At 44.1% G+C, this 1,153,433-nt stretch overlaps 7 protein-coding genes across 10 annotated transcripts; 2 read left to right on the top strand and 5 right to left on the bottom strand.

Moving 5' to 3' along the window:
- The first annotated feature begins 12,195 nt into the window (after positions 1–12,195).
- On the top strand, positions 12,196–18,500 carry RPAIN (RPA interacting protein). The gene is made up of 7 exons (XM_077296499.1): positions 12,196–12,361; positions 12,429–12,605; positions 14,306–14,360; positions 15,851–15,959; positions 16,034–16,097; positions 16,930–17,070; positions 18,384–18,500. The coding sequence occupies exons 1-7, from the start codon at positions 12,236–12,238 to the stop codon at positions 18,411–18,413; spliced, it is 702 nt and encodes a 233-aa protein (XP_077152614.1). The 5' UTR covers positions 12,196–12,235; the 3' UTR covers positions 18,414–18,500.
- Positions 18,501–72,925: 54,425 nt separating this feature from the next.
- C1QBP (complement C1q binding protein) lies at positions 72,926–85,233 on the bottom strand. The gene is made up of 5 exons (XM_077296498.1): positions 84,980–85,233; positions 83,678–83,765; positions 82,317–82,412; positions 81,701–81,826; positions 72,926–73,869 (listed from the first exon to the last, which is right to left on the bottom strand). Exons 1-5 carry the CDS (start codon positions 85,216–85,218, stop codon positions 73,723–73,725), a joined length of 696 nt encoding a protein of 231 aa, XP_077152613.1. The 5' UTR covers positions 85,219–85,233; the 3' UTR covers positions 72,926–73,722.
- A 9,225-nt stretch (positions 85,234–94,458) lies between these two features.
- DHX33 (DEAH-box helicase 33) lies at positions 94,459–130,500 on the bottom strand. 2 transcript variants are annotated; one of them, XR_013223907.1, is made up of 13 exons: positions 130,121–130,500; positions 119,094–119,254; positions 118,744–118,971; positions 116,566–116,736; positions 115,722–115,907; positions 115,342–115,453; positions 108,196–108,355; positions 107,216–107,304; positions 104,092–104,219; positions 103,622–103,825; positions 100,806–100,892; positions 97,873–98,462; positions 94,459–97,805 (listed from the first exon to the last, which is right to left on the bottom strand). XR_013223907.1 is itself a non-coding variant. In XM_077296500.1 (12 exons), the coding sequence occupies exons 1-12, from the start codon at positions 130,323–130,325 to the stop codon at positions 98,154–98,156; spliced, it is 2,040 nt and encodes a 679-aa protein (XP_077152615.1). In that variant the 5' UTR covers positions 130,326–130,500; the 3' UTR covers positions 94,459–98,153. The 2 variants fall into 2 exon arrangements, 1 of the variants encoding a protein (XP_077152615.1); XM_077296500.1 differs by having other exon boundaries at positions 94,459–98,462.
- Positions 130,501–138,033: 7,533 nt separating this feature from the next.
- Positions 138,034–160,424, bottom strand: DERL2 (derlin 2). The gene is made up of 7 exons (XM_077296502.1): positions 160,252–160,424; positions 145,862–145,927; positions 144,315–144,388; positions 141,883–141,976; positions 140,333–140,528; positions 139,871–139,961; positions 138,034–138,844 (listed from the first exon to the last, which is right to left on the bottom strand). The coding sequence occupies exons 1-7, from the start codon at positions 160,342–160,344 to the stop codon at positions 138,739–138,741; spliced, it is 720 nt and encodes a 239-aa protein (XP_077152617.1). The 5' UTR covers positions 160,345–160,424; the 3' UTR covers positions 138,034–138,738.
- Positions 160,425–160,574: 150 nt separating this feature from the next.
- On the top strand, positions 160,575–176,452 carry MIS12 (MIS12 kinetochore complex component). Of its 2 annotated transcripts, none has more exons than XM_077296504.1 (2): positions 160,575–160,880; positions 174,437–176,452. In XM_077296504.1, exon 2 carries the CDS (start codon positions 174,453–174,455, stop codon positions 175,080–175,082), a length of 630 nt encoding a protein of 209 aa, XP_077152619.1. In that variant the 5' UTR covers positions 160,575–160,880; positions 174,437–174,452; the 3' UTR covers positions 175,083–176,452. The 2 variants fall into 2 exon arrangements, with proteins under 2 accessions (XP_077152619.1, XP_077152618.1); XM_077296503.1 differs by having other exon boundaries at positions 160,580–160,942.
- A 125,834-nt stretch (positions 176,453–302,286) lies between these two features.
- Positions 302,287–861,211, bottom strand: CAMKK1 (calcium/calmodulin dependent protein kinase kinase 1). 2 transcript variants are annotated; one of them, XM_077296496.1, is made up of 17 exons: positions 861,046–861,211; positions 677,990–678,491; positions 651,434–651,481; positions 601,130–601,183; positions 507,650–507,701; positions 485,730–485,863; positions 479,470–479,506; positions 461,183–461,204; positions 454,760–454,848; positions 372,408–372,607; positions 360,858–360,911; positions 360,638–360,711; positions 360,155–360,242; positions 356,158–356,286; positions 321,620–321,720; positions 308,273–308,314; positions 302,287–303,807 (listed from the first exon to the last, which is right to left on the bottom strand). In XM_077296496.1, the coding sequence occupies exons 2-17, from the start codon at positions 678,383–678,385 to the stop codon at positions 303,735–303,737; spliced, it is 1,593 nt and encodes a 530-aa protein (XP_077152611.1). In that variant the 5' UTR covers positions 678,386–678,491; positions 861,046–861,211; the 3' UTR covers positions 302,287–303,734. The 2 variants fall into 2 exon arrangements, with proteins under 2 accessions (XP_077152611.1, XP_077152612.1); XM_077296497.1 differs by lacking the exon at positions 308,273–308,314.
- A 77,438-nt stretch (positions 861,212–938,649) lies between these two features.
- Positions 938,650–1,146,082, bottom strand: LOC143816293 (P2X purinoceptor 1-like). Its single transcript, XM_077296495.1, has 14 exons — positions 1,145,768–1,146,082; positions 1,103,570–1,103,717; positions 1,099,737–1,099,808; positions 1,092,052–1,092,118; positions 1,053,911–1,053,943; positions 1,038,135–1,038,231; positions 1,033,214–1,033,294; positions 1,030,414–1,030,555; positions 1,028,985–1,029,112; positions 1,022,423–1,022,513; positions 1,010,542–1,010,607; positions 954,954–955,046; positions 951,278–951,410; positions 938,650–939,175 (listed from the first exon to the last, which is right to left on the bottom strand). Exons 1-13 carry the CDS (start codon positions 1,145,902–1,145,904, stop codon positions 951,312–951,314), a joined length of 1,254 nt encoding a protein of 417 aa, XP_077152610.1. The 5' UTR covers positions 1,145,905–1,146,082; the 3' UTR covers positions 938,650–939,175; positions 951,278–951,311.
- Positions 1,146,083–1,153,433: the final 7,351 nt, after the last annotated feature.

The raw sequence follows: 1,153,433 nt of genomic DNA, 5'->3' as shown, positions 1-1,153,433 counted from the left end.
GCGATACGACCTGGCCGTGATCGTTGGAAAGTCGTTGTGTGGTCGCTGGGGAGCTGTCACACAGACCGCTCTCCAGCGACCAACGATGCCAAGGTCCCGGGTAACCAGGGTAAACATCGGGTTACTAAGCGCAGGGCCGCGCTTAGTAACCCGATGTTTACCGTGGTTACCAGCGTAAAAGTAAAAAAAAAATCCGTACATACTCACATTTCGGTGTCCTTCAGGTCCCTTGCCGTCCGCTTCCCGCTCTGAGTGCCGCCGTACAGTGAGAGCAGAGCGCAGCAGTGACGTCACTGCTGTGCTGTGCTCTCACTTTCCGGCCGGCAGACAGTCAGAGCGGGAAGCAGACGGCAAGGGACCTGAAGGACACCGAAATGTGAGTATGTACGGATTTTTTTTTTACTTTTACGCTGGTAACCACGGTAAACATCGGGTTCCTAAGCGCGGCCCTGTGCTTAGTAACCCAATGTTTACCCTGGTTACAAGCGAACACATCGCTGGATCGCTGTCACAACGATCCAGCGATGACAGCGGGAGATCCAGCGACGAAAGAAAGTTCCAAACGATCTGCTACGACGTACGATTCTCAGCAGGGTCCCTGATCGCTGCTGCGTGTCAGACACAGCGATATCGTATGGATATCGCTGGAACGTCACGGATCGTATCGTCGTAGCGATCAAAGTGCCACTGTGAGACGGTACCCTAACTCTAATTCCAACCCTAACCCTAAGGCTATGTGCCCACTTTGCGGATTCGTGTGAGATTTTTCCGCACCATTTTTGAAAAATCCGCAGGTAAAAGGCACTGCGTTTTACCTGCGGATTTACAGCGGATTTCCAGTGTTTTTTTGTGCGGATTTCACCTGCGGATTCCTATTGAGGAACAGGTGTAAAACGCTGCGGAATCCGCACAAAATTGACATGCTGCGGAAAATACAACACAGCGTTTCCGCACGGTATTTTCCGCACCATGGGCACAGCGGATTTGGTTTTCCATAGGTGTACATGGTACTGTAAACCTGATGGAAAACTGCTACGAATTCGCAGCGGCCAATCCGCTGCGGATCCGCGGCCAATCCGCTGCGGATCCGCGGCCAATCCGCTGCGGATCCGCGGCCAATCCGCTACGGATCCGCGGCAATCCGCTGCGGATTCGCAGCCAAATCCGCACTGTGTGCACATGCCCTAACCCTACCCCTAACCCTACCCCTAATTCTAACCCTAATTCTAACCCTAGTTCTGACCCTAACCCTAGTAGAAAAAAATATATATATATTTTATTTATTTTTATTATTGTCACCGACTTTCATGACGCAGCGTATGCGTCAAAGGTCGGGAAGGGGTTAAGTCTTCAGTAAACCAGGTAAAGAGACTGCAAACCTATGTTCTCCGTCCATCACTGCACCACTCACCATCCTCATCTATACTGTACACCGGGAGCCATGGGGACATACTTCACCTGTGGGAAGTTGTACCCCACGGCCCTGGCGGGCGACTCATTTACTGTTTAGGTACATCAGTGGCTCTGCAACTGCAATGTGATGCCTGTAGACCATTTCATCAAAGTTTGCATTCCAAAATGCCACTTCTTCCCTTCCGAGCCCCGACGTGTGCCCAAACAGTAGTTTTCTCCCATATATGGGCTATCAGCTCAGGACAAATTGCACAACAACTATTGGGGTCCAATTTCTCCAGATACCCTTGGGAAAATACAAAATTGGGGCTAAAAGATAATTTTTGTGGAAAAAATGATTTTTTAATTTTCACGGCTCTACATTATAGACTTTAGTGAAACAATTTGGGGTTCAGAGTGCACACCACACATCTAAATAATTTCCTTAGGTGGTCTAGTTTCCAAAATGGGGTCACTTGTGGGGGGTTTTCACTGTTTAGGCACATCAGGGGCTTTCCAAACGCGACATGGCGTCTGATCTCAATTCCAGTCAATTCTGCATTGAAAAAGTCAAACGGTGCTCCTTACCTTCCGAACTCTGCCATGCGCTCAAACAGTGGTTTACCCCCACATATGGGGTATCAGCGTACTCAGGACAAATTGCACAAACAACTTTTGGGGTCCAATTTCTCCTGTTACTCTTGGGAAAATAAAAAATTGGTGGCAAAAATATAATTTGTGAGAAAAAAAAATAGGATTTTTTTATTTTTATGGCTCTACATTATAAACTTCTGTGAAGCACGTGGGGGTTGAAAGTGCTCACCACACATCTAGATAAGTTCCTTAGGGGGGTCTACTTTTCAAAATGGTGACACTTGTGGGGGGTTTCCACTGTTTAGGCACATGAGGGGCTCTCCAAACGCGACATTGCGTCCTATCTCAATTCCAGCCAATTTTGCATTGAAAAGTCAAATAGCGCTCCTTCCCTTCCAAGCTCTGCCACGCACCCAAACAGTGGTTAACCCCCACATATGTGTTATCGGCGTACTCAGGACAAATTGTACAACAACTTCTGGGGTCCAAATACTCCTGTTACCCTTAATAAAATAAAAGAAATTGGATCTGAAATAATTTTTTTGTGAAAAAAGTTAAATGTTCATTTTTTTTAAACATTCCAAAAATTCCTGTGAAGCACCTGAAGTGTTAATAAACTTCTTAAATGTGGTTTTGAGCTAATTGAGGGGTGCAGTTTTTAGAATGGTGTCACTTTTTGGTATTTTCTATCATATAGACCCCTCAAAGTGACTGCAAATGTGATGTGGTCCCTAAAAAAAATGGTGTTGTAAAAATGAGAAATCGCTGGTCAAGTTTTAACCCTTATAACTCCCTAACAAAAAAAATGTTGGTTCCAAAATTGTGCTGATGTAAAGTAGACATGTGGGAAATGTTACTTATTAAGTATTTTGTGTAACATATGTCTGTGATTTAAGGGCATGAAAATTCAAAGTTAGAAAAATGCAACATTTTCAAAATTTTCGCCAAATTTTCATTTTTTTTTACAAATAAACGAAAGTAATATCAAAGAAATTTTACCACTATCATGAAGTACAATATGTCACGAGAAAACATTGTCAGAATTATCGGGATCCGTTGAAGCGTTCCAGAGTTATAACCTCATAAATGGACAGTGGTTAGAATTGTAAAAATTTGCCCGGTCATTAATGTGCAAACCACACTTGGGGGTAAAGGGGTTAATAAATGTATCCCCCTTGGGGAAATGTTGGTCAGCCTATACACTTATTGTATGGGCATTACAATTGTAGTAGAAACGCTCCTTTAAATTGGGCCTAGGTTTTAATGAGGCCTTCCTCCACCTCTCATAATTTTCCACCACTAGATCACCAGGGTTCATGTGTTTTGCGCTGCTGCAGACAGTCAAATTTTTGGCAAGGGTGTCTATGATGCCCATAGTATGTTTTTAATAAATGTATCCCCCTTGGGGAAATGTTTGTCAGCCCATAGGCACTTATTGTATGGGCATTACAAGTGTAGGAGACACAATCCTTTACATTGGGCCTAGGTTTTCATGAGGCCTTCAGCAATGTCTCATCATTCTGCACCACTAGATCACCAGGGTTCACGTGTTCCGTGATGCTACAGACAGTCAATTTTTTGGAAAGGGTGTCTAGTATGCCCATAGTACGTTTTTAATAAATGTATCCCCCTTGAGGAAATGTTTGTCTGCCTATACACTTAGTGTATGGGCATTACAAGTATAGGAGACACAATCCTTTATATTGGGCCTAGGTTTTAATGAATCCTTCCTCCAACTCTCATCATTTTCCATCACTAGATCACCGGGGTTCATGTGTTCCGCGCTGCTACAGACAGTCAAATTTTTGGCAAGGGTGTCTATGATGCCCATAGTGTTTTTTTTTTTTTAACTCAAATAGATTTTTATTAAGTATAAAATAACAATAAATATTTTACAACAATGCAGGGATTTTGAAAAGATCCCCCCCCCCTTTACAATATATCCCAACATTACCAACCCCCCCCCCACACTTTCTCCCATTTAGACAGCTCACTCTCTTCCCTTAGCATATCTTATACCGGCATATACTTTAGTATTATGTGATGACTCCTACTGTCTCCTTATAAACAAACATCCCAACAGGAAAAAACTTCCCAGAGCGTTCTTCCCTCATCCCTCCCCTACCCCAATTCCAGCCAAGGGGTCCACAGTTTATCATAAAACTCCACTTTCCGTCTTTTCTGGTAAACTCCCTTTTCTAGAGTAATAACATGTTTCCCATATTTAAGGTATTCTCCTCTCGAAGGTGGATCCTCTTTTATCCAGTTTCTTGCTATGACCTTCCGAGCCATATACAATAGTCTAGCAATTGCTATCTTCAAATTGTTATCTACTCTTATCTCCTCTACATATCCCAACAAACACACCACCGGTTTCCTTGGGGCCACCTTGGGTACCGACGCATACTGTGAAAAAAATGCCCGACGTGGGCAGCGGAAGCAGTCTTAAGATGCTTCCACTGCCCCATTGCAAGGTCCGGGGAGGAGGGGGCAGAGTTTCGGCTGCGCATGTGTGGTCGAAAATGGCGGTCTCGACGCACAAAAAAAGTTACATGTAACTTTTTTTGTGGCGGCGGTGCGCCAAAACACGACGCAACGTCGCACGACGGTTGCGACGTGTGGCAATATGTCGCAATGCGTCGGTAATGTTAGTCTATGGGGAAAAAACGCATCCTGCAGACAACTTTGCAGGATGCGTTTTTTTTCTCCTAAACGACGCATTGCGACGTGCAGCCAAAAACGCTACTGTGAAAGTAGCCTAAGCCCCCTCTATTCGGCTGATAATCACCAACCAGAAAGCAGCCAACCTTGGACACGCCCAGATCATGTGAAGCATTCCAGCATTGTCATTCTTACACCTAGGGCACTCCGAATCAGATCGCAGTCCGGCCTTATACAAAACATCTGGAGATCTATACACTCTATGTAGGATATAAAGCTGAGACAGTCTGTACGGTTCATTCAGTGACAGTTTTGGTATCCATTCTAACACAGATTCCCACGTTTCATCCTCTAAATGGCCCAATTCTCTTTCCCATGTAGTCCTAGCACCAATTGGGAAACCCAGTAAATGAGTATGTAGTAGGTCTCTGTACAAGGTGGAAGTAACCCCTCTCATTGCCCCTCTCCACACACATACTCCAACACTCAACACTAAATCGCCTTGAATTTTAAAACAGTCCCCCTCTTCTGGGCACTAAACGCATGTCTCACCTGTGCATATTGATATCCCCCAGAAGCCCTAATACCAAACTCCGATTGTAGCTAGGAAAAGAATTTCAGCTCTCGCCGCTCTAGAACCTGATAGATATATTGTATCCCCCTAGCCTGCCATTCTGGTAAACATCCCATTGCCATAAACTCCGGTAATTTGTTATTAAACCACAGCGGGGAGAACCTGGTAAGACAAGTGACTCCACGAATTTGTCTAACTCTTCCCCATAATTTATATATCAGGAATAGAATAGGATAGATTTTCCCAAGTGCCCCCAGAGACCCATCTTCCAAGCACTGTACCGCAGGACATCTTTTCGTCACCCTCTTTATCAGCTGTTGTACCACGCTAAAAGGCGCCTCACGCTCCCAGCCCTTTAAGTGCTGGCACTGAGCCACCAGGAAGCTTATTTCAGGGTTAGGCAAAGCCAAACCTCCTTCATCCTTAGGTCTCTGAAGCGTCTCCAACCTAATACGGGGATGCTGCTTCCCCCACACCAAACTCCTAAATAAGGAGTTAATCAGCTTAAATTTCCCACGTGGTATCCAAATAGGTGAGTTATGGAGAACATACATTATCTTAGGCATGAGAATCATTTTAATAAAACAGAGTTGATTTATTCCAATTTATCCTCAACCCCAACAATGCTCCAAATCTTTCAATAAGCCGAATAGCATTTCCCAATGAGACATGTGAATCGCTCAAGAACAGCAGTATATCATCCGCGTATAATGCTATCTTTTTTTCAATTGACCCATACCTAAAACCAGATACTTCAGCAGACTGCCTAATCTTGGTGACCAACAGCTCCACAGCCAAAGCAAACAGAAGAGGGGAGTGGACACCCCTGTCTCTTCCCTCTATGTAACTTAATCGTACGAGAAAACTCTCCATTCACCCTAACTCTAGCCAATGGTTGCGCATACAGCAGTTTGACCCAAGACACAAATTGTGGACCAAAACCCAAACAGTGTAACACCTGCCACAAATACCCCCATTCTACACTGTCGAAAGCCTTATGGGTGTCTAAGGATGCAATAACTCTCTGGCCACAGTTATCAGCACCCAGCTGTACATTCATAAAAAGCCTTCTCAAGGTAATTGCCATAGACCTGTCGGGCATAAAGCCGGACTGATCCAGATGTATCAACTTAGAGATAACACCTGACAATCTGGTTGCCAACACCCCGGCCAGAAGCTTGACATCCGTTGTAAGCAAAGAAATTGGGCGGTATGACTCAGGGTATCGTAAGTCTTTATCCTCCTTCGGGATTACCACTATTATGGCTTCTCTGATGGAGGCTGGCAGGATTCCCCCACTCTTAGGCTCCTCCAAGACCACTCTTAATCTGGGCATCAACACTTCCTCCATATCTTTGTAAATTTCGGCTGGTAGTCCATCTGCTCCTGGCGCCTTACATCTTGCCATTGACCTTAATATACAAGGTCTTACTCCATGCAGGGAGATAGGGAAAATGTGAGGTAAAATGCAGGCAAAATAGGGAAACCGTGAGGTAAAATGTAGGCAGAATAGGGAATACAGGGGTTTAGTTGGGGAAAAATCAACGCAGGTAAAACAAAGAAAGTTGTTCTTAATAAAGTCACTTATCCATCAGGCGTCTTCCTGACAAGAATGGTTCCGGAGTCGATAATGGCGCCAACAGCCGTCAACGCAACGTGGATCCAGTGTTGTCCTGAAGAAGGCGATGATCCGTTCCCGGCTGGCAACTTTAAGTCTTTGATATGTCCCGTGGAGTCCGCAGTGAAGAGACTCTGGTGGCCAGTAAGGTATATGCCACAATCCTGTCAGACAGAGGCGTAGCTAGGGTTTTGGTTCAGGGGGCGCAAAACTTCTGAGAGGGCCCCTAACCATGTAACCTTGATTACAACTGGGTGACGCACCCTAATAGTGGAGGAAAACCTCAGCAGATGACCGCACTGTTACTGAAGATAATCTACTATATAATCGTCTAATTCTGTCTGTTTGTCTGTAATGGAAATCCCGCGTCGCTGATAGGTCGCGCTAGCCGCCCGCGACCAACCAGCGACAGGCTCAGTCCGGCCGTAGTTCAGTCACGTTTATTGAACAAGTTCTGTCAGTCACAGTGTGACGTAGTTCACTCACATTTACTGAACAAGTTCTGTCAATCACAGTGCCACGTAGTTCAGTCACGTTTACTCAACACGTTCTGTCAGTCGGAATATTCTAGAATACCCGATGCGTTAGAATCGGGCCACCATCTAGTCTCTATATAAAGACCAACATAGATATTACCGCCATGTGGTCAGTGGTAAACACCAGCCCTACAGGACATATAAGAGATCACTGCACAGTTACAGATAATGACTTACCGTTGACATCCTTTCTGAAGGAATCGTTCACTTTTCCCGTCTTTTCCATCTGGCCCAGACCGACATGACAACTTCTTCCAGCAACGACTCGCCTGCAGACAAGACAACAAAGACACGTTTCACTTCTCACACTCCAGCTCCATCACCACCTATTCCCAACCTGCACAAACTCCTCATCCTGCTGATACCCCAAATACTGAGCCGCTGCTGCCGTATGTGTGCCTATTACTGCCCCTGATACACCACTGAGCCGCTGCTGCCGTATGTGTCCCTATTACTGCACCTGATACCCCAATACTGAGCCGCTGCTGCCGTATGTGTCCCTATTACTGCCCCTGATACCCCAATACTGAGCTGCTGCTATATGTCCCTATTACTGCACCTGATACCCCAATTCTGAGCGGCTGCTGCCGTATGTGTCCCTATTACTCCACCTGATACCCCAATACTGAGCCGCTGCTGCCGTATGTGTCCCTATTACTGCACCTGATACCCCAATACTGAGCCGCTGCTGCCGTATGTGTCCCTATTACTGCACCTGCTGTGTGATTCTCTGTGCCCTCTAAATTCTAAAGCACCCCTCTATAATATAGTAATGCCAGGTGCAAGTGCCCTAGAAAACAGAGCCCACATTTTGCCCCCTAGAAACTAATATTGCCCTGTGTGCCCCTTTAATAGTCACAGTAACCTGAGTTCCCTATAACAATAACAATGCCCACTTCACATTTAATGTCCCGAGTCTCCCCCCCTGTACAGCTCCCCTATACACAGTATGATGCTCTCTTATACACAGTATAATGCCCCCTCACTGTATAGTACCACCCACACAGTATACTGACCCCTTAGTAGCCTACCAACTGTTTGATGGCTCCAGCACTGTATGATGGCCCCTTCACTGTAATCCCCACACTGTTCGATGGCCCCCTCACTGTAATCCCCACACTGTACGATGGCCTCCATATAGTATAATGCACCAGATAGTCCTCAATATAGTATAATGCACTCCCCATATGCAGACTCTATAGCACAAGGCAGCACCTATAGGCAGACTCTGTAGTATAAGAGCACCCCCATAGGCAGACCCTGTAGTATAAGACAGCACCCCCATAGGCAGACCTTGTAGTATAAGACAGCACCCCATAGGCAGACCCTGTATAAGGCAGCACCGCATAGGCAGACCCTGTAATATAAGGCAGGACCTCATAGGCAGACCCTGTAGTAAAAGGCAGCACCCCATAGGCAGACCCTGTAGTCTAAGGCAGCACCCCATAGGCAGACCCTGTAGTATAAGGCAGCACCCCATAGGCAGACCCTGTAGTATAAGGCAGCACCTCCATTGGCAGATCCTGTAGTATAAGGCAGCATCCCCATAAGCAGATCCTGTAGTATAAGGCAGCACCACATAGGCAGACTCTGTAGAAGACAGTACCTCTATAGGCAGACTTTGTAAGTATAAGACAGTACCTCCATAGGCAGACCCTATAGTATAAGAGTACCCCCATAGGCAGACCCTGTAGTATAAGACAGTACCACTATAGGCAGACCCTGTAAGTATAAGACATTACCCCCATAGGCAGACCCTGTAGCATAAGACAGTACCCCTATAGGCAGACCCTGTAGTATAAGACAGTAGCCCTATAGGAAGACCCTGTAAGTATAAGACAGTACCCCCATAGGCAGTCCCTATAAGTATAAGACAGTACCCCATAGGCAGACCCTGTAGCATAAGACAGTACCCCTATAGGCAGACCCTGTAAGTATAGGACAGTACCCCCATAGGCAGACCCTGGAGTGTAAGACAGTACCCCTATAGACAGACCCAGTAAGTATAAGACAGTACCCCCATAGGCAGATCCTGTAGTATAAGACAGTACCCCTATAGGCAGACCCTGTAAGCATAAGACAGTACCCCCATAGGCAGACCCTGTAGGTATAAGACAGTACCCCCATAGGCAGACCCTGTAGTATAAGACAGTACCCCTATGGGCAGACCCTGTAGGTATAAGACAGTACCCCCATAGGCAGACCCTGTAAGTATAAGACAGTACCCCCATAGGCAGACCCCGTTGTATAAGGCAGCCCCCATAAAAAAAAATACTCACCTCTTCCTCCTTGTTCCAGCGGTGCTCCGAGCTCCCGCTCATCTTCTGACAGCGGGCGCCGGGTGGTGACGTCATTGCACCCATTCTCAGTGTCGGTGACGTCAGACGCTGACAGGGAGGTGATGGGAGAAGGAGAGCTGCGTGCTCCTTCCCTCATCAATGCGGTCAGCTGTATCGCCTAAATGCCGATACAGCTGACCTTGCGGTGACGGGCGGGGGGCCCACTGGTGGCACCGGGGCCCCCCCGCCTGCTCAGGGGCCCCATAGCAGCCGGGCGGCAGAGCAGGGAGACCGATTCTCCCTGCTCTGCCGCAAAATGTAACTATCGGCGCGCTACGCACGCCGATAGAGTTACAGTAGCGTAGCTCCGGGTGGGCCCCCTCTGAGCTCTAGGCCCGGGGCGCCCGCACCCTCTGCCCCCCGTTAGCTACGCTACTGCTGTCAGAATTAGGCGAGGCTCAACGAATATGAATCGGTGATTCAGGAAACAGCAGTACCTGGTCACAGTCTCTGTCACGCGGCACACACACAGCACTGACTGTTAAAGAGCGATTGGCACCTCGATGCCGGGGTGCCGACCTGCACACAACGGGCATCTCGTCAGAGTCTCTGCGGACCGTCTCTCTCACGGCCGGGCGTGCGCCTCAGGTGCTAACTGCCCAGAAGCTGGAGCTCTCACCCTCCTCAGCCGCGCGCTGCAGCACCCTGCTTGGCTCTGCTCTGCAGGGGATGGGGGCTCCTTCTATACGGCCCGTTGCCACTCTCTGATGAGGAGCTCACCGTTCTGCGCACTGCTCTGAGTTGGCACCTGATTTGCTTCACACGCTTTTTCTTTTTATGTCTCTGTCGTTGCGCGCCCCTTTCTGGCTCCGCCCACCCTCCTGGGTTCAAGGGTTGGTCCGGGTCCCTAAGGGTATGTGCACACGTTGCAGATTCCATTGCGGATTGTGCAAAATCCGCAGGTAAAACATCCTGCGTTTTACCTGCGGATTCAGTGCAGTTTTTGTGCAGATTTCACCTGTGTTTTTTACACCTGCGGATTCCAATTATGGAACAGGTGTAAAACACTGCGGAATCTGCACAAAGAATTGACATGCTGCAGAAAATAAACCGCAGCAATTCTGTGTGGAATTTTCCGCAGCATGTGCACAGTGGATTTGGTTTTCCATAGCTTTACATGGTGCTGTACAACGCATGGAAAACAGCTGCAGATCGGCAGCCAAATCTGCAACGTGTGCTCATACCCTAAGGCTTCCCCCTGGCAATCGGGGAAGGTCCGGCTTTCTTAAGCCTTCCCCCGGAAACAGAGGATGCAGCCCCTTCAGTTCCGGACCCGGCACGCAGGTACCCGCTGCCTCGTCGACCCCCTTAGTGTTGACACTTTTAGGTTTGTGTTTACACACAGCATTTTGTTTTGATTTTTTTTAAAGAAAAGAAAGCTGTGTTTTACGGTACCAGCAAGAGCAATGAGATTTCAGCGATCTGAGACAGCAGCATTTTTTAACCCCTTAGTAACCACCAATACGACTTAAATGAGCTGCGTCCAAAACGCTCCACTTCCTGATCGTGGGCACGTAAATCTGCAGCATGACAAATCTTTCAGCAGCGTTTTTTCACCCATAGAAAGCAATACAACCTGTTTTTTTTTCCAGCGGTTTTGTTGAGAAAAACTACGTTTATTAAATATGTACCATAGACAAATGACATGCAATCCGCAGGCCAAAAATCTCAGCAAATAGCTGCACGTTCTACCTTTGTACCTGCCTAGAGGAAAGCTTTTTCCTGCAGAAAAATATCGCTTTGTGTGAATAGAATCTTACAGGGTATTCCTGTATGAATCGCAGCACTTTTTAAGAACAGAAACCGCACCATATTACCATTAAAATTGCATCAACAGCACATAAAAATAGCCAAAATAAAATCAGCGTGTTCTTACAAAACCGGGCCGAAAACCACAACAAGCAGCTTTCACATTTGGGTTTTTAAGCCAGAAAAAAAAATCCATTTCTCATCGGTTTCTGCAGTTTCTGGAGTAATTTCCTTTTTTTAGTGGCTTTAGTAGTTGTGCCTTCCTGGCAATGATCATACACAGATTTTTTTTTTTTTTGCTGTGTGTTACAGTACCAGAAGAGATGTTTTATTTCCTGACTTGTTTTGAGAACTGCAGCTTTTTTGTAAAATCTGCAGCGTGTCAATTCTTTCAGCGTTTTTTTCACCCATAGAAAGAATTGAGACAGTGGGAAAAAAAATGCCGAAAAAAACCATAATGACATTTTTTAAGCATTTTGATTAAAAATAAAAAAAGCTAACTGTATTAAACATGTACTGTAGACAAAGCACAAGTACAAAACATAATTTTCCTCCTAAAGTTCTATGAATGCCTTAGAGCAGAACATATGCAAAGATGAAAGGGAGCACAAGCGAACGCTTTGGTAGAAGGCGCTCACATTACGGATCTACGCAGGAGAGGTGACAAGATGTATGCACACAGGCCTTCAATATAAGGGGAGTACTGAAACTACAAGTACCGGCATGCAGTGCGGCTCGAGCGCTGCTGTCATCACGCGGGGCGGGTATTTAAATGTCACTCATTGGAGCGTTACAGCAGCCGCTGCCCGGACGGGGAAGTGCAGTGATGGAGGCAGCAGTGAAGCATCGCGCCCTGTACAAGGCAACGACCCCGCCATGGAAGGAGACGTACAGGAAGGTAAGGGCGCTGCAGCCGGCGGGGCGCTGCCTCTGTGCTCCGCTCACCACGTGACCTGTCCTCCTAGAGATGTGTGGAGAGGCTGAAGAGTAACCGCTCCCGGCTGCTGGACCGGCTTCGCCAGGTTGGAGATCGGGTCAGTGCGGGTGTCGGAGGCTCCTTCCTGGTGCAGGAGGTGATGGAGGAGGAATGGCAGGCCATGCACCGGCTACCAGCTCTGTGGCGGCAGGATTCCCTTCCCCAGGTAAGCTGCCCATTACTATATGCATGGCCTATTCCTTGTACAGGACACACTGGTGCCAGTCCTGTCTGCACGCCTCTGTCACATCATGCTGGAAGTATCCAAGTGCTCCAGTCATCAGTCCCATAGACAATGAATGGAGCAGAAGCTGAGCATGTGACCCACTCTATTCGGGACTGGCGTGCTGAGCCCTGTCTTTGGGGATCTACATCCCTGAGCTTGGAATCCCTAGCACGCCGATGGTTGGCCAATCCACAAGTTATCCGCATGTACACCAGACACGTCACTTGTGGATTGGCCAACCATCAGCGTGCTAGGGATTCCAAGCTCAGGGATGTAGATCCCCAAAGACAGGGAATAGAACAGAGTGGGTCACATGCTCAGCTTCTGCTCCATTCATTGTCTATGGCACTGCTGACTAGAGCACTCGGATACTTCCTGTAGTCCCTAAGGCAATGAGCAGCACAGAGGTTATGAACGCACACCTCTACGTTCATAACAAGGCCGCGTACTTGGGTTTTTCAGGGGTTACACACTTCTATGGAGTACTGAGAATAATCAGGCAAGTCAACTAACTTGATAGAATTTTTTTTTTTTTTTATATATATATTTTTTTGTGGCAAGACCTACCGCAGATGGGTAGGTCAAATGTCTGAGCTGGGAATACCTTTGTGTAACTTGCACTGTGGGTCAGTCTCTGGTCTTAGCCCCTTAAAGGGAACCTGTTCCCCCAAAATGGAAGGTGAGCTAAGCCCACCGGTATCAGGGGCTTATCTACAGCATTCTGTAATGCTGTAGATAAGCCCCGATGTATCCTGAAATATAAGAAAAAGAGGTTAGGTTATACTCACCCAGGGGCGGTCCCGCTGTTGTCCGGTCCAGGGCCTCCTATCTTCTTACAATCCCATCCTCTTTTTGTCTTCACGCTCCGGTGCAGGCGTACTTTGTCTGCCCTGTGTGTTGAGGGCAGAGTACTGCAGTGCGCAGGCGCCGGGAAAGGTCAGAGAGGCCCAGTGCCTGTGCACTGCAGTACTTTGCTCTGACCTCAACAGGAGAGACAAAGTACGCCTGCGCAGGAGCCGCAGCGTGAAGAAAAGAAGACGACGACATCGTATGAAGATAGGAGGCCCCGGACCGCGACGCCGATCGGACCGCAGCAGGACCGCCCCTGGGTGAGTATAATCTAACCTCTTTTTCTCCTCTTTCAGGTTACATTGGGGGCTTATCTACAGCATTACAGAATGCTGTAGATAAGCCCGTGATGCCGGTGGGCTTGGCTCACCTTCCATTTTGGGGGTGACAGGTTCCCTTTTAAAGGGAACCTATCTGCAGAGTAACTTGTATGTGTCCATAGGCCAGCAGATGCCACTCTGCTGTGTAACACTACAGCCTGTGACTGCTGCTACCAATCACTGGGTGCCGCGGCTCAGACATGTTAACTACGTGAGCTGAAATCCAGTTGTCTACCAGTACAGGATCTCTCTGCAATACTTGGCGCACACTGCAGCGTTCTTCTGACGTTCCATCTTGTGGCCTTCGTGTGTCTGCTCTGACTAGTCATAGGTTTGGTATATTCTCTTTAAGCTCTTACTGACAGCATGATCCAGATACAATGGCCGTGCTGCGTAGAAGTTGTTTCTTCAGCTCTCACTGTCTGTACTGCTATTCCCTGATCTGCTAACTCCTGCTGTGACCCATTACAGGACCCCGAAGAGCTGGTTACTCTAGAAGAAATCAAACAAGAGCTCCTCTTAGAAGGTAAATCTGAAAATGTGCTTTCTGCTGATTAGTGTATTGCCCAATCCCCTCTAGTGCCTGCCGGGGTCTAGCAGTCTCCATACCTGGATCAATTGGGCGCTCCTGACAGGCAGGGTGCAGTGACCAAGTGTCTGCTGTACTACAGGGAGCAGCAAGTCTGGTGGTGAGAAGGCAACACTTGTAACTAATCACTGCGGGGAATGGCCTCTTGGCTCCTTAGTACATGACTTGCACAGATGACTTATGGAGCGGGCTCCAAAGCTGAGCCTGCTCCGCACATCGCTCTGCTACATGGCAAGCATTTATCAGCTGTTAACTGTTTAATTGCTTGTTAATCTCTGATGGCAGTGAATAAATGGAACACTCATCAGCTCCCCGCTATGGGAGCCATTGTGGCAGTGGCCTGCTGAAGGCTTCCTGTAGCTGCCATCTTGGTACTCTTGTGAAGCTGAGCATCATGTGGTTTTTCACTGTATCAGCCCTTATCCTTGATATTGGTGAAAAGGACATGGTCTGTGGGGGGAAACCAACCCTGGGCATGTGAACAGCACCATAGATTATAATGGGTCTGAGTGGGGAAAAACATGTAGTATGGCCGTCTGAATGAGGCACAAGGGGTGGGTACCTTCCAGAAAATCTTGGCCTCTAGGTGCAGTTTTTTTTTTTTTTTTGCCTATGTAGCAGTCTTTGGCGCTGCTTCCAGTGTCTGTATTGACTACGGCATGGCAGGCACTCCGTGACAGAACAGGAGGGATGTCCAGTCTTCACGTGTAATGCCATGGAGATCACTCGCTGGTAATGTGTTGTGGGCTGATATTATTATTATTTTTAAAATCTTTATGGGATGTATAGAACAGGAATGTCTAGATCTGATATTGCTAGATACGGTATATAAATAAGTTCCAGTAATAGAAAACCGATGTTTAAACTCCATGTGCAGAAAATACTTTGACATGGCAGTCTCCAAGGCCCAGACTAATTGATTTGTTGCCTATTTACAAGATCTTCTGAAATGAATATGACTTTTAGTCAGGATGAATAAACTCTTCACATTAGTGCACCCCGAGAACAAAAGTTGCCTCTCCTGGAATGGTAATGTGACGTTGGATCTACACTTTTCACCGCACTTGGATTTTTTTTTTTTTTTCTTCGGTACAATGTATGGTAGCATGAATGGCGTCATTCAAAACTACAACATGTCCTGCAAAAAACCCATGACAATGTGGCTGTTGCCAGGAAAATAAACATTATAACCTTTTTAAGACTGAAGGGAAGTTTAAAAAAAAAAAAAATAAAAAAAAATCTCCAGGTCTTTAGGTGGTGGAAGGGTTTGTTAACCTTAGAGACCATGTTACTTGAATGCAAAAAGCCTTCTCCAATGACTGTATTCTACACTGGCCAGTTTTGCATTTGTCCTGAGTGATATGTTTCACCCTATAATTTCTGCATCTTATTCTTAAATACAATTTAAAGGTCCTCCTTCCTTACAGAGCAAGCGATGGTTGAAGAAATTGAAAGCATTGTTCAGTTTGAAAGCGACTGTCTGGATTCTGTAGTTGGCTTAAGTAGAAATGAAGTGGTGTGCCCTGTCTGTAATAGGTAGGCATCTAGTCCTGAAGGGAAGCCACAGATCTGACATCTATGATTTGTTCATAATCTACTTGTCTTTTCAGGAATTATCTAACGATCACAAGCTGCTTTGTCATGTGTCAGTGTGGAGTGTACATCAATTGTAAAGTAAGTTTAGTGTGTGCGTGTTTAAAAAAAGTGTGTGTGTGTGTGTGTGTGTGTGTGTGTGTGTCTAAAAAGACCCTTTAACTTTAGGTCATTGTCTTGTCTCCAACAAGCCAGTATAATCCTGGAGATGAGATGCTATGGTGTCAGTTGTAGCTGGGATAACATGGCAGCTTTAGTTGTGCTAGTATTGACACCTAACAGGATTATACACTTCATTAATTCCAGGGTGATGGCACCAATGTTTCCATTAATGACACGTTACATGGACAATCTCCATACGTGACTTGTATTAGGGTGGACCAGACTGTAAATAGCATGAATCATTCAGGTCCCTTCACTCTATGCACTCTGCTCCATTTCTCAAACATCTATGCTATAGACCTTCCAGATAGACCTGTCACTTAAGGCGCAGGATGGCGAGAAACCTGTTGCACTTGAGTAACATCACTAACTGTCCAGTAAACCTGCTGCCATATGGTGTTTTTCCTTCCCCATATAACCCCACCACTGACTGGCAGCTTGCTGACTACTTGGCAGTTGTCTGTGTACAGGACGATCAGTGATGTGGGATTATAGAGATCAGGAATCGGATAACCATTAGATCTGCAGTACAATAAATTGGGGGTTTAATCAAAACCGCAGCATATACAGCACAGTAAGTGAAAAATCAGAATCTGCACCTCTACCCCTTCATCATGCTGATCTCAGATGGCGTAGCAATAACCTGGTCGCACATTCCCTTTAAGACCATAACAGAGTTTGGCTTGTAGATAATAATGGAAAATGTGACAGTGGCATTGGCTAACCTATTAACTTGTAGCTCTGATTTCAGTCTCAGGGTATGAACACTGAGAAATTACAAGCATTACTGGAGGCCAACGTGTTGGCACATGCGAGCTGCTGCAGTGCACAACCAGTGTTTTCCGCTGGTTTTGGAGCGGAAGGCTTGCCCAGCATGTTCATGAGCTGTTCTGTGAGTAACTTCTGGCTGCCTATACAAACTGATACTGATTTTGAAAGGTTGTATGGTTTATTTATTTTTTTTGGGTAGGTGGAATCTAATGTGTTTTCCACAAAGTACACTTTACTAGATTTTGGAACAATATTACTTTAAGTGTGTATAATATATACTGTGTAATGGCTGTGTCTGCATGTAGGGGATCAATAGTGCATGTTTATTCTTAAAAATGCATAACTTTATTAGGGAAAATATTTATTCACCAACATGGATTAACTTTTAAATACCATTAAAGAAATGGCAAAGGTGTGCATCTGATCCAGTAAGGCATATTCTAATGACATAGTGTTTACCCTGGTTAAGCCATATCTTATAAAGACCTGAAGCATATACATACAAATGCTAAAAGAAAATACTAAAAACTAATCCTAGTAAAGGTTAGCTGAATAAGAAGCGAGATAAAACAAACTTTGTGCTCAATAAATCTCCATGAAGTCAGATATTGCCGGGGGACCACACTGTGCCTGATGCTGTGAATCCCCATGTGTGTTGCTACTCCATGGTAGCTTCATCAGGGGTACATGTATTAATACAACATGTATTGTAGGTGTAACCTGACTGCACATACCACAGCTCCTGGTCAGGGGAGGACATGAGTACAGACCGAACCGTGGGATCGCAGCTGATCCTTCCTGTAAGGCTGTGGTCACATTGGCATCCGATGCGAGATCATAGACTGTGCTATGCTATTGACACTCCGCTCACAATTACAGTAGCATTTGTGTCAGTGCACTGTGCTCCGAACTTCTGAGAGCATCGATGCGGAGGAGACTGAAAAAGTAACTTCTCATCCATTGCAGGGATTCACTGTAATGGCACTGACATTCGAGTGCAGTCCGATGTTTCATGTGCATCCGTACACAGGTATTGGTGAGTGCAATCCCAGCATGCTGCAATTGTGTCCTAATGCCAATTTGACATGAGAAAATGGCACATCTGATCTGCCCCATAGAATCACACTGGTCTGAGTGCTAGGTCATGTTTTATCACATACTATAACACGGCTGAGTACTATCTTGTGAGCGTAACTGTAGGTAAAACCTTTCCCTGCCTGTATAATCCCATGTACATCATCCCATGTACATCCTCCCCTGCCCAGGAGCAGTGGTTTGTTTAGACCATGTCCCTGCACGGTCAGACACGGCCATTACACAGTACACAGCAGGGGCACATTTATAAGATTATTTCACAACAAACTTTTTTTTTTTTTTTAATTTTCTGTTTCCCTCTCTAACACAATTCATTAACTTTTTTTTGTCTTTACCTAGGTGTGTGATGCTGTAGCAATAATAATTTGAAAGAATTTTCTTCAGTGCTGTGGTTGGAAGAGCTTTTTATTTTTTGTAAAAATTTTATATTAATAAAGATGTAATTTATTATTTTTACTCCCTTGCATATATAAATCCAAATACCTTTCACTCACACAATCAAAGGCTGTGTGTGTCTTTGTCGTCTTTCTTGGTTTGCAAGGTCATCTACTATTCTAATTTCTAACTTTGCGCTCTCAGTGGCCCCTCATGTCTCACAAAGCGGAGAAGGCCACCCATGTAAAGGTAAAAAGACAACATCCTAATCAATTATTAGACGAAACCTCTGCTCTGAGGAAGCTAGTTAGTCACCCACACCTAAAACAGATCTTGGTGCCTTCTAAAAGTGTTTTGGGGGGGAATATAAAATTTCCATTTCCTAGCCTGCCAAACATTAGCTGGCACGGCTTTTGGATTTTTAGGTCCAAAAGTGTTTCCTTCAGTCTGGAGATGGGGACCAAGTAGTCAAACGCTTGCTTCATTACGGAAGTCTCTAGATCCTGTCTTCTAGTTATTGGTCCTGAACAATGCTTGGTTACTGCAGGTACGATGATATTTCTGACAGCTGCTTCGACATGTGTAGCTAAATGCTGGATGTTTCACACTAACATGTCTTTCCAAACAAAAATTCTATCTCTTAACAAAAGTGTGCCCATGCATAAGGGAACTAGTAGGCCCAAGCATAACCAATGTGTTCCTCCAACTTAGTTTAAATGCACCTCCTATGGTTATTACATAAAATGGTGGCGAGTTGGCTCACTAGATTCGAGTCATGGGCTACATGGTGCACAGTAAAATAAGGCAAGTAGGACAATGAATTCCTGCAACTGTAGCCATTCCTCAGTCCCAAGTGAGTGGACTCGGCTACAAAAAGGTGAGGATCTGGATGCTGGAATTCAATTTGCCTAATACTATTGTGGTTATTTAACATTAGTTAGAAACTGGACACATAGCAGCATAAGTTACATCAAACTTCATTATATCCTTTTATAACTATTCAAATTCCCCATAAAGATAATGGAAAAAAAATAGAGGCAAAAACCAAAATTAACGTATCATTAAAATAATAATTTATTTCACATACAAGCATTAAAAATACCAAGGGAGTATCACAAAAACGCTTGAGGGTAGTACAAAGACCAGGAGTTAAATACAAATGAGCATGTATAGTAATGCTCAATATCACAACACCTAACTCACTTCACGTATCATACCAACAACACTTAATAGAAACAGCTCTATGTCAGAATCCTAGTTGTATTGAATAAAGTGGTCACAGTGCCTCGTGCAAAATATTTGCATATATAGGCTTGCGCCCATTTGTATGTTTACAACATGCTACTTACATGAAGTCTTTCACCTGGTATGTACGCCCTCAAGTACCCCGACAGCCATAATAGCTTCCTCAACAGGGGGCATGTGTGTTGTCAGTAGCGCTGCAATCTATATATACCTTCATACACAGCTGGTTGCAATGTCCGCATCACCGGTGATGTGCTGCGCATGCGCCGGTCCCTGGACTTCCTCCCTTGTAAAGAAAAACTTTCTGCTCATTGCATCTGGAACGCAAGCGTGGAACGCTTTGCGTAACCATCGTGAGTGAGGCAGGAAGTCATGGGGAAGTACCTGACCTGCGCATGCGCCAACCGGGCACCGAGAAATGCATAATAGAGCTGTGAGAAGGAAATCAAAGCCCATTCAAAGTGCGGTGTGCTTACAGAGAGAAAAAAGGAGGATTTCTAATGAATGCGGGCTAAATCTAATATATAAAGCTGAATGTGTGTGTGTGTGTATGTATGTATGTATGTATGTATGTCCGGGATTGGCATCTGAACCGTAGCAGCTACAGCCACAAAATTTTGCACAGTCACACGTCTGGACCCCGAGAGCGTCATAGGCTATGTTGTGAGGTGAAATTTTAACCCCGCGCTTTCCAATTCACCAAACAATTTTGCCCCTATCTACATAATGGGGGAAAAGTGAAAGGAAAAGTGTTGGAGGCGTCGCAGCTACAGGCACAAAATTTTGCACAGTCACACGTCTGGACCCTGAGAGCGTCAAAGCTATATTGTGAGGTGAAATTTTAACCCCGCGCTTTCCAAGTCACCAAACAATTTTGCCCCTATCTACATAATGGGGAAAAAATGAAAGGAAAAGTGTTGGAGGCAAATTAACAGCTGCCAGATGTGAACAAGGGGGACTTAAAGAATGACAGCGATGGCACCAAAGAGTATATACTGTACAGTTGCTAAGGTGGGGCCCCAACATGGGATAATCACACCACCACGGGGATATGAACACACACACAAAATGCGCCACACACTACCACGTGCTCGAACACATATACCACCCTCAGTGCACATTTCACCACACATACACCAACCTCGCCACATAAAAGTAGAAACACAAAAGTCGCCGCTCAAAACTCGCCACGCGCAAAACTCTCCACATGCAAAACTCGCCACACGTGCAAAACTCGCCACACGCAAAACTTGCACACGCAGAAAAATTGCCACACGCAGAAAAATTGCCACATGCACAAAAGTTGCAACACATGCAAAAGTTGCCTCACACAAAACTTGCACATACTCAAAAGGCACCACACATAAAACTCGCCACGCGCAAAACTCGCCATGCGCAAAACTTGCTGCACACAACTTGCTACACTAACCTGTCACATGCAACTCGACACACAAAAAGTTGCTACACGCATGTCGCCACACAAAACTCATCTCACAAAAGTCCCTACATGCATGTCGCCACACGCAACTCAACACACACAACTTGACACACGAAACTCGCCCTAAAACACACACAAGTCTGGTATCCTTCAAAAATAAAAATCTGATTAATAAGCAGACAAACTACAAGAGCAACAAATGTACCATATAGGAATCCGGCAGCTGTCAGTCACATGACCAGTCTATTATGTGTATGTGTGAGCTAATATATACTGCCAGGGGGTGGGCTTACTGTTGGCTGGGGATTTATCAGGCTGCCATTTTAGCTTACAAATACTGAGGTAAAAATACTGACCAAATAACGTGTGAACGAGGGCTAATACAGGAGGAGATGGCATACAGCTATATACTATATACAGGAGATGACACACAGGTATATACTATTTACAGGGGAGATGACACACAGGTATATACTATATACAGGAGGAGATGACACACAGATATATACTATATACAGGAGAGATGACACACAGGTATATACTATATAGAGGAGGAGATGACATACAGGTACATACTACATACAGGAGGAGATGACATACAGGTATATACTATATACAGGAGGAGATGACACACAGGTATATACTATATACAGGAGCAGATTACCTACAGGTATATAGTATATACAGGAGGAGATGACACAGGTATATGCTATGTATAGGAGGAGATGACATACAGGTATATACTATATACAGGAGATGACACACAGATATATACTATATATAGGTGAGATGACACACAGGTATATACTATATACAGGAGATTACATACAGGTATATCTAATATATAAAGCTGAATGTGTGTATGTATGTATGTGTGTATGTCCGGGATTGGCATCTGTACCGTCGCAGCTACAGCCACAAAATTTTGCACAGTCACACGTCTGGACCCCGAGAGCGTCATAGGCTATGTTGTGAGGTGAAATTTTAACCCCGCGCGTTCCAATTCACCAAACAATTTTGCTCCTATCTACATAATGGGGAAAAAGTGAAGGGAAAAGTGTTGGAGGAAAATTGACAGCTGCCAGATGTGAACAATGAGGACTTAAAGAATGAGAGCGATGGCGACAAAGAGTATATACCGTACAGTTGCTAAGGTGGGGCCCCGACATGGGATACTCACCACACACGGGGATATGAACACAAACACAAAATGCGCCACACACTACCACGTGCTTGAACACATATACCACCCTCAGCACACATTTCACCACACACACACACCAACCTCGCCACATAAAAGTCGAAACACAAAAGTCACCACTCAAAACTCGCTACATGCAAAACTCGCCATATGCAAAACTAGGCTCACGCAAAACTCGCCACACGTGCAAAACTCACCTCATGGAAAACTCACCTCATGCAAAACTTGCACACACATAAAAATTGCCACATGTACAAAAGTTGCACCACATGCAAAAGTTGCCTCACACAAAACTTGCACATACTCAAAATGCACCACACATAAAACTCGCCACGCGCAAAACTCGCCATGCACAAATCTTGCTGCACACAACTTGCTACACTAACCTGTCACATGCAACTCAACACACAAAATGTTGCTACACGCATGTCGCCACACAAAACTCATCTCACAAAAGTCGCTACATGCATGTCGCCACACGCAACTCAACACACACAACTTGACACATAAAACTCGCCCTAAAACACACACAAGTCTGGTATTGTCCTTCAAAAATAAAAATCTGATTAATAAGCAAACTACAAGAGCAACAAATGTACCATATAGGAAATACGGCAGCTGTCAGTCACATGACCTGTCTATTATGTGTATGTGTGAGCTAATATATACTGCCAGGGGGGAGGGCTTCCTGTTGGCTGGGGATTTATCAGGCTGCCAATAGCAACCAATCACAGCTCAGCTTCTATTTTGCTACAGTTAATTAACCTGAGCTCTGATTGGTTAATATAGGCAACAAAGACATTCTCAGTATAACAAAGCTAATATATGTTGTGAAATGCTTCTATTTGCTTAGTTTTTGCCTTTTAATAATTACATTTCTATCTATTTGTTTTGTGGTTTTTGTGTGCAGAATAAATTTTTGTTAACACATTCTATTTTGCTAACAGCAGTCATTAACCCGGGCGAAGCCGGGTAGTACAGCTAGTTATGTATATATGTAAACAGACTAAGACTGATAATGTGCATAATTCCTAGTCTAATGATGCATACCGCAATATATAAAATGTCAATGTGTATAATAATTAAATTATATATATCCGTTCATATTACAATTCATAATAATACATAATGAATAATATAAAAATAGCTATACATTCAATTAATCAAAAAATTACAATAAATACCCCAACAAAATAATTAATAGTAAATAGAACTAGATAAAGTGCCATTCCAATTATAAAAGTAGAATAGACATAATAAGCCAAGCTCACGTTACATTTACTCTATCGCCTCATTGGGGGACACAGGACCATGGGTGTTGTGCTGCTGTCCACTAGGAGGTGACACTATGCATAATCTGAAAAACATTAAATATGGCTCCTCCTCTGCAGTATACACCCCTGGACGGCATCAGCCTTCTCCAGTTTTTGCTTAGTGTCGCATAGGAGGCACACCTAGATTTTTTTTCTTTTATTCCGGTTTTTTCCGACGGATTACAGATGAAGAAAAGAGGGTCTCCTGTGAGACTCTCGGCATGGCTCCTTCCTCAACCCCCTATCACTGGGTGCCCGGTTGAAGTAGAGATGGCTATTCCCCATGTTGCTCCTTCCCCAATCCCTCGGGTGCTGGTTCGAAGTCGAGACCCCCCCCCCCTCATTCCCCAATTCCTTTTGGTTTCGGGGTTGAGGTCGAGGCAAGGATAAAAGCCCCTGAAGGTGACAGCAGCACCACTCCCTAATCCCCCTCTGGGGGCATTAGGTTGAGACACCTCAGGTAGGGCCTGTACAGGCAGCATTCTACAGCTCCCAGCAATGGGCCAGCACACTGCGCCTGCATCCAGGGACCCCAGCCCAGCTGCGGGCTCCTGTTGGGGCCGGGGGGAGTGCAGGCAGGCATGGCACAGACAGACACATGGCTCCCTGCACCCCTGTCTCTGCGGCAGCACCAGCTCTATACTGCCTCAGGGGGACCCCTCACCGGGCCCCCCTTCGGATTACAGCCCCACCACTGTCCTGCCTTTAAATCCGGAGGGGTCCGGTTCAGATCCGACCCCCTCCCGGACTTTTGCGCCGGCCTGGAGCCCTTCTGGGCATCAGGCATCTAATTTAGGCCCTGGCTTTGGCCTAGCTGAAGCCGCCGCCTTCTCTCCGCCCCCCGGATGACAAATATGACACTCTACAGTGTCAAAAAGGGGGTGGATCGAGACAGAAAGGGCGCGTTTTTACACAGCTTTGCCGCCTTTTTCTCAGCTCTCCGCCCCCTTCTCCCCCTGCCCTCGGCGCTGGACCTAGGGGCAAAACTGGTGGGGTAAGATCAGCTGGGTTGTTTTACTCGGCTGTGAATCCATATTCCCTATAAGGCTCCCCTATAGGGTTCTCTGCAGTAACGTCCTCTGCATAGCAGCCCTTCTGCACTCTGTGCACTATGCCGGGCTCAAGGTCCAAGAGAACCAGGCAGGACTGCTATTATGCATTCTGCACAGCCTGCAGGACCGCTCTCCCCAGTGGCAGTATCTACCCACACTGCCAGGACTGCACTCAGACTACTGTGTCAGAGCCCCAAGAGGCCCCTGCCAATGCTTCGGTGTCTAATGCCACGCCGGAAATGGGTCTCTCAGATGTCGCAATCTATGACGCAGTCTATAGATAACCTAACCTCCACATTGCTTCAGGCTCTGCAGAGTCATGCCTCGGCTATGACCGTTACCCAGCAAAGGGAGAGCTTGGCTCAGGGACAGGATGACCCTTGCACATCCACGTCTAAGTCAGGACGCAAGCGGACCCACAGTCCATCTACATCATCCCATAGCACTCGGTCATCCCCTTCTAGGGAGAGACACCGTAGTTCCAGGTCAGCTAGACCGTCCCCTTCCAGGGACAGACAATGCAGATCTCCGCAATCCCCGACCAGAGAAGGCCTCCTCCCCAGCTCACCCAGCAGGGGATGCCTCAGTGATGCACAGGATTCGGAAGACATCTGTGACTCAGACAAGGGAACGGAGGGGTCCCTGATCCCAATCCCCTCCCCCTAGCAATACTGCGCTAGTTGAGGACTTAATCTCTTCCATCCATCGGGTGCTGGACATTTCTGATCCGCCACCAGAGGCCCCAGAACACAAGATTTCCTTTGAAGGACCTCTGAAGCCGCCTAAGGTTTTCTCTAACCACCCAGAGTTTAAGGCGATCCTTAAAAAGCAGTTCTCACAGCCTGAGAAAAAATTTGCTAATCGCAAATATCTTGAGGCGAGGTACCCCTTCCCGCAGAAGGATACCAAGGAGTGGACAGACCCACCCGAAGTGGACCCCCAGTCTCTAGACTAGCAGCACAGACCCTCCTTTCACTGCTAGATAGCTCAACCCTCAGGGACGCAGCAGACCGGCAGGTAGAACGCATGGCTCGTTCAATTTTCGAGGCCGCAGGGGCATCCCTGGCTCCCGCGTTCGCTTCAGTTTGGGCTGCCAAGGCCATTCTGGCCTGGGCCAAAAATTTACAAGCTCTCCAAGCATCCGCTCCTGAGCTGTCGGACCAAGCGGTTCAAATAGCAGTCGTAGCAGATTACATGCTTCATGCTGCTCTGGATTCAGCAAGGGGTGTAGCGGGGATAGCATCAAACGCCATCACAATTCAGCGTATCCTCTGGCTGCGGGAATGGAAAGCCGACGCAGCCTCAAAGAAGTCCCTCACGCACCTCCCCTACCTCAGTGGGCGTCTTTTTGGTGAACAGTTGAACACAATGATATCCAACGCCACCGGGGGTAAGAGTACCTCTCTTCCCCAACTAAAACCTAAACACACTTACAAGAAGCGTAACCAAACTCGATTCCGATCCTTTCTGAATTCTTCGGGCTGGTCCGTCTCGCGTCCAGCACAAAATCGTAACCGTTCCCCACGCAGGAACAACTCACGATCAACGCAAAGTCAAAAGCAGCCCAGTCTAAACCTAGAGGAGGAAAATCTCAGACTTTCTCCTCATCATGACTCATGGACCCCGGAAGACACCACACCTGTAGGCGGCCGACTTTTGCTATTTCATCAAGTCTGGCTGCCTATTACAGAAGACAGGTGGGTCAGGGAACTAGTGTCTTCCGGATACAAGATAGAGTTCACCTCCAACCCACCGGACCGATTCTTCCTCTCTGTCCCCCCAAAACCACCAGTCAAGGCTCGTGCCTTCCGGAGAGCGGTCTCCTCGCTTTTTCAAGCAGGAGTCATAGTACCGGTCCCCATGGCTGAGCGCTTCCAAGGGTTCTACTCCAATCTATTCGTAGTTCCCAAGAAAGGGGGCAGTGTTCTGCCCATACTGGACCTAAAACAACTCAACAAATACGTACGGGTCCGTCACTTCCGCATGGAGTCCCTTCAGTCCATCATTGCGTCCATGGAAAAGGGAGAATATCTTGCCTCCATAGACATACAAGACACATACCTGCATATACCGATTGCACCTGCTCATCAAAGATTTCTCAGGTTCGCAATCGACCAGGACCACTACCAGTTCATGGCTCTCCTGTTTGGACTCGCCACGGCTCCCAGAGTGTTTACCAAAGTCATGGCAGCCACCATGGACGTCCTGCACTCCATAGGCATAGTAGTCGTTCCATACTTGGACGATCTACTCATCAAGGCTCCCACCTTCAAGGACTGCGAGCTCAGCGTCTCAATCACAATCGACACTGAGTCACATGGGCTGGTTAGTCAACCTACAAAAGTCATCACCAACCCCGAGTCAGTCTCTGACCTTCCTGGGAATGCTATTCAACACCTCCAGGGGTCTAGTGCTACTTCCCAAGGCACTGGCTCTCCGTCTAGGAGTTCGCACCCTCCTCTGCAAACCCCCTCGATCCCTCCGGTTTGCATGAGAGTCCTCGGCAGGATGGGGCAGCAATAGAAGCCGTGCCATTTTCCCAGTTTCATCTCAGGCCTCTCCAACTAGCCATCCTCAAGTCCTGGGACAAGAACCCTTTCTCTCGACAGGGAGTTCCGGCTAATGTTGTCAACCAAGAGGTCCCTGCACTGGTGGCTCAAGCCAACCTCGCTAGCAAAGGGGAAATCCTTTCTCACAGGTCCTTGGAAAATTCTGACCACCGATGCGAGCCTGACGGGTTGGGGTGCAGTGCACCTACACCACAGGGCACAGGGCAAGTGGTCCCCAGTGGAAGCGACCATGCCCATCAACATCCTGGAAATTCGTGCCATCCTCTTGGCATTGAGGGCTTTCCATCACTTACTTGCAGCCTCTCACATCAGAATACAGTCGGACAATGCCACGGCTGTGACATATGTGAATCACCAAGGGGGGACCCGCAGTACCCAGGCAATGCGAGAAGTGTCACATATCCTCCACTGGGCGGAGGACACAGGGTCGGTTCTCTCGGCGGTCCACATTCCAGGTGTGGACAACTGGGAAGCAGACTTCCTCAGCCGACAAGAAATAGACTCGGGAGAGTGGTCTCTCCATCACGAAATTTTTCGCCAGATCTGCCATCGCTGGGGGACCCCGGATGTGGACCTAATGGCATCCCACTTCAGTGCCAAGGTCTCCAACTTCATGGCCAGAACACACGATCCGCGGTCGCTCAGAGCAGACGCTCTGGTTCAGGACTGGACCCAGTTCCAGCTTCTGTACATTTTTCCACCTCTCCCCCTGATATCCAGAGTGGTGAGGAAGATCAAACAAGAGGGAGTTCCAACCATCCTAATTGCACCGGACTGGCCCAGACGTACATGGTACGCCGACATCGTACAACTTACAGCAGACGCCCCCTGGCGTCTCCCCGACCGCCACGATCTTCTATCACAAGGCCTGTTCTGCCACCAGAACTCAGGGGCTCTCAATTTGATGGCGTGGCCCTTGAGACCTGGGTTCTAACCCAGGCAGGGCTCTCGCCGGACGTCATTGGAACCATGATCAGGGCAGCCAGCCTCTGCCAAGATTTATTACCGTACCTGGAAAGCTTTCTTTACCTGGTGCGAATCTCGTGGCCAGACCCCACTCCCTTATTCCCTACCCAAAGTACTTGGTTTTCTCCAATCGGGTCTGGAGGCCAGGCTGTCATTAGGCTCGCTTAAGAGCCAGGTGTCAGCCCTCTCAGTGCTTTTTCAAGGGCGCATTGCTACCAGGCTGCAAGTAAGGACTTTTCTTCAGGGGGTTCCCCGATTGGTTCCCCCCTACAGACGACCACTAGAAACGTGGGACCTCAACCTGGTCCTGACAGCATTGCGGTAACCACCCTTCGAACCCCTTAAGGAGATCCCGCTCCGCCTTCTCTCCCAGAAGGTGGTTTTCCTGGTGGCAATCACCTCACTACGCAGGGTGTCTGAACTGACAGCACTCTCCTGCAGACGGCCCTTCATGGCCTTTCACCAGGACAAGGTAGTTCTTCGTACGTTCCCATCCTTCCTTCCGAAGGTTGTGTCCAACTTCCACTTCAATGAGGAAATTTCACTACCATCCCTTTGTCCGGTCCCAGTTCATAGAGTGGAGAAGGCTCTGCATACTCTTGACCTCGTCAGGGCATTGCGTATATACGTGTCTAGGACTGCGTCCTTCCGGAGGTCTGATTCTCTTTTCCTCCTTCCGGAAGGTGGCCACAAGGGTCTGCCAGCTTCCAAAGCTACCCTTGCCAGGTGGATCAAATCCACCATACAAGAGGCCTACCGCCTTAAGAATTCTCCTCTTGCAGCCGGTATTACGGCACACTCTACACGGGCGGTAGGGGTCTCCTGGGCCATTCGGCACCAGGCTTTGGCACAACAAGTGTGTAAGGCGGCCACTTGGACTAGCCTACACACGTTTACTAAATACTAGGGTTGAGCGAAACGGGTCGATCATTTTCAAAAGTCGCCGACTTTTGGCTAAGTCGGCGTCTCATGAAACCCGATCCGACCCCTGTGCTTGTCGGCCATGCGGTACGCGACTTTCGCGCCAAAGTCGCGTTTCAATGACGCGAAAAGCGCCATTTCTCAGCCAATGAAGGTGAACGCAGAGTGTGGGCAGCGTGATGACATAGATCCTGGTCCCCACCATCTTAGAGAAGGGCATTGCAGTGATTGGCTTGCTGTCTGCGGCGTCACAGGGGCTATAAAGGGGCGTTCCCGCCGACCGCCATCTTACTGCTGCTGATCTGAGCTTAGGGACAGGTTGCTGCCGCTTCGTCAGAAGCAGGGAGAGCGTTAGGCAGGGTCCACTAACCACCAAACCGCTTGTGCTGCAGCGATTTGCACTGTCCAACACCACCTTCGGTGTGCAGGGACTGTGGAAGCTATTTTTTTTTTTTTTCCCCTCAGCGCTGTAGCTCATTGGGCTGCCCTAGAAGGCTCCGTGATAGCTGTATTGCTGTGTGTACGCCACTGTGCAAACCAACTGCTTTTTTCAAAGCACATATCCTCTTGTTCCTTCCTTTCTGCACAGCTATCTTTTTTGTTTGTCCACACTTTTTATTTAATTTGTGCATCAGTCCACTCCTATTGCTGCCTGCCATACCTGGCTTAGATTACTGCAGGGAGATAGTAATTGTAGGACAGTCCCTGTTTTTTTTTTGTTTTTTTTGTGGGAGATTAAGATTGGCATTTCTGCTACAGTGCCATCCCTGTGTGTGCCATCTCTCACTGAGTGGGCCATAGAAAGCCTATTTATTTTTTCCGTGATTTGTGTTCTAAATTCTACCTCAACACAAAAACACTACATCAATCAGTGGGAGAAAAATATTGGCCTCAGTCAGGGCTTGTGTGTCACTGCTGTGTGTGCTATCTCTCATTCAGTGGGCTATAGCAAGCCTATTTATTTATTTTTTTTTTTTTAATATTATTTGGTTTCTAAAGTCTCCCTGAAAAAAAAAAAAAAACCTAAAAAAACAGTGGGAGAGTAATATTGCCCTTTCAGCTTGTGTGCCAGTCTTGACTCCTGGGTGTGCCACCTCTCTCTCTCATTCAGTGGGCCATAGAAAGGCTATTTTTTTTTTTGGTTTTTTTAATATTATTTGGTTTCTAAAGTCTCCCTGAAAAAAAAAAAAAAAACATAAAAAAACAGTGGGAGAGTAATATTGCCCTTTCAGCTTGTGTGCCAGTCTTGACTCCTGGGTGTGCCACCTCTCTCCCTCTCATTCAGTGGGCCATAGAAAGCCTATTTATTTTTTTTTTTAAATATTATTGGGTTTCTAAAGTCTCCCTTAAAAAACAAAAAATACATAAAAAAACAGTGGGAGAGTAATATTGCCCTTTCAGCTTGTGTGCCAGTCTTGACTCCTGGGTGTGCCACCTCTCTCTCATTCAGTGGGCCATAGAAAGCATTTTTTTTTTTTTTTCCTTGATTTGTGTTCTAAAATCTACCTCAACACAAAAACACTACATCAATCAGTGGGAGAAAAATATTGGCCTCAGTCAGGGCTTGTGTGCCACTGCTGTGTGTGCTATCTCTCATTCAGTGGGCTATAGAAAGCCTATTTATTTATTTATTTTTTTTCTTATTATTTGGTTTCTAAAGTCTCCCTGAAAAAAAAAAAAATACATAAAAAAACAGTGGGAGAGTAATATTGCCCTTTCAGCTTGTGTGCCAGTCTTGACTCCTGGGTGTGCCACCTCTCTCCCTCTCATTCAGTGGGCCATAGAAAGCCTTTTTTTTTTTTTTTTTTTAAATATTATTGGGTTTCTAAAGTCTCCCTTAAAAAACAAAAAATACATAAAAAAACAGTGGGAGAGTAATATTGCCCTTTCAGCTTGTGTGCCAGTCTTGACTCCTGGGTGTGCCACCTCTCTCCCTCTCATTCAGTGGGCCATAGAAAGCCTATTTATTTTTTTAAAAAAATATTATTGGGTTTCTAAAGTCTCCCTTAAAAAACAAAAAATACATAAAAAAACAGTGGGAGAGTAATATTGCCCTTTCAGCTTGTGTGCCAGTCTTGACTCCTGGGTGTGCCACCTCTCTCTCATTCAGTGGGCCATAGAAAGCATTTTTTTTTTTTTTCCTTGATTTGTGTTCTAAAATCTACCTCAACACAAAAACACTACATCAATCAGTGGGAGAAAAATATTGGCCTCAGTCAGGGCTTGTGTGCCACTGCTGTGTGTGCTATCTCTCATTCAGTGGGCTATAGAAAGCCTATTTATTTATTTTTTTTTTTTCTTATTATTTGGTTTCTAAAGTCTCCCTGAAAAAAAAAAAAATACATAAAAAAACAGTGGGAGAGTAATATTGCCCTTTCAGCTTGTGTGCCAGTCTTGACTCCTGGGTGTGCCACCTCTCTCCCTCTCATTCAGTGGGCCATAGAAAGCCTTTTTTTTTTTTTTTTTTTTAAATATTATTGGGTTTCTAAAGTCTCCCTTAAAAAACAAAAAATACATAAAAAAACAGTGGGAGAGTAATATTGCCCTTTCAGCTTGTGTGCCAGTCTTGACTCCTGGGTGTGCCACCTCTCTCCCTCTCATTCAGTGGGCCATAGAAAGCCTATTTATTTTTTTTTTTAAATATTATTGGGTTTCTAAAGTCTCCCTTAAAAAACAAAAAATACATAAAAAAACAGTGGGAGAGTAATATTGCCCTTTCAGCTTGTGTGCCAGTCTTGACTCCTGGGTGTGCCACCTCTCTCTCTCATTCAGTGGGCCATAGAAAGGCTATTTTTTTTTTTTGTTTTTTTAATATTATTTGGTTTCTAAAGTCTCCCTGAAAAAAAAAAAAAAAAAACATAAAAAAACAGTGGGAGAGTAATATTGCCCTTTCAGCTTGTGTGCCAGTCTTGACTCCTGGGTGTGCCACCTCTCTCTCTCATTCAGTGGGCCATAGAAAGGCTATTTTTTTTTTTGGTTTTTTTAATATTATTTGGTTTCTAAAGTCTCCCTGAAAAAAACAAAAAAAACATAAAAAAACAGTGGGAGAGTAATATTGCCCTTTCAGCTTGTGCGCCAGTCTTGACTCCTGGGTGTGCCACCTCTCTCTCTCTAATTGTGGGCCATAGAAAGCCTTTTTTTTTTTTTTTTTTTTAATATTATTTGGTTTCTAAAGTCTCCCTGAGAAAAAAAAATAAATAAATTAGGTGGGAGATTAATATTGACATTAGTGCTTGAGTGACAGTCCTGCGTGTGTGTCATCTCTGTGATTTTGTGCCACAGAAAACAGAGTGTGTAACATTGTGCCTGATTTTCCTTGTGGTCTCACCAACCTGTTAAGGGATATTGAAATCATACTGAAGTTATAGCTCACCGTGTAAGTTGTTTGACAGCAACAAATAAAGTTACTTTGGTTAAGATTTTAAAACAATGAGGAAGTCTGGTGCAAGAGGTCGTCGTGGGCGTTCATTGTCAGCTGGTAATGATGGTAGTGGTAGTGGAGCATCAGGTGGTCGTGGGGATAAAAATATTCCACCTAAGTCTGGAGCTGTGGAGCCAGTTTCGTCGTCAGGCTACACAAGGCCTCGAACGCTCTCTTTTCTGGGAGTAGGAAAACCGCTTTTAAAGGCGGAGCAGCAACAGCAAGTTTTGGCTTACATTGCAGACTCAGCCTCTAGCTCTTTTGCCTCCTCTTCCGAAACTGGTAAATGTAAAAGCAGCGCGTCGCTTGTGGATGTTCACGGTCAGGGACAAGTCGCTTCCTTGTCCTCCTCAGCAAAAACTACAACAAGAGAGAAGGATGCAGCAGGCGACACAACGGGTCACTCCATGGAGCTCTTTACACATACCGTCCCTGGCTTAGAAAGTGAAACATTTAACAGGCCATGCCCATTACAAGTATATTCTGACATGGAGTGCACTGATGCACAGCCACAGCCAGAGTACTATGCTGCTCCTTTGACTCAGACCACCACATTGCCCTCTCAGGGTACAGATCCACAATCAGACCCTGATGAGACTATGTTGCCCCGCCACGAACGCTATACCACCGACCGACACAGTGACACAGACGAAGTTGCACACGAGCTCGAAGAGGAGGTAATAGATGACCCAGTTATTGACCCCGATTGGCAGCCATTAGGGGAACAGGGTGCAGGCGGCAGTAGTTCAGAAGCGGAGGTGGAGGAGGGGCCGCAGCAGGCATCAACATCGCAACAGGTTCCATCTGCCGGGCCCGTATCTGGCCCAAAACGCGTGTCAAAGCCAAAACCTGTTGGAGCACAGCGTTGCCATCCGGTTAAAGCTCAGTCTGCAATCCCTGAAAAGGGATCCGAGTCTAGGAAGAGTGCAGTCTGGCATTTTTTTAAACAACATCCAACTGATCAGCGCAAAGTCATCTGTCAAAAATGTTCAACTAGCTTAAGCAGAGGTCAGAATCTGAAAAGTCTAAATACTAGTTGCATGCATAGACACTTAACCACCATGCATTTTCAAGCCTGGACTAACTACCAAACGTCCCTCAAGGTTGTAGCACCCTCGGCCAATGAAGCTAGTCAGCAACGCAACATCCCTTCCGTCACTGTAAGGCCACCATTTTCTGCACCACCGGCAGTATCTGTGCAGGTTTCTTTGCCAGCCAAAAGCAGTCAGGGTCAGGGAACCACCAGTTTTGTAGGAGGAAATATTGCATCTAGGGCACCGGCGGAAACAATACCGTCTCCAACCGTCTCTCAGTCTGCCATGTACACCGGCACACCCGAAAGTTCCACGATCTCCAGCTCTCCAGTCCAGCTCACCCTACATGAGACTCTGGTTAGAAAAAGGAAGTACTTATCCTCGCATCCGCGTACACAGGGTTTTAACGCCCACATAGCTAGACTAATCTCGTTAGAGATGATGCCCTACCGGTTAATTGAAAGCGAAGCTTTCAAAGCCCTGATGGAGTACGCTGAACCACGATACGAGCTACCCAGTCGACACTTTTTTTCCAGAAAAGCCATCCCAGCCCTGCACCAGCATGTTAAACAGCGCATCGTCCATGCACTCAGGCAATCTGTGAGTACAAAGGTGCACCTGACTACAGATGCATGGACCAGTAGGCATGGCCAGGGACGTTATGTGTCCATCACGGCACACTGGGTGAATGTGGTGGATGCAGGGTCCACAGGCGACATCAATTTAGGGACAGTTGTGCCTAGCCCACGGTCTAGGAAACAGTTGGCTGTAGGCGTTCGCACCCCCTCCTCCTCCTCCTCCTCGTCCTCCTGCAGAAGCTACAGCTCTTCCACAGAACGCAGTCTGCCAACCACTCCATCGGCAGATGACACTGTTGCACACCAGTTGTCCCATTATGGGCCAGCTACTGCCAAGCGTCAGCAGGCTGTATTGGCTATGAAGTGTTTGGGCGACAACAGACACACCGCGGAAGTTCTGTCCGAGTTCTTGCAACAAGAAACGCAGTCGTGGCTGGGCACAGTAGATCTTGAGGCAGGCAAGGTAGTGAGTGATAACGGAAGGAATTTCGTGGCTGCCATCTCCCTTTCCCAACTGAAACACATTCCTTGCCTGGCTCACACCTTAAACCTGGTGGTGCAGTGCTTATTGAAAACTTATCCTGGGTTCTCCGACCTGCTCCTCAAAGTGCGTGCACTTTGCTCACATATCCGACGTTCGCCTGTACACGCCAGCCGTATGCAGACCTATCAGCGGTCTTTGAACCTTCCCCAGCATCGCCTCATCATAGACGTTGCAACAAGGTGGAACTCAACACTGCACATGCTTCAGAGACTGTGCGAACAGAGGCGTGCTGTTATTTATTTGTGGGAGGATACACGGGCAGGCAGTAGGATGGCAGACATGGAGTTGTCAGGTGTGCAGTGGTCTAAGATACAAGACATGTGTCAAGTCCTTCAGTGTTTTGAGGAATGCACACGGCTGGTTAGTGCAGACAACGCCGTAATAAGCATGAGCATCCCCCTAATGCGTCTGCTGATGCAAAGTTTGACGCACATAAAGGAGCAGGCGTCTGCACCAGAGGAAGAGGAAAGCCTTGATGACAGTCAGCCATTGTCTGGTCAGGGCAGTGTACAGGACGAGGTAGCGGGCGAAGAGGAGGTGGAGGACGAGGAGGATGATGGGGATGAGTATATTTTTAATGCCGAACCTTTCCCGGGGGCACAGGAAATTGGTTGCGTGTCACGGCCGGGTTCTGTTTTTTTGAGGGACACAAGTGACGTAGATTTGCCTGCAACTGCCCCTCAACCAATCACAACCGGAGATTTGACAACTGGAACTTTGGCCCACATGGCGGATTATGCCTTACGTATCCTAAAAAGGGACACACGCATTACGAAAATGATGAACGATGACGATTACTGGTTGGCCTGCCTCCTTGATCCACGCTATAAAGGCAAATTGCAAAATATTATGCCACATGAGAACTTGGAACTAATATTAGCAACCAAACAATCAACTCTTGTTGACCGTTTGCTTCAGGCATTCCCAGCACACAGCGCACGTGATCGTTCTCACACGAGCTCCAGGGGGCAGCAGACTAGGAGTGTTAGGGGTGCACACATCAGAAGTGGCGTTGGACAGAGGAGTTTTCTGACCAGGTTGTGGAGTGATTTTGCTATGACCGCAGACAGGACAGGTACTGCTGCATCAATTGAAAGTGACAGGAGACAACATTTGTCCAGTATGGTTACTAACTATTTTTCATCCCTTATCGATGTTCTCCCTCAACCGTCATTCCCATTTGATTACTGGGCCTCCAAATTAGACACCTGGCCAGAATTGGCAGAATATGCATTGCAGGAGCTTGCTTGCCCGGCAGCAAGTGTCCTATCAGAAAGAGTATTCAGTGCTGCAGGTTCAATATTAACCGAAAAAAGGACTCGTCTGGCTACCCAAAATGTTGACGATCTAACATTCATTAAAATGAACCACAACTGGATTTCGAAATCTTTTGCCCCACCTTGCCCGGCCGACACCTAGCTTTCCTATGAAAGGCTCTTGCCTGTGAATTACTTTTCTAATGTCTAATTTGCTGCAGCTGATTGTACAGCATACGACATGTTTACACCTCCCTAAATGGCCAAACTCCCCACACGGGGCCGTGGTATCGCGACTTGGCGCAAGCACCCGTGAGACTGCTGTTTGTCTGAAGAGGTGGGTGTGCTCGCTTTTGGTTGACGGCATTGCTACTGGGTCCCTCATAGTACAATGTAGTGTCTCTGGCGGTGGTGGTGCGCACCCAACGTCAGACACACCGTTGTAACATGAGGGGCCCTGGGGCGGTCCCGCCGGCCTCTAGAGAGTTCCCCCCTACCCCAGCTCAAAATGTGCTCTACCACATGCAAAATTATGTCGCACAGCTCCACCAATCTTTAGTCTATTCGCTGACATCATTCAATGTCTGGCACTGACAATACAAATTTGTAGACATCTATGATGCAACTTAAAGTAGTCTGTGTCTGTGTCCTATATTGGCACCATTAAATAGTTACTGCCAAATTACTATGTCAGAAACTCAGCAGATGAGCCCACCCCTGTACCTAAGTATGCCACCTTTTTTTTTGTTTTGGTTGTTTTGCGAGACATTAACATCTATTTATATTTTGGGAGTACTGGGACAGACACTCCTTGCACTACTCCTCCACTCACCACCAAGCTGCCCGTGTATCCATGTAACCGCTGTAAAACTGCCATGAGCCTATTGTTTGTTATTTTAGGCCTTTGAAGCCTGTCTGCGGTCCCTCCTTCCACTAGTCCTCCACTGACCAGACCACTGCTGCCCGTGTACCCCTGGAACCAATTATAAAGTGCCTACAGCCAGCCCATTTTTTTATGTTAGGCCTTTGAAGCCTGTCTGCGGTCCCTCCTTCCACTAGTCCTCCACTGGCCAGACCACTGCTGCCCGTGTACCCCTGGAACCAATTATAAAGTGCCTACAGCCAGCCCATTTTTTTATGTTAGGCCTTTGAAGCCTGTCTGCGGTCCCTCCTTCCACTAGTCCTCCACTGGCCAGACCACTGCTGCCCGTGTACCCCTGGAACCAATTATAAAGTGCCTACAGCCAGCCCATTTTTTTATGTTAGGCCTTTGAAGCCTGTCTGCGGTCCCTCCTTCCACTAGTCCTCCACTGGCCAGACCACTGCTGCCCGTGTACCCCTGGAACCAATTAGAAAGTGCCTACAGCCAGCCCATTTTTTTATGTTAGGCCTTTGAAGCCTGTCTGCGGTCCCTCCTTCCACTAGTCCTCCACTGACCAGACCACTGCTGCCCGTGTACCCCTGGAACCAATTATAAAGTGCCTACAGCCAGCCCATTTTTTTATGTTAGGCCTTTGAAGCCTGTCTGCGGTCCCTCCTTCCACTAGTCCTCCACTGGCCAGACCACTGCTGCCCGTGTACCCCTGGAACCAATTATAAAGTGCCTACAGCCAGCCCATTTTTTTATGTTAGGCCTTTGAAGCCTGTCTGCGGTCCCTCCTTCCACTAGTCCTCCACTGACCAGACCACTGCTGCCCGTGTACCCCTGGAACCAATTATAAAGTGCCTACAGCCAGCCCATTTTTTTATGTTAGGCCTTTGAAGCCTGTCTGCGGTCCCTCCTTCCACTAGTCCTCCACTGACCAGACCACTGCTGCCCGTGTACCCCTGGAACCAATTATAAAGTGCCTACAGCCAGCCCATTTTTTTATGTTAGGCCTTTGAAGCCTGTCTGCGGTCCCTCCTTCCACTAGTCCTCCACTGGCCAGACCACTGCTGCCCGTGTACCCCTGGAACCAATTATAAAGTGCCTACAGCCAGCCCATTTTTTTATGTTAGGCCTTTGAAGCCTGTCTGCGGTCCCTCCTTCCACTAGTCCTCCACTGGCCAGACCACTGCTGCCCGTGTACCCCTGGAACCAATTATAAAGTGCCTACAGCCAGCCCATTTTTTTATGTTAGGCCTTTGAAGCCTGTCTGCGGTCCCTCCTTCCACTAGTCCTCCACTGGCCAGACCACTGCTGCCCGTGTACCCCTGGAACCAATTATAAAGTGCCTACAGCCAGCCCATTTTTTTATGTTAGGCCTTTGAAGCCTGTCTGCGGTCCCTCCTTCCACTAGTCCTCCACTGGCCAGACCACTGCTGCCCGTGTACCCCTGGAACCAATTATAAAGTGCCTACAGCCAGCCCATTTTTTTATGTTAGGCCTTTGAAGCCTGTCTGCGGTCCCTCCTTCCACTAGTCCTCCACTGGCCAGACCACTGCTGCCCGTGTACCCCTGGAACCAATTATAAAGTGCCTACAGCCAGCCCATTTTTTTATGTTAGGCCTTTGAAGCCTGTCTGCGGTCCCTCCTTCCACTAGTCCTCCACTGACCAGACCACTGCTGCCCGTGTACCCCTGGAACCAATTATAAAGTGCCTACAGCCAGCCCATTTTTTTATGTTAGGCCTTTGAAGCCTGTCTGCGGTCCCTCCTTCCACTAGTCCTCCACTGGCCAGACCACTGCTGCCCGTGTACCCCTGGAACCAATTATAAAGTGCCTACAGCCAGCCCATTTTCTTATGTTAGGCCTTTGAAGCCTGTCTGCGGTCCCTACTTTAAATACTCCTCCACTCACCACCAAGCTGCCTGCCCGTCTATCCATGTAACCGCTGTAAAACTGCAATGAGCCTATTGTTTGTTATTTTAGGCCTTTGATAGCCTGTCTGCGGCCCCTACTTGCAATACTCCTCCACTGACCACAATGCTGCCTGGAGTGCCTGCCTGTGTATCCATGTAACCGATGTAAAACTGCCATGACTGCCTACTGTTTGTTATTTTAGGCCTTTGATAGCCTGTCTGCGGCCCCTACTTGCAATACTCCTCCACTGACCACAATGCTGCCTGGAGTGCCTGCCTGTGTATCCATGTAACCGATGTAAAACTGCCATGACTGCCTACTGTTTGTTATTTTAGGCCTTTGATAGCCTGTCTGCGGCCCCTACTTGCAATACTCCTCCACTGACCACAATGCTGCCTGGATTGCCTGCCTGTGTATCCATGTAACCGATGTAAAACTGCCATGACTGCCTACTGTTTGTTATTTTAGGCCTTTGATAGCCTGTCTGCGGCCCCTACTTGCAATACTCCTCCACTGACCACAATGCTGCCTGGAGTGCCTGCCTGTGTATCCATGTAACCGATGTAAAACTGCCATGAGTGCCTACTGTTTGGTATTTTAGGCCTTTGATAGCCTGTCTGCAGCCCCTACTTGCAATACCCCTCCACTGACCACACCAATGCTGCCCGTGTACCCCTGGAACCTATTTAAAAGTTCATAGAGCCTAGTTATATATTTTATTTACTATTAATAAGGCCATGATGGACTACGCTGTACCACGCTACAAGCTAACCAGTCGACACTTCTTTTGCGAGAAAAGCCATCCCAACCCTCCACCAGCATGTAGAAGACCGCATTGTCCATGCACTCTGGCAATCTGTGAGTACAAAGGTGCACCTGACAACAGACGCATGGACCTGTAGGCATGGCCACGGAAGATTACGTGTCCATTACGGCGCAATGGGTTAATGTGTTGGATGCATGGTCCACAGGGGACAGCCTACTAAGTCTGTCTGCAGTCCCTAATTCAAATTGTCCTCCACTGTCTAAATCGGAGCTTCCACCTTCTGGCTTTCGGCCTATAGTATCAGAAATTAAACTGCATTTGGCCTTCAACTTTGGTTAGGGCCTACTAACGGCTTCTGCCCCTCCCTGGTGTTGCCCTCAACTAAATAAAGCTGAGCTTCAACCTTCTGCTCCAAATTACCATTTTAAAAAATGCAATAGGCTTTTCCGGCCTACTAAAGGTGTCTGTCTGTGTGCCCCTGCCTGGTGTTGTCCTCAACTAAATAAAGCTGAGCTTCAACCTTCTGCTCCAAATTACCATTTTAAAAAATGCAATAGGCTTTTCCGGCCTACTAAAGGTGTCTGTCTGTGTGCCCCTGCCTGGTGTTGTCCTCAACTAAATAAAGCTGAGCTTCAACCTTCTGCTCCAAATTACCATTTTAAAAAATGCAATAGGCTTTTCCGGCCTACTAAAGGTGTCTGTCTGTGTGCCCCTGCCTGGTGTTGTCCTCAACTGAATAAAGCTGAGCTTCAACCTTCCGGCTCTCAATAAGTGGTTTTTAAAAAACAAAATGGTGGTTAGGGCCTACTAACGGCTTCTGCCCCTCCCTGGTGTTGCCCTCAACTAAATAAAGCTGAGCTTCAACCTTCTGCTCCAAATTACCATTTTAAAAAATGCAATAGGCTTTTCCGGCCTACTAAAGGTGTCTGTCTGTGTGCCCCTGCCTGGTGTTGTCCTCAACTGAATAAAGCTGAGCTTCAACCTTCCGGCTCTCATTAAGTGGTTTTTAAAAAACAAAATGGTGGTTAGGGCCTACTAACGGCTTCTGCCCCTCCCTGGTGTTGCCCTCAACTAAATAAAGCTGAGCTTCAACCTTCTGCTCCAAATTACCATTTTAAAAAATGCAATAGGCTTTTCCGGCCTACTAAAGGTGTCTGTCTGTGTGCCCCTGCCTGGTGTTGTCCTCAACTAAATAAAGCTGAGCTTCAACCTTCTGCTCCAAATTACCATTTTAAAAAATGCAATAGGCTTTTCCGGCCTACTAAAGGTGTCTGTCTGTGTGCCCCTGCCTGGTGTTGTCCTCAACTGAATAAAGCTGAGCTTCAACCTTCCGGCTCTCATTAAGTGGTTTTTAAAAAACAAAATGTTGGTTAGGGCCTACTAACGGCTTCTGCCCCTCCCTGGTGTTGCCCTCAACTAAATAAAGCTGAGCTGCAACCTTCTGCTCCAAATTACCATTTTAAAAAATGCAATAGGCTTTTCCGGCCTACTAAAGGTGTCTGTCTGTGTGCCCCTGCCTGGTGTTGTCCTCAACTAAATAAAGCTGAGCTTCAACCTTCTGCTCCAAATTACCATTTTAAAAAATGCAATAGGCTTTTCCGGCCTACTAAAGGTGTCTGTCTGTGTGCCCCTGCCTGGTGTTGTCCTCAACTAAATAAAGCTGAGCTTCAACCTTCTGCTCCAAATTACCATTTTAAAAAATGCAATAGGCTTTTCCGGCCTACTAAAGGTGTCTGTCTGTGTGCCCCTGCCTGGTGTTGTCCTCAACTAAATAAAGCTGAGCTTCAACCTTCTGCTCCAAATTACCATTTTAAAAAATGCAATAGGCTTTTCCGGCCTACTAAAGGTGTCTGTCTGTGTGCCCCTGCCTGGTGTTGTCCTCAACTGAATAAAGCTGAGCTTCAACCTTCTGCTCCAAATTACCATTTTAAAAAATGCAATAGGCTTTTCCGGCCTACTAAAGGTGTCTGTCTGTGTGCCCCTGCCTGGTGTTGTCCTCAACTAAATAAAGCTGAGCTTCAACCTTCTGCTCCAAATTACCATTTTAAAAAATGCAATAGGCTTTTCCGGCCTACTAAAGGTGTCTGTCTGTGTGCCCCTGCCTGGTGTTGTCCTCAACTGAATAAAGCTGAGCTTCAACCTTCCGGCTCTCATTAAGTGGTTTTTAAAAAACAAAATGGTGGTTAGGGCCTACTAACGGCTTCTGCCCCTCCCTGGTGTTGCCCTCAACTAAATAAAGCTGAGCTTCAACCTTCTGCTCCAAATTACCATTTTAAAAAATGCAATAGGCTTTTCCGGCCTACTAAAGGTGTCTGTCTGTGTGCCCCTGCCTGGTGTTGTCCTCAACTGAACAAAGCTGAGCTTCAACCTTCCGGCTCTCATTAAGTGGTTTTTAAAAAACAAAATGGTGGTTAGGGCCTACTAACGGCTTCTGCCCCTCCCTGGTGTTGCCCTCAACTAAATAAAGCTGAGCTGCAACCTTCTGCTCCAAATTACCATTTTAAAAAATGCAATAGGCTTTTCCGGCCTACTAAAGGTGTCTGTCTGTGTGCCCCTGCCTGGTGTTGTCCTCAACTGAATAAAGCTGAGCTTCAACCTTCCGGCTCTCATTAAGTGGTTTTTAAAAAACAAAATGTTGGTTAGGGCCTACTAACGGCTTCTGCCCCTCCCTGGTGTTGCCCTCAACTAAATAAAGCTGAGCTGCAACCTTCTGCTCCAAATTACCATTTTTAAAAATGCAATAGGCTTTTCCGGCCTACTAAAGGTGTCTGTCTGTGTGCCCCTGCCTGGTGTTGTCCTCAACTAAATAAAGCTGAGCTTCAACCTTCTGCTCCAAATTACCATTTTAAAAAATGCAATAGGCTTTTCCGGCCTACTAAAGGTGTCTGTCTGTGTGCCCCTGCCTGGTGTTGTCCTCAACTAAATAAAGCTGAGCTTCAACCTTCTGCTCCAAATTACCATTTTAAAAAATGCAATAGGCTTTTCCGGCCTACTAAAGGTGTCTGTCTGTGTGCCCCTGCCTGGTGTTGTCCTCAACTGAATAAAGCTGAGCTTCAACCTTCCGGCTCTCATTAAGTGGTTTTTAAAAAACAAAATGGTGGTTAGGGCCTACTAACGGCTTCTGCCCCTCCCTGGTGTTGCCCTCAACTAAATAAAGCTGAGCTTCAACCTTCTGCTCCAAATTACCATTTTAAAAAATGCAATAGGCTTTTCCGGCCTACTAAAGGTGTCTGTCTGTGTGCCCCTGCCTGGTGTTGTCCTCAACTGAATAAAGCTGAGCTTCAACCTTCCGGCTCTCATTAAGTGGTTTTTAAAAAACAAAATGGTGGTTAGGGCCTACTAACGGCTTCTGCCCCTCCCTGGTGTTGCCCTCAACTAAATAAAGCTGAGCTGCAACCTTCTGCTCCAAATTACCATTTTAAAAAATGCAATAGGCTTTTCCGGCCTACTAAAGGTGTCTGTCTGTGTGCCCCTGCCTGGTGTTGTCCTCAACTAAATAAAGCTGAGCTTCAACCTTCTGCTCCAAATTGCCATTTTAAAAAATGCAATAGGCTTTTCCGGCCTACTAAAGGTGTCTGCCCCTCCCTGGTGTTGTCCTCAACTGAACAAAGCTGAGCTTCCACATTCTGGCTTTCGCCCTATACTATCAGATATTAAACTGCATTTGGCCTACTAGTGTGGTTAGGCCCTTGAAACAGTGTCTGCTGCTCTTGGGTTTGCTACTCCACTGAACAAAGCAATGCCGCCTGTTTAGTCCTGTTACCAATTTTGAACTGCATTTAGCCTACTTTATTCTTTGGCCCTATATCTGTTTCCTCCTCATCCTGCCCATTGCCCAGCCACTGCTAAATGAGTCTGCTGGTACATTGACCTAGACCACTACATTCCCCTTGTACTCTACACAGCCAGAATCTGACCCTGCTGAAAGTAAGGTTCCCCTTCCCGCATGTTATACCACCTTACACAGGGACAAAGAGGAAGGTGCAGATGAAAGTGCAGGTTCCTTCATCAGGTGGGGGGGGCATACTCGTTGGCGACGTCACTGGCACAGGGCCCCTCAGAGTACGCAAAAGTGTCGCTGCTGGTGGGAGGCGCCCCCGCCATGCAAACACACCGCCGTACTTTGAGGGGCCCTGTGCCAGTGCCAATGCGAACGAGTGGGCCCCCCCCTGCTTGCTCAGGATCACAGCACTTGCAACGTTTAAATACTTACCTTTCCCTGCAACACCGCCGTGACGTAGTCCGCATTTCCTGGGCCCACGAAAAACTTGAGCCAGCCCTACTCCCCCCACAACTTTCCCCCAATTCCCTATGCCCAACTATTATTATACAGTTAATTAAGATTGGCAAGCTTCAGAAACAAGAATGGATGTTTTTGGCATTAAAATGGGCACTGTAGGTGTTTTCCTGGCCTCCACTCACTGCAGACTATGCTTCCCCATTGACTTGCATTGGGTTTCGTGTTTCGGTCGATCCCCGACTTTTAGCGATAATCGGCCGACTGCACTCGACTCGACTCTGGACAAAATCGGGTTTCCCAAAACCCTACTCGATCTTAAAAAAATGAAAGTCGCTCAACCCTACTAAATACTACAGGGTTCATACCCAGTCCTCAGCGGACGCGAGCCTGGGTAGATGTGTTCTGCAGGCGGCGGTGCCCTATGTATAGGGGCCTGTCTGCACAATATTCGTCCATTGCTTCCCACCCAGGGACTGCTTTAGGACGTCCCATGGTCATGTGCCCCCCAATGAGGCGACAGAGTAAAGGAGATTTTTGTGTACTCACCGTAAAATCTCTTTCTCTTAGCCTCTAATTGGGGGACACAGCTCCCACCCTGTTGCCCTTTCCGGGCTGTTGTAACTGTTGAGTTCTCATATTGTTTTCTTGAGCTCGTACATAGTTGCCTTCTTACAGGCATAATTATGTTATTCATGTTACATAGTTGCCTTCTTACAGGCATAATTATGTTATTCATGTTACGTTCCTTCTACTACTTTTGCACAAAACTGGAGAAGGCTGATGCCGTCCAGGGGTGTATACTGCAGAGGAGGAGCCACAGTTAATCTTTTTCAGATTATGCATAGTGTCGCCTCCTAGTGGACAGCAGCATAACACCCATGGTCCTGTGTCCCCCAATTAGAGGCTAAGAGAAAGAGATGTTACGGTGAGTACACAAAAATCTCCTTTTTTCATATAATCCCCCGATCCTTATTTTAATTATGTGTGTTGGTTTTTGTGTTTTTAACATTCCCTTTTTTTGTCTTATTAACTAAAGTTGAATCATCAAATTATCCCACTCCTCATTGTCCTCGCATGGATATGAATGGGTCCGGTTATACAGATATACTCGTCATGGACCAGTTTATTAATGTTTTTGTTTGTTATATGTATTGTATATGTAGATTTATGGGGGTGGGGGGGTTCTAATATGTTTATTGCTGCTTATGCAATATTCATTATGCAGGGTGGTTCGGGGGATTATATGAAAAAATGTAATGTGAGCTTGGCTTATTATGTCTATTCTACTTTTATAATTGGTATGGCACTTTATCTAGTTCTATTTATTATTTTTATTTACTATTAATTATTTTGTTGGGGTATTTATTGTAATTTTTTGATTAATTGTATGTATAGCTATTTTTATATTATTCATTATGTATTATTATGAATTGTAATATGCACTGATCTATATATATAATTGTCTAAGGGTTTTTCCATCTGTCTGTCTGTCTGTCCTGGAAATCCCACGTCTCTGATTGGTCAAGGCCGCCAGGCCTCGACCAATCAGCGACGGGCACAGCATGGCGACGATGATGTCGTAATGGTTGCCTCGACCAATCAGCGACGGGCACAGTCTGCCGCGAATTCGCCTCGACCAATCAGCGACGGGCACAGTATCGACGTATATGTCATAATGGTTGCCATGGCGACGATGATGTCATAAAGGTTGCCTCGACCAATCAGCGACGGGCACAGTCTGCCGCGAATTCTGGAATCATCATTGTCCATATCCTACGGGGACATGCATATTCTAGAATACCCGATGCGTTAGAATCGGGCCACAATCTAGTATATATATATATACTAGCTGTACTACCCGGCTTCGCCCGGGGTAATAACTGCTGTTAGCAAAATAGAATGTGTTAACAAAAATTTATTCTGCACAAAAAAAACACAAAACAAATAGATAGAAATGTAATTATTAAAAGGCAAAAACTAAGCTAATAGAAGCATTTTACAACATATATTTCAACACCAGAGATATTCCACACAGATGTAACTAAATTGGCCAAGTAATGTGAAGTAATCTTCTACTACTTATTCGAGAGCCTTTTGATAAACGACATTCTTAGTTTTTCCTTCAGGTGCAAAGACAAACAGATTTTTGGCTGTTCCAACTCTTGAACAGGCCACATAAAGTTGACCATGAGAAAAGCATGGAGATTGTAAATCTAAGCTAGCTGAAGAGCCCGGCGTTGCCTGGGCATAGTAAATATCTGTGGTTAGTTATAGCACCTCACTTCTCTTATTTTCCCATCATGCCTCTCATTTTCCCCATCACATCTTTCATTTTCCCCCTCACATCTCTCATTTTCTCCCTCACACCTCTCATTTTCCCCCTCACTCCTCTTATTTTCCCCCTCACTCCTCTCATTCCCCCCTAACACTTGTCATTTCGACCTCACATCTGTCATTTTCCGATCACTCCACTATTTTCCCTCACTCCTCTCATTTTGCACTCACACCTTTTCATTTTCACCTCACACCTCTCATTTTCACCTCAGTATATACATGTTTGTCATCTCCCTTATATATAGTATACACCTGTATGTCAGTTTTGCATGTGGAGAGTTTTGCGCGTGGCGAGTTTTGAGCGGCGACGTTTGTGTTTCAACTTTTATGTGGCGAGGTTGGTGTATGTGTGGTGAAATGTGCGCTGAGGGTGGTATATGTGTTTGAGCACGTGGTAGTGTGTGGCGCATTTTGTGTGTGTGTTCATATCCCCGTGGTGGTGTGGTGATTATCCCATGTCGGGGCCCCACCTTAGCAACTGTACAGTATATACTCTTTGGCGCCATCACTCTCATTCTTTAAGTCCCCCTTGTTCACATCTGGCAGCTGTTAATTTGCCTCCAACACTTTTTTCCTTTCATTTTTTCCCCATTATATAGATAGGGGCAAAATTGTTTGGTGAATTGGAAAGCGCGGGGTTAAAATTTCACCTCACAACATAGCTTTGACGCTCTCAGGGTCCAGACGTGTGACTGTGCAAAATTTTGTGCCTGTAGCTGCGACGCCTCCAACACTTTTCCTTTCACGTTTTCCCCATTATGTAGATAGGGGCAAAATTGTTTGGTGAATTGGAAAGCGCGGGGTTAAAATTTCACCTCACAACATAGCCTATGACGCTCTCGGGGTCCAGTTGTGTGACTGTGCAAAATTTTGTGGCTGTAGCTGCGACGGTTCAGATGCCAATCCCGGACATACATACACACATACATACACACATTCAGCTTTATATATTAGAATATATATAAATTTCTTATTTATTATACACATTGACACTTTATATTTTATATATTGCGGTATGCATCATTAGTCTAGGAATTATGCACATTATCAGTCTTAGTCTGTTTACATATATACATAATTTAGCCCGCATTCATTAGAAATCCTCCTGTTTTCTCTCTGTAAGCACACCGCACTTTGAATGGGCTTTGATTTCCTTCTCACAGCTCTATTATGTATTTCTCGGCGCATGCGCAGGTCAGGTACTTCCCCATGACTTCCTGCCTCGCTCACGGTGGTTACGCAAAGTGTTTCACGCTTGCGTTCCAGATGCAATGAGCAGAAAGTCTTTCTTTACAAGGGAGGAAGTCCAGGGACCGGCGCATGCGCAGCACATCACCGGTGATGCGGACATTGCAACCAGCTGTGTATGAAGGTATATATAGATTGCAGCGCTACTGACAACACACATGCCCCCTGTTGAGGAAGCTATTATGGCTGTCGGGGTACTTGAGGGCGTACATACCAGGTGAAAGACTTCATGTAAGTAGCATGTTGTAAACATACAAATGGGCGCAAGCCTATATATGCAAATATTTTGCACGAGGCACTGTGACCACTTTATTCAATACAACTAGGATTCTGACATAGAGCTGTTTCTATTAAGTGTTGTTGGTATGATACGTGAAGTGAGTTAGGTGTTGTGATATTGAGCATTACTATACATGCTCATTTGTATTTAATATATATATATTGTCTAAGGGGTACTTCAGTATTTCTGTTCTCAACTTCTATAACGGAAATCCCGCGTCGCTGATTGGTCTCGCCAGCTGCCTGTCATGGCTGCCGCGACCAATCAGCGACGGGCATAGTCCGATTAGTCCCTCCCTACTCCCCTGCAGTCAGTGCCCGGCGCCCGCATACTCCCCTCCAGTCACTGCTCACACAGGGTTAATGCCAGCAGTAACGGACCGCGTTATGCCGCGGGTAACGCACTCTGTTACCGCTGCTATTAACCCTGTGTGTCCCCCAACTTTTTACTATTGATGCTGCTTATGCAGCATCATTAGTAAAAGATGTAATGTTAAAAATAATAAAAAAATTAAAAAAACTGCTATTCTCACCTTTCGTCGAGGCGCGCACGGGTGCCGCCATCTTCCGTTCCCAGGATGCATTACGAAATTACCCAGATGACTTAGCGGTCTCGCCTTGCTGGATCCCAGCTGGTGAGTATATAATTATTTTTTATTTTAATAATTTTTTTAACAGGGATATGGTGCCCACACTGCTATATACTATGTGGGCTGTGTTATATACCGCGTGGCAGCTATAAACTACATGGCCAGTGTTAGATACTATGTGGGCTGTGTTTTGTATTGCGTGGGCTGTACTATATATTACGTGGGCAGTGTTATATACTGCGTGGCCAGTGTTATATACTGCGTGGGCTGTGTTATATAGTACGTGGGCTGTGTTATATACTGTTTGGGCTGTGTTATATCTGCGTGGCCACTGTTATATACTGCGTGGCCTGTATTAACACATCATATGTATGTATGTATGTATATAGCAGCCACATAGTATATAGCACAGGCCACGTACTGTTTGTCTGCTATATACTACATGGCTCCTATATACTATGTGGCTGCTATATACATACATACATACATACATACATATTCTAGAATACCCGATGCGTTAGAATCGGGCCACCATCTAGTATTCTATAATTGCATACATCTTAGTGCTTACTGAGGATGCTGCTGAATTCTTTTAATTGTATATTGTGCAGCCATAGCAGCTTGCATTTGTTCACACTTGCTTTATTCTGTTCAGTTTTTTTTTTTAAATATATATATCTATATAGTAGATTGTGGCCCGATTCTAATGCATCGCATATTCTAGAATATGCATGTCCCCGTAGTATATGGACAATGATGATTCCAGAATTCGCGGCAGACTGTGCCCGTCGCTGATTGGTCGAGGCAACCTTTATGACATCATCGTCGCCATGGCAACCGTTATGACATCTACGTCGATACTGTGCCCGTCGCTGATTGGTCAAGGCCTGGCGGCCTCGACCAATCAGAGACGCGGGATTTCCATTATGACATCTACGTCGATACTGTGCCCGTCGCTGATTGGTCGAGGCCCAGGCGGCCTCGACCAATTAGCGACGCGGGATTTCCAGGACAGACAGACAGACAGAAAAACCCTTAGACAATTATATCTATCTATATATATATATAATTGTCTAAGGGTTTTTCCGTCTGTCTGTCCTGGAAATCCCGCGTCTGATTGGTCGAGGCCACCAGGCCTCGACCAATCAGCGACGGGCACAGTATCGACGTAGATGTCATAATGGTTGCCATGTCGACGATGATGTCATAAAGGTTGCCTCGACCAATCAGCGACGGGCACAGTCTGCCGCGAATTCTGGAATCATCATTGTCCATATACTACGGGGACATGCATATTCTAGAATACCCGATGCGTTAGAATCGGGCCACAATCTATTATATGTATAATTGTCTAAGGGTTTTTCTGTCTGTCTGTCTGTCCTGGAAATCCCGCGTCTCGGATTGTTCGAGGCCGCCAGGCCTCGACCAATCAGCGACGGGCACAGCATGGCGACGATGATGTCATAAAGGTTGCCTCGACCAATCAGCGACGGGCACAGTATCGACGTAGATGTCATAATGGTTGCCATGTCGACGATGATGTCATAAAGGTTGCCTCGACCAATCAGCGACGGGCACAGTCTGCCGCGAATTCTGGAATCATCATTGTCCATATACTACGGGGACATGCATATTCTAGAATACCCGATGCGTTAGAATCGGGCCACAATCTAGTATATAGATAATTGTTTAGGGGTTTAATTGTCTGTCTGTCCTGGAAATCCCGCGACTCTGATTGGTCGAGGCCGCTAGGCCTCGACCAATCAGCGACGGGCACAGTCTCTGATTGGTCGAGGCCAGCCGGCCTCGACCAATCAGCGACGGGCATTGTCCTCCACTGCTGTCAAGTGCCGCCATTGTGTTGTCTAAGGGTCTAATTATCTGTCTGTCTCGGAAATCCCGCCTTGCTGATTGGTCGAGGCCAGCCGGCCTCGACCAATCAGCGAAGGGCACAGTCTGCCGCGAATTCTGAAATCATCATTGTCCTCCACTGCTGTCAAGTGCCGCCATTGTGTAGGGTGTGTGCCTGCGTCTCCCTGTATGGGCGGCATCTCCCTGTGTTTCTATCTTAGAATGGGTCGTAAACGAAAATACACCAATGAGGATGACAGAAAAGCAGCAGCAGCAGCAAGAAAACGACAACATCGGGAACAGGAGACACCACAACAAACTGCCGCCAGACAAGCCCAGGATGTGGAATCTCACAGACAACGTCGCCAACAGGAGACACCACAACAAACTGCTGCTAGACAAGCCCAGGATGCGGAATCTCACAGACACCGTCGCCAACCGTAGACACCACAACAAACTGTTGTACGACAGGAACAACATGATCGCCAAATTCATAAAAAATGAATGCTCTACCAACTAAGGCACGACCAGGACAATATTCAACAACTTGCACATTACGTAACAGACAATGAAAGTACAATTCATGAACACTACTGTGGGAATATGAATGCAGTTTGCTCTAAATGCGACTCTCTGAATTTCATTGATGAAAAACCATCTGACAATCAGTTTACTCAATGCTGCCAAAAAGGAAAAGTTATGCTACCGAGACATCACTACTCAGATCTGTTTGAGCAGTTAATGAAAGGAATGCATCAACACAGTAGAAATTTCATGGAAAATATCAGAAGCATCAACAGTTCTCATGCGTTTGCTTCATTCGGTGCCAACATTGCACCGCCCCCTGGATTCGGACCGTATTGTTTTAAAATTCACGGCCAGATCTACCACCGCACTGGAACACTTCACCCAGAAATAGGACAACCACAAAAATTTGCACAATTATACATCATTGATACAAATGAGGCTACAGAACAAAGGATGAACCTAAAAGAAAAGTGTGATGCTGAACTGATGAAGTAAATTGCTGTACATTTACAAAAAATAAGCCCATTTGCTCCCGCATATCGCATGCTAAAAGACGTTCAAGCTGAGGAGGAACAGAGGGCTATACAAAATGGTACTGAAATGCCTTCTATTGTCATGGCCATTAAACAAGAACGTAAACAGAATCCTCGACTTTACAACAAACCACGTGTAAGTTAGGTCGCAGTTGTTTTTCAAAACGATGATGGAGAACCTCCTTTTCAAAGGGATATATTAGTCCATCTTAAGCCAGACCAAAACAACCCTTTGGTTCCTGACACAACGAATTAGCATTTTGCACAGCAACCTTGATGCTCTTCTGTATCCGCTATTCTTTCCAAGAGGTGAACAAGGGTGGCATGAAAACCTAAACCAACAAGGAACTTCAAGAAGAATTACACAGCTGCAATACTACAGTTTTCGTCTGTCTGTCCGAAATTACTTCAATCCTATTTTAAACGGTGGGAAACTGACACAACAGTACTTAGTTGACGCATATGTTAAAATTGAAATTAATCGTCTAAATTTCATAAGAATGAACCAAAAACAACTTAAAGCTGAAGACTACTGCGTTCTTCAAGAACATTTGCAAAAACAATCAATTGAAAAGGGAATTCCAATTGGAAGAACAGTAATCCTCCCGTCGTCGTTTGAAGGTAGCCCCCGCAACATGCAACAGCGTTATCAAGATGCAATGGCAATAGTTACAAAGTTTGGAAGACCTGACATTTTTGTGACAATGACCTGTAATCCTAAATGGCTGGAAATTACCGAAAATCTAGAACCCTGGCAAAAAGTTGAACACAGGCCGGACTTAGTCGCACGCGTATTTCAACTGAAACTCATCAGCCTTTTGAAAGACATCAAAAATGGGCTTTTTGGAACAGTCGTAGCAATGGTACACGTCATAGAGTTTCAGAAACAAGGTCTCCCACATGCGCATATACTAATTATCTTAGACACGGATTCCAAGATTCGTACGGAGGAAGAAATCGACAATATAGTGTGGGCTGAAATTCCTATCCAAGAAAAGTATCCTGAACTGTATAATATTGTAGTCTCTCATATGGTTCATGGCCCATGCGGTGTAGCAAATCCAAAAAGTCCATGCATGGAAAACGGAAAGTGTACAAAAGGGTTTCCAAAGGAGTTGAAACAGCACACTGTTAAAGACTTGGATGGCTACCCATCCTACCGGCGACAACACATTGATAACATTGCTTGCAACTAAAAAATTATAAATAACTCATGGATAGTCCCATACAACCCGTACTTATCAAAATGCTACAACTGTCACATCAACGTAGAAATCTGTGCTTCAATAAAAAGTGTAAAATATCTCTTCAAGTACATCTACAAGGGGCATGACAAAGCTAACATCGAAACACAACAGAAAACAGTCAATCACGATGAACCATCAACTTTTGTTGACTCAAGATATGTCAGTGCTCCAGAAGCTGCTTGGAGGATATTTGCGTTTCCAATGCATTCACAGTCCCATGCCATTATAGGTTTAGCTATTCATTTCCCAAATCAACAGCAGCTTTATTTCTTTGAAGATGCTGAAGTCAAAGATGTCTCAAAAACTTTAAGCACGACATCAACATTAATGGAATGGTTTTTGCTGAACCAACGTGACGAAAACGCAAGGCACTATTTGTACCGAGTGATTCCAGAGCATTACATTTGGAATAAAACTTGGAATCCAAGACGAGGAGTTAGCAGAATAATTGGACGCATGTATACTGTTAGTGTCAAGGATCAAGAAAGATATTGCCTTCGGCTGTTACTACTACATATCAAAGGAGCTAAAACTTATGATGATTTGAAAACAGTTAACGGAGTATTGCACGATACATTTAAAGCTTTAGGACTTCTATTGGATGATACTGTGTGGAAACTTACTTTAGAAGACGCAGTTACCCTACATATGCCTAAGCAACTTCGTGAATTGTTTGCCTACATCTGTGTATTTGGACCGCCTACAAATCCCGCTCAACTTTGGACAAATTTTAAAGAACATCTAATAGAGGACTACTGCTTACATCTTCACAACAGAAGTGGAATTTGTCAAAATTGCGAATCTTATGCCATGCAAGATGTCCAAAATATCTTACGACTACATGGAAAAACGTTTTCAGACTTTAATTTGCCCCAGCCTGCCATTCAAGTTCCAGAGTATGACGAAGCTTCAGAATTATTGTTGGCAACAGAGAAGACAAACTCCTTAAATGAACAACAACGGATTGCATATGACACTATTGTGAGCGCTATAGAAAACCAAGCAGATGCAAGGCCAAAATGTTTCTTTATTGATGGTCCAGGAGGGAGCGGTAAAACATACCTCTATAAAGTTATAATGCATCACGTTAGAGGGTTGGGAAAAGTCGTATTGCCGTCGGCTACAACAGGGATTGCAGCAAACCTTTTACGAGGAGGTCGCACTATCCATTCACTCTTTGGGATACCAGTTCCAGTCAATGAAATCTCTATTTCCAGAATAAAACAAGACACATTTGCAGGAAGACTGTTAAAAAATGCACATGTTTTCATACTTGACGAGTGCACCATGGCACCCAAATATGCTTTGAGCTTAATTGACAGACTTCTGCGTGAAGTAATGACTACAAATGTTGCTGAAAAAAAATAAAATTCCGTTTGGAGGTAAAGTTTTTGTCATTGGCGGAGATTTTAGGCAATGCCTTCCAGTCATACCAAATGGAACAAGAACAGATGTTATCGAGTCCAGCTTAAAAATGCCTGACCTTTGGAAACAGTTCAATAAACTCCAACTAATTAACAATATGCGATCTTCGGACTCAGAGTATAGCAACTGGCTTCTTAAACTTGGCAACGGTGAACTTAGCAACGAATACAACCTTGGCGAAGATATTATTGAAATACCAGAAGACATGTTGTGCACTGACTGCATCGTAACTGATGTTTTTGGACAATGCATTGAAATTGATGTGAACGACCAAAGCAGTGTTGAGAGGGCTTCTTCTCATGCAATTCTCTGTCCCAAGAATGATGACGTGGCTCTGCTAAATTCCCAGGTGATGGATAGAATGCCTGGTGAGTATAAGTTGTATAAAAGTGATGATTCAGTGGATGTAGACAATGAAGATGAACAAGAGCATTATCCAGTTGAATTTTTAAATAGTCTTACGCCATCAGGAATGCCATCCCACAGACTTCAACTGAAAGTTGGAATAATCATAATGTTGCTGCGGAATCTAAATACGAAAAATGGTCTATGTAATGGAACTCGCCTTATTGTTACTGGACTCCTTTCTCACGTCATTCAAGCAAGAGTGATCACTGGATCAGCAAAAGGAGATGAAGTGTTCATTCCACGTATTGATTTCTGTCCTTCAGACACGGGTCTTCCATTTAGGCTTCGGCGTCGAGTTTCCAATAAAACTAGCTTTTGCCATGACAATAAATAAGTCACAAGGTCAAACTCTACACCGTGTTGGCATATATCTACCGCAGCCCGTTTTTGGTCATGGACAACTCTACGTTGCATTTTCAAGAGTTAAAATGAGATCCAACGTCAAGGTGCAAGTTCTTCCTACCCCTTTACAAGGAAAGTTGCTTATAGGTAGTCAAAAGGTAGTCACAAGAAATGTGGTGTACAAAAATATTTTGGCTTGATATTGTTAATAAATATATTATAGTGTCAATGTCCTTCTTTTGTCTGATGATTTATTTAAATACAGTTACAGTTCATGTAATGTGGTTTATATATTTTGATGATCTGTTTCATAATTTCATTCAATTGTATTAAGTTCTATGACTAATAAAATTTAATGATAATAAATATATTTTACCCATTATTGCATTATTCTTCAATCTTCATAAATAAACTACATACATATTCTAGAATACTACGCTATATACTACGTGGCCGGCCGCGAACATTCAGCAACAGGGATATGGTGCCCACACTGCTAAATACCATACCTCCCAACCGTCCCGATTTCAGCGGGACAGTCCCGCTTTGGCACCGGGGTCCCGCTGTCCCGCTTCGGGCATTTAAAATCCCGAATTTGCGGCCGCCGGTGAAGCCCCGCCCACTTCCGGGACGTAGAGACGATTAGGACTAGTCCCGCACTCCGGGCGGGGTCAGTGACGTAAGCGGCCGGCATGATCACACTCTGCAGCCTTTGTTTAGTAAATCTGGGCCAGGAGATCGGGGAAGGAGGGACCAGCTGCGTGCGCGGCGCCGACTCCAGCCTGGTGTCTCCCCCACCACGCACCGCAACGCGCATGCGCGGGAATCTGTGGTACCCGATGCTGAGGCGCAGAGTCTGGTCCTTGTGTCACTCGGAGGCGGCAGCGGCGTGTGAGGGGGAGGGAGGCGGTCATCATTACCGGCACACACCGGCATGCATTGTGTATGGCGGATAAGGGGCGGCAGGGAGAAGCCTGCAAACCAGATAGTGCAGTGTGTCCATGCACCTCTCCATCCACAGGTAGCACTGTAACACCTCTAACAGTGCCAGCCAGCACCCTCCTAGTGCCAACCTGGCTGTGGGTGTGTGTGTGTGTGTGATGGCTGGGTGTGTGTGTGATGGCTGGGTGTGTGTGTGATGGCTGGGTGTGTGTGTGTGTGATGGCTGGGTGTGTGTGTGTGATGGCTGGGTGTGTGTGTGTGATGGCTGCGTGTGTGTGATGGCTGGGTGTGTGTGTGTGATGGCTGCGTGTGTGTGTGTGTGATGGCTGCGTGTGTGTGTGTGTGTGATGGCTGCGTGTGTGTGTGTGATGACTGCGTGTGTGTGTGTGATGACTGCGTGTGTGTGTGATGGGTGTGTGTGTGAAGGCTGCGTATGTGATGCATTTGTGTCAAAGCTGCATGTGTTTGTGAGCTGCGTTTGTGATGCTGCGTGTGTATGTGTGATACTGTGTGTGTGATGCTGCATGTGTGTGAGCTGCGTGCGTGTGTGAGCTGTGTGTGTGCTGCGTGTGTGTGGGCCGTGTGTGTGAGCTGTGTGCGTGTGCATGTGTGTGAGCGTGTGTGTGTGAGCTGCGTGCCTGTATGTCATTATACAGTATGGAGAACTGTGGCCATTATACAGTATGGAGCATCATGTGCGGTCATTATACAGTATGCAGCATCATGTGCGGTCATTATACAGTATGGAGCATCATGTGTGGTCATTATACAGTATGAAGCATCATGTGCACCCAGCATACAGTATGGAGCATCATGTGTGGTCATCATACAGTATGGAGCATCATGTGCGGTCATTATACAGTATGGAGCGTCATGTGCGGCCATTATACGGTATGGAGCATCATGTGGGGCCATTATACGGTATGCATGCCGTCATTATACAGTATGGAGCGTCATGTGTGTTCATTATACAGTATGGAGCGTCATGTGTGGCAATTATACAGTATGGGGCATCATGTGCGGTCATTATACAGTATGGAGCGTCATGTGTGGCAATTATACAGTATGGGGCATCATGTGCGGTCATTATACAGTATGGAGCATCATGTGCGGTCATTATACAGTATGGAGCATCATATGCGGCCATTATACAGTATGGAGCATCATGTGCAGTCATTATACAATATGGAGCATCATGTGCAGCCAGTATACAGTATGCAGCATCATGTGCGGTCAATATACAATACGGAGCATCATGTGCGGTCATTATACAGTATGGAGCATCATGTGCGGCCATTATACAGTATGGAGCATCATGTGCGGTCATTATACAGTATGGAGCATCATGTGCGGCCATTATACAGTATGGAGCATCATGTGCGGTCATTATACAGTATGGAGCGTCATGTGCGGCCATTATACGGTATGGAGCATCATGTGGGGCCATTATACGGTATGCATGCCGTCATTATACAGTATGGAGCGTCATGTGTGTTCATTATACAGTATGGAGCGTCATGTGTGGCAATTATACAGTATGGGGCATCATGTGCGGTCATTATACAGTATGGAGCGTCATGTGTGGCAATTATACAGTATGGGGCATCATGTGCGGTCATTATACAGTATGGAGCATCATGTGCGGTCATTATACAGTATGGAGCATCATGTGCGGCCATTATACAGTATGGAGCATCATGTGCGGTCATTATACAGTATGGAGCGTCATGTGTGGCCATTATACAGTATGGGGCATCATGTGCAGTCATTATACAATATGGAGCATCATGTGCAGCCAGTATACAGTATGCAGCATCATGTGCGGTCAATATACAATACGGAGCATCATGTGCGGTCATTATACAGTATGGAGCATCATGTGTGGCCATTATACAGTATGGAGCGTCATGTGTGGCCATTATACAGTATGGGGCATCATGTGTGGTCATTATACGGTCTGGAGCATCATGTGCAGTCATTATACAGTATGGAGCATCATGTGCGGCCATTATACGGTATGGGGCATCATGTGCGGTCATTATACAGTATGGAGCATCATGTGCGGTCATTATACAGTATGGAGCATCATGTGCGGTCATTATACAGTATGGAGCATCATGTGCGGTCATTATACAGTATGGAGCGTCATGTGCGGCCATTATACAGTATGGAGCGTCATGTGTGGCCATTATACAGTATGGAGCGTCATGTGTAGCCATTATACAGTATGGAGCGTCATGTGCGGTCATTATACAGTATGGAGCACTGTGTGGCCATATTTTTTTGTTTATAACTATTGTATATGAAACAGTGTGATCAGCAGTGCTAAATGGGTGTAGTTGGGACGTGGATATGGGTGTGACTAATTATGAATGGGTGTGGTCAGAGGCGTGGCCTAAAATTTGCCGCGGCGCGCTTCGCGCGCCGCTAACTTTGTCCCTCTTTCCCATCTTCAAAAGTTGGGAGGTATGTAAATACTGCGTGGGCTGTGTGAAATACTGCAGAGGCTGCTATATACTACGTGGCCAGTGTTATATACTACGTGGGCTGTGTGACATACTGCGGGGGCTGTGCTATATACTACATGGGCAGTGTTATATACTACGTGGGCTGTGTGATATACTGCAGGGGCTGTGCTATACTACATGGGCAGTGTTATATACTACGTGAGGCAGGGCCGGACTGGCCATAGGGCACTTCTGGCAAATGCCAGAAGGGCCGGTGCCAGTGGTGGGCCGCTCAATCCGCCGCCCCCGCCGTCGCATTCAACTATACCGGCGTATAGACGCCGGTACAGTTGAATGCAATGATGGAGGAGAGAGCGTCTACAGACGCTCCTCTCCCATCATTCCCCGCTCTGCCTCTGACACTGCGGGTGCGCGATGACGTCATATCATCGCGCACCTGCTGTGTCCCGGGCAGACTGCAGCTGCTGAGACAGGAGCAGAAACCAGGAAGCAACGCTGGGCACGAGGAGAGGTGAGGAGAGTTTTTTTTTTTTCTGGACTGTGGGGCCATTCTCGGAGGAGGTGAGGGGAGGAAGAGAAGAGATGTGGGCTGTATATAGCTCTCTGTGGGCTGTGCTCTGTGCTGTATACTACTGTGGGCTGTATATAGCTCTCTGTGGGCTGTGCTCTGTGCTGTATACTACTGTGTGCTCTGTGCTATATATAGTACTCTGTGGGCTGTGCTCTGTGCTGTATACTACTGTGGGCTGTATATAGTACTCTGTGGGCTGTGCTCTGTGCTGTATACTACTGTGGGCTGTATATAGTACTCTGTGGGCTGTGCTCTGTGCTGTATACTACTGTGGGCTGTATATAGTTATCTGTGGGCTGTGCTCTGTGCTGTATGCTACTGTGGGCTGTATATAGCTCTCTGTGGGCTGTGCTCTGTGCTGTATACTACTGTGTGCTCTGTGCTATATATAGTACTCTGTGGGCTGTGCTCTGTGCTGTATACTACTGTGTGCTATATATAGTTCTCTGGGCTGTGCTCTGTGCTGTATACTACTGTGGGCTGTATATAGTACTCTGTGGGCTGTGCTCTGTGCTGTATACTACTGTGGGCTGTATATAGTACTCTGTGGGCTGTGCTCTGTGCTGTATACTACTGTGGGCTGTATATAGTTATCTGTGGGCTGTGCTCTGTGCTGTATGCTACTGTGGGCTGTATATAGTTCTCTGTGGGCTGTGCTCTGTGCTGTATATAGTTCTCTGTGGGCTGTGCTCTGTGCTGTATACTACTGTGGGCTGTATATAGTTCTCTGTGGGCTGTGCTCTGTGCTGTATACTACTGTGGGCTGTATATAGTTCTCTGTGGGCTGTGCTCTGTGCTGTATACTACTGTGTGCTGTATATAGTTCTCTGTGGGCTGTGCTGTATATAGTACTCTGTGGGCTGTGCTGTATATAGTACTCTGTGGGCTGTGCTGTATATAGTACTCTGTGGGCTGTGCTGTATATAGTACTCTGTGGGCTGTGCTGTATATAGTACTCTGTGGGCTGTGCTGTATATAGTACTCTGTGGGCTGTGCTGTGTATAGTACTCTGTGGGCTGTGCTGTATATAGTACTCTGTGGGCTGTGCTGTATATAGTACTCTCTGGGCTGTGCTGTATATAGTACTCTCTGGGCTGTGCTGTATATAGTACTCTCTGGGCTGTGCTTTATATAGTACTCTGGGCTGTGCTGTATATAGTACTCTGGGCTGTGCTTTATATAGTTCTCTGTGGGCTGTGCTTTATATAGTTCTCTGTGGGCTGTGCTGTATATAGTTCTCTGTGGGCTGTGCTGTATATAGTTCTCTGTGGGCTGTGCTGTATATATTACTTTGTGGGCTGTGCTGTATATATTACTTTGTGGGCTGTGCTGTATATATTACTCTGTGGGCTGTGCTGTATACTACTGTGTGGACTGTGCTGTATACTTCTACGTGGGCTGTGCTGTATACTACTGTGTGGTCTGTGCTGTATACTACTGTGTGGTCTGTGCTGAATACTGCTGTGTGGGCTGTGTTATCTACTACGCGAGCTGTGCTATAGTATGCAGGCTGTGCTGTATACTATGCGGTTTGTGCTATATAATATGCGGGCTTTGCTATATACTATGGGGAGTATATTATATTCTATGGGGGAGGCCATGTTATGTACTATGTGGCTGTGTTATATACTATTGTGGGGGTATATTATATTCTATGGGGGAGGCTGCGTTATATACTATGGGGGGCTGCATTATATTCTATGGGGGGCTACATTATATATTATGGGGAGGTGGGCTGTATTATATTCTATGGGGGTTACATACTCTGGGGTGGCTGCATTATACTCTGTGGGGTGGCTGCATTATACTCTGGGGTGGCTGCATTATACTCTGGGGTGGCTGCATTATACTCTGGGGTGGCTGCATTATACTATATGTGGGCTGCATTATACTGTATCGAGGACTATGGGGAATACGTTATACTATATGAAGAACTATGGGGTGCATTATACTATGGGAAGTGAATTGTACTACATGGATGACTGTGGCGGTGCATTATACTATATGGAGCACTATGAGGATTGTATTATGCTATATGGAGGACTATGAGGATTGTATTATGCTATATGGAGGACTATGAGGAGTGTATTATACTATGTGGAGGACTGAGCAGTGTATTTTAATATATGGAGGACTATAGGGAGTGTATTATACTATATGGAGGACTATGGAGCACATTATAATATATGGAGGACTATGGGGTGTATTTTACTAAACAAGTAAAATGCTGCATATTCGGATTGTTTTTGCTGGAACAAAAAGCCTTGTTGTCAGCAGCACATTGCCAGTGTAAACTGTAGATGTGCTGCTGAAAACATGATACTGTATGGTGATCTGTTAGTGATCTATTAGTGATCGTTCTGTCTCATCATTATTCCTCAGCTGGTGGAAAGAGGCCGGGAAACAAGCGTTGAACAACTTCAGTATTGTCGATCAAACTCGTTTAGCGGCCTGAACTCAGCGCACGTAAATACAACAGAAAGGCTTCTGTGTGATGTGCAATATGTTAGCATTTGGGGACCCATTTTAAACTTTGCCTAGGGCCCCACTTTGCCTAAAACCGGCCCTGCCTACAAGTGTACAAAGATATTATACAGTCACCATGTGACAAGTGGGCCTGTGTAACTTCAAATGCCAGGGCTGAATTTTAGTCCCAGTCCGGCCCTGACGTGAGGTGTGTGATATACTGCAGGGCTGTGCTATATACTACATGGGCAGTGTTATATACTACGTGGGCTGTGTGATATACTGCAGGGGCTGTGCTATACTACATGGGCAGTGTTATATACTACGTGAGGTGTGTGATATACTGCAGGGCTGTGCTATATACTACGTGGCCAGTGTTATATACTTAGTATATAGGAGGCATGTAGTATATAGCAGACAAATAGTACGTGGCCTGTGCTATATACTATGTGGCTGCTATATACATACATACATATTCTAGAATACCAAATGCGTTAATACAGGCCACGCACTATATATAACACAGCCCACTTACTATATAACAGCCCACGCAGTATATAGCAGCCACGCAGTATATAACACAGGGCACATAGTATATAGCACAGCCCACGCAGTATATAACTGCGCCGCCCTCTGCCTGAACAGTCAGTGCAGAGAGACGGGACGCTGAGGAGCAGCGACGAGAGGTGAGTATATGATATTTTGTTTTTATTGCCTCAGCAGCAGCATTACATGTGGCACAATGCTGTATGGAACGTCTATGGGGCCATAAAGAACTGCATGGAGCATTATATGGGCCATCTATGGGGCCATAACTGCATGAAGCATATGGGCCATCTATGGGGCCATATCTGCATGGAGCATTATATGGGCCGTCTATGGGGCCATAACTGCATGGAGCATTATATAGAGCATCTATGGGGCCATAACTGCATGGAGCAGTATATGGGGCATTATATGGGGCATCTATGGGACCGTAAAGAACTGCATGGAGCATTATATGGGGCATCTATGGGGCCATAACTGCATGGAGCATTATATGGGGCATCTATGGGGCCATAACTGCATGAAGCATTATACTACGTGACTGGGCAAAATACTGCGTGACTGGGCAATATACTACGTGGACATGCAATGTACTGCGTGGGCTGCGCAATGTACTGCGTGGGCTGCGCAATGTACTGCGTGGCTGCGCAATGTACTACGTGGGCTGCACAATGTACTGCGTGGCTGTGCAATATACTGCGTGGGCTGTGCAATATACTACGCATACATATTCTAGAATACCCGATGCGTTAGAATCGGGCCACCATCTAGTATATATATAATTATGTAGTGCAGTGCTCACTGAATGTGTTTGGGGACACGCTTGGCAGCGGGATTAAGGCACACAGGAATGATTTTCCACTCAAAACCAATCCATGTGGTTTATTATGTAATCATAAACCACTGTAGGTCATGTTCTACATCACAGACCTAACATACAGTCCACTCTCAATTACGGTTATGTCCGCACAGTTCATTAACCCTCGTCAGTGCGCACAGTCGCCCATGCTCTGTTACCTGCTTGGCAGCGTTGCAGGCTTCACAGACTGGCATCACATGGGTCCTGACTTCCAGGGAAGCTGCCTTACTGGGATCATCGACCCGTACTATGACTTGCTTGACAAGCTCACATCCGTCAAGTTCCAGACCCACAGGACGGTAGCTTGCCCCAACGCAGATAGCCATCACTAAAGTCCTGACTTCTAGGGAAGCTGCCTTACTGGGATTACCGACCTGCACTATGACTTGCTTTACAAGCTCAAACTCCGTCAGTCCCAGACCCTCAGAAGGACGGTAGCTTTCCCCAACACAGATAGCTGTCACGGATCCTGCAGGCACATTCCTCCACCCTCTGCCTTCCAGGAAACCTGTACTCATGCAGGACCTTCCAACACAGAGACCATGTGACCAAACCAGTCTCATTATAACATGAGACACACCCATTGATTGGAGGTGTGTGGTTAGCCCCAGCGGTTGCTACTGGCAACGACACTTCACCTTCCTTCCCAATCTCTTCAGTGTCTGGAAGAGAACTCACATGGGAAGTAGAAGCACATGACCTTCTATTATCAGCAAGTCACTTGGACAACTTCTTTGTGGCCCTTGCTCCTCCGTTGACGGGAGGATTTCCTGTCCTTGTTGGGACCTGCCTTACTGTGCTCCCTTTCTTTCTTAGAGTCACACCCCACAACATGGTGAACCCTCAAATTGCTAACTGGGAGTCATCTCCACACTTTTTAGCTGCCACATCACTATCAGTCATCCTGTGGTACACATCAGGGCTGTAAGTTGAGCGGACGCATCCATCCCTCTGGTCACCCCTACGTTGGACTAGTCAGTTTTGGGAGGTGTTACTTCCTTAATGTACGCAACCCCATCAGGAGAGAGGCCTCCATCCTCCTGCTGTAGAGGAGCTCCCTTCTCCCACAAGTCTGAGACCAACCTAGACTCCCGACCTATTATCATCGCACAAGTTAAGTTTGGGACTATAGCGACATTCTGTCCTGCGATGTCGCTATCCGTCTCAAGGATCACAATGACCACTGGATAGGCCTTAGTGCCCTCATGGATACAGATGACCCTGATCTTCCTTTTGGGTATTACATTTCCTTTGGACGCAACCCTCACTAGGGTCACCGAGCTCCCAGAATCGACCATATCCTCTTCGTTCATCAGCAGGACACACCCACGTAGGCTGGGTAATTCATATAGCAGACTGGACACACTTGGTACATGCAATTGCCCCTGGCAAGAGTCCATCTGCGCCACCCCTTTAACTTTGGGATGCTCTGCCTTCTTTTGGGTAACTACCACTTCCTGGATCTCCACCCCCTTTAGGTCCACCACCCCCTTTTGGACAACCATCCCTCTTGGGTCACCGCCCCCTTTTGGCACTCCACCCTCTCTCTGGGGTACACCCCGTGGACTCCTCCACGGCACTTTCAGACACCAGTTCGCACAGTACCCTGAAATCTCTCTCTCTGGGCTTGCACTGACCCTTTAAGTGTTTGCACAACCTGGTCCACCAATGTCCTTTTACGACATCCCACCAGCTCCTGTTGCGGCCATCGGCACCTCCAGCTGCTGATCACAAGCCGCTGCTGCTCTGTACATTTCGTGGACTCGCTGATCTACAGCAAAACTACTTTCATTTTCGTGGACCCGCCGATCCACAGCAATCACCTCCACACGCGCTTCCTGGATTGTTGCCCGCAGTCTAGCACCAGAGGTAGTGCAGTGCTCACTGAATGTGTTGAGAGGGACACTCACTTGGCAGCAGGCTTAAGGCACACAGGAATGATTTTCCACTTAAACCAGTCCAAGTGGTTTATAATGCAATCATAAATCACTGTACATCATGTTATACATCACAGACCTAACATACAGTCCACTCTCAATTGCAGTTATGTCCGCACAGTTCATTAACTGACCCTCGTCAGTGCACACAGTCTCCCATGCTCTGTGTTACCTGCTTGGCAGCGTTGCAGGCTTCACAGGCTGGCATCACATGGGTCCTTCCAGGGAAGCTGCCTTAGGCCGGGATCACACATGCGAGAAACACGGCCGAGTCTCACATGTTAATACCCGGCACTGTCGCCGGCTCTCAGGAGCGGCGCGTGTGGCCGCATAGCAATACACGCAACCGTACGCTCTGCTGCCGGGTGCAGTGCCAGGTATTAACATGCGAGACTCGGCCGTGTTTCCCGCATGTGTGATACCGGCCTTAGGCTACTTTCACACTTCCGTCTTATGGCGTACGTCGCAATGCGTCGTTTTGGAGAAAAATGCAATGTTGCCCGCAGGATGTTTTTTCTCCATAGACTTGCATTAGCGACGCATTGCGGCGTATGGCCATACGTCGCATCCGTCGTGCGACGGATGAGTCATGTTTTGGCGGCCTCAACGCACAAAAAAAGTTCAATGTAATGTTTTTTTGTCCGTCGGTTCCGCTTTTTCCGACCACGCATGCCCTCTCCTCCCCGCTCATCACACTGGGCAGCGGATGCGTCGTAAGACTGCATCCGCTGCCCAAGTTGTGCTAAATTTAGCACAACGTCCGTCGGTACGTTGGGCCGACGGTTTGCGACGGCCCCGTACCGACGGAAGTGTGAAAAGGAGATTTTTGTTTACTTACCGTAAAATCTTTTTCTCCGAGCCACTCATTGGGGGACACAGGACCATGGGGTGTTATGCTGCTGCCACTAGGAGGACACTAAGTAGACAGAAAGATTAACTCCTCCTCTGCAGTATACACCCCTTCACTGGATACAATTTCAACCAGTTCGGTAGTAAAGCAGTAGGAGCATGAACAAAGACAACTATGTCAAAACCAAAGAAGTAACAACAAGCCAAAACAGGCTAACAGGGTGGGTGCTGTGTCCCCCAATGAGTGGCTCGGAGAAAAAGATTTTACGGTAAGTACCGTATTTTCCGGCGTATAAGACGACTGGGCGTATAAGACGACCCCCCAACTTTACCAGTTAAAAAATAAAATCTTCTTAAAAGTCGGGGGTCTTTTTATACACCCTATGTCGTCTTATAGGGCCGGTGAATATGTGCCTTTTGGGAGGGGGGGGGGGGAGTGATCCTGATGACGACGAGGGGGCGTCTCACAGGAGAGTGAGTATCCCCCATTACCTTATCATAGCGCTGCAGCGTGGGGTCTCTGTGCTGGGAGCGGCGGCTGCTGTGCTGTGGTGCGGCGGCTCCTCTTCTGCAGTGTGGGGCCTCTGTGCTGTGGGGTGGCGGCGGCGTATCTTTATGCAGTCGGGGCTCCTCCGGCATCTCATTAAAGCCTGGAGGCCCCGCCGGCAACTCCATCGGTACAATGCGGTGGCCTCCGGGAAAATGGCCGCTGCTCAGATTCAGATCTCGGGAGACGAGATCTGAATCTGAGCAGCGGCCATTTTCCCGGAGGCAGCTCAATAGGTGCGATGCGGTGGCCTCCGGGAAAATGGCCGCTGGGGGCTGCGCATGCTCAGATTCAGATCTCGTCCCGAAATCTCGGGACACGAGATCTGAATCTAAGCAGCGGCCATTTTCCCGGAGGCCACCGCATTGTACCGATGGAGTTGCCGGCGGGGCTTCCAGGCTTTGAGATGCCGGAGGAGCCCCGACTGCATAAAGATACGCCGCCGCCACCGCCCCACAGCACCAGAGGCCCCACACTGCAGAAGAGGAGCCGCCGCACCACAGCACAGCAGCCGCCGCTCCCAGCACAGAAACCCCACGCTGCAGCGCTATGATAAGGTAATGGGGGATACTCACTTTCCTGTGAGACGCCCCCTCGTCGTCATCAGGACCACTCCCCCCCCCCACCCACCATATACACCCGGCGTACAAGGCGATTCCCGGCGTACAAGGCGACCCCCGACTTTTAAGAAGATTTTCAGGGGTTAAAAAGTCGTCTTGTACGCCGGAAAATACAGTAAACAAAAATCTCCTTTTCTCCTACGCCTCATTGGGGGACACAGGACCATGGGACGTACAAAAGCAGTCTCTGGGTGGGGAACAATATGCTAATACCCCATGTACCACTGGCTTACGGCTTAAGGAACTGCCGCTTGCAGAATGCGCCTGCCAAGGGCGGCGTCTGCAGAAGAGATAGAATGAATGTGGTAATGCTTGGTAAAAGTGTGCAAACTGGACCACGTCGCAGCCTTGCAGACCTGCTGTGCTGACGCCTGGTGCCGAATGGCCCACGAGGCGCCTACCGACCGAGTAGAATGAGCCTTGATCCCAGCTGGGATAGGAACACCTTTGACACGATAGGATTCTTGAATGGCTGATCGAATCCATTTTGCCAGAGTGGCTTTAGAAGCAGGAGAACCCTTCCTGGGCCCCTCTGGAAGTACGAACAGGACGTCTGACGTGCGGAAGGGAGCCGTCCTTGAGACGTACCGACGAAGAGCCCTCACCACATCAAGGGTGTGTAGAGCCTTTTCGATGCGATGGACCGGTGCCGGACAGAACGAAGGCAGAACAATTTCCTCATTGAGGTGGAAAGAGGAGACGACCTTGGGCAAAAAGGTGGGAGAGGTCCTCAATACCGCCTTGTCCGGATGAAAAATTAGAAAGGGAGGGCGGCAGGAGAGCGCAGCCAACTCCGAGACCCTTCTGATGGACGTGACGGCTACTAGGAAGACTACCTTCCAAGAAAGGAAGGTCAAGGCAACGTCCTGTAGCGGTTCGAAGGGAGTCTCCTGAAGAGCTCCGAGAACTAAGTTGAGATCCCACGGATCCAAGGGTGACCTGTAGGGAGGCGCCACACGGGAAACTCCCTGGAAGAAAGTTTTCACCGGCAACCTATTGGCAATCTTCCGCTGGAAAAGGACTGACAATGCCGAAACCTGACCCTTTAGGGAGCTAAGGGCAAGTCCCGACTCTAGTCCGGACTGAAGAAACTCCAGTATGGAAGGAATAGAAAATACTAGAGGAGATCGTCCCTGTGCATCGCACCATGAGAAAAAAATTCGCCAGGTACGGTGGTAACTACGCATGGAAATAGGTTTCCTAGCTCTGATCATGGTGGAGGACACCCTGGGAGAGAAACCCGCTTGGCCTAGAATCCAGGACTCAACGGCCAGGCCGTCAAAGACAGGTTCCTTGAGTTCTGGTGGTAAATCGGGCCCTGTGAAAGAAGATCAGCGCGATCTGGAAGACGCCAGGGGACGTCGGCTACCAGCTGAACCAGTTCGGCGTACCATGCCCGACGCGGCCAATCTGGCGCGACGAGAATCACTGGTACCCCCTCTGCCCTGATCTTTTTGATGACCCTCGGTAGTAGGGGAAGAGGAGGAAAAATGTACGGGAGGCGGAATTGGCGCCAAGGCAGGACCAGGGCGTCTACTCCGAGGGCCCGTGGGTCGAGGGACCGAGCAAGGAACTGAGGAACCTTGTTGTTCATCCTGGAAGCCATGAGATCCACATCCGGGGTCCCCCAGCGATGGCAAATCTGCTGGAAGACCTCCGGGTGGAGGGACCATTCTCCGGAGGCGATGCCCTGGTGGCTGAGGAAGTCCGCCGCCCAATTTTCCACACCTGGAATGTGGATCGCCGAGATGGGCGAATGATTCGACTCCGCCCAATGGAGGATGTGAGACACCTCGAGCATGGCCGTCCTGCTGCGAGTTCCGCCCTGACGGTTGATGTATGCCACGGCCGTGGCGTTGTCGGACTGGATTCTGACTGGATGACCTGCCAGAAGTCGGTGGAAGTGGAACAATGCTAGCCTGATAGCTCGAATCTCGAGGATATTAATGGCAAGGCGAGACTCTTGAATGGACCACCGCCCCTGGGCTGTGTGATGGTTGAAGACCGCTCCCCAGCCTATGAGACTGGCATCGGTGGTCACCACCAGCCACCGTACTGGGAGAAAAGACCTTCCCTGGGTTAGGGAGGACTTCAGCGTCCACCACCTGAGGGTCTTCCTGACCCGAGGGGACAGGATGAATCGGCGGTCGAGGGAGGACGGGTTGCCGTCCCAAGCCGACAGTAGCGCATGCTGCAGGGGACGGAGGTGAAACTGCGCAAATGGGACCGCTTCCATGGCCGCTACCATCTGCCCGAGAACTCGCATGCTGGCGCGAATGGAGTGGGATACTGGACGAGAAAGATGCTGGGCTCCCTGCTGCAAGGCCAAAGCCTTGTCTTGAGGAAGTATGACCAGACCGCGGGAAGTGTCCAGTATCATCCCCAGGAAGGAGATTTGTTGAGACGGAATTGGAAAAGATTTTTCGAAGTTTATCTTCCATCCCAGGCGAGAAAGAGTATCCACCGTGAGAACGACGGACTCTTCGCACGCTGGGTAGGAAGGACCCTTTATCAGCAGGTCGTCCAAGTACGGAATTACCACCACTCCCCTGGAATGAAGCCGCCATGACCTTCGTGAAAACTCTGGGAGCGGTGGCGAGACCGAAGGGCAAGGCCACAAATTGGAAGTGTTCCCCGCAAAAGGGAAGGAACTGCTGATGCGGAGGGAAGATAGGTATGTGCAGGTAGGCATCCTTGATGTCTATGGATGCCAGGAATTCTCCCTTTTCCATAGACGCGACCACAGAACGGAGGGATTCCATCCTGAAGTGTCGGATTTTTATTAATCTGTTTAGTAGCTTCAGGTCTAGGATCGGACGTAGTGATCCATCCTTCTTTGGGACCACGAACAGATTCGAATAGAAACCCTTGAATCTTTGTTCTAGGGGGACCGGAATGATGACTCCGTCCTTTTGTAGTGCCCGTATTGCCTGGAGAAACGCTGTGGCCTTTGACCTTTGAGGGCAAGACTGGAAGAAGCGTGTAGGGGGGGGGGGGGAGGAAAATTCTATTTTGTATCCGATGGACACCAGTTCTCTGACCCACTCGTCGGAAACGACTGAGAGCCAGGCTGGACGGAACAAGAGTAGACGTCCGCCTACTTTGTTGGAGTCCACCGGATGATGCAAGGAGTCATTGGGCGGAGGATCCATGGGATGCGGATCCCTTAGACCCGGGAGGTTTAGGCCTGGGTCTCCAGTTACGATTAGGTTTGTAAGAGACCTGGGCGCCTCGGCCACCGCGCGAACCTCGTCCTGATGCGGGGGTAGAGGATGTAGAAGACCAGTTGGTATTGGACCGAAAAGGCCGAAATGGAGGTTGCTGCTGGTACCGAAAGGACCGGGTAGGCTTTTGCTGGGGGAGAAATTTACTTTTCCCTCCGGTAGCATCCGAGATCATTTGGTCCAATTTTTCTCCAAATAACCGACCGGCCTGGTAAGGCAGGGCTGTTAGAGAACGTTTAGAAGCAGAGTCTGCTCGCCAATCCCTGAGCCACAGGGCTCTCCTGATGGAAATTGCATTGGCGGCTGCCTGTGCAGCGCAATTGGCTGCGTCCATAGAGTCGTTGACTATGAAGTCTCCGGCCTGCGCTATCTGGTTAACCAGTATGCTGGCTTCTGGAGGTAAATCAGTGGTGTTAGAAAAAAGAGTCTCGGTCCAAGAGACCATAGCCTTAGCCACCCAAGAGGCGGCGAAGGATGGGAAGAGAAACGCGCCTGTGGCCTCGAAGGCGGAACGAGCCAGATAATCAATCTGGCAATCGGAGGGATTCTTAACGGAGGAACCGTCCGAAAGAGACAGGATGGTCTTGGACGCGAGGTGTGACACAGGAGGGTCCACCGAGGGAGACTGCAGCCAGTCTTTGACTAATTCCCGAGAAAAAGGGTATTTGGCCTCGATGGACTTTTGTCCTATGAAGCGTTTATCTGGGCGATCCCTATGTTTTTGTACAATCTCCTTAAAGTGAGGGTGAATGACAAAAACCTTTTTGACACGTTTAGATTTCTTGAAAGACACCACATGTTCAGGTTCCGATGCGGAGTCCTCAGTCACCTTCAGGGTCTGGTTTACCGCCTCAATGAGAGAGTCGAGAGACTCTTGGGAGGAGGGGGGGTCCTGAACGTAGGAAATGTCGGACTCATATTCAGAGTCATCCGAGTTTGGGGAAGGGGACCTGGAAGCAGAGCTTGCAGGTACTGAAGGGACCGCTAGCTCATGGTCAGGGGATGAAACGTGAACACGTTTTCTGGAGCCCCGGGTAGAAAGTGACCGGGTACGCCCCCTGCTGGTAGAAGAATCCATACCGTCGTCTGAATCCTCCACGGTCCGACCTGGAGGGGGGCCCCGGAGGGAGTTAATTGCCCTGGTTAGGGAAGCCACAGATCGTGACAGAGAGGTTGCCCACTCAGGGGGGCTAGGCTCTACCAGGTCGACGGCTGCGGCATCGGCGACGGTACCGGCGTCGGCAAGGGGCGGCTGCACAGAGGGCGAGACGCAATCTGCACACAAGGGGCTAGTGTGGGCTCGGGGCAGGGCCGCATTGCAAGTGGCACATACAGTGAAAAACACTGTGTGCTTCTTGTTACCCTTTTTTGTCTCCTTGGATTGAGACATAGTGCCTTAGGGACAGAGCGGGCAGTATACGCAGGGAAAGGGTTAAGCTTTCTTGAAACAGCTTACCCACGGTCCTGTCTGTGTCCCCAGAGAGAGATATGGCGGTTCTTTGTCCAGGAGTTCTCCTTGGAGCGCTGAGAAGCGTGGACTCCGTGCAGGGAGAGAGGAAATATGGCCCCCGAGATTTGGAGGGCGCCTCTCGTCCCAGACGAGAAGCGCCGATGTAGGGGGCGGAGCTACGGCCGAGGGAGGAGATGTTTCCCACTGCGGCCTACTCCGGCTGAAGAAGCCGGGGACTAAATTTTTTGGGGCCTGCCGACGATGTGCGGCGACGGCGCGCCGCCGAGCACCACCGACCCCCGGTCGGCGGTGCCTCTCCCTGGGGACCCGGACCGCATCGCTGCCGCTAAGGTGGAGCAGGGGAGAGTCCCCTGAAGGTACTTACAGCCGCCATTGTCCCGGTTTTCACAGGTCTGCAGGCGCTTCTGTGAGAATGCGAACTCAATCCATGTACCCTGGATGGGAATGGAGAGGCCCCTGATGCATCACGCTGCTGTAGCAGAGGGGGGCTGCGGCACAACATCCCCTCCGGACTGCATTCTTCTCCAGATTACATTGCTGTAATGCAGGGTCCTGGAGGGGGTTGGGGGAAATCGGGACCAAAATAGGAACCGTTGCGCTGGCGCAAACTTTTCGTGCGCCATACGTCGCAGGAGAGGGACGGGGAGGTATACTCGCCGTGCTCGCCTGTTGTTGGTTCGGGGGAGAGCGGACCCTATGAAAAAAAGGACCCGTCGCCCCCTTCACTCCGTTAAATAAAAAATTAAAAATTTACATAAAATTAAAAAATCAAAAATTAAAATAAAGTTGGGGTCTGGGAAAAAAGACCCAAGTGCCTCCTAAGACACTAAGCAAGAACTGGTTGAAATTGTATCCAGTGAAGGGGTGTATACTGCAGAGGAGGAGTTAATCTTTCTGTCTACTTAGTGTCCTCCTAGTGGCAGCAGCATAACACCCATGGTCCTGTGCCCCCCAATGAGGCGTAGGAGAAAGTAGCCTTACTGGGATCATCGACCCGTACTATGACTTGCTTTAGAAGCTCAAACTACTCCGTTCCAGACCCTCAGAAGAAGGACGGTAGCTTCCCCCCAACACAGATAGCCGTAACGGACTCTGCAGGTACATGCCTCCACCATATGCCTTCCAGGAAACCTGTACTCTTGCAGAACCTTCCAACACAGACCATGTGACCAAACCACAATCTCATAACGTATGAGACACACCCATTGATGGGAGGTGTGTGGTTAGCCAGACTCGCCCAGCTCTCCGACTAACCCTGCAAGCCCAGCCCCTTATTCACTAAGCAAGGTTTGTGGAACTACATGTCCCAGAGAAACATTCCAGGCTTACAGCACAGAGGACTTAAAGGATTTGTAAGTTTTGGCTTATTGATATGGTTCACCAAATAGCATCTCAAAAGCGTTTGGGCCTGTTACAAGGAAATGAAAGTAGTGGCTCACAAATCTACAAAATTAGGAAAAAAAGAAACGAGAAAAAAAAAAAAAAACACACACAACTTGATAGACTAACAGGTATTTCCTATGACCATAACACAGAAAATTCAACTGCAAATTTGAGATCTTCAGTGTACCGGTCACGAAAATGCCTGAAAACGCTGCATGTCTACCCAAACAGACAATTGTGGACTAAAGATTCCGTAAAATACTATGCCATCTATTTAATACAAAACATATATTTGTATAATTTAGAATATTAATTTATACCCATTATGTGCAAAGATACAGGACTGGATAGTTCTGACAGCCATTTAATGTGCTTTCCGTTCTTCACCTACATTTAATATTAACACACTGACTGGTATTAGCAAGTGGGAAATGGTATCCATTTTACCGAATGCAGAGTGCCCATGAGCAGTCCTTTTCTAAATGAAGATAGAAAATATCAGACAGCACAATATGGTAATGTATTTTTAATGGCATTTGTAGAAAACAAGAAGCTGAAAGGAGGCTGCACCGACAATCCTTAGTGTGAACTCCACGTTCTCTAGTAAATGTCTTTAATATGTTCAGTTTAGGAGATATGGGGAGTAATGGTCGTGATCTTATCTTCTCGGATTCAGGAATTTAAAGTGTTCACGTCCCAGCTCAATTGTTCACATGTATATAGGTCTATAGTCCGGAGCTCATTTCCAAAATTAAATAACTAACAAATAAAGAAGTCTAAAGAGCACCCGCTTCTCTCAGATGAATGGACATGTAGCCATAGTTAAAGGTAACCCGTCACGTACAAGCAGTCCAATCTGTAGACAGCATGGAATAGAGAATCTGAGCAGAATGATCTAAAGGATTGTTAGAAAAGATTCAGTGTAACTTGTGTTTTATTCATTGAAATCTGTAGTGTTTGTATACATAGGAGTCCAGTGGGCGGTCCTACTGGGTGAGTGACAAGCAGTCATACAGGGAAGACAATCACCGACTAAGACCGCCCACTGGACTCATGCATAAAAACAGAGGATTTGAATGAATAGAATGTAAGATATACTGACAATATCAATGCGATCAGCAACTCCTGCTCTATAACATCCTGACTGCAGGCCAGATACCAGATATTGAACATGACAGATTCCCATTAAGAAGCAAAGTCCCTGATCACATCCACATAAACACAAAGTGCCATTATTATGTGGATGGCACAGAAGTTATAGAATATGCAGGTTGTAATAAAAAGGGAGATAAGCCTATCCTACTATATTTAACATTTAACAAAGCCATTGAGATTTTCCAGGAAGCGGATATATTCCTGATGTTCCAAAGCGGTGCTGAGTTCTATCAGCTCATCAGCAAACGTGTTGTCTATCCCACGATCAGACAAGAAATCCATCAGATGATCATACAAAGCCTGGAAAGAAATATAGAAAAAGATATTAACGATAGATTCATTTTCAGCACAACACCAAATGTATAGTTCTATACTTTTTATTTATTAACCCATTCACAATTTGGGGGTTAATTATTTCTACATTTTGATAGATCAGGCATTTCTGAACGCAGAGATACCAAACGTGTATTTAGAATTTTTGGGGGATTTTTTTTTTTTTTTTTATTTTGAATGGGGCAAAAGGGGGGTGATTTGAACTTATAATTTAAAAACTTTTTCTACTTTTTACTATCTTCAATAGTCTCTATAGGAGACTGGAAGCTACAATACTCAGAATGCCTGTGCTACACATAGCAGAGCTTCAGCCCATGTTAATAGCCACGGGTGGTTCGTGATTCCACCTGCGGATGTTAGGGGTACATGACAGCTGATAAATATGCGGGCTCCGGCGACCTATGACGCATACATGACCTATGGTGCAGCGGTGAAGTAGGGGGTCACAGGAGGGGGGCGATGTGAGACTGCGGGCTCTGGGATCTTATAAAATGTCAGCACCAGTGAGCGCAGTCCCCATTCCCATTGATTTCCCTGCGGTGGGCTCTGGGGAAAATGGCCGCCGGAGGCGGCACATGCACAAATTGAGATCTTGGGAGACAAGATATACACATAGCTCAGCAACTGAACCAATGCCATACATGAAGGGGGGCAACTGCGTTATACAGCCATCACATTGAAGTGCTGGCCCTGACTGCAGCAGTTCTGCCATTTTTTTTTAACCTTCAGTAAGCTTTGCGTATAGAATGTGCATAAAGGGAGCATCACTCCCAAAACTGAAATTGAACTATTTAGACTTTCATTTAGGGGACTTAGCCCCATTAAAAGTAATATTGCAACTGTTCACTTTAGTAAATGTATTGTGTAGAAAACGTTTTTTGTTTTTTTATACATATGTAAATGAAGGTTCTTTGGTGCACCTTTGGCATGGTCAAGTGCTTGGTGCACTTCTCCGCCCCATCAATTACCATCTTCTGCCCCTCCTCCTTGAATAATTGAGAGTGCGTGTTTTAGACTAGATCTAAATCCCCAACCATATATACTGACATGTATGAGCCGAACGCATGCAGCGAGTGCAGGGGCACACTTCTCATCCCCCTCTCCTGTGTTTAGAAAACAGCTGCTGCCCACAGGAGAGGGAGGCGAGAGAGTGCAAACACATCGACACTGTTTGTGGGTGCGTGTCTTCAACCCTCGTGTCCTATGTGTAGTGGCTGCTCACTACACAGGACCAAACTCTGACATTGTGCATGTTCAGGGCACTATCAATCATAAACAGGGGAAACGCAGAGGATGTAAACTGAAGACTCGGAAAAGTGCACAGAGCACTCAGCCACACCAAGGGTGCACCAAAGACCCCTCATTTACATATGTAATAAAACAAATTGTATACGAGAAATTTACTAAAATGTACAGTGCTGGTATGATTTCTCCTACGTATCATTGGGGGACACAGGACGAATGGGTGTTATGCTGCTGCCACTAGGAGGACACTAAGTTAAACACACACAAAAGATTAACTCCTCCCCTGCAGTATACACCCACGGGCTGGACAATCCAGAGCCAGTTCTTACTTAGTGTCTCAGGAGGCACTTGGGTCCTCTGGACCCCACCAATTTTTGGATTTAACGGAGAGAAGGGAGCGACAGGCAAATTTTCAGCTCTGATCTCTCCCGCACCAACAACGGGCAAGTACATGGAGCGTTCCTCCTGTATCCTTTCCCGCGACGATGGATGCCAGCCCTGGCTCACGTTTCAGTGTGGCGACGGTTCCTTAGCGTTCCGATCTCCCTCCCTCCCTCTCAGGCGACCACGGGGACTAATCATCCACCTAAGTTTCCTGGAGCCAGGGCACAGCCGGACAGATTGACATGGCGTCCGTGCAGCCGCCCACTGCATCACCACTGAATATAGCGGATGACGCACGGCGGCAGAAGCTCTCCACCCTCTCCCTACCAAGGTGAAGGTGGATGGAGCATCGGTTCCATCGCACAGGGTAAGTGCGGGGACCGACGAGCTGACAGGAGGGGGCCCCTTACTCTCTTACTAATGCGGCTCTGCAGCCGCGGGGCAGCGTTGTACTTCTGAGGGGGCACGGCGGGCAATCCGGCGCTCCGTTGGCGCATTGGCAACCCGGCCCGGGCCGGACTCTAGCGCCCGCCTACATGCACGCCAATGCCCGCCCATGACACGCCCCCTCCCTGGGCGCTTCTCGTTCCCGAGAAGCGCCCTTCTCACATCTCGGCGGCCATCTTGGACCGGGAAGTACGCTGGTGGCTCTGCAGCTCCGCAGCGCACAGGACTTCAGGATCTACCTGCCAGGCCACCGCAGGACTTTGGTGAGACGCACTCAGTAGGATTGTCTCCCCCCCTGCCAGTACGCTCTCTTAATCACAAATATGTCACAGTCTAAGCAAAAACGGACTGGAAAGACCCACTCCGTTATTTTTGCTGTGTGCACCTCCTGCAAGGTATCTCTGCCCCGAGGTCACACTGCTCCGCTGTGCACCGCCTGCGAAATGTCTGCGGCACAGGATACTCCGGCCTCTGTCCCGGAATGTAGCGAGCCTAGTACCCCCGCATGGGCGTCCTCCCTTGCTCGATCTGTGGCATCCTTGGAAAGGACGATACAGTCCCTCCGTGAGCCGTCCCTTACCCAGGGCTCTTCCACGGATGATGTAACGCGGTCTAAGAACCCCTCTCGGCCTAGAGGTCGTACCGCTTCCAGAAGCCCTCACTCATCTAAAAAGAGGTCCAGGGTAATATCTCCGGTCCGTGATCAGCCCTCCGGCTCAGAGAGCGATGTCTCTCGCCACTCATCCCCGACTCATAGCAGGGAATCCTTCCTGGACGACGCATCCAACGCGTCCTGTTCCCCAGAGTATCATCACGATCAAGAGACCCTAGATTCTCTCATAGACTCTGCAAGTCAGACGCTACAGTTAGAGGAGGAAACCCCGTCCAAGGCGGCTCATCCCGTGTCATTCGGGCGAACCACAAAGGCTCATAAATTTTTTCCTACGCACCCTCAATTCAAGGACATTGTCGATCTCCATAGAGTCCGTCCGGATAAACGTTTCTCAGGTCAGAAGGCTATGCAATTGAAGTATCCGTTTGCTCAGGACCTAGCTAAGGAGTGGTCTCAGTCACCCTCCGTGGACCCGCCAGTGTCTCGGCTAGCCACCAAGGCGGTTCTATCTTCCTCCGAGGGTGCGTCCATCAAGCATCCCACTGATAGACAAATTGAACAGATGGCTCGTTCGGCTTTTGAAGCCTCCTCGGCTTCTCTCTTTCCTTCTTTTGCCGTCACGTGGGTTGCAAAGGCCATGACCCATTGGGCCGAGTCTTTAACCTCTACAGCACTACGTGCCGACTTACCCCCCGAAATTTCACACCTGACCACTCAGATTGCCAGAGCGGGGGACTTCGTAGTTTCCGCATCCTTAGACGCGGCCAACTGTGCCTCACAGGCAGCGGCCAATGCTGTCACGATCCGCAGATCCCTTTGGCTCAGGGACTGGAAGGCGGACTCGGGCTCCAAAAAATCCCTCACGTCTCTTCCATACCAGGGCGAACGCCTTTTTGGGGACAAACTAGACAAAATAATCGCAGACTCCACAGGAGGAAAGAGCAAATTCCTTCCCCAGCAACGAACTTTTCGGCCCTTTCGCAACCAACAGGGCCGAGGCCGATATTTCCGTTTTAGCTCCAATTGGTCCAATCCCTCCTCCGCGCCACCCGGCGTCGGGAGAGGTCAGCGCAAGGACAGAGCCTCCCAGCCGTCTTACAAACCTTCTCCCTCCTGGAGAGGCAGACCCAGACAACAGGGATCCCGAGGGCCCAAACCTAACAGGTCTCCACCTCAATGACTTTTGGCAAATGCCGAAGGACACCGACAGAGTTGGCGGCCGCCTACTCTTTTTTTCGGGACGCGTGGCTCTCGGTAGTTCCCGACCGATGGGTCCGCGACCTAGTGTCCTTCGGTTACAAGATAGAGTTTGTCTCTCGTCCCCCATCTCGTTTCTTCCAGTCCCCTCCTCCCAGAGCAAGGGTCCGTCAGTATTTCCAGGCCATAAAGTCGCTATGGGAAGACGGGGTCATCATCCCGGTACCTCAGAACGAGAGGTACCAAGGTTTCTATTCCAATCTTTTCATCGTACCAAAGAAGGACGGATCAGTACGCCCAATATTAGACCTCAAGCTTCTCAACAAGTACGTTCGCGTACGTCAATTCCGCATGGAGTCCCTCCGCTCGGTAATTGCCTCTCTGGAAGAGGGCGAGTTCCTTGCATCTCTAGATGTTCAAGACGCTTACCTGCACATTCCCATCCTACCGTCTCATCAGCGCTTCCTCCGCTTCGCGGTCCAGGGGCACCATTTTCAGTTTGTCGCCCTACCCTTCGGGCTGGCCACCGCTCCTCGGGTGTTTACCAAGGTCATGGCAGCTGCCGTGGCCATTCTCCATGCTCGAGGCATAGTGGTGTTGCCCTACTTGGACGACATTCTCATAAAGGGCTCCTCTTTTCGATCCTGCTCAGAAGCAGTAGACGTCACCATAAATACCTTTTTGCGCCTGGGTTGGAAAATCAACTTCAAAAAATCTTCCCTGGTCCCGGCTCAAACCATATCCTACCTGGGAATGATCCTAGACTCCTCTCAGGGTCTAGTACTCCTACCTCCGGAAAAGGTTTCCACTCTACAGAGAGAAGTCCGAAAGCTTATCCAACCTCGCCCTCACTCCCTACGCTTCTCCATGAGGGTACTCGGCAGGATGGTGGCGGCGATGGAGGCAGTGCCTTTTGCTGTTTTTCACCTCCGTCCCCTACAGCACGCCCTTCTAGCAGTATGGGACAGGAATCCCGCCTCGCTCGACCGCCGTCTCCTGCTCTCTCGCCCAATCAGGCAGTCTCTCAGGTGGTGGACCAAGAGGTCCTCCCTGACTCGGGGGAAGTCTTTCCTTCCGGTGCACTGGCTGGTTGTCACGACGGACGCCAGTCTCTTCGGATGGGGTGCAGTGTTCCAACGCCACTCGACTCAGGGTCGCTGGTCCCTGCAGGAATCCCAGCTGCCCATCAACATCTTAGAGATTCGGGCAATCAGACTGGCTCTCCGCCAGTTTCATCCGTTCCTTTCCGGCCGCGCGGTCAGAGTCCAGTCCGACAACGCCACTGCGGTAGCCTATATCAACCGCCAAGGGGGCACTCGCAGCAAAGCGGCCATGGCCGAGGTAACGCTCATTCTCCGCTGGGCCGAGACCAACCACTCCATACTCTCAGCAGTTTACATCCCAGGCGTGGAAAACTGGGAAGCGGACTTTCTCAGTCGCCACAGTCTCGATCCCGGAGAGTGGTCTCTCCATCCCGCAGTCTTTCACCAGATATGTTCTCGATGGGGGACTCCGGACGTGGATCTAATGGCATCTCGCCTCAATTGCCAGGTTCCCGTTTTCGTGGCCAGGTCTCACGACCCCTCAGCCCTTGGAGCCGACGCTCTCGTCCTCTCATGGCAGGGTTTCAGACTCCCATACATCTTTCCTCCAATTCCCCTTCTGGCGAAGGTGATCAGGAAGATCAAGGCAGAACGGATTCCAGTAATTCTCATCGCTCCGGACTGGCCACGCAGGACATGGTACGCCGAGATGGTACAATTGGTCTCAGACGTACCTTGGAGGCTGCCGAGCCGCGCAGACCTCCTGTCTCAAGGGCCCATTTACCACCCGAACTCAGAGGCCCTGTGTTTAACGGCGTTGCCGTTGAGTCCTGGGTACTGAGGCAGAAGGGGCTGCCCCAGACGGTTATATCTACCATGCTCCGCGCACGCAAGCCTTCTTCCATGCGCATCTACCACCGCGCCTGGAAGGCATACTTCGCCTGGTGCAGGGATCGGAGACGTTCTCCCCTCCGTTTTTCTATTCCTCACATTTTGGAATTCCTTCAATCAGGCGTAGACTTGGGCCTTGCCCTTAGCTCTCTTAAGGGCCAAATTTCTGCTCTCTCGGTTCTTTTCCAGAGAAGGATTGCAAACAGACTGCAAGTCAAAACCTTCATCCAGGGAGTTTCTCATATGGTTCCGCCTTACAAAATGCCCTTGGAACCATGGGACCTGAATCTGGTCCTCTGTGCTCTTCAAGAGCCCCCCTTTGAGCCCTTGCATGAGGTGTCCTTGCTGTTCTTGTCGTGGAAGGTCGCCTTCCTCGTGGCTGTCACGTCTATTAGACGTGTCTCTGAGCTGGCAGCTCTGTCGTGCCAACCGCCTTTCCTCGTTTTCCACCAGGACAAGGTAGTTCTGCGGACATGTCCGACTTTTCTTCCGAAGGTCGTTTCCTCTTTCCATCTTAATGAAGAAATTGTCCTTCCCTCACTGTGCCCTGCTCCTTCCCACCGCACGGAAAGGGCTCTCCACACTTTGGACTTAGTGAGGGGTCTCAAACGTTACGTCTCCAGAACGGCGTCTCTCCGTAGGTCAGACGCCTTGTTCGTTCTTCCGGAGGGGCCACGGAAGGGTCTGCCCGCTTCCAAGGCCTCCATTGCCAAGTGGATTCGTTCCGCCATCCAAGAGTCCTACCGTGTCAAGGGTCACGCCGCACCTCCGGGGATCAAGGCTCATTCTACCCGGTCAGTCGGCGCGTCCTGGGCCATCCGGCACCAGGCATCGGCTGCACAGGTCTGCAAGGCTGCTACATGGTCCAGCTTGCATACATTCACGAAGCACTACCATGTGCACTCTCAGGCTTCGGCAGACGCGTCCGTCGGTAGGCGAATCCTACAAGCGGCAGTGTCTCATCTGTAGCTCGTAGGCACGCACAGCATTTATAACTTCTTGTTACCCTCCCAGGGACTGCTTTGGGACGTCCCATTCGTCCTGTGTCCCCCAATGATACGTAGGAGAAAAGGAGATTTTTGTGTACTCACCGTAAAATCTTTTTCTCCGAGTCAATCATTGGGGGACACAGCACCCTCCCTGTTAGCCTAGTTGGCTCGGTTATTCTCTTCAGTCCGTGTTTTGACTATAACATGTTTACTGTTTTTAACTGGTTTACTCCTACTGCTTTGTTACCGAACTGGCTCTGGATTGTCCAGCCCGTGGGTGTATACTGCAGGGGAGGAGTTAATCTTTTGTGTGTGTTTAACTTAGTGTCCTCCTAGTGGCAGCAGCATAACACCCATTCGTCCTGTGTCCCCCAATGATTGACTCGGAGAAAAAGATTTTACGGTGAGTACACAAAAATCTCCTTTTTTATTGCGCCCAAGTCTCCTAAATCAAGGTCTAAATGGTGCAATTTCACTTTTGGGGTGGTGTGGAGGACTCCCAATAAAGGGTATTTCTGCATACACAAATTATCACCTTTCCACTGGATAGGTGATAACTATTTACACACGTGGGTCCCACCAGTGGCGCCCCCATACTTTGCCAGCATAAAGAATATTTATAATTCTACCCTGGCTTCAAGAGAGTGTTCAGGAGTAGTCAAATGGTGAGGCGAGTCACTTAGGTGTTGTAGAGCTCCATTTTAGTCTATGAATCTGGTGAAGATAATTGAGCACCTTTGTTCCTTATTATCAGAACATTCAATGGTAATTTAACAGAAAATTGACAGTTTTGTCGTAGAGTGACTCTATGCAACGTTGGTACCAAACAGCCCCAACTGCAGCACTGTAGTGTCTAAAGGAGTAATACATGTAATAAATGGTATTATTTTGCATGAAGTGCAATTATGTAAATTTGGACACTTGCGCATACTTTTGTGATTCAAGTTATATATAAAAAAATTATTCTTTTAAAATAATGCAGTACCAACCCAGTCTAGAGAATCAGTGGTCAGTGTATAGCTGTTCTCTTTCCAGTCTGTATCTCCAGTGGGCTGGAAACTAACTTCTCGGATAGTGAAGATGTCACTTTCTTCCTCTTCCTCACCATGTCCAACCTTTATAAAGGCATGTCAAGAAAAGAAATAACGTAAATTTAAAGAGCCAAAAACAAAAATTTGCCCTAGCAATACATTAAAAGGCGAATTTGAATAGTCCAAAAACAGTGAACCTCAAGAAATATTACATTCAGTTATTATTAATAGCTGCTTTCTCGGCAAATGTTTCAACCCTTGAACTTTTCTTTTACCTGATTATAGCATCAAATTGTGATTGTATTACTTGTTTATCTCTCCAATTACAAATTGGGAAGAGATTTTTTTTCTGCGATCTAATTACATTTCAAGTTTGACATAATAAAATAGAACACCCTGAGCATATTAATTCATCATGTATTAACCCTATACAGCTGCAGGTAGACCGATTCTCCACTGTCAATTCTATAGAGCAGAGGTTGTGAATCAGGCATATCTATTTGGTAAGCTGATACTCGGGCCTAACAGATCCCCATCAAGAAGCAACCTTAAATATTAAGAAACACAACACTACCTCATCTGTAGGATAGTGACAGTCCAACACCAGGGTCTGGTTGCTTTCTAGTTTTGTGACTTCTACAACAAAGTTAGGAGTGGAAACAAGATCAGGCTGTAGGAGGGAAAAAAAAGGGTTACATTAATAAACAGGTAAAATATATAAATCTATCTCTCGCTCTATCATCTTCCTATTCCGAAGACCTCAATATGTAAAAACAGGATTCATGTCATGGCTATTTTCCGCTTTCGTTATTTTAACATTCTTTCTTACAAGCGCCATAACTTTTTTTTTTTTTATACCTTCAACATAGTCATATGAGAGCTGGTTTTTAGGCTGCACTTTGAATGACTCCATTCATTGTATCATGATTTACTGGAAAGCGGGAAAAAAAAAAAAAAAATATATATATATATATATATATATATATATATATATATATATATATATATATATATATATATCTATCTATCTATCTATCTATCTTGTGTCGCTATTTTCCCAGGACATATGATGCTTAATTACTTCTCTTAATTCATGTTTCTGCAGTGTTTGGGGCAGACAAAAAACACAAAATCTAAACTCCAGAATTAGTTTCTCATTTACCAATTTACCAAGAGGGTTAATTAATTTTAGAATTTGATCAGTTTTACAGTCCAATACAACATGTATTTTTTTATTTCTTTATTTTATAAAATGAGAAAAAGTGGGGTGAATTAAACTTTTATATCTTTTTCCCACTGTATCTATTAGTCCCTTTAGGAGACTTGAAACTGATCACTTGTACTGTACACAGAAATATGGTATTGCAGCATACAACAAAAATCCACATCAGAATCTGACACTAAGATGAGCATTTTAATATCAGCAGGAAAATAAAAAAAATGTAAATAAGATTATACAAGTGTTCTGACTTTGGATTTTTGGAGTTAGTACACCAGCCTCATTAGGACTAAGATTTATTTATCAATGTATCCAGGTTGCATTATCAAACCTGGTGACAGATCTGCCATAGGGTTAACTCACAAATTTTGCGACTCCCCCATTCATCTGAGCCAAACCCAAGCACATGAAGAGAAACCTTTCAAATGCACACATTTCTGCAACAAGATTTGCAGTGTCAGAATTAACCTTTAAATATCATTTCAGCTCACATCTCCAGACGGTAGTTTTTGTAGGACTTCATTGTCATGTTTAGGACAATGTGCCCCTGCTACTATTACTTACAGGAGAGTCCAAGTCTGCAGCCAGAAGACAAACACTGGTGCTAAAGGCTCTATAATTACTGCTAATTAACCCTAGGTCTGTGAGCGGATAATCCCAGGTGTTTGATCTCTATATAAGCCAGACAGTATCGCCAAGAGGCCTGCATATTGTACCTCTTCATCGCCTCCCTTCTGTCCTTCTTGTGGTTCCTCATCATAAGACGGTGGAATGCTGTTATTTGTGTTGAATGTGACCGTGACCCTTGGAAACAAAAAGGGAATTTCTATTAATACCTCAAATTAATTACGGTCCCCCCCCCCCCCCCCCAAAAAAAAAAAAAGACCCTATTCAGCCTAAAATGTATTCTAAAATAAACCCATGGTCAAATATCAGAAGCAGCTACACTTTGAACAATCATATCATGGCACCTGATCATCTGCCAGTAAGAGTTAATTATACGTATCTTTAAGTGGCCTGAACCACAATTCAGTCACCATTACTGAAGTTTCTTTAAAGAAGTCACTCCTGGGGCACAATATACAGTGCTGAGTACTTGCTCTTTCATAAGCATAAAAAAGTGCTGATGTAGTGTTGATGTAATGACAAAACCAAGATTATTGGGACAATATCTACAAGGAGTTTGTATGTTCTCCCTTGGTTTGCGTGGTTTTCCTCCGGGTTCTCGGGTTTCCTCCATACTGATAGGGAATCTAGATTGTGAGCTCCATCAGGGACAGCGATGATAAAGCGCTGTGGAATATGATGGTGCTATATAAGAATGCCTAATAAATAAGGGTGGAGAGTCACAGCTCTGCCCCTAGTGTTAGCATCACTAATAGCACTCTTGCATCATGACCTTCACCCAAGGTCAGTCACCCCACACTAAAGTTCAGTTTGGTGGGTCCAAGTGATGAAGCCATATAATACATCCTAAAATTCCGCTATATTACTGTGTTTAACATTGATCTCTATAAATGGGACCATTCACTGAAGCCCCTATAATAAGTCCGTATTCATTACTCTGCAGCAAGCACTACTGAATATCCTATCACCGCTGTGAGATCGCGGCCCTAGTACAGACGTTACACCACTATCAGGAGAAGCGACTATGCCCAATTCTCCAGCTTTTCTGAATGCCACAGCTACCTAGTTATGTGCCAACACTGGGGACGCATGCCTAGGAAAATATGGCTGCAAGGAATCCAGGTGACAACCCTATGGCAACTGAACTGGTGGCCAATAGCTTGCAAATTTGGGAAAAAAGTTGGATACACAAAATATCTTTTTGATCAAATTAAAGAACAGCAAAGATAAGAGGCATCCAACACCGCCAATGTGAAGGAAACATGCATTTTAGGGACAGTCACGTTACCCTCACACATGTGCTTCTCTGTGGTACAACCTGAAAAATATCAGACTCTCTAAACCAATAACATTACTGTACCATGAAGAAACGACGCAGATCGCTCACTCACTTCTCTCCAGAGACTTTCTTGGTCAGTTTCGCTTCTGTGCCGTTCACTTCTAATTCCCACCCGCCAGACATCTTGGGAAGATTTTTGTGTTTCTGGATTTTCTTCTCTTCTTTGATTTCATCATTCAGAAACTCGGAAAATGCTTTGTCCCCTGTAAGGAAAGTGTACAGTGACCCCATGTGCTCAGACACAATGATGAAGAGTGCGATTACCCGGTAGCCCTCCTTCCCACACATCATATATCCAGCCCATCGTTTTATAATGCGTAGTACGTATCCACGCCTGCGCCCGCCGGCACCATCCGAACACACACACGCCTGCGCCCGCCGGCACCATCCGAACACACACACGCCTGCGCCCGCCGGCACCATCCGAACACACACGCGCCTGCGCCCGCCGGCACCATCCGAACACACACGCGCCTGCGCCCGCCGGCACCATCCGAACACACACAAGCCTGCGCCCGCCGACACCATCCGAACACACACAAGCCTGCGCCCGCCGACACCATCCGAACACACACAAGCCTGCGCCCGCCGACACCATCCGAACACACACACGCCTGCGCCCGCCGGCACCATCCGAACACACGCGCGCACACACACACACACACGCCTGCGCCCGCCGGCACCATCCAAACACACACACACGCCTGCGCCCGCCGGCACCATCCAAACACACACAGTTTCGCTTCTGTGCCGTTCACTTCTAATTCCCACCCGCCAGACATCTTGGGAAGATTTTTGTGTTTCTGGATTTTCTTCTCTTCTTTGATTTCATCATTCAGAAACTCGGAAAATGCTTTGTCCCCTGTAAGGAAAGTGTACAGTGACCCCATGTGCTCAGACACAATGATGAAGAGTGCGATTACCCGGTAGCCCTCCTTCCCACACATCATATATCCAGCCCATCGTTTTATAATGCGTAGTACGTATCCACGCCTGCGCCCGCCGGCACCATCCAAACACACACACACGCCTGCGCCCGCCGGCAACATCCAAACACACACACGCCTGCGCCCGCCGGCACCATCCACACACACACACGCCTGCGCCCGCCGGCACCATCCACACACACACACGCCTGCGCCCACCGGCACCATCCACACACACACGCCTGCTCCCACCGGCACCATCCGAACACACACACGCCTGCGCCCACCGGCACCATCCACACACACGCCTGCGCCCACCGGCACCATCCACACACACGCCTGCGCCCACCGGCACCATCCACACACACGCCTGCGCCCACCGGCACCATCCACACACACGCCTGCGCCCACCGGCACCATCCGAACACACACGCCTGCGCCCACCGGCACCATCCGAACACACACACACGCCTGCGCCCGCCGGCACCATCCGATCACACACACGCCTGCGCCCGCCGGCACCATCCGAACACACGCACACACACACGCCTGCGCCCGCCGGCACCATCCGAACACACGCACACACACGCCTGCGCCCGCCGGCACCATCCGAACACACACACGCCTGCGCCCGCCGGCACCATCCGAACACACACACGCCTGCGCCCGCCGGCACCATCCGAACACACACACGCACACACACACACACACACGCCTGCGCCCGCCGACACCATCCGAACACACACACGCCTGCGCCCGCCGGCACCATCCGAACACACACACGCCTGCGCCCGCCGGCACCATCCGAACACACACACGCCTGCCGGCACCATCCGATCACACACACGCCTGCGCCCGCCGGCACCATCCGAACACACACACGCCTGCCGGCACCATCCGAACACACACACGCCTGCCGGCACCATCCGAACACACACACGCCTGCCGGCACCATCCGAACACACACACGCCTGCGCCCGCCGGCACCATCCGAACACACACACGCCTGCGCCCGCCGGCACCATCCACACACACACACACGCCTGCACCATACACACACACGCCTGCACCATCCACACACACACACGCCTGCACCCGCCGGCACCATCCACACACACGCCTGCGCCCAGCGGCACCATCCACACACACGCCTGCGCCCACCGGCACCATCCGAACACACACGCCTGCGCCCGCCGGCACCATCCAAACACACACACGCCTGCGCCCGCCGGCACCATCCAAACACACACACGCCTGCGCCCGCCGGCACCATCCACACACACACGCCTGCACCATCCACACACACACGCCTGCACCCGCCGGCACCATCCACACACACGCCTGCGCCCACCGGCACCATCCACACACACGCCTGCGCCCACCGGCACCATCCACACACACGCCTGCGCCCACCGGCACCATCCACACACACGCCTGCGCCCACCGGCACCATCCACACACACGCCTGCGCCCACCGGCACCATCCACACACACGCCTGCGCCCACCGGCACCATCCACACACACGCCTGCGCCCACCGGCACCATCCACACACACGCCTGCGCCCACCGGCACCATCCACACACACGCCTGCGCCCACCGGCACCATCCACACACACGCCTGCGCCCACCGGCACCATCCACACACACGCCTGCGCCCACCGGCACCATCCACACACACGCCTGCGCCCACCGGCACCATCCACACACACGCCTGCGCCCACCGGCACCCTTCATCCATAACCCAGTTGGTGTCCACCAGGAGAAGGGCGGGTGATCCCTGCATGGACTCACCGTCAGTGTGAAGGCCGCCGCACCCGCACGACACAGCAGGGAAGCCCCGGTACGGGTTCAGGAAGGTTGGCCGGAGAGTACTGCTGGCCCCGCCGTGAAGCCATAACGATCGTGTGAGGGCTCGGGCAGGACCCTGACTGCTGAGCAGTGGCAGCGGCCGAGCGACCACCACTCTGGCGGCGGCTGTGATCAGGGAGCGGGACAGAGAGGAGAACATGACTACGACCCACGTGTGTGAGAGGAGGACACAGTGACACCCTGACCTTTCACCTCCGCAGGAGGAAGCTTGTCACCGGAAACGACAAAGAGCGCCTTAGCCAATGGGAAAGAGTGAGGCCCAGCTGCAATCATGTGACTAGCGGGGAGTGGGCGGGGCCAGTGGGTCAGGGATGAGGAGTAGCAGCAGAGAAGGCGGGGTCAGCTCCCAGCATGTGCTCTGGCAGGAGGACTGATCGTTCTGCCATGCCGAGATTCTGTCACCGGCCGGAGAGGGCGCTGCAGGGATATACCACTGACACTAGTACAGAAGGAACCGCTGTCATTTATAGGAGAAATCTCATCTTCCTCCATTTCATTAAGAGACACTTAAACTTTTGCGCGTTTTACTGGCACCACCCTTACTACCTGGCCCCATGTCCAGCTACTGATTCAGGTGGTGCAGGAACTCTCTACCTCTGCAGAGCATCGTGTGCCATAGCTCCAGTCCCTGCAACACAATGCCGACTGAGCGCTGCTGGAATCAGGATGCAGGGTCTGAGTAAGCTCTGCCACTGGGGAGCAGCTCTCTTCCCAGGATAGCTCACATTGGCATGTCCCTTCTCTCTATGCCTAGACCCAGGAAGCCTCACTCTCATCCTCCTATTGTTTTCCATTCCACTTGCTCCACCTGTAAAAAGAAGGTTCCCTCTGGTTAGACCTCGTCCCTCTGTCCAAACTGCACCCCATCTAATATACCACTCCAGGAGCCCACCACTGCTCGTGACGAGAGTGCACCTCTGAGTGGGCTGCATCTCTTACCCAGTCAGTAGCCGACGATACCAAGGTATCCCAGTCCTTGGTTTCAGTCTTAGAATGACTGCCCAGCCCTGCCTCTGCTATGAGACCCCCAATCGCTCTCCTCAGTGTTGTGAACCCTACAGCCCCCCAATCCCAAAAGGTTACACCTCTTCTCTGATGGTTCAGCTCCGCTGGAGTCAGAACCTCAGCCTAAAGCCGGGATCACACATACGCGAGATACGGCCGAGTCTCGCAGGTGAAAACCCAACTCTGGTGCCGGCACTCCGGAGCGGAACGTGCAGCTCCATGTGCGGCTGCACGCTCCGGAGTGCTGGCGCCAGAGCTGTTTTTCCACCTGTGAGACTCGGACGTTTCTCGCGTATGTGTGATCCCGGCCTTAGGCAGGTTCTTATAAAGGCTCCAAACAGATCTCTAAACTATGGGACATGGTAAATAGTCTAATTGTAGCTGTCAATCAGATCCTTAACATAGAGGTTCCAAAAACATCTTCCTCTGAGCAGACTGTATCATTCAGAAAGACAAAGTGTCCTCCCAGAACCTTCGCCAACCACAAACTTGCACACCCTCGCAGAAATCTTAAACACCTTGATCTACACTCACTCTCTGAATCCCTTCTCCCTCTTACAGAAATAAGTTCCCTACACAATGCGGATTCCGCCGCTGCTCTATATAACACCACAATAGCTGCAGCTTTGAAATCTGTTGCCCCTCTCACACATACCAAAGCTCACAAAATCAACTGACAGTCCTGGCACACCAGCCTCACCAAAGAACTGAGGCGAGCTTCCAGGGCTGCTGAGCGGAGATGGAAAAGATCCCACTCCAACGAGCACTTCATCACATTCAAACAGTCCCTCACTACTTTCAAGGCCTCACTCACTACAGCTAAACAAACCTACTTCTCATCTCTCATATCTTCCCTGTCTCACAACCCTAAACAGTTATTCAACAACTTCAATTCTCTCCTCCGTCCCCCAGCACCTCCTCCCTTCCCACTCATCTCAGCTGAAGACTTTGCCTCATTATTCAAGCAGAAGATTGATAACATCAGAGACAGTTTTGGTTGACAACCCCCAGAGCCCTTCCTCCCAAATTCCCAGCCCTCCACCTCCAAAACCAACTTCTCCACCATTACTGAAGATCGACTCTCCACTCTACTCTCAAGATCGCATCTCACCACCTGTGCACTTGATCTGATCCCATCCCACTTCATCCCAAACCTCGCCAGTCTTCATCTCCACCCTAACCCATCTCTTCAACCTATCACTAACAATTGGTATTTTCTCCTCAAGCTTTAAACATGCCTCAATCACACCTATCCTCAAAAAGCCCTCTCTTGACCCAAGCGACACTACTCTGTCCTCCTCCTCCTGAACCTGTCCTCTGCCTTTGACAAGTGGACCATTCCCTATTACTACAGACCCTCTCATCCCTTGGCATCACAGACTTGGCCCTATCCTGGATCTCATCACACCTAACAGACCAGACATTCAGCGTCTCCCACTCACACACCACCTCCTCACCTCGCCCCCTATCTGTCGGAGTCCCGCAAGGTTCAGTCCTAGGGCCCCTGCTCTTCTCCATATACACCTTTGGCCTGGGACAGCTCATAGAAACTCACGGCTTTCAGTATCACCTCTATGCTGTTGACACACAGATCTACATCTTTGGACCAGATATCATCACCCTACTAACCAGAATGCCTCAATGTCTGTCCGCTATTTCATCCTTCTTCTCCGCTAGATTTCTAAAACTTAACATGGACAAAACATAATTCATCATCTTTCCCCCATCTCACGCGACCCCCCAACGAACCTGTCCATTACAGTAAACGGCTGCCCACTCTCCCCAGTCCCACAAGCTTGCTGCCTCTTGGTAATTCTTGACACTGATCTCTCCTTCAAACCACATATCCAAGCCCTTTCCACTTCCTGCCGCCTTCAACTAAAAAATATTTCACGGATCCGTACATTCCTAAACCAAGAATCTGCAAAAACCCTAGTCCATGCCCTCATCATCTCCCACCTTGACTACTGCAACCTCCTGCTTTGTGACCTCCCCTCGAACACTCTCGCACCCCTCCAATCTATTCTAAACTCTGCTGCTTGACTAATCCACCTGTCCCCCCGCTATTCCCTGGCCTCTCCCCTTTGTCAATCCCTTCACTGGCTCCCCATTGCCCAGAGACTCCACTACAAAATCCTAACCATGACATACAAAGCCATCCACAACCTATCTCGTCCATACATCTGTGACCTCGTCTCCCGGTACTTATCTGCACGCAACCTCCGATCCTCACAAGATCTCCTTCTCTGCTCCTCTCTTATCTCCTCTTCTCACAGTTGCATACAAGATTTCTCTCGCGCATCACCCCTGCTCTGGAACTCTCTACCACAACATATCAGACTCTCGCCTACCATCGAAACCTTCAAAAAGAACCTGAAGACCCACCTCTTCCGACAAGCCTACAACCTGCAGTAACCACCGATCGACCAAACCGCTGCACGACCAGCTCTACCCTCGCCTATTGTATTCTCACCCATCCCTTGTAGATTGTGAGCCCTCGCGGGCAGGGTCCTTTCTCCTACTGTACCAGTCGTGACTTGTATTGTTTAAGATTATTGTACTTGTTTTTATTATGTATACCCCTCCTCACATGTAAAGCGCCATGGAATAAATGGCGCTATAATAATAAATAATAATAATAGAGGATCCAGAAACATCTTCCTCTGAGAAGACTGTATCATTCAGAAAGACAAAGCGTCCTCCCAGAACCTTCGCCAACCAAAAGGAATTCACCGGAATCTTCACTAAAGAACACCCAGACAAGCATTTCCAGAGAAGAAATTAGGATGGAACTCTTGTATCCTTTTACATCTGATCTGCTTCAGAAATGGGCAGTGTCTCCCTTAGTGGACCTCCCCGTTTCCTGGCTCTCCACTAACACTATTCTTCCTCTCTCTGATGCAGCCTCTTTAAAAGAGCACTCTGACAGACACCGAAGCCCTCACCAAATCAGCTTTCGAGGCCGCGGGCTCAGCCCTCTTCCCGTCCTTTGTAGTGACATGGGTAGCCAAGGCAGTCTCGGCCTGGATAAAAAAAAAAAAAAACACTTCCCCCCCAGGGTATCCTGTCAAACGCCCCACCTTCCGAGCTGGCAGATCTAATTGGTCATGCAGGGAAGTTTCTCCTCACAGGTTCCCTTGATGCAGCCACTTGCTCTGCTCTGACATCATCACCATTCGCAGGGTCTTATGGTTAAAGGCATGGCATACAGACACCGGCCTTCCGCTCCCGTCTTTTCGTAGAGGAACTGAATTAGGTAATTTCCAATGCCACAAGGGGTAAGCGTACTTCCCTCCCTCAACAGAGACCTAAGCACCCACCTCTCAAGGGTCATACAGTGCAGTTTTGTTTCTTTCGGAGATTCCGAGTTCAGACCAGTAACCGACAAAACCACAAATCTCCAGCCTATCAGGAGAGGAAGAGGCCTTCCTTCAAGCCAGCCTCCTCCTGGCACCCTGAATTCCCACCAGTAGCGGTCTTCCATACTCGGATCCAACAGATTTTCCTCGGCATGTTGGGCCGCTCCCACCTGTGAAGCCTGGGTGGGCAGATATCTCCAATCTCTGGAACGAGTGGCTCTCAGTGACGGACGATGCCTGGGTCCAAGACGTTGTCTCACAGGGTTATATGATAGTTTTCTATGTTACCTCATTTTCACTTTTGCAAGAACTGCCCACCAAATGACCCTTCCCTAATTCCCAGGTTTTTCAAGGTTATCAGCCTAACTCTCCAAGGCAAGGGTCATCATCCCTGTTCCTTTACCATATCACTTTTCAGGTTTCTATTCAAACCTGTTCATGGTTCCAAAGAAGGATGGCTCAGTTCGTCCAATTTTGGATCTCAAGTTATTGAACAAACATGTTCGATTACGCCATTTCAAAATGGAGTCCCTTCGCACGGTAATAGCCTCCATGGAACCCGAGGAATTCTTTTGCTGCGTGGACATTCAAGATGCCTATCTACACATTCCCATATTTCCTCCTCACCAAAGATTTGATCAGTTCACTGTACAGTAATCCCACTTTCAATACACGCCGCTGCCATTCGGCCTAGCCACAGCACCCAGAGTCACGAAGATAATGGCGATGGTTATAGCTAGTGATGAGCGAGTGTACTCGCTGCTCGGGTTTTCCCGAGCACACTCGTGTGGTCTCCGAGTATTTGTAACTGCTCAGAGATTTAGTTTTTGTTGACGCAGCTGCATGATTTACGGCTGCTAGCCAGCCTGAGTACATGTGGGGGTTGCCTGGTTGCTAGGGAACCCCCACATGTATTCAAGTTGTCTATCAGCTGTAACTCATGCAGCTGAGGCAATGAAAACTCCATTTACAAATACTCGGAGAACACCCGAGCAATGAGTACACTCGCTCATCACTAATTATGGCCATTCTTCGGAGCAGAGGCATCCTCATCACATTCTCATCAAGGCTGCATCTTTCTCAGCATTGTCACAAGAGTCTACAGATCACTCTGGATACACTCTCCCATCTAGGCAGGCTTATTAAACTTCCAAAGTAGTCTCTGATCCTGGACCAACGTATTGTTTATCTGGAAATGGTGTTCGCCACTACGCGATCAAGAGTTTTTCTGCACAAGAGAAACACACTGTTCTATCACACGGGATTCGCTCCCTCAGAGGCACATTTCATTCGATGCGGCCCTGTATGAGCGCACTAGGCAGGATTGTCGCGTTAATGACAGCAGTTCCGTTCACGTTTCATACGCGTCTCCTTCAACTTTTTTTGCTGTCAAGATGGGACAGGTCGACTCACTCCCTGGATCAGCTAATCACGCTCCCTTCTCGAATAAAGATGTCCCTGGAATGTTGGACTCAATCTCCCCTAGTCCATTGTGGGAGATCTTTTCAGCAACCTTGTTGGAAGATCGTTACAACAGATGCCAGTCTTCTCGGTTGGGGAGCAGTTTTGCAGAACTTAACAGTCCAGGGCCGTTGGACTGCCCAGGAATCGTCTCTTCCCATGAACATTCTGGAACTCAGTGCAATCTTCCTTGCTCTACTTCAGGCAGGATCTTCTCCTTAACCATCTGATCCTGACAATGCTGTGGCGGTGGCATACATAACCCAAAGTCGAGCAGTATTGTCAGAAGTTACACAGATTCTGTTATAGGCCGAGTAGAATGTACAGATGATCTCGGCAGTACACATCCCAAGAGTGGAGAACTGGGCTGCCGATTTTCTCAACCTTACTAATGTAAGGTCCCTGCACTTAGTCTCATATTTACCAGCCACCATCTCCATCTTTTATCCAGCAGTTTGTGCCCTGCTGGATTGCTCCAGTGTTTGCTGTTGCAAGCCAGAGGTCACTTTTCAACAGACATCTACAAAAGCCTCGTTCTGGCGCTCAGACTTACATTGAGAGCTTTTGACCGTTACCTCTGACTCCCGGTCCATCACAAATTGTCACAATATGGCCGCACAGGACCAGAGGGGCACCAGGAAGACCAGAAGATGGCCAGTGGTTAGTATCTTCATATTATGATTCTTATGACTTTTCTCTATGTCTTTACCACATCATCTGATTGTACACGGGTACTTACTACTCTGTTACTATTATTATGTTCAGTGAGGAAAGCCTGTAAGTACAGTGCAGTCACCAAAGCCAATGAAGGAGAACATCACATCATGCCGAAAATAGAGAAAAGCATACAGCAGCAGCATGGCAAACTGTATTTTATTATTAGACTACAGAAGTATGCAGTTTTACATATTTTTCTTATTACAGTATATTGGGATCAAGGAATATACAATTTTTTGAGCAGAAAATTGGATTCAGGTTTTTATTCCTTCAGATTATGCCATACAACCTTCTAAACAGTCCATAATAGGATCCCTATTGACCTATCAATCTACAAAAAATACATCCATACATACTACAAAATCAGCAGTGCCCAACTGAAAGTTTGGCATAATCCTTATTTTTAACCATTAACAGACCACATTGTATTAAAGGGGTTTTTCCTTTTAGTGGAATGCTTTTAGGGAAGAATATCTCAAGCTCCATCCACACTGCTACACTAATAAAGTGTCCACCTTTTTAATTTTACCTGGGAGTGTCTGGATATTTATCCATAATCTAAAGAGTATTTGGGTTGTGCATAAAGGCAAAGATTAAACGTCTACACATCAATGGATTAAACTCACAGTAGACCCTGTAGCAGGGCCTAAAGCAAACTCTTCTACAAGATGTGGACTAAATTCCCCCAAAGTGACCCAAGGGCAAATGTTTGAAATGCCATTTTTTTTAGAAACATACTCTAGTTTCCGAATAGAGTACATTTCTTCCGATGGGCACAGTAGCTAAATATGGGGCACATGCCAATGATTTTGGCACATCTTACGCCAGCATTCTCTTGATCAAAACTGGCAAAATGCCTGTCTTAATGAATAGAAGCCCTAAGTGTTCAGTGATGGAAAACAATTGAATATCAAAAAAAATATGTGGTTGAGGGTTTATTTATTTATTTTTTATTTATGGGAAATACTCCCTAATTTTAACACAAAACTTTGCACTGATACAAATGTTTTCTTCCCCCAAAACCCGTTACAATGAAATTAATCCAAAATATTGTGCTTTTATAGTCTTGTAGTAATGATGATAGAACATATGGACAGGACTGATATGTTTGGTACATAATATCTAGTAAGTTACAGGGTTTCTGAATAAGTGTCAACCCGAACCTATAGGTGACACCTTTGAGAAATGTCATATATATTATATATTTCTGCAGCCTTTGGTTTTAAATAAATAGGGCATAAAATCTGCAGTTAGTCCTTTTAGATATATTTTAGTTAGAACATAGTTAAACAGAAACAATCCTTACCCACCCCGACCCCCCTTGTAGAATCAATCTACAAAAAATACATCCATACATACTACAAAATCAGCAGTGCCCAACTGAAAGTTTGGCATAATCCTTATTTTTAACCATTAACAGACCACATTGTATTAAAGGGGTTTTTCCTTTACTCATGTCAGTGAGTCCAGCAGATAAGGTTGAGAACCTACTCCTCTATTGACATTAATCGAAATCTACAAATGAGACCCCCATGTTCATTAAACCCCCCCCTCCACCCCAGAGAGGTTTGTGGTACACATCCCTGAGCATCCTTTGATAAAATGATCGGCTTAGTCATTAAAAGGCACACATTCTCACTTTACAAACACTTCTTAAAAATAGTCTATTGTTTCCCCCCTTCCACCCGTAGTAAAAGTATGCTCAGACTGAAATGGGTGGCAGTATAACTGCTCCGCAGTGTGGGCTTGGAGGCAGGTCTTTAATCCTGGTGTACACTGACAAATGTGTAACAGAAATTGTATTATCTCTATGTATGATTTTTAAATACATGCAATGCAGTATTGCCTAATGATATCTTTAATACATTTTCTACCGCAGCATGCCATGCAGAACTGACTACACAAGAATTTGTAGTTTGTATAGGCTATTGGCATAAAGTAAGAGTTATGCCTGCTAATATACCAGCTTATCTAGCAGCATCATGGATAAATAGCATGATAATGATGAAAGCCTATAGTAAAAATATGTTGAAGGGAAACTTTACACAAAGTGTTCTCATTCTGTCTTCATTGGGGCCCTTTGGAAAATAGTACTTTTGTTATGTCTTTTGCTGTGCATGACGTTTAGATTGAAAGATCACTAAGGTGGTCATCTCCAGGCCTGCGTTCAGTATAATATAGTACTGGTTACCCCATGCACTAGGGCTCATTACAATTCAGTTCTTCTTGTACAAGTGCAATTGGTTTTTCACAGATAGCACTTGTACCTGTGATAGTCTATGGGGTAGTTCACCCATCAGTTTTCTTCCTCAGACGGAGTGGTCCACACACAAACACGGGGACTTGTCTGATATTGATCCAAGTGTCAGATCAACCTCGCCCTTGTAAGTCTATGGATCAGAGTTTTCTCAGATTGTCAGCATAGTGCTCTGATTCTGATGTTTTCCACACACCCATAGACTTGAATGAGTCTTCCAATTTCAGAGTGAAAGTGCAGCATGATGCGATTTTTGTTAACAAACAGTCAGTGAAAAAAATTGGTCATCAGCACTGCCCCATTGAATAACATTGGTCTGAGTACTATCATATTCAGATAGCACTAATCTGATTTTTACACTCGGGTGCCTGACAGAAATAACAGCTGATCCTTTTGGTGTAAGAAGGACAATTTAAGGAACATGAAGAATATTAGACTGAACAATGTTAGCAGTAATGTTAATCTATTGAAAGTGTCATTTCTACCGGTGTGTTAGTTATTGCCACCATACGGCACATGTCATGGTAAGAGGAATAAATAAAGGCTACATATAACTTTCTTGAGGTAATCTTAACATATGTCTGGCCAGAAGTAGCACAGAGCATTTCTAGTGCTGGTGACAAGTAGTCACATCTCCGACAGAGCGTTGGTGGTGTACCCCAGCAATAAGCCACCAATGAGCCAACCTCTAAGTACAGCTTGACTGAGAAACTATTCTACACTGTTCATTTCAATATAATGATGAGTAAATTATCTGCTTTACATATGGCCTTCTAGTTACATTATGTTCCATGTAGAATTCTCATCTAGACCTGCCTTCACAATCCCACTGGCTTTTCAAGCTTTCACCTCATTTCCAGCAGCTGTAACCTGTTCAAAAAGGTTGAGCTCAGGAATATAGCTTGGAAACACAGTAGTTACTCAATGCATCAGGGTTGTGGAGTCGGAATTGGTATAAAATGGACCGACTCCGACAATATATAATAAATTGGGTTCAGTAGTACAATGCAGCATGTGCTGTAAATGTTTTCATAAGAATTTGGGAAAGTTATGAAATGTCCTATAAATGTCTGTTCTGTTCCTGATCTCAGGATCTCCGCTTTTAGTGGAGATGAATCTGTGCTGCACTTTATGTACATGCTCAGTAGTGACCAGTGCTGGGGAGTCGGAGGTTTAGGTGAGATAAATCTGTGCTGCACTTTATGTACATGCTCAGTAGTGACCAGTGCTGGGGAGTCGGAGGTTTAGGTGAGATGAATCTGTGCTGCACTTTATGTACATGCTCAGTAGTGACAGTGCTGGGGAGTCGGAGGTTTAGGCGAGATGAATCTGTGCTGCACTTTATGTACATGCTCAGTAGCGACAGTGCTGGGGAGTCGGAGTCGGTAGTTTGGCTTACCAACTCCACAGCCCTGCAATGTATGGAAAGTTTGTCCTGCAAGCATATTTGTAACACCAACATAATTCAATGTTAACCCTTTAAAATTTAAATATAAAATATATTTTTACAACACACTTGTCCACATAAAGGTGTTCAGTTCCTATAGGAACAGGTACAGCTTAGAGCAGTGATATACCACTGTAGCAAAAATCCTATGTAGCATACTATAAAACGCTTCCGAGTTGCATCTCAGTTCTTGGAAGATTTTAATTTCCTTCTAAAATATTCAGGTGCTGCCTCGAACAGCCAGTCAGCATCCACAACACACAAGTCTCTCATGTAGCACTTAGAAGTATGGAGAAGTTCATTGTAGATCACACAGGCTGGCTTGCAGTGGAAAAGGATGGACGAGGGGTGTATAGAGACAGGTTGGTGCGTCTCAACAGTGGTGTATGTCCCATCTGGTTGCAGCTCTGCAGCATTCATAAAAAGGCCGTGGGCTAAGCACTGTCTGATATTGCGCGTATCTGTTCTTGATGACTCTATCGGCATTGACATCTGTTATAGAAATAGAAACATATTCAAGTTAGAAGGAAACCGCAACAAGGCAGATTGTCCACATGATCAGACAGAACAAGAAGGGCATAAGAGATAAACCAATAAACAGCTATAAGAACTGCCAGAGTAGGGTATTCTCTATACTGTGTGTGGCATCCACCTTAAAAAAATATCTGAGCAGAGTATTGTGAGCTACTGTCAAATTGCTTCTCTTAGCTAATCAGCATCACTGTTTCATTTTTTTTCAATAAGGATAATTGGCTGAGAGCATCTGAAAAAGAGGGCTTCCTTGGCAATGCATCTTCTATATGTCCTTTTAAGCAGGATACCAGGCAACTCTGGTACTGGAAGCTGCGTAAAGCAAGACCTTAGCAACCCCTAGTTTTACCATTTAGGAGTTGCACTTGTTTACAGTATTTCTGACTCATAACAGGGGTGCATTAATTTGCTGGTTCGAAACAAACAGGATTAAATCAACAACTGCCTATTTAATGTAATAATCTAACAGATTTTCTAATATGCTTTAATTGAAAAGTCCTAAGCGCTCCCTTTCTACCCTCTCTAAATGCCACATTTAACTTTTTTTTTAACCTACTTCCAGTTTGATGACATTTTGTTTGAGAATCCCCAGTACATGCCTGGATACTCAAACAGGGCGTCATCAGGGGGCCGAGGCCCGCAGCCTCTGCCACCAACCTTAGGCCACGTTCAGTATTTGACATCATTATTTGTAAGCTAGAACCAGGAGTGGGTGATAAATGCAGAAGTGGTGCACGTGTTTCTATTAGAAAAAAAGGTAGAGAAACATGTGCACCACTTCTGCATTTTTATCCTCTCCTTGTTATAGCTTACAAATAATGATGTTAAATACTGACCAAATACTGAATGTGTGAACATGGCCTTAAGTGAAGTGTCATCAGTGACATCCGTTTCAGGGGCTGTGTTAGTCCCAGCTCTACTGAGCATGCATTAGTTGCCAATTCCAATGTATGCGGAATACGAGCTCCCTTGTCACTGTGCAATATTTTTTCAGTGCAGTGATAGTGTGCTCCTTCACCGACTAATGAGATAAGCCGGCACAAGTGCACACTGTCAGTGTGCGCATAATAAGAAGAGAACATTACGAGGGAAATTAGTGGATAACACCCCCACTGCTGAACAAATGAAAATCCGGACGTACTGATACAAAGGAATTGTGGCTTCATTCAATAATAAAGCCACAATTCATTTGCATCAATACATCCGGATTTTCATTTGCTCACAGCGTGGATGGTATCCACCAATTTCCCTCGTTTGGTTCCTGATATAGTCAATGCCTGACCCGTGGATCTGCAGCAGCTGACGTTTATATGCCCTTTCAAAGGGGCACCAGGTGAGCAGTTTTCTGAATAACAGATTCTGAAATTGTCGGATAAGACCCTATTGTGCGCTTCTTCTCTCCTATAGTTTCTTTGTAAGAGAACATTGCGAGCAAACACCAGCTCTGCCTGAAAGTATCATCACTTTCGCGGGGTGGAGGGAGGCATTGTTTGGCTCACCTTAAGGGGGTTCTCCAGTCCAAATCTACGAGTCTGCAGTCACTATGTGTGACTGCAGACTTATGAATCTCCCCAGATTCGCCGGTTTCTGAGCCCAGACTGGATGGTATGTATGCGTTATACATACTCCCGGCCAAAGCCCAACTACTGGGTGCGGCCTCGCTCCATACACTTGTATAGTTCGAGGCCACAACCACTAGTTGGGCTTTGGCTGGGAGTATGTATAACGCATATATACCATTCAGTCCCGGCTCAGAAATTGGCGAATCCTGCAGCGCACTGTGCGTGCGCTGGGAGGATTCTAAGTTTGCAATCACACAGAGTGACTGCAGACTTATCAATTTGGACTAGACAACCCCTTTAAGATGCTCTTTGCTGATATGCAACTTCCCATTAGCCCTGTGTAATGAAAGTAATATCACAATATCACAGTGACATGGGAGCTCGTACTGAGCATACGTCAGAATTAAAAAAATGCATGCTCAGCAGAGCAGGGACTAGCCCAGCACCTGAAAAACAGAACTGATGATGCTTTACTTCAGGGTGGTGACAGAGCCTGCAGCCCCCTTATGACATCTCATTTGCATATCCCAGGCATGCACTGGGGATTCTCAAAACAAAAAAAAAATAAATAAATAAAGCAGTTAGAGATTAGAGAGGGAACAGTAAATACTTTTTAATTAAGGTATATTAGAAAAGCTATTAGATTATTAAATTACACACACATTTAGAATTAAAATCAAAGTTCGTTTTCGGCCATCTATTTAGGAGAACTTCTCAAATATATTAGAAAGTAGATGGATACCTTTATACAAATGTCTCTGAGTTGAGCACGAACCTCTGACACCAGCATCATATTTCGGCCATTAACAAAATTCTCTCTGCACCACTCCTGCAAAAGAACAAAACAATTTTAGATACAGTGTTAATATCCATCACTGCAGGTGCCAGTCAAGTGTACCTATCATTATATACCTATCACTAGCAAGGGGAGGTCACCATCTACTAGAAGGAGTAATTACAATCTATTACTATCTGCGATTATATTCCTGCACACATAAGGTGGGCATGATCGGCCAGTGTGTATAGGATGCTCCCCCTTGCAGCAGATGTTTGGGCGAAGAAGGACTTGGCATTTTGAATTCCTATTGGGAACACATTTGTCCTCAGCTAAGAACAACAGATGTTGTCAGAATGATGCATTTTGTCTGCCTGCCTTTAAGGCTTCTTTCACACTAGCGTCGGGCTCGGTCCGTCGCAGTGCGTCGGGCCGAGGTCCCCGACGCTAGCGTTGTCTCCGCCGCACAACGGGTGCAGCGGATGCATTTTTCCAGCGCATCCGCTGCCCCATTGTGAGGTGCGGGGAAGTGCAGGGAGGTGGGGGCGGAAAAAGCGGACCGTCGGGAGCAAAAAACGTTACATGTAGCGTTTTTTGCTCCCGACGGTCCGCCACTGCACGACGCATCCGTCGCACGACGGGTGCGACGTGTGGCAATCCGACACAATGCGTCGCTTAATGTTAATCAATGGTGAAAAAACGCATCCTGCAAACACTTTTGCAGGATGCGTTTTTTCGGCAAAACGACGCATTGTGGCGGAATGCAGTTAACGCTAGTGTGAAAGTAGCCTTAGGCTTCTTTCACACTTCCTTTTTTACAATCTGCACAGGATCCGTCAAAATGTTGAAATGACAGATCCTGTGCAGATTGTAAAAAAACGGGTGCACTGGGCTATGTGCACCTGTTGTGTATGAGCCTTTGCAGCGGTTTTTCGCTGCGAAAACGCATACACAAAACAACCCAGGTTAAACATAATTAAAAAATCACAATATTCTTACCTTCCGGCGTCCCGCACAGCGTTACCGATGCTCTTGGCAGCTGGCGTTCCCAGTAATGCCTTGCATTCAATGACCTCTGATGACGTAGCTGTCTCGCAAGACTGCGACGTCATCGGGACATTTCGCAATGCATTACTGGGAACGCTAGCTGCCAAGAGCATCGGTAACGCTGCGTGGGACGCCGGAAGGTAAGAATATTGCGATTTTTTATTTTTAACGTTATATCTTACTATTGATGCTGAATAGGCTGGATTCCTGCTTTTAACAGTCAGCGACGGATCCAGCGTCCATAGGCTTCCATTATAGCCAACAATGGGCAGCGCAGGATCCGTCGCTGAGCGATTTTCTAACGTACAGAAAAAACGTTCCTCTGAACGTTTTCTCCGCCTGACAGACAGCAATTTTCCGACGGATCCAGTGCACGACGGATGAAACGGATGACCATCCGTCACAATCCGTCGCTAATACAAGTCTATGGGAAAAAACAGGATCCAGCAGAAAAATTTGCTGGATCCTGTTTTTTAAAAAAAAATCGACGGATTTCGACAGGAGCTCAAAGACGGAAGTGTGAAAGAGGCCTAAGAAGGTGATCAATCAACCGCTCCTTCACGAGTCCTGAGAAATGTCAGCCTACCAGCCGATCTCTTCCATTGTCACAGACAGAGCAGCAGCATAGGTTTTTCACTGACATACATAAAGCTAAGCAGTCACTTAGGCACTGAGATAATATAACACAATATTATAGTGTGTTTATTCAGCAGGCCAAGTAATGTTTTGGCAGGCTCTACTAACAGTTTGACTACTATATGTTATATACAGGGCGGGCTGCGGAGTCGTGGAGTCTGTGTTCATTTGGTGGAGTTGGTATAAAATGGACTGAGACTCCTTAACGATATAATAAATTGGGTACAGTAGTAAAATGCAGGATATACTGTACATGTTTTTATAAGAATCTGGGAAAGTTATGAAATGACCTATAAATGTCTGTTCTGTTCCTGATCTCAGCTTTTAGTTGAGATGAATCTGTGCTGCACTTTATGTACATGCTCAGTAGTGAGGCAGCGCTGTGGAGTTGGAGATTTGGCTTACCAACTACACCACCCTGGTTAAATAAATCCTTAGCAAGAAGCTCCAACGACTTTATAGTTATGGTTTTCCCCATATAAAGTACAGCCAGAATGTTTAAGCCATTTTTTACAGCATTCTAGTATGCTGTATTTAAGTCCCCGATGGCCGTCTCTGGTCTTGATCCGGCGCCTTCTGTCTTCTTACGATTGCCGGCCTCCTGCCCTGCTTCATGTGAATGACGTGTCCTACGTCATCCACATAGTGTCTCCCAATCGTGCTCCTAGTGTACTTCTCTTTGCCCTGCTGAGAGCAGAGCAAAGGTCTAGCGCACATGCGCTGGCTTTACTTCTGGGTCTTTGGCACTATTTGGCCTTTCCTGCCTCATGCACGCTACAGTACTTTGCAATGTCCTCAGCAGGGCAGAGAAAAAATAAGTCTGCGCAGGAGGGCGATAGGGGACAGTGTGTGGATGATGTAGTACGTGTCATCCACACGAAGCAGGACAGGAGGACAGTGATCGTAAGTACAGAAGAGGCGCCGGATCGAGACTACAGACCCCTGCATCTATTAAGCTATATATCATATATAGTGAATAAACCATAATGGTTGAAACTGGAAATAGCCATTTAATTAGTAAAAGCAAACTTACAAAAAACTCATAACTAGAAAAAGTATATGAGGCCATGTTCCAAATGTAATACCAGCAGAACACTTGCCTTATTTTTGCCCAAGTTTTTGAATGCCCGGTAGATGTTGAGTAAAGTGATATGATCGCCCTCACTAGAAATGAACTTCTTGCGTACTGCTTGCACTTCATCTCGTTTGGCAGGAGGATTATGAAGAACACTGTCCACCGACAGCAATGCCACAATAGTCAGGACCTCCTCTGTGCAGTGAAATTTTGAGGAAATGAGAATAGTCTACAAGGAAAGGAAAAATGTAGTCAAATTGACCAGTTCTTAGTAACTAGTAGAAGAACCAGTGATACAGTATGTAAAGTGATTTTTACTGTCTACTAGTGATATGTAGAAGTATACAGACAGCTAACATGAACCATGGCTAGTCCAAGCTGTTACTCAGGGTTCATAAAAGACATCAACCTCAGGCATTTTGTAGATGTCCTGACATTTTATATATGTATTATACAAATACAGTAAAAATCTCTATTTGTAAAGCAAATAGTTACCTTTGAAAATTTAGGCTCCAAAGGAAAAGAAGCCATTTTCTTCCCTAACGGTGTAAGAATTATCTGATCCTCTTTTCTTTCCACTGCACCAAGCAGATCCAACTGCTCTATGGCAGACCGTATGGAATCTGGAAAAAAAAATTAAACTGCCTCAAAAGTAATTTTTTTAAATATTTTAATAACTAGCTCATTGAATTGTATACACAGTTTCACCAAGGAAATGCTCTACCGAGATCCAATAGAAAAAAAAAAAAAAAAATCAGTAATGGCCCCTGCAGCGCTATGTTTGCACAGATTCTGATCATTTGTGAGAATACCGGGAATCTAGACCTTCAATACTAAAGTCCTGTAAAACTGCCTTATTCCACATTCAGTATTTGGTCAGTATTTTACCTCAGTATGTGTAAGCCAAAACCAGGAGTGGGTGATAAATACAGAAAGTGGTGCATATGTTTCTATTATACTTTTCCTCTGATTGTTCCTCTCCTAGTTTTAGCTTACAAATACAGTACTGAGGTAAAATACTGACCAAATACTGAATGTGTGAAGGTGGCATAAAACCATTCTCTGTTAAACAATCCAATAACTGATTGTGTTTTTGTATCCTAGAGTTCTAAAAACACTTCTATTTTTAACCACCACGTATGGATTTTGCACAAAACATGCATGAAATTACACAAGCGAGCTGACCAAGAAAACGCTTTATCGTAGCCAAAAATGTATTCAATATTATGTTTAACCCCTTCATGCCGCGGCCCTTTTTCGTTTTTGTGTTTTCGTTTTTCGCTCCCCTCCTTCCCAGAGCCATAACTTTTTTATTTTTCCGTCAATATGGCCATGGGAGGGCTTGTTTTTTGCGGGACGAGTTGTACTTTTGAAAGTCTTAATTGGTTTTACCATGTCTTGTACTAGAAAATGGGAAACAAATTCCAAGTGTGGTGAAATTGCAAAAAAAGTGCAATCCCACACTTGTTTTTTGTTTGGCTTTTTTGCTAGTTTCACTAAATGCTAAAACCGACCTGATATTATGATTCTCCAGGTCATTACGAGTTCATAGACACCAAACATGTCTAGGTTATTTTTTATCTAAGTGGTGAAAAAAAAAATCCAAACTTTGCTAAAAAAAATAAATAAATAAAAATGCGCCATTTTCTGATACCCGTAGCGTCTCCATTTTTCGTGATCTGGGGTCAAGTGAGGGCTTATTTTTTGCGTGCCGAGCTGACGTTTTTAATGATACCACATTTGTGCAGATACATTCTTTTGATCGCCCGTTATTGCATTTTAATGCAATATCGCGGCGACCCAAAAAACGTAATTCTGGCGTTTTGAATTTTTTTCTCGTTACGCTGTTTAGCGATCAGGTTAATGCTTTTTTTTATTGATAGATCGGGCGATTCTGAACGCGGCGATACCAAATATGTGTAGATTTGATTTTTTTTTTTATCGTTTTATTTTGGATGGGGCAAAAGGGGGGTGATTTAAACTTTCATATTTTTTTTTATTTTTTTTCATATTTTTAAAAACATTTTTTTTTACTTTTGCCATGCTTCAATAGCCTCCATTGGAGGCTAGAAGCTGGCACCACTCGATCGGCTCTGCTATGTAGCAGAAATGCAGGTGTGCTGTGAGTGCCGACAACAGGGGGGCGCTCACAGCAGGCCGGCATTAGTAACCATTGAGGTCTCAAGGACCTCTATGGTTACCATCCTGATGCATCGCTGACCCCCGATCATGTGACGGGGGTCGGCGATGAGGTCATTTCCGGCCGCCCGGCCGGAAGCGCAGGTTAAATGCCGCTGTCTGCGTTTGACAGCGGCATTTAACAGGTTAATAGCGGCGGGTGAATCGCGATTTCACCCGCCGCTATTGCGCGCACATGTCAGCTGTACAAAACAGCTGACGTGTCGCGACTTTGATGTGGGCTCACCGCTGGAGCCCACATCAAAGGGGGAGACACGACATGCGCAGTAATAGTACAGCGCATGTCGTGAAGGGGTTAAAAATTGATTGAACTTTCATTCTGCAACATTATTTCCTATTCTCTTCACAGCTTCCCTCGATACCTTTTCTCCTATAGGAGGCCTGCGGACCTACTCTGTGAAGTCCCTGACTAAATCATTTATTTCGAGCTGTGAAAAAAGCTGCGACCAGCGTGAAAGCCATCGGCAGAATCATGCTCTTCATGTTCTGAATCTTCAAGTTTCTCTGGAGGTGAAGGGACAAGTATTCCTGAACCGTGAGGCACAAGGCAAATCACTGATGGGAAGTCCGTGTATATAACTTCATCCTATTTCTAAGGTTGAATCCCTCCACGCAATGCGTGCAAAAATAGCAGTCATCAGTATGATTTGGCGGTTCCCCCCAGATCATAGGCACGCCAAAACTAAACTCTTCCCTTTAGACCACTGTTGTAGTTCTCCTACACGAACAGAACACACTACATGTGGACCCCACGACTTGTCCTGATCTCTAGTTTTTGTACCAAAGTATGCATAATACACTTTTGTAACGAAGTCGGTAATGATCCTTCGCAGTTTCTTCACTACAAAACAGCAGGAAATGTAGCAAACTTTGTCCGGTGAATTACGACACCCCCTTGTAGCCATTTCGATCACTTTGTTAGAAACAAGCTTAATCCATCACAACCACTAAATACTGAAAGGAATCGTGGTAAGCACACTACCACGCTCTTATGAACTCTGTCTAAATGAAAATCTACCTTTGCTCTCCATAGCAACAATCACAGTGCAGCTTTCATTTCTTATACTGCTGAGGTAAAGTGAAAGCTGGGCTCTGATTGGAAGCTATGGATACCACCATACTCTGGAAGCTGGGTTAAGAAAATCTACTCTGCCCACAGCAGCTAATTGCAGCACAGCAGCCCTTCATTTTTAATCAGTGTAATGACACCAAAACAATCCACCAAAGGGGTCAAAGTATGGTGTAAGAAAAAGCCTATGGAGTCAGTGTTTGTGAAAAACTGTACGTGAGGTAATTTTTTGATATTTTTACGGAGTTCAGAGATTGAAAGTATCTACAAATCACCTCTTATCAAACAATATTACCCTTGCAGACCTGTGTAATCTCTCCTAGACTACAACCTCTTAGTATATGCCCATACCTGGTGAGGGTTTCGAGACAAAATCAAAAGTGAGGATGTTAGGAACTCTCAAGACAAGAAGCTGCAGCACCACACTGGCCAGATTACATCTGCAGAAAAACATGAAAAAAATATATTATCATTAGGTTAATAGTACATGGAAAAAAAACCCCCCTTTTTTTTAAATAACGCATTTTTCGGATTATAAAACACTTTTTTCCCAAAATTTTTTGGGGGAAAATGGGGGTGCATCTTATAATGGGGATATACCTTAACGGCCACGGTGAAGGGGGGTCCCAGAGTCGCTGCTAGAGGAGGCAAGAGTGGAGCATTGCTGCAGGCCGCAGGCTGGGATGAGGGGGTGTTCAGATGTGCGGCGCACCGCTGCGGGTGTTTGGTGCTGTGGGGGCTCTGCCGACATTTTGTGAAAGCCCAGAACCCCCGCAGTTACATGGTTTCCTATGCGGTGGACTGCGGGAAAATGGCTGTCGGGAAAATGGCACATGCGCAGATGGAGATATCGGCACCAAGATCTTGGGAGATGAGATCTCAGTGCTGAGATCTCATCTCCTGAGATCTCCATCTGCGCATGCGCTGCCCCCCCGACAGCCATTTTCCCGCAGTCCACCGCATAGGAAACCATGTAACTGCGGGGGTTCTGGGCTTTCACAAAATGTATATTTTGTAAAATATAATATAAAGTTACAGGAATTGTATGTGTATTACAATTAAAATTAAAAATCAGTGGAGATCCAACTGATAACAATCACACTAACTCCTCCTCTTCCCCCCACAAAAATACAGATCTCAGGCCCCTTTAGTACAACTGTTTTCCGGGATAATTATTGGCCTTGATTAGTGGGATGCATAGTTTTTAGTATGTCTATTTAACATGTTACTATGCCAAGAAGAAACATTATTATAATCAGCTTTCGTTTAGAACTAAGGTACACTTTAATTCAATCTTTTTACAAGCCATCTTGAAGACCTCTACAACTTACCTCTGTATCTCTGGGACTGTCATTTTCTCAAGTTTCTCAAACTCATCCTCTGTGTAGAGTCTATAGCATATGCCACTATCTTCTCTACCTGCTCTTCCAGTTCTTTGCCAGGCCTGGGCCTTTGATACCCGCTGCACTGCTAGAACCTCAAGGCCACTTTCTATGGTGACAAATGTAACGCATCGATATCAGAAAATCCCCAGATCCAGACAAAGTGTGTTATTTGCATGAATCACTTTTAAATATTACATAAATTGTATATAAAAAAAAGGAAATAGGAGCAGGGAGAGCGCAAGAAAGAGCGAGAGGGAGTGCGCAAGAAAGAGCGAGAGGGAGAGCGCAAGAAAGAGCGAGAGCGCAAGAAAGAGCGAGAGGGAGAGCGCAAGAAAGAGCGAGAGGGAGAGCGCAAGAAAGAGCGAGAGGGAGAGCGCAAGAAAGAGCGAGAGGGAGAGCGCAAGAAAGAGCGAGAGGGAGAGCGCAAGAAAGAGCGAGAGGGAGAGCGCAAGAAAGAGCGAGAGGGAGAGTATGAAAGAGCAAGAAAGAGAGGGAGAGCGCGCAAGAGAGAAAGCACGAGAGCGCCAGAAAGAGTAAGCATGAGAGCGCCAGATAGAGAGCGAGAGAGCCAGAAAGAGAGTGAGTGAGCGCCAGACAAAAAGCGAGTGAGCGCCAGACAAAGAGCGAGTGAGCGCCAGACAAAGAGCGAGTGAGCGCCAGACAAAGAGCGAGTGAGCGCCAGACAAAGAGCGAGTGAGCGCCAGACAAAGAGCGAGTGAGCGCCAGACAAAAAGCGAGTGAACGCCAGACAAAAAGCGAGTGAACGCCAGACAAAAAGCGAGTGAGCGCCAGACAAAAAGCGAGTGAGCGCCAGACAAAAAGCGAGTGAGCGTCAGACAAAGAGCGAGTGAGCGTCAGACAAAGAGCGAGTGAGCGCCAGACAAAGAGCGAGTGAGCGCCAGACAAAGAGCGAGTGAGCGCCAGACAAAGAGCGAGTAGGCGCCAGACAAAGAGTGAGGAGGCGCCAGACAGAGAGAGTGGGCGCGAAAGAGTTCCAGAGAAGATCGAGAGAGTGCCAGAGAAAGGAGCGAGAGAGCACCTGAGAAAGATCGAGAGAGCTCCAGAGAAAGAAAAAGAAGGAAAGAGCAAAATAGAAAAAGAGTGCAACAGAGATAAAAATGCACAGTAAGAGATGGAGATCATAGATTGCTTTGAGTACATATATAGATAATATATGGCTACGATCATACACTGCACCTATTAAAAGTACAGTTTGTGCAAAATGAGAGTGCTCCTCTAAACAAGGCCTACATAAGCCGAAAGTTACATTTTTATTGCATAGCCTGGTACTTGTTGACATGGAAGCAGCAGTGACATTATAACTACAGCCCGTGACCCCTTCAGCCAATCGCTCAAGGATCTCGTGCCATCTACACTGTAACAGTCACATGCTGTAGTCGTGAAGACACTGTTACTGCCATGCTAACAAAGACTTTGGCAGAAGTTCTGGAATGGCAGGGGTTACTTTTAACACAGGGATGCCTATATAATTAAGACAGAGGGATTTTTGGTTCTTACCGTAAAATCTCTTTCTTGGAGCCTTCATTGGGGGACACAGGTATCCATGGGTGTATGCTGCTGTCACTAGGAGGCTGACACTATGCAAATAAAGAAGTAGCTCCTCCCCGGCAGTATACACCCTCCGACAGGCACCAGGCAACTCAGTTGGTGCAAAAGCAGTAGTAGGAACAGGTAATACAAAACTCAACCTATGTACCAACCCACAACAACGGCACATTAGCCAACACGGTACAACTTCAAGGGAGAGTACTGTGTCCCCCAATGAAGGCTCCAAGAAAGAGATTTTACGGTAAGAACCAAAAATCCCTCTTTCTTTCTCGCTTCATTGGGTGACACAGGTAACCATGGGACGTCCAAAAGCAGTCCCTAGGGCGGGTATTCTGCAGAAAAAAAAGGAGTTAGGTCGGCCGGTGAGAAACCGCCGCCTGCAGTATCCTCCTACCCAGGTTCGCGTCCGCAGAAGCCTGAGTATGCACCTTGTAGAATTTGACAAAGGTGTGAATGGATGACCACGTTGCGGCCTTGCAAACCTGCGAGGCCGAATCTTGGTGACGAACTGCCCAGGAAGCTCCCACAGCCCGGGTAGAGGGAGCTTTCACCCCCGAAGGGAGCTGTTTGTCTTAGACACGGTATGCCTCCAGAACCGCCGAACGGATCCAACGAGCAATTGTGGACTTGGAGGCGGGAAGTCCCCTTCGACGCCCATCCGAGACGACGAACAGAGGATCGGCCTGAGGAAAACAGGCAGTTCTGGCAAAGTAAATCCGAATAGCCCTGACCACATCCAACTTGTGAAGAGATTTCTCCAAGGGATGAACCGGAGAAGGGCAAAAGGAAGGGAGGACAATGTCCTCATTGATGTGAAAGGACGAGACTACCTTCGGTAAGAAGGAAGGAACCGGACGAAGAACCACTTTGTCTTGATGCAGGACTAGAAAGGGAGAACGACAGGATAATGCCGCCAGCTCTGACACCCTTCTAATGGAGGTGATGGCGACCAAAAATGCTACTTTCCAGGATGGAAGTGAGAAGGAAACGTCCTGAAGCGGTTCAAAGGGTGCACGCTGGAGGGCGTCTAAGACGAGGTTGAGATCCCAAGGCTCGACAGGAGAACGGTAAGGGGGAGCTATATGAGCGACCCCCTAGATGAAGGTCCTCACCTGAGGCAGGGAGGCCAGGTCTCTTTGAAAAAGAACGGATAGAGCGGAGATCTGACCCTTCAAGGTGCTAAGAGAAAGACCCGAATCTAGACCCGTTTGAAGGAAGCTGAGAAGACAAGGAAGGGAAAAGGTCATAGGAAACAGATTGTTATCCTGACACCACCGGAAAAAGGCCTTCCAACATCTGTGGTAAATACGCGAGGAAGCCGGTTTTCTCGCTCTTATCATAGTCTGGATGACGCTATGCGAAAAACCCGCATTCTTCAGGACCGCGGCCTCACCGGCCATACTGTTAAATTTAGAGACCGAGAATTCGGGTGGAAGAGGGGCCCCTGCGAAAGAAGGTCTGGAAAATCCGGAAGCATCCACGGAACGTCCGATAGCATGTTCACCAGTTCCGCATACCAGGCCCTGCGAGGCCAATCTGGAGCTACCAAGAGTACGGGGACCCCTTCTGACTTGATCTTCTTTACGACCCTTGGGATCAAAGGGAGAGGTGGGAACAGATAGGGCATCTGGAACTGGGCCCACGAGATCACGAGGGCGTCGACTCGAACGGCCATCGGATCCCGAGATCTGGAGACGTACTGGGGAACCTTGTTGTTTGCCCGGGAGGCCATCAAGTCGACGTCTGGAACGCCCCACCGCTGGCAAATCTGGCTGAAGATTGCAGGAGACCACTCGCCCGCCACGATATCCTGGCGACTTAGAAAGTCAGCTTCCCAATTGTCCACCCCTGGGATGTGGACGGCTGACAGAGAGGAAACGTGACCCTCCGCCCAACGGAGAATTCTTGCCACTTCCGTCATGACTTGACTGCTGTGAGTCCCTCCCTGGTGGTTTATGTATGCCACGGCTGTGGCGTTGTCCGACTGAATGCAGACCGGCTTTCCCGAGAGGAGAGACTCCCAGCGGATGAGGGCTAGGAAGACGGCTCTGATTTCCAAGAGGTTGATAGGGAGGCACGCCTCCTGAGCAGTCCAGCGGCCCTGGGCTGTGAGATGGAGAAAGACCACTCCCCAACCCTGGAGACTGGCGTCGGTGGTGATCACCTGCCAGCGGGGAGGGAGAAATGACCTCCCGCGCAGAATGGAGGACAGCGTCCACCAAGATAGAGACTGCTTCACCTTGGAAGAGAGGCGAAACGGACGGTCCAGGGAAAGGGGGTTCCTGTCCCAGGCAGACAGAAGGGCCAGCTGGAGGGGACGAGAGTGGAACTGAGCATAGGGAACCGCTTCCATAGAAGCGACCATCTTCCCCAGAACCCTCATGGCGAGAGGGAGGGACAGAGGGTTCGGACCCTTTAAGGCTCTGATACCCCGACGAAGAGAAAGAAACTTCTCCATGGGGAGGAAGACCTGAGCCCGAAAGGTGTCCAATTCCATACCTAGGAACTCCAGACGCTGGACTGGAATCAAGGAAGACTTCTGGTAGTTGATTATCCAGCCGAGGCGAACCAGGGTGTCCAGAGTAAGCTGGAGGCTCTGGCTGCAATCCCGACGGGATGAGCCCTTGATCAAGAGGTCGTCGAGGTATGGGATTACCAAAATCCCTTTTGAGCGCAGAATGGCCATGACAGCTGCCATGACCTTCGTAAAGACCCTGGGAGCCGACGCCAGCCCGAAAGGGAGGGCCGTGAACTGGTAATGATGCTCTTGGATCGCGAACCGGAGGAACCTCTGATGCTGTACGCAAATTGGAACGTGAAGTTACGCATCCCGAATGTCCACGGAGCACAGAAACTCTCCCAGTTCCATGGACGCGATCACCGAGCGCAGAGATTCCATTCTGAAGTGCCGAATCCGTAGATGGCGGATCAATCGCTTGAGATCCAAAGTCGGACGGAGAGAGCCGTCCTTTTTTGGAACCACGAACAGGTTTGAGTAAAAACCCGAAAACCGCTTGCGAAAAGGCACCAGCACTACGACTCCCGAGGCGAGGAGCGAATCGACGACCTGGAGAAGCCCTGAGAGATGAGAGGGCTGTTTGGGAGGACGAGAGAGGAGGAATCGACTTCCAGGGGGCGAAGAAAATTCTATTTTGTAGCCTGACGTGACGATCTCCCTGACCCAGGCGTCGTCGACTACTGAAAGCCAAACTTCTGAGAACAGAAGCAGGCGGCCTCCCACCCTGGAAGGATTTCCAGGTGGGGGGCGACCCGTCATTTATTAGCAAACCTGTGGCTCCGAGATCAAGATGGTTTTGCGGGGTGACTCTTAGCTCTCCAGCGCGGCGGGGGCCTGAAAGAAGGCTTTCTTCGGTCCCCTTGTGAGGAGGAACGGTCCTGGTTGGGGTTTCCTGAGGAGGTAAAGGCCCGAAAGGACTGGGGGCCCCTTCTGTTGAAGGGACGTTTCGGCTTGGACTGGGTTAAGGAGGTACTCTTACCACCCGTAGCGTCCGAGATCATTTGATCCAGCTGTGTGCCGAAGAGTCTGGAACCCTGGAAGAGCAGACCAGTGAGAGATTTCTTACAGGAGGGGTCAGCGTTCCACGCCTTTAGCCAGAGAATGTGGCGAATGGCCACAATGTTGCCGTTAGCCCTGGTGGAACAGGTCGCCGCATCAAGGGAGGCATTCATGAGGTATTTTCCTGCCAGAGAAATCTGATCCGCCAAATCAGACAGTTCCTCAGCAGGAGCAGAGGCCAAAATGCCCCTGCGCAGGGTCTTGGCCCAGGCTGAAACAGGCTTGGCTACCCATGACGAGGCGAAACTAGGGCAAAGGGAGGCTCCGGAGGCCTCAAATGCCGATTTTGCTAGCGTCTCGATCTGTCTGTCCGTAGGGTCCTTACGGGAAGCCGCGTCCGGGATAGACAGAACAGTCTGTGAAGATAGCCTGGACACGGGCGGGTCGACTTTAGGAGACTCGGACCATTTGGAGACCAGGTCGGAGTGATAAGGGTATAACACGTCTAGCCGTTTCCTGCCCGGGAAACGCTTACCAGGGTTTTCCCAGTGTGTAGAGGTAGTGTTGTCAAACTCCTTGTGATTAGGAAAAACCCTAGAGGGACGTTTAATCCGTTTAAACGCAACGGAGACGTCCTGAGAGCTTGCCTCATCCTCCTTAAGATCAAGCGTCTGAATGATAGCCTTATTTCAGCTATCGACCATGTCCTGTGTTCCGGAAGTCTGATCTGCATCCGAGTCAGATTCCGACTGAGAGGTTACGTCAGACCCGAGGTCCGCCTGCGATGAAGGGGAATCCCGATGTGGCCCGGGGAACTGGAGGAGGATCTAGATAAGGTCCTTTTTCTGTCTCTTTTGTCCGGTCTGCCTCTGTGAGGGTCTAGGACAGGTGCAAGCGAATCGCCGTGTGAGGCGTTCGTGGCACTGGTGGCAGTAGAGAGAAGCGGGATACGTTCAAGTGCCTGGACCAGGGACTGAGACACCTTAGTCAGGTCAGACACTGATTGAGACATTGCAACAGCCCACTCCAGGAGAGGGGGGGTGCACTCATCCCGGGACCTAGGAGCTTCTAGGGGAGCTGACATGGTGGGAGGAACGCAGGATGGGCAGAAAAGGGAAGGCTGACCTGAGGCCCACTTTTTCTTGCAGAGAGCGCAGGCGTAATGGATGGCCGTAGAGGCAAAGGCCGGAGCGGGGTCGGACATAGGTGGATATTACCTTGTCCAGGAGAGGAGAAATCCTGCCGGGGGTAGTAGCGGTGAGCCTGCTGAGGGACAGCGACAGCGGAAGCCGCAGGAGCCTGTGTTCCCCCGAGGATTCTGTGTCCCACGCGGTGAGCTGACGCTGGCAGGAAGCGGCAGAGAGAGCGCAGAGACAGCCCGACGCTGTGGGCGTGCACAAACGCTGAAACTGGACTCTCGGCCGCAATAATGCCGGCCGCCACAAGAGGGAGCGTGAGCGCCGAATGAATGAAAGAAAAGCCGGGAGAAGGAGGAAAAAAAATGGCGGGCGCGCACGCCCGCAGATTTGAGTACAAGGGAGGGAAATGCCAGCGAGACCCGCGGCAATTGTGTATCCCATTCCCCGAAATTGCAGCCCCCATCTTTAGAACGCCCCCTGCAGGAGACCCTTGAAAAGGGTATAAAACTTGCAGCCCGTAAGATAAGGGAAATAGCTTGCCACCTCCTACAGACACTAAGCAAAAACTGAGTTGCCTGGTGCCTGTCGGAGGGTGTATACTGCCGGGGAGGAGCTACTTCTTCTTTATTTGCATAGTGTCAGCCTCCTAGCGACAGCAGCATACACCCATGGTTACCTGTGTCCCCCAATGAAGCGAGAAAGAAATATATTTACCTGGCATACACATTAAAGAGCCTAGGCCTTAGATCCCCAAATCATGTGAATGCACATAATCTTTTTATTAAAATCAATTGCAGATATTTGCTGTCAGGATCACAGAAACACGTAAAAGGCTAGATCACACATTGGCACGCTACGAACACCTACCAGGGTTATACTTCTTTGCTTTCACCATGCCGGTATCTACTACATATTTGATTCCTGTTATGGTAATGGAAGTCTCAGCAATATTGGTGGAAAGAATAACCTTACGATGATCCTGAAAAACACACAAATGACGCTATTTCGGGTATTCTTCGGAACAGTGATGATAAAGTTAGTTACTCTGTATACGCTCGCACTTTGTATCTGATCTTCTGTAACGATTTGGTCACCTAAACACATTTTAAGAGTGGAGGAGGAGGAGGAATACTTGTGCAGTTACCGTGAACTCTTTGTACATGCACGTGCTGAATGTAAGCAAGTATTGCATCAGTCCGAGCACTGAGGACACTGGTGCAAGAAAGTCTCCTCTGTCACACACTTACCTTTGGGGCATTTTGGAATACACGGAGCTGTAGGGAATGTGGCAGAGAGGCATAAAGTGGCATTACAGTCATCTGAGGACAGCCATCTGGGAGGTGCTTCGCTATGTCTCTGCATGTTTTCGTCATTGCTTCAATCTCTTCCTGACCGGTCAGAAACACTAGTATGTCATGAGATGCTGGTGCTTCCTAAGGGAAAAAAAGGTATGCATTATAATTTAACCTGTACTAGGTCTCAGAGTTTAACTTCAATGCTGTTTTTTTACGAATGGCTGAGTTACGTGACACTAAGGACCTAATGTAATACTATTACAAATAAAATAAAAAAAATGTTCAAATTGCCTGTTTTTAGCCAACTCTTACCAATCAAGTTGTATGTGCACCAAAACCATACCAATGAAAATTGCAGCTCACCCCACAAAAAGCATTGCATCAATTTGGTATTGCCAGAAATATACTGACCCACAGCATATTAACATGCCATTTTTACTGCACAGTGAGTGCCACAACACAAAAAAGATTTATTTTTTTTTTCAGTACTTTATATTATAAATTAAATAGTGACAAAACTGCAACTCATTCTGCAAAATACAAACCCACATGCAGCTATTTCAGTGCAAGAATAAAGAAAATTATGGCGAAAGCATAAAAACTAAGAATTGCTAAGAATACAGCATATTCATTAGTATGTTTGGTAACCCTGAGAATTCAGCATTATTGGCATTGTACTGCATCGCTCGCCATTCTAGACACCATACTAACATACGGCCCAATTCCTATACACTAGTAATTCCTCCCATTCTGACATGATGATCATTTTCCCAATTGGAGAATTTTTTAATGTTACCTGATGGATTTGAAAAACTGTAACCAGCGCAGCTTGAAGATAATCACTTTGAGATTGCTTGGTATAGAAAACCTGGATGGGATGCTGTCGGCCTTCCAAATAAAGAACTGGGGCTCCATTGAAATAGTGAGAGAAGAGATCCACATCCATTGTAGCTGACATGATGATGACCTGTCAGAAGATAAGCAAATCAGTGTTTGGATACGTTAATCACAGCATGCTGAAATTGGAATTTTTAACAGTCCCTCTGAATAACGAAATGTTTTTCATTGGCCTCAACACCTCTGAGCAGTACCTAAGGCTACCAAGAATCCAACTATCTCTGATTTCTGGACTGCATTAAGCACCAAATAAAGCTGTCATATTAATTACTAAAACATCACCATTTGATTAATATCCAGGACTTTTATTTTATACTGGAATAAAGTTCAATATATCTTCTGGTTACACTGGTTTATCTGCAGAAAGTATAATCTTCACTTATGTCCATGTGGCCATACTGTTTATGGAAGAGCCAAAGCTACTTCATCTATGGCTGGCTTACATTTTAACAAATAAGTATAGAGATGGCTACTTTTAGTTTGCAGTTTTCTCTTTGGAAGTAGCAGTCAGTCTTTTGTAATTTTTTTTATCCAATAGGACCCTAGTATCTGAAGCATATTTTATACTGGTAAGTAGAGATTGGTGGACCCCTGGGTGTTTGGGTCCAGCAGGTTTGGATGAACAGTTAAAAAAAAAAAAAAAAAAGTTTGGTATCAGGTACCAAAACAGTACCCGAACCCAATTCACTTGAATGGGGGCCCGAACATCCAGTTTGTCACACTGTCATGTGCATGACAGAGCGGCAAACACTGACTGTAATGCTTTTACCGCCGGTCAGACAGCCGCAGTTACCACACCGTAAAAAAAAAAAGAAAGCGTGGGTTCTCCTGTATTTTTGATAACCAGCCAGGCAAAATGAACAGCTGAGGGCTGCAACCCTCAGCTGTCAGCTTTAGCAAGGCTAGTTATCAAGAATAGAGGGGTCCCCACGCCGGGTTTTTAAATAAGTTAAATAAACAATCATTTCAAAAAAGCGGCATGGGCCCCCCTCCCATTTTTGACGATCAGCCAAGCTAATGCAGACAGCTGGGGGCTCATGGGGGGTTCATATTTGTGGGGTTGATGTCACCTTTGTATTGTAAGGGGACATCAAGCCCACAGCTTAGTAATGGAGAAGTGTCTATAAGACGCCTCTCCATTACTAATCCTATAGTTATATTGTAGATAAACACACAGCAAGAATAAAGTCCTAAGGGACTTACTTTACAATACAAAGGTGACATCAACCCCACTTGCCAGCGCCACAGGGCAAGTGGAAAAACCGGGCAAAGCGCCAAACTTGTAGATGCACCTTTTCTGGGCGGCTGCGGGCTGCTATTTTTAGGATGTGGGGGCCCAATATCCATGGCCCCTTACCAGCCTGACAATACAAGTCCCTGGCCGTCTACTTTAGCTTGGCTGGTTGTCAAAAATTGGGAGGGGGGGGCGCACCACCGTTTTTTGTAAATTATTTATTTAAATAATTACAAAAAAAATGGTGTGGGTACCCTTCTATTCTTGATAACCAACCTTGTTAACGCTGAGGGTTGCACTCCGTAACTGTCAGGTTTTCTGGCTGGCTATCAAGAATAGAGGGGAAACCACAATGTTTTTTTTTAATGTATTATTTATTTATTTATTTATTTATTTATTTAGAGTGCAGGTTGATGAATACTGCCGTCAGCCGCACCTGCTCTTGCTGTTATTAGCAGCAGTAGTCCAATCAGCCAATGCCAATGAACGGAGGTAAACTTTTTAACTCTGATCACAGCTGTGGGCTCATGCTGTCATTTGACAGTGTGTGAACCATGGCTGTCTGATCCATGAGTAATGATTTTCCCGCTGATCAGAGTCATTGTTTGCCGCCCTGTCAACGCATGACAGCGCGAGAAACACCAGATGTTCAGGGTGCCGAACACAAACAGTAACACAGACTTCCTGGTGAAGTCCGTGTACGGGGTACAGTAGGTGTTCGGTATGGACCCCATTCTTTACTGTTTCGAGTTGGTCTATCTCTACTGGTAAGTAATAAAAAATATATAATGAAATATCTTACAATATTATACAGTTTAGAGAGCAACAAGTCTGTAGGATTACCTTCAATGGTAACTTTCCAAGCTCTTTTCTCTTTTTTTGTGCGGTTTTGACAACTCCAAACAGGACATCAGTGTGAACTGTCCTTTCATGAGCCTCATCCAGGATGACCACGCTGTACCTGCGCAGAAGTGGATCTCCGATCGCCTCACGGAGCAGCATGCCATCAGTGAGGAACTTTATTTTTGTCTCTTCTGATGTCACATCTTCGAAACGTACAGTGTACCCCACCTGTCATTACAGACACTCAAGCTTAATAAGACTAGCAACCAAGAATGCAATGCAAGATGAGAAAGGAAGACTTCCGCTTCTGATAATATCCTGTCATACTTAGTGGAATTGAGGTTACCTACCAGTTTACTGAGCTCAGTCTTTCGCTCTTCCGACACTCTTGTTGCCAGAGATATAGCTGCGACCCTGCGAGGCTGGGTCACGCCAATGATGCCCTGGCGCCCTATGCTCGCTTCATACAGGTACTGTGGTATTTGAGTTGTCTTGCCAGAACCAGTTTCACCTGTAAATATAAAAAAAAATTCCTAGACATTATGGAGGTACATAGCAGAAGTAATATGCATATGGACATGGTCATTAAAACATTATATATATATATATATATATATATATATATATATATATATATATATATATATATATATATATATATATATATATATATATATATATATATATATATATGTGTCCAGCTGTAATAAATCAAAGTATGGCCCAAACACAGCAACCAATGTGACCAAGCTGGCACAAGAATGTCTACACTCACTTTAAAAGGTCTGCTAGCATTTCTCTCATGGAATTTGGGCACGTTTGGCACGATATACAATCATCACATGAAGAGCTTAATGATTTTTCATCAACATTGAATTATTAGCAATTTGCAGAAAAGGGGATAACTTTCTTAAGGCCGGAGTCGCACTAGAGCGTAATACGGATGAGTGCTATGCGATTAAAGAAAAAAAAAAAAGCATAGCACTCGGATCAATGTTAATCTATGGTGCAGCTCCCATCATCCGTTGTTTTCTCGGCAGTATTATACGTGCGAGAGAAATCACAGCATGCTGCAATCTGCACCATATTACGGCCGAGATTCACCAATGAAAGTCCATGGGTGCGGAAAAAATTCGCACACCACACGGACCATCAGTGTGACTTGCGAGAAATACGCACCAATGTCCTTTAGAAAAGCCGGCAATTCAGCACGGTGTAATGTAAAATCACACTGACAGGTAAAAATAGGATAAAATAAATGTCTAATATATACATACACACATAATTTTTTTGACACACACACTGTGTGTGTGTGTGTGTGTGTGCGTGCGTGCGTGCATATACACACACACACTGCGTGTAGAATTATTAGGCAAGTTGTTTTTTTGATCACATGATACTTTTTTATACATGTTGTCCTACTCCAAGCTGTTCAGGCTTGAGAGCCAACTACCAATTAAGTAAATCAGGTGATGTGCATCTCTGTAATGAGGAGGGGTGTTGTCTAATGACATCAAAACCCTATATAAGGTGTGCTTAATTATTAGGCAACTCTCTTTCCTTTGGCAAAATGGGTCAGAAGAGAGATTTGACGGGCTCTGAAAAGTCCAAAATTGTGAGATGTCTTGCAGAGAGATGCAGCAGACTTGAAATTGCCAAACTTTTGGAGCGTGATCACCAAACAATCAAGCATTTCATGGCAAATAGCCAACAGGGTCACAAGAAGCGTGTTGGTCAAAAAAGGCGCAATATAACTGCCCATGAATTGAGGAAACTCAACCGTGAAGCTGCCAAGATGCCATTTGCCACCAGTTTTGCCATATTTCAGAGCTGCAACTGGAGTAACAAAAAGCACAAGGTGTGCGATACTCAAGGACATGGCCAAGGTTAGGAAGGCTGAAAAACGACCACCGTTGAACAAGAAACATAAGAAAAAACATCAAGACTGGGCCAAGAAATATCTTAAGACTGACTTTACAAAGGTTTTATGGACTGATGAAATGAGAGTGACTCTTGATGGGCCAGAGGCTGGATCAGTAAAGGGCAGAGAGCTCCACTCTGACTCAGATGCTAGCAAGGTGGAGGTGGGGTACTGGTATGGGCTGGTATCAAAGATGATCTTGTGGGACCTTTTCGGGTTGAGGGTGGAGTGAAGCTCAACTCCCAGACCTACTGCCAGTTTCTGGAAGACAACTTCTTCAAGCAGTGGTACAGGAAGAAGTCGGTATCATTCAAGAAAAACATGATTTTCATGTAGGATAAAGCTCCATCACATGCCTCCAACTACTCCACAGCGTGGCTGGCCAGTAAAGGTCTCAAAGAAGTAAAAATAATGACATGGCCCCCTTGTTCACCTGATCTGAACCCCATAGAGCAGAGGTGTCAAACTGCATTCCTCGAGGGCCGCCAACAGGTCATGTTTTCAGGATTTCCTTGTATTGCACAGGTGATAATTTAATCACCTGCACAGAATGATTCCAGCACCTGGTGGAATGCTAAGGAAATCCTGAAAACATGACCTGTTGGCGGCCCTCGAGGAATGCAGTTTGACACCTCTGCCATAGAGAACCTGTGGTCCTTCATAAAATCTGAGATCTACAGGGAGGGAAAACAGTACACCTCTCGGAACAGTGTCTGGGAGGCTGTGGTGGCTGCTGCACGCAATGTTGATCTTAAACAGATCAAGCAACTGACAGAATCTATGGATGGAAGGCTGTTAGTGTCATCATAAAGAAAGGTGGCTATATTGGTCACTAATTTTTTTGTGTTTTGTTTTTGCATGTCAGAAATGTTTATTTCTAAATTTTGTGCAGTTATATTGGTTTACCTGGTGAAAATAAACAAGTGAGATGGGATTATATTTGGTTTTTATTAAGTTGCCTAATAATTCTGCACAGTAATAGTTACCTGCACAAACAGATATCCTCCTAAGGTAGCCAAATCTAAAAAAAAAACACTCCAACTTCCAAAAATATTAAGCTTTGATATTTATTAGTCTTTTGGGTTGATTGAGAACATAGTTGTTGATCAATAACAAAAATAATCCTCTAAAATACAACTTACCTAATAATTCTGCATGCAGTGTATACACACAGTACAGACCAAAAGTTTGGACATACCTTCTCATTTGAAGATTTTTCTGTATTTTCATGACTATGAAAATTGTACATTCACACTGAAGGCATCAAAACTATGAATTAACACATGTGGAATTATATACTTAAAAAAAAGTGTGAAACAACTGAAATTATGTCTTATATTCTAGGTTCTTCAAAGTAGCCACCTTTTGCTTTGATGACTGCTTTGCACACTCTTGGCATTCTCTTGATGAGCTTCAAAAGGTAGTCGCCAGAAATGGTTTTCATTTCACAGGTGTGCCCTGTCAGGTTTAATAAGTGGGATTTCTTGCCTTATAAATGGTGTTGGGACCATCATTTGTGTTGAGCAGAAGTCTGGTGGATACACAGCTGATAGTCCTACTGAATAGACTGTTGGAATTTGTATTGTGGCAAGAAAAAAGCAGCTAAGTAAAGAAAAACGAGTGGCCATCATTACTTTAGGAAATGAAGGTCAGTCCGAAAAATTGGGAAAACTTTGAAAGTGTTCCCAAGTGCAGTGGCAAAAACCATCAAGCGCTACAAAGAAACTGGCTCACATGAGGATCGCCCCAGAAAAGGAAGACCAAGAGTCACCTCTGCTTCTGAGGATAAGTTTATCAGTCACCAGCCTCAGAAATCGCAGGTTAACAGCAGCTCAGATTAGAGACCAGGTCAATGCCACACAGAGTTCTAGCAGCAGACACATCTCTACAACAACTGTTAAGAGGAGACTTTGTGCAGCAGGCCTTCATGGTAAAATAGCTGCTAGGAAACCACTGATAAGGAAAGGCAACAAGCAGAAGAGACTTGTTTGGGCTAAAGAACACAAGGAATGGACATTAGACTAGTGGAAATCTGTGCTTTGGTCTGATGAGTCCAAATTTGAGATCTTTAGTTCCAACCACCGTGTCTTTGTGCGACGCTGAAAAGGTGAACGGATGGACTCTACATGCCTGGTTCCCACCATGAAGCATGGAGGAGGAGGTGTGATGGTGTGGGGGTGCTTTGCTGGTGACACTGTTGGGGATTTATTCAAAATTGAAGGCATACTGAACCAGCATGGCTACCACCGCATCTTGCAGCGGCATGCTATTCCATCCGGTTTGCGTTTAGTTGGACCATCATTTATTTTTCAACAGGACTGTGATGGTGTGATATGCTATGTGGGTATGATTTTTGTGTCTATTTCTATTTTACTTATTTTCATGGTGTTCTCTTGTAGAAGGAGTTATTTGCAAATTGATGAATGGCTGTTGCTGCCATCTGATAGCAGCCCCCACAGTACTGTATTGTACACTAATGACATGTTGACCTAGCGTATTGAAACAATGAGCCCCTGAGACCTTCCCCCTCCTGACCTGTGAATGAGGAGGAAGACTTGTAAATATCATGGAGGTGAGACACAGATCAGTCTTGTGTGGCATGATGAAGACAGCACGTCAGAGAGAAGGGGAAGCATATGGACCATTTTTTATCCTCTGTCTGCTGGATTATTGGACTCACATCTCCTTGGACATTTATCCGGTTACTGAACTGCATTCGGCTTCTGGACTATCTTACCCTTTGTGTGGTGGATCGTATATGGACCTTTCGTGTTTTTGCCTAAATAAAGCTTTTGGAATTGTTCACTATTCTCTTGCTCTGTTGATTGCGTGGTAACAGACAAGGACAATGACCCCAAACACACCTCAAGGCTGTGTAAGGGCTATTTGACCAAGAAGGAGAGTGATGGGGTGCTACACCAGATGACCTGGCCTCCACAGTCACCAGACGTGAACCCAATCGAGATGGTTTGGGGTGAGCTGGACCGCAGAGTGAAGGCAGAAGGGCCAACAAGTGCTAAGCATCTCTGGGAACTCCTTCAAGATTGTTGGAAGACCATTCCCGGTGACTACCTCTTGAAGCTAATCAAGAGAATGCCAAGAGTGTGCAAAGCAGTTGAAGAACCTAGAATATAAGACATAAGTTCAGTTGTTTCACACTTTTTTGCTAAGTATATAATTCCACATGTGTTAATTCATAGTTTTGATGCCTTCAGTGTGAATGTACAATTTTCATAGTCATGAAAATACAGAAAAATCTTTAAATGAGAAGGTGTCCAAACTTTTGGTCTGTACTGTATATGTATATTTATATTTCATAGAGAGTTAGGTAGCAGAATAGCCAATAATTCAATTGCCGGGTTCTGTAAAATCATTGCAGAAGGATTAATTCACGGAAAAAACTGGCGTGGGCTCTGGCGCAATTTTCTCCGCCAGAGAGGGAAAGCCAGTGACTGAGGGCAGATATTATTAGCTAGAGAGGGACCATGGTTATTGCCCTCCCTCGGCTAAAAACATCTGCCCCCAGCCACCCCAGAAAAGGCGCATCTGTAAGATGTGCTTATTCCGGGACTTTGTCTCAATAAGACACCTATCCATTATTAATCCAATAGTATGAATGGGTTAAAACATACACACACATTAAGAATAAAATCTTTTAATGAAACAAACACACAGATTTACCATCTTTATTACACTTTCAATCAAAGCAAAGACCTCGTTCTTCTGTTAAAAAAAATTCAAAATAAAAAAAGCAACAATATCCCATACCTGTCCGCTGTACAATCAAGTCCCACGCTGCAATCCATCTCAAGGGGTTAAACAGTTTACAACAGGGAGCAGTGTTAATGCTACCGGTCGGGCTGTAAACCATGGAGGAATGCATGAAAAGCTGCCTGCGCAGCCTCCCTGCCTGACCGTACATGAACTCATTAGCGTGGGAAAGTTTCTGAACATTTTCCCACACTGTCAAGTTCACCTCAGGTCAGGCTGCGAGTCTGCGCGTGCTCAGTGACATCAGCGGTTATCGGCCCAGCCTGACCTGAGGTAAACTTGACAGCGTGGGAAAATGTTCAGAAACTTTCCCACGTATGGGATGGGATATTGTTGCTTTTTTTATTTTGGATTTTTTACAGAAGAACGAGGGCTTCGCTTGGATTGAGAGTGTAATAAAGATGGTAAATGTGTGTTTAATTATTTCATTAAGAGACTTTATTCTTAATATGTGTATTTTTTTAACCCATTCATACTATTGGATTAATAATGGATAGGTGTCCTATTGACACCTCTCCATTATTAACCAGGCTTAATGTCACCTTACAATAGCAAGGTGACAGTAACCCCTTATTACCCAGTATGCCACTGCTACAGGGCAATGGGAAGAGAGAGACTTTTCTGGGGTGGGGGGGGGGGAGAGAATAATAACCATGGTCCCTCTCTAGGCTATTAATATCTGCCCTCAGTCACTGGTTTTCCTCTCTGGCGGAGAAAATTGCGCGGGAGCCCACGCCAGTATTTTCTGTGACTTAATCCTTTAATTTAACACCTACGGCTCCAAAATTTTACACACACACACACACACTACTAACATTATTAGTGAGAGACATCTAAAAATGTAACGGATATGAAATGGTTTACTGTATGTAAACTATGTCTCATATCTTGTCGGGTTCTATAATGATTTTACAGAACCTGACAATTGAATTATCGGCTATTCTGCCATCTAGCTCTGTATGAAATATAAAGAGATACATATACGGTATATATCTATCTAATATATATATATATATATATATATATATATATATATATATATATATATATATATATATATATTTCCACGAATATTTGAGGCTGTGGATCCATTATATGTCCATTATGCAAGACGGCGAGAAAATCTCGCTGTACGGATGTTACACGGATACTTTAATGAGAGAAAAAAAAATTGCATCCTCGCATTGCATATGGATGACTGGTCGGGAACATTTCTGCGAATCTCGGCGGTGAAAAACAGACCAAATTTTTATACGTTATGTGTGAGTCCAGCCTAACAGTAAGGGTTGGACTGATGGGATCCTACCAGTCCAGAGAACAAGCTCTGAGATGCCCACTTGGAATGGAGTACAAGACTTGGCTTTCTTAAGCTGTCCCATAGAGAATGAATGGAGCAGAGGTGCACATTCCTGGCCAATGCTAAATTCTGGGGCTTTTCAGAGCCCCATTCTCGAGATGATTCCAGTACTTACATGCCCACTGATCAGAGAGGTAACACTTTTCTGTGGATAGGTAGGATTTTCTGTGCTTTTTGGAGATACATTCCTGTGTATCACCTATATATTTTCTTGCAGTATTTCAAACCAACAAACTGATGCACTTTACCTATGTGGCTTATATACAGTATATTTAAAGGGAACCTGTCAGCAGTTTTTTGACCGATATGAGATACAGCCACTGCCTTTCAGGACCTGTAAGAGAAGAAAAATAAGTTTTATTATACCCACCCAAGGAGCGGTCCGGTCCGATGGGTGTCGCAGGTCCGGCGCCTCCCATATTCTTGCGATTATTATTATTATACATTTTTATAGCGCCATTTATTCCACGGCGCTTTACATGTGAAATACGGGACAAATATAGACCAATACATTAAACATGAGCAAAAAAACAAGGCATACGGGTACATAACGAGGGAGGACCCTGCCCGCGAGGGCTCACAGCGATGTCGCCCTCCTGCTTGCTTCATCGCTCCCCGGCATCGCGCTCCTGCGCAGGTGTACTTATCTGCCTTGTTGAGGGCAGAGCAAAGTACTGCAGTGCGCAGGTGTCGGGAAAGGTCAGAGAGGCCCAGCACCTGCGCACTGCAGTACTTTACTCTGCCCTCAACAAGGCAGATAAGTACACCTGCGCAGGAGCGCGATGCCGGGGAGCGATGAAGCAACAGGAGGGCGGCGATCATAAGAAGATGGGAGGCGCCGGACCTGTACCAGTGACACCCATCGGACCGGACTGCCCCCGAGTGAGTATAATAAAAGAACAGACAACCCCTTTAAAGCATTGCCAACATAGAATGTCATAGTACTTCCTAAGTCATGTCTCTATATGAGGCTACTTTTACACTTTCGTCGTGTGACGTACGTAGCAATGCATCGTTTTGGAGAAAAAACGCATCCTGCAAAGTTGCCCGCAGGATGCGTTTTTTCTCCATAGACTTGCATTAGCGACGCATTGTGACGGATTGCCACACATTGCATCCGTCGTGTGACGGATGTGTCGTATTTTGGCGGACCGTCGGCACAATAAAACGTTACATGTAACTTTTTTTGTGCATCGTGTCCGCCATTTTCAACCGCGCATGCGTAGCCGAAACTCCACCCCCTCCTCCCTCCTCCTCCAGAATGGGAAGCGGATGCGTTGTAAAACTGCATCCACTGCCCACGTCTTGCAGTTATTTCACAGCGTCCGTCGGTACGTCGGCCCGACGCATTGCGACGGGCCTGTACCGACGAATCAGTGTGAAAGTATCCTGACAGGCAGACTCAAGATTTGAGCCTGCACCAAACTAGGCAGAGGCAGGATATGTCAATCACTGATGTCAATTTGCCTTGGTATACTGCAGTATGCAAAATAAGTGATCAACAGATCACAGGGTCATGTCCTTTACAACTAATAAAAAAAATCTAATATGAATCATTCCACCTTTTCCCTGTGTAAGGCCACATTCGCACGTTCGGTATTTGATCAGTATTTTACCTCAGTATCTGTAAGCCAAAACCAGGAGTGGGTGATAAATACAGAAGTTGTGCATATGTTTCCATTATACTTTTCCTCTAATTGTTCCACTCCTGGTTTTGGCTACAAATACGGAGGTAAAAGACTGACCAAATACTGAACATATGAACGTGGCATAAAAGAAAAAAAATAAAGAAGCATATTTTGTATTGCTATGCAGGTAAACTCCTGAACTAAATATAAAATTAAACCATACAGTAAAAAAAATTGAAATTCCAGAATTGCGGTTTTCTGCTCGCTGCACCTCCATAAAAAAATTAAAACAACAAAAAGTCATGTTACATGAGCCCCAAGATTATATTAAATGCTTACAGGTCTAAGAAAAAAAAGAGACAAACCACTTTTTTTTCAAAACTTAAAAAAAAAATGTATATGTGCGGTGGCAAGGGGTTAAAGAGTAAAGAGTATGTGGCCACCTTCAGTGGGGAGTTTTGGCTAGGCAGCCCCTCATCCTATAACTGCAAAGACATTAGCCCAGCATCTCAACAAAGTAACAGTCAGTACATATATTAAAAGACAGGCAGTACAGGGAACACACATTACACAGATATAGTACAAGTCAGTACACATATTACAAGCAGTACACACCGCATCCGCACTACAGGAAGGCAGTATACATATTACAGGCAGACAGTACACAGCAGCACACACATTACAGGTAGTACGCACACATTACAGGCAGTACACATTACAGGCAAGCAGTATGTGCACATTACAGGCAGGCAGTATGCACACATTACAGGCAGGCAGTACACAGAAGCACACACATTACAGGCAGGCAGTACACATTACAGGCAGGCAGTACACATTACAGGCAGTGCACAGCAGCACACACAATGCAGGCAGTACACACAATGCAGGCAGTACACACAATGCAGGCAGTACATAGCAGCACACACATTACAGGCAGTACACACATTACAGGCATTTCAAAAAACTGACCGTCACATCCAAACATAGACTAAGTGTGAACAGGTGCTGAACCTTAGAGTCACCAACTCGTATATAGTCAAGTAAATAAGGCAGCACACTGCAGCGCTGAAACATGCAAACATGAAACACGAAAATTGAACTGCATTACTGCACTAGAAATATGAAAAATGAGAGTGTTTAGCGCATAAAAATGGCCAATTTTATGTGTACCTGGTAGCCACTTTACGGCATCTCTCTTATACCAGGTCCTACGCTTTCCTTTCCTCGCTGAGAATAAACGTCTCCATCTGAATGGGTACCTATGAAAACCTCTTCTTAGACTAACATTCTCTCTCTCTGTGGAGGGGTCAAAAATTGGCCATTTTTATGTGCTAAACGCTCTAATTTTTTATATTTCTAGTGCAGTAATGCAGTTCAGTTTTCATGTTTCATGTTTGCATGTTTCATGTTTGCATGTTTCAGCGCTGCAGTGTGCTGCCTTATTTACTTGACACATTACAGGCAGGCAGGACACACATTACAGGCAGTACACAGCGGCACACACATTACAGGCACACAGTACACAGCAGCACACACACATTACAGGCAGTACACACAAACAAACATTACAGGCAGGCAGTACACACACATTACAGGCAGTACACACACATTACAGGCAGTACACACACACACACACATTACAGGCAGTACACAGCAGCACACGCATTATAGGCAGTACACAGCAGCACACACATTACAGGCAGGCAGTACACACAAATTGCAGGCAGTACACACACACACACACACACACACACACATTACAGGCAGCACACACACACACACATTACAGGCAGGCAGTACACACACACACACACACATTACAGGCAGTATACACACACACACACACACACTACAGGCAGTACACACACACACACACACACACACATTACAGGCAGTACACGCACATACAGTACAGGCAGTACACACACACTACAGGCAGTACACACACACTACAGGCAGTACACACACACTACAGGCAGTACACACACACATTACAGGCAGTACATGCACACATTACAGGCAGTACACAGCAGCACACACATTACAGGCAGTACACAGCAGCAGACACATTACAGGCAGTACACACACATTACAGGCAGGCAGTATACACACACATTACAGGCAGTACACACACACACACACACACACATTACAGGCAGTACACACACACACACACACACACACACACACACACATTACAGGCAGTACACAGCAGCACACACATTACAGGCAGTACACACACATTACAGGCAGTACACACACACACACACACACACACACATTACAGGCAGTACACACACACACACACACACACACACACACACATTACAGGCAGTACACAGCAGCACACACATTACAGGCAGTACACACACATTACAGGCAGTACACACACACACACACACACACACACACACATTACAGGCAGTACACACACACACACACACACATTACAGGCAGTACACAGCAGCACACACATTACAGGCAGTACACACACATTACCGGCAGGCAGTATACACACATATTACAGGCAGTACACGCACACATTACAGGCAGTACACGCACATTACAGGCAGTACACAGCAGCACACACATTACAGGCAGCACACACACATTACCGGCAGGCAGTATACACACACATTACAGGCAGTATACACACATTACACAAGCCCCTGCCCACTATTGTCGCTACAAGCCACTCACCGATGACGATGGCGCTGTCCAGTTGTCGGAGCTGCCCTATGAGCTGCGCCCGGGCCTGGTAGATGGGCAGACTACGCCGCTGCTGCTCTATTGGCACCGGCTGCTTCCTGGGCCCGGGTTGCATGGCTCCTTTCCAATTGTGAGTGGTGTGCAGGAAGCCCGGCTTGAACTTCTTGGCCGGCGGGTGATAGGAGCCCTGAGACATAGTATCATATACGGGTACAGCCGCTGCTCAATCGGTGCGACACCAGGCGTGCCCCCGGAAGATGCAGCGGCAACCCGGGGAGATCATTCCGAGCCTCCGCTCACAAACACACGTGCTTCCGCTGCCTGGCCATGCACTACTAGAGGAGGCCGCCAGAGGGCGCGCAGCTCACTGTACTACAGTGGAGTGGAGGCCAAGGAAACTGTGAGGCAGGAAGCCAGGAGAGGGGCCACACTGGTACATTGTAAGCCTGAGAATGCCATGGTGGCTGTGATTGGGACTTGTCAGCAAGAAAGCTGCAGAAATATGGAGTACTGGTGCATAGTAATCACTGTTACAAAAATATATGTATGGAAAGTAATCTAAATGTGAACTAGCTGTGTGTGGACGGATGCCTTCTCATCAGGGCTGTATACAAGTCACTCTACAGCAAGCAGCCATAGTGGCCTCATATAGGCCTGTGCATAATGCGACTGTGTAGATAACAAACACTCCTTACTGTGCGGCCTCCCTACTAGTGATGAGCGAATATACTCGTTACGCAGGTTTTCTCGAGCATGCTCGGGTGTCCTCCGAGTATTTTTAGTGCTCGGAGATTTAGTTATCGCCTCAGCTGAATGATTTACATCTGTTAGCCAGGCTTAGTACATGTGGGGGTTGCCTGGTTGCTAGGGAATCCCCACATGTACTTATGCTGGCTATCAGATGTAAATCCTTCAGCTGAGGCGATAACTAAATCTCCGAGCACTAAAAAATACTCGGAGGACCCCCGAGCATGCTCGAGAAATCTCAAGTAATGAGTATATTCGCTCATCACTACTCCCTACGCCATTCACTTATACAGCATAGGCTGGCACAGAGGCGTAGCTAGGGGTTTGGGTGAAACTTCTGAGTGGGCCACTAACCAGGTAACTGTGACTACAACTATGGTGGCGCATATAATACAAAATCAGTAAGACAGAAAACATAGTATATAGAGCAGTCCTAAGCTATGTGGCACATCCTAATACTGGAGGAGAACCTCAGCAGATGAACGGGCTGTTACAGAAAATAATCTCTATACGAAGACCAACACTGATATTACCGTGATATGGTGACCACGTAGTGGTAGATACCAGACCTGCAGAACATACACATGATTACAGTACAGGTACAGATAGTGACTTACAAGTTACGTTCTTTCTGCTGGAATCGTTCACTTTCCTCTTCTTTTCCATCTGGCCCAGACCAACACGACAACTTCTCCAGCCAGGACTCAGCTGCAGAGATTACAACAAAGACACATTTGTTCTCATTTCCTGCACAGTCTCCATCTATTCCCAACCTCCACAAACTCCTAACTCTGCTGATACCCCAATACTGAGCCGCTGCTGCCATATGTGTCCCTATTACTGCCCCTGATACCCCAATACTGAGCCGCTGCTGCCATATGTGTCCCTATTACTGCCCCTGATACCCCATTACTGAGCCGCTGCTGCCGTATGTGTCCCTCTTACTGCCCCTGATACCCCAATACTGAGCCGCTGCTGCCATGTGTCCATATTACTGCCCCTGATACCCCATTACTGAGCCGCTGCTGCCGTATGTGACCCTATTACTGCACCTGATACCCCAATACTGAGCAACTGCTGCCGTATGTGACCCTATTACTGCCCCTGATACCCCAATACTGAGCAACTGCTGCCGTATGTGACCCTATTACTGCCCCTGATACCCCATTACTGAGCCGCTGCTGCCGTATGTGACCCTATTACTGCACCTGATACCCCAATACTGAGCCGCTGCTGCCGTATGTGTCCCTATTACTGCACCTGATACCCCAATGCTGAGCCACTGCTGCCGTATGTGTCCCTATTAATGCAGCTGATACCCCAATACTGAGCCGCTGCTGCTGTATGTGTCCCTATTACTGCACCTGATACTCCAATACTGAGCCGCTGCTGCCGTATGTGACCCTATTAATGCACCTGATACCCCAATACTGAGCCGCTGCTGCCATATATGTCCCTATTACTGCACCTACTGTGTGGTACTCTATGCCCTCTAAATTGTAAAACAACCCTCATGAATATAGTGATGTCACGTGCAACTGCCGTAGAAAACAGTGCCCACATTGTGCCCCATAGAAAGTAATAATGCCCTCTATGTGCCCCTTTGACAGTTATATTATCCAGAGTAGTCCTCACACTGTATCATGGCCCCCTCAGTAACACCCTCTCTGTATCATGGCCCAATTAGTAGCACCTCTCTGTATGATAGTCCTTAGTAGTCCGCATTCTGTTTCATTGCCCCCTTAGTAGCCCTCCCACTCTATGATAACCCCCTAAGTAGCCCTACGGTGTATAATGGCCACCTTAGTAGCCCTATTTACAGAGGACCCGATTAGTAGCACCTACACATTATGGCCATAACAAATTTAAAAGAAAAAAATAAACATCATATACTCACCTTACCCCAGCAAGTGCAGAGGCAGACACATCAGCAGGTCCTGGGCAGATGAATACGGTCACGTCATCGCATCGGGACTCACGTCCTGTGCCTGTCGTGGGGCAATGACTTCATCGCTTCACTCTGCTCTGGATCTGCCATTCTGGAGGCCACAGGACTGAAGTGACCTACAGCCTACAGAACAGAGAGCTGCACATAGAAATCATGGAGCCCTATAGCAGAAGTTCTAATTCCCTCCCCACCTAAAGAAAAAAAAAAATTCAATGGGGTCACAGAAGAGCACATAGATCATATCTCACAACACTTCAGCTTTTACAAAGTAACTTTCCTCCTACCGGAACCCTAGATTCACCATTCATTGCACTCAAAGTATGAGGACAACCCCTATGATGAACCAACTGTACCTCGTCCCTGAACTGCCCCAGAAAATTATGATCCCACAACTGTGACTCTCACACAGCCTTCCATGCAGTATAATGGCCCCACACTGTGTAATAGGCCCCACACAAATCTTCACATTATATAATTGCTTGCATACATTATAAAGGCTCCCACATAGCCCTCCAAATATAATAGCCCCCACATAGTATAATGCACCCTATAGTCCTTCATATAGTAAAATACACTCCCTATAGTCCTTCATATAGTATAATACACTCCCTATAGTCCTCCATATAGTATAATGCACTCCCCATAGTCCTCCACATAGTATAATACACACCACGTAGTCGGAGTCTGAAGAATGATGGGGAGTAGGCATTAGCTGGTGCTCTCTCTTTCAACATTGCTTTCAATTGTATCGGCATCCAGAATGCCGATACAGTTGAACTTATGATGTCCGGTGGGCTCCCCCTTGCTCACGGGCTCCATAGCGGCTGTGTATCAAATACTTATTTCCCCACTGTGTGTGGGCTTATATCCACAATTTTCTTATATGTAAATGAGCTGTTCAGATGTATGGGCTGGACACAGATCTCCCTGAGACTCTGTCTCCAGAGTTTATTGTAAATGAAAGGAGGCGTTACCAGTGTGAGACATGTAATGACGGACAGTCTGTTCTCCAAATCTATATGTCTCACATCGGTAATGCCTCCTTTCACTTACAATAAGCTCTGGAGGCAGATTCTCACAGATTTGTGTCCAGCCCATGGATCTTAACACCTCATTAACATATAAGAAAAACATGGATTTCTTTGGAATAAAACATCGGATCACATATATCAAATAACAGTATAGTGCTTTGTTCCAAAGCACTATAACTATCATTTTATCCAGCTTCCTATGACTTACATGCCCATATAGACGACTAAGGAGGCTTGATCCTTCTGACAGATTTCCTTTTAATATAATAGGTTCAATCAGGTCAGTTGAATCAATTAGTGTATGCAAATTAATAATTAGATCGTATGGAAGAGCTCTATGTTGGGGATGCACTGTAGTGGCAGAACAGTGTGTGTGAAGGGGATCATCGTGGGGCATCATAGTGAGTGTGGGAGGAAGGGCAGTGTGCGGCATCATACTGTATGTAAAGGAATGGTGGGGCATCTGTGTGAGCGGGGATGCCCAACATACTGTGTAAGGGCTCATACTCACTTGCATGAAATACGGCTGAGTCTCGCATGTTAAAACCCGGCTCTGCCGCTGGCACTCCAGAGCGGAGCGTGCGGCCGCATAGCAATACATGGAGCTGCACGCTCCGCTCCCAAGTGCCGGCGCAGAGCCGGGTGTTACCATGCGAGACTCGGCCGTATTTCACTCGAGTATGAGCCCTAAGGGAGATCATTTGTCGGAGGGCATCACACTGTGTGAAGGGCATCATGGTGGTGCTGCTCTGCGTGGGAAAGCATCACACTGTAAAGGAAAGGCAAAGAGACTTTATTAGGGGCTCTATGTCTGTGTGGGAATACAAAAATAACTGGGTGGGTTTAGCATAAAGAAACTTAGGACTGCGCAGTCATTACTTGTCCCACTTTCCTAGCTCTCAAAATTATGACATATGCGATTGTCACCCATAAAACTAACAATAATGCATGCTGCTATTTCACGTATGTGTAGCACATTGGCCTGCGTGCTGTGCAGGGGTGGTCTGTTTTGCACAAAGACAGCAATGACTGACAATACACCCATCTAAATGGGTAAATTTTTATTTTGTCACTGTTGTGGGCTTTTTGAAGACTCCCTTCAAGCTTCCTTCTCCCACAAGACTTTCTTCACGCTACTACAGTCTTTAGAGTCATCTACGTTCAGTTTAGTTGAAATGCAGATGGCAGGTGTAGGAACATGTACAATGTCATTTCTAGAAGCTGAGATCTCTGGGACTAGAGCTATATGGATGCAGTTTATTCTATATGTGCAGACTCTCCCAGGCCCATTCTTGTGACCTTCATTGAAAAGTTGTCACCTCTCCCTTAGGCATTCAGAAAAACCCTCCTAAAGAAAGTGCTCCCCAAATGCTGCACTACCAGACTCTGCTCCAGCGTCCAGAACTCATTATCCTTCTGCCCACAATTGTGACCATCAGACATGGGCGGCCCTTGGTAATGCATGAAATGTCTTATGGTTTCTACACTTAAATACAGGGCAAACACTCTGATGTGTGACACTAGGCCAAGCCTCATACAAGCAGGACAGATATCATCTGTGATAAGTCCTAGGTGTCTGGAAGATGTCAAGAACATTCTTGGCTATACCATGTTTGACATGCTCTCATCCAAGTTATCAGTGGCACTACACTACTCAGAGAACCTTTAACAATTTGTACTATATACTTACCCCTCTACTAGATTTTCCCCTGATCAGGCCTATTAAAAAAGGCCGAAACGCATAGGTAATGGTTGGAGTTCACTACTACAGTGTCATACTTGGGTACTGCCCTTGTTAGGGCAGGAGTCCTGCATTAGGGGCACAACAGGGGATATTAGGGCCTAACAGTCTCACTGATCCCCGTCCTCCTATGCTGCCTTCTGAGGGTGATCTCTAGAGAAACAAGTGAGAACCCACAATTTTTATTAAAGGGAGCCTGTCAAGCAGGATTGTGCACAGTAACCTACACAGTGTCAGGATGGCGCCGTTATATTGATTAAAATGATACCGTGGTTGATGAAATCCATCTTGTGGTTGTTGTGTATTCTTTATTTGTAGTTTTCAGTTAATGATATGCTCGTGCTCTGGGACAGCCTTTGGGGGGGGATTTGGGGGAGGTCATGTGGTGATCTGCTTATTTATTCATGTGTATGGCTTCTGACAGGTCACTGATCCCTCACTGAACTGCCCCGTAGTTTACATAATGAATAAATAGGATGGTGCCGGCCGCGCCTGTGCAGTAGCATCTATCGGTGATCTGATAGATGCTACTGTGCCACTCCCCCGGAAGAAGGCACGCACGCCGAAACGCGCGTAGGGGTGGTGGCGCCGCAGGTCCGAGGTAACTATGCTTCATTGTAACTTTATATGTTCCTGTTGTCTGCAATAGGTGGTATCGCTGGATGTTTTGTGCACCAGCTTAGTAAGATTGTTCCTATGTGTTGGACTGACTAAATACACCAATCTATGTCAATGTGGACAAAGGCATTATACCCAGCATTGGTTTAAACCTCTGATCTGCGGCTCCTTTGTAGTATTCACCTTCTAAAGCACCTTGATTCTTGTTTATCTACAATTTTTTTAATTAATAAATTTATATATTTATGTATCCTGGTTTTCTTGCAGTATCTTTTGTAGGATTTTTACATCTTGGAAGGAGTAATTTCTTTTTGTTCTCTAGCAAGATGGCACCACCGGCAGCTATCGGATCGCTGATGGTGCCGGCTGCGCCTGTGCAGGAGCAGTTATCGGGTCGCCAATAGCTGCTACTGCACTGGCACAGCCGGCTCCATTTAAAAAAAATTTTTTTTTTTTTTAATACCATCTAAAACAATAATTAATTGCACATTATGGATGCGATCATGGTACCGCCGGCACCTGCCTGCAGAAGGGGATTTTTAAAAAATATTTATAATATTCATTATGTAAACTAGGGTGCAGGTCAGTGAGGGATCAGTGACCTGTCAGCAGTCTGCATTATGAATACCTAAGCAGAGCACCCCATGAAGACCCCCACAGCCCCGCCCCGGAGCACGAGCATAGCAACACAAAACTGAAAATAAAGATTAATCAACAACAAGACGGATTTCATCAACCAATGTATCATTTTAATCAGTATAACGGTGCCGACCTGACACTGTCTGTAGGTTACTTCAGCACAATCCTGCTGACAGGTTCCCTTTAACTGCACTAGTCTCATCGTGAGCACCTTTTTTGAATGTCTATGTCATGTCAGATGCTGCAAGCAGAGCAGCTTTGCCTCTACAGCATTGAAAGAGTATGGAAAGGTAATGATGCCAGACAATTTCAGGCACAAAGAACTTGCATGCAAATGCTACTTGTCTAGGAGACAGGCTACCTTCGACAGGACTGCAGCGGTGGCCGGTAACCTAGGCAATGAGCGTAAACTCTAGAAATAAAATCTCTGTTTCCAAAGAGAGGATTCTCAATACGGGTATGTGCACAGGGCATCTTTTTCAGGCTGGATTTCACCTGTACCCCACTTAAAAAACAAAACCCACACACCATCAGCAAGGCCGCCAAAGTAGACTAGTCAGGAAAACTATCCGTGGTGACTTCCTGAAACTTATTCTGAGTCTAAACTCAGTCGGTGTGCCACAGCACATGCCTTTACGGCAAAGTTGCCGGTTTTACAAGCACTTTGTAATTTCACCCATGTAGGTTGATGAGAAATCCCTGTTACTAGTAGCATATAAGCGTGCAGGTTAGAAAGTCAAGGGGCTTAGGCCGGGTTCACACTTGCGTGTGGCTGTCTGTGTATGGCTGTGTAGTTCCTCCCTTAAGCTCCGCCTACTTCCGCATGCATCCTGTGTACCTATCTTTAACATTGGGTACGCATGGACATGCGTTGTATGCGGATGCATCGGCATGCGGCGTTGACTTGCCCGCCGACCGCACGGGAACGCAAAAAGTTGCGTTCCCGTGTGGTCGGTGGGCATGTCAAAATGCCGCATGCGGAGGCATCCGCATACAACGCATGTCCATGCGTACCCAATGTTAAAGATAGGTACACAGGATGCATGCGGAAGTAGGCGGAGCTTAAGGGAGGAACTACACAGCCATACACAGACAGCCACACGCAAGTGTGAACTTAGCCTTAACGAAGTTGTTAATTCCCCATTATGTTATACATGGAAAATGCCAGGAATTTGGAACCTTGTTTAAAAGCACAACTTCTGTGGATTTATTGTGCATATAAAATATTGTATAATACACCAACTTTTATTTTTCTTGGATTCCTTGTATTTCCATAGCTCAAATGAAATGCGGTAATAAACCAATTATCTGATAATCAAACCCTAAAAAAACGAAACAAAAAAATCAGCCAGCGCAGCAAAGTTTTGTGTCACTGCATAAAAGAGTGTAGTCTCGGGTCGTAACCTGTATAAAATAAGCATCTTGCATTGTCGCAGAGAAGAGGAGTGGCGGCTGTTGTATGACCCCGATTTTGTGCAGTTTATTGGCATTTGCACAATCTTCTCTACACATACTATAGTTTATGTTCTGCCAAAACCTGGACAATCCACGTGTCCTTAAAGATTTTTTCTTTTTGTATCAAAAATAAAGAAAGAACACACGATTGTTAAAAAGCAATAAAGAAGTCTGCACAGTCTGGTTAAATAGTATCAGTTTCCATGTTTCCAGTTTAGGGTCCAAGAGCTTCAAGTACCATTGCAAACAAGTCCTCTATAGGGAGGCACTGGTGGGAAAGTATAAAGGTCTCCTTGTGTCAGTCAATGGAATATAAAGTGCGTCCTGTTCGGGAGAACGGTAGGTTATCGCCACAACAGGGCAATGTGCAATCAAGACGACATTACACGAGTTCAGCTCCTGGGGGACACTTTCTCTTGTCGGATTTTCTTTAACCTCCAAGTCTTTGTCCTTCTCCCCAAGCAAATCCCCCAGGACGATCTTCTGGGAGTGGATTGTAGTTTGGGTCTTCATCTTGTGTATCAAATATTGCTTTCCTGCAAATTAAGTCAAGTGACATAAAGGTTTTATATAAGAGAAATAACTTGTGACTGCACAATTCACATTTGTTACTTCCCATGCTCACTAAAACTGAATCTGTCAGCAGGTTTTTACCATGTAATCTGAGAGCTGCATGAAGTAGGGGTAGAGACCTTGATTCCAGGGATGTATCACTTACTGGACAGCTTGGTGCAGTTTTGATAGAATCCCTGTTTTCTCTGCTGCAGATGTAGCAGTGGTCACAATGCGGAGCTGTGTATAAACTCCACCCACACCCCAAATTGGCAGCTTCCTGGCAAGCTGCCAATCAGTGGTGAGGGTGGGGTTACACAGATTAGCTGGAATGGCCCACAGACACCTAGTCATGCAGTGATAATCTCCTGCTGATAAAACACTGATTGTATTGAAACTATAGCAAGCTGCTCTGCAAGTAATAGTCGCTAAATTCAGGCTGCATGCACCTACATTATACTGATCTCGGATTAAGTAGCAAAAACCTGCCACATTTATATAAATAAAAATGCTAAAATGTTATTGGCTTTGGGAATGAGCTACCGAAAACTGACCAGAGCCTAGCTATAGACACCTTAATAAGATTTTCCAAGATTGAAAGTTATCCATGGGATAGCAGAGGACTTAGTGATTGCTGGGGGTATGAACTCTGGGATCCCACTGATCCAGATATAGGGATTTGCCCCATCTGAATAATGTGGAAGTCAAGAGCATGTGAACTTCCATTGATGGTCAATGGGACTGCTGGAAGTAGCTGACATTCCCTATGCTATGGATGAGGAATAACTTTCAGTCTAGGTAAATCTCGTTTAAGTATAACTGGATCAAATGTCACAAGAAGCTTTGAATTCTTCAAGACAGCGATGTAGGCGGAACACCTCTGACAGACATGCACAAAGAAGTACATTTGGCGATATGTATCCTGATGTTTACACTCATTTTTCTTACTAGATCCATATAAGCATGCAGAGGCGAGAGAGAAGATGTCCCTGAGCCAGCACTTTACTTACAGAATGTATGGAGTCTTCAAAATTCTTCCTCCTCCAGGCTGGTTAGGAAACACATCCTCTAAAAAGAAATAGATGTGTCCAACAGCAATACCTGAAAGAACAAAACAAACAAAAAGGTCACAAAGTGCAACATATGAAGAGAACTTAAGTACAAACACAAACTTTCCCATGTGGTATCTATAACAATATTACCAGTTTTCTAATGCCTAGAGTAAACATGTCCTCGAGAAAATAAATGAGCCAGACAGATAACTACAAGCATTGCCAAGTTATAAAGGATTGCGTTAACACAGCGAAGCACCAGTCTTGGGCAACTTTTACACTGCTAAGTACGAGTTTTTGAATATTTCAAAAGAGAAAAAGGTGGTTTACAGTGTGAATATTAACATTTCCTTGTGTGAAACATGGACAATACAAAACATTTACCCCAACAAGTTTCATACCATGTAGTATAGATCTTACCCAAGAGATCCACAATAATTGAATTCCCCAGCAGCAGTGAAAAGCCCATGAGGACCCATGGAAGGAATGGAGCCTGAAAATTCAAAAGCCCAAAGAAGTTCATTCGAACATATGGATTTCTCCTGCTCCATACATACACAAGCATTATTGTAAAAGCTTGGCCAAGGAAAACTAAATTGACAAAAAGTCCAAAAATCTAGAGAATATTAAGGAAAAACACAAATCTATGGCTGTTAAAGGGAATGTCACCACCCAAACTCATTTTAAACTAAACTATAAAAGTCATGCCTATAGCGTAGTTTTTTAGTGCAAAAAATTACCAACTCAATTACCATCACCGTCCCCTCTGTAGATTGGCAGTAGTATATCACTTCTCCATTGCAAAAACATTAGTGTGTCTTATCAGAATTTTCACTGGTGGAGTGTACTTTCCCCTGTATGATGCAGGACCAATCAGAGCAAGAGCCAACACAGGAGAAAAGGAACATGCTCCAAAATAGCTCTGCTCTCACTGCAGATCCATTGGAAGTTAATGTGAGCACAGACGTAAAAGTGTGGTTACTGACCCCTCTAATCTCCAGAGAGGCAATGTGGGGGAAGGGGCAGTAAAGTTGAGGTGAGAGTCTTGAGTTTGTAATGTAATACAACTAAACTCAGCTGTGCTGCCCTGTCCCCAATTCCCCCCCTTCCCCACGGCCGATTGTGACCTTATCAGAAAGGTATTAGTCACATGTGCTCTACTCCCAGCACTTTCTAATAAGGCAGAATATTAGACCCAGATATCGGGGCTGTGTCGTTATATCTAACACAATGAGAAACATGCACTAAACTATTGTGGGGAGAGTTCTTTTTCTCCTGCTGTGTTGCTGCCTGCTTATGATTGGGCAACTGTCATATAGAATGAAGAAGTACACACCTCAAAAATCACTCTGATAATGTCCACTTGGACTTAAAAAAAAAAAAAATGACCTCATTAGTTGTCAAATGCTCTGATTGCTAATTAGTGATGAGCGAACATGCTTGGATAAGGTGTTATCCGAGCATGCTCGTGTGGTAACAGAGTGGCTTTGGTGTGCTCAAATAATATGTTAGGAAATCCCTGCATGTGCTGCGGCTATTGACCAACAAAGAGGCAATCCCTGAATATGTTACGGCTGTCGAACAGCTGCGAGACATACAGGAGTACAGATTATTTGAGCACACTGAAGACACTCAGCACCAGAGCATGCTCAGATAACACCGTATCCAAGCATGTTCGCTCATCAATATTGCTAATATCTCTGCAACAGCGACACGGGAAAAAAAAATACTCTGCCCTGTAGCCAATATTACATCATGTGCAGTTCAACATGAACATTTTGGGGAAAAGTCGTCTTTAAAGACATGGTGCACTACATTAGTCCTTAGCAGTGGAAAGGTTTAACAATGCATTACTTTTCTTTAGAATACTCTTAGCATTTTTTTACTCATGGGTACAAGTTAAACTATTAATATACCACTGAAATGAAGGCCTAGTAAAAAAAATAAATATTCAATACTTATAAGGATACAGTCATTAAAAGGCCACCAAAGAGGAACATAAATACAAAGTCTGCGGTACGACCACGAAACGATCCTTCTTCAAGCATCCGGCAGTATCTGTATCTGGATTTCATTGTTTGTTAAGGGACAGTTTTGATTATTATTAAAGAAACCAAATGTCTCTAAATTAACACTTGACCCTGCATAAAACTAAATGTGTAGTCAGTGAGCACGTTCTAAGCTACAGAAGTATTGACGATAACCCATATGTTTAAAGTGAACCTGACAGATGATATATGTTGTCCGATCCACGGGCAGCAAGCACCAGATGCTGGCTGCATGATCTCAGGCAGGTATGTTTGACTATGTCCAAAAACCGGCTTTAAAAGCGCTACTGACTATCAAGTGGCACAGGAGACCAGTCAGAATAGTTGGTCCCCTGGATCCGGTCAGCAAAAAACGGATTCCTTTACAAATTAAAAGAAATAAGTCAGTAGGAATACGGCACTCCTGGATAAGCAGTTGCTCGGATAGGGTCCCAACCCAAATCCATAAATAGAAAAAAATCCGGCACTCAAATTAGGGTAATAATGAAATCAAATGAAAAATGTATTATGTGGCCCAAACTGTATGTGCAATACGTAACGTTTCAGTCTAACAGAGACCTTTCTCAAACATACATACAGAGCGCCTGCACCACAAGCAACGGAGGTTGCACTACCTAATTGTGCTGCCTTGCTCACACCTTGGTGGTCGGTCCTTGGAGAATCACGCACGCTAGCTGAAGAATGCCATACAATTTACCCTGAACAGGAGCACCGGTGTGTATGTTTGGAAAAGGTCCGTGTTAGACCGAAACATCACGTACTGCACAGTGTGGACCACATACGGTAATACATTCTTCATCTGATTTCACTATGACCCCCATTTGAGCACCAGATTCTCTCTTTCTATTTAGAAAATGAAAGAAAAATGGATTGCTAACTAACGGAACCACAGATCCATTTTCCATAGACTTATTTGTTAAATAAAGAACCAGCAGAGATCAGTTATTTAAAAATGGACCAAAAAGTTGTGCGCACAACTTTTTTGGTAACGGATTGCAGCTGGATCCATTCTAGCTGATCTCACCAGACATGTGAACATTGCCTTAGAACGTTTTTCTCTGTGACGCCGCAGCATTGCAGAGTCAAACACACCTGGCTGAGATCATGCAGCCAGTGCCCGATACAGGATGCCAATGAATCGGGCAGCATATATTGGCTATCCGCTTCCCTGCAAGGATTTCCAAGTCACTTCAGAGGGGCACAGGAGGGCATCTCTCTAGGCAGCTAGATCTGCTCTGTTTGCACTGCAGAAAAAATTATTGTAGAAAATGGAAGATTGACATAACATGCAGGAGAAAACCAATGGACATACAAAAGTACTGGGTGGCTGAACGTATCGGAAAAGGAATGTAACCTCCAAAATCCTCCTCACAAACATTGAAAAAAAACTCTACCTACCGTAAACTCTAACTATTCCTTTTCATTTCTATGGTTCATCCATTTTGCTGTTCATGAGGGTTTTGATCCTGAAAAGGTTTTGAAAAACGCATAGTGAAATAAAGCGCATGTCAATTCTTTGAAATGGATCCCGATGGCATAAACTCCAATCAAAAGGTTGAAAAAAAAAAAAAAAAAACCTGTTCACAATAAAAACCTCTTCCACAGGTAAATAATAACACCACCATTTTTTTATTTTTAACCACAAGAATTTGTCAGCACGGTTTCACCCCCTGAAACTATTTATATGCACATGTAGCTTTTTCACACGCAAGCACAGCAATACCCTTACATTGCCAGTCTCTTCCTCGGTTTGAATCTATATGCAAATGGCTACGATAGATCTGAAGCTTCTGTCATTCCAGCTCTGTTCCCCACCCTTCAACACCCGCCACTCCTCCATGACCAATAGCCTCTATGCTGTGTGACTTCTGGTAATGGAGCCATCAGTAGTCAAGAAGGAAGAGGCGTCGCAGGGCGGGGAATAGAGCTGGAGTGACAGAGGCATGTAAAGGTATTGCTGAGGTGGTCTCTGAAAGCACTACGTACTCATGTGAAAAACTTGGGGTTTGAACTCCCACTGACAGATTCCCTTAAATATGATGGACTTGGTGCTTATGTGGACACAGCCACGCAGAGGATATCCCTATGTAAAAACATAAGCGTTGTTTTCCATTCACTCACTTATACAGTCAGGCACTAAATACCACACTTTGCCTCCATTCTGCTGTCGCATCTATTTTTCAGCATTTTTACCAAAAGCAATCAGGCGGTGCCATTTTTTTTTATTATTATTACCATGTTGAGTTTCTTAACAGAAGTAAGATTTTTTCAAGACCTGTAAATCTAATCTTAATGATGTAAATAGTCATCTCATACTAGGAATCATGTCTGAAAATCCACTTTATAAAGGATACAGAAAAATCATATTAAATAAAAAATTGAATCCAACTGGTCCAAAAAATAGGAAGTTTGTGACTAGTCTCCATACCTAAAGAAGAGAGAGAAAAAAAAAAACATAATAGAAGCATATTTCTTTTTAAACCATGTAACGTGAGAACAGAGTTGCCAAAGTGTGGTGGAGAAACTGTACAATTGAAGCGCAAATAGATCGCAAACTGGTCAAGGTACAATTATGTGACAAGTTGAGGAACCTTGGCTTGGGACAAAAGCCTGCAGGCACTATGCTACGGCAGACTGCCCAATTGTGGCAGCATGCGATTCCCTGGTGTCGCCACTGCCAGCCGGAGGTCACATGTCAGAATGGATACAATCAGCACGCTCGTGGTCATGTGAAAACTAGACTTATTCCTCTTCTCTCAATAGCTGGGAATTGAAGGAAGCTAGTTGAATCTAGTCGGCACGTGACCACGAGTAGGCAAATTGCATACATTCTGCATATGACCGCCGGCTCGCACTGGGGATACCCAATCGTAACAATATGAGTAGTCTGTGACTACGGACCCCCCCCCCTTCCTCCCAAATCACCCCATTAATCATGGAGACTTGCTCAGTGGAGAAAGATTCAACTGAAAGGGGTTGTCCATTACTTGGACGATCCCTTCTCAACCAGGAGGTTTCCTCCCAGTAAAATAAGACTTATGCTCCCCTCTGATGCTGGCACCGTTCCAGTGGTGTCGCATTCACATCACATTGTTATGTCACGTGATCTCTGTGCCCAATCAGCGCTGGCTTCACTCTCCCCGCCATCGGGCAAATCAGACATGAAGAGAAGTCAGACCTGTGGCGGCCGCTCACTTCCTCTTGATGTCTGGCTAGTCTCAAGGCGAAGAGAGTGAAGCCATCACTGAACGGTCACAGGGATCGCGTGACATAATGTGATGCAAGTCCCTGGAGAGCCAGTGCCAACACGGCACCGGAGGAGAGTAGAAGTGGTTTTATTTTACTGGGAGCAAACACGCTGATGGAAAAGGGGTGTCCGAGTAGTGAACAACCCCTCTAACCTTGCTCCTTAGAACAGCTAATGCTCCTGTAGAATGTAAGTCCGCAAGGGCAGGGTCCTCGCCCATCTGTACCAGTCTGTCATTGCTAGTCTGTTTACTGTAATTTGTATGTAACCCCTTCTCATGTACAGCACCATGGAATCAATGGCGCTATAGAAATAATAATAATAATAATAATAAATAATAATGCCCAATTGGTAATCCGGCACTGCCCAATCCTATTTTTCTCTATATCATAAAGAACATTTCGAAAACCAGAGTAGAGTCTTTGTACCAAATGCAAACCTACAAAATATCTGCTAACAGCTGTCTTTTGGGGCAGAGATGCACTCAGAAACCATGTAATATGATACTTCCAACAGTATTGAAAAAAAAAAAAAAAAGTTGTTGCATGTAACTTCCTGCAGTACGTACTGAGCGCTCCTACAACATTCTGCCACATCACAGAGCACTGCAGAAATGGAAACATTACACACAGGTCCAAACCCCAGAAGACTCACCTGGTAATGTCGAAATATCAGCTCAGGGTTGAAATATAGTTGAAATGGTGTGATAATTTCTAGTTGCTGGAAGAGAGAAGACAGGAGGTAAAGTGAATTCTGTATAAAATCCCGGAGCCATTTCCTGCACTAGTACATAGATATACTATATACACAGTAATAGGAATCCGCATTGGCAGCGTCCATATCAGGCTTGCTGGGGCTCCTAGTACTCCAAGTAGCTGCAATCCTGGTGCTGACCTGTTCCAGCTCAATGCCCTTACTGGTGAAGCAGCCAACAAAGCAAGCAAGGTTTACATATTGCTCGGCTTTCTTATAATCATCTTCACATAGACGTTTTAATACTTGGGGGGGGGATACACCACTCAACAGTCTAGTGACAATTTTTTAACTAATTATTGGTGAATGTAATATTTTGTATATGCATTTAGTCTAGGATAAAAACATCATCCTGTCACCAGATTTGCCCCATATAAAGTTCAGCCAGTACCTGTACGCCGTCATATATTCTAGAATGCTGTATATACAGTATGTCCCCAATCTGCTCTGCAAGGCAAAATGAACAGGTTGCAATTGCCATTCATATGGATGACATCCTCCATGGCGCCTGCTGAGGGCAGAGCAAAGTACCACTCTGTGCATGTGTGGGGAACGGCCCAAGAGCGCAGGCACATGCACACTGCAATACTTTGCCCTCGGCACGGCAGAAAGAAGTACATCTGACAGGAGCGCGATGGAGGACACTGCGTGGATGACGTAGGACGCATCATCCACGCAAAGAAGGAAGAAGAGAGGAGGCACCGGATCAAGACCAGAGACGCCCATCAGACCGGGCCGCGCCACAGGAGAGTTTAATATAAGCATTCTAGAATGGTAAAGGGAAAAATTGGGTGATAGGTTCCTTTTAAAGAAGAAAAAATACAACTAAAACCACGGCCAGGACATTAGATTTAGACTTATTTTACAATTTATAGCAAATAAAAACTGTCAGCAGAGTTTTATCAATAAAAAGAGAGAAAAAAAAAAACACTAATGAACCTAATGAAAATGATCCCTGGGCTGGAAAAACAATAAATACGTTTTTTTAAAGGATGCTCATTATTTTCCTATTGATGACCTATTCTTAAAGCAAACCTGTCACCTGATTCATGCTACGCAAACTGTAGAAAAGTATAGCTGTTAGGTTATAACGGAGAAGGAGTTGTTCAAGTAGTGGACACCCCCTTTAAGTCCAGGGTCACAACGACTCATCCCCAGCAAATTGAGAAATTTCTTTATAAACACGTAATCCCCTTGGGACACGTCCACATTCCGCATAAGATTTTAACGACTTAATAGTCCAATAAAGTCTAATTTCCCTCTCAGCCAGAGAGTGTATTTTAATTTCAAGTGTTTTCGTGCTTATTAACGATAATTCATCTTTATGGTTGCAATCCATAAAGAACTCCTCCGCACCTTCTCTACCAGCCAGTAAACCATCCTCCAAAGAAGTGCCCAGGTCCGAATCCATAAGGTCTTCATGACTAGTCTCCATTGTAAGTGACTGTCTCTTTACTTATATGAACCTTATTGTGTCTGCCTGTGCTCAATTCCCAAAAAAGTCCAAAGGTTCATGTAGCACAAGAAAAGTTTAGAGTAAGAACGGCACTAGGCAGCTTTAAAACAACTGGTTCAATGGTGAACATAGGATCCTATTTAGGACACATATAGCACATATGTGGCAGCAACTTGTGGGCGGTGCTCAACGCCAGTTATTGTGCAAGTCTAAACAAAAAGGAAATACAAGTGGCACTCACCCCGATGTTGCTGTGAATCAATGTCCTTTATTCATATTACGAAGGAACATAACGCATTTAAGTTCATTGATAAGTGGTTCCTGCAATGTACAGGAACCGCGATGGGTACGCCCGTCGCATGCGTATTTGCTAACTTATTCTTAGCGGTATTCGAGGAGAAATATATAACATCTACCACTAATCCGTTTTTACAACATATACGGGCGTATCATAGGTTCGCTGATGACATCTTCATTGTGTGGGATGGCTCGAAGAATGATTTTGATAATTTTGTTACTCATCTCAATAACATTAATGAGGATAACATGCAATTTACAGCCTGTTTTGGGGGTAATTCGCTTGATTTTCTGGACGTTAACATTGAAATAGCGGAGGGTAAAATAAATACATGTGTACACAAAAAACCCACCGCAACAAATAACTTATTACATTTCAATAGCGCTCATCCTTTTCACACAAAGAACAGCATACCCTATAGCCAGATGGTTAGGTACAGAAAAATTAATAACAATGAAATAACTTTTAAAAAGCAAATAACAGAACTCAAAACTAATTTTCTAAATAGAAATTATCCTCCTAAAATTCTGTCAGCGGCTGAAAATAGAGTTAGGAAACTAGCACAGCAAGATTTATTAAAAAATCGTAAGAAATCTATATACCCCCCTAAAGAGAAAAAAGAGAATAATAATAAATTTGTTTTCACATTTACACATAGCCCAATGGATAAAGAAATTTATGCTGCCATAAATAAAAACTGGCATGTGTTGCAGAATGATAAGGAATTATCATCTCTGACAGTGAATCATCCAACTTTCGCTTATAAACGTACAAAGAATCTAGGTGACCTGTTGGTTAAAAATCGCCTTGCAGCAACAGAAAATACTAATTGGCTAAAAAAACTACAGCCTATAGGTAACCATAAATGTGGAAACTGTAGTTTTTGTCACCTTAGACCCCTAGACAACCCCATCCGCGTTGGTTCCGTTTGTCATACAGTCCGTCAATTGGTTACATGTAAAACCCAGTATGTAGTCTACCTGATCACCTGCCCCTGCCACTTTTTTTATATCGGCAAGACGATACGTCCGATGGTTCATAGGTTTAGAGAACATTATAATTCAATTTCATCCGGTAAAGGACGTCCCCGTTTTATTAAACATATGCGGGACATACATAATGCGAACCCAAATGTCTTGCGGTTCGCTGGTTTGGAAGTAATAAAAAATCCACTTAATGGAGGCGACCGTAAGAAATTATTATTACAACGTGAAGCCAGGTGGATTATGGAGACTAACGCACAGGGACCCATCGGACTAAATGACAAACTGGATGTGTCTATTTTTCTATGAAAATTGTATTTAAAACGAGTGATATCTAATTGAATATGTTTAATGTGCTCATTAACGTTATTTGGTGCTTATAATGCAATTTGTTTTTAATGTACTCACCTGTTCACATTAAGCCGTCTAGCTCCCTATATAGGATATGACGTTTTTAATTCTTGCACCTGGACCCGTGGAAGCGCACAAGCGCGAAACGGCCGTCGTCCCTTTCCTCCTCCCGCACCGCTATTCTCACCAGCCGCCTCTCCATATTATGTCTGTTCCTTCGTAATATGAATAAAGGACATTGATTCACAGCAACATCGGGGTGAGTGCCACTTCTATTTCCTTTTTGTTTAGACTTGCACAATAACTGGCGTTGAGCACCGCCCACAAGTTGCTGCCACATATGTGCTATATGTGTCCTAAATAGGATCCTATGTTCACCATTGAACCAGTTGTTTTAAAGCTGCCTAGTGCCGTTCTTACTCTAAACTTTTCCTGGCAGTATTTAGGTTTTTCACAAAAAAGCATCAAAAAGGGGTAGATCATGAGTGCTGCCAGGATGGTGGCCAAAAAGCATCCATAATAAGAGACTAAAGGTACCGTCACATTAAGCGACGCTGCAGCGATATCGATAACGATGCCGATCGCTGCAGCGTCGCTGTGTGGTCGCTGGAAAGCTGTCACACAGACAGCTCTCCAGCGACCAACGATGCCGAAGTCCCCGGGTAACCAGGGTAAACATCGGGTTACTAAGCGCAGGGCCGCGCTTAGTAACCCGATGTTTACCCTGGTTACCAGTGTAAATGTAAAAAAAAAAAAGAAAAACACTACATACTTACATTGCCGTGTCTGTCGCGTCCCTCGCCTTCAGCTTCCCTGCACTGTGTAAGTGCCGGCCCTAAGCACAGCGGTGACGTCACCGCTGTGCTTTGCTTTACGGCCGGCACTGACACAGTCAGTGCAGGAAGCTCTGAGCAGCAGCGCGGACGCCGGGGGACGTGACAGACATCAGAGGGTGAGTATGTAGTGTTTTTTTTTTTTAACTTTTACAATGGTAACCAGGGTAAATATCGGGTTACTAAGCGCGGCCCTGCACTTAGTAACCCGATATTTACCCTTGTTACCATTGTAAAACATTGCTGGCATCGTTGCTTTTGCTGTCAAACACGACGATACACGCCAATCTGACGACCAAATAAAGTTCTGGACTTTCAGCAACGACCAGCGATATCACAGCGGGATCCAGATCGCTGCTGCGTGTCAAACAACGATATCGCTATCCAGGACGCTTCAACGTCACGGATCGCTGTCGTTCTCGTTGCAAAGTCGTTTAGTGTGAAGGTACCTTAAGGAGAAAGTAGCACAAATAAGGTCTTATCTAACAAACATAAGTATTTTTATAAGATTGTGGTAACCTTATTTGTAGGATTAAGCATTTTAGGTTGATGGTCAGCTGCGGATCCACGGGTGGTCAAAGCCAATTAATCAAGATGTCAATGATACAATTTTTATTTTATTACCTTGCAGTTTTTATCCGATAAATCAATTAATATAATCCACAAGATAATCAATTTTTTCAATTGACGTCTTCAATAATCGGTAGTGCAGAAGATATCTACAAATTCTCCACTCTGATGAAAAAAGCATCAGTAGTGACCCTCATCTCCTTTGAGGCGAATAGCTCCGTCTGAGTCTGACAGCAGACAGAACAGTATATATACACTGCTCAAAAAAATAAAGGGAACACTTAAACAACAGAATCTAAGTAAATCAAACTTCTGTGAAATCAAACTGTCCACTTAGGAAGCAACACTGTTTGACAATGAATTTCACATGCTGCTGTGCAAATGGAATAGACAACTGATGTATCCAAATCCTGGTCCTCCTCACCATATTCCCACAGTCATTTCTACCTCCCACCCACGCTCCATCACAAACTTCCGTAACCTCTCTAACCTTATACCCATTCACCCAGCCCCCGCTTCCCCAGTCCCACTAACAGGAGCTCTGTGGAACGCTCGCTCTGTCTGTAACAAGCTTCCCTACATCCATGATCTTTTTGTTACTACCAAACTTTCCTTCCTCGCCATCACCGAAACCTGGCTCACCCCTTCTGACACAGCCTCTCCTGCTGCACTTTCCTATGGTGGCTTCCACCTTTCTCACACACCCCGCCCCAGCAGCAAGCATGGCGGAGGAGTTGGTTTTCTCCTGTCAGATAACTGCTCCTTCACCCCAATCCCACTGCCACCCTCTGTTACCCTCCCTTCCTTTGAGGTGCACTCTGTGCGCATCTACTCCCCCTCCAACCTCCAACTGGCTGTCATTTACCGCCCCCCAGGGCCAGCCACCATCTTCTTTGACCACTTCACCACCTGGCTACTTCATTTCCTTTCTGCAGAAATCCCCACTATCATCATGGGCGATTTCAACATCCCCATTGACACTTCCCTCTCAGCTGCCACTAAACTTCTATCTCTCACTTCCTCCTTCGGCCTCACTCAATGGTCTTCTGCAGCCACTCACAAAGATGGTCACACACTGGACCTCATCTTCACCCACCTCTGCTCCCTATCTAACCTCTCTAACTCACCTCTTCCTCTCTCTGACCACAACCTTCTCACATTCTCATCTCTCTCCACTCCATGTCTACAATCCCCACCCCACAAACTTTCACACCCTCGCAGAAATCTTAAACATCTTGACCTACATTCATTCTCTGAATCCCTTCTCCCTCTCACAGACATAAGTTCCATACACAATGCGGATGACGCTGCCACTCTATATAACACCACAATAGCTGTAGCTTTGGAATCTGCTGCCCCACTTACACATACCAAAGCTCGCAAAATCAACAGACAGCCCTGGCACACCAGCCTGACCAAAGAACTGAGGCGAGCTTCCAGGGCTGCTGAGCGCAGATGGAAAAGATCCCACTCCAACGACCACTTCATCGCATTCAAACAGTCCCTCACTACTTTCAAGACCACACTCACCACAACTAAAGAAAACCTACTTCTCATCTCTCATATCCTCCCTGTCTCACAACCCTAAACAGTTATTCAACACCTTCAATTCTCTCCTCCATCCCCCAGCACCTCCTCCCTCCCCACTTATCTCCGCTGAAGACTTTGCCTCATTCTTCAAGCAGAAGATTGATAACATCAGAGAGTTTTGGTCAACAAGCCCCAGAGCCCTTCCTCCCAACTTCCCTACCCTCCACCTCCAAAACCAACTTCTCCACCATTACAGAAGATCAACTCGCCACTCTACTCTCAAGATCGCATCTCACCACCTGTGCACTTGACCCGCTCCCATCCCACCTCATCCCAAACCTCACCACAATCTTCATCCCAACCCTAACCCATCTATTCAACCTATCACTAACAACTGGTGATTTCCCCTCAAGCTTTAAACATGCCTCCATCACACCTATCCTCAAAAAGCCCTCTCTTGACCCATCCTCTGTATCTAGCTATCGCCCTATATCACTTCTCCCCTATGCCTCAAAACTACTGGAACAACACGTCTACCTTGAACTGTCCTCCCATCTCTCTTCTTGCTCCCTCTTTGACTGCTTACAATCTGGCTTCCGGTCACACCATTCCACTGAAACTGCCCTAACTAAGGTCACCAATGACCTCTTAACCGCCAAGAGCAAGCGACACTACTCCGTTCTCCTCCTCCTCGACCTGTCGGCTGCCTTTGACACAGTGGACCATTCCCTATTATTACAGACGCTCTCATCCCTTGGCATCACAGACTTGGCCCTATCCTGGATCTCCTCATACCTAACAGACCGGACATTCAGCGTCTCCCACTCACACACCACCTCCTCACCTCGCCCCCTCTGTCGGAGTCCCACAAGGTTCAGTCCTTGGGCCCCTGATCTTCTCCATTTACACCTTTGGCCTGGGACAGCTCATAGAATCTCATGGCTTTCAGTATCACCTCTATGCTGATGACACACAGATCTACATCTTTGGACCAGATATCACCTCCCTACTAACCAGAATCCCTCAATGTCTGTCCACTATTTCATCCTTCTTCTCCGCTAGATTTCTCAAACTTAACATGGACAAAACAGAATTCATCATCTTTCCCCCATCTCACGCGACCCCAACGAACCTATCCATTACAGTAAATGGTTGCCCACTCTCCCCAGTCCCACAAGCTCGCTGCCTCAGGGTAATCCTTGACGCTGATCTCTCCTTCAAACCACATATCAAAGCCCTTTCCACTTCCTGCCGACTTCAACTCAAAAATATTTCACGAATCCGTTCATTCCTCAACCAAGAATCTGCAAAAACCCTAGTCCATGCCGTCATCTCTCGCCTCGACTACTGCAACCTCCTGCTCTGTGGCCTCCCCTCGAACACTCTCGCACCCCTCCAATCTATTCTAAACTCTGCTGCCTGACTAATCCACCTGTCCCCCCGCTATTCTCCGGCCTCTCCCCTCTGTCAATCCCTTCACTGGCTCCCCATTGCCCAGAGACTCCAGTACAAAACCCTAACGATGACATACAAAGCCATCCACAACCTGTCTCCTCCATACATCTGTGACCTCGTCTCCCGGTACTTACCTACACGCAACCTCCGATCCTCACAAGATCTCCTTCTCTACTCCCCTCTTATCTCCTCTTCCCACAATCGTATACAAGATTTCTCTCGCGTATCACCCCTACTCTGGAACCTTCTACCACAACACATCAGACTCTCGCCTACCATCAGAATCTTCAAAAAGAATCTGAAGACCCACCTCTTCCGACAAGCCTACAACCTGCAGTAACCACCGATCAACCAACCGCTGCACGATCAGCTCTATCCTCACCTACTGTATTCTCACCCATCCCTTGTAGATTGTGAGCCTTCGCGGGCAGGGTCCTCACTCCTCCTGTACCAGTTATGACTTGTATTGTTTAAGATTATTGTACTTGTTTTTATTATGTATACCCCTCCTCACTTGTAAAGCGCCATGGAATAAATGGCGCTATAACAATAAATATTATTATTATTATTATTATTATTAATAATAATAAACAGCAAGAGAAAAATGGACTTTATTGCCTAATGGCGTGGCGACGTTTCAGATGTGATATCCTTTCTCAAACGTCGCCACGCCATTGGGCAATAAAGTCTAATTTTTTGTGTGTTTTTTCTTTTTTTAAGGAATCATTGGCCTGTTGGTTGGAAAAGCTTTCCTCACTGAGGTATTTGATGATGTGGTCCCAAAAATAAATATAAATAAATTATATATATATATATATATATATATAAAGCTGAATGTGTGTATGTCCGGGATTGGCATCTGAACCGTCGCAGCTACAGCCACAAAATTTTGCACAGTCACACGTCTGGACCCCGAGAGCGTCGTAGGCTATGTTGTGAGCCGAAATTTTAACCCCGCGCTTTCCAATTCACCAAACAATTTTGCCCCTATCTACATAATGGGGATAAAATGAAAGGAAAAGTGTTGGAGGCAAATTAACAGCTGCCAGATGTGAACAAGGGGGACTTAAAGAATGAGAGCGATGGCGCCAAAGAGTATATACTGTACAGTTGCTAAGGTGGGGCCCCGACATGGGATAATCACCACACCACCACGGGGATATGAACACACACACAAAATGCGCCACACACTACCACGTGCTCGAACACATATACCACCCTCAGCACACATTTCACCACGCATACACCAACCTCGCCACATAAAAGTCGAAACACAAAAGTCGCCGCTCAAAACTCGCCACGCGCAAAACTCTCCACACGTGCAAGACTCACCTCATGGAAAACTCGCCACACGCAAAACTTGCACACGTGGAAAAATTGCCACATGCACAAAAGTTGCAACACATGCAAAAGTTGCCTCACACAAAACTTGCACATACTCAAAAGGCACCACACATAAAACTCGCCACGCGCAAAACTCGCCATGCACAAAACTTGCTGCACACAACTTGCTACACTAACCTGTCACATGCAACTCGACACACAAAAAGTTGCTACACGCATGTCGCCACACAAAACTCATCTCACAAAAGTCGCTACATGCATGTCACCACACGCAACTCAACACACACAACTTGACACACGAAACTCGCCCTAAAACACACACAAGTCTGGTATTATCCTTCAAAAATAAAAATCTGATTAATAAGCAGACAAACTACAAGAGCAACAAATGTACCATATAGGAATCTGGCAGCTGTCAGTCACATGACCAGTCTATTATGTGTATGTGTGAGCTAATATATACTGCCAGGGCGTGGGCTTACTGTTGGCTGGGGATTTATCAGGCTGCCAATTTAGCTTACAAATACTGAGGTAAAAATACTGACCAAATAACGTGTGAACGAGGTCTAATACAGGAGGACATGACATACAGATATATACTATTTACAGGGGAGATGACACACAGGTATATACTATATACAGCGGGAGATGACACACAGGTATATACTAAATACAGGAGGAGATGACATACAGGTATATACAATATACAGGAGGAGATGACACAGGTATATGCTATGTATAGGAGGAGATGACATACAGGTATATACTATATACAGGAGGAGATGACACAGATATATACTATATATAGGTGAGATGACACACAGGTATATACTATATACAGGAGGAGATGACATACAGGTATATACTATATACAGCGGGAGATGACACAGGTATATACTATATACAGGAGAGATGACACACAGGTACATACTAAATACAGGAGGAGATGACATACAGGTATATACAATATACAGGAGGAGATGACACAGGTATATGCTATGTATAGGAGGAGATGACATACAGGTATATACTATATACAGGAGGAGATGACACAGATATATACTATATATAGGTGAGATGACACACAGGTATATACTATATACAGGAGGAGATGACATACAGGTATATACTATATACAGGGGAGATGACACAGCAGGTATATACTATATACAGGGGAGATGACACAGCAGGTATATACTATATACAGGGGAGATGACAGCAGGTACATACTATATACAGGAGATTATATACAGGTGTATACTATATATAAGGGAGATGACAAACATGTATATACTGAGGTGAAAATGAGAGGTGTGAGGGGGAAAATGAGAGGTGTGAGGGGGAAAATGAGAGGTGTGAGGGGGAAAATGAGAGGTGTGAGGGGGAAAATGAGAGGTGTGAGGGGGAAAATGAGAGGTGTGAGGTGCTATAACTAACCATAGATATTTACTATGCCCAGGCAACGCCGGGCTCTTCTGCTAGTATATATATATATATCATATATATATATATATATATATATATATATATATATATATATATATATATATATATATATATATATATATATATATATATATATATATATATATATATATATATATATATATCTATATATCTATCTATCTATATATATATATATCTATATATATCTATATATCTATATATATATATATATATATCTATATATATCTATATATATATATATCTATATATATATATATATCTATATATATATCTATATATATCTATATATATATCTATATATATATCTATATATATATATATATATATATATATATATATATATATATATATATATATATATGATATATATAATATATATATATATAGAGATATATATATATATATATATATATATATATATATATATATATATATATATATATATATATATATATATATATATATATATATACATATACACACACACACAGTATATACACAGTAGTAGTGTCACCATGTGACAGCACAAGGTGTAGCTGTGTGCAGTATATAATGTATTAGAAAAAGAATGGGCCGCAAGGACCCGAAAAAACGACCACAAAGTCCGTATATCAAAATATATATCAACCTTTATTAATCATAAGAACAAGATATTAGACATTTAGACAAAAAATAGAACAAATGAAGTGGAATACCACATGGTGTATACATACACCTCACCGATGCGTGATCTACCACAGGCGCACGGAGCCAGGGAGAGAAAACACCCGCATCTATACAGAAAAATAGTATACCGTAATAATACTGCGGATTACCACAACCAAATGTCAAGAGGCATATAACCAATAAGGGTCCGTGCGCCCACCCCAACGCGCGTTTCGGTCGCACACCTTCCTCAGGGGGCTAGGTGTGCGACCGAAACGCGCGTTGGGGTGGGCGCACGGACCCGGGGGAAGTCAACACCTGCTTGTTATCTAGAGGTAAGATCCACTCCAAAATCTCTATTGGTCTATGGGGTACGTAGCTTAATTGCCATACTATATGCAGGGCTTTGGGGTAATTGTACCTATGCACTATGCTCTTTGTTCCTCTGTTAAAAACTGGCATTGCTACCCTTATTGGTTATATGCCTCTTGACATTTGGTTGTGGTAATCCGCAGTATTATTATGGTATACTATTTTTCTGTATAGATGCGGGTGTTTTCTCTCCCTGGCTCCGTGCGCCTGAGGTAGATCACGCATCGGTGAGGTGTATGTATACACCATGTGGTATTCCACTTCATTTGTTCTATTTTTTTGTCTAAATGTCTAATATCTTGTTCTTATGATTAATAAAGGTTGATATATATTTTGATATACGGACTTTGTGGTCGTTTTTTCGGGTCCTTGCGGCCCATTCTTTTTCTCATGTTTATTAGCGACCAGTCCTTTTTGTACTGTCCTCCTCTGTAGGTTTAGCCGTGACCTACCTATGTAGTTCTAGTAACATCTTAATATACAATATATCTTGCTAAATTATGCTGAGGTTTGTTGTGCTTTTGGTTAAGTATATAATATATGTATACATACACACATATAGGTACAGTATATACACACAGTATATACACAGTAGTAGTACACGTAGTTGTGCCGCCATGTGACAGCACAAGGTGTAGCTGTGTGCAGTATATATGTATACATACACACATATAGGTACAGTATATACACAGTAGTAGTACACGTAGTAGTGTCGCCATGTGACAGCACAAGGTGTAGCTGTGTGCAGTATATAATATATGTATACATACACACATATACAGTCATGGCCAAAAGTATTCACACCCCTGCAATTCTGTCAGATAATACTCAGTTTCTTCCTGAAAATGATTGCAAACACAAATTCGTTGGTATTATTATCTTCATTTAATTTGTCTTAAATGAAAAAACACAAAAGAGAATGAAGCAAAAAGCAAAACATTGATCATTTCACACAAAACTCCAAAAATGGGCCAGACAAAAGTATTGGCACCCTCAGCCTAATACTTGGCTGCACAACCTTTAGCCAAAATAACTGCGACCAACCACTTCCGGCAACCATCAATGAGTTTCTTACAATGCTCTGCTGGAATTTTAGACCATTCTTCTTTGGCAAACTGCTCCAGGTCCCTGATATTTGAAGGGTGCCTTCTCCAGACTGCCATTTTTAGATCTCTCCACAGGTGTTCTATGGGATTCAGGTCTGGACTCATTGCTGGCCACCTTAGAAGTCTCCAGTGCTTTCTCTCAAACCATTTTCTAGTGCTTTTTGAAGTGTGTTTTGGGCCATTGTCCTGCTGGAAGACCCAGGACCTCTGAGGGAGACCCAGCTTTCTCACACTGGGCCCTACATTATGCTGCAAAATTTGTTGGTAGTCTTCAGACTTCATAATGCCATGCACACGGTCAAGCAGTCCAGTGCCAGAGGCAGCAAAGCAACCCCAAAACATCAGGGAACCTCCGCCATGTTTGACTGTAGGGACCGTGTTCTTTTCTTTGAATGCCTCTTTTTTTCTCCTGTAAACTCTATGTTGATGCCTTTGCCCAAAAAGCTCTACTTTTGTCTCATCTGACCAGAGAACATTCTTCCAAAACGTTTTAGGCTTTTTCAGGTAAGTTTTGGCAAACTCCAGCCTGGCTTTTTTATGTCTCGGGGTAAGAAGTGGGGTCTTCCTGGGTCTCCTACCATACAATCCCTTTTCATTCAAATGCCGACGGATAGTACGGGTTGACACTGTTGTACCCTCGGACTGCAGGCAGCTTGAACTTGTTTGGATGTTAGTCGAGGTTCTTTATCCAACATCCACACAATCTTGTGTTGAAATCTCTTGTCAATTTTTATTTTCCATCCACATCTAGGGAGGTTAGCCACAGTGCCATGGGCTTTAAACTTCTTGATGACACTGCGCACGGTAGACACAGGAACATTCAGGTCTTTGGAGATGGACTTGAAGCCTTGAGATTGCTCATGCTTCCTCACAATTTGGTTTCTCAAGTCCTCAGACAGTTCTTTGGTCTTCTTTCTTTTCTCCATGCTCAATGTGGTACACACAAGGACACAGGACAGAGGTTGAGTCAACTTTAATCCATGTCAACTGGCTGCAAGTGTGATTTAGTTATTGCCAACACCTGTTAGGTGCCACGGGTAAGTTACAGGTACTGTTAATTACACAAATTAGAGAAGCATCACATGATTTTTCCAACAGTGCCAATACTTTTGTCCACCCCCTTTTTTATGTTTGGTGTGGAATTATATCCAATTTGGCTTTAGGACAATTCTTTTTGTGTTTTTTCATTTAAGACAAATTAAATGAAGATAATAATACCAAAGAATTTGTGTTTGCAATCATTTTCAGGAAGAAACTGAGTATTATCTGACAGAATTGCAGGGGTGTTAATACTTTTGGCCATGACTGTAGGTACAGTATATACACAGTAGTAGTACACGTAGTAGTGTCGCCATGTGACAGCACAAGGTGTAGCGGTGTGCAGTATATAATATATATATACATACACACATATAGGTACAGTATATACACAGTAGTAGTACACGTAGTAGTGTCGCCATGTGACAGCACAAGGTGCAGCTGTGTGCAGTATATAATATATGCATACATACACACATATAGGTACAGTATATACACAGTAGTAGTACACGTAGTAGTGTCGCCATGTGACAGCACAAGGTGCAGCGGTGTGCAGTATATATGTATACACACATATAGGTACAGTATATACACAGTAGTAGTGTCGCCATGTGACAGCACAAGGTGCAGCTGTGTGTTGTCTACTAATATATATTTATATCACACACACACGGCTTCTCTCTAGGAGACGCACCCTGAGGTCCCTGCGGTCTGTGTCAGTCTGTCCCAGGACATAGATCTCCCACCATTGCACTGGTGGCGGTCGGCAGGACACCATGGTCCCATCATCAGTGTGGGGCAGACACCGCCACATTAGGGCGCCCCCCTCTGTCCGGCACTTACCACTACAGCTGTGGTGAGCACACAGGCCGTGGTGTACGCTCTGGTCACAGGCGGTATCTGCATATACTCCTGCCGGAAGGTCTGGTACGCCATCTTGCTGCCTCCCACCGCTCCTCCGCTCTCATCTCCGCCTCATCTAGACCTAGTACATCATACAGAGACATTCAAATGCCTGAACATCTGCTAACCAATGGCCGCTAGTCTACCATCGTATCCTCCTCCTGATTGGCTACTTGTTCTGTCGCTTCCGCCCACAGTGCGTAGTAATGTCACGTCTGCACGCCATTGGTCCGCGTTGTACATGTTTGTAAAACCTGATTGGTGGAGAAGACTGGCCGGCTCAATGAGATCAGCCTCCGACGGCGTTACAAGGACTGTGGGGATTGTGCAGACTGCAGCTGTCTGTCACTGCGTAATGTGGGAAATCGCCAGCAGCAATGAGGCGCCGGTGCCAGGATCAAAGATGGCCGCGCTCGTCTCTGATGTTGGCTGTTGACGTGGACCAGAATGGACGGGATTGGTCGCCTACCCTGACGCCAACGGTTTGGCTTTGAACTGAAGCTGTTGTTTCTCGGCGGGAAGTAGAGACGTGACCGGAGAGCGCTGTGTGCGGCGGAGTATGAGGCCAGGTGCTACAGAGTAGGGTGCTCCTACTTCTCCATTCCTCAGCCACGCCTGAGGCTGCAGCCCGGTGAGTGCTGGTCGGCACCCGGTGTGGGCCTTACACGACAGCTGACAGGAGATGACTCCCGGGACAGTGAGCGGCCGGCATGTCTGTAGGCCCAGCCCGTCAGGTGCTGCCTTGTCCCAGGGTGTAGGTGGTAATGGAGACACCCAGCCAGGGTGTGTGGGACTGGCCGGGCACAGCGCTCACCAGCCGCCATACACTCTGTCAGATGGAGTGCTATTTTATTGGAGTGCCCCTTTCTAAAGGGGCGTGGTCCACAGGATAATGGTGCAGAGCAGCCCCCCAAAACAATAAAAACCCTATGAGCCACTCCCCCTTGTAAAGACCATTACAAAGCTGCACTGCATGGAAAGGCCCAGATCTAGAACCATAGAAGTGAATCCTCAGGAATCCAGTAGGAGGAAGTGACGGCTCCCCTGCTCCAGTAACTCCAGAGAACCTGTCGGCAGGATTGTGCCCAGTACCCTCCAGACAGTGTCAGGTCGGCGCCGCCGTTATACTGATTACACTGACACCTGGGCTGATGAAATCCGTCTTGTGGTTGTTGGTTAATCGTTAGTTGTAGTTTTCAGTTAACCCCTTTACCCCCAAGGGTGGTTTGCACATTATGGACCGGGCCAATGTTTACAATTCTGACCACTGTCCCTTTATGAGGTTATACAGTAACTCTGGAACGCTTCAACGGATCCTGGTCATTCTGACATTGTTTTCTTGTGACATATTGTACTTTATGATAGTGGTAACATTTCTTTGATATGACCTGCGTTTATTTGTGGAAAAAAAACAACAGAAATTTGGCGAAAATTTTGCTATTTTCCGACTTTGACTTTTTATGCCCTTAAATCACAGTGATATGTCACACAATACTTAATAAGTAACATTTCCCACATGTCTACTTTACATCAGCACAATTTTGGAACCAACATTTTTTTTGTTTGTTAGGGAGTTATAAGGGTTAAAAGTTGACCAGCAATTTCTCATTTTTACAACACCATTTTTTTGGGGACCACATCACATTTGAAGTCACTTTGAGGGGTCTATATGATAGAAAATAACCAAGTGTGACACCATTCTAAAAACTGCACCCCTCAATGTGCTCAAAACCACATTCAAGAAGTTTATTAACCCTTCGGGTGTTTCACAGGAATTTTTGGAATGTTTAAATAAAAATGGGTAAGGTTTCTCCTTATGGAGAGTGACATACCATCTCTGGCTTGTCAAGGTAAGGAGGCTTATTCGCCATGCAATGCTCCTCTGGGAGTTTAAATATGCAAATTGCCTCTTCTGAGAAAAAGAGGACTTAACTCTATAGCGCCACCTGTTGGAAGTAGCGATCCTACAAGTCACAATCAACCCTTTAACCCCTTCCCGACCTTTGACGCCACATAGGCGTCATGAAAGTCGGTGCCAATCCGACCCATGACGCCTATGTGGCGTCATGGAATGATCGCGTCCCTGCAGATCGGGTGAAAGGGTTAACTCCTATTTCACCCGATCTGCAGGGAGAGGGGGAGTTGTACTTCAGCCCAGGGGGGGTGGCTTTGCCCCCACGTGGCTACGATCGCTCTGATTGGCTGTTGCACTTTCAACAGCCAATCAGCAATTTGCAATATTTCACCTATGAAAATGGTGAAATATTGCAATCCAGCCATGGTCGATGCTGCAATAGCATCTGCCATGGCTGGAAATCATGTTCTGCCCCCCCCCACCACCCCCGATCTCCTCCCCAGTCCTCCATTCTGTCCGGTACCCCCCTTCGTCCCCCTGTCCGCTCCCCCGTGCTCCTGTCCGCTCCCCCCGTCCTCCTATCCCCCCATCCTGTGCTCCGATCCACCACCCCCTCATACTTACCGAGCCTCCTGAAGTCGGTCCGTCTTCTCCCTGGGCGCCGCCATCATCCAAAATGGCGGGCGCATGCGCAGTGCTCCCGCCGAATCGGCCGGCCGGCAGATGCGTTCCATGTACATTTTGATCACTGTGGTAAACTTATCACAGTGATCAAAATAAAAAAATAGTAAATGACCCCCCCCCCCCCTTTATCACCCCCATAGGTAGGGACAATAATAAAATAAAGAAAATATTTTTTTTTCCACTAGGGTTAGAACTAGGGGTAGGGTTAGAACTAGGGTTAGCGTTAGAATTAGGCTATGTGCACACGGTGCGGATTTGGCTGCGGATCCGCAGCGGATTGGCCGCTGCGAATTCATAGCAGTGTTCCATCAGGTTTACAGTACCATGTAAACCTATGGAAAACCAAATCCGCTGTGCCCATGGTGCGGAAAATACCGCGCGGAAATGCTGCGCTGTATTTTCCGCAGCATGTCAATTCTTTGTGCGGATTTCGCAGCGTTTTACAGCTGTTCCTCAATAGGAATCCGCAGGTGAAATCCACATAAAAAACACTGGAAATCCGCGGTAAATCCGCAGGTAAAACGCAGTGCCTTTTACCTGCACCATTTTTGAAAAATCCGCGGAAAAATCTCACACGAATCCGCAACGTGGGCACATAGCCTTAGGGTTAGGGTTGGAATTAGGGCTAGGGTTGGAAATAGGATTAAGAATAGGGTTAGGGGTGTGTTAGGGTTAAAGTTGTGGTTAGGGTTGGGATTAGGGTTAGGGTTGTGATTAGGGGTGTGTTGGGGTTGGGTTGTGATTAGGGTTATGGCTAGAGTTGGGATTAGGGTTAGGGGTGTGTTGGGGTTAGGGTTGGGATTAGGGTTAGGGGTGTGTTGGGGTTAGTGTTGGAGTTAGAATTGAGGGGTTTCCACTGCTTAGGCACATCAGGGGTCTCCAAACGCAACGTGGCGCCACCATTGATTCCAGCCAATCTTGCGTTCAAAAAGTCAAATGGTGCTCCCTCCCTTCCGAGCCCCGACGTGTGCCCAAACAGTGGTTTACCCCCACATATGGGGTACCAGCATACTCAGGACAAACTGGGCAACAATTATTGGGGTCCAATTTTTCCTGTTACCCTTGCGAAAATAAAACATTGCTTGCTAAAACATAATTTTAGAGGAATGAAAAATGATTTTTTTATTTTCACGGCTCTGCGTTATAAACTTCTGTGAAGCACTTGGGGGTTCAAAGTGCTCACTATACATCTAGATAAGTTCCTTGGGGGGGTCTAGTTTCCAAAATGGGGTCACTTGTGGGGGTTTCTACTGTTTAGGCACATCAGGGGCTCTGGAAATGGAATGTGACGCACGCAGACCACTCCATCAAAGCCTGCATTTCAAAACGTCACTACCTCCCTTCCGAGCCCCGACTTGTGCCCAAACAGTGGTTTACCCCCACATATGGGGTATCAGTGTACTCAGGACAAACTGGGCAACAACTATTGGGGTCCAATTTCTCCTGTTACCCTTGTGAAAATAAAAAATTGCTTGCTAAAACATCATTTTTAAGGAAAGAAAAATGATTTTTTATTTTCACGGCTCTGCGTTGTAAACTTCTGTGAAGCACTTGGGGGTTCAAAGTGCTCACCACACATCTAGATTAGTTCCTTGGGAGGTCTAGTTTCCAAAATGGGGTCACTTGTGCGGGAGCTCCAATGTTTAGGCACACAGGGGCTCTCCAAACGCGACATGGTGTCCGCTAACGATTGGAGCTAATTTTCCATTCAAAAAGTCAAATGGCGCTCCTTCCCTTCCGAGCCTTGCCATGTGCCCAAACAGTGGTTTACCCCCACATGTGAGGTATCGGTGTACTCAGGAGAAATTGCGCAACAAATTTTAGGATCCATTTTATCCTGTTGCCCATGTGAAAATGAAAAAATTGAGGCTAAAATAATTTTTTGTGAAAAAAAAGTACTTTTTCATTTTTACAGATCAATTTGTGAAGCACCTGGGGGTTTAAAGTGCTCACTATGCTTCTAGATAAGTTCCTTGGGGGGGTCTAGTTTCCAAAATGGGGTCACTTGTGGGGGAGCTCCAATGTTTAGGCACACGGGGGCTCTCCAAACGCGACATGGTGTCCGCTAAAGATTGGAGCCAATTTTTCATTCAAAAAGTCAAATGGCGCTCCTTCCCTTCTGAGCCCTGCCGTGCGCCCAAATAGTGGTTTACCCCCACATATGAGGTATCAGCGTACTCAGGACAAATTGGACAACAACGTCCGTGGTCCAGTTTCTCCTTTTCCCCTTGGGAAAATAAAAAAATTGTTGCTAAAAGATCATTTTTGTGACTAAAAAGTTAAATGTTCATTTTTTACTTCCATGTTGCTTCTGCTGCTGTGAAAGACCTGAAGGGTTAATAAACTTCTTGAATGTGGTTTTGAGCACCTTGAGGGGTGCAGTTTTTAGAATGGTGTCACTTTTGGGTATTTTCAGCCATATAGAACCCTCAAAATGACTTCAAATGTGAGGTGGTCCCTAAAAAAAAAAAATGGTTTTGTAAATTTTGTTGTAAAAATGAGAAATCACTGGTCAAATTTTAACTCTTATAACTTCCTAGCAAAAAAAAAATTTGTTTCCAAAATTGTGCTGATGTAAAGTAGACATGTGGGAAACGTTATTTATTAACTATTTTGTGTCACATAACTCTCTGGTTTAACAGAATAAAAATTCAAAATGTGAAAATTGCAAAATTTTCGCCAAATTTCCATTTTTTTCACAAATAAACTCAGAAATTATCGACCTAAATTTACTACTAACATGAAGCCCAATATGTCACGAAAAAAACAGTCTCAGAACCGCTAGGATCCGTTGAAGCGTTCCTGAGTTATTACCTCATAAAGGGACACTGGTCAGAATTGCAAAAAACGGCAAGGTCATTAAGGCCAAAATAGGCTGGGTCATGAAGGGGTTAACGAGTCGTGCAATATGACTTAGGATAACAGCCAAATCAGTATCTCAATTCGCAGACATGGTGTTTCGGGCTGTTGGCCCTCATCAGTGCGAAGCATGAGAACTGATTTGGCTAGGTGAGAGGCTCTGGACTGGGGTCTAAGGGGTAAGGTGTCTGCATACTGATTTGGCTTTTATCCTAAGTCATATTGCACGACTCGTTAAAGGGTTGATTGTGACTTGTAGGATCGCTACTTCCAACAGGTGGCGCTATAGAGTTAAGTCCTCTTTTTCTCAGAAGAGGCAATTTGCATATTTAAATAAAAATGAACATTTAACTTTTTTTCACAAAAAATTTACTTCAGCTCCAATTTTTTGGATGCCAAAAATTGTTGTGCAATTTGTCCTGAGTACGCTGATACCCCATATGTGGGGGGGAACCACCGTTTGGGCGCAAGGCAGAGCTCGGAAGGGAAGGAGCACTGTTTTACTTTTTCAACACAGAATTGGCTGGAATTGAGATCGGACGCCATGTCGCGTTTGGAGAGCTCCTGATGTGCCTAAACAGTGGAAACCCCCCAATTCTAACTGAAAACCCTAATCCCAACCCTACCTAACCATAACCCTAACCACACCCCTAACCTGTACACACCCCTAACCCTAATCCCAACCTTAAAGGGAACCTGTCACCCCCAAAATCAAAGATGAGCTAAGCCCACCAGCATCAGGGGCTTATCTACAGCATTCTGCAATGCTGTAGATAAGCCCCCGTTGTATCCTGAAAGATGAGAAAAAGAGGTTAGATTACACTCACCCGGTCGCGGTCTGGGGCCTCCCATCTTCTTACGATGACATCCTCTTCTTGTCTTCACGCTGTGGCTCCGGCGCAGGCGTACTTTGTCTGCCCTGTTGAGGGCAGAGCAAAGTATTACAGTGCGCAGGCGCTGGGAAAGGTCAAAGAGACCCTGTGCACTGCAGTACTTTGCCCTCAACAGGGCAGACAAAGTACCCCTGTGCCGGAGCCACAGCGTGAAGACAAGAAGAGGATGTCATCGTAAGAAGATGGGAGGCCCCGGACGACGACATCCATTGGACCGGACCACAGCTGGACCGCCCGCCCAGGTGAGTATAATCTATCCTCTTTCTCCCATCTTTCACGTTACATCGGGGGCTTATCTACAGCATTTCAGAATGCTGTATATAAACTCCTGATGCCGGTGAGCTTAGCTCATCTTCGATTTTGGGGGTGACAGGTTCCCTTTTAAATGTAATCCAAACCCTAACTTTAGCCCTAACCCTAATGGGAAAATTTGAAATAAATACATTTTTTTTTTTTAATTTTATTATTTTAATTTTATTATTTTTCCCTATCTAAGGCGGTGATAGAGGGGTTTGATTTACTATTTATAGCGGGTTTTTATGTTTGGCAGCTGTCACACACTAAAAGACACTTTTTATTGCAAAAAATATTTTTTGCGTCTCCACATTTCGAGAGCTATAATTTTTCCATATTTTGGTCCACAGAGTCATGTGAGGTCTTGTTTTTTGCGGGACGAGTTGACATTTTTATTGGTACCATTTTCGGGCACGTGACATTTTTTGATCACTTTTTATTCCGATTTTTGTGAGGCAGAATGACCAAAAAGCAGCTATTCATGAATTTCTTTTGGGAGGGTGTTTATACCGTTCCACGTTTGGTAAAATGATAAAGCAGTTTTATTCTTCGGGTCAGTATGTTATTCTGAAGACTATAACTTTTTTTTTTTTTTATGACGATGCTATATGGCGGTTCGTTTTTTGCCGGACAAAATGACGTTTTCAGCGGTACCATGGTTATTTATATCCGTATTTTTGATTGCGTGCTATTCCACTTTTTGTTAGGCGGTATGATAATAAAGCTTTGTTTTTTGCGTTTTTTTTTTTTGTTTGTTTGTTTTTATATACAGTGTTCACTGAAGAAGTTAACTAGTGGGACAGTTTCATAGGTCGGGTCGTGATGGACGCAGCGATAAAATAAATAAAAGTACACATTTATTTTTTTACATAAAGAAATGTATTGGAACAATATATTCTTTATTTAGGATTTTTTTTTTTTTTCTTTACGCATGTAAATTATTATTATTATTTTTTTTTTTTACTTTTGCAGTGCACTGTGTCAGATCAGCGATCTGACAGGCAGTGCTCCAGGCTTGCCGGCGCCTGTTCTCAGCAGGTGCTTTCAAGCCATCTCCCTGCAGGACCCGGAAGGCCCCCTCGCGGCCATCTTGGATCCGGGGCCTGCAAGGAGGAGACGCTCGGGACAACGCGATCACATTGCGTTGTTCCGAGGGTCTCAGGGAAGCCCGCAGGGAGCCCCCTCCCTGCACGATGCTTCCCTCTGCCGCCGGAACGCTGCGATCATGTTTGATCGCAGTGTTCTGGGGGTTAATGTGTCGGGGGCGGTCCGTGACTGCTCCTGGCACATAGTGCCGGATGGCATCTGTAATAATCAGCTGACACTCGGCCGTGCTCCCCCCGTGAGTGCGGCTGATCGCCCATGACGTACTATTCCGTCCTTGGGAATTAAGTCCCTGGTCACCTCGACAGGATAGTACGTCATATGGCAGAAAGGGGTTAATGATATGCCCGTGCTCATTATCTAGTGGAGAATTTTTTTTTTTTTTCCTCTAGCAAAATGGCGGCGTCTGCGCAATCACATCTATCAGATCGTCAATAGATGCTACTGAGCAGGTGCAACCGGCGCTGTTTTGAGAGAGAATTTTTTTTTTTTTTTCCAGAATAAATGTATATAACTAAATAAAATAATTAAATGCATATTATGCATGTGATCATGCTGCAGTGTAGGCGCCACACTGAATGTGAGGTTTTTTTTTGTTTGTTTGTTTTTTTTTTTTCAATACATATATTCATTATGTAATCTAGGGGGCAGGTCAGTGAGGAATAACCGACCTCTCAGAAGCCTTACTGGTGAATACCTAAGCAGAGCACCACATAACAGGCACGCTGTGCACAATCCTGCTGACAGGTTGTTGCAGATGGAAATGTCATTCTCCAGCAGGTCTTGGCACCTGTCCACACTGCCAAATTACCAATACCTGGTTTACAAACAACAGTATTACTGTGCTTGAATGGCCAGCAAACTCGCCTGACCTTAACCCCATAGAGAATCTATCGGGTATTGTCAAGAGGAAGATGAGACACCAGACCTAACAATGCAGATGAGCTGAAGGCTGCTATCAAAGCAACCTGGGCTTCCATAACACCTCAGCAGCACCACAGACTGATCGCCTCCATGCCACGCCGCATTGATGCAGTAATTGATGCAAAAGGAGCCCCGACCAAGGACTGAGTGCATTTACTGAACAGACATTTCAGTAGGCCAACATTTCATATTTTAACCCCTTCATGACCTTGCCGTTTTTTGCAATTCTGACCAGTGTCCCTTTATGAGGTAATAACTCAGGAACGCTTCAATGGATCCTAGCGATTCTGAGATTGTTTTTTCGTGACATATTGGGCTTCATGTTAGTGGTAAATTTAGGTCGATAATTTCTGAGTTTATTTGTGAAAAAAATGGAAATTTGGCAAATTTTGAAAATTTCACATTTTGAATTTTTATTCTGTTAAACTAGAGTTATGTGACACAAAATAGTTAATAAATAACATTTCCCACATGTCTACTTTACATCAGCACAATTTTGGAAACAAATTTTTTTTTTTTGCTAGGAAGTTATAAGGGTTAAAATTTGACCAGTGATTTCTCATTTTTACAACAAAATTTACAAAACCATTTTTTTTTAGGGACCACCTCACATTTGAAGTCAGTTTGAGGGTTCTATATGGCTGAAAATACCCCAAAGTGACACCATTCTAAAAACTGCACCCCTCAAGGTGCTCAAAACCACATTCAAGAAGTTTATTAACCCTTCAGGTGTTTCACAGCAGCAGAAGCAACATGGAAGTAAAAAATGAACATTTAACTTTTTAGTCACAAAAATGATCTTTTAGCGAAATTTTTTTTATTTTCCCAAGGGTAAAAGGAGAAACTGGACCACGAACGTTGTTGTCCAATTTGTTCTGAGTATGCTGATACCTCATATGTGGGGGTAAACCACTGTTTGGGCGCACGGCAGGGCTCGGAAGGGAAGGAGCGCCATTTGACTTTTTCAATGAAAAATTATCTCCATCGCTAGCAGACACCATGTCACGTTTGGAGAGCCCCTGTGTGCCTAAACATTGGAGCTCCCCCACAAGTGACCCCATTTTGGAAACTAGACCCCCCAAGGAACTTATCTAGAAGCATAGTGAGCACTTTAAACTCTCAGGTGCTTCACAAATTGATCCGTAAAAATTAAAAAGTACTTTTTTTTTCACACAAAATTTCTTTTAGCCTCAATTTTTTCATTTTCACATGGGCAACAGGATAAAATGGATCCTAAAATTTGTTGCGCAATTTCTCCTGAGTACACCGATACCTCATATGTGGGGGTAAACCACTGTTTGGGTGCACGGCAAGGCTCGGAAGGGGAGGCGTGCCATTTGACTTTTTGAATGGAAAATTAGCTCCAATCATTAGCGGACACCATGTCGCGTTTGGAGAGCCCCTGTATGCCTAAACATTGGAGCTCCCCTACAAGTGACCCCATTTTGGAAACTAGACCCCCCAAGGAACTTATCTAGATGCATAGTGAGCACTTATAACCCCCAGGTGCTTTACAGAAGTTTATAACGCAGAGCCGTGAAAATAAAAAATAATTTTTCTTTCCTCAAAAATGATTTTTAGCCCAGAATTTTTTATTTTCCCAAGGGTAATAGGAGAAATTGGACCCGAAATGTTGTTGTCCAGTTTGTCCTGAGTACGATGATACCCCATATGTGGGGGTAAACCACTGTTTTGGCACACGTCGGGGTTTGGAAGGGAAGTAGTGACGTTTTAAAATGCAGACTTTGATGGAATGCTCTGCGGGCGTCAGGTTGCGTTTGCAGAGCCCCTGATGTGCTTAAACAGTAGGAACTCCCCACAAGTGACTCCATTTTGGAAACTAGACCCCCAAGGGAACTTATCTAGATGTGTGGTGAGCACTTTGAACCCCCAAGTGCTTCACAGAAGTTTATAACGCAGAGCCGTGAAATTAATAAATGTGGTTCCTTTCCTCAAAAATATTTTTTTAGCCCAGAATTTTTTCTTTTTGCAAGGGTAACAGGAGAAATTGGACCCCAAAAGTTGTTGTCCAGTTTCTCCTGAGTACGCTGATACCCCATATGTGGGGGTAAACCACTTTTTGGGCACATGCCGGGGCTCGGAAGGGAAGTAGTGACGTTTTGAAATGCAGACTTTGATGGAATGGTCTGCGGGCATCATGTTACGTTTGCAGAGCCCCTGATATGCCTAAACAGTAGAAACCCCCCACAAGTGACCCCATTTTGGAAACTAGACCCCCCCCAAGGAACTTATCTAGATGTGTGGTGAGCACGTTCAACCCCCAAGTGCTTCACAGACGTTTACAATGCAGAGCCGTGAAAATAAAAAATCATTTTTCTTTCCTCAGAAAAGATGTTTTAGCAAGCAATTTTTTATTTTCACAAGGGTAACAGGAGAAATTGGACCCCAATATTTGTTGCCCAGTTTGTTGTGAGTACGCTGATACCCCATATGTGGGGGTAAACCACTGTTTGGGCACACGACAGGGCTCGGAAGGGAAGTAGTGACATTTGAAATGCAGACTTTGATGGAATGGTCTGCGGGCATCACATTGCATTTGCAGAGCCCCTGATGTGCCTAACAGTAGAAACACCCCACAAGTGACCCCATTTTGGAAACTAGACCCCCCAAGGAACTTATCTAGATGTGTGGTGAGCACGTTCAACCCCCAAGTGCTTCAAAGAAGTTTATAACGCAGAGCCGTGAAAATAAAAAATAATTGTTCTTTCCTCAAAAATTATGTTTTAGCAAGTAATTTTTTATTTTTGCAAGGGTATCAGGAGAAATTGGACCCCAAAAGTTGTTGCCCAGTTTGTCCTCAGTACGCTGGTACCCCAAATGTGGGGGTAAACCACTGTTTGGGCGCACGTCGGGGCTTGGAAGGGAGGGAGCACCATTTGACTTTTTGAACGCAAGATTGGCTGGAATCAATGGTGGCGCCATGTTGCGTTTGGAGACCCCTGATGTGCCTAAACAGTGGAAACCCCTCAATTCTTACTCCAACACACCCCTAATCCTAATCCCAACTGTAGCCATAACCCTAATCACAACCCTAACCCCAACACACCCCTAACCCCAACACACCCGTAACCCTAATTCCAATCCTAACCCTAATCCCAACCCTAACCCTAATCCCAACCCTAACCACAACTGTAACCCCAACACACCCCTAACCCTATCCGTAACCCTAACCACAAGCCTAATCTTAACCCTATTTCTAACCCTAGCCCTAATTCCAACCCTAACCCTAAGGCTATGTGCCCACGTTGCGGATTCGTGTGAGATTTTTCCGCACGATTTTTGAAAAATCTGCAGGTAAAAGGCACTGCGTTTTACCTGCAGATTTCCAGTGTTTTTTTTTGTGCGGATTTCACCTGCGGATTCCTATTGAGGAACAGGTGTAAAACGCTGCGGAATCTGCACAAAGAATTGACATGCTGCGGAAAATACAACACAGCGTTTCTGCACGGAATTTTCCGCACCATGGGCACAGCGGATTTGGTTTTCCATAGGTGTACATGGTACTGTAAACCTGATGTAAAACTGCTACGAATTCGCAGCGGCCAATCCGCTGCGGATCCGCGGCCAATCCGCTGCGGATCCGCAGCCAAATCCGCACTGTGTGCACATGCCATAACCCTACCCCTACCCCTAACCCTACCCCTAACCCTACCCCTAGTTCTAACCCTAGTTCTAACCCTAACCCTAGTGGAAAAATAAAAATATTTTCTTTATTTTATTATTGTCCCTACCTATGGTGGTGATAAAGGGGGGGTATTTATTATTTTTTTTATTTTGATCGCTGTGATAGAACCTACCACAGCGATCAAAATGTACTTGTAACGAATCTGCCAGCCGGCAGATTCGGCGGGCGCACTGAGCATGCGCCCGCCATCTTGGAAGATGGCGGCGCCCAGGGAGAAGACGGACCGACTTCGGGAGGCTCGGTAAGTATGAGGGGGTGGTGGGGGGGTGGATCGGAGGACGGGGGGAGCGGACAGGAGCACGGGGGAGCGGACAGGGGGACGGAGGGGGGTACCGGACAGAACGGTGGACTGGGGAGGAGATCGGGGGCGGTGGGGGGGCCAGAACATGATTTCCAGCCATGGCAGATGCTATTGCAGCATCGGCCATGGCTGGATTGCAATATTTCACCATTTTCATAGGTGAAATATTGCAAATTGCTCTGATTGGCTGTTGCACTTTCAACAGCCAATCAGAGCAATCGTAGCCACGTGGGGGCAAAGCCACCCCCCCTAGGCTGAAGTACAACTCCCCCTCTCCCTGCAGATCGGGTAAAATAGGAGTTAACCCTTTCACCCGATCTGCAGGGATGCGATCATTCCATGACGCCACATAGGCGTCATGGGTCGGGAAGGGGTTAAAATAATTTTTCAAGCTGGTGTTATAAAGTATTCTAATTTACTGAGATAATGTCTTTTGGGTTTTCATTGGCTGTAAGCCATAATCATCAACATTAACAGAAATAAACACTTGAAATAGATCACTCTGGTTGTAATGACTCTATAATGAGTTTTACTTTTTTGTATTGAAAAGCTGAAATAAATTAACTTTTTGATGATATTCTAATTTTGTGAGAAGCAGCTGTACCTGCCTTTGGGTGTTTAGGCACATTTTTCTTCTTTTCACAAAGTCCCGGATATCTCCTTCAAGGGGAAAAAAAAAAAGTTGAAGCCATGAAAGTGTGGACACAGAATAACTATTTTATTCCATGGTTCCATGGTATGACACTAGGTGGCAGTACAGGACAGTAGACTACCTTGCTTGTTACTACAATTTTGTGTTCTACAAAATTCTTTGTATTTTTCTGTTCACTCTTGGCCTTCATTCTCTTCCCCCATGCACTTTCTATTAGGAGCTGCCATCTCAGTCTGTCAAAGTTGTAAGCATATAATGGCGGTGGAAACCCAACAGACCCTCTTGGATCCCATTGACTGTATCGGGGGCAACGTTTGTGTCCAACATTTGACAGATTTATAAAGCTATAAATTAAAGAGGTTGTCCACTAATTTATCATTGATGGTCTAGCTGAAGGACAGGTCATCATTGTCTGATGGGTTGGGTTCCTACACCTGGCACCTGATTTGAATAGAACGCTGATGTACATTACCTGGCTTAGACCAATATAAGAAGATGGAGGAGCTCTGCAATTGAGTATTTCCGGCTGATGGTGGCTGAGAACACCTGATTGGCGGGAGTGCCAGGTGTCGTACCATGACCAATCAGACCTTGTGATCAATCCTAGAGAGAGTCCATCAATGATAAAGTAGTGGACAACCTCTTTAAAAAATTTTGGTCCTGTGATTGAACTGAAAAATTATAATTCATAATGCTGGTGTGAATATAGCCTTAAGATACTTGATATATTTTTAACAACATTGGGAAAAACAAAATGGCCAAATGTGTATTTTGATAAAATTATTGTATACTTGATGTCCTAAATATTATGTATGTAAGCCTGATAATCTCCTGATCTGTTCTTCTTTGACAGGTCTTCCGTTGCAAAAATGTCTATTGCTCCAATGTGCTATGAAGCCCAGTTTTTTGGGTTTACACCTCAAACTTGCATTCTCAGACTGTACGTTTCAATTCAAGACTACTTATTTGATATGTTGCTGGTTGTGGAAAGCGTGATCCTGAAGAAAATAGAGAAATTTCCTGCCTGTAGGATAACCCCACTGGATGTTCGGGAAGGCACTAAAAAATACTGGACTTTTCTAAAGGAACGCTTCGAACAGTTGTTTCAGAGGATGGAGAACTGCTTATTAAAAATGGTACTGAATGTCCCCAGAAACGTTCTGCTGCAGGAGGACAAAGTCCACGCCGAATACTCGTACAGCAAAGAAAAGTTTGAAACTCTGCAAAATGAAGACAAGTCACTACATGCTCAATATAAAGCCGAATTGTTTGCTACACAGGCTCTTTTAGCTGAACTGGAGGAACAGAAGGTGGTACAAGCAGAACTGGGAAAGATACTGACTTGGTTCGATGGTCTGGACAAAATCTGCAGAGAACATGGAAACATTGACCTGTTGGAGAGTTTTGCTTTTATGGTCCAGACATCAAAGAACCTGCAGGGCACAATGAGGGAAATAGATGAAAAGCATAAGAAGCTGAACGTTGATGTAACTCACTAGAAAGCTATTTGGTTCTTTAGTGTAAAATATGTTTTTACTTTGCATCTTTTTAAATATTGCCAAATCCTTCACTAACTCTTCTAATATGCTGTAAGTCAAAGATAAAGAGTTGTTATACTATTAAATCGGTGCAGAAGTCAGTATATAATCTATATCTCGGGGTCCTCAACTAGTGGCTCGTAAGCCCATGGTATATGTCTCGCACTTGTCTTCCAGCTTTGTGCATTACTATCTGGTGTCGAGCAGGTGGCAGATGGTGACTTTTGTAAGTAGCCTGGCAGAACTGAGATGATCTAGATGCACATAGACTTGGCATGGCAGAACGGGGTAATATTTTAAGCTGGATAAATTATTATTCTGCCAGTTTTAAAGGGTTACATAAAGCTAGATGTGATGGTATTCTCACGTTAATCACTCCCTTGACAAGGTGGGAAACCCTAGATGTAAGAATACTGCCTATAAAGTTCGAGAGCACATGGTCTGTGTGATTTCTGTAGGAAAGCTTTGACTGTCATTGTACTAGTAATGCGGCCACTGGGTGTTACTACTGTGGGAGAATGGGCCAGGAGGTAACTACATAGGAGACTTCAGACCATCTCTCATAGCTGAATGAAACACCGCTCTATATTATAAAAATATCGGCACTGCTGTCTAAAGATGCATACTAATTCTAGAGCAATTGGGGTAAGTTCACACAGTGAGTTTCGATGCATATTCTGCTTCTCATTAATGTCAGTGGGAATATTTTTCAGAGAAACTCTACTGCAAATTTTAAATCCACATCATGAATAGAAATTGTTACATGTCACTTATTGACACAGATTCCATATTGGGTGTGGATTGGCTAGATAGAACACTGCTGCTCCACACCGTGGGGGTCTAAGGGTCAGCGTACCCTAAGGGTATTTGCAGCAGATACTTCTGCACCAAAACACTGCAGTTTTACAATACCAGAAAAGTGAATGAGATTCCTGAAATCTCATGCACATGTTTATTTTATTTTTTTTCTTGCAGATTTCAAGCAGTTTCAACTCTATAGCATGCCAATTCTTTCATCATGTTTTACCCATTAAAATAATTAGGGAAAAAAACACATGTATTTTTCTCAGCGCTTTTCCTGCCAAGAGATTTGTTTTTGGTGCAGAAATTTTGAGAGAACTGGGGAATGTTGTAACTGTACAGTGTGTGTATATGGGTTTTTATCACATAGTTGATATTTTGTTTCATTTCTTTATATCACACAAACTAGGATGTGAAAATTGGTTTATATGCCTATTTAAAAGTTAATAAAAGCTTAAAGGAGTTATACTTGTAAAAACAAGCATCTTCGCACTTTACCTTTTATTAAAAATACTCTCCATTCTCAAGAACAGAGTAATTCTATTATTTACTGATTGTAGCCTAAGTTGCTGGCCACCTTTACAGTCCTATAGTGGTGTCTGGGCTGGGTAAGGAGTGCGTGTCTAAAAGCACTTTAGTTCAGCATTTGCACGGACTACTCTGAAGATGGCTTGATTTAGCCAACTACACTGTGTTCCAAATTATTATGCACAAAGAGTTTTAGGAGTGATAAGGTTAGAATTTTTTTGTTTGTCATTTTAAACTCATTGATGGTGTTGTGTGTCAGGGCTCTTTATATCACTGAAAGCAATTGCAGATACCTGTGCACATTAGTTTGGCAGGTGTGTCCAAATAAAGGCAAGACTACTTAAGAAGGCTGTTCCACATTATTAAGCAGCCTACATTTTTGGCCAAAATGAGAAAGAAAAAGGATGTGTCGGTTGCTGAGAAGCAACAAATTGTGGAGTATTTAGGTCAAGGCATGACTACAATCAACATTGCCAAGACACTTCATCGTGATCATCGCACAATCAAAAAGTATATAGCTGATAAGGAAAAATTGAGGACCCTTTCCAACAGGCAATTGTGCAAGGTTAAAAGAGCAGCTGCAAAAATGCCTTGTCATAGCAGCAGACAAGTTTTTGAAGCTGCTGGTGCCTCCAACGTCCCCAGAACAACAAGATGCAGGGTCCCTCAGAGGTTTGCAGCTGTGCGTAAGCCATCCTGTCGACCACCTCTATCCACTGCACACAAGCAGAAACAGCTCCAGTGGGCCAAACGATACTTGAAGACTGACTTCCAAACTGTTTTGTTCACCGATGAGGGCCGTGCAACGCTCGATGGTCCAGATGGATGGAGTGGAGGATGGCTGGTTGATGGACACCCCATGAAAACACGGCTAAGGCGCCAACAAGGAGGAGGTGGAGTAATGTTTTGGGCTGGAATCATGGGGAGAGAGATTGTCGGCCCCTTTATGATCCCTGAAGCGGTAAAGATGAACTCCATAATCTATGTGAAGTTTCTAAAAACACTTCCTGCCATGGTTCAAGAGGAAGAACCGTGCTTTCCGCAGCAAGATCATTTTCATGCATGATAATGCACCGTCTCATGCTGCAAAAACACATCTGCATCTCTGGCTGCTATGGGCATAAAGGAGGACAAACTTATGGTGTGGCCACCATCTTCCCCTGACCTCAACCCCATTGAGAACCTCTGGAGCATCATCAAAAGGAGTGTCTATGATGGCGGGAGGCAGTTCACATCTAAGCAACAGCTCTGGGAGGGTATTCTGTCCACATGCAAAACAATTGAAGCAGAAACCATCCAAAAACTGACAAATTCAATGGACGAGAGAGTTCAGAAGCTTCTTTCAAACAAGGGGTCCTATGTGCAAATGTAACATCACCTAGAATAAAGTTTTCACTTGAAAACTGTTTGATTTCATTTTGTAATAAGCTGATAATGCTTATAACTTCACAATTGACCATTTTTTTGTTCAAAATAAAATCAAAAAGGTTGAAAACTCTGCTGTGCATAATAATTTGGAACATGCATTTTGAGTGTTTATTTTTTTTAAAAGATACTGTTTTCATAGGCAGTTTGTTCCAAAACATTGCAATTATACTAGAATAGTAGATGACTGGAAAATAACAATGACTGCAATTCAGATAGGTAATTTAGAGAAAATATGAGGAAATATTATTTGCATAATAATTTGGAACACAGTGTATAGTGCCCCTGTGCTATTCCAATGCTGCAGAGGCAAAGCTCACCCATATAGCAGCAAAGGCGAGTACACAGTTCGGATCCAGTATTCAAACATCAATCTTCAGGAGTATAAGGCAAGCAGGAAGCCAGGAGGATGGTATGTTTCTGAGCAAAGAACTTGAGAGATCCCCTTTAATGATCATTAGATTGTAGCACAGAAGATGGAGATGTTACATATCAGCAGTGGGATTAATTCGACGATGGAAACCTCTACATAGAATTAGGATGTTGGTTTCTTATCTGTGAAAAGTCCTCAAGAATGCGGCATCATGTTTCCCAACATCAATCGACCTATGTTCGGGTGCACTACATGGTATGTGACGTCACTCTACTAATGCACAATTTTGAAAAAATAAAAACATTTCTGCTCACTAGGCTCGGTGACTTGGGCGAGGTTATACACAGCTCAACAATTGAGATCTGCAGCAGAGAAAACTGACTATCATAAATGCTGGTCTAAGTAAACTGAGTGATTCATCCTTGGAATCAGGGTCTCTTTCCCTACCTCATGCTGTTAGAGTACATAGAAAAGCCTGCTGACAAGTTCCCTTTAATGAGAAATTAAGGCTATGTTATTCAGAGTAGAATTGTAATATTTGCATATAACAGAGGATGATGGTTTAACACCTTTCTGCCATCAGATGTACTATACCGTCCATGTGACCTAGGACTTAATTCCCATGGACTGGACAGTATGTCATATGCGATCAGCTGCGCTCACGGGTGGTGCGCGGCCAGGTATCAGCTGATTATCACAGCTGACACCCAGCACGTTAACTCCTGGAACACTGCAATCAAAGAAGATCGCAGCGTTCTGATGGCATAGGTAAGCATCGCGCAGGGAGGGGGCTCCCTGCGTGCTTCCCTGAGCCCCTCAGAACAACACAATGTGATCGGGTAGTTCCGAGGGTCTCCTCCGTTCTCCCTGCAGGTCCCCGGATCCAAGATGGCCGCAGGGTCCTTCTGGTTCCTGCAGGGAGGTGCCTTGTCAGTTCCTGCTAAGAGTGCTCTGCAAAGTGTCAGATCAACGATCTGACACTATATAGTGATGTCCCACCCTGGGACAAAGTAAAAAAGTTAACGTATAAAAATATTTTCCCAGGACGTCCATCCTGACAGCACCACCAGGAGGTTGTCCTTCATATCCTTGATAGGGACAGGAAACACAGAAGAGGTTAAATAGCCCCTCCTCACCTCCACCCTTTAGTGTTTTTCCTGTCTCTATCCAGGACAGACGCAGGAAGAAGAGCACATGCGTGCGAAGATTCAGTTTACCTGGGCTCCAGCTCCTGCAGCTTGGTTGGGGCAGAGGGCGAGATGGTATGCCCTCAATACCGCTGATACCGCGAGAGGTCCCTCTGTGGTCGGTAGAGCTGCTTCGCGGCGCCCTATGGGCGGGGGTCCGCGATGCTTGTTCCGGCCATGCGGCGCCACTGCAGGTGACTGAAGTTGCCGGTCGGCGTCTCCCTCCAGTGCGGCACCATGACACGGTAGTCGCATGGTGACGACTTCCGGGGACGGCACTGAATGGGCCGGCATGCGCTCCATGAGGGGGCGCGGCTGCTAAGCAAAGATTCAATATCCAGGGTGCGTTCCACGGGGCGCATGTGCTGTCAGAAGCGACAGCAGGATCCAAACAAGCAACAGCTGTGATCGGAAGGAGGATGGTTCAGATGTCTTGAATTAGGGTAAGACAGAGCTATTTAAGACCGACAGCTGACAGCACACACAAAATGGAGAGTGCTAGCCGTCCTGAAGTCCAGTCCGAATCTCGGACCACGATAAGGAAACGACTAAGCGCCACACAACAGTGGTCAAGAGAAGATCTAGTAAGTGCCCAGTATGTGCCACGAGACTTCCAGATGCATACGAAAAAAAGCTGTGTGAGTCATGCATCGCCAAGCTGCTCAAACAAGAGCAATCATCCTTATTGGATAATATACGCACCATGATCAGAGAAGAGGTTCAGGCCACTATAGCTACTACTGAACCGCCCCAGGTTCCCTCGCCTAAGAGACCCAGGTGGAACATGGATCCAAGCTCCGAGGAAGGAGAAGTAACGGGCTACTCTGATCTAGACTCAGTGGAAGGGCTCTTTTCCACTTGCGAGAAAAACGGACGAGTGCAATCCGATAAAAAATCGGAATGCACTCGGATCAATGTTTTTCAATAGGTGACATCTCATTTGCGTTTTTTTTTCTCAGCCGAAATCGGACTGAGAAAAAAATCGCAGCATGCTGCGATTTGCTGCGAGTCTCGAACGAGACTCGCCAATGCAAGTCAATTGGTGCAAGGAAAAAAAACACATTGGAATACGGACTATCAGTTTTCCATCCGTTTGTTACTGATACCTTACCATTCTGTGGCATAAACACTGTAAATAGTCCTGTAAATTACTGTATAAAAATAGTTGCAGAGAAAAACAACGGAGTGCATACGGATGTCATACGGATGTAAAACGGATGGTGCGATTAAAAAATCGTATTGAACTCGCATGACAATCGCATACATTTCATCCCTTTTTTTTCGGTCCAGATTACGGACCGTTTTTTTTCTCGCAAGTGGAAAAGAGCCCGAAGGTGAATCTTCCTCTGTACTTCTTTACGGTGATCGGAAGAGATATTTATTTTCTTCCGAAGACACGGACACCCTTTTACAGGCAGTCCGAAACACCATGAAAGTGGAAGAAGCCACAGAGCCAATGACAGTCTAGGACCAAATGTTCGGAGGACTAAGGGCTCGAAGAGATAGGGTCTTCCCCATGAATAATCACATATCAGCCATTATATTAGAGGAATGGGAAGTTGTGGGGAAAAAAATTATAGTCCCAAAAGACTTTAAATTCCGACTTCCCTTTAATCCTGAGGAGGATGCTAAGAGGTGGGAAACGGTTCCGAAAATTGACATACCAGTAGCCAAAGTGTCAAAGAAGACAGCCATCCCATTCGAAGATTCCTCAGGCCTTAAGGACCCGATGGACAGAAGAGCGGAGGATCTCCTTAAAAAATCATGGGAAGCTTCAGCAGCAATTATGAAGGCTAATGTAGCGGCGACCTCAGTAGCAAGGTCAATGTGTATGTGGGTTGAAGAGTTGGAAACCCAAATAAAAAATAAAACTCCTCAAAAGGAAATTTTAAGATCCTTACCACTGCTGAAGATGGCAACTGATTTCATGGCAGTTGCCTCGGCGCAGTCAGTCCGCTTTGCATGCAGGGGCAATGCATTGTCTAATGCCACAAGGCATGCGGTATGGTTAAGGTCATGGTCAGGAGACACTCAATCCACAAATAAACTTTGCTCAATCCCATTTTCTGGTCTCCATGTATTTGGCCCAGTATTGGATGATTTACTGGACAAAGCATCTGATAAGAAAGGCTTCCCAGAACAGAAATAAAACAAAAAGCCAGTGTTCTGGAGGCCCCGATTCAATCCATGGCAGGATTATAGTGGCAAGGGTAAAACCGGAATGTGGAGCTACCCTAAAGGAGGCAGGGGTAGAGGCTCCTTTCGTGACCAAAGTACCGGGTCAGGTTAACAATGACGGCAGGCGCATTGGAGGAAGACTTCAACGGTTCATGGAAGGTTGGCAGGGTATTACCCAAAACCGTTGGATACTCCAAACAGTCTCTCAAGGGTACAAAATAAAATTTACTCAAATACCCCCCAGAAGATATTGTCTGACCCGCAGCCAATCTCCAGAGGTCCATCAAATACTTTTAGAAGACATACAATAACTCATACAAATAGGAGCCATAGTTCCAGTACCCCTGTCGGAACAACTCCATGGCCACTATTCCAGTCTCTTTTCTATAAAAAAAAAAAGCCAGGAGGCGAGTACCGGACCATAATAAACTTAAAACCACTGAATCAGTGGGTCCTTTACAAACGCTTTAAAATGCAGACCATCAGATCCGTCATACCATTAATAAAGAAAGATTCAGTAATGTGTACATCCCCTACACCAGAAATACCTCAGGTTCGCTATAAAAGACCGAGGGAAAATTCTTCATTTCCATTTTCAGTGTCTGCCATTCGGACTCTCATCAGCTCCGAGAATCTTTACAAAACTCATGGCAGAAGCAATGGCCTTCCTACGGACAAAAAATATCCTTATAGTGCCGTACTTGGACGACCTGTTGTTGGTGGCAGACTCACGACAGCAGATGGAAGAGTGTCTCAAAGACACTATGTCGCTTCTGGAAACCCTGGGATGGGTAATCTAAAAAAGTCGAGTCTAGAAGCAGAAAAGAGGAAAACCTTCTTGGGGGTCCTTCTGGACTCCGAGAAAGAGTATTTATTTCTTCCAGCTCACAAACAGCTAGCCATCTCACGAGAAGCTCAAATGTTGGGAAAAAGACAGTACACCACTATCAGGAAGGCCATGAGACTACTGGGCCTGATGACCTCATGCATTCTGTGCGTCCAGTGGAGTCAGTTCCACTCAAGGGGATTACAGCGTTTCAAGGATAAATTCAAAAACAAGATGCTTTTCACTAAATCCAGAAGACAACCCGACAGCAGTGGACGCCTTAGCCCAGGATTGGGATATGGAACTGGCTTATGCCTTCCTTCCACTGCCCTTAATTCCGAGAGTTCTACGGAAGATTCAGGAGAGTCTGACGACGGTTAGTCTAATAGCGCCGTACTGGCCCAGGGGAAGCTGGTTTCCAGTACTAAAGCAGATGGCGGTGGAAGATCCAATCCTTCTACCACTACAACGAAATCTCCTGACACAGGGCTTTCTTGTTCATCACAATCTAGAATTCCTACAGCTTTCAGCCTGGATCCTGACAAGGAAATGCTAAAATTGAGAGGCCTCTCTGAATCAGTCATATCTACCTTACAAAAGAGTAGGAAGCCAGTCACTTCAGCTATATATCTTAAAGTCTGGAAAAAATTCTGCTCATATTGTACAGGCCCAATTTCCCTTAAACAGGATCCTGATGTTCCTCAAATCTTAGATTTTCTTCAGGCTGGCTTTGACAAGGGTCTAAAGCCCGGCACCCTAAAAGTACAAATCTTGGCTCTGAGCTCCTTCTTTGATTACCCGCTGGCAGAACACCCTTGGGTGGTAAGGTTTATGAGAGCCACTCAACGTATTAGACCTACAATACGTAGCTCCGTCCCTCCTTGGGACCTAAATTTAGTCTTGAATAATTTACGGGAAAATCCTTACGAACCCCTAGGTCAAGCAGATCTCAGATCGGTAACACTTAAAACAGTGTTTCTGGTGGCAATAACCTCAGCCAGACGTATAGGGGAAATTCAAGCCCTTTCCATAAAAGATCCATATCTAAGGATACAGGATGACTATCATTTTTAAGCTAGATCCGGTCTTCCTTCCAAAGGTAGTAACTGACTTTCATAGGAGCCAGGAAATAATACTGCCCACCTTCTGTCAGGACTATAAGAACGAGAAAGAACGTGCACTCCATTCTCTGGATGTTAAAAGAACAGTCCTACAATACCTGAAATTCACAGAAGGCTGGAGACTAGATTCAAATCTTTTCGTCCAGATGGCAGGGAAAAATAGAGGAAAGAAGGCATCAAAAGCCACCTTAGCTAGGTGGATAAAACTAGCCATTTCCACAGCATACTCCTCGGCAGGAAAAATTCCGCCTTAAGGCCCACTCGCAGAGAGCAATCTCGGCTTCTTGGGCAGAGCGTGCAGGGACTTCCATGGATCAAATTTGCAGGGCCGCGACTTGGTCCAAAATAGATACTTTTGTAGACATTACAAACTGGAGGTTCTGTCAAACCCCGCCCTAATAGGAGTTATTTGGTACTTCTCCTTGTAGTGCTGTCAGGAGGGACGTCCTGGGAAAGTAGGAATTAGTCCTACCGGTAAAGTAATTTCGAGGAGTCCATCCTGACAGCACCCCTTATATTCCCTCTCTTATATTTCCTATCTGATGTGTAAAACATTTGTAATGGAAATTTAATAAAATGGCGTTGCATCCATCCTGGTGTGGTACTTAGAAAAACACTGAAGGGTGGAGGTGGGGAGGGGCTATTTAACCTCTTCTGTGTTTCCTGTCCCTATCATGGATATGAAGGACAACCTCCTGGTGGTGCAGTCAGGATGGACTCCTGGAAATTACATTACTGGTAGGACTAATTCCTACTTTTTTTTAAATTCCTAAATAAAGAAAAAAAATAAAATTTGTTCCAATAAATACATTTTTGTGGAAAAAAACAAACAAACAAAAGTACACATTTAGTATCACCGTGTCCATAACGACCCAACCTATAGAACTGTCCCAATAGTTAACCCCTTCAGTGAACACCATAAAAAATGAGGCAAAGAACAATGCTTTATCATACCGCCAAACAAAAATTGGAATAACGCGATCAAAAAGATGGATATAACTAAACATGGTACCTTTGAAAACGTCATCTTGTCCCGCAAAAAAACGAACTGCCATACAGCGTCATCAGCAAAAAAAATAAAAGTTATAGCCCTCAGAATAAAGTGATGGAAAATAAATATTTTTTATATAAAATAGTTTTTATTGTATAAAAGCGCCAAAACATAAATTATATAAATGGGATATCGCTGTAATCGTACTGATCTGAATAATAATCTTTATCAATTTTACCAAACGCAGAACAGTATAAACGCCCCACCCAAAAGAAATTCATGATTTTCTGGTGTTTGTTCATTTTGCCACCCAAAAATCGTAATAAAAAGCGAAACAAAAAATGTTATGTGCCTGATAATGTTACCAATAAAAACGTCAACTCGTCCTGCAAAAAACAAGACTTCACATGACTCTAGTGGACCAAAATAGGGAAAAATTATAGCTCTGAAAACGTGGTGATGCAAAAACTATTTTTTGCAATAAAAAGCGTCTTTTAGTGTGTGACAGCTGCCAAACTTGGGTGTAAGGGTCAGGGGCGGATTATCAGAGCGTCAATATGGGCGGTAGCCCAGGGCCCAGTGGCTTGGGGGGGCCCTGGGCCACCGCAGATTGACCCTCTGATAATCCGCCGGAGTGTGACTGAATGCCCGGCCCGCCGGCATTTATGTGCCCCGCCCCCCCGGACCCGGTGGGCAGAGAGAGGGGGTCCGCATTGGGCCCCTTCTCATCTGCTCACTGGGCCCCTTCCGGCGCTGCGGCGCTTTCCTATTGACGTGCGTGCGTGCGCGCCCGCACCTCAATAGTTAACAACAGCCGCCAGCCAGCCAATTGGAGGCTGGCAGCTGAAGTCGGCCGCAGCTCACACGTCGCCGGCGTCTGACGTCATTGTCAGTCGCCGGCGAGTGTGCGCTGCTGGAGGGAGCTCGCCGCGTGGAGCGCTGGTAAGGTGAGGAGACTGGTTGTTTGGGGGTTTTTTCGGGGTTTTTTTATAAGCTAACGGTGGACTGTGGACACATTGGGGGCAATGCTGTAGACACTGGGGCAATGCTGGAGACACTGGGGCAGATTGCTGGAGACACTAGGGCAATGCTGGAGACACTGGGGCAGATTGCTGGAGACACTGGGGCAGATTGCTGGAGACACTGGGGCAGATTGCTGGAGACACTGGGGCAATGCTGGAGACACTGGGGCAGATTGCTGGAGACACTGGGGCAGATTGCTGGAGACACTGGGGCAGATTGCTGGAGACACTAGGGCAGATTGCTGGAGACACTGGGGCAATGCTGGAGACACTGGGGCAATGCTGGAGACACTGGGGCAGATTGCTGGACACACTGGGGGCAATGCTGGAGACACTGGGGCAGATTGCTGTAGACACTGGGGCAATGCTGGAGACACTGGGGCAATGCTGTAGACACTGGGGCAGATTGCTGTAGACACTGGGGCAGATTGCTGTAGACACTGGGGCAATGCTGTAGACACTGGGGCAGATTGCTGTAGACACTGGAGCAGATTGCTGTAGACACTGGGGCAGATTGCTGTAAACACTGGGGCAGATTGCTGGACACACTGGGGGCAATGCTGGAGACACTGGGGCAGATTGCTGGAGACACTGGGGCAGATTGCTGGAGACACTGGGGCAGATTGCTGGAGACACTGGGGGCAATGCTGGAGACACTGGGGCAGATTGCTGTAGACACTGGGGCAGATTGCTGTAGACACTGGGGCAGATTGCTGTAGACACTGGGGCAGATTGCTGTAGACACTGGGGCAATGCTGGAGACACTGGGGCAATGCTGGAGACACTGGGGCAGATTGCTGGACACACTGGGGCAATGCTCGAGGACACACTGGGGCAGATTGCTGGACACACTGGGGCAATGCTGGAGGACACACTGGGGCAGATTGCTGGAGACACTGGGGCAATGCTGGAGGACACACTGGGGCAGATTGCTGGAGACACTGGGGCAATGCTAGAGACACTGGGGCAGATTGCTGGACATACTGGGGCAGATTGCTGGACACACTGGGGGTAATATGCTGGAGACAATGGGGCAGATTGCTGGACACACTGGGGGCAATGCTGGACAATTGGACATACTGGGGCAGATTGCAGGACACACTGGTGGTAATATGCTGGACACACTGGGGCAATATGCTGGACATACTGGGGCAGATTGTTGAACACACTGTCTGGGGGCAATATGCTGGAGTCAGACACTGGGGCAGATTGCTGGAGACACTGGGGGCAATGCTGGACACACTGGGGCAGATTGCTGGTTACTGGGGCAATATGCTGGACATACTGGGGCAGATTTCTGGACACACTGGGGGTAATATGCTGGAAACACTGGGGCAGATTGCTGGACACACTGGGGGCAGGACTGGAGGCATGGGCAGAATGTAGACACGGGGCAGAATGAAAGACATGGGGCAGGATTGGATCATGGGGCAGGAGAATACGATGGAGACAGATGGGGCAGGATGGGAAGATCACATGGGGTAGAATGGATACTCATGAGTGCAGGATGGGAGAACATATGGCAGGAGCCAGGAATGAGACACACGGGGCCAGGGTGGGGAATATTATTACCATACGGGCTAATTAAGGGATATTATTACTGCAGTGATGTATTTATTTTATTTTTTGAGTATACTGTTTTAAATGGGGGGCGGTCCTGTTACTGTGCAGAGTGACTCTATATCGCCTTTTTTTCTCCATGTGTAATGTAGAAGTTGTGAAAAATTAAGTAATGTGTTCTGCAAGCAGAGCTCGAGATAACTGTGTTATTTCCTGCAGAAACGAGTCCTGGCTGGAAGAAATGATGGCGGTCTGTGCTGGATGAAAGATGAAGGACTTCACCTAGAGACGTCATTGGTGAGTCAGTGTTACCTATACATTGACACTATACACTATACTATATACAGAGGTCCTGTGTACAATGTCACCAGTGATCACTGTATTACCTATACACTATATACAGAGCTCCTGTGTATAATGTCACCAGTTATCTCTGTATTACCTCTACACAGACACTGCATACTAAGTATAGATCTCCTGTGAATACTGGCACTTATGGTGATAGTATTGTGGGGTTTTTTTTTATTATTACTGATCAGTATTGTAGTATTCAGTCACTATGTGGTGGTAATATGTGGTCTGGAAATGGTGTTGTGGTATTTGTCCCTTGAATGTGCTATTTGGTCACCAAGTGGTGGTAATATGTGGTCTTGACATGGTGCGGTGGTATTTGTTCCTTGTATGTGATATTAGTCGATCACCGTGTTTGTAATTTGTGGTCTGGTCATGGCACGGTGGTATTTGTTCCTTGTATGTGATATTATTGGTCAAAATATACCTAAATTATATTGCAGATTTTAACAAATATTTAATAGGTTACAGTAGAGTAGGGCCCGGCCATTTTTCTGGAATAATCTGGTTCGGGTATAATATGACTCCCCCCCCCCGTCACATGACCACCCCCCCGTCACATGACCCCCCCCTGTCACATGACCCCCCCTGTCACATGACCCCCCGTCACATGACCCCCCGTCACATGACCGGGGGGGCCCACAGTGTCTGAACAGCCCGGGGCCCTGGCTACCCTTAATCCACCCCTGGTAAGGGTCAGGGGCAAAACACCTTAGTGATCAGTGACGGTTGCTACCAAGGCAAATAAAATAATGGGTTGCATTAAAAGAGGCATAGTAGTTTGTGACCAGAGCATAATTTTGCCTCTATACAAGTCACTAGTGTGGCCATACTAGGTTTAGATCTTTTTAACACCTTGGGATTTGACAAGGACATCCTCTACATCTGGAGGAAAGAAGATTTAATCCTAATCACAGACAGTGATTCTTTACTGTAAGAGCAGTGAGACTATGGAACTCTATTCCACATGATCTTGTAAAAGTTGATTCACTGCAAAAGTACAAGGAGGACCTGCATGCTTTTCTTGAATAATATAATATTACCGGTTATAGGTACAAGTTTCCGTGATAGACGTTGATCCAGGAAATTGGTCGGATTGCCGAATGTGGAGACATGAAGGGTTTTTTCCCCCCTAATATGGGGCTTAGCTTTTGCCCCATGGGGGTTTTGCCTTTTTTTTTTTTTTTTTATAAACATGTTAGATTTTAGGTTGAAATCGATGGACTTAAGTCTACCTTTTAACCTTAAAACTATGAAACTAATTGGAAGAGGAAAGTAGACGGTCTTTGTGTCTGCAGTGGTGATTTCTCTATAATATGTGACCACTCCAGGCAATCAATAAAGTGTGTCTTGGATAGAATTCTGATAATTTAGGTATATGAATTTCTTAGAATAACTTATGGAGTGGGTTAATAAATAAAATTCCTTACGTGGTCCTTATGAAGTTGTATCGCACGCATGATCCCATTGTTTGTAGCGCACCCTTCCCGTACGTTTGATGGAAGCCCATTAAACTGTTAATACTTGTAGCCCTGGATGAGTCACCATGCTTGAATCAAAGTAAGAGTTTGGTGCTGTGAATGGGATCTGCCTTCCATAACATTGACATCCCTTGTCACTATGGAAACGCAGGTTCAACTTGTAGACGGTATTAAAAGAGAAGGAATAACTCTCTTCTGCGCTTTCTCTGAGTAGGGTGCTCAGTGTTCATGATGACCTTGTGAAGGTTAGAAATTGTATAAGGAGAGAATAGGGAGAGTTTCAGTTGTGATTTTCTTTCTTCTTTATATTATGTCTTTAGAAACATTTTATCTTTGTTATCAATATTGCTGCTTGCTGAGCACTCAGTGCTCTTCTGCTTCCATCCTTGGAAGTGCACGTCTAGTTCTGCTGTCAGCAAGTCTCCATTTGATGTATCAATATTTTATATTGTTTCCTCTGATATTCTTTGCTTACTTTACCTGTGACTTTGAAAGTTAGTGAAGATCCAGCACTTTATTTCCAGTGTGAAAAGAAACCAAAAATGTTATTGAAAGATCCAAATGAAAATAGTAGAAACATAAAAAATAAAAAAAAGATATCTTAGAGAGAGCAGCAAAAACCAACACATATCAAACTGGTATTTGGGTGCGATTCTTCTTCATGGCATTATTACTTTACCTGTGCAGGTGTGAGTGGTGGTTGTGCACTTCCTATCAGGGTGGAACTGAAAACCTGCAGTGGGCCAAGCATCTTCTACAGATGGCCGTGTGAATCTGTTTCAGAAAATGATGGACACTTATTTTGCCAGAATGGATTGGGTCAGCAACTTATTTTTACTTGTTTCTCCTGCTGGGTGCAAAAGTCATGGAAAATGACCAAAACATAGTTTATAGTTATTTATTATTACTGAATCAGGGCTCTCATAGGGCATAGGCTAGAGTCACACAACCGTTCAATGGCCGCACATACTGGCTAGACCGCTATCCTCCTGACCTAAACTAACTGCCCTATAAGGCTGTGTGCACATGTGTCGGAGCGCGACTCCCATCGGACCCGAAACGAACCGGAACCGCCCCTGTGTGAGTATAATATAACCTGTTTTTCTTACTTTTCAGGTTACATCGGGGGCTTACCTACAGAATTACAGAATGCTGTAGATAAGCCCCTGATAGCGGTGGCCTTAGCTCATATACAATTTTTGGGATGACAGATTCCCTTTAATTTGTACTGTTACTCTTATTGGTTGCTAAACAAAAACTGCACCAAACTGTTCTAAGCACCATTCACACCTTGAATTCTGATGCTTGCTTTACTTGCATTTTTATTAACTTGGTCTTCAGAATGTGTTATTCTCAGCCATTTATAATAAACACTTGGCGGTCAGATATGTTATTCAGGCACACCATTGGCTCAGCATTTGGCATAGAACTGCTGTTCATGGTCCTCTAGTCCATACTTTTCTACCATGTGGCCTTCTAATACCTTTTTTACTGCCATACTGTAGAAGGTATGTCACATTATTTGCTATACCTTTGCTATACCTTTGCTACATGTAAAAAAAACATTTTGTACTCGCCCCACTTTGGACTGTATCGGGGGTAATCTAAATCCATATTTTTCCCCTGATATTGGCACAGTTCAAAATCAATTTTTTTAACTTGTTATACAATGGGTCTAAGGCTACTTTCACACTTGCGTCGGTACGGGCCTGTCACAATGCGTGGGCAGACGTACCGACGGAACCTGTGAAATTTACTGCAAGACGTGGGCTGCGGATACAGTTTTACAACGCATCTGCTGCCAATTCTGCAGTCCGGAGAGGAGGGGGCGGAGTTTCGGCCGCGCATGCGCGGTCAAAAATGGCAGACACGACGCGCAAAAAAAACGCACAAAAAAACGATGCATTGCGAAGTGCGTCACAAGACGCAAGTGTGAAAGTAGCCTAATGTGCTTTACTGACAATAAGGCTACTTTCACACTTCCGTCTTTCAGCTTCCGTCACAATCCGTCGATTTTTGAGAATGCAGGATCCTGCAAAAAAATTTGCAGGATCCTGCTTTTTCCCATAGACTTGTATTAGCGACGGATCCCGACGGATTGCCACACGTCGCATCCGTCGTACGACGGATCCGTCGTGTTTTGGCGGACCGTCGTCTGGAAAAAGCGTTGAATGTAACTTTTTTTTGTCTGCGTCGGGAAAACGTGTAGCGACGGATCCTGCATCATACGTCGTTGACTAGAATGGAAGCCTATGGACGCAGGATCCGTCACACACTGGAATCCAGCGACAGATCCAGTTCTTCCCCTCTGAGCATGCCCGGAAGGATTTTCAAGTCCGGGAAAAAGCTCGCTCGCGCTCTCTCTCTCGCTCTCTCTCGAATTTGTGGACGACGCATCCGTCATTACACTGGATGTGTCGCGCACGTTTTTCACTATTTTCATGACGTCCGTCGATCCGTCATTTTGCTGCACTATGACGGACACAAAAAACGGAAGTGTGAAAGTACCCTAAGAGAATTGATTGTCTAAACTTTACAAGGTGTGCTGGTACACAACACTGTAGGAGAGCTATGTGGAGAATATTGGTCTGGGCAGTCATGGTAGCAAAGGGCAATATTTAGGCCTTGATTATACACTGCACGTGTTGTAATATAATTTAGGTATGACCATGCCAAGACTACTTCCATTGATCTAGTGTGGACACGTTTGTTAGAGGTGCCCATAAAGTGAGCAACCTAAAGTGTTTTTACCAATAAATTATACAGGAAGTTGATGGCTGCTGGAGAGGAAAGTTTAGTACTGTAATCTTAAAGGAAACTTAAAAGGGATTGCCCAGGATTAGAAAACAAAATCCAAACCTTTATTCAAGAAACAGCACCACTCCTGACCATGAGACAGGTCTGGTATTGCAACTCTGCTCCATTAACCCCTTTCTGCCAGCTGACGGAATAGTACGTCAGCTGGCAGATCCCCTGCTTTGAGGTGGGCTCCGGCGGTGAGCCCACTTCAAAGCCGCGACATGTCAGCTGTTTTGTACAGCTGACATGTGCGCGCAATGAGCGCGAGCGGAATCGCGATCCGCCAACGCCCATTAACTAGTTAAATGCCGCCGTCAAACGCTGACAGTGGCATTTAACTAGCACTCCCGGCCGCGCGGCCGGAAGTGCTTGCACCACTGACCCCCGTCACATGATCGGCGGTCATCGGTGCATTGCCATAACAACCAGAGGTCTCCTTGAGACCTCTATGGTTGTTGATGGCCGATTGCTTTGAGCGCCACCCTGTGGTCGGCGTTCAAAGCACAGCTGCATTTCTGCTACATAGAGGTGATCTGTGCTTCACCTCTATGTAGCAGAGCCGATCGTTTAGTGCATGCTTCTATGGAGGCTATTGAAGCATGCCAAAAAAAAGTGTTTAAAAATATAAAAAAAATATATAAAAGTTCAAATCACCCCCCTTTCGCCCCAATCAAAATAAAACAATAAAAAAAAAAAATCAAACCTACACATATTTGGTATTGCTGCGTTCAGAATCACCCGATCTATCAATAAAAAAAAAGGATTAACCTGATCGCTAAATGGCGTAGCGAGAAAAAAAATCAAAACGCCAAAATTACGTTTTTTTGGTCGCCACGACATTGCATTAAAATGCAATAACGGGCGATCAAAAGAATGTATCTACACCAAAATGGTATTATTAAAAACGTCAGCTCGGCACGCAAAAAATATGCTCTCACCTGACCCAAGATCACGAAAAATGGAAACGCTACCGGTATCGGACAATTGCGCTTTTTTTTTTTTTTTTTTTTTTAGCAAAGTTTGGAATTTTTTTTATTACCACTTAGATAAAAGAGAACCTGTTGTGGACTCTGTTTTCGGGCTCCCTCTTGTGGTCACAGGTGGTATTGTGTGACTTTTGTTTTGGGCTCCCCCTGGTGGCTTTGTTTGTTATCCTGCGGGTCTGTGGCTGATCAGCTGCCTCGTTATTCACTTGGGAGTTTCCTATTTAGCTCTGTTTCACTTCCACTTGTTGCCGGCTGTCAATGTATTCAGTGCTATTCTGATTACTCCTGATTATCTTCGGTTTCAGTCTCTTCAGGAGAAGCTAAGTTCTGTTTGATTGTTTTTTGCTCATCAGTCTGCAATATGATTTCTGTGTATGATGAGTTTGGTCCAGCTTGCTAGTGTGTGATTTCTTGCTGCTGGTTTGCTCTGGGGTACAGAGTTGCTTCCCCCGCACCGTTAGTTGGTGTGGGGGCTCGAGCAATCTCTGCGTGGATATTTTGAATAGGGTTTTTAATTGACCACACAGTTCCCTTTCTATTTTCTGCTTTCTAGTGTTAGCGGGCCTCATTTGCTAAATCTAATTTCATCTCTGCGTTTGTGCTTTCCCCTTAACTCACCGTTAATATTTGTGGGGGGCTATTCTATATCTTTGGGGTCATTTCACTGAGGCAAGTGAGGACTTTCGTTCCCTCTAGGAATAGTCAGTTTCTCAGGCCGTGAAGAGACGTCTAGGATTTTCAGGTAACGTTCCACGGCTACCTATAGTTGTTTGCGGATAGGATCAGGTTGTGGTCAATTCAGTTACCACTTCCCCAGAGTTTGTAGTCTGTTTAGTTACTTAGCTAGTCCTACTTGCGATCCTTGCCACTAGGATCATAACAAGAACCTATACATGTTTGGTGTAATGACCTGGAGAATCATAATGGCAGGTCAGTTTCAGCATTTAGTGAACCTAGCAAAAAAGCCAAACAAAAAACAAGTGTGAGATTGCACTTTTTTTGCAATTTCATCGCACTTGGAATTTTTTTCCGGTATTCTGCTACACGGCATGGTAAAACCAATGGTATCGTTCAAAAGTACATCTCGTCCCGCAAAAAATAAGCCCTCACATGGCCATATTGATGGAAAAATAAAAAAGTTATGGCTCTGGGAAGGAGGGGAGCGAAAAACGAAAAAGCTCCGGGGATGAAGGGGTTAAAGTGAACAGAGATGAACTGTACAACTAATAGTCAGGGCTGGAACGGTTTAGAAAAACATGGCTGCTTACTTTCACAATCTTGGACCACCTCTTTAATGAGGTTCAATATCCATAGCACAACAAGCAGTACAAAATACGTAAAAATACATAACAGGTCCCAAGAGCAAAGTAGTAGAGCTGAAGTATAACTTACAGAAGTAAGACAACACAGAGCATCACAGAGTCTAAAACACTACAAAATGTGATGAACGGGTGCAAGAGAAGGACACTCGGAAGGTTTCTGAGTGCCAGGATTTGGTGAAGGTTAAACCGCTGGCTGAGTCTGAGACCACCATTCTCTTATCGGCGGTGATGCTTTCATTTGATATACACTTATTCTATTAAGCTGTGCATTTTGTCATAAACTAGGACAAGGCTAAAAGCAGCAGCTCCAGTATATCCCAAGTACAAGAAACTTGACACCTAGATCTTCAGTAGTGTTCCACCTTGTGGCCCTCTACCACTGTAGTTTGTCAGAAAATCTTATAAAGAGCAACTTTAGCGGCATTAAAAGTGGCTCCGTTCCCTATTTACTTTGATTTTGTAAATCACAGTAATATAGATATAAGTTAAGTGCTGTAATAAAAAAAATCTGTATGAAGCAATGGCAGACAACTAATTATCGGCCAAATCAGTTATTGGCTCTAAAATAATATAAAAACCGCCTTTCAAATTTTCCTATCGCGAAGCTATTTTTCAGTCCTTTGTAAAGTAAAGGTTTAGTTCTTTTCCGAGATGCAGAAAATCCTTCTTATTGCCTGCTGCTAACCAGCAAACTTTTCTTTACGGTCATGTACTGAATACACTCAATATCCTGGGGCACTTAGCTCTTTTCATCACGTCCTTTCATTTCATACCCCACAGTGCAGATCTATAGAGCAATGAGCAATGTGAGTCCTTTATAGTGGTCCAAAACCATTAGAAAGGTATATTATCTACTTTGTTCTCCTCCACCAGATCATTCTTTTCACCTTCCCTGTAATTCCACCATCATTGTGTCATTAAATAAAAAGTTCATTCCTCTCATAATGGATCTGACCGCTCCTGCTAAGATTCAACCTCAAAAACCACAATTCAATTCAATGCATCCCTGGTTGGATGTCGGAGATATTTATGGAATTGTAAAGCACTATGTACTATTTATTATGTATATTGTGCAATGGATAGGTACAGTAAGATGTTATTAGAAGTGTATGCCTAGGAAAGCCACACACTGTTTTATGGGATTAACTGTTTCAGGTGTGTAAATACAGTTATTAAACCACAAAAGGGATGGATTAGCTAGTCAGTGTTCTGTAATGTACTTTTCTGGATGCAAAGCACAGAGAGCACAAGGCAGAAACAGTCAGGGATAGTTGTAATTTGATTTATATACATTGATTTAAATTAACTAAACAATTAGTGTCCTTAACCAGGCAGATTAACATTTGAGCAAAGATAATAATAAATTTGGAAAAAACAAAGTCTTTCTCTATATCTGACCTGACCCTATAATGTCATCCCAGATACTAGTGAATAAATTGCATAATATCAATGAGTGCAGGGAAATAGGTCCCAACTATGCAGTATAGCTATCCAGCATCTGGAATGACATACGCATACACAGTTTTACAACCACACAGCCGAGGAAAGGGATTACACTGGTATCTGGGAAGACATTATGTATGTCCCACTATGCTAGGCTCTGACCAGAATTGCTGCCATTGATATAGGGGCAGGTTGTACATGGTGGGCCATGTATATGGATACACCTAAATAAAATGGGAATGGTTGGTGATATCAACTTCCTGTTTGTGGCACATTAGTATATGGGAGGGGAAAACTTTTCAAGATGGGTGGTGACCATGGTGGCCATTTTGAAGTCGGCCATTTTGGATCCAACTTTATTTTTTCCAATGGGAGGAGGGTCATGTGACACAACTTATTGAACATTTCACAAGAAAAACAATGGTGTGCTTGGTTTTAAAGTAACTTTATTCTTTCATGAGTTATTTACAAGTTACCTTTTGTTTACAGCCATTGACATGTCACAGAGGTTAACACGTGAGGAGCGGATAGAAATTGTGTTGATGTCTGGTGAACACAGTACCCTGGTCATTGCAGCAGATTTCAATATAAGACACTCTACGCAAGAAAACTGTCACCATTCCCATGTTATTTAGGTGTATCCATATAAATGGCCCACCCAAAAAAGTTTGCCTCATCACTGAACATAATGTTTTGTGTAAACTGACAGTCCTGTTCTAATTTTTGTTTTGCCCATTCTGCAAATTCAGCGTGCTGATCTGGGTCATCCTGGTTGAGATGCTGCAGCAGCTGGATTTTGTAAGGGTGCCATTTGTGAGTAGCTAATATCCACCGAAGGGATGTTCGACTGATGCCAGATCGGCGCTCTGAATTTGACAGTTGAATTTAGTTTTCCCCCTCCCATATACTAATGTACCACAAACAGGAAGTTGACATCACCAGCCATTCCCATTTTATTTAGGTGTATCCATATACATGGCCCACCCTGTATACTTGGTTTTATAAGTTTTGATGGTTGTTTAATAACATTTTCTATTTTTACTCATATTGTTGGTTGTATTGAGGTGTGCGCATCATTAGCGTATCTCTTCTATTTTCACAAGCAACAATCATCCCCCTACCACCCTATGACCCTAATCCCAGCCGATCCCAGTACCGTAGAGGATAGCTGGAATTAACGGCCCTGCTCACACGTACTGTCTCACCATAGGTGTGTCCTGCCTGTTGTAGTCTCCTCACGGATCTCCTTGGCTTGACCGTCGACGGATGCCTTTTAGATTGGAAAGGGGTGGACTAGTCCTCGGCACTTGACAGGTGATGTCTGGTCTCTCGAGCTTTACTGGTGTAGGACACAAATCCTGGTCCCGACTAGCGCAGGCGGAACTCATGAGTTCCCCTGAGCAGAATCTGGGCCTTGTCAGGGGATGACCAACACCTTGATGGCATAGGCTTTCCGTGGAGGCCTGTTACCCTGACCTCAGCAGCCTCCCTGGAACATGTCTGCTTCACTCTCTTCTCTGGTGCCAAATATGCCTGTGCTTTGGTGTGCAAAGCTTCTATATCGAGGAAGTCCTTCCTGTGGGTCACCTGGTCAGGCCCAGCACACAAAGTCGCTCCCCCTTCAAAGCTTCCAGCGCAATTTGGTTCTGCTTGATTTCACCTGGCCAGCAGATGGCAGTCTTTCCTCATTAATGGTACATTGTGCATGGGCTCTTCAGGGATATCACTGTTTCTTATTACAATATCACTGCTTCTTATTACAGTTCCAGCAGCTGAAACCTCTGAAAAATGTAATACCTGCCTCTGACAAGTTCACTAAAGGCTATTTCCCTTCAAGGAAATATGTTAATAGGATCAACCCTCTTAAGCCATCTATATGTGCATGTAGATCATAGGAAGCTGAATAAAATGATACCATGATATCTGCAATCTGATGTCTTATTCCAGATAAATCCATATTTCCCTTAATATAAAAATGAGCTGTTAAGATCTAAAGGAGATGTGACGACACAGCTTTTCTTCTTAATGATGCCAGACATAAATTCAGTAGGCAGAGAATATAATCTTTATGTTGACTTTTCAGTTGATGTTTATTGTAACTAAGGGTACCGTCACACAGTGCAATTTCCATCGCTACGACGTTACGATTCGTGACGTTCTAGCGATATCGTTACGATATCACTGTGTCTGACACGCTACTGCGATCAGACACCCTGCTGAGAATCGTACGTCGTAGCAGATCGTTTGGAACTTTCTTTCGTCGCTTGATCACCCGCTGACATCGCTGGATCGTTGTGTGTGACAGCGATCCAGCGATGTCTTCGCTTGTAACCAGGGTAAACATCGGGTAACTAAGCGCAGGGCCGCGCTTAGTAACCCGCTGTTTACCCTGGTTACCAGCGTAAACGTAAAAAAAACAAACAGTACATACTCACCCGTCGGTGTCCTTCAGGTCCTTTGCCGTCTGCTTCCTGCTCTGTCTGCCGGCCGGAAAGTGAGAGCAGATCACAGCAGTGCTGCGCTCTGCTGTCACTGTACGGCGGCACTCAGAGCAGGAAGCAGACGGCAAAGGACCTGAAGGACACCGACGGGTGAGTATGTACTGTTTGTTTTTTTTACGTTTACGCTGGTAACCAGGGTAAACATCGCGTAACTAAGCGCGGCCCTGCGCTTAGTTACCCGATGTTTACCCTGGTTACCCGGGGACTTCGGCATCGCTCCAGCGCCGTGATTGCAACGTGTGACCGCAGTCTACGACGCTGGAGCGTTAATCATACGATCGCTGCGACGTCACGGATCGTGCCGTCATAGCGATCAAAATTTCACAGTGTGACAGTACCCTTATTGTCTGCTATCTTTGTAAGGCAGGGACGCAGGGTCATTGAACAATGGATGTTTGCTTAATATGTTGATTGACCATTGTGTGGGTCCTGTGGCTTGTTTACCTGCGATGAACTATAGAACCGAAAAAACTGTGAGTCAAAGACCCAAAGGAAACGACCAAAAAAATCCAAATGATGCTGAAGTAAAAAATATATATAACCTTTATTGTACATAAATATTATAATAGAACCATCACAATTAAGAAACAGGTGAGGCAAAATGCCACAGGGTGTGCACAGACACCACTAGAGAAACATACACAGGACGCACGGAGCCGGGATCCCAACCCCCACCCATAAGTGTGCATAGTGGACCAGAGAAAGATCCATACTATAATGCTCCAAGCTGGATAACGCATGCAGGCATATAAATAAAGAAGGAAGAAACACCAATATCAAATATCAAAATATGCACATTACCTAAATGGAGACGAATAAGTGGGGTGGATCCAGGGTCCGTGCGCCCTCCCCGACGCACGTTTCGGTAGTAAAACCTTCCCCTGAGGAAGGTTTTACTACCGAAACGTGCGTCGGGGAGGGCGCACGGACCCTGGATCCACCCCACTTATTCGTCTCCATTTAGGTAATGTGCATATTTTGATATTTGATATTGGTGTTTCTTCCTTCTTTATTTATATGCCTGCATGCGTTATCCAGCTTGGAGCATTATAGTATGGATCTTTCTCTGGTCCACTATGCACACTTATGGGTGGGGGTTGGGATCCCGGCTCCGTGCGTCCTGTGTATGTTTCTCTAGTGGTGTCTGTGCACACCCTGTGGCATTTTGCCTCACCTGTTTCTTAATTGTGATGGTTCTATTATAATATTTATGTACAATAAAGGTTATATATATTTTTTACTTCAGCATCATTTGGATTTTTTTGGTCGTTTCCTTTGGGTCTTTGACTCACAGTTTTTTCGGTTCTATGTTACAGCGACTTATCCTTATGTAATGGTCCGTTTTATGTTGTAGTTTGTTATGTATCTAATCACCTGCGATGAACTATGCAGATTGATTAATTTCCCAAACAATGTGAGATAATCTTGACCTCTGGATGGTGACTTGCAGGAGCACAGTTGTGAACTATATAAAGGAGAATCCAGAGCCTTTACAAAAACACAGCCAGGAACATTCTACAGGACGTTAGTTTAGGGGACAACGGCAACTGATGGAAGAACACAGATCCACACTATTGACCATCCCTGAACCCTCAGAGACGTCTTGAAGAATCCAGGTTGGGACAATCAGGTCACCTAGCCATGTACCTCACTGCACTCGGTCAGCTTTCTAAGCTTGTCTTTACCTCCTCTCTGTGCTTGCCACAGGTGGGGTTAGTCGACCCTGGAAGCTCAGAAGTCGAAGCTGCTGTAATCCCGGCGAGTCAGCAGAAGGGTGAGACTGTAATTTTGCACCATCTTGGGTATTTTGTTGGGACTGTTCTATGTGTTATTGTCTGTTTTTTTATTCAGTAAAATATTGCCACACTGTTTTACCCTCACTCTGTGCTACCCTGAAATGGGGTATTACCTGCGTTAGAAATGTAATAGGTAACAGTTTGATCTACATGTCTCACACTGGTAATACCCGCTTTAATTTAAAATAAGCGCTGGAGGCAGATTTTCAAGAAAATCTATGTCCGACCCATAGATCTTAACGTCTCATTTACATAATAAGAAAAACATAGATTCTGTGGAATAAAACATCAAATCGCAGATAGGTATCATTTTATTCAATTTTCTATGACTTGTATGCCCATATAGACGGCTTAGGAGGGTTGATCCGACTGACAAATTCCCTTTAAAGAGTACCTGTCACCAGAAAAAATGCTTTTAACTTGCAAATATAGGGTTAATCTGCATGGTAATAGCGTTAGTAACCTGCCCGGCATCTGCATTTAAGCAATTGCTGCAGGTAGAAAATGAACTTTATTCCTTCCAGCATCGTTTGGGTTTCAGTGATGGGCGGTGCCGGCACTGGTTTAGTCTCAGTATAGAGAGAGCAGCAGCTGTAACTGAACCCCAGGCACTGACTGACAGTCATCCCTAATGCTGAGGCAGTGTCAGTCAGGGGCGCGGTTACAGCCACTGCTCTCTGTGTACTCGGAGTGATGACTGAACCAGTACCGCCACCGCACCCCCCATGACTGAAACCAAAAGGCTGCAGGGGGGAAGAAAGTTCACTTTCTCCCCACAGCATTCACCTAAGTGCAGGCGCCGGGCAGGTAAGTAACGTTACTAACCTGCAGATTAGCCCCATATCTGAAGGTTAATAGTGTTTCTTATGGTGACAGGTTCCCTTTAAAGCCATTTTGTGTCAATTAAATTGTACAACTCCTATCCTGGCCACTTAACCCTTTAAAAGTTATCTTCACTCTGCGTAGTAGAAGCTTCTGCTGTAGGATATGGGTGACACACGCTGCTGCTAGCATAGGCCTAAATGCTGAACCCATGCAGCTCCACACATTACAGTGCTGTGCGGGAACTGCATCCACCAGTGCTGTAAATGTGTGTAGCAATGTGCGCAGGGATTAAGCCAGCTATACACTTGAAATAGCCAGCTGCCAAATGTATATTCACCTGACATTTATTGTTTCTCACCCCACCCCATAAACATGCATGTATGTTTTTCATGGAAAAAAGTGACTAGATTGCCCTGTTGGCGTCTTGTCCTCCTGCAGATGCAAATGTCCCAGCATGTTGAAATTCTTCTTTCCTTGACATCTACAACTGCAGAAACTCCATACACATTAGATAATCTAGCAATCTTGCCAAAACCATCACGTTACTTCTTAATAGACTAATCCCTTTAAAACTCATAGGATATGTTCAAAATATAACTGTGACTATATCAACATTTTTATACATGGCAGGCACTGCACATTGCTGCAAATCGGTGGTGGTTCAGGTTGTGAGACCCCCACTGGTTAAATAAGTCCTTAGTGACCACCAATACATCTTTTTACTGACCTGAGATATTAGGGAATAGCATAGATGAAATGCTGCAGATGTCAGCTGTGTTATACAGCCGACACATGCCTGGAAGTGCTAGTTCTGACTGCTACGGGTCTATTGAAACACCGCTCTGGAGTCCGCAGCAAAGAAATAAACAATTGTGATCATTCTACTTGGATTGGACCAATTCGAGAATTGCACAAACCAATAGAACAAGATGGTTATACTAATATATACTGGTTATATACTGGTAAACTGCAGACCATTATAAACCCCTTTTCTATACAAAATTAAATTGCTCGTTGTAAAACAAACCTGTTTTGTAGTAATGTTCTTTCTGAATGGCTTCGTAGCATTGTTCTTGTCTTCCCTGCAAGGCTGGCTATGAACGGTAGGGGCTCACACTCCCCTAGCTTTCCTCTTTCTTCCTTAATGTTTATTACATGTGTTATGGGAGCAGTTAGCTGCAAAGAATAGGCAAGGGCAGAAATATAGATTGTTTTATAGAATAATTAACAGTGGTAAAATACTACAAGGAAATCCATCCACTGAATGGATATTTACCATTTCATTAGGCAACAAATAAAAGATAGAAAATTTTTTATCTGCAGACATACCATAATTGGGAGAGAAATTAATGAGAGTTCACATCGGTTGTTTCTATAACTATACAATATTGGGACAAATTGGTAGGAGAACAGACTCGAAAAACTGTTAAACACTGAAGGATGAGGCTCATTTTGTCCTTGTTGATTATTTTTTTATTTTATTTTCCAAACCCCCCTCCCTTTTGATGCAGAAATAGCTATTCATCGCTGGCATCTCAAAAGACAACTTTTTCTTGAGGTGGTGGTCACTTACACAAGACAGCTTTCCATTCTGACTGATAGAGTACAGTCCTGATTGGAGATTCCCTTCTAAGATATCTATATTCTTAAAGGAGTGTTCTGGAGAGTACAAAAGCAAAACTCCCCTCACTGACACCTCGCTGCTGCTGTTCAATTGCAGGTGTGTCTACTTACTACTCTAATGATGACATCACAGGGACATGTGACCACTGCAGCCATTCACTGGTCCTGAGAAGTGATCTACTACAACCAGTGATTGCCTGCAGTGGTCATGCGTCCTTCTGACTGTTACGTTATTTTTGCAACAATAAGTAGAGACCAGAAATCAGTGAGGCGAATACTGTTGTTTCTAATCTATTTAAATCTGTCAATTTGTCAGAAAAGGTTACTCCCCAGACAACCCCTTCACCACCCCAAAGCCTGTTTTCACCTTCATGAAAAGGTCACATTTTACAATTCTGACTGTCACCTTATGTGGTAATAACTCTGGAAAGCTTCAACGGATTCCAGTGATTCTGTGATTGTTTTTTCATGACATATTGTACTTCATGATGGTGGCAAAATTCTTGATATAATTTGCGTTTATTTTTGAAAGAATCAGAAACTTGGTGAGCATTTAACAATTTTCAAACTTGTAAATTTTATGCCTTTAAACCAATGGGACACAAAATTGTTAATGAATAACATTTCTCACATGTCTATTTTACATCAGCATACTTTTTGAAACATATATGACAGAAAATACCCAAAGTTGACACAATTCTAAAAACTGAACCCCTCCAGGTGCTCAAAACCACATTCAAGAAGTTTAACCCTTCAGATGCTTCACAGGAACTGAAGTAATATGTAAGGAAAACTTGAACATTTCCCTTTTTTTTCACAAAAATGTTCTTTTAGCCCCATTTTTTTTTTTTTACAATAGTAACGGGAAAATAGATCCCAAAATGTGTTGTGCAATTTCTCCTGAGCACGGCGATATGTGGGGAAAAACTACTGTTTGGGCACACAGCAGGTCTCAGCAGGGAAGGAGCACCACTTGACTTTTTGAACACAGAATTGGCTGGAATCGAGACTGCATACCATATCACATTTGGAGAGCCCCTGAAGTGCCTAAACAGTGGAAACGCCCCATAAGTGACCCCATTTTGGAAACTAGAACCCTCAAGGAACTTATCTAGATGTGTGGTGAGCACCTTGAACCCCCAGGTGCTTCACAGAAATTTATAACGTTGAGCCGTGAAAATAAAAAATCTAATTTTTTCCACAAAAATGTATTTTAGCCCCATTTTTTTTATTTTCACAAGGGTAACAGGAGAAAATGGATTCCAAACATTGTTGTGCAATTTCTCCTGAGTACACCAATATGCCATATGTGGGGGGAAATTACTGTTTGGGCTCATGGCAGGGATCGGAAGGGAAGGAGCACTGTATGACTTTTTGAATTCTAAATTTGCTGGAATCATTAGTGGACACCATGTTGCGTTTGGAGAGCCCCTGATGTGTCTAAACAGTGGAAACCCCCCACAAATGACGCCATTTTGGAAACTAGACCCCTCAAGGAATGTATCTAGATATGTGGTGAGCACCTTGAACCCCCTGTTGCTTCACAGAGGTTTATATAAATGGCTGAGGAGAAAAAATAGCGCAAAACAGGGTCTTGTCAGATAGTAATTACTAAAAATGGTATCAATATATGCTGACCTGATCCCAGGTTGTATGGCTGCTGCAGATCCACGAGTGATTTCACCAGAGAAATATGTAGCAAATGGAAAGTTTGTGGTCTGTATCCGTACTGCCAGGTGATGAAAAAACATTAAATGCCAGAGATGATAAAAAAAAGTTTTTTTTATTTTTCTACGCTTTTCAAAGTGTAGTCCACTTCTTCAGGAAACATACATATACTGTACAGGGTTCACAAAGGTTTTATATAAACCTTTGTGAACCCTGTACAGTATATGTATGTTTCCTGAAGAAGTGGACTACACTTTGAAAAGCGAAGAAAAATAAAAAAACTTTTTTTATATAGAGGGACCTCTTGAAAAAAAAAAAGCTCCAAGTACGACACATTACAGTGTGATGTGTCAGAGTTCATAGGGTAGACACATGATGCGGTTCAAGTGAGGGAAAAAAAAAAGTAACAATAAATGAGTGATCGGCTAAACATATAGAAATGGAGGTAATTATAAACATAGCTTATCATAAAATATGTCACTACACAAAAACTTCATTTAATGAGTTATTTCATAGCCATATCTTTCTTTTCTTGTAATTCATTACTCATTACGGAAAAAAAAATATTTTCTATTTTTTACTGAATACTGAAACTCATGTGAAGTAACATGGAGGGGTAGATTATTTGTGAACCTTGTATATGCATATGTTTTTAGTTTCCTGAAGAAGTGGGCTACACTTAGAAATGCGTAGAAAAATAAAAAATAGTTTTTTTTAATTATCTCTGGCATTTAATGTTTCTTCATCACCTGGCACTGCAGATAGAGACCACAAACTTTCCATTTGTCACAGAAGTTTATAACATTGAGCTGTGAAAATAAAAAAATACATATATATATTTTTCCCAGAAAAATGTTCTTTTTTGCTCAAATTTTACATTTTCACAAGGGTAACAGGAGAAATTGCACAATACAATTTGTTGTGCAATTTCTTCTGAGTACAACAATACCCCATATGTGGGAGAAAACTACTGTTTGGGCACACAGCAGGGCTTGGAAGAGAAAGAGGCCCATTTGACTTTTAAGTGATGTACTTTTACAAACTACACCTCTCAATTAATTCATATAGGGGTGCAGTTGGGCATGTTGACACCACATATGCCTCATAGAAATGTATACCATTGGGCAGTGAAGAAAGAATAATTACATTTTTGCCCCTAAAGAGTTGTTTTAGCCACAAACATATAATTTTTCAAGGGATAATAGAAAAAAATTGACCTCTCAGTTTTTTGGGCACTTTCTCCTGAGTACGCCAATATCTTATATTTTTTCGGGAACTACTTTGGAGGCACAGTGCAAAACTCAGAAGCTGAGAGACATAATTTGGAGCAGATTGTCACGATTCCACCCCTCAGTGTGTCTGAGATGCAGTTACTGTTGGCTCAGCCATCCTATCTGGTACAGGTAGTGAGGTAAATTTACCACACTTGTATTGAATGCAATTCCTTTTTATTTCAAAATTCAAGTGCAGTTAAACAAAAGCTCAGATTAGGCATACAAAGCAAATTGTGAATGCGACCAAACGTTTCGACCTGGTCCCAGGTCTTGCTCACAAAATTGCTCTTGGTGTGTTGAGCTGGTCCAAAAGTGCTGTTAGTCCCTGTAGGGATAAAGTAGAGAGGTTTCTCCTTGGTTATGGTGTCATGGGGTGCGCACCTGCACCTCTGGTATCGCATTCACAATTTCCTTTGTACGCCTAATCTGAGCTTTTGTTTACCTGCACTTGAATTTTGAGATAAAAAGGAATTGCATTAGACACAATAGTGTGCGGTGAATGTACCTCACTGATGTCGCACGGGCTCACTACCCCCTTCCACCTGCACCTCACCTCTACCACTGTGTGCATTCCAATCTTCCTCTTACTATCTAGTACAGGGCGTGCTAAAGCTGTCAGTACTTTGACAGCTCAGTGTCCATTCTAGTGCTTGCTGACCTGTCAGTATTTTAATTGATAGCTCGGCCATTCAATCTTGGATTGGGAGGTGCTGCCAGATGTATATTCAGTTACGTGTGGTTTGCTCTCTGTCGCTTGTGTTCTGTTGATGATCTTTTGTGTCTGACCTTGGACCTCGTTCTGACCTTCCGTCTGTTTAACCTGATTTGTTCTATCTTCCTGGTATTTTGCTCTAGGACCGTTACCTGACTACGTCTTTGTCTCTTCCCTCTGTGTTATGACGTACCCTCCTGGTTTTTGACTTCTGACTCCTTGAGTATCCCAACTCACAACTTGTCCATGCGAAGTGACTCAGCATAATAACCAACGAAGAAAGATACATGCATCATACAAATGGGATCACCACACCAATAATTTTAGTACAATATAACAAAGTTTTTATTAGACAACACCACACAATAACTGTATTTTTTAAAAACAATTAAAACCCCCCCACAAACAGAAATGGGAGATAAGGGTCCATACAATATATGAGTAAAATACTCAAAAAGACAATGCACAGTCTATATCACCTTTATAAGTGCAATACTCAGAGTGTGATCTAATATATCATAATGTGGGCCAGATAGTATATGCATGCTGTGTCTCCTAAAAAATACACTCAGGTAAACCTAATATCACAATGTTATATTCAATGTGCAAACAGATTGCAAAATTACACAGCAATACCCACATATGTTAATAAGGGTCCCTGAATATCCAGATGAGATTGATTCCTATCCAACAGGAAAGTGTATATACCAATCTACAGAGGACCGCACCTAAAGACCCGGTATCTTACCCCCACACAATCAGACAGGTAATCTCAATCACCTTGTGGACCTTGAGGAAGACCTTAGGCGTCGATACGCGTGGGTCTGACTTTGTCACTGTCTCCTTTACTATTGATTGAGATTACCTGTCTGATATACAGAGCCCTTAAGTACTAGAAGAGCAGAATACCCCGTCAAGTGACCCAATTTTGAAAATTACGTCCCTTTGGAAATTTACCTACAAGTGTAGTGATGATTTTGACTCCATGGGTGTTTTCTAGAACCCAAGCAGCAGTGGATGTTGCTGAGTAAAAATTGTAAATCTGCTATTTTACTGCCCGTACATTGTAGTGCCCAGTACGTTGTAGTGCCGATTATGTTATGCCCAGCTCATGCTTCTGGAGACATGCAACTAATCACTACAGAAATGACAAACATGTCGACACTAAATTTGGTTTAGGCACACCGTGGGAATCAGAAGGGAGGGGGTATTTGCATTTGGGAGTGCAGAATTTTCTGGATTTATTTTGGGGGACGATTAGCCATAGAGCTTTCCCAGAGCCTTTGTACTATCAGTAACGTGGAAGCAGGGTCGGTGTCAGCACCGGGGCAAGTGCCGAGGCCCTGAGTATATGGGGGGGACAACGGTGCGCTATGGGGACCTGGCGCTTGTGCCAGTGCCTGTGAGTGGGCCCCCTCACCACTTGCTCAGGGCCCCGATACTTACCTCTCCCTTTTCCACCACTGCGGCATCTTCTGACTGACATTTCAGGTCAGAGGGCACAAGGACGAAACTAGTGTGTGCCCTCTGCCTGAACAGGCACAGTGCAGAGCCGAAAGACGCCAATGCTGAGGAGCCCATCATATACTGGAGCATCATATAAGGTCCATTATATACTTCAGCATCATAAGGGGCCCATTATATCTAGAGCATTATATGGGGCCCATCATATACTGGAGCATCATATTGGGCCCATTATATATGGAGCATTATATGGGGCCCATCTTCTACTGGAGCATCATATAGGGACCATTATATATGGATCATCTTATGGACCCATTATATATGGAGTATTATATGGGGCCCATCATATACTGTATGGAGCATTATATGGGGCTTGTTACACTGGTCAACACAAAAAAAATCATCAAAGGTAATATGTCTGTTTTATGGAGTTTGATGTGTTGATTCCAAAATATGCTTAGTTTTGCTCTATCACATAAAGTTTCTGAGATAGAAGCATTTTTGTTATTATGTTATTTCTGCATTTTCAATGTTTGTGTTTTTTCCTGTTATTCCATTTCTTTGCTCGTCTTACTTAATTGTGAATTTTCTTACTGGGACAACATCAGTAAAGGTTTTAGTGAGTTTTATGGGAAGGAGTATTGACAGTGCAGCCAACCAATGACTACTTCTCAGAAAGTCACATGTTATGGGGAGGAGCTAACTGTTATGAGGCGGTAAGATTTGAGTCAGTCAGAAAAGGATGGTGATGGCAGCAAGGACCGGTATGTGAGACTCTGACAGGAGACAGGCCTCTACAGGGATCTGAGCCCAGCCATAGGGAGATAGAAGGGAAAGCAGTGGACAGCCGCCATTGTGAGAGGATTTTCACTGCATTTCTGGGAGGGCAAGGTGTCTCAGAGGGAAGAAAACAGCTCAGTCACTGAGGTGTAACTGAGTGAGGGTCTCCACAGAGATAGAACTTGAAAGCAGCCAATATCACACTGAGAAACTGCCTTTCTGCAAATGTTCATCTGTAAGGAATAGGCTGACCTGTTTACCTCACAACTGTATATAGTTATGTACCAGATTACCGCCAGTAAAATCAGTTCTAAATACAAGCTGCCTCTGTCATCTCTGGGGAAATCTATATATATAAGAGGCATCGTGATTACTCGCTAATCCCACCCCCTGCACAGTAACTCCGCCCCCCACCACATCACCACACATAATCCTGACCCCACCCCATTACCACACACAATCCCACCCCCCACAAATCCCGCCACTCCACCACACATAATCCCGCCCCCCACCACATCACCACACATAATCTTGCCCCCCCACCACATTACTACAAATCCAGCCCCCCACCACATCACCACACATAATCCAGACCCCCCACCACATTCCCACACATAATCCCGCCCCCCACCACATTTCCAAACATAATCCCGCCCCCCACACCACATTACCACACATAATCCCACCCCCCACCACATTACTACAGATAATCCCACCCCCCCACCACATTACCACACATAATCCCACCCCCACCACATTACTACAGATAATCCCGCCCCCCACCACATTACCACAGATAATCCCGCCCCCCACCACATTACCACACATAATCCCGCCCCCCACCACATTACCACACATAATCCTGCCCCCCACCACATTACCACACATAATCCCCCACCACATTACCACACATAATCCCGCCCCCCCACCACATCACCACACATAATCCCGCTACCCCACCACATTACCACACATAATCCTGCCCCCCACCACATTACCACACATAATCCTGCCCCCCCACCACATTACTACAAGTCCAGCCCCCCACCACATCGCCACACATAATCCAGCCCCCCACCACATTACCACACATAATCCCACCCCCCACCACATCACCACACATAATCCAGGCCCCCACCTCATTACCACACATAATCCCACCCCCACCACATTACCACACATAATCCAGCCCCCCACCACATTACACAGATAATCCCACCCCCCACCACATTACCACACATAATCCTGCCCCCCACCACATTACCACACATAATCACGCCCCCCCACCACATTACTACACATAATCCCGCACCCCAACACATCACCACACATAATCCCGCCCCCCAACACATCACCACACATAATCCCGCCCCCCCAACACATCACCACACATAATCCCGCCCCCACCCCATCACCACACATAATCCCACCCCCCACCCCATCACCACACATAATCCCACCCCCCACCCCATCACCACACATAATCCCACCCCCCACCCCATCACCACACATAATCCCGCCCCCCACCACATTACTACACATAATCCCGCCCTCACCACATTACCACACATAATCCCGCCCCCCCACCACATTACCACACATAATCCCGCCCCCCCACCACATCACCACACATAATCCCGCCCCCCCACTACATCACCACACATAATCCCGCCCCTCCACCACATCACCACACATAATCCTGCCCCCCCACCCCATTACCACACATAATTTCGCCCCCCACCCCATTACCACACATAATCCTGCCCCCCCACCACATCACCACACATAATTTCGCCCCCAACACATCACCACACTATTGTTATTAACTTCATTTTAAGTTAGTTTACCACCTGCGTAAGCGCTATTGAATGTTGTCATTATTTACTTTAGTTTAATCACCAGCAACGTTAATTAGATAGCAATGAGCGTGCCGAGCGTTAGCTGGCTGGAAACATCTAGTATCTACATATAGTCAGAAAACACCGAATAATATCCCTAACAGGGTCATGAAGGGTAAGATATAACAAAACCGAAAGAAAGAACCTTCACTCAAAGACCAAAAATAATTGAAAAATATATATTAATGTTTATTAAAGACAAACATACACATAAATAAAAACATAGTAGAGACCACCAGTGCAGAAACGGTGGGTCACACACGGGTCTAACCTCAGTGCAAGTATAACTTCAATAGAATACAGACATAATATACAGCCTCAGGTAGTATACATATATCATATAGGAGCTACATGTAAGACGTGTAGTTAAATACAATAAAGTGCTGGTGTGCAATAGTGCAATAAGTACCGCTATATTGTGCCAATGTGCACTGGTACAGTGAATATCACATAAGCCACTCTAGGGCATAACAACCTAGGCTGAGATAAATAACAGGAAAAGAGTCATATAGTAAATGTATACTTGGCACAAAAAGATATAATGCAATGTCTGGGTATAGTTACCAAGAGGATGAACCCGGGGACCCACCACACCCGACGTGCGTTTCGCACGGAAATGCTTCGTCCAGGGGTGGTTGGGTCCTGGCCAGATAGGGGTTTTATTTCGGTCATAACCAATGGTAGCATGGGGGTGATCAAAAGTAAAAAACCAGCACCTGGAATAGGAACGGTGCGCCGTGTGTAGAAAGCGAAGCAAGAGACAGGAACCGGAAATGGATACCCAGGTATGATGAGAGGAGCGCGCAGGCGCACAAATAGGGAAGCAACGGTTGCTAATACACTAAACTTAGGACCAAAAATGCAAACAAAAAAACAAGAAGGCATTTGCACACTATATTGCCATGGCAATCCAATAAGCCCATATCGCGATTGTTAAACACAAATGTGTACGAAACTGAGATGTCAGATTGCGTACTGAAAAAATGCAAAGCGCGCATGCGCACGCATACATCGGATAAAAGGTAAAGTGCTACACTACCAGCGCATGCCCACTGAAAAACGTACACGTAATCGTGTACTGTGCCCGTCGCGCATGCGCACATTAACAAAGATCCTCCCTATTGCAGTCGCAGAAGTAATAAGCGAATGTATAAGGGGGCAGCAGATATATAGAAGGTAACAGAACACTAGCGCACTATATTGGCATGGCAGTACATTATGCACACGTCGCAACTATTAAACAAAAATGTCCAAAAAGAACCTAAGTAGAAATTACGTACTAAAAAGGTATATGTAGGGCGCGCATGCACGCGCGTGATTAAAGGGCAGAGGTGGAGTTCTGTACTAGTAGCGAATAGCCGCTAGGAGGCATGGACCTAACCATGTGCCATAACAATCGCGCATGCGCAGATTAACCGAGCCCATTGTAACTGGCACGGAGATGTAGGTAAGTACAGAGAATCAGAATATAGTGCGGCAAGATATTTATAGGCTACCGGTACCTGTAAGAAAAACGGGAGGGCAGTGTATATACATAACAAATGTTAGTAATATACGAGGTCAATATAGATTACATGAAAGGCAAATACTATATAAGCACATATATGGACAAAGTGGGATATAGAACAGACATTAAGAGCAATGAAGACTCCTAACTAAAAATAAACACAAACAGTGCGTGGCCATCAATGACGGTGTCCGGACAACAGGATCAGGGGGTCCTCTGTCCAATGGTAGTTCGACTGTATGCTACTTCTAGTGGCCATCAAATATTCCTTTTTCCCTTTATTTATTGTTCACTTCATGTCAAGCCTGCAGGATTTGGCTTGTCACTTAATGGATGTGTCTTCACATTATGCTTTCAGAGTACTGCTATTAGGTTCCAAACTGGCATTTACAGTGTTATTGTTATAGTGGTATTATACTTCACCACACTATATACTCCGCACATTTGTTTAATTGTGTTTTATCAATTATTGAATTAAATGATGATTATTCTTGTTACACTTCACCATATCATTATTTTTGGTACTGTTATTTTTTTCACTTTATTACTTTTCACGCTATTGATTTACTATTTTCTTATTATATCCGTGGCAATTTATACTGCGGTAGATGGGGCACATTTATTTCTAATATATTTGGTATTTCCTATTCTTCCTACACCGTCATTGATGGCCACGCACTGTTTGTGTTTATTTTTAGTTAGGAGTCTTCATTGCTCTTAATGTCTATTCTATATCCCACTTTGTCCATATATGTGCTTATATAGTATTTGCCTTTCATGTAATCTATATTGACCTCGTATATTACTAACATTTGTTATGTATATACACTGCCCTCCCGTTTTTCTTACAGGTACCGGTAGCCTATAAATATCTTGCCGCACTATATTCTGATTCTCTGTACTTACCTACATCTCCGTGCCAGTTACAATGGGCTCGGTTAATCTGCGCATGCGCGATTGTTATGGCACACGGTTAGGTCCATGCCTCCTAGCGGCTATTCGCTACTAGTACAGAACTCCACCTCTGCCCTTTAATCACGCGCGCGCATGCACGCCCTACATATACCTTTTTAGTACGTAATTTCTACTTAGGTTCTTTTTGGACATTTTTGTTTAATAGTTGCGACGTGTGCATAATGTACTGCCATGCCAATATAGTGCGTTAGTGTTCTGTTACCTTCTATATATCTGCTGCCCCCTTATACATTTCGCTTATTACTTCTGCGACTGCAATAGGGGGGATCTTTGTTAATGTGCGCATGCGCGATGGGCACAGTACACGATTACGTGTACGTTTTTCAGTGGGCATGCGCTGGTAGTGTAGCACTTTACCTTTTATCCGATGTATGCGTGCGCATGCGCGCTTTGCATTTTTTCAGTACGCAATCTGACATCTCAGTTTCGTACACATTTGTGTTTAACAATCGCAATATGGGGTTATTGGATTGCCATGGCAATATAGTGTGCAAATGCCTTCTTGTTTTTTTGTTTGCATTTTTGGTCCTAAGTTTAGTGTATTAGCAACCGTTGCTTCCCTATTTGTGCGCCTGCGCGCTCCTCTCATCATACCTGGGTATCCATTTCCGGTTCCTGTCTCTTGCTTCGCTTTCTACACACGGCGCACCGTTCCTATTCCAGGTGCTGGTTTTTTACTTTTGATCACCCCCTTGCTACCATTGGTCATGACCGAAATAAAACCCCTATCTGGCCAGGACCCAACCACCCCTGGACGAAGCATTTCCGTGCGAAACGCGCGTCGGGTGTGGTGGGTCCACGGGTTCATCCTCTTGGTAACTATACCCAGACATTGCATTATATCTTTTTGTGCCAAGTATACATTTACTATATGACTCTTTTCCTGTTATTTATCTCAGCCTAGGTTGTTATGCCCTAGAGTGGCTTATGTGATATTCACTGTACCAGTGCACATTGGCACAATATAGCGGTACTTATTGCACTATTGCACACCAGCACTTTATTGTATTTAACTGCACGTCTTACATGTAGCTCCTATATGATATATGTATACTACCTGAGGCTGTATATTATGTCTGTATTCTATTGAAGTTATACTTGCACTGAGGTTAGACCCGTGTGTGACCCACCGTTTCTGCACTGGTGGTCTCTACTATGTTTTTATTTATGTGTATGTTTGTCTTTAATAAACATTAACATATATTTTTCAATTATTTTTGGTCTTTGAGTGAAGGTTCTTTCTTTCGGTTTTGTTCTACATATAGTCAGTCAACTCATCGCATTTTTTTTTTTAGTTTGTCACCACGATTGAACTGAAATTACTCTACTGTTTGATCTGATTTAAAGGAGAAATCGTCCGAACAGATTCTGCTATTTGTGTGGTTCTTTTACACCAAAAGGCCAAGTACGTTCAATCACTCATGATATTAAAAAGATGTACTTTAAGTGTCCACTTGGTGATCAAGACAAAAGCTGGGCCTCTCATGTGATATGCTCAAGTTGTTCAAATGGTCTTTGTGACTGGTTGAATATGAGGAATAGTGGCTATTTCATTTGCTGTTCCCATGATTTGGAGAGAACCCAAAAATCCTAGTGATGACTGCTACTTTTGTTTTGTCAAACTGAAGGGCTTTTCTACAAAGAACAAACATAAGATTAATTACCCTTAACTTGAATCAGCGATTAGGCCAGTTCCTGTACCACCGTTGTCTGGATTGGATGAAAATGAAGTAGAATATGAAGACTATGAAGCTGAAGCTACTGGCGAAGACATGGAAACCTCAAGTCAAGATGAGTATGTACCTGATGGAGCAGCCGAGCAGCAAGAACACTTTACTCAACATGAATTAAATGATCTCTTTAGAGACCTGTCATTGTCAAAAGAGAAAGCTGAACTTCTTGCATCTAGGTAGAAACAGAAGAATCTTCTTCATGATGATGTCAAAGTGTGTTATTACCGAAACAGAAGTAACACTTTTTTTCACAGTTGATGGACCAATGGTGTACTGTAACAATGTGAATGGCATTTTTGAAGAACTGAATCAAGAGAATTTTGTTGCAGATTGGCGATTCTTTATTGACTCATCCCAGATAAGTTTGAAAGCAGTGTTGCTTCACAATGGAAATATGAAACAATCCCTATTGCTCACTCATGTCATCTAAAGGAAAGTTATGAAAATCTGTCAGATATTTTGGATGCTATTACAATATAAGCATCATCAATGGAATATCTGTGGAGATTTGAAAGTGATTGTTCTGCTAATGGGAATGCAAGGAGGTTTCACAAAATATTGTTGCTTCTTGCATACCTCCCAACCGTCCCGATTTCAGCGTGACAGTCCCGCTTTGGCACCGGGGTCCCGCTGTCCCGCTTCGGGCATTTAAAATCCCGAATTTGCGGCCGCCGGTGAAGCCCCGCCCACTTCCGGGACGTAGAGAGAGCCCGATTAGGACTCCCGCACTCCGGGCGGGGTCAGGAAGGAGTGACGTAAGCGGCCGGCATGATCTATTGCAGTGATGGCGAACCTATGACACGCGTGTCAGTGCTGACACGCGTAGTCATTCAGTGACACGCCGGCCGCCGGCCGCGGCCCCATAGAAATTGCTTCTTTCCCAGGGTCTGAAGGAGAGGAAACTCTCCTTCAGGCCCTGGGAACCATATTAATATGTAAAATAAAGAATTAAAATAAAAAATATTGCTATACTCACCTGTCCGACGCAGCCTGGACGTCCGCGAGGGAACCGGCAGCATTGTTTGCTTAAAAATCGCGGTTTTCCTTCCTTACTTGAAGTCCCGGCTTGTGATTGGTTGCGTGCCGCCCATGTGACCGAGACGCGACCAATCACAGCAAGCCGTGACGTAATTTTAGGTCCTTCAGGATTTTAAAATTACGTTCCGGCGTTGTGATTGGTTGCGTCGCCCATGTGACCGCACGCAACCAATCACAACGCCGGAACGTAATTTTAAAATCCTGAAGGACCTAAAATTACGTCACGGCTTGCTGTGATTGGTCGCGTCTCGGTCACATGGGCGGCACGCAACCAATCACAAGCCGGGAATTCAAGTAAGGAAGGAAAACCGCGATTTTTAAGCAAACAACGCTGCCGGTTCCCTCGCGGACGTCCAGGCTGCGTCGGACAGGTGAGTATAGCAATATTTTTTATTTTAATTCTTTATTTTACACACATTAATGTTGTTTCGATACCGATACCCGATACCACAAAAGTATCGGATCTCGGTATCGGAATTCCGATACAGCAAATATCGGCCGATACCCGATACTTGCGGTATCGGAATACTAAACAATGGCATCCGATCCGATTTTTTATCGGATCGGATGCCATGCAGGAGGTCTGTGGGTCCAAACAACAGAGCTCCGGTGGAGAGCGTCTAGGCCTGGGACTTCCGGTAGGCTAGGCGCAGCTCCCGGAAGTCCCAGGCCTCTGCGTCGGATCTGTGTTGTTTGGGCGACATTGCGCTGCTCCCTGCTGCGCCGACCAGAAGTCCCAGGCTGCACTTCTGAGGCCTGAGGAGATTGCTGTCTGGACTCAGGCCCTGTGATTGCTGTCTGGACTCAGGCCCTGTGATAGCTGTCTGGACTCAGGCCCTGTGATAGCTGTCTGGACTCAGGCCCTGTGATAGCTGTCTGGACTCAGGCCCTGTGATAGCTGTCTGGACTCAGGCCCTGTGATAGCTGTCTGGACTCAGGCCCTGTGATAGCTGTCTGGACTCAGGCCCTGTGATAGCTGTCTGGACTCAGGCCCTGTGATAGCTGTCTGGACTCAGGCCCTGTGATAGCTGTCTGGACTCAGGCCCTGTGATAGCTGTCTGGACTCAGGCCCTGTGATTGCTGTCTGGACTCAGGCCCTGTGATTGCTGTCTGGACTCAGGCCCTGTGATAGCTGTCTGGACTCAGGCCCTGTGATAGCTGTCTGGACTCAGGCCCTGTGATTGCTGTCTGGACTCAGGCCCTGTGATTGCTGTCTGGACTCAGGCCCTGTGATTGCTGTCTGGACTCAGGCCCTGTGATAGCTGTCTGGACTCAGGCCCTGTGATTGCTGTCTGGACTCAGGCCCTGTGATTGCTGTCTGGACTCAGGCCCTGTGATTGCTGTCTGGACTCAGGCCCTGTGATTGCTGTCTGGACTCAGGCCCTGTGATAGCTGTCTGGACTCAGGCCCTGTGACTACTACAGCAACCATCATCCAGTGAACTGTGGGGTGTCATTGGCCATTACTGAGATAAGTGAGAGGGAGGCATCAGTGATGGCGAACCTGTGGCAGTCCAGCTGTTGCAAAACTACAATTCCCATCATGGCTGGCCATTCAAAGCAAAGGCTTTGGCTGTAAAGACATGATGGGAATTGTAGTTTTGCAACAGCTGGAGTGCCACAGGTTCGCCATCACTGGAAGAATTCCCCCTCCCCCTCACTTATCTTAGTTCACGGCACCCCACACAAGTTAAATAATAGCAAGACCAACAAAAGAAACCAACTGACAGATGAACAAAGAAGTCACTAAGCAGGTAAGTTAATTCTAATTATACATATTTGTTATTTAAACTATACATGTCGCAAAATTGTTTTTTTATCAAGGTGACACACCACCCAAGTTATGCTCGGTTTTTTGGCGAATTTTGACACACCGAGCTCAAAAGGTTGCCCATCACTGATCTATTGTCTGGTCATGCTGCTGCATCACTCCTGATCGTTTCCGGAGGTCTTGGTGGCGGGCAGCCCGTGCAGTAAGCAAAGTGCGGTGGAAGATTCTGGAGGCGGCGGAGAGGTGAGTAATGGGGAGGGGGGTCGGCAGCATACTTATTACCGCATCATGATTGCTTTGCGGTAAGCATTGCTGCCGTATTTAGCGTTTTGGGGTGGCAATAGTAATACCTTACCCCTCTAAGCATCACCTCCAGCAGAACCCGCCGCTGTGCCCCATTGCCTCTACTAGTACTGCTACTGCCCCCCCCCCACTGTGACCTCCAGCATGCCCTCATCGCCTCCAGTTGTTCACATTAATTGAAGTAGGTGGAGTGTGGGATGGGTGTGGCCAGGGGTGGGGTTATGAGGGTGGGCGGGGCTTGGTTGTCCCTCTTTCCGTTCCTGTAAAGTTGGGAGGTATGTTCTTGTGTTTATGGGACAGTAGAAATACAGTAGATCATTATGTTCGTCGTGATTGGGGACATAGAAACATCTATGCTCCAGGTAGAGACAATGTTCAGCATAATCCTTTAGTTGCGCCAACAAAAATCTTTCTTCCTCCACTTCATATAAAGTTGGGATTGATTAAAAACTTTGTGAAAGCCATGGCAAAGACAAATTCACAAGGGTTCTAGTATATTTCACAGAAATTCTCCAGCAGTTCACCAGTAAAACTGAAGGAAGGGGTATTTGTTGCTCCTCAGATCAGAGAGCTTATGAGAGATGATGTGTTTGAAGGAACTCTAAATGATAAGGAATTGAGATCTTGGAAAAGCTTCAAGTAAATCTGTGAAAACCTCTTAGGAAAAAACAAAATCTCCAGAATATGTTGCAGGTGTTGAGGAATTGCTAAATGCATAACAGTGTCTTGGATGTCGCATGTCTCTGAAACTGCACTTTTTGCACTCAGATTTAAAGTTCTTCCCTCAAAATCTTGCGGATGTAAGCGATGAACAAGGTGAGCGGTTTCACCAGGACATTAAAGTAATGGAAAACCTCTACCAGGGTTTTTGGAATGACTCAATGATGACCGTTTACTGTTGGATGTAACATAGAGACAACCCTGAAAAATCGCATAAACGATAGTATAATGTCAAGCACTTTTAATTTATGCTAGTGTGATGCCCCAGGGTCCTGGTTGTCACAGTGGCATTGTTTTCCTAACGGGGAGAGTGATGTCACTCTTGGAAGTGATGAAAGACCTCTTATCAGGTAATCATATACACACAACATGTTCCTACTCCAGGTCAGAAGGGGGAGCTCTGAACCCGGATTAAGTGGAACTTCCCTAATATATTCTGGCTGGAGGGGAAGTTAGAAGGCAGTCGGACAGTGAGTGTCAGAAAGACTGAAGGGCCGTGTAGCCAGCGCCGCTACAGCTCCTGGAGAAAGAGATACAGAAGGGAAGGACAATTTGTGGAAAGTGTGCAGGAGAGCAGAGCACAGGACTGACGCTATTTTTTCGTGACATATTGTACATCATGTTAGCGGTAAAATTTCTTCGATATAACTTGTGTTTATGAAAAAATGGAAATTTAGAAAACTTTTGAAAATTTTGCAATTTTTAACCCCTTAATGACCGCCAATACGTCTTTTAACTGACCTGTGATATTAGAGAATAGCCTCCCCATACAGGTAACAATCCCGCAGCTGTTGACTGTACACTATAGCTGACAACTTGCTGTATCAGCCACGATCAGTATTTGCACCTTCCAAATCTGTTTAACCCCTTAGATGCTGCTGTCAATAGTGACTACATCAGTATAAATAGATAACAGAGTGTGGGGGCTTCCTCTTTATCCAAACTGGTGCCCTCAGATCATGATTTTGTGGCCCTGATGTTTGCCATGGCAATTCATGGCCAAAAGCGGCCTTACAGTCTGACAGCTCTAGTAATCTGTTCAGAAGTTAGAGGCATTTAGGTGGTAACAATACACATTTTCATTTCTGTCATACCACTTTGCATTAATTCCTGTAAAGCACCTGAAGGGTTAATAAACTACCTGACTGCAGTTTTCAATACGTCAGGGGGTGCTGTTTTTAAAATGGTATCACGTTTGGGGGTTTCCCAATATCTGGGACCCCTAAAGTCACTTCAAACATGGATGATTCCCTAAAAAAATACATTTTGTAAATTTCCTTGAAAAAAATGAAAAATTGCTGCTACATTTTTAAACCTCCTAAAATGCTAACAAAATAAAATAACATTTTACAAATGGTGCTGATGTAAAGCAGACATGTGGGAAATGTTATTTATTAATGGTTTACTGTGGTATGACCATCTGGATTAAAGGGATAATCATTCAAATTTAGAAAATTGCTAATTTTTAACATTTTTCTCAAATTTTTGATATTTTTTTTAATAAATAAACACAAAACATATTGACCTAAATTTACCATTATCATAAAGTATAATGTGTCATGAAAAAACAATCTCAAAATCACTGGGATTTGTTGAAGCATTGCAGAGTTATTACCACATAAAATGATACTGATCAGATTTAAAAAAATTGGCTCTGTCACTAAGGGGTTAAACTTAAAATTTTGGTGCTCATAAATCAGATAGTCATATCGCCAAAATAGTTAATAAATAACATTTCCCACATATCTACTTTACATCAGCTTAATTTTGGAAACATATATATTTTTTGTTAAGAGGTTATAAGGGTTAAAAGTTGACCTGCGATTTCTCATTTTTCCAACCAAATTTACAAAACCATTTTTTAACCCCTTCACCCCCAAGGGTGGTTTGCACGTTAATGACCGGGCCAATTTTTACAATTCTGACCACTGTCACTTTATGAGGTTATAACTCTGGAACGCTTCAACGGATCTTGGCGATTCTGACAGTGTTTTCTCGTGACATATTGTACTTCATGATAGTGGTAAAATTTCTTCGATATAACTTGCGTTTACTTGTGAAAAAAACGAATATTTGGCGAAAATTTTGAAAATTTCGCAATTTTCCAAATTTGAATTTTTATGCCCTTAAATCACAGACATATGTCACGCAAAATACTTAATAAGTAACATTTCCCACATGTCTACTTTACATCAGCACAATTTTGGAACCAAAATTTTTTTTTGTGACGGAGTTATAAGGGTTAAAAGTTGACCAGCAATTTCTCATTTTTACAACACCATTTATTTTTAGGGACCACATCTCATTTGAAGTCATTTTGAGGGGTCTATATGATAGAAAATACCCAAGTGTGACACCATTCTAAAAACTGCACCCCTCAAGGTGCTCAAAACCACATTCAAGAAGTTTATTAACCCTTCAGGAGTTTCACAGGAATTTTTGGAATGTTTAAATAAAAATGAACATTTAACTTTTTTTCACACAAAATTTATTTCAGCTCCAATTTGTTTTATTTTACCAAGGGTAACAGGAGAAAATAGACCCCAATAGTTGTTGTACAATTTGTCCTGAGTACGCTGATACCCGATATGTGGAGGTAAACCACTATTTGGGCGCATATCAGAGCTCGGAAGGGAAGGAGCGCCATTTGACTTTTCAATGCAAAATTGACTGGAATTGAGATGGGACGCCATGTTGCATTTGGAGAGCCCCTGATGTGCCTAAACATTGAAACCCCCCTACAAGTGACACCATTTTGGAAAGGAGACCCCCTAAGGAACTTATCTAGATGTGTGGTGAGCACTTTGACCCAACAAGTGCTTCACAGAAGTTTATAATGCAGAGCCGTAAAAATAAAAAATCATATTTTTTCACAAAAATGATCTTTTCGCCCCCAATTTTTTATTTTCCCAAGGGTAAGAGAAGAAATTGGACCCCAAAAATTGTTGTGCAATTTGTCCAGAGTACGCTGATACCCCATATGTGGGTGTAAATCATTGTTTGGGCGCAGGGCAGAGCTCGGAAGGGAAGGAGCGCCATTTGACTTTTCAATGCAAAATTGACTGGAATTGAGATGGGACGCCATGTTGCGTTTGGAGAGCCCCTGATGTGCCTAAACATTGAAACCCCCACAAGTGACACCATTTTGGAAAGTAGACCCCTTAAGGAACTTATCTAGATGTGTGTTGAGCACTTTGACCCAACAAGTGCTTCACAGAAGTTTATAATGCAGAGCCGTAAAAATAAAAAATCATATTTTTTCACAAAAATGATCTTTTCACCCCCATTTTTTTATTTCCCCAAGGGTAAGAGAAGAAATTAGACCACAAAAGTTGTTGTGCAATTTGTCCTGAGTACGACGATACCCCATATGTGGGGGTAAACCACTGTTTGGGCGCATAGCAGAGCTCGGAAGGGAAGGAGCACTATTTTACTTTTCAATGCAAAATTCACTGGAATTAAGATGGGATGCCATGTTGCGTTTGGAGAGCCCCTGATGTGCCTAAACATTAAAAACCCCCACAAGTGACACCATTTTGGAAAGTAGACCCCCTAAGGAACTTATCTAGATGTGTTTTGAGAGCTTTGAACCCCCAAGTGTTTCACTACAGTTTATAACGCAGAGCCGTGAAAATAAAAATTCTTTTTTTTTTTCACAAAAATGATTTTTTAGCCCCCAGTTTTGTATTTTCACAATGGTATCAGGATAAATTGGACCCCAAAAGTTGTTGTCCAATTTGTCCTGAGTACGCTGATACCCCATATGTGGGGGGGGAACCACTGTTTGGGCGCATGACAGAGCTCGGAAGGGAAGGAGCGCCATTTGGAATGCAGACTTAAATGGATTGGTCTGCAGGCGTCGCGTTGCATTTGCAGAGCCCCTGATGTACCCAAACAGTACAAACCCCCACAAGTGACCCCATACTGGAAACTAGACCCCCCAAGGAACTTATCTAGATGTGTTGTGAGAACTTTTAACCCCCAAGTGTTTCACTACAGTTTACAACGCAGAGCCGTGAAAATAAAAAATCCTTTTTTTCCCACAAAACTTATTTTTTGGCCCCCAGTTTTGTATTTTCCCAAGGGTAGCAGGAGAAATTGGACCCCAAAAGATGATGTCCAATTTGTCCTGAGTACGCCGATACCCCATATGTTGGGGTAAACCCCTGTTTGGGCACACGGGAGAGCTCTGAAGGGAAGGAGCACTGTTTTCCTTTTTCAACGCAGAATTGGCTGGAATTGAGATCGGATGCCATGTCCCGTTTGGAGAGCCTCTGATGTGCCTAAACAGTGGAAACCCCCCAATTATAACTGATACCCTAATCCAAACACACCCCTTACCCTAATCCCAACAGTAACCCTAACCACACCTCTAACCCAGACACACCCAACCCTATTCCCAACCGTAAATGTAATCCAAACCCTAACCCTATCTTTAGCCCCAACCCTAACTGTAGCCCCAACCCTAGCCCCAACCCTAGCTCTAACCCTAGCAATAACCCTAGCAATAACCCTAGCCCTAACACTAGCCCTAACACTAGCCGTAACACTAGCCCTAGCCCTAACCCTAGCCCCAAACCTAGCCCTAACCCTAACCCCAACCCTAACCCTAGCCCTAACCCTAGCCCTAACCCTAATGGGAAAATGGAAATAAATACATTTTTTTTATTTTTTTATTTTTCCCCAACTAAGGGGGTGATGAAGGGGGGTTTGATTTACTTTTATAGCGGGTTTTTTAGCGGATTTTTATGATTGGCTGCCGTCACACACTGAAAGACGCTTTTTATTGCAAAAAATATTTTTTGCGTTAACACATTTTGAGAGCTATAATTTTTCCATATTTGAGTCCACAGAGTCATGTGAGATCTTGTTTTTTGCGGGACGAGTTGACGTTTTTATTGGTAACATTTTCGGACACGTGACTTTTTTGATCGCTAATTAAAATTCCGATCTTTGTGAGGCAGAATGATCAAAAACCAGCTATTCATGAATTTCTTTTGGGGCGTTTATACCGTTCCGTGTTTGGTAAAATGGATAAAGCAGTTTTATTCGTCGGGTCAGTATGATTACAGCGATATCTCATTTATATCATTTTTTAATGTTTTGGCGCTTTTATACGATAAAAACTATTTTATAGAAAAAATAATTTTTATTCTCAGGACTATAACTTTTTTATTTTTTTGCTGATGATGCTGTATGGCGGCTCTTTTTTTGCGGGACAAGATGACATTTTCAGCGGTACCATGGTTATTTATATCAGTCTTTTTGATCGCGTGTTATTCCACTTTTTGTTCGGCGGTATGATAATAAAGCGTTGTTTTTTGCCTCGTTTTTTTTTTTTTCCTTACGGTGTTTACTGAAGGCGTTAACTAGTGGGGCAGTTTTATAGGTTGGGTCGTTACGGACGCGGCGATACTAAATATGTTTACTTTTATTTATTTATTTTTTTTATTTAGCTAATGAAATGTATTTATGGGAATAATAAATATATTTTTTTTTCTTTATTTAGGTTTTTTTTTTTTTTTTTTTGCACACATGTGGATAATTTTTTTTTTACTTTTTTACTTTGTCCCAGGGGGGGACATTACAGATCGTTGATCTGACAGTGTGCCACCGGTAAGCCACCTCCCTCCCTGCAGGACCCGGATGCCGCGGCCATCTTGGATCTGGGACCTGCAGCGAGGAAGGAGCTAGGAGACCATCGCGTTGCTCTGGGGGTCTCAGGGAAGCCCGCAGGGAGCCCCCTCCCTGCGCGATGCTTCCCTATACCGCCGGCGCACCGCGATCATGTTTGATCGCGGTGTGCCGGGGGTTAATGTGCCGGGGGCGGTCCGTGACCGCTCCTGGCACATAGCGCCTGATGTCAGCTGCGATATGCAGCTGACACCCGGCCGCGATCAGCCGCGCTCCCCCCGTGAGCGCGGCCGATCGCGTATGACGTACTATCCCGTCGGTGGTCATACGGGCCCACCCCACCTCGACGGGATAGTACGTCTAATGTCAGAAAGGGGTTAAGGACCACCTCACATTTGAAGTGAGTTTTGGGGTGTCAATATGACAGAAAATACCCCGAAATTACACCATTCTAAAAACTTCACCCCTCAAGGTGCTCAAAACCACATTCAAGAAGTTTATTAACCCTTCAGGTGTTTGACGAGAGCTAAAGCAATGAGGAAGAAGCCACTGTTTGAGTGCATGGCAAGGCTCAGAAGGGAGGGAGAACCGTTTGACTTTTTGAACCCAAAATTGGCTGGAATCGAAGGCGGGCGCCATGTCTCGTTTGGAGACCCCTGATGTACCTAAACAGTTAAAGTGCCCCAATTCTAACTCCAACCCTAACAGAGCCCTACCCCTGATTCTAATCCCAACCCTAACTCCAACTCCAACACCACCCTAACCCCAACACCACAATAGTAACCCCAACACAACCCTAACCCTAGCCCCAACCCTAACCCTACCCTAACATTAACTGCAAAGAATAAAAAAATACATTTTTTTTATTTTATTATTTTAACCTAACTAAGGAGAGGATAAAGGGGGTTTGATTTACTATTTTTTTATTTTTATTACTGGGATAGTGTCTATCACAGTGATCAAAATGAACCAATAGGAAAAAATCTATTGTTACCTGGTGCCGGCCGGCAGATCTCGGCTGGTGTCCTGCGCATGTGTCTGCTATTTTCTTCCAGGAAGAAGACGCAGATGGTTGGGGGACAGAGACTGACGGTCCAGAGACAACGGAGGTACCGGGTGGGGCTCTGGTATGCTAGATCATATCGCAGGAGAGATAAATGAATGGGAAATCGGACTTTTTTTGTGATCACCGTTATTCGGTGAATAACGGTGATCGCAAGATTGGCACGGTAAAAACCGACCTGAATCATGTTCCGGTAGCTGAGACCCTTAAGATTTTCTGATGCTGGGGGGCGCTATAACCTTATTTCTCAGCGCCATTGAAAAGCTGCGCTGAGGAAGAAGTACCCTTAACTGCCACCATTAAAAGGCATATCGGCGGTTGTTAAGGGGTTAAAATGGAGAAAAAGAAAGGAGAATAAGAAGGAGAAAAAAGAAGAGGTTGAAGGGGAATGAATGTGGAGAAGCAGTTGCTGATCAGTTCAAGTGGAAAAGGGCCCATCTGTTATGACCTGGTGGTTACGGAGCAGCACTGATATGACCTGGTGGGTAAAATAAATCATGGACAAGCTCTGAGGAGGTGGTAGCTTTACTGACCGCAGTTCCTACTCCTAACACCAACACTAGAAATAGCCGTGGAGTGTTCCTGACTCTCCCTAGACACCTCGTCACAGCCTAAGAACTAAATACCCCTAAAGATGGAAACAGAAAACTATCTTGCCTCAGAGAAATTCCCAAAAGCAAAGATAGCCCCCCACAAATATTGACTGTGAGTGGAGAGGGAAATGACACACACATAAATGAAAACAGATTTTAGCAAAGGAGGCCAATTTCTAATCTAGATAGACAGAGATAGAAAAGGAAACTGTGCGGTCAGTACTAAAAACTAAAAATCCACGCAGAGTTTACAAAAATAGTCTCCACACCGACTCACGGTGTGGAGGGGCAAATCTGCTTCCCCAGAGCTTCCAGCTAGCCTGAATATTTCATAATGACAAGCTGGACAAAAAGATACATAACTTAAACTGAGCAGTAAATCCAAAGCAAAGGAACAACCCAAGAACTAGCAAGAACTTATCTTATGCTGAAATGGACAGGCCATCAGGGAAATCCAAGGAAAGGTCTGACTCTAACCCAGAAAACATTGACAGCTGGCATGAATTACAGACCAGAGCCAAGTTAAATAGCAAGGCCAGGGGAGCCGATTAGTGAAAGCAGCTGCTAAGGCTAAACTCAAGGAGCAGCAGTTCCACTCGAAACCACCAGAGGGAGCCCAAGGGCAGAACTCACAAAAGTACCATTCATGACCACAGGAGGGAGCCCAAGAACGGAATTCACAACAGTACCCCCACTTGAGGAGGGGTCACCGAACCCTCACCAGAGCCCCCAGGTCGATCAGGACGAGCCAAATGAAAAGCATGAACCAAATCGGCAGAATGGACATCGGAGGCAACAACCCAAGAATTATCCTCCTGGCCATAACCCTTCCACTTGACCAGATACTGAAGCTTCCGCCTCGAAAGACAGGAATCCAAAATCTTCTCCACCACATATTCCAACTCCCCCTCAACCAACACCAGAGCAGAAGGGTCAACGGAGGGGACCATGGGCACCACATATCTCCGCAACAAAGATCTATGGAACACATTATGAATGGAAAAAGAAGCCGGAAGGGCCAAACGAAAAGACACCGGATTGATAATTTCAGAAATCTTATAAGGACCAATAAAGCGAGGCTTGAACTTAGGGGAAGAAACCTTCATAGGAACATGACGAGAAGACAACCAGACCAAGTCCCCAACGTGAAGCCGGGGACCAACGCACCGACGGCGGTTAGCAAAACGTTGAGCCTTTTCCTGAGACAACGTTAAATTGTCCACCACATGAGTCCAAATCCGCTGCAACCTGTCCACCACAGAATCCACACCAGGAAAGTCCGAAGGCTCAACCTGCCCCAAAGAAAAACGAGGATGAAAACCGAAGTTACAAAAAAAAGGCGAAACCAAGGTAGCCGAACTAGCCCGATTATTAAGGGCAAACTCGGCCAACGGCAAGAAGGTCACCCAATCATCCTGATCAGCAGACACAAAGCATCTCAAATAGGTCTCCAAGGTCTGATTGGTTCGCTCCGTTTGGCCATTTGTCTGAGGATGAAACGCTGAAGAAAAAGACAAATCAATGCCCACTCTAGCACAAAAGGACCGCCAAAACCTAGAAACAAACTGGGAACCTCTGTCAGACACAATATTCTCCGGAATGCCATGCAAACGAACCACATGCTGAAAAAATAATGGAACCAAATCAGAGGAGGAAGGCAACTTAGGCAAAGGTACCAAATGGACCATCTTAGAAAACCGGTCACAAACCACCCAGATGACAGACATCTTCTGAGAAACAGGAAGATCAGAAATAAAATCCATGGAAATATGCGTCCAGGGCTTCCCAGGGACCGGCAAAGGCAAAAGCAACCCACTAGCACGGGAACAGCAGGGCTTGGCCCGGGTACAGGTCCCACAGGACTGCACGAAAGAACGCACATCCCGCGACAAGGAAGGCCACCAAAAGGACCTGGCAACCAAATCTCTGGTACCAAAAATCCCAGGATGACCAGCCAATACAGAACAATGAATCTCAGAAATTACCTTACTAGTCCATCTATCAGGAACAAACAGTTTCCCCACTGGACAGCGGTCAGGTCTATCAGCCTGAAACTCCTGAAGCACCCGCTGCAAATCAGGGGAGATGGCAGAAAGAATCACCCCCTCCTTGAGAATACCAGCCGGCTCAAGGACTCCCAGAGAATCAGGCAAAAAACTCCTAGAAAGGGCATCAGCCTTCACATTCTTAGATCCCGGAAGATACGAGACCACAAAATCAAAACGGGAGAAAAACAGAGACCATCGAGCCTGTCTAGGATTCAACCGCTTGGCAGACTCGAGGTAAATCAGATTCTTATGATCGGTCAAGACCACAACACGATGCTTAGCTCCCTCAAGCCAATGTCGCCACTCCTCAAATGCCCACTTCATAGCCAACAACTCCCGATTGCCGACATCATAATTAAGCTCAGCAGGCAAAAACTTTCTGGAGAAGAAAGCACACGGTTTCATCAAAGAGCCATCAGAACTTCTCTGAGACAAAACGGCTCCAGCCCCAATCTCAGAAGCGTCAACCTCAACCTGAAAAGGGAGAGAGACATCTGGCTGACGCAACACAGGGGCAGAAGTAAAACGACGTTTAAGCTCCTAAAAGGCCTCCACAGCCGCAGAGGACCAATTCACCACATCAGCACCTTTCTTTGTCAAATCGGTCAGAGGTTTAACCACAGTAGAAAAATTAGCAATGAAGCGGCGATAAAAATTAGCAAAGCCCAAAAATTTCTGAAGTCTCTTCACAGATGTGGGTTGAGTCCAATCATGAATGGCCTGGACCTTAACAGGGTCCATTTCAATAGCCGAGGGAGAAAAAATGAAACCCAAAAAAGAAACCTTCTGAACTCCAAAAAGGCACTTAGACCCCTTCACAAACAATGCATTAGCACGAAGGAACTGAAATACCATCCTGACCTGCTTCACATGAGACTCCCAGTCGTCGGAAAAAAACAAAATATCATCCAAATATACAATCATGAATTTATCCAGATACTCCCGGAAAAAAATCATGCATAAAGGACTGAAACACAGATGGAGCATTAGAGAGCCCGAAAGGCATCACAAGATATTCAAAATGGCCTTCGGGCGTATTAAATGCTGTTTTCCGTTCATCACCCTGTTTAATACGAACAAGATTATACGCCCCTCGAAGGTCGATCTTGGTAAACCAGCTAGCCCCTTTAATCCGAGCAAACAAATCAGAAAGCAAAGGCAAAGGGTACTGGAATTTGACCGTGATCTTATTGAGAAGGCGATAATCTATACAGGGCCTCAAGGAGCCATCCTTCTTGGCAACAAAAAAGAACCCCGCTCCCAACGGGGATGAAGACGGGTGAATATGCCCCTTCTCTAAGGACTCCTTTACATAACTCCGCATAGCGGCATGCTCTGGCACAGACAGATTGAAAAGTCGACCCTTAGGGAACTTACAGCCAGGAATCAAGTTAATAGCACAATCACAGTCACTATGAGGAGGTAGGGAACTGGACTTGGGCTCATCAAATATATCCTGGAAATCCAACAAAAACTCAGGAACTTCAGAAGAGGAGGGAGAGGAAATTGACATCAAAGGAATATCATAATGCATCCCTTGGCAACCCCAACTAGTCACAGACATAGTTTTCCAATCCAGCACCGGATTATGTACCTGTAACCATGGAAAGCCCAGCACAACAACATCATGCAAATTACACAGGCCAACAAAAAACAACTTTTTTTATGTTTCTTTGATGAAAATAGGCAAATATTACTAATTTTGGGTCGAGAAACTCAAATATACCCACAGAATTGTTTAATTAGCTCTCGTTTTTTAGATACACGCCATGGAAGTATGTGCTGTAGGTAGCGAGAAGAATTCATTACAAGAGTATAAATTGCACAGTACAGTACACATATTTAGTATCGCCGCGTCCGTAACGACCCAACCTATAAAACTGTCCCACTAGTTAACCCCTTCAGTAAACACCGTAAGAAAAAAAAAAAAAAAACGAGGCAAAAAACAACGCTTTATTACCATACCGCCGAACAAAAAGTGGAATAACACGCGATCAAAAAGATGGATATAAATAACCATGGTACCGCTGAAAACGTCATCTTGTCCCGCAAAAAACAAGCCGCCATACAGCATCATCAGCAAAAAAATAAAAAAGTTATAGTCCTCAGAATAAAGCGATGCCAAAATAATTATTTTTTCTATAAAATAGTTTTTATCGTATAAAAGCGCCAAAACATTAAAAAATGATATAAATGAGGTATCGCTGTAATCGTACTGACCCGACGAATAAAACTGCTTTATCAATTTTACCAAACGCAGAACGGTATAAAGAAATTCATGAATAGCTGGTTTTTGGTTATTCTGCCTCACAAAAAACGGAATAAAAAGTGATAAAAAATGGTCACGTGTCCGAAAATGTTACCAATAAAAACGTCAACTCGTCCCGCAAAAAACAAGACCTCACATGACTCTGTGGACCAAAATGTGGAAAAATTATAGGTCTCAAAATGCCACGTATATAAGTGCCACGTATTTAAGTGCCACGTATAAGTGCCACGTATTTAAGTGCCACGTATAAGCAAAGTAATGATGGTAAGCAGTCTTCACAAGTGGAGTAATTGGTCTTCTTTGGTTGGCAAATGTCACATAACCACACACGTAACAAAAATTGTTAACAATATTTGCACATTTACGAGGCATTTTCAAAGTGTAAATTCTCTCCACAAAATTACTGCAACAAGAGAAAGAGACTTCAATTAGTACAAACTATGCAGACACAATTTATAAAATGGCTGACATTGGTTCAACAGGTCTGTAATCAGGTTTACCAATACACATTTGTTGAAAATTCAAAATTTCCCTATTTTCCTGCATAATAATCTTAAATGACCTGTATCTCAGCAACAAGAGCTAATAATGATTTTTAAGTAACATATTCGTTTTTAGGATGCTAAAATTATTACAAACCAGCTATTTTCATTTCAGAAACATTTTCACTGTTGGCCAGTGTTATGCAAGACCAAAAAGCGAATATTTTCCTGATGTGCTGGAGCCATGTACATGGTCAACTGTGTCCAGTACTGAGGTTTATTCTTGGCCAATGACGTAGCATCAATCCCCCTCAAGGGAATAGGGCTCTGCAAAGGCTCCAAGGAAAAACCACAGCGTTTGGCAAATTCTAAGTCCATTAAGTTCAGGGCAGCGCCAGAATCCACAAATGCCATTACAGAAAAGGACGACAATGAGCAAATCAGGGTAACAGACCAGAGAAATTTAGGCTGTACAGTACTAATGGTAACAGACCTAGCGACCCTCTTAGTACGCTTCGGGCAATCAGAAATAGCATGAGTAGAGTGACCACAGTAAAAACACAGCCCATTCTGACGTCTGAATTCCTGCCGTTCTGCTCTAGTCAAAATCCTATCACATTGCATAGGCTCAGGATTCAGCCCAGAGGACACCGCCATACGGTGCACCACCTTACGCTCGCGCAGGCGCCGATCAATCTGAATGGCCAGAGACATTGATTCGTTCAAACCAGCAGGGGTGGGGAACCCCACCATAACATCTTTAAGGGCTTCAGAAAGACCCTTTCTGAAAATAGCCGCCAGGGCATCCTCATTCCATTTTGTAAGCACAGAACACTTTCTAAACTTCTGGCAGTATACTTCTGCTGCTTCCTGTCCCTGACACAGAGCCAACAAGATTTTTTCTGCCTGATCCACAGAATTAGGTTCGTCATACAGCAGTCCTTGAAAAAATGCGTCTACATTGAGCAATGCAGGATTCCCTGGCTCAAGGGAGAATGCCCAGTCCTGCGGGTCTCCACGTAGCAGAGAAATGACAATCTTCACCTGCTGAAATGGGTCACCAGATGAACGGGGTTTCAGAGCAAAAAACAATCTGCAATTATTTTTAAAGTTCAAAAACTTAGATCTATCCCCAGAAAACAAATCAGGAATAGGAATTCTAGGCTCAGAAACAGGAGTCTGAACAACATAATCTTGGATACTCTGTACCCTTGCAGCGAGATGATCGACACGCGAGGACAGACCCTGAACCTCCATATCAGCACCAGAATCCTGAACCACCCAAAGATTAAGGGGAAAAAAAAGACAAAACAAGCTACAAAGAAAAAAAAATTGACTCAGAACTTTCTTTTCCCTCTTTTGAGATGCATTTAACACATTGTGGCCAGCTGTACTGTTATGACCTGGTGGTTACGGAGCAGCACTGATATGACCTGGTGGGTAAAATAAATCATGGACAAGCTCTGAGGAGGTGGTAGCTTTACTGACCGCAGTTCCTACTCCTAACACCAACAATAGAAATAGCCGTGGAGTGTTCCTGACTCTCCCTAGACACCTCGTCACAGCCTAAGAACTAACTACCCCTAAAGATGGAAATAGAAAACTATCTTGCCTCAGAGAAATTCCCAAAAGGAAAGATAGCCCCCACAAATATTGACTGTGAGTGGAGAGGGAAATGACACACACAGAAATGAAAACAGATTTTAGCAAAGGAGGCCAATTTCTAATCTAGATAGACAGAGATAGAAAAGGACACTGTGCGGTCAGTACTAAAAACTAAAAATCCACGCAGAGTTTACAAAAATAGTCTCCACACCGACTCACGGTGTGGAGGGGCAAATCTGCTTCCCCAGAGCTTCCAGCTAGCCTGAATATTTCATAATGACAAGCTGGACAAAAAGATACATAACTTAAACTGAGCAGTAAATCCAAAGCAAAGGAACAACCCAAGAACTAGCAAGAACTTATCTTATGCTGAAATGGACAGGCCATGAGGGAAATCCAAGGAAAGGTCTGACTTTAACCCAGAAAACATTGACAGCTGGCATGAATTACAGACCAGAGCCAAGTTAAATAGCAAGGCCAGGGGAGCCGATTAGTGAAAGCAGCTGCTAAGGCTAAACTCAAGGAGCAGCAGTTCCACTCGAAACCATCAGAGGGAGCCCAAGGGCAGAACTCACAAAAGTACCATTCATGACCACAGGAGGGAGCCCAAGAACGGAATTCACAACACCCATCCAAGTTACCGGAATAAAGAGTCATAGTTGGTTGCTGCTGGATGGCAATAGCCAGAAAAATATCTAAAATGATCCAATATAGAGATGCGTGAAAAGTGTTTGCCACCTTCCCGATTTCCTATTCTTTTGCATGTTTGTCACGCTAAAATGTTTCAGATTACCAAACAAATTTAAATATTAGACATAGATAACACAAGTAATCACAAAATGCAATATTTAAATGAAGCTCTTTATTATTAAGAGAAAATGAAATCCAAACCTACAGGGCCCCGTATGCAAAAAAATTTTTACTTAGGGTACTGTCACACAGTGCAATTTTGATCGCTATGACGGCACGATTCGTGACGTTCTAGCGATATCGTTACAATCTCGCAGTGTCTGACACGCTACTGCGATCAGGGACCCTGCTGAGAATCGTACGTCGTAGCAGATCGTTTGAAACTTTCTTTCGTCGCTGGATCTCCCGCTGTCATCGCTGGATCGTTGTGTGTGACAGCGATCCAGCGATGCGTTCGCTGGTAACCAGGGTAAACATCGGGTTACTAAGCGCAGGGCCGCGCTTAGTAACCCGATGTTTACTGTGGTTACCAGCGTAAAAGTAAAAAAAAAAAAAACGTACATACTCACCATCTGATGTCCCTCAGGTCCCTTGCCGTCCGCTTCCCGCTCTGACTGTCTGCCGGCCGGAAAGTGAGAGCAGATCACAGCGGTGACGTCACTGCTGCGCTCTGCTCTCACTGTACGGCGGCTCAGTCACAGCAGGAAGCAGACGGCAAGGGACCTGACGGACATCAGATGGTGAGTATGTACGGTTTTTTTTTTTTTACTTTTACGCTGGTAACCACGGTAAACATCGGGTTACTAAGCGCGGCCCTGCGCTTAGTAACCCGATGTTTACCCTGGTTACCCGGGGACTTCGGCATCGCTCCAGCGCCGTGATTGCAAAGTGTGACCGCAGTCTACGACGCTGGAGCGATAATCATACGACGCTGCGACGTCACGAATTGTGCCGTCGTAGCGATCAAAATTGCACTGTGTGACAGTACCCTTAGCAGATAAAATGGCCAATGTATATGAGCACAACTGATACCGTCAAGGCATACCTTATAGTCAGGTCCCTGTATTGATTGATAAGACACCTCTCTTGGACTAAAAAGCCTTCAATTTATGAGTCAGGAAGGAACCAGCTAGTTAACACCACCTGAGGCCAATGGGAGTGCACATGTCACAGGAGTTTGCTGCAAACAGAAAAACTGATCAGCACAGTCAAACTGGTTAGAAGGTACACCTTGATGTTGGCAGTTGGGCTCATATACAGCTCTGGCAAAAATTAAGAGACCAACACATTAAAACCTTGTCATGGGCAGCCCAATCTCCAGACCTGAACCCCATTGAAAACCTCTGGAATGAATCAAGAGGATGATGAATAGTCACAAGCCATCAAACAAAGAAGAACTGCTTACATTTTTGCGCCAGAAGAAGTGTGAAAAACTGGTGGAAAGCATGCCAAGAGGCATGAACGCTGTGATTAAAAATCATGGTTATTCCACAAAATATTGATTTCTGAACTCTTTCTGAGTTAAAACATTAGGATTGTTGTTTCTAAATGATTATGAACTTGTTTTCTTTGCATTATTTGAGGTCTGAAAGCACTGTTTGTTTGTTTTTATTTTGACAATTTTTCTTTGTCAGAAAAAAACAAAACTAAGTTTATTGCTTGGAAATTCGGAGTTGTTGTCAGAAGTTTATAGAATAAAAGAACAATTTACATTTTACTCAAAAATATACCTATAAAGAGAAAAATGAGACAAACTGAACATTTTGCAATGGTCTTATTTTTTGCCAGAGCTGCACATTGGCCATTTTATACCTTCATTTTACTATAAATTTACCTATATCAATATTGCAGTTCCTATTTTCCGAAATTCCATATGTACACAATGTAGCACTTTCCTATTTTCTATGGCAGTAATGGAGTTCCAATTTTCTAGATTTACTATTCTTAACATTCCAGAGTGCAGTTTTTTTTTCTATAAATTAACTTTGGTTTATCACATCATTGGGAAGCTGCGTTTCAATTCCCTCATGCAGGCCTGAATATCCCACACCTCAATCAAAAAATCACTTAAATAGGAACTTTCTGACAGAGTGAAGTAGACAAATAGACCCTGAAAATCTACCTGTATCTACCAGCTACCTGTGATCGCTGATAGCTGCTACTGCACAGTCATCGGAGGTGCCATCTTCGAGGAGGAAAAAAAAATTCTCTACAAAGATGGCACCTGCGCAGAAACAAAAACAAATGAATTATACACATTACATATGCGATCAGGCTACCTGCAGAATATTTTTTTTTTCAAGAAACTGTATATATATATATATATATATATAATATTCATTATGTAAACTAGGGGGCAGGTTACTGAGGGATCAGTCACCTATCATAAGCCATGCAAATGAATACCTAAGCAGAGCACCATATGAAGACCCCCCCACAGGCCACCCGGAAGCAAGAGGATATCATTAACTCAAAACAAACAATAAAGGTTAAACAGAAACCACAGGATGGATTTTGTCAATCAACTGTGATAAATTAGGTACATTTCAAGTCTGTCTAGTCTATATTTACCTAGTTTAAGAATTAGACCGAATTGATAAATGTGCCCTAGTGACTGCCTTAATTCTGATACCCATATATGTGAGGTTGGGGAGGATCATGTTTCACCACTCTGGTAAACTCCTATTATGTATTACATTGTTGTGTGTTTTATTGTCATCCTCCTGTTAGGCTGCAATCCCTCCTAATCAGGTGTGACAAGGGTTAACTGTAGAGCCAGCCCATGGTTGTGGAGTAGCAATGGGGATCTATGGGTTAGCTTCAGTTTCTGTAATGAGTTAGTGAGAGAGAAAGGAAGAAGATAGGACACCCTCAGCGAAAGGTGATCATCACCGGGTGTGAAGAGATCAGGAAGGGGGAGTCAGAACAAGAGAATTCCAGTGGTTGCAGAGTACTCAATTAAGCAAGCAAGTCAGGGCACCCACAGCAAGAAACCTCTAGGAAGGTGACTAGGAGACTTTTGGGAACATTTTAGTCTCAGCCAGACCTTTGAAACTGGGTTCCGAGAGACCGTCAGCAAGGTTAATACATATTTAGTAAGGTGACAGCTGGAGGGGTGGCCTTACGTGATTCGCAAGAAATGTAGCTGAAGTATAGTGGTCACAGCGAAGAGCACTGCCTTAGGTAGTGCTCTACTGGGAAAGAATGGAGGTCCTCAACTGTGTCATGCTTCTGGGTTTGAACCTCTGAACCTGTCTTTTGTGGTCGGCTTCTCTGTCCGCGGAGCCACAGCAGACACACTTTTCATCTGGTGTTTAGGTTCAGTTATTCTGGCTGCAGTCTGTTTAGCATAACACAGGTGTTTTTATCTGCCCTATCACCTTTTGGGTACTGCTTTATAGTGATGAGCGAATATACTCGTTACTCGAGATTTCTCGAGCATGCTCGGGTGTCCGCCGAGTATTTTTTAATGCTCGGAAATTTAGTTTTTCTTGCCGCAGCTGAATGATTTACATCTGTTAGCCAGTATAAGTACATGTGGGAATTCCCTAGCAACCAGGCAACCCCCACATGTACTTATGCTGGCTAACAGATGTAAATCATTCAGCTGCGGCAAGAAAAACGAAATCTCCGAGCACTAAAAAATACTCGGAGGACCCCCAAGCGTGCTCGAGAAATCTCGAGTAACGAGTATATTCGCTCATCACTACTGCTTTATATTCTTCTCCCCCTGCTGGCATTTCCTGCTAGTGATAGTTTCATGTGGATGTTCAGCCATTCTGCTGTAGTTTAAAACCAGTCAATAAAATTCCAGCTAGGGTTTATGTATTTGCTGTTTCTGTTCTTTACTCTGCACTTACCTTCTGTTTCTTTTTAGGAAGTAGGCAGCATATTATCTAACAGTATGTACTTTATTTTGTATTTCATAATGTATATTACTCACTCTGGGATCTTTTCCTTTTCAGCACACTTTCCCTTTTTGTAGGTAATTTACACTCTGCTTTGCCCACCGGTTCTTTAGGAAGAACATGAATGGCAATGACCTTTTGCCATTGTTCTAGACTGTGGTTAGGGTTATATCAGCTCACAAAGGATCTACTAGGGACTGTGGGGCCAGGATATCAAGTCTGTACAGGAAGTGACAGGGGGAGTTTCAGGTTTTTTTTAACTATACCTATTTCCCCAAGTCAGTTGCAACACTAGCATAACAACCTGTAACTCTTTAGTAATTTCTATTTCACCAACGCTGTGATGCTGTCAATAACCAAAGGGAATGTGCCTCTGTATTGTACAGGAGAACATAGCGAGCTCATCTCCTGCTATTCACTGTATACAAGTTTGGCTGTTAGTAAAAAAAAAGGACTTTGTTTCTATGAGCTGGTAGGGTTTCCTTATCTTGGGGTCAAAGGGGACCAGCGCCACGCAAAGTGTGGCAGAGCTGCACTGGGAGATGTCCACAAGGGAAACATGACTGCGCACACACACCGAGTCAGGGCCCCATTTTTCTGTAGCGGGCCAGGGCGTGTAATACGAGTGCCTCACCTGTGGCTACCACCCCGAGCACCCTTACATAGACATCCCCAAATATCCAGTTTCCTCCATTAAGATGCTTTGCCAGGTAGTACAGTGTACAGCTTGTTGCCTAGATTACTACTGGCCATGCTGCAGTCCCACCCTGCCATTTTACTAGACAATGAGCGCACCAAGCAAGCAGGCTCTATGCTATACAGCCTGCTTTTGCTGCTAAGAAGTTTGCCCGATTGATGGATACGACCAGCCTCAGTCCCCGAATGAGACAGCAAACCTTAGCTGACCATAAAGGTTAAATTCTGATAATTCTATTACTGCCCAAATGTTTTATTTTTTTAAATAAATCTTAGTGACTGGTTTCCCAATTGCTAGTTGCTACTGTCAATCTAAGCAGGATACTGACAATGCTCCTGGCCCAGAGTCCTCTTCTTTCATCTTCTCAGAATTAACAAAGCTTACACAGTAAATCTTGAGTCTGTAGAACTGTTCTAGGTCATTATATTTAATCCATTCATACCTTCTGTATCAGTAAAGATTGCCTCATTTTGCTGAGTTCTATTTTCAATGTATTTTTCAGGCATATTGATTTATTGTTAAATTCAACCTGTTATGCTTTTCTGCCAGAATGAAAAAGTCTTCATATTGGAAGCAGTAAACCTAAAGTGAATTATTATCTGCACAGTAAATAGAGTATCAGAAAGTTCAAGGAGGAAAAAGTAAAACATCGGGCAAAGGACTGGATTTACGGTCTGAACACATCAATGCTATTTTGAGTGTTAAAGGATTTATCCTCGGCTGCACTTTAATAACAAATTCACTTTGCTGTTGTCAAGATGAAACATATCTAGAAATGTCTTTTTGGTTTTATCTGTGATTTTACTGTCAATTTGGATTACCGAATGCTCCAAATGTGCAGCATGTTTCTATGAACATGTAAGGTTGGATTTACACGGACATGCAATGTTAAGAATTTGTAGTGCCCTGCTGTCGGCAATCACGGTAGTCGTACATATCATTGGTTTTTCAACCCGTGACTCAAGCTATTCTAAAATAACAATGCTTAGCATATCAAGACAGACACAGGTCCAAAATTCAGCAAACTGTTTCACGTAAAAGTCACGGTGTAGCGCAAAAATGTGATTTTTGGCATTTTTTTCCTCCTCTTCCCACAATCGCATACAAGCTTTCTCTCGCGCATCCCCCTACTCTGGAACAATCTACCCCAAAATATCAGACTCTCGCCTACCATGGAAACCTTCAAAAGGAACCTGAAGACCTACTTCTTCCGACAAGCCTACAACCTGCAGTTACCACAAAACTGCTGCACGACCAGCTCTGCCCTCACCTACTATATACTCGCCCATCCCTTGTAGACTGAGCCCTCACGGCCAGGGTCCTCTCTCTTCCTGTACCAGTTGGTGACTAGTTTTGATCAAGATTATTGTATTTGTTTTTATTATGTATACCCCTTTTCCCATGTAAAGCGCGATGGAATAAATGGTGCTATAATAACAAATAATAATAATAATTTTCATGCTAGTTTCGAGAAGCTCTGTCAAAATGAGAAGAGCTGGGGAGCAGCCAAAGTAGGACAGGGTAAGGCTATGACTGTCCATCAAATTCATCAATAGTTGCAGCGTTTCTTATGTCAGAATTGTTACTCCAGTCCCTGACTAAAGTAACATTTCTGGCGATCCACATACCATTGATAAAATGCACAAAATTCATTAAGTTGCATGCACCTTTTATTATTTTATCGAATTTTGTTCCTTCACGAGTCGACCCTCATTAAGACTGGTATATGAAATACCACTATTAATGAATAGGGGACATTGTCTAAGTCATGTTGGAAGTTACCAGAAATTGCAGAACAGTTCTTTAAACATAAACTATTTAAATTGTTTGATAAAAGTTCACACTATGAACCGAAACATTGCCTAATGGGACAATAAAGTCCACTGATTTTGCACTTTGTCTCCATTTATGTGTTTTGTTTGGTAGGCTTGGCATTTGGGAGGCTTGGACATTGGACATTCTTTGTACAGCTGGTGCTGCTTGTAATATTTTCTTATATATTTAAATTGTGGCTACAAATTAATACATTCAGCAGTATACTTTAAGGGTACCGTCACACTCTGCAACTTTCCAACGATCACGACCAGCGATACGACCTGGCCGTGATCGTTGGAAAGTCGTTGTGTGGTCGCTGGAGAGCTGTCACACAGACAGCGCTCCAGCGACCAACGATGCCGAAGTCCCCGGGTAACCAGGGTAAACATCGGGTTACTAAGCGCAGGGCCGCGCTTAGTAACCCGATGTTTACCGTGGCTCCCTGCTATGATCGATGGGAACCGGCACCCCAGTGAGAGCCACTAAAATCCCTGAATGGCTCTCACTGGGCGTAAAATCCCGGGCTTCAGGAGACGTAACTCCGCCCACTCTTCAATTTAATTGGCTCTCTAAGAAGTGGGCGGAGTTTCTGCGGTAGGTGGGCGGAGTTTCGGACACCTGAACAGGTACTCAATAGGGATCTAATACGATCCAAAAAGAGCCGGTTCACGAGCCGAAAGAGCCGGCTCTTTTTGGTGAGCGGAGCCATGAGAGCCGGATCACCAAAAAGAGCCGGACTGCCCATCACTAGCTCTGACTGAGTGCCGCCATAAAGTGAAAGCAGATCACAGCGGTGCAGCGGTGACGTCACCGCTGTGCTCTGCTCCGGCCGGCAGACAGTCAGAGCGGGAAGCAGATGGCAAGGGACCTGAAGAACACCGAAATGTGAGTGAGTATGTACGTTTTTTGTTTTTTTTTTACTTTTACGCTGGTAACCACGGTAAACATCGGGTTACTAAACGCGGCCCTGCGCTTAGTAACCCGATGTTTACCCTGGTTACAAGCGAACGCATCGCTGGATCGCTGTCACACACAACGATCCAGCGATGACAGCGGGAGATCCAGCGACGAAAGAAAGTTCCAAACGATCTGCTACGATGTACGATTCTCAGCAGGGTCCCTGATCGCTGCTGCGTGTCAGACACAGCGATATCGTATGGATATCGCTGGAACGTCACAGATCGTACCGTCGTAGCGACAAAAGTGCCACTGTGAGACGGTACCCTAAGTGCTGAAATCAACTCAGTTGATAAGTCAGGAGCCAAAAGCCCCTGTGTTACATAAGAAATCAAGAGCACTGTGACCTTCACACAATGGTCTGGGGTCCTGATAATTTTCATCAAGCCTCAGATGTTATAAGACTAAAAAGGTTTTTTGTGAGCATTAGAGTGAAGGCTTCTTCTAGGAAAGCCTATCAATGTATGATAAATGGGGGGTTCTTGCCTAAAATCCAAATTAGTTTGGCTGCATGTTGAACTGCAGAAACAACAGTGAACATACTTGCCAACAGTCTACATTTTGCGTGGACAATCTCCGCATATCCAACTACAAAAGGGGAGTGGTTTAGAAAAACTGGCCATTCAGTGGCCCAAAACTGTGCATGAAAGTGCCATTCTTGGGGCTTCTATGTCCTATATTTTACTTATTAAATGTTGGAAAGTAGGAGTGAATGGGAATAAGCATGGTAGAGCCACAGTAGCTGGCACAACCACACTCTTATGCTCACAGTGATACCCTGCAACACTCCTTCGCGCTCTAAGTAAATGTTCACAGTCAGTACATTCTCGGCAAAAGTTGATCTATCCTTGCTACATTACGAAGTCTGCTGATATTATTGTGCTGCCCATAGAGGGTGTTTCCACAATAAGCACTAAACATTCTTTCACATTTACGGTGTATGACGAGATACACATGAACAGCAGACATGGTAGTGAGATCTTTTATGTGGCATTTTATTTTTTATTTAGTTGTACAGTACAAAAGCATGCAAAAAATCTCTATGAATGGTACATATTTACAAGAATCAGATACAAACTGTTATTTCATGGAGTCATATATCATGCTTTTTGTTCTAGTCCAATGACACACGGTGCTTGTAGCTCAAGGCCAAGATGTAACGTAGCACATATACATATATAAGGATACAAAGAGGGTGTAGTTGTACATCTGTAATAATGATGACATTTTATTGTTGAGTTTAGGTACTGAAGATTAGATTATTCTCTTTGTAATGACTCTATATAATACATGAGTTTCACTTTTTGTATTGAAGAACTGAAATAAATTAACTTTTTGATGATATTCTAATTTTGTGAGAAGCACCTGTATATACAATACTTTAAGATAAATATATTACAATCTATCAAAGCCACATTACATTATTTCTACACTTGAAACAACTACACAGTATACACTCACCATGCAGAGATAAGTAATTGAGACTGTAAATAGGTCAGCTTTTATTTGCCAATTATAGACTCAGATGCCATTAATTCTGTTTAAACAGCTTAAATTTAAATGAACAAAGTTATTACTGATATTAAATTAGTTGGTGCATTGGACCTGATCTCTAGATGTTTCCTCTCACATGCAGATAACACAACAATGGCAGTCAGAACTTGCAGGGCATACATTGAAGGAAATAATTATTTGATCCTTTGATTTTGTAAGTTTGCTCACTGACAATGACATGAACAGTTTATCATTTTAAGGGTAGGTTAATTTTAACATTGAGAGATAGAATAGCAAACATAAAATCCAGAAAATCACATTGTATAAATTATATATAAATTTATTTGCATTTTGCAGTGAAAAATAAGTATTTGATCCCTCTGGCAAACTAGACTTAATACTAGGACACACAAATCCACAAAAAATAAAAACAATTAAAAACATGTAAACATCATGGCAGTCCACCCGTGCCTCTCCAAGTTAAAGAGTGATGATCAGATTTTATAACCGTGTGTTGAACCAACAGTGGACAAATAACAGTTAGTAGTAAGCTATTGCAGTATCACAGAATAGCATATAGCAATCACTCATGAGGATAATAACAAAAAATACATAGCAACTACAATCAAATGTCAAGCTGACCTGTTCATGTAGACAATGTGTGAGTCGCCTGCAAGGGCAGTGGAGTACTCGGTACCGGGTCCAGTACTTAAAGGGGGATGGACCGCCACGGACCAGGTGGCGGCGACCTGGTCCGTGGCCCTGGGCGCCCAAATAAAAGGGAAAGGTCTTTTAATGGATTGTAATAAAGTTTGTGTTCGTGACGCCACCTGTGGCATTCGGTCAGTGGGGACTGACGCTGCTTAAAGGGGTCCGCTGGGGTGATGTTATGGCAGCTAAGATGGTATAACTTCCCACAGGTGAAGTAGATCCCCAGGTCTCCCGGTATGTAGGTGAAGATGGTGAGTGGTGCAGTAAAGAATGGAGGACACGGGTTTTCAGTCTCTTTATCTGGTTTACTGAAGACTAGTGTTGAGCGATACCGTCCGATACTTGAAAGTATCGGTATCGGAAAGTATCGGCCGATACCGGCAAAGTATCGGATCCAATCCAATACCGATACCCGATACCAATACAAGTCAATGGGACTCAAGTATCGGACGGTATTCCTGATGGTTCCCAGGGTCTGAAGGAGAGGAAACTCTCCTTCAGGCCCTGGGAACCATATTAATGTGTAAAAGAAAGAATTAAAATAAAAAATATTGCTATACTCACCTCTCCGAGGGAACCGGCAGCGTTGTTTGCTTAAAATTCGCGCTTTTCTTTCCTTACGTGAAGTCCCGGCTTTGTGATTGGTTGCGTCGCAGTCACATGGGCGACGCAACCAATCACAGCAAGCCGTGACGTAATTTCAGGTCCTTAAGGATTTTAAAATTACGTCCCGGCTTTGTGATTGGTTGCGTCGCAGTCACATGGGCGACGCAACCAATCACAGCAAGCCGTGACGTAATTTCAGGCCCTTAAGGATTTTAAAATTACGTCCCGGCTTTGTGATTGGTTGCGTCGCAGTCACATGGGCGACGCAACCAATCACAAGCCGGGACGTCACGGGAGGCTGGACAAGCGCGCATTTTAAAATGCGCGTGTGTCCAGCCTCCCGGCTTGTGATTGGTTGACCGCGACGCAACCAATCACAAGCCGGGACGTCACGGGAGGCTGGACAAGCGCGCATTTTAAAATGCGCACGTGTCCAGCCTCCCGGCTTGTGATTGGTTGACCGCGACGCAACCAATCACAAGCCGGGACGTCACGGGAGGCTGGACAAGCGCGCATTTTAAAATGCGCGCGTGTCCAGCCTCCCGTGACGTCACGGCTTGTGATTGGTTGCGTCGCCCATGTGACTGCGACGCAACCAATCACAAAGCCGGGACCTAACTTTAAAATCCTTAAGGGCCTGAAATTACGTCACGGCTTGCTGTGATTGGTTGCGTCGCCCATGTGACTGCGACGCAACCAATCACAAAGCCGGGACGTAATTTTAAAATCCTTAAGGACCTGAAATTACGTCACGGCTTGCTGTGATTGGTTGCGTCGCCCATGTGACTGCGACGCAACCAATCACAAGCCGGGACTTCACGTAAAGGAAAGAAAAGCGCGAATTTTAAACAAAGAACGCTGCCGCTTCCCTCGGTAAGGTGCAGGCTGCGTCGGAGAGGTGAGTATAGCAATATTTTTTATTTTAATTCTCTCTTTTACACATTTTTACATTAATGTTGTTTCGATACCGATACCCGATACCACAAAAGTATCGGATCTCGGTATCGGAATTCCGATACCCGCAAGTATCGGCCGATACCCGATACTTGCGGTATCGGAATGCTCAACACTACTGAAGACTTCAGGCAGCCACAGTCCTGGGCACCATATCACAGGTACAAGCAGGGTCCGGCCGGCTTGGAAGCGAGTTCAGAGTCCCCTTTACCAGGTGGAGTTAAAAGCCTTCCTACTAGTGCGGTGATGTAGTCCCTTGCTGCCTATGGCTTCTGACAAGGTCCTCACAGTTCACTCATCCTCCTTAAAGGTTAGTACACAAACCCATATGATAGGTGGCTCGAGCTTTTTATAGGATCTCTATCATGACCCGGGCTCTATGTGCCACTGTGCCTCCTGGGTATTAGGGTGGACAGGTTACTTGTAGTCTAGCTGTCCTGCCGGTTTCTGCTGTGCCTCCTAGAGTCTGACACAATCTCGGTCTTCCGGCTACCGGAATCTGCGTTCGGCCAGGGAGGTAGCCCAAATGCTGCTGTGCTCCCTGTTATGATCTGGTGGTAGGATCTCAAGACTGACCAGACACATATAACCAGAGTAGTAGGACGAGTCCTGGGAATGTGGAAGCTATACTGACCGCAATCCTGATCCTATCCACACACACTAAAGGTAGCCATGGAGCGTTACCTGAAAACCTAGACGCCTCTTCACAGCCTGAGAAACTGACTACCCCTAGAGAGAAAGCAAAGACCTCACTTGCCTCAGAGAAATAACCCCAAAGTTTTAGATAGCCCCCACAAATAATAACGGTGAGTTAAGGGGAAAATACAAACATAGAAATGAAAACAGGTTTAGCAAATGAGGCCCGCTAATACTAGATAGACAGGAAATAGATAGGAGTCTGTGCGGTCAGTACAAAAACTATCAAAAATAAACCACGCAGAGAATACAAGAACCCCCACACCGACTCACGATGTGAGGGGCGCACTCTGCACCCCAGAACTAACCAGCAAGCGAAAAATCACATAAAAGCAAGCTGGACTGAACTCATAATAAACTGAGAAACGTTTTCAAGGAAATCATGAGCAAAATGAACAAGCAAACTTAGCTTCTCCTAGCAGGAGACTGGTCACAAGGAATTCAGGAGAGCACTGAATCAGGACTGAATACACCGACAGCAGGCAACAAGTGAAGGTCCAGCTGAATTAAATAGGCCCCGCTTAGCAGAAAAATGAAACAGCTGAACCCAGCCAAGACCAGCCATATCACTAAAGGCCACCAGAGGGAGCCCAAGAACCAATTCACAACAGTACCCCCCCTTAAGGAGGGGTCACCGAACCCTCACCAGGGCTCCCAGGCCGATCAGGACGAGCCAAATGAAAGGCACGAACCAAATCGGCCGCATGGACATCGGAGGCGACAACCCAGGAATTATCCTCCTGACCATAGCCCTTCCACTTAACCAAGTACTGAAGCTTCCGTCTCGAAATACGAGAATCCAAGATCTTCTCCACCACATACTCCAACTCCCCCTCGACCAAGACCGGAGCAGGAGGATCAACAGAAGGGACCACAGGCACCACATATCTCCGCAACAATGACCTATGGAACACATTATGAATGGCAAACGATGTAGGGAGGTCCAAACGAAATGACACAGGGTTGAGGATTTCCAAAATCTTATAAGGACCGATGAAACGAGGCTTGAACTTAGGAGAGGAAACCTTCATCGGGACATAACGAGAAGACAACCATACCAAATCCCCCACACGAAGTCGGGGACCCACACAGCGACGGCGGTTAGCAAAGCGCTGAGCCTTCTCTTGGGACAAGGTCAAATTGTCCACCACATGGTTCCAAATGTGCTGCAACCTATCCACCACAGAATCCACCCCAGGACAGTCAGAAGGCTCAACCTGACCCGAGGAAAAATGAGGATGAAAACCAGAATTGCAAAAGAAAGGTGAAACCAAAGTAGCAGAGCTAGCCCGATTATTGAGGGCGAACTCAGCCAATGGCAAAAAAGTCACCCAATCATCCTGATCAGCAGAAACAAAACATCTCAAATAAGTTTCCAAGGTCTGATTAGTTCGTTCGGTTTGACCATTCGTCTGAGGATGGAAGGCCGACGAAAAAGACAATTCAATGCCCATCTTAGCACAAAAGGACCGCCAAAATCTGGACACAAACTGGGATCCTCTGTCAGACACAATGTTCTCCGGAATACCATGTAAACGAACCACATTCTGAAAAAACAGTGGCACCAAATCGGAGGAGGAAGGCAGCTTAGGCAAGGGTACCAAATGGACAATTTTAGAAAAACGATCACAAACCACCCAGATGACAGACATCTTCCGAGAGACAGGAAGATCCGAAATAAAATCCATGCAAATATGCGTCCAAGGCCTGATGTACTGTTATGATCCGGTGGTAGGATCTCAAGACTGACCTGACACATATAACCAGAGTAGTAGGACGAGTCCTGGGAATGTGGAAGCTATACTGACCGCAATCCTGATCCTATCCACACACACTAAAGGTAGCCGTGGAGCGTTACCTGAAAACCTAGACGCCTCTTCACAGCCTGAGAAACTTACTACCCCTAGAGAGAAAGCAAAGACCTCACTTGCCTCAGAGAAATAACCCCAAAGTTTTAGATAGCCCCCCACAAATAATAACGGTGAGTTAAAGGGAAAATACAAACATAGAAATGAAAACAGGTTTAGCAAATGAGGCCCGCTAATACTAGATAGACAGGAAATAGATAGGAGTCTGTGCGGTCAGTACAAAACTATCAAAAATAAACCACGCAGAGAATACAAGAACCCCCACACCGACTCACGATGTGAGGGGCGCACTCTGCACCCCAGAACTAACCAGCAAGCGAAAAATCACATAAAAGCAAGCTGGACTGAACTCATAATAAACTGAGAAACGTTTTCAAGGAAATCATGAGCAAAATGAACAAGCAAACTTAGCTTCTCCTAGCAGGAGACTGGTCACAAGGAATATTCAGGAGAGCACTGAATCAGGACTGAATACACTGACAGCAGGCAACAAGTGAAGGTCCAGCTGAATTAAATAGGCCCCGCTTAGCAGAAAAATGAAACAGCTGAACCCAGCCAAGACCAGCCATATCGCTAAAGGCCACCAGAGGGAGCCCAAGAACCAATTCACAACAGCTCCCCTGATGTCACTCTCCTGCCCTTTGCTCTCCTGCACACTCACTAAACACTGTTCTGTCTTCAGTATATCACTTTCCAGGAGCTGCAGCACCTCTGGCTGCACAGCCCCTCACACTGCTCTCTGCCTCAGACTGTTCCAGTCTGCTGTCTGGCACCAACTGTCTTCTCTCTCCAACTCCCTTTCCCTCCAGACCAGAATGTATTTATAGGGGAGCCACCCATAAACAGGATCAGAGCTTCCCCTTCTGGCCTGGAGTGTGAACATGTTGTGTGCTTTGTGATTACCTGATAAAAGGAATCCTTCTTCGCTTCCAAGCATGACATCACTCTCCCCATGAGGAAATCAATGCCACTGTGACAACCACGACCCTGGAGTGTCACACTCTCCCCCGTTGAATCCAGTACTCCCGGACTGGGAAAAGAAAACAACAGTACAGTTTATTAGAAGACATGAAAAAATATTTTTAAATGCTGGAAACAGGTAAAACAGGTTAATTAATGTAAACTTTGGCTTCCCTTTATGGGAGGAATTAATACTTGAACATTGCTTAAGATTTTCTTCATTTAAAGTGCAAAACAAAACATCAGCTTTACTTTTATTTTCCTACTTTCACTATAATCCTCAACACTATCTGCATATTTATTATACTAGCTCACTTCTTCTAACAACATTAATCACTTTCCTAAAGTGCAACAAATCAGCATTTTCCTGTTCAAAAGTGCAAAAACAAGCATTATCTTTACTTTCATTGACTAACCCTTACTATACTTTCTTCTGCATACTTTACTCATCAAACATATAAATTGAGGTAGTGCGTTAAATTGTGCAATTTAACATTGAATTCAATTACTCATCAACATTTCAAACAGCAGCAACAATATGGGGGACCTGTTTCGTTAACCCTCAACGTAGGTTTGGGCGGGCTGCAAGGCATGGCATCCAGACCCTGTCTTCGGCCACGCCAAATGGGTTTTCTTCAGGTCTCTGTAAAACAAATCAACTTTCACAGCAACATTAGAAACAGTTTCTTTAAAGCTTCTTTGTAAAACCAGTAGGAAGAACCTAAGTAGGTGACAACTATATATAAGAATGTTTGTGGACCATTCACCATCCATGATCCTGATGTCCTTTTAAACAAATAACTGAACTTTATTTAAATGGAAACCTGATCAGGTTAAGCAACTTTTAAACTTAAACAATTAGAACTTTCAGCAATCATTGTCTATTTCCTGTGCCAGGGTTACTCCATATGGCTGTTACTTCCTGACCGGGAAAATTCAGGGTCATAGCATTCCACTGGGACGGCACACCAGGGCCTGTTAGCTGGTTCCACCACTGGTGTCTGGGTGGATTAGTTGCATTTAATAATTGGCCTGGCCTGCTGCAGGGACTGAGATTGGTACACATCTCTTGTAGTCCAGAGCGTACCACCCCTTTTCGCCTATATGGCGGGTATAAGTTATTGAAGACTTCAGGCAGCCACAGTCCAGGGCACCAGATCACAGGTACAGGCAGGGTCTGGCCGGCTTGGAAGCGAGTTCAGAGTCCCCTTTACCAGGTGGAGTTAAAAGCCTTCCTACTAGCGTGGTGATGTAGTCCCTTGCTGCCTATGGCTTCTGACAAGGTCCTCACAGTTCACTCATCCTCCTTAAAGGTTAGGACACAAACCCGTATGACAGGTGGCTCGAGCCTTTTTATGGGGTCTCTATCATGACCCGGGCTCTATGTGCCACTGTGCCTCCTGGGTATTAGGGCAGACAGGTTACTTGTAGCCTAGCTGTCCTGCCGGTTTCTGCTGTGCCTCCTAGAGTCCGACACAACCTTGGTATTCCGGCTACCGGGATCTGCGCTCAGCCAGGGAGGTAGCCCAAATGCTGCTGTGCTCCCCTGGTGTCACTCTCCTGCACTTTGCTCTCTTTACACTCACTAAACACTGTTCTTCCTTCGGTATATCACTATCCAGGAGCTGCAGCACCTCTGGCTGCACGGCCCTTCACACTGCTCTCAGCCTCAGACTGTTCCAGTCTGCTGTCTGGCACCATCTCCTCTCTCCAACTCCCTTGCCCTCCAGACCAGAATGTATTTAAAGGGGAGCCACCCATAAACAGGATCAGAGCTCCCCCTTCTGGCCCGGAGTGTGAACATGTTGTGTGCTTTGTGATTACCTAATAAAAGGAATCCTTCATCGATTCCATGCGTGACATCACTCTCCCCGTGAGAAAATCAATGCCACTGTGACAACCAGGACCCCAGGGTGTCACATGTGTCCCAGTCAAACCCTATAGCAATGAATTAAACATGAATCAACTATATTTAGGATTGCATGGTATGGAGGTCACACACACAAAAACACAAAATCAAAACACATCAAAAAGACCAAAACAAGCATAATGCTATTCAATGCTAGTAGGGGAGAAGGCTGGAGACCTCAATAGAAATAAGCCAAAGACTGCCATAATCAGCAGTGCATAAGGAAAGAGGGGTGGGTGGTCTTTTTGATGTGCAAATTTTGTAGTTTTTTTTTGTGACCTCCATACCATGCATACCATACCTCTCTCACCAAGGCTCTTATCCCACGATTGCTCAGTTTGGCTGGATTGCCAGGTCTTGGGAGACTTCTGGTGGTCCCAAACTTCTTCCATTTAAGGATTATGGAGGTCACTGTGCTCTTAGGAACCTTGAGTACTGCTGACATTTTTTTTTAACCTTGGCCAGATGTGTGCCTTGCCACAATTCTGTCTCTGAGCTTCTTGGCCAGTTCCTTTGATCTCATGATTCTCATTTGGTCTGACATGCACTGTGAGCTGTGAGGTCTTAAGGTACCTTCACATGGAGCGACGCTGCAGCGATAGCGACAACGATGCCGATCGCTGCAGCGTCGCTGTTTGGTCGCTGGAGAGCTGTCACACAGACCGCTCTCCAGCGACCAACGATGCCGAGGTCCCCGGGTAATCAGGGTAAACATCGGGTTACTAAGCGCAGGGCCGCGCTTAGTAACCCAATGTTTACCCTGGTTACCATCGTAAAAGTAAAAAAAAAAAAACAGTACATACTCACCATCTGATGTCCGTCAGGTCCCTTGCCGTCTGCTTCCTGCTCTGACTGAGTGCTGCCGTACAGTGAGAGTAGAGCACAGCGGTGACGTCACCGCTGTGCTGTACTTTCACTTTCACTTTGCGGCGCTCAGTCAGTGTGGGAAGCAGACGGCAAGGGACCTGACGGACATCAGATGGTGAGTATGTACTGTTTGTTTTTTTTTACGTTTACGCTGGTAACCAGGGTAAACATCGGGTTACTAAGCGCGGCCCTGCGCTTAGTAACCCGATGTTTACCCTGGTTACCAGTGTAAAATATCGCTGGTATCGTTGCTTTTGCTGTCAAACACAACGATACACGGCGATCGGACGACCAAATAAAGTTCTGAACTTTATTCAGCGACCAGCGACATCACAGCAGGATCCTGATCGCTGCTGCGTGTCAAACTAAACGATATCGCTAGCCAGGACGCTGCAACGTCACGGATCGCTAGCGATATCGTTACAAAGTCGTTTTGTGTGAAGGTACCTTTATAGACAGGTGTGTGCCTTTCCAAATCAAGTCCTATCTGTTTAAGTAAACACAGCTGGACTCCAAGGAGTAGAATCATGTCAAGGAGGATCACATGGAAATGGACAGCATGTGACTTAAATATGAGTGTCTGAGCAAAGGGTCTGAATACTTATGACCATGTGATATTTCAGTTTTTCTCTTTTAATAAATTTGCAAAAATTTCTACATTTCTGTTTTTTCAGTCAAGATGAGGTGCAGAATGTACATTAATAAGAAAAAAATGAACTTTTTTGAATTTACCAAATGACTGCAATGAAGCAAAGAGTGAAAAATTTAAAGGGATCTCAATGCGTACCCACTGTATATACAGCCACACACATGTATATATATTACATAGTCTCCTTTATTATGTATATTACCATCTCTTATTACACAGTGCCCTCTCTTGTTATGTACAGCACTGTCTCTTACATATCGGATTATATAGAGCCCTGTCTTTATTACATACCATCCTCTCCTGTTAGATATACTGTATAATGCAATGACAGCTGATGGAGCATGGGAAAGCTTCTTTTCTAATGCAGGAGCTGATGGACTTGTCGTCTAGTCACCAACTGCTCCATCAGCAATCATTTTATATCTATCAAGAGAGGACTATGTAATAAAAGAGGGCACAGGTGAATAACAAAAATAACAAGAATACAGTATGTAAGCGATGGTGCTATATATAACAAGACATAATACTATGTAATAATGGGGCAGCACTGTACATAACAGTAAAGGAAGCTATATAATAAGAGACAGCACCATATATAACTAGAGAAGATGATACGTAATAAGGGGCGGTGTTATAAATAATAAAATGGGAAACTATGTAAGTAAATACAGCACTATACATAATAAGTTATTACACTATATACTAAGGAACTGTGCTCTACATAATAAGTGAGTACACTATAAACTAAGGAACTGTTCTATACATAATAAGTGAGTACACTATATACTAAGAGAATGTGCTATACATAATAAGTGAGTAAAGTATTTACTACAAGACTGCTATACATAATAAGTGAGTACACTATATACTAAGGGATTGTGCTATACATATATAAGGCTAAATTCCTATCCATGTGCAGTGTCGGTGTGCTGCCCGCTTTTACAGACGCCTTGAGCATGTCCTATTCTGATCCTCAAAATCGAATTAGTACAGGCCATTCTCTGACCCTCACGGATCTCATTCTCAGATCCGTGATTTTCATGGATGTGTGAATGGATCTATAAAACTCAATAAGTCAGTGTGCCGTCTGATGAAAAAATCTGGCAGCACACGGACATTTCACACAAATGTGATAATGTGGCATAAGGGATTTTACAGATAACATTATCACTCCATGTCACACAATGCAGATACAGACTAATATTTACACCCAGCCACTTACCACTGATGTCTCGTTTGATTAGAGTTTTCTGCTGTTTCTTCTGCATCTGGTCAGACCTTCATGTCGACATCTCCCAGCCTCGACTCATCTTGTGACGATGATCATAGCAGCTCTGAAAATAAAAAGGTCACTTATATTGTATACATACATGTGTCTCCCCCCTGAATATAGATATGTACCCCTCCATTAAAAATAGAAAGTAACAAGCAGCATTGTGTCCCCCATTAACTCTCATCTCTGCCACCCAATAATATAAATTATTCAGTCTGGGACTCTCCCCAATTACCTGTAAGGCTATGTATGTGCACACGGAAGATATGCAAGGTTTTACAGTACAAGAAAAGTGAATGAGATTCCTGAAGTCTCATGCACACGCTGCTTATTTTTTCTTTGCAGATTTGCAGCAGATTAAAATCTGCATAATTTCAATTCTTGCAGTGTATTGCACCCGTACTAATGAGTGGGGGATAATACACAAAGGTGTGCACATAGCCTTAGTCCCTGTCCTGTGCTCCCCTATTCATTATAAGTCCTTGATTGCATCATAATGAATTTACGGGTGGGAGAAGAAGCTATCAGGTACTGAGCATCCTACGCCACCTCCCAATTCATTACTAGTCCCTGACAGCATCTTCTCCCACCTTTCAATTCATTATAAAGGATCCTATGCACCTTATCCCCTCCTCTCCCCAATAAATTTTAAGTCCCCGATAGCATCATAATGAATTGTGAGATGGGGGAGGACGCTATCAGGGGCTTAGCACCCCCCTCTACCACCCAATTCATTTTACATCCATAACTAATGTCATCCTCCCCCTCCCCGTTCATAAGTCCATTATAAGTCTTCTCCTCCATCATTGCATTCTCCCCCACCTTTATCATTGTCCAATCCACCACTCACATCATTGTTTCCCCCACCTCCATCATTGCTCTCCCCACCCCCATCATTGCCTTCTCCCCCACCTCCATCATTGTCGTCTCCACCATCCACATCGTTATTCTCATCTCCCCCCCGCCCCCTGATTGTTCTGGACCTCTCCCCGGTGCATTGTTTTAAAAAAAAAAAAAAAAAAACCTCACCTCTCCTTCCGTTCCCTGCAGTATTGTCATTATGGGCAACTTTCTCTGGCACGCGCTGCTGTTTGCTGACGTCATCCAGCTGAATGCCTGTGGCAGACAGAAAGCGCTGGGCAGGAAGCAGAGGGCAGATCCTGCAGCTTCGCTGCCATTTTCTCCTGTAAACAGTGGAGCTGCAGGGATTTCTGCCCGCAGCACATGAGCGCAATCTGGCCACGGGTCCCACGGAGCCTCGGGCCCTGAGAAATAGGTGAGATTGCGCTCAATATTAGCTGCCCTGCAAGGACCCACCTGCACCTGTGGGCCCTGGTGCAGCTGCATCGGCGGTATGTCAGCCCCTGAACTGTGTCTTATACTTAAAGAGTGACAAAACTTATATTTATTTTTCAGTAATTTTGTCCAGCATGGAGCGTTAATATATTTTGCACCAGCATCTCATTAATTAGACAAGGGACATTATTTGCTTTTCCCAAAGCAACCTGGTATGCTGATGGATTGTCATGGCAGCTGGCAGCCTACCAAAGATATGCCATCTTTGTGGTTTGATGTTGGTAAACTTACAATAAATTGCAATACAAACATTTGCAGTGTTGATTATAAGTGATCAAGTGACCACATGTGCAAGACCTTTAGAACTTACAATACATATACAGTACATACCAAAAGTTTGGACACATCTCATTTAACCCCTTCACCCCCAAGGGTGGTTTGCACGTTAATGACCGGGCCAATTTTTACAATTCTGACCACTGTCCCTTTATGAGGCTATAACTCTGGAACGCTTTGACGGATCTTGGCGATTCTGACATTGTTTTCTCGTGACATATTGTACTTCATGTTAGTGGTAAAATTTATTCGATATAACTTGCATTTATTTGTGAAAAAAACGAATATTTGGCGAAAATTTTGAAAATTTCGCAATTTTCCAACTTTGAATTTTTATGCCCTTAAATCACAGACATATGTCACGCAAAATACTTAATAAGTAACATTTCCCACATGTCTACTTTACATCAGTACAATTTTGGAACCAAAATTTTTTTTTGTGACGGAGTTATAAGGGTTAAAAGTTAACCAGCAATTTCTCATTTTTACAACACCATTTTTTTTTAGGGACCACATCTCATTTGAAGTCATTTTGAGGGGTCTATATGATAGAAAATACTCAAGTGTGACACCATTCTAAAAACTGCACCCCTCAAGGTGCTCAAAACCACATTCAAGAAGTTTATTAACCCTTCAGGTGTTTCACAGGAATTTTTTGAATGTTTAAATAAAAATGAGCATTTAACTTTTTTTCACACACAATTTATTTCAGCTCCAATTTGTTTTATTTTACCAAGGGTAACAGGAGAAAATGGACCCCCAAAGTTGTTGTACAATTTGTCCTGAGTACGCTGATACCCCATATGTGAGGGTAAACCACTGTTTGGGCGTATGGCAGAGCTCGGAAGGAAAGGAGCGCCATTTGACTTTTCAATGCAAAATTGACTGGAATTGAGATGGGACGCCATGTTGCGTTTGGAGAGCCCCTGATGTGCCTAAACACTGAAACCCCCTACAAGTGACACCATTTTGGAAAGTAGACCCCCTAAGGAACTTATCTTGATGTGTGGTGAGCACTTTGACCCACCAAGTGCTTCACAGAAGTTTATAATGCAGAGCCGTAAAAATAAAAAATCATATTTTTTCACAAAAATGATCTTTTTGCCCCCAATTTTTTATTTTCCCAAGGGTAAGAGAAGAAATTGGACCCCAAAAAATGTTGTGCAATTTGTCCTGAGTACGATGATACCCCATATGTGGGTGTAAACCATTGTTTGGGCGCATGGCAGAGCTTGGAAGGGAAGGAGCGCCATTTGACTTTTCAATGCAAAATTGACTGGAATTGAGATGGGACGCCATGTTGCGTTTGGAGAGCCCCTGATGTGCCTAAACATTGAAACTCCCTACAAGTGACACCATTTTGGAAAGTAGACCCCCTAAGGAACTTATCTAGATGTGTGGTGAGCACTTTGACCCACCAAGTGCTTCACAGAAGTTTATAATGCAGAGCCGTAAAAATAAAAAATCATATTTTTTCACAAAAATGATCTTTTTGCCCCCAATTTTTTATTTTCCCAAGGGTAAGAGAAGAAATTGGACCCCAAAAAATGTTGTGCAATTTGTCCTGAGTACGCTGATACCCCATATGTGGGTGTAAACCATTGTTTGGGCGCATGGCAGAGCTTGGAAGGGAAGGAGCGCCATTTGACTTTTCAATGCAAAATTGACTGGAATTGAGATGGGACGCCATGTTGCGTTTGGAGAGCCCCTGATGTGCCTAAACACTGAAACCCCCTACAAGTGACACCATTTTGGAAAGTAGACCCCCTAAGGAACTTATCTTGATGTGTGGTGAGCACTTTGACCCACCAAGTGCTTCACAGAAGTTTATAATGCAGAGCCGTAAAAATAAAAAATCATATTTTTTCACAAAAATGATCTTTTTGCCCCCAATTTTTTATTTTCCCAAGGGTAAGAGAAGAAATTGGACCCCAAAAAATGTTGTGCAATTTGTCCTGAGTACGATGATACCCCATATGTGGGTGTAAACCATTGTTTGGGCGCATGGCAGAGCTTGGAAGGGAAGGAGCGCCATTTGACTTTTCAATGCAAAATTGACTGGAATTGAGATGGGACGCCATGTTGCGTTTGGAGAGCCCCTGATGTGCCTAAACATTGAAACTCCCTACAAGTGACACCATTTTGGAAAGTAGACCCCCTAAGGAACTTATCTAGATGTGTGGTGAGCACTTTGACCCACCAAGTGCTTCACAGAAGTTTATAATGCAGAGCCGTAAAAATAAAAAATCATATTTTTTCACAAAAATGATCTTTTTGCCCCCAATTTTTTATTTTCCCAAGGGTAAGAGAAGAAATTGGACCCCAAAAAATGTTGTGCAATTTGTCCTGAGTACGCTGATACCCCATATGTGGGTGTAAACCATTGTTTGGGCGCATGGCAGAGCTTGGAAGGGAAGGAGCGCCATTTGACTTTTCAATGCAAAATTGACTGGAATTGAGATGGGACGCCATGTTGCGTTTGGAGAGCCCCTGATGTGCCTAAACACTGAAACCCCCTACAAGTGACACCATTTTGGAAAGTAGACCCCCTAAGGAACTTATCTTGATGTGTGGTGAGCACTTTGACCCACCAAGTGCTTCACAGAAGTTTATAATGCAGAGCCGTAAAAATAAAAAATCATATTTTTTCACAAAAATGATCTTTTCGCCCCCAATTTTTTATTTTCCCAAGGGTAAGAGAAGAAATTGGACCCCAAAAAATGTTGTGCAATTTGTCCTGAGTACGCTGATACCCCATATGTGGGTGTAAACCATTGTTTGGGCGCATGGCAGAGCTTGGAAGGGAAGGAGCGCCATTTGACTTTTCAATGCAAAATTGACTGGAATTGAGATGGGACGCCATGTTGCGTTTGGAGAGCCCCTGATGTGCCTAAACATTGAAACTCCCTACAAGTGACACCATTTTGGAAAGTAGACCCCCTAAGGAACTTATCTAGATGTGTTTTGAGAGCTTTGAACCCCCAAGTGTTTCACTACAGATTATAACGCAGAGCCGTGAAAATAATTTTTATTTTTTTTCTCAAAAATGATTTTTTAGCACCCAGCTTTGTATTTTTACAAGGGTAACAGAATAAATTGGACCCCAAAATTTGTTTTCCAATTTGTCCTGAGTACGCTGATACCCCATATGTGGGGGGGAACCACTGTTTGGGCGCATGACAGAGCTCGGAAGGGAAGGAGCGCCATTTGGAATGCAGACTTAAATGGATTGGTCAGCAGCCGTCACGTTGCATTTGCAGAGCCCCTGATGTACCCAAACAGTACAAACCCCCCACAAGTGACCCCATATTGGAAACTAGACCTCCCAAAGAACTTATCTAGATGTGTTTTGAGAACTTTGAACCCCCAAGTGTTTCACTAAAGTTTATAGCGCAAAGCCGTGAAAATAAAAATTCTTTTTTTTTTTCACAAAAATGATTTTTTAGCCCCCAGTTTTGTATTTTCACAAGGGTAACAGGATAAATTAGACCCCAAAAGTTGTTGTCCAATTTGTCCTGAGTACGCTGATACCCCATATGTGGGGGGGAACCACTGTTTGGGTGCATGATAGAGCTCGGAAGGGAAGGAGCGCCATTTGGAATGCAGCCTTAAATGGATTGGTCTGCAGGCGTCACGTTGCATTTGCAGAGCCCCTGATGTACCCAAACAGTACAAACCCCCCACAAGTGACCCCATATTGGAAACTAGACCTCCCAAGGAACTTATCTAGATGTGTTGTGAGAACTTTGAACCCCCAAGTGTTTCACTACAGTTTATAACGCAGAGCCGTGAAAATAAAACATCTTTTTTTTCCCACAAAAATGATTTTTAGCCCCCCAAATTTTTATTTTCCTAAGGATAACAAGAGAACTTGGACCCCAGAAGTTGTTGTTCAATTTGTCCCGAGTACGCTGATAACACATATGTTGGGGTAAACCCCTTTTTGGGCGCACGGGAGAGCTCGGAAGGGAAGGAGCACTGTTTTACTTTTTCAACGCAGAATTGGCTGGAATTGAGATTGGACGCCATGTCGCGCTTGTAGAGCCCCTGATGTGCCTGGACAGTGGAAACTCCCCAATTCTACCTGAAACCCTAACCCAAACACACCCCTAACCCTAATCCCAACGGTAACCCTAACCACACCCCTAGCCCTGACACACCCATAATTCTAATCCCAACCCTAATCCAAACGTAAATGTAATCCAAACCCTAACCCTAACTTTAGCCCCAACCCTAACTTTAGCCCCAACCCTAACTTTACCTCCAACCCTAGCCCTAACCCTAACCCTACCCCTAACCCTAACCCTAAACGTGACTGAAATACGTGGCACTGAAATACGTGGCACTGAAATACGTGGCACTGAAATACGTGGCACTGAAATACGTGGCACTGAAATACGTGATACGTGGCACTTAAATACGTGGCACTGAAACACGTGGCACTGAAATACGTGATACGTGGCACTGAAATACGTGGCACTGAAATACGTGGCACTGAAATACGTGGCACTGAAATACGTGATACGTGGCACTGAAATACGTGGCACTGAAATACGTGGCACTGAAATACGTGGCACTGAAATACGTGGCACTGAAATACGTGGCACTGAAATACGTGGCACTGAAATACGTGGTACTAAAATATGTGGCACTGAAATACGTGATACGTGGCACTGAAATATGTGATACGTGGCACTGAAATATGTGATACGTGGCACTGAAATACGTGGCACTGAAACACGTGGCACTGAAATACGTGGCACTGAAATACGTGGCACTGAAATACGTGGCACTATGACTGTCAGAAAATGTTCATTAAACGGTTAGGGGTGAGGTTAGGGGTAGAGTTAGGGTTAGGGTTTGGATCCCTTTATCACCTTGATGGTGGTGGGTGGCTTTTCAGTGTGTTTAAATGCATGCGTTTTTAAAGCAAACAAACGCATGTGCTTAAAAACGCAAGAAAATACTGCAGGTTGTATTTCTGAAAATGAACGCATGCAGAAAAAAAACGCATGCGTTTGAAAACGCGACCAAACGCGTACAAAAAAACCGCATGCGTTTTCAATGTTAAATATAGGGAAAAAACGCATGCGTTTTTTTGTGCAAAAAACGCTGCAGACAAAAACGCAAGTGTGAAACCAGCGACGCTTTTTATAGCAAAAAAGTTTTTGCGTCTCCACATTTTGAGACCTATAATTTTTCCACATTTTGCTCCACAGAGTCATGTGAGGTCTTGTTTTTTGCGGGACGAGTTGACGTTTTTATTGGTAACATTTTCGGACACGTGACCGTTTTTGATCGCTTTTTATTCCGATTTTTGTGAGGCAGAATGACCAAAAACCAGCTATTCATGAATTTCTTTTGGGGGAGGCGTTTATACCGTTCCGCGTTTGGTTAAATTGATAAAGCAGTTTTATTCGTCGGGTCAGTACGATTACAGCGATATCTCATTTATATCATTTTTTTATGTTTTGGCGCTTTTATACGATAAAAACTAAAATATAGAAAAAATAATTATTTTCGTATCGCTTTATTCTCAGGACTATAACTTTTTTATTTTTTTGCTGATAATGTTGTATGGCGGCTTGTTTTTTGCGGGACAAGATGACGTTTTCAGCGGTACCATGGATATTTATATCAGTCTTTTTGATCGCGTGTTATTCCACTTTTTGTTCGGCGGTATGGTAATAAAGCGTTGTTTTTTGCCTCGTTTTTTTTTTTTTTTTCTTACGGTGTTTACTGAAGGGGTTAACTAGTGGGCAGTTTTATAGGTTGGGTCGTTACGGACGCGGCGATACTAAATATGTGTACTTTTATAGTTTTGTTTTTTTTATTTAGATAAAGAAATGTATTTATGGGAATAATATATTTTTTTTTATTATTATTTATTTAGGATTTTTTTTTTTTTTTTTTTACACATGTGGAAAAATTTTTTTTTAACTTTTTTACTTTGTCCCAGGGGGGGACATCACAGATCATTGATCTGGCAGTGTGCACAGCACTCTGCCAGATCGACGATCTGCTGTGCAGGGCTGCAGGCTTACCAAGTGTCTGCTCTGAGCAGACACTCGGTAAGCCACCTCCTTCCCTGCAGGACCCGGATGCCGCGGCCATCTTGGATCCGGGACCTGCAGCCAGGAAGGAGGTAGGAGACCCTCGCAGCAACGCGATCACATCGCGTTGCTCCGGGGGTCTCAGGGAAGCCCGCAGGGAGCCCCCTCCCTGCGCGATGCTTCCCTATACCGCCGGTACACTGCGATCATGTTTGATCGCGGTGTGCCGGGGGTTAATGTGCCGGGGGCGGTCCGTGACCGCTCCTGGCACATAGTGCCGGATGTCAGCTGCGATATGCAGCTGACACCCGGCCGCGATCGGCCGCGCTCCCCCCGTGAGCGCCGCTGATCGGTGATGACGTACTATCCCGTCGGCGGTCATACGGGCCCACCCCACCTCGACGGGATAGTACGTCAAATGTCGGGAAGGGGTTAAAGATTTTTCTGTATTTTCATGACTATGAAAATTGTACATTCACACTGAAGGCATCAAAACTATGAAATAACACATGTGGAATTATAAACTTAACAAAAAAGTGTGAAACAACTGAAAATATGTCTTATATTCTAGGTTCTTCAAAGTAGCCACCTTTTGATTTGATGACTGCTTTGCACACTGTTGGCATTCTTCTGATGAGCTTCAAGTGGTAGTCACGGGGAATGGTCTTCCAACAATCTTGAAGGAGTTCCCAGAGATTCTTAGCACTTGTTGGCCCTTTTGCCTTCACTCTGCGGTCCAGCTCACCCCAAACCATCTCAACTGGGTTCAGGTCTGGTGACTGTGGAGGCCTGGTCATCTGGCATAGCACCCCATCACTCTCCTTCTTGGTCAAATAGCCCTTACACAGCCTGGAGGTGTGTTTGGGGTCATTGTCCTGTTGAAAAATAAATGATGGTCCAACTAAACACAAACCGGATGGAATAGCATGCCACTGCAAGATGCTATGGTAGCTATGCTGGTTCAGTATGCCTTCAATTTTGAATAAATCCCCAATAGTGTCACCAACAAAGCACCCCCACACCATCACACCTCCTCCTCCATGCTTCACGGTGGGAACCAGGCATGTAGAGTCCATCCGTTCATCTTTTCTGCGTCGCACAAAGACACGGTGGTTGGAACCAAGAATCTCAAATTTGGACTCATCAGACCAAAGCACAGATTTCCACTGGTCTAATGTCCATTCCTTGTGTTCTTTAGCCCAAACAAGTCTCTTCTGCTTGTTACCTGTCCTTAGCAGTGGTTTCCTAGCAGCTATTTTACCATGAAGGCCTGCTACACAAAGTCTCCTTTTAACAGTTGTTGTAGAGATGTGTCTGCTGCTAGAACTCTGTGTGGCATTGACCTGGTCTCTAATCTGAGCTGCTGTTAACCTGCGATTTGAAACATATCCTCAGAAGCAGAGGTGATCCTTGGTCATCCTTTCCTGGGGCGGTCCTCATGTTAGCCAGTTTCTTTGTAGCACTTGATGGTTTTTGCAACTGCACTTGGGGACACTTTCAAAGTTTTCCCAATTTTTCGGACTGATCTTCATTTCTTAAAGTAATGATGGCCACTCGTTTTTATTTACTTAGAATTTGTATTATGGCAAGAAAAAAGCAGCTAACAGTCTATTCAGTAGGACTATCAGCTGTGTATCCACAAGACTTCTGCACAACACAACTGATGGTCCCAACCCCATTTATAAGGCAAGAAATCCCACTAATTAAACCTGACAGGGCACACCTGTGAAGTGAAAACCATTCCCAGTGACTAATAATAATAATAATAATTTTATTTATATAGCGCCAACATATTCCGCAGCGCTTTACAAATTATAGAGGGGACTTGTACAGACAATAGACAGTACAGCATAACAGAAATCACAGTTCAAAATAGATACCAAGAGGAGTGAGGGCCCTGCTCGCAAGCTTACAAACTATGAGGAAAAGGGGAGACACGAGAGGTGGATGGTAACATTTGCTTTATTTTATTTTTAAATTTTTTTGTTGTTTTTTTTTTTTGAATGGGCCACACAGGGATAGTTAGGTTAATGCATTGAGGCGGTAGGCCAATCTGAACAAATGAGTTTTTAGGGCACGCTTAAAACTGTGGGGATTGGGGATTAATCGTATTAACCTGGGTAGTGCATTCCAAAGAATCGGCGCAGCACGTGTAAAGTCTTGGAGACGGGAGTGGGAGGTTCTGATTATTGAGGATGCTAACCTGAGGTCATTAGCGGAGCGGAGGGCACGGGTAGGGTGGTAGACTGAGACCAGAGAGGAGATGTAGGGTGGTGCTGAGCCATGGAGTGCTTTGTGGATGAGGGTAGTAGTTTTGTACTGGATTCTGGAGTGGATGGGTAGCCAGTGTAATGACTGGCACAAGGTAGAGGCATCGGTGTAACGGTTAGTGAGGAATATGATCCTGGCTGCAGCATTCAGTACAGATTGGAGAGGGGAGAGTTTGGTAAGAGGGAGGCCAATTAGTAGTGAGTTACAATAGTCCAGACGAGAATGAATAAGTGAAACAGTAAGAGGTTTTGCAGAGTCGAAAGTAAGAAAAGGGCGCATTCTAGAAATGTTTTTGAGATGCAGATAAGAAGAGCGAGCCAGTGATCGGATGCGGGGGGTGAATGAAAGCTCGGAATCAAGTATGACCCCAAGGCAGCGGGCATGTTGCTTTGGAGTAATGGTGGAACCGCACACGGAGATGGCAATGTCAGGCAAAGGTAGGTTAGTAGAGGGAGAGAACACGAGGAGTTCAGTTTTTGACAGGTTCAGTTTCAGATAGAGGGAGGACATGATGTTAGAAACAGCGGTAAGACAATCACTGGTGTTTTCTAAAAAGGTCGGCGTGATAACAGGAGAAGTGTATAATTGGGTGTCGTCAGCATAGAGATGGTACTGGAAACCAAATCTACTGATTGTTTGTCCAATAGGGGCAATATACAAAGAGAAGAGAAGGGGGCCTAGGACTGATCCTTGAGGAACCCCAACAGTAAGGGGAAGGTGAGAGGAGGAGGAACCAGCAAAAGATACAGTGAAGCAGCGGTCAGAGAGATAGGAGAACCAGGAAAGAATGGTGTCCTTGAGGCCGATGGAGCGGAGCATAGTGAGGAGGAGCTGATGATCCACAGTGTCGAATGCTGCGGAGAGATCCAAGAGAATTAGCATGGAGTAGTGACCATTAGATTTAGCTGTTAGTAGGTCATTAGAGACTTTAGTGAGGGCAGTTTCAGTAGAGTGTAAAGAGCGGAAACCAGATTGAAGAGGGTCTAGAAGAGAGTTATCTGAGAGATAGTGGGTAAGACGGGAGTGGACCAGGCGTTCGAGGAGTTTGGAGATGAAGGGAAGGTTAGAGACAGGTCTATAATTAGCGGCACAGTTTTGATCGAGGGATGTTTTTTTTAAGTAATGGATGTATGATGGCATGCTTAAAAGAGGATGGAAAAATACCGGAAGTGAGAGAAAGGTTGAATATTTTTGTTAGGTGAGAGGTGACAGCCGGGGAAAGGGACTGGAGGAGATGTGACGGAATGGGGTCACTGGTGCAAGTGGTTGGGCGAGAAGATGCAAGGAGCCTGATTACTTCTTCTCTAACTGGCTCAAAGTCAGAGAGTGAACTAAATGCAGTGGGGGAGGGAGGACAGTACATGGTATGAAGAGATTTGGAGATGATTTCCTGTAGAATGTGGTCAATTTTTTCTTTGAAGTAATTGGCCAGATCGTCAGCACGGAGATCCGTAGTTGGGGCCTGCACTCTTGGGTTGAGTAAGGACTGGAAAGTGTCAAAGAGACGTTTAGGGTTATTGGACAGCGAGGTGATGAGGGTGTTGAAATAGGTTTGTTTGGAGAGGTGAAGGGCAGAGTTGTATGTTTTAAGCATGAACTTATAATGGATAAAATCTTCGGGTAGATTAGATTTTTTCCACAGACGTTCGGCGCACCTGGAGCACCGCTGCAGGAAACGTGTTTGCAGCGTGTGCCACGGTTGTCACCGTCTGTGCCGAGTTGTTCTATGTATAGGAGGTGCAGCTTTATCCAGGGCACTTTGCAGGGTTTCATTGTAATGCTTCAGAGCAGAATCAGGACATGAGATGGAGAAGATTGGGGCCAATGAGCACTGCAAGTTCTTCATAAGTTTCTGGGTGTTAATGGCCTGTATGTTTCTATAAGTGTGGAAAGTGGGGGTGACCTGAACGGGATGGCAGTTCTTGATAGAGAATGAAAGAAGGTTGTGGTCAGAGAGTGGACTAGCTCTTGACGCTCATCAAGAGAATGCCAAGAGTGTGCAAAGCAGTCATCAAAGCAAAAGGTGGCTACTTTGAAGAACCTAGAATATAAGACATAATTTCAGTTCTTTCACACTTTTTTGTTAAGTACATAATTCCTGATGTGTTAATTCATAGTTTTGATGCCTTCAGTGTGAATGTACAATTTTCATAGTCATGAAAATACAGAAAAATCTTTAAATGAGGTGTCCAAACTTTTGGTCTGTTTTATATATATATACATATATATATATATATATATATATATATATATATATATATATATATATATATATATATATATATATATAAAACTAAGATTTTAAACTAAAGTTTTTCTTCCATTCATTAGATAAAAAAAAATCTAGCAACAAAGGCGAAATGTTTTATCTTTTGCTCTATTCCATTCCATACCTAGCTTTTATACAAAAAGTGTTACATTTAGGGTATGTTTGCACCAAGTCTTCTTACCTTGGAATGTCAGGCTTGACATGTTACCCCTTGGATCCCGGTCAGACGTCTCTCAAACAGGCAAACCAGATCTCACACTTTGCACTGATGAGGAGTAGTACCCTGAAACACAGTCTCTGCAAATTGGGATTTCGGTTCTGGCTTTTATCCTAAGTCATGTGACAAGGCTCGTTAGAGAGTCGATATTGATTGTTAGGATTGCTACTTCCTACAGGTGGCACTAGAGTTCTACTACTCTTCCTCTCTGAAGAGACAATTTACACCAGTGGCTCGGTTCAGTTTATAAGCTACATCTGAATCTAGTGTGTGGTGGATGGGAATGGAAAGCAAAGGAAACTACTGACTTACAATCGGGTACCTGCACTTTTGACAGCAACATTAGCACTATTTTCCCATTAATTAACGCAATACCTGAAATCGATGTTAAATATCTCAAAGATTATGCTGTTATTTATGTTTTTGTTTTTCCTTTTTTACTATATTATGGCAAATGTAAATCTGATTTCAGTACATGATATACCTGTGCACACCGATACAGTCACATCCTTGGTTTCTAGGAAATGCATCTGTGACTCCGGGAGGCCCAGTGTGGCCGTTGTTGTGGACACTGCGGGGAATCACTGATGCCAAATCTGTTGCACATTCTCGTTTGTTACAGCTCACGGGGAGACCTCTCTCCTTAGAGGGCTCATTAGAGTGCAGTCACATGAGGTTCATAAAGGCAGGCAAGCAGTGACTGCCGGGAAAGAGCAGGTTATTGAGAAGAGAATAATGTCTGTTCTCATACAGTAATAGTACTTCCAGAGACTGAGAAAAAAAAAGAGTTGAGCCAAACGTGTGCATAATTCCGACACAATTTGAGATGCTGCAGCAGCTCAGCCGCTGTGAACTATTCATCATCTTTTCAAATAACTTCTTTGAATGAAAGTGATGTGATACTGCGACAACCGGTCTGAGATATATGCATGACGCCAGGGAAGAAATATTCACAACAGAGGAGGAATTACCCACTTTCCATGGTGCCTCTGCTTTACAACTTTCCCGCTAGTTTTCATTATCCAGCCAACAGACTTTAATTATAATCGCTATGTGTATATGATGAGCATATAAAACAAATCCTCCATAGGGCATAACTGGCATTCTGTGCCAAGATGAGAAAAGTGATTCATGTTGCCATCTTAGCATTTATACATCTGCATACATTTATAATGGATAAATGCGGTGAACATTCTGCATCCAATATTAATGGATATAGGAATTTTGGTGAGATTGAAGTATTACCAATAATCATATAAAACTAGAACATTGGATTTCAGTTGCACTGTTATTAGCGGCATATGTAAAAGCCAGGGGTAGTCCTGTAGCAAACATCAAAATGGACCGTCATTATGGTACCAATTTTGAGACCCAGGACAGAGGTGTCTGATATCTATATACCTTCACACCCTTTGCACGATCCTTGAGCCAATACCTTACCCTCGTGTTTGCTAACAAATTCTCTGGAGAGGGGTTCTCACTATGCAGTTGCAAGGGTCCCGTCTCCTCAAAAGACCCATGGCAGACATCTTATACCCGCTTGATTATTATAACATGTTTGCAATAATCCTTTTCATTTTCGGTGCCTTAAACACTTAGTAAAGTCCCTCCTGCCAGTCCCTCTCACTAACCCACTGACACCAGCCCTAATAATTAAATACCCAGAAATCCATCATTTAGCTCTGGGTCCTGGACACCAACTCCTTTTACGTGCCATGTTGCAGGATTATATGAATATGTGAGTGACAATGCCGGGACCTGGAGAACCAGCGCTGTCACTCACAGGCTCCAACCTTGGTTAAGAAGCAGCAGCCAGGACACACTGCTGACTCTGCCTAGCAGACAGTGCAGGCGAGAAATGTAAGAGCATTTGCCGTTAGTTAAACCAAACCATTATTGAAAGGAAGCTATAATCAGAAAATTACAGATTGTTTAAATCAGGCTCCTGTGTTACATGTATTTTAAAAATATTTTTGTCAATGTTTTGATGTTGCAGATTTTCTGTACCATTACTGCACCTATTAAGTAAATTAGGCTATTTGCATTTCTTTTCATTGCATTTTTTAGCGCGTTTTATTTTTACATGCATTTTTTTAATCTCTTGTTGGAATGTCATGTTATAAAAAAGCTGTTTTGTTTTTGATACTTCCTGGTATTTGGCTTTGACAAAATTTTATTGATATATTCATGTGAGGATTCCATGCGTTTTTGATGCATTTCTGCTGCAGAGACGCACTAAAAATGCATTTGCTAATTTTCTGTAAGTCTATGGGGAAAATCTGAACATAAAACTCAGTGTACCCGCAAGATAAATTGACATGTGGCAGATTGGAAACATGCACTGCAGCTCATTTTACACACAGAGGGCATAAGATTTCTTTAAATCCCATCTACTTTGATGGAACTGTAAAATACTGCGTTTTTGACGCCTCGAAATACACATCAAAAACTCACCAAAAATTCACCATGGGCACACAGTCTAAGGGGACGCTCTTTGAGCTACAAATCAGTTGGAATCGTGCATTATAATGAGCTATTGGATTGCAAAGGCCCATATATTGTTCTTGCACAGGGGCCCTCTTCAGTCTGTGTCCGCTCCTGCTCCATACTACAAGTGCTTCTCACTAAATTAGAATATCATCAATAAGTTAATTTATTTCAGTTCTTCAATACAAAAAGTGAAACTCATATTATATAGAGTCAATGCAAACAGAGTGATCTATTCCAAGTGTTTATTTCTGTTAATGTTGATGATTATGGCTTACAGCCAATGAAAACCCAAAAGTCATTATCTCAGTAAATTAGAATACTTTATAACACCAGCTTGAAAAATGATTTTAAAATCCGAAATGTTGGCCTACTGAAACGTATGTTCAGCAAATGCACTCAATACTTGGTCAGGGCTCCTTTTGCATCAATAACTGCATCAATGCGGCGTGGCATGGAGGTGATCAGCCTGTGGTGCTGCTGAGGTGTTATGGAAGCCCAGGTTGCTTTGATAGCAGCCTTCAGCTCGTCTGGTGTCTCTCATCTTCCTCTTGGCAATACCCCATAGATTCTCTATGGGGTTAAGGTCAGGTGAGTTTGCTGGTCAATCAAGCACAGTGATACTGTTGTTTTTAAACCAGGTACTGGTACTTTTAGCAGTGTGGACAGGTGCCAAGTCCTGCTGGAGAATGGAGTTTCCATCTCCAAAAAGCTTGTCAACAGATGGAAGCATGGAGTGGTCTAAAATTTCCTGGTAGACGGCTGCGCTGACTTTGGTCTTGATAAAACAGTGGACCTACACCAGATGACATGGCTCCCCAAATCATCATTGATTGTGGACACTTCACACTAGAACTCAAGCAGCTTGGATTGTGGCCTCTCCACTCTTCCTCCAGACTCTGGGACCTTGATTTCTAAATGAAATGCAAAATTTACTTTCATCTGAAAACAACACCTTGGACCACTGAGCAACAGTCCAGTTCTTTTTCTCCTTGGCCCAGGTAAGATGCTTCTGGCGTTGTATATTGGTCATGAGTGGCTTGACACAAGGAATGTGAAACTTGTAGCCCATGTCCTGGATACATCTGTGTGTGGTGGCTCTTGAAGTAATCACTCCAGCAGCAGTCCACTCCTTGTGAATCTCCCCCAAATTTTTGAATAGCCTTTTCTTAGCAATCCTTTCAAGGCTGTGGTTATACCGGTTGCTTTTGCACCTTTTTGTACCACACTTTTTCCTTCCACTCAAATGTCCATTAATATGCTTGGATACAGAACCCTGTGAACAGCCAGTTTCTTTAGCAATGACCTTTTGTGGCTTACCCTCCTTGTGGAGTGTGTTAATGACTGCCTTCTGGACATCTCTCAAGTCAGCAGTCTTCCCCATGATTGTGGAACCTACTGAAAGTGCTGTATTTTGTTAATTATTCCAATTTACTGAGATAGTGACTTTTGGTTTTTTATTGGCTGTAAACCATAATCATCAACATTAAAGGGAACCTATCACCCCCCCAAATCGAAGGTGAGCTAAGCCAACTGGCATCAGGGGCTTATCTGCAGCATTCTGGAATGCTGTAGATAAGCCCCCGATGTATCCTGAAAGATGAGAAAGAGGTTAGATTGTACTCATCCAGGGGCGGTCCCGGTTCTGTTCTGGTCTGATGGGCGTCGCGGCCTCCCATCCTCTCACGATGACGTCCTCTTCTTGTCTTCAGGCTGCGGCTCCGGTGCAGGCGTACTTTGTCTGCCCTGTTGAGAGCAGAGCAAAGTACTGCAGTGCGCAGGAGCCGGGAAAGGTCAGAGAGGCCCAGCACCTGCGCACTGCAGTACTTTGCTCTGCCCTCAACAGGGCAGACAAAGTACGCCGGAAGCTGCAGCCTGAAGACAAGAAGAAGACGTCATCGTAAGAAGATGGGAGGCCCCGGACCGCAACGCCCATCGGACCAGAACAGAACCGGGACCGCCCCTGGGTGAGTATAATCTAACCTTCTTCTCATCTTTCAGGGTACATCGGGGGCTTATCTACAGCATTACAGAATGCTGTAGATAAGCCCCTGATGCCAGTGGGCTTAGCTCACCTTCGATTTTGGGGGTGACAGGTTCCCTTTAAGAAAAATAAACAATTGAAATAGATCACTCTGTAATGACTCTATATAATATATGAGTTTTTGTATTGAAGAACTGAAATAAATTAACTTTTTGATGATATTCTGTATGGGAGGCAGTGTTATAATGAGAGATAACACATTTATACACAGCTGATAACAAAGGATTCACGATTCACAATAGGTGATCTCACAGCTGACCCTGCTCCCCAACACTTCACTATGACCTTTGCATGGTCTCTTTGGACATTTTATTGTTGGGATGCAACCATTTTGGCTATGTACACATGTTATTTCCTGAAACAACAGTAAGTTAGTCTAAAAAATCCCTAGTGGCCAGTGTGGAAATTGCAAGAATTCTATTATTGTTTCAATACAGATTGCAATATGAAAAAAATAATAATTTAAAGGGGTATTCCTATCTCAAAGTGTAATAATAATAATATTAGCAAATACATCAAATTAGAAATGTAGTATAGTAAAACGAATTTAAAAAAAATAAATGTAGTATAGTTCTTTTGATATGCTATGTTGCTTACTTTATGTGCAGGGAATTGCAGTAGCTTAGGTACGACCACTAACAAATGTCACTATATAAGTGGTCGTAACCATGGATACTTAACCTACTGCAATGCCCTGCAACATAAAAAACTATACTACATTTCTAATTGGAGGTATTGCTAATACTATTATTATTACACCTACTACATATTGGGATAGGATTTTGTAGATGGGAGTACACCTTTAATACAAATTTAAACAATAAGTCACTTTCTGATGATAGCTTCACTTTGAGTGCTTACAGATTGTAAGCTTGCGAGCAGGCCCCTTACTCCTATATAACTGTTGTCTTTAATGTCTGTATATGACCCCGCTTAACTGTAAAGTGCTGCGGAATATCTTAGTGCTATATAAATAAAATTATTATTATTAGTAGTAGTAGCAGTAAGTTAAATGCAAGAATACATTTTCCTTAAAATATTGTATGAACAAGTACTTTTGGAATATAATATTTTATGAGCGTAGCCTTTCCTATCACGTATGTATTTAAGACTGCCATCACAAACACTGGCACACACTGGTACTTAAACTGTCAAACTGCTTGATAGGGAATTACAGGCATATGACAGCTGCTGAACGCCTCTCAATTCCTATCTGGAATTTGTAGCAGTTCTGAAGATCAAAAAATGACACAAGAGTTGACACGCTCTCAAATGAAAGTAAGACGTGAAAGGCGACCTGGTAATTTGCTCATTTCGAAACTTACTGGAAAACAAAATAAAATAGATTGTAATTGTGACCAATACACAGAATATTGCCTTATTTCAACTAAACTGAAACTATGAAGTGACAAGTAGGATCTAAATTGTGATTCATCAGCCCTTTTGCTATAATGAAACAAATATTTTATTTATTTCATATTTATTGTTGTTTTGTATATTATTATAATGACAATGGGGAAAATAAGTATTTAAGTTTTCCCACCTACATAGAATGGAGAGGTCTGTGATTTTTGTCATAGGTACATTTCAACTGTGAGAGACAGAATCTTAAAAAAAAAAATAAAGAAAATCACATTGTATGATTTTTACATAATTAATTTGCATTTTATTGCATGAAAAATTATTGTATCAATAATCTAATAAGGTCAAAGAATCAAGTGAGCTAACAAATTACCCTTAAGCCATCAGATAAAATATAACTCTTAATAAACTCTTCTAATAAATATAACCATCAATTACCATACAAGCAACAGACAGTGCTAGCTGTGTTCACCCTGCACCAGTTTGCCTGAATCCAATGCCTACCTAACAGCGAAGGTTGGCACCCTAAAATAAACGCGTGATGGCGCCCCCGCTCCTCGGCGGCTATCCCTAAATCTCCTAGACAACCCTATGCTGGTGAGTCATGCAACCACTTATTGTGCATATATAGGGAAAGGAGTAAAGAGGGATGCCGTGCAAGGAAATAATAATAAAGGTAGACAGAAATAAAAAAGGATGTGCAAAAACGGTGAACAAAATCACACTAATAAAGTGACATGTGCAAAAGATTTAACAAGTACCTCGCTATACTGTTCCCTGCTGGTTAAACTCCTGCCTAGCAGCGTAGGTAGGCACCCTACTTGTCAGCGGATATGACGCTCCCGCTCGACGGCGGCTGTCCCTTGGAATCCTTATTGATACTCCAGCTCAGGACAGTTTTATAATAGATAACATAGGCAGGTAACATATAATATTAGAACAGAACAGATAAAGGTTCAAAGGCACATAACATGGAGATATCATCATGATAGCAGTAAGCATTAGAGGTACTTATGGCTTTGGATGCTTATCAGAAACCTCTACACGTTTCACCACAGCGGATCTTCAGGAGGTTGGATGTAAAATACAATAGAAAAATAAAACTTAATATTTGGTACAGAAACCTTTTGTTTGCAGTTACAGAGACAGAATATGTAGTTCTTGACCAAGTTTGCACAAACTCCAGGTGATATTTAGGCCCACTTCTCCATACAGATCTTCTCCAGATCTTTCAGATTTCGGGGCTGTCGCTGGGCAACATTGAGTTTCTGCTCCTTCCTAAGATTTTCTATTGGTTCAGGTCTGGAGACTGGATAGGCCACTGCAGGACCTTGAAATACTTCTTACTGAGCCACTCCTTAGTTGCCCTGGCTGAGTGTTTTGAATCATTGTCATGCTGGAAGACCCAGCCATGACCCATCTTCAATGCTCTTATTGAAAAAAGGAGATTGTTGGCCAAAATCTTGCGATACATGACCCCATCCATCCTCCCTTCAATATGGTGCAATAATTCTTGCTGGTTGGTAGCTGATCAAATACTTATTTCATGCAATAAAATGCAATTTAGTTATTCAAAAATCATACAATGTGATTTCCTGTTTTTAATTTTTAAATTCTGTCTGTTAGAGTTGAAGTGTACCTACAATAAAAATTACACACTTCTTCATTCTTTTGTAGGTGGGAACTCTTGCAAAACCGGCAGTGTATGAAATACTTATTTTCCCCACTGTATTTATCATATATAGGTGAAGCTCCCAAGGCAATAAGGACAATATCAAAGAACCAACTAGAGCCTATGAGCCCCAAAAAGGTACAAGACTTACTTCTTGTTTAAAGTGTGAATTTTATTAAACATGCTTTAAAAATTGTTACATAAAAATAATGTTGAAAAACAGTAACCAGTAACAGAGAATGGTAACGACACAAATATGTAATAGTCATGGCCGGCGTTAGCGGCAGGCAGACCAGGCAGCTGCCTAGGGCCCCAGCTTCCCCGGGGGCCCCCAGCCAGTGGTGTGCCGCTAATAGTGGCACATCACGTAGCCGCTATGGGGTCCGTGAGTCAGGGGGGCCCGCCTGTCGCCAGCGCCGACTCCCTCCCGCCGGCGCCACATTCAGCGCGATGGAGAAAGCGTCAGATGATGCTCCCTCTCCCATCATTCCCCTTTGCCTCTGCCACTGCGGGTGCACGATGATGTCACTTCTTCGCGCACCCACTGTTTGCCGCCGCTGAGACCGGAGCTGAGCCTGGATCAGCACGGAGCATGAGGAGAGGTGAGGATTGTTTTTTTTAAAAAATATATCAGTGAATGAGTACTGGACTGTGGGGCCATTCTCGTAGGGGGGGGCTGTATTCTATGTGGGGTACATTATATTCTATGGTGGGCTGTATTATTTTTAATGAGGGATTACAGTATATTCTATGGGTGGGCTGTATTATATTCTATGGGGGTTACAGTATATTCTATGGGGGGTTACAGTATATTCTATAAGGAGCTGTATTATATTCTATGGGGGTTACAGTATATTCTATGGGGGGCCGTATTATATTCTATAAGGGAGGATTGTGTCATACTCTTTAATGGGGCTACGTTTTATTTTATGGGGAGGTGGGCTGTATTATATTCTGTGGGGGTTACATTATAATCTGTGGGGCTGCATTATATTCTGTGGGGGTAACAGTATATTCTATGGGGGGCTGTATTATATTCTATAAGGGGGTCGTATTATATTCTATGAGGGAGGATTACGTCATACTCTTTGATGGGGCTACAATATATTCTATGGGGAGGTGGGCTGTATTATTTTCTATGGGGGGGCTGTATTATATTCTATGGGGGGTTACAGTATATTTTATGGGGGTTGTAGTATATTTTATGGGGGCTACAGTATATGCTATGGGGGGCTGTATTATATTATATGAGGGATGATTGCGTCATACTCTTTGATGGGGCTACATTATATTCTATGGCGGGGTGGGGAATTCTTGAGCAGGGAGGTGTACTTTGATTACAGCCAGCTCATTAATTTATTCTTGCTCTGTTAGCACACACACAGTGTTCACTACTGAACACTGAAGGGCATGCAATGAAAGATTATGTCCTGAAACCAGTGCCAGAGTCAAGATGTACTATGTGGGTGGAGTTTGTACGGCCCCTGAAGGATGGTATAAATATCCAAATGGCCCTTGGCAGAAAAGATTCCCCACTTCTGTTCTATGGGGAGGTGGGCTGTATTATATTCTATGGGGGTTACATTATATTCTATGGGGGGGGCTGTATTATATTCTATGGGGGGCTGTATTATATTCTATGAGGGAGGATTGCATCATACTCTTTGATGGGGCTACATTATATTCTATGGGGAGGTGGGCTGTATAATATTCTTTGGGGGCTACATTATATTCTATGTGGGTCTGTATTATATTCTATGAGGGAGGATTGAATTATACTCTTTGATGGGGCTACATTATATTCTATGGGGAGGTGGGCTGTATTATATTCTATGGGGGGCTACATTATATTCTATGGGGAACTGTATTATATTCTGAGGAAGGATTGCATCATATTCTATGAGGAGGCTACATTATACTATATGAGGGGACTACATTGTATTCTATGGGGGGCTGCATTATATTCTATGGGGGCTAGATTATTTTGTATGGGGGCTTCATTACACTCTGAGGGGGCTACATTATATTCTATGGGGGGCTGCATTATACTATATGAGGGCTACATTGTATTCTATGGAGGGGCTACATTATACTATATGAGGGGAGCTGTATTACATTCTGTGGGGGTTACATTACATCTGTGGGGGCTGCATTATATTCTATGGGGGTGTCATGTCCTCAGCCGCAGGTTCGGTCTCTGCTGCGCAGGGAGAGCTGCGCCTATTACTTGCCTTACTCACCCTGTCCGTGGCTCCAAATGATCAGCGGCTCCTTTCTCTGCTAAGAACCTGCATCCTCTTGGCAGGTCTCCTGGAAATGCTCTTAGGAGCCGCGCCCCCGCTTCCTGCACATACTTGAAACAGCAGGGCACCTGTTTGCTATTAGCGCTGTCTGTGCTATGATGCTCTGTGCATAAAAAGCATCCTCCCCTTAATGGAGGTGCCTGGGCAACGTGTTCATTCTCTGGATTGTTGCCTCTGCTTCAGGCCACGCTCTGCTGTGCTCTGCACTTTACTTTCATGTCTATTTTCACAGAGTCCTCTTCTGGCGTTTTCCATCCTGGACTCCTCTGGTCTCTTCAGTTCCCACTCCAAGTTGTCTTGCCTCTTCTCACGGAACCCTCCAGACCCTGCTACCGGTGGGATTAACCTTTCTGGATTTCATGGAGGTTCTGGGATTCTCTCCACCAGCAAGTCCAAGTATTCTACAGTATTGCTAGTTTATCAATACTGGTCGTCATCTGGTCCTGGCTTCGCGGCATTCAGGCCACCTGGTGTTGTGACGGGAGAATCCCTGTATAGGGGTACACCTTGCCCGCTGCTCCACCACTTGGTACAGTGTCGTGATCCAGAGGTTCTTCCCTCTGACACCTTTTCCCTTTTTGTTTTACCTTGTTAATAAATATCTTTTGGTTTATGAGATCCACTCTCCTGTCTTTTGAGTATTGGGTATACAGCCGCCACTGCACCATCAGTGGTCTAGTGAGTCCACTATTCCTTGTCACACCCTGTGAGCGTTACAGGGGGTTACAGTATATTCTATGGGGGGCTGTATTATATTCTATAGGGGGTCGTATTATATTCTATGAGGGAGGATTGCGTCATACTCTTTGATGGGGCTACATTATATTCTATGGCAGGGTGGAAAACCACAGACCCCAGGGCAATTTACAGCCCTCGATGAAATTTCATCAGGCCCCCGAGCAGATTCTCAGGGACCGCATTCTTGAGCAGGGAGGTGTATTTTGATTACAGTCAGCTCATTAATTTCTTCTTGCTTTGTTAGCACACACATGCAGTGTTCACTACTGAGCACTGAAGGGCATGCAATAAAAGATTATGTCCTGAAACCAGTGCCAGAGTCAGGATGTACTATGTGGGTAAAGTTTGTACGGCCCCTGAAGGATGGTACAAATATCCAAATGGCTCTTGGCAGAAAAAAAGATTCCCCACTTCTATTCTATGGGGAGGTGGGCTGTATTATATTCTATGGGGGGTTACATTATATTCTATGGCGGGGCTGTATTATATTTTATGGTGGGTTACTGTATATTCTATGGGGGTCTGTATTATATTCAGTGGGGGTTGCAGCATATTCTATGGGGAGCTGTATTATATTCTATGAGGGAGGATTGCATCATACTCTTTGATGGGGCTACATTATATTCTATGGGGAGGTGGGCTGTATTATATTCTACGGGGGGCTGTATTATATTCTATGACGGAGGATTGCATCATACTCTTTGATGGGGCTACTGTACATTATATTCTATGGGGAGGTGGGCTGTATTATATTCTATGGGGGGTTAAATTATATTCTATGTGGGGCTGTATTATATTCTATGGTGGGTTACAGCATATTCTATGGGGGGCTGTATTATATTCAATGGGGGTTGCAGCATATTCTATGGGGGGTTGTATTATATTCTATGAGGGAGGATTGCATCAGTCTTTGATGGGGCTACATTATATTCTATGGGGAGGTGGGCTGTATTATATTCTATGGGGGCTACATTATATTCTACGGGGGCTGTATTATATTCTATGAGGGAGGATTGCATCATACTCTTTGATGGGGCTACATTATATTCTATGGGGAGGTGGGCTGTATTATATTCTATGGGGGCTACATTATATTCTATGGGGGGCTGTATTATATTCTATGAGGCAGGATTCCATCATACTCTATGAGGAGGCTACATTTTACTATATGAGGGGACTACATTGTATTCTATGGGGGCTGCATTATATTCTATGGGGGGCTAGATTATATTGTATGGGGGCTTCATTATACTCTGAGGGGGCTACATTATATTCTATGGGAGCTGCATTATACTATATGAGGAGGGCTACATTGTATTCTATGGAGGGGCTACATTATACTATATGAGGGGAGCTGTATTATATTCTATGTGGGGGTTACATTATATTGTATGGTGGGACTGTATTATACTCTTGAGGGGGCTACATTATATTCTGTAGGGTGGCTGCATTATACTCTGTGGGGTGGCTGCATTATGCTAAATCAAGGACTATGGAGAATACATTATACTATATGAAGAGCTATGGGGTGCATTACACTATGGGAAATGAATTGTACTACAAAGATGACTATGGCTGTGCATTATACTATGTAGAGCACTATGAGGAGTGTATTATACTATATGGAGAACTGAGCAGTGTATTTTAATATATGGAGGACTATGAGGTGTGTATTATACTATATGGAGGACTGAGGAGTGTATTATACTATATGGAGGACTATGGGGAGTGTATAATATATGGAGCACTATGAGGAGTGTATTATACTACATGGAGGACTGAGCAGTGTATTTTAATATATGGAGGACTATGAGGAGTGTATTATACTATATGGAGGACTGAGGAATGTATTTTAATATATGGAGGACTATGAGGAGTGTATTATACTATATGGAGGACGACTATAAGAAGTGTATAATACCATATGGAGCACTGAGGAGTGTATTTTAATATATGGAGTACTATAGGGAGTGTATTATACTATATGGAGGACTATGGGGAGTATATTATACTATATAGAGGACTATGGGGAGTGTATTATACTATATGGAGGACTATGGGGCACATTATATTATATGGAGGACTATGGGGTGTGCATTTTACAAAATGGAAGACTGTGGTGCACATTATAATATATGGAGGACTATGGGGTGTATTATACTAAACAAGCAAAATGCTGCATATTCATTGAGTGATTTGATTGTTTATGCCAGAACAGAAATCATTGTTCTCAGCAGCACATCGCCGGTGTAAAACATAGATATGCTGATGATAACATGATACTGTTTGGGGACAGATTGATCGATTAGTGATTGTTCTGTTCCCATCATTCTCTCTCAGTTGGTGTAACGAGGCCGTGAAACAAGTGTCGAATGACTTCAATATTGTCAATCACACTCATAGTTATTAAGGTTGAAGGAAGACTTTAAGTCCATCTAGTTCAACCCATAGCCTAACCTAACATGCCCTAACATGTTGATCCAGAGGAAGGCAAAAAAAACCCATGTGGCAAAGAGTAAGCTCCACATTGGGGAAAAAAATTCCTTCCCGACTCCACATACAGCAGTCAGACTAGTTCCCTGGATCAACGCCCTATCAAGGAATCTAGTGTATATACCCTGTAACATTATACTTTTCAAGAAAGGTATCCAGTCCCCTGTTAAATTTAAGTAATGAATCACTCATTACAACATCATACGGCAGAGAGTTCCATAGTCTCACTGCTCTTACAGTAAAGAATCCGCGTCTGTTATTATGCTTAAACCTTCTTTCCTCCAGATGTAGAGGATGCCCCCTTGTCCCTGTCTCAGGTCTATGATTAAAAAGATCATCGGAAAGGTCTTTGTACTGTCCCCTCATATATTTATACATTAAAATAAGATCACCCCTTAGTCTTCGTTTTTCAAAACTAAACAGCCCCAAGTGTAATAACCTATCTTGGTATTGCAGACCCCCCAGTCCTCTAATAACCTTGGTCGCTCTTCTCTGCACCCGCTCTAGTTCAGCTATGTCTTTCTTATACAGCGGAGACCAGAACTGTGTACAGTATTCTAAGTGTGGTCGAACTAGTGACTTGTATAGAGGTAAAATTATGTTCTCCTCATGAGCATCTATGCCTCTTTTAATACATACCATTATTTTATTTGCCTTTGTAGCAGCTGCCTGACATTGGCCACTGAATATGAGTTTGTCATCCACCCATACACCCAGGTCTTTTTCATTGACGGTTTTGCCCAGAGTTTTCTCTGGTATTCTCTCTCAGTTGGTGTACGAGGCCGTGAAACAAGTGTCGAATGACTTCAATATTGTCAATCACACTCGTTTAGCGGCCTGAACATAGCACATGTAAATACAACAGAAATGCTTTTGTGTGATGTGCAATGTGTGAGCATTTGGGGCCCCATTTTAAACTTTTGCCTAGGGCCCCACTTTGTCTAAAACCGGCCCTGGTAACAGTACACACAGGCAGTTAGCACTGAATGATAGTAGAGAATGCATGTATAGCCACAACAGTTCAATACAAATCACCGTGGAATGCAGAATACTAATTGCCAGGGAGGGAGCTGACATAAAAATGTAAATTCTTCATATGTGAGATCCAGGGCATCTATATGTATAGTTAATAGTGACAATCTGTTATACATTAGTACCTAATGCAATGTAAGATGCAAAAGATTTCACATACTGTGATGAAAATCATTAGATAACACAGCACCATAACCTAGGCAAATGCTGCTATGGAACAGCCAGTAGCAATACAATAAAGTGTATTGTTGCTCACCCATAAAGTGCCGAAAATGCCTGTGTGCGCCAAGCCCCAACACACGTTTCACATCTGCTTCTTCAGGGGGCCTATGTGTTCTATATGTGCGGTAATATATATATATACTAGACGGTGGCCTGATTCTAACACATCGGGTATTCTAGAATATGCATGTCCACATAGTATATTGCCCAGCCACGTAGTATATTGCCCAGCCACGTAGTATATTGCCCAGCCACGTAGTATATTGCCAGTAACGTAGTATATTGCCCAGTGACGTAGTATATTGCCCAGCCACGTAGTATATTGCCCAGTCACGTAGTATATTGCCCAGTAATGTAGTATATTGCCCAGCCATGTAGTATATTGCCCAGCCATGTAGTATATTGCCCAGCCACGTAGTATATTGCCCAGCCACGTAGTATACAGCACAGAGCCACGTAGTATACAGATTTAAAATAAAAAATAAACATATACTCACCTTCCGAAGGCCCTTTGAAGTCCTGGCCCTGTGTGCGGTGCACGCTGCAGCTTCCGGTCCCAGGGTTGGTATGAGCGCAGGACCTGTGATGATGACGCGGTCACATGACCGTGATGTCATGGCAGGTCCTTCTCGCAGGACCTGTGATGACGTCGCGGTCACATGACCATGAAGTCATGGCAGGTCCTTCTCGTATACCCATATCCTTGGCACCGGAACCTGCCGCTTGCATGGAGCGGTCACCGGAGCGTCGCGAGGAGCGGGAAAGGCGGCAGAAGGTGAGTATATAATGATCTTTTATTTTTTTTATTATTTTTAACATTAGATTAGGGTTGAGCGACTTTTATTTTTATAGGATCGGGTCGGGTTTCACGAAACCCGACTTTCTCAAAAGTCGGGTCGAGTGAAATCGGCCGATCCTATAAAAAAGTCGGGGTCGGGGTCGGCCGTAACGCGAAACCCAATGCAGTGCAATGGGATACTATGGTTCCCAGGGTCTGAAGGAGAGGAAACTCTCCTTCAGGCCCTGGGATCCATATTTAAGTGTAAAATAAAGAATTAAAATAAAAAATATTGATATACTCACCCTCTGACGAGCCCTGGTAGTAATTGGCATCTTCCGTTCCTAAGAATGAGCGCGTTCAGGGCCTTAGATGACGTCACGGCTTTGTGATTGGTCGCGGCAGCCCACGTGACCGCTCAGCGACCAATCACAAGCTGTGACGTAATTCTCTCAGGTCCTAAATTCCTCATTCTAGGAATTTAGGCCATGAGAATTACGTCACGGCTTGTGATTGGTCGCTGAGCGGTCACGTGGGCCGCCGCGACCAATCACAAAGCCGTGACGTCATCTAAGGCCCTGAACACGCTCATTCTTAAGAAGGAAGGCTGCCGGAAAGAAGCAGGGCACGTACGAGGGTGAGTATATACCTAATAGGAATATACTCACCCTCGGCTTCTTTCCGGCAGCCTTCCTTCTTAAGAATGAGCGTGTTCAGGGCCTTAGATGACGTCACGGCTTTGTGATTGGTCGCGGCGGCCCACGTGACCGCTCAGCGACCAATCACAAGCCGTGACGTAATTCTCATGGCCTAAATTCCTAGAATGAGGAATTTAGGACCTGAGAGAATTACGTCACGGCTTGTGATTGGTCGCTGAGCGGTCACGTGAGCCGCCGCGACCAATCACAAAACCGTGACGTCTTCTAAGGCCCTGAACGCGCTCATTCTTAGGAACGGAAGATGCCGGTTACCAGCGGCGATGTCCAGGCTGCGTCGGAGAGGTGAGTATATCAATATTTTTTATTTTAATTCTTTATTTTACACTTAAATGTGGATTCCGATACCGATTTCCGATATCGCAAACATATCGGAACTCGGTATCGGAATTCCGATACCAGATTCAGAAGATCGCCGACCTCATGGCCGACCCCACACAGGGGTCGGGTCGGGTTTCATGAAACCCGACTTTGCCAAAAGTCGGCGACTTCTGAAAATGGTCGACCCGTTTCGCTCAACCCTAAATTACATCTTTTTACTATTGATGCTGCATAGGCAGCATCAATAGTAAAAACTTGATCACACAGGGTTAATAGCGGCGGTAACGGAGTGAGTTACCCGCGGCATAACGCAGTACCTTACCGCTGGCATTAACCCTGTGTGAGCGGTGACTGGAGGGGAGTATGGAGTGGGCACTGACTGCGGTGAGTATGGAGCGGCCACCGGGCACTGACTGCACGGGAGTAGGGAGGGACTAATCGGACTGTGGCCGTCGCTGATTGGTCGCGGCAGCCATGACAGGCAGCTGGCGAGACCAATCAGCAACTTGGATTCCATGACAGACAGAGGCCGTGACCAATGAATATCCGTGACAGACAGACAGACAGAAAGACAGACAGAAGTGACCCTTAGGCAATTATATAGTAGATATATGTACCCAAAAAATGGTGCACGTGCCGCTTCCCAGGTGCCATGCTGGTACTGTTACATTGATGACCTGTTCATCATTTGGCAGGGATATGCCAGTGATCTGCAGGAATTCATGGGTCAGCGCAATCATAATCGATTCAATATTAAATTCACTTATAAATTCCACAATAGGTAAATGGATTTCCTTGACAATCTAGTGAGAGTTCATCAGATAGGATCCACACAGAAGTCTTCCGGAGAGAGAATGTCATGATCCATTTTTGGATTTGTGTCAGCTCTGGTTCCACTCCGTTTAAATGTAGCTTTTTTTTCAGTCCATCGGGGTTAATGTCAGTTTTTCCTCCCGCTGGCAATCTGGTGTAACTGCAGTGCTGCTGGGTCAGCTGATGTGGTGGTGACCTCTCCCACCATCCTTTAAATGGTCACCTGATGCATCAGCTGACTGTTGGTGATAGTTTATCTTTGGAGACCAGCCTAGCAGGAGCAGCTCTCTGGTGTCAGCTACTTCTGGTGTTTGGAGTCCTGTTGCTGGGCTATCTGCGGTGTGGAGCTTGGCAGCGGTGTCTGGAAGCTAAGTGCTGTATTTTCCCCTTGTCCCTTTGGTGTTTGTCACTGTCCCCTGTGTGGTATTATTCTACAGTGGTGAGGCTAGTGCCCCTTGCTAGCCAGCGCACTAGCCAGCGTAGTATTAGGTGACAGCGAGGTACTTAGGTTCGTGACGGGGAGGACCCACTTAGGGTGTTAGGGGAGTGCAGGGACAGACTCAGGTTTGCGCTCAGGTGGTGACCATTCCCTATTTCCCTATCTGTAGGGCCTTCCTCTCCCCAATACCATCCAATTGTGTGTGTTGCGCCATCCGCTAACCTTCCACCCGTTGGGTCGTAATACGCATCGTGACATTATCACCATCACATTTTTCAGGTGAACCATGGCTCAATTGCAGGCCTTCACCCAACTGATCCAGACCCTTACTGATGAGCTTAAGGAGTTGCGGTCTCCAGTGGTGCAGCAACTTCAGCAGTTGTCGGGGTTCTGGGTCTTGACTCATGTGCAGGCTCAACCGGAACCCAAGATACCTCTCCCTGACAGGCTCACTGGAGGGAGAGATAAATTTGTGGTTTTTCAGGTAGTGAGGAACAGCATGTGGGGATAATATTCTCCCTTCTCAAGGGTGATCCCAATCCTGGGCCTTCTCCCTGCTGACCGATTCGTCGGTGTACGAGTTTTTTGCGGCATTGCTGCTGGTGTATGGGGATCTTGATGGTGTCTCCCTGGCTGAGTCTTGACTCCGCAAAATCAAGCAGGGGGGCCGGCCAGCTGTTGAGTACTGCTCAGAGTTCAGGAGGTGGGCCACTGACACGCAGATTGACCCTGCCCTTAGGAGTCATTATTGTCAGGGTCTGTCACCTAGGCTACACGATACTCTGGTGCAGTATGCTACTCCTGGGTCATTGGAAGCCACCATTGCCCTTGCTATCCGGGTGGATAGATGCCTCAGGGAGAGACATACACCAAGTCTGCCCCCTGTTGTCCTTTCTAGGGAGGACACATCGGTGCAGATGGATGAACCTATGCAGGTGGGAGGAGTCTCATCTCAAACAGGGTTGCCTGCGGTTCGCTGTGGTATGAGGGCAAGTTTCTTATGTGGGCAGACTGGTCATTTCATCAATGTCTGCAAAGCTCATACCAGAGTACCTTCACATCTCAAAATCCGTGTTCCCCGGTCGTGTGGAGGGAGGTGACCAGGGTGTGTATATTTCCTCCATCTTTTCATCTCAGTGTACTATTCCTGCTGAAGTGCTGGTTGGCGGGGTAACTGAGACTATACCGCTGCTTGTGTACAGTGGAGCTGGAGTCAATTTGGTGGATTCTCGCTTTGTCCAGACCCATGGTCTGAGGGGTAGGATGCTGGCGAGACTCACCCCAAAGTATATTCATCATCTCAAAAGTCGCTTCCCCTCTGGTCATGTGGAGGGAGGTGACCATAGTGCGTATATATCCTTCATCTTTACGTCTCAGTGTACTATTCCTGTTGAAGTGGTGGTTGGCAGTAATACTGAGACAGTTTCGGTGCTTGTAGATAGTACAGTGGGAGTCAATTTGGTGGATTCTCGCTTTGTCCAGACCCATGGTCTAATGGGTATGATTCTGACAAGACCCCTAAGCGTTCAGGCAATTGACTCTGTCCCATTCAGCCAGGGGAGGGTGACCTAAGTCGTAGATAATATAAATCTGCATATAGGGACTCGTCACAAAGAGTCCCTGTCATGCTACGTCTTGGAGGATATGCCAACTCCCATCGTCTTAGGCCTCCCTTGGTTGAAGAAACACAACCTGGTCATAGATTGGCAGTCCAGGGAAGTAGTTAGCTGGGACCAGTCATGTAAAGACTGCTGCCTGGGAGCTACGATCCCTGCTGTCCTTCAACCAACCCCTTCTTCTCCGGTGGGGTAGTGGAGGTGCCTGCAGGGAGTAGGGGCAAGACTCAAACCTCACCCCAAGTAAACCCTGTGTCTAGGAGTCCTCTTAGGAGGGGGGTCAGGGGAGGGTGGTGGTTCCCTCTATGGGTAGTGGGGATATGAGTTTGGTGACAGAGGGGGATGCCTCTTTTGTCGGTTCCTCAAAGAGTTCATCATCTTGTTACAAACACATGCGTGGAAATAAACGTTCAGGTCAGGACCTGTTTGTGAAGGAGTACGTGTGGGTGTCCACCAAAAACATCAGGTGGAAGTGTGCTACTGGGACCTGGAGTTCTAGGGTGATAGGGCCGTCGGGACTTTCCAGCTGGAGTTACCCCCAGTAATGCACGTACGCAACACATTCCACAGGTTGGCACTCTAGAGATTTGTGGCGCCTCCGGAGCCTACGTTATTGTCATCTCCATCGGGCTGCATTGGCCGTAAACCTGAGGATCAGGTGATTGCAGAGGTGAACTCTCGTAGATCGAGGCGTCCTCACCGTACGTCGTTTTCTGGTGAGGTCCAGTGTTTAGGGTCCAGAGGCCCCTCATTGAAAGGGGGGTACTGTCACGATCCATTTTTGGATTTGTGGCAGCTCTGGTTCCACTTTGTTTAAATGTAGCTTTTCTCCTTTCAGTTCATCAGGGGTTAATGTCAGTTTTTTCCCCCCCGCTGTCAATCTGGTTTAACTGCAGTGTTGCTGGGTCAACTGATGTGGTGGTGACCACTCCCACCATCCTTTAAATGGTCACCTGATGCATCAGCTGACTGTTGGTGATAGAGTTTATCTTTTGAGACCAGCCTAGCAGGAGCAGCTCTCTGGTGTCAGCCAATTCTGGTGTTAGGAGTCCTGTTGCTGTGCTATCTGCGGTGTGGAGCTTGGCAGCGGTGTCTGGAAGCTAAGTTCTGTATTTTCACCTTGTCCCTTTGATGTTTGTCACTGTCCCCTGTGTGGTATTATTCTGCAGTGGTGAGGCTAGTTCCCCTTGCCGGCTAGTGCACTAGCCAGGGCAGTATTAGGTGACACCGAAGTACTTAGGTTCGTGACTGCGGCGGAGAATGACCCACTTAAGGCATTAGGGGAGTGCAGGGACAGGTTCAGGTTTGCGCTCAGGTGGTGACCATTCCCCATTTCCCTATCTGTAGTGCCTTCCTCTCCCCAATTACATCCCGTTGTGTGTGTATTGCGCCGTCCACTGACCGACCACCCGTTGAGTCACAATACGTATCATAACAGAGACGTCAGTGAATGTGCTGGTTACTGTTGGACAACTGAAAAGATTTTTCAGCAAGTGGGAGAATAAGAATCGGGAATGTTTCACAAAATTAAATTGTTAGAACAACACTTATTCAAATAATGACTCTCTCTTAAGGAAGACTTATTATGAAGTAAGAAAGCAAATAGCAAATGGAAAAAAGCTGTCTCAAGTGCCATTAAGATCTCTACCCTAGAAGAAAATAGAATTACTATATATTAGCATTGATATTTGAACTAATAGCTGCAAAAACTGTTGCTGCATCAAGACAGTACTTTTGCTTATATGCAATGTACCATATAATTATTATTATTTGAACTATAAGTTACTTAAACATACTCTTCATTTTAATCACTTTTTACTTTGCAATCATTTTTTTTATTTATCATCAACAACAAAAATTTCCTTTTGTAATGTCATGCGGCAAGTTTCTATCCTTAATGAAAAGAAGAGACAATTAATTAGCAATAAATGTAATTTACAATCTTTCATTAGGACTCTATAATCATCACACTACAGCTGACACTAGAGATATTGTTTTCTTCTGCTATTTAGTGCTATTTAGTGAGAATTAGACATGCCATCCCTGCCTGTGCTCCGTAGTGATATTGCCTTTTGGCTGTTAATTCACTTTATAAATGGTATTGACATAAAAAGGTATTTCTATTATTATGCCCATAGGACTGTTTTCATGTCGGCAGTAGGTACTGTTTTACTTGGAAATATGATTGCTCAGCCTAATATTTTGATGTTACCAAGTGGATCAATCCAAAACCTTGTGAAGTTGAGTCCTGGACACAATCCAGTAACTAGATTCTACCACTTTATTATATGTTTATTTTCATACACAACATCCAGTTAAAATTCCAACTCATTTAGAAAATCTAGTTCTTATTCATGGCTTGCATACCTGCAATGAACTAATGTGTCCTATATCTTTTATAAACTTGTTCTGCGGAGGTGTTCCTTCTGGCATGACTCTCAGTGTGCAGCTGCCTTCATCATGCGATAATACTGAGGCTCAAGACAGTTGCTCGTCAGCTTGCCAAGTCATTCCTCAGCACAGCTTGTTCAGGGCACATCCACCGAAATGCAGGAGTGTCGAGAAAGAATTCACATTTTAAATCTGATACAGGAAAGATATATATCTGGGTACCGTGTTAGCCAGTAGATAAATATTTAGAATTGAGAGTCCTCAGTGGTTGATACCTTTTAATGGCTAACTGAAAAGATGGTAACAAATTGCAAGCTTTCGAGACTACACAGGTCTCTTCATCAGGCAAAGACTAAAAGAAATTCTGAAGAATCACATATTTATGCACAACATAGCACAGAAAAAAAAAAAGGAAAAACCATGGATAAGACAGGTGACATGAAGCAGAATTACCATGAGTGATAAACAGTTATGTCCATAAATATTGGGCCAGTTCTTAGATAAGGATTGTTTTATTGTCCTCTGATTGGGGTTTGGTTCTGTTGTGATGACAACATCACATCACAACAGAACCAAACCACAATCCAACAATAGGCTGGAACACAAAAATATTATTTAAACAATAAGTCACTTTCTGATAATAGCTTCACTTTGAGTGCTCATAGATTGTGTGCTTGTGAGCAGGGCCCTTACTCCTCCTGTAACTGTTGAACTGTGTTACTTTGTATTGTCTTTATTGTCTGTATATGTCCCCACTTAATTGTAAAGCGCTGCGGAATATGTTGGCGCTATTATAATAAAATGATATCACTGTTAACTGCTATAACCTTACTGATGTCACCGCTTGTCACATCAGCCTGGTTCACACGCTACTCTGAGTGCCATGGTGAATGGTAATGTTATTGATGTCACCACTCATCCCATTCTTCGAATGTGACAGAGTGAGGGGATTGTTGTGGGATGTCCATATTATGGATTTGCGACCAACCCCTGTGGATTATTTTATTTTAGGTAATAAATAGGTAAAAGAGGGTAATTGTCAGAGAGTGCTTTTTACAACTAAAGGCATTTTCTGTGCGTGTGCCCATATGGGCTATTAAATAGCTCTTTAATTTTTTCATCAATATATTGTGTGCTGCCTCTATTTTTTGGGGGCTGTATTGGAGGACTGGTATGTACATGGGAGTCTTTGCACCCTGCATTTGCTCGTGCTGCTTTTGTCACCTTCTTTCTCTATCTATCTATCCTGACTGTTCTGGCTCTGAATTTACTGTACTTGGCTGATGTAATGTGGGGTTTCCTTTGAGATGTGTGCGGCACACACATAGTCCGTATGCCATGCAATTTTTTTCTCGCACCCACTGACTTGCATCGGCCAGTCTCATCCAATATATGAGTCGACTCGTAGCATACTACTATTTTTATCACATCCAGCTGATAAAAAAAATCGCAGATTAACACTGCCTCATTGAATAACAATGGTACAATACAAGTGCAATCTGATATTTTATCAGATTTCATTCGTACGATTTATACGCAGATGAGAACGAGCCATCCTGCTTGGGAAGTGCCTTCTGACTTTGGATGTAGTGAGTAAGTCCAAGTGATTTTGCAGCTCGAGCGCCACCGGGTGTTCAGCTAATATCATAGCTGACACTTGGCACTCGCTGCCAGGAAGGGTGCCAGCACCACTCCAGGCAGTTTAACTTCCTAAATTCTGTGCGAAATAACTCTCTGGTTTAAGGGCATAAAAATTAAAAGTTTGAAAATATCCACATTTCTGATTTTTTTTCACAAATAAACGCAAGTATTATTGAACAAATGATACCACTATCATGAATTACAATATGTCCCAAGAAAACAATCTCAGAATCACTAGGATCAGTTGAAACATTCCAGAATTATTACCATTGTAAAATTTAGCCTGGTCAATAATAAAATTTGGACAAATCAATAATACATGTGAATATAAAAAAACTAATATAAAGTATTCTATCCCTGCCTCCTGAACTTGTCTTGAGCAAGATGGATTTGAGCTGGGCTTTTTTCAGTGTGTATGACAAGATGGACCGTCAGCACAATTAGGTAAACACAGTCTATTATACTCTGTGTAGAGGGGAGAAGGCATAAGAAGTAAATGAAAAAGCAAGCAGAGTAGACAAAAATGTCATGCTGAACTTCATAACAACCCTTTTCTCTCATCCCATAGCTGGATTCACATCTAAACTGCTCAGTGCTGCTGTATAATTTTCTCTGTATAGAATATTATGCAGGATGTGAATGTTTTAAAAATTCCTGAAATGTGTCCTTGTGATAAGCGTTAAATTTCCCCATGGGTGGCAGTACTAACGGTCACAAGATATCACTGTCTAGAATGTAGGTGAAAGGTGAAGCAGGCATAGAGACTGTGTGAGGGTTAAGAGCTGGCCCAGTTTTGGGAGGGGAACTGAGTTATTGCCAAGTTCAGGAAGTGACAGTTAGTTGGAAGATGTAGTGAGAAGTGACAGCAACAGTCGCAGGCAAAAGGCTGCTGGGGACTAATACTAGGAGCAGTGGATTGCCAAAGAACCCCTCCCGTGTGAATCCATCTGCTGGCCTGGGAACCTTGAGATGGATGTTGGGGCACTTGGGAGCACTGAGCCTGTGAAGCTACAAGAAAGATAGACAGGCACAGAGGTGATGCAATCTGGGTGCACTGCTAGTTGTGGAGAAGAATTCCTAGTGCTAGAGAAGTTAGCAAGAGGGATGCTCTACCTATACAGAGAACTAAGGCTGAAGTTGTGCCCAGTACCTGTGGGAAAGACAACAATCCATTGGGTCTTATCCTTTATGCCTGTTGGTAAAGACTGCCAGGTAAGTAAAAGTTTAATTGTTTTTACAAAACTTGTGTTCCCTGGTCTGATTGCTGCCAAGGTTTCAGAAGAGGAAATCCTGGAGCCAAAGGAAGCCTGCGCCAGAAGTAAACGTAATGCACCCCACACACAGCAGCACTCCGGGACGGAGACATGTGTTGTCTGTAGAGTGCCAGAACGAGTTGGAACAGCACGTCTCCCACGATTACCTCGCTTGGTCACTTTAGAATTGCATATTAAGAGATAGCATTTGCACAATGGAAAACTGGTGAAAATGCAGAACACAAGTCACATGATAGCCAAAGATATTGTTGAACACACACAGGACAGCTTATTCTGAAAAGTTACTCTTTAAAGTAAAAGTAAAGCAGAAGTCGATTTCCTCATGCCTGCACAAGAAAATGTTCTTCTCAAACACCAAATCTGATTTATGACACTTATTCCTTAGGTAGGGGCCAGGGCCAGCGTCAGCACCCGGCACACCCGGGCAAGTGCCGGGGCCCTGGCGAGATGGGGGGCCCATTTACAGTAGTAATCGTACATTACACACACACACTGATATGCTCCTGGGGGGCCCCCGCAGCCAGACTACATTCCTGTGCTGTGTCTGTGTGTGACAGTCAACTCCCAGCCAGCCAGGACTCGGAGGCGTCGAGGCGGAGCACATCCGTCATCCCCGCCTGGCAGCAAAGTGAACTGAAGCAGTGACTGAGGGTGTCTTCCACTTGGGATGTGTTATACTACATGGCTGTTATATACTACTTGGGCTGCCTGTGTTATATATGTCACGCTCACGCCCTGACTGGTGGGCGTGAGCTCGGGGGGTTTGTGGCCCCACTGTGCCACAAACCAGACTACCCTGGAAGGGGCGTGACTATGACAGCTGCCTGGGTTTTCACTGGAGCCTCTGATGGTGAGGTCAGGCTTGTGCAGCAGGCAGCTGTCAGGTGCTTCTCCAGGGTGATGTCTGGCTGTGGCTGCTGATCCTACTTGGGAGACAGGAACACCAGGATTGGTGCGGGCATCAGGCAGGACTGGCAGAAGAGCACGGCTGAAACTCAGATGAGTAGGCTGGCACGGCTGAGACACAGGGCTGGCAGAGACACGGCAGAGAACACAGGGCTGGCAGAGACACGGCAGAGAACACAGGACTGGAAGGCACGGCAGGAACGGCAGGACTGGCAGGAACACTGGATTGGAAAGCACGGCAGAGAACACAGGACTGGTTGATGTGGTTTATGAAGGAACAGGTAGGGACCTGTTCACACTGGAGGTGCAGGTACGGATATGTAGTGTGGAGAAACAGGTAGGGACCTGTTCACACAGGAGGTGCAGGAACGGATATGAAATATGAAGGAACAGGTAGGGACCTGTTCACACAGGAGGTGCAGGAAAGGAAACAAGCAGAAAGGAATGAGGTATGAAGGAACAGGTTGGGACCTTTTCTCACAGGAGATGTAAGTACAGAAACAAGCCAGAAGGAAAGGAGAATGAAGGAATAGGTTGGAACCTGTTCACACAGGAAGAGAACCGCAAGGCTGCGGATAGGAATGGTAGAGCAGCAAGAGAGTGTAGCAACAAAAGCTAAGCAGAGCAGAACAGCAAGGAATACGGAGAGGAGCTGCAGCGAGAGGTTTCTGCAGCGAGAGGTTTCTGCAGCAAAGCAGAGCGGAGCCACAAGGAATGTGGAGAGGAGCTGCAGCAAGGGATAACTGCAGCAGCAGAAGATAAGCAGAGTAGAAAGGAGCCCCCCCTATACACACAGCCATGAAGCATGCAGAGAGCAGAGACACAGAACATGGAGCTGGCATGAAACAGAAACCACATCATGACCTGGAGCAGTGGGTAAGATAGTGTGAGAGATGCGAGGCCATGCCGTGATGCCAGCAGAGTTGTTACAATATACTATGTGGCTGTGCAGTGTTAGGGTACGTTCACATTTGCGTTGTTGGGCGCAGCGTCGGCGACGCAACGCAAAACGCATGCACAACGCAGTGTTTTGTGACACATGCGTCCAACATTACAAAAATTGACACTTCACTTTTTTTTTCAAAAGACGCATGCGTCGAACAATGCAGGACGACGCAGGCACTTGCGCCCTATGCGTTTTCTATAGACACTAATGTTTTTTTTTGGCGCATTAACGACGCAAGTGCGACGCATGCTTTTTTTTAAAAAATTAGGACGCAGGAAAACTGCAACATGTAGCGTCCCCTGCGCCCTGTCTTGTGTGTCTATATGACGCATGCGTCGTAAAACGCTAGAAAACGCATACCGACGCATGTCCATGCGCCCCCCATGTTAAAGATAGGGGCGCATGACGCATGCGTCGGTATGCGTCGACGATGCTGCGCCCAACAACGCAAATGTGAACGTAGCCTTATATACTACGTGGGCTGTGTGTTATATACTACGTGGGCTGTGTTATATACTACATGGGCTGTGTGTTATATACTACATGGGCTGTGTTATATACTACTTGGGCTGTGTTATATACTGCGTGGCTGTGCTATATACAACGTGGCTGTGTGTTATACTGCGTGGCTATGTGATATACTACCTGGCTGTGTGTTATATACTAAGTGGGCTTTGCTATATACTATGTGGCTGTGTGTTATATACTACTTGGGCTGTGTTATATACTGCGTGGCTGTGCTATATACAACGTGGCTGTGCGATATACTATGTGGCTGTGTGATATACTACATGGCTGTGATATACTACGTGGGCTGTGTGATATACTACATGGGCTGTGTTATATACTACGTGGCTGTGTTATATATTACGTGGGCTGTGTTATATACTAGGTGGGCTGTGTTATATACTACGTGGGCTGTGTTAGATGCTACGTGGCTGTGCTATATACTACGTGGGCTGTGTTATATACTACGTGGGCTGTGTTATATGCTACGTGGCTGTGCTATATTTCTCTGCTGTATCTGTGCATCATGAATCGTGGTATGTGTTAAAGGGAGGGGCCCACTGAGACTCTTTCGCACGGGGCCCTCAAAAACCTGGAGCCGGCCCTGGTAGGGGCTATACTACCTGACTTTTTTTTTTAGCATAGTTCAGTATATCATAGACTTCTGGGTTCATTTTACCAAAGCTATACTGTATAAGTCATTAAAATGCTAGAAGACAGCTTTCAACTAAAATTATTGGACAACCTTATTTCTTGAAGATGGTGGAAGTTTTTATTCTCAAAGGATCATAAAAATAAGTGCCTATCCTTTTTTTTTTTTCAAACCAGGCAACAAACAGAGGCTAGTAATAGACTTGACCTTTATAAACAAACATTTAGTGAAGGAAAAGTTCAAGATGGACATAACAAGGTTTGTTAATTTTACAATTTGCTTGTTAATTTGGCCAGCATAAATATAACAGATGCATAAGTACATATTCCCATACTTCATGTCCACAAAAATTCTCATAATTGCCTTAATTCAGCTTACATTCACTAGGAAAGTAAAGAGATTTGTCATGCTACTCAGCCTCAACGATTGACTCATCAAACCTCAATTTCCAGATTGCCCCTCAATAGTTTTCTTCATCATGTGTTCAATTTCAGCCTAGAGAATTCATATCCACAACCCCATTAAAGTTTCAGTATTTGAATTTTATTTTAAATTCTTATTGATAAAATTGTTAAGCAATCAAACTTAAATTTGGCTACTAAGAAGATTTTCTGATCTATCTTCCTTCATCTTTGGTAAAAACATAAATGAAGGAAACTTTAAACATCAGAACCGATTAGCTAAGCTGCAACTCCATTCTTCTCAGATAAAAAAAAAAAAAGATTGTTCTCCCTCAGCTGGTTGTTTATTTTACCAAGAAAAATGCCAGACTACGTTAAGCTTATTTAATCATCAGGATCGACTAAAGCCCTGAAATGGTCTGTTATGTCGGTCCATGAAAGAAGGTAAATGTCACTCTTCTCTACTGGCCTTGTCAGGGCTGGTTCTCTATTACATTACCGTTTTTGAAAAACACAGAGAATATTCTTTCACAGAATGGGATCTGTCACCCAAATTCAGGCAGGCTTTACCTGATGTCTGGAGCACAAATTAAAAAAAAGCTTCTTGAATATGCAGTTTTCAGAAGATACAGTAAAAAACCCTATTTCCATTCTCAAGGTCTGTCACTAGGAAAACTTATGCCAGTATATTGGCAATTTTTCAAAATTGGTGCTTTGACAACCATATTTATGTCTTCAGTTCTACGATTTTTACAGCAAGGCCTAAATAAACATTTTAAAATCCAGTTCTGAACGTTCTGAAAATCCAGTTTTTAGCCATCAATGTAAATTTAGAAATGGATTTTCTCAAAATTTGCAAGTAAAAAGTTTTGTCAAAGTAATATAATATATTAGAGATACTGTCCATCATCCATTTTCTTCCTGATATTACCTCATGGTGCTCCTGGTGGCAATGTCCTCTATCAGAAAAAAGCAAGTACTTTCCTGCAAAGAACTTTACTTGAGAGACTAAGAAGCCAGTCTATTTCAATGAACTATGTTGAGATTTCTTGGTTCTTTGCTATTATTGCTTTTCAATCTACTCGATGCTGTAGAACATTTGGAAGAAACACAAGATGACTTCAATCTTCCTCGGTTTGGGGCTCCATACAGGATCTCGCCTCATGGGATAAGGATGTTTCTGAGAAAGGTCAGGAATCAGCCCAGAACTACACAGGAGTACTTGGACAATAACCTGAAGAGAGCTGGGACCACAGTCTCAAACATTAATGTTAGTAACACACTATGCCATCATGGATTGAAATCCTGCAGGACAAGCAAGGTTACCCTGCTCGCACATGCCGACGCTCGTTTGCAATTCGCCACTAACCATCTGTATGATCCGGAGGAGGCATGGGAGAAGGTCATGTGGTCAGATGAGACTAAAATAGAACTTTTTGGTATCAACTCCAGTTTGGAGGAAGAAGAAGGATGAGTACAACCCCAAGAACATTGTTCCAACAGTGAAGCATGGTGGGGTGAACAAAGTACCTGGAGGGTGCTTTTCTGCAAATGGGGCAGGACGACTGCACCGTATTGAAGGGAGGATGGTTGGGTCATGTATCACGAGATTTTGGCCAACACCCTTCCTCCCTCAATAACAGCACTGAAGATGGGTTGTGGCTGGGTCTTTCAGCATGACAATGACCTGAAATACTCAGCCAGGGCAACTAAGGAATGGCTCCATAGCCAGTCTTCAGACCTGAATCCAATAGAAAATCTTTGGAGGGAGCTGTAACTCAATGTTGCCCGGTGACAGCTCCAAAGCCTGAAAGATCTGGAGAAGATCAGCATGGAGGAGTGGGCCAAAGTCCATGCTGCAGTGTGTGCAAACTTGGTCAAGAACTACAGAAAACGTCTGACCTCTGTGATTGCAAACAAAAGTTTCTGTACCAAATATTAAGTTCTGTTTCTCTATTGTATCAAATACTTATTTCATGCAATAAAATGCAAATTAATTATGTACAAACCAAACACTGTGATTTTCTGGATTTTTTTTTTAGATTCTGTCTCTCACAGTGAAAGAGTATGTATGATAAAAATTAAAGACCTCTCCATTCATTGTAGGTGAGAAAACTTGCAAAATCGGCAGTATTTCAAATACTTATTGTCCTCACAGCACATGCTTTCAGATGCCCACTAGATGTGCACAGCCTCACTCAATGCAAGTGTATTGAGGGAGGCCGGATACGTCTAGTCGGAAAGTGGAAGAAAAAATATGCAAATAGCACCAGAGAATCTGCGCTCTGTGAGGATTCTTAATTCTAATAGATTCTAATTGCTGTAGACTTGTACACTAAGGGTACTGTCACACTCTGCAACTTTCCAACGATCACGACCAGCGATACGACCTGGCCGTGATCGTTGGTAAGTCGTTGTGTGGTCGCTGGAGAGCTGTCACACAGACCGCTCTCCAGCGACCAACGATGCCGAAGGCCCCGGGTAACCAGGGTAAACATCGGGTTACTAAGCGCAGGGCCGCGCTTAGAAACCCAATGTTTACCCTGGTTACCATCGTAAAAGTAAAAAAAAAAAAACAGTACATACTCACATTCCGGTGTCCGTCAGGTCCCTTGCAGTCTGCTTCCTGCTCTGACTGACTCCCGGCCGTAAAGTGAAAGCAGATCACAGCGGTGACAAAAGTGCCACTGTGAGACAGTACCCTAAGGCTGGACAACCCCTTGTTTCTAAACCCAATATATCCTGAGATGTATGGCATGAGGTGTTAGACAAACATGAAAAACAAGTATATATCCAGCAATCACTCCAAAATTAAAAAATATACATTTTTACTTGATGGCACAAGATCATATTGAATTGGTATCAAGACAAACTGTATACCAATAAATAGTCTATAAGGAACTGTAAGCTTAGCCTTTGCTATATCTACAGTGCTGTGCAAATTAATTGGGACAAAGCAAAAAAAACACATTTTCGAATATTTAATAATAAAATGTTATAATTAGTGTTGAGCATTCCGATACCGCAAGTATCGGGTATCGGCCGATATTTGCTGTATCGGAATTCCGATACCGAGTTCCGATATTTTTGTGATATCGGAAATCGGAATCGGAAGTTCCCAGTGTATGGTTCCCAGGTCTGGAGGAGAGGAGACTCTCCTTCAGGCCCTGGGATCCATATTCATGTAAAAAATAAAGAATTAAAATAAAAAATATGGATATACTCACCCCTCCGGCGGCCCCTGGACCTTACCGATGTAACCGGCAGCCTCCGTTCCTAAGAATGAGGAGTCCTTATTCTTAGGAACGGTGGCTGCCGGTTACATCGGTAAGGTCCAGGGGCCGCCGGAGGGGTGAGTATATCCATATTTTTTATTTTAATTCTTTATTTTTTACATGAATATGGATCCCAGGGCCTGAAGGAGAGTTTCCTCTCCTTCAGACCCTGGGAACCATCCAGGATAGCTTCCGATACTTGTGTCCCATTGACTTGCATTGGTATCGGGTATCGGTATCGGCGATATCCGATATTTTTTGGATATCGGCCGATCCCATCCGATACCGATACCTTTGAGTATCGGAAGGTATCGCTCAACACTAGTTATAATGCACTGTTACATACTAATTCTGAAAATTACCTTTTTCCACTGGCTAGGTGACCAAGATTTATTATATATTAAAACTGGTTTGAATCACTGATTGGTAACCAACTTACGATTTTACTTAAAAATGCTTTGTCCCAATTAATTTACACAGCACTGTATATATATATATATATATATATATATATATATATACATACACATACTGTATATATATATATATATATACCGGTATATATATATATATATATATATATATATATATATATATATATATACACTCACTGGCCACTTTATTAGGTACACCTGTCCAACTTCTTGTTAACACTTAATTTCTAATCAACCAATCACATGGCGGCAACTCAGTGCATTTAGGCATGTAGACATGGTCAAGTGTTGTGAAATTGGATTTTGGGCTCCCCCGGTGGCCACTGGTGGAATTGAACTTGTGTGCATCATCCCCTCTGTTCACCTGTTCCCATCAGGATGTGGGAGTCGCTATTTAACCTTGCTCCTCTGTCACTTCCATGCCGGTCAACATTGTAATCAGAAGCCTTTCTGTGCATGTTCCTGCTACCAGACAACTTCCAGCTAAGTCGGACTTTTGTCCTTGTTTGTTTTTTGCATTTTGTTCCAGTTCACAGCTGCAGTTTCGTTTCTGTGTCTGGAAAGCTCTTGTGATCTGAAATTGCCACTCTGATGTTATGAGTTAATACTAGAGTCTTAAAGTAATTTCAGGATGGTGTATTGATAGGGTTTTCAGCTGACCATGAAAGTACCCTTTCTGTCTTCCTGCTATCTAGTAAGCGGACCTCGATTTTGCTAAACCTATTTTCATACTACGTTTGTCATTTTCATCTTAAATCACCGCCAATATATGTGGGGGCCTCTGTCTGCCTTTCGGGGAAATTTCTCTAGAGGTGAGCCAGGACTATATTTTCCTCTGCCAGGATTAGTTAGTCCTCCGGCCGGCGCTGGGCGTCTAGGGATAAAACGCAGGCTACGCTACCCGGCTACTGTTAGTTGTGCGGCAGGTTTAGTTCATGGTCAGTTTAAGTTTCCATCCTTCCAAGAGCTAGTTCCTATGTATGCTGGGCTATGTTCTCTTGCCATTGAGAACCATAACAGTCAAGACAATCTCCTGCAGTTCAAACCGAGCATCAGTATGGGGAAGAAAGGTGATTTGAGTGCCTTTGAACGTGGCATGGTTGTTGGTGCCAGAAGGGCTGGTCTGAGTATTTCAGAAACTGCTGATCTACTGGGATTTTCACGCACAACCATCTCTAGGGTTTACAGAGAATGGTCCGAAAAAGAAAAAAAATCCAGTGAGCGGCAGTTCTGTGGGCGGAAATGCCTTGTTGATGCCAGAGGTCAGAGGAGAATGGGCAGACTGGTTCGAGCTGATAGAAAGGCAACAGTGACTCAAATCGCCACCCGTTACAACCAAGGTAGGCCTAAGAGCATCTCTGAACGCACAGTGCGTCGAACTTTGAGGCAGATGGGCTACAGCAGCAGAAGACCACACCGGGTACCACTCCTTTCAGCTAAGAACAGGAAACTGAGGCTACAATTTGTACAAGCTCATCGAAATTGGACAGTAGAAGATTGGAAAAACGTTGCTTGGTCTGATGAGTCTCGATTTCTGCTGCGACATTCGGATGGTAGGGTCAGAATTTGGCGTAAACAACATGAAAGCATGGATCCATCCTGCCTTGTATGGAGCATCTTTGGGATGTGCAGCCGACAAATCTGCGGCAACTGTGTGATGCCATCATGTCAATATGGACCAAAATCTCTGAGGAATGCTTCCAGCACCTTGTTGAATCTATGCCACGAAGAATTGAGGCAGTTCTGAAGGCAAAAGGGGGTCCAACCCGTTACTAGCATGGTGTACCTAATAAAGTGGCCGGTGAGTGTATATAATATATAGTTGTGCTCAAAAGTTTACATGTCCCGGCAGGATAATACCACCAAAACTTTTTCTACACTTATGGTTAGTGGGTGGGTGAGGCGAATTATACTCAAACTACTGTGTTTTCCCTTTTTAAATCATAATGACGACCCAAAACATCCAAATGACCCTGATCAAAAGTTCACATACCCCATTTCATAATACCATGCATTGCCCCCTCTAACATCAATGACAGCTTGAAGTCTTTTGTGGTAGTTGTGGATGAGGTTCTTTATTTTCTCAGATGGCAAAGCTGCCCACTCTTCTTGGCAACAAGCCTCCAGATCTCCCCAGAGTGGCACAATGATATTAAGGTCAGGAGACTGAGATGGCCACTCCAGAACTTTCACTTTGCTCTGCCAATAACAGGTCAACTTGGCCTTGTGTTTTGGATCGTTGTCATGTTGGAACGTCCTAGTATGACCCCTGCGCAGCTTCAGGGCTGATGAGTGCAATTTTGCCTTCAGTATTTGCTGATAACATGCTGCATTCATCTTTCCTTCAACTTTGACCAAGTTTCCTGTGCTTTGTGGCTCACACATACCCAAAACATCAGCGATCCACCGCCATGGTTTACAGTAGGAATGGTGTTCCTTTCATCAAAGGCCTTGTTTACCTCTCTCCAAATGTAACATTTATGGTTGTGGCCAAAAAGTTAAATTTTGGTCTCATCACTCCAAATTACCTTGTTCCAAAAGTTTGAGGCTTGTCTTTGTGCTGTTTTGCATATTGTAGGCGAGATACTTTGTGGCATTTGTGCACTAATGGCTTTCTTCTGGCGACTCGAACATGCAACCCATTTTTCTTCAAGTGCCTCCTTATTGTGCATCTTGAAGCAGCCACACCACTAGTTTTCTGAGAGTCCTGTATTTCAGCTGATGTCATTTGTGGGTTTTTCTTTGCACCCCAAACATTTTTCCTGGCAGTTGTGGACAACATTTTTGTTGGTCTACCTGACCGTGGTTTTGTTTGTACAGAGCCACTGATTTTCCATTTGTTAATCACAGTTTGAACGCTGCGTACTGGCATTATCAATTCCTTGGATATATTTTTGTATCCTTTTCCTGTTTTATACAATTCATCTACCTTTTCCCATGGATCTGTTGACAATTCTTTTGCTTCCCCCATGACTCACAATCCAGAAACATCAGTGGCTGGATGAAAGATGCAAGAGTCTGTCTGGATCCCAGAAACTCACTCAGCTTTTATGCACACACACTGATTACAAGCAAACAGGTCACAGGTGACAGGTACTGATGAGCGAATATTCTTGTTACTCGAGATTTCCCGAGTACGCTCGGGTGTCCTCCGAGTATTTTTTAGTGCTCGGAGATTTCGTTTTTATTGCCACAGCTGGATGATTTACATCTGTTAGACAGCATAAGTACATGTGGGGATTCCCTAACAACCAGGCAACCTCCACATGTACTTATGCTGGCGAACAGATGTAAATCATTCAGCTGCAGCAAGAAAAACTAAATCTCCGAGCACTAAAAAATACTCGGAGGACACCCGAGTATGCCACAAGAAATCTCGAGTAACGAGTATATTCGCTCATCACTAGTGACAGGCCATTCAAACCCATTTGTGTCAACTTCTGTGCATGTTATCAGGCCAAAATCACCAGGGTATATAAACTTTTGATCAGGGTCATTTGGATGTTTTGGGTTGTCATTATGATTTAAAAAGAGAAAACACAGTAGTTTGACAATAAATGGCTTCACCCAACCACTAACCATGAGTGGAGAAAAAGTTTTGGTGTTACCATTCATATTCTCTGAAAAAAAGGCCAAGAAAGCAAAATTTCTGTCGGGTATGTAAACTTTTGAGCACAACTGTACAGTGGGTACAGAAAGTTTTCAGACCCCTGTAAATTTTTCACTCTTTGTTTAATTGCAGCCACTTGGTAAATTCAAAAAAGTTCATTTTTTTTCTCATTAAAGTGCATTCTGCCCCCCTTCTTGACTGAAAAAACAAACAAAAAAAAAGTAGAAATTTTTGAAAATATAAAAAAAGAAAAACTGAAATATCACATGGTCATAAGTATTCAGACCCTTTGCTCAGACACGCATATTTAAGTCACATGCTGTCCATTTCCTTGTGATCCTCCTTGAGATGGTTCTATACTTTCATTGGAGTCCAGCTGTGTTTAATTAAATTGATAGGACTTGATTTGGAAAGGCACACACCTGTCTATATAAGACCTCACAGCTCACAGTGCATGTCAGACCAAATGAGAATCATGAGGTCAAAGGAACTGGCCAAGGAGCTCAGAGACAGAATTGTGGCAAGGCACAGATCTGGCCAAGGTTACAAAAGAATTTCTGTAGTACTCAAAGTTCCTAAGAGCACAATGACCTCCATAATCATTAAATGGAAGAAGTATGAGACCACCAGAAGTCTCCCCAGACCTGGCCGTCCAGCCAAACTGAGCAATTGTGGGAGAAGAGCCTTGGAGAGAGAGGTAAAGAAGAACCCCAAGATCACTGTGGCTGAGCTCCAGAGATGCAGTAGGGAGATGGGAGAAAGTTCCACAAAGTCAACTATCCCTGCAGCCCTCCACCAGTCGGGCCTTTATGGCAGAGTGGTCTGACAGAAGCCTCTCCTCAGTACAAGAGATATGAAAGCCTGCATAGAGTTTGCTAAAAAAACACATGAAGGACTCCTAGACTATGAGAAATAAGATTATCTGGTCTCATGAAATAAAGATAGACCTTTTTGGTGATAATTCTAAGTGGTATGTGTTTAGAAAACCAGGCACTGCTCATCACCTGCCCAATACAGTCCCAACAATGAAACATGGTGGTGGAAGCATCATGCTATGGGGGTGTTTTTCAGCTGAAGGAACAGGACAACTGGTTGCCATTGAAGGAAACATGAATGCGACGAAGTACAGAGATATCCTGGATGAAAACCTCTTCCAGAGTGCTCTGGACCTCAGACTTGGCTGAAGGTTCACATTCCAACAAGACAATGACCCTAAGCACACAGCTAAAATAACAAAAGAGTGGCTTCAGAACAACTCTGCGACCATTCTTGACTGGTTCAGCCAGAGACCTGACCTAAACCCAATTGAGCATCTCTGGAGAGACCTGAAAATGGCTGTCCACCAACGTTCACCATCCATCCTGACAGAACTGGAGGGGATCTGCAAGGAAGAATGGCAGAGGATCCCCAAATCCAGGTGTGAAAAACTTGTTGCATCATTCCCAAGAAGACTCATGGCTCTAATAGCTCAAAAGGGTGCTTCTACTCAATACTGAGCAAAGGGTCTGAATACTTATGACCATGTGATATTTTAGCTTTTCTTTTTTAATAAATTGGCAAAAATTTCTACATTTCTGTTTTTTTTCAGTCAAGCTCAGGTGCAGAGTAAATGAACTTTTTTGAATTTACCGAATGGCTGCAATGAAACAAAGAGTTAAAAATGTAAAGGGGTCTGAATACTTTCTGTACCATATATATATCTGGCAAAAAATTAAGAGGCCACTGCAAAATGTTTGTCTGATTTTTCTCTTTATAGATATATTTTTTAATAAAATGTAAAATTGTTCTTTTAGTCTATAAACTTCTGACAACATGTCTCTGAATTTCCAAACAACAAATTTTGTATTTTTTATGACAAAGAAAAATGGTCATAATGAAAAAAAACAGTGTTCTCAGACCTCAAATAATGCAAAGAAAACAAGTTCATAATCATTTAGAAACAACAATACTAATGTTTTAACTCAGGAAGAGTTCAGAAATCAATATTTTGTGGAATAACCATGATTTTTAATCACAGCTTTCATGCGTCTTGGCATGCTTTCCACCAGTCTTTCACACTGCTTCTAGCGCATAAATTTAAGCAGTTCTTCTTTGTTTGATGGCTTGTGACTATCCATCATCCTCTTGATTACATTCCAGAGGTTTTCAATGGGGTTCAGGTCTGGAGATTGGGCTGCCCATGACAGGGTTTTGATGTGGTAGTCTCTTAATTTTTGCCAGAGCTGTATATAGTGCAAATTTAAAAAAGTTTTAAAGCTTACAATAGAAAAATAATGCCCTTTTTGACAAGAGACAATATGATTTCTGTTTAGAAGTCAGACAGCTTTAGGCTTAGGACTAAAAGACAAACAATAAAAAAAATAGTGACATATGAAAAAAAAACAAATAACGTAGAACTTATTATTGAAAGAGAATCCCTAATGAAATTTCTAAACAGACTATAAAATCATACTATTAACAGTGGTTGCCCTATGTATAAGGTACTATCTTCATCATCATTTTTGAGAAAAAAAAAAATATGGCTTATTTTGGATAATGCTCAGTTGCAATTTATTTCATTTGCAGTGATAAATGCCTGCAACTTAGCTACACTGATTTTTGGACAGTTTGCTGAGAATAATCACCCTTCTGCATCATTAGTATTCATGGCGGTCTCCTATACGCTATACACTGCAGTTATACTTATTCGCATCACCTGCTCCGAAAAAGCATAGATTCACCATAGGCCAACTTTGAAATGCATAGAAACATAATTTCCTTTGCAGTAAAGGTAGAGTAGATAAATATCTATAATCTTACTGCTGTACATAACGAGGCAGAAGCGTAAACTGCTTTAATGGCCTACCTTAGGTACCATGCACAAGTTTTTGGTTTTTTTTTCATTATCATTTCTTAAAACAATGTAATAAAATTACTTTGAATCATTTTAAATGTATTTTTATTAAGATCCATAAAAAGCACCAATTCCTATTACAATGTTCAATTTGCATAATACATATATCCGCTAAACCATCTGCAGAGTCATGTAGTCATGGACTTCTTTAACACCCATAATGTCAATCCTGAATAATGTTTCCAATTTTCAAAACAAGCTAAAAATATGACAATAGTTCAAATATGAAAATATTAAAAACATATTAACAATTTATCATCTCAAGATATACTGTAAATAATATCTATGTGTAAATTATAAAAAGGCGAACACCTTGGAAATGAGGTCCACCTACAGAAGAACATTTGACTTACAGAACATTTTGGCTTTCCATTGTTTTTTGTAGCTCACCCGTTAGTAATTCTTAGCAGTACGTTAGACTTGACAATTCTTAAAGTATAAAATTCCTAAATATCTATCACATGCTCTAATTAGTAGCTGTAGCAGATCCACTGTACAATACGTTGCAATCAACAGACGGCAAACTTTAAAGATTCCAGATCTGCTCTGAATCTTTGCGTTCTGGAACATGCTTTACCGGTCACCGATAGGAATCATGACAACTCGCTGACCAGTGTGACGTATGAAATGTGGGGCGCTATGAATGAATGTATCGCAGGTGCAAAGACGAAATAGCCCTTCCTGTAGCAAATGTAAACATTTCTATACAACCCAAAACATATCTGCCTGCACTGGGGCAAGTAATGTATAAGATCTAACTAGCCAAAATAATAGAGAAAAATCATCGATCTCAGCAGCAATCATGGTTTTTTCACAATAATCCCTGTACAGTTCCCTTTATATAAATATACATCGAAATTAAATATAGATCTATGCATATAATTCTGAAGCATTGGAGAGGCCAGGAGTGAGGCTAAAACAAAGGGAAAGAAAAAAAGCTTTTGGTTTTCTAATCATAAATAAAACATTCATAGGTCAAGCAATTTTCAAGCTACACAGACTGTATCCTGCAAAAGCAAAGATGGAGATGAGGCACATTGTTCTTTGTCTCTTCGGTATATACACACACACGTACGGTATTAACCACATACATGCAGACAGACACATTTAACACATAGAAAGTGTACCTATTTTCTACAGACATTGGACATTCCCCCAATATCGGTTCATTGAGTGTTGATGATGCTATGGACGCACGAGGCACAGTGTCCCGTGCTTCAGGATGTCTCTTATTTTCTAGCATGCGAATGAAAATTGGCTCCACAGTGTACAGGCGACAGGTTCAGTTCATTGTAGACAGTCGCTATTGATAATTCTCATTCCTATATTGTAAACATTTTACAAAGAGCTGTTTGCGTTGGTTACTGACCATAAGCTTTGGTTCATGATGGTCATGTCATGGTAGTACAAGTTTGTGCAACATAGAAAAAGCCAGGGGTATAGCAGCAGGCAAAGTTTATCCAGGCATGCAAGTCCTCAAGATGTTCCATCATCCTCCTCCACGTCTGCCAGTTCGGTGTCTTTCAGTGCCTCGCCACTTGTTTGCTTTCTAAATAAATGAAATTATGATATTATAGATCAGTTGCTTGCATTATAAAACATCATTGGAAACAAATACACATCTATTATTGCAAATGAAGAGAAAATGGCTATTAGGTACTATTATAGACCTAAGCCAAGCAATAACGTCCTTGTGATGGGAGTAAGTAAGCCCTCTATTCGATATCGTACCAACAACAAAAAGGATAGATTAATAGTATGCTACAAATATATACATACCTGCCGTGTAGCACTCTGAAGACCCTGTCTCTTCTCTTATTAACCCTCTCCCTCTCACTAATTCACTCCCCTGAAGAGTCCTCGTTGGTGGGGACAAAACAAGTCAGGAGGTACTACAGAGGTATTTCTAGGAGACCACACCTGGGACAGAAGTCTTCACACGTGGCATGACTGCGGAATACTGTATCGACTCTCCTTCCTTGTCTCCTCCTGTCCCTATTGGATGGTTTTCCTTCAGTGACCGGATGGGGCGAGAACTATTTATCATACTGCACAGGTCTTTTGGGGCACTATTTTAATGGGAATACCTATATACCATTGTACTCAGTACAGTGTTATTTGTATTTGTCATATGTTTTATTAGGCTTAGTGCTTTTAATATTTATTAATAAAAGTTATGTTTTACTCCTATTCATCTATTCTTCTCTCTCTGCTGTTCATACAATCATAGATCTAAAAAGACCCCAATCTTTCAAATTAAGGCATATTTGGGACAAACTTCTTTTCAATTTAAAACAAATTGGGACAGATCCAGATGCAGAGAAAGAAAATTCCTTCATTGCTGTAAGTTTTTTTTTTTTTTTTAAACTGTAAATTTTTATTGAAGTTTTGACAAATTTTAACAAATAAGAATGATTCAAGACAAACTTTTACAATGCAGAGAATGAGAAACAAAAAGTGCTTGTCAAGAAAGAATTGATAGACCTTGCGATGAGCCGACTTGTTGACTCCAATATTTTACCTGGACATCCACCTCTGTCAACTGTCATGGCACTCACAGTAACAATGCAGTGACATAACAAGAATCTGCATAACTAATCATATACTAGATAGTCGCAAGTCAAATTTATGTATGAGATCGCCAAGATGATTGTCTATAAAATGATGATAGTCTCCTGTTTGAATCAGTAGCGGATGTGAGATGTGGAGCATAAAAGTCAAAAGGTCAAAACATTGTTATCCTTTAGGTTGTCAGTGTATTTCTCATTGAGACCTATTTTATACACTTACCTTCTGTTGTATTATATTGATTCTTGATATTAAATGACAAAGAGAATGTTGACTTGGGGACAAGTCAGGAGACTCATGTAAACCTTCTTGCCGAGCTTTAGAAGACAGTCTTACATTTTACTAGTAAAGCACTTGGTTATGTTGAGGTATTTGTGTTTGCCAATTGTGTCTGCTTATGAATGGTGGTAACACAGATAAAATACATGTAAGGCACTCCAGTTTTTCATTTTTTATCACATAAAAGCTCATATCATAAGGAAAACCAGGCTTTGTAACAATATCTTCTCAGTAGTCACAGCTGGCATTCTTTCTTCTTGGCATGATGTAGACACACATGAATACTCCAGAACACCACACTGCCAAAAGTTTTGCTTTTGTAGAGATAAGCTCAGGGTCGTACCGCGGTGGACAGAATTTGACCACTTGGCCAGCCATACATGTAGTCTCATTGTACCTATTATTGTGTGCTTGATTAGTAACATCTGTCTACCACATATTCCCATAGTTTACGCATTGTGACCTTTCGGCAGAAATGGTCCACCAGTGAAGTGACCATATCAGTGCGGCTTCCAAATTGAAAGCTGATAAAAGTTCTTTCCAGTGTTAATAGCTGTAGAGTTATGTAGCAAAACTGCTGTTTATTTCTCATCCATTAAATAGAACCTCTAAACAGATTCATGCTGCCTGAACGAAGACAGCATAAATCACAGACCGGCTCCTGGATTACAAATTTATGTGTTGTACTCTGAAAAATATAGCTGAAAGCATGGCCTGGGGGTAACTAGTTAAAGATGAATGCCCGCACTGGCTTCTCGCAGCTGCTTAGTTAGACTGATAGGTCTCTACTATACACACATAGGGACAGACTTGTCTAGAGAAGCTGAGACCTGTCTCTTGGACTAGTAACCTTTTTACTGGCTTCAATTTCACTGATACAACTTTGTGTTTCGGAGCACAACTTACAAATTTGTAAAGCAGGAGACTGTCTCTGATTCATGCCGCCCTAGGCTTGAACAGCATCAAATACCTGACAAGTTTCCTTTGTTAATATGGATAAGGTTCACACGTGGCGTTTTTGGTTAATTTTTCCATGCAGAAAAAAGCCATGCTTTACAGTAGATTTCTGAAATATCATGCACACGCTGCTTATTTTTTCCTTGCAGATTTGGACTAAAGTGTTTTTTCAAATCTGCAACATGTCAAATCTTCAACTGCAGTGTAAAGTTTTTCACCCATTCAAATGAATGTGAAAAAAAGTGTATATTTTCATACAGTAAAAAAGCTCAAAAACACCTCTAAGCTTGCTATTTCCCACTCAGTGTGTCAATATGTGCTTATTTGTTGGCGATTAATGACTACTTCTTGAAATATATTGTGGAGCGCCCCCGCTGTCGCAGGGCCGAGGGGTACCCGGTACCGGGCCTCTCTGTCTCAGTTCTGGGATTGACACGGTGGCTAGACCCGGTCCGTGACCCTACTACGGGGCGTCCAATGAAAGTTGTGATGGTGCAGGTCGCAATGAATAACGAGGACACAGGGTTGCAGTCTCTTTACCCCTTTACTGAAGGTTTCGAGATACTCAATCCAGAGCACTGCTAACAGGGCTGGCTGAGACCGGCCGGTCCAAAGGCACATCCGGAGTTCCCTTAGTAGGTGGGAATCAGTGTCTACCTTCTAGCGCCTGTGTGTTGTAGTGCTTCCCTGCTGAGCACCCTGGGATAGTCCTCACAACTGTTGTGTCAGTCTCTGATGTTCGTTCTCTCCGTCCCCCAGATGATATGGCTAGGACGCACCCGTATGACGGGGTAGGCCTGGAGTTCTTCCAGGACCCTAGAGTCGCCCCTCTCCCACAGCTGCCTCCGCTGTCTGCTTAGGTGTTTAAGTGAGACAGTCAACCTATAATTGGCTGTCCTGCCGTGGTTTGAAGTAATGCTTAGAGTCTCTTACTTTCTCGGCGTTCCGGCCACCGACTTTGCGCCTCAGAAGGATGTTGCCTCGATCTTACAGCACGACTCCTTCTGGTCCTATCACCTCTTTGCTGTATTCCCGTTTCTCACTCCTTCACAATACCCCTCGCTTCTTCTCCTTTCTTAGGAGACTGCCGCTGTAAGCACAGGCACGGCTCCGTAACGTTCTTTCTTGTTCACGAGGGCTCTGCCAGGATCCCACCCCTGACAGGTCCTCTCTCGAGCTCTTCCCAGCTCCTTTCTCTCTGACTTTCTGTCCAACCCCCAGTTTTACCCAAGTGTGAGGAGTGGTCTAATAGATAGAACCACCCCCCCTGGTGGCCGGAGTGTGAAGTGCATTGTGGGTGTGTGTTACCTGGTCAGGTGAACTCCTTTAGTGCAATCAGACGTACCATCACTCCCCTTGGTGGCAGAGCAACAGTACTGCAATGACCAGGACTCTGGGGCACTGCATATTGTGCTTCTTGTTATCATTTGAGCTTGGTTGTTTTGTTTTTTGGTTATTTGTTGTTTTTTTTTAATTTGTAATACTAAAGTATGTATAAATCTACACTGTCAATAAGGATTGCTATGTCTTTACCAATATTTTAAGTGTCTCCTTGAGGAAAACTACAGCATTTACTATCACTGCACACAGGCTAGAACATCTCAGACCCAGCAAGATAAGGTAATTGTATAAAGCCTCATCATAAATATGGACATTTGGGTTGTTTCACATAATCCGGATAGCAGAGACAAAAAATGTAAACTGAACAAAACAAGACAAGACATAAGGCAGAGATTACATAGAGTTAGAACACAAGATATGCTCAGCATTCCCTAGATATCAAGGAGAGAAAGGAAACCTGAGATGTCAGCTTGAGTGACGAACTGTATGGAGAAAATAGAACTGATTAGCTCGGAAATCACAGGCAGAATGCAGATGCTAGCCGCAGGTCGGCCAGGTTACAAAGCCAGCGGAGTAGTAGCCTGCCATTGTGTAACTTGCACAATGCTGGTTAATATTAGGTCACACATACTGTGATTGCGCTCTGTTTTATTTATAACACCCCATGAAATAAATAAGGAAACAAAAGCAAAAACTTGTCAGCATTGGTAACATAGACACATTTAGGGAGAATCAGCACTTTTTGGCAAGGACAGGGCAAGTAAAAGATTGGTTAATTTGGATGTTAGGTATTTACTATATGCACAGTGGTGAGGACTGAGGACACAACACGTCAGTGTAACTAGAGGGGGCATAACACATAAAATTACCTTAAGTAGGGATGCAATTTTAAAGATGACTTAAACTGGCTCCTGTTCCAAGACAATACAATAATACGACACAAAAAGAAAAGAAACAACAATAAAATTGTTTTGCAAATAAAATGTGCAAAGCGTTTTAACGACGGCTTATGGAATTTGATATGATATAAATACTTGGAAGTAAATTTAGGACTGCAAGGTGTATTATTCATCTGCACTCCGATTAGGGGAACATCTTATTGAAATATTAAATTCAGTACATTGGATGAGGAATGAAACCCAATGCAGCCAACAGCTTAAAAAATTTACTAAAATCAGGATGCGTGTGTGTGCGCATGTAACACATTATAATACATTACTATTCTAAAGTTTTAGACAGATGTGAAGAAAAATGCTGCAAAGTAAAAATGTTTTAAAAAATAAAAATTTTAATAATTAGTTAATTGCTAAAAATAAAATTCAAAGTGAATGAACACAAGAGAAATCTAAATCAAATCAATATTTGGAGTGACCATCCTTTGTCTTCAAAACAGCATCAGTTCTTCCGGGTACACTTACACAAAGTCAGGTCTTTTGTAGAATCATAGTCAGGTCTCTGAGTGACCAATTATACCAAACAGTTAATAATGAATATTATTTTCATATGTAGGATGGAGCCGTCCTTGACTGAAACAAAAACAGTTGTGTAGGAGGTGACAGAGTGAGGTAGAGTGAAACTCTGCTACAAAGTTGAGGTTGTGGAAGGTAGTTTCATGTCACAGGTCATACAACATGGCAAACCTAAGCATAGGAACAAGGCACAAGGCTGCACGAGCAAGGTCTCTCCCAGATAAAAATTTCACAGCAGACTAAGGTATCAAGATATGCTGTTCAAGCTCTTTTGAAGAAGTACCAATAAATGAGCAAAGTTAAGAACCGTAAACACAGTGGTCAGCCAAAGAAACTTAATGCAGCAGATGAAAGACACATCATGGCTATTTCTCTTCAAAATTGGAAGATGTCCAACAGTGCCATCAACTCAGAAGTGACAGCAATCAGCTACTCCCATATGGCCAGGAATTGTCTTCCTGAAAGAATTGTTTTATAAAACCGAAACCGTCGAAATGGAAACAAGAGCAAGCGTCTCAGCAGTGAGCAAAAACATAGAAACTGGGGTGCAGAAAAATTGTGGTACATGCTGTCTTTTGTTCATTCACTTTGCATTTGGTTAACCCATTATCTACCAATGTCCTTTTTTTGGCACGCCTAATCTTTAGCTTCTAGCAACTAAGATTTTATAATTTTTATAATTAGGTCAAATTGTTTGTGTTGTGTTTGTAAAATGAATGTTTTCAAAATAGGAAGTCATGTCATTGTCATTTTTAATTGAATATTGGGATGCCCTTTTCTGAAAAATCCGTACTTGAAATAATTTTGCAAATTATGTTTCTGATTCATTAGGTCCCAAATCATTAAAATCTGTCATTAAAAAAAAAGAAAAATAAAAGAAAATTGCTAATTTGGCAAGTAATGGGTTAATTGATTAAAATAAACACTTTTATTAACTATTTATTATTACTATTAACACTTCTATTTTTTAAAGCATTCTTATACTGTAGTATTTTTCCACAACAACCTAAAACTTTTGACTAGTACTCCATATACAGTATATATATATATATACAGTCATGGCCAAAAGTATTCACACCTCTGCAATTCTGTCAGATAATACTCAGTTTCTTCCTGAAAATGATTGCAAACACAAATTCTTTGGTATTATTATCTTCATTTAATTTGTCTTAAATGAAGAAACACAAAAAGAATTGTTCTAAAGCCAAATTGGATATAATTCCACACCAAACATAAAAAAGGGGGTGGACAAAAGTATTGGCACTGTTCGAAAAATCATGTGATGCTTCTCTAATTTGTGTAATTAACAGCACCTGTAACTTACCTGTGGCACCTAACAGGTGTTGGCAATAACTAAATCACACTTGCAGCCAGTTGACATGGATTAAAGTTGACTCAACCTCTGTCCTGTGTCCTTGTGTGTACCACATTGAGCATGGAGAAAAGAAAGAAGACCAAAGAACTGTCTGAGGACTTGAGAAACCAAATTGTGAGGAAGCATGAGCAATCTCAAGGCTACAAGTCCATCTCCAAAGACCTGAATGTTCCTGTGTCTACCGTGCGCAGTGTCATCAAGAAGTTTAAAGCCCATGGCACTGTGGCTAACCTCCCTAGATGTGGACGGAAAAGAAAAATTGACAAGAGATTTCAACACAAGATTGTGCGGATGTTGGATAAAGAACCTCGACTAACATCCAAACAAGTTCAAGCTGCCCTGCAGTCCGAGGGTACAACAGTGTCAACCCGTACTATCCGTCGGCGTCTGAATGAAAAGGGACTGTATGGTAGGAGACCCAGGAAGACCCCACTTCTTACCCCGAGACATAAAAAAGCCAGGCTGGAGTTTGCCAAAATTTACCTGAAAAAGTCCAAAACATTTTGGAAGAATGTTCTCTGGTCAGATGAGACAAAAGTAGAGCTTTTTGGGCAAAGGCATCAACATAGAGTTTACAGGAGAAAAAAAGAGGCATTCAAAGAAAAGAACACGGTCCCTACAGTGAAACATGGGGGAGGTTCCCTGATGTTTTGGGGTGGCTTTGCTGCCTCTGGCACTGGACTGCTTGACCGTGTGCATGGCATTATGAAGTCTGAAGACTGCCAACAAATTTTGCAGCATAATGTAGGGCCCAGTGTGAGAAAGCTGGGTCTCCCTCAGAGGTCATGGGTCTTCCAGCAGGACAATGACCCCAAACACACTTCAAAAAGCACTAGAAAATGGTTTGAGAGAAAGCACTGGAGACTTCTAAGGTGGCCAGCAATGAGTCCAGACCTGAATCCCATAGAACGCCTGTGGAGAGATCTAAAAATGACAGTTTGGAGAAGGCACCCTTCATATATCAGGGACCTGGAGCAGTTTGCCAAAGAAGAATGGTCTAAAATTCCAGCAGAGCATTGTAAGAAACTAATTGATGGTTACCGGAAGCGGTTGGTCGCAGTTATTTTGGCTAAAGGTTGTGCAACCAAGTATTAGGCTGAGGGTGCCAATACTTTTGTCTGGCCCATTTTTGGAGTTTTGTGTGAAATGAACAATGTTTTGCTTTTTGCTTCATTCTCTTTTGTGTTTTTTCATTTAAGACAAATTAAATGATGATAATAATAACAAAGAATTTGTGTTTGCAATCATTTTCAGGAAGAAACTGAGTATTATCTGACAGAATTGCAGGGGTGTGAATACTTTTGGCCATGACTGTATATATATATATATATATATATATATATATATATATATATATATATATATATATATATATATATATATATACAAACATATGCAAACACATATGTATAATTTACATAAATCATTGTGTTGCAAATGTCATAACATTACAACATTGTGCATGTTTTAAGAGGCATAGAGTATTTTATACACTTCTGAGCACTATAGATACTAAGATCGCAATCCAGCTTTGTTGCCATGGAAACGACTATTATTACAAAGCACCCCATCGATTATTATATATAAGGAAAATCAGACGTCATTTGAAAAATTTGCGATGCATCTATAAATTATAGTGCAACAAGCTATCTACCAACAACTGGGCAAGAAGAGGAGAAATCTAAGTAACATGTATATGGTTCTATTTATTTTTATTAATAGAAAGTGCACATAGAGTGCTCTGCAATAACCAGGTGCAAATATTCCACCTTTTAACTTCCATGCTATTCTGTGATATAAAACTTAGCTATGTTGTTAATATTACTTTAAAGAGATCTAAGAGGTAACATTTCTTCTTGTGAAGAGTGACATACCAGCTCTGGAATGCCAAGGTAAGGAGACTTATTCGCCATGCAATGCTCCTCTAGGAAATTTAATATGCCTCTTTGAAAAGGCAATTTGCATATTACATTTCCCAGAGGAGCATTGGACTGCGAATAAGTCTCCTTACCTTGGCATGCCAGAGCTGGTATGACTCTCCACAACGTTACCCCTTAGACCTCAGTCCAGAGTCTCTCACCTAGCCAGATCAGTTCTCATATTTTGCACTGACGAGGGCCAAAAGCCTGAAACTCCCTGTCTGCAAATCCTGAGTTTGCTTTTATCCCAAGTCATATTGCAAGACTCATTAAAGGGTCGATAGTGACTCTTCTAACAGATGGCGCTATTGAGTTCAAATCCCCTTCCTCTCTGAAGAGGCAAATTACACTGAGATGAAGAGTGTAGAAAATCTAACACTATACAATGGCACTATGATTGAAGGTATGTAGAACATTCATCACAGCATTCAGCAGATTTGTACATGTCATATAAGAAATAAACCTACTGGAGTGGACTTAGCATATGGCAGTGTAAGAAAATATATTGTCATGACAAAAAAGTAATGCGTCTTTTTAACTGGGACTATAAGAAATTTATCAATAGAGTAAATGTTCTAGTAGCTAGTGAAAATTGCACAATATACCGTATTTTTTCGGATTATAAGATGCACCGGACCATAAGACGCATCTAGGTTTTAGAGAAGGAAATTAGGAAAAAAAATTGAAGCAAAAAAATGGTCAATTCTGTACTGTAATATCCCCTATCCTGGTATATATGGTCCCCTCATCCCCATTCTGATACAGATGGCCCCCTCATCCCTATCCTGGTATGCATAGCCCCCTCATCCCTATCCTGGTGTGCATGGCCCCATCCTTATCCTGGTATGATTGGCACCATCCTGGTCCTGGTATCCACAACCACATCCCAGTCCTGGTATGATTGGCCCCATCACGGTCCTGGTATGATTGGTCCCATCCTTTTTCTTTTGTAATTGGCCCCATTCCGTTCCTGGTATGATTGGCCTCATCCTGTTCCTGGTATGATTGGCCTCATCCTGTTCCTGGTATGATTGGCCCCATCCTGTTCCTGGAGTGATTGGCCCCATCCTGTTCCTGGTATGATTGGCCCCATCCTTTTTCATTTATAATTGGCCCCATCCCGTTCCTGGTATCAATAGCCCCATCAGGAAAGATTAAAAAAACAAAAAACATTACTCTCACCTACACGGAGCTCCCTCGCAGCATCCTGCTTTGGTGCCAGCAGCTGCTTAATGCTTGTAAGCAGCGCATGGCAGGGATGTCAAGCGCTGATCACAAACAGTGCACAGCTGCCGGAATACTCACCAGGACCGTTCATTGCATCCATTCCTCTTCAGTAGCGTGCACTGTCAGCCAAAGACTTCCTGCTGCGGCCGGCGGTCACGTGTGCCGATACTTAAGAGAAATTAATATTCTGAATATTCATTTCTCTTAAGTATTGGCACACGTGACCACTGGCTCCAGCAGGAAGCTGAAGGTAGTCAGTTGGGCATCACCTAAATGCAGCACTTAAATGTACAGCAATAAATTAGACCAGAATTTAACATTATGTATACAGACTGCAGCTAGTTATTTGCCACCATCACACTCTAATCAGCATGTCTATTTATCTATTCTTCCTGCAGGTTTGTCACCCAGATTTTCCCAGTCTGTGATCATTCTTACCTCTCCTGCATGTATTTACTTGGTATATTTTAAACTGACCACTGCACTACCCCCTTCACAACTTTTCTTTATTACCTGCTTGTTTACTCTGCTAAAAATTAGCACAGGCCTCTCCCCTTTGCTTCACACCTGAATGTACTTGTTATCAAATATATTGTGAGCAGTAAGTCTGCATGACACAGTCTGCTGTGCATCACCTAAGTGCAGCACTTAAGTGTACTGCAATGAATTAGATCAGAAGGGAACTGAAAGTAACTGAGTACAGTCACAATAAACAATGTTTCTGTTTGTTTTCACTCTCACCCCTATAGTCCTGCACTTCCTACTAACCACCCTAATTCCTACACCCAGTAATCAACTGGTCAGCTCTCCTTCCATCCCCTCCAACCATCTCACATCCTCCTCAGAACTGTTCCTCAACATAAAATCCTATGTCTCCAAACATAGACAGCCACCTCATGCCCTCTCCTGCTCCCACTTAACACTTTCTCTGCTTCTCCTCACTACCGGAGATATCTTTCCAAATCCTGGAACTCCTCACCACATCCACACAGTTACTTCTACCTCTCATCAACGAACTATCACACATTTCCGCTACCTTTCTAACCTTATACCTATTCACACAGCTACTGCTTCCCCAGTCCCTCTAACAGGAGCTCTATGGAACGCTCGCTCTGTCTGGAACACAGCGAAATACTTCCAGGACATAGTGCGCCAGCGCATGCGCACTAAGACTTTTCAGCTTTGCCCGCAGTTGGGCAAAGCATACTGAACGTGCGCAAGGCAAGATTGCCTTGTGCAGGCGTGTTCTACGGAGGACAGCGAATCAACTTCAAGCCAATATTGCGGCCAGCGTGCAGCCAGCAGGAAAGGAAGGGGTGAATAAAACACCCTCAAAACACCGCCCATTGGACCGAAAAAAGGTCCCGCCAAATTCAGGTGACAGGTTCCCTTTAAGACTACCTCATTCTTCAAGCCGAAGATTGGTAACATCAGACAAAGGTTTGGCCAACAGTAACTACAGCCCCTCCTCATAAATACTCAGCACACCTTTGGCCTGGGACAGCTCATAGAGTCTCACGACTTTCGGTATCACCTATTTTGATGACACACAGATCTACCTCTTTGGAACCGATATCACTTCCTTACTAACTACAATCCCACAATATTTGGCAGCTATTTCACCTTCTCTGCTAGATTTCTAACACTTAACATGGATAAAACAGAATTCATCATCTTTCCCCTATTTCACTCAACCCCATCAACAGACCTTTTCTTCAAAGTCAATGGCTGCTTACTATCACTAGTCCTGCAAGCTCACTGCCTCAGGGTAACCCTTGAATCTGATCTCTCCTTCAAACCACATATCCTAGATCTTTCCACTTCCTGCTGATGCCAATTCAAAAATATTTCCCAAGATCTGCACATTCCTTAACCAAGAATAAGCAAAAACACTAGTGCAAGCCCTCATTATCTCCCGCCTCGCCTACTGCAACCTCCTGCTTTGTGACCTCCCCTCTAACACTCTTGCACTCCTCCAATCCATCCCAAACTCTACTGCCTGACTAATCCACCTGCCCCCTCCACTATTCCCTGGCCTCTCCTCTCTGTCAATCTCTTCAGAGGCTCCTCATTGCCCAGAGACTCCAGTTCAAAACCCAAACCATTACAAAGCCAACGTGTCGTCTCCATATATCTGTGACCTAGTCTCCCAGTACTTACCTGCACGCAACCTCCGATCCTCACAAGATCTCCTCTACTCCCCTCTTATCTTTTCCTCCCACAATCGCGTACAAGATTTGTTCCATGCATCCCCCCTTCTCTGGAACGCTATACCCCAACATATCAGACTCTCATCTACCGTGGAAACCTTCAAAAGGTTTCCACAGTTGGAAACCACGAAGTTAAGAAGATGGCTTCCAGTCATGCTCAGTGAGCCTCTGAAGGGGCGTACACTTGGCTTCTGAGAAGCATTGATGCTGCCGAAATGAGAGGCGCACATGCACTAGATTTGCATGAGCTGGCGACGAGGCCGGCTCATGCAAATTATGTTATCAGGTCTAGAGGGGCTTGACAACATGGAAAGCGTGCTGACTAGTCTGGGGCAGCTAGCGTCCCATCGACTAGTCAAAGTCTTCATTAGCATAGGAAACCGGGACATTTTAAGTGCTTTTTTAAAGCATTTATTTAACTGAATAATGTTATACAGGGCTGGTTAGGCAGGGAGCTAATCATGCATAGGGGAATGCTGCTGGGTTGGAGGGCATGGAGAAGCTGACAGGTTCCTTTTATAGCTAAGTAGTGAAAGATGGCATCTAAATCCTGGGTGAAAAAGCAAAAAAATGTATTCTGTCATAAAAAGTAACCACGTTTCGACCTATCAAAAGGGTCTTTATCAAATACTTGATGATGATCTTTTTGACAGATAGAACGTGGTTACCTTTTATATGGCAGAATAAACTTTGTTTTACTTCTAACCAGGGACTTGGACGCTGTCTTTCACTACTTACTGGTTTATCTTCAAGTGTTTTTTTTTACTTTGCGTCCATTGATATGAGTGCTGCTGGTTGCTTTCTTCATTCCTGTGACTTTTTGAAAGCCGTCTTTTAAATCTTGAATGGGCAAAGTGTGGCACATGAGTTTGCTGCTGCCACATATTTATTAATGTCTAAAGACACACAGTCGCCTTACAAAGGTAAAGCACATATAGGGTTAGAGCAAGATCAGAGCTTGTCTCTATTTTAGAACAGTAATTAGCATCAAAGATATTTATTATGAACTGGGCACCATTGGCCGATATCACAAAAAATACTAGCAGTTTTCCCCTGTGACATTATTAATTTATCTGCCCAAATACCTTGAATGCAGACATGATAATTCTCTAAAGGAACTTATCAGCAGGATTTACCCCTGTAGTCCACCACCAATGTTAGTATCACCCTCCTATAAAGGCTTCCTATAATCCCCAGCGCCACCAGGCTTCCATAATGGGACCAGAAAATTTAAGAATTTGTTGTCCTCTGGTGTTATCGCTTTCAATTTCAAACTATCAGTAGAAAGAAAGTCACACAAATTCATAGATTTGGAGAGTAGAAGCACACAAGCCTAAGATTACTATGTCTAATGCTAAAAGTGGACTGAAATGGCATTGGATATTGACGTGAACCCCGTCTTCTCACTTTTACTATGAATTGTACTGTAGATTGTGAGCCCAGCTGGTCACATCATTTTTTTGGGGGGGCAAAAATCAAGTTTCTCTAAAATTTCAGGAGCTGTCAGTGATTGGATAATTCTTTGAAATCAAATGGGTTTTTTTTGCAGTCATCACTAGGGGAAGCTGACTGCATATCATGTGCACGCCCCTAGTGACACCAGCAGGCAAATGCAATCAGGTTCAATACTGGATGTAAGTTTTGTTTTTGATTTCTTGAATACGAACTTTTGGTGCTGACTGCAGATCTGGCAATGATGCTGCAATATTTATGCAAATTTATTTCTATGTCTCAAGGGTATATTATATTCCATTAATAGGCGAGCGTTTGGAAATAGGTACACCCTTGACTATGTTTACAGAAAATTAATTTGAGTTGGTAGATGCTCTGGATTTATACACTGGACATCATTATTGACTCCACACAGCTGTGAGCCCTGTCTTGACACCTAAATTCTAATGAAAAATGAATTGACATTTAATGAACAAACCGCCTACGCCGCTGGTGTTGGGAAATTAATATATTCTGCCGAGTCACTGACTGCAGTGTATAACTGTGGACTAATTACTGCAGGTGGAAGGCACATGCAAAACAGATTAATACAGAAAAAGAATGAGAAGAAAATGGAAGCTGCACAGGGTTTTTATCCAGTAAGGCAATGTTTCAGTGCTCGTCAAAAAATAAATAAAAAAATAAGAATATGAAATTACTTCACCTTCAGAAACCAAAGGATCAAGTAAATACTGGCTAGCGGCTGCTGGAAGCAGCAGATTGTGAAACATTTGGGTCGTGGTGGTGTGACATTCCTACTGTGATAACAGATGGTAACTGAAGGTAGATATTAACATGGTTAAGCCTAATGTGGCTGGTCTCCAAATATTCCTTTAATGGTTCAACTTTTTTCGAAATATAACATTTTAAGAATATATTTCATGAAAAAGGAGAATAATTCATGGACAAGCTGCTGTTTTTCTGGAGGTAAGAACCATTTAATGGCAAATATATTCCAAGTGGTGTATTTTTGCAGCAAAAAAATTAATTGCGACAATTACAAGATATATTCCTATATAGGTGAAAAGTAAATCTGCGACATGTACATTGTTTGGATTTCCACACAAATTTCTTTGTCAGCAGAAATACTTTCTGATGAGCTTTCAAGTGGTTTGTAATTTAATCATAAACTAAAAACCACAACACAAATCCAAGTCCAGTAATTGCACTTGAGTTTTTCGATGCACAATTATCTAAATTTGTGGAGTATTTTTTCATCAAATGTGAATCCACCCCAAAAATCTTCCTTTCTATGCAGCTGACAGCTCCGGTCCCAAGTGCCGGCGGAAGTGCTGGGTATTGATGCGAGAGACTCACATGAGTTTCTTGCATTACACTCGCTAGTGTGACCCCGGCCTTACACTGATTAAGGCCACGTTTACATGTTCAGTATTTGGTCAGTTTTTTACCTCAGTATGTGTAAGCCAAAACCAGGAGTGGGTGATAAATACAGAAGAGGTGACATATTTCTATTATACTTTTCCTCTGATTGTTCCTCTAGTGATTTTGGCTTACAAATACTGAGGTAAAAAACTGACCAAATACTGACCGTGTGAATGAGGCCTATCTGGTATTATAGGGAAGGAAGACAGAGGAGATGAAAGCTGAAAACTGCTGGTCTTTGGAAAAATACACTTTTCACACTTCACACATCTATAACACTTTTGGATTCTGGAGCAATATGACAATTATTTTTTAATTAACAGTATACTTTAAAGACCCAGGCAAGGTACAATTCCACATACATATAAGGCCGGGATCACACACAGCGAGATACGGCCGAGTCTCGCAGGTTAAAACCAAGCTCTGGCACCGGCACTCCAGAGCGGAGGGTGCGGCCGCATAGCAATACATGGAGCCGCACGCTCCGCTCCGGAATGCCGGTGCCAGAGCTTGTTTTTAACCTGCGAGACTCGGCCGTATCTCGCTGTAGTGTGACTCCAGCCAAATAATAGTTATACTTTGTAAAACATTAAGCAGATGTCCATGAATTACATACATATTCTACCTGTGCTCTTCATGGATAGAAAAAGTACCCATTAAAGTTTATGTGGCTGTTCACATGTCTGTATTTTTTTTGCAGACTGAGTTGTCTGCAAAAAAAATAAAATAAAAATGGATACGTCCATTTTTTATCTGAGTCACAGATCAAGCTCGCTAATGCATTTCTATGGATCTGTGAAAAATCCCTTACAGGACAAGTTACCATCGGTGTGTTGTCCAGGATTACCGTAACATTGCAAAGTATAGGAGAAGCTTTGCAATTTGTTTAATTTTTTTTTTCATAAGAGAAAGTTAATGATGAATTACTAATGGAAAAACTGACACCCCGACCAAACACTGATGAAAATCGGACCATTTTTTGTTTATCAGAAAAATTTGTAGCATTTTGAACAATACTATACATTCTCGTTTCCGTAAAACCGAAAGTCAAATATTATAAGGCAAGTACTTTCACTACATTTTTTAAATAATTTGATTAGAATGTGTTTTAACTTTAAAAAATATATATATTATATTTAGCCAAAGTATTAGCTTACGTGTAGAAGGAGTTTTTAGAGCGAGATTGCAAAAATAAAAAACACGTCTGAAAAATTGCTCAAAAACCACTTGACTCTTCTTAGGGTACGTTTTTTTAAAAACGTTTTGGAGCAGCAATTAGCCGAACCCTCCTCAAAACCTCAAATCTACTCAAAAACTTGGAGTTTCTGTTTTACAACTCAATAGAAGACTCCGTGTTCACATAGCCTCAGATAGAATCTGCTCCACACTAGGCACTGATCAATCAGAAGGCTGACAAAAACGCTTCAGGAAAAATACTTTGGCAAAACACTTCAAAAACTCTTCAAAACTGCTTTAGGAAACATAAATCTTCCAAAAGAAGGAGAGGCTCCTGAAATGGACGTCACTCGAAAACTCAGTTTTTGCCTAAAAAACCTCTGTGTGCATATACCATTAGGCAATGTGCACACTGCGTCTTTTCAATCAGATTACTCCCTGAATTATTTAAAAGAAGTGACAAGATTATTCTTCAGGCGGCGTCACAGTATAGAGTATTCTATATATTCACAGTTTAAAGTAAAAGATGCCAGCGATAGAGTCCTCACAAGAACGATGTCAATGCCGCCAGTGAATGAAGCTGCCTTAGGAAAGTGACCGCCAGACCTTTCTTGAAGTGGCTTTGTCGTCGTTTAAAAGACTCTGGGTGAACATAACGTTAAGGTTACCTAAGTCTAAAAACTATATTGATATATGTTCTTTTCTGTTACTGCGGCAAAAGGGTGACTCTACATGTGGAAACTCAAAGGCTTTGAGTGGAAAAGAGTGTCAATGACAGCTTTTAAAAAAAGGGGTTGTCTTGTTTGAAAACCATTTAGAATGTTAAAATCTAACAGAATCATTTTTCCGATTCCCTGCCGATCCTGTTCCGATACTTCCCAGTCCCCAACCAGTGTCTGTATTTCTGGTTGCAGTAATGACTTTCCATTGTGTTATTGCTGGAGCCGGAAGTACAGAGAACAGTTGGAAACAGAGAAGTGTAAGACCCAGAATGTACGGGGATCAGAAAGGCAAGAATGATGACTTTCGTTTTGCTTTATAACATTATAAGCGATTTAAAAAAATATATATTTTAATGGCTAAACAACCAGTTTAATATTAGCTGACCAGCAAATACTAACCGTCATGATGAATTGTGGGAGTACAATTAGGTAAGAAAATACTTCTCTAGTAGAATTTTTACTGTAATACCTACTCTTGCCAATCGACAACAATAACCAATTACTCCAAATAATAATGAGTAATAATTCATATTTTAAAGGGAACCTGTCACCCCCAAAATCGAAGATGAGCTAAGCCCACCGGCTACAGCATTCTGTAATGCTGTAGATAAGCCCCGATGTTTCCTGAAAGATGAGAAAAAGAGGTTAGATTATACTCACCCAGGGGCGATGCCACTGCGGTCCGGTCCGATGGCCGTCACGGTCTGGTCCGGGGCCTCCCATCTTCTTACGATGACGTCCTCTTCTTGTCTTCCTACCGCGGCTCGGCGCAGGCATACTTTGTCTGCCCTGTTGAGGGCAGAGCAAAGTACTGCAATGCGCAGGCGCTGGGAAAGGTCAGATAGGCCCAGCGCACTGCAGTACTTTGCTCTGCCCTCAACAGGGTAGACAAAGTACGCCTGCGCCAGAGCGTGAAGACAAGAAGAGGACATCATCCTATGAAGATAGGAGGCCCCGGACCTGACCGTGACACCCATCAGATCGGACCGCCCCCCCAGTTAGTATAATCTAACCTCTTTTTCTCATCTTTCAGGATACATCGGAGGCTTATTTACAGCATTACAGAATGTTGTAGATAAGTCCCTGGTGCTGGTGGGCTTAGCTAATTTCGATTTTGGGGGTGACAGGTTCCCTTTGATGGCTAATAAGTCAAACTAATAATCATATTTACCTTCCCATTTGGTGTTAATTAAATATGAGAACTGTCACATCTACAGCACATTGGCACCCCATCGTTCACTTACATTAAAAGGTTTCCTGGGGCGGACATGGACCTTTCTTCTCTTCTGGCACATTCAAATGGGTTTCCAAATGAGCGCTTCCGCAGCATTGCTTTCACCAAAATCTTAATTAAGAAAAAAAGTGCTGTGTCAACCAACAAATATATATGTTAAGGAATGAGACACAAATAATACAGATACTATCGCACAACTCTATAAACACAATGGTAAATAAGTGTAAGGCAAAAATGCCAAATATGTTACATGCCAATAACACTGCTTAATGAATTTTGTCATAAATGATCAGATTGGGGAAATATGATGACCTGAAACTTTGGTGACAAAGTTTCATTATTGGTTTTTGCCTAAAGAAATTGATCTGGCATCCTCGCGCTGCCCATGGATGGCCAATTTAGTTGCCTAGCCATATAATGCTTTTCCCTGATAACTATTTTAATAATAAAAACACATTTATCTATTTATCTCCTTTTAACAATGTTTTGTTTCATGAACTACAAATCAGCAAAGTGTTAAGTTATGTAGGTATTTGCAACAGCCATAAATTATATATTTTTTCACCAATGTGCCCATATGAGGGATGGTGTCTTATTAGAAAGAGTTGTATTTTTTAATGGCATCATATTGGGACACGTCCATTGTGGTTTTTTTTGGAGGGGGGGTTGCTATAGGAAAGTATATGTAAAAATAAACGCATTCCTGCCTTTATTGGGATCTATTTTTACAGCATTTACACACTGAGATAATTATTTTTTATGGCATTCTTTTTTTTCTTTAATGTTGACATACATTTGTGTGGGATTAATCACTGCGTGAAGAGATATAGTTTTCATTAATACCATTTTGATACATGGAGTTTATTCCTTAAGATTTTTTTTTTTTACATTTATTGTGCAGATTAATTATTGTGTTGGCTTTATAGTTTATATTATTGCAGTTGCAGCACTATCAATTATGTTCGGTATGTTTCCAACATATTTTCCAGAATAATGAAAACGTGTTGTTTTTTTTACTTTGGACTTTTTTTCTACAATACACTTTACAATTTTTTTTATCACTATGAGTATATATATATGAATATATTAAATTTTGATTGCTAACATAATGCAATACTTCTGTATTTTATAGTAATATGCCAGTGGTACAGTACAAATTGTGCACAATCTGGGATGGTCCTTGCAGAGGGATAATTGTGCCTTAATATTTAGCTGTGGACAAAATCTGTGGCACTCTATATAATTTTATTATCCTTGAAGCAATACATTGATATTACTGTGCTTCCGATGCTTCACAGTCCTTATGCCTAACTATAATGGATCTATTTGGTTTCTTTTAGAATAGCTGCTATTTTAGCTAGATAAGATTTACAATGCGGCTAATACTTCTGGAACTGACAAGAGGAGAAAGTCAGAAGCAAGAGTCAGGTATTTGAGTTTTAAATCTAGATAACATATTCAGATCTCAGAGTCAGATCTCAGAGTCAGTTGTGTAAAGTGAGAAATTTGGCTTAAACTTTCAATAATCTGATGTTTGGCATCTAAATATGTCCTAACATGAACACTGGAGATGAATATTCAATAAGCTTCTCAGGACCTTGGTCTAGTAACCAGATTGGTGGTCCTTGGCCACCAACCAGGGGTTTCAAAACCTCCTTCTACCTATCTCAAGAGACTCTTCTGATTAGCAGGGCCAATACAATGTACACATGACATTGTGCTGGGCCTGCTAATCAAAAGAGGTGCTAGGGATATCGAGATGTGATTCTCAGGTCAGTGGCCATGGACAACGATGTGGATGCTGGACTAGAGTCCTACAAAACTTTTTGATCATATCTAATGGACAATATACCTGGCTGTTGTACACACTTTTGTAGTGGACATGAGGTCAGCAATAGTCTGCAGCTACCCAATCCCTTATGAAACAAGCTGTGATGCACCAAGTGCACAACTGTATCCTACCTCCTGCAGTGGTGTCTTTCCAGCGATGTTGGAGCCACTGTTCCTGGACGTGATACAAGTCATGTCATTCTCCAGGAACTCTGATGGTGACATTGCTTAAAGAAGTTGTCCACTACTATAACTTTTTTTTTTTTTTTCCATAAATCTTGCTATTATGGGCCACTGAAAACATCTACTGTGTTTATTTTAGCAATATTACCTTTTATCATGCTGTAGCAGCACATCTTCAGTGCTGGATTCAGCTCTCATAGGGTTAATCGACAACTTCCTTTCTCCTGAGTTACTGTGCTCTAATACTACAAGTTCCATGATGCATTGCACTGCTACTAAGCACGAACCTACCACACCCACTCCAAACCACACCCCAACCCCTCCCTCCTCTCCCCCCTCTATCTTCAGAAAGATTTGTGATGTCATTTCTGTCCAACCTCCTCTTTACATTTGTCCAACCCACACTCCATTACAGATAGATAGATAGATATGGGATAGACAGACAGATAGATAGATAGATAGATAGATAGATAGATAGATACAGATATATCTATATATCTATGTCTATTTCCATAGGTATGTCCATATCCATGTTTCTAAACCCCTTCACCCCTGGAGCTTTTTTGTTTTCGTTTATCGCTCCCCTTCTTTCCAGAGCCATAATTTTTCCATCAATATGGCCATGTGATCTTTTGCGTGACAAGTTCTACTTTTGAACGACACCATTGGTTTTACCATGTCGTGTAGCAGAAAATGTGAAAAAAATTCAAAGTGCAATGAAATGGCAAAAAAGTGCAATCCCACACTTGTTTTTAGCTTGGCTTTTTGGCTATGTTCACTAAATGCTAAGGCTGTGTGCACCCGTTGCGGATCTGATTGCAGATCCGCAGCGTTTTTTGCTGCACTGAATTGCATCAAATCCACAGTGTAGTGCACAACCAATGTAAGTCTATGGGAGCCGCAGACTTGTTGTGCACATGCTGCGGAAAAAGCCGCACCAAAACCACACCAAGAACTGCATCAAAACTGCACCAAAAACTGTATCAAAACCGCACCAAAACTGCACCAGGTTTTGATGCAGTTTTTGGTGCAGTTTTGATGCAGTTTTTGGTGCAGTTTTGATGCAGTTTTTGGTGCGGTTTATGCGCGGTTTTAATGCCGTTTTTGGAAATAAGTAAATAAACGGAAAATGTGCATGATTTGAATGGAAACATGCATGAAAAAACGGATTCCAAGGCCGGATTCATCATTTCACAGCTCAGTTTCATACGTTTTTTTGCCGGATCCGTCGCTGTGCGTTTTTTCGCCGGACAGAAAAAACGTTCCTCTGTATGTGTTTTCCATCCGGCGGAAACAGCTTTTTTGACGGATCCAGCAAAAAACGGATGAAACTCTATGAGAAAAAAACGGATCCGACGGAAAAAAATGGATCTGTTTTTTTCAAAACTCGCCAGATTGTGCCTCACGGCAAAAACCTGATGTGTGAAAGCACCCAAATATATGGATAGATACATCTATGTATCTATAGATATATCTATAGATAAATATATCTATAGATAGATATATCCATAGATATACAGTTAGGTCCATATATATTTGGACAGAGACAACATTTTTCTAATTTTGGTTATAGACATTACCACAATGAATTTTAAACAAAACAATTCAGATGCAGTTGAAGTTCAGACTTTCAGCTTTCATTTGAGGGTATCCACATTAAAATCGGATGAAGGGTTTAAGAGTTTCAGCTCCTTAACATGTGCGACCCTGTTTTTAAAGGGACCAAAAGTAATTGGACAATTGACTCCAAGGCTATTTCATGAACAGGTGTGGGCAATCCCTTCGTTATGTCATTCTCAATTAAGCAGATAAAAGGCCTGGAGTTGATTTGAGATGTGGTGCTTGCATTTGGAAGGTTTTGCTGTGAAGTAAACATGCGGTCAAAGGAGCTCTCCATGCAAGTGAAACAAGCCATCCTTAAGCTGCGAAAACAGAAAAAAACAAGCCGAGAAATTGCTACAATATTAGGAGTGGCAAAATCTACAGTTTGGTACATCCTGAGAAGGAAAGAAAGCACTGGTGAACTCATCAATGCAAAAAGACCTGGGTGCCCACGGAAGACAACAGTGGTGGAGGATAGAAGAATAATCTCCATGGTGAAGAGAAACCCCTTCACAACAGCCAACCAAGTGAACAACACTCTCCAGGAGGTCGGTGTATCAATATCCAAATCTACCATAAAGAGAAGACTGCATGAAAGTAAATACAGAGGGTCCACTGCACGGTGCAAGCCACTCATAAGCATCAAGAATAAAAAGGCTAGACTGGACTTTGCTATAAAACATCTAAAAAAGCCAGCACAGTTCTGGAAGAACATTCTTTGGACAGATGAAACCATGATCAACCTCTACCAGAATGATGGAAAGAGAAATGTATGGCGAAGGAGTGGTACAGCTCATGATCCAAAGCATACCACATCATCTGTAAAACACGGCGGAGGCAGTGTGATGGCTTGGGCATGCATGGCTGCCAGTGGCACTGGGTCACTAGTGTTTATTGATGATGTGACACAGGACAGAAGCAGCCGAATGAATTCTGAGGTATTCAGAGCCACACTGTGTGCTCAGATCCAGCCAAATGCAGCCAAACTGATTGGTCGTCGTTTCATACTACAGATGGACAATGACCAAAAACATAAAGCCAAAGCAACCCAGGAGTTTATTAAAGCAAAGAAGTGGAATATTCTTGAATGGCCAAGTCAGTCACCTGATCTCAACCAAATTGAGCATGCATTTCACTTGTTAAAGACTAAACTTCAGACAGAAAGGCCCACAAACAAACAGCAACTGAAAACCACCGCAGTGAAGGCCTGACAGAGCATCAAAAAGGAGGAAACACAGCATCTGGTGATGTCCATGAGTTCAAGACTTCAGGCAGTCATTGCCAGCCAAGGGTTTTCAACCAAGTACTAAAAATGAACATTTTATTTAAAATTATTGAATCTGTCCAATTACTTTTGGTCCTTTTAAAAACAGGGTGGCACATGTTAAGGAGCTGAAACTCTTAAACCCTTAATCCGATTTTAATGTGGATGCCCTCAAATGAAAGCTGAAAGTCTGAACTTCAACTGCATCTGAATTGTTTTGTTTAATATTCATTGTGGTATTGTCTATAACCAAAACTAGAAAAATGTTGTCTCTGTCCAAATATATATGGACCTAACTGTATAATAGAAAGGCCGATATTTCTATAAGGCTACTTTCACACTTGCGTTTTCCGCAATCCGTCTTTTTGGGAAAAAAACGGATCCTGCAAATGTGCTCGCAGGATGCGTTTTTTACCCATAGACGTGTATTAGTGAAGGATCGCGACTGATGGCCACACGTCGCGTCCATCGTGCAATGGATGCGTCGTGTTTTGGCGGACCGTTGGCACGTCCGTCGCGTCTGCCATTTTCTACCGCGCATGCGCGGCCAAAACTCCGCCCCCTCATCCCCAAACTTCAGAATGGGCAGCGGATGCGTTGAAAAACTGCATCCGCTGCCCACGACGTGCACAAATTTCACAACGTGCGTCGGTACGTCGGCCCAACGCATAGCGATGGACCCGTGCCGACGCAAGAGTGAAACAGGCCTTAACCCCTTCACCCCGAAGCCTGTTTTCACCTAACTGACACGGCCAATTTTTACAATTCTGACCACTGTCACTTTATGAGGTCATAACTCTGAAACGCTTCAACGGATCCTGCTGATTCTGACATTGTTTTCTCGTGACATATTGTACTTCATGATAGTGGCAAAATTTCTTTGATATTACTTGCGTTTATTTGTGAAAAAAACAGAAATTTGGTGAAAATTTTGAAAATTTTGAAATTTTCAAACTTTGAATTTTTATACCCTTGCATTAGAGACTCATATCGCACAAATTAGGTAATAAATAACATTTCCCACATGTCTACTTTACATCAGCAAAATTTTGGAACCAATTTTTTTTTGTTAGGGAGTTATAAGGGTTAAAAGTTAAACAGCGATTTCTCATTTTTGCAACAACCTTTACAAAACCATTTTTTTTAGGGACCACATCACATTTGAAGTCACTTTGAGGGGTTTATAGGATTTAAAATACCCAAAAGTGACACCATTCTGAAAACTACACCCCTTGAGGTACTCAAAACCACATTCAAGAATTTTATTAACCCTTCAGGTGCTTCACAGGAATTAACGGAATGTGGAAGGAAAAAATTAACAGTTAACTTTTTTTTCCACATAATTATCTTTTAGCAACAATTTTTTCATCTTCACAAGTATAAAAGGAGAAAATGGACCACTAAAGTTGTTGTGCAATTTCTCCTGAATACACCGATACCCCATATGTGGGGGAAAACCACTGTTTGGGCGCACGGCAGGGCTCGGAAGGGAAGGAGCGCCATTTGACTTTTTCAAACCAAAATTGGCTGGAATTGAGATCGGACACCATGTCGCGTTTGGAGAGCCCCTGATGTACCTAAACAGTGGAAAACCGCCACAAGTGACCCCATTTTGGAAACTAGACCCTTCAAGGAACTTATCTGGCTATGTTGTGAGCACTTTGAACCCCCAGGTGCTTCACAGAAGTTTAGAACATAGAGGCGTGAAAATAAAAAATCACATTTTTTCCCCAAAAATGATCTTTCAGCAACAATTTCTTTATCTTCACAAGTGTAAAAGGAGAAAATGGACCACTAAAGTTGTTGTGCAATTTATCCTGAATACACTGATACCCCATATGTGGGGGAAAACCACTGTTTGGGCGCACGGCAGGGCTTGGAAGGGAAGGAGCGCCATTTGACTTTTTCAAACCAAAATTGGCTGGAATTGAGATCGGACACCATGTCGCGTTTGGAGAGCCCCTGATGTACCTAAACAGTGGAAAACCGCCACAAGTGACCCCATTTTGGAAACTAGACCCTTCAAGGAACTTATCTGGCTATGTTGTGAGCACTTTGAACCCCCAGGTGCTTCACAGAAGTTCAGAACATAGAGGCGTGAAAATAAAAAATCACATTTTTTCCCCAAAAATGATTTTTTAGCAACAATTTCTTTATCTTCACAAGTGTAAAAGGAGAAAATGGACCACTAAAGTTGTTGTGCAATTTCTCCTGAATACACTGATACCCCATATGTGGGGGAAAACCACTGTTTGGGCGCACGGCAGGGCTCGGAAGGGAAGGAGCGCCATTTGACTTTTTCAAACCAAAATTGGCTGGAATTGAGATCGGACACCATGTCGTGTTTGGAGAGCCCCTGATGTACCTAAACAGTGGAAAACCGCCACAAGTGACCCCATTTTGGAAACTAGACCCTTCAAGGAACTTATCTGGCTATGTTGTGAGCACTTTGAACCCCCAGGTGCTTCACAGAAGTTTAGAACATAGAGGCGTGAAAATAAAAAAATCACATTTTTTCCCCAAAAATGATCTTTTAGCAACAATTTCTTTATCTTCACAAGTGTAAAAGGAGAAAATGGACCACTAAAGTTGTTGTGCAATTTATCCTGAATACACTGATACCCCATATGTGGGGGAAAACCACTGTTTGGGCACACGGCAGGGCTCGGAAGGGAAGGAGCGCCATTTGACTTTTTCAAACCAAAATTGGCTGGAATTGAGATCGGACACCATGTCGCGTTTGGAGAGCCCCTGATGTACCTAAACAGTGGAAAACCGCCACAAGTGACCCCATTTTGGAAACTAGACTCTTCAAGGAACTTATCTAGCTATGTTGTGAGCACTTTGAACCCCCAGGTGCTTCACAGAAGTTTAGAACATAGAGGCGTGAAAATAAAAAATCAAATTTTTTCCCCAAAAATGATTTTTTAGCAAGAATTTCTTTATCTTCACAAGTGTAAAAGGAGAAAATGGACCACTAAAGTTGTTGTGCAATTTATCCTGAATACACTGATACCCCATATGTGGGGGAAAACCACTGTTTGGGCGCACGGCAGGGCTCGGAAGGGAAGGAGCGCCATTTGACTTTTTCAAACCAAAATTGGCTGGAATTGAGATCGGACACCATGTCGCGTTTGGAGAGCCCCTGATGTACCTAAACAGTGGAAAACTGCCACAAGTGACCCCATTTTGGAAACTAGACCCTTCAAGGAACTTATCTAGCTATGTTGTGAGCACTTTGAACCCCAAGGTGCTTCACAGAAGTTTAGAACATAGAGGCGTGAAAATAAAAAATCACATTTTTTCCCCAAAAATGATTTTTTAGCAACAATTTCTTTATCTTCACAAGTGTAAAAGGAGAAAATGGACCACTAAAGTTGTTGTGCAATTTATCCTGAATACACTGATACCCCATATGTGGGGGAAAACCACTGTTTGGGTGCACGGCAGGCCATTTGACTTTTTCAAACCAAAATTGGCTGGAATTGAGATCGGACACCATGTCGCGTTTGGAGAGCCCCTGATGTACCTAAACAGTGGAAAACCGCCACAAGTGACCCCATTTTGGAAACTAGACCCTTCAAGGAACTTATCTAGCTATGTGATGAGCACCGTGAACCTCCAAGTGCCTCACCAAAAATTATAACGTTAAGTCGTAAAAAAAAATTAAACACATTTTTTCCACAAAAATGATCTTTTAACTACGATTTTTTTTATTTTCCCAAAGGTTATAGGACAAAATAGACAGAAAAAGATGTTGTGCAATTTTTCATGAGTACGCCGATACCCCATATGTGGGGAAAAACCACTGTTTGGGCACACGTCGGGGCTCGGAATGGAATAAGTGACGTTTTGGATTGCAGACTTTGATGGAATGGTCTGCGGGCGTCATGCTGTGTTTGCAGAGCCCCTAATGTGCCTCAACAGTGGAAATCTCCCACAAGTGACCCCATTTTGAAAACTGGACCTCCCAAGGAATTTATTTAGATATGTGGTGAGCACCGTAAACCTCCAAGTGCCTCACCAAAAATTATAACAATGAGCCTCACCAAAAATTATAACAATGAGTCGTGAAAAAAAAAAAACACAATTTTTCCACAAAAATGATCTTTTAGCTATGATTTTTTTATTTTCCCAAAGGTTATAGGACAAAATAGACAGAAAAAGATGTTGTGCAATTTTTCATGAGTACGCCGATACCCCATATGTGGGGAAAAACCACTGTTTGGGCACACGTCGGGGCTCGGAATGGAATAAGTGACGTTTTGGATTGCAGACTTTGATGGAATGGTCTGCGGGCGTCATGTTGTGTTTGCAGAGCCCCTAATGTGCCTCAACAGTGGAAATCTCCCACAAGTGACCCCATTTTGAAAACTGGACCTCCCAAGGAATTTATTTAGATATGTGGTGAGCACCGTAAACCTCCAAGTGCCTCACCAGTGACCCCGTTTTGGAAACTACACCCCTGAAGGAATATATCTAGAGGCATAGTTTTATAGTATTGATTTTAATTCTTTTGGTTTTACTGGTGTATGAATTTATAATGTGGTGTTATGTGTAAGATGTGCTCGGTACATCAGATAATAAAAGTGTGTTGTGTCAACAGGGTATAAACTAATTTTATTAATTTGTGGACGTGTGGTATGCTTTGAAGCAATCCTTAATGCAAAGGCCAGGTTTCTCAGGGCAGGTTTCACAGTGGTAGGTTGTGTCCTTTCGGATTCCCCTCTTGGAACATACTCTGCACCGTTTTTGTGATCGTCCTGTCCTCGCTGTTTGGGGAACCTGTCCTGGGAAATGTTGACCTGGGACAATACGGGCACTATCAGATTCAGAAGTACGGGGACCCTCACCTCCCTGTGTGCCAAACATTAGGGCCTTGATGACTACCTCCTGAAACTGAAGGAAGGTCCCCCCCCGTATTGCCTGTAGATCGGAACAGCACAAATGCATTGTACATTGCCATCTGTACAATGTGCACGGCCAATTTTTTGTACCATACGTAAGATTTTCGCATGGCACTGTATGGTTGGAGGACCTGATCTGAGAGATCCACACCCCCCATGTACCGATTGTAATCCAGGATACAATCTGGCTTTGTGACTTGTGTTGTGGTCCCACGAACAGTGACAAGGGTGCTGTTGTCACGGTGTATGGTGGTCAGGATAAGGACATCCCTTTTGTCCTTATACTTGACCACCAGCATGTTGTCGCTGCATTTGGCTCTGCTTTCCCCTTTTCTCAGCATTTGTCCAATTAGAGGCTTAGGGAGGCCTCGCTGATTTTTTCGCACGGTGCCACATGCAGCTGTACCTCTGGCAGAGAGGGCCTTAAAGAGTGGGATGCTGGTGTAAAAGTTATCAATGTAGAGGTGATAACCCTTATCCAGCAGTGGGTGCAGCAATTCCCACACAATTTTCCCACTCACCCCCAGGATCGGGGGGCATTCAGGAGGGTTAATCTGGGTGTCCTTACCCTCGTAGACCCTAAATCTGTGGGTGTACCCTGAGGTACTCTCGCACAGTTTGTACAGCTTTATTCCGTACCTGGACCTCTTACTAGGCAGGTACTGTCGGAATTTTAGCCTCCCTTTGAAATGAACCAGAGATTCATCAATAGCGATGTCCCTCTGGGGTGTGTACGCCTCAGCAAATTTTCTGCTGAAGTGTTCAATCACTGGCTGAATTTTATATAGACGATCAAAGTTTGGATCGTCTCGGGGAGGACACTGCGCATTATCACTGAAATGCAAAAATTTTTGGATCCCTTCAAATCGTGTCCTTTTCATGGCCATGCGGAATACCGGTGTACTGTAGAGAATTTCAGTACTCCAGTATTGCCGAAGCTCTGGCTTTTTGATTATGCCCATATGCAGCACAATTCCCCAAAATGTCATCATCTCTGCTGCATTTACGGGGGTCCATCTGGCGTGTGATGACGTGGGATTTTGGGTGAAAAATTGATGGGCATAAAGGTTCGTCTGGGCCACCATAAGATTTATTATTTCATCACTGAAAAAGAATTTGAAGAAGTCAATTTCAGTGAGGCCAGTCGTGTCAAACTGGATTCCTGAGCTGCTGCTGAAATCCGGAATGACGGGCTGAAAATTTTCAGGGGGTGCAATCCATACGGGATCGATTGCTGCAGGAGTTGCCTGGGTCCTTCGGCGCCTTGTTGGGGGTCCTTCCTCACCAGATGAGGAGGATGATGATGATGATGATGATGATGATGATGATGATGATGATGATGATGATGATGAGGAGGAGGAGGAGGAGGAATAGAGGAATGTGGGATCTTCCTCACTGGCTGTATCCGTGTCGGACGCAAGGATGGCGTAAGCCTCCTCTGGTGAATAGCGCCTTGTTGACGAATGGGCCATTTATTTTCCCAAACCCTGGGGATGTGTGTGTAAGTGGTGCTTTTACACGTGTAATGTGTGGGGCTTTTGTATAGGGTAGTCTTTATTATAACCAATCAGAGAGAAAAAACAAGTAGTGAGAAAAAATGTAGAAGAAACAAGAAAAAAAGATGAAAAGAAAAATCAGATGTAAAAAAATAAGTTTGTATAAAAAAAGTATAAATTTACCGTACGCAACTAAATCTTTTTTTTGCAAAAGAAAAAACGAACGCCACTAACAATGTGACGTACGCTCCCCTAATGAACGCGCTAAAAATTAGACGACGCAACTAATTATTCTTTTTACAAAAGAAGAGCGAACGCCACTAACAGTGTGACGTACGCTCCCCTAATGAACGCGCTAAAAATTAGACGACACAACTAATTATTCTTTTTACAAAAGAAGAGCGAACGCCACTAACAGTGTGACGTACGCTCCCCTAATGAACGCGCTAAAAATTAGACGACGCAACTAATTATTCTTTTTACAAAAGAAGAGCGAACGCCACTAACAGTGTGACGTACGCTTCCCTAATGAATGCGCTAAAAATTAGACGACGCAACTAATTATTCTTTTTACAAAAGAAGAGCGAACGCCACTAACAGTGTGACGTACGCTCCCCTAATGAACGCGCTAAAAATTAGACGACGCAACTAATTATTCTTTTTACAAAAAAAAGCGAACGCCACTAACAGTGTGACGTACGCTCCCCTAATGCACTAGAGATTATCCGGCGATAGCAGATTTTTTTTATGCAAAAAAGACGCTACCTCCCTACCTATAAAACTACTCTGTACGATTTTTTTTTCTACAAGATGATCGGTCGTCACTAACGCTGTGACGCCGGCTACACTAACACGCTACCACTAAACTACTCTGTACAATTTTTTTTTTCTCTCAAAAAAAAAAGACCGGTCGTCACTAACTCTGTGACACCAGCTAATCTACGTCTAAAACTACACTGTACTAACTACTATTATTATATTTTTGTAAAAAAAATCGGACGTCGCTTAGACTGCAATGTCCGCTACGCTAACTAGCTAAAAAAAAAAAAAAAAGTCCTGTAGCGCAGTCTCTGATCAGCAGCGATACTGATCAAAGAGCTGCGGACACAGGAAGAGCACAAAATGCTCTGCGCGGGACGCCACGCACAGGAAAAAAAGCGCAAAAAAGTGCGCTAAAAATTGAATTGGAGGGGGGAGGGGGGTACTGGAACAGGGATGGGGGGACGTCACCAAACAGTGATGCCGGCTACGCTACCTTGTTACGTCTAAAACTACACTGTACTATTTTTTTTCTAAAAAAAAAAAACGGACGTCGCTTAGACTGCAACGTCCGCTACGCTAACTAGCTAAAAAAAAGTCCTGTGGCGCAGACTCTGATCAGCAGTGATACTGATCAGAGCGCTGCGGACACAGGAAGAGCACGAATGCTCTGCGCGGGACGCCGCGCACAGGAAAAAAAGCGCAAAAAAGTGCGCAAAAAATTTCAATTGGAGGGTGGGGGAGGGGGAGGGAGGGGGTACTGGAACAGGGATGGGGGGATGGGAAAGGGGTGGGGGAGGTGCTGCTGCTGCTGCTGTGATCACAGGCCTCACACAGCAGCAGGTGGCAGCAGAGAGCACACAGCACAGGAGCACAGAGCTGGAGCAGGAGCACAAGCTGAGGCAGGAGATCGCCGGGACGATCGCACTGGCCACCAATGGAATCTTTGACTCAGGTCAGACAGAGGGGCTTAGACCACCGCTCTGCACGCCAAATCTGAGAGAAAGATGGCGTGCAGGGCAGTGATCGGTATTTTAAATTAACCCCTTTGGCGCTGATTGGCTAGAAGCTATTGTTCAGCCAATCAGCGCCATAGGGGTTAATCAGGTGAGGTGACATGGCGATCACCCCACCTACTGTGACGGCTGTGATTGGTGCGACGTCACACAGCATCAATCACAGCCTGTCACATGTTTTTTTTTTCTTAACTTTATTGTAATTTCGCTGTGATTGGCTGGTCAGAATTGACCAGCCAATCACAGCGATCGCTGATGCGGGGGGGGCGGTGCAACCCCCCGGAGCTACGTGCAGGGATGGCTGCTGTCAGGGACAGCAGCCATCGGGTCCCGATCACCGCGCGATGCGACGCGGTGACCGGAAAATGGCGGCGCCGTACTAGTACTGCGGCTGTCAGTAATGCAGTGCCGGCAGCGCAGTACTAGTACAGCGCATGTCGGGAAGGGGTTAATGAGCGTTTAATTTAATAAAAAACTGAAAAAAACGGCGTGGGCTCCCGCGCAATTTTCTGCGCAAGAGGGGGAAAGCCGACGGCCGGGGGCCAATATTTGTAGCCTGCTATGAATATCAACCCGCAGCTGTCTGCGTAGCCTTTAATGGCTATTAAAATAGGGGGACCCCCCCAAAAAAATGATGTGGGGTCCCCCTATATTTTATAGCCAGAAAGGCTACGCAGACAGCTGCGGGCTGATATTCATAGCCTAGAGAGGGGCCATGGATATTGGTCCCCCCCCCCTGCTACAAATACCAGTCCGCAGCCACCCCAGAAATGGCGCATCTGTAAGATGCGCCAATTCCGGCACTGAGGCTGGTTTCACACTTGCGTTTTTGGACGCTGCGTTTTAGCGCTTTAAAAAATGCATGCGTTTTTTTTCCTATACTTAACATTAAATACGCATGTGTTTTTTCGCATGCGTTTTGACGCGTTTTCGGCAACGCATGCGTTTTTGTACGCGCGCGTTCATTTGCAGAAATGCAACCTGTAGTAATTTTTAGCGGCGTTTTTTTGCCGCAAAAAAACGCATGCGTTTATTTGCGGCAAAAAATGCATTGCTGTCTATGTAAACGCATGCGTTTTTATAGAAAAAAAACAGAAAAAAACACTGAAACACCACCCACCACCATCAGGGTGATAAAGGGATCCAAACCCTAACCCTACCCCTAACCTCAGCCCTAACCGTTTAATGAACATTTTCTGACAGTCATAGTGCCACGATATTTCAGTGCCACGTATATAAGTGCCACGTATATAAGTGCCACGTATATAAGTGCCACGTATGTAAGTGCCACGTGCCACGTATTTAAGTGCCACGTATGTAAGTGCCACGTATTTAAGTACCACGTGACACGTATTTCAGTGCCACGGATTTAAGTGCCATGTATGTAAGTGCCACGTATTTCAATGCCACGTATTTAAGTGCCACGTATTGCAGTGCCACGGATTTAAGTGCCACGTATGTAAGTGCCACGTATTTCAGTGTCACGTATTAAAGTGCCACGTATTTCTGTCACGTTTACGGTTAGGGTTGATGTCACCGCTCTATAGGACCCTCAGTGACACACTGACAGGAGGCAATGGCTCCTGCAGTGTATCACTGAGGTTACTAAAGTTCACTGGTCTCACTTTATGGCAAAAAGCTGCATGGGAACTTTCTCATACAGCATGCCATAAAGTGAGACTAGGGACTATTTTCTCACAGGGGCGTAGGAATACATTGTGGGGAATACATTGTGGAAGGATACCTTCCTCCCCTCATTGTGTTCCTGGTGCCCCTGGTGAGTGGTTGCTTCAGCTGATGCTCCTGCTTTCCACGGGAGATCGTCGTGGGACACTCGTTTTAATTGGATTTCTGCGGATCAGGGAGTATAGTGTTTGTTTATTATTTTAATATTTTTTACAGATGACAATGGCTTCGGGGATCAAAGTGACAAGTGATGGTGAGTATGTACTCTATGTTTTATGTACTGTATGTCTATATGTATGTACTGTATGTAATGTATGTACTGTATGTCTGTATGTATGTATGTACTGTATGCGCATTTTGTCGCATGCCGCATGTCGTCGCATGTCGTCGCATGCAGCATGTCGTCGCATGGCGCATGTCGTCGCATGCAGCATGTCGTCGCATGTCGCATGTCCTGTATGTGTTCTATGTATGTATGTACTGTATATGTGTTTTTTTTTTCTTTTTTTTTTCTTTTTTACATTCAACACATTAGCCGGATGATGGGACTACTACTGTCCCATCATTGGCTAATGTGTCACTCACTGTCACTGTAGCAGGCAGAGCCCGATGAGACTTGTAGTCCCATCGGACATGCCTGCACACAGAGACAACGCCGCCGCCACCACCACCGCACAGCCACCTTCAGTACCGGCCGCAGCCGCAGCCACCGCCACTGCACCGGCCGCCGCGGCGGGGCCGGCCGTCGACGCACCAGCGGCCGCCGCCAGGGCACCGGCCGCCGACGCACCAGCCGCCGCGGGACCGGCCGCAGCCACGGGATCACCGCCGCCGCAGCACATCTCAGCAAGCAGATCTCAGCAAGCAGATCCCAGCACCAGACACCTGCAGTGCACAGCCCCGCCCGCCCCCAGCACAGCACAGCCCCGCCCACAGCCCAGTCACTCTTGAGTGACTGCTGACTGTGCGGCTGGGACACGCCTGTTACTGACGTCACGTCAATTTCCAGAGTCTGGAAATTGACGTGACGTCGGCGGAAATTAGCGGTGGCTGCAGCCTGGCGGTCACGTGACCCGGACTCAGCCACCAGCATAGCGCCGCTCACAGGGGATAAAGGCAACGCAAGGTATTTACACAATTCATCAGGGGCCCCGGGGGGATACATTGGGGGGATAATTGAAAGTAGTGGACAACCCCTTTGAGCATCCATGACCTGATTGCTGGTTAGCCAAAGGTACCTTGCTCGGACCATTTTTCATAGGTACTATTGGATGCATTCTGAATGCATTCTTACAAGAACTGCCATTTTTGGAAATGCTCTGATCCAGTCATCTAACCAAAACAATTTGGTCTTTGTCTAAGTTACTTTGTTTAAGTCTCCCAGAATGTCACTGTATAACTATACCCAAAATTTAATACAAGTATTTTCTTTAACATAATCTCACAAATCTTCTAATTTCTATAAATGTCTGATAGATTTGCTATATTACAGTAGAGTACATCTAACTGATCAGAGAAAAATGATATGTCAGAGCAATGGAGGAAACAACTAATTAAATATAGGTCATCAATCCTATCTACAGAAAAGAATTGGCTTAATTAAATTTGCATACTTAATAATGCCGATGCTGGCTATAACCTGTGGGGAAAATCTTCAACATGATTAAAATATATCACTTTTGTAAAGCTTGACTGCCTACTGCATTTTAAGATTACTCTTCAGATGGGAATAAAATAGACAAAATTTTGCATATTCCCATGGAAACTAAACACTCTATTAACCATATATGACAAGTGAACATCCTCATCCTTGGATTAGTACTGACTGGAAATTAGCAAATCTTTTAAAAATCAAATTAGCAAGCTTAGCCGAATTTTCCTCCAAAATTTGATTTGGTGCAAACCTAAACACTGCACAGCCTCTAATTGCCAAGAAAAAAAACATGTACAGTGGGTACAGAAAGTATTCAGACCCCTTTACATTTTTCACTCTTTGTTTCATTGTAGCCATTTGGTAAATTCAAAAAAGTTATTTTTTTTTCTCATTAATGTACACTCTGCACCCCATCTTGACGAAAAAAAAAAATAAATGTAGAAATTTGTGCAAATTTATTAAAAAATAAAAACTGAAATATCACATGGTCATAAGTATTCAGACCCTTTGCTCTGTATTGAGTAGAAGCACCCTTTTGAGCTAGTACAGCCATCAGTCTTCTTGGCAATTATGATGCAACAAGTTTTTCATACCTGCATTTAGGGATCCTTTGCCATTCTTCCTTGCAGATCCTGTCTAGTTCCATCGGGTTGGCTGGTGAATGTTGGTGGACAGCCATTTTTAGGCCTCTCCAGAGATGTTCAATTGGGTTTAGGTCAGGGCTCTAGCTGGGCCAGTCAAGAATGTTCACAGAGTTGTTCTGAAGCCACTCCTTTGTTATTTTAGCTGTGTTATTAGGGTCAATGTCTTGGCGGAAGGTGAACCTTCGGCAAAGTCTAAGGTCCAGAGCACTCTGGAAGAGGTTTTCATCCAGGATATCTCTGTACTTGGCTGCATTCATGTTTCCTTCAATGGCAACCATTCGTCCTGTCCTTGCAGCTGAAAATCACCCCCATAGCATGATGCTGCCACCACCATGTTTCACTGTTGGGATTGTATTGGGCAGGTGATGAGCAGTGCCTGGTTTTCACCACACATACCTCTTAGAATTATCACCAAAAAGGTCTATCTTCATCTCATCAGACCAGAGAATCTTATTTCTCATAGTCTGGGAGTCCTTCATGTGTTTTTTAGCAAACTCTATGCAGGCTTTCATATGTCTTGCACTGAGGAAAGGCCACTGGTGGAGAGCTACAGTGATAGTTGACTTTGTGGAACTTTCTCCCATCTCCCTACTGCATCTCTGTAACTCAGCCACAGTGATCTTGGGGTTCTTCTTTACCTCTCTCACCAAGGCTCTTCTACGGCCAGGTCTAGGAAGACTTCTGGTGGTCCCAAACTTCTTCCACTTAAGGATTATGGAGGCCACTGTGCTCTTAGGAACCTTGAGTACGGCTGAAATTCTTTTGTAACCTTGGCCAGATCTGTGCATTGCCACAATTCTCTCTCTGAAGTCCTTGGCCAGTTCATTTGACCTCATCATTCTCATTTGGTCTGACATGCACTGTGAGCTGTGAGGTCTTATATAGACAGGTGTGTGCCTTTCCAAATTAAGTCCTATCAGTTTAATTAAACACAGCTGGACTCCAATGAAGGAGTAGAACCATCTCAAGGAGGATCACAAGAAAATGGATAGGATGTGACTTAAATATGAGCGTCTGAGCAAAAGGGTCTGAATACTTATGACCATGTGATATTTCAGTTTTCTTTTTTAATAAATATGCAAACATTTCTACATTTCTGTTTTTTTTCAGTCAAGATGGGGTGCAGAGCGTACATTATCGAGAAAAAAATGAACCTTTTTGAATTTACCAAATGGCTGCAATGAAACAAAGAGTACAAAATTTAAAGGGGTCTGAATACTTTCCGTACCTACTATATAACACTCTGAGGTCTCCTATGACTGTATTGAGATGCTTTTGAGTATTCTTAGGGTGATTTCACATTGCGTTTGGCACCCGTTCGTTGGTCCCATCGGGGCTTATGTCTGAACCCCACTAAAACTGGATTTGAGCATATGCGCTGACAGGGCCATAGACTATTATGATGCCGACAGAGTAAATGTGTGGTCTGTTGTGCATAATTTTTGGGCATGTACGCCTACTGGAGACACACACATAGATGCAATCTACTACATCTGAGTGTCCACCTCTAGTAGGCCTGCACACCCAAAAACGATGCACAACAGAGCACACATTCGCTCTGTCATCACCATTATAGTCTATGGCCTTATCGTTGGCACATATGCCCGAATCCCGTTTTGGTTGGGGTTCGGACATAAGTCCTGACAGAACCAACATACAAGTGTCAGAACACAGTGTTAAAGCACCCTAACACATGCATAAAATTAGGACAGAGGGTTATTAAACTTCCCTCCTTGTTTGCAGAGCGTCATGCAAAAAAATGCTGCAATTTAGGTGCTACTACTGCAGTATATCACAGATCAATCAATTCACAGTCAAACTGACTATGCAGGTACAACACCTCCCTATCACTTGATACTTTCTATTATTATTCACAGATTCAGACTATCGCCCCCATAGTTGCCGTATTTTTTGGATTATAAGATACACTTTTCTCCCCCAAATTTCCAAATTTGGGGGGAAAATGGGGGTGCATCTTATAAATTGAATATACCTTATCGGCTGCGGTGGAGCAGGTTGCCAGGGTCGCTGCTGGAGGAGGCAAGAATGGAGAGTTGCTGCAGGTTGCTGCAGTTGCGGTGGACACTGGGAAAATGGCTGCCAGGGGCAGCGCATGCACAGATGGAGATCTTGGCACCAAGATCTCGGGAGATGAGATCTCAGCGCCAAGATCTCCATCTGCCCATTTTCCCGGAGTCTACCGCAAAGTAAACGATAGAAGTGCGGGGGCGCCGGGCTTTCACAGAATGTTGGCAGAGCCCCCGCACCACCGAACATCCAAACACTCCCTTCTCCCAGTCTGGGGTCCGCAGCATTGCCCCACTCCTGCCTCCACCAGCAGCGACCCTGGGACCCCACGTCACCGCAGCCACCACCCCTGGTAAGCAATAAGACGCATGGATTGTAAGAAGCACCACCATTTTATTAAAAAAAATGTTTTTTTTCCAATTTTTCTCCTTAAAATTTCGGGTGCATCTTATAAACCGCAAAATACGGTAATTTTTCTCATTCCTGTACTAGTATACCACAATCAGGGTTAGATCTTCCTCTGTCTGTAATGATGAGCTGTGTGCTCTGATCTCCTGTACCTAGGCTGTAAAATTTTGTAAAATCTTGAAATGGCTGCTTCTTTCCCTGCCTTCATCTTTTATAGTCCCTGTGATAATTCCCTCTGAAAGGCATTATGGTGAGATCATGAGCCCACTTACTGGCTGATGCAATTTTCAGCAATGTGTGAAATGTCATTAGACACCTTTTTTGGGGGGGAATTCTCGAGAATCAAATTGCACAATGTTTGACTTAGCCGGGGCCTCTGAATTTCAGGGAATCTGATATGAAGTTGATTAATTTAGGATCAATCTGCTCATCTACTACTGACTATATTGCATTTTTATATAAGTAAATTTTACAGTACATACGTGTTAATATCTCACATTGGACACATTTAAGATGATAGGGTTTAATGTTTTGGCATGCTTATGGTCTCATTCAGATGTCAATGATTTTTCATATACGGAAAAAATGATCTTTGTGTTACTAGTGTTTTTCATCCGCATTTCATCAGTGTCTGATCAGTGTGCCAGTTTTTACAATGATACAATGAGTGTTTCATCAGTGATTTTCTCGTATGGAAAAATAAATTACAAAGCTTCTCCTATCCATTACAATGTTTATCACAGACAGCACACAAATGGCACAATGATGACATCCATGTGACGTGCATGATTTTCAAAGAGCCATACACTAGTATTGGTAATTTTGATTCATGATTTTTTTGCAGACTCTATAGATTATAATGAATACGTGTTCTATCCGGGAAAACCAAAGATGGAGGGTGTACGTGAAAAACAGATCTGAATGAGGCCTTAAATGCCAAAATGAATAGCAACCACTAGAGTTACGAACACACTCATGAGAAATTTATGTGTATTCATCAACAAGAAACAGTACAGCTTGAACTTCTAGTTATTTACTGCTTCAAAAAAGAAAACTAAAGGTATATGGAGCGCCCCCACTGCCGCAGGGCCGAGGGGCACCCGGTACCGGGCTGCTACGTCTCGGTTCTGGGGTTGTCACGGTGGCTGGGCCCGGTCCGTGACCCTGCTGAGGGGCGTCCAGTGAAAGTTGAGAATGTGATAAGGTTGTGGTGCGGTGCAGGTCGCGGTAAATAACGAGGACACCAGGTTGCAGTCTCTTTACCTCTTTACTGAAGGCTTCAGGATCCTCAGTCCGGAATACGGTTAACCGGGCTGCGGGAGTCCGGCCGGTCCGATGGCACCTCCAGAGTTCCCTTTGCAGGTGGAAATCTGTGCCTACCTTCTAGCGCTTGTGTGTTGTGGTCCTCCCCTGCTGTGCTTACGGGATAGTCCCCACAACTGTTGTGTCTGTTTCTGAAGTTCCCTCACAACTCGATTTTGATGTTCTTCTTCGTCCCCCCAGATGATATGGCTAAGACGCACCCGTATGACGGGTAGGCTCGGAGCTCTTCCGGGACCCTAGTGTCGCCCCTCTCCAACTGTTGCCCCCTATGTCTTCTTAGGTGATTTGAGTGAGGCAGCCCGCCTAGAACTGACTGTCCTGCCGTAGGTTTGAAGTAAGGCCTGGAGCTCAATACTTCCTTGGCGTTTCCGGCCACTGGCTACGCGCCTCAGTAGGATGTTGCCTCGTCTGGTGTACTGGTGTTTCTCCTTGTTGCGTTGATCTCGTTTCTCACTCAGCACAATAAACCTCGCTTCTTGTCCTTTCTTGGGGTACCGCCGCGATGAAGTGCAGGCGCAGTCCCGTAACGTTCTTTCCTGTTCGCTAGGCCTCTGTCAGGATCCCACCCCTGACAGGGACCCCCCTGAATCTTCCCCTGCAACACCCTCTGCCACAGGATGTTGCCTGGTTCCGACCCAGTCAGCTTCTGACTAACTTCCTATCTAACCCCCAGTTTTACCAGATTGTGAGGAGTGGCCTAATACATAGCACCCTTAGCTCCCCCTAGAGGCCAGACTGTGAAGTGTATTGGTGTCTGTGATACCTGGTCAGGTGAACTCCTTCAGTGCCATCAGATGTACCATAGCCCCCCTTAGCGGGGGAGCATCAGTACTGCAACGACCAGGACTCTGGGGCGCTGTACTCCCCCCCCCGGTTAAACCCAGTACTCCTGGACTGGGAAGAAAACAACAATACATGTCAGCAAAAAGACATATAATTTTGAAATGCAATAACAAGTAAACTTGAACAGAGCTTCCCTTTATGGGAGGTGAGGACACTTGAATGTTACAAACATGGTTAAATATTTTAAATAACACACTCTAAATAACTTCTCTTACCCAACCGGGTATTCTACTTAGTGCAATTTCTGAACAATAATTTAACATTGCCTTTAAGGACGTACACACTGAATCCACTAAAGACCTTCTTATAAAACACTATAAGGCTAATCAACTTTTCTTCATTTTCCACCTTTACATCTGCAGGACCGCCTATCTATCTGCCCCAGGCCTACTGCCTCTCGTTCTGTTGCAGGACCGCCCCTTTCCGCCCGGGCCTACTGCCTTTCTGCTACTATACACAGTATAGAACTTATCAACCTTCTCTCAGTTCAAGATCACTGAGCCATCTCTGTATGGCTCCTAGGAGGACTCACCGACTAACCCCGTACGGGTTCACTTCCTGTCCTCATGTTCTAACACATTATTAAACATTTCTTACAATTAACTAGCTAACTACATATAACTTTTACATGTAAGCGTTATTCGACTTTAAGTGCTACCGTTGAACGTCCCCTTTAAGAAGGGACCAAGTCTCTCGGAGGTAGTGCAACTTCTCAAGCTGCAAGTTCGTGTACAGCAAGGACTCCAGTGCTGTTTCCAAGAACAGTTTCTTCGCAAAGAGTCCTTTCTTTTGTAAAACCAGTACACTGTGTTCCAAATTATTATGCAAATTGGATTTAAGTGTCATAAAGATTTAATTGTTTTGTTTTTCAAATAAACTCGTGGATGGTATTGTGTCTCAGGGCTCAATGGATCACTGAAATCAATCTTAAACACATGTGATAATTGGTTTTCCAGGTGATTCTATTTAAAGGAAAACTACTTAAAAATGATGTTCCACATTATTAAGCAGGTCACAGTTTTCAAGTAACATGGGAAAGAAAAAGGATCTCTCTGCTGCTGAAAAGCATCAAATAGTGCAATGCCTTGGTGAAGGGATGAAAACATTAGAAATTTTCCAAAAACATAAGCGTGATCATCGTACTGTTAAGAGATTTGTGGCTGTATCTGAGCACAAATGTGTTTGTGCTGATAAAGGCATAATGAGGAAGATTTCTGCCAGGCAAGTTCATCGGATTAAGAGAGCAGATGCTAAAAAGCCATTACAAAGCAGCAAATAGATATTTGAAGCTGCTGGTGCCTCTGGAGTCCCTCGAACCTCAAGGTGTAGGCTCCTTCAAAGGCTTGCTGTGGTGCATAAACCTACTATTCGGCCACCCTTAAACAGTGTTCACAAGCAGAAATGGTTGTATTGGGCCCACACATACATGAAGACTAATTTTCAAACAGTCTTGTTAACTGATGAGTGTTGAGCAACCCTGGATGGTCCAGATGGATGGAGTAGTGGATGGTTGGTGGATGGCCACCATGTCCCAACAAGGCTGCAACGTCAGCGAGGAGGTGGAGGAGTCATGTTTTGGGCCAGAATCATGGGAAACAGCTGGTAAGGCCCTTTAAGGTTCCTGAAGGTGTGAAAATGACATCTGCAAAGTATATAGAGTTTCTGACTGACAACTTTCTTCTATGGTCTAAAAAGCAGAAACATGCCTTCAGGAGCAAAATCATCTTCATGCTGACAATGCCCCATCTCATGCTGCAAAGAATACCTCTGAGTCATTGGCTGATATGGGCAGATAAACTCATGGTGTGGCCACCATTTTCCCCTGACCTCAACCCTATAGAGAACCTTTAGAGGATCAGCAAGCAAAAGATCTATGAGGGTGGGAGGCAGTTCACATCCAAACAGCTCTGGGAGGCTATTCCAACTTCATGCAAAGAAATACAGGCAGAAACTCTCCAAAAACTCACAAGTTCAATGGATGCAAGAATTGTGAAGGTGACATCAAAGAAGGGTCCTATGTTAACATGTAACTTGGCCTGTTGGGATGTTTTGGCGTTAAATAGCTTTTTTGTTCAGTGAATGTGACCTCCTAATGCTGCAAATTCCACAAATGAGCATTTTCAGTTCTTTAAAACATATCAAATGTTTAGAAATTCTACTGTGCATAATAATTTGGAACAGTGCATTTTGAGTTTTTATTCATTTTGGAGATTATACTGTTATCATTGGGAGGTTTCTTCAATAAAATTTGATGTATAATCTAACGGGTGATGACTTTTATTAGACTGACTGTCATTTGCACCGACCATTTAGGAAAATCTGATAAAAATGTAATTTGCATAATAATTTGGAACATAGTGTAGAGGGCACCTTTAATAAGGTGCGAACTATTTACAAAACAGTTTGTGAATCATTCACCGTCCATGATTCGGTAGTCTTTGTAACATTGTGGAACAAAAGCAGAAATGAAAATAAAAGCAAAAATAAAAAGCAATAGGGATCCCGGGTAAACGAAGGGATCCCTTTAAGAATAACCCTAGTCTGGTATTAGCAGCAAAACAGCAGGAAACAGACAGTTAACTATTTACAATCTTCGGTTCTCTGAGGTTTAGTTGGACGGCTTCCAGGGCTGCACCTGGCACTTAACCCTTCTTGGCCTGGGAAAAGGGAGGTCCAGGGTTACACCCAGTGCTGGACAAACGCTGTTAATCCATCTTTCATGTACGGTTAAATCATGCGCAGCGATGGAGGTCCGCGCAGCTTGAGTATGGGCATTTGCTGCAGCAGAGGTAGCGGCTGCTGCAAGATCAGTCACTGGAACGGGGTCAGCAGCTGTGGCACTAGCAGTCACTGGAGTGGTGTCGGTCGTCAGGGCAGGGTCGTCCTTCATACCTGCTTCAGACGTGGTCCCTCCGGTGCCGGTCTGCTCCGTCTCCGCTGGGGTCTGGAACGCTGGTTGCGGGGCCTTGTGCTGCGACGTTGTCATCTCTGCTTGCAGCATCCCGCTTTCCGGCAGGGCCTCGCTTTCCAGCTTCGGAGCGCTGGACCTTCTTTCCTGCCCCGGACCAAACGAGGCTGCCGACAGGCGTCTGGCGAGGCTCCCGATGAAGATCTTCTTCCACCCGGCCTCAGTGCTCAACGGCGTCCGCAGGAGTTGGTCGCTGAGCTCGTCGACTCCGGCCTGCGGGAAGTCAGAGCCAACAGGTGATGCCTGACCGCGGTATCTCTCTGGGTAGCTGGGGGAGTCCTCTGCTCCGACCCCACGCTCTGATCCTGGGCGGCTGGCCATGGCGTCTCCCACGTGGCTCACTTCTTCTTCCTTGTCCTTTTCCCGCTCTCTCCTTCGTGGGCGGTTTCGTTTTCTTTGTCTCTGCCCACCATTGAGGATCAGGAGGCGGATCTCGGCTGCTGACGGACACGTCCTCAAGGGGCCAAAATATTTAGACTGGGCAGCCATTGTCTTTCGCGCTCTTCAGCTTGTTCACGCCCACTTCCACGCCCTTCTTCTTCTCCTGCGCTCCTCTTAGCGCTGTAATGGCGACGGTTCTGGCGGGAACTTTTGGCGGCAAGTGGCAATCCACAGTCTTTGCAGTTCAAGCACAATTCAGACACAGTTCCAAGGCACACATGACCTGATTCTTCAGGCTTAAGTAGATCCTGTTCGTGACGCCAAGTTGGAGCGCCCCCACTGCCGCAGGGCCGAGGGGCACCCAGTACCGGGCCGCTACGTCTCGGTTCTGGGGTTGTCACGGTGGCTGGGCCCGGTCCGTGACCCTGCTGAGGGGCGTCCAGTGAAAGTTGAGAATGTGATAAGGTTGTGGTGCGGTGCAGGTCGCGGTAAATAACGAGGACACCAGGTTGCAGTCTCTTTACCTCTTTACTGAAGGCTTCAGGATCCTCAGTCCGGAATACGGTTAACCGGGCTGCGGGAGTCCGGCCGGTCCGATGGCACCTCCAGAGTTCCCTTTGCAGGTGGAAATCTGTGCCTACCTTCTAGCGCTTGTGTGTTGTGGTCCTCCCCTGCTGTGCTTACGGGATAGTCCCCACAACTGTTGTGTCTGTTTCTGAAGTTCCCTCACAACTCGATTTTGATGTTCTTCTTCGTCCCCCCAGATGATATGGCTAGGACGCACCCGTATGACGGGTAGGCTCGGAGCTCTTCCGGGACCCTAGTTGTTATGACCCCAATGGCGAGGGTCTCAGAGGAACAAGTAAGTCTGCGAAGTACAAAAATCCAGCTCATAGGGCAGTGGTAACTGGGTTGACCATATAACTACTCCTAACGCCAACACTAGAAGTAGCCGGGGAACATGCCTACGTTGGTCGCTAGATGTCTCGCGCCAGCCGGAGGACTAACTACCCCTAGAAGAGGAAAACAAAGACCTCTCTTGCCTCCAGAGAATAGACCCCAAAAGTCGGATACAAGCCCCCCACAAATAATAACGGTGAGGTAAGAGGAAATGACAAACACAGAGATGAACTAGGTTTAGCAAAGAGAGGCCCACTTACTAATAGCAGAATGTAGTAAGATAACTTATATGGTCAACAAAAACCCTAACAAAATTCCACACTGGAGATACAAGAACCCCCGAACCGTCTAACGGCCCGGGGGGAGAACTCCAGCCTCCCTAGAGCTTCCAGCAAGGTAAGGATACAGATTATGTACAAGCTGGACAAAAATGCAAACAAAAACAAATAGCAAAAAGCAAGAAAGCAGACTTAGCTTAATTTAGCAGGAACCAGGATCAGTAGACAAGAGTACAACAGATTAGCTCTGATTACAACGTTGCCAGGCATAGAACTGAAGGTCCAGGGAGCTTATATAGCAACACCCCTGACCTAACGACCCAGGTGAGCATACAAGGGATGAATGACATACCCAGAGTCAAATCACTAGTAACCACTAGAGGGAGCCAAAAGGTAAATTCACAACAGTACCCCCCCCTTAGTGAGGGGTCACCGAACCCTCACCAAGACCACCAGGGCGATCAGGATGAGCGGCGTGAAAGGCACGAACTAAATTGGCCGCATGCACATCAGAGGCGACCACCCAGGAATTATCCTCCTGACCATAGCCCTTCCACTTGACCAGGTACTGAAGCCTCCGCCTGGAGAGACGAGAATCTAAGATCTTCTCCACCACGTACTCCAACTCGCCCTCAACCAACACCGGAGCAGGAGGCTCAGCAGAAGGAACCACAGGCACAACGTACCGCCGCAACAAGGACCTATGAAATACGTTGTGAATGGCAAACGACACCGGAAGATCCAGGCGAAAGGATACAGGATTAATGATTTCCAATATCTTGTAAGGACCAATGAAGCGAGGCTTAAATTTGGGAGAGGAGACCTTCATAGGAACAAATCGAGAAGACAGCCATACCAAATCCCCAACGCGAAGTCGGGGACCCACACCGCGGCGGCGGTTGGCAAAACGCTGAGCCTTCTCCTGTGACAACTTCAAGTTGTCCACCACATGACTCCAGATCCGCTGCAACCTATCCACCACGGAATCCACCCCAGGACAGTCAGAAGGCTCCACATGTCCCGAGGAAAAACGAGGATGGAAACCAGAGTTGCAGAAAAATGGCGAAACCAAGGTGGCGGAACTAGCCCGATTATTAAGGGCAAATTCAGCCAACGGCAAGAAGGTCACCCAATCATCCTGATCAGAAGAGACAAAACACCTCAAATAAGCCTCCAGAGTCTGATTAGTTCGCTCCGTTTGTCCGTTAGTCTGGGGATGGAAAGCGGACGAAAACGACAAATCAATGCCCATCCTACCACAAAAGGATCGCCAGAACCTGGAAACAAACTGGGATCCTCTGTCCGACACAATATTCTCAGGAATGCCGTGCAAACGAACCACGTTCTGGAAGAACACAGGAACCAGATCAGAAGAGGAAGGCAGCTTAGGCAAAGGAACCAGATGGACCATCTTGGAGAAACGATCACATATCACCCAGATGACAGACATGCCCTGAGACACCGGAAGATCCGAAATGAAATCCATAGAGATGTGTGTCCAAGGTCTCTTCGGGACAGGCAAGGGCAAGAGCAACCCGCTGGCACGAGAGCAACAAGGCTTAGCTCGGGCACAAGTACCACAGGACTGCACAAATGACCGCACATCCCTTGACAAGGAAGGCCACCAAAAGGACCTGGCCACCAGATCTCTGGTGCCAAAAATTCCCGGGTGCCCTGCCAACACCGAGGAATGAACCTCGGAAATGACTCTGCTGGTCCATCTAGCAGGCACAAACAATCTGTCAGGTGGACAAGAGTCAGGCCTACCAGCCTGAAATCTCTGCAACACACGTCGCAGATCTGGAGAAATAGCAGACACGATAACTCCTTCCTTAAGAATACCCACAGGTTCAGCGACTCCAGGAGCATCAAGCACAAAGCTCCTAGACAGAGCATCGGCCTTCACATTCTTAGAACCTGGTAAATACGAGACCACAAAGTCAAAACGGGAGAAAAACAATGACCAGCGGGCCTGTCTAGGATTCAGGCGTTTAGCAGACTCGAGATACATCAGATTTTTGTGATCAGTCAAGACCACCACACGATGCTTAGCACCCTCGAGCCAATGACGCCACTCCTCAAATGCCCACTTCATGGCCAACAACTCCCGATTGCCCACATCATAATTTCGCTCTGCCGGCGAAAACTTCCTAGAGAAAAAGGCACAAGGCCTCATAGTAGAGCAACCAGGGCCTCTCTGCGACAAAACGGCCCCTGCCCCAATCTCCGAAGCATCCACCTCAACCTGAAAGGGAAGTGAGACGTCAGGCTGGCACAAAACAGGCGCCGAAGTAAATCGGCGTTTCAACTCCTGGAAAGCCTCCACGGCAGCAGGAGCCCAGTTAGCTACATCAGAACCTTTCTTGGTCATATCCGTCAGCGGTTTAACAACGCTAGAGAAATTAGCGATAAAACGACGGTAGAAGTTAGCAAAACCCAAGAACTTCTGAAGACTCTTAACTGACGAGGGTTGAGTCCAATCATGAATAGCTCGGACCTTGACTGGATCCATCTCCACAGCAGAAGGGGAAAAAATGAACCCCAAAAAGGGAACCTTCTGTACACCAAAGAGACACTTTGAGCCTTTTACAAACAAAGAATTTTCACGCAGAATCTCAAAAACCATCCTGACCTGCTCCACATGCGAGTCCCAATCATCAGAAAAAAACAGAATATCATCCAGATAAACAATCAAAAATTTATCCAGATACTTCCGGAAGATGTCATGCATGAAGGACTGAAAAACTGAAGGGGCATTAGAGAGCCCAAATGGCATCACCAAGTACTCAAAATGACCTTCGGGCGTATTGAATGCGGTTTTCCATTCATCGCCCTGCCTAATGCGCACAAGGTTGTACGCACCACGAAGGTCTATCTTGGTGAACCACTTGGCACCTTTAATCCGGGCAAACAAATCTGACAACAGCGGCAAAGGATACTGAAATTTGACAGTGATCTTATTTAAAAGCCGATAGTCAATACAAGGCCTCAAAGATCCGTCCTTTTTGGCCACAAAAAAGAATCCCGCACCAAGAGGGGAAGAAGAAGGACGGATATGCCCCTTCTCAAGAGACTCCTTGATATATGAACGCATCGCGGTATGTTCAGGTACCGACAGATTAAACAGTCTCCCCTTAGGAAACTTACTGCCAGGAATCAAATCTATTGCACAGTCACATTCCCTATGAGGAGGCAGTGCACTGGACTTAGACTCGCTGAAGACATCCTGATAATCAGACAAATACGCCGGAACTTCCGAAGGCGTAGAAGAAGCAATAGACAAGGGCAGGGAATCTCCATGAATTCCATGGCAGCCCCAACTTGACACTGACATAGCCTTCCAGTCCAAGACTGGATTATGGGTCTGTAACCATGGCAAACCCAAAACAACCAAATCATGCATTTTATGCAGAACAAGAAAACGTATTACCTCCCGATGTTCGGGAGTCATGCACATGGTAACCTGTGTCCAAAACTGCGGTTTATTTTTTGCCAATGGCGTAGAATCAATACCCCTAAGAGGGATAGGATTTTCCAATGGCTCAAGAACAAATCCGCAACGCTTGGCAAATGACAGATCCATAAGGCTCAGGGCAGCACCTGAGTCCACAAACGCCATGACAGGATACGATGACAGTGAGCAAATCAAAGTTACAGATAGAATAAACTTAGGTTGCAAATTACCAATGGCGACCGGACTAACAACCTTAGTAAGACGTTTAGAGCATGCTGAGATAACATGTGTAGAATCACCACAGTAGTAACACAAGCCATTCTGGTGTCTATGAATTTTCCGCTCATTTCTAGTCAGGATTCTATCACATTGCATTAAATCAGGTGCCTGTTCAGACAACACCATGAGGGAATTTGCGGTCTTGCGCTCCCGCAACCGCCGGTCGATTTGAATAGCCAGGGCCATAGAATCATTCAGACCTGTGGGAATGGGAAAACCCACCATCACATTCTTAATGGCTTCAGAAAGGCCATTTCTAAAATTTGCAGCCAATGCACACTCGTTCCACTGGGTCAGCACGGACCATTTCCGAAATTTTTGGCAATACACTTCAGCCTCGTCCTGGCCCTGAGACATCGCCAGCAAGGCTTTTTCTGCCTGAATCTCAAGATTGGGTTCCTCATAAAGCAAACCAAGCGCCAGAAAAAACGCATCAATGTCAGCCAATGCCGGATCTCCTGGCGCCAGCGAGAAAGCCCAATCCTGAGGGTCGCCCCGTAAAAAAGAAATAACAATTTTTACTTGCTGATCGGAGTCTCCAGATGAACAGGGTTTCAGGGACAAAAACAATTTACAATTATTCCTGAAATTTCTAAATTTAAATCGGTCTCCGGAAAACGGTTCAGGAATCGGTATCTTAGGTTCTGACACAGGATTTCTGATAACATACTCTTGTATGCCCTGCACACGAGCAGCAAGCTGGTCCACACTTGTAATCAAGGTCTGGACATTCATGTCTGCAGCAAACACAAGCCACTCAGAGGTAAAGGGGAAAAGAAAAAAAAATGAGAGAGAGAAAAAAAACCTCAGAACTTTCTTTCTTATAATCCCGCTTCTGCAATGCATTTAACATTTAATACTGGCCTGGCAAACTGTTATGACCCCAATGGCGAGGGTCTCAGAGGAACAAGTAAGTCTGCGAAGTACAAAAATCCAGCTCATAGGGCAGTGGTAACTGGGTTGACCATATAACTACTCCTAACGCCAACACTAGAAGTAGCCGGGGAACATGCCTACGTTGGTCGCTAGATGTCTCGCGCCAGCCGGAGGACTAACTACCCCTAGAAGAGGAAAACAAAGACCTCTCTTGCCTCCAGAGAATAGACCCCAAAAGTCGGATACAAGCCCCCCACAAATAATAATGGTGAGGTAAGAGGAAATGACAAACACAGAGATGAACTAGGTTTAGCAAAGAGAGGCCCACTTACTAATAGCAGAATGTAGTAAGATAACTTATATGGTCAACAAAAACCCTAACAAAATTCCACACTGGAGATACAAGAACCCCCGAACCGTCTAACGGCCCGGGGGGAGAACTCCAGCCTCCCTAGAGCTTCCAGCAAGGTAAGGATACAGATTATGTACAAGCTGGACAAAAATGCAAACAAAAACAAATAGCAAAAAGCAAGAAAGCAGACTTAGCTTAATTTAGCAGGAACCAGGATCAGTAGACAAGAGTACAACAGATTAGCTCTGATTACAACGTTGCCAGGCATAGAACTGAAGGTCCAGGGAGCTTATATAGCAACACCCCTGACCTAACGACCCAGGTGAGCATACAAGGGATGAATGACATACCCAGAGTCAAATCACTAGTAACCACTAGAGGGAGCCAAAAGGTAAATTCACAACACCTAGTGTCGCCCCTCTCCAACTGTTGCCCCCTATGTCTTCTTAGGTGATTTGAGTGAGACAGCCCGCCTAGAACTGACTGTCCTGCCGTAGGTTTGAAGTAAGGCCTGGAGCTCAATACTTCCTCGGCGTTTCCGGCCACCGGCTACGCGCCTCAGTAGGATGTTGCCTCGTCTTACAGCACGACTCCTACTGGTGTTTCTCCTTGTTGCGTTGATCTCATTTCTCACTCAGCACAATAAACCTCGCTTCTTGTCCTTTCTTGGCGTACCGCCGCGATGAAGTGCAGGCGCGGTCCCGTAACGTTCTTTCCTGTTCGCTAGGCCTCTGTCAGGATCCCACCCCTGACAGGGGCCCCCCTGAATCTTCCCCTGCAACACCCTCTGCCACAGGATGTTGCCTGGTTCCGACCCAGTCAGCTTCTGACTAACTTCCTATCTAACCCCCAGTTTTACAGTTTTACCAGATTGTGAGGAGTGGCCTAATACATAGCACCCTTAGCTCCCCCTAGAGGCCAGACTGTGAAGTGTATTGGTGTCTGTGATACCTGGTCAGGTGAACTCCTTCAGTGCCATCAGACGTACCATAGCCCCCCTTAGCGGCGGAGCATCAGTACTGCAACGACCAGGACTCTGGGGCGCTGCATATAATCACACTACAAAAACTTGTCTGTCACCATGAAGATGCTAAAGCCCAGCTCCCATACACATTAGACGAATGTCGGCTGCGCCCGTTGACATTAACGAGATCGGCCAAGACTCCAATGACAACTGATTGTTGGAAAAGTTGTGGATCAGAGAATGTTCAATTTTGGACTGCTGATTGCTTTCTCCTCCTGGAGATACCAAATTTTTCGGATTATAAGACACTTTTTCTCCCCCATATTTGGGATGAAAAATGGGGGTGCATCTTATAATCTGAATGCAGCTTACCAGGGATGGGGTGGCTGCAGTGCAGCGGGGTCCCAGGAGGCCGGGTCGCTGATGATCGCAGGAGTGGGACGATGCTGCGGGCCTCAGGCTCGGAGAAGGGAGTGTTCCACGGTGCAAGGCTGTGTTGGGCCCCAGGCTTTGAGAAAATGTTGATGGAGCCCACATTCTATTGTTTTCAGTGCAGTGGACTTTGGGAAATTAGCTGCCTAGGGCGGTGTATGCGTAGATTGAGAACTCGGCGACTATAAAACGCACCATCATTATATAAAAAGTCTTCCTATTTTCTCCAAAAAAATTTGTAGGAAGAGAAATCTGTGAAACTTTCTCATAGAGAACACAGGAGTGCTCAGCCAAATGTTTGCTCCTGTGTATGGGAGAAATGGCCAAGATGGCTATTGGCAAAATGATCAGAAGAAGAACCAATCAGCCAACAGTCATCTAATGTGTATGGTAGCCTATATACCTGCATAGATGCTAAAATCAAAACGATGGGAAATTATTTCTGATGATCTGGAAATAAGGTTCATTTGTAATATAAAAATATCTATAATATAAGCAGAGATGTTTCCTCCTGTCTGAAGCTTCTGGCGTCTGCGCAGTGTTGTGCAGAAGTCAGCGCATGTCACACTACGGCGTCATTATCTCCAGGACATCGGCTGTAGCAGCTTCTTCACCAGCGATGAGAGAGAGAGACATCCATTTTCATCAAGTATTCAAATACACAATCAACAGTGTGGCATACAATGGTTGAGGTGCAAACATTTACTTTATTCTCCCAGCCAGCAATTGGTTTTAGTCACCAGCTGGTGCTGGTTCAGTTCAGTTCTGAGTTCAGTTCTGAGTATAAAGAGTGGCGGCTTTAATGGCCCCTGGCCCTGACTGACAGCCAACCCTAATGCTGAGCCAGTGTCAGTCACTGCTCTGAGTATACAGAGCGGCGGCTGTAACCTCACCCCCGACCCTGACTGACAGCCGGCCTTAATGCTCAGCCAGTATCAGTCACTGCTCTGAGTATACAGAGTGGTGGCTGTAACCGCGTCCCTGGCCCTGACTGACAGCCGGCCTTAATGCTCAGCCAGTATCAGTCACTGCTCTGAGTATACAGAGTGGTGGCTGTAACCGTCCCTGGCCCTGACTGACAGCCAACCCTAATGCTGAGCCAGTGTCAGTCACTGCTCTGAGTATACAGAGCGGCGGCTGTAACCTCACCCCCGGCCCTGACTGACAGCCGGCCCTAATGCTGAGCCAGTGTCAGTCACCGCTCTGAGTATACAGAGTGGTGGCTGTAACCGCGTCCCTGGCCCTGACTGACAGCCGGCCTTAATGCTCAGCCAGTATCAGTCACTACTCTGAGTATACAGAGTGGTGGCTGTAACCGCGTCCCTGGCCCTGACTGACAGCCGGCCTTAATGCTCAGCCAGTATCAGTCACTGCTCTGAGTATACAGAGCGGCGGCTGTAACCGCACCCCCGGCCCTGACTGACAGCCAGCCCTAATGCTGAGCAAGTGTCACTGCTCTGATAATAAGACAGCGGCAGCTGGAACCATGCCACTGACCCTGACTGACACTGACTCAGCATTGGGGCCGGCTGTCAGTCAGGGCCGACGGTTACAGCTATTGCTCTCAGAGTGGTGACTGAACCAGCGCCATTGACATTGACATTGACTGTACATTGAAGCCGACTGTCAGTCAGGATTGAGGATGCAGTTACAGCTGCGCTCTGTATACTCATAGCGGTGACTGAACCGGCGCCACCCCCGCCCCCATGACTGAAACCGAATGCTAGTGGGGACAAAAAAGTTATTTTTCTCCCTGCTGCGTTCAGGCACTAGACAGCATCATAATGCTGTTAACCTGCAGACGCAAAAATGTACAAATAAAAATGCTGGCCACCCGGTTGTAGAACGGGTTCAATGGCTAGTAGCACATGCTTGCATTGGTAAAATACACTGTTGGGGGATCTTTCCAACAATACAGACATTTCCTATCCCTATTATGTGTCTGAAATATTCATAAAATGATTACTAATGAAAAGTAACATTGGAATCGAATAGTGAACACAGTACACAAAATGTCATACCACAGTTGTCAAACTTGGGATAAGCTTGACTGAATTCTTCACTTCCTCCTCAGTGACCTCCACAATCGTACAATGCTCTTCTTCAAGAGGCAATGGGTTCTCTCCATTTTTAGATATCCAGGGATGAACCTGAAATTATAATGACAATGGTGTATAGACAGAATGGAGACATTTCATATGCAGCACAGCTAATTCATATGGAAAACTAATTTTATTTTATTTGGGGTCAAGGATATAATTATTACTAATTGCATAAATGGCTTTATCTTGATTGGAAAAGAAAAATTATAAAGAAAGATAAGGGATCCTCTGTTATTTATGCATAATTATGCCATTTAAATAAGATTCATGTGCTGCAAAGTAAATGTATAATATCAAAGGATCTTCATACAACCGAATAGGACAGCAAATCCTACTTCACAAAAAGGTACACGTTTGATGTGTCTGTTGCTATGGAATTTATTGTAAAAAGTTAACACTGAAGAAATTCTAAGTGTCTTAAAAAGTAGGACAAGCATTAATTCTAAGATTTCTTTTCAAGATTTGAAACCAGTGTCTGCAAAGATAGTTTGAACTTTGAACAATATTAGTGAATTATTCGTATACTTGTCATTTATTACTTGGGATTTAAAGTGAAATGCTGGCTTGTGGCCACTTCATCACTGTGGCCTGCAGAAAATTAGATATCACAAGTATTTACTTACAAATGTCACCAGCATAATCAGTCTCAATTAGCTGTTAATGCCGTAGAACACACCAAGGCAGCTTCTGATATATATATGTATATACAGAGCCGGCGTCAGCATCTGGCGCACCCGGGCAAGTGCCGTGGCCCTGAGCAGGCAGGGGGCCCACTCGCCATCGGGGACACTGGTGCGCTATAGTGCCGGCCCCCGAGAGTGGACCCCCGCCTGCTCCTGGCCCCGGCACTTATTAATTATATATGGAGCAATAGATGGGGCCCATCAGATACTGTATGGAGAATTATATGTGGCTCACTATACTGTATGGAGCGTTATATGGGGTCAATTCCCTATGGAGCAATATATGCGGCTCATTCTTTATGGGGCACTCAGTGGTACCCATTATACTGTATGGAGCATTATATAAGGCTCATTATTCTGTACGGAGCATAATATTGGGCTCATTATTCTGTATGGAGCAATATATGGGGCTCATTATTCTGTATAGAGGACTATGTGGTGCCAATTATACTGTATGGAGCACTTTATGGGGCCATTATACTGTATGGGGCAATATATGGGGCTCATTATTCTGTATAGAGGACTATACTGTCCGGTTTCTGAGCTAATGTAGAATGCACAATAGATATCACTCATGTAATGTAAGAAGTATGTGAAATCTTCGGCATTGTACTATACCTATATTTCTCTGCCGTATCCGTGCATTCTGAATTGTGGTATGTGTTAAAGGGGCCCAACGGGACTCTTTTGCCCAGGGCCCATGAAAACCTGGAGCCGGCCCTGTATATATATATATAGATATATATATATATATATATGTGTGTATATATATATATATACACTCACCGGCCACTTTATTAGGTACACCATGCTAGTAACGGGTTGGACCCCCTTTTGCCTTCAGAACTGCCTCAATTCTTCGTGGCATAGATTCAACAAGGTGCTGGAAGCATTCCTCAGAGATTTTGGTCCATATTGACATGATGGCATCACACAGTTGCCGCAGATTTGTCGGCTGCACATCCCAAAGATGCTCCATACAAGGCAGGATGGATCCATGCTTTCATGTTGTTTACGCCAAATTCTGACCCTACCATCCGAATGTCGCAGCAGAAATCGAGACTCATCAGACCAAGCAACGTTTTTCCAATCTTCTACTGTCCAATTTCGATGAGCTTGTACAAATTGTAGCCTCAGTTTCCTGTTCTTAGCTGAAAGGAGTGGTACCCGGTGTGGTCTTCTGCTGCTGTAGCCCATCTGCCTCAAAGTTTGACGCACTGTGCGTTCAGAGATGCTCTTAGGCCTACCTTGGTTGTAACGGGTGGCGATTTGAGTCACTGTTGCCTTTCTATCAGCTCGAACCAGTCTGCCCATTCTCCTCTGACCTCTGGCATCAACAAGGCATTTCCGCCCACAGAACTGCCGCACACTGGATTTTTTTTCTTTTTCGGACCATTCTCTGTAAACCCTAGAGATGGTTGTGCGTGAAAATCCCAGTAGATCAGCAGTTTCTGAAATACTCAGACCAGCCCTTCTGGCACCAACAACCATGCCACGTTCAAAGGCACCCAAATCACCTTTCTTCCCCATACTGATGCTCGGTTTGAACTGCAGGAGATTGTCTTGACCATGTCTACATGCCTAAATGCACTGAGTTGCCGCCATGTGATTGGCTGATTAGAAATTAAGTGTTAACAAGAAGTTGGACAGGTGTACCTAATAAAGTGGCCGGTGAGTGTATATATATATAGCTCTGGCAAAAATTAAGAGACCACCACATCAAAACCCTGTCATGGGCAGCCCAATCTCCAGGCCTGAACCCCATTGAAACCCTGTAGAATGTAATCAAGAGGATGATGGATAGTCACAAGCCATCAAACAAAGAAGAACTGCTTACATTTTTGCGCCAGAAGCAGTGTGAAAGACTGGTGGAAAGCATGCCAAGACGCATGAAAGCTGTGATTAAAAATCATGGTTATTCCACAAAATATTGATTTCTGAACTCTTCCTGAGTTAAAATATTAGTATTGTTGTTTCTAAATGATTATGAACTTGAAATTCTGAACTGTTTTTCTTTTTATTTTGACCATTTCTCCTTTTCATTTAAAAAAAAAATGTATTGCTTGGAAATTTGGAGACATGTTGTCAGTAGTTTATAGAATAAAAGAAAAATCTACATTTTACTCAAAAATATACCTATGAAGAGAAAAATCAGACAAACTGAACATTTTGCAGTGGTCTCTTAATTTTTGCTAGAGATCTATATACACAGTATATTACATAAGTGAGTACACTCCTCACATTTTTGTGAATATTTTATTATATCTTTTCGTGGGACAACACTGGAGTTATAACACTTTGATAGAATGTTAGCCCCCCCGCCTAAAACATACAAAGAGATATGGCGGGGGTCTCATGGCCTCATAGACCCTAGAAATACTTTTTCCTTTGGCCGCTTCACACAGAAGGGTCAGAGAAAGGTCAGGCTATTTTTATGATTTTTCAAGAACTGTTTATAACCAGTTGTTTCTGGCTTGTTTGACGCCTCTTAACGGTTTTCATTGGTTAATAGTGTGTTTGGCGCTCTTTTTTGAAATATATAAACTCCTGCTTACAGGGTTTTTTCCCATTCCGTCGGCGTAAGAAGAAAAGAAGAGCCCGACCTCCCTCCCGTTATTTAATTTAATTTTACGGTCGTGTAGTTTACTTGTGGGTAAAATCACCCATTTATGGGTGGATTGGTGTTATTGGAGATTTTGGAATTTTGGATTGTGATATGAGTAATTAATTTATTTAATTGACATTTTAATGAAATTTTATGTAACCCAAAATAAACTGCACGGCCATTTTTATCCAACAATAAAATATGTCTCGTTATTTGTGTGAATTGGTTTTATGAGGCCATGTACAGTAATCAGTGTTCAGCTTGTATGAAGTGCTTGTGGCACACTGCACATTCACACAGTTCATTTTCTCCTGGATCAGTAGGCTTCTCAGGAGCTGGAGCTCCAGGGATCATTTATCTTTTATCCTGTGACCAGATCCCAGATGTTGACTGGGAAAATCCTGTTAAGTTTACATCTACACACACATCATGGCACAACATGAAACCAACTGGATATTTCCTGTAATATCTCATGATTCTGCTCAAGATGCTGTTTGGCATTGGGGTTTCGTAAAATGTCGGAGTCTTTTATCAATAAGCCTTAAAATACTAACATTCTACATACAAAAACACAATCTCCAAATCAAGGTTACAATATCACATATAGCAATCCTATATGTTATTAGACCTTTATTTCTGGAACGGTCATTCTGTCTTCTGGCTTCTTATCCAGCATTCTCACAATCAAGTCCTTAAGTTCATCACTAATGGCTGGCCTTTAACAGGAAAGCAATAAAAGAGACAATAAGTATTCAACTACACAACTCAACAAGGTAGGACACAATCCACGCTAACATATTGTTCCAAAGTTACATTATTTAGTGCTATGTCAGTGAGTTATGAAATCACAACCTGACAGATTGTAAAGAAAGGGTAAGGAATTAATGTAATTGAGTAAAAACAAAGACTTAGAGCCTGATTCATCAAAGTGTTTTGACAGAAATCTGGAGTAAAACACTAGAAAATTTAGGTTGCATAAACATTTTGTGCCTTTTGGTGTTTTCACACCACTTTCGGACAACTTCGTCAAAATAGGTAGAGATGAGATGGGATGGAGATAATTCAAACCGATATACAATAAAACCATTGTTAGGCATAACTCATTACATACTGTTCTGGGAACTCCACTGGTTTATGCTTTATTATGTTGTGTAGAACCAAGATGTATTCATCCATAAAGGGGCACTGAAAAAACAAATCACCAAAAAGGTTACAAATAGAGATAGATAGACAGACAGACAGACAGACAGATAGAGTTAATTGCTTTAAAGAGTTTGTGCTACACATAGATAAAATACAGTATATAACTTGAGTCTATATTGGACGCTTACCTTTCCAAAAACAAAACAATAAAGTGTGACTCCCATTGCCCAGACATCTAGTGCCTAATAACAGAGACAGACAAGAAAAGTTAGATTCTGATATCTTACGACCATGTAATAACACATACAGGATATGGAAGTGGAAATATAATTTTTCCATTACAAAGCAAATGAGACCTACGAGTTATCTGCACTTCTTCAGTTACCCGTGTGTACTGTCTACTAATCCAGAGAGTTCTCACAAGTCCATGAAACAGCACATACTATTGTGCTCGTAGCATAACTTAATAAAGGGGTTGTCTCATGAACAAAGTTCATTTTAATCAATAGATCTTGGAATAATAATAACTATCACAATTGGATGTGTGTAAATAAAATGTTCCTGTGCTGAGATAATCTTATAAATGTGCCCCTGCTGTGTACTGTGTAATGGCTGTGTCTGACCGTGCAGGAACATGGTCTGATCAAACCACAGCTCCGGGGCAGGAGAGGAAGCAAAAGGCTATACAGACATTACAGCAGTGGATCGCAAATAATTCTTTATTAGAGGTAAAACATTTTTTAAAAACAGACAGGGAAATGTTTTATCTCGCAAAAAGAATCAGCTGTGATCCCTGCTGTAATGTCTCTATACTCTCTTTTTCTTCCTCTCCTGCCCAGGAGATGTGGTATGATCAGACCATGGTCCTGTACGGTCAGACACAGCCATTACACAGTACACAGCAGGGGCACATTTATAAGATTATCTCAGCACAGGAACATTTTTTAAAATCTATCCCATTGTGGAAATTATTATTTAAAGATGTATTGATTAAAATCAACTTTAAAATGAACTTTGTTTGTGGAAACACCTTTAATAATAACACTGTGACGCTACGTTCACATTTGCGTTGTTGGGCGCAGCGTCGTCGACGCATACCGACGCATGCGTCATGCGCCCCTATCTTTAACATGGGGGGCGCATGGACATGCACCGGTATGCGTTGTACTTCGTTTTATGACGCATGCGTCATATAGACGCACAAGACAGGGCGCAGGGGATGCTACTTGTAGCGTTTTCCCTGCCCCGAAAGTCCCGATCTGTAGGATCTTATGACAACGCATGCATCGCAAAACGCTGCGTTGTGTACATGCGTTGTTGGTTGCATCGCTGCGCCCAACAACGCAAATGTGAACGTGGCGTGACATGAGTGTGTGTTGACATATGGTATTATTTTTCTAATAATCAATTTCCATTCACAAACTATCCGGCTTGATGACAGCCGAATTGCCTCTAAGTTCCTGCAATACCATCTTATCACCTATTCATCCCCTCTTCTGTCTTCAACACTTCTCTACTGCCACTTATCCTAACCTAATTTCAGCTACATCTCCATACTACAAAATGTCTGGGTCTCAAATAATAATTATTTCTGTCCTAAGGCATAATTCTTCTTTTAAACCAGATTTCATAGTTTGATATTAAATGCGGTAATATTTATTTTTACAATGTCATTTCATGCGGTTGTCCGATAAACATTTATGACCACGATAGGTAATAAATATGTAATTGCCGAGTTGCTGCTAGGGCCTCACCGATCCCAAAGTATAGGGCTAACGGAGATAGTCATTCCATCAGTACCAAGGACATGAATCGAGTCTTGATCTCGAATGTGCACTACCACTGTATTCACACAGGGGACTTTAGGAGGCTTCAAGCTTTGCTTCACGGACTCAAATAAAATAAGTTTTTGCATCACTTGAACCAAAGAGTGTGCGGTTTAAGGCTATGTGCACACGTTGCGGATTTTGTTGCGGATCCGCAGCGTTTTTCAAGCTCGGATTTGCACCAAATCCGCAATGAGTGGTCAGGCAATGTTAATCAATGGGAATCCAGAATTGGTGTGCACACGCTGCGGAAAATTCTGCACTGATTCTCAGCGTTTTATTTTCCACAGCATGTCAATTCTTTTTGCGGATTTGTAACGTTTCTGCACCAATTGACTTACATTGAGTCTGTCAAATCCGCAGCTAAACCTCAGGTGTAAAAGTTCTGCGGATTAGCTGCGGATTTGCTTGCCAAAAATGCTGCAGAAAGGAAGGAGGAAGAGTGTGTGGGTGGAGAATATGTGTGAGCGGAGAATATGTGCTGGTCTGTCCGCAGGTGTCTGTGTGTATCTGTGTGTGTGTCTCAGATGTGTGTGTGTGTCTCGGGTGTGTGTGTGTGTCTGCAGGTGTGAGTGTCTGCGGGTGTCTCAGTGTGTAACCAGGCATCGTCTGATGGGACTATTGCTCCCATCCGGCTATGTCTGCTGTCACATATAACAGTGACAGCATGAGCCGATGATGGGACAGTAGTCCCATCATCCGGTGACTGTGTTCAAGTGTTAAAAAAACAAAACACATTTACATATTCACACATTCATACTCACCAAACACCTAATTCCTCGACGCCCTCAATCTCCTGCAATAAAAATAAAATAATAAACCACCACATATTTACCTTTCCGCCATAGTCAATTTAATATTGAGTGTCCCACGGCGATCTCACGTGTAGAACAGTCACATCGGGAGATATGACCGCTCTACATGGTTCCGGAGATACACCGACAGGAGGTATCCTCCCGCAGTGTATGACTACGCCTCTGTGAGAGAGTTCACCGGAGTTTGTGCTGTCATTTGCAGCACCGCTGCATGAGAAAATTCTCACACAGAGGCGTCGTAAGTGAGAGCACGAACTCCGGTGAACTCTCAGTGTATCGCCGGAGGCTGTGTAGAGCCTCCCGATGTGACTGTTCTACATGGGAGATCGTCATGGGACACTTGCTATTTAGGACTAAGGCTATGTTCACATTTGCGTTGTGCGCCGCAGCGTCGTCGCCGCAACGCACAACGCAAACAAAAACGCAGTTGCGTTTTGAACAAAAAACGCAGCGTTTTGCGCCGCATGCGTTTTTTTTGCATTGAGTCATTCTTCATCCCCCCCCCCCCCAAAGTCTAGACAATGTTTTGCATTTTTTATTGGAAAACGCATGCGTCGTACAACGCACCACGACGCAACTACTTGCGTCGTCTGCGTTGTCAATACAAGTCAATGGGAAAAAAGGCGCATCGACGACGCAAACACGACGCAAACACGACGCATGCGTTTTTTAAAAAGTCTGCGCCGCCCAAAAAATGCAACATGTTGCGTTTGCCGCGCCCTGACAGGTGCGCCCTAACGCCACATGCGGCGTACAACGCACCAAAACGCATGACAACGCATGTACATGCGGCGCCATGCGGCCCCAATGTTAAAGATAGGGCCGCACGACGCATGCGTTTTGTTGCAGCGACGACGCTGCGGCGCACAATGCAAATGTGAACGTAGCCTTATAGACTCCTCTCCATTACTAACCTGTGGGCTTGATGTCACCGGACAATACAAAGGTGACATCAACCCCACAAATATTACCCCACTTGCCACTGCTACAGGGCAAGTAGGAAGAGCGAGATTGCCAGAATTGGCGCATCTATAAGATGCGCCATTTCTGGGGCGGCTGAGAGCTCATGTTTATAGCCTGGGGAGTGCCAATATCCATGGACCATTCCAAGGCTATTAATATCAGCCAGCAGCTGTCTGCCTAGCCTTTGTTGGTTTGATTTTATAAGTGGACCCCATGTCCATTTTTTTCTGGGGTTCCCCTGTAAACTAGCCAGTAAAGGCTAAGCAAACATCTGGGAGCTGATATTAATAGCCTGGGAACCTTTATGGCTATTGGCTCCTTCCCAGAATATTAACATCAGCCCTCAGACGTCAGCTTTCCCTATGCCGATTAATAAAATTACGTGGGAGCCAACGCAACTTTTTTTAGGATATGTTCCCACGGTCAGGAACCGGCAGCGGTTTGGACGCAGCACATGTCCGCTTCGTCCAAAGCGCTGCCGGCTTTTGAATGCAGGCGATTCCGCAAGTTTTCATTGAACCGTACGGAATCACAGCACTCAATACTTTGTACGGGGGCGTTTATCTTGTGGATACTGAGCATCTCCGCAAGATAAATAGACATACTGTGGTCTGGAAAGACGCGCCGCATGTCCGTCTTTGCATGGAAGCTGCGGGCACCGCTGCACGCATACTGGAGATGGTATTTCTTCAAATCCCATCCACTATGCTGTAACATCTTGCTGCTGTGGGTTGGACGCTGCGGATGTACACAGCATCCTTCCAGCAGAATTTACTGACCGTAGGAACATACCCTTATAAAGTTTTTGAAAATTAAACAGATATTGCGTTTCATGCAGATTGTGTGTGTTTGTGTCTTTTATTTAGCTCTTTATTTACCATTTTATTAGTGAGGGTATCTGGCTGACACCTGTTCGTTACTAAACCTCAGGCTTGGAATTATATATATATATATATATATATATATATATATATATATATATATATATATATATATATATATTTATATGTGTTTTGTGTGTAAATATGTATTTGAACATGGTATGTAATGCTATTATGGTCTTCAATGGAGAATGTAAAAGAAGGGGTTGGACTAGGAAATGACATCACAATTTTTGTTAAATAATATATCTTTATTTAGCTTGCAAATCCGCAGACAAATCCGCATCAAATCCACATAAAAAACACGCGGATTTTCAACTGCGTTTTCTGCCAAGAGAGGAAGGACCTGCTCAGATTTTTACAAGAGCAAATCCGCAACGTGTGCACATACCCTACTTTGACTACTTTGTATGCAGCAGCTGTTCAAGCATATTCATTGTCACAATTGTAACCAAACAAAATGAACTTACACCCCTGGTGTATTCACCCTTTGTATCACAGGTATCACCCTATTTGCACTATTGCTCCCTAGTTTTTTTGCTATTATTGTGATTATGTGTTTATTTTCTAAGATTTATTTATTTTAAGTTTATTCTAAGATCTATTAATAAAAATGGGCTTTTTGTTCATGGGTCAACCTCTTTAAGATTGATTCCATATGAAAAGGTTCATCGTTATATTTGAAAGCCACTGAATTTGGTGATAATAGGGCAAATGCAAAGGACATATACAATATATACATAACAACGGTCAAAATGCAGGACATGTCACAGAAACCAGTAGTCAGCAGTGTAAAGACTGCGGTCGCAGTGGTCACCGCTGTGGTCGGGCTTGACAGTTCAGGGTCCACTGACATCAGCAGAAACTTCAACTGGATGCGCATCCTCGGAAGCCCATTGAGGTGAAGTACATTGTGGCGGGCGCACAGACACATTGGGTACGCATGCCACAATACACGCTGCTGGCCAGCAGAGACCAGCAGCTGACATCCGTGTGCATGCGATGGGGCACATGACAGTGACATCACACGCTCCTGTCGCATGCCGAAGTCAGCTGCTGGCTTCACAAGAGGAAGCACGCGGTCAGGGAGTGAAGGAATAGGTGAGGTTTTAATTTTTTTAAATTAGTGGCCATATTAGCACATGAATGACTTTAGGGTGCATTATACTTTATGGATGACTATGGTGGTGCATTATACTTTATGGATGGCTATAGAGGTGTAATATAAAGTTATGGATGACTATGGGGTACATTATACTTTATGGATGACTTTGGGGTGCATTATACTTTATGAATGACTCTGGAATGCATTATACTTTATGGATCACTATAGGGTACATTATACTGTATGGATGACTATCGAGGTGCAATATACTGTATGGATGACTATGGAGGTGCATTATACTTTATGGATGACTATGGAGTTGCATTATACTTTATGTATGACTATGGAATGCATTATACTGCATTATACTTTATGGATGACTATAGGGTGCATTATACTGTATGGATAACTATGGAGGTGCATTATACTGTATGGATGACTATGGAGGTGCATTATACTGTATGGATGACTATGGAGGTGCATTATACTGTATGGATGACTTTGGAGGTGCATTATAATTTATGGATGACTATAGGGTGCATTATACTGTATGGATTACTATGGGGTGCATTATATTTTATGAATGACTATGGGATGCATTATACTTTATGGATGTCTATAGGGTGAATTATACTTTATGGATGACTATGGGAGTGCATTATACTTTATCGATGACTATGGGATGCATTATACTTTATGGATGACTATAGGCTGTGCAGTATATTATATGGATGACTATGGAATGCATTATACTATATGGAGGTCTATGGGGGGGGTGCATTACAACTTCTGCTATGGGGTCCCATGACTTCTATGTATGCCCCTGGTGAGTATAATGGTTTATTTCCTTCTATACATTAAAGAGCAGCGGTATAACAGGGGACATATACCAAGATGGGGGATATACCAGGATGGGGCCTAGGATAAGGGACATACCAGAATGTGCAATATACAGCTCTGGCAAAAATTAAGAGACCATCACATCAAAACCCTATCTTGGGCAGCCCAATCTCCAGACCTGAACCCCATTGAAAACCTCCGGAATGTAATCAAGAGGATGATGGATAGTCACAAGCCGTCAAACAAAGAAGAACTGCTTACATTTTTGTGCCAGAAGCAGTGTGAAAAGACTGGGGGAAAGCATGCCAAGACACATGAAAGCTGTGATTAAAAATGGTTATTCCACAAAATATTTATTTCTGAACTCTTCCTCAGTTAAAACATTAGTATTGTTGTTTCTAAATGATTAAGAACTTTAAGAACTTTTCTTTGCATTATTTGAGGTGTGAAAGCACTGTTTTGTTTTTTTTTATTTTGACCATTTTTCTTTGTGAGAAAAAAACCCACAAAATGTATTGCTTGGAAATTCGGAGACGTTGTCAGAAGTTTATAGAATAAAAGAAAAATTTACATTTTACTCAAAAATATACCAATATGAGGGATATATATATATATATATATATATATATATATATATACACATACACACACACAAAATTTCTTCAGGATGAAGGGGAGGCTCGGCTCAAATCCTGCACTGGGGCCCATAAGACTCTAGTTACGCCACTGCCAATAGTAAAGAGTCTCTATATATTGGACCACAAGTAGAAACATATATAAACACTGTGGAGCCACATACAACCTAAGTCCATACTCTGAGATGCAGTTAGAATAAGAGAAAGCATAGCCCACAAATCAAGTGAAAGAACTTCACAAGTATTGCTGCATGTCACAGCTTCATCAGGGGAAGTGTACAGTTTTACCTGGACGCAAATCCTGAAAACCATCTTTGACCAGGTTCCATTGCCTTCCAAGAAGCTATACTGCCCCTTAAACATACCTCCCAACTTTTGAGGAGCAGAATAAGGGACAGATCAAGTGGCACATTTTGGTCAAGAACTGGTCACACCCCCAACCCACACCCATTTACCATTTCTTTCTCCACTGGCAGGAGGAGATGTGAGAGGGGCAATGGTAGTGTTAGAAATTCAGCCCGAGATGGCAGGGTGTGGACCCAAATCCAGGACTGTCCATTGTATCCGGGTCAGTTGGGACTACAGTTGAGCATATGGATTCATGGGTCTCTGGTTCAGCGTTAATGTCAGTGGTACCTGGCAGCTGAATGGGAAGCCATAAATCTCTAACCTCCCAGTATTCCCAGCACAGCTTTAGATTAGCCAGTGCTGGTGTGACGTCATCTGTGCATCCTGCTCATCTCTAGTTGAGACCTGTGGATTTATTTTATGTTCATTCACAGTTGGAGCCGCTAGAACATTCTCATCTTTATGTAGCTTCACTATACGACATCTGGCTTTTTTGTGTCTGTAAGGCTGTGTTCATACGTTCAGAAATACTGTGTTTTTGTTTTTTTTCTGCAGAATCTGCGCCAAACTACAGAATAAAAATCGTCTTCCCCTTACCCAAACCAGAATCTCAATTTGCAGACACTGTGTTTCGGGGTACTGCCCCTCGTCAGTGCAAAGTGGAGATCTGGTTTGGCTGTGTGAGAGGCATCCGACCGATATCCAAGAAGTATTGTTTCTCCTTGCGGAGATTGACATGCTAAGCATGCCGAGATGAGGAGACTTAAAGCCGCAATGCAACTAATATTACAGGCACGAGCTGCGATAAACCACTCGCTCGTACCTGTAATCCCCGGGTGCTGAAAGGAAAGCAGGATCTGTACTTACATTGAGTCGCGGTGAGGCGCCCTCTGGTGGATGTTCTCATGAACTGCAGCCTGGGAACTTTTTCCCACGCTCCAGGTCATATGAGGACATCCACCAGGGGGCGCATCACCGCGACTGAAGGAAATGTAGGTCAATGACCTATATTTCATTCATTCGCCGGGGAATTACAAGCACGAGCACCGCTGCATTTAGCAGGGCTCCTGCCTGTAATATTAGTTAACCCCTTCAGATGGATTACTTCGTGGGACGAGACGGTTCACCAGAAGGTATGTATCTTGTGCGTTTATTATTTTTCCAAGCGAGGGTGTTCCTGATGGATTGAGAGAACAATAAATTATTACAACAACCGCTGTGTTTATTTCATTAAACTACTTTTAAATCATGTGTGTGTGTGTGTTTTTTAACCCTTTCCAACAATTGGATTAATAATGGATAGGTGTCATAATTGACGCCTCTCCATTATTAATCTGGCTTAATGTCACCTTCCAATAGCAAGGTGGCATTAACCCTTCATTACCCCATATCCCACCACTACAGGGAGTGGGAAGAGAGTGGCCAAGTGCCAGAATAGGCGCATCTTCCAGATGTGCCTTTTCTGGGGTGGCTGGGGGCAGATGTTTTTAGCCACGGGGGGGCCAATAACCATGGACCCTCTCCTGGCTATTAATATCTGCCCTCAGTCACTGGCTTTACCATTCTGGCGGAGAAAATTGCGCGGGAGCCCACACCAATTTTTTCCGCGATTTAACCCTTTATTTTAGCAGCTACAGCGGCCAAATTTTGCACATACACACTACTAACATTAGTAGTGTGGAATATGCAAAAAAAAGGGGGATATGAGATGGTTTACTGTATGTAAACCATGTCTCATATCCTGTCGGGTTTGTGAAGGAGAAATGCAAAGCCGGCAATTGAATTACCGGCTTTTCACAGATATCGCGCTGAATGAAATATAAATACAGAATATATATATATGTGTCTCAATGACATATATATATATACTGTATATATGTTTTCCCGAACATTTGAGCACATAAATCCATTAGATGTCGGTTTTGCAAGCTTGCGAGAAAATCTCGGCATACGGATGCCATATGGATGTCACACGGATCATTTGATGCGAGGAAATCGCATCCTCGCACTGCACACGGATCACTGTTTTTGAAACATTTGTGCGATTCTCGGCCGTGAAAAACGGACCGTTTTTTTATACGTTAAGTGTGTCCCCGGCCTTAAAAAGAGAAAACGCAGTAGTTTGATAATAAATGGCTTCATCCAACCACTAACCATGAGTGGAGAAAAAGTTTTGGTGTTATTCATATTCTCTGAAAAATGGCCAAGAAAGCCTGGGTATGTAAACTTTTGAGCACAACTGTATAGAAAAATACTAACTATTAAATAATGTAAAATACTGTTTGTTGAATTCTAATAGTGGGTGCATTTTTCATGAAATTATATCCACTTTGCTTGGACAGGTAAACGCAGCAGAATTTTTATGCAAAAAAAGCAGCAGAAAATACACAGCATTTACGCTGCATTTGAACAAGGTCGAAATTTCAAAGCATAATGGATATGATTCTATGAAATGTCCCCCTTCTATTGTTTGATGACGCTGCTGAACTCTGTGGTTTTAGTGCATGTTTTCTCCACAGGCTTCAAAAAACGTAAGAAAAAAACGCCGTTGCACTTTTAAGTGCAGAATCCAAACCTTTTCTGTACTATTAAAAAAAGCGTTAAAAACGCAACTTCATATCTGCCCCAAAATCTTATGAAATAAGGGGGAAAATGCATAAAAGAAAAGCAGCAAACACACAATAATCAGAGAACATTGTTACTGCGTCTGCTGCGGACACCTGCAGAAAAAAAGCAACAGAAATAACGCAGCATTTATGCTACATGAGAACACTGCCTCAGCATTACAGTTTTATTACATTTTTTATGGGTTTAATAGAGAAAAAATATCAATCACGCCATTTTTTTAACGTCATTTACCAATTCCTATAAATAATCTGATCGCTGTGTTGTGCGGGTCGTTACGATTACAGGAACTCCAAATATGTCCATGTTATTTGTAGATTAGTGATGCTTATTATTAAAAAAACACATTAAAAATTACATTCTTTTTTTATTATCAACTGTTTTTTATTATTATTTTTTAGCAATTTTATAGGATGAAAAAAGTCTCTTCTTCCCCCTCTAGAATCCAGAAGCATCCATTACATACAGCAGTGCATTCCTGTCAGTATAATCTGTCTGTAGTGAGGTCCAGGAATATAGATCAAGGGAGGGCACAAAACTCTGCTATTGACATCATTACAGCTAACGGCTCAGCAGCCTAAAGCACCTGTCTGTAAAATGTTAAGGTTGAGGGTTTAACCTTGGAGACTCACAGAAACATTTTTCATTTGTAATTGCTTATCATTTTTTATACTTTTATAGGAACACTAAACATTTTTTCTTCACCTCAGTATACAGGCACCACAAATATACACTGTTACATACAGAATGTATTTCTATGGATATGTATACTCTGTTTCTGGGTTCATTGTCTGGAATATAGAGGTCAAGATAATCAATCTCTCCTATCTCCAGTGTTGTGAGCTGTGGTTCACTGGTAAAGCAACAGCCTGTGGACACTGAGTTGTGAGATTGTATTCCTGGGGAGACTAATCATAGGAGGGAGAAGAGGCGAACATATAATTATATTTATATGATCGGCAGAGAGAAGCGGCCACACCCCCGAGGAGCTACGGGAGTGATGAAAATGTCGGCGAGGTGAGTATGGAAGCAGGAAGAACAGCTGAGATGTGACGTGATTCGGGGCTGAGCCCTCAAATTGGGGGAGGCCCGCCGAATCCGAGAAGGTTGGGAGCTATGCCTGAAGTGTGTAGTCTAATGTCTGTGTCTTCTGTGAATCTCTTTCACATTACACAGGCATCAATAAAAACTAGAGAAAAGGCACTCAGACACTCAGGAGTGTGCTATAATTCTGCAGGAATAAGATTACTAAAGGATTAAATGAAGCCATGTCAATAGTCTAAAATAATTTTTATATATGTGCCATTTTTTAAAAATATTAAATAAAAAATTATAAAAATGGACTTTAGCACAATGATCAATAGACTACCATGGAGAAATAATAATTTTCCTATCTTTTACCATGCACTGAAAGGGAGTCTGTTAAAAAAACATCATCTTTTGTGGAACTCAAGGCAAACATATATGCAGGCAAAGCAAAACATCAAATTGCATTGGTGACCATAATTATTATCAGCCCTTCTTTATTATACTGCTATTTCACTGCCATAAATGTTTGATTTCTATTTAGTGAACATTTGCACTATGTCAGTTACCAGAGAAATAACTAGTCAACTTCCATTTACATCCCTGATAATAAACTGAAATGTTTCTTTTGATAGTGTCCTGTGATATGATCTGTAAAACACATCAGACTCTACCTTTCCACTGAAGCCCCGGCCAGAATCCGAGAGAGTCTCAGGTGCCATGAACGCTGGAGTGCCAGCAGTACTTGACAGGAGAGCATCGCTGCCTTCAAACTGATTGCTTACTCCAAAATCAGCTATTTTAATATGACCATCATCTCCAAGAAGTAAATTTGACGGTTTTATATCTCGGTGAATAATCTTCTGGTAATGCACTACAAATAACACAGAAAAAATGAATTAGTTAAATATAGAGCTATACAGGGCACTAAGTATTATGTCAGTTTGTCACCCAAAATGATACTTGACAATATGTATAGAAAAAAAAAAAACAAATAAGGATTTATTGTTCCAAATTATATATATATATATATATATATATATATATATATATATATATATATATACATGTATGTGTATATATATGTATATATATATATATATATATATATATACACTCACCGGCCACTTTATTAGGTACACCATGCTAGTAACGGGTTGGACCCCCTTTTGCCTTCAGAACTGCCTCAATTCTTCGTGGCATAGATTCAACAAGGTGCTGGAAGCATTCCTCAGAGATTTTGGTCCATATTGACATGATGGCATCACACAGTTGCCGCAGATTTGTCGGCTGCACATCCCAAAGATGCTCCATACAAGGCAGGATGGATCCATGCTTTCATGTTGTTTACGCCAAATTCTGACCCTACCATCCGAATGTCGCAGCAGAAATCGAGACTCATCAGACCAAGCAACGTTTTTCCAATCTTCTACTGTCCAATTTCAATGAGCTTGTACATATTGTAGCCTCAGTTTCCTGTTCTTAGCTGAAAGGAGTGGTACCCGGTGTGGTCTTCTGCTGCTGTAGCCCATCTGCCTCAAAGTTCGACGCACTGTGCGTTCAGAGATGCTCTTAGGCCTACCTTGGTTGTAACGGGTGGCAATTTGAGTCACTGTTGCCTTTCTATCAGCTCGAACCAGTCTGCCCATTCTCCTCTGACCTCTGGCATCAACAAGGCATTTCCGCCCACAGAACTGCCGCTCACTGGATTTTTTTTCTTTTTCGGACCATTCTCTGTAAACCCTAGAGATGGTTGTGCGTGAAAATCCCAGTAGATCAGCAGTTTCTGAAATACTCAGACCAGCCCTTCTGGCACCAACAACCATGCCACGTTCAAAGGCACTCAAATCAACTTTCTTCCCCATACTGATGCTCGGTTTGAACTGCAGGAGATTGTCTTGACCATGTCTACATGCCTAAATGCACTGAGTTGCCGCCATGTGATTGGCTGATTAGAAATTAAGTGTTAACAAGAAGTTGGACAGGTGTACCTAATAAAGTGGCCGGTGAGTGTATATATATATATATATACACATACACACATACTGTATAAATACTTACACACACAGGTGCATCGCACTAAATTAGAATATCATCAAAAATATTTCAGTTCTTCAATACAAAAAGTAAAACTCATTTACTAGGTAGTCATTACAAACAGAGTGATCTATTTCAAGTGCTTATTTCTGTTAATGTTGATGATTATGGCTTACAGCCAATGAAAACCCAAAAGTCATTATCTCAGTAAATTAGAACAGTTTATAACACCAGCTTGACAAAATGATTTTAAAATCCGAAATGTTGGCCTACTGAAATGTACACACGTGGTCACATTTTAATGACATAAAACCCACAATGGTCACGTAAATAACTTGAATCTGACAAAAGTAATAATAAATAAAAGATCTATGAAAATGAACAAATGAAAGTCAGACATTGCTTTTCAACCATGGTTCCACGGAATTTTAAAAAAAAAAATCAAACTCATGAAATAGGCCTGGACAAAATGATGGTACCCATGAAAATAATGTGACAAAAGGGACACGGTAAATCAAGATGTGTCCACTAACTAGCATCACATGTGTCTATAATCTTGGAATCAGTGAGTGGGCCTGTATATAAGGCTACAGATACTCACTGTGCTGTTTGGTAACATGGTGTACATCACACTCAACATGGACCAGAGAAAGTGAAGGAAAGAGGAGATTAGAAAGAAAATGATAGACAAACATGTTAAAGGTAACATTTATAAGACCATCTCCAAGCAGCTTGATGTTCCTGTGACTACAGTTGCACATATTATTCAGACATTTAAGATCCATGGGACTGTAGCCAACCTCCCTAGAAGTGGCTGCAGGAGGAAAACTGATGACAAATCAAAGAGACGGATAATACGAATGGTAACAAAAGAGCCCAGAAAATTTTCTAAACAGATTAATTATGAACTTCAAGCTCAAGGAACATCAGTGTCAGATCGCACTATCCGTCGTTGTATGAGCCAAAGTGGACTTCATGGGAGATGACCAAGGAGGACATCATTGTTGAAAAAAAACCCATAAAAAAACCACTACAAGTTGACAAGCTACAAAGCTCCTGGGAGAATGTCCTATGGACAGTTGAGACAAAAATGGAACTTTTTGGCAAGGCACATCAGCTCTATGTTCACAGATGGAAAAATGAAGCATATCAAGAAAAGAACACTGTCCCTACTGTGAAACATGGAGGAAGCTCTCTTATGTTCTGGGGATGCTTTGCTGCATCTGGTACAAGGTGTCTAGAATCTGTGCAGTGTACAATTAAATCTTAAGACTATCAAGGGATTCTAGAGAGAAATGTGCTGCCCAGTGTCAGAAAGCTTGGTCTCAGTTGCAGGCCATGGGTCTTGCAACAGGATAATGACCCAAAACACACAGCTAAACACACCCAAAAATGGCTTAGAGGAAAACATTGGACTATTTTGAAGTGGCCTTCTATGAGCCCTGACCTAAATCCTATTGAGCATCTTTGGAAAGAGCTGAAACATGCCTTCTGGAAAAGGCAACCTTCAAACACAAGACAACTGGAGCAGTTTGCTCTTGAGGAGTGGGCCAACATACCTGTCAAGAGGTGCAGAAGTCTCATTGACAGTTACAGGAATAATTTGATTGCAGTGATTGCCTCAAACGGTTGTGCAACAAAATATTAAGTTAAGAGTAGATTTTTTATTTATTATTACTTTTGTCAGATTCAAGTTATTTCTGTGACCATTGTGGGTTTTTCTTTCATTAAACGAGGGGTACCAACAATTTTGACCACATGTGTATATTCAGTAAATAATAATAATAATCTTTATTTTTTATATAGTGCTAACATATTCCGCAGCGCTTTACAGTTTGCACACATTATCAATATAAAATAAATATAAATAAATATATAAATTGCCTCAATACTTGGTCGGGCTCCTTTGGCATCAATTACTGCATCAATGCGGCATGGCTTGGACGCGATCAGCCTGTGGCACTGCTGAGGTGTTATGGAAGCCCAGGTTGCTTTGATAGCAGCCTTCAGCTTGTCTGCATTGTTGGGTCTGGTGTCTCTCATCTTTCTCTTAACAATACCCTAAAGATTCTCTATGGGGTTATAGACAGGCGAGTTTGCGGGCCAATCAAGCACAGTGATACTGTTTTTAAAACTAGGAATTGGTACTTTTGGCAGTGTGGACAGGTGCCAAGTCCTGCTGGAGAATAAAATTTCCATCTCCAAGAAGCTTGTCGGCAGAGGGAAGCATGAAGTGCTCTAAAATTTCCTGGTAGACGGCTGCGCTGACTTTGGTCTTGATAAAACACAGTGTACCTGTTACGGTCCATTTTTGGATTCTTGGGAGCTCTGGTTCTGCTCTGATTTAAATTAAGCTTTTTTCCTTTCAGGACCAGCGAGGGTTGATGTAAGTTTTTCCCCACTGGCAATCTGCTTTAACTGCAGAGTTGCTGAGTCAGCTAATGTGGGTGGTGACCAATCCCACCATCCTTTAAATGGTCACCTTTAAGTTGTCCCTTTCGTGTTTGTCACTGTCCCCTGTGTGGTACTATCTGCAGTAGTGAGGCTAGTGTAACACCCCAGGGTCCTGGTTGTTACATTGGCATTGCTTTCCTCATGGGGGAGTGATGACACGCTTGGAGGCAAGGGAAGAGCTTTTCTATCAGGTAAACACACAAACATGCAACAGTTCACACTCCAGGCCAGAAGGGGGAGCTCTGATCCTGCTTATGGGTGGCTCCCCTATATATAAATTCTGGTCTGGAGGGAAAGTTAGACAGTTAGTGCCAGACAGTAGACTGGAGCAGTCTGAGGCAGGAAGACGTGTGAGGGGCCGTGCAGCCAGAGGTGCTGCAGCTCCTGGATAGTGACATACAGAAGGAAAGAACAGTTTGTAGAGAGCGTGCAGGAGAGCAAAGCACAGGAGAGTGACATCTGGGGAGGACAGATGCGACTGGGCTACTTCCCTGGCAGAGCGCAGACATCGGTAGCCGGAAGACCGAGGTTGTGTCGGACTAAGAGGCACAGCAGAAACTGGCAGGACAGCTGGATTAGATATCACCTGCCTGCCCTAACACCCAGGAGGCACAGTGGCACATAGAGCCCGGGTCGTGATAGAGACCCTATAAAAAGGCTCGAGTCACCTGTCATACGGGTTTGTGTCCCACCTTTATGGAGGACAGAGAGGAACTGTGAGGACCTTGCTAGAAGCCATAGGCAGTAAGGGACTACATTACCACCGCGTTATGAGGAAGGCTTTCATCTCCACCTGGTAGAGGGACTCTGAACTTGCTTACAAGCCGGCTGAACCCGGCCTATACCTGTGATCTGGTGCCCTAGACTCTGCGGATACCTGAAGTCTCCAGTAAACCAGGTAAAGAGAATTCAAACCTGTGTCCTCGTTCTTTACTGCAGTATTCACCATCTTCACCTATACACTGGGAGCCTTGGGGACCTACTTCACCTGTGGGAAGTTATACCATCTTAGCTGCCATAACATCACCCCAGAGGACCCCTCTAAGCAGCATTGGTCCCCACTGACTGAACACCACAGGTGGCGTCACGAACACAAATTTTATTCAAAACCCCTTTAAGAACATTCCCTTTAACATGGACACCCAGGGCCATGGACCAGGTCGCCGCCACTGTGATATCCCCTTGTGAGTACCGGACCCGGTATCGAGTACCCCACGGCCCTGGCGGGCAACTCGCTAGTGCCCCTTGCCTGCCAGTGCACTAGCCAGGGCAGTGCTAGGTGACAGCGAGGGTGAGGTTCTTGATGGCAGTGGGGGAAGGACCCACTTAAGGCATTAGAGGAGTGCAGGGACAGGTTTGGCTTTGAGCTCAGGTGGTGACCATCCCCCATTCCCCTATCAGTAGGGTCTTCCTCTCCCCATTTCCGTCCCGTTGTGTGTTGCGCCATCCACTGACCGACCCCCAGTTGGGTCGTGTCACATCATGACATTATCACCAACCCATATTTTTTCCCATGAACCTATGGCTCAAGCCCAGGCTTTTGCCCAGCTGATCCAGACCCTAACTGATGAGGTTAAGGAGCTGCTGTAACAGGTTGTGCAGTAGCTTCAGCAGTTGTTAGGTTTCTGGGTCTCGGCTTATGTGCAGGCTCATTTGGAACCCAATATATCTCTCCCAGACAGGTTCTCTGGAGGGAGAGATACATTTTTTGTTTTTCAGGAGGCCTGTAAGTTATATCTCGGGCTCTGCCCTCATTCTTCAGGGAGTGAGGAACAGCGTGTGGGGATTATAGTCTCCCTTCTCAAGGGTGATCCCCAATCCTGGGCCTTCTCCCTGCCGACCGATTCACCATCTCTGCGGTCAGTGGATGAGTTTTTTGCGGCATTGGCGCTGGTGTATGGAGTCCTGATGGCGTCTCCCTGACTGAGTCTAGACTCCGTAAGATTAAGCAAGGGGGCCAGCCGGTTGAGGAGTACTGCTCAGAGTTTAGGAGGTGGGCCACTGACATGCAGTGTAACAACCTTGCTCTTAGGAGTCATTTCTGTCAGGGTCTGTCAGCTAGGCCACAGGATACGCTTGGGCAGTACGCTACTCCTGGTCATTGGAGGTGGCCATGGCCCTTCCTGTCCAGGTGGATAGATGCCTCAGGGAGAGACATACACCGAATCTGCCCACTGTTGTTCTTTCTAGGGAAGAGGACACACTGTGCAGTTGGACAAACTTATGCAGGTAGGAGGAGTCTCTTCTCAAATGGGGTTGCCGGGGGCACATTTCTACTGTGGACTTACGGGTCATTATATCAATGTCCGCCCATCTCACGCCAAAGTATGTTCATCATCTCAAAAGTCACGTCCCCCCTGGTCGTGTGGAGAGAGGCGACCATAGTGTGTATATATCCTCCATCTTTACATCTCAGTGTACCATTTCTGCTGAAGTGGTGGTTGGCGGGATTACTGAGACAGTTTCGGTGCTTGTGGATACTGCAGCGGGAGTCAATTTGGTGGATTCTCTCTTTGTCTAGACCCATGGTCTAATGGGTAGGATGCTGGCAAGACCCCTTAGCGTTCAGGCAATTGACTCTGTCCCATTCAGCTAGGGGAGGGTGACCCAAGTCATAGATAATATGAACCTGCGTATAGGGACTCATCATGAGTATAGGGACTCATCATGAGTATAGGGACTCCCATCATCTTAGGCCTGCCTTGGTTGAAGAAACACAATCCGGTCATAAATTGGCGGTCCAGGGAAGACCAGTCGTGCTGATCAGCTGGGACTAGTCGTGTAAGGACTGCTGCCCAGGAGCTACTGTCTCTGCCGTCTTTCTCAAACCTACCCCTTCTTCTTTGGTGGGGGCAGCGAAGTTGCTGTCAGAGAGTAAGGGCAAGTCTCAACCCTTACAAGTAAACCCTGAGTCTCAGAGTCCTCCTAGAAGGAGGGGTCAGGGGAGGGTGATGGTTCCCTCTGTATGTAGTGAGGGTAAGAGTTTGGCAACAGAGGGATGCCTCTGCTGTCGGTTCCTCAAGGAGTTCACCATCCTGTGGCAAACGCATGCATGGAAATAAACGTTCAGGGCCAAACGTGTGTGTGATTGAATACTTGTGGAAAAACATCAGGTGGAAGTATGCTTCTGGGACCTAGAGTTCTAGGGTGATCGAACCGTATTGGGTGTCGGCCATTCTCAGTCTGGGAACTTTCCAGCTGGAGTTACCCCCAGTAATGCAGGTACACAAAGTATTCCACAGGTCAGCGCTCTGTAGATTTGTGTCGCCTCCGGAGCCTATGTTATTGCCATCTCCTTTGGGCTGCATTTGCCATAAACCTGAGGATCAGGTGACTGCAGAGCTGAACTCTAGTGGATGGAGGCTGTTGTGAACTATATTTCTTGGCTCCCTCTTGTGGTCACTAGCGGTATTACTCTTGGATCATCTTTCTCCAGGTTGGTACCCACCTGGTTCGTTAGGCCTTGGGTGTCATGATCTCTGCAGGCAGAGATCATAGCAAGCCTATAGAGGGACAAGCTCTCGGAAGATGGAACTATACTGACCATGAACTAAGCCTGCCGCGCAACTAGAAATAGCCAGGTAGCATTTCCTATTTATCGCTAGATGCCCAGCTCTGGCCTAAGACCTAAATAGCTAGCAGAGGGAAATATAAGACCTGGCTCACCTCTAGAGAAATATTCCAAAGAAGACAGTAGCCCCCCACATATAATGACGGTGAGTTCAGATGAAACAACAAACGCAGCAGGAAAATAGTCTTAGCAAATTTGAGGTCCGCTTACTAGATAGCAGAAGACAGATAGTATACTTTCATGGTCAGCAGAAAAACACTAACAAAACACCATCCAGAGATTACCTTAAACTCTGGCATTAACTCATAACGCCAGAGTAGCAATCCCTGATCAACGAGAGCTTTCCAGACACAGTAACAAAACTTCAGCTGTGAACTGGAACAAATAGGCAAAACGAAACATGGACAAAAGTCCAACTTATCTAGTAGTTGTCTAGAAGCAGGAACAAGCACTGAGAGGCATCAGATAACATTGTTGACCGGCAAGAAACCACCAGAGAAATGAGCTTAAATAGCGACACCCACTACTGATGGAACCAGGTGAAACAGGAAAGAGGATGACAAGTCCAATTCCACAAGCGGCCACCGGGGGAGCCCAGAATCCAAATTCACAACAGTACCCCCCCCTCAAGGAGGGGGCACCGAACCCTCACCAGATCCACCAGGGCGACCAGGATGAGCCCTATGGAAGGCACGAACAAGATCAGAAGCATGAACATCAGATGCATTGACCCAAGAATTATCCTCCTGGCCGTAACCCTTCCAGTTGACCAGATACTGGAGTCTCCGTCTGGAAACACGAGAGTCCAAAATTTTCTCCACAACGTACTCCAACTCACCCTCAACCAACACCGGAGCAGGAGGCTCAACTGAAGGCACAACAGGTACCTCATACCTGCGCAATAACGACCGATGAAAAACGTTATGAATGGAAAAGGACGCAGGGAGGTCCAAACGGAAAGAAACAGGATTAAGAATCTCCAATATTCTATAAGGGCCGATGAACCGAGGTTTAAACTTAGGAGAAGAGACCCTCATAGGGACAAAACGAGAAGACAACCACACCAAATCTCCAACACAAAGCCGAGAACCAACACGACGATGACGGTTGGCAAAACGCTGAGTCTTCTCCTGGGACAACTTCAAATTGTCCATAACCTGCCCCCAGATGTGATGCAATCTCTCCACCACCGCATCCACTCCAGGACAATCCGAGGATTCCACCTGACCGGAGGAAAATCGAGGGTGAAACCCCGAATTACAGAAAAACGGGGACACCAAGGTGGAAGAGCTGGCCCGATTATTGAGGGCGAACTCTGCCAATGGCAAAAAAGCAACCCAATCATCCTGGTCAGCAGAGACAAAACACCTCAGATATGTCTCCAGGGTCTGATTAGTCCGCTCGGTCTGGCCATTAGTCTGAGGGTGAAAAGCAGATGAAAAAGACAAATCTATGCCCATCCTAGCACAGAATGCCCGCCAAAATCTAGACACAAATTGGGTACCTCTGTCAGAAACAATATTCTCAGGAATACCGTGCAATCGGACAACATTCTGAAAAAACAGAGGAACCAACTCAGAAGAAGAAGGCAACTTGGGCAGAGGAACCAAATGGACCATTTTAGAGAAACGGTCACAGACCACCCAGATGACAGACATCTTCTGGGAAACAGGCAGATCTGAAATAAAATCCATCGAGATGTGTGTCCAAGGCCTCTTAGGAATAGGCAAGGGCAACAGCAGTCCGCTAGCCCGAGAACTACAAGACTTGGCCCGAGCACAAACGTCACATGACTGCACAAAGACTCGCACATCTCGTGACAGGGAAGGCCACCAGAAGGATCTTGCCACCAAATCCCTGGTACCAAAAATTCCGGGATGACCTGCCAATGCAGAAGAATGTACCTCAGAGATGACTCTGCTGGTCCAATCATCCGGAACAAACAGTCTATCAGGCGGACAACGATCCGGTCTATCCGCCTGAAACTCTTGCAAGGACCGCCGCAGATCAGGAGAAACGGCCGACAAAATTACTCCCTCCCTAAGGATACCTGTGGGTTCAGAATTACCAGGAGAGTCCGGGTCAAAACTCCTAGAAAGGGCATCTGCCTTAACATTCTTAGAACCCGGTAGGTATGACACCACAAAATTAAAGCGAGAAAAAAATAAAGACCAGCGCGCCTGTCTAGGATTCAGGCGTCTGGCAGTCTCAAGATAAACCAAATTTTTGTGGTCAGTCAATACCACCACCTGATGCCTAGCCCCCTCGAGCCAATGGCGCCACTCCTCAAACGCCCACTTCATGGCCAAAAGCTCCCGATTCCCAACATCATAATTCCGCTCTGCGGGCGAAAATTTGCGAGAAAAGAAGGCACAAGGCCTAATGACGGAGCAGTCGGAACCTTTCTGCGACAACACTGCCCCAGCTCCGATCTCCGAAGCGTCAACCTCAACCTGAAAAGGCAGATTCACATCAGGCTGACGCAACACAGGGGCAGAGGCAAAACGGCGCTTAAGCTCCTGAAAGGCCTCTACAGCATGAGGGGACCAATTAGCAACATCAGCGCCTTGTCTGGTCAAATCAGTCAGTGGTTTAACGACATCCGAAAAACCAGCAATAAATCGGCGGTAAAAGTTGGCAAAGCCCAAAAATCTCTGAAGACCCTTAAGAGAGGAGGGCTGAGTCCAGTCACAAATAGCTTGCACCTTGACGGGATCCATCTCAATGGAAGAGGGAGAAAAAATATACCCCAAAAAGGAAATTTTCTGGACCCCAAAAACGCACTTAGACCCCTTCACACATAAAGAATTAGACCGCAGAACTTGAAAAACTCTCCTGACCTGCTGGACATGAGAGTCCCAGTCATCAGAAAAAATCAGAATATCATCCAGATATATTATCATAAATTTATCCAGAAAATCGCGGAAAATATCATGCATAAAAGACTGGAAAACTGAAGGGGCATTAGAAAGACCAAAAGGCATGACCAAATACTCAAAGTGGCCCTCGGGCGTATTAAATGCGGTCTTCCACTCATCCCCCTGCCTGATCCGCACCAAATTATACGCCCCACGAAGATCAATTTTAGAGAACCACTTAGCACCCTCTATACGAGCAAACAAATCAGTAAGCAATGGCAATGGGTATTGATACTTAACAGTGATCTTATTCAGAAGCCGATAATCAATACATGGTCTCAAAGAGCCGTCTTTTTTTGAGACAAAGAAAAACCCAGCTCCCAAGGGAGAAGAAGATGGACGAATATGTCCCTTTTCCAAAGACTCCTTTATATATTCCCGCATAGCAGCATGTTCCGGCACAGACAGATTAAACAAACGACCCTTTGGATATTTACAACCCGGTATCAAATCTATGGCACAATCGCACTCACGGTGCGGAGGTAACGACCCAAGCTTGGGTTCGTCAAAGACGTCTTGATAATCAGAGAGGAACTCAGGGACTTCAGAGGGAATGGACGACGAAATAGAAACCAAAGGTAAGTCCCCATGAATACCCTTACATCCCCAGCTCAACACAGACATTGCTCTCCAGTCCAAGACTGGGTTGTGAGACTGCAACCATGGCAATCCCAGTACCAAATCGTCATGTAAATTATACAGCACCAGGAAACGAATAATCTCCTGGTGATCCGGATTGATACGCATGGTTACTTGTGTCCAGTATTGTGGTTTATTATTAGCCAATGGGGTGGAGTCAATCCCCTTCAGAGGAATAAGAATCTCCAAAGGCTCTAAATCAAAACCACAACGATTGGCAAAGGACCAATCCATAAGACTCAGAGCGGCGCCAGAGTCAACATAGGCGTCCGTGGCAATGGATGACAAAGAGCAAATCAGGGTTACAGACAAAATAAACTTAGACTGAATGGTGCCAATGGAAACAGACTTATCAAGCTTCTTTGTACGCCTAGAGCATGCTGAAATAACATGAGTAGAATCTCCACAATAGAAACACAATCCATTCTTCCGTCTAAAATTCTGTCGCTCGCTCCTGGACAGAATTCTATCACACTGCATACTTTCTGGCGTCTTTTCCATAGACACCGCCAGATGGTGCACCGGTTTGCGCTCCCGCAGACGCCTATCAATCTGAATAGCCATTGTCATGGACTCATTCAGACCTGCAGGCACAGGGAACCCCACCATAACATCCTTAACGGCATCAGAGAGACCTTCTCTGAAAGTTGCCGCCAAGGCGCACTCATTCCACTGAGTAAGCACAGACCATTTACGGAATTTTTGGCAGAAAACCTCAGCTTCGTCTTGCCCCTGAGACAGTGCCATCAAAGTTTTTTCTGCCTGAAGTTCCAAATGAGGTTCCTCATAAAGCAAGCCCAAGGCCAGAAAAAACGCATCCACATCGCGTAACGCAGGATCCCCTGCTGGCAATGAGAAGGCCCAATCTTGAGGGTCACCCCTGAGCAAGGAAATCACGATCCTAACCTGCTGAGCAGGGTCTCCAGCTGAACGAGACTTCAGGGACAAATAAAGCTTACAATTATTTCGGAAATTCTGGAAGCTAGCTCTATTCCCTGTGAAGAACTCCGGCAAAGGAATTCTCGGGTCAGATACCGGAGCATGTACCACAAAATCTTGTAAATTTTGTACTTTCGTGATGAGATTATTCAAACCCGCAGTTACACTCTGGAGATCCATTATTGTCAGGTGCACACAGAGCCATACAGAGATTAGGAGGAGAGAGAGAAAAAAGACTGCAGCAAGGCAGACTGGAGGGAAAAAAAAAAAAAAAAAATTTCCAGCAGACTTCTTATAACTCTCCTTTCTCAACCTGGGTCTTTAACACTTTACTGGCCGGTCAAACTGTCATGATCTCTGCAGGCAGAGATCATAGCAAGCCTATAGAGGGACAAGCTCTCGGAAGATGGAACTATACTGACCATGAACTAAGCCTGCCGCGCAACTAGAAATAGCCAGGTAGCATTTCCTATTTATCGCTAGATGCCCAGCTCTGGCCTAAGACCTAAATAGCTAGCAGAGGGAAATATAAGACCTGGCTCACCTCTAGAGAAATATTCCAAAGAAGACAGTAGCCCCCCACATATAATGACGGTGAGTTCAGATGAAACAACAAACGCAGCAGGAAAATAGTCTTAGCAAATTTGAGGTCCGCTTACTAGATAGCAGAAGACAGATAGTATACTTTCATGGTCAGCAGAAAAACACTAACAAAACACCATCCAGAGATTACCTTAAACTCTGGCATTAACTCATAACGCCAGAGTAGCAATCCCTGATCAACGAGAGCTTTCCAGACACAGTAACAAAACTTCAGCTGTGAACTGGAACAAATAGGCAAAACGAAACATGGACAAAAGTCCAACTTATCTAGTAGTTGTCTAGAAGCAGGAACAAGCACTGAGAGGCATCAGATAACATTGTTGACCGGCAAGAAACCACCAGAGAAATGAGCTTAAATAGCGACACCCACTACTGATGGAACCAGGTGAAACAGGAAAGAGGATGACAAGTCCAATTCCACAAGCGGCCACCGGGGGAGCCCAGAATCCAAATTCACAACACTTGGGTATTCCTATTTAGACTTCCTGGAAACTCAGTCTAGTGCCTGGAATCGATGTAGTCAGTCTATGTCTGTTTGCTCCTGACTCCTGGTCTCCTGTTCTTTGCAAGATAAGCTAAGTCCTGCTTTCTTATTTTTGTTTATTCGCTTTGCTTCTATTTTGTTCCAGCTTGTTCATAATGTGATTCCTGATTTTTGCTGGAAGCTCTAGGGGGCTGATATTCTCCCCCCACACCGTTAGTCGGTGCGGGGGTTCTTGGATATTCAGCGTGGATATTTTTGTAGGGTTTTTGCTGACCGTATAAGTCCGCTTCCTATTTTCTGCTATTAATTAGTGGGCCTCTCTTTGCTAAATCTAGTTCATTCTTACGTTTGTCTTTTCTTCTTACCTCACCGTTATTATTTGTTGGGGGCTTGTATTATAACTTTGGGGTCCTTTCTCTTGAGGCAAGTGAGGTCTTATTTTCTCTGAAAGGGTTAGTTAGTTCTCCGGCTGGTGCGAGACGTCTAGAATCAACGTAGGTACGTTCCCCGGCTACTTCTAGTTGTTGTGCTAGGATTAGATATACGGTCAGCCAAGTTACCACCTCCCTATGAGCTGGTTTTTGTGTTTGCGGACTTGGCTGGAACTTCTGAGATCCTCTACCACTAGGATCATAACAGTATTCCAGGCCCAAAAAGTGAATATTTATTGCATTGCAGAAGCGGGATTAAAAGAAAAGAAGTTCTGAGTTTTGTTTTTTTTTCTTCTTCCCCTTTTTCCTCTGAGTGGCTTGAAGCTCTGCTGCAGACATGAATGTTCAGACTCTGATTACTAGTGTGGATCAGCTTGCTGCACGAGTGCAGGGCATTCAGGATTTTGTTATTAGTAGTCCTATGTCAGAGCCTAAGATACCTATTCCTGAGCTTTTCTCTGGTGATCGATTTAAATTTGGGAATTTTAGGAATAATTGTAAATTGTTTCTATCTTTGAGACCGCGTTCGTCTGGAGACTCAGCTCAGCAAGTTAAAATTGTTATCTCTTTCTTGCGTGGCGACCCTCAGGATTGGGCTTTTTCATTGGCGCCAGGAGATCCGGCATTGGCAAATATTGATGCGTTTTTTCTGGCGCTCGGATTGCTTTATGAGGAGCCCAATCTTGAAATTCAGGCAGAAAAAGCGTTGCTGGCTATCTCTCAGGGCCAGGATGAGGCTGAAGTGTATTGCCAAAAATTTCGGAAATGGTCCGTGCTTACTCAATGGAATGAGTGTGCTCTGGCCGCAAATTTCAGAAATGGCCTTTCTGAAGCCATTAAGAATGTGATGGTGGGTTTTCCCATTCCTACAAGTCTGAGTGATTCTATGGCTCTGGCCATTCAGATAGATCGGCGCTTGCGGGAGCGTAAATCTGCTAATCCTCTGGCAGTGTTGTCTGAACGGACACCTGACTCAATGCTATGTGACAGAATTCAGACTAGAACTGAACGACAAAATCATAGACGTCAGAATGGGTTGTGTTTTTACTGTGGTGATTCTACACATGTTATCTCAGCATGCTCTAAACGCCTAACAAAGATGGTTAGTCCTGTCACCATTGGTAATTTGCATCCTAAGTTTATTTTGTCTGTAACTCTAATTTGCTCATTGTCCTCCTACCCTGTTATGGCATTTGTGGATTCAGGTGCTGCCCTGAGTCTTATGGACTTGTTGTTTGCCAAGCGCTGTGGTTTTGTCCTGGAGCCTTTAAAAAATCCTATTCCTCTTAGAGGAATTGATGCTACGCCATTGGCGGAGAATAAACCGCAGTATTTGACACAAGTGACCATGTGCATGACTCCTGAACATCGGGAGGTGATTCGTTTTCTTGTTCTGCATAAAATGCATGATTTGGTCGTTTTAGGTCTGCCATGGTTACAGACCCATAATCCAGTTTTGGATTGGAAGGCAATGTCTGTGTCAAGTTGGGGTTGTCAGGGAAATCATTGCGATTCCCCGTCGGTGTCTATTGCTTCTTCTACTCCTTCTGAAGTTCCGGAGTATTTGTTGGACTATCAGGATGTATTCAGTGAGTCCAGGTCCAGTGCCCTTCCTCCTCATAGGGACTGTGACTGTGCTATAGATTTGATTCCTGGTAGTAAATTTCCTAAGGGACGATTATTTAATCTATCTGTACCTGAGCATGCCGCAATGCGTTCTTATATAAAGGAGTCTTTGGAGAAGGGACATATTCGTCCATCCTCTTCCCCTCTTGGTGCGGGATTCTTTTTTGTAGCCAAGAAAGACGGGTCTTTGAGACCTTGTATAGACTATCGGCTTCTGAATAAAATCACGGTCAAATTTCAGTATCCTTTGCCACTATTGTCGGACGTGATTGCTCGGATTAAGGGTGCCAAGTGGTTCACCAAGATAGATCTTCGTGGTGCGTACAACCTTGTGCGCATTAAGCAGGGAGATGAATGGAAAACTGCGTTTAATACGCCCGAAGGTCATTTTGAGTACTTGGTGATGCCTTTTGGGCTCTCTAATGCTCCTTCAGTGTTTCAGTCCTTTATGCATGACATCTTCCGGAAGTATCTAGATAAGTTTATGATTGTTTATCTGGATGATATTCTGTTTTTTTCTGATGATTGGGATTCTCATGTAAAGCAGGTCAGGATGGTGTTTCAGGTTTTGCGTGATAATGCTTTGTTTGTGAAGGGCTCAAAGTGTCTCTTTGGAGTGCAGAAGGTTTCCTTTCTGGGTTTCATTTTCTCCCCTTCTACAGTGGAGATGGACCCAGTTAAGGTCCGAGCTATTCATGATTGGACTCAACCCACGTCTGTTAAGAGTCTTCAGAAGTTCTTGGGTTTTGCTAATTTCTACCGTCGTTTTATTGCTAATTTCTCTAGCGTTGTTAAACCTTTGACGGATATGACCAAGAAAGGTTCTGATGTGGCTAATTGGGCTCCGGCAGCCGTGGAGGCTTTCCGGGAGCTGAAGCGCCGGTTTACTTCGGCGCCTGTTTTGTGCCAGCCTGATGTCTCACTTCCCTTTCAGGTTGAAGTGGACGCTTCTGAGATCGGTGCAGGGGCTGTTTTGTCGCAGAAAGGCTCTGGTTGCTCTGTGATGAGACCTTGTGCTTTTTTTTTCTAGGAAATTTTCGCCTGCGGAGCGGAACTATGATGTTGGTAATCGGGAGTTGTTGGCCATGAAGTGGGCATTTGAGGAGTGGCATCATTGGCTCGAGGGAGCTAAGCATCGTGTGGTGGTCTTGACTGATCACAAAAATTTGATGTATCTCGAGTCTGCTAAGCGCCTGAATCCTAGACAGGCTCGTTGGTCGTTGTTTTTCTCCCGTTTTGACTTTGTGGTCTCATACCTGCCTGGTTTGAAGAATGTGAAGGCTGATGCTCTTTCTAGGAGCTTTGTGCCTGACTCTCCGGGAGTCTCAGAGCCAGCTAGTATTCTTAAAGAGGGAGTAATCTTGTCGGCCATTTCTCCTGATTTGCGACGTGTGTTGCAGAGATTTCAGGCTGGTAGACCTGACCATTGCCCACCTGATAGACTGTTTGTTCCTGATAAATGGACCAGCAGAGTTATCTCCGAGGTTCATTCCTCAGTGTTGGCAGGGCATCCTGGGATTTTTGGTACCAGAGATTTGGTAGCTAGGTCTTTTTGGTGGCCTTCCTTGTCGCGGGATGTGAGTTCTTTTGTGCAGTCCTGTGGGATTTGTGCTCGGGCTAAGCCTTGCTGTTCTCGTGCCAGCGGGTTGCTTTTGCCCTTGCCCGTCCCGAAGAGGCCCTGGACACACATTTCCATGGATTTCATTTCAGATCTTCCGGTGTCTCAAGGAATGTCTGTCATCTGGGTGGTGTGTGATCGCTTTTCCAAGATGGTCCATTTGGTGCCCTTGCCTAAGTTGCCTTCCTCTTCCGATCTGGTTCCTTTGTTCTTTCAGAATGTGGTTCATTTGCATGGCATTCCTGAGAATATCGTGTCTGACAGAGGATCCCAGTTTGTGTCCAGGTTCTGGCGATCTTTTTGTGCTAAGATGGGCATTGATTTGTCGTTTTCATCTGCCTTTCATCCTCAGACTAATGGCCAAACGGAGCGAACTAATCAGACGCTGGAAGCTTATTTGAGATGTTTTGTTTCTGCGGATCAGGATGATTGGGTGACCTTCTTGCCATTGGCTGAGTTTGCCCTCAATAATCGGGCTAGTTCCGCTACTTTGGTTTCGCCATTTTTCTGCAACTCTGGTTTTCATCCTCGTTTTTCCTCGGGTCATGTTGAATCTTCTGACTGTCCTGGGGTGGATTCTGTGGTGGATAGGTTGCAGCGGATTTGGAATCATGTGGTGGACAACTTGAAGTTGTCACAGGAGAAGGCTCAGCGTTTTGCCAACCGCCGCCGCGGTGTGGGTCCCCGACTCCGTGTTGGGGATTTGGTTTGGTTGTCTTCTCGGTATGTCCCTCTGAAGGTTTCCTCTCCTAAGTTTAAGCCTCGCTTTATTGGTCCTTATAAAATTTTGGAAGTCCTTAATCCGGTGTCTTTTTGTTTGGATCTTCCGGTGTCGTTTGCCATTCACAATGTGTTCCATAGGTCTTTGTTGCGGCGGTACATTGTGCCTGTGGTTCCTGCTGTTGACCCTCCTGCTCCGGTCTTGGTTGAGGGCGAGTTGGAGTACGTGGTGGAGAAGATCTTGGACTCTCGTCTCTCTAGACGGAGGCTTCAGTATCTGGTCAAATGGAAGGGCTATGGTCAGGAGGATAATTCCTGGATGGTCGCCTCTGATGTTCATGCGGCCGATTTGGTTCGTGCCTTTCACGCTGCTCATCCTGATCGCCCTGGTGGTCTTGGTGAGGGTTCGGTGACCCCTCCTTAAAGGGGGGGTACTGTTGTGAACTATATTTCTTGGCTCCCTCTTTTGGTCACTAGCGGTATTACTCTTGGATCATCTTTCTTCAGGTTGGTACCCACCTGGTTCGTTAGGCCTTGGGTGTTCCTATTTAGACTTCCTGGAAACTCAGTCTAGTGCCTGGAATCGATGTAGTCAGTCTATGTCTGTTTGCTCCTGACTCCTGGTCTCCTGTTCTTTGCAAGATAAGCTAAGTCCTGCTTTCTTATTTTTGTTTATTCGCTTTGCTTCTATTTTGTTCCAGCTTGTTCATAATGTGATTCCTGATTTTTGCTGGAAGCTCTAGGGGGCTGATATTCTCCCCCCACACCGTTAGTCGGTGCGGGGGTTCTTGGATATTCAGCGTGGATATTTTTGTAGGGTTTTTGCTGACCGTATAAGTCCGCTTCCTATTTTCTGCTATTAATTAGTGGGCCTCTCTTTGCTAAATCTAGTTCATTCTTACGTTTGTCTTTTCTTCTTACCTCACCGTTATTATTTGTTGGGGGCTTGTATTATAACTTTGGGGTCCTTTCTCTTGAGGCAAGTGAGGTCTTATTTTCTCTGAAAGGGTTAGTTAGTTCTCTGGCTGGTGCGAGACGTCTAGAATCAACGTAGGTACGTTCCCCGGCTACTTCTAGTTGTTGTGCTAGGATTAGATATACGGTCAGCCAAGTTACCACCTCCCTATGAGCTGGTTTTTGTGTTTGCGGACTTAGCTGGAACTTCTGAGATCCTCTACCACTAGGATCATAACAGGAGGCGTCCTCACCATATGTTGTTTCCGGTGACTTCTGGTGCTGCGGATCCAGAGGCCCCTCATTGAAAGGAGGGTACTGTCACGAATCATTTTTGGATTCGTAGCAGCTCTGGTTCCAAATGGCTCTGTTTTAAATGAAGCTTTTTTCCCTTCAGGACCAGCGAGGGTTAATGTCAGTTTTTCCCTGCTGGCAATCTACTGTAACTGCAGAGTTGCTGAGTCAGCTAATGTGGGTAGTGACCACTCCCACCATCCTTCTAAATGGTCACTTGATGAATCAGATGACTGTTGGTGATAAGAGTTTCTTTATGGAGACCAGCCGTGCAGTTGCAGCTCTCTGGTGTCAGCGACTTCTGGTGATTGGAGTCCTGTTTCTGTGTCATCTGCGGTGTGGAGCTTGGCAGTGGTGTCTGGAAGCTAAGTGTTGTGTTTATTCCTTGTCCCTTTCGTGTTTGACACTGTCCACTGTGTGGTTCTATCTGAAGTGGTGAGGCTAGCACCCCTTGCCGGCCAGTGCACTAGCTAGGGCAGTGCTAGGTGACAGCGAGGGACGAGGTTCCTGATGGCGGCGGGGGGGGGGGAAGGACCCACTTAGGGCATTAGGGAAGTGCAGGGACAGGCTCAGGTTTGAGATTTAGGTGGTGATAATCCCCCTATCAGTAGGGCCTTCATCTCCCCATTTCCATCCTGTTGAGTGTGTGTTGTGCCATCAGATGACAGACCCCCCGTTGGGTCGTGTCACATCATGACAGTACCTACAACAGCAGATGACATGGCTCCCCAAACCATCACTGATTGTGGAAACTTCACACTAGACCTCAAGCAGCTTGGATTGTCTGTCTCTCTACTCTTCATCCAGACTCTGGGACCTTGATTTCCAAGGTCTAGTGTGAAGTATCCACAATCAATAATGGTTTGGGGAGCCATGTCATCTGCTCGTGCAGGTCCACTGTTTTATCAAGACCAAAGTCAGCGCAGCCGTCTAACAGGAAATTTTAGAGCACTTCATGCTTCCCTCTGCCGACAAGCTTGTTGGAGATGGAAAGTTCATTCTCCAGCAAGACTTGGCACCTGTCCACACTGCCAAAAGTAGCAATTCTTGGTTTAAAAACAAAAGTATCACTGTGCTTGAATGGCGAGCAAACTCGTCTGACCTTAACCCCATAGAGAGACACGACACCCAACAATGCAGATGAGCTGAAAGCTGCTATCAAAGCAACCTTGGCTTATATAACACCTCAGCTTTGCCACAGGTTGATCGCCTCCATGCCACGCCGCATTGATGCAGTAACTTATGCCAAAGGAGCCCTGACCAAGTATTGAGTGCATTTACTGAACATACATTTCAGTAGGCCAACATTTTGTATTTTAAAATCATTTTTTCAAGCTTTTGTTATAAAGTATTCTAATTTACTGAGATAATTACTTTTGGGTTTTCATTTCATATTTTCAGTTGTTTCACACTTTTTTGTTAAGTATATAATTCCACATGTGTTAATTCATAGTTTTGATGCCTTCAGTGTGAATGTACAATTTTCATAGTCATGAAAATACAGAAAAATCTTTAAATGAGAAGGTGTGTCCAAACTTTTGGTCTGTACTATATATATATATATATATATATATATATATATATATATATATATATATATAAAACTTAATTTATATATCTATGTTTGTAACAAGACACACATTATGTATGCATATACAGCGAGTGAAGTGAGTATTGAACACGTCACCAATTTTCTAACTAAATATATTTCTAAAGGTGCTATTGACATGAAATTCTCACCAGATGTCGGTAACAACCCATCCAATCCACACAGGTAAAGAAATCAAGCTATAAATATCCATAAATGAAGTTAAGTTATGTGTAATAATGAGAAATGACACAGGTAAAGAAAGGTGCAAAAAGCCATGGAAAGCCATGACATCAGCTGAAATCTATCAGTAATTAGAAAGCAATCCTGACACTTAGTGAAAAATAATATTAATGGTTTAACTGATGGCCACTGAAAAAGGTGTCTCATTAACAAGGTGCAGCACAAGAAACATTTCATGATGGATAAAACCAGTGAGCTGTCTCAAGACCTTCGCAACCTTATTGTTTCAAAACATTGGTTATAGAATTTCTAAACTACTGAAGGTTCCAGTGAGCACTGTTGGGGCCATAATCCAGAAGTGGGAAGAACATAATTTCACCATAAACCGGCCACAACCAGGTGCTCCCTGCAAGCTTTCAGGCAAATAAGTGAAAAAAAATATCAGAAGAGTTGCCCAAGAGCCAAGAGCCACCTGTGGATAGCTTAAAAAAGATTTGAATCAGCAGGTGCAATTGTTTTTTTAAAAAAAGTAAAATATTCAACGTCTATCGTCTGTAAGCACGCTCACCATGCAAGACTCTATTGCTAAACAAAAAGCACGTTCATGCGTTTAAAGTTTGTTCTACAACATTTAGACAAGCCTGAGAAATACTGAGAGAATACAATCTGGTTAGATGAGGCCAAAACTCTTTGGATGCCATAATATACAAAAAATGCACTGCATATCACCCCAAAGCACCATAACAACAGTGAAGTTTGGAGGTGGGAGCATCATGTTTCGGGGCTGTTTTTCAGGACACAACACTGGCAAACTTCATATTATTGAAGGAAGGATGAATGGACAAAGGTACCAAGACATTCTTGATAAAAATTTGTTGCCATCTACCAGTATGATGAAGATGAAGGGGTGGACATTTTAGCAATACAATGATCCCAAACATATAGTCAAGGAAACTCTCAATTGTTATATATATATTCATATACTCTCAATAGATATATACACTCCTGAACATTGAAATTGCAACACCTAGTAGAACAAACCATACGGTTTTGCAAACTGAGAAAGTAGCAGGTGTCACTAAGATCTATAAATGATCGATTTTCCAAGCACCTTGCTGCAGTTTGTGGCATGTGGGAGGGATATTCAAGCCAGATTGAAAGCAATTTCTTTTTTATCCACATGAAACCTCAAAAATTGGATAAAGTATGGTGGGATGCTTTTTGTTCATTGGTATGCCAGTTATTGCCATTTTTTCGCAAACAGAGGGACAGTATCCTAGAATGACAAACTGGAATGACAGCAGAAAGTGCACAAAGGCAAAGCTGTTCATGGACGGGTCATCAGACTAGAAGAGTGGCACGTAGTGAACCATTACGTTCTGAAAATGAAATTAGTCATCACATACCAAGCCTAAGGCATCACATAATGTATATATTATACAGAATGTATATAGTACAGAAGGCATTTGCACGACACTGGGCTGCGAGTCAGATGTCCACCTACAGGTGTTTCATTAATCTCATGCCATTACTTTCAAAACGCAATCATGATGCAGTGCAAAACATCAATGGTGGCTGGAATGGAGGTCTGTCCTATTCAGTGATGACTTGTACCATAAATAGGCCTTCAAGTCCTACTCTCAGGATTAGTGTGGGGTAGCCGGACCCCTCTAATCTTCATTCTAGGTACAGTAACAACTTGGTTTTACATCGATTTGGTCATAGAACCAGTGGTACAGAAATTTCTTCAAAACTGCCCAATACAACATCAGCCTGCATATCGCTTGTGCTACTGTGTGCGGCCTATGTAGCCTACAGTATATGTGCTACCACAGTAAGCAGCATCTCCAATCGCGTACATCTAGGTCATCATTGGGTGGCAAATGCAAAAGGAGCTACCAGCAGCACATCGCAATGATTTGTGTGCCCAATTAGCGTGGTAGAAAAATCCCCAGACAACCATTTTTATTCTTAGGTCTGGGTCACACTAGCGTAGAATACGGACGAGTGCTATGTGAGAAAACATCGCATAGCACTCGGACCAGTGTTAATCTATGGGGCAGCTCACATCACCGTATTTTTTCTCAGGCATATTTGACATGCGTGTAAAATCGCAGCATGCTGCCATTGTACGCGTATACCATGTACCAATGGAAGCCTATGGGTGCAAGAAAAAAATCGGACACCACACGGACCATCCGTGTGACTTGCGAGAAATACGCACAGATTTTCCTCATTTCAGGCCACTGAACCAATAAATTCTATGGGGAATATCAGTGAGAAATGTAAAGCCCTACGTATGTCATATGGATGTCATACCGATACATAGGTGGGAGAAAATCGCATCCTCGCATTGCAAACGCATTACACATGGATGACCATACGGAGAACACTTGTGCGACTCTCGGCAGGGAGAATCGGACCCATTTTCCATACGTTTAGTGTGACCCCGACCTTACTGATAGCATGGCAAAGTATAGAAGTACGTATATTTCTGCTCGTGGTGCTCCTACTCGATGCTGGATAAATCGAGACATGTTGAAAATGAGGTTTCCATTTTTTCGTAATTATATTGATCATTAACATACCTAACATCCTGTGATTTCCATAATTACACAACTCTTCATTCTTGGGGTTGCAATCTCAGTTTAGAATATCCATATACATGCGCACACAATATAGAACTACCTTACAAATAATGTTTACCATATAATTTGCAGAAAGTGTTTCAGGGCCATTATAAAACAACCCACATGTGCACAAATCTATCATGCTTCATTAACAGGGTGGCTCAGTGGTCAGCACTATGTTTTCAAACTAAGGACAATATTTTCATGGAAAACGAGTGAATGATCTATAAGTGGCAGGAAAAAGAGGTGTTATAGGGTCAACGTCCTTGTTATTTTGTGTGTAACAAATAATTTTATTATTTACATCAATGAGGTTTTCATTTAATACAATAAACTCAATCTTCTGCTTTCAGTGTTCAGCATCCTTTCCTAATTCAGCAGCAGAACGATGATACTTTACAATGATGCACGGAAAATAAGTGTTCCAAGCTCATGCTATGCTCACAGAAGTAAACAGCAGGTCTGTCATTTCCATGTGCATGTCTATCTACTCCGTGGAAAGCGCCATTATTGTTAAACAGCTGTCACACATCCCCTGTCACAGACATCACCGCACAATGATAATATTAGATCATAAAATGCAGTATGGGTGAAATAAGAAAACTGCTGCAGAAATGATGCACACACATCATAATTAGCAGAAATTAGCTTTTTAAGGATAACATCTGTCAAAATGCAAGATTTGCCAGCAGCGCTTCTGTAATGACTGAGGAAACACAAAACTGGCTGCTTGACGTTCCTCCAGGAATAGTCAATCTGAACTGCACACAACACTTCATAGGTCTCAATGCACAACAGCCAAAAATCCAAGTGTACGTCTTTGTAAGAGAACATTTGTAGCCACAATCACTGTCCTCATATAACATCAAAACAACATGATGGATCTCTATCCTTGTCTAGGTAGTGGTAGGAAAAGTATTATATAGTGACATCAGATGTGACATTCCCATGTCGATCCATCAAGTCAATACATGTGAAAGAGAAGATTAGTCGATGAGCTCAGTCATACCTTCCTATATTACATCATTATCAGATCTAGTACAGAAGGTGATATATTCTATGGATAAAGACGATATAAAATGATGTAGTCCGTCAGTATATTTACATTGGGACCCTTAAGCATTATGTGCCACTGCCAAGGTTATATAATCATCCAGCACTAAACATTCACATATGCCCAGATAAGGATTGCTTACAATTATGACCTATATCGAGGGATATATCAAGGCTTTTGTGTCAGTTATCTGTCATAAAAATGTTATTGCATGTTATTTCTGCATAAAATTTGTGATTTTATGCCATTCTCGACACATTTAAAATGTGGGTGGGAAATTCAGTTTGGTTAGCTATGCAAATAGGTCTAAACTCTGAATTATGAATAGTGAATTTTTAGAAAGCTGCAAAGAGGGTCAGAAATCTCATTCCAGCAGGGAGGTGGAGTAAAGATTGCATAAAAGGTTTTAGACAGCAGCATCAGGCTATGTGCACACGATGCGGATTTTGCTGCGGATCCGCAGCAGTTTCCCATGAGTTTACAGTACAATGTAAACCTATGAGAAACCGAAAACGCTGCGCCCATGCTGCGGAAAAAACCACGCTGAAATGCAGCGGTTTACATTCCGCAGCATGTCAATTCTTTGTGCGGAATCCGCAGCGGTTTTACACCTGCTCCATAATAGAAAACTACAGGTGTAAAACCGCAGTGGAATCCGCACAAAAACCACGGTAAATCCGCAGGAAAAACGCTGTGTTTTTGCCCTGCGGATTTATCAAATCCACAGAGGACCATTCTACGTGTGCATATACCCTTATACCAAAAGATTTGCCAAATTTATCAAACGTTGTGTAACATACTTTGCAAAAACAATGAGGCGATTCATCAGTTTTTTTTGACAGATTTTTCGGGGAAAAAAAAGAGTTGAAATGTCACTATTTTTTGTGCAAAAAATTCAACTTTTGGCGTCTTCACGTCATTTTCGCCCCAGCTTCCATAAAATGAACGGAGCTTGGCCGGGACAGTGGGGCTTTTCAGGAATTCAGCAGGGGCTGAAGTAAGATTTGTGGTGAAGGACAAAGAGCGTCTCACGCCACTACACGCCTGAAGGGGTTAATTAGTGGGACAGTTTTATAGAGTGGGTTGTTCTGGATGTGGATTGGATTAATATTTTTCCTTTCTATTGCTATTTGGGGATTTATTTATTTTTTTATGACTTTTTTTCTTTTACATTGTCCCAGTATGGGACATCATCCTCATACTGGCAGATACTCTGTAATGCCTGGTTCTGACAGGCGGGATAGGAGGCATGTCAGCTCCTGCTCTGAGCAGGCACTCACAGGCCACCTTCCCTGAAGGACCTCACAGCCATCTTATGGCCAGGGGTCACTATGGAGACCATCAGTACAACGCGATTGCATTGAGTTGTGCTGATGCAAGCACTGAGGGATCTCCCTTCCTCTGTGATGCTTCTTGATTTCGTTGTCCCTATTGACAACGGCATCAGACGGGTTTAACATCCGCGATCTGTGCTAACACCGATGGTGGGCGTTGCTGCAGGGTGTCAGCTCTCATATAGAGCTGACTAGTGATGAGCGAATATACTCGTTACTCGAGATTTCCCGAGCATGCTCAGGGGTCCTCCGAGTATTTTTTAGTGCTCGGAGATTTAGTTTTTCTTGCCGCAGCTGAATGATTTACATCTGTTAGCCCGGATAAGTACATGTGGGGATTACCTAGTAACCAGGCAACCCCCACATGTACTTATGCTGGCTATCAGATGTAAATCATTCAGCTGCGGAAATAAAAACTAAATCTCTGAGCACTAAAAAATTCTCGGAGGACCCCCGAGCGTGCTCGGGAAATCTCGAGTAACGAGTATATTAGCTCATCACTAGAGCTGACACCTGCACCCGTTCATGCCCACAAGGGGTTAAAGTATAACCATTGTGCTAATTTTTATTACATAAATCAATAGTACGCGTGAAAATGAAAAAACTTTGTAATATACTTTATTATACAAATCTAATAGATGCGCCTTTTCTGGGTGGCTGCAGGCTGCTATTTTTAGGCTGGGGGGGCAATATCCATATCCCCTTACCAGTTTGAGAATACCAGTCAGATGCTGTCTGCTATAGCTTGGCTGGTTATCAAAAATACAGGGGAACCCACACCATTTTTTTTATTACTTATTTAGAACGCCGGCACCGGCTGGTGTATGCTCCCATTAGCTGCCGCCTGCTCTTGCTATTATTAGCGGCAGCAGGCGTAGGCTGATGACAGAAGTCCCACCAGTCGATGCCAATGACCAGAGGTAAACTAGCTGGGGCTCACGCTGTCATTTGACAGCGTGGGTACTGCGGCTGTCTGACCGGCGGTTATGATTTTACCGCCGATCAGAGGCAGTGTTTGTTGAGCTGTCATGCACATCAGGTGTTCGGGGGCCAAACCCGAACAGTAACATGGACTTCCTGGTGAAGTCTGTGTTCATTGTCCATGCCTGAACACTATGTGTTCGGTACATATGCCGAACTGTCCAGGTTCGCCCATCTCTATTCCCGATTAAAATTTGTATTCAGTGAAGATATACTGTTACATAACTAAGATAGGAGATGGCAGCTGATGCTAAGATTCTAGGTAGATGAGAGAGGAAATGTGGTGGGAAGAGTTCTGCCTGTAGCTCCTCCCTCTCTTCCCCTCAATCTCCCTCCTCTACACAGAATCTTATCAGTAGCAGCTGCCATCTCCTGTCTCAGTGATGTAACAATCTTCAGTAAATACAGATTTTTCCTGGGAAGTGAGAATTTTACAAATTAATTATTAGTCCTGGCAGAGTAAGAAGCAGATTTCTTCCATACTATAAATATATATGACAAAGTTTCTCATTTTTATGTGTATTATTGATTTTAGAAATACAATTAAAATGACAGTTACTCTTTAACCTCTTTCCAAAATAGGGCGTAATAGTATGCCGATGTCGGACTCCCCCTGTTTGATGCGGGCTCCGGCGCTGAGCCCGCACCCTTCCGGGCACATGTCAGCTGATCTGTACAGCTGACATGTGCCTGTAACAGCCGCAGGCATTTCCGCTACACACAGGTGATCAGATCATCTCCTGCGTGTAGCAGAGGAGATCAAAGTAGTGCAGCTTCTAGTCTCCTATGGATACTATTGAAGTATACATAAAATAAAAAAAAGTTTTTAAAAATATTTAAAAAAAAACAAACAGTTCAAATCACTCCCCTTTCACCCCATTCAAAATAAAACAATAAAAAAATCAAATATACACATATCTGGTATTGCAGAGTTCAGAATCACCCGATATTTCAATATAAAAAACAAATTAATCCAATCGGTAAACGGCATAACAAGAAAAAAATCAAAAAAATTCAAAAAATCAGAATTACATTTTTTTGGTCGCCACTACATTGCAATAAAATGCAATAACGGGAGATCAAAAGATTGTATCTACAACAAAATGGTATCAGTAAAAGAGTCAGCTCGACAAGCAAAAAATAAGCCCTCACCCAGCCTCAGATCAAGAAAAATAGAGACGCTACATGTCTTGGAAAATGGCACAATTTTTTTTTTTTATCAAACTTTGGATTTTTTTTACACCACTTAACTAAAAATGATCCTAGACATGTTTGGTGTCTATGAACTCGTAATGACCCGGAGAATCATAATGGCAGGTCAGTTTCAGCATTTAGGGAATATGGTTAAAAAAAACATCAACTGTGGAATTGCACTTTTTGAAAATGCAGTTTTCTAGTACACGATATGTTAAAACCAATGGTGTCGTTCAAAAGTGCAACTTGTCTTGCAAAAAACAAGCCCTCAAATGCCCATATTGACCAAAACAATAAAAACGTTATGGCTCCGGGAAGACAGGGAGCAAAAAACGAAAACGTAAAAACTAAAATACCTCTGGTCGTGAAGGGGTTCAGGCAGGAATATTCATACAAAACATAATGGCAAAACATAAAATTGAATTAAGTTGTCAGTCAAGCTGACTGCAGATCTGGAATGATTCATGTTGGATGGTGTAATAGTTTAATCACATAGGATTGTACATTAACCCTTAATGATTGCAGCAATTACAGCTGTGAATCAATTTCTATGGCAACTGATCATTTCACAATGTAAAAACTACTATGCTGTGAGAAGCTTTGTGTGCAATACTTCAGGTGTTCAATACTAAGGCAAATGTTTTAGCAAAGCACAATATAGAAGCTTGGGCTCTCCAATATATAAAACAATATATAATTTACTGCTAGCTGAGCCGTTTTTTTTCTTTGTGCTTCATTATTTATTTAGTTTTTTATTTATTGTCTTCATTTTTATTGTTTATTTGATAGACAGGTCCGAGGTATCACTTGTACCATATAGAAATAGCAAAATACCCCATTAGGCCGGTTTCACATGTCAGTGGCTCCGGTACGTGTGGTGACAGTTTTCTCACGTACCGGAGACACTGACACACATAGACACATTAAAATCAATGTGTCTCTGCACATGTCATTGATTTTTTGTGGACCATGTGTCCGTGTGCAAAACACGTAGACATGTCAGTGTTCGTGGGAGCGCACGGATCACATGGACCCATTAAAGTCAATGGGTCCGTGTAAAACACGTACCGCACACGGATGCTGTCCGTGTGCAGTGCAGGAGACAGCGCTACAGTAAGCGCTGTCCCCCCAGCGTGGAGCTGAAGCTGCCATTAATTTCTTCTCTCCAGCAGCATTCGCTGGAGAGAAGATATGAAAAATCTTTTTTTTGTGTGTGTGTGTTTAAAATAAAGATCCCTGTCACCACCCCCCTCCCACCACCTGTGCGCCCGCCCGCTGGAAATAAAATACTCACCCGGCTCCCTCGCTGCTTCCTCTCAGCGCCGCAGCTTCTACCTGTATGAGCGGTCACGTGGTGCCGCTTATTACAGTGATGAATATGCGGCTCCACCTCCCATAGGGGTGGAGCCGCATATTCATCACTGTAATGAGCGGTACCACGTGACCACTCATACAGGAAGAAGCTGCGGCGCTGAGAGGAAGCAGTGAGGGAGCCGGGTGAGTATTTTATTTCCAGCGGGCGGGCGCACAGGGGGTGGGAGGGGGGTGGTGACAGGGATCTTTATTTTAAACCCCCCCAAAAAATAAAAAATGATTTTTCATATCTTCTCTCCAGCGAATGCTGCTGGAGAGAAGAAATGAATGGCGGCTTCAGCACCAGATGCAGGGTACAGCGCTTATCTCTAGCGCTGTCTCCTGCACGGTCCGTGTGGTACCCAGTCGGCACACGGGCGGCACACGGCTGCCGCACGTGTGCCACACTGATGTGCCACATGAGCACACGGACACACGGACACGGATAACTCCGGTACCGATTTTTCCGGTACCGGAATTATCTGGACGTGTGGGACAGGCCTTAAAGGGGGTCACAAATTGGCTTCAATGGTCAAATGTTCATCAGTATTAGTTTTTGTTCAGACTGGCAAGTAGCCAGCGTATTTACTCGGAGGAGTGCTATCCGATGTTTCATCAGAAAGGACACAGATCAATGTGATAGTATGGAGCAGCGCCAACTAGCGTTTATTTTCTCATGCTGATTGGCAGCGTTTATCGGACGGCGTGCATCCATACAAGTCTATGGGTAGTAAGAAAACTTGGAATTTGAATGGTTAAAAGAGCATATTTTATTTCTTAGTGATAGAATAATTAATTACATGGTACAAAAAAGACAGACATATATGAGGTATTGTATATACTCAAGTATAAGCTAACCTGAGTGTAAGCTGAGACCTCTAATTTTGCCACAAAAAACTGTGAAAACTTAATGACTCAAGTATAAGCCTAGGGTAGCAAATGCAGCAGCTACCGGTAAATTTCAAAAATAAAAATAGATACCAATAAAAGTAAAATTATTTGAGACATCAGTAGGTTAAGTGTTTTTGAATATCCATATTGAATCAGGTGCCCCATATAATGCTCCATACAAAATACACCCCCTATAATGCTCCATAAAGTTTATGATGGGCCCCATAAGATGCTCCATAGAAACATTTGCCCCATATAATGTTGTACAAAAGTTGATTATGGCCCCATAAGATGCTCCATAGAAACATTTGCCCCATATAATGCTGCACAAAGGTTAATTATGGCCCCATAAGATGCTCCATAGAAACATTTGCTCCATACAATGCTGCATGAAGGTTGATTATGGCCCCATAAGATGCTCAATAGAAAATGTGCCCCATATAATGCTGCATAAAGGTTGATTATGGCCCCATAAGATGCTCCATAGAAACATTTGCCCCATATAATGCTGCATAAAGGTTGATTATGGTCCCATAAGATGCTCCATAGAAACATTTGCCCCATATAATGCTTCATAAAGGTTGATTATGGTCCCATAAGATGCTCCATAGAAACATTTGCTCCATACAATGCTTCATAAAGGTTGATTATGGCCCCATAAGATGCTCCATAGAAAATGTGCCCCATATAATTCTGCATAAAGGTTGATTATGGGCCCATAAGATGCTCCATAGAAACATTTGCCCCATATAATGCTGCACAAAGGTTGATTATGGTCCCATAAGATGCTCCATAGAAACATTTGCCCCATACAATGCTGCATAAAGGTTGATTGTGGCCCCATAAGATGCTCCATAGAATAATATGCCCCATATGCTGCTGCTGCTGCGATTAAAAAAAATGACATACTCACCTCTTGTCCTGAGCAGGCGGGGACACCGACACTTGCGATATTCACCTGTCCCCGTTCCACTTCCACGCGCCGCTGTGTCTTCCGGGTCTCTGCAGTGACTGTTCACTAAACACGTCATCGCGCCCTCTGACCTGAACGTCACAGCCAGAGGACGCTGAAGACACAGCGTGGGGGTGGAACGGGGATAGGTGAATATCACATGGCTCACCCTCCCCCGTTATACTCACCCTCCTGGTGTGGTCTGCACGTCCTTGCTTCTCTGATGGTCTCTCCGGCGTCGGCAGCTTGTTCCTGTGTTCAGCGGTCACTGGTACCGCTAATTAAAGTAACGAATATGCGCTCCACCCCTATGGGAGTTGAGTCGCGTCCATATTCATTACTTTAATAAGCGGTACCACGTGACCACTGAACACAGGAAGAGCTGCCGGTGCCCGGAGACCATCGGAAAAGCAGGGACGTGCAGAGACTGTGCCGGGAGCAGGTGAGTATGATGTGACAGCCGCCACTCCTGCCGCTCCCCCTCCCCTGCCAACCCCCTGGGACAATGACTCGAGTATAAGCCGAGAGGGACACTTTCAGCCTAAAAAAATGGGCTGAAAATCTTGACTCGAGTATATACGGTAGTTAGCATAGTATACCAACTATGCAAGCATGGAATCTCCCAAAGTCTTGACACAATGGTCAGAAATACCCACAATTTTAACACACAAGTACCATTTATAATTGATAATTTAAGGAGAGACCGGCACTTTACCCATTAGTTGGGTCAGCCTGACTTATTGCCAAAAAGAAATTGGGAAGGCCATCTCCCCTTGAGAACGCAGCGAGATGCGCGTTTGGCACTCAAATTTTTCTTTGGTAACAAGTCAGGCTGTTCCAACTAATGGGTAAGGTGGTCTCTCCTTAAATTATAAGGCAAGAAAAGACCTTTTATTATACTCACCTAAGAGGCGGTCCGGTCCAATGTATATCACTGGTCTGGTACCTCTTCTTGCGATGCCATGCTCCTTTTGTGCTTCGCTGAATTATGCGTCTTATGCCTAGCAGTGGTGGCTTGAACAAAGTTTGTCCGTGACTGCGCTTTTGCTGGTCCAATACGAGTTGCTACAGAGAAGCTATTCCTGCGCATAACATTCAGCTACCTGCCAAGTTCCAACTCTTGCATTCACCTTCAGCTGCAAGAAATGACAGACTATATTGACTTTGCTCACCCCATTCACTGAGCCAAGCTATACATCTGTCCTGCTGTGGTCTTCAGCTTGCCAAGTCCTTGCTCCCCATTTGCCTTCCTACCTGCTGCCCTAACACCTAATGTCCGTGTGCCCACAAGATTTGAGACCTTGTGAATCCACCTCACCATCCAGAAATGCTGCCATCTTCTCAGGGCCAAAGCTCACTTAAAGGGAATCTGTCACCCCAAAATTCACCTATAAGCTAAGGCCACCGGCATCAGGGGCTTATCTACAGCATTCCGTAATGCTGTAGATAAGCCCCCGATGTAACCTGAAAGATAAGAAAAACAAGTTAGATTATACTCACCCAGGGGCGGTCTCAGTGCGGTCCGGTCCGATGGGTGTCATGGTCCGGGTCCAGTGCCTCCCATCTTCATACGATGTCATCCTCTTCTTTGCTTTCAGCTGCGGCTCCTGCGCAGGCATACTTTGTCTGCCCTGTTGAGGGCAGAGCAAAGTACTGCAGTGCGCAGGCGCCGGGCCTCTCTGACCTTTCCCGGCGCTTGCGCACTGCAGTACTTTGCTCTGCCCTCAACAGGGCAGACAAAGTACGCATGCGCAGGAGCCTCGGCAGGAAGCAAAGAAGAAGACGACATCGTATGAATATTCATCACCTTAATGAGCAGTACCACGTGACCGCTCACACAGGACGAGCTGCCGGCGCTGAGAGCAGGCATCACGGGAGTTGGGTGATTATTTATCTTCAAGCGGGCGGGCGCATGGTGGGTGGGGTGTTTGGCAGGAGGTGACTCCAAACTTTAATTTAAACAAAAAAAACTTGATCTTTCATCCCTTCTCTCCTGCTAGCGCTGCTTTCAGCTGAGCAGGAGAGAAGGGATGAATGCCGGCTTCAGCACCACACGCAGGGGACAGCGCTTACTGTAGCTCTGTCTCTCTTGCGGAGGTCCGTGTGGTCCTCAGGCAGCACACAGCACGGCTGCCGCACGTGTGCCACACTGATGTGCCACGTGAGCACACGGACACACATATTTCCGGTACTGATTTTTCCGGTACCGGAAATATCTGGACGTGTGAGACTGGCCTAAAACACATACTTAATCCATGACAACAGCATGGATTCACAGAAGAAGAGTTCAGGTGATGTACCGGCCGCCTGAATGCCAGACCTTTTACCAATAGAAAACATTTAGTGTATTATGAAATGAAAAATCCTGTGAAGACCCAGGACTGTTGTGCAGCTAGAATCCTACATCAGACAATAATGGAGAACATTCCTCTCCCAAAACACCAGTAATTGGTTTCCTCACTTCTCTGATATTTACACAGTGTTCTAAAAAGATGCGGGGATGCTACACAATGGTAGATACTGTCCTGTCCCATCATTTCTGAGACATGTTGCTACCATCAATTTCTAAATTAGCTCTGTTTTTCAAGTGAAATGGAAAACGGTAAGAGTTAACTTCTGATCTGTGTTCTATTGTAAACAAAATATGGGTATAAGAGGTTTCCAGATCATTGCACTCTTGTTTTCTTTACATTTTATATAGTGTCCCAAATTTATGGAATTAGAGTCGTATTTCCAGTATTGTCTTTCGTGTACCCTAGAGACGAAACCTCAGCCCGATATTCTCATCCTCTGTTAAACATACTAAAATGGTTAGCTTTGGAAATCATTGAAGCAAATGAGAAAGTAATGTTTGTTGCTATTAATAATAAGATATGTGGGCTGGAATCTCACACTTTCCAAACACAGGAGAGTTTGTGGATGCGGACTCTATTAAAACTAGATAATGTCTTCACATCAGCGATTCTATACAGATTGTATCTAGAATGAAACAGACACAGATTTAGATACAGATTTTCTGTTTGTACTATAGTGGTTTTGTCACCTTATCATTACTGTGACTTAAGGTACTGTCACACAGTGGCACTTTGGTCGCTACGAAGGTACGAACCGTGATGTTCCAGCGATATAGTTACGATATCGCTGTGTCTGACATGCTACTGCGATCAGGGACCCCGCTGAGAATCGTACGTCGTAGCAGATCGTTTGAAACTTTATTTCGTCGTCAAGTGTCCCGCTGTGGCGGCATGATCGCAGCGTGTAACAAAGGTGTGCACGATATTCCCAATGTCCCGTATGACTTCTACATCGCAATTACGTCATGAAATTATCGCTCCAGCGCCGTGCGATAATCAAGCGACGCTGCAACGTCACGGATCGTGCCGTCGTAGCGACCAAAGTGCCACTGTGAGACAGTACCCTTATAAAACCAGCTACTAATTAGGGACATAAGCCCCGACCGAGACACTAAACAGGTGCCTGAACGCAGTGTGAAAGCCCCCTTAGATACTGAAAGTTAACAACGTTGCTCAGTGGGAAAATACATATCAGAGATCAGACATAAGACATCTTTGAGTTTAGATAAAATGGTCCAGAGATATAGAAAAAAATTGAAAAAAAAAACAGAACAGACACTGAGGGAATGTGGGCTCATTAAGTATTTGCAGTAGATTTTTGCTGCAAAAAACAGTATTGGTAGGAAAAACACTGTGTAAAATGCACATGTCTTTTAGGCCTGTCCCACACGTCCAGATAATTCCGGTACCGGAAAAATCGGTACCGGAGTTATCCGTGTCCGTGTGTCCGTGAGCTCACGTGGCACATCAGTGTGGCACACGTGCGGCAGCCGTGTGCCACCCGTGTGCCGACTGGGTACCACACGGACCGTGCAGGAGACAGCGCTACAGTAAGCGCTGTTCCCTGCTTTGGGTGCTGAAGCCGCCATTCATTTCTTCTCTCCAGCAGCGTTCGCTGGAGAGAAGAAATTAAAAATCATTGTATTTTGTTTTTTTTTGCGGTAGAAATAAAGATCTTTGTTCCCCCCCTCCCACCCCCTGTGCGCCCGACCGCTGGAAAGAAAATACTCAACCGGCTCCCACGAAGCATCCTCTCCACGCCGCAACTTCTCCTGTATGAGCGGTCACGTGGTGCCACCCATTACAGTCATAGGGGTGGAGCCGCATATTCATGAGTGTAATGGGCGGCACCACGTGACCGCTCATAAAGGAGAAGCTGCGGCGCGGAGAGGACGCTTCGAGGGAGCCGGGTGAGTATTTTCTTTCCAGCGGTCGGGCGCACAGGGGGTGGGAGGGGGGGGGGGAACAAAGATCTTTATTTCTACCACAAAAAAAAACAAAATACAATGATTTTTCATTTCTTCTCTCCAGCGAACGCTGCTGGAGAGAAGAAATTAATGGCAGCTTCAGCACCACGCTGGGGGGACAGCGCTTACTGTAGCGCTGTCTCCTGCACGGCACACGGACTGCACACGGACGGCATCATTGACTTTAATGGGTCCGTGCGCTCACACGAACACTGACATGTCTCCGTGTTTTGCACACGGACACACGGTCCGCTGACATGTGACGTGTGAAACCGGCCTTATGTGTTTTTACTTGCAGTTTTTTTCCCATTCATTGGAGGGTGTGAAAAATGCTGCAAAAATGTAGAAAGAAATGACATGCTGCAAATATGAAAAAATTATTTGAAGGGTCAGATCTGCAAGGAAAAATAAGCAGCATAGGCATAAGATTTCAGAAATCTCATTCACTTTGTGGTACTGTAAAACACTGCATTTTTTTCCGTAGCAAAAAACAACACATGAACATGCCCTTAGAGGGGGAATTGTTTCAACAGTTTATGACAGAAAACCAGCTTTTAGGCTACGTTTCCACGATGAGCTTTTGATGTTGCAGATTTTCTGTACCATTTCTGCACCCATTAGGTAAAAAAGGTTACTTACAAAAAAGAAATAATAATATAATATAATAGAAACACCTCACCATTTCTGTATTTATCACCCACTCCTGGTTTTGGCTTACAAATACTGATGTAAAATACTGACCAAATACTGAACATGTGCATGTGGACTAAGAGTGGCACAAGCTTCTATAGCTGTGCAAGAATTTTGCAACTTTTTATATTTTTTATGCCAGCTCTTCCATTTATAGGGTATGGGCACACGTAGAATGGTCCACTACGGATTTTTCCGCAGCAGATTTGATAAATCCGCAGGGCAAAAACACTGCGTTTTTTCTGTGGATTTCTCGTGGATTTACTGCGGATTTACCGTGGATTCACCGCGGTTTTTGTGCGGATTCCACTGCGGTTTTACACCTGTGGTTTTCTATTATGGAGCAGGTGTAAAACCGCTGCGGATTCCGCACAAAGAATTGACATGCTGCGGAATGTAAACCGCTACATTTCCGCGCATTTTTTTCCGCAGCATGTGCACAGCGTTTTCGGTTTCCCATACGTTTACATTGTACTGTAAACTCATGGGAAACTGCTGCGGATCCACATCGTGTGCACAGAGCCTTAATGTTTTTGAAAAGTAAGAGGAGCTTGCAAAGAGGTGATGTGGCCTAGGCATAGTCCCACAGATTTGATGTCCTGTAATTTATGCTAGAAAGTGGTATAAATTATGCAATCTTTACAGTATAACTGTTCATTTTTTTTTACCCATGATTTTACAAAAACATAGTAAGATTTGAAAATTTTAACCACATTTATGGCAGAAATGTACTTTTTTTCTTTTTTACTTTGGTGCACAAGAGGCAGAAAAAATGCACGAAATTAAGAAATTTGGGGCTCGTTCACACGGCGTATAATACGGTCGAGTACAATCCAATCTTTTATCACACAGGTCCATGGGTGCGTGTGAAACATCAGACTGCACTCGATTGTCATCTGAGTGTAGTGTGATTACCGCAGACGCCAGCAATGGGGGAGACGGAGAAATTATTTTCTCTGTTTCCCTTGCACCTGAGGTGCGATTCTCTCATGTGCGAGAATTGGAGCATTTTGTACTGACAATCGGCTCACGCTCGCAGCAGAGTTTGAGCCTAGTGTCATTTGCATAATGGGCCCAATTCTTTCACATGAGAAAATTGATGAGTCGTGTGAACCCGGTTTCAGAACGTTCTCCTGTTCGCGGTGCCGTCTGACAGGTCCTGGGAGTTCACAGCCAGTGAACTCACTTCACCTTTCGGATGTCAGTGCGAGCGCAGTGGGAAAATTTCCCACAGTACTTGCACCGACGTCACATAGATGAAGTGAGTTCATTGGCCGTGAACTTGCAGGACCTGTCAGACGGCACCGCGAACAGGAGAACTTTCTCACAATCGCAGTGCCGTCAGATAGGTAATAGGAGTTCACATAGAGACCAGTGTCAACTGGATGACAGGCTGTATGGATGCATAATACATCAATGCAGCCTGCCATCTAGATGTAACAGAGCTGGACCCGTCGTGGGACAAATGGATTAAAAGCATCTCTGCGGAAAGGTGAGAAATACTGTTATTTGTTTTTTTTATCTCATTTGCAGATGACGAGGTCATCGGGGGAATGGGCGAGGTCGTAAGTATGGTTTAATTAATAATACTAAAGGAGTTTGTGTAATTCTCTCAATTAAAGGACTATTTTCTGGGTGTCTGTTTTCTTACAATGTGACTATGGGGGTAGTAATGGGGGCGTATTATTAACGCCTCTCCATTAGGCCGGTTTCACACGTCAGTGGCTCCGGTACGTGAGGTGACAGTTTCCTCACGTACCGGAGACACTGACTCACGTAGACCCATAAAAATCAATGCATCTGTGCAGATGTCATTGATTTTTTGCGGACCGTGTCTCCGTGTGCCAAACACGGAGACATGTCAGTGTTCGTGGGAGCGCACGTATTACACGGACCCAATAGAGTCAATGGGTCCGTGTAAAACACGCACCTCACACGGACATTCTCCGTCTGGGGTCCGTGTGCGTGCAGGAGATAGCGCTACAGTAAGCGCTGTCCCCCCCACATGGTGCTGAAGCCGCCATTCATATGTTCCCTGTAGCAGCGTTTGCTGCAGAGAAAATATGAATAATAGTGTTTAAAATAAAGATCTATGTGTCCGCAGGCCCCCCGCCCCCTGTGCGCCCCCCGCTGTCCTGAAAATACTCACCCGCTCCCACGTCGGCTGTCACTCCTTCCTCTCTGCCCCGCGCCTCCTACTGTATGCGGTCACGTGGGGCCGATCATTTACAATCATGAATAGTCGGCTCCGCCCCTATGGGAGGTGGAGCCACATATTCATGACTGTAAATGATCGGCCCACTACACTAGAAGCCGCGGCCAGACCAGGAAGCAGCGAGGGAGGCGGGTAAGTATTTTCTGAACAGCGGGGGGGCGCACAGGGGGTGGGGGGCCTGCGGACAGATAGATCTTTATTTTAAACACTATTCTTCATATTTTCTCTGCAGCAAACGCTGCTGCAGGGAAGATATGGATGGCGGCTTCAGCGCGATGCAGGGTACCACACGCGTGGGTACCACACGCTCCGTGTGGTACCCACTCGCCATACGGGCGGCACACGTGTGCCGCACGTATGGCCTCCGTGAGTTCCCAGGCACACGGACACGGATAACTCCGGTACCGATTTATTCCGGTACCGGAATTATCTGGACGTGTGGGACAGCCCTTACTAACCTCTGGGCTTCATGTCACCTGACAATACAAAGGTAACATCAACTCCCCCCAACTATCACCCCACTTGCCGCCGCTACAGGGCAAGTGGGAAGAGCAAGGCTAAGGCCGTCGTAACACTAGCGTATTGCATCCGATGCGATATGCTAATGACACTCGGCTCCTGCTCGCAGCAGAGCAGGAGCCGAGTGTCATGCGTCTGTGCTCCGATTCTCTTGCACAGGGAGGATCGGAGCACAGCTGCGGAGGAGGTGGAGAAATGAATTTCTCCATCTCTTCCATTGTTGGGGTCCGCTTTTAACGCATGTCACTCGGATGATGTCCGAGTGGTGTGCGCTGTCTCACTCGCACCCATAGGCTTATATGGGTGCGAGTGAGCCCAGAGTTTTCCTCGGTCCGAGACAATCGCAGCATGCTGCGACTGTCTCGGACCGAAGAAAACGGCCGACAAAAAGTCGGCTGCTGGGAGTTGCCCCATAGCTGAACATTGGTCCGAGTGCAATGCGATTTTTTATCGCATTGCACTCGGCCGTAGAAAACGCCATTGTGACGCCGGCCTAAGTGACAGAATTGGCCCATCTTAGAGATGTGCCTTTTCTGGGACGACTGAGAGCTGATGTTTTTAGCCTGGATGGGGCAGTATCCATGACCCTTCCTAGGCTATTAATATCAGACCGCAGATGTCTGCATAGCCTTTGCTGGTTATTAATTATAGGGGACCCTACGTCATTTTTTTATAGGGTCCCACATTTTAATAGCCAGTAAAGGCTAATTATACAGCTGTGAGCTGATATTAATATTCTGGGAAGCTCCGTGGGTATTACCCCCAGGCTATAAACATCTGCCCACAGTCTTTGGCTTTCTCTCTGCTGGTTACGAAAATTGCACGGGAGCCCACGCCATTTTTTTCCAAAAAATAATGTTTTATTAATTAAATACATGTCCAGTAATTTGCACACACACTGTATTAATTGTATTTGTCACTGACATCTGTATATATCTACCTATTCCATTTGTATTTACTGTATGTAATCCATCTCTTCTATCCTGTCGGCTCCTGCAGTGATTTTACAGAAGACAGCAGATGAATTGCCTACTTTTCTTCTATCTATGTATCTATGTAATATAAATACATATACTGTATATATGTGTGTGTCACTGACATCTATATATCTATGTATTCTATGTGTATATATCTATTCTATCTATTCTATTCTATAAGTGTGATTTTACTGTATGCGGCACATGAATTGCCGGTTTTTCAAAGGACACTGGCAGGGGCGTAACTACCGCGGTCGCAGCGGTCGCCATTGCGACTGGGCCCAGCAGGTCAGGGGGCCGGCAGGTCAGAGCAGGGCTGGACTGGCCATCGGGCACTTCTGGCAAATGCCAGAAGAGCCGGTGCCAGTAGTGGGCCGCTGCACTGTTCCTCCCCCTCCCCCCGCCAGTGCCGCCGCCGCCGCATTTAACTATACCGGCGTCTGTGACGCCGGTATAGTTCAATGCAATGGGAGGAGAGAGTGTCACCTGACGCTCCCTCTCCCATCATTCCCCGCTCTGCTTCTGACAGTACACTGCAGGTGCGCGATGACGTCATATCATCGCGCACCTGCTGTGTCCTGGGCAGACTGCAGCCGCCGAGACAGGAGCAGAGGAGCAGGGGAGCAGCGCAGCAGCGCGGGCAAAAGGAAAGGTGAGGAGAGTGTTTTTTTTTTTAACTGGACTGTGGGGCCATTATCGGGGGGGGGGGAGAGATGAGATGAGGACTGTGCTCTATATATCCCTGTGTGGGCTGTGCTGTATATATCCCTGTGTGGGCTGTGCTCTATATATCCCTGTGTGGGCTGTGCTGTATATACCCCTGTGTGGGCTGTGCTGTATATACCCCTGTGTGGGCTGTGCTCTATATACCCCTGTGTGGGCTGTGCTGTATGTACCCCTGTGTGGGCTGTGCTGTATGTACCACTGTGTGGGCTGTGCTGTATGTACCACTGTGTGGGCTGTGCTGTATGTACCCCTGTGTGGGCTGTGCTGTATGTACCCCTGTGTGGGCTGTGCTGTATGTACCACTGTGTGGGCTGTGCTGTATGTACCACTGTGTGGGCTGTGCTGTATGTACCCTTGTGTGGGCTGTGCTGTATGTACCCCTGTGTGGGCTGTGCTGTATGTACCACTGTGTGGGCTGTGCTGTATGTACCACTGTGTGGGCTGTGCTGTATATACCACTGTGTGGGCTGTGCTGTATATACCCCTGTGTGGGCTGTGCTGTCTTCCTTGCCCCCTTGTGCCCTCTCCCCTGCCCCCTCGTCACCATTTGCTTGTGTCTTTCTCACTGCCCCTGTATGGAGGGGCTGCATTATACTATGAGGGGGGCTGCATTGTATTCTATGGGGGTTACATTGAATTGTATGGCGGGCGGGCGGGGGGGGGGGGGGCCCATTTGGAAGTTCGCACCGAGGCCCATAACTTTGTAGTTACGCCACTGGTGTATAAAAATCGGACAGCAATCGCATGGTCTGAGTGCTGTTCGATTTTTTTGGCACTCATAGGCTTGCAATGGCGAGCCGAGTCTCGGTGACAATCGCAGCATGCTGCGATTTTACATGTACGCTGAATACGCCTGAGAAAATAAACGGTGATGTGAGTGGCCCCATAGATTAACTCTTGTCCGAGTGCTATGCAATGTTTTCTCACATAGCACTCGTCCAAATTCTTCGGTAGTGTGACGTCAGCCTAATAGCTGTTTCTCAGCAGAGAACAGGGGACCATTTTGGGCAGGCTGTTACTCACAGCTGGGAGCTTCACACTGTTGTGTGATATAATGTTCCAGACGGGAGGGGGGAGCAGTGAGGAGCAGCTTCTGTCACACTGAATTACAAGTGTTATAAAGATAATAGAACTGGGCATCTCATCTTTATAGTTTATGAGGGCAGGGACAGTACAAACATTTTTTTATCTCCCCAAAGTACCCTTTTAAAGGGGTTGTCCCCTTTAAAAAAAATATGTGCCTGAGGAACTGTGCTGCTCACTTCCTTGCAAAAATACAAACTGCACTTTACTTACCCTCCCCTAGGTCTAGCGCTGTGTTTCCTGCCATCTACATTGACAGAGATGCTGAGCTCAGTGATCGGCTGCAGCGCTGTCGACTGATGTCACCACTGCAGCCTATACATAATCACCAAAGCAGTGTCAGACACACATTGCTGGATCGGGAAGGAGAATTTAAAGTCAGTTTTGTATTTACAGAGCAAACTAAGCTGGAAGGCAAATGTTTTCTGAAAAGAGACAAGCCATTTAAATATGGAAAAAAAAACAACATATGAAATACAAGAATGTATTCGAGATATAAATGTATACAAAGACATGAACTGTACTTATCTACATACTGCAGATTTTTCTGTATTGAATTAGAAAATATTGTGCAGAACAGATACAGGTCTGAGATGTGTAACGTTAAATACATAATGATTAGAAAGACACATGAATAAATGAGTTCAAATTAAGTGTGCTACCATTAAGCAAAACAGCTTTAGGTAAAAAAAAATAGAAAAAAAAATATGTATTTACATGGCAAAGTTTTTCTATAGCTTTATAAATATGTTAGCACGTATTTAGCCGGCTGAACTGTAGAGCGCCTGCAGACATTTGAGATGCCCGCACATGAAATTGTTTACAACAGCCAGAGCTGTAATATGCTCGAATAGAAGAGAAGCCCATTAGTGTTCAAGGGCAAACACAATCCATATGGCTCCACTGTTGTCTCTGTTTAGTATTACCCTCACATCATTCGGTAAGAAGAAATGATTTAACACTATCAAGAAAGCTGTGTCAGCATCTGCAGCCACTTCAGTGTCAGTGCGCTTTCACGTCTAGGAGCTCACGGACAATAACAAATCATAAATGTGATATATAAGTGTTTAAACTATCAATGCTTCTAATAAACAGACCTAAGTCATGGAAAATAGGTGGCTATACTGACATCAGCAGCCTAGCTGCTCGTCATTTAGGCTAAAGAAGAAGTACTTACAGAAACCCTCAAATACGAATAACCAGACCTTAAAGGGAAACTGTCAGCAGGATCAGCTCATATGAGTTACGGCCAATCTATAATGCTGGCCTGTACGAGCAGAAAAAGAAGTTTTATTATACTCACCTGCGGGGGAGGCGGTCCGGTCCGATGGGTGTTGCTGGTCTTGGTCCGGCGCCTCCTATCTTCTTGCGATGCCGTCCTCCTTCTTGGTTCATGTGGATGACGCGTCACCACGTCATCCACAGAAGTCTCCTCGGCATCGTGTTCCTGCGCAGGCGTACTCATCTGCCCTGTTGAGGGCAGAGCAAAGTACTGCAGTGTGCAGGTGTCGGGAAAGGCCAGAGACACCAGCGCCTGTGCACTGCAAGACACCTGCACAGTAGAAGAGCAACACCCCTCGTACCGGACTGCCCAGCAGGTTAGTATAATAAAAGTTATTTTTATTCTCTTACAGGTCGGGTTGGGGGAAGATATACAACATCATAGAATGCGGTATATCAACCCTGAAAGGTCGCCACCATAACTCATATTGGCCAAACCTGGTGACAGGTTCACTTTAATTCACATAATTCTGCATGGTGCATATCAGTGCTACTGGTTTAATTCAAATAAAATCTAACACTTTCATCCACTAATATTGAGCTTGATTGGAAAAATCTACTATATAATTGTCTAAGGGTCACTTCCGTCTTTCTGTCTGTCCTTCTGTCTGTCTGTCACGGAAATCCCAAGTCGCTGATTGGTCGCGGCAAAACAGCCACGACCAATCAGCCAGTGCGACCAATCAGCGACATTGCCGCGGGATTTAAATCCCGATTCGCTGATTGCTGGCGCCCAGCCGGCATGTCCAATCAGCAACATTGGCGCAGGATTTAAATCCCGTAGCAACGGCCAATCAGCGACGGGTACAGTCCGGCGGCAAAATGGCCGCTCCTTACTCCCCTCCAGTCAGCGCTCACACAGGGTTAATGGCAGCGTTAACGGACCGTGTTGTGCCGCAGTCCGTTAACGTTGCTATTAACCCTGTGTGACCAACTTTTTACTATTGATGCTGCCTATGCAGCATCAATAGTAAAAAGATCTAATGTTAAAAATAATAAAAAAATAAAAAATCATTATATACTCACCTTCCGTGAGCCCCCGGATCCAGCCGAGGTCTTTCCCGCTCCACGTGACATTCCGGTGACCGGTCCATGCATTGCGGTCTCGCGAGATGATGATGTGCGGTCTCGCGAGCCCGCTATGTCATCATCTCGCGAGACCGCAATGCACTGTTGGGACCGGAGCATCGCGAGGAGCATCGGTAAACGCCTCGGCTGGATCCTGGCGGGCCGACGAAGGGTGAGTATATAACTTTTTAATTTTAATTCTTTTTTTAACAGGGATATGGTGCCCACATTGCTATATACTACGTGGGCTGTGTTATATACTACGTGAGCTGTGCTATATACTGCATGGACTGTGTTACATACTACATCTCTGTGCTATATACTATGTGGGCTGTGGTATATATTACATGGCTGGGCAATATACTACATCGCTGTGCTATATTCTATGTGGCCTGTGTTATATACTACGTGTCTGTGCTATATACTACGTGTCTGTGCTATATACTACGTGGCTGGGCAATATACTACGTGGCTGAGCAATATACTACGTGGCTGGGCAATATACTACGTGGCTGGAAATATACTACGTGGCTTGGCAATATACTACATGTCTGTGTTATATACTACATGGCTGAGCAATATAATACGTGGCTGAGCAATATACTACGTGGCCGGGCAATATACTACGTGGCTGGGCAATATACTACGTGGCTGGGCAATATACTACGTGTCTATGCTATTTACTATGTGGGCTGTGCTATATACTATGTGGCTGAGCAATATACTACGTGGCTGTGCTGCATACTATGTGGCTGGGCAATATACTACGTGGCTGTGCTATATGCTACGTGGGCTGTGTTATATGCTACACGGGCTGTGTTATATGCTACGTGGGCTGTGTTATATACTACGTGGGCTGTGTTATATGCTATGTGGGCTGTGTTATATGCTATGTGGGCTGTGTTATACGCTACTTGGCTGTGGTATATTTCTCTCTTGTATCTGTGCATCATGAATCGTGGTATGTGTTAAAGAGGGGGGCCCACTGAGACTCTTTTGCACGGGGCCCTCAAAAATCTGGAGCCGGCCCTGACTTCACTGATTGGTCCCGCCTGGCTGCGAACAATCAGCGACAGTCGAAGTCCGCCAGCGAATTGGCGCGGGATTTGAACCACACTTCGCTAATTGGTCGCGGCCGGCCGAATCCAGTGTATAAATTGCATTATTCTGAAAACTTCATAAATAAACTACATACATATTCTAGAATACCTGATGCGTTAGAATCGGGCCACCATCTAGTACTTCTATAAACATATAGGTACAGAGGGTACTGAAAGTATTCAGACCCCTTTACATTTTTCACTCTTTGTTTCATTGCAGCCATTTTGTAAATTCAAAAAAGTTCCTTTTTTTTTGTCATTAATGTACACTCTGCATCCCAACTTGACTGGAAAATAAAAACAGAAATGTAGAAATTTTTGCAAATTTATTAAAAAAGAAAAACTGAAATATCACATGGTCATAAGTATTCAGACCCTTTGCTCAGTATTGAGTAGAAGCACCTTTTGAGCTAGTACAGCCATTAGTCTTCTTGGGAATGATGCAACAAGTTTTTCACACCTGGATTTCGTGCCATTCTTCCTTGCAGATCCTCTCCAGTTTCATCAGGTTAGATGGTGAACGTTGGTGGACAGCCATTTTCAAGTCTCTCCAGAGATGCTCAATTGGGTTTAGGTCAGGGTTCTGGCTGGGCCAGTCAAGAATGGTCACAGAGTTGTTCTGAAGCCACTCCTTTGTTATTTTAGCTGTGTGCTTAAGGTCATTGTTTTGTTGGAGCCAAGTCTGAGGTCCAGAACTCTCTGGAAGAAGTTTTTATCCAGGATATCTCTGTACTTGGCCGCATTCATGTTTCCTTCAATAGCAAACAGTCATCCTGTCCCTGCAGCTGAAAAACACCCCCATAGCATGATGCTGCCACCACGTTTCACTGTTGGGATTATATTGGGCAGGTGATGAGCAGTGCAGGGCTTTTTCCACACATACCGCTTAGAATTATCACCAAAAAGGTCTATCTTTGTCTTATCAGACCAGAGAATCTTATTTCTCATAGTCTGGGAGTCCTTCATGTGTTTTTATTAAACTCTATGGGGGCTTTCATATGTCTTGCATTGAGGAGAGGGTTCTGTCGGGGCCACTCTGCCATAAAGGCCTGACTGGTGGAGTGCTGAAGTGGTAGTTGACTTTGTGGAACTTTCTCCCATCTCCCTACTGCATCTCTGGAGCTCAGCCACAATGATCTTGGGGTTCTTCTTTACCTCTCTCACCAAGGCTCTTCTCCCACGATTGCTCAGTTTGGCTGGACGGCCAGGTCAAGGAAGACTTCTGGTAGTCCCAACCTTCTTCCATTTATGGAGGCCACTGTGCTCTTAGAAACCTTGAGAACTGCATAAATTATTATGTAACCTTAGCCAGATCTGCGCCTTGCCACAATTCTGTCTCTGGGCTCCTTGGCCAGTTCCTTTGACATCATGATTCTCATTTGGTCTGACATGCACTGTGAGCTGTGAGGTCTTATATAGACAGGTGTGTACCTTTCCAAATCAAGTCCTATTCGTTTAATTAAAGACAGCTGGACTCCAATGAAGGAGTAGAACCATCTCAAGGAGGATCACAAAGAAATGGACAGCATGTGACTTAAACATTAGTGTCTGAGCAAAGGGACTGAATACTTATGACCATGTGATATTTCAGTTTTTCTTTTTTAATAAATATGCAAAAAAATTCTACATTTCTGTTTATTTTTAGCCAAGATGGGGTGCAGAGTGTACATTAATCTGAAAAAAATGAACTTTTTTGAATTTACCAAATGGCTACAATGAAACAAAGACTGAAAAATTTAAAGGGGTCTGAATACTTTCCATACCCACTGTACATACATACATACATACATACACACACATACACATCGTCCAGTTCACCAAAAGTATGGTGAAAGGTCCTCTTTAAAGGGGTTACCCACTACTAGGACAACCCCTTCTTGATCGAAATGTTTGGCCTCCATAACATAATAGAGCCTATACTCACCTCCCGTGACAGTGCCATTCCTGCGATGTTGGCTCTCGCTCTTCCTGGGGCTCTTGTACGATATTGTGACACGTGACGCCGGCACCCAATAAGCCCTGGCATGACTGTCTCCACCTTTGCATGTTTTGAACATGAAGAGGAAGTCCGGGCTGCAGCTGATCCTCAGTTTCCTCTTCCTGCACAAAAGGTTCAAAGGCAGCGACAGTGATGTCAACGCTGTTTGGGCACCTGCGCCATGTGTCACAAGACTGCACGAGAGCCCCGGGAAGAGTGAGTGCTGACATTGCGTGAAAGGCGCCGACACGGGAGGTTAGTATAGGCTATATTTTACTATTAGGGCCAAACGAGGGGTATGAGAAAAAGTTGTCCAAGTAGTGAACAACTTGATTTATTGCTACATTATTATATGAGCGATGTCGATATTGTGTATGAATGTTATAAAGAGAACTCTAACTGTTCTTTTTTCGTTTTATAAGCACAGAATTCCTTTAAGGAAATAAATGATAGGACTGAAAACAAAACTTAATGTAAAAAAAGCAATTAAATCAGTGAATTCAAGCGAAGGCAGAGCTTAAATGTTTATTCTACTGAACATGCATTACATATTCAGCAGTATACCGTACACTACCGTTTTTTACAAGCTGTAATTTCATGAAAACAGCACGGAAACTGTGTATACATAATTTATATCTTTTGAGAGGATTTATCTAAGCCAAGGCTATGGATTCCAATTTACAAGAGAACCTCACCTTGAAAAATAAAACGAGGTGCTGGCTTTCACATAAATTGATATATACAATTGTATATACTGTATATTAGGCTTAGTGAAATGCATTTATTTACGATGTTCTTTTATAATAAAATGTTAACAGAATATAACTTACACAATATTTGAAACACAGGCAGCAGCCGTATATAGTGCAGCAAACCTGACAATGTCACAGTCAAGATTGATATCCCCAAAAAAGAGAGCTAAACTACAAACTAGATTATAAGGCTTCAAAATGTACAATAGCAATAATTGTAAAAAATGTCATTTAAAAATCCGGCTCACAACTGTTAAAACCCCATATTGTATATATACATGTCATTAAGAAATAGCTTATACAATAAAAGGGGAGACGGGACATTGCTATTAACCGCTTCGCGACCTTGCAATTTTTCATTTTTAAGTTTTCGCTTTTTGCTCCCCTTCTTCTCAGTGCCATAACTGTTTTTATTTTTCTGTCAATATGGCCATGTGAGGGCTTGTTTTTTATGCTCGTCGAACTGCATCATTGATTGTACCACGCAATGTACTGGAAAATTTGAAAAAAATTCCAAGTACTGTGTAATTGCAAAAAGAGTGCAAATCCACAGTTGTTTTTTTTTTACCATGTTCACTAAATGTTAAAACTGCCATTATGATTCTCCAGGTTATTAGGAGTTTGCAGATACCAAACATGTCTAGGTTCTTTTTTATTTAAGTGGTGAAAAAAAAAATCCAAAGTAAAAAAAAAAATGGAGCCATTTTCCGAGACCGGTAATGTCTCCATTTTTTGTGATCAGGGGCTGTGTGAGGGATTATTTTTTGTGCATCGAGCTACCGCTTTTATTGATACCAATTTGGGGTAGATACAATGTTTTTATAGCCTGTTATTGCATTTTATTGCAATGCTGCGTTTGTCAAAAAAACTGTAACTATTTTAGTAGATAGGGCATATCTGAACACAGAGATATCAAATGTGTGTTTTTGTTTTGAACGGGGCAAAAGTGGGGAAAATGGAACTTTTTTTAACCCCAACATTTTTTTAACTCAACATCTAGAGGAAAGATGGTTCAATCAAATTCAAAAGTGAGATTACAAGAACAAGGAGGGCCTGGATGCCTTCCTTGAAAAATATATGATTTATACAGGTTATTGATACTAGATTCTGTGATGAGACATTGATCCAGGAAACTAGTCTGATTGCCGTATGCAGAGTCGGGAAGGAATTTTTACCCTAATATGGGGCTTTTAGCATCTGCCCCCATAGGGATTTTGCCTTCCTTCTGGCTCAACATGTCAGATTATAGGTTAAACTCGGTGGATTTCTGTCTACCTTCAACCTTTAAAACTGAGAAGCTATGAAACCCAATTGTAAAAGAGTGTCATTCTCTCTTGACATTAATAAATCATGCTTTATAATTGGTTTTTAAGCAGGAACACTGAAATCACTCCTCAATAACAAATACACGAAAGAAATGTAATTACCCTCTGATGCTTGGTAGCTTCAGGATACAGTATGTGAGCACAAAGGCCAACAAAAAGTAATCATAAATGAAACTTCACATTTCTGAGAGATAGAACCTGGGGTAATAATCTATAATGCAGTGTAGACTCATTTAAAGTATGCATTTAATATTTAAAGACATATCTCAGTGATAATCATACTGGATCATTGTGTTTTATTATTAATATTACACTCCTTTCAACAGCTCAAACAAGACGTGTAGCAATAATATGGAGCTTTCCAGACAAGAAATACTAATAGCAATAACAAAACACAGCTACAGTAATGTTCTGTCAGTCATTACTACCACAAATCAGAATGATCTCTACACTCACAGCCTAAAATGCAAATTCCATAGTATGTCAGACTCATTAGACTATTTTGTTCAGTTGTTTTTGTTCACCTTTATTTTGAATGTATTCCTTTCATTAATTAATCACACTTTAGGACTTTATTCTGCAGTGTAGTTCCTTTTGTTATTAAGTATATTCATGGTAAGGATTTAACCCCTTCATGACAGGAGCTTTTTTCGGCTTGACGTTTTCATTTTTCGCCCCCTTCCTTCCCAAAGCCATAACTTTTTCATTTTTCCGTCAATATGGCCATGTGAGGGCTTATTTTTTGCGGGATGAGTTGTACTTTTGATCACCACCATTGGTTTTACCATGTCATGTATTCGAAAACGGGAAAAAAATTCCAAGTGCGGTGAAATTGCAAAAAAAGTGTAATCCCATATTTGTTTTTGTTTGGCTTTTTTGCTACGTTCACTAAATGCTAAAACTGACCTGCCATTATGATTCTCCAGGTCATTACGAGTTCATAGACACCAAACATCTCTAGGTTCTTTTTTATCTAAGTGGTGAAACAAAATTCCAAAATTTACTAACAAAAAAATGAAAAAATTGTGCAATTTTCCAAGATCCGTAGCGTCTCCATTTTTCGTGATCTGGGGTTGGGTGAGAGCTTACTTTTTGCGTGCCGAGCTGACATTTTTAATGATTCCACTTTGTGCAGATACGTTCTTCTGATTTCCTGTCATTGCATTTTAATGCGATGTTGCGGAGACCAAAAAACTGTAATTCTGGCGTTTCGATTTTTTCTCGCTGCGCCGTTTAGAGATAGGGTTAATCCTTTTTTTTATTGATAGCTTGGGCGATTTTGAACGCGGCTATACGAAATCTGTGTATATTTGATTTTATTTTTATTGTTTTATTTTGAATGGGGCGAAAGGGGGGTGATTTGAACTTTTATGTTTTTTTATTTTTTTCATATTTTTAAACACTTTTTTTTTTTACTTTTGACATGGTTCAATAGCCTCCATGGGAGGCTAGAAGCTGCCACAACTCGATTGGCTCTGCTACATAGAGGCGATGCTCAGATCGCCCCTATGTAGTAGAATTACAGCATGGCGCTCCTAGCAATCTGGCATCAACAACCATAGAGGTCTCAAGGAGACCTCTGGTTGTCATGCCGAGGCACCGATGACCCCCGATCATGTGATGGGGTCACCGATGCGCGCATCTCCGGCCAGATGGTCGGAAGCGCTTGTTAAATGCCGCTGTCAGAGTTTCACAGCGGCATTTAACTAGTTAATAGGCGCAGGCGGATCACGATTCCGCCCACGCCTATTGCGGACACATGTCAGCTGTTGAAAACAGCTGACATGTCACGGCTTTGAGGTGGGCTCACCGCCGGAGTCCAAAGCGGGGCTTCTGACACCGCACGTACTATCTCGTCCGACATCAGAAAGGGGTTAAAGGGAATCAGTTAGCAGGTTTCTGCAATGTAATCTGAGAGCAGCACAATGTAGGAGCAGAGACCCTGATTCCAGTGATGTGTCACTTCTTGGGGCTGTGGTTTCAATAAAAATCAGTGTTTTATCAGCAGGAGATTACCACTAGAAGACTAATTATCTCATGCTATTTAGTCCTACTCTGTGTAACTCCATCAGGACTGCCACCAGGAATTTTAGGGCCCTCTTGAGACTCTGCCCAAGCTCCTCCTCTTGAACTTCCCATAGTCCCACCGCCCACTCTTGGAAAAACTCCACTTCTGTACCACATACTCAATAATCACACAGTAACAGAGCCCATCAAACACCATATTACATATATAGCGATCAACTTTTGTTTGGGCCAAAATAATTTTTTAAGCCTGCCACAACGACAAGGTAGACTCTTTTGGCAGGGCCCTAATCTACTCTATTCAAATTTTCTGAATGGGGACCCCACAAATCACATTGCCCTCAGAATTGAGTGAAGCAGCTGATTAGGTATGCTTGCAGCTGCTCAATTGTAAGGGCCAGCTCACACAGCACATTTTCAAGCAGAATTTTGGTGCGGATAGGTCCTTTCTTGGCATGGCTGTGGCTAAAACTCGACGTTTCACAATCCTCATCACTATCTCCCATAGAGATGAATGGGAATCATGAAAAAATATGAACTGACCCTATAATTATCCCATATGTTGTGTATAGGGAATAAGTATTAAGTTACTGCAATATCCTCTTTAAGACAGGCAACTGTGCCTTATTGCAGGCAGACAGGCAGTAGGCAGTAGGGTGGAACTTAGTAGTTCGCAGGCAGGCAGCAGACAGATGGCCTCCAACTTCACACTGCACTGGCAGGGAAAGGGGCACAAGATAAGAGGGTGAGCAAATGTAAGGTTGGATCGGGGAATGGGAGAGTGGGCATGTGCACCTCATCACTTTTGGGTCAGCAGTGTCTGAAGTCACTAATGCCAGATGCGGCCAGCCCCCTCTGCTGCCACCATACAATGAAAGTAGGTGCGGCTGTGATTTACTGGGGCCCCGAGGATTAATAAAGCAAAGTAATTATCCCGGCCCCAGCATGCCATGTAGTCTGCCAGGCCCTTATACAGTAGCTCTGCTGTGCTGCCTCAGCGCAGGCTGCACAACATGTCACACTCAGGCCCCCCCCATTTTACTTATGCTCACCGGGCCCCATACATCCTTAATGGCAGTAATGCCAATCAGTGATGTGGGCGGGGTTATACAGAACTGAGCACTCAGAGAGCCGCTAGATCTGCACTGGAAAAAAACAGTGATTATATCAAAATGACAGAAGACTACTAAGTGACCCATTGCTGGAATAAGGGTCTCTGTCACTACATCATGCTGCTCTCACATTTCACAGCCTGCAAAAGCCTGGTAACAGATTACCTTTAAAAAACCCTGTGTATTATGGTAGAATGATACTCCTTTTCTTCAGTACCCTATGCTTTTGTAACATACACACAGAAGGTAAAAAGGAAGTATGGTACAAATGTAGGAGTGTAGGATTGTAGTACCAAACTACACAAGGTTTATTTGTAGTCTGTTACTATGAATATACAGGGTGGGCCATTTATATGGATACATCTGGGTGGGCCTTTTATAAAGTTGGATCCAAAATGGCCAACTTCAAAATGGCTGCCATGGTCACCACCCATCTTGAACATTTTTCCCTCTCCCATATACTAATGTGCCACAAACAGGAAGTTGATATCCCCATCCATTCCCATTTTATATAGGTGTATCCATATACATGGCCTACCAAGGTGTATCCATATAAATGGCCCACCCTGTACATAGGTCTACAGTATACATTAGCTGTAGACACAAAATATCCTATCGGTGTGTCTGGATGCAGTGATTGACAGTTCCGCTGTCCAATCTAGGGCAGGGGCATGCTTCAAAGTAGGTGATAAGGTTTGGTTATCTTTCAAAAATATTAAACTGAAAGAACCATCAGCGAAGTTGGGTCCTAAATGTATTTTCCCGTATGAGATTCTTCAGGTAGTTAATCAGGTGGCCTTCAGATTAAAACTTCCTGCGACTCTTCACAGCCCAAATATGTTACACAGATCCCTATTGAAGAGTTTTTCCTATCGGTGTTTTCTTCCTCATCTCCATCTCCTACTGTTTCTGTCGCTGGAGGTTTCGAGTAGGAGGTGCAGAGGATTGTGGAATCTCGAATGGTCAGAAATTCTCTAATTTTTCATTCTTTGGAGAGGATAAGAACCTGTTGAGATCCTGGGTTCCGGCTCGTTCTGTGAAGGCTGAACGACTGGTCAGGGCCTTCCATTGTAGGTTTCCTGGGAAACCTGGGGTCCTGTGATCAACCTAAAAGAGGGAGTACTGTCATGAATACTCCTACTGGTGTGTCTGGGCACAGTGAGTGACAGTTCAGCAGTCCAATCTATGGTAGGGATGTGCTAATCTGTCATTATGGTGATGGAAAGCTGAGAGACTGGGGCATGCTGAACTGTCAGTGTGATTGATTGACATCCCAGCTGCCCAATCAGGGCCAGGATGGAGTTTTCTCCATGTGTCTCCTGTTCAGAGTGATTACCTGAATATTTAGCTGTCTCTCTGTCTCCAGTTAGTGCCAGTTGTAGCTTTAAGCTTGGTGGTGTCTGCGTGCCTTGTATTTCTGTGCTCAGTCTCAGTTATATTATTACCAGACCTTTGACCTTGCTTCTGACCATCCTTTTGTCTAGTCCCTTTTTCTTGATCTGCTACCTTCCTGGAATGTTGACCACAGACTGTGGCCTGACAACGCCTTATTCTTACCCCTTTGTTTATGACAAGCTCTCTTGTTCTTTGACCCTGAACATCTTGACTATCTAGCCTCACAGCTTGTCCGTAAGTAGTGACTAGCATTGCAACTAGATCCTTGCAAAGTTGCTTACATTTTTATTTTGGTTTTATTGTAACAATGTCTAAAAAAAAAATCTGATTTTGGTAATTTAAAGGGCTTTCCCATGAACAAAGTACATTTTAATCATTAGAGCTGTCACAATCCATCTTTGGATGCATGGTAGCTCTGGTTCCACTATGATTTAAATGTAGCTTTTTTCCTTTCAGGCCAGCAGGCATTAATGTTAGTTTCCCTTGCTGGCAGAGTTGCAATTACAGAGTTGCTAGGTCAGCTGATGTGGGTGGTGACCACTCCCACGATCCTTTAGATAGTCACCTAATGCATCAGCTGACTGTCAGTGATAGAGCAATCTATGTTGACCAAGCCTGGAGTAAGGAGCTATCTGGTGGCAGTGGTGAATCTGCTGGTCTCGTGGAGTTCGGGGTTTGGGTGCCTTTCTTCTGCTGTGCTTTGCTTTGCAGGATAAAAGGCTATTAAGCTAAGTTTGGTGTTTTCTTCTTGAATGTCTCGTGTATGTAACTGTCCCCTGTGTTGTACCATTTGCAGTGGTGAGGCTAGCGCCCTTGCCGGCCAGTGCACTAGCCAGAGCAGTGCTAGGTGACAGCGAGGGACAAGGTTCATGACGGTGGTGGGGGAAGGACTCACTTAGGGCATTAGGGGAGTGCAGGGACAGGCTCAGGTTTGAGCAGGAGGTTACCATCTCTCATTCCCTATCCTCTCCCCATTTCCATCCCGTTGTGTGTGTGAGTCACGCCGTCTGCTGACCGACCCCCTGTTGGGTCATTACATCCTGTGACAAGAGCTTGGAATAAAAATCAGTTTCACAATTCATGTGTTACAAAATGCTCCTGTGCTGAGATAATCTTATAAGTGTGCCGCTTCTGTGTACTGTTTAATGGCTGTGCTTGACTGCAGGAACATGGTCTGAACAAACCACAGCTACTGGCCAGGAAGAAAGCAAAAGAGAGTATACAGACAGGACAACATGGGATTGCAGCTGATTCTTTCTGTGAGGTAAAACATTTTCTGCTTGATTTAAACAGGAAGATAAATGTATTACCTAACAAACTGATTCTTTATAATGTGCAAAAGTATGTTAAAGAAACATTATTTATACCCCAAAATGTTGCCACTAAAAATATAACTGGTTTGGAAAACAAATAAGCTTGCATACAGTGATGTTAATGGAAATATAAGAAATATCATGGCTCTTAAAATATGACAATGGAAAAACATTTAGTATTTTAAGTCTCATCTATGTAAAACACATTTACTATCGACCTGCCATGTCCAGAATTACTGCAGTTCATTTCACCATCAGCACCTGCATCTAGTGGTGTCATGACAGGTCAGGTATATGGTATAAGTAATTAATCCCTCTGGAAAATAGATCCACAGCATTTTGTTTATACGGTGAACCTGTAAATGCTGTGATTACATCTGTGGTCACACAATTATTATAGGGATCTGTTAATCATGTGCTTGGCACAATGTTCATTATAAATGTACGGTACTGCACTATCTTTCTATGCATATACATGTAAATGTACTTGTACACAAACACTGCAAACAGACACATCAGAGCATCTGCTGTTATATAATATGTGACAAAATTACAGTTTAATAACAGCATAACATTTAAAAAAAAACAGGTTGTTAAAATCAAGAGTATTGATTTAGTTTTGTAAATACACTAGAAAATGTCACCACTGACCTTGCATGTAAGCTAGACAGCCACAATGTGCTAGAAAGGTCAATCCGATGGATAACACTGTGAGTAAATACTTAATAAAAAAAAAGAATGAAATCCTGCCTTTTCAGCCAGCGAGGAGATAGTTTATTATATAAAAATATTGCATGCTGCATCGCATGAAAAAAATGGTGTATGACAACCAATGCATATAAGGCTAAAGTCAATGACCGTGTTTTCTCTCATCCGAGAAAATCTGTCCGATTATACTAATCTCACTGATTAGAGATTGATCAGCGTGTGATCATAGTGTGATATCATTTTCTCAGACTCCACTCTGTCTGTCCATGAAAAACGGATGTCATCTAAGTCCGGTACAATTTTTTCCACAGACTTACATGGCTGAGTGTGATCTGAATCGGATCAAAATCAGGCATGCAGGGAAAAAATCGAACATGTGCATGGCCCCATAGTATAACATTAGTAGGAGTGAGATCCGATGTTTTGTCGGATTGCACTCCGACTGAAAATACAGTAGTCTGCAGGAGACCTAAGAGACATAAGGGGCAGAAGTGGAGCGGTTACACCTGGGACTTAGTCAGACTCTTATTTGCTACTAGGCACCGGAGGTCCGATGCCTAGGACGGAGCGTTGCAGGGGGGTGGTGCCTGGGTTGAGATAAAAAAAACATACAGTATATATATATATTTTAAAAAATATCTCTCCCTCCTTCAGACTATTAAAAAAAACGGTGTCTTTCTGGAGGAGGGAGGGAGTGTGCCGCATTCATTTGTATTCGCATCTTTAAGACACAAATACAAATGATCCTTGGTGCGCTCCAGCACTTCTGGAGTCAGTGGAGCTCCAATCAGCTCCCTAACCCCACATGCGGCGGCATGCACACTCTGCTGATGTTACGGTAACGCGATGAGGAGACTTCATCACGCTGCCAACATCAATGCAGAGTGAAACGGAGGAGGAGAAGCCAGATTGTGGAGCTGGTAAGCACTCACAGAGTTGAAGATACAGCCTGGGGGCAGGGGGACGCTTCAGTATGGAGAAGATGAGGAAGGGCAAAGCACAGTATGGAGAACATGATGGGGGAAGCACAGTTTGTAGAACATGGAGGGGGAAAAACGGTAAGGAGGACATGAGTTGGGGAAGCACAGTATGGAGAACATGAGGTGGGAGGCACAGTATGGAGAACATTGAGTGTGGGAAGCAAGGTATAGAGAACATGAGGGAACAGGAAGCATGGTATGGAGAACATGAGGGGGGGAAGCACGGTATGGAGAACCTGAGGGGGGAAGCATGGTATGGAGAACATGAGGGGGGGGAGAACGGTATGGGGAACATGAGGGGGAAGCACGATATGGAGAACATGGGTGAGAACTGTATGAAGAACATGAGACTAGAAGCACAGTATAGAAAACATGGATGGGGAAGAACAGTATAGAGAACATGAGGGGGGAGGGAAGCACGGTATGGAGAATATGGGGGGAAGCACAGTATGGAAAACATGAAGGGGAAAAACACGGTATAGAGAAAATTATGGGGGAAGCATGAAATGGGGAACATGAGGGGGAAGCATGGTGTGGAGATCATGAGGGGGACTCAGTACGGAGAACATGAGGGGGGCTTGGCATAGAGAACAAGAGGGGGGAACTTGGTATGGAGAACATGAGAGGGACTTGGTTAGGAGAACATGAGGAGTAGGGGGCCTCGGTATGGAGAACATAAGGGGGAGCTTGGTATTAGAGTGATGACAACATGATGGAGGCAGTAAAGAGGGGGCTGCATGGAGTGGGGACTATGTGGAGATCATAGTTCACAAGTAAAGAAGGTGTGGTGGGTATAATTCATTATGGAGAGGACAATGTGTTAGTTTTCGTTTGAGGGGGGAGGTGTGGTTGTCATATTTTACTAGGGCAGTGTGGCGGGAATATTTTATAGGAGTGAATAGTGTGGAGACTGTACCATAAGTGAGGCAGTGTGGGGTCATTTTTTGTGCAGGTAGCACAATGAGGGGCAATGATTTATTTAGGGGTACAACATAGGGCTTATTTATTTATTATCACTGTATATTTGGTTGTTTTTGTTCAGAAACATAATCACGCTGTTGTTTTTAAGGGCACTGTGTAGGGATGTGCTGTAGAAAACTGGAGAAGATGGAAGCCTGCAGAGACGAGCTGTGGATGTGAAAAGTCATCATGGAGTCAGGTACTTAGATCTAAGGTGCATTTACATTGGTCAGTTGCAGCCTTTAAACGATCACTGACCTGCTATATGAAGCCGATCAGCAGTCGCTTAATAAGCTGTTTAGACACAACCTCACTTTCATTAACATGATTGTCCTGTGCACATAGAAAAGCATTGTCCGCAGCAGCACAGTGTACACAGGACAATCTGTTGCTGAGAATGACGATATCTACTATACAGGAAAGAAATATATCTTGGTACCGTGTTAGCCAGTAGATAGAAAAATATTTAGAACTGAGGACTCTCGATATCTACTATATAATTGTCTAAGGGTCACTTCCCTCTTTCTGTCTGTCCTTCTGTATGTCTGTCTTTCTGTCTGTCACGGATATTCATTGGTCGCGGCCTCTATCTGTCATGGAATCCAAGTCGCTGATTGGTCTCGCCAGCTGCCTGTCATGGCTGCCGCGGCCAATCAGCGACTGCCACAGTTCGATTAGTCCCTCCCTACTCCCCTGCAGTCAGTGCCCGGCGCCCGCTCCATACTCCCCGCAGACTCTGTTCACACAGGGTTAATGCCAGCGGTAACGGACCACGTTATGCCGTGAGTAACTCACTCCGTTACCGCCGCTATTAACCCTGCGTGACCAAGTTTTTACTATTGATGCTGCCTATGCAGCATCAATAGTAAAAACATCTAATGTTAAAAAAATGTAAAAAATCATTATATACTCACCTTCCGCCGCCGTTCCCACTCCTCGCGATGCTGCGGTGACCGCTCCATGCAAGCGGCAGGTTCCGGTGCTAAGGATGGTATGCGACAAGGACCTGCCATGACGTCATGGTCATGTGACCGCGACGTCATCACAGGTCCTGCGCGCCTGCACGAGAAGGACCTGCCATGACGTCACGGTCATGTGACCGCGACGTAATCACACCCTGGGACCGGAAGCTGCCGCCTGCACCGCACACAGGCGACAGAACTATAAGGGGCCCTCGGAAGGTGAGTATATGTTTATTTTTTATTTTTTAACCTGTGACATACGTGGCTGGGCAATATACTATGTAGCTGGGCAATATACTACGTGACTGGCCAATATACTACATGACTGGCCAATATACTACGTGGCTCTGTGCTGTATACTACGTCGCTGTGCAATATACTATGTGGCTCTGTGCTGTATACTAAGTCACTGGGCAATATACTACGTGGCTGGGCAATATACTACGTCACTGGGAAATATACTACGTAACTGGGCAATATACTACGTCACTGGGAAATATACTACGTGGCTGGGCAATATACTACGTGGACATGCATATTCTAGAATACCCGATGCGTTAGAATCGAGCCACCATCTAGTACTGTATAAAAGGAGTCTTTCTCCCCCAAAATGCCAATGATTCTGCATACATATTTATATAGGGGATATAGCCCAGGCATATACTGTTTAAACTTAGCTTAATATTTTATTTTGTATATGCAAATGAGGATGCGTCTGTTAGCGCTGCCTATGCCTTGGTGCATACTACAGTACTTTGCTCTGTCCTTGGCATGGCAGAGAGAAGTGCACCTGTGCAGGAGTGAGATTGGGGGACACCGTTATGATGATGTAGGATGCGTCTTCTTTAGGAAGAAGGGTAGGAAGACGATTGTAAGAGAGGAGACACCAGAGATGTCCATCGGACGGGACCACTCCGTCTGTGTCTTGCATAGGGGACTGGGTACATATCTACATATCTGTACTTTGCATGGGGAAAACCTGGTTCCCTTTCATTTTCATAGGTTACTAGTTGTGGTAAATTGGTAGACAACAATATGTTTAGTATGTAGTATCATCAATGAAAATAATATACACAGCATTAAAGAATCACTAAAATGGCTAGAACAACTACTCCTCAAAGAAACAAGAGATCAATTACTGGCAAGTAAAAATGAGATTGCTAGATTATTTAAAGAGATTGACCCGTATATAGACCACCCAGAGATCAGAAGCCTTTCAAATAGTATAAAAAAATTGTATAAACACTAAAGAAAAAGAAATAATTGAAAAAAAGAAAAAGAAATTTGGCCATGACGTAGTTTCTGTTTTCGAATCCAGACAACAGTGTAATGAATTAGAACTTGAAACAATTGACCAAATAGATGGTAGTCATTCATCTACGAACTTATCAGAAAACGATTTTTCTGTACATATCGTTCCAGAGCATAATGATGCACAGACCCCAATAAATCTCCAGGGGGAAATAGGTTCCATTGCCGCTTCCCAAACAGGGTCTATCAATACCTCTCAAATGATTCCCCTGTCTGCAACTCCTATTCTAACACAAAATCGCATTGAAATTTTGAATCCAATAGTGGAATCGCCACACACAAATGATGAAACACTAGAGCCACAAACAAGCACAACCGCAAAGATACAAACTAGAATTAGTGTAACACAACAACAATCCCAAGGTGGCCGTAAAACAATAAATCCGCTTTTTCTATTAAACTAAAGAAAAAACGTTACAGGGGCTGTGGGGGTAGGAAACTCTCCCAAAAAAAGAAAAAACGTAAAGAAGTAAATAGCGAAACGCAAAGGATTTATAATCTAAGCTAATACCCACTCAAGGACAATGAGATTTCCCTACTACAAAAAGGGTTGAAATTCGCCCTGGCGACCAAGTTTAATAAATTTCAGGCCTTCATAGGCATCAAGCAATTCATGCGCAAGTTAGCCATAAAAAAACATTTTCTCAAAAGATCTCCTACTGACACAAGTTCACCCACCCAGCACAATGATACACAGCAAGGTACATTTACTAATCTATGGTACAAGTCGAAATTCAATCCCCTGAATGAATATTCAGAAGCATTTGAAGCGTTCCAGAAAAACGTCATCAATGACATAAAAAAAAACCCAGTGAAAAAAAGTGTTCTCAGATCAGATTTAATCTTTCAAAACAAGAAAGAGGGGTTATATGGGATTTACGATAAAGGGGGGGTATTGTTGTTATGGACGAGTCCCATTATGATAGAGAATCACAACGCCTCCTGAATGATACTAGGACGTATAAGAAATTGGAGGGTGATCCCTCAACACAGTTTATAAATGACCTAAAAAAACTTTTAACCAAAGGTCTAGATGATGGGCTAATTAACAGACAAGAGTTTGAATATATCTACACACCCCATCCTAGAATGGCCATATTTTATCATCTCCCTAAAATCCACAAGGATTTGATGAAGCCCCCAGGCCATCCCATCATCTCGGGGATTGGGAGTCTCACCTCGAATCTCTCCCATTATGTGGATTGCTTCCTGCAAAGGATAGTCCCAACACTGCCAGCTTATCTAAAGGACAGCAAACACATTCTACAGATCCTAGATGAATTACAATGGAAAGAGAATTATATATTGGGGACATTGGATGTCACCTCATTGTACACAGTAATACAACACGACAAAGGGACAGAAGCAATGAGCTACTTCTTGAATGCAACACATTTATTTTCCCCAAGCAAAGCTAATTTTACTAAGGACTGTGCACTTTTTATTTTGACACATCATTTTTTTTAATATAAGGGGGACTACTATGCCCAGCAGTGGGGCACAGCCATGGGGACCAGATTTGCGCCCAGTTATGCAAATCTCTACGTAGGTAGGTGGGAGGATCTCCACATCTACCAGGGAGGTTCACTGCGCCCAGGTCTGGCCCTATGGCTGCGTTTTATTGATGATATCCTTTTTATATGGGAAGGTGATGAAAATTCACTTAATCAGTTTTTAATAGACATTAATAAAAATTACTTTTATCTTCAATTTTCAGCCACTACCAATAAAGAACACATACACTTTTTAGATATAAACATGTCTATCAATAACGGTAAAATCCAGACATGTACGCATACTAAAGCTACAGATTCAAATAGCTTTATTTCTATGGGCAGTTGCCATCTACCAAGATGGCTACTCAATGTTCCACGCAGCCAATTCATGCTACTAAACCGGAACTGCTCTAACAATCTAGATTATGATAGAGAAGCTGGGACCCTTATTAAAACATTTTTAAATAAAGGCTATGATTATAAGCATCTAACAGAAACAAGGGACAATGTGAGAGATATCCCTAGGGAACAACTCCTTTGTGACCATAAGAAGCATGACAAGTATCCGGCTAAGAATAAGGATGAGGTGTCTATTCCAATCATCACTCAATATAATTCAAATACCCAATTACTCAGAAAAATTGTCAAAAAACACTGGACACTCTTGAAAGATGACAAAGTGATTGGTGATAAACTACCTAACCATCCGAGCTTTGTATTTAGGAAAGCACGCAATCTGGGCACCATCATTGCCCCCACTGTACAGAATCCAGTTCTATCGGACAACTACGTGGGACCCTTTAAACAATTAATAAAAGGTTTCTTCCCATGTCACAAATGTAAAATATGTAAACTACTACATCTGACAAAACAAAAATCCGTGATAACCCAAAAAGGCACACAACTACAAATCACAGATTTTATTACATGCACTACACAGGGATTAATTTATGTTATTGAATGCCCCTGTAGGAAGATGTATGTAGGGCGAACCAAACGCCCCCTATGTAGCAGAATTAACAAACACCTACGCAATATAAGAAAAAAATATCACAAACATCCCTTATCCAAGCATTTTTCAACTCACCATGGGGGGTCCCTACAGGGAGTAAAGATAACTGAAATTAGGTGGTTCAAAGAGATTGGCGCAATGGCGATTACACTAAACAGATGTCCAGGGAGGAAACCCCCTATATTTTTGAGCTGGACATTCTTAAACCTAAAGGATTAAATAATGAAGTCGAACTGTTTGCATTTGACTGATATCCACATGTGGAGCCATGGGTATATAAAGCCTTTCAAAACAGGGGGAGCCAACCCTGATGAAAGAATCCGTTGTTATTCTGAAATGCGTTGGTTGTATTTTGGCTCCTACAGTGTTCCGTACTACTTACAGGGGCACCACGTGACCCATGAGTCACATGAACCGAACGCTACGCAGGTCCTGCCAGCTGCATGGAAACTAAGCATCGCGCACCATTCTCCTCACTTCCTACCGCTCGAGTGCCTGTCACCGGCCGGGACAGTGCGCTCAGGATGCATACACCAGTCTTCTACCCAGGAAGTGAAGATAAGTATATGAAAGCCTTCTTTTCATTTCCAGCAAGGTTGTTTTTACATTTTTTGGATCGAGCTACACTTGTGCCTGGACACAGGTACTGAACTTTTACATTTTAGTCTGCATTTCTAGCCACCAGTTTGCTCCATTGCACGTGTCTATTTATATATATATTTTTTAAATAGGGGAAAACGTCCTTTAGTTCTCAGCATTTACCTGTCCCCCACAGCATCTGCTTTCTCCCTTTTTGATATGTCCATCTATATACAGCAGTATACCTTCTAGTAAGTTGTCATTTATCCGAAATTTGAAATCCTCTTTTTCTAATTTTTTAGACTCCAGTTCAGATCGACATATTTCTATCCGCATTTATTTAGCGCCAAAATCCCATAAAGCTGACTCCTATTTCACAGGTAATCACATTACATTGGTGTTTAAACTATGCATTTTATATAGTGCAAGTACAGTATTTTTTTGTTAATTATTCTAATTTACTGAGATAATGACTTTTGGGTTTTCTTTGGCTCTAAGCAGTGTCGGACTGGGGTGATAAGGGTCCACCAATAACATTGACTTTGGGGGGGGCCCACTTTTGCATGCAAATATTATACTACCTTCGTTCACAAATTTACCTATATCTCTATATAATAATAAACTGGGTAGCGTGGTTAATGAATGATGAGATGCTGCTTTTTTCTGTACAGAGTGAATCAAGTGAATTTTGCCAAGTACTGCCCATACAGTGGGGTTGGGGGCCCAGATCTGCACAGGGCCCCCCCCCCCGATCCCGTTACCCTGTAGGCCAGTCCGAGCCTGTTTGTTACACGTGGAGGAAAGACAATTATGGCAGCTAAAGAGGAAAGGGTTCTTTACAGTAAGAGCAATCAGTCTGCAATACCGACAACAAGAGCTAGTAATGGCAGTTACTATAGCATCATTTAAAAAAGGTCTGGATGCTTTTTTTAACAAAACATGACATTGTGAGTTATAAATAAGCTAGCAATATAAAATATCTAACTTTGAAGATAGGTTGAACTTGATGGTCCTAGGTCTTTTTTCAACCTATGTAATTATGTGAACTGTACATTAGGAAAAGCTTTACATTTAATTCCCTATTATATTATTTTACAAGTAATTTCCCCTTATTTTTTCTGCCTAAAGTGCTAGCTATAAATCCAATATCTGGATTTAAAAAGTGCAAAACACTCCTGAAACACTTGCACGTTTAATCTGTATTTCTTATGGTGCTTAACCCCTTTCTGACCTCGGACGGGATAGTACGTCCGAGGTCAGAAGCCCCGCAAAGCCGGGACATGTCAGATGTTTTGAACTAGTTAAATGCCGCTGTCAAACGCAGACAGCGGCATTTAACTACCGCTTCCGGCCGGGTGGCCGGAAATGATCGCATCGCCGACCCCCGTCACATGATCGGAGGTCGGTGATGCTTCAGCATTGTAACCATAGAGGTCCTTGAGACCTCTATGGTTACTGATCCACGGTAGCTGTGAGCGCCACCCTGTGGTCGGCGCTCACAGCACACCTGCATTTCTGCTACATAGCAGCGAATATCAGATTGCTGCTATGTAGCAGAGCCGATCGAGTGGTGCCAGCTTCTAGCCTCCTATGGAGGCTATAGAAGCATGACAAAAGTAAAAAAAAATAGTAAAAAAAAATGTGAAAAAAATAAAAAAAAATAAAAGTTTAAATCACCCCCCTTTCGCCCCAATCAAAATAAATCAATTAAAAAAAAAATCAAACCTACACATATTTGGTATCGCCGCGTTCAGAATCGCCCGATCTATCAATAAAAAAAAGCATTAACCTGATCGCTAAACAGCATAGCAAGAAAAAAATTCTAAGTGCCAGAATTACGTTTTTTTGGTCGCCGCGACATTGCATTAAAATGCAATAACGGGCGATCAAAAGAACGTATCTGCACCAAAATGGTATCATTAAAAACGCCAGCTCGGCACGCAAAAAATAAGCCCTCAAGCGACCCCAGATCATGAAAAATGGAGACGCTACGAGTATCGGAAAATGGCGCAATTTATTTATTTATTTTTTTAGCAAAGTTTGGAATTTTTTTTCACCACTTAGATAAAAAATAACCTAGTTATGTTAGGTGTCTATGAACTCGTACTGACCTGGAGAATCATAATGGCAGGTCAGTTTTAGCATTTAGTGAACCTAGCAAAAAAGCCAAACAAAAAACAAGTGTGGGACTGCACTTTTTTTGCAAATTCACTGCACTTGGAATTTTTTCCCGTTTTCTAGTACACGACATGGTAAAACCAATGATGTCGTTCAAAAGTACAACTCGTCCCGCAAAAAAACAAGCCCTCACATGGCCAATTTGATGGAAAAATAAAAAAGTTATGGCTCTGGGAAGGAGGGGAGTGAAAAACGAACACGGAAAAACGGAAAATCCCAAGGTCATGAAGGGGTTAATTGCACGCCGAGGGACACAGACCGGGTCACTGCTGCTGTGATCACCCCTTTAAGAACTGTTCGACCCAGTTCTAAGTGCCCCATGGCCCTAGCGGGTGTTGCCCTCTCATGACAGAAGTGGCCCTGGTCTCATGCGTTGTAATACACATGTGACTTTTCTAAAAGCATAAATCAGCCTGCTCAGATGTCAGTGATGCTTTTACAGGTGTTATTGTGACCTTTCACTTCCTGAACACTTGACAGCCTTCTCTCTCAAATACTCCCTACACTGGGGTACTTGGCTTGACTGATCGCTCTGGTGTTCTTTATGAGAGTGTCACTGAAAAAGTCGAAAATCATGACAGGTCAGATTCTTCTCTACATTGACAACATCTGTCGGAGGAGATTCGATTGCATCTGACGTTAATCTAATATGTACGGGGGTCTTTAGAGCTGACTTAGATAAATATATCACATTCGAAATTTCACTAATTGTCGTAGCAAAAATCACAACAAATAGGGAATGGTGACGTTTTAAAAAATTGCAGCAAGCGCTAAAAAATATACATGATTTTCAAACTAAAAAGGTGAATAACAGTTTTACAAATCTGTTTCTGATGTATATAACATCTAGATTCTGCAGTTTTAATGGTCAAGGTCAAGAAAACAGTTTTGCTTCCCTGCAGATGATGGCCACATTATGGAACACAACCATAGAAACAGAAGTCAGAACATGTCAGAGAGTTATGACAAAAAGTCATCAAGCCTTTTGAAGAACCTGACAATTACACATGAGTAGATCCCCAAAATTTTAGTTTATCCTTGTTTATGACATAAATACCAAGGCCCCAATTAATTAAGAAGTTTTCGATAAAACTCTGGAATAAAACTAGTTGAATGGCTTTTACAATTTTTTTTTTGATTATAAAAATATCAACTAAATGCTCTCTATATTTTTTTTACATGTGCTACTATTTATTTGCTTACTACAGTGTGCCTACGCACTATTTTCATTGTAGGTTATACATGAGCATGTGCATGTCACATTTATACTAATGTATGCTGGCCCTTGTTTTGGGGTTTGCTTAAAATGTTGCACACTTTTTGTGGAAGTCGAAGTTGCATAAATATTTTGTGACATTTAAATGCCAGTCCCGGCCAACTCTGACAACTTTTTGAAAATTGGCATAAATTACCACAGAAGTGTATGCCAGATTTTGACTGGCGTATACACCACTGTATATCTGGAAGTGGTGTTTAGCAGTTGAAAGATGTGTCAAATATACTGAAAGACACACACGTCTAAATGAATTTGGCACATCTCACACAAGCACCTTCTTCATTAAGGCTGGCATACAAATGCTAGTCTTAACGAATCGAAGTCCTACTGGTATTTAACACACGAGGAGGTAAACATGTCATGCAGCATATTATGTGCATATACAGTCTAAGTGGAGTGTAAGCCCACACTTGGTCATATTACTTACTATCATGGTTTCTCAACAACTTTAATATGCTTATATAACATTCTGAGTATTTTATTGAAGCATTTTACTTTACACATTTAGTGCTAAGTGACCAGAGTTGACAGAAGTTCATCTCTTTGACTTTTCAAGTCAGAACTGAACTCTACTGTAAGAAAACTACAGAAATCAGAAACTGCCAAATCTAAACTCTGCGGCTCTTCTCCAAACAATCCTCTGAGCCAGTTTGCTGAACCATGTATGCTCACATTTAGGCCTTGGGTGCTTTAATGTAAGGGAATTTGACAGTAAGTTCTGGAAGGCACTGAAGTGCATATCTTAGACTAATGTGAGCACAAGTAAGCATTTACCGAGCATCTGAATGGTACCAATTACGTTCTGTAGTAATCCTGCAAATGCAGGCCATTGGTTTATTGATGTAAAGAAAATGTGACAAGCTAGGAGTCCAAATTGTTATATACTAATATGTTTAATTTAACAAGAGATGATTACACATATACAGTGTACATAAAAAATAATACATTTATATACATTAGACATGACATGATGTTTTAAAATTTTAGTTCATTAAGTTTCTCGAATTTGTACCAAAAATGTGATTAGCTGCAAATCAATTCGGCACAAATTGCAAATACCACAAAGCCTCTAAATGCCTGGACAAGACATGTAACACACTTTTAGAACTGTATTGAACCCATTTTAAACTCTTTTACACAAACAACCATAGAAATGTTAAAGATCTCAACACATGTGCTAAAGGTATAATGTTGATAACTGGTAATAACCAACAGACTGATTAATAACACTGCATTGACAGACTTTTACAAATTTAAAAGTGGTTAAAAAATTATCCTTTTGGGAGTAGCTGATGAATACTATGTCGGTGTTTATAGACAGGTGGTGTACATGAAAGAAGCTGTGGCATTTTGACAAACAATAGTCAAAAAATTATTTTTGTTTGGTGAGTGGCGACAATTTGTTTGGTGCTGTGTTTCACAATGAAGAAACTATAGCTTTTTAACAAGCTTCCAAAAAAATTATCCATTTTTGGGAGCAGCAATACCTTTGCTGTTTGGAAACAAAAGAATCAATTACTTTTTTTTAATAAGAGATCCAAAAATTATCCACATTTTGAGATCACTAACAGTTTTACTGTTTGAAAAATGAATGGCTCCTGAGAAAGCTGTGCAAAAACATATTCTGTTTAAGGTTAATTTGCACTGTACAGAGTAGGGTTCCCTTCAGATGACCATTATAACTCTTGAACAAAATTGCACAAGCAGAAGATATCTGCTGTCTATTGATAGTAACAATAGTCACCCAGCATAGAATATGATGGGACAAGGCAAGGAAGTGTCAAGCTGTGTAATACCAGCACTCCTGAAATGCAATTTCTGTATTCTGAGCCTTCAAGATTTCGAATGCGCTTGTTTTTTTGTCTTATTAAACTTTTTAATTATTTTCCATAATGGTTTCTTAATATTACTGGACAGTGTATTGCCATAGGGTATACGTTTTCTACAGGAATCTAGTAGTATATCCTTAAACATGCACCATTTATTTTCAGTAGCCCCAGTTACCATGACTTAGTCCTAATCTACCTGATTAAGCTCTTCCCTTAATTTCTTGAAGTCAGCTTTCCTAAAGTTCCAGGTTTTTGCATTTCCCCTTTTGAATGTCTGACTGAAAATTACACTGAAACTTACAATATTATGGTCACTGCATCCTAAATGCTCCCTAACCTGTAGATCTGAAATTGTATCTGGTCTATTTGACAGAACCAGATACAACAGATTATCTCCCCTGGTTAGTTCATCTACCAACTGTTGCTGAAATATGAACTCTGTCATACTCTCACAATCCAGAATCACCCTAACTTAGCTGCTGCATTCCTTACTTCGGCTTTCATACATGCTATGATAGTCCTTCCTGATTGGCTGCACAATACCCTATGATATGACAACTGTAAGGCATAATGGTGATGCTCTCATAGCCGCAGAAGAGATCAGTTCAGACTTCTTTGGTTGATGCATTCTTCTGCTCTATGTAAAATGGCAGGGGCCATCTTTGTGTCGATTTCCTTGAGCTGCATGGCAAATTGTTCAAATTCACAAGGCCCAGTGAACGATATATATTTTGACATGAATTAAAATCAATTTGCACATCTCCAATACATATATCCAAGTATATATTATCAAATGTCATATTAATGTACAATAAAAAAATATTGTGGTACTGTGTTAGGCTACGTTCACATTTGCGTTGTGCGCCGCAGCGTCGGCGACGCAACGCACAACGCAAACAAAAACGCAGCAAAACGCATGCACAACGCTGCGTTTTGCGCCGCATGCGTCCTTTTTTTGGTTGATTTTGGACGCAGCAAAAATGCAACTTGCTGCGTCCTCTGCGCCCGGACGAGTGCGCCGCAGTGACGCATGCGTCGCAAAACGCAAGTGCAATGCATGTCCATGCGCCCCCATGTTAAATATAGGGGCGCATGACGCATGCGGCGACGCTGCGGCGCCGACCGCAAATGTGAACGTAGACTTAGCCAGAAAGATTTAATTCATTTGTAAACCTGCCTGAAGAAGGAGCCTCTGTGCTCTGAAAACTTGCAAATATATTTTTTCTGGTTATCCAATAAATGTATCACTCCGAGGATACTTTTGTCATTTTTGGGCATAAATGTACATACGCAAATGTCATACTGAAGCACACGTTAAAAGTAAAATGTACTTCTATACAGGTAAAGAAAGTGAGCTTTCTTTATTTAAGCCTCCCTAATGATCAACTGCTCTGCCTCGCTATTAGCTATGGAACATCCTACATATGTTTGATCCACCATGACATTAAAGGTAATCTGTCAGCAGTCTTTTCTGATGTAAGCTGAAGACCGCAGTAGACAGACTGAAACACAGAATTCAGGGAGGTGTTACTTGTCAAAGTGAGTGCTGTCATTTACTAATTGTGAAGAATTTATCACTAAGAAGTTAACATTGATGAACTAGTCCAGCAATCCCCTCCTGTGATGAGCAGCTCACTGACTATGGAATTGTACATAGAGAGCCTGGTGTGGGCGGGGTTAGCTTCCTCAGCTCTGCTTTATTCTAAATCTAAAAGCTCTGATTATATCAGAACGGCTGCACCCAGGAAACTAAGTGATACATCGTTGGATTCTGCTCCTCTTTCCCTACATCATACTGCTCTCAGGTGTGGTAACAAAACCCTGCTGACAGATTTCCTTTAACAGAATATGTGGCCCATAATCAGATATTCACTAGATTGGGGTGGTCTTTCAAGGAACAGTAGCCTATTTTATTGTTATAGACTACGGGAAATCATACATTTATGAACATTACACCATCTAAAATAAAGCTAAAGCTTTTTTTTTAATCATAAATACTTGTGAATAAAAATATTGCTCTGTTTTGTGTAAAATGGCGATGGGGAATAAGAATAGTGCTACCCAGAGGCGACAATTCCCATGGATGTCAGCTGTACATGAAAGCTGACAACCTGCAGGATTGGCCCTGGCCAGTTTTGCGTCCAATCGGGCCGATTAACCTCTTAAATACTGTTGTCAATCGCGACAGCGGTATTTAAGTTGTTACAAGGGGGTCACAAGATGAGAATCGTGGGTCCCGATGGTTACAATGTGATAACCCCAGGGTACGGTGGCCTATGAGATCCAGCTATAAGTCTCACGGGCACAGTCAGTGAAACATTGACTGCTCTCATGCACTGCTATACATGAGTACAGAAGTATTAGACAAGAGATCAAAATAAAAACTTTACATGCCCCACAGTAAAAAGTGTAAGAAAGTGAAAAAAGTTACATAAAATATGTAAAAAAGAAAAAAAAAAAAAAAAGTGCACCCAAATCACGAAAATCTGTTTTGAAATTCAAAATGCAGTGTTTCTGATAAAACAAAAAAGTACACATAATCGTTATCGCTGTGTCCGGAATGACCCGCTCTATAAAACTGGCATGTTATTTATTCAAATTGGTCGAACGCCATATGAAAAAAAAACACAACAAAAATGTCCCTTTTCATCATAGTGACTCACAAAAAAGTGAATAAAAGCGATCAAAAAGACGATGTAAAAATAATGGTATAAATTAAAATGCCTAAGTGATTCGCAAAAAACAAGCCCTAACATGGCTCATTCAGCAAAAAAAAAAAAGTTACAGCTCTCAGAATAAGATGATGCAAAAACAAATTTATTTTGCTAAAATATTGTTTTTAGTGTGTAAAAATAGCAAAGCATAACAACAAATATAAATCTGGTATCGCTGTAATTGTACCGACCCGACACACAAATTGGTCTTATCACTTTTACAGCATGGCCAAAGGCGCAAAAAACATAAAATAAAAACAATAACCACGTTACTGGTATAACAAAGACTCTGGAAAGGTGACATGGCTCCCTCTCAAATAAAATCCAGTGAATTCTGCGCTCCAAAATCCAAATGCCCCCCCCCCCTCTGAGCCCCACTGTGCCCCACTGTGCCCCACTGTGCCTAAAGCACAGCAAGCGGCCACATATTTGGCATTATTGTAGTGGCGAGAGAACACTTAACAATTTGCAGGGAGCGTGTCGCCAGAAGCACAAACTGGGCACAATGTATGAAGGCGATACAGTACATGGAGGCTTTACACTGTATGGGGACACAATGCACAGATTTTCAATTCTCCACCAGAAAAAAGCATGGCATGGATGTTACAAAATAGTTACTGCAGCCGTAGATGAATTCATTGAGAAGTACAGTTTCTACAATGGGGTCAGTTTTGTTTTTTCTTGCTGTTCTGGCACCTTCGGGGTTCCGATTTTTTCACAATTAAACACAAGTGATATTGAACAAGTTTTACCACTATCATGAATTACAATATGTCATGGAAAACATTCTTAGAATCAGTGGGATCTGTTGAAGTGTTCCAGAGTTATTACCACATAAAGTCTAAGGGGTAAGGTTTCACCTTGTGGAGAGTGACATACCAGTTCTGGCTTGTCAAGGTAAGGAGGCTTATTCGCCGTGCAATGCTCCAAATCAGTTCTCATACTTCGCACTAATGAACTCCAAAAGCCCAAAACACCGTGTCTGCGAACTGAGATACTGATTTGGCTTTTATCCTAAGTCATATTGCATGGCTCGTTAAAGGGTTGATTGTGACTTGTAGGATCGCTACTTCCAACAGGTGGTGCTATAGAGTTCAAGTCCTCTTTTTCTCTGAAGAGGCAATTTGCATACCGCATAAAGTGACACTGGTCAGAATTGCAAAATTTGGCCTAGTCATCAAGGTGAAAACAGGCTTGGGGGATGAAGGGGTTAATATTTATTTTACTCACTTATATAGCGCTTTACAGTCATGGTTGCTCACTGTCGCCATTGGGACTCACAATCTAAATTCCGTATAAATGTCTTTGAGGTGTGGGAGGAAACTGGAGAACACAAAGGAAACCCAAGCAAACACAGGGAGGACATACAAACTCCTTACAGATGTTGTCCTTGGGTGGATTTCAACCTAGGACCCCAGCACTTCAATGCAACAGTGGTAATCACATATTTACACAAATTAAACATATTCTAAAATATAAGATAATGTCCAATAAGGCTCTCGTCCACCAATGCACTACCATAAACTAGTCATCTATCTGTGAAATCTTAAAATAGGCCCAATCTATATCTTTTTAATTCTGTACAGGCCATATTGGGTGGGTGAGAGGCTTGTTAAGATCTTGTTAATATGTAAAGACATTTACATGTATACAAGGAAATATAATATATTGGTACTGGAGAAGGATGTTATCAACACCATGGATGGTAAGAAAAACAAAGAAATCAATTTTGGAAGAAATCAACCCAGACATGTCACTCGAAACAAGGATCACCAAGCTATGACTTGCCTACTTTGGACACATCATACGAAGAGAGTAATTCCTGGAGAAGTATAGAAGTATAGAAGGAACAAGGCGACGAAGAAAACCAGCAACCAGACAACTTGATACTATCAAGATAACGGCGGTGAAGACCCTGGAATACCCATCTAGGATTGCACAAGATCTTCCTACAGAGTGACATCCATCAAGTCACCATGGCTTGAGGTCAAGCCGAAGGCCGTTAAAGGAAAAAGAATACATACACATTACTGACATGTCTGCAGCTTTAGATTAGTCTCAGACTCCTCTTGACTTTGACCACTTGGTTTATGACAAGAGCCTTGTTGTCCAGAGAAGCCCAAAGAAAATGTTTTTCTTTTACATCACAAACTGCTTAATTCAATGGGATGAAAATTGCTGATTTTTACTAGTGTAAGAGGATTTCAGGTAGGAAGAAAAGCCTCAGGGTCTGGCAGCCATTCTAATCAGGTGAAATGTTTCCTTTTGTGAGTGGAACGAATATCCCATGTAATTCCTGGCTATCATTCTGCTATTCCATTTCCTAATTTACAGTAGTGCTCTGATTTTTCCTGTCTGCAATGTGATTTATTCGCTGCAGCCAGGAAATATAATCCAAAGTGATGGAAGCAGGGGAAATTGTTTCTTTCGAATGTTTCCGTAATCCCAACCTGGAACAGTTCCAACATTTACATCCAGCTGCTTGTCTAAGAATAGAGAAGAGCAAAAGCCATGACATTTGTAGAGAAAGGAATAAATGAAAATAGAAATGACAGCACTTGATTACTGATATGAATTTGGTGATCTAGAAGGGAGAAAATCTTTACAGTACAAGATTACATTTCCCAGAAATATTCAGAGTTGTGCTCTAGGCTTGAGTGTCAGCCGTCTATTACAATTCTAGCAGTAAGTGAACACCTCGCGCATAGATTATTAGAGTAGTGATTTCAATTTCAATTTGCAGCACAGCTCATGGGTGCCCAAAGGATTTTACCTGTCATTATTCAAGTAAATGTAAGAAAATGACAGTAGATGAGTAATTAGTATGGCTACAGTCTCACTTTATTTCCAGTTACTTGTTTGATAAATGATTAACTCCTATCAGTGTTTGATATCACGTCTGCCTTCTGTTCTTAAACAAACCTGTGTTTTTGATTATTTTTAGATCTAATTGTATGGCATCATGGTAGATCCTTATATAAAAAGGGAACACAGAGGAACTTTCCCACAATATCGTTCTGTTATTTAAATTTTAGGACCAGAAAGAAAATTGTGTGACCTGATCTTTACCCTATTGTGCTCTATGTGTCATACCCATACCTAGATTATTGCAAGGAACTTGCAGTGCCACAGGATACAACTGAGAGCAAGGAAAGGAATTCCAGCATAAAAATCTTAAGTAAAAACACTTTTTATTAAAAAAATATTTAAAAAGTGGCAAATCTAGTACCGACGTTCACAAGCAAACACATTTAAGACTGCAATGATTGTAATGACTAAATACAGCAGTCTGAAACACATGTGCTAGTATGTGCCGGCACTGGATTTGCAACTTTTTAAATATTTCTTCAATAGTGTTTTTACTGAATATTTGGATGCTGGAATCCCCTTCCTTCCTCCAATGCCTAGATTAATGTTACACTTTTTTTTCCCATGTATACTGGTTATATTCCACCTCTGTGTCACTTTACAGCCTTATTTATGAAGTCCTTGTTGCAGATCTTCTTTTACAAAATGTACTACAAAAATTGTTTTCTCAAACTGAAGTACAAAAAAGGTCCTTCTGACAGGGTAAGCAGACCAAAGGCCCCGTCTCACTTAGCGACGCTAAAGCGATCCCGACAATGATACGACCTGTCAGGGATCGTTGCTGCGTCGCTATGTGGTCGCTGGTGAGATGTCAAACAGTGAGATCTTCCAACGATCGCTGCTGCGATCTCACTGTTTGACATCTCACCAGCGACCTGTAGCGACCTGTACAACGATGTCACATGGGAGCTATTATGACGATTCAGTGTCTGAGTCGTCAACGAGGTCGTTGGTAAGGTGTCAAACACAGCGATGTGTGCTACCCAGCGGGACCTCAACGATCAAAAAAAGGTCCAGGCCATTCCGACATGACCAGCGATCTCACAGCAGGGGCCTGGTCGCTGCTACGTGTCACACATAGCGAGATCACTACTGAGGTCGCTGTTGCGTCACAAAACTTGTGACTCAGCAGCGATCTCGCTAGCGATCTCGCTTAGTGAGACGGGGGCTTTATTGTCTCAGTGTAGTCTCGTGCTGGAAATGTAGTTTGATGAAGTCCTAAGGAAATGTAATATGATTAAGTCCTAAGGAAATGTAGTTTGATGAAGTCCTAAAGCGGAGAAGTAGGCTAAGGGTCCGTTTACACGTACTGACTGGCCGCATGATACGACCACTGGTTGGTAAACTATCTTTCAGTGTAAATGCAGCTCAACATACACTGAAATAATGACACAATGACCTGCCCACAGCTCGAACTTCCCACTACTGCCATAGTAAAACCATCGGTCAAGAAGCACCTTAGAAAATGTCACATGCTAAACATTTATCTTTGTGTAGTGTGCTAATAATTATTATTTTAACAAGATAATCCAAAATCCCCTAAATTTATAGGGTTAAAATATAATTATTAAATTGTGGGGACAGTACGTGAATCCTGACATCTCTTTAAAGGGCTTCCATGGACAGTCTTCACACTGGCCACTCCACTTAGCAGGTTCCAGGCAACACTTGATTATTTTAGACTTAAATTGGACTGCATCTGTGGAGTAACTGCTGACAGATTGAACTTTTTGGATAAGCAGGGTTAAAATGAGATAGTATCAAAATTATAAAACATGGACGAGGTCAGGAAGATAGCTGGGACAAAATCAGCATGCTATTGTGGGGTTCAGTCAGTCAAGGATCAAGTCCAAATATCAATTTGACGGGTCAGGCAGCAGTGTAGTCGATTAGGTGTCAGAATTAACAATCTGGAACATGGCACCAGGCAAGGACTCAATATCATCAGGAATTTTAAATATTGTGCCATGCAGTGTAATTAGCTGCTGAACCCATTTTGCCATTGGTTTGCTAACTGGCCCCTATGACTGGCAGTATTGAGAAACCTAATGGACATGTAAAAATGTTAACAAGGAAGGACAGGTAGCGATTCTGGTGCCCAGCTGAAGGAGTGTGTGGGTGTTTAGCTGCAAGCATGCCGCCCAGCAATGACGTCAGTGCCATATTCTCAACTGTCAGCACCACGAATGAATATGGAGCAGGTAAAGGGGCAGGTAATTATGTAACGGGTGTAAGTCATGCCTATACTTTCAGTGAAATCTGATTAATGTCTGATGCATTTCCTTACAAGAAACTTTAATATACCGTACTCAAATATTCTTTTACTCGTAGTCTGAAAATGTTTTACGTTTTAGTTTTTATAACTGTTTATTATGTTTTATAGCATTTGTACCTGATACACAGTTTGTAACAAAGCAATTTATATGAGCTGTCGTGATTATTATTCTATGTTTGAAATGCTGTACAGAGGAAATGTTCCACGTGTTGCTTGCAGTGAGATGTTTTGTCATAGTAGAGACCAATCACTGTTGTACTATGCATACATTTATAGATACAATAATCAATGTGGATTTTGAAGTGTCTAACATTGTGATTCTCCGTTGTCTGATGCTGGGATTTACCAATCCCAACATCAAAGGATCTCAGGTGCCAGCCTTTGGATAAGAGCTGACCACCTATACATAACGTTTCACAGTAATACTCAGGAGATACCAAACTGCTGAGCATGTGGTTAGGACTGGTACAACTCCTCTTGCTCAAACTCCACAAAACGTAGTATTAAGCCACAAGCCATTAAAGATGCCATTAAGTATTACAAGAAAAACTTTTTTGCAGTGAACTCCATAACTAAAATTTACTAGAAACTTTAATCCATTGACTGGAAATTAAACCAAAACTGGTTTGGACTATAGTTAGCTGTGTCCAGTGCATATTCAGATAGGATAATAGACAATAAGCCGATTGCATCAATAAAAATAAATTGTCTTCCTGAATACTGCCACAACCCATGTACCGTACCTAAAAGCCCATACTATAAGTGGGACAGATTTGTATCTGCTGGGTGTTAACAATATGAATGTTTGTAAAGAAAGACAGCAAGCGGGAAAAATTATAGGACCTTTCATTTCTAAAACCATAACACCTCCATAGGGGGAATCTGTCAGTTGAACCAACCCTCGTAAGCCGTCTATATGGGCATGTAGATCATAGGAAATGAAATAAAATGATACATTTATATCTACAATCTAATGTCTTATTAAAGAAAAATCCATATTTTTAAATATGTAAATGAGCTGTTAAGATCTATGGGTCAGACTTAGATCTCCCCGAGAATCTGCTCCGGAGCTCATTTTAAAGAAAAGTGGGTGTTTGAGACAGACAGTATGTACGGTAATGAGTGCATGTAAGGGGGTGTGTATAATGACTGACAGTCTGCTTTTCTGAGCTACATGTCTCACACTAGAAATGCCCCTTTTCACATAAAATAAGCCCTGGAGGCAGATTCTCAGGGAGATCTGTGTCCATCCCACAGATCTTACAGCTCATTTACTTATTAAAGGGAACCTATCACCAGGAATAATGATGTCAGCCTGTAGATATGCGGTTAATCTGCAGGTTAACAGCATTATGATGCTGCCCAGCGCCTGACAAATGCAGCGGGGGAGGGGGTAATGATCTTTATTCTCCCTGCCAGCATTCAGTATGTAGTCATGAAGGTGGGGGCGCCGCTTCCGTCACTGCTCTGCGTATACAGAGCAGCCGCTGTAACCGCACCCCCAGGGCCGAGGGCACGGTAACAGTGGCAGCTCTGTATTCTCAGAGCGGTGACTGAACCGGCATCGCTCCCATGACTGAAACCGAATGCTGTCGGGGAGAATAAAGATCATTTTCTCCCTGCTGCATCCGGCTATGTGCCAGCGCCGGGCAGCATCATAACACTGTTAACCTGGATATTAACCACGTTATTTCTGGTGACAGGTTCCCTTTAAGAACGTGGATTTCATTTATTCCACGATCAATAACCTGCATGCCCATATAGAGGAGAGTTGACCCTATTGACATATTATCTTTAACTCTTTCAGTGCAGGATACAGTTTTCCACAATGCCTGTTTTTTCATTTTTATCAATTTAAAGTTGAAGGTTTGTGTGGCCTACTTTCCCATACATGCCAACCACTTTCTTCCTTTCTGGTTCTACACTGTACGTGTAAGCTGTGGATTAATTGATATCCGGTTTGCTATTCATTTGATATGCTGGTTTATCTGTTATTATAAAAAAAAATATTCTGGAGAAGTGATAGACCAAGCCGGCATTTGCTTATATCTCACCACAAACATCTGGAAGCAGATAACATATCTTACATGCCTGGAGCTACATCTTGTACCTCCACAGGCTACTTTACTCCATACAGTAGTGAAATCAGATTTGAAACTAAAAAATGAATCTGAACCCTACAAAGTATAGGTGGGAGATAGAAACCTTATAGCGCATTTAAACATGCAGATTTTGGCCCGTTAATGCACAATTGATGATGAAGTTGTTCAGCACTCATGTACTACAGGTTTACATAGGCTGAGGAACAAAGAATAGGACAGAACAATTACTAACTCACGTTATTTGCAACACATACCCTGTTTACACAAGTCAATGAATACTGATAGAAACAGAACAATTGTGAATATGATCGTTCCGTTCCCATACAATATCGATGTGCTGATATGATACAATCTGATTACCTGACAAACGAGCGTTTTGTTCATTTATCAAATGATTACATTCATATTTACAATCATACAAATGTGTCTTTGTCAACTCTCTACTGGTGTAAATTCACCAGTAAAGCAACAAATGTTATGATATAAGCTTTTGGAATATGTTTTTTGACATATTTTTTTAAAAAGTTTTGCTGGATAGGGAAAAGAAAATGTGCAAAGGCAGACACAAGCAGAACTGGAATAGTAAGATGGGCACTGTAGGGTTTCAGCTCTCTAGTAGCCGTTGGATACACATTGGCACAGGGTTTTTATTTAAAAATAGCATAAAGTTTATTGTCCTTCTAAAACTTTACAGCTCCAAAACGAAAAGAACGGTTCTCCAGTACAAATGAATAACATAAACAGTTGTATTCTTCAGCAGTTTAAACACGTTCACCAAACACACCTCTGTTAAGTTTCAGCACAATTCTAACTCTGCTGAGCTTACCCAGCTGCTGTTATTAGGTCTGTAAATGTCGGGTTGAATTATGACCTTTCCCACCCAGACTCTTTTGGCTGCTCCTGAATCCCGGATCCAAAATCCAGTCGAATTAAAACCCTCTCTCAGTAAGGTTACTGGTACAGACTTAACCTTGCTGAGACCAACAAATTAGGTGACACATATCTGCCATCCAGGACCTTACTTCCTGCTTATTTCTTACAACACATGGAAATAGGACATGCAGCTATCATTAGCTAGTAATGCTGAATCTGTAGCTGCAATCTATTATGATTGCTCAAAAATATTTACATTTAAAGTAGGTTGGCAGAGAAATCACCCGCACAACAATGTCTGTAGGTTTGAGCCTGTCTATACTTTTCAAATGTGTGGGTTTAAGTTACTTTTAAAGGTATTGTCCAACACCTAAAATGTCCTTTCCAAGTATCAATTTTTAAACCCTAGCACTTTTGTAATTATTAAATAGTTCACACAGAGACACTGATTATAGGACAAATAAAAAGCAATGTAGTCAACATAATCCACAATAAAGTCTTAATCAAGTGAGGATAAAGTATAGAAGAAACTCCTGAAGGATAAAAATGAGGAAAATTGGAGTGCTGACTTCATAAAATAAACATGATTTTATTAGTACAATTATACATAACGTGACATATTAAATAAAGATGTAGAGGTAAGTGAAGGTAGGATCCACAATAAGTGTCCCTGGAATGAGAGATTAGGGTAAGAGACGATTTCACATTGTACATAGATATATGGTATTAGAAAACAATGAATACATATACTCTCACTGTGCAAATATTAAAGTTTAGCCATTCTGGTATGCAAAATCATATCTACAGTAGATATAAAGAGCTTAGGCTGAGAGATATCAGTGGGTGCTGCTGCAGTTACTTACTATAGTTTCCTTCATCATGGCTGAAGATATCCTTGATCCATGGGCTGATAGAAACTGTGGGAGAAGTGATCGCAGCACCGGACCTCTGCTTCAGTCTTTGCAGCTGCAGCTTCTAACGGTGAAACAAGATGTTGTCAAGGGGCGTAGATTGAAGCAGGGTGAGTGATACCAGAACTGCCCCACAGCTTTTATCACCACCCTCAAACAAATCCTTATCAGTGGGTGGCAATGGTGTCACTCACCGTCCTTCTATCTCTGCACCCTGCTTGTGATACATTTAAGGGTGGTGATAGAAGCTGTGAGGCAGTGCTGCTGTCATTCACCTTGCCTCTATCACTGCCCCCTGATGACATCTCATTTCATAGAAAGAAGCTGCGATGGGGGGAAAGAAGCAGAGTGTCAGTGTTGCAGTCACCATGGATCCAGGACATCTTCAGAGGGTGGATATAAAATAAACTGTAGTAAGTGATTGCTGCACCGCCCCCTGATGATGTCTTATTCCAGGAGGGTTGATAGATACTACAGGGAAGTGAGTGCAGCCCCAGTCTCCTGATAATGCAGTTAAATTCTATAATCTGGAAACAAATAGTCTGGAAATCCTGATAATTTGCCACATTAGCAGGAAAGAGCATGTTAGGCACTGAAGGTGAGTTCAGAGTCCATTCATTGCGCAACAGATACAGCATGGCAGAAGTTACAGGTCAATATTGCAATACCATAGGATCAGATGAGTGTTAACGGCTAAAGGGGCCAAGGTTAAGAATTTATCATTTAAAATGCTAAACAGTTTTGTGTTTCCAGCACACAAGTACTTGTATGCTGGTTTATTAGAATCTAATTGTTCCTACACAAACATGTATATATTAACAGACATAGCTACATACATCAAGGCAGGCTACAGCAGGGAATTGACAAAATGTAAAAATCAGGCTTAGCCCTACATTGAAAAACTGAAGAAAAATCTTGGCTATACCATAGTAAAATAGCAAAATATTACCATTTGCTACTCTAATGGTAAAATATACAGTAAATGTTTTGATCGCAAAACCTTACAATGAGTCACTCAAAAATAGTGTGAGTCAAAATGTCCATCAGGACCCAGTGATTACAAAAAGACAATCATTCAATTTCACAATGATCCAGTGCTGGTCTTGTTGCTACAAGGTTTGAGGAAGACAAAATATTCTAAAACATTTGCCCATCTATGGATGACTCTGTGGTCGCAGCAGTATCAGTATGTATGTATGTGTATATATATATATATATATATATATATATATATATATATATATATATATATATATATATATATATACACACATATATACATACACACACACACACACACACACACACACACACATACATACAGCTCTGGCAAAAATTAAGAGACCACCACTTCAAAACCCTGTCATGGGCAGCCCAATCTTCAGACCTGAACCCCATTGAAAACCTCTGGAATGTAATCAAGAGGATGATGGATAGTCACAAGCCATCAAACAAAGAAGAACTGCTTAAATTTATGCGCTAGAAGCAGTGTGAAAGACTGGTGGAAAGCATGCCAAGACGCATGAAAGCTGTGATTAACAATCATGGTTATTCCACAAAATATTGATTTCTGAACTCTTCCTGAGTTAAAACATTAGTATTGTAGTTTCTAAATGATTATGAACTTGTTTTCTTTGCATTATTTGAGGTCTGAAAGCACTGGTTTGTTTTTAATTTTGACCATTTCTTCTTTTGAGAAAAAAAAACACAAAATTTATTGCTTGTAAATTCTGAGACATGTTGTCAAAAGTTTATAGAATAAAAGAACAATTTACATTTTCCTCAAAAATATACCTACGAAGAGAAAAATCAGACTAACTGAACATTTTGAGGTGGTCTCTTAATTTTTGCCAGAGCTGTATACATACACACACATAAAATCGATCAATAGTTTGGGCACACCATCCACTTTTTGGAACGTGTACATTGCAGATTCAGCCTGAAGGCAGCAAAAGCACAAAGGAACAAAAATGGAAACAACAAGAAGAAAAGAAACACGTGAAACTAAAATGTGTTTTCAACTTTAGATTCCTCAAAATACCCCGGTCTTAGAGCTGGCTCACATGAGCGTATACAATGAACAAGTGCTATCCGATGTTTTATTGGATAGCAGTTGGACTAATGTTATACCACGTAGATCTGCACTTTCTTTCTCATGCTTTTAGTGGCTCCGCAAATCGGTTCACGCTCACCCTTCAAGCCTATAGATGCATGTAAAACATCAGACTGTGGATGTCACTAGAGAAAACGGAGAAATTAAGTTTTCTTCCGTCTTCTCTGCACCTGTGATACGATTCTCTCATCCGAAAGCATCGGATCACAGTAAACTGACACTTGGCTTAAACTCTGATCACTTTTTTTTGCCATATTCTGGCTTTCAACAGTTGTGAAATAGGCCTCTGCACTGTATGGTACCGTGTACCAACCATGCCTCTGCCCAACACAGCTCATGTTCACAAACACTTTATGAAGGAAAATGATTCCACAAATGAACCATTCCAGGTGACTACCTGATGTAGCAAGTGACAAATAAGCAACTTTAAAACACCAAAAGCTCGAAGCATGAATAATTAATAAGTAGCTAGTGAAAATGTCCCCTGCTTACTAAAGTGCTAAAACCAAAGTGCAGGAAAATGCCATTTATTTGAAAACATCAGTACTCACAGTATTCAATGCCCAGCACAATGTCTCTGAAGTAAACCCAAGCTTGCTCTTCTGAGAACGGATGGTCACTTGGCACCTCCATGACTGGCCTAAGAGAATAAAACTTTTTAGTAAAATCTACATGAAGTTTGTGGGCTGAATAAATATTTGCGGCCCTAAAACAGTGAAGGAGATAATAATGTCAGGGAAGGTTACATCTAATTTCAAAAGAAGCCAGTTGGACAGTTTACAAATGTTCAATATTATTACAACTGTAGAGAACATAATGAGTCCACAAATGGCATTACAGTGGTCTCTCAAGTTTCCAAGGCTTTGGGTTATATTTTTTCCCGATATAACATGTTGAATGGGCAACTGAAACCAAAAACCACATTCAACATATGTTACTGACTCTGCCAGGCTGCAGCATGAGAGATTGGCGGAATCTTCTAGATCTGGATCCAAATAGACATGTCACTTGTAAATCACCTGGAGTACTGAAGTGCCTGCAGAGATTGGCAGTCTAATAGTGCCTCTTCACAGTACAGACTGCCTCCACACCAGGTGAGAGTGACGTCTTGGCACTGTAGTGCCTGCAGAGATTGGCAGTGTAGTGGTGCCTCTTCACAGTACAGACTGCCTTCTACACCAGGTGAGAGTGACTTCTTGGCACTGTAGTGCCTGCAGAGATTGGCAATGTAGTGGTGCCTCTTCACAGTGCAGACTGCCTTCTACACCAGGTGAGAGTGACTTCTTGGTACTGAAGTGACTGCAGAGATTGGCAATGTAGTGGTGCCTCTTCACAGTGCAGACTGCCTTCTACACCAGGTGAGAGCGACTTCTTGGTACTGAAGTGACTGCAGAGATTGGGAGTGTAGTGGTGCCTCTTCACAGTACAGACTGCCTTCTACACCAGGTGAGAGTGACTTCTTGGCACTGTAGTGCCTGCAGAGATTGGCAATGTAGTGGTGCCTCTTCACAGTGCAGACTGCCTTCTACACCAGGTGAGAGTGACTTCTTGGTACTGAAGTGACTGCAGAGATTGGCAATGTAGTGGTGCCTCTTCACAGTGCAGACTGCCTTCTACACCAGGTGAGAGTGACTTCTTGGTACTGAAGTGACTGCAGAGATTGGCAATGTAGTGGTGCCTCTTCACAGTGCAGACTGCCTTCTACACCAGGTGAGAGTGACTTCTTGGTACTGAAGTGACTGCAGAGATTGGCAATGTAGTGGTGCCTCTTCACAGTGCAGACTGCCTTCTACACCAGGTGAGAGTGACTTCTTGGCACTGTAGTGCCTGCAGAGATTGGCAATGTAGTGGTGCCTCTTCACAGTGCAGACTGCCTTCTACACCAGGTGAGAGTGACTTCTTGGTACTGAAGTGACTGCAGAGATTGGCAATGTAGTGGTGCCTCTTCACAGTGCAGACTGCCTTCCACATCAGGTGAGAGTGACTTCTTGGTACTGAAGTGACTGCAGAGATTGGCAGTTTAGTGGTGCCTCTTCACAGTGCAGACTGCCTTCTACACCAGGTGAGAGTGACTTCTTGGTACTGAAGTGACTGCAGAGATTGGCAATGTAGTGGTGCCTCTTCACAGTGCAGACTGCCTTCTACACCAGGTGAGAGTGACTTCTTGGTACTGAAGTGACTGCAGAGATTGGCAATGTAGTGGTGCCTCTTCACAGTGCAGACTGCCTTCTACACCAGGTGAGAGTGACTTCTTGGCACTGTAGTGCCTGCAGAGATTGGCAATGTAGTGGTGCCTCTTCACAGTGCAGACTGCCTTCTACACCAGGTGAGAGTGACTTCTTGGTACTGAAGTGACTGCAGAGATTGGCAATGTAGTGGTGCCTCTTCACAGTGCAGACTGCCTTCCACATCAGGTGAGAGTGACTTCTTGGTACTGAAGTGACTGCAGAGATTGGCAGTTTAGTGGTGCCTCTTCACAGTACAGACTGCCTTCTACACCAGGTGAGAGTGACTTCTTGGTACTGAAGTGACTGCAGAGATTGGCAGTTTAGTGGTGCCTCTTCACAGTGCAGACTGCCTTCTACACCAGGTGAGAGTGACTTCTTGGTACTGAAGTGACTGCAGAGATTGGCAATGTAGTGGTGCCTCTTCACAGTGCAGACTGCCTTCTACACCAGGTGAGAGTGACTTCTTGGTACTGAAGTGACTGCAGAGATTGGCAATGTAGTGGTGCCTCTTCACAGTGCAGACTGCCTTCTACACCAGGTGAGAGTGACTTCTTGGCACTGTAGTGCCTGCAGAGATTGGCAGTGTAGTGGTGCCTCTTCACAGTACAGACTGCCTTCTACACCAGGTGAGAGTGACTTCTTGGCACTGTAGTGCCTGCAGAGATTGGCAATGTAGTGGTGCCTCTTCACAGTGCAGACTGCCTTCTACACCAGGTGAGAGTGACTTCTTGGTACTGAAGTGACTGCAGAGATTGGCAATGTAGTGGTGCCTCTTCACAGTGCAGACTGCCTTCCACATCAGGTGAGAGTGACTTCTTGGTACTGAAGTGACTGCAGAGATTGGCAGTTTAGTGGTGCCTCTTCACAGTGCAGACTGCCTTCTACACCAGGTGAGAGTGACTTCTTGGTACTGAAGTGACTGCAGAGATTGGCAATGTAGTGGTGCCTCTTCACAGTGCAGACTGCCTTCTACACCAGGTGAGAGTGACTTCTTGGCACTGTAGTGCCTGCAGAGATTGGCAGTGTAGTGGTGCCTCTTCACAGTGCAGACTGCCTTCTACACCAGGTGAGAGTGACTTCTTGGTACTGAAGTGACTGCAGAGATTGGCAATGTAGTGGTGCCTCTTCACAGTACAGACTGCCTTCCACATCAGGTGAGAGTGACTTCTTGGCACTGAAGTGACTGCAGAGATTGGCAATGTAGTGGTGCCTCTTCACAGTACAGACTGCCTTCCACATCAGGTGAGAGTGACTTCTTGGCTTTATATATAAAGACTTGTTGTATATGTTATATGCTTATTTTTCCTTAATCATATTTTGTGTTGCTTTTTTTGGAGCTTTACAATGAATCAATAGTTTTCTAAAGCGTCATTGCAATTTTAATTGACAAAAGTTGTCTTGGAACATATTAGTATTGTAAATTTAGGGACCTATGAAAATTTGGTCGATATGCAGCTGGATATCGTATGACACTATGTTGACACCATTCACACATATGAACCTGTCTTCATTGGAAATGAATGTTTAAGCAGCTATAGCATTTAGAAGTGGTTTTAGCTAGTTCCAAGAAGAAACAGAATTCTAGCAGAATCCATATTAATATATGAATTTTTTAAATAATTTTTTGTTCGGTTTTGAGAAAAAAAAGGTGCTGGTAATAAGAGAAATCTGTTATACCTATTGGAACAACAAAGCTGATTTTTGTCTATAATTAAAGCTCAACTATATTCATATCAATGGGGATATTAGACATAATAGGCACCGTTTTTTTTTTTTCATTTTAAGATAACATTAAAATACATTTTAACAGAAAATTTATTTTCTGCTAGTATTTACTGATATTGTATGCTTACATCATATGCATTAAGCGACATGATACAGGAACATTTAAAACAGAGTATAAAAAGAAAACTACATGAAAGATAGAATGAGTGAAATAATATTTCATTTCTTTGAGGTTGCAATTTTAATGGAAAAAATCTCTGTTGTGTGATGATATTAACCAGTTAGAACCAGGGTGGAACTTTATTGCATTTATTATCTTCTCTGATTGATATTATTAATAATTATGTCATTATAGCAACAAGATATTACATTGTTAAATACTGGAAATACCAGTCTTTCTCCTATTTTTTAGATTATTACGCTAGTTTTTTTTATACCTCTCCAATCTGCTTTATTTGTTAGGTCAGGAATCCATACACAGATAAAAGCAAAAATATTCAAAGTAAAAGTCAGAAGAATTTTACATTAATTTTAAATGTGAATGAAAAAGAATGAAAGGAGTAGGAGTAGTAGCAATTAACAACTAATGACCTCATGATCATTAGATCGGTGGGGGTCTGACATCTGACACTCCCACTGATCAGCAGAAAACGGCTTTTTCATTTGCGGCTCGGAATGAATGGGGATAATGTGCAGAACTTAGCAGCAAAGTACAAAGAGTCTGTGTTCTGTCTCGTATATAGTTTACATTCGGCCACTGATGGATCAGATATCGGCTGATCGGTTGGGATGCCAGATATCAGATCCCCACCAATCGCATGTTGGTGACCTATCCCATACACAGATCATCAGTTATTAAGTCCTTTAAATCTGAACTTACTGAGGCTCAAATAAACATATATTAACCTATGGGGAATAATGTTTTAGCCTAAGGATGTGCAGTTTTTCTGTTTCACTGTAAGGATAAGTAACATGTTCATTTTACTGTTTGGGGTTTTTTTTTTTTTTTTTTTTTCATTTTTTTTACAAAAATAGGGTGTTTTTACTTTTAAAAAACTTTTTAGAAAAACTATATTAAGCTTTGGAATTAAACTGTGGAACCAATAGAATGCTTTTACAATACATTGCAATACTTTTCTAGACTGACAGGCATCCTATTAGGTTTAAAGGAAACCTGACAGGAGGAGATTCAAGCTGCCCAAGCCAGAGGCAGAATATATCAGCGCCTGGCGGCATAATAGAAGCCATGTGTGTTCTATTCTGAAATGCTGCAGCATATCAGAGAAGACGTACTTTGAAAATCTGGCAAGGGACTATGTGTATTGGCTATCTAGTCCGAGGCAGGACTATATGACTGACAGATATCTCCCCATACACACATAAAAGGAGAGATCTTTTTGATGAGCTGAGCAGCTTGAAGCCAGCAACGAATTAGTCACCTAAAACACATACCGTATTTCCCGGCAAAGTTTTTAAAGTACATTTTTCTTAAACACTACAGCATTTATATTAAAGCATACATGGCTGCAAAAAAATAGCCAGTGTAGGATTCATGCTGTCCATGGTTTGGGCAGTATAAATCAGATGGCAGGTTCTCTGTAAGAGGAATTCACAGATAGCAGTCCTGGGGTCCTGTGTAAGGCCTCTACCTGCAACAGAAAGCCATCAACATCTCACTATCATGTTGTAAAGCCCTAATGGGGTGACAGAGGGAGCTTTCCTCCTTCTGTCTAATCATTAGATGCTATGGTTACTGTTAATCATGGCACTTAAGGTGTTAAACAGGATCAGAGCCAGTTCCAATCCTGGCCATTGCAGTAAGGTGTAGCTGATGTTTGTAGCCTGGGAGGGGGCCAAGATCCATGGCCCCTGCCTAGCCTATTAATATCAGCCCGCAGCTGTCTGACTAGCCTTTGCTGGTTTTAATTATAGTGGGACCCTATGTCTTTTTTTGGGGGGTCCCCCCATTTTAATAACTATTAAAGGCTTAGTATACAGCTGTGAGCTGATATTAATTGCCTGGGAAGTTCCATGTGTATTACCCCCTTCCAAGGCTATAAACACCAGCTCCTAGCTGTCCGTTTTCCCGCTGCTGGTTAATAAAATTTCGGGGATCCCACAGCATTTTTTCAGAAATATATTTATTAATTAAATACATGTACAGTAAGCTACAGACACACTGTAATAATTATATATGTGATATATATCCATCTATTCGATGTACATACATCTATTCTATCTATTCTAACTTGTCATGCTGTGATTTTACTGTATGAGGATGATTAAATGTTGGGTTTTCAAAGATGTGTAAAATCCGAGTGCCGTGCGATTTTGTTTCTCGCAACCATTGACTTCTATTGGCGATTGCGACGTGAAATTTGCATCCACTCGCAGCATGCTGTGATTTTTTTTATCAGCCCAATCGCAATCTAGTCTGATAAAAAAAATTTCCGATAAGCCCTGAATCACATTGGTGTGAATACAATCTGATTTTTTAATCAGATTGCGTTCGTTCGAGTTCATCACAAGTGGGAGCGAGCCCTAAGGCCCCCTATTCAAATTCATGCCAAAAGGTAGGAGAGGTTTGCATAGCATAATCTCTAAATGAAGAGAATGTCTCACTTCTAGAGTCAAAACTCAAATTCTACATTTTGGTATCAGCAAAAGTGGCCTCTTTGTGCAGAAAATGTAGTAATCATACCAAGAACTAATGAACTGATAGCTAATTTACTTTGTGATTTATTTTATATTACACAGAATTCAGTAGACAAATCTTTAAAATGAGACATCATTTTAAAAACATTTACAAGTATTAACCATTTCACTTATGCTCAGGCATAAATATATTTTAGGTGGTAAGACCCCAGTAACACATATACAGTAATATAGGGTCAACTGTTAAACAATGGTTTAATACAAGAATCAGTCTGTCTTGCATCTGCAACTCTGAACACATATAGTAAACATAAACCCGTGGATTATCAAATATGTGAATGTCGAAACATTGAACAGTTTACATACCCTTTGCGTAGAAGGTCAAATACTGTAAAAAAAATAAAAAAATAAAAATAAAGTTAAACAAATTATATTCTGTTAAATTTGATAATCTAAACAATTTATTTTTCTATAATGAAATTATAGTTAATACAAAAAGGTATATTAAAAATGGTCTGAATTTTCTCTATGGAAAAAAATAACTTTTAATAAAACTGGAAAATTGTTTTTAAAGTAAATACTGAATTAGTGTAAGAGCACATGTTGCGTTTTTTATTTGTTTTTGCTTTGTCTGCATGTTTTTGCTGTGGAAAAACCAAAGTATTCAGTAACAACAAAGGGAATGAGATTACTGAAATCTCATGCACACGTTGCTTATTTTTTCCTTGTAGATTTGATTTCAAATTTGAAGCCTGTACATTCTGTCAGTGTTTTTCCAGTGTTTTTCACCCATTCAAATAAAGTGGGAAAAAACACATACAAAAGGCTTGCGAAAAAAGCACCCAAAACATGCATGTTACGTAGCATTTTTCTGGGTTTATCTACAATTTGTTTTTGTTTTTACTATGGGCCTAAAAACTAACAGGAAGGTAGTTTTTTAACTACCAGCCTGTTCTAACTGGCATCGGTCACTGACTGCTCCTGCCGGCAATTCAGAGGCTTAAAGTCAACAGAGCAGCTGCTCCTCTGTGTGTGACTGCCGATGTCATGCTGATTGACAGCCGTCTCTCCGAAGTTAGACAGTGGGATGCCAGCTGTCAATTAGCATGACGTTATCAGTCATGCCGTGTCACCAGAGCAGCCCGGAAGAGAAGCCGCTGACCTGTCGACATGACATCAGCAGAAGCCGCTGAATCGCCGGCAGGAGCAGTCTGTGACGGCAGAGATTGGTGATGGGCAGAAGAGGCAGGTAGGTAGCAATTACCTGCCTCTTAGTTCTTAGGCCCATAGTAAAAAAAAAATAGCCCTGGATAAACTCTTTAACCTGTACACATACTCTTAAATATTGACTGTTGAAAAGCAATATTCAATAAATCAGTTTGCATTACAAACATACACTTACAATAATCTCTTTATTATGTACCCTATAAATAGTGGCATACGATGAGAGAACCAAAACAAGACTGACGAAGCCACCAGAGGGTGGCGATACGCGTTGGGTATCCGCATGGCCCGCACTTGACTTTGTGAGGTTCTTGTTTCTCTTATGGCATCCTGTGTATTTGGTGTTTGAGGGGTTATGTTTTGAGGCTGGCATGTTGCCAGTCCCACCTCTCCAGTTCTCAGGTTCATTTGGATCTGTGGCTGATTTACTATCTAGTGGCATTAACAGTCCTGTTGCTTTATAATATGCTATACCTGGGTGGCCCAGTGTATGGAGCTGTATGGAACTATTGATATACCTCTCTAAATATATGGCTATTACATCCTCAGGCTACCACAATGTTATCATATCTATAGGTATATGAGCTGTTTATATCTATAATATCCAAATGATGGCCATGCTGTCTATATAGGTACTAGCTATTGAACCCGTTCTACGCCCGGGTGGCGAGCATTTATATTGGTATATGGCCTCCATGCTGGTATGTGCTGCTCCCATCTTGCTCTCCCATCCTGTCATGTGCTGCTCCATCCTGTGCCCCCATCCTGTCATGTGCTGCTCCATCCTGCATCCCCATCCTGTCATGTGCTCCCATCCTGCGTCCCCATCCTGTCATGTGCTCCCATCCTGCGCCCCCATCCTGTCATGTGGTGCTCCATCCTGTGTCCCCATCCTGTCATGTGCTGTTCCATCCGTCTCCCCCATCCTATCATGTGCTGCTCCCATCCTGCGCACAGAGTGCGGGCGGCTGTGCAGAGTGCGGGCGGCTGTGCAGAGTGCGGGCGGCTGTGCAGAGTGCAGGCGGCTGCGCGTGGCTGTGCTGAGTGCGGGCGGCTGCGCGTGGCTGTGCTGAGTGCGGGCTGCTGCACGTGGCGGTGCTGAGTGCGGGCGGCTGTGCTGAGTGCGGGCGGCTGTGCTGAGAGCGGGCGGCTGTGCTGAGTGCGGGCGGCTGCGCGTGGCGGAGGTGAGTGCGGGCGGCTGCGCGTGGCGGTGGTGAGTGCGGGCAGCTGCGCGTGGCGGTGGTGAGTGCGGGCGGCTGCGCGTGGCGGTGGTGAGTGCGGGCGGCTGCGCGTGGCGGTGCTGAGTGCGGGCTGCTGCGCGTGGCGGTGCTGAGTGCGGGCGGCTGCGCGTGGCGGAGGTGAGTGTGGGCGGCTGCGCGTGGCGGTGGTGAGTGCGGGCGGCTGCCCGTGGCGGTGGTGAGTGCGGGCAGCTGCGAGTGGCGGTGGTGAGTGCGGGCGGCTGCGCGTGGTGGTGCTGAGTGCGGACGGCTGCGCGTGGCGGTGCTGAGTGCGGGCGGCTGCGCGTGGCGGTGCTGAGTGCGGGCGGCTGCGCGTGGCGGTGGTGAGTGCGGGCGGCTGCGCGTGGCGGTGCTGAGTGCGGGCGGCTGTGGTGAGTGCGGGCGGCTGTGTGTGGCGGTGGTGAGTGCGGGCTGCTGCGCGTGGCGATGCTGAGTGCGGGCGGCTGCGCGTGGCGGTGCTGAGTGCGGGCGGCTGAGTTGGCTGTGGTGAGTGCGGGCGGCTGAGCGTGGCTGTGGTGAGTGCGGGCGGCTGTGCGTGGCTCTGGTGAGTGCGGGCGGCTGTGCGTGGCTCTGGTGAGTGTGGGCGGCTGTGCGTGGCTCTGATGAGTGTGGGCGGCTGTGCGTGGCTCTTGGTGAGTGTGGGCGGCTGTGCGTGGCTCTGGTGAGTGTGGGCGGCTGTGCGTGGCTCTGGTGAGTGTGGGCGCCTGTGCGTGGCTCTGGTGAGTGTGGGCGGCTGTGCGTGGCTCTGGTGAGTGTGGGCGGCTGTGCGTGGCTCTGGTGAGTGTGGGCGGCTGTGCGTGGCTGTGCTGGGCGTCGAGTGCTGGCGGCGTGAGCGGGCGGGGACACCGGCGCGCTGGGGGGGTCAGGTGCCGGAGTCGCCGCTCGCTCAGGCCCCCGGCACTTGCTATATTTACCTGTCCAACGTTCCACTGCTACGCGCCGCTCCATCTTCCGGGTCCTCTGCCTGTTCAGTCAGAGGGCGGCGCGCATTAAGCGCGTCATCGCGCCCTCTGAACCGTTCAGTTCAGAGGGCGCGATGACGCGTTAATGCGCGCCGCCCTCTGACTGAACAGTCGCAGGCGGAGGATGGAGCAGCGCGTATCACTGGAACGGGGAGAGGTAAATATCACATACTCACCCTCCTGGCTCGTCCCTGCTTCTCCGTTGGAGATCGCGGTGTGCGTTCACTGCTTACGCATACCGCGATCTCCTCCTGGGAGCGTCACTCTGTGGGGTCCAGACTGCGCCGGCGCTTGCGCAGTCTATAAAGGCTTCGGACAGAGTGACGCTCCCAGCGTTATATTATAGATCTTACTGTCAGACTTGTTTACACTATACCTCTGAGTCACGTGCGGGCTTTAGCCTTATTAAGGGCTGTTTGTTTAGGGTTCAAATGTATTCCCTTTTTTAAATGGTTTTAAATGTTTATGTCTTGCCTCATGTTTGTAGATTCTTACGTTAATAAAGCTATGTTGAAAGTATTTGCTATATCCAAATGTCTGGTGACCCCCGTTTCTTAGACCTATTCTGTTTCTTTGTGTTATAATAAGCTTTATGTATAACTAGCTGAAGAGCCCGGCGTTGCCCTGGCATAGTAACTACTGCGGTTAGTTATAACAAATTATAATGATTATCCTCTATCCCATAGTCCCGTGCCCATATACCCTTCATACACATTGTCCATCCCATAGTCCAGTGCCCATATACCCATCATACACAGCCTCCATTCCATAGTCCCGTACCCATATACCCATCATACACATCCTCCATCCCATAGTCCCTTGCCCATATACCCATCATACACATCCTCCATTCCATAGTCCCGTGCCCATATACACATCATACACAACCTCCATCCCATAGTCCCATGCCCATATACCATCATACATATCCTCCATCCCTTAGCCCTGTGCCCATATATCCATTACACATCATCTATCCCATAGTCCCGTGCCCATATACCCATCATACATCCTCCATCCCATAGTCCCGTGCCCATATACCCATCAGACATCATCCATCCCATAGTCCCATGCTCATATACCCATCATACATATCCTCCATCCCATAGTCCCATGCCCATATACCCATCACACATCCTCCATCCCATAGTTCCGTGCCCATATACCCATTAAGAAATCATCTTCACCATGGCAACCATTCTGACATCATCATCGCCATGGCAACTTATGACATCGTCACCATGGCAACCATTATGACACAACCGTCACCATTACAACCTATTATAACATCATCATCACCATAGCAACCATTATGACATCATCGTTGATACACACATACACTCGTTTTTATATATATACAAGCTTTGTTATACTGAGAATGTCCTTTGTTGCCTATATTAACCAATCAGAGCTCAGATTAATTAACTGTAGCAAAATAGAAGCTGAGCTGTGATTGGTTGCTATTGGCAGCCTGATAAATCCCCAGCCAACAGTAAGCCCACCCCCTGGCAGTATATATTAGCTCACACATACACATAATAGACAGATCATGAGACTGACAGCTGCCGTATTTCCTATATGGTACATTTGTTGCTCTTGTATTTTGTCTGCTTATTAATCAGATTTTCATTTTTGAAGGATAATACCAGACTTGTGTGTGTTTTAGGGCGAGTTTCATGTGTCAAGTTATGTGTGTTGAGTTGCGTGTGGCGACATGCATGTAGCGACTTTTGTGAGATGAGTTTTGTGTGGCGACATGCGTGTAGCAACTTTTTGTGTGTCGAGTTGCATGTGACAGGTTAGTGTAGCAAGTTGTGTGCAGCAAGTTTTGAGCATGGCGAGTTTTATGTGTGGTGCCTTTTGAGTATGTGCAAGTTTTGTGTGAGGCAACTTTTGCATGTGTTGCAACTTTTGTGCATGTGGCAATTTTTCCGCGTGTGCAAGTTTTGCGTGTGGCGAGTTTCCTATGAGGTGAGTTTTGCACATGTGGCGAGTTTTGCGTGAGCCTAGTTTTGCATGTGGCGAATTTTGCGCGTGGCGAGTTTTGAGTGGTGACTTTTGTGTTTCGACTTTTATGTGGCGAGGTTGGTGTATGTGTGGTGAAATGTGTGCTGAGGGTGATATATGTGTTCAAGCACGTGGTAGTGTGTGGCGCATTTTGTGTGTGTGTTCATATCCCCGTGTGTGGTGATTATCCCATGTCGGGGCCCCACCTTAGCAACTGTACAGTATATACTCTTTGGCGCCATCGCTCTCATTCTTTAAGTCCCCCTTGTTCACTTCTGGCAGCTGTCAATTCGCCTCCAACACTTTTCCTTTCACTTTTTCCCCATTATGTAGATAGGGGCAAAATTGTTTGGTTAATTGGAACCCGTGGGGTTAAAATTTCGCCTCACAACATAGCCTACGATGCTCTCGGGGTCCAGACATGTGACCGTGCAAAATTTTGTGGCTGTAGCTGCGACGGTGCAGATGCCAATCCCGGACATACACATACATACATATATACACACACATTCAGCTTTATATATTAGATGGACAGTAATGCACTATAAATTAGTGTGATTCAGCCACGCATACTGATGACACATATTAAAAAGCCCCTATCTAAAAGAACACTACAATTTACCTTAAGTGTGACATTTTCAAGCTCAGGCAATTACTTTTCTTTCCTAAAGAATCCCTTTCACTGTCTGTTTTTCCCAGATGCCATTTTAAACTCACAATTAGTGGTTTAATCCTGTGTGCCCTATCAGCAGTAGGGACATTATGAGAAAAATGACATATTTCGTAAGTGTGTATTTTATTCAGAATTATCATACAATATTAAATTCACTTTAAAATGTAAGAATAGTCAGTGTTCCGTTACGCCAAATCCTGTTATTCTATCTCGTCAGATGTTGTACAAAACAAAAGAGTTTTCTGCAGATAATCACTCTACATATTAAATGAATTTTGCCTTTTTTTATCATTAACCATTAGTATTGTGCCAGAAATTCAGACATATACTAAGTTTTCTGGGACAAATATCATATTTTTCGGCGTATAAGATGACTGGGCGTATAAGACGACCCCCAACTTTTCGCTGGTCATCTTATACATCGGGTGTCGCCTTATACGACAGGCCCTGGGAACCATATTCGTGTAAAAAAAAAAGAATAAATGGATATACTTACCATCTGACAGCCCGCGGAGTTCTCCCGGTTCTCAGCGGTGCATGACGCGATGTCACAAAGGTCCTTTGCAGCGTGCAATGCATCCCTGGGAAGGAAGCCGCCGCATGCACCGCTGAGAACCGGGAGAACTCCGGGGGCCATCGGAAGGTAAGTATATCCATATTTCTTATTTTCTTTTTTTTTTTTTTTTTTACACAAATACGGATCCCAGGGCCTGAAGGAGAGTCTCCTCTCCTCCAGACCCTGGTGTCATGTCGGACGCTGTTCAGACCAGGTCGTCCGACAGACAGCGGTAATTCCGCTTTTGTCCACTATGCGCTCATTGGCGTCGGCTAGATTTTATCTAGCTGGTCCGGGGTTAATTTACCTGGTGCTCGGATTGGAAGCTGGGCCATGCCCACTGCCTTTAAATAGTTCTCCTGAACATTCGGCGTTGACGATTATAGCTTCTGTCTTGTGCGTGGTTATCTCGGTCTGGAGTGGTGAGCTAAGTAGTTGGAGTATCGTTGCTGGTGGTGTATTTCCCTTTGTCTTATTTTCTCCTTCCCATATTTGTATTTGTTTTGCCCTTTGCATTTATAGTGTATTCCTGAGTGACTGCGGCGTGGTGCTTATTTTTCCGTTATCCTTGTCTGTGCTAACTGTGGGTATTGGAGTGTGGTCTCTTCACTGGTGGGGGGGTGGTGGTTTCAGCCTAGGGTTGAAACAGGAGATAGGGCGAGGGTGGAGGCCAGACATGCACACCATCAGTGTAAACTCTGGGAGAGGGTCAGTCAGGGTTTCCCTAGTCTGAGGGAAATCGCAGGGGCCCCGGGTTATTAGCTCTTTCCTACCTAGGTCTCCCGTGACACCTGGGAACCATCCGGGACCGCTCCCTGCACCATATGCGGCAACCTCAGAGCTCCGCACATGCCGTACCCGGCGTATAAGACGACCCCCGACTTTTTAGAAGATTTTCAGGGGTTAAAAAGTCGTCTTAAAAGCGGGAAAATATGGTACATTAAAAAAAAGTTTATTTTAGCCTTGTGAAATAAAAAAAAGACTAACTGGTGTGTAACACAATGGGCTTCATTCATTGAGACTGGTGTTTTGCATGCGATTTTTAAAGCACTACTCGAGAGTTTTTCTCTTTCACCACCGGAGTGGTAATCACTAATCCATATTCCCTACTTCTAGCCTTATACTTACCTGCCACCATCTTCAGGTGTCCCCAGTGCTGTTCCGGTGCTGAGCCGTCATCTTGTGACTGCAACTTCTGACTGCCCGGAAGTCAGAGGTACTGTAACTATCACAAGCTCTCAATGTAAGTGTATGAGAGTCTCGTTCTGGCTCTCACGGTGGTATTCAAAAGTCCTGCATAGGCTTGAAGAAAACTATATCTTTTATACGTCTGTATCTACCCAGGGAAACTGGTGGTACATGCTTGTTTTTGTAATTCCTCATTGTGTGCCATACTAATTTTTGAATGTACCAAGTGTATAAATTGTTATGGTATGTATATTTTCAATGTTTTTTTACAGCATAACCTCACCTACACCAGTAAAGTATGTATAACGGTGAACAGGCTTGTAAGTTCATTAATTTCTGGTGCAAGTTCACACATAGTTACATGTTATTTTTAAGATTTATTATTTTTTTAACTTAATTCAGGGCCCTGAAAAGTCTTTCAAGTCCATCTTTGGCTTTTAAAACTTGCTTGGCCTTTGCTTTTGAGGCCTGAGCTGGCCAGTCAATAGTAGCCACCTTGTTATTTTTTAGACTGTGAAAAGGAGCATTATTATTCTAGAAGATGTAATCCCCTGAAAACAGGTGCTGAACAGAAGGCAGCATGTTCTTATGAAGGAGGTCTATGTTTTTTTGCAATAACCGTACCCTCCATAACCAGGGCTCTTGTGAACTATACTTCTTGGCTCCCTCTTGTGGTCACTATTGATTTGGCACTTGGATTGTCTTTTACCAGGTTGGTACTCACCTGCTTCGTTAGGCCTGGGGTGTTGCTATTTAAACTTCCTGGATTCTCAGTCCAGTGCCTGGCATCGTTGTAATCAGTTCATTTCTGTTTGCTCATGTCTTCAGGTCCTGGTTCTTTGCAAGATAAGCTAAGTCCTGCTTTCTTATTTTTTGTTATTTTGCTTGTTCATATTTTTGTCCAGCTTGTACAAAATGTGATTCCTGATATTGCTGGAAGCTCTAGGGGGCTGATATTCTTCCCCCTCACCGTTAGTCGGTTTGGGGGTTCTTGGATATTCAGCGTGGATATTTTGCAGGGTTTTTTGCTGACCATATAAGTCATCTTACTATTTTCTGCTATTAGTCAGTGGGCCTCTCTTTGCTAAAATCTAGTTCATTCTTACGTTTGTCTTTTCTTCTTACCTCACCGTTATTATTTGTTGGGGGCTTGTATTACTTTGGGGTCTTTTCTCTGGAGGCAAGAGAGGTCTTATTTTCCCTGATAGGGTTAGTTAGTTCTCCGGCTGGCGCGAGACGTCTAGGATTAACGTAGGCACGTTCCCCGGCTACTGTTAGTGTTTGTGCTAGGATCAGGTATATGGTCAGCCTAGTTACCACGTCCCTATGAGCTGGTATTTATGTTTGCAGACTTTGCTGTAATCTCTGAGATCCTTGCCATTGGGATCATAACAGTATGCCAGGCCATGAATAGTTAATGCATTGCAGAAGTGGGATTAAAAGAAAAGGAGTTCTGAGTTTTTTTTTCTCCTCTTTCTTCCTTCCCCTTTTTCTCAGAGTGGCTGTAAGCTTTGCTGCAGACATGAATGTTCAGACCTTGATTACTAGTGTGGATCAGCTTGCTGCACGAGTGCAGAGCATTCAGGATTTTGTTGTTAGCAGTCCTATGTCTGAGCCTAAGATACCTATTCCTGAGCTGTTCTCTGGAGATCGATTTAAATTTAGGAATTTTAGGAATAATTGTAAATTGTTTCTATCTTTGAAACCTCGTTTGTCTGGAGATGCAGCTCAGCAAGTTAAAATTGTTATCTCCTTTTTGCGTGGCGACCCTCAGGATTGGGCTTTCTCGTTAGCGCCAGGAGATCCGGCATTGGCGGATGTTGATGCGTTTTTTCTGGCGCTCGGATTGCTTTATGAGGAGCCTAATCTTGAAATTCAGGCAGAAAAAGCTCTACTGGCTATCTCTCAGGGCCAGGATGAAGCCGAAGTGTATTGCCAAAAATTTCGGAAATGGTCCGTGCTTACTCAATGAAATGAATGTGCTCTGGCCGCAAATTTCAGAAATGGCCTTTCTGAAGCCATTAAGAATGTGATGGTGGGTTTCACAATTCCTACAAGTCTGAATGATTCTATGGCGCTGGCTATTCAGATTGATCGGCGTTTGCGGGAGCGCAAATCCGCTAATCCTCTGGCGGTGTTGTCTGAACAGACACCTGTTTCAATGCAATGTGATAGAAACCTCGATCCAGCAATGCAATGTGATAGAATCCTGACTAGAACCGAACGACAAAATCATAGACGACAGAATGGGCTGTGTTTTTACTGTGGTGATTCTACACATGTTATATCAGCATGCTCTAAACGCCTAACCAAGGTTGTTAGTCCTGTCTCCATTGGTAATTTGCAGCCTAAATTTATTTTGTCTGTGACTTTAATTTGTTCATTGTCTTCCTACCCTGTTATGGCGTTTGTGGATTCAGGTGCTGCCCTGAGTCTTATGGACTTGTCGTTTGCCAAGCGCTGCGGTTTTGTCCTGGAGCCTTTAAAAATTCCTATTCCTCTCAGAGGAATTGATGCTACGCCACTGGCGGAAAATAAACCGCAGTTTTGGACACAAGTGACCATGTGCATGACTCCTGAACATCGGGAGGTGATTCGTTTTCTTGTTCTGCATAAAATGAATGATTTGGTCGTGTTAGGTCTGCCATGGTTACAGACCCATAATCCTGTTTTGGATTGGAAGGCTATGTCTGTGTCGAGTTGGGGTTGTCAGGGAATTCATTGCGATTCTCCGCCGGTGTCTATTGCTACTTCTACTCCTTCAGAGGTTCCTGAGTATTTGTGTGACTATCAGGATGTATTCAGTGAGTCCAGGTCCTGTGATCTTCCTCCTCATAGGGACTGTGACTGCGCTATAGATTTGATTCCTGGCAGTAAATTTCCTAAGGGAAGATTATTTAATTTGTCTGTACCCGAGCATGCCGCGATGCGTTCTTATGTCAAGGAGTCTTTGGAGAAGGGGCATATTCGTCCATCCTCTTCCCCTCTTGGTGCGGGATTCTTTTTTGTGGCCAAGAAGGACGGGTCTTTGAGACCTTGTATAGACTATCGGCTTCTGAATAAAATCACTGTTAAGTTTCAGTATCCTTTGCCACTATTGTCAGACTTGTTTGCTCGGATTAAGGGTGCCAAGTGGTTCACCAAGATAGATCTTCGTGGTGCGTACAACCTTGTGCGCATTAGGCAGGGAGATGAATGGAAAACTGCATTCAATACGCCCGAAGGTCATTTTGAATACTTGGTGATGCCCTTTGGGCTCTCTAATGCTCCTTCAGTGTTTCAGTCCTTTATGCATGATATCTTCCGGAAGTATCTGGATAAATTTATGATTGTTTATCTGGATGATATTCTGGTTTTCTCGGATGATTGGGATTCTCATGTAAAGCAGGTCAGGATGGTGTTTCAGGTTTTGCGTGATAATGCTTTGTTTGTGAAGGGCTCAAAGTGTCTCTTTGGAGTGCAGAAGGTTTCCTTTTTGGGTTTTATTTTCTCCCCTTCTGCTGTGGAGATGGACCCAGTCAAGGTCTGAGCTATTCATGATTGGACTCAGCCCACGTCTGTTAAGAGTCTTCAGAAGTTCTTGGGGTTTGCTAATTTCTACCGTCGCTTTATCGCTAATTTTTCTAGCGTTGTTAAACCTTTGACGGATATGACCAAGAAAGGTTCTGATGTGGCTAATTGGGCCCCTGCAGCCGTGGAGGCCTTCCAGGAGCTGAAGCGCCGAATTACTTCGGCGCCTGTTTTGTGCCAGCCTGATGTCTCACTTCCCTTTCAGGTTGAAGTGGATGCTTCTGAGATCGGTGCTGGGGCTGTTTTGTCGCAGAGAGGCTCTGGTTGCTCTGTGATGAGACCATGTGCCTTTTTCTCTAGGAAGTTTTTGCCTGCTGAGCGGAACTATGATGTTGGTAATCGGGAGTTGTTGGCCATGAAGTGGGCATTTGAGGAGTGGCGTCATTGGCTCGAGGGTGCTAAGCATCGTGTGGTGGTCTTGACTGATCACAAAAATCTGATGTATCTCGAGTCTGCTAAGCGCCTGAATCCTAGACAGGCTCGTTGGTCATTATTTTTCTCTCGTTTTGACTTTGTGGTCTCGTACCTGCCTGGCTCGAAGAATGTTAAGGCTGATGCTCTTTCTAGGAGCTTTGTGCCTGACTCTCCTGGAGTCTCGGAGCCAGCTGGTATTCTTAAAGAGGGAGTAATCGTGTCGGCCATATCTCCTGATTTGCGACGTGTGTTGCAGAGATTTCAGGCTGGTAGACCTGACTCTTGTCCACCCGACAGACTGTTTGTTCCTGATAAATGGACCAGCAGAGTCATTTCCGAGGTTCATTCCTCGGTGTTGGCGGGGCATCCGGGAATTTTTGGTACCCGAGATTTGGTGGCTAGGTCCTTTTGGTGGCCTTCCTTGTCACGGGATGTGCGGTCATTTGTGCAGTCCTGTGGGACTTGTGCTCGGGCTAAGCCTTGTTGTTCTCGTGCTAGCGGGTTGCTTCTGCCCTTGCCCGTCCCGAAGAGGCCTTGGAAACACATTTCCATGGATTTCATTTCTGATCTTCCGGTGTCTCAAGGAATGTCTGTCATCTGGGTGGTGTGTGATCGTTTTTCCAAGATGGTCCATTTGGTACCCTTGCCTAAGTTGCCTTCCTCTTCCGATCTGTTTCCTTTGTTTTTTCAGAATGTGGTTCGTTTACACGGCATTCCGGAGAATATCGTGTCCGACAGAGGATCCCAGTTTGTGTCCAGATTCTGGCGATCTTTTTGTGCTAAAATGAGCATTGATTTGTCGTTTTCATCTGCCTTCCATCCTCAGACTAATGGTCAAACGGAGCGAACTAATCAGACACTGGAGGCTTATTTGAGATGTTTTGTTTCTGCGGACCAGGATGATTGGGTGACCTTCTTGCCATTGGCGGAGTTTGCCCTTAATAATCGGGCTAGTTCCGCTACTTTGGTTTCGCCATTCTTCTGCAACTCTGGTTTTCATCCTCGTTTCTCCTCGGGTCATGTTGAGTCGTCTGACTGTCCTGGGGTGGATTCCGTGGTGGATAGGTTGCAGCGGATTTGGAATCATGTGGTGGACAACTTGAAGTTGTCACAGGAGAAGGCTCAGCGTTTTGCCAACCGCCGCCGCGGTGTGGGCCCCCGACTTCGTGTTGGGGATTTGGTTTGGTTGTCTTCTCGGTATGTCCCTCTGAAGGTTTCCTCTCCTAAGTTTAAGCCTCGCTTTATTGGTCCTTATAAAATTTTGGAAGTTCTTAACCCGGTTTCTTTTCGTTTGGATCTTCCGGTGTCGTTTGCCATTCACAATGTGTTCCATAGGTCTTTGTTGCGGCGGTACGTTGTGCCTGTGGTTCCTGCTGTTGAGCCTCCTGCTCCGGTGTTGGTTGAGGGCGAGTTGGAGTACGTGGTAGAGAAGATCTTGGATTCTCGTCTCTCTAGACGGAGGCTTCAGTATTTGGTCAAATGGAAGGGCTATGGTCAGGAGGATAATTCCTGGGTGGCCGCCTCTGATGTTCATGCGGCCGATTTGGTTCGTGCCTTCCACGCTGCTCATCCTGGTCGCCATGGTGGTCTTGGTGAGGGTTCGGTGACCCCTCCTTACTGTTGTGAACTATACTTCTTGGCTCCCTCTTGTGGTCACTAGTGATTTGGCACTTGGATTGTCTTTTACCAGGTTGGTACTCACCTGCTTCGTTAGGCCTGGGGTGTTGCTATTTAAACTTCCTGGATTCTCAGTCCAGTGCCTGGCATCGTTGTAATCAGTTCATTTCTGTTTACTCCTGTCTTCAGGTCCTGGTTCTTTGCAAGATAAGCTAAGTCCTGCTTTCTTATTTTTTGTTATTTTGCTTGTTCATATTTTTGTCCAGCTTGTACAAAATGTGATTCCTGATATTGCTGGAAGCTCTAGGGGGCTGATATTCTTCCCCCTCACCGTTAGTCGGTTTGGGGGTTCTTGGATATTCAGCGTGGATATTTTGCAGGGTTTTTTGCTGACCATATAAGTCATCTTACTATTTTCTGCTATTAGTCAGTGGGCCTCTCTTTGCTAAAATCTAGTTCATTCTTACGTTTGTCTTTTCTTCTTACCTCACCGTTATTATTTGTTGGGGGCTTGTATTACTTTGGGGTCTTTTCTCTGGAGGCAAGAGAGGTCTTATTTTCCCTGATAGGGTTAGTTAGTTCTCCGGCTGGCGCGAGACGTCTAGGATTAACGTAGGCACGTTCCCCGGCTACTGTTAGTGTTTGTGCTAGGATCAGGTATATGGTCAGCCTAGTTACCACGTCCCTATGAGCTGGTATTTATGTTTGCAGACTTTGCTGTAATCTCTGAGATCCTTGCCATTGGGATCATAACACAGGGCCACCATCAGGGCATAACTACCCTGACTGGCATATGGGGCCCGGTGGGCAGAGGGGGCCCGCTTCAGACCCCATCTAATCTGTTCACCGGGCCCCTACCCTACCGCCGCGGTGTCAGTTTAACGTTATTGACGTGCGGGTGCAGGCTCGCGCCTGCAAGTCAATAGTTAACAGCCGCCAGCCAATCGGAGGCTGGCAGCTGACGTGAGCCGTAGCACGCATTTCGCCGGCATCTGACGCCATTGTCAGCCGCCGGCGAGTGCGTGCTTCACCTGCGTGGAAGGAGGGAGCTTCGCCGCCCGCCGCAGGAGCGCAGCCAGGTAAGAACTCGTGTTTTTTTTTTTTTTCATAAAACACCGATCCAGGGGGCCCCGGGGCAGAAATGCTGGACACGCTGGGGGCAGAATTCTGGACACACTGGGGCCAGAAATGCTGGACACACTGGGGCCAGAAATGCTGGACACGCTGGGGCCAGAAATGCTGGACACGCTGGGGGCAGAATGCTGGACACGCTGGGGGCAGAATGCTGGATACGCTGGGGGCAGAATTCTGCACACGCTGGGGGCAGAATGCTGGACACGCTGGGGGCAGAATGCTGGACACGCTGGGGACAGAATGCTGGACACGCTGGGGACAGAATGCTGGACACGCTGGGGGCAGAATGCTGGACACGCTGGGGGCAGAATGCTGGACACGCTGGGGGCAGAATGCAGGACACGCTGGGGGCAGAATGTTGGACACACTGGGGGCAGAATGTTGGACACACTGAGGGCAGAATGCTGGACACACTGGGGGCAGAATGCTGGACACACTGGGGGCAGAATGCTGGACACATTGGGGGCAGAATGCTGGACACGCTGGGGTCAGTAGACACTGGGGGCAGGACTGGAGACATAGGGTGCAGAATGGAGATACGGGGCAGAATGGAGATACGGGGCATGATTGGAGACACGGGGCAGAATGAAAGACATGGGGGCATGATTAGAGACACTGGGGGAAGGATTGGAGACGGGATCGTGCAGGATGGATACGATGGAGACAGATGGGGCAGGATGGGGAGATCATATGGAGCAGGATGGGGAGATCATATGGGGCAGAATGGATACTCATGAGGGCAGGATGGGAGAACATATGGCTGGAGCCAGGAATGAGACACACGGGGGCTAGGATGGGGAATATTATTACCATAGGGGCTAATTAAGGGATATTATTACTGCAGTGATGTATTTATTTTATTTTTTGAGTATACTGTCTTAAAATGGGGGGCGGTCCTGTTACTGTGTAGAGTGATACTATGTTGCTTTTTTACTTCATGTGGTGTAATGTAGAAGTTGGGAAAAATTAAGTAATGTGTTCTGCAAGGGGAGCTCGAGATAACTGTATTATTTCCTGCAGAAACAAGTCCTGGCTGGAAGAAGTGGCGGCAGTCTGTGCTGGATGAAGGTTGAAAGATGAACTATTTCACCTAGAGACATCACTGGTGAGTCAGTGTGTTACCTATACACTAACACTATACACTGTATACCAGAGGTGTCAAACTGCATTCCTCGAGGGCCGCCAACAGGTCATGTTTTCAGGATTTCCTTAGCATTCCACAAGGTGCTGGAATCATTCTGTGCAGGTGATTAAATTATCACCTGTGCAATACAAGGAAATCCTGAAAACATGACCTGTTGGCAGCCCTCGAGGAATGCAGTTTGACACCTCTGCTGTATACTATATACAGAGGTATATGTTTATAATGTCACCAGTGATCACTGTATAACCTATACATTATATACAGAGCTCCTGTGTATAATATCACCAGTGATCACTGTATTACCTGTACACAGACACTGCATACTAAGTACAGATCTCCTGTGTATAATGGCACTTATGGTGATAGTATTTTTTTTTTTTATTACTGATCAGTATTGTAGTATTCAGTCACTATGTGGTGGTAATATGTGGTCTGGACATGGTGTGGTGGTATTTGTCCCTTGTATGTGCTATTTGGTCACTATGTGGTAGTAATAGGTGGTCTGGTCATGGTGTGGTGGTATTTGTTCCTTGTATGTGATATTATTCGGTCACTGGTGGTAATATGTGGTCTGGACATGGTGCGGTGGTATTTGTCCCTTGTATGTGCTATTTGGTCACTGTGTGGTTACTAATATGGTGTCTGGTCATGGTGTTGTGGTATTTGTTCCTTGTATTTGATATTATTTGGTAACTGGTGGTAATATGTGGTCTGGACATGGTGTGGCAGAATTAGTTCCTTGTATGTGGTATTACAGGTCACTTTGTGGTGGTAATATGTGGTCTGGACATGGTGTTGTGGTATTTGTTCCTTGTATGTGATATTATTGGTCTTTTTAAAAATTGAAAAATAAATAAAAATATACCTAAATTATATTGCATATTTTAACAAATATTTAATAGGTTACAGCAGAGTATGGCCCGGCCAAAAGTGTCTACCGTGTTATGTTGGCGGCTTAAAAAAATCTTTTGGCCAAAACAAAAGCTGCCGGCTATATGTGTGATCTAGTGATGGGAACTGTTAATGTGTGATAGGTGAGAAGTGGAGTTTTTCCAAGAGAGAGCAGTGGGACTGTGGACAGTTTGAGGGGTGGAGCGTGGAGGCGGGGCTGGGGTGGAGCCTGGGCGGAGTCTCAAGGGGCCCCGAAAAATTTGCCAGTATGGGGCCCCTGAAATTTCTAGTGGCAGCCCTGTTCATAACGCAAAGCCTTCCAACACCATCAGCTATCATATATCCCCAAACCATTACTTTTATCAGATGTTTCACAGGTAAGTTCAAACACTGTGGATTGTACTCTTCATGTGGGAACCTTCTCCCTTAAGACTTGCCATAATTTCCCAAAATGCAAAAAGTGCTTTTATCACTAAATAGCACATTCTCCGACTCCTCCTTTCTCCATTTTGAATATTTAAATTCCCACAATTTTCACCTTTGTATTTATATGGCTGTCATCAATGGCTTCTTTTGGGCCTTACACCCTCTCAAACCTGCTTCCAAAACATCTATTTCTAACAGTTGATGTTGCTACCTTAACATTTCACTTTTTTTGCCATTCTCGCAGAAGCTGAGAAGAGGTGAACTTTTGATTGGCAAGGGATGTTCTTAATAGTACTCTGTCGTCCCTGACTTTCTGGGCCGACCAGATCTGGGCCTATCCTGAGATATTGCATGCTGCTTATGTTTCTGCAATATTCCTACAACTGTTCTCAGATTACAGCCAAGCTTCACTGCAATTTGTGGGCCAGAACAACCCTCTTAATGCAGTACCATAACTCAAAAACAATCCTCCTCTGACAAAAATCTGAAGGCTCGCAGCATAATCAGTTGACTTCTCTTAACTCACCGACAAATAAAACAAAGATTAAAACAGCAGATGTGATGCAATGTGATTGGCTACCACATCGGCCTTATGATTAGTCACGTGCATTATTTGTGATTGGTTAATTTTGGATCTGAATTTGTATAATATTTAATTGTGCTTTTAATTCCCATATTGAAGCAAAACTGCTTCAAAAGCTAAAAATATTACAGGGAGAAAATGTAAAATTGAATTCTGAACAAAACTATATACAGTATAATACTGTATGTCATATTAGTGTCGAAGATATTTGACAGAAACGTTTTAAACTAGTGCTCGGATTAAGTGTTATCCGAGCATGCTAGTGTGCTGAGTGTCTTCGTTGTGCTCAAAAATATGTTCGAGTCGCAACACATGCAGGAATTGCCTGTTTATTAGGCAATCCCTGCATGCGTTGCATCTGTCGAACAGCCGCGAGACATACAGCTGCGGGGACTTGAGCATCTAATTCGAGCACGCTGAAGTCGCGTGGTTGGCACCCGAGCATGCTCGGACAGCATCTTATCCAAGCACGATTGTTCATCACTAAACACCACTTGTATATTGGGGAGTAACCTCCATCTCGCTCAGCGAATACTGGAGCAATCTGGCAGGTGACAGACTGCAGAAGATGACCAGAAAACTGAAGATGATGGCTGGTAAGTATATTACTAGAGGCAGAGAATTTACATTAGTGACATCACTGCAGGGGTAAAATAAAACAAAACGCTGGAGTGGTACTTTAATGAAGGCACTGTTGGCACAAGATGCAAATAAATTCATTAAATGGCGCCTTTTTTCCCGTAGCAACAAGGACTGAGCCATACATTATGTTTTTGTTTTCCCGTTAGGCCAGGAAGGCCGAGTTTGTTTTTGCTAATGTTGTACTGTTTATGCAGTACTTTTAATAAACCAGTGGAAGATTTAAAGAAACTGTTCCTGTGCAGCCAAGTGAGCCGATCTACCACCTCACAATAACAGTAATTTTGACCAAGGGTGCACAAACTTTTACATGCCACTATATATGCACACACAAATATAGAGGTGAAACAGTTTTGTGAGGAAAAAAAGAGATGAGCAACAACTTACCCATATAAAGATTATCTTCAGCCGGATCATCCAGCACCTGTGAAGTAAATAAACTGTAGATGAATTACACCTTGAAAAAGACCATACAGGTTGAAATGTTGCATCTTCTGCACTTATATTGTTTCATAGTTTTAACCCCTTAGTGACAGAGCCAATTTGGTACTTAATGACCGAGCCAATTTTTACAATTCTGACCACTGTCACTTTATGAGGTTATAACTCTGGAACGCTTTATCGGATCCCGCTGATTCTGAAACTGTTTTTTCGTGACATATTGTACTTCAAGTTAGTGGCAACATTTCTTCGATATTACTTGCGATTATTTATAAAAAAAAAAGGAAATATGGCGAAAATTTTTAAAATTTTGCAATTTTCAAACTTTGTATTTTTATGCCCTTAAATCAGAGAGATATGTCACGAAAAATAGTTAATAAATAACATTTCCCACATGTCCACTTTACATCAGCACAATTTTGGAAACAACATTTTTTTTTGTTAGGGAGTTATAAGGGTTAAAAGTTGACCAGCAATTTCTCATTTTTACAACACCATGTTTTTTTTTTAGGGACCACATCACCTTTGAAGTCATTTTGAGGGGTCTATATGATAGAAAATAACCAAGTGTGACACCATTCTAAAAACTGCACCCCTCAAGCTGCTCAAAACCACATTCAAGAAGTTTATTAACCCTTTACGTACTTCACAGGAACTGAAACAATGTGGAAGAAAAAAATTAACATTTAACTTTTTTTTGCAAACATTTTACTTCAGAACCATTTTTTTTAATTTTCACAAGTGTAAAAACAGAAATTTAACCACAAATTTTGTTGTGCAATTTCTCCTGAGTACGCCGATGCCCCATATGTGGAGGTAAACCACTGTTTGGGTGCACCGCAGAGCTTGGAAGTGAAGGAGCGCCATTTGACTGTTTCAATGCAGAATTGGCTGGAATTGAGATCGGACGCCATGTCGCGTTTGGAGAGTCCCTGATGTGCCTAAACAGTGGAAAACCCCCACAAGTGACACCATTTTGGAAACTAGACCCCTTAAGGAACTTATCTAGATGTGTGGTGAGCACTTTGAACCCCCAAGTGCTTCACAGAAGTTTATAACGTAGAGCCGTGAAAATAAAAAATCGCATTTGTTTTCACAAAAATGATTTTTTCCCTAACAAATTCTTATTTTCACAAGGGTAACAGGAGAAATTAGACCACAAAAGTTGTGGTGCAATTTCTCCTGAGTACGTCGATACCCCATATGTGGTGGTAAACCACTGTTTGGGCGCACCGCAGAGCTTGGAAGTGAAGGAGCACCGTTTGACTTTTTCAATGCAGAATTGGCTGGAATTGAGATCGGATGCCATGTCGCGTTTGGAGAGCCCCTGATGTGCCTAAACAGTGGAAACCCCCCACAAGTGATACCATTTTGGAAACTAGACTGCTTAAGGAACTTATCTAGATGTGTGGTGAGCACATTGAACCCCCAAGTGCTTCACAGAAGTTTATAACGTAGAGCCGTGAAAATAAAAAAATCGCATTTTTTCTACAAAAATGATCTTTTTGCCTCCAAATTTTTATTTTCACAAGGGTAACAGGAGAAATTAGACCACAAAAGTTGTTGTGCAATTTCTCCTGAGTACGTCGATACCCCATATGTGGCGGTAAACCACTGTTTGGGCGCACCGCAGAGCTTGGAAGAGAAGGAGTGTCGTTTTACTTTTTCAATGTAGAATTGGCTGGAATTCAGATCGGACGCCATGTCACGTTTGGAGAGCCCCTGATGTGCCTAAACAGTGGAAACACCCCACAAATGACACCATTTTGGAAACTAGACCCCTTAAGGAACTTATCTAGATGTGTGGTGAGCACTTTAAACCCCCAGGTGCTTCACAGAAGTTTATAACGTAGAGCCGTGAAAATAAAAAAATCGCATTTTTTCTACAAAAATCTTTTTGCCTCCAAATTTTTATTTTACCAAGGGTAACAGGAGAAAATGGACCCCAGAAGTTGTTGTACAATTTGTCCTGAGTACGCCGACACCCCATATATGGGGGTAAACCACTATTTGGGCGCATGGCTGAGCTCGGAAGCAAAGGAGCGCCATTTGACTTTTCAATGCAAAATTGACTGGAATTGAGATCGGACGCCATGTCGCGTTTGGAGAGCCCCTGATGTGCCTAAACAGTAGAAACCCCCCAAAAGTGACCCCATTTTGGAAACTAGACCCCCCATGGAACTTATCTAGATGTGTAGTGAGAACTTTGAATGCCCAAGTGCTTCACAGAAGTTTATAATGCAGAGTAGTGAAAATAAAAAATATATTTTTTTCCCACAAAAAAAGACTTTTTAGCCCCCAAATTTTTTTTTTCACAAGGGTAACAAGAGAAATTGGACCCCAAAAATTGTTGTCCAATTTGTCCTGAGTATGGTGGTACCCCATATGTGGGGGTAAACCACTGTTTGGGCGCATGGCTGAGCTCGGAAGGGAAGGAGCGCCATTTTGGAATGCAGGCTTTGATAGAATGGTCTGCGGGTGTTATGTTGCGTTTGCAGAGCCACTGATGTACCTAAACAGTAGAAACCCCCCAACAAGTGACCCCATTTTGGAAACTAGACCCCCTAAGGAACTTATCTAGATATGTGGTGAGAACTTTGAATGCCCAAGTGCTTCACAGAAGTTTATAATGCAGAGTAGTGAAAATAAAAAAATATTTTTTTTCCCACAAAAAAGAATTTTAGCCCCCAAGTTTTTATTTTCACAAGGGTAACAGGAGAAATTGGACCCCAAAAGTTGTTGTCAATTTATCCCGAGTACGCTGATGCCCCATATGTGGGGGTAAACCACTGTTTGGGCACACGGCAGAGCTCAGAAGGGAGGGAGCACCATTTGACTTTTTTAGCGCAAAATTTCTGTCGTGTTTGGAGACCCCCTGATGTACCTAAACAGTGGAAACCCCCCAATTCTAACTCCAACCCTAACTCCAACACACCCCTAACCCTAATCTCAACCCGATCCATAATCCTAATCACAACCCTAACGATAATCACAACCCTAACCCCAAAACAGCCCTAATCTCAACTCTAACCATAACCCTAATCAAAACCCTAAATCCAACACACCCCTAACCCTAATCTCAACCTTAACCTCAAACCTAACCCTAATCCCAATACACCCCTAACCCTAATCCCAACCCTAACCTTAACCCTAATCCCAACCCTAACCCTAATCCCAACCCTAATCCCAAACGTAACCCTAATCCCAACCGTAACCCTACTACCAACCCTAATCCAAACCCTAACCCTAATCCCAACTCTATCCCTAACTTTAGCCCCAACCCTAACCCTAATTTTAGCCCCAACCCTAGCCCTAACCCTAACTTTAGCCCCAATCCTAACCCTAAATTTAACCCTAACCCTAGCCCTAACTTTAGCCCCAACCCTAACCCTAAGGCTACTTTCACACTTGCGTCGTGTGGCATCCGTCACAATCCGTCGTTTTGGACAAAAAACGGATCCTGCAAATGTGCCCACAGGATGCCTTTTTTGCCCATAGACTTGTATTACCGACGGATGGCCACACGTCGCGTCCATCGTGCACTGGATCCGTTGTGTTTTGGCGGACCGTCGTCACAAAAAAAGTTCAATGTAACCTTTTTTTTGTATGTCGCGTCCGCCATTTCCGCGCATGCGTGGCCGTAACTCTGCCCCCTCCTCCCCAAGACAGACTGGGCAGCGGATGCGTTGAAAAACTGCATCCACTGCCCACGTTGTGCACAATTTTCACAACGTGCGTCGGTACGTCGGGCTGACGCATTGCGACCGCCCCGTACCGACGCAAGTGTGAAAGAAGCCTAAGGCTACTTTCACACTAGCGTCGTACTCGGCCCATCGCAGTGTGTCGGGCCGACGTACCGACGCTAGTGTTGTAAGTGCCGCACAATGGGTGCAGAGGATGCTGTTTTTTCAACGCATCCGCTGCCCCATTGTGAGGTGCGGGGAGGTGGGGGCGGAGTTCCGGACAAGTCGCACAAAAAAAGTTACATGTAGTGTTTTTTTGTGCCGACGGTCCGCCAAAGCACTACGCATCCGTCGCACGACGGATGCGACGTGTGGCAATCCGTCGCAATGTGTCGCTAATGCAAGTCAATGGAGAAAAAAACGCACTTTTGCAGGATGCGTTTTTTCTCCAACGACGCATTGCGACGGAAGCCAAAAAACGCTAGTGTGAAAGTAGCCTAACCCTAACCCTAGCCCTAACCCTAAATTTAGCCCCAACCCTAGCCCTAACTTTAGCCCTAACCCTAGCCCTAACCCTAACCCTAGCCCTAACCCTAACCCTAGCCCTAACCCTAATTTTAGGGGACACCGGGTGAGTATGATAGGGTCCCCGAATCCCCCTATTTCTCTGTCCTCTGATGTGCGATCACATCAGAGGACAGAGAATTACAGATCGCTTTTTTTTTTTTGCGGTCGCCGGTAAACATTTAATTACCGGCGATCGCAAAACAGGGGTCGGTAAAAACCGAACCCGATCATGTTCTTTGGGGTCTCAGCTACCCCCGGCAGCCGAGACCCCAAAGATCTTCCGGGTGCCGGGCGGCGGGCGCACTGCGCATGCGCCCGCCATTTTTTCCCGGAAAAAAGATGGCGGCGCCCATCGGGAGCCACGAGGAGCACCGGGGGAGATAGGTGAGTATTGGAGGGCTATTGGTGGCCATCGGGGACACTATTTCTCTGTCCTCCGATGTGCCATCACATCGGAGGACAGAGAAATTAAATGGCAAATCGCGTTTTTTTTTTTTTGTTGCGACCGCCGGTAAACGGTTAATTACCGGCGATCGCAACTCAGGGGTCGGTAAAAACCCCCAGAATCATGTTCTCTGGGGTCTCGGCTACCCTTGGCAACCGAGACCCCAGAGAAAATCCGACTCTGGGGGGCGCTATTCACTTTTTCCACAGCGCCGTTAATTAACGGCGCTGTGGTTTAAGTACCCTTAGCGGCCGCCGTTAAAAGGCATATCGGCGGTCGTTAAGGGGTTAAGGTTGAAGGTAGACTTAAGTCCATAGAGTTTAACTTATAGCCCAACATGTTCATCTAGACTCTAGAGGAAGGTAAAAACCTCATCGGTCAGACAGAGCAATACCTACATGTAGGGGGAAAATTAATTCTCGACTCCATTCAGATCAACTTCCATCACAGGATCTAGTGCCCATAAACTGTAATATTATATTTATCAAGAAAGACGTCCAGGCCCTTCTTGAATTTTAGCACTGAATCACTGAGTTCCATAGTCTCACTGCTCATACAGTAAAGAATCTGTCTCCCTGATTATGGTTACACCTTCTTTCCTACAGATATAGAGGAAACCCCCTTGTCCTCGTCACGTGCCTAAGTGTAAAATGATCATTAGAAAGATCTCTGCACTGTTCGCTCATATATTTGTAAATTGTAATCACATCATTCCTAAGCCTTCGTTTTTCCAAACTGAATAAATGAGTTTGATAACCTGTCTGGGTATTGCAGTTCAGTCATTCCATGAATAACCTTGGTCGCTCTTCTCGAACTCATTCTAGTTCACCCAAGTCTTTTTCAGTGACCGTTTCACCTAGTGTTTTACAATTTAGTACATAACCTTACATTTATCCACATTAAACTCTAATTGCCATTTCTCAGCCCAAGCCTCCAAATAGTTTTGCAATATTAGAGAGTGTTTAGACATACTCTGTGACCTGTGCAGAGGTTGTAGGCAGGCTTGGACTGGCCTACAGGAGAATCCTCTAGTGAGCTCCTGTACAAGAGTGGGCCACCACCCTGTTATACTGTATAAGCAGTACATGGCACAATATAATTGAATCACTATGTACAGACAATGGCAGCGTCCTATTCATTTAACAATCTACCCAGTTCATTGTTATATAAATTTGTGATAGAGGATAATGTCACACTTGCATGTAGTTGAAAAGTTGAGCCCTGAAGTTGGTTACTGGTGGGTCCTTGAAACCCCAGTCCGACACGGTTTATAGGTGATCCTTTGCGTTGCAATTTTGTGATAATAATGAGATGACTAATGAAATAATTACCTTTAATATTTTTCTAAGATAAAAAGAAAGCATTGGGTCACTACAAAGAGATTTTTCAAAATAACCTTTGAATCACATTTTGATTTTCTATATTGCATCAAGTCAAAAAGTTCTACCTTTAAAACTAAAAATCCTACGCATATTACATAATATTCAGATGATTTAACTGTTTACACCTACCTCAATCAATCTGACAATATTAATATGGTCTAACTTTTTCAAAATTGCTATCTCTTGATAAACTCTGTCCAATGGAGCCATTGGCTTTGCTTGATCACCAGATGCAGTTTTTGATCCTCTGGGGGGTGGTCGACCTACCAAAATAAGAAGGGATACAAAAATAAACATTTTGAGAGAAGACAAGGACTGATATAAAATATGAATGAACAAATGTAAGGACTTTTTTTTACAATTGACATTTGTATCTCATTCCGTGTTACCACAAGTTTCCATCAACCTCTATGACAGTGGGAAGTTATGTACTTCTACAAGATGCTAGTTATACATATCATTTACTGTAGTTTCATCTACAGCTCTGGCAAAAATTAAGAGACCACTGCAAAATCTTCAGTTTGTCTGATTTTTCTCTTTATAGGTATATTTTTGAGTAAAATGTAAATTGTTCTGTTATTCTATAAACTTCTGACAACATGTCTCCGAATTTCCAAGCAATACATTTTGTATTTTTTTTCTGAAAAGGAGAAATGGTCAAAATTTAAAAAAAAAATGCTTTCAGACCTCAAATAATGCAAAGAAAACAAGTCCATAATCATTTAGAAACAACAATACTAATGCTTTAACTCAGGAAGAGTTCAGAAATCAATATTTTGTGGAATAACCATGATTTTTAATCACAGCTTTCATGCGTCTTGGCATGCTTTCCACCAGTCTTTCACTCTGCTTCTGGCGCAAAAATGTAAACAGTTCTTCTTTGTTTGATGGCTTGTGACTATCCATCATCCTCTTGATTACATTCCAGAGGTTTTCAATGGGGTTCAGGTCTGGAGATTAGACTTGCCATGACAGGGTATGGATGTGGTGGTCTCTTAATTTTTGCCAGAGCTGTATTTGTTGTAATAATGTAATAAATCATGCATGGACTTAATATCATGTGACCTTCAATCACATATCGGAAGTGCACAGAAATCTATTTCACGTCAGAGAAATAACCCTACACCGAGCATTGTTTTACTAGTTAGAAGGAACAACATAATGACTGTAACAGTAGTAAGTAAATTATTTTTTCAGAAATCCAATATTTTACAAATTCTGAATATGCAGGCTCTAAAACAAAAGCAAAAGTGTCAATTTATTTAGTTAGGATGGCATTTTGTTGCAGTGTACCCCAACAAGAAACTTGTGAAATGCCAGCTATGTCTTTACTTAGACAACTACGGTAACTTAAAATGAATACATTTTCCATCTTTGTACTATGGGTTTAACATGAAGAGTTTTCATCTCTCTGCTGATTTTTACACTTTTGAGAGATTGAATGAATATAATTTAAGTTGTTTTTTTCTACAAATATTGACATCCCGCCAACGGCAGTACAGGTACGGCGCATCGATCGCGCAACCTCACGCTGAGCGCTATGGTGATCGGGTGCGGATGTCAGCTCTGTGTGACACCCCGCAGCATCGCCCACGATCGGTGCTAGCACCGATCGCGGGCATTTTACCCCTCTGATGCCCCTGTCGGCAGTGATAACGGCATAGAGGAGCATTGCAAAGGAAATTAGTTCCGATGCAATCGTGTTGTCCTGGTGGTCTCCATGGAGACCCCTAGCCCCAAGATGGCCTTGGGGTCCTTCCGGGTCCTGCAGGAAAAGTGGCTTGCGAGTGCCTGCTGAGAGAAGGCGCTGACATGCCTCCTTCCCTGCCTGTCAGATGCTGATGTGATGCTCTGCAGTGCAGAGTATAAGATCAGTATCTGACACCATACAGTAAAAAAATAAATATTAAAAGTGTATTATTCCAATAAATACATTTATTTATGTAAAAATAAATAAAACGTACACATTTGGTATTGCCACGTCCAAAACAACCTGGTCTATAAAACTATCCCACTAGTTAACACCATAAATAAATAAAAAACGAGGCAAAAAACAATACTTCATCATACCCCAGAACAAAAAGTGCATTAAAACGCGATCAAAAAGACAAATGTAAATAAAAATGGTTCCATTGAAAACGTTATTTTGTTCTGCAAAAAAACAGGCCATCATACAGATCCATCAGCAGAAAAATTTAAAAAATTTATAGCGATGCAAAAATAATTATTTTTTCTATAAAATAGTTTTTATTGTGAAAAAGCACCAAAACATAAAAAAATATATAAATTCAGTATCGCTGTAATCGTACTGACCTGAAGAATAAAGCTGCCTTACCAATTATACCACACGCAGAAGGGTATAAAAAAAATGCAATTCCTAAATTGCTGGTTTTTGTTCATTGTGTCTCCCAAAAATCGGAATAGAAAGAGATGAAAAAATAGTCACATGTCCAAAAATGGTACCAATAAAAAGTCAGCTCGTCCCGCAAAAAACAAGTTATAATATGACTCTGATGGTAGAAATATGGAAAAATTATAGCTCATAAACATAAAAAACCCAATATAAATCTGGTATCGCTGTAATTACACTGACCTGAAGAATAAAGTCGCCTAATCACTTATACCGCACGAGGAATGTCATAAAAAATACATATAATCAATCAATTCTTCACATGCTGTTGATTTTTCCTTCTGCTTCCCAAAGATCACAGTAAGGCTCGGCACACATTTATCCTGCGCTCTGCGCTGAGTGCTTACACCGGGGTTTCCGTGTAAATCTCTGAAATATGTGGTTCAGATGGATCCTCTGGCAGAAGATTCCCTATAATGAGGCAGATGGAGACACTGTGGACGCCATAGGACCTGTGATCTGGCGGTGTCCGTCTTCTAGGACTGCATGAAAATGCCGTCAGCCACAGTTTTGTGCACTCCTGAAAAGAAGGACACCGCTAAAAAAAGGCCAGATGGAGTACAGAGTAGCTCTGATGCCTTATCATAGTGAATTAATCCATTGGGGGCAGGGCCGGACTGGCCATCGAGCAGTTCTGGCAAATGCCAGAAGGGCCAGTGGCAGTAGTGGGCCGCTCGAGTGTGCCGCTGTCGGCACACTCCCACTGCTGTCGGCACACTCCCACTGCTGTCGGCACACACCTCCCGCTGTCGGCACACTCCCCCTGCTGTCGGCGCACTCCCCCCGCTGTCGGCGCAGTCCCCCCGCTGTCGGCACAGTCCCCACCCCGCATTCAACTATACCGGCGTCATAGACAGTTGAATGCAATGATGGAGGAGAGAGCGCCTGCTGACGCTCCCTCTCCCATCATTCCCCGCTCTGCCTAGTGCTGATACTGCGTGTGCGCGATGACGTCATATCATCGCGCACCTGCCGTGTGTCGGGCGGGCAGACTGCAGCTGCTGAGACCGGAGCCAGGAGCAGTGCGGGGCAAGAGGAGAGGTGAGTAGAGTTTTTTTTAAATTATATATATATATATATATATATATATATATATATATATATATATATATATATATATCAATGAGTGATAACTGGATTGTGGGGCTATTTTTTTGGGGGGGCTGCATTACATTCTATGGGGCTCTGTTGCATTACATTCTATGGGGGCTGTGCTGCATTACATTCTATGGGGCTGTGCTGTATTACATTCTATGGGGGCTGTGCTGCATTACATTCTATGGGGGCTGTGCTGCATTACATTCTATGGGGCTGGGCTGTATTACATTCTATGGGAACTGTGCTGTATTACATTCTATGGGGCTCTGCTGCATTACATTCTATGGGGGCTGTGCTGTATTACATTCTATGGGGGGCTGTGCTGTATTACATTCTATGGGGCTGTGCTGTATTACATTCGATGGGGGCTGTGCTGTATTACATTCTATGGGGGCTGTGCTGCATTACATTCTATGGGGGCTGTGCTGTATTACATTCTATGGGGGCTGTGCTGTATTACATTCTATAGGGGCTGGCTGTATTACATTCTATGGGGGCTGTGCTGCATTACATTCTATGGGGCTGTGCTGTATTACATTCTATGGGGGCTGTGCTGCATTACATTCTATGGGGGCTGTGCTGCATTACATTCTATGGGGCTGGGCTGTATTACATTCTATGGGAACTGTGCTGTATTACATTCTATGGGGCTCTGCTGCATTACATTCTATGGGGGCTGTGCTGTATTACATTTTATGGGGGGCTGTGCTGTATTACATTCTATGGGGCTGTGCTGTATTACATTCGATGGGGGCTGTGCTGTATTACATTCTATGGGGGCTGTGCTGCATTACATTCTATGGGGGCTGTGCTGTATTACATTCTATGGGGGCTGTGCTGTATTACATTCTATGGGGCTGGGCTGTATTACATTCTATGGGGGCTGTGCTGTATTACATTCTATGGGGGCTGTGCTGTATTACATTCTATGGGGCTGTGCTGTATTACATTCTATGGGGGCTGTGCTGTATTACATTCTATGGGGGCTGTGCTGCATTACATTCTATGGGGTCTGTGCTGCATTACATTCTATGGGGGCTGTATTACATTCTATGGGGGCTGTGCTGTATTACATTCTATGGGGACTGGGCTGTATTACATTCTATGGGGGCTGGCTGCATTACATTCTATGGGGGCTGTACTGTAATGCTGGATACAGCTGTGATTATATGTTATATAGTCGTGTTACACTCCCCTCGCTTCTTGTAACCTACAAGTGTACAAAGATATTATACAGTCACCAGGCGACAAGTGGGCCTGTGTAACTTCAAATGCCAGGGCTGAATTTTAGTCCCAGTCCGGCCCTGATTGGGGGTTTCATCTGTCACGTCACTTGGAGATTTAGATGGAAACCCCAATGTAAGTGCTCAACGTAGAGCGCCGGATAAATGTGATCATAAATGTTATGTAAAATGTTCCCAACAATAGCTTCAACTCAATCCACAAAAAAAGCTAGCCCTCACTCAGGTTTGTCATCTGTTAACGGAAAAATAGGGGGCTTCCATGTTACTGGTAGCATAAAGGCTCTAGAAAGGCGAAATGGCTCCTCGCCCCCAAAATAAATTCAGCAAATTATCCGATCTCAAATCCAAATGTCCATCCTCCCTTCTGAGCCCCAGTGTGCCTAAACCACATTTAGTACCCACAGGTTTGGCATTTCTGTAGTGATGAGAGCTCGCCTAATTTACAGGTGCATGTCTCCAGAAGCATGAGCTGGGCATAATGTACTGGTCACTATAACGGTAATTTGCAATTTTCACTCAGCAAATCCACTGCTGCTTGTTTCTGGAAAACAACCATTGAGTCAAAATCATCACTACAGCTGTAGATAAATTCCCAAAGGGGTACAATTTCCAAAATGGGGTCACTTGAGGGAGGGATTCTGCTTTTTTAGCACTTAGGGGCTCTTTATATGGAATCCGCAAACTCTTCTGGGAAAATCTGCAATCCAGGAGGCAAATAGAATATGGTGTGCACACCCAACAAGATGATAACTATAAATACAGTAGTAACCTTTATTGGACACTTTAACTATAACAAACATTAAACAGCATAGAGAATAAATTTAAAATATAACCTTTAATTATATCTATTAAAACTACCTTATAGAAAATAGTGACCAAGTGTAAAAAAAAAAAAATATATAAAAACTCACTTATCCACTATATGTCCAATCGGACCAAGCAATATAGGTATATCAATGTCTCCTATAATAGACACCCTATATCGTATAATAGTGACCAATTCCAATCAACATTTAGATTGGATAACAAATCACATACATTTATGGACCGTGAGGCTAAATCAAAGGATCCTAATGACATATGCGATACTTGATCCATAGAGCACTTATCACGATCTCCATGTGGACTTGCTTGCTTAGGTGCATATATCAATTTCCACAGTGTTTAACAAAAAATAATTAGGAAAGATCTCACCCATCAGCAGTTCAGGTACCGACCATTACTTCCTCATTTTCCAGGCAGCCGGTCTCCATGCACAGGAGTGGGGCACTCTCAACCTGTTATGCCCTGTAAAGGCTAATACGGCCCTGTCCCCATTAACTCCCGCCCTTACAAGGGCAGTCCACAGCTGACCCTTACAACATCAGCCCTACTTGTCCCTGTGTGTCCCAACACGTTTCATCAATTCTTAGACTCATCAGGGGAAATTCACACTCTGTTAGGGTACATAGCTATTTACAGAAAAAACGGGGGTTCTCTCTCTTTGACTCTCGGGCTCTCAATGGTCATGAAATGCATTGGGACACACAGGGACAAGTAGGGCTGATGTTGTAAGGGTCAGCTGTGGACTGCCCTTGTAAGGGCGGGAGTTAATGGGGACAGGGCCGTATTAGCCTTTACAGGGCGTAACAGGTTGAGAGTGCCCCACTCCTGTGCATGGAGACCGGCTGCCTGGAAAATGAGGAAGTAATGGTCGGTACCTGAACTGCTGATGGGTGAGATCTTTCCTAATTATTTTTTGTTAAACACTGTGGAAATTGATATATGCACCTAAGCAAGCAAGTCCACATGGAGATCGTGATAAGTGCTCTATGGATCAAGTATCGCATATGTCATTAGGATCCTTTGATTTAGCCTCACGGTCCATAAATGTATGTGATTTGTTATCCAATCTAAATGTTGATCGGAATTGGAATTGGTCACTATTATACGATATAGGGTGTCTATTATAAGAGACATTGATATACCTATATTGCTTGGTCCGATTGGACATATAGTGGATAAGTGCGTTTTTATAATTTTTTTTTTTTTTTACACTTGGTCACTATTTTCTATAAGGTAGTTTTAATAGATATAATTAAAGGTTATATTTTAAATTTATTCTCTATGCTGTTTGATATTTGAAGGAGAGAGAATCTTGGGCTTTGACTCTATATCACGTTGTTGGTTATCTATAACAAACATTAAAATCAATTAAAAACATGTACAAGAACATGGTGGATAAACAACACCCCCGACAGATAGAACCATATGGGACAATTATTAGAGCTCCACAATAGAAAAATAATAATTAAGTAAATACCCGTATATACTCGAGTATAAGCCGACCCAAGTATAAGCCGAGACCCTTAATTTTTCCACAAAAAACTGGGAAAACATAATGACTCGAGAATAAGCCTAGGATGGGAAATGCAGCAGCTACTGGTAAGTTTCAAAAATAAAAATACCGTAGATACCATTAACAGTACAATTAATTGAGACATCAGTAGGTTAAGTGTTTTTGAATATCCATATTGAATCAGGAGCCCCATATAAAGCTCCATAAAGTTCATGATGAGCCCCATAAGATGCTCCATAATAAAATATGCCCCATAAAGTTTATGATGGGCCCCATAAGATGGTTCATACAAAAATATGCCCCATATAATGCTGCAGAAAGGTTGATTATGGCCCATAAGATGCTCCATAGAAATATTTGCCCCATACAATCCTGCATAAAAGTTGATTATGGCCCCATAAGATGCTCCATAGAAAATGTGCCCCATATAATGCTGCATAAAAGTTGATTATGGCCCTATAAAATGCTCCATAGAAAACATTTGCCCCATATAATGCTACATAAAGGTTGATTATGGCCCCATAAGATGCTTCATAGAAACATTTGCCCCATATAATGCTGAACAAAGGTTGATTATGGCCCCATAAGATGCTCCATAGAAACATTTGCCCCATATAATGCTGTATAAAGGTTAATAATGGCCCAATAAGATGCTCCATAGAAACATTTGCCCCATGCAATGCTCTATAAAAGTTGATTATGGCCCCATAAGATGCTCCATAGAAAAATTTGCCCCATATGCTGCTGCTGCGATTAAAAAAAAATGACATACTCACCTTTTGCCCTGAGCAGGCGGAGACACCGGCACTTGCGATATTCACCTGTCCCCGTTCCACCGCCATGCGCCGCTCTGTCTTCCATCTCTCTGCAGTGACTGTTCAGGCAGAGGGCGGCGCGCACACTAACCACGTCATTGCGCCCTCTGACCTAAACGTCACAGCCAGAGGACGTGGAAGACGGAGTGGCGCACAGTGGTGGAACGGGGACAGGTGAATATCGTAATGCTCACCCTCCCCCGTTATACTCACCCTTCCGGAGCGGTCCCTGCGATAGTCTCCGACCTTGTTCCTGTGTTCAGCTGTCACTTGTACTGCTCATTAAAGTAATGAATATGCGCTCCACCCCTATGGGAGTGGCGTCCATATTCATTACTTTAATGAGCGGTACCACGTGACCACTGAACACAGGAAGATCTGCGGGCGCCGGGGAAGCAGGGACATGCAGAAAAGCACCAGGAGCAGGTGAGTATGATTTGATAGCTGCCGCTCCCCCCCCCAATCCCCTGGGACAATGACTCAAGTATAAGCCGAGATGGGCACTTTCCGCCTAAAAAAAATGGGCTGAAAATCTCAGCTTATACTGAAGTATAAGATATATTGATACACCGCACACTCTATTGGTAATTGTATGCAAAAAATAGTAAAGTTTAATTCACATAATGTTAGGGTTGGCGGAACGCACAGAGTATATATATATACACTCACCGGCCACTTTATTAGGTACACCTGTCCAACTTCTTGTTAACACTTAATTTCTAATCAGCCAATCACATGGCGGCAACTCAGTGCATTTAGGCATGTAGACATGGTCAAGACAATCTCCTGCAGTTCAAACCGAGCATCAGTATGGGGAAGAAAGGTGATTTGAGTGCCTTTGAACGTGGCATGGTTGTTGGTGCCAGAAGGGCTGGTCTGAGTATTTCAGAAACTGCTGATCTACTGGGATTTTCACGCACAACCATCTCTAGGGTTTACAGAGAATGGTCCGAAAAAGAAAAAAAATCCAGTGAGCGGCAGTTCTGTGGGCGGAAATGCCTTGTTGATGCCAGAGGTCAGAGGAGAATGGGCAGACTGGTTCGAGCTGATAGAAAGGCAACAGTGACTCAAATCGCCACCCGTTACAACCAAGGTAGGCCTAAGAGCATCTCTGAACGCACATTGCGTCGAACTTTGAGGCAGATGGGCTACAGCAGCAGAAGACCACACCGGGTACCACTCCTTTCAGCTAAGAACAGGAAACTGAGGCTACAATTTGTACAAGCTCATCGAAATTGGACAGTAGAAGATTGGAAAAACGTTGCTTGGTCTGATGAGTCTCGATTTCTGCTGCGACATTCGGATGGTAGGGTCAGAATTTGGCGTAAACAACATGAAAGCATGGATCCATCCTGCCTTGTATGGAGCATCTTTGGGATGTGCAGCCGACAAATCTGCGGCAACTGTGTGATGCCATCATGTCAATATGGACCAAAATCTCTGAGGAATGCTTCCAGCACCTTGTTGAATCTATGCCACGAAGAATTGAGGCAGTTCTGAAGGCAAAAGGGGGTCCAACCCGTTACTAGCATGGTGTACCTAATAAAGTGGCCGGTGAGTGTATATATGTATTATTAGGTGCGTTCACAACCCGGGGTCCACCGTGCAGGAGAGGAACCTGCTGCTGGCAAATGGTGGTGCTATATGGCGGTATAAGCGAACTCTGTTAACTCCACAGAGTCGCTAGGAACAAGATGCTTTGCCCTGTTAACCTCACAGAGGTACACAGCTACCAACCAGAGCAAACTGTGGTCATGCAGTCAGAGAAAACAGACAAACAACTCCTCACCGGAGGTGCCGGTATTTTAGCGGCTTATTTCAGGCAAACCCTAACCGCATCCAAACATGACCACACTGGCGCTGAGCTCATAGACATTGGTTTGATACTAGCGCATGGCCGTGCGGCCATGCAAACCTTTTATAGCTGCAGAAACTTCAGGACCTTCCTAGAGGACCAATGAGAGCTGCTACAGTACCTGAGCAACTTCAGGACCTTCCTAGAGGACCAATGGGAGCTGCTGCAGAATCTGAGCATGTGAGTCCCGACCTCCAATGAGAGGTCTTACCCTGGGCATGTTCAGAAGGGGAAAAGCAGGACTTAGTCTCAGAGACATCTGCTCGTTGCTGACCAGTACTGGCTACAAAGGCAGAGCCTGGAAGAACAGTAGAAACCAGTCGCCCAGTATCAGCCTGAGTCAGACGCTGGGACCGACGTCTGCAGAGGCGGGAACTCGACACCTAACACATAACATCAATATGGGAGCAAAATATGTACAATGAGCGACCAAATAAATTTTTGACGTTTCGACCCTCCCGAGTCTTACTCATAAGTCGCTTCAATAGTAGAATGTAGGTTTATTGTGAAACCCTAAATGGGTATAAGAGTTGCTGCTGGTATGCAGTAGTAGTGTGGATACAGAAGGACAATGTCCAATAAGTAGGGGACCTGATCTGTGCTGATGCTGAGCAGCGCTCCCGCGCCTTGCTGCTGGTGGCGTGCTATATGTACAGTATATATGGTAACTAGACCAGGCAAGTAATAAAGGCACATGTGGACGTGAAAGTACAAAGCCACCACAATGCAACATGCATGGAGTACGCATTTACAAAATACAATTACCACTAGGAACAAGATGGTATTATATTTCAGTATGATTAGCCATGCATTGGAAGAGATGCACATACACAACACATTAGTTACAAAAATCAATTATAACATACAGATGTTTATAACATTTTTTACAAATTTCTTTTTTTTTTCACAAATAAACGCAAGTCATATCAAAGAAATTTTACCACTATCATGAAGTACAATATGTCACAAGAAAACATATTTGGAATCAGAGGGATCCATTGAAATGTTCCAGAGCTATAACTTCATAAACTGTCAGTGGTCAGAACTGTAAAAACTGGCCTGGACAGTAAGGTGAAAACAGGATTCGGGGTGAAGGGGTTAATGCATCCACGACTAAAGCTTGAGAATACAGTGAAAATAAGATGCTCTAAATGATCTCATAACTTATCGCTGACATACAGTATTTCAGTATTATAATGTAGTTCAATGTGAAGAATGATTACACTTTCATCCCCTAATCCATTACAGTGTGAAGAATAAAACCTGCAGTATTATCCAAAAAGCTAAAACTCATTTGTACAAATCTCATTTAGGCTGGGCGTAAAGGTACCTTCACACGAAGCGACGCTGCAGCGATAGCGACAACTATGTAGATCGCTGCAGCGTCGCTGTTTGGTCGCTGGAGAGCTGTCACACAGACCGCTCTCCAGCGATCAACTATGCCGAGGTCCCCTGGTAACCAGGGTAAACATCGGGTAACTAAGCGCAGGGCCGCGCTTAGTAACCCGATGTTTACCCTGGTTACCAGCGTAAAATCTAAAAAAAAAAAACAGCACATACTTACATTCACGTCCCCCTGCGTCCACTTCCTGACTGACTGAGCGCCGTACAGTGAGAGCAGAGCGGTGACGTCACCGCTGTGCTGCTTTCACTTTCACTTTGCGGCGCTGAGTCAGAGGAGGAAGCAGACTGCAGGGGACGCAATGTGAGTATGTGCTGTTTGTTTTTTTTACATTTTACGCTAGTAACCAGGGTAAACATCGGGTAACTAAGCGCGGCCCTGCGCTTAGTAACCCGATGTTTACCCTGGTTACCAGTGTAAAATATCGCTGGTATCGTTGCTTTTGCTTTCAAACACAACGATACACAGCGATCGGACGACCAAATAAAGTTCTGGACTTTATTCAGCGACCAGCGACATCACAGCAGGATCCTGATCGCTGCTGCGTGTCAAACGAAACGATATCGCTAGCGAGGACGCTGCAACGTCACGGATTGCTAGCGATATCGTTATAATGTCGTTTCGTGTGAAGGTACCTTAAGCTGAGAGGTCTAACTAAACCTCCTGTAAACCCACTTAGTAAATAGGAAGTTATTCATTTGAATAGAGCAAGTTGGGTATTTGTTCTGTAGATATTGCAATTCAAAAATAACACTTATTCAGTACTAGTCAAATATTGGATGGTAAAACAATGGTCATCTTCTGAATTGAAGATCTGAATTTTGTCTGGTGAAATTGAAGCGAATTCTTCTATTTTATAGACAGTCATGGTCGAAAGTGCTAGCACTCTTAACATTTTTACTGAAAATGAAGCATTTCTCTCAGAAAATTATTGCAATTACACATGTTTTGTTATAAACACTTTATTTCCTTTCTGTGTATTGGAACAACACAAAAAAGAGGAAAAAAGGGAAATTGGACATAACTTCACACAAAAATCCCAAGATGGGCTGGACAAAATTGTTGCCACCTTTCCAAAATTTGGGTAAACAACTTTGTTCCGAGCATGTGATGCTCGTTTAAACTCGCCTGTGGCAAGTAAGAGGTGTGGGCAATATGAAAATCACACCTGAAACCAGATAAAAAGTGAAGAAGTCGACTTACCGTAATCTTTGCATTGTGTGTCTGTGTGCCACACTAAGTATGGAGAACAGAAAGAGAAGAGAACTGTCTGAAGATTTGAGAACCAAAATTGTTGAAAAATATCAACAATCTCAAGGTTATAAGTACATCTCCAGAGATCTTGATGGTCCTTTGCGTGCAACATGATTTAGAAGATTACAACCCATGGCACTGTAGCTAATCTCCCTGGACTTAGACGGCAGAGAAAAATTGGTGAATAGTTCAATCGCAGTATAGTGAGTATGGTAGATAAACAGCCCCAATCAAGTTCCAAAGAAATTCAAGCTATCCTGCAGGCATCATGTGTTCCAATACACACAAGGAAATTAACTTGTGTAAAACAAAACATGTGTAATGGCATCAATTTAATACTTAAATTTCTGGAATAATTTCAAGGGTGCCAACACTTTTGGTCGTGACTGCAGTGGCGTAGGAAGAGGGGGCGGGGGGGGGGGGCGGGCGGCCCCGGGCGGCACAATGCGGGGGGTGGCCGGGTCACCCGCACGTCAATAGTTAACAACAGCCGCCAGCCAATTGGAGGCTGGCAGCTGAAGTCGGCCGCAGCGCACACGTCGCCGGCATCTGACGTCATTGTCAGTCACCGGCGAGTGTGCGCTGCTGGAGGGAGCTCGCCGCCTGGAGCGCTGGTCAGGTGAGGAGACTCTGTTTGTTTTTGTTTTTTTTTTTGTTTTTTTTTGATAAGCTAACGGTGGACACACTGGGGGCAATGCTGGAGGACACACTGGGGCAATGCTGGAGACACTGGGGCAATGCTGGAGACACTGGGGCAGATTGCAGGACACACTGACTGGGGCAATGCTGGAGACACTGGGGCAGATTTCTGGAGACACTGGGGCAATGCTGGAGACACTGGGGCAGATTACTGGACACACTGACTGGGGGCAATGCTGGAGACACTGGGGCAGATTGCTGGAGACACTGGGGCAATGCTGGAGACACTGGGGCAATGCTGGAGACACTGGGGCAGATTGCTGGACACACTGGGGCAATGCTGGAGGACACACTGGGGCAATGCTGGAGACACTGGGGCAATGCTGGAGACACTGGGGCAGATTGCTGGACACACTGACTGGGGCAATGCTGGAGACACTGGGGCAATGCTGGAGACACTGGGGCAATGCTGGAGACACTGGGGCAATGCTGGATACACTGGGGCAGATTTCTGGACACACTGACTGGGGGCAATGCTGGAGACACTGGGGCAGATTTCTGGAGACACTGGGGCAATCCTGGAGACACTGGGGCAGATTACTGGACACACTGACTGGGGGCAATGCTGGAGACACTGGGGCAGATTGCTGGAGACACTGGGGCAATGCTGGAGACACTGGGGCAATGATGGAGACACTGGGGCAGATTGCTGGACACACTGACTGGGGGCAATGCTGGAGACACTGGGGCAGATTGCTGGAGACACTGGGGCAATGCTGGACACACTAGGGCAATGCTGGAGACACTGGGGCAGATTGCTGGAGACACTGGGGCAATGCTGGAGACACTGGGGCAGATTGCTGGACACACTGGGGCAATGCTGGAGACACTGGGGCAGATTGCTAGACACACTGGGGGCAATGCTGGAGACACTGGGGCAGATTGCTGGACACACTGGGGGCAATGCTGGAGGACACACTGGGGCAGATGATTGCTGGAGACACTGGGGCAATGCTGGAGACACTGGGGCAGATTGCTGGACACACTGGGGCAATGCTGGAGGACACACTGGGGCAGATGATTGCTGGAGACACTGGGGCAATGCTGGAGACACTGGGGCAGATTGCTGGACACACTGGGGCAATGCTGGATACACTGGGGCAATGCTGGAGACACTGGGGCAATGCTGGAGACACTGGGGCAAATTGCTGGACACACTGGGGGCAATGCTGGAGGACACACTGGGGCAGATGATTGCTGGAGACACTCGGGCAATGCTGGAGACACTGGGGCAGATTGCTGGACACACTGGGGGCAATGCTGGAGGACACACTGGGGCAGATGATTGCTGGAGACACTGGGGCAATGCTGGAGACACTGGGGCAGATTGCTGGACACACTGGGGGCAATGCTGGAGGACACACTGGGGCAGATGATTGCTGGAGACACTGGGGCAATGCTGGAGACACTGGGGCAGATTGCTGGACACACTGGGGGCAATGCTGGAGGACACACTGGGGCAGATGATTGCTGGAGACACTGGGGCAATTCTGGAGACACTGGAGCAATGCTGGAGACACTGGGGCAATGCTGGACACACTGTGGGCAATGCTGGACAATTGGACATACTGGGGCAGATTGCTGGACACACTGGTGGTAATATACTGGACACACTGGGGCAGATTGCCGGACACACTGGGGCAGATTGCTGGACACACTGTCTGGGGGCAATGCTGGACACACTGGGGGCAATATGCTGGAGTCAGACACTGGGGCAGATTGCTGGAGACACTGTCTGGGGCAATGCTGGACACTGGGGCAATATGCTGGACATACTGGGGCAGATTGCTGGACACACTGGGGGTAATATGCTGGACACACTGTGGGTAATATGCTGGACACACTGGGGGCAGGACTGGAGGCATGGGCAGAATGTAGACACGGGGCATGATTGGAGACACGGTGCAGAATGAAAGACATGGGGCAGGATTGGATCATGGGGCAGGATGGATACGATGGAGACAGATGGGGCAGGATGGGGAGATCATATGGTGTAGAATGGATATTCATGAGTGCAGGATGGGAGAACATATGGCTGGAGCCAGGAATGAAACACACGGGGCCAGGGTGGGGAATATTATTACCATAGGGGCTAATTAAGGGATATTATTACTGCGGTGATGTATTTATTTTTTGAGTATACTGTTTTAAATGGGGGGGCGGTCCTGTTACTGTGCAGAGTAACACTATATCGCCTTTTTTTCTTCATGTGGTGTAATGTAGAAGTTGTGAAATGGATGAAAGATGAAGGACTTCACCTAGAGACGTCACTGGTGAGTCAGTGTTACCTATACACTGACACTATACACTGTATACTATATACAGAGGTCCTGTGTACAATGTCACCAGTGATCACTGTATTACCTATACATTATATACAGAGCTCCTGTGTATAATGTCACCAGTGATCTCTGTATTACCTCTACACAGACACTGCATACTAAGTACAGATCTCCTGTGAATACTGGCACTTATGGTGATAATATTGTTTTTTTTTTTTTTTAAATACTGATCAGTATTGTAGTATTCAGTCACTATGTGGTGGTAATATGTGGTCTGGAAATGGTGTTGCGGTATTTGTCCTGTTGTGAAATTGGATTCTGGGCTCCCCCGGTGGCCACTTGTGGAATTGTACTTGTGTGCATCATCCCCTCTGTTCACCTGCTCCTATCTGGATGTGGGAGTCGCTATATAACCTTGCTCCTCTGTCAGTTTCATGCCGGTCAACAATGTAATCAGAAGCCTTTCTGTGCATGTTCCTGCTACTAGACAACTCCCAGCTAAGTTGGACTTTTGTCCTTGTGTGTTTTTGCATTTTGTTCCTGTTCACAGCTGCTGTTTCGTTACTGTGTCTGGAAAGCTCTTGTGAGCGGAAATTGCCACTCTGGTGTTATGAGTTAATGCTAGAGTCTTTAAGTAATTTCTGGATGGTGTTTTGATAGGGTTTTCTGCTGACCATGAAAGTGCCCTTTCTGTCTTCTTGCTATCTAGTAAGCGGACCTCGATTTTTGCTAAACCTATTTTCATACTACGTTTGTCATTTCATCTAAAATCACCGCCAATATATGTGGGGGCCTCTGTCTGCCTTTTGGGAAAATTTCTCTAGAGGTGAGCCAGGACTGTCTTTTCCTCTGCTAGGATTAGGTAGTTCTCCGGCTGGCGCTGGGCATCTAGGGATAAAAAAACGTAGGCATGCTACCCGGCCACTTCTAGTTGTGCGGCAGGTTTAGTTCATGGTCAGTATAGTTTCCATCTTCCAAGAGCTAGTTCTCATATATGCTGGGCTATGTTCTCTCGCCATTGAGAATCATGACAGTTTGACCGGCCCAAAAAAAAGGGTTAAATTACTGGCTGAGAAAGGAGAGAAAAAAGAAGTCTGCTACAATTTTTTTTTTTTTTTCCTCTAGTTCTGAGTGTGCTCTTAATTGAATCACTTGCTAGTCTGCCTATACTGCAGCCTTCCTCTCTTTCTCTCCTTCTTATCCTTGAATGGCTCTGTGTTCACCTGTTTCAAATGGATCTTCAGAGTGTAGCTACAGGTTTGAATAATCTCGCCACAAAGGTACAAAATTTGCAAGATTTTGTTGTTCATGCACCTATGTCTGAGCCTAGAATTCCTTTGCCTGAATTCTTCTCGGGGATAGAATTCTGTCCAGAAGCGAGCGGCAGAATTTTAGACGAAAAAATGGGTTGTGCTTCTATTGTGGTGATTCAACTCATGTTATATCAGCATGCTTTAAGCGTACTAAGAAGCCTGACAAGTCTGTTTCAATTAGCACTTTACAGTCTAAGTTTATTCTATCTGTGACCCTGATTTGTTCTTTGTCATCTATTACCGCGGACGCCTATGTCGACTCTGGCGCTGCTTTGAGTCTTATGGATTGGTCCTTTGCCAAACGCTGTGGGTATGATTTGGAGCCATTGGAGGCTCCGATACCTCTGAAAGGGATTGACTCCACCCCATTGGCTAGTAATAAACCACAATACTGGACACAAGTGACTATGCGTGTTAATCCGGATCACCAGGAGGTTATTCGCTTTCTGGTGCTGTATAATCTACATGATGTTTTGGTGCTGGGATTGCCATGGCTGCAATCTCATAACCCAGTCCTCGACTGGAGAGCTATGTCTGTGTTAAGCTGGGGATGTAAAGGAACTCATGGGGACGTACCTTTGGTTTCCATTTCATCATCTATTCCCTCTGAGATTCCTGAATTCTTGTCTGACTTTCGTGACGTTTTTGAAGAACCCAAGGTTGGTTCACTACCTCCGCACCGGGAGTGCGATTGTGCCATAGACTTGATCCCGGGTAGTAAATACCCTAAGGGTCGTTTATTTAATCTGTCTGTGCCTGAACACGCGGCTATGCGAGAATATATAAAGGAGTCCTTGGAAAAGGGACATATTCGTCCTTCGTCATCTCCCTTAGGAGCCGGTTTTTTCTTTGTGTCTAAGAAAGACGGCTCTTTGAGGCCGTGTATTGATTATCGACTTTTGAATAAAATCACGGTTAAATATCAATATCCGTTACCACTGCTTACTGATTTGTTTGCTCGTATAAAGGGGGCCAAGTGGTTCTCTAAGATTGATCTCCGTGGGGCGTATCATTTGGTGCGAATCAAGCAGGGGGATGAGTGGAAAACCGCATTTAATACGCCCGAGGGCCATTTTGAGTATTTGGTGATGCCTTTTGGTCTTTCAAATGCCCCTTCAGTCTTCCAGTCCTTTATGCATGACATTTTCCGCGATTATTTGGACAAATTTATGATTGTGTATCTGGATGATATTCTGATTTTTTCGGATGACTGGGACTCTCATGTCCAGCAGGTCAGGAGGGTTTTTCAGGTTTTGCGGTCTAATTCCTTGTGTGTGAAGGGTTCTAAGTGTGTTTTTGGGGTTCAAAAGATTTCCTTCTTGGGATACATTTTTTCCCCCTCTTCCATCGAGATGGATCCTGTCAAGGTTCAGGCTATTGGTGATTGGACGCAACCCTCTTCTCTTAAGAGTCTTCAGAAATTTTTGGGCTTTGCTAACTTTTATCGTCGATTTATTGCTGGTTTTTCTGATGTTGTAAAACCATTGACTGATTTGACTAAGAAGGGTGCTGATGTTGCTGATTGGTCCCCTGATGCTGTGGAGGCCTTTCGGGAGCTCAAGCGCCGCTTTTCTTCCGCCCCAGTGTTGCGTCAGCCTGATGTTGCTCTTCCTTTTCAGGTTGAGGTCGACGCTTCTGAAATCGGAGCTGGGGCGGTGTTGTCGCAGAGAAGTTCCGACTGCTCCGTGATGAGACCTTGTGCTTTTTTTTCCCGTAAATTTTCGCCCGCCGAGCGGAATTATGATATTGGGAATCGGGAGCTTTTGGCCATGAAGTTGGCTTTTGAGGAGTGGCGTCACTGGCTTGAGGGGGCCAGACATCATGTGGTGGTATTGACTGACCACAAAAATTTAATTTACCTTGAGTCTGCCAGGCGCCTGAATCCTAGACAGGCGCGCTGGTCGTTGTTTTTCTCTCGGTTTAATTTTGTGGTGTCTTACCTACCGGGTTCTAAGAATGTTAAGGCGGATGCCCTTTCTAGGAGTTTTGAGCCTGACTCCCCTGGTAATTCTGAGCCCACAGGTATCCTTAAAGATGGAGTGATATTGTCTGCCGTTTCTCCAGACCTGCGGCGGGCCTTGCAGGAGTTTCAGGCGGATAGACCTGATCGTTGCCCACCTGGTAGACTGTTTGTTCCTGATGATTGGACCAGTAGAGTCATCTCTGAGGTTCATTCTTCTGCGTTGGCAGGTCATCCTGGAATCTTTGGTACCAGGGATTTGGTGGCAAGGTCCTTCTGGTGGCCTTCCCTGTCACGAGATGTGCGAGGCTTTGTGCAGTCTTGTGACGTTTGTGCTCGGGCCAAGCCTTGTTGTTCTCGGGCTAGTGGATTGTTGTTACCCTTGCCTATCCCGAAGAGGCCTTGGACGCACATCTCGATGGATTTTATTTCGGATCTGCCTGTTTCTCATAAGATGTCTGTCATCTGGGTGGTGTGTGACCGTTTCTCTAAGATGGTCCATCTGGTTCCCTTGCCTAAGTTGCCTTCTTCTTCCGAGTTGGTTCCTCTGTTTTTTCAAAATGTTGTTCGTTTGCATGGTATTCCGGAGAATATCGTTTCTGACAGAGGGACCCAATTCGTGTCTAGATTTTGGCGGGCATTCTGTGCTAGGATGGGCATAGATTTGTCTTTTTCGTCTGCTTTCCATCCTCAGACTAATGGCCAGACCGAGCGGACTAATCAGACCTCGGAGACATATTTGAGGTGTTTTGTGTCTGCGGATCAGGATGATTGGGTTGCTTTTTTGCCTTTGGCGGAGTTCGCCCTCAATAATCGGGCCAGCTCTGCCACCTTGGTGTCCCCGTTTTTCTGTAATTCGGGGTTTCATCCTCGATTTTCCTCCGGTCAAGTGGAATCTTCGGATTGTCCTGGAGTGGATGCTGTGGTGGAGAGGTTGCATCAGATTTGGGGGCAGGTGGTGGACAATTTGAAGTTGTCCCAGGAGAAGACTCAGCTTTTTGCCAACCGCCGTCGTCGTGTTGGTCCTCGGCTTTGTGTTGGGGACTTGGTGTGGTTGTCTTCTCGTTTTGTCCCTATGAGGGTTTCTTCTCCTAAGTTTAAGCCTCGGTTCATCGGCCCGTACAAGATATTGGAGATTCTTAACCCTGTGTCCTTCCGTTTGGACCTCCCTGCATCCTTTTCGATTCATAATGTTTTTCATCGATCATTGTTGCGCAGGTATGAGGTACCGGCTGTGCCTTCCGTTGAGCCTCCTGCTCCGGTGTTGGTTGAGGGTGAGTTGGAGTACGTTGTGGAAAAGATCTTGGACTCTCGTGTTTCCAGACGGAAACTCCAGTATCTGGTCAAATGGAAGGGATACGGTCAGGAGGATAATTCTTGGGTCACTGCCTCTGATGTTCATGCCTCCGATCTTGTCCGTGCCTTTCATAGGGCTCATCCTGATCGCCCTGGTGGTTCTGGTGAGGGTTCGGTGCCCCCTCCTTGAGGGGGGGGTACTGTTGTGAAATTGGATTCTGGGCTCCCCCGGTGGCCACTTGTGGAATTGTACTTGTGTGCATCATCCCCTCTGTTCACCTGCTCCTATCTGGATGTGGGAGTCGCTATATAACCTTGCTCCTCTGTCAGTTTCATGCCGGTCAACAATGTAATCAGAAGCCTTTCTGTGCATGTTCCTGCTACTAGACAACTCCCAGCTAAGTTGGACTTTTGTCCTTGTGTGTTTTTGCATTTTGTTCCTGTTCACAGCTGCTGTTTCGTTACTGTGTCTGGAAAGCTCTTGTGAGCGGAAATTGCCACTCTGGTGTTATGAGTTAATGCTAGAGTCTTAAAGTAATTTCTGGATGGTGTTTTGATAGGGTTTTCTGCTGACCATGAAAGTGCCCTTTCTGTCTTCTTGCTATCTAGTAAGCGGACCTCGATTTTTGCTAAACCTATTTTCATACTACGTTTGTCATTTCATCTAAAATCACCGCCAATATATGTGGGGGCCTCTGTCTGCCTTTTGGGAAAATTTCTCTAGAGGTGAGCCAGGACTGTCTTTTCCTCTGCTAGGATTAGGTAGTTCTCCGGCTGGCGCTGGGCATCTAGGGATAAAAAAACGTAGGCATGCTACCCGGCCACTTCTAGTTGTGCGGCAGGTTTAGTTCATGGTCAGTATAGTTTCCATCTTCCAAGAGCTAGTTCTCATATATGCTGGGCTATGTTCTCTCGCCATTGAGAATCATGACATTGTCCTTTGTATGTGCTATTTGGTCACCAAGTGGTGGTAATATGTGGTCTTGACATGGTGCGGTGGTATTTGTTCCTTGTATGTGATATTATTCGATCACTGTGGTTGTAATTTGTGGTCTGGTCATGGCGCGGTGGTATTTGTTCCTTGTATGTGATATTATTCGATCACTGTGGTTGTAATTTGTGGTCTGGTCATGGCGCGGTGGTATTTGTTCCTTGTATGTGATATTATTGGTCAAAATATACCTAAATTGTATTGCAGATTTTAACAAATATTTAATAGGTTACAGTAGAGTAGGGCCTGGCCATTTTTCTGGAATAATCTGGTTCGGGTATAACATGACCCCCGTCACATGACCCCCGTCACATGACCGGGGGGGGGGGGCCCACAGTGTCTGAACAGCCCGGGGCCCTGGCTACCCTTAATCCACCCCTGGTCCCAGCGTGCATGTCGCCGGCGTCTGATGTCATTGTCAGTCGCCGGCGAGTGCACGCTTCAGCTGCGTGGAGAGAGCAGGAGCGCGGTCAGGTAAGCAGAACTTGTTTTTTTTTGCAGTCCCGATCATGCGTGTTGTCCTGACTATTTTTGGTAACCTTTGTGTGTATTGAGCCGACGGGGGGGGGGAACGCCAAACTCGGGAACAGCCCTGGGCGGCAAAAGCTCTAGCTACGCCCCTGCGTGACTGTAACTATTCCATAGCCCTGTTTTGTAGACATGTATTCACAGTTTTCCATGGCCAAGCATGACGTATTTTCCAGGTGGCTATTCAACAGACATTAGGGGAGCAAAGAATGGGTACCCACTTTCATGACTTATCTTATTCACAATTCAGAGTATCAAAGGAGGGCGGCACAGGACACTTCCTTAACGAACGCCTGAGCAGCCCTTGATATTAGAGCTATAATGAAGACACAAGCATTAGCGCCTTAGCCTTTCGACATGCGGGGCTTTCAGATAAAAAAAAAAATCTAACAGATAAGGTCTTTATACATGGAATAGACTTCCACAGGGATCACTAGCTAGACGCCATGCTTCCATTTATATTTGTTTGGCTGAACTAAAATAATAAAACTAATTATTTTATCTATATCCAGAGATTCCTTTAATGTTATTTATGATAATGTAAGAGATTGATTAAATACGTACGTGGGAAACCATATTGCTTCAATAATCTCTTCTTTGAAAGTACTTTCATAGCCTAAGAAAAATAACATATGGGTAAGTTATAAAATGCAAGCAGAACCCATTACACAATTCTTCAGGTACTAATTCAGTGCATATAATCGGTGAGGCTGATAAAATATATTTGTTACTGTATTTTTAAAACATCATGGTACCAATTAATTAACACTGGGATTTTGTACGCGAGTGGCTGGCATGACTAAGTTGTGCAGAATGTTTGGCACAATTTATCAGTAATGTGTGCCTCCTCATGATTCACTAGAAATATTACTCCAGTCATGGACTGGAGCAACATTTCTGGGGTAAAAACTCTGCCACCATTGATTAAAGAGTATATGGTGGGCATAGCCACTCCTACCCCAGCTTCATTTTGGTGGTTCTGCCCTAAACACCAAAAGTCTCAAAATTTATGCACATCTACATGTTGCTTTTTAAAGCATTTTCCACCAGTTTTATGGTATAAACACTTTAATGAATCGGGGACCAGGTGTTTTACCTGTAGTGTAATGTAGTATAAAAGCTGTTCATTTGCACCCCAACAACCCCCTTCAGCTCTCTATATTGTTCAAGGAATTAGGTTTGATAAGTCGTTGTATCCAAAACTTGTTCTTATATATTCTTGTGTTGGTAAACATCCTAATTGTGACCATCATAAAAAGTCACAAAGCTAAAATCAGAGATATATATGCATACATTTTATACAGTGGCATTTAAAAGTTTGGACATCCTCACTTGACTGCAAAAGACTTTCAGAAAGATTTATCAGATTCTGGTGTTGTGGTACAATGCTCTACTCTTTATACAGGAAAGAAATATATCTTGGTACCGTGTTAGCCAGTAGATAGAAAATGTATGTAGTCTCGAAAGCTTGCAATTTGTTACCATCTTTTCAGTTAGCCATTAGAAGGTATCAACCACTGAGGACTCTCAATTCTAAATATTTTTCTACTCTTTATAAACAACTGCACAAATATGGCCTTCATGGAAGAGTTATCAGAAGAAAACCTCTGCTGCGTCCTCACCATAAAATTCAGTGTCAGAAATATGAAAAAGAACATCTAAACAAGCCTGATGCATTTTGGAAACAAGTCCTGTGGACCAATGAGGTTACAATAGAACTCTCTGGCCACATTGATCAAAGGTATTTGTGGAGAAAAAAGGGCACAGAATTTCAGGAAAAGAACATCCATGACAATCATTAAGTATAGGGTGCATCAATCATGGTTTGGGGTTGTGTTGCAGTCAATGGTACAGAGAACATTTCATGGGTAGAGCAAAGAATGGATTCAATGAAACTTTAAATAATTCTTGATGCAAACTTAACACAATCTGTAAAAAAACGCTGAAGTTGAAAAGATGAAAAGAGGATGGCTTCTACAAATGGATAATGATCCTAAACAGATGTCAAAATCCACAATCGACTACCTCAAAAGGCTCAAGCTGAAGGTTTTACAATGACACTCACAGTCCTCTGATCTGAACATCATTGAAAATGAGGGTTGGCCTCAAAATAGCAGTGCATGCAAGATGATCAGGAATCTCACAGAACTGAAAGAATGGATGAAAATCCCTCAAACAAGAATTGAAAGACACTTGCCTGGCTACAAAAAGTGTTTACAAGCAGTGACACTTTCAAAATGAGGTTCTACTAACCATGCAGGATGCCCAAACTTTTGCATCAGCTCATTTTCCTTTTTGCAATTTTTAAAATGTAAATGAATATATATGTCGCCTAAAAAAAAAAGCGAATGTGTCATCTTTGACTTTAGCCCTTTTAGAGATCATTTCATCTTCAGCTTAACTGTTCATAATAACAGCAATTTCGACCAGGGGTGTCCAAACCTTTACATGCCACTGAACATGTAAAGCACTTAGATTGTTAGATATCAAACAATGCAATTTTATCGCATGCTATGGATTACAACTGCAATTTTCTTTTTCCAACTTGATTTGAAAATAAAAAACGAAAATAGGACAATACTGAAAATGAGGAAGAGCAGACCCATCAATTGTTTTTTTTTTAATCACAATAGGTTTTATATAGATGATTGCATTTTCATTATTCAAGCAGTTTTAAAGCACAACTTCAGAGCTTTTTTATTGCAGAGCTGGAGTGGTGCTACTAATCTAAGTTACCTGCACTCAGTCTCATACTTACCAGCCACCATTTTCATCTTTTATCCACGCTGGTTGGTCTCCTAGTCTGTGACCTGCTGGATCGCTACAGTGTTTGCTGGGCAATCTGGAATTCCTAGCTAAATGTATGTTTATGTGAACAGAACAAGACCAGAACTATGCTCTCGTGGGCTTTCAATGAGACCTTGTGAGTGTGACCGTTACCTCTGACTTCTGTTGAGGCAGAGGTTGTGGTCACAAGATGGCAGCGCAGGAACAGAGCGGTGCTGGGAAGAGGTAATGACAGCGGCTGGTAAGTATAAAACTAGGGTTGGGGAACTTACATTAGGTGCAGTACTACTGAAGGAAAAAAAAAAAAAAGCTGGAGTTGTGCTTTAAGCTTTTTCCTGAGTAGTGTAACATTCATTTTTATTTCTTTTTAACTATTTATTAAAGTTGCATTGACTTGACAACAAAAGTACATATATTTTATGGAAAAAAATCAGCTTCTAGTGTAAAGAAATGTTAAGCAGTAGCTTAAGTGTAACGACAGGAAGCAGGTGTGTTTTTTTTTTTTTACCCTGGAAAATAATTTGTGATGACAACGTAAGGCCACGGCACACATTGAGTATTTGGTGAGTGTTTTACCTCAGTATTTGTAAGCCAAAACCAGGGTTGGAACAATGGCGTCCTCCCACCCCCAAGAAAAGGAATAGCTAAGGGACTAAGGTAACAGGACTCTTAAAACACATCTCTCCTTCGCCTCTGATGGGTTAGGTAGCAAACTCTAATGACCACTTCCACTAGAATTGTTACTTTTTCACAAAAAAGGTCACCAAAACTAAACAATGTGGTGTACTTTAGGGATGTGACTTAACAGGGAGCGCAATATTTCACAGTTACTGTAATGCCAGCGTACCTGTGTGCTGCCTCCTCCTCCTGGCAGGTACGCCAGCATACTCACCACTCCTGGTCATTCTGTAAGCTCCCTGTCCTCTGCATGTTTCCTGGCAGCATGCTTAGCGCACTCAAGTGTGAACTTCCTGGTTCGTAAAAATAGAGTGTGTGCACTCCTAAAATGTCCCTGGGAAGCATCTGGTACTTAAGGCACCCCCATATTGGGAGGTGAATGTTCAACAACTTGGACTTTAGTGTCTAGCTTGTCTGTAAGCCACTAAGTCCGTTGTCAGGTCCACTCTTTGCCCGAACCTTTGTCCACCACCCTGGGGCTGATTACCAACGCCCGAACCCTGAACCTGTATCTGTTCTTGTCTCAACCTGTGTCCCTGGGTCTGTATGCCCAGGCCTGAACCTGTGTCTGAATTAGGACCTGACTCTTATCCTGTTTGTATCCAGTCTGTATCTTTCACTGAATTTACTGTGTAAGTATTTGAACCTGTCTCTGTATCCTTGTGTTTGGATCAGCACCTGTTTTTGCACCAGCTGTGTTAATTTATTTCCTTCTTCCAAACCTGTTGTTTGAATTAGTCCCTATCCTGGTTTCAATTAAGCTGTCCAACATTTGGCAAATACCCTAATGGAAAATAAACAGACCCATCATAAATAAAAGGATATGTCTGATGGTTTTTGCGTCTGTCAAGCGACAAATACAGCTTGCATAAAACTGGTGTTGTATCCCGGTTTTGGTGACATATTCATGTAGTGATGGTTGTTCTGCTGCTGTATTCATGTAGTGATGAGGATTCTGGTGATATATTCATCACCAGAACCATCATCAGTACATGAATATGAAACCAAAATCTTCATCAGTACAAAATTAGAGCAGTGAGAGCCATCAATAGTATATGAATATGGCACCAGAAACATCAACAGTAAATAAATACATCACCAGAACCACCATCAATACATGATTACCGGAACCATCATAAGCACATAAATACATGACCAGAACCAAGAGTACTAGTATCCAAGAATCAAGCTTAGTACAACAATCAAGTCAGCCCCATAAACAATTGTATCACATTAACCTACAACCCTACAACTCCCAGTATGTCCTTAACAATGATAAGGAGATACTGGGAGTTGTTATTAACAGCCATCATCAGACTGTGGAATACAGAAACCACAGTACTGGTGAGAATTAGTCAGTATCACAAATAAACATTTACATCCAGGTATCTTACAGATTACATCTTCACTGGAGTTGTCTCTTTCTTTTCACATCCACAGCTAGTCTCTGCAGACCTCCCACTTCTCAATTTTTTGCAGCACATTTCAACACACTGCCCTTAAAAATAACAGTGTCATTGAAATGCCCTCTGCATAAAATATCTTTTATATTGTAACCTAAATAAGTGTCCTTTGGTATATGCCCTCCAAACTGTCTATGATTATCAGCTACTAGATGGTGGCCCGTTTCTAACGCATTGGGTATTCTAGAATATGCATGTATGTATATAGCAGCCATATAGTATATAGCACAGGCCACGTAGTATATAGGAGCCATGTAGTATATAGCAGACAAATACTACGTGGCCTGTGCTATATACTATGTGGCTGCTATATACATACATACATACATATTGTAGAATACCCAATGCGTTAATACAGGCCACGCAGTATCTAACACAGCCCAAACAGTATCTAACACAGCCCACGTACTATATAACACAGCCCACGCAGTATATAGCAGCCACGCAGTATATAACACAGGCGACGTAGTATATAAGACAGGCCACGCAGTATATAACACAGTCCACGCAGTGTTGTGAATTTGGTTTCTGGGCTCCCCCGGTGGTTTCTGGTGGTACTGCACTTGTGTGCTTCATCTCCTCTGTTCACCTGTTTCCATCAGGATGTGGGAGTTTTCTATTTAACCTTGCTCCTCAGTCATTTCTATGCCGGCCAACAATGTTACCAGAAGCCTTTCTGTTGCATGTTCCTGCTCCTAGACTACTATCAGCTAAGTTGGACTTTTAGTCCTAAGTTTGTTTTGCATTTTTGTTCCAGTTCTCTGTGATTGAATATTTCTGAGGCTGGAAGCTCTTGTGATCTGAAATTGCCACTCTGGTGTCATGAGTTGATATTAGAGTCTTAAAGTAATTTCAGGATGGTGTTTTGAAAGGGTTTTCAGCTGACTGTGAAGTTCCCTTTTCTGTCTTCCTACTATCTAGTAAGCGGACCTCAATTTGCTAAACCTATTTTCATACTTCGTATGTCAATTTCCTCTTAAATCACCGACAATATATGTGGGGGCTACTGTCTGCCTTTTGGGGAAAATTTCTCTAGAGGTAAGCCAGGTCTGTATTTTCCTCTTCTAGGGTCAGTCAGTCCTCCGGCTGGCGCTGGGCGTCTAGGGATAAAACGTAGGCACGCTACCCGGCCACTGTTAGTTGTGCGGTAGGTTTAGCTCACGGTCAGCTTGAGTTCCCATCTTCCAAGAGCTAGTCCTTTTTTATGCCTTACTACGTTCTCTTGCCATTGAGAACCATGACAGTTTGGCCGGCCAAGGGTTAAAATAATTGGCAGAAGAAAGGAGAGAAAAGAAGTCTGCAGAGAATTTTTTTATTTTTTTTTCTGAGTTTGCTCATTAGTTGATTCACTTGCATCTCTGCTTACTGCAGCCTTCGTCTCTCTCTCCTTCTAATCCTTGAATGGTTCTGATTTCACCTGATTAAAATGGATCCTCAGAGTTTAGCTACAGGTTTGAATAATCTCGCTATGAAGGTTCAAAGTTAACAGGATTTTGTTATTCATGCTCCTATATCTGAACCTAGAATTCCTTTACCTGAATTTTTCTCCGGGGATAGATCTCGCTTCCAGAATTTCAAACATAATTGTAAATTATTTTTGTCTCTGAGATCTCGCTCCGCTGGAGATCCTGCACAGCAGGTCAGGATTGTAATTTCCTTGCTCCGGGGCGACCCTCAGGATTGGGCATTTGCTTTGGCACCAGGGGATCCTGCGTTGCTCAGTGTGGATGCGTTTTTCCTGGCTTTGGGGTTGCTTTATGAGGAACCTCATTTAGAGATTCAGGCTGAAAAAGCCTTAATGGCCCTGTCTCAAGGGCAAGATGAGGCTGAAATATACTGCCAAAAATTTCGTAAGTGGTCTGTGCTTACTCAGTGGAATGAGTGCGCCCTGGCGGCGAATTTCAGAGAGGGTCTCTCTGATGCCATTAAGGATGTTATGGTGGGGTTCCCTGTGCCTACAGGTCTGAATGAGTCCATGACAATGGCTATTCAGATTGATCGGCATTTGCGGGAGCGCAAACCTGTGCACCATTTGGCGGTGTCTACTGAGAAGGCGCCAGAGATTATGCAATGTGATAGAATTCTGTCCAGAAGCGAACGACAGAATTTTAGGCGAAAAAATGGGTTATGCTTCTATTGTGGTGATTCAACTCATGTTATATCAGCATGCTCTAAACGTACTAAGAAGGTTGATAAGTCTGTTTCAATTGGCACTTTACAGTCTAAGTTTATTCTATCTGTGACCCTGATTTGCTCTTTATCGTCTATTACCGCGGACGCCTATGTCGACTCTGGCGCCGCTTTGAGTCTTATGGATTGGTCCTTTGCCAAACGCTGTGGGTTTGATTTAGAGCCTCTGGAAGTTCCTATACCTCTGAAGGGTATTGACTCCACGCCATTGGCTAGTAACAAACCACAATACTGGACACAAGTAACTATGCGTATTAATCCGGATCACCAGGAGATTATTCGCTTCCTTGTGTTGTATAATCTACATGATGTGTTGGTGCTTGGATTGCCATGGCTGCAATCTCATAACCCAGTCCTCGACTGGAAAGCAATGTCTGTGTTAAGCTGGGGATGTCAGGGGACTCATGGGGACGTACCTTTGGTTTCTATTTCGTCATCTATTCCCTCTGAGATTCCGGAATTTTTATCTGATTATCGTGACGTTTTTGAGGAGCCTAAAATTGGTTCACTACCTCCGCACAGAGAGTGCGATTGTACTATAGATATGATTCCGGGCAGTAAGTTTCCAAAGGGTCGTTTATTTAATCTATCTGTGCCTGAACATGCTGCTATGCGGGAATATATTAAGGAGTCCTTGGAAAAGGGACATATTCGTCCTTCGTCATCTCCCTTAGGAGCCGTTTTTTTCTTTGTATCTAAAAAAGATGGCTCTTTGAGGCCGTGTATTGATTATCGGCTTTTGAATAAAATCACGGTTAAATATCAGTATCCTTTGCCACTGCTTACTGATTTGTTTGCTCGAATAAAGGGGGCCAAGTGGTTCTCTAAGATTGATCTTCGTGGGGCGTATAATTTAGTGCGAATTAAGCAGGGGGATGAGTGGAAAACCGCATTTAATACACCTGAGGGCCATTTTGAGTATTTAGTAATGCCTTTTGGTCTTTCAAATGCCCCTTCAGTCTTTCAGTCCTTTATGCATGACATTTTCCGTGAATATTTGGATAAATTTTTGATTGTATATCTGGATGATATTTTGATTTTTTCGGATGACTGGGACTCTCATGTCCAACAGGTCAGGAGGGTTTTTCAGGTTTTGCGCTCTAATTCCTTGTGTGTAAAGGGTTCTAAGTGCGTTTTTGGGGTTCAAAAGATTTCGTTTTTGGGGTACATTTTTTCCCCCTCTTCCATTGAGATGGACCCTGTCAAGGTTCAGGCTATTTGTGATTAGACGCAACCCTCTTCTCTTAAGAGTCTTCAGAAGTTTTTGGGCTTTGCTAATTTTTATCGTCGATTTATAACTGGTTTTTCTGATGTCGCTAAACCGTTGACTGATTTGACTAAGAAGGGTGCTGATGTTGCTGAGTGGTCTGTCATGATCTCAATGGCAAGAGAACATAGCATAAGCATATATAGGAACTAGCTCTTGGAAGATGGGAACTGAGCTGACCATGAACTAAACCTAACGCACAACTAGCAGTGGCCGGGTAGCATGCCTACGTTGATTCTAGATGCCCAGCACCAGCCGGAGGACTAAATAAAGCTAGCAGAGGAAAATATTAGTCCTAGCTCACCTCTAGAGAAATACCCCGAAAGGAGACAGAGGCCCCCCACATGTATTGGCGGTGAGTTGAGATGAAATAACAAACGTAGTATGAAAATAGGTTTAGCAAATTTGAGGTCCACTTACTACATAGCAGAAGACAGAAAGGACACTTTCATGGTCAGCTGAAAACCCTATCAAAAACACCATCCAGAAATTACTTTAAAACTCTGGCATTAACTCATAACACCAGAGTGGCAATTCCTGTTCACAAGAGCTTTCCAGACACAGTAACGAAACTACAGCTGTGAACTGGAACAAAAATGCAAAAACAAACATGGACAAGAGTCCAACTTATCTAGTAGTTGTCTAGGAGCAGGAACAAGCACAGAGAGGCTTCTGATAACATTGTTGACCGGCAAGAAACTAACAGAGCAGCAAGGTTATATAGCGACTCCCACATCTTGATGGGAACAGGTGAACAGAGAAGATGAAGACACCAGTTCAATTCCACCAGTAGCCACCGGGGGAGCCCAGAATCCAAATTCACAAAAGTACCCCCCCCTCAAGGAGGGGGCACCGAACCCTCACCAGAACCACCAGGGCGATCAGGATGGGCCCTATGAAAGGCACGAACCAGATCGGAGGCATGAACATCAGATGCATTCACCCAAGAATTATCCTCCTGGCCGTATCCCCTCCACTTGACCAGATACTGGAGTCTCCGTCTGGAAACACGAGAGTCTAAGATTTTCTCCACAACGTACTCCAACTCACCCTCAACCAACACCGGAGCAGGAGGCTCAACGGAAGGCACAACCGGTACCTCATACCTGCGCAATAATGACCGATGAAAAACGTTATGAATAGAAAAGGATGCAGGGAGGTCCAAACGGAAGGAAACAGGGTTAAGAATCTCCAATATCTTATACGGGCCGATAAACCGAGGCTTAAACTTAGGAGAAGAGACCCTCATAGGGACAAAACGAGAAGACAACCACACCAAATCCCCAACAGAAAGCCGAGGACCAACACGACGGTGGCGGTTGGCAAAAAGCTGAGTCTTCTCCTGGGACAACCTCAAATTGTCCACCACCTGCCCCCAGATCTGATGCAATCTCTCCACCACAGCATCCACTCCAGGACAATCCGAAGATTCCACCTGACCAGAGGAAAATCGAGGATGAAACCCCGAATTACAGAAAAACGGGGACACCAAAGTGGCAGAGCTGGCCCGATTATTGAGAGCGAACTCCGCCAATGGCAAAAAAGCAACCCAATCATCCTGGTCAGCAGACACAAAACACCTCAGATATGTCTCCAGGGTCTGATTAATCCGCTCGGTCTGGCCATTCGTCTGAGGATGGAAAGCGGACGAAAAAGATAAATCTATGCCCATCCTAGCACAGAATGCCCGCCAAAATCTAGACACGAATTGGGTCCCTCTGTCAGAAACGATATTCTCAGGAATACCATGCAAACGAACAACATTTTGAAAAAACAGAGGAACCAACTCGGAAGAAGAAGGTAACTTGGGCAGAGGAACCAAATGCACCATCTTAGAAAAACGGTCACACACCACCCAGATGACAGACATCTTCTGAGAAACAGGCAGATCTGAAATAAAATCCATCGAGATGTGCGTCCAAGGCCTCTTAGGAATAGGCAAGGGCAACAATAATCCACTAGCCCGAGAACAACAAGGCTTGGCCCGAGCACAAACGTCACAAGACTGCACAAAGCCTCGCACATCTCGTGACAGGGAAGGCCACCAGAAGGACCTTGCCACCAAATCCCTGGTACCAAAAATGCCAGGATGACCTGCCAACGCAGAAGAATGAACCTCAGAGATGACTCTACTGGTCCAATCATCAGGAACAAACAGTTTATCAGGTGGGCAACGATCAGGTCTATCCGCCTGAAACTCCTGCAAGGCCCGCCGCAGGTCTGGAGAAACGGCTGACAATACCACTCCATCCTTAAGGATACCTGTGGGCTCAGAGTTACCAGGCGAGTCAGGCTCAAAACTCCTAGAAAGGGCATCCGCCTTAACATTCTTAGAACCCGGTAGGTATGACACCACAAAATTAAACCGAGAGAAAAATAATGACCAGCGCGCCTGTCTAGGATTCAGGCGCCTGGCGGTCTCAAGATAAATCAAATTTTTGTGGTCAGTCAATACCACCACCTGATGTCTGGCCCCCTCAAGCCAATGGCGCCACTCCTCAAAAGCCCACTTCATGGCCAAAAGCTCCCGATTCCCAACATCATAATTCCGCTCAGCGGGCGAAAATTTACGGGAAAAGAAGGCACAAGGCCTCATCACGGAGCAGTCAGAACTTTTCTGCGACAACACTGCCCCAGCTCCGATCTCAGAAGCGTCGACCTCAACCTGAAAAGGTAGAGCAACATCAGGCTGACGCAACACAGGGGCAGAGGAAAAACGGCGCTTAAGCTCCCGAAAGGCCTCCACAGCATCAGGGGACCAATCAGCAACATCAGCACCCTTCTTAGTCAAATCGGTCAATGGTTTAGCAATATCCGAAAAACCAGCAATAAATCGACGATAAAAGTTAGCAAAGCCCAAAAATTTCTGAAGACTCTTAAGAGAAGAGGGCTGCGTCCAATCACAAATAGCTTGAACCTTGACAGGATCCATTTCAATGGAAGAGGGGGAAAAAATATATCCCAAAAAGGAAATCCTCTGTACCCCAAAAACACACTTAGAACCCTTCACACACAAAAAATTAGACCGCAAAACCTGAAAAACCCTCCTGACTTGCTGGACATGAGAGTCCCAGTCATCCGAAAAAATCAGAATATCATCCAGATACACAATCATAAATTTATCCAAATAATCGCGAAAAATATCATGCATAAAGGACTGGAAAACTGACGGAGCATTAGAAAGACCAAAAGGCATCACTAAATACTCAAAGTGGCCCTCGGGCGTATTAAATGCGGTTTTCCACTCATCCCCCTGCCTGATTCGCACCAAATTATACGCCCCACGAAGGTCAATCTTAGAGAACCACTTGGCCCCCTTTATGCGAGCAAACAAATCAGTCAGCAACGGCAATGGGTATTGATATTTAACAGTGATTTTATTCAAAAGCCGATAATCAATACATGGTCTCAAAGAGCCGTCTTTTTTTGACACAAAGAAAAAACCGGCTCCTAAGGGAGATGACGATGGACGAATATGTCCCTTTTCCAAGGACTCCTTTATATATTCTCGCATAGCAGCATGTTCAGGCACAGACAGATTAAATAAACGACCCTTTGGGTATTTACTACCCGGGATTAAATCTATGGCACAATCGCACTCTCGGTGCGGAGGTAACGAACCAAGCTTGGATTCTTCAAAGACGTCACGATAGTCAGACAGGAACTCAGGAATTTCAGAGGAAATGGATGATGAAATGGAAACCACAGGTACATCCCCATGAGCCCCCTTACATCCCCAGCTCAACACAGACATAGCTCTCCAGTCGAGGACTGGGTTGTGAGATTGCAGCCAAGGCAATCCTAGCACCAAATCATCATGTAGATTATACAGCACCAGAAAGCGAATAATCTCCTGGTGATCCGGATTAATACGCATAGTTACTTGTGTCCAGTATTGTGGTTTATTATTAGCCAATGGGGTGGAGTCAATCCCCTTCAGAGGAATAGGAGTCTCCAAAGGCTCTAAATCATACCCACAGCGTTTGGCAAAGGACCAATCCATAAGACTCAAAGCGGCGCCAGAGTCGACATAGGCGTCCGTGGTAATAGATGACAAAGAGCAAATCAGGGTCACAGATAGAATAAATTTAGACGGTAAGGTGCAAATGGAAACAGATTTACCAAGCTTTTTAGTGCGCTTAGAGCATGCTGATATAACATGAGTAGAATCACCACAATAGAAACACAACCCATTTTTCCGTCTAAAATTCTGCCGCTCGCTTCGGGACAGAATTCTATCACACTGCATACTCTCTGGCGACTTCTCAGTGGACACCGCCAGATGGTGCACTGGTTTGCGCTCCCGCAAACGTCTATCGATCTGAATAGCCATTGTCATGGACTCATTCAGACCCGCAGGCACAGGGAAGCCCACCATAACATCCTTAATGGCATCAGAGAGACCCTCTCTGAAAGTCGCCGCCAGGGCGCACTCATTCCACTGAGTAAGCACAGACCATTTACGGAATCTTTGGCAGTAAATTTCCGCTTCATCTTGCCCCTGAGATAGGGACATCAAAGTTTTTTCTGCCTGAAGCTCCAAATGAGGTTCGTCATAAAGCAACCCCAAGGCCAGAAAAAACGCATCCACATTGAGCAACGCAGGATTCCCTGGTGTCAATGAAAAAGCCCAGTCTTGAGGGTCGCCCCGGAGCAAGGAAATCACAATCCTGACCTGCTGTGCAGGGTCTCCGGCAGAGCGAGATTTCAGGGACAAAAATAATTTGCAATTATTTCGAAAATTCTGAAACCCGGATCTATTCCCCGAGAAAAATTCCGGCAAAGGAATTCTCGGCTCAGATACAGGTGCATGACAAACAAAATCTTGCAAATTTTGTACCTTCGTGGCGAGATTATTCAAACCTGCAGTTACACTCTGAAGATCCATTACAAACAGGTGGACACAGAGCCATTCAAGGGTTAAGAGGAGGTAAGAAGCAGCTAGACAGCAATTAAGGGCTAGGCAGCAAAACTCTGAGGGGGGAAAAAAAAAAAAAAAATTCCCTTCAACACTTCTTTTTCTCCTGCTTCAGCCCAAACAATTAACACTTTGAAGGCCGGTCAAACTGTCATGATCTCAATGGCAAGAGAACATAGCATAAGCATATATAGGAACTAGCTCTTGGAAGATGGGAACTGAGCTGACCATGAACTAAACCTAACGCACAACTAGCAGTGGCCGGGTAGCATGCCTACGTTGATTCTAGATGCCCAGCACCAGCCGGAGGACTAAATAAAGCTAGCAGAGGAAAATATTAGTCCTAGCTCACCTCTAGAGAAATACCCCGAAAGGAGACAGAGGCCCCCCACATGTATTGGCGGTGAGTTGAGATGAAATAACAAACGTAGTATGAAAATAGGTTTAGCAAATTTGAGGTCCACTTACTACATAGCAGAAGACAGAAAGGACACTTTCATGGTCAGCTGAAAACCCTATCAAAAACACCATCCAGAAATTACTTTAAAACTCTGGCATTAACTCATAACACCAGAGTGGCAATTCCTGTTCACAAGAGCTTTCCAGACACAGTAACGAAACTACAGCTGTGAACTGGAACAAAAATGCAAAAACAAACATGGACAAGAGTCCAACTTATCTAGTAGTTGTCTAGGAGCAGGAACAAGCACAGAGAGGCTTCTGATAACATTGTTGACCGGCAAGAAACTAACAGAGCAGCAAGGTTATATAGCGACTCCCACATCTTGATGGGAACAGGTGAACAGAGAAGATGAAGACACCAGTTCAATTCCACCAGTAGCCACCGGGGGAGCCCAGAATCCAAATTCACAACAGTGGTCCCCTGCTGCTGTGGAGGCCTTTCGGGAGCTTAAGCGCCGCTTTTCTTCCGCCCCTGTATTGCGTCAGCCTGATGTTACTCTTCCTTTTCAGGTTGAGGTCGACGCTTCAGAAATCGGAGCTGGGGCGGTTTTGTCGCAGAAAAGTTCCGACTGCTCCGTGATGAGACCTTGTGCGTTCTTTTTTCGTAAGTTTTCGCCCGCTGAGCGAAATTATGATATTGGTAATCGGGAGCTCTTGGCTTTGAAGTGGGCTTTTGAGGAGTGGCGTCATTGGCTTGAGGGGGCTAGACATCAGGTGGTGGTATTGACCGACCACAAGAATTTGATTTATCTTGAGTCCGCCAGGCGCCTGAATCCTAGACAGGCGCACTGGTCGTTATTTTTCTCTCGGTTTAATTTTGTGGTTTCTTACCTACCGGGTTCTAAAAATGTGAAGGCGGATGCCCTTTCTAGGAGTTTTGAGCCTGATTCCCCTGGTAATTCTGAACCTACAGGTATCCTTAAGGATGGAGTGATATTATCTGCTGTTTCCCCAGACTTGCGACGGGCCTTGCAGGAGTTTCAGGCGGATAGACCTGATCGTTGCCCGCCTGGTAGATTGTTTGTTCCTGATGATTGGACCAGTAGAGTCATCTCGGAGGTCCAATCTTCTGCGTTAGCAGGTCATCCTGGAATCTTTGGTACCAGGGATTTGGTGGCTAGGTCCTTCTGGTGGCCTTCCCTGTCGCGAGATGTGCGAGGTTTTGTGCAGTCTTGTGATGTTTGTGCTCGGGCCAAGCCTTGTTGTTCTCGGGCTAGTGGATTGTTGTTATCCTTGCCTATTCCGAAGAGGCCTTGGACTCACATCTCCATGGATTTTATTTCTGATCTCCCTGTTTCTCAGAAGATGTCTGTCATCTGGGTGGTGTGTGACCGTTTCTCTAAGATGGTCCATTTGGTTCCCTTGCCTAAATTGCCTTCCTCATCCGAGCTGGTTCCTCTGTTTTTTCAAAATGTGGTGCGCTTGCATGGTATTCCGGAGAATATCGTTTCTGACAGGGGAACCCAATTCATGTCTAGATTTTGGCGAGCGTTCTGTGCTAGGATGGGCATTGATTTGTCTTTTTCGTCTGCTACTAATGGCCAGACCGAGCGAACTAATCAGACCTTGGAGACTTATTTGAGGTGTTTTGTGTCTGCGGATCAGGATGATTGGGTTGCCTTTTTGCTCTTGGCGGAGTTTGCCCTCAATAATCGGGCTAGTTCTGCCACCTTGGTTTCTCCTTTCTTCTGTAATTCGGGGTTTCATCCTCGTTTCTCTTCCGGTCAGGTGGAGTCTTCGGATTGTCCTGGAGTGGATGCTGTGGTGGAGAGGTTGCATCAGATTTGGGGGCATGTGGTGGACAATTTGAAGTTGTCCCAGGAGAAGACTCAGCATTTTGCCAACCGCCGTCGTCGTGTTGGTCCTCGTCTTTGTGTTGGGGACTTGGTGTGGTTATCTTCTCGTTTTGTCCCTATGAAGGTTTCTTCTCCTAAGTTTAAGCCTCGGTTCATCGGCCTGTACAAGATATTGGAGATTCTTAACCCTGTGTCCTTTCGTTTGGACCTCCCTGCATCTTTTTCTATTCATAATGTCTTCCATCGGTCATTGTTGCGCAGGTATGAGGTACCGGTTGTGCCTTCCGTTGAGCCTCCTGCTCCGGTGTTGGTTGAGGGTGAGTTGGAGTACGTTGTCGAGAAGATCTTGGACTCCCGTGTTTCCAGACGGAGACTTCAGTATCTGGTCAAGTGGAAGGGCTACGGTCAGGAGGATAACTCTTGGGTGACAGCCTCTGATGTTCATGCCTCCGATTTGGTCCGTGCCTTTCATAGGGCTCATCCTGATCGCCCTGGTGTTTCTGGTGAGGGTTCGGTGCCCCCTCCTTGAGGGGGGGGGGGTACTGTTGTGAATTTGGTTTCTGGGCTCCCCCGGTGGTTTCTGGTGGTACTGCACTTGTGTGCTTCATCTCCTCTGTTCACCTGTTTCCATCAGGATGTGGGAGTTTTCTATTTAACCTTGCTCCTCAGTCATTTCTATGCCGGCCAACAATGTTACCAGAAGCCTTTCTGTTGCATGTTCCTGCTCCTAGACTACTATCAGCTAAGTTGGACTTTTAGTCCTAAGTTTGTTTTGCATTTTTGTTCCAGTTCTCTGTGATTGAATATTTCTGAGGCTGGAAGCTCTTGTGATCTGAAATTGCCACTCTGGTGTCATGAGTTGATATTAGAGTCTTAAAGTAATTTCAGGATGGTGTTTTGAAAGGGTTTTCAGCTGACTGTGAAGTTCCCTTTTCTGTCTTCCTACTATCTAGTAAGCGGACCTCAATTTGCTAAACCTATTTTCATACTTCGTATGTCAATTTCCTCTTAAATCACCGACAATATATGTGGGGGCTACTGTCTGCCTTTTGGGGAAAATTTCTCTAGAGGTAAGCCAGGTCTGTATTTTCCTCTTCTAGGGTCAGTCAGTCCTCCGGCTGGCGCTGGGCGTCTAGGGATAAAACGTAGGCACGCTACCCGGCCACTGTTAGTTGTGCGGTAGGTTTAGCTCACGGTCAGCTTGAGTTCCCATCTTCCAAGAGCTAGTCCTTTTTTATGCCTTACTACGTTCTCTTGCCATTGAGAACCATGACAGTTTGGCCGGCCAAGGGTTAAAATAATTGGCAGAAGAAAGGAGAGAAAAGAAGTCTGCAGAGAATTTTTTTATTTTTTTTTCTGAGTTTGCTCATTAGTTGATTCACTTGCATCTCTGCTTACTGCAGCCTTCGTCTCTCTCTCCTTCTAATCCTTGAATGGTTCTGATTTCACCTGATTAAAATGGATCCTCAGAGTTTAGCTACAGGTTTGAATAATCTCGCTATGAAGGTTCAAAGTTAACAGGATTTTGTTATTCATGCTCCTATATCTGAACCTAGAATTCCTTTACCTGAATTTTTCTCCGGGGATAGATCTCGCTTCCAGAATTTCAAACATAATTGTAAATTATTTTTGTCTCTGAGATCTCGCTCCGCTGGAGATCCTGCACAGCAGGTCAGGATTGTAATTTCCTTGCTCCGGGGCGACCCTCAGGATTGGGCATTTGCTTTGGCACCAGGGGATCCTGCGTTGCTCAGTGTGGATGCGTTTTTCCTGGCTTTGGGGTTGCTTTATGAGGAACCTCATTTAGAGATTCAGGCTGAAAAAGCCTTAATGGCCCTGTCTCAAGGGCAAGATGAGGCTGAAATATACTGCCAAAAATTTCGTAAGTGGTCTGTGCTTACTCAGTGGAATGAGTGCGCCCTGGCGGCGAATTTCAGAGAGGGTCTCTCTGATGCCATTAAGGATGTTATGGTGGGGTTCCCTGTGCCTACAGGTCTGAATGAGTCCATGACAATGGCTATTCAGATTGATCGGCATTTGCGGGAGCGCAAACCTGTGCACCATTTGGCGGTGTCTACTGAGAAGGCGCCAGAGATTATGCAATGTGATAGAATTCTGTCCAGAAGCGAACGACAGAATTTTAGGCGAAAAAATGGGTTATGCTTCTATTGTGGTGATTCAACTCATGTTATATCAGCATGCTCTAAACGTACTAAGAAGGTTGATAAGTCTGTTTCAATTGGCACTTTACAGTCTAAGTTTATTCTATCTGTGACCCTGATTTGCTCTTTATCGTCTATTACCGCGGACGCCTATGTCGACTCTGGCGCCGCTTTGAGTCTTATGGATTGGTCCTTTGCCAAACGCTGTGGGTTTGATTTAGAGCCTCTGGAAGTTCCTATACCTCTGAAGGGTATTGACTCCACGCCATTGGCTAGTAACAAACCACAATACTGGACACAAGTAACTATGCGTATTAATCCGGATCACCAGGAGATTATTCGCTTCCTTGTGTTGTATAATCTACATGATGTGTTGGTGCTTGGATTGCCATGGCTGCAATCTCATAACCCAGTCCTCGACTGGAAAGCAATGTCTGTGTTAAGCTGGGGATGTCAGGGGACTCATGGGGACGTACCTTTGGTTTCTATTTCGTCATGTATTCCCTCTGAGATTCCGGAATTTTTATCTGATTATCGTGACGTTTTTGAGGAGCCTAAAATTGGTTCACTACCTCCGCACAGAGAGTGCGATTGTACTATAGATATGATTCCGGGCAGTAAGTTTCCAAAGGGTCGTTTATTTAATCTATCTGTGCCTGAACATGCTGCTATGCGGGAATATATTAAGGAGTCCTTGGAAAAGGGACATATTCGTCCTTCGTCATCTCCCTTAGGAGCCGTTTTTTTCTTTGTATCTAAAAAAGATGGCTCTTTGAGGCCGTGTATTGATTATCGGCTTTTGAATAAAATCACGGTTAAATATCAGTATCCTTTGCCACTGCTTACTGATTTGTTTGCTCGAATAAAGGGGGCCAAGTGGTTCTCTAAGATTGATCTTCGTGGGGCGTATAATTTAGTGCGAATTAAGCAGGGGGATGAGTGGAAAACCGCATTTAATACACCTGAGGGCCATTTTGAGTATTTAGTAATGCCTTTTGGTCTTTCAAATGCCCCTTCAGTCTTTCAGTCCTTTATGCATGACATTTTCCGTGAATATTTGGATAAATTTTTGATTGTATATCTGGATGATATTTTGATTTTTTCGGATGACTGGGACTCTCATGTCCAACAGGTCAGGAGGGTTTTTCAGGTTTTGCGCTCTAATTCCTTGTGTGTAAAGGGTTCTAAGTGCGTTTTTGGGGTTCAAAAGATTTCGTTTTTGGGGTACATTTTTTCCCCCTCTTCCATTGAGATGGACCCTGTCAAGGTTCAGGCTATTTGTGATTGGACGCAACCCTCTTCTCTTAAGAGTCTTCAGAAGTTTTTGGGCTTTGCTAATTTTTATCGTCGATTTATAACTGGTTTTTCTGATGTCGCTAAACCGTTGACTGATTTGACTAAGAAGGGTGCTGATGTTGCTGAGTGGTCTGTCATGATCTCAATGGCAAGAGAACATAGCATAAGCATATATAGGAACTAGCTCTTGGAAGATGGGAACTGAGCTGACCATGAACTAAACCTAACGCACAACTAGCAGTGGCCGGGTAGCATGCCTACGTTGATTCTAGATGCCCAGCACCAGCCGGAGGACTAAATAAAGCTAGCAGAGGAAAATATTAGTCCTAGCTCACCTCTAGAGAAATACCCCGAAAGGAGACAGAGGCCCCCCACATGTATTGGCGGTGAGTTGAGATGAAATAACAAACGTAGTATGAAAATAGGTTTAGCAAATTTGAGGTCCACTTACTACATAGCAGAAGACAGAAAGGACACTTTCATGGTCAGCTGAAAACCCTATCAAAAACACCATCCAGAAATTACTTTAAAACTCTGGCATTAACTCATAACACCAGAGTGGCAATTCCTGTTCACAAGAGCTTTCCAGACACAGTAACGAAACTACAGCTGTGAACTGGAACAAAAATGCAAAAACAAACATGGACAAGAGTCCAACTTATCTAGTAGTTGTCTAGGAGCAGGAACAAGCACAGAGAGGCTTCTGATAACATTGTTGACCGGCAAGAAACTAACAGAGCAGCAAGGTTATATAGCGACTCCCACATCTTGATGGGAACAGGTGAACAGAGAAGATGAAGACACCAGTTCAATTCCACCAGTAGCCACCGGGGGAGCCCAGAATCCAAATTCACAAAAGTACCCCCCCCTCAAGGAGGGGGCACCGAACCCTCACCAGAACCACCAGGGCGATCAGGATGGGCCCTATGAAAGGCACGAACCAGATCGGAGGCATGAACATCAGATGCATTCACCCAAGAATTATCCTCCTGGCCGTATCCCCTCCACTTGACCAGATACTGGAGTCTCCGTCTGGAAACACGAGAGTCTAAGATTTTCTCCACAACGTACTCCAACTCACCCTCAACCAACACCGGAGCAGGAGGCTCAACGGAAGGCACAACCGGTACCTCATACCTGCGCAATAATGACCGATGAAAAACGTTATGAATAGAAAAGGATGCAGGGAGGTCCAAACGGAAGGAAACAGGGTTAAGAATCTCCAATATCTTATACGGGCCGATAAACCGAGGCTTAAACTTAGGAGAAGAGACCCTCATAGGGACAAAACGAGAAGACAACCACACCAAATCCCCAACAGAAAGCCGAGGACCAACACGACGGTGGCGGTTGGCAAAAAGCTGAGTCTTCTCCTGGGACAACCTCAAATTGTCCACCACCTGCCCCCAGATCTGATGCAATCTCTCCACCACAGCATCCACTCCAGGACAATCCGAAGATTCCACCTGACCAGAGGAAAATCGAGGATGAAACCCCGAATTACAGAAAAACGGGGACACCAAAGTGGCAGAGCTGGCCCGATTATTGAGAGCGAACTCCGCCAATGGCAAAAAAGCAACCCAATCATCCTGGTCAGCAGACACAAAACACCTCAGATATGTCTCCAGGGTCTGATTAATCCGCTCGGTCTGGCCATTCGTCTGAGGATGGAAAGCGGACGAAAAAGATAAATCTATGCCCATCCTAGCACAGAATGCCCGCCAAAATCTAGACACGAATTGGGTCCCTCTGTCAGAAACGATATTCTCAGGAATACCATGCAAACGAACAACATTTTGAAAAAACAGAGGAACCAACTCGGAAGAAGAAGGTAACTTGGGCAGAGGAACCAAATGCACCATCTTAGAAAAACGGTCACACACCACCCAGATGACAGACATCTTCTGAGAAACAGGCAGATCTGAAATAAAATCCATCGAGATGTGCGTCCAAGGCCTCTTAGGAATAGGCAAGGGCAACAATAATCCACTAGCCCGAGAACAACAAGGCTTGGCCCGAGCACAAACGTCACAAGACTGCACAAAGCCTCGCACATCTCGTGACAGGGAAGGCCACCAGAAGGACCTTGCCACCAAATCCCTGGTACCAAAAATGCCAGGATGACCTGCCAACGCAGAAGAATGAACCTCAGAGATGACTCTACTGGTCCAATCATCAGGAACAAACAGTTTATCAGGTGGGCAACGATCAGGTCTATCCGCCTGAAACTCCTGCAAGGCCCGCCGCAGGTCTGGAGAAACGGCTGACAATACCACTCCATCCTTAAGGATACCTGTGGGCTCAGAGTTACCAGGCGAGTCAGGCTCAAAACTCCTAGAAAGGGCATCCGCCTTAACATTCTTAGAACCCGGTAGGTATGACACCACAAAATTAAACCGAGAGAAAAATAATGACCAGCGCGCCTGTCTAGGATTCAGGCGCCTGGCGGTCTCAAGATAAATCAAATTTTTGTGGTCAGTCAATACCACCACCTGATGTCTGGCCCCCTCAAGCCAATGGCGCCACTCCTCAAAAGCCCACTTCATGGCCAAAAGCTCCCGATTCCCAACATCATAATTCCGCTCAGCGGGCGAAAATTTACGGGAAAAGAAGGCACAAGGCCTCATCACGGAGCAGTCAGAACTTTTCTGCGACAACACTGCCCCAGCTCCGATCTCAGAAGCGTCGACCTCAACCTGAAAAGGTAGAGCAACATCAGGCTGACGCAACACAGGGGCAGAGGAAAAACGGCGCTTAAGCTCCCGAAAGGCCTCCACAGCATCAGGGGACCAATCAGCAACATCAGCACCCTTCTTAGTCAAATCGGTCAATGGTTTAGCAATATCCGAAAAACCAGCAATAAATCGACGATAAAAGTTAGCAAAGCCCAAAAATTTCTGAAGACTCTTAAGAGAAGAGGGCTGCGTCCAATCACAAATAGCTTGAACCTTGACAGGATCCATTTCAATGGAAGAGGGGGAAAAAATATATCCCAAAAAGGAAATCCTCTGTACCCCAAAAACACACTTAGAACCCTTCACACACAAAAAATTAGACCGCAAAACCTGAAAAACCCTCCTGACTTGCTGGACATGAGAGTCCCAGTCATCCGAAAAAATCAGAATATCATCCAGATACACAATCATAAATTTATCCAAATAATCGCGAAAAATATCATGCATAAAGGACTGGAAAACTGACGGAGCATTAGAAAGACCAAAAGGCATCACTAAATACTCAAAGTGGCCCTCGGGCGTATTAAATGCGGTTTTCCACTCATCCCCCTGCCTGATTCGCACCAAATTATACGCCCCACGAAGGTCAATCTTAGAGAACCACTTGGCCCCCTTTATGCGAGCAAACAAATCAGTCAGCAACGGCAATGGGTATTGATATTTAACAGTGATTTTATTCAAAAGCCGATAATCAATACATGGTCTCAAAGAGCCGTCTTTTTTTGACACAAAGAAAAAACCGGCTCCTAAGGGAGATGACGATGGACGAATATGTCCCTTTTCCAAGGACTCCTTTATATATTCTCGCATAGCAGCATGTTCAGGCACAGACAGATTAAATAAACGACCCTTTGGGTATTTACTACCCGGGATTAAATCTATGGCACAATCGCACTCTCGGTGCGGAGGTAACGAACCAAGCTTGGATTCTTCAAAGACGTCACGATAGTCAGACAGGAACTCAGGAATTTCAGAGGAAATGGATGATGAAATGGAAACCACAGGTACATCCCCATGAGCCCCCTTACATCCCCAGCTCAACACAGACATAGCTCTCCAGTCGAGGACTGGGTTGTGAGATTGCAGCCAAGGCAATCCTAGCACCAAATCATCATGTAGATTATACAGCACCAGAAAGCGAATAATCTCCTGGTGATCCGGATTAATACGCATAGTTACTTGTGTCCAGTATTGTGGTTTATTATTAGCCAATGGGGTGGAGTCAATCCCCTTCAGAGGAATAGGAGTCTCCAAAGGCTCTAAATCATACCCACAGCGTTTGGCAAAGGACCAATCCATAAGACTCAAAGCGGCGCCAGAGTCGACATAGGCGTCCGTGGTAATAGATGACAAAGAGCAAATCAGGGTCACAGATAGAATAAATTTAGACGGTAAGGTGCAAATGGAAACAGATTTACCAAGCTTTTTAGTGCGCTTAGAGCATGCTGATATAACATGAGTAGAATCACCACAATAGAAACACAACCCATTTTTCCGTCTAAAATTCTGCCGCTCGCTTCGGGACAGAATTCTATCACACTGCATACTCTCTGGCGACTTCTCAGTGGACACCGCCAGATGGTGCACTGGTTTGCGCTCCCGCAAACGTCTATCGATCTGAATAGCCATTGTCATGGACTCATTCAGACCCGCAGGCACAGGGAAGCCCACCATAACATCCTTAATGGCATCAGAGAGACCCTCTCTGAAAGTCGCCGCCAGGGCGCACTCATTCCACTGAGTAAGCACAGACCATTTACGGAATCTTTGGCAGTAAATTTCCGCTTCATCTTGCCCCTGAGATAGGGACATCAAAGTTTTTTCTGCCTGAAGCTCCAAATGAGGTTCGTCATAAAGCAACCCCAAGGCCAGAAAAAACGCATCCACATTGAGCAACGCAGGATTCCCTGGTGTCAATGAAAAAGCCCAGTCTTGAGGGTCGCCCCGGAGCAAGGAAATCACAATCCTGACCTGCTGTGCAGGGTCTCCGGCAGAGCGAGATTTCAGGGACAAAAATAATTTGCAATTATTTCGAAAATTCTGAAACCCGGATCTATTCCCCGAGAAAAATTCCGGCAAAGGAATTCTCGGCTCAGATACAGGTGCATGACAAACAAAATCTTGCAAATTTTGTACCTTCGTGGCGAGATTATTCAAACCTGCAGTTACACTCTGAAGATCCATTACAAACAGGTGGACACAGAGCCATTCAAGGGTTAAGAGGAGGTAAGAAGCAGCTAGACAGCAATTAAGGGCTAGGCAGCAAAACTCTGAGGGGGGAAAAAAAAAAAAAAAATTCCCTTCAACACTTCTTTTTCTCCTGCTTCAGCCCAAACAATTAACACTTTGAAGGCCGGTCAAACTGTCATGATCTCAATGGCAAGAGAACATAGCATAAGCATATATAGGAACTAGCTCTTGGAAGATGGGAACTGAGCTGACCATGAACTAAACCTAACGCACAACTAGCAGTGGCCGGGTAGCATGCCTACGTTGATTCTAGATGCCCAGCACCAGCCGGAGGACTAAATAAAGCTAGCAGAGGAAAATATTAGTCCTAGCTCACCTCTAGAGAAATACCCCGAAAGGAGACAGAGGCCCCCCACATGTATTGGCGGTGAGTTGAGATGAAATAACAAACGTAGTATGAAAATAGGTTTAGCAAATTTGAGGTCCACTTACTACATAGCAGAAGACAGAAAGGACACTTTCATGGTCAGCTGAAAACCCTATCAAAAACACCATCCAGAAATTACTTTAAAACTCTGGCATTAACTCATAACACCAGAGTGGCAATTCCTGTTCACAAGAGCTTTCCAGACACAGTAACGAAACTACAGCTGTGAACTGGAACAAAAATGCAAAAACAAACATGGACAAGAGTCCAACTTATCTAGTAGTTGTCTAGGAGCAGGAACAAGCACAGAGAGGCTTCTGATAACATTGTTGACCGGCAAGAAACTAACAGAGCAGCAAGGTTATATAGCGACTCCCACATCTTGATGGGAACAGGTGAACAGAGAAGATGAAGACACCAGTTCAATTCCACCAGTAGCCACCGGGGGAGCCCAGAATCCAAATTCACAACAGTGGTCCCCTGCTGCTGTGGAGGCCTTTCGGGAGCTTAAGCGCCGCTTTTCTTCCGCCCCTGTATTGCGTCAGCCTGATGTTACTCTTCCTTTTCAGGTTGAGGTCGACGCTTCAGAAATCGGAGCTGGGGCGGTTTTGTCGCAGAAAAGTTCCGACTGCTCCGTGATGAGACCTTGTGCGTTCTTTTTTCGTAAGTTTTCGCCCGCTGAGCGAAATTATGATATTGGTAATCGGGAGCTCTTGGCTTTGAAGTGGGCTTTTGAGGAGTGGCGTCATTGGCTTGAGGGGGCTAGACATCAGGTGGTGGTATTGACCGACCACAAGAATTTGATTTATCTTGAGTCCGCCAGGCGCCTGAATCCTAGACAGGCGCACTGGTCGTTATTTTTCTCTCGGTTTAATTTTGTGGTTTCTTACCTACCGGGTTCTAAAAATGTGAAGGCGGATGCCCTTTCTAGGAGTTTTGAGCCTGATTCCCCTGGTAATTCTGAACCTACAGGTATCCTTAAGGATGGAGTGATATTATCTGCTGTTTCCCCAGACTTGCGACGGGCCTTGCAGGAGTTTCAGGCGGATAGACCTGATCGTTGCCCGCCTGGTAGATTGTTTGTTCCTGATGATTGGACCAGTAGAGTCATCTCGGAGGTCCAATCTTCTGCGTTAGCAGGTCATCCTGGAATCTTTGGTACCAGGGATTTGGTGGCTAGGTCCTTCTGGTGGCCTTCCCTGTCGCGAGATGTGCGAGGTTTTGTGCAGTCTTGTGATGTTTGTGCTCGGGCCAAGCCTTGTTGTTCTCGGGCTAGTGGATTGTTGTTATCCTTGCCTATTCCGAAGAGGCCTTGGACTCACATCTCCATGGATTTTATTTCTGATCTCCCTGTTTCTCAGAAGATGTCTGTCATCTGGGTGGTGTGTGACCGTTTCTCTAAGATGGTCCATTTGGTTCCCTTGCCTAAATTGCCTTCCTCATCCGAGCTGGTTCCTCTGTTTTTTCAAAATGTGGTGCGCTTGCATGGTATTCCGGAGAATATCGTTTCTGACAGGGGAACCCAATTCATGTCTAGATTTTGGCGAGCGTTCTGTGCTAGGATGGGCATTGATTTGTCTTTTTCGTCTGCTACTAATGGCCAGACCGAGCGAACTAATCAGACCTTGGAGACTTATTTGAGGTGTTTTGTGTCTGCGGATCAGGATGATTGGGTTGCCTTTTTGCTCTTGGCGGAGTTTGCCCTCAATAATCGGGCTAGTTCTGCCACCTTGGTTTCTCCTTTCTTCTGTAATTCGGGGTTTCATCCTCGTTTCTCTTCCGGTCAGGTGGAGTCTTCGGATTGTCCTGGAGTGGATGCTGTGGTGGAGAGGTTGCATCAGATTTGGGGGCATGTGGTGGACAATTTGAAGTTGTCCCAGGAGAAGACTCAGCATTTTGCCAACCGCCGTCGTCGTGTTGGTCCTCGTCTTTGTGTTGGGGACTTGGTGTGGTTATCTTCTCGTTTTGTCCCTATGAAGGTTTCTTCTCCTAAGTTTAAGCCTCGGTTCATCGGCCTGTACAAGATATTGGAGATTCTTAACCCTGTGTCCTTTCGTTTGGACCTCCCTGCATCTTTTTCTATTCATAATGTCTTCCATCGGTCATTGTTGCGCAGGTATGAGGTACCGGTTGTGCCTTCCGTTGAGCCTCCTGCTCCGGTGTTGGTTGAGGGTGAGTTGGAGTACGTTGTCGAGAAGATCTTGGACTCCCGTGTTTCCAGACGGAGACTTCAGTATCTGGTCAAGTGGAAGGGCTACGGTCAGGAGGATAACTCTTGGGTGACAGCCTCTGATGTTCATGCCTCCGATTTGGTCCGTGCCTTTCATAGGGCTCATCCTGATCGCCCTGGTGTTTCTGGTGAGGGTTCGGTGCCCCCTCCTTGAGGGGGGGGGGGTACTGTTGTGAATTTGGTTTCTGGGCTCCCCCGGTGGTTTCTGGTGGTACTGCACTTGTGTGCTTCATCTCCTCTGTTCACCTGTTTCCATCAGGATGTGGGAGTTTTCTATTTAACCTTGCTCCTCAGTCATTTCTATGCCGGCCAACAATGTTACCAGAAGCCTTTCTGTTGCATGTTCCTGCTCCTAGACTACTATCAGCTAAGTTGGACTTTTAGTCCTAAGTTTGTTTTGCATTTTTGTTCCAGTTCTCTGTGATTGAATATTTCTGAGGCTGGAAGCTCTTGTGATCTGAAATTGCCACTCTGGTGTCATGAGTTGATATTAGAGTCTTAAAGTAATTTCAGGATGGTGTTTTGAAAGGGTTTTCAGCTGACTGTGAAGTTCCCTTTTCTGTCTTCCTACTATCTAGTAAGCGGACCTCAATTTGCTAAACCTATTTTCATACTTCGTATGTCAATTTCCTCTTAAATCACCGACAATATATGTGGGGGCTACTGTCTGCCTTTTGGGGAAAATTTCTCTAGAGGTAAGCCAGGTCTGTATTTTCCTCTTCTAGGGTCAGTCAGTCCTCCGGCTGGCGCTGGGCGTCTAGGGATAAAACGTAGGCACGCTACCCGGCCACTGTTAGTTGTGCGGTAGGTTTAGCTCACGGTCAGCTCGAGTTCCCATCTTCCAAGAGCTAGTCCTTTTTTATGCCTTACTACGTTCTCTTGCCATTGAGAACCATGACAACGCAGTATATCACACTGCCCATGTAGTATATAGCACAGCCCATGCAGTATATCACACAGCCCACGCAGTATTTAGCAGTGTGGGCACCATATCCCTGTTAAAAAAAATAATTAAAATAAAAAATAGTGATATACTCACCCGCCGGGATCCACCAAAGCTCTGGCGATGTGCGCGTGGCTGCCGCCATCATCCGTTCCCAGGATGCATTGTGAAATTGCCCAGAAGACTTAGCGGTCTCGCTAGACCGCTAAGTCTACTGGGTAATTTCGCAATGCATCTCTGGGAACGGAAGATGGCGGCAGGCGCGAGCGCATCGTCGGACGACGGAAGGTGAGAATAGCAGTTTGTTTTTTTTTTATTATTTTTAACATTGCATCTTTTTACTATTGATTCTGCATAGGCAGCATCAATAGTAAAAAGACACACAGGGTTAATAGCAGCGGTAACGGAGTGCGTTACCCGCGGCATAACACTGTCCGTTACCGCTGGCATTAACCCTGTGTGAGCGGTGACCAGAGGGGAGTATGCGGGCGCTGGGCACTGACTGCAGGGGAGTAGGGAGGGCCTAATCGGACTGTGCCCATCGCTGACTGGTTGCGGCAGCCATGACAGGCAGCTGGCGAGACCAATCAGCGACGCGGGATTTCCGTGACGGAAGTTGCAGACAAAAAAAAACAGGAAGTACCCCTTAGACAATTATATATATATAGAATAGATGGTAGCCCGATTCTAATGCATCGGTTATTCTAGAATATGTATGTAGTTTATTTATGAAGATTTTAGAATAATACATTGAATACACAGGATTCGGCCAACCGCGACCAATTAGCGAAGCGCGGTTCAAATCCCGCGCCAATTCGTGGCCGGACTGCAACTGTCGCTGATTGTTCATGGCCGGCCACGTAGTATATACCACAGCCATGTAGTATATAACAGCCCACGTAATAAATAGCACAGCCACGTAGTACATAGCACAGCCACGTAGTATATTGCACAGCCACGTAGTATATTGCACAGCCACGTAGTATATAGCACAGCCAAGTAGTATATAGCACAGCCACGTAGTATATAACACAGCCCACGGAGTATATAGCACAGCCCACGGAGTGTATAACAACCCACATAGCATATAACACAGCCACGTAGTATATAACAGCCCACGCACGCAGTATATAACACTACCCACAGAGTGTATAACACAGCCCATGTAGTGTAAAACACAGCCCACGTAGTATATAGCACAGCCCACGTAGTATATAGCACAGCCCACGTAGTATATAACAGCCCATGCAGTATATAACACAGCCACGTAGTATATAGCACAGCCACGTAGTATATTGTACAGCCTTGTAGTATATTGCACAGCCCACGTAGTATATTGCACAGCCCACGTAGTATATTCCACAGCCCCCGTAGTATACTGCACAGCCCACGTAGTATATTGCACAGCCCACGTAGCACATTGCACAGCCCACGTGGTATATTGCACAGCCCACGTAGTATATTGCACAGCACACGTAGTATATTGCACAGCACACGTAGTATATTGCATAGCCCACATAGTATATAGGAATGTGGGCATCATAACCCTGTTAAAAAAAAAGAATTAAAATAAAAAATAGTTATATACTCACCTTCCGTTGGCTCCCGGATCCAGGCAAAGCGTTTACCGATGCTGCTCGCGTGCTCCGGTCCCAAGAGTGCATTGCGGTCTCACGAGACCGCTACGTCATCATCTCGCGAGATCGCAATACAAGGAGCGGTCAGCGGAGCATCGCGAGGAGCAGGAAAGGCCGGTTCTGGATCCGAGGGGCCGACGGACGGTGAGTATATAACTATTTTTTATTTTTATTATTTTTAACATTAGATCTTTTTACTATTGATGCTGCATAGGCAGCATCAATAGTAAAAAGTTGGTCAGACAGGGTTAATAGCAGAGTTAACGGAGTGCGTTACACCGTGGTATAATGCGGTCCGTTAATGCTGCCATTAACCCTGTGTGAGCGCTGACTGGAGGGGAGTATGGAGCGGGCACTGACTGCAGGGAGTAAGGAGCGGCCATTTTGCCGCCGGACTGTGCCCGTTGCTGATTGGTCATGGCTGTTTTGCCGCGACCAATCAGCGACTTGGGATTTCCGTTACAGACAGACAGAAAGACAGACAGAATGACGGAAGTGACCCTTAGACAATTATATAGTAGATAACCGGCACTCCATCCACCCTTATGAACCACGGTCTATACCATGGCTGTCCCCAGTCTAATTTCCCATTACACTTTCTATATCTCCACACTGCCCCCTACCATGCTAATTCCTCTCTGCACATCTCGTATCTTCACAGCATAGACAATTGCCTTCAGATGACTCCAAAGATAAAAGTCTAAGGGGCTCAGATCGGGAGACCTTGGTGGCCATTCAACTGGCCCACGACGACCAATCCACTTTCCAGGAAACTGTTCATGTAGCAATACTCGGACCTGACACCCATAAAATGGTGGTGCACCATCTTGTTGGGAAAACTGTTGTGAATTAGACTTTTTTGATTCCCTCTTGTGGTCACTAGTGATATGACTCTGGGATTGTCTTTCCTCAGTTTGGCACCCACCTGGGTCGTTAGTCCAGGGGTGTTGCTATATAAACTTCCTGGTTTCTCAGTCCAGTGCCTGGCATCGTTGTAATCAGTTCATTTCTGTTTGCTCCTGTCTGCTGGTCTTGGATCTTGCAAAATTAAGCTAAGTCCTGCTTCCTTGTTTTTTTGGTTATTTGCTTTGCTCTTATTTTTTGTCCAGCTTGTACTAAATGCGATTCCTGATTTTGCTGGAAGCTCTAGGGGGCTGGTGTTCTCCCCCCGGGCCGTTAGACGGTTCGGGGGTTCTTGAATATCCAGCGTGGAAATTTTGATAGGGTTTTTGCTGACCATATAAGTCATCTTTCTATATTCTGCTATTAGTCAGTGGGCCTCTCTTTGCTAAATATCTAGTTCATTCTTACGTTTGTCTTTTCTCCTTACCTCACCGTTATTATTTGTTGGGGGCTTGTATCCAACTTTTGGGGTCTTTTCTCTGGAGGCAAGAAAGGTCTATCTTTTCCCTTCTAGGGTTAGTTAGTTCTCCGGCTGGCGCGAGACGTCTAGAACCAACGTAGGCACGTTCCCTGGCTGCTGCTATTTGTGGTGCTAGGATTAGATATATGGTCAGCCCAGTTACCACTGCCCTATGAGCTGGTTTTTTGTGTTTGCAGACTTGGTATGTACTTTTGAGACCCTCTGCCATTGGGGTCATAACAGTATGCCAGGCCAAGGTTGAATGTTTAATGCATTGCAGAAGTGGGATTACAAGAAAGGAAAGTCTGAGTTTTTTTTTTTTTTTCTTTCCTCTCTTTTTTCCTCCCCTTTACCTCTGAGTGGCTTGTGCTTGCTGCAGACATGAATGTCCAGACTTTGATTACAAGTGTGGATCAGCTTGCTGCTCGTGTGCAGGGCATACAAGATTTTGTTACCAGTAGTCCTATGTCTGAACCTAAAATACCTATTCCTGAACTGTTCTGTGGAGACCGATTTAAGTTTAGGAATTTCAGGAATAATTGTAGATTGTTTCTATCTCTGAGACCCCGTTCATCTGGAGACTCAGCTCAGCAAGTAAAAATTGTTATCTCTTTCTTACGGGGCGACCCTCAGGATTGGGCCTTCTCGCTAGCGCCAGGAGATCCGGCATTGGCAAATATTGATGCGTTTTTTCTGGCGCTCGGATTGCTTTCAGGCAGAAAAAGCCTTGCTGGCTATTTCTCAGGGTCAGGATGAAGCTGAAGTGTATTGCCAAAAATTTTGGAAATGGTCCGTGCTTACTCAGTGGAATGAGTGTGCTCTGGCCGCAAATTTCAGAAATGGCCTTTCTGAAGCCATTAAGAATGTGATGGTGGGTTTCTCCATTCCTACAGGTCTGAATGATTCCATGGCCCTGGCTATTCAAATTGACCGGCGTTTGCAGGAGCGCAAAGCCGCGAATCCCCTGGTGGTGTTGTCTGAACAAACACCTGATTTAATGCAATGTGGTAGAATTCAGACTAGAAATGAACGGAAAAATCATAGACGTCAGAATGGGTTGTGTTTTTACTGTGGTGATTCTACACATGTTATATCAGCATGCTCTAAACGCCTAACTAGGGTTGTTAGTCCTGTCGCCATTGGTAATTTGCAACCTAAATTTATTTTGTCTGTGACTTTAATTTGCTCATTGTCCTCCTACCCTGTTATGGCGTTTGTGGATTCAGGTGCTGCCCTGAGTCTTATGGATCTGTCGTTTGCCAAGCGCTGTGGTTTTGTTCTTGAGCCGTTGGTAAATCCTATCCCTCTTAGAGGTATTGATGCTACGCCATTGGCGGAAAATAAACCGCAGTTTTGGACACAGGTAACCATGTGCATGACTCCTGAACATCGGGAGGTGATTCGTTTTCTTGTTCTGCATAAAATGCATGATCTGGTCGTTTTGGGTCTGCCATGGTTACAGACCCATAATCCAGTCTTGGATTGGAAGGCAATGTCTGTGTCAAGTTGGGGCTGTCAGGGAATTCATGGTGATTCCCCGCCGGTGTCTATTGCTTCCTCTACTCCTTCGGAAGTTCCTGAGTATTTGTCTGATTACCAGGATGTATTCAGCGAGTCCAGGTCCAGTGCTCTTCCTCCTCATAGGGACTGTGACTGCGCTATAGATTTGATTCCAGGTAGTAAATTTCCTAAGGGAAGATTATTTAATCTGTCTGTACCTGAGCATACCGCAATGCGTTCGTATATCAAGGAATCTCTGGAGAAGGGGCATATCCGTCCATCCTCTTCCCCTCTTGGTGCGGGATTCTTTTTTGTGGCCAAGAAGGACAGATCTTTGAGACCTTGTATTGACTATCGGCTTCTGAATAAAATCACTGTTAAATTTCAGTATCCTTTGCCTCTGTTGTCGGACTTGTTTGCCCGGATTAAAGGTGCAAAGTGGTTCACCAAGATAGATCTTCGTGGTGCGTACAACCTTGTGCGCATTAAGCAAGGAGATGAATGGAAAACTGCATTTAATACGCCCGAAGGTCATTTTGAGTACTTGGTGATGCCTTTCGGGCTCTCTAATGCTCCTTCAGTGTTTCAGTCCTTTATGCATGATATTTTCCAGAAGTATCTGGATAAATTTATGATTGTTTATCTGGATGATATTCTGTTTTTTCTGATGATTGGGACTCGCATGTAGAGCAGGTCAGGATGGTGTTTCAGGTTTTGCGTGAGAATGCTTTGTTTGTCAAGGGCTCAAAGTGTCTCTTTGGAGTACAGAAGGTTCCCTTTTTGGGTTTTATTTTTTCCCCTTCTGCGGTGGAGATGGACCCAGTCAAGGTCCGAGCTATTCATGATTGGACTCAACCCACGTCAGTTAAGAGTCTTCAGAAGTTCTTGGGTTTTGCTAACTTCTACCGTCGTTTTATCGCTAATTTTTCTAGCGTTGTTAAACCTTTGACGGATATGACCAAGAAAGGTTCTGATGTTGCTAACTGGGCTCCTGCAGCCGTGGAAGCCTTTCAAGAGTTGAAGCGCCGGTTTACTTCGGCGCCTGTTTTGTGCCAGCCTGATGTCTCACTTCCCTTTCAGGTTGAAGTGGATGCTTCTGAGATTGGGGCAGGGGCCGTTTTGTCGCAGAGAGGCCCTGGTTGCTCTGTAATGAGACCATGTGCTTTTTTCTCTAGGAAGTTTTCGCCTGCTGAGCGGAATTATGATGTTGGCAATCGGGAGTTGTTAGCCATGAAGTGGGCATTTGAGGAGTGGCGTCATTGGCTCGAGGGTGCTAAGCATCGTGTGGTGGTCTTGACTGATCACAAAAATCTGATGTATCTCGAGTCTGCTAAACGCCTGAATCCTAGACAGGCCCGCTGGTCATTGTTTTTCTCCCGTTTTGACTTTGTGGTCTCGTATTTACCAGGTTCAAAGAATGTGAAGGCTGATGCTCTTTCAAGGAGCTTTGTGCCTGACTCTCCTGGAGTCGCAGAACCAGTTGGTATTCTCAAAGAGGGAGTTATCCTGTCAGCCATTTCTCCGGATTTGCGACGTGTGTTGCAGAGATTTCAGGCTGGTAGACCTGACTCTTGTCCACCTGACAAGACTGTTTGTTCCTGATAAGTGGACCAGCAGAGTCATTTCCGAGGTTCATTCCTCGGTGTTGGCAGGGCATCCGGGACTTTTTGGCACCAGAGATCTGGTGGCTAGGTCCTTTTGGTGGCCTTCCTTGTCACGGGATGTGCGGTCATTTGTGCAGTCCTGTGGGACTTGTGCTCGAGCTAAGCCTTGCTGTTCTCGTGCCAGCGGGTTGCTCTTGCCCTTGCCTGTCCCGAAGAGGCCTTGGACACACATTTCCATGGATTTAATTTCAGATCTTCAGGTGTCTCAGGGCATGTCTGTCATCTGGGTGGTATGTGATCGCTTTTCCAAGATGGTCCATTTGGTATCTTTGCCTAAGCTGCCTTCCTCTTCCGATCTGGTTCCTTTGTTCTTTCAGAATGTGGTTCGTTTACACGGCATTCCTGAGAATATTGTGTCTGACAGAGGATCCCAGTTTGTTTCCAGGTTCTGGCGATCCTTTTGTGCTAAGATGGGCATTGATTTGTCGTTTTCGTCTGCCTTTCATCCTCAGACTAATGGACAAACGGAGCGAACTAATCAGACTCTGGAGGCTTATTTGAGGTGTTTTGTTTCTGCAGATCAGGATGATTGGGTGACCTTCTTGCCGTTGGCTGAGTTTGCCCTTAATAATCGGGCTAGTTCCGCTACTTTGGTTTCGCCATTTTTTTGCAACTCTGGTTTCCATCCTCGTTTTTCCTCGGGACATGTGGAGCCTTCTGACTGTCCTGGGGTAGATTCCGTGGTGGATAGGTTGCAGCGGATCTGGAATCATGTGGTGGACAACTTGAAGTTGTCACAGGAGAAGGCTCAGCGTTTTGCCAACCGCCGCCGCGGTGTGGGTCCCCGACTTCGTGTTGGGGATTTGGTATGGCTGTCTTCTCGATTTGTTCCTATGAAGGTCTCCTCTCCTAAATTTAAGCCTCGCTTCATCGGTCCTTACAAGATATTGGAAATCCTTAATCCTGTGTCCTTTCGCTTGGATCTTCCGGTGTCGTTTGCCATTCACAACGTGTTCCATAGGTCTTTGTTGCGGCGGTACGTTGTACCTGTGGTTCCTTCTGTTGAGCCTCCTGCTCCGGTGTTGGTTGAGGGCGAGTTGGAGTACGTGGTGGAGAAGATCTTGGATTCTCGTCTCTCCAGGCGGAGGCTTCAGTATCTGGTCAAGTGGAAGGGCTATGGTCAGGAGGATAATTCCTGGGTGGTTGCCTCTGATGTGCATGCGGCCGATTTAGTTTGTGCCTTTCACGCTGCTCATCCTGATCGCCCTGGTGGTCTTGGTGAGGGTTCAGTGACCCCTCCTTAAAGGGGGGGTACTGTTGTGAATTAGACTTTTTTGGCTCCCTCTTGTGGTCACTAGTGATATGACTCTGGGATTGTCTTTCCTCAGTTTGGCACCCACCTGGGTCGTTAGTCCAGGGGTGTTGCTATATAAACTTCCTGGTTTCTCAGTCCAGTGCCTGGCATCGTTGTAATCAGTTCATTTCTGTTTGCTCCTGTCTGCTGGTCTTGGATCTTGCAAAATTAAGCTAAGTCCTGCTTCCTTGTTTTTTTGGTTATTTGCTTTGCTCTTATTTTTTGTCCAGCTTGTACTAAATGTGATTCCTGATTTTGCTGGAAGCTCTAGGGGGCTGGTGTTCTCCCCCCGGGCCGTTAGACGGTTCGGGGGTTCTTGAATATCCAGCGTGGAAATTTTGATAGGGTTTTTGCTGACCATATAAGTCATCTTTCTATATTCTGCTATTAGTCAGTGGGCCTCTCTTTGCTAAATATCTAGTTCATTCTTACGTTTGTCTTTTCTCCTTACCTCACCGTTATTATTTGTTGGGGGCTTGTATCCAACTTTTGGGGTCTTTTCTCTGGAGGCAAGAAAGGTCTATCTTTTCCCTTCTAGGGTTAGTTAGTTCTCCGGCTGGCGCGAGACGTCTAGAACCAACGTAGGCACGTACCCCGGCTGCTGCTATTTGTGGTGCTAGGATTAGATATATGGTCAGCCCAGTTACCACTGCCCTATGAGCTGGTTTTTTGTGTTTGCAGACTTGGTATGTACTTTTGAGACCCTCTGCCATTGGGGTCATAACAGAAAACTCAGGGAACGTGCCAAAGAGGGCACCACATCATCATGATGGTTGTCGTGGGTCATCAAGGTCTCCCGATCTGACCCCCTTAGACTTTTATCTTTGGGGTCATCTGAAGGCAATTGTCTATGCTGTGAAGATACAAGATGTACAGCATCTGAAACAACGGATACTGGAAGCCTGTGCTAGCATTTCTTCTGCGGTGTTGCTATCAGTGTGTCAAGAGTAGGAGAAGAGGGTTGCATTGACAATCCAACACAATAGGCAGCACTTTGAACACATTTTATAAGTGGTCATAAACTTGTAAATAACTCATGAAAGAATAAAGTTACATTAAAACCAAGCACACCATTGTTTTACTTGTGAAATTCTCAATAAGTTTGATGTGTCACATGACTCTCTTCCCATTGAAAAAATAAAGTTGGATCCAAAATGTCTGACTTCAAGATGGCCGCAATGATCACCACCCATCTTGAAAAGTTTTCCCCCTCCCATATACTAATGTGCCACAAACAGGAAGTTGATATCACCAACCATTCCCATTTTATTTAGGTGTATCCATATAAATGGCCCACCCTTCAGTTGTTAATTAGTGACAGATCCACCTCTTGTATTTAGTAGGAGGTTGCATAGCATCACAGAGTACTGGAAAGTAATCTAAGCCTCAACCAAAATTCATAATGCAATTCAGTTACGAAAGGTCACAATTCCAATTAAAAGATGAGGAGAAATCCAATATTGTGACATACAGCCCCACTGAGACATGACAGGATAAAGAATACTAGCTAGAAAACCAGCTACACTAAATTACTTTTTTTTAATGCAATTCAAAACATCGTCTCACAAAATGACTATGCGCCACACATTTGTCATAAGTCTGTACTAAACTCCTCTAAATGACAAAATACTTTATGCAAAAATGTAATGGAATAACGATTTATGGTTTTTTTCTGTCTACCCAATCAACTGGAGTAAATTTACACTGACAGTTTCGTTTACACAGCTTCCTATGTTACTACCCTGAATGGCTTCAGCTGGGTACTGAGATTACTAGTTCACGCAAAGTGGATGTGATGCCATGAAAAATCATGCTCATTGTGCATTTAAAGATGTGGTGGGTTATTTTTTTCCCCACAAGCTTGGAAAAAAAACTGCATGTAAAAAAATTACATTTTTAAATACGGAACTTCACAGTTTCTGCGTGAAAAGACACATACAAAAAAATCTACAATAAATCTGTCCCATAATGCATGAGACCATGTTCACACATAGTATAAATGCTGCTTTTTATTGTCATGTTTTCTGCAGGTGTTCACACCAAATTCTGCAATAGGAATCGTCTCCGATTATTGTGTTTTTGATGTGGGTTTTTTTGTGTATTTTCTCCTTCATTGATGTGTTTTTGGTGCAGAGTTGAAGCAGCATTTTAATGCATTTTTTGGGACAGAATAACATAAATTTTGCACTTAAAGAGGTTGTCTGGCCATAGGGTACAAGTCTACATTCATTCTATGTGACTGAAGACTTGTGAATCCTCCAGCGCTGGCACTGGGAGCGTGTCCACAAGTATATGATTTGCATATATGTGATCACATGCTGACTAGACGTGTGTAGCCATGCCAATGCAAGTGTAGTGAGTGAGGCTGGAAACGTCTAGTTGGAATGTGACCAGAAATATGCAAATCAAATACTTGTGGTCATATTACTATCAGTTCCCTGTGCCAGCACCAGAAAATCCACACAGCACACAGTGCATGCGCTGTGAGGATTCACAAGTCTGCAGTCACATAGAGTGACTAAGGATAGAAAAAAAAAAAACATTAAAAATGAAATTGCATTTTTTATATACATTTTTTTTTCAGGATTGCCCCAGAAGCCTATGGAGACAAATTGCAGCAAAAATGCACAGTTTTTTTCAGACTGAAAAGCTTTGATTCTGCACCTAAAAATGCAACTCTGATTTGTACGTGTTTTCTTCAGGCTTACCATATAAGATTATAGATAGAACAACCAATTATCCCACCGTTAAATAGCCGTAAAGCAAAAACATATTATAGAGACGCCAAAAAAGAAAACTTTACAAAAGGCCAGGGTATAAATATTTTAAAAATATGAAATTTATTAGACACATTAAAAACAATAAATAAAAAGAGCACCCCAGGTTACAGGAAGAGGGTGAGTACACCCAGATAATGTAAAACATAAATGTGGCACCCCCAGGAGTCCGGTTGCCACTGGCATGGCCTCCCTCACAGGGTGATGTCATGCCTGGAAGCAAGGAGGGGTCCCCTTACCAGGTGATACCAGCATCCAACACTTTCCTTACTCCAGACCAGAAGGGGAAGCTCTAACACCTGGTTTCAGGGGAGCTTCCTATAAGTTCTGGCCTGGAGGTGGAGTTAGTGAGTCTTAGACAGAGTCTGAGAGAGAGAGTGAGGGAAGAGGGGATAAGTTGAGGAGAACCTAGGGAGTGGAGCTGCAACCAATCTCACCCCAGAACTGAGCACCAGAAACCGGACACCAGAGTCCGTGGTTGTGTGGGTACTGAAGTCCCTGCAGCTAAATCCGGAGGGCAAGAGACTACAGGTCTCCTGGCCCCATCTGACACCCGGAGGCACAGCAGCATACCAGACAACGGAGTCGCCACGAGGGAGTGACAGCTGTAACAGGCTCAAGCTGCCTGCTATGCGGGTAATGTCCCATTTAATGGACAGACTATGAGAGGGACTTGAGCAGAGAATAAAGCAACAAGGACCCAGAGAACAGCGCAGTAGGAAGGCCTCCAAACCCACCTGGCTAGGTGGATTCTGAATTGCTTCCAGGCTGCCCGGATCTCCATTACCACCTGTTACCCGTGCCCCGGACTGCACCTTTAACCAGGGATTAAAGGTAAAGAAAACTGCAGCCCTTTTGTCTTCTAGTCATTTCCCGCACCCCCAGTGCTGCACCCCAACGTCCAAGATCCCATTACAAAACTGTACAGGTAGACCTGGGGCCTCGCTCCACCTGTGGGGAGCATAACCATCCCAGCTGCATCACCATCGGCACCAGCGGTCTCCTTAAGCAGTATCGGCCATCTATAGCCGAACACCACAGGTGGCGTCACGTTAAAACCCCTATAACCTTTCCTTCCTCATTTTTATTGCACGACCAGTACCCCACGGCCCTAGTGGGCGTTGCATAAACAAGTACTCAAAAATTATTAGTATAGAGTATTCGCATGGACCCTAAGGCCTGTTTCACACATTAGTGGCTCCGGTACGTGTGGTGACAGTTTTCTCACGTACCGGAGACACTGACTCACGTAGACACATTAAAATCAATGTGTCTCTGCACATGTCAGCGTGTTTTCATGGACCGTGTGTCCGTTTGAAAAACACGGAGACATGTCAGTGTTCGTGGGAGCGCAGGTATCGCACGGACCTATTAAAGTCAATGGGTCCGTGTAAAATACGTACCGCACACGGATGCTGTCCGTGTGCCGTCTGTGTGCCGTGCAGGAGACAGCGCTACAGTAAGAGCTGTCCCCCCAGCTTGTGGTGCTGAAGCCGCCATTCATTTCTTCTCTCCAGCAGCGTTCGCTGGAGAGAAGTAATGAAAAATCATTTTTTTGTGTGTTTAAAATAAAGATCCTTGTCTGTTGTGAACTCTATTTTTGGGCTCCCTCTAGTGGTCACAAGCGGTACTGTGTAGTGATGTCTTTCTGCAGGTTGGCTTCATCACCTGGTTCGTTATCCTTGGTTGGTTTCCTATTTAGCTCACCTGGATACTCAGTTCCTTGCCTGCTATCAATGTATTCAGTGCTCTTCAGATTCCTGGTGACTACCTTGCTCCCAGTCTCTCCAAGACAAGCTAAGTTTTTGTTTGTTCAGTTTCTGATTATCAGCGTTCATCATGTTTTTTGTCCAGCTTGTTAAAATGTGATTTCTTACTTGCTGGTTGCTCTAGGGGACTGAGTTTCTCCCCTCACACCGTTAGTTGGTGTGGGGGTTCTTCAAATCTCAGTGTGGATATTTTGTAAGGGTTTTTTACTGACCGCATAGACCCCTTTTCTATTTTCTGCTATCTAGAATTAGTGGGCCTCTTTTGCTGAATCTGCTTTCACCCCTGTGTATGTGCCTTCCTCTTACCTCACAGTTATTATCTGTTGGGGGCTTCTATATCTTTTGGGAATTATTTCTCTGGAGGCAAGAGAGGTCTTTCTTTCTCTCTAGGGGTAGTTAGTTCCTCAGGCTGGCTTGAGACGTCTAGGATTTTAGACACGTTCACCGGCTGCCTCTAGTGTGGTTGGATAGGTTCAGTTTTGCGGTCAGTCCAGTTTTCCACCTCCCTAGAGCTTGTCCTATGTTTAGTCACCTTGCTGGAGTAATTTGTGATCCTCAACCACTAAGGATCATAACAGTATAGCAGGCCAAAAAGTGTTTTATGCATCGCAGAAGTGGGATTAAAAGAAGACCTGAGTACATTTTTTTTTTTTGTGCTGCAGTCTGTCTAGCTTCTTTCATCCCCTTGAACTCTGAGTGGTTTTGAGCTCAGCTGCAGACATGGATGTTCAGACTCTGACTTCTAGTGTGGATCGTCTTGCTGCACGGGTGCAAAATATTCAGGATTTTGTTATTCATAGCCCTATGTCAGAACCAAAGATACCCATTCCTGAGTTGTTTTCTGGAGATAGATCTAGGTTTCAGAATTTTAAGAATAATTGTAAGTTATTTCTATCTCTGAGACCTTGTTCCTCTGGTGATTCCGCTCAGCAAGTAAAAATTGTTATCTCCTTGTTGCGTGGCGACCCGCAGGATTGGGCTTTCTCTCTGGCGCCAGGAGATCCTGCATTGCTTAATGTGGATGCGCTTTTTCTGGCTCTTGGATTGCTTTATGAGGAGCCTAATCTTGAGAATCAGGCAGAAAAAGCGTTGCTGGCCCTCTCTCAAGGGCAGGATGAAGCAGAGGTGTATTGTCAAAAATTTCGGAAATGGTCAGTGCTTACTCAATGGAATGAGTGTGCCCTGGCTGCAAATTTCAGAGAAGGTCTCCTGCGGCCGTGGAGGCCTTTCGGGAGCTTAAGCACCGGTTTTCTTCAGCTCCAGTCTTATGTCAGCCAGATGTCTCTCTCCCCTTCCAGGTCGAGGTTGATGCTTCTGAGATTGGAGCAGGGGCTGTTTTGTCGCAGAGAAGCTCTGAGGGCTCTGTGATGAAGCCGTGTGCTTTATTTTCAAGAAAGTTTTCGCCTGCCGAACGAAATTATGATGTTGGTAATTGGGAGTTGTTGGCTATGAAGTGGGCATTTGAGGAGTGGCGACATTGGCTCGAAGGAGCTAAACATCGTGTGGTGGTCCTGACTGATCACAAAAATCTGATTTACCTCGAGTCTGCCAAGCGCCTGAATCCTAGACAGGCTCGTTGGTTGTTGTTTTTCTCCCGTTTCAACTTCGTGGTCTCGTACCTGCCTGGTTCGAAGAACGTGAAAGCTGATGCACTTTCTAGGAGTTTTGTGCCTGACTCTCCGGGAGTTTCTGAGCCGGCTGGTATTCTCAGAGAGGGAGTGATTTTGTCTGCCATTTCTCCAGATTTGCGACGAGTGCTGCAGAAATTTCAGGCGGATAGACCTGACCGTTGTCCACCAGAGAGACTGTTTGTCCCGGATAGATGGACTAGCAGAGTTATTTCCGAGGTTCATTCTTCGGTGTTGGCGGGTCATCCTGGGATTTTTGGTACCAGAGATTTGGTGGCTAGGTCCTTCTGGTGGCCTTCCTTGTCGCAGGATGTGCGTTTTGTTGTGAATTGTATTTCTTGGCTCCCTCTTGTGATCACTAACGGTATGACACTTGGATTGCCTTTCTCCAGGTTTGTACCCACCTGGGTCGTTAGGCCTTGGGTGTTCCTATTTAGACTTCCTGGAAACTCAGTCTAGTGCCTGGAATCGATGTAATCAGTCTATGTCTTTTGGCTCCTGTCTCCTGGTCTCCTGCTTTTTGCAAGATTAGCTAAGTCCTGCTTCCTTATTTTTGTTTATCCGCATTATTGCTATTTTGTTCCAGCTTGTTACAATGTGATTCCTGTTTTTTGCTGGGAGCTCTAGGGGGCTGATATTCTCCCCCCACACCGTTAGTCGGTGCGGGGGTTCTTGGATATTCAGCGTGGATATTTTTGTAGGGTTTTTGCTGACCGCATAAGTCCTCTTTCTATTTTCTGCTATTAATTAGTGGGCCTCACTTTGCTAAATCTAGTTCATACTTATGTTTGTCTTTTCTTCTTACCTCACCGTTATTATTTGTTGGGGGCTTGTATCATACCGTTGGGGTCCCTTCTCTGGAGGCAAGTGAGGTCTTATTTTCTCTGAAAGGGTTAGTTAGTTCTCCGGCTGGTGCGAGACGTCTAGAATCAACGTAGGTACGTTCCCCGGCTACTGTTAGTTGTTGTGCTAGGATTAGATATTCGGTCAGCCAAGTTACCACCTCCCTATGAGCTAGTTTTTGTGTTTGCGGACTTAGCTGGAACTTCTGCGATCCTCTACCACTAGGATCACAACAGCGTTCCTTTGTGCAGTCTTGTGGGATTTGTGCTCGGGCTAAGCCTTGCTGTTCTCGTGCCAGCGGTTTGCTTTTGCCTTTGCCTGTCCCGAAAAGGCCTTGGACGCACATTTCCATGGATTTTATTTCGGATCTGCCAGTATCTCAGAAAATGTCTGTCATCTGGGTGGTGTGTGATCGTTTTTCCAAGATGGTCCATTTGGTGCCCTTGCCTAAGCTGCCTTCCTCCTCCGATTTGGTTCCTCTATTTTTTCAGAATGTGGTTCGCTTGCACGGCATTCCTGAAAATATTGTGTCTGATAGAGGATCCCAGTTTGTGTCCAGGTTTTGGCGAACTTTTTGTGCTAAGATGGGCATTGATTTGTCTTTTTTGTCGTCCTTCCATCCTCAGACTAATGGCCAAACCGAGCGAACTAATCAGACGTTGGAGACTTATTTGAGATGTTTTGTTTCTGCTGATCAGGATGATTGGGTGACTTTTTTGCCATTGGCCGAGTTTGCCCTTAATAATCGGGCTAGTTCTGCTACCTTGGTTTCGCCTTTTTTCTGCAATTCTGGTTTCCATCCTCGTTTTTTCTCGGGTCAGGTTGAGTCTTCTGACTGTCCTGGGGTGGATTCTGTGGTGGATAGGTTGCAGCAGATTTGGAGCCATGTGGTGGACAATCTGAAATTGTCACAGGAGAGGGCTCAGCGCTTTGCCAACCGCCGCCGCGGTGTGGGTCCCCGACTTCGTGTTGGGGATTTGGTGTGGCTGTCTTCTCGGTATGTTCCTATGAAGGTTTCATCTCCTAAGTTTAAGCCTCGCTTCATCGGTCCTTATAAGATCTTGGAAATCCTTAACCCGGTGTCTTTTCGTTTGGATCTCCCGGCATCGTTTGCCATCCATAATGTGTTCCATAGGTCTTTGTTGCGGAGGTATGTGGTACCTGTGGTTCCTTCTGTTGAGCCTCCTGCTCCGGTGCTGGTTGAGGGCGAATTGGAGTACGTGGTGGAGAAGATTTTGGATTCTCGTATCTCTAGACGGAGACTTCAGTATCTGGTTAAGTGGAAGGGCTATGGTCAGGAGGATAATTCCTGGGTTGTCGCCTCTGATGTTCATGCGGCCGATTTGGTTCGTGCCTTCCACGCAGCTCGTCCTGATCGCCCTGGGGGTCTTGATGAGGGTTCGGTGACCCCTCCTCAAGGGGGGGTACTGTTGTGAACTCTATTTTTGGGCTCCCTCTAGTGGTCACAAGCGGTACTGTGTAGTGTTGTCTTTCTGCAGGTTGGCTTCATCACCTGGTTCGTTATCCTTGGTTGTTTCCTATTTAGCTCACCTGGATACTCAGTTCCTTGCCTGCTATCAATGTATTCAGTGCTCTTCAGATTCCTGGTGACTACCTTGCTCCCAGTCTCTCCAAGACAAGCTAAGTTTTTGTTTGTTCAGTTTCTGATTATCAGCGTTCATCATGTTTTTTGTCCAGCTTGTTAAAATGTGATTTCTTACTTGCTGGTTGCTCTAGGGGACTGAGTTTCTCCCCTCACACCGTTAGTTGGTGTGGGGGTTCTTGAAATCTCAGTGTGGATATTTTGTAAGGGTTTTTTACTGACCGCATAGACCCCTTTTCTATTTTCTGCTATCTAGAATTAGTGGGCCTCTTTTGCTGAATCTGCTTTCACCCCTGTGTATGTGCCTTCCTCTTACCTCACCGTTATTATCTGTTGGGGGCTTCTATATCTTTTGGGAATTATTTCTCTGGAGGCAAGAGAGGTCTTTCTTTCTCTCTAGGGGTAGTTAGTTCCTCAGGCTGGCTCGAGACGTCTAGGATTTTAGACACGTTCACCGGCTGCCTCTAGTGTGGTTGGATAGGTTCAGTTTTGCGGTCAGTCCAGTTTTCCACCTCCCTAGAGCTTGTCCTATGTTTAGTCACCTTGCTGGAGTCATTTGTGATCCTCAACCACTAAGGATCATAACACTTGTCACCACCCCCTGTGCGCTCGCCCGCTGGAAATAAAATACTCACCCGGCTCCCTCGATGCTTCCTCTCAGCGCCGCAGCTTGTCCTGTATGAGTGGTCACGTGGTGCCGCTCATTACAGTGATGAATATGCAGCTCCACCTCCCATAGGGGTGTAGCCGCATATTCATCACTGTAATGAGCGGTACCACGTGACCGCTCATACAGGAAGAAGCTGCGGCGCTGAGAGGAAGCATCGAGGGAGCCGGGTGAGTATTTTATTTCCAGCGGGCGGGCGCACAGTTGGTGGGAGAGGGGAGGTTGCCGGGAACTTGATTTTAACCACAAAAAAAATAAAAAAACAATGATTTTTCATTCCTTCTCTCCAGCGAACGCTGCTGGGAAGAAGGAATGAATTCCGGCTTCAGCACCAGATGCAGGGGACAGCGCTTATCTCTAGCGCTGTCTCCTGCATGGTCCGTGTGGTCCTCAGTGCCACGTGAGCACACGGACACGGATAACTCCGGTACCGATTTTTCCGGTACCGGAATTATCTGGACGTGTGAGACTGGCCTAATACATGTGTAATAATTCCAAAGAGGGGATAAGTGTAATTATGAAGAAAGTGCAATTAATGTTGCCATTATGTGCATATCAAAGTGCTATACAGATGAAGAATATATAGAATAACAAATTCTAAGTGTGCACGTACAAAGCTGGCAGCTTCACATCAAAGCCAAGGTAGAACCGTAGAGGGCAAAGGTGCCATAGAAAATATACATTGGCAAGATGTGAGGCTATCAGGTCAGCAGCAAAAGGGTATGCAGAGAATACAGCTACCATCTTTGATGTATAGTACCTATCACCATGTACCTGTACTCTTTAATTGCTTGAAACTGTTTGTATTCCCTGCATACTCTTTTTATATATACTCTTTTTTATATACTGTTTTTAATGTATCTAATAAACTTCATATTTTTTAAATATTTATACCCTGGCCTTTTGTAAAGTTTTCTTTTTTGGCGCCCATATAAGTGTATAGAGACAAACTGCAGTAAAATTATAAAGCTCAACATCCACTATAAATGCACAGTAGTAATAGGTATTCATAAAATCACATCCACCTTGCTTGGACATATAAACACTTTAGATTTTCTGCACAACAACAAAATACAGCCAGTATTTATGCTATGAGTGAATATGGCCTCAAGAAAAGGGAAAGAAACATAAAAAAACCTCCAAAAGAAAATAATGAGAGCAGATTGCTAATGTGTAATTCGTAGCAGATAAAACCCAGAGAATTCACAATTAGGAATATGGCCTAATAATACTACAAATTACAAATATTGCTAATACAATGTATTTATGTGTTTCTTTAGGAAATGTAATTTTCAGGTATTTAGAATGTGTCTGTTTTACAGATATATGATAAAGACAATCTAAAACTAAATGTTTTAAAGCAGCGGCAGAATAGTTGTTGGTGGAAAGAAAGATGAGAATTCCTAAATCACCTGCACACTGGATTATCTAGATTACTGTATAATGCTACTATATGCGTTTCCCACTGGGATTATTTTGAATCACTTTTTATACTCAAATAATAATGTCAAGCGAATAACACTAAGGTATAATTAGACTAAAAATGGTGGGTAGAATTATCTATATAACAGGATGGAACACATCCACGGCATAGAAAATACCTAACAAATAGCAGTACAAAGTGCCAAAATTAATATACATAGAGAGAGAGAGAGGGAAGTCTCACATTATATCCAATAAAGTGCCGAGTGCATATTGATAATAATAGCTGTAAGGTCCCTATATATAAAAAAGGTTACAGCCAAGATAAAGACATAGTGCTCCTCAGATTGTTCTATAAGGTATGCATGCCATGTAATGAAAGACAGAAGGGTAGATGACCACAATAGAATGCCATGAGGGTAAACAAACCTTAAGTGGACGTGGAAAGAGAACTCCAACACGCGTTTCGCTGTGTAGCTTCCTCGGGGGGCTTACCCTCATGGCATTCTATTGTAGTCATCTACACTGTCTTTCATTACAAGGCATGCATACCTTATAGAACAATCTGAGGAGCACTATGTCTTTATCTTGGCAGTAACCTCTTTTATATATAGGCACCTTACAGCTATTATTATCAATATGCACTCGGCACTTTATTGGATATAATGTGAGCCTTCTCTCTATCTACCGGTATATATATTAATTTTTGCACTTTGTACTGCTATTTGTTAGGCATTTTCTATGCCGTGGATGTGTTCCATCCTGTTATATAGATAATTCTACCCACCATTTTTGGTCTGCCTGCTACTAACTTTATATATCTATACACCTTCCATTGTGGACGTGGCACCCAATGGTGTCACAATCCCCTTCTCTTTTTTTCTTTTTATTTTTTATTTATTTTTCGTATTATTTCTATTACAATTTTAATGTACGTTCCTAATAAAAACTTGTATTATTCAGATCTTATATTGCTCTTTGGTCCATATTTTTTTGTCTTGGTTTTCTAAGGTATAATTAGAGTAGATAACCTTCTAATAAAATACCGTATCTAAACTTTAAGGATTAAATATTTTAGCGCACTGTAGTAGTCCCATATTGCTTTATGTAAGTAATGTGTGAGTCACAAAAAAAGATAAATGTCTGCCTGCATCGAGCACTATATTGGCATTGTGATCAGGTTTTGGCATAGTTTTCTGTGATGTTAAATCCCGGGCACAGCTTTAACTCAAGCCACTAAAACACAAAACAGACATTGGCCACTGTGAATGATGTGGGCATCCTGCTGAGATTTCCATTTTTCTGTTCTATTGAAGGAAGAAGAACTTATAACAAAAATGGATCTACCCCAGGATAGACACAAACAGTGCCACAATGAAAATTATGGGGAAAAACAATGAGTGGATTACGCCAAATACTTTATTGATAACACATTACAAAAGCAAACAGGCTGATCTGAAGAAGAGAGTAATCTGCTCTTCAAACGCGGTGTTAATATATCCTATAGCTTAATCCACTGGCGCTATCTGAGCATTGTGTTTCCATAATCTCCACTATTGTAACATGGTGAGTTTGTGATTTTTTTTAATGTATCTTTATTTAACAAATTTTACATACAATACAAAAAGCACATACCACCGTAATACACAGAAGGAAAATAACAAGAAACAATACAAGTATTATACACTCCCATCTCCAAGACTTCTCCCGCGCTACACCAATCCTCTGGAATGCTCTACCCCAAGAAATTAGGACCATTCACAATTTGCATAGTATTAGGCGCGCCCTCAAAACATATTTGTTCAGAGCGGCCTATCGTGTTCCCTAATCAAACTCATTTTATGTTTGTGTGTGTGTGTAACCCATTCACTATCTCCATCTACCCCCCACCCCCTGAAGATGGCTGGACCATCATTGTAAATACATCATTGTAAATACACACCTGTACTTTGTATCTCCCCCACCTCATTGCAGATTGTAAGCTCTCACGAGCAGGGTCGTCTCATTGTGCTTTAAAAAATTGTATTGTTAACATTGTTACTTATGACTTGCGTTTGAAACTGTTAAGCTGTAAAGCGTGGCGGAATATGTTGGCGCTATATAAATAAAGATTTTTATTATTATTATTACATCATCATGAATATAGAATATTATCTTGAAATAGAGATCAGGATGACAAACCATGACTATTGAACAAGCTGTATATTATAGGAATCAGTTATAGAATCCCCTGATGTTTCACAGTGGGTGAAATTCCATAACAAGCAAGTTCTAGAAGAACAAGGAAGAGAGGAGACATGCGAAAAACCAGGACGGACGAAAGAAGGAGAAAAAAAGAGGAGGGGTAGGGGGATAAAATGGGGAGGAGGGAAGGGGTAAGTGAGATCCCATAACTGCGAGCTCAACCTCCCCAGCAAGGGTTGGATACTCCACAAAGGATCTGAACTCCATCCAATAATACCAAGTGTGACGACACAGCATTTCTTCTTAATTATGCCAGACGTAAATTGTGTAGGCCCAGAATCTGTCTGAAGTATTGACTTTTCTTGTAGGATGAACATTTACCTCTAATATTATCTCTTACAGTTTATTTTCTGTTATCTTTGCAAAACAGTAATGCATGGCCACTGAACAATGATGTTTGCTGATATGTTGTTTACATACATTGTCCATGCTAGACAGTTTGTTGGCATTCACAAACAGAGCAGGAAAAACTATGCAAATAGATTGCATAATCAAACAAGGCAGGTTGGCCTTATTCACATTTCTCTCTGAACTCTGGATGGTGGTTGAAGGCCTGTTGTGAATTATATAAAGAGAATTTTTCTTCTGGTCCATCTGACTCTAGAGATCAGCTTAGGGGACTACAGCCCCGGCTGGAAGAACACAGGACTGCTTCTTTGACCATCCCTGACACCCCAAAGACATCTTAAAGAATCCAGGTTGGGACAATCGGGTCACATGGCCACATACCTCACTGCTGTCATTTAGCTTCCTAAGCTTGTCATTACCTCCTAGCTGTGAGGCCCCACCAAAAGTGGGGAGCCGCTGGTATGTGGCATTGGAAGCAGCACTAATCCCGGCGAGTCAGCCGAAGGGTGAGACCCTGTAATTTGCACCATCTTGGGTATTTGGTAGGACTGTTCTGTATTGCTATTGCGTGTTGGTGGTTCAATAAATTATTGCCACAATGTTTTACCCTCACCCTGTGTTGTATGAGTAGTGTTCTCTCCACGGGGAGAGAGATCGAGGGCGTTCAGTGGTATGAGCCCTGGTCCATACAGTCTTTCTAAAGATAGCCGGGCCAGCAGACGAGAGCACCCGCTGATCCCCGTGTCTTCACACCAAGTCTTATAAAAACTTTAGTAGGAGTTATTAACTGGAGAAGTCGAGTTGCCCCATTAACATAACTTTACTCATTTTTGAAAACCGATGGTGAGTAGTGTTGAGCATTCCGATACTGCAAGTATCGGGTATCGGCCGATACTTGCTGTATCGGAATTCCGATACCGAGATCCGATATTTTTGTGATATCGGGTATCGGTATCGAAACAACATTAATGTAAAAATGTGTAAAAGAGAGAATTAAAATAAAAAATATTGCTATACTCACCTCTCCGACGCAGCCTGCACCTTACCGAGGGAAGCGGCAGCGTTCTTTGTTTAAAATTCGCGCTTTTCTTTCCTTTACATGAGTCCCGGCTTGTGATTGGTTGCGTGCCGCCCATGTGACCGGCACGCAACCAATCACAGCAAGCCGTGACGTAATTTCAGGTCCTTCAGGATTTTAAAATTACGTTCCGGCGTTGTGATTGGTTGCGTCGCAGTCACATGGGAGACGCAACCAATCACAGCAAGCCGTGACGTAATTTCAGGTCCTTAAGGATTTTAAAATTACGTCCCGGCTTTGTGATTGGTTGCGTCGCAGTCACATGGGAGACGCAACCAATCACAAGCCGTGACGTCACGGGAGGCTGGACATGCGCGCATTTTAAAATGGGCGCGTGTCCAGCCTCCCGTGACGTCACGGCTTGTGATTGGTTAATGGCGGCCATGTTGCCGGGACGCGGACCAATCACAGCAAGCCGTGACGTAATTTCGTCACGGCTTGCTGTGATTGGTCCGCGTCCCGGCAACATGGCGCCGTGACCAATCATAAGCCGGGACGTCACTGGAGGCTGGACACGCGCGCTTTTTAAAATGGGCGCGTGTCCAGCCTCCCGTGACGTCCCGGCTTGTGATTGGTTAATGGCGGCCATGTTGCCGGGACGCGGACCAATCACAGCAAGCCGTGACGTAATTTCGTCACGGCTTGCTGTGATTGGTCCGCGTCCCGGCAACATGGCCGCCCTGACCAATCACAAGCCGGGACTTCACGTAACCAAGTAAAAGCGCAAATTTTAAACAAACAACGCTGCCGGTTCCCTCGCTGAGGTCCAGGCTGCGTCGGAGGGTGAGTATAGCGATATTTTTTATTTTAATTCTTTCTTTTACACATTTATATGGATCCCAGGGCCTGAAGGAGAGTTTCCTCTCCTTCAGACCCTGGGAACCATCAGGAATACCGTCCGATACTTGAGTCCCATTGACTTGTATTGGTATCGGGTATCGGTATCGGATTGGATCCGATACTTTGCCGGTATCGGCCGATACTTTCCGATACCGATACTTTCAAGTATCGGACGGTATCGCTCAACACTAATGGTGAGTCTTTTTTTTCCCAAAGTAGAGTAATGCACACTCTTGTGGTCACAATTAAATGTGTTAATATGGAGTGTCTATACAATCTTAGCGAGATATCGCAGTGATGGAGAAAGACAAAACTTGGGTTTAGGTGAGTTTATGAATTGACTGGTTTGACGAAGAGCTGCCTCGCACTGGATAGAGTTGTGCCAATCCGTTTGCACAACCCCACAAAGTGAGCAGGGTACCTTAACCACTTCATGACCCAGCCTATTTTGACCTTAATGACCTGACTGTTTTTTGCAATTCTAACTAGTGTCCTTTTATGAGGTAATAACTCAGGAACGCTTCAACGGATCCTAGCGGTTCTGAGAATCTTTTTTCATGACATATTGGGCTTCACGTTAGTGGTAAATTTGGGTCGATAATTTCTGCGTTTATTTGTGAAAAAAAACTGAAATTTTCACATTTTGAATTTTTATTCTGTTAAACCAGAGAGTTATGTGACACAAAATAGTTAATAAATAACATTTCCCACATGTCTACTTTACATCAGCACAATTTTGGAAACAAGATTTTTTTTTGCTAGGAAGTTATAAGGGTTAAAATTTGACCAGCGATTTCTCATTTTTACAACAAAATTTACAAAACCATTTTTTTAGGGACCACCTCACATTTGAAGTCAGTTTGAGGGGTCTATATGGCTGAAAATACAAAAAAGTGACACCATTCTAAAAACGGCACCCCTCAAGGTGCTCAAAACCACATTCAGGAAGTTTATTAACCCTTCAGGTGCTTCACAGCAGCAGAAGCAACATGGAAGGAAAAAATTAACATTTAACTTTTTAATCACAATAATGATCTTTTAGCAACAATTTTTTTAATTTCCCAAGGGTAAAAAGGGAAACTGGACCCCAAAAGTTATTGTACAATTTATCCTGAGTATGCCGATACCCCATATGTGGGGGGGGGACCACTGTTTGGGTGCACGACAGGGCTCGGAAGGGAAGGAGCACCATTTGACTTCTTCAATGAAAAATTGACACCTTGTCGTGTTTGGAGAGCCCCTGTGTGACTAAACATTGGAGTTCCCCCACATGTGACCCCATTTTGGAAACTAGATCCCCAACGGAGCTTATCTAATCTTTATCTTTTTTAATGAAAAAGTACTTTTTTTCCACACAAAATTTCTTTTATCCTCAATTTTTTCATTTTCACATGGGCAACAGGATAAATGGATCCTAAAATGTGTTGGGCAATTTCTCCTGAGTACACCGATACCTCATATGTGGTCACAAACCACTGTTTGTGCACACGGCAAGGCTCGGAAGGGAAGGAGCGCCATTTGACTTTTGAATGAAAAATTAGCTCCAATCGTTAGCGGACACCATGTCGCGTTTGGAGAGCCCCTGTGTGCCTAAACATTGGAGCTCCCCCACATGTGACCCCATTTTGGAAACTAGACCTCCCATGGTACTAATCTAGATGTGTGGTGAGCACTTTGAACCCCCAAGTGCTTCACAGAAGTTTATAACGCAGAGCCGTGAAAATAAAAAATCATTTTTCTTTCCTCAAAAATTATCTTTTAGCCCGCAATTTTTTATTTTCACAAGGGTAACAGGAGAAATTGGACCACAAAAGTTGTAGTCCAGTTTGTCCTGAGTACGCTGATACAACATATATGGGGGTAAACCACTTTTTGGGCACACGACGGGGCTCGGAAGGGAAGCAGTGACTTTTGAAATGCAGACTTTGATGGAATGGTCTGCAGGCGTCACGTTGAGTTTGCAGAGCCCCTGATGTGCCTAAACAGTAGAAACCCCCCACAAGTGACCCCATTTTGGAAACTAGACCCCCCAAGGAACTTATCTAGACATGTGGTGAGCACTTTGAACCCCCAAGTGCTTCACAGAATTACTGGATTGTAATATTTCACCACTTTTCATAGGTGAAATATTACAAATTGCTCTGATTGGCTGTTTCACTTTCAACGGCCAAGCAGGGCGATCATAGCCACGGGGGGGGGGGGGTGTTTGCGAAGCCACCCCCCTTGGGCTGAAGTACCACTCCCCCTGTCCCTGTAGGTTGGGTGAAATTGGAGTTAACCCTTTCACCCGATCTGCAGGGACGCGATCATTCTGTGACACAGCATATGCGTCACAGGTTGGATTGGCACCAACTTTCATGACGCATACGCTGTGTCACAGGTCGGGGGGGGTTTAAAGTAGTGAGGGTGCTTGGCATGCATCACAAATGTAGTATTCTATGGGAGCGCTGCTCTTTCCTTTTATCTTTGAAATTATCCTGGTTTCTCTTTGGATGTCCTTAATTGTAACAGAAAAAAAATTGAGGTGAAGTCTTTGATGCAAATGTAAACCTTGTGAACAATGAAAGATGACTTGATACTTGATACTTGATACCACTACATGCCACTATAAATTGATCATCTGATCCGCTTCAATTTCATAAGGGATTGTCTTCATATTAGAAACAATAGAGAACCATAGAGTGGATTAATTCTTCTAGGCAAATCCAAGTTAAACATCTTTGTAATTTGAAGTTTGACTATAATGTTTCACAATATTATGACTTTATTACAAAATGCCACAAAAGCTACAAAAAAGTACTAGCAAATGCTACAGTATTTCAATTGTCTCTGCTGTTTTCTTAGATTTCTAGTACTAAACTTTCTTCAATCTCATTTACCAACAGCAGAATAAGCGCAAAATGAAGATGATTAAATTATGCCTGGCAGAACAATATCATGGCACTGTAGCATTGTTCATTCCAACAAGGCAGCCACTGAATTGGTGTACATGAGCGCGGGATCTAATTTTCGCAAACAGTTGAGAACAAAATTAACTAATTCTTGCTCAATCTCCATGGTTTAACTTAATTCCTACACAATTTGGCTTGTAAAAAATATAACAGGGTGTAGGAACACCAACTGAAAGCACCAGTGCTTAGTTTGTACATGTGATACAAGTCTAAATTTTGTGTTGAGAAACTGATAAATAAAATGAGCCTCATCTGAGGCCCCACCACACTTCTGCCTCACTCTTTTGAAAGACAATATATCTCGCTAGTATTGCAACACTCAGAAAACTTATCAAACCCTACTACCCTAAAAGGGTCCAAGCACAAAAATAGATGCCCACAACAAAAGAATTGCAGCATAGAAAGGAAGGCATTGTTTTACATTAAAAAGGACTTAATTCTTAAATGGGTTGTCTGGGCTTAAGATACAAGTCTGCAGTCACTCTATGTGACTGTAGACTTGTGAATACTAACATTGCACGCCCTGTGTGGATTTTCAGGGGCTCGCGGTCATGTGGCCTCAAGTGTGTGATATGCATACTCCCGGTCACATTCCGACTAGATGGGTGAAGTCTCGGTCAATGCAAGTGTATTGAGCGAGGCTGGAAACAGTCTAGTTGGAGTGTTGCCAGGAGAATGCATATCACATACTTGAGGCCACATGACTAATGCTCCCAGTGCCGGAAAAACCCTTATAGTGTGCACTGCGTGAGATGCGAGGATTCACAAGCTAACAGTCAAATAGAGTGACAGCAGACTTGTAGATTGCCTTTAGACTGGGGTGTAACGTCCTGATGACAGGTTCCATTAGGTTGGTTCCTCAACTGCAGAGTATACACTAATGCTTTCAATTATTGTGATGTAATCACTTCTGGATATTCTATATATTGCTATAACAGAAAACTTTTTATTTTATTTTAATTACAACCAGGTAGAAATTGTTTGGTATGTATATTTATAGTCAAGGTTTTCCCTAAATCTACACTCAATTTTAAAGCATTTTCCAATGTATATTTTATGACTCTTCTGTCTCACATTTCTACCAGGTTTGTGACAGGTTCTTTGTGAACCCATTCTATCAGTACAGTATAATACCATAAAGGATGCACTCAGCAAACAACAGTCATATAATATAACTTGGTGAGCCAGAAAAGGAGCTTTATGCGATTTTACAAAAGTTACAGTAGAATGCTATAAAAGAAAGGAATGACATTACATATCTATTCAATCCCTGACATTCTGGAGGTCTTTTCTTCTCCTGCAGTGGTGACATTCCACCACAGCACCAGATCACTAGCCTCAGCAGGGACATTTGCATGTATGGCCATGATCTCTGAGGCCTGTCTTTGTATCCAGCAGTCACATGAGTGATGATCGAGACAACTTCACTGCAAAACCAGTAGGGTGTGCTGGGGTGGCAAGAGATTCATTGGGCAAGGTAAGATTCTTTTCTAAAAAAGCAGTCCCATTCAAATTTTTATGTGCTAAACCTGCGTGAATGTTAATGTAGTGTAATATAGGTGCTTTAATACACTCATAGATCACCCTCTTACCAGATTTCCATCTCCGGTCCTCTTCTGAGTCACGTGGAGTTCCACCTCTCCAGATCCATGTGTGAGCTGAATGTCGCTTTTACAATGTAAGCCTATCGAGAGTCAGGCTTTCCTTGTAAAAGTGACTTCCGGCTCTCACAGACCCCTGGCTGATCTGGAGTTTGGGAACTTCAGTCGGTGACTCAGAAGACGACCGAAGCAGCGTTGGAAACCAGAGGAGATGGCGATCGGTGAGAATATTAATGCATCTACACTACACAACATATTTAACGGTCGTGCTTCTTCAATCAACAACAGTCCCCAACTCTTGGTAAAGTTTTGCAAAATCCTGGAAAATCCGTACAACAGTGTGCAGTGGTCTTCAATTACTGGACACACACGTAATTTGCTTAAACACTGTTGTAGTGAAGGAAAGAAATGTTATTATTTCCCAGCCTCCAAACATTGTTTATTCAGCCAAGCAGGACCATCAATAACAATTGCTATTATTACATAATTACTAAACTAAACAGAGAAGGCCCAAAATAGTACAGTGTTATATGATCACATATTTTATTCACCCTGTCATGTGAACTAACTGCCATACATAAGAACTTCACTAAATACTTTGCTTTTCCAGATACTGCAGTAACCTAAGCTGCCCTCCTGGTCACATGATCTCTGGGGGAGAGTCCACTGATGTCATATCAAAATCTCCTTGAATTCGGAGCTTCGGAAACTGACAGCTGGGCGTGGCTTGCCATGTGGGTGGGGCTCCATTCAGTACAACTCTCACTGCTTCTGCTGCAGACACAGCCCTTCCTGCAGACCCAACCCCATTTAATTTGTATGTACGCAGAAGGGTGTATATACATGTAAACACACTGCTGTATACCCAGTGTAATGTATATACACTGTTATGGACCTGGTGGTTAGGTGCACAAGGAATGACCTGATAGTAAAACACGGAATCAGGACGAGCTCTGGGGAAATGGGAACTCTGACCGCAAACCCTACTCCCATCAACACAACCAGAAATACCCGTGGAGCGTGCCTGACTCTGCCTAGACGCCTCTTCACAGCCTAAGAGCTAACCACCCCTAAAGAAAGGAAACAAAGCCTCACTTGCCTCAGAGAAATTTCCCCAAAGGTAAAAGCAGCCCCCCACAAGTATTGACTGTGAGATAAGAGGAAATCACAAACACAGGATGAAATAGGTTCCAGCAAAGAGAGGCCAGTCTAACTAAACAGATTGAGGATAGAAAAGGGATCTTTGCGGTCAACACAAAAAGCTACAAAAACCACGCAGAGTGTGCAAAAAATACCCCCGCACCGACTCACGATGCGGTGGTGCCACTCTGCACCCCCAGAGCTTCCAGCTAGCCAGGTAGTTTCATGATAGCAAGCTGGACTAGAACTTAGCAAGAAAAACCATATGTAACAAATGAACAAGCAGGAACTTAGCTTCTGCTGGAGTAGACAGGTCCTCAGAAAGATCCAGGAGAGATCTGAACCAGTACTAGAACATTGACAGCTGGCATGGAGTAACGATCTGAGTGGAGTTAAATAGAGAATCCAGCCTAGCCCTAAACGAGGGCAGCTGGAGATGGAATCTCAGAACCAGCAGCTCCACTCACAGTCACCAGAGGGAGTCCACGGACAGAACTCACTGAAGTACCATTCATGACCACAGGAAGGAGTTCGAGAACGGAATTCACAACAATACACCATGATGTATTATTATATTATACTAGCTGTTTCCAGCCAGCTAACACTCGGCATGCTCACTGCTATCCAATTAACGCTGCTAGTGATTAAACTAAAGTAAATAATGACAACATTCAATAGCGCTTACTCAGGTGGTAAATTAACTTAAAATGAAGTTAATAACAATAACAATAATTAAAAATCAGAATAATACTTATACATTTTATTCACAGTGTAAAATCAAAAGCAAACTGGATTCGTGTGGTAATGTGTGGGAACAGAGCCTCGTGTGGTAATGTGTGGGGACACAGCCTCATGTGGTAATGTGTGAGGACGGAGCCTCATGTGGTAATGTGTGAGGACGGAGCCTCGTATGGTAATGTGTGGGGATAGAGCCTTGTGTGGTAATGTGTAGGGATGCAGCCTCATGTGGTAATGAGTGAGGACGGAGCCTCGTGTGGTAATGTGTGGGGACGGAGCCTCGTGTGGTAATGTGGAGGGACGGAGCCTCATATGGTAATGTGTGGGGACAGAGCCTCGTGTTGTAATGTGTGGGGACAGAGCCTCGTGTGGTAATGTGTGAGGACGGAGCCTCGTATGGTAGTGTGGGGACAGAGCCCCATGTGGTAATGTGTGGGTACGGAGCCTCGTGTGGTAATGTAGGGGGCGGGATTATGTGTGGTAATGTGTTGGGGGTGCGGGATTATGTGTGCTAATGTGGTGGGGGGTGGGATTGTGTGTGGTAATGTGGAGGGGGGCGGGATTGTGTGTGGTAATCTGGTGGGGGCGGGACTGTGTGTGGTAATCTGGTGGGGGGCGGGATTGTGTGTGGTAATGTGGTGGGGGCGGGATTGTGTGTGGTAATGTGGTGAGGGGGCGGGATTGTGTGTGGTAATGTGGTGGGGGGCGGGATTGTGTGTGATAATGGGGTGGGGGACGGGATTATGTGTGGTGATGTGGGGGCGGAGCTGCTGTGCAGGGGCGGGATTAGCGAGTAATCACGATGCCACTTATATATATAGATGAATACATTTGTAGATTTCTCCCCATTCAATTTATCAATTCTATCTATCTATTTATCTATTAATTTATCTATCACAGCATTCCATCCATTCATGTATCCCATCCATCCGTCATTGAGGGGAGTAGGGGATAATCTTCATTGTCAGGGCTGGTGTTCTGCTGGTTTGTTTTGTGCATTACTTATACTCCCTTCAAACAGTGCACAGTACAGGAGATTGTGCTGATGCTGTGTGAGATGCTGGAGGAGTAATGGGTGAGGTTTAAGAGGATTTACCAGGGATGTGCTCACTGCTGGCTTGCAGCTTAGCACAAAGAATGATGGGAAATGTAGTCAGAAGGAAAGCAGAGGTATCTGAGGAGGAAGTGATGTTTGTGACTGCAGATCTAATATCAGGGCACAGGAAACAAAGCAGAAATGCATCAAATAACATTATCCTTGAAATAAAAGGTATATGCCGAACTCGAGGGGCATTTTTGTTAAGCACTTATGAAACCAGTAAAAGGTTAGAGTACTAGACAATCTTTTTAAGGGATCGGAATATACCGTAAGTTGCTTTTGTGCGTTTTTTATGGAGTACAAATGATTCTAACAATTACTTTTTTTATTTGTGCTTTATTCATTAACTTTACTTGGCTTCATCTGTGTTTTTTTGTTTGGTATTATGGCTGATATTAGCTATACAAATAATTTAGCCCAATTTATAATTTGCAACTAGAGTTGAGCGACTTACTTTTTTAGGATCGAGTCGGGTTTCGTGAAACCCGACTTTCTCAAAAGTCGGGTCGGGTGAAATCGGCCGATAATTGCGAAAAGTCGGGGGCCGACTGAAACACGAAACCCAATGCAAGTCAATGGGGAATCAAAGTCGGCAGTGAGTGGAGGACAGGAAAACACCTAAAGTGCCCATTTTAATGCCAAAAACATCAATTCTTATTACTTAAAGGGAACCTGTCACCCCGTTTTTTCAGTATGAGATAAAAATACCGTTAAATAGGGCTTGAGCTGTGCTTTACAATAGTGTATTTTTTGTCCCCTGATTCCCCACCTATGCTGCTGAAATACCTTACAAAAGTTGCCTGCCAATCACGTTGGTCTGGTCAAAAGGGCGTGGTGAAATGGCTGTTTCTCCCCCACCTCTTGCTTATCTTCCCAGCGTGGCGTAGTGGTTAGCTCATGCGCAGCAGCCGAATGCACTATGCAACGGCCGAAAAAGAGCGCGATCTGTGCTATTCCCCTGGTTATCGGTGGGGGGCGGCCATCTTCCTGAGGCCGCGCTTGTGCAGATGGAGTGCTCTGCTTCCCGGGGCTTCAGGAAAATGGCCGCGGGATGCCACGCGTGCGCAGATGGAGATCGCAGCGGCCATTTTCCTGAAGCCGAGTTCAGTGGAGGACAACTGTAAGGAGTGGCTGACACAGTTACTAGGCCCAAATAAGTAATAGCAACCAAAATCCCATGTACATACTTAGAGACCAGGGTGGCAGAGAATATCTGTCTGCAAACCCAAATCAAAAATCAGCTCCAAACAGTATCAGATAACAGCAGGAGGACAAAAAGAGCAAACTGATTATATCCAAAAGATATCATATCATTTTTACTATATCAAAGAAAAGGTAAAATGTCACAACAATATATAGAACACCAAAAAACAATGCAGACTGTTATGAACCCCACCCACACCTATCCCCACCCCACATATACACTTCAATCCCTGGAAAAAATAAATAAATAAAGGTCCAAAGACCGTAACTCAGGGAAAAGATAGTGCATCCAAACATGGACATCAGGGAAGCAGCATGCATGAACCAGATGATCGGGAATAAAGTTACACCCGTCTATCTAACATCTAAGGTGCAATAGTGCATGGCAAGAAATGCAGCGCTTACCAACAGATGAGTGGAAACAAGGAGGGGGGTGGATGGAGGGTCCCGACGCACGTTTCGCGGCAGCTAGAGGTCGCTTTCTCAAGGGGGTGTGTCTCATGTCCCTGCAGGACCTTCTAATAACCCCATGAACTTAGTCACATGGCCTGAAACGGCCAATCAGGACGGCTAGAGTCGGCACATGCGCACTGCGGCCGTCAGGTCCTGAACTGCAGATAGGGCATCACGGGAAGTGCACACACACCAGGGGAGAGCCCACCAAGCAGTGCACACACCATAAAGACGCCCACCCGCAGACAGGAAACAATAGGTCGCAGTGAGAGCATGTATGAGGACAATTAACTGGATGAAAAGAAAAAAAAAATTGCTGTGTAACAACATTGCTGCATATAACTATAACATCACAAAATATATACAAATTACAAAAGTTGAAATCATCCAAAGTCGCTGAGATGGCTGTAATTTTCCCATATAATGAGATGAAGTCCAGGGTCATTTTCAGTCCGAAAGGGGGGCCCAGTAGGAGAAAATACGGGGGCGCAATAAATCAGCAGAGTCACAAACACTAAATAAAAAAATAAAGTTAAAAAAGTTAAAAACACATCCACGGGGTTGATAAACATGGGGGCATGTGGGAACAGGAGCCTAGGAAACCAAATATCAGGAGGACTACAAAAACGGGGCAAAGCTTAAATATTCATTGAGGCCTTTTGGTATCATGGTATCTAATTGGACGATCCACCTTGTCTCGATTTGGGCAAGAAGTTTTTTATTGCTCTACTGACTCTAAATTTGAGGCACCGGCCTCAGACCTTAAACAACGCTTTCTAGCTCGAGGCTATAGCCGTAGATGTATCAAAACTGGGTATGATCGTGCAAGGAAAACCTCATGTACTAGTTTGCTACATCCAGTGAAGAGATGCAAAAGTGTAGGTAGGGATGGACCTATTCGGTTCATCTCTACCTACAATCACGAATGGCACAACATGCGAGCCTTTCTAAACAAACATTGGCCTGTTTTGGGAGTTGATCCCGCCCTGAGGGCCTCCCTGGGCAGCTTTCCTTTGATGACCCCTAAAAAATCCAAAAATCTTCGTGACTTGCTGGTTAGGAGCCACTATGTGCCGGCTCCAAGCAATCCCTTTGGCACTAGTGGTCCTCAGTTTGGATCCTTTTCATGCGGGCACTGTCTTGCTTGCGCCAATGTCCTACGCTGTTCTACCTTTGCCTCATCAGATGGGTCAAGGGAATTTAAAATCAGACAACGTATCTCTTGTGGTACTTCTAATGTTATATACTATGCCACCTGTTCGTGCCCCAAAATATATGTGGGCCTTACCACAAGAGAATTAAGAATACGGGTACGTGAACATGTGCGGGGCATTGGCGCAACCAAGACAGTGTCCGATACTTCGGAATTGGATACTATTCCTCGTCATTTCAAGTTACATCACAATTGTGACTACAGTATTTTGAAAGTGAGGGGGATTGATGCCCTCCATCTTGGTATAAGAGGGGGCGACAATAAAAAACTTCTTGCCCAAATCGAGACAAGGTGGATCGTCCAATTAGATACCATGATACCGAAAGGCCTCAATGAATATTTAAGCTTTGCCCCTTTTTTGTAGTCCTCCTGATATTTGGTTTCCTAGACTCCTGTTCCCACATGCCCCCATGTTTATCAACCCCGTGGATGTGTTTTTAACTTTTTTAATTTTATTTTTTTATTTAGTGTTTGTGAATCTGCTGATTTATTGCGCCCCCGTATTTTCTCCTACTGGGCCCCCCTTTCGGACTGAAAATGACCCCGGACTTCATCTCATTATATGGGAAAATTACAGCCATCTCAGCGACTTTGGATGATTTCAACTTTTGTAATTTGTATATATTTTGTGATGTTATAGTTATATGCAGCTATGTTGTTACACAGCAATTTTTTTTTTCTTTTCATCCAGTTAATTGTCCTCATACATGCTCTCATGGCTGTGCGCATCGCACTGCGACCCATTGTCTCCTGTCTGCGGGTGGGCGTCTTTACGGTGTGTGCACCGCTTGATGGGCTCTCCCCTGGTGTGTGTGCACTTCCCGTGATGCCCTATCTGCAGTTCAGGACCTGACGGCCGCAGTGCGCATGTGCCAACTCTAGCCGTCTTGATTGGCCGTTTCAGGCCATGTGACTAAGTTCATGGGGTTATTAGAAGGTCCTGCAGGGACCTGAGACACACCCCCTTGAGAAAGCGGCCTCTAGCTGCCGCGAAACGTGTGTCGGGACCCTCCATCCACCCCCCTCCTTGTTTCCACTCATCTGTTGGTAAGCGCTGCATTTCTTGCCATGCACTATTGCACCTTAGATGTTAGATAGACGGGTGTAACTTTATTCCCGATCATCTGGTTCATGCATGCTGCTTCCCTGACGTCTATGTTTGGACGCACTATCTTTTCCCTGAGTTACGGTCTTTGGACCTTTATTTATTTATTTTTTCCAGGGACTGAAGTGTATATGTGGGGTGGGGATAGGTGTGGGTGGGGTTCATAACAGTCTGCATTGTTTTTTGGTGTTCTATATATTGTTGTGACATTTTACCTTTTCTATGATATATTAAAATGATATGATATCTTTTGGATATAATCAGTTTGCTCTTTTTGTCCTCCTGCTGTTACTTGCCCAAATAAGTAAGGAGGCTGAATGCAGTTCAAAACTGGTAACAGGAGTACACAGGCGGCATAGCTTTGTTCAGTGGAGGACAACTGTAATGGGAGGCAGACACATTTAGTAGGCCCAAATAAGTAAGGAGGCTAAATGCAGTTCAAAATAGGTAAGAGGAGTGCACAGGCGGCATAGCTTTTTTCAGTGGAGGACAACTGTAAGGACTGGCTGACACAGTTACTAGGCCCAAATAAGTAAGGAGGCTAAATGCAGTTCAAAATTGGTAACAGGAGTACACAGGCGGCATAGCTTTTTTCAGTGGAGGACAACTGTAAGGACTGGCTGACACAGTTACTAGGCCCAAATAAGTAAGGAGGCTAAATGCAGTTAAAAATTGGTAACAGGAGTACACAGGTGGCATAGCTTTGTTCGGTGGAGGACATCTGTAAGGACTGGCTGACACAGTTACTAGGCCCAAATAAGTAAGGAGGCTAAATGCAGTTAAAAATTGGTAACAGGAGTACACAGGCGGCATAGCTTTGTTCAGTGGAGGAGAACTGTAAGGACTGGCTGACACAGTGAGTAGGCCCAAATAAGTAAGTAGGCTAAATGCAGTTCAAAACTGGTAAAAGGACTAAACAGGTGGCATAGCTTTGTGCAGTGGAGGACAACTGTAATGGGAGGCAGACACAGTTAGTAGGCCCAAATAAGTAAGTAGGCTAAATGCAGTTCAAAACTGGTAAAAGGACTAAACAGGTGGCATAGCTTTGTGCAGTGGAGGACAACTGTAATGGGAGGCAGACACAGTTACTAGGCCCAAAAAAGTAAGTAGGCTAAATGCTGTTCAAAATAGGTAACAGGAGTAAACAGGTGGCATAGCTTTGTGCAGTGGAGGACAACTGTAATGGGAGGCAGACAGTTAGTAGGCCCAAAAAAGTAAGTAGGCTAAATGCAGTTCAAAACTGGTAAAAGGACTAAACTGGCGGCATAGCTTTGTGCAGTGGAGGACAACTGTAATGGGAGGCAGACACAGTTAGTAGGCCCAAATAAGTAAGTAGGCTAAATGCAGTTCAAAACTGGTAAAAGAACTAAACAGGCGGCATAGCTTTGTGCAGTGGAGGACAACTGTAATGGGAGGCAGACACAGTTAGTAGGTCCAAAAAAGTAAGTAGGCTAAATGCAGTTCAAAACTGGTAAAAGGACTAAACAGGCGGCATAGCTTTGTGCAGTGGAGGAAAACTGCAAGGAGTGGCGCAGACAGACACAGGTAGTAGGCCTAAAATAAAAAAGTAGGCTAAATGCAGTTCAAAATTGGTAACAGGAGTACACAGGCGGCATAGCTTTGTTCAGTGGAGGACAACTGTAAGGACTGGCTGACAGTTACTAGGCCCAAATAAGTAAGGAGGCTAAATGCAGTTCAAAATTGGTAACAGGAGTACACAGGAGGCATAGCTTTGTTCAGTGGAGGACAACTGTAATGGGAGGCAGACACAGTTAGTAGGCCCAAATAAGTAAGGAGGCTAAATGCAGTTCAAAATAGGTAAGAGGAGTAAACTGGTGGCATAGCTTTGTTCAGTGGAGGACAACTGTAAGGACTGGCTGACACAGTTACTAGGCCCAAATAAGTAAGGAGGCTAAATGCAGTTCAAAATTGGTAACAGAAGTACACAGGCGGCATAGCTTTGTTCAGTGGAGGACAACTGTAAGGACTGGCTGACACAGTTACTAGGCCCAAATAAGTAAGGAGGCTAAATGCAGTTGAAAATTGGTAACAGGAGTACACAGGTGGCATAGCTTTGTTCGGTGGAGGACAACTGTAAGGACTGGCTGACACAGTTACTAGGCCCAAATAAGTAAGGAGGCTAAATGCAGTTCAAAATAGGTAACAGGAGTAAACTGGCGGCATAGCTTTGTTCAGTGGAGGACAAATGTAAGGACTGGCTGACACAGTTATTAGGCCCAAATAAGTAAGGAGGCTAAATGCAGTTCAAAATAGGTAACAGGAGTAAACTGGCGGCATAGCTTTGTTCAGTAGAGGACAACTGTAAGGACTGGCTGACAGTTACTAGGCCCAAATAAGTAAGGAGGCTAAATGCAGTTCAAAATTGGTAACAGGAGTACACAGGTGGCATAGCTTTGTTCAGTGGAGGACAACTGTAAGGACTGGCTGACACAGTTAGTAGGCCCAAAAAAGTAAGGAGGCTAAATGCAGTTCAAAATTGGTAACAGGAGTACACAGGTGGCATAGCTTTGTTCAGTGGAGGACAAATGTAAGGACTGGCTGACACAGTTACTAGGCCCAAATAAGTAAGGAGGCTAAATGCAGTTCAAAATTGGTAACAGGAGTACACAGGTGGCATAGCTTTGTTTGGTGGAGGACAACTGTAAGGACTGGCTGACACAGTTACTAGGCCCAAATAAGTAAGGAGGCTAAATGCAGTTCAAAATAGGTAACAGGAGTAAACTGGCGGCATAGCTTTGTTCAGTGGAGGACAAATGTAAGGACTGGCTGACACAGTTACTAGGCCCAAATAAGTAAGGAGGCTAAATGCAGTTCAAAATAGGTAACAGGAGTAAACTGGCGGCATAGCTTTGTTCAGTAGAGGACAACTGTAAGGACTGGCTGACACAGTTAGTAGGCCCAAATAAGTAAGGAGGCTAAATGCTGTTCAAAATAGGTAAGAGGAGTAAACTGGCGGCATAGCTTTGTTCAGTGGAGGACAACTGTAATGGGAGGCAGACACAGTTAGTAGGCTGTTGTGAATTTGCTTTTTGCTCCCTCTAGTGGTTACTAGTTTTTTGACTCTGGTTTTTCTGTCATTCCTTTTATCCGCACCTGGGTCGTTAGTTAGGGGTGTTGCTATTTAAGCTCCCTGGACCTTCAGTTCAATGCCTGGCAACGTAGTTATCAGAGCTAGTCTGCTGTGCTCTTGTCTACTGATCCTGGTTCCAGTTATATCAGCTAAGTCTGCCTTTTGCTTTTTGCTATTTGTTTTGGTTTTGTATTTTTGTCCAGCTTGTTCCAAATCTATATCCTGACCTTTACTGGAAGCTCTAGGGGGCTGGTGTTCTCCCCCCGGACCGTTAGACGGTTCGGGGGTTCTTGAATTTCCAGTGTGGATTTTGATAGGGTTTTTGTTGACCATATAAGTTACCTTTCTTTATTCTGCTATCAGTAAGCGGGCCTCTCTGTGCTAAACCTGGTTCATTTCTGTGTTTGTCATTTCCTCTTACCTCACCGTCATTATTTGTGGGGGGCTATCCAGCTTTGGGGTCCCCTTCTCTGGAGGCAAGAAAGGTCTTTGTTTTCCTCTACTAGGGGTAGCTAGATTCTCCGGCTGGCGCGTGTCATCTAGAATCAACGTAGGAATGATCCCCGGCTACTTCTAGTGTTGGCGTTAGGAGTAGATATATGGTCAACCCAGTTACCACTGCCCTATGAGCTGGATTTTTGTATTCTGCAGACTTCCACGTTCCTCTGAGACCCTCGCCATTGGGGTCATAACAGTTTGCCAGGCCAGTATTAAATGTTTAATGCATTGCAGAAGAGGGATTATAAGAAAGAAGATTCTGAGTTTTTTTTTTTTTTTTTCTCCTTCCCCTTTACCTCAGAGTGGCTATGCTTGCTGCAGACATGAATGTCCAGACCTTGATTACAAGTGTGGACCAGCTGGCTACTCGTGTGCAGGGCATACAAGACTATGTTATCAGAAATCCTAGGTCAGAACCTAAAATACCGATTCCTGAACTGTTTTCCGGAGACAGGTTTAAGTTTAGGAATTTCGTGAATAATTGTAAATTGTTTTTGTCCCTGAGACCCTGTTCATCAGGAGATTCTGCTCAGCAAGTAAAAATTGTTATTTCGTTCTTACGGGGCGACCCTCAGGATTGGGCTTTTTCGCTGGCGCCAGGAGATCCGGCATTGGCTGATCTTGATGCGTTTTTTCTGGCGCTCGGTTTACTTTATGAGGAACCCAATCTTGAGATTCAGGCAGAAAAGGCCTTGCTGTCTATGTCTCAGGGGCAGGACGAGGCTGAAGTGTATTGCCAAAAATTTCGGAAATGGTCCGTGCTGACACATTGGAACGAGTGTGCACTGGCCGCTAATTTTAGAAATGGCCTTTCTGAAGCCATTAAGAATGTTATGGTGGGTTTTCCCATTCCCACAGGTCTGAATGATACTATGGCACTGGCTATTCAAATTGACCGGCGGTTGCGGGAGCGCAAAACCGCAAATTCCCTCATGGTGTTGTCTGAACAGACACCTGATTTAATGCAATGTGATAGAATCCTGACTAGAAATGAGCGGAAAATTCATAGACGCCGGAATGGCTTGTGCTACTACTGTGGTGATTCTACACATGTTATCTCAGCATGCTCTAAACGTATAGCTAAGGTTGTTAGTCCTGTCACCGTTGGTAATTTGCAACCTAAATTTATTCTGTCTGTAACTTTGATTTGCTCACTGTCATCTTATCCTGTCATGGCGTTTGTAGATTCAGGTGCTGCCCTGAGTCTCATGGATCTCTCATTTGCTAAGCGCTGTGGATTTACTCTTGAACCATTAGAAAATCCTATTCCTCTTAGGGGTATTGATGCTACACCATTGGCAGCAAATAAACCGCAGTATTGGACTCAGGTTACCATGTGCATGACTCCTGAACACCGCGAGGTGATACGTTTCCTGGTTTTACATAAAATGCATGATTTGGTCGTTTTAGGGCTGCCATGGTTACAGACCCATAATCCAGTCCTGGACTGGAAGGCTATGTCAGTCTCAAGTTGGGGCTGTCGTGGTATTCATGAGGATTCTCTGCCTGTGTCTATTGCTTCTTCTACGCCTTCGGAAGTTCCGGAGTATTTGTCTGATTATCAGGATGTCTTCAGTGAGTCTGAGTCCAGTGCACTGCCTCCTCATAGGGACTGTGACTGTGCTATAGATTTGATCCCAGGCAGTAAATTTCCTAAGGGAAGACTGTTTAATCTGTCGGTACCTGAACATACCGCTATGCGTTCATATATCAAGGAGTCTCTGGAAAAAGGACATATTCGTCCGTCTTCTTCCCCTCTTGGTGCGGGATTCTTTTTTGTGGCAAAAAAGGACGGATCTTTGAGACCTTGTATTGATTATCGGCTTTTAAATAAGATCACTGTCAAATTTCAGTATCCTTTACCGCTGTTGTCTGACTTGTTTGCCCGGATTAAGGGTGCCAAGTGGTTCACCAAGATAGACCTTCGTGGTGCGTACAACCTTGTGCGCATTAAGCAAGGTGATGAATGGAAAACCGCATTCAATACGCCCGAAGGTCATTTTGAGTACTTGGTGATGCCTTTTGGGCTCTCCAATGCGCCTTCAGTTTTTCAGTCCTTTATGCATGACATTTTCCGGAAGTATCTGGATAAATTTTTCATTGTTTATCTGGATGATATTTTGGTTTTTTCTGATAATTGGGATTCGCATGTGGAGCAGGTCAGGTTGGTCTTTAAAATTTTGCGTGAAAATTCTTTGTTTGTCAAGGGCTCAAAGTGTCTCTTTGGTGTACAGAAGGTTCCCTTTTTGGGGTTCATTTTTTCCCCTTCTGCTGTGGAGATGGACCCAGTCAAGGTCCGAGCTATTCTTGATTGGACTCAGCCCTCGTCAGTTAAGAGTCTTCAGAAGTTCTTGGGCTTCGCTAACTTCTACCGTCGTTTTATCGCTAATTTTTCTAGCATTGTGAAACCTTTGACGGATATGACCAAGAAGGGCTCCGATGTAGCTAACTGGGCTCCTGCTGCCGTGGAGGCTTTCCAGGAGTTGAAACGCCGGTTTACTTCGGCGCCTGTTTTGTGCCAGCCTGACGTCTCACTTCCCTTTCAGGTTGAGGTGGATGCTTCGGAGATTGGGGCAGGGGCCGTTTTGTCGCAGAGAGGCCCTGGTTGCTCTGTTATGAAACCTTGTGCCTTTTTCTCTAGGAAGTTTTCGCCTGCCGAGCGAAATTATGATGTGGGCAATCGGGAGTTGTTGGCCATGAAATGGGCATTTGAGGAGTGGCGTCATTGGCTCGAGGGTGCTAAGCATCGTGTGGTGGTCTTGACTGATCACAAAAATCTGATGTATCTCGAGTCTGCTAAACGCCTTAATCCGAGACAGGCCCGCTGGTCATTGTTTTTCTCCCGCTTTGATTTTGTTGTCTCGTATTTACCAGGTTCAAAGAATGTGAAGGCCGATGCTCTTTCTAGGAGCTTTGTGCCTGATGCTCCTGGAGTCGCTGATCCTGTTGGTATTCTTAAAGATGGAGTTATCTTGTCAGCTATTTCTCCGGATCTGCGACGTGTGTTGCAGAGATTTCAGGCTGATAGGCCTGAGTCTTGTCCACCTGACAGACTGTTTGTCCCGGACAAGTGGACCAGCAGAGTCATTTCCGAGGTTCATTCCTCGGTGTTGGCAGGTCACCCGGGAATTTTTGGCACCAGAGATCTGGTGGCCAGGTCCTTTTGGTGGCCTTCCTTGTCAAGGGATGTGCGGTCATTTGTGCAGTCCTGTGGGACTTGTGCTCGAGCTAAGCCTTGCTGTTCTCGTGCCAGCGGTTTGCTCTTGCCCTTGCCTGTCCCGAAGAGACCTTGGACACATATCTCCATGGATTTCATTTCTGATCTTGCGCTATCTCAGGGCATGTCCGTTATCTGGGTGATATGTGATCGCTTCTCCAAGATGGTCCATTTGGTTCCTTTGCCTAAGCTGCCTTCCTCTTCCGATCTGGTTCCTGTGTTTTTCCAGAACGTGGTTCGTTTGCACGGCATCCCTGAGAATATTGTGTCAGACAGAGGATCCCAGTTCGTTTCCAGGTTCTGGCGATCCTTTTGTAGTAGGATGGGCATTGATTTGTCGTTTTCGTCTGCTTTCCATCCTCAGACTAATGGACAGACGGAGCGAACCAATCAGACTTTGGAGGCTTATTTGAGGTGTTTTGTCTCTGCTGATCAGGACGATTGGGTGACATTCTTGCCGTTGGCTGAGTTTGCCCTTAATAATCGGGCTAGTTCCGCCACCTTGGTTTCGCCTTTTTTCTGCAACTCTGGTTTCCATCCTCGCTTTTCTTCGGGTCATGTGGAGCCTTCTGACTGTCCTGGGGTGGATTCTGTGGTGGATAGGTTGCAGCAGATCTGGAATCATGTGGTGGACAACTTGAAGTTGTCACAGGAGAAGGCTCAGCGCTTTGCCAACCGCCGCCGCGGTGTGGGTCCCCGACTACGCGTTGGGGATTTGGTGTGGCTTTCTTCCCGCTTTGTTCCTATGAAGGTCTCCTCTCCCAAATTTAAACCTCGTTTTATTGGGCCTTACAAGATATTGGAAATCCTTAATCCTGTATCTTTTCGTCTGGATCTTCCTGTGTCGTTTGCTATTCACAATGTATTTCATAGGTCCTTGTTGCGGCGGTACATTGTGCCTGTAGTTCCTTCTGCTGAGCCTCCTGCTCCGGTGTTGGTTGAGGGCGAGTTGGAGTACGTGGTGGAGAAAATCTTGGATTCTCGCCTCTCCAGGCGGAGGCTTCAGTACCTGGTCAAGTGGAAGGGCTATGGTCAGGAGGATAATTCCTGGGTGGTCGCCTCTGATGTTCATGCGGCCGATTTAGTTCGTGCCTTTCATGCCGCTCATCCTGATCGCCCTGGTGGTCGTGGTGAGGGTTCGGTGACCCCTCACTAAGGGGGGGGTACTGTTGTGAATTTGCTTTTTGCTCCCTCTAGTGGTTACTAGTTTTTTGACTCTGGTTTTTCTGTCATTCCTTTTATCCGCACCTGGGTCGTTAGTTAGGGGTGTTGCTATTTAAGCTCCCTGGACCTTCAGTTCAATGCCTGGCAACGTAGTTATCAGAGCTAGTCTGCTGTGCTCTTGTCTACTGATCCTGGTTCCAGTTATATCAGCTAAGTCTGCCTTTTGCTTTTTGCTATTTGTTTTGGTTTTGTATTTTTGTCCAGCTTGTTCCAAATCTATATCCTGACCTTTACTGGAAGCTCTAGGGGGCTGGTGTTCTCCCCCCGGACCGTTAGACGGTTCGGGGGTTCTTGAATTTCCAGTGTGGATTTTGATAGGGTTTTTGTTGACCATATAAGTTACCTTTCTTTATTCTGCTATCAGTAAGCGGGCCTCTCTGTGCTAAACCTGGTTCATTTCTGTGTTTGTCATTTCCTCTTACCTCACCGTCATTATTTGTGGGGGGCTTCTATCCAGCTTTGGGGTCCCCTTCTCTGGAGGCAAGAAAGGTCTTTGTTTTCCTCTACTAGGGGTAGCTAGATTCTCCGGCTGGCGCGTGTCATCTAGAATCAACGTAGGAATGATCCCCGGCTACTTCTAGTGTTGGCGTTAGGAGTAGATATATGGTCAACCCAGTTACCACTGCCCTATGAGCTGGATTTTTGTATTCTGCAGACTTCCACGTTCCTCTGAGACCCTCGCCATTGGGGTCATAACAGTAGGCCCAAATAAGTAAGGAGGCTAAATGCAGTTCAAAATTGGTAACAGGAGTACACAGGCGGCATAGCTTTGTTCAGTGGAGGACAACTGTAAGGACTGGCTGACACAGTTACTAGGCCCAATAAGTAAGGAGGCTAAATGCAGTTCAAAATTGGTAACAGGAGTACACAGGCGGCATAGCTTTGTTCAGTGGAGGACAACTGTAAGGGCTGGCTGACACAGTTACTAGGCCCAAATAAGTAAGGAGGCTAAATGCAGTTCAAAATTGGTAACAGGAGTACACAGGCAGCATTGCTTTGTTCAGTGGAGGACAACTGTAAGGACTGGCTGACACAGTTACTAGGCCCAATAAGTAAGGAGGCTAAATGCAGTTCAAAATTGGTAACAGGAGTACACAGGCGGCATAGCTTTGTTCAGTGGAGGACAACTGTAAGGGCTCGCTGACACAGTTACTAGGCCCAAATAAGTAAGGAGGTTAAATGCAGTTCAAAATTGGTAACAGGAGTACACAGGCGGCATAGCTTTGTTCAGTGGAGGACAACTGTAAGGACTGGCTGAAACAGTGACGAGGCCCAAAATAAGTAAGTAGGCTAAATGTCTGCCAAAAAAAGTTCATAAATAAACAGGTGGCATAGCTAGGTACAGGGGTGGGCTCCTCTGCTGAGTAGCAGACAGTGGTAGTTGGCGCAAAGTATTAACTGGTCTAAATGGAGGCCAGGGCCCCTGTATATTTTAACTATCATCTATCATTTCAACAAATTTGTATTGGCAGTGCCATTGAAGGATTTAACTGCACAGACTACACAGTGGTGGAGCAGGGAGAGGTAAGTATTGCAAGTGGTAGAGCACTGTTCGAGCTGGGGGGGAACTCTCTCATGGGCTGCGGTACTTGCACAGGGCCCCTCATATTACGACGGTGTGTCTGACGTTGGTTGTGCACCACCACCGTCAGAGACACTTCATTGTACTATGAGGGACCCTGTGCCAGTGCTGTCGCCCAAGAGTGGGCACACCCACCTGTCCAGGCAAACGGCACGGGTGGTTGCGCCAAGTGGTGACCACGGCCCTGTGGGGGGGGAGTCAGCCCATTTAGGGAGGTATAAAAATGGCCTATGGTGGACATTCAGCAGCTGCAAATGGAGGAATTGGAGCAGTCAGTAAGAGGAGGCCAAAAGCAAGACATTTTTCAGGTAAGCTACGTGTCAGCAGGGGAAGGTGGGGCAAAATAATTTGAAATCCATGATTGGTTCATTTTAATGAAGGTTAGATTATCAACATTTCGGGTAGCCAGACGTGTCCTTTTTTCGGTCAGTATTGAACCAGCAGCACTGAAGACTCTTTCTGATAGCACACTAGCAGCTGGGCAAGCGAGCTCCTGTAATGCATATTCTGCCAATTCAGGCTAGGTATCTATTTTAGATGCCCAATAATCAAAGGGGAATGACCTGTGAGGGAAAACATAGATAAGGGAGGAAAAATAGTTCGTAACCATACTGGACAAATGCTGTCTCCTGTCACTTTGAATCGATGCAGCAGTACCTGTCGTGTCTGCGGTCATTGTGAAATCACTCCACAACCTGGTCATAAAACCATTCTGTCCAACGCCACTTTGCATTTGTGCACCTCTAACACCTCTGCCATGTTGCCCCCTACAGCTCGTGTGAGAACCATCACCGCCGCTGTGTGCTGGGAATGCCTGAACCAAACGGTCTACAAGAGTTGCTTGTTTGGTAGCCAATATTTGCTCAAGGTTCTCATGTGGCATGATATTTTGTAATTTTCCTTTATATCGTGGATCCAGGAGGCAGGTCAACCAGTAATCGTCATCGGTCATCATTTTGATAATGCGGGGGTCCCTTTTTAGGATACGCAAGGCATACTCAGCTATGTGGGCCAATGTTCCAGGTGTCAATTCACTGCTTGTGCTGGGTTGAGGAGCACTTTCTTGCAAATCAACATCACTTGTGTCCCGCAAAAACCCTGTACCTGACCTTGCAACGCCACCAGTTACTATTGCCCCCTGAGAAGCATCCTCCTCCCATAAATATTCATCCCCATCATCCTCCTCCTCTTCCTCTTCTTCCGCCACCTCGTCCAGGAGAGTTCCCTGAGCAGACCATGGCTGTCATCAAGGCTTCCCTCCTCCTCGGCTGTAGACGCCTGCTTCTTAATATGCGTCAAACTTTGCATCAGCAGACTCATTAGTGGGATGCTCATGCTTATAATGGCGTCGTCTGCACTTACCAGCCGTGTGCATTCCTCAAAACACTGAAGGACTTGACAGAGGCTTGTAGCTTCGACCACTGCACACCAGACAACTCCATGTCTGCCATCCAACTGCCTGCCCGTGTATGTGTATCCAACCACAAATAAATTACAGCACGCCTCTGTTCGCACAGCCTCTGAAGCATGTGCAGTGTGGAGTTCCACCTTGTTGCAACGTCGATTATTAGGCGGTGCTGGGGAAGATTCAGCGATCGCTGATGGTTCAGCATATGGCTGGAGTGTACGGGCGACCGGCGGATGTGCGAGCAAAGTCTTCGCACCTTCAGGAGCAGGGCTGGTAACCCTGGATAATTTTTCAGGAAGCACTGCACCACCAGGTTCAAGGTGTGAGCCAGGCAACGTATGTGTTTTAGTTCTGAAAGGGCTATGGCAGCCATAAAATTCCTTCCGTTATCACTGACTACCTTGCCTGCCTCAAGATGTACACTGCCCAGCCATGACTGAGTATCTTGCTGCAAGTACTCGGCCAGAACTTCCGCGGTGTGTCTGTTGTCGCCCAAACACTTCATTTGCAACACAGCCTGCTGACACTTACCACTAGCTGTTCGATAATGGGATACCTCCTGTGCAACACTGGCAGCTGCGGATGGAGTGGTCGTACGACTGCGCTCTGTGGATGTGCTTTGGCTTCTGGAGGAGGAGGGGGAGGAGGAGGGTTGGCGAACGCCTACAGCCAACTGTTTCCTAAACCGTGGGCTAGGCAGAACTGTCCCACTATGGCTGTCCCCTGTGGACCCTGCATCCACCACATTAACCTAGTGTGCCGTGATGGACACATAACATCCCTGGCCATGCCTACTGGTCAATGCATCTGTTGTGAGGTGCACCTTTCCACTGACTGATTGCCTCAGTGCATGGACAATGCGGTCTTTGACATGCTGGTGGAGGGCTGGGATGGCTGTTCTCGCAAAGTGCCGACTGGGTAGGTCATAGCGTGGTACTGCGTAGGCCATCAGGTCTTTGAAAGCTTCGCTTTCAACCAACCGGTAGGGCATCATCTCTAACGAGATTAGTCTAGCAATGTGGGCGTTCAAACCCTGTGTACGCGGATGAGAGGATGAGTACTTTCTTGTCCTAATGAGAGTCTCTTGTAGGGTGAGCTGGACTGGAGAGCTGCATATGGTGGAACAAGCGGTGGTGGTGGTGGTGGACATGGTGGATTGAGAGAGGGTTGGTGATGGTATTCTTGATGTTGACCTACATAGTGTTTCCTACCAAAAACCTTGTGATTCAATGACTGCTTGCTTTAGCCTTGCGACGATACCTCCACATTTGCTGCTGGTGGTGTCCTAACCGGTGGGCTTACAGTGAAGGAAGCAATGTAGCGTTGCTGACTACCTTCATTCTGAGCAGGTGCACCAACGGTACGGGACGTCTGGTAGTTAGTCCAGGCTTGCAAGTGCATGCTGGTTAAATGTCTACACATGCACGTTGTATTTAAATTTTGGGGATTCTTCCCTCTGCTAAAGGTCTTTGAGCATTTCTTACAGATAACTTTTGACACTCCACTATTCCTACTATGGAATACTTTTTCAGGCATTGCACGCTGTGCTACTTTCACCGGATGGCCACGCTGTCCTAAAACTGTTTTTTTTTTATGTTGACAAACGTTTTTGGCCTGAGACGGGCCTGCCAGATGAAAGCTTTTGCGATGTAGATGGCTGCTGCGGATCATCCTCCTCTGCTTCTGAGCTACTGTCAGCGGCACCCTCTTCACCCAATGACTGCCAATCTGGGTCAACAACTGGGTCATCTATCACCTCCTCTTCAATGTCATGTGCACATTTGTCTGTGTCACCGTGTAAGGTGCCATAGCGTTCGGGACGGGGCGCCATAGTCTCATCAGCGTCAGATTCTGGCTCAGTGCACTGCGAGGGCAATGTAGTGATCTGCGTCAATGGAACAGCATAATAATCTAGCTGTGGCTGTGCATCTGTGCACTCCATGTTCGATTCATCTTGTAATGGGCTGTTAACAATTTCCCTTTCTAACCAAGGCACGGTATGTGTAAAGAGCTCCATGGAGTAAACTGTAGTGTCGCCTGTCGCATCCTTCACTTTTGGTTTGGGTGAAGGACAAAAGGAAGCGACTTGTTCCTGACGGGGAGCATCCACTTACGACTCGCTGGTTTTATATTTCAAACTTTCGGAAGAGGAGGCGAAAGAGCTAGAGGCTGAGTCAGCAAGGAAAGCCAAAACTTTTTCCTGCTGCTCTGGCTTTAAAAGCGGTTTTCCTACTCCCAGATAAGGGAGCCTTCGAGGCCTTGTGTAGCCAGACGATGACGCTGGCTCAACACCTCGAGACTTAGGTGCTAGTTTGCTTTTCCCACTACCAACAGATGCTCCACCACCACCACCACCACCATCATTACCAGCTGGCAACGACCGCCCACGGCCTCTTCCACCAGACTTCCTCATTTTTGGGAACATGTAACCAAAATAACGACCGTTATATGGTACTGTAAAACAAGGTAGAAGGTGTATATAAACTTGTTGAGAATTTAAATCTCCCTTTTTTGGGGGGGAGACTGCACCGAAACTCAGGCCCAGTGTATTACACTACACAATGTAAGTGGCAGAACGTGGCTGGAAGATATACGACAAACTAACAGAACTGACGTAGATCTACTTAGCGGCAATTTAAATCTCCCTTTTTTTGGGGGGAGACTGAACCACAACTCAGGCCCAGTGTATTTTACAACGCAATGTGAGTGGCAGCAAGTGGCTGGCTGATACACAACAAACTAAGAGGACTGAGGTATTTCCACTTTGTGAGAATTTGAATCTCACTTTTTTTCGGGGGGAGACTGAACCACAACTCAGGCCCAGTGTATTTTAGCCCAGTGTATTTTACAACGCAATGTGAGTGGCAGCAAGTGGCTGGCTGATACACGACAAACTAAGAGGACTGAGGTACATCCACTTTGTGAGAATTTGAATCTCACTTTTTTTGAGGAGAGACTGAACCCAAACTCAGGCCCAGTGTATTTTAAAATGCAATGTGAGTAGCAGCAAGTGGCTGGCTGATACACGACAAACTAAGAGGACTGAGGTATTTCCACTTTGTGAGAATTTGAATCTCACTTTTTTTCGGGGGGAGACTGAACCACAACTCAGGCCCAGTGTATTTTACAACGCAATGTGAGTGGCAGCAAGTGGCTGGCTGATACACGACAAACTAAGAGGACTGAGGTACATCCACTTTGTGAGACTTTGAATCTCACTTTTTTTGGGGGGGAGACTGAACCACAACTCAGGCCCAGTGTATTTTACAACGCAATGTGAGTGGCAGCAAGTGGCTGGCTGATACACGAGAAACTAAGAGGACTGAGGTATATCCACTTTGTGAGAATTTGAATCTCACTTTTTTTTGGGGGGGAGAATAAACCACAACTCAGGCCCAGTGTATTTTAAAACGCAATGTGAGTGGCAGCAAGTGGCTGGCTGATACACGACAAACTAAGAGGACTGAGGTACATCCACTTTGTGAGAATTTGAATCTCACTTTTTTTTGGGGGGGACTGAACCACAACTCAGGCCCAGTGTATTTTAAAACGCAATGTGAGTGGCAGCAAGTGGCTGGCTGATACACGACAAACTAAGAGGACTGAGGTATATCCACTTTGTGAGAATTTGAATCTCACTTTTTTGGGGGTTGAGAATGAACCTAAACTCAGGCCCAGCGTATTTTACAACGCAATGTGAGTGGCAGCAAGTGGCTGGCTGATACACGACAAACTAAGAAAACTGAGGTACATCCACTTTGTGAGAATTTGAATCTCACTTTTTTTGAGGGGAGACTGAACCCAAACTCAGGCCCAGTGTATTTTAAAACGCAATGTGAGTGGCAGCAAGTGGCTGGCTGATACACGACAAACTAAGAGGACTGAGGTATATCTACTTTGTGAGAATTTGAATCTCACTTTTTTTTTTGGGGGGGAGACAGCACCACAACTCAGGCCCAGTGTGTAACACAACACAATATAAGTGGCAGAAAGTGGCTGGAGGATATCTGAAAAAATCTAAGGACTGTAGTACAATTTCAATCTCCCTACAATGATCTCAGGACAAGTATGGCAGCAACAAAAAGGACTGCTGCACACAAAAGTGTGGACAAATAAACAAGATAACTGCAGAAAGGAGCAACAGGATTTTTGCTTTTAACCCCTTCGTGACATGCGCCGTACTAGTACGGCGCTGCCGGCACTGCATTAGTGCCAGCCGCAGTACTAGTACGGCGCCCCGATCACCGCGGTCTCACGCTGAGCGCCGCGGTGATCGGGTGCGGGTGTCAGCTGTATATGACAGCTGACACCCCGCAGCAATGCCCACGATCGGCGCTGTCGCCGATCGCGGGCATTTAACCCCTCTGATGCCGCTGTCAATAGTGACAGCGGCATAGAGGGGGATCGCGCAGGGACGGGGGCTCCCTGCGCTCTCCCACCGGAGCAGCGCGATGAGATCGCGCTGCTCCGGTGACCTGGAAGGAGTCCCCGGATCCAAGATGGCCGCGGGACTCCTTCCGGGTCATAAGATGACCCTGCTTGCCGGCGTCTGCTGAGAATCCTCATAGCAGGCGCCGGCAAGCCTCTGTTACGTGCCTGTCACATCGGTGATCAGACCGAGTGCTATGCACACGGTCTGATCACCGATCTGTGATGTCCCCTCCTGGGACAAAGTAAAAAAGTAAAAAAAAAATTTTTCCAAATGTGTAAAAAAAAAAAAAAAAAAAAATTCCTAAATAAAGAAAAAAAAAATAAATATATTCCCATAAATACATTTCTTTATCTAAATAAAAAAAACACCACACAATAAAAGTACACATATTTAGTATCGCCGCGTCCGTAACAACCCCACCTATAAAACTATATCACTAGTTAACCCCTTCAGTGAACACCGTAAAAAAAAAAAAAAAAAAACGAGGCAAAAAACAACGCTTTATTCTCATACCGCCAAACAAAAAGTGGAATAACACGCGATCAAAAAGACGGATATAAATAACCATGGTACCGCTGAAAACGTCATCTTGTCCCGCAAAAAAAAAGCCGCCATACAGCATCATCAGCAGAAAAATAAAAAAGTTATAGCTCTCAGAATAAAGCGATGCAAAAACAATTATTTTTTTATATAAAATAGTTTTTATTGTGTAAAAGCGCCAAAACATAAAAAAATTACATAAATGAGGTATCGCTGTAATCGTACTGACCCGAAGAATAAAACTGCTTTATCCTTTTTACCAAACGCGGAACGGTATAAACGCCCCCCCTAAAAGAATTTCAGGAATTGCTGGTTTTTGTTCATTCCGCCTCCCAAAAATCGGAATAAAAAGCGATCAAAAAATGTCATGTACCCGAAAATGGTACCAGCAAAAACGTCAACTCGTCCCGCAAAAAACAAGATCTCACATGACTCTGTGGACCAAAATATGGAAAAATTATAGCTCTCAAAATGTGGTGATGCAAAAACTATTGTTTGCAATAAAAAGCGTCTTTTAGTGTGTGACGGCTGCCAACCATAAAAATCCGCCCAAAAAACGCTATAAAAGTAAATCAAATCCCCCTTCATCACCCCCTTAGTTAGGAAAAATAATAAAATTTTAAAAAATATATTTATTTCCATTTTCCCGTTAGGCTACTTTCACACTAGCGTCGGTACGGGGCCGTCGCTCTGCGTCGGCCCGACATACCGACGCATACTGTGCAAGCGCCGCACAACGGGGGCAGCGGATGCTGTTTTTCCACGCATCCGCTGCCCCATTGTGAGGTGCGGGGAGGTGGGGGCGGAGTTCCAGCCGCGCATGCGCGGTCGGAAATGGTGGACCGTCGGCACAAAAAAAGTTACATGTAACGTTTGTTGCTGCCGGCTGTCCGCCACAACACGACGCAACCGTCGCACGACGCTTGCGACGTGTGTCAATACGTCGCTAATGTTAGTCTATGGGGAAAAAACGCATCCTGCAGATGACTTTGCAGGATGCGTTTTTTCGCCAAAACGACGCATTGCGACGTATGCAAAAAAACGCTAGTGTGAAAGTAGCGCTAGGGTTAGGACTAGGGTTAGGGTTGGGGTTAGGGTTTCAGTTAGAATTGGGGAGTTTCCACTGTTTAGGCACATCAGGGGCTCTCCAAACGCGACATGGCGTCCGATCTCAACGCGTTTGTTTGCGTTAAAAACGCATGCGTTTTTATAGAAAAAAAACAGAACACACTGAAAAGTCACCCACCACCATCAAGGTGATAAAGGGATCCAAACCCTAACCCTACCCCTAAACTCATCCCTAACCGTTTAATGAACATTTTCTGACAGTCATAGTGCCACGTATTTCAGTGCCACGTATTTCAGTGCCACGTATTTCAGTGCCACGTATTTCAGTGCCACGTATTTCAGTGCCACGATATTTCAGTGCCACGATATTTCAGTGCCACGATATTTCAGTGCCACGTATTTAAGTGCCACGGTATTTCAGTGAAATATGTGGCACTGAAATATCGTGGCATTTACGTGAAATACGTGGCACTTAAATACGTGGCACTTAAATACGTGGCACTTAAATACGTGGCACTTAAATACGTGGCACTTAAATACGTGGCACTTAAATACGTGGCACTTAAATACGTGGCACTTATATACGTGGCACTTAAATATCGTGGCATGTACATGAAATACGTGGCACTTATATACGTGGCACTTATATACGTGGCACTTATATACGTGGCACTTATATACGTGGCACTTATATACGTGGCCACTGAAATATCGTGGCACTTATATACGTATATACGTATATAAACGTATTTCAGTGCCACGTATTTCAGTGCCACGTATTTCAGGTTAGGGGTAGGGGTAGGGTTAGGGGTAGGGTTAGGGTTTTTTGGTTTTTTCTTGTTTTCTTGTGTTTTTCTATAAAAACGCATGCGTCTAAAAAAACGCATGCGTTTTACCGCGATTACATGCGTTTTTTCACACATGCGTTTTTAAAAAAAACGCAAGTGTGAAACCAGCCTTATCCTTGGAAAAATAAAAACATGGGGGCTAAAATATAATTTTCGTGGAAAAAAATATATTTTTTATTTTCGCGGCTCTGCGTTATAAACTGTAGTGAAGCACTTGGGGGTTCAAAGTTCTCACAACACATCTAGATAAGTTCCGTGGGGGGTCTAGTTTCCAATATGGGGTCACTTGTGGGGGGTTTCTACTGTTTAGGTACATCAGGGGCTCTGCAAATGCAACATGACACCTGCAGACCAATCCATCTAAGTCTGCATTTCAAACGGCGCTCCTTCCCTTCCGAGCTCTGCCGTGCGCCCAAACAGTGGTTTATCCCCATATATGAAGTATCAGCGTACTCAGGACAAATTGGACAACAACTTTTGTTGTCCAATTTCTCCTGTTACCCTTGGGAAAATAAAAATGTGGGGGCTAAAATATAATTTTCGTGGAAAAAAAAAAATTTTTTATTTTCATGGCTCTGCGTGATAAACTGTAGTGAAACACTTGTTGGTTCAAAGTTCTCACAACACATCTAGATAAGTTCCGTGGGGGGTCTAGTTTCCAATATGGGGTCACTTGTGGGGGGTTTCTACTGTTTAGGTACATCAGGGGCTCTGCAAATGCAACATGACACCTGCAGACCAATCCATCTAAGTCTGCATTTCAAACGGCGCTCCTTCCCTTCCGAGCTCTGCCGTGCGCCCAAACAGTGGTTTATCCCCATATATGAAGTATCAGCGTACTCAGGACAAATTGGACAACAACTTTTGTTGTCCAATTTCTCCTGTTACCCTTGGGAAAATAAAAATGTGGGGGCTAAAATATAATTTTCGTGGAAAAAAAAAAAAATTTTATTTTCATGGCTCTGCGTGATAAACTGTAGTGAAACACTTGTTGGTTCAAAGTTCTCACAACACATCTAGATAAGTTCCGTGGGGTGTCTAGTTTCCAATATGGGGTCACTTGTGGGGGGTTTCTACTGTTTAGGTACATCAGGGGCTCTGCAAATGCAACATGACACCTGCAGACCAATCCATCTAAGTCTGCATTTCAAACGGCGCTCCTTCCCTTCCGAGCTCTGCCGTGCGCCCAAACAGTGGTTCCCCCCAATGTATGGGGTATCAGCGTACTCAGGACAAATTGGACAATAACTTTTGTGGTCCAATTTCTCCTGTTACCCTTGGGGGAAAAAAAATTGCGGGCTAAAACATCATTTTGTGGAAAGAAAAAATGATTTTTTGATTTTCACAGCGCTACATTCTAAACTTTAGTGAAACAACTGGGGGTTAAAAGTGCTCACCACACATCTAAATAAGTTCCTTAGGGGGTCTTCTTTCCAAAATGGTGTCACTTGTGGGGGTTTCCACTGTTTAGGCACGTCAGGGGCTCTCCAAACACGACATGGGTTCCGATCTCAATTCCAGCCAATTTTGCATTGAAAAGTCAAATGGCGCTCCTTCCCTTCCGAGCTCTGCCATGCGCCCAAACAGTGGTTTATCCCCATATATGAAGTATCAGCGTACTCAGGACAAATTGCACAACAACTTTTGGCATCCAATTTATCCTGCTACCCTTGGGAAAATAAAAAATTTGGGGCAAAAAGATCATTTTTTGTGAAAATTAATATTAATTTTTTTTACGGCTCTACATTATAAACTTCTGTGAAGCACTTGGAGGTTCAAATTGCTCACCACACATCTAGATAAGTTCCTTAGGGGGTCTTCTTTCCAAAATGGTGTCACTTGTGGGGGTTTCCACTGTTTAGGCACGTCAGGGGCTCTCCAAACACGACATGGGTTCCGATCTCAATTCCAGCCAATTTTGCATTGAAAAGTCAAATGGCGCTCCTTCCCTTCCGAGCTCTGCCATGCGCCCAAACAGTGGTTTATCCCCATATATGAAGTATCAGCGTACTCAGGACAAATTGCACAACAACTTTTGGCATCCAATTTATCCTGCTACCCTTGGGAAAATAAAAAATTTGGGGCAAAAAGATCATTTTTTGTGAAAATTAATATTAATTTTTTTTACGGCTCTACATTATAAACTTCTGTGAAGCACTTGGAGGTTCAAAGTGCTCACCACACATCTAGATAAGTTCCTTAGGGGGTCTTCTTTCCAAAATGGTGTCACTTGTGGGGGTTTCCACTGTTTAGGCACGTCAGGGGCTCTCCAAACACGACATGGGTTCCGATCTCAATTCCAGCCAATTTTGCATTGAAAAGTCAAATGGCGCTCCTTCCCTTCCGAGCTCTGCCATGCGCCCAAACAGTGGTTTATCCCCATATATGAAGTATCAGCGTACTCAGGACAAATTGCACAACAACTTTTGGCATCCAATTTATCCTGCTACCCTTGGGAAAATAAAAAATTTGGGGCAAAAAGATCATTTTTTGTGAAAATTAATATTAATTTTTTTTTACGGCTCTACATTATAAACTTCTGTGAAGCACTTGGAGGTTCAAAGTGCTCACCACACATCTAGATAAGTTCCTTAGGGGGTCTTCTTTCCAAAATGGTGTCACTTGTGGGGGTTTCCACTGTTTAGGCACGTCAGGGGCTCTCCAAACACGACATGGGTTCCGATCTCAATTCCAGCCAATTTTGCATTGAAAAGTCAAATGGCGCTCCTTCCCTTCCGAGCTCTGCCATGCGCCCAAACAGTGGTTTACCCCCACATATGGGGTATCAGCGTACTCAGGACAAATTGCACAACAACTTTTGGGGTCCAATTTATCCTGCTACCCTTGGGAAAATAAAAAATTTGGGGCAAAAAGATCATTTTTTGTGAAAATTAATATTAATTTTTTTTACGGCTCTACATTATAAACTTCTGTGAAGCACTTGGAGGTTCAAAGTGCTCACCACACATCTAGATTAGTTCCTTAGAGGGTCTACTTTCCAAAATGGTGTCACTTGTGGGGGTTTCCACTGTTTAGGCACGTCAGGGGCTCTCCAATCGCGACATGGGCTCCGATCTCAATTCCAGCAAATCTTGCATTGAAAAGTCAAATGGCGCTCCTTCCCTTCCGAGCTCTGCCATGTGCCCAATCAATGGTTTACCCCAACATGTGGGGTATCGGCGTACTCAGGACAAATTGTACAACGACTTTTTTGGTCCAATTTCTCTTGTTACCCTTGGTAAAATAAAACAAATTGGATCTGAAGTAAAAATTTTGTGAAAAAAAAGTTAAATGTTCAATTTTTTTTAAACATTCCAAAAATTCCTGTGAAGCACCTGAAGGGTTAATAAACTTTTTGAATGTGGTTTAGAGTACCTTGAGGGGTGCAGTTTTTAGAATGGTGTCACTTTTGGACATTTTCTGTCATATAGACCCCTCAAAGTCACTTCAAGTGTGAGGTGGTCCGTAAAAAAAATGGTTTTGCAAATTTTGTTGCAAAAATGAGAAATCGCTGGTCAACTTTTAACCCTTATAACTCCCTAACAAAAAAAAATTATGTTTCCAAAATTGTGCTGATGTAAAGCAGACATGTGGGAAATGTTGTTTATTAACTATATTATGTGATATAACTCTCTAATTTAAGGGCATAAAAACGAAAAATTTAAAAATTGCTAAATTTTCATAATTTTCGACAAATTTCTGTTTTTTTCACAAATAAATGCAAGTCATATCGAAGAAGTTTTACCACTATCATAAAGTACAATACGTCACGAGAAAACAATCTCAGAATCACCAGGATCCGTTGAAGCGTTTCAGAGTTATGACCTCATAAAGTGACAGTGGTCAGAATTGTAAAAATTGGCCGTGTCACTTAGGTGAAAACAGGCTTTGGGGTGAAGGGGTTAAAAAAGCAGTTGGTTTGCACAGCAGCGTGCAAACAGCAATGCAGCTATCAGGGAGCCTTATAAGGCAGCCTAATAAGCTACAGAGCTGATGCACAAAGATATAGCCTCCACTGTCCCTGCAAACAAAAGGTGGTGTTGGACAGTGGAAATCGCTACAGCACAAGCGGTTTGGGGGTTAATCTTCCCTCACTAACTATATCCCTGCTTCTGACGAAGCTGCAGCAACCTCTCCCTATGCTGTGTTCGGCAGAAGTAAGATGGCGGTCGGCGTGCACACCCTTTATACCCCCTGTGACGCCGCAGAAAGCAAGCCAATCACTGTCAAGCCCTTCTCTAAGATGGTGGGGACCGAGACCTATGTCATCACGCTGCCCACACTCTGCATCCTCCTTCATTGGCTGAGAAATGGCGCTGAACGCGTCATACGAAACGCGACTTTGGCGCGAATATCGCCGACCGCATGGCCGATCCCACACTAGGATTGGGTCGGGTTTCATGAAACCCGACTTTGCCGAAATTTGGCGATTTTTGAATTTGTCCGATCCGTTTCGCTCAACCCTATTTGCAACTTTTTAAAATGCCTTAAAAAATTGTTCACAATTGTACTCTAGTACTGTAGTTGAATACAAAATCTGTCTCATGTTTTTACATGGTTGAAGACATTGTTAGTCTAAAAATATGCTAACAAGGAAAAACATAAAGGCTCTTTGGATAGGTGCCAATTCATCAAACATTGTGTGGCAGTTTTGATGAATTTGGAGTAACAGAGCAAAATGCATAAAAAAAATCAACACCCCAAAATATGATATTTTCTCTGTATTGTTATATATATATTTTTTACATATTTATGAACTGCATGTGTGTGCCAGAATTTAGATTTTCAGCGCCTGATCAGTAATTATTACTCCCCTCATAACAGAGTTACTTCCTGGCATATTCACAATTTTTAACTTTGAATTTTTAAACAGTCACAAATAAGTGTGAATGTTCCCACCAGTGAAGGCTCATCTCCGGCCACATAGAGACAGTAGTGCTATTAAAAAAAAAAGTGCCAAATTTACCCATAATTGTGCAGCCACATTTATCAATTTGGTGCTAAGAAAGATTCTTTTCATGATTATTCTCCCCCAATAGCTGGTATAATTGGTGTACCTCTTCCTTGTCTAACATTGCCCATTAAATCACATACAGTCATTGTGGCAGTGTTATTACTATGCACACAAAGAAACAAAAACAATATGGTTCGAAAAGCAAATACAATTTTCTGAGAGAAAAGAACGCATTAACCTCATTACCATGTTCCTGCCTCAGATTTACAGCTGCTAGCTTGGCAAATATTTTGAGCAGTAATAGGATAGTAAACTACATAATAATGATCATTTCTGTGCAAAGTAGAGAATCATGCCAGAGGCACATAGAGGAACTGCCTATGAAATCTCACCCCCTGAATGTGCAGAAGAACAATAGCAACCCTATATCTAGAACTTCAGTGCGTCATCAGACATACGTCCATACTAATGTTGGAAACAATATCTGTTTATGGATCTTCTTCACGTAACATTTTAAAGGAAATCTGTCACCCCCCAGGACTTATATGACCTATTAATATGGTCATACAGGTAATAGAAATGTTGCACTAGTCCTACCTGTGTGCCTCATATTAACAGGGGGTGCGACAGATTCTCTTTAAACTGAATGTAATGGTTACTTATGTTTTTTGGGAAGGTAAATGTTTCCAATGATGAATATATATCAAGTAATGCTGGTTTAACACATCCATGTTTCATGACCCAAACTTGTTAGCCTAATGGGCATATATGAATTTGTCAAATTCGGGTCAGGAGATCTGTGGCCAGTCCGTGCATCGCAGTCTGTACTCAAAGCATGTATGAAAACGGCCTAAATGTTGTAAGACGCAGATGGGAACAGGATATAAGATGGGTCTGGACAACTTTCAAGGACCATCTCGGTCCTGAGCCTCTCTGAATAGAGAGTTAAATTAAAGAGGACATAGTTGACTGGCTGTTTTCATGGTACTTCCAATCAGTAAGAGGTGGAGAGGAAGCAGTGAGACGGCATAGATCAGTTAATTACATGCACCCTTTACTTTGAAACTATGGCTGATATTATAAAAGAAGCACTCCCAACAAAAATGTTATCCCCTAAAGCTTTTTAGATATGTGTGTAGTGTTGGTGCATTAAAATACTTACAGATTGCTGTCTTCCCTAGTTTACAGCGCAGTTCTAGTCCTCTACTGACTAACATGACTTTAATTCTGACTAAAAGGATCACAGGGTTACTATGTGTGAACAAGAAGTCTCTTTCACAATGGTAGCACCATAGACTTCCACTGTAAAAGCAACTTCCGACTCCCAAATGAAACCCCAGTGTGATCCGAATACTGGGTATTTCAATCATGTGTGTGAGAAGAGGACCAGAGTTATGCTGAAAACAGTGGAATACTTATACACACACATATTTAGAAAGGTTTAGAGAATACACTTTTGCTTGGGAGTGCTTCTTTAAAGATGTATAGGGTTTTAAGTGGGCCTGCATACAAACTTGGAGCCTGTAGATTACACTTTATAAGATAGGAAATGTGTCATCTTAGAAGACAAACTGTTTAATTCAGGTTTTGATGTTAAATGTATTTAAAAAAACAAACAAACATTTTGACAATTTTTTTACCATATCACAATCTAATCTGAAATATTGTAAATTCTCATTTGCCATCAGACCTAATACTAGACTTGATTGTTAAAGTCATCTGAACCACAGAAAGCATGAATGAGAGTCTAGTTGCACCATTGCAGCCATGTATGTGTATGCATAGGGATAGCTCTGTCAGTCAAAGGCATAAGGGCAAGGAGAAGCCGCTGGGTACCTACCTTGATTTTGTCAGCCAATACACATAATGCCAGCTTTTCAAAATATATTATCTCTGAAACGCTGTAACGTTTCAGAGTAAAACTGGCCCAGCTCCAATCATGCATTCAAATTATGATTTATACTGGCTGGTGTTCAAGCAGCATGAATAATATGACAGGTTCCCTCTAAATTGAGCTGTAAGTTTCAAGTCATTTTTGTAGTTAGAGGTACTCCGGGAACATAAAAAAGAAATTGTACTCACCCTCATAAACTATAAAGATGAGATGCCCAGTGCAGTTCTATTACTTTATAACACTTGTAATTCAGTGTGACAGGAGCTGCTCCTCACTGCTCCCCTCTACTGTCTGGGATGTTATATCAACGAGCAGTGTGAAGCTCGCCGCTGTAACAGCCAGTCTGAGAAGAGGGGGCATGTCCATGCCCCCTGTTCTCTGCAGTGAAACAGGTTTTATCAGGAGACAGGCTGATATTAACAGCATGGAGCTCCACACTGATGTAACGTCCCAGACAGAATGGGTGAACAGTGAGGAGCAGCTCCTGTCGTGCCAGGCCCCTGATCTTTTCTTGCCTGCAGTCCAAGGTGAGGGGGCGTGGCCTGTCCGAATGTCTAGTAGCAGCTAGCCACCTGACAGTGTCTACGTCACTGCAGTCCGAGGTGAGGGGGTGTGGCAGTGGTGTGGCTTGCTCATGGTTTCTGATAGCAGCCATCCCCCTGATAATGTTAGCCCCCCCACCTAAGACATAAGAGGAAATATGGCGGGGGTCTCATAGCCTCATAAACCCTGATATCACTTATTCTTTGGACCGTGTTTCAGAGAAAGGTCAAAGAAAGGTCATGGTTTCTTCTAAGGGAGTCTCAGAAAGCAGTTATAACCAGTTTATTCTGGTTTCTTGGCGCCTGTTTTACCGGTTTCTTATTGGCTAATAACGTGCTTGGCGCTCTTTTTTGAACTATTTAAAGCCCTGTTTTTAGGGTTTTTTCCCATTCTGTCGGCGCAAGAAGAAAAGAAGAGCCCACCCTCCCTCCCTCCCATTATCATTTATTTAGTTTGTCGTGTAGTTTACTTGTGGGAAAATCACCCATTTATGGGTGGATTGTTTTTTTTATTGAATATTCTGGAATTTTGGATTGTTATATGAGGAATTTTACTTATTGGACATTTTAATGAGTTTTTTTATGTAACCCAAAATAAACTGCACGGTCATTTTTGTCCAACAATAAATTTGTGATGTCTCTTTATTTGTATGAATGGGTTTTGTGAGGCCATGTCTCCTTCACTGAAGGGCTACTAGCAGGGAGCAGGCCACGCACCCTGCTAAATGAACAGTAACAGCCCTGGGGCTGGCGGTGTGCTGCTCCACGTGGGGAACATGGATCTTTTCTCCTTTGCTGTATGCATCTTTTAAACTGTATAGACACCCTCATTCTAAACTTACCCTAGAGCTGACATTGTTTTTTTAACTGAGAAACTTTACATTCGGTATATATCAGCATTCTTAGTATATGAGGTAGGATGCATCTAACAAGGGTGTTACTGTCCATTTAAGCACTGGCACTTTATATGTGTTTTTATTCCTAATTTACTCCCCCACCCCTAATATTTATTAGTGGATGAGCCTGTCCTGAAAGGGAACCTGTCACCCCCCTCAGGCGTTTGTAACTAAAAGAGCCACCTTGTGCAGCACTAATGCTGCATTCTGACAAGGTGGCTCTTTTAGTTATGCTCCCTGCACAAGCTGAAATAAACGTTTATAAAATGTGCCCCCTCTTACCCTGAAATCGCCAGGGAGGCGGGATTTTCCCCCCTAATCAGACGCAGCCCAGCCATCACTCTGGGCCTGTGCGTGCCGGGCGCCGCCTCCTCTTGCTGCATTATCGTTCCCGGCGCCTGTGCTGTAAGTCCAAAGGGCAGCGCAACTGCGCATGACCGAAAAAAAATTAATGCACAGGCGCCAGGGATGATAATGCTGCAAGAGGAGGCGGCGCCCGGCGCGCACAGCTCCGGAGTAACGGCTGTGCTACATCTGATTAAGAAGGAAAGTCCCGCCCCAGGACGATTTCAGGGTATGAGGGGGCACATTTTATAAACATTTATTTCAGCGTGTGCAGGGAGCATAACTAAAAGAGCCACCTTGTCAGAATGCAGCATTTGTGCGGCACAAGGTGGCTGTTTTAGTTACAAACGCCTGAGGGGGGTGACAGGTTCCCTTTAATACCTGAGTCTGACTATTAACTGTAATTGTGTATACTTATTTGTATGCCTATTTTCTTACATCTTTAATAAATGTTGTCATGTTTATAGTGGACTATTTACTCCATGTTTTTTGTACTTGCGTGTGCAGCTCCATGTTGTTACTATCAGCCAGTGTCCTGATAATAGCAGTTTCTCTGCCGAGAACAAGTGGCATGGCCATCCCCCCCTTCTCAGACTGCCTGTAAGGGTACCGTCTCACAAAACGATTTACCAACGATCACGACCAGCGATACGACCTGGCCGTGATCGTTGGTAAGTCGTTGTGTGGTCGCTGGGGAGCTGTCACACAGACTGCTCTCCAGCGACCAACGATGCCGAAGTCCCCGGGTAATCAGGGTAAACATCGGTGACGTCACCGCTGTGCTCTGCTTTCACTTTACGGCCGGGAGTCAGTCAGTGCGGGAAGCAGACGGCTAGGTACCTGACGGACACCGGAATGCGAGTATGTAGTGTTTGGTTTTTTTTACATTTACGACGGTAACCAGGGTAAACATTGGGTTACTAAGCGCGGCCCTGCGCTTAGTAACCCAATGTTTACCCTAGTTACAAGCGAACGCATCGTTGGATCGGTGTCACACACACCGATCCAACGATGACAGCAGGAGATCCAGCGACGAAAGAAAGTTCCAAACGATCTGCTACGACGTACGATTCTCAGCAGGGTCCCTGATCGCTGCTGCGTGTCAGACACAGCAATATCGTATGGATATCGCTGGAACGTCACGGATCGTACCGTCGTAGCGACAAAAGTGCCACTGTGAGACGGTACCCTTACTCACATCGGGGAGATTCACACTGCTGTGGGACGTAAGTAGAACACATGATATCTATGAGGGGTTTATTTATGATTTGGGTCTTTCTTTTTCATTGTTCTGTTGCTTGCTGTTCCAAGGCTTTAGGCTTATCAGACCTGTGCACTTAGGCATATCAACATGACGAGCCGCAGAATTTTAGAGCAGCAGGCTAACAACAGTGAAACTCTATACAGTATATTAAAAATGGAAAATAACAAATGAGTCCATGTGAGCTGTTTGGCTCAACAGTCTCATGATGAAGACCTTACTCTTTATTTTAAGATGAATTATAGGATTAATGTTTTTTTTTTGTTCAATCAAATTAATTATAATAGTAATAATCTCTTTATTTATATAGCGCCAACATATTCCGCAGCGCTTTACAGTTTTGCACACATTATCATCGTGGTCCCTGATGGGGCTCACAATCTAAATTCCCTATAAGTATGTCTATGGAATGTGGGTGGAAACCGGAGTACCCGGAGGAAACCCACGCAAACACAGGAAGAACATACAAACTCCTTGCAGATGTTGTCCTTGGTGGGATTTGAACCCAGGACTCCAGCTCTGCAAGGCAAATACATTTTTTTTCTATTAAAATTCTATTTGGAATATTTTAGAATTATACACAATGTATTATTACTTTCATCAATTGGGCATTGTCTAGTCTCCATCAGGGATTGCAAGTGTTATGCAGCTGTCACCACAAGTGTGCAAAACAGATGGAGCGAAACATTATTTTGTCAGGTAGTTGAGCTCTACTTTGCTTTTACAACATAAACCCCCATTTTTAATACTGATAGATCTCCTGACAAAGGGCAATAAGTGTCGAAAAAACTTTTGAGGTGTTCTGTGCTCTCAAAGTCTAACCCAACTTAGATTAATATGTCCTAAGATAATCAATATCATAATAATCTATAGAAATTATTTTATTTGCACTGATGCCTTGCTTATTTATTGTGGCTATTCCATCCCCTATTTCTGGGGAATTATAATCAATTGTGAATATACCTTGTTTTTAATAATTACATATATTTAGACGAATAATAATATGCAGAGGTCTGTTTGTGATCCTTGGACTACTACATTTTATAAGTATTATACAATAATTATGGTATATCATTCAGTGGTTTACTAATTTGGTTTGGCCCAATATCACTTCATATGAACTTTATAGTCCACTAGTTTGTCACACATTTAGGGAGCTATTTCGATACGTATCTCTTGATATTGTTCTTTACTTGGTTTTCACTGTATTTGCCTACAATGTCCATGCTGTATGCTATCTTTCATCTTTTGAGATTGGTGCTCTGACTTTGGAAGTGGAGAATGAGAAGGGCTGTGGCCTTATGGGATTTTTTCTTCTTGACCATTTTCTTGGTCCCCCAACTTGTATTATTTTTTTAACTGGTGTTCTCACATTGTCTATGATGTTTTTGTATATATGGGCAATGAATTAACTTTTTGATATGCTCAACAAAAGTAACAATAATATACCGTATTTTCTGGTGTATAAGACGACTGGGCGTATAAGACGAACCCCAACTTTTCCATATAAAATATGGAATTTGGGATATGCCTGCTGTATAAGACGGGGGTCATCTTATACGCCCAGTCATCTTATACGGCGTGTGGTTCCCAGGGTCTGAAGGAGAGGAGACTCTCCTTCAGGCCCTGGGATCCATATTCATGTAAAAAATAAAGAATAAAAATAAAAAATATAGATATACTCACCCCTCCGAGAAGCCTGGCTGTCACCGCTGCAAGCGTCTGCCTCCGTTCCTAAGAATTGCAGAGCGTGAAGGACCTTCGATGACGTCACGGTCTTGTGATTGGTCCGTGACCGCTCATGTGACCGGTCACCTGACCGTGACGTCATCGAAGGTCTTTCACGCTCTGCAATTCTTAGGAAAGGAGGCAGACGCTTGCAGCGGTGACAGCCATGCTTCTCGGAGGGGTGAGTATATCCATATTTTTTATTTTTATTCTTTATTTTTTACATGAATATGGATCCCAGGGCCTGAAGGAGAGTTTCCTCTCCTTCAGACCCTGGGAACATCCAGGATCGCTCCCTGCACACGCCGTACCCGGTGTATAAGACGACCCCCGACTTTTGGGACAATTTTTAGGGGTTAAAAAGTCGTCTTATACGCCGGAAAATACGGTATTTATACAATACAGTATATTCACCTTATCTCTTTTGTGTCTTATAGTAGGGTTATTGTCATTATATCTTTCTGTTGTGTTTTGGTATGCTAATTCTAGACTCATACTTATGTATGTACTTCATAATTCTGTACAGAAAACTTTTCAGCAGTCTTACTATCATAACACACAAGATTACCATGATAAAACCTCTACAACACAGGATTGACAATAGTTAATGGTCAGAGCTTACCTCCTCTTTCTCCCTTCTCAATGACCTTTCCTAGTCAGAGCATACCCATAGAACCTTTCTGTAGAAAGTCAAGAGCTATAGCTAATTTATTGCAGCCTGTGTCAATGGGGCTGCTTGTACAGAGCAGGAAATAAGTCTATTATTAGGCTTAGTGGCCAATGACAAAATAGCAAGATGTGTATTATTTTTTTTTACAATAGTGATATGAAAACTAAAAAATCATAATCAGTTGAGCCCTCGCGGGCAGGGTCCTAACTCCTTCTGAACCAGTCGTGACTTGTATTGTTTAAAGGGAACCTATCACCCCGTTTTTTAAAGATTAGATAAAAATAGTGTGAAATAGGGGCAGAGCTGGGCTTTACATTAGTGCCTTTTTGGTGCCTTTACACCCCCGTTAGGCTGCCCAAATACCTTTGTGAAGTGGCCGTTTTGTCCTGTCACTCAAGTTGGTCAGGTCGGATGGGCGTGGTCACAGCGCTGTTTCTCCCCCAGATCAGGCTCATCATTACGTTGGTGGCGTAGTGGTGTGCGCATGTCCAAGGTCCTGAATCCTGCACAGGGGAGTGAAAATAGCAGCGATGTCCGTTATTTCATTGGTGGTCGGTGGGCGCGGCCATCTTGCTTTGGCCGCGCGTGCGCAGAAGCGGCGCTCTGCTGGCCGCGGCTTCAGGAAAATGGCCGCGGGCATCCGCGCGTGCGCAGATGGCTATCGCGGCGGCCATTTTTGTGAAGCCGAGATGCGAACTCTGCTTCACGAAAATGGCCGCCGCGATAGCCATCTGCGCACGCGCGGATGCCCGCGGCCATTTTCCTGAAGCCGCGGCCAGCAGAGCGCCGCTTCTGCGCACGCGCGGCCAAAGCAAGATGGCCGCGCCCACCGACCACCAATGAAATAACGGACATCGCTGCTATTTTCACTCCCCTGTGCAGGATTCGGGACCTTGGACATGCGCACACCACTACGCCACCAACGTAATGATGAGCCTGATCTGGGGGAGAAACAGCGCTGTGACCACGCCCATCCGACCTGACCAACTTGAGTGACAGCAGAAAACGGCCACTTCACAAAGGTATTTCGGCAGCCTAACGGGGGTGTAAAGGCACCAAAAAGGCACTAATGTAAAGCCCAGCTCTGCCCCTATTTCACACTATTTTTATCTAATCTTTAAAAAACGGGGTGATAGGTTCCCTTTAAGATTATTATACTTGTTTTTTATTGTGTATACCCCTTATCACATGTAAAGTGCCAAAGAATAAATGGCGCTATAATAATAATAAATAATAATTAAAAAACAAAAAACATTCTTTTTATAAACACATCAGATTTAAACAATAGATCATTTTCTGCTGACACATTACCAGATTCCATGGAGGTGACAATGTTTTGCTTCAATTTCTATTTAAAAAAAGCACTCATGTCAAAGTTTTTATCCTCTTAATATTTTTCAATCATTACATTATATAGCCCTGTTACCTACAATTGCTCATTTTGCCTTTCTACCCAGCTAAACATTCTCTGATCATTGTAGAAACAGGAAATCTCTTGTCCCTGCATTTATCATTCCCCTCTTCAACTCTTAACCCAGCTGCTCCCTCATCCCCATGCCAGGAAAGTTTGCAGTGACTCATGACTCGTACAGGGAAAATTGACCTCGTATTTCTACATAGCTCTTAGAAATATTCCGCTAGTCAGTTTTTAATCACATGACATCATAAACCTAATGGAAAAGAGAATAATTAGCTTGGTGTAAGACCAAAATTAGCAGTACACAAAACAATATGATATGATGATTGCAATTTATTAAAAGGATAAAAATGTTGATGCTACTGCTTCTTTAAATACAAGATAGTAAAAAAATCATCTAGGTGTGGCCATGCCAACCTGCTGTGTTTGATGTAAGTGGACAATGGACCCAGCAGTGCACATAAATACACTTCAGGACACTAAACACATGCTTAATAACACTTTTGGACAACACTAAAGGTCAATTTTACCAAATAAATCATCATCACAGAAGGAAAATGTAATTCTAACATTTTAAGCAAACCAATAACCTCTTCCGATTGTGCATCATTTTATTTTTCTCAAAGCAAACAACATTTCTTCATTCATTGTAATTCTTGAACTTTAGAAGGATAGTATTAACAGACAATATAAGGCGCTACTTACATAATATTTGTCGTCACTTTGATTGTAAGCCAGTTTCACGACGCCGTATGAGCCCTAGAAATAAAAAGATATTTAATATGGCTGCATATCACATTCCAAACACAATGGGATCACAGAACAGATGTATAAGATAATGCCAGGTTTACACAAGACTGATAGCTGAAAAAGCTGATACTAGACAAATCTACAGAGGTTCCCAATATTCACACAGGCTGATCCTGATAGTTATATCTATTTCAAATGTAACTGCATATATACACATAAACACAAGCAGAAAATCAATGCTATTTAACTTGGCATTATCATAGGATACCATATTGTTATACAAGTCACTTTGGAAATTGGAAACTTTCTGTGTCACTGGTCCAGCACCAATTATGGTAAGTGCAATCACCGTGACCTGAAAAACTATGCAAGACCATAAATCATAGAAGCCAAAGAATGGGACTACCGAGTGTTCAAGAACATAGAATATAAAAAGTCTGTTGCTGCACTTACTAAACCATAGCATGCTCCTGAAAGTACCGAACCCTCTACAACCAAGCGCTGAACAGATAGAACGCAAAGTTCCAATGGTGACTATGTAAGGAATTATAAATTAGGCTGGGCTGCTTGTATCCATTGAAGGAAAATCTTAATTCTTATAAACACATTCTAGACAATTGTATTTTCTAAATGATTTGGGGAAAGATTCTTTTGGTATTTTAGTGCCACAATATATTTGATCTACAAAACTGGTCTGTTAAATTTGCAATAGAAGGCCTGTACAAAGCACTAATTGAACCTCATTAAACACCTTTTGAATGAATTGGGAGACTAATTATGAATCAATGTTCACATGTCCAGTAGTGATCCGTTAGAACAGATCCAGCAAGAGTCCATTGGCAAGAAAAGTTGTGCAGACACAACTTTTTAGGGTGTTTTTAAATAACTGATCTCTTCTGGATCCGTTTTTTTACCATTGATGGATCCATTATTGAGCGATCCGTTTACCTTTCACTTGTAACGGATCTGTTTTCTTTCTTACTGGATCCGTTACGAATCAAAGAAAAATTGATGACTAATTAATTGATCCATTTTCCATAGACTTCAATGTTAAAAAATCCTACTGAAATAAGTTTTTTTTTAACCAGACAAAAAAAGTTGTATCTGCACAACGTTTTCATCAATGGATTGCTGCTGGATCCGTTCTAACAGATTATTACTGGACATGTGAACATTAAATACAGACCAAATTTTGTCTTATCTTGGGCAAACCTTTTAAATTCCTTTTATTGTAAACATCCAGTTGAAATCTCATCTACTTGCATAAACAATTTACAACTAAATATGGATTGGCAAGCCAAATAGTGGAAAGGGTTAATGGAATTACAGCAAGTGGCTGCATGGTGAACCGAGGATAAGGTACTTAGCGGTAAGACACATACCCCTGTAGGCAAACTAAATATAGTGAGAAAATTCTACGACTCATACTGTTCCCTAAATTTAAAAATAATTCAGCAATCTTAAAGAAAAATTTAAAAAATAGTGAGACTTTGAAACTCTCTGTCACAACATGTTGTAATGGTCAATTCATTAAAGTTCAAGAAGGTTACCTTTCTAAAAAAAAAAAAAAAAAAAAGTATTACAGGCCCCTTTCACATGTCAGTGTCTCCAGTACGTGTGGTGACAGTTTTCTCACGTACCGGAGACACTGACACACGTAGACATATTTAAATGAATGAGTCTATATACATGTCAATGTTTTTTCACGGACCATGTGTCCGTGTGCAAAACATGCAGACACATGCACACGGACCGCAAAACGTGCCGCACACGTGCACACGGAGAACAGTGTACACGGCCGACGAACAGGGGAGAGTAATGACAGCCGGCTTCAGTACCACACGCAGGGGAACAGCGCTTACTGTAGCACTGCTTCCCCGTGGACGTCCGTGTGGTACTGATGCGGCACACGGTTGCCACACGGATGTGTCACACGGACATCTCTGGTACAGTTTTTTCTGGTACTGGAAATATCAGGAAGAGTGAAAGAGGCCTTATGGGACCATTGGTGTCTGCCTCATTGTGGTTTTTGCCTTCCTGTGGATCAACAAAAAATAAATTAAAGGTTGAACTCATTGGACTAGTGTTTTCTTGTAACTTTAAAACATGGGAAAAAAATAGACCCATTTCACGAGAGAACTACTAGGGTATGATTGCATGTAGATTTTTAATGTATTTTTTTCTGCATGAAACATGCAAACTATTGCCAGAAAACCACAGTAGAAATTATGCACATACTCAATATGGGTTTTGGTGGCTTTTTTATTATATTTTTTCTGCTAATTAATTTTGAAGTCAATGGGGAAGACTGCAGAAAAAAGTTGAAAGGACAAAATGCACTTAAAAAAAAATGTACCGCAAGTCAAAAACGCAAGGGAAAAATAAAAAAATTACCATGTGAATGAGATTTTGGAAATCTCACTTATTTTGTTCTTACAGTGAAACGCTGCATTTTTTCAGCACAATCATAAAACACAGAAAAAAAATGCATAAAAAATGCAATGTGTGAATATGCTCTTACACAGCTTTCTACTGATTATACTTGTCTTCCCTTTACATTAGAACAAATTGGTAACTATTGCACACACTTTGCATTTCCATTCTTCTTTTTTCAACTTAGCATAAAAGGAACAATTGAACTTGTCTAGCTTTATATTCATAACTTTACTGTACATGGAAGTCCATTAAAACTGTCTGCATTCAAAACCCTTAGGGAGTCGGGCACCAGTTCATATAGTCCATTGCCATGTAGTAAAGACAACTAGATTCAAGGACTGTAAGAAATTTGAAATTAGCGATGCAACAAAAAAAATGTACAACCATAGTGTGGGGGAGAACTATGTTCTTTAAATGTGTTCTATTATGAGCCACCTCTTTTGGGCTCCTAGAATAAGTGGGACTGTGGGTAGGGTCTTTGGTTTTGCCATGGCCCCTCTGCTGTCTTCCACGGCAAAGCTGAAGACCCAACCGACAGTCCCGTCCCACTGCACGGAAACCAAAATTTCTAATGATGATTTTATAAAACCAGGCTATGGATTTCTTCACTGAAAGTATGTATTCATTCAGTATACCAGCGCCATTATCGCAATGCCTTTAGTTTAATATGTATAACCCTGATGACAGTTTTTTTTAAATGCTTCCAGCATGATACATGTAACATCTAACACAGTTTGTCAAAATATAATTGTGTATTACGCGCAATATATTTTCCTGTTCACATTTATTTTATAAGGTCATAAGTAATTGAATACATAGAGACCTGACCCAATCCAAAATTTGAAAAAAGACATTGCCCGTAATATGTGTTTCCATTTGCCCATAATATTTGTTTTCCATTTGCGATACATCTATTCATCATGCACCCATTAGGCTCTGTTCATATGAGTGGATGAGCAATTATAAAGATCTGATTATGTCATTTTTCAAGAAAGAAACAGCACAGCATGCTACACGATTGTTTCCAGAAAATGTCAGAAACCTTAAGCATCCTATTATACGCAATGGGGTCCACCGGGCGCCATTCGTGTCTGTCACAAGATGCCTCTATCCACTGTATACATTTGATCCATACAATGGAACAGAAAAACATTATTTCTAATGTAGATGTGAATATAGACTTAGTTATAGATTTTTGGATCTTTTTTGAAGAATATAGTTGAATATACTTAAAGGGAATCTGATAGTAGGATTTCAGACCCCAAACTATTTGTATGTACATGTAGCTCTTTCAATGATAAATGCAGCAATACCCTTACATGGCCAGTCCATTCCTCTGTTACTGAGAAATCAGCAATTGCGTTGATAAGCAAATGAGGCTGTAGATCTGAAGCCTCTGTCTCTCCAGCTCTATTCTCCGCTTAGCACCTCCTCGTCTTATATGCCCGACAGCCTCAATGCGATGTGATTTCAGGAAAAGGAACTCTCAGTCAAGTGATTGTGACACTAACATTAGGAATTACAGCAAGCTGCTGAGATCAGGTTGTCTCTATTACTAAAAACCATCTTACTGGAAACCATCAGTATTATAAAGGAAGATGTAGATTGGCCTCTAATGTGGTCAATGAAGAACTAAAGTTGACAACCCCAGTAAATAGCCCTTATTAGGCCATAGGCCATCTCTTGGGACCTGACCTTCTACATATTGCATGAAGAGTAGTTAATTTACTGTATATCACTACAATCATTACTACTCTTTGCCTTTAGTGACCATAGTAGGAAAATTAATAGATGACCTCAACTTCAACCCAGCAAAACCATCACAAAATAATTAAAAAGGTTGCCTGGAATTATATAATCCCTTTAAGACATCGATGAAAACATTTAAATAGAGCATAAAGATCAATCTATGAAGACGTGGATAACACATTCTTTCAAATAATTATTAGCTTCCAAGTGGCAGCAGAAAGCAGGCAAATTAAAGGGAATGGTAGTGATGTCATAAACCAAGAAGAGAAGCATTATTTAACTGTTAAAGTCCCTACCCATCCAGCACGCCTCCTGCTGGTGCTCACCACTGGCCATTATTTACTTACTGCTGTAATGACTTTCCGTTTACATACAAAATGTCATGATCCAGGTTTTGCTTCCTTCCTGTCCTGGTCAGGACTGTGTTAATTTTATCCACCTCTCAGTGGTTCCGGGGCGGCTATTTAGTGCTGTCTCTGCCTAGGTCCGGTGTCGCTGATAGTTCCGGTCTCTCGGCTTGAGCAGCTGACCTAGGTTTATCCGTGTGATTCTCCTGTCCCCTCTGCTCCTTGTTAGGTGTCTGCCCCGCTTTCCCTGTGCCCCTGTCCTACGTCTTTGTTTATGCTTGGCTTATAATAATAATCTTTATTTTTATATAGCGCTAACATATTCCGCAGCGCTTTACAGTTTGCACACATTATCATCGCTGTCCCAGATGGGGCTCACAATCTAAATTCCCTATCAGTATGTATTTGTAATGTGGGAGGAAACCGGAGTACCCGGAGGAAACCCACACAAACACAGAGAGAACATACAAACTCTTTGCAGATGTTGTCCTGGGTGGGATTAGAACCCAGGACTCCAGCGCTGCAAGGCTGCAGTGCTAACCACTGCGCCACCGTGCTGCATGGCTTCCACATGCATGAGCAGGCTCGGTTTAATGACTTATCTTCCCGCCTTCTGATTTTGTACCCCTCTGGCTTCTGACCCTCTGCTCACTCTCGACGTTGCCTTCAGCCTCATCCTTTTGTATATCCATTCCCAGCTCGGTTTAATGACCTATCTTCCAGTCTTCTGATTTTGTACCCCTCTGGCTTCTGACCCTCTGCTCGCTCTCGACATTGCCTTCAGCCTCATGCTCTTGTATATCCATTCCGGGCTGGTCCCCAACCCCTGGCCAGTTACTTACCTACCTTCCGTCTCTTCCCCTCAGCTGTCGCGCACTACTGCAGGTCTCCGGTGGCTTGGTTCTGGTTGGGCGCGCTCTCGTCCCAGGTTCAGGTCCCGGACTTCGGTGCTCTCCCCACCGGCCGGATCGCGCCTCGGACATCGGCGCTCTCCTCACCGGCCGGGTCACGCTGCACGCTTACAGTGTCGTCCCTGCTCCCCGGCAGGACCATGTTCCGTAGACTCATCTGTTGGAGCCACCACGCCACCTTGTGGTCACTGCCATATCGCATCCTGTATGACGCAACATTATCGCCAACCGTAAAATTTGTTTAGGGAAATCTGCCCACTGCCACAGTAATGGATTCGCTCCGTTCTTTGTCCGATCAGATTACCAATCTGACCCAGATGATGCAAAATGGGTCTGTGGATCAGAGAGTCTTGGCGGTGTACCATCAGCATGTCCAAAGGGATTTGGCGGAAACAGCCAAATCTATTAGGACTGTGTCTCCGTCGGCGAGCAGTAAAAATGCTCGTGTTTCTGATGTTTCCTTACCCTCCCACGAGCCCACTGTCAAACTCCCTGACACCTTTTCTGGGGAAAAGGGGAAATTTTCGGGTATTTACAGAGGGTTGTAAACTATTGTTTTCACTTCTTCCTCGTTCCTCGGGTGATGAGAATTGAAGGGTGGGGATAGTCATGTCTTTGCTTTCTCCCTACTCCCTGTCGCCCCTGAGAGAAAGTCTGTTGATCTGTTCTTTGAAGCTCTGGGGCTCATTTATGATGAACCTGATCATATGGTATTGGTAGAGGATACTATTATGAGTCTTTCTGTGGGGAAGCTCTCAGCCGAGTGGTAGTGTTCCGAGTTTAGGCGATGGTCCCCAGAGGTGCCTTGGAATGACTCTGCACTCAGGTATCTGTTCCGAAAGGGATTATCTGAGCATTTAGAGGATGCTCTGGCTTTGCACCTGCCACCAGATTCTCTAGAAGAGGCGATGACACAGGCAGTCCGCATGGATTGTCGACTGCGGGAAAGAGGAAAGGTACAATGGCATACACCCTTGTTTTCGGCTAAACATGAGTCTTTACCACCCGTCGAGTCCATGGAAGTGGGGGGCCATCTCCATTAAGGAAAGAGAGAGGAGACACCGAAGGGAGAATCAGCTCTATTTTTACTGTGGTGCCCGGAGGTTTTACCACCGCACCGCCCATTCGATTGTTCCATTGACCTGATGCCAGACATCAAATTGCCCAAAGCCCATTTGCATAATATTTTCGGTCCTGAGCGGGCCACTATGAAAGAGTACAGGTCCTTCTCAAAAAATTAGCATATAGTGTTAAATTTCATTATTTACCATAATGTAATGATTACAATTAAACTTTCATATATTATAGATTCATTATCCACCAACTGAAATTTGTCAGGTCTTTTATTGTTTTAATTCTGATGATTTTGGCATACAACTCCTGATAACCCAAAAAACCTGTCTCAATAAATTAGCATATCAAGAAAAGGTTCTCTAAACGACCTATTACCCTAATCTTCTGAATCAACTAATTAACTCTAAACACATGCAAAAGATACCTGAGGCTTTTAAAAACTCCCTGCCTGGTTCATTACTCAAAACCCCCATCATGGGTAAGACTAGCGACCTGACAGATGTCAAGAAGGCCATCATTGACACCCTCAAGCAAGAGGGTAAGACCCAGAAAGAAATTTCTCAACAAATAGGCTGTTCCCAGAGTGCTGTATCAAGGCACCTCAATGGTAAGTCTGTTGGAAGGAAACAATGTGGCAGAAAACGCTGTACAACGAGAAGAGGTGACCGGACCCTGAGGAAGATTGTGGAGAAGGACCGATTCCAGACCTTGGGGAACCTGAGGAAGCAGTGGACTGAGTCTGGTGTGGAAACATCCAGAGCCACCGTGCACAGGCGTGTGCAGGAAATGGGCTACAGGTGCCGCATTCCCCAGGTAAAGCCACTTTTGAACCATAAACAGCGGCAGAAGCGCCTGACCTGGGCTACAGAGAAGCAGCACTGGACTGTTGCTAAGTGGTCCCAAGTACTTTTTTCTGATGAAAGCAAATTTTGCATGTCATTCGGAAATCAAGGTGCCAGAGTCTGGAGGAAGACTGGGGAGAAGGAAATGCCAAAATGCCTGAAGTCCAGTGTCAAGTACCCACAGTCATTGATGGTGTGGGGTGCCATGTCAGCTGCTGGTGTTGGTCCACTGTGTTTCATCAAGGGCAGGGTCAATGCAGCTAGCTATCAGGAGATTTTGGAGCACTTCATGCTTCCATCGGCTGAAATGCTTTATGGAGATGAAGATTTCATTTTCCAGCACGACCTGGCACCTGCTCACAGTGCCAAAACCACTGGTAAATGGTTTACTGACCATGGTATTACTGTGCTCAATTGGCCTGCCAACTCTCCTGACCTGAACCCCATAGAGAATCTGTGGGATATTGTGAAGAGAAAGTTGAGAGACGCAAGACCCAACACTCTGGATGAGCTTAAGGCTGCTATTGAAGCATCCTGGGCCTCCATAACATCTCAGCAGTGTCACAGGCTGATTGCCTCCATGCCACGCCGCATTGAAGCAGTCATTTCTGCCAAAGGATTCCCGACCAAGTATTGAGTGCATAACTGAACATTATTATTTGATGGTTTTTTTGTTTGGTATTAAAAAACACTTTTATTTGATTGGTCGGGTGAAATATGCTAATTTATTGAGACAGGTTTTTTGGGTTATCAGGAGTTGTATGCCAAAATCATCAGTATTAAAACAATAAAAGACCTGACAAATTTCAGTTGGTGGATAATGAATCTATAATATATGAAAGTTTAATTGTAATCATTACATTATGGTAAATAATGAAATTTAACACTATATGCTAATTTTTTGAGAAGGACCTGTATATTGCCAAGAGTCTCCGCAAGGGACATATTCGCCCCTCTGTTTCTCCTGTGGTGGCAGGTTTTTTTTTTTTGCTAAAAAGAAAGACGGTGGCCTTCGTCCATGCCTCGATTTTCGAGAACTCAATAAGATTACTGTGAGAAACACATACCCTCTCCCACTCATTCCTGATTTGTTTAACCAGTTGTCTGGGGCCAAGTGGTTTTCAAAGCTGGATTTGAGGGGAGCGTATAATGTAATTTGGGTGCGGGAGGGGGATGAATGGAAGACTGCGTTTCTCACTTCTGAGGGGTTGTTTGAAAACCTTGTCATGCCCTTCGATTTGACTAATGCTCCAGCAGTCTTTCAGAATTTCATCAATTATGTGTTCTCTGATTTCATTGGGTGTTTTTTGGTTGTGTATTTAGACGACATACTTACCTACTCATCTCCAGAGACTCCAGAGACTCTGGGAGAGCTTGCTTTTTGCTAAGTTAGAGAAATGTTGATTTTTTGTGCAGGAATTGCCTTTTCTAGGGTTCATTGTGTCTGGTGACGGTTTTCATATGGAACCTAAGAAGGTCCAAGCCATTGTTGATTGGGTGCAGCCCTGAGATTTGAAAGGTCTTCAACACTTCTTGGGGTTCGCCAATTATTATCGGATGTTTATCAAGGGGTTCTCGCAGGTGGTTAAACCTCTCACCGATCTGACTCAAAAAGGGGTTGATATCAAGAATTGGTCAGCCTCAGCGGTAGTGCCGTTTTTGTCATTAAAATAATCTTTCATGTCCGCTCCGGTTGTGATTCAGCTGGATCCGTCTAAACCTTTTATCGTTGAGGTGGATGCTTCGGAGGTGTGGGCAGAGTTGTCTCAGGGGCCCGCCACTTTGACCAACTTGATACTCTGTGCCTTTTTCTCCAGGAAATTTTCCTCTGCAGAGAGGAACTATGATGTTGGTAATCGTGAATTTTTGGCCATTAAACTGGCGTTTGAGGAATGGAGGCATTTTTTGGAGGGGGCAGTTCATCCTATTACCGTGGTTACAGACCACAAAAACGTGGCTTATATCGAGTCTGCTAAGAGGTTGACACCGAGACAGGCTAGTTGGTCACTTTTCTTTTCTCGGTTTCAGTTCTCGATCACTTTTCAGCCAGGGTCCAAAAATATTAAAGCTGATGCCTTGTCCTGTAGTCTGGATCCAGAGTCTTCCCCCGAACCTCCTTCCTCCATTCTTCAACCGGGGGTAGTGGTGGCTGATGTTTTATCTGGTTTGGAGCGGGAGATTCGGGAAGCTCAGACGCAGGCTCCCCCATCCAAACCTGTGAATAAGTTGTTTGTACCCGTTCAGTTGCACCTCAGGGTCTTCCGGGAATTCCACGACTCTGCACTTAGTGGGCATCCTGGGATTTTGGCTACCCATAGGGCTGTTGCCCGGGTATTTTGGTGGTCTTCGCTTTACTCAGATGTGGGGAGGTTTGTGTCTGCCTGTGAGGTTTGTGCCCGCGCTAAAGGTTCTCATAACCGGCCAGCCGGGGAATTGGTGCCTCTGCCAATTCCTGAAAGGCCATGGACTCATTTGTCACCAAACTTCCTGCTTCTAAGGGTAATACTATCATTTGGGTGGTGGTGGACAGGTTTAGTAAACAAGCACATTTTGTACCTTTAATGGCCTTACCCTCTGCAGAAACATTGTCCAGATTGTTTGTGGAGCATGTGGTGCATTTGCATGGGGTACCCTTGAATGTGGTGTCTGATAGGGGGGTACAGTTCGTGTTTAGGTTTTGGAGGGTATTTTGTGGAAGGTTGGGCATTACTCTCTCCTTTTCATCCGCTTATCATCCAGAGACCAATGGTCAGACTGAGCGGACTAATCAGTCCCAGGAGCAAATATTACAGTGCCTGTCCACCGCTAGACATGATGATTGGTGTGCTGCCTTGCTTGTAGCTGAGTTTGCGTTTAACAACTGTATTAATCAATCTACGAGGACATCTCCCTTTTTCTGCAATTACGGGTTCCATCCACATTTTGGGGAGTTCTCCTGGGTGCCCTGGGGCAGATGGGGCGGTCCAGCTCTTAGGGAGATTGTGGTGGGAGGTCCAAAGAAATATTGGGGGTTGCTCACAGGAAATATAAGTTACTTGCAGATAAAAGATGGGTTGTGGGGCCTGTGGTCCAAGCTGGGGATAAAATTTAGTTGTCCACTAGGAACATTAAACTCAGAATCCCTTCTGTCAAACTTGGGCCTAAGTTTATTATCCCCTATGAGATCACGGAAATGGTGAACCCTGTGGCATTCCGTTTACGTCTCCTGCTGTCTTTTCGGATTCCCAATGTTTTCCACAAGGCCCTTTTGAAACTGTTGGGGTCTGTGGAGGAGGGCTCTTTGTCTGCCCCACCAGCGGTCATGGTGGAGGGCCAAACTGAGTACAAGGTGGAACGCATCGTGATTTCCAGGATGGTCCATCATGCACTTCAGTGCATTGAAAGGGTTACGGCCTGGAGGACCGGTCTTGGGTTCCAGCCCGATCGATTCATGCGGATCGGTTGGTCCAGGCTTTTCATGCCAGATATCCTGGGAAGTCTGGGGGTCTGGAGGCCCCCCATTGAGAGGGAATACTGTCATGATCCAGGACGGGGTTTTGCTTCCTTCCCATGCTGGTCAGGTCTGGGTTAATTTTATTTGCCTCTCTTTGGTTCTGGGGTGGTTATTTAGTGCTGTCTCTGCCTAGGTCCTGTGTCATGATAGTTCCGGTCCCTCAGCTTGAGCAGCTGACCTAGGTTTATCCGTGTGATTCTCTTGTCCCCTCTGCTCCCTGTTAGGTGTCTGCCCCGCTTTCCCTGTGCCCATGTCCTAAGTCTTTGTTTATACTTGGTTTCCATGTGTATGACCCGGCTCGGTTTATTGACTTGCCTTCCCCTCTTCTGATTTTGTACCTCCCTGTCCTCTCTGGCTTCTGACCCTCTGCTAGCTCTCGACATTGCCTTCCACCTCATCCTCTTGTGTATCCGTTCCCGGCTGGTTCCCGACCCCTGGCTAGTTACTTACCTCCATTCCGTCTCTTTCTCTCGGCTGTCGCGCACTCCCGCAGGTCTCCAGCGGCTTGGTTCTGGTTGGGTGCGCTCTCGTCCCCGGTTCAGGTCCGGGACTTCGGCGCTTTCCCCACCAGACAGATCGCCCCTTGGACATCGGCGCTCTCCTCACCGGCCGGATCGTGCTGCACACTTGCAGCATCGTCCCTGCTCCCTGGCAGGTCCACGTTCCGTAGACTCACGTGGTCACTGCCATATCGCGTCCTGTACGACGTGACACAAACAGTTGTAGCAAATCATCAATTGACTGCAATGGTCACATGTGTTGATGGGATGGTAGCAAAGATTTTTTTTTTGTAGATAAGCCCCTGATGCCGGTGGGCTTAGCTCAACTTCCACTTTGGGGCTGACAGGTTCCCTTTAATAGTGGAGATAAAGCCTCATAATAAGGTTGTTGCATAACCATGCAGAACATTTTCTGTTACTGGGAGCAACAAAAAAAATATTTTTTTTTTATATGGCGCAGAGCCAAGGTGACTGGAATGCCCCATTTGGAGAAGTTCTTGCTGTATATTTGTCGAGTCAGTAATTATTCGCAGAGCTTTCCAAAGTAGTAGCATCTTGAGAATGGATTGCTAGCTGGTTATCCTAATTACCTAGGAAGCTTGATGAAAATTCCAGATCTAAATGAGAGCACAGACAGAAACAGACAAGATCATTCAGATTCAAAGCGGTTTAGCAATTTTCATTGTTTTTAAATGAAGAAAAAGCAGGAACAGATGTAGAGACAGACGAATTATCGCATCCAGATCTACATCATCATGGCACTAACACTCCTATGCATTCATTGCCTTTCAATAGCAGAACAGACAACCATTATACTTTTTTACTCTTTAGCCATGTATTGTCAATCTGACTGCTTCACCTTTTGGTTATACTGTTAGTAATTTTACACCATCCTGGTGAATTGATTTCATTAACTGTATTGTCATCATCAATTTTTTTAGTCAGTTTATTAAGGTAAAGAGTGAAAAAGTAAAATGCTGTTACTATCTGGGAACAGTCAATAAGCTGATGTTGATAGTCCTGCTTTTCTTAGGCTAGATTCACACATCCGTGTACATTTTACCACTCATTAAAAATCGACCAATATTTTTTAATGTGTCATCCGTGTTGCCTCCATGTGGTATCCTAGTTACTTCTGTGTTGAATCAGTTTTTCTCTCATGTATTTTTTTTTTCACTGAAGGAGTATCTTGTCCCCAAGCCAATAATAAGAGAATCAGATGTAAACTGGAAGCCTTTGAATTTGCATCCATGTTTCACAGATCCCTATTGACTTGAATGGCCAAGTCTGATCTGCAAACACGGATTAAAATAAGACCTGTTCCTAGTGTCAAGGATCTCCTACATTAGGGGTCCCCAACCTGTAGCTCAGGAGCCACATATGGCTCGTGGTCTCATGAATTGTGACTCGCAGCTGTCTGCCAGCTTGGTGCATTAGCTCCAGGTCTAGCAAACAGGTATGAAGACAAGAGCACATTTCAAAATAGTGAATTTTATGAATAGCCCTGTACAGAAGAGCAGATCTGGATGCACATATACTGGTCTTAGGGTATGTTTCCATGGTCCGTATCGCCAGCGCTTTGGACGCGGCTCCGTCCAAAGCGCTGCTGGCTTTTGTATGCGTGGTGATTCCGCATGTGTTCACTGAACCATGCGGAATCACCGCATCCTATACATTGGACAGTGATATTTATCTTGCGGAGACTAAGCGTCTCCGCAAGATAGATAGACATGCTGCGGTCTAGAAAGACGTGTCGCATGTCTGGTTATGCAGAGAAGCCAGAGGCGTCCCTGCACGCATAGTGGAGATGGGATTTCATAAAATCCCATCCACTATGCTGTAACATCTGGCCGCTGCAGATTGGACACTGCGGCTGTATGCAGCATCCAATCTGCAGCGAATACTGACCATGGAAACATACCCTTAGGGGTTTAGAGATAGTTTACGCATGGTAAGCTGGAGAAAGCATGACACTACCTGTCAGAGGAGGTGCTTGAAGCTGGATGCGACAGTGTGTTGGGAGTGCTTTATGGAAGAATACCGAATGGGTGATTTGTGGGAACCACTCGATCTTGGTATTCTGCTTCAGGGTGGTTTCTGTGTAAAAGCTTTCGTTATCATTATACCCATAGTGGGAGCTTTGGTAGCCACTACTGTGAGGAGTGGGAGCTGGATATGGCTTACGACCCTCCCTTAGAATTGAATGTGGTTTGTGAACCTGTCTCAGAGCTGAATGTGGCTCGTGACCCTCTCAGAGAGCTGAATGTAGCTCGCGGCCCTCTCTCAGAGCTAAATGTGGCTCATGACCCTCTTGTGAAATGTGTGTCGGCTCACCAGGGTGGTATAATTGAAGAGAAATGTAATTGTACTCACTTCTGAATAACCTTTGTACTTGTTGTCAATAGATTTGTTTCTTTATAGTTAATGTTGTTAACTGGCCACAAGATGTCGCTGATGTTTAAACATGGTTAAGAGACTGTGATATGTTTGTAAGATATGAAAGGGAGGGTTTTTATAAAAGTGAAAGACAGGAAGAGGAAGCGTGCCCATCTTGGGCAGAGTCTGCAGGAATGAGGAGTGTATGAGGCTGTACTGGAGAGGGATATGGTGACATCCCATTGTGACATCACACGACTGAGTAAAGAGCAGCAGCAGATTGAAGCTGAACTGAACTGGTATCTAAACCTGTCCGGATGCAAGGGAATTCCTGCTGGAAAAGCTGTTAAAAAACAGAAGGGGCCCAGGACCTGTGAAGTTAAAGGTGCCGCATCCTGTGGAAGCGTTATAGCACAAGCCTCCTCAGTATTGCTCACCGTCTGGAAGAACTCTGCATCAACCTGCATGTCCTGATTGTGTCGTTCGAAGCAGACGCGGCAATAGGTAAACTTGCACGCATCACAATATATTTTGGTGCCAAGAGACACAAGGCTAGAAGAAAACCAATAGTTAGTTAGTTAGGTATAATGACTCTATGGACAACGTTTTCCTACTAGAATCAACTGCCAGAAATCCTTGTCACTACGTTTTCAGTAACTAAGGATTCTATACTACATTTAGGTGCTGACTCAGAACACAGTGAACTCTAAGAAGGACTTGTGTTTTCCTCTCTCTTCTGCTGGAAGAGGAGTCTCTCTGTGGGACAATACAAGGCGGAGCAGTGATTCAGCTCCAACAGACTTTGACCACGGCACCTTCTCTGATGTATATATACACTGCTCAAAAAAATAAAAGGAACACTAAAATACCACATCCTAGATATCACTGAATGGAATATTTCATTTGTAAATCTTTATTCATTACATAGTGAAATGTGTTGAGAACAATAAAACATAAAAATGATCAATGTAACTCATAATGAATATCACATGGAGTCTGGATTTCGAATAGTACTCAAAATCAAAGTGGAAAATCAAATTACAGGCTGATCCAACTTCAGTGGAAATGCCTCAAGACAAGGAAATGATGTTCAATTGTGTGTGTGTTGCCTCCACGTGCCTGTATGACCTCCCTACAACGCCTGGACATGCTCCTGATGAGGCGGCGGATGGTCTCCTGAGGGATTTCCTCCCAGACCTGGACTAAAGCATCCGCCAACTCCTGGACAGTCTGTGGTGCAACGTGACATTGGTGGAATGTGCGAGTGATGATGTCCCAGATGTGTTCAATCGGATTCAGGTCTGGGGAATGGGCGGGCCAGTCCATAGCTTCAATGCCTTCATCTTGCAGGAACTTCTGACACACTCGAGCCACATGAGGTCTGGCATTGTCCTGCATTAGGAGGAACTCAGGGCCAACTGCACCAGCATACAATCTCACAAGGGGTCTGAAGATCTCATCTCGGTACCTAATGGCAGTCAGCCTACCTCTGGTGAGCACATAGAGGGCTGTGTGGCCCTACAAAGAAATGCCACCCCACACCATTACTGACCCACTGCCAAACCGGTCATGCTGAAGGATGTTGCAGGCAGCAGATCACTCTCCAAGGCATTTCCAGACTCTGTCACGTCTGTCACATGTGCTCAGTGTGAACCTGCTTGCATCTGTGAAAAGCACAGGGCACCAGTGGCGAAATTGCCAATCCTGGTGTTCTGTGGCAAATGCCAAGTGTCCTGCACGATGTTGGGCTGTGAGCACAACTCCCATCTGTGGAAGTCAGGCACCCAGACCATCCTCATGCAGTCGGTTTCTAACCGTTTGTGCAGACACATGCACATTTGTGGACTGCTGGAGGTCATTTTGCAGGGCTCTGGTAGGGCTCCTCCTGTTTCTCCTTGCACAAAGGCTGAGGTAGCGGTCCTGCTGCTGGGTTGTTGCCCTCCTATGGCCCCCTCCACGTCTCCTGGTGTACTGGCCTGTCTTCTGGTAGCGCCTCCAGCCTCTGGACACTATGCTGACAGACACAGCAAACCTTCTTGCCACAGCTCGCAATGATGTGCCATCCTGGACGAGCTGCACTACCTGAGCCACTTGTGTAGGATGTAGAGTCCGTCTCATGCTACCACGAGTGTGAAAGCACAACCAACATTCAAAAGTGACCAAAACATCAGCCAGAAAGCATTGGTACTGAGATGTGGACTGTGGTCCCCACCTGCAGAACCACTCCTTTATTGAGTGTGTCTTGATAATTGCCAATAATTTCCATCTGTTCTCTATTCCATTTGCAAACAGTGTTGCTTCCTAAGTGGACAGTTTGATTTCACAGAAGTTTGGTTTACTTGGAGTTATATTCTGTTGTTTAAGTGTTCCCTTTATTTTTTTGAGCAGTGTATATATTTGGTTAATTTTGTAATACTCTCCATATAGTCGAGGATGGACTTTTCCTCTAGTTCCTTGAGTTTATACAGAGACGGGAGGGGAACATTTGATTCGGAAATAGAAATATATATACTGTATATCTATTCATAAGATTGTGAACCACTGTGCTATACCGCAGGCGAGTTCGTGCTTTGCACTCATTTAATTAAACTAGTTTTTTCTCAGGGTGTAATAAGGTAACGGTGGCAGGTTCAGACAGGCACGCCAACAGGTAAATTCCCATAGAGAAAATAGCAGAAACAGTTCTCTTGGGTGCCGAGCTGTCCAGCACAGTAAGTATAGCCTTTTGGTAAAATGTTTGATGTGTTTTCTTTGTGCGTTTATCAAAACTGGGTAGGAATATCTTCATTCCTAAGTAAAATAGTTACTGACAGTGGACTGTGTGTAAATTTGTTATTTTCTGTGATTCCGCTATATCTGGAACAACACCCTCGGTGCATGATTTACACTATCTCAGAGCTGAATGTGGCTTGTGAACCTCTTTCAGAGCTGAATGTGGCTCTAAAGGTTAGAAAGGATGGGGACCACTGTCCTATACCAATCTGTGTTTTCCACACATACGTTTAAATCGAAGAAACTCTATGGGTCCATGTGCCTTTCATGAAAAAAACACATGGATGTGTGTCTTACAGTTATATCCTGCAGTGATTGTCCGATTGGCTCATATAGACTACCTTAAAGGGGTATTCATAAATTTGACAGTTATCCCCTATCCTTAGGATAGCAGATAACTTTCTGATTGCTGGGTATCCGACTGCAGGGGTTTCAGGCAATCTAGAGAACTTGGGCTCTAAAGAGACCGGCATCAATGGAGCAGTGGTTGATTAATAGCACTGTTATTCCATTTATTCTAATGGGAATGTCAAAGATTAGCTAGCCCTTCAATCTCCAGAGGTCCCATCCAGAATGAATGGAGCGGTAGTACGCATGATTCAACATCACTTCATTCACACAGGACTTTTCAAAGTCCCAGTTATCAGGATTGATGGGTGCCCCAGAATACAGACCCTTAACCCCTTCACCCCCGGAGCTTTTTCCGTTTTTCCGTTTTCGTTTTTCGCTCCCCTCCTTCCCAGAGCCATAACTTTTTTATTTTTCCGTCAATTTGGCCATGTGAGGGCTTATTTTTTGCGGGACGAGTTGTACTTTTGAACGACATCATTGGTTTTAGCATGTCGTGTACTAGAAAACGGGAAAAAAATTCCAAGTGCAGTGAAATTGCAAAAAAAGTGCAATCCCACACTTGTTTTTTGCTTGCCTATTTTGCTAGGTTCACTAAATGCTAAAACTGACCTGCCATTATGATTCTCCAGGTCACTACGAGTTCATAGACACCTAACATGACTAGGTTATTTTTCACCTAAGTGGTGAAAAAAAATTCCAAACTTTGCAAAAAACAAAACAAAACAAAATTGCGCCATTTTCCGATACTCGTAGCGTCTCCATTTTTCGTGATCTGGGGTCAGGTGAGGGCTTATTTTTTGCGTGCCGAGCTGGCATTTTTAATGATAGCATTTTGGTGTAGATACGTTCTTTTGATCGCCCGTTATTGCATTTTAATGCAATGTCGTGGCGACCAAAAAAACGTAAATCTGGCGTTTCGAATTTTTTTCTCATTACGCCATTTAGCGATCAGGTTAATGCTTTTTTTTAATTGATAGATCGGGCGATTCTGAACGCGGCGATACCAAATATGTGTAGGTTTTTGGTTTTTTTTATTGATTTATTTTGATTGGGGCGAAAGGGGGGTGATTTAAACTTTTATGTTTTTTTTATTTTTTTCACATTTTTAAAAACTTTTTTTTTTTACTTTTGCCATGCTTCTATAGCCTCCATGGGAGGCTAGAAGCAGGCACAGCCCGATCGGCTCTGCTACATAACAGCGATCATCAGATCGCTGTTATGTAGCTAAAATGCAGGTGTGCTGTGAGCGCCGACCACAGGGGGGCGCTCACAGCCACCGGCAATCAGTAACCATAGAGGTCTCAAGGACCTCTATGGTTACAATGGAGGAGCATCGCCGACCCCCGATCATGTGACAGGGGTCGGCGATGCGCTCATATCCGGCCGCACGGCCGGATGCGGTAGTTAAATGCCGCTGTCTGCGCTTGACAGCGGCATTTAACTAGTTAATAGCGGCGGGTGATCGCGATTTCACCCGCCGCTATTGCGCGCACATGTCAGCTGTAAAAAACAGCTGACATGTCGCGACTTTGAAGTGCGCTCACCGCCGGAGCGCACATCAAAGCGGGGGTCCCGACATGTGACGTACTATACCGTCACATGTCGGGAAGGGGTTAATGATCACAAAGTTATTCCCTATCCCACACATAGGGAGTAATGTTAAAATTTGAGAATATCACTTTAACATACTATGAAGTCCTCTTCATTGCTAGTGAGAATTCATATGCTAATCTTACTTTAATGGGTTGATCTGTTAATTAAGATTAAGTGTTTATCTGCTATAGAGACAGACTGTACCGGGTCTGCACATCCCACATTACATTAGCTAGAGAAAGTATTCCCCTTCTTGGCTTTTTACTTTGTTACATTATATCCTATGTTTAAATACTTTTGTAATCCAAATTGTGTGCGATGCATCAGCACTAAATAGTCGAAGTTGGTGAAGTGAGAAAAATATTGGCATAAATAAAATGTATGGGATCACATAACTAAAAATTGGCATGTGCATTTGCATTCACCACTTTTGCTATGAAGCCCCTAAAAATTTCTGGTGCAAGCAATTACCTTCATAATTCACATGCTTAGTGAAAGGAAGTCCACCTGTGTGCAGTCTAAGGCTACGTTCACATTTGCGGTCGGCGCCGCAGCGTCGGGCGCCGCAGCGTCGCCGCATGCGTCATGCGCCCCTATATTTAACATGGGGGCGCATGGACATGCGTCGCACTTGCGTTTTGCGCCGCATGCGTCCCTGCGGCGCCCGCGTCCGGGCGCAGAGGACGCAGCAAGTTGCATTTTTCCTGCGTCCAAAATCAATGAAAAAAAGGACGCATGCGGCGCAAAACGCAGCGTTGCGCATGCGTTTTGCTGCGTTTTTGTTTGCGTTGTGCGTTGCGGCGCCGACGCTGCGGTGCACAACGCAAATGTGAACGTAGCCTAAGTGTCACATGGTCTGTCAGTACATACATACCTTTTCTGGAAGGCCATAGAAGCTGCAACACTATTAAGCAAGAGGCATGCATCACTAACCAAACAACAACATGAAGACCAAGGAGATCTCCAAACAATTCAGGGACAAAGTTGTTCTGAAGTTCAAGTCAGGGTTAGGTTATAAAAAAATATCCCAATCTCTGATGATCCCCCAAAGCACCATCAAATCCTTTATCACCAAATAGAAAGAACATGGTACCACAACAAACTTGCCAAGGGAGGGCCACACACAAAAATTCTCAGCACAGGCAAGGAAGGCATTAATCAGAGGCAGCACAGAGACCAAAGGTAACATTTAAGGATCTGCAGTGTTCCCAAACAGAGACTGGAGTATCAATTCATACGACCACAATAAGCCATACACTCCATAGATGTGGCCTTCATGGAAGAGTGGGCAAAAAAAAGCTTTTACTTACACAAAAAAATTGTAAGGCTCATTTTGTGTTTGCCAAAAGAAATGTGGGAGACGCCTCAAATATACGGAGGATGTATGCTTAGATGATACCAAAATTGATCATTTTGGCCACCAACGTAAACGCTATGTCTGGCGTCAAACCAACACAGATAATTAACCCAAGAACACCATCCCCACAGTGAAACGTCATGGTGGGAACATCATGCTGTGGGGATGTTTTTCGGCAGCAGGAACAGGGAAAATGGTCCAAGACACAATTGTTGAAAAGTACCAGTCTGGATTGGGTTATAAAAAAAATCCCAATCTCTGATGATCTCCCAAAGCACCATTAAATCCATTATCATTAAATGGAAAGAACATGGTACCACAACAAACCTGCCAAGACAGGGTCGCCCATCAAAACTTTAAGCTCAGGCAAGAAGGGCATTAATCAGAAAGGCAGCACAGAGACCATAGGTAACCTCGAAGGAGCTGCAGAGTTCCAAACCAAAGACTGGAGTATTTATCCATACGACCACAATAAGCCGTACACTCCATAGAGGTTCCCTTTATAGAAGAGTGGGCAGAAAAAAATATTTTACTCACACACAAGAATTGTAAGGCTTGTTTTGCGTTTGCCAAAAGACATATGGGAGACTCCCTATAAACCTATGGAGGAATTTGCTGTGGTCAGATGAGACCAAAATTGAACTTTTTGGCCACCAAAGTAAGGCTACTTTCACACTAGCGTCGTGCACTGCACGTCGCAATGCATCGTTGTGGATAAAAAACGCATCCTGCAAAGTTGCCCGCAGGATGCGTTTTTTCTCCATAGACTTTTATTAGCGACACATTGCGATGCAGTGCCACACGTCGCAACCGTCGTGCGACAGTTGCGCCGTGTTTTGGCGCACCGCCGCCACAAAAAAAGTTACATGTAACTTTTTTTGTGCGTCGAGACTGCCATTTTCGACCGCGCATGCACGGCCGAAACTCCACCCCCTCCTCCCCGGACCTTGCAATGGGGCAGCGGAAGCATCGTAAGACTGCATCCGCTGCCCACGTCGGGCATTTTTTGCACAGTATGCGTCAGTACGTCAGGCCGACGCAGCGCGACGGCCCCGCACCGACGCTAGTGTGAAAGCAGCCTAAATGCTATGTCTGGCGCCAAACCAACACAGCTCACCACCCCAAGAACACCATCCCCACAGTGAAGCATGGTGGTGTCAGCATCATGATGTAGGGATGTTTTTCGTCAGCAGGTACAGGGAAAATTGTCAGATTTGAGGGGAAGATGGATGGTGTGAAATACAGGGATAATCTTAATCAAAACCTGTTTCAGTCTGTCAGTGATTTGACTCTGAGACAGAGGTTCACCTTCCAACAAGGTAATGACCCAAAGCATACTGCTAAAGCAATACTCCAGTGGTTTAAGGGGAAACATGTAAATGTTTTGGAGTGACCCAGACCCAGTCAAACCCAGACATTAATCCAATTGAGAATCTGTCGTCAGGCTTGAAGGTTGCGGTTCACCAGAGGAAACCATCTAATTTGAAGGTGCCGGAGAAGTTAGCCTTGAGGAAAGGGCAAGTGGCAAGATGTGGAAAGTACATATAGATTTATCCAAAATGACTTGCAGCTGTAATTGCAGACAAAGGAGGCTCTACAAAGAACTGACTTTAGGTGGGTGAATAGTTACGCACACTGAAGTTTTTAGTTATTTTGTCCTGTATGTTGTTTGCTTCACAATAAAAAGAAAACCAAATGTTGACAGTTGTAGGCATGTTCTTTACATAAACTGATGCAAACCTTCAATAAAAAGTTTGCAAGCCACTGTATATTATTAAAATAAATACAGTCATTTTCTGAAACGGGTTGTCCACGTTATTTTTACTTTAACAAATGAGTAGAAACACAATTTTCTAGCACCTAATAATATTTAAGTGTTACAAGTTCTCCTTCTGCATTTGTTTAGTACAACCTTCCTCATAGATGACAGTTGTGAGGCAGTGATGGTTATTATGTGGAAGGGATGGTATGTATCCCCAGGATGCGCATAGAAGAGTATTAAGGCCGCTGGAGTGCATTGCAGTCACATATAAACCTTTGGTTGCAGTGCAGAATAAAAGTAAGTTTGGTCTTGGACAAGCTATTTGCCCAAGGCAGATTTAAGAAAACCCAGCATGGGCTTTTATTTTTGGAACCAACTACAGGATGGTAGTGGTGCGGTTCACTCCCTCCAGTCGGGTCTTACAAGTGGCCCATGGCCACAGATTCCATTTAAAAACCCTGCAACAAAGGGTAGGATGAGTCAGTCCTGGTTTGCCAACTGCAGAGCAGATGACTCTGCAACATCCGTCTTGTGTTAATTAATACAGAGCCAAGGGAAGCAAAAACGCCTGGCACCCTTCAGCATGACATGGTGGTGCAGTCATCCACGACAACTGGTCTCGGATACGGACTGTCTTGACGCCCCGGCTGTTATCCGAAGGATACAATTTGCTTTCCATTTGTGAGTTTCTTTGAACATTAAAGACATTTGCTTTAAACTTTTATGTGGTCCCTGCCTATCTGTTGCACTACACCAACCCCACTGCACTACACAGTGTACATGATCCTCCATGAGCAGATACATTGAGAATAGGAGAATTGTGTGGAAATCTGCACTAAAATACATGAACAGACCGGCATGGGGGGGCCCCCTATTTTTGATAACAAGCACAAGTAAGCAGACCGCTTCAGGCTGCAGCCCTCAGCTGTCTGATTTATCTTAGCTGGCTATCAAAAAATAGAGGGGCCCCATGCCGTTTTTTTTATATTTAAATAAATAATTTTAAAAAGTGGCATGGGGTTCCACTCATTTTTGATGTTTTTGATAACCAGCCAAGTGTAAGCAGACAGCAAGGTGCTGGTATTCTCTAATATCTAATCTGTATCTTCTCCATTTCAGTTTCACTCCATTGCTTCTTGCACATGACCATTTCCGCCTATTAATATCAGCCCCCAGCTGTATGCTTTGCCTTAGCTGGTATTTAAAAATAAGGGGGAGCCCCTTTTTTTTTTTTTTTTTAGGGTCTCCCATTTTTAATAACCAGCAAAGACAAAGCAAACAGCTAGGAGCTGATATTAATAGGTTAGGAAGGTTCACGATTATTGGCCCCTTCCCAGAATAATAAGAAAAGTTCACAGCTGTCTGCTTTCCCTTGGCTGGTTATCAAAAATAGGGGGGACCCCACAAAGTTTTTTTCATTGTCTAATTTATTAACACGTACAGTAAAATATGCACGTAAGGTAACTTTACTTCACAGCCTCGAGGTGTTCCAGCAGCTGGAAACTCAAATAACCTTAAAGGCTCCCTTAAAGTTTTTGGGCCTCACAGCTGCCGGGAGACTCAGTGAACTGTAAACATATAAGATTACCTGAGATCACAGCCACTGGGTGTCGCGGCAGCTTGAGTGCAAGACTAATGAATGCTGGAGCTCATCAGTACAGCACTCAAGCTGCCCTTGTGAGAACTGGGCACTCTGAACTGAGATTATATCAGTAAGGTTACCTCAGTTCACAGCGGTGCTGCCCTCGTGAGAATTGTTTTTATTTATTTTTTGTGCCGTGTCCAAATGATTACACTACTCTATTCTTCAAGTCAGTATGATTACAGTGATACGAGATCTATAGCGGGGTTTTTAATGCTTGGCTGCTGTCATGCAGTAAAAGTTTTTGCACTGCCATATTTTCAGAGCTGTAAATTCTCCTAATTTCTGCTGACAGAGTCAAGTGAGGGCTTGTTTTATACAGGACAAGTTGACATTTTTATTGGTATCATTTTTGGTCACAAAGTTTTTTTTAATCACTTTCTATTCCGATTTTTTGGGAGACAGAATGAACAAAAAGCGGCAATTCATGAATTGTTTTTTTTTTTATGCCATTTGTAATATAAATTTATCGTTTGGGCCAGTACGAATACAGTGACACCACAATGATATAAATTTTTGGCGCTTTTCAACAATAAAAATTATTTTCTGGAAAAAATAATTGTTCTTGCATCACTTTATTCTGAGAGCTATAACTTTTATTTTAGCATTTATGGGGTTATATGATGGTTAATTTTTTTGTGGGACAAGATGACATTTTCAGCAATACCATTTTTATTTACCTTTGACTTTTTGATCGCATTTTATTCCACATTTCGTTCATCGGAATGATGAAGAGGCATAGTTTTCTTATTTTATGGTATTCACAGAATGGGTTAATTAGTGTGACAGTTTTATAGGACAGGTCATTCCTGACGCGGCAATAACAACTATGTGTACTTTATTTGTTTATTTTTGTTTTTACATTAATAAATGTATTTATTGGATTCATATTTTTCTTTTTTTCCGTTCTGTATTTTGTGATTTGTTATTAAATAGTGTTTAACATTTTTAAAAAAAATTTCTACTTTTTTACCTTGTCCCAGGATGGGACTTTAACTTTTCCTGCCCTGATTGCTGATCTAATACTCTGCAATACTCCGCGTATCGCAGGCAGAGAGGAGGCATGTCAGCTCTTGCTCTGAGCAAGAATTTACAGGCCACCATTCCTGGGTGACCCTGCAGCCTTTGTTCGGCCCGGGGGCACCATGGATACCATTGGCAAATGCGATCGCAAACACGTTGTGCCGATGGGAGCAGAGAGGGAGATCCCTCCCTCTGCGATGCTCATTAATGTTGCTGTAACTATTGGCAGTGGCATCAGAGGGGTTAAACGCCAGCAATTAAAATGGTTTTGTAAATTTTGTTGGAAAAATGAGAATATTTGTTTTAAAAATGAGGCAGATGTAAAGTAGACATGTAGGAAATGTTATTTATTAACTATTTTGTGTGACATAACTGATATAAGGGCATAATAATTATAAGGGTATGTGGGCACGTTGCAAATTTGCTGTTGTAAAAATCTGCGTGGATTCTTCCTCTCTTGGCAGAAAATGCAGTTGAAAATCTGTGTAGATTTTCATGCGGACTTGTACGCGTTTTTGTGAGCTAAATAAAGATATATTATTTAACAACAAAAAAAGAACTGTGATGTAATTTCCTTGTCCACCTTCTTCTACATCTACATTCTCCATTGAAAACCATAATATCATTACATACCATGTTCAAATATAATATTTAAACACACAAAACAAATATAAGTGAATAATATATATATATATTAAATATATATTATTTATATCTATCTATCTATCTATCTATCTATCTATCTATCTATCTAGTTAGAAAAAATGGAACAGCACTAAAAGTTAAATGGGTGCAAAGTCTCCCAGCAATCAATCCATACTTGCCAACATATAGTAGCAAAAAACGTAAGGCAGCACTCCAAAAAGTAGTTTCAAAATAAGGTGGACTTTATTAGGTCCACAGGGCGTGGCGACATTTCGGCTAAAAGCCTTTTTCAAGCTCATTGGTAAAACGGTACACACACAACGCACACACACGAAATCTACATGAAATGCAATATCTGGTTATTTAAAAAAAAAAAAAAAGTTGTGTGGGCTCCCGCATAATTTTCATAACCAGCAGAGGGAAAGCCGATGGATGATGTTAATATTCTGGGAAGGCGCCAATAGCCATAAAGTTTCCCAGGCTATTAATATCAGCTCACAGCTGTTTGCTTAGCCTTTACTGGCTAGTTTACAGAGGATCCCCAGAAAAAATTGACATGGGGTCCTCCTATAAAATCAAACTAACAAAGGCTAGGCAGACAGCTGCGGGCTGATATTAACCCCTTTACCACCAAAGGTGGTTTGCAAGTTAATGACCGGGTCAATTTTTACAATTCTGACCACTGTTGCTTTATGAGGTTATAACTCTGGAATGCTTCAAGGGATCCCGGTAATTCTGTTTTCTCGTGACATATTGTACTTCAGGATAGTGGTAAAATTTATTTGATATTACTTGCGTTAATTTATGAAAAAATGGAAATTTGGCAAAAATTTTCCAACTTTGAATTTTCATGCCCTTAAATTACAGAGATATGTTACACAAAATACTTAATAAGTAACATTTCCCACATGTCTACTTTACATCAGCACAATAATTTTGGAACCAAAATTGTTTTTTGTTAGGCAGTTCTAAGGGTTAAAAGTTGACCAGCGATTTCTCATTTTTACAACACCCTTTCTTTAGGGACCACATCATATTTGAAGTCACTTTGAGGGGTCTATATGATAGAAAAAATACCAAAAAGTGACATCATTACAAAAACTGCACCCCTCAAGGTGCTCAAAACCACATTTAAGAAGTTTATTAACCCTTCAGGTTCTTCACAGGAATTTTTGGAATGCTTGAAAAAAAAATTAACATTTAACTTTTTTTCACAAAAAAATTAGTCAGATCCAAATTGTTTTATTTTACCAAGGGTAATAGGAGAAATTGGACCCCAAAAGTTGTTGTACAATTGGTCCTGAGTACGCCGATACCCCATATGTGGGGGTAAACTACTGTTTGGGTGCATGGCAGAGCTCGGAAGGGAAAGAGCGCCATTTGATTTTCAATGCAAAATTGGCTGGAAATGAGATAGGACGCCATGCAGCGTTTGGAGAGGCCCTGATGTGCCTAAACAGTGGAAACTCCCCACAAGTGACACCATTTTGGAAAGTAGACCCCCTAAAGAACTTATCTAAAAGTGTGGTGAGCACTTTGAACCCCCAAGGGCTTCACAGAAGTTTATAATGTAGAGCCATAAAAATAAAAAATCATATTTTTTTCACAAAAATGATTTTTTGACCCTAATTTTTTATTTTCCCAAGGGTAACAGGAGAAAATGTACCCCAAAAGTTGTGCAATTTGTCCTGAGTACGCTGCTACCCCATATGTGGGAGTAAACCACTCTTTGGGCGCATAGCAGAGCTCGGAAGGGAAGGAGCACCTTTTGACTTTTTCAACGCAGAATTGGCTGGAACTGAGATCAGACGCCATGTCGCGTTTGGAGAGCCCCTGATGTGCCCAAACAGTGGAAACCCCCCACAAGTGACCCCATATTGGAAACTAGACCCCCCAAGGAACTTATATAGATGTGTTGTGAGAACTTTTAACCCCCAAGTGTTTCACTAAAGTTTATAATGCAGAGCTGTGAAAATTAAAAAAAAAATTTCCCCACAAAAATTATTTTTTAGCCCCCAAATTTTTATTTTCCCAAGGGTAACAGGAGAAATTGGACCACAAAGGTTGTTGTCCAGTTTGTCCTGAGTACGCCGATACCCCATATGTGCGGGTAAACCACTGTTTGGGCGAACGTCGGGGCTCTGAAGGGAAGAAGTGGAGTTTTGGAATGCAGACTTTGATGGAATGGTCTGTGGGTGTCACATTGCGTTTTCAGAGTCCCTGATGTGACTAAACAGTGGAAACCCCACAATTCTAACTCCAACCCTAACCCCAACACACCTCTAACCCTAATCCCAACCCTAACCACACTCGTAACACCAACACACCCCTAACGCTAATCCCAACCCTAACCATAACCCTAACTGTTGTGAATTTGCTTTTGCTCCCTCTAGTGGTTACTAGTTTTTTGACTCTGGTTTTTCTGTCATTCCTTTTATCCGCACCTGGGTCGTTAGTTAGGGGTGTTGCTATATAAGCTCCCTGGACCTTCAGTTCAATGCCTGGCAACGTAGTTATCAGAGCTAGTCTGCTGTGCTCTTGTCTACTGATCCTGGTTCCAGTTATATCAGCTAAGTCTGCCTTTTGCTTTTTGCTATTTGTTTTGGTTTTGTATTTTTGTCCAGCTTGTTCCAAATCTATATCCTGACCTTTGTAGGAAGCTCTAGGGGGCTGGTGTTCTCCCCCCGGACCGTTAGACGGTTCGGGGGTTCTTGAATTTCCAGTGTGGATTTTGATAGGGTTTTTGTTGACCATATAAGTTACCTTTCTTTATTCTGCTATCAGTAAGCGGGCCTCTCTGTGCTAAACCTGGTTCATTTCTGTGTTTGTCATTTCCTCTTACCTCACCGTCATTATTTGTGGGGGGCTTCTATCCAGCTTTGGGGTCCCCTTCTCTGGAGGCAAGAAAGGTCTTTGTTTTCCTCTACTAGGGGTAGCTAGATTCTCCGGCTGGCGCGTGTCATCTAGAATCAACGTAGGAATGATCCCCGGCTACTTCTAGTGTTGGCGTTAGGAGTAGATATATGGTCAACCCAGTTACCACTGCCCTATGAGCTGGATTTTTGTATTCTGCAGACTTCCACGTTCCTCTGAGACCCTCGCCATTGGGGTCATAACAGTTTGCCAGGCCAGTATTAAATGTTTAATGCATTGCAGAAGAGGGATTATAAGAAAGAAGATTCTGAGTTTTTTTTTTTCTCTTCTTCCCCTTTACCTCAGAGTGGCTATGCTTGCTGCAGACATGAATGTCCAGACCTTGATTACAAGTGTGGACCAGCTGGCTACTCGTGTGCAGGGCATACAAGACTATGTTATCAGAAATCCTAGGTCCGAACCTAAAATACCGATTCCTGAACTGTTTTCCGGAGACAGGTTTAAGTTTAGGAATTTCGTGAATAATTGTAAATTGTTTTTGTCCCTGAGACCCTGTTCATCTGGAGATTCTGCTCAGCAAGTAAAAATTGTTATTTCGTTCTTACGGGGCGACCCTCAGGATTGGGCTTTTTCGCTGGCGCCAGGAGATCCGGCATTGGCTGATCTTGATGCGTTTTTTCTGGCGCTCGGTTTACTTTATGAGGAACCCAATCTTGAGATTCAGGCAGAAAAGGCCTTGCTGGCTATGTCTCAGGGGCAGGACGAGGCTGAAGTGTATTGCCAAAAATTTCGGAAATGGTCCGTGCTGACACATTGGAACGAGTGTGCACTGGCCGCTAATTTTAGAAATGGCCTTTCTGAAGCCATTAAGAATGTTATGGTGGGTTTTCCCATTCCCACAGGTCTGAATGATACTATGGCACTGGCTATTCAAATTGACCGGCGGTTGCGGGAGCGCAAAACCGCAAATTCCCTCATGGTGTTGTCTGAACAGACACCTAATTCGGTGCAATGTGATAGAAAAACCGCAAATTCCCTCATGGTGTTGTCTGAACAGACACCTGATTTAATGCAATGTGATAGAATCCTGACTAGAAATGAGCGGAAAATTCATAGACGCCGGAATGGCTTGTGCTACTACTGTGGTGATTCTACACATGTTATCTCAGCATGCTCTAAACGTATAGCTAAGGTTGTTAGTCCTGTCACCGTTGGTAATTTGCAACCTAAATTTATTCTGTCTGTAACTTTGATTTGCTCACTGTCATCTTATCCTGTCATGGCGTTTGTAGATTCAGGTGCTGCCCTGAGTCTCATGGATCTCTCATTTGCTAAGCGCTGTGGTTTTACTCTTGAACCATTAGAAAATCCTATTCCTCTTAGGGGTATTGATGCTACACCATTGGCAGCAAATAAACCGCAGTATTGGACACAGGTTACCATGTGCATGACTCCTGAACACCGCGAGGTGATACTTTTCCTGGTTTTACATAAAATGCATGATTTGGTTGTTTTAGGGCTGCCATGGTTACAGACCCATAATCCAGTCCTGGACTGGAAGGCTATGTCAGTCTCAAGTTGGGGCTGTTGTGGTATTCATGGGGATTCCCTGCCTGTGTCTATTGCTTCTTCTACGCCTTCGGAAGTTCCGGAGTATTTGTCTGATTATCAGGATGTCTTCAGTGAGTCTGAGTCCAGTGCACTGCCTCCTCATAGGGACTGTGACTGTGCTATAGATTTGATCCCAGGCAGTAAATTTCCTAAGGGAAGACTGTTTAATCTGTCGGTACCTGAACATACCGCTATGCGTTCATATATCAAGGAGTCTTTGGAGAAAGGACATATTCGTCCGTCTTCTTCCCCTCTTGGTGCGGGATTCTTTTTTGTGGCAAAAAAGGACGGATCTTTGAGACCTTGTATTGATTATCGGCTTTTAAATAAGATCACTGTCAAATTTCAGTATCCTTTACCGCTGTTGTCTGACTTGTTTGCCCGGATTAAGGGTGCCAAGTGGTTCACCAAGATAGACCTTCGTGGTGCGTACAACCTTGTGCGCATTAAGCAAGGTGATGAATGGAAAACCGCATTCAATACGCCCGAAGGTCATTTTGAGTACTTGGTGATGCCTTTTGGGCTCTCCAATGCGCCTTCAGTTTTTCAGTCCTTTATGCATGACATTTTCCGGAAGTATCTGGATAAATTTTTGATTGTTTATCTGGATGATATTTTGTTTTTTTCTGATAATTGGGATTCGCATGTGGAGCAGGTCAGGTTGGTCTTTAAAATTTTGCGTGAAAATTCTTTGTTTGTCAAGGGCTCAAAGTGTCTCTTTGGTGTACAGAAGGTTCCCTTTTTGGGGTTCATTTTTTCCCCTTCTGCTGTGGAGATGGACCCAGTCAAGGTCCGAGCTATTCTTGATTGGACTCAGCCCTCGTCAGTTAAGAGTCTTCAGAAGTTCTTGGGCTTCGCTAACTTCTACCGTCGTTTTATCGCTAATTTTTCTAGCATTGTGAAACCTTTGACGGATATGACCAAGAAGGGCTCCGATGTAGCTAACTGGGCTCCTGCTGCCGTGGAGGCTTTCCAGGAGTTGAAACGCCGGTTTACTTCGGCGCCTGTTTTGTGCCAGCCTGACGTCTCACTTCCCTTTCAGGTTGAGGTGGATGCTTCGGAGATTGGGGCAGGGGCCGTTTTGTCGCAGAGAGGCCCTGGTTGCTCTGTTATGAAACCTTGTGCCTTTTTCTCTAGGAAGTTTTCGCCTGCCGAGCGAAATTATGATGTGGGCAATCGGGAGTTGTTGGCCATGAAATGGGCATTTGAGGAGTGGCGTCATTGGCTCGAGGGTGCTAAGCATCGTGTGGTGGTCTTGACTGATCACAAAAATCTGATGTATCTCGAGTCTGCTAAACGCCTTAATCCGAGACAGGCCCGCTGGTCATTGTTTTTCTCCCGCTTTGATTTTGTTGTCTCGTATTTACCAGGTTCAAAGAATGTGAAGGCCGATGCTCTTTCTAGGAGCTTTGTGCCTGATGCTCCTGGAGTCGCGGATCCTGTTGGTATTCTTAAAGATGGAGTTATCTTGTCAGCTATTTCTCCGGATCTGCGACGTGTGTTGCAGAGATTTCAGGCTGATAGGCCTGAGTCTTGTCCACCTGACAGACTGTTTGTCCCGGATAAGTGGACCAGCAGAGTCATTTCCGAGGTTCATTCCTCGGTGTTGGCAGGTCACCCGGGAATCTTTGGCACCAGAGATCTGGTGGCCAGGTCCTTTTGGTGGCCTTCCTTGTCAAGGGATGTGCGGTCATTTGTGCAGTCCTGTGGGATTTGTGCTCGAGCTAAGCCTTGCTGTTCTCGTGCCAGCGGTTTGCTCTTGCCCTTGCCTGTCCCGAAGAGACCTTGGACACATATCTCCATGGATTTCATTTCTGATCTTCCGCTATCTCAGGGCATGTCCGTTATCTGGGTGATATGTGATCGCTTCTCCAAGATGGTCCATTTGGTTCCTTTGCCTAAGCTGCCTTCCTCTTCCGATCTGGTTCCTGTGTTTTTCCAGAACGTGGTTCGTTTGCACGGCATCCCTGAGAATATTGTGTCAGACAGAGGATCCCAGTTCGTTTCCAGGTTCTGGCGATCCTTTTGTAGTAGGATGGGCATTGATTTGTCGTTTTCGTCTGCTTTCCATCCTCAGACTAATGGACAGACGGAGCGAACCAATCAGACTTTGGAGGCTTATTTGAGGTGTTTTGTCTCTGCTGATCAGGACGATTGGGTGACATTCTTGCCGTTGGCTGAGTTTGCCCTTAATAATCGGGCTAGTTCCGCCACCTTGGTTTCGCCTTTTTTCTGCAACTCTGGTTTCCATCCTCGCTTTTCTTCGGGTCATGTGGAGCCTTCTGACTGTCCTGGGGTGGATTCTGTGGTGGATAGGTTGCAGCAGATCTGGAATCATGTGGTGGACAACTTGAAGTTGTCACAGGAGAAGGCTCAGCGCTTTGCCAACCGCCGCCGCGGTGTGGGTCCCCGACTACGCGTTGGGGATTTGGTATGGCTTTCTTCCCGCTTTGTTCCTATGAAGGTCTCCTCTCCCAAATTTAAACCTCGTTTTATTGGGCCTTACAAGATATTGGAAATCCTTAATCCTGTATCTTTTCGTCTGGATCTTCCTGTGTCGTTTGCTATTCACAATGTATTTCATAGGTCCTTGTTGCGGCGGTACATTGTGCCTGTAGTTCCTTCTGCTGAGCCTCCTGCTCCGGTGTTGGTTGAGGGCGAGTTGGAGTACGTGGTGGAGAAGATCTTGGATTCTCGCCTCTCCAGGCGGAGGCTTCAGTACCTGGTCAAGTGGAAGGGCTATGGTCAGGAGGATAATTCCTGGGTGGTCGCCTCTGATGTTCATGCGGCCGATTTAGTTCGTGCCTTTCATGCCGCTCGTCCTGATCGCCCTGGTGGTCGTGGTGAGGGTTCGGTGACCCCTCACTAAGGGGGGGGTACTGTTGTGAATTTGCTTTTGCTCCCTCTAGTGGTTACTAGTTTTTTGACTCTGGTTTTTCTGTCATTCCTTTTATCCGCACCTGGGTCGTTAGTTAGGGGTGTTGCTATATAAGCTCCCTGGACCTTCAGTTCAATGCCTGGCAACGTAGTTATCAGAGCTAGTCTGCTGTGCTCTTGTCTACTGATCCTGGTTCCAGTTATATCAGCTAAGTCTGCCTTTTGCTTTTTGCTATTTGTTTTGGTTTTGTATTTTTGTCCAGCTTGTTCCAAATCTATATCCTGACCTTTGTAGGAAGCTCTAGGGGGCTGGTGTTCTCCCCCCGGACCGTTAGACGGTTCGGGGGTTCTTGAATTTCCAGTGTGGATTTTGATAGGGTTTTTGTTGACCATATAAGTTACCTTTCTTTATTCTGCTATCAGTAAGCGGGCCTCTCTGTGCTAAACCTGGTTCATTTCTGTGTTTGTCATTTCCTCTTACCTCACCGTCATTATTTGTGGGGGGCTTCTATCCAGCTTTGGGGTCCCCTTCTCTGGAGGCAAGAAAGGTCTTTGTTTTCCTCTACTAGGGGTAGCTAGATTCTCCGGCTGGCGCGTGTCATCTAGAATCAACGTAGGAATGATCCCCGGCTACTTCTAGTGTTGGCGTTAGGAGTAGATATATGGTCAACCCAGTTACCACTGCCCTATGAGCTGGATTTTTGTATTCTGCAGACTTCCACGTTCCTCTGAGACCCTCGCCATTGGGGTCATAACACCTAACCACACCCCTAACCCGAACACACCCCTATCCCTAATCCCAATCCCAACACACTCCTAACCCCAACACACCCCTAACCGTAATCACAAACCTAACCAAAACCCTAACCACACCCCTAACCCTCACACACCCCTAACCCAACTGTAAACGTAATCCAAACCCTAACCCCAACTCTAGCCCTAACCCTAACTTTATCCCCAACCCTAACCCTAAGGCTAGGTTCCCATTGCGTTAATGGGATAGCGCTAACGGACAGCGTTGCACGGCGAAATTAACGCCGTGCACCGCGTCCGTTAGCGCTCCCATTGCCGGCAATGTTAGAGCGCATTGCTAGCGCGTGTCATTTTCGGCACGCGCTAGCGATGTGCCGGTCTTTTGTAGCGCGCCTCGGACGCTGCTTGCAGCGTCCGCGGCGCGCCAGAGGTCCGTTCCCCGCTCTCGCAGATCGGGGATCTGCGAGAGCGGGGACGTTAACGCGACCCCTGAACGCGGCCCTGAAAAAGACATTGCGTTAGCGCAATCCGCTAGCGCTCGCGCTAAACGGATTGCACTAACGCAATCTGAACCTAGCCTAACTTTAGCCCCAACCCTAACCCTAATGGGAACATGGAAATAAATACATTTTTTTGTATGATAAAGGGAGGTTTGATTTACTATTTATAGCGGGTTTTTATAGCGGATTTTTGTTTTGCTGCTGTCACACACTAAAAGATGCTTTTTATTGCAAAAAAAAAGTTTTTGCGTCTCCACATTTTGAGAGCTATAATTTTTCCATATTTTGGTCCACTGAGTCATGTGAGGTCTTGTTTTTTGCGGGACGAGTTGACGTTTTTATTGGTACCATTTTCAGTCACATTACTTTTTTTAGCGCTTTTTATTCCCATTTTTGTTAGGCAGAATGAACAAAAACCAGCAGTTCATGAATTTCTTTTGGGGGGGGGGGGGGGGTTTATACCATTCCGCGTGTGTTAAAATTGATAAAGCAGTTTTGGTCCACAAAGTCATGTGAGGTCTTGTTTTTTTTCCGATTTTTGTTAGGCAGAATGAACAAAAACATAAATTTCTTTTGGGGGGATGTTTATACCATTCCACGTGTGGTAAAATTGATAAAGCAGTTTTATCATTCGGCTCAGTACGATTACAGCGATACCTCATTTATATCATTTTTTTATGTTTTGGTGCTTTTATACAATAAAAACTATTTTATATAAAAAATAATTATTTTTGCATCGCTTTATTCTGAGGGCTGTAACTTTTTTTTTTCCGCTGATGACGCTGTATGGCGGCTCATTTTTTGTGGGACAAGATGACGTTTCAGCGGTAATATGCTTATTTATATCCGTCTTTTTGATAGCGTGTTATTACACTTTTTGTTCGGCGGTATGATGATAAAGCATTGTTTTTTGCCTTTTTTTTTTTTTACGGTGCTCACTGAAGGGATTAACTAGTGCGACAGTTTGATAGGGTGGGTCGTTACGGACGTGGCGAGAAATGTATTTATTGGAACAATATTTTTTTTTTCTTTATTTAGGAATTTAAAAAAATATATTTTTACACATTGTAATTTTATTTTTTTACTTTTTTACATTGTCCGAGGGTGGGACATCACTATATATTGTCAGATTGCGGATCTGACACTTTGCACAGCACTGTGTTAACTCAGCGATCTGACAGGCAGTGCTGGAGGCGCTCGCAAGCCACCTCCCTGCAGGACCCGGAAGGAACCCTGCAGCCATCTTGGATCCGGACCTGCAGGGAGGAGAACCTCGGAACAACGCAATCACTTTGCGTTGTTCTGAGGGTCTCATGGAAGCATGCAGGGAGCCCCCTCCCTGCGCGATGCTTCCATATGCCATTGGAACGCTGCGATCATGTTTGATCGCAGTGTTCCGGGGGTCAATGTGCCGGGAGCAGTCCATAACCGCTCCATAGTGCCGGATGTCAGATGTGAGTCCAGCTGATCGCATATGATGTACTATCCTGTTGATGGTCATACGGGCCCGGGTCGCCTCCAAGGGATAAACACTGCGGATCCACAAAAGATTCTGCAACATGTGCACATAGCCTAAGTTTGAAAACTGTGACATTTTCTAAATATTCGCCTAATTTCCAAAATTTTCACAAATAAAACGCAAGTCATATCGAACAGATCTCAGAATCACCAGGATCCGTTGAAGCGTTCTAGAGTTATTACCAAATGAAGTGACAATGGTCAGAATTGTAAAAATGGGACTGATAATGAAGGTGAAAACAGGCTCGGGGGTCAATGCGTTAAAGAATTAAAATTCATCTGAGCACGTATGAGCTAAAAATGTAAATGACTAGTGCATTATAGGTCACCATATCGCCCAAAAGATGAAGCCTGGTGTAATTGTATTACTTAATACCTTAATATTCTCAGCCTCTATCTGGCATTGATGTTGTTACCATCACAAGGCATCATCTGATAAAAGGAGATGATTTGACATAAAAGCTCATTCTGCCAGAGAGTCGGTCTACGCTTCATATGTCTGTTTTCCAACAATCATCAAACAAGCCATCTACTTCAAAATACAGCAGACAGAATTACAGCGTGTTCTTGTTTTATTCATGAATTCATTTTGATACAAGATGCAAACAAGCATTATGTGTAATGCCTTGGGATGGAGAAGACATAAATGCAGATTTGTTCAGCTTCAGTCTTGTGAAACTTTTTTTTCTTAAAACAAGACAGTACAAATTAATGGTAATTATTTCTGATTTAAAGGATGTAAGCTTCTGATTTTTTCCCCGATTTCACGAATATAACTGAAAAAGAAAAGATGTGTTTTATCATCTCTGTACGTAATAAGAGATATGTAAGACATAAATGGCCATAACCCAATGCTTAAACTTTACCTTCTGTTTCAAGGATAGTCGCATGTGTACCATTATATGACTTGCATTTTTATCAGTTTTTGCCTTTGCAGAGTCCATCCCTAATTTTAAGTAATGTTTACGCAACAGAATGTAGACAAACTACAATGATATCTCTTATACACAGTACACACAGACATGATTCCTGCTCTGTTATCTATGTAGAACATGTTTAGAAGCAGCAGAGGCATTGCGGACATTCTACCGCAGTACTGAGCAGTGTAGCTATGAATCCAGTTCTGAGATAAGATTAAAAAAAGTAGAATATAAGCACTATCTCTGCCTCTTTCTCTTTCACTCTGCCCCCCATTCACAGACTTCAATAGGCAGCTGTAATCTGATTAATTAATGAGCAGGCAGCCTGTGTTTTCCCAAACAAGACAGATTTTACCTGTATTTAATAGTAAATTATGACTTCAGTAGGCAGGAAGAAGTAGTAACAGCTCTTCAGTAGAGAAAGGAGCGCTGGAATATTACAGCTCTGCAAAATGTTCAGTTTGCCTGATTTTTCTCTTTATAGGTGTTACGCTCGCACCGACAGGTTGGCGCGAGCGTGGAGGGTGTGGCCCCACTGTGCCACAAACCAGACTACCCTGAAAGGGGTGTGACTAAGCAGCTACCTTGGTGTTCACTGGAGCCTCTGATGGCGAGCTCAGGCTTGTGCGGCAGGCAGCTGCCAAGTACCACTCCAGGGTGGTGTCTGGCTGTGGCTGCTGATCCCACTGGGGGATGGAGCGCTAGGACAGGAGCAGGCAACAGGCTTGACTGGCAGGCACAGCAGACACTGGCAGGCGGGCACGGCAGAGACACTGGCAGGCGGGCACGGTAGAGAAACTGGCAGGCGGGCACGGCAGAGACACTGGCAGGCGGGCACAGCTGAGACACTGGCAGGTGGGCACAGCTGAGACACTGGCAGGTGGGCACGGCTGAGACACTGGAAGGCGGGCACGGCTGAGACACTGGCAGGCAGGCACGGCTGAGACACTGGCAGGCGGGCACGGTTGAGATACTGGCAGGTGGGCACGGCTGAGACACTGGCAGGCAGGCACGGCTGAGACACGCAGGCGGGCACGGCTGAGACACTGGCAGGTGGGCATAACTGAGACACTGGCAGTTGGGCACGGCTGAGACACTGGCAGGTGGGCACGGCTGAGACACTGGCAGGCAGGCAAGGCTGGCACTCTGGCAGGACAGGCGGGCATGGCTGGTACTCTGGTGGGACAGGTACTGACTTGGTAGGGGCAGGAATACAGGCAGGTATATGGAAACAGGTAGGGGCCTGTTCAGACTGGAGGGTATATGGTACAGGTAGGGACCTGTTCAGGCTGGAAGGTATATGGGAACAGGTAGGGACCTGACCCACAGGTTGCTGAATGGAAGTAGAGCAGGACCGCAAGGTTGCGGAGCAAGGCAGAGCCGCAAGGAGCGGAGCAAGGCAGAACCGTAAGGAGTGGAGCAAGGCACTACCGCAAGGAGCGGAGCAAGGCAGAACCGCAAGAAGCAGATGCAAGGAAGAACCGCAAGGAGTGAATGCAAGGCAGAACCGCAAGGAGCGGATGCAAGGCAGAACCGCAAGAAGCAGAGCAAAGACCAGAACCGCAGGAGGCCGGAGCAAAGACCAGAACCAAAGGAGGTGGAGCAAAGACCAGAACCAAAGGAGGCGGAGCAAAGACCAGAACCGCAGGAGGCAGAGCAAAGACCAGAACCACAGGAGGCGGAGCAGAGTCGAAGGAGGTGGAGCAAAGAGGAGCGAACACAAGGAAACACACAGCGCAATAGGAAAGGCTACAGACATGGATACAAATGAACACAGGTATAGGACTAGGTTCAGACAGGGTCAGGAACGGGACAAGGCACAGACACAAGGACTTAGACCAGGGAACTAAGCCCCACTGGGTGGCCTAAACAAGAAACACAGGTACAGGCCAGGGTACGAAGCCCCTCTGCGTGGCTGACACAAGAGAAATAGCAAGACAGGACCTGCACCTCAGCAGCAAGACACTAAGTTGCTCAGGCATCCTCCCATGGGCAGAGATGCCTTAAGTACCTGAGGCCTCTTGACAATTGGCTGGGGACACCTTAGGAAGATGCACACTGACTCAATAAGAGCCAGGGAGTGCCAGCGCTGCCCCCCCTATGCACACAGCCAGGAAGTTTGCAGAGAACAGGCAGGACAAATGAAGGCACCCATCATGGAGCCAGCAGAAGGCAGAATTTATCTCATGGGCCGGAGTAGTGTGTAAGTTGGTGTGTAAGGCAGGTGGGGGATGGGAGGCCAAGCAGTGGCAGAGTTGTTACAATAGGTATATTTTTGAGTAAAATGTAAATTGTTCATTTATCCTATAAATTTCTGACAACATGTCTCTGAATTTCCAAGCAATAAATTTTGTATTTTTTTCTTAAAAGGAGAAATGGTCAAAATTTTAAAAAAAATTGCTCTCAGACCTCAAATAATGCAAAGAAAACACGTTTATAATCATTTAGAAACAACAATACTAATGTTTTAACTCAGGAAGAGTTCAGAAATCAATATTTTATGGAATAACCATGATTTTTAATCACAGGTTTCATACGTCTTGGCATGCTTTCACCAGTCTTTCACACTGCTTCTGGCGCAAACATTTAAGCAGTTCTTCTTTGTTTGATGGCTTGTGACTATCCATCATCCTCTTGATTACATTCCAGAGGTTTTCAATGGGGTTCAGGTCTGGAGATTGGGCTGCCCATGACAGAGTTTTGATGTGGTGGACTCTTAATTTTTGCCAGAGCCGTATTTCTTTGTTTGCTTTTGGATCGCCCCCCTAGGGCAGTGGGGTACTCCGGAGCCGGGTCCTTCGGCTCTCGGCGGGGATGTCAAGGTGGCTGACCCGGTCCGTGGCCCTAGGGACGTCCGTTATAAATGGGGGAAAGGTCTTTAAAGGGATAATGCTCGTGACGCCACCTGTGGTATTCGGTCAGGGTGACCGACGCAGCTTAGGGTTCCGCTGGGGTGATGTGATGGCAGCTAGATAGTACACCTTCCCACAGGTGAAGTGTATCCCCAGGGCTTCCCAAAGTGTAGATGGTGGATGGTGTGAGGCGCAGTGAAGAGCGAGGACACAAGGTTGCAGTCTCTTTACCTTTACTAAAGGCTTCAGTGTCCACAGTCCAGGGTACGGACCACAGGGTAGGCAGAGTCCGGACGGTCTGAAGGCAAATCCAGAGTCCCCTTATCCAGGTGGAAATCAGTAGCCTTCCTCTAGAGCCTGGGTGTTGTAGTACCTCCCTGCTGAGCTTCTCGGTAAGGTCCTCACAACTATTGTAGATGTTATGTCTCTTTCTCTCTGTCCCCCTGATGGATAGGATAGGACAAACCCATATGACTGATGGCCTGAGGCTTTTTACAGGGACTCTATCACGCCCCAGCCCCCACAAGTTGCCACCATGCCTCCTGGGTATAAGGTCAGGCAGCTAACATGGAATTAACTGTCCTGCCAGTCTCTGAAGTAAAGCGTAGAGATCCTTACTCCCTCGGTGTTCTGGCTACCAGATTCCTGCGCCTCAGAAAGGAGGCAGCCTTTTACAGGGCAGAACTCCTTCTGGATTCCTCTCCTTTTTGTTATGATCCTTAGTGGTTGAGGATCACAAATTACTCCAGCAAGGTGACTAAACATAGGACAAGCTCTAGGGAGGTGGAAAACTGGACTGACCGCAAAACTGAACCTATCCAACCACACTAGAGGCAGTCGGTGAACGTGTCTAAAATCCTAGACGTCTCGAGCCAGCCTGAGGAACTAACTACCCCTAGAGAGAAAGAAAGACCTCTCTTGCCTCCAGAGAAATAATTCCCAAAAGATATAGAAGCCCCCAACAGATAATAACGGTGAGGTAAGAGGAAGGCACATACACAGGGGTGAAAGCAGATTCAGCAAAAGAGGCCCACTAATTCTAGATAGCAGAAAATAGAAAAGGGGTCTATGCGGTCAGTAAAAAACCCTTACAAAATATCCACACTGAGATTTCAAGAACCCCCACACCAACTAATGGTGTGAGGGGAGAAACTCAGTCCCCTAGAGCAACCAGCAAGTAAGAAATCACATTTTAACAAGCTGGACAAAAAAACATGATGAACGCTGATAATCAGAAACTGAACAAACAAAAACTTAGCTTGTCTTGGAGAGACTGGGAGCAAGGTAGTCACCAGGAATCTGAAGAGCACTGAATACATTGATAGCAGGCAAGGAACTGAGTATCCAGGTGAGCTAAATAGAAAACCAACCAAGGACAACGAACCAGGTGATGAAGCCAACCTGCAGAAAGACAACACTACACAGTACCGCTTGTGACCACTAGAGGGAGCCCAAAAATAGAGTTCACAACAGTACCCCCCCCTTGAGGAGGGGTCACCGAACCCTCATCAAGACCCCCAGGGCGATCAGGACGAGTTGCGTGGAAGGCACGAACCAAATCGGCCGCATGAACATCAGAAGCGACAACCCAGGAATTATCCTCCTGACCATAGCCCTTCCACTTAACCAGATACTGAAGTCTCCGTCTAGAGACACGAGAATCCAAAATCTTCTCCACCACGTACTCCAATTCGCCCTCGACCAGCACCGGAGCAGGAGGCTCAACAGAAGGAACCACAGGTACCACATACCTCCGCAACAAAGACCTATGGAACACATTATGGATGGCAAACGATGCCGGGAGATCCAAACGAAAAGACACCGAGTTAAGGATTTCCAAGATCTTATAAGGACCGATGAAGCGAGGCTTAAACTTAGGAGATGAAACCTTCATAGGAACATACCGAGAAGACAGCCACACCAAATCCCCAACACGAAGTCGGGGACCCACACCGCGGCGGCGGTTGGCAAAGCGCTGAGCCCTCTCCTGTGACAATTTCAGATTGTCCACCACATGGCTCCAAATCTGCTGCAACCTATCCACCACAGAATCCACCCCAGGACAGTCAGAAGGTTCATCCTGACCCGAGGAAAAACGAGGATGAAAACCAGAATTGCAGAAAAAAGGCGAAACCAAAGTAGCAGAACTAGCCCGATTATTAAGGGCAAACTCGGCCAATGGCAAAAAAGTCACCCAATCATCCTGATCAGCAGAAACAAAACATCTCAAATAAGTCTCCAACGTCTGATTAGTTCGCTCGGTTTGGCCATTAGTCTGAGGATGGAAGGCCGACGAAAAAGACAAATCAATGCCCATCTTAGCACAAAAAGTTCGCCAAAACCTGGACACAAACTGGGATCCTCTATCAGACACAATATTTTCAGGAATGCCGTGCAAGCGAACCACATTCTGAAAAAATAGAGGAACCAAATCGGAGGAGGAAGGGAGCTTAGGCAAGGGCACCAAATGGACCATCTTGGAAAAACGATCACACACCACCCAGATGACAGACATTTTCTGAGATACTGGCAGATCCGAAATAAAATCCATGGAAATGTGCGTCCAAGGCCTTTTCGGGACAGGCAAAGGCAAAAGCAAACCGCTGGCACGAGAACAGCAAGGCTTAGCCCGAGCACAAATCCCACAAGACTGCACAAAGGAACGCACATCCCGCGACAAGGAAGGCCACCAGAAGGACCTAGCCACCAAATCTCTGGTACCAAAAGTCCCAGGATGACCCGCCAACACCGAAGAATGAACCTCGGAAATAACTCTGCTGGTCCATCTATCCGGGACAAACAGTCTCTCTGGTGGACAACGGTCAGGTCTATCCGCCTGAAATTTCTGCAGCACTCGTCGCAAATCTGGAGAAATGGCAGACAAAATCACTCCCTCTCTGAGAATACCAGCCGGCTCAGAAACTCCCGGAGAGTCAGGCACAAAACTCCTAGAAAGTGAATCAGCTTTCACGTTCTTCGAACCAGGCAGGTACAAGACCACGAAGTTGAAACGGGAGAAAAACAACGACCAACGAGCCTGTCTAGGATTCAGGCGCTTGGCAGACTCGAGGTAAATCAGATTTTTGTGATCAGTCAGGACCACCACACGATGTTTAGCTCCTTCGAGCCAATGTCGCCACTCCTCAAATGCCCACTTCATAGCCAACAACTCCCGATTACCAACATCATAATTTCGCTCGGCAGGCGAAAACTTTCTTGAAAAGAAAGCACACGGCTTTATCACAGAGCCCTCAGAGCTTCTCTGCGACAAAACAGCCCCTGCTCCAATCTCGGAAGCATCAACCTCGACCTGGAAGGGGAGAGAGACATCTGGCTGACATAAGACTGGAGCTGAAGAAAACCGGTGCTTAAGCTCCCGAAAGGCCTCCACGGCCGCAGGAGACCAATTAGTCACATCAGAGCCCTTCTTGGTCAAATCCGTCAAAGGTTTAACCACACTAGAAAAATTAGCGATGAAACGACGGTAAAAATTAGCAAAACCCAAGAACTTCTGAAGACTCTTAACAGACGTGGGCTAAGTCCAGTCATGAATAGCCTGGACCTTGACTGGGTCCATCTCCACAGTAGAAGGAGAAAAAATAAAACCCAAAAAGGAGACCTTCTGTACTCCGAAGAGGCATTTTGAGCCCTTCACAAATAAAGCATTAGCATGCAGGACCTGAAACACCATCCTGACCTGCTTCACATGGGACTCCCAATCATCAGAAAAAAACAAAATGTCATCCAGATAAACAATCATAAACTTATCCAGATATTCTCGGAAAATGTCATGCATGAAGGACTGAAACACAGAAGGAGCATTAGAGAGTCCAAAAGGCTTCACCAAGTACTCAAAATGGCCTTCGGGCGTATTAAATGCTGTTTTCCATTCATCTCCCTGCTTAATGCGCACAAGATTATACGCACCACGGAGATCTATCTTGGTGAACCAACTGGCACCCTTAATCTGAGCAAACAAATCAGACAATAGTGGCAAAGGATACTGAAATTTGACTGTGATTTTATTCAGAAGGTGATAATTTATACACGGTCTCAAAGAACCGTCCTTCTTGGCCACAAAAAAGAATCCTGCACCAAGAGGGGAAGAGGATGGGCGAATATGTCCCTTCTCCAAAGACTCCTTTATATAACTCCGCATCGCGGCATGCTCTGGTATAGACAAATTAAAAAGTCGTCCCTTAGGGAATTTACTACCAGGAATTAAATTTATAGCACAGTCACAATCCCTATGAGGGGGCAGGACACTGGACCTGGGCTCATCAAATACATCCTGGTAGTCAGACAAAAACTCAGGGACCACAGAAGGAGTGGAAGAAGCAATAGACACCAGTGGAGTATCGCCATGAATTCCCTGACAACCCCAACTAGACACAGACATAGCTTTCCAATCTAAAACTGGATTATGAGCCTGCAGCCATGGCAGACCCAAAACGACAATATCATGTAAATTATGCAGAACAAGAAAGCGAATCACCTCCTGATGAACGGGAGTCATGCACATGGTCATTTGCGTCCAATACTGAGGTTTATTCTCAGCCAATGGCGTAGCATCAATTCCCCTCAGAGGAATAGGAAATTCCAAAGGCTCCAGGACAAAACCACAGCGCCTGGCAAATGACAAATCCATCAGATTCAGGGCAGCACCCGAATCCACAAAGGCCATAACCGAGTAGGGCGACAAAGAACAAATCAAAGTAACAGACAAAATAAATTTAGGCAGTATAGTACCAATGGTGACAGGTTTAGCAACCTTTTTTAAGCGTTTAGAGCATGCTGAGATAACATGAGCAGAATCACCACAGTAAAAGCACAACCCATTTTGACGTCTATGACTTTGTCGCTCAATTCTGGTCAGAGTTCGATCACATTGCATAGACTCAGGTCCCTGTTCAGAAAATACCGCCAAAGGATGAGCAGATTTGCGCTCCCGCAAACGCCGATCAACCTGAATGGCTAAAGCCATAGAATCACTCAGACTTGTAGGGGTGGGGAACCCCACCATAACATCCTTAATGGCTTCAGAAAGACCTTCTCTGAAATTTGCAGCCAGGGCACACTCATTCCATTGAGTAAGCACTGACCATTTCCAAAATGTTTGACAATACACCTCTGCTTCATCCTGCCCTTGAGAGAGGGCCAGCAATGCTTTTTCTGCCTGATTCTCAAGATTAGGCTCCTCATAAAGCAATCCAAGAGCCAGAAAAAACGCATCCACATTAAGCAATGCAGGATCTCCTGGCGCCAGAGAGAAAGCCCAATCCTGCGGGTCGCCACGCAACAAGGAGATAACAATTTTTACTTGCTGAGCAGAATCACCAGAGGATCGAGGTCTCAGAGATAGAGATAACTTACAATTATTCTTAAAATTCTGAAACCTAGATCTATCTCCAGAAAACAACTCAGGAATGAGTATCTTTGGTTCTGACATAGGGCTATGAATAACAAAATCCTGAATATTTTGCACCCGTGCAGCAAGACGATCCACACTAGAAGTCAGAGTCTGAACATCCATGTCTGCAGCTGAGCTCAAAACCACTCAGAGTTCAAGGGGATGAAAGAAGCTAGACAGACTGCAGCACAAAAAAAATGTACTCAGGTCTTCTTTTAATCCCACTTCTACGATGCATAAAACACTTTTTGGCCTGCTATACTGTTATGATCCTTAGTGGTTGAGGATCACAAATTACTCCAGCAAGGTGACTAAACATAGGACAAGCTCTAGGGAGGTGGAAAACTGGACTGACCGCAAAACTGAACCTATCCAACCACACTAGAGGCAGCCGGTGAACGTGTCTAAAATCCTAGACGTCTCGAGCCAGCCTGAGGAACTAACTACCCCTAGAGAGAAAGAAAGACCTCTCTTGCCTCCAGAGAAATAATTCCCAAAAGATATAGAAGCCCCCAACAGATAATAACGGTGAGGTAAGAGGAAGGCACATACACAGGGGTGAAAGCAGATTCAGCAAAAGAGGCCCACTAATTCTAGATAGCAGAAAATAGAAAAGGGGTCTATGCGGTCAGTAAAAAACCCTTACAAAATATCCACACTGAGATTTCAAGAACCCCCACACCAACTAACGGTGTGAGGGGAGAAACTCAGTCCCCTAGAGCAACCAGCAAGTAAGAAATCACATTTTAACAAGCTGGACAAAAAAACATGATGAACGCTGATAATCAGAAACTGAACAAACAAAAACTTAGCTTGTCTTGGAGAGACTGGGAACAAGGTAGTCACCAGGAATCTGAAGAGCACTGAATACATTGATAGCAGGCAAGGAACTGAGTATCCAGGTGAGCTAAATAGAAAACCAACCAAGGATAACGAACCAGGTGATGAAGCCAACCTGCAGAAAGACAACACTACACAGTACCGCTTGTGACCACTAGAGAGAGCCCAAAAATAGAGTTCACAACACCTTTTGCTATGACTTCGTTTCTCACTCTCTGCAACACAATTCCCTTCTGATGTCTCTTTCTTTGGATGCTGCCGCATGTGGGGCAGGCGCAGCTCCGTGGCCTTCTGTCTTGGCCTCTGACAGGATCCCACCCCTGTCAGGGACCCACTACCTGAGCGGAGCCCAGATAGCAGCTCACTAGACTCAGCCCAGCCAGCCTCCGCCAGACTGGTGCTGACTGGGTGAAACCCAGCTCGCTTCTGCCTAACTTCCTGTCCAGACTCCCAGTTTTACCTAATTGTGAGGAGTGCCCTAATAGATAGAAGCATAGCTCCCCCTTGCGGCCTGGAGTGTGAAGTGTGTTGTGTGGTTTGTGATACCTGGTAAAGAGATCTCCTTTATTGCCCTCAAACGTAACATCACTCCCCCTGGTGGAAGAATAACATTACTGCAACGACCAGGACTCTGGGGCGCTGCACTTTTATTATTGATTTATGCAAAATGTATTATGATAGTAAACATTTAAATATGCTGGTAATTATTCATATATAGAGCACAAAAGTGTACTAATAAACTGTCATGTCGGACGCTGTTCAGACTAGGTCGTCCGACAGACAGCAGTAATTCCGCTGTTGACCACTATTTGCTCATTGGCGTCTGCTAGATTTTGTCTAGCTGTTCCGGGGTTAATGTACCTGATCTTCGGATTGGAAGCTGGGCCATTCCCATGGCCTTTAAATAGTTCTCCTGTTCATTGGGCGTCGCCGATTATAGCTTCTCTCTTGTGCATTGTTATCTCGGTCTGGAGTGGAGAGCTGGTTTGGAGATTCGTTGGTGGTGGTGTATTTTCCTCTGTCTTATTTACTCCTTCCTATATTTGTATTTATTTTGCCCTGCACATTTATAGTGTATTCCTGAGTGACTGCGGCGTGGTGTATATTTTCCTTTATCCTTGTCTGTTCTATCTGTGGGTATTGGAATATTACCTCTTCACTGGGTGGAGGGCGGAGGTATCAGCCTAGGGTTATTACAGGAGTTAGGGTGAGGTTCAAGGCCTGGACATGCACACCATCAGTGTAAACTCCAGGTAGAGGGTCAGTCAGGATTTCCCTAGTCTGAGGGAAACTGCAGGGGCCCGGGTTTTTAGCTCTCGCTCACCTAGTTCCCCCGTGACATAAACACTGTAATCTTATAGGATTACAGAGCAGTAAGGTGCGTGTAAATGTTTGCAGCCAAATATTCATATTCACTGAAACGTGCTTCAAAAATATCTGCTCACTTTAGACTCTCCACACTATTCTACATTTATTAAAATTTCCATGAATGAATTAATCACTATTTCCTAATTTTATTGTGGGTCTGCAGGCTAATCCTAGGCTCTTTTCACAAGGAGTTGAAAAGTCACAGATGATGGTATATGTTGGATGGATTCCGAAGCGTAACTGCGACAGATGCCCCTACATAGACATACAGTGGTATCTGTGCCAAAGGATAAAAAGAGATGTTACTGGACATCATGGTAAGAAACAAAATCACAGTCTACACTAGTTTTATGCCATATATTGGCTTACAATGTGTAAATGGGGGCTACATACAAATTTTACATATCCGCTGGAAGTTTTCCTGGCATATTCAGCAGGCTCAGCAAATACAGTGAAGTACCGGTAATAGTTGAAATCTCTTCTTAGGAGAGGCTCATCTTGCAGAGATTGCAATTTGCCTGTATGAATCTTTATCAGCTTTACACACATGGATACTTTAGCTTCTTCTGTGCAGCTTGTCAAAACTGTTCACACTTTTAATTTGTATGGGGAATGAAAAGTTATTTTTAAGTCCAAGAGCAAATTCCCAGTTGGCCAAGAGGTATTAACAATGATCTGGCCACGCAAGGAATTTTCCGAGTTAGAAATCATGATGAACAGTGTAAATAACTGAAGTGATCCTTCTTTATAAAATGATGTTCTAGAAAATGTGGCAGATCTAAAGTCAGACAACCTTATCTACACCTACTACAATCAGCCAAGACCTTATCAAAGACTTTCAAGCAAGCAGTTATGTGCTTACAAGTACTGTCCAAAACTGAATTCTCCAATATTATATCTATGTTCTCTGTGACAGCATCTCATACAGAGACTATCAGGGAAGGCCAGTGTTACCACGGAAGTGTTTGGGTGTTTGGTTGGGTTTTTGTTCATGTGATCTGCAGTGGCAAGTGTCATAGAGAAAAATTAAAATACATACAGAGATCTCCAGGCAAGGGACATGTTCCCTTGACATTGAACATATAGGGAACTGAGAAAAACTAATCATAACAGGGGAAGAGAGAAAGAGCTAACACCCCCATCTCCATTAAAGTAGAGTCTCCCTGCAGTGACCAGGTAATTACAACAAGGAGATTTGCTAGGAAGAAGGCCCAAAAGGCTGAGATTCAGTTACACAAAGACATAAGCTTCCTGTGATCACAGATCTTTCATAGCCCAGTCGGTGCCAGTGATCTGTGATGAATATTGGGGTGTGCATTGAACCGATATTTATGGGAGATATATTTTTGGCGTTGTAGTGAAGGGATGAACAAAACGAATTCACTCAGATCACTGGAAGACCATTCGAACCCCTACAACTTAACAATGGTGCGATTGATGATGCTATCCAGGTCATGTTTGATCTCTATATAAAGGTAAAATTGCAATAAGGAACATGATGACAATATCTACCACCTGGGACCTCAAGGAACAAAAATATCCTGTAAGGTGGGGATCACATAAAATTCCAAAAGACTTGGCAAATCCCACAATCAGCCCCCACACCAGTTCATTAAGGGGAGGTATCTGGGCACAGCCTTGAGCTAATAAAAATTAAAGTTTGGGTCTCCTGTCTTTGTTCATTCTGGAAGTCAGAAGTTCACTGTGAGAGTGTTCCATTTTCCCAAAACGGAGTACTTCCCTCTGCTAAGCTCTGAGCCATTTCCATGACGTCAGGTTTAGCAATACTCTTTTGTTAGTCCTTTTAATTTCATGTAATTGTATATATCGTATTGTTTTGTTTCTATTTTGTATCATTTTTGTATATTTCTTATAAACTTTGCTTACCTTTCTGCATTAAATATATAAAACGTAATAGCTCTGTTCCTTTTGGTTTGTAAACCACACCCTTGAAGCCATATGCTACCCATAACGGGCTTCCAATCAGCCTGCACAACCGATTGGTGGTGGCAGCTAGTAGCAATTCAATTATTTTTGATATTGTGAAGTTGGCAGTTACCGTACTAGGGTGTATATATTATATATTATATATATATATATATATATATATATATATATATATATATATATATATATATATATTCACTGCGTTGGAATCGGAGGTGTGTATACCACATGCTCACTGGGAGATCCCCAATAATTTTGACAAACTGGTAGCAGTGGTGGGATTTGCGTGACCTCTCCTGGCTGTTATCCTTGACAACCGTTGGCAGTGGTGGAATATGAGAGACTCCTGGATGTTATTCTTGACAGCAAGCTAAAGAAAAGTTTGTGTCTATTTGCCGCTGCAGAGTTTCCTGAGGCCTCTCACAGATTTGCTGCAGAAATCTGGTACATGTGAACCAACCCTAAAATACAAATAGCCTCTTCAGAGAGGAAGCAGATAGGAACTTTAGTGCCATCTATTGGAGGCAGTGATTCTAAAACTCAATATCAATTTAAAGATTCTTGCTGCATGACTTAAAGAGTTATTTTCAAGTTGTTTCTTAAGCAGCACACAGCTTTCCAGTCGTTCACTTCCTGGTTTGTGCCAGGACGGCACTCCTCCTCATGTGACAGTTCTGGTGAAAAACAGAGCTGTAGTATTAGTCCGAAGTAACACTACCATAGAATACGGACGAGTACTGTGCGATAAAACATCGCATAGCACTCGGCCCAGTGTCAATTTATGGGTCAGATCACATCTGCGATTATTTTCTCATGCCAAATCGGCATGCGAGAACAATCGCAGCACGCAGCGATTGGCACCGAGACTCGGTCTATGGGTGCGAGTGACACAACACACATCACTAGCTATCATCTGAATGCGGTACGATATACGACGAAGCTGACAGCGGAGGAGATGGAGAAATTACTTTTTCCGCCTTCCCCGCAGCTGTGTTCCAATCCTCTCAGTGCTGAGATCTCATCTCCCGAGATCTTGGTGCCGAGATCTCCATCTGCGCATGTGCCCCCCCCGCTGGACATTTTCCCGGAGTCCATCGCACAAGGAAACCAAGGAACTGCAGGGGCTCTGGCCTTTCACAAAATGTTGGCAGAGCCCCACCCCCCGCAGCACTGGAGACACCTGCAGCACCACCGAACACCCCAGCAGCACCGCCGGGCACCCCCACAGTACCGTACACCCGCAGCAGCATCAGACACCCGCAGCGGCGCGACGCACATCGGAACACCCCCTCATCCCAGCCTGCAGCATCACCTCACTCCAGCCACCTCCAGCAGCAACCCTGCTTCACCGCAGCCACCACCCCCGGTAAGCAATAAGACGCATGGATTATAAGAAGCACCTCCATTTTATTTAAAAAAAAAAAATCCTATTTTTCTCCTCAAAACTTGGGGTACGTTTTATAATCCGGAGCGTCTTATAACCTGAAAAATACGGTAAATTCCCAGAGAAGAATTGAAAGGCCTGTATGTCTCCAGTTTGGTGCTCTGCACAAGGAAAAACTTTGCCCTTTAGACCAATTTTCAACTCTACAAACAGCTACATCCTTTAAAAACATAAGAGGCATATACCAGTCATATATTCTAGCTAATATGCCGAGTCCGAGCCTATTCAGTCAACTTGTTAACCAAAAAGGACCATAAAATTAAGGACTCTTTTCCACAAAAGAAAAAAAGAAATATAAATTAAATAAACAAAGGGAACTCGGCCAACAACTGATTGTTCAAAGTGAATTGAAAATTGTTATTAAGATACCCCACATGGTAAATAATTGTCAGCCACAAAACTGTCTAGACAAATTATTTTTTACTATTCATCCAAGTTAGAATACACAAAATAAACAATATTGTATACTTACTTTACCAATTTCGCTCTGAAGTTTGTACTGGTTCAACTGTACACAATCCTAAAAAAAAAATGAAAAAAGTAATTGTAAAGCAAGTTAAAGTATTATTCCTCATCCATAAAGAGATCCAGTGGGCAACCGATCTGAGTATATAAAGCCGCTTACACATCACATTCATACACAAAGGTGTGAACTGAAAAGGGTTAATTTAATGACTTGGTTGGATTCTATCACTTTAAAATAAATTCTTAGTTTAAGCTTTGATTTATTCTTTCAGAAGGGAGGTATCAAGAAATGCCAGGTACATGGTCACTTACCCAACTTGTTTCTTCACAACTGGTTTTGATTCCAGAAATGTCTATGACCATTTAGAATTGAGAGTCCTCAGTGGTTGATACCTTTTAATGGCTAACTGAAAAGATGGTAACAAATTGCAAGCTTTCGAGACTACCCAGGTCTCTTCATCAGGCACAGACTAAAACAAATTCTGAAGAATCACATATTTATGCACAACATAGTATAGGAAAAAAAAAAAAAAGGGTGAGGGGAAAAAAGCCCATGGATAAGCCAGGTGACATGAAGCAGAATTACCATGGGTGATAAACAGTTACGTCCATAAATATTGGGCCAATTCTTAGATAAGGAATGTTTTATTGTCCTGTGATTAGGGTCTGTTGTGATGACCATTTTAGCTTTCTTCCCAGAGACATGAGGTGGGCCAAGTGGTGAATACAAAAGTAAAGATTAGACAAACAGTTGTGCCTAGATGAAGTTGTAGGATACAATGACTACTTTTTTGTCTGGGTCCCTGCTGTATGTGGGGAGTGGAGTGCTGAGTATAAGGGCAGGTGCAGACGAGCGTATTTTTGGTCCAAGTGCAATCCGACAAAACATTGGATCACACCCGGACCAATGTTAAACTATGGGGCCGTGCACATGTGCAAGAGATTCTTTGGACAGAGACCGTCTAAGAAAAAAATATAATTGTATGCCCAAGTTTGATCCGATATTCGGCCATGGAAAAAAACGAGTCAGTGGAAAACATCGGACAGCACTTGGATGTTATCTGAATGCAGTCCGATTTTCGCATACCGAAAGAATGGAGAAGAAGTTTTTTTTTCTCCATCTTCTCCTGATCCAAGAGAATGGATCACACTATGCTCACACTCTGATTCCAGTTTGATCAGAGTGTCTTTTGCATAATCAGCCTGATTCTCTTGACTTGGAGAATCTGCAGTCGTCTGCATCTGCCCTAATACAGTGGCGAGCAAAAGAGTAACAATGTAACTTCACTTTCAGGCTCCATAGCTCACTATCCACTACTGCTTTTAAGTTGAGACTACCATCTACTATATAATTGTCTAAGGGTCACTTCTGTCTTTCTGTTTGTCCTTCTGTCTGTCTGTAACGGAAATCCCAAGTCGCTGATTGGTCGCGGCAAAACAGCCACGACCAATCAGCGATGGGCACAGTCCGGCGGCAAAATGGCCGCTCCTTTCTCCCCGCAGTCAGTTGCCGCTCCATACTCCCCTCCAGTCAGCGCTCACACAGGGTTAATGGCAGCGTTAACGGACCGCGTTATGCCGCCGTGTAACGCACTCCGTTAACGCTGCTATTAACCCTGTGTGACCAACTTTTTACTATTGATGCTGCATATCATAAATAGTAAAAAGATCTAATGTTAAAAATAATAAAAAAATAAATAAATCATTATATACTCACCTTCCGGATCCAGCCCAGGCCTTTCCCGCTCCTCGCGACGCTCCAGTGACCGATCCATGCATTTCGGTCTCGCAAGTTGATGACGTAGCGGTCTCGCGAGACCGCAATGCACTCTTGGGAGCAACGGGGACAGTTTGGTCGCTCCCTACTCCCCTGCAGTCAGTGCCCCCTCTATACTACCCCCCGAGTCAGCGCCCACCGCCCACATAGCGTTGTAGCAGTCCGTTAAACCGACTGCGTTACACCGCGGCATAACGCGGTGTAACGCAGTCTGTTAATGCTGCTATTAACCCTATGTGACAAACTTTTTACTATTGATGCTGCCTATGCAGCATCAATAGTAAAAAGATATAATGTTAAAAATAATTAAAAAAAATAAAAAATCGTGATATACTCACCTTCCGTCGCCTCCGCAGCAGCTTTTCCTGCAGCTCGCGATGCTCCAGTCCCACCACTTCGCTGATTGTTCGCGACCAGCTGGCGCGACCAATCAGCGACATTGGCGCGGGATTTAAATTCCGCTTCGCTGATTGCTCGCGCCCATTTGTCGCGACCAATCAGCGGCATTGCCGCGGGATCTAATGTTAAAAATAATTTAAAAAATAAAAAATCATTATATACTCACCTTCCGGATCCACCCCAGACCTTTCCCGCTCCTCGCGATGCTCTGATGACCGGTCCATGCATTGCGGTCTCGCGAGATGATGACGTAGCGGTCTCGCGAGACCACTACGTCATCATCTCGCAAGACCGCAATGCAGTCTTGGGACTGGAGCGTTGCGAGCAGCATCGGTAAATGCCTCGGGTGGATCCGGGGGCCGACGGAAGGTGAGTATATAACTATTTTTTATTTTAATTCTTTTTTTTAAGAGATATGGTGCCCACATTGCTATATACTACGTGGGCTGTGTTATATACTACGTGGGCTGTGTTAGATACTGCGTGGGCTGTGTTATATACTACATATCTGTGCTATATACTACGTGGCTGGGCAATATACTACGTGGCTGGGCAATATACTACGTGGCTGGGCAATATACTACGTCGCTGGGCAATATACTACGTCGCTGGGCAATATGCTATGTCGCTGGCCATGATCAAAGCTCCCAGCACAAGGACCCGAACCAATGAGAACAAGACAGGGAATATTAGTAATTTAGTTTATTGATAGATAGCAATAGTGACAATCATTTATTGATAACAATAAAATAAACAATAATTAAAATACATATATTAATAATTTACAAGAAGTTGTGCACATTAAAAACCGCAAGATCATAGGGCAAGCCAAATACTATAAAAATACATATGGCAATTGATCCCAATATACATACTAAGAAGGAATTAGAAAAAAGGAAAAAAAAAAAAAAAAAAATGTATATATAAAATAAAAAATAAAAAATAAAATTATGTGTAGTGATAAAATATCATAAAACACAGCAATTAATTCACTCACAAATCTCAGGGTGGTCACAAGAAAAAATATAATGTATATAAAGTGCTATGTGCAACAATTCACCACCAAAAACTCATAAAGTATAAAGAGATGGCCAAAAGGCCAAAGAAGTGCAATGTGCCAATGTAAATGGGAAAATGCCAGAAGGCCAAAAAAGTGCAATGTGCCAAGGTAATTAGATATCAATTACTTACAATGATAAATAGAGGGAATGACCCCAGGCTGCCAGCGGTTTGATATTGTGCACCCCGACGCGCGTTTCAGACACGCAGTCCTTCGTCAGGGGTAATGACATTTGACATTACCCCTGACGAAGGACTGCGTGTCTGAAACGCGCGTCGGGGTGCACAATATCAAACCGCTGGCAGCCTGGGGTCATTCCCTCTATTTATCATTGTAAGTAATTGATATCTAATTACCTTGGCACATTGCACTTTTTTGGCCTTCTGGCATTTTCCCATTTACATTGGCACATTGCACTTCTTTGGCCTTTTGGCCATCTCTTTATACTTTATGAGTTTTTGGTGGTGAATTGTTGCACATAGCACTTTATATACATTATATTTTTTCTTGTGACCACCCTGAGATTTGTGAGTGAATTAATTGCTGTGTTTTATGATATTTTATCACTACACATAATTTTATTTTTTATTTTTTATTTTATATATACATTTTTTTTTTTTCCTTTTTTCTAATTCCTTCTTAGTATGTATATTGGGATCAATTGCCATATGTATTTTTATAGTATTTGGCTTGCCCTATGATCTTGCGGTTTTTAATGTGCACAACTTCTTGTAAATTATTAATATATGTATTTTAATTATTGTTTATTTTATTGTTATCAATAAATGATTGTCACTATTGCTATCTATCAATAAACTAAATTACTAATATTCCCTGTCTTGTTCTCATTGGTTCGGGTCCTTGTGCTGGGAGCTTTGATCTTCACCTTCTAATGGTTTTCCATTACAATTAGCACACAGGGGGTGATCCATTAACTATGGTATATGGTATATATTACATTTAATTTTATAATATTAATTTTATAATATTATTAATTTAGAGTTTGGTGTCACTACTGTGTTTTTCTAACTAATATGTCGCTGGCCAATATACTACGTGGCTGGGCAATATACTACGTGGCTGGGCAATATACTATGTGGCTGGGCAATATACTACGTGTCTGTGCTATTTACTACGTGGCCTGTGCTATATACTATGTGGCTGTGCTATATACTACGTGGGCTGTGCTATATACTACGTGGCTGTGCTATATACTACGTAGCTGTGCTATATAGTACGTGGCTGTGCTATTTACTACGTGGGCTGTGCTATATACTACGTGGCTGTGCTATATACTACGTGGCTGTGCTATATACTACGTGGCTGTGCTATATACTACGTGGCTGTGCTATATAGTACGTGGCTGTGTTATATACTACGTGGGCTGTGTTATACGCTACTTGGCTGTGCTATATTTCTCTGCTGTATCTGTGCATCATGAATCGTGGTATGTGTTAAAGTGGGGGGCCCACTGAGACTCATTCGCCGGGGCCCTCAAAAACCTGGAGCCAGCCCTGGCTTCACTGATTGGTCACGCCCGGCTGCGAACAATCAGCGACAGTCGCAGTCCGCCTGCGAATTGGCGCGGAATTTGAACCATGCTTCGCTAATTGGTCACGCCCGGCCGGCTTAATCCTGTGTATAAATTGCATTATTCTGAAAACTTCATAAATAAACTACATACATATTCTAGAATACCCGATGCGTTAGAATTGGGCCACCATCTAGTTCTTTTTATAAACTTTCATATCTCATTTATAAACTAGACTTCCTTTTTTTAAACATATGATTAATGATACAGATTCTTGTCATGTCACTGCATTGTTACTGTTTTGCTCCTCGGGGTGGAAAAATCTTTTTCTTCCTCTATACTATGAAATACAACCTGTACTCACATTCCCTAACAGCTCAATGTATTATTAGGTTGATTTCCAAGCAAAGGGGCACTAGTTCGAATATAGAAGACGATTTCCCAAGAAAAAAGAAACAGCATCATCCAGCTCATCAATAGCTGTAGCTCGCCCAAGAAAATTGCCAAACTGCATCATGTAAATGCCATGATAGTTGGAAAAATATAAAATGAAGTCCGTCCATCTATTCAACATGTTGGCTCATAATAAGGTCTATCAGTTGTGGTGCAACAAACACGGCAGTGGAGGTGGCTCGTATGCTTAGTAATAGTGAGATCACAGACATCCATGCAAGCGCCGTGCAACGCACGCTACACAAGTCTATAATCGTGGCTCAAAAAAAGATGATAAAACCTTGACTTCAATATCATCATTAGAATAGTTGGCTCGAGTTTGCAAAAAAGTACAAAAGGTGAACAGTAGAAGATTGGAAATGGGTGATTTGGAGCGATGAAACGAAAGTCAATAGACTACGCTCTCATGGATGCAAATGGGTCTGGAAGAAAAAGTGGCTAAAGGAACGAAAAATTAAATGAACTGTCAAGTTCAGTGGAGGAAGCCTGATGATATGGGTTTGTTTCACAGCCAAAGGAATTGGATACTTGACCAGAATCGATGGTGGTTTCAATGCTCAGCTGTATCTGAGTATCCTACAAGATGAGTTACTTCATACACTAGGGTACTATGGGTATGAAAAGGAGGACTTAATGTTCCAGAAGGATAACGACCTGAAGCATACTTCGAGAGTGGTGAAAAAATGGGTCAATGACAATGAAGTAGAGGTGTTGAATTGGCTCCTACAGTCCCCAAACTTCAACCCAATCGAACACTTGTGGGTAGAGTTGAAGGAAAAAACTGTATACATACATAAGTGAGTTGACCAGTATGCAGCAACTTTGGGAAAATATAGAAGAGACTTGGGATCAGATTTTGGTCAAGAAATGTTTGAATCTGATGGAGAGCATGCTGACAATTTCTGTAAACGTTAAAAGCGCAAGATACTTAGTTAGCGTTTTTGATCAAAAAGTGAAAAAGTATTTAGGTACACCTTGACGTAGTTGGATGTTTTTTGCGCTCATTGATGTAAAAAAACAATCACCAAATACCTTACTTTATAATGTTTACTTTAATATTGGAGCTCATGTATTCATTAATGGCAGTTTGCTGACACATCATGTATGTATATGTTTGTATATTGGTCACATAGCATATTTGTGCACATTTCATTAATACTGAAGGTGTGCGGGCCCTATTTGTTTGTAGTATACATTGGAGGATGTGGCCCCTTCTAGGACTGAGCACCTTTATCTATATATCGTTCCCAGACAAGGTCAAAATTGCAAGCTATGCCTGTTTTTTTTTTTCACTTCCCATTCAGATGAGGCCTGGGTTGGCACATGAATAGGTAGGATATGAGTGATAGGGACCATCCAGATTTAGGTACAAAATACAAACATACATACAGTTAGGTCCATATATATTTGGACAGAGACGACATTTTTCTAATTTTGGTTATAGACATTACCACAATGAATTTTAAGCAAAACCATTCAGATGCAGTTGAAGTTCAGACTTTCAGCTTTCATTTGAGGGTATCCACATTAAAATTGGATGAAGGGTTTAGGAGTTTCAGCTCCTTAACCCCTTCACCCCCGGAGCTTTTTCCGTTTTTCCATTTTCGTTTTTCGCTACCCTCCTTCCCAGAGCCATAACTTTTTTATTTTTCCGTCAATTTGGCCATGTGAGGGCTTATTTTTTGCGGGACGAGTTGTACTTTTGAACGACATCATTGGTTTTAGCATGTCGTGTACTAGAAAACGGGAAAAAAATTCCAAGTGCAGTGAAATTGCAAAAAAAGTGCAATCCCACACTTGTTTTTTGCTTGCCTATTTTGCTAGGTTCACTAAATGCTAAAACTGACCTGCCATTATGATTCTCCAGGTCACTACGAGTTTATAGACACCTAACATGACTAGGTTATTTTTCACCTAAGTGGTGAAAAAAAATTCCAAACTTTGCAAAAAACAAAACAAAACAAAATTGCGCCATTTTCCGATACTCGTAGCGTCTCCATTTTTCGTGATCTGGGGTCAGGTGAGGGCTTATTTTTTGCGTGCCGAGCTGGCGTTTTTAATGATAGCATTTTGGTGTAGATACGTTCTTTTGATCGCCCGTTATTGCATTTTAATGCAATGTCGTGGCGACCAAAAAAACGTAAATCTGGCGTTTCGAATTTTTTTCTCATTACGCCATTTAGCGATCAGGTTAATGCTTTTTTTTTATTGATAGATCGGGCGATTCTGAACGCGGCGATACCAAATATGTGTAGGTTGGGTTTTTTTTTTATTGATTTATTTTGATTGGGGCGAAAGGGGGGTGATTTAAACTTTTATATTTTTTTTATTTTTTTCACATTTTTAAAAACTTTTTTTTTTTACTTTTGCCATGCTTCAATAGCCTCCATGGGAGGCTAGAAGCAGGCACAGCCCGATCGGCTCTGCTATGCAGCAGTGATCATAAGATCGCTGCTACACAGCAGATTTGCAGGTGTGCTGTGAGCGCCGACCACAGGGTGGCGCTCACAGCCACCGGCAATCAGTAACCATAGAGGTCTCAAGGACCTCTATGGTTACCTTCCTGACACATCGCCGACCCCCGATCATGTGACGGGGGTCGGCGATGCGCTCATATCCGGCCGCACGGCCGGATGCGGTAGTTAAATGCCGCTGTCTGCGCTTGACAGCGGCATTTAACTAGTTAATAGCGGCGGGTGATCGCGATTTCACCCGCCGCTATTGCGCGCACATGTCAGCTGTAAAAAACAGCTGACATGTCGCGACTTTGATGTGCGCTCACCGCCGGAGCGCACATCAAAGCGGGGGTCCCGACATGTGACGTACTATACCGTCACATGTCGGGAAGGGGTTAACAAGTGCCACCCTGTTTTTAAAGGGACCAAAAGTAATTGGACAATTGACTCCAAGGCTATTTCATGGACAGGTGTGGGCAGTCCCTTCGTTATGTCATTCTGAATTAAGCAGATAAAAGGCCTGGAGTTGATTTGAGGTGTGGTGCTTGCATTTGGAAGGTTTTGCTGTGAAGTAAACATGCGGTCAAAGGAGCTCTCCATGCAGGTGAAACAAGCCATCCTTAAGCTGCGAAAACAGAAGAAATAAAACATCCGAGAAATTGCTACAATATTAGGAGTGGCAAAATCAACAGTTTGGTGCATCCTGAGAAAGAAAGAAAGTACTGGTGAACTCATCAATGCAAAAAGACCTGAGCGCCCACGTAAGACAACAGTGGGGGATGATCGCAGAATAATCTCCATGGTGAAGAGAAACCCCTTCACAACAGCCAACCAAGTGAACAACACTCTCCAGGAGGTCGGCGTATCAATATCCAAATCTACTATAAAGAGAAAACTGCATGAAAGTAAATACAGAGGGTTCACTGCACGGTGCAAGCCACTCATAAGCATCAAGAATAAAAAGGCTAGACTGGACTTTGCTAAAAAACATCTAAAAAAGCCAGCACAGTTCTGGAAGAACATTCTTTGGACAGATGAAACCAAGATCAACCTCTACCAGAATGATGGAAAGAGAAAAGTATGGCGAAGGCGTGGTGCAGCTCATGATCCAAAGCATACCACATCATCTGTAAAACACAGCGGAGGCAGTGTGATGGCTTGGGCATGCATGGCTGCCAGTGGCACTGGGTCACTAGTGTTTATTGATGATGTCACACAGGACTGAAGCAGCCGAATGAATTCTGAGGTATTCAGAGCCATACTGTGTGCTCAGATCCAGCCAAATGCAGCCAAACTGATTGGTCGTCATTTCATACTACAGATGGACAACGACTCAAAACATAAAGCCAAAGCAACCCAGGAGTTTATTAAAGCAAAGAAGTGGAATATTCTTGAATGGCCAAGTCAGTCACCTGATCTCAACCCAATTGAGCATGCATTTCACTTGTTAAAGACTAAACTTCAGACAGAAAGGCCCACAAACAAACAGCAACTGAAAACCACCGCAGTGAAGGCCTGGCAGAGCATCAAAAAGGAGGAAACACAGCGTCTGGTGATGTCCATGAGTTCAAGACTTCAGGCAGTCATTGCCAACAAAGGGGTTTCAACCAAGTACTAGAAATGAACATTTTATTTAAAATTATTTAATCTGTCCAATTACTTTTGGTCCCTTTAAAAACAGGGAGGCACATGTTAAGGAGTTGAAACTCCTAAACCCTTCATCCAATTTTAATGTGGATACCCCCAAATGAAAGCTGAAAGTCTGAACTTCAACTGCATCGGAATTGTTTTGTTTAAAATTCATTGTGGTAATGTCTATAACCAAAATAAGAAAAATGTTGTCTGTGTCCAAATATATATGGACCTAACTGTATACACGATGTGTCAGCACACTGCGATTATTGAATATATGAACTCCAATATTGCTGTGTTAAAAACAAATGGTACATGGTTAGTGTTTTTTGATCAAAGAGCGCAATACCCTACATTCTTAACGTTTACAGCAATAGTGGAGTTCAAGTATTCATTAATTGCAATGTACTGACTCATAGTTTATGTATATGTTAAAGAGAATGTATCATCAGAAAATGACCTTTGATTAACCCCTTTACCCCCAAGAGTGGTTTGCATGTTAATGACCAGGCAAATTTTCACAATTCTAACCACTGCCCCTTTATAAGGTTATAAGTCTGGAACGCTTCAACGGATCCAGATGATTCTGACACTGTTTTCTCGTGACATATTGTACTTCATAATAGTGGTAACATTTCTTTGATATTACTTGTGTTTTTTTGTGAAAATTTTGCAATTTTCCAACTTTTAATTTTCATGCCCTTAACTCAGAGAGATGTTATACAAAATACTTAATAAGTAACATTTCTCACATGTCTACTTTACATCAGCACAATTTTGGAAAAAAAATTTTTTGTTACGAAGTTATAAGGGTTTAAATTTGACCAGTGATTTCTCATTTTTACAACATCATTTTTTTTTAGGGACCACATCACATTTCAAATCACTTTGAGGGGTCTATATGATAAAAAATACCCCAAAGTGACACCATTCTGAAACCTGCACCCTTCAAGGTGCTCAAAACCACATTTCAGAAGTTTATTAACCCTTCAGGTGCTTCACAGGAATTTTTGGAATGTTTAACCCCTTCATGACCGTGGGATTTTTCGTTTTTCCGTGTTCGTTTTTCACTCCCCTCCTTCCCAGAGCCATAACTTTTTTATTTTTCCATCAATTTGGCCATGTGAGGGCTTATTTTTTGCGGGACGAGTTGTACTTTTGAACGACATCATTGGTTTTACCATGTCGTGTACTAGAAAACGGGAAAAAAATTCCAAGTGCGGTGAAATTTCAAAAAAAGTGCAATCCCACACTTGTTTTTTGCTTGGCTTTTTTGCTAGGTTCACTAAATGCTAAAACTGACCTGCCATTATGATTCTCCAGGTCATTACGAGTTCATAGACACCTAACATGACTAGGTTATTTTTTACCTAAGTGGTGAAAAAAATTCCAAACTTTGCTAAAAAAAAAAATAAAAAATTGCGCCATTTTCCGATACTCGTAGCGTCTCCATTTTTCATGATCTGGGGTCGGTTGAGGGCTTATTTTTTGCGTGCCGAGCTGGCATTTTTAATGATTCCAATTCGGTGCAGATACGTTCTTTTGATCGCCCGTTATTGCATTTTAATGCAATGTCGCGGCCACCAAAAAAACGTAATTCTGGAGTTTCGATTTTTTTTTCTCGTTACGCCGTTTAGCGATCAGGTTAATGCTTTTTCTTATTGATAGATCGGGCGATTCTGAATGTGGCGATACCAAATATGTGTAGATTTGATTTTTTTTTTATTGATTTATTTTGATTGGGGTGAAAGGGGGGTGATTTAAACTTTTATATTTTTTTTATTTTTTTCACATTTTTTATAACTTTTTTTTTAACTTTTGCCATGCTTCAATAGCCTCCATGGGAGGCTAGAAGCAGGCACAGCAGGATCGCCTCTGCTACATAGCAGCGATCTGCTGTTCGCTGCTATGTAGTAGAAAATCAGGTGTGCTGTGAGCGCCGACCACAGGGTGGCGCTCACAGCTACCGGCGATCAGTAACCAGAGGTCTCAAGGACCTCTATGGTTACAATGGAGAAGCATCGCCGACCTCCGATCATGTGACGGGGGTCGGCCATGCCGTCATTTCCGGCCGCGTCTGTCTGCGTTTGACAGCGGCATTTAACTAGTTAATAGCGGCGGGTGAATCGCAATTTCACCCGCCGCTATTGCGGGCACATGTCAGCTGTTCAAAACAGCTGACATGTCCCGGCTTTGATGCGGGCTCACCGCGGAGCCCTGCATCAAAGCAGGGGAGCTGACATCGGACGTACTATCCCGTCCGATGTCAGAAAGGGGTTAAAAAAAAATGAACATTTAACTTTTTTTCACAAAGAAATTACTAAAGATCCAATTTGTTTTATTTTACCAAGGGTAACAGGAGAAATTGATCCTAAAAGTTGTTGTACAATTTGTCCTGAGTACGCTGATACCCCATATGTGGGGGTACACCACTATTTGGACGCATGACAGAGCTCGGAAGGGAAAGAGCACCGTTTTAGTTTTGAATGTAAAATTGGTCGGAATTGAGATAGGACGCCATGTCACGTTTGGAGAGCCCCTGATGTGCCTAATCAGTGGAAACCCCCCACAAGTGATACCATTTTGGAAAGTAGATCCCCTAAAGAACTTATCTAGATGTGTAGTGAGCACTTTGAACCCCCAAGTACTTCACAGAAGTTTATAACGTAGAGCCATAAAAATAAAAAATATTTTTTTTCACAAAAATGATCTTTTCGACCCCAATTTTTTATTTTCTCAAGGCTAGCAAAAGAAATTGGACCCCCAAACGTTGTTGTCCAATTTGTCCTGAGTACGCTGATACCCCATATGTGGGGCTAAACCACTATTTGGACGCATGGCAGAGCTCGGAAGGGAAGGAGCACCTATTGAGATAGGATGCCATGTCGCGTTTGGAGAGCCCCTGATGTGTCTAATTAGTTGAAAACCCCCACAAGTGGCCCCATTTTGGAAACTAGACCACCTAAGGAACTTATCTAGATGTGTTGTGTGCACTTTGAACCCCCAATTGTTTCACTAAAGTTTATAATGTAGAGCTTTGAAAATTAAAAAATCATTTTTTTCCACAATTTTTAATTTTGCCAAGGGTATCTGGAGAAATTGGACCCCAAAAGTTGTTGTACAAATTGTCCTGAGTACTCTGATACCCCATATGTGCGGGGGAACCACTGTTTGGGCGCATGGCAGAGCTCAGAAGGGAAGGAGTGCCATTTTGGCATGCAGATTTTGATGGAAAGGTCTGCGGGCGTCACGTCAAACAGTAGAAACCCCCTCACAAGTGACCCCATATTGGAAACTAGACCCCCAAAGGAACTTATCTAAATGTGTTGTGAGAACTTTGAACCCCCAAGTGTTTCACTAAAGTTTATAACGCAGAACCGTGAAAATAAAAAAAATAATTTTTTTCCCACAAAAATGATTTTTTAGCCCCCAAATTTTTATTTCACAAGGGTAACAGGAGAAATTGGACCGTGAAAATAAAAATCTTTTTTTTTTCCACAAAAATGATTTTCAGCCCCCAGTTTTGTATTTTCCCAAGAGAATCAGGAGAAATTGGACCCCAAAAGTTGTTGTCTAATTTGTCCTGAGTAAGCTGATACCCCATATGTGGGGGGGAACCACCGTTTGGGCTCATGGCAGAGCTCGGAAGGGAAGGTGCGCCATTTGGAATGCAGACTTAGATGGATTGGTCTGCAGGCGTCACATTGCATTTGCAGAGCCCCTGATGTGCCTAAATAGTAGAAACCCCCCCACAAGTGACCTCATATTGGAAACTAGACCCAAGGAACTTATCTAGATGTGTTGTGAGAACTTTGAACCCCCAAGTGTTTCACTAAAGTTTATAACGCAGAGCCATGAAAATAAAAAATAATTTTTTTCCCACAAAAATGATTTTTAGCCCCCAAATTTTATTTTCACAAGGGTAACAGGAGAAATTGGACAGCAAAATTGTTGTCCAATTTGTCCTGAGTACGCTGATACCCCATATGTGGGCGTAAACCACTATTTGGGCTCACGGCAGAGCTCGGAAGGGAAGGAGCACCGTTTTACTTTTTCAATGCAGAATTGTCAGGAATTGAGATCGGACGTCATGATCGGCCCCTGATGTGCCTAAACAGTGGAAACCCCACAATTCTAACTCCAACCCTAACCCCCAACACACCCTTAACTCTGATCCCAACCCTAATTACACCCCTAACCCCAACACACCCCTAACCCTAATCCCAACCCTAACCACATCCTTAACCCTAATCCCAACCCTAACCACACCCCTAACTCTAATCCCAACCCTAACCCTAACCACACCCTTAACCCTGACACACCCCTAACCCAACCGTAAATCCAAACCCTAACCCCAACTCTAGCCCCAACCCTAACCCTAACTTTAGACCCAACCCTAACCCTAACTTTAGCCCCAGCCCTAACCCTAACTTTAGCCCCAACCATAACCCTAACTTTAGCCCCAACCCTAACTTTAGCTCCAACCCTAACCCTAACTTTAGCCCCAACCCTACAGGGAAAATGGAAATAAATACATTTTTTTATTCTATTATTTTTCTTAACTAAGGGGGTGATAAAGGGGGGGTTTGATTTACTATTTATAGTGGGTTTTTATAGCGGGTTTTTATGTTTGGCAGCTGTCACACATTAAAAGACGCATTTTATTGCAAAAAATAGTTTTTGCATCACCAAATTTTGAGAGCTAAAATTTTTCCATATTTTGGTCCACAGAGTCATGTGAGGTCTTGTTTTTTGTGGGACGAGTTGATGTTTTTATTAGTAGCATTTTCGGGCACATGACTTTTTTTTATCGCTTTTTATTCCGATTTTTGTGAGGCAGAATGAACAAAAAACAGCACTTCATGAATTTATTTTTGGGGGGCGTTTACACCGTTCCGCGTTTGGTAAAATTGATCAATCAGTTTTATTCTTCGGGTCAGTACGATTACAGCGATACTATATAGTGTCAGATCGCTGATCTGACATTTTGCACAGCACTGTGTCAGATCAGCGATCTGACAGGCATTGAAGGAGGCTTGCCGGCGCCTGCTCTCAGCAGGCGCTGACAAGCCACCTCCCTGCAGGACCCGGAAGGACCCCACAGCCATCTTGGATCCGGGGTCTGCAGGGAGGAGACCATAAAAGACCCTCGGAACAACGTAAACACATCGGATTGTTCTGAGGGTGTCAGGGAAGTACGCAGGGAGACCCCTCCCTGCGCGATGCTTTTCTATGCCACCGGAACGCTGCAATCTTGTTTGATCGCAGTGTTGCGGGGTTAAAGTGCCGGGTGTCAGCTGTGATAATCAACTGGCACCCGGCCGCGATCGGCCGCGATCCCCATGGGAGCATGGCTGATTGAATGTGACATACTATTCCGTCCATGGGAATTAGGGCCCGGGTCACATGGACGGAACAGTACGTCCAATGGTAGAAAGGGGTAAAATGCGGTTTCCCTGTTAAATATATTTAACCCTTTCATGACATGCTAAGTACTAGTATGGCGCATGTCGTGTCTCACCCTTTGATGTGGGCTCCGGCAGTGAGCACACATCTTTCCCGGCACATGTCAGCTGTTTTGAACAGCTGACATGTGTCTGTAACATCCGCCCGTGGAATCTCGATCCAACCGCGGCTATTAACCCGTTAAATGCAGTTGGCAAACACTGACGACGGCATTTAACATGCGCTTCCGGCAATCGCACCAGAAATACGCCCATCGGTGACCCCGTCACGTGATCACGGGTCACAGATGGGTTGGCATGATAACCAGAGGTCTCCTGGACACCTCTATGGTAGTCACTGCTGGATTGCTATGAGCACCGCCCGATGGTCCGCACTCATAGCAAGTGAGGTATTCCGCTACATGAAGGTGATCTGATAATCGTCTGTATGTAGCAGAGTTGATCTGGTTATGGCAGCTTCTAGTCTCTATTTTGGCCAAGATATGCAAGCTCAAAACCCAACATCAAGGGTACTCACGCTTGCGAGTCCTATCACTAATATAGTAGCAAAGCCACAAAAGAGGACTGAAAATCCTCTAAAAAGTAAAAAATGCAGCTGAAAAAGGGGCAGCACCGCTTACCTGCCCAGGTCTCTGAACAAATGCACTACAGGATGCAGCCAGCCCATGTTGAAAAGATGTTGGCAACACAGGTGCAAAATACCAAACAGACAGCCACTCACAGCCTACCAATTAATGGAGGGGGTGACTGCTTGGTCTCCCATGGAGACTACTGAAGCATGCCAAAAGTAAAAAAAAAAAATTAAAAAATATTAAAAAAATTAAAAAATAAAAGTTTAAATCACCCCCCTTTCAAAATAAAACAATTAAAAAAATCAAACATACACATATTTGTTATCGCCGTGTTCAGAATCGCCCGATGTATAAAAATAAAAGAATTAGAATTAACCCAACCGCTAAATGGCGTAACGAGAAAAAAATGAAAATGCCAGAATTACGTTTTTTGGTCGCCGCAATTGCATTAAAATGCAAAAATGGTATCATTAATAACATCATCTCGGCATGCAGAATATAAGACCTCACCCAACTCGAGATCACGAAAAATGGAGACGCTATGGATATCAGAAAATGGCGCAATTTTTATTTTTTTTTTACAAATTTTTGAATTTTTTTCACCACTTAAATAAAAAAGAACCTAGACATGGTTGGTGTCTATAAACTCATAATGACCTGGAGAATCATAACAGCAGTTCAGTTTTAGCATTTGGTGAACATGGTAAAAAAACAATTTAAAAAAATGTTGTGGAATTGCACTTTTATTGCAATTTCACAGCACTTGGAATTGCTTTCCCGTTTTTGAGTACATGATATGGTAAAACCAATAGTGTAGTTCAAAAGTACAACTTGTCCTGCAATAAACAAGCCCTCACATGGTCATATTGACGGAAAAATAAAAAAGTTATGGCTCTGGTAAGAAGGGGAGAGAAAAACAGAAACACAAAAACGAAAAAGGGCTTCTTCTCAAAGAGGTTACAAAAATGTTGTAAATGTTTTCTTCCCACATTACAATCTTTAATAAAGATAAAAATTAGTAATCTTGCAATTTTCACATGGCCACAGGAGCTTTTTTAGACTCGTACTCCTCGTTGTTTCGGGAAATCCACATGTACTGCAGCCACAATGAATAGACTCCGACCCAATCTTTTATACTAAAGCAGCTAACAAGAGTACGCAAAGGCCATTGTGAACGAATGATGAGCAGGGTCAGCTGTGACAGAACATATTGTGATTGGAGGATCCTGTGTTATCAGCTGAGGACAGAGGTATTATCTGTCGTTGTAAGACTGCCTCTGATGATAAACTGCTGTAATCTCTTTCTATATGTACATATGAGCAGAGATGCTGCCTTTGTCTGTACATAGTGATTCATGTATAGCTTGCCAAGTACTGCTCATATAAGAGTGTGGTGGCCCATTCTTGCACAGGGGCCCACCAGAGGATTCCCCTGATCTCCTGTGGGCCAGTCCAAGCCTGTGTAAGAGTCTAAAAAAGCCTTAGTAGTTAGTGTGAAAATTAGAAGATTACTAATTTGATATTATAGTAAAAACCATGATTTGAAACAAAAAAGCAAAATTTTAAAATGAAAATACATATAACACAGAAATGTAGTTTAAACAATAAGTCATTTTCTGATGACACATTCTCTTAAATCATATGTTTTTCTGACCCATTTAATTTTCCGAATTTTATTTTACAGCATAACATGTTTTGACACAAGTACTCTACATAATCTTATTTTTGGCCTTAAATCACCTGTTTGGTGAAAGGTGCATCAAAGGACAAATTTTGCAAGATTTCTTCTTAATATGGGTTTATGCACTGCAATAACTGCATGTGGCTATAACCCTGGTCATATGTGATGGCTAATAGCTACATAATACTGAGGATAATACCTCCATTTTACAAACACAATCATGAGGCCAGTGGCTGTGGCACCTCTGCGAGATTTTGGACATATGTGGCTATTACAGTGAGAAAACCCAGAAGATATCAGTTCAGGTATGTAATTTGTAATTTATGTGGATTAAATAAAACTATAGGGCAGTTTACAAAAAGATATTCACAGTTTAGGTCATGTTTGTTCAAATATAGTTGTATATAATTTAGAAAACTCATTTTAAGTGCTATATTAAGGAATCCTAAGTAAATATATGAGGTCCCTTGGTTAAAGAATCTGCTGGTTATGCTAAAAGCTACAGTTTCTTATCCACAATTCAGGACAGTTATCTCACTCAGCTGGTAGATGAACCAAACAGGGGAGGTAATCTGCTGGATCTAGTTCTGTCAAATAGACCAGATACAATTTCAGATCGACAGGTCAGGGAACATTTAGGAAGCAGTGACCATAAGGCCTCTTTCGCACATCCGTGTCTCCGGTACGTGTGGTGACAGTTTTCACATGTACCAGAGACACTGACACACGTAGACCCATTCAAATGAATGGGTCTGTGTACATGTCAGTGTGTTTCCACGGACCATGTGTCCGAGGGCAAAACACGATGACATGTCTGTTTTTTACCGTCAGCACGGGTGGCAAAATATCCCGCACACGTGCACACGGAGAACACACATGGATGTCATCCATGTGACACGCATCGGCGCCAGGAAAGAAGCACTACAGTAAGTATTGTTGCTCGGCGCCGGGTGCTGAAGACGGCTCTCATCATTCTCCCCTGCTCTGCTGGCGATCGGAGCGAGCTGATGTAAAGTAGACATGTTGGAAATGTTATTTATTAACTATTTTGTGTGATATGACTCTCTGATTTAAGGGCATAAAAATAAAATTTTGAAAATTGCAAAATTTTCAACATTTTTGCCAAATTTCCATTTTTTCCACAAATAAACGCAAGTCATATCAAATAAATTTTGCCACTATTATAAAGTACAATATATCACGAGAAAAGAATCTCAGAATCTCTGGGATCCGTTGAAGGGTTCTAGAGTTATAACCTCATAAAGTGACAGTGGTCAGAATTGTAAAAATTGGCTTGGTCAGGAAGGTGAAAACAGGCTTCGGGTGAAGCGGTTAAAAAAGGGCTGGGCGATTTCCTTGATACACATAACATTGCGGGTTATACACTGCTCAAAAAAATAAAGGGAATACTAATATCCCACATCCTAGATATCACTGAATGAAATATTCCAGTTGTAAATCTTTATTCATTACATAGTGGAATGTTTTCAGAACAATAAAACATAAAAATTATCAACGTAAATCACAACTAATATCCTAAGGAGGTCTGGAGTTGGAATGATGCTCAAAATCAAAGTGGAAAATTAAGTTACAGGCTGATCCAACTTCAGTGTAAATGCCTCAAGACAAGGAAATGATGCTCAGTAGTGTGTGGCCTCCACGTGCCTGTATGACCTCCCTACAATGCCTGGGCATGCTCCTGATGAGGCGACAGATGGTCTCCTGAGGGATCTCCTCTCAGACCTGGACTAAAGCATCCACCAACTCCTGGACAGTCTGTGGTGCAACGTGACGATGGTGGATGGTGCGAGAAATGATGTCCCAGATGTATTCCATCGGATTCAGGTCTGGGGACAGGCGAGCCAGTCCATAGCTTCAATGCCTTCATTTTGCAGGAACTGCTGACACACTCCAGCCACATGAGGTCTGGCATTGTCCTGCATTAGGAGGAACCGAGGGCCAACCGCACCAGCATATGGTCTCACAAGGGGTATGAGGATCTCATCTCGGTACCTAATGGCAGTCAGGCTACCTCTGGCAAGCAGATCACTCTCCACGGCGTCTCCAGACTCTGTCACATGTGCTCAGTGTGAACCTGCATTCATCTGTGAAGAGCACAGGGAGCCAGTGGCCAAGTTTGCCAATCCTGGTGTTCTGTGGCAAATGCCAAGCGTCCTGCATGGTGTTGGGCTGTGAGCACAACCCCCATCAGTGGACGTCAGGCACTCAGACCATCCTCATGGAGTTAGTTTCTAACCGTTTGTGCAGACACATGCACATTTGTGGCCTGCTGGAGGTCATTTTGCAGGGCTCTGGCAGTGCTCCTCCTGTTCCTCCTTGCACAAAGGCTGAGGTAGCGATCCTGCTGCTGGGTTGTTGCCCTCCTACGGCCCCCTCCACATCTCCTGGTGTACTGGCCTGTCTCCTGGTAGCGCCTCCAGCCTCTGGACACTACGCTGACGGACACAGCAAACCTTCTTGACACAGCTCGCATTGATGTGCCATCCTGGATGAGCTGCACTACCTGAGCCACTTGTGAGGGTTGTAGAGTCCGTCTCATGCTACCACGAGTGTGAAAGCACAACCAACATTCAAAAGTGACCAAAACATCAGCCAGAAAGCATTGGTACTGAGATGTGGTCTGTGGTCCCCATCTGCAGAACCACTCCTTTATTGAGAGTGTCTTGATAATTGCCAATAATTTCCATCTGTTGTCTATTCCATTTGCACAACAGCATGTGAAATTGATTGTCAAACAGTGTTGCTTCCTAAATGGACAGTTTGATTTCACAGAAGTTTGATTTACTTGGTGTTATATTCTGTTAAGTATTCCCTTTATTTTTTTGAGCAGTGTAGTTAAATTAGTGATGTACAATTCATGGAGAAAAGTTGAATTTGATGGACCTAGGTCTTTTTTCAACCTGTGTAACTATGTAACAATGTAACTAAAGATACTCATCTCCTGGCAAGATTAGAGAGCTCTTACACAGAACTTTTCTCTTTCTAAAGGCCTGGTCCTGCATAACATAAATTACGGTACTTTGATAGTTTCCTTTGGTGGCGCTCCTGGAAAATGTAGCAGTTGTTGCCAGTTATTATGTAATTGTTTTAACTAGAAGAACTCCTAAAGAGATTTTATACTAAAAGAGTAATACATTAGTTATAGTCACAGGGGTACAAGAATTAATAGTGTTCTTTTGATGCTTGACAATAAGAAGGATTTATTAACTCCTTTGTGAGCACATAATGTAGATATATGTTATATAGGTACATGGGATGTATGGATCGGGCTCAGGAAATTAGCCTGTACCATAACCGGAAGATCCCCGAGGCTAACATAGTGGTCCCTAAGTAGAATTAAAAAAAAGAATAAAATAAAAAAAGGTTTAAAAATTATAATAAAAAATATGCAAAAGTGTAAATCACGTTATTTCAATTAAAAAAAATAAATAAAAAATAAACATATTGGGCAATGCAGTGTGCATAAAAACAATAAAGAAATGGAAGCATTTAAACTGAATAGTATGGGCTGAAAAGAAAAAAAAATTAAAGTGCCAGAACTGACTTCTTCTGTCGCCTCACTTTCATCCATAAAAATTCAATGAAAAGCTATCAAAACATCATATGCACCTGAAAATAGTATCAATTACAATGTCAACTTGTCATATAAAAAAGCCCTTGCACAGCTCCATAGAGAGAAAAATCCAAAATTTATAGGTCACACAAAATGGCAACACAAACCCTTTTTTTTTTTTTTTTTTTTACAAAGTCATGATTTTTTTAACACTAAAATATATATATATATAAAAAACCTTTTAAGTTTCGTATTGGCATACTTGTTCTAACCTTATGTATTATATTACTAGGTTACTTTCACCATACAATGAATGCCTTAAAAACAAAATACAAACAACAATGACACTATATGGTAAAATAAATAGTGTTACTCAAAACTGCAACTCGTTCCACAAAAAAATCATCATAATACTGTTGGCCAAACCTGCTAATATCGTTGGGTTTGGCCAATAGTCTAATGTGTATGGGAGCCACAGACAATTTATATCGATCCCTCATGTCTTATTTTGGATTGCTGATCATATTGTCTCATGGAAATAAGCCCTGACCAGACATATTTGGCGACAGGTCTTTCATACGGAATACGGTAAGATCAGATGAATGACGGCTTCTATGTATGGGAGAGACGGCCGAATGATCAGCCAACCCATCAACTGGCTGACAAATATCAAATATGTATGCCGAGGTTAGTTGGAAAGATAAAAGCAAAGACATTGTAGGTATTACAACGGTGAAGCAATTACGTATCACTTTTATTACGAAGAATGAACGTGATACATAGCAGAGTTTCTCATTAACATACTATTTTCAGGTTATTGCAAAAAAGCTTTTATAAACTACTAATTATCATAGGCAAATTATAATTAAGACAATCTGGCTAATGCTCGTGGCTCTGGGGGCCCCTGGACAGATTGCTCTCACTATAATGTTTTGTGCGTTGCCATCGGCGTCACTAAACCCCGGGCAGGGAGCTTTCCTGGAGCTCTGCTGCCAGCAATACAGAGTTGAAGCGCAGCTCCAGGGGAGCTCCTGTCACTGTTTCTGTGATGTACGCGCCAACCACAAGAAGAAATAGAACCCGGAGTGCCAGGTGAATGGGAGCGAGGTGAGTATGCGTTGTTGTTTTTTATATATATATATATATATATATATATATATATATATATATATATATATATATATATATATATATATATATGTGTGTGTATGGGATATGTGCCCATACATAGGAGGCTATGGGGGCACATGCTGTATATAGGAGGCTATGTGGGGGCTCATACTGTGTATAGAAGGCTATGTGGAGCTCATATTGTATACAGGAGGCTATGCAGTGGCTCAAACTGTATACAGTGAGGCTCTGTAAGGGCTCATACTGTATATAGGGAGGCATGCAAGGGCTCATATTGAATATAGAGGCTATGTGGGGCTCATATTGTATACAGAGTGGCTATAAGGGGGCTCACACTGTATATAGCTATATAGCAGGCTATGTGGGGACTCATACTGTATATAGGAGGCTATGTGGGGGCTCACACTGTACATAGCAGGCTATGTGGGGACTCGTACTGTATATAGAAAGCTATGTGGGGGCTCTTCATACTGTATATAGGAGGCTATGTGGGGGCTCACAATGTATATAGCAGGCTATGTCGGGACTCATACTGTATATAGGAGGCTATATGGGGGCTCATTCTATATATAGGTATCACAGAGATACCGCAACAGAGAGAGGTCAGAAAGAACATGCACGGAGTGAAAGGACCCATCTAGAGACGTCAAGGAGCACGGGGCAGCACAGAGCAAGTTTCAGGAGTTGCCCTTCCTATCTCTCCCTAGGGGCAGTACTTCCCTTCCCAACCATCTCGCCATGTGGCTCCTTGGTGGAGCATGACAATAGATGGCGGTGGGTGTACTCGTTCGGTATATAAGGGGATGTCACTAAACTTAATTCTGCTCATTATTAAGCAATATAAATAATATTAATCTAAAATAATAATCCAAAATAATATGTTAATATTAATATTGATTAATTAGGTTCAGCCTATTGGATCGACCTCTATAACAGTCACGTTCTCTCATGTGGCTCCTTAGGAAAACTAATTTCCCATTCCTGCTCCATTATGTATGGTGTTATGTTATGAATAGTGCTGTACATAAGGGAAAAATTGCATAATATATTAGTTGGTACCCACAAAAAAAGGGCAAGACTTGTGGGTGCCCGAGGCACATTGATGGGCATAGGGGGTGAAGGATATTTTGTCTGGGTGAATCAGACAAAAATAGCTACTGTAGCACAATTTGCTGAAAAAGTTAATACTGGCTATGATAAAAAAAAAACTTTAGAAATTGACCATGGAGCAATAATCGAAGGTGATCTGGGTCTGAGTAATGAAATCTTTTTTACATCACGTGAGGAGCAGATGTGTGTGGACTTTTTACCAGAATAGGTGAGACAAAAAAATGCACTAAAGTATCTACTGGGCAATGTTCTGCTGGGAAACCTTGGGCTCTCCATCATTCACATGGATGTTGCTTTCACACGTACAATCCACCTAACATTCTTGCAGAGCGAATAGACCCCTTCATTTCATATGGTTTGAGGAACATGATAAAAGAATTCAAGGTGTGGACTTGGCCTCCAAATACCCCACAAGTCAATCTGATTAAGCATCAGTAGGAGGTGCTGGAAAAGTAAGTATGACTTACCTTGCAATTTACAAAATGGACATACTGTAATCTGATGCTAATGCCTATGTGCCAAAAAACACAGAAACCATCTCATGGTCTTCCCTCTCTCAAACCCTGATCCACATCGTTTTGGGTCCTGTATTTACTTAAAAAATCTTAGCCTTCTACCACTCACCCGTATCCCAGATAAAGATTAACGGCTCCCTTTACTATAAAGAATGGTACTCAGCAAGGTTGCCCCCCTCTTCCCAATGTTGTATATCCTGATAATAGAGCATCTTATGGAGGCCATATGTGGTAATCCTGACATACAGGGAATCAAAATAGAGGGCTCAGAGTATAAGCGCTCTGCATTTGCTGATGACCTGCTAATTTATTTAACTAATCCATATAGCTCGCTTCCTTTCCTGATGTCTGAGCTGGCACGTTTTAGTAGTTGGTCCAATTTTAAGATCAATCTAGAAAAATCTGAAGCCATGAATATTTCCCTACACTTGCAAATGTTGAATATTCTGAAATCTAATTTTTAATTTAAATGGCCTTCAGCTAATCATATTGGGCACCCTTATTTCGGCAGATTTATCAGAGCTGTTTGACTTGAACTTTGGCCAATTTTTGTCACCTTCTTCAGGCCACTAAGGTGGTAATTCCATGACACTGGAAGTCTTTAGACCCACCTTCACTAGAGGACTCGTTTGGGGTGGTGGCTAGAGTTCACCGGATGGAATCCCTGATAGCCCATACACAAGATGCAGCTAACAAGTGGGATTCCTTTTTATCCTCACCAATGTACCAAAATATGCTAAGATAATTTCAATCTTATCCTTCTATGATATTCGATATGCCGGTATCATAGTAATACTCCGTCTGCCTTAGTGATTTGTCCTCATGGTCCCTATAAACATTTTTTCTCTTTTCTCTTTTTGTTATTTAGTTTAACAGGTTGTCTGTCTTTTGCAAACTACTGTTGATACCCTATGGAGTTGTTTGTTTTCATGTAACTAAACAATTCTCTATTTCAGTAGCTAATATGCCATACGGTGTGTTCATATGAACCTCTTGATATGATTGTTTTGGCTCTGTATTATAAAACAATAAAAAAAATTGGAATGAGGAAAAAACCACAAAAACTTTCAGAGGTCTTGATGAAGCTTCAAAAGAATGGAGGTGTGTCGGTAGCAAAATGAGGACCAACACAATATTTGGCAAAGATATTTAATGTTATGAGTAGCTCTACAAAGTTTCTAACAGATATAAAAGAAAAAAAATAGCTGCAAGGAATCTATCAGGCAATTCATGCTGGCCAAACTTCAGGCAGCATAAATTGCAGCCTGGCAGTATGAATGCAGCCACATATATTATTCCCTGAAACGCTCTGGTGTTTTACAAAGTATACTTTGGAGATCCCTCGTATGTATATAGAGAGAGACCTGTTAATCAGCTGCAGCTACTCTTTGAAGAGCCAAATCTTCAAAGAATATTTATTTCTGACATGCCGAAGCGTTTCAGAGAAAATACTTGGCTGCAATTATGCTGCCAGGTAACGATTGATGCTGCTGGAGGTTTGGGCACCATGATTTGCCTGACAGGTTCCCTTTAACTATTTTCTTTTTTTTACATGTGTTACAAACTATATAAAAGGGCACAACATAGATTATATACAGATTACGGCAGTCATAACATTAAAATCTCCTGCTTAATATTATGTCATCCCCCTTTTGTCTTCAAAACAGCTCCATTCTTTTGAAGCTTGGATTCTTCAAGATCTCTGAAGGTCCCTGTGGTTTTGGTACACAGACATTAGGGTCTCTTTGGGTATGTGCACACGATGTCTTTATCAGGCTAAGTTGTCCACTAAGTTGTCCATTAAGGTACCGTCACACTCAGCGACGCTGCAGCGGTATAGACAACGAGCCGATCGCTGCAGCGTCGCTGTTTAGGTCGCTGTAGAGATGTCAAACACAGCAGCTCCAGAACGATGCAGGAGCGATCCTGTGACGTAACGGTGACTCACTTATCGTTCTCACAGGTCTTTAGCTCCATGTAAAATATTGCTGGCATCGTTGCTTTTGCTGTCAAACACGACGATACACGCCGACCTGACGACCAAATAAAGTTCTGGACTTCTAGCTCCGACCAGCGATATCACAGCGGGATCCAGATCGCTGCTGCGTGTCAAACACAACGAGATCGCTATTCAGGACGCTGCAACGTCACGGATCGTTGTCGTTCTCGTTGTAAAGTTGCTGAGTGTGAAGGTACCTTAAGTTGTCCACTCTCTGTACTTAACAGTATAGAATAAAAGACGCTGGCGGCTGAGCCGCTGCAAGAAAGATAGCAAAACTGCCAATGAGGCCGCTTCAGGAAAACAAAGGGTTTCCTGAAGAAGCTTTGCCAAAGAAAACTCAGCGGCTGCACTGGCGTCTAAAAGGTGCCATATGGACATAGTCTTAAATAGCATTTACAGGCTGTTCTGAGTAGAGCTATTAGTGATGTGCATATTTATTAATTTGAAAACCTATCAGAAAAACCCTACAGTGGTGGAAGAGTTGTCCTAATACATTGTATTTTCACATTATAATAAAGGAAAATTACTGTTCAAAATGCTGAGGATACAGCCATATATGTAAATATTGACCAACAAATTCTTGTGGAAAACAAGTTATTATATAAAGTCTAGACATTATACGGTAGATAATATTGGTGGTCAACATCCTCAGTGTGTACATATCAAATGAAAAGCTAAGTCTACATTATTACATTTTTCAAAAAGTCATTTTAGCATAATTAAAAAAAGTCACAAAAGGTTACAACTTAATATTATTTCATAGTATAAAATCTTTAAACGCTGAGTAACTGGAATAACTTCTTATTGTTCAACTGATCATCATCATCAGTTGAATGTTGGCATTCACAGAAAAATTATGATTGGAGAACCAGAAAAACTTCATGTCTCTGGGCCATAAAGGTCTAGCGGGTTTATATGTGAATAACTTTTTTATTTATAAATCTGGCTCAATTGGTTTTGCAACTTTCAATTTTCCATTTGAACATAGAAGTATCTACTATACCACATATGCGGAGAATAGCATAGAGGAATGAGCCTCTCTACTCTAGGGCCTCTTTTATGTTGAACTTTAACATGGGGCAAGCACTGGAGACACATCGAGTTACATGACAGAAGAAAGTACTGCATTTAAAAATGCCATTGTGTAAAGTTGGAGGCTTTACTTCCAAGAGCCAGAAGACTGACAGAGGACAAGAGCAACTTACATCTGAGTCAGAGATAGAGACCCGGTTGGATTCAATCGTTGGCCTTCGGACTATTCGTGGTGAAATGTGCGATGCTGGACCAGTTGCATATGGACCATATCCCTGGTTCTGGGAGGGCAGGCAACCCCCTGTAGGCCTTTCCTGGAGGGAGAATTTTCTGTTTGAAAGTGTAGGTCGAGAAGCGGCTTTTTGGAAACAGCTGAAGTCCCTCTGATCTTGGGAAGAAAGAAACACATCCTCACTAGTTGCAGAGCTCATGCCGTTATTTGTCATGCTGTGCATATCTTCAGAAAAGAGAACATCTGGCCCTTTAGCTTGTTCCTCCACATCTATAGCTGCAACTCTCTCAGCAAGCTCAGTCTGAGTGTCTTTACTTGGGCCACAATCACACTCCATTGCGTCAGTGTGGGAAAATTCCAGCACAGTCTCTAGGGGGCAATACACGAGTTCCCAACTCAGATCAACAGATCTTCTTAATTAAGGCTTTGTGTCCACACAGATTCTGCAATAAAAACGTAAATGTCAATTAGTGACAGCATGATAAAAGAAAACTCTCATTATTAACACAACTAAAATATAAAGCCAATATACAGTCATGATACTTTAGGAGAATTTCCTCCCAAAATATTGCACGATAGGGACCACAATGTACCGCGTTGAAGAAAATATGGAATTAAAGCTGCTGGGATTCAGAGCGTGAGTTTTCATAATACAAGTTCATATACTGTACATATTATCTTAAGCACATTTAAAGCACATGTAAAGACCGTTGTCCACTACCCTGACTTAGTTACTGGTCTTGCATTAAATGCCTAAGCATAATGTCCCTAAACAACCCCATATACCTTTTCTAACAAATGTCATGTAGTTTTAAGCATTTCTGCTTCACTTTCTGACCAATCCTATCAGATCTGCTATCACAGCCATCAATTCCTCTTCAGAATCCTCTGCTCTGTTCTGACTACATTTCCCATTATCCCTTGTTCTTGGCTACAAGCCAGCAGTGAGCAAACTCCCTGTACGTCTGTCTACACCCGTCCCACTCCTCCTCCAGCTTCACACACAAATTCAACATAATGTCAAAGCCCCCAATACCCTTAGTTTGGGTGACACAGTGACGGGGACTGAAAAGTGCGGGAAGTTCAAAGGTTTTTCAGGCCAATCTTCAGCACTCTGGGCAACAAGTCAGAAAAAAACTTTTTATGGGTCATAAATTCATTGATTAATCATTTATTTATTTTTTATTGATGAATTCTTAATGTTTTTTTAATTATGTATTATTAAATTAATATGTATATGGTATCCTTAAGAAATATTGCAGCCTACTTTAATGAATTTGTCGGTGTCTTTTTTTTGGTTACCACTTTATTTATTTATGTAAATTCAATTGGGTCCTGTGCCTCCATGTCCTGTCCAAAAGACTGCTACAGTCAAATCACTGATAAAGTGCACAGAAGCAACACAAAGCACCAGAACATCAGCCCTGGTAATAAAGATTATTTTCTACCCTCTTACCCTCACTGACTAAATATATTCTAATGTTCTACCATAACAGGATGGATGGGGAGAGAGAGATGTATGATTAGTATATAAAAAATAGAGAAAGTACAGCAGGGCGTATATAGATTACACAGGGTATAGAGCAGGGTGTGTGTGCGTGGTGTGTGTGTATATACATATACCGTATATATATATATATATATATATATATATATATATATATATATACAGTGCCTACAAGTAGTATTCAACCCCCTGCAGATTTAGCAGGTTTAATAAGATGCAAATAAGTTAGAGCCTTCAAACTTCAAACAAGAGCAGGATTTATTAACAGATGCATAAATCTTACAAACCAAAAAGTTTTGTTGCTCAGTTAAATTTTTATAAATTTTAAACATAAAAGTGTGGGTCAATTATTATTCAACCCCTAGGTTTAATATTTTGTGTTATAACCTTTGTTTGCAATTACAGCTAATAATCATCTTTTATAAGACCTGATCAGGCCGGCACAGGTCTCTGGAGTTATCTTGGCCCACTCCTCCATGCAGATCTTCTCCAAGTTATCTAGGTTCTTTGGGTGTCTCATGTGGACTTTAATCTTGAGCTCCTTCCACAAGTTTTCAATTGGGTTAAGGTCAGGAGATTGACTAGGCCACTGCAACACCTTGATTTTTTGCCTCTTGAACCAGGCCTTGGTTTTCTTGCCTGTGTGCTTTGGGTCATTGTCTTGTCGGAAGATGAAATGATGACCCATCTTAAGATCCTTGATGGAGGAGCGGAGGTTCTTGGCCAAAATCTCCAGCTAGGCCGTGCTATCCATCTTCCCATGGATGCGGACCAGATGGCCAGGCCCCTTGGCTGAGAAACAGCCCCACAGCATGATGCTGCCACCACCATGCTTGACTGTAGGGATGGTATTCTTGGGGTCGTATGCAGTGCCATCCAGTCTCCAAACGTCACGTGTGTGGTTGGCACCAAAGATCTCGATCTTGGTCTCATCAGACCAGAGAACCTTGAACCAGTCAGTCTCAGAGTCCTCCAAGTGATCATGAGCAAACTGTAGACGAGCCTTGACATGACGCTTTGAAAGTAAAGGTACCTTATGGGCTCGTCTGGAAAGGAGACCATTGCGGTGGAGTACTTATGGTATTGACTGAAACCAATGTCCCCACTGCTATGAGATCTTCCCGGAGCTCCTTCCTTGTTGTCCTTGGGTTAGCCTTGACTCTTCGGACAAGCCTGGCCTCAGCACGGGAGGAAACTTTCAAAGGCTGTCCAGGCCGTGGAAGGCTAACAGTAGTTCCATAAGCCTTCCACTTCCGGATGATGCTCCCAACAGTGGAGACAGGTAGGCCCAACTCCTTGGAAAGGGTTTTGTACCCCTTGCCAGCCTTGTGACCCTCCACGATCTTGTCTCTGATGGCCTTGGAATGCTCCTTTGTCTTTCCCATGTTGACCATGTTTGAGTGCTGTTCACAAGTTTGGGGAGGGTCTTAAATAGTCAGAAAAGGCTGGAAAAAGAGATAATTAATCCGAACATGTGAAGCTCATTGTTCTTTGTGCCTGAAATACTTCTTAATACTTTAGGGGAACCAAATAGAATTCTGGTGGGTTGAGGGGTTGAATAATAAATGACCCTCTGAAAAAACTTTTCCCAATTTCCCAAAAAAATAAACAAAGAAATAACATTCTTTTTTGCTGCAGTGCATTTCACACTTCCAGGCTGATCTACAGGCCAAATGTCACAATGCCAAGTTAATTCCAAATGTGTAAACCTGCTAAATCTGCAGGGGGTTGAATACTACTTGTAGGCACTGTATATATATATATATATATGTATATATATATATATATATACACACAGTACAGACCAAAAGTTTGGACACACCCTCTCATTGGAAGATTTTTCTGTATTTTCATGGCTATGAAAATTGTACATTCACACTGAAGGCATCAAAACTATGAATTAACACGTGGAATTATATACTTAACAAAAAAGTGTGAAACAACTGAAAATATGTCTTATATTCTAGGTTCTTCAAAGTAGCCACCTTTTGCTTTGATGACTGCTTTGCACACTCTTGGCATTCTCTTAATGAGCAACGTTCAATCCATCAAACAAAAATGGAAGGAATATGACACAAATACAAACCTGCTAAGACATGGCAGTCCACCTAAACTGACATCCCAAGCAAGGAGAGCACTAATTAGAGAAGCAAGGTTCTTCAAAGTAGCCACCTTTTGCTTTGATGACTGCTTTGCACACTCTTGGCATTCTCTTAATGAGCAACGTTCAATCCATCAAACAAAAATGGAAGGAATATGACACAAATACAAACCTGCTAAGACATGGCAGTCCACCTAAACTGACATCCCAAGCAAGGAGAGCACTAATTAGAGAAGCAGCCAAGAGGCCTATGGTCACTCTGGAGCAGCTGCACAGATCCACAGCTCACCTCAAAGCCGCGACGTGTCAGCTGCTATCAACAGCTGACATGTGGCCGCAATGGGCGCTAGCGGAATTGCAATCCACCCACACTCATTAACTAGTTAAATGCAGCTGTCAATCTCTGATTTAACAAGCGCCGTCACATGATCGGGGGTCATCGGTGCATTGCCATGACAGTTGGTATACGTGAATCCCCATGAGTTTCTCTACCCACCTTTTTTTACTCCTCATTTTTACCCTTCAACCAAACGGCCCGACCGCTTTATCTAAAATAAAAAACTGACCACAATGGTATTTGGATAAGTTGGCCACAGCAGCCGTTTATTAACACATAATAACAAACAGTTTATTTATTAAACATTAACCACGGGGAGGGTGGTCCTCGAAGCCCCAAAATGTAATAAACTTGGCCTCCAGACCATAAAAACTTGTCTTCCATAACCGTAAAACTTGGCCTCCAGGTCACGTCTTGCCTCTAGCCGCTACGCTCCAGCTCAGAGACGCCCATAGACTCACCCGGCCAATTTCCTCCAAAATTACCCATATATCCTAATTATCACCTCCATGTGATCTTTTTGTTCCATTCCAAATTTGTTCACCCACGGGGGAGTCCAGGACCTTAGAGATCCCCCCCCCCTCCGATCCACCATTTCCATCACCACCAACCTCGAGGACCTCCCCCCCCACGCCTTGCTGCCGCGACAAAACAACAGAAAACATAACGCAATAATTCGAGCAATACAACGATAATAACCCCTTTTTCTTAACGACCTTGACATCACCTATGAACGTTTCCAAAGCCACCAACAAAAAAGGGAGGGTGGGTGGGAGCTTGTTTCTAGTACGGTGGGGGACCTAAAATGGTTGCCCCACTGAGATGGCCGTTGCCCCTTATACTGCCCGCCCTTACTCCGCCTCTTCTCCCCATTCCCCCTCCCCCTAGCCATACATCATTCCCCTGATTCAAATTTATTAACCCTTCCCCACCCAAAATTCCCTCAACCCAATGCTTTCTCATGTATTATCACTTAACCCTGTCATGGCGTCCTCCCTTTGAAGGCCTGCGGCCCAGTACGGCCTTACTTAACAACCTCTATGGTTGTTGATGCCGGATTGCTGTGAGCAATAAGTACATGTGGGGGTTGCCTGGTTGCTAGGGAATCCCCACATGTACTCAGCCTGCCTAACAGATGTAAATCATTCAGCTGCGGCAAGAAAAACTAAATTTCCGAGCACTAAAAAATACTCGGAGGACACCTCGAGTAATGAGTATATTCGCTCATCACTAGTAGGGATGTTAAAATGTTTTTCTTCAGCAGGGACAGGGAAGATGGTCAGATAGAAGATGGACAGAGCTAAATACAGGGCAATCCTGGAGAAAAAGATGTAAGAAAGAGGCTGCAAAAGACTTGAAACAGTTCAACTTCCAGCAGGACAATGACCCTAAACATGCTGTCAGAGCTGTAATGGAATGGTATGGATGAAAGCATTTTCCTGTGTGTGAATGGCCCAGTCACAGTCCAGACCTAAAGCCCATTAACAATCTGTGGCAAGACTTGAAAGTTGCTGTTCACAGACATTCTCCATCCAATCTCCATGAGCAAGAGCTAGTTTGCAAAGAATGGGGAAAAATGTCAGCCTCTATATGTGCAAGTCTAATAGAGCTAGTAGAGACAAACCCCAAAAGACTCGCAGCAGTAATTTCAGTGAAGTGGTTCTACAAAGTATTTACACAGAGGGGCTGAATACAAATGCACATCACAATTTTCAGATTTATATTTTTAAACTTTTTTTCTGCCCACTCTTCCATAAAAGGCACCTCTACGGAGTGTACGGCTTATTGTGGTCGTATGGACAGATACTCCATTCTCTGCTTGGGAACTCTGCAGCTCCTTCAGGGTTACCTTTAGTCTCTATGCTGCCTCTCTGATTAATGCCCTCCTTGCCCGGGCTGAGGGTTTATTGGGCAGTCCTCTCTTGGCAGGTTTGTTGTAATACCATGTTATTTGCCTTTGATGATAATGGATTTGATGGTGCTCCGGGGGATCATCAGAGAGTGGGCTATTTTTTTATAATCCAACCCTGACTTGTACTTCTCAACAACTTTGTCCCTGACTTGTTTGGAGATCTCTTTGATCTTCATGGTGTTTAGCTAGTGGTGCCTCTTGCTTAATGGTGTTGCAGCCTCAGTGGCCCTTCAGAAAAGGTGTGTACATACTGACAGACTATGTGACATTTAGATTGCACTCAGGGACTTCCTTTCATTAGGCATGTGACTTATGAAGGTAATTGCTTGCACCACAAATTTTTAGGGGCTTCATTGCAAAAGTGGTGAATACATATGCACATACCAATTTGTAGTTATTTGATCCCACAAATTTAATTTATACCTATATTTTTCTCACTACACTTCGCCAACTTAGACTATTTAGTGCTGATGCATCACACAAATCGGATTACAAAAATATTTAAACACAGGTTGCAATGTAACAACACAGGTAAAAAACTATGGGGGCAAATACTGTCACAGGCCACTGTATATTACATGGGGTTGTAGAGATCAGACTGAACCAAAGAATCCATTTTGTCTTCCTCCTGAGAAATCTGATAGATACAGCAAGAAGTATATTTCTGCAAACTTGACATCTTCTTTGTTTTGTTAGTAATCACGCGCGCATTCCTCCTTGAAATTGTAGCTTTTTTATCCACATACCAAATAATTGTAACTCTACACTAGAATAGACTTGCTTTGTAAGTGATTATGAAATATGAGCGCTTATGCGCATGTCTGAAAAATGTCTAAACTTTTTATCTATATAAAGAAGGGATCGTGCCCAGTGAGGAGAGGCGTGCTCTGAGGCCATCCCTATGTATGAACACACAACCTTTGTGCTGCGTGTCATTTATTTGGATCCCATCCAGGAAGCCAGGGACGGAGAGGACTCAACATTCTTTGGCGCCTGAACAGGGACCCGAGGCGAGAGTATCTACTCAAGATTCACCTGTGGATACGGACAACGGAGATCTGGGATAATGGACGGCAAATGAACTGAAAAACCTGGCCAGGTAAGAGACATTATTAGTTCTCTTTTATCTGCCCTGTATTATCCGAAAGATCTCTATGAGCCGTGTCACGCTGGGTTAGTCTAGTAGTGAGTAGATACCTATAAAACTCGGGTTACCATATTGTATAGATTTATAAGTCCTGTCCCTGGCAGTGTGTGAACAGTGTGAAGGTTGTGGCATGTTGTGAAAGAAGAGCAAAAGTACGTAGAAAATAAGCCGAAATAGTTGGGGTATAAGCCTTATACACGGAAGTCAGCCTAACTGGGTCATGTGCTTGCGTCCTTTCGAGGAGACCTCCGCCCATGCTTGACTATTCATTAAGTGCTTAACCTCCTTCATTTCTGGATAAGGTTTGATAGAATGAGCCCAGGACGCGGTTTCATGAGCCTGGGACAAGTATGCTAACTGAGACAGAAAGTTTTGTGATCTGTATGGTGTTGCTGAGTCTGTTTGCATGTGCAATAGCACTCAAGTACGTCCTGCATATTAGAAGAAACGGAGCAGACGAGCCTTTCAATATTTTAGCTCCCTAGGAGAGAAGGCAACGAGACATCACCACAGAGTAAGTGGTTGTCCAAACGTCACCTAGGGTAGTCATAGCTAATATTGAAAAGAAAAATGGGAAATAAACAGACAAAAACTGTCTTAGGACAAGTGGAAGCAGCAGATATCATACAGGAAAGATGTGGGAAGACAGTCAGAAGACAGATTAGAAGGGTAAGAGAAAAATTGGGAATTTCAGAAGCACTTGTGTTCAGCACAGAATGGGAAAGAATGAGCAAGGAACGAGGTAATAGATGGATTTTTGTAAGTTTGATTGTCTAGACAAAGGAAATTGTTAAGTTGCTGGAAGATTATTTCTTTTTGGCGCAAAGCCAATTTTTTAGAAATCCTTATAACTTTTTGTCTGAACATAATTTTGAAGTTCTGTTTTTATCAAAGTGATATGTTTTGATTGATAATTCTTCGTGCAAAAAATTAGCATTTGGCATTTTGCCAAGTTTTTGTTACAATGTTTGAGAAACAAAAGGAAAAGTTCAAAGCCGCTACTCCAGACTGGAGGACGTTAGAACAACCAAATATTGTGAAACAACGATGTTTAGGAATAGCCATGGATATAAAAGAAAATCATAAGCCTGTCAGAATAGCTGAGGGTTATGATGGGGTAATTCGAACACTGCCATATACTGTGCCCCTAGAGGTCTCATTAGGACCTAAATGTTTTGCATCCAGATTTTTGTATGCCAGAGGTGCCCCAACATGTTTGTTGGGAACTGATGTCCTAAAGAAATTAGAAGCTAATATCAATTTTAGGAAAGATGGCACAGTTATGTTGACTATCCCTGATGATGCAGAATCATTAGAACAATATGTCAGAATTCAGGCTTTTGAGGATTTTACGGAAGAGAAAGAATACACCACAGATCTAGACCTCTCAATGATCCCAGAAACACTGTGGGCACAGGGTGACACTGATGTGGGATTATTGCATATCTCTCCTGTAAAATTATCTGTGCAACCAGGAACTGTTCTCCCACAGCTCAGACAATACCCTGTGAGTGCCCAACAGGAACTAGCGATTACAAAACAGATAGAGGAATACAGAGAGAAAGGAGTTTTGGTAGAGATACAATCACCTGCTAACACTCCTCTGTATCCAGTCAAGAAGAGAACTCTTGATAAGAGTTCTACACCCAAATATCGTATGGTACATGATCTAAGAGAAATAAACAAGGTTCTAGATCCAATCACCCCAGTTGTACCCAATCCTCATACGTTATTATCACAGATACCAGTCAGATCTCAAGTATTTACTGTAATAGATCTTTCAAATGCATTTTTCTCGGTTCCTTTACACCAAGATAGTTGGCATTTGTTTGCATTTACATTTAAGGGCAAACAGTTGGCGTGGACACGCCTTCCACAGGGAATGATACACTCCCCTACTCTTTATTCAAATGCCCTACAAACAGTCCTTCAGAGGTTTGAACCTGAACCACAGGTAGTAATTTTGCAGTATGTGGATGACATACTACTTTGCTGCCCAGATCTAGAAACCGCAGAAAGGTCCACTGTAAGTTTACTATGTTTTCTAGAAAAAGAAGGGTGTAAAGTGAATAGACAAAAGCTACAAGTTTGTCGGATCAAAGTGGTCTTTCTAGGTCATTGCATTTCTCAAGGTAAAAAGCATCTTACACCTCAAAGAACTGAAGCAATAAGACAGATGAATGAGCCTAGAAATCATAAACAGCTACGAGCATTTCTAGGAATAGTGTCTCATTGTAGACAATGGATTATACATGCCAGTCAACTAATGCAACCACTGTATGACTGTGTAAAAAGTGAACCTTATTTGTTGACAAAAGAAGGTCAGATTTCGTTCCAACAATTAAAAGATGCCCTTGTTTCAGCTCCAGCGTTAGGGCTACCAGACTACACCAAACCATTTCAGCTTATGGCTGCAGAAATTGATTCTCATGCTACAGGAGTTCTTACTCAGAAGCATGCAGGGAAACAAAGACCAATTGCATATCTTTCAGCAAGGTTAGATCCAGTAGCTAGGGCAGCGCCAACCTGTGTACGTGTAGTTGTTGCTGTCTCACTATTGTTGGACAAAGCATCAGAAATTGTCCTAGAGTATCCACTCACAGTTCAAACTACACATGATGTTTATGGGATATTAAACCAGGTCCAACCAAAACACATTTCCATGGCCAGACATTTGCGGCTACAGTGTTCTTTGCTGCTCCCCTCTACTATCACATTTGCAAGGCTTCAGACTCTTAATTTAGCAACACTGCTACCTCTCGAGTCTGAAGGGGGGAATAAGGACACTGATCCACACGCAAATTTTTTCCCTACAGACACACATGATTGTACAGAGCTCATTTTACAAGAAACGGTAGGCTTACCCAATGTATCCGAAACACCACTTCAAAATCCAGATTTAGAGCTGTTTATAGATGGTAGTAGGTTTGCAGATGACACAGGTAACTTCCATACAGGGTATGCAGTTGTGTCAGAATCTGAAACTCTCAAAGCAGAACCGCTTCCACCGAAACAGTCTGCACAAGAAGCAGAACTAACAGCATTGATTGAAGCACTAAAAATAGCTGAGAATCAGACAGCTAATATATACACTGATTCTAGGTATGCACATGGTATTGTGTTTGATTTTGGAGTAATCTGGAGAGCTAGAGGTTACATGACAGCGTCAGGACAACCTGTAAAACATGCTTCTCTGATCAAACAGATCTTAGAGGCTGCACAAGAAACAAAAGAAGTAGCAGTAATTAAGGTAGCTGCACATGTGAGACTCGACACTAGGGAATCTAGGGGAAATGATAGGGCTGACAAAGCAGCCAAAGCAGCGGCAGTTAAACCCTTACAACAGGTCCATACTGTAAACCCCACAGAAAATACTGAAGATAGACTAAGACAAGCACAGGAAGATGCAGGAGAAGAGGAGAGGGACAGGTGGAAAAAGGAAGGGGCAGAAGAACAAGCAGGAATTTGGAAGAAAGATGGACTAATATGTCTACCTAGAGCCTGGTACCCGATTGTAGTTGGTGGACTGCACCACCCTACTCATGTGTCTGCAAATGCAATGACACTGCTGGCAAAGCAAGTCTGGTTGGCTCCAGGTTTTGGCAACTATGCAAGAGACTATTGTGCTGCATGCGCTATATGCCTGGCACATAATCCCGGACAGACAACAAAGACCCCTATGAAGCACCACGTCCGACCTCTCTACCCGTTCCAGCGATTACAGATAGACTTTATCCAGCTGCCAAAAAGTAATGGGTATGAGTATGTGCTGGTGTGTGTGGACATGTTCTCAGGGTGGCCAGAGGCCTATCCAGTTCGGAAGGCTTCAGCTAAAAACACTGCTGTAAAGCTAGTTGCCGAACTGATACCCCGTTACGGTCTCCCTGAAGTGATCGAGTCAGATAGGGGTACTCATTTTACTGGAGAAATATTTCAAAATGTACTGAAAATGTTGGGTGTTGAAAGTCAGTTACACACTCCGTATCATCCTCAAAGTTCTGGTAAGGTGGAACGCATGAATGGAACTTTAAAATTAAAAATACAGAAAGCCATGGCTGAAACAGGAAAGCCTTGGACAGAATGCCTTCCACTGGCCCTGTACTCAATACGCAATACCCCAAGGGGTAAGACTAAACTGTCTCCATATGAAATTTTATTTGGCAGGACTGCCAATTTAGGATGTTATTTTCCACAACAACTTGTATTAAATATTGAGTCATTGACTTCTTATGTACAAAATCTTCAGAAACAATTAACTAAGGTGCATGCACAAGTTTTTGCTTCCCTTCCAGATCCTGACAACACTGAAGGAAGTCACAAGTTGGAACCAGGTGATCAAGTCTATGTAAAAAGACACACCAGAAAGGCTCTTGAACCAAGATTTGACGGACCCTTCCAAGTCCTGTTGACAACACCTACATCAGTCAAGCTTGAAGGAAAGGCATCATGGATACATGCAAGCCATTGCAAAAGAGCAGTATAAAACTCATGATATTGATGTTAATAGTATTAACCACAACGAAGGCATGGGAAAGACTAAATTCTCTAACCCCTTTGAACAATAGATTCGTACAACATCATAGAAAATTAGTGCATGATTTGTTAAATAATATGCAACCTTTGGCAGATTGTTGGCCTAACACCGGCTACTTTCATAATTTCAAATAAACAAGTGAATATGCAAGCCGTGCCCAAGCACACACTGTATAAAAGAGCTGCAGACAATTCACCACGTCCTTCGGGAAGGCCACATATAGTACAGATGGGAATTTCTAACAAAATTGCTAGTACCATTTTTATTTATCCTATGTTAACACAAATGTGGGATAAATTAGTTAGAGCCACGGATTATCTAGATGATCAAATTTGGGATATATTGGATATACTAAACACTAGTATAGCTGTACAGAATCAGCTTATAATAGTCATCAACCAACATACTCTGGTATTGGATTACCTAACTGCCTCACAAGGGGGTATGTGTCAAATCATTGGACCCACCTGCTGTCATTATATAGACCCGAATAGTATTATGAGTATGACATTTAAATTAAAAGACGTACAACGGCTCAGAGATCAGTATGACAAAGACAATGACCAGAACAAGGATAGCTGGTGGTCTGATACCTTCTCATTTCTTAACCCAGCCAACTGGTTCAGAGGGATCAGTGGGTGGATTGCTGGGATTATGCAGAGCATAATACATATAGCTATAATTATTGTAATTATATATGTATTATTCAAGATTGTGCTCAAGGGTATCTCAGTATGCACAGATAAATTTTGTGTAATAGATGCAAGAGTATAAATTTTCTTCTTTATTCTTATGTTATCCTCTAGTGATTCTAATTAATATTACCGTACTAATTTTTGTTTTTATATTTTAGTATACTGCTAAAGAAGAAAATAATTTGCGATAGAAGAATTACTACTAGATTTGATTCTCTTATTAAAATATAAGCGTATATATGTGTAATACCAAAAATAAAGGCTTTGTCTTTGGCCCTGTGGTAATATATAAAAAGAATATGTCAAAGGGGGGAATTGTAGAGATCAGACTGAACCAAAGAATCCATTTTGTCTTCCTCCTGAGAAATCTGATAGATACAGCAAGAAGTATATTTCTGCAAACTTGACATCTTCTTTGTTTTGTTAGTAATCACGCGCGCATTCCTCCTTGAAATTGTAGCTTTTTTATCCACATACCAAATAATTGTAACTCTACACTAGAATAGACTTGCTTTGTAAGTGATTATGAAATATGAGCGCTTATGCGCATGTCTGAAAAATGTCTAAACTTTTTATCTATATAAAGAAGGGATCGTGCCCAGTGAGGAGAGGCGTGCTCTGAGGCCATCCCTATGTATGAACACACAACCTTTGTGCTGTGTGTCATTTATTTGGATCCCATCCAGGAAGCCAGGGACGGAGAGGACTCAACAGGGTATAGAGCAGGATATGAGTACATCTTTAAACACTTTGCTGTATACATACAAGGGAGAGCTCTTCAGGGAGAAATGTTAAGAGCGACGGGAGAGCTGTGTATCCAACCTTATGTATAGAAATAGTGAGTGAGCTCTGCTGGAAAGAGCCTCACTTACCCACAGAATATGGAAGTCACATGATTGTAATGTGACATCAGATTTCAGAGCCGGGAACTCAGGGAGAATCTGATGTGACATCATAAGATGTAAAAGGATTCTCAGAGATTATAGGGAGCAGTTCAGATTACAGAAGTTCACATGAAAGGGACTTGGACTAAAGTAGTGTCCAACCCCTTTAATCTAACTGGACTTGTGCTAGAGAGTAATAGTGTTGAATTAGAACTCTACTTTTTTTTTAATTAAAGTATATGGGCTTCATGATATATGGTCTATACAAATAATCCCATAAACATCCGGTTTATTTCCAGAAAACAGTCCTTTTCTAGGTTCATATAAACCTTTATAATCAATTAGATCTCATTATCACCCTTGTTGAGAAGAACAGGCAATTAGTGCTCCTCTAGTGAGCTTGTGAAATGAACGTCATACAGATTCCTGCAATTATTACTCTTTATTATCATAACCCCAAGATGATACATTAGCGGTTATACTTACCTCCAATGGAATACAACAGTAAATTATACAAGCAGCTTCAGTGCTGACACAAACCATCTATAACCTTATAACACAAGGCTTCGAGGAGCCTGGAAATATCCCTGCCCCTAAGTGCATTTATATATATTATATAGGGATAGTCAAGGCAATAATATCATTCATGTCACTCCTGTCTTGTCAGCATACTTATATAGTCCAAAGCCTTCTACAGAAATTCATGGAAATTGTATTTATATTAGTAATTGTAATACTATGCTGGTACTATGCAGGCAAACACTTATTATGTATACCAACATTATGTATGCAAGCCGAAATTTATGTCCTCGCATACAGTATGGAAAAATCAAACGCTTAGCTTTATAGGCACATTTAACACTGTTCTTGAGAAAGAAAAATAAATTTTCAAGGAACAGTGTTTATTTTACACATATTGGGCAGATTTACTAATTATGTAATTTTTTAGACAGTCTAAGTTTACAGTAGACAGTCTAAAAATGCACCAAATTATCAGTGACTAATATGGTGTGATAATTTGGGTGTATCTTAGAGACTGCATACATATGCACTGTACACCAAAAATACGGTCAATTTAGCACGCGGTGTTGCATTTTAATTCAATAGCACTTTACAAGCAAGACACACACATTTCTACCAGGGAAGGACTCCATGACAAAAATATTACAAGTCAAAAGTGACGCACTCCTATAATGGAAGGGTGGTGCACTGAAGGAACATGCAACAGTGGTAAGAAGAACATAATCTTCGGCACTCAACTAAGTCAATGAAGAATTGTAGTTTTATTCACAGTTGACTAGTCAGGAAACAACAGAAAATATAAATTCAACGTTTCGACAACATTGACTTTGTTAAGGATATCTGTAGATGAATCGGTCGGCGGGATACAGGTGATTCAGTTCTGCTTGGAACTGTAGCGGGAACTGTATAGTGCATGTTTGCTGTGTGGAAGAGACTGGAGAGAAACCAGGTCAGGTGATAGCTGTGCCGCAGGTGGAAATTATAAAAGGTCCAGGAGGGCAGAGGAGGGGAGGAGTCGACAGCTGAACCTGTGTCAGGACAAGCATATGGAAGTAGCTGAGCTGGCTTAAAGTCACAACCACTAGCACGGGCCAGACCAGTAAAGTAATACCTCATGAGGAAGAGGGATCCAAGAGACAGAGCCGACCAGAGGAATTGAGACAACCCGAAAAAAAGAGCTGACCAGTGAAATTGAGACAACCCAAGAAGAGAGCTGATCAGAGGAACTGAGAGTGGGAGCCGACTAGAATGATTTGAAAGCAGACCGGAGAAATCGAGATGACCTGAGAAAGAGCTGATCAGAGGAATCGAGAGAGATAGCTGACCAGAGGAACTCAGGCGACTGTGGTGTAAATTACAGTACCGTGCTTCAGGAAACAGAGGCAAACAAAGTAAAGGCAACACTGAAGGGACTAGTTGATAAGAGACTTGCGGCCCAACCACTGACTCCCTTTAGGACCTGCACTGTTACTTTTCACTTTTATTGCCCAGATGTAGTACTTTGCATTTTTCCCTGTTAAAAACCATTCTATTAGTTGCGGCCCCCTGCCCCAGTTTATTTATATCTTTTTGAATCCTCTCTCTCTCTTTTCCAGTATTAGCTATCCCTCCTAGCTTTGTGTCATCAGCAAATTTAATCAGTTTACTCTCAATTCCTTCATCTAAATCATTGATAAAGATGTTCAACAATACAGGGCCAAGGACAGAGCCCTGTGGTACCCCACTTGAGACATTCTTCCACCTAGATGTGCAGCCATTTACGACCACTCTTTGGGTCCGATCACTAAGCCAGTTATGAATCAACCTAGCAGTTGCCTTGTCCATTCCATACTTAGTCATTTTTTCAATAAGGATTGTGTGAGATACTTTGTCAAATGCTTTGCTGAAGTCAAAATATACTATATCTACAGCATTTCCCTGATCCACCCAGTCAGTGATTCTGCCATAGAAGGAAATTAAGTTAGTCTGACATGACTTATTAGTTACAAACCCATGCTGACACTGTTTAATCACTTCATTCTTATCCAGGTACTTACATACATGTTGTTTAATAATTTGTTCAAAGATCATTCCTGGTATAGACGTCAGACTCACTGGCCTATAGTTCCCTGGGTCCACCTTCTTCCCCTTTTTGAAGATAGGAACAACATTTGCTCTTCTCCAGTCTTCTGGGACTTCTCCAGTTCTCCAAGAATTTTCAAAGATTATGGAAAGTGGTTCAAAAATTTCTTCTGCTATCTCCTTCAGTACTCTGGTGTGTAATTCATCTGGACCTGGAGACTTGAATTCATTTATGCTAAGTATTTCCTCACTATCTTTCTGTTCATAGATATCCTGGATTCTTCTATTCCCTTAATAGGACAGTGAAAATCAGTTGATGTTACATTTACTTTCTGAGAGAAAACAGATGCAAAATAGGAATTTAAAAGTTCGGCCTTCTCAACATCCTTTCTTACCATTTCATAATTTCCATCCTGTAAAAATCCTATAGCATCTTTGACTTTTCTTTTACTTTTGACATATCCCCAAAATCCTGTTTTATTGCTTTTGATGTCTCTTGCAAGCCTTAATTCATTGTCAGCTTTAGATAATCTGATTCGTGCCCTGCAGGTTCTGCAGACAGCATTATATTCATCTTTAGATATGCCTCCCTCTTTCCATTTGATAAGTATTTATTTCTTCCTTTTTAGCATGTGTTTAAGTTCTGTGTTCATCCATCCTGGTTTCCTTAAATGCTTCCTATTCTTCCCTCTTCTCGGCATTGTTAACAATTGTGCTTTGAGAATCTCATTTTTCATGATTTCCCATCCTTCCTGGACATTTTTGTCCTTAAGGATATCCAGCCATTGGATCCCTCCTATTCTCTTTCGGAGTCCCTTAAAATCTGCCTTTCTGAAGTCTAACCTAGAAGTCAGAGTCTTCACAGGTCTTCCTCCTCTAGTTATCCAAAATTCTAAAATAGCATGGTCACTACCTCCTAGGGTCCCAGCCACTCTTACCTCCTCAACCATTTCCTCCCTGTTTATCCAACGTAGCAGATTCCCTTGTTTTCTCCGCTATCTTTTGGAAGATAAAATTGTCAGCAAGAGAGGATAAGAATTTGCTTGACCTGTTAGTTTTGCCTGAGAGAGATTCCAAACAAATGTCTGGATAGTTGAAATCTCCCATGACCACTATGTCATATTTTTTGGAGAACTTGGCCATTTGATGCATAAAGAGTTCATCCATATCTTCAGCTTGCACAGGCGGCCGGTAGTAAATGCCTACAATCATGTCCTTTCCATTGTTCTGTCCCTGTATTCTTACCCAAACAGTTTCCACAGATCTCCCAGTCTCTGAAGCTTCAATCTCTGTGCAGATATACTGTATGCTTTTCTAACATACAATGCGACACCTCCTCCTCGTTTATTAAGTCTGTTTCTTGCAAATAAGTTGTATCCTTCTAGCCTTGTATTCCAATCATGTGTATTGGCCCACCAATTTTCAGTGATTCCAATGACATCATATTTATTTTCCTGCGTTAGTAGTTCCAATTCTCCTTGTTTGTTTCCCATGCTTTGTTTCCTTAGGCCTCTTTCACACTTCCGTCTTTTAGCTCCCATCGAAATCCGTCGATTTTTGAGAAAAAGGAACGTTTTTTCTGCACGTCAGAAAATTGCTCAGTGACTAACTGTCAAGAGCAGGAATCCAGCGACGGGTTCCGTCTTTTGAAACTGAGCATGCGTGGAAGAATTTCCAGTTAGGGAATTTCTCTCTCGCTTACTCTCTCTCTCTTTTTTTACTATTGATGCTGCCTATGCAGCATCAACAGTAACAAGATATAATGTTAAAAATAAAAAAAAATTAAAAAAATCGCAATATTCTCACCTTCCGGCGTCCTGCGCAGCGTTAACGATGCTCGCGATGCCCCCAGCAGCTAGCGTTCCCATGGATGCATTGCGAAATGACCCGATGACATCGCAGTCTCGTGAGACCGCACGTCATCAGAGGTCATTGCACGCAAGGCATTACTGGGAACGCTAGCTGCCGGGAGCATTGCGAGCATCGGTAACGCTGCGCGGGACGCCGGAAGGTGAGAATATTGCAATTTTTTAAAATTATTTTTAACCTGGGTTTACTTGTGTATGCGTTTTCGCAGTGGAAAACCGCTGCGAAGGCGCATACGCAACAGTTGCACATAGCCTCGACGGGTCCGTCAAAAAAACGGGCCCACTGCACCCGTTTTTTACAATCTGCACAGGATCCGTCATTTCAACATTTTGATCCTGTGCAGATTGTAAAAACGGAAGTGTAAAAGAAGCCTTACGTGTCCTATCAACTCCTTATGGTAATATTTCCTGTACTTTCAACACTTTTTTTCTTCCTTTTTCTTTTTGTCTTCCAAGCCTCCCTTTGAATTTGAACTCCAAACCTTCAGAGACGTTTTTTCCTCTTCCTACATTTCGTGTCTTCCAGGCCTCCTTTTGAATTTGAACCCCAACCCACCCCTCAGTGGGTGATACCATTGGCTTCTTGGTGCTCATTTTTGTTTATTAATATCTCCACGTACCAGTGTGTGTAACCTATTTTTTTTTGTTTACACTTCATAAAGATTCCAGCACGGCATTGAAACACATTTAGTGGTGCGGCAGTTGAAAAATCTGTGGAGTCTCAGCTAACCCTGGAGAACTTGATCAGGGTCGGTTTTTACAGTTCCCTGTCACGTGATCGCTGATATTCACTGAATAACAGCATTCACAAAAAAAAGTCAGATTTAAAATTAATTTCTCTCTAGTCTGATATGATCTAACATATCCCATTGTATCTAACATATCCCATGATCCTTCCTGCTCCATCCCCGGCCCTCCATGTCCTCTTGCTGTAAAAAAATGGCATCTTTCTGGAAAAAAATGGCGAGCACATGTGCAGTGCGCCCGCGGAGATCTGCTGGATGGTGTACGGCAACAATAGGGAGTTTTTCATATTGGTTCCTTTTGATTACTGTGATAGACACTATAATGGGCCCCACAAACTCCTTCATACAGTGTAATGGGCCCCACATAGTCCTCCATACAGTCTTACAGGTCCCATACAGTCATCCATACAGTGCAATGGGACTAACATAGTGCTGTATGGAGTATAATGGGGCCCTGCATTGCTTTCCATACAGTATAATGGGCCCACATAGTCCTCCATATAGTATAATGCACCCATAGTGCTCCATACAGTATAATAGGACCAACATAGTGCTGTATGGAGTATAATGGGGCCGTACATTGCCTTCCGTACAGTAAAATGGGCCCAGAGAGTCCTCCACACAGTATAATGTTTTCACTTAGTGCTTAATACACTATAATGGCCCCACATACTGCTCCATACAGTATAATGGCCCCACATAGAACTCCATACAATATAATGGCCCCACATAGTGCTTCATATAGTATAATGGCCCTACAAAGTGCTCCAAACAGTATGATGACCACACACAGTGCTCCATACAGTATAACGGCACCACATAGTGCTCCAAACTGTATAATGGCACAACAAAGTGCTCCATACAGTATAGTGGCCGTGTCCCAACATGATGCTTCATACATTATAATGGCCCCACATGATGCTCTATACTTTATAATGGCCCCACATAGTGCTCCATACAGTATAATGGCCCCACATGATGCTTTATATGGTATAATGGCCCCACATGATGCTCCATACAGTATAATGGCTCCACACAGCCCTCCATACATTATAATGGCTCCACATAGTACTCCATGCAGTGTAATGGCCCCACATGGTGCTTTATACAGTATAATATGCCCACATAGTGCCCCATACAACATAATGTCACAAAATAAAAATAAAAAAACCCACTCATTTCTGCCAGTTCCCCCACTGCTACGGACTCTTCAAATATCATAGTCCTACATGTGGGCACGTGTGATATCTCCTCAGTACTACCACCGCCGCCACTCTCCTCTGCAAGCGCGCTATCCCCTCAGTACTACTACCACCACCCTCACCCTCCTCAGCATGTGCGTGGCGAGCATGCAGAGGAGAGTGGAGGCGGGCTAGTGATCATGGGAATGTCACATGTGCAGAGGAGAGTGGCGGTGGTAGTGCTGAGGAGATGGAGTATGGGCCTCTTAGGTAATAAGGTTACAGTGTGTCTTAAATGCAGGGTGAATTTACCTATAACTATTGGCGATAAGGCTATCTACTGTCTTGTAATATATATACTGTTATATAATCTTAACTAATTAAAATACATTCATTTGGAGCTGTGAACTTTTGAAAAAAAACAGTGTCTCTCTGTTCCTAATATCTCCTGCCACCATTTAGTGCCACCTTTTGAACCTCTTTAGGTACAACTTTAGAACCTAGTAGATCCCAAAGAATTGGGAGACACCTCTTAATCATTGAATTCAGGTTTTTAATTCTGTCTCATTCCCATGGGAGTATAAAATCCAGTCTCTAGTCAGGCAGTCTGCTTGTTCACACACTTGTAAAAGTAATGGGTCTTTATAAAGAGCTCAGTGAATTCGAGTGTGGTGGTATAATAGGTTGCTATCGTTGTCAGTTCCTAAAATCCCTTCTTTCCTAAATAATCCACGATCAAGTGTCAATGATGTTACTGGAAAGTTGCAGCATTTAGGAACCACAGCAACTCAGCCACAAACTGGTACACCATGTAAAGTTACAGCCCGGTGGCTGAGTGCTGAGGCACATAGTGCACAAAACAACAACGCTCTGCTGACTCACTAACTGCAAAGTTCTAAACCTTCTTTGGCATTAACATCAGCACAAAACCATATGTCAGGAGCTTCACGGCATGAGTTTTAATGGCTGAGAAGCCAGCTGCATGCAAGTCTTAGGCTACTTTCACACATCAGTTTTTTTGCATCAGGTACAATCCGGCGAATGTTGTAAAAAACGGATTTGGCGCAGATTGTGAAAAACTTATGCTACGGATCCATTTTTTCGAAGGATCCGACTAGCATATCCAGATAATAGGGTAGAAAAAAAAATTTGGCGCATGCTCAGTTTAAAAAAACGGAATCCGTCATTTTTTGCATCCGGCACCTTCCGGCTCCCATAGGCTTCCTTTCTAGCAAACAGCTGGAAGCCAGAGACAAAAAACGTTGCTATGGACGTTTTTTCCAGAAACGGCAGATTTGCCGGATCCGGCAAAAACCAGACGAAACTCAAGGTCATCCAGCGCAATCCGGCACTAATATAAGTCTATGGGAAAAAAACGGATCCGGCGGCAACCTTCGCCGGATCCGTTTTTTTGAAAATTAGCCGGATTGCGCCTGATGGCGAAAACCTGATGTGTGAAAGTAGCCTTACATCACCAAGCATAATGTAAAGCATTGGATGGAGGTGTGTACATCATGCCTCTACTGGAATCTCGGAATTGCGAATGCAAAAGAGAACGTTACCTGCCTGACTGTACGGTACCATCTAAAAATGTTTTGTGGAGAAGGGATAATGCAGCTATGGCATGGTTTTTCAGGGGTTGACCTAGGCCCCTTAGCTTCAGTGAAAGGAAATCTTAAAGGGAATCTGTCACCTAATTTTTCGCCTATAAGCTAAGGCCACCGCCATCAGGAGCTTATCTACAGCATTCTGTAATGCTGTAGATAAGCCCCCGATGTAACCTGAAAGATAAAAACAAGTTAGATTATACTCACCCAGGGGCGGTCCGATGAGCGTCGCGGTCCGGCACCTCCTATCTTCATACAATGACGTCCTCTTCTTTGCTTCCTGTCGGGCTTCTGCGCAGGGGTACGTTGTCTGCCCTGTTGAGGGCAGAGCAAAGTACTGCAGTGCGCAAGTGCCGGGAAAGGTCAGAGAAGCATGGCGCCTGCGCACTGCAGTACTTTGCTCTGCCCTCAACAGGAAGCAAAGAAGAGGACGACATCACATGAAGATGGGAGGTGCCTGGTCTGGACCGCGATGCCCATCAGACCGGAACGCACTGGGACCGCCCCTGGGTGAGTATAATCTAACTTGTTTTTCTTATCTTTCAGGTTACATCGGGGGCTTATCTACAGCATTAAAGAATGCTGTAGATAAGCCCCTGATGCCGGTGGCCTTCGCTTATAGGCGAAAAATGGGGTGACAGATTCCTTTTAATACTGCATCATACCAAGAAATGTTGGAAATTGCACACTTCCATCATTGCATATGGATATGACTGGACATACTTTGATGTTATGGTTAAGAATTAGTATGCTTTGTAAGAACAGTTTTGGAAAAGATTTTTTCTGTTTCAGCATGACAGAGCCCCAGTTCAGAAAACAAGATCCATAAAGTAATGGTTGGGAGAGGTTGGTGAGGAAGAGGTTGGCGGGTGCACAAAGTCCTGAACGAAACATGATCAAACATCTTTGGGATGAACGACATGGAAGACTGTGAGCCAGGTCCTCCAACAACACTGCCTGACCTTCCAGGTCCTCTCATTCATCAACACCATCTGACCTGCCAGGTCCTCTCATCCATCTGACCTCACAAATGCTCTTCTGGATAACTGGACAAAAGTTCCTGCAGACACATTCCAGAAAAAGCCATGCCGAAGTACGGAAGCTGTTTTAGCTGTAAAGGGGATCATGTCTACATTAAGAACTATGGATTTAGAATAGGATATCGTAAAATCTCCTGCAGATGTCCCGATGCTTTTGCCCACTTAGGGTTTTAGCCCATTGTTGGACTTATCAAAGGAACAGTGGACAGATATGGAAACGTTAATAGCTGTTGTTCTCTTCATAGCAGCATAGAAAAGAGAGTTGAACTACAGACATCAAACGTGTTTAAAAAAAATGACATAAAAAGTTGTAATCCAGTTCAAGCATATTTGCTTTTAGAAAATATGCTTGAACTGGGATAACCTAAGTAGAGAATATGATTATGACGCATTAGTATATTGGAAAAGTAACTGGCTCTTGTTTATTCGTAGTGCAGTTTCTGTTTTCTCCCTTTGTCATACCCAGGAATAAAATAAAAAGAATGACTATTACAATGAATCATGAAAAGAATGATGTCATTGATTGCAACATTGTAAAAAAAGAAGCAATATCATTTATCTTTACTGTGTATATCAACTTCCAAGTCAGTTTATTATAGATAAATTAATTGACTTCTCTGTGGTGGTGTCTGATAAAATTATGAAAGTCTACAAAATTATACATTTTACAAATGTTACAATGCAGGTAGGGCTGCACCTAGACTTTTGAATACCCCCAGGTCTATTCAAAGGTTCTTACTAGTGGGTCGGTGGCAATAAACAAAAAAAATCCTTTTAAAAAAAAGTCAAACATGGCCTGATAAGTGACCATAGCTTACTTGGATAATGGCCATACTGGATGGAGAGTGATGCCCAACTTGTCTCTGCAGAATTCCCCATAGGTGTTCAGTTGGGTTCTGATCAGGTGACATACTTGGCCACCGAGTCACTTTCACCCTGTTCTTCAGAAATGCAACAATGGCCTTAGATGTGTGTTTTGGATCATTGTTAAGGGCGGCACGGTGGCTCAGTTGTTAGCACTGCAGCCTTGCAGCGCTGGGGTCCTGGGTTCAAATCCCACCAAGGACATCATCTGCAAGGAGTTTGAATGTTCTCCCCGTGTTTGCGTGGGTTTCCTCCGAGTTCTCCGGTTTCCTCCCACACTATAAAGACATACTGATAGGGAATTTAGATTGTGAGGGACTGCGATGATGGTGCTATATCAAAATAAAGATTATTATTATTGTTATGTTGAAAAACTGCACGTCTACCAAGAGCACAGAGTGATGGTAGCATCTTCTCTTTCAATATAGAACTGTATACCTGTGAATTCATTAAACCATACCATCCATGAAGTGTAGCTCCCCGGCATCAGCAGAACTCATGCAGCACCCCCCCCCCCCCCTCACCATCAGGACACTGCCACCACCAAGGAACTTGCATCTCAATAGTCTCTCCAGGCCTTCACCTAGATAAAATTCTTTTACATTGTATTCTGTAGCCTATATATTAGCTTATCTGCCATCTGTGACTGCAGACTGGACACTTCCCACACTCATGCATTAAGGTACCTTCACACTAAGCAACTTTACAACGAGAATGACAACGATCCGTGACGTTGCAGCGTCCTGGATAGCGATCTCGTTGTGTTTGACATGCAGCAGCGATCTGGATCCCGCTGTGATATCGCTGGTCGGAGCTAGAAGTCCAGAACTTTATTTGGTCGTCAGGTCGGCGTGTATCGTCGTGTTTGACAGCAAAAGCAACGATGCCAGCAATGTTTTACATGGAGCTAACGACCTGTGAGAACGATAAGTGAGTCACCAATACGTCACTGGATCGCTCCTGCATCGTTCTGGAGCTGCTGTGTTTGACGTCTCTACAGCGACCTAAACAGCGACGCTCCAGCGATAGGCTCGTTGTCTATATCGCTGCAGCGTCGCTGAGTGTGACGGTACCTTTAGTCTACTCCACTTTGTTTATATATTGCTGATCTTTGCAACACTCACTGGTATGCATACACTTGGTCTTAACAATGTCATTACAGCTTATTCCAGGTTACCCTCTTAGGTAGACCACTGTTGTGAATTTGGATTCTGGGCTCCCCCGGTGGCTACTGGTGGAATTGAACTTGTGACATCATCTTCCCTGTTCACCTGTTCTGATTAGATCTGGGTGTCGCTATATAACCTGGCTTCTCTGTTAGATGCTTGCCGGTCAACAATGTTATCAGAAGCCTCTCTGTGCTTGTTCCTGCTCCCAGACATCTACTAGATAAGTTGGACATTCGTCCATGTTTTGTTTTTGTATTTTGGTTCCAGTTCACAGCTGCAGTTTCGTTACTGTGTCTGGAAAGCTCTTGTTGATCAGGAATTGCCACTCTGGTATTATGAGTTAATGCCAGAGTCCTAAAGTAATTTCTGGATGTGTTTTGTTAGGGTTTTCTACTGACCATGAAAGTATGCTTTCTGTCTTCTGCTATCTAGAAAGCGGACCTCAAATTTGCTAAAACTATTTTCCTGCTGCGTTTGTTGTTTCATCTCATATCACCGCCAATATATGTGGGGGGCTTCTGTCTCCTTTTGGGCATTTCTCTAGAGGTGAGTCAGGTCTTATATTTCCCTCTGCTAGCATTATTTAGTTCTCCGGCCGGCGCTGGGCATATAGGGATAAAAAGTAGGACATGCTACCTGGCTACTTCTAGATGATGCGGTAGGTTTAGTTCATGGTCAGTACAGTTACATCTTCCAAGAGCTTGTTCCTATAGAGGCTTATGCTAGTTCTCTGGCCATGGAGATCATGACAGTTTGACCGGCCCACTAAAGGGTTAAAATCCTTGGCTGAGAAAGGAGAGAAATAAGAAGTCTGCTGAGAGTTTTTTTTTTTTTTTTTTTTCCTCTGTGCTCTTAATTGGATCACTTGCCAGTCTGTCTATGCTGCAGTCTTTCTTTTTTTTCTCTCTCCTTATAATCTTTGAATGGCTTTGTGTTCACCTGTTAATAATGGATCTTCAGAGTGTAACTGCAGGTTTGAATAATCTCACCACGAAAGTACAAAATTTGCAAGATTTTATTATTCATGCTCCGGTATCTGAGCCGAGAATTCCTTTGCCGGAATTCTTCTCAGGGAATAGATCTAGCTTTCAGAATTTTAGAAATAATTGTAAGCTATTTTTGTCCCTGAAATCTCGTTCTGCTGGAGACTCTGCACAGCAGGTTGGGATTGTGATTTCCTTGCTCCGCGGCGACCCTCAAGACTGGGCTTTTGCATTGGCACCAGGGGATCCTGCGTTGCGCAATGTGGATGCGTTTTTTTTGGCCTTGGGCTTGCTGTATGAGGAACCTCATTTGGAACTTCAGGCAGAAAAAACTTTAATGTCCCTATCGCAGGGGCAAGATGAAGCTGAAATTTACTGCCAAAGATTCCGTAAATGGTCTGTGCTTACTCAGTGGAATGAGTGTGCCTTGGCGGCTACTTTCAGAGAGGGTCTCTCTGATGCCATTAAGGATGTTATGGTGGGGTTCCCTGTGCCTGCGGGTCTGAATGAGTCCATGACAATGGCCATTCAGATCGATAGGCGTCTGCGGGAGCGCAAACCTGTGCACCATCTGGCGGTGTCCACTGAGAAGACGCCAGAAAGCATGCAGTGTGATAGAATTCTGTCCAGAAGCGAGCGGCAGAATTTTAGACGGAAAAATGGGTTGTGTTTCTATTGTGGGGATTCTACTCATGTTATATCAGCGTGCTCTAAGCGTACTAAAAAGCTTGATAAATCCGTTTCCATTGGCACTTTACAGTCTAAATTTATTTTGTCTGTGACCCTGATTTGCTCTTTGTCATCTATTACTACTGACGCCTATATCGACTCTGGCGCCGCTTTGAGTCTTATGGATTGGTCCTTTGCCAATCGTTGTGGGTATGATTTAGAGCCTTTGGAAACTCTTATTCCTCTGAAGGGGATTGACTCCACCCCATTGGCTAATAATAAACCACAATACTGGACACAAGTGACTATGTGTATTAATCCGGATCACCAGGAGACTATTCGTTTTCTAGTGCTGTATAATCTACATGAGGATTTGGTGCTGGGATTGCCATGGCTGCAGTCTCACAACCCAGTCCTTGACTGGAGAGCTATGTCTGTGTTGAGCTGGGGATGTAAGGGGACTCATGGGGACGTACCTTTGGTGTCCATTTCATCATCTATTCCCTCTGAAATCCCTGAGTTCCTGTCTGATTATCGTGACGTCTTTGAAGAACCCAAGCTGGGTTCACTACCTCCGCACCGTGAGTGCGATTGTGCTATAGATTTAATTCCGGGTAGTAAATACCCAAAGGGTCGTTTATTTAATCTGTCTGTGCCTGAACATACTGCTATGCGAGAATATATAAAGGAGTCCTTGGAAAAGGGACATATTCGTCCATCGTCATCTCCCTTAGGAGCCGGTTTTTTCTTTGTGTCAAAAAAAGACGGCTCTTTGAGACCATGTATTGATTATCGGCTTTTGAATAAAATCACGGTTAAATATCAATACCCATTGCCGTTGCTGACTGATTTGTTTGCTCGCATAAAGGGGGCCAAGTGGTTCTCTAAGATTGATCTCCGTGGGGCGTATAATTTGGTGCGGATCAGGCAGGGGGATGAGTGGAAAACCGCATTTAATACGCCTGAGGGCCACTTTGAGTATTTGGTGATGCCTTTTGGTCTTTCTAATGCCCCTTCAGTCTTCCAGTCCTTTATGCATGATATTTTCCGCGATTTTTTGGATAAATTTATGATAGTGTATCTGGATGATATTCTGATTTTTTCGGATGACTGGGACTCTCATGTCCGGCAAGTTAAGAGGGTTTTTCAGGTTTTGCGGTCTAATTCTCTGTGTGTCAAGGGTTCTAAGTGCGTTTTTGGGGTTCAGAGAATTTCCTTTTTGGGATATATTTTTTCTCCCTCTTCCATTGAGATGGATCCTGTCAAGGTTCAAGCTATTTGTGATTGGACGCAGCCCTCTTCTCTTAAAAGTCTTCAGAAATTTTTGGGCTTTGCCAACTTTTATCGTCGATTTATTTCTGGTTTTTCGGATGTCGTTAAGCCATTGACCGATTTGACTAGACAGGGTGCTGATGTTGCTAATTGGTCCCCTGATGCTGTGGAGGCCTTTCAGGAGCTTAAGCGCCGTTTTTCTTCTGCCCCTGTGTTGCGTCAGCCTGATGTGACTCTTCCTTTTCAGGTTGAGGTCGACGCTTCTGAGATCGGAGCTGGGGCAGTGTTGTCGCAGAAAAGTTCTGACTGCGCCGTGATGAGGCCTTGTGCCTTCTTTTCCCGTAAATTTTCGCCCGCTGAGCGGAATTATGATGTTGGGAATCGGGAGCTTTTGGCCATGAAGTGGGCGTTTGAGGAGTGGCGCCATTGGCTCGAGGGGGCCAGACATCAGGTGGTGGTATTGACTGACCACAAAAATTTGATTTATCTTGAGACCGCCAGGCGCCTGAATCCTAGACAGGCGCGCTGGTCATTATTTTTTTCTCGGTTTAATTTTGTGGTATCGTACCTACCAGGTTCTAAGAATGTTAAGGCGGATGCCCTTTCTAGGAGTTTTGAGCCTGATTCACCTGGCAACTCTGACCCCACAGGTATTCTTAAGGAGGGAGTTATCTTGTCAGCTGTTTCTCCAGACCTGCGGCGGGCCTTGCAGGAGTTTCAGGCGGATAGACCGGATCGTTGTCCGCCTGATAGGCTGTTTGTTCCTGATGATTGGACCAGTAAAGTCATCTCTGAGGTGCATTCTTCTGCGTTGGCAGGTCATCCTGGAATTTTTGGTACCAGGGATTTGGTGGCAAGATCCTTCTGGTGGCCTTCCCTGTCACGAGATGTGCGAGGCTTTGTGCAGTCTTGTGACGTTTGTGCTCGGGCCAAGCCTTGTTGTTCTCGGGCTAGTGGATTATTGTTGCCCTTGCCTATTCCTAAGAGGCCTTGGACACACATCTCGATGGATTTTATTTCAGATCTGCCTGTTTCTCAGAAGATGTCTGTCATCTGGGTGGTGTGTGACCGTTTTTCTAAGATGGTTCATTTGGTTCCCCTGCCCAAATTGCCTTCTTCTTCCGAGTTGGTGCCCCTGTTTTTTCAAAATGTTGTTCGTTTGCATGGTATTCCTGAGAATATCGTTTCTGACAGAGGAACCCAATTTGTGTCTAGATTTTGGCGGGCATTTTGTGCTAGGATGGGCATAGATTTGTCTTTTTCGTCTGCTTTTCACCCTCAGACTAATGGCCAGACCGAGCGGACTAATCAGACCCTGGAGACATATCTGAGGTGTTTTGTGTCTGCTGACCAGGATGATTGGGTTGCTTTTTTGCCATTGGCGGAGTTCGCCCTCAATAATCGGGCCAGCTCTGCCACCTTGGTTTCCCCGTTTTTCTGTAATTCGGGGTTCCATCCTCGATTTTCCTCCGGTCAGATGGAATCCTCGGATTGTCCTGGAGTGGATGCGGTGGTGGAGAGATTGCATCATATCTGGGGGCAGGTGATGGACAATTTAAAGTTGTCCCAGGAGAAGACTCAGCTTTTTGCCAACCGTCACCGTCGTGTTGGTCCTCGGCTTTGTGTTGGAGATTTGGTGTGGTTGTCTTCTCGTTTTGTCCCTATGAGGGTCTCATCTCCTAAGTTTAAGCCTCGGTTCATCGGTCCGTATAAAATATTGGAGATTCTTAACCCTGTTTCCTTCCGTTTGGACCTCCCTGCATCCTTTTCTATTCATAACGTTTTTCATCGGTCGTTATTGCGCAGGTATGAGGCACCGGTTGTGCCTTCCGTTGAGCCTCCTGCTCCGGTGTTGGTTGAGGGTGAGTTGGAGTACGTTGTGGAAAAAATCCTAGACTCCCGTGTTTCCAGACGGAGACTCCAGTATCTGGTCAAGTGGAAGGGATACGGCCAGGAGGATAATTCTTGGGTCACTGCATCTGATGTTCATGCCTCTGATCTGGTTCGTGCCTTTCATAGGGCCCATCCTGATCGCCCTGGTGGTTCTGGTGAGGGTTCGGTGCCCCCTCCTTGAGGGGGGGGTACTGTTGTGAATTTGGATTCTGGGCTCCCCCGGTGGCTACTGGTGGAATTGAACTTGTGACATCATCTTCCCTGTTCACCTGTTCTGATTAGATCTGGGTGTCGCTATATAACCTGGCTTCTCTGTTAGATGCTTGCCGGTCAACAATGTTATCAGAAGCCTCTCTGTGCTTGTTCCTGCTCCCAGACATCTACTAGATAAGTTGGACATTCGTCCATGTTTTGTTTTTGTATTTTGGTTCCAGTTCACAGCTGCAGTTTCGTTACTGTGTCTGGAAAGCTCTTGTTGATCAGGAATTGCCACTCTGGTATTATGAGTTAATGCCAGAGTCCTAAAGTAATTTCTGGATGTGTTTTGTTAGGGTTTTCTACTGACCATGAAAGTATGCTTTCTGTCTTCTGCTATCTAGAAAGCGGACCTCAAATTTGCTAAAACTATTTTCCTGCTGCGTTTGTTGTTTCATCTCATATCACCGCCAATATATGTGGGGGGCTTCTGTCTCCTTTTGGGCATTTCTCTAGAGGTGAGTCAGGTCTTATATTTCCCTCTGCTAGCATTATTTAGTTCTCCGGCCGGCGCTGGGCATATAGGGATAAAAAGTAGGACATGCTACCTGGCTACTTCTAGATGATGCGGTAGGTTTAGTTCATGGTCAGTACAGTTACATCTTCCAAGAGCTTGTTCCTATAGAGGCTTATGCTAGTTCTCTGGCCATGGAGATCATGACAGACCACATGCTTTACTTGATTTACCGACTTGCAGGTTTCCTTTGTGCGGAGCTCTCCGCTATATATTTTATTACCCGTTAGGATTATTTATGCTTATGATTTTTTGCACCATTTCCTCCATTTGATTTGTGCCTTTTATCTAGCTTTTGCCCACTATACACCATTTTGCTTGTTCAGTAATATTTTTCTACTTTTTCATCATATGATTGATTGACTTATCGTTTTTCTGTGCTCCCCCCATGGTTTATTGTTCTCTCACCAATTAGTTTCCTTTGCATCGCAGTCCATTATTTATATGGAAACCTATTATAGATCATACACGTGCGACACCCTGAGTCTTAGTAACTTACCAACGTGACTCTGATTTCTATGTGTGCATATATTTAATTGTTTTTCTTCCTTTGTCCCCTGTAATTTTTTTTAGCTAACTGCATTAAACTTGCATTTAGATTTTCTTCAACCCTTCTCATCAGAAGACGCTCCTTTTTAGGTGTTAACGAGGTCGGTTTTTACGTCTCTGTGAAATGGTTGCAGTTCCATCAATTTTTGTATCACTGTTCCTACAGAATTCTGACTGATTAAAGCATTGCGTGTTTTCAATGATTCAGCAAAAAAAGACGTTTTTACAGAACAGAGTACCGACCTTTCCTCTCTTTGAAGATTCACGAAAATCTTGCATTTCGTGAAGAACCCAGAGTTCCTGAAAAATCGCGAGGTGTGTGTCATTAGCCTTTCAAGTCGTGTTAGTTATGAACAGTGCCATTTTTTTCTCATTTTCGCACATTGACCTTCTTGTAGCCTTCACCTTTCTTGTGTAAATAAATTATATTCTTTCTCAGGTCTCGTGACATTTCTCTTCCACATGGTGCCATTGCTGACTTTATGAAATGGGTAGAGGTTTTCTTTATTACGTAACATCCTTTTGTAGCCAACTGTCAGCGGGACACCTGTTTAATGAACAGAGTTAACTGTGGTTGAATTCTTGTTAATTAGAATTTTGTAGTCTAAACTTTGTGTCACGATTCCACCACTTAGTGTCCTAAGAATGCTATGAGTGATAGCTCAGCCACCCTATATGATCAGGAACGTGCTGGGCTGTCAGTATTCTGAGTGACAGCCCAGCTTCTCAATCAGAGGTAGGGCATGCTGGGCTCTGAGTATTATGAGTCACAGCTCAGCTGAGCTGCCCAATCTAGCCAGGCCTGATGGGTTTCCTCCAGGTTTCGGTCAGGGTGATTACCTGGCTATTTAGCTGTCTGGCAATAGTCAGACCATTGCTAGTAATAACCTTGTTTGGTGGTGTGTTTGCTCTGTGCTCTGTGTTCTGATCTTTGCTGCCAGATTTGCCTTTTTGACTACTCGTTTGTATTACCCATTTTGCCTTTGATGTACTCTGACGTTTGCTTCCTGACCCCGGACTTTGCTTTTGACTATTCGTTTGTCTTATCCCTTTTGTCTTTGAGATACTTTCCTGGCATTTGACATCAAACTCCCCTTCATGGCTTGTCTGTGAGAAGTGACTCAGCATCACATTTTGCTGCTAAGACTTTTATTGGAGTGTACTCACTTTTACAACATGGTCTTGGATGAATTTGTTAGGCTACGTTCACATTTGCGTTGTGCGCCGCAGCGTCGGCGCCGCAACGCACAACGCAAATAAAAACGCAGCAAAACGCATGCACAACGCTGCGTTTTGCGCCGCATGCGTCGTTTTTTTCATTGAATTTGGACGCAGCAAAAATGCAACTTGCTGCGTCCTCTGCGCCCGGACGCGGGCGCCGCAGCGACGCATGCGGCGCAAAACGCAAGTGCGCCGCATGTCCATGCGCCCCCATGTTAAATATAGGGGCGCATGACGCATGCGGCGCCGCTGCGGCGCCCGACGCTGCGGCGCTGGCCGCAAATGTGAACGTAGCCTTAGGAAAATTATTTTCTTGATTGTGTAAAATAACAAATCTTACTTACAATCAATTGGCCAGATTTGTGAGAGTATTTTGTAAAATGGTATGCCACAGAAAATGTGGATTCAGAAAGAAAACTACCGTATTTTCCGGCATATAAGATGACGGGGGTTGTCTTATACGCCGGGTACGGCGTGTGCAAGGAGCGGTCCTGTATGGTTCCCAGGATCTGGAGGAGAGGAGACTCTCCTTCAGGCCCTGGGATCCATATTCATGTAAAAAAAAAGAATAAAAATAAAAAATATAGGATATACTTACCCTCCGACGGCCCGCAGCTCTCAGCGGTGCAAGCAGCAGCCTCCGTTCCTAAGGATGCATTGAGCGAAGGACCTTCGATGACGACACAGTCACGCGATCGGCCATGCGACCGCAACGTCATTGACGGTCCTTTGCTCAATGCATCCTTAGGAACGGAGGCCGCCGCTTGCACCGCTGACAGCCGCGGGCCGTCGGAAGATAAGTATGGATCCCAGGGCCTGAAGGAGAGTCTCCTCTCCTCCAGACACTGGGAACCATCCGCACCACACACGCCGTATAAGATGACTGGGCGTATAACATGACCCCCGTCTTATACGGCAAGTATATCCCAAACTCCATATTTTATATGGAAAAGTTGGGGTTCGTCTTATACGCCCAGTCGTCTTATACACCAGAAAATACGGTAAATGTTTTCTAACAAATCTGTTGTAATGCACTCTTTTATGTCATCAGTGTGTCTTCAGTGTTCACCTTGTATGTGTCTCCGATACGTGTTAAAACTATCACAAGTACCAGAGACACTGACGTCTGAAAGAGCCTAAGAACCAGTGCCCTTTCCTTGCCTGAACGCCTGTAACAGGAATTTCTACACACAAATGAAAACTTTTCTATTGCCTCACCTGAATAAATATGTGTTAGACAGTCCCCTTTAAATAAGGAGATATAGAGTTGTACGTGTATTTTGGCCTAATATTTTAATTTCTATACGCCCATGGGAATTTTTGAATTACCAGAATTAGAACTCTTAAAAAAACCTAAATTCTCATTTTTTTAGTTGTAGCTACTAAAAAATACGAGAAAAATCATTAACCCCTTCAAGACCTTAACCCTTTCCATTTTTGTGTTCTCGTTTTACGTTCCCCTCCTTCCCACAGCCATAACTTTTTTATTTTTCTGTCAATATGGCCATGTGAGGGCTTGTTTTTTGCGGGACAAGTTGTACTTTTGAACGACATCATTGCTTTTAGCATGTCATGTACTAGAAAACGGGAAACAAATTGCAAGTGCGGTGAACTTGCACAAAAAAGTGCAATTCCACACTAATTTTTTGTTTGGCTTTTTTGCTAGGTTCACTAAATGCTAAAACCGACCTGCCACTATGATTCTCCAGGTCATTACAAGTTCATAGACACCAAACATGTCTAGGTTACGTTTTATCTAAGTGGTAAAAATAAATATTGCGCAATTTTCCAATACCCGTTGCGTCTCCACTTTTCGTGATCTTGGGTCAGGTGAGGGCTTACTTTTTGCGTGCCGAGCTTACGTATTTAATTATACCATTTTGGTGCAGATACGTTATTTTGATCGCACGTTATTACATTTTAATGCAATGTCATGGCAACCAAAAAAAAGTAATTCTGGCGTTTCAAATTTTTTCTTGCTGCGCTGTTTAGCAATCAGGTTAATCCTTTTTTTATTGATAGATCGGGCGATTCTGAACGCGGCGATACCAAATATGTGTAGGCTTGATTTTTTTTTTTATTGTTTTATTTTGAATGGGGCGAAAGGGGGGTGATTTAAACTTTTATATATTTTTTTTTTTTTTTTACATTTTTTTTTACATTTGCCATGCTTCAATAGCCTCCATGGGAGGCTAGAAGCTGGCATAGCCTGAATGGCTCTGCTGCATAGGAGCAATCGTCAGATCGCCCCTATGTAGCAGATTTACTCCATTGCTATGAGCGCCGTCCACAGGGTGGCGCTCATAGCAATCCGGCATCAACAACTGTAGAGGTCTCAAGGAGACCTCAGGTTGTCATGCCGATGCATCGCTGACCCCGGATCATGTGACGGGGTTGGCGATGTGCTCATTTCCAGACCGATGGCCGGAAACGGTAGTTAAATGCTGCTGTCAGTGTTTGACAGCAGCATTTAACTAGTTAATAGCGGCGGGTGAATCGCGATTCCACCCGCCGCTATTGCGGGCACACGTCAGCTCTTCAAAACAGCTGTCATGTCCCAACTTTGATGCGGGCTCACCGCCGCAGCCCGCATCAAAGCAGAGGTGCCGACCTCAGCTGTAATAGTACGGCGGAGGTCGGGAAGGGGTTAAAAAATCCATTAAGTGTAAACTGAGCCAAACTTGCCCTTTCATGAGCAAATGTGAAAGCTATAAAACAAACAAAGCCATGCTGCATATTGTACACAGGCCGCATACAAATCTGTTCCCTAGCAACACCAGCAATTTCCAAGATCAACACATTTGCCCTATAACGCCGCAGAAAGTATGGTGTTTGCTGAGAAATCCCAGATACGGTAAATAAGTTGGAATTTTAGAGGATTGGCTGTGATTTTGATATCCATTTGTTCTCACTTATTTAAAAGTACACAGGTTCTGTTTAAGAGCAGACATTCACAACAATGTCTGTCCAAGTGTTTTTTAGTATTGCACTTGAGGCTATGTTCAAACGTTGCGGATTTGTGTGCGGATTTTTACGCACTGTTTTTGAATAATCCGCAGGTAAAATGCACTGCGTTTTACCTGCGGACTAACTGGGGATTTCCAGTATTTTTTGTGCGGATTCCACCTGCGGTTTTACACCTGCGGATTCCTATTATGGAGCAGGTGTAAAATGCTGCGGAATCTGCACAAAGAATTGTCATGCTGCGGAAAATAAACTGCAGCGCTTCCCTCGGTATTTTCCGCAGCGTGTGCAGAGCGGATTTGGTTTTCCATAGGTTTACATGGTTCTGTACAAAGCACGGAAAACTGCTGTGAATCAGAAGCGTCCAATCCGCTGCCACATCTTCAACGTGTGCACATACCTTAAGGGCTCCTTCAAGCTTTAACCCCTTCATGACCTTGGGATTTTCCGTTTTTGTTTTTTTGCTCCCCATTTCCCAGAGCCATAACTTTTTTATTTTTCCACCAATATGGCCATGTGAGGGCTTATTTTTTGCGGGACGAGTTGTACTTTTGAACGACATCATTGGTTTTACCATATCGTGTACTAGAAAACGGGAAAAAAATTCCAAGTGCAGTGAAATTGCAAAAAAAAAAAGTGCAATTCCACAATTGTTTTTTTTTGTTGTTGTTTTTTACTATTTAGCACTAACCTGCCATTATGATTCTCCAGGTCATTATGAGTTCATAGACACCAAACAGGTCTAGGTTCCTTTTTATTTAAGTAGTGAAAAAAATTCCAGTTTCTGAAACCCGTAGCATCTCCATTTGTGAGAATCCTGCCATGAATGAGGACTTATTTTTTGCGCGCCAAGCTGCCGTTTTCATTGATATAATTTTGGTGCGGATACGATCTTTTGATCGCTTGTTATTGCATTTTATTGCAATGTTGCGGCGACCAAAAAACATAACTCCGGAGTTTTTTTTTTTTTCTCATTACGCCACTTACCGATGGGATTAATTTAATTTATATTTTGATAGATCGGGCGATAGATGGATGATGTCTTGTTTGACAGTTAGATGATGCTGTGGCAGAGATAAAAGCTAAGTGCGGGCACTGCACTCACCTCTCACACACTATCACCATGACGATGGATCCAGAACATCTTCAGAGAACGGTTATGCAAGAAACTATAATAAGTAACTGCAGCGCTGCCCCTGATGATGTCCTGTTCCATGAAGGGTGATGGACGCTGTGGGGAAGTGAGTGCAGCCTCAGACTGCTGTCACATAACATGTTTAGGGATTATCATGATAGGAAGAAGTGTAGGTGTTTTATAATCGAGCTAATTACAAAGGTGGTTAGTGTGTAAAGATAGAGATTTAGAAAGGCAATTTTAGGGGCTGGACCACCCCGTTAATGTTCTGAACAACACATAGCAAAACTTGCCAGTAGAGAAAAATAGGTTCATTGGAAGCACTATAAATGTGGTGGACCATTACTACACAAACATCAGAGGATGGGTGGAGATGAACTGAACCAGGGGTGGGCAATTAATTTTCCCAAGGGGCCACATGAGTGACCGTGACTGTTGTAGAGGGCAGAACCAACAGGCTGAAATTAATTATTCTCAACATTAATATCAACATATTAATTATAATTATTATATTAATAATAGCTAATAAATTAATTGTATCACTTAATATTGAGCAGAATTAAGTATACTGACATCCTATTATATACCGTTTGAACCTGAATACAGCTCCTTCTCTATATCGCAAGAGCCCCACACAGCCTCCTCATGCCCAGCACATCAGTCCCACACAGCATTAGAGCCGCTTAGGCTCCGCATGTCCAAGATGAGAGCCCCATAGCCTCCCTATGTCCAGGATGAGAGCCCTTTAGCCTCCCCATGTCCAGCATGACAGCCCCTTTGCCTCCCCATGGCCAGCTTGAGAGGTCCATAGCTTCCCCATATCCAGCATGAGAGGCCCATAGACTCCCCATGTCCGGCATGAGAGGCCCATGGCCTCCCCATGACTAGCATGAGAGCCCCATATCCTCCCTATGTCCAGCATGAGAGCCCCATATCCTCCCCATGTCCAGCATGAGAGTCCCATAACCTCTCCATGTGCAGCATGAGACTCCCATAGCATCCCCATGTCCAGCATGAGAGTCCAATAACCTCTCCATGTGCAGCATGAGACCCCCATAGCCTCCTCATGTTCAAGATGACACCCACATAGCCTCCACATGTCCAGGACAAGACCTCCATAGCTTCATGTCCTTGATGACATCACCATAGCCTCCCCATGTCCAGGATGAGACCACCATAGCCTCCCCATTTCCAGGATGAGACCCCCATAGCCTCCCCATTTCCAGGATGACACCTCCATATGTCCAGCATGACACCTCCATAGCCTCCCCATGTCCAGCATGACACCTTCATAGCCTCCCCATGTCCAGCATGACACCTTCACAGCCTCCCCATGTCCAGCATGACACCTCCATAGCCTCCCCATCTGCACCCAAACATCCCATACACATGAAAAAAACACCAAATACTCACCTTGCTCTCATTCCCACAGCGCTCTGCCCAGGGGCGGACAAAGACAGCTTGGGGTCCCTGTGCAGGAAATGTGACTGGGCTCCCCTCCTTTTAGGGCGACAAAGCTATATATATATATATATATATATATATATATATATATATATACACACTAAGGGACCGTGCCATACATAAGTGAGTACACTTTATACAGAGGGACTGTGTTAGACATAATAATCGATAATAACGTCTTCCTCCACCTCCCGCTGTTCTTAAATCCATTATAAATCCCCCTTCATCCTATCCCAATCCCCACTCAGCTCATTGTCCTCCTCCTTCTGCTTCCAATTATTGCCCTCTCCCCCACCCTCATGATTGCCCTCTTCACCACCTCCATTATTGCTTTATCCCCACCACCCTATTATTGCCCATTCCACCACCTCCATCATTGCCTCCTCCCCACCACCCCCATCATTGTCCTTCCACTGCCACCATCATTGCCTTCTCCCCCACCACCCCATCATTACCCATTCCACCACCTACATCATTTCCTCCTCCCCCACCACCCCATCATTGTCCTTTCCACCGCCATCATCACTGTCTTCTCCCCACTACCCCATCATTGCCTTCTCCCACACCACCCCATCATTACCCATTCCACCACCTCCATCATTTCCCCCTCCCCCACCATCCCATCTTTGTCCTTTCCACCGCCATCATCATTGTCTTCTACCCACCACCCAATCATTGCCTTCTCCCCCACAACCAAATCATTACCCATTCCACCACCTCCATCATTTCCTCCTTCCCCACCACCCCATCTTTGTCCTTTCCACCGCCATCATTGTCTTCTCCCCCACCACCCCCATCATTACCCATTCCACGACCTCCATCGTTTCCTCTTCCCCACTACCCCCTTCATTACCCATTCCACCACCTCCATCATTTTCTCCTTCCCCACACCCCATCTTTGTCCTTTCCACCGCCATCGTCATTGTCTTCTCCCCCATCATTTCCCATTCCACGACCTCCATCATTTCCTCCTCCCCACCACCCCCATCTTTACCCATTCCATGACCTCCATCATTTCCTCCTCCCCACCACCCCTATCATTGCCCTTTCCACCACCACCATCATTGTCTGTTCCCCACCACCCCTATCATTGCCCTCTCCGCCAACCCAATCATTGCCTTCCGCCTCATCACCCCCATCATTGCCCTCTCTGTCAACCCAATCATTGCCTTTTGCCCCATCACCCCATCATTGCCCTCTCCTCCACCTACACAGACACACACAGCACCATTCATCTCTCTGCATACACACACACAGCACCATTCACCTCTCTGCATACACACACACATACACACAGCACCATTCACCTCTCTACATACACACACACATAGACACCTCACCTCTGCGCACTGTATCCTGAAGTCGCAGCATCACCGGCAGCTTCCTGTCTCGCACAGCCACGGCGCTGAATGATGTCATTCAGCTGCTGCTCTGTGAGACAGGAAGCGTGGGCAGGAAGCAGGATGGATCCATTCCCTGCAGCTCCGCTCCACTGCCATTTTCTCTTGCAGGCAGCGGAGCTTCAGGGATTGCTCCCTGCCTGCCGCACATGAGGGCAATCTGGCCAGGGGCCCTCCCGGAGCCTCGGGGCCAGATAAACTGGCCAGATTGGCCTCATTATTAGCCACCCTGCAGGGGTCCCCCAGAGCCTCGATGCAGCTGCATCAGTTGAATAGGCGGTATGTCCGCCCATGGCTCTGCCTCTGCTTCTGTCTCGTGTGCGCTGACTTGCTGCAGTACACAGCTGACGCAATGACATGGCATCATCGTGTCAGCTGTTTCACATGCCGATCGGTTTAGGAAGGGGCCGGAGGCCCCTCCTCCACCAATGAAGTCAGTGTGGATGGCGAGTGACAGTGGAGACAGCAAGTGGGCAAGATGCGACCCGTGGGCCACTGTTTTCAGCCCCTTGGCTGTCTCGGTCCGCGGGCAGCACTTTGTCCAGGTCTGAACTAAACTATCAATAATAACAACTGAAAAAAACTTTTGTTAAAATGTGAAAGGAGCACTCTGGACAAGAGATGGAAACAGACCGCACAGAAAAAGGATTACAATTAAAATGTCCCGAGGCCTCTGCATTTAGAGCAGGGTAAAGTAGTAATTGGTCAATAGTCTCAAAAGCCAAATAGCAGCATGATTTCTAACTCAACGGCAGCTACAATTAGAGAATGAAATAAGATTTTATAGGGAACTTGTGAATTGAGAGAACACAAAGCACAAGGAAGAATAGATAACGGTGCTACAGACACAGAGAATCAAAATGAAAGATGTCATGTAATGCAAAAACTAACCTTTCTACAATAAAGCCAGCGTTGTCTTCTAAATCACCCGGGGCAATATCAAACAGTACATGCTGCTTTTATGTTGCTGCATCCTTAAAAATTGTCTGAATGTGCTGCTAAGGGAAAATCATCCGAGGCTGACGTGGCAGAGTAAGACCTCAGCGAGATGGGTTTGTTTTGTGGAATACATATTGTAAACATGAGATATTTTTATTGAAAGAAAAACATTTGCCATGGGCCTATCGCAAATAAATTTTTGGGTTAAATGGAACCTGTCAAGTGAAAAAAACACTATTAACCTGCAGATATGTGGTTAACCTACTGGCTAATAGCGTTCTGATCCAGTGGCCGCACACATGATGGCAGCATTCATGCACTGTCAATCAGAAGCAGGCGAAGGGCCCCAATATGCAAATGAGGGTGCATAGTGGTGCAACAAACTTTTGGCCACAGCAAAGGTTGATCAAAACCTCCTCATTTACATTTGAATTAAAAGTCCTTTTCTCAGGCACTGGACCACTATCAGGTACAGGGCTAGTATGGCTGTTATGGTGGCTAAGTCCTTTACAACACTATATAGCCCATTTAAACATTTTTGGGAGGTGATGGACATGTAAAAGTGGTATATATGCACAGAGGTAAAAAAGGACATATGGGTAATGATCTTTATCCTAGCGTGCTTCATGCCGTCTGGGATTTCTCCAGTGCTGACTTATGAGATACTATAACTGTCACATGCCTTTCTGTACATTACACAAGAATCATGTCCTAGTATAGCAACACTGCTTTCCTTCCAAACTTCCATACCTCCTGTAAAGGAGGTTAACCAGCTATTGCAAGAGGGCTCCAGAAACTGTAATCTATGTAGTATGCTCTGAAATTTAGATGTCAACCTACAGGAATGGTTGCCATTAGTGGTTGGGGCCTAGCATCCATTACCCAGATAAAGAAGAAACAGCTGAAAGAAATAGGAAAAAAAAGTTACAGAACATGGAAAATTATCAGGTAACTGATGCCTATATACCATACTCGGAGAAATAAGCTTTAAAGGGAACCTGTCACCCCGTTTTTTCAGTATGAGATAAAAATACTGTTAAATAGGGCCTGAGCTGTGCATTACAACAGTGTATTTTGTGGACCCCGATTCCCCACCTATGCTGCCAAAATACGTTACCAAAGTAGCCGTTTTCGCCTGTCAATTAGGCTGGTCTGGTCAAAAGGGCGTGGTGTCTTCCCCCAGATCTTGCTTAGTTTTCCGTTGGTGGCGTAGTGGTTTGCGCATGCCCAAGGTCCCGAATCCACTGCACAGGGGAGTTAAAAGAGCGCGATGTGCACTATTTCATTGGTGATCGGTGGGGGCGGCCATCTTCCTTTGGCCGCGCGTGCGCAGAAGTGGCGCTCTGCTGGCCGCGGCTTCATGAAAATGGCCGCGGGATGCCGCGCGTGCGCAGATGGAGATCGCGGCGGCCATTTTCCTGAAGCAGAGTTCGCATCCTTTAACCCTTTGCTCCTTTCCCCCTAATTTGAGCTGGGATACTGTTGGCTGTTACCTGTTTGGAGCCTTTGAGGTTCCCTGCTCTGCTGTGCAGCCGTACATGGATGGTTAGGTCTTTGCTCTGCTGCATGACCATCCACATGTGCGGTCTCTGGTTGCCGCTGTGGAAGCTGTCCGCGGGTTGTGAGGTCATTTGCAGCTGGTGCATGACATTCCACGTGTGTCAGTGCGTGCAGTCACAGCCTGGTGCCCTGAGCCACAGTTCCTGCACTGATTGTGCTGTAATGGTTTCTGTTTGTGCTTGGCCACACCTCCCCTGCTTTTATCAGGGTTAGGGTGTGTACTTGAAATGCTTTCCCCAGCCAATTGCTGAGGGGCAGCTCCTATATAAAGTTCCCCTGCCCTATGGGCAGAGCCTGAGCTACTCACAATGCTCCTGAATTTTGCTATGTGTGTTTGTCTTCCTGCACCTCTCCTGTCTATGTTTTGGTACCAAAGTCCTTGCTTTGATTCGTGTTTTGTCCTGTTCTGGCGCCTGTCCTGGAGGCGGTATATCCAGGCCCGAATCCTTGATCCTGTACCTGTCCTGTACCTGAACCTGTCTGAACTGTCTGCTGTGATTATGTTCCAGGAATCCCTCTGCATCTGGAGCCTCACATCCAGTGACTTTGAGTCTCTTGTAACCGGTGTTTCTGCTGAGCATCTACTCTGTGCTCTGGATACCATGCGGTGCTAGCTCATGGCAGGCCCAGAAATCCTGCGGATCTAGCACCATCCCACTTGAGTTCCTTCCTAGGTCCGATGCCCGAAGCCTGACGACCGCAGTCTGGAACCTGATGATCTCGTGTTCCCTGATGTCCTGATGTCCTTCCTGTGTCCAGATGTCCTCGTGTACCCTGATGTCCTGCCTGTGTCCTGATGTCCCGCCTATGTGTGCCTCGGTGATCCGTTGGTGCCTTGGGGTACACTGGGTGGTACTCTTCTGGAGGTGTGGAATCGGGAGCTTGACATCATTATGTTTTGCTTAGGTACTGTGTGACTTTACTTTAGAAAACTTTACTTTCTCTATACCTGATGTTGTGCGGTGTAATCAAGTCCTACGTGACTCTTTCCTTGTCCACATGCTAAGCTGCCACAGAATCCCGGTCTCTACCCTCCCCTAGTTCGGGTAGGCCCGGGTCCCCCTCTGTGGTATAATGGGTCTGTATTGCGTTCCCAGGGGACGCGCGCTCCACGCCTTCTGAGGTCGGTTGGCTTTGGGGGCGTCTATTTGCTAGGCTGCATTAGCGGCTTCGGCTGATCGTGACACTTGACATGTGCTACACTGTGTTCTCCCACAGCATCTTCTCTCCCATGTAATGTATGGAGAGGAGACGCAGACACCTGCTAGGAGAGATCTCCATCCCCTATAAAGGGGTGGCTAGGGTTATGGTTAGGGCTCGTACCCATCACCGCGAAAAAAAAAATGTTCCGATTTCGGTCTAGAAAAGTCTGACGAGTGTCATGCACGTGCCATGCATGCGATTTTCATGGGTGTACAATCCAATTTTTCACACCTAGCATCCAATTGACATCCAAATGCCATGTGATTGCTATCCGACTGCAATACGATTTTAACATGAGCTTTTAGATAGAGAAATTCTCTATGTCATTTACACATCGTTTGCAAAGGAAATATTCAACACACACACACTTTATTTAGAGAGAGAGAGATTAGATAGATAGATCGATGAACATCCGGCAATTCATCTGCCATGTACAGTAAAGTCACAGAGTGACAGGTTAGAATAGAATAGATATATACACATAGAATAGATAGCAATAAAGATGTGACATATGTAATCAGTACAGTGTGTGTGCGCTCCAGGCTTACTGTACATCTATTTAATTAATAAATTATTATTCTTCTGTAGAAAAAAATGGCGCGGGCTCCGCATAATTTTCATTACCAGCATCAGGAAAGCCAACGGCTGGGGGCTGATGATTATAGCCTGGGAAGGGAGTAATACCAATGGAGCTTCCCAGATTATTAATATCAGCTCACAACTGTATACTTAGCCTTTACTGGTTATTAAAATGGGGGACTCTAAAAAAAATGATGTAGGGTCCCCCTATAATTATTAACCAGCAAAGGCTAGGCAGACAGCTGTGGGCTGATACTAATAGGCTAGGAAGGGGCCATGGATATTGGCCCCATCCCAGACTAAAAACATCTCTCAGCTGCCCCCAAAAAGGCTCACCCTATCTAGCACTTAGCCTCCTTCTTCCCACTTGCCCTGGTACGGTGGGTCTAGCTCTGCTACATCTGGATGGCAGACTGCATTGTTGCACTCATGATTTTTTTCTCGCACCCATTTACTTGCATTGACGAGTCTCGTTCGAGATATGAGGAGAATCGCAGCATGCTGTGATTTTTTTCCCAGTCCGATTTCAGCTGAGAAAAAAATTGCAGATGAGCTGTGACTCATAGCTTAACTGGTAAGAGCACAATCCAAATTTTTTTTCGGACTGCGCTCGTCCGTTTTCCTCGCAGATGAGTATGAGCCCTTGGGGCTCGATCTGGAATCAGTGCTAGGGTAATAAAAAGACAAAAAAATAATGAAAAAAAAAAGGAAAAGATCAAACAGCAAACTATAATAACACTATTATTTTCTTAAACATAATACATGTGCTTGGGAAATAAAGACTGGATTGCGGGAAGGGATTCATGGAGTGCTAACGGTCCAGGGTTTAAGGGGTGCAAAACACTTGTTTTGCCCTGGGCATCCATGTTATGCTACTGTGGTAATTGGCTATTTCTGTATATGTTGAATTTTGTACAAGTTTGGAAATACATAGTCTGCCAAGGCCAGTCTCCCTGATACACCTGCATAAAGTAAACATAGAACACATTGAAGGAGATTACAAAGGGAATTTGTCATATGGATCAGATTCCATTGTGTACACTTTCTTAGTTTTCATCAAAATCTGCACTACATCTGGACTAAGACTATATGTTCTTCCAAATCTTTTATATTTTAAGCTTGTCAATATTTCACTCAAATTTTGATAAAATAATTACATGCTGCACTTAAGGCCCCGTCTCACATAGCGAGATCGCTAGCGAGATCGCTGCTGAGTCACAAGTTTTGTGACGCAACAGCGACCTCAGTAGCGATCTCGCTATGTTTGACACGTACCAGCGACCAGGCCCCTGCTGCGAGATCGCTGGTCGTGTCGGAATGGCCTGGACCTTTTTTTGGTCGTTGAGGTCCTGCTGACATCGCTGAATCGGTGTGTGTGACACCGATCCAGCGATGTCTTCACTGGTAACCAGGGTAAACATCGGGTTACTAAGCGCAGGGCCGCGCTTAGTAACCCGATGTTTACCCTGGTTACCAGCGTAAATGTAAAAAAAAAAAAACAGTACATACTCACCATCTGATGTCCGTCAGGTCCCTCGCCGTCCGCTTCCTGCTCTGACTGAGTGCCGCCGTACAGTGAGAGCACAGCACAGCAGTGACGTCACCACTGCGCTCTGCTCTCACTGTACGGCGGCACTCAGTCAGAGCAGGAAGCAGACGGCGAGGGACCTGACGGACATCAGATGGTGAGTATGTACTGTTTGTTTTTTTTGGTAACCAGGGTAAACATCGGGTTACTAAGCGCGGCCCTGCGCTTAGTAACCCGATGTTTACCCTGGTTACCCGGGTGCTGCAGGGGGACTTCGGCATCGTTGAAGACAGTTTCAATGATGCCGAAGTCGTTCCCCTGATCGTTGGTCGCTGGAGAGAGCTGTCTGTGTGACAGCTCCCCAGCGACCACACAACGACTTACCAACGATCACGGCCAGGTCGTATCGCTGGTCGTGATCGTTGGTAAATCGCTATGTGAGACGGGGCCTTTAGTGTTCTTCCATAAACTTTCTACAAGCTCTTGTTTTCAAAGAACAAAGTGTATTTATATAAATCCCACTTCATACAGATGAAATCGGAAAGCAAAGAGCAGGACAGAAAATAAATCAGGCTGTGGGTCTTATTCATATCAAAATATGCTCAATTGCTCATATACACTCGTCATTATCTATAATCCCATAATCTATATCTGGGGTCATAATCTGGCTTTGTTATTTTTGAATATCCAGGTCAAGATTTTCACTTCAGCAGGAGAAATTCATATCTATTAGGGACTAGCTGTTTCCAGCCAGCTAACGCTCTGCATGCTCATTGCTATCTAATTAACGCTGCTAGTGATTAAACTAAAGTAAATAATGACAACATTCAATAGCGCTTATGCAGGTGGTAAATTAACTTAAAATGAAGTTAATAACAATAATAATAATTAAAATCAGAATAATACTAATATATTTTATTCACAGTGTAAAATCAAAAGCAAACTGGATTCGTGTGGTAATGTGTGGGGACAGAGCCTCGTGTAGTAATGTGTGGGGATGCAGTCTCATGTGGTAATGTGTGAGGACGGAGCCTCGTGTGGTAATGTGTGGGGACGGAGCCTCGTGTGGTAATGTGTGAGGACGGAGCCTCGTGTGGTAATGTGTGGGGACAGAGCCTCGTGTGGTAATGTGGAGGGACGGAGCCTCGTATGGTAATGTGTGGGGACGGAGCCTCGTGTGGTAATGTATCAGGACGGAGCCTCGTATGGTAATGTGTGGGGACGGAGCCTCGTGTGGTAATGTGTGGGGACGGAGTATCGTGTGGTAATTTGGGGGGATGGGATTATGTGTGGTAATATGGTGGGGGGTGGGATTATGTGTGGTAATGTGGTGGGGGCGGAATTGTGTGTGGTAATGTGGTGGGGGGCGGGATTATGTGTGGTAATGTGGTGGGGGGGGCGGGATTATGTGTGGTAATGTGGTGGGAAGTGGGATCATGTGTGGTAATGTGGTGGGGGGCGGGATTATGTGTGGTAATGTGGTGGTGGGGCGGGATTATGTGTGGTAATGTGGTGGTGGGGCGGGATTATGTGTGGTAATGTGGTGGGGCAGGATTATGTGTGGTAATGTGGTGGGGGGCGGGATTATGTGTGGTAATGTGGTGGGGGGGCGGGATTATGTGTGGTAATGTGGGGTGGTGGGATTATGTGTGGTAATGTGGTGGGGGGCGGGATTTTGTGTGGTAATGTGGTGGGGGGCGGGATTGTGTGTGGTAATGTGGGGTGGTGGGATTATGTGTGGTAATGTGGTGGGGGGCGGGATTTTGTGTGGTAATGTGGTGGGGGGCGGGATTATGTGTGGTAATGTGGTGGGGGGCGGGATTGTGTGTGGTAATGTGGTGGGAGGCGGGATTGTGTGGTAATGTGGGGGGGGCGGGATTGTGTGTGGTAATGTGGTGGGGGGCGGGATTATGTGTGGTAATGTGGTGGGGGCGGGATTATGTGGTAATGTGGTGGGGGGGCGGGATTATGTGTGGTAATGTGGTGGGGGGCAGGATTATGTGTGGTAATGTGGTGGGGGGCGGGATTATGTGTGGTAATGTGGTGGGGGCGGGATTATGTGGTAATGTGGTGGGGGGGCGGGATTATGTGTGGTAATGTGGTGGGGGGCAGGATTATGTGTGGTAATGTGGTGGGGGGCGGGATTATGTGTGGTAATGTGGTGTGGGGCGGGATTATGTGTGGTAATATGGTGGGGGGCAGGATTATGTGTGGTAATGTGGTGGGGGGGCGGGATTATGTGTGGTAATGTGGTGGGGGGGCAGGATTATGTGTGGTAATGTGGTGGGGGGCGGGATTATGTGTGGTAATGTGGTGGGGGGTGGGATTATGTGTGGTAATGAGGTGGGGGGCGGGATTGTGTGTGGTAATGTGGGGGGGCGGGATTATGTGTGGTAATGTGGTGGGGGGGTGGTATTATGTGTGGTAATGTGGTGTGGGGCGGGATTGTGTGTGGTAATGTGGTGGGGGGGTGGGATTGTGTGTTGTAATGTGGTGGGGGGCAGAGCTACTGTGCAGGGGGCGGGATTATGTGTGGAGATGTGGTGGGGGCGGGATTATGTGTGGTAATGGGGTGGGGGCGGGATTGTGTGTGGTAATGTGGTGGGGGCGGGATTATGTGTGGTAATGTGGGGTGGTGGGATTATGTGTGGTAATGTGGTGGGGGGCAGGATTATGTCTGGTAATGTGGTGGGGGGCGGGATTTTGTGTGGTAATGTGGTGGGGGCGGGATTGTGTGTGGTAATGTGGTGGGAGGCGGGATTGTGTGGTAATGTGGGGGGGGCGGGATTGTGTGTGGTAATGTGGTGGGGGGCGGGATTGTGTGTGGTAATGTGGTGGGGCGGAATTGTGTGTGGTAATGTGGTGGGGGGCGGGATTATGTGTGGTAATGTGGTGGGGGGGCGGGATTATGTGTGGTAATGTGGTGGGAAGTGGGATCATGTGTGGTAATGTGGTGGGGGGCGGGATTATGTGTGGTAATGTGGTGGTGGGGCGGGATTATGTGTGGTAATGTGGTGGGGGGGCGGGATTATGTGTGGTAATGTGGTGGGGCAGGATTATGTGTGGTAATGTGGTGGGGGGCGGGATTATGTGTGGTAATGTGGTGGGGGGGCGGGATTATGTGTGGTAATGTGGTGGGGGGCAGGATTATGTGTGGTAATGTGGTGGGGGCGGGATTATGTGTGGTAATGTGGTGGGGGGTGGGATTATGTGTGGTAATGAGGTGGGGGGCGGGATTGTGTGTGGTAATGTGGGGGGGCGGGATTATGTGTGGTAATGTGGTGGGGGGGTGGGATTATGTGTGGTAATGTGGTGTGGGGCGGGATTGTGTGTGGTAATGTGGTGAGGGGGTGGGATTGTGTGTGGTAATGTGGTGGGGGGCAGAGCTACTGTGCAGGGGGCGGGATTATGTGTGGTGATGTGGTGGGGGGCGGGATTATGTGTGGTAATGGGGTGGGGGCGGGATTGTGTGTGGTAATGTGGTGGGGGCGGGATTATGTGTGGTAATGTAGGGTGGTGGGATTATGTGTGGTAATGTGGTGGGGGGCAGGATTATGTCTGGTAATGTGGTGGGGGGCGAGATTTTGTGTGGTAATGTGGTGGGGGGCGGGATTGTGTGTGGTAATGTGGTGGGGGGCGGGATTGTGTGTGGTAATGTGGTGGGAGGCGGGATTGTGTGGTAATGTGGGGGGGGCGGGATTGTGTGTGGTAATGTGGTGGGGGGAGGGATTATGTGTGGTAATGTGGTGGGGGCGGGATTATGTGGTAATGTGGTGGGGGGGCGGGATTATGTGTGGTAATGTGGTGGGGGGCAGGATTATGTGTGGTAATGTGGTGGGGGGCGGGATTATGTGTGGTAATGTGGTGGGGGCGGGATTATGTGGTAATGTGGTGGGGGGGCGGGATTATGTGTGGTAATGTGGTGGGGGGCAGGATTATGTGTGGTAATGTGGTGGGGGGCGGGATTATGTGTGGTAATGTGGTGTGGGGCGGGATTATGTGTGGTAATATGGTGGGGGGCAGGATTATGTGTGGTAATGTGGTGGGGGGGCGGGATTATGTGTGGTAATGTGGTGGGGGGGCAGGATTATGTGTGGTAATGTGGTGGGGGGCGGGATTATGTGTGGTAATGTGGTGGGGGGTGGGATTATGTGTGGTAATGTGGTGGGGGGCGGGATTATGTGTGGTAATGTGGTGTGGGGCGGGATTATGTGTGGTAATATGGTGGGGGGCAGGATTACGTGTGGTAATGTGGTGGGGGGGCGGGATTATGTGTGGTAATGTGGTGGGGGGGCAGGATTATGTGTGGTAATGTGGTGGGGGGCGGGATTATGTGTGGTAATGTGGTGGGGGGTGGGATTATGTGTGGTAATGAGGTGGGGGGCGGGATTGTGTGTGGTAATGTGGGGGGGCGGGATTATGTGTGGTAATGTGGTGGGGGGGTGGGATTATGTGTGGTAATGTGGTGTGGGGCGGGATTGTGTGTGGTAATGTGGTGGGGGGGTGGGATTGTGTGTGGTAATGTGGTGGGGGGCAGAGCTACTGTGCAGGGGGCGGGATTATGTGTGGAGATGTGGTGGGGGCGGGATTATGTGTGGTAATGGGGTGGGGGCGGGATTGTGTGTGGTAATGTGGTGGGGGCGGGATTATGTGTGGTAATGTGGGGTGGTGGGATTATGTGTGGTAATGTGGTGGGGGGCAGGATTATGTCTGGTAATGTGGTGGGGGGCGGGATTTTGTGTGGTAATGTGGTGGGGGCGGGATTGTGTGTGGTAATGTGGTGGGAGGCGGGATTGTGTGGTAATGTGGGGGGGGCGGGATTGTGTGTGGTAATGTGGTGGGGGGCAGGATTGTGTGTGGTAATGTGGTGGGGGGCGGGATTGTGTGTGGTAATGTGGTGGGGGGCGGAATTGCGTGGTAATGTGGGGGGGCGGGATTGTGTGTGGTAATGTGGTAGGGGCAGGATTGTGTGTGGTAATGTGGTGGGGGCGGGATTGTGTGTAATAATGGGGTGGGGGCGGGAATATGTGTGGTGATGTGGGGGGCGGAGCTACTGTGCAGGGGGCGGGATTAGTGAGTAATCACGATGCCTCTTATATATATAGATAAGGCATACATTTTGTGCCTCTGAACACTGGTTTACAGTTCATATTTCTGCACTAACATCCTCCTGCTGACATTAGCCTAAAAATGTACAAGACATCCACTTTACTGCGATATTATTAAACCGCTAGTACATGTACTGTACAGGGAACATTACTCTTTCTAGATACGATGAGATGAGGCAGAGACCTGGTCAGAAGCAATCCAGGTTCAATAAACTAAGCATCAATTTTTGGAAAGTTTAGGGCCCACTGCTTGGCTTGGGAAATGGAGATGATGTGTAAAGTATATGAAAGCAGTAGTTGCGACCAAGCTTGTGTCCGGTTGCGCTCTGGCACTTTACAGACATGAGTATCCCAGTCTCTTTGCACCGGATGAAAAAGATTGACGGGCACAGGACTATCACTAGTAGATCAATCTGCCCCCATACAAACATCATGTCATCAGAAGCATATCTGCAGTTATCACCGGGCGATGTGCTTCTGAGAACAATGATTTTTGTTGCTGCTGTGAGATTGAGCTTCCTGCATATGTTGGGGGACACCAGCTTAGCAACGGGACTCAGTCACACAGGCACGTTTTTCTCACAAAAACAGTCCATACTGTTTATTATGGCATCATAAACTGGGTCATGCACAGTCCATTACACTTCATAGAACAGAATAGGCATCAACAGGTGACATTAAGTTGCGGCTTTAACTTAGATATTTCATATACAGCTTTTAACTCACAGTTCAGACACTACACCCGCCAGCCATCCTTGCCTAGTTCCCGGGGGTGTCCGTACGCCTTATCAATGTCTCTAGTCATATAGCACACAAGACACTGATTCACAGTCTCTAAACACGCTGGACCTCACTTCGTCCAGTTACCGTGGGAGACCACACAGTTCATTACTGACCCCCTGTCAGTGCACACAGTTCCCCATATGCTGGGTTACCTTCCAGGAGCTCCTGCTCCACACGCTGACTCCTGTCAGTCCTCTCTCCTCCAGGGAAACTGCCGAACCAGGATCACCAACTTGCCTGGCAGGCACATATCAGTTAGCCATTCTGTCCAGCGTGTCCACATGGACATTCCTTTTCTGAATCCTGCTCATACAGGTATTGTACATATGACCAGGTTTTAAATACATCAGATAGGGATTACATACATTAGTTAGGACTGCTCTGATATGGGTATACCTTGACGTTTGGTAGAGCGGCTTAATATACATTTTTTGCAAAAAACGTATCAACCAAATACCCTGTTTTTTCCATCTTTTTACTAGCACTTACTGTCCACTGTGATTTTTTTGCAACAGAGTGTTTTTGGTTTTACTGTGCTTTTTTGTGTTTTCAGGTCTCTTGGTGGTGTGGACATGTCTCTACTGGCTTGTTCACTGTGCGTGCAGCTCATGTGTTCTGGTTTTAAATAATTGTTCTCTTGTTTCCACATATCATTTAGTCCAGATCCTCAGACGGGCTGTAATTCCCCCCCCCCCCTTCCTTCCCATGTGCTCTTCAGGAAGTCCTACTCCCAGGACTCCCAACACAGGTTGTGCTATTCAGGAAGTCCTACTCCCAGAACTTCCAACATAGGCCACTGTGTGTGCTGTTCAGGACGTCCGTCCCCACCTGGGACCGTCCAACATACAAATCTCTCAGTGTGCTTTATCAGGGATCCGATCCTACTCCAAGGATCTCCCAACACATAGACTTTTGAGATCCACAGCCTCTCAGTGAGCTATTCAGGGATCCGATCCTACTCCCAGGATCTCCCAACCCACCAGCCGTCCAGGATCTACACACTCTCCATTACAGAGAGCGCAGAGACCATTACAGACTCCATTGCAGGTCCATATACAGGAACCATGTGATCTACACCCTGGTCACATTATGTAGTTGTAACCACTCCCATAGATGGGGAGGTGTGTGTGTGACTAGTTCGACACGCCCAGCTCTCATAACTAGCCCTGTAAGCCTCCCTTCACAACTATACAAACACTTGTGGGACTACAGGTCCCAGAACAGCAACACTACTTCAGGCTTACATCGCAGACTCCTCCATATTGTATAATGCACCCCTCATAGTCCTCCATATAGCACAATGCATTCCCCACAGTATAATGCACCCCATAGTCCTTCATATAGTACAATGTATTCCCCATGATCCTCCATACAGTATAATGCACTCTCCATAGTCCTCCATACAGTATATTGCAGCCCCCATATAGTACACAAAGTATAATGCACTCCCCATAGTCCTTGATAGAGTATAATGCAGCCCCCACATAGTCCATACAGTATAATGCACAACATATAGTCCTTGATAGAGTATAATACAGAGCCCATAGAGTATATTGCAGCCCCCCATAGAGAATAATGCAGGCCCTTTTTAGAGTACAATACACACCCCATAGTTCTGCAGTATTATGGCCACCACATACTTATTTAAAAACAAAACAAAACAATACAATACTCAGCTCCCCCACTGCTCCGCTCTCTGCAGCGCATCTACTCAGCAGCATCACTGCCCGGCACAGTATGGCATGCGATGAAGTTACATCATTGTGCCTGCTGCATCAAAAACATAGGGAAAATGATAGGATGGGGAGCGTCACGTGTTGCGCTCTCCTCCATCATTGCTTTCAACTGTATCAGCATCTATGATACTGATACAGTCGAATGCGCAATCCAGGGCTGAAACTGGCCCTAGCACCAGGACCCCCTGACTCACGGACCCCATAGTGGCCATTGACTGGGGGCTCCTGGGGGAGTGGGGGCAAATGCCTAGTTTGCCTGCCCCACTAGCAATGCACTGGCAGTAGTGGTGTGCACTGGAATAAAACTTTATTTCAAGAGTCATCCAGCCAGGTAAGTTTATGCAGATGACCAATTCTTCTATCGATCCCTGACAGCAGCATTGCTCACAAAACTACTTTTTTATTTTACAGGGAAACAGCTGTTTTCACCAGTCAATCGATGAACTGAATTATAATGGCCATGTGGATTTTGCTGGTGAATTTTTTTTTTTCTGAAAATCAAGTGATTCCATGATAATCAACGACTGAACAGTAGTGGCTAATTGCTGCTGTGGTTTTTTAACTGTGTTATGGCTGCACCACTTTGCCTTCACCGCTACACAAGCAAATGAGCAGTCCGACATATTAGGCAGTTAAGTAAATAGTGCTGTTACTACATGTAATAGAAAACCTAATCTGGGACCTAATCCTGACACTAAGAATACATTAGCACAAGCAATCAATGATAATTCAAGTGCGTAGAAATGTATGTTGTAGCTTGGAGATCTGTTACAGGACCTGCTCACACAAGCATTTCTACACTGTGCAGGGTCAATCACTAGTAATCAAGGGAGAAATCACAGAAATATACAAATAAAAGCTACAAATTAAACCAATAACAGCTTCTGTTCCTGTTCTAGCTCAGGTCTTAGTTCTGAACTTCATATTCCAATGTTCATCATGTTATAAGGCTTCGTGCCCGCGATCAGGCATAGTAGTGTTTTGGGCGCATAGTATTTTCGCTGTGTCCATAATGCTGCGTTCTACTTTACATACTTGTGTTTTGGAACTATGAGGATTTACCGCATGTAATAGCAGTCTATTGGGGAGAATACACAGACGAGACAAGCGTATCCGCTAGAGAAATTGACATGCTGCAGATTGTAAACCCTAACCGTGAGTTTGCATTAATAAGAAGCACAGTGGACATGAGATTTCTATATATCCCATCCACGGTGCTTGTAATGTAGAGCATACGCTGTGTCCAAAACGCTACTATTCCTGATCGTGGGCAAACAGCCTTAAATGACATACTTCATTAAATCGTTGTTAAAAGGTTGTACCAACTTTTCATGGCTCTATCTGAAGCATTTTGACTAACACATGGCCTTAATTGTAGCATATACGAATATCATGACTAGCAATTTAATACAGCACACAGCTGGTCCTCTGTTGTTACGTCACTCTTGTACATATACAGTTGACACCAGAAGTTTATATACACTATATGAAATGACACATATGCATGTTTTTCTCAATATCTGACACAAAATGAGAATAATCCTTTCCTGTTTTAGGTCAATTAGGATTACCATGATAATTAATTTTTGCAAAATCACACACTGGAGCATCATATATTGGGCCCATTATATATGGAGCATTATATGGGCCCATCATACAATGGAGCATCATATAAGGGGCCCACTATATATGGAGCATTATATGGGGCCATCATACACTGGTGCATCATATATGGGGCCCATTACATATGGAGTATTATATGGGCCCATCATACACTGGTGCATTATATATCGGGCCCATTATATATGGAGCTTTATATGGGACCCATTATATATGGAGCACCATACACTGGTGCATCATATATGAGACCCATCATACACTGGTGCATCCTATATAGGTCCTATTATATATGGAGCATCATATGGGGTGTATTTTATATGGAGCATCTTATGGGGCCCATTATATATGAAGCAACTTATGGGGCCCATTATATATGGAGCATTATATGGGGCTCATTATACACTCACTGGCCACTTTATTAGGTACACCTGTCCAACTTCTTGTTAACACTTAATTTCTAATCAGCCAATCACATGGCGGCAACTTAGTGCATTTAGGCATGTAGACATGGTCAAGACAATCTCCTGCAGTTCAAACCGAGCATCAGTATGGGGAAGAAAGGTGATTTGAGTGCCTTTGAACGTGGCATGGTTGTTGGTGCCAGAAGGGCTGGTCTGAGTATTTCAGAAACTGCTGATCTACTGGGATTTTCACGCACAACCATCTCTAGGGTTTACAGAGAATGGTCCGAAAAAGAAAAAAAATCCAGTGAGCGGCAGTTCTGTGGGCGGAAATGCCTTGTTGATGCCAGAGGTCAGAGGAGAATGGGCAGACTGGTTCGAGCTGATAGAAAGGCAACAGTGACTCAAATCGCCACCCGTTACAACCAAGGTAGGCCTAAGAGCATCTCTGAACGCACAGTGCGTCAAACTTTGAGGCAGATGGGCTACAGCAGCAGAAGACCACACCGGGTACCACTCCTTTCAGCTAAGAACAGGAAACTGAGGCTACAATTTGTACAAGGTCATCGAAATTGGACAGTAGAAGATTGGAAAAACGTTGCTTGGTCTGATGAGTCTCAATTTCTGCTGCGACATTCGGATGGTAGGGTCAGAATTTGGCGTAAACAACATGAAAGCATGGATCCATCCTGCCTTGTATGGAGCATCTTTGGGATGTGCAGCCGACAAATCTGCGGCAACTGTGTGATGCCATCATGTCAATATGGACCAAAATCTCTGAGGAATGCTTCCAGCACCTTGTTGAATCTATGCCACGAAGAATTGAGGCAGTTCTGAAGGCAAAAGGGGTCCAACCCGTTACTAGCATGGTGTACCTAATAAAGTGGCCGGTGAGTGTATATGGAGCATTATATGGGGCCCATTCTGTTTGGAGCAATATATGGGACCCATCATATACTGGAGCATTATATGGGGCCCCTCATATACTGTATGGAACATTATATGAGGCCCATTACGTATGGTGCAATATATGGGGCTCATACTGTATGGAGCATTAGATGGGGCTCATTATACTGTTTGGAGCATTATATGGGGCTCATTATTCTTTATGGGGCATTATATGGGCCCATTATACTGTATGGAGCAATATATGGGGCTTATTATACTGTATGAAGCAATATATGGGGCCTATTATATACTGTATGGAGCAATGTATGAAGCTCATTATACTGTACGAAGAAATATGTTGCATGCATATTGCATGGAGTATTACTGTATATGTGGTCCATTATTCTGTATGGAACAATATATGGGGATCATTATTCTGTATGGAGCAATATATGGGGCATATTATTCTGTATGGAGCACTATGTAGTGCCCAAAATACTGTATGGAGCAATATATGGGGCTTATTATTCCGTGTGGAGCACTATGTGGTGCCCATAATACCGTATGGAGCACTATATGGGGTTCATTATTCTGTAAGGAGCCCTATATGGTGCCCATAATACTGTATGGAGGACTATACTGTCCGGTTTCTGAGCTATTGTAAAGTTTACAAAATATATCACTCATGCAATGTAAGTAGTAAGTGATATATTTGACATTGTTCTATACCTATATTTCTCTGCTGTATCTGTGCATCATGAATTGTGGTATGCGTTAAAGGGGCCCAGTGAGACTCTTTTGTCCGGGGCCCACGAAAACCTGGACTCAGCCCAGCATAAATCCCATATGAAACAATTAGCTGAATTCACGATGAACTGTACAAGGGTGAAAAACACAGTCATAAATATCCGTACAAATCTTTTCAGATTGAAAAAATTTCGGGACACATCACATTTTTTTTATGGACATGGGAAAAAAGTGCCCTACTATTACAGGAATTTCTGAATGGTTGGCAACCCTAAATATCCATTTATGAGCAGTGTTTCTTGTTACTTATTTAGGGTACAATAATGCAACCAGACTTACTGGTAATATTGTAATTAACTGAAGATATTAACGCTAAAGGAAGATGCCACTGCAACAATGCATTAAAGGGAACCTGTCACCTGAATTTGGCGGGACAGGTTTGCGGTCATATGGGCGGGGTTTTTGGCTGTTTGATTCACCCTTTCCTTACCCGCTGGCTGCATGCTGGCCGCAATATTGGGTTGAAGTTCATGCTGTGTCCTCCGTAGTACACGCCTGCGCAAGGAAATCTTGCCTTGCGCACGCGCAGTATGCTTTGCCTAACTGCGGTCAAAGCCGAAAAGCATTAGTGTGCATGCGCCGGCGCACTATGTCCTGGAAGTATTTCGCTGTGTTCCGGGACATAGTGCGCCGCCGCATGCGCACTAATGCTTTTCGGCTTTGCCCGCAGTTGGGCAAAGCATACTGCGCGTGCGCAAGGCAAGATTGCCTTGCGCAGGTGTGTACTACGGAGGACACAGCATGAACTTCAACCCAATATTGCGGCCAGCATGCAGCCAGCGGGTAAGGAAAGGGTGAATCAAACACCCAAAAACCCCGCCCATATGACCGCAAACCTGTCCCGCCAAATTCAGGTGACAGGTTCACTTTAAGTCAGTGGAAAAGTCTGTACATTCATTGGTTTGACACTGCACCATAGTATAAAATGTATTAATAAATAATGATAAATCTATATTATTATGTATTTTCCCGGTGGTCATGACATATATTTCACAAAGGCGATGCACCCAATTAAAGGAAATATTTGACAGGAACATTGCCTCATTGCCTTGGAATATGGATTTAAAGGGCACTTAGAGTTCTACAAGCTTGAGTGAATGCTGGGCCCCAAGATAACACATGTCAGGGGATAAACACAAGATGTCAGCCCATGAAAAGGATTTTACTGCCAAGCAGATTTTCTAGAACAACCTTAGGAGAACACAAAGCCGTTAGTGTTATTTGTCACAAAATACATCAAATCTAGGAAGAAAACAAATCAGCATAACAGAAATAATGTTATATTACTAACATAAAAGATACGTACTATTCCTCATAGGAAAGTTATCTATTGTTGTTATTTTATGTTACATTTTTGATAAGTATTAAAAGTGAAAAAAAGTCTATTAAAAAAGATCAGTCATCTTTCAGGGTCTCATACAGACGCCTGCTTTCCAAGTACGTGTTGTAGCCATGTACCCATTATAGTCTATGGTATCTTCACATGTCTGTGCTCGATGCAGAGACATGTCTGTTTTTGATCAAGTAACGGATCATACATGCCTATAAGGCCGGTTTCACATTTGCGGTTGTGTCCGCAGCGTTTCGGACGTATACATCAGCATGCGTCTTGATTTTCTATCTTTAACATTGTGGACGTAGGATCATGTGTTTGCATGCGTTCACCTGTGCTTGCTTACGCATGCGTTTTTTCACGGAGTGCGGCGGGGCGCGGCTAACACCATGTTGGAATTTTTGAGGCAAATTTCCGTCAAATATGCGCAGGCATGCGCATGTGGATGAGTGCATTAAAAAAACGCATTACTGTCTATGGGAACTCATGCGTATGCATGTGTTTGCGAAAGCATGCGTTCGATGCGCTTGCGTACTTCGGACTGCGCATGTCCAGGAACAGATTTAGACACTCCTATTGAGATATGCCCTCCTGGAAATATCAAACGCATGCGCATAAAAAGCGCAAACCCTGCATTTTTTGCTGTTATGCGTAAGCTGATGAGGATAAAAAATGCTGCGTTTGCATGCGTTTTCACATGCGTTTGCGGTCGATACGCTGTTGACTCAACCGCAAATGTGAACCTAGCCTAAGTCCATGAAAATCACGGCCAGCATGCAGATGCCATATGTGTATGATCTGTGCAGTGTAATGGGTAGGAGAAGCTTTGTGATTTTTTTTTCATATGATGGTAAAAACTGATACACTGACAAAATAGTCAGAGAAATAATCAAGGGGGTTCCAGCATCCGCTTCATTATATAGAGATAAAACAAGACTTTTAAGTAGAAAAAAATAAAATTATATGACCAAAACATGCCAAAAAATGGGGGAGAAGCCCATGTTTCATCATGCAATGGTAAAAATCAACATTTAGTGTTTTACCATCGCATGACGAAACATGGGCTTTGAGGGGCACTTCAATCTTTTATTGGATGCCCCCTGACGGTGTACCCATTGAAAGGGTTAAGCTTCAGTGTCCGATGTTTATTCACCCCTTCATGTTTTGTCACCCAATGACCCCTTTTCTACTCCCTTTATGCCAAGGCAAAGTAGACCTGTCATTGGCTACAACAGAAAAAAGTGAAGGTTCTGGAGTGGCCATCTCAGTCTCCCGACCTTAATATCATTGAGCCACTCTGGGGAGATCTCAAGCGCGCACTTGATGCTAGACATCCCAGGAATTTACAGGAACTTAAGGCTTTTTGCCAAGAAGAGTGGACAGCTTTACCATCTGAGAAAATAAAGAAGCTCATCCACAACTACCACAAAAGACTTCAAGCTGTCATTGATGTTAGAGGGGGCAATACACAGTATAAAGAAATGGGGTATGTAAACTTTTGATCAGGGTCATTTGGATGTTTTGGGTTGTCATTATGATTTAAAAAGAGAAAACAGTAGTTTGACAATAAATGGCTTCACCCAACCACTAACCATGAGTGGAGAAAAAGTTTTGGTGTTATCATTCATATTCTCTGAAAAAAGGCCAAGAAAGTAAAAATTCTGCTGAGGTATGTAAACTTATGAGAACAATTATATATATATATATATATATATATATATATATATATATATATATATATACACTCACTGGCCACTTTATTAGGTACACCTGTCCAACTTCTTGTTAACACTTAATTTCTAATCAGCCAATCACATGGCGGCAACTCAGTGCATTTAGGCATGTAGACATGGTCAAGACAATCTCCTGCAGTTCAAACCGAGCATCAGTATGGGGAAGAAAGGTGATTTGAGTGCCTTTGAACGTGGCATGGTTGTTGGTGCCAGAAGGGCTGGTCTGAGTATTTCAGAAACTGCTGATCTACTGGGATTTTCACGCACAACCATCTCTAGGGTTTACAGAGAATGGTCCGAAAAAGAAAAAAAATCCAGTGAGCGGCAGTTCTGTGGGCGGAAATGCCTTGTTGATGCCAGAGGTCAGAGGAGAATGGGCAGACTGGTTCGAGCTGATAGAAAGGCAACAGTGACTCAAATCGCCACCCGTTACAACCAAGGTAGGCCTAAGAGCATCTCTGAACGCACAGTGCGTCGAACTTTGAGGCAGATGGGCTACAGCAGCAGAAGACCACACCGGGTACCACTCCTTTCAGCTAAGAACAGGAAACTGAGGCTACAATTTGTACAAGCTCATCGAAATTGGACAGTAGAAGATTGGAAAAACGTTGCTTGGTCTGATGAGTCTCGATTTCTGCTGCGACATTCGGATGGTAGGGTCAGAATTTGGCGTAAACAACATGAAAGCATGGATCCATCCTGCCTTGTATGGAGCATCTTTGGGATGTGCAGCCGACAAATCTGCGGCAACTGTGTGATGCCATCATGTCAATATGGACCAAAATCTCTGAGGAATGCTTCCAGCACCTTGTTGAATCTATGCCACGAAGAATTGAGGCAGTTCTGAAGGCAAAAGGGGGTCCAACCCGTTACTAGCATGGTGTACCTAATAAAGTGGCCGGTGAGTGTATATATATATATATATATATATATATATATATATATATATATATATATATATATATATATATATACTGTATATATATTAGGTAGAATAAAAGCTGGCAATTCATGTGTCCACATGAATTGCCAGCTTTTCAAAGGACACCGATGCGTTAACATCATACAGCACTAGCATGGTCCGAGTGTGATTTTGTCTTGCACCCTTAGGCTTACATTGGCGAGTCTCAGCTGAGTCTCGGTAACAATCGCTGCATGCTGTGATTTTATACACACGCAGAATATGGCTGAGAAACCCTGATATGAGCTGCCCCATAGAGTCACACTGGTCCGAGTGCTATGCGATGTTTTGTCTCATAGCACTCGGCTGTATTCTATGGTAGTGTGACTCCAGCTTTATTCTGACTCTTTCATTATAATTCTAATGAGACTGTTGGAAAGTCACTTTATAGAACAGGGGGTACGAGTCTGGTATAAGAATTTGTCAAGGCTCACCAGGTGAGGAGCATTTGCTAAACCCCAGGTCCGAATGGGCATACGGATCACATGCGTTGATGCAGCATGCTGGTAGGCACGTGGGCGGCAAGATCTTGGCCCACTCAGGATTCTCAGGAGCAGCAGGACAGATGAAGTGGAACCCAGCAGGGATGTAAACAAGTAGAACACAATCACACAGAAGGTGGAGCACACCACAGAGGTCTAGAAACTCAATATCAACACACAGGTGTGTGTATGTGTGTGTCAATGGGCCGTAAACAGGTCTAGGGAGACTATTTCAATGATCTACGCAGGGCAACCTCCAAACCCAGAATGGAGCACAACAGAGGGTAGCACACCCAGGAGAAGGGAGCAAAGCCCAGGATACTTGGGACAGATGTGTAACAGGATTAGTGGCCAGTGTAAAAACTTTTTTTTGTTTTATATACAGTGGGTATGTGTGGAAGACTGGGCTAAAATCACACCTGAGCAATATATGCGATTAGTTTTTCAATACAGGAGGAGTCTTGAAGCTATCATGACCAACAAAGATATTTGTACAAAGTATTAAATACATTTCAGCAAGCGTGTTGGATACATTCTCCCTGTGCAATTTTCAATTATTACACATAAGCTATGGACATCTACAGTTTGATTTCTTTGCCTGTGATGATTGGATGGGTTGTTATCGACATCTGGTGAGAATTTCATGTCAATAGCACCTTTAGAAATACATTTACCTAGAAAATTGGCGATGTGTTCAATACTTATTTCATTCACTGTGTGTGTGTATATATATATATACGGTATATATATATATATATATATATATATATATATATATATATATATATATATATATATATATATATATATATATATAAAATAATATATATACTTATAGAGTTGTGGCCAAAAGTATTGACACCCCTGCAATTCTGTCAGACAATACTCAGTTTCTTCCTGAAAATGATTGCAATCACAAATTCTTTGGTATTATTATCTTCATTTAATTTGTCTGAAATGAAAAAACACAAAAGAGAATGAAGCAAAAGGCAAAACATTGATCATTTCACACAAAACTCCAAAAATGGGCCAGACAAAAGTATTGGCACCCTCAGCCTAATACTTGGTTGCACAACCTTTAGCCAAAATAACTGCGACCAATCGCTTCCGGTAACCATCAATGAGTTTCTTACAATGCTCTGCTTTGTAAGAAACCATTCTTAGACCATTCTTCTTTGGCAAACTGCTCAAGATCCCTGATATTTGAAGGGTGCCTTCTCCAAACTGCCATTTTTAGATCTCTCCACAGGTGTTCTATGGGATTCAGGTCTGGACTCATTGCTGGCCACCTTAGAAGTCTCCAGTGCTTTCTCTCACACCATTTTCTAGTGCTTTTTGAAGTGTGTTTTGGGTCATTGTCCTGCTGGAAGACCCATGACCTCTGAGGGAGACACAGCTTTCTCACACTGGGCCCTACATTATGCTGCAAAATTTGTTGGTAGTCTTCAGACTTCATAATTCCATGCACACGGTCAAGCAGTCCAGTGCCAGACGCAGCAAAGCAACCCCAAAACATCAGGGAAACTCCGCCATGTTTGACTGTAGGGACTGTGTTCTTTTCTTTGAATGCCTCTTTTTTTCTCCTGTAAACTCTATGTTGATGCCTTTGCCCAAAAAGCTCTACTTTTGTCTCATCTGACCAGAAAAACATTCTTCCAAAATGTTTTAGGCTTTTTCAGGTAAGTTTTGGCAAACTCCAGCCTGGCTTTTTTATGTCTCGGGGTAAGATGTGGGGTCTTTCTGGGTCTCCTACCATACAGTCCCTTTTCATTCAGACGCCGACGGATAGTACGGGTTGACACTGTTGTACCCTCGGACTGCAGGCAGCTTGAACTTGTTTGGATGTTAGTCGAGGTTCTTTATCCAACATCCGCACAGTCTTGCGTTGAAATCTCTTGTCAATTTTTCTTTTCCGTCCACATCTAGGGAGGTTAGTCACAGTGCCATGGGCTTTAAACTTCTTGATGACACTGCGCACGGTAGATACAGGAACATTCAGGTCTTTGGAGATGGACTTGTAGCCTTGAGATTGCTCATGCTTCCTCACAATTTGGTTTCTCAAGTCCTCAGACAATTCTTTGGTCTTCTTTCTTTTCTCCATGTTCAATGTGGTACACACAAGGACAGAGGTTGAGTCAACTTTAATCCATGTCAACTGGCTGCAAGTGTGATTTAGTTATTGCCAACACCTGTTAGGTGCCACAGGTAAGTTACAGGTGCTGTTAATTACACAAATTAGAGAAGCATCACATGATTTTTCCAACAGTGCCAATACTTTTGTCCACCCCCTTTTTATGTTTGGTGTGGAATTATATCCAATTTGGCTTTAGGACAATTTGTTTTGTGTTTTTTCATTTAAGACAAATTAAATGAAGATAATAATACCAAAGAATTTGTGTTTGCAATCATTTTCAGGAAGAAACTGAGTATTATCTGACAGAATTGTAGGGGTATCAATACTTTTGGCCACAACTGTATATATACACACAGTATAATTAACATTATCAAAAATAAAATACATTTAATGTAAAAGCTTAATTTACACAATTAGTTCTGTTACACAATTTCTTTTAAACCAAATTGAACTATCTACTATAAAAAATTCTACATAAAGAAAAATATGTACGGTACTATCTGCTACTGTGGAGGTACAAAGTTTAATATATTTGGGACTTTGATTATCACTTGCGGAATAAACCCCATTACACAGAGTATCGGTGCTCAGCACACTACAGACTCTCGTCAATAAAAGAGTAAATGGATGGACTATGGGGAAACCGCGAAGGATTTTATTTTGCTTTAGGTCTGGATTTTGCTAATGAGGCTATATAGGGTCAATATTTTGATACATTATTATTTATTTTATATACGGCTCGTTAAGCCTATAGAGAAATAGGTGAATTCTCATGGAGAGGAAAAACTAATTCTAAGAAAGACTCAATTTAATAAAGCATTCTGTTACCTTGACAGATCCAGAAGAAGATGGAGCTCTAGGGATTTATTAAAACTTCTAGCAAGTCTTACACTCGTCAGCTGTACTCTATATGTCACATAGAAAGTACATATACGGTTTCACTCATTCGATCCACAACTTTCTACTATATGATTTCTCTTACAGGTTTCTTACAAATTATTTTAGTATCTGCTTGAAAAGTTAACAAAATGAAATCAATTACAATTTTTACTTTATACCCTACATGAATAATGTTCATATAAAATAGTCTGTATGAGCGCACAGAGAAATGATTTTCATATTGATGCCTCTGAGATATTAAAATAAATGGCTTCTTCCTTTCCATGCACAAGAGATGAAAGCATTTCCGATCACGTGAATGAAAAGCGCTATGTGCTACCACTAATGGGCCTGTGGTTACAGCATTTACAGTGCTCAACATATACTCCAAGCTCAAGTAAATGTGGTGTACGGTATTAACGGGGTGTACTAATTAATAATAGATACAGCTCGTACAATGTAGAAACTGATGCTGTTCCATGTTTCCAATTTTTTGCTCCTAAACTTTTTCAAAATACAGTTTGACAGACATCCATAATAATAAAAAAAAAAGTGCGAGACGTTTAGGACAAAAGAAAATGAATGGTGACTTTCCTTCCCTTTTAACCATTTTGGGTAAGTGTGTTATGTGTTTTTATTACATTCAATGTGGTTCTAAGAGTCTCGTATTAGTTCTCTAATTGTCATGGTCACATGTATAAAGCCTCTCCCTTCTATGAGCTTACATTCAGTCTTTGTCATCATTATTTCTGTGCAAATACTTTAAACTGTCAAAGTCCCTGCAAGTTGCTGAACATAGAAGAATCATAAATGCATGATTTCTTTCTTTTTATATACTGATACCCTTCAGTAGCATGACAAGTATTAAAAATGAACTTGTTACACAATTTAAGGAGCCCAAATCACGTGCAGTGTGAATCAGATCCTGGCCACACGACTGCAGCCACGTATTTTTGAAATCACAGTAGAAGGGACCTGTCAATTACAGATAACAGCGCTGGGAGGAGCCGGCCAAAGTCAGCTCTGCCCTAGTCTCATCTCTGGTTATGGTTTCCGACTGGATCTCCTAATCATATTTTCTCTGAAACGCAATTCCTGGCTACAGTCGTGCAGCCCTTGTTCTGACATATGCTGCCCATGGTTTAGACATCATTTTAAATATGAAATATTCCTTTAAATGGAATACTAGATCTCAGTGATTTTCCACTTAAATGATAAACTTTACATGAGCTAATCAATTTTCCTCCTCACTTAGGTTTTATGCATGTGAACAAATCATGGCTCCCAGAGAGGGGCACAGGGATCACTTTACTGTAATATGTCTATGAATTAATTAAAATAATGTGATGCAGGTCCTGACCTGGAATGAACACTTTTGGAAGAGGATTACATAAACCCCACTTCCGTTCAACCCAGGAAATTAGGGACAGTTGGAAACTATGTGCTCCTCTCATTTCAACTAACTCACACTAAAATATAAAAAAAGTGATCATACACAGAAAAAATGAATGTCGAATGCAATAACCAATTTGTTATTGAATTATACACAAACATCTGTTCACGATGGTCAATGGCAGATTACAGTGCGCTAGAAAAAGAAATCTGTGCTGAATTTTTTTCTGTTTCATTAGATGATGCTACCTAAGTATGGCTGATCATACATTGTACAAGCCCCCCTTCTTACTTTCCTTCTTTTACTTTTTGAAACTATGTCTGTGATCAGGTATTAATGGTAAGATTGTCTATGGTAGTCAGAAAACTAAAATTTATTTTAAACCTAAATGTCTGTCTATTTAATGTCATACTCAAATCTCTTTTCTCACATACTTCAATTAAAAAGTCTCTACCGTTCCCTCACTACTCTATCAAATAGCTTTATTTTTTTACCACTTCCAAGTTGATAAGACTATTTGTTTGAGAATGCCAGAGCATGCTGGGATAGTAAAATGAGTCACTTTGCAGGGGCAGTGCTGGTCTCCGCTTTTCGTGCAAACCGGTATGCTTCCAACAACATGCACTGACAGTGCGCTCTCCTGCTGGCTTGTTACTTGTGATCAGAGCCGGTAAGTGAGCGCAATGTCACTGCGCATATTTCACAGTGACAAGAAGCTACTGAGAATGCACCAGAATTGACAATCGACGTATGTTCAGTAGAGCATTGACTAGCCGAGCCCCTGGAACGGATGTCAATGATAACGCTTCGTTTCAGGGAGGGGGCAGAGGCTGTAGCAGTGACCGCAGCCTCTTCCCCCTGATAATGATTTGTTTGACTATCCCAGTGATTTTCAAACGAAGTTTGATCAAAGAGCAAGCAGTAAAAAAAATAGAGCAGTTGGACAGGGTAGTGAGGAAACAATAGGGACTTTTTAATGAATGTATATTAGAAAAAAAGATTAGATTATAACAATCGACAGGCATTTAGGATTAAAATAAAGTTTAGTTTCGGACCACCCTTTTAAGTGTATGACTAGCTTTAAGGCATACTTCTTGACAAAAAAAACCTCATCCCCTTAGGTGGACAACACTTTTCAGCTTGTTACATTCTTTATGAGTTTCAAGTTTAGTTGGTGCTCCAAAAGTGCCATAAACATGAAATTCTAGTAAAAAGTCATCATTTAGGAGATTTTAGTTACCTTTTGTGCACCTAGGCATACACAAACACTTGCTTGGTCTCTACTCCCTGTTAGAGACCGCTCCCGGGGGACATATTTACCTAAAAAGACTTGTACTGTGCCACTAGGCAGCCATATCTGAAGGACAGCTTGTATAGGTGCAAGTCAAGCAGGAACCACATTCTGGTTATGGTAAACAACCTAATTGTAAAACAGGTTTTCTCATCATGGCCACACTCAGCAGGGTGTTCGCAGCTCTGTCATCCATAATCCCAACAGTCATACTCTCAATACATCTGCCTCTTCGGTCTCCTTTCCTCTGAGATGTAGCACTTTTGTGGCTGTGAACAAATTGCCCTCAGGGTGCTTTCGTACAGGGTTTTTGTCCATGTCTGTTGGTCCCGTCAAGGCTTCCGTCCAAAGCACCCCCTCACCCCCACTCTGCAGAACAGAATTTGGACCTATGCGCCCATGGGGCCATAGACTATAATGGTACCAGCAGAGTCATTATTTGCTCTGATGTGCATCATTTTAGGGCAGACACCCAGATGTAGTAGACTGAGTCTGAGTGTATTTCTCCATTAAGCATACACACCCGAAAAGTATGCACATTAGAGCACATGACTCTGTTGGCACCATTATAGTCTATGACCCCGTCGGTGTATAGGTCTAAATCCCGTTTTGCGGATGTAATGAACGTGGGCAAAAACATTGTGTGAAACCACCGTTACATACACAGGATGGTAGATAGACACCAGACATCAAGGGACACTCCATATACAAGCTTTTCTGAAATTCCTCAAACAGAGGCAACCAGAAATCAGTCAGTCTCACCAAGAAGAATACTCCTATTCGTGCTCTGTGTCACGCCCGCAGGTGGCACACGTGGTTTCGTGGACCCACAGTACCGGGTATGCCTAAGGAGCGTAGCTAATCGGCTACCTTGTGTTCCCTGGAGCTCCTGAAGGGGGAGACAGGCTGGGCTGCAGGTAGCCGACAGGCACCACTCCTAGGCAGAACCCGGTACTGCAGCTGCTGATCCCAGGGGTCAAGTTCACTGACTCTGATAAGGACTAGGACTCTGTTCAGACTACTAGGTTCTGGCTTGTCCACAGAACAGTTACTAACACAGACTCGGGATACAAATAAAAAAAGACTGACTGGCACCTCCAAATCAGAAAACTGGTGTGTACAGGTGCGAACTAGGAGTAGCCATCTCTATATACAGCAAACAAATAAAGTTGCCCTCTGTAGCGCTAAAGCATATCAATATGAAATATGAATAGCAATACTGCTCTAGATAATAAGAAAAAATGGAGATAGTTAGCACGTAATTTGGCCAATTCATGCAGGCCCAGCAGCCATCAACAAGGCCATCAACAAGGCGACCTCGAGTTAACTGGGAACCTGTGTGTCTAGTGTGAATACCTCTCTTAGGCTAAAGCCTGAATCTATGGGTAGGTAGGATCCTGCTGCAAATAAAACCGACACAAGCTGATGGGTGGAGTGCTCGCTCATAGAGCCAATATACAAGTAACAATCTCTAGAGTAGCCATCTCTATACATAACAAACTAATAAAGTTGCACTCGGTAGTGCTAAAGCAGGTAAAAACGGACTAGGGATATGTTCAGCCTGGACTGATTTGGAGACTGGTTTTAGCAGTCTGGATACACAGATTATTTGGAGGCACACATACAGACACATGGGTCTCGGACACTGGTACTGGCACTGTCCGCACACAGACTAGGTGACGAGGTTCAGGCACTGGTTGCACTAGGATCAGGGACTTTGAGTTCTGGACCGGCCACACCGGAACCAGGGATTCGGGTTTAGGACAGTGCCCACACAAGGACCAGGGGTTAGTGTTCAGAATACTGGCCACACCGCTACCAGGGGTTTGGGTTCAGAACACTGGCCACACAGGGGCCAGGCGACCTCACAACTGCACTGGTAAAACACCACACTACCTAATGACTGAATGTGCTTCTTGGTGATTCCCTAAGGGGAAGGGAGTCTTTTATACAAGATGCATCCCAACTATTGGCTAGGAGCCATCTTGCAGGTGAACATTAACACTAAATGCCTCTAAGCAATAGGCTGAGGTTAAGAGACCACCACATCAAAACCCTGTCATGGGCAGCCCAATCTCCAGACCTGAACCCCATTGAAAACCTCTGGAATGTAATCAAGAGGATGATGGATAGTCACAAGCCATCAAACAAAGAATAACTGCTTACATTTTTGCACCAGGAGCAGTGTGAAAGACTGGTGGAAAGCATGCCAAGATGCATGAAAGCTGTGATTAAAAATCATGGTTATTCCACAAAATATTGATTTCTGAACTCTTCCTGAATTAAAACATTAGTATTGTTGTTTCTAAATGATTATGAACTTATTTTCTTTGCATTATTTGAGGTCTGAAAGTACTGGTTTGTTTGTTTTTTTAATGTTGACCATTTTTCTTTGTCAGAACAAAAATACAAAATTTATTGCTTGGAAATTTGGAGACAAGTTGTCAGAAGTTTATAGAATAAAAGAACAATTTACATTTTACTCAAAAATATACCTATAAAGAGAAAAATCAGACAAACTGAACATTTTGCACTGGTCTCTTAATTTTTGCCGGAACTGTATATCTGCACGCTGCCCCTGTAAGAGTTGGTGGAAAATATCTCTTTAGTGAAAACATACTTTCCACTTAATGAGTTAGCAGATAACAGTTGATGGTTATAAAGTTCTATGGAGAACTGTAACTTCAGGAGAACTTGCAGCAGAATGTCTGTGCCCGCCTCTAGGTCCTCCCCTCTTTCCATAGAACTTTATGAGCACCAACTGTGACCTCTCTCATTAATAAGCAAATCTGTCTTAACGATACAGAGTTTACCTGTGAATTCAGAGGAATGGATCAGTCCACGAGGAGAAAACAAGCAGATTTCTGTGGTAAAATATATTATAAAGTTTCTTATTTTCATGTGTGCTATTGGTTGATGAAATAAACATCTGGCTATCCTTTAATGATATTCTGTATAGGAAAAGCCCGCTACAGTTTTTATTTGCTTTCTGTTCCATAGCAAAAGAAAAACTATATGTGAATTTCTGGAGGTCAACTCTTTTGCTTTTATAACTATGATTTTGAGGATAAATTAGCTGAAAATACTATTGGTCAAGAACACAGCGACCTATAATACAGTTGCTATAGGAAACAAGATATCAAACTCATGCTTTGCTACAGTATTTTCTATTCACATTAGCAACTACATTTGCTGAAGTTTCTATATTTCATGCAAGGACCTGAAAAAAAACACAAAACCTATTTCACATCTCTTCCACTATAATTTTCTCTTCTAGAAGTCAGAAAAGGAAACACATCAATCTAAAAACTGCGTTTCCAGTAATAAAGCATTTATGCTCACAATACGCACACTATTTGGATTGTTTAAGAATATTGCCTAGAAAATATGTTAATTTGTCTTGCTGGTGTAAACCCAAACGCAATGGCCACGTGCGCTGTACTACTGAAGGTAACACAGCAGCTTGTTAACATACAGTGGGTACTCAAAGTATTCAGACCCCTTTAAAATTTTCACTCTTTGTTTCATTGCAGCCATTTGGTAAATTCAAAAAAGTTCATTTTTTCTCATTAATGTACACTCTGCACACCATCTTGACTGAAAAAAGCAGAAATGTAGAAATTTTTGCAAATGTAATAAAAAATAAAAACTAAAATATCATGGTCATAAGTATTCAGACCCTTTGCTCAGACACTCCTAGATAAGTCACATGCTGTCCATTTCCTTGTGATACTCCTTAGGCTAGGGTCACATTGCGTTAATGAGTTAACGCTAACGGACTACGTTGCACGGCGAAAATGTCGCAATTAACGCCGTGCAACGTTAGCGCACCCATTGACAGCAATGTTATTTTTGCCTGTAGCGCATCGCTAGCGCATGCCATTTTTGGCACGCGCTAGCGATGTGCCGTTCTTTTGTGATGGACCTCGGACGCTGCTTGCAGCGTCCGAGGTGCGCCCGAGGTCCGTTCCTCGCTACCGCAGATCGGGGATCTGCGCTAGCGGGGACGGCGAACGTGGACCCTAGAGAAACATTGCGTTAGCGCAATCCGCTAGCGCTATGCGCTTAACGGATTGTCCTAACGCAATGTGAACCTAGCCTTAAAGGGATTCTGTCACCTGAATTTGGAGGGAACAATTTTCAGCCATAGGGGCGGGATTTTCGGGTGTTTGATTCACCCTTTCCTTACCCGCTGGCTGCATGCTGGCTGCAATATTGGATTGAAGTTCATTCTCTGTCCTCCGTAGTACATGCCTGCACAAGGCAATCTTGCCTTACGCAGGCGTGTATTATGGAGGACAGAGAATGAACTTCAATCCAATATTGCAGCCAGCACGCAGCCAGCGGGTAAGGAAAGGGTGAATCAAACACCTGAAAACCCCGCCCCTACGGCTGAAAATTGTTCCCTCCAAATTCAGGTGACAGAGTCCCTTTAAGATGGTTCTACTCCATTGGAGTCCAGCTGTGTTTAATTAAGCTGATAGGACTTGATTTGGAAAGGCACACACCTGTCTATATAAGACCTCACAGCTCACAGTGCATGTCAAAACACATGAGAATCATGAGGTCAAAGGCACTGGCCAAGGAGCTCAGAGACAGAATTGTGGCAAGGCACAAATCTGGCCAAGGTTACAACAGACTTTCTGCAGTACTCTAGGTTCCTAAGAGCACAGTGGCCTTCATAAGAGTTAAATGGAAGAAGTTTGGGACCACCAGAAGTCTTCCTAGACCTGGCTATCCAGCCAAACTGAACAATCGTGTGAGAAGAGCCTTGGTGAGCGAGGTAAAGAAGAACCCCAAGATCACTGTGGATGAGCTCCAGAGATGCAGTAGGTAGATTGGAGAAAGTTCCACAAAGTCTACTATCACTGCAGCCCTCCACCAGTTGGGCCTTTATGGCAGAGTGGCCAGACAGAAGCCTCTCCTCAGTGCAAGACATATGAAGGCCTTCATAGAGTTTGCTAAAAAGCACAGAGTATAGGTCATCAGTGAAAAAGTAGTGGACAACCTCTTTAATGCCATTGTGCTATCTTAAAAGAAACCTGACAGCTGATACACACTGACCGATCATTGGGCACTAACTGTATGAACTCAGTGCAGTGGACGGCTTTTAAACTATGTTTTTCACCATAGAGTGCAGGATAAATGTGCGCTGAGCCTTGCTGCGATCTTTGGGAGGCCGACTGAAAAAATCAACAGCAGGTGAAGAATTGGTTTTATTTAATTTTTACGCTGTTCCTCGTTCCGTATAAGTGATGACGACTTTATTGTCCGGCTCGGTGCGATTAAAGAAATACCAGATTTCTATAATTTTTTTTCTGTTTAGCTGCTGTCACAAACTAAAAAAATGCATTTTGTTGGCATCACCATATTTAGAGAGCTATGATTTTTCCATATTTTTGCCGACAGAGTTATGTGAGGGCTTGCTTTTTGCAGGACGAGTTGACATTTGTATTATTACTATTTTTGGGCTCATGAGTTTTTTTTATCGCTTTTTAATCAAATATTCGGGAGGCAAAATGAACAAAAACCTGCAATTTAGGAATTTTTTTAATGCCGTTCCGCATGTGGTAACATTGATAAAGCAGCTTTATCCTTCAGGTCAGTACGATTGCAGTGATACCACATTTATATGTTTTGTTATGTTTTAGTGCTTTTACACAATAAAAACTATTTTATATCATTATTTTTGCATCACTTTATCCTGAGAGCTATAATTTTTTTATTTTTCTGCTGATGGAGCAGTATGGAAGTTTGCTTTTTTAATTCTTTTGTTCAGCAGTATGATCATAAAGCATTTTGTTTTGCCTTATTTTTTTTTTCCTTTTAGTGTTCACTGAAGGGACTAACTAGTGGGACTGTTTTACTGTTTTATAGGCTGCTTCGGACGCGGCGATACCAAACGTGCACTTTTATCTTTTTTTCATAAAAATGAATTTATGGGTACTGAATAAATATAAATATATATATATATATATATATATATATATATATATATACCAAAAGTTTGGACACCCCTTCTCATTTGAAGATTTTTCTGTATTTCTGTATTTTCATGACTATGTATGAAAATTGTACATTCACACTGAAGGCATCAGAACTATGAATATATATATGTATGTACTGTATACGTGTGTATATGTTTTGTTTTGTTTTTACACTTGAACACAGTAGCTGGATGATGGGACTACTACTGTCCCAACCTCCAGCTAGCTGTCACTGTAGGACACACATACAGTACAGACCAAAAGTTAAGACACACCTTCTCATTTAAAGATTTTTCTGTATTTTCATGACTATGGAAATTGTACATTCACACTGAAGGCATCAAAAGTATGAATTTACACATGTGGAATTATATACTTAACAAAAAAGTGTGAAACAACTGAAAATATGTCTTATATTCTAGGTTCTTTAAAGTAGCCACCTTTTGCTTTGATGACTGCTTTGCACACTCTTGGCATTCTCTTGATGAGCTTCAAGAGGTAGTCACTGGGAATGGTCTTCCAATAATCTTGAATGAGTTCCCAGAGATGCTTAGCACTTGTTGGCCCTTTTGCCTTCACTCTGCGGTCCAGCTCACCCCAAACCATCTCGATTGGGTTCAGGTCTGGTGACTGTGGAGGCCAGATCATCTGGCATAGCACCCCATCACTCTCCTTCTTGGTCAAATAGCCCTTACACAGCCTGGAGGTGTGTTTGGGGTCATTGTCCTGTTGAAAAATAAATGATGGTCCAACTAAACGTAAACCGGATGGAATAGCATGCCGCTGCAAGATGCTGTGATAGCCATGCTGGTTCAGTATGCCTTCAATTTTGAATAAATCCCCAACAGTGTCACCAGAAAAGCACCCCCACACCATCACACCTCCTCCTCCATGCTTCACAGTGGGAACCAGGCATGTAGAGTCCATCCGTTCACCTTTTCTGCGTTGCACAAAGACACGGTGGTTGGAACCAAAGATCTCAAATTTGGACTCATCAGACCAAAGCACAGATTTGCACTGGTTTAATGTCCATTCCTTGTGTTCTTTAGCCCAAACAAGTCTCTTCTGCTTGTTGCCTGTCCTTAGCAGTGGTTTCCTAGCAGCTATTTTACTATGAAGGCCTGCTGCACAAAGTCTCCTCTTAACAGTTGTTGTAGAGATGTGTCTGCTGCTAGAACTCTGTGTGGCATTGACCTGGTCTCTAACCTGAGCTGCTGTTAACCTGCGATTTCTGAGGCTAGTGACTCGGATAAACTTATCAGCAGAGGTGACTCTTGGTCTTCCTTTCCTGGGGCGGTCCTCATGTGAGTCAGTTTCTTTGTAGCGCTTGATGGTTTTTGCCACTGCACTTTGGGACACTTTCAAGGTTTTCCCAATTTTTCGGACTGACTGACCTTGATTTCTTAAAGTAATGATGGCCACTCGTTTTTCTATACTTAGCTGCTTTTTTCTTGCCATAATACAAATTCTAACAGTCTATTCAGTAGAACTATCAGCTGTGTATCCACCAGACTTCTGCAAAAGAAAACTGATGGTCCCAACCCCATTTATAAGGCAAGAAATCCCACTTATTAAACCTGACAGGGCACACCTGTGAAGTGAAAACCATTCCCGGTGACAACCTCTTGAAGCTCATCAAGAGAATGCCAAGAGTGTGCAAAGCAGTCATCAAAGCAAAAGGTGGCTACTTTGAAGAACCTAGAATATAAGACATAATTTCAGTTATTTCACATTTTTTGTTAAGCATATAATTCCATGTGTGTTAATTCATAGTTTTGATGCCTTCAGTGTGAATGTACAATTTTCATATTCATGAAAATACAGAAACATTTTTAAATGAGAAGGTGTGTCCAAACTATAATTGTCTAAGGGTCACTTCTGTCTTTCTGTCTGTCTGTCTGTCACGGATATTCATTGGTCGCGGCCTCTGTCTGTCATGAAATCCAAGTCGCTGATTGGTCTCGCCAGCTGCCTGTCATGGCTGCCGCGACCAATCAGCGACGGCCATAGTCCGATTAGTCCCTCCCTACTCCCCTGCAGTCAGTGCCCGGCGCCCGCTCCATATTCCCCTCCAGTCACCGCTCACACAGGGTTAATGCCGGCGGTAACGGACCGCGTTATGCCGCAGGTAACTCACTCCATTACCGCCGCTATTAACCCTGTGTGACCAAGTTTTTACTATTGATGCTGCCTATGCAGCGTCAATAGTAAAAACATCTAATGTTTAAAAATAGTAAAAAAAATTAAAAATCATTATATACTCACCTTTCCTGCTCCGTCGTGACGCTCCGGTGACCGCTCCATGCAAGCGGCAGGTTCCGGTGCTAAGGATGGTCTGCGACAAGGACCTGCCATGACGTCACGGTCATGTGACCGCGACGTCATCACAGGTCCTGCGCGCCTGCGCGAGAAGGACCTGCCGTGACGTCATGGTCATGTGACCGCGACAGTCATGTGACCGCGACGTCATCACAGGTCCTGCGCGCCTGCGCGAGAAGGAGGCGACAGGACTACAAGGGTCCTTGGAAGGTGAGTATATGTTTATTTTTTAACCTGTGACATACGTGGCTGGGCAATATACTACGTGGCTCTGTGCTGTATACTACGTAGCTGGGCAATATACTACGTGACTCTGAGCTGTATACTACGTCGCTGTGCAATATACTACGTGGCTCTGTGCTGTATACTACGTCACTGGGCAATATACTACGTAACTGGGCAATATACTATGTGGTTGGGCAATATACTACGTGGCTGGGCAATATACTACGTAACTGGGCAATATACTACGTGGCTCTGTGCTGTATACTACGTCGCTGTGCAATATACTACGTAGCTGGGCAATATACTACGTGACTGGCCAATATGCTACGAGGCTGGGCAATATACTACGTGGCTCTGTGCTGTATACTACATCACTGGGCAATATACTACGTCACTGGGCAATATGCTACGTGGCTGGGCAATATACTACGTGGGCTGGGCAATATACTACGTGGACATGCATATTCTAGAATACCCGATACGTTAGAATCAGGCCACCATCTAGTATATATATATATATATATATATATATATATATATATATACTGCTCAAAAAAATAAAGGGAACACTTAAACAACAGAATATAACTCCAAGTAAATCAAACTTCTGTAAAATCAAACTGTCCACTTAGGGTGCAAGTGGAATAGACAACAGATGGTAATTACTGGCAATTATCAAGACCCCCTCAATAAAGGAGTGGTCTGCAGGTGGGGACCTGTTATGATCCGGTGACCTTGGAGCCGCATGAGAGACTTTCTCAGGAGTAGGTGGTACCTGTACTGACCACAAACCCTAAACTAACACCGCAACTAGAAGTAGCCGTGGGATGTACCTAACACGTCTTAGACACTTCGACACAGCCGGAGGACTAAATACCCCTATAGATGGAAATGAGAATTCTATCTTGCCTCAGAGCAGAACCCCAAAGGATAGGCAGCCCCCCACAAATATTGACTGTGAGTATAAGAGGAAAGACACACGCAGGCAGAAAAACAGGATTTAGCAAAAGAGGCACTTCTAGCTAAATAGAAAAGGATAGGACAGAATTCTAAGCGGTCAGTATTAAAATCCTAAAAATATCCACAGCAGATAATACAAATATTCTACATCTAACTAAAGACATAGAAAGTATATCTGCATCTCCTGAGAATCCAGCATGACTGAAAAATCCAAACAAAGTCTAAGCTGGACAAAAACACAATAAATTGCACTGAATTGCAAAGCACACTGCATGTGTGCACAGAGACAAAAACCAGACACTTATCTTAGCTGAATTGGCAGCAGGGCATGAGGAACCAGAGAGAGATGCAATCCCTCCAAGAACAATGGACAACTGGCCAGGAGTCATGGATCCTGCACACCTAAATACCTAATAGAGCTGCAATCAGCAGAAACACCTGCCCTGGATTACAACCCCAAGACAACTGCACTACAACCAACAACCACCGGAGGGAGCCCAAGAGCAGAATTCACAACAGGGACCACAGACCACATCTCAGTACCAATGCTTTCTGGCTGATGTTTTGGTCACTTTTGAATGTTAGTTGTGCTTTCACACTCGTGGTAGCATGAGACGGACTCTACAACCCACACAAGTGGCTCAGATAGTGCAGCTCATCCAAGATGGCACAACATTGCGGGCTATGGCAAGAAGGTTTGCTGTGTCTGTCAGAGTAGTGTCCAGAGGCTGGAGGGGCTACCAGGAAACAGGCCATGTAAGATTTCACTCACTAACAGGTAGGGGAATACTCGCTTGGCATCGGATTAACACACACAAGACCGTATTTTCTTCCAAAATTCAACTGGGTTTATTACTCTATAAACCCCAGTGGCACAAAACGCAAAACAACAGTCTTCACGGTATAGCAAAACTAAATAACAGAGTTCATAGCATGGCTCTGCTCTCTCAGGACTGTAACCATACACTCTTGGTCGAGTCCAGTATTCAGGCTCGCTCTGGAGCCAAAAACACACAGTCCGGATTACCTGCTTGTCAGCGTTGCAAGTTTCCACTAGCTGGCATCACACGGGTCCTGTTCTCTGGAGAAGCTACCTACGGGGATCACCAACTTGCCTGGCAGGCACACCTCAGTCAGTCCAGACCCACTGAAGGACTGTAGCTTCCCCATACATTGGCTGTCACTGGCTCTGCAGATCCCTGGCCTCACCTCATGCTGTTCAGTAACCCGGTCCATGCACAGGACCTCCCAACACAGAGGCCATTCAATGCCAAAGTCCAACCATGTGCTGTTTGGGAATCCTACTCCCGGGACTTCCAACACAGGCTTCCAGGACCTTGCACTTGGACCATTCAGATCCAAACACTGGAACTATGTGACCCACACCCTGGTCACATTATATACATTTAACCACTCCCCTAGGTGGGAGTGTGTGTGTGGCTAGTTTGACCCGCCCATCTCTCATAACTAGCCTTGCCAGCCTCCCTTAAGAACTACACAATTACTTGTGGGACTACAGATCCCAGAACACAACATCGCTTCAGGCTGAGAGCGCAGTTTCTTTCTCTGTGACACACATACCGACCATTCACAACAATGCCGAACTTTGTCTCACCATCACATCCAGGAATGCAACTGCCATGCACTCTCACGTCCTCAATACGCCTCTGTGCGTATACTGGGGAGACCATACAGCGCCCCTCACCTGTAACAGGGGTCACTGCATCAAAGCCAGTACACCAGGAGATGTGGAGGGGGCCATAGGAGGGCAACAACCCAGCAGCAGGACTCAGCAACTCAGCCTTTGTGCAAGGAGGAACAGGAACAGCACTGCAAGAGCCCTGCAAAATGACCTCCAGCAGGCCACAAATGTAAATGTGTCTGCACAAACGGTTAGAAACTGACTCCATGAGGATGGTCTGAGTGCCCGACATCCACAGATGGGGGTTGTGCTCACCGCCCAACACTGTGCAGGATGCTTGGCATTTGCCACAGAACACCAGGATTGGCAAATTCGCCACTGGCGCCCTGTGGTCTTCACAGATGAAAGCAGGTTCACACTGAGCACGTGACAGATGTGACAGAATCTGGAGACGCCGTGGAGAGCGATCTGCTGACTGCAACATCCTTCAGCATGACTGGTTTGGCAGTATGTCGTAATGGTGCGGGGTGGCATTTCTTTGAAGGGCTGCACAGCCCTCCATGTGCTCACCAGAGATAGCCTGAGTGTCATTAGGTACCGAGATGAGATCCTCAGACCCCTTGTGAGACCATATGCTGGTGCAGTTGGCCCTGGGTTCCTCTTAATGCAGGACCATGCCAGACCGCATGTGGCTGGAGTGTGTCAGCAGTTCCTGCAAGATGAAGGCATTGAAGCTATGGACTGGCCCGCCCATTCCCCAGACCTGAATCCGATTGAACACATCTGGGACATCATGTCTCGCACCATCCACCAACGTCACGTTGCACCACAGACTGTCCAGGAGTTGGAGGATGCTTTAGTCCAGGTATGGGAGAAGATCCCTCAGGAAACCATCCGCCGCCTCATCCAGAGCATACCCAAGCTTACAGGGAGGTCATACAGGCACGTGGAGGCCACACACACTACTGAGCATCATTTCCTTGTCTTGAGGCATTTCCACTGAAGTTGGATCAGCCTGTAACTTAATTTTTCACATTGATTTTTAGTATCATTACAACTCTAGACCTCTGTGCGATATTAGCTGTGATTTACGTTGATCATTTTTAGGTTTTATTGTTCTCAACGCATTCCACTATGTAATGAATACAGATTTACAATTGGAATATTTCATTCAGTGATATCTAGGATGTGGGATTTTAGTGTTCCTTTTATTTTTTGAGCAGTATATATATATTTATATATATATATAATTATTTGTGATTATTTTTTTTTATATTTTTAAACCTTTTTTTAACTTTTTTACCTGGTCCCACTATGGGACTTTCAATTTTTGCAGTCTGATAGCTGTTGTACAGCAATTTAAAGCACAAGCATTGTAATGGTTTAAAGCCTGTCAGCCCTACAGATGCAAGTTAGTTAGATCATGCATGGCGCATGATCTATCTTGTTAGTGTCTGGCAACCTGGATGTCGACATTAGGTCACCATGGCAACAATCAGTAGGGCCGATTGGTAAGCAGAGGGGTCTCCTTCCTCTGGCTTCTAATGCTACAATCAATATGGATTGCATCATTTAGGGGGCTAAAGTGCTGGGAGCGGTGCGGGCACCACTCCTGGCACTGAGTGCTGGGTGTCAGCTGTCAGGATCAGAAGACCCCCAGCACAGACATTGCCATGAAGTATCAGTACGTCCAAGGATGAGAAATATCAGTCAACCTGGACCTGGACGTATGGATACGTCCAAGGTCGTAAACGGTTTAAAATGTTTCCTAAAAGGGAGTGGAAGGGAAATATAAGATTACAATAAGAAACTTCTGTCATTTAAAAGGGTGCAATTTGGAAATGGCCAGCAAGTGAGGTATTGCAGAACATCCAGAAAAGTAAATAGGCTGTTTGTGCTTTCCAGGTCCTACAAAGGAAAAGTTCCCTTTTACATTTAATACATTTGTGCAGTTACATTATGGAAAAATGCTTCAGGGAGAGAAGTTTCTGTAAAGGAGGTACATATTAAACAAAAATCCAAACACTAAGTTCCAGATTCATCAAGAGTGGCGTACAGAAAGCATTGTGCTGAAGTATGATACATCAAATTCATTAAGAGGTATGCGCATCTTTCTGCTGCCGTGATCCACAGCCACTTTTGTGGCATAATGAATGATAAATTTTGCTGGCCTTTTCAGCCACTCCCCTTCCAGGTGAAGCTCCACCCACTTTTCATAAAGTTAAAAAATGACTTGAATAAAAACAAATTAATTTGGGGCCCAATTTCTTCAATGATTATTCTACCCGTAAAAACTAACAGTGACAAAAATGACTATTAAAAAGCATTGGCAACTGTGCTGATTTTTTTTCTGTAGCAATTCCTATGTAACCACGCAGTAATTAGACAAATTACTATGAAAAGATTATCTAATTGGTAGGTTATGAGTGTTTATGGTAAAATACAAGGCGCAATTTATTTTTTTGTATGTATGCGATTCATTAATACTGTATGAATGGTACTAAATTACACTCAGTGCTACAAGGGCTATGTACTAGGTTGTGGAAATCACATAATTAGAGGAAACAGCAGAGCAAGATACAAAAGACTGACTAGAAGCTAGGTGAGGGCACTACAACTATTTAGTAATCAGTTTTTCTTGAGTAATTTAAACAAGAAAAAATACAATTATGTGATAAGCCAGAACCCTTTAACCACCAGATAAATGACTAGAAACTCAGACATGTAAAGAGTTCCCTTCACCACTGGAACTCTTGCTACCCCCCTTAAAAATAGTACATTTTGTTAAAAGTGGCAAAAAACAATAGAACATTAAAAGGGAAATATCTTATCAGAAAATAACTTTCAATCAGATTTTCACTTTTTTTTCAATTTTTTAGATCACAATCTATGTTTAAAAACTTTTTTTTTAAAGTCTTGCAATATTCACAATGGCCTCGGGCCTTATAGTTCCAATTTTATTTTTTTCAGCTGCAATAGACTGACTCTGACACTACTGACTTTTGATATTTTTGGGCATGTTTTGATTTGGACAAAGGTCATTGTAAAGATAGGGGGAGGGGGATGAGCTGTGACCATCACCTAATTGGAATGTGTCATCTACAGTATATTATAGAAATGTTACCTGTCACCTGTTATCCTGTCTGTGAAATGCAGGAAGTGTCAGTCCAGTATTAGATTTAGTGTGAAATTTCCAAGATTCCATCTGTGCATGTGTGAACATCTTTTACAAGACCCAATATTGGACCCTACCACTGGCAACAGAATCCACAAACAGGATGTGAGACTCCGGCAAAGGGATAATTTTACAGAGACGCATTTTAAAAAAAAATGACAAAAATTAAAGTTAAAATAAAGAATTGTATAATTTATGAAGCTCTAATAATTTAAAAGAGTTTTCCAAAAACTGGGTTCAGCAGTGGTGCCAAGATCAGTGAACCCAGTGATTGGATGCAGTGGTCAAGTTTGCTATATTTGTAATGTCACCAGTGCAGTTTATTATTTTGTAACCTTTGCAAACCTGGGAAGTGAAAATAATAATTAAAAAAAAAAACTTTAAAGGGAACATGTCATGTAAAATATTAACCTGCAGATATGAGGTTAATCTGCAGGTTCAATGAGGCGCCGGCGCTGAGAGTACCTGATGCCAGGAGGAAATTAACTTTAGTCCACCCAGTAGCATTAGGCTTCCAGTCAAAGGGGTGGCACCGTCAGGGTTTCAGTCACCGCTCTGTGTATAGATTGCGATGGCTGTAACCTCGCCCCCGGTCCTGACTGACAGCCATCTCAACATTAGAGCTCAATGTTAGGGCCAGCTGTCAGTCAGAGCAGGGGGCGCGGTTACAGCCGCTACTCTCTATGTACAGATTGATGCAGAACAAGCATCGGCGGCACCAATATGACTGGAAGCCGGGGAAATAAAGTTCATCTACTCTCGACAGGGTGTAAGAATGCTATTAACCTTCAGATTAACCCATATCTGCAGGTTAATAGCGTTATTTTACTTGACAGGTTGTTATTATTATAGCACCATTTATTCCATTTTGTTTTACATGTGAGGAGGGGTATACATAATAAAAACAAGTAGAGTAATCTTGAACAAAACAAGTCACCGACTGGTATAAGAGGAGAGAGGACCCTGCCTGCAAGGGCTCACAATCTACAAGGTTCCCTATAAGGCTGGGATCAGACTAGTGTATGGCATCCGATATGCTAATGACCATGCGTCTGTGCTCCGATCCTTTCTGAGCCTCTCGCACAGAAAGGATCGGAGCACAGCTGCGGAGGAGGCAGAGGAATTAATTTCTCCATCTCCTCCATTGCCGGAGTCAGCATATATCGGACGGACATCACTCGGATGATATCCGAGTGATGTGTGTTGGCTCACTCGCACCCATAGGCTTATATGGGTGCGAGTGAGCCGAGACTCGGCCGAGTGTCAGTGACAATCGCAGCATGCTGCAAATTCACTAGCACGTTGAAAACGGCTGAGAAAGAAAACGCTGATGTGAGCTGCCCCATAGATGAATATTGGACCAAGGGATACACGATGTTTTAACGCATAGCACTCGTCCGTATTCATTGCTAGTGTGACCGGCCTAACTATGATTACATTAGAGAGAACCTCCTTCAGGATACTAAATGCCGCATATACTCGTGTATAAGCCGAGATTTTCAACACATTTTTTTGTGCTGAAAACGCCCCTCTCGGCTTATACACGTCATTGCCGGCAGAGGAAGGGGGCTGGGGGAGCAGAAGACATCATACTCACCCTCCTGGTGTCATCACTGCATATCAGTCCCTGCATCTCGGGTGCTGGCATCTCTCTTCCTGTCTTCCTTCCTGTGCTGAGCGATCGCGTGGTACTGCTCATTAAAGTAATGAATATGCACACGTCTCCACTCCCATAGGCATATTTTAATATGGAGCATCTTATGGGGCCATCATTAACCTTTGTGCAGCATGATATGGGGCATATTTTAATATGGAGCATCTTATGGGGCCATCATTAACCTTTGTGCAGCATGATATGGGGCATATTTTAATATGGAGCATCTTATGGGGCCATCATTAACCTTTATGCAGCATTATATGGGGCATATATTAATATGGAGCATCTTATGGGGCCATCATTAACCTTTATGCAGCATTATATGGGACATGTTTTTGCATGGAGCATCTTATGGGGCCATCATTAACCTTTGTGCAGCATTATATGTGGCACATTTTTGTATGGAGCATCTTATGGGGCATCATTATCCTATGTGCAGTATTATATGGGGCATATTTAAATATGGAGCATCTTATGGGGCATTATTATCCTTTGTGCAGCATTATATGGGGCATATTTAAATATGGAGCATCTTATGGGGCCATCATTAAACTTTATGCAGCATTATATGGGGCATATTTTTTATGGAGCATCTTATGGAGCATCATTATCCTTTGTGCAGCATTATATGAGGCATACCTTAATATGGAGCATATTGCACAGGCCAAAAGGTTCACATTATTAATTAAATCTTATTGTAAAAAATACTTCACAGACAAGACTACAAGCATTTAGGACTCATACCCCAGCATGAATAAAATCAGTCTGATGTTATTCCTGAAATGTCAGACGAGTGTCACACAAGTGGCATGCAATTTTTCTCACCTAGCATCCATATGACATGCGTATGCGATCAGTATGCAATGCAATTTTGATATCAGCTTTTACATAGAGTCATTTAAAGATAATTTTCCAACAAAGTATTCTACAATACATACACATAAATATGTGAGTGACATATATAGTTAGTAGAGTGTGTGTGTAGCTTACTCTACATGTATTTAAATAAATCAATAAATTAAAGGAAAAAATGATGTGCAGAACAATTAAATTTTACTAACAAGCAGAGGGAAAGCAGACAACTTGGGGGCTGATGTTTATAGCTTGGGAAGGGGATATACTTACCCTATAATGGCTATTAAAATGGGTTACCCCCCAAAGAAATGATGTGGGCCCCCTATGATTAATAACCAGCAAATTCTAGTGAGACAGCTGTGGACTGATATTAATAGGTTAGGAAGGGGCCATGGATATTGGCCCCCTCCCAGACAAAAAAATCAAGTCTCAGCCAGAAATGGCGCATCGATAAGGTGCGCCAATTCTGGAGCTTAGCCTCGCTCTTTCCACTTGCCCTAGTGTGTTGGCAAGTGGAGTAATAATATTGGGGTTGATGTCAGCTTTGTATTGGCAGCTGACATCAAGCCAAGGGGTTAGAAAGGGAGAAGCGTCTATAAAACGCCCCATTACTAACCCTATAGTCATATTTTAAATAAAAAAACAGAATAAAGTCCTTTAATTGAAATAAGGACACTGACACCTTTATTTTAATTTAAAATAAAAAACAAAGTCATACTCCCCTTTACTCGTAATCCACACGTAATCCCCAGTAAAAGACCAAAAATTATAAACAACCATATCCCTCACCTGTCCGACGTGAATCCAAGAAAAAGTTATAAAGCTTTAAGGTCTCGAGGTTGAACCAAATCAATTATGGCCTGCACCTTCCCAAGGTACATTTTAAACCCTTCTGCTGACAAGATGAATCCCAAGAACAAAATTTCCTGAACAAAAAAAAAACGAATTTATCTAATTTTACAAGCAAACAGTTCCATCCTTAACCTTTGTAATACTATACAGACATGTTCCTGGCGGGAGTCCAAATCGGGAGAGAGAAAATTAGAATATCATCCAGGTATATCACAACAAATCTTCCAATGCAATTAGAAAAAAATATCAATCATAAAATGTTGAAAAACAGCACATGCATTGGATAACTTAAATGGCATGGAAAGATTTTCAAATAGACCCTCTGATGTTAAGAACACAGTTTTCCACTCATCACCCTTCCGGAATTGTAAGCCCCTCTAAGATCAAGTTTAGAAAACTACTTAGCCCTCAGAAGCTGATTATATAGGTCGGGGATGATTGGAAGTGGGTATGTATTTTTAATCGTGATCTTGTTTCCTTCTTGGAAATCGAAGCAAGGACAGAGGCCACCATTCTTCTTTTTCACAAATAGAAATCCGGCAGCTACAGTGGAGGAGGAAGGACTTTCAGTTACATATTCTTTTATGGTGGTCCGTTCAGGCCCAAACAAATTGTAAAGGCGAGCTTTAGGTAATTTGGCATCAATTAAACGCACAATCATAAGGACGACAGGTAGGTCCTATATTTTCGAGAACACATCTCTAAAGTCTTTCAGGCAACCCGGCAGACCCTTCAGAATAGCTTCACATATTTGTACTGATTTTAGACATTTCTGGCTACTATTGGGGCTCCATTTAACAACTTCCTTCTGACACCAATCAATATCTGTATTGTAAAGAAGCAGCTATGGAAGCCCCAACAAAGTACATAAATCATCCAAACCAAAACAGGAGATGGATTCAGATTGAAGTGATCCCACTTGAAAAGTGAAATTCACTGTTAGCCTTTTGACCAAATTCCAGGCTAACAGTGTCTCGTCCATGGCAAAATTTTGAAAGGGTCTTTCTAAACTAACTGTTCCTTATCATAACTTTAGAAACAGTCCCAAATCAATAAAGTTAGCAGCAGATGTGCAGTCAAAGAACGCCTTAAAGGATAGCAGTGTATTCATGAGTAATTTATCAGAGGAACAAAAAGGTACCTTGTAGTCTAGGGACCTCCTTGGCCATCACCCAGACTTGGATGTTCTCCCAATCGTTTGCCTGCTTGAGGATGAGTTGGGCAATTCTTAAGAAAATGTCCAGTGAAACCACAGTACAGATAGAGTCCAAGATATTGTCTAGGTTTTCTCTCCACAACACAAAGTCTGGCAACTCTAATATTAAATGGCTTCACCTCTGGTAAATGGACCTGCCCCAGGGATATATAACGGGCAGCCTGATGTGCGCCACATCTCTCACGGATTCTGCGGTCGATTCGTATGGCCTGAGTCATGGTCTCGGTTAGCAGCTGGCCACAGACTTTTTCCAGCACGGGACACTGGTACGTCGATCTTATTATTGTTTTTATCAGAGATTTGCTTGCTTGTCAGTTTAAGTGCACTACTTTCACCTTAAAGTGTTCAGCTTCTGGAATCAATGTTTCCATTCAGTGACAGTAAACAGAGGAAGACGTGTTGGCTGAATCTCATGTATACATAAGGCCTACATTAGCACTTCTTTCCTGCATCTAGTGGTGGCATGTGTGTCTTTGTTCCTCATTGCAAGGGGCATCCCTAATACACAACCCTGCAGACAGGCTGGAGACTGGGCTTCTAGGACATTCTTTGAGCTAAAAGCAAATGTTTAAGGTTGAGGGTGTGAACATTCTGTCCATCCAGGGGGCCAATTCCAGAAGAGGGAGAACAATAAACCACGTGTTTAGTGAGGAGTTGGTGCAGTGACGCCGAGGGGCGAGGATTTGTTGATGAGGTGTTGGTGCCATTGAATGGATGGCCTACGAAGATTGGAGATCGGTTGCCAGCTGGAGCTTGATACATGTGATATGGTCATGCTATCTATCATCTGGATTTGAGGAACTATCTTAAGGCTGGAGCAGGAGGCATGTGCTACGGTCATGGTATGGAGCATGGACTGTGACTACAGACTATACAAAAGCTGTGGGCCAACCAAAGGTTGGGAGACCGTATCACCTAGTATGGGGTCATTGGAACTATCAGCTCCAGGATAGGATCTGTTGGACTAGGGACATTGCATTGAGACTATCTGTCCAGAATTTCTGTAAGAGCATGGTTGTAAGGAATATAAAAATAGTTGCATTGTTAACCTGCCTAGGTGATTATTACAACCCACAACCTCACATCTTCACAGCTTCTACCAGAGAACAATTTATTCAGAAGGGCCATTACAGGTTTAGGTCCATCAAAGGAGGCTGACATCACAGTCAATGATGCAGTGGAGGGCCAGGGGAAGTTGTCATAAAGCTAATTATCTGACCCTGCAACTGGTACTGTGATGATTACAGACTCTGGCATTCCTTAGCCAGATCCTGCCTCATCTGTGTCAAATTTGCCACCTATGACAGAAAAATGACTGGCACATCCAAACTAGTGTGAATAGGTGCATACCAGGAGCAGCTACCTCCATATATAATATACAAAAAAAGGTTGCACTCTATCGTGCCAAAACACGTCAAATATGAAATACATGAAATTTGCCACCTAGTCACAGTGCATGTGAACAGGCTCCATATTGGAGAAAAATAACACTTGAGTACAGGTCACTTATGGGGCCAAAATACCTGCCTGTCACCAGAGACCAGTATAGAAAATGGTACCTGGTGGGTGATGCAATGTTACGAATTTTGCATCTAAAACCTCATGTTATGCCTTTAGTGCTGGCTGCTTTCTCAAGTTCACCACACTCTATAATCTGTTCTTTTAAGTCTAATCAGTCACATCCTCCTATTCAAGCAGGAAGTATCTCTTTTGTTGTAAATGCTCAGCGGCACAACTCCCTGCCTGCTCTCATCCAGCACAATAGGCACAGATTCCCAAATTAGAAATATACATTCTATTTCACTCTACTAAACCTCCCAAACATTGAATATTCCTTTGCCCCTTTGCAGCACATACTTTTTGTTCCCTACTTATGTGGCACTCTTGGATTTGCTTATATTATAACCCATTTTTTGGGCTACAGGAATAGTATGAGATGTAGCAGACTGTCCCAGACACTTATCACACTATGTGGGTGTTTTTATATCCATTAATACATTTGTGATAAGCAGTAAGTATAGAGAGAAAAGCTCCTTTCAAACAGGGACTCCTGTCCCTTTAGGAAAATTGGGCCTCTACTACAACCAACAGAATACAGACTTTAATACGCAGTGTCTGCAGTCTGCTGACTGGGAGAGCTGAAAAGCAGTTAGGCATTTCTAGTTTCGAGTCTCTCTTAATTCCTACCTTATAACATCATTTTATAATGAAGGTCAGCCTGAAAGCACCAATCCGGAAGTTTTACTTACTTAGTAATGTAAGTTCTCTGCCCCCAGGGTTATACTTACCAGCCGTCATCTTCTACTGTTCTCGACTCTGCTCTGATCGGTCTTCTGATGTTTGTGACCTACAGGTTTGCAGCAGTGTTTGCTGGTCGAGCTTTAGTTTGCTTCTCAGTGCAAGTCTATGAAAGCAAGAACCAGGCCAGAACGAGTCTCTCATTGACTTCCATTGAGAGCTTGTGACAGTTATCTACGACTACTGGTCAGTCAGAAGCTGCGGTCACAAGATGACAGAGTGGAACCAGAGTGGCACTGGAAGGAGCAGAAGACAACGGCTGGTTAGTATATTACTAAGGGCAGAGACAAGGCCGGACTGGAACTGAAACTCAGCCCTGGCATTTGAGAGCACACAGGCTCACCCGGTATGTGGTGAATGTGACATATTTTCATGCACTTGTGGGTTATGGCTGATTTGGGTATATGTCACATTTTTCTCCTCATTGTTTGGACTCGCTGAGATCATTCTAGAGGTCATTAGACTCTATTTTTTCTAAAAGAATGGCTATAATACATCAAATAGATGTGCCAGCCATTTTTTCCATTCTTTTTTGCATATATTTTATGTTGTATAGCATTCCGCAATATATTTGTATGTCATCCACCATTACCTTTTTCATCTCTCCTTACAAGTATGCCTTGTATCTTAGCTAAAACATGGTAGTAAGTAGCAGACCCTTTTTCTGTTTGATGTTTTCCTCATTGTTTATTATGTTTACCCCCAAAATATTTTCTAATCGTGGAGATCAAACCTATCAAAGCAATTTATGAATGATCATAACCCCTCTATGAAGGCAATTATCATCAACTTAATATTTGCTTCCCTGGACCCCACACTGTCACATGAGACACTTAATAGTCTGTCTGGGCAGTGTGGGCAGCAGTAAGAGGCAGAGATGTAAGCATTAAAGGTAATCAGCACGTTTTTGCTATGTAATAGGACACCATGACGTTGGGGTTAAAACACTGAAAATTTAATCACCTTGTGACGAACATTGCTGTGACTAGCTGGTCTTGTGAGCCCTGACCCAACTTCACTCCCTTCTGTGATGAGCACCTCACGGTCTACAGCTATGTGCATGAGAGCCTGGAGTGGGCGTGGTTAGCTTTCTCAACCCTGCTGCATTGCTAAATCTAAAAACTCTGTGTCACGGGTTTTCCGTAATAAAGAGGAGTCAGAATACCTCGCTGTCTGATTTATCTTTCTCCTGTGCTGACTAGAAGCACTTCATATTAAATGGTGCAGGTTTCTTCTAGCAGTGCAGGGGTTAATCTGCTCAGTTGAGAGCTCTTGGAAGCTTTCCTGCATTAATGCTCTCTGCTGTTTACTGTTAGCCACTACTCTCTGCTATACAGTACAGACCAAAAGTTTGGACACACCTTCTCATTTAAAGATTTTTCTGTATTTTCATGACTATGAAAATTGTACATTCACACTGAAGGCATCACAACTATGAATTAACACATGTGGAATTATATACTTAACAAAAAAGTGTGAAACAACTGAAATTATGTCTTATATTCTAGGTTCTTCAAAGTAGCCACCTTTTCCTTTGATGACTGCTTTGCACACTCTTGTGTTGTGTAGAAGTCTGGTGGATACACAGATGATAGTCCTATTAAACAGACTGTTAGAATTTGTATTATGGCAAGAAAACAGCAGCTAACTAAAGAAAAACGAGTGGCCATAATTACTTTAAGAAATTAAGGTCAGTCAGTCCGAAAAATTGGGAAAACTTTGAAAGTGTCCCCAAGTTCAGTGGCAAAAACCATCAAGTGCTACAAAGAAACTGGCTCACATGAGGACCGCCCAAGAGTCACCTCTGCTTCTGAGGATAAGTTTATCCGAGTCACCAGCCTCAGAAATCGCAGGTTAACAACAGCTCAGATTAGAGACCAGGCCAATGCCACACAGAGTTCTAGCAGCAGACACATCTCTAAAGCAACTGTTAAGAGGAGACTTTGTGCAGCAGGCCTTCATGGTAAAATAGCTGCTAGGAAACCACTGCTAAGGACAGGCAACAAGCAGAAGAGACTTGTTTGGGCTAAAGAACACAAGGAACGGACATTAGACCAGTGCAAATCTGTGCTTTAGTCTGATGAGTCCAAATTTGAGATCTTTGGTTCCAACCACCGTGTCTTTGTGCGACGCAGTAAAGGTGAACGGATGGACTCTACATGCCTGGTTCCACCGTGAAGCATGGAGGAGGAGGTGTGATGTTGTGGGCGTGCTTTGCTGGTGACACTGTTGGGGATTTATTCAAAATTGAAGGCATACTGAACCAGCATGGCTACCATAGCATCTTGCAGCGGCATGCTATTCCATCCGCTTTGCATTTAGTTGAACCATCATTTATTTTTCAACAGGACAATGACCCGAAACACATCTCCAGGCTGTGTAAGGGCTATTTGACCAAGGAGGAGAGTGATGGGGTGCTACGCCAGATGACCTGGCCTCCACAGTCACCAGACCTGAACCCAATCGAGATGGTTTAGGGTGAGCTGGACCATAGAGTGAAGGCAAAAGGGCCAACAAGTGCTAAGCATCTCTGGAACTCCTTCAAGATTGTTGGAAGACCATTTCTGGTGACTACCTCTTGAAGCTCATCAAGAGAATGCCAAGAGTGTGCAAAGCAGTCATCAAAGCAAAAGGTGGCTACTTTGAAGAGCCTAGAATATAGGACATATTTTCAGTTGTTTCACACTTTTTTGTTAAGTATATAATTCCACATGTGTAAATTCATACTTTTGATGCCTTCAGTGTGAATGTACAATTTCCATAGTCATGAAAATACAGAAAAATCTTTAAATGAGAAGGTGTGTCTTAACTTTTGGTCTGTACTGTATGTGTGTGCTACAGTGACAGCTAGCTGGAGGTTGGGACAGTAGTAGTCCCATCATCCAGCTACTGTGTTCAAGTGTAAAAAAAAAAAAAACACATACACACGTATACAGTACATACATATAGACATACAGTACATACTCACCAATCACCTAGTCCCCGAAGCCCTCGATCACCAAACCATCAGTATACTCCCTGATCCGATGTAATGCATTTAATAACGAGTGTCCAACGACGATCTCCCGTGGAGAGCTGTCACATCGGCAGATGCGACCACTCTCCAGGGGCTTCGGGATACAATGACGGAAGGTATCCTTCCGCACTGTATCCATCCGCCGCTGTGAGTACAGTATAGTTCATACTGTCACTTGTGGCACCGCTGCGTAGGAAAACTCTCATTCTTCTGCACATCCATCAGGGAATCAGATCAGCCACATTCATTGTAGACGCCAATGGGGTGCCAGATAACGCAGCCAGATCTCTTCACATCCGGTTTATCACATTTATAGTCTATATTTCTTATGTCGTTCTCTGTAAATCTGGTAAAATGTACAAATTGTTAAATTCTGCTGTTCCATCTGTTATATCGGCACTAACTCTCTACGCCCAAGGGAAGGGCGATCCTCCAGCCATGGTTTCCTAGAGGTTTCCACCACAGGGGTTTTTCCTCCCTTGAGTGCTGGAGGGTGACTCTTTGTGAGTTGGGGGTTGTGCTATTTTCGGTGTCATGGGAATTTAAATAAAGTTGAGAACGTTTGACACCTAATTCCAATGCTCCATGCATTTATTTTGTGCTTCTGTCTGATTCATTCTGTTTTGGAGTTGGCGTCCATCACACATCACTGAATCCTACGTCTGGACATCTGCCGGCCGCAGCACCTGCGAGTGTGCACTCATCCTCAGAGTAAGGACACAGTGAGTATTTGGGGCAGTAATTTACATTAGCATTTGTAAGCTAAAACCAGAGGGAACAAGCACAGAAAAAAAAAACGGAATTTCTGTCATCTCTTCTGTGTTTTGGATCCTCTCCTGGTGTATGATAACTAATACTGATGCAAAATATAATCATGTAAGAGAGGCCTAAATCCTCGCTGTCTGACCTGACGGTGTGAGCTGCAGTTAAGCAAATCTGGTTAAAAAAAAACCCCTGTGCCCCGATTGCTGTTTTAAAAACAAACTGTCCTTTCCTCACCCTCCCCAGGACAGACTGCAGCATATGATCACTTCTATGATAACCGCCTCCCTATCCGCCCTGCTCTTCACAACCAGCAGCTGCATCTGAGTGTGACGCGCTCATTTAGGCAGAGTTCTGCTGCATATTTTCATGCAAAAAAACCCAAACATATTACAGCACATCACAGTTCCAGCAAAGTGGATGGCATGTACATAATCAAAAAGGCAAAAAAAGTCAACTCACCCACAAGAAGATCAACGCACGGAGACTTGTGATGGGCGAGAGGTCGGCAGAAGCAAAAAACACTGATCAGCATTAGAGTCTTCTATTAAAAGCCAAACTTTATTGTGCAAAAATAGAGAAAGGAAGTCGCAACTTCATCTCTAAGAACCATTAAAAAATGATGCACATGTGTTTCTTACTCATTGCATGTTGCCGCTTCTGACATGTATGGAAATCTCACGCCCCTTGGCCTTTTTTATAACACTAAAGTATGTGAAATGCATTGAGTTTTTGAAATCTGCAGCTGTCATTTTCTCTTGCAGTTTATATGTGTTTTATTTGTGGGTTTTCCCCATAGACATTAAAGAGATGCAGAAAATCAGCAAATAAAAAATGCATGTATGTTTCTATTGCGATTCTGCAGCAAAAATGGATGTAATTCATGTGACATTGGCAATGAAGCTGTATCAAAGCTCAGCAGAAGAGGAAGTGAGGAAGTGTGCAAAACAAAGTAGTTTTATTTAAAACACGATATACAAAAAAAATTATAAATAAATGTGATACAAACACATAAAATAAACAAATGCAACAAAAAACCCACAAGTAACCTAATGTACCTAATTAAAGCATGAAATACTGTAGAAATTCTGCAGCGTCACAAACTCAACAAATAATCACTGTGGAAACATGACCTTAGGGGGTAATTCTGCCGATTGTGAAATATGGGGTGATTACACACAAGTCTGCTGCCAAAGGGAGAGAATTTGAATTGTGGGGGTTCTCCAGCTAAAAACAAACAAAATATTTTGATATAGTCTCTTGAAAAACGCTGGGGAACATAGGGGGGTCCTTTATCCGTGACCCTCGTGGTCAGTGGTTACAAGGGACATGCCTTGCTTTCCCTCTGGATGGCTGTTATGCCCTGCAGTAACCGACAATCCACGGATATGAATAAGTGCTGTATATAATAAATCCATTCGCTAGTGGTGCTAAAAAACTGAACACAGCACTGAGTTCCTGATCTTCCTCTGGCAACAACTTATGTTTTTGTTCCCACCTAATTTGAGAGTAGCATTGTATGTAGACAGAGTTCCTGATTCCAGTGTTGTGTGTGTCACTGGTCTGCTTGCCGTAGTTCTTATAAAATTACTGTTTTATCAGCAGGAGATTATCATTACAGGACTAGTAAATCTACTGTCATGAAGTCCTACATATTCAAGAGCTGTGCATATCCACACCTCCACCATTGATTGGCTGCTTTCTGCTTATGTACACAGCAAGCTGCCAGTCAGTGGTGTGGGCGGAGTTATTCAGAGCTCAGCAATAGAGAACTGCTAGATTTGCAGCATATGAAATAGGGATTTTATCGAAACTGCAGCAAGCAGCTCAGTAAGTGATACATCACTGGAATTAGGGTCTCTGGCCCTACATCACGCTGCTCTCAGATGGAGTAGCAAAAACGTGGTGATAAATTTCCTTTAATGCTCAGCAAGGACTAATCATCATCTGTGATATTTTTCATACTTTATCCTCCTCTGCCTTTTTAAATCCATTGCAAAAATGATGTAATCATGACCAGAGAATGCTTACTCAGCTGCCTCAAATAACTGAAATTAAAATACATTTTATTACTTATCAAGAAGAGGAAAAAATGACGACATCTCTTTGAAATGTGCATTTGTAAAATAATTACTGTCCCTTGTCTAAGGCCGGTTTCACACGTCAGTGGCTCCGGTACCTGAGGTGACAGTTTCCTAACGTACCGGAGCCACTGACACACGTAGACACATTAAAATCAATGCATCTGTGCAGATGTCATTGATTTTTTGCGGACCGTGTCTCCGTGTGCCAAACACGGAGACATGTCAGTGTTCGTGGGAGCGCACGTATTACACGGACCCATTAAAGTCAATGGGTCCGTGTAAAACACGTACCGCACACGGACGTTCTCCGTGTGCCGGCAGGAGACAGCGCTCCAGTAAGCGCTGTCCCCCCCACATGGTGCTGAAGCCGCCATTCATATCTTCTGTGCAGCAGCGTTTGCTGTAAAGAAGATATGAATAATCCATTTTTTTAGTGGTATTTCGTGTTTAAAATAAAGCTCCATGTCCCCACCCCCTGTGCGCCCCCCCGCTGTTCTGAAAATACTCACCCGGCTCCCTCGTTGGCTGTCGCTGCTTCCTGTCCTGGCCGCACCTTCTACTGTATGCGGTCACGTGGGGCCGCTCATTTACAGTAATGAATATGCGGCTCCACCCCTATGGGAGGTGGAGCCGCATATTCATTACTGTAAATGAGCGGCCCCACGTGATCGCATACAGGAGAAGCTGCGGCCAGGACAGGACACTGCGAGGGAGGCGGGTGAGTATTTTCAGAACAGCGGGGGGGCGCACAGGGGGTGGGGACATGGAGCTTTATTTTAAAAAAATGGATTATTCATATCTTCTTTACAGCAAACGCTGCTGCACAGAAGATATGAATCGCAGCTTCAGCACAATGCAGGGGACAGCGCTAAACTTTAGCGTTGTCTCCTGCACGGTGCGTGTGGTACCCAGTGGGCACACGGGAGGCACACGTGTGCCACACTGATGTGCCACAGAAACGCAGGGGCACACGGACACGGATAATTCCGGTACCGTTTTTTTCCGGTACCGGAATTATCTGGACGTGTGAGACTGCCCTCACACTGCAAATCAGCCTGAAGTTAAAGGGGTCAGATAGATGTAGCGACATCCGCTGGAAGCCTAAACCTCACACCTGGATGAAGAGGAGGACTCTAATCCCACCTCCAACTTGGAGGACTGATTTCTATATCCTCTGTGTCCTTTAGATTTCATGTATTAGTGTAGGTACTTTACAACACTTTGGGATTTGGTTATGAATCAATAGTATATATCCTATGGGAACGATCAAGCTAGAAATAGGAGGAAACCACTAAGGCTAAATAGAGCTCTAAGGGGCACAATAAGTGACAAAAAGAAAAAGTTTAGGGAATTAAAGCAAGTAGATAGGGGTGAGGTATTAAATAATTAAAGAAAAAATAAATTATGTAGAAAGAAAATCAAGGCAGCAACGAATTAGTCAGAGACTCATTGCCTAGGAAAGAAAAAATAATTCAAAATCATTCTTCCAGTACAGAAACAGTAAGAAAATAAAAAATTATAGTATTGGCCCCCACAAATAAATCTGGGGGAAACTGTGTAAAAGGATGAGGGAAAAGCCAATCTACTAAACGCCTTCTTCTCTACTGTATGCTCACAAGAAAATCCCATGACAGATGACATTATCAGGGATACCATAAGTTTTCCATTAAATGTCACCTGCTTAACCCAGCAGGGAGTACAGCGCAGCCACAAAATCACTAGAGTGGAAAAATCAAAAGGCCCGGCATACACCCCCTGACATACACCCCCGAGTACTGCAAGTATTAAAGAAGCACTCCTCCCATCAAAGTTTTTATACTCTTAAGATATTGCACTCATATTATATAGCACTGTGCACTTACGATTGCTCATTTTGCTCTTCAACTCAGCTAATTCTTCTCTTTTCCATTAGGTCTGTGATTAAAAACTGACTCGCTGAATCCTTCTAAGCTCTATATAGAAACAGGAGATCAATTTTCTCTGCACAAGTAATGTGTCACTAAAAACGTCTATGACAGGCAGGGGGCAGGATGAGGTGCTGGGTAAGGGGTTGAAGAGGGGAATGATTCATGAAGGGACAAGAGACTTCCTGTTCTACATTCTACATAGATCATAGAAAAGAGAAGAAATAACCGGGTAGAAAGGCAAAACGTACAATTGTAAGTGCACAGTGCTATGTGTGTTTTGTTTCTCCTGTTGTTGACCCGGCTCATATCCCCATCCTGTCTGACTTCCCTGCTCCTGAACCTGTGCTGCCTGCCCCAACCTCAAACTGTCTGACCTCGTCCTTGTCTTCGCCCTCTTGTACCTGGTACCTGCACCTCTGACCCTCCTGTTGGCTGCTGCAGTCGCAGGGACTGGCCTTGAGTTGAACCTGGTAATTACATTCACCTATCAGTGTTACAGACATATAGCAAATATGGTACCAATATTCATGAAGGGGACAACATCTGAGCTTGGAATTTATAGGCTGGTAAGTTTAACCTCTACTGTGGGCAACATCTCTGAGGGTTTTCTAAGAGATGCTGTCCTGGAGTATCTCGATAAGAAGAACCTAATTCCCCAATATCAACATATGTTTATGAGGGATCTGTTCTGCAAACTAATCTGATCAGATTCTATGAGATGGTAAGTTCTAGATTGGACCAGGGAAACACAGTGGATGTTGTCTATCTGGACTTTTCAAAGTTATTTGATACAATGCCACAGAAAAGGTTAGTACATAAAATGAGAGCAATGGGAGCAGGGGAAAATATGTGTAACTGGATTAAAAACTGGCTCAGTGATAAGAAACAGCAAGTGGTTATTAATGGAACACACTCAGATTTGGTCACTGTTAAAGGGAACCTGTCAGCAGGATTGTACATAATGAAGTACACACAGTGTCACGTCGGCGCTGTTATACTGAATAAAATGATACCTTGGTTGATGAAATCCGTCTTGTGGTTGTTGTTTAATCTTTATTTTCAGTTTTGAGTTAATGATATGCTCGTGCCCCGAGTCGGGGCTGTGGGGGTCTTCATGTGGTGCACTGACTAGGTATTCATAATGCAGACTGCTGGCAGGTCACTGATCCCTCACTGACCTGCCCCCTAGTTTACATAATGAATATACTAATGTGTGTAATTGAAAAAAAGCATGTCACAATCAAAATGCGGCGCTTGCGCACTTTCACTTATCTGTTAGTGCCTATTATCTTCCTGTGTTTCGAAGAGAAAAAAATCACCATCAATATAACTCCATTTTGTTGTAGTGTACATTGGTGCCGATGGCGCCATATTGATTGTGATTTTTTTTTTCTTTGAAACACAGGAAAATAATGAACACTAAACGATAAGAGAAAGTGCGCAGGCGCAACCATTTTGATTAAGTGATATGCTTTTTTCAAATACACACATTAGCATATTCATTATGCAAATTTGGGGGCATGTCAGTGAGGGATCAGTGACCTGTCAGCAGTCTGCATTAGGAATATATAATCAGAGCACAACATGAAGACCCCCACAGCCCCGCCCCGGAGCACGAAAATCTCATTAACACAAAACTGAAAATAAAGATTAAGAAACAGCCACAAGACGGATTTCATCATCCCAGGTATCATTTTATTCAGTATAACGGCACCGACCTGACACTGTCTGTAGGTTACTATGCACAATCCTGCTCACAGGTTCCCTTTAACAGTGGGGTGCCACAGGGATCAGTATTGGCAGGGGCGGACATATCGCCATCATATAGCTGGGCCCAGAGTTGGAGGGGTCCAGTAACATTGGTGCACATCCAGCTGAAATGTATTGCAATCCAGGGAACTCGCTGGCTCCCTACCCTGCCATATACGCCACTGGCCAATCAGAGGCTTGCAGCTTACATCGGCGTGCCCGACTGGGGGAACATGGCAGTGACATCATGTGCCATGGCTTACATGCCGAAGATCATGCGTAGCAAGATGGGAGCAGCAGAGCAGAGGAAGGAGCTGCTGGACAGAGGACAAGCGTTTCACCCAACACGTCCTCCGGCACACCAGGGAAAATTCCTTCTCACTAATGTACTGCTGCTCTTCAGTGTGTGGAAGTTACGTACCGCAGACTACTCCTGGCTGGCCGCAGGTAATGATCATGCTGTCTGGCTGAGGCGTCAGCTCCTCTTTAATCTTTCACGTGCATTATGTAAATATGAAGAAAAGGAGGTCACATGGGACTCGTGGAAGAAGGGGTGCGGTGTTGATCATTGCGCAGTGGAAGAAGCCAGGAGGAGACACCAAGTGACACAGCGGCCCTGTGCAGGTACCAGCCCATATGGTAGTTGCCAGAAATGACAGAAGACCAGCCCGGCCCTGAGCAGGGAACTGTCATGTCGGACGCTGTTCAGACCAGGTCGTCCGACAGACAGCGGTAATTCTGCTTTTGACCACTATTTACTCATTGGCGTCTGCTAGATTTTGTCTAGCTGTTCCGGGGTTAATTTACCTGATCCTCGGATTGGAAGCTGGGCCATTTCCAGGGCCTTTAAATAGTTCTCCTGATCATTGGGCGTCGCCGATTATAGCTTCTGTCTTGCATTGTTATCTCGGTCTGGAGTGGAGAGCTGGTTGTTGGAGTATCGTTGCTGGTGGTGTATATTCCTTCGTCTTATTTACTCCTTCCTATATTTGTGTTTATGTTGCCCTGCACATTTATAGTGTATTCCTGAGTGTCTGCGGCGTGGTGTATATTTTCCTTTATCCTTGTCTGTGCTAACTGTGGGTATTTAAGTATTACCTCTTCACTGGGTGGTGGGTGGAAGTTTCAGCCTAGGGCTGAGCTCAGGAGTTAGGGTGAGGTTCGAGGCCTGAACATGCACACCATCAGTGTAAACTTCAGGTAGAGGGTCAGTCAGGATTTCCCTAGTCTTAGGGAAATTGCAGGAGCCCGGGTAGCTCTCGCTCACCTAGTCTCTCCCTGACAGGAACATGGATTAGTGATTCCACTCCAGTGGTGAAATAAGGAAAAAAACACTGAAGTAGTGCTTTAAAATAATTACATTATATCTCAAATAAGAACAAACAACTACTAAGCAGTCATAGAATCCAAAAATGACAACTTTATTATATAAAATATAAAACATATTACATCAGACAGTTGGGCTCAACGGGGCCAAAAGATGGTATCCAGATAATACCCACATACAAAAAAGCCCAAGGTATGGTATGTCCCTGGTATAAGTCATGTATAGATATATAGGTACACCAGCAATACACTAAAATGTGGAACATGGGGGTGTCTATATAGTACAAATATCACAGCACAGTAGCTTATAGAACGATGCATCCCCTATTCCTATATTTTAGATCACAAAACATCTCTCCATAGTACCTCGTCAATGAAGACACTGACACCCAGGGACACCCTTTCCGGTAGCCGAGACCCTGGAGAAATTCCGACTCTGGGGGGGCGCTATACACTTAAACCTCAGTGCCGTTAAAAAACTTATCGGCGGTCGTTAAGGGGTTAAGTGCTGCCTCTTTTCTGCTCCCTGTCGATGTTTATCTACAGGCCTGCAGCAGTGATATACAATCTTCAATACATGACCACTGCAGCCAATCACTGGCCTCAGCGATCTTGGTTCAACTGATTCAACATGATTATTGAGGCCAGTGATTGGCTGCAGCAGTTTTGTGTTGTAGTCGGGACATAGCTGAAGGCTTGAAACTAAAGTATGGAGGGGACAAGCAGGGAGTAGGTACTGGTTGAGACTTCAACAGGAAATTAATGCCTATTTTAAAGCATTTCCTACTTTTGCCCCAGTTTTCCCAGAAAATGGACATCGGCTTTTATTAACAACTATTATGTTACACTGGTAAATGAATTGCTACAATATTTTAATTTTGTACTATTTTAGGGCCTACAGAGGTCCTAAAGAGTTTATACATGAAAAGACTGAACTCTGAGGAAACAATAAAACCATCTCATAGTTATTATTACGAAGGTGATGGAATCTCCTAAAATAAACGTAAATTGTAAAATTCAACTTTCCCTCCATCAAAATACAAAAATGTCAAACCAATTGAAAATTGTAATTTGTTATGAATTATATATATGCAGACTTGATTACATTAGTTACTCAATTTATAGTATTTAGGAAGCCTTTGAAAGACTTTGGAAGATGAAAGCATACCCATGTTCCTAAGCCATCTGGTCCTCCTGAGATCCATCTGGATTCATTAAGAATAAGTCAAAAAGACAATATGTGAAGCAATATGTGACAGGATGACATCACAGTGAAAATAGATGCTCAGGACCGGTAAAGCAATGACTTTTTATCTAATTGCTTGCAATACATAAATCAAACATAAATCTTCAGAGAAAAACATTTGTACATTATTAGTATTATAAGAGTCATTATATGATGTAAAACAGAACAATGTACAACTAAAAACAAGTACTTCACTTTTAGATACAAAGTTAAATAAAATGGCTCTATCACTGACATTCTTATTACTGTTTAATTAGTCATTGTACAATATAAAATCGTACAGGTGCAGTCATTTAAGCTGCTGTGATGGAACCAATAGTGCCCACAATTCCTCTAATAAATAGTGTGAGATATTTATTAAGACAAATACACCAAAGACTGCAGTGCAAAAAAAATAATAGTGTATATAACTTGCATCCCATTTAAAGGTACATTGTCAGTAGAATCAACCCTCCTAAGCCGTCTATATGGGCATGTAAGTCATAGGAAGCAGAATACAATGATATCACATACAGTGCCTTGCGAAAGTATTCGGCCCCCTGGAACTTTTCAACCTTTTCCCACATATCATGCTTCAAACATAAAGATACCAAATGTAAATTTTTGGTGAAGAATCAACAACAAGTGAAACACAATTGTGAAGTTGAACAAAATGTATTGGTTATTGTAAATTTTTGTGGAAATTCAAAAACTTAGAAGTGGGGCGTGCAATATTATTCGGCCCCTTTAACTTAATACTTTGCTGCGCAACCTTTTGCTACGATTACAGCTGCAAGTCGATTGGCGTATGTCTCTATCGGTTTTGTAAATCGAGTGTAACAACTCTGCCGGCATCACTGCATGGCCTTCCATTCCCCACCTGCCTGTTACATCAACTCACCCCAGGCCATGCTGTGAGATCTGTCTGCTGCCGGTTCCATGCCACGTGCTCCATGGCCACTTACTCTGTGTACACTTCCTGACTGTGTGCATAGGGGGCGGCGCCAGCAACTCCCATTCTTATTGAGACTGTGTGCACCTCCCTAAGGTGTCCCTGGCCAATAGACCAGAGGCCTCTGATACTTAAAGCGAACCTGTCACCCCCAAAATCGATGGTGAGGTATGCTCACCGGCATCAGGGGCTTATCTACAGCATTCTGTAATGTTGTAGATAAGCCGCCGATGTTACCTGAAAAAGGAGAAAAAGAGGTTATATTATACTCACCCAGGGGCGGTCCCGCTCCGATGGGCGTCTCATGTCCGCTCCGGCGCCTCCTATCTTCATTCCATGATGTCCTCTTCTTGTCTCCGCACCGCTGCTTCGGCGCAGGCGTACTTTGTCTGCCCTGTTGAGGGCAGAGCAAAGTACTGCAGTGCGCAGGTGCCGGTAAGGTCAGAGAGGCCCGTCGCCTGTGCACTGCAGTACTTTGCTCTGCCCTCACCAGGGCAGACAAAGTACGCCTGCGACGAAGCCGCGGCATGGAGACCAGAAGAGGACGTCATGGAATGAAGATAGGAGGCGCCGGAGCAGACCTGAGACGCCCATTTGACCACGGACCACAGCGGGACCACCCAGGTGAGTATATTATAACCTCTTTTTCTCCTCTTTCAGGTAACATTGGGGGCTTATCTACAGCATTACAGAATGCTGTAGATAAGCCCCTGATGACGGTGAGCTTACGTCACCATCGATTATGGGGGTGACAGGTTCCCTTTAAGGCATCTTCACCCATTGGAGGATGCCTGAGCAAACTATTTCCCTCACTTAGCACTTGCTACTGAGTTGCCAGGTCGTGTCTGTTAACTGTCTCTGAGGGCTGCAATACGCAGGCCTTTATCTGTGTTCCATTACTTCTGTGTCTGTACTCTGGTCTATGTCCGTTCCTGTTCCTTCTTTGTTTATTTACCATTCTCACTCTGCTGTGTTTACCTCTGCGTTACCTCTCTGCTCTGCTTGCCACTATCAGTGGCTCTGCATCTCTCTGCTCTGTTCGCCACTACCTGTGGCTCTGTGCATTTCTGGTCAGTTGTGCCACAACCTGTGGTTCTGTGCCTCTCAGCTTTGCTCGCCACAATCTCCTCCACAAGCTCCTGCAGTTCTGGCTCTTGGCGTTGCCTCCTGCAGTTCGTTCTTGGCTCCGTCTCCAGCATCTCCGCTCCACCTCCAGCGGCTCCGCTCTTGGCTCCGCCCCCAGCTGGTCCATCCTTAGCTCCGCCTCCTCTGCCTTCTCCTTCTCTGCTCTTAGCTCTGCCTTCTCCTTCTCTGCTCTTATCTCTGCCTTCTTCTCTGCTCTGCTTTCTCCTTCTCTGCTCTTAGCTTCACCTCTTGCTTACTCCACCTCCTGTGATCCTGCTTTGCATCCGCTCTTGCTCTACCTCTGTTCAGCAACTTGTTGTACAGGTCTCTACCTGTTTCTTTATGTTCTCCAGTCTGAACAGGCTCTTACCTGTTTCCATACACCCACCTGTATACCAGTTCCTACCAGAGTATCAGCCCTGTCTGCCAGAGTGCCAGCCATGCCCGTCTACCCACCTGTATCTCCGTCAAGCCAGTCTGCCCATCAGGACCTCTGCTGTACCCGTCCGTCAGCCAGTGTCACAGCCGTGCCTGCCTGCCTGTGTCTTGTCCCCGGTGGGATCAGCATCCACAGTCAGACTCCCCCCTGGAGTGGTACCTGGTAGCTTCCTATTGCACAAATCTGACCTCACCATCAGAGGCTCTAGCAAACACCTAGGAAGCTACTTAGTTACGCCCCTTCCAGGGAAGTTTGGTATGTGGTCCAGTGGGGCCACACCCCCAGACGACCGAGCCAACCATTCTCGGCATGAGCATTACATCGAGAGACTGAAATTCTTGCCCATTCTTCCTTGGCAAACAGCTCAAGCTCAGTGAGGTTTGATGGAAATCATTCATGAACAGCAGTTTTCAGCTCTTTCCACAGATTCTCGATTGGAATGAGGTCTGGACTTTGACTTAGCCATTCTAACACCTGGATACGTTTATTTGTGAACCATTCCATTGTAGATTTTGCTTTATGTTTGGGATCATTGTCTTTTTGGAAGACAAATCTCCGTCCCAGTCTCAGGTCATTTGCAAACTCCAAGAGGTTTTCTTCAAGAATGGTCCTGTATTTGGCTCCATCCATCTTCCCATCAATTTTAACCATCTTCCTGTAACGCGGCAAGCTGGGAAAAAGCTAGGAGTGAACCCACTGGACCGCAACAGCGAACCTTCCCTGGGCGAGGGGACCAAGTAGACCACCCCCTATACAGGGAGTGTTAGGAGCAGGCCCTGGGGAGACTACTGCTACGGCAGCTGGCACAAAAGAGAATGGGATAAACAGAAAACAGAAGAAGAACCAAGAAGGGGACGACTAGGCTGGGACAAACGGGCAAAACGAGAAAAAACGTACAGAGTGAGGGCGGTAGATGGTAAGACAAAAAGACTAGAGAACTAGGAGAGGTGAGAAAACAAACCAGCGGACAAGGTGACGGTACGGACAGGTGGCAACGCAGACGTACGGGAACTCAGAGGGTATGGAGACAGAAGCAGGCTGGAGCTGGAAGGAAACAAAGGGGAGAGAAAGGTTAGTCGGAGGCAGACTGGCAAGGGAACCAAAGTCAGAATGCTGACTGCAGACAGAGCGCGGAGGGACAAGGGGCCAGAGTCACTTGCAAGGATACAAATGAAAATCAGGCACCGCCAAACGGAAGAGGCGGCCTGATATGCAGAGCAGCAGCATACCTTCCGGGTCAGGGTCCTCCAGGAGCATAGAGAGGAGCAAAGGAAGCGGAAGAATCAACGAGTGCTGTGTGCGCGTGCGCAATTGGATCAGGAACGCGCGCGCACCCGAGGAGAGAAAGAGAAGGGACGAACGCGCAGGAGACCGGAAGCAAAAGGAGATGCAGAAGCGCGCCGGGACGCCGTGGACTGGTGAGTATGAGAAGACACCCGAGGCAGCGCTGTGGACCGGTGAGTATAGGAAGACACCCGAGGCTGCGGCGGTGCAACACTTCCCTGCCCCTGCTGAAGAAAAGCAGGCCCAAACCATGATGCTGCCACCACCATGTTTGACAGTGGGGTGGTGTGTTCAGGGTGATGAGCTGTGTTGCCTTTACGCCAAACATATCATTTGGCATTGTTGCCAAAAAGTTCGATTTTGGTTTCATCTGAACAGAGCACCTTCATCCACATGTTTGGTGTGTCTCCCAGGTGGCATGTTGCAAACTTTAAACAACACTTTTTATGGATATCTTTGAGAAATGGCTTTCTTCTTGCCACTCTTCCATAAAGGCCAGATGTGTGCAGTGTACGCCTGATTGTTGTCCTATGGGCAGACTGTCCCACCTCAGCTGTAGATCTCTGCAGTTCATCCAGAGTGATCATGGGCCTCTTGGCTGCATCTCTGATCAGTCTTCTCGTTTGAGATGAAAGTTTAGAGGGACGGCAAATTTGCAGTGGTATGATACTTCTTCCATTTCAATATGATCGCTTGCACAGTGCTCCTTGGGATGTTTAAAGTTTTGGAAATCATTTTGTATCCAAATCCGGCTTTAAACTTCTCCACAACAGTATCACAGACCAGCCTGTTGTGTTCTTTGGTCTTCATGATGCTCTCTGTGCTTCAAACAGAACCCTGAGACTATCACAGAGCAGGTGCATTTATACGGAGACTTAATTATACACAGGTGGATTATATTTATCATCATTAGGCATTTAGGACAACATTGGATCATTCAGAGATCCACAATGAACTTCTGGAGTGAGTTTGCTGCACTGAAAGTAAAGAGGCCGAATAATATTGCACGCCCCACTTTTCAGTTTTTGAATTTCCACAAAAATTTAAAATAACCAATACATTTCGTTCAACTTCTCAATTGTGTTCCACTTGTTGTTGATTCGTCACCAAAAATTTACATTTGGTATCTTTATGTTTGAAGCATGATATGTGGGAAAAGGTTGAAAAGTTCCAGGGGGCCGAATACTTTCGCAAGGCACTGTATCTGTCATCTGACATGTTATGACAGAGAAATCTATGTTTTTCTTAATATGTAAATAATCTGTTAAAATCTTTGGGCGGGACATAGATCTCCTTGAGACAATGCCTCCGGAGCTTATTTTAAGTGAAAGTAGGTATTACCACTATGAGACATGTAATGACTAACACTTTGCTCTCCCGATCTCAATGCAGAGCTGAGTGTGGTTGTAACTAACACAGGACAGCAGAGCTGAATTTTATCTCATTACAAATCACACTTGCAGCTGCACCTCTCCTCTTCTGCTGTAGGCTCAGCTGCAGAGCTGTGTCTGACTACAACTAACACTTCTTTAGCTTTCACATCTCACACAGCCAGTGAGGGGCACGTAGAAGGCTATAGAGCAGAGGCAGCAGCACTGCGAGAGAAGAACTACAACTGCGATTGTGTTTGTAACGACACAAAATTCTGCTGTACTGCCTCTCCCCTTCTCACTGGCTGCCTATGAGATGAAAGTTGAAGAAGTGTTAACTGAAATCAGGCATAGCTCTGAAGCAGAACTAAAAGCACTGTGAAATGATAGCTGCAACAGTGGATGTGTCTGAATGAGACAAAGATTAGTTATTCGAAGTGTGATTATAACTGTCAGTCATTATATGTCTCACACTGGTAACACCCCCTTTCATTTAAAATAAGCTCTGGAGGCAGATTGGCAGAGATCTCTGTGTCCAGCCCATAGATCTTAACACCTCATTTATATATTAAGAAAAACATGTATTTCTATGGCATAAGACATCAGATCGCATATATCAACGTATCATTTTTTTCATCTTCCTATGTCCTACATGCCCTTATAGATGGCTCAGGAGGGTTAATCCTACTGACAGTTTCTCTTTAATATATGTTCTAGGTACACTCTTTGTGGCTCAGTCAGCATCTGAATGTGGCTTGAACACAACAATGTGGGCAAAGATTTAAATAAAAAATATTAAATTAAACTAAGTCAACCAATAAATGGCATAAAGTTTGCTGAATTGTATAGACACATCAAATTTATTATCAAGAAAGGGCCACTGTGATAAATCTGGTGCACTTTTAGGCAGTCTTAAATATTGGCTGTCTAAATATTAGTCAGGATTACTAAATCTCCCCACACTTACAGTGGGGAAAATAAATATTTGATACTCTGCCGATTTTGCAAGTTTTACAACTTACATAGAATGGAAAGGTCTGTAATTTTTATTGGTACACTTCAACTGTGAGAGACAGAATGTAAAAATTAAAGCCAGTACATCAATTTGTATGATTTTTAAATAATTAAATTGCATTTTATTGCATGAAATAAGTATTTGATCACCTACCAACCAGCAAGAATTCTGACTCTCACAGATCTGTTAGTTTTTCTTTAAGAAGTACTCCTACTCTGCACTCATTACCTGAATTAATTGCACTGGTTTGAACTACACGGGAGGACCTGGTCAATGACCTGAAGAGAGCTGGGACCACAGTCTCAAACATTATCGTGGCCAGGCCCATTTGAAGTTCACCGGCAACCATCTGGATGATTCAGAGGAGGCCTGGGAGAAGGTCATGTGGTCAGAGGAGACCAAAATAGAACCTTTTGGTATCAACTCCACTCACCGCGTTTGGATGGCAAAAAAGGATGAGTACAACCCCAAGAACACTGTTCTAACTGTGAAGAAAGATGGGAGAAACATCATACTTTGGGGAGCTTTTCTACAAAGGGGGCAGGATGACTGCACCATATTGAAGGGAGGATAGATGGGGTCATGTATAGTGAGATTTTAGATACCAACCTCCTTCCCTCAGTAAGCATTGAAGATGGGTCATAGCTGGGTATTCCAGCCAGACAATGACCTGAAACACACAGCCAGGGAAACTACAGAGTGGCTCCTTAAGAAGCATCTAAAGGTCTTGGAGTCGCCTAGCCAGTCTTCAGACCTGAAACTAATTGAAAATTTTTGGAGGGAGCTGAAACTCAATGTTGCCCTGAAACCTGAAAAATCTGGAAAACATCTGTATGGAGGAGTGGGCCAATATTCCTGCTGCAGTGGGTGCAAATTTGGTCAAGAACTATAGGAAACCCCAGACCCGGGCACCCGGGTGCCCGGGTCTGGATCTCGCGCCCTCTGTTCCCCATTATTTGGTTGTTTTCTGATCTTGCTTTTCTTTATTTCTCAGCTGATGGTCAGTGACTGATTTCCTCTGGAGATGAGTAGCAGCCCTGGAGGCCGGAGGTCGGAGCGCAGCATCACGTCCGGATTATGGAGATGAAGATTATATTCTGTCTGACGATAACATAAAATAAAATCTGCCTACGGCGTCAAAATAAAAAAAAGAACTATAGGAAACGTCTCACTTCTGTAATTGCAAACAAAGGTTTCTGTACCAAATATCAAGTTCTGTTTTTCTATTGTATTTAATGCAATAAAATGCAAATTAATTATGTAAAAATCATACAATATGATTTTTTTAAAGATTTTGTCTCTCACAGTTGAAGTGTACTTACGATAAAAATTACAGACCTCTCCATTCTTTGTAGGTGGTAAAACTTCCAGTGTTATGAAATCGTCAGTGTTATCAAATACTTATTTATCACAGAGAATATAATAATAGAATCAAGAATAAAATAGCCCTATTTGGGTAGTACACAGTTATTAAGAGGAATAAGGTGATGAAAATGACGTTTCAGTAATTTCATGAGACCTAAATACCTGAATGTCAATAAAATATTTATGGAGTTTGATAACCCATTTCAATGCAGAATGTGTATACATCATTTTACATCCATTGTTTGCTTCTCAGTAAGGCAACCTATACATACAAAATCATCCCACTCCTATAGTTTGCTTCCCAAAGACTAATCTCCTGACTGAAGTATTGTTGAAGAAATATTAAAGGGGTTGTCAACTACTAGGACTTCTTAATGTAAATGTTCAGCCCTAATAAAATAATAAAGCCTATACTCATCTCCTGTGCTGGCTCCATTCCAGCGGTGTCAGCACTCACTCTCCCCGGGGCTGTGATGCGGTGTTGTGATATGTGACGCAGGAGACCAATGAGTGCTGGCGTCACAGTCTCCGACTTCAGACAAACTGAGCATGAAGAGGAAGCAGCAGCCCGGACTTCATCTTCATGCTCAGCTTTTCCGAAGGCGGAGACAGTGACGCCAGCACTGATTGCACGCCGGACATCAAATGTTATTCCACCGCATCACAGCCCCGGGAATGTAGTTACCAACATCGCTGGAACGGAGCCAGCATGGGAGGTGAGTATAGGTTTTATCATTTTATAGGGGCAGGTTAGCTTAAAAGTGTTGTTCTAGTAGTGGACAACCCCTTTAAATTGCTTTTACAGTCTCAGATGGGATACTGAGTGATCCTATATAGCAAGACACACATACACATGTGGTCAAAATTGTCGGTACCCCTCGTTTAATAACAGAAAAACCTACAATGGTCACAGAAATAACTTGAATCTGACAAAAGTAATAATAAATAAAAGATCTATGAAAATGAACAAATGAAAGTCAGACATTGCTTTTCAACCATGCTTCCACAGAATTAAAAAATCAAGAAAAAGGCCTAGACAGAAATACTGGTACCCCTGAAAATAATGTGACAAAAGAGACACGGTAAATCAAGATGTGTCCACTAACTAGCATCACATGTGTCTACAATCTTGGAATCAGTGAGTGGGCCTGTATATAGGGCTACAGATACTCACTGTGCTGTTTGGTGACATGGTGTGCATCACACTCAACATGGACCAGAGGAAGCGAAGGAAGAAATTGCCTCAGGAGATTAGAAAGAAAATTATAGACAAACTTGTTAACCCCTTAATCCCATATGACGTACTATCCGGTCCAGGTGACATGGGACTTAATTCCCAGTGACAGGATAGTACGTCATATGCGATCGGCCGCACTGGCACATTAACCCCCGGAACACTGCGAACAAACATGATCGCAGCGTTCCGGCGGTACAAGGAAGCTTCGCGCAGGGAGGGGGCTCCCTGCGTGCTTCGCTGCGACCTTCGGTACAAGGCGATGTGCTCACCTTGTACCGAACATCTCCTCCCTGCAGGCCCCGGATCCAAAATGGCCGTGGGGCTACATCCGTGTCCGGCAGGGAGGTGGCTTACCAGCGCCTGCTCAGAGCAAGCGCTGGTAAGCCTGCAGACCCGCATGATCAGCGATCATCGATCTGACCCTATAACATGATGCCACCCCTCGGGGCAATGTTATAAAGTAAAAAATAATATTCACATATATAAAATATTTGTAAATAAAGAAAAAAAAAATTAATTGTTCCCATAAATACATTTCTTTATCTAAATAATAAAAAAAAACAATAAAAGTACACATATTTAATATTGCCACGTCCGTAACGACCCCACCTATAAAACTGTCCCGCTAGTTAACCCCTTCAGTGAACGCGGTAAAAAAAAACCCGAAGCAAAAAATGCTTTATTATCATACCGCCAAACAAAAAATGGAATAACACGCGATCAAAAAGACGGATATAAATAACCATGGTACTGCTGAAAACGTCATCTTGTCCCGCAAAAAACGAGAAAGCATACAGCATCATCAGCGAAAAAATAAAAAAGTTATAGTCCTCAGAATAAAGCGATGCAAAAATTATAATTTTTTCTATAAATAGTTTTTATCGTATAAAAGCACCAAAACGTAAAAAAATTATATAAATGAGGTATCGCTGTAATCGTACTGACCTGAAGAATAAAAGTGCTTTATCAATTTTACCAAACGTAGAACCGTATAAACGCCCCCCCACAAAAGAAATTCATGAACAGCTGGTTTTTGGTCATTCTGCCTCACAAAAATCAGAATAAAAAGCGATCAAAAAATGTCACGTGCCCAAAAATGTTACCAATAAAAACGTCAACTCGTCCCACAAAAAACAAGACCTCACATGACTCTGTGGACCAAAATATGGAAAAATTATATCACTCAAAATGTGGAGACGCAAAAACTATTTTTTGCAATAAAAAGCGTCTTTTAGTCTGTGACGGCTGTCAATCATAAAAATATGCTAAAATAAATGCTATAAATAGTAAATCAAACCCCCCTTCATCACCCCCTTAGTTAGGGAAAAATAATAAAATTAAAAAAATGTATTTATTTCTATTTTCCCATAAGGGTTAGGGCTAGGGTTAGTGTCATGGTTCTCAATGGCAAGAGAACGTAATTAAGCATACAAAAGGACTAGCTCTTGGAAGATGGGAACTCGAGCTGACCATGAGCTAAACCTACCGCACAACTAACAGTGGCCGGGTAGCGTGCCTACGTTTTATCCCTAGACGCCCAGCGCCAGCCGGAGAACTGACTGACCCTAGCAGAGGAAAATACAGACCTGGCTTACCTCTAGAGAAATTTTCCCCAAAAGGCAGACAGTAGCCCCCACATATATTGGCGGTGATTTTAGAGGAAAATGACATACGAAGTATGAAGATAGGTTTAGCAAATTGAGGTCCGCTTACTAGATAGTAGGAAGACAGAAAAGGGAACTTCACGGTCAGCTGAAAACCCTTTCAAAATACCATCCTGAAATTACTTTAAGACTCTAACATCAACTCATGACACCAGAGTGGCAATTTCAGCTCACAAGAGCTTCCAGCCTCAGAAATATTCAATCACAGAGAACTGGAACAAAAATGCAAAACAAACTTAGGACTACAAGTCCAACTTAGCTGATAGTAGTCTGGGAGCAGGAACATGCAACAGAAAGGCTTCTGGTAACATTGTTGGCCGGCATAGAAATGACTGAGGAGCAAGGCTAAATAGAAAACTCCCACATACTGATGGAAAACAGGTGAACAGAGGAGATGAAGCACACAAGTGCAGTACCACCAGAAACCACCGGGGGAGCCCAGAAACCAAATTCACAACAGTACCCCCCCCTCAAGGAGGGGGCACTGAACCCTCACCAGAACCACCAGGGCGATCAGGATGAGCCCTATGAAAGGCACGGACCAAATCGGAGGCATGAACATCAGAGGCTGTCACCCAAGAGTTATCCTCCTGACCGTAGCCCTTCCACTTGACCAGATACTGAAGTCTCCGTCTGGAAACATGGGAGTCCAAGATCTTCTCGACAACGTACTCCAACTCACCCTCAACCAACACCGGAGCAGGAGGCTCAACGGAAGGCACAACCGGTACCTCATACCTGCGCAACAATGACCGATGGAAGACATTATGAATAGAAAAAGATGCAGGGAGGTCCAAACGAAAGGACACAGGGTTAAGAATCTCCAATATCTTGTACGGGCCGATGAACCGAGGCTTAAACTTAGGGGAAGAAACCTTCATAGGGACAAAACGAGAAGATAACCACACCAAGTCCCCAACACAAAGACGAGGACCAACACGACGACGGCAGTTGGCAAAATGCTGAGTCTTCTCCTGGGACAACTTCAAATTGTCCACCACATGCCCCCAAATCTGATGCAACCTCTCCACCACAGCATCCACTCCAGGACAATCCGAAGACTCCACCTGACCGGAAGAGAAACGAGGATGAAACCCCGAATTACAGAAGAAAGGAGAAACCAAGGTGGCAGAACTAGCCCGATTATTGAGGGCAAACTCCGCCAAGGGCAAAAAGGCAACCCAATCATCCTGATCCGCAGACACAAAACACCTCAAATAAGTCTCCAAGGTCTGATTAGTTCGCTCGGTCTGGCCATTAGTCTGAGGATGGAAAGCAGACGAAAAAGACAAATCAATGCCCATCCTAGCACAGAACGCTCGCCAAAATCTAGACACGAATTGGGTTCCCCTGTCAGAAACGATATTCTCCGGAATACCATGCAAGCGCACCACATTTAGAAAAAACAGAGGAACCAGCTCGGATGAGGAAGGCAATTTGGGCAAGGGAACCAAATGGACCATCTTAGAGAAACGGTCACACACCACCCAGATGACAGACATCTTCTGAGAAACAGGGAGATCAGAAATAAAATCCATGGAGATGTGAGTCCAAGGCCTCTTCGGAATAGGCAAAGATAACAACAATCCACTAGCCCGAGAACAACAAGGCTTGGCCCGAGCACAAACATCACAAGACTGCACAAAACCTCGCACATCTCGCGACAGGGAAGGCCACCAGAAGGACCTAGCCACCAAATCCCTGGTACCAAAGATTCCAGGATGACCTGCTAACGCAGAAGAATGGACCTCCGAGATGACTCTACTGGTCCAATCATCAGGAACAAACATTCTACCAGGCGGGCAACGATCAGGTCTATTCGCCTGAAACTCCTGCAAGACCCGTCGCAAGTCTGGGGAAACAGCAGATAATATCACTCCATCCTTAAGGATACCTGTAGGTTCAGAATTACCAGGGGAGTCAGGCTCAAAACTCCTAGAAAGGGCATCCGCCTTCACATTTTTAGAACCTGGTAGGTAAGAAACCACAAAATTAAACCGAGAGAAAAATAACGACCAGCGCGCCTGTCTAGGATTCAGGCGCCTGGCAGACTCAAGATAAATCAAATTCTTGTGGTCGGTCAATACCACCACCTGATGTCTAGCCCCCTCAAGCCAATGACGCCACTCCTCAAAAGCCCACTTCATAGCCAAGAGCTCCCGATTACCAATATCATAATTTCGCTCAGCGGGCGAAAATTTACGAGAAAAGAACGCACAAGGTCTCATCACGGAGCAGTCGGAACTTTTCTGCGACAAAACCGCCCCAGCTCCGATTTCTGAAGCGTCAACCTCAACCTGAAAAGGAAGAGTAACATCAGGCTGACGCAATACAGGGGCGGAAGAAAAGCGGCGCTTAAGCTCCCGAAAGGCCTCCACAGCAGCAGGGGACCAATCAGCAACATCAGCACCCTTCTTAGTCAAATCAGTCAACGGTTTAGCAACATCAGAAAAACCAGTTATAAATCGACGATAAAAATTAGCAAAGCCCAAAAACTTCTGAAGGCTCTTAAGAGAAGAGGGTTGCGTCCAATCACAAATAGCCTGAACCTTGACAGGGTCCATCTCAATGGAAGAGGGGGAAAAAATGTACCCCAAAAACGAAATCTTTTGAACCTCAAAAACGCACTTAGAACCCTTTACACACAAGGAATTAGAGCGCAAAACCTGAAAAACCCTCCTGACCTGTTGGACATGAGAGTCCCAGTCATCCGAAAAAATCAAAATATCATCAAGATACACAATCAAAAATTTATCCAAATAATCACGGAAAATGTCATGCATAAAGGACTGAAAGACTGAAGGGGCATTTGAAAGACCAAAAGGCATTACTAAATACTCAAAATGGCCCTCAGGCGTATTAAATGCGGTTTTCCACTCATCCCCCTGCTTAATTCGCACTAAATTATACGCCCCACGAAGATCAATCTTAGAGAACCACTTGGCCCCCTTTATTCGAGCAAACAAATCAGTAAGCAGTGGCAAAGGATACTGATATTTAACCGTGATTTTATTCAAAAGCCGATAATCAATACACGGCCTCAAAGAGCCATCTTTTTTAGATACAAAGAAAAAACCGGCTCCTAAGGGAGATGACGAAGGACGAATATGTCCCTTTTCCAAGGACTCCTTAATATATTCCCGCATAGCAGCATGTTCAGGCACAGATAGATTAAATAAACGACCCTTTGGAAACTTACTGCCCGGAATCAGATCTATAGTACAATCGCAATCTCTGTGCGGAGGTAGTGAACCAAGTTTAGGCTCCTCAAAAACGTCACGATAATCAGATAAAAATTCCGGAATCTCAGAGGGAATAGATGACGAAATGGAAACCAAAGGTACGTCCCCATGAGTCCCCTGACATCCCCAGCTTAACACAGACATTGCTTTCCAGTCGAGGACTGGGTTATGAGATTGCAGCCATGGCAATCCAAGCACCAACACATCATGTAGATTATACAACACAAGGAAGCGAATAATCTCCTGGTGATCCGGATTAATACGCATAGTTACTTGTGTCCAGTATTGTGGTTTGTTACTAGCCAATGGCGTGAAGTCAATACCCTTCAGAGGTATAGGAACTTCCAGAGGCTCTAAATCAAACCCACAGCGTTTGGCAAAGGACCAATCCATAAGACTCAAAGCGGCGCCAGAGTCGACATAGGCGTCCGCGGTAATAGACGATAAAGAGCAAATCAGGGTCACAGATAGAATAAACTTAGACTGTAAAGTGCCAATTGAAACAGACTTATCAACTTTCTTAGTACGTTTAGAGCATGCTGATATAACATGAGTTGAATCACCACAATAGAAGCATAACCCATTTTTTCGCCTAAAATTCTGTCGTTCGCTTCTGGACAGAATTCTATCACATTGCATAATCTCTGACGCCTTCTCAGTAGACACCGCCAAATGGTGCACAGGTTTGCGCTCCCGCAAACGCCGATCAATCTGAATAGCCATTGTCATGGACTCATTCAGACCTGTAGGCACAGGGAACCCCACCATAACATCTTTAATGGCATCAGAGAGACCCTCTCTGAATTTCGCCGCCAGGGCGCACTCATTCCACTGAGTAAGCACAGACCACTTACGAAATTTTTGGCAGTATATTTCAGCCTCATCTTGCCCTTGAGACAGGGCCATTAAGGCTTTTTCAGCCTGAATCTCTAAATGAGGTTCCTCATAAAGCAACCCCAAAGCCAGGAAAAACGCATCCACATTGAGCAACGCAGGATCCCCTGGTGCCAAAGCAAATGCCCAATCCTGAGGGTCGCCCCGGAGCAAGGAAATTACAATCCTGACCTGCTGTGCAGGATCTCCAGCGGAGCGAGATCTCAGAGACAAAAATAATTTACAATTATGTTTGAAATTCTGGAAGCGAGATCTATCCCCAGAGAAAAATTCAGGTAAAGGAATTCTAGGTTCAGATGTAGGAGCATGAATAACGAAATCCTGTAAGCTTTGAACCTTCATAGCGAGATTATTCAAACCTGTAGCTAAACTCTGTGGATCCATATTAATCAGGTGAAATCAGAACCATTCAAGGATTAGAAGGAGAGAGAGACGAAGGCTGCAGTAAGCAGAGATGCTAGTGAATCAACTAATGAGCAGGGTGGATAAAAATCAATGTTTTTTTAAAAAAATCAAAAAAATCGGATTTTTTTGATTTAAATCGGATTTTTTTGATTTAAATCGGATTTTTTTCAATAAACTGCTTTTTGAGGAAAATATTTTACCATCCAAAGGTTCTTCCATCATGAGATAAAGCTGAGTTGTTTAACTCAGTAGAATAAAGGCTGTATATGTGTAACATTCACAATGCCATGCTCTTCCAGAGGTTTCTGTAGGATGCTGACTATCCAACAAGTTTGGGCATGTCAACTGAATGGAAAAAGAAACTAAACCAAAAGTGAAACCAAGCTAGAAGTGTGGAATTAAAGGGGCAGTATGAACAAAATGTGGAGGCTATTAATAGTTTATACAATTAAGACATGCTGCTTTTAAACACCTACCTATTGCCATATAGTAAAACAAAAAAGATTTTTACTTACTTTGGGGTCCCCCCCTCACCCTGGCGTTAGATCGTTGCCCCTAGTTTCGTCCGTGTAACTATGGGCGCACATGCGCACTGCTCTCACTTCTCATTTTAATCGTGATTTATATTAAAAAAAACCTTTTGATTTAAATCAGTGATTTAAATCATGATTAAAATCATGATTTAAATCGATCCGATTTAAATAGAAAAAAATCTTTTGATTTAAATCGTGATTTAAATCATGATTTAAATCGGCGTGATTTAAATCAATCCACCCTGCTAATGAGCAAACTCAGGAAAAAAAAAAAAAAAAATTCTCTGCAGACTTCTTTTCTCTCCTTTCTTCTGCCAATTATTTTAACCCTCGGCCGGCCAAACTGTCATGGTTCTCAATGGCAAGAGAACGTAATTAAGCATACAAAAGGACTAGCTCTTGGAAGATGGGAACTCGAGCTGACCATGAGCTAAACCTACCGCACAACTAACAGTGGCCGGGTATCGTGCCTACGTTTTATCCCTAGACGCCCAGCGCCAGCCGGAGAACTGACTGACCCTAGCAGAGGAAAATACAGACCTGGCTTACCTCTAGAGAAATTTTCCCCAAAAGGCAGACAGTAGCCCCCACATATATTGGCGGTGATTTTAGAGGAAAATGACATACGAAGTATGAAGATAGGTTTAGCAAATTGAGGTCCGCTTACTAGATAGTAGGAAGACAGAAAAGGGAACTTCACGGTCAGCTGAAAACCCTTTCAAAATACCATCCTGAAATTACTTTAAGACTCTAACATCAACTCATGACACCAGAGTGGCAATTTCAGCTCACAAGAGCTTCCAGCCTCAGAAATATTCAATCATAGAGAACTGGAACAAAAATGCAAAACAAACTTAGGACTACAAGTCCAACTTAGCTGATAGTAGTCTGGGAGCAGGAACATGCAACAGAAAGGCTTCTGGTAACATTGTTGGCCGGCATAGAAATGACTGAGGAGCAAGGCTAAATAGAAAACTCCCACATACTGATGGAAAACAGGTGAACAGAGGAGATGAAGCACACAAGTGCAGTACCACCAGAAACCACCGGGGGAGCCCAGAAACCAAATTCACAACAGGTTAGGGTTTGGATTAGGGCTAGGGTTACGGCTAGGGTTTGGATTAGGGCTAAGGTTAGGGCTAGGGTTAGGGTTGGGGCTAGGGTTTCAGTTACAATTGGGAGTTTCCACTGTTTAGGTACATCAGGGGCTCTCCAAACGCGACATGGCGTCCGATCTCAATTCCAGCCAATTCTGCGTTGAAAAAGTAAAACAGTGCTCCTTCCCTTCCGAGCTCTCCCGTGCGCCCAAACAGGGGTTTACCCCAACATATGGGGTATCAGCATACTCAGGACAAATTGGACAACAACTTTTGGGGTCCAATTTCTCTTGTTACCCTTGGGAAAAAAAAATTTGGGGGGCTAAAAAAACATTTTTGTGGGAAATAAAAGATTTTTTATTTTCACGGCTCTGCATTATAAACTGTAGTGAAACACTTGGGGGTTCAAAGTTCTCACAAAACATCTAGATAAGTTCCTTGGGGGTCTAGCTTCCAATATGGGGTCACTTGTGGTTTTTTTTTACTGTTTAGTTACATCAGGGGCTCTGCAAATGCAATGCGACGCCTGCAGACCAATCCATCTAAGTCTGCATTCCAAATGGCGCTCCTTCCCTTCCGAGCTCTGCCATGTGCCCAAACGGTGGTTCCCCCCCCACATATTGGGTATCAGCGTACTCAGGACAAATTGGACAACAACTTTTGGGGTCCAATTTCTCATGTTACCCTTGGGAAAATACAAAACTGGGGGCTAAAAAATAATTTTTGTGGAAAAAAAAATGATTTTTTATTTTTACTGCTCTGCGTTATAAACTGTAGTGAAACACTTGGGGGTTCAAAGTTCTCACAACACATCTAGATAGGTTTCTTGGGGGTCTAGTTTCCAATATGGGGTCACTTGTGGGGGGTTTCTACTGTTTAGGTACATTAGGGGCTCTGCAAATGCAATGTGAAACCTGCAGACCATTCCATCTAAGTCTGCATTCCAAATGGCGCTCCTTCCCTTCCGAGCTCTGCCATGCGCCCAAACGGTGGTTCTCCCCACATATTTTGGGGAGCGTATATATATATCATATATATATGATATATATATCAGCGTACTCAGGACAAATTTCACAACAACTTTTGGGGTCCAATTTCTCCTGCTACCCTTGGGAAAATACAAAACTGGGGACTAAAAAATAATTTTTGTGGAAGAAAAATGATTTTTTATTTTCACGGGTCTGCGTTATAAACTGCAGTGAAACACTTGGGGGTTCAAAGTTCTCACAACACATCTAGATAAGTTCCTTGGGGGGTCTAGTTTCCAATATGTGGTCACTTGTGGGGGGTTTCTAGTGTTTAGGTACATTAGGGGCTCTGCAAACGCAATGTGACGCCTGAAGACCATTCCATCTAAGTCTGCATTCCAAATGGCGCTCCTTCCCTTCCGAGCTCTGCCATGCGCCCAAACGGTGGTTCCCCCCACATATGGGGTATCAGCGTACTCAGGACAAATTGGACAACAACCTTTGGGGTCCAATTTCTCCTGTTACCCTTGGGAAAATACAAAACTGGGGGTTAAAAAAAAATTTGAGGGGAAATTTTTTATTTTTATTTTCACGGCTCTGCGTTATAAACTGTAGTGAAACACTTGGGGGTTCAAAGCTTTCACAACACATCTAGATAAGTTCCGTAGGGCGCCTACTTTCCAAAATTGTGTCACTTTTGGGGGGTTTCAATGTTTAGGCACATCAGGGACTCTCCAAACACAACATGGCGTCCCATCTCAATTCCAGTCAATTTTGCATTGAAAAGTCAAATGGCGCTCCTTCCCTTCCGAGCTCTGCCATGCACCCAAACAGTGGTTTACCCCAACATATGGGGTATCAGCGTACTCAGGACAAATTTCACAACAACTTTTGGCATCCATTTTCTCCTGTTACCCTTGGGAAAATAAAAAATTGGGGTTGAAAAGTTCATTTTTGTGAAAAAATATGATTTTTTATTTTTACGGCTCTGCATTATAAACTTCTGTGAAGCACTTGGTGGGTCAAAGTGCTCATCACACATCTAGGTAAGTTCCTTAGGGGGTCTACTTTCCAAAATGGTGTCACTTGTGGGGGGTTTCAATGTTTAGGCACATCAGGGGCTCTCCAAACGCAACATGGCGTCCCATCTCAATTCCTGTCAATTTTGCATTGAAAAGTCAAATAGCGCTCCTTCCCTTTCGAGCTCTGCCATGCGCCCAGTGGCTTACCCCCACATATGGGGTATCAGCCTACTCAGGACAAAGTGTTCAACAACTTTTGGGGTCCATTTTCTCCTGTTACCCTTGGTAAAATAAAACAAATTGGAGCTGAAGTAAATTTTGTGTGAAAAAAAGTTAAATGTTCATTTTTTTAAACGTTCCAAAAATTCCTGTGAAACACCTGAAGGGTTAATAAACTTCTTGAATGTGGTTTTGAGCACCTTGAGGGGTGCAGTTTTCTAGAATGGTGTCACACTTGGTTATTTTCTATCATATAGACCCCTCATTTGACTTCAAATGAGGTGTGGTCCCTAAAAAAAAATGGTGTTGTAAAAATGAGAAATTGCTGTTCAACTTTTAACCCTTATAACTCCTTAACAAAAAAAAATTTGTTTCCAAAATTGTAAATTGGAAATGTTACTTATTAAGTATTTTGTGAGACATATCTCTGTGATTTAAGGGCATAAAAATTCAAAGTTGGTAAATTGCGAAATATTCAAAATTTTTGCCAAATTTTAATATCAAAGAAATTTTACCACTATCATGAAGTACAATATGTCATGAGAAAACAATGTCAGAATCATCAGGATCTATTGAAGCGTTTCAGAGTTATAACCTCATAAAGGGACAGTGGTCAGAATTGTAAAAATTGGCCCGGTCATTAACGTGCAGACCACCCTTGGGGCTTAAGGGGTTAAAGGTAAAATTTATATCAAGCAGCTTGATGTTCCTGTGACTACAGTTGCACATATTATTCAGAAATTAAAGATCCATGGGACTGTAGCCAACCTCCCTGGATGTGGTTGCAGGAAGAAAATTGATGACAAATCAAAGAGACAGATGATACAAATGGTGACAAAAGAGCCCAGAAAAAACTTCTAAACAGATTAAAGGTGAACTTCAAGCTCAAGTAACATCAGTGTCATATCGCACCATCCATCGTTGTATGAGCCAAAGTGGACTTCATAGGAGACGGCCAAGGAGGACACCATTGTTGAAAAAAATCATAAAAAAGCCAGACTGGAATTTGTCAAACTACATGTTGACAAGCCACAAAGTTTCTAGGAGAATGTCCTATGGACAGATGAGACAAAAATTGAACTTTTTGGCAAGGCACTTCAGCTCTATGTTCACAGACCGAAAAATGAAGCATATCAAGAAAAGAACACTGTCCCTACTGTGAAACATGGAGGAGGCTCTGTTATGTTCTGAGGATGCTTTGCTGCATCTGGCACAGGGTGTCTAGAATCTGTGCAGGGTGCAATGAAATCTCAAGACTATCAACGGATTCTAGAGAGAAATGTGCTGACCAGTGTCAGAAAGCTTGTTCTCAGTTGCACGTCATTGGTCTTGCAACAGGATAATGACCCAAAACACATAGCTAAAAACACCCAATAATGGCTAAGAGGAAAACATTGGACTATTCTGAAGTGGCCTTCTATGAACCCTGACCTAAATCCTATTGAACATCTTTGGAAAGAGCTGAAACATGCTGTCTGGAAAAGGCAACCTTCGAACACGAGACAACTAGAGAATTTTGCTCTTGAGGAGCAGGTCAAAATACCTGTTGAGAGGTGCAGAAGTCTCATTGACAGTTACAGGAAATGTTTGATTGCAGTGATTGCCTCAAAAGATTGTGCACCAAAATATTAAGTTAAGGGTACCATCATTTCTGTCCAGGCCTATTACATGAGGTTTTTTTTTTTTAATTCTGTGGAAGCATGGTTGAAAAGCAATGTCTGACTTTCATTTGATCATTTTCATAGATCTTTTATTTATTATTACTTTTGTCAGATTCAAGTTATTTTTGTGACCACTGTGGGTTTTTCTGTCATTAAACGAGGGGCACCAACAATTTTGGCTACGTGTGTATGCACTTCTAGGCAACATTCGTAAATTATTTACATGTGTTTTAGCTGTAATTCTATTTTTTCTCTCTTGTATGCGTTTTTTTCCACAGCACTTGGGTTTCTGCATGTGGATTAGCTTTAGGGTAAACATTTCTAAATGAAGACAATTGTAAGAAAATTAGACTCTTGCTCGTTGATAGATAATAAACAGCAAGAAACCAGCAGATTCCAATATTAAGAAAAAAAGAGAATGTAAATTGTGAGAAAGCTGAAAAGAAAATCATCCATTATATAAGAGAAGAGTCCAAGAATCTTCAATTAATTAACTACCTGACCAGTGAGTAAAATGCAGAAAACCTAGCATGATCAGCATTATTGCCTACTAGATGGTGGCCCGATTTTAACGCATCGGGTATTCTAGAATATGTATGCGTAGTATATTGCACAGCCACGCAGTACATTGTGCAGCCCACGCAGTACATTGCGCAGCCCACGCAGTACATTGCGCAGCCAACGCAGTACATTGCGCAGCCAACGCAGTACATTGCGCAGCCAATGCAGTACATTGCGCAGCCAACGTAGTACATTGCTCAGCCCATGTAGTACATTGCGCAGCCCACGTTGTACATTGCGCAGCCCACGTTGTACATTGCGCAGCCCACGTAGTACATTGCGCAGCCCACGTAGTACATTGCGCAGCCCACGTTGTACATTGCGCAGCCCACGTTGTACATTGCGCAGCCCACGTTGTACATTGCGCAGCCCACGTAGTATATTGCGCAGCCCACTTAGTATATTGCGCAGCCCACATTGTATATTGCGCAGCCCACGTTGTATATTGCGCAGCCCACGTTGTATAGTCACGTAGTGTATTGCCCAGCCAGGTAGTATATTGCCCAGCCACGTAGTATATAGCACAGCCCATGTAGTAAATTGCCCCGCCACGTAGTATATAGCACAACCCATGTAGTATATTGCCCAGCCCATGTAGTATATTGCCCAGCCACGTACTATATAGCACAGCCCATCTAGTATATTGCCCAGCTACGTAGTATATAGCACAGCCCATATAGTATATTGCCCAGCCACGTAGTATATTGCACAGCCCACGTAGTATATTGCCCAGCCACGTAGTATATTGCACAACCCACGTAGTATATTGCCCAGCCACGTAGTATATTGCACAGCCACGTATTATATTGCCCAGCCCATGTAGTATATTGCCCAGCCACTTAGTATATTGCCCAGCCACATAGTATATTGCACAGCCCACGTAGTATATAGCACAGCCCATGTAGTATATTGCCCAGCCACGTAGTATATTGCCCAGCCACGTAGTATATTGCCCAGCCCATGTAGTATATTGCCAAGCCACGTAGTATATAGCACAGCCCATGTAGTATATTGCCCAGCCACGTAGTATATTGCCTAGCCCATGTAGTATATTGCCCAGCCCACGTAGTATATAGCAATGTGGGCATCATATCCCTGTTAAAAAAAAAGAAATAAAATAAAAAATAGTTACTCACCTTTCGGAGCCCCCGGATCCAAGCGAAGCAGTTACCGACGCTGCTCATGCGCTCCGGTCTCAAGAGTGCATTGCGGTGTCGCAAGATGATGACGTAGCGGTATTGGAGACCGCTACGTCATCATCTCACGAGATCGCAGCATGGACCGGTTACCGGAGCGTCGCGTGCGGGAAAGGCCTGTTGTCGATCCGGGGGCCGACGGACGGTGAGTATATAACAATTTTTTATTTTTTTAATTATTTTTAACATTAGATCGTTTTACTATTCATGCTGCATAGGCAGCATGAATAGTAAAAAGTAGGTCACACAGGGTTAATAGCAGCGGTAACGGAGTGCATTACACCGCGGCATAACGCGGTCCGTTACCGCTGCCATTAACCCTGTGTGAGGGCAGACTGGAGGGGAGTACGGAGCGGGCACTGACTGCGGTGAGGAAGGAGCGGCCATTTTTCCGCCGGACTGTGCCTGTCGCTGATTGGTCGTGGCTGTTTTGCCACGACCAATCAGCGACTTGGATTCCATGACAGAGAGGCCGCGACCAATGAATATCCGTGACAGACAGACAGACGGAAGTGACCCTTAGACAATTATATAGTAGATTACTACAGTTGAGCAATAGATTTGATGGGAATCAAACTCAAGTAGAATTGTATGACACTCGTGGGAGCCGGTGAATTTAAAAAAAAAAGTGATTTGATATGCGCAGATTGCCCCCGAAATTCCTGCTGACATTTTATACAGTGCAAAAGATTGCATACGCCACAGAAGGCTGACACGATCTCAGATGTGACTGTGTGGGCTTTCCCATAATGCCTTACAGCTATTACATCACATGGTTTAGAGCAGCCAATCAGTAGGGACTATTATAGCCTGTATAAAAGCTTAAGCAGGGAATGCAGTAGTCAATATAGGGTGATTTAGAATAATGAGAAGATGTCAGCGCTCACAGCTCAGCAATACAGATAGGAAGGAAAATCTCAAGACTTCTCAGAGCAACTGGAGACTTTGTATTTTGACAATTCATGGTGAATCAAATTTTTGGAAAGAATTCATTAAACCTGGTGAATTAAAATTGCTAGAGATTTGATCATTTCTACTACCTATAGTATCAAATGAACACAAAGGTTCATGTATTCTGTTGCTGCAAAAGAAGCATAAATACAAATGCCACAGAACTCTGCAGATATCAGATAGAAGAATTACAATATTGCTACATGACACACATTTTTTCCTCTTTTTATTTAATGCTATAGGAAATGCCGACCAGACTTTATTTTCTGCATTGTGTATTTAAGATGTGTGGCTACATCCAAGGTTCATGCACCCATCCACCCATCTGTCCAGTACTGTTTTTAATGAGAACAACATTCAGTTGGATCCTATTCTTCTAAAGTTCATTTGGAGCCTAGAACAAGAAGTGTGTCCTTTTGGTGTAAGTCTCATGGTCCCCTCTAGAAAAGGTCACTTTAGCACCTTGAAGATGGGCTCTCGTACTTTGATCAATATGTGTGCTAAACGTCAGATTTTTGTGTATATAGCAATGATGTAACTCATGAATACATTTTTTTTTCATTATGCGGTTACATTGTGATTTGTAATTATTTTTGACCAATGAGATCAGTCACAAAGATGACCACAATGGTACCAAATGGCACTTTCTGTAGCTGTCATGCTCAGGACTGAGTACGGCGAAGGGGCAATGAAGGACAATGATTTAGCTAAAAAACAATTACTAAACCCCACAGATAGGTTATAGGTAAGTACATTTTGTTATCTGGACTGCAAAAAGCTATGACCACATACAGTACAGACCAAAAGTTTGGACGCACCTCATTTAAAGATTTTTCTGTATTTTCATGACTATGAAAATTGTACATTCACAGGCATTGAAGGCATCAAAACTATGAATTAACAGATGTGGAATTATTTACTTAACAAAAAAGAGTGAAACAACTGAAATTATGTCTTATATTCTAGGTTCTTCAAAGTAGCCACCTTTTGCTTTGATGACTGCAGTCAAGTATGGACTCCAACAGTCCTACAAAGGTGATCACCATTAAAGCGGTTGTCCGGCTAGACTACAACTCTGCAATCCCTGTGTGTAACATTGCGCGTGCTGTGAGCATTCTCTGGTGCTGGTCCCGAGTGGGCAGTCAGGTTACTGCATGTATGCGATTTGCGACTAGACTGTGCCCGGCCTCGCTCAATACATTTGCATTAAGAGAGGCCATGCCCATCCAGTCGGTAGGTGACTACATCTATTATTGCAGTCACGCGCCCGCCCCTACTAGTACCGGCCCCGGAGAATATTCACAGCGCGTGCAATGTGAGGATTCACATAGAGTGACTGCAGACTTCTAGTCTACAGCCAGACAACACCTTCAACTTTTTCAGAAATTTGTACCATAGTAGCACTTCTGTGATCTCTGAGATATCTGACCAGTTAGGCTAGCTTTACAACAATTAGGCTAGTCATCCATAGAATCATAGAATGTTAGAGTTGGAAGGGATTTCAAGGGTCAACAAAAACTTCCACTCAATCCACAAAAAAAGAAAGTCCCCACTCATGTCATCTGTTAACGGAAATATAGGGGGTTTCCACGTTACTGGTAGCGCACGTAGGGCTTTGTCCCTCCCAAGTCTCGCCGTAAGGCTAAGCAGTACTGTACAGCCACATTTGAGGTATTTCTACATTCAGCAGACATTATGGGACAAATTTTGGTGCCATTTTTACCCATGTGAAAATGTAAAATCTGGGGCTAAAACTAAATTTTGGTGGTAAAAAAATATAATTATTTTTCTCTTTATTGCCCAATGGTATAAAATTCTGTGACCCATCTGTGGTGTCAATATGATCACCCCTAGATCAATTTATGGAGAGGTGTAGTTTGTAAAATGCGGTCTCTTATGGGTGGGTTCTGCTGTTCTGGCACCTCAGGGGCTCTGCCAATGTGGCATGGCATCCTCAAACCAATCCTGCAAAATGAGAACTTCGATATGGCGCTTCTTCCCTTCTGAGTCTTGCACTGTGCTTCAAAAGTAGTTTTCGACCACATATGGGGTATTGATGTACTCAGGAGAAATTGCGCAACAAATTGTATGGTGCAACTTCTCTTGTTTCCCTTGTGAAAATGCAAAATGTGGGGCTAAAAAACATTTTTGTGAGGAATATGTGATTTTTTTTATTTGCACAATAAATTTTGGGGTCCTTTTTTTCTGGTTACCCTTGCAAAAATAAAAAATTTGGGGTATAAAGTTTAACATTTTTGTGACAAAAAGTTAAATGTTTATTTTTTTCTTCCACATTCTAGAAATTCCTGTGACGCACCTGAATGGTTAATAAACTTCTTGAATGTGGTTTTGAGCACCTTGAGGGTGCAGTTTTTAGAATGGTGTCACTTTTGAGCATTTTCTGTAATATAGGTCCCTTAAAGACACTTCAAATAAGATGTGATGCCTAAAAAAATGTTTTGTAAATTTTGTAGGAAAAAATAGTAATCTCTAGTCAACTTTTAACCCTTGAAAGTTCCTAACAAAAAAAAAGTTTCAAAAATTGTGCTGATGTAAAGTAGACATGTGAGAAATGTGATTTATTAACTATTTTGTGTGATATAACTCCCTGATTAAAGGGCATAAAAATTAAAACTTTGAAAATTGTAAAATGTTCCAAATTTTCACAAAAAACCACAAGTCATATCGAAGAAATTTTACCATTATCATGAAGTACAATACGTCACAAGAAAACAATCTCAAAATCAGTGGGATAAATTAAGCGTTCCAGAGTTATTACCACATAAAGTGACAGTGGTCAGAATTGTAAAATTTGGCCCGGTCAAGAAGGTGAAAACAGGCTCAGACGTGAAGGGGTTAATACATCCCATAACTATATTTTTTGCAGCTGCCTCACACTGTTGACTCACGTGCAGTCTGTGATCTATTAGTATACCCAAATCTTTTTCATATGTGCTGTTGCTTAGTTCTATTCCGTCATGACCCTATTGACTATTCACCAATTGTCATTCCCGGACCCATTTTCGGTGGGTACAACCCAATTCATTTCAGGAACACTCCACAAAACTTGCCTTATTGAAATGCTCTGCCCCTGCCATGTAGCGATCACAATTTGGCTGTAGTCAAGGATCCTCAATAAACATACCCATTCTCAAACATATCAACCTTAAAGGGGTTGTCCACTACTTGGACAACCTCTTCTTAAACTAGAAGAGGCACCGATAAAATAAAAAGCCTATACTCACCTCCAGTGACTGCACCGTTCCCGCGGTGTCGGCACTCGCTCTCCCCAAAGCTGTGATGCTCGAGACGTCAGCGATCAATCAGTGCTGGCGTCACTGTTTCCAGCTTCGGACAAACTGAACATGAAGGAGAGGTCAGGGCTGCAACACATCCCAGACTTCCTCTGCATGTTCAGTTTGTCCACACACGGAAACAGTGACGCCAGCGCTGCTTGGGCGCCGAGCATCACGTGTCATTCCACCGCATCACGGCCCCGGGACCGTGTGAGTGCCGACACCGCTGGAATGGAGCCTGCACAGGAGGTTAGTAAAGGCATTATTATTTTATGGGGCTGAGAAGGAGTTGTCCTTAAAGAACTGTCTGTTCTTCCATAATATATACAACCTCTTGACAGATGCCATTGCCATAAAATAATTAGTTCAATTCACCTCATTGGTCTTGTAGCTGAGGAGGAATTGCTTCCTGACAGCCAAACAGATCACTGGAAAACATGTAAATTGATTGCTTATTGTAAATGGCCAGCGGCTTTGTAAAACTATTAATAATAAGTAATCAATTTTCCCAAATTTCCATATTTGACAGCGCCTATTGACTGTCATTGGTGGCCATTCAACCTTTAGCTGTATGTGGTATATGGAACGTTTTCAATAAGATCTATTAACCAAATGTTAAATGTTACAAGGAATTAGAAGAATAACGACAAAGCAAACAGTAGCATTTACTTTGTAAGTCGGCTGATCAAGGAGGGCACAGTTAGTTGTACTGCAATTTGTGAGCTGTCAGTTCATTAAATGGCGTATAGTCATTTTTCTCACTATGGGAAAGGTGAGCAGATAATAGTTTCAATGGCACAAGCTTATGTATTCTGATTGTGCCCTTTGTCTCGGTGCTCTTTCGGCATGGAAAGAGTGGGAAGCCCTTGAAAACAGCTGCCTTCCCTCCTGAAAGTATGAAGAAGTACAACACTGATTGTCAGCAGTACTAATCATATCGGCAAAGCCTCTTTCATCTGCACACCTAGGTGACCGCTGCACTAGGATTAGCTGTTGCCGCATTTAGTACAGTAAAGAGTTTATCGTCATCGTGTTTAGTGGATGATTGTGGAAGAATTACTCCTGCTCTAGACTTTCTGGACAACTGTAAGATGTCGTCACATCACCTTCTCCCCTTCCAAATCTAGTATTTAGTCTCATGCCGGGAGAGCACTGGTGACTGTCTGTTGAAACGCTAATGGCCCATGTCATGTTTATCAAGGCAGAGAGGAGATCATGCATTCCAGGCACCGGTTGCTCCCAGAGACTAGAGCAACGAGGACAAACATTCTGATCATCAGAAAGCCTTAACGTTCTTTTAGAGTCATTTTTTAATGAAAAGAATATTTGTGTCTAAAATAATAAAAAATATATACATACCGGGACATAAGAAGTGCAATTATATCAAGCTGCATGCTAGTATATTATCGTCACAGTGATGGTTGCCCAAAATTTGTAGACTCCTGTGTGGCAAATCTTCTTCATTGTTGTAAATAAATCACTGTAAAACTAGGCAGATTTGCTATTCATGTTTCTGAGAAAGCGGACTGCTTTATTGTTGACCACCCAGTATTAAAGGGAATCTGTCATCAGGTTTTTGCAACCCTAAGGGCAGTATGATGTAGGGGCTGAGAATCTGATTCCAGCGATGCATCACTTGCTGGGCCCTTTGCGGCAGTTTTGATAAAATCACTGTTTAATCTGCTGTAGATCTAGCAGTTCTCTGAATGCTGAGCTCTGTATAACCCCACCCAGAACACTGCCTTTCAAGCTTGTGCATAGGCAGAAAGCTGCCAATCACTGGTGGGGACAGAGTTTTACAGAGCTCATGAATATGGAGGACTACATCAGAGGTGTCAAACTGCATTCCTCGAGGGCCGCCAACAGGTCATGTTTTCAGGATTTCCTTAGCATTCCACAAGGTGCTGGAATCATTCTGTGCAGGTGATTAAATTATCACCTGTGCAATACAAGGAAATCCTGAAAACATGACCTGTTGGCGGCCCTCGAGGAATGCAGTTTGACACCTCTGGACTACATTGCAGCAGGTTTGCTAATCCTCTAGTAATAATATCCTGCTGATAAAACAGTGATTTTATCAAACCTACAGCAGGCAGCCTAGTAAGTGACATATCCCTGAAATAAGAGTCTCTGAGATTAAGTGACAAAAACCTGGTGACAAATTCCATATAAAACAAATATAATTAGAGCCCTGTTCACACTACCATTAAAATACCTGACTTGATATTCTAAGGTAGTCTATTCCTAATGTCTTCATTTTTTAATAATATAGAGATGCTTGGTATGTCACAATATGCTGACATCAATTTTAATGGCAGAAAACAATGCGTGCTTCTTATAGGATGTTGAAAGGAGTTTTCCAGATTTAGAAAATTATGCTTTTTCATTGTATAATAAAAACTATATACAATTTTCCAATATGTTATGTTACAAATACTTCTTGGCTTTCATTGTCTCCGCTTGCTGTCTTTTTTTACCTGCCACTTTAAAGAAGAATTCCCATCAAAGTTTTAATCCCCTTAACATATTGCAATCATCATATTATATAGCACAGAGTACTTACAATTGCTCATTTTGAAAAACTTATGAAAAACTTGCAGTCCTCATTGGCCCCAATCTCCTCCATCTCATGTCCTGATTCTGCTCTGAAGCATTACAATGAAACCCTGCAAAGTGCCCTGGATGAAGCTGCTCCTCCTATACATAGAGCAACTCGACACAGACGGCGACAACCGTGGCACACGCTGCAAACACGTTTCCTGCAGCGGTGCTCCAGGTGCACCGAACGTCTGTGGAGAAAATCTAATCTACCCGAATATTTCATCCATTATAAGTTCATGCTAAAAACATACAACTCTGCCCTTCACCTCTCCAAACAAACCTATTTCAACACCCTCATCACCTCACTGTCCAATAACCCTAAACGTCTCTTCAACACTTTCCAGTCCCTACTCAACCCAAGAGAGCAGGCCCCAACCACGGATCTCCGCGCTGACGATCTGGCCAATTACTTCAAAGAAAAAATTGACCACATTCGACAGGAAATCATCTCCCAATCTCTTCATACCAGGCACTGTCCTCCCTCCCCCACTGCATCTAGTTCACTCTCTGACTTTGAACCAGTTACAGAAGAAGTAAGCAGGCTCCTTGCACCTTCTCGCCCGACCACTTGCACCAGTGACCCCATTCCGTCACATCTCCTCCAGTCCCTTTCCCCAGCTGTCACCTCTCACATAACAAAAATATTCAACCTTTCCCTCACTTCCGGTATTTTTCCCTCCTCATTTAAGCATGCCATCATACATCCATTACTTAAAAAACCCTCCCACGACCAAAACTGTGCCGCTAATTATAGACCTGTCTCTAATCTTCCCTTCATCTCTAAACTCCTGGAATGCCTGGTCCAGTCCCGTCTTACCTGCTATCTCTCAGATAACTCTCTTCTCGACCCTCTTCAATCTGGCTTCCGCTCTTTACACTCTACTGAAACTGCCCTCACTAAAGTCTCTAATGACCTACTAACAGCTAAATCTAATGGTCACTACTCCATGCTAATTCTCTTGGATCTTTCCGCAGCATTCGACACTGTGGATCATCAGCTCCTCCTCACTATGCTCCGCTCCATCGGCATCAAGGACACCGTTCTCTCTTGGTTCTCCTCCTATCTCTCTGACCGATCCTTCACTGTATGTTTTGCTGGTTCCTCCTCCTCTCCCCTTCCCCTTACTGTTGGGGTTCCTCAAGGATCAGTCCTAGGCCCCCTCCTCTTCTCTTTGTATACTGCCCCTATTGGACAAACAATCAGTAGATTTGGTTTCCAGTACCATCTCTATGCTGACGACACCCAATTATACACCTCTCCTGCTTTCACTCCGACCTTCTTAGAAAACCCCAGTGATTGTCTTACCGCTGTCTCTAACATCATGTCCTCCCTCTATCTGAAACTGAACCTGTCAAAAACTGAACTCCTCGTGTTCTCTCCCTCTACTAACCTACCTTTGCCTGACATTGCCATCTCCGTGTGCGGTTCCACCATTACTCCCAAGCAACATGCCCGCTGCCTTGGGGTCATCCTTGATTCCGAGCTTTCATTCACCCCCCACATCCGATCACTGGCTCGCTCTTCTTATCTGCATCTCAAAAATATTTCTAGAATTCGCCCTTTTCTTACTTTCGACTCTGCAAAAACTCTTACTGTCTCACTTATTCATTCTCGTCTGGACTATTGTAACTCTCTACTAATCGGCCTCCCTCTTACCAAACTCTCCCCGCTCCAATCTGTCCTGAATGCTGCAGCCAGGATCATATTCCTCACCAACCGTTACACCGATGCCTCTACCTTGTGCCAGTCATTACACTGGCTACCCATCCACTCCAGAATCCAGTACAAAACTACTACCCTCATCCACAAAGCACTCCATGGCTCAGCACCACCCTACATCTCCTCTCTGGTCTCAGTCTACCACCCTACCCGTGCCCTCCGCTCCGCTAATGACCTCAGGTTAGCATCCTCAATAATCAGAACCTCCCACTCCCATCTCCAAGACTTTACACGTGCTGCGCCGATTCTTTGGAATGCACTACCTAGGTTAATACGATTAATCCCCACAGTTTTAAGCGTGCCCTAAAAACGCATTTGTTCAGACTGGCCTACCGCCTCAACGCATTAACCTAACTATCCCTGAGTGGCCTAATTAAAATTAAAAAAAACAAAAACATAATCAGGTTCCTCGCATCGTGTTCTCATACACTTTATGCAGTCAATAGCCTCTGTGTCTGTACTGCTACATACTTAGGCTGTTAACTGGTTCATGCAGCTTTACATGAACACCCGAGCCTTACACTATGGCTCGTCCAAATAACTAAAGCAATTGTTACCATCCACCTCTCGTGTCTCCCCTTTTCCTCATAGTTTGTAAGCTTGCGAGCAGGGCCCTCATTCCTACTGGTATCTGTTTTGAACTGTGATTTCTGTTATGCTGTAATGTCTATTGTCTGTACAAGTCCCCTCTATAACTTGTAAAGCGCTGCGGAATATGTTGGCGCTATATAAATAAAATTATTATTATTATTATTTTGCCTTTCTACCCAACTAATTATTCTCTTTTCCATTCTATGTGATTAGAGATGAGCGAACCCAAACTGTAACATTTGAGGTTTGTACTGGACAGCTAGGTGTTGAATTCCGAACATGCACTTCTCATGGAAGTCCATTTTACAGTTTGGGAGTCGAGAGGGAGAGGGAGAAAAATTTTCCAGCTTATAGTTTGGGTCACCATTGTTTCACTGATTTCTATGGGGTTCAGGTTCAAGTTCAGGCACAGTTCTCGTACCCGAACTTTGGAATAAAGCTCAGTCCAACCCAACGAACCTTATCTTCCACGGATCCGCTCCTCTCTACATGTGATTAAAAACTGACTAGCTGAATCCTTCTAAGGTCTATGTAGAAACAGGAGGTCACTTTTCTTTGCACAAGTCATGAGTTACTGAAAAAGTCTTTGGTTGCCGGAAGGAGAGAGCAGCTGGGTCAGGAGTTGAAGAGGGGAATGAGTCATGCAGGGACAAGAGACTTTCTGCTTCTACATAGAGGAAAGAGAAGAATTAACTGGGTAGAAAGGCAAAATGAGCAATAGTAAGTACACAGTGCTATACAATATAATAATTGCAAAATAGTAAGAGGATAAAAACTTTGATGGGAGTGCTTTTTACAAGGAAAACAAAAGGCCTCATTATTCAATGTTGTAAAGGTGTTACATATGAAAAATGTGCAACTGCTCCATATACTTGAATGGACTTTGTAAAAATCTATATAGATGTTGCAGAAACAATCCCAATCAAAAGAGCTGTATTTGAGAGATGTCATTTCCTGTACAGCCGGGAACGCTATTCTGCTGTTACGGAACCTCTATCTGTTCTCACTATCAATGAGGTGAAAGGTTCTAGATTTAAGACTACCAAACATCATAAAGTGATGGAATATCCTAGCAAAATGCCATTATTTTATGATAGAAATACCTAGTTTTAAAGAAAGAGCATAGCTAATCCTCAGGGTGAAGAAAGCAGGATAAACAGTATCATATGTTAAGTACCAGTCCTGCGCTCATTATCAGACACTTTCTCACTCTCCATCTAGTAACAGCAACATATGCAATTTCATATTGCTCTACTGGAAAACAAAGATTATATCAAGTGCCTGTCATGGTAAAGTACTCACAACAGATAACATCAGGAACACAAGGTTACTCTTCAAAATGGATTGGGGAATATAAAGGGCGAATCCAAGGTTATACATCCACAAACTCACAATATAATATCAATAAGAAAAGCCTCTTACAAGCTACACTATGGTCTTAGGGGTCTACACCTGTAAGAAAATGGTATTGTCCAATAAACACATACAGTCCCTGTCAGAAGATATGTCGCTTATCCATGTTATGCAAATAAAAGCTTATAACCGGACGTTAAATTCAACCATTGGTTGTATAAATTATTCTTTTGAAAGCTGAAACCCTCCGAAATGTGGTTTAGGTTAAGAAAATAAATTGGCATCAATGCAGAAATATTGATCAGTTAATGGACACAGAATGGTCAGATTTTGGCAACACAAAAGTTTTGTCGCCCACAGAAAGTAATGTGATACTCAAACAAATAATTAACTTAAAATACAAATATATATTGCATAACATTGGTGAACGAAGTTGTGGTGCTATTAGAGTCATATTTAATATTTTGTGTGACTTCCATGAGCTGAAAGGACTGCATCCATGCAGTTCAACAATGATTCATACAATTTATTAATGAAGTCATCAGGAATAGCAAAGAATTCAGTCTTACATGCCTCCCAGAGTTCATCTAGATTCTTTGGTTTTGTCTTCCAAGCTTCCTCTTTCATCCTACCCCAACATGCTCAATGATGTTCATGTCTGGTGACTGGGCTGGCCGGTCCTTGAGCACCTTGATATTTTTTGCCCGAAGGAACTTAGTTGTAGAGATGGATGTATGAGATGGAGCACCATCCTGCTGCAGAATTTGACCCCTTTTATGATTTGGAATATAAGAGGTAGCTAATACTTCTTGATATTTTAGGCTATTGATATTGCCTTCCACCTTGCAAATGTTTCGCACACTTCCATACTGAATGTAACCCCAGACCATGATCTTTCCGCCACCAAATTTAACTGTTTTCTGGGTATATTTTGGATCCATATGGGCTCCAGTAGCTCTCTTGCAGTATTTGCAGCGGCTGAGGTGTAATTCTACTGAAGATTCATCAGAGAAATCCACCTTCTGCCACTTTTCCAGCGTCCATCTGTTTAGCAGGCTGTGGGACTTTGCAAGTGCCACATGGTTTACTTGCCTTTTGTTTAGTGCTGGCTTCTGGGCACTGATTTGACCATGGAGGCCATTTCGAGACAGAATCCTAGAAACTGTTCTAGTTGACACAGGGACTTGAGGTGACCAGGCCTGTTGGAGCTTTGCTGCAATGGAAGAGGGGCTTGCTTTGGATTTTCTAACCAACAAACGTTCCTCCTGAGCAGTTGTCTGGCGGGGTCTGCTGGACCTGGGCTTGTCACATACATCTCCAGTCTCTTCAAATCTTTTTTAATTCTTTGTACTTGACGCTGAGACACATTAAAGGTGACAGCCATCTCTGCAGTGGATCTGGTCTTCAGCCTCTGGATAATCCAGGCTTTGGTCGCAGGGTGGATTTTTGGCATGTTGTCAGAGCTAAAGTTGCAGTTGAAGTGAAGGTCTGGGGTGCTGGGTTTCTTTTTAAACACACACACACTAATTAACTGATCATTTACTAAGCACAGGTGAGGATGTAAACTAGGATTAGGTGCATTATATGACCAGGCGACAAACCTTTTGTCTTGCCAAAATCTGACCATTCTGTGTCTATTAACTGATCAATATTTCTGCATTTATGCCAATTTATTTTCTTAACCTAAACCACATTTCGGAGGGTTTCAGCTTTCAAAAGAATAATTTATACAACCAATGGATGAATTTAACATTCGGTTATAAGTTTTTATTCACATAACATGGATAAGCGACATAACTTCTGTCAGGGAGTCTTTAAAGTGGACGATTCATCACAACTTTTACGCCAGAGAACTGCTGCAAAAGCATTGAAATGTTGCAAAATTTTTGCTCAATGGGAAATATGGGGACTTTTGCAATTTTTGTGCAAGTTTGAATCAGCTCTGTTGAAATGGGTGGAGGTGAGGAGGAGTCAGTGCTTGATTAGGTGCATCCACGCCCGACAATGAAATTCAATAAAAATTCTGGTGTTTTTTGTGCTAGAAATGCTACTCCAGTCACTGACTAGTATAGCATTTCTGACGCAATGCACTGAAGCGAAAACCAGGAGAAGATGGGTGCTTTTCTTAATGAATTTTGCACATCCTACTCCAGGTAGTCTTTGTATTTGCTCTATGATTTACCCCTCCGCCATCAAATGTACAGTACTGTATATGCAGAAGCATACTTCGAGGAGAGATGCATTAATCATTCTTTTTCATTTATGGAGACACATTCCCGTCACATTAGTGGAGACATCACAGTACCTTGGCTGTGCTTGTTAGAATAAAGAGACCATGATGTATACAATTATGGGTTTTATTCACATCAACGCATTTCAGGTAAAACATTTTTTTTACATGGAAAAATGTGTCAGTCCAGCACAGAAATGCGTAGGTGTGAATAAAAACCTTAATTGTATCCCATGGAGGCTTCTTCATTCCTGCAAGTGCAGCCCAGGTACTGTGATCTTTCCACTAAAGGGAACTGCTATCTGGAAGGATTTCTCCCCCAGCCGGGGGGCTGCAGCCATACATTCTAAGGCTCTTAGGCCATGTGCACACGTTCAGGTTTTTTCACGCTTTTTTCGCGTTTTTTCACGATAAAAACGCTATAAAAACTCATTAAAAATGCATGCATTATGCATTCTATCATTTAGAATGCATTCTGCATGTTTTGTGCACATAGATGCGTTTTTTTCCGCGAAAAAAACGCATTGTGGTAAAAAAATTAGCATGTTCATTAATTTTGCAGTTCTGCGTTTTTCCCGCGATTCTATGCATCTGGGAAAAAAACGTGTCAAAAACGCGTCAAAAAACGCGAAAAAAACTTATGCGGATTTCTGGCAGAAATTTCCATTTTTTTGTCAGGAAAATTTCTGCAAGAAATACTGACGTGTGCACATACCCTAATAGGTGTTGTGTCCTTACACATCCCCCCAGGTGAGCACCACCATCACTCTCACCCTCTCTTATCTCTCTTGCGGTACTGCCCTATTGTGCGCTTCCGTCCCAACCAGATCTCAGCACATTCCCTTCATTAACAGAATCACTTTTAAACTTTTCACAAATAAAACCTTTATTAGAATTAAAAACAAAGAACAAAAGCAATCCCTGTCTGATACAGTGGGGCAAAAAAGTATTTAGTCAGTCAGCAATAGTGCAAGTTCCACCACTTAAAAAGATGAGAGGCGCCTGTAATTTACATCATAGGTAGACCTCAACTTTGGGAGACAAACTGAGAAAAAAAAATCCAGAAAATCACATTGTCTGTTTTTTTTATCATTTTATTTGCATATTATGGTGGAAAATAAGTATTTGGTCAGAAACAAAATTTCATCTCAATACTTTGTAATATATCCTTTGTTGGCAATGACAGAGGTCAAACGTTTTCTGTAAGTCTTCACAAGGTTGCCACACACTGTTGTTGGTATGTTGGCCCATTCCTCCATGCAGATCTCCTCTAGAGCAGTGATGTTTTTGGCTTTTCGCTTGGCAACATGGACTTTCAACTCCCTCCAAAGGTTTTCTATAGGGCTGAGATCTGGAGACTGGCTAGGCCACTCCAGGACCTTGAAATGCTTCTTATGAAGCCACTCCTTTGTTGCCCTGGCGGTGTGCTTTGGATCATTGTCATGTTGAAAGACCCAGCCACGTTTCATCTTCAATGCCCTTGCTGATGGAAGGAGGTTTGCACTCAAAACCTCACGATACATGGCCCCATTCATTCTTTCATGTACCCGGATCAGTCGTCCTGGCCCCTTTGCAGAGAAACAGCCCCAAAGCATGATGTTTCCACCACCATGCTTTACAGTAGGTATGGTGTTTGATGGATGCAACTCAGTATTCTTTTTCCTCCAAACACGACAAGTTGTGTTTCTACCAAACAGTTCCAGTTTGGTTTCATCAGACCATAGGACATTCTCCCAAAACTCCTCTGGATCATCCAAATGCTCTCTAGCAAACTTCAGACGGGCCCGGACATGTACTGGCTTAAGCGTGGGACACGTCTGGCACTGCAGGATCTGAGTCCATGGTGGCGTAGTGTGTTACTTATGGTAGGCCTTGTTACATTGGTCCCAGCTCTCTGCAGTTCATTCACTAGGTCCCCCCGCGTGGTTCTGGGATTTTTGCTCACCGTTCTTGTGATCATTCTGACCCCACGGGGTGGGATTTTGCGTGGAGCCCCAGATCGAGGGAGATTATCAGTGGTCTTGAATGTCTTCCATTTTCTAATTATTGCTCCCACTGTTGATTTCTTCACTCCAAGCTGGTTGGCTATTGCAGATTCAGTCTTCCCAGCCTGGTGCAGGGCTACAATTTTGTTTCTGGTGTCCTTTGACAGCTCTTTGGTCTTCACCATAGTGGAGTTTGGAGTCAGACTGTTTGAGGGTGTGCACAGGTGTCTTTTTATACTGATAACAAGTTTAAACAGGTGCCATTACTACAGGTAATGAGTGGAGGAAAGAGGAGACACTTAAAGAAGAAGTTACAGGTCTGTGAGAGCCAGAAATCTTGATTGTTTGTTTCTGACCAAATAATTATTTACCACCATAATATGCAAATAAAATGATAAAAAAAACAGACAATGTGATTTTCTGGATTTTTTTTTCTCAGTTTGTCTCCCATAGTTGAGGTCTACCTATGATGTAAATTACAGACGCCTCTCATCTTTTTAAGTGGTGGAACTTGCACTATTGCTGAATGACTAAATACTTTTTTGCCCCACTGTATGTCAATATACCCTTTGTTCTTTTCTTGTTGCTATAACTTTAACATGTCCTGCTTCTGGAATAGAACATTGTATAAAAAAAAGAAAAAAAAAGCTACATAAATCAAAAAAGTGCAGATTTCCTGCCGGCGCCCATTATTAAAGAGTTTAATTCATTGGTCTCTTCCCAAATGTACAGAATGTCCTATGCTGATCATGTTTTCACACGATTTGATGATGCATCAGCCTTTGTTATGGCAAATGTTCAGGATCCAAAATGTGAATACGAACAGACAGAAGAGCATCTGAGAACAGCAGATATACAGAGAGGCTTCCAAAATTGATATCAGCTCTTTGTCAGCCACTTGTCAGCAAACCGAAAATATGGAACAAGTCACAGTGAAGGAAAAATGTAACAAAACAACATGTTTAATTGAAAGAATAGCAGGCTAGATTTTGTGTGGATGAGGTTCATTAAAAGGAACCTGTCACCAGAAAAAACACTATTAACCTGCAGATATGGGGCTAATCATCAGGCTAATTGTGTTACTATCCTGCCCAGCCCAAGCTTGTAGCCGAACACTGCGGGGAGAAAATTAACTTTATTACCCCGGCAGTGTCCAGTTTCAGTCATGAGGGTGGAGCCGATTCAGTCACCGCTCTGAGTATACAGAGCGGCAGCTGTACCCACACCCCCGGCCCTGATTGACAGCTGGCCCTAATGCTGAGCTAGTGTCAGTCACTGCTCTTAGTATACAGAGCGGCGGCTGTACCTGCACCCCCGGCCCTGACTGACAGCCGGCCCTAATGCTGAGCCAGTGTCAGTCACTGCTCTGAGTATACAGAGAAGCAGCTGTACCCACACCCCCGGCCCTGACTAACAGCCGGCCATAATGCTGAGCCAGTGTCAGATACTGTTCTGAGTATACAGAGCGGCGGCTGTAACCGCACCCCCGGCCCTGACTGACAGCCGATGCTAATGCTGAGCCAGTGTCTGTCACCGCTCTGAGTATACAGAGAAGCAGCTGTACCTGCACCCCCAGCCCTGACTGACAGCCGGCCATAATGCTGAGCCAGTGTCAGTTACTGTTCTGAGTATACAGAGCGGCGGCTTTAACCGCACCCCCGGCCCTGACTGACAATCGATGCTAATGCTGAGCCAGTGTCAGTCACCACTGTGAGGATACAGAGAAGCAGCTGTACCCACACCCCTGGCCCTGACTGACAGCCGGCCATAATGCTGAGCCAGTGTCAGTTACTGTTCTGAGTATACAGAGCGGCGGCTGTAACTGCACCCCCGGCCCTGACTGACAACCGATCCTAATGCTGAGCCAGTGTCAGTCACCGCTCTGAGTATACAGAGAAGCAGCTGTACCTGCACCCCCGGCCCTGACTGACAGTCGGCCCTAATGCTGAGCCAGTGTCAGTCACTGCTCTTAGGATACAGAGCGGCGGCTGTACCTGTACCCCCGGCCCTGACTGACAGCCGGCCCTAATGCTGAGCCAGTGTCAGTCACTGCTCTGAGTATACAGAGAAGCAGCTGTACCCACACCCCCGGCCCTGACTAACAGCCGGCCATAATGCTGAGCCAGTGTCAGATACTGTTCTGAGTATACAGAGCGGCGGCTGTAACCGCACCCCCGGCCCTGACTGACAGCCGATGCTAATGCTGAGCCAGTGTCTGTCACCGCTCTGAGTATACAGAGAAGCAGCTGTACCTGCACCCCCAGCCCTGACTGACAGCCGGCCATAATGCTGAGCCAGTGTCAGTTACTGTTCTGAGTATACAGAGCGGCGGCTTTAACCGCACCCCCGGCCCTGACTGACAATCGATGCTAATGCTGAGCCAGTGTCAGTCACCACTGTGAGGATACAGAGAAGCAGCTGTACCCACACCCCTGGCCCTGACTGACAGCCGGCCATAATGCTGAGCCAGTGTCAGTTACTGTTCTGAGTATACAGAGCGGCGGCTGTAACTGCACCCCCGGCCCTGACTGACAACCGATCCTAATGCTGAGCCAGTGTCAGTCACCGCTCTGAGTATACAGAGAAGCAGCTGTACCTGCACCCCCGGCCCTGACTGACAGTCGGCCCTAATGCTGAGCCAGTGTCAGTCACTGCTCTTAGGATACAGAGCGGCGGCTGTACCTGTACCCCCGGCCCTGACTGACAGTCGGCCCTAATGCTCAGCCAGTGTCAGTCACTGCTCTTAGTATACAGAGCGGCGGCTGTACCCACACCCCCGGCCCTGACTGACAGCCAGCCCTAATGCTGAGCAAGTGTCACTGCTCTGATAATAAGACAGCGGCAGCTGGAACCATGCCACTGACCCTGACTGACACTGACTCAGCATTGGGGCCGGCTGTCAGTCAGGGCCGACGGTTACAGCTATTGCTCTCAGAGTAGTGACTGAACCAGCGCCGGCGCCACTCTCATGACTAAAACCCGAGGACTGCGGGGGGTATAAAGTTCATTGTGTGTTTGTTTTAAGTGCGGGCGCTGGGTAGCTTAGGAATGCTATAAACCTGCAGACTCCAATTTTCCAAAAACTCAATTTGCTTGAGTTCACCAACTTTCGTGTGCCCCATAAAGTTTGTAACGTCTCCTGAATGCTAAGACATCTCATGAAGATTATTATTATTATTATTTATTTATATAGCACCATTAATTCCATGGTGCTGTACATGAGAAAGGGGTTACATAAAGGGTTATAGATATCGTTTACAGTAAACAGGTTTACAGTGACAGACTGGAACAGAGGGGAGAGAACCCCGTCCTTGCGGACTTACATTCTATCGGATGCATCTTTACATTTTGTGTTGCTGCACATGAAGAGACTGGCTGTTTTGCTAAGCCATCTTGGTCTCTATCACTACTGATGGAGAGTCCATTATGACATTATGACAAAGCAGATTTTTTTATATACGGTAAATTCCTTTTATGGGAAGCAATTATCAGGAAAATACCTAACGTTTTTTAATCAGTTTTGTTTGTTACATATATTTCTTTTGGGTAATGGTTTTTTTTTTTCGTATTACATTCTGAATTTTAAAAAATACAAAAAAAACAAGATTAGTAATTTCTACAGCAATTTCCTTTTCATTTTTCATTCATTAGTATTACAATGACAGGTAACACCTCTGTACACATGTGATAACACTGCATCCAGCAATCACAATAGGTGGTTTTCTATTTTTTATTTTCAATAGATTGTGAGATTCAAAAAACCTAACAAAAATACATTTTATACAAAAACCTGACTTAACAATGTTATTTTCTATTGACAGCTGATAATGATAGCTAATGATAGAAACAGCGAATACCACACATTACCGTAAGCACGCATCACAGGCGGCTGGCAATGCTTTTACAATTATCCATTAGCAGGAAAGGAAGCCACTATGTGACTAACAGGTGCAGCTTGGAATATATCATCTGCAATTTACAGCAAACACAATCTCTCCTAGCAATAGACCCAGCAGAATGGAAGCGTGTGGCAATATTGTAGAGCAGACTGGGGCAAAGTGTAGCCTGCAGGCTGACCCTTTGGCTGCCCCTCTATGGCTCATGGACAGGGAGAGCCAAAGAGACAGAAAACAAATGCTGGCAATTCTGAGGGGCGGTGCTGGTGGTACTGAGGGGTGGTGCTGGCAGTACTGAGGGGGAATGCTGTCAGTACTGAGGGGTGATGATGACAGTACTGAGGAGCGATGCTGACAGTACTGAGGGGTGATGCTGACAGTACTGAGGGGCGATGCTGGTGGTACTGAGGGGCAGTGCTGGCAGTACTGAGGGGCGATACTGGCACTACTGAGGGGCGATGCTGACAGTACTGAGGGGCGATGCTGGCGGTACTGAGGGGTGGCGCTGGCAGTACTGAGAGGCGGTGCTGGCAGTACTGAGGGGCAATGCTGACAGTACTGAGGGGCAGTGCTAGCAGTACTGAGGGGAGGTGCTGGCAGTACTGAGGGGCGATGCTGACAGTACTGAGGGGCGGTGCTGGTGGTACTGAGGGGCAGTGCTGGCAGTACTGAGGGGCAATGCTGGTGGTACTGAGGGCTAGTGCTGCAGTACTAAGGGGCAGTGCTGGCATTACTGAGGGGCAGTGAAGGCAGTACTGAGGGGTGATGCAGGCAGTACTGAGGGGCGATGCTGGCGGTACTGAGGGGCGATGCTGGCAGTACTGATGGGAGGTGCTGGTGGTACTGAGTGTTGATGCAACAAACAAAACTGATTAATGCTGGTGGTACTGAGGGGCAGTGCTGGCAGTACTGAGGGGCGATACTGGCACTACTGAGGGGCGATTCTGACAGTACTGAGGGGTGATGCTGGCAGTACTGAGGGGTGATGCTGGCGGTACTGAGGGGTGGTGCTGGCAGTACTGAGAGGCGGTGCTCGCAGTACTGAGGGGCAATGCTGACAGTACTGAGGGGCGGTGCTAGCAGTACTGACAAAGCAGATTGATATTGACTTGTAGGATTGCTACCTTCCAATAGGTGGCACTAGAGTTCTAATTCTCTTCTCTCTGAAGAGAAAATTTGCATAATTAGCATATTTCCCAGAGGAGCATTGCGGCTTTAAGTCTTCTCATCTCGGCATGCTTTGCATGTCAATCTCCGCAAGGAGAAATGATACTTCTTGGATATCGGTTGGATCCCTCTCACAGCCAAACCAGATCTCCACTTTGCACTGATGAGGGGCAGTACCCCGAAACACAGTGTCTGCAAATTGAGATTCTGGTTTGGCTATTATCCTAAGTCATGTGACAAGGCTCGTTAAAGGGTTGACATTGACTTGTAGGATTGCTACCTTCCAATACGTAGCACTAGAGTTCTAATTCTCTTCCTCTCTGATGAGACAATTTGCATAATTAGCATATTTCCCAGAGGAGCATTGTGGCTTTAAGTCTCCACATCTCGGCATGCTTCGCATGTCAATCTCCGCAAGGAGAAATGATACTTCTTGGATATCGGTCGGACGCCTCTCACACAGCCATACCAGATCTCCACTTTGCACTGATGAGGGGCAGTACCCAGAAATACAGCGTCTGCAAATTGAGATTTGGTTTGGCTATTATCCTAAGTCATGTGACAAGGCTCGTTAAAGGGTTGACATTGACTTGCAGGATTGCTACCTTCCAATAGGTGGCACTAGAGTTCTAATTTTCTTCCTCTCTGAAGAGACAATTTACATAATTAGCATATTTCCCAGAGGAGCATTACAGCTTTAAGTCTCCTCATCTCGGCATGCTTAGCATGTCAATCTTTGCAAGAAGAAATGGTGCTTCTTGGATATAGACTTGCCTGGAAAACTGCTCCTCCTATTGACCATGTGACTAGGAGCTGGCCAATAGGACACCGGATTCACATCTCAGATCCTTACAAAACAATAATTATGAGTCATTGTACACTTTCACCATTAGATGACACCAGAACACAGTAAATAAGAAATGCATTGCATCTAAAATGGAGGTGACGAGAAATGGAGAATTACAGCTCACAAATGCAGGAGATAATGTAGAAGTGTAGTTAGAGAGTGAGCTGTAGTGTACAGAAGCTAGCTACTCACAATACAGGATTACTTAAAGGGAAGGACATACTCTGGACTGGGTCAATACAAATGTACTAGGAAGACCTGGGGGCCCACGGCTGCCATGCCAACCCATGATCAACCTAATGCCTCACGTATCAATAGACTTACGGAGGGAGATCCTACTGTCTGTAAAACTAATTAGATGATGTGGAAGCGGAGGGTTAGAGCAGGTGCCAGCTGTATACTACATCCGCCATCATTACGGTGGAAAAGACAAGCTTATTTCAAAATATTATTACGCTACCAGAAGGAGTTAAATACTTGTATGGTATTCATACATGAGAAATACAAAGGTAACAAGCAGGCCATGTCCGCTTACTACAGTTTGCTCATTTCCTGTTTAATCTTTCTATTAATTCTGCAGTGCGGAGTCAGCTCTGTCCCAGGAGCAGGCAGCCAGCGCTGCACTCCTCTCTGATTGCATTACTATATGGAGAAAGTGAATGGCAGATATGAATGAGACTCTCTGCTATACAGCATAATTGATGCTTTTCATTCATCATACAGTTTGCTTAGATCTTGGCAGCTCCATAAATCCGGTCTTTTTCCACAATAGGACAAATAATGGCACATAAAGCAAAATCTGATCACGTCATTACTTTATCGCTTTTGTATTTGCATTTATCTTCCCTTGCAACTGCTAAATTAAAAGGCAATAATGTGTTTTGCACAAAATTTGCTATTAAAAAGGGCTACTTTCATTGTTTACAAAAAGAATTGCAACTCCCATGTATTGCCTGGCAAGCAGCTTTCTGCCCCAATTCTTTGTCAGTTTCCATTATGGGGGAGTGATCTCCTCCACTGTTGGGTGGCAAATTCTTAAAGCCATTTAGATGACCAATTATAGGACAAAGGTTGGTGATCAATAGGAAGGGGCGTAACTTAAATAGGCGCAGGGGTTGTAATCACACTGGGGCCCTGGAGCCCAAGGGACCCAAGAGGCCCCTTTGTCCCATATGGAAAGACCATTACTATTAACCCCTTCCCGACCTTTGACGCCACGTAGGCGTCATGAAAGTCGGTGCCAATCCGACCTGTGACGCCTATGTGACGTCATGGAATGATTGTGTCCCTGCAGATCGGGTGAAAGGGTTAACTCCAATTTCACCCGATCTGCAGGGACAGGGGGAGTGGTACTTCAGCCCAGGGGGGTGGCTTCACCCCCCCGTGGCTACGATCGCTCTGATTGGCTGTTGAAAGTGAAACTGCCAATCAGAGCGATTTGTAATATTTCACTTAAAAAACTGGTGAAATATTACAATCCAGCCATGGCCGATGCTGCAATATCATCGGCCAAGGCTGGAAACACTTATGTACCCCCCCACCACCACCGATCTCCTCCCCGGTCCTCCGCTCCCCTCGGTCGTCCTGTCCGCTCCCCCGTCCTCCTGCCCGCTCCCCCGTGCTCCGATGCCACCTGGGGGGGGGGATCTGAGCATGGGGGGTGGATCGGAGGACGGGGGGTCCTCCGATCCACCCCCCATGCTCAGATCCCCCCCCCCTCATACTTACCGGGCCTCCCGGTGTCCGTCCGTCTTCTCCATGGGCGCCGCCATCTTCCAAAATGGCGGGCGCAAGCGCAGTGCGCCCGCCGAATCTGCCGGCCGGCATATTCGTTCCAGGTATATTTTGATCACTGAGATATAACCTATCACAGTGATCAAAATAAAAAAAATAGTAAATGACCCCCCCTTTATCACCCCCATAGGTAGGGACAATAATAAAAAAAGGAAAATATTTTTTTTCTTTTTCCACTAGGGTTAGGGTTAGAACTAGGGTTAGAACTAGGGTTAGGGTTAGGGCATGTGCACACAGTGCGGATTTGGCTGCGGATCCGCAGCGGATTGGCCGCGGATCCGCAGCGGATTGGCCGCGGATCCGCAGCAGATTGGCCGCTGCGAATTCGTAGCAGTTTTCCATCAGGTTTACAGTACCATGTACACCTATGGAAAACCAAATCCGCTGTGCCCATGGTGCGGAAAATACCGTGCGAAAACGCTGCGTTGTATTTTCCGCAGCATGTCAATTTTGTGTGGATTCCGCAGCGTTTTACACCTGTTCCTCAATAGGAATCCGCAGGTGAAATCCGCACAAAAAAACACTGGAAATCCGCTGTAAATCCGCAGGTAAAACGTAGTGCGGAAAAATCTCACACGAATCCGCAACGTGGGCACATAGCCTTAGGGTTAGGGTTGGAATTAGAGTTAGGGTTGGAATTAGGGCTAGGGTTGGAAATAGGGTTAAGATTAGGCTTGTGGTTAGGGTTACGGATAGGGTTAGGGGTGTGTTGGGGTTACAGTTGTGGTTAGGGTTGGGATTAGGGTTAGGGTTTGGATTAGGGTTAGGATTAGGGTTAGGGTTGGGATTAGGGTTAGGGATTAGGGTTATGGGTGCGTTGGGGTTAGGGTTGTGGTTAGGGGTGTGTTGGGGTTAGGGTTGTGATTAGGGTTATCGCTACAGTTGGGATTAGGGTTAGGGGTGTGTTGGGGTTAGTGTTGAAGTTAGAATTGAGGGGTTTCCACTGTTTAGGCACATCAGGGGTCTCCAAACGCAACATGGCGCCACCATTGATTCCAGCCAATCTTGCGTTCAAAAAGTCAAATGGTGCTCCCTCCCTTCCAAGCCCTGACGTGCACACAAACAGTGGTTTACCCCCACATATGGGGTACCAGCGTACTCAGGACAAACTGGGCAACAACTATTGGGGTCCAATTTCTCCTGTTACCCTTGTGAAAATAAAAAATTGCTTGCTAAAACATCTTTTTTGAGGAAAGAAAAATGATTTTTTATTTTCACGGCTCTGCGTTATAAACTTCTGTGAAGCACTTGGGGGTTGAACGTGCTCACCACACATTTAGATAAGTTCCTTGGGGGGTCTAGTTTCCAAAATGGGGTCACTTGTGGGGGGTTTCTACTGTTTAGGCACATCAGGGGCTCTGCAAACGTAACATGATGCCCGCAGATCATTCCATCAAAGTCTGCATTCCAAAACGTCACTACTTCCCTTCCGAGCCCCGGCATGTGACCAAACAGTGGTTTACCCCCACATATGGGGTATCAGCGTACTCAGGAGAAACTGGACAACAAATTGTGGGGTCAAATTTCTCCAGTTACCCTTGGGAAAATTAAAAAATTCTGGGGTAAAAAAATATTTTTGAGGGAAAAAAACACATTTATTATTTTCATGGCTCACTCCTGTGAAGCACTTAGGGGTTCAAAGTGCTCACCACACATCTAGATTAGTTCCTTGGGAGGTCTAGTTTCCAAAATCGGGTCACTTGTTGGGGAGCTCCAATGTTTAGGCACACAGGGGCTCTCCAAACGCGACATGGTGTCCGCTAATGATTGGAGCTAATTTTCCATTCAAAAAGCCAAATGGCGTGCCTTCCCTTCCGAGCCCTGCCGTGCGCCCAAACAGTGGTTTACCCCCACATATGGGGTATCCTCGTACTCAGGACAAACTGGACAACAACATTTGGGGTCCAATTTCTCCTATTACCCTTGGGAAAATAAAAAATTCCAGGCTAAAAATCATTTTTGAGGAAAGAAAAATTATTTTTTATTTTCACGGCTCTGCGTTATAAACGTCTGTGAAGCACCTGGGGGTTTTAAGTGCTCACTATGCATCTAGATAAGTTCCTTGGGGGGTCTAGTTTCCAAAATGGGGTCACTTGTAGGGGATCTCCAATGTTTAGGCACACAGGGGCTCTCCAAACGCGACATGGTGTCCGCTAACGATTGGAGCTAATTTTCCATTCAAAAAGTCAAATGGCGCGCCTTCCCTTCCGAGCCTTGCCGTGCACCCAAACAGTGGTTTACCCCCACATATGAGGTATCGGCGTACTCAAGAGAAATTGCCCAACAAATTTTAGGATCCATTATATCCTGTTGCCCATGTGAAAATGAAAAAATTGAGGCTAAAAGAAATTTTGTGTGAAAAAAATGTACTTTTTCATTTTTACGGATCAATTTGTGAAACACCTGAGGGTTTAAAGTGCTCACTATGCTTCTAGATAAGTTCCTTGGGGGGTCTAGTTTCCAAAATGGGGTCACTTGTGGGGGAGCTCCAATGTTTAGGCACCCAGGGGCTCTCCAAACGCGACATGGGGTCCGCTAAAGATTGGAGCCAATTTTTCATTCAAAAAGTCAAATGGCGCTCCTTCCCTTCCGAGCCCTACCGTGCGCCCAAACAGTGGTTTACCCCCACATATGAGGTATCAGCGTACTCAGGACAAATTGGACAACAATGTTTGTAGTCCAGTTTCTCCTTTTACCCTTGGGAAAATAAAAAAATTGTTGCTAAAAGATCATTTTTGTGACTAAAAAGTTAAATGTTCATTTTTTCCTTCCATGTTGCTTCTGCTGCTGTGAAACACCTGAAGGGTTAATAAACTTCTTGAATGCGGTTTTGAGCACCTTGAGGGGTGCAGTTTTTAGAATGGTGTCACTTTTGGGTATTTTCAGCCATATAGAACCCTCAAACTGACTTCAAATGTGAGGTGGTCCCTAAAAAAAATGGTTTTGTAAATTTTGTTGTAAAAATTACAAATCACTGGTCAAATTTTAACCCTTATAACTTCCTAGAAAAAAAAAATTTGTTTCAAAAATTGTGCTGATGTAAAGTAGACATGTGGGAAATGTTATTTATTAACTATTTTGTGTCACATAACTCTCTGGTTTAACAGAATAAAAATTCAAAATGTGAAAATTGCGAAATTTTCAAAATTTTCACCAAATTTCCGTTTTTTTTCACAAATAAACTCAGAAATTATCGACCTAAATTTACCACTAACATGAAGCCCAATATGTCACGAAAAAACAATCTCAGAATCGCTAGGATCCGTTGACGCGTTCCTGAGTTATTACCTCATAAAGGGACACTGGTCAGAATTGCAAAAAACGGCAAGGTCATTAAGGCCAAAATAGGCTGGGTCATGAAGGGGTTAAAGACTTGTAATAATTAGGGACCTCATTGGAACTTTTGCATTGGGGTCCACAAGATTCAAGTTTCACCACTGCCAATAGGAGCACATCAGGCCCTATTCAAATCCCCTAATCTTCTGTATTCTGACCTGGCTCTTGGACCCATTAGTCTGCTGATTTACTCCTTGGACGTCGTATAGGATTTCTGTCTGAACTGCTTGACACCCTTTTTGCACTAATGAAGCCTTCCATCAACATTTTTATCATCTTAATATATTGCAGTCATGACATTATATAGCACTCTATACTTATAATGGCTAATTTTGCCTTTTTATGCCGTCAATTCTTCTCTTTTCTCTCATCTATGTAGAAACAGGAAGTCTCTTGTCCCTGCGTTTATCATTCCCCTATTCACCTCCTGAACCAGCAGCTTCCTCCTCCCCCTGCCAGGGTTAGTGATCCGGCTCTTTTTGGTGATCCGGCTCTCATGGCTCCGCTCACCAAGAAGAGATGGCTCTTTTGGATCCTATACGGATCCCTATTAAATATGTGTTCACAATATGTGAACACATGTTTAAAATGACGTGAATGTGGCCAAAACTCCGCCCACCCATGACAAAACTCCACCTATTTGCAGTCAGCCAATTACATTGAAGAATGGGCGGAGTTTGGGTCAGGTGAGCGGAGTTATGTCCCCTGAATCCCAGAATTTTATGCCCAGTGAGAGCCAGTCAGAGAATTTAGAGGCTTTCACTGGGGTGCCGGCTCCCATCGCTGACAGCAGGGCGGCAGGTCTTTGTACCGGATCGTTCATGAACGACCCATCACTAGGAGTTACTTATGACTCATACAAGAAAAATGTACCTCCTGTTTCTACAGAGAGCTTAGAAGGATTCAGCTAGTCAGTTTTTATTCACATTATGTCATAGACCTAATGGAAAACAGAAAAATTAGCTGGGTAGAAAGGCAAAATGAGCAATTGTAAGTGCACAGTGCTATTTAATATGATAACTGAAATATACTTTAACTCACTGTCCGCTATTCTCCCGAGCTCTACCCTGTCTGTTGATTCTTACATTGCCTTAGGTCTTGGTATTAACCCAGCTTGCTGACCATTCAAGTCTGGCAGTTTTATAAAACGACTTATATATATTTCCTGACATGAACCCGAAAAGACTAACATCTTAGAAAAAAATTATCATTTTGCTTCTGTGCCAAGATCTATTCATACTTTGCAATTTAGGCAACAGAATGCAAGAAGCTGTATGTATTCAAATCTATAAGAAATGCAAGCAACATTGTGTTCTTATCAAAGTTGCTACCTCTGAGCAGGAACAATAATCACATAAGCCCTTTATATTAAACGCCTAGAGTGCTATCAAAGTATTAAAGGAAAAAATATGTGTTCCTTTATACTTTCAAGGCAAAAATTCGGATGCCAGCAAAATCAAATAGTCTAATATACTAAGCTAATAATGACAGAATTCTGTCAAGTTCAAAAAGAGAAAAAGAGAGGGTGAAAGCTGATATGATACCCCAAATCCTACTGTATATCCAGAGCCATGGTTGGTTGAAGCACCACTCCAGCATTTTTTTATTTCAGTGCTGGAGTGGTGTCATTAATATAAGTTCCCTGTCCCTAGTATTACACTTACCAGTGCAGTCTTCAGCTCTTCCTGCAGCCGCTCTGGTCCCAATCCGCCATCTTGTGACCGCAACATCTTACCGTCAGAGGTAACGGTCACAACCTCTCAATGTAAATAGGTAGAGGGCACCTCACACGTTCTTCAATAGGAACAATACGATCTGCAATCTGAGTATTAGTTGAATGCATGGAATACTCAAATAATAGCTTAAAACGAGAGCGTAGTGTAGTTACATAACCACTATCATCATCTAGCAAATGCAGTTACATGGAGCGGCTGGGGGTTGCCTGACTTGTCATTGCTTCACGCTGAAAACCAAAGCAAACGGCCCCCAATTATTCTAAACACCAACACATGCTTACAGTGCGCTACACAAACACCGAATCCTGGGAGGCAGACTTGCAGCTTTACAGGGATGTGAATACTGTGTAGGCTGTATGGCTTTAAAGAGCAAACTAAGCAAACATTTTAAATGTCAAATTCATGTTATTACGGTTGTGAAGCACGGGAGTGAAAATGACCCAAAATAACTAAGGTAGAACAACAAAAGCACATCAACAATACCCATGTTAGGGAGGGAGGGGGGAAACTATTACTTTTCATACAGGTAAAATGGTTTTCCACAACAATGATACTGATGATGAATCCGTAGGATAGCTCATCAAAGCAGATCAATAGTGGTCTGACACACAGCATCAACTGTTATCACCTTAATTAGTGGTTGGATGTCAACAGTATATGTAGGGAATAGAGGCTAATCTGCAGTACCCAGGAGCGACCACTAAACAGTGTGACGGAGTGGTGGCTTTCCATAGAAATGCAATGGTCCTGAAGTATAGGAGAGGCCAGACCCCTTGGCTTGCACAGGGGGCGGAGGCTGGCATGACGAGGTTTGGAGGAGGTGGGGTGAGGTTTTTTAGTGAGGAGGCATTTATAATGGTGGTTGGGGTGGGGGAGTTTAGCAATTTCCCACTCCCTGGGTCAGAGAGCTAGTCATCCTGACACTTCAACTTAATATGGAAGGCATCCATGGACCAGCTTCTGGAATCCCTCAGGATGGTGGATAGAGGTCACCGTCCGGGCTGGCTTGACGAGCAGGTGGCGAGGATTATCGGTTGTAAAGCAAGGGCGGCGGCGGGGACACCATCTCCGGTGGAGAGGCACCCTTGTAGGTCTCTTCCCGTCACGCGGTATAAACACGTATCGCATAATGCACATAATATTGTCGGGTAAAAAATATAAATATTTAACTTCATCAGAATGGCACCACCGGCGCATGCACAGTAGCATCTATCGCTTTACGCCGCCGGCACCATTTTTCTGCAGCCACATTTTTTTCCCTCCAGCAAAGTGGCGACGACTCATGGCAACTCACCAAGTGATAGACACTACTGCGCATGCACAGCTGCCATTTTGCTAGAGTATTTTTACTTTACTGCAGCAAAATGGCATCCGCCATTTTGATGAAGTTAAATATTTAATTTTTTTATCCAACAATATATACATTATGCGATACTTGCTACTGCGCAGGTGCGATTTTGCTGAATGTAATTTTTTTTTCTAACCCCACAATATTATATGCATTATGTAAAATAGGAGGCAGGTCACTAAAGGATCAGTGAATCGTCAAAAGCCATAAGGATGAATATGTAATCAACTCAGAGCACCACATAAAGCCCCCCACAGGCCGCCCCGTAGCACGAGAATCTCATTAACTGAAAACTACAAATAGAGATTAAACAACAACCACAAGACGGATTTCATCAACCAAGGTTTCATTGTAATCAGTATAACAGCGCCAACCTGACAGTGTCTGTAGTTTACTGAGCACAAAGTATGTTACAGTTGTAGTTTACTGAGTAACGACAAGTATGTTACAGCTCTTAATACCATTGTTTTTATACAGGTTTCCCCCTTTTGATATGGATTATGGGCAATTCCTACGCCTATTGGGGCGCTGCTCAGGCTGACATGAGAAAAGACTAGAGAGAGCTCGGTTTTCTGAGAGAAAAGATGGTTAACACGTGGCTTGGTTTCAAAAGGATGGGGTGGAACAGGGTTTTGAAAGAAGTTTATTGGTTTGTTCGTTTAGATCGTCCCACAGATATTTTGTTTTTGCATTTTGGGTAATGATTTGAAGGTTCACACATGCAGGGATTTGGTTAGAGATAAGAAGCATGATTTTTTACAGCTTTGGACATCTTTTTACGGGATCATTACAGTTTAGTCCAAGATTGTTCCCTGGATGAGGTGGCAGAACTCTCATTCAGTTGGGAAGTTGAATAAGGCTCAAACAAAGGTGAACTAGGCAGTTTAAAATTGTGTTTCTCGCAATAGGGGCACAGCTGTATGGAATTTTGATTAGAGCTTGGTAACAACAAGTTCTGGTTGGCAGACGAGGTGCAACTAAATGCCATAGCCCGTAGGTATTCATTTATGGGCTTTGGCTTTACAAGAAGGCATTGTGCAATACTCTCGTGGTGGCATGTTTCGCGGATCTTGGAGTTGGTTTTAAATTGGTATGGGGGATTCATCAGGACATGGATGCCTCTGCTAAAAGTTGGTTGTTTGGTCTGGTGATTGGTGGAGCTTACGGCAAAACAATGTCGGGTCCCGGATTAGTGATTACTCGCAGAGGTGTATCTAGCCTTTCCAGCACCCGGGGCAAAGGATCAGTTTGGCGCCCCCCCCCCCCCCAAAACCCTCCCCCATTTGAACCTTAACTCTATTGAAACTGTATGACCAAGCCAAGGTACATTCCTGAATCTCCATAATGTTAAAATAGAAACCAGTAAAAGTAAAATTAATTGAGACATCAGTAGGTTAATTGTTTTTGAATATCCATATTGAAACAGGAGCCCCATTAAATCCTGCATAAAGGTTAATAATGGCCCCATAAGATGCTCCATAGACACATTTGCCCAATATAGTGCTGCACAAACGTTATGGCCCCATAAGATGCTCCATACAGACACTTGCCCCATATAGTGCTGCACAAACGTTATGGCCCCATAAGATGCTCCATACTGACACTTGCCCCGTTATAGTGCTGCACAAACGTTATGGCCCCATAAGATGCTCTATACAGACACTTGCCCCATATAGTGCTGCACAAACATTATGGGTTCATAAGATGCTCCATACAGACACTTGCCCCGTTATAGTGCTGCACAAACGTTATGGCCCCATAGATGCTCCATACAGACACTTGCCCCGTTATAGTGCTGCACAAAGGTTATGGCCCCCATATAATGCTGCACAAACATTATGGCCCCCATATAGTGCTGCACAAACATTATGGTCCCCATATAGTGCTGCACAAACATTATGGCCCCCATATAGTGCTGCACAAACATTATGGCCCCCATATAGTGCTGCACAAACATTATGGCCCCCATACAGTGCTGCACAAACATTATGGCCCCATACAGTGCTGCACAAAGGTTATGGCCCCCATATAGTGCTGCACAAACATTATGGCCCCCATATAGCGCTGCACAAACATTATAGCCCCATATAGTGCTGCACAAACATTATGGCCCCCATATAGTGCTGCACAAACATTATGGCCCCATATAGTGCTGCACAAACATTATGGCCCCCATATAGTGCTGCACAAACATTATGGCCCCCATATAGTGCTGCACAAACATTATGGCCCCATATAGTGCTGCACAAACATTATGGCCCCTATATAGTGCTGCACAAACATTATGGCCCCATATAGTGCTGCACAAACATTATGGCCCCCATATAGTGCTACACAAACATTATGGCCCCCATATAGTGCTGCACAAACATTATGGCCCCATATAGTGCTGCACAAACGTTATGGCCCCCATATAGTTCTGCACAAATGTTATGGCCCCATAAGATGCCCCATACAGATATTTGCTCCATTTGCTGTTACTGCGATTAAAAAAAAATAAAAATCACATACTCACCTCTCTGTCGCTCAGGCCCCCGGCACTTTCAATATTGACCTGCTCCTCGTTCCAGCCGCGGCTCCATCTTCTGCCTCCTCTGCAGTCTGCACTGACGTTTAGGCAGAGGGCGCGCACTAACTACGTCATCGCGCCCTCTGACCTCAGCGTCACTGCAGAAGACGGACCGGCGACTGGAACGAGGAGCAGGTGAATATTGCGCAGCGCTCCCCCTCCCCGTATACTCACCTGCTCCTGGTGCGGTGCAGTCCCTGCTTCCCCGGCGCTGCTGCCTCTTCCTGTACTGAGCGGTCACCGTTACCGCTCATTAGAGTAATGAATATGCGGCTCCACCCCTATGGGAGGTGGAGCCGCATATTAATTACTGTAATGAGCGGTACCATGTGACCGCTCAGTACAGGAAGAAGCCGGGGCGCCGGGCAGCCAGGGACTTGCAGGGACAGCGCCAGGAGTAGGTGAGTATAATTAGACAGCCCCCACTCCCTGGCCCTGCCAACCCCCTCCTTTTTACCACCACATCATCAGGCGGCCCGCTGGCGCCCCCCTGCCGGCTGCGCACAGGGCACATGCCCCGGCTGCCCCCCCTGGATACGTCACTGATTACCCGATAATGATCCCTTTGGATTTTTGGTGCTCCTGAGCCTATGGGATGTGGATGGGAGTAATCGTGGTTTTGCTTATGGTTGTTTTGGGGTCACCAGATCTTTTAGCTTCAAGGACCTTACCACGCTTTACAAATGGTCTATAAATGTTTGTGATGTTTATAATAAAGGCCACTGTGGCCAATATTATCCATACCTTTTGTGTCTGTCTTTATTCTTGATAAGTGGGTTTGGTTGGTAAGAGTGGGGGCATTCTATAAGAGTGAAGGTGGATATTTGGACCACCGGAGAGTCGACACTACCAGCGTAATGAACAAATCAAAAAATGGAAGACCTCATGGACCAGAAGATGACAATAAAACCTTCATTATATATTCATATTTAAAGGGGACTGAAGATTTGCTAAATGTATCGGAATTATAAAGTCTGTTCATACTTCATGAATACCCTAAAAGGAAAATTTGAAGAAAACATGGGATCAAGAATAGTAAGAATAATCAATGGCATTCTATTCTTAGGACACTTATAAAGGATAGTAGTTCTATTAAAAAGATTATACGGTCTTCTGCTAAAAATCAGCAATCACTAAGTGTGACTACAGACTTCTGAATACTTACAGTGCACACACTGCATGCACCAGGATTCTTCGATATTGCTGGCGAGAGCGGTCTTTCATGTGATAGCAAGTATAATGTTTGCATAGAGTAACTGCAGACTTTTAGCAGAAAACCGTAAAACTCTTTTAATGGAACTACTTTCTTTTATAACAGCCCTAAGAACAATATGCCATCGAGGCTTAATATTTCCCATCCCATGTTTTCCTTAAACTTTCCTTAGTTATAGGGTATGCATAAACCATCTTTATCATTCCGATATGTACAGCAATTTTTCAGTCCAAACTTCCAAGCCTGACTATGTTTCGCCAAAACCTACATGAACTCTGGAAAAGCATGTGGGAAAATGGGGTATGGTCTAATGAGACCAGGGTGAAACTTTTTGGATTTAACTTCAAAAGGTATATTTGGCGCAAAAACAAAACTGATCACCAAAAGAACACCATACCTACACTAAAGCATGATGGAGCCATTATGCTTTGAGAATGGCAGTTGAAACTCGGCATTAAGTCAAAGTGGAGGGTGTGTTGAACAGTTTCAAATATCAAGTCAATTTTGCAACAAAACTTTCAGGTCTCTACTAAAAAGCTGAAGATCAAAAGGAATTTCACCTTTCAGTGTGACAAAGACCCTAAACATAATTCCAAATTAACACAAGAATGTCAGATGAAGATCAACATTTTAGAATGCCCCAGCTGGAACCCAGAACTGAATCCAATAGAAGACCCGTGTGACCTGAAGTGGGTTGTACGCAGGAGATGCCTTTGCAATCTGCCAGATTTAGGGTATGTGTCCACGTTCAGGATTGTATCAGGATTTGGTCAGGATTTTCCATCAGTATTTGTAAGCCAAAACCAGGAGTGGAACAATTAGAGGAAAAGTATAATAGAAACATATGCATCACTTTTGCATTTATCACCCACTCCTGGTTTTGGCTTACAAATACTGATGGAAAATCCTGACCAAATCCTGATGCAATCCTGAACGTGGACACATACCCTAAGAGTGCTATTGCAAGGAAGAGTCTTCAAAAATTGCCAATTCTAGATGTGGGTTGACTTCTACCCCAATATTGAAGATTGAATACTGTCATAAATTCAAAGGGTACTTCAACAAAGTATTAATCTGTTGTCGATTTTTATGTAACCATATTATATTAGTTCTTAGTTTTTATTTTTCCGCTGAAAAGAGTTCAGTTTATTTTTCAATTGAATGGTACAGATTATTGGCGGCATTAAACCTGGAAAAAGTTCTGAAATTATTTTTCTTGATATGATTTTTTTCTATGACAACAAATGGTATTTTAACAGGGGCGTGTAGACTTTTTATATCTACTGTATTTAGGAACACAACTTAGTTCAATTATGTACAATTAGCCTAGTTTAGGGTATGCACACCACAAAGTTAGCATGCAGAAAAGAGTTGGCTCTCTAAAGCACATGTATTCACCAGCAAGAATTCAGCACATGCATTTACAGCAAAGTTTTTATTTGCTTTTTTATTACCATAGTGGCTAGAAGATAGAGCTTCCAAATATTTAAAACAGGCAGATACATTTACTTAACATAAATCTCCTGCCTACACAAAATAAAAGGTCTCTAGTGTGAACAGTAAACCAGTCCGGGGTGGACAGAGAAAGAAGGGTCCCAGTGCAAGGACAGTAATTGGGCCGTTTGCACCCCTTTATGTGCTGCTTTAGAGGTGGAACTGTGCCCCCTAATGTTTTGGTTTTGGTCTCCTAAATAGCTGCAAAAGTTGCAATAATTGTATGTCTGCCCCTGAGTGAGGCATTCCCTTATTAATAATTCATGTAGTCTTTTACTATCTGCATTGATTCTCGTGAATAGGAGTCCAACTTACAATGGAGCTCTGGTGACAAAAAATTTATTTTATAATGAAAAGTTATGAATGATGTTATTTGTGATAATATTTCAGAATTTGGTATCGTAAAAGGGGTTATTTTAGTAGAGACACTATAAAGGAAGATCTCATTTTAAAGAGGTTGTCCAGTCCGAAATAAGACTGCAGTTCACAGAGAGTGACAGCACTATGCGCTGTGGGGATTAGCTGGGTTCTGAGATGAGATCGGCTGGTACGTATGCGTTATACACAGGGCTGTGGAGTCGTGGAGTCGGAGCCAATTTGGTGGAGTCGGAGTCGGAGTCATGGAAATTGAGGAGTCGGAGTCAGAGGTTTGGCTTACCGACTCCACAACCCTGGCAGGGCTGTGGAGTCGGAGTCGGAGCCCATATTGGTGGAGTCAGAGTCAGTGTCATGGAAATTGAGGAGTCGGAGGTTTGGCTTACCGACTCCACAGCCCTGGTTATACATACTCCCGGGCAGAGTCCAACTATTGGGCACAGCCTCGCTCCATACACTTGTACTGAGTGAGGCCACGCTCCGTCTGGTGACACGAAGGTCCAGTGGGAATGGCCGACTAGTGGGCCTCACTCAATACAAGTGTATGGAGCAAGGCTGCCCACTAGCCCAGTTACAGTAAGGAATATGCATAATGCATACATCACCGCCTTTCCCGGGTATGAAACTGGCAGACTTATAATTTTGGACCGGACAACCTCATCAAGGCCAGGATCACACGAATGTATATTCTTCCCTTAGAGAGAATCGACTTGATTATGCAAATGAAACTAGGATCAAACTCTGCTCCGAGTTTTATCAGAGTGTCAGCTTGGTGTGACCTGATTCTCTAAGAAAAGAGTATAGTTGCACACATGAGGAGCAGACGGAGAACAACAATTCTTCATTGTATGAATCCACGGAAATTATACTGCACTCAGATGTCATCCGAATGCAGCCTGATGCTTTCCATGCACCCATAGACTTGAATGGATTGTGCAGAGCTACTTGCAGCATACTGAGATTTTTTTTCTCAAGCCAAATTGGTATGAGAAAAAAAAACACTGATCAGGACTGCCCGATAGAATAACATCGGTCAGTGTTGTCCGATAAAACATCGGATAGCACTTGTTCGAGTTATACGCTTGTGTGAGCGAAACCTTAGTCTAATGAAGAATATCTGGATAAAAGTGGCTAATGCTCTTTTGAATCCAGTGCCACCTTGCTTAACAAACATTTGTTTAGGTGATCATCATCTAATGATAAATTTTTAGTTCATAGGATGCCGCAGGGAAATGTTCGTCTGCCGCGGGCCTCTATTATCCCCAAATTAAAATGCTTAATTATGGGAAATAAAAATTAATTTAGAACAAATGCACACCTAACCAGTATCACCAGGTTTGCCATAACCCAAATTGCTGTTTTTGTTTTGTAAAAAAAAGAATAAAAAGCAATAAAAAAATGGTACACAAAACACTATAGATATAAAATCAGCTCATTTAGACAGCTAAAGAATTAACATAGCTCAGTGGATGGAAAAATGTAGCTATTTCTGCCAGAAATACAGCACGGGTTTATACACAAATTGAGTGTTTGCACCAAATTTTATGCATAAAATCAGAGTGCTGGCAAGAGAAGCACTGCGTAAAATATGTGCATCTTAAGGCGTTTTAACGTGCGTTTTTTTATGTGATTTTACTTGTGTTTTTTCCCAGTGAATAGAATATGTGAAAAATGCTGCGAAAACAATAAAACAATTTACATGCTGAAGATTTGAAATTGCTTCAACGAAAAAATTTCAGAAATCTCATTCACTTGGCTGGTAGTGCAAAATACAACATTTTTTACCTTTGAAAAACGCATGACAAAAACGCATCGTGTGAACAAGCCCTAAAACAGAAAAAGATGAAACGAAGAGAAGGGAGCGGGATCCAGGCAGTGTAATTAGAGGAGCCACAGGGTACCTGTAGATTAGTGTATACATTATTTTTTTATTTTACACTATGTGGGCTTTTTTTGTTGTTTTTTTAAGCCTCCATTTGAATATCTTCAGGGGTTTTACAGAAAAGCGCAGAGATACTATTTGTTTCATCATCCAATATGTTGTTACATCTCTTTTGCACATCCACAAGTTATTCTCACCTACGGGGTTAACCAGACGTGCTTTGTCTGCCAGCATGGCACAGACTACGGCATTGACCCTTTGTAAAGTAAAATGAAGCTGGCATTAATTGTCATAGGAGATTGGAAGTTAATTGTTCTCTTATTACTTGAGTCTACCGTGACATTAACAATGTGTTCATTGATACTTTTGTTATACTAGAATGGCCAAGATAACTCCCAACACTAGAAATAATACCGGATATTCCACTTTACTCTAAAAATAAAGCTAAAGCGCCCAGAACAAACCAGAAATAGAAAATGTACATGCCTTTCAGAAATTTAACTGTGAGCTTCTGATTGAATATTCACAAGCACAGTATCATCTAGAAATACATTTAATTAGTGCGGATGAAGTCTGCATGATAATATTGCATTAGTAAGCAAGTTGCCCTAGTTAACCACAGTACGTACGACAACGTAGACATAAGTGGGAATGTCCTAAGCGCCGCTTTCTAAGTGCACTGAACAGGGAATTACATTCTCATTTTCCAAAGACGATCAATAATCTCTCCTGACGCAACACAACTTTCAATCTGTTCCCCACAGTAGCCAGTACTCATCAATGAATTAAATTCCAAGCGGAACATTTCAGGAGATCATTAGCATGGGTTACATACATTACTGAGGCAGACAGCACGCAGCAGGATCGATACCATTCATCTACATCCCTCTGATGGCCAGATTCAGTTTCCAACCTTGCTATCTTCCCTCTGATCGGGGCCTGTTTTCACCCAACATAAACATAAAATATACATGCTTTATTGGTTTGCCCGGACTATGTCATCTGTATCACCACAAACTACAAAGGAGAAAACAATGCTAGGTTTCGCCAGTGGTACTAACAATGGGCACAGAAAAAAACATCCTTTAGATTGGTGGGAGTCCGAGTCTTGAGACCTCCACAGATTGCTCAAAATGCTTGTAATGAAGATACATTCCCATGTTCGAGATGCTAATCTCCGCGACAGAAATTAAATTAATAGAATGGATTTGGATGCGGTAAATCTGTGCGGTTCGGTGAACACGTGCGGGTTTACCTGCGTTCAATAGAACACAACGTTTTGGAAGCAGCGATAATACGCTGGGTCAAAGAGCTGCTCATTCCAGATCATGGGCACAAAGCTCCGAGATTCGAGACCCAATTTTGAAGACACATAAATCAGCTTGGGAGCACATTGATGCACTCAAAGTGTAGCGACGCATCCAAAATGCACTTCCAGGCTACGTAGCATATGCGATTAATGCTTGATTTCTCCTTTTTTAGGTTTCTAAATTACACATTTCATTACCATTTTCTTTATTTATGACTTACTAGATGGTAGCCCGATTCTAACACATCGGGTATTCTAGAATATGTATGTAGTTTATTTATGAAGATTTTGGAATAATACATTGAATACACAGGATTCGGCCGGACTGCGCCTGTCGCTGATTGTTCGCGGCCGGCCATGTAGTATATAACAGCCCACATAGTAAATAGCACAGCCGCTTAGTATATTGCACAGCCACGTAGTATATAGCACAGCCACGTAGTATATAGCACAGCCCATGGAGTATATAGCACAGCCCACGGAGTACATAGCACAGCCACGTAGTATATAACACAGCCACGTAGTATATTGCACAGCCACGTAGTATATAGCACAGCCCACGGAGTATATAGCACAGCCACGTAGTATATAACACAGCCTAAGGAGTATATAGCACAGCCACGTAGTATATAGCACAGCCCACGGAGTGTATAACAGCCCACATAGCATATAACATAGCCACGTAGTTTATAACAGCCCACGTAGCATATAACACAGCTCACGTAGTATATAACAGCCCACGCATGCAGTATACAACACAGCCCACATAGTGTATAACAGCCCACGTAGTGTATAACACAGCCCACGTAGTGTATAACACAGCCCACGTAGTGTATAACACAGCCCACGTAGTATATTGCACAGCCCACGTAGTATATAGCACAGCCCACGTAGTACATTGCATAGCCCACGTAGTGTATTGCACAGGCCACGCAGTACATTGCACAGCCCACGTAGTACACTGCACAGGTTCAAGGCCGGTTCTGGATCCGAGGGGCCGACGGACGGTGAGTATATAACTATTTTTTTTATTTTTTTTATTTTTTTTAACATTAGATCTTTTAGCTATTGATGCCGCATAGGCAGCATCAATAGTACCCGCGGAATAACGCGGTCCGTTACCGCTGCCATTAACCCTGTGTGGGCGCTGACTGGAGGGGATTATGGAGCAGGCACTGACTGCGGAGAGGAAGGAGTGGCCATTTTGCCGCCGGACCGTGCCCGTCGCTGATTGGTCGTGGCCATTTTGCCGTGACCAATCAGCGACTTGGATTTCCATGACAGACAGAGGCCGCGACCAATGAATATCCGTGACAGACAGACAGACGGAAGTGACCCTTAGACAATTATATAGTAGAATTAAAGTTGCTTATATAGCACCAACATTTTCTACAACGCAGTGCAGATATCATTCACATCAGTCCATCTTCCAAATATCAGTTTCAAAAGAAGCTAATTAGGTCATCAGTATTGTATCACTGTGTTTCAGGAACCCAAAGAAAACTCTAGTAACTATAGGGAGGACATACCAAAGAAAACTCAAGTAAATACAGGGAGGACATACCATTTTCTAGCAGTGCTTTTTTACCCATCTGTTAATTTTTTATTTTGGCATTTACTCTTGCCCATATTTAGCATTTGCCCTAAGACTTCCCCATTTACTTATTTGTAAACATTCCATATCCATGACCCAGTGCTACTAGAAATGGAAATCATCAGTTTTCATTTTAAAGTATATTTACTGTTGAAATATGTACTAAAAGCATGATCTGAGTGAGAGCCATACTGGTAAAGGAGGAGAATGGGCCCTGCCTGTGAGAACCATCAATCCTTGGCCCACAAATGTCGGTGTGGACGCACTGTGCCATTGGCCGGACTTACCCTGCAGGGGCGTGACTAAGTGTCAACCTGGCCCTCACTAGGGCCTCTGATGGGGAGGATAGGCTGGGCTGCCAGTAGACACCAGGTACCACTCCAGGGCTGTCCCCTGCAGCAGCTGACCAGAGGGTCAGAGGCGAGGGTACGAGGTACAGGAGGGCGACACAGAAGCGTAGTCAGAAGGCCGTGGTCATGGCAGACAGCATGGATTCACAATACATAGTTGGAGTAAGGGATGGAAAGTTAAAGCGGGTGAACAGGCCGAGTCAATAACGGGAGACAGAATACGCAGATGCTAGGAGGTTAGGAACCAACATACGGGCAAGGAATGATGGGAGGAGCTACCTAATATAGACCCTGCTGGCACAGGATAGGCCAGGGAACCTAATCTCTTCAGTACACAGCAGGGTTAAATTCCTGCAGAGACCAGCCACACCCCCCAAGCCAAATGGAAACAACAAGCAGATGCAGCAGTGCTGAGGAGTGATGCAAGAGGCAAACTCAGTGAGACGACCTGACACGAGGAGAAGCCGCGTGGTGAGTAGGATGGTGCTGAAGAGGCATGCTCGTTACCGCCATGACAACAAAAATACCTTAAAGGCATTTTCACTCATTTGATAATTGATTAATGTTCCTAAGAACGCTAACTCCTGATCTCATGTAAATATGCAGACTACCACATAATTAAGGGCTCATTCATACGTCCATGAATCTTGGGCCGCAAGTCCACAAACTGGCCACAGCTCTCCCGACCGGACTATGACAGCTTGATATATTTCTATGAGGCTGTCGCTTTCGAGTCAGGAGACGCGTGGCCAGTCTGTGCATTAGCAGTCTGTGCTCGGACTGATTTGCATAGATGTCTGCATAAGACCTAAGAAGCAAAATGCTTGATTTTTGAATGAATGGATCATTTATGCGGATAATTAAGGCTGTGTTCACATGCAGCTGTCATGCTGCGGCCTTTAGGATTGTGATATTGCAGGTAAAACTGCTGTTTCCCTGCAAGATTAAGTGATTGTGCAGGGAAGCAGTTGCAAAACCACAGCGGTACAACATTGCAGTGGCTAAATGCTGCAGCATCACTGCTACAGGTGAATGCAGGCTAAATCATCATAGTCAATCGTGCATCTCCCGATATATACGTGGATATATAGATATGTGGATATATACAAAGGAACGTGTTGCTAACAAGAAGCATGTGATATGGGCAGAATGATTGTATTAATGACCAACATACTGTTGGCTCTGGTCATGCATTTATATTACCTTTAATTGATTTGTATTTAGTAGAAAATAAGCTCATTTTAGGCAAAAATCTGCCCATGTAATTGGGAAGACTGAGGGGCACAAATAAAGTAATGGCAGCAAATATGGGCTTTTTGCATTACTATATTTTTTGTAAAGAAAGGTCATGATCACAGACTACAATAGAAAAACTCTTCACAGGAAGCAAGAAAAGTTTTATCAGATAAATAGTGTGAAAGTTTACATCCTTCACACACGTAAAGTGGTTTTCGTGAAGTGCTGGCTGAGAGCCTTTTGGTACCCTGAATTCTGTACAGCTGAAGAAGCTGATGAAGTCAGAAAAGTTAGTAAGGTCATTGTGCCTGGTCAAACAACTTGTTTGGAGATAATGTCAAAACATAAAAGAAAAATCTTTTCAGACTACTAGAAGTACAGATAAGACTGGCATTCATGATTGAACATGTTAATGGCCACAGGCTGTCCCTGACCACTCCTTCATTTTCACTTGTTGAAACAAGCAGAGAGATAGTAGAAGACAGCAACAGTAAAGAAACAGACAAGAAACCTTACACTCCCATCTTCTGCTTGTGATACAACACAGACATTTTCCCATGTACCTGACGAACAGAAAAGACTTATACAGATCCAAAGTATTTACCATTGTGTTTTATCAAAAAAAATGCAAAACTACATAATAATAAAATCTACAATGCTGGTAAATAAAAGGAAAAACTGTGACATGACTTGTATATTTCATCAAAGATCCATTTGAAGGAGTGTAAATAAGCCAAGGTTGGAAAAAGGTTGGACAAAAGTCAGCACAAAACATGTTCCATAGAAAATACTACATATTGTATTAAGGCCCTTAGGACACTGCAAAAAGAGAGAGGTGCCATGTAACATAAAGGTACAGTTAGATCCAGAAAAATGTGGACAGTGACACAAGTTTGGCAATTTAGCTGTTTAATATAAAACATATTCAAGGTACAGTTATATAATTAACCCCTAACGACCGCCGATACGCCTTTTAACGGCAGCAGTTAAGAGTACTTATTCCTGAGCGCCGATTTTTAACGGCACTGAGAAATAAGGGTATAGCACCCCCCCCCCAGCGTCGGTAGCTGAGACCCCCGAGAACATGATTAGGGCCAGTTTTTACAGTCCCTCGCCGCCTGAATAATGGCGATCACAAAAAAAGTCAGATTTACAATTCATTTCTTTATCCACTGATTTGATCTAACATAGAGAAGAGAGAAATGGGGTTCCCCCGAGAAACCCCCGGATACCTCCGCCATTCTCGGGCCATGCTCATCTGTCCCCCGGCCCTCTGCGTTATCTTCCTGGAAAAAATGTAGGGTGCATGAGCAGTGCGCCAGCCAAAATCTGCCAGCCGGTACCCGGCAACAATAGGAGATTTTTCCTATTGGTTCCTTTTGATCACTGTGATAGACCCTATCACAGTCATCAAAAGAAAAAATACTAAATCAAACCCCCCTTTGTAACTCCACAATAGTATATGCAGTATGTAGAATAAGGAGCAGGTCAATGAAGGATCGGTGACCTGTCATAAGCCATACAGATTAATATGTAAGCAAAGCACCACATAAAGCCCTGCCCAAAGCATGAGCATATCATTAACTGAAAATTACAAATACAGATTAAACAACAACCACAAGATGGACGTCATCACCTCAGGTATCAGTTTAACTGCGCCGACCTGACAGTGTCTGTAGTTTACTGAGCAAAATTCTGATGACAGGTTCTTCTAAAGGCAGAAAGACCCCGAAATAAGCAGCAACTGAAGTCAGCTGCAGTAAAGGCCTGGCAAAGCATCACAAAAGAGAAAACCCAGTGTTTGGTGACATCCATGGCTTCCAGATATCAGGCAGTCATTGAGTGCAAAAGATTCTCTACAAAGTATTAAAAATTAATATTTTATTAGTTTTAATTTTATTAAAACCAGGAGTGGGTGATAAATGCAGAAGTGGTGCATATGTTTCTATTATACTTTTTCTCTGATTGTTCCACTCCTCGTATTGGCTTACAGATACTGAGGTAAAATACTGACCAAATACTGATATATACCATATACTGTTCTTGCACAGGGGCCCTCTTCTATCTATGCCGACCCTGTACACATATACTATTTTTTTTTTTACAACATGGCATTCTCTATCTGTGGCTGTTTTGTCCCACCGACTTTTCTTATGTGATAAATGCAAAATAAAAAGGAATTGTAAAAAAATACCCATTCAGATGAGTTTTTGTTGCATTTTAGAGAGTCACCTCTTCAGTTATGACTGGCTTAAAAAAAGTACAGCAGGGACGTGGTATAGAGGAACTTTTTCCAAATCATCTAAAAAAATACATCCTTATAAATGACAAACATGGGCCTGTATCCAACAGGCAGTAGAGAAATCGGAAATCCACATTAAAATCTCTCAACTGTTTCTCATAGCTGCGCCTGTTCGCTTCCAGCAGTATAATTATTTTACTGGGAATTTTCCTCCATACTTAACATTTTTCATGACCAATAAAATCCCTTGCCCAGCTGAGCGCAGCCTCATTCCTCAGCCTCTGGAACAAAGATAGATCAGATTGCACAAGGTCATTCAGAACTAGGATGACATTTTCAAAACCATGCGTGGCTTCTAATGTATCAGGGTTCTCCAATCTTAATGTCAAAACCTCCTGCCCAAACAAAATGCTGGAAAATGTGACAAATTATAAAACAACGCGAGAGGCTATTAGGGTGTAACGTCTGACTAACGTTAAGGCATATTTGTGATGAGCCAGACGTCGCTCAGTGGTTGGAGCAGGCGCTTGGCTGGGCTCCAGGGACAGCTGATGTGATAGGGATGCACCTGATCCTTCCCTTAGAACACACAATGAGAATGAAGCAACCGCTGGATGATGAGCAGAAGATGACCACTTAACTGATTTTCCTGACAGTGGCGACAATCTCTAGGAAGAATGATCATGAATGGTAATGAGGATTAGACTGCACCACGTCAATTAAAACACCATCAGAAGCACTCGTCGGCATGCAGGATTCAGATTATCAAGTCATATACAAATGGATTAACGCCTTCAAACTTTGCATAGCAATCGCCTTATGTTAGAATAGTAAACATGGTTCCCTAATGTAGACTGTAATCAAAGCTGTAAAAAAAAATGAAAACATCCTTATTCTAGTAAGAACACTTGTACATGGTGGCTCAGTGGTCAGCACTGTTGATTTGCAGCGCTGGGGTCCTGGGTTCTAATCCCACCAAGGACAACATCTGCAAGGAAAATGTTAACTCTCCCCATTATTGTGTGGGTTTACTCTGTACTCTGTGTGTGCTGCATCTTAAGACACAGCATGCCTGGAATTGCTTCAACTGCCGGAGAGGAGCTTGTGGATCGGAACAGAGACTTCAGTGGATGAGTATGAGGTCATCAATCATAATCCCGAAGCAGGAGGCCTCCAGTGAGGATTGGTATCCAATGCCGGATACCCAGTTCAATATGAAAGCTTTGAAGGTAGTGCAGAAGACCATAAACATGAATGCCAGCTTGCTCTTATTGATAATTTTACTTTACCTGTGATGCAACACTGTTTTTCCTGTCATAGCACAACTACACTCTAAAACGTGATCTGTCACAATTCCACCACTCACAGTGTCCTGGACGCAGTGAGTGGCAGCTCAGCCACCCTACAGAATCAGGGTCGTGCTGAGCTGTAAGTTTTCTCAGTGGCAGCTCAGCCACCCAATAGAATCAGGCTCATGTTAATCTGTCGGTATTGTGACAGCTAAGTCATCCAAACTTGGGAAGAGGCGTGCTGAGCTGTCCGTATTGTAGGTGACAGCTCAGCCATCCAATCTGGGACTAGGACGTGCTGAGCTGTCAGTATTTCTTCCAGGTGTCTCCCGTTCTGGATGATTACCTGGCTATTTAGCTGGCTTTCAGTGTCTGATTATTGCCAGTCGTAGCCTTGTTTTCCAATGCTCTGTTTCTGATCTTTTGCTGCCCGACCTTGGACCTTGCTTTTGACTATCCATTTGCCTAGCCCCTATGTCTTGAGCCACTAACTTCCAGGAATTCTGACCTCAAACTGTGGCCTGACTATGCCTTTGTCTTACCCCTCTGTTTATGATGAGTTCTCTTAATATCTGACTCCATTCCTCTTGACTACTGAGTATCACAGCTTGTCCTTGAGTAGTGACTCAGTGTCACATAAGCCTACTCAAAACTACGTTTCCTACCTATCTTAAGGTATCAACCGACATAGCCCTTTCTATTCTCTCTATTTTTCCCAGCCATTCCTACAAGAATCTCAATGCATACATATATGTTGTTGCCAGGAACTGAACTAGAAAAGAAAGCATAATATTAAAAATGAATGCCTGATAAAGTAAGCCTCGTTTAAAGGGAACTTGCCACCAGATTTTGTCCATACAAACTGTCCCATCGCTCTGTAGCATGTGTAAAGTAATGGCTTTGTGTCTTGAAAGAGATAACGCAGTTATGAAAACTCCTGCACCGTACAGTAATTAGTCAGAACAGTTAGATAACATGATGTGATTAGGGATGTTCAGGCTTGTTCAATCGTTAGAACATGAATCAAGGGTAGGAATTATACCTGAAAATTTTGGTGTAACGTGCTATTTTCATTGAAATTTTTTAGAACTTTTTTGAAGCGACAGGTTACTTAAGAATAAAATAAAATGAGAGAATCCCCTGTAGTAAGTAAATAAGTACTGCATTTTGCAGAATGTAAGATTCACTGGACCATAAGACGCATCCCAAATTTGGGGGGGTTGATAATTTTTTTGAATAAAATGGTGCTCCGTCTTATAGTTCGACTTTTCGTTAGCTTATGAGGGCAGCAGTGCCACAGGAGGCAGGGTCGCTGCTGCAGGAAGCTGGTGGTGGCGACAGGAGTGGGGCGATGCTGCAGGCCTCGGGCTGGGAGGAGGGGGTGACCAGGCAATGTGAGGCTGCGGGGCCTGGGCTTCAAGAAAATGTTGGCAGTCCCCGCTCTGCCCATTGATTTCAGGAAAATGGCCTGCGGAGGCCGATTGAGTTCTCGGGAGCCATTAAGCTACATTCGTACTATAAGATGCAGCCCCATTTGCTTACCAAATTTGGCAGAGTGCGTCTTATAGTCCGAAAAAAAACCAACAGTAATTAGTAATAGTATATAAATAACATAGGGTACTTACGGTAGTTAACATTATTTTGATCAAAAAAGCATAAAAGCCATCCCACCGCCACAAGGTGTACCCAATCGGGAGAGTCCTATCAGCCAAAGAATATTTTTTTGCGGTTAGTATAATTTTTATTTACAACTCGGTTTGTCTAGGTGTTTTTTTTCAGAGGACTTGAAAAACACACAAGTAGAAAATGACACTAAATATAAAATGCCCCTAACAGATTCTAAAATACGCTTGCTACATGTGAAAACTGCTGACATTTTAAGATGAGACTGTGAAGGGTCCCTAAATGTAGAAAGGCATGTAAACTTCCGCAATCTAAGCACCTTAGCGAAATCAGCATTTTCTTTCAGATTGCTGCACTTGATGTCACTGGGTAGAGAATACTATAATTATGTTGGAAATGTCACCAAATTTTACAATATCAAATTTCATATATTAAATAGATCTCCTAGAGACAATGAGGCTGGTGTACTTACTTTGAATACTCATTCCAGAATGACTGCAGAATCCTTTGTGAAAGATTTCCTGCCTTGCATTTAAACCATTTTGAAGCTCAATGCTCATTTTACTTTGAGGATTAACTGAGTAGCCATTCTGTTGTGGATTTGCAATGTAAGAACACCAATCTCATCAAGACTAAGAGATCTATTTAATATCATCTGCAGTCTGTATTGTGAAATCTGGTGACAGATCCGCTTTAAATTATTAAAGGTTTTTTTTCAGGCTGAGAAGAGAAGTCTACAGTCACCCTATGTGACTGCAGACTGACGAATCGTGACAGTGTGTGATGCGCACACTGCCATGATTAGCCTATAGTTCATCTGGGAGTGGGCAGTCACATGACCACATGTATGCAATTTGCATAGTTGCAGGTCACATGCTGACTATACTCTCTCCCTTTCTCTCAATGTTCTATTAAAGGGGTTGTACACTACAAGGACAACTCCTTTTCATTCACTATGTTTCCCCCTCCCAAAAAAATAACAACACCTATACTGACCTCTGGTGACGGCGCCATTCAGATGGTGTCGACATTGACTTCCCCGGGGATTGCATAACAATGTGCTGTCAAGCGATCCCTGTGGCCATTTCATTTTCCCCTCCGTCAGACATATCACATACATCTAGAGGAAGAGAGAGAGCAACAACACTCACTTCCTTCAGATGTAAGCGATTTGTCCGAAGACGGAAGGAGTGAAACAGTCATTAAGTGGCCGCATGGATCGCATGACATTACACTGCTACGCGATCCCTGGGATAGACAGTGCTAACACTGCTGGAACCGCATCAGAGGTGAGTATAGGTATTATTTTACTGTGTGTGTGTGTGTGTGGGGGGGGGAAGGACTCAGAATTGATTTTTTTTTCTAGTAGTGGACAACCCCTTGAATAGAAGCTCAGGAGAATTTAGTGACCACAAGTATGCAAATTGCATACCTGTGGTCATGTGACCGCCCACTCACAGGGAATGTGGAGGAATCATGAGAGGGTGCGTATCACTTATTGTCACAATTCATCAGACTTTTCTTCTCAGCCGGAAAAAAAGCCTTTAAGCAGAGATATTATTGTCAAGTATCATTTATGATATAATATTTCTTTATTAAATGGTCATGCGCTCAATCATGGTCATATGGACGATGTCACAGACATCATGGTCTACAATCTGATCTGTCCCCAGCTTGCTGTAGTCTCAATCCCTATCGTAGCCTCCTCGCCCACAACAACCCTGAAGGCACACAATAATGTCACCATCGCTACCATGCAAGTCTCATTGTGACACTTCTCCAAACAACTTGTTCTGTATATGGACACTTTATCTACGTGCTTGGAGAGCTTGGAGAGCAACTAGGTGGAATGAATCCCAAAACAAGTGACCTGTAACCAAGACTACAGGGGGACGACGACATGATCGTTCTCTGCCACACAGAGCTGTCTCAAGAAACACAATGCTACTGGCAGGCCAGGGGTTAATTGCAACCGGACTAACAAGTTTATTAAAGCATCTGGAGGAGGATCATCTCACATGCTCTAGCAATACCACACAGTAAAGAAAGAAGTGTCCTGCAGAGATAACACACCATCCTGCGGGACTGAGGATTTCCCGTTGCAACGCTCTGCTGTTCCCATTGGGGGAAATTCAGTAAGCTCCACTCTGCTGCATCACTGTATAGTCCATTATCACAGCGTTATATGATGGGATAGGAGCAATCAGCAGTATCTAGACAGAAGGCGATCGCGACTCCATCCACCACACAACTAATATATATATACAAATAATAATATATAGATACTATGTATCCAGACAGTAGGCGATCACGTCTCCATTTATATATATGTACATATATATACATATATATATTTTTCGCACTTTTTTCCTCCCAAAATGTGGAGGAAAGGGGGGGGGGTGTGCGTCTTATAGTTACGGTCACGTGTGCCGATACTTTAGAGAAATGAATACTCAGAATATTCATTTCTCTTAAGTATCGGCACATGTGACCGCCGGCCACAGCAAGAAGTAGACAGCTGACAGTGCGCGCTACTGAAGAGGAATGGATACTCACAGCTCTCTGCGATGAAAGGTCCCGGTGAGTACAATATTCTGGCAGCTGTGCTCTGCTTGTGAGCAGCGCATGACAACTCTGCCATGCGCTGCTTACAAGCATTAAGCAGCTGCTGGCACCGAAGCAGGACGCTGCAAGGGAGCGCCGTGTAGGTGAGTGTAATGGTTTTTTTTTTTCATCTTTCCTGATGGGGCCATGCATACCAGGAACAGGATGGGGCCAATTATAAAAGAAAAGGGATGGGACCAATAATACCAGGAACGGGATGGGGCCAATTATAGAAGAAAAGGGACTGGACTAATCATACCGGGAACAGGATGGGGCCAATCATAACAGGAGCAAGATGGGGCCAATTATAAAAGAAAAAGGTTGGGACCAATCATACCAGGAACAGGATGGGGCCAATCATACCAGGACCGGGATGGTGCCAAGTGTACCAGGATAAGGATGGGGCCATACACACCAGGATAGGGATGAGGAGGCCGTGCATACCAGGATAGGGATGAGGGGGCCATATATACCAGGATAAGGGATATTACAGTACAGAATTGACCATTTTTTTGCTTCAATTATTTTTTCCTAATTTCCTCCTCTAAAACCTAGGTGCGTCTTATGGTCCGGTGCGTCTAATAGTCCATGAAATACGGTAGACACATATATTATATATGTATGTATATATATATATATATATATATATATATATATATATATATATATACAAATAATAATATCTAGATATTATGTTCCAGTTACTAGCTAGGCAAGATCATGGATCATCCCAAACATTATCCACTTATGTTTTTTTTTTTACTGTCCTACAGGACATAATTTTATTATCTCACCTAAGCCCTGATTAGTGCAGGTCCCGGTGTAACAGGCATAGTAGACCCCAAGTCCAGTCTATGCCTAAGCTTGATTATATCACGGGGTATATTATGGCCTTGGCCATTTCATACCCCCTCATGCCAGATTGATATCAGCAGCGTTAAGTGATATACACAAAGAATTACATAATTTTTCAAGATCTTATTGGGAGTTCAGGTTTGTCAGGTAAGTTATGTGAGAAGATAATTGACTTAAATCTTAATGTTATAAACACATAGACTTTTATTACTTGAGCCAGAAAAACTTCAATCAGTAAAAATATTAAAACTTCCACAAAGATATAATGAGGTGAAGAATCTTCCGCACTTCTCAGTAGTTATACAGTAAAAGCAACCATGTGTCTGAGTATAATAGAATGAGATCGGCACACTGATCAACAAGATGAAGTTACAATTGTATTCCAAGGTAAAAGCGCTCATCTTATCGGACAACTATGTAATCTCAGATGCAATGACTGCTGTCCCTTACCAGTCACATTGTAAGATCAATAATTCTTCCAGAAGTAGAATGAATGGCACCAGGTCAATGGCAAACCCGAAGAGCACAGAATCTGATCCGTATAGACCTCCAATTATGGCGGTGTTCCACTACTGGAATCAGGTGCTCAGCATCATATAGCAAATGATGTGTCAGCGTGAAATAGAAAAAGAGATGCGGCTGATGTGATGATGTTCTTATTTCATTGTGAATTGTGTTTTGCACAATATTTTATAATGTTCTTGCTATATGTGATTGTCGAGATCCCCTATAAAGGAAATTACATCATTTTAATCACACACCTGGACTCGTGGAAGCGCTACTCGAACAAAATGGTCGTCATCCATACCTCACTCCCTGCACCCTCGTATCCACCTGCCGCCTCCTAACAAATGTCTCTTACCGTTGGACGGTGAATAAAGGACTTTGAATTTACTACAACCAGGTGAGTGCCGCATCTCTTTTTCTATTTCACGTTGACACATTGCAAGATCAATCTTCATTCTGTGAATAACAGCGCAAATACCTTCCCACTACATGCAAGTCAGTTTTAAGTTATTAAAGAATTGCATCTAAAATCTATCTCATTTACAAGGGGTATATTGTAGCCTGGAGAGGTATAGTTTGGCCTAGGGCAGTTTACCTCCCGATGTATACTCTGGCCTAGGCCAAATTATACCCGGATTTAATCTGGTCAAGGGTTAATTCAGCCCGTTACACCGATCCAGTTTGCTGTATCAGCACAAGTCCCAGTCCCGCCTACTGCATCAGTGCATGTCCCGGTCCTGTCTGCTATATCAGTATACATCTTGGTTCTTTCTACTTTATGTGTATGTCCTGGTACACCTTACTGTATCAGTGCACATCTGATCTATGTGTACGTCCTGGTCCTCACTGCAGTATTAGTGCATGTCCCGTTCCTGCCTGCAGTATTTGTTCATGCCCCGTCCTGCCTGCAGTATTAGTGCATATCCCAGTCCTGCCTGCAGTATCAGTGTATGTCCCGGTCCTGCCTGCAGTATCAGTGTATGTCACGGTCCTGCCGGCAGTATTAGTGCATATCCCAGTCCTGCCTGCAGTATCAGTGCAAGTCTCGCTCCTGCCTGCAGTATCAGTGTATATCCCGGTCCTGCTTGCAGTATCAGTGTATATCTCGCTCCTGCCTGCAGTATCAGTGTATACCCCGCTCCTGCCTGCAGTATCAGTGTATATCCCGCTCCTGCCTGCAGTATCAGTGTATATCCCGCTCCTGCCTGCAGTATCAGTGCATGTCCCGCTCCTGCCTGCTGTATCGGTGTATATCCCGCTCCTGCCTGCAGTATCAGTGTATATCCCGCTCCTGCCTGCAGTATCAGTGTATATCCAGGTCCTGCCCGCAGTATCAGTGCATGTCCCGGTCCTGCCTGCAGTATCAGTGTATATCCCGCTCCTGCCTGCAGTATCAGTGCACGTCCCGGTCCTGCCTGCAGTATCAGTGTATATCCCGGTCCTGCCTGCAGTATCAGTGTATATCCCGCTCCTGCCTGCAGTATCAGTGTATGTCCCGGTCCTGCCTGCAGTATCAGTGTATATCCCGCTCCTGCCTGCAGTATCAGTGTATATCCCGCTCCTGCCTGCAGTATCAGTGTATACCCCGCTCCTGCCTGCAGTATCAACGTATGTCCCGCTCCTGCCTGCAGTATCAGTGTATATCCCGCTCCTGCCTGCAGTATCAGTGCATGTCCCGCTCCTGCCTGCTGTATCGGTGTATATCCCGCTCCTGCCTGCAGTATCAGTGTATATCCTGCTCCTGCCTGCAGTATCAGTGTATATCCAGGTCCTGCCCGCAGTATCAGTGCACGTCCCGCTCCTGCCTGCAGTATCAGTGTATATCCCGCTCCTGCCTGCAGTATCAGTGCACGTCCCGCTCCTGCCTGCAGTATCAGTGTGTGTCCCGCTCCTGCCTGCAGTATCAGTGTATATCCCAGTCCTGCATGCAGTATCAGTGTATATCCCGCTCCTGCCTGCAGTATCAGTGTATGTCCCGGTCCTGCCTGCAGTATCAGTGTATATCCCGCTCCTGCCTGCAGTATCAGTGTATATCCCGCTCCTGCCTGCAGTATCAGTGTATACCCCGCTCCTGCCTGCAGTATCAACGTATGTCCCGCTCCTGCCTGCAGTATCAGTGTATATCCCGCTCCTGCCTGCAGTATCAGTGCATGTCCCGCTCCTGCCTGCTGTATCGGTGTATATCCCGCTCCTGCCTGCAGTATCAGTGTATATCCTGCTCCTGCCTGCAGTATCAGTGTATATCCAGGTCCTGCCCGCAGTATCAGTGCACGTCCCGCTCCTGCCTGCAGTATCAGTGTATATCCCGCTCCTGCCTGCAGTATCAGTGCACGTCCCGCTCCTGCCTGCAGTATCAGTGTGTGTCCCGCTCCTGCCTGCAGTATCAGTGTATATCCCAGTCCTGCATGCAGTATCAGTGTATATCCCGCTCCTGCCTGCAGTATCAGTGCATATCCCAGTCCTGCATGCAGTATCAGTGTATATCCCGCTCCTGCCTGCAGTATCAGTGTATATCCAGCTCCTGCCTGCAGTATCAGTGTATATCCCGCTCCTGCCTGCAGTATCAGTGTATATCCCAGTCCTGCATGCAGTATCAGTGTATGTCCCGCTCCTGCCTGCAGTATCAGTGTATGTCCCGCTCCTGCCTCCAGTATCAGTGTATATCCCGGTCCTGCATGCAGTGCACGTCCCGGTCCTGCCTGCAGTATCAGTGTATATCCCGCTCCTGCCTGCAGTATCAGTGATGTATGTCCCGGTCCTGTCTGCAGTATCAGTGCATGTCCCGGTCCTGCCTGCAGTATCAGTGCATGTCCCGGTCCAGCCTGCAGAATCAGTGCATGTCCCGGTCCAGCCTGCAGTATCAGTGCATGTCCCGGTCCTGCCTGCAGTATCAGTGTATATCCCGGTCCTGCCTGCAGTATCAGTGATGTATGTCCCGGTCCTGTCTGCAGTATCAGTGTATATCCCGGTCCTGCCTGCAGTATCAGTGATGTATGTCCCGGTCCTGTCTGCAGTATCAGTGCATGTCCCGGTCCTGCCTGCAGTATCAGTGCATGTCCCGGTCCAGCCTGCATAATCAGTGCATGTCCCGGTCCAGCCTGCAGTATCAGTGCATGTCCCGGTCCTGCCTGCAGTATCAGTGTATATCCCGGTCCTGCCTGCAGTATCAGTGATGTATGTCCCGGTCCTGCCTGCAGTATCAGTGTATATCCCGCTCCTGCCTGCAGTATCAGTGTATATCCAGGTCCTGCCCGCAGTATCAGTGCACGTCCCGGTCCTGTCTGTAGTATCAGTGTATATCCCGGTCCTGCCTGCAGTATCAGTGATGTATGTCCCGGTCCTGTCTGCAGTATCAGTGCATGTCCCGGTCCAGCCTGCAGTATCAGTGCATGTCCCGGTCCTGCCTGCAGAATCAGTGTATATCCCGCTCCTGCCTGCAGTATCAGTGATGTATGTCCCGCTCCTGCCTGCAGTATCAGTGATGTATATCCCGCTCCTGCCCGCAGTGTCAGTGCACGTCCCGGTCCTGCTTGCAGTATCAGTGCACGTCCCGGTCCTGCCTGCAGTATCAGTGCACGTCCCGGTCCTGCCTGCAGTATCAGTGCACGTCCCGGTCCTGCCTGCAGTATCAGTGATGTATATCCCGCTCCTGCCTGCAGTGTCAGTGCACGTCCCGGTCCTGCTTGCAGTATCAGTGCACGTCCCGGTCCTGCCTGCAGTATCAGTGCACGTCCCAGTCCTGCCTGCAGTATCAGTGATGTATGTCCCGCTCCTGCCTGCAGTATCAGTGTATATCCCGGTCCTGCCTGCAGTGTCAGTGCACGTCCCGGTCCTGCTTGCAGTATCAGTGCACGTCCCGGTCCTGCCTGCAGTGTCAGTGCACGTCCCGGTCCTGCTTGCAGTATCAGTGCACATCCCGGTCCTGCCTCCAGTATCAGTGCACGTCCCGGTCCTGCCTGCAGTATCAGTGCACGTCCCGGTCCTGCCTGCAGTATCAGTGATGTATGTCCCGCTGCTGCCTGCAGTATCAGTGTATATCCCGGTCCTGCCTGCAGTATCAGTGCACGTCCCGGTCCTGCCTGCAGTATCAGTGTATGTCCCACTCCTGCCTGCAGTATCAGTGCACGTCCCGGTCCTGCCTGCAGTATCAGTGTATATCCCGCTCCTGCCTGCAGTATCAGTGCACGTCCCGGTCCTGCCTGCAGTATCAGTGTATATCCCGCTCCTGCCTGCAGTATCAGTGCATGTCCCGGTCCTGCCTGCAGTATCAGTGTATATCCCGCTCCTGCCTGCAGTATCAGTGATGTATGTCCCGCTCCTGCCTGCAGTATCAGTGATGTATATCCCGCTCCTGCCCGCAGTGTCAGTGCACGTCCCGGTCCTGCTTGCAGTATCAGTGCACGTCCCGGTCCTGCCTGCAGTATCAGTGCACGTCCCGGTCCTGCCTGCAGTATCAGTGCCCGTCCCGGTCCTGCCTGCAGTATCAGTGATGTATGTCATGATCTCTGCAGGCAGAGATCATAGCAAGCCTATAGAGGGACAAGCTCTCGGAAGATGGAACTATACTGACCATGAACTAAGCCTGCCGCGCAACTAGAAATAGCCAGGTAGCATTTCCTATTTATCGCTAGATGCCCAGCTCTGGCCTAAGACCTAAATAGCTAGCAGAGGGAAATATAAGACCTGGCTCACCTCTAGAGAAATATTCCCAAGAAGACAGTAGCCCCCCACATATAATGACGGTGAGTTCAGATGAAACAACAAACGCAGCAGGAAAATAGTCTTAGCAAATTTGAGGTCCGCTTACTAGATAGCAGAAGACAGATAGTATACTTTCATGGTCAGCAGAAAAACACTAACAAAACACCATCCAGAGATTACCTTAAACTCTGGCATTAACTCATAACGCCAGAGTAGCAATCCCTGATCCACGAGAGCTTTCCAGACACAGTAACAAAACTTCAGCTGTGAACTGGAACAAATAGGCAAAACAAAACATGGACAAAAGTCCAACTTATCTAGTAGTTGTCAGAAGCAGGAACAAGCACTGAGAGGCATCAGATAACATTGTTGACCGGCAAGAAACCACCAGAGAAATGAGCTTAAATAGCGACACCCACTACTGATGGAATCAGGTGAAACAGGAAAGAGGATGACAAGTCCAATTCCACAAGCGGCCACCGGGGGAGCCCAGAATCCAAATTCACAACAGTACCCCCCCCTCAAGGAGGGGGCACCGAACCCTCACCAGATCCACCAGGGCGACCAGGATGAGCCCTATGGAAGGCACGAACAAGATCAGAAGCATGAACATCAGATGCATTGACCCAAGAATTATCCTCCTGGCCGTAACCCTTCCAGTTGACCAGATACTGGAGTTTCCGTCTGGAAACACGAGAGTCCAAAATTTTCTCCACAACGTACTCCAACTCACCCTCAACCAACACCGGAGCAGGAGGCTCAACTGAAGGTACAACAGGTACCTCATACCTGCGCAATAACGACCGATGAAAAACGTTATGAATGGAAAAGGACGCAGGGAGGTCCAAACGGAAAGAAACAGGATTAAGAATCTCCAATATTCTATAAGGGCCGATGAACCGAGGTTTAAACTTAGGAGAAGAGACCCTCATAGGGACAAAACGAGAAGACAACCACACTAAATCTCCAACACAAAGCCGAGAACCAACACGACGATGACGGTTGGCAAAACGCTGAGTCTTCTCCTGGGACAACTTCAAATTGTCCATAACCTGCCCCCAGATGTGATGCAATCTCTCCACCACCGCATCCACTCCAGGACAATCCGAGGATTCCACCTGACCGGAGGAAAATCGAGGATGAAACCCCGAATTACAGAAAAACGGGGACACCAAGGTGGAAGAACTGGCCCGATTATTGAGGGCGAACTCTGCCAATGGCAAAAAAGCAACCCAATCATCCTGGTCAGCAGAGACAAAACACCTCAGATATGTCTCAAGGGTCTGATTAGTCCGCTCGGTCTGGCCATTAGTCTGAGGGTGAAAAGCAGATGAAAAAGACAAATCTATGCCCATCCTAGCACAGAATGCCCGCCAAAATCTAGACACAAATTGGGTACCTCTGTCAGAAACAATATTCTCAGGAATACCGTGCAATCGGACAACATTCTGAAAAAACAGAGGAACCAACTCAGAAGAAGAAGGCAACTTGGGCAGAGGAACCAAATGGACCATTTTAGAGAAACGGTCACAGACCACCCAGATGACAGACATCTTCTGGGAAACAGGCAGATCTGAAATAAAATCCATCGAGATGTGTGTCCAAGGCCTCTTAGGAATAGGCAAGGGCAACAGCAGTCCGCTAGCCCGAGAACTACAAGACTTGGCCCGAGCACAAACGTCACATGACTGCACAAAGACTCGCACATCTCGTGACAGAGAAGGCCACCAGAAGGATCTTGCCACCAAATCCCTGGTACCAAAAATTCCGGGATGACCTGCCAATGCAGAAGAATGTACCTCAGAGATGACTCTGCTGGTCCAATCAACCGGAACAAACAGTCTATCAGGCGGACAACGATCCGGTCTATCCGCCTGAAACTCTTGCAAGGACCGCCGCAGATCAGGAGAAACGGCCGACAAAATTACTCCCTCCCTAAGGATACCTGTGGGTTCAGAATTACCAGGAGAGTCCGGGTCAAAACTCCTAGAAAGGGCATCTGCCTTAACATTCTTAGAACCCGGTAGGTATGACACCACAAAATTAAAGCGAGAAAAAAATAAAGACCAGCGCGCCTGTCTAGGATTCAGGCGTCTGGCAGTCTCAAGATAAATCAAATTTTTGTGGTCAGTCAATACCACCACCTGATGCCTAGCCCCCTCGAGCCAATGGCGCCACTCCTCAAACGCCCACTTCATGGCCAAAAGCTCCCGATTCCCAACATCATAATTCCGCTCAGCGGGCGAAAATTTGCGAGAAAAGAAAGCACAAGGCCTAATGACGGAGCAGTCGGAACCTTTCTGTGACAACACTGCCCCAGCTCCGATCTCCGAAGCGTCAACCTCAACCTGAAAAGGCAGATTCACATCAGGCTGACGCAACACAGGGGCAGAGGCAAAACGGCGCTTAAGCTCCTGAAAGGCCTCTACAGCATGAGGGGACCAATTAGCAACATCAGCGCCTTGTCTGGTCAAATCAGTCAGTGGTTTAACGACATCCGAAAAACCAGCAATAAATCGGCGGTAAAAGTTGGCAAAGCCCAAAAATCTCTGAAGACCCTTAAGAGAGGAGGGCTGAGTCCAGTCACAAATAGCTTGCACCTTGACGGGATCCATCTCAATGGAAGAGGGAGAAAAAATATACCCCAAAAAGGAAATTTTCTGGACTCCAAAAACGCACTTAGACCCCTTCACACATAAAGAATTAGACCGCAGAACCTGAAAAACTCTCCTGACCTGCTGGACATGAGAGTCCCAGTCATCAGAAAAAATCAGAATATCATCCAGATATATTATCATAAATTTATCCAGAAAATCGCGGAAAATATCATGCATAAAAGACTGGAAAACTGAAGGGGCATTAGAAAGACCAAAAGGCATGACCAAATACTCAAAGTGGCCCTCGGGCGTATTAAATGCGGTCTTCCACTCATCCCCCTGCCTGATCCGCACCAAATTATACGCCCCACGAAGATCAATTTTAGAGAACCACTTAGCACCCTCTATACGAGCAAACAAATCAGTAAGCAATGGCAATGGGTATTGATACTTAACAGTGATCTTATTCAGAAGCCGATAATCAATACATGGTCTCAAAGAGCCGTCTTTTTTTGAGACAAAGAAAAACCCAGCTCCCAAGGGAGAAGAAGATGGACGAATATGTCCCTTTTCCAAAGACTCCTTTATATATTCCCGCATAGCAGCATGTTCCGGCACAGACAAATTAAACAAACGACCCTTTGGATATTTACAACCCGGTATCAAATCTATGGCACAATCGCACTCACGGTGCGGAGGTAACGACCCAAGCTTGGGTTCGTCAAAGACGTCTTGATAATCAGAAAGGAACTCAGGGACTTCAGAGGGAATGGACGACGAAATAGAAACCAAAGGTACGTCCCCATGAATACCCTTACATCCCCAGCTCAACACAGACATTGCTCTCCAGTCCAAGACTGGGTTGTGAGACTGCAACCATGGCAATCCCAGTACCACATCGTCATGTAAATTATACAGTACCAGGAAACGAATAATCTCCTGGTGATCCGGATTGATACGCATGGTTACTTGTGTCCAGTATTGTGGTTTATTATTAGCCAATGGGGTGGAGTCAATCCCCTTCAGAGGAATAAGAGTCTCCAAAGGCTCTAAATCAAAACCACAACGATTGGCAAAGGACCAATCCATAAGACTCAGAGCGGCGCCAGAGTCAACATAGGCGTCCGTGGCAATGGATGACAAAGAGCAAATCAGGGTTACAGACAAAATAAACTTAGACTGAATGGTGCCAATGGAAACAGACTTATCAAGCTTCTTTGTACGCCTAGAGCATGCCGATATAACATGAGTAGAATCCCCACAATAGAAACACAATCCATTCTTCCGTCTAAAATTCTGTCGCTCGCTCCTGGACAGAATTCTATCACACTGCATACTTTCTGGCGTCTTTTCCATAGACACCGCCAGATGGTGCACCGGTTTGCGCTCCCGCAGACGCCTATCAATCTGAATAGCCATTGTCATGGACTCATTCAGACCTGCAGGCAAAGGGAACCCCACCATAACATCCTTAACGGCATCAGAGAGACCTTCTCTGAAAGTTGCCGCCAAGGCGCACTCATTCCACTGAGTAAGCACAGACCATTTACGGAATTTTTGGCAAAAAACTTCAGCTTCGTCTTGCCCCTGAGATAGTGCCATCAAAGTTTTTTCTGCCTGAAGTTCCAAATGAGGTTCCTCATAAAGCAAGCCCAAGGCCAGAAAAAACGCATCCACATCGCGTAACGCAGGATCCCCTGCTGGCAATGAGAAGGCCCAATCTTGAGGGTCACCCCTGAGCAAGGAAATCACAATCCTAACCTGCTGAGCAGGGTCTCCAGCTAAACGAGACTTCAGGGACAAATAAAGCTTACAATTATTTCGGAAATTCTGGAAGCTAGCTCTATTCCCTGTGAAGAACTCCGGCAAAGGAATTCTCGGCTCAGATACCGGAGCATGTACCACAAAATCTTGTAAATTTTGTACTTTCGTGATGAGATTATTCAAACCCGCAGTTACACTCTGGAGATCCATTATTGTCAGGTGCACACAGAGCATACAGAGATTAGGAGGAGGGAGAGAAAAAAGACTGCAGCAAGGCAGACTGGAGGAAAAAAAAAAAAAAAAAAAAAAAAAAAATTCCAGCAGACTTCTTATCACTCTCCTTTCTCAACCTGGGTCTTTAACACTTTAAGGGCCGGTCAAACTGTCATGATCTCTGCAGGCAGAGATCATAGCAAGCCTATAGAGGGACAAGCTCTCGGAAGATGGAACTATACTGACCATGAACTAAGCCTGCCGCGCAACTAGAAATAGCCAGGTAGCATTTCCTATTTATCGCTAGATGCCCAGCTCTGGCCTAAGACCTAAATAGCTAGCAGAGGGAAATATAAGACCTGGCTCACCTCTAGAGAAATATTCCCAAGAAGACAGTAGCCCCCCACATATAATGACGGTGAGTTCAGATGAAACAACAAACGCAGCAGGAAAATAGTCTTAGCAAATTTGAGGTCCGCTTACTAGATAGCAGAAGACAGATAGTATACTTTCATGGTCAGCAGAAAAACACTAACAAAACACCATCCAGAGATTACCTTAAACTCTGGCATTAACTCATAACGCCAGAGTAGCAATCCCTGATCCACGAGAGCTTTCCAGACACAGTAACAAAACTTCAGCTGTGAACTGGAACAAATAGGCAAAACAAAACATGGACAAAAGTCCAACTTATCTAGTAGTTGTCAGAAGCAGGAACAAGCACTGAGAGGCATCAGATAACATTGTTGACCGGCAAGAAACCACCAGAGAAATGAGCTTAAATAGCGACACCCACTACTGATGGAATCAGGTGAAACAGGAAAGAGGATGACAAGTCCAATTCCACAAGCGGCCACCGGGGGAGCCCAGAATCCAAATTCACAACAGATGTATATCCCGCTCCTGCCTGCAGTGTCAGTGCACGTCCCGGTCCTGCTTGCAGTATCAGTGCACGTCCCGGTCCTGCCTGCAGTATCAGTGCACGTCCCGGTCCTGCCTGCAGTATCAGTGATGTATGTCCCGCTCCTGCCTGCAGTATCAGTGTATATCCCGCTCCTGCCTGCAGTGTCAGTGCACGTCCCGGTCCTGCTTGCAGTATCAGTGCACGTCCCGGTCCTGCCTGCAGTGTCAGTGCACGTCCCGGTCCTGCTTGCAGTATCAGTGCACGTCCCGGTCCTGCCTGCAGTATCAGTGCACGTCCCGGTCCTGCCTGCAGTATCAGTGCACGTCCCGGTCCTGCCTGCAGTATCAGTGATGTATGTCCCGCTGCTGCCTGCAGTATCAGTGTATATCCCGGTCCTGCCTGCAGTATCAGTGCACGTCCCGGTCCTGCCTGCAGTATCAGTGTATGTCCCACTCCTGCCTGCAGTATCAGTGCACGTCCCGGTCCTGCCTGCAGTATCAGTGTATATCCCGCTCCTGCCTGCAGTATCAGTGCACGTCCCGGTCCTGCCTGCAGTATCAGTGTATATCCCGCTCCTGCCTGCAGTATCAGTGCATGTCCCGGTCCTGCCTGCAGTATCAGTGTATATCCCGCTCCTGCCTGCAGTATCAGTGATGTATGTCCCGCTCCTGCCTGCAGTATCAGTGATGTATATCCCGCTCCTGCCCGCAGTGTCAGTGCACGTCCCGGTCCTGCCTGCAGTATCAGTGCACGTCCCGGTCCTGCCTGCAGTATCAGTGCACGTCCCGGTCTTGCCTGCAGTATCAGTGATGTATATCCCGCTCCTGCCTGCAGTGTCAGTGCACGTCCCGGTCCTGCCTGCAGTATCAGTGCACGTCCCGGTCCTGCCTGCAGTATCAGTGATGTATGTCCCGATCCTGCCTGCAGTATCAGTGTATATCCCGCTCCTGCCTGCAGTGTCAGTGCACGTCCCGGTCCTGCTTGCAGTATCAGTGCACGTCCCGGTCCTGCCTGCAGTGTCAGTGCACGTCCCGGTCCTGCCTGCAGTATCAGTGCACGTCCCGGTCCTGCCTGCAGTATCAGTGATGTATGTCCCGCTCCTGCCTGCAGTATCAGTGCACATCCCGGTCCTGCCTGCAGTATCAGTGATGTATGTCCCGCTCCTGCCTGCAGTATCAGTGCATGTCCCGCTCCTGCCTGCAGTATCAGTGTATGTCCCACTCCTGCCTGCAGTATCAGTGCACGTCCCGGTCCTGCCTGCAGTATCAGTGTATATCCCGGTCCTGCCTGCAGTATCAGTGCACGTCCCGGTCCTGCCTGCAGTATCAGTGTATGTCCCACTCCTGCCTGCAGTATCAGTGCACGTCCCGGTCCTGCCTGCAGTATCAGTGATGTATGTCCCGCTCCTGCCTGCAGTATCCGTGCATGTCCCGCTGCTGCCTGCTCTGCACGGGTGATGAGGACAGTACCTGTGTGAGGACATAGTGAGGCTGCCTCATGTGATCCGACGTGTGCAGGGTTTCCCGGCTCCTGCCCTCTCTGGCTGCTGTCACTTTCTCTGCGCTCAGTGTCTGCCTGCCGCGGAGCAGCTGGTGTCAGCCCTGTCATTTCTCCAGCAGCACGGCCAGCTTCTCTGCATGGGGGAGGAGCTTTCTCTGCTACTGTTCTCCTATTGGCTGCTCTTAGTTGCCCACAGTTCAGATGGACAGCTGACATTCCCTGCTCCGCAGTGCTCATGCTCCATCCCCGGGAAGTCTCGTGAGAGCTCAGCTGCTTTACTCCCGGGAGTTTTAATGTGAGCACGCCCGGCCGTAGTGGCCGCCCGGCAGCCGCTGTCCCCAGCTGAGGTAGGACGGTACTGCCCTGCGGACGGCGCCATCCTGTCACCTTTCTCCTGTGCCCTGGCTGTCCGGCTGCTCTGTTATTGGGAAAGCACGGTGTAATAGGAAGAACAGACAGTGTAGTCAGGGCTGTCCGCCAATTCCTGGCAGCAGCTCCCATTCTGCTCTCTCACAGTCCCTCCGAGCTCTGAGGATGCAGAATGTTTCTTTTCTTGCTATGTCCTTCATTTATGTATTTATATAATATATGTAGGGAGGAAGCTTAATTGTAAAAAATGATTTTTATTACATATTATTTTCTTTGTTTTTTTACCATTCACAATCAACATGAATGGAATTTGTGGTCAGATCATCTATGAGGAGTCAGACTAGGAAAATAATAGTTATCATCTCCCTGTCAGACCGTCATAGTGGGCTCCCTGACAGATTCTCAGCGCACTCATTCCGCAGCCTGTAGGGCGTGCAGCACGGAGGCTATTGAGGACAAACGGTGCAAAACGTTTAGGGCACAGGCCCACGATCCGGAACTGGCAGCGCTTTGGATGCAGCACACGTCCAGTACGTCCAAAGCGCTGCCGTCTATTGAACGCAGGTAAATCCGCATGAATCACTGAACCGGGCGGATTCACCACATCCAATGCATTGTATTCATATACTTTCTCTTGCAGAGACTAGAGAAATTGACATGCTGCGGAATTGACATAAATACACAGCGTCAAACCAGCAGAAATTCCTGATCATGGACACGTACCCTACAGAAACACTCCCATCAAAGTTTTTATGCTCTTGATATATTGCAGTCATCATATGGCAGCAGGCCACAAGCTGCTATGGGGCTCCCCTGCCCGTCATCACACGTTCAAATATATTGGCATCCTGGATGCCAATACAGTTGAAATTAATGAGAGAGGGAGCATCAGCTGACACTTCTTCCTCTATAAGCTGTGCTGAGATGTGTGGCTCTTCAGAACACTCGCTGCAGAGACCGGGGCAGTGGGAGAACAAGGAGGTGAGGTGAGTATTGCATTTTTTTAACTCCGTGAGTACATTGTAGTGGCCATAATAGTGTATGGAGGATGTAGTGGCCATAATAGTGTATGGAGGATGTAGTGGCCATAATAGTGTATGGAGGACGACAGGGAATACATTATACTATGGGGGAGTGCATTATACTATATGGAGGACTATGGTGAGTGCATTATACTGTATGGAGCCACTGTGTACTTACAATTGCTCATTTTACCCTTCTACTGAGTCAATTCTTCTGGGTTTTTTTCTGCTTTTTGTAGAAATAGGAAGTCTGTTGTGCTTTGCAAAAATCATTCCTTTCTTCAACTCCTTGGCCAGGTGTGAGCCTCCTTCCCCCTCCCAGAGACTTTTAGGGTATGTGCACATGTAGATGGAACCTTCTTTTTCCGCACCTGTTTTGAGAAATCTGAAGGTAAAAAGCACTGCGTTTTACCTGCGGATTTACCTTGGATTTTATGCGGTTTTTGTGCGGATTCCACCTGCGGTTTTACACCTGCGGATTCCTATAATGGAAGCACAAAGAATGAACATGCCGCGGAATAAACAATGCAGCGTTTCCACGTGTTTTTTTTCTGCAGCATGTGCACTGCAGATTTTGTTTTCCATAGGTTTACATGGTACTGTAAACTCAGGGAAAACAGCTGCGAATCCGCAGCGTCAAAACCGCTGCAAAATCCGCAACGTGTGCACATAGCCTTACAGTGACCCAAGACTCATACAGCGAAAATTGACTTTGTCTTTCTACATAGAGCTTAGAAGTATTCAGCTGGTCAGAATCTATGACATGATGTCATAGACCTAATGGGAAACAGAAGAATTAACTGGGTAGAAAGGCAAAATGAGCAATTGTAAGTATACAGTGCTATATAATATGATTGCAATATGTTAAGAGGATAACAATTGTGATGGGAGGAGTGCTTCTTTAATGAAACCAAATTGCAAAAATGATTTTTAGCCCCAATTTTTAGTCTTAAAAGAGGACAAACCCTTTAACTTGATCCCAAACGTAGAATAGTTCTTATAGAGAATCCAAAACAGTGGCTATATCTTTCTAAGATGAATCCCCAGAGCTATGTGTCTGGTTTTTGGGGTGAAGTGTTATCAGAGAAGTCTGACAATAACTCCTCAGTAGTAGTTTGTAATGTCTTATATGAGAACAAGATCAGCACATTATTATAGTGTATCTTCACTTTCCGAACAACACCATTCAATGTAGGACTTTGCAGTATAATCATTTTTCTAAATCAGTCTATTACACATGTTTGCTGATATCTGAAGCACGCACCGCTCAGTTCTGTGCTGCTGGATACACTAACTCAGCAGCAGCCTATTCCTGCTTCTAGGCTACTGTCCTCAGGAGTCAGCGTCAGAAGATTTTACAGCCCTCGCAGTAAAGATATCTAAGAGCAGAATGCTGCTTACTGTAGTGCAACGTGCAGAAAATACCTCGGGCAGGCCATGCTGTAGGTTATCAGCAAAAATAGTGATGAAAAAAATAATTGATTTCTCCTATAATTGGATGATCGCTTGAAAATTATGTAACAATCCAGTTGAGACAGCTGAATCCAGGTCTAAACAAGAGAGGCTCTTCCTGATCACCCCTATCTTACTGACCTCTTAACAGATTGAACCTGATTTCACACTGGATAGTTTTTCAATCAGTGGCTGGATCCTCCTAAATATAACCTAGCATTTGGCCTGCCCCGCCATCATATAGACTGAAAAGCAAATTATCTTCCAACAAGCCCCGTCATCGATTTGCAGTCTCCCTCACTTCTGTTTCTTAAGTCAGAGGCTTGCAGATATTATTGAATTAACTTTGCAAGATCTTAGATTGATCTCAGATTGTCTTTGTGATTTTCCATTAGATACCTTAAAATTAGCTTTTAAGAATCTTGCTTAAACCCAACATTACTGTAAGAGTGTTTTGACTTAAAGTGACTGTCAGCACAGAATGACTGTTCAAACCAAGCACAGGAGCTCGGTGCACCCTTGGCATAGCTCAATCTTGAAGTACACCTTCCCGCCTGCTTGTTTTCCCTGTGTCTCCACCCCTCTCTCCTTCAAATGACAACTCTGGTTTATAGAGGCGGAGATACAGTTGTGCTCAAAAGTTTACATACCCCAGCAGAATGTTTGCTTTCTTGGCCTTTTTTCAGAGAATATGAGTGATAACACCAAAACTTTTTCTCCACTCATGGTTAGTGGTTGGGTGAAGCCATTTGTTGTGAAACTACTGTGGTTTCTTTTTAAATCATAATGACAACCCGAAACAGCCAAATGATCCTGATCAAAAGCTCACATACCCTGGTGATTTTGGCCTACTAACATGCACAGAAGTTGACACAAATGGGTTGAATGGCTACTAAAGGTAACATCCTCGCCTGTGACCTGTTTGCTTGTAATCCGTGTGTATGCATAAAAGCTGAGTGAGTTTCTGGGATCCAGACAGACTCTTGCATCTTTCATCCAGCCACTGATATTTCTGGATTGTGAGTCATGGGGAAAGCAAAAGAATTGTCATTGGATCTATGGGAAAAGGTAGTTGAACTGTATAAAACAGGAAAGGGATACAAAAAGATATCCAAGGAATTGATAGTGCAAGTCAGCAGCGTTCAAACTGTGATTAACAAATGGAAAATCAGGGGCTCTGTGAAAACAAAACCACGGTCAGGTAGACCAACAAAAATATTGTCCACAACTGCCAAGAAAATTGTTCGGGATGCAAAGAAAAACCCACAAATAATATCAGCTGAAATACGGGACTCTGATTGTTTCAAGAAGCACAATAAGGAGGCACTTGAAGAAAAATGAGCTGCATAGTCGAGCCGCCAGAAGAAAGCCATTACTGCGCAAATGCCACAAAGTATCTCACAATACGCAAAACAGCACAGAGACAAGCCTCAAATCTTCTGGAACAAGGTAATTTGGAGTGATGAGACCAAAATTTAACTTTTTGGCCACAACCATAAACATTACATTTGAAGAAAGGTCAACAAGGTCTATGATGAAAGGAACACCATTCTTACTGTAAAACACGGAGGTGGATCGCTGATGTTTTGGGATGTGTGAGCTACAAAGGCACAGAAAACTTGATCAAAGTTGAAGGAAAGATAAATGCAGCACGTTATCTGTAAATACTGGAAGCAAATTTGTACTCATCAGCATGGAAGCTGCGTATGGGACATACTTGGACATTTCAACATGACAACGATCCAAAACACAAACCCAAGTCGACCTGTCATTGGTTACAGCAGAATGAAGTGAAGGTTCTGGAGTGGCCATCTCCATCTCCTGACCTCATTATCATTGAGACACTTTGAGGAGGTCTCAGTTTGTGCTAGACATCCCAGGAATTTACTGGAACTGGAGAATTTTTTTCCAAGAAGTGTGGGCAGCTTTACCATCTGAGAAAATAAAGAGCCTCATGCATAACTACCACAAAAGACTTCAAGCTGTCATTGATGTTAGAGGGGGCAATACACTGTAGTAAGAAATGGAGTATGTGAACTTTTGATCAGGGTCATTTGGATGTTTTGGGTTGTCATTATGATATAAAAAGAGAAAACACAGTAGTTTGATAATAAATGGCTTCACCCAACCACTAACCATGAGGGGAGAAAAAGTTTTGGTGTTCATTCATATCATTCATATTCTCTGAAAAAGGCCAAGAAACCAAAAATTCTGCCAGGGTATGTAAACTTTTGAGCACAACTGTAGATGGAAAACAAGCAGGTAGGAAGGTGCACTTAAATATTTGGCTACTCCAAGCGTTCACCAAGCGCCTGTACTTGTTTTGAACAGTCATTCTGTGCTGACAGACTCCATATAAAGACTGAACAGGTGTCGTATCAAATAAACAGTTGTGGTCCCTGCCATAAGAAACAGTTATTTTGGGCTTCAACTTATTAAGATTCTGGAACCTCTGGCTGAGACTCTGGATTCAAGAAAACAAATGACTCCTCCAAGAGCCTTCAATTAATTCAGGCTACGCTTCTATGGGTGCATGGCTTTCAAGATTATGCAACATCTGGAAGACAGCAACGTCAGACTCCTGGGTGGCTTTCCTGTATTCGGAGAGGATAGTTCTTGGAATTAAATAATTTTTTCTCACCAAATGCTCAATACTTCAGTTATATTCCATCTACTAGACAATTTTTGAGGGAAAGAGCTTGGAAGAAATTTATTATCGCCAAAGTGGTTTAGAAATGTGTTTCAGTATCTTGACTGTGCTGAAGCTCAACAATCAGTGGAGACATTATAGCTGCCCGCGATGTGGATGATGTGATCACGTTAAAGACGATTCCCAGGCTTTTCAAGGCCTACCACAATTGCAACTTTAATGACTTAAAAATTTGAGGTATTGATAGAGTACGTGTTGGCATAAGGGGAGGAGATATAAAACATCTGTTAGCACAAGTTGAATGTAGATGGATGACGGTTCTGGATAGAGTGGTACCATCTAGTCTTAATGAACAATTAAGTTTTGTTCCTATTTTGAAAATGAATGTTGTTTCTGGGTTTGGATTTTAATCTGTGTTTTTTGTCTTTTAGTTTGTTTTTAATTTTCTCATGACTCTTGATCATATACTGTGAATATCCACTTCACTCATCTGTAGTGCTATGGCTATGTATAGAGATGGCTACTCTTTGTTCGCACCTGTACACATCAGTTTTCTGATTTGGAAGTGCCAGTCAGTCTTTTGTTATTTGTATATTGGCTCTCTGATCGAGCACTCCACCCTACAATCTGTGGCAGTTGTAGTTGCAGCAGGATCCTACCTACCCATAAATTCAGGCTTTAGCCTAAGAGAGGTGTTCACACTAGATAGGTTCCCAGCAGAACCTGAGATCGCCTTGTCGTTGGTTGCTGGGCATACATGAATTGTCCAAATTGTATGCTAAGTATATAATTTTTTTCTTATTATCTAGAGCAGTAATGCTGTTCATATTTCATATATTACATATTTACATGCTTTAGCACTATAGAAGGTAACTTTATTTTTTGTATAGTAGATCTCACGTATCTCAACAAATTTCTACTGCAAAGAAAATTCAAAATAAACTCTATAAAATCCATCATCCAATATGCTTGTCATACAAGTGATCAAAAGTACGTAATTTACTTTCAGTTCATGTGCCTTTTATTTGGCGTGCCTTAATATCCCTGGGGTCTTCACAAATTTAATTATAGTCTGGCAGCTCTCAGAATGTAAGAGACTTTTTCTGGTCCAGTATCTTGATGATTGGCTCCTAAGGGCCCCATGTGTAGATGTTATTGCTCCTGTAACATTCCTTCTCTACGTGAGTATTGCAAATGGTGTAGCTTTCCGCTTTCAGATGATCCCATGGCTCCACCTCCAGTTTTGATGCCTGGATGGAGTTTTTTCTGTCTTAGCCGTGAAAGTCTGAGATAGGAATAACCCTTTAACCACTCATGTTTTGCTCTGTGCTAGTAGATGGGTGGCAAAACGAACCGAGATATTATTGTGCTGACTTCAGCTTCAAAGAAAGGAAATGAACTACGCTGAGCTGCCTGTCCCCAGGTCAATACAATGCTGGCATACATCCAAAGCAAACACTATATCAGTCATTTAATACTAGTAGTACTCCCCTTTCACAAACCTATATTTCTACAGAACTTTGCTCTCACATTACACATAAGGGAAGTCTTGTCAGTTCTGCTTTTGCTTTCTGCTGAGCTTTATTTCATTTTTACTTCCCCCCCCCTCAAAAAAAAAAAAAAAAACATTTTTCTACAACATTTTGAAATGTTGGAATCTAAATTTCCTAGATCTCAGAACGGAAAATTTGCCATGTTATATGATACTGCCTCCCTCGTGTTTTTATGGGGTAAAACTGGACAAATCTGTTGTTCATGGCTTTAAGGAAGCTGAGTGACAGCTTCAATGGAAGCAATATTAGTTATTTTAAGCATTAGAAATGTATATCACTAAATCTTGCCATACACACTAGATGAGCATTGTTCAGGAGACAGTAATCTCTTCCTCAGTAGTTTGCTGATCGCACCAAAATGTGCATTAGAAGCTCAAAGGGAAGCTGTAATCAGAAAATGACCTATTGTTCAAATCAAGGGTTTGTTTTAAATGTAATTTTTTTTTCATTTTTGGCCATGTATTTCTTTAAATTCACAATCTGTATTAAAAATGTTAAATACAACTCTTGCAATGTTCACACTGGTATTTTGTGATTTTTTTAGACTCATACTTCCTGTTGTGTCAGGAAACAATACATGTACATTAGCCTCAGTGGTCAGAGGGGGAGCAGGGTCAGCTGTGAGGCCATGTGCACACGTTCAGTATTTTTGGCGTTTTTTTCGCGTTTTTTCGCTATAAAAACGTGATAAAAACGCAAAAAAACCGCTTACATATGCCTCCTATTATTTACAGTGTATTCCGCATTTCTTGTGCAAATGTTGCATTTTTTTCCGCGAAAAAATCGCATCGCGGAAAAAAAAGCAACATGTTCATTAAATTTGCGGAATTGCGGGGATTCCGTAAACCTAGGAATGCATTGATCTGCTTACTTTCCGCATGTGGCTGTGCCCACCATGCGGGAAGTAAGCAGATCATGTGCGGTTGGTACCCAGGGTGGAGGAGAGGAGACTCTCCTCCACGGACTGGGCACCATATAATTGGTAAAAAAAAAGAATTGAAATAAAAAATATTCATATACTGACCTTCGATGGCCCCCGGAGTCTTCCCGCCTCACAGGTGCATGCTGCCGCTTCGGTTCCTATAGCTGGCGTGTGTGAAGGACCTGCGATGACGTCGTGGTCACATGACCGCGATGACGTCGCGGTCACGTGACCGCGACGTCATCGAAGGTCCTGCACACACACACCATCTATAGGAACGGACGCCACTGAGGAGATCGGCTGTCTGCAGGTGAGTATAACCATTTTTTTTATTTTTTTTATTACTTTTAAACATTCTATCTTTTACTATTGATGCTGCATAGGCTGCATCTATAGTAAAAAGTTGGTCACACTTGTCAAACACTATGTTTGACAAGTGTGACCAACCTGTCAGTCAGTTTTCCAAGCAATGCTACAGATTGCTTGGAAAACTTTAGCATTCTGCAAGCTAATTTCGCTTGCAAAATGCTAAAAAAAAAACGGGAAAAAACGCAAAAAAAAAAATGCGGATTTCTTGCAGAAAATTTCCGGTTTTCTTCAGGAAATTTCTGCAAGAAATCCTGACGTGTGCACATACCCTGACTTCGCCTATTGTGATTGGTGGATTCTGTGTGTACCAGCTGTGTCTGGTATTAGTGTAATATTGCCTCTGAAAATAAGAAGCCTTGCTAGAAACTGAAAGAAAAAATGTAAAATAGCCCCAGTGACCAGTGTCAAAATGACTATACTACTAATTTTGTTTTTAAAAGGGAACCTGGGCACGCAGGTCATAGGAAGCTGAATAATGTGATAGCTCGATATCTGAGATCCGATGTCTTATACCAAAGAAATCAACATTTTCTTAAAATGTAAATAACTTTTTAAGATCTTTGGACCTGACATAGGATTTATTTTGCTTGAGGAGATCTATCAGTGAAACAGTAATAGCAGCAAGGACAGATAGGTTTTGCTGCCTACTAACTTTTAATATAATTGTCTAAAAGCAGGGGAAACATATAATGGACAAAAACATCCCACAACAAATGTGATAATGTGCTCAAGATCTCACCAGTGCACATAAATAAAATGTTTCGGTCTCACTCCTTGGTTGTCCAGAGCAAGTCGTCCATAATGAAAGGAGAGAAGAGAGGGTATGTGGCCGTGGAAAGCTACCCTATCGTTCCCCGTGTAAGTCTCCCATCCTGACAAGGACAGTCCCTAAGTATTGTTCTGTCATTCTATAGTATGCCCCTTGATTCCCTCCCGACGTGTTTCATCCTCCGGTTACAGTGGATTCATCAGGGGAGTATGAGAATATGTTAGAAATTATTGGAAGGTTCAGAAGTAAGTCATCAGGACAAGACTATTTTAGTGTTGCCCAGATGCAGGGGAGAGCGTATCGTGTCGCCAGAGTGTTGCACAACTCTAAAAATACTAGCAAAGGCGATCTCCCTGAGAATCTGCCTCCAGAGCTAGTTTTAAATTAAATGGGGCGTTACCAATGTGAGACATGTAATGACTGTCAGTCCACTCTCCTGATCTACATGGCTCACACTGGTAACGCCCCCTTTCATTTAAAATAAGCTCTGCAGGCAAATTCTCTAGTAGATCTATGTCCTGCCCATAGATCTTAACACCTCATTTACCTATTAAGAAAAACATGGATTTCTCTGGATTAAGACATTGGTTCACAGATTTCAAGTATCATTTTTTTTCAGCTTCCTATGACTTACGTGTCCATGTAGACAACATTGGAGGGTGGAGCCTACTGACAGATCACTTTAAATTAAAATCATATGGAAAAAAATATATTTTTAAGTACATTGAACACAAAAACCTGATTTAAATGACGTTATATACATTTTAAAATATGGGTGGATTTACTGCTAAGTATTAATAAACATATAACACATATCATTAAACAGGTCATTATGACCTATACTTAGGTTACGGTCAGATAGCTGTACACTCTCTCATGCGCGAGAATCAGATCGATTATGGTAATGACTCTTCTACCAAGCTCTGATTTGAGTTTGATCAGAGTGTCAGCTTAGTGTGATGTGATCTGATTCTCTCAAATGAGAGAATTGTAGTACACCGTGAAGAGAAAGCAAAGAGCAAAATGTATCCAACTTTTCTATTGTGTGATTCCTCGGAAATCAGACTGCACTCAGATGTCACCCGAATACAGTCTGATGTTCTCCATGCACCCATAGACTTGAATGGGTGAGTGTCATTCGATTTCAGCGTGCGATTTATTTTCACTAACAGATTTGGTCAGTGTGAAAAGCGGTCAACAGCACTGTCCCTTTGAATAACATTAATCCAAGTGCTATCTGCTAAAATATTCAGATGCTTCTCACAAAATTAGAATATCATAAAAGTTAGTTTATTTCAGTTCTTCAATACAAAAAGTGAAGCTCATATATTATATAGAGTCATTACAAACAGAGTGATCTATTTCAAGTGTTTATTTCTGTTAATGTTGATGATTATGGCTTACAGCCAATGAAAACCTAAAAGCCTTTATCTCAGTAAATTAGAATACTTTATAACACCAGCTTGAAAAATGATTTTAAAATCCGAAATGTTGTCCTACTGAAATGTTTGTTTAGTAAATGCACTCAATACTTGGTCGGGGCTCCTATTGCATCAATTACTGCATCAATGCAGTGTGGCATGGAGGTGATCAGCCTGTAGCACTGCTGAGGGGTTATGGAAGCCCAGGATGCTTTGATAGCAGCCTTCAGCTCGTCTGCATTGTTGGGTCTGGTGTCTCTCATCTTTTTACAATACCCAATCTATGGGGTTAAGGTCAGGCAAGTTTGCTGGCCAATCAAGCACAGTGATGCTGTTGTTTGTAAACCAGGTATTGGTATTTTCGGCAGTGTGGACAGGTACCAAGTCCTGCTGGAGAATGAAATTTCCATCTCCAAAAAGCTTGCCAGCAAAGGGAAGCATGAAGTGCTCTAAAATTTCCTGGTAGACGGCTGCGCTGACTTTGGTCTTGATAATACACAGTGGACCTACACCAGCAGATGACGACATGGCTCCTCAAACCATCACTGATTGTGGAAACTTCACACTAGACCTCAAGCAGCTTGGATTGTGGCCTCTCCACTCTTCCTTCAGACTCTGGGACCTTGATTTCCAAAATGAAATGCAAAACTTACTTTCATCTGAAAACAACACCTTGGACCACTGAGCAGCAGTCCAGTTTTTTTTCTCCTTGGCCCACGTAAGATGCTTCTGGTGGTGTCTATTGGTCATGAGTGGCTTGACACAAGGAATGCGACACTTGTAGCCCATGTCCTGGATACGTCTGTGTTTGGTGGCTCTTGAAGCAATGACTCCAGTAGCAGTCCACTCCTTGTGAATCTCCCCCAAATTTATCAATGGCCTTTTCTTAACAATCCTTTCAAGGCTGCGGTTATCCCGGTTGCTTGTGCACCTTTTTCTACCACACTTTTTCCTTCCACTGAACTTTCCAGTAATATGCTTGGATATAACACTCTGAACAGCCAGCTTCTTTAGCAATGGCCTTTTGTGGCTTACCCTCCTTGTGGAGTGTGTTAATGACTGCCTGCTGGACCTCAGTCAAGTCAGGAGTCTTCCCCATGATTGTCGAGCCTCCTGACACAGACTAAGGGGCCTTTTAAACCCTTAGGAAGCCTTTGCAGGTGTTTTTTCTTAATTATTCTAATTTACTGAGATAATGACTTTACGGTTTTCATTAGCTGTAAGCCATAATCATCAACATTAACAGAAATAAACACTTGAAATAGATCACTCTGTTTGTAATGACTCTATATAATATGAGTTTCACTTTTTGTATTGAAGAACTGAAATAAATTAATTTTTTTATGATATTCTAATTTTTTGAGAAGCACCTGTAGTACTTGTCCGATTTATAAAGTGGTGTGAGTAAGCCCTTAGGATAAATCAATAGGTAGTCAATAACATATCAGTGGGGTCTTCACCCTGCACCTCCACTCATCAATGGTTTGCAGCTTCCAGTGCAGCAAGCATGATGTGCACAGTGTTAGGCAAGTTCACAATGATTCCAAACCGCAAATCCTCAACAATTTACAGTACAATATAAGTAAATGGGTCTTTCAAAATCCAAGTCACACATTGCGTAATAAAATCCCCAAACATATGAAAGCATGGTCTGGATTTCAAATCTGAAGCATGCTCTTTATGCAGATTTTTATTAGTCTTCCATAGTGGAAATTTTCCATAATGTACAAACATAGCCTAATAGACCAGAGCAACGTGGCTCCATGCTCCGCCTAGTGGCTGTTCTTGGGTACTACAGCTGTAAACTTATGAACGTAAGGAAGAGTTGCAGTATAAGAGAACATGCACTACACCCTGTATGGAGCTGTATCATTGCAGCTCTGTGCATTGTGTACATCCAGCCACAGTGGGAACTACAAAGAGCTGAACAGTTTTCAAACTTTTATGTCCTTAAATCAGACAGAAGAATTGCATGGCACTCCAAAAAAGTGGGGTGCACGAATAGGATACCACTCCAAATATTTAAAGAAAAATTCTGCACTCCCAAATATCATGCAAAAATCAAAGATTAAGATTTTATTATTGATCCACTGTAGACAAAAAATCGTTGACGTTTCGGCCAATACCTAGGCCTTCATCACGTGCAGGTGTCGCCACCTTCTCCTGCACGTTAGTGCCATTCTCCTAAGCGCACCAGTATTCGACACCACTTGCTCTAAAATTTGATTTTGCGGTCCATTTACACTGAAGACAAATAGTTCTGATGAAGGCCTAGGTATTGGCTGAAACGTCAACGATTTTTTTGCCTACAGTGGATCAATAATAAAATCTTAATCTTTGACTTTTGCTTAAATCAGAGAGTCATGTCACACAAAATAGTTAATAAATAACATTTCCCACATGTCTATGTTACGTCAGCACAATTTTTGGAACATAATTTTTTTTTGTTAGGAAGTTAGAAGGGTTAAAAGTTGACCAGCGATTTCTCATTTTTACAACAAAATTTACAGCACCATTTTTTTAGGGACCACATCACATTTGAAGTGACTGTGGGGGGCCTATATGACAGAAAATACCCAAAAGTAACATCATTCTAAAAACTGCACCCCTCAAGGTGCTCAAAACCACATTCAAGAAGTTTATTAACCCTTCAGTGCGTCCTAGGAATTAATGGATTGTGGAAGAAAAAATAACTTTTTTCCACAAGAATTTTCCTTTAGACACTAATTTTTTTTACTTTCACAAGGGTAAAATGAGAAAATGGACATATATGGGGGGAAAACCACTCCAGTTTGGTGATCCCCTGATGTGCCTAAACAGTGGAAATTTCCCACAAGTGACACTATTTTAGAAAGTAGACCCCCTCAGGGATCTTATCTAGTTGTATTGAGCCCTTGAACCCCCAGGATTGAGCTGTGAATATTGAAAAATCACATTTTTTCCCACAAAAATGATTTTTAGCCAACATTTTGCATTTTCACAAGGGTAACGGGCGACATTGCACTATACAATTTGTTGTGCAATTTCTGCTGAGTACACTGATACCCCGTGTGTGGTCGAAAACTACTTTTGAGGCACAGTGCAAAGCTTAGAAGGGAAGAAGTGCCATATTACAGTTCAGATTTTGCTGCACTGGTTTGACGGTGCCATGTCACATTGGCAGAGCCCCTGAGGTGGCAGAACTGCAGAAGCCCGTCCCTGATTGACATCATTTTGCAAACTATATCTCTCAATGAATTCATCTAGGGGTGCAGTGATCTTATTGACACCACAGATGTGTCACAGAATTTGATACCATTGGGCAGTGAAGAAAAAAGAATTACAGTTTTACCACCAAGATTGTGTGTTAGCTCCAGATTTTACATTTTCAAACTGGGAAATTTGTAAAAATGGCACCAACATTTGTCTCACAATTTCTGCTGAATATAGAAATACCCCATATATGGCTGTACTGTACTACTTAGCCACATGATGAGATTCTGGAGGGACGGAGCGCTATTTGCCTCCTGGAGTGAAGATTTTCCCAGAATAGTTTGTGGATACCATATACAGAGCCCTAAGTGCTAGGAAAGCAGAATCCCCCTCAAGTGACCCCATTTTGGAAATTATACCCCTTTGGGAATTTATCTACAGATGTAGTGACGATTTTGACTCCATGGGTGTTTTCCAGAAACAAGCAGCAGTGGATGTTGCTGAGTGAAAATTGCTACTTTAGTGCCAGTACATTGTAGTAACCAGTATGTTCTAGTGGTCAGTACATTATGCCCAGCTCATGCTTCTGGAGTCACGCATCCGTAAATTAGATAGTTTCTCATCACTACAAAAATGCCAAACATGTGAATGCTAAATGTGGTTTAGGCACACTGGGGCTCAGAAGGGAGACATACTGATAGGGAATTTAGAGTGTGAGCCCCATTGGGGACAGTGATGATAATGTGTGCAAAACTGTAAAGCGCTACGGAATATGTTAGTGCTATATAAAAATAAAGATTATTATTATTATTAGGGGGCATTTGGATTTGGGAGTGCAGAATTTACTGGATTTCTTTGGGTGGGGGAGCCGCCATAGCGCTTTTCCTGAGCCTTTGTACTACTAGTAACGTGGAATCCCCCTATATTTCCATTGTAAAAAAAATGGGATATAAGGGTAGATTCTTCTCTGCGCCACTTGAAGAATTAGAAGTCCAGACGGGTAATCCAATGAAAAAGTGGCTTTATTAAACGCGTATAAACAGAACAAATATGACCAACACCAGAGGGACAAAATATGGGGGCCAATAGGAGCCAACACAATTCAAAAGAATATGTAATGCCCATAACATCAATATCTAAACATAAATCGTCATTAATCATAATCATGAATACAAGGACATAAGCGTATTAATTTACAAGGTCCCACTGGTCCAGTCTCGTCAGATGGTAAAATGGGTATTCCGTCCATAAGATGATATTTGATGGATTGTTCATCTAATTTCCAAAGCAACCCCGTATTCCTGAACATGGAAGACGAAGGAAATGAACCACAATTATTGGCAATTACTAAAAAGTAATAAAATAAAAAGTGAATACAACGATGCACACTTAAAATCAGGAGAACAGAAAAGAGCAGGACCTGACAGAAACACCTATCATAAAAAGTAAGGAAAGGATAATTATTCATTCAATTCATTGGGAGACATTGTTCCCAATGTGATGATCCACCGACACTCCAGCTGTTCCAAAATGCCTTTTTGCTCCCCATCCATTGTACCACAATGTACTCGATCAATACCTTTAAATCTCAGGTCTGCTGGATTGCAATTATGGCGCAGCTGGAAGTGTCAGGGGATCGTTTTCAAGGTAGTAAATTCTTCCGCCTCCCTAGCTGCCAAAATATCATGGCTATTCTCCCTGATTCTTGAGGTGAGTACAATTACAGCGATACCGCGTTTATATAATTTTTTTATGTTTTGCCGCTTTTACACAACAAAAAATATTTTATAGAAAAAATAGTTATTTTTGCATCACTTTATTCTGAGAGCAATTACTTTTTTATTTTTCTACTAATGGAGCTGTAAGGTGGCCTGTATTTTGCAGGACAAGATGACATTTGCAGGGGTACCAGTTTTATTTACTTTATTTGTCTTTTTCATCGTATTTTATTTCACTTTTTGCTTGGTGGTATGATGATAAAGAATAGTTTTTGGTTTTTTGTTTAACCGTGTTCACTGAAGGGGTTAACTAATGTCACAGTTTTATAGGTCGGGTCGTTCCGGACATGGCATTCCCAAATATGTATACTTTTTTATTTATTTTACATAAATGTATTTATTGGATTAATATTATTTCATCTTCTTTTGTTCTGTATTTGGTGATTTTTAAATATATTTTTTAGAATTTTGCATAACTTTTTTTTTACTTTTCTATATTGTCCCTATTGGGACATCATCCTTACACTGACTGATCACTGCAGTGCATCAGAGCAGCGTCTGACAGGCACGGAGGAGACGTTTCAGCTCCTGCTCTTAGTAGACACTCACAGGCCACCTTCCCTAAAGGACCCCATGATCATTTTGTGGCCCGGGGTCACCATGGAGAACATTGGCACAATGTGATTGCATCGGGCTGTACTGATGGGAGCAGACAGGGAGTTCCCTCCCTCTGTGATGCTCCTCAATGTCACTGTCACTATAGACAGCGGCATCAGAGTGGTTAAATGTCCATGATCGGTGCTATCTCCGATCATGGGCGTTGTTGCAGGGTGTCAGCTCTCACACAGAGCTGACACCCGTACCCGATTGCGGCGGAGCCCACGTGTAGGCGGCACAGTATATATACTTCTCTTTGCGGGAATACAGCTCCCACAGAGCAGTATATATACGGCACCTATCGGGATGGGGTTAAACTAAATGTTCAGCCCCAATAAAATAATAAAGCCTATACTCACCTCGTGTGCCAGAGCGTTACAGCGGTGTCAGCACCCGCAGTCCTAGGGCTGTGATACAGTGGATTGGCATGTGATGCCCAGCGCCCAATCAGCACTGGCGTCAATGTCTCCGCCATCGGACAAACTGAACATGAAGAGGGGGTACAGGATGAGCTGCAGCTCAGGCTTTCTCTTCAGGTACAGTTCATACGAAGGCCGTGACAGTGATGTACGAAAAGGCTTTATTCTTTTATCGGGATTGAATATTTAGTTTAAGAAGGGGTTGTCCTAGCACTGGGCAATTAATTAACAAAATGCAAAGCTAATGAACAAATGAGAAATCTAAATGAAATCAAATCAATATTTGGTCTGACCATCATTTTGACTTCTAAACAGCATTAATGAATCAATTTGTGTAGGTACAATTGAACACAATCTCTGCAGGAACTTGGCAGGGATGTGGTTCCAAGCATCTCAGAGAACTAACCACCAATGTAGGATGTAAGCTTGTGCAAATACTTCTGTCTCGTCGTGAAATCACAGAAAGACACAATAAAGTTCAAATCAAGAATCTGTGGTCACCATATCATCACTTCCAGGACTCCTTGTTCTTTTTTACATAGAAGATAGTGCTTAATGACATTGGTAGTATGTCTGGGGTTGTTGTCTTTCTGCAGGATCAATTTGTTGCCAATTAGACCAATAAAATCTGTCATAATAAAAAATAACCTGTTTGCCATAAAAAGCCATTTATTATGCTTTTATGTTTCTCTAAGACACAAAGTATAATAAATGCAAGTTTGGGAAGAAGATTAAAAAAAACTATTACAATTCGAGAGTCCTCATTGGTTGATACCTTTTAACCCCTTAATAAAGTGCAGCTGTGCTTAGATATGTTTAAAAGAAACTCACCCTGATGGGACCACAACAAAACACATGGAGGACTCCTCTTTCCTAAGATCAGCGTGCTCAAATCTCTATTGCGCATGCGGTTGTGTTTCTTTACGTCACTAGACGCTTTCAACCAATGTAATTCTATGTGTGTCACATTCCCATTTGGCGCTTGCACACTGCGTCATTCCAGACGTCTAGGCGCCATCTTAGATGGGGAAGGAATGCATTCTTATGACTATTCCGCGATAAATCTCTGTTATCTTACAGCGCTTGTATATTCTATCACTTAAAGCATGTTAGCGCCACTTATAAAGTGGAAATATTATATGGGTATAGGGTATAAACATATGAGCATACGGACTATGTAAAGCGCCCTGGTGTACCTGACGGTGCCTTATACAGGCCACCTCCTGCAACCAATGGTATCCTCGGGAGACATTTAACCTGTTAGGGTCAAAGTGTCTCCACCAAAGTCCATATAGGTGTTATTGTTATGTCCAGCTCTGTTTACCACTGACCCTTATTTTTTTTATGTATTTCATTCCTTTTTTTATCCCCCTTTCGTAATAATGGGAATTGACCCCTAAACAAAAAGAATTAAAAAAACCCAAAAACAGTTAATATTAAAGGCATAAATCCAAAAAACTTATCCTCCACATGCTGGTGTGTCCTCCCTGGGTTAGTTTATATTGGTGACTTCCTGTGCAGAGTGAATTATTTTTCTGAAAGAGAAAAATATAAAGTAATTTTTAGTGTCATTATATAGATATTATTTAAAAACAAATAATAATTAAATTACCCTTTTAAGGCACTTATATCTTGCTATATTGCAGAGCCAAAGAATTACTACTACCCACAATACATTGAAGGAAATTAAAACACAGTATGTAATTAAAAGTCCACATTTAACCCCGTTGGTTTTAAAGTGTTTAGTTCCGAGATCCATTTTAATTCTTTTTGTTTCAGGAGCTTTTTCCCTATTTCCTCCCCTCCTCTGTATGGTGTAAGGCAGTGACCGGTGTCATATGCGAGGTTCGCTATGTATCCCCCAGGATGTGCTTAGAAGCATACAGGTCCTTCTCAAAAAATTAGCATATAGTGTTAAATTTCATTATTTACCATAATGTAATGATTACAATTAAACTTTCATATATTATAGATTCATTATCCACCAACTGAAATTTGTCAGGTCTTTTATTGTTTTAATACTGATGATTTTGGCATACAACTCCTGATAACCCAAAAAACCTGTCTCAATGAATTAGCATATTTCACCCGTCCAATCAAATAAAAGTGTTTTTTAATAACAAACAAAAAAACCATCAAATAATAATGTTCAGTTATGCACTCAATACTTGGTCGGGAATCCTTTGGCAGAAATGACTGCTTCAATGCGGCGTGGCATGGAGGCAATCAGCCTGTGACACTGCTGAGATGTTATGGAGGCCCAGGATGCTTCAATAGCGGCCTTAAGCTCATCCAGAGTGTTGGGTCTTGCGTCTCTCAACTTTCTCTTCACAATATCCCACAGATTCTCTATGGGGTTCAGGTCAGGAGAGTTGGCAGGCCAATTGAGCACAGTAATACCATGGTCAGTAAACCATTTACCAGTGGTTTTGGCACTGTGAGCAGGTGCCAGGTCGTGCTGAAAAATGAAATCTTCATCTCCATAAAGCATTTCAGCCGATGGAAGCATGAAGTGCTCCAAAATCTCCTGATAGCTAGCTGCATTGACCTTGCCCTTGATGAAACACAGTGGACCAACACCAGCAGCTGACATGGCACCCCACACCATCACTGACTGTGGGTACTTGACACTGGACTTCAGGCATTTTGGCATTTCCTTCTCCCCAGTCTTCCTCCAGACTCTGGCACCTTGATTTCCGAATGACATGCAAAATTTGCTTTCATCAGAAAAAAGTACTTGGGACCACTTAGCAACAGTCCAGTGCTGCTTCTCTGTAGCCCAGGTCAGGCGCTTCTGCCGCTGTTTATGGTTCAAAAGTGGCTTTACCTGGGGAATGCGGCACCTGTAGCCCATTTCCTGCACACGCCTGTGCACGGTGGCTCTGGATGTTTCCACACCAGACTCAGTCCACTGCTTCCTCAGGTTCCCCAAGGTCTGGAATCGGTCCTTCTCCACAATCTTCCTCAGGGTCCGGTCACCTCTTCTCGTTGTACAGCGTTTTCTGCCACATTGTTTCCTTCCAACAGACTTACCATTGAGGTGCCTTGATACAGCACTCTGGGAACAGCCTATTTGTTGAGAAATTTCTTTCTTGCTTGAGGGTGTCAATGATGGCCTTCTTGACATCTGTCAGGTCGCTAGTCTTACCCATGATGGGGGTTTTGAGTAATGAACCAGGCAGGGAGTTTTTAAAAGCCTCAGGTATCTTTTGCATGTGTTTAGAGTTAATTAGTTGATTCAGAAGATTAGGGTAATAGGTCGTTTAGAGGACCTTTTCTTGATATGCTAATTTATTGAGACAGGTGTTTTGGGTTATCAGGAGTTGTATGCCAAAATCATCAGTATTAAAACAATAAAAGACCTGACAAATTTCAGTTGGTGGATAATGAATCTATAATATATGAAAGTTTAATTGTAATCATTACATTATGGTAAATAATGAAATTTAACACTATATGCTAATTTTTTGAGAAGGACCTGTATTAGATCCGCTGGAGTGCCCTGTGCTCACAGCAGGTTTGCCTGTGAGAGACAGGGAAGAATAAAAGTGAGTGTGAACTGGGTCGTTATTTGACCCAGAAATTATTCAGGAAAACCCGGTATGAGCTTTTATTTTTGAAACGGACTGCAGGAAGGTAGTGGGGCCGGTCCGTTTCCTCCAGCCCAGATCTTATAGTGGCCCATGGCCATAGAATCTGGAGGAAAGGAAAAAAAACCCTGCAAGAGAATTTGGGTGTGTCAGTATTGGTCTGGGAGTCAGACCTAGCAGGAGGCTTATGAGGAGCTCTTTCCGTGTGGAGCAACACGGGCCAGGCAGAGCCTAAAAAGCCTGACACCCCAGCGTACACGGTGGTGTATTACGTTCACGGCAACAGATTGTGGACTGTCTTTACTTTTCCCGGCTGCATAACGAGGGACTTGTTTGCTTATTTTCCGGTTTGTGAGTATGCTATGAAATAAACAAGGCTTATTTTGAACTTTGTATGGGTCACTGCCTACTCACTGCACAGCAAGGACATCGCTGCATCACAATGGGTACTGTGTCAATCAGTCTGAATCTTTAGTCCTTTTCTGTATGTCCAAGTTCAACAAAGTGTTTTGGAACTGGGAGGTCCATCGTTTTCTAATTGTATACCGATGGTGATTTATGCGTGTTTTAAAATCGCATGTCGTTTCCCCGATGTACCATAAATTACATGGACATTGTAATAAATAGATCACAAAATCTGAATTACATGTTAAGAAGTGTCCAATAGATTATTTATATTTGTGTTGGGATGATCAAAGGGACTACCTTTAATCATTAAAGGACAGTTTCTGCATGTCAAACAGGGAGAGCATCCCTTCCTTTCGTTACCCGTTAATGTTTTGTCTTGTTTTTTTCATAGAGCCCACATCTCAAATTAATCAGTATGTCTTTAAGGTTTTTATTTTTATTTCATTATCTTTCACAATTTGTCTTAAGGTACCGTCACATTAAGCGACGCTGCAGCGATATAGACAACGATGCCGATCGTTGTGTGGTCGCTGGAGAGCTGTCACACAGACAGCTCTCCAGCGACCAACGATGCCAAAGTCCCCGGGTAACCAGGGTAAACATCGGGTTACTAAGCGCAGGGCCGCGCTTAGTAACCCGATGTTTACCCTGGTTACCAGTGTAAATGTAAAAAAACCCAAACACTACATACTTACATTCCAGTGTGGGTCGCGTCCCCTGGCGTCCGCTTCCCTGCACTGTGTAAGCGCCGGCCCTAAAGCACAGCGGTGACGTCACCGCTGTGCTCTGCTTTACGGCCGGCCGGCGCTGACACATTGCAGGAAGCTCTGAGCAGCAGCGCGGACGCCGGGGGACGTGACAGACATCAGAGGGTGAGTATGTACTTTTTTTTTTTTACTTTTACAATGGTGACCAGGGTAAATATCGGGTTACTAAGCGCGGCCCTGCGCTTAGTAACCCGATATTTACCCTGGTTATCATTGTAAAACATTGCTGGCATCGTTGCTTTTGCTGTCAAACACAACGATACACGCCGATCTGACGACCAAATAAAGTTCTGGACTTCTAGCTCCGACCAGCGATATCACAGCAGGATCCAGATCGCTGCTGCGTGTCAAACACAACGATATCGCTATCCTGGACTCTGCAACGTCACGGATCGCTAGCGTTATCGTTGTAAAGTTGTTCAGTGTGAAGGTACCTTTACTCTCATCATTTGACTGCGTGGAATTGATTCTATCATGTTCTTTGGGTGCTGGCTGCTAAAGAGAAGCAAATTGTTTCTGTCCGTTTCCTTAAGCCCCGAGGGTAGTTTGCACGTTAATGACCGGGCCAATTTTTACAATTCTGACCACTGTCCCTTTATGAGGTTATAACTCTGGAAAGCTTCAACGGATCCTAGTCATTCTGACATTGTTTTCTCGAGACATATTGTGCTTCATGATAGTGGTAAAATTTCTTTGATATTACCTGCGTTTATTTGTGAAAAAAAAAACGGAAATTTGGCGAAAATTTTGAAAATTTTGCAATTTTCCAACTTTTAATTTTTATGCCCTTAAATCACAGAGATATGTCACACAAAATACTTAATAAGTAACATTTCCCACATGTCTACTTTACATCAGCACAATTTTGGAAACAAAATTTATTTTTGTTAGGGAGTTATAAGGGTTAAAATTTGTCCAGCAATTTCTCATTTTTACAACACCATTTTCTTTTTAGGGATCGCATCACATTTGAAGTCATTTTGGGGGGTCTAAATGATAGAAAATAACCAAGTGTGACACCATTCTAAAAACTGCACCCCTCAAGTTGCTCAAAACCACATTCAAGAAGTTTATTACCCCTTCAGGTGTTTCACAGGAATTTTTGGAATGTTTAACCCCTCTCTGACCTTAGACGTACTATCCCGTCGAGGTGACCTGGGCCTATCTGACCCTTGACGGGATAGTACGTCATAGCGATCGGCCGCGCTCACGGGGGGAGCACGGCCGATCGCGGCCGGGTGTCAGCTGACTATCGCAGCTGACATCCGGCACTGTGTGCCAGGAGCGGTCACGGACCGCCCCCGGCACATTAACCCCCGGCACACTGCGATCAAACATGATCGCAGTGCTCCGGTGGTATAGGGAAGCATCGCGCAGGGAGGGGGCTCCCTGCGGGCTTCCCTGAGACCCCCGGAGCAACGCGATGTGATCGCGTTGCTCCGAGCGTCTCTTACCTCCTATCCCTGCAGGCCCCGGATCCAAAATGGCCGCGGGGCTGCATCCGGGTCCTGCAGGGACTACTTCCGGGTCCAGAGCAGGCGCTGGTAAGCCTGCAGCGCTGTAAGTCAGATCGCTGATCTGACAGAGTGCTGTGCAAACTGTCAGATCAGCGATCTGTGATGTCCCCCCCTGGGACAAAGTAAGAAGGTAAAAAAAAAAAAATTCTATCTATCTCATATCTATCTATCCAATATCTATCTATCTTATAGTCCGGATGTGCTCTGGCTCAAAGCTGTGGTTGTGGATGGGGATTTGGGGGAGTGACAGCGGCAAAGCAGAAGGTCACAGGAGGCAGGAGTGTCTGCTGTGGCTAATCCCTGTGCCCGCTGCTAAAGAGAAATGAATATCCACTGCATTCCACATCCATGGGAGTAGAAAACAGTGATTATTCAATTCTCTTTAACAGCTGGCATGCTGTTAGCCAGCAGCCGGCTTCCTGCAACTGATGGGCTTTTGCGTGTCCCGCTACTTAAGGGAATGAATATTCACTGCTCGCCACTCCCATAGATATGGAATGCAGTGAATATTCATTCCCTGTATGGGATACATGGGGGTGCAGGCTGTATGTGTGGGGACATGGGAGTGGAGGCTGTATGTGTGGGGGACATGGGAGTGCAGATTGTATGTGTGGGGGACATGGGAGTGCAGATTGTATGTGTGGGGGACATGGAAGTGCAGACTATGTATGGGATACATGGGGGTGCAGGCTGTATGTGTGGGGACATGGGGGTGCAGGTTGTATGTGTGGGGACATGAGAAGGCAGGCTGTATATAGGGGGTACATGGGAGTGCAGGCTGTATGTGGGGGGCATGGGAGTGCAAGCTGTATGTGTGGGGGTGCATGGGAGTGCAGGTTGTATATAGTTAAGCAATTTCTACTGAATGTACATATACAGGCTATATGTGGGGGTACATATGAGGTTGCAGGCTGTGTGGGAGACATGACAGTGCAGGCTCTATGTGTGGGGCACATGGGAGTGCAGGCTCTATGTGTGGGATACATGGGGGTGCAGGCTGTATGTGGGGGGGACATGGGAGTGCAGACTGTATGTGTGGGGGACATGAGAGTGCAGGCTGTATTTATGGGATACATGGGGGGCAGGCTGTATGTGTGGGGACATGGGAGTGCAGACTGTATGTGTGGGGGACATGAGAGTGCAGGCTGTATGTATAGGGTGCATGGGAGTGCAGACTGTATGTGTGGGGGACATGGGAGTGATACTAAATAACACAACAGCTGACGCACTCCTAAGTATATGTCAATGCTATATGGGTGGGGGTGCAGAACTAGTGGCTGAAATGTATAACCCAAAACAGAAAGAAGAGAAGCCACTAAACAAAAGTTCGCACACCACCTGATGCGTATCAAAAAGGAACAACTTTAATGGGTAACACAACAAAATAAAAACATTTCAAAACAATGCAACACAACTCCCCCCGTCAGGCCCATATAGCTCATGAGTATATATATTAACATGCTGCGTAAAGCTGGCTGTGTTAACAGATGAGGTACCATGTGATGTCACTAGAAAAAATGAAGGACCGGGCATCCATAAGATCTAGGTCAAAATACCCCGCAAGGAAACTCAGAGGGGAGAAGGAGAAGGAGAGCAGCACGCCCAACCCCCTCAAATGAAATCCCCTAAAGAGCCTGAACAACTATGGCATCCTGTATGTAAGTGCCTAAGATATATGATAGTACCTTGCCACCTTGTGCGATGTAATCGGGGAGAACAATGTCTAAGCGCACTCTGCAGGAAGACCCCTCGGCTCACAAGTATGGTACAACAACAGCCATATAGTCACCTTCAATAAGAACAATGAGAGCAGGACCGACACGAGGGAGGACCCAACGCGTGTCGCGGTTACACGGACCGCTTCGTCAGGGGAAAGTGCTTACCCTAAAAAACGTGTATCCTATATATAGAGATGCCGGTGGTCAAAACGCGCCGCACGTGTGCGTCGCCATGGACCGGAAGTGACGTGTCTGGAAGAGAAATGCCGCCCGCGCCTGTGCAAAGAGTGGTGGTGGTTGAGGAAGGGCAGACGTCTCTGCCCACAGAGTCCCGATGCGCACGCGCCGGAGCTGAGCCAGCGGTACGTATCGCAACTCAAACGGGTAACCCCAGGTACGCACAGAATAAAAAGAACCTGATACATAACTTCACGGGTAGAAGGGTGACCCGTGTGGGAAGTGTGAAATGCCCTGTACGCCACGTAGGGTAAGCATGTACTTGCTCCCTGTAGGTTCCTACTACCCTATAGGGAAGTAATAATTTAGTTAAACATTGTAAATAAACAATGACTCAAAGAGAGAACAAAGTTGTTATGATATATACAATTCATAGAACATTAGCAATATACTGTAGCCCATATGCGATATAATCAAGGGCGGCCCACAGTCGCGACTGTGGATCCCATCCACAATAATAAAGTCATGGTCCATGAGAGAATCTTGATACATCAGATTCCAATGGGAAATGCGAGTCGTCGGCTGGATCCCGCCTTAACAACTCCTTTGATGACATATTCGGCCCGATTAGGCAGTCCATTGGAAACCCTGGTAAATCACCAAATGAATATCCTGAAAATCTGTGCTCCAAATGACCCACTCAGCCCAAGAAGCCCGTAAAGTGCAGGTCCTCATTAATGCCATGAGGTGCTGTGGAGTTGAGTAGATAAATCCATCGTGACTCCACTTGGAGAAGCCGCTTGTGTAAAGGGCCCCCTCTGCCCGAAGACCTGATCTGTTCCAAGCCCACCATCCTGATGTTGGCACAGCTGCCCCCATGATGAAGCAAGAAATGTGCAGCTACCGTGCTCAGCGTCTTGCCTTTCCTGATGTCCAATGATGCCGTATTGATGGAAGATAAATGGCTCTGCATTCTCCGTCTCAGCTCTTGCGAAGTTTGACCTACATAAATGCAAGGACACGGGCAAATCAGAGCATACACAACATGAGCCGATTTACAATTAATGTAAGCCTTTAATTTGTGCTCTTTGCGATCCACTGGATTACAAAACGAATCCCGGACAGGACGCATGTAAGGACAGATGCTGCAGTCACCGCACGGGAATGATCCCCTCAAAACTATACCCCGATTGAGTCGCCTGGTGGGTCTCCTATAATGATTCTGGGTTAATAAGTCCTTAAAATTGGGGGCCCTTTTAGCCGTAATAAGAGGCCGAGTGCTAATAACCTGAGAAGTAAGTGGGTCCGTGGCCAAGATCCTCCAATGATTGTTCAAGCTCCTGCTCATCTCCGGCCAATGGGTGTGATACCCCGTGATGAACCGCACATACTTATCCGGTACTCTCCTGTTGGCCACCAATAAAGAGTCTTGTGACCGCCCACTGGCCCTCCGATAGGCCCGTGAAATACATTTTTTGGGGTAGTACCTGGACTTGAATTTTGCCATCAGCTCCTTCGCTTCCATCTTGAAGTCCGAGTCCTGAGTGCAATTGCGCCTGGCCCTGAGAAATTGGCCAGTCGGGACCCCCTCTCTAGTGTGTTTAGGATGAAAGCTCCGATAGTCCAAGAATCCAGTGACAGCTGTGGGCTTCCGATAAAGACGTGTGGATATCAAGCCTCCCCGGCAACTAACCTCCAGGTCCAAAAAATTCACTGAAATGGAAGAAAACTGGTAAGTCAAGAAAATATTGCAAGAGTTGTTGTTGAGGAACCCCATGAACTGGGAGAGTTCCTCCGAAGAACCCGACCATATGAAAAACACATCATCAATGAACCGCGACCACCGTCGCACTCTAGTCTTGTCAGGTGGACTCCATCCAGTGGCGTGTGATGGATTGGGATGCCAGAGAGGCGGCGTGGAGGGTTGCTGCCTCTGCCGCATTCACGGATCATGTTCCGAGTGGTCCAGAGTCCGATTTCACAAGGGTCACTGTTAGAAAAAATGTATCTTAGTGAGGATTGGGAAGAAAAGTAAAAATAGAATTGTTTGGATAAAACAGAACTCATTTAATGTCCATTCAAAAAGAGTGATTACAAAAATGAAGAAAAAGTAAATTATAAGTTCATTACACAAATTCAAGTATTAGGTTAAAAAGAAAATGAAAGCAAGCAGAGATCTTACATATGGTCTTGTGGCATGATGATGTGTTCGTCCGTGTAGAGAGGCTCAAGGTATGAGGACTCTACCGCATGCTGAGAAGAGACGGTTTATATACAAATCCATCCCATAGGCTTTCATGGGTTTCTATTTTCTCCTACACAATATCCATATAAGGTAAACCAGTTCCATGCCAATGGTCTATACCATAAAAGTAGATTCCAGAATATTCCTTATCTTAGTTACACTTGTTTACCGGCTAGAAATAACGCTAGACATCCAAATATAGGTTGGGCTTCACAAACACCCTCTAGCTTCTGACATGCAGAGGACAGATGGTCAATGACAAGACCTTCAGAAACTGTATCATACACTTTCCCTATACCCTTGGTTCTTTCCATATGTAAGTGATTATATATATTATTATTGGATTTTACATTCCCCCCTGATTATGATTTGAGAATATCATAATTAACCCTAAAATCTTTCTCTCACCATTCGTATCACATTCATTCTTTATTCTGAAAACCTTGTATTAACATCTGTCTCGAATGTCACCTGAGTTTTGAAAACTTAGAATTAGAGAATTATATTTTTCTTTTTAGCATTTCTCTTAAAATGTCATCTTCCTTTTTCATTTCTGTCTTTATCTTTTTATAAATGTTCTTAATTTTACACATAATAACTATTTGATATATTATACACAGCAAAACTATAATAAATATAATAACAATCGGATTAGATAATACATTTCCTATTGCCATTTTCGTTGAAGACTGTGACCAACTAGTTACTGATTTTCCTAAATTTTTCCACCAAGATGAGCCTGACATACTTGTCCATTCATGTTCAATATCATTTAAATTACCTTGCTCATGTCTGAATACAATTTCAGCTTCTTTTAATTGTTTTGTTAACAAATTTAACAAACCCTTGTCTTTCTTTATCTCATTTGTCCACATATTCCAAGGAAAATTATTTATTTGGGACAAATTGAACTGTATTGGAAGGATTTTTAGATTTCTTGAACCTATTAACGTAATATTAATACTTCCTTCCTTCTTTGAGAGAGTTTTCACATTTCCCTCAATACAATATAAACCTATTGTCAGATTTTCAGCATGTACACAAGATGGAAAGTATGCAGAAACAACTTCTTTCTCTGACATAACTTGGAAACAAATCTTATTAGCGCTTACTGGTGTCACCAAGTCATGGATCGTGTGTACATTCTCCACTCTGGCATGACATGAGGTATGATTATTGAAACATGAATGATAAATGACTTTATCCTGTCCAGGTAAACACATTACCTTAGAAACAAAATTTAAACATGAAGAAATGTCTAATTGTTCAGTGTTTGTACCGTCAAATGCAAAACCTGTGTCCTGTAATTGATAATATAGCAATTGTATGTGACTAACAGGGATTCCCAGAACAGTTATAGGAACCAGGGTTTCTTCTCTTCCCGACACTGGTATCAGTGATGTTCCTACACAAATATCCTGGTCACATCCTAACCACTTATTTACCCACAAATCTGTATGATTTAATGCAAAACTATATTCTGTAGGCAAATTTCTCATTAGTCCTAAAGGACTAATTCCACTTTGTAAGGCTTGTGCAATCATTTTTAGATTGGTGGAATATTCAATCTGGATTAAGTCCTGTAGTAGCATGTAATATGTCAGTGTCGTGTATGAAGTGTAGCTCAATACAGCATTTCACCCCATAACCCATGCAGATGTTTCCAGTAATATCTACTGAATTGTCCGGTATATCTTCATCTTTAAGGTTTTGTAAACTTGATCCTCTTGGTTTCCTCGAATGTAGAGTTCTTCTGAAAAGTTAATTCACTTCACTAGTGTCTGTTTCACGATGTAAGATGTCTTCTGCGTAGATCACAGTTGAAATAGTACATAGCAGCAGAAATGCGATTCCCATCAGATAGTAACTTTTCCTGGGAACTGTCGTCTTTTCTCGAAGGATTGGTGTTGAATCCCTTCCATCAAGGTCATGGTGTTCCGTATTCCAGCTCTTATTGGAATTCATTTCTTCCTAAAAGAAATGCAGTATCATTATTTTGCAATATACAATTTGCATTGATCAACATGTACCCACACTCTTTGTTGCCTGCGGGTATTTTTAACCACGTTTGATGCTCGTTGCACAAGAATCATAACTTGTCCCATGGTTTCAATGATATCAAAGGGACCTTCCCAGTTACTTTCCCAAGGTCCATTCTTCCTGAAAGTTTTGATCATCACCTGAGCCCCTTTTTTGAATTTAGACTCATATGGTGGCTCCATTCTCTGCATTCTTGATGCAGCATGAGGAAGAATTGTTTTCAAATTTTCCTGCAACAATTGCAACCATTTGGACCTTGCAACAGCATCTTTTTGAGATGTAGACAAAAATGGTTCATGTGGAAAAATCAATGGCATTTTTCTTCCTGTCATTAGTTCAAAAGGAGTGAACTGAGTTGTGGAAGAAGTTGTTCCCCTCACACTCAACAATACAAAAGGTACGGCATCAACCCAAGTATTGCCTTTGTCCAATAGCATCTTGGCAATTCTGGATTTTATTGTCCTATTCATCCTTTCCACAATACCAGCAGACTGTGGATGGTAAGGTACATGGAACTGTTGTTGTACCCCTAGAATCATGGGCGGACATACCGCCGGTTCAACCGGTGCGGCTGCACCGGGGCCCAGAGGCTCTGGGGGGCCCCTGCAGGGCGGCTAATATAGAGGGCAATCTGGCCAGTCTATCCGGCCCTGAGGCTCCGGGGGCCCCCTGGCCAGATTGCCCTCATGTGCGGCAGGCAGGGAGCAATCCCTGCAGCTCCGCTGCCTGCAAGAGGAAATGGCAACGGATCTGCAGGGAATGAATCCATCCTGCTTCCTTTCTCACACAGACAGCAGCGGCTGAATGACATCATCATTCCGCGCTGCGGTTGGGCGAGACAGGAAGCTGCCGGCGTGCAGCTGCAGGACAGGATCCGTGCGCAGAGGTCCTGTCTTCTTCACAGCTGCTCCTCCTGTCTGGTGCTTGTTGTTAGATCACCCCCCTTCTCCCTGCACACACTTCCAGCCTGTGCAGAACGGCGTCTGCACACTCATTGCTGGAAGGAAGCTGCAGCTGTGTGCAGGACCTCAATCACCCTGAACAGGAGGTAAAGAACCGTCTGAATGTGACGGATTGTTTGCAGTGTAAAGAGGGGAGGCAGGGGCTGCAGTCAGAGACTAGAAGCAGTGATTTACTGACTGTGACCCCCGGAGCTTTGTGTTCTCTGGTCAGTGCAGGATTTTCATACACACACATCAGGGACCAGAGAGCTCAGAGCTGGGGAACACAGTCACTAAATCACTGGGTCTATTCTCTGACGGGACTCCAGTCATCACTGCAGTATCAGATCCAGGCTGGGACTGACCCCTGGGCCCATCCCCCAGTGGAGACTTTTTCACATATACTGTATCTGTTGCATTAAACACACAGGTACAATACATAGACACATATAAGGGTATGTTTCCACTGTCAGTAAACTCTGCAGATTGGACGCTGTGTACATCCGCAGCATCCAATCCGCAGCAGCCGGATGTTACAGCATAGTGCATGAGATTTCAAGGAATCCAATGTCCACTATGTATGCAGCGGCACCCGCAGCTTCCCTGCGAAGACGGACATGCGGCGCATCTTTCTAGACCGTAGCATGTCTATTTATCTTGCGGAGACGCTCAGTCTCCGCAAGATAAATATCACAGTCCAATGTATAGGATGCGGTGATTCCGCATGGTTCAATGAACACATGCGGAATCATCACTCGTACAAAAGCCGGCAGCGCTTTGGACCGAGCAGACATGTGCTGCATCCAAAGCACTGCCGATTCCTGACCGTGGAACCTTACCCTTATACATTAATGTATAGTATGTCACATATGCAGTAGACACAGGTGTTTATTATACATAGGCATATTCTACAGTGTATGTATGCATTTTATATAGGTATGTACTATGAGTGCACTTCATATATATAGTTATATAGTACACTGATGCATTGATATACTGTAGGCAGCTACATCATTTTTTCCTACTACTAGTTTTGAAAAATCTCCCCAGACTGTATAAGCCCTTAACGAAATATGACATACTGCATACATCATATGTTGCCTTCCTGCCTTCATGCAGGCTCGCAAGCTGATCCCGCATATTTCCTGACAAATGATGGCAGTGATATTCAGCCATCATCTGTCACTAACAGCCACTGTTCACCTATTAAACACCGCTGTGGATCTGTGACAGCAGCATTTACAGCATGTCGGCAGGGGAGAGTGTTGATCAATGCATCCATTGGGACACTTGTGACATGATGGTGGGGAGCTGATGGGTCGCCATGATGGCCAGAGGCCTGTTGACAGCCTATGCCTGTCATGACAAATTTCTGTGAAAACCAGCCTGCAGCTGAGGACGTGGTGCAGAAGTGGAGTTTTTCCAAGAGTGGGCAATGAGACTGTGGAAGGTTCGAGACACCATCACCTGTTTCTCAATGCAGTGATCCAGAACACTGCCCCCATCCCTAATGGGAAATATGCAAATGCATGTAGAAAAGGCGCGGAGACACCATCACGTGTTTCTCAACGCAAGCAATGAATAGCCAGGTCTTTCACCGGGAAGGAACAACCACGGGAAGGGCAGCATCCAATAAAGGAAAACCACCTATGCCAAAACATGGTATCCATCCACAGACAGCTGTTTCGGGGTATTTGCCCCTCATCAGTGTGGAGTAGGAAACTGGCTATTAGGAGCAGTGCCTAGTGAAAAGGCTATGAACATAAGGATGAATGACCTCGAGGAGATCAAAACATCCAACACCGCGGAGACACCATCACGTGTTTCTCAACGCAGTGATCCAGAACACTGCCCCATCCCTAAAGGGAAATATGCAAATGCATGTAGAAAAGCCGCGGAGACACCATCACATGTTTCTCAACGCAAGCAATGAATAGCCAGGTCTTTCACCGGGAAGGAACAACCACGGGATGGGCAGCATCTGGATCACTCCATTGAGAAACACGTGATGGTGTCTCCGCGGTGTTGGATGTTTTGATCTCCTCGAGGTCATTCACCCTTATGTTCTTTTATTACATTGTCCCCTCTCTTGTTAGATATAAAATGACTACTGATGGAGGAGCCGGTGACCAGACTACCAGTCCATCAGCTCCTCCTTTAGAAAAGAAGCTTTCTTATGCTCCATCAGCCATCATTGCATTTTACAGCTAACAAGACAGGACGGTATGTAATAAAAACACAGGGCTCTATAAAATCCAATATGTAAGCGACGGTGCAGTACATACAATACACAATAGGAGAGGGCACTGTATAATAAGGGACGGCAATATACATAATAAAGGAGACTATTTTATATATACATGTATGTGTGTGGATATATATATATATATATATATATATATATATATATATATATATATATATATATATTATGTAGCTTTGTCGCCTTTAAAGGAGGGGGGCCCAGACACATTTTCTGCACAGGGGCCCCAAGCTGTCTGTGTCCGCCCCTGCCTAGAATAGTACAAACGGCTTGCATGATTTTTCCTGTAAAGTGACTTCCTCTATCAGAGGAGATCATTCTTGGGATCCCCCAAGTACAAAAGACATGATTAACTAATGCTCTAGCTGTAGACAAAGCATCATCTTTTCTGACAGGTAAAATTTCAACCCATTTGGAAAAAACATCTACCACAACTAATGCATACCTGAGACCATTTTTACCTGATGGTAACGGACCAATGTAGTCGATTTGTAGTGTAGACCATGGACCATCTGCAGGTGCGGTTCGGAGTAGTGGCGGTTTCTGTCCTTTTGGTCTTGGATTAATTTGGGCACAAATGAGACATGATTGGACAATACTTTGTACTGTCTCTTCCATCTTTTCCCAGTAAAATTTCTCTCTGAGAATGTCTAACAATTTCTGTTGGCCCAAATGACCCAAACTTTCATGATTATATTTTGTGAACTCAGCCTGTAGATGTTTTGGTACAACAGGACGCAACTCCCCGTTTAAGTCATGACACAAAACCCCGTTTTCACAAACAAAGGGAGGTTTTGGATCAACCCGGGAAGCAACAAGAGATGTGTCTTTCTCCTGTTCTTCCGCAAAAGAAGGGATATGCGTGTCCGTTCTTTGAACTGCTAAAAGCTCAATAGTCTCTGGTTGAAACACTTCTTCTCCTGTCAGGGCTGCCTCTTTGGCTAACCTATCTGCAGTAGCATTTCCTACAGATAATTCATCATCAGTTTTTTTATGGGCTGGTACTTTGACAATAGCAAAACCATTAGGGGTTTTTGATGCTATTTTGAAAATTGTTTTCAGTGTGTCACTATGTACAAGAGTCTTATTAGAAGAATCTACATAGCCTCTTTTTTCCCAAACTGGCAAATAATCTGTCAGTGATCTAACAACATAGGAGCTATCACTGTAGATTACAATGGGACACTGATCATCAGCTTCGTTCAGCTGTAGCACCATTTTCACTGCTTCTAGCTCTGCCCTTTGAGCTGAAAAATGACTTGGTAATTTGTGTTTTACTACCTGTTCTCTTTTAGGATAAAAAATGGAATATCCTGCATAGTAATGTCCATCTGCATAAAATCTGGAACCATCAACAAAAATTGGTTCATCTGTTGCCTCTGCCTTCCGTCTGAAAAGCGATGGACATGGATCCTGAAAAGACTGCAAACAATCATGAGTTTGTCCTTCATATTGCATCAACTGAGGAAGAACATATTTGGCTTTGTAATCTACCTCAATTTGTTTGGGAGACAATGACAGTAACCAATGAGCAAATCTCTGATGTGACACACCTGGGATATTATTCTCAAAGAGAAGTTTTAGTGTAGAATGAGGAGTTTGCAAAGTGATTTTGTTGAACCCAACAATGTGTTCAGTTGCTTTGACTGCAAAGTACACACCTACCAGGTGTCTTGCACATGTCTCAAACCCTCTTTCAACAGGTGAGAGAAGCTTAGAAAAATAGCCCAAAATTCTCCACTCTTCTCCTTGCAACTGTAGCAGCACAGCAGACACAGAAGTCTCTGATGTGTGCACTTGCAAAGCAAATGGAGCCGTAGGATCTACTGTGGATAAAGCAGGTGCAGTTTGTAAATTCATTTTCAATTGTTCAAATGAGGTTTGTTGTTCATCACCCCAAGGACCAAAATACTCACTGTTTTCATTTTTTAAAAGATCATACAAAGGCCTGGCTTTGTCTGCAAAATTCTCAATGAACTCCCTTGAAAAATTTATAAGACCCAAGAAATGTCGTACTGCCTTGTATGATGTTGGAACTGGCAAAGAAGCAATTGCATCGATCCGTTCCTGCAATGGTTGTCTTTTACCTGGGCTCAACAATACCCCTAAGAATCTGACCTCAGTCTGCAGCAATTTGACCTTTTTTGTGTTCAATTTCAACCCTGCATCATGCAGCAGCTCAAACAACTCTTTCAGAAGTGTAACATGTGACTCCTTATCTTCTGTGGATAGCAAAATATCATCCACATACTGTAAAATACAGTCTGGCCTTGAAAATGTAGCTAATACCTTTGCCAATGCCTGATGAAATATACTCGGTGACAAATGAGCTCCCTGAGGTAACCTGCAAAAAAGGTATTGCTCATCCAAGAAAGTAAAAGCAAACTTGTACTGACAACTCTTTTCAAGAGGTATACTGAAAAAACCATTACTGATGTCTAGTACAGAAAAGTATTTTGCCTTTGCATTCAACCTTGCCATCATGTCATGAGTATCTGCAACAATGGGTGCTACATTGGGAGTATGTTTATTAAACATCCGCAGATCCAATATCATCCGATAAGAACCATCAGATTTCAAAACACACCACAAAGGATTGTTACTTACAGAATTAGCCTTTCGGATGACACCTTGTTTTAACAATTCCTGTATGATCTTTGACATAGACTCAATTGATTCTGGAGGCAATTTATACTGACGCTGAGGTGGGGGATCACGCCCCTCGACATTTACAATTACATCTTTCATGGTCCCTACTTCATTTCTGAACTGAGCCCAAAGAGAAGGAAAAAGCTGTACAATTTCTGTCAATACCTCATCACCACCAGTTTCAGGCCACAGATGATCTGTTGACACAACATCATTTAAGCAAATACTTCCAACATGGCTATAATCACTAGGATCAATGACTACAGGTTTACAACCATTAGAATCCTTCCAGATCACCTGATTTCCTAGATCAACAACCCATCCAAATTTCTGCATAAAATCTGTGCCAAGTATATTTTCAGAGTCACGACAATACCAAATGTCAATTCCTGTTTTGAAAGAACTAGGTATTTCCAATATCACATCAGTAACTAAGGTTGCTCTAGTTCCACCTTTTCCACTAAAACCAACAATTGTACAAACTGGTGAATCTGGTTGTAGCTTCAGATCAAGATTTGTGACACTTAATTGAGCTCCTGTGTCAATGAGAAATACAACATTCTGTCCTGCTAGATTTACCTTGACAAATGGTCTTCCACATTCATCTAATGTAACTTGAGTCACAAATTCCAGTGGATGAGATGTTGGAATTGTCTGTGATTGTCAGAAGGATGAAGGAGAAGGGAGAAGTCCAGTGTCCTTCTTGAAAGCACTCGGCATTCTATTTCTGGACTCAGGCTCCTTAACTGTCATCTCTCGGATCTGTCTGATTAATGGTGCATATGGAGACTGCGTTTGTCTGTTGTCAGTGTGAGTGGGGGCATTAGACTGTAATGGAGGTGCAGAAGGTCTGGTGGATACTTTTGGCATGAGACCATTTTCCCTTCCAAGATTACCTGTCCCTTGTGTACCTGTCTCTGATTCTGCTCTCAAGAATTTTCTGCATTGCCACTTTAAGTGTCCAGGTATACCACAGAAATAACAATGGATATTGTTTCTTTGTGTAGTATTTTTACCTCTTTGATCCACGTAATCTCTGCTCTTGAATGTTACTGTGGGTCTAAGTTTCAGCTGACTATCCTCCTTTTCATGAATTACAGCTATTTTAGCCTTCACCTGATTTTGCTTCATGGATCTCCTTACTCTGTCGATAAAAACTGTTGCTTCTTGCAATGATGGCTGAGTACTAGCCATTTGTTCTGAGGCAGGATCCAAATATTTGAACTTTTTCACAAAAAATCTGATCATGGATGTTGGTTCCTGATTAGGCCCAATTTCCATCACCATTCTATAGGCCTGCTCAAATTTTACCAAAAATACAAATGGATCCTCATTAATATTAGTTTTTAATTGTTCCAAAATTTCAGCATTCGGAGTGGCCTCTCCTGTGATGTAAGAATTTAATTGCCTAAGTCTGTCTTCTCTTGTACTATGTGTCAATTCATGGTTCTCATTTAATCTGGGTGTGGTCTGTAACCTTCTTCCCATATGTGAGGGTAACCATACTTTGAAAATCTTGTTTTTCTGTTCATCATTAAGATTGTATTTGTCTGTGTTTGATTCAAAAATGTCTGCATTGTAAAAGGCATCCATCTTGTCATTGAATTTTGGAATGTCTTTTGCAATTTTCATTAACTGATCGTGTATTTTTAGATTAATGCGTGCAGCTCTGTCATGGAATTTTTTCCGTTGCAATTCTTCTGCATGTAAATCTACTGATTCATCTAATTCTTGTGTGTCAGGTATAAATGTTGCAGCATTGTCTTCTTGGTCTTTTGATCGTGTAACAACAGAAGCTTTTTTAATATCTTGTCTCAATTTGGACAATAATTCTGTTCTGGTATCATTTTGATCTTCCAATTGTTCAATATGTTCAGACAATATCAAACAATTTGGACAGTCAAAGTAATCTCCATCAGCTTCTTGTGTGCCACCTTGTGTGTCACCTTGTGTGTCAGTATGACCAATGTCTTGTGTGATAGTACATATTTGTGTCTGTGTTTCAGTTTTATCAAAAACTAAATTATTGTACACTCGGACCATGTGCATTACATTCTGCAGCTTCCTTTGTAACTTTTGTATAGAAAAAAACTTCTTATCAATTTTAAGATTCTCTGCTTCACATTGATTATACAGACTAGACCATAACTGTGCGTTTGTATGGCTATGATCAAACTGAAACTGTATATTACTCTTTTTAGAGAATTCATGGATAAACTCCATTCTCTTACCTATGTAATTTCTTTTCCTCCTGGAATGATCCAATCGTCAATGGAAGATCCTCTGTCTTTATGGATTCCTCAGAGTTCCGTGCAGATGAGACTTGTATCACGTATCCTCATTTCTGTGTGTAGGTTCAGTCTGACTTTTGTAACACGATATAGTAGAATTTCTGTGCCTTTTAACAACTCAAAACAGGTGTTTTAGCAAACTCCCCCTGAAAAGGCTGAAATTCCTCACAGAAAAGACAAAAAATCAGATCTGGCTAAGGCTCGCCAAAATGTTAGAAAAAAATGTATCTTAGTGAGGATTGGGAAGAAAAGTAAAAATAGAATTGTTTGGATAAAACAGAACTCATTTAATGTCCATTCAAAAAGAGTGATTACAAAAATGAAGAAAAAGTAAATTATAAGTTCATTACACAAATTCAAGTATTAGGTTAAAAAGAAAATGAAAGCAAGCAGAGATCTTACATATGGTCTTGTGGCATGATGATGTGTTCGTCCGTGTAGAGAGGCTCAAGGTATGAGGACTCTACCACATGCTGAGAAGAGACGGTTTATATACAAATCCATCCCATAGGCTTTCATGGGTTTCTATTTTCTCCTACACAATATCCATATAAGGTAAACCAGTTCCATGCCAATGGTGTATACCATAAAAGTAGATTCCAGAATATTCCTTATCTTAGTTACACTTGTTTACCGGCTAGAAATAACGCTAGACATCCAAATATAGGTTGGGCTTCACAAACACCCTCTAGCTTCTGACATGCAGAGGACAGATGGTCAATGACAAGACCTTCAGAAACTGTATCATACACTTTCCCTATACCCTTGGTTCTTTCCATATGTAAGTGATTATATATATTATTATTGGATTTTACAGTCACCACTCAGCTCATGGCTGCCCAGAAACAGGGGATCAAATTATTATGGAATATCAGGTGCCTGGAGGAATACCTTAAATTGAATTTGGTCCCAAGGGGTCTGAGAGTCTCCATTTTTCCCGCCTGGGAACCCTCGGACAACTTTCGAGTCACTTGGGAGGGGGGCCTTCTGCGATGCTCGCAGATATTGATTAACCTCTTGATCACACATGATAGAGATCTGCTTAGTCAGGTCAAGTTGGAGATTAAAAGGCTGGAGAATGACCTCAGCAAATTTGACGAGGTATCTCAAATTCAACCCTTCCGAGTGAAACTTAAAGAGGTCCTCGACAAATTCGACAGAGAAATCATGGATAAGAAGAGAACTAAATTTTTAAGGGACAAATCTGACTTTGACCGCAAGGCGGTTTTCCATTGGAGACACCAGGGCAACCAACGACGGGACAGGAATTTCAAATCTAATGTTGGTGATTCAATACAGAATTCTTCATCCCCCGATGGTCATCTGTCCAGTGATTTTTTATCTTCCGCGGAAAGCGAGCCCGACACAGGTTCAGGACCAGGCGCGGGCGGAGGAGACGTCGGCCTGTTCACACGGATCACCAGAAACAGGAACCGCAGGCCAATGCCTTACAACCAACGGAGGAAGAATCACTAATGACCACACAGCCCACTAATGAAGCCCGTGAGTATGACTGCTCCATCATTAATGATTCTCTCCAGGTTATTAATTTATCCAGTTATTCTCTTAGCACCATCGAGATGTCGGTTCTCAGAAGGGGTCTGACGTTTTCACCATCTCAGAGGATGGACAAATTCATGTTGATTAAGGATCTTTTTCTTTTTTGTAGGAAAATTACTTTACAGGCCCTACATACTCAGCCCAATTCCTCGTCTGGTCCAGATCGTATTGAACAAGAAGTGTTTCAGGACCTCCTAGACTTGTTGGACGAGGGGGATTCTCCCAGAGGTAGGCCACGTTTTCCCCACAGAAATAGGTCCACGGTTTGTCCCTCTCTTTCCACTATTCCGGCAGTCAAGATTTTTTTTGAATTGGTCAAGCAGGACATAGAGGGTTTATCTGGTGAATCTGGGGTTGGAGCCAACTTGACCAGCCAGGAACGCAAGGTCCTGTTGGGTCTCAGTAACAACGATGAGTTTCTCATCAGAGAGGCGGACAAGGGGGGCAACATCATCTTGTGGCCCCACCACATGTATCTGGAGGAGGCACACAGGCAGTTAGACAATTCCAACTTTTACCGTAAACTGCCCTCTGACCCTACTGGGGTGTTCTCTGTCAAGTTGAGAACATTACTTGACAAGACCTTTCAACTTGGGATTATCAACCTACAAGAGAGGGATTTCATCTGGGTGGATCAACCCATCACGCCCACGTTCTACATGGTCCCCAAGGTCCACAAGAGCACCACTAAACCCCCGGGTCGCCCGATAGTTTCCAGCAGGGGCAGCTTGTGTGAGAGGGCATGTGGATATATTGATTTCTTTTTACAGCCCTTAGTGACAGCGCTCCCGTCTTACATAAGGGATTCTTCACACTTCATTAATGTTCACAAAGGGGTGGCACTGGCTCCGGGTGATCTTATGGTTACCTGCGACGTTGAGTCGCTTTATTCTAACATCAACCATGATGATGGGATGCGGGCCGTCCTCTTTTTCATTGACCAACAGGTAGATTCGGACAGACTACACGATTCCTTTATTATTGATTTGTTGGATTTTGCGTTGAGGCACAATTTTTTCTTGTTTGACCGGGTGTTTTATTTACAGACCTCGGGTGTGGCCATGGGGGCTCGTTGTGCCCCCTCGTTCGCAAATCTTTTTTTTGGGGTGGTGGGAGTCTACGTTTGTGTTTACTTCTGATTTTTTCAAGACTAGAGTGCGACGGTGGTCGCGGTTCATTGATGATGTGTTTTTCATATGGTCAGGTTCTTCGGAGGAACTCTCCCAGTTCATGGGGTTCCTCAACAACAACTCTTGCAATATTTTCTTGACTTACCAGTTTTCTTCCATTTCAGTGAATTTTTTGGACCTGGAGGTTAGTTGCCGGGGAGGCTTGATATCCACACGTCTTTATCAGAAGCCCACAGCTGTCACTGGATTCTTGGACTATCGGAGCTTTCATCCTAAACACACTAGAGAGGGGGTCCCGACTGGCCAATTTCTCAGGGCCAGGCGCAATTGCACTCAGGACTCGGACTTCAAGATGGAAGCGAAGGAGCTGACGGCAAAATTCAAGTCCAGGTACTACCCCAAAAAATGTATTTCACGGGCCTATCGGAGGGCCAGTGGGCGGTCACAAGACTCTTTATTGGTGGCCAACAGGAGAGTACCGGATAAGTATGTGCGGTTCATCACGGGGTATCACACCCATTGGCCGGAGATGAGCAGGATCTTGAACAATCATTGGAGGATCTTGGCCACGGACCCACTTACTTCTCAGGTTATTAGCACTCGGCCTCTTATTACGGCTAAAAGGGCCCCCAATTTTAAGGACTTATTAACCCAGAATCATTATAGGAGACCCACCAGGCGGCTCAATCGGGGTATAGTTTTGAGGGGATCATTCCCGTGCGGTGACTGCAGCATCTGTCCTTACATGCGTCCTGTCCGGGATTCGTTTTGTAATCCAGTGGATCGCAAAGAGCACAAATTAAAGGCTTACATTAATTGTAAATCGGCTCATGTTGTGTATGCTCTGATTTGCCCGTGTCCTTGCATTTATGTAGGTCAAACTTCGCAAGAGCTGAGACGGAGAATGCAGAGCCATTTATCTTCCATCAATACGGCATCATTGGACATCAGGAAAGGCAAGACGCTGAGCACGGTAGCTGCACATTTCTTGCTTCATCATGGGGGCAGCTGTGCCAACATCAGGATGGTGGGCTTGGAACAGATCAGGTCTTCGGGCAGAGGCGGCCCTTTACACAAGCGGCTTCTCCAAGTGGAGTCACGAAGGATTTATCTACTCAACTCCACAGCACCTCATGGCATTAATGAGGACCTGCACTTTACGGGCTTCTTGGGCTGAGTGGGTCATTTGGAGCACAGATTTTCAGGATATTCATTTGGTGATTTACCAGGGTTTCCAATGGACTGCCTAATCGGGCCGAATATGTCATCAAAGGAGTTGTTAAGGCGGGATCCAGCCGACGACTCGCATTTCCCATTGGAATCTGATGTATCAAGATTCTCTCATGGACCATGACTTTATTATTGTGGATGGGATCCACAGTCGCGACTGTGGGCCGCCCTTGATTATATCGCATATGGGCTACAGTATATTGCTAATGTTCTATGAATTGTATATAGCATAACAACTTTGTTCTCTCTTTGAGTCATTGTTTATTTACAATGTTTAACTAAATTATTACTTCCCTATAGGGTAGTAGGAACCTACAGGGAGCAAGTACATGCTTACCCTACGTGGCGTACAGGGCATTTCACACTTCCCACACGGGTCACCCTTCTACCCGTGAAGTTATGTATCAGGTTCTTTTTATTCTGTGCGTACCTGGGGTTACCCGTTTGAGTTGCGATACGTACCGCTGGCTCAGCTCCGGCGCGTGCGCATCGGGACTCTGTGGGCAGAGACGTCTGCCCTTCCTCAACCACCACCACTCTTTGCGCAGGCGCGGGCGGCATTTCGCTTCCAGACACGTCACTTCCGGTCCATGGCGACGCACACGTGCGGCGCGTTTTGACCACCGGCATCTCTATATATAGGATACACGTTTTTTAGGGTAAGCACTTTCCCCTGACGAAGCGGTCCGTGTAACCGCGACACGCGTTGGGTCCTCCCTCGTGTCGGTCCTGCTCTCATTGTTCTTATTGAAGGTGACTATATGGCTGTTGTTGTACCATACTTGTGAGCCGAGGGGTCTTCCTGCAGAGTGCGCTTAGACATTGTTCTCCCCGATTACATCGCACAAGGTGGCAAGGTACTATCATATATCTTAGGCACTTACATACAGGATGCCATAGTTGTTCAGGCTCTTTAGAAGATTTCATTTGAGGGGGTTGGGCGTGCTGCTCTCCTTCTCCTTCTCCCCTCTGAGTTTCCTTGCGGGGTATTTTGACCTAGATCTTATGGATGCCCGGTCCTTCATTTTTTCTAGTGACATCACATGGTACCTCATCTGTTAACACAGCCAGCTTTACGCAGCATGTTAATATATATACTCATGAGCTATATGGGCCTGACGGGGGGAGTTGTGTTGCATTGTTTTTAAATGTTTTTATTTTGTTGTGTTACCCATTAAAGTTGTTCCTTTTTGATAAGCATCAGGTGGTGTGCGAACTTTTGTTTAGTGGCTTCTCTTCTTTCTGTTTTGGGGACATGGGAGTGCAGACTGTATGTGTGGGGGACATGAGAGTGCAGGCTGTATGTATAGGGTGCATGGGAGTGCAGACTGTATGTGTGGGGGACATGGGAGTGCAGGCTGTATGTGTGGAGGACATAATAGTTCAGGCTGTATCTATGGGATACATGGGGGTGCAGGCTGTATGTGTGGGGACATGGGGGTGCAGGTTGTATGTGGGGACATGAGAGTGCAGGCTGTAGATAGGGGGACATGGGGGTTCAGACTATATTGAGGGTACATGGGAGGGCAAGCTGTATGTAGGGGAGACATGGGAGTGCAGGCTGTATGTGTGGGGGACATGAAAGCGCAGGCTGTATGTATGGGGTGCATGGGAGTGCAGACTGTATGTGTGGGATACATGGGGGTGCAGGCTGTATGTGTGGGGACATGGAAGTGCAGGCTGTATGTGTGGGGGACATGAGAGTGCAGGCTGTATGTATGTGTAGCGCCCCCACTACCGCAGGGCCGAGGGGTACCCGGTACCGGGCCTCTGGGTCTCTGCTCTGGGGTTGTCACGGTGGCTAGACCCGGTCCGTGACCCTGCTGAGGGGCGTACAGTAATAGATGTGGAAGGTGGTGGTGGTGCGGTGCAGTAAATAACGAGGACACCAGGTTGCAGTCTCTTTACCTCTTTACTGAAGGCTTCTGCGTCCTCTGTCCGGAATACGGTTAGCCGGGCTGCGCAAGTCCGGCCGGTCCGATGGCACCTCCAGAGTTCCCTTCGCAGGTGGAAATCTGTGCCTTCCTTCTAGCGCTTATGTGTTGCGGTCCTCCCCTGCTGTGCTTACGGGATAGTCCCCACAACTGTTGTGTCTGTTTCTCGTGTTCCCTCACAACTCGATTCTGATGTTCTTCTTAATCTCGTCCCCCAGATCTTATGGTAGGACGCACCCGTATGACGGGAAGGCTCGGAGCTCTTCCGGGACCCTAGAGTCGCCCCTCTCCACAAGTTGCCCCCTATGTCTGCGTAGGTGATGTAGGTGAGACAGCCAGCCTATAGCTCTCTGCCCTGCCGTTGGTTTGAAGTAATGCTTAGGGCTCTGTACTTCCTCGGCGTTCCGGCCACCGGTTAGTTACGCCTCAGTAGGATGTTGCCTCGGTCTAACAGCACGACTCCTACTGGTATTTATCCCTGTTGCGTTGATCTCGTTTCTCACTCAGCACAATAAATCTCGCTTCTTGTCCTTTCTTAGGGCACCGCCGCTATGAAGTGCAGGCGCGGTCCCGTAGCTTTCTCTCTGCCAGGCCTCTGTCAGGATCCCACCCCTGACAGGGACCCTACTGAATCTTCCCCTACAACACCCTCTGCCACAAGGTGTTGCCTGGTTCCAACCCAGTCAGCGTTCTCCCTAACTTCCTGCCTAACCCCCAGTTTTATCAGACTGTGAGGAGTGGCCTAATGAATAGTACCCTTAGCTCCCCCTGGAGGCCAGACTGTGAAATGTATTGGTGTATGTGATACCTGGTCAGATGAACTCCTTCAGTGCCATCAGACGTACCATAGCCCCCCTTAGCGGCGGAGCCACAGTACTGCAACGACCAGGACTCTGGGGCGCTGCACTCCCCCCCGGTTAAATCCAGTACTCCTGGACTGGGAAAAAAACAACAATACATGTCAGCAAAAAGACATACAATTTTGAAAATGCAAGTACAAGTCAACTTTGTAACAGAGCTTGCCTTTATGGGAGGTGAGGACACTTGAACGTTACAAACATGGTTAAACACTTTTAAATAACTTTACTATAAATAACTTTTCTTACCCAACCGGGTACTCTACTGAGTGCAAATTCTGAACAATAATCCAACTTTGCCTTTAAGGACGTACTCGCTAAATCCACTAAAGACCTTCTTATATCACATATAAGGCTAATTAACTTTTATGCATTCTCCTACTTTACATCTGCAGGACCGCCTGTCCTAACTGCTCCAGACCTACTGCCTCTCCTTTCTGTAACAGGACCGCCCCTTTCCGCCCGAGCCTACTGTCCTTCCACTACTATACACAGTATAGAACATATTTTGCTTTCAGTTTAAGATCACTGAGCCATCCCTATATGGCTCCTAAGAGGACTCACCACTAACCCCTATGGGTTCACTTCCTGTCCTCATTCTTCTATTAACATTATTGAACATTTCTTACAATCAACTAGTTAGTTACATTTAACTTTCACATATCAACATCATCAATACTTTCTTTTCAAGACATTATTGCCATTCAACCATCTTAAGGCAACACTGTTCATAAGTGCAAGATGTGAACATCCCCTTTAAGAGGGGACCAAGTCTCTATGAGGTAGTGCAACTTTTCAAGCTGCAAGTCCGTATGCAGCAAGGACTCCAGTGCAGGTTCCAAGAACCGTATCTTCGCAAAGAGTCCGTCTTTTATGTAAAACCAGTAGAGAGCACCTTTAAGAAGGTGCAAACTATATACAAGGAGTTTGTATCATGCATTGTTCATGATTCAGCAGTTCTTTGATAACTTGTGCAAAACGTAGAAAACAAACAAAAACAATAGGGATCCCAGGTCAACAAAGGGATCCCTTTAAGAGTTAACCCTGGACGGGTTTTAGCAGCAAAATAGCAGAGAAAAACAATGAAAACAATTAACTTATTTACAGTCATTAAAGCTTACTCATTACTCAGTTTCTGGCAAAGTGTTAAGATATTTACTTAAACCAATCAGGGGGCAGCACCGGCGGAGGCAACCCCTTTGGATATTGCCCGCCGCCTGGTACTGCGTAAGGTGGAGCACTGTCCCATCTGGGGGTTTGTGTACCCACTGTCTTCAGTGCTGGAGCAGCAGAAGCACCACCCACCTGAGGAGGCGCCTCCTTGGCCACGATGGTGGTTGAAGTGACGATGCTGCACGTTGTGGTCTTGACCATAGTGCACGTTGGAGTGACCTCGGTGGTCCTGGTGGTGATCATGGGCTGGCCACATGGGGGCACCTTTGCTACAGGGGTCAGCTTCACTGGCACCTTAATCGGGGGCGTCACAGGGTTCTGCCTCTTGTGGACGTTCAGGGCAAACCACCCCTTTTCCCCATAGTGCCTGGTGTAACTAACCCCGTCCCCCAGGTAGAGATCCCGGCCTGGGTGGCCCTCTCTGAGGTGCGACTCAACATCCCTCCGGTTTACAAACACCTCCGCATACAGGCCCGGCTCTTTAATGAAGCCCCAGCCTCCGTGGAGCTTGAAGGTGGTGATGATGCCCTGCCTGCGCGGGGCCTGGTGAGCGGTGGGGTCCTTGCGGGCTCGGTCCTTGACCGCCAGGTCTTTCTGATGGTAGGCCTCCAGCCCAGCCTGGTACTCCTTTTCCTTCTCCTTCCACTGCTGTTCCAGCTGGGCCTGGTATTCCTCCCAGCTCAGGGCCTGCACCATCTCCCCTTCCCGTGTCTTCACCCTGGGGAACCCCATGAGGTCGGATCCTGGGTTCACCCAGCGGCATACCGTGCGCTCCGCACGGGTCTCACACAACAGGGTGGTTGGCGCGATCAGGGCCTTCAGGCGGTGTTCCATGCCCATTGCCTCCTCCCATGGTAACAGGCGTTGGAGTCTATGGGTCCCAGGGAGAGGGGGTGCCGCAACGGGACCTATTAACAAGCCCTCCGCCGGCGGGACAGGGTCGACGGACTCACCAGCCAATGCAGGTTCCTCCTCCGCGGCGGGTTCCGCTGGCGGTGTCGGCGAGGGCCTCAGCAACAACTCCGGTAGTGGTGCAGGATCCGATGTCGGAGGGCTTCCTTCCGGCGCTACCTGGTGCGGAGCCTGGGCCTTCGCGTTCAGCTGAAGGAGCTGGTGGATCAAGTCTCCCATCTCCGCCTGCAAAAGATCAGCACTGTCCGTGGAGAATTGGCTGCGGTACTCGTCCGGGTAGTTGGGGGAGACTTCTGCTTCCATCCCACATTCGGGTTCCGAGCTGCTGGCCATGGCGTCCTCCACGTGGGTCGCTTCCTGATCCTTTTCCCGCTCTCTCCTTCGTGGGCGGTTTCGTTTTCTCTGTTTCCGCCCACCATTGAGAATCAGGAGGCGGATCTCGGCTGCTGACGGACACGTCCTCACGGTGCAGAAATATTTAGACTGGGCGGCCATTGTCTTTCGCGCGCTCCAGCTTGTCTACGCCCACTCCACGCCCTTCTTCTTCTCCTGCGCTCTCCTCAGCTCTGTAATGGCGGATTTTGGCGGCAAGTGGCGCGGCACAGTCTTTGCAATAAATCACAGTCCAAGTATAATAAATCACAGTTCCAAGGCACACATGACCCGACTCTTCAGGCTTAAGTAGATCCTGTTCGTGACGCCAAGTTTGTAGCGCCCCCACTGCCGCAGGGCCAAGGGGTACCCGGTACCGGGCCTCTGGGTCTCTGCTCTGGGGTTGTCACGGTGGCTAGACCCGGTCTGTGACCCTGCTGAGGGGCGTACAGTAATAGATGTGGAAGGTGGTGGTGGTGCGGTGCAGTAAATAACGAGGACACCAGGTTGCAGTCTCTTTACCTCTTTACTGAAGGCTTCTGCGTCCTTAGTCCGGAATACGGTTAGCCGGGCTGCGCAAGTCCGGCCGGTCCGATGGCACCTCCAGAGTTCCCTTCGCAGGTGGAAATCTGTGCCTTCCTTCTAGCGCTTATGTGTTGCGGTCCTCCCCTGCTGTGCTTACGGGATAGTTCCCACAACTGTTGTGTCTGTTTCTCGTGTTCCCTCACAACTCGATTCTGATGTTCTTCTTAATCTCGTCCCTCAGATCTTATGGTAGGACGCACCCGTATGACGGGAAGGCTCGGAGCTCTTCCGGGACCCTAGAGTCGCCCCTCTCCACAAGTTGCCCCCTATGTCTGCGTAGGTGATGTAGGTGAGACAGCCAGCCTATAGCTCTCTGCCCTGCCGTTGGTTTGAAATGCTTAGAGTTCTGTACTTCCTCGGCGTTCCGGCCACCGGTTAGTTACGCCTCAGTAGGATGTTGCCTCGGTCTAACAGCACGACTCCTACTGGTATTTCTCCCTGTTGCGTTGATCTCGTTTCTCACTCAGCACAATAAATCTCGCTTCTTGTCCTTTCTTAGGGCACCGCCGCTATGAAGTGCAGGCGGGGTCCCGTAGCTTTCTCTCTGATTGCCAGGCCTCTGTCAGGATCCCACCCCTGACAGGGACCCTACCGAATCTTCCCCTACAACACCCTCTGCCACAAGGTGTTGCCTGGTTCCAACCCAGTCAGCGTTCTCCCTAACTTCCTGCCTAACCCCCAGTTTTACCAGACTGTGAGGAGTGGCCTAATGAATAGTACCCTTAGCTCCCCCTGGAGGCCAGACTGTGAAATGTATTGGTGTATGTGATACCTGGTCAGATGAACTCCTTCAGTGCCATCAGACGTACCATAGCCCCCCTTAGCGGCGGAGCCACAGTACTGCAATGACCAGGACTCTGGGGCGCTGCATATGGGGTGCATGGGAGTGCAGACTGTATGTGTGGGGGACATGGGAGTGCAGGCTGTATGTGTGGGGGACATGGGAGTGCAGGCTGTATGCATGGGGTACATGGGGGTGCAGGCTGCATGTGTGGGGACATGGGGGTGCAGGTTGTATGTGTAGGGACATGAGCGTGCAGGCTGTATATAGGGGTACATGGGAGCGCAGGCTGTATGTGGGAGGCATGGGAGTACAAGCTGAATGTATGGGGTGCATGGGAGTGCAGGTTGCATATAGGGGGACATGGGGGTTCAGACTATATTGAGGGTACATGGGAGTGCAAGCTGTACGTAGGGGAGACATGGGAGTGCAGGCTGTGTGTGGGGGACATGGGAGTGCAGGCTGTATGTATGGGGTACATGGGAGTGCAGATTGTATGTGTGGGGGACATGGGAGTGAGGACTGTATGTATGGGATACATGGGGTGCAGGCTGTATGTGTGGGGACATGGTAGTGCAGGCTGTATGTATGGGGTATATGGGAGTGCAGACTGTATGTGTGGGGGACATGGGAGTGCAGGCTGTATGTGTGGGGGACATGGTAGTGCAGGCTGTATGCATGGGGTACATGGGGTGCAGGCTATATGTGTGGGGACATGGGGGTGCAGGTTGTATGTGTGGGGACATGAGAGTGCAGGCTGTATATAGGGGTACATGGGAGTGCAGGCTGTATGTGGGGGGCATGGGAGTGCAAGCTGTATGTGTGGGGGTGCATGGGAGTGCAGGTTGTATATAGGGGGACATGGGGGTTCAGACTATATTGAGGGTACATGGGAGTGCAAGCTGTACGTAGGGGAGACATGGGAGTGCAGGCTGTATGTGTGGGGGACATGGGAGTGCAGGCTGTATGTGTGGGGGACATGAGAGTGCAGGCTGTATATGTGGGGTGCATGGGAGTGCAGACTGTATGTGTGGGGGACCTGGGAGTGCAGGCTGTATGTGTGGGGGGCATGAGAGTGCAGGCTGTATATGTGGGGTGCATGGGAGTGCAGACTGTATGTGTGGGGGACATGGGAGTGCAGGCTGTATGTGTGGGGACATGGGAGTGCAGGCTGTATGTGTGGGGGACATGAGAGTGCAGGCTGTATGTATGGGGTACATGGGAGTGCAGATTGTATGTGTGGGGGACATGGGAGTGAGGACTGTATGTATGGGATACATGGGGTGCAGGCTGTATGTGTGGGGACATGGTAGTGCAGGCTGTATGTATGGGGTATATGGGAGTGCAGACTGTATGTGTGGGGGACATGGGAGTGCAGGCTGTATGTGTGGGGGACATGGTAGTGCAGGCTGTATGCATGGGGTACATGGGGTGCAGGCTATATGTGTAAGGACATGGGGGTGCAGGTTGTATGTGTGGGGACATGAGAGTGCAGGCTGTATATAGGGGTACATGGGAGTGCAGGCTGTATGTGGGGGGCATGGGAGTGCAAGCTGTATGTGTGGGGGTGCATGGGAGTGCAGGTTGTATATAGGGGGACATGGGGGTTCAGACTATATTGAGGGTACATGGGAGTGCAAGCTGTACGTAGGGGAGACATGGGAGTGCAGGCTGTATGTGTGGGGGACATGGGAGTGCAGGCTGTATGTGTGGGGGACATGAGAGTGCAGGCTGTATATGTGGGGTGCATGGGAGTGCAGACTGTATGTGTGGGGGACCTGGGAGTGCAGGCTGTATGTGTGGGGGGCATGAGAGTGCAGGCTGTATATGTGGGGTGCATGGGAGTGCAGACTGTATGTGTGGGGGACATGGGAGTGCAGGCTGTATGTGTGGGGACATGGGAGTGCAGGCTGTATGTGTGGGGGACATGAGAGTGCAGGCTGTATGTATATGGTGCATGGGAGTGCAGACTGCATGTGTGGGGGACATGGGAGTGCAGACTGTATGTAAGGGATACAAGGGATTGCAGGCTGTAGGTGTGGGGACATGGGGGTGCAGGTTGTATGTGTGGGGACATGAGAGTGCAGGCTGTATATAGGGGGTACATGGGAGTGCAGGCTGTATGTGGGGGAAATGGGAGTGCAAGCTGTATGTGTGCGGGTGCATGGGAGTCCAGGTTGTATATAGGGGGACATGGGGGTTCAGACTATATTGAGGGTACATGGGAGTGCAGGCTGTATGTAGGGGAGACATGGGAGTGCAGGCTGTATGTAGGAGGGTCATGAGAGTGAGGGCTGTATGTAGGGGTACATGGGAGTGCAGGCTGTATGTGTGGGGGACATGGGAGTGCAGACTGTATGTAGGTGACATGGTAGTGCAGGCTGTATGTAGGGGGGACATGATGTGTAGGCTGTATGTGAGGGTGACAGGTGGGTGCAGACTGTAGGGGACATTGGACTGCAGTCTGCATGGTGTACATGGGAGTGCAGACTGTATGTGTGGGGGAAATGGCAGTATGTAGAGGATACAAGGAATTGTTACTGCAGACAGTGAAGAGGAGTGGTATTTATTGAAGGCACAGTATGGAGAAGGCATTGAGGGGAAGGGTAGTGATGTTGGGGACAGTATGGAGACTATATTTTATAATGCAGGTTCAGTGTGTAGGGTGGTCAGTGTATTTGTCATAGTTGTTAAGAGAGGATGGTTTGACAGTTGGGTTGTGTGAGAGATTATTTTTTGTGTGTCAAGCTGACATTTTTAATATCATTTCAGTGCAGATAAAATCTTTGGATCGCCCGTTACTGCAATGTTGCAGTTACCAAAAAAACATTAATTCTGTCATTTTGAATTTTTTTCTGATTACGCTGTTTACCGATTGGGTTAATTCTTTTTTTTATAAAGATAGATCGGGTGATTCTGAATGCAGTGATACCAAATATGTGTTTATTTGATTTTTTCATTGTTTTATTTTGAATGGGGCAAAAGGGGGGAGATATGAACTTTTATATATTTTTAAAAAACTTTTTTATTTTTTGCATGCTTCAATAGTCTCCATGGGAGACTAGAAGCTGCAGTACTTTGATCGGCGCTGCTACATACAGGCGATGATCAGATTGCCTGTATGTAGCAGAAATGCTCACTTGCTATGAGCGCCGACCTCCGGGCGGCACTCATAGCAATCTGGCTATGACAACCATAGAGGTCTGCTGGAGAGCTCTGGTTGTTGTACCAACCCATCGGTGACCATCGATCATGTGACGGGGTCACCGATGGGCGGGATTTCCAGCATGCTTGCTGGAAGTGCAAGTTAAATGCTGCTGTCAGAGATTGACAGCGGCATTTAACAGGTTAACAGCTGCGGGTGAATCGCGATTCCACCCACGGCTGTTGCGGGCACATGTCAGCTGTATATATCAGCTGTCATGTGCCCGGAAAGGGAGAGTTCAACATTGGCGCGTTATCACGCCTGATGTTGGAAAGGGGTTAAAGCGCCTTGGGCAGCATGAACACCAAATACAGCCCATGGGGCATATGGCATGACACAGAGGAAAAAGCGTGTCATTTAACTTGTGGAGCGCATTTTTAGATGGAACAAATTGTGTATGACATGTTGCATTTTCAGAGCCCCCAAGGTGCCAAAATGACAGAAACCTGTTTTGTAATTTACACCCCTTAATTTATCTAAGCGTATAGTGACCTTTTTGTGTTCTCAAATGTTTATAATATTGGGAACCAAAAATGAAAAATTACATTTTTTTCCTAAAATGATGCTTTAATCCCCCGAAATTTTCTTTATATGCACCATTTCTCCCAGTGTACCTTTTCTCCCAGTGTTTATTGTCTGTTATCCTACTTTAGTCTTTTTATGTTAATAGGTATTTTCATTTGTCTGCCTAAATACCTCTCGGGTACGGCTGTATATACTTTCCCCCTGCTGGTGATATTCTCATCTAGATGTCCAGCCAGACTGCCATTGTTTATGCCAGTCAGTAAAACTCCAGCTAGGGTTAATCTTGCTGCTGATTATGCTTTTCACCCTGCACCCTTCTTCTGTTTCTTATTTAGGAAGTAGTCAGCATACTCTCAAGCAGTAAGTACCTTATCTTTTCATTTTGTACTTCGTGGTTTGTTTTATCTCACTCTGGGATCACTTTCTATCTTAGCACTCCTTCCCTTCTGTAGTTAAATTGCACTCTGCTCTGCCCTCTGCTTCCTTAGGAGGAACGTGAAGTGCTCAATGGCCTTTCAGGTCATGTTTCCACGTTCAGGAAACGCAGCGTCCAGATGTTACAGCATAGTGGAGGGGATTTCATGAAATCCCGTCTCCACTATGCAGTAAATGAAGCATGCGGCAGACCCGCGAAAATGCACATGCGGCGCGTCTTTTAAGAACGCAGCATGTCCTTACAATGCTGAAACAACGCAAGGACAACACAAGGGACCTGCCAGTGACAGATGCAGATTTGGTCAGGATTTTACCTGCATAAAATCCTGACCAAATCCTGAAGCAATCCTGAACGTGGACACATACCCTCAGGCAGCATTGGTCCGAGAAACCATAGTTTAGTTTGTTAAAGGGAACCTGTCACCAGAAATAATGCTGTTATCCTGCAGATACGCGGTTGGTTAATCTGCAGGTTAACAGCGTTATTATGCTGTTTGGCGCCTGCATGCAGCCGAATACAGTAGGGAGAAAATGATCTTTTATTCTCCCCACCAGCATTCGGTTTTCAGTCATAGGGGCGAGGCTGTTGCCGCTTCAGTCATTGCTCTGTGTATACCGAATGGCAGCTGTAACTGAGCCCCCGGCCCTGACAGTGGGCCTGTTTCTACATTGCGGCCCGCTGTCAGTCAGTGCTGGGGGCTGTGCACTGCACCGCTGACTCCTTTGGTGGTGGAGGGGCCTCCGGCCACTTCCTCCACCAATCAGCATGTGAAACAGCTGACGCGATGATGTCATTTCATCGCGTCAGCTGTGTACTCCGTAGAGTCCGTGCACCGGAGGCAAAGAGAGAAGCAGAGCGCCAGGGAACTGGACCAAGGTGAGTATGTGGTGTTTTTTTTCCTCATGTGTATGGGCTTTTTGGGTGGGCATGGGGAGACTATGGGGGTGACAACATGGTGCTGCACACATGGGGTGACAACATGGTGCTGCACACATGGGGTGACGACATGGTGCTTCACACATGGGGTGACCACATGGCGCTGCAAACATGGTGTGACAATTTGGTGCTGCACACATTGGGTGATGACATGGTGCTGCACACATGCAGTGATGACATGGTGCTGCACATGGGGGTGATATGATGCTGCATATGGGGGTGACATGCTGCACATGGTGCTGCATATTGGGGTGACATGCTGCATATGGTGCTACATATGGAGGCAACATGCTGCATATGGAGAGGCTATGGGGGCGACATTCAGTGTATATAGGGAGGCTGTGTGGGGCTCATGCAGTATATAGGGAGGCTGTGTGGGGCTCATGCAGTATATGGGGGAGGCTGTGGGGCTCATGCTGTATATAGGGGAGGCTTTGTGTATATGGGGGAGGCTGTGTGGGGCTCATGCAGTGTATATAGGGAGGCTGTGTGGTGCTCATGCAGTATATGGGGAGGCTTTGTGGGGCTCATGCAGTGTATATAGGGAGGCTGTGTGGGGCTCATGCACTATATAGGGAGGCTGTGTGGGGCTCATGCAGTGTATATAGGGAGGCTGTGTGGGGCTCATGCAGTATCTGGGGGAGGCTGTGGGGGGCTCATGCCGCATATGGGGAGGCTGTGTGGGGCTCATGCCGCATATGGGGAGGCTGTGTGGGGCTCATGCTGCATATGGGGGAGGCTGTGTGGGGCTCATGCCACATATGGGGGAGGCTGTGTGGGACTCATGCAGTGTATATAGTGAGGCTGTGTGGTGGTCATGCAGTATAAGGGAGGCTGTGTGGGGCTCATGCAGTGTATATAGGAGGCTGTGTGGGGCTCATGCAGTGTATATAGGAGGCTGTGTGGGGCTCATGCAGTATCTGAGGGAGGCTGTGTGGGGCTCATACAGTGTATATAGGGAGGCTGTGTGGCGCTCATGCCGCATATGGGGAGGCTGTGAGGGGCTCATGCTGCATATGGGGGAGGCTGTGTGGGGCTCATGCTGCATATGGGGGAGGCTGTGTGGGGCTCATGCCGCATATAAGGGGCTGTTGGGGGGGGCTCATATGATATACAGAAGGAGCTGTGCTCGGAGTCAACGATATATAGGGGGATGTCTGTATACTTAATTCTGCTCAATACAGATACAATTAATATTAATAAAATTATCAATAATATAATTATAAAATATCAATATTAATATTGAGCAGAATTAATTTCAGCCTATTGGTTCGGCCCTCCACAACAATCCCGGTCTCTCATGTGGCCCCTCGGGACAATTAATTGCTCACCCCTGGTCTGCAAGATTCCTTGTCCAGATAACAGAATAATGCTTGTCCCCAGTGACAGAATACTTTGGTTCCTCGTCCAATCACCATTGCAGTGAGGTTTCTTTCTGCTAAAGCTCAATCAGTGCTTGACATTCCCTAGCAATATTTTAGCTTTTACTACTGAACAATAGATTGACAAGCCTATGATAAATCAAAGCTGTTCGTTAATCTGACCTGCGGTTTCATGTTGCTCACAGCAAAAAAAGATTCCTGCTAAGTCTGCAAGAGCCTCCCCATCAATTTCATAATGTGTAAAGGGAAAAGGTATACCTACAAATGGCTGGCCTGGCTTTGTTACAGAGAGACATCATGGATATAACTTATAGCTTTCCTTTGGGTGCAGATAATTATACATGAATAAAACGAGTAGGTTTTCTTAAGATCACATGAATTATAAATAAAAGAAATTATCACTGTAGCATGTATTGCCTGATATGAATCTTTAAAACTTATCTAGCTATAAAAGCATTAGTATGATTATTTCAGAGCTCCGGAATGGCTACGAGACATCACTGGAGGAGACGTCTTGTCAAATAAGAGACGAAGCAGGATTTGTGTTTTTACATTGGTTTAGCATGTGACAGTTGGAAAATATTACAATAAATATTTGTGCATGCCAAAATTCTTCTTTTAATGCATTTTGGGCAGCTTTGTTTTATAAGTAGGGGGTCTTAATCATAAAGTTTTCTTCACATAGTCACATTATCAAATTATATAAACTTCTGAAAATCGGCAAGCAGCAGTATTCAACCATGGAAAAAAAAATAAAAAATTTTAATTAAAAAGTTTCTGTGTTGCTATATGTAATTAGACTGATTCTTTAAAGGGAACCTGTCAGCAGGATTTCACAACCAAAACTATTTATATATGCATGTTTCGCTATCAAAGACAAGTCCAGCAATACCTTTACATGGCCAGTCCATTCCTCTGTCACTGAGAAATTAGAGTTTGAATTGATATGCCAATGATTCTGGAGAGCTATGGTAGATCTGAAGCCTCTGAGCCCCCATCCCTTTAAGTACATCCCGGTTGTTGCACTGTGTAATGTATATTGTGCCTTCTAAATGTTTGCTGTACCATAATGTGTTGTACTACTTGTATGGTTCGTTTTCTATAAGAATGTAGGGACAGTGTAGTACTGCCAGTTGGCCCACTAGATGGGGTCTATGACACCATATCATATTAGTGTGTAAATAGTTAACCATAGGAGGAACTAGCTGGTATAAGGTAGGAACAGCTTCGTAGTTTGGGGCAGTTGGGACAAGGGTGCCCAGGCAACTTGGTCAGGCGCCAGAGCTCAGGTTACTCAGCGGCTTTACAATGGTAACTGCAGTGCCCAGCCATCCAGGGATCACCGGCTAGAGATATAGCAGTGCAGTGGGCTGTCAGTAGTAAAGAATCGGAAAATGAAAGCAGGGCCAGGACAGTACGGGGACAAAGGTGTCTCCATGATGTGGCAACTCATTGCATGGGCTGATGCCCTCAGAACCGGTGCAAAACGGCTGAGGGAACCCCCAGGCACAGTGAGTGTGGACAGGGAGAACACTGCATTACCGCAGGAAGCGGTACGACCCGGGCACGTACTTGAGGCCGAAAGAGGAGAAGTAGGGAAAGTGAGAATTGTGAATTGTTGGAAACGCGCTACTATAACTGAGAAGGATGTGCTGCGAACCATATCAAGTAAAGTTTATTGTTTGAAGTTAAAGCTGGACTGTGTTTCAATTTGTGAGAATTCGTCTGAACAGAGCCTGCAAGAACTGAGAAGGGATCCGGAAGATACAGATGACAGAGAGGCAAGTACCCTCATAAAAGAACACTGTATGTGCAGGGAGACCAGGGTGCGCAAGAGCCACTAATCTCAGCCACGACTACGGCCCTGGCCTTTCCTCACACAGTGAAAACAAGTTATTGCCTGTCCCACCACTGGGACCTGCTGCGATCAGCAGATTGAGGAATTTTTTTCCCATTGGGAAACTTTTATATCCCCTACAAGATGGAGCTGCAGGTCGGAAACCTTGGGACCCCATTATATGGAGCTGATGGAAAAAGCCAAGTGCAGTTGTCTTCAGCGCCTCACTTCATTCTGGCTGGTATAAAAGTTCTATGTTCTGCCAATTTGCAAACCTAGCTGTCGGACCCCCCATTATCAAGATATTATTTATCCTGTCAAGCAGAGGCGTAGATAGGGCTTTGGTTCGGGGGGGGTCGAAACTTCTCAGTGGGCCCCTAACCAGGTAACCTTGATTACAACTGGGTGACGCACCCTAATAGTGGAGGAGGACCTCAGGAGATGACTGATATGCTGCTGAAAATAATCTCTATATAAAGACCAATGTGGATATTACCGCCATATGGTCAGTGGTAGATTACAGCCCTACAGAACATATAAGAGATCACAGCACAGATACAGATAATGAGTTACCGCTGACGTTCTTTCTGATGGAATCGTTCACTTTTCCCGTCTTTTCCATCTGGCCCAGACCGACATGACAACTTGGCTCGGCTTCAGAGAATATGGAGCACCCACCAGAGCAATGGGGTACTTAGTACCGATACGGTCTTAAAGGGGATGTCACAGTGGCTGCGAACCGGTCCGTGGCCCTGGGCATCCAAAAAAAGGGGAACAGTCTTTTAAGATGAATGGTGGTAAAGTCTGTCGTGACGACACCTGTGGTGTTCGGTTAATAGTGGGACTGACGCTGCGTTAAAGGGGTCCTCTGGGGATGTCGCAGCAGTGATGGTAACGCTTCCCACAGGTGAAGCGGGGTCCCCAGAGGTCCTGAAGTGTAAGGCAATGATGGTGTATGCTGGGCAATAAGTAAAGGACACAAGTTTTAAGTCTTTACCTGGTTTACTGTAGTTAGCAGGCCACAGTCCAGGCTACCAGGCACGGGTGGTTGTGGTCCGGCCGGCTCAGAGGCAATGGGAGAATCTCCTTCCCAGTTGAGGTCCCTGAGCCTTTCCAACTAGCACTTGCTGTATATGAAGTCCCTGCTGCCTGAAGCTTTCGGCAGACTCCTCTATTCCCCCTGTCCCGAGACAGATACCTGCACGACGGGCAGCTTGAGCCTTTTTACAGGGACTCTATCATGCCTCGGACTCCTCAGGTGCTGCTGCGTCTCAGGCGTGGTGTGGGCCAATTACATACAGTTCTCGGCCCTCTGGTTCTGCTCTGTGTCTTAAGAGTCCCACAAAAACCTTGGGCTCCCGGTACCTGGCTACTGGGTTCCGGCTCTGATGGTGTCCTACTGCTGTTCCCCTCTGAGCCCTTTCTCTCTCCTCTGCTCCTTTACTCTGTAGCTCCACCACATACAACAACCCTTTAGGTTCTCTCACTCTTTCCAGAGGCTGCAGCTCCCTCGTGGCTGCCAGGCCTCTCTGTCTGCACTCAGTTCCAGACTTCCTTCTCCTTCAGTGTCTCTGAACAACTAACTAGCTCCTCCTCCAGATCAGGATACCTAAAGCCTAGGGGAAGATCCCCTGAATCCGTGTCCTGAGCTCCCCCTCCTGGCCTGGATTTGGAATGTGCTGTGTGTGGGTGCCTTACCTGGTGAAGAGAACTCCATTGCCTCTGAGCATGACATTACCCTCCCCGAAAGGAAAGCAATATCACTGCAGCAACCGGTCACCTGGGGTGCTGCAAATACAACAAAGACACATTTCACTTCTCATATTACGGCCTCATTATCATCTATTCCCAACCTGCACAAACTCCTCGTCCTGCTAATACCCCAATATTGAGACGCTGCTGCCATATGTGTCGCTATTACTGCCCCTGCTGTGTGGTTCTCTGTACCCTCTAAATTCTAAAGCAACCCTCTATAATATAGTAATACCGGGTGCAAGTGTCCTAGAAAACAGTGCACACATTTTGCCCCCTAGAAATTAATATTGTTCTCTGTGTGCCCTTTGGATAGTCACAGTAACCTGAGTTCCCCTATAATAAAAAGTGCCCACTTTACATTTAATAATGTCCCGAGTCTCCCTCCTGTACAACTCTCCTATACACAGTATGATGCTCTCTTACACACAATATTATGCCCCCTTAGTGTATAGTACCACCCACACAGTATACTGAACCCTTAGTAGCCCCCAAACAGTTTGATGGCTCCAACACTGTATGATGGTCCCCTCACTGTAATCTCCACACAGTGTGATAGCCCCTAGATAGCCTACATATAGTATAATGCACCAGATAGTTCTCAATATAGTATAATGCACTCCCCATGGGCCTCCATTTAGTATAATGCACTCTCTCATAGGCCTCCATATAGTATAATGCACTCCCATTAGGCCTACTCTATATTGTATAATGCAATCCCCATAGGAAGACTCTATAGCATAAGGCTGCACCCCATAGACAGACTCTGTAGTATAAGACAGCATCCCATAGGCAGACCTTGTAGTATAAGACAGCACCACATAATCAGATTCTATAGCACAAGGCAGCCCCCCATAGGCAGACTCTGTAGTATAAGGAAGCTCCCCAAAAGGCAGACTCTGTAGTATAAGGAAGCCCCCATAGGCAAACTCTGTAGTATAAGGAAGCCCCCCATACGCAGACTCTGTAAAAACTTTGCCATACTGTCCCCCCTTTTGAACTGTAGCCACCAATCTCTCTACCCTTATGAGCTATAAGTGCCACACTGTTCTCCCTAACTGGCTATAAACACCATACTCTCAAGTCTTATCAGCTAGAGGCGTCCCACCCTTTATATGAACTGTATCAGCCAAACTGCCTGATTTATGAACTGTAACCTGCACACTGCCCTCTAATGAACTATGCCTTCACACAGGGGAAGACTGCTGACCTGACAGATGTCCAGAAGGCAGTCATTAACACACTCCACAAGGAGGGTAAGCCACAAAAGGTCATTGCTAAAGAAGCTGGCTGATCACATAGGGCTGTATCCAAGCATATTAATGGACCCTCTTCACACTGTGCCCTCTGAACTATTTGCCATAATGCTGTATCTACAGGTGCTTCTCACAAAATTAGAATATCATAAAAAAGTTAATTTATTTCAGTTCTTCAATACATAAAAAGTGAAACGCTTAGGAAGCCTTTGCAGGGTTTTTTCGTTAATTATTCTAATTTGCTGAGATAATGACTTTTGGGTTTTCATTGGCTGCAAGCCATAATCATCAACATTAACAGAAATCAACACTTGACGTAGATCACTCTGTAATGACTCTATATATGAGTTTCACTTTTGGTATTGAAGAACTGAAATAAATTAACTTTTTGATGATATTCTAATTTAGTGAGAAGCACCTGTATCTACACACTGCCTCTATCTTCAGTATCTTCCCATGTTGCTCCTCTCCATACTGTTTCCTATATATAGTGTTGCCTACAAGCTGCCCCCTCTCCATACTGTCCCCCACATGCTTCCCTCTCTCCTACTGTCCCCCATGTCTGCAGGATATGGAGACAATTGAATACAGACAGCAGGAACTGGCGTTCTCTGAGCCGGCTGTCAGCGTAACAGCTGTCTAAGAACTGTGTGAGTTCCACTCCCAGGGGTGGCAGAATGCAGCCCCCTGAGAGATAGCCCAGACTGCCACCTGAGGAAAGATGCTCATCTTGCCTCTTAGCAGAAGCAGCTCTGCTGTCAATGACTGAATATGAATCATATGTATACAAACACCAGGGATTCCTTGTGAAGAACTATAAATTATACTGAATCTTTCCAGCGAACCTACAAATCATTCTGCTCAAGTTGGTTACTGAATTGAGCATGTGAATTATTGTGAGACGTGAACAAAACGACTTGTTTTGGATGGTGATTTAGCCCCCTCCGGTGGTAGAGCCCTTAAAGTGCAACATTTTGCAAAGGACATTTCAAGCGCCTAGTAACTTTTTATCTCAACGAGTTTAGACTTTCATGCTGGAAAGCAAAGGTACTTTTACATGGACCGACAATCAAAGAACAAGCTTTCATAAGAATTCCCATTTAATGTCTCACCAGCCGATGGGACATATCACCCGATGAACAAAATAAATGTTTGTTTGTTGATGAGATCATCTATGACAGCAAGAGAATATGTGCATATCTATATCGTATATGCATACATGTGTGTTTTATTTGTACACTGAGTTCCAAATTATTATTAAGTGTCATAAAGATTTAATTGTTTTGTTTTTCAAATAAACTCGTGGATGGTATTGTGCCTCAGGGCTCAATGGATCACTGAAATCAATCTTAAACACGTGATAATTAGTTTTCCAGGTGATTCTAATTAAAGGAAAACTACTTAAAAATTATGTTCCACATTATCAAGCAGGCCACAGTTTTCAAGTACCATGGGAAAGAAAAGGGATCTCTCTGCTGCCGAAAAGCATCAACTAGTGCAATGCCTTGGTCAAAGGATGAAAACATTAGAGATTTCACGACAACTTAAGCGTGATCATCGTACTGTAAGGCTGTGTGCCCACATTGCGTTTTTTATGCATTTCTGCTGCATTTTTGCCGCAGTGGAAACTCTAAAAAACGCATTCCCATGCAATCCTATGGGATTCTGCAGTTGCTGTGCCCATGCTGCGGATTTTCCCGCTGTGGAATAGCATAGCGGTAAAATTCGCAGCATGTTCATTATTTCTGCGGAATCGCGGCGATTCCGCCACATAGGATTGCATTGAAATGCTCACTTTACGCATGTGGCTATGCCCACCATGCGCAAAGTGAGCGCTTCATGTGCGGTTGGTACCCAGGGTGGAGAAGAGGAGACTCTCCTCCAGGCCCCTGGGAATCATATTCCTGTAAAAAAAAGAATTAAAATAAAAAATAGCGATATACTTACCTTCCGATGGCCCCCGGAGTCCTCCCGACTCTCAGCGGTGCACGTGGCGGCTTCCGTTCCCAGGGATGCATTGCGTGAATCACCTGAGATGACATCATGGTCACGCCACAAAGGTCCTTTGCGCAAAGCATCCCTGGGAACGGAACGTACAGGGAGCGCCGCTGAGGAGATCGGGGGTCGTCAAGAGGTGAGAATAACCATATTTTTAATTTTTTTTTACTATTTTTAACATTCTATCTTTTACTATTGAGGCTGCATAGGCAGCATCAATAGTAAAAAGTTGGTCACACTTGTCAAGCACTATGCTTGACAAGTGTGACCAACCTGTCAATCACTTTTCCAAGCGATGCTTCAAATCGCTTGGAAAAGAGCAAGCATTCTGCAAGCTAAAAACGCTTGCAAAATGCTTGTGTTTTGTGGGAAAATGCATGTGAATTCCGCATGCATTTTACCCGCGGCAGGGAGTTGCGGAAATGCTGCGGACATAAATATGCGAAAATAAAGACACTTTTATGTTGAACTTTCTATGGCTCCTGCCTATCTGTCACACTTTATCAACCCCAGCTGCTCTACATATGTTGGAGAATGCGGGCAGTGTGAATTGAGGCATACCCAAAGCAAGTTGCACGTCCGTGGTGGCAGGCATGCCATTTCCCCAATTCTACCTTTGATAGAGCCCCAGTGGGGACTTCACCCTTATTATTTCTACAGCCGTACTCTTCTCATCTTTCAGTGAGGTTTAACAAAGACCCGGGAAGGGTCGAAACGTAACCTTGCCTCCATTTTTTTCTAATTTCCGTTGTGTTTTTATTGTACATGTAATAAACACAGTAACTTTTTGCAACTTCCTTGATTGTGCGCGGCTGTTTCTGTGGCACCCCAGGAGTTTGGGTGCCACAGTAGAGCTGCCTTCATCTCGGGGAGGGTAGTGCTATGCCTGGAAACAACATAGATCTCTTTGGCAGGTAATCTCACACACAACACCTTCTGAATCCAGGCCAGGAGGGGGAGCTCAAAACCCGGTTTTAGGGCAGCTTCCCTTAATAAAAATCCTAGTCTGGAGGAGGAGTCAGTTCAGTTCAGTCTGGAGCAGACAGGAAAGGAGCAGAGGAGAGATTGAGAGCTCAGGGAGGCTGCAATAGGGCCTCCTGTGAGCCAGAGCGCAGAAACCTGGCACCTTGAGCCCGAGGTCGTGGGGGACTATAAGTCGCATGACAGAACCAGAGGGCATAGTACTATACATAAATTGTCCGTATTAAGCCTATGGTACAGCAGCATTCTGGAGTCACCGTGCAGAGACCGTAGAAGGAACGGCTCAAGCTGCCTACCATACAGGTACTGTCCCAGGACAGGAAAGAACGAGGACCTTGTTAGGATATTTCAGGCAGCAAGGGACTAATAGTGAGCACAAAGTGGAAGGCTCCCAACCTGATCTGCCAAGGGGACTGCTTCTTGTTTCCGGGCTAACTGGACTCCTGTACCTGTTGCCGGTGCCCTGGACTGTGGCCTGCTACCAACAGTAAACCAGGTAAATACTGCAACCCTGAGTCCTCTGTTATTTACCGGCAACACATCATCCCTGTCATATACCTTGGAAGCCCTGGGGACTCTGCTTCACCTGTGGGAAGTGTCACCATCAGCCGCCATACCATCACCCCAGCGGACCCCTTTAAGCGGCATCAGTCCCTACTGACCGAGAACCACAGGTGGCATCACGAAAATAGACTTTCACAATACCCCTTAAAAAACCATTCCCCTTTAATTGAGTCCCAGGGCCACAGACCGGGTCGCAGCCACTGTGACATCCTCTTTAAGAGCGACCGGACCCAGTACCGAGTACCCCACTGCCCTGGTGGGCGACTCATTTCCTCTCTCAGCTAATTTGTTGGGCTTGCCCAAGTTCAGCCAGCACCTCCCACATAGCAGAGTGCGCTTCATTTACTTTTTCTCTTGGATGATATCACCATCTTTAGTACTGACTGGCATACCTGCTTGTCCCGGGTACAAGCAGTAGGGAATTCGCTCAGAGCAGCGGGCTTGCCAGTAAATACAAAAAAAATGTGCAATAGTTCTTGAGGAAGCCCAGTACTTAGGGTATGTGATCGGCCGTAGGGTTTTCAAACCCCAAATAAATAAAATCGAGGCCATTCAGTACTGGCCCCGGCCTATTACTACTAGACAGGTGAGAGCATTCCTCTGCATCATTGGGTATTATCGATGGTTCATACCTAATTTTGTTGGGAGACCAGCACTCCTGACCAATCTCTTAAAGGGTAATCAGTCAGTCATGGTCTGGTGGAACCCTCAGACGAAAGAAGCGTACCAATCTATAAAGTTGGCGTTGCACGGACAGCCAGTCCTTACTAGCCCCAACTTCAAGAAATACTTTATCGTGCAAACTGATGCCCCTGACGGCCTGGGAGCGGTCCTGTCACAGGAGGTGAATGGAGAAGAACATCTGATCACCTACCTGAGTAGGAAACTTACCCTGGCTGAGAAAAATTATAGCATAGTGGACAAAGGAGTGTCTGGCCATTAAATGGGCCTCGGAGTCCCTACACTATTATTTGTTTGGGCAACAGTTTCGCTTGGTGACAGATCATTCACCCTTGGTCTGGATGACAAATGCCAAGGAGAAGAATGCTCAGGTCACCAGATGGTTCCTGTCACTACAAAACTTTAGTTTCACAGTCGAACATCGTGCCGGGAAGGTGCAGGGAAATTTGGATGGTGACAAATGTTCAATCCCACAAGTTTGAACAGAGGGGGGATATGTGAGGTAGTGAGGGGGATCATATATGAGGGTCGATATGTGTCCCCCAGGTTACCTTAGGCATTACCACTACAGTACCCACACAGCAGCATCAGTACTTTTAACAATCTATGCATTTTACACATTTCACATCATACAATAAAATGCACTAAAACCTTAGGCAATATTCATACAATTGTTGTCTTCAGGAGCAGGTATCTGACTGTCTCTGTCACACCCTTACATGGTCTCATATGTTAGGGAAAATGTTCCCCCCCCTTTAGACATACAAGGCCCATATATTCACATCCAATCCCGTTAGGCCCTAGTTTAGTAAAAAGAATATCCATTTCCAGCTTAATTAAATAAACAGCCATTTATTTATTAGTGCATAATCAAGAATAAAATATAGTTCTTTAATAATGTGCAATCATGTCATTTACATTAAAGTCTACCACATTTGTAAGAAAAAAAAAAATAATAAAGTATTTTATTAATAGCATCACATTTAGAAAAAAACAGATATTTTTGACAAATGTATAAAATCATGAAATGTCTAGAAAGACAGTGAGTGGTTTAACCATTAACACTAACACAATAAACAACAGTGAACGAAAGTCACATAAATACGAGAGCATGAGGATCCAGTGTCAAGTGCAGCAAGTCATGAGCACTGCATTGTGAGACTGGCAATAAGGACGCAACCCTAAACCCAGCCACACTTTACTTACTCAGCCAACAGATCTCGCTCCTGGCATTGCTGTGCCTTGCTCGGCTTAAATGTGCATGTGCAGAGAAAAGGGGTACAAGCTCATTTACCCTGAGAATGGCCAGGGTAACATAAACATCATCATTGGTATTTCCCATCAAATTTCATAGGTTTGGCAGTAGATAAGAGCAAATTGCCTTACATAACCCTGGTCCACGGTTCAGGTTAGAGCTCTCCGGCCCTTGGAATCCTTGGAAGAAGACTTGGCTTATGAATAGCCTGGCTGGTGAGACATCACTTGTGTGCCACACACAGCGCAGATGAGGTCCCTCCAGGCCAACAAATCAATGTAGGAAATTCGCACAGCTCCTGTCCACAGCCAGATAATACTGAGCTGGATCGTGGATCGGGGTTGTGTGAAGTGATCCACTTATCTCTATTTGGCAGACTTTATTCTAATGTGAATTTTCAGGTTTAACCTATCATCGGCAGATCACTAGGTATTTTATGTGGATAATTTTTAGACACCTAAAAACATTGCCATATATAGTATTCAGATAGTAGTTGTCAATATAGATTATATATACAGATGCAAATGTATTCAAACCTCACAGCAAATTATGTTTAATAGCAAAAATAACAAACTGTTTGCTGTTTGCAATAAACCATTCAAAGAATTTTTCACAACTTTTTCTGTAACTGAACCTTGGTGGACTTTGACATGTGATTGGCATCATTCTCCTGTTGGAATATCCAGCAATGACACCTAAGTTCAGTCTCCTCACAGGAGGCACAATGTTTTCACCAAGGTTTTCCTGATATTTGATTGAATCCAACTTGCCCTCCAGTGGCTGCAGATTTCTAGTGATAGAGGAAGCAAAACAGCCCCAGAGTGAGTTACCATATTGCTTCACTGTAAAAAAAAGGAATTTTCATCACCATATGCTTCATTCTTTCTCCTCTAGACACACTGCTGATTCATAGGCCCGAAAAGTTCTAGAAGCAGCGTTGCCAACTTGACTTTTATTTTTTCTGTCCGACTTATCAAAAAATCAGACACCCAAGATCTTTTACAGACACATTGGAAAACCTTAATAAATCATTGTGAGTATAAGTGATACAGACCTGCAGCCCATAATTCTGATGTAAAGACATGAGCTGCCTTCACTGTAAAATGATGAGAATTACAGTCAAAATATGTATAAGTTTCCGCAGCGTAAAAAAAAAATCAGACTCCTTAATTTTTTTCTGGACAAGACTAAAAAGAGCCCTATTCTTACCGACTGTCCTGTAATTTCTGGATGGTTTGCAACCCTGGCAAGAAGCCGATGTCCGGCTATGCATCATGTTTGCAGCAAGTCATACTAGCCAAAAGGTGCCCTACGACATATTAAAGACACTTTTCCTGAAGTGGTGAACACTTCTGAGACTACAGTAGTCTTTAGTATTAAAAGTGATATTTTGTGTTGAATTTGTAGAAACCACTTGTCATATTAATTGTTTTAAGGCATATAAAATGTTGTTTGAATGGTTTATTGCAAACAGTAGAAAGTTTGTAAAGTTTTGCCATTAACTGCTTTGCGACCACCAATGGTAGATAAACATAAGTGCTTGCAGGGCTTTGTGCAACGCTGACATTTGTGTATGGTTGGTGGTTTTGCTTTAATCGTGACCTTATAAAGCGGGGATTCCGATGCTGATGGCTTGCTGTGACCCGTGATCTCATCAAGACCTGATTGGTTTAGGTCTTGATGATGTCAGCGTCATGCCAGCCAATAGGAGCAATCACTGTATTATTGTAGTAACAAATTATCCTGGGTGATTTCAATCATAAAATGCTCTTTATCCTCTAATCTTCTGTCAGTGAGTGACCAGAGGAGAAACAATCTGACAAGTGCTGCAGACAAGAGCTGTATCAATCAGCAATCTTGTCATATAGTAAAAAAACAGACAAAGTACTCACTTAAAGTTAGGGTTAGGCTTAAAGTTAGGGTTAGGCTTAAAATTAGGGTTAGGCTTAAAGTTAAGGTTAGGTTTAAAGCTAAGGTTAGGCTTGTTCGCAATTGTTTTGCCAATAATTTATTAGTAGTCACATAAATTAGTTACGTCAGTTAGTCACGTCAATTAGATGGTTTATTGTATACTATATACATAATTTGATAAAGGTAATGTGTACTAAAATATAACGAATACTGTTGAGTGTTCTATTGTTTTAGAAATTATATAGGTTTACATACATTGATAAATTGATTAAAAAAAATATAAAAAGTAAGTAAATGGCCCATCATTCTTAAACTGCACAGGAGGTGTATGCACTTTTATGTTCTGACAATGAAGAAAGTGCAGTGTCAGATGGCAATATGGATTTTGAGGGCTTTAGTAGTGGCGACATTGATAGCTCCGAAATGAGCAGTGATTCTGGTCGATCCTCAAACACAAGGACCACTAGAAGAAGGGCAAATAGTACTGCTGGAGAAACATCTCCAAATCAGGGAACACTGCTCAGTACAAGCTCTGTCCCTAGTACTAGTGAATTGGCGCATGTCTATGTACAAGGGGCTTTGCCACTTGATGTACCATTTTCTAGATGGGAATCTTTGGATTTGGCTACTCCATTTATCCATGATTTTAATGCTATTCCTGGTATAAATGTGGCGGTGGAAGATTTTTGACCTATTCATTTTTTAAATTTGTTTATGACAGATAGCTTGCTAGAGCGTATTGCAAACAAATTTATACACTTCACAATTTATCAGTCAGAATCCGCGATCCCATTATGCTAGGTCAAATTTATGGATGCCAACTAATCTTCTGTAAATGAAACATTTTTAGGGGCTTACATTCGCTATGGGGCTTGTTAAAAAAAAAATGAGCATTCGGTCCTACTGGTTCAACCGCCCTGTTCAAGCAACCCCTATGTTTTCTGTAGTTCTTCCGAGGACCCGCTATGAAATGTTTATGAGATTTGGGCATTTTGATGACAATAGTCAATGCCTGCCCAAAAATGCCCCAGAACATGACAGACTATATAAAATCAGATCCATCATCGGAGACTTGACAGAAAAGTTCTTAAGGCTCTACTCGCCAACACAAAACATTTCCAATGATGAGTCCCTTGTAAAATTCAAAGGAAGACTGCACAGCAAGCAATTTATTCCATCTAAGAGTCCAAGGTTTGGAATAAAGGTCTATAAAATGTGTGAGAGTTCAACAACATATACATTAGTTTTTTGCATTTATGTAGGTAAAGATAGCCAACTAAACCCACCAGGATGCCCTACTTATCTGTCAACATCTGAAAAACCATTTGGGAGCTGATAAGTCCATTTTTACAAAAAGGCTACAATCTGTATGTTGACAACTACTACACAAGAATACCCCTATTTAAAAGTCTGGTTGAACACAACATAGTAGCTTGTGGAACCATTCGTAAAAACCATCATGGGTTTCCACAATCATTGGCTAATGAAAAGTTCCAAAAGGGGCAGTCAGAGACTGAACACAATGGAGAGCTGCTTGCCCTTAAAATATTTTTATCCTCATCTCAATCCACACAGATGCCACATGTCCACTACTCCAAAGCAAAAACCTGTGTCAGTCCATGATTACGACAAATAGATGGGGGGGGGGGGGGGGGTGGACCTTGTAGACCAGGTTCTACAGCCATACCAGGTATCAAGAAAATCTTGTACTTGGTATAAAAATTTTGTCATTTATTTGTTTCAAGTGCCCACATATAATTATTTTGTGTTATACAAAAAAGCTGAAAATTCAGATACTTTCAAAAGACTCACTCACAAAAAGCAGGAAATTCAGATACTTTCAAAAGACTCTCCGAGTGACATTTTATTGCATTCATTCCAGCAACAGAAGCAAGAAAGAACCCCAAGAGAAGATGGTGTGTATGTTCAAAAACAGGAATGAGGCATGATACCCGCCATTATTTCCCACAATGCCCATCATTACCAGCCTTATGAATCACTGACTGCTTTAAAACACAGAACCACATTTTTAAACTGTATTAACCCCTTTATGACCGATGACATATAGGTACATCATACAGTAGGTTGCCTCCCCCTCTTTCGTGCAGGCTCTGGCGCTGAGCCTGCACCTTTTCCGGCACTTGACAGCTGATCTGATCAGCAGACATGTTCCTCTAACAGCCACTTGTGGAATTGCGATCCATGCGCGGCTATTAACATGTTAAATGCCACTGTCAAACTCTGACAGCTGCATTTCACTTGCGCAAATCAGATGTGCATTATTAGCTCTGCCCATCAGCACCCCTGTCACATGACCGTGAGGCGCCGATGGGTTGGCATGATGACTCAGGGTCTGCAGGAGACCCCTGTAGTTGTCATTGCTGAACTGCTATGAGTGCTGCCCCATGGCTGGCACTCACACAAGAAGAGCATTTTTGCTACACATATTTGGTATCGCCACATTCAGAAATGCACAATCTATCAAAATATAAAAAGAATTAATCCAATTGGTAAACGGCATAACGAGAAAAAAAATCAAAATGCAAAAATTAGTTTTTTTAGTCCCTGCAATATTGCAATAAAATGCAATAAGGGGCAATCAAAACATGTGACTGACATCTTTATATCTATCTATTCTATGTGTATATACTGTATGTATTCTATCTATTCTATTCTCGCGGGTCACGCTGTGATTTTACTGTACGTAGCTATTAAATTACTGGCTTTTCAAAGGAAATGGGTGTATACAAATCAGAAGGCACTCACATGGTCCAAGTACTGTGCAATTTTTTTTATCACATCCATTGACTTGCATTGGTCAGTCTCGACTGATATACGTAGCAAGTCGCAGTATGCTACGATTTTTTTTTCTCAGTCCGATTTCAGCTGATCACAGATGAGCTGTAACTCACAGATTAATATTGGTCACAGTGCAATATGATTTATCGGATTGCACTTGTCCGTTTTTCTCGCAGATGAGTATGAGCCATAAAACTTCCACTGCGTGCTTGTATCTGGAAATCATCCATGGAATAAAAATGTCACTCTCATAGATTAATTCCCAGAGGGGTGTCATTTCCAAAATGGGGTCACTTCAGGGGGGATTCTGCTGTTCTGGCACTTAGAGATGAAAAGTGCCAGAACAGCAGAATTCCCCCTGAAGAGACCCCATTTTGGAAATTGCATTCCTCTGGGAATTCATCTACAGGTGTAGTGACCATTTACCTATGTACCTATTTTCCAATGTTAAAATGTAAAATCTGGGGTTAAAACAACATTTTAGTAGTAAAAATGTGAATTTTTTTTATTCACAACTCAAAGGTATAAAATTCTATGGAATAGCTGTGGTTTCAGTATGCTCACTGCACCACTGGATTAATTAATTCAGGGAGTAGGTGGTAAAATGAGGGGGTTCTGCTTTTCTGGCACCTCAGGGGCTCTGACAATGTAAAATGTCACCCTACAAGCCATTCCAGCAAAATCTGTTCTCCAATATGGCACTCCTTACCTTCTGAGTTTTGCACTGTGGCTGAAATTTAGATGTAATTTCCAACCACATATGGGGTATAGGTGCACTCAGGAGAAATTGCACAACAAATTTTGGGGTCCATTTTTGTGAGAAAAATGTTTTGTTTTTTTTTCATTTTCCCATCTCAACATGATAAAATACTGTGAAGGCCCTAGGGGTTCAAGGTGCTCACCACACATCTAGATAAGTTCCTTGAGGGGTCTAGTTTCTAAAATGGGTCACTTGTGGGGGTTTTCCACTGCTTAGGCACATCGGGGCTCTCCAAACGCGACATGGTGTCCGCTATCGATTCCAGACAATTTTGCATTCCAAAAGTCAAATGATGCTCCTCATCTTTTGAGCCCTGGCGTGCTCCTAGACAGTACTTTTCCACCACATATGGGAGGATCTGTGTACTCAGAAGAAATTGCACAACAAATTTTGGGGTCCATTTTTTTCTTGCTACCCTTTTGAAAATGCAAAATTTGGAGCTAAAGTAACATTTTTGTGGGAAAAAAGTAAAACTTTCATTTTTTCCTTCCACATTGCTTTTGTCCCTGTTAAGCACCTGAAGGGTTAATATACCTCTTGAATGTGGTTTTGAGCACCTTGTGAGGTGCTGTTTTTAGAATGGTGTCACTTTTGGGTACTTTCTGTCATATAGGCCCCTCAAATTCACATGTGATGTGGTACCTAAAAAAAATAATTGGTTTTGTAAATTTTGATATAAAAATGAGAAATTGCTGATCAAAATTTAACCCTTTTAACTTTCTTACAAAAAAGAATTATATTTAAAAAATTATGCTGATGTAAAATAGACATGTTCGAAATGTTATTTATTAACTATTTTGTGTGATGTATCTCTCTGATTTAAGGGTATAAAAATGTCTAAAATAAAAAAGCTTCATCTTCTAAATTATTGCTATATTTCCAATATTTTCATAAATAAATGTTAGTTATATTGAACAAATTTTACCACTACCATGAAGTGCAATATGTCACAAAAAGCAATCTCAGAATCAGTGGAATCTGTTGAGGCGTTCCAGAGTTATTACCCCATAAAGGGACGCTGGTCAGAATTTAAAAAATTGGCCTGGTCATGAGGATAAAAGCAGGCTCTGACGCGAAAGGGTTAAACCCAATTTGCAAAGGGATTGAGCAGTATAAATACTATATACAAATATAACACTACTGTTTTTAGTCAGAACCACAAGCTCACTATCACCAACCTTTTTTTGCACATAAATATAGGTGAGATCTTGTGCATATATCCATTTAATAGGTCCTCGGTTCATCTACTTAGCACAATCCTTGGAACAAATTTACAGTTTACTATTAATTATCTTAACAACTAATCAGCGGCTCCATCAGTATTTATTTGCTCAGTGCAAACAAAAAAACATATTTCTAATTGTTATGTACATTATATGGTACTACCAAACAAAAAAACCTACCCCTAAAAACATGAATCTTTATTAATAATCACAGATAATACCAATAATCAAGAAAAATAGATAGAAAACATCCTACCAGGGATTCCCAGCCCTGGATTAAGGATAACAGCCTCTATCAGGAAAATCAGCTGTTCTCCTATTGATTTGAATAGGAGGCAGATGTGTAAGACCCTGCCCCGGCCACTATCTGAAGGCGGAGCAGCTCTGCCGCACAAAACACCAGGAACAGCTGATCGGCAGGGGTGCTGGGTGTCGGACCCTGACGGATCAGACATTGATGGCCCATCCTAAGGATAAGCCATTAATGAAAAAGTAGTGTCCCACCGCCTGGGACCACCAGCGGTCAGCTGTGGAGAAATCTTGCAGTGAATGCTCAATTTCCCTGCAGTGCCGCTACAAGGGAAATGAAGTGTTACAAATTGCTGATTCAGATCATTTGGTTCTGTGTATAATGCAGGACAAGGTCCTCATTCTGAACAAAAGATGAACAGAAAATCATCATAAGTGTAGTAATAAAAAAATATCATTTAATATTGCCTTTAATAACACATTGCCCAACAATGGTGGTGCCTTCATTCACTAAAGAGAAAACCATATTTATATATCTGTGTCCATGTACAAAAAAATGTATATTTTGTGTGGGGCAGATGATTTGTCTATAATACATTGTAGAAAGCAAAGTGGCAGAAGTGAAAAATGAACATAATTTTTGTAATAGCTTGTGTGTCATACGTGTCCGTTTTCAGGGCAGTTTCTAGCCCAAAAATGACACAGGGCGAGAGTAGGAAATTTCTCCCCCCCCCCCCCCCCCCCCCCGGCACCGAAAATAATAAACATTATTTTTGTGGGCTTGAGTAATAAATAGAGAGCAGGCTTGTATCTTCCCTTTTTTTAATAAATTATAATTTGCCTTTAACTTATATAGAACTTGGGGAAAAGGGACAAGTATGCTAATTATTAACGGTGAGAACAAAGTTGTAGGTAAATAATATCTATTAATTATTTTGGAAACAGATCCTAAAAATTGTAGGTTGCAGATTTATGAGAAACTGACTCTTCTAGATTTAGCCGCTGCAAAAGCATTAATAGCTTCCGAATAATTCAGCTTTTCTGCCAGTTCATTTTCTAATTCCAGGTCACATTTACTAATCTCTTCTAAAAGGAGATTGGCGAGACTTTCCCCAGATGTATCAGTAGCAGGACGATAGCCAATAAAATGTTCCTTTATTGCTACGTGATCATCATCTATATCAACAAATCTTAAGGTGTATGACAACTGTTCAGTGTGACCTGCATCTTGTGTGCAGTCCAACATTATTGAAAAATACTTAGATCTTTTGGCTTTTTCTAGAATACATTTCTTCACCTGAGAGGCCATCAAGCAGATAATTTCATTTTGAATTAAATTTCCACAGTAATGTGTATGGATTTCCTGGGAAGTAATTCGTTTTAAATGATCTCTCATTACTGGTTCAAATTTTCCAAGAAGCTCTATAAGCCCAAGGAAATGTCCATTATTTGGTGTAAACAATGTATTTGACGATCCTCGAAAAGCTAAATTATTGGTTGCCAGGTATACAGTTACTGCCATAACTCTTTCCAACACTTCTCGCCTGGGTGAGGATGCCACCAGACTGCCAAAGATGAGGTAAGTCAGCTGGGCCCCCTCCCGGGTTTCATGCTGTGGGGCATGCCAAATCAGCATGCCCCAAGGGTGGTTGGGGGGGGGGCAGGTGTGGGGGTCCCCATCCAAAAAAAAAGGCTAGCCCAACCCATCCCATCCCTCAGACCCCCTCACCTGTTCAGTGTGTCAGTGCCCTCTGCCCTCTGAGTCTGAGCGCGCTCAGACTGCTAAATGGGGCTGCTGGGAAGGGAAGGACTAATCCATAGGCAGGGGGTGGGCATTTTTGCTATACTGCTACCACTGTCAGACTAGACTGCAGCCTGTCCTGTCCAGCATTGAAATTGGCAACAGCCAGGCAGCCTAGTCTGACAGTGATAGTGTGTGTGCTTAGCTCTTTGATCACTGTCTCAGGGAGCGCCCGTGCTCAGCCGAGAGCGCGGCGCCCCTGCTATCAGTGTGGGAGTGGCCGAGCTGCCTCATCCTGGCTGTTCATTCTCGCTGTTCATCCAGCGCGGAGCGGAGGTGAGTCATACCTCCCAACTTTTGAAGATGGGAAAGAGGGACAAAGTTTGCGGCGCGCTTTGCGCGCCGCGGCAAATTTTAGGCCACGCCTCTGACCACACCCATTCATAATTAGTCACACCCATATCCACATCCCAACCACACCCATTTAGCACTGCCGATCACACTGTTTCATATACAATAATTATAAACAAAAAAATATGGCCACACAGTGCCCCATACTGTATAATGGCCACACATGATGCTCCATACTGTATAATGAACACACATGACGCTCCATACTGTATAATGGCCACACATGATGCTCCATACTGTATAATGAACACACATGATGCTCCATACTGTATGACCGCACATGATGCTCCATACTGTATAATGACCGCACATGATGCTCCATACTGTATAATGAACACACATGATGCTCCATACTGTATAATGGCCGCACATGATGCTCCATACTGTATAATGAACACACATGATGCTCCATACTGTATGACCGCAAATGATGCTCCATACTGTATAATGACCGCACATGATGCTCCAGACTGTATAATGACCGCACATGATGCTCCATACTGTATAATGACCCCACATGATGCTCCATACTGTATAATGACCGCACATGATGCTCCATACTGTATAATGACCGCACATGATGCTCCATACTGTATGACCGCAAATGATGCTCCATACTGTATAATGACCGCACATGATGCTCCAGACTGTATAATGACCGCACATGATGCTCCAGACTGTATAATGACCGCACATGATGCTCCAGACTGTATAATGACCGCACATGATGCTCCAGACTGTATAATGACCGCACATGATGCTCCAGACTGTATAATGACCGCACATGATGCTCCAGACTGTATAATGACCGCACATGATGCTCCATACTGTATAATGGCCGCACATGATGCTCCATACTGTATAATGGCCACACATGATGCTCCATACTGTATAATGGCCGCACATGATGCTCCATACTGTATAATGGCCACACATGATGCTCCATACTGTATAATGACCGCACATGATGCTCCATACTGTATAATGACCGCACATGATGCTCCATACTGTACAATGACCGCACATGATGCTCCATATTGTATAATGACCGCACATGATGCTCCATACTGTATAATGACCGCACATGATGCTCCATACTGTATAATGGCCACACATAATGCTCCATACTGTATAATGACCGCACATGATGCTCCATACTGTATAATGACCGCACATGATGCTCCATATTGTATAATGACCACACATGATGCTCCATACTGTATAATGACATACAGGCACGCAGCTCACACACAGGCACGCAGCTCACACGCACGCAGCTCACAAACACATGCAGCTTTGACACAAATGCATCACACACGCAGCCATCACACACACACGCAGCCATCACACACACACACACGCAGCCATCACACACACACACACGCAGCCATCACACACACACACGCAGCCATCACACACACACACACACGCAGCCATCACACACATGCAGCCATCACACACACACGCAGACATCACACACGCAGCCATCACACACACACACACACGCAGCCATCACACACACACGCAGCCATCACACACACGCAGCCATCACACACACACAGCCATCACACACACACAGCCATCACACACACACAGCCATCACACACACACAGCCATCACACACACACAGCCATCACACACACGCAGCCATCACACACACGCAGCCATCACACACACACAGCCATCACACACACACGCAGCCATCACACACACGCAGCCATCACACACACGCAGCCATCACACACACGCAGCCATCACACACACGCAGCCATCACACACACACACGCAGCCATCACACACACACGCAGCCATCACACACACAGCCATCACACACACACACGCAGCCATCACACACACACACACACGCGCAGCCATCACACATGCAGCCATCACACACACACGCAGCCATCACACACACACACGCAGCCATCACACACACACACGCAGCCATCACACACACACGCAGCCATCACACACACACACGCAGCCATCACACACACACACACGCAGCCATCACACACACACACACGCAGCCATCACACACACACAGCCATCACACACACACACGCAGCCATCACACACACGCAGCCATCACACACACACACACGCAGCCATCACACACACACAGCCATCACACACACACACCCAGCCATCACACACACACACACGCAGCCATCACACACATCACACACACACAATCTCCTCTGTGATGCAGGGGCGGCTGATGTCCATGTGCAGCTCTCTGCTGAAGTCTTCAGTCTCCTGCTCACAGCTCTGCACTATCCCGGCACCTCCCCCGTCTCTCCTTCTCTGCCGGGATAGCAGCTAAGAGCAGAAGCCGGAGCTCCGTGCACACACAGCCAGAGGTAGTGAATCGCTGACCTTTCTTCTTGATTGCTGCAGGCTCTCTCCTTCAGCGTGGCAGCGCCGCACAGGGGGCGGGAGGGGGGGGGGTGTTGCGCGGGCGGTCAGGAGGCAGCTTTTATATAAAAAAAAAAAAAAACAGGCTCTCTCTACGTCCCGGAAGTGGGCGGGGCTTCACCGGCGGCCGCAAATTCGGGATTTTAAATGCCCGAAGCGGGACAGCGGGACCCCGGTGCCAAAGCGGGACTGTCCCGCTGAAATCGGGACGGTTGGGAGGTATGGGTGAGTGGCGGCGCCGAGGTGGCCGCAACCATTATGTGCGGTGCGGGGGGGGGGGCGCGGCGACGCGAGGCGATGATCTGACCGCTCAGCTGTCAGATTTGCAGCTGAGTTCGGGCAGGGCGCGCCCGCGCTCAGCACTGAGCGCGGCATCCGCGCCCCTGACAGCCCTTAAACAGCAGCAGCAGCGGGCAGGGGACCACCGGGGCCCGAGGCCTCTCCTGCGCCCCCCGGCCCCACGGCGCCCCGTGTGGCCGCCCTGCCCGCCCTGTTGAAGAAACGGCCCTGTCCGTTTTTACCATCAGTGTCATCCGTGTCCGTTCTTGCCATCAGTGTATCATCTGTGTTTCCATTTTCACTATCAATGTGTCATCAGTGGGTATGTTTTTATCATCAGTGTGTCATCTGTGTGTCCGTTTTTACCATCAGTGTGTCATCAGTGTGTCCATTTTTACCATCAGTGTGTCCATTTTTACCATCAGTGTGTCTTTCTGCACCACACCAGAGGATCCGGTCCGGAGTCAAAAACCAGTGAATCCCCCAGTACATAGTGTGTGCACTGGGGGGATTCATAAATCTGCAGTCACACAGAGTGCACAGCAATGGAAAAGAGGTGACAAAATGCACCCCTACCCCTAAAATATTACCACATAGATTGTGCTATAAAATTCTACCGCTAATACAGCATCGGGCTAATAAATTGAACACCGCAGCCATGACATGAGAGCGTGAATGTGTACTAGGCACAGTGAATGGCGCAGAGTAGTAGAAGTGGAATATGAGCAGAGCGGGGAGCAGTGGAGCCTTTCCTGCAGGATAGTCAGTGACGTCTACTGCTGGTATAGCAGTCAATAAATAAGGTGCTACGCTAAGCGCACCGGAGTGCTTAATCTTTACAGCAGCATCTCTCGCCTTACATCTATGACAGTTTACCCTTTTCCTTAGTTTTGTAATAAATATTCCCTTATTTCAATTTCTGTATTTTCCTTTTTCCTTCACTTTGTTTAGTACCCCATAAATCTGAATACTGTAATCTAGGGATCATTTATAAGCATATACACTATATCACAAAAGTGAGTACACCCCTGAAATTTTTGTAAATATTTTATTATATCTTTTCATGCAACATCGCTGAAGATTTGATACAATGTAAAGTAGTCAGTGTACAGCTTGTGTAATGGTGTAAATTTACTGTGCTCTCTAAATAACTCAACACACAGCCATTAACATCTATATCTCCAGTGTTGTCCGATGAAAAGACATATTATTATTATTTATTATTATAGCGCCATTTATTCCATGGCGCTTTACATGTGAGGAGGGGTATACATAATAAAAACAGGTACAGTAATCTTGAACAATACAAGTCACGAGTCACGACTGGTACAGGAGGAGAGAGGACCCTGCCTGCGAGGGCTCACAATCTACAAGACATATACAAAAATGTGAGGGGTGTACTCACTTTTGTGATATACTGTAGTAGAAAAACTTTACTTTATACCGCTGTATATTACCAGAGATATGCATTTTATCAAATTTAGTGTGTAAATGACCAGAAAGCTGAAATGTTTGGTATTCAAAGTCTGACGTTTTGCCGCAAAATGTCTTCTATACTGAACATCTGGATAACGGGCTAGTTCTATTACCCACTGCAAAATTATAGAGCACTTATGAGGTCACCCATTTTGGAGTTGGTTGTTCTTAGATATGGAATTGTTGTCTTTGCCATTTCTCATTGGGTTAAGAATGTGTGGTTTCTAATCACAAATTATATAATCTTTGGCCATCAATGGCATCTTATGTCAGGTGTCCATAAAATCCATAGTGAGGATGCAGAAGACACAGATTGTTGGTCCAAATAACAAGTCCGTATTTCAATAGTGACATCCATTATTGAATTTCTGAAAAAAAATACAAGACAAACTATTACTTTTTTTTTTACCTTTAAGTTTTTTTTTTTTTTCTCCCACTTTGGTCTGTTAAGGAAACCAATGATGGATCATTTGTCAGTCAGAAGAGCATATTATACCTGTAATTAAAGGGACTCTGTCAACTGAATTTGGAGGGAACAATTTTCAGCCATAGGGGCGGGGTTTTCGGGTGTTTGATTCACCCTTTCCTTACCCGCTGGCTGCATGCTGGCTGCAATATTGGATTGAAGTTCATTCTCAGTCCTCCGTAGTACACGCCTGCATAAGGCAAGATTGCCTTGTGCAGGCATGTACTACGGAGGACAGAGAATGAACTTCAATCCAATATTTCAGCCAGCATGCAGCCAGCGGGTAAGGAAAGGGTGAATCAAACACCCGAAAACCCCGCCCCTATGGCTGAAAATTGTTCCCTCCAAATTCAGGTGACAGAGTCCCTTTAAATGTTGAACTAAAGCAGTGCTCTGTAAAACTGCAAGGGGTCTATATGTTAAAGGTAATCTCTCATGAGGTTTTCTCACCTAATCTTAGAGTAGCATCATGTAGAGGCCCTGATTCCAGTGATATATCACTTACTGGGCTGTTTGCTGTAGGTTTGATAAAATCACTGTTTTGTCAGCTGGAGATTATCATTAGAGGACTAGTAAACCTGCTGTCAGGTAGTCCTCCATATTAATGAATTCTGTATAATCCCACCTCCACCACTAATTGGCAGCTTTCTGGGTACACTGTACATGGGCAGAAAGCTTCCAATCAGTGGTGTGGGGTGGGAGTGGGGGTGAAACAGATCTCAGCATTCAGAAAACTGCTAGATAAAATCAGTGTTATCAAAATGACATCAAACTGCTCAGTAAGTGACACATCACTGGAATCAAGGTCTGTGACCCTACATTATAATGCACTCAGATTACATAGCAAATACCTGGTGACAGATTCCCTTTAAATCCTAACATGTATTTGAGCATAGCCTTAAATAAATTATTGTCTAGTTACGTAATATTAGTTATTGATTTAAGTGGGAACAAAGTGAGTATACACCTGAGTTAAATAAACAACTTAGTAAAAGTGAGAAAAAAACATTTAATTGAATGGACTGTCCACCTTTGGGGACAATGTTTTCCATTGAATTTTCAGAATGAGCTCACTGACAGATTTTTTTCCCATTTAAATGCATTAACACTGTGTTCCAAATTATTATGCACATAATATTTCCTCATATTTTCTCTAAATTACCTATCTGAATTGCAGTCATTGTTATTTTCCAGTCATCTACTATTCTAGTATGATTGCAATGTTTTGGAACAAACTGCCTATGAAAACAGTATCTTTTTTTTTTTAAATAAACACTCAAAATGCATGTTCCAAATTATTATGCACAGCAGAGTTTTCAACCTTTTTTTTAAATTTTGAACAAAAAAATGGTCAATTGTGAAGTTATTAGCATTATCAGCTTATTACAAAATGAAATCAAACAGTTTTCAAGTGAAACCTTATCCTAGGTGATGTTACATTTACACATAGGACCCCTTGTTCGAAGGAAGCTTCTGAACTCTCTCGTCCATTGAATTTGTCAGTTTTTGGATGGTTTCAATTGTTTTGCATGTGGACAGAATACCCTCCCAGAGCTGTTGCTTAGATGTGAACTGCCTCCCGCCATCATAGACACTCCTTTTGATGAGGTTCTCAATGGGGTTGAGGTCAGGGAAAGATGGTGGCCACACCATAAGTTTGTCCTCCTTTATGCCCATAGCAGCCAGAGATGCAGATGTGTTTTTTGCAGCATGAGGCGGTGCATTATCATGCATGAAAATGATCTTGCTGCGGAAAGCACGGTTCTTCCTCTTGAACCATGGCAGGAAGTGTTGTTTTAGAAACTCCACATAGATTATGGAGTTCATCTTTACCCCTTCAGGGATCATAAAGGGGTCTACAATCTCTCTCCCCATGATTCCAGCCCAAAACAATACTCCACCTCCTCCTTGTTGGCGCCTTAGCTGTGTTTTCATGGGGTGTCCATCAACCAGCCATCCTCCACTCCATCCATCTGGACCATCGAGCGTTGCACGGCACTCATCGGTGAACAAAACAGGTTGGAAGTCAGTCTTCATGTATCGTTTGGCCCACTGGAGCCGTTTCTGCTTGTGTGCAGTGGATAGAGGTGGTCGACAGGATGGTTTACGCACAGCTGCAAACCTCTGAAGGACCCTGCATCTTCTTGTTCTGGGGACGTTGGAGGCACCAGCAGCTTCAAAAACTTGTCTGCTGCTATGACAAGGCATTTTTGCAGCTGCTCTTTTAACCTTACGCAATTGCCTGTTGGAAAGAGTCCTCAATTTTTCCTTATCAGCACGCACACCTGTGTGCTGGGAATCGGCTACATACTTCTTGATTGTGCGATGATCATGATGAAGTGTCTTGGCAATGTTGATTGTAGTCATGCCTTGACCTAAATACTCCACAATTTGTTGCTTCTCAGCAGCCGACACATCCTTTTTCTTTCCCATTCTGGCAAAAAATGTAGGCTGCTTAATAATGTGGAACAGCCTTCTTAAGTAGTCTTGCCTTTATTTGGACACACCTGCCAAACTAATTTGCACAGGTATCTGCAATTGCTTTCAGTGATATAAAGAGCCCTGACACACATCACCATCAATGAGTTTAAATGACAAACAAAAAAATTCTAACCTTATCATTCCTAAACTCTTTGTGCATAATAATTTGGAACACAGTGTATTTGGGGCTGAGTTTGCAACTGGGTTTCTCAGCAGTTCCGCGTCCTATTTCTTCCAGTACTGGTGCCCTGGATCTACCACTCAGTACTTCCACTGGTCCCATGAACTCAGTCCTGTTTAGGTCCATTACCTTTGGCGTTTTGCAAGCTCAGAGTTTTCCTGTGGAAGGCCACTCTGTCTCTTCGTTACTTCAAAGTCATGCTGCTCCCTTGTCCCTTAGTCCCCTTTTCTGTAGTTTACCCACAACGACTGCACTGCTCACAGACATTTCTTACTGGAACTTGTCCCTATCTAACTAACAACAGTAGGGCAGTTACTTTCCCTAGCATTAAACCAATCACTCTCTGGGCTACTAACATTGACTCTATCGTTACCCTAACCTCACTTATGACGGCACATACAACACACATAAATAAGGAAGCGGGATTCACTACACGCGAAATGCGCGTTGGGGTAGTTCACCGGGACCAGAACGGGACCTGCCGCACTGATATGGGTAATTTAATTTAACCTATTTTGTATGCACATCGTAGTCTGGCCATTGTTAGGCATGTGGCAATATTACGGGTATGGAATGCATTGGCCTCACTATTGTTAGAGTGCCACAGCTTATTTACATCTGATCAGACTTGATGGCAATGTTATAGCTGCACCTTGTTGCACAAGACACTTTAGTATACCCAGCAGTATCCTGTTCTGTGATCTTTGGTCATTGGATGCACTTATGGATCTATCACAAGATTTTACTTATTATGATATATGGTTTTATTGCTTCATGTAATAATTTTTCAATAAATATTATTTAAGATTATTATTATTTTTCTGGCAATTTTTGACTCACAGTTCTCCTCAGTTATATCACACATAAATAAAGGTTGCCTCTTCCAGGGGTATATATAGTATCCTTCTTGGTGGATTAGCATGACCCCAGTCCCACGTGCTTGGGACCCTGGAACCGAGAGTCCAAGTTCTTTAGGCCTGTAGGCCAACATTAATGCCCTGACAGTCCAGGTGGCACATCCCAACTCCTTCAACCCGGTAACTGTACTTCCGGGTCAGCACTGGCCCTGCTCTGCCAGGGCCCAAAAGCTCTCCATGAGGCTACAACCAGGTTGGAATGTCATGTCATTCTCCCCCTAGCTCTCCGCAAGCATATGAACTTGTGGAATGCCCACAGTCCATTGGGGGCATAGTGCCTTAATTGTTTTCTCCCTTGTCTGCTGGAATTCAGTCCTTGGCTGAGGGTGTTGGACCCTTCAGTGGCTGCAGCGTCTCTGCAATCCAGCAGGGGATATGCAATGAACACAATCAAACTGGGAAAGAGGGGGAAAACTTCACTTCCTTGGCCATTCGCATAAACACAAGGGAGTACTGAATCCTGTGGGTCACCTGACCCATTTAAGCTCTGTGCCAATGCACACACGTGTAACTGGCACAACTAGGCCCGCTCGTCATTTGACTCCTCTTCTTTTCTCGCTTAGGTGTCTGTGCTCAGACCCAGATTTCCTTGGCCTCTCTTCTCCTCACATACACCAACCAGTGCACTCCCTGGGCCACGTACACCAAGACCGAATTGGTGGCTGTCTCCGACAGTCCTGAGACCCTGCCATTGGAGGAGGCCCTACAAGAGCTGGGGTTTCTGACCCTGACCCTTGGGGGTGTGACGACCCTGGGTTCTGCCACCTCCTGGCAAGGCTAGTTAGTCTCTGACTCCTCTTTTCCATCGGCCCAGACCCGAGAGACTGTGATCGCAAACCAGCCCCTCGGTCCATCTTTCTGCAAGAACTAGACATGTTTGCCTTCCTGTAAACTGGGCACCTGCTGGAGGGATTGAGCATTGGCATAGACCTTGTGCCCAGTGTTTTATACCATGATAAAACCGTAGCCATGTGCAGGAGTAAAGTATCTCACTATCCAACGGGACATGTGCTGCATCAATTTTTCTCTGTCAGGCTGGCCCAGTAGCCACACTTTTTTGGCCTGAACCACCCACCTGACCTGGGTGGTGAGGGGTTAATTCCTGGTGTTGAGCTCTGCCCCCGAGCTCAGTGAAGGAGATTTTAGAGGCGGTTCTTTTGGCATGGGTGGGAGACTCACCGGTGTCCAAGGCTTCCAGGCTTTTGGCCCATCTGCCGGCTGCAAGCCAGGTTGCTGTTCATGGTCCTGACTCTGGCTTGGGCTGGGCCTGACTCTCTTTCAGCAAGCCACCAGGCTTCACCTCCTTCCTCACCATGTTCATGACCTGCCGTAGCTGTCCTCGGCTGCCCTGTTGTGAATTTGCTTTTTGCTCCCTCTAGTGGTTACTAGTTTTTTGACTCTGGTTTTTCTGTCTTTCCTTTTATCCGCACCTGGGTCGTTAGTTAGGGGTGTTGCTATATAAGCTCCCTGGACCTTCAGTTCTATGCCTGGCAACGTAGTTATCAGAGCTAGTCTGCTGTGCTCTTGTCTACTGATCCTGGTTCCAGTTATATCAGCTAAGTCTGCCTTTTGCTTTTTGCTATTTGTTTTGGTTTTGTATTTTTGTCCAGCTTGTTCCAAATCTATATCCTGACCTTTGCTGGAAGCTCTAGGGGGGCTGGTGTTCTCCCCCCGGACCGTTAGACGGTTCGGGGGTTCTTGAATTTCCAGTGTGGATTTTGATAGGGGTTTTGTTGACCATATAAGTTACCTTTCTTTATTCTGCTATTAGTAAGCGGGCCTCTCTGTGCTAAACCTGGTTCATTTCTGTGTTTGTCATTTCCTCTTACCTCACCGTCATTATTTGTGGGGGGCTTCTATCCAGCTTTGGGGTCCCCTTCTCTGGAGGCAAGAAAGGTCTTTGTTTTCCTCTACTAGGGGTAGCTAGATTCTCCGGCTGGCGCGTGTCATCTAGAATCAACGTAGGAATGATCCCCGGCTACTTCTAGTGTTGGCGTTAGGAGTAGATATATGGTCAACCCAGTTACCACTGCCCTATGAGCTGGATTTTTGTATTCTGCAGACTTCCACGTTCCTCTGAGACCCTCGCCATTGGGGTCATAACAGTTTGCCAGGCCAGTATTAAATGTTTAATGCATTGCAGAAGAGGGATTATAAGAAAGAAGATTCTGAGTTTTTTTTTTCTTTTTCCCCTTTACCTCAGAGTGGCTATGCTTGCTGCAGACATGAATGTCCAGACCTTGATTACAAGTGTGGACCAGCTGGCTACTCGTGTGCAGGGCATACAAGATTATGTTATCAGAAATCCTAGGTCAGAACCTAAAATACCGATTCCTGAACTGTTTTCCGGAGACAGGTTTAAGTTTAGGAATTTCGTGAATAATTGTAAATTGTTTTTGTCCCTGAGACCCTGTTCATCTGGAGATTCTGCTCAGCAAGTAAAAATTGTTATTTCGTTCTTACGGGGCGACCCTCAGGATTGGGCTTTTTCGCTGGCGCCAGGAGATCCGGCATTGGCTGATCTTGATGCGTTTTTTCTGGCGCTCGGTTTACTTTATGAGGAACCCAATCTTGAGATTCAGGCAGAAAAGGCCTTGCTGGCTATGTCTCAGGGGCAGGACGAGGCTGAAGTGTATTGCCAAAAATTTCGGAAATGGTCCGTGCTGACACATTGGAACGAGTGTGCACTGGCCGCTAATTTTAGAAATGGCCTTTCTGAAGCCATTAAGAATGTTATGGTGGGTTTTCCCATTCCCGCAGGTCTGAATGATACTATGGCACTGGCTATTCAAATTGACCGGCGGTTGCGGGAGCGCAAAACCGCAAATTCCCTCATGGTGTTGTCTGAACAGACACCTAATTCGGTGCAATGTGATAGAAAAACCGCAAATTCCCTCATGGTGTTGTCTGAACAGACACCTGATTTAATGCAATGTGATAGAATCCTGACTAGAAATGAGCGGAAAATTCATAGACGCCGGAATGGCTTGTGCTACTACTGTGGTGATTCTACACATGTTATCTCAGCATGCTCTAAACGTATAGCTAAGGTTGTTAGTCCTGTCACCGTTGGTAATTTGCAACCTAAATTTATTCTGTCTGTAACTTTGATTTGCTCACTGTCATCTTATCCTGTCATGGCGTTTGTAGATTCAGGTGCTGCCCTGAGTCTCATGGATCTCTCATTTACTAAGCGCTGTGGTTTTACTCTTGAACCATTAGAAAATCCTATTCCTCTTAGGGGTATTGATGCTACACCATTGGCAGCAAATAAACCGCAGTATTGGACACAGGTTACCATGTGCATGACTCCTGAACACCGCGAGGTGATACGTTTCCTGGTTTTACATAAAATGCATGATTTGGTTGTTTTAGGGCTGCCATGGTTACAGACCCATAATCCAGTCCTGGACTGGAAGGCTATGTCAGTCTCAAGTTGGGGCTGTCGTGGTATTCATGGGGATTCCCTGCCTGTGTCTATTGCTTCCTCTACGCCTTCGGAAGTTCCGGAGTATTTGTCTGATTATCAGGATGTCTTCAGTGAGTCTGAGTCCAGTGCACTGCCTCCTCATAGGGACTGTGACTGTGCTATAGATTTGATCCCAGGCAGTAAATTTCCTAAGGGAAGACTGTTTAATCTGTCGGTACCTGAACATACCGCTATGCGTTCATATATCAAGGAGTCTCTGGAGAAAGGACATATTCGTCCGTCTTCTTCCCCTCTTGGTGCGGGATTCTTTTTTGTGGCAAAAAAGGACGGATCTTTGAGACCTTGTATTGATTATCGGCTTTTAAATAAGATCACTGTCAAGTTTCAGTATCCTTTACCGCTGTTGTCTGACTTGTTTGCCCGGATTAAGGGTGCCAAGTGGTTCACCAAGATAGACCTTCGTGGTGCGTACAACCTTGTGCGCATTAAGCAAGGTGATGAATGGAAAACCGCATTCAATACGCCCGAAGGTCATTTTGAGTACTTGGTGATGCCTTTTGGGCTCTCCAATGCGCCTTCAGTTTTTCAGTCCTTTATGCATGACATTTTCCGGAAGTATCTGGATAAATTTTTGATTGTTTATCTGGATGATATTTTGTTTTTTTCTGATAATTGGGATTCGCATGTGGAGCAGGTCAGGTTGGTCTTTAAAATTTTGCGTGAAAATTCTTTGTTTGTCAAGGGCTCAAAGTGTCTCTTTGGTGTACAGAAGGTTCCCTTTTTGGGGTTCATTTTTTCCCCTTCTGCTGTGGAGATGGACCCAGTCAAGGTCCGAGCTATTCTTGATTGGACTCAGCCCTCGTCAGTTAAGAGTCTTCAGAAGTTCTTGGGCTTCGCTAACTTCTACCGTCGTTTTATCGCTAATTTTTCTAGCATTGTGAAACCTTTGACGGATATGACCAAGAAGGGCTCCGATGTAGCTAACTGGGCTCCTGCTGCCGTGGAGGCTTTCCAGGAGTTGAAACGCCGGTTTACTTCGGCGCCTGTTTTGTGCCAGCCTGACGTCTCACTTCCCTTTCAGGTTGAGGTGGATGCTTCGGAGATTGGGGCAGGGGCCGTTTTGTCGCAGAGAGGCCCTGGTTGCTCTGTTATGAAACCTTGTGCCTTTTTCTCTAGGAAGTTTTCGCCTGCCGAGCGAAATTATGATGTGGGCAATCGGGAGTTGTTGGCCATGAAATGGGCATTTGAGGAGTGGCGTCATTGGCTCGAGGGTGCTAAGCATCGTGTGGTGGTCTTGACTGATCACAAAAATCTGATGTATCTCGAGTCTGCTAAACGCCTTAATCCGAGACAGGCCCGCTGGTCATTGTTTTTCTCCCGCTTTGATTTTGTTGTCTCGTATTTACCAGGTTCAAAGAATGTGAAGGCCGATGCTCTTTCTAGGAGCTTTGTGCCTGATGCTCCTGGAGTCGCTGATCCTGTTGGTATTCTTAAAGATGGAGTTATCTTGTCAGCTATTTCTCCGGATCTGCGACGTGTGTTGCAGAGATTTCAGGCTGATAGGCCTGAGTCTTGTCCACCTGACAGACTGTTTGTCCCGGATAAGTGGACCAGCAGAGTCATTTCCGAGGTTCATTCCTCGGTGTTGGCAGGTCACCCGGGAATTTTTGGCACCAGAGATCTGGTGGCCAGGTCCTTTTGGTGGCCTTCCTTGTCAAGGGATGTGCGGTCATTTGTGCAGTCCTGTGGGACTTGTGCTCGAGCTAAGCCTTGCTGTTCTCGTGCCAGCGGTTTGCTCTTGCCCTTGCCTGTCCCGAAGAGACCTTGGACACATATCTCCATGGATTTCATTTCTGATCTTCCGCTATCTCAGGGCATGTCCGTTATCTGGGTGATATGTGATCGCTTTTCCAAGATGGTCCATTTGGTTCCTTTGCCTAAGCTGCCTTCCTCTTCCGATCTGGTTTCTGTGTTTTTTCAGAACGTGGTTCGTTTGCACGGCATCCCTGAGAATATTGTGTCAGACAGAGGATCCCAGTTCGTTTCCAGGTTCTGGCGATCCTTTTGTAGTAGGATGGGCATTGATTTGTCGTTTTCGTCTGCTTTCCATCCTCAGACTAATGGACAGACGGAGCGAACTAATCAGACTTTGGAGGCTTATTTGAGGTGTTTTTTCTCTGCTGATCAGGACGATTGGGTGACATTCTTGCCGTTGGCTGAGTTTGCCCTTAATAATCGGGCTAGTTCCGCCACCTTGGTTTCGCCTTTTTTCTGCAACTCTGGTTTCCATCCTCGTTTTTCTTCGGGTCATGTGGAGCCTTCTGACTGTCCTGGGGTGGATTCTGTGGTGGATAGGTTGCAGCAGATCTGGAATCATGTGGTGGACAACTTGAAGTTGTCACAGGAGAAGGCTCAGCGCTTTGCCAACCGCCGCCGCGGTGTGGGTCCCCGACTACGCGTTGGGGATTTGGTATGGCTTTCTTCCCGCTTTGTTCCTATGAAGGTCTCCTCTCCCAAATTTAAACCTCGTTTTATTGGGCCTTACAAGATATTGGAAATCCTTAATCCTGTATCTTTTCGTCTGGATCTTCCTGTGTCGTTTGCTATTCACAATGTATTTCATAGGTCCTTGTTGCGGCGGTACATTGTGCCTGTAGTTCCTTCTGCTGAGCCTCCTGCTCCGGTGTTGGTTGAGGGCGAGTTGGAGTACGTGGTGGAGAAGATCTTGGATTCTCGCCTCTCCAGGCGGAGGCTTCAGTACCTGGTCAAGTGGAAGGGCTATGGTCAGGAGGATAATTCCTGGGTGGTCGCCTCTGATGTTCATGCGGCCGATTTAGTTCGTGCCTTTCATGCCGCTCATCCTGATCGCCCTGGTGGTCGTGGTGAGGGTTCGGTGACCCCTCACTAAGGGGGGGGTACTGTTGTGAATTTGCTTTTTGCTCCCTCTAGTGGTTACTAGTTTTTTGACTCTGGTTTTTCTGTCTTTCCTTTTATCCGCACCTGGGTCGTTAGTTAGGGGTGTTGCTATATAAGCTCCCTGGACCTTCAGTTCTATGCCTGGCAACGTAGTTATCAGAGCTAGTCTGCTGTGCTCTTGTCTACTGATCCTGGTTCCAGTTATATCAGCTAAGTCTGCCTTTTGCTTTTTGCTATTTGTTTTGGTTTTGTATTTTTGTCCAGCTTGTTCCAAATCTATATCCTGACCTTTGCTGGAAGCTCTAGGGGGGCTGGTGTTCTCCCCCCGGACCGTTAGACGGTTCGGGGGTTCTTGAATTTCCAGTGTGGATTTTGATAGGGGTTTTGTTGACCATATAAGTTACCTTTCTTTATTCTGCTATTAGTAAGCGGGCCTCTCTGTGCTAAACCTGGTTCATTTCTGTGTTTGTCATTTCCTCTTACCTCACCGTCATTATTTGTGGGGGGCTTCTATCCAGCTTTGGGGTCCCCTTCTCTGGAGGCAAGAAAGGTCTTTGTTTTCCTCTACTAGGGGTAGCTAGATTCTCCGGCTGGCGCGTGTCATCTAGAATCAACGTAGGAATGATCCCCGGCTACTTCTAGTGTTGGCGTTAGGAGTAGATATATGGTCAACCCAGTTACCACTGCCCTATGAGCTGGATTTTTGTATTCTGCAGACTTCCACGTTCCTCTGAGACCCTCGCCATTGGGGTCATAACACCGCCCTTCTCCTTGCCCTACTCCACCATCTCTGTTTCTTACTGCTTCCTCGCCAATGTACATCCCATGAATCGTGTCGTTTCTTCTGCAACCTCAGGCCTGTCATGGTCCCTCATCTTTCACTGGGTGGAGTTTGCCCTGACTCACCAGCCCATTTCTTGAATGTTGCTGCTCATTTCCTTGGGCCACACCTTGCTGGGCGGATCTTCTCCTTTCACTTCACTCTGCAACGACTGTCACTCCCTGATGTGGGCGGGTGCTTTTGGTTGTGGTATTCCCTTTCATTGGTTTGCCTGATTAAGGATTAGACTCCGCCTTGCACATTTTTGCTTCTGGCTCATCCATGATGGGTGGATTTGTCTCGCCCTTTTGCTACACTCACCGTCATTTTGAAGTCCTTGCACAGCACCATCTTAGACTGTCCAGCAGTCACCATCTTGCTTGTCACCCAAGTGTTCTTTGCACTGCACGGTCCTGACAAATGCAACACTCGCCAAGTGTAGCGCAGTGAGGGCCTGTAGCCATGGGCAAGACACTTGTCTTCTCCTGTTATACACAGCATACTACATGAAAGAGTGGATCCTGGCTGGGTGTTGATATTGGTGCTGTGAGGGTCTTGCGCCCATGCAGGTCGCCTGGCTACAGTAGTGTTGGCCGGCCAGTATCATAGATTTCAGTGTTCAATAAAGGAGACTTAACGTTCTAAAGTTGTCTTTACTAAAGGGTAACTTGGTAAGTGTTATTTACAAGGGGTAGAAAGTACAAGGTCTTATGGATGCTTCCTTCGCAATGTATAGTATTCACACACACACAGTATCTTTCCACTGAAGTATACTCCAGGGTCTGTGAAGTACACAGATTCACCTAGCTTGTCGCCACCTTTGGTGTTTTGCAAGCTCAGTGTTTCGCGACATGTCGTCCTATCCAAGTAGTCCTATACTGTACTATACATAACCACATCCTAATATGTACAATGACGTAGGACAGTATTCACATAGTGTCTTCAGGGGTAAGAACGCAATAACCATTGTCCACCACCACCATTGTTGTCCACCACTGATCATAAATCAGCTGGAAAGAGCTCAGAAATGACAGATAAGAATATTCTCAATTAACTCATTCTGCAACCAGCAATTGTCAGTGCAACACAGAGGCTATAGAAGGCAAATGGTGCAAAAATATTAATGAAACCAGATTACAAAAATGATTTTTTTAGCCCCAAACACCTGCATTTCAGTAACAAAAAATTGCCCCCCATAAGTAGACAGTTAAGTGGATTATAAATAATTTAATATTCATAGTGTCTTTTCTAATGCATACCTTCTGCTTTTGAGACATATCATGCTTGTTTCTATTAACTAGGAACTGCTGTGTCTGGGACCCCAGGACTCTCTGAATTTTCATTTTGAAAATAATTAGCATAAGTTGGTTCATCTTCTTTACTTACTGTTTTCTGAAATAACAGAAACAAAGCAGACGGACTTGTTAAAGTAATGAATATGGCTAACTATCCTCAGCAATGACAGTACTTCTGTAATAAAAAAACACTGTTGAAACTGACGTGAGTTTAACACATTGGTGGTCTTGGATCATACAGAGTATTTCATAATTGTTTCTAGGCCACCACAATAGTATCCAGTGTTGATTTTATTTGCCTCATGTAGAAATAAGCTAATGTGAGACAGAACCCCATTAAAGGGAATCTCTCACCCAGATAAAGTACGCCTGCGCAGGAGCCGCGACAGTAAGCAAAGAAGAGGACGTCATCGTACCGGACCGTACATCTTTCAGGTTACATCGGGGGGCTTATCTGCAGCCTTACAGAATGCTGTAGATAAGTCCCTGATGGCGGTGGCCTTAGCTTATAGGCAAAAAATGGGGTGACAGATTCCCTTTAAGGACTCGGACAGTTTTCATGTTTATGCTTTCATCTATTTCTTTCCTTGTTCCAACAGCCATAACTTTTTTATTTTTCATTACATTGTCGTATAAGGCCATACATTTGCATGATGAGTTGTAGTTTTGAGCACAACTGATCTTACCATACAGAGTATTGAAAAATGGAAAATAAATCCAAGCATGGTGAAATGGGTGGAAAAAGAAAAATGCAATTTTGCCATTACTTTTTTGTTTTGCTGGTGTTTATTGTGTAGTAAATATCCCATATGAATAGGATTCTCCTTTTCAAATTATGGCAAAATCAAACTTGTAAAGTTTTTTTCTATATTTTAGTGGTTAGAAAAATGTTCAGAATCTTTGTAAATAAAAATTTGATTGTGTCTCTATTTTCTGAGACCTGTAACTTTTTATTTTTCCGATGCTGGGTGAGAACCTTTTTTTGAGTGCTGAGCTGTAGTTTTCAATGATACCATTTTGGGTACATTTTGATCACTTTTTATTTTATCTTTTTAGGGAAGTGCAGCATCTGCGAAACTGCAATTCTTTTATTAAATTTTTTTTCTTTTCTGTACTTAAAGAGAACCCGTCAGACAATTTTGAAATGTAAATTAAGGACATGTCTGTAATGGCACTGTAATGCCGGGTTCACATTACCGTTTCTGTGCGCAGCGTATGATCTGCATACCTCCGAATGCGTCATGCGTACATATCTTTAACATTGTGTAACATGTTTTTAAGAACCACATTAGTGTCTATGGGAACGCATTGATACGCAAGGACATGCGTACGCATGCGTTCGATACGCATGCGTACTTTAGACTGTGCATGTCCAGAAAATAATGTCACCGCCTCCACCATGCGCATAAAAAACTCAAACGCATGCACATGCAGTGTTTTTGTTTGCGCATGCAGATGATATGCTGCACACAGAAGAGCTAATGTGAACCTAGCCTAATACAGATTACATTGGTAACATTGGTGATGGAATCCGCTTTGTGGTTCTTCTGTAATCACCATGTGAAGTTTTCTGCTGATTAGATTTCGGTGCACAGGGGCCGGTCTGTACCCGGGGTCTTCTCCTCACGGTCTGTGATTCCCTGGCCCCTCCGCCTGCCTCTGGTCTGTGAATGATCTGCCTCCTCTGTCTGAAATCTCAGCAGTGACCTGTCATTCACAGACCGGAGGAAGGCAGACGGGCTGGAGAATCAGACAGGGCAGAGAAGATCCTGTGTACAGTCTGGCCCCCGTGCACCAAAATCTAATCAGCAGAAAACTTCAAATGGTGATGAGAGAAGAATCACAAAGTGGATTTCTTCACCAAAGGTATTAGTTTAATCTATACTACAGCACCATTAAAGCCATGACTTAAAGTGAAGCTGTCACCAGGTTTGGCCGATAAGAGTTTAGGCCACCGCTTTTCAGGGCTTATCTACAGCGTTCTATAATGCTGTAGATAACCCCCCAATCTGACCTGCAAGAGAAGAAAAATAAGTTATATTATACTCACCCGGGGGGCGGTCTGGTCCGATGGGTGTTGCAGGTCCATGCCTGCTGTAGATAAGCCCTGAAAGATGATGGCCGTATCTTATATCAGCCAAAACTGGTGACAGGTTCCCTTGATCATTACAAAATAATGGTGACAGGTTCTCTTTAACGTATGGTTTAATTAACTCTACATTATTGAGATCACACTTTTTTTGAACACAGCAATGTCTATTTTTTTTTTCTTTAATTTTGTAACCTTATTTCGGCATGGGAAAAAGAGGGTGATTGAAAATTATATATATATATATATATATATATATATATATATATATATATATATATATATATAAATAAATATTAGACACACTGGTGATTTTGCAAGTTTTACCTCCTACAAAGAATGGAGAGGTCTGTGATTTGTATCGTAGATATACTTCAACTGTGAGAGACATAGTCTTAAAAAAATCATATTGTTTGATTTTTTCATAATTAATTACCATTTTTTTGCATGAAATAAGTATTTGAAAAATAGAAAAACAGGACTTAATATTTTTTACAGAAAACTTTGCAATTACAAGGATCAGACATTTCCTGTAGTTCTTAACCAAGTTTGCACACACTGCAGCAGGGATTTGGCCCACTACGCCATACAGATCTGCTCCAGATCGCTTAGGTTTTGGGGCTGTCACTGGGCAGCATTGATTTTCAGCTTCCTCCAAAGCTTTTCAATTGGGTTCAGGTCTAGAGACTGGCTAGGCCACTCCAGGAGCTTGAAATGCTTCTTACAGAACCATACCTTAGTAGCCCTGGCTGTGTGTTTCGGGTCATTGTCACGCTGGAAGACCCAGTCATGACCCATCTTCAATGCTCTTACTGACGGAAGCAGGTTGTTGGCCAAAATATCACGATACATGACCCCATCCATCCTCCTTTTCAATACGGTGCAATTATCCTGTCCTCTGTGCAGAAAAGCACCCCCAAAGTATGATGTTTCCCCCACCATCTTCACAGATGGGACGGAGTTCTTGGGGTTGTACTCATCCTCCTTCTTCCTCCAAACACGGCAAGTGCAGTTGATACCAAAAAGTTCTATTTTGGTCTCATCTGACCACATGGCCTTCTCCCATTCCTCCTCTGGATCATCCAGATGGTTATTGGTGAACTTCAAACAGGCCTGGACATGTGCTAGCACGAGCAGGGGGACCTTGTGTTCACTGCAGGGTTTTAATCCATGACGGCGTATGGAGCATCTTATGGGGCCATCAACCTTTATTGAGCAGCATATGGGGCATATTATGCTATGGAGCATCTTATGGGGCCATCAACCTTTTATGGAGCAGCAAAAGGGGCATATTATTCTCTGGTGTATCTTGTAGGGCCATCAACCTTTATGGAGCATTATAAGGGGCATATTATTCTATGGAGCATCTTATGGGGCCACCATTAACCTTTGTGCAGCATCATATGGGGCATATTTTAATATGGAGCATCTTGCTCAGCTCCAAGATTACAGGTCATTAAATGGGTCATTTTAAATGAACACTGACAAATAAAACTCATAATGAATGTATTAATCAATGCAAGTGTACTAATAATTTAAAATAAAAGATACCTTTTCACTTTTTGCATGCTTGAATTTTTTCTCCTTGTAATAATTCCTTTTTGGAAGTACGTGTAGTAACATCAAGTCACATAAAACCGTTGCCTGAAAAACATACAGATTATACCCTGTTCACATCGGCTTTGTCATAGCAGCAGTACAATGAAAGTAATGGCAGTGACTGATTTGTCAAATGATCGGCACCAGTGGTGCGCTACAGTCCCCATCATGGTGTCCACAACTGTATTGGACAAATTAATATATACAACACTGACTAGCAGGCAGCTACTGACTGTAAAAACTCATTAAGCTCAGAAACTAAATATTTCTAAAGTTAAACTGTTGGGAGGGGTTGACACGCTCAGCTGCTTCTTAAGGCAGACACAGGAACATTTTGGTAGTAAATTACCTGCTGGTTTATTATAGTCAGAATAGACCAAAGCAGGGTACAGGGAAAATAAGCAGAGCATTCCTGGCTTAACGTCTAACAAAACAAAGTGCAAAAGAGTCCTTTCTCTGCAGGTTTCACTTGCAGACGCCACACAATGTCCTTAGCTCCTCCTGGAGCCACGTGGGAGTTCCTCCTCTCCTAAGTCACAACAACTGACTCTCCAGATAAGCTGTTTTACCCAGACTATGTGATGATCACCTGACCGTGACATCATCTCAGGTCCTGTTAGTACACATGCCGATGTCGACTCTGCAGTAGGAGATATGGTGAGCACTCTCCCTCCCACTCTATGTGTATCTACATAAAAGCAGCCCATGTATACAACTTTAAATTAACCCTCTCAGCACATAGTGTGCTGGAGGAAAAATATCCTGGTTTTACATCACTGATACCAATATGTGCAGTGACACATATCTCCCTTCATATACTGTGCCAGTGACCCTGTCACACTATTTATAGACATTTTTATATATTTTTAGCTCTGCATCTTTATACTTTACTGGATCGCCCCCAGAGCAGGGCAATGGGGTACTCGGTACCGGGTCTATCCCTCTCTCGATTCTGGGGATGTCACGGTGGCCTGACCCGGTCCGTGGCCCTTGTGAGGGGCGTCAAATTAAAGGTGTAGTTTGTCTAGTGTTCGTGATGCCACCTGTGGTGTTTGGTCAGGGTGACCGATGCTGCTTAGGGGTCCGCTGGGGTGATGGAGTGGCAGCTAGATGGTATACCTTCCCACAGGTGAAGTACTGTATGTCCCCAGGGCTTTCCAGATGTGTAGGTAGTGATGGTGGATGTTGTAAGGCGCAATGAATAACGAGGACACAAAGGTTGCAGTCTCTTTACCTTTAACTGAAGACTTCAGCGTCCACAGTCCAGAGTACCGTTCACAGGGCAGGCAGAGTCCGGCCGGTCCAAAGGCATATCCAGAGTTCCCTTAACCAGGTGGAAATCAGTAGCCTTCCTACTAGCGCCTGTGTGTTGTAGTACCTCCCTGCTGAGCACCACGGGATAGTCCTCACAACCTTTGTAGATGTTTCTGATGTTCTCTCTTTCTCTCTGTCCCCCAGATGGTATGGACAGGACAACCCGTATGACGGGGTAGGCCTGGAGCTTATTTATAGGGACCCTAGAGACGCCCCTCTCCCACAATTTGCCTCCGTGTCTTCTTAGGTATTAAGGTCGGGCAGCCAACTTGGAATTGACTGTCCTGCCAGTCTCTGAAGTAATGCGTAGAGTCAATTACTCCCTCGGTGTTCCAGCCACCGGCTACGCGCCTCAGAAGGAGGCTGCCGATCTCGGGGCAGAACTCCTCCCGGTGTTATCTTCTTGTGCTGTGACTTCGTTTCTCACTCTCCACAATACACTTCGCTTCGTGTCCTGTTGTGAATTTGCTTTTTGCTCCCTCTAGTGGTTACTAGTTTTTTGACTCTGGTTTTTCTGTCATTCCTTTTATCCGCACCTGGGTCGTTAGTTAGGGGTGTTGCTATATAAGCTCCCTGGACCTTCAGTTCAATGCCTGGCAACGTAGTTATCAGAGCTAGTCTGCTGTGCTCTTGTCTACTGATCCTGGTTCCAGTTATATCAGCTAAGTCTGCCTTTTGTTTTTTGCTATTTGTTTTGGTTTTGTATTTTTGTCCAGCTTGTTCCAAATCTACATCCTGACCTTTGCTGAAGCTCTAGGGGGCTGGTGTTCTCCCCCCGGACCGTTAGACGGTTCGGGGGTTCTTGAATTTCCAGTGTGGATTTTGATAGGGTTTTTGTTGACCATATAAGTTACCTTTCTTTATTCTGCTATCAGTAAGCGGGCCTCTCTGTGCTAAACCTGGTTCATTTCTGTGTTTGTCATTTCCTCTTACCTCACCGTCATTATTTGTGGGGGGCTTCTATCCAGCTTTGGGGTCCCCTTCTCTGGAGGCAAGAAAGGTCTTTGTTTTCCTCTACTAGGGGTAGCTAGATTCTCCGGCTGGCGCGTGTCATCTAGAATCAACGTAGGAATGATCCCCGGCTACTTCTAGTGTTGGCGTTAGGAGTAGATATATGGTCAACCCAGTTACCACTGCCCTATGAGCTGGATTTTTGTATTCTGCAGACTTCCACGTTCCTCTGAGACCCTCGCCATTGGGGTCATAACAGTTTGCCAGGCCGGTATTAAATGTTTAATGCATTGCCGAAGAGGGATTATAAGAAAGAAGATTCTGAGTTTTTTTTTTTGTTTTTTTTTTTTTTCTTCTTCCCCTTTACCTCAGAGTGGCTATGCTTGCTGCAGACATGAATGTCCAGACCTTGATTACAAGTGTGGACCAGCTGGCTACTCGTGTGCAGGGCATACAAGACTATGTTATCAGAAATCCTATGTCAGAACCTAAAATACCGATTCCTGAACTGTTTTCCGGAGACAGGTTTAAGTTTAGGAATTTCGTGAATAATTGTAAATTGTTTTTGTCCCTGAGACCCTGTTCATCTGGAGATTCTGCTCAGCAAGTAAAAATTGTTATTTTGTTCTTACGGGGCGACCCTCAGGATTGGGCTTTTTCGCTGGCACCAGGAGATCCGGCATTGGCTGATCTTGATGCGTTTTTTCTGGCGCTCGGTTTACTTTATGAGGAACCCAATCTTGAGATTCAGGCAGAAAAGGCCTTGCTGGCTATGTCTCAGGGGCAGGACGAGGCTGAAGTGTATTGCCAAAAATTTCGGAAATGGTCCGTGCTGACACATTGGAACGAGTGTGCACTGGCCGCTAATTTTAGAAATGGCCTTTCTGAAGCCATTAAGAATGTTATGGTGGGTTTTCCCATTCCCACAGGTCTGAATGATACTATGGCACTGGCTATTCAAATTGACCGGCGGTTGCGGGAGCGCAAAACCGCAAATTCCCTCATGGTGTTGTCTGAACAGACACCTAATTCGGTGCAATGTGATAGAAAAACCGCAAATTCCCTCATGGTGTTGTCTGAACAGACACCTGATTTAATGCAATGTGATAGAATCCTGACTAGAAATGAGCGGAAAATTCATAGACGCCGGAATGGCTTGTGCTACTACTGTGGTGATTCTACACATGTTATCTCAGCATGCTCTAAACGTATAGCTAAGGTTGTTAGTCCTGTCACCGTTGGTAATTTGCAACCTAAATTTATTCTGTCTGTAACTTTGATTTGCTCACTGTCATCTTATCCTGTCATGGCGTTTGTAGATTCAGGTGCTGCCCTGAGTCTCATGGATCTCTCATTTGCTAAGCGCTGTGGTTTTACTCTTGAACCATTAGAAAATCCTATTCCTCTTAGGGGTATTGATGCTACACCATTGGCAGCAAATAAACCGCAGTATTGGACACAGGTTACCATGTGCATGACTCCTGAACACCGCGAGGTGATACGTTTCCTGGTTTTACATAAAATGCATGATTTGGTTGTTTTAGGGCTGCCATGGTTACAGACCCATAATCCAGTCCTGGACTGGAAGGCTATGTCAGTCTCAAGTTGGGGCTGTCGTGGTATTCATGGGGATTCCCTGCCTGTGTCTATTGCTTCTTCTACGCCTTCGGAAGTTCCGGAGTATTTGTCTGATTATCAGGATGTCTTCAGTGAGTCTGAGTCCAGTGCACTGCCTCCTCATAGGGACTGTGACTGTGCTATAGATTTGATCCCAGGCAGTAAATTTCCTAAGGGAAGACTGTTTAATCTGTCGGTACCTGAACATACCGCTATGCGTTCATATATCAAGGAGTCTCTGGAGAAAGGACATATTCGTCCGTCTTCTTCCCCTCTTGGTGCGGGATTCTTTTTTGTGGCAAAAAAGGACGGATCTTTGAGACCTTGTATTGATTATCGGCTTTTAAATAAGATCACTGTCAAATTTCAGTATCCTTTACCGCTATTGTCTGACTTGTTTGCCCGGATTAAGGGTGCCAAGTGGTTCACCAAGATAGACCTTCGTGGTGCGTACAACCTTGTGCGCATTAAGCAAGGTGATGAATGGAAAACCGCATTCAATACGCCCGAAGGTCATTTTGAGTACTTGGTGATGCCTTTTGGGCTCTCCAATGCGCCTTCAGTTTTTCAGTCCTTTATGCATGACATTTTCCGGAAGTATCTGGATAAATTTTTGATTGTTTATCTGGATGATATTTTGGTTTTTTCTGATAATTGGGATTCGCATGTGGAGCAGGTCAGGTTGGTCTTTAAAATTTTGCGTGAAAATTCTTTGTTTGTCAAGGGCTCAAAGTGTCTCTTTGGTGTACAGAAGGTTCCCTTTTTGGGGTTCATTTTTTCCCCTTCTGCTGTGGAGATGGACCCAGTCAAGGTCCGAGCTATTCTTGATTGGACTCAGCCCTCGTCAGTTAAGAGTCTTCAGAAGTTCTTGGGCTTCGCTAACTTCTACCGTCGTTTTATCGCTAATTTTTCTAGCATTGTGAAACCTTTGACGGATATGACCAAGAAGGGCTCCGATGTAGCTAACTGGGCTCCTGCTGCCGTGGAGGCTTTCCAGGAGTTGAAACGCCGGTTTACTTCGGCGCCTGTTTTGTGCCAGCCTGACGTCTCACTTCCCTTTCAGGTTGAGGTGGATGCTTCGGAGATTGGGGCAGGGGCCGTTTTGTCGCAGAGAGGCCCTGGTTGCTCTGTTATGAAACCTTGTGCCTTTTTCTCTAGGAAGTTTTCGCCTGCCGAGCGAAATTATGATGTGGGCAATCGGGAGTTGTTGGCCATGAAATGGGCATTTGAGGAGTGGCGTCATTGGCTTGAGGGTGCTAAGCATCGTGTGGTGGTCTTGACTGATCACAAAAATCTGATGTATCTCGAGTCTGCTAAACGCCTTAATCCGAGACAGGCCCGCTGGTCATTGTTTTTCTCCCGCTTTGATTTTGTTGTCTCGTATTTACCAGGTTCAAAGAATGTGAAGGCCGATGCTCTTTCTAGGAGCTTTGTGCCTGATGCTCCTGGAGTCGCTGATCCTGTTGGTATTCTTAAAGATGGAGTTATCTTGTCAGCTATTTCTCCGGATCTGCGACGTGTGTTGCAGAGATTTCAGGCTGATAGGCCTGAGTCTTGTCTGTTGTGAATTTGGTTTCTGGGCTCCCCCTGTGGCCGCTTGTGGAATTGGACTTGTCATCCTCTTTCCTGTTTCACCTGGTTCCATCAGTAGTGGGTGTCGCTATTTAAGCTCATTTCTCTGGTGGTTTCTTGCCGGTCAACAATGTTATCTGATGCCTCTCAGTGCTTGTTCCTGCTTCTAGACAACTTCTAGATAAGTTGGACTTTTGTCCATGTTTTGTTTTGCCTATTTGTTCCAGTTCACAGCTGAAGTTTTGTTACTGTGTCTGGAAAGCTCTCGTTGATCAGGGATTGCTACTCTGGCGTTATGAGTTAATGCCAGAGTTTAAGGTAATCTCTGGATGGTGTTTTGTTAGTGTTTTTCTGCTGACCATGAAAGTATACTATCTGTCTTCTGCTATCTAGTAAGCGGACCTCAAATTTGCTAAAACTATTTTCCTGCTGCGTTTGTTGTTTCATCTGAACTCACCGTCATTATATGTGGGGGGCTACTGTCTTCTTTGGAATATTTCTCTAGAGGTGAGCCAGGTCTTATATTTCCCTCTGCTAGCTATTTAGGTCTTAGGCCAGAGCTGGGCATCTAGCTATAAATAGGAAATGCTACCTGGCTATTTCTAGTTGCGCGGCAGGCTTAGTTCATGGTCAGTATAGTTCCATCTTCCGAGAGCTTGTCCCTCTATAGGCTTGCTATGATCTCTGTCTGCAGAGATCATGACACTTGTCCACCTGACAGACTGTTTGTCCCGGATAAGTGGACCAGCAGAGTCATTTCCGAGGTTCATTCCTCGGTGTTGGCAGGTCACCCGGGAATTTTTGGCACCAGAGATCTGGTGGCCAGGTCCTTTTGGTGGCCTTCCTTGTCAAGGGATGTGCGGTCATTTGTGCAGTCCTGTGGGACTTGTGCTCGAGCTAAGCCTTGCTGTTCTCGTGCCAGCGGTTTGCTCTTGCCCTTGCCTGTCCCGAAGAGACCTTGGACACATATCTCCATGGATTTCATTTCTGATCTTCCGCTATCTCAGGGCATGTCCGTTATCTGGGTGATATGTGATCGCTTTTCCAAGATGGTCCATTTGGTTCCTTTGCCTAAGCTGCCTTCCTCTTCCGATCTGGTTCCTGTGTTTTTCCAGAACGTGGTTCGTTTGCACGGCATCCCTGAGAATATTGTGTCAGACAGAGGATCCCAGTTCGTTTCCAGGTTCTGGCGATCCTTTTGTAGTAGGATGGGCATTGATTTGTCGTTTTCGTCTGCTTTCCATCCTCAGACTAATGGACAGACGGAGCGAACCAATCAGACTTTGGAGGCTTATTTGAGGTGTTTTGTCTCTGCTGATCAGGACGATTGGGTGACATTCTTGCCGTTGGCTGAGTTTGCCCTTAATAATCGGGCTAGTTCCGCCACCTTGGTTTCGCCTTTTTTCTGCAACTCTGGTTTCCATCCTCGCTTTTCTTCGGGTCATGTGGAGCCTTCTGACTGTCCTGGGGTGGATTCTGTGGTGGATAGGTTGCAGCAGATCTGGAATCATGTGGTGGACAACTTGAAGTTGTCACAGGAGAAGGCTCAGCGCTTTGCCAACCGCCGCCGCGGTGTGGGTCCCCGACTACGCGTTGGGGATTTGGTATGGCTTTCTTCCCGCTTTGTTCCTATGAAGGTCTCCTCTCCCAAATTTAAACCTCGTTTTATTGGGCCTTACAAGATATTGGAAATCCTTAATCCTGTATCTTTTCGTCTGGATCTTCCTGTGTCGTTTGCTATTCACAATGTATTTCATAGGTCCTTGTTGCGGCGGTACATTGTGCCTGTAGTTCCTTCTGCTGAGCCTCCTGCTCCGGTGTTGGTTGAGGGCGAGTTGGAGTACGTGGTGGAGAAGATCTTGGATTCTCGCCTCTCCAGGCGGAGGCTTCAGTACCTGGTCAAGTGGAAGGGCTATGGTCAGGAGGATAATTCCTGGGTGGTCGCCTCTGATGTTCATGCGGCCGATTTAGTTCGTGCCTTTCATGCCGCTCATCCTGATCGCCCTGGTGGTCGTGGTGAGGGTTCGGTGACCCCTCACTAAGGGGGGGGTACTGTTGTGAATTTGCTTTTTGCTCCCTCTAGTGGTTACTAGTTTTTTGACTCTGGTTTTTCTGTCATTCCTTTTATCCGCACCTGGGTCGTTAGTTAGGGGTGTTGCTATATAAGCTCCCTGGACCTTCAGTTCAATGCCTGGCAACGTAGTTATCAGAGCTAGTCTGCTGTGCTCTTGTCTACTGATCCTGGTTCCAGTTATATCAGCTAAGTCTGCCTTTTGTTTTTTGCTATTTGTTTTGGTTTTGTATTTTTGTCCAGCTTGTTCCAAATCTACATCCTGACCTTTGCTGAAGCTCTAGGGGGCTGGTGTTCTCCCCCCGGACCGTTAGACGGTTCGGGGGTTCTTGAATTTCCAGTGTGGATTTTGATAGGGTTTTTGTTGACCATATAAGTTACCTTTCTTTATTCTGCTATCAGTAAGCGGGCCTCTCTGTGCTAAACCTGGTTCATTTCTGTGTTTGTCATTTCCTCTTACCTCACCGTCATTATTTGTGGGGGGCTTCTATCCAGCTTTGGGGTCCCCTTCTCTGGAGGCAAGAAAGGTCTTTGTTTTCCTCTACTAGGGGTAGCTAGATTCTCCGGCTGGCGCGTGTCATCTAGAATCAACGTAGGAATGATCCCCGGCTACTTTTAGTGTTGGCGTTAGGAGTAGATATATGGTCAACCCAGTTACCACTGCCCTATGAGCTGGATTTTTGTATTCTGCAGACTTCCACGTTCCTCTGAGACCCTCGCCATTGGGGTCATAACAGTGTCCTTTCTTAGGATGCTGCCGCATGGGGTGCAGGCGCAGCTCTGTAGCATTCTACCTCTTGCTAGGCCTCTGTCAGGATCCCACCCCTGACAGGGACCCTCTGTCTGCAGCTCAGATGTTCCTCCTTCTCCCCCTGTCTGCCTGACAGGTCCTCTCTGGGTCAAACCCAGGCAGCTTCTCACTGACTTCCTACCCAACCCACCAGTTTTACCCGTGTGTGAGGAGTGCCCTAATAGATAGAAGCAAAACTCCCCCTGGTGGACTGGAGTGTGAATTGTAGTGTGTGACTTGTGAGACCTGGCAAGGTGAACTCCTTTAGTACCATCAGACGTAATATCACTCCCCCTGGTGGAAGAGCGACATTACTGCAACGACCAGGACTCTGGGGCGCTGCATTACTAGATGGTGGCCCGATTCTAACGCATCGGGTATTCTAGAATATGAAAGTAGTTTATTTATCAAGATTTAAGAATAATGCAATGAATACACAGGATTTTCTGGGTAAAATATATACATAGTTGGAGCGCCCCCAGACGCAGGGCCGCGGGGTACTCGGTACCGGGCCTCTCTGTCTCGGTCCTGGGGTTGTCACGGTGGCTAGACCCGGTCCGTGACCCTGCTAAGGGGCGTCCAATGAAAGGTATGATGGTGGTGCGTGTTGCAAGTCGCGATGAATAACGAGGACACAGGGTTGCAGTCTCTTTACCTCTTTACTGAAGGCTTCAGGGTCCGCAATCCAGAGCACTGCTAACAGGGCTGGCTGAGACCGGCCGGTCCGAAGGCACATCCAGAGTTCCCTTTGCAGGTGGAAATCAGTGCCTACCTTCTAGAGCCTGTGTGTTGTAGTACCTCCCTGCTGAGCACCACGGGATAGTCCTCACAACTGTTGTGTCTGTTTCTGATGTTCTTTCTCACAACTCTCGTTTCTGTTCTGATGTTCTCTCCGTCCCCCAGATGATATGGCTAGGACGCACCCGTATGACGGGTAGGCCTGGAGTTCTTCCGGGACCCTAGAGTCGCCCCTCTCCCACAATTGCCTCCTATGTCTGCTTAGGTGATTTAGGAGAGACAGCCAACCTAAAGTCAACTGCCCTGCCGCTGTTTGAAGTAATGCTTGGAGCCCAATACTTCCTCTGCGTTCCGGCCACCGGCTACGCGCCTCAGTAGGATGTTGCCACGATCTTAAGGCACGACTCCTACTGGTTCTATTCTCCTTTGTGCTGTGATCTCGTTTCTCGCTTCTCCACAATAAACCTCGCTTCGTGTCCTTTCTTAAGATACCTCCGCAATCAGGTGCAGGCGCGGTTCCGTAACGATCTGTCCTTTTCGCTAGGTCTCTGTCAGGATCCCACCCCTGACAGGGACCCCCCTGAATCTTCCCCTGCAACACCCTCTGAGACAGGATGTTGCCTGGATCGAACCCGGTCAGCTTCTCTCTAACTTCCTATCCAACCCCCAGTTTTACCAAATTGTGAGGAGTGGCCTAATACATAGAACCCTTTGCTCCCCCTGGAGGCCAGAGTGTGAAGTGTAATGTGTGACTGTGATACCTGGTCAGGTGAACTCCTTAAGTGCCATCAGACGTACCATCACTCCTCTTAGTGGCGGAGCAACAGTACTGCAACGACCAGGACTCTGGGGCGCTGCACTATCAGTGAAGCGGTGTTTAAATCCCGCGCCAATATCACTGATTGGTTGCGGCCGGTGGGGCGCGACCAATCAGCGCAGCAGGGTTTAAATTCCGAGCCAATATCGCTGATTGGTCGTGGCCGGCCTGGCGCAACCAATCAGTGAAGTGTGATTTAAATCCCATGCCAATTCACGGCCGGACTGCGCCTGTCGCTGATTGGTCGCGGCCAGCCTGGCACGACCAATCAGCGAAGCGTGGTTCAAATCCCGTACCAATTCGCGGCCGGACTGCGCCTGTCGCTGATTGTTTGCAAGCAGCTGGCGAGACCAATCAGAGATGCGGGATTTCCGTTACAGACAAACAGACAGAATTAGATGATTATATAGTAGATACCAGTTGCGTTAGAATCGGGCCACTATCTAGTATTCATATAAACATTGGTGCTTATATTTATGTTTTAACCCATTGGACACACTGCCATTGTTTTTCTCCTGTCTTTATTTTAAGAGTCAAAACTTTATTAGTCATCTATCGCTGTATGACAGCTTGTTTTCTACAGGATGACTTTATATTTTTCAAAGACACCATTTATTTTACCATATGATAAACTTAAAAACAGGGGAAATTTTTATTCTCTCCCTTACACACTGTCTTCCTTGTTGTTCTCTCCCTCACAGACTGTCCTCCATGTTATTCTCTCCCTCACACACTGTTCCCCATGTTATTCTCTCCCTCACAGACTGTCCATGTTATCCTCGCCCTCACAGACAGTCCTCCATGCTATTCTCTCCCTCACAGACTGTCCTTCATGTTATTCTCGCCCTCACAGACTGACCTCCATGCTATTCTCTCCCTCACAGACTGTCCTTCATGTTATTCTCTCCCTCACAGACTGTTCTCCATGTTATTCTCTCCATCACAGACTGTCCTCCATGTTATTCTCTCTCACACACTGCCCTCCATGTTATTCTCTCCCTCACAGACTGTCCTCCATGTTATTCTCTCCCTCACAGACTGACCTCCATGTTATTCTCTCCCTCACAGACTGTCCTCCATTTATTCTCTCCCTCACAGACTGTCCTTCATGTTATTCTTGCCCTCACAGACTGACCTCCATGTTATTCTCTCCCTCACAGACTGTCCTCCAGGTTATTCTCGCCCTCAAAGACTGTCCTCCATGTTATTCTCTCCCTCACAGACTGTCCTTCATGTTATTCTCGCCCTCACAGACTGACCTCCATGTTATTTTCTCCCTCACAGACTGTCCTCCATGTTATTTTCTCCCTCAGACTGTCCTCCATGTTATTCTCTCCCTCACAGACTGTCCTCCATGTTATTCTCTCCCTCACAGACTGTCATCCATGTTATTCTCTCCCTCACAGACTGTCCTCCATGTTATTCTCTCTCACACACTGCCCTCCATGTTATTCTCTCCCTCACAGACTGTCCTCCATGTTATTGTCTCCTTCACAGACTGTCCTCCATGTTATTTTCTCCCTCACAGACTGTCCTCTATGTCATTCTCTCCCTCACAGACTGTCCTCCATGTTATTCTTTCCCTCACAGAATGTCCTTCATGTTATTCTCGCCCTCACAGACTGTCCTCCACATTATTCTCTCCCTCACACACTGTCCTCCATGTTATTCTCTCCCTCACAGACTGACCTCCATGTTATTCTCTCCCTCACAGACTGTCCTCCATGTTATTCTCTCCCTCACACTGTCATCCATGTTATTCTCTCCCTCACAGACTGACCTCCATGTTATTCTCTCCCTCACAGACTGTCCTCCATGTTATTCTCTCCCTCACAGACTGTCCTTCATGTTATTCTCTCCCTCACAGACTGTTCTCCATGTTATTCTTTCCCTCACAGACTGTCCTCCATGTTATTCTCTCCCTCACACACTGTCCTCCATGTTATTCTCGCCCTCACAGACTGTCCTCCATGTTATTCTCTCCCTCACAGACCGTTTTCCACGTTATTCTCTCCCTCACAGACTGTCCTCCATGTTATTCTCTCCCTCAGACTGTCCTCCATGTTATTCTCTCCCTCACACACACTGTCCTCCATGTTATTCTCTCCCTCAGACACTGTCCTCGATGTTATTCTCTCCCTCACAGACTGTCCTCCATTTTATTCTCTCCCTCACAGACTGTCCTCCATGTTGTTCTCTCAAACACACACTGTCCTCCATGTTATTTTCTCCCTCACAGACTGTCCTCCATGTTATTTTCTCCCTCACAGACTGTCCTCTATGTTATTCTCTCCCACACAGACTGACCTCCATGTTATTCTCTCCCTCACAGACTGTCCTTCATGTTATTCTCGTTCTAGTATATGTATGTAGATTATTTATGAATGCCGATTGGTCGAGGCCAGCCGGGCGCGACTAATCAGGGACGCGGGATTTCGGTTACAGACAAACAGACACTTAGACATTTTTATATATATATAGATATCAATTCTAACTAGTTCTTAGAACATTGTTTCCTGACCAGGGATCCTGTTGTCCTTAGCGTTCCTCAGCACCTAATTAGGCGGTCACCTGACCGCAACTGAGAGAGACATAATTTTACAGTAGTTCGGGGGAAATTGTAGAGGTTTTATAAATGGGAAACAAAATAGTAAGTCCTATCACTTCTGAGAAAAGCAGAAAAAGGGACATAAAATGAAATCAGCATTTTCTGAAAAACCTGTTTTTAGTAAATTGGTTGCTTTCCCTCTATTACAGGGATGTAGGCTTTACTTTCATTTTACAGAGAGAACTCAAAATTTGGTGAGATTTTCCTCTATGAGAGATACGAACTGTGTAGAGAGGAAATAATGTTATACCTCATCTCGATAGTAAATGATGTCTCGGAATGAAATCTGCAGGTTTCAAGGTGGACAAATCAATTACTCATGTTTTATCGCTTTATAGACTCACTGGTCCATGGAAAAGAATTACATCTATTTTTCTCCTAAATTCACCCTAAGCAATGTACAATTATAATAAATTAAGACACCAATGCATCACAAAATGCTGCAAGTCATCAAAATTGCAAATCGAGTGAAAATTGTCCTCATCTCCCTCCATCTTTACCGTATACAGAATACTGTTACAGTACATGTTGGCCATGTATTACATTGCTAAGGCCCCCAAAGCACTTAACTAGGGGGACACAGGGGCACATGCCCATTCATTTTAGTATTAATTGCTGTTTTATTTTTTTTGTATCCCCTTTTCCTCCTCTCTAATGGTCTCTCCCACTCCCCTTTTTTTTAATCAATTACGAAAGTTGAATAGTGCTTATCTGTGGGGCGGGGGCTCCAACAACATTTTGTGAAAGCCCGGGGCCCCCGTACTTCCATTCCCTTGATGCTGTTACCTCTGGGAAAAAGGCCACTGGAATCAGCACATGCGCAGATTGAGAGCTTGGCACCTAGATCTCATTGCTGAGATCTCAATCAGCGCATGCGCAGCCTCCGGCGGCTATTTTCCGAGGCCACAGCATTGAGACAATAGAAGTGCGGGGGCTTCGGGCTTTCACAAAACGTCGCCTAAGCCCCAGCACTGCCGAACCTGCCGCACCAGCCTAGGATGGGAGTGAGATCATCGCCCTGCAGCATCAGACCGCCAAAAGAATCGCCTGACTTCTGCTGCCACCATGCTAATTGTAAGTACATTCCGACTATAAGATGCACCTCTGTTTTCCTCCAAAAATTTTTTGGGAAAAAGTGAGTCTTATAGTCCGAAAAATGCGGTATATGGTCCTTCTGTTGTGCATTCCGAGCAGTTTGTGTACAGCAAGTTAGAATAGAGCCGATGGAGAACCTCCTCAAGCCTCAACTAAGAGGTTTCTCTTACAGGCATGCAAACCTTGTAGGCTTTTTTTCACGTCTTTATAGGGCAGAAGAAGTTCACTTATCGGATGCAGGTGTAAATATCTTCACCATAGGGCTACAAACTGCTATGGATATTTTGCTGCAATATTTATTTATTTATTTTCCCATGCCTCTAATGAACCATGGCATTTGAGTATAGTTGCTGGGTTGACTTGGTTCTTTTTAAACATCAAATAAATTATGGTATTTGATTAATTATTTATTTCATTGTATATTTATTGAGGAATTCTTAATGTTTTTTAATTATTTATTATAAATATCGCTGCTTATTTTAAACAATTAATTTGTCAGTGTATTTCATTTAGTAACATTTAATTTACTTAGTTATGTATATTGAATTGGGAATTGTGACTTTGTGTCAAGGCCCCTCGAACCGCTTAGCTAGGGCCCACATGACGACACAGGCCCATTCATTTTAGTATTAATTGGTGTTTTGTTTTTTTTTGTACCCTCTTTTTCTCCTTTCTATTGGTCTTCCCCACTCCCGCTTTTTGATCAATTTTTTGAATGGTGCTTATCTATATTCAAAGTACAATATGTCACATAAATTGACACTGGTCAGATTTAAAAAATTTAGCCTGGTCATGAAGGTCAAAATTAGCTCTGTCACTAAGGGGTTAAAGATGGGGATTGTGAGCTGTTTGACTTTTTGCTTTATCGTGTGCAATCGTGCACTTGTCCTTGGGAGCTATATTACGGCACTTTGGAATACTTCTTACTTTGGCTTCTGATAGATCCTATACAGAATCTGTCTGTGATCAGCAACTTTAGCTTATTTGCACATCTTGATATTCTTTTTATATTTCATTGTTTTTCCATGTTATTTATCTTACTGCTTATATTGCACATTATGTTTAGACGTTTTGCATACATGGATGTCAGTCACTAAAAGGTTGCGTTCATTATTATTTCAGTAGTATATGATACAATTAATGAGGTTCTAGGGTCATTAATTCTCTCCATTATCTTGCTCCTTTGCATATTGCTTTCCTTACTTTGAACAGCATTAAATAGAAGATTTCCTTCTATGGTTGGTTTCAGCCTAGGGTTGAAACAGGAGATAGGGTGAGGGTGGAGGCCTAGACATGCACACCATCAGTGTAAACTCTAGGTAGAGGGTCAGCCAGGATTTCCCTAGTCTGAGGGAAATTGCAGGGGCCCGGGTTATTAGCTCTTGCCCACCTAAGCTTCCCGTGACATTATAATCGGCCTTAAAAAAAAAAAATAAATAAAAAAAAAAAAAGGTTTCCTTTTTTTTTTTTTTTTCCATGGATCCCATGACTTCCATAACCCGCCAGTTGGAGGCGCTGTCCCTACAGGTCACTGAGTTGAGGGGGGCAGTGCAGCAACAGGGACTAGCAGTATCTAATGTGCAAGCTGCAGCGACAGGTAGAGTTGCTGAGCCTAAGTTTCCTTTGCCTGAAAAGTTTGCTGGGGAACGCAGTAAATTTATTTCTTTTCGTGAAGCTTGCAAAGTATATTTCCGTATGCGCCCGATCTCCTCGGGTAATGAGGCTCAGCATGTGGGCCTGGTGTTGTCATTGTTAAGCGGGGATCCCCAAGCATGGGCGTTCTCTTTGCCATCTGATTCTGCTGCATTTGACTCTGTGGAGAGTTTTTTTTCCTTTCTTGGAAACATTTACGATGAGCCTGACAGAATGGCTCTAGCAGAATCTAAGATATGCACTATTCGCCAGGGGGAGCGAGTTGCAGAGGATTACTGTTCTGAATTTCGTCGCTGGGCGGTCGACACACAGTGGAATGATCCCGTGCTGCGGAGTCAGTTTATTCATGGGGTTTCTGGAAGGGTTAAAAAAGCCCTTCTGATGTACGAGACTCCTGCTTCTCTAGATTCCGCTATGTGTCTGGTTGCCCGCATTGATCGCCGTTTGCGTCAGGGGGAGCATGAGACACCGCCTATGGGAGAGGGTTTAGGTTCACATGAGGTTGCTGCAGGTGAGCCCGCGGAGCCTATGCAAATCGCAGGGGTGTCACATGTTAAGCGCCGAGCCCCTGTGCTCAGGAAGCAGGGAGCCTGTTTTTACTGCGGTAAAACTGGTCATTTTGTTAACATCTGTCCTCGGCTGTCTAAGAAAAACGCAACGGCGGAAAACTTCTAAGCTCAGAGGCCAATCTGAGCTTATGTATATCCTCCATGGTGGTTTCTCAATGCATGCTCCCTGCTAAGGTTATTATCGCTGGCAGTGAGCTGCCAATTACTGTTTTTGTGGATAGTGGTTCTGCCACAAATCTCATTGATGAGGAGTTTGCGCGCACAGCAGGTTTTAGGATTGAAAAACTGCCTCATCCTATCCGCGTGGTCACCATCAATGCTGCTCCTCTCTCACAGGGGGAGATTACTGAGTTTGTGGCTGAGGTGAAACTCCACATTGGGGTTCTACATTCCGAGCAGGTTACATGTAAGGTGCTCAGGAATCTTCCTGCACAGGTGGTTTTGGGTTTTCCATGGTTGTCTATGCACAACCCGGTAATTGACTGGAAAACTCAGGACATAATTCAGTGGAGCGAGTTCTGCCAGGAGAATTGCCTGGCCACATGTGTGTCTGCTGTGACTTCAAGCGTTCCGGAGTCACTTCTGGATTTTGTGGATGTGTTCTCTGAGAAGGGTTGTTCAGAGTTGCCACCACATCGTCCCTATGACTGTACTATCAGGTTTAAACCAGGGGCCAAATTGCCTAAAGCAAGGATGTTTAACATCTCCGGTCCAGAGAGACAAGCGTTAAAGGATTACATTGCTGAAAGTTTGAGCAAAGGGCACATCAGGCCTTCGTCCTCGCCTGTGGCAGCAGGGTTCTTCTTCGTGAAGAAGAAAGATGGCGGATTACGCCCGTGTCTGGATTTCAGGGAGTTGAACCAGATTACGGTTCGTGATCCATACCCTATGCCATTGATACCGGATTTGTTCAATCAGGTGGCAGGTGCTAAATGGTTTACCAAGCTTGACCTCAGGGGGGCGTACAACCTCATAAGAGTCCGTCAAGGTGATGAGTGGAAGACGGCTTTTAATACCCCTGAGGGTCATTTTGAAAATTTGGTGATGCCATTTGGGTTGACTAACGCACCTGCAGTGTTCCAACATTTCATTAATGATGTGTTCTTGCATGTTTTGGGGAAATTTGTTATCGTGTACCTAGATGACATTCTCATATATTCTTGCGACCGTGATACTCATTTAGATCATGTCAGGCAGGTGTTACAGCTTCTCAGAGAGAATAAACTGTATGCAAAACTTGAGAAATGTGTATTTTCTGTTCAAGAGTTGCCTTTCTTGGGTTATATTGTGTCTGCTTCTGGTTTTAAAATGGACGCCGCTAAGGTGCAAGCGGTGCTGCATTGGGAACGTCCTGATAACCTGAAAGCACTTCAGCGGTTCCTTGGGTTTTCTAACTACTATAGGAAATTTATCAAAGATTTTTCCATCATTGCTAAACCGCTAACTGACATGACTAAGAAGGGTACCAATTTCTCCGTTTGGCCTGAGGCTGCTGTGCGCGCATTTGAATTTCTTAAGAACAGTTTTGTTTCAGCCCCCATTCTGGTGCAGCCAGACGTATCGAAACCTTTTGTTGTGGAAGTCGATGCGTCTGAGGTTGGTGTGGGGGCGGTGCTGTCACATGGCTCATCTTTGAGTGACTTGCGTCCATGCGCCTATTTTTCCAAGAAACTGTCACCCGCCAAACGTAACTACGATATCGGCAACAGGGAGTTGTTGGCAATCAGGTTGGCCTTTGAGGAATGGCGACACTTCTTGGAGGGGTCGGTTCATCAGGTTACTGTTATTACCGACCATAAGAATTTGCTTTATTTGGAGTCTGCCAAGCGTCTGTCTCCCAGGCAGGCTCGCTGGGCATTGTTTTTCACGCGGTTCAACTTTGTTGTCACTTACAGACCGGGGTCTAAAAACACTAAGGTGGATGCTCTGTCCAGGTGTTTTCCGGGGGGAGAACCTCGGGAGGATCCAGTACCCATCCTCCAAAAGGGTGTTGTGGTTTCGGCTCTCACTACCGAGGTTGAGGCTGAGATTGCCGAGGCTCAGGAGGAGGTACCATCTGTTATGATCCTTAGTGGTTGAGGATCACAAATTACTCCAGCTAAGTAACAAACATAGGACAAGCTCTAGGGAGGTGGCAAACTGGACTGCCCGCAAATCTGAACCTATCCAAACACACTAGAAGTAGCCGGTGAACGTGCCTAAAAATCCTAGATGTCTCGAGCCAGCCTGAGGAACTAACTACCCCTAGAGAGAAAGAAAGACCTCTCTTGCCTCCAGAGAAATAATCCCCAAAGATATAGAAGCCCCCAACAAATAATAACGGTGAGGTAAGAGGAAGGCACATACACAGGGGTGAAAGCAGATACAGCAAATGAGGCCCACTAATACTAGATAGCAGAAAATAGAAAAGGGAATCTATGCGGTCAGTAAAAAACTTTTACAAAATATCCACTCTGAGATTTCAAGAACCCCCACACCAACTAACGGTGTGGGGGGAGAAACTCAGTCCCCTAGAGCAACCAGCAAGCGAGGAAATCACATTTTAGCGAGCTGGACTAAAAACATAATGAACGCTGATAATCAAAAAATGATCAAACAAAAACTTAGCTTGTCTTGGAGAGACTGGGAGCAAGGTAGCCACAAGGAATCTGAAGAGCACTGAATACATTGATAGCAGGCAAGGAACTGAGTATCCAGGTGAGCTAAATAGGAAACCAACCAAGGATAACGAACCAGCTGATGCTGCAACCTGCAGAAAGACAACACTACACAGTACCGCTTGTGACCACTAGAGGGAGCCCAAAAATAGAGTTCACAACAGTACCCCCCCCTTGAGGAGGGGTCACCGAACCCTCATCAAGACCCCCAGGGCGATCAGGATGAGCCGCGTGGAAGGCACGAACCAAATCGGCCGCATGAACATCAGAGGCGACCACCCAGGAATTATCCTCCTGACCATAGCCCTTCCACTTAACCAAATACTGAAGCCTCCGTCTAGAGATACGAGAATCCAAAATCTTCTCCACCACGTACTCCAATTCGCCCTCGACCAGCACCGGAGCAGGAGGCTCAACAGAAGGAACCACAGGTACCACATACCTCCGCAACAAAGACCTATGGAACACATTATGAATGGCAAACGATGCTGGGAGATCCAAACGAAAAGACACCGGGTTAAGGATTTCCAAGATCTTATAAGGACCGATGAAGCGAGGCTTGAATTTAGGAGAGGAGACCTTCATAGGAACATACCGAGAAGACAGCCACACCAAATCCCCAACACGAAGTCGGGGACCCACACCGCGGCGGCGGTTGGCAAAGCGCTGAGCCTTCTCCTGTGACAACCTCAAATTGTCCACCACATGGTTCCAAATCTGCTGCAACCTATCCACCACAGAATCCACCCCAGGACAGTCAGAAGGCTCAACCTGACCCGAGGAAAAACGAGGATGGAAACCAGAATTACAGAAAAAAGGTGAAACCAAAGTAGCAGATTTAGCCCGATTATTAAGGGCAAACTCGGCCAAAGGCAAAAAAGTCACCCAATCATCCTGATCAGCAGAAACAAAACATCTCAAATAAGTTTCCAACGTCTGATTAGTTCGCTCGGTTTGGCCATTAGTCTGAGGATGGAAGGCCGACGAAAAAGACAAATCAATGCCCATCTTAGCACAAAAAGTCCGCCAAAACCTGGACACAAACTGGGATCCTCTATCAGACACAATATTTTCAGGAATGCCGTGCAAGCGAACCACATTCTGAAAAAATAGAGGAACCAAATCGGAGGAAGAAGGCAACTTAGGCAAGGGCACCAAATGGACCATCTTGGTAAAACGATCACACACCACCCAGATGAAAGACATTTTCTGAGATACTGGAAGATCCGAAATAAAATCCATGGAAATGTGCGTCCAAGGCCTTTTCGGAACAGGCAAAGGCAAAAGAAAACCGCTGGCACGAGAACAGCAAGGCTTAGCCCGAGCACAAATCCCACAAGACTGCACAAAGGAACGCACATCCCGCGACAAGGAAGGCCACCAGAAGGACCTAGCCACCAAATCTCTGGTACCAAAAATCCCAGGATGACCCGCCAACACCGAAGAATGAACCTCGGAAATAACTCTGCTGGTCCATCTATCTGGGACAAACAGTCTCTCTGGTGGACAACGGTCAGGTCTATCCGCCTGAAATTTCACTCGTCGCAAATCTGGGGAAATGGCAGACAAAATCACTCCCTCTCTGAGAATACCAGCCGGCTCAGAAACTCCCGGAGAGTCAGGCACAAAACTCCTAGAAAGTGCATCAGCTTTCACGTTCTTCGAACCAGGCAGGTATGAGACCACGAAGTTGAAACGGGAGAAAAACAACGACCAACGAGCCTGTCTAGGATTCAGGCGCTTGGCAGATTCAAGGTAAATCAGATTTTTGTGATCAGTCAAGACCACCACATGATGTTTAGCTCCTTCGAGCCAATGTCGCCACTCCTCAAATGCCCACTTCATAGCCAACAACTCCCGATTACCAACATCATAATTCCGCTCGGCAGGCGAAAACTTTCTTGAAAAGAAAGCACATGGCTTCATCACAGAGCCATCAGAGCTTCTCTGCGACAAAACAGCCCCTGCTCCAATCTCAGAAGCATCAACCTCGACCTGGAAGGGGAGAGAGACATCTGGCTGACATAAGACTGGAGCTGAAGAAAACCGGTGCTTCAGCTCCCGAAAGGCCTCCACGGCCGCAGGAGACCAATTAGTCACATCAGAACCCTTCTTGGTCAAATCCGTCAAAGGTTTAACCACGCTAGAAAAATTAGCGATGAAACGACGGTAAAAATTAGCAAAACCCAAGAACTTCTGAAGACTCTTAACAGACGTGGGCTGAGTCCAGTCATGAATAGCCTGGACCTTGACTGGGTCCATCTCCACAGTAGAAGGAGAAAAAATAAAACCCAAAAAGGAGACCTTCTGTACTCCGAAGAGGCATTTTGAGCCCTTCACAAATAAAGCATTAGCACGCAGGACCTGAAACACCATCCTGACCTGCTTCACATGGGACTCCCAATCATCAGAAAAGACCAAAATGTCATCCAAATAAACAATCATAAATTTATCCAGATATTCTCGGAAGATGTCATGCATGAAGGACTGAAACACAGAAGGAGCATTAGAGAGTCCAAAAGGCATCACTAAGTACTCAAAATGGCCTTCGGGCGTATTAAATGCTGTTTTCCATTCATCTCCCTACTTAATGCGCACAAGGTTATACGCACCACGGAGATCTATCTTGGTGAACCAACTGGCACCCTTAATCCGAGCAAACAAATCAGACAATAGTGGCAAAGGATACTGAAATTTGACTGTAATTTTATTCAGAAGACGATAATCTATACAAGGTCTCAAAGAACCGTCCTTCTTGGCCACAAAAAAAAATCCTGCACCAAGAGGGGAAGAGGATGGGCGAATATGTCCCTTCTCCAAAGACTCCTTTATATAACTCCGCATCGCGGCATGCTCTGGTATAGACAAATTAAAAAGTCGTCCCTTAGGGAATTTACTACCAGGAATTAAATTTATAGCACAGTCACAATCCCTATGAGGGGGCAGGGCACTGGACCTGGGCTCATCAAATACATCCTGGTACTCAGACAAAAACTCAGGGACCTCAGAAGGAGTGGAAGAAGCAATAGACACCAACGGAGTATCGCCATGAATTCCCTGACAACCCCAACTTGACACAGACATAGCTTTCCAATCTAAAACTGGATTATGAGCTTGCAGCCATGGCAGACCCAAAACGACAACATCATGCAAATTATGCAGAACAAGAAAGCGAATCACCTCCTGATGTACGGGAGTCATGCACATGGTCATTTGCGTCCAATACTGAGGCTTATTCTCAGCCAATGGCGTAGCATCAATTCCCCTCAGAGGAATAGGAAATTCCAAAGGCTCCAGGACAAAACCACAGCGCCTGGCAAACGACAAATCCATCAGATTCAGGGCAGCACCCGAATCCACAAAAGCCATAACCGGGTAGGACGATAAAAGAACAAATCAAAGTAACAGACAAAATAAATTTAGGCTGTATAGTACCAATGGTGACAGGTTTAGCGATTTTTTTTTAAGCGTTTAGAGCATGCTGAGATAACATGAGTAGAATCACCACAGTAAAAGCACAACCCATTTTGACGTCTATGACTTTGTCGCTCAATTCTGGTCAGAGTTCGGTCACATTGCATAGACTCAGGTCTCTGTCCAGAAAATACCGCCAAAGGATGAGCAGATTTGCGCTCCCGCAAACGTCGATCAACCTGAATGGCTAAAGCCATAGAATCACTCAGACTTGTAGGGGTGGGAAACCCCACCATAACATTCTTAACGGCCTCAGAAAGACCTTCTCTGAAATTTGCAGCCAGGGCACACTCATTCCATTGAGTAAGCACCGACCATTTCCGAAATTTTTGACAATACACCTCTGCTTCATCCAGACCTTGAGAGATAGCCAGCAACGCTTTTTCTGCCTGATTCTCAAGATTAGGCTCCTCATAAAGCAGTCCAAGAGCCAGAAAAAATGCATCTACATTAAGCAATGCAGGATCTCCTGGCGCCAGAGAGAAAGCCCAATCTTGAGGGTTGCCACGCAACAAGGAGATAACAATTTTAACTTGCTGAGCGGAATCACCAGAGGAACGAGGTCTCAGAGATAGAAATAACTTACAATTATTCTTAAAATTTAGAAACCTAGATCTATCTCCAGAAAACAACTCAGGAATGGGTATCTTTGGTTCTGACATAGGGCTACGAATAACAAAATCCTGAATACTTTGCACCCGTGCAGTAAGATGATCCACACTAGAAGTCAGAGTCTGAACATTCATGTCTGCAGCTGAGCTCAAAACCACCCAGAGTTCAAGGGGATGAAAGAAGCTAAACAGACTGCAGCAAAGGAAAAGCGGGAGGAAAAAAAAATGTACTCAGGTCTTCTTTTTATCCCACTTCTGCAATGCATTAAACACTTTCTGGCCTGCTATACTGTTATGATCCTTAGTGGTTGAGGATCACAAATTACTCCAGCTAAGTAACAAACATAGGACAAGCTCTAGGGAGGTGGCAAACTGGACTGACCGCAAATCTGAACCTATCCAAACACACTAGAAGTAGCCGGTGAACGTGCCTAAAAATCCTAGACGTCTCGAGCCAGCCTGAGGAATTAACTACCCCTAGAGAGAAAGAAAGACCTCTCTTGCCTCCAGAGAAATAATCCCCAAAGATATAGAAGCCCCCAACAAATAATAACGGTGAGGTAAGAGGAAGGCACATACACAGGGGTGAAAGCAGATTCAGCAAATGAGGCCCACTAATACTAGATAGCAGAAAATAGAAAAGGGAATCTATGCGGTCAGTAAAAAACTTTTACAAAATATCCACTCTGAGATTTCAAGAACCCCCACACCAACTAACGGTGTGGGGGGAGAAACTCAGTCCCCTAGAGCAACCAGCAAGCGAGGAAATCACATTTTAGCGAGCTGGACTAAAAACATAATGAACGCTGATAATCAAAAAATGATCAAACAAAAACTTAGCTTGTCTTGGAGAGACTGGGAGCAAGGTAGCCACAAGGAAACTGAAGAGCACTGAATACATTGATAGCAGGCAAGGAACTGAGTATCCGGGTGAGCTAAATAGGAAACCAACCAAGGATAACGAACCAGCTGATGCTGCAACCTGCAGAAAGACAACACTACACAGTACCGCTTGTGACCACTAGAGGGAGCCCTGTTGTGGATTCTGTTTGCGGGCTCCCTCTGGTGGTTACTGCTGGTACTGGGTGACTTTGGTGGGTTGCGGCCTTTGGTTTCCATCTGTCCATCAGAGGCTGGGTGTTTCCTATTTTACCTGGCCTTTCTGTCATTTCCCTTGCCGGCTATCAATGTGTTCAGATGTGCTCTGTTTGGTTCCTGCCTACCTGCTCCCAGATCTTTCAGGATAAGCTAAGTGCTGATTTTCAGTTGTTTGGTTTTCAATGTGTTCAGATGTGCTCTGTTTGGTTCCTGCCTACCTGCTCCCAGATCTTTCAGGATAAGCTAAGTGCTGATTTTCAGTTGTTTGGTTTTTTGTCCAGCTTGCTTAGAATGTCTCTTTGTTAGCTGGTTGCTCTAGTGGACTGAGGTTCTCCCCATGTGCCATGAGTTGGCACATGGGTTCTTGTAATCTCAGGATGGTTTTTTTGATTAGGGTTTTTTGCTGACCGCTCAGTCCCCTTTTGTGTCATTCTGCTTTCTAGTTTTCAGCGGGCCTCTATTTGCTAAAGCTATATACATCATCTCTATGTGTGTGCCTTCCTCTCATTTCACCGCCAATACATGTGGGGAGCAACTATATCTTTGGGGTTCATTCCTCTGGAGGCAAGTGAGGTCTTTGTTTCCTCTGCAGTACTAGTTAGCTCTTAGGCTGGTGCGTGGCGTCTAGAACCAACGTAGGCACGCTCCCTGGCTATCTCTAGTTGCGTTTGTCAGGCGTAGGGCAGCGGTCAGCCCAGGTTCCATCACCCTAGAGCTCGTCCGATATTTTATTATACTTTGCTAATCCTGTGCTATCCCTAGCCATTGGGGATTCATGACAGTATAGCCGGCCCACAAAGTGTTAATTGTTTGGGCTGAAGCAGGAGAAATAGAAGTGTTCTAGGGAAATTTTTTTTTTTTCCTTCAGAGTTTTGCTGCCTAGCCCTTAATTGCTGTCTAGCTGCTTCTTACCTCCTCTTAACCCTTGAATGGCTCTGATCTTAGCTGTTTATCATGGATGTCCAGAGTTTGGCTTCCAGCCTGAGTAATCTCGCGGCAAAGGTTCAAAACATACAGGATTTCGTTGTTCACACTCCCATGTCTGAACCTAGAATTCCTATTCCAGAGTGTTTTTCTGGAGATAGATCTACCTTCCTGAATTTCAGGAACAATTGTAAATTGTTTCTCTCTTTGAAATCTCGCTCCTCTGGAGACCCTGCTCAACATGTCAAGATTGTTATATCGTTCCTACGGGGCGACCCTCAGAATTGGGCATTTGCATTGGCACCAGGGGATCCTGCATTGCTCAGTGTGGATGCGTTTTTTCTGGCATTGGGATTGCTCTATGAGGAACCTAACCTAGAGATTCAGGCTGAAAAGGCTTTATTAGCCCTCTCTCAGGGGCATGATGAAGCGGAAATATATTGTCAGAAATTTCGGAAATGGTCGGTGCTTACTCAGTGGAATGAGTGCGCCCTGGCTGCAAACTTCAGAAATGGTCTTTCTGAGGCCATTAAGGATATTATGGTGGGGTTCCCTGCGCCTACAGGTCTGAATGAGTCTATGGCTATGGCCATTCAGATTGATCGGCGTTTACGGGAGCGCAAACCCGTGCACCAGTTGGCGGTGTCTTCTGAACAGGCACCTGAGACTATGCAATGTGATAGAATTCAGTCCAGAAGTGAACGGCAAAATTATAGGCGGAAAAATGGTTTGTGTTTTTATTGTGGTGATTCAGCTCATGTTATATCAGCATGTTCTAAACGCACAAAAAGGGTTGATAAATCTTTTGCCATAGATACTCTGCAGTCTAAGTTCATTTTGTCTGTGACTCTGATTTTTTCACTGTCTTCCATTTCCGTCGATGCCTATGTGGATTCAGGCGCTGCCCTGAGTCTTATGGATTGGTCATTTGCTAAACGCTGCGGTTTTAGTCTAGAGCCTCTGGAAGTTCCTATTCCTCTGAAAGGAATTGATTCTACACCATTGGCTATGAATAAACCGCAGTATTGGACACAAGTGACCATGCGCATGACTCCCGTTCATCAGGAGGTGATTCGCTTCCTTGTACTGTATAATTTACATGATGTACTAGTGCTTGGTCTGCCATGGTTACAAACTCATAATCCTGTCCTGGACTGGAAAACAATGTCTGTGCTAAGCTGGGGATGTCAGGGGGTTCATGATGATGCACCTCCGATTTCTATCGCTTCATCTACTCCTTCGGAGATCCCTGCATTTTTGTCGGATTATAGGGATGTTTTTGAGGAGCCTAAGCTCAATTCGCTCCCTCCCCATAGAGAGTGTGACTGTGCTATAGAATTGATTCCTGGCAGTAAGTTCCCTAAGGGTCGTTTATTTAATCTGTCACTGCCAGAGCATACTGCTATGCGGAATTATATTAAGGAGTCCTTGGAAAAGGGATATATTCGTCCATCTTCGTCCCCTCTGGGAGCAGGTTTTTTTTTCGTGGCAAAAAAGGATGGTTCCCTGAGGCCTTGTATAGATTATCGCCTTCTGAATAAGATTACAGTCAAATACCAGTATCCATTGCCATTATTTACTGATTTGTTTGCTCGCATTAAGGGGGCTAGGTGGTTCACTAAAATAGATCTTCGTGGTGCGTATAATCTGGTGCGGATAAGACAGGGTGATGAGTGGAAAACCGCATTTATTACGCCTGAGGGCCATTTTGAGTATTTGGTAATGCCTTTTGGACTCTCCAATGCTCCGTCAGTCTTTCAGTCCTTTATGCACAATATTTTCCATGAATATCTGGATAAGTTTATGATTGTGTATTTGGATGATATTTTGGTGTTTTCTGATGACTGGGAGTCTCATGTTCTACAGGTCAGGAAGGTGTTTCAGGTTTTGCGGGCCAATTCTCTGTTTGTGAAGGGCTCAAAGTGTCTCTTCGGAGTCCAGAAGATTTCTTTTTTGGGGTACATTTTTTCTCCTTCTACTATTGAGATGGATCCCGTTAAGGTTCAGGCTATTTGTGACTGGACACAACCTACATCTGTTAAGAGCCTTCAGAAGTTCTTGGGGTTTGCTAATTTTTATCGTCGGTTCATTGCTAATTTTTCCAGTATTGTTAAACCTTTGACTGATTTGACTAAAAAGGGTGCTGATGTTGCTGATTGGTCTCCTACGGCCGTGGAGGCCTTTCGGGAACTTAAGCGCCGGTTTTCTTCTGCTCCTGTGTTGTGTCAACCAGATGTTTCACTTCCTTTCCAGGTGGAGGTTGATGCTTCCGAGATTGGAGCGGGGGCGGTTTTGTCACAGAGAAGTTCTAATGGCTCGGTGATGAAGCCATGTGCTTTCTTCTCTAGAAAATTCTCGCCCGCCGAGCGCAATTATGATGTGGGTAATCGGGAGCTTTTGGCCATGAAGTGGGCATTTGAGGAGTGGCGTCATTGGCTTGAGGGTGCTAAACATCGCGTGGTGGTCTTGACTGATCACAAGAATCTCATTTACCTTGAGTCTGCCAGGCGTTTGAATCCTAGACAGGCTCGTTGGTCGTTATTTTTTTCTCGTTTCAATTTCGTGGTTTCATACCTGCCAGGTTCAAAGAATGTGAAGGCAGATGCTCTTTCCAGGAGTTTTGTGCCTGACTCTCCTGGAGACACTGGGCCTGCTGGTATCCTTAGGGATGGGGTAATATTGTCCGCCGTATCCCCAGACTTGCGACGCGCATTGCAGGAGTTTCAGGTGGATAAACCGGATCGATGTCCACCAGAAAGACTGTTTGTTCCGGATGATTGGACCAGTAGAGTCATCTCTGAGGTCCATTCTTCTGTGTTGGCTGGTCATCCTGGAATATTTGGTACAAGAGACTTGGTGGCCAGGTCTTTTTGGTGGCCTTCCTTGTCTAGGGATGTGCGTACCTTTGTGCAGTCTTGTGAAGTGTGTGCTCGAGCTAAGCCTTGCTGTTCACGGGCTAGTGGGTTGTTGTTATCCTTGCCCATCCCGAAGAGGCCTTGGACGCACATTTCCATGGATTTTATTTCTGATCTCCCGGTTTCACAGAAAATGTCCGTTATCTGGGTTGTGTGTGACCGCTTTTCTAAGATGGTTCATTTGGTGCCCTTGCCTAAGTTGCCCTCCTCCTCTGAGTTGGTTCCTTTGTTTTTTCAGAACGTGGTTCGTTTGCATGGGATTCCGGAGAATATCGTTTCTGACAGGGGATCCCAGTTTGTGTCTAGATTTTGGCGGACGTTTTGTGCCAAGATGGGCATTGATTTGTCTTTCTCGTCTGCATTCCATCCTCAGACGAATGGCCAGACGGAGCGAACTAATCAGACCTTGGAAACTTATTTGAGGTGTTTTGTTTCTGCTGATCAGGATGACTGGGTTGCTTTTTTGCCACTGGCCGAATTTGCTCTTAATAATCGGGCTAGTTCGGCCACGTTGGTCTCTCCTTTTTTTTGTAATTCGGGGTTTCATCCTCGTTTTTCCTCTGGTCAGGTGGAGTCTTCGGATTGTCCTGGAGTGGACGTGGTGGTGGACAGGCTACATCACATTTGGAATCAGGTGGTGGACAATTTGAAGTTATCTCAGGAGAAGACTCAGCAGTTTGCTAATCGCCGTCGCCGCGTGGGCCCCCGACTTTTTGTTGGGGACTTGGTGTGGTTGTCTTCTCGTTTTGTCCCTATGAAGGTCTCTTCTCCTAAGTTCAAGCCTCGGTTCATCGGTCCTTATAGTATCTCGGAGATTCTTAACCCTGTATCTTTCCGTTTGGATCTCCCAGCATCGTTCGCTATTCATAATGTGTTCCATCGGTCGTTGTTGCGGAGGTATGAGGTGCCTGTTGTTCCTTCGGTCGAGCCTCCTGCTCCGGTGCTGGTGGAGGGAGAATTGGAGTATGTTGTTGAAAAGATCTTGGATTCTCGTGTTTCCAGACGCAAACTCCAGTATTTGGTTAAGTGGAAGGGTTATGGTCAGGAGGACAATTCCTGGGTGGTCGCCTCCGATGTTCATGCGACTGATTTGGTCCGCGCCTTCCATAGAGCTCACCCTGATCGCCCTGGGGGTTCTCGTGAGGGTTCGGTGACCCCTCCTCAAGGGGGGGGTACTGTTGTGGATTCTGTTTGCGGGCTCCCTCTGGTGGTTACTGCTGGTACTGGGTGACTTTGGTGGGTTGCGGCCTTTGGTTTCCATCTGTCCATCAGAGGCTGGGTGTTTCCTATTTTACCTGGCCTTTCTGTCATTTCCCTTGCCGGCTATCAATGTGTTCAGATGTGCTCTGTTTGGTTCCTGCCTACCTGCTCCCAGATCTTTCAGGATAAGCTAAGTGCTGATTTTCAGTTGTTTGGTTTTCAATGTGTTCAGATGTGCTCTGTTTGGTTCCTGCCTACCTGCTCCCAGATCTTTCAGGATAAGCTAAGTGCTGATTTTCAGTTGTTTGGTTTTTTGTCCAGCTTGCTTAGAATGTCTCTTTGTTAGCTGGTTGCTCTAGTGGACTGAGGTTCTCCCCATGTGCCATGAGTTGGCACATGGGTTCTTGTAATCTCAGGATGGTTTTTTTGATTAGGGTTTTTTTGCTGACCGCTCAGTCCCCTTTTGTGTCATTCTGCTTTCTAGTTTTCAGCGGGCCTCTATTTGCTAAAGCTATATACATCATCTCTATGTGTGTGCCTTCCTCTCATTTCACCGTCAATACATGTGGGGGGCAACTATATCTTTGGGGTTAATTCCTCTGGAGGCAAGTGAGGTCTTTGTTTCCTCTGCAGTACTAGTTAGCTCTTAGGCTGGTGCGTGGCGTCTAGAACCAACGTAGGCACGCTCCCTGGCTATCTCTAGTTGCGTTTGTCAGGCGTAGGGCAGCGGTCAGCCCAGGTTCCATCACCCTAGAGCTCGTCCGATATTTTATTATACTTTGCTAATCCTGTGCTATCCCTAGCCATTGGGGATTCATGACAGAGCCCAAAAATAGAGTTCACAACAACCATCTGAGCTTCCCATCAACAAGTCTTTTGTACCGCTTCATCTTTGCTTAAGGTTTTTGGCGGAGCATCATGATGCTGTCCTGGCTGGTCACCCAGGGGTTAGAGGTACCTTGGAGTTGGTGTCACGTCAGTTTTGGTGGCCCAAGATCCGACAGGACGTGGTCTCATATGTGTCAGCTTGCACCACGTGCGCTAGGGCTAAGACGCCCCGCTCCCGTCCTGTTGGCGCACTACTTCCTCTTGAGGTAACTAGTAAGCCATGAACGGAAATCTCCATGGATTTCATCACTGATTTGCCCTCCTCAGCTGGGAACACGGTCATCTTGGTGACTGTTGATTGGTTTTCAAAAATGTTGCACTTTGTGTCTTTGCCTTCGTTGCCTAACGCTAAGACTCTGGCTCAGGTATTTGTGCAGGAGGTGGTCAGACTTCATGGGGTTCTGTCTGACATCGTGTCTGATAGAGGTACTCAGTTTGTGGCAAAATTTTGGAAAGCATTTTGCTCACGGCTGGGGATCAAGTTGTCTTATTCTTCGGCGTTTCATCCTCAGTCAAATGGTCAGACCGAGCGTATGAACCAAAATTTGGAGCAGTGTTTACGGGCTACATCCTCAATTTTATACTTTGAGTCAGAGGGGTCTTCCGGCATTCCGGAGGAAGACTGTTGTGAATTCCATTCTCGGGCTCCCTCCTGTGGCCGTGAATGGTACTTTGGTGAGTTCTGTCCTTGGACACCCTCTGGTGGCTTTGAGTGGAACTGCTGATCTTTGAGGTTGGCTTTCTCAGCTGCCCTCGTTTATTGCTTCTGCTCGCTTCCCTATTTAACTCTGCCCAGGTCGTTAGTCCATGCCAGCTGTCAATGTCTCAGTACTGGTTCAGATCTCTCTTGGAATTCTCAGATGACCTGACTACTCCAGCAGAAGCTAAGTCCTTGCTAATCATTTGCTGTTCATTGGTTTTTTGAATATATTTTTCAGTACATGTTATGTTTCAGTCCAGCCTGCTATTATGATATTTCCTTGCTAGCTGGAAGCTCTGGGGGTGCAGAGCTGCACCTCCACACCGTGAGTCGGTGTGGAGGTCTTTTTGCACACTCTGCGTGGTTTTTGTAGTTTTTTATACTGACCGCATAGTTCCCTTTCCTATCCTCTGTCTTTCTAGAGAAGATTCGGCCTCCTTTGCTAAAATCTGTTTCATTCCTGTGTTTGTCACTTCCCTCTTAACTCACAGTTAATATTTGTGGGGGGCTACCTTTACTTTGGGGAATTTCTCTGAGGCAAGGTAGGCTATTATTTCTATCTTTAGGGGTAGTTAGCTCTTAGGCTGTGAAGAGGCGTCTAGGGAGAGTTAGGTACGCTCCACGGCTATTTCTAGTGTGTGTGATAGGATTAGGGATTGCGGTCAGTAGAGTTACCACTCCCTCAGAGCTTGTCCCAGGTTTTCTGTTTTAACCATCAGGTCACTTCGGGTGCTCCTAACCACCAGGTCATATCAGTACAGCTGGCCAGCAAAGCGATCAAAAGAGGGATAAGAGAAGTTCTGAGTCAATTTTTTTTCTTTGCAGCCTGTTTTGTCTTTCTTTTCCCCTTAACCTCTGGGTGGTTCAGGACTCAGGTGTAGATATGGATATTCAAGGTTTGTCCTCTTGTGTGGATCAACTCACTGCTAGGGTACAGAGTATTCAAGATTATGTAGTTCAGAATCTGATGTTAGAGCCTAGAATTCTAATTCCTGATTTGTTTTCTGGGGATAGATCTAAATTTTTGAATTTCAAAAATAATTGCAGACTGTTTCTTGCTCTGAAACCCCGCTCCTCTGGTGATCCCATTCAGCAAGTAAAGATTATTATTTCTTTGTTGCGTGGTGACCCGCAAGACTGGGCATTCTCCCTTGAGCCAGGAAATCCTGCATTGCTTAATGTGGATGCATTTTTCTAGCGCTTGGATTGCTTTTTGACGAACCTAATTCTGTGGATCAGGCAGAAAAGATCTTGCTGACTCTATGTCAGGGTCAGGATGAGGCAGAAGTATATTGCCAGAAGTTTAGAAAGTGGTCTGTGCTTACTCAATGGAATGAGTGTGCCCTGGCAGCAATTTTCAGAAAGGGTCTTTCTGAAGCCCTTAAGGATGTTATGGTGGGGTTCCCCACGCCTGCTGGTCTGAATGAGTCAATGTCTTTGGCCATTCAGGTTGATCGGCGTTTGCGCGAGCGCAAAGTTGTGCACCATTTGGCGGTGTCCTCTGAGCGGAGGCCTGAGCCTATGCAATATGATAGGACTTTGACCAGAGCTGAACGGCAAGAACACAGACGTCAGAATGGGCTGTGTTTTTACTGTGGTGACTCCTCTCATGCTATCTCTGATTGTCCTAAGCTAGGTCTGTCACCATTAGTACTTTGCAGCCTAAATTTCTCTTATCTGTTACCCTGATTTGCTCACTGTCGTCCTACTCTGTTATGGCATTTGTGGATTCAGGCGCTGCCCTGAACTTGATGGACTTGGAGTTTGCTAGGCGCTGTGGTTTTTCCTTGGAGCCTTTGCAGAGTCCTATTCCCTTAAGGGGGATTGATGCTACGCCATTGGCCAAGAATAAACCTCAGTACTGGACTCAGCTGACCATGTACATGGCTCCCGCACATCAGGAAAATATCCGCTTTTTGGTGTTGCATAATTTACATGATGTTGTCGTGTTGGGTTTGCCATGGTTACAGGTTCATAATCCAGTACTGGATTGGAAATCAATGTCTGTGTCTAGTTGGGGTTGTCAAGGGATACATGGTGATGTTCCTTTGATGTCAATTTCTTCTTCCACTCCTTCTGAAGTCCCTGAGTTTTTGTCGGATTACCAGGATGTATTTGATGAGCCCAAGTCCAGTGCCCTACCTCCTCATAGGGACTGTGATTGCGCTATTAATTTGATTCCTGGTAGTAAGTTCCCTAAGGGCCGACTGTTCAATTTATCTGTGCCAGAACATGCCGCTATGCAGAGTTATGTAAAGGAGTCCTTGGAGAAAGGGCATATTCGCCCGTCTTCATCGCCGTTGGGAGCAGGGTTCTTTTTTGTGGCCAAGAAGGATGGCTCTCTGAGACCCTGTATAGATTACCGCCTTCTCAATAAAATCACGGTCAAATTTCAGTACCCTTTGCCTCTGTTGTCTGATTTGTTTGCTCGGATTAAGGGGGCTAGTTGGTTTACCAAGATTGACCTTCGAGGGGCGTATAATCTTGTGCGTATTAAACAGGGCGATGAATGGAAAACAGCATTTAATACGCCCAAGGGCCATTTTTAGTACCTGGTGATGCCATTCGGGCTTTCTAATGCTCCATCTGTGTTTCAGTCCTTTATGCACGACATCTTCCGGAAGTATCTGGATAGGTTCATGATTATATATTTGGATGATATTTTGGTCTTTTCGGATGATTGGGAGTCTCATGTAAGGCAGGTCAGGATGGTGTTCCAGGTCCTTCGTGCTAATGCGTTGTTTGTGAAGGGCTCTAAATGCCTCTTTGGAGTTCAGAAGGTTTCCTTTTTGGGCTTCATTTTTTCCCCTTCTACTATCGAGATGGATCCTGTCAAAGTTCAGGCCATTTATGATTGGACTCAACCTACATCTGTGAAGAGTCTTCAGAAGTTCATGGGCTTTGCTAATTTTTACCGTCGCTTCATCGCTAATTTTTCTAGTGTGGTTAAGCCTTTGACTGATTTGACGAAGAAAGGCGCTGATGTGGTGAATTGGTCCCCTGCGGCCGTTGAGGCCTTTCAGGAGCTTAAACGTCGTTTCACTTCGGCCCCTGTGTTGCGTCAGCCAGATGTTTTGCTCCCTTTTCAGGTCGAGGTTGATGCTTCTGAGATTGGGGCAGGGGCTGTTTTGTCTCAGAGAAGTTCTGATGGCTCCTTGATGAAGCCGTGTGCTTTCTTTTCTAGAAAGTTTTCACCTGCCAAGCGTAATTATGATGTCGGCAATCGGGAGTTGTTGGCTATGAAGTGGGCATTTGAGGAGTGGCGACATTGGCTTGAGGGAGCCAAACATCGCGTGGTGGTCCTGACTGATCACAAGAATCTGACTTACCTCGAGTCCGCCAAGCGGTTGAACCCTAGACAGGCTCGATGGTCACTGTTTTTCTCCCGTTTCGATTTTGTGGTCTCATACCTTCCGGGATCTAAGAATGTGAAGGCTGATGCCCTTTCTAGGAGTTTTTTACCTGATTCCCTGGGAGTCCCTGAGCCGGCTGGTATTCTTAAAGAGGGGGTGATTCTGTCTGCCATCTCCCCTGATTTGCGGCGGGTGCTGCAGGAGTTTCAGGCTGATAGACCTGACCGCTGCCCAGTGGAGAAACTGTTTGTCCCTGATAGATGGACTAGTAGGGTTATTTCTGAGGTTCATTGTTCAGTGTTGGCTGGTCATCCTGGGATTTTTGGTACCAGAGATTTGGTTGCCAGGTCCTTTTGGTGGCCTTCCTTGTCACGGGATGTGCGTTCTTTTGTGCAGTCCTGTGGGACTTGTGCTCGGGCCAAACCTTGCTGTTCTCGTGCCAGTGGGTTGCTTTTGCCTTTGCCTGTCCCGAAGAGGCCCTGGACACATATTTCCATGGATTTTATTTTTGATCTTCCTGTCTCTCAAAGGATGTCTGTCATCTGGGTGGTTTGTGATCGGTTTTCTAAGATGGTCCATTTGGTACCCTTGCCTAAATTGCCTTCCTCCTCTGATTTGGTCCCATTATTTTTTCAGCATGTGGTTCGTTTGCATGGCATTCCGGAGAACATTGTGTCGGACAGAGGTTCCCAATTTGTTTCTAGGTTTCGGCGGTCCTTTTGTGCTAGGATGGGCATTGATTTGTCTTTTTTTTCAGCGTTCCATCCTCAGACAAATGGCCAAACCGAACGAACCAATCAGACCTTGGAAACCTATCTGAGATGCTTTGTTTCTGCTGATCAGGATGATTGGGTGACCTTCTTGCCATTGGCCGAGTTCGCCCTTAATAATCGGGCTAGTTCTGCTACTTTGGTTTCGCCTTTTTTTTGTAATTCTGGTTTTCATCCTCGTTTTTCTTCAGGGCAGGTTGAGTCTTCTGACTGTCCTGGTGTGGATTCTGTGGTGGACAGGTTGCAACAAATTTGGACTCACGTGGTGGACAATTTGACGTTGTCTCAGGAGAAGGCGCAACGTTTTGCTAACCGCCGTCGCTGTGTTGGTCCCCGACTTCATGTTGGGGATTTGGTTTGGTTGTCTTCTCGTTATGTTCCTATGAAGGTTTCTTCTCCTAAGTTCAAGCCTCGTTTCATTGGTCCTTATAAGATTTCTGAAATTATCAATCCTGTGTCGTTTCGTTTGGCCCTTCCAACTTCTTTTGCCATCCATAATGTGTTCCATAGGTCGTTGTTGCGGAGATATGTGGCGCCTATGGTTCCTTCCGTTGATCCTCCTGCTCCGGTGTTGGTTGAGGGGGAGTTGGAGTATGTGGTGGAGAAGATTTTAGATTCTCGTATTTCGAGAAGGAAGCTGCAGTACCTGGTTAAATGGAAGGGCTATGGTCAGGAGGATAATTCCTGGGTTGTTGCCTCCGATGTCCATGCTGCCGATTTTGTTTGTGCCTTTCATTTGGCTCGTCCTGATCGGCCTGGGGGCTCTGGTGAGGGTTCGGTGACCCCTCCTCAAGGGGGGGTACTGTTGTGAATTCCGTTCTCGGGCTCCCTCCTGCGGCCGTGAATGGTACTTTGGTGAGTTCTGTCCTTGGACACCCTCTGGTGGCTTTGAGTGGAACTGCTGATCTTTGAGGTTGGCTTTCTCAGCTGCCCTCGTTTATTGCTTCTGCTCGCTTCCCTATTTAACTCTGCCCAGGTCGTTAGTCCATGCCAGCTGTCAATGTCTCAGTACTGGTTCAGATCTCTCTTGGAATTCTCAGATGACCTGACTACTCCAGCAGAAGCTAAGTCCTTGCTAATCATTTGCTGTTCATTGGTTTTTTGAATATATTTTTCAGTACATGTTATGTTTCAGTCCAGCCTGCTATTATGATATTTCCTTGCTAGCTGGAAGCTCTGGGGGTGCAGAGCTGCACCTCCACACCGTGAGTCGGTGTGGAGGTCTTTTTGCACACTCTGCGTGGTTTTTGTAGTTTTTTATACTGACCACATAGTTCCCTTTCCTATCCTCTGTCTTTCTAGAGAAGATTCGGCCTCCTTTGCTAAAATCTGTTTCATTCCTGTGTTTGTCACTTCCCTCTTAACTCACAGTTAATATTTGTGGGGGGCTACCTTTACTTTGGGGAATTTCTCTGAGGCAAGGTAGGCTATTATTTCTATCTTTAGGGGTAGTTAGCTCTTAGGCTGTGAAGAGGCGTCTAGGGAGAGTTAGGTACGCTCCACGGCTATTTCTAGTGTGTGTGATAGGATTAGGGATTGCGGTCAGTAGAGTTACCACTCCCTCAGAGCTTGTCCCAGGTTTTCTGTTTTAACCATCAGGTCACTTCGGGTGCTCCTAACCACCAGGTCATAGCAGAAGACCAGTTAGGAGCACAATTGTCATCAGTCTGGAGGAGAGTTAAACAGCGCCTGTTGAGTGTGGGTGCTAGGTACAAATGTGTGGCTGACAGTAGGTGTGTGCCAGGTCCGGACCTGAGTGTGGATGATTGGGTGTGGTTATCCACAAAAATCATAAGACTCAAGATACCATCCCTTAAATTGGGTCCAAGGTTTATTGGTCCATTTAGGGTCGCCGCCGTCATTAACCCTGTAGCGTACTCATTGGAGCTTCCTACGGTGTATAAGATACACAACGTGTTCCACAGATCGTTGCTAAAAAAGACGGTGGGTCTTGTCGATGCGACACCAATGCCTTCTCCAGTCTTGGTGGATGGTAATTTGGAATTTGAAGTCTCCAAGGTGGTTGACTCTCATGTAGTGCGTCGCACTTTACAGTACTTGGTACACTGGCGAGGTTATGGGCCTGAGGAGAGGTCCTGGGTACCAGCCTCGGACGTTCATGCGGATCGGCTGGTCAGTATGTTTCACCGCCGCCATCCGGACAAGCCGGGTCCTATAAGTCGTGAGGGCCCTGGGGTCCCTCGTAGAAGGCGGGGTAATGTCATGTTGGACGCTGTTCATTCTAGGGCGATCGACAGACAGCGGTAATTCCGCTTTGGTCCACTATGCGCTCAGTGGCGTCAGCTAGATTTCATCTATCTGGTCCGGGGTTCATTTAGCTGGTGCTCGGATTGGAAGCTGGGCCAAGCCCACTGCCTTTAAATAGTTCTTCTGAACACTGGGCGTCGCCGATTATAGCTTCTGTCTAGTGCTTGGTTATCTCGGTCTGGAGTGGTGAGCTAGGAGTTGGAGTATCGTATCTGGTGGTGTATTTCCCTTTGTCTTATTTACTCCTTCCTATATTTGTATTTGCTTTGCCCTGTGCACTTATTGTGTATTCCTGAGTGACTGCGGCTTGGTTCATATTTTCAGTTATCCTTGTCTGTGCTAACTATGGGTATTGGTGTATTATCTCTTCACTGGGTGGTGGGTGGTTGGTTTCAGCCTAGGGTTGAAACAGGAGATAGGGTGAGGGTGGAGGCCTAGACATGCACACCATCAGTGTAAACTCTAGGTAGAAGGTCAGTCAGGATTTCCCTAGTCTGAGGGAAATTGCAGGGGCCCAGGTTATTAGCTCTTGCCCACCTAGGCTTCCCGTGACAATATTGAGTTGGGCCTTGTGCCTCGGTGTCCCTGTGTATTCTGGTGTTCAGATTAAAGATTGTTTCTGAAAGGTTAATCTGCAAGAGGAGCAAATAGCTGCTTGTTAAGGTTTCATCTATCTTTTTTGGGGGTGTACGTCCTCTTTAAAGGGCCACTGTCACCCCCCTCCAGCCGTTATAAACTAAAAGAGCCACCTTGTGCAGCAGTAATGCTGCATTCTAACAAGGTGGCTCTTTTAGTTTTAGGTTCAAGTATACCCCAAATAAAGCGTTTTTATACTTAGCCACAATTCCTGTCTCTAGCCAGGGAGGCGGGTCCTCACTCCCCAGCTTGACCAGCTCCTCTGCCGTCACTCCAATATTCCTGCGCTTTCGGCACCACCCTCTCAGCACTGTTATCGTTTCAAAACCGGCGCCTGCGCTGTGTACTGGTGTCCTGCATAGACGCAGTAAGCTCTGGCCATCTGACGTCCCAGCCAGGCTTGCACACTGCGCCTGCGCGGGCATTGCGGCCAGCCACCTTTTGAATCCCCACCCCGCACTATGCATAATGCATAACACAGTGCGGGGTGGGGATTGACAAGGGCATCGGGGGAATGGGCGAGGTCATAAGTATGGTTTAATTAAGAATATTAAAGGAGTCTGTATTATTCTTTCAATTAAAGGACTATTTTCTGGGTGTCTGTGTTTTCTTACAATGTGACTATGATGTTAGTAATGAGGGCATCTTATTGATGGCTCTGCATTACTAACCTCAAGGCTTGATGTCACCTGACAATACAATAGTGACATCAACCCCCAAACTATCACCCCACTTGCCACCACTACAGGACAAGTGGGAAGAGCGAGGTTAAGTGCCAGAATTGGTGCATCTTAGAGATGCTCCTTTTCTGGGGCGGCTGAGAGCTTATGTTTTTAGCCTAGGCATCTATATTCTTAGTACTTTCCAGCATTCCCCACATTCCTCCATATGTCCGAATCCCGCACTCAAATGCCTGCACCATTGGTGAAATAAAGGATCTTTGAGAAATCTGAAAAACGTGGTGAGTGCCGCATTTTTTTTCTGCAGTGATATTACAGAACACGGCAGATGAATTGCCGCCTTTTCTATCTATCTATGTAATATATATATATATATATACATATATATATATATATATATATATATATATATATAATATATATATATATACAGTGCCTACAAGTAGTATTCAACCCCCTGCAGATTTAGCAGGTTTACACATTTGGAATTAACTTGGCATTGTGACATTTGGACTGTAGATCAGCCTGGAAGTGTGAAATGCACTGCAGCAAAAAAGAATGTTATTTCTTTGTTTATTTTTTTTTTAAATTGGGAAAAGATTTTTCAGAGGGTCATTTATTATTCAACCCCTCAACCCACCAGAATTCTGTTTGGTTCCCCTAAAGTATTAAGAAGTAGTTCAGGCACAAAGAACAATGAGCTTCACATATTTGGATTAATTATCTCTTTTTCCAGCCTTTTCTGACTATTTAAGACCCTCCCCAAACTTGTGAACAGCACTCAAACATGGTCAACATGGGAAAGACAAAAGAGCATTCCAAGGCCATCAGAGACAAGATCGTGGAGGGTCACAAGGCTGGCAAGGGGTACAAAACCCTTTCCAAGGAGTTGGGCCTACCTGTCTCCACTGTTGGGAGCATCATCCGGAAGTGGAAGGCTTATGGAACTACTGTTAGCCTTCCACGGCCTGGACAGCCTTTGAAAGTTTCCTCCCGTGCCGAGGCCAGGCTTGTCCGAAGAGTCAAGGCTAACCCAAGGACAACAAGGAAGGAGCTCCGGGAAGATCTCATGGCAGTGGGGACATTGGTTTCAGTCAATACCATAAGTAACGTACTCCACCGCAATGGTCTCCGTTCCAGACGAGCCCGTAAGGTACCTTTACTTTCAAAGCATCATGTCAAGGCTCGTCTACAGTTTGCTCCTGATCACTTGGAGGACTCGGAGACTGACTGGTTCAAGGTTCTCTGGTCTGATGAGACCAAGATCGAGATCTTTGGTGCCAACCACACACGTGACGTTTGGAGACTGGATGGCACTGCATACAACCCCAAGAATACCATCCCTACAGTCAAGCATGGTGGTGGCAGCGTCATGCTGTGGGGCTGTTTCTCAGCCAAGGGGCCTGGCCATCTGGTCCGCATCCATGGGAAGATGGATAGCACGGCCTACCTGGAGATTTTGGCCAAGAACCTCCGCTCCTCCATCAAGGATCTTAAGATGGGTCGTCATTTCATCTTCCAACAAGACAACGACCCAAAGCACACAGCCAAGAAAACCAAGGCCTGGTTCAAGAGGCAAAAAATCAAGGTGTGGCAGTGGCCTAGTCAGTCTCCTGACCTTAACCCAATTGAAAACTTGTGGAAGGAGCTCAAGATTAAAGTCCACATGAGACACCCAAAGAACCTAGATAACTTGGAGAAGATCTGCATGGAGGAGTGGGCCAAGATAATTCCAGAGACCTGTGCCGGCCTGATCAGGTCTTATAAAAGACGATTATTAGCTGTAATTGCAAACAAAGGTTATTCCACAAAATATTAAACCTAGGGGTTGAATAATAATTGACCCACACTTTTATGTTTAAAATTTATAAAAATTTAACTGAGCAACAAAACTTTTTGGTTTGTAAGATTTATACATCTGTTAATAAATCCTGCTCTTGTTTGAAGTTTGAAGGCTCTAACTTATTTGCATCTTATTAAATCTGCTAAATCTGCAGGGGGTTGAATACTACTTTTAGGCACTGTATATATAGTGTTTGTGTCACGGACATCCATATAGCTATGTATTCTATGTGTTTATAGCTATTCTATCTATTCTATTCTAACCTGTCAGTGTGATTTTACTGTATGTGGCACATGAAGTGCCGGCTTTTCAAAGGACACCAATGCGTAAAAATTGGACAGCACTCAGATGGTCCGAGTACTGTGAGATTTTTTTCTCGAATCTATTGACATGCATTGGCAATTCTCATCCGAGATACCCAGCAAATTGCAGCATGCTGCGATTTTACTCTCAGTTCAATTTCAGATGAGAAAAAAATTGCAGATGGGATGTAACCCATTGAACAACATTGGTCAGAGTGCAATCCGATTTTTACTCGGATTGCACTCATCTGTTTTTCAAAAAAGAGAAATAGCGGGCACCACACAGTTTTAATAGGTCAGGGATCAACCACGTGCATATAACAACGCATAAAAGACAAGCAAAGAACAAAGATATGCACAACAGTGGGATCAACCATCAATATTATCTTTTATTAAACACTTAATCACAAAGGACAACAACAAAGACACATAATGTAAAAACATTTAAAAGAAAAGACCAACCCAGGTCCCCCCTAAATAATTTTAAATGACAACACAACAGACCAGTATAGGCATATACAAAGTAGATACAGATGTATATAATGAGGCTAAGCAGTACATAAAAATCAAGTAATTAACATCCTATACTGCCAGCTGACCTCAGCCTTAAACTACCAGTCTGCATAGATGATAATAGACCACCAAAGTTATCAGGAATAGACCAAATATCAAAAAATAGACGGGGAGAGAGAAATCCTAGACCCTATATATCTCGGATCTGCCCCAATCCTAATGCACTAAATAGCTTATAGTGATATCCAAGGTTACCCTAATCCTAATGCGGATCAGCATGGCCAAGAAAATGTCTTAACTGTGCAAATAACAAAGCTAAGGTGCATATGGAGATTACCAAAAGAAGTCCATAGGGGGGGAACAAGGCCCCACACGTATCGACGCTGCTAGAGCGTCTTCATCAGGGGAAGGTTGTAGAGGATATGTCCAGAGTACGTCCCATTGATGGTTGATCCCACTGTTGTGCATATCTTTGTTCTTTGCTTCACTCATCCGTTTTTCTCGTAAATGAGTATGAGCACATAGATTAAAAAACACTGGGACGAGTGCTATGCGATGTTTTCTCGCAAAGCACTCACCCGTATTCTACGGTAGAGTGACGCCGGCCTTCATCAGCCATTCCTGCACTGTAAATAAATAATAAAAAAAAACTCTGCATGGGTTCGCTTGTATTTTTGATAACCATCCAGGCAAAACTCACAGCTGTGGGCTGCAACCCTCAGGTGTCAGCTTCAGCAAGGCTGGTTAACAAGAATAGAGGAGCCCATGCCATATGTTTTAATTATTTAAATAAATAATTTTTAAAAATGGCATAAGGTCCCCCCATTTTTGACAACAAGCTTTGCTAAAGCAGACAGCTGGCGACTGGTAAGGGGTCGTGGATATTAGCCCCCCAGCCTAAAAATAGCAGCCCACAGCCACCTAGAAAAAGAACATCTATTAGATGTGCCAATTCTGGTGCTTTGCCAGGCTCTTTCCACTTGCCCTGTAGCAGTGGAAAGTGGGGTTCATATTTGTGGGGTTGATGTCACCTTTGTATTGTCAGGTGACATCAAGCCCATGGATTACTAATGGAGAGATGTCTATAAGACACCTATGCACATTGCTGCTCTTATAGTCATGGTAATTAAAGACACAGCCAGAATAAAGTCCTTTATTAGAAATAAGAATAAAACAATTTTCCATTTTATTAAAAAATAAGAAGCACAGTTATACTCACCTAACGCCTAATTCCACCGAAGCCCTCATTCTCCTGTAATAAAACTAACATAAAACAACAACAATATACCATTCCTTTCTGTCGTTCTGTCCCATGCCGTAATCCATGTCTGGGGGATTAATAGTTTTCAACCTGGATGGTGCCAAGATGCGACCGTCCAGGCTGAGAACCACTGGTGAATAAGTTGCTGGGAGCGAAGCCTCAGTGACAAGTGGTGACGTCAACGAGCTTACCTCTGGTCATTGAGGCCGAGGCTGCATTCCCAGCAGGGCTGAAATGCCGTGACCTCAGCATCGTGGGAAAAAGTCAGTGATGACGTCACCGTAGTTCAAGCTCAGTGACGTCACAGCAGATCACGGTGAGAAATTCTGACGGTGATCTGCTGTGAAGTCACTGAGCTTGAACTGCGGTGAACGCAGTGACTTTTTCTTATGGTGCTAGTGGGGATCTCACAGAGGTCACAGCAGTTCAGCCCGGCTGGGAACGCAGTCTCAGTGACCGAACGTTACCTCGATGATGTCACTGCCGGTCACTGAGGTTCCGCTCGCAGTAGTTCATTCCCCATTGGTTCTCAGCCTGGATGGTTGCATCTTGGCACTATCCAGGTTGAAAATTATTAATCCCCCAGAAAAAAAAATCCTCCACACAGCTTCATTAGTAGAAAAATAAAAAACTATAGCTCTCAGAATATAGCGATGCAAAAACAACTCTTTTTTTTTCTATAAAATAGTTTTTGTATAAAATTTTATATATTATATATTGTGGTATCGCTATAATTGTACTAACCAAAAGAATAAAACTGCCTTACCACTTTTACCTCACAGTGAATGGCATAAGCAACCCCCACCCCCATAAAAAAATTCTGAATTGCTTATTTTTGTTCATCATTATGCCTCCCAAAAATAGGAATTGAAAGTGATCAAAACATATTATTTGCCCGAACATGGTACCAATAAAATTGTCAACTCATCCGGCAAAATACAATTCCTCACTTCACTCTGTCAGCAGAAATGTAGAAAAATTAAAGATCTTAAAATATGCCAATGCAAAAAAGCATGTTTTTAGTGTGTGATAATATCCAAACATAAAAACCGATATAAATTGTAATCGCACCAACCCGAAGAATAAAGCTCAGCTAACATTTATCCTGCGCTCTACAGTGAACACTTCTGGGTAAATCTGTGATTCAGAAGGAACACCCAGTGGAAGATTCCCTATAATGAGCCATATGAAGTCACTGTGGATGCTGTCTGGCCTATGATCCGACGGTGTCTGTCTTTTTAAGTGTGCATAAAAGTGCGACTGACTAATACAAATTCTGAAGAATCACATATTTATATGTGATTCTTCAGAATTTGTATTAGTCTATGCCTGATGAAGAGACCTGTGTAGTCTCTAAACATTTTTCTATCTACTGGCTAACACGGTACCAAGATATATATCTTTCCTGCATAAAAGTGCGGTCAGTCACAGAAGGACACTGGTAACCAGAGACCAGACAGAGTCCAGAGTAACTCTGCTGCCTCATTATAGTGAATGGATCCCTCGGGGGTTTCATCTTAATCAAGTTAATTGGAGATTTAGATGGAAACCTCAATATAAATGCTCAGCGTAGAGCGCAGGATAAATGGGATCCAAAATGTTATGTAAAAAGTTCCCAATAAAGACTTCAACTCAATCTACAAAAAAGCAAGTCCCTAGTCAGGTCCATCATCTGACAATGGAAATATAGGGGGCTTCCACGTTACTGGTAGCAAGAAATCCCTGGAAAACCACTATGGCTCCTCGCTCCCCCCTAAAAAACAATGAATTCTGTGCTCCCAAATCTAAATGCCCTTCTCTCTTCTGAGACCTAGTGTGCCAAAACCACATTTAGTGTCCACATGTAAATGCAGCGATGAGGGCCTACTTAGTTTACAGGTGCATGTCCCCAGAAGCATGAGCTGGGCATAATGTTTGCGCACTAAATGTACTGGGAACAACAATGGCAGATTTGCAATTTTCACTTGGCAACATCCACTGCTGCTTGATTCTGGAAAATACCCATGGAGTCAAAATAGTCACTACACCTGTAGATAAATTCTCAAAGGGGTGTAATTTCCAAAATGGGTCACTTGAGGGGGGTTTCTGCTCTTCTGGCACTTAGGTGCTTTGTGTTTGGAGTCTACATACTATTTTACGATAATTTGTTCTCCAAGAATCAAATAGCGCTCCTTCCCTCCCAAGCAGTAATGTACAGCCATATATGGGGTATTGCCACGTTCAGCAGAAATTGTATGACAAAATTTGGTGCCATTTTTCCCCATTTCCCCATGTGAAAATGTAAATTCTGGGGCTAAAATTAATTTTTTGTCATAAATATGTAATTATTTCTTTTCACTGCCCAATGGTTTAAATTCTGTGACACACCACGGTGTCAATATGATCACCCTTATAAGAATTCATGGAGAGATGTAGTTTGTAAATTGGGGTCACATATGGGGTCCTGCTGTTCTGGCATTTCAGGGCCTTTTCCAGTGGGTCATGGCACCTGCAAACTATAACAACAAAATCTATACTACAATATGGTGCTAACACTTTGAACTTTCCACTGTGCCTAAAAAGTAGTTCAGGATTACATGTAGCATATTGGGGGTACTCAGAAGAAAATGAACCATATAATTTATTATGCAGTTTCTCCTATTATTCCATTTGAAAATTGAAAACTGAGGGCCGAAGCAATATTTTAGTGGAAAAAAAGGTAATTTTCCATTAACTTAGCCCAATGTTATACAATTCTGTGAATGGCCAGAAGGATAAAAATGCTCACTACACCCCTAGATAAATTTCTCAAGAGGTGTAGTTTTCAAAATGGGATCACTTGTGGGGGTTTCTGCTGTTTTCGCACATCAGGGGTTCTTCAAATGTGACACGGCATCCAAAAACTATTCCAACCAAAATTGCCCTCCAGAATTCAATTGATGCTCCTTCACTTCCAAGCCCTGCCATGTGCCCAAAAGGTAGTTTTCCACAACATATAGGGTATCCAAGGCCGGCGTTTGGCACAGGCAGACTAGGCAGACGCCTGGGGCCCCCACCTACAAAGGTGGCCCCCTGCATCTGCAACCCCTGTATGAAGTGCCCAGAGGGTGTTCAGCAATGAATAATGCTGTGCATTGCTCTGTAGTCCCAGAGCGTCTCTCCCAAACCCCCCTTGAGACCCCCTCAGTGCAGTGATTTACTCATGTGGTCCACAGCTCTGTGATGATTGCTGTAGGATCAGGTTTCACAGTCACATACAGCAGCCATCAGCATTGGCTCTGACCAATCACTAAATCACTGCTTTTAATCTGACAGGGCGACCTCCTGTCACTACTGTCTGGATGACACAAGACAGGAATATTGTCTGCTAAATCAGGGAATTTATTATAAAGAAATAAATTAATTTCCACGTGAAATAATAAGGGTAAACCATAAACATACATAGTACAGGTGTGCATAGGAATCAGCATTTTTCGTGAATTTTTTTGCAGCCAAAACCTGCTCTCTTGGCAGTAAAAACACTGCTTTGAAAGCACTCATTTTTTAAGGTATGTGCAGAGGACCCGGAAATGGCAGCCCTTTGGACGCAGTGGACATGTGCTGCTATGTTTTGAAAACAGGTGCTTCCGCATGTGTTCATTGATCTGTGCGGAATCACCGCATCCTATACATTGCACGGGTGAGATTTCTCTTGTGGAGACTCGCGTCTACGCCATATAAATTGACATGCTGTGGTCTGGAGAGACGCACCACATGTCCGTCTCTGCAGGTGAGGTGCGCGTGTCAGTGCACGCATAGTAGAGATGGAATTTCTTGAAATCCCATCCACTATACTGTAACATCTGGCCGCTGCGGGTTGGACGCTGTACAAGTACACAGCAGCCGACCCGCAGCGTTTACTGATTGTGGGCACATACCCTTAGAGCTTTTGCTGTTTGTTTTTTATAGTTTGCATTTTGTCTACAGTACATGTTTAATAAAGTTAGTTTTATTGACCAAAACGTAGTGAAAAACAACGTTGCAACACTTGCAGCAATTTTTAAACTTTTTCATTGCTTTCTGCGGGTGAAAAAAATTGCTGAAAGCGACAAGAAGGAGATTTCTGAAAATCTCAGTTTTTGCTTGTGCTGTAAAACTTCTTATTTGTAGAAGAAAAAGCTGCAAAAATTCTGCATCTGAACATGGCGAAAAGCTGCTTTTCAAAGTGCCAGCAAAACATATGAGATTTCCGAAATCTGGTGAATTTGGTGAATTAAACTATTAGGTCACTAATTGTAATGCAGAACCAGCAGTGGAACAATGAGGTTATGTGCACACGTTGCGGAATCTGCTGCGGATTTTTCCATGCAGATTCCTAAAAATCTGCAGGAAAAACGCAGGGCGGAATTACCATGTTTTTTGTGCAGTTTTCAACAGTGTTTTTACACCTGCGGATTCCTATTATGGAGCAGGTGTAAAACGCTGTGGAATCTGCATAAAGAATTGACATGCTGCGGAAAATAAACCGCAGCGTTTCTGCGTGGTATTTTCCACAGCATGTGTACGGCGGATTTTGTTTTCCATACGTTTACATGGTGCTGTACAACGCATGGAAAACTGCTGCAAATCCACAGCAAAATCCGCAGCGTGTGCACATACCCTGAGAAACACGTCACCACTTCTGTATTTCTCACCCTCCTGGTTTTGGCTTACACATACTGATGTGAAATACTGACCAAATACTGATCGTATGAATGTGGTCTTAAACATACTGTAGACAAAGCAAACATCCTCACTCCAAAAAAAAAACTGAAAAAAGTGTGAAGAACACCACAAAACAAGCTGAAAAACAGGTGTTTGAATGCAACATTTTTACTGCTAATAGAAAAGGTTTTGGCTACTGAAAAAAATGCTGCATGTGAACATAGTCTTTCTCTGAAACGCTATGTCTATCTGTGGTGTTACATAGGACTGCACAGGTGACATCTACTAAATTATCTGTACTCAGAGAGTTATCACTGTATTATCTGTGGTGTTAAAAAAAAATTAAGAGGGGGTTGGGGGCAACTCTTTGTCTTGGGGCTTGGGTTCCCAATCTTTTCTGACCCTAGCAACGCCCCTGCATACAGCTAATAATGGCAGACCTGTTGGCCGATATAAGGCCCCTAAATATGGTAGTGAGCACTGGCTCCAGGCCCCTCCACCAACTGTATCCGCATCCTGTTCATGTAATGTAAGCTAAATGTTTGTGTGATTTTATAATGTTAGCATTTGGGGCCCCACTTTAAATTTTTGCCTAGGGCCCGACTTTGTCTAAAACGGGCCCTGAGGGTATCAGTGTACTCAGGAGAAATTGCACAACAAATTGTATGGTCCATTTTCTTCTGTTACCCTTATGAATATGAAAAATTTGGGGCTAAAGCAATATTTTTGTGTGAAAAAGTAAAATTTTCTTTTTTTCTTCTACATTGCTTTAATTCAAGAAAAGCCCCTGAAGGGTTAATAAACTTCTTGAATGTAATTTTCAGCACTTTTGAAAGGATGTAGTTTTAAAAAAATGGCTTCACTTTTGGGTATTTGCTGTCATATAGGCCCCTCAAAGTTACTTTAAATGGGATGTAAATTTTGTTGGAAAAATTAGAAATTGCTGATAAACTTTAAATCCTTGTAACTTCCTAACAAAAAAAATTATGTTTCAAAAATGATTCTGATGTGAAGTAGACATGTGGAACATGTTATTTATTAACTATTTTGTATGGAATAACTATTTTGGTTTAAAAGGCATAAAAATTAAAAGTTTGAAAATTGCTACATTTTCCAATTTTTTTGCCAAATTTTCAATATTTTCACAAACAAACGCAAATTATATTGACTAAAATTTGTTACTATCATCAAGTACAACTTGTCACAAAAAAACAGTCTCAGAATCACTGGAATAAGTTGAAGCGGAATATCTGAATGTGCTACATCCAGACTATGTTCCTGCATTTATAAGGGTATCTCTACATATGAAACCTCCGTTTGTGGAAATTATTATTATAGCAAGGTCTATTGATTAAAATGTACTTTGTTCATTAGAGAACCCCTTTAACCTCGTCTCACAAAAAATCTCAACTAGTGAAGTTTACGTAAAAAAAATAGAGGTATGACTGTTACAACTATGAATGAATGAACACAAAAAACTATCTAGTTATGTAAATATATGCATAATAAAGTCATATTTTGCATATACAGTACAGACCAAAAAGATTTTTCTGCATTTTCATGACTATGAAAATTGTAAATTCACACTGAAGGCATCAAAACTATGAATTAACACATGTGGAATTATATACTCAACAAAAAAGTGTGAAACAACTGAAAATATGTCTTATATTCTAGGTTCTTCCAAGTAGCCACCTTTTGCTTTGATGACTGCTTTGCACACTCTTGGCATTCTCTTGATGAGCTTCATCAATATTTTATGCTCCTGTTCATGATTTTTCTATGTAATTGCGTGCATAGTGTGGGATTGCATGTGTTTGAAATATTAGATTGTGCACATTTTATTATGTTGTACCTAATGTGAGTTTGCATGTCAATGTTAGTGTATTTACATGGGTGTTGCCTGATGGTTGGGGTACACAGTTTTGCACACAGGCCCCGTACTATAGGTTTCCACCTATTCTCTGGAATTAGTAACTAGATCTATGAACTCTCTAATGCATTTTCTTTACACATATATTTTTTTTCTAAACTTTCATGTTTGGTGTATTTGCCACAGAAGCTGTTGGTTTGCACACTAAGTGTATCCATACACCACTCGTGCACCTAGTGTATGCCATAAAACTGTCCTTATGGCATGCACTGGTCCAGTAAACATCTACATATCTTTTTGTGATGCTTAGGAAAGAGTAGACAGCTGCAATAAACACGGTAAAGAAAATGTGTCTGATGTCTGATGTATGCTACTATTTACCTTTAAAGTACCGGTTGTGGCATACGGCCACACAGAAACTTGTCTGTTATCAGAGGACATACGGCCACTGCTGATATCCTCAAATGCTGGGTACCTGAGCTAAACCTTGCTCACGGACTTATGGAACTCCCCTGATGAATCTCTGCAACTAGAGAAGAAACGCGTTGGGAGGCGCTTTTCACTAATACATCTGGCGGGGGGTGTCCAGTGTAGGGCTCATCTGGGCCTGTCCTTGTAAGGACAGGAGTTAATGCTGGGGCACGACAGGGGAATAGGTAATAACTCCCCATCCCCTTTCACATTGCTCCATCTTGTTACTGGACCCTCCCGGGCACCCTGATCCATCTATATGGGTACCTGAGTCTACCTGAGGTTAATAAGTGGCTCAAGAATTGGTGTAGGAAGGAGGGGTTTGGGTTCCTGCAGAACTGGGCCGACTTCTCAGTTGGCTACAGGCTCTACGCTAGGGACGGGCTACACCTCAATGGGGAAGGTGCAGCTGTGCTGGGGGAGAAAATGGTTAGAAGGTTGGAGGAGTGTTTAAACTAGGGATTGGGGGGGAGGGTATTCATTTTATAGGAGGGGAAGATAGTGCAGATAGAGACCTGGGCACAAATAAGGAAGTTGGGGGTGGCGGTGGCATGGGGGGTGGGGTTAGAACAGTTAGTAATTTAGGAAAGAATAGAGGTACAGAGAGTAACATCAAGTGCATGTATACTAATGCCAGAAGCCTCGCCAACAAAATGGATGAATTAGAACTAATGTTGTTGGAGCATAATTATGACATGGTGGGGATATCTGAGACGTGGCTGGATGAGAGCCATGACTGGGCTGTTAACTTGCAGGGCTATAGCCTTTTCAGAAATGACCGTACAGATAAGCGAGGGGGTGGGGTGTGTCTGTATGTAAAATCGACCTTAAAACCCATCCTGCGTGATAATATAGGTGAATCTAATGAAAATGTAGAGTCTCTGTGGGTGGAGATAAGGGGAGGGGGAAAAAATAATAAATTACTGATAGGGGTTTGTTATAAATCTCCAAAACTAATGGAAGCAATGGAGAATATCCTCGTAAAGCAATTAGATGAAGCTGCAACTCAAGGAGAAGTCATTATTATGGGGGACTTCAACTACCCTGAAATAGATTGGGGAACAGAAACCTGCAGTTCCAGCAAAGGTAATCGGTTTTTGACAACTATGAGAGACAATTACCTTTCACAACTGGTTCAGGACCCAACAAGGAGGGGGGCACTGCTAGACCTAATATTAACCAACAGGCCAGACCGCATATCAAATATAAGGGTTGGGGGTCACTTGGGGAATAGTGATCACAAAATAATAAGTTTTCATGTAACCTTTAATAAGATGGGTAGAAGGGGGGTGACAAGGACACTAAACTTCAGGAGGGCAAATTTCCAACGGATGAGAGAGGATCTTGGTGCAATTAACTGGGACGATATCCTGAGACACAAAAATACACAAAGAAAATGGGAGACATTTATTAGCATCCTGGATAGGACCTGTGCACAGTATATACCGTATGGGAATAAACATACTAGAAATAGGAGGAAACCAATATGGCTAAATAGAGCTGTAAGGGGCGCAATAAGGGACAAAAAGAAAGCATTTAGAGAATTAAAGGAAGTAGGTAGTGAGGAGGCATTAAATAAATACAGAAAATTAAATACATTCTGTAAAAAGCAAATCAAGGCAGCAAAGATTGAGACAGAGAGACTCATTGCCAGAGAGAGTAAAAATAATCCCAAAATATTCTTTAACTATATAAATAGTAAGAAACTAAAAAATGACAGTGTTGGCCCCCTTAAAAATAGTCTGGGTGAAATGGTGGATGAGGATGAGGAAAAAGCCAATATGCTAAATGACTTTTTTTCATCAGTATTTACAAAAGAAAATCCCATGGCAGCCAATATGACTAGTGATAATAATTCCCCATTAAATGTCACCTGCTTAACCCAGCAGGAAGTACAGCGGCGTCTAAAAATAACTAAAATTGACAAATCTCCGGGCCCGGATGGGATACACCCCCGAGTACTGCAGGAACTAAGTACAGTCATTGATAGACCATTATTTTTAATCTTTAAAGACTCCATAATAACAGGGTCTGTACCACAGGACTGGCGTATAGCAAATGTGGTGCCAATATTCAAAAAAGGGGCAAAAACTGAACTCGGAAATTATAGGCCAGTAAGTTTAACCTCTACTGTGGGTAAAATCCTGGAGGGCATTCTAAGGGATGCTATGCTGGAGTATCTGAAGAGGAATAACCTCATGACCCAGTATCAGCACGGGTTTACTAGGGACCGTTCATGTCAGACTAATTTGATCAGCTTCTATGAAGAGGTAAGTTCCGGACTGGACCAAGGGAACCCAGTGGACGTAGTATATATGGACTTTTCCAAAGCTTTTGATACGGTGCCACACAAAAGGTTGTTACATAAAATGAGAGTAATGGGGATAGGGGAAAATATGTGTAAGTGGGTTGAGAGCTGGCTCAGGGATAGGAAACAAAGGGTGGTTATTAATGGAGCACACTCGGACTGGGTCACGGTTAGCAGTGGGGTACCACAGGGGTCAGTATTGGGCCCTCTTCTTTTTAACATATTTATTAATGACCTTGTAGGGGGCATTCAGAGTAGAATTTCAATATTTGCAGATGACACTAAACTCTGCAGGGTAATCAATACAGGGGAGGACAATTTTATATTACAGGATGATTTATGTAAACTAGAAGCTTGGGCTGATAAATGGCAAATGAGCTTTAATGGGGATAAATGTAAGGTCATGCACTTGGGTAGAAGTAATAAGATGTATAACTATGTGCTTAATTCTAAAACTCTGGGCAAAACCGTCAATGAAAAAGACCTGGGTGTATGGGTGGATGACAAACTCATATTCAGTGGCCAGTGTCAGGCAGCTGCTACAAAGGCAAATAAAATAATGGGATGTATTAAAAGAGGCATAGATGCTCATGAGGAGAACATAATTTTACCTCTATACAAGTCACTAGTTCGACCACACTTAGAATACTGTGCACAGTTCTGGTCTCCGGTGTATAAGAAAGACATAGCTGAACTGGAGCGGGTGCAGAGAAGAGCGACCAAGGTTATTAGAGGACTGAGGGGTCTGCAATACCAAGATAGGTTATTACACTTGGGGCTATTTAGTTTGGAAAAACGAAGACTAAGGGGTGATCTTATGTTAATGTATAAATATATGAGGGGACAGTACAAAGACCTTTCTGATGATCTTTTTAATCATAGACCTGAGACAGGGACAAGGGGGCATCCTCTACGTCTGGAGGAAAGAAGGTTTAAGCATAATAACAGACGCGGATTCTTTACTGTAAGAGCAGTGAGACTATGGAACTCTCTGCCGTATGATGTTGTAATGAGTGATTCATTAATTAAATTTAAGAGGGGACTGGATACCTTTCTGGAAAAGTATAATGTTACAGGGTATATACACTAGATTCCTTGATAAGGCGTTGATCCAGGGAACTAGTCTGATTGCCGTATGTGGAGTCGGGAAGGAATTTTTTTCCCCATGGTGGAGTTACTCTTTGCCACATGGGGTTTTTTTGCCTTCCCCTGGATCAACATGTTAGGGCATGTTAGGTTAGGCTATGGGTTGAACTAGATGGACTTACAGTCTTCCTTCAACCTTAATAACTATGTAACTATGTAACTATGTAACAATTGGTGAGACACAACCAGTTTTTTACCTGCACGGTTTTCGGCGTGAGCACTTTGTTTATTATTTGTTTGTTCAAATTTTAATGATTACAGTAAAAGTTATGTTTTATATGTAGGGGTTATACTCTTCTAGCTGAGATTTACCTTTAAAGTAGTATAATATACAGGGCCTTTAAAATGTATTCATATACCGTGAATTTTCCCTAATTTGTTCATGTTATAACCACAAACTTAAATGTATTTTATTATGATTTTATGAGACATGACAATACAAAGTAACAAGTGTTTGTGAAATGTATAGGAAATTATACATGATTTTCTAAATATTTTAAAAATATAAATCTGAAAATTGTGACGTGCATTTGTATTCCGCCTCCTGAGTCAATACTTTGTAGGACTGCCTTTTGCTGCAATTACTGCTGCAAGCCTTTTGGGGTATGTCACTACCAGCTTTGCACATGTAGAGGCTGAAATTTTTGCCCATTTTTCTTTGCAAACTAGCTCTATCTCAGTAAGTTTGGTTGAAGAGCGTCTATGAAGAGCAACTTTCAAGTCTTGCCACAGATTCTCAATGGGATTTAGGTCTGGCCTGTGACTGGGCCATTCACACACACATGAATAAGCTATTCCAATGTAGCTCTGGCAGTATGTTTAGGGTCATTGTCCTGCTGGAAGGTGAACCTACGCCCCAGTCTCAACTCTTTTGCAACCTCTTAACAGGTTTTCCTCTAGGATTGCCCTATGTTTGGTGCCATCCATCTTCCCATCACCTCTGAACAGCATTCCTGTACCTGCTGAAGAAAAGCATCCCCACAGCATGATGTTGCCACCACGATGTTTGACAGTGTAATTTGCAGTGTTAGTTTTCCACCACATATAGCATATTGAATTTAGCCCAATAAGTTCTACCTTGGTCTCTTCTCACCAGAGAATATTCTTTCACAAGGTAGCAGTGTCCCCTACACAGCTTTTTGCAAATTGCAAATGGCACTTTTTATGGCTTGCTTTCAAAAATGCCACTCTTACATAAAGGCCAGAATTGTGAAGTATGTGACAAATCGTTGTTCTGTGAGCAGATTCTCCTGCCTGAGCTATGGATCTCTGCAGCTGCTCCAGAGTGACTATGTGCCTTTTGGTAGCTTGCCTAATTAGTGCTCATCTTGCTTGAGATATCAGTTTAGGTGGCCAGCCATGTCTTGGTAGGTTTGCAGTTGTGCTATATTCCTTCCATTTTTGGATGATGAATTGAATAGTGCTCCGTGAAATGTTCAGAGTTTGGGCTATTCATTGATAGCATAACTCTACTTTAATCTACTCCACAACTTGATCACAGACCTGTCTGGTGTGTTCAGTGGTTTCCATGATGCTGTTTGATCCCTAATGTTCTCCACAAACCTCTGGGGCCTTCACAGAACAGCTGTAGTTATGCTGTAAGTAAATGACCCACAGGTGGACTCAATTTATTAATTATGTGACTTCTGGAGGCATTTGGGCACTCAGAATTTTATTTATGGGTATCAGACTAGAGGGGACTGAATACAAATGCAAGTTAGTTACAGTTTTCAGATTTATATTTTTTAAATAATTAGAAAACCAGTATCATTTCCTTTATACTTCACAATTACTAGCTACTTTGTGTTGGTATAACACATAAAATACATTTAACTTTGTTGGTATAATGCAGAAAAAATGTAGAAAAGTTCACAAGGTTTGAATATTTTTTCAAGGCACTGTATGTCTGATGCTTCAATTGGAGGTGTACATCTCTCAATGTATGCCTCACACTTAAAACCTCCTTCCAAAACCAAGATGTAAACAGACCCTTAGAGAGGCTCTTCTAGGAAAAGACAAAATCAGTAGATGGTCATTTTGGTCCTGGATCAATGTATCTGTCACTACACAGCTGTCGGGTGACCCGGGACCAGGGGGTTCCTTCCCTGAAATTAACACTAGAGAGCGCCTTAGCACGCCCAACTCCCCGGGATACTACTGAAGGTGAAGATTCCCGGGCTTCCACCCTTCCCTTTTCTCCTGAGATAGCCCTCTGTCTGTTCTCTTCCCCCACCCAGGGAAGAGGGGGCGCTACTGTGCATCATAGTACAACAACAACCCAACAAACAAGGCAACACAAACAAGGGTTAACAGAAAACTCCAGGCATACAAAATATTCACTCACATATAACAGAGGAATCCTCAGGGGTGTGAAGGTAGGGAATAAACCAAAACACAGAAGGATAAAGAATTACCATGCATACAAAACAAGCAACAATCACTAATAACTCCTTCAACTCTCCTTCTCATATGAACTCCACTCTCACAGATAGCCATGCAGCAAATGCTAGCTCTGACGAGGATTATTAACAGAGCCCAGATTATAAAGGTAAAAGGAGAGGCTAACCGAGCACAGCTGTAAGCACATGGATTTCCAACATGGCTGATTAACCCCTGTTCTGCCAGAAGAAATAAACACATTTAAAATAAAGGAGAAGTGCTTCTTCTCCAGGCAGGAGTAGGAGCAATCAGACTCTGTGGTCTTCTGACTCCACACTGTTGCAGTAACCCCGTGACACTATCAGAACAAGCCCTTTCCATGTGCCCTATTGAAGCATATGGACATTACAGAAGAGGTTACAGAAGGGAAAACTCAAGAGTACACATGAGCCGGACAACTTTCCCAGCTGTTTCCCTGGATCACAGAAGAATAGATATTAAATTGATCATCTATTATACATAGTTACATAGTTATTAAGGTTGAAGGAAGACTGTAAGTCCATCTAGTTCAACCCAACTATTTTGCTATCATTTTACTGAAATACCCAAGCAGTGGTGCTTTTCGATTAGCTGAAAATAAAGATTTATATATTTTTTTTATATCAGTAAGTTTAATTTTATATATGCTGGAAACACAATGTATTTTAGTTAACATTGCTGAAAAGGTGTGTATATGGCAGATATGTGCATGATGTAGACATATGGATTAAGAGTGCCAACATGACAAACTGTAAAACAGATTTATAAACTTACCACACCAAAAATACCAATTCCTGATCCTATGGTCGTCATTGTTGGAATTATATCAAATTTTCCTCCCTATAAGGTAAACATTGGAGATATTGTTTTACTATGTACATCAGAAAGTTGCTTCCCCTGCTGCCCATGACCTTAAACTGAGTACCATAAACTACTTAGGCTCATTGCATAATGTTAACAAGATATACCTACTCATGGTATGATGTCGTATCATTGATGGGTACAGCATGTATATTCATTTATCAACATTCAATATCAATAAATAACATTTATGTGTAAGAAAATTGAAATAATTTTAGCCCCATTACCAGAGCTATAGCTAGGCATTCCCTCACATAGGGCAAAAGGATCACTGCCCTTACCCTCACTAATTACCTTGGCCCATGCAGTGTGGCTTGTGGTCGCCCTGTTTACGCTCTTGCTGTCACAAAGCACATAGGTCAAATGTGCCAGTTTTCCCCCCCAGATATTGGAGTAATATATATGATTGATAGGACAGCAATGACATTTTGATAATGCCAAAAAACCTTTCATGACAAAGTAAAAAAACTATTTCCTCTAATATAATACAAATTCTTCTTTCCATATACAACAGCTGTTTTAAAGCAACAGGGAGAGAGGAGTGCAAGGAAGCAAAGATCATACACAATACTTGTTTTGTACTAGTGTATTAGTCTTTGATGTGGGGTGTATTCATTTTCATTTCATTTCACCTAGTTTGAGTAAAACTTAAAAGGGTTGTTTGGTCTAGAATGATAAGTCTGCAGTCACTCGTGTGACTGCAGACTTATAAATCCCCTGTCACAGGGATACCATGACAGAGAGGGGTCAGAAGATTGCGGCATTTGGCTACACTGGTTGGATCTGCTTTGCCAGTTAACTGTGCAGATTTCCCTTGCTCTGTTGTTGCATGGGTTAATCAGTTCTGTTTGTCTCCTAGAGCTCTCCGTCCTGAGTTATCTCAGCTGTTCTGATTTGTCCACTCGTTTCTGGTATAGTCACCTCTTAGATTGAGTAGTTGCCAGTGATAGCTTGCTCTAACTTGGTTTGGAGCTGAAGTGTGCACTGTGTGAACTGTGTGAAGAGAGTTAAGGCCCCGTCTCACTAAGCGATTTACCAACGATCACGACCAGCGATATGACCTGGCCGTGATCGTTGGTAAGTCGCTGTGTGGTCGCTGGGGAGCTGTCACACAGACAGCTCTCTCCAGCGACCAACGATCAGGGGAACGACTTCGGCATCGTTGAAACTGTCTTCAACGATGCCGAAGTCCCCCTGCAGCACCCGGGTAACCAGGGTAAACATCGGGTTACTAAGCGCAGGGCCGCGCTTAGTAACCCGATGTTTACCCTGGTTACCAGCGTAAATGTAAAAAAAAACAAACAGTACATACTCGCCTTTCGGTGTCCAGGTCCCTTGCCGTCTGCTTCCTGCTCTGACTGAGATCCGGCCGTACAGCGAGAGCAGAGCGCAGCGGTGACGTCACTGCTGTGCTCTCACTTCTCACTGTACGGCCGGCAGTCAGTGAGAGCAGGAAGCAGACGGCAAGGGACCTGACGGACATCAGAAGGCGAGTATGTATTGTTTTTTTTTTTTTACATTTACGCTGGTAACCAGGGTAAACATCGGGTTACTAAGCGCGGCCCTGCGCTTAGTAACCCGATGTTTACCCTGGTTACCAGTGAAGACATCGCTGGATCGGTGTCACACACACCGATTCAGTGATGTCAGCGGGGCCTCAACGACCAAAAAAAGGTCCAGGCCATTCCGACACGACCAGCGATCTCGCAGCAGGGGCCTGATCGCTGGTACGTGTCACACATAGCGAGATCGCTATGGAGGTCGCTGTTGCGTCACAAAACTTGTGACTCAGCAGCGATCTCGCTAGCGATCTCGCTATGTGAGACGGGGCCTTTAGTCTAGGAGTCGTCTCTGGAGATAGCTAATTTGGAAGTTTGGGTGTTTTTCTTTACCTTATCTTCTATTTGGTTTGTCTGACCTTTTCCTTCCCCTTTCTCCTTTCTATAGTATGGGAGCGTGTTGAGTTATTGCTGTTTCTTCTATCCTTGTCTGCTTTCCTTTGTGTCTTCATGTTAGAGCAAGACTTGTGTTCCTGCTGCCCTATGTACTTGTCAGGGTCATTCTCAGCGTAAGACAGGGATAGGAACATGATCAATGCACGGGGTGAAAGCACCCATCTAGAGAATGCTAGGGAGCTTAGGGTTTTGTACGGCAAGTGTCAGGTTTCCCCCCTTTAATCTGTCCCTAGTGGCAGAGCGCCCGTTCCCTTCTGTCTTGCCATGCGCTGTCTTGCTTCTGGAAAAGCATAACATCCCCCCAGCACTTGCACTGTGCGCTGCGAGGATTCACCGGTTTCTGAGCCAGGAACGGCAGTGATGTGTGTGCAGTGCCCCAGAGTCCTGGTCGTTGCAGTAACGTCGCTCTGCCGCTAAGGGGAGTGATGTTGCGTCTGATTGCACTAAGGGAGTTCACTTGACCAGGTATCACACACTACACTTCACACTCCGGCCACCAGGGGGGGAGGTTCTATCTAGTAGGCCACTCCTCACACTCTGGAAAACATAAATTACTCAAAAACAAAAAATATTTTATTAAATATGGTTTAAAAACCACAACTCTGTGGCTGTCCCAAAGCAAACAAAAGAAAAAAACACCAAAAGAAAAAAACTGTGAAAAAACTTGGTGGAACGGAAAAAGGTAAGCCCTATATGCTATCTGACGTTGCGGTCTGCCTATCTGCGGGGGTTGGCACCCTATGGGATAGCGTTGTGGCGCCCCCGCTCCACGATGGCTCGCCCTGGGGTCCCTAGAAAGCCCTAAACAATGAGTTGGGCCCCTCTACCCACACAATCGTGTACTAAAGGGCCCCTGCGGACTAATACATAGACCAAACTAACGTCTAGGGAATCCTATATCCCACACCGTGAATGTAAAAACAGTTTGAGCACATGCAGAAACAGGCTTATGGCAACGTGCGTTTTTAAATCCATCGTGGAGCGGGGGCGCCACAACGCTATCCCATAGGGTGCCAACCCCCGCAGATAGGCAGACCGCAACGTCAGATAGCATATAGGGCTTACCTTTTTCCGTTCCACCAAGTTTTTTCACAGTTTTTTTCTTTTGGTGTTTTTTTCTTTTGTTTGCTTTGGGACAGCCACAGAGTTGTGGTTTTTAAACCATATTTAATAAAATATTTTTTGTTTTTGAGTAATTTATGTTTTCCAAGCTAATTTTTACTCTAATAAATCTATTTATTATTAAAAAACTCCTCACACTCTGGTAAAACTGGGGGTTGGACAACAAGACAGGGAGAAGTAACTGGGAAGAGCTAGAGAGAGGACCTGTCAGGGATGGGATCCTGGCAGACTCCTAAGAGAACAACGCAACAAGTGAGCAACGGGAATACAGCAAAGAGGCAATAGGACCAGAAGGAGTCGTGCTGAAAGATCGAGGCAACATCCTTCTGAGGCGCAAACAGTCGGTGGCCGGAACGCCGAGAAAGTAAGAGACTTTAAGCATTACTTCAAACCATGGCAGGACAGCCAATTATAGGTTGTCTGTCTCACTTAAACACCTAAGCAGACAACGGAGGCAGCTGTGGGAGAGGGGCGACTCTAGAGTCCCGGAAGAACTCCAGGCCTACCCCGTCATACGGGTGCGTCCTGCCATATCATCTGGGGGACGGAGAGAGAACGAACATTGGAGGCAGACAGAATCAGTTGTGAGGACTATCCCGGGGTGCTCAGCAGGGAAGGACTACAACACAAAGGCGCTAGCAGGTAGACGCTGATTCTCACCTGTCAAGGGAACTTCTAATGTGCCTTTGGACCGGCCGGTCTCAGACAGCCCGGTTAACAGTGCTCTGGATTGGCTAACTTGAAGCCTTCAGTAAAGAGGTAAAGAGACTGCAACCTGGTGTCCTCGTTATTTACTGCGACCTGCACCACATCATAACATCATCACCATACCTCCACCTTCATTGTACGCCCCTCAGCAGGGTCACGGACCGGGTCTAGCCACCGTGACAACCCCAGAACAGAGACTCAGAGGCCCGGTACCGGGTACCCCTCGGTCCTGCGGCAGTGGGGGCGCTACAACTTTGGCGTCACGAACAGGATCTACTTAAGCCTGAAGAATCAGGTCATGTGTGCCTTGGAACTGTGATTTATTGTGCTTGGACTGTGACTTATTGCAAAGACTGTGCATTGTTATTGCGCCAAGAGTTCCCGCCACAATTTGCCATCGCCGCGCACGGAGGGAGGAGCCTTAGCTTCGTGGGCGGAACCGGTCAAAAAGAAGCGCGGAACGAGAAAGCGCGGTAAGGTGCCAACCCCGGAAGAGGAACTCCGACCTCCAGCAGGTTAGTGGGAGGAAGGGACAGCCATGTCTGAGTCAGGGGATGCGGAGGCGGCGGTCGCAGCCGTGAACGCAGAGGCAGCTCCGGTCCCCGTAGCGGACGTAGCCGCGGCCCTAATACCACCACTGGTGGCCACGGAGCCCGCTGCCCCCATCAGCCAGTCGGACACTGCCGCTACCACAAAGGCCATAATGCCCTTCTCTATGCCGTACCTGCCCGGAGCGGCCTGGCTCCCGCGATACTCCGGGGAGTCGCACACATTAAATGATTTTAAAGAGGGAATCTGCAGCCTGCTCGAGTTCTATCCCCTGACGGAGCCTCAGAAGGTTCATATGATAATCGGCCAACTCTTCGGGGCGGCTCTGAGAGAAGTGAAGTCCTGGCCCGCCGCGGATAAGGGAACTGCACAGCAGGTTTTTGCAAAGCTTAAAGCCACCTTCGATACCCGCACTGCTACAGAAATTAAACTGACTTTCTATGGATGCAAACAGAGACCGCAGGATAGCTTACGGGACTATGCCCTTAATCTCCAGGAGGCGCTGCGGGCTATTAAGCACAGTGATCCCGACAGCATGCAGGATGAGGATAAACTCCTGAAGGAGCGGTTCATTGAGGGGCTCCTGTGCAGTCACCAACGGGGCCAATTGCACTTCCTGGCCATGCAAAATCCAGACTTGACTTTTGCGCAATTCAAGGATAAAGCTATCCAGGCGTTGCGGGAGCGACAGCCCAGCCGTGCAGCACCTCCCAGGCGTCCCGCTCTCACGTACCACCAGGAGGTGGCGTCGGATGCCCCAGTCGCCACCGAGGCCGATGCCCAGAGCCTAGAGGACGACTCCCCTGCAGGACTCCGCCTCCAGATGCAGGAGCTGACCAAGAGCGTTGCTGCCCTGGCCTGGATGGTGCAGTCCCTACAGGAGGCCCCCAAGGAGAAGATCCAGCTGGTCTCCAGAACAGAGGATGTCCCTTGGATGCGACAGAGGAGGACTCCGCCGACCAGAGGCCGGGACGACGATCGCTTTCATCGGGACGGACGACCCATCTGCCGCCGCTGTCATCAGGTGGGCCAGCTTGCAAGGTACTGTCCCTTAAACGAGCAACCCCTGGGGCAAAGGGCCAACCCCCAGGAGTAGGACGGTCAGGCCCGCAGCATTGGAGAGCCAAATACATTGGAGGGCGACCAGTTCTTCCTGTAGTGGTTGACGGTATCCCCATGAACGCTTTGCTGGACACCGGTTCTCAGGTGACAACTATGCCTTACGTGCTTTATAAATGGTATTGGGAGGACACCGATATTACTCGTGGCCCCGATGACGATTTCACCATAATAGCCAGTAATGGTCAGCCGTTGCCACAAGTGGGGTATAAAGAGGTCACCATCAAGGTGGGGCGGGTGGAATTGAAAGCCCAAGGGATTGTGATTGTTGATATTGATCGACGAGAATGTAATCCCATGATGACTATCGGTACTAATGTTATAGAAAATTGTCTTGCAGAAGTTATTGTTTTGTTGCAACAGGTAGCAGAAACCGCTGGCCACAGTGAACAACGCGCCCTGCAAAAAGAAATCAGAGCTCTGATGCAGAGACAGCAGGTAGAGCTGACTGGTGGTGAGATTGGTCGTGTCACTGTGAGTGATTCAAACCCCATCGCGATACCCCCCAGGAGTGAGATGTTAATATGGTGTCGGGCAGCCATAGGCCTCAGGGGTAAGGACTACCAGGCCTTGGTAGAACCCGTATATTCAGACAATAGGCCTACTATCCTGACAGCCCGGGGGGTGGTCGACGTCCGCCAGGGGAGGGTGCCCGTACGTGTCCTCAATTGTGGGGAGGAAGAGGTCCACCTCACCAAGTATGCCACGCTCGCCAAACTGTTCGCTGTCAATAATAGTGTGATACAGACACCTGGACCCTTGGTCCCGTCAAACGTGGCGGAGGACAACGGTTCTGCAGGGCACTCGAAAGATTGGTGTCAGGAATTGCATGTGGGCACTGACTCTACCCCATCCCATCAGAAACAGGGGGCCTACAGGGTGGTTCATGAGTACGAGCAAGTATTCAGCAAACACCCCTTAGATTTTGGACAGGTGAAAGGGATCCAACATCACATCCCCACGGGAGATCACCGACCCATAAAAGAGAGATATCGCCCTGTACCCCCAGCTCATTACCAGTGTGCCAAGGACATGTTGCGAGAAATGAAGGAGGCTGGGGTGGTGAGAGACAGTTGTAGCCCCTGGGCAGCTCCATTAGTCCTTGTTAAAAAAAGGATGGTACAATGAGGATGTGTGTTGATTACAGGCAGTTGAATCGCATTACACATAAGGACGCATACCCACTGCCCAGGATAGAGGAGTCTCTGGCTGCCTTAAAATCTGCTAACTACTTCTCTACCTTAGATCTCACCAGTGGGTACTGGCAGGTTCCCGTGGCAGAGGCGGACAAAGAGAAGACGGCCTTCACGACACCGATGGGTCTCTGCGAATTTAACTACATGCCCTTCGGATTGTGCAATGCCCCGGGGACGTTCCAGAGGATGATGGAGTGCTGCCTGGGGCACAAGAACTTTGAAACCGTACTGCTGTATTTGGATGATGTCATTGTCTTCTCTAAGACCTACGAAGACCATCTGAAGCACCTGGCTGAGGTGTTTGAAGCCCTGTCCAACTTTGGCTTAAAGGTGAAACCGTCCAAATGTCATCTGCTGAAACCTAAAGTGCAGTACCTGGGCCATGTGGTGAGCGCCGAAGGAGTGGCCCCAGACCCCGACAAGGTCACGGTGATCCAGGACTGGCCAAACCCAGCAACCTCCACGAAGTCCGGCAGTTCCTCGGGCTGGTAGGCTATTACCGGAGGTTCATTAAGGACTTCACCAAGAAGGCCGCGCCCTTGCAAGACCTGTTGGTGGGCCAATCGAAGAAGACCAAGGGGAGGAACACCCCATTTGATTGGAACGAAGGGCTGGAGGGATCCTTCACTTGCTTAAAGTCGGCACTGACGGGAGAAGAGGTACTGGCCTACCCCGAATACGACCAACCGTTTGTGCTGTACACGGATGCCAGCAATGTAGGACTGGGGGCCGTGCTGTCCCAGGTCCAGAAAGGCCAGGAGAGGGTAATCGCTTACGCCAGCAGGAAGCTTCGTCCCACGGAAAGGAACCCTGACAACTACAGTTCCTTTAAGCTGGAATTCCTTGCCATCGTCTGGGCAGTGACAGAGAGGTTCAAACACTACCTGGCCTCAGCGAGATTCACCATCTTCACGGATAACAATCCGCTAACGCATCTGGATACCGCCAAACTTGGGGCCTTGGAACAGCGGTGGATGGCCTGACTGTCCAACTACGACTTCACCATCAAGTACCGGGCAGGACGCAAGAATGCAAATGCCGATGCCCTGTCCCGAATGCCCAATTTGCCAGAAACGGGAGAAGACCCGGAGGCACTTGAAGAGGTGGAGCTGCCTGCATTCCATCGCCCCAAAGCCACTCCGAACTCCCATCATGTGAAGAACAGGCACAAGAAGCAACCGGATGCCATGCTGAATCCCCTGCCCCACCACGGATGGGCGGAGACCCAGGATGGTGACCCTGCGGTCCGTCGGGTGAAAGAGCTCTTGACGCGGGCAGGGTTGCATCCCGGCCCAGATGATCCACAGGAGACCCAACAGCTGTGGAAGGGGAGAAGTAAACTGTTTATCCATGATGGCAAGCTGTGCCGGAGAAGCATCGACCCACGTACTCACGAATTGGTATGGCAGATAGTAGTGCCAAGGCAAGATGCGCCCATGGTTCTGGGAGCCTACCACGATGGAGCCGGGCACTTCGGATGGAAGAAGCTGGAGAGGCTACTCCGAGCGAGGTTCTATTGGATTGGCATGAAGAGAGCCATTGAGAAGTGGTGTCGAGAGTGCGGTCCATGTAGCCTACGCAGGAGGGACCGTGGCAGCCAACGGGCTCCCTTGCAGCCTATCATCACCAGGCGGCCGCTCGAACTGGTCGCGCTGGACCATGTGAAGCTGACACCTAGCCGGTCAGGCTATGTCTACGCTCTTACCATCGTGGATCACTACTCCAGATTTTTGGTGGTTGTGCCTGTCAAGGATCTAACGGCCAGGACGGCCGCCAAGGCTTTCCAGCAGTACTTTTGTAGGCCCCATGGCTACCCGGAGAAGGTACTGACCGATCAGGGACCAGCATTCGAAGCGGAAGTGTTCCAAGAGTTCTGCCAACTGTACGGGTGTAAGAAGATCAGAACCACACCGTACCATCCCCAAATCAATGTGATGTGTGAAAAGATGAACCAGGTGGTGATCGACTTACTAAAGACCTTGCCCGTAGAGGAACGGAGCCTGTGGCCAACGAAGTTGCCTGACTTGGTGGACATATATAATCACATCCCAGTAAATTCCACCAACTGCACTCCAGCGTACCTGATGCGAGGAACGTCAAGCAAGTTACCCGTTGATCTGGACATGGGGGTCCTAACCCCCGAAGATACATCGCCGGATGCCGATTGGGATACCGAGAGGCGGCAAAGGTACCGCAAGGTACAGGAGTGCATGGAAAGAAGCCTTGCTCAGGCCAGGCAAAAACAGGAAAGGGACTACAACCAGCATGCCCCTGCAATTCCCTTGCCTCCTGGTGAGCACGTACTCAAACGAAAGAGGAGGCTACACAAACTCGACGACCAATGGGAAGCGGAACCGTATACTGTCCTGCCATCCGATTTCGACAACACGAAGGTTTGCCTCATCAGCAAGGATGGAGGGGAAACCTCGACGGTGATATCCAGGGACCACCTTAAAGCCTGCCCTGATAAGCTGAGAGCAAGGGAAATGGATCCAGGAACCTCCCCGCCTGTAGAAAAGGAGAAGATGATCCACACTGTCCTTGGTGATTTTCCCCAGTCCTGGACTCAGATAAATCAGGCCATCGTGGTACCTGTTCTAACGTTCCACCAGCCGAACCCACCAGAACCAATGGTGGTACCAGATCATTCGGCCCCGCAACCTCAACAAGCCCTACCTGAAGATGCCGTGCCGACCGTTGAACTAGCAAATCCTCCCTCTGCTATCGGCGAACCTGCCGTACCCACTGTTGGTAGTAGCAGCCCTGAGAGCTCCAGCCTGCCAGTGCTACCCAGACTCACTAGAAGTGTAGCTAGAAGGCAGTGCACTACACCAGCGGTAGCAAGCATAGTGGGCCCTGTTAGGCCAGCAGCAACCCCTACGCTGCGAAGGTCGACACGCAGCACCAAGAATCAAACTCCCCTCCGCTACAAAACTTGGAAGTATTAGTGAGGGCTGCTATTTAGTTAACAATTGTTTGTGTGCATATCTTTTGTTACAGGTTTTAAAATGGACAACGGAGTAATGGACAGTGAATTACTCCAAAAACTTCTAAAAGGGGACCCCTTTGTTTACCCGGGGTCCCTGCTGTTTCAACCACTGAACTGAGAGTCATAAACTGTGCATGACCTAACTTTTGCAACGTTCAAGAGTCCTTACCTCCCATAAGGGAAGCACTGTTATGTTTAATTGTTTATGATGTTTACAAATTTTGTGTGTTTTCTGTTAACATGTGTTGTTGTTCTTATTTTCCCAGTCCGGGAGTACTGGATTTAACCGGGGGGGAGTGCAGCGCCCCAAAGTCCTGGTCGTTGCAGTAACGTCGCTCTGCCGCTAAGGGGAGTGATGTTGCGTCTGATTGCACTAAGGGAGTTCACTTGACCAGGTATCACACACTACACTTCACACTCCGGCCACCAAGGGGGGTGGTTCTATCTAGTAGGCCACTCCTCACACTCTGGTAAAACTGGGGGTTGGACAACAAGACAGGGAGAAGTAACTGGGAAGAGCTAGAGAGAGGACCTGTCAGGAATGGGATCCTGGCAGACTCCTAAGAGAACAACGCAACAAGTGAGCAACGGGAATACAGCAAAGAGGCAATAGGACCAGAAGGAGTCGTGCTGAAAGATCGAGGCAACATCCTTCTGAGGCGCAAACAGTCGGTGGCCGGAACGCCGAGAAAGTAAGAGACTTTAAGCATTACTTCAAACCACGGCAGGACAGCCAATTATAGGTTGGCTGACTCACTTAAACACCTAAGCAGACAACGGAGGCAGCTGTGGGAGAGGGGCGACTCTAGAGTCCCGGAAGAACTCCAGGCCTACCCCGTCATACGGGTGCGTCCTGCCATATCATCTGGGGGACGGAGAGAGAACGAACATCGGAGGCAGACAGAATCAGTTGTGAGGACTATCCCGGGGTGCTCAGCAGGGAAGGACTACAACACATAGGCGCTAGCAGGTAGACGCTGATTCTCACCTGTCAAGGGAACTTCTAATGTGCCTTTGGACCGGCCGGTCTCAGACAGCCCGGTTAACAGTGCTCTGGATTGGCTAACTTGAAGCCTTCAGTAAAGAGGTAAAGAGACTGCAACCTGGTGTCCTCGTTATTTACTGCGACCTGCACCACATCATAACATCATCACCATACCTCCACCTTCATTGTACGCCCCTCAGCAGGGTCACGGACCGGGTCTAGCCACCGTGACAACCCCAGAACAGAGACTCAGAGGCCCGGTACCGGGTACCCCTCGGTCCTGCGGCAGTGGGGGCGCTACATGTGCGATACAGACTGACTGCAGACTTATCATTTTAGATGAGACAACCCCTTTAAGATTTTGTAATGAAAGTTATATTATTAACCTTACTTTCATGCTATGCATTAAAAAAATGTTCCATGAAACCTTTGGAAATTGTTCTTGTGTTCGATATTGATTAAAATCTTACTTTCCAGAGGGATGTACTCATTTATGCCGAGCACTGTCTATGGAATAATGCTTTTGGCTTGTTCTATATGTGTGAATTACTGTTAAGCTAATAAAGCAACACCATCACGAATGGGTTCCACTTGGGAAGATGTTTCAAGCTTGTTGGATTAACAACAACCTGTTGGCTGTCTTTATTATATGGATTATCATATTATTTTTCATCTGAACATGAATGTCAATTACAACTGCTTTCTAGGTAGAGCTGCTCCTATGTATAAGAGGACTTTTTCTGTAAATAAGGGGGCGAGTTTACACTGGTTAATTATCATGTACAAGTATTCCTAGGAAAGCTAGTTTCCCGATAATCAGGCAGTGTAAGCAGGCAGTAGGTCATCCGACAAACAAGAAATGGACTTTTGGATTGTTTAAAAGATCATCGTTCTCAGCAGCACATTGACTTGTATAACCAGGACATGTACTGCCAAGAACAATGGAAGTTTATGCACACAGAACGATCTATTCTCGATTGTTCTGTGCGCATCTGAAGTACAGTCAGCCTGACTCAACAGTGTAAACGACTGGAGATTGACAAACATATTGCTGACCAGCAGTCGTTTAACGGTGCCAGTCGACTGGTGTAAACCTGGCTTAAGTGATCTTTGTAATGAACCTCAAATATAAGATACCAAAGATAAATCAACATACTAATATTTATATTACCTCTCCATTCACTAGAATATCAAAACGAATGCCAAAAACCTTGAATAATGTCCTTTTCTGTATTCCAGCCTCTTTGTAATATCTTGCATGCCTTTAAAAGAAAATATAGGCAGCATTTATAAATTCCTATTCTTAAAGTAATAGAATTGTAAAGCTTGTTATTGTGAATATTGTATAAGAGCAACTCAGTGGCTACCACATTTATTTTAAGGTACTTATAGGGTACTTATTGAACTCATGAGCATTTTACAGAATTAGCATATTATTTTTAAAGCGGATCCATCACCAGAGTTCCGGGTATAAACTGTTCATACTATTAAATAGATTTCTTAAAGGGAATCTGTCAGCAGGTTTTTGGTACCTCATCTGAGAGCAGCATGGTGTAGGTAAAGAGAAGCTGAATCCAACGATGTATCACTTAGATTACTGGATGCAGCCATTCTCACACAATCAGAGCATTTAGATTTGGAATGAAGCAGAGCTGAAGAAGCTAACCCCACCCTCATCAGGCTCTCAATGTACAAAGCCCATAGACCAGTGTTTCTCAACTCCAGTCCTCAAGACCCCACATCAGGATTTCCTTAGTATTGCACAGGTGATAATTTCATCACCTGCTCAAGCATTAATTCCATCGCCTATGCAATACTAAGGAAATCCTGAAAACATGACCTGTTGTGGGGTCTTGAGGACTGGAGTTGAGAAACACTGCCATAGACAGTGAGCTACTTATCACAGGATGAGGCGCTGCCTGACTATTGTAGTCCAGCAATGTTAATCTTAGTGACAAATCCTTCACAGATAGTAAACAACAGCACGCACTTTGACAAGTGACACGTCCCTGAATTCTGTGTTTCATTCACTATCTCCTGCTGCCTTTAAATTACACAGCAAAAACCTGCTGATAGTTTCCTTTTAAATGTTCTATGTAAATACATTAGCCTCATCAGGTCCGTATATGAATGACTATATGAGGCCTTCACGCATGTTTAGACACCCAATTTTTAGTTATGTGATCTTTCCGTGTAAATAACTGATATGTGCTCATTATAGTCCATGGGCATGTTCATATGTTTGTTTTCGTTTTGTGACCAAATGTCAACAAAAACAAAAACAGAGACAATAATAAAAAATGGAGCCAGTGATAAAAACAGTTAGCACTTGGACAGTTAGCACTGTTCTGTCTTTTTACTGTATAATGGGTAGTACAAGCTTGGAAAATGCATGAATTTATTTATATATTAATGCATTTTACAAGCTGTACCCATTAAACATTAAAAAAATAATGTATATGAGAAAAACATATGCCACGCTGATGGTGAAAATGGACACACAGTCAAAAAATAGATGAATATCGGATCAAGAACACTGATGATAAACAGTCTGTTTTTTTCTTATTCGCAAAACCACATGCATAGCCAAATGAGCTTAGTTCTTTTTTTGAAAGTTTTCCTGCCTGATATTAAAATGAGCATTTTAACAGTCTGGTTTTGAGTCCAGCTTATTTTAAAAACAGAATTATACAACAGGTCTAACATGGATTTTCAAAGTAAGTCCAACCTTCTCATCAGGTCTAAGAGGCCTATTTAATAATATGCATTTCATATCATTAAATCTAATGCCTGATCCACTGCAAAAAGGTTTTTGAGGATTCTATGATATTTGCCTACCAGCAGCTGGTCATGTGTCGCACATTAAATTATTTATAGAGCTGCTGCAGCTAATCACTGGCCTCAGTGGTGATAAAGGCTCGTACAGCCCATGACCACTGAGGACAGTGGTTTACGGCAGTAGTTGGGTGAATGATGTATGGCACCTAAAGGATCAGGGGGACCACCAAAGTGCAGACAAAAAAGGTGAACTATTATTTCAAAAAAATCTTATAAAACCATATTTTATGGATTTCTTGTGTTATTTTATTAGCAAAAATTGTCTACTTTCTTTTCAGAAACAAACTATGAAGGTATTTTGCTGGAGTTGAAGAAAAGGTTCATCACCATCAAAGCAGTTGAGTGTGTGTGATGTCTAATGAGACGTATTAGTTAATACTAACAAGGGCTCCATAAAAATGTGTGTTGTGTTCATATACAGTGGGTATGGAAAGTATTCAGACCCATTTACATTTTTCACTCTTAGTTTCATTGCAGCCATTTGGTAAATTCTAAAAAGTTCATTTTTCACATTAATGTACACTCTGCACCCCATCTTGACTGAAAAAAACCCAGAAATGTAGTAATTTTTAATTTAATAAAAAATAAAAATTGAAATATCACATGGTCATAAGTATTCAGACCCTTTGCTCAGACACTCATATTTAAGTCACATGCTGTCCATTTCCTTGTGATCCTCCTTGAGATGGTTCTACTCCTTCATTGGAGTCCAGCTGTGTTTAATTAAACTGATAGGACTTTATTTGGAAAGGCACACACCTGTCTATATAAGACCTCACAGCTCACAGTGCATGTCAGACCAAATGAGAATCATGAGGTCAAAGGAACTGGCCAAGGAGCTCAGAGATAGAATTGTGGCAAGGCACACATCTGGCCAAGGTTACAAAAACATTTTTGCAGTACTCAAGGTTCCTAAGAGCACAGTGGCCTCCATAATCCTTAAATGGAAGAAGTTTGGGACCACGAAAAGTCTTCCTAGACCTGGCCATCCAGCCAAACTGAGCAATTGTGGGAGAAGAGCCTTGGTGAGAGAGGTAAAGAAGAACCCCAAGATCACTGTGGCTGAGCTCCAGAGATGAAGTAGGGAGATGGGCTAAAGTTCCACTAAGTCAACTATCACTGCAGCCCTCCATGAGTCGGGCCTTTATGGCAGAGTCGCCCGATGGAAGCCTCTCCTCAGTGCAAGACATATGAAAGCCCGCATAGAGTTTGCTAAAAAAAACACATGAAGGACTCCCAGACTATGAGAAATAAGATTCTCTTGTCTGATGAGATGAAGATAGACCTTTTGGTGATAATGTTAAGCGGTGTGTGTGGAGAAAACCAGGCACTGCTCATCACCTGCCCAATACAATCCCAACAGTGAAACATGGTGGTGGCAGCATCATGCTATGGGGGTGTTTTTCAACTGCAGGGACAGGACGACTGGTTGTCATTGAAGGAAACATGAATGCAGCCAAGTACAGAGATATCCTGAATGGAAACCTCTTCCAGAGTGCTCTGGACCTTAGACTTGGCCGAAGGTTCACCTTCCAACAATACAATGACCCTAAGCACACAGCTAAAATAACAAAGGAGTGGCTTCAGAACAATTCTGTGACAATTCTTGACATGTCCAGCCAGAGCCCTGACCTAAATCCAATTGAGCTTCTCTGGAGAGACATGAAAATGGCTGTCCACCAGCAATTAACATCCAACCTGATGGAACTGGAGAGGATCTGCAAGGAAGAATAATGTGAAGTATAGCGTGTCACTACCGTGAGGTGCTCAAGTAGGTTACCAAAACCAATGTGCAGTAAAATAAAGAACTTGGCACTCAACTTAGTATGTCATTGCAAAAGGATTTTTTATCATTTTTGCACTGTGTAAATGTTTCGGACTTATCTAGACCTTCATCAGTCTGCAGTTAAACATAAAACAGTAAAGGACAAAAATAAATAAAGCAAAATACAAGTCCTCATACAAAATAGAGAAGCAATATCCACATTTCATGATATAACATAGTGACATAACGGATGAACGTACAGAACCCGTGATTATCCATAACAATAACAATAGTGATGGAGTGGGAGGGAGAGGGGGAAGCGGGAGGAGGAGCGAGGAGACCTACCCGACTGCTTGTCACAGAATGAATATGGTGTAAAATTGTATACACAGGATTGGAGTAATGAGGTCCTTAATAGAACGAATATGTATACATGGAGTTATTATAATATTATAATCCTGTGTATACAATTTTATACTATATTCTTTCTGTGCCAAGCAGTCAGGTAGGTCTCCTCGCTCCTCCTCCCGCTTCCCCCTCTCCCTCCCACTCCCTGACACTTTATCACTATTGTTATTGTTATGGATATTCAGGGGTTCTGTACGTTCATCCGTTATGTCACTATGTTATATCATGAAATGTTGATATTGCTTCTCTATTTTGTATGAGGACTTGTATTTTGCTTAATTTATTTTTGTCCTTTACTTTTTTATGTTTAACTGAAGACTAGGGTTGAGCGACCTTTACTTTTATAAGATCGGGTCGGGTTTCACGAAACCCGACTTTTTCAAAAGTCGGGTCGAGTGAAATCGGCCGATCCTATAAAAAAGTCGGGGTCGGGGTCGGCCGAAACTCGAAACCCAATGCAGTGCATTGGGTTTCCAATGGTTCCCAGGGTCTGAAGGAGCGGAAACTCTCCTTCAGGCCCTGGGATCCATATTTAAGTGTAAAATAAAGAATTAAAATAAAAAATATCGCTATACTTACCCTCTGACGGGCCCTGGTACTAACCGGGAACCTTCCTTCCTTAGAATCAGCCTTCCAGGACCTTGCGGTGACATCGCGGTGACGTCGCGGCTTGTGATTGGTCGCGCGGCCGCCCATGTGACCGCTGCGCGACCAATCACAAGCCGCGACGTCACCGTGACGTCACCGAAGGTCCTGGAAGGGCTGATTCTTAGGAAGGAAGGCTGCCGGAAAGAAGCAGGGCGTGTCCGAGGGTGAGTATATACCTAATAGGAATATACTCACCCTTGGCTTCGTTCCGGCAGCCTTCCTTCCTAAGAATCAGCCCTTCCAGGACCTACGGTGACGTCACGGTGACGTCGCGGCTTGTGATTGGTCGCGCGAGCGGTCACATGGGCGGCCGCGCGACCAATCAGAAGCTGCGACGTCACCGCGACGTCACCGAAGGTCCTGGAAGGCTGATTCTAAGGAAGGAAGGTTCCCGGTTAGTACCAGGGCCCGTCAGAGGGTAAGTATAGCGATATTTTTTATTTTAATTCTTTATTTTACACTTAAATCTGAATTCCGATACCAATTCCCGATATCTTAAACATATCGGGAATCGGTATCGGAATTCCGATTCCAGATTCAGAAGATCGCCGACTTCATGGCCGACCCCACACAGGGGTCGGGTCGGGTTTCATGAAACCCGACTTTGCCAAAAGTCGGCGACTTCTGAAAATTGCCGACCCGTTTCGCTCAACCCTACTGAAGACTGATGAAGGTCTAGATAAGACCGAAACGTTTACAGACTGCAAAAATAATAAAAAATCCTTTTGCAATTACATACTAAGTTGAGTGCCAAGTTCTTTATTTTACTGCAAGGATGAATGGCAGAGGATCCCCAAATCCAGGTGGGAAAAACTTGTTGCATCATTCCCCAAAAGACTCATGGTTGTACTAGCTCAAAAGGGTGTTTCTACTCAATACTGAGCAAAGGGTCTGAATATTTATGACCATGTGATACTTCAGTTTTCAAATTTGCAAAATTACTACATTTCTGTTTTTTTTCCAGTCAAGATGGGGTGCAGAGTGTACAATAATGAGAAAAAAATGAACCTTTTTGAATTTACCAAATGTCTGCAATGAAACAAAGAGTGAAAAATGTAAAGGGGTCCGAATACTTTCCATACCAAATGTAAGAGCTCCCAGTCTGAGGAACAAGTTGTGCCGAAGCCTGTGGGAGCCAACATGAGAAATGATCTAGACAAAGCCCCGATTTATGAAGACCGGCATTTTGTATGGCCGTCTTAATGAGAGGTCTGCAAGAATAAGATGCGTCAAATACATTAACATGCAGATGCCACTTAAAGGGAACCTGTCACTCCCAAAATCGAAAGTGAGCTAAACCCACCGGCATCACGGGCTTATCTACAGCATTCTGGAATGCTGTAGATAAGCCCCCGATGTATCCTAAAAGATGAAAAAAAGTGGTTGGATTATACTCATCCAAGGGCGGTCCCGGTATGATGGGTGTCACGGTCCGGGGCCTCCTATCTTCATCAGATGACGTCCTCTTCTTGTCTTCATGCTGCGGCTCTGTTGCAGGCGTACTTTGTCTGCCCAGTTGAAGGCAGAGCAAAGTACTGCAGTGCGCAGGTGCTGGGCCTCTCTGACCTTTCCCGGCGCCTGCGCACTGCAGTACTTTGCTGTGCCCTCAACAGGGCAGACAAAGTACACCTGCGCCGGAGCCGCAGCGTGAATACAAGAAGAGGACGTCATCGTAAGAAGATGGGAGGCCCTGGACCGGACCGCGACGCCCATCGTACCGGGACCGCCCCTGGGTGAGTATAATCTAACCTCTTTTTCTCATCTTTCAGGATACATCGGGGGCTTATCTACAGCATTTCAGAATGCTGTAGATACCCCTGATGCCAGTGGGCTTAGCTCACCTTTGATTTTGGGGGTGACAGGTTCCCTTTAATGACTTCGCCGTATCTTATTAGTGGCATGTGCCTCACCAGAATTGTTAACTACAGTCAGAGACCGTAGTATTATTTCTGGCATAATGTATTACGCCAATTACAAATAATTTGATAGGTGGGCATAGCCCAGCTCTGCATTAAGATTTTCTTAAGGCTATTGATGTATTTTTTCTCCTAGCATATAAAATAAAATGACCTACCGGAAGTTGAAGCCTTGTGAGACTGAGTTCTCATCATGCAGGGCATGGAAAAAATATGTAGGCTTGCAGTATTTCAAGGGCCAGTCAAGATCACAGTGCCAGTCTATTATAATACCAATTGTTCCTCCCTGTAGCATAATACATTTTTCATTAGAATTATTAATAATGGCTATATGGTCTAAAGCACTATTCTAATATTGGGCATAGGAAAAAGGAAATGATCAGAAAATGTCATATTATTGAAATCATGATAAACATTATATCAATCACGAACACAAAACATGTTTTAAACTTGGCGTGAGTTTTTTAAGTGGAGCCCGCTTTAGGAAATGCTGCAGAATTTTTAAATAGCTACAAAAGATGCCGGACATCTTGTCTGTCTTTTGGGGCTGCTCATGGACTTCTTTATTTTGCTAATGACATGTAACAAGTTGAAGAATGTACACGTCACTTCCTTTAACCGCTTCGCGCCTTTTGACACACAAAGCAGATAAAAGACAATCAAGAGACTGAACATATGCACAGCAAATCATTTTGACATAAAAATCCTTGTTCAATCTCATGACAGTTTTTAGGGTGTTTTTTCAGGGCACGGTCTGAGCCCTCTGCACTGAAATCCAATTAACAGAACATTTCAAATGGTGATTAAAGAAGAACAACAAAGCAGATTTCTTCACTAAAGGGGAGGAAGAAAAAGAGAGGGTACAAACATTACAGTATAAGATCGCAGATAATTCTTTTTATGAGGCAAAATCTTTCACTGCTTGTTCTTAAGCAATGTTTTAAATCAAATAGCGAATTATTTGCGATCCCCTGCAGTCCTGTCTGTATACTCTTTTGCTTCCTCCCCTGCCCAGGAGCTGTGGTATGATCAGACCATCTTCCTGTATGGTCAGACACGGCCATTACACAGTACACAGCAGGGGCACATTTATAAGATTATCTCTGCACAGGAACATTTTTTTAAAAGACATCCAATTGTGAAACTTATTATTCAAAGATCTATTGATTAAAATGTTGATTAAAATTAAGTTTGTTAATCGGAAAACCCGTTTAAATGGTAAGCTATTGTGGCCACTGCAAGAGACATGAGTGGCCAGGCTTAGCTTCCTCTGCTGATATCGACGGCCTGCAGGTTTTACTGCAGCAAGAGTATAATTATTACACTGATTTCGTGAATATTACACTCAAGAAATGAGTGGGTTAGTTAACAATCCACAGCACCAGATTATATAAAGTACACATACAAGTATATATATGCTCAAGAATATCATTTTCTTGCTAGGACTGCTCCTTTTCTGTGTCTGGGCATGAAAAGTTGAAGCCATTTTAATGGACATGACATTACAGTAGTAGAGCACACAGTTTTTAAATGGTAACACGCTGAGGTACACAACGACCAATAACTAAAGCTGCCCAGTAATATTACCTTTCGTGCTATGTCACTAAACTTTTGTCCTGTTTGCTCCACAATATATCCCAGTCGAAATACAGGACACAGTGGGTCTGTAACTTTATGATAAGTACAAGTTTTCAGGTAACTGCTGGTTACTGATTCCACTAGATTCTGTCTGAAAAATATAGATGCATTATGGCAATATCAATTCTAAAGGCAATTAGAACTTTGCAATTTGTTTCTTTACTTAATGAATCACAGCTAAAAATATCCTCTGTACAGGTAGGATGAGACAGTTGATTCAACGTGTGAAAATACTCAATTATAAATGTAACCTTTATTAATGTCATGACGCAAAAATTGTGATATTAAAAGAGACCACTACCACCATTAAAAGGATCGAGATAGAAACCAGGAGATGCCTGTACTTATTGGATAGCTAGACTACTCCTACCTGCCAACAGAGGTTGGCACCATAAAACCTGCGAGCTGGCGCCCCTGCTCAATGTCGGCTATCCCTACTCAGCCCTGTGGGAAATGGGAAGAGATTAGAAAGGGGGCGGGGGGTGTGGGGTTGATGTATAAACTGCAAGAAGGGCCAAAAATAACTTTGTTAATATTATATTGTGCAGTTGGATATAACCTGTGGGTGATAGAATTGTATGCATATGATATTACTACCCACAGTGACAGTGGGGAGGAAAAGTATTTAGTCAGCCACCAATTAGTCAAGTTCTCCCACTTAAAAAGATGAGAGAGGCCTGTAATTGGCATCATAGGAAGACCACAACTATGAGAGTCAAAATGAGAAAACAAATCCAGAAAATCACCTTGTCTGATTTGGCAAGATTTATTTTCCAAATTATGGTTGAAAATAAGTATTTGGTCTTTAACAAAAGTTCAGCTCAATATTTTGTTATGTATCCTTTTGTTGGCAATGACAGAGGTCAAATGTTTTCTGTAAGTCTTCACAAGGTTGGCACACACTGTTTGTGGTATGTTGGCCCATTCCTCCATGCCGATCGCGTCTAGAACAGTGATGTTTTGGGCCTGTCGCTTGGCAACACGGACTTTCAACTCCCTCCAAAGGTTTTCTGTGGGGTTGAGATCTGGAGACTGGCTAGGCCACTCGAGGACCTTCATATGCTTCTTACGAAGCCTCTTCTTCGTTGCCCTGGTGGTGTGCTTTGGATCATTATCATGCTGAAAGACTCATCCACGTTTCATCTTCAATGCCCTTGCTGATGGAAGGAAGTTTGCACAAAAAGTCCGCAAACTATTAGGGTATGTGCACACGTTGCGGATTTGCTGCGGATCTGCAGCGTTTTTTGAGGTGCAGAAACGCTGCAGATCCGCAATTGATTTACAGTACAATGTAAATCAATGAGAAAAAAAAATGCTGTGCACACTTTGAGGAAAATCCGCTGTGGAAACGCTGCAGTTTAAAAGAAGTAGCATGTCACTTTTTTTTTGTGAATCTGCAGCGTTTTTGTACCCACTCCATTCTGCGCTCCAGGATGCCTCCTGTATAACAGTACTGCTTAGCCATATGGCGAGACTTGGGATGCACAGAGCGCTATTTGCCAATAGCACTCTGTCCCTCCCAAGTGTCTCTGTATGGCTAAGCAGTACTGTACAGCCTCATATGAGGTATTTCTACATTCTGCAGAAATTATGGGACAAATTTTGGTCACATTTTTATCCATTTCCCAGTGTGAAAATGTAAATTGTGGGGCTAAAACAAAATTTTGGTAGCAAAAATACAATTATTTTTTTCTTCATTGTTCAATGATATAAAATTCTGTGACCCACTTGTGGTGTCAATATGATCACTGCACCCGTAGATGAATTCATTGGGAGGTGTAGTTTGTAAAATGGGGTCTCTTATGGGAGGTTCTGCTGACCTGGCACCTCATGGGCTCTGCCAATGTGACATAGCACCCTCAAACCAGTCCAGTAAAATGTGAACTCCAACATGGCGCTTCCTCCCTTCTGAGCTTTGCACTCTGGCTCATAAATAGCTCCGTCTTTCGGCATCCACCTCTTAACAGCAGCGAATCGAGCTAACCCAGAATGCTGCTTTTTTCCACTTAAATGCAGTTGTTAAACTCAAAGAGGTTACCCATAACTATTTTATTATTTTTACTATGTGTCTAAGAACTAACAGGCAGGTAGTTGATAACTAACAGCCTGTTCTAAGGGCAATGTTTATTGATTTAACTTTGCACTGGTTTATGCAGTACGTTTTAATAAACCAGTTTAAAACGTAAATGTAAAGTGTTCCTGTGACTACCTCTTTAAGCAGCCGAGGGAGTCGATCACAGACCACAGTACCCCAAAAGGTTCAAATAACAAGTACAGCATGCCATTCAAAAAAACAAGACCTCAAATAGCTCTATTGATGAAAAAAATAAAGTTGTGGTTTTCAAAAATGCTGACACAATTCAATTTTTATACAGTTCTGATTTTTTTAAAGTCAGGGAAATCTAAAAAAATGCTAAGTTTATTATTGAAGAATACAAATAAATAAAAAAAATGGCCACTTTGATTTTTTTCCCATTATTCAGAATCTTATATATGAATGGAATCAGTGAAAACTAAAGCTCGTCCTGTAAAGAAACAACCCCCCTGTGACTATGTCTTCAGACAAACAGACAAATAAAAAAATATGGCTCTAGGAAGGGGGAAGAAAACAAATTAGATATTTTAGATGTTCGTGGCTCAAAAAATCTGAAATAATGAATGTAATGTATCGACAGTGCAAATAATTTCTTTTACAACTAACAAAATGATCCATAATGCAAATGATTGTTAATATGTTGGTTATACATACCTGTTAACTTTATGCTTAGGAAAACTAATACTGTTTTTTATAAATAAAGTGAAGTTTTCTGCCTGCAACAATAATGGAGGGCTGAAAGAAAAGTAGCAATTAGACTGTAATATCAACCAAGAATATGAGACCACAATGCAGAAGCATTCAGATGTTACATTAGAAGAGAAAAACTATTTGAAAAAACATTACTGAATTTCAGAAACATAAATTACAAGTGGATACTTTGTCCCAGGACGGTGACTGTGATAGAAACTCCATATTACCCATATCACACTGTGTATTCCTGTACAGTGCTGCGATGTTGGCACTGAATGCTGCAGAAATTGGTGTGCACAGAAGCCACTGAATGCCATCCCTCCACCAGCTGGTGAGTGGGGGCCACAGTGTCTACTACAGTATAAATAATTGGATGGCAAGTCCCTACTGGCCCACATATATAAAATGCCTTAGCATGTCATATGATCATCAGACTATATGGTGCCAGTATTTGGGTTACAAATTGACACAGGACATGCGAAGGCATACATATATATATACACACACACAGTGGGAAAAATTAGTATTTGATACACTGCCGATTTTGAAAGTTTTCCCACCTAAAAAGAATGGAGAGGTCTGTAATTTTTACTGTAGGTACACTTCAGATGTGAGAGACAGAATATGAAAAACAGAAAATAACAAGGTATGATTTATAAATAACTAAATTGCATGAAATAAGTATTTGATCACCCATCAACCAGCAAGAATTCTGGCACTCACAGAGCAGTTAGTTTTTCTTTAAGAAGCCCTCCTATTCTGCACTCATTACCTGTATTAATTGCACCTGTTTGACCTCGTTACCTGTATAAAAGACACCTGTGCACATACTCAATCAATCACACTCCAACCTCTCCACCATGGCCAAGACCAGAGAGCTGTCTAAGGACACCAGGGATAAAATTGTAGACTGCACAAGGCTGGGATGGGCTACAGGACAATAGGCAAGCAGCTTGGTGAGAAAGCAACAACTGTTGGCAAAATTATTAGAAAATGGAAAAAACAAGGGGGTTCAGATCACAAGAGACCCGGCAAAACTTTACAAAACTAACCTGCAAACATACATCACCTCATTACAGGACGAGTTGACAGCATGGGAAAAGTTTACCTTGTCCTTCATAGGCCGGGAAAATTTGATAAAAATGATCTCATTTCCCCGATTATTATACCTATTCAATGTCCTGCCATTTTATCTGAGACCAGTGGATGAACATAATATTAACCGTCTGTTTCGCAGATTTATCTGGCAAGGGAAGAGGCCCAGAATAGGATTCCATACCCTCACACAAACCCGAACCAGTGGCGGAGTGAATTTCCCAGACATTAAGCTGTATAACCTGGCAGCAAACATGCGAATTCTCCGAGACTGGTTGAGGGGTACCTCTATATACTCAGCTCTAGCGGTTGAAACATCACTAATGGGAGGCAGGTCACTGGTAAACGTACTACATGAGCCTTACACATTGATGCCCCAGGAGCTGAGAGCCAATCCTCTGTTTACAACAATTTGGCGGTCTTGGGTTGTCATACGCCGTAGATTGGGGCTATCACCACGGATGTCACTGGCACAGACGTTTTGTACTAATTCTAGGTTTCAGGCAGGGAAGGCACACCACATTTTTCATGGTTGGCAAACATTAGGCCTGGGCAGGGTGGGAGACTTAGTGGATGTACATTCCAAAAAGGTCCTTACCTTCAACCAGGCGACACTTTTATTTGATTTCATCAATACACACCCTTTCCACTTCATGCAACTACAGAGCTATGTGACGAGTGTTACTTGTGGCTTCAGTGATAATGACTGGCAGGATAAGCTGATAACTAAACTTACCACATGCAAGTTGACGAAAAGGCTTGTGTCAGACTACTATACATTCCTAAGAACTGAGACCGAGAGGGAAGAACATTCCACAGGAATAATGAAGTGGCAGCTCAGTGACCCGTCATTGACACCTACTCTGATTTTACAAATGTTGAGGAACACGCTTAAATTTACACCGTTTACATCTTATTGGGAAATGGCGTTGAAGATTATGCATAAATCCTATATCTCGCCAAGGCGCAACTTTCTTATGGGTAATATACCGAGTTCGATCTGTTCCAGGTGTGGAGAGGTCGAGGCAGACATGTTCCACTGTTTATGGGCTTGCTCACAAATCCAACAATTTTGGCAACGCATACTTGTATTTACTCATACGCATACACCATATAGAGTGGCTCTTACCCCAGCCTGGGCTCTTTTCGGGTACATTACTAATGAAGGGGTTGTGATCCCCACTCATGGTAGAAAATTCCTGTACATGATTTCGGCCTCGGCCCGGAAAACGATTTTACAAACCTGGCTGGCACCTAATGTGCCCACCCTGAGGATCTTCCTGGACAAACTCTCCTTCCTATTTAGGATGGATTGGGTGGAAGCATCCCTTCAGAAAGAACTAAAAACCCAAAATTTTTTTGAACTATGGCAGCCACTTATACCCATCCTTCCAACGCATATACAACAGAGGCTCAAACAATGCTTCTGTACAACTACATGGTTCCTGGAACAGGCGGTAGCGGGCCGAACACCCTTGTGAGCGGAGTGGTCTCCTAAATAACACATTGGGCGAAGTGCGGAGCCGTGTGTTCCCCCCCCCCTCCCCTCCCTTCGACTTTCCCTAATCTGTTTGTTGACCCCTCCCCCCTCTTTTTTGTTTTTCATTTTTTCTTCAGCTATAACTTCCCCTCTCTCACCATTTGGGATTATCTAGTTACAGAGTGGTAGTCCACTCGTATTGTATTTCCATGTTGACTTCTATGTTTTTAGCCTTATGTTTATCTTGATTGAGAGGTACTTTGCCTTTAATTTGCAAATTGGAACGCTAAAATAGCTACCGTCTTTAATAATGGGCTTCTGTAATACCGGAAAGAGGGAGGTAATTCTGTGTACCTATGTTTGTATGTTAATATGCTAATGTTGAAAATGTTTAATTGAAAATGTTTAATAAAAACAGTTTGGAAAAAAAAAAAAAAGAAAATGGAAAAAACACAATATGACTGTCACTCTTCCTCGGTTCTGGAGATCCATGCAAGATCTTGCCTTATGGGGTGAGGATGATACATACAGAAGTCAGGAATCGTCCCAGAGCTACACGGGAGGACCTGGTCAAAGACCTGAAGAGAGCTGGGACCACAGCCTCAAACATTACCGTTAGTGACACAATACTGTACAACGACATGGATTAAAGTCCTTCAGGGCACACAAGGTCCCCCTGCTCACGCCAGCACATGTCCAGGCCCATTTCAAGCGCGCCAATGATCATCTGGATCATCCATAGGAGGCATGGGAGAAGGTCATGTGGTCAGATGAGACCAAAAATATAACTTTTTGGTATCAACTCCACTCTCCTTGTTTGGAGGAAGAAGAAGAAGAAATCATGAAGCATGGTGAGGGAAACATCATACTTTGGGGTGATTTTCTGCAAAGGGGACAGGACGACTGCACCGCATTGAAGGGAGGATGGATGGGGTCATGTATTGCGAGATTTGGCCAACAACCTCCTTCCCTCAGTAAGAACATTGAAGATGAGTTGTGGCTGGGTCTTCCAGCATGACAATGACCCAAAACACACAGCCAGGGCAACTAAGGAGTGGCTCCGTAAGAACCATTTCAAGGTCCTGGAGTCCCCTAGCCAGTCTCCAGACCTGAACCCAATATAAAATCTGTGGAGAGAGCTGAAACTCAATGTTGCCCAACGACAGCCCTGAAACCTGAAAAATGTGGAAAAGATCTGTATGGAGGAGTGGGCCAAATCCCTGCTCCAGTGTGTGCAAACTTAGTCAAGAACCACAGGAAAAGTCTGACCTCAGTAATTGCAAACAAAGATTGCTGTGACAAATATTAAGTTCTGTTTTTCTTTTGTATCAAACACTTATTTAATGCAATAAAATGCAAATTAATTATGTAAATATCACGCAATGTGATTTTCTGGATTTTTGTTAAGATTCTGTCTCTCACAGTCAAAATTTATCTAGTATAAAAATTACAGACCTCTCCATGCTTTGTAGGTGGGAAAACTTGCAAAACCGGAAGTGTATCAAATACTTATTTTCCCCTCTGGATAAAATATTAGTAAAATCAAGTAAAGTGATATTTTGACAACCAGAAATTGAATGTAAAGAATAATGATTTTGGAAATGAACAATACTAGTAGCAAACCTAAATTAAATATGTATGGGCACCAGGGTTGTCAATTTTTCTGAACAGCATACATGTCTACAGACCATAATTCTGATATGACGCCATCAGCTGCATTCACTGTAAACTGTAAAATGATGATGATTAAAGTCAAATTATCTGTATAATGTTTCTTCATCATCAAAAAAATTACGGACACCTTACATGTTTTTTAAGGGTAAAAAAGTGCCCTATTTTTAAGAACTGTCTTGGAATTTCTGGATGGTTGGCAACTTTGATGGGTACACCAATGTGACTGCAGAGTGATGAATCCTGCAAGTGTTCCATATGCTTTCAGGGTCACCCTCTATTTCAATCTCGATCGAGTGGTCAGGTATGTTGACTAACAACTTTTCTTGTCTCTATCAATGTTCTATTCTGTAAAGCAGATGAGAAGCTACTCAGCATGTGACCGCATCAAAGCAAATCACATACTTACTGTGGCTCCTCTCGCAGGCAATGCAGCAGAATCCTGACAGTGTGCATATTGAACACTGGCGGGGTTTGCAAATCTGCAGTCATATATAATCACTGCAGATATTTATGGTCAGCCTTTCTAGGAAGTTTCCTCACAAATGATCTGTCCTACAGACTCAAAAATTCTCATAAGATACATACAGAATATTAAGGTATGTTAAGAAATTTTCATAATTGACAAGCGCATACTTAGGAATAACATAGTCATTTTCCACAGGACACCAAGCATAGACTTCACAAGACTTGATTTCATTGTTGATAGGTGTGCAATTTCCAGTAAGGACACCTGAAATAAATATAGTGAAAATGTAATATAGGAGAAAAATATAAGTTACTGAATATTTTGTACCTTTTATTGGCATGCATTTATGGTCACATTTTCTTGTGTTGTCACAATTAATTTGATTTTTAAAGAGAAAAATTCTAAAATTAGGAACATTTCCAGTAATGTACAGAAAATTTAAAGTACTAATTTCTAGTAAAAAAAATATGCCTTCAGTTTTATTCATGTGTTTGAATGGGCCAGTCAAAATCCAGACCTAAATCCCAGTGATAAAACTTGAAAATTGCTGTTCACAGATGTTCTTCATCCACTTTCACTGATCTAGAGCTAGTTTGCAAAGAAGAATTGACAAAAATTTCAGCCCCTTGTTGTTCAAAGCTGGCAGAGACATAACCCAAAGGACTTACAACAGTAATTGAAGTGAAAGGTGGTCCTACAAAGAAGTATTGATATTTTGAAACCATGTATCATTTCATTTACACAACAAAAATCGTTGCTACTTTGTGTTTGTATATCACATTAAATCCCAATAAAATACATTTACATTTGTGGGTGTAATATGAAAAAGACATGGACAAGTTCATGGAGTATGAATACCTTTTAAAGCACTTTAGTGATCTTTACCTTCCGAGCCCTGCCAGGTGCCTAAACAGTAGTTTTTCCCCACATCTGGGGCATCGGTGTATGAAGTAGAAATTGTTCAACAAATTAGCTTTTCTATTATGTCCTGTTACCCTTGTGAAAATGAAACATTTGGTGCTAAAGCAACATTTTTGTGAAAACCCCCCCATAATTTTTCATTTTTATGGTCCAATGTTTTAAAATTCTGTGAAGCACCTACAGTTGTGGCCAAAAGTATTCACACCCCTGCAATTCTGTCAGATAATACTCAGTTTCTTCCTGAAAATGATTGCAAACACAAATTCTTTGGTATTATTATCTTCATTTAATTTGGCTTAAATGAAAAAACACAAAAGAAAATGAAGCAAAAAGCAAAACATTGATCATTTCACAAAAAACTCCAAAAACGGGCCAGACAAAAGTATTGGCACCCTCAGCCTAATACTTGGTTGCACAACCTTTAGCCAAAATAACTGCGACCAACCGCTTCCGGTAACCATCAATGAGTTTCTTACAATGCTCTGCTGGAATTTTAGACCATTCTTCTTTGGCAAACTGCTCCAGGTCCCTGATATTTGAAGGGTGCCTTCTCCAAACTGCCATTTTTAGATCTCTCCACAGGTGTTCTATGGGATTCAGGTCTGGACTCATTGCTGGCCACCTTAGAAGTCTCCAGTGCTTTCTCTCAAACTATTTTCTAGTGCTTTTTGAAGTTTGTTTTGGGTCATTGTCCTGCTGGAAGTAGTATAGAGAAATATTCAGCACACTCCAAAGAAGTCTGATGCAAGGGGGGGTGTTTAATACATACAGTGTTCACAGTCACAAACGTTTTGGTCAAACAAAAGACCTTCATCAGTGTGTTCTAATGTTTACAAGGCGTTAGATTGTACACCCGTACTAATATAGAATTTTGCATCAACTTATGAAGTACGGTAAGAATAATAGCTTCCAAATGGAGGGCTGACACTAGCTGGTCGAGCAAGGGAGGTAGATCAGGCTAATTCATAGAGGGCTAACCTAGCCGGTCATCACTATTCAGGATCCAGGGGTGAGGGACGCGGCATCCACCGCAGGTTTGACCGAAACGTTTGTGACTGTGAATACTGTATGTATTAAACACCCCTCCTTGCATCAGACTTCTTTGGAGTGTGCTGAATATTTCTCTATACTACGTCTTAAGGTCTGGGCACCTATTTTCATGCACCTCCACCTTTGGGCTGTGCTGACCATTTAATTTACTACATTGTCCTGCTGGAAGACCCATGACCTCTGAGGGAGACCCAGCTTTCTCACACTGGGCCCTACATTATGCTGCAAAATTTGTTGGTAGTCTTCAGACTTCATAATGCCTTGCACACAGTCAAGCAGTCCAGTGCCAGAGGCAGCAAAGCAACCCCAAAACGTCAGGGAACCTCCACCATGTTTGACTGTAGGGACCATGTTCTTTTCTTTGAATGCCTCTTTTTTTCTCCTGTAAACTCTATGTTGATGCCTTTGCCCAAAAAGCTCTACTTTTGTCTCATCTGACCAGAGAACATTCTTCCAAAACGTTTTAGGCTTTTTCAGGTAAGTTTTGGCAAACTCCAGCCTGGCTTTTTTATGTCTCGGGGTAAGAAGTGGGGTCTTCCTGGGTCTCCTACCATACAGTCCCTTTTCATTCAGACGCCGACGGATAGTACGGGTTGACACTGTTGTACTCTCGGACTGCAGGGCAGCTTGAACTTGTTTGGATGTTAGTCGAGGTTCTTTATCCAACATCCGCACAATCTTGCGTTGAAATCTCTTGTCAATTTTTCTTTTCCGTCCACATCTAGGGAGGTTAGCCACAGTGCCATGGGCTTTAAACTTCTTGATGACACTGCGCACGGTAGACACAGGAACATTCAGGTCTTTGGAGATGGACTTGTAGCCTTGAGATTGCTCATGCTTCCTCACAATTTGGTTTCCCAAGTCCTCAGACAGTTCTTTGGTCATCTTTCTTTTCTCCATGCTCAATGTGGTACACCAGGCATGTCAAACTCAGGGTACCCCGAGGGCCACATGAGTAACAAGAGGTTGTTGCGAGGGCCGCACACAGCAGCTAATGTCACACACGTACTGTAACAGCAGTCATGAAAACAAGATATGAAGTAGTAATATGTAACAGCAACATACACTCACTGGCCACTTTATTAGGTACACCTGTCCAACTTCTTGTTAACACTTAATTTCTAATCAGCCAATCACATGGCGGCAACTCAGTGCATTTAGGCATGTAGACATGGTCAAGAAAATCTCCTGCAGTTCAAACCGAGCATCAGTATGGGGAAGAAAGGTGATTTGAGTGCCTTTGAACGTGGCATGGTTGTTGGTGCCAGAAGGGCTGGTCTGAGTATTTCAGAAACTGCTGATCTACTGGGATTTTCACGCACAACCATCTCTAGGGTTTACAGAGAATGGTCCGAAAAAGAAAAAAAATCCAGTGAGCGGCAGTTCTGTGGGCGGAAATGCCTTGTTGATGCCAGAGGTCAGAGGAGAATGGGCAGACTGGTTTGAGCTGATAGAAAGGCAACAGTGACTCAAATCGCCACCCGTTACAACCAAGGTAGGCCTAAGAGCATCTCTGAACGCACAGTGCGTCGAACTTTGAGGCAGATGGGCTACAGCAGCAGAAGACCACACCGGGTACCACTCCTTTCAGCTAAGAACAGGAAACTGAGGCTACAATTTGTACAAGCTCATCGAAATTGGACAGTAGAAGATTGGAAAAACGTTGCTTGGTCTGATGAGTCTCGATTTCTGCTGCGACATTCGGATGGTAGGGTCAGAATTTGGCGTAAACAACATGAAAGCATGGATCCATCCTGCCTTGTATGGAGCATCTTTGGGATGTGCAGCCGACAAATCTGCGGCAACTGTGTGATGCCATCATGTCAATATGGACCAAAATCTCTGAGGAATGCTTCCAGCACCTTGTTGAATCTATGCCACGAAGAATTGAGGCAGTTCTGAAGGCAAAAGGTGGTCCAACCCGTTACTAGCATGGTGTACCTAATAAAGTGGCCGGTGAGTGTATATTTGCAGTGCGCAACAGCAACTAATATATTTAACAAAAATACAGCAAATAAAAACTAAACATTTATTTGCTATCATTTTTTTCAATCATTAGTGTTTTGTCCTGAGGCTTGACACCTCTTTGTGCTAACAATTGTTGGTATATCAGGCTGAAATGACAACCCAGTGCCTACTTTGATCAAAGATGATAAGTGGTGATCAGTCAGCCTTGTTCTCAGAGAAGATTTTGTATGGGGGTGTCTGTGTCAGACTGGAGGAGCAGATCCTCTTGTATTATGGGGGTCCCTATATTTCTGGAGGTGGAAGTACCAGGATCTGATCCTCCACCTCCAGAAATATAGGGACCCCCATAATACAAGAGGATCTGCTCCTCCAGTCTGACACAGACACCCCCATAGTACAAGGATCTGCTCCTCCAGTCCTACACACCCTCCCCCTATGCAGCAGGCAGGTTTCAGAGTCAGACATCAGCTCCACCCGGTCCCCGTGGCCGCGTCTGGAGCACGCCACTTACCACCGGCACCGACGACGTCACCTGGACTCTCCAACCACAAACTGAACACACAGCGAGTGCGAGTGAGACAGTAACGACGAGTCACCGGCGCAACGACCGCGAGTGACGACGAATGAACTGAAGCAGCCTGTCACACGCTCAGTGACGTCAGCCGCTGCTGGCGCTTCCCTGATGCGGAAGTGCCAGCGGCTCTCAGCGGTTGTCAGGGCCCAGGGAGCATGCAGGGACAGGACTCCTCTTGTTGTCACTCTCACTAGTCACAACAAGCAAGCGAACCGGGCCGGCGCCCGGCGGGCGGGTACTAGTAGCGCAGCAGCACGGGGGGATTATCTCACTGGTCTGTCTGTCTGTGGGGGCGGACAAAGTTTGAGACTTTTGTGCGGGCCGCAGATATGCCTGTAAAGGGCCGCATGCGGCCCGCGGGACGCGTGTGTGACATGCCTGTGGTACACACAAAGACACAGGACAGAGGTTGAGTCAACTTTAATCCATGTCAACTGGCTGCAAGTGTGATTTAGTTATTGCCAACACCTGTTAGGTGCCACAGGTAAGTTACAGGTGCTGTTAATTATGCAAATTAGAGAAGCATCACATGATTTTTCGAACAGTGCCAATACTTTTGTCCACCCCCTTTTTTATGTTTGGTGTGGAATTATATCCAATTTGGCTTTAGGACAATTCTTTTTGTGTTTTTTCATTTAAGACAAATTAAATGAAGATAATAATACCAAAGAATTTGTGTTTGCAATCATTTTCAGGAAGAAACTGAGTATTGCAGGGGTGTCAATACTTTTGGCCACAATTGTATAAGTTCAAGATGCTCACCATACCCCTAGATAAATTCTTTGAGAGGTGTAGTTTCCAAAATGGGGTCTGCTCTTTTGGAAACTCTACAGCTGTTCAAATGTGACATGGCGTTTTCAGTCTCTTGAAGCCAAATCTGAGCTTAAAAGTCAAGTAGCACTCCTTTCCTTCCGAGCTCTGTAGTGCGCCCAAACAGTAGTTCTCTCCACACGTGGAGCTTCAGTATACTCAGAAGAAATTGAACAACAAACTGGGTGGCCCATTTTCTGCTGTCATCCTTGTGAAAATAAAAACTTTAGAGCTAAAGCAACATTTTTGTGAAATTTTTTACATAATTTTTTTCCACTTTGTTATTATTCCTGTGAAGCACCGGAAAGGTTAACAAACTTCCTGAATGCAGTTTTGAATACTGTGAGGGGTGCTGTTTTTATAGTGGGGTCTTGTTTGAAGGTTTTCTGACAGATAGGACCCTCAAAGTCACTTCAAAAGGTGAAGTCCTTAAAAAAATAGGATTTGTAAATTTCCTTAGAAATATGAAAAATTACTGCTAAACTTTTAACGCTTCTAACTTCCTAACAAAAAAAATGTTTGAAAAAGGATGCTGACTAGTGATAAGCGAATATACTCGTTGCTCGGGTTGTCCTGAGCACGCTTGGGTGGTCTCCGAATATTTGTAACTGCTTGGAGATAAGGTTTTCATCATCTCAGCAGCATGATTTCCCTAGCAACCAAGCAACCCCCACATGTACTCAGGCTGGCTAGTAGCTGTAAATCATTCAGCTGCGGTGATGAAAACTAAATCTCCGAACACTAACAAATACTCGGAGACCACCCGAGTGTGCTCGGGAAACCCCGAGCAACGAGTATACTCGCTCATCTCTAATGCTGACATAAAGTAGACCTGTGTAAAATGTTATTTCATTATTTTGTGTGGTATAACTGATTTGAGGGCATAAGAATTCAAAGTTTAAAATTGAGAATTTTTCAAAGATCTAGTCAAATTTTCTATATTTTCAAATTTTTAAATCATATTGTGAGATCCATTGAAGTGTTCCACAGTTTTTACCACATAAAGTGACGGTGGTCAGAATTGAAACATTTGGCCTGATAGGAAGGTGAAAACAGGCTTCGGTGGGAAGGGGTTAAAAAAATATTATTTCAGTAAGACAGCCATTTTATTGCAATGCTATTTACCTATAGATTGATCCTATATCTGCAGATAAATAGCATTTTCCAAAATGACAGGTTCCCTTTAATCCAAACCTTTATTACTTGTTTGCCCATTCATTAGACTGTATGCTATAATTTAAAGCAACAGTTCAGCATTTTTTTTTATTTCAGCATGGTGCCACTAACCCAAGTTCCCTGATCTTAGTATTATACTTCAGCTCCTGTGCCGCCATCTTGTGACCGCAACTTCTGACTGATCGGAAGTCAGAGGTAAAGGTCACAAGTTCTCAATGCAAGTCTACGAGATCCTTGTTCTGGCCTCGTTTTGGCTCTCATTGACTTACAATACATTTAATTAAAGCACTTCTCCAGCGGATTTTTCTTATTTTAGTGCTGGATTGGTAGGACTAATGAAAGTGCCCTGCCCCTAGCAACATACTTCCATCCATCGTCCTGTGACTGCAATTTCTGAATGACCAGAAGTTAGAGATAACGGTCACGAGCTCTCAATGCAACAAGTACAAATTTGCCCTCAGCACTCATCTAGGACACATTAGGAAACCGGATCATCATTCCCACAGGAGGAGGCAGCATCAAGGACTCCAAGGAGCTCACTGGGAAAAAATTGCTGCAAACTAAGTGAAAGACCATGTCCAAGCTTGTGTCAAGCAAATACATTTTCTTTTATTCCACGCCAAATACAGTGCAATGTTTCGACCATATACAAGTCATGCTTGACAAAGATATGTATCTGGTCGGAACGTTGCACTCTATTTGTAGTGGAATAAAAGATTTATTTAATTCACCCAAACTTGGACACTGTCTTTCACTTAGTTTAAAGTACTCAATGTAAATCTATGAGAGCATGGTTCTGGCCTCGTTCTGCCTCTCATAGACTTACATTGAGAAGTAATCCCCGGCTCGCCCAGCTAACACCAGACTGATCCAGCAGGTCACAATCTGCATGAGGGGACTGGTTTGGCACCAATAACAGATGAACACAGTGTCTGGTAAGCATAAGACTGGGGTAGGGACCTTACATTGGTGACACCATTTTAGTGGTAAAATATAAAAAAGTGGTGCTTTAAGACTGAGATGACGTGTATCATGAAAAGATGAAGAGTGAAAAGGCTCTTAATTTCTAAAACTAAACTTTAAAGGTAGAAAAACATTCTTGCAAACTTATTTTGTAAAAATAATAGTCTTCCAAAAGTAATAGATAGTATAATTAAGGCAAATGGCAGATGCAAAAAGTACTGAAAAATAGTATTATGCTTAAAGGGGTTCTCTGAGAATGAGATAAAATGGTGTCCCTGGTATAATTCAAACTGCAGCCTGTCTTAGTTACGTACAGACTGAAGATATGTAGTTCCCAAGACCAGTGTGTCAACTAACAAGAGCTGTATCACACATATACCTCAGTCAGGCTGTCATATGTGAAGAAATATAAATCTTTCTTTTCAGAGGCATAGCTAGGGGTTTTGGTTCAGGGGGAGACGAATCTTGAGTGGGCCCCAACCAGGTAACCCTGATTACAACTATGGTGGCACACCCTAATAGTGGATGTGGGAGAACCTTAGCAGATGACTGGGCCGTTACTGAAAATATTCTCTATACAAAGACCAACACTGATATTACTGCCACAAGGTGACATATAGTGGTAGATACCAGTCCTGCAGAACATATAAGAGATTACAGTACAGTTATTGATGGTGACTTACAACTTATGCTCTTTCTGATGGAATCGTTCACTTTTCCCGTCTTTTCCATCAGGTCCAGACCAACATGACAAATTCTCCCAGCCCAGACTCGTCTAAAGAGATTAAGACACATTTGACTTCTCACATTTCTAGAACTGCCCCATCTATTCCCAACCCGCACAAACGCCTCATCCAGCTGATATTCCAATACTGATCCACTGCTGCCACATGTGTTCCTATTACTGGTACTGTACTGTGTACACTCTAGATAGTAAAACAAACCTCTAGAATATATTAGTGCCCTGTGCAAGTGCCCTAGAAAACAGTGCCCACATTTTTCTTCCTAGAAAGTAATAATGCCCTCTGTCTGCCAATTTGACAGTCACAATAAACTGAGTCTCCCTATAGTAATAAGTGTCCACTTATCATTTAATAATGTCCCGAGTCTCCCCCATGATCAGCTCTCCTCTACACAGGATGATGCTCTCTTATACACAGTATAATGCCCCCTCACTGTATAGTACCCCACACACAGTATACTGACCCCTTAGTAGCCCCTAAACTTTTTGATGGCTCCAACACTGTATGATGGCCCTCACATTGTACAAAGACCCCACATTAGCTCCCCCACTGTATGTTGACCCCCTTGCTGTAATCCCCACACTGCATGATGGTCCACTAAATAGCCTCCATATAGTATAATGCACCACATATTTGTCCATATAGTATACTGCACTACTCATATACCTTTATATAGTATAATGACCTCCCATTAGTCCTTCATATAGTATAATGCACTTCCCATAGGTCTCTATATAGTAAAATGTACTCCTTATAGGCCTCCATATAGTATAATCCACATAGGCTTCCATATAGTATAGTATAATGCACTGTCTGTAGGCCTCTCTATAGTATAATGCACTCCCAATAGGCCTCCATATACTCTAATGCACTGTCCATAGGCCTCTATATAGTATAATGCACTCTCCATAGGCCTCTATACAATATAATGCACTCCTCATAGGTCTCTATATATAGTGTAATGCACTCTGCATTGCCCGCTATATAGTAAATTGCATTCCCCATAGGCCTCCATATAGTATAATACACTTCTCCATATGCATATATATAATATAATGCACTCCCCATATGCCTCTATATAGTATAATGAAGTCCCCATAGGACTCCATATACTAAATGCACTGTCCATAGTCCTTCATATAGTATAATGCACTCCCCATAGTCCTTTATGTAGTATAATGCACCCTCCATAGACCTCAATTTAGTATAAGGTACTCCCCAGGGGCCTCTATATAGTATAATGCACAACCATAAACCTCGATATAGCGTAATGCACTCCCCATATGCCTCCATAGAGTATAAAAAAATACTATACTCACCTCTCCTCCAATCACCCGCACATCTCAGGACTGCGGACGCCAAGTAATGACATAATCGCACCCACTGACAGTGTCTGCATCAGTGACATCAGACGCAAAGGGGAAATGATGACAGAGAGAACATGACTCTTCCTCTCTCATCACTGCTGGCACCACCCCGCCCATGGACCCCATAGCGGTTGGGTGGCGGTCTCCCTGCTCTGCCACAGAGTTACACAGACATGCTCCTCATCATTGAGACAGAGAGAAAGAGACAGACTGTTTGTGCTTTGGGGTGGGCCTGTGAGCAGGTCTCTTCTTGGTTTCTCTGGCCTACAGCACCAAGATAAGCCTCTGCCTTCAGTCCCGCCCCGAGCATGAGCATCTCATTAGCTGAAAACTTCACTGATTACACAAGAACCACTGAGAGGCGAGTCACGACAGTAAATATGTACACTACTTACTGTAAGTAAAGGGAGGTCAACAATCCGAGGTGAGGTCCAGGAAATGGCGCAGTACGACAAAGGGAAGTCAGAGCCGATGTCCAATACATGAGATTAGGTCAGGAAAGCCAAAGAGACAAGAGAGATTACAGGGGGCAGACACAAGCAAGGTCAGGTCACAAGCAAAGGGTCTGAGTCCGGGAAGAGAATCAAGTCAAGCTGGGTCAGGCACAGAGCACAGAGGGATCAATTTTCCCCAGGCAACAGCAAGTGTGCAATTGACACTGGGGTGAGAAACTAGCATGTTTAAGTAGAAGCCTGATTAAGGAAAATGAACACAGGTGATTGCAGCACAAACCCAGCACAGACTGACAGCACTGACACAAAGTAACAAAAAGACAGAAACAGAGTGGAAATCTTGACAACCACAGGATGGATTTCTTCACCCCAGGTATCATTTTAATCAGTGTAACAGTGCCAATCTGACAATGCTTGTAGTTTACTTAGCAAAATCCTGCTGACAGGTTCCCATTAAAGATGACACATTTCCTTTGTATTTTACGCAAAAAAATATTGCCATTTTTAAATTCTAAATATTACAAAAAGGAAATGCTAAAGTTTGGCTACCTTGCATGATTTGTACTTAGTAGCACGCCGTTTTGCAAGTATCACAGCTTGTATATGTTTTTTGTAGCCAGACAAGAGTTTTTCAATTCTTGTTTGAGAGATTTGCATACATTCTTCCTTGGAAAATTCTTCCAGTTCTGTGAGATTACGGGGTCATCTTGAATGCACTGCTATTTTGAAGTCTAGCCACAGATTTTCAATGATGTTCAGATCAGGGCACTGTGAGGGCCATTGTAAAACTTTCAGCTTGCACCTTTTGAGGTAGTCTATTGTGGATTTTGACTTGTGTTTAGGATCGCTATCCATTTGAAGAAGCCATCCTCTTTTCAACTTCAGCTTTTATACTGATGGTGTTATATTTGCATCAAGAATTTGTTGAAATTTCATTGAATCCATTCTTTCCTCTTCTTGTGAAATATTCCCTGTGCTAATGGCTGCAACACAACCCCAAAACATGATTGATCCACCCCCATTCTTAAGGTTGGTAAGATTTTCTTTTCTGGAAAGTCTGTGCCCTTTTTTCTCCACACATACCTTGGATCATTGTGACCAAAGAGTTCTATCTTACCCTCATTGGTCAACACGACTTGTTTCCAATATGCTCAGACTTATTTAGATGTTCTTTTGCATACTTCTGACTCTTAATTATATGATGAGGACGCAGTAGAGGTTTTTTTCTAAGGACTCTTCCATGAAGGCCATATTTGTGCAGGTATATCTGAACAGTAGAATAATGTACCACAAATCCAGAGTCTGCTAAATCTTCCTGAAGGTCTAAGATGGGGTTCTGATTTGCCTCACTAGCTATCCTACAAGCAGCCTCTCACTGACAATTTGCTTAGCATTCCAGACCTTATCATGACCTCCACTGTTCCTGTTAACTGCCATTTCTTAATTACATTTTTAACTGAGAAAAGGTCAACTTGAAAATCTTCTTATAGCCTTCTCCTGCTATGTGGGCCTCCACAATTTTCATTTTCAGAGTGCTAGGCAGCTGCTTAGAAAAATCCATGGCTGCTGTTTTTTGGCACAAGGTTAGAGGAGGTTGGTTTTTTATAAAGTTGGGAAATTTTCAACGCTTGGACTTTCCTAACAATGAGAGTGAACAAGCCAAAACTCTAACAGTCTAATTAAGGTCTGAAACCTTGGTCAAAGTTATCTGAGCACACAAATCTCCAATGGTGCCCAAAGTTTTGCATCTGCCCATTTTCCTTTTTGTAGTTTTAAAATGTAAAACATTGCAAAATATTTTAGTTGTTGCATAAAATACAAAGGAAATGTGTCACCTTTAACATTAGGCCTTTTAAAGATCATTTAATCTTCAACTTGCTTAACTGTTACGTGACTAGGATGGAATGCAGTTTGAATTACCGGTATATCAGGGACACTATGTTATCTAATTCTCGGAGAACCCTTTTAAATTTTTAGGCTTCTGCTTGGCCTATCAACTTAGTAAATTGGTGTTAAAAACCTGTGTAGGACTTCACCCTCCAGAAGAACTGTATTTAGAATAAAAATCATGAAAGAGGCATGAAAATGAGCCTTGGGCAGCAAAACCTGGCACTATTGCAAAGGGACAATTTTGCCTATTGCAAAGAGAACCCCTATTATATATGTATGCCAAAAGAACCCATGACCACACTCATCTGCACATGAGCATCCAGCTTTTTACAAACACACATATATATATATATATATATATATATATATATATATATATATATATATATATAACATAACCTTGGACTCAAAATAAACAATCTACAATATCCCTTTTCCTGTATCAGCTTCCTACATATTTCACAGCTCTCCAGCCATTCTTGTTGGACACATGCTATAGGAAAGTCTAGCCACTATATAGCATTTTGTCAGCCTGGGTGTAATGCAAACAAAAGACTCCTGTACACATGAGAAATTCATTGCCAGTGAAGAGTTCCAGATTGTCTGAGTGGTATGTGGAGGAAAAATCCCCCAGCATTTAGTAGACAGAACACAGGCTTTTTTGGATGTCTCTCTTATTCCAAGATGATTTAATTCTTTGCGAAAGACTCTAGCTTTAGCAAAATAGAGGAATGCCCATTTTAAGTTGTGTGTTAGGTGTTGGGATTCTCCCAAGCATCACCTGGTGCTGTAGTCTCCCATTCTGGTCGGGCCGCTGGGTTTGCTGTTCAGTGCAGACGTCGGTCCCAGCGTCTTGCTCAGGGTCATGGTATACATTTGGTTACTGCTAGCTCTCCAGTCAAGTCTATGGTAACTAGTGATATTCAGGTGCAGCCTTGCGCTATGGAGTCTAAGTCCAGATATCACCTTAATGAGCATATCCATGATGTGGCGTCTTCTCATTGGTGGTCAGACGTTAACTGCTCTGGTGATGTGGTGGCTCCGGATTGGCCCGCGGGTGATGTCATGGCCGGCTGGGTGTGAGTGTTTGGGGTGGAGTCTTGCTTTTAAAAGGTTCTCAGCGGCGCACGCTAGTATCTTTCTTGTTTGGTGTGTGTGGGCGGATTCTCTACCACTCTGCACATTTGTGTGTGTCCTTCTACCCACAGAGTTTGTACACGTTGGCAGGCAGGTTGCACACTTATGTGGTTTCGTACCTTTGGCTCAATGCCTGAGTCTCTAGTCTGCTACATGGTTTGGGTGCCAGTCAGGTACAGGTTCGGTAGCTTTCTGGATTGGGGTAACTAGCTGCTTGGCTTAGAATCTGTATCGTTCACGTGTGCGGATAGCACAGTTCAGTTACAGAGCAAGCTCAACCCTTATGCTATACTTCTCTACAAAGGCTACAGGGTTTTGTACCTAGCGTCATATGAGTTCTTTCTCTTGGCTTAGCAGTTGCTTCATTCATGTGTGCGATTGGCACAGTTTAGATGCAGAGCAAGCTCTCTCCACGTGCTATCTTCCCTGTGAAGTTTAACAGGGTACAATACTTAGCAAACTCGGAGCTCTACCTCTCTGTGAAGTTAACAGAGCTAGGTATTCTGCGTCCTGTTCATACTGTGTGGAGTTAACACAGTGTGGTTAAGGTAACGCTTGCTGTTTTGTTCCGTCATTGTTCACATTAGCAGCAGCTATACATCTCTGCACAGTGGACCCCGGGTTGTGATTGCACTTTATTTTTTTTTTATTTAGTGCAATCCGCCAACCCTAACATTGTGTTATGTCGAAAACCACTTTAGGCTAACTAACCACCATAAAGTTATAACACCCTGGGTGCTATGTTTTGTTAGGAGATGTGGTTACACATAGGGAGCTGGTCGCACACAACTGAAAATCTGCCTGCCGATGCCAATGGCTGCACGAATGGGGCCAGGTTTTGGTTATGTCCTACCAGCCGCCCTTGTTGTCTCACTCTTCGAGTAGAGTTGCTTGCCGTGTACTGTTACAGGATAGGCTACATCCATACATATTACACTTAATAGTCAAATACAAGTAATTATTTTTTAGGTAGAAAACATACTGAAATTCTCCATGGATGTGTATTAATTTATACTATTTTTATTATTGTCATTTTGCTGGAGGTTTCAAAAATAACACATGGAAGGTGAAAATTCTAGTGTTGGGGATTTTATTATGTATCATAATCATTAAAAAATTTATTTTAGTATATTTTTATTTAATCAAATTGGTTTCTCCATAAACAACATACACATATCCATAGAATAAGTAATACATTTATGATTTCTGGAAATCCAAACAGTGGGACCATTCATGAGAGTAGGGGGGACAAATTCAAGTCCTCTGTGTGAATGGAGTTGTAGTGCATTTGTTTGACCTCTGTTCTATTCTATTAGTCTATGAGAACAGAAGGGGGCATACATGGCCACTACTCTTTTAGACAGATAATGATATTTTATCACTATATTTCTTTTTTACATTTATTACTATTGACTATTAAAGTCTCTGGGAAGTGATAGAATACAGACCCTTCCCATAAAAACTGGATTGTCAAGGGAGACACATCTCTGTGTCTCCCTTGAGACTTAGTGCGTAGCGTTTTCCTGCCATATGAAGGTATCCAGTAGTATAATAAAGCTGTTATTTAATGGGGTTGTACTGGTCACAAACTTTTTCCAGCACCGAGCATCAGTATGTCGATCTTATTCTTGAGTTTATTAGAGATTTGTTTGCTTGTCAGTTTAAGGTGCACAAATCTCTCTTGAAAAGTGTTTAGCCTCACAAATCAATGTTTCCATTCAGCGACAGTAAGCAGAGGAAGACATGTGGGTTGGATCTCATGTATATATAAAGCCTATAGAAAAAATCGGAGTCCAGCTCGACAGGACTGGATTTTCCTTTTCTTTTTCAATAGAAAATATAGTGCATACAAAACAAAAATTTACATGGTCGACATGACCCAGTCGACGCGTTTCAACTGCAATATGCAGTCATGGGTGTCTTTGTTCCTCTCTGCAGGGCTCATCTCTAATACACAACCTTGCAGACGGGCTGTAGACTGGGCTTTTGGAACATTCTTCATTCTTTGAGCTAAAAGCAAATGTTTAAGGGGGCGGGTGTGAACACTTCTGCCTATCCAGTCGGCTCATCCCAGGAAAGGGAGAACAATAAGCCACATGTTTAGTGAGTCAGTTAGTGCAGTTATGCTGAGGGGTGAGGATCTGTTGGTGAGGTCCTGGTGCCCCTGTATGGATGGGATATGGAGATTGGAGATGGCTTACTGGCTGGAGCTTGATTCATGTGCTACGGTTGTGGTATCTATTGTCTGGATGTGAGGAACTATCTTAAGAACTTTTGTTGCCAGCTGGAGCTTGATATATGTGCTACGTTTGTGATACCTATCGTCTGGATGTGAGGAACTATCTTAAGGACTGTTCTTACCAGCCATACCAGTCATGGTATGGAGCATGGACTGTGACTACAGACTATACTGGCGGGAGATACAAAAGCTGTGGGCCAACCAAAAGTTGGGAAACAGTATCACCTGGTACACAAGCAGTGGAACTATAGGCCCCATGATGTGATCTTGTGGACTGGGGATATTGCATTGTGACCATCCACCTGAAATCGCTGTAAGACCATGGATGTAAGATATAAAAATAGTTGCATTGTTAACCTACCTAGATTATTATTACAACCCACAACCTGAGATCCTAATTATATATATTATTCAATTAAATAATCAAAAATCCCCCTTTTTATATTAGAAGAGTAACATCTTGATTGAATTAAAATAAGTGAACATCAGTTCAAATTTCACATCATCACTGAATGAACACATCCACAGAATAAAGGCTGCCGCTTATATTTGTACATTATAGTAGATTATTTTGGTGATTATACATTTATAGTTGATTTGCCATTAGAGAAATAATGCCACCACCAAATTATATATGGATGGTTCAATGTTACCTGATGTACTCAGAAATGGATCATTGTTCTCTCCTTAAAAGTGAAGATTGTGAAAAGATTAAAAAAAGCAAAATCAACATTTACCGCATTAATAAAACATGCTTTAACTTCATTTATTGCTGCAATTCTCATACAATTATTTTACAGTGACAGCTACTTAGTGTAGTATGTGTTGTAATAACAAATCTATATATGAAGCTATTTACATACATATTATATGTTATAAAGAGGTTATTAAAAAGAAATGGAACATAATTATTGATTAAATTATGGGTTATGAAGTTACAAAGGGGTTAAATGGGAAAATTAACATACCGTAAATGAAGGTAATGTGTGTAATGTGTTTTCTGAAAAGCGGGACAATGAATATAATACATGATGCTAATTACTCGTAGTTTGATCAAGTAGCATAGACTGCATCCGATATAAGCTTTGCTCTGAAGCTCGCCAAGTTTGCTGGAGTGCAATGTTACCTGCAAGTCTGGGCAAGTTTCGAAGCCACTGCGCAGAGGCAAAGCTGCACAATTTGGGTCAGCACGCAATTTGGGTCAGCAGCGCAACTATACCGTTGCTCTAAATTGTCACTGAAGCATTAGCGCCCATCTCCCAGCAATCAGCAAATATACAGGTATTATCACGGTCTCCTATGAAACCCAACTTGAGACTAAACATTTTACTAAGTTTCTTATGATCTCTTGTACAACTGATTTATGGAAAAAATGTGTATTAAAGATTTAGTAGAACAGTTTGACAGAAGTAATAGACCTGACATACTGTAGTATTTCCATAATTTCTGCCCACTGTGAAATCCAGGCAACATACGAGTTAAGCATATCTGCACACGTTTTGTATTTGCTGCAGATTTTCAAGCTTTAAAAATTAGAGTGCTGGCAGAAAAAAGACTTCTTAAAATATTCATGTTTTTGCTGCCCTTTTGCGAATGTTTTTGATACGCTTCTACTTGCACTTTTTTCCCATTAATTTCAATGGCTGAAAAATATTGCATACAGCTCAAATTAATAGATTTGATGCCAATTTTGTCTGCTGTGCCCAGTTTTATGCTGTACTTCTTCTGCCTGTATGAGTTGCACAATCATATGCAGGGACATGCAACATACTAGAGAGAGAACAATCCCCCCAATATCTCAGTTTTTTCACTGTGTGAAATGTAATGACACAGCTCTAATCTCCTGGTCTAACCTCCTGCATGATTAGATAGTGTTAGGTATATAGAGCACAGATGACTCACACCTTTCAGATAAGGTCGAGGTGGAAGGAAGGGCAGCACAACTGAGTTTAGCTGTGTCACATTGTAAACCCTTCTATCATCTTTTCTCCTCTCACAGTGCTGCCAGCTTTGTTGTACTGCCCCTCCTTCCACTTGTCAGTCCGGAGATTGAGAGCTCACTTTGTTATAGCTCTGTGTCTGTTCTGGACTGCTTCTGCGTGATACACATAATGACAGCCCGCTCTGCAGTGAGAGCTTCCACTTGCTGCAGCGACACTCCGCTGACAAATGACAGGCAGTTACACTGCCTCTTTCTGTTCCGGAGGCCAGTGATAATTATAGCTCTGAGCAGCAGAAAAATGCTATGTATTACAAATGTAAGAATAAAACATTTATAGCAATGCTCAGCCTAGGCTTCCTGGTTGACGAACTAAATGTCAGAAGTATAGTAAAGACTAAGCAAAGTTTTGCTATCCATAACTGTATACAATTTTATTTTTTTTCCAGTATTAAAATTTCATTAGGTGGGGAGTTTTCATGAACAGAATGCCAGGAGAAAACTGGCAAACATATATTACTATGTATCAGAGCAAATGTACGGGTGCTTCTCACAAAATTAGAATATAATCAAAAAGTTAATTTATTTCAGTTCTTCAATACAAAAAGTGAAACTCATATATTATATAGAGTCATTACATACAGAGTGATCTATTTCAAGTGTTTACTTCTGTTTATGTTGATGATTATGGCTTACAGCCAATGAAAACCCAAAAGTTATTATCTCAGTAAATTAGAATAATTAACAAAAAACACCTGCAAAGGCTTCCTTAGCGTTTAAAAAGGTCCTATAGTCTGTTTCATTAAGTTACACAATCATGGGGAAGACTGCTGACTTGACAGATGTCCATTGACACTCTACACGCTACAGGAGGGTAATCCACAAACGGTCATTGCTAAAGAAGCTGGCTGTTCACAGAGTGCTGTATCCAAGCATTTTAATGGAAAGTTGATTGGAAGGAAAAAGTGTGGTCGAAAAAGGTGCACAAGCAACCGGGATAACTGCAGCCTTGAAAGGATTGCTAAGAAATGGCCATTCATAAATTAGGGGGAGATTCACAAGGAGTGGACTGCTGCTGGACTCATTGCTTCAAGAGTCACAACAAACAAACATATCCAGGACATTGGGCTAGAGGTGTCGCATTCTTTGTGTCAAGCCACTAATGACCAATAGACAATGCCAGAAGCGTTTTACCTGGGCCAAGGAGAAAAAGAACTGGACCGTTGCTCAATGGTCCAAGGTGTTGTTTTCAGATGAAAGCAAATTTTGCATTTCATTTGGAAAGCAAGGTCCCAGAGTCTGGAGGAAGAGTGGAGAAGCCACAATCCAAGCTGCTTGAGGTCTAGTGTAAAATTTTCAGAATCAGTAATGGTTTGGGGAGCCATGTCATCTGCTGGTGTAGGTCCACTATGCTTTATCAAGACCAAAGTCAGCACATCAATCTACCAGGAAATTTTAGAGCACTTCATGCTTCCCTCTGCCGACAAGCTTTTTGGAGATGGAAATTTCATTCTCCAGCACAACTTGGCACCTCTCCACACTGCCAAAAGTACTAATATCTGGTTTAAAAACAATAGTAACACTGTGCTTGATTGGCCAGCAAACTTGTCTGACCTTAACCCCATAGAGAATCCATGGGGTATTGTCAAGAGGAAGATGAGAGACACCAGACCCAACAATGCAGACGAGCTGAAGGCTGCTATCAAAGCAACCTGGGCTTCCATAACACCTCAGCATTGCCACAGTCTGATTGCCTCCATGCCACGCCACATTGATGCAGTAATTGATGCAAAACGAACTCCGACCAAGTATTGAGTGCATTTACTAAACATACATTTCAGTAGGCCAACATTTCAGATTTTAAAATAATTTTTCAAGCTGGTGTTATAATGTATTCTAATTTACTGAGATAATGATTTTGGTTTTTCATTGGCTGAAAGCCATAATCATCAAAATTAAACCCTTTCTGGCATTAGATGTACTATCCTGTCGAGGTGGTATGGGCCCGTATGACCACCGACGGGATAGTACGTCTAACGTGATCAGCCGCGCTCACGGGGGGAGCGCGGCCAATCACAGCCGGGTGTCAGCTGACTATCGCAGCTGACATCCAGCACTATGTGCCAGGAGCAGTCACGGACTGCTCCTGGCACATTAACCCCGTAACACTACGATCTAACATGATCGCAGCATTCCGGCGACATAGGGAAGCATCGCGCAAGGAGGGGGCTCCCTGCGTGCTTCCCTGAGACCCTCGGTACAACGTGATGTGATCACATTGTACCGAGTGTCTCCTCCCTGCAGGCCCCGGATCCAAAATGGCCACGGGGCTCCTTCCAAGTCCTGCAGGGAGGTGGCTTGTAAGCGCCTGCTCAGAGCAGGCGCCAGCAAGCCTCCCTGCAGTGCCTGTCAGATCGTTGATCTGACACAGTGCATTGCAAAGTGTCAGATCAGTGATCTGACACGATGACATAAAATAAATAAATTCCTAAATAAAGAAAAAAAATTGTTTCAATAAATACATTTCTTTATCTACGGTATATAAAAATAAACAATAAAAGTACACATATTTAGTATCGCCGCTTCCGTTAACAACCCGACCTATAACACTGTCCCACTAGTTAACCTGTTGTGAAATTGGATTTTGGGCTCCCCCGGTGGCCACTGGTGGAATTGAACTTGTGTGCATCATCCTCTCTGTTCACCTGTTCCCATCAGGATGTGGGAGTCGCTATTTAACCTTGCTCCTCTGTCACTTCCATGCCGGTCAACATTGTAATCAGAAGCCTTTCTGTGCATGTTCCTGCTACCAGACAACTTCCAGCTAAGTCGGACTTTTGTCCTTGTTTGTTTTTTGCATTTTGTTCCAGTTCACAGCTGCAGTTTCGTTTCTGTGTCTGGAAAGCTCTTGTGATCTGAAATTGCCACTCTGATGTTATGAGTTAATACTAGAGTCTTAAAGTAATTTCAGGATGGTGTATTGATAGGGTTTTCAGCTGACCATGAAAGTACCCTTTCTGTCTTCCTGCTATCTAGTAAGCGGACCTCGATTTTGCTAAACCTATTTTCATACTACGTTTGTCATTTTCATCTTTAATCACCGCCAATATATGTGGGGGCCTCTGTCTGCCTTTTGGGGAAATTTCTCTAGAGGTGAGCCAGGACTATATTTTCCTCTGCCAGGATTAGTTAGTCCTCTGGCCGGCGTTGGGCGTCTAGGGATAAAACGCAGGCTACGCTACCCGGCTACTGTTAGTTGTGCGGCAGGTTTAGTTCATGGTCAGTTTAAGTTTCCATCCTTCCAAGAGCTAGTTCCTATGTATGCTGGGCTATGTTCTCTTGCCATTGAGAACCATAACAGTTTGACCGGCCCACAAAGGGTTAAATTAATTGGCAGAGAAAGGAGAGAAAAAAGAAGTCTGCTGAAAAATTTTTTTTTTTTTTTTTTCCTTCAGTTCTGAGTGTGCTTTCAATTGAATCACTTGCAAGTCTGCCTATATTGCAGCCTTCCTCTCTCTCTCTCCTTCTAATCCTGGAATGGCTCTGTGTTCACCTGTTTAAAATGGATATTCAGAGTTTAGCTGCAGGTTTGAATAATCTCACCACGAAAGTTCAAAATTTACAAGATTTTGTTGTTCATGTTCCTATATCTGAACCTAGAATTCCTTTGCCTGAATTTTTCTCAGGGAATAGATCTTGCTTTCAAAATTTCAAAAATAATTGCAAGTTGTTTTTGTCCCTGAAATCTCGCTCTGCTGGAGATCCTGCTCAGCAGGTCAGGATTGTGATTTCCTTGCTCCGGGGCGACCCTCAAGATTGGGCTTTTGCATTGGCTCCAGGGGATCCTGCGTTGCTCAATGTGGATGCGTTTTTTCTGGCCTTGGGGTTGCTTTATGAGGAACCTCATTTAGAGCTTCAGGCGGAAAAAGCCTTGATGTCCCTATCTCAGGGGCAAGATGAAGTTGAAATATACTGCCAAAAATTCCGTAAATGGTCTGTGCTTACTCAGTGGAATGAGTGCGCCCTGGCGGCGAATTTCAGAGAGGGTCTCTCTGATGCCGTTAAGGATGTTATGGTGGGGTTCCCTGTGCCTGCGGGTCTAATGAGTCCATGACAATGGCTATCCAGATCGATAGACGTCTGCGGGAGCGCAAACCTGTGCACCATTTGGCGGTGTCTACTGAGAAGACGCCAGAGAATATGCAATGTGATAGAATTCTGTCCAGAAGCGAACGGCAGAATTTTAGACGAAAAAATGGGTTGTGCTTTTATTGTGGTGATTCAACTCATGTTATATCAGCATGCTCTAAGCGTACTAAGAAGCTTGATAAGTCAGTTTCAATTGGCACTTTTCAGTCTAAGTTTATTCTATCTGTGACCCTGATTTGTTCTTTATCATCTATTACCGCGGATGCCTATGTCGACTCTGGCGCCGCTTTGAGTCTTATGGATTGGTCCTTTGCCAAACGCTGTGGGTATGATTTAGAGCCTCTTGAAACTCCTATACCTCTGAAGGGGATTGACTCCACCCCATTGGCTAGTAATAAACCACAATACTGGACACAAGTAACTATGCGAATTAATCCGGATCATCAGGAGATTATTCGCTTTCTTGTGCTGTATAATCTACATGATGTGTTGGTGCTTGGATTGCCATGGCTGCAATCTCATAACCCAGTCCTCGACTGGAACGCTATGTCTGTGTTAAGCTGGGGATGTAAGGGGATGCATGGGGACGTACCTTTGGTTTCCATTTCGTCATCTATTCCCTCTGAGATTCCTGAATTCTTGTCTGACTATCGTGACGTTTTTGAAGAACCTAAGCTTGGTTCATTACCTCCGCACCGGGAGTGCGATTGTGCCATAGATTTGATTCCGGGTAGTAAATACCCTAAGGGTCGTTTATTTAATCTGTCTGTGCCTGAACATGCTGCTATGCGAGAATATATAAAGGAGTCCTTGGAAAAGGGACATATTCGTCCTTCGTCATCTCCCTTAGGAGCCGGTTTTTTCTTTGTGTCTAAGAAAGATGGCTCTTTGAGGCCGTGTATTGATTATCGGCTTTTGAATAAAATCACGGTTAAATATCAATATCCGTTGCCACTGCTGACTGATTTGTTTGCTCGCATAAAGGGGGCCAAGTGGTTCTCTAAGATAGATCTCCGTGGGGCGTATAATTTGGTGCGAATTAAGCAGGGGGATGAGTGGAAAACCGCATTTAATACGCCCGAGGGCCACTTTGAGTATTTGGTGATGCCTTTTGGCCTTTCAAATGCCCCTTCAGTCTTTCAGTCCTTTATGCATGACATTTTCCGTGATTATTTGGATAAATTTATGATCGTGTATCTGGATGATATTCTGATTTTTTCGGATGACTGGGACTCTCATGTCCAGCAGGTCAGGAGGGTTTTTCAGGTTTTGCGGTCTAATTCCTTGTGTGTGAAGGGTTCTAAGTGCGTTTTTGGGGTTCAAAAGATTTCCTTCTTGGGATACATTTTTTCCCCCTCTTCCATCGAGATGGATCCTGTCAAGGTTCGGGCTATTTGTGATTGGACGCAACCCTCTTCTCTTAAGAGTCTTCAGAAATTTTTGGACTTTGCTAACTTTTATCGTCGATTTATTGCTGGTTTTTCTGATGTTGTTAAACCATTGACTGATTTGACTAAGAAGGGTGCTGATGTTGCTGATTGGTCCCCTGCTGCTGTGGAGGCCTTTCGGGAGCTTAAGCGCCGCTTTTCTTCCGCCCCTGTGTTGCGTCAGCCAGTTGCTCTTCCTTTTCAGGTTGAGGTCGACGCTTCTGAAATCGGAGCTGGGGCGGTTTTGTCACAAAGAAGTTCCGACTGCTCCGTGATGAAACCTTGTGCTTTTTTTTCTCGTAAATTTTCGCCCGCCGAGCGGAATTATGATATTGGGAATCGAGAGCTTTTGGCCATGAAGTGGGCTTTTGAGGAGTGGCGTCATTGGCTTGAGGGGGCTAGACATCAGGTGGTGGTATTGACCGACCACAAAAATTTAATTTATCTTGAGTCCGCCAGACGCCTGAATCCTAGACAGGCGCGCTGGTCGTTGTTTTTCTCTCGGTTTAATTTTGTGGTGTCATACCTACCGGGTTCTAAGAATGTTAAGGCGGATGCCCTTTCTAGGAGTTTTGAGCCTGACTCCCCTGGTAATTCTGAACCTACAGGTATCCTTAAGGATGGAGTGATATTGTCTGCCGTTTCTCCAGACCTGCGGCGGGCCTTGCAGGATTTTCAGGCGGATAGACCTGATCGTTGCCCACCTGGTAGACTGTTTGTTCCTGATGATTGGACCAGTAAAGTCATTTCTGAGGTTCATTCTTCTGCGTTGGCAGGTCATCCTGGAATCTTTGGTACCAGGGATTTGGTGGCAAGGTCCTTCTGGTGGCCTTCCCTGTCACGAGATGTACGAGGCTTTGTGCAGTCTTGTGACGTTTGTGCTCGGGCCAAGCCTTGTTGTTCTCGGGCTAGTGGATTGTTGTTGCCCTTGCCTATCCCGAAGAGGCCTTGGACGCACATCTCGATGGATTTTATTTCGGATCTTCCTGTTTCTCAGAAGATGTCTGTCATCTGGGTGGTGTGTGACCGTTTCTCTAAGATGGTCCATTTGGTTCCCCTGCCTAAGTTGCCTTCTTCTTCCGAGTTGGTTCCTCTGTTTTTTCAAAATGTGGTTCGTTTGCATGGTATTCCGGAGAATATCGTTTCTGACAGAGGAACCCAATTCGTGTCTAGATTTTGGCGGGCATTCTGTGCTAGGATGGGCATAGATTTGTCTTTCTCGTCTGCTTTCCATCCTCAGACTAATGGCCAGACCGAGCGGACGAATCAGACTTTGGAGACATATTTGAGGTGTTTTGTGTCTGCAGATCAGGATGATTGGGTTGCTTTTTTGCCTTTAGCGGAGTTTGCCCTCAATAATCGGGCCAGCTCTGCCACCTTGGTGTCTCCTTTTTTCTGTAATTCGGGGTTTCATCCTCGATTTTCCTCCGGTCAGATGGAATCTTCGGATTGTCCTGGAGTGGATGCTGTGGTGGAGAGGTTGCATCAGATTTGGGGGCAGGTGGTGGACAATTTGAAGTTGTCCCAGGAGAAGACTCAGCTTTTTGCCAACCGCCGGCGTCGGGTTGGTCCTCGGCTTTGTGTCGGGGACTTGGTGTGGTTGTCTTCTCGTTTTGTCCCTATGAGGGTTTCTTCTCCTAAGTTTAAGCCTCGGTTCATCGGCCCGTACAAGATATTGGAGATTCTTAACCCTGTGTCCTTCCGTTTGGACCTCCCTGCATCTTTTTCTATTCATAATGTTTTTCATCGGTCATTGTTGCGCAGGTATGAGGTACCGGTTGTGCCTTCCGTTGAGCCTCCTGCTCCGGTGTTGGTTGAGGGCGAGTTGGAGTACGTTGTGGAAAAAATCTTGGACTCCCGTGTTTCCAGACGGAAACTCCAGTATCTGGTCAAATGGAAGGGATACGGTCAGGAGGATAATTCTTGGGTGACTGCCTCTGATGTTCATGCCTCCGATCTGGTCCGTGCCTTTCATAGGGCTCATCCTGATCGCCCTGGTGGTTCTGGTGAGGGTTCGGTGCCCCCTCCTTGAGGGGGGGGTACTGTTGTGAAATTGGATTTTGGGCTCCCCCGGTGGCCACTGGTGGAATTGAACTTGTGTGCATCATCCTCTCTGTTCACCTGTTCCCATCAGGATGTGGGAGTCGCTATTTAACCTTGCTCCTCTGTCACTTCCATGCCGGTCAACATTGTAATCAGAAGCCTTTCTGTGCATGTTCCTGCTACCAGACAACTTCCAGCTAAGTCGGACTTTTGTCCTTGTTTGTTTTTTGCATTTTGTTCCAGTTCACAGCTGCAGTTTCGTTTCTGTGTCTGGAAAGCTCTTGTGATCTGAAATTGCCACTCTGATGTTATGAGTTAATACTAGAGTCTTAAAGTAATTTCAGGATGGTGTATTGATAGGGTTTTCAGCTGACCATGAAAGTACCCTTTCTGTCTTCCTGCTATCTAGTAAGCGGACCTCGATTTTGCTAAACCTATTTTCATACTACGTTTGTCATTTTCATCTTTAATCACCGCCAATATATGTGGGGGCCTCTGTCTGCCTTTTGGGGAAATTTCTCTAGAGGTGAGCCAGGACTATATTTTCCTCTGCCAGGATTAGTTAGTCCTCCGGCCGGCGTTGGGCGTCTAGGGATAAAACGCAGGCTACGCTACCCGGCTACTGTTAGTTGTGCGGCAGGTTTAGTTCATGGTCAGTTTAAGTTTCCATCCTTCCAAGAGCTAGTTCCTATGTATGCTGGGCTATGTTCTCTTGCCATTGAGAACCATAACATTAACCCCTTCAGTGAACACCGTAAAAAAAAAAAAAGAGGTAAAAAACAAAGTTTTATTATCATACTGCCGAAGAAAAAGTGGAATAACACATGATCAAAAAGACGGATATAAATAACCATGGTCCTGCTGAAAACGTCATCTTGTCCTGCAAAAAACTAGCCGCTATACAGCATCAGCAGCAAAAAAATAAAAAAGTTATAGTCCTCAGAATAAAGCGATGCAAATATAATTATTTTTTATATAAAATAGTTTTTATCGTATAAAAGCGCCAAATCATAAAAAAAGATATAAATGAGGTATCGCTGTAATCATACTGACCCAAACAATAAAACTGCTTTATCAATTTTACCAAACGCAGAACGGTACAAACGCCCCCCCCCAAAAGAAATTCATGATTAGCTGGTTTTTGGTGATTCTGCCTCACAAAAATCAGAATAAAAGCGATCAAAAAATTTCATGTGCCCGAAAATGGTACCAATAAAAACGTCAACTCGTCCTGCAAAAAACAAGACCTCACATGACTCTGTGGACCAAAATATGGAAAAATTATAGCTCTCAAAATGTGGAGACGCAAAAACTATTTTTTGCAATAAAAAGCGTTTTTAGAGTGTGACAGCTGCCAATCAAAAAAACCCACTATAAAAGTAAATCAAACCTCCCCTTCATCACCCCCTTAGTTAGGGAAAAATAATTTCTATTTATTTCCACATATGGGGTATCAGCGTACTCAGGACAAATTGCACAACAACTTTTAGGGTCCAATTTCTTCTGTTACCTTTGGAAAAATAAAAAATTGGGGGTGAAAAAATAATTTTTGCGAAAAAATATGATTTTTTATTTATTTTTACAGCTCTACATTATAAACTTCTGTGAAGCACTTGGTGGGTCAAAATGCTCACCACACATCTAGATAAGTTCCTTAGGGGGTCTACTTTCCAAAATGGTGTCACTTGTGGGGGGTTTCAATGTTTAGGCACATTAGTGGCTCTCCAAACGCAACATGGCGTCCCATCTCAATTCCAATTTTGCATTGAAAAGTCAAATGGCGCTCCTTCCCTTCTGAGCTCTGCCGTGCGCCCAAACATTGGTTTACCCCCACATATGGGTTATCAGCGTACTCAGGACAAATTGTACAACAACTTTGGGGTCCATTTTCTCCTGTTACCCTTGGTAAAATAAAACAAATTGGAGCTGAAGTAAATTTTTTGCGAAAAAAAGATAAATGTTCATTTTTTTTAAACATTCCAAAAATTCCTGTGAAACACCTGAAGGGTTAATAAACTTCTTGAATGTGGTTTTGAGCAACGTGAGGGGTGCAGTTTTTAGAATGGTGTCACACTTGAGTATTTTCTATCATACAGACCGCTCAAAATGACTTTAAATGTGATGTGGTCCCTAAAAAAAAATGGTGTTGTAAAAATGAGAAATTGCTGGTCAACTTTTAACCCTTATAACTCCCTAACAAAAAAAAATTTTGGTTCCCAAATTGTGCTGATGTAAAGTAGACATGTGGGAAATGTTACTTATTAAGTATATTGGTGACATATCTCTGTGATTTAAGGCCATAAAAATTCAAATTTGGAAAATTGTGAAATTTTCAAAATTTTTGCCAAATTTCCATTTTTTTCACAAATAAACGCAGGAATTTTACCACTATCATGAAGTACAATATGTCATGAGAAAACAAGTCAGAATCATCAGGATCCGTTGAAGCATTCCAGTGTGATAACCTCATAAAGGGACAGTGGTCAGAATTGTAAAAATTGGCCTGGTCATTAACGTGCAAACCACCCTTGGGGGTAAAGGGGTTAACAGAAATAAACACTTGAAATAGATCACTCTGGTTATAATGACTCTATATAATATATGAGTTTCACTTTTTGTATTGAAGAACTGAAATACATTAACTTTTTGATGATATTCTAATTTTGTGAGAAGCACCTGTATATTTCATTCAGGTTATTTGAGTACAATTCCGAATGTAATTGTGTAGTGTATCATCAGATTATCTGGTTGGGATCTATAGAATTGCTCAGGCTGAACTTCCTGGTTCATAAACGGAATGCCAGAAGTATAGTAAATGCTGACAAGCATATTGTGCCATGTATCAGTGCAAATTTACAGTGGGTATGGAAAGTATTCAGACCCCTTTAAATTTTTCACTCTTTGTTTCATTGCAGCCATTTGGTAAATTCAAAAACGTTAATTGTTTTCACAGAATTTCTGCAGTACTAAGAGCACAGTGGCCTGCATAATCCTTAAATGAAAGAAGTTTGGGCCCACTAGAAGTCTTCCTAGACATGGCCGCTCAGCCAAACTGAGAAATCGTGGGAGAAGAGCCTTGGTGAGAGAGGTAAAGAAGAAGTCCAAGATCACTGTGGCTGTGCTCCAGAGATGAAGTAGGGAGATGGGAGAAAGTTCCACAAAGTCAACTATCACTGCAGCCCTCCACCAGTCGGGCCTTTATGGCAGAGTGGCCCGACAAAAGCCTCTCCTCAGTGCAAGACATAGGAAAGCCCGCTATGAGAAGTAAGATTCTCTGGTCTGATGAGTTGAAGATAGACCTTTTTGGTGATAATTCGAAGTGGTATGCGTGGACAAAACCAGGCACTGCTCATCACATTTCTGTTTTTTTTTTCCAGTCAAGATGGGGTGCAGAATGTTAGGGGTCGAGTTCCTGTCTCTGCACAGGGGGAATCTCGGGCCATCTCCGCTGCAGTCTCCCATTCTTCTCCTGCCGCAGTGGAGTCTGCTCAGCGGAGAACTCGGTCCCAGCGTCTCGCTCAGTCTGACTCTGTACAGAGAGTTACTGCTGCTTTTCCTGCTTCTGCCATTGAAGTCAGTGCTGGGCAGCGGCGAGCAGAAGCTTCTGGGACTAAGTCCTGCTTTTCTCGTTCTGAGCATGCCCAGAGTAAGATCTCTCAGTGGAGATCGAGGGTCACATGATCAGACACTGCAGCTAAGGTCCTGTAGGTGCTCACGCTGTGTGGCAGCCTCTCATTGGTCCTTCCAGGAAGGTCCTGTACGTGCTGCAACTATTTAAGGCTCACATGGCCGCACGGCCATGCGCTAGTATTGCTCTTTATTTATGTACTTTGCGCCAATGTGGTCTTGTATGAGTGTGTTCAGGGACCCGGCTGAAATAAGCCCCTAGAATGCTGGCACCTCCGGCGAGGAGTTTGTATGCTTGGGTATTCAGGGACCTGGCCGAAATAAGCCCTTAGAATGCTGGCATCTCCGGCGAGGAGTTTCGTGTGCATGCATGACCACTGACTGCTCTTGTTTAGGCAGTTAGCCTGTGCCTCTGTGGAGTCTAACAGGGCGCAGTGCTTTGAGTTCACGGCTGCTCTGTGAAGTAACAGAGTTAGCTAACACCGTCATTTAGTTCCGCTATTTGCTAGCAGCAGGTTCTCCTGCACGGTGGACCCCGGGCTGAAAACGCATCTATCATAATAAAATCTATATATTCATTTGGTGCGTTCCGCTAGCCCTAACATAATACTAGCGCCAGGGTCTGGCTAGTAAATGGTGGACATACAGCAATCTTTGCGGTATATCCAGCAGCTGGAGGGTAGGTTGGCGGCTCGAGAGCTCAACCTCAGCTGTGGATATTTCCGCAGTTGCTGTACAGGCTGCTATCGTGGCTGCAGCAACCTTGTCCACTGCCACCCCTGTTCCGACATTTTCGCGCCTCCCGCTGCCAGAAAAATTTTCTGGAGAAAGCAGATCTTGTACGGGATTCGTGAGTCAGTGCTCTATTCACCTCGAGCTACTGGCTGCACGTTTTCCCACAGAGCGGGCTAAGGTGGGATTTATTGTGTCCCTCTTGTCGGACAGGGTGTTGGAATGGGCTACGCCGCTGTGGGAGCGTGACGATCGTGTGGTGCAGAGTGCTCCGTTGTTTCTGAGCACTCTGAAACAGGTTTTCCTAGGACCTCAAGTCACCCATGATATGGCGCTCCAACTGCTGGCATTAACTCAGGGTGAGTCCTTGGTCAGCCAATTTGCCATCCGTTTCCGAACTTTAGCTTCAGAGTTGGAGTGGTCAGATAAAGCCCTTATTCCCATATTTTGGAGGGGGCTGGCTGATCACGTTAAGGAAACTAGGGAGATTCCAGCCACACTGGAGGAGTTAATAACTGTCTCTACCCATATTGACCTCCGTTTTAACGAGCGGAGGTTAAAGCGAGCCCAGGGTAAGCAGAGGTTTCGGCTGGCTCCCGCCTTCGCCAAACCTCTGGAATCTCCGGTCCAGGTTCCTGAGTCACATGAGTCCAGGGAGGTGTCTCGAGCGGGTTCTAAGTCCCGGACCCCTTGGGCACCCAAGGTCTGTGATGTTTGCCAGCAGTCTGGACATCTTGCCACCAGATGTTCCCAGCGGTCGAGGAGACGTCAGCCTCTAGTGGTAGTCGGTGGAGGTACACTAGATACGGCGACGTTTGCCTCAAAATTGTCCTTTAAGGGGACAATTATTATTGGCTCAGCTTCCCACTCAGTAGAGCTCTGCGTGGATTCTGGGGCGGAGGGCAATTTTATGTCTTCCGCATTCGCCCAACGTCACGCAATACCCCTGGTTATGCTAGCGCAACCAGTTACGGTACGAGTGGTGAATGGGTCAACACTTCCCTCACAGATAACTCACGAGACCATTCCTTTTACTCTGTCCATGTCGCCATCCCATCAGGAGACAATATCTCTGCTCGTCATACCTGAGGGAATTGATGAGGTCCTGTTGGGAATACCTTGGTTACGGTACCACTCTCCACATATCGAGTGGTCCTCTGGCAGAATTTTGGGATGGGGTGAGTCTTGTGAGTGTAGGTGTCAAAGGGAGTGCGTTCAGGTTGCTACTACAGAGGTACCCGCAGATCTATCCTCTCTCCCCAAGCAATACTGGTCTCATGCGGACGTGTTCTCCAAAAAGGCGGCAGAGACCCTTCCGCCTCACCGCCCCTATGACTGTCCTATTGACCTCTTGCCTGGTGCTGAGCCTCCCGGGGTCGAGTTTATCCGTTATCTCTCCCGGAGACGGAGGCTATGTCTCAGTACATCAAAGAGAATTTGGCAAGAGGGTTCATCAAGAAGTCAGTGTCGCCTGCTGGGGCTGGGTTCTTCTTTGTTCAGAAGAAGAATGGAGAACTGCGTCCATGTATTGATTACAGGGGTCTTAACGCCATCACCATTAAGAACAAATACCCATTACCCCTGATATCTGAGCTTTTTGATAGGCTACGGGGAGCAAGGGTATTTACAAAATTAGATCTGCGGGGTGCTTACAACCTGATTCGCATCCGTGAGGGGGACGAATGGAAGACGGCGTTTAACACCAGGGATGGGCACTATGAGTATCTGGTGATGCCCTTCGGGCTCTGTAATGCCCCACCAGTTTTCCAAGACTTTGTGAACGACATCTTCCGGGATATGCTCACCACCTCGGTCGTAGTCTATCTGGATGATATTCTCATCTACTCTCCAGATATTGACTCCCATCGGAGAGATGTTCGCAAAGTCTTTGACCTCTTATGGGCAAACTCCCTCTACGCCAAGTTGGAGAAGTGTTGTGAATTAGACTTCTTGGCTCCCTCTGGTGGTTATTAGTGATATGACTCTGGGATTTTCTTTCCTCAGTTTGCACCCACCTGGGTCGTTAGTCCAGGGGTGTTGCTATATAAACCTCCTGGATCCTTAGTCCAGTGCCTGGCATCATTGTAATCAGATCCTTTTTGTTTGCTCCTATCTGCTGGTCCTGGTTCGTGCAAAATTAAGCTAAGTCCTGCTTCTTTGTTTTTTGGGTTATTTGCTTGCTCTCATTTTTGTCCAGCTTGTACTAAATGTGATTCCTGACCTTGCTGGAAGCTCTAGGGGGCTGGTGTTCTCCCCCCGGGCCGTTAGACGGTTCGGGGGTTCTTGAATATCCAGCGTGGATATTTTTGATAGGGTTTTTGCTGACCATATAAGTTATCTTACTATATTCTGCTATTAGCTAGTGGGCCTCTCTTTGCTAAATACCTAACTCATCCTTACGTTTGTCTTTTCCTCTTACCTCACCGTTATTATTTGTTGGGGGCTTGTATCCAACTTTTGGGGTTTTTTCTCTGGAGGCAAGAAAGGTCTTTCTTTTCCCTTCTAGAGTTAATTAGTTCTCCGGCTGGCGCGAGACGTCTAGAATCAACGTAGGCACGTTCCCCGGCTGCTGGTATTTGTGGTGCTAGGATTAGATATATGGTCAGATCAGTTACCACTGCCCTATGAGCTGGTTTTTGTGTTTACAGACTTAGAAACTATTTCTGAGACCCTCTGCCATTGGGGTCATAACAGAGAAGTGTGTGTTTGAGCAGGAGTCCTTGCCATTTCTTGGTTATATCATCTCTGCCCAGGGTTTGGCTATGGATCCTGCCAAGCTACAGGCTGTGATGGACTGGCAGGAACCCCATTCTCTTAAAGCGGTGCAGCGCTTTATGGGGTTCATTAACTACTATCGACAGTTCATTCCACACTTCTCAACTTTGGTAGCTCCCTTGGTTGCCCTTACCAAGAAGGGAGCAAATCCCAAATTGTGGTCTGAGGAGGTCTCCAATGCCTTTAATTCCATAAAGTCACACTTAGTCACACTTCGCTAGCGCTCCCATCCTACATCGCCCCGATGTAGACAAACCATTTATCATGGAGGTGGATGCCTCATCTGTTGGTGCTGGAGCAGTCCTCTTCCAAAAAGATGCTCAAGGTCGGAAGCATCCTTGCTTCTTCTTTTCTAAGACCTTCTCACCAGCAGAGAGGAATTATTCCATCAGGGACAGGGAGTTGCTGGTCATGAAGTTGGCTTTCTCGGAGTGGAGACATCTCTTGGAGGGAGCTCGATTTCCTTTCCAAGTCTTCACAGACCATAAAAATTTGGTGTACCTGCAGATGGCCCAGAGGTTAAATTCTCGCCAGGCTAGATGGTCCTTGTTCTTCTCCCGATTCCATTTCACCCTCCATTTTCTTTCGGGGGAGAAGAACATTCGTGCCGACGCTCTTTCTCGCTCCGCTGTGCCATCTGTGGAGGAGGAAGAGGAGCCTCGGCTTATTGTCCCCACTGAGAGTCTGAGAACCATAGCTCCAGTTTCGCTAGAGTCTGTGTCTCCGGGCAAGACTTTTGTATGCATTAGTTTGCGACCGAAGGTTCTCTCTTGGGCTCATTCGTCCAGGGTGGGTGGACATTTTGGGACAAAAAGGACATCTGAGCTGTTGGCGAGGACGTACTAGTGGCCACATATGGTCCGTGATTTCAGGGATTATATTCAGGCGTGTGTCTCCTGCGCCAAAAATAAGTCTCCTCGACAACGGCCAGCTGGGTTACTCTATCCATTGCCGGTGGCAGACAGGCCCTGGGAGATGGTCGGGATGGACTTTGTGGTGGGTTTGCCCAAGTCTCGGGGCTGTACCATCATTTGGGTTATCACTGATCATTTTTCCAAAATGGTGCATTTGGTGCCGCTTCCACGGTTACCCTCGGCACGGGCCTTGGCAGCGTTGTTCAAAAAGCACATCTTCCGCCTACATGGTGTGCCAGACAAAATTGTCAGTGACCGGGGTCTCCAGTTTGCGTCTCGGTTCTAGAGAGAGCTTTGTCGTCTTCTCAGCATTGAGCTAAATCTCTCTTCCGCATATCATCCCGAGATGAATGGATTGGTAGAGAGGGCCAATCAGACCTTGGTCACATATCTGCGACATTTTGTCTCAGCCAGGCAGGATGATTGGGCATCCTTGCTACCGTGGGCAGAGTTTGCGCTGAACAATGCGGTAGCCGACTCCACTGGACAGACCCCATTCCTCCTCAACTATGGTCAGCATCCGCGGGTACCTGTGCCTATGCCCATGTCTTCTGCCGACTCCAGGGTGGCAGACTGGTCTGTGGAAGCACGGGATATTTGGGACCGCACTCAGGATGCCATTCAGGCCTCCAAGGAGAGAATGAGGTCCTCTGCCGATGCACATCGGCGCCCCGCTCCGACCTTTGCTCCTGGCGACTTAGTGTGGCTCTCCGCCCGTAACATCAGGCTGCGTGTTGAGTCCACTAAGTTTGCACCTCGCTACTTGCGTCCTTTCAAGGTCCTCGAACAGGTTAACCCTGTGGTCTATCGTTTAGCCCTTCCGCCACGCCTGGGTATCACCGACACCTTTCATGTGTCCCTCTTGAAACCTGTATACATGTCCCGTTTTCCGAGTCATCTGCCGGGACATCGGGTTCGTCTACGGACGATTACGAGGTTTATGCTATTTTGGGGTGCAAGGTGGTTCGTGGCAAAAAATTTTATTTGGTGGACTGGAAGGGTTACGGTCCTGAGGATAGGTCCTGGGAGCCTGCTGAGCGCATTTGGGCTCCGCAGCTCATTGCTGCCTTTGAGCGTAGCGAGGTCCAAGGGGGGGGGCTCTAGGAGGGGGGGTAATGTTAGGGGTCAAGTTACCGTCTCTGCACAGGGGGAATCTCGGGCCATCTCCGCTGCGGTCTCCCATTCTTCTTCTGCCGCAGTGGAGTCTGCTCAGCGGAGACGTTGGTCCCAGTGTCTCGCTCAGTCTGACTCTGTACAGAGGACAGAGGAGTTACTGCTGCTTTTCCTGCTTCTGCCATTGAAGTCAGTGCTGGGCAGCGGCGAGCAGACGCTTCAGGGACTAAGTCCTGCTTTTCTCGTTCTGAGCATGCCCAGAGTAAGATCTCTCAGTGGAGATCGAGGGTCACATGATCAGACACTGCAGCTAAGGTCCTGTAGGTGCTCCCGCTCTGTGGCAGCCTCTCATTGGTCCTTCCAGGAAGGTCCTGAACGTGCTGCAACTATTTAAGGCTCGCATGGCCGCACGGCCATGCGCTAGTATTGCTCTTTATTTATGTACTTTGCGCCAATGTGGTCTTGTATGAGTGTGTTCAGGGACCCGGCTGAAATAAGCCCCTAGAATGCTGGCACCTCCGGCGAGGAGTTTGTATGCTTGGGTATTCAGGGACCTGGCCGAAATAAGCCCTTAGAATGCTGGCACCTCCGGCGAGGAGTTTCGTGTGCATGCATGACCACTGACTGCTCTTGTTTAGGCAGTTAGCCTGTGCCTCTGTGGAGTCTAACAGGGCGCAGTGCTTTGAGTGCACGGCTGCTCTGTGAAGTAACAGAGTTAGCTAACACCGTCATTTAGTTCCGCTATTTGCTAGCAGCAGGTTCTCCTGCACGGTGGACCCCGGGCTGCGAACGCATCTATCATAATAAAAATCTATATATTCATTTGGTGCGTTCCACTAGCCCTAACACAGAGTATACATTAATGTGAAAAAATTAACTTTTTTTTAATTTATCAAATGGCTGCAATGAAGCAAAGAGTGAAAAATTTAAAGGGGTCTGAATACTTTCCGTACCCACTGTATATATCTTTCCATATAATTTAGTAGTGTGTTATTGAGTGGGAATGTATACAGTAGTGGAGCGTCCCCACGTTAGGGCAATGGGGTACTCGGCACCGGGTCCTTCAGTTTGGTAGGGATGTCACGGTGGCCCGACCAGGTCCCTGGCCCTTTGAGGGGTGTCCAATAAAGAGGAGAGTTTTTATCGTTTTGGGAAAGGTCTTTAAAGGGATAGTTCGTGAAGCCACCTGTGGTATTCGGTCAGGGTGACCGACGCTGCTTAGGGGTCCGCTGGGGTGATGTGATGGCAGCTAGATGGTATACCTTCCCACAGGTGAAGTGTTTCCCCAGGGCTTCCCAGATGTGTAGATAGTGATGGTGGACGATGTAAGGCGCAGAGAATAACGAGGACACAAGGTTGCAGTCTCTTTACCTTTACTGGAGGCTTCAGCATCCACAGTCCAGGGTACAGACCACAGGGTAGGCAGAGTCCGGCCGGTCCGAAGGCAAATCCAGAGTCCCCTTATCCAGGTGGAAATTAGTAGCCTTCCTACTAGTGCCTGTGTGTTGTAGTACCTCCCTGCTGAGCTTCCCGGTAAGGTTCTCACAACTCTTGTAGATGTTCTAGATGTTATTTCTTCCTCTCTGTCCCCCAGATGGTGTGGATAGGACAAACCCGTATGACTGATGGCCTGAGCCTTGTTTATAGGGACCCTAGAGACGCCCCGACCCCCACAAGTTGCCACTGTGTCTTCTTAGGTATTAAGGTCGGGCAGCCAACTTGGAATTGACTGTCCTGCCGGTCTCTGAAGTAAAGCGTAGAGACAATTACTCCCTCGGTGTTCTGGCCACCGGCTACGTGCCTCAGAAGGAGGCAGCCTATTTCAGGGCAGAACTCCTGGTGTTTTCTCCTTGTGCTATGACTTCATTTCTCACCCTCTACAACACAGTTCTCTTCGTGTCCGTTCTTAGGATGCTGCCGCACGTGGGGCAGGCGCAGCTCCGTGTCTTTCTGTTCTAGCTAGACCTCCGACAGGATCCCACCCCTGCCAGGGGCCCTCTGTCTGCAGCTCCGATGTTCCTCCTTTCCCCCTGTCTGCCTGACAGGTGTTGCCTGGGCAAAGCCCAGTCAGCTTCTCCCTAACTTTCTATCCAGCCCACCAGTTGTACCCTTCTGTGAGGAGTGACCTAGTAGATAGGAGCAAGGCTCCCCCTGGTGGTCTGGAGTGTGAAGTGTGGTGTATGGTTTGTGATACCTGGTAGGAAGATCTCTTTTATTGCCATCAGACGTAATATCACTCCCCCCCGGTGGAAGAACGACATTACTGCAACGACCAGGACTCTGGGGCGCTGCACTCCCCCCATTAAATCCAGTACTCCCGGACTGGGAAAAGAAAACAACAATACATTAGCAAAAAGACATACAAAATTTTTGGAATGCTATGAAACAAGTTAATATAACAATGCTTCCCTTTATGGGAGGTGAGAACACTTGAACGTTGCAAACAAGAACATATTTACATTGTCAGCTTACTTCTGTAGATTGACTGATTACGGATACACTTTCTAACTATGAAATACTATTACCCATACAGGTATACTATCTATTAACTACTAAGTGCAATTTCAAAACAATAAGTTAACATTTTCCTTTATTCAAGCATAAAACCGTTATTCTTCTCTAAGTGCAAAGTCTTTTAACTAACTTACTAAGGCTCACTAGAGGACTCACTAACCTCTATGGGTTCACTCTATTGAAATGCAGAACAGGTTTCACCCCCCTACGGGTTCACTGTATCTTTCTTCCAATTTCTTTATCCTCAATTTTATTTAAAGTACATCATCTAACATTTCCTATTCTTAACTACATACTATTAGCTATATATAAACATTATTACTGTCTAACTAGGCAAAGTGCAACTAACTAACATTCCCTGTAAGAGGAAATCCAAGTCTTTTCAGAGGTAGTGCAAAATAATCACATCATCAATATGCAAGTCAGTTTAAAGGTGACGTGATGCAAGATGAGGGACCCGTTACGAACCTCCGAACGTTGGTCTTGGGTGGGCTACAAGATGTGAAATCCTGACCCGGAATTCTGACGCACCAACGGGTATTTCTTCAGGTCTGTAAGGCAAAGCAGTTATTTTTACAGCATAATTAACAGCAGTTTCTGTTAAGAGGCAGTCTCTGTAAAAGCCTCCTATGTAAAACCAGTAGAAAGCACCTTTAAGAAGGTGCAAACTATTTACAAGCAGTTTGTGAACCATTCACCGTCCATGATTCAAATGTTCTTTAAAAGCAATGATGAACTTGTGCAAAAACATAGGATCCCTTTAAACAGGGGATCCCTTTAAAAGTTAACCCTGGACGGGTTCAAGCAGCAAGGAAAAACAGTTTAACTATTTACATTCCAGTGTTTCGAGGTTTATTTAAACCACTCTGGAGGTAGTACCGGCGGGGGTAGTCCTTTTGGGTATTGGCTACCTCCTGGTACCACATAGGGGAGTCCCTCGTTCCATTTGGGGGTCTGAGTACCCACTGTGTTCCGTTCCGGAACAGCCAAAGCACAGGCTATCGCTGGAGTCAACTCTTTGGCCACAACAGTGGTAGTAGTGGTGACGGTACACGTAGTGGTCCTGATGATGGTACATATCGGGGTAACAGTTGTGGTCTTGGTGACAGCAGTAGTCTGGACACAAGGTGGCGCCGTTGCCACAGGAGACAATTTAGTTGGAGTTTTTGTAGGATGTGCCACAATGTCTCTCTTTTTGTGCACATTTAAGGCGAACCAGCCCTTTTCACCGAAATGTCTGGTGTAAGAACAGTGTCTCCCGGGTAAAGATCTCGGTCTGGGTGGCCTTCCCAGAGGTGGGACTCCACATCCCTGCGGTTCACAAAGACCTCCGCATACAGTCCTTGCTCCTTGATGAAGCCCCAACTCCCTCGGAGTTTGAAGGCTACGACTGTGCCCTGCTTACACGGGACCTGGTGGGTGGTGCGGTCCTTGAGGGACTTGGCCTTTACTGCTAGGTCGCATTGGTCATGGGCCTGGCATTGGGCCTGGTGTATCTCCTCCTTCTCCTCCCACTTATGGGCGAGTTGGGCCTGGTAGTCCTCCCAACTTAGGACTTCTACCGTATCTCCTTTATGCTGTTCTGCCCCGGGGAACCCCATGAAATCAGGCCCGGGATTCACCCAGTGGTACACAGTGCGCTCCGCGTATACCTCACCCAGCAGGGTGGTGGGCGTAATTGGGGCCTTCAGAAAGTGTTCCATTCCCGTGGCCTGGTCCCATGGTGCTAGACGCTGCAGGCGGTGGGTACTGCGAGGAGGTGGTGCTGCGACGGGGCCTATCAGTAGTCCCTCTGTCTCTGGGGCAGGGTCGGCATGCTTACCGGCCGCAGCGGTGTCCTCCATGTTGGCTGGTTCCGCCGGCGTCATCTGCGGTGGCTCTGGCGATGGTGTCGACAGTGGTTCCCGTAGCGGTGCAGGAAGCGGTGTCGGTAGCGATGCCAGTGAGTCCTCGGCAGGTGCTATCGGGCATGCGGCCTTGGTGGTCACCCGCAGCTGCAGCAGTTGGTCAATCAGTTCGTCCACTCCAGCCTGCAGGACATCAGCGGTGGAGGCCTGGTTACGGTGCTCCTCCGGGTAGCTGGGGGAGTCCTCTGCTCCGACACCACGCTCTGGTTCTGGGCAGCGTGCCATGGCGTCCTCCACATGGTTCGCCTCTTCCTGGTCCTTTTCCAACTCTCCCCTTCTGGGGCGGTTTTGTTTTCTTTGTCTCCGCCCGCCATTGAGGATCAGGAGGCGGATCTCGGCTGCTGACGGACACGTCCTCAAGGTACAGAGATATTTAGACTGGGCGGCCATTATTTTTCGCGCTTCTCAGTTCGTTCACGCCCACAAATCCACGCCCTTCATATTCTCCTGCGCTCCTCGTGGCGCTGTAATGGCGGTGGTTTTGGCGGGAATTTTGGCGGCAAATGGCAATACACAGTCTTTAAACAAATCCCAGTTCAAATACAGTTCTGGCACAGTTCTTAGGCGCACATGACCCGATTTTCAGGCTTAAGTAGATCCTGTTCGTGACGCCAAAGTTGGAGCGCCCCCACGTTAGGGCAATGGGGTACTCGGCACCGGGTCCTTCGGTTCGGTAGGGATGTCACTGTGGCCCGACCCGATCTGTGGCCCTTTGAGGGGCGTCCAATAAAGAGGAGAGTTTTTACGGTTTTGGGAAAGGTCTTTAAAGGGGTAGTTCGTGAAGCCACCTGTGGTATTCGGTCAGGGTGACCGACGCTGCTTAGGGGTCCGCTGGGGTGATGTGATGGCAGCTAGATGGTATACCTTCCCACAGGTGAAATGTTTCCCCAGGGCTTCCCAGATGTGTAGATAGTGATGGTGGACGATGTAAGGCGCAGAGAATAACGAGGACACAAGGTTGCAGTCTCTTTACCTTTACTCGAGGCTTCAGCATCCACAGTCCAGGGTACAGACCACAGGGTAGGCAGAGTCCGGCCGGTCCAAAGGCAAATCCAGAGTCCCCTTATCCAGGTGGAAATCAGTAGCCTTCCTACTAGCGCCTGTGTGTTGTAGTACCTCCCTGCTGAGCTTCCCGGTAAGGTCCTCACAACTCTTGTAGATGTTCTAGATGTTATTTCTTCCTCTCTGTCCCCCAGATGGTGTGGATAGGACAAACCCTTATGACTGATGGCCTGAGGCTTGTTTATAGGGACCCTAGAGACGCCCCGACCCCCACAAGTTGCCACTGTGTCTTCTTAGGAATTAAGGTCGGGCAGCCAACTTGGAATTGACTGCCCTGCCGGTCTCTGAAGTAAAGCGTCCCTCGGTGTTCTGGCCACCGGCTACACGCCTCAGAAGGAGGCAGCCTATTTCAGGGCAGAACTCCTCCTGGTGTTTTCTCCTTGTACTATGACTTCGTTTCTCACCCTCTACAACACAGTTCTCTTCGTGTCCGTTCTTAGGATGCTGCCGCACGTGGGGCAGGCGCAGCTCCGTGTCTTTCTGTTCTAGCTAGACCTCCGACAGGATCCCACCCCTGCCAGGGGCCCTCTGTCTGCAGCTCCGATGTTCCTCCTTTCCCCCTGTCTGCCTGACAGGTGTTGCCTGGGAAAAGCGCAGTCAGCTTCTCCCTAACTTTCTATCCAGCCCACCAGTTGTACCCTTCTGTGAGGAGTGCCCTAGTAGATAGGAGCAAGGCTCCCCCTGGTGGTCTGGAGTGTGAAGTGTGGTGTATCATTTGTGATACCTGGTAGGAAGATCTCCTTTATTGCCATTAGACGTAATATCACTCCCCCTGGTGGAAGAACGACATTATTCTGGTGCGCTGCAGTAGCATTGTGCACCCTGAGCCTCCTTGTTCAGGTACAGAATGTTATACATAAAATAGTTTGACACCATTGTATTGCTATGTAACAGGGTAAATTTATACTCCATTCAAGGACTATGAGTACAATTATTAATTTATTTGTTTAGTGAATCATCAGCTTATCTGATTGGAATCTTTGGCATTGTTTGTCCTGAGCTTACAATTTGACCTCTCACTTCTGGAAGGCAATGTGGGAAACGGGCAGTACAGCAGAACTGACTATATTATAGGAGGAGAGATGCTAGAAGAGTTTGCAATGAGGCAAAGCTAAACTCCATTGTGCTTCCCTTCCCACACATCAACCTTATCAGAATGGTGTTAGGATACTGTCACACAGTGGCACTTTTGTCGCTACGACGGTACGATCCGTGACGTTCCAGCGATATCCATACGATATCGCTGTGTCTGACACGCCGCAGCGATCAGGGACCCTGCTGAGAATCGTACGTCGTAGCAGATCGTTTGGAACTTTCTTTCGTCGCTGGATCTCCCGCTGTCATCGCTGGATCGGTGCGTGTGACAGCGATCCAGCGATGCGTTCGCTTGTAACCAGGGTAAACATTGGGTTACTAAGCGCAGGGCCGCGCTTAGTAACCCGATGTTTACCGTGGTTACCAGCGTAAAAGTAAAAAAAAACAAACAGTACATTCTTACATTCCGGTGTCTGTCCCCCGGCGTTCTGCTTCTCTGCACTGTGAGCGCCGGCTGGCCGGAAAGCGAGCACAGCGGTGACGTCACCGCTGTGCTTTCCGGCTGGCAGACACAGTGGAGAGAAGCACAGCGCCGGGGGACAGACACCGGAATGTAAGAATGTACTGTTTGGTTTTTTTTTACTTTTACGCTGGTAACCACGGTAAACATCGGGTTACTAAGCGCGGCCCTGCGCTTAGTAACCCGATGTTTACCCTGGTTACCCGGGGACTTCGGCATCGTTGGTCGCTGGAGAGCTGACTGTGTGACAGCTCCCCAGCGACCACACAACCACTTACCAACGATCACGGCCAGGTCGTATCGCTGGTCGTGATCGTTGGTAAATCGTATAGTGTGACAGTACCCTTAGTCCTCTGTGCTCTATACACTGTCTAATCATGCAGGAGGTTAGACCAGGGGATCAGAGATGCATCTTTACTTCTCATACAGTGAGAAACCTGCTCTAAGCTATGGTGGGAAATATTTTCTCTAGTATGTTGCTCCCTGCTTATGATTGGGCAACTCATACAGGCAAAAGAAGTAAATGCTCCAAGTGAAAACTAATTGATAACACTAACTTGGACTTAAAATTTAACTCATTAAATGCCAATAGTTTGCTAATATCTCCACAATGGAGGGGAATAGTAAAAAATAATATAAATAATACAGTTTATTCTGCTTTTCACCCACTATTAAACATTAAAAATTTGGTGAAAGGCCCTGTTTCAGCAATACTGCACTAAAAGTAGCAGACAACTTCTGCCTACTCAGATCAGTTATTAAAACACAGAATCGGTGGAGAAAAACAATACATCCTGGCATCAGTCCACAATATGGTCATAAACAGTGTACTAGGAACTGTGAGAAGAAAATGAAAAGTTCATTGATATCAAATGTATAATCTGTACACGATATAACGACAAATATGAAGAACACTATTATGGGATGGAGACTCACAGTAAAACCAAACTAGAGCCTTAGAGCAATATAATCCATTTGATAAACTATGTAAAGATAATCTGTCACTCTCAATTTAAACTTGGCTACTATGAAAACCATGCCTGTAGTCCAGGAAATTTGTTTCACATTAAACGATCTTTACTCAATATGCACACCAGGGCGTACAAGTTTCTCATACAAGTTCTCTCCATGTTTTTCATGTATAGAACTCATACCTATTATGTCTATAGGGCCAATCACATGTCTATTTTTTTTTACAGACTAAGGGTATGTGCACACGTTGCGGATTCTCTGCGGATCCGCAGCGTTTTTTGCAGTGCAGAAACGCTGCAGATCCGCAATTGATTTACAGTACAATGTAAATCAATGAGAAAAAAAAATGCTGTGCACACTTTGCTGAAAATCTGCTGTGGATTAAAAGAAGTAGCATGTCACTTCTTTTTTGTGAATCTGCAGCGTTTTTGTACCCATTCCATTATAGAAAACCGCAGGGGTAAAAAACGCAGCAAATCCGCAAGAAAACCACAGCAAAAACGCACAAAAAAACGCTGCGGAACCGCACAAAAAACAGCATGTGCGTTTTCTGCCAGGAGAGGCAGAATCCGCACCAGAAATTCCTAAGCCTAATCCACAACGTGTGCACATAGCCTAAGTGGTTCGCACAAAAGCAGGGAGACATATGATTTTGGTCCGAGAATTGGATCAATCTCACTAATAAAAGTCTACGGGTCCATGAAAAAAAATCAGACAGCAGTCGAATGGTATTTGTTTTTCAATCATTTTACACGGACCGTTTAATGCATGAAAAGAAACCTTCAGAAGTTTTTTTTCATTCCAGAAAATCAGATGTATCTCTGAGAAAATTCTGATGGTAAAAACTTACATTAAAGGGCCACTGTCTCCCCCTCCAGCCGTTATAAACTAAAAGAGCCACCTTGTGCAGCAGTAATGCTGCAGTCTAACAAGGTGGCTCTTTAAGTTATTGCTTCAGCTATTCCCTCAATAAAGCGTTTTAAAATTTGCCCTAAATACCTGTCTTTGTACCTGGAGGCGGTCCGAAGCCTCCTCTGTGAAGCTCCCAACTGCCGTCACTCATCTCTTCTGGGGTGATGGTCGCCGCCCCCTTCACGCTGTTTTTCTTAAATCTGGCGCCTGCGCTGTGCGTGCCTGCATGGGACAGGCGCAGTCTTCATTGTCCGTCATAGGTCAGATGCAGGGTGCCTGACTGCGCCTGTGCGGGCAGTGCGGCCACCCTGTTGCTGAATCCCCGCCCCGCACTGTGTTATTCATTATGCACAGTGCGGGGCTGGAGTTCCTGGGCATGCGCACTGCGCTGTTCAGACGCTCCCCCAGCTCCCCCGCCTTCCAGCGTTGTTATTTGCGGCTGCTTCATTCCAAACGCTGGCAAGGAAACCTGTATATTCCGGCAACGCTGGAAGGCGGGGGAGCTGGGGGAGCGTCTAAACAGCGCAGTGCGCATGCCCAGGAACCCCAGCCCCACATGAACGACAGTCTGTGAGGGAGAGAATAACATGGAGAACAGTCTGTGAGGGAGAGAATAACATGGAAGACAGTCTGTGAGGGAGAGAATAACATGGAGAACAGTCTGCGAGGGAGAGAATAACATGGAGGACAGTGTGTGAGGGAGAGAATAACATGGAGGTCAGTCTGTGAGGGCGACAATAACATGGACAGTCTGTGAGGGAGAGAATAACATGGAGGACAGTCTGTGAGGGAGAGAATAACATGGAGGACAGTCTGTGAGGGAGAGAATAACATGGAGGACCATGTGTGAGGGAGAGAATAACATGGAGGACAGTCTGTGAGGGAGAGAGAATAACATGGAGGTTAGTCTGTGGGGGCGAGAATAACATGAAGGACAGTCTGTGAGGGAGAGAATAACATGGAGGACAGTCTGTAAGGGAGAGAATAACATGGAAGACAGTCTGTGAGGGAGAGAATAACATGGAGGACAGTGTGTGAGAGAGAGAATAACATGAAGGACAGTCGGTGAGGGAGAGAATAACATGGAGAACAGTTTGTGAGAGAGAGAATAACAGGAAGGACAGTCTGTGAGGGAGAGAATAACATGGAAGACAGTCTGTGAGGGAGAGAATAACATGGAGGACAGTGTGTGAGAGAGAGAATAACATGAAGGACAGTCGGTGAGGGAGAGAATAACATGGAGAACAGTTTGTGAGAGAGAGAATAACCGGAAGGACAGTCTGTGAGGGAGAGAATAACATGGAGGACAGTGTGTGAGGGAGAGAATAACATGGAGGACAGTCTGTGAGGGCGAGAATAACATGAAGGACAGTCTGTGAGGGAGAGAATAACATGGAGGACAGTCTGTGAGGGAGAGAATAACATGGAGGACAGTCTGTGAGGGAGAAAATAACATGGAGGACAGTCTGTGAAGGAGAGAATAACATGGAGGACAGTCTGTGAGGGAGAGAATAACATGGAGGACAGTCTGTGAGAGAGAGAATAACACGGAGGACAGTGTGTGAAGGAGAGAATAACATGGAGGACAGTCTGTGAGGGAGAGAAAAACATGGAGGACACTCTGTGAGGGAGAGAACAACATGGAGGACAGTGTTGTGAACTCTGTTTTCGGGCTCCCTCTTGTGGTCACAGGTGGTATTGCGTGAGTTTTATTTTTGGGCTCCCCCTGGTGGCTTTGTTTGTTATCTTGCGGGTCTGTGGCTGGATCAGCTGCCTCGTTATTCTCTAGGGAGGTTCCTATTTAGCTCTGCTTCACCTCCACCTGTTGCCGGCTGTCGATGTATTCAGTGCTATTCTGATTACTCCTGACTATCTTGGTTTTCTGTCTCTTCATGAGAAGCTAAGTTCTGTTTGATTATTTTTTGCTCATCTGTCTACAATATGATTTCTGTTTATGATGAGTTTAGTCCAGCTTGCTAATATGTGATTTCTTGCTGCTGGTAAGCTCTGGGGTACGGAGTTGCTTCCCCCGCACCGTTAGTTGGTGCGGGGGCTCGAGCAATCTCTGCGTGGATATTTTGAATAGGGTTTTTCATTGACCGCACAGTTCCCTTCCTATTTTCTGCTATCTATTGTTAGTGGGCCTCATTTGCTAAATCTATTTCATCTCTGCGTATGTGCTTTCCCCTTAACTCACCGTTAATATTTGTGGGGGGCTTTTCTATATCTCTTCTCTGAGGCAAGTGAGGACTTACTTTCTCTCTAGGAATAGTCAGTTTCTCAGGCCGTGACGAGACGTCTAGGATTTCCAGGTAACGTTCCACGGCTACCTATAGTTGTGTGCGGATAGGATCAGGTTGCGGTCAATTCAGTTACCACTTCCCCAGAGCTAGTCGTCGGTTCAGTTTCTTAGCTAGTCAGATTTGCGATCCTTGCCACTAGGATCATAACAGTACAGCCGGCCCATAAAGTGTTAATTGCATGGCAGAAGCAGGAGAAGAGAAGCCTTGAGTTTTTTTTGTTTTTTTTTTTGTTGCTGTGTGTCTAGCTGCTGTGTGTCTAGCCTCTCTCCTCCTCTTAATCTTGGTGTGGCTCTGAGTTCAGCTGCTGACATGGATATCCAGAGTTTGGCCTCCAGTGTAGATCATCTTGCTGCAAGGGTACAAAGTATTCAGGATTTTGTTGTTCACAGTCCTATGTCAGAGCCTAGAATACCTATTCCGGAGTTGTTTTCTGGAGATAGATCTAGGTTCCTGAATTTTAAGAACAATTGCAAGTTGTTTCTTTCTTTGAAACCTCGTTCCTCTGGTGATTCCGTTCAGCAAGTTAAGATTATTATTTCTTTCTTGCGCGGCGACCCTCAAGATTGGGCCTTCGCATTGGCGCCAGGGGATCCTGCATTGCTCAGTGTGGATGTGTTTTTTCTGGCCCTTGGATTGCTCTATGAGGAACCTAATCTTGAGAACCAGGCTGAAAAAGCTTTGTTGGCCCTCTCTCAGGGGCAAGATGAAGCAGAGGTGTATTGCCAGAAATTTCGGAAATGGTCGGTGCTTACTCAATGGAATGAGTGTGCCCTGGCTGCAAATTTCAGAAAAGGTCTTTCTGAAGCCATTAAGAATGTCATGGTGGGGTTCCCTACGCCTGCAGGTCTGAATGAGTCAATGACTCTGGCCATTCAGATTGATCGGCGTTTGCGGTAGCGTAAACCTGCGCACCATTTGGCGGTGTCTTCTGAACAGACACCTGAGTCTATGCAATGTGATAGAATTCTGACCAGAAGTGAACGGCAAAATTATAGACGGCAAAATGGGTTGTGCTTTTACTGTGGTGACTCAGCTCATGTTATCTCAGCATGCTCTAAGCGCACAAAAAAGATTGATAAGTCTGTCACCATCGGTACTTTACAGCCTAAGTTCATTTTGTCTGTTACCCTGATTTGTTCCCTGTCATCTTACCCGGTTATGGCTTTTGTGGATTCAGGTGCTGCCCTGAGTCTGATGGATTTGTCATTTGCCAGGCGCTGTGGTTTTGTTTTGCAGCCTTTAAAATTCCCTATTCCACTAAGGGGAATTGATGCTACACCATTGGCTATGAATAAACCTCAGTACTGGACGCAAGTGACCATGTGCATGACTCCTGTTCATCAGGAGGTGATTCGCTTTCTTGTACTGCATAATTTGCATGATGTCGTCGTGTTGGGTCTGCCATGGCTGCAGACTCATAATCCAGTCCTGGATTGGAAAGCAATGTCTGTGTCAAGTTGGGGTTGCCAGGGAATTCATTGGGACGCTCCTGTGGTGTCAATTGCTTCATCCACTCCTTCTGAAGTCCCTGCGTTTTTGTCGGACTACCAGGATGTATTTGATGAGCCCAAACTCAGTTCTCTACCTCCTCATAGGGATTGTGATTGTGCTATAAATTTGATTCCTGGTAGTAAGTTTCCTAAGGGACGACTCTTCAATTTGTCAGTGCCGGAGCATGCTGCTATGCGGAGTTATATAAAGGAGTCTTTGGAGAAAGGACTTATTCGCCCCTCCTCCTCCCCTCTTGGTGCGGGATTCTTTTTTGTGGCTAAGAAGGATGGTTCCCTGAGACCTTATATTGATTATCGCCTTCTAAATAAGATCACGGTCAAATTTCAGTATCCTTTGCCATTGTTATCTGATCTGTTTGCTCGCATTAGGGGGTCTAGTTGGTTCAACAAGATAGATCTTCGTGGTGCTTATAACCTTGTGCGTATTAAGCAGGGTGATGAATGGAAAACTGCATTTAATACGCCCGAAGGCCACTTTGAGTACTTGGTGATGCCTTTTGGGCTTTCTAACGCTCCTTCTGTCTTTCAGTCCTTCATGCACGACATCTTCCGCGAATATCTGGATAAATTTATGATTGTGTATCTGGATGATATTCTGTTTTTTTCTGATGATTGGGAGTCCCATGTTAAGCAGGTCAGGATGGTGTTTCAGGTCCTGCGTGCCAATGCTTTATTTGTGAAGGGCTCAAAATGTCTTTTTGGAGTCCAGAAGGTTTCTTTTTTTGGGTTTCATTTTTTCTCCTTCTACTATTGAGATGGACCCAGTCAAGGTTCAGGCTATTCATGACTGGACTCAGCCTACATCTGTTAAGAGTCTTCAGAAGTTCTTGGGTTTTGCTAATTTTTACCGTCGCTTCATCGCTAATTTTTCTGGTGTTGTTAAGCCTTTGACGGATTTGACCAAGAAGGGTTCTGATGTTACTAATTGGTCTCCTGCGGCTGTGGAAGCCTTTCGGGAGCTGAAGCACCGGTTTTCTTCTGCTCCGATCTTATGTCAGTCAGATGTCTCTCTTCCTTTCCAGGTCGAGGTTGATGCTTCTGAGATTGGAGCGGGGGCTGTTTTGTCGCAGAGAAGCTCTGATGGCTCTGTGATGAAGCCATGTGCTTTCTTTTCAAGAAAGTTTTCGCCTGCCGAGCGGAATTATGATGTCAGTAATCGGGAGTTGTTGGCTATGAAGTGGGCATTTGAGGAGTGGCGACATTGGCTCGAGGGAGCTAAGCATCGTGTGGTGGTCTTGACTGATCACAAAAATCTGATTTATCTCGAGTCGGCCAAGCGGCTGAATCCTAGACAGGCTCGTTGGTCGTTGTTTTTCTCTCGTTTTGATTTCGTGGTCTCGTACCTGCCTGGTTTGAAGAATGTGAAGGCTGATGCTCTTTCTAGGAGTTTTGTGCCTGACTCTCCTGGAGATTCAGAGCCGGCTTGTATCCTCAGAGAAGGGGTGATTTTGTCCGCCATCTCCCCAGATTTGCGACGAGTGTTGCAGAAGTTTCAGGCGGATAGACCTGACTGTTGTCCACCGGATAGACTGTTTGTCCCAGATAGATGGACCAGTAGAGTCATTTCCGAGGTTCATTCTTCGGTGTTGGCGGGCCATCCTGGAATATTTGGTACCAGAGATTTGGTGGCCAGGTCCTTTTGGTGGCCTTCCTTGTCGCGGGATGTGCGTTCCTTTGTGCAGTCTTGTGGAATTTGTGCTCGGGCTAAGCCTTGCTGTTCACGTGCCAGTGGTTTGTTGTTACCTTTGCCTGTCCCGAAGAGGCCTTGGACGCACATTTCCATGGATTTTATTTCAGATCTCCCTGTCTCTCAGAGAATGTCTGTCATCTGGGTGGTGTGTGATCGTTTTTCTAAGATGGTCCATTTGGTGCCCTTGCCTAAGTTGCCTTCCTCCTCCGAGTTGGTTCCACTGTTTTTTCAAAATGTGGTTCGTTTGCCCGGGATCCCTGAAAATATTGTTTCCGACAGAGGATCCCAGTTTGTGTCTAGATTTTGGCGGACCTTTTGTGCTAAGATGGGCATTGATTTGTCTTTTTCGTCGGCCTTCCATCCTCAGACGAATGGCCAAACCGAGCGAACTAATCAGACCATGGAAACTTATTTAAGATGTTTTGTTTCTGCTGATCAGGACGACTGGGTGACTTTTTTGCCATTGGCCGAGTTTGCCCTTAATAATCGGGCTAGTTCTGCTATTTTGGTTTCACCTTTTTTTTGTAATTCGGGGTTTCATCCTCATTTTTCCTCGGGTCAGGTGGAGCCTTCTGACTGTCCTGGAGTGGATATTGTGGTGGATAGGTTGCATCAGATTTGGGATCATGTGGTGGACAATTTGAAGCTGTCACAAGAGAAGGCTCAGCGCTTTGCCAACCGCCGTCGCTGTGTGGGTCCCCCACTTCGCGTTGGGGACTTGGTGTGGTTGTCTTCTCGCTTTGTTCCTATGAAGGTCTCCTCTCCTAAGTTCAAGCCTCGGTTTATCGGTCCTTATAAGATTTTGGAAGTCCTTAACCCTGTGTCATTTCGTCTGGACCTCCCAGCATCGTTTGCTATTCATAATGTGTTCCATCGGTCGTTGTTGCGGAGGTATGTGGTGCCTGTGGTTCCTTCGGTTGAGCCTCCTGCCCCTGTGCTGGTTGAGGGTGAATTGGAATACGTGGTGGAGAAGATCTTGGATTCTCGTATTTCTAGACGGAGGCTTCAGTATTTGGTTAAGTGGAAGGGCTATGGTTAGGAGGATAATTCCTGGGTTGTCGCCTCTGATGTTCATGCGGCCGATTTGGTTCGTGCCTTCCATGTGGCTCACCCTGATCGACCTGGGGGTTTTGATGAGGGTTCGGTGACCCCTCCTCAAGGGGGGAGTACTGTTGTGAACTCTGTTTTCGTGCTCCCTCTTGTGGTCACAGGTGGTATTGCGTGAGTTTTATTTTTGGGCTCCCCCTGGTGGCTTTGTTTGTTATCTTGTGGGTCTGTGGCTGGATCTGCTGCCTCGTTATTCTCTAGGGAGGTTCCTATTTAGCTCTGCTTCACCTCCACTTGTTGCCGGCTGTCGATGTATTCAGTGCTATTCTGATTACTCCTGACTGTCTTGGTTTTCTGTCTCTTCATGAGAAGCTAAGTTCTGTTTGATTATTTTTTGCTCATCTGTCTGCAATATCATTTCTGTTTATGATGAGTTTAGTCCAGCTTGCTAATATGTGATTTCTTTTGCTGCTGGTAAGCTCTGAGGTACGGAGTTGCTTCCCCCGCACCGTTAGTTGGTGCGGGGGCTCGAGCAATCTCTGCGTGGATATTTTGAATAGGGTTTTTCATTGACCGCACAGTTCCCTTCCTATTTTCTGCTATCTAGTGTTAGTGGGCCTCATTTGCTAAATCTATTTCATCTCTGCGTATGTGCTTTCCCCTTAACTCACCGTTAATATTTGTGGGGGGCTTTTCTATATCTTTGGGGTCATTTCTCTGAGGCAAGTGAGGACTTACTTTCTCTCTAGGAATAGTCAGTTTCTTAGGCCGTGACGAGACGTCTAGGATTTCCAGGTAACGTTCCACGGCTACCTATAGTTGTGTGCGGATAGGATCAGGTTGCGGTCAATTCAGTTACCACTTCCCCAGAGCTAGTCATCGGTTCAGTTTCTTAGCTAGTCAGATTTGCGATCCTTGCCACTAGGATCATAACAGGACAGTGTGTAAGGGAGAGAATAAAAATTTTCCCCGTTTTTAACTTTATCATATGGTAAAATAAATGGTGTCTTTGAAAACTATAAGTCATCCTGTAGAAAACAAGCTGTCATACAGCGATTGATGACTAATAAAGTTTTGACTCTTAAAATAAAGACAGGAGACAAACAATGACAGTGTGTCAAATGGGTTAAAACATAAATGTAAGCACCAAAGTTTATATGAATACTAGATGGTGGCCCGATTCTAACGCATCGGGTATCTACTATATAATCGTCTAATTCTGTCTGTTTGTCTGTAACGAAAATCCCGTGTCGCTGATTGGTCTTGCCAGCTGCCCGCAACCAATCAGCGATATTGGCACAGTTCGGCCGCAAATTGGCACGGGATTTGAACCACGCTTTGCTGATTGGTCGCATCCGACCGGCCACGACCAATCAGCGATATTGGCGCGGGATTTAAACACTGCTTCACTGATTGGTTGTGGCCGGCTGGCTGCGACCAATCAGTGACAGGCACAGTCCGGCCGCGAATTGGCGCGGGATTTGAACCACACTTCACTGATTGGTTGAGCCCGGCCGGCTGCGACCAATCAGCGACAGTCGCAGTCCGGCCCCGAATTGGCCCGGGATTTGAACCATGCTTTGCTGATTGGTCGCGCCCAGCCGGCCACGACCAATCAGCGATATTGGCTCAAGATTTAAACCCCGCTGCGCTGATTGGTCGCGCCTGGCTGGGCGCGACCAATCAGTGATATTGGCACGGGATTTAAACACCGCTTCACTGATAATGTTTATATTTAACCTGGAAAATCCTGTGTATTCATTGCATTATTCTTAAATCTTCATAAATAAACTACATACATATTCTAGAATACCCGATGCGCTAGAATTGGGACATCTAGTATTTTTAATAACCAGCCAGGCAAAAGTGACATCTACGGGCAGCAACCCTAAGCTGTCAGCTTCAGCAAGGCTGGTTCTCAAAAAAAGAGGGGTCCTCATGCTGTTTTTTAAATATTTAAATAAATAATTTAAAAAAATAGATTGGGATCCCTCTATTTTTGACAACCAGCCAAGCTGAAACAGACAACCGGGGGCTGGTAAGTGGCCATGGATATTGCCTCCCAGCCTAAAAATAGCAGCCTGCCAGAAAACCTGCATCTATTAGATGGATTCTAGGTGAAATCTGCCTGAAAAAGACATTGTGCATATACCCTAACTGCAACTATTATAGGCTTCTCTGGCCCTCAGTACGTAAGGGGTATAGCAATAGTGTCTATTTAGTTGTTCTGCTCAGATGAGCATATAAACAGAATTAAAAACAGCAGTGTGAGCAGAGCTTTATCAAATTAGTGGTGGCAAATCACCAGCCTTAAGACCATAGTGGTATTTGTGTCTGGACTGAATGTAAAAGAAGAAAAAAAGAGAACATCTATCAAACGCCACCTAGGAATCACTGGATTTATCGATCAGCTGTCATCTCTCCTTACATGTCTGTTAAAGTAAATGTTAGAATGCTCTAAGTATTCCAGAGAATCTTTGCTGAGGAATTGTGCACATGTCCATTTATCGTTTGTTGGTCGGTACTATTTAGATCAGATAAACAGAATTAGTATCATGTGCATTTCTGTTTCAAATGGAAGCACAGTGACCTCACCATTATGGGGTCGGTCTGGTTTCCGTTTGCTGTTTAGTGTTAGAGTGGAAGAAAAAGTTCTTCATTTGGCTTTTTTCTTTTGTTCTAAAAAATGGACACTAAACAAATAACCTACCGTATATAAATTAGTGTGGCCTCTCTGCTTCAATTTTAAACACATATGCACAAGATCCTAAATCACCTACTGTTTGTCACCTGGTCAATTCAATACAACTTTTTGCTACCCAATTATGTCTCCCCATATAAGTCAATGGAAATAGTATCAAGACAACTGCAAAACAGTGGAGCAACTTTGTGTGACCTTTCATGGGAATAAAATCAAATAAGAAGGCACAAAAGTCACATTGCCAGCCTTGTGTTCTACAGAAGTTATCACGCTCACATTCAGATCTTAATTCAGTGTTGAATATCACTTTTTAGTGGAGACATTTGCCAAGTAAGCCAACCAATTATGGAGCATAGCACACTGTGAAAAAATGTATCAGTCTGGATATACTGCATTTCTTAACATATATTTACTTTCTCACAGTATGATATACTACATTTAAAAGGATTCTGTCGCCACATTTGACCTATCTAAACTATTAATATGGGCATACAGGTTATAGACAGCTGAGGAGAGATATGCCTGTATGCCTCATATCTGATGCCTTGTTGTTGAGAAATCATCTTTTAGCACTTTTTTAGATAAATGACCTTTTTGAGGCTATGGGGAGGATGTCACCTGGCAGATAATTCTGCCTCCAGAGCTTGTTTTACATGTATTGGGATTTACCAGTGTGATGTGTAATGGCCGCTCTCTGCTCTCCTGATCTCACTGCAGAGCTGTGTGTGATTAGAACTGACACACCTGTGGGTTCCTCTCAGGTTAAGTTCCATCTCAGAGGCACACAGGGTTACAATATTGTTGCAATACAGCAGAGCCGAGAGAGAAGCACAAAGTGTGTTTGCAAGAAGACAAATTTCATTTCTCCTGTTCTGTGCTAGTTACATGTCTTACTGGTAACTCCCCTTCATGTAAAACAAGCTCTGGAGGCAGAGTTATCTTCCAGGCAGCATCCTCCCTAGAGCCTGGAAGTGGATTTCGCTGGAATAAGACATCAGATCGCAGATTTCAAGGTATCATTTTATTCAGCTTCCTATGACCTACATGCCCAAATACACGGCTTAGGAGGGTTGGTCCTGCTCCCTTTTAATTCCTAATTTATTTCCTTTTTTATGAGTTCTCTACCATACAATGCTAGGACAAGTAGCTAATTGTTATTAGTAGAACAGACCAGTAAGAACACATTTTGAGAATGGTGAAAATAGTTGTAAATCTTTAACATCAATTGTGCATATTATAGCTACTGTTGAACATTGTTTCTGTGCCTATCGAATACCTATGGGTCATAATTTACATTCTCCGATGAAAAGTAATTGGCTTTGTTGGATTTTTTGAGGCTCACTATCTCCAAAAATTGAAGTTGTACCAAAGGTGCCTGGAAGCTCACTTTTTCGCTACTGCAACAGGATGATAAAGGGTGGCAATTATCATCATAAAAATAAATAAGCCATGTAAACGAGTGTTACCATGATATACCATATGAATTACATTATGGTGGGATATTAATTGTGACAATCGTTTGCATAATTAACTCTTTATTCAGCACAGAAGAGGATGCATGATATTTGATTATACAGCATATGGAAGTGATTAATAATGGACAAAATGCAAGATTACACGTGCTGTAAGTAAAGTGAGTATGATTAGAAGGACATAAAATGCCTTAGGCCACGTGCACACGTTCAGTCTTTTTACCTCAATATTTGATAGTCAAAATCAGGAGACAAACAATCAGAAGAAAAGTATAATAGAAACACGTCACCACTTCTGTATTTATCACCCACTCCTGGTTTTGGCTTACAAATATTGAGGTAAAAAACTCACCAAACACTCAACGTGTGCTCGTGGCCTTCATAACACATGTATTTGTGAAGACATACGTAATGGCCAACATTGCATACCTTGCGTTTGTCGAGTAGATATAGCTTTGCAATCATCATCAGTTTCACAAAGTGCTACATCGGGAAGCTGGAAAACATGATTACTACTGGTAAGAAGACTAGTGCTTAGATGCCTGATGCCATTACTACTGCCCTGTAGTCTGCATCTTGAGTACATTATCGTTTTCGCTATTTAAAAATAATTTAGTGCATTTTTCTTCGGCTACTTGGCAATAATAACCCTTAATAAAAAGTAACTGACCTTATTTGGCTCCAAATTGTTGCATATTCCCAGGATTTTCAAGGACATTCAGAGAGATCATGCTTAGCAGAGATCTTGCATTATAGAACTTTCTATTAATATAAATCTCTATTCCCTCATTTTTAGCTTCTGTCTCAGAGGATTTATTTCCATTAATAGGAATTCCCACATCTTTACCTTTATTGAGAAATATAGTAAACTTAAAATTGACAATGTACTCTTGTTAAAGTACGTGAGATATTCCCAAAAACATATCAACTGCACAATCCTAAAACATTGTGCAGAAGTTAGGTTTTGAGAAGTTTTTGGAGATGTTTTGGAGAAGTTGGAGATTAGTTCAGTACTTTTTTTTTATTCTAGTTACATTTAATTCCTGTCGTATGGGTTTCTGCAATGCTGAAGCCAATCAGGTGATGATCCCTGTACTAGGCAAGATAATTGGAGGACCACTCAGTGGTATGGAGCAGGATTAGTAGGTGACTATAAGCAAAAATAAACGAATTAGAATGAAAAAAAGTACTGGACTCCCATTTTAGGGCACAACTCCATGATTTTTTTGTATTGTGATGTTAGAGTGGTGCTACTAATCTAAGTTCTCTGGCTCTTTTCTCACACTTCATCTTCATCTTTGTCAGGGAGAGACTAGGTGTGCGAGAGCTAATAACCAGGGCTCCTGCAATTTCCCTAAGACTAGGGAAATCCTGACTGACCCTCTACCTGAAGTTTACACTGATGGTGTGCATGTTCAGGCCTCGAACCTCACCCTAACTCCTGAGCTCAGCCCTAGGCTGAAACCTCCACCCACCACCCAGTGAAGAGGTAATACTTAAATACCCACAGTTAGCACGGACAAGGATAAAGGAAAATATACACCACGCCGCAGACACTCAGGAATACACTATAAATGTGCAGGGCAAAATAAACACAATTATAGGAAGGAGTAAATAAGACGAAGGAATATACACCACCAGCAACGAATCTCCAACCACCAGCTCTCCACTCCAGACCAAGATAACAACGCAAGACAGAAGCTATAATCGGCGACGCCCAATGATCTGGAGAACTATTTAAAGGCCATGGAAATGGGCCAGCTTCCAATTCGAGGATCAGGTAAATTAACCCCGGAACAGCTAGACAAAATCTAGCAGACGCCAATGAGTAAATAGTGGTCAAAAGCAGAATTACCGCTGTCTGTCGGACGACCTGGTCTGAACAGCGTCCGACATGGCAGTACCCCGCCTTCTACGAGGGACCCCAGGGCCCTCACGGCTTATAGGACCCGGCTTGTCCGGATGACGTCGGTGAAACAACCTGACCAGCCGGTCAGCATGAACGTCCGAGGCTGGTACCCAGGACCTCTCCTCAGGCCCATAACCACGCCAGTGTACCAAGTACTGTAAAGTGCGATGCACTACACGAGAGTCAACCACCTTGGAGACTTCAAACTCCAAATTACCATCCACCAAGACTGGAGGTGGCATAGGCGCCGCGTCCACAGAACCCACCACCTTCTTTAGAAGAGACCTGTGGAACACGTTGTGTATCTTATACACCGTAGGGAGCTCCAATCGGTACGCTACTGGGTTAATGACGGCGGTGACCCTAAATGGACCAATAAACCGTGGACCCAATTTAAGGGACGGTATCTTGAGTCTTATGTTTTTTGTGGATAACCACACCCAGTCATCCACACTCACGTCCGGACCTGGCACACGCCTACTGTCAGCCACACATTTGTACCTAGCACCCACACTCAACAGGCGCTGTTTAACTCTCCTCCAGACTGATGACAATTGTGTTCCTAACTGGTCCTCCTCCGGAACGCTGGAAGAGCCCCTCTGACTCAAGGTACAAAATTGAGGATGTAGCCCGTAAACACAAAAAAACGGAGACTCCCCAGACGACTCCTGGCGGTGATTATTGATGGCAAACTCAACCAAAGGAAGAAATGAAGACCACTCCTCCTGGTTATCAGAGACAAAGCAGCGTAAGTACTGTTCCAAATTTTGGTTCATACGCTCAGTCTGACCATTTGACTGAGGATGAAACACCGAAGAATGAGATAACTTGATTCCCAGCCGTGAGCAAAACGCTCTCCAAAATGTTGCCACAAACTGAGACCCCCTATCAGACACGATGTCAGATGGAACCCCATGAAGTCTGACCACCTCCTGCACAAATACCTGAGCCAGAGTCTTAGCGTTAGGCAACGCAGGCAAAGACACAAAGTGCGACATTTTAGAAAAACGATCAACAATCACCAAGATGACCATGTTTCCAGCTGATGAGGGCAAATCAGTGATGAAATCCATGGAGATTTACGTCCATGGCTTACTAGGTATCTCAAGAGGAAGTAGTGTGCCAACAGGACGGGAGCGGGGCGTCTTAGCCCTAGTGCACGTGGTACAAGCTGACACGTATGAGACCACGTCCTGTCAGATCTTGGGCCACCAAAACCGACGTGACACCAACTCCAAGGTACCTCTAACCCCTGGGTGGCCAGCCAGGACGGCATCATGATGCTCTGCCAAAACCTTTAGGCGGAGATGAAGCAGAAGAAAAATTTGTTGACGGGAAGCTCAGAAGGTACCTCCTCCTGAGCCTCGGCAATCTCAGCCTCAACCTCGGTAGTGAGAGCCGAAACCACAACACCCTTTTGGAGGATGGGTACTGGATCCTCCCGAGGTTCTCCCCCCGGAAAACACCTGGACAGAGCATCCGCCTTAGTGTTTTTAGACCCCGGTCTGTAAGAGACCACAAAATTGAACCGCGTGAAAAACAATGCCCAGCGAGCCTGCCTGGGGGACAGACGCTTGGCTGACTCCAAATACAGCAGATTCTTATGATCAGTAATAACAGTTACCTGATGGACCGAAGCCTCCAAGAAGTGTCGCCATTCCTCAAAGGCCAACTTAATTGCCAACAACTCCCTGTTGCCCATACCGTAGTTACGTTCAGCGGACGACAGTTTCTTGGAGAAATAGGCGCACGGACGTAAACCACTCAAAGACGAGCCTTGAGATAGTACCGCCCCCACACCAACCTCAGACGCATCGACTTCCACAACAAATGGTTTAGATACGTCTGGCTGCACAAGAATGGGGGCTGAAACAAAACTGTTCTTAAGAAATTCAAATGCGCGCACAGCAGCCTCAGGCCAAACAGAGAAATTGTTACCCTTTTTAGTCATGTCAGTTAGCGGTTTAGCAATGATGGAAAAATCCTTGATAAATTTCCTTTAGTAGTTAGAAAACCCAAGGAACCGCTGAAGTGCTTTCAGGTTATCAGGACGTTCCCAATGCAGCACCGTTTGCACCTTAGCGGCGTCCATTTTAAAACCAGAAGCAGATACAATATAACCCAAGAAAGGCAACTCTTGAACAGAAAATACACATTTCTCAAGTTTAGCATACAGCTTATTCTCTCTGAGAAGCTGTAACACCTGCCTGACATGATCTAAATGAGCCTCACGGTCGCAAGAATATATGAGAATGTCATCTAGGTACACGATAACGAATTTCCCCAAAACATGCGAGAACACATCATTGATTAAATGTTGGAACACTGCAGGTGCGTTAGTCAACCCAAACGGCATCACCAAATTTTCAAAATGACCCTCAGGGGTATTAAAAGCCATCTTCCACTCATCACCTTGACGGACTCTTATGAGGTTGTACGCCCCCTGAGGTCAAGCTTGGTGAACCACTTAGCACCTGCCACCTGGTTGAACAAATCTGGTATCAGAGGCATAGGGTATGGATCACGAACCGTAATCTGGTTCAACTCCCTGAAAACCAAACACGGGCGTAATCCGCCATCTTTCTTCTTCAGAAAGAAGAACCCTGCTGCCACCGGCGAGGATGACGGCCTGATGTGCCCTTTGCTCAAGCTTTCCGCAATGTAATCTTTTAACGCTTGTCTCTCCGGACCGGAGATGTTAAACATCCTTGCTTTAGGTAATTTGGCCCCTGGTTTAAACCTGATAGAACAGTCATAAGGACGATGTGGCGGCAACTCTGAACAACCCTTCTCAGAGAACACATCCACAAAATCCTGAAGTGACTCCGAAACGCTTGAAGTCACCGCAGCCACACATTTGGCCAGGCAATTCTCCTGGCAGAACTCGCTCCACCGAATTATGTCCTGAGTTTTCCAGTCAATTACCGGGTTGTGCATAGACAACCAAGGAAAACCCAAAACCACCTGAGCAGGAAGATTCCTGAGCACCTTACATGTAACCCACTCAGAATGTAGAACTCCAATGTGGAGTTTCACCTCAGCCACAAATTCAGTAATCTCCCCCTGAGAGAGAGGAGCAGCATTGATGGTGACCATGCGGATAGGATGAGACAGTTTTTCAATCCTAAAACCTGCTGTGCGCGCAAACCCCTCATCAATGAGATTTGTGGCTGAACCACTATCCACAAAAACAGTAATTGGCAGCTCACTGCCAGCAACAAAAACCTTAGCAGGGAGCATGCACTGAGAAACCACCATGGAGGATATACATAAGCTCAGACTGGTCTCCTCCACACCCTATGAGCTCAGAAGTTTTCCGCCATTGCGTTTTTCTTAGGCAGCAGAGGACAGATGTTAATAAAATGACCAGTTTTACCACAGTAAAAACAGGCTCCCTGCTTCCTGAGTTCAGGGGCTCGATGCTTGACATGTGACACCCCTGCGATTTGCATAGGCTCCGTGGGCTCACCTGCAGCAACCTCACGTGAGCCTAAACCCTCTCCCATAGGCGGTGTCTCATGCTCCCCCTGACGCAAACGGCGATCAATGCGGACAACCAGACTCATAGCGGAATCTAGAGAAGTAGGAGTCTCGTACATCAGAAGGACTTTTTTAACCCTTCCAGAAATCCCATGTATAAACTGACTCCGCAATGCTGCATTATTCCATTGGGTATCGATCGCCCAGCGATGAAATTCAGAACAGTAATCCTCTGCAACTCGCTCCCCCTGGCGAATAGAGCGTATCTTAGATTCTGCCAGAGCCATTCTGTCAGGTTCATCGTAGATTTTCCCAAGAGAAGAAAAAAAACTCTCCACAGAGACAAATGCCGCAGAATCAGATGGCAAAGAAAATGCCCATGCTTGGGGATCCCCACTTAACAATGACAACACCAGGCCCACACACTGAGCCTCATTACCCGAAGATATCGGGCGCATACGGAAGTATAGTTTGCAAGCTTCACGAAAAGAAACAAATTTACCGCGTTCCCCAGCAAATTCTTCAGGCAACGGAAATTTAGGCTCAGTAACTCTTCCTGTCACTCCAGCTTGCACATTGGACACTGCTAGTCCCTGTTGCTGCACTGCCCCCCTCAACTCAGTGACCTGTAGGGACAGCGCCTCCAACTGGCGGGTTATGGAAGTCATGGGATCCATGATAAAACAAAAAAAGAAAAAAAGAAACCCCTTTTTTTTTTTTTCTTTGTTGTTGTTGGGCCGATTATAATGTCAGGGTGAGACTAGGTGAGTGAGAGCTAATAACCCGGGCTCCTGCAATTTCCCTAAGACTAGGGAAATCCTGACTGACCCTCTACCTGAAGTTTACACTGATGGTGTGCATGTTCAGGCCTCGAACCTCATCCTAACTCCTGAGCTCAGCCCTAGGCTGAAACCTCCACCCACCACCCAGGGAAGAGGTAATACTTAAATACCCACAGTTAGCACAGACAAGGATAAAGGAAAATATACACCATGCCGCAGACACTCAGGAATACACTATAAATGTGCAGGGCAAAATAAGCACAAATATAGGAAGGAGTAAATAAGACGAAGGAATATACACCACCAGCAAGAATCTCCAACCACCAGCTCTCCACTCCAGACCGAGATAACAACGCAAGACAGAAGCTATAATCGGCGACGCCCAATGATCTGGAGAACTATTTAAAGGCCATGGAAATGGCCCAGCTTCCAATTCGAGGATCAGGTAAATTAACCCCGGAACAGCTAGACAAGATCTAGCAGACGCCAATAAGTAAATAGTGGTCAAAAGCGGAATTACCGCTGTCTGTCGGACGACCTGGTCTGAACAGCGTCCGACATGGCAGTACCCCGCCTTCTACGAGGGACCCCAGGGCCCTCACGGCTTATAGGACCCGGCTTGTCCGGATGACGGCGGTGAAACAACCTGACCAGCCGGTCAGCATGAACGTCCGAGGCTGGTACCCAGGACCTCTCCTCAGGCCCATAACCACGCCAGTGTACCAAGTACTGTAAAGTGCAATGCACTACACGAGAGTCAACCACCTTGGAGACTTCAAACTCCAAATTACCATCCACCAAGACTGGAGGTGGCATAGGCGCCGCGTCCACAGAACCCACCACCTTCTTTAGAAGAGACCTGTGGAACACGTTGTGTATCTTATACACCGTAGGGAGCTCCAATCGGTACGCTACTGGGTTAATGACGGTGGTGACCCTAAATGGACCAATAAACCGTGGACGCAATTTAAGGGACGGTATCTTGAGTCTTATGTTTTTTGTGGATAACCACACCCAGTCATCCACACTCAGGTCCGGACCTGGCACACGCCTACTGTCAGCCACACGTTTGTACCTAGCACCCACACTCAACAGGAACAGCTAGACAAAATCTAGCAAACGCCGATGAGTAAATAGTGTTCAAAAGCGGAATTACCCCTGTCTGTCGGACGACCTGGTCTGAACAGCGTCCGACATGACAATCTTTTACTGGTGCCACTACGGTCGCTCTCCAGCAGTTTGTGACCTGCTGGATCGATCCAGTGCTTGCTGATGGATGTGGAAGTCAAAACCTAATGTGAGTCTAAGAACAGTGCTCTCATAGACTAAAATTGAGAGCTTGTGGCCATTTCCTCAGACTTCCGGTCAGTCAGAAGTTGCGGTCACAAGATAATGGCGCAGGACTGGATTGGCACCGGGAAAAGCTGAAGACGGCAGCCGGTGGGTATAATACTAGGTGCAGGGAACTTAGATTAGTGGCACCTATCCAGCACTGAAATTGAAAAAATCCCACTGGAGTGGTGCTTTAAAGTGTCCTTCAAGCGATGAAAGTCCAGTGGGTTAGCTATATTTTTTTAGGTGCCAGCTGAAAGACTACCTTGGACATGCATGTTATTTAGCATTTGAATTTTCATATACAGCTATAGGAAAACAGTAATATGGTGAGATATGACTGCAAAAGTGACGCTCCGCTTAGCTACACAACTGAGTAACAACCTTCCCTGTTACCCAATATTCACTACTCAATCCTATTGAGGTGAAAGTCAATGGAAGTGAAAAGTCACATTTTTAACTAGTTGCATAACCTGCATGTAGCTGAGATGGCATAAAAAAAAATCTTGCTGCATGTGAGAAAAAAAAAAATCACTTTTCGCTAAAAGAAATAAAAAGTAAATGCTACAATGTCAAATCAATCAGTGCCACGATCTGCTGTTGATAGATACCTCATTACAGTTTCCCATTTGTTGCTCCGGAGTAATTATGAAGTTAGTCATCACAACAAACGAGCTGTCACCCTGTTGGTAAAGCAGAGAATAACATGTGTTAGCACAAAGTGGAAAGCTTCTATTGCTAAAAGAAGTTAGTAATTTAGATGGAATGTAAACTCAACTCTTGCATGACCCCAACATATGATCTCCTGGCTGTATAACAGGAAACCAACACATGAAAGCTGTGTTGGGTAAGAGGCCTCATGTTTAGAGGTTTACGTCAGTGCTAATGAGAGATGATACAGATTAAGATTTCAATAGGAGTATCATAATTTACCTTATAACCCCTTCCCACAAACATACATAGTATAACATGCAGATTGCTAAGCACTATGCGGTACAAGCCTTACATCGGAAACAGGGCCCAAACTGTATTTTAATGTATCTGCCATTAGCACCATCATTATTTTTCATCTATCTCTTTCTGTTAAAAAAAATACAATGAAACTGCTTTTCATTGCAAGTGGTCTTGTATCTGTGGTATTTTCATAAAATATGGCCAGGATCAGGGGTGGTCATTGAGTCACCCGCCTGGACCTTGGGGTACTCGGTACCGGGTCCGGTCTTAAAGGGGATGTCACGGTGGCTGTGACCCTGGGTGCCCAATTAAAGGGGAAGGTCTTTAAGGGGATTTGTAATGTCTATGTTCGTGACGCCACCTGTGGTTTTCGGTCAGTAGGGACCGACGCTGCTTAAAGGGGTCATCTGGGGTGATGTTATGCAGCAAGATGTGATGCTTCCCACAGGGGAAGCTGGGTCCCCAGTGCTTCCCAAGTGTATGGCACCGATGGTGTGGTGGATGGTGTGGCAAAGAACGAGGACACAGGTTTGCAGTCTTTACCTGGTTTACTGATGATAGCAGTCCTCAGTCCAGGCTACCAAGTGCAGGGTAGCGGTGGTCCAGCTGGCTTGGAGGCAATACGAGATCCCTCTCCCAGGTGAGGTCCGTAAGCCTTTCCTACTTGCGCTACTTTAGTTGGCGAGGTCCCTGCTGCTTACAGCTTGTTTGCAAAGTCCCCTCTCTCCTGTCCTAAGACAGATGTCTGTACAATAGGCAGTGCGAGCCTGTTTATAGGGTCTCTATCTTGATCCAGGCTCTCAGGTTACTGCTTCACTTCAGACTTGATGCGGGCAATTGACATACAGTCCTATGCCCTCCGGTTCTGTTGCACGTCCTGGAGAACAACACGACCTCGGGCTCCCGGTACCCGGTTTCTGCGCTCTGGCTCCTAGGGTGTTCTTCCGCTGTTCCCCTGCTGAGCCTCTTCCTCCTCTGTGCTTCTTCCCTCTATGCTCCTCCACAATTCAACGCCTCACGATATCTCTCTTTCCAGGGGTCGCAGCTACTACGTGGCTGTTCGGCCCCTACGTCTGCTCCAAACGTCCTCCTCTCCTCACTCCTCTACCACTGGCTGACTCCTCCTCCAGACCAGGATACATAAAGTCTAAGGAAGCTCCCCTGAATCCGGGTCCTGAGCTCCCCCTCCTGCCCTAGATTCAGATGTGTTGAATGTGAGTGCCTTACCTGATAGACAGAATCTCCCTTGCCTCCAAGCGTGACATCACCCTCCCCGAAAGGAAGGCAACATCACTGCAACAACTGGTTACCTGGGGTGTTGCATCATACCATTAGTGCAACCTGTGCGGCCAAACAGGAGCCCAAGAGGGAAGGAGGTCTACTTCCACCTCCAAAATAGCAATCTGCTTTTGTTACAGATATAAAGAGGGGCCCATATAGTGTTCTTGCACATGGTGCTGCTTTGTTTGTCTGTGTCTACCTCTGGCCAAGATGCATAATTTATATTGGAAATGAAAATCTTCTTAGGAAATCTAGACTGAAAAAGAAAGGGCTTCAAAAATAGCTTTATAACATAAAATATGATTATTTGGCTATTATATTGCCTTTTTTGCACTATTTCTGCAGCGTTTTTTCAATTTTGTTTTTAGGGCAAAAAATGCTGAATTTTACGGCAACAGAAAAATGAATTGAGATTTCCAAAATTTCATTCACACATTACATTTTTTAGTGCAGCATGTCAGTTATTTCAGTATTTTTACTGTGTTTTTTTTCCCATTGAGATAAATGAGACTGAGCAGCCAAAAAAAGCATAAAAAAATGGGGAATATCATACAGAATTGCAGTATTTTTCTGGTGACTATCAGTGGTTTTTACTGTGGAAAAAATGCAGCAAAAATTATGCAGACAATACAGCAAAAAGGATGCGTGAGAACTTACCCCATGTCTGTCTTAGGTTCTGAACTACTCTATCTCATTGAGCTATTGGCTATACTTAAAAAATTACAGTTTTTCAAAACAACCTACATTTTTTCCATTCTGTACTGCAACACAAAGGCCTTGATTCATGAAGGTGTTTACGACCGATACTGTATCTGTTGTAGAAAAGTTGCAAAATTTTTGTACAATGCGAATTTGCACAGGAATTTTGAGTCTTTTGCCATCTTTTATCAGTTTTGTCCAGGTCCCCCACAATGGGTGTAGCTGGGGCAGGACTGGGTGAGACACTACAGTTCGTCTAATTCATGACAAGCTGCGGCGAACCTTATGTCACAAATTTTACTCCAGTCTCTCGTAGACACATTTAGCTTTTAAGATGTGCCTGATTCATTAAGAGGCGCACGAATTAGACACCTCCGACTGCACCATGCCCCTTCATCAAGACTAGTGTGAACAATGTCAGTCTTAATGAATCGAGGCCAAAATGTTCAGTCCCTGACTCATCAAGACCAGCTTTGTTCAAGCCAATCTTGATGAGGGGCATGATGAAGTCAGAGGTGCTTGATTCATCAAGAGGCACACACCTCTTTATGAATCATGCGTATCTTAAAAGTGGTGTCTGCCTCCTAATCTATAAGATTCATCACACCAAGTTTGCTGCGTTTTTTTCAGTCTGTTTTTTTAAGGCAGAAAAAATGTTGAATCTTACTATAGCAGAAAAATGAATGAGATTTCTAAAAGTGCCAGTCAGAGACTGGAGCAAAATTTGTGACATATGGAAAGCCACAACTCTTCATGAATTAGAAGAGCGGGACATCGCCTCACCCCATCCCACTACAGCTCTGCCCATTTCAACAAAGCTGGATAAAACTGAAAACACCATAAGACTCTAAATTTTTGCACTAAAATTTTGTGACTGTTAAGTGTTTTCTCTGGGGTAAACATTTTGATGAATCGAGACCTTAGAGGTCATTGGAAGGCATATGCGTTCATTATTATCAGCACAAACTATGGAGACCTCACAAGTAAAATGTAAGTTTCACCCACAAAGCAGTTTTTCATTGTGGTTTGGTTACCTGAAATTTTGCACTATTTGGCATGGGATGTTTCAATTATTTTGTATAGCCCTGTATATACTTAAAGGGGTTGTTCCGTCTTCTGCTAAAAATCTGCAGTCATTATATGTGACTGTAGACTTCTGAATCCTTACAGTGTGCACACTTCACGCTGTCAGGATTCCCTGCTGGTGCTGCAATTTGCATACAAGTGGTCATGTGCCAAATAGACTTGCTCAGCCTTGCTCAATTCATTTGTATTGACTCAGTAAAGTTGAGCATGTCTAGTCGGAAGATGGCCGGAAGTATGCAGATTGCATACTCACAGTCAGATGACAGCCCACTTTTGGCTCCCTGACAGTGCGGTGCGTGTACTGTAAGGATTCAGAAGCCTGTAGTTATCTAGTGGCAGCAGACTTTTAGCAGAAGGTAAGATAAATTCTTTAAAATATGCAGAAGTCTAAGGAATGAATAAAAAACCCCAAATCATATCTTACCTGCGGAGGGAAAACATAGTCAGCAACATCCCAAATTTCTGTGCCCATGTTAGAAATATTTGTAATTGCAATGCCTTTCATTTTTACAGAGACAGAACTGATGATGTCATCCACATTTTGGTAGCCTTTCTCATACAAGAACACCCATCTAAACGCAAACAAGAGTTAACACTGTTATAGTTACACATGCGGCAGTAACTTTTAACTACATCAATAAATCTATATATGTGAAGAGTGGGATCAATGTTCAGTCTACTGCACATGCTGTAATACTTCTGTATTTCGTTTGCTGCTTCTTTACAGTGTGAATATGTTTGTTCTTGCAAACTAAGCATACTTTAAATGGAGTTTCGATTATATTTTTTATTATTCTTGAGTGCCCATAATAAAAATCAGGTTTCCAAGCAGAGACCTATAATTGGTCGAAACGTCGTATTGTGGCAAAATAAAGAGTAATTTTTGTTTTTTCACCCAGATTGGATGCTGTTCTTCTTGATTTTCTGGCATACATTTTTCCTATTGGGTCCTATGAATTCTGACCTTGCATTCTGTTATCTGAAGTACTGTCGGCTATTGCATTTTGTGCCTCAATGGTCTGTCATCTTCCTAAGCTTGTCGTTACCTCCTCTCGGTGCATGCCACAGGTGGGGGTAGTCAGCCCTTTAAACTCTAATCCTGGTGACTTAGCGGAAGGGCGAGACTCTGTAATTTTGCACCATCTTGGGTATTTTGCTCCGACTGTTCCATATGTTTAGTGGATAAAGCATTGTTACGCTGCTTAACCCTCACACTGTAATGTCTGAGTAGTATTATGATCACGGGAAAGGAGAGCGGATGTTTAGTGAGATAAGCCCTGGTCCATAAGGTCTCAGGACAGCAGACGAGAGCACCCACTGACCACCAGTGTCTCCACAAGTGGTATTATTCAGACATGATGTGGCAGTATCATTTGGTCTTAATGTACTGATATTATTTGATGCTTGAATAGTAGCGTACTATTTTTTAATAAATTTGTTTTTATAACAGAAAATAATTTGGGCATTTTTTGGATTTTGCTTAGTTTAAAGAAGTTATCCACTACTTGGAAAACTCCTTATCATACCCTAAAGTACCCTTTAGTCTTTGCCTGATGAAGAGACCTGTGTAGTCTTGAAAGCTTGCAATTTGTTACCATCTTTTCAGTTAGCCATTAAAAGGTATCAACCACTGAGGACTCTCAATTCTAAATATTTTTCTATTATACCCTATGCTTTACTCTGATAAACTAAAAAAGCCTATACTCATCTTCCATGTCAACATTGTTCCAGCCATGTTGGCATTCGCTCTCCCCGTGGCTATTGTGCTGTTGTTGTAACACGTGACCCCAGGGCCCAATCGGTGCTTGCATCACTGTCTCCACCTTCTGTTGAATTGAACATGAACAGGAAGCCAGAGATCAGCTGCAGCTCAGACCTCCTCTTCATTGGGCTCTTTGGCGCCAGACTCACGTGTCAGAACAACAGCACGGGAAGCTTGGTGAGAGCGAGAGCCTACACAGCGGGAACGGCGCTAGCACGGGAGGTGAGTATAAGGTTTTTTATTTTATCAGGGCCAAACATTAAAGAAAGGGTTGTCCTAGTAGTGGACAACCCTTTTAATTATGAAGCAATTACAAAACACTATACTATGGAGATGGTATGAATTATAATCGCTGGCATCTGCCTCTAACAGCAACAATCGTAGCTGCTGACTGCTGCTGTTAACCACTTAAATGCCCCATTCATGTTAAAAAACATGGAGCTGGGGAGAAGTGTGGAGAGCAGGATTGCGCTTCAACGAGTCATGAGTTCTGAAGCGAAAGCAGTGCGAAACAGCCATTGTCCGTTCATCCTGCTTTCCACACTTCTCCCCAGCTCCATGTTTTTTAACAGATGAAATAAAAGTCTTTTAACAGAAACGGTGAGTACCACCTTCTTTTTCATGAACTATTATCATGTGTTTTTCTCGGTGAGCAACCCGTCCTTTGTACATACAGGTGCGGACCCATTTGACTGCACAGTAACGTATATAGCAGTATTTGATGTTGTTGCAGGATTTTTTCCCTTTCCCCTATACTCACTGTGGTCACAGCAGTTCATCAGCCAGGCTCACACTGAAGAGAGCTTGGAACAGAGCCTCAGTGAACTGCGATAAGCTCAATAACGTCACCACTGTTGCTTGCAGCAGCTCATTCTCCAGTTCTCAAGTTTTTTTTTCTTTTTTGTTAAAAATAAAGTTGCATGTGACCCCCCCTCCACCCCCAGTGCGCCGCCCGGCCCCTTGCAGAAGAAATACTCAACCGGCCAGCTCCCGCGATGTCTCCTCTCTCCTCTCAGTGCTGGCTGCCTGTCCTGTGTGAGCGGTCACGTGGGACCGCTAATTATATTGAGGAATATGCGCATATTCCTCACTGTAATGAGCGGTCCCACATGACCGCTCACACAGTAGAGGCTGCCAGCGCAGGGCGGCGCACTGGGGGTGGAGGGGGGGTCACATGCAACTTTATTTTTAACAAAAAAGAAAAAAAAACTTGATCATTCATCTCTTCTCTCCTGCGGGGAGAAGAGATGAATGCTGCCTTCAGCACCACAGTGGGGGGGGACAGCGCTTACTGTAGCGCTCTCTCCTGCGGGCGGTACGTGCACACGGAGGAGAGTGCACACTGTTCTCCGTGTGCACGTGTGCAGGACGTATTGCAGTACGTGCTGCCGGAGATAAGCGGACATGTCTCCGTGTTTTGCACACGGACACACGGTCCGTGAAAACACGGAGACATGTGCATAGACCCATTCATTTGAATGGGTCTACGTGTGTCAGTGTCTCCGGTACGTGAGAAAACTGTCAGCACACGTACCGGAGACACTGATGTGTGAAAGAGGCCTTATATGTTATTGAGTACCTGTCTAACTTATCACTAGACACATCACAATCAGCTGCCCAGCATGATAAACATGATCATTCTAGAGACAGTGGGGGGGGGAGGGGGAGAAGAGGCCAGTGAGCAGTTCAGAAAGTTGAACACAACAAATTTAATAGAATAATCGCATGTAACTTCATCACTTATGTCCACATCATTATTAGATTCAACTGTTTAACCTTCGTCAGGCTGCATAATTTTACAATGTTAACAGGCTGCAGAGGTACAATTGTACCTTCATATATACCTCCACTGTGGGAAGACTTTCTCCTTTACTTGGTTTCAGAAACTAAAGTTCATTCAGCTACAAATGTTATGCCGATATCTATTGGCCAGTGTTGTTACTGCTCACTTATGTTGCTGTCAATTAAGTTGATTCAAACTGGAAGTGGCTTCTACTTCTCTTCCTGCCTCCCTCCTCTCAGTAGCCATTTTGCTGTTCATCTCATTGCTGTGAGCACACACATTTCTAGGCTTGTGAAGTCTTCAATTTATTGGAAAGGTAGGAAAGTCTCACAGCATCTAACAGCCAGTTATACCTTCATTCGCCTTATGTGGGGACAGAACAGTCAGAAATTGTCTTTGAGCCTGGACTTGGCTTACATATATTTTGTATGAAACTTATCACTATAGGTATGATTTTTATATGAAAAATGGATAATAATTAGTATCTACATATTGTTTTACGATGTTTTACTTATATTCAGCACAAAATAAAGATGGTGGCTCTGTTACAATTTTCCTATTGGTCGAAAAAACAGACTAGAAAGTCTTGTGTGGTTTGTGTGAAACCCATTTGCGATGAACACTCGGTAGCAAAGACAACATGCATTACTTGCGAAGAAAATCAATAAAAAAAGTTTCTTACATTTTCTTTTATAATGTAAATGAACAGTATACAGTTTAATAATAAAATAGCATTATCATTAAGAAAAATATTATTCTTTTTTCCTTGCATTATCTTCATTCAAAATATATGAGGGTACATTTGTACCTATGCAGCTTGTTATGGATGCAAAAATATCTCAACCCCTTATCTCGGAAGGGGGTGGAGATATTTTATTGATATTTGGCCAATATATTCTGGACCAAAACTGCAGAGATGTCACGAAATTTCAGCCCTCTACGGCTTTTCGAAAAAAAGTTATTGCAATTTTAAAACGGAATAGTTATAATTGTACCTACTCAGCCGGACGAAGGTTAAAGTCATATCCAAAAGTTTTGATATTGACACAAATTTTTGTTTTCACAAAGTTTGCTGCTTCAATATTTTTAAATCTGTTAGTCAGATTGTTTTATGGTTACTGGAGTACAATTATAAGCATTTAATAAGTTTGACACTTTTATTGACAAAATATATCAAGTTTATGTAAAGATGCTCAGTATTAGTGTCTGGGCCAAATCCTGACTGATGACAACAACCCATTCTTGTTTAATCAGTACTTGGAGTTTATCATAATTTCTGTTTTTTTCTTTGTTGATCCCTTTTTGAGGATTGACAACAGGTTCTCAATGATAGTAAGATCTAAGGAGTTTCTTTGCCAAGGACCCAAAATGTCATTGTTTTGTTCACCGAGCAACTTAGTTATCACTTTTGCCTTGTGACATGGTGCTCCATGCTGGAAAAAGAATTGTTTAACTCCCAATTTGCTGGAGTTGTAGTTTAACAACAGCTTGCATATCACAGGCGTACAGTACAGCAAAGATATACATAGGTAGGAAGAGACAAGTAGACAGACATTTAGGGCAGTATGCTAGGTATACCATTATTACATTTACTGAAATATTGTTTGTTGATCTGTTTCATCAAATTCCACCTACCATACACAGCTGGTGCCAAAAAGAAAAAACATATTCATAATACAGTAAAAAATCCTTTGTATATCCAATCCAAATAAATCCCAAGAGCAATAATTTATCTCGTTACCTGCTACTGATGAGTATGATGTTTTACAGGAGAGATTTGTAGATAGGCAGCTACTATTTGCTGATATTCAAAAGCAGCATTACAAAATCATTTCCCCTTATCAGCACATAGTAGTTTTGATATAGACGTACCTAACATCAATATCCTCTCTATATTTACCTTGTGTTACTTATTTGTTAACATTAAAATCGGCATAACAGATGGCAGCCATGCCAAAGCTTAAAGGTATGATCTAAGCTCGTTTTATGGCGGCTACAGACTCAAAGAATGTAGGGCTGTGCAGGTTCTAGTAAATATAGTTTCATTGACAGCAATCATAAAGATAAAAAAGTACTAAGTCATCATCCTGCCGGCATCCTAATAACCTGCTGCTACCTCCACATCCTCACGGTACATCCACATGACAGAAAAAAATCTGTTGCAGATACTGTCCCAAATTTTATGGAGGATTCACTGAAAAATCTGCAAGTATCACATGGGTTTTGTTGCGGATTTTATGGCCTTTTTACCATGAATGTCACCCCTATGCATTACAAAAGGTGAAATCCACAGTGAAAATTCACATATAGAATAGACATGCTGTAGATTTCAAATTCACAGCTCATGTCGATTTACACAAGGATTGTTTTTCAGCGTTGATGAGATTTGATAAAGTCTCATATGCTCTCCCCTATACTCCTCCCTGGGGCTCAAAAGTTGCTCTGGGATCCCTAGGACTCTGGTTACTGCCCTTGTTTTCATTTTACACTGCATAGTATCCCATTTTACCCCACTCGGTCCCATTCCTAAACTGTGCACTTATAGTATGTCTTTATAAAATAGCACTTTAGTGTAGCCTACTAATCTAGACAACAGGTCTAGTATGCATTTTGGAATTACTATTAAATGGAGCCTGTCATGTAAAATAAAGCTGTTAACCAGCAGTAAGTTCACACACCGTGAGGGCTGACGTCATTAAGGTTACCGCAGTTCATTGGCTGTGAACTGCCATAAAATTGCTGACGTCACTGATTGTCACAGCAGCTGGATTTACACGCTACTCTCAGTGTGTTCTGGCATCCATGAGTGGTGAATGGTCAAGATACTGATGTCACCACTCATCACAGTCTCCAGATGTAGCAGAATCAGGGATCATTGTGGGACATCCATATTATGGATTTATGGCTGACCCCTTTGGATTATTTTATTTTTGGTATTAAATGGGTAAAAGAGGGTAATAGTCGGGACTTTTCTGTGTGAGTGTTTCTTTCTTTTGACTATGGGGCTAGTAACGGGTGTGTCTCATAGACACCTCTCCATTACTAACCCATAGACTTGATGTCAGCAGACATTACACAGCCGACATCAACCCCAAAACCATTATCCTCATTGCCAACGCACCAAGACAATTGGGAAGAACCGAGGCTAAGTGCCATAATTGGTGCATCAAATGGATGCGCCATTTCTAGGGCAGCTGAGGCCTGGTGTTATAAGTATGGGAAGGGGCCAATATCTATGGCCCCATTCCACCCTATTAATATAGGGTTGTCTGCTTAACCTTTGCTGGCTATTAAAAATTGGGGGGAACACGTCATTTTTCTGGGTCCCATTTTTTTTAATACCCATTAAAGGCTACGTGGACAGCTGTGAGCTGATATTAATAGGCTGCGACTATCCATGGATATTGTTCCCTTCCCAGAATAATAACTCCAGCTTACAGCTGGTTATTAAAAATAAGGGGCACCCCACGCCATGTTTTTCATTTATTTTTTATATTAGCTAAATACATGTACAGTAAACTATACACGCACTGTACTAATTATATAGCTCACTGACATTTCTATCTATTCTATCTATATATCTATTCTATCTATTCTGATGGCGCAGCCTGTGAATTTACTGTACTGATGAAATATTGTGTTTCCCTTGAGATAGGTACATAAAAATCGGAAGGCACAAGCATTGTCAATGTGCCGTGTGATTTTTTTCTAGAACACATTGACTTGCATTGTTGAGTCTCGGCCGTTTCACGTGGCCATAAGCATTTCATCATCCCAATTCAAGGTGAGGAAAAACTCTCAGATGAACACTGCCTCATTGAATAACATCTGTGTGAGTGCAATGCATTTTTTTCTCACATAGTCGCTGATTTTAGACACAGATGTGAGTGAACCCTTCGAGCCGGCTGTCAGACAATGCTGGAGGCATGGTTACAGCTGCCGCTCTCTATTCACTGAGCGCTGATAGAAACCATGCTGGCCCACTCCAATAACTGAAAGAGCAAGCCTGCCAGGAGAAATAAAGTCCATTTCTCCCGGCAGTGGTACTCTCAATGTGAGCACCGCATGGTGTTAGAATGCAATTAGGCTGCAGAATAACCCCATATCTGCAGATTAATAGGATTATTTTACATTACAGGTTACCTTTAAATTACACAAATGTTTTTTCCCTCTATCTTTCCCTATTAGGCAGGGCCATATTTGTTAAAGAGACCCTCATCTAGAGAAGAATGTATTGGGTGCAGCACCTCCTTGATTGTTTTTTCAGATTAATGATTTTTTTATTACAAATATGGACCTGCCTCCTTTTAATAGCAATCTATATTTTCCCAGGGGATATCTCCTATTCCACATAATGTCAGTTTGGTTTTGTCGGAAGATGACAAAGTGTAGCTTACAGCAGTGTACATCCTGTAAATGTGATGTACACTTTGATCAGCCATAATCCACAAGGGCACAAACATGTTTTACATTAGTGAGGAGGAAGAGCGGGCTGCGGATACCTGCTTGCTGGGCCTGGAACTGTTAAGGCTGCGTCCACTGTTTCTCTGGTGAAGAAAAGAGGAGCCTGACCAACCTGATAACCCGGGGAGGTGGGGTTACTTAAAAAGAAAAGCGCGCACAGCAGCAGGGAGTTTGGCGCCAGCCCGAAGCAGCGTGTAGTCAGGTGAGCAGCGCGCTCTGTCCCCTGAGTACCGGTGCCACGACAGGCCACCTGGGTTGGGCCCCACCATCTGCAGACGGACCGCTGTGCTGAGAGGTGCCATGCGCTCAGTGACTGCCAGAGATAGAGGTGCCGTGCACTCTGTAACCACCATAAAGAGAGCTGCTGTGTGTTCTGCAGTAGCTGGAGGGAGTAGCATGTTGCGCTCAATGACTGAGTACCGCGCATGTGAGAAGGCAGGAGAACCTAGTCCCAGACGGACTCTTGCGGCCTCCATTGCCACTTGCTCCGCAACCGTTTCCGTCGAATTCCAAAAGTGCTGCGGCCTTGTTTGCAGCAGCCGCACGTGTTTATGGACTGTGGCCAGCGATTGATTGGAACGAATTTCATCTTACAACAGGACAATGACCCAAAGCACATCTCCAAATTATGCAAGAACTATTTAGGGAACAAGCAGGCAGCTGGTATTCTACCTGTAATGGAGTGGCCAGAGCAGTCACCAGATCTCAACCCCATTGAGCTGTTGTGGGAGCAGCTTGACCGTATGGTACGCAAAAAATGCCAATAAAGCCAAACTAACCTGTGGTAGGGGCTTCTGGAAGCATGGGGTGAAATTTCTCCAGATTATCTCAGCAAATTAACTGCTAGAATGCCGAAGGTCTGCAATGCTGTAATTGCTGCAAAGGGAGCATTCTTTGACGAAAGCAAAGTTTGGAGGAGAAAATTATTATTTCAAATAAAACTCTTTATTTTGAATCTCGTCAATGTCTGGACTATATTTTTAATTCATTTGGCAACTCATTTGATTAATAAAAGTATGAGTTTTCATGGAAAACACAAAATTGTCTGGGTGACCCTAAACTTTTGAACAGCAGTGTATATCTTCCCTTGCAGCGTCCAATCATTGGGGCAGTGCTGGGAGCGATTACAGTCATTAGCTGAAGAGCAGGCTGTCAATCAAAGTGACAGAGTAATTACAGTCACTGTATAGTGTGTGGCAACTGTAACCACTCCCTGCATCTCCCTGATTTTAGTGCTATGTACCTTCAAATCAACCTTCTGCAGGTGAATAATGGTTTTGGACATGGAAGGTTCCCTTTAAGTCCTTAATGAGGTTGTCTGGCTTTAGCGACACTGCACGCTGAGAGGACTCCCCAGTGTCGGGTGGGTGTGTGTGTGACGTCAAGTATGTGATTTGCATGCATGCACGTGGCGGCTAGAAGTGCGAGACCAGTCTAGTCGGAATGTGGCCGGCAGTAAACAAATCACATACTTGCGGTTACATGTCTGCCCAGGATTCACTATAGATTGACTGCAGTGAGGATCCACTATAGATTGACTGCAGACTTGTACCCTAAGGCCAGACAACCCCTTTAAGGGTTTAGCAATTCTCATTTTTGTACTTTAATTTTTTCTGCTCCTGCTTCCAAGAGCCATAACGTTTTATTTTTTCATTAACATAGCCATAATATGATAACTTGTTTTTTGCACGAGTTGTAGTTTTGAATAACACCAATTATTTTGCAATGTAATATGCTAAAAAAAATGAAATAAAAAAGAATTGTGGTCAAAAGAAAACAGAAATTCCAATATTGCGTTTTTGTTTGGTCTTTACCGCATTCATTGTGAGGTAAAAAAGACCTAGCAATATGATTCTTCATGTCAGTATGATAACAGTGACAGCACTTATATACCTACTACTTTTATATTTTAGTTTAAAAAATAAATGAGAACTTTGCAAAAAAAACTTGGTTTGTGTTGCCATTATTTTAGAATCCGTGACTTTCTTTATTCTTCCATCAATGAAGCTGTGTGAGGGATTATTTTTTACTTGTCGAACTTTACTTTTTGATTCATACCATTTTAGTCTTATGTTTCAATCTCTTTTTATTGCATTATTTTGGAGAATTACAGCGATTAAAAAACAGCTATTTTTTTCATTTTTTTCTCACATTATGGGATAAATATTTTGATATTTTATTCGTTTTGGCAATTATGCAGATGGCAATACTAAATTTGTTAATTTACTTTTCACTTTTTACAAATTTAATTTGAGGAAAAAGGAGCTGATTTCCACTTTTTATATTTAAAAAAAAATATGTTTTAATAGTTTTCATGTTTGTAATTAGTCCTGTTAACTGACTAGAAACTGTAATTTCTTGATTGCCTATTCAATTCATTGTAATGCCAAAGCATTGCAATGCATTTTTTAAATTGATAATTTCGTATGAAACCTTGCAACAAAGGAGTGCCAACATGGCAGACACGGGAGACTTCAGTAGGCCCCCAGCTGCCATGATTGGCACTCAGTGATCATGTTGCTTGAGGTACTGACGCCCATCAGAAATGGCAGCATCTTTGTTGAAGACTTTTATATACTGCTGTAACAGCAGCATTTGAGAGGATAAACTGATTTAATCTAATTTTAGCTATTTAGTTATTGTCGGGTGCCAGCTATGTAGCAATTGTTTTTCATGAAGCATGCTCAGCTTCTGAGCCTGCTCCATATAGTGATAGTGCCCTGACTACATGTATGGCAGCTGTCTCACAGAGGACAACCCCTTTGACATACCTCCCAACCATCCCGGATCCAGCGGGACTGTCCCGATTTTGACAGCCAGCCCCGCGATCCCGGGCGGGACATTAGTTGTCCCACACTGGTTGGGAGGTGTATATATCACCCGGTCAGCTCCCTGAGCCCCTGCACCCGCACACCACATATTGGCTCCTCTGTGCGCACAGGACCTGTGATGAAGTCACAGGATGGGAGGAGTCAGGTGGTCACATGATCAGGAGGACCTCTCCATGTACAGGACTCTGCTGGTTGTCATGGCGCTGGAGGAAGGTATTAGTAAGCGTATGTGTGAGGTCATGAGGTGTTTACAGTGTGGATGTAACAGAGCCGTGTGTGTACGAGGTGTATGGATCGGAGCAGCGTGTGAAAGGTGTATGGAGTGGAGTCGTGTGTGTAAGAGGTGTACGGAGCGGAGCCTCATGTGTACGAGGTGTGCGGAGCAGAGCCATGTGTGTACAAGGTATACGGAGTGGAGCAGCGTGTGCAATGTGTATGGAGCGGAGCCGTGTGTGTACGAGGTGTATGGAGCTGAGCCGTGTGTGTACGAGGTGTATGGAGCGGAGCCGTGTGTGTACGAGGTGTATGGAGCGGAGCCGTGTGTGTATGAGGTGTATGGAGAGGAGCCGTGTGTGTATAAGGTGTATGGAGCAGAGCCGTGTGTGTACGAAGTGTACGGAGCGGAGCCGTGTGTGTATGAGATGTATGGAGAGGAGACGTGTGTGTATGAGGTGTACGGAGCGGAGCCGTGTGTGTATAAGGTGTATGGAGCGGAGCCGTGTGTGTACGAAGTGTACGGATTGGAGCCGTGTGTGTACGAGGTGTACGGAGTGGAGCCGTGTGTGTATGAGGTGTACGGAGTGGAGCCGTGTGTGTATGAGGTGTACGGAGTGGAGCCGTGTGTGTATGAGGTGTACGGAGTGGAGCCGTGTGTGTATGAGGTGTACGGAGCGGAGCCGTGTGTGTATGAGGTGTACGGAGCGGAGCTGTGTGTGTACGAGGTGTACGGAGCGAAGCCGTGTGTGTACGAAGTCTATGGAGTGGAGCCGTGTGTGTACGAGGTGTATGGGGAGGAGCCGTGTGTGTATGAGGTGTACAGAGCGGAGCCGTGTGTGTACGAGGTGTACGGAGCGGAGCCGCATGTGCAAGGTGTATGGATCGGAGTCGCATGTGTATGAGGTGTACGGAGCGGACACTGGCTGTGTCGGATCGGAGCAGATATTGCTCCTCGCTCTGACACTGACTGGCACAGGAGGCACAGGAGGTCTTTATCAGTGGTGTATCACAGCTGCAGTGACGTGAGCAGTCAGCGGCGCAGCTGGATGACACCATTCAGCGCCGTGGGAGTGGAAACTGCCGGCTGCTGCGAGGGAGCGCGGTGAAAGGTGTGTGTGTGTAGTGATGGAGAAGACAATGATGGGGGGTGGAGTAACCATGTGTGGCCATTATACTGCACCAAGCATTGTGTGGGGCCATTATACTGTATGGAGCATCGTGAGGGGCCATTATACTGTACCCAGCATTATGTGTGGCCATTATACTGTACCCAGCATCGTGTGGGGCTATTATACTGTACAAAGCATCATGTGGGGCCATTATACTGTATGGACCATCACGTGGGGCAAGTATACTGTACGCAGCATCATGTGGGGCCATTATACAGTATGGAGCATAATGTGGCAATTATACAGTATGGAGCATCATGTGTGGCCATTATACAGTATGGAGCGTCATGTGTGGCCATATTTTTTTTTGTTTATAATTATTGTTTATGAAACATTGTGATCAGAAGTGCTAAATGGGTGTGGTTGGGGCGTGACTAGTTGTGAAATGGGTGTGACCAGAGGTGTGGCCTAAAATTTGCCGCGACGCGCTGCGCACGCCGCTGACTTTGTCCCTCTTTCCCTTCATCGAAAGTTGGGAGGTATGCCTTTGAGTATGCAGCCACTGGGATCTAGCAACAGCTTCTGCAGGGAAAATGTATTATTACATGGCAACCATCCAGATGAATGACTGAACATGTAATACAAGGCTTGGATCAACCAGAAAAGAAGCTGTTTATACAGAATGGCTTTCTATTATGGCTCATGCATGAGGGTCAAAAAAGTTCCCCCTTTACCATATGCCCTGATAATTCAAATAAAAAATGACAAATACATACAGATTTATTCTGCTTTTGTTTTAGGAAATAAGAGACCTCACCTTTTCTCATTATGCTGTGCCTGGCTGTAAGACAACTGGCTATAGAAGGAGCCTCTCCACGCCACTCAGTATCAGCCCATTAGGGCTCATACTCACCTGCGAGAAACTCGGATGAGTCTCGCACGTCAATACCCGGCACAGAGGAGCGGAGCGTGCGGCTGCATGTTTTCCTATGCGGCTGCATGCTCCGATCTGAGTGCAGGGTATTAACATGCAAGACTCATCCGAGTTTCTCGCAGGTAAGTATGAGCCATTAACAGTCGAGATGGAAGAAGATGGAAGGACAAAATTTAGATCTGTTTTTTTTTCTGCAAGATTTGTACAGTTTCTACTTACTGTCTACTGTTTCAGGACCATGCAGAAAACCCGTCAGACTAACAAAACACGTAAGCGGTTTATCTTCCAATAAGTTAGTGTTTATTTCTTAGTTAAGTAAATCTCTGTAATACATAAAAATATCCAATATTTTGGGGTTTTGGAGTTTTCTAATTATAAGGATATTATGAATTTTGCAAGAAAAAAAGTGCATCTACTATATAATTGTCTAAGGGTCACTTCTTTCTTTCTGTCTGTCCTTCTGTCTTTCTTTCTGTCACGGAAATCCCAAGTCGCTGATTGGTCGTGGCAAAACGGCCACGACCAATCAGCGACGGCCACAGTCCGGCGGCAAAATGGCCGCTCCCTACTCCCTTGCAGTCAGTGCCCGCTCCATACTCCCCCCCAGTCAGCGCTCACACAGGGTTAATGGCTGCGATACACCGAGTTATGCCGCAGTGTAATGCACTTCGTTAAAGCTGCTATTAACCTTGTGAGACCAACTTTTTACTATTGATGCTGCCTATGCGGCATCAATAGTAAAAAGATCTAATGTTAAAAATAATAATTAAAAAAATCATTATAAACTCACCTTCCGTGGGCCCCGGATCCAGCCGAGGCATTTCCCGCTCCTCACGCTGCTCCGGTGACCGGTCCATGCATTGTGGTCTCGCGAGATGATGATGTATCGGTCTCGTGAGACCGCTACGTCATCATCTCGCGAGACCGCAATGTACTCTTTGGACCGGAGCGTCACGAGGAGCATCGGTAAACGCCTCGGCTGGATTCGGGGGGGCCGACAGAGGGTGAGTATATCACTATTTTTTATTTTAATTCTTTTTTTAACAGGGATATGGGGCCCACATTGCTATATACTACGTGGGCTGTGTTAGATACTACGTGGGCAGTGTTATATACTACATCTCTGTGCTATATACTATATGGGCTGTGCTATATACTTCGTGGCTGTGGTATATATTACGTGGCTGGGCAATATACTACATCGCTGTGCTCTATACTACATGGCCTGTGTTATATAATGCATGGGCTGTGTTATATACTATGTCTCTGTGCTATATACTACGTGGCTGGGCAATATACTACGTGGCTGGGCAATATACTACGTGGCTGGGCAATATACTACGTGGCTGTAAACTACATACATATTCTCGAATACCCGATGCGTTAGAATCGGGCCACCATCTAGTGGATAATAATGGTGTGATATGCTAATCAGTTGCTACACTGAGTAACAACAATGTAGCAGGAAAAAACAAAACTTCCAGATTTCCTTGGCACAAAGGAAGTAAAACTAGCAATAACTGATTATATCTAATAGTACACAGATGGTAACAATATGTTGCAACATAACGTCACTATTTGTACTCTTTTACAGATAAACTATGGTAGATAACTGTTTTAACATTTTATTTTACTACTTAAAAAGTAATTGTGAAAAATACAGCTGGCAATATACGTTATACATAAATGTTTTCACTAATGCTGAAAGATAAACCAGAGACTGCACATAAGTGTGTAACCCCTTTCTCATGTACAGCACCATGGAATTTATGGTGCTATATAAATAAATAATAATAATAGCAAGTCAGAATAATAGTTTTCATTTACTCAGCTTTAAAAAAAAACATGAAAAAATGATGACTCTGCTCATCTGTCCATTCTATACAGCAAAGCAAGGAGGCTGGAGAAGATAGGAAATGACAGACTATTGTTATTGATCTGGTTGCCGATGTAAAAGCTGAAATATTTAAAGTTTTTTTAATGTAAAAAAAAGAGCATAAATTACCACAATTAAAAAGAAGTTTGTAATAAAAACCTAATAAAACAATATGTCATTGGAATCTCAATGGAAATTGTTTGATACATAAATCAAAGATTCTGAGTTAGGTGTAAGCATCTTAACTCCTTCTTGCCAGGGTGGTAATCTGTTTTTGAGCCTTAGTTTATCCTTTTCTTTTTCCAAGAGCCTTTATTTCTTTCGACACAGCTGTATTAGGTCTTGGCTATTGCGGGATGAGTTATAGTTTTGAAGTACAGTAAAACATTCATTTTACCATTCAATGTACCGCAAAATAGAAAAAAAAATTCCAAGTGTAGTGAAATTCCAATTCTCCAGTTGATCTTTGTATTTTGTTTATACGCCGTTCATTGTGCCATAAAAATGACCAGGGTGCATTATTCTCCATTTCGGTATGATTATGAAAATTCCATAGTTTTATAGTTTTTTCTTATATTTAAATGGAGAAAAAAAGGAAATTTCATTAAAAAAATTATAAAATTTTGCTTGTGTCACCATTTTCCAAGACTAGTAATATTTTCATTTTTACATTGATGAAGATGTGTAAGGGCTTCTTTATTGCATGGTGAGCTGACATTTTTATTGATGCCATATTTGGGTAATTAAGGCATTTTGATTGTTTATTGGCTTATTGCATTTGTTGGGTGTTGTTGCAGCACCTGAAAAACTGCAAGTCTCACATTTTTAGCATTTTGGCATTTACAGATCTTGTTAAGTAATTTTATATTTTGATAGATAAGAAGCCACACCACAGCTTTACTCTGCTCGCTGCTGTGAATGACAGGCGATGGCTGCGCAACACAGCCATCTTCTGCTATTTATGAATCAAGCTTAGTTACTGAGCCTGCATCATACATGGGGACCTGACATGTACTGTATCATTAAGTTATATGTTGTGAAGAGGTTAAAGTAAGAATAAGCACAGAAAAAAAAAATTCCAGCTCTTAACCCTTAATCCTGCCCCTTCCCCACGAATAGCTGTGTGTGCACCACATTGACTATATGTAAACAGTGTACTGAAGAAAAATAGCACTAGGGTACTAAATTGCATATTCTGAAATATGTGGTATCAGAATCGCAACTTAAAAAAATAAACACATGATTTTGTAAAGTTCTGTTGTGAGGTGAAAATGTCATTTGTGTCTACATGTGGCTATCCAATCAGAGGCAGACACTGACAGTGAAGGGACCTTTTGCAGGACTGATATTTGGCCTTCTCACCTCTCTCTGTCGGTCCACCCATGCACATTTACATGCATATTCATATTATGCACAATATAATAAAATATGCACATACTAATGCATCATCATACACATACATTTGTACATTACCCATGCATATAAATAGCACAGACATGCACACAAGCATAAAAAGTACAACACTGGCCAGTTTTTACCATCGTATTATTTCCTCCGCTTTTAAAAAAAATGCAATACAGATCAATAGAGTCTTTTTATTCAGAGTTAATTTTTATGGTCTTTACCAATGGGAAGTGTCATAATCGGTGCAAAATTTTGACCTGGGCCCCCACCTGCATGTTGGTCAGATGTATTGGTCCTTGCAGCATTCTTTATCCTATAAAGACATACCGTAAATGTTTTTTCCATATGTAATAATGTCCCCATCCTGGCTCCTTCTTGTAATGATCTCCCTCATCCAGGGCCCCATCCTGGTATAATATCCCCATTCTGGTATAATCTCACCCATCCTGGTATAATGTCCCCATCCTGGCATAATGGTCTATCTGGTATAATGTCCACCACCCTGGTAAAATGTCCCCATTATGGAATAATGTCTCCATTCTGGTATAATGTCCCTCATTCTGGTATAATGTACCCATGCTGGTATAATGTTCTCCATCCTGGTATAATATCCCCATCCTGGTATAATACCCTCAAATCTGGTATAATGTTTCCCATTCTGGTATAAAGTCACCCATCCTTTTATAATGTTCCATTCTGGTATAATGTCCCCCATCCTGGTATAATGTCCCCCATCCTGGTATAATGTCCCCATTCTGGAATAATGTCTCCATTCTGGCATAATGTCACTCATTTTGGTATAATGTAGCCATGCCGTTATAATATCCCCCATCCTGGTATCATACCCCCAAATTTGGTATAATGTTCCCCATTCTGGTATATTGTCACCCATCCTGGTATAATGTTCCCATCCTGTTATGTCCCAGATCCTGGTATCATTCTCCCCAAATCTAGTATAATGTCACCATTATGGTATAATGTCTCTCATTCTGGTATAATATACCCATGCTGGTATAATGTTCCCCATCCTGGTATAATGTCCCCCATCCTGGTATCATACCCCCAAATCTGGTATAATGTCACCAATCCTGGTATAATGTCCCCATCTTTGTATAAAGTCCCCCATCCTGATATAATGGCACCATTCTGGAATAATGTCTTAATTCTGGTATAATATCCCTCCCTCTGGTATAATGCACTCATGCTTTTATAATGTTCCCGATGCTGGTAAAATGTCCTCCATCCTGGTATAATATCCCCAATTCTGGTATAATGTCCCCCACCCTGGCATAATATCCCCAATTCTGCTATAATGTCCCTCATGCTGGGCCCTTTCCATTCTTCTCCAGCACATTTAGAAAAATCCCGAATTATTCTACTCACCTTCCCCCATTCCCTTGTTGCGCGTCATCCTCTTCTGTAGCTGGCGCATGAGCTACCTGCTGACTTCGGTGTGCGGGTACGAGCAGTACATGATGTCACTTCCATGTGCAGCATGTCAACTGTCTGTTGTTGGCACAGGAATCCGGCGGGTATTGGCGCTGCCATACATTTTACCTGACTGTGCGTCTGAGGACACGCATCTGGTGAAATTGTCGAATGAACTGGCATATTCCCATGATCCAGAGTTCAGCGCAGGTTAGGCTGTGAGGTAGCGCAGCATCAGTGATGTCACCGCTAGTCACTGAAGCTCCGCTCCCAGCATCTCCTCATTCACCAGTAGTTTTCAGCCAGGACGGTTGCATCTTGGCACAGTCCTGGTTGAAAACTGTATATTCCCCAGATATGGATTACTGAGTGGGACAAAACGATGGACAGGTATGGGTAGATTGTTGCTTTATTATTTTATTTTTATTACAGGAGATTGAGGGCGTCGCATGGATTAGGAGTAACAATAAAATGGGAAAACTGTGTTGTATTTTATTTCATTCAAATACTTTATTCTGACTGTGTCTTTATTTAACATGTAACAACTATAGGATTAGTAATGGATAGGTGTCTTATTGACACCTCTCCATTACTAAGCCATGGGCTTGATGTCACCTTACAATACAATATTAATATCAGCCTCCAGGTGCTGGCTTTCCCTCTGCTGGTTCTGAAAATTGGGCGGGAGCCCATGCCATTTTTTTCCCCAGTAATAATCTTTTATTAATTACATACATGTCCCAAAATTTGCACACACATACTACTAATTGGATTGGTCATTGACATCTATATATCTACCTATTCTGCATCTATTTACTGTACGTAAACCTGTCGGTTCCTGCAGTGATTTTACAGAAGCCGGCAAATGAATTACCAGCTATACTTCTATCTATCTTTCTGTGCAAAATAAATACATATATATATAGTATGTGTGTGTGTTACTGACGTGTGTGTGTATATATAAAATATATATATATATGTGTGTGTATTCTATGTGTATATTTCTATTCTATCTATTCTATTCTAACCTCTTTGTGATTATACTGTACGCGGCAGATCATTTGCCGGCTTTTAAGCTATCTATCTATCTATCTATCTATCTATCTATCTACCGTATCTATCTATCTATCTGTGTTTTAAGACGATGTGTAAGTGACAGAGAACTGCTGTATGTAAAAGCTCGTATTAAAATCGCATTGCATATGGATTGCATACCGATGTCATATGGATACATAGATGTGAGGGAATCGCATCATCGCTTTGCAAATGGATTAAACACAGATGACCATGCGGAGAACACTCGTGCGACTCTCAGCCGAGAGAATCGGACCAATTTTTAATACGTTAAGTGTGACTCCGACCTAAGTGGTAATAACTCTGGAACGCTTCAACGGATCCCACTGATTCTGAGACGGTTTTTTCGTGACATATTGTACTTCATGCTAGTGGTAAAATTTGTTTGATATGACTTGTGTTTATTTGTGAAAATATCAGAACTTTGGCGAAAATTTTGTAATTTTCAAACGTTAACTTTTTTTCCCTTAAACCAGAAAGTTATGTCACACAAAATAGTTAATAACATTTACCACATATCTACTTTACATCTGCATAATTTTTGAAACATAATTATTTTTTTTAGGAATTTAGAGGTGTGAGAAGCTAGGCTCGGACTTGTTCCAGCATGGAGCACCGGTACGTCGATCTTGTTGTATTTATTAGAGATTTGCTTGCTCGGCAGTTTAAGATGCACAAATCTCTCCTGGGAAGTGTTCATCCTCAAAAATCATTGCTTCCATTCAGTGACAATAAGCAGAGGAAGATGTGCAGGCTGGATCTCATGTGTACATGAGGCCTACATTACCATTTCTGTCCTGCATCTGGTGGTGGTATTGGTGACTTTGTTCCTCTCTGCAGGGCTCAGCTCTATTACACAACCTTGCAGACAGGCAGGAAACTGGGCTTTTGGAGCATTCATTATTCTTTGAGCTAAAAGCAAATGTTTAAGGGGGAGAGTGTGAACATTTCTGCCCATCCAGGGGACTGATCCCATGAGAGGGAGAACAATAAGCCAAATGTTTAGTGAGGCAGTGAGTACAGTGACGCCAAGGCGCGAGGTTTAATTGGTGAGGTCCTGGTACCTCTGTATGGAAGGCCTATGGAGATTGGAGATGGGTTGCCGGATGAAGCTTGATACATGTGCTACGGTCATGTTATCTATTGTCTGGTTGTAAAGAACTATCTTAAGGACTGTTGTTGCTGGCGGGAACTTGATACACATGCCATGTTTGTGATATCTATCGTCTGGATGTGAGGAACTATTTTAAGGACTGTTGTTACTAGTTGGATCAGGAGACATGTGCTACAGTCATGGTATAGAGCATGGACTGTGACTGCAGACTATACTGGTGGAAGATACAAAAGCTGTGGGCCAACCAAAAGACAGTGGGTATTGCCTGGTACAGGGGCAGTGGAACTATTGGCCCCAGGATGAGATTGTGTGGTTTTGGGGACATTTCATTGTGACCATCTACCAGGAATTGCTGTAAGACCATGGATGTAATGAATAAAAATAGTTGCATTGTTAACCTGCCTAGGTGATTATTACAACCCACAACCTCATCTCTTCACAGAAGGGTTAAAAGCTGATCAGAAATTTCTTATTTTTCCACCAAAATTTACAAAACCATTTTTTTAGGGACCTCATCAGTTGAAGTCAATTTGGGGGCCTATATGACAAAAAATACCAAACTGTGACTCTATTTTAATCACTGTACCCCTTCACAGTCCTCAAAACCACATTTAAGAAGTTTATTAACACTTCAGGTGCTTCACAAGAATTAAAGCAATGTAGAAGGAAAAATGAACATTTTACCTTTTTCACAAAAATGTTACTTTAGCCCCCAATTTGTTTAATTTTTTTATAGGATAGCAGGAGAAAATTGACCAGAAACTTAGTTGTGAAATTTCTCTTGAGTACGCAGATACCCCATATATGGGAGAAAACAACTGTTTGGGTGCAGAACAGGGCTCAGAAGGGAATGAGCACCATTCACCTTTTGAAACGCAAAAATAGCTGGAATCGAGAGCGGACACCATGTCAGGTTTGGAGAGCCCCTGATGTTCCTAAATAGTGGAGACAGCCTCAAGCAACTCCATTTTGGAAACTAAACCCCTCAAGGAATTTATTCAGATCTGAGCACCTTGAACCCCCAGGTGCTTCACAGAAGTTTATAACTTAAAGTTATGAAAATAAAAAAAATCTAATTTTTCCCACAAAACTGTTCTTTTGGACCAAATTTTTTATTTTCACAAGGGTAATAGGAGAAACTGTACCCCAAAATGTGTGATGCATTTTCTCCTGAGTATGCCAATACCTCATATGTTGGGGAAAACTTTTGTTTGGGCGCATGGCAGGGCTCAGAAGGGACAAAGCACCTTTTTGCTTTTTTCAACAGAATTGTATGGAATTGAGAGTGGACTTCATGTAGCGTTAGGAGAGACCTTGATGTGCCTAAATAGTGGAAACCCCCAACCAAAGTGACCCCATTTTGGAACCTAGACCCATCTAGGAATTTTTCTAGATGTGTGGTGAGCACCTTGAGCCCACGAGTGCATCACAGAATTTTATAATGTTGAGGCAAGAAAATGAAAATTCATATTTTTCCCACAAAAATTTTGCTTTTGCCCCAAAATTTGCAATTTCACAGGGGTAACAGGAAAAAATACACTGTACAATTTGTTGTGCAATTTCTCTTGAGTGCACAGATACCCAATACATTGAAAACTACTTTTCAGGCGCAGTGCAAAGATCAGAAGGGAAGAAGCGCCATATTAGAGGTGCCAGATCAGCAGAAACCCTTATAAGTGATTTAATTTTACAAACTACACCTCTTAATTAATTAATCCACGGGATGCAGTGAGCATGTTGACACCACATGTGCCTTACAAAAATTTATACCATTGGGCAGTGAAGAAAGAATAATTACTAGTGATGAGCGAGTGTACTCGTTGCTCGGGTTTTCCCAAGCACGATCGGGTGGTCTCCGAGTATTTATGACCCCCACATGTACTCAGCCTGGCTAGTAGCTGTAAATCATTCAGCTGACGTGATGAAAACTAAATCTCCGAGCAGTCATAAATACTTGGAGACCTCCTGCGCGTGCTTGGGAAAACCCGAGCAACGAGTACACTCGCTCATCTTTACTGCTAAAATTATGTTTTAGCCCCAAATTTTTAATTTTTTATAAGGGATAATAAGAAAAAATTGACTTTTTAGTTTGTCGTGCAACTTCTCCTAAGTGAGCCAAAGCCTTACTTGTAATCGGGAATGGATGTTTTAGGTTGTTGTCATTATGATTTTAAAAGAGAAAACACAGTAGTTTGACAATAAATGGCTTCATCCAACCACTAACCATGAGTGTAGAAAATGTTTTGTTGTTATCATTCATATTTTTTGAAAAAAAGCCAGGAAAGCAAAAATTCTGCCAGGTATGTAAACCTTTGAACACAGCTGTATGAGTTGCAAAGTAAACATAGCGGCTTTTGGCACAGTACTCTCACAGATATGGGTTGCAGAGTACATACAGTGGTTTTCTGGCACAGTACTCCTACAGATATGAGTTGCAGAGTACACATAGCGGCTTTTGACACAGTACTCTCACAGATATGGGTTGCAGAGTACATACAGTGGTTTTCTGGCACAGTACTCCTACAGATAGGAGTTGCAGAGTACACATAGCGGCTTTTGACACAGTACTCTCACAGATATGGGTTGCAGAGTACACACAGTGGCTTTCTGGCACAGTACTCCCACAGATATGAGTTGCAGAGTACACATAGCAGCTTTTGACACAGTACTCTCACAGATATGGGTTGCAGAGTACACACAGTGGCTTTCTGGCACAGTACTTCCACAGATATGAGTTGCAGAGTACACATAGCAGCTTTTGACAGAGTACTCTCACAGATATGGGTTGCAGAGTACACACAGTGGTTTTCTGGCACAGTACTCCCACAGATATGAGTTGCAGAGTACACATAGTGTCTTTTGCATAGTATTTCCACAGATATGAGTTGCAGAGTACACACCGCAGTTTTTTGGCACAGTACTCCCACACATATGGGTTGCAGAGTAAACACAGCGGCTTTTTTTGCAGAATATGCAGTCAGAATCTGTTGCTCACTCCACCCGTGTCCTATCCCTGCACTAGTAAGAGCAGAATAATTCTGCAATCGTGATCCAGCCTTTATACAGGCAAGTCTGTCATGGCTGTGATGGCTCCGGAAGTGCCCACATTCTAACAGCTTGTTGATTGACTGCTGCAGCCTTTCAACAAGCTTTATTAGAATGACATGTAGGATATCTGCGGAGACACCATCACGTGTTTCTCAACGCAAGCAGTGAATAGCCAGACCTTTCCCCGGGAAGGAACAACCACGGGAAGGGCAGCATCCAATAAAGGAATCATCCAATACAGGAAAACCACCTATGTCAAGCATGGTATCTATCCACAGACAGCTGTTTCGGGGTGTTTGCCCCTCATCAGTGTGGAGTAGGAATCTGGCTATTAGGAGCAGTGCCTAGTAAAAGGCTGTAAAGGAACAGATGATTGGCCTCGGGGAGACCAAAACATCCAACACCGCGGAGACACCATCACGTGTTTCTCAACGCAGTGATCCAGAACACTGCCCCCATCCCTTATGGGAAATATGCAAATGCATGTAGGATATCTGCGGAGACACCATCACGTGTTTCTCAACGCAGTGAATAGCCAGACCTTTCCCCGGGAAGGAACAACCACGGGAAGGGCAGCATCCAATAAAGGAATCATCCAATACAGGAAAACCACCTATGCCAAGCATGGTATCCATCCACAGACAGCTGTTTCGGGGTATTTGCCCCTCATCAGTGTGGAGTAGGAATCTGGCTATTAGGAGCAGTGCCTAGTAAAAGGCTGTAAAGGAACAGATGATTGGCCTCGGGGAGACCAAAACATCCAACACCGCGGAGACACCATCACGTGTTTCTCAACGCAGTGATCCAGAACACTGCCCCCATCCCTTATGGGAAATATGCAAATGCATGTAGGATATCTGCGGAGACACCATCACGTGTTTCTCAATGCAAGCAGTGAATAGCCAGACCTTTCCCCGGGAAGGAACAACCACGGGAAGGGCAGCATCCAATAAAGGAATCATCCAATACAGGAAAACCACCTATGCCAAGCATGGTATCCATCCACAGACAGCTGTTTCGGGGTGTTTGCCCCTCATCAGTGTGGAGTAGGAATCTGGCTATTAGGAGCAGTGCCTAGTAAAAGGCTGTAAAGGAACAGATGATTGGCCTCGGGGAGACCAAAACATCCAACACCGCGGAGACACCATCACGTGTTTCTCAACGCAGTGATCCAGAACACTGCCCCCATCCCTTATGGGAAATATGCAAATGCATGTAGGATATCTGCGGAGACACCATCACGTGTTTCTCAACGCAGTGAATAGCCAGACCTTTCCCCGGGAAGGAACAACCACGGGAAGGGCAGCATCCAATAAAGGAATCATCCAATACAGGAAAACCACCTATGCCAAGCATGGTATCCATCCACAGACAGCTGTTTCGGGGTGTTTGCCCCTCATCAGTGTGGAGTAGGAATCTGGCTATTTGGAGCAGTGCCTAGTAAAAGGCTGTAAAGGAACAGATGATTTGCCTCGGGGAGACCAAAACATCCAACACCGCGGAGACACCATCACGTGTTTCTCAACGCAGTGATCCAGAACACTGCCCCCATCCCTTATGGGAAATATGCAAATGCATGTAGGATATCTGCGGAGACACCATCACGTGTTTCTCAATGCAAGCAGTGAATAGCCAGACCTTTCCCCGGGAAGGAACAACCACGAGAAGGGCAGCATCCAATAAAGGAATCATCCAATACAGGAAAACCACCTATGCCAAGCATGGTATCCATCCACAGACAGCTGTTTCGGGGTGTTTGCCCCTCATCAGTGTGGAGTAGGAATCTGGCTATTAGGAGCAGTGCCTAGTAAAAGGCTGTAAAGGAACAGATGATTGGCCTCGGGGAGACCAAAACATCCAACACCGCGGAGACACCATCACGTGTTTCTCAACGCAGTGATCCAGAACACTGCCCCCATCCCTTATGGGAAATATGCAAATGCATGTAGGATATCTGCGGAGACACCATCACGTGTTTCTCAACGCAAGCAGTGAATAGCCAGACCTTTCCCCGGGAAAACACCCCGAAAGGTGGTTTTCCTGTATTGGATGATTCCTTTATTGGATGCTGCCCTTCCCGTGGTTGTTCCTTCCCGGGGAAAGGGGTGTTCTGGATCACTGCGTTGAGAAACACGTGATGGTGTCTCCGCGGTGTTGGATGTTTTGGTCTCCCCGAGGCCAATCATCTGTTCCTTTATTAGAATGACAAACTTGAACAGGAAATTGAACACACGTTAAAAAGTCCGTGTTCGGGGATTCCTAACTTTACCATCGGTCCGGTCTGATGGGCCTGGTTCCTGGCCTCTCCATGGCTGCCGATTGCCTTCCTCCATACACAACAGCTTTTACTCTGCTGAGTGTTCCTCTGTTTTCTACAGGACAGCTACTTTCAGACTCCTCTGCCGTCTGGTCTGAAGTCTGTGTACATTTATGGAATCTAGTCTGAGGTCTGTATTTACTTTGGGTTCTTTTTCTAGTCTTAACTCTTGATTGAAGTCTGTACTTACTCTGGGGTATTTATTCTAGGATTTCATATGAGGTCTGTATCTATTGTGGTGTCCTGTATTGGAATAATGTAGATTCCAGCTCACCATTGATGTTAACCCCATCCACTCAGAACTCAGACAACGTCTCTGGCAGCAGCCCAAGTAAGTATGATGTGTTAGAACAGCAGCTCAAGGGATTTATTATATAGAATCTTGTTCTGGTGCTGCTACCAGTTGCAGTTATCCTCTGGTGAGATCAAATAGTATGAACAGCGATTAATGAACATATACCTGTCAACAGCAATTAATGAGAAGTCGCATTTTCCACACCACTATGTGAGTTGACTCGGACGGCAATAAAAATCAGATGAATGGTGGACGGGATGTGCTTTCTCTTTGCAAAGTTTAAGATTGATCACTTTTTTCTACAGCACAACTAACACACGTATGTGTAAAGTATTCATTTTAAGAAGAATAGAGAAAAAGTTGGAAAATGTTAAAATAAAAAAATACATTTTAAATCGCAAGAAGGAGGGAGTTGAATGAGAAAGTTGTGCTTCAACCGGTGCCACCACCAGAATAAGACTCTATATAATACCTTGAGCTGCTTCTCCAACGCATCATAACTAAGGGTGAGTGTTCACCTGAAACGCGTTAATGTGAGCATTATACTAACGCAAATTAACCTGTCAATCATAATTTTTACGCCCTGTCTATGGATTTCATTTAAATAAAGAAGAATCTACTTGTGAAAACTGGACTTTCTTCACTTATAGTCCTATATTGGGTCTGTATTTAATTTGGGGACTGTACTAAACGTTTATTCTGGTGTCTTTTCTCAGGACTGAGTTTATTTTGGTATCTGTTGTCTAAACTCCAAAATTAGCTCTCATATAGAATCTATATTTTTCAGCCTATTTACAGTATATTAGGTTTAGGGCTTCTATATTCACTTTGGGGACTATGGTTTGCAATTCTTTTGTCGCCTGTATGTGTTATGGGGTTAAATAAAGGTATTTTTTAAGGGGATATTATTTTAACTGTTCTGTCGTCTGGTTTTATTTTGGCATCTATTTATTTTAGGTTTGTGGATGTGAATTTATTTGGGGGGTTGGCTTCTGTATTTATTTTGGGGTCTGTATTCTGGTATTTTAGTCTGAACACTTTGGGGTCTGTAATGATTTTGGGTTGAGATTGGTTGCATGTACTACTTTGCAAACAGATTAGGTTAACAGTGATTGAGGAAATGACCTATGCAAATGGAGCAAATTATTCATCTATGTTGTGTTAACTTACGTACTAAATTATGATCACTTATTCTGTTTGAAGCCACACATCCAAGTCTCTAGTATTTTTTAAATGGCAAAGTTCACAACCCTATTTATCTCGATTACAAAATATATCAGTAATGGTGGTCTGATCAGTTACTGCAAATCCTACTTAAGGCCGGCTAAAGTTGTAACTATACGATAGACTTCAGTGAAAACAGGTGCTATGTCCAAATGAAAATCTCCCCAAAAAGTATGAAAGAAATGCACCAAAAAATGTAAATAATAAATGACAAAACAAACTGCTCTATTAAAAAACAAAAGCTCACAATTAAAAACGCATAGCACATAAGGCAAGATAAACTATCAAGTGCAGGGGAACAGACTAAGCCATAATGATAAATGTGCAAGAATACACAGTTCTCTGCAATGCTATATTGAGCTAACCGAATCACGTACCAACAGGATTAATCAATAAATGAGGATAAACCCAATAAAGCAAAATAAATGGTACTGTATGGTAATTTAAAATTAATGAATTTGAATTATGCTATGGGCTAATATTATGAAAACCCACAAATAAAGGTGGAATTAATAACCCATATATTGTACAAGCCCAATAAATAAACATGAATATAATTTCACAAGGAAAGAAATTAGAGCCAAGAAATAATATACAAACCTGGTAACATAATGACTCAGCTTGTTCTCTTGCCACTCACTCCGATACACGTTTTGCATGGACTTCTTCAGGGTATATGAAATGCAGGTCAGAGTGAATGGCAAGAAAACAACCTGGCTCAATATTATGTTTGGAATAAAGTACTTTGGCTTTCAATTTTTTTTTGCTGTTATGGTTTTTGCCTCTTTTTGAATATTTTTATTTGGGGATTTGTAGTGCATCTGTTGTCATATTTACCAGTGTCTAAATTAAAGCATTTCCTTCTAAATAGGTTTTGGTTTGCTATGTACAAATGAGTCTCCAAACCACCATCACTGCAAATTTAAGAATCCTCACATCACGCACTGCTTGCTCTGAAGAATCTCTGGTGTCAGCGTCGGAAACGGTGGTCATGTGATTGCAACTATGTGATTTGCCCACTTCTGGCCACAGTCCAATTATGCCAGTAAGTTGAGCGAAGCCATGTCCATCTAGTCGGATTGTGGCTGTGAGTATTCATATCGCATTACTGCTGTCACATGACCACTGTTCCCAACACTGACACCAGAGAATCCTCACGCCAAGCAGTGTGTGATGTGAAGATTCACAAGTCAGCAGTCACAAAGAGTGACTTCAGATTTGTAGTTTTAGACTGACAATCCCATTAATGCTAGTAAGAGGGGTTGGTCAAACCCCAGCATTTCTGAGAACTGGAGCAGAGTTGATCATCCGCACTACAGCTCCATTCATTCTTAATGGGAATGCCGGAGATTACTGAGCACAGCGCTCTGCTGATCTTTGCTGTTCCCATTAGAATGAATGGAGCAGTAGTGTGGCTGCCCCGCTCCATTCAACTGGGGCTAGTTAGATCCCTGATCCCCAGGATTAGTGGGAACCATGTGGCACTTAGACCCACAGTGATCGCAAAGTTATTCCCCTCCTATGGATAGGGAATAATTTTCTAACTTGAGAAATTCCCTTTAAAGAGCATCTTTAACTTTTGGGATATTTTTTGTTTTACGCCCATTCTAAGCAGATCGGTGGGTCACCCAGTTCTGAAGCCCCACCAGTTGCTAAATTAAGACTACAGCTCAGGAGACAGGACAGCATGCACACAGTGCAGAGTGGATCCAGTGAGTAGAAAGTCATGGTCCTGTCTCCTGAGCTATGCACTTATAAGAGGTCTTTTGTGCAATTGGTGGAGGTCTCAGGTCCCACCCCTTGATGCCCCTTTTACATATTGAGCCAACTTCAGACTCACACCAATCTGCTGAGAATTAATGGACCTAACACATACAAGATATCTTCCAAAGGTTTATTTTTTAAATGTTTACTAAAACTCCTATCTAGGGCCAAGCAGGACTGTGGTTTTGGTATGGTCCACAGTCTGATGATGGCTTGTAACAACTACAAACATCTGCTTACCATTGTTAAGGGCATAATGGGAGTTGTAGGTTAATGCAATACAATTATATATGTGGCTTACCTGACACTACAATTGACTGCTGTACTAAGCTTGGCAATGTATTCATGTACTGATGGAGGTTCTAGTGATGTATTACTATACTGGCCGATAGTTGTGGTGATGAATTACTGTATTGCCGGTGGTACTGGCAATGTTTTACTGCACTGATGGTGGTTCTGGTGATGTATTACTGCACCGACAATTGTTCTGGTGATGTATTACTGCACTGACGGTGGTTCTAGTAATATTTTACTGCACTGATGGTGGTTCTGGTGAAATATTACTTTAATGACAGTGGTTCTGGTGATGTTTTACTGCACTGGCGGTGGTTCTGGTTATGTATTACTGTATCAATGGTGGTTCTGGTGATTTACTGGACTGATTGTGATTCTGGCTAATTTATCAGGCTTGATATAAAAATATTATAAGGTCAGTGTTTTGGACTAAAAATACAGCTCTCTGAAGGTCTGCCAGCTGAACAAGAAATTGACCAAAGCCCCCATATACACAGCTGTCTGATCGTTCGGCCAGCAGCTATCTTGCCTGGCTGTACCATTTACAGGATTGCTCACTCTGCTGAACGTTCCTGTGTTCTCTATGAAAGCCACTATTGGACATCTCTGGCAGCAGCTTATCACTAAGAGAACAAAAGGATCTACAGTCTGAAATTGGACATGCTGGATTCTTATCTCCTCTGACAATCATCAGTCAGAGCCACCCATACACATTGGACTATCAGCAGAACCTGTTTATATTGGCGGGTTTGGTCAAATGAGGTATCTGAAGGATATGGCAACTGTTAGGATATGTACATATGTTCCAAACAGAAGACGCTTCAGGACACAGAGTTGTCATTTTGTTCTGAATTAACTTTCTTTGTATATTTTTTGTTGTCTTTTCAGACATATTTTAGTCAACAGTTTTTGTTTCATTTTTTGTTTTAAATAAACTAGTAAGCGGCTTCAAACAGAAGCTGCCAATTTAATGGACCAGTCACTTATTTTAGCCACTTCATGTTTTAGGAAACCTGAAATGGTTAAAAAAAAACCCTCAAATGACTGAATATATTAACAGCAAGTCATCTTGCAGTGTATGAGTTCATTGTTTTTAGCATATAATTAGCACTTTTTCTGGCGGGTTACAAAGCGGATCTTCTTGAAAAAGAAGCTCTGTGCACCTACACTTAGTCTGACTGATCAGTGGGGGACGTAACACTTAAAGTGCCTAGGCCAGCATGAATGCCAAATATGGCCCAGAATGTAAGCTTAGCCTCACTTTGTAGTATTTAAAGTAGTTTTTAGTTTTGATAGTATATGATACAGTCATTAAATGTAGCCTAGCACAGTAGTGATAGTGAAGGTGCTCCTTGAAGAAGTTTCTGACAATATGTGTCCTCAGGATTCAATAAAAGTTAATTGTTATCAGTTATCTTCATTGAGGTTGATTACAGGAAGTCTGTGGTATGAGACCTCAACTCCCACCAACACACATACCTAGAGTATCCACATGCTTACAGATATATATATATATATATATATATATATATATATATATATATATATATATATGTATAGTTCAAAAAAGAAGGCAGCACTCTGTGTTTCTTAGTAAATGTGCAGGATTTTTAATCAGACCCACATGTCTGCGCGACATTTCGGCTCTGAATGAGCCTTTCTCAAGCAGTGGGTACAACATTACAGTGCATATATATAGGTTTTAAAAAAAACTCCTTAATTACAACCATTTGTGGACAGTAAAGTGCATGTGTTACAATATGTTATATACATATTTCATCTAGCATTAAACTTTAATAAAGTGCATATGTGCATAACAGTGTCCCTCATTGTGTTTTTACATCCATACTTTACACTGTTTATCATATTTTCATTGTGCTTACCGCCCAAAGGAACCTGCTACTAATGAAGGACAACATCCTAATCTTCGGCGTTCTTGAATATCTAATGCGCATGTCTAAAACGTCATATCCCTATGCCAGACTGCAGGCCAATCTCAAGCCGCGGCGCATGCGCATAAGCGCTCAATTCCGCCATCTTTGTAGTGGCTTTTTTTCTGTAGCTCCTATCTACGTCCAGCGTCTCACCTGAGACTGGCGCATGCGCATAAGTGCACAACGGCGCAGTTTTCTTTATTAACAGCGCCCATATTCTGTAGTATAATTAGAGCAATATTATCTTATAATCGACTTTACCATCCATATATATCCTCCATACAGTGTAATCCGCATATGCGGTCATTTCTATTTCGCCTTTTGGACACTTCTAATAAGTCAGTGCATAACTCCGCCCTGACACTCCGGGCTTAGCCCTCTCTAGGCCATTTCCCGGGAGTCACATAGTGTTCGGTCAGTTGCAATTAACCCTCTCAGGTCAAAAATCTGATATACAACAATTGAAATGTAATAAGGTAAAAGAATATAAATATCCTAACATTCTGAAAGAGGAAGCTGAGGCTGTGCAAGAGCTTGTCCATGACGGCGACATCATCATTAAACCCGCTGATAAGGGGGGTGCGGTCGTCATCATGGACAGGCAGGCTTATATCTTGGAGGTTATGAGACAGTTGAGTGATGAGAAGGTATATGGTAAATTAGAGAGGGACCCAAGATTCAGTATCCAGGAAGAAATTAAAATATGTCTTGAAGAAGCAATGAATGCATCTATAATTGATCAAGAGTTGTATGATTATCTATTGGAAGAAAACCCTCGCACTCCAGTGCTGTATATAATACCTAAGATACATAAAACTTTGGTCAACCCTCCGGGGTGACCAATAGTGTCAGGAGTTGGTTCTGTTTTTAATAAAATGGGTATTGGGTATCTTCCTGGATAAAATACTGAACCCTATTACAAGAGAGTGCAAATCCTTTATTAAGGATACTACAGATTTTTTAAGGAAAATAGAGACACTACATTTGGAGGGGGAAGTGCTTTTAGCATCCTTCGATGTAGTGTCACTCTATACCTCTATAGATCACAAACGAGGTCTGAAAGCAATAGAAAAAAGTTAGATCCAAAAAAGTTTACAATTGAAGGAAAAGCCTTTCTGTTGAGAATGTTGGAAATCATATTGAAACGTAGCTATTTTTTATTTGGTGACACGTTTTACATGCAAAAACAGGGTACGGCTATGGGGGCCAATATGGCCCCTTCATATGCTAATTTGGTTATGGGGGTCCAGGAGGAGGACCTTGTCTATGTGTCCTACCACTTCCGGCATGTGCTGGCGTGGTGGAGATACATAGACGATGTGTTCCTCCTCTGGACAGGTACACAAAATGAATTGGAAGAGTTCCACGCATTTCTCAATACAATAGATCAAACGATTAAATTTACCTTAGTAAAATCTAGAACTGAAATACAGTTTTTAGATGTACTTATTGAACTAAAGGATGGTCAACTTGTAACCACACTCTGTCAAAAATACGGATAGGAATAATTTGCTTCTGTATGAAAGCCAACATCCGAGATCTATGAAAAGATTTATCCCATTGAGGCAACTACTTAGGGTTAGACGCATAGTTAAAGAGGAGCATAAGGTTGACACAACAATAGACCTGTTGATGAAAAAATTCTTAAATAGAGGATATCCTAGAGGGCTATTAGAGGAGACAAAGAATGTGGTAATGAAAAAAAGACAGATTACAACTAATTAACAAGGAATCAAATGGGAAACATAAAAGAATCTATAATAGAGTTCCCTTTGTCTCTACCTATGGAGAAGAGAGTGGAGAAATCACCGGTATTATTAAAAAGCATTGGGCAATGCTGGGGAGGTGTCTCCCTAGTGTCCAGGAATTTAGGATGCCACCTTTATATTCATATAGAAGAAGTAGGAACATCAAAGACATTTTAATTAAATCGGATATTGGTTCAATGAAAAAAAGTTCCCAGAGGTCCCTAACAGGATTTAAAAGGAATGGATGTTTTCCATGCTTAAATTGTATAAATTGCACATACATGATTAAAGGGTCCACTGTTATGGTCTGGTGATGTAGGAGCGACATGCGACTAGCTCTGAGCAGGTGGTAACTATACAGACCGCAGTTACTGATCTTAACACAGACACTAGCAGTAGCCGTGGGATGTTCCTGTCACTCCCTGGACACCTCGTCACAGCCGGAGAACTTGCTGAACTGGTCAGAGTGTCAGGGAAATCCAAAGAGCCGTGACTCCAGGCTGGAACAATTGACAACTGGCATTGAATGAGGGAACAGGCAGACTAATATAGCCGAGCCAGAAGACGATCAATGAAAACAGCTGCTGATGCTAAATCCCAGAAGCAGCCATACCACTCAAAACCACAGGAGGGAGCCCAAGAACAGAATTCACAAAAATGCCACTTACAACCACCGGAGGGAGCCCAAGAGCGGAATTCACAACAGTACCCCCCCCCCCCTTGAGGAGGGGTCACCGAACCCTCACCAGAGCCCCCAGGCCGATCAGGACGAGCCAAATGAAAAGCACGAACCAAATCGGCAGCATGGACATCGGAGGCAACCACCCAAGAATTATCCTCTTGGCCATAACCCTTCCACTTGACAAGATACTGAAGCCTCCGCCTCGAAAAACGAGAATCCAAAATTTTCTCAACCACATATTCCAACTCCCCCTCAACCAACACCGGGGCAGGAGGATCAACAGATGGAACAACGGGTACCACATATCTCCGCAACAAAGATCTATGGAAAACATTGTGGATGGAAAAAGAGGCTGGAAGGGCCAAACGAAAAGACACAGGATTGATAATCTCAGAAATCTTATAAGGACCAATAAAACGAGGCTTGAACTTAGGGGAAGAAGCCTTCATAGGAACATGACGAGAGGATAACCAGACCAAATCCCCCACACGAAGCCGAGGACCAACACACCGACGGCGGTTAGCAAAACACTGAGCCTTTTCCTGAGACGTCAAATTGTCTACCACATGAGTCCAAATCTGCTGTAACCTGTCCATCACGGAATCTACACCAGGACAATCAGAAGGCTCAACCTGCCCTGAAGAAAAACGAGGATGGAAACAAAAATTACAAAAGAAAGGCGAGACCAAAGTAGCCGAACTGGCCCGATTATTAAGGGCAAACTCGGCCAACGGCAAGAAAGCCACCCAATCATCCTGATCAGCAGACACAAAGCATCTCAAATAGGTTTCCAAGGTTTGATTAGTTCGCTCAGTTTGGCCATTTGTCTGAGGATGGAACGCCGAAGAAAAAGACAAATTAATGCCCATCTTAGCACAAAAGGCCCGCCAAAACCTGGAAACAAACTGGGAACCTCTGTCAGACACAATATTCTCCGGAATGCCATGCAAACGAACCACATGCTGAAAAAACAATGGAACCAAATCAGAGGAGGAAGGCAATTTAGGCAAAGGCACCAAATGGACCATTTTAGAGAACCGGTCACAAACCACCCAGATAACAGACATCCTCTGGGACACAGGAAGGTCCGAAATAAAATCCATGGAAATATGCGTCCAAGGCCTCTCCGGGACAGGCAAAGGCAAAAGCAACCCACTAGCGCAGAAACAGCAAGGCTTAGCCCGGGCACAAGTCCCACAGGACTGCACAAAAGTACGCACATCCCGCGACAAAGAAGGCCACCAAAAGGACCTAGCAACCAAATCTCTGGTACCAAAAATCCCAGGATGACCGGCCAACACAGAACAATGGACCTCAGAAATTACCTTACTTGTCCATCTATCAGGAACAAACAGCTTCCCCACAGGACAGCGGTCAGGTTTATCAGCCTGAAATTCCTGAAGCGCCTGCCGCAAATCAGGGGAGATGGCAGACAGAATCACCATTTCCCTAAGAATGCCAACCAACTCAAGGACTCCAGGAGAATCAGGCAAAAAACTCCTAGAGAGGGCATCCGCCTTAACATTCTTAGATCCCGGAAGATATGAGACCACAAAGTCAAAACGGGAGAAAAACAGGGACCACCGAGCCTGTCTAGGGTTCAGCCGCTTGGCCGACTCGAGGTAAATCAGATTCCTATGATCGGTCAAGACCACAATGCGGTGCTTGGCTCCCTCAAGCCAATGTCGCCACTCCTCAAATGCCCACTTCATAGCCAACAACTCCCGATTGCTGACATCATAATTGCGTTCCGCAATGCACATGGCTTCATCAAGGAACCATCAGAATTCCTCTGTGACAAAACGGCCCCTGCCCCAATCTCAGAAGCGTCAACCTCAACCTGAAAAGGAAGAGAAACATCCGGCTGACGCAAGACAGGGGCAGAAGTAAATCAGCGTTTAAGCTCCTGAAAGGCCTCAACAGCCTCAGAGGACCAATTAGTCACATCAGCGCCTTTCTTCGTCAAATCGGTCAGGGGTTTAACCACACTAGAGAAGTTGACAATGAAACGGCGATAAAAATTTGCAAAGCCCAAAAATTTCTGAAGGCTCTTCACAGATGTGGGTTGGATCCAGTCATGAATGGCTTGGACCTTAACAGTATCCATTTCTATAGATGAAGGAGAAAAAATAAACTCCAAAAAAGAGACCTTCTGAACTCCAAATAGGCACTTAGACCCCTTCACAAATAGAGCATTATCACGAAGGATCTGGAATACCATCCTGACCTGCTTCACATGAGACTCCCAATCATTGGAAAAAATCAAAATATCATCCAAATACACAATCAAGAATTTATCAAGATAATTGCGGAAAATATCATGCATAAAGGACTGAAATACAGAAGGAGCATTAGAAAGCCCGAAAGGCATCACCAGGTATTCAAAATGGCCTTCGGGCGTATTAAATGCAGTTTTCCATTCGTCACCCTGTTTAATACGAACAAGATTATATGCCCCTCGAAGATCAATCTTGGTAAACCAACTAGCCCCCTTAATCCTAGCAAACAAATCAGAGAGCAAAGGTAAAGGGTATTGGAATTTGACCGTGATTTTATTAAGAAGGCGATAATCAATACAGGGTCTCAAGGAGCCATCCTTCTTGGCAACAAAAAAGAATCCCGCTCCCAATGGTGACGAAGACGGCCGAATATGCCCCTTCTCTAAAGACTCCTTGACATAGCTCCGCATAGCGGCATGCTCTGGCACAGACAGATTGAAAAGTCGGCCCTTAGGGAACTTACAGCCAGGAATCAAGTCAATAGCACAATCACAGTCCCTATGTGGAGGAAGGGAACTGGACTTGGGCTCATCGAATACATCCTGGAAATCTGACAAAAATTCAGGAACATCAGAAGAGGGGAAGAGGAAATTGACATCAAAGGAACGTCACTATGTACCCCTTGACAACCCCAACTAGTCACAGACATCGATTTCCAATCCAGCACAGGATTGTGCACCTGTAACCATGGAAAACCCAGTACAACAACATCATGTAAATTATGCAACACCAGAAAACGTCAATCTTCCTGATGTGCTGGAGCCATGCACATAGTCAGCTGAGTCCAATACTGAGGTTTATTCTTGGCCAACGGTGTAGCATCAATACCCCTCAAGGGAATAGGACTCTGCAAAGGCTGCAAAGAAAAGCCACAGCGCCTGGCGAATTCTAAGTCCATTAAATTCAGAGCAGCGCCTGAATCCACAAATGCCATGACAGAAAAAATGAGCAAATCAGGGTCACAGACAGGAGAAACTTAGGCTGTACAGTACTAATGGTAACAGATCTAGCGACCCTCTTAATACGCTTAGGGCAATCAGAAATAGCATGAGCAGAATCACCACAGTAAAAACACAGACCATTCTGACGTCTGTATCCCCTCTGTTCCGCTCTTGTCAAAATCCTATCACATTGCATAGGCTCAGGACTCTGCTCAGAGGACGCTGACATATGGTGCACCACTTTGCGTTCGCGCAGGCGCCGATCAATCTGAATGGCCAGAAACATAGATTCGCTCAAACCAACAGGCGTGGTGAACCCCACCATAATATCCTTAAGGGCTTCAGAAAGACCCTTTTTGAAAATTGCTGCCAGAGCATCCTCATTCCATTTAGTGAGCACAGACCATTTTCTAAATTTCTGGCAGTATAATTCTGCCGCTTCCTGACCCTGACACAGGGCCAAAAGTGTTTTCTCAGCATGCTCTACAGAGTTAGGTTCGTCATACAATAATCCGAGCGATTGAAAAAATGCTTCTACATTAAGCAATGCCGGATCCCCTGACTCAAGGGAGAATGTCCAGTCCTGAGGGTCACCACGCAGCAGAGAAATAACTATTTTAACTTGCTGAATGGGGTCACCAGAGGAACCGGGTTTCAAAGCAAAAAACAATTTGCAGTTATTTTTAAAGTTCAAAAACTTAGATCTATCCCCGTAAAACAAATCCGGAGTAGGAATTCTAGGCTCTAAGGCTGGAGTCTGAACAACATAATCTTGAATACTCTGTACTCTTGCAGCAAGCTGATCCACATGAGAAAACAACCCCTAAACATCCATGCCAGCATCCAAATCCTGAATCACCCAGAGATTAAGAGGAAGGAAAAAGACAAAACAGACTAAAGAAAAAAAAAATGGCTCACAACTCTTTTTCTTTTCCTTCTTTTGAGATGCATTCAGCTCATTTTTGGCCAGTTGTACTGTTATGGTCTGGTGATGTAGGAGCGACATGCGACTAGCTCTGAGCAGGTGGTAACTATACAGACCGCAGTTACTGATCTTAACACAGACACTAGCAGTAGCCGTGGGATGTTCCTGTCACTCCCTGGACACCTCGTCACAGCCGGAGAACTAGCTACCCCTAAAGGTAGAAACAGGAAAGCTCTCTTGCCTCAGAGAAAATCCCCAAAGGATAGGACAGCCCCCCACAAATAATGACTGTGAGAGGAGAAGGAAATGACATACGTAGTATGAAACAAGATGTAGCAAAGGAGGCCACTTCTAGCTAGATAGACAGTAAGGAAAGAAACACTGTGCGGTCACAGTAATAAAAACTAGAAAAAGTCCACCGCAGAGATATTCAAAAATCTCCACACCTGACTAAAGGTGTGGAGGGCAAACTCTGCTGCCCAGAGCTTCCAGCTTAGCTAAATAGGTTCATACTGATAAGCTGGACAAATGAGCAAAACATAGAAAGTGCTGAACAACAAAGTCCACAACAAGTGAACTGCAAAAGAACAAGCAAGGACTTAGCTTTGCTGAACTGGTCAGAGTGTCAGGGAAATCCAAAGAGCCGTGACTCCAGGCTGGAACAATTGACAACTGGCATTGAATGAGGGAACAGGCAGACTAATATAGCCGAGCCAGAAAGACGATCAGTGAAAACAGCTGCTGATGCTAAATCCCAGAAGCAGCCATACCACTCAAAACCACAGGAGGGAGCCCAAGAACAGAATTCACAAAAATGCCACTTACAACCACCGGAGGGAGCCCAAGAGCGGAATTCACAACAGTCCACATTTCAGCACCCAATGATGGGAAAAATGTATACAATTAAGCAGTTTTTGACTTGTAGCTCAGATCATGTTATTTATTTGCTCTCATGTCCGTGTAACTTATGGTATGTCGGTGAAACGACCTGCGAATTTAAGACCAGAATGAATCAGCACCGGCATACCATAAGAAAGAATAGAACTGATCTTCCTGTTCCCAAGCATTTTGTTGATTGCAAGCATTCCGAGAGAGTTTTGAAATGTAGGATAATAGATGCTGTTCCAGTGCAGAGAAGAGGTGGGAATAGGGAGCAGATCCTCAAAAAAAGAGAACTAATGTGGATATATGAACTCAATACCCTTAGACCTAAGGGGCTTAATTCTGACTTTAAGATACATTCAATTATATGAGAATGCTCATCAGTCCGAAAGTATGTAGTAGAGTCCCGAGATACAGTAATGTGGTTACTGGGTTTTAATATAGGAGTACTATGTTACAATTGTAAAAATGTACTTTCCTAATTTTTAACTTATTTTTTCTAGATGTTGTCTAGTACCCAAACAAGACTGAAGGGTTGCCCGGGAGGACCTTGCGAACATGGAGGACACATTAATAAATTTGTTGTCTTATATGTAATTCATGAAAAAAGAAACTTATTATTGCAAGATTTTTTCTTCATCCAAATACTATTTTGGACTGTGGCCCAATCAATGAAGCAGTATAAAGAAAATACATCTAATTAACTTTCACTCCACTTTAATTAAAAGGTCAAGAATACGCCGCCATATAGTAGTTTGTGCTGGGGGCATTTTTGACTTGAGAGGGTTAATTGCAACCGACCGAACACTATGTGACTCCGGAGAAATGGCCTAGAGAGGGCTAAGCCCGGAGTGTCAGGGCGGAGTTATGCACTGACTTATTAGAAGTGTCCAAAAGGCGAAACAGAAATGACCGCATATGCGGATTACACTGTATGGAGGATATACATGGATGGTAAAGTCGATTATAAGATAATATTGCTCTAATTATACTACAGAATATGGGCGCTGTTAATAAAGAAAACTGCGCCGTTGTGCGCTTATGCGCATGCGCCAGTCTCAGGTGAGACGCTGGACGTAGATAGGAGCTAAAGAAAAAAATCCACCACAAAGATGGCGGAACTGAGCGCTTATGCGTATGCTCCGCGGCTTGAGATTGGCCTGCAGTCTGGCACAGGGATATGACGTTTTAGACATGCACATTAGATATACACGAACGCCGAAGATTAGGATGTTGTCCTCCATTAGTAGCAGGTTCCTTTGGGCGGTAAGCACAATGAAAATATGATAAACAGTGTAAAGTATGGATGTAAAAACACAATGAGGGACACTGTTATGCACATATGCACTTTATTAAAGTTTAATGCTAGATGAAATATGTATATAACATATTGTAACACATGCACTTTACTGTCCACAAATGGTTGTAATTAAGGAGTTTTTTTTTAAACCTATATATATGCACTGTAATGTTGTACCCACTGCTTGAGAAAGGCTCATTCAGAGCGGAAACGTCGCGCAGACATGTGGGTCTGATTAAAAATCCTGCACATTTACTAAGAAACATGGAGTGCTGCCTTCTTTTTTGAACTTTATGGACTTTTGGATAACCAGTGGACAGGTTACCTGTAGGCTTTGCACCCAGAGATAAGTAGAACTGTTGTGCTGTTCCTTTTTTTGAATATATATCAAGATGGATCTCTTCTAAATATTTCTAAAATCTTTCTAAAATGTGACTGGTAACATATATATGGCAGATTACTAATTTGTATTTGTTATATACAGTGGGTGCGGAAAGTATTCAGACCCCTTTAAATTTTTCACTTTGTTTTATTGCAGTCATTTGGTAAATTCAAAAAAGTTCATTTTTTCTCATTAACATACACTCTGCACCCCATCTTGACTGAAAAAAACAGAAATATAGTATATTTTGAAAATGTATTAAAAAAGAAAAACTGAAATGTCACATGGTCATAAGTATTCAGACCCTTTCCTCAGTATTGAGTAGAAGAACCCTTTTGAGCTAGTACAGCCATGAGTCTTCTTGGGGATGATGCAACAAATTTTTCACACCTGGATTTGGGGATCTTCTGCCATTCTTCTTTGCAGATCCTCTCCAGTTCCGTCAAGTTGGATGGTGAACGTTGGTGGACAGCCATTTCACAAATGCTCAATTGGGTTTTGGTCAGGGCTCTGGCTGTGCCAGTCAAGAATGGTCACAGAGTTGTTGTGAAGCCACTCATTTGTTATTTTAGCTGTGTGCTTAGGGTCATTGTCTTGTTGGAAATTGAACCTCTGGCCAAGTCTGAGGTCCAGAGCATTCTGGAAGAGGTGTTCATCCAGGATCTCTGTGCACTTCGCCACATTCTTGTTTCCTTCAATGACAACCAGTCGTCCTGTCCCTACAGCTGAATACATCCCCATAGCATGATGCTGCCACCACCATGTTTCACTGTTTGAATTGTATTGGGCAGGCGATGAGCAGTGAGTGGTTTAGAATTATCACCAAAAAGGTCTATCTTCATCTCATCAGACCAGAGAATTTTATTTCTCATAGTCTAGGAGTCCTTCATGTGTTCTTTAGCAAACTCTATGCAGGCTTTCATATGTCTTGCACTGAGGAGAGGCTTCAGTCGAGCCACTCTGCCATAAAGGCCTAACTGGTGGAGGGCCAGACTTTGTCGAACTCTCTCCCATCTCCCTACTGTATCTCTGGAGCTCAGCCACAGTGATCTTGGGGTTCTTCTTTACCTCTCTCACCAAGACTCTTCTCCCACAATTGCTCAGTTTGACTGGACGGCCCAATTCAAACTCTGTTGTAACCTTGGCCAGATCTGTGCCTTGCCACAATTCTGTCTCTGAGCTCCTTGGCCAGTTCCTTTGACATCATGATTCTCATTTGGTCTGACATGCACTGTGAGCTGTGAGGTTATATAGACAGGTGTGTGCCTTTCCAAATCAAGTCCTATCAGTTTAATTAAACACAGCTGGACTCCAATGAAGTAGTAGAAACATCTAAAGGAGGATCACAAGGAAATGGACAGCATGTGACTTAAATATGAGTGTCCAAGCAAAGGGTCTGAATACTTATGACCATGTGATAATTCAGGGGTTTTTTTAATTAAATTTGCAAAAATTTCTACAATTCTGTTTTTTTTCAGTCAAGATGGGGTGCAGAGTGTATATTAATGAGAAAAGAATTAACTTTTTTGAATTTACCAAATGGCACAAAGAGTGAAAAATTTAATGGGGTCTGAATACTTTCCATACCCACTGTACAAGATGACTAGTTCTTCTAATCAACTTTCATTAAGCTGAGTCACAATGGTTGAAAAGATATATTTCTAGCAAGGAAACATACATTTCCAATCAGAATGCAGATGGCTGACAGCTTCCTGCATTCACTTAACAGTACACAACGCCTTCCTCTTTTACTGAAAAGTAATTTCCCTAACAGAAAAGGCAAAAGGTATATATATATATATATATATATATATATATATATATATATGTATATGTATTTAATATATATATACACATTCTTATATATAGATAGTATGTACATTCTTATATATATGTGTATATATATATGTATATAACAGTAATGTTTTGATTATAGAAGTAACTACAGTATTCCTTATAGATCATCATTTCTTTAATATATCTTGTAATAAAATAGCATTAGAAAACGTTCAAGAATTCAAAAAAATGGTAAAGGACTTAGTCTATAAGAAAGACATTGAATAAGTGTACAGTCACCTCACTTTATTATCTTATAAGGACAATGTCATAGAAAATAGGTGAAAAAACAACTGATCTTTTTCCATCTACTATTAATAATAATGCATTATTGCATATGCGACAGTATTAGGGCCAAAAGAAGTCTTTGCTAGATCTGACATCAGAGAATGAAAGAAAAAAACGTTTAATCCACTGGTGATCACATGTACTAAGTGGTTATAATTCACAGAACAATGATTTGGTTTACTTTAGGATTAGACACATACTGACATAGCTAAGGTAAGTTCATAAAGATGGATCTGTAGCGAATATGGAGCACACCGAAAATTATGCAAACTGGAGTTCTTGCAGGCAAATGCAAATTGTATGTATAGTGTGAAAAGTACCATATACCCAAAGGGCAGTACATAACCCTATGCAGTAGTGACAATAAACATAATGACAACTAGGGAATGACTATAGTATTATAAATAATAGATAGGACATGAGTTCATGCAGTATAAAATGCGTATTCTTATCATTTCTATACTTGCCATCTCAAGTCAATAACTTACCCCACAATGTAGCACAGGACCCCAAATTGAATGAGTCTAAATGTCAATCCAACTTTCTTGTCCCTAACCAGGACCATCCTTGGGGTGTCATATTCAAAGAAGAAGTTACCGATCTCTTTCTTTAACTTGTGCCCCATCCTGAGCTCTGTGCTGTGAGAACAGACCGCTTGAAGCAGCTCCTTACAGTCAAAGGGTGGAGTTCTGGTATCTTGCTAAATCCTTGTTTGCTCAAGAGGCACAGCTTGTGTGAGTATCCTGTGAACTTCTGTAAGAAGTCTGGATGTTCTGGGATTCCTGGATAGTGAAGAGGACCTATATGAGTGCATGCTGTGGATTCTGGACTGAGGATGGATGTGGGAGGGATGTCATTATCACTAAACTTCACAGCAACTCAATAGAACTTGTTTGTGTAGAAGAAATTACTAAAAGCACAGTCACAAGTTATAACTAGACATAGACTTCAGTGTAGAAGCATACATCTGTGTGATTAAGCTCCAGATACTGACTTATTTGTAAGACTAAGATAAGTGTGCAGGAAGACTGATTAGATTTTTATCATAAAAATGTACTGGCTTCATTAGAAGGCATGTGAAGTCGATAACTGCTGAAAAACTGTTACGCGCTGCATTTTTTTCCTATAACTGAGCAGCCATTAGACCTTTGATGGCCAATTTTCAGACTGTGTGCACACGTTGCTGATATTTCGCTTTGTTTTTTGCATTTTTTCACGATAAAAAAGCTATAAAACCGCAAAAAAAGCATACAATATGCATCTCATCATTTAGAATGTATTCCCGCAATTTTTGTGCACATGATAAGTTTTTTTTCCATGAAAAAACGCATCGCGGTAAAAAACGCAGCATGTTCATTAATTTTGCGGGGTTTTTTGCAGATTTCCCACTATAAAATGCATTGGGAAATGTCCGTAAAAAAACGCTGTTAAAACGTGCAAAAAACGCATGCAGATTTCTTGCAGAAAATTTCAGGTTTTTCTCAGGAATTTTCTGCAAGAAATCCTGAACGTGTGCACATAGCCTCAATGTCAGGAAAAGCATCTGATAAATTTGATTTTCACCATATTTCTTCTTTGATGGATTGTTTCGTCCATAGGAATTATGTAATTGACGCGCCCACAGGGCAGTGGGGTACTCGGTATTGGGTCTTGAGTTCACAGGGGGATGTCACGGTGGCTGAGACCCAGTCCGTGGCTCTGGGCATCAACGTTAAAAGGGGAAAGGTCTTTAAAGGGAGTAAAGTTTATGTTCGTGACGCCACCTGTGGTATTTGGCCAGTGAGGACCGACGCTGCTTTAACCCCGTCACCCCGAAGCCTGTTTTCAACTTCCTGACCAGGCCATTTTTTTCAATTCTGACCACTGTCACTTTATGAGGTCGTAACTCTGAAACGCTTCAACGGATCTGGGTGATTCTGAGATTGTTTTCTCGTGACATATTGGACTTTATGATAGTGGTAAAATTTCCTCAATTTGACTTGCGTTTATTTGTGAAAAAAATGGAAATTTGGCAAAAATTTTGAAAATGTTGCAATTTTTAAACTTTTAGTTTTTATGCCCTTAAATTAGAGTCATATCATACAAAATACTTAATAAATAACATTACCCACATGTCTGCTTTACATTACCACAATTTTGGAAACATAATTTTTTTTGTTAGGAAGTTATAAGGGTTAAAAATTGACCAGCGATTTCTCACTTTTACAACAAAATTTGCAAAACCATTTTTTTTAGAGACCACCTCACACTTGAAGTGACTTTGAGGGGTCTATATGACAGAAAATGCCCCAAAGTAACACCATTCTAAAAACTGCACCCCTCAAGATACTCAAAACCACATTCAAAAAGTTTATTAACCCTTTAGGTGCTTCACAGGAATTTTTGGAATGTTTTAAAAAAATTGAACATTTAACTTTTTTTCACAAAATTTTTAATTCAGATCCAATTTGTTTTATTTTACCAAGGGTAACAGGATAAATTGGACAACAAAAGTCGTTGTACAATTTGTCCTGAGTATGCCGATACCCCATATATTGGGGAAACATAACCATTGTTTGGGCACATGGCAGAGCTCGGAAGGGAAGGAGCGCCATTTGACTTTTCAATGCAAACTTTGCTGGAATTGAGATCGGACACCATGTCGCGTTTGGAGAGCCCCTGATGTGCCTAAACAGTGGAAACCCCCCACAATTGACACCATTTTGGAAAGTAGACCCCCTAGGGAAGTAATCTAGATGTGTGGTGAGCACTTTGAACCCCCAAGTACTTCACAGAAGTTTATAATGTAGAGCCGTAAAGAAAAAATCATTTTTTTTCACAAAAATGATCTTTTCGCCCCAATTTTTTATTTTCCCAAGGGTAACAGGACAAATTGGACCCCAAAAGTTGTTGTTCAATTTGTGCCGAGTACGCTGATTCCCCATATATGGGGGTAAATCACTGTTTGAGCGCATGGCAGAGCTCGGAAGAGAAGGAGCGCCATTTGACTTTTCAATGCAAAATTGGCTGGAATTAAGATCGGAACCCATGTCGCGTTTGGAGAGCCCCTGAAGTGCCTAAACAGTGGAAACCCTCCACAAGTGAGCCCATTTTGGAATGAAGACCCCCTAAGGAATTTATCTAGATGTGTGGTGAGCACTTTTAACCCCCAATTGTTTCACTAAAGTTTAGAATGTAGAGCTGTGAAAATAAATTAAAAAATCATTTTTTCTTTCCACAAAATGATCTTTTAGCCCGCAATTTTTTTCTCCAAGGGTAACAGGAGAAATTGTACCACTAAAGTTGTTGTCCAATTTGTCCTGAGTACGTTTATACCCCATATGTGGGGGGGAACCACTGTTTGGGCGCATGGCAGAGCTCGGAAGGGAAGGAGCGCCGTTTGGGATGCAGACTTAAGATGGATTGGTCTGCAGGCATCATGTGTTGTGAATTCCGTTCTGGAGCTCCCTCCTGTGGTTGCTTATGGTATTTTTGTGAGTTCTGCCCTTGGGCTCCCTCTGGTGGTTTTGAGTGGAACTGCTGCTCCTTTAGGTGGCTGTAGCAGCTGCCTTCACTAATCGCCTTGCCTGGGTTTGTTATTTAAACCTGCTCTGGGCTTTAGTTCATGCCAGCTGTCAATGTTCTTGGTTGGATTTGGTTCTCTCCTTGGATTTCTCATATGGCCTGTCCTTGTCAGCAAAAGATAAGTCTTTGCTAGTCCTTGTTTGTCCATTTGTTTGGACTTTATTGCTCTGCAAATATGTCTCTTTTTGTCCAGCTTGTCACTATGTCAAATTCAGGCTAGCTGTAAGCTCTGGGAAAGCAGATTTGCCCCTCCACACCGTGAGTCGGTGTGGAGTTCATTTTTGTAAACTCTGCGTGGATTTTGGTAGAACAAAATTTCCCTTGTGTGTATGGGGAAATGAAGGTATATACACTAGGATTAAAATTGAAAAAACTTTATTAAATATAATAAAACACCACACACAAATTAACAGAAAGAGAACCTATAAAAACAAAGCAACTACTATATCCACACAATCTGCATGCAGTATAATTCCATATGGAAATTCTGAGTGCTGAGGAAAACCTCTGCAACGGCTAATTATAGTAAGGATATGCAATTTACATGTAATATTCTGCAACTAAGGCTGAATATATCCTAATCAGAGGCTGTGCTAGCATGGCCTTTATGAACAATGGATATAGTGCAAATATAAGGTGAACCTCAAGTTATCCTAAGTAACTAATGGGTCCCATTATGCACGTCTCATAAGACACCATCATACCATGAATGATAAGCCAAAGTAAGAGTATACATGATAAGCCAGAGTAAGAGTATACATGGATACAATTCCGAGCCGTTTATGGTTCAGCATAACAACTTACATGCAAAGGTGAAGAAATATTGTGTGACAGTGTTGCCACCCCGACAGCGCCGTTTCGCCAATCCAGGCTTCTTCCTTATGGGGGCACGTGTGTTAAAACTGTAGCAACTATCCCTTATATGTGGTCGTTAATTACATATGGAGGTGTGTATCAGGCACCGCCGCGTCCCGGATGTTATACGGCGCATGCGCCGGTTTTCGGCCGCTCGTGCAACTGGCGTGGTTCTCTAGTTCACGCCCCTGGTCAGCGGGCGTCAAGCGCCTACGTCACTCTGTGGGCGGGGCTAGAGTCCACCGTGCGGCCGAGCCCGGGGCATGCGCACTACTCCGAGGCTGCAGCTCAGAAAGCCTGCATATCGCTGCAACGATGGAGCGCCGCTGGTAAGAGGCGTGGCTAACAACAGCCAATGCAGGACAATAAACCACCCCTGGAATCCTATGATTTATGTAAATACTTATTGTTTAGCGTTTACAGATGCTGAATAATAAACTAGTTAAAACACATATAAATAAAGAATATACTGGCACCGAAGTGGCATCCACTTGTGCAATGTCCTTATATAGCGATCCTTCCTTTAGGCTGTCGGGATATAGCAGTCTTGAGCCAACTAAGGTGGTGCTATGCAAACACATGCGGCAATCCAAAATAGATATAGAAGGAAAAGAAACTGCAGCACTCACCATTGACTCTTCTTTTCTTTTATTCAATAAAACAAACCTTTGTAGGTTGTGGCATTCTGAAAGGCTTAGGCGTTACGAGGGGAGCGGGGTTGTGCAGGAACGAGACGGACGACGGCCGTTTCGCGCTGTTGCGCTTCTACGGGTCCATGTGATTGTGCTTATGATGTCATATCCTTTTATAGGATTGAGACATCTCACATTTTACTACTATGTGCAAAAATACAGTGATGCGTTAAAAACAACAATGAACTCGAACTACACAATATGGAAAAAACAATCACTAGATGAAAACCGACATGTCGATTTTTTCATTGAGACCCCAGGGGCCTTGCGCATTGGTTTTTAAGATCCACCTGGCTTCTCTTTGCAGAAGTAATTTATTGCGATCACCTCCCTGTTTTGGGAAATTAACCATTTCTAACCCCGCAAATTTTAATACATTAGGGTTACCACCATGACATTCGTGTATGTGCTTGACTAAACGAACTCTCCCTTTCCCCGTAAGGATTGAATTATAATGCTCTCGGAAGCGCACCATAAGGGGTCTTATGGTTTTCCCTATATAAAAACGATTGCAGGGACAGAATATAACATAAACAATAAATTTACTTTTGCAAGTTATGAAATCCTTCACAATGTGATGATGTGTGCCTATTTTTAAAGAACTATCTGTCATATGAAAAGCACACATGCTGCAATTTCCGCATTTATGATTGCCAGGTGGGGCAGATTTCTCAATCCAATTTAAGTTGCGATTATCTATGCGATTTTTCACAACTAGGTCTCCTATATTTTTTGGTCGTTTGTATGAAAATAATGGGGACGCTGCTGTAAAATCTGGATCCTTTTGAAGGATGTGCCAGTTTTTACGAATCGCAGCATGTATTAAGCTATCCACTGGAGTGTGCTTAAAAATAAAGGGGAATCTACGGTTTTCATTATGGTTTTCTAACCTCTTATTCTTATAATTTTTCCCTTTGTTACCCTTTTTCAAAAGATCCACTTGAGATAATTTAGACACTCGTGCCTCAGCCTGTTGAAGCAGAGGCTCCGGATAACCTCTTTCCCTAAAGCGCGCCTTTAAATCTTGAATCTGTTCTTTGCAGATCTCATTATTGTTATTAATTTTTCTTAATCTGACCATTTGACTAAATGGAATACTGCGCTTTGTGTGATACGGGTGGGCGCTATTAAAGTGCAAAACACTGTTCGTCGCCGTACTTTTTTTTTATATAGCAGTCTTGAGCCAACTAAGGTGGTGCTATGCAAACACATGCGGCAATCCAAAATAGATATAGAAGGAAAAGAAACTGCAGCACTCACCATTGACTCTTCTTTTCTTTTATTCAATAAAACAAACCTTTGTAGGTTGTGGCATTCTGAAAGGCTTAGGCGTTACGAGGGGAGCGGGGTTGTGCAGGAACGAGACGGACGACGGCCGTTTCGCGCTGTTGCGCTTCTACGGGTCCATGTGATTGTGCTTATGATGTCATATCCTTTTATAGGATTGAGACATCTCACATTTTACTACTATGTGCAAAAATACAGTGATGCGTTAAAAACAACAATGAACTCGAACTACACAATATGGAAAAATATTGGTTTGTCCAAATTGCTTTGGTTTAGGTAATGGGCAACTGCCTTTAAACCATCCACATGCCTAATGGATGAGTAAAGCGCTTCTACATCAGCTGTTACTAACATGGCCCCCTCTTCTAGATAAATTGAATCCAACCTTTTTAAAACGGATGTAGTATCTTTAACATACGATGGCAATGTTAAGACTAGAGGTTGAAGATAATAATCTATGATGGTACAAATTGATTCACAGAGGCTTTCCTTACCAGAAACTATCGGTCTTCCTGGGGGATCATTGGAATCCTTATGTAGTTTCGGTAGGAGGTAAAATGTGGCCATTTTAGGTTGCAATTTAGTAATATATTCCACTAAATGCTTTGGAATGATCCCCCCTTCATACGCCCCCTCTAAAATCCCAATAAGTTCTTGTTGGAATTGAATAGAAGGATTGTAGGACATCTTTTTGTAACAAGATTTGACTGATAGTATTTTGTCCGCTTGTTTCTCATAAAGGTCAGTAGGCCAAATTACCGTATTGCCACCTTTGTCCGCCTGTTTGATTACTACATTTTTAAGATTTTGAAGTTCTCTCAGAGCCAGATGTTCATCCCTATTTAGATTAGAATTCCAACTAGGGCTATTGGGTAATGCCTCAATCTCTTTGGTGACCATTTTCGTAAAAACATCTACTGCCGAACATGTGTTGAAATTTGGAAATGTTTTTGATTTCATGACTAGATGGATAGGGAACTTACCAATCTCTGTTTGAGCATTTTCTTCAAGTAGCTCTTCAAGATCCCTCAACGCCTCTTGTTCCATATCAGAAGAACAAGAGAGTTCCGAATCAGCTTTATGATGTATTTTTTGGAGGACTATTTTGCGGGCAAAGAGGTGTAGGTCTTTTACCACCGTGAATTTGTCTAGTATGGAGGAAGGGGAAAACGTTAAACCCTTTTCTAATAATTTAATCTGGGTTGTCGATAGTGTGTGTTTTGACAATTTGACTACCTTCATGCGGTCATCAGTCCGTTTAGTCTTCTTTTTTGAGAAGATATCAGCATATTTTCTGTTCCCGACTCTTGTCCGCATGAAGTAGTCACTTGTATTTTCGGATTCACTGCACGAAGCGCTACTTTCGGAACCAGATCCTCTCTCATTTGACATTGTATCACCACTAGGTGGCACCACATTGGATCTTTTTTTAGGAAATTGCCACTTATAAATTTTGTCCGTTTCATAGTCCTTAGAGTCCCTTAAAATTTTTTTTAATTTAAATTGGCTGATGTCGTTCTCCCACTTATCTATGTCCTTCTCTATGGCCTGTAGATAGTTTTCCAATTTTTCAGAGTTGAGATGTTTTTTAAGATTCTTATGTGCATCATCAATTTCTTTATCGATCAAATCCAATGTCATTGAATTTTTATCGATTATAATTTTGATAAATTCTAAGGAGCAGGTGGTAGCTGCTTTTTTCCATCTTTGTATTAGTTCTACATCTTCTAACTCAAAGGAGGGGTATACTTGTACC

This window comes from Ranitomeya variabilis, chromosome 3 (genome assembly GCF_051348905.1).
Source record: "Ranitomeya variabilis isolate aRanVar5 chromosome 3, aRanVar5.hap1, whole genome shotgun sequence".
Lineage (NCBI taxonomy): Eukaryota > Metazoa > Chordata > Amphibia > Anura > Dendrobatidae > Ranitomeya > Ranitomeya variabilis.
This window is presented reverse-complemented; position numbering and strand designations above follow the sequence as displayed.

What these genes read in the sequence shown, in the direction of transcription:
- RPAIN (XM_077296499.1), top strand. Translation starts at nt 12,236, where the DNA reads ATGTCACTCATTGGAGCGTTACAGCAGCCGCTGCCCGGACGGGGAAGT. An exon ending in GGAAGGAGACGTACAGGAAG is followed by an intron (nt 12,362 to 12,428) that starts GTAAGGGCGCTG and finishes CTGTCCTCCTAG; the next exon opens with AGATGTGTGGAGAGGCTGAA. An exon ending in GTGTGCCCTGTCTGTAATAG is followed by an intron (nt 15,960 to 16,033) that starts GTAGGCATCTAG and finishes TTGTCTTTTCAG; the next exon opens with GAATTATCTAACGATCACAA.
- C1QBP (XM_077296498.1), bottom strand. Translation starts at nt 85,218, where the DNA reads ATGATGTGTGGGAAGGAGGGCTACCGGGTAATCGCACTCTTCATCATT. An exon ending in AAGAAAGTCTCTGGAGAGAA is followed by an intron (nt 83,766 to 84,979) that starts GTGAGTGAGCGA and finishes TTTGTTTCCAAG; the next exon opens with GGTCACGGTCACATTCAACA. An exon ending in AGAAGGGAGGCGATGAAGAG is followed by an intron (nt 82,413 to 83,677) that starts GTACAATATGCA and finishes TCCCTCCTACAG; the next exon opens with CCTGATCTTGTTTCCACTCC.
- DHX33 (XM_077296500.1), bottom strand. Translation starts at nt 130,325, where the DNA reads ATGTCTCAGGGCTCCTATCACCCGCCGGCCAAGAAGTTCAAGCCGGGC. An exon ending in CAGTTTTTCAAATCCATCAG is followed by an intron (nt 115,908 to 116,565) that starts GTAACATTAAAA and finishes TTTTTCCCTTAG; the next exon opens with GAAGCACCAGCATCTCATGA. An exon ending in ACAGTCCCAGAGATACAGAG is followed by an intron (nt 107,305 to 108,195) that starts GTAAGTTGTAGA and finishes GTTTTTCTGCAG; the next exon opens with ATGTAATCTGGCCAGTGTGG.
- DERL2 (XM_077296502.1), bottom strand. Translation starts at nt 160,344, where the DNA reads ATGGCGTACCAGACCTTCCGGCAGGAGTATATGCAGATACCGCCTGTG. An exon ending in TGCTCACCACAGCTGTAGTG is followed by an intron (nt 145,928 to 160,251) that starts GTAAGTGCCGGA and finishes TCTCTCTTCCAG; the next exon opens with CAACTAGAAATTATCACACC. An exon ending in AATTATTGTGGATCTCTTGG is followed by an intron (nt 139,962 to 140,332) that starts GTAAGATCTATA and finishes TTGTTCTTTCAG; the next exon opens with GTATTGCTGTTGGACACATC.
- MIS12 (XM_077296504.1), top strand. Translation starts at nt 174,453, where the DNA reads ATGTCTATTGCTCCAATGTGCTATGAAGCCCAGTTTTTTGGGTTTACA.
- CAMKK1 (XM_077296496.1), bottom strand. Translation starts at nt 678,385, where the DNA reads ATGGAGTGTGATTGTGGCCCAAGTAAAGACACTCAGACTGAGCTTGCT. An exon ending in GCCGGGGCTTCAGTGGAAAG is followed by an intron (nt 360,912 to 372,407) that starts GTAGAGTCTGAT and finishes CTCTGTTATTAG; the next exon opens with GCACTAGATGTCTGGGCAAT. An exon ending in AAATTGCATCCCTACTTAAG is followed by an intron (nt 303,808 to 308,272) that starts GTAATTTTATGT and finishes TCATTTATTTAG; the next exon opens with AAAGCAAACAAGTGGCGAGG.
- LOC143816293 (XM_077296495.1), bottom strand. Translation starts at nt 1,145,904, where the DNA reads ATGGGGCACAAGTTAAAGAAAGAGATCGGTAACTTCTTCTTTGAATAT. An exon ending in TCCATTTCTGAGTACATCAG is followed by an intron (nt 1,038,232 to 1,053,910) that starts GTAACATTGAAC and finishes TATTTATTTCAG; the next exon opens with GTGTCCTTACTGGAAATTGC. An exon ending in ATATTCTAGTGAATGGAGAG is followed by an intron (nt 1,010,608 to 1,022,422) that starts GTAATATAAATA and finishes TTTACCTTATAG; the next exon opens with GGAGGAAAATTTGATATAAT.